The sequence below is a fragment of the Sarcophilus harrisii genome, chromosome 3 (assembly GCF_902635505.1).
Source record: "Sarcophilus harrisii chromosome 3, mSarHar1.11, whole genome shotgun sequence".
Classification (NCBI taxonomy): domain Eukaryota; kingdom Metazoa; phylum Chordata; class Mammalia; order Dasyuromorphia; family Dasyuridae; genus Sarcophilus; species Sarcophilus harrisii.
In genome coordinates this window covers 3,673,622-4,732,401 of record NC_045428.1, presented here as the reverse complement: position 1 = coordinate 4,732,401, position 1,058,780 = coordinate 3,673,622, and the positions used below count along the sequence as shown (strand labels likewise).

The 1,058,780-nt window shown below is 40.8% G+C and overlaps 4 protein-coding genes and 1 long non-coding RNA gene across 19 annotated transcripts; 1 reads left to right on the top strand and 4 right to left on the bottom strand.

Moving 5' to 3' along the window:
- Window positions 1-138,703: 138,703 nt before the first annotated feature.
- Window positions 138,704-651,043, bottom strand: FGF12 (fibroblast growth factor 12). Of its 3 annotated transcripts, none has more exons than XM_031957416.1 (5): window positions 650,756-651,043; window positions 311,007-311,117; window positions 288,489-288,592; window positions 158,955-159,153; window positions 138,704-143,261 (listed from the first exon to the last, which is right to left on the bottom strand). In XM_031957416.1, the coding sequence occupies exons 1-5, from the start codon at window positions 650,766-650,768 to the stop codon at window positions 143,143-143,145; spliced, it is 546 nt and encodes a 181-aa protein (XP_031813276.1). In that variant the 5' UTR covers window positions 650,769-651,043; the 3' UTR covers window positions 138,704-143,142. The 3 variants fall into 3 exon arrangements, with proteins under 3 accessions (XP_031813276.1, XP_031813275.1, XP_031813274.1); XM_031957415.1 differs by lacking the exon at window positions 650,756-651,043 and adding an exon at window positions 411,026-411,329; XM_031957414.1 differs by lacking the exon at window positions 650,756-651,043 and adding an exon at window positions 345,699-348,525.
- Window positions 651,044-722,977: 71,934 nt separating this feature from the next.
- Window positions 722,978-781,366, bottom strand: MB21D2 (Mab-21 domain containing 2). Its single transcript, XM_031957413.1, has 2 exons — window positions 780,648-781,366; window positions 722,978-725,758 (listed from the first exon to the last, which is right to left on the bottom strand). The coding sequence occupies exons 1-2, from the start codon at window positions 780,880-780,882 to the stop codon at window positions 724,494-724,496; spliced, it is 1,500 nt and encodes a 499-aa protein (XP_031813273.1). The 5' UTR covers window positions 780,883-781,366; the 3' UTR covers window positions 722,978-724,493.
- A 154,231-nt stretch (window positions 781,367-935,597) lies between these two features.
- On the bottom strand, window positions 935,598-940,786 carry LOC116422171. Of its 2 annotated transcripts, none has more exons than XR_004232714.1 (2): window positions 940,391-940,786; window positions 935,598-936,254 (listed from the first exon to the last, which is right to left on the bottom strand). It is a non-coding gene; the product is annotated as an uncharacterized LOC116422171 (long non-coding RNA). The 2 variants fall into 2 exon arrangements; XR_004232715.1 differs by lacking the exon at window positions 940,391-940,786 and adding an exon at window positions 939,320-939,674.
- Window positions 939,744-959,209, top strand: PLAAT1 (phospholipase A and acyltransferase 1). Of its 12 annotated transcripts, XM_031957402.1 has the most exons (12): window positions 939,761-939,963; window positions 940,289-940,358; window positions 942,653-942,752; window positions 943,977-944,070; window positions 944,889-945,000; window positions 947,449-947,587; window positions 948,113-948,178; window positions 949,693-949,961; window positions 951,238-951,323; window positions 955,876-955,942; window positions 956,681-956,719; window positions 956,962-958,213. In XM_031957402.1, the coding sequence occupies exons 5-12, from the start codon at window positions 944,992-944,994 to the stop codon at window positions 957,133-957,135; spliced, it is 849 nt and encodes a 282-aa protein (XP_031813262.1). In that variant the 5' UTR covers window positions 939,761-939,963; window positions 940,289-940,358; window positions 942,653-942,752; window positions 943,977-944,070; window positions 944,889-944,991; the 3' UTR covers window positions 957,136-958,213. The 12 variants fall into 12 exon arrangements, with proteins under 12 accessions (XP_031813271.1, XP_031813267.1, XP_031813272.1 ...); XM_031957410.1 differs by lacking the exons at window positions 940,289-940,358; window positions 956,681-956,719; window positions 956,962-958,213 and adding exons at window positions 958,434-958,528; window positions 959,120-959,209 and having other exon boundaries at window positions 939,746-939,963; XM_031957400.1 differs by lacking the exon at window positions 940,289-940,358 and having other exon boundaries at window positions 939,746-939,963.
- On the bottom strand, window positions 958,933-1,057,083 carry ATP13A5 (ATPase 13A5). The gene is made up of 29 exons (XM_031957399.1): window positions 1,056,435-1,057,083; window positions 1,034,027-1,034,200; window positions 1,032,236-1,032,382; window positions 1,031,728-1,031,798; window positions 1,031,544-1,031,624; window positions 1,028,334-1,028,403; window positions 1,026,219-1,026,353; window positions 1,020,417-1,020,489; window positions 1,018,791-1,018,919; window positions 1,010,592-1,010,762; window positions 1,006,805-1,006,962; window positions 1,005,128-1,005,316; window positions 1,000,180-1,000,241; window positions 996,290-996,440; window positions 994,328-994,414; window positions 993,075-993,231; window positions 989,688-989,805; window positions 988,285-988,409; window positions 986,703-986,863; window positions 986,017-986,142; window positions 984,872-984,951; window positions 982,874-982,916; window positions 980,764-980,873; window positions 978,571-978,667; window positions 976,778-976,850; window positions 972,755-972,929; window positions 969,047-969,252; window positions 962,212-962,300; window positions 958,933-959,213 (listed from the first exon to the last, which is right to left on the bottom strand). Exons 1-29 carry the CDS (start codon window positions 1,056,495-1,056,497, stop codon window positions 959,049-959,051), a joined length of 3,486 nt encoding a protein of 1,161 aa, XP_031813259.1. The 5' UTR covers window positions 1,056,498-1,057,083; the 3' UTR covers window positions 958,933-959,048.
- Between the last annotated feature and the right edge of the window lie 1,697 nt (window positions 1,057,084-1,058,780).

Here is a 1,058,780-nt window from a genome sequence, read left to right as displayed (position 1 = left end):
TTTTCTTGGCAGAGATTAGTGTCTTGCCATTTCCTTTTCCAGCTCAATTTACAGATAAGGAAACTGAAGCAAACAGAGTTATTAAGTTATTAAGCTCAGGGTCACATAGGTAGTAAATGTTTTAAATCAGATTTGAACTCAGGAGGATGAGTTTTCCTGATTCCAAGGCTGGAACTCTATCTATTGTGTTATCTCCAGTCATCCCCCCTCATTTAAATCCTGTAAGTACTGCCTCTTTCTATTTTATCTAAATCCCACCCCACCCCCCTCCTTATCCTTCTTAGTAATTTGGAGCTTAGTAGGATGTCTGTGATATCATTTCTTTTTCTATCACAGAAATAGATTGCTCTGCAATTTCCATGGACACAACTGGTCTTGACCTCAGTCAGGAAAACAAACTCCTTTGGTGTTCACACTGTATGTATCTGGATAAGTCTCCCTCATTGCTCTAAAATGCAATGAAAATATGTTATTTCCGTGCCTCTTCTTCCTACTCCTAAAACTAGGCTTTTGAAGGCTGTATCTACATATCAAATGCGGACTAAATGAGGCTGACATATGTCTCCTGAGCTCTTCAGCTACAAATAACAGAAGAACCTCCTTTCTATTGTGTGCTTCTGATGGTGCAGAATCTATTGTCCTTGGTCTCCATGGTTCTATGTTCCCCACACCCACCACCTGACATTGATTTCTTCCCACTCCCTCAGGAACTTGTTCTTTTCTTGCTTCTTTCCTGGGAACATTATTGGAGCACTCATTTTCCTTCCCAATGAACTCCGGCATTCAAGAACTTTCATCTTCACATTCAGCAAGTAAACCAAATTATGCCTGCGGTATACCACTTGCTGTTTAAAGTCACAAGGTTGCTTTTACACTGATTGCCCCGGCACACAACCAAAATGTTTCAGTGTCTCTTAGCAACTTACCAATTCTTTAAATCAACTATAAGGATAGGTCCATTTAATCATTTAGTCATTCAACAAAAAAATGCATCGAGCAGCCAATATGTGTCAGATACCGTTCTAAGTGTTAAGGCAAAAAAGATCAAGAGCTTATAATTTAATAGAGAATACATAGAAAAAGAAATTGCAAATTATGCCCAAGGTAATTTCAGTGGGGATGGTAATAGGAGGAAGAAATAGGCAAGATGACTCCCGAATTGAGCTTTTTAGGAAGCCTGTGGGATGAAAAATAAGGATATGGGAGAAGGCTACATCCCAGACACTTGTGTACATTATATCAGTAAGCTAAAAGGGAAATTAGATTGAGGGCTGGGAACAAGAGCTATAGACTATGACAGTGAGATGACTGACAGAGGATAGCTAAGCAGTCAATGAAAAAAAATATATTAATGGATGTGTTGGGTGATTTAGCAGTATCCAGCAAAGGTTCAGTTGAGGCAGAAAGTATGGTGGGGAGGATGGAACATTAGATTCAAAATGCAATTCAATTCAATTTTACAAATATTTATTGAGCCCCTTTATGTATCAGGTGCACCTTTGGGCACAAAACCCAAAGTCAAACTGCCCCATCTTCCAGAAACTTATATCCTACTATGTGTATCAAGTTCAATATCTTTTTCAAACACTTCAATCAACAAAATGATAGTAAAGGTTTTCTACATTTGTAAGATGGGCAAAAAGATATAAATAAGAGAGTCCCTCCTGCCAAGGAACTTGTAATTTCTGTATCAGGTTTGCAATCTTGGGCAAATTACTTAATTTCTCAGAGCTTGTTTCATCTTTTATAAAATCGTAACAATAACACGTTCATTTGTGGCCTCCCAGGGTACCAGTAAAAACACTTACTAAACCATAAAAGACTACATAAATATGAGGACTTTTCATTAAATGATGTTCAGTATCCTCTCCTTAAGAGGTGACATAATGCTATAAATTAGAGTCTCATATAAAAATCATTGAAATGGTTTCTTTTTCTTTTCTGTTTTTTTTTTTTTTATATTTTTGTAGATTTGCTTCAGCTATCTCTGAACATTTCCTTATGCATATCACATCTGTTATCAGCCACAGGCAAATAAATTGGGTTATACATGTGATTTGCCTTAAAGGGCCTTCTGAGAGCAGAAGTCCAAATCTCGTAAGAATCAGAATAATTTATAGGTATCGTCCAAGGTGGGGCTGTCAATCATTGTCACAAAATAATGGGTTCCTTTGGCCAGATAAAGTCTGGTGCATTTAACAGATATAAATGTCTAAGTTAGTGAAGTAGCAAGATAAAAATGAGAGATGGAAGTGTCACTGAGCCAGGGAAGCAAGCATTACCATGATTGTGACTTGCATTGGTCAATATGGATTCAGTCATTTTTATCTGATGGATTTAATTAAGTTGTGACAACTACTTCTTACTCCAGGAGAAATTTCCTGGACTTGGAAGGATTTAACTTAATGGAGAACTAGGAGTCACTTATCAAGGAACACTACTGGCCGGAGAAGACCTAACTCACTAACCCACTGGAGAGAAATTGATACATAAAAATACCATGACCTTCACTCCTAAATGTGTGTGTTAGAGAGAAAAAAAAAAAAAAAACAAACTTCAAGATTCCTAAGAGAATAGCAAGAGTGGTTTACAGAGAATGCCCATCTCTCCTGGGTAGTAGATGTTGTAGCTAATTCATAATCAGAAGGACAGATAAAGATACTGTAGCCTCAGAGGGCATCTTGCTATTTGTCTTTCTGAATGAATGCCATTACAGATCTTGAAGGCTATCAATTTCTGGATGCTCCTAGACTGAGAATTATTAAATGTGTAACTAAGTGTCCAGTTTTATTTCAGCAGTTTTCCTTAGCTAAGGGTCGGAAGCAGTGGGAACTGCCAGTCAACATCACTGAGTGAGTGGTTGAAAGGTATTCATTCACTTCATCTAGTCCTGACTAGGAGTCTGCAGATTTATTTGGTAATTAGATATTTGAATACAAAGAAAGTGCTTCTCTGTATTAGGTTAATGGACTTGGCTGTTTCTTTGTTGAAATTTTACTAAAATAACTTTTCACCCTTTGAGGCTTTTATCAACAATACACTAAAATGTGTCTTGAAAGTGGGGGATTATTTTGTTTTCACCTTTCTGTCTACACATCTACCAAAATGATAGGTGCTTAATATATGCTTGTTGCATTTGATCGTGTGTGTGTGTGTGTGTGTGTGTGTGTGTGTGTGTCTAGGAAGTATGCACAAGATGTTTAAGCCGTGGATTTCTATCTGATACATTTCCTCTTCTCTGAATTCTGACAAAATAGATAAGACCCATTTTCCACTATGGCCTTCTCTTCTGAGACTAACTTTAGAGAATCTGAAGGGTGGAAAGGCTTTCTATGGATGGAAAATGAGGTCCTTCAAGGTCTTCAAAAAATTTATTTGTACGATTTTAGATTGGGGTGGGGGAGAGGGAATCTTAAAGACCATCTAGTCGAACTTGTACATTTGGCAGATCAACAACCTGAGACTTAAAGTAATAAAGGATTTTATCCAGGGTCCTGAGATTAGCAAATTTCAGTCAGGATTTGAGTCCAAATCTCCTGAGACTGTTTCCAGGCTTGTGGCTCTAAACCAGAACTCTTTCCAATGAACTGGGAATCTTGGGCACAGAAGGGATGGCAATAGAAAGCAAAAGAGCCAAATTCAAGGTCCTTCAGATGATAGGAATGGATTGGGGAAGGAGGGAAGAATGCTCCCAGCTTCCAATAGTTATGACAACTAGCCTTTCAGATGTGTATGTTTTCAAAGAATATCATAACAGTGGTCATATTACTATGTCACTGCTAGCTATATTACTATGTAATCAGTAATAGCCATCTCAGAAGATTGGGATATTGAGTTTGCCATCCTGTAAACCCCAGACCTTTTCCCCAAAAAACAACTATTTGTCTCTCTCCTATTCAAGCCTGTTTTAGAGAAGTGATTTTTGAACTTCAATTATGTAACTTTATATACTTTACATCTTACACTTAATTCTTCTAAAGGGGGAGTGACTAGATTATGCTCCATGGGGATAAACAAGTATCAAGTAGAGAAATGTCTTCTCCCAGTTCATGATAAGAATTATCTTAGAGAATTGCTCTGAGCAGCAGAGCAGCAGTTCTGGAACTATGGTCTGGGAGGCTGGGGACATCCCTAACATTCTTTCAGGGAAGCTGTGATGTCAAAACTGGTTTTGTAATTATATTGTGATTTACATTTTGAATAATATAAATTCTAATAAATATAACTCACACAAACCAAAGGTCTTTAGAGTCCTCACTTATTTTGCATAGTGTAAAACATTCCTGAGATAAGAGATTTTAAGAAATTCAGACCCAGAATATTAGCAGGTTAAAGCCTTGCCAGAATACATCAAAGAAGTTGCTTGAGCCCTAGGCTTCTTGGCTTCTGAACCATTTATATAGCCACTAAACCACATCGCTTCTTATGTCCTGAATTCCTCTTATTTCCTTGAGCCTATTTTCTGGCCTTTTGTTTTGAGAATTGTTCATTCTTCCCTATCTAGCAACAGAGGTAATAAGTTGTTCTTAAAGTCTGTCATTTCGAACAGTTAGCTCCCTTTACCTGATGTCCCTTAAACCTTCCTTTACTGGCTTGTAGAATATTAGCAGAAAGAGAAGTCAAGTTCACTACTTATAGTTTTAACTTTTCATTCTCATTTGAGGCAGCATTGGTTTTTTGCTTGTTTGTTTGTTTGTTTTTTTCCCCAAAGTTGGACTGGTCTCTTGTGGTTTTCTTTGCCCTGACTTTAAATGAAAAACAAAAAGACAGAGTAAAGAACAAATGAACAACAAAGATGAGCTTTCAAATTCCCAAAATAGAGGCTTTCTACTCCGTAGCTCTTAGGCAAGTGATTTTTCTATCTAAATCTAGGAGCTAAAGATTTTGGGGGTAGACAACGCCATTATTCTCTTTTACCTCTGAATTCACACAATTTTTTGATTCTAATCTGAGTCAGCAGAAAATAATAATGTTGAAGCTTTCATTACACTTGCATTCCTTTAGGGAAAATTCAGAATTTAGTTTAGTTATGAAACTGAAGACACATTTTTGGGGAGATAAGAGATGACATTTTACTGGATCCTGATGACTCAAAAAGTTTAAGGGACCAGAGTGTTTATTTTTTTTAAAACCTGAATTCAAGGCAAATTTTTTATGATTCTGTCAAATTTCACTATTGAAATTTTCCTTCCTTTTAAGAAACCTACAGTCTTAATACATTTGTACTTCTGCCTGAATATTGCTACTTCCATTTGTTCTTATTCTTGGTTTCTTATGTGTTGTCCTTATCCCTGAGTTGCCAAGAAGCAGCAATAGTCAAAGCAGTGTAAAATTGTGAATGTGAATGTTTTACCTCTCCATAATAGAGTTTGAATGGGAAAACAGTCATTTGCACTCTATGTGGATGATGAAGTGCCTAAAGGAAACAAACAAACAAAAATCTTTAGTTTTGAATTAGAAGATGACCACATTTTGCACTTTTATGCAAATATTTGGCAGTAGATAGGCAACCAAATTCACAAAGGACTTGCTCTAAAAATGATTAATATAAGAACATAAAAATTGAATATTACATAACTGACTTTTAAATTTAATTTATAAATATTTTATGTTATAAATATTCTAGCTTCTCAATTCATTTGGTTAATTATTTAAGTTCTAAGGTTATTCTGTGCCCATTTTCTTCCTTTCTTCCTTAATTTAAAGCATCATTCTCATTATCTTGTGCTTCAAGTTCCTTTGGAAATCCTGAACTATCATCAGAGTGTGATTACTTTAAGTGATTTCTTGAAATTTGATTATAAATGGGGTTGGCTAGGGAAATATCTACAAATTAGAAAATTGAAAAATCGGTATGATACTAATATTAGCCCTCCTCATGAAAAAGAAAGTTATTTCCTTCTAGCAAGTGCTTTTGGAATTGGAGTTATTATATATTTGTCTAGGGTATCCATTGGGCTTAGAAACCAAAGATCAGGGTTTGAATCTTGGCTTTTTCACAGACACACAAACTTGAAGAAGTTACTCATACCCATTTTTATTTTAAAAAACAGAATCTCACAGAATTTAATCACCATATACTATCTACCTTTATCTCAAAGTTTTTAATAACCATATACTACCTTCTCTTCAAGGTTGCTTTGAGCATCAATGGAGATTATAGATTTTAAACACTTTGTAAATTTTAAAGGACTAAAGAGGTGTTTTATGAGATTTGAATGGGGTTATAAAATTTTGTTTGAATGAAATTTAGTGTAATATCAGGAAGACATTTGGCAAACATTTTCACAATACCCTTGTAGAAAAGGGGAAATTTCTTCACTGGATGCTAAAGAGCACTGCTCAGTGAAAGAGAGAGAGAGAGAGTGTGTGTGTGTGTAACACCTGGAAAGCAAATGTGATGAAAGATAGATTCAAGTGTATGAATTTCATTCTATTATTGAGAACTTAATGAGAAAATGCTCAGTTTTTTGAGGTACTAGGGAAGACAGGTTCATATGACAAAGAGATGAAAGGTAGAGGAAAATGTATACCATGAAGATAATTAAAGACAGCACATTTTGATGTAGAGAATAGATAAAAACAAAGCACTTGGCCATCAATTGGAGACTGGATGAACACATTATGGGACATGCATACAAAGGAATTCTTTTTGCTTTATGAAAAAATGACAAACAAGAGATCAGAGAAACTAAGAAAGTTTTCTCTGAATTGGTGCACATTGAACTGAGCAGAATCCAAACACATATTTATTCAGTGACTATCACACTGAAGAGGAAAACAAATTTGAAAAACTTAAGAACTCTATTCCATGAACTGAGCAGTCATGACTCCAGGAGACTGATGGTGAAAAAGGAGAAGAAGGAGAAAGAGAAGAGGAAGGAGAAGGAAAAGGAGGAGGAAGAAAAAGGAGAAGACAGGAAAGGAAGGATCAGCAACTGGAAAAAGGGAAACAGGCATAATAAGAATAAAAAGAATAAAAATAAGGAAAACAGAATAATAAAGAGACAAAACATAATTAATGAAATAAAATAAACAAAATAGAAGGATCAACAAATATTAGAATTCTTACAAAGTGCTAAGTCAGTGGAATTGATAGAGACAATGGTTGTTTAGCAGGGTGCTTAATAGTTCTCTAGATGTACTTAAACTTATTAGAGTTCACACCTTTAAGAGAGCATATATAGATGCACTTCCGGAGATTCAGAGACAGGATTAGTCAAGGAGATTCACAAGCCAGGCAGAATGAAGGAAGACAGAGAAGTAGTGGCAGGCTGTCCTGTGGAGAACACTGAAATCAACATCCAGAAGGCCTCCAGAAAACTAGCCAAGCCCCAAGTGAAGGAGATAAGATTTTGAGGGAAACAATAAAGGATTTTGACTTTTAACTCCTGGCTGCATTTGGGGCGATTATTACTCTGAACTGAAACTAAGGCTGCCTTCAGAAGCCCCCCAAGAAACGTGCTCCCAGAGAACATTATATTTTAGAGAACAATATTACAAAGAAGCATATATTAATTATCTATTATGTAACAGATCATATATAAGTACTGGTGACAAGAACTCACCAAAGCTATAATGCTAGAGCATTAAATATGATGAGATTATCTAAGGGTTATGGGCTTGCCACAAAATCACTGGGGAGAAAAAGCAAAAATAGAATCTAGAAATATTGGACACGGGCAAAAAGTGTACTTTGAAAATAGAATCAGGACATCAATAGTATATACATGTATATGTGTATGTGTGTGTGTGTGTGTATATATATATCATGTGTGTGTATTCTGATAAAAGAAGTATATGGAAATTTCAGTAGAGAAAACTACATTAGTAAATCAATTTTATAGTTAATTGGGTAACAAAGAAGAATTCATATTGGGAGGGAGATAGGATCAAATACAAGGAAGCAAGGCAAAGACTGGGGCAGATGGCTGAGGACATTGTGAGTTGTGAACATCGAAATAGGTCATTTCTCTTGATTTTTTTTTTTTTAATAATTCAATATGAAGTTCATGAGAGGTCCAAAAAGTGACATAATTTGAAGTAAAAAATATCAACAAACCAGTTTGCTTTATATTGTCTTATTTTTGCTTTCCTGTGAAGACCTTGTTAGTACCCTGGATACTTTAAAATCAGCTGGAGTCAAGATAAGCTAAAGTCCTTGATTTTTATTCTTCATGGAAGGGAGAGGAGAACTTGCTGACACAGGAATCTCTTTCTTCTCCCCCTCGGAGCCACCTCACTCCTCCTACTCCACCTTCTAAATCCTGCCTCAATCTCTCTATAAACCAACAGATCAAAACCTGCACAGAGTAGTGGGCAGGGCCATTCTTTCTCCAAGCATATGCTAATAAAGTATTGCCCAATTGGTAATTAGCCTTAAGTGCTCGGACCTCAATGCATCAACTCAGTTTCAGCCCATTACACTTCCCATAAGAGTAATTAAAGGAATAATATGAAAAATCAAATGGGAAGGTGTTTTTTTCTTTTTTTTTTTAAACAGTACAAATGGAAGGTATTGTTGTTATTAATAATCATGTTAAATTGTTCCAAAGAAGTCTTTAGAGCTTAGCAGAGCACAGCAAAGCATCCTTCTGGGTAGGATATAGAGGAAAGCCTGCTTTTGTCATATTTGGCACAGAAGAGTTCCCAGTATCCTCTTCTCCCACCCCTTAGCTCCACATCCATCCTCAAGGGATCTTACCTCCCTATCCTTATACCAACCATCTGCAGAAGGAGTGGGCTGAATATTAATTGAATTTATAATATCATAAAAGTGAAATGTTGGTAAAGACAGAAACATTCTGATTGAGAACATGTGTCTGCTTTGGGAAATTGAGTCCAAAAAAGGTCAAAGAAAAAGGAAGAAGTGACAAGCATATCAGTAGCAAAGAAGAGAGAATTGACAGGGAAAAGAGGGGGAAATGTATCTGATGTGGAAAAGGCAAGGGAAATATCTAGAATTAATGCAAATTTATTTTCCCCTCAAAAAATCAACTACTAACAAGCAATGAGAATGTATCTCTTGCAAATGTTACATAAATCTGAGAGACAGAGATAGAGAAAGAGAGATATAGAGACATATAGAGAGGGAGGGAGGCAGAGTGAGAAGAAGGGAGAGAGAGGCAGAGAAAGGGAAAGAGAAGTATGTGTATATGTATTATATATCTATATCTATATATCTCTTTACATATATTTAATCTATTATATATGAACATATATTTATATATACAGAGAAAGAAAGAAAATTGAGAGACAGAGAGAGACAGAGAGAGAGAGAGAGAGAGAGAGAGAGGAGAGAGAGAATCCTTCAAACTACAGGTCAGCGAGTTTGACTTTGATACCTGTCAAAATTCTAGAATATATAATGAAATGGATGCACATTTGAGCAGGCAGTGTGGTGCTGCATAAAAAGCTAAGAAACTTATGCCAAAGGTCTGATGAATTGAGAGAATAGAGGAAGGACATTACACCTCTAGGAGAGTTAGTTTATAGACTGGGCTAAGGTTATGAGTGGACTAGTCCATATAAGTGAATATGCCACATGCCTTACAAAGTTGTGGGGAGGAAAGTGTCATAGGCAAGCTGAGAACAAGCATTTATCAAGGGCTTCTCATATGCAGGGCACAGTGTTAAAGTCTGGGGATACAACTATAAGAAAAAAGAGCCTTTGGTTACCTAAGAAACTTATATTCTAAGGGGGGTGGAGAGAAACATAAAAAGGATCTTAAAGACAAAGATGGGGATTAGCCTTGCCTATGCATGGTGGCAAAATGCAGTGTCAAAAAGCCAGGAGGAACTTTAGGACAAGCCAACCTGGTCATTTTTTCAACATGCATCAAAATGCAAATTTTGTCTTCCCAACTCCTTTTTTGCAATCTGAAAAGGAATTTTGCTCCCTTATTTTATATAAATCACTCTTCTAAAATTCGGCAGATTTATAAGAATATCACAAGACAGATTCATTATAAATAGCAGCTAACTCCAAAAGGAATAATATAATAAATTCTAAGATGACGTTGACCTATATAAAACCCTAGTCAACTGTCAATTTCCACAAACTCAATGCAGTCTACTACTGGTTTGCAGTGGAAATCCACTCTATTCTGTTCACCCAAAGACAAGAATCTTATCCAAGATTGATCACTACCAAAATAATATCTGAAACACAAAACAATCATGGAAAAACATTGACAATAAAAATCTTTCAAGTTCTATTCTAATTAAACCAACTATATAAATGCAGGTTCATCAACCATAGAATTATAAACATCATTCTCCATTTTTAATGATATGCATGCATCTCCCCCAACACATATAATGTGGACACTTTGCCTACATATTAGCTAGTAAAATTTGACATTGTTATATAAAGTAATCAAAAATCATCTACATGAACTTGCACATGGGACATTAACTTCCCTTTCTATTTGATGTGTTCTTTTTAAGTCTAAACACTAACTTTGAAACAGACACACCCAGATTAAGAGAAAACTTCCTGAGTTTGAAATACCTAAATTCTGGAGGATCAGATTAAATGGTGAACAGGAAAGTTTCTTAATCTAATATGACAAACAGCCAAAGAATGACTAGGACCAGCAGAAATGAAATGAGCTTCCCCAGGACTGATTCAAAATACATCTAGGTTTAGAGCAAATATGTTATCTAGAGAAAGAGATTGGGTTCAAGGTCCCAGTGACCTGGGTCTAGTCATGGCTCTAGATGTTAGCAATGGATAAATAAATATTACTAAGCAATATTCACAATATATATTTATTTCAGAATATAGAGAACCCAAGTCCCATTGGTTTGGCACTCATATTTTTGGTGGAAATGCAGGCCCTGCCCTATGTGAGAGGTGGGGAAGAGTTGTTGCAAGTACAAAAGAATCAGTTCTAAGCAGTTTACCTTTTAAAGACATTTCAAGGAAGAATTCCCCTCATAAATCTTCAAGTACAGTCTCCCTTTGGGATTGATCAAGTCTAATTTTTTTTTCACACTTCAAGTTGGCTTTCAACTTTGAATGAAAATAGATGAAAACAGCCTCACTTCAGGTTGCTTAAAAGACTTTAGGAAGACATAAGAGGAACAGGCTGTCTCCATCATGTCCCTATATCCACCTTGTTACTTTGGAGATTTGGGGGAATTTCCTCCTTGGGTGATATCTAGGGCATTCTTTCTTGGCTAAGCTGAGCTATTTTGCTCCCAATGCATGAGATAATTTAACTGTGAGCTGTCTGCTATCTATTCTCCTATGAATAGGTTTTTTTTTTCTGATTTCCATTTAACTATGATTTAGATAAATAAGCTTCTTTGCTATTCTCTATGTAGATTCATTGTGGAAGTGGAAGCAGGGAAGGAGTTAAGCTTTGGATATAGACCTTGGAGCTTCTCTTCCTCCCAATATGACAAAGTAATCAAAAGAAACTAATAACATTCTGTAGACTAACATTATTTAAGGCAGAAGAAACATATAGTTCTAGCCTGTTACCCCCTCTCTCTCTTTCTGAAGAGAGAAGAATGAGAGCTTTTTACCCCAATAACCTGTTTCCCCCACTGAAAAATGAAAGAATCTCTTGGAGAAGGATGGAAGAAGAGTCTGGAGATATCTATTCTGCTGTCTTTTGAACCACACACAAGGATCGTCCTTGCCACATGTTGGCCCATCTTGACATGTGGAGCTCCATATTGCTACATAAATAAGCATTCAACAATATTTCTGTCATACCAATTTTTCACCCAATCATAATATACAAATCTCCTAATTAGAATTCAAACTGATCATCAATATAAAATAGCAGCTATTATATCAAATTGCTCATCTTTTAATGAAAGAAGTACCTGAGTAAGTAAAATAAATTCTAACTCTTGTGGCTCTATGATTCTATTTATTCCTTAAAATCCACAACAGAATCCAAACATCCTATATTGATAATATACCTTTCTTCTGGTTAGTTTCTTGGTTCTGAATTACTAACAGTCTTCTTCTCTCTATAACTTTTTATACTCTAATACCAGTATGCTTATAAGATTTCATGGATGGGAAGCTAAGCCTTAGAAAATAAAAGAAAGAAAGAAGGAAGAAGGCAAGAAAGAAAAAAAAATAAGGGAAGGAGAGAAGAAAGGGGAAAACAATGAAACTATACAGAGAAATGAATGATATTAACTTAGATTTTTAATTATGAAAGCCCATGCTAGCTGGCTAACTTAATTATCAGCCTGTGTCTCCCATGGTCAAGTTCATACACATGCATGATACCTTCTTTGGAAGTACAGTGGCCTATTGTTTTTCTGCACTTCCACCTTTTTTGTTGCTCATTCATATTTAAAGCCTCACACTACTTCAAGGACTCTTTGTTATTTATGCATGTCATAAATCAAATTTAATTTTCATCAACTCATTTGAAAAGTTGGTAGCACACTGGAGTGTCAGAGATCTAGAGTTGACAATAATTCATAAAGGTAGATCTTCTGGATTCTACTGGTAGAGGTATGGGTGGTTTTCCCTGTGAAATTCATCATGTTATGTAATAATGAAATTCTATGAAATGGGAATATGACCTGCTGACATTACTGAAATAAGGAAATAATCAAAAGTGAGCCAACGATGGCACAATAACTCTAATATCAAATCTAGTTATATGACTTCATTCTCTTAAGCCAAAGACCTCAGCAGATTTTCTTTGGGGATTTCTCTTTACTATTTTCATAACCACTCCAATGTGACTACTTTAATCTTTTGTCATTATTACTACTGTTTTAAATCTAGATCTGACTGTGACTTGGTTTGATTTAATGTAATATGAGTATATACATATTCAGTTTCATATATTATTAAGTGAGTTATTTTCCCAAGATAAACTAATGCACAATAAGAGCCACAATAAAAGATGACTCTACCTTAGTTTCCAATTCTTTGTTATCACAACCTTATGTCTGTATTGTCATTTCCCTCTGTCTTTGATTTCTTTGGGTTATTAACCTAGGAATGGTATAGAGCTGACTCAAAATTTCACAGTTGGGTGACTTTTTCATCATTATTCCTAAATGCTTTCTAAGACAGACAAATTCCCAGCTCCATTTCCATGGCTATTATGGCTTAACAACAGCTAAAGCTGAAACTATAAATTGAAATGGATAAAAATAACCCATTGCTTGTTCAAAGCTCTTGGGTCTGATTTCGAACTTTCCATCTTTCCTTCCATCACATCTTTGGGAAGGAATAAAGAAATTTAAAAAAATCTGGTCAATAGGAAGATCATCTGGATTTTTGGAGTGCTCATGAGAACACAAGGTTCTTATCCTAGCAGGGATTAAGATCTCCCAAAGGAAGGAGAAAGACCAATAAGATGTAAAGTACAAGATCTTTGAAAGTTTTACTCACATAAGGAAAGGCAGTACAGAAACTCTTAAATTAGAGTCATAATCACCCAAAATAGTTTGTCTTCCACATGTGTAAAAATGTTTGTTGCAGCCTTTTTTGTAGTAGTAAGGAACTTGACACTGAATGGTGCCCATCAGTTGGAGAATAATTGGATATAAATGTTATATTCATATGAATATAATGAACATGAATGTTATGGAATATTATTCTGTAAGAAATGATCAGAAAGATGATTTTAGAAAGTCCTGAAGAGACTTACATAAACTGATGCTAAGTGAAGTGAGTAGAACCAAGAAATCATTGTACCCCACAAGAAGAAGATTATAGGATGATCGATCAATTCTGATGTACATGGCTTTTTTCAACTGTGAGGTGATTTAAGTCATTTCCAATGGTTTTATTATGGATAGCCATCTGCACCTGGAGAGAGGACTGTGGGGACTGAGCGTGGATCTCAACTATGTATTTTCATTTTTTGTTGTTGTTGGTTTTTTTTTGTTTATTGTTTTCTTTCTCATTTTCCCCTTTTTATCTGATTTTTCTTGTGCAGTAATATAACTGTAGAAATATGTATAGAAAAATTACACATGTTTCACAGATATTTGTTTATTTGTCATCTAAGGGAGAGGGTGAGGGTGAGAAAAAAATTTGGAACATAAGATTTTGTAAGGGTGAATATTGAAAAATATCTATACATACATTTTGAAAATAAAAATCTTTAAAAATAGTTTGTCTTGAATATCCTCAAAGGGAAAAACAACACAACCAAAAAAAAAAAAAAAAAAAAAAAGCTAAAGACTGTGTTTTTCAGAGGGCTGTATGAAATTGGATTGTCAATCTATAAAGCTCATTCATTAGATCTTAGAAAGACATTGTAGATGGATATTGACCCATGGTCTGTGATCAATTTTTGATTGGTACATAGAAAACTGATCTGAGTTTGAGAAATTAGACAATATTTTTTTATTATTATACCTTTTTTATTGACAGAACATATACATGGGTAATTTTTCAATATTGACCTTTGCAAACACTTCTGTTCCAACTTTTCCCCTCCTTCCCTCCATCCCCTCCCCTAGATGGCAGGCAGCCCCATATATGTTAAATATATTAAAGTATATGTTAAATATAATATGTGTATACATATTTATATAGGTATCTTTATTGCACAAGAAAAACTAGATTTGGAAAGAAGACAAAAGTAACCTGGGAGGAAAAACAAAAATGCAAGTGAACAACAACAGAAACAGTGCAAAGGCTATGTTGTGATCCACACACATTTACCAGTGTTTTTTCACTGGGTGTAGCTGGTTCTGTTCATCACTGATCAATTGGAACTGAATTGGTTCCTCTCATTGCCGACGATATCCAATTCCATCAGAATTGATCTTCATATAGTATTATTGTTGAAGTGTATAATGATCTCCTGGTTCTGCTCATTTCACTCAGCATCAGTTTGTGTCAGTCTCTCCAAGCCTCTCTGTATTCATCCTGCTGGTCATTTCTGACAGAACAATAATATTCCACAACATTCATGTACCATAGAAATTAGACAGTCTTAGTAATGACTGTAACCTTCAACCCTAAATTAAGAGCCCATTTGTTTTTTTTGTTTTTTTAAATAGCACTTTTTAAAAGTCAGGTAAGTGTGTAGATAGAACTTTGGGCTTGGAATAAGGAAGATATAAATTAAAATCTGTACTCTGATGTTTCCTAAGTTGTGTGACCCTAGGCAAGTCACAACCTCTGTCTGCCTCATTTTCCTCATCTTTAAATTGGGGATGATAATAGTGACTTTGTTATATAAGACTGTGGTGGAGGAACAAATATTTATAAAAATCATCACAAGTACCAGACACATAGTAGTCACTTAAAATGCTTGCTTGTTTTCTTTTCCCTTTTTTGATATATTGCATAATCTCTAGACAACTGAAGCTGAGACTTAACCAAAGAGTAATGGAGATACATAATAAAAGGCATTGACTGCATTGAAATGCATCACAGATGTATATGGGATGGATGGTGTCTTTGCAGAAAAGTATTACTGAAAGTTAAATAAAAAGATTGGAGAGAAAACTGGTGAAGTGGATCACAATAACTGCCAGTGTCTAAACACACACAGTTAAGACAAATAGTTTGTAAGGATGAATACCAAAGAGCATTGCTTTACCAGACTGTCATGTAGAAAATAGTGAGTAGATAAAAAAAAGGGGGGGGGGGAGTTGAAAGAAGGCTTTAGGATTGGGCCAGATCTGGAGAGTTCTGTCTCTAAATTAAACAGAAAATTTGTCTCTTCAATAATCTGAAGCAGCTCCTAGATTCCAGGCCTAGAGCTGAGCACTAACTGGTCAACAACTCCCCAACAATAAGCCAGAATAGTACAATGACCTGTGTGTTTGGCTTTGGGGAAAACAATCTTGGAGACAATAAGAATAGTTACGAGGCTTTTCTAATGATATTTCTAATACTTCTTAGACCCAAGAAAAGTCTTTTTGCATTCAAGGTTCAAGCAGATTCTAAGCTTAATGCGCTAACATATTTCAAAGAGTGAGTTCTGATACTTCACCAACATAGAGTAATAGAAAGCACATGTCACAAACAGTCATACAGCTGGGAGACGATCTTGACTATGCTGTTAGCTGTGTGGTTGAAGGCAAGCCACTTATCTCTTGGCATCTTATTGATTCCTTTTTAAAGAAGGGAAACAAAAATAGGGCCCAACTCACAGGCCTGAGTACCAGATTAGATAATCTATGCAAAGACTTTAAACTAGAAATTAGCCACTGTTGCTGTTATTATTATCATATCACTGAAAGGCTTCACTTCAATAAAAGTCTCAATGAGAATTTTTAGAGGGGACTTCTGGGTACTTCTCAAAGGCATTTTCTGATGTAAAGATCTTATGAAGTTTTTCAAAAGAGGTCCTTAGGGCCAAAGGCAAATGTTGTAATTTTCTTAAGACTGAAAAAAGCATATTACCATTTAGGAAAAAAAAAACTGCCTTGTATTAGCATCATTAGGGCATTACCTGGTATTCTACATGGCTCATAATCTCTACCAATGAAATTAAACCCTCTATTTCCCTAAAAATGATCTGGGTCGATGTGACCTATTTTCTAGATTTCATGCCTTAAAATCTTTTAAGAAAATAACAGTAATTTTGTTGATGGAAAGTTACTAAATATAAAATCAATTTTGAAAAGATGGAAGATGAGAAGGGAAGAAGGGGAGAAAGCAGGAAAGGAGGGAGAGAAAGAGATTTAGCAAGAACTAAGACTTTCAAGTTGTGTTTTTTTTTTTTAGCTTTGTACAAATGTATAAAATGTACATTTTAAAGCTGCATATGGTATCCCATACCATCTCAGTATAGGTTTTATAAATTCAGAATATAGCTATTTTATCATCATTACATTTTTAAAGGGCCAGCTAGATGGTGAGGAGGCAACTTGGTGTCTCAGTGAATATAATGCTTGACAGTCAGAATCCCAAATGGAGTCAAGGGAGTCACATAGGGCTGAAAACCATTGAATAACAAAAGTTTTTTTTTTTTTTTTTTTTTTTTTTTTTTTAAACTCTACCTAGTGTAGTCTCATTTTATCTTTCTAGTTTCATTGAATGTTATTTCCAATCCCACACCCCGGTGTAGAAAAATTGGCCTTTTATTTCAGAAACAAGAACAACAATATACAAACACACACTCTTCTGTCTAACTCACAAAGGTTACTCAATCTCCTACCTCTAGGCCTTTTTATTGGCGGTTCCACAGGCCTCCAATGGGCAGCTTCCTCATATTTTCTTCAGAGTCTCCCTCTTCCTTAAGATGCAACTAAGCACTATTTTCTGCATGAGGCATTTTCCTTTCAAGATCCCTCAAACATTACTGATCTCCCTCCTAAAATACCTGATATGTAGCTACTCTGTGTTAGTGTGTGTGTGTGTGTGTGTGTGTGTGTGTGCTGTTTATATTTTTATATGTAGTTTTCTTTCTCCTTAGAGATATACCTTGGAGTTTTGGGGGTGATTTCTTTGTATTTTTGTCCTTAGTCCATAACTCATAGATGAGACTGAATAAATGCTTTGGCAGTATCAGTGCTAAGACGACTTTCTTAGGGTCAGACTTATGAGTCTTTATCCTCATATCTTGAATTACACTGTTCTCCACAAGAAAACATCCCATCAAGAACTAAGTTCAGAAAGATGAGAAAATGTTTCATGAAAAATGAGATATATAATTCAGCTTTCCTTCTATACTGACCCTTATCTTCTTCATATTGGTATTCTTTCACTTGCTTTCCAAAATCAAGAACAGAAAGAAAACTTCCCAGGCTGGGAATAGAGCACTAAGAAATTCCCTGACATTTTAAAATGTTGATGACTGTAGATGGTACCTTTTTTTCCCATTCAGAAAGATAGTAGGAGAAACCTTTTATATCATGGTGCTTATTTGAGGGTCTACAAAGCCCAGCTGAGATTTAAAAAGAAAAAAAAGAAGTGGAACCCCATCTTCTCATTTTCTAAGTCCTTTTCTGTATTTTTGACTGAACATCGTGGGCGTCTTTGAGCCAAGTCAAAGGACAGAAGGCCTGGGGAGCTGCACAGCCGCAACAAAGAGGAGACAAAACCATCTGTGGATCATTGTAGCTGAAGCTTGTTCCAGCTGTGAGGCAGCATTTTTCAAAGTCCTTCCTAGGGGATTGACATATTTGCCATGGGGACCTTGTGTCTCACAAGGCAGTCAGCTGCCTGAGCAAAGCAAAGGTATTTCAAAGGCTGATATCTTCCCTTTAGGGAAATGCCAGTTTCTCCTAGAGCTCTTATGCCAGAACTCGGCAGTCAGGAATCATTTTTCAAATGTGATTTTAGAATTCATCATCTTGCAAGAGTGACAGCTGGATTGAACATTCCCAAAGAAATGGGATGTGTTTTCTACAACAGAGAAAGAACATATGGCCCCTTGAAAATGAGACTTCAGCAATGAAATGATGATTTTGTCAGGCTTTGTTTGTTTCAGTGCACGATAAATGGGTGCCAGACATAAGCACCAAGAACCTGCCACCGGTGACACAATCAGTATGATTTAGAGGCATTTTTTGGCAGGGTGTTTTCTAGAGCACTAAGTTTTAGATTCATGTTTCTAGAAAATCAGGCATAAACAAACAAATTTACAGCTAGGAAAATTGGACCTACATTTTATTTATAGTCTCAGGATAGTCAGAAAAATGTAGTTAAAACGCGAATATATGAATGGATTTTAGCTTTTTAATCACATATGTTAGTAGGGTAGTACATCCTCTAAACTTCCCTTTCTTAGTGAAACACCCCATGGTGATGCAAGAAAATCATGAAAAGAGTATTGACACCCCAGTAAAAGAGGCACAAAAAAGATTAAACTTCTTTAAAAATAGCCTAATGGTAAAACAGCCCAAAAAATACTAAAGAAAAATATTCCCTCATAAAGTAAAAAAAAAAAAAAAGAACAAGTAGAAAAGGAGGTATAAAATTTCACTAAATAAAAAACTCCTTAAGAAAAGGAATAGGTCAAATGAAAGAGAGAGAGAGAGAGAGAGAGAGAGAGAGAGAGAGAAGGATAGGATATTTCAGTGAAGAAAATAATTCCTTAAAAACTTAAGATTAGACAAATGGAAGCTAATGAGTCCATGAGACATCAAGAAACAATAAAACAGTGTGAAAAGAATAAAAAAAATTACCTAAATGTGACATATCTCATCAGGAAAATAGCTACCTTGGAAAATATATCAAATAGAGGTAATTTAAGAATTATTCTTATGTATAGAAATTGAACTTAATGGAGAAAAAGGGGGAAACTTTATAAGAGAAAGAATGGGAATATTTTAAAAGAGGAACAGGTCAAGGGAGGTAGCAGTTAGAAACAAAATTGACTTTTGAGGAGGGAGGGCATAAAAGAGAGATGAAATGGAAAAAATGAATAAAGGGAAAATCAGTAATCATAACTGTGAATAAGGAAATGAGTTCATTTCTCAAAGATAAGTGGATAGCAGAATGTATCTGAAACCAGAATCCAAAAATATGTTGTTTACAATACATATTCTTAAAACAGAAAAAACACAGAGAGCTCAAGAAAATGGCAAGAGCAGAATCTAATAAGCTTCATTTAAAAAGGAAGCTAAGTGACATGTGAATAAAAAGCCAAGTAAGGAGGACTTCAGTCAAATCCAGCATCAGAAATGTATTAATTGTGTAACACTGAGCAAAGTCATTTAATCTCTGTTTACCTTAATCCATGAAAGCAGGATATGACAAACCATTCCACTATCTTTTCCCAAAAAACCCCATAGATGGAATCACATAAGAGATCACAAAGAATCAGACACAACTGAGTGACAACAAATAAAAATATTTTTCCAGAAGGTTTTTTTAATGCAATACAGCTAGTAAAAATTACTAGAGAGCTACTTAAAAGTTTTATTTTGAATGCTCTCAGAACATTAAGCAATTATTTGAAGAAATAAGCTTAATATATTCTGTTTGTTTTTTTATTGTTTTTGTTCATTTATGTTAGCTAGATTTTTATTCTAGAAATCTATATTTGAGTAATGAGATTTTAATGTTTGGATTTTATCTTTAGTAACTTGTAATAAATAAATATATAAAAGGCACGGAACCAGAAGGTAAGCTCCTCATGTCAGAAGGTGTTCTGTACCCAACCATGGAAGAGCAGAGGACAATTATAAATAAATACAGAACTAATAAAGCAGTTGGGTCAAACCCCAAATGAAGTTCAGCAACTGATATGTCTGATGATGAAAAGAAAGTCCAATACATAATGATCAATAAATATTACATAGGAAACTGGAAAGTAAGATTGATGAACCAAGGTAAATTGGATGTGGGCAAAAAGTAGATAGAAAGATTAAATATCAACATCTTGGATGGGAAGTTAAATGAATGAGAAAAGAAGGTTTAATTCAAGTGACCATTACATATACTACAGTAAATAAAAATATCTTAGGAAAAAAACAGTAGCACTCATAGTTGATGAAAAGGTGAAAAAAGAAGTAACAGAGTAAAATCTCAAAAATGACAGAGTGGTATCTGTTCAAATCCAAGCCAAATCATTCAATATCATTTTAATATAATTCTATGCTCCAATCACTGCTGCCAAAGAGGCCAAGTTGATCAGTTATATGAAAATTTATATCTTCTAGAAATAACATGCACATACACATGCACAATTTCACATTCATCATAGGGAATGGAATGCTAAAGTAGAAAATCAAAAAGTAGATAACAGAAGGAATACACAATAAAACAGAGCAAAGACTAATTGAGTTCTGTCAAGCTAGTTATCTGGTCATTGAAAATATATATTTTTTTCTTTTTTAGCTTGATTTTTAAAATGTCATTTTTAATTTATGGAGTGAAATAAGCATTTCCAAAAAAATAATACAATAAAAAAGATAATTGCACATAAAACTGCAAATCTACTATGTACAACTTGTTATTCCTTTCAAATATATAACAAAGTTATCATTTAGATATTTTTTTTCATCCTTCCCTTCCTGCCTTAGAGATGGCTACCACACAAATAGGCATATTTATGTAAATTTATTCTATACATATTCCTATTTATTATCAGTTCTTTCTCTAGATGAAGAGAGTGTCTTTTTGCTTAAGTCTTTTAAAGTTATTTTGGGTATGATAGTCAAAATAACTTATTCTCTCCAAGTTTTTTTCCCCTTAAAACAATGTTGCTGTTGCTGAATACAATATTCTTTTGATTCTGCTCATTTCACTCTTTATTATTTATTATTTCCTATTATTTCCATGTTTTTTCTAAAACAATTGAGCTCATGATTTCTTATAGCACAATAGAATTCCAACTCAAACAAACTCTTTAAGAAAGATTTTAAATCACCAATAATCACATCTGATTTGGTTACTGATCTAGAGCCAGATATCCTGAAGAATATTATCAAGTGGTCTAAAGAAGTCTTGCTAACAATATGCCTAATAGAGGAAATGCAATCACAGATGAGCTATTTAAAATCCTAAAAGAAAATGTCCATTAAAATGCTGCACTCAATATAGCAACATATTTGGAAAACTCAGCAGTGGCCATTTATTGGGAAAGATCCTAAAGAATCCTAAAAAATTACAGTCCTAAAGAAAAGCAAAATCAAACTGTTTAAATTACTGAACATTTACATTAATTTGACAAGTCAGAAAGGTTATGCTTAAGATTCCACAAGCTAGAATTTTGATTACCTCCAATTTATCTTTTATGTAACTTTTTGTATATAGTTGTTAACATATTGTCTCTCCCATTATGTCGTTTATGTTTCTTTGTTTCCCTTGGCATATACTATTTCTTTAATAAATTCTTGTTCACTCAGTGAATGCTTTCAATTTCCCAAGACCTTGCTCAACTCCATCCCTAGTTAGCCCTGGCTCATCTCTCCTTCTGACATATGAAGAACAAATATTACTTATGGACAAAATAATGGAATTTTAAACAAATATTTATTAAATGCCTTCTATGTTCCAGAGAGATATTAACTCTCTTTAAATAGTATTTATTTTGTCTTTACAACAATTCTGGGAGATGGGGTGATTATTTGTCTTTCAACTAAGAAAACCAAAACAGAAAAAAGGTTAAATTACTGGTCCAGCATACAACTAGTAAGTGGCTAGTACTGGTTTGGAATTCCAGTCTTCCTGACTACAACCACAGTACTCTGCACACGTTTACTTACCTGCCTATAATATTATCATCTCCCTGCCTTTAGTGTTCTTTCTGCTTCACTTTCCAGACTTCATCTTCCTGCCTCCTTCAGGTACTCAATAGTTTTTTTTTTTGTTTGTTTTTTTTTTTTTTAGGTAATCCATCCAAATTCACCTAGGACCAACATATTCACTCTATACTTGGTTCTCCATTTTCCCATCATCCAAATATCCTGTAATTGTGCCAGTTCACAGGCTCTTGGGTTGTTGAAAAAAACAATAACAACAACTTTTAAATAATGGAAATTGAAATTAAATTGGAACATAACAGAGAAAACAAAACATGGAAAATAGTGTCATCTTTACTATTTGCTTTCTTTGTGACCTTAGGAAAAACAGTTAATCAGCCCACATTTCATTTTCTTTCTCAGTAAGAGTAGATTAAACAATATCTGAGGTTTCTTTCAGTGGAAACAGACAGGCCAATAGACAATCAGAGAGATAGGTGGATGGGTGGAGGGGTGGGGGTAAGTGAATAGAGAGATATTGGTATTTATATCTGTCATTTATTAGGGAAAGTGGGTGTATAGGTATAATTGATAGGGAAAGTAATGAGAAAAATACTACTGCCCATAGAAAGAGAAATGAAGAAAATAATTCTAGGGAGAGAACCCTAGATAAAACACAATGAGAAGAGCATAAGTAAAAAAAAGAAAGAAAGAAAGAAAGAAAAAGATCAATGTGAAATATAAGGTCCCTGAAGGAAACAACATTTTCATTTCTATATTTGTATTTGTAGTATCCAGCATACTGCTTGATATTAGGGAGGCTCTTTGAATTAAAGAAGTATCATAAATAGCAAAAACCCCCCAAAAAACACAGAAAAGTTTCATTTCCAAAATAAAGGGAGCAAAGTATTAAAGAATAAACAGTCAATAAAGTTAAATGTGGCAGGGAATAAATGGAGCTTGAAAAGAGACTTTTCAATTTGATAGTTAGCAAAACACTGGTGCTTCTGGAAATAAGAGCTTCTAGAGTGATGTGTGTGTGTGTGTGTATGTGTGTGTGTGTGTGTGTGTGTGTGTGTGTGTTTGTCAAATTATATTTTAAGGGATTGAAAATAAACAGGTAGGTGAAAAGAGAGAGAGGAAGTATCCTATGTAGATAAGTTTGATGAAGTTTACCCATGAAGCATACTAACATTTGCCCTATTAAAAGATAATATAATAACTGACATTGAAAATATATTACATATCTGGTATATTGTATACATTTTATGCACTTCTGGGTATCAAAACAATCCTATGAAGGTTGATTGCATTATTTGCATTTTATAGAAGAGAATACTAAGTCAAGATTAAACAGCTTGGAATATTAGAAGAATGATTTGAATCAATGTCTTCCTGACCATGTCCAGCATTATACTCTTTCAAACAAAGTTGTTGATTAATTATTTTTGTCAAATTACCTTCAAATGAATTGAAGAGAGATATTTAAATTTTTGATGGAGAATTCATGTGATTGTACAACATCATTATAAAGTAATTTCAGCCAATCAACAAACACGTATTAACTTTATTTGACACACTGTCTTAAATAAAGAAATAATCTCTAAAAAGAGATTACTTACAAAAGGAAAATGGAAAAAAAAAAGTTGGTATGGGCAAGCAAGGTACATGAGGCTGGTCATGATGGAAAAAGGCAAAAGATTATAGTTGTGTAGAAAGTGAAGAGATGACTTGCCTGTCTACTCTTCAGAAATGAAAGTCCTGAGAGTGATTCTATGCCCCTTCCTCCAGAGGGACCCTAGAAATAAATGACTAAAGTTGTAACTTTGGACATTTTCACAAACCAAAGAGAATACTGATTATCAGCAAGTGGGCTTTCTTAGCAGACTCCATAGTTGGCAAATATCCATCTGCTTACATGTAAGATTGATCTTTTAAATCATGAAGACATTATGACAGTATTTTTAGCAATGTGGATGAATAAGAGACGTATGGGATTTCTCTCCTGCTCAGAGAAATCCCTGTAAAATTGATTTTTCTCCCGAACATCAGGGGTCATTTCCTCCCTCTTTTTTTTCTTTTAATCTTCCTTGAATCTATCCAATTATCTCTCTCCTTACCACCTCATACTCTTCTTTATTGTTTTTCCATTCAATGGTTTAATACTATTAAGATTTTCAATCATCATGAGTCTGAACTCAGTCATGTTCAATTAAATAAGTACTGAGTATGAAATTAAGACTCTGAGAACTGTAACTAGGATATAGCAATTGAAGCCTGTCCCAGACCAAAGGAAATTTGGGGGTAGGGACAGAAGTGTAAAAAATAAGCTTATCACTTAATTAACAAGAATGATTCATAATAATAAGCTATGAGGTTAAGTAATTCCTTCTTCACTGTCACTAAGCCTCAGATACATGTTGTCATGTGAACCCCTCTCTGAATAGTCCAGAGCCTTTCCCCAGAACTCTCTGGTCCTGCTGTCTACAGAATTATCCAGTTTTCCCTGTATTTCTCACCTTAATTTATCTTTGGAAAGTTAATTTGAGACTATGTTTTATGCTTCTTGCCCTCAGATTACTTAATGAAACCCAGTTAAAGCAATAAGATCACTCATTATAGCTTGGAGATGAACCCCATCCTTTAAGCATCATGGATTCTGGGCTTCCAGGCTTCACAGACTTTCTCTATTGTCATTCTTTCAAAGCCCTACATCAAGAAACAATTTTAATTCACATTCACATGAAGCAAATATACAACATTAAAATTTATCCTTGAGATGGGTATGGTACATTTTAAGCACAATCCACTCAAAGCTTAAAGAAGATTATTGGATTCAGACAAGGGTGATTTTTGTTTGTTTGATTCCCTCCCTCCACTACAGGATACATACATAACTAAATTCTTGTGAAATAGATATACATTAATAAAATTTAATGCATTGAGTCAGTAAGAAAAAGTAGGTTTCCCCTCAAAATTAATTAGTCTCCATAATTAGAAATGTTTTTTTTTAAGAGAGAACATATTCAATTCATATCTCAGACATATAATGCAGGTTATATTTTGCTGACAGACACCAAAACCCACCGTGCATAGCTAACACTCAGAGATATATTAATTACCTCACTTAATGAGCATGTACACAGACATCAATAACTATGCTCCAAAGAGAATGGCTGAGCACCAAAAAAATCCCTTTATTAAGATGCCATTTCTCCAGCTGAATTTCTGCTTCAGTCACATGCAACTAAGGATGTATCAGGAAGCATGAGCCTGGTTGAGGGAAAAGGGAATTGTTTTAAAGACAGAGCATTTCTAAGTAAGGATGGGTTTATAGTGTCACTCTTCCATATCTATACCCTTCCCATCTATCTCTCTATCCATCCAATTATCTATCTTTGTATCCATCCATCTATCTCTCAATTTTTCATTTTCTCAGTGTGCACTCAGTGCTTCCAAGTTAAAGGAAATGTACTGCTTCAAAAAACTGCTCTGCTTCTGTCAGTGCTCCTGTTTCATTTTTGAAGGGAATCTGTGTTGTGGCTTAGTTCTCAATGTCAAGACTGTGAGCACCAAGTTCAATTTCTCCCTTTTATTGTGGCCTGCTGCTTTCACTTCTGCTCAGCCTTCCTTCTGACCTTGGAGAGGAGACTCAAGCTATCTAGTGAGACCTCTGATAACCTCCTTCACAAATCAAAGTTCTTGTGCTGATACCCATCCTAGGCTATTTCAAATGCACTGCATCTCTGCTCTTTGTCAAAGCTAATTCTTCTCCCATAACTTTTGTCACATCATCTCCTGCCTCCTCCAACTATATAACTTTTCCTCATCGATCATCCTCTTTTTTTTTCTTTCACCTTCAGTTTTCCTCCATATCTGTTTCTGTTATCTTTTTTCAGTCTCATCTCTCTTTCTCTCTTACATATATGTGTATGCATTCACTTTCTCTCCATAAAAAAAAAAATCAATTACTTCTTTTCTATGCAATCAGATTACTCTTTTCTCCCCTCTTCACCATCATATTTCAGACTTTTGGGGGAAATCATCTACATTCCCTGAATGAGCTGTCATTACACATTCATCCCAATGAATTTTCCCCCAATGTGGCCAAGTAGCCACAGTCGCTAGATCCAGTTTCTTTTTCTCTGTCATCATTCTGTTTTGTCACTCGGTCTATTATTCCTTACTTTCTATTATATGCTACTTTCTAAGTTCTTATGATACTTATAATAAATCACTCTGAATCTCCAATGAATTCCCACCCTTTTCTTTTACCCCTTTTTATTTCGTCATTTTCTTTTACTTGCTCTTCTCTTGTGTTCTACACTTTCTCCATGCTAACTCTTGGAGATTTCATTTAGTATGAGGTTTTCAGCTGTCATATTTACATGATTGGATCCAAGACTTAAGATCTTCTGCCAAAAAAATACTGTTTGTGGCAGCCCTTTTTGTAGTGGCAAGAAACTGGAAACTGAATGGCTGTCCATCAGGTGGAAAATGGCCAAATAAGTTATGGTATATGAATGTTATAGAATATTATTGTTCTATAAAAAATGACCAGCAGGATGATTTCAGAGAGGCCTGTTGAGACTTAGATGAACTGATGCTAAGGGAAATGTGCAGAATCAGGAGATCATTATACACTGCAATAGCAATATTATACGATAATCAATTCTGATGGATCTGACTCTTTCCAACAATGAGATAGATGACTGAGGCCAGTTCTAATGATCTTGTGAAGAAAAGAACCATCTAGACCCAGGGAGAACTGTGGGAACTGAGTGTGAATCACAACATAGCATTTTCATTCTTTTTGTTGTTGTTTGCCTGCATTTTGTTTTCTTACTCATTTTTCTCCCCTTTCATTGGATTTTTCTTGTTCAGCAAGATATTGATATAAATATATTGAATTTAACATATATTTTGACATGTATAACATATATTGGGTTAATTGCTATCTGGGAGAAGGGGAAATTAGGAAGATAGGGTTTTTCAAGGGTAAATGTTTATTTTCTTTTTTTTTTAAATTAAAACTTTTTATTTTTCAAAACATATGCATGGGCAATTCTTTAACATTAGCTCTGGCAAAACCTTGTGTTCCAGTTTTTCCTCTCTTCCCCCATGCCCTCCCCTAGATGGCAAGTAGTCCAATATATAGTAAACATGGTAGGAATATGTTAAATCCAATACATGCATACATATTTATGCAATTATTGTGCTGCACAACAAAAAAAGTAAACCGAAAGGAGAAGAAGGAGAAGGAGAAGGAGAAGGAGAAGGAGAAGAAGAAGAAGAAGAAGAAGAAGAAGAAGAAGAAGAAGAAGAAGAAGAAGAAGAAGAAGAAGAAGAAGAAGAAGAAGAAGAAGAAGAAGAAAAAGAAGAAGAAGAAGAAGGAGAAGAAGAAGCAAGCAACAATGAAAAGAGTAAAAATGCTATGTTATGAACCATATTCAGTTGCCTCAATTCTCTCTCTGGGTGTAAATGGCTCTCTTCATCACTGAACATTTGGAATTGATTTGAATCATCTCATTGTTAAAGAGAACCATGTCCATCAGAATTGATCATCTTATAGTCTTGTTGTTGCCATGTATAATGATCTCCTGGTACTGCTCATTTTACTCACCATCAGTTCCTGTAAGTCTCTCCAGGCCTCTCTGAAATCATCCTGCTGGTTGGTTCTTACAGAACAATAATATTCATTACATTCATAGGCCATAATTTATTCAGCTATTCTCCAACTGATGGGCATCCATTCAGTTTCCATTTTCTTGCCACTACAAAAAGGGCTGCCACAAACACTTTTGCACATGTGGGTCCCTTTCCTTCTATTAAGATCTCTTTGGCTATAAACCCAGTAGAAACACTGCTGGATCAAAGGGTGTGCACAATTTGATAACTTTTTGAGCACATTTCCAAATTGCTCTCCAGAATGGTTGGATCTGTTCATAGTTCCATCAACAATGTGTTAATGTCCCAGCTTTCCCACATCCCCTCCAACATTCATCATTATCTTTTCCTGTCCTCTTAGCCAATCTGACTGATATGTAGTGGGAACAAAGAATTGTCTTAATTTGGATTACTCTGATTAATAGTGATTTGAAGCACTTTTTCGTATGACTAGAAATAGTTTCAACTTCATCTGAAAATTGTCTGTTCATACCTTTGACCATTTATCAATTGGAGAATGGCTTGAATACTTAAATTTGAATCAATTATCTATATATTTTAGAAATGAGGCCTTTATCAGAACCTTTGAATGTAAAAATGTTTTCCCAGTTTATTGCTTCCCTTCTAATCTTATTTGCATTAGTTTTGTTTGTATAAAATTTTTTTAACTTAATATAATCAAAATTATCTATTTTGTAATCAATAATGATTTCTAACTCTTCTTTGGTCATAAATTCCTTTCTCCTCCACAGATCTGAGAGATAAACTATCCTATATTCTTCTAATTTGTTTATAATATAAATCTTTATGTCTACAGAATGAACCCATTTCAATCTTATCTTGGTATATGGTATAAGGTGTATATCAATGCCTAGTTTCTGCCATGCGAATTTCCAATTTTCCCAGCAGTTTTTTTTTTTTTATCAAATAGTGAATTTTTATCCCAAAAGCTGGGATCTTTGGATGTATCAAATATTAGATTACTATAGTCATTGACTATTTGCAAGGGTGAATGTTAAAAATTTATCAATCTATATGTTTTGAAAATAAAAATCTTTAATAAAAAAGAGCCAAAAATAAAGAAAGTAGCTTTTCCATGATAAAAAACATCTGCCAAATCTCCCTCAGCCCATTGAAGTTCCTGATTTATATTTCCAAGATTTTTCCTGGTATCTTCATATTAAATTAAATTAAAATTTACAATTTATGTTAAAGCTGTGCATGAATTCAACTACAACACCTGGTGCAGATCTCTCAGTGACAGGAAAGAAAATAGAATTCATGCACATATTTAACGTATATTGAATTCCTGGATTTCCAGGGGATGGGATGGGGGAAAGGGAGGAAGAAAAAACTGGAACACAATGTTTTGCAAAGATGAATGTTAAAAAATATCTTTGCATATATTTTGAAAATAAAAAAAGAATTCAGAAAGGAAGTAGTGACACTCAAGGCTACATCTGAAGATCTGAGAGATCTGCACCAGGTGATGACCTCAGATGTCTCTTCTAGCTCAAAATCCACAGATCCTCTTTTAAGTCATCTCTGACATTACATTTTTTAAAATAAAGAATTGATATTCTATCCAGATTCTACTGCTATTCTATCCATAAATCATTTAATCTTAGGGATGTTTTCTCTAGCAATTAGTAGATGGCATGATATTGGACTTCCTCAGTCAGCATATGATATAGTTACAAGGCCACCCAGATTATATCATATTACATATGTGGTATCACAAGATCCCTGTGCCAAGGTCCTAAAATGTCTGGCAACTACATCTCTTTATAAATGAAGAGGTTTGAATGGTCTTTTGATACAGAGAGCTATTTGTATCCAGAGAGAGGACTGTGGGGACTGAGTGTGGATCACAACATGTTTTTTGCTTGCATTTTGTTTCCTTTCCCATTTATTTTCCCTTTTGTGTTTTAGATGGGCAGTAAGAACGACAAGGAAGCTGGTTGAAACATGATTTTTCATCTGCACCTAGAATCCAACAGAAGGTTCATTGTAGAAATTTAAACTCTTTCTGAAATATATGAGGGATTCAATGAGGAGTTGTAGTGCCAATAGATCAGGAATTCAATCCAAACTCATATGCAAAGCAAAGATGCCATGTTCATTAAGTGTTCAATAAATTCCTGTTGACAGAGTCCAATGTTGGAAAACTTGTGCCTCTTAAAAGAAGCCCATTTCAAATTGCAATTGACATAATGGTTTGAAATACTTTGTTAGTGTAACTAATTTATTAGAGGCTCTTCCATAGATACAAATCATATATGACAACTTTGGGATGGAGTTTCTCTTTCTCTATTCAAGATAAGTAGGAATGCATATATATATATACCCTTCTGCTCAGGGTATTCAGAGAAATGCTCTACTTACAGTTAAAAAGTTTGAATTATGAAAAAAAATTAAAGAAATTGAATATAAATCATGGAAGGGGCAAATATTGGCTATAAGGATATATGAAGATCCTGAAATTAAGTCCCTGGCATTGCAAGAGCAGTTTTAAGGCTTTATACATCATTTGCTTTATTTCATTTGATTCCATACTACAAGCCTAGTGTGTAGATACATCATGAGTTAGCAGTGCTAGCTTCAACAAGTGTATGTGTCTTGGACTAGATGGTTGCTGAAGTCTCTGTCAATGTATGAGCTCATGATTCATTTATTATTTACATTAAACAATTGAGGAAACTGATGTAGACAGTGAAGTTAAGTGACTTGCTCAGTGTCACACTTATAGTGTCACAAGTGGGTTTGTGAATCCATATCTCTTCTGACTCTAATACCATTGTTCTACCCATTTCACAACCCTGCTTTTATGCCTCATACATGAAGATTCTGTAATGAGAAAGAATTCTTTGGAATTATGTGTTCAGTGTGAGAAACAGAAAACAAATCAAAACAAACATTCTTCCTACTTAAATAAAAGCATTTCCTTCATCCTCTCTTAGTGCTCACCAGTCTCAAACTACCTGCAATTTTCTCCAGAGTTTGATCAATTTCTGCAGTATTTACAAATCCCATGCTCATCCCTGGGTATCTCTTGGGTTAGGCACTTGATTTTCCCTTGACAACTGTGAGCTGGAGCTCTCCTTGGAGCAGGTGCTGATTTAAATTGGTACAGGAAATTTCCTCACCAAAATGTCTTTATAAGAATGAAATCACAATTATGATACCAAGGAATAGATAAATAAATTATAATAAGTAAACAATAGGAAAAGAAAAAAAAATTCCTCAACCTTCATTTCACTTAACTCAAGATAACAGCTAGCTCTTTGTGATTATCATTCACTGCTCCTAGCTGTACCTCTAGTAACCAATCTCATCTCTCTTGTACAGCAGAACCTTTCAAAAACTTCAACTAAACAGTTAATCAGCTAATCAACAAACATATAATAAGTATCTACTATGAATTAGACCCTGGACTAAGTGTTTGGGCTGCAAACCCATACACATATTTATGTTTGGGGTGTGTGTGTGTGTGTGTGTGTGTGTGCGCAAAACACACGTTTTGCATGTCAATATCTGACCTTAAGGGACAGATTATATTTTATGGAGAGACATCATCCCCATCCCATCTATCTTTTTTTTTTTTTTTTTTTTTTTTTTTTTTACAAAAATCATACCAAAACCTATGGGATGCAGCCAAAGTAGTTCTTAGGAAAAATCTGATATCTTTAAATAGCTACAGGAATAAAATAGAGAAAGAGGATATCAATAAATTGGACATACAACTAAAAAAGCTATGAAAAACAAATTAAAAATTCCCAATTAAATACCAAATTAAAATTAAAACCAAAACATGATTTGGGCATAAAGGATGATACCATAAGGAAAGATGTATACAACTGTAAATTAAAAAAAATATTGAATTAATAAATAAAAGTAAGGGTTGGTTTTATGAAAAACAAAACAACAAGAGAGATTAAATCTTTTGTTAATTTGATTAGAAAAAAAAGAAAGAAAAAAATCACCAGCATCAAAAATGAAAAGGGTAAACATACTACCAATGACAAAGACATTAAAACAGTAATTAGGAGTTATTTTGCCAAACTGTATGGCAGCAAGTCTTACAATCTAGCCAAAATGGATGAATATTTACAAAAATATAAATTGCCCAGATTAACAGAAGAGGAAATAAATTAAATAGCCCCATTTTAGAAAAGAAAAGAAAATGAACAAACCCTTAACAAACTGCCTAAGAATAAATCCCCAGGACCAGATGAATTCACAAGTGAATTTGACCAATTCCAATGCTATGTAAACTATTTGGAAAAATAGGTAAAGTAGAAAGTCAAATTCTTTCTGTGAAACAAATATGGTAATATTACCTAAACTAGGAAGCACTAAAATCGAGAAAGAAAATTATAAATCAATCACTCTAATGAATATTGATGCAAAAAAATTAAATAAAATATTAGCAAAGCAATTACAACCAATTATCAGTAGAATAATACACTATGACCAAGTGGGATTTATACTAGGAATGCAGGATTGATTCAATATCAGGAAAGCTATTACCATAATCGACCATATTAATAACATAACCAACAGAAATCATACGATAATCTTAATAGGTGTAAGAAAAAAAAAAACTTTTGAGAAAATACAGCACCATCCATTCTTATTAAAAACACTAGAGGGCATATGGATGAAGGAAGCTTTCCTTAAAATAATAAGTATTATTTATCTAAAACCAAGAACAAGCATTATTTGTAATGGAGAGAAGCTGGATGCATTTTCAATAAGATCAGAAGTGAAAGAATGATGCCCATTATCACCACTATTATTCAACATTGTACTAGAAATTTTGGATTTAGCAATAAGAAAGGGAAAAAAAGAAATTAAAGGAATTAGAATAGATAATAAGGAAATACAACTATCACTCTTTACAGATGACATGATAGTATACTTAGACAATCCTAGAATAACATCCAAATATATATTGGAAACAATTAAGAACTTTAGCAAACCTATACAAATCATCAGTATTTCTATATATTACTGACAGAGCCCAAGTTGCAGGCTACCTGCCAAGACAAATCTAAGAACCATATGACCAAAATTATAAAATGCTTCTCACACAAATAAAGTCAGATCTAAAATATTGGAAAAAATATAAAATGCTTATGTGTAGGTCAAACTAAAGAATAAAAATGACAGAATTAATCTACTTTCCCCAATTGATAATCAAATGCCATACCAATCAAACTGCCAAAAATGTATTTTATAGAACTAGAAAAAAATAATAGCAAAATTCATCTGGAAGAACAAAAGGTCAAGAACATCAAAGGGAATTAATGAAAAAAAAATATATAACCAATGGTGGCTTAGGAGTACCAAACCCAAAGCTATATCAAAGCAGTAATCATCAAAACCCATTTGGTAAAACTAAGAAATAGTGGTGGGTCAGTGTACACACGATACAATAATCAAGACTTATATTAACCTAGTCTTTGATAAACTCCCAAACTCCTGCTTCTGAAATAAGAATTCATTGTTTGAAAATAAAAATACTGGGAAAATGAGAAATGTTAGAAACTCAGCATAGACTTACATCTCACAATACATAACAACAACAACAGCAACAACAAAACGTCATAATGGGTACATGATTTGGGCATAAAGGATGATACCATAAACAAATTATGAGAATAAGGGATAATTTGCTTCTTAGATCTTTGGTGAAAGGAGGAATTTATGACCAAAGAAGAACTAGAAAACATTATGAAAGGCCAAAATGGATAACTTTGATTACATTAAATTAGAAAGGTTTTGCACACACACAAAAAGAAACAACAGAAATAAGATTAATAGGGAAGCTCGAAGCTGGGAAAAATCTTTATAGTTGGTGTTTCTGATAAAAGTCTCATTTCTAAAATATATAAAGAACTCTGTCAAATTTATAAGAATACAAGTCTTTCCCCAATTGACAAATAGTCAAAGGGAAAGAATAGACATATTTTCAGATGATGACATTAAAGCCATCTATAGTTATGTGAAAAAAAATGCTCTAAATCACTATTTATCAGAGAAATGCAAATTAAAACAACTCTGAGGTACCACCTTACACCTCTCAAATTGGATAAGATCATAGGAAAAATAGTGATAAAGGTTGGAGGGGATGTGGGATTATTGCTTCAATAATACATTGCTTTTTCCCCTTTAATTGTAGTAAGATTACTTATTTTTAATATATATGCTGTATGAATCATATTGAGAGAGAAAAATCAGAGCAAAAATGAAAAATCATGGGAGAGATAAATAAGTCAACATAGCAAATGCTGATTTACATTCAGTCTCCTTAGATCTTTTTCTGGATGCAGATGACATTTGCTGTTCAAAGTCTAATGGGATTGCTTCAGGAAAACTATTGAAGAGAACCAAGCCTTTCATAGTTGATCATTACACACTTTTTCCTGTTATTGTATACAACGTATTTCTAGTTCTGCTTGTTTCACCCAGCATCAGTTCATGTAAATCATTCCAGTCCTTTCTATAATTACCTTGTTCATCATTTTTAGTAGAACAATAGTCTTTCATTACCTTCATATACCACAACTCATTCAGTCATTTTCCAATTGATGGCATCCATTCTTTTTTCCAATTCTTTGCTACCACAAAAAAAGAACTGCTACAAACAATTTTGGCCATATAGGTCCTTTTCCATTCTTTATGATTTCCTTGGAATACAGACCCAGTAATGGCAATGCTGAGTCAAAGGGTTTGCAGTTTTATAGCCCTTTGGGCATAGTTTCAGATTGCTTTCCAGAATGGCTGAATGGTTTCACAACTCCACTAAGAATAGTTTAGTGTATCAGTTTTCCCACATACCCTCCAACCTTTATTATTATCTTTTCCCATCATCTTTGCCAATCTGAAAGGTGTTAGGTGATCCCTCAGAATTGTTTTACTTTGCATTTCTTTAATCAGGAGTGATTTAGAGTACTCTTTTCATAGAAATATAAATGGCTTTAATTTTGCCATCTAAAAATTGTCTGTTTATCTCCTTTGACCAACACTAATTCATTGTTGGTGGAATTGCAAAATAATCTAACTTTTCTGGAGAGCAATCTGAAACTATGCCCAAAGGGCTATAAAACTATGCAGCGCTTTTGACCCAGCAATACCCTTACCGGATCTATATCCCAAGGAAATCTAAAATCAAGCATGAAAGACTTGATTCTTCTCAGTAATTCAGTGATATAAACCAATCTCAATAGACTTTGGACAGAAAATGCTATCTGCATCCAGAAAAAGAACTAAATAAACTGAATGTAAATCAACACATGACATGTTCACTTTTTTTCTGTTTTTTTTTTAAATCTCTCTCATCATTTTCCCCCTTTACTCTGATTTATCTCCCCCAACGTGATTCACAAACTAATGTGTACTAAAAATAAATAAATTTACTAGGAAAAAAAAAGAAATGAAAAAAAATTGTACTCTATCAACTCAGGAATGGGTATACAGAAGTACTTTCTTACTTAGAGGAATCAGACAAAACTGTCAAATTTCAAGACTTCTTAAATTTAAAATAAAATATTATTTCATTGTTATTTGCTTTATATTTCATTTATTTATTTATATATTTAGATTTATTTATTATTATAATATATATACTATATAATAGAAATATAAATAAATCTAAACAAATATTATAAATATATATAAATAAACTATTCTTATTACAAATATATTTATATTATATAGGAATATTGCAGATTACAGTTCTTTTTTTTCTTGGAGTCAAGTATTTTGAAGGTGAAAAGCGAAATATATTGAATCCAGGAAACAACTTATTGGGTGTGTACTTTAAGCCTGAGCTCTAGAAAAGACACATTATTATCTCAAAAATTATGAATCTATTGAACTAAATGAAAACCAAAAAGTATGGAAATGTCACCTGAAAATAAAGCCAACCAAGTCTTAAATAGCCACAACACTGGTGGGAGGAAACAATGGCTGATAATAAAAAGAAATGAGTTCTGTGAAAATCATATTTGTCTTTGGAATGAATTATTTTTCTATAGCAGATTTGCTTTCTTAATTAAACCTTGTTTAAACCTAAAAAAAAGAATATTCTATGACCAAATACATCAGACTAATTTCATTTTATTTATGACTTTACATGGTACATTAGTATGTATGTTGTATATTTAATTTTTTAATGAAATGTTAGTAATTTGAGTCTTTCCTGCATAGTCTAACCATTAAATATTTACTGTTAAATGGGGTGAGACAGCAAAGTAAAAGATTAAAAATCACCAAATATTAGTAAAGCTAGAATCCATGGGATTTTCTTTTAACTTGAGCTAATACTGGCAGAATACTTAATGTTCCTTGGATAAGAACATTTAGGCATGAGTCCCAAATTATTGCCCTTCTCCTTATCCCACACAACCCTTTCCTCATATCCTATCAGTTGCCAGATCTTTTCAATTCTGTCTCCTTCACATTTCTGAAATCCATAAATCAATCAGTATTTATTAAACTATGTTCCAGAAACTGTATTGAGTAATGGAACTACAAAAAGAGTTACATATTTCTCCCACCTTTCTCTTTTCTCCAGCCCCTTGGTCTCTATCAACTTAGGCCTCCATCATTTCTGTCCTGGACCAACAATTGGCTTCTTTGTTTGAAAACCTCAACCAGCTTCAATTTATCATTCATGTACTTGCCAGAAAGATTTTCCCAAAAAAACATGTTTAACCACATTAGACCTCCCTTACTCAATATACTCCAGTTGTTCCCTTTGACTTTATATGAAAAATAAAATCTTCTAACATTTACTACCCTCTAATGCTAGCACCTACTTATCATTAAAGCCTTAAGTCTGTGCCTTTTCTGTAATCTATAGTTTAATAGGAGACACATTCTTCTTGTTCTTCATACTGAAACTGCATTTCTTGTCTCATTTTCTTTGCCTGATCTAGGTAGTACAACTGTTTTATATTCCTTTCTGATTTCTATCTTTTAGAGTCCCAAGTGGACCCCAAAGCTCTGTTCAAGTCCTTCCTGATGCCCCATACTCCTCATCTTTTCAGTTGTCCTTTTCACATTGAGATTTTCCCCATCATAGTTGTGATAAATTGGAATTTGGGGTAGTTTTAAAGAAGCCACAAATAACTTACAAAGGACAGCAAACAATACAGAAAAAATTTAGAAACTCAGAAATTCATAAAATCTATCTAGTATATAATACCAACATAATTTATCCTTTAGTGCCATCATAATTATGACTTCTGTGGTATGAAAGAAAGGCCAAACAATTTTATAAGAATTGTCACTCCCCTTAACTCTGCAGTTTAAAGGAATAATGTATTATGTCACTCTGCCTTAAAACAAAAACAAACAATAACAACAACAAAAAAACATAATTAATTTGAGTATATTCCGCATACATGTGAATATGTGTATATATAGATACATAAATATACATGTGCATGCATATCCATGTGTATAAATGTACATGTATGTATATATGTATACTCACAAGCATACATGCCTTTACCAATTTGTAAATCAAAGAATTGTACCAGAGGCTCATGAACAAGAAGTACCAACAAAGGTGATTTAAGTGACCTTCTCTATAGAGACTTTGAAATCAGAATAGTTCCAATTTCCAAAGGAAACAGGCTTTATTAACCTGGGTTAAAAATATAAGATCAAGGAAAATACAAATAAGATCTCAACTATTTCATGGAAGCAAAAAGAGTAAAATTATATGTTATCACTCAAAACAAAAATAAAAATATTTCATTTTATTTCTTAAACTCCCTAATGCTTCATCTAAAGAAATTGTGTGATTCTAACATCTTGAACATTTACACAACATTTACACAACATTTACACAACCAGACTACTTCTCTAGTTAACCTTTGCTATAATAATAGGGAAAGCTATTTGGGGTTAATTTGGCTGTACATGCATGGCTGAAAGAATTTAGTTGAATTAGTTTTGGTGTCTTCCCAGGATTATAAATTGGGTAAGAGAATGAATTTGAGATATTTGGGGAGGAAATATTCAATTGCCCAAGGGATAAAGCACTTAATGTGGAAGTAGCCAAGAATAAGAATGAGCAATGAGACTATTTAGATGATCTGGTTTTGATTTTCATTTCTAAAAGGTATTATTACCTGAGTGACATAGCATAGGTCACTTTATATGTCTGGATTTCAGTTTTTACAACAGCAAGGTACGGAGACTAAAGTAGGATACCTCAAATATAGATTGTAGATCAAAGGCTTTATGCTTTTTTGTGCTTGGAAATTCTCCTTGAGAGGTTTTTGTCCTTGATTTATAAGAGCATTCAGAAAACTTTAGATAAAGGAGAGGGGCAGGAAGATCTATGACCAGGGGCCTTGTTCCTTTGTGACTAGCAACCCGTTGTTTCTGCTTTGGAATTGTGACCCATGACTGGTATGGGCAATAGAGTTGCCAGCAGTGCCCAGTGCTGTCCCAAGTGTCAGCTCAGAGACCTCTGTCATCTCTGATCAGTGATCTGACTTTCTTACTGTCTCTGTGATGAGAGCTCCCAATGCTGCTGCCACTATCCCAGATACCTTCAAAGCTTCCAACTCATGTGGCCATCACATAGGATCTAGGCCAGTTCTGTCCCAGTGTCTCAGACCTTTTGGTGACCTTCTGTCTTGGACTAGAAAGATGTCTCATTCTGACCTTTTGCTGGTTCTGACACTCCAGAATTTGTTTTGAGGAGTTATTTTTAAGTTATCTGAAAGGGAATGTTGGGAGAATTCAGCTGAATTACTGCCTCTATTCCATCATTTTGGCTCTTCCCTTCAAAGTGCTTTTTCTAAAGTATACACTTTACTATGTCACTTCCCTACTCAACAAGGCAATGGCTGTCACCTCCAGGATATAAAATGAATTTAGCTTCCAAAATGCTTCAAAACTTGGCTCCTACTACCTTCCCCATTTTCTCTTTCTTTCTTTCTTGTTTTTTTTTTTTTTACCACATTCCTTTATGATAGTCTATAATCCAGCAAAACTTTGACTTCTTGCTATTCCTTGCTGTTCCTTTCTCTGATGCTGAGTATTTTCACTGGTTGCCTGCATGCATGGAACATTCTTCCTCTGCACTCCTGCCACCTGACTTCCTTCCAGACACAGATAAAATTCAGTTTTCAGTGGTAGCCTTGTACCCACCGATGCCTCCTGACTAGTGCATTTTTCTTCTGCTATTGAATTTCATTTGCACTATGTTTTGTACACACAATTCTGTATGTGTTCTCCTCTATTAGAATCCGAAGTCCTTAAAGACAGAGATCAGGGTTTATGTTTCTCATACCCCCAAATTGATCATAATGTCTGATCAACTTGAATAACTTAATAAACGTTTACCATGAAGTACTAATCTTCAAATATTGAATCTACATAATGATAATGGTATATCTTTCCCTCTTCTTATATCTATTCCCTATCTTCTATTGTATCTCAGCCAAATTTGTTCACTGGCCCTCTCACCACTCCAAAATATTCTGTTGACTTCCCCTTCACTTATATTACTCTTATCTGCCCTCTCATTCTGATGATCACCATGTCCAATGTTTCCTGATTCTCCTTTTCAGGAAATCTCCCCTAAGTTCCCCCAGTTCCTGTCACTCTGACCATCACTGCAGTCCCTCCATTCTAACTCTTGATAAGTCTGTGCCCTGAAAGTCAGTGACAGAATCATCCAGTCTCTCAAGTAACTAGTAGGAGCTAATAATATGTTAGGTACTGGAGGAAGAAGAGGAGAAGGAGAAAAAAAACAAGGAGAAAAAGGAAGAGAAAGAGGAAGAGGAGGGAAGGATAAAGAGAAGGAAGAGGAAGAAGATGAGAAGAAGGAGGAGAAGGAGAAAAAGGAGCAGCAGATATTTGAACCTCATGTTCATTTGATTTTATCAAAAGAAGAAAATATATTTCTTGAGAAAAAGTTCTTACTAGAGATAAATGAAAATTGAAGATGGAAAAAAAACTTTTTAAGCTACTTGAAAAACATGAATAAAAAGAACCTAGATTTTGTATTTCAAGAAATCTTAAAAGAAAAATCATCTGACTTTTTTTATAATAGAAGACAAAGTGGAAACACATATATACATAAATGTGTGCATATATAGACATATATATATCCTTTTTCATATATGTGTGTCTACATACATAGGCATATAAGCATACTGTGTGAATGGAGGACTTTACATATATAGCTATGTGTATATGAAAGATACATGTGTGTATATATACATATAAATGTGTATGGATACATATACACATGTGTGTATGGATATGCACACATATGTGTGTGAAACCCCAGAATAAAATCACCCAAGAATATTATAGCTAAATTCCAAAAGACAAATAATTTAAAAAGAGTTAGTAAAAGTGGTCAATTTAATAACCAATGAGGATTCAAGAATGCTATTAATGAGAAATGCTACAGACACCTCCTTAGGTAGAGGTAGAAGAAGAAATATATAAACATACCTGCCTATATGATCTGTGTGTTTACATATATGTAATTTGTAATATGTGTGTATGTATTTATGTATAACATGACCAATAAAGAAATTTGTTTTCACTGTATATGATTTATAACAAAGAAGTTGTTTTTCTTTTAAAAAATCAATGGGAAGTGGAAGGAAGAAAAGCCAATTTTTTTCTGATTAACATGTTAGTTAAAAAATACATTTCTATGAAGGTACATTATCTCTATTTCTAAAATGCTCAGTAGGAGGAATTGCATCATTATTATAATATATTTTTTATTGTGTTATGATTTGTTTGTGTGTGTATGTATGTGTTAATTCTTCTAACCTACTGCACCTCTGGAGATTTTATGTTAGAATTGTGCTCCATATTCTGAAGGAATTGTCTGATCCCCTCCTGCTGTTTATGTCTTTGAATATTGAGTGTTATATTATTTTGGGATTTCTGGGAAACCACAGATGGGAGCCCTACAAACATTCAGCCATTCCCTAGTGGTCTGCTCCAAAGGAAATTCTCATCACTGCTCTATAGTCTGAGCCCTGTGATTTCCTGATGTGAACATGCTTTCTGTGAGATTTCTCTTTGAAATTTCAGGAGTGTACTTTTGGACTCAGACACTCTTGGCCAATGGGAAAGCACTGCTAGTTCGGAATTAAAAAAAAACCAAAAAGCTGCAAGTTCACTCAAGTTGGAAAGAATTTAGACAACAAGGAGCATCTGAGTTATATATGACCTAGCTAAATAATTTTCCCAATTTGGTGACCAGCTTGTTGGCAAGCATGAAGAAGCATTAGAGTCCCTCCCTCCTCTGATGTTGACTCCACAGCTGTAACATCTGGCTTTTGTTTCTACTTGTCTGATAGAGTTATCATTAGATTAATGAGTTGTCATCTATGATTTTTTTTTAACTTTTGGTTGTAGATATCCCTAAAATACTGCAAAGGAGTATGATTACTCATTTATCCCAACTCTCCTGCTCCTCCCTAACCACAGGTTTGGGGTGGCCAGGAGTTTTTTGCTAGGATGTTTTCTCACAAGGCAGTAATGAAACAGTAGCATGGGTAATTGGTACTCAGTTCTTGGCAAGGCAACTGTCAGGAATCCCAATTGCTTTTTCCACCCTAATAAGGGCATGCATCAGCACACACTTCATTGTGTTTCTCAATTTTAAAAGCTCAGAAATAGTTATTAACAGTTCCATTATTATTATCATTAGAGCAGCAAGAGAAAGGGACAGTCATTGAAGAAACAAACTGTCACTGAGCTTCCCCCCTAAACAGAAGTGCTTTAGTGCCAGAGTGTCTCCAGAGACTGTCAGCTTGCAGCAGCTTCCTGGCTCCCACCAACATTATGCCAGACTATGATAGAGATAAAAATTAGAGAAACATAGATAGAGTTACTTATCTCCCCCTTCTGCATGTGAAATGTTCAAATGATTGATCAGGACATAAGCTGTTTATTTATAAAAAAAGAATAGACAGTTAAATAGATAGATATAGATCTCTAGATAGAGAAATTATCTAGATATCTATAGTTCTCAATCTTGTTCCATCTGTATTTTGTTGTTGAACTATTTCAGTTATGTCTGACTCTTTGTGATCCCATCTGGTATTTTCTTTTTCCAGATCCTGGAGTAGTTTGCCATTTCTTTATCCAACTCCTTTTACAGATGAAGAAACTGAGGGAAAAGGGTCATAACTGCTATTAAGTGTCTAAGAATAGATTTGAATTAAGAAAGGTAAGTCTTCCAACTCTAAACTAGGCATTCTAGTCATTATATCACTTAGATATATGTGATGCATGTGAGCATACGTAATACATATATCCATGAATACATTCATATACATGTGTGTATATGTGAATGTGTGTGTCTGTATATCTATAATGTGTATGTGTAAGTAAACAAAGACTAATATCATTTTAAAAAATAGACAATATTATTCTAGATACGGAGGAGATATTAACCCTAAATCTCTTAGAGAAAGGGGTTCTCTGTATACATAATGCCTGAGATGTACCCATTCATGAGTATCATTCTAGACACAATATGAAAAGAGAAAGTAAATAGCAGTCCCAGTCCCAGCCCCGATTAAGTGTCTAACCTTAAAGGTACTTGAGAAAATAGGAAATAATTCCAATGTTCTCAAGGTTTCACCTGCCATTGATCTTATTAAGCCAACAGATATGTCATCTTACCCCCTCCTCTAGAGATTAGACCCAGTATGCCAAAATTCAAGAAATACACCTAACCCAGAGAAAAACATGAAAAGTTAATTAGGAACATAAGACTGTGAAACTGTTTACCCTAACTAAAAATATGACTTTCCTGTCCTCTCCTTCCATCTAAGCCCATCTTCCTTAAAATCCTCTAACTTAAGCTCTGCTTTTATCACCAATCTGTTTGGGAAAGGGGTGGAAACTGGTACACTCCTTGGTGGTCTCAACCCTAGCAACTGTTTGCTGTTGCACAACTTGATTCTTCTTTATTGTACTAATGTAAACACGAACTTGACTAGATCACAACATTGATACAATGATCCATGTTTGGAAGATGCAGAATTTGGCCTGTTTTAACAATTTTGGTGTGCCTAATTGACTCTGAAAGAAGGCCAAGATTCTATACACCATGTTTAATGGGTGTGAGGGGAACATGATAATGAAGATGTCAAGAAGAACAGGACTCAGAGAATGAAGGAAAATCAAACCTATGCCATGTGAGTAACAGTAGAATCAACTGACCATTGTTGTCTTGGAAAAGATTAAGTTTGGGCAAGGAGAAATTAGCATGTTTCCAGATAAGTGAAGGGAAGCCATGGAGTAGAGTTAGTGGGCTCATTCTGTGCTGCTCCATTGGTCAATCCTGTAGCTTGCTGAGAAACCAATTGTAGAAGGACATCAACAAACTGGAGAATAGGCAAGATGGTGATAATCTCAAAAAACAGTAGACAAGATGGTAACAATCCCAGGCTCTATGAGGATCACTGGAAGGGATAAAAGTGAAGGGGGGTGGAGAGGAAAGCTCTTCTCTTAATACAATCTAAGGTCACATTTGGGAAGCAGCAAGCAATAAGGTGGTTGGAGAAACTTCAGATAGTATGAATTAAGTTCAAGTTCTAATATCTCTGAACATTTGAGGAAGGCACAACCTCTCAGACCTTCTATCATGTCTCTAAGGCTGCCACATTAAAATATACAGAAACTTGTATTGGTTGATGAAATTTCCTCTACTGAGAACCATCTCAACAATTGACTCAATCTGAGTCTGAAATCTTGTTCGATCATGTCATTCCTCTGCTCAGAAGCCATTAGTAGCTCCCTATTTCCTTGAGGATAAAATATAAACACCTAAGCTTGCATTAAAAGGCATCTACAAACTGCCTCTAATTAACTTTCCAGATATATTTCTCTTTACTCCCATTCATTCATGCTGTGTTTCAGCCAAGCTGCTCTATTTTCTGTTCCCAAAACTCAACATCTGATCATCTACTACTGTCTTTACAAAACCTGTTCCCACTGCCTGGAATGCCCTCTCTCCACTCTGTCATCTCTCAGAATGCATGACCTTGTTAAAATGTCCAGCTGAGGATGCAACCCTATGGGACATAGTTGTTCATGTCATCATTTTCCAGATATGCTCATTAATTGAGCTGTCTCTCCATTCATACTATCTTAAAATTACCTTTTGTATAGAACTCTCTCTCTCTCTCCTTTTCTCTCTCTCTTTCCTTCTCTCTCTCTCTCTCTTTCCTTCTCTCTCTCTCTCTTTCCTCTCTCTTTCTCTGTCTCTCTCTCTCTCTTTCCTTCTCTCTCTCTCTCTCGCTCTCTTTCTCTCTCTCTCTCTCTCTCTCTCTCTCTCTCTCTCTCTCTCTCTCTCTCTCTCTCTCTCTCTCTGTCTTCTCAGTGTCTATCTCTATTGTCATTTACAACCTCAATGCCTTTTAGATAAAGCTCCTGGAAGACAAAACATCTCAGAAACTGATACAAAAGAAAAACCTGTGAATCTAGAACAGGGGGAGCTACCACTGTGGATTCCAACTTCTAGGAATAAGAATTTTTAAGAATTAAATTATGACTTTGTCTTTAGCTCCAAAAATGTGCTAAATCTGGCCAGACTTGGATAATAAGAATTATGCAATGCTTTCCCAAGATTCTGCCCTTGGGTCTCAACCAACCTGTACATGAAGAGGATGGCTATTATCATGTTCACTTTACAGAGGACACAACCAAAAGAACTTGGGGTAAGTTCATAGTAGAAGAGGTAAGTCAAAAGCTCCATGATTCTATACTGAAATTAACACTTTGCCTACTAGATCACAGATATGAATCTTTCCTAACTTAGGCATAATAATCATTTGGTAAATAGCATTGCTTTGGGTATTGAAAGTTCAGCATGACATTCATTTACCTAGGGCATTGAGCAGATTCTTTTTCTCCCCTTGTTCACAGAAATGAAGACAGCTAAGGTGGTCTAAAGTCTGAAGACAGAACCTCTGCCATGAAAGGAAAGTAATTTTTTTTTCCATTTTCAATCAATCTCAGATAACTGGGTTCTGGATCTCCTTAGTAAAGGAGACATTTGTTTTCACTGAGGTCCTCTTTGGATTTGGAGACTTTCATCATTGGTTTACATCAGAAAAAAAAATCTCTAAGAACCAGAAATAAATAGAGGTGTCATTTTTACTTTAATCCACTCCAAAGGAAAGAGCTTGTAGGTCAAGTTCAAGCTTCTATATTGGTGATATTCAGGACCTTTTCATCTTTGTCATATAATTTAGTGTTGATACTGACCTTTAACCAAATGATGATCTGAATGCATACTGACAGTTAATTTTGAGATGACTCTCATATCAGCATCCAGACATTTCCTCCTGTCTGATAAGATATCATCCATTTCACTGATTCCATGATACTGTTTAATGCTCATTTCCAGGGCCTTCTGGCTTATTCAGGAAGAAAGTGTTCAAGGCCTTAGGCTTCTGAGCTTTCAACAAACTATTAGCCATTTTTAATTTCTCAGTTCCTACCCACATGTTATTCTCACAATCCTTCCATTGCCTTCTTTCTTTGTAAAAGCACTGAAAAACATAATGCTTTATTTTGGAGCACTAGATCAACTTTTTCATAGTTCTGTTGTCATTCAAGATCATGGCTGTTTAAATGACAATTATTTTTCTTATCTCATGTTTGCTCAGGTTTTCATGGGCAAAACAGTACAGCATAGCCTGATTTTCCAAGCCAAAGGTTTGGGTTACCTTTTGTCTATATCAATCCACTTCTACTAAGTCATTCTGGTTCTTCTCTAAAGAGAATCAACTATTTTTTTTTCCATTCAGCTACTATTTCTTTCTGCCCTCTGGCTTCATAAAAATCAGGATAGCATGTGGAATTCTACAATAGCATATGAACTTATTTATCACTGGAAGATTACAAGTGTAAAGAAGTGAAGCTTTCATTAAATAGTTTCAAATAAATGAAACAAACATGAAATAAATTCAAAATAGTTATAGTTTTTTTTTTCTTTTCCTTTCTCCCCCCCCCCCCCACTACTCAGTTATCAACAGAGCAGAAGTAGAAGTTCAGAGAGCTGCACAAACCTAGAGAGACAAAGAAAAAGGGGGAGAGGGACGGAGAGAGAGAAGAAGAGAAATAAAGGAAGGAGGAAGAGAGAGAGGGTGGTAAGAAGAGAAAAAGAGGGAGGGAGGGGAGGAAGAAGGAATGGGGGAAGAGAAGAAGACAGAGAAAGAGAGGCAGAGAAAGAGAAAGAGAGAGAAAGAGAGAGAGAGAGAGAAAGAGAGAGAGAGAGAAAGAGAGAGAGAGAGAGAGAGAGAGAGAGAGAGAGAAGCAGAGACATACAGAGAGATGTTTGTCTCTAAACAGAAAAAGGGGGAGTTTTTACATTTGTTTCAAGAGTCACCATAACTAAAGAGTTCAACATCTATGGAGAAATTTCTGAAAAATGACCCTTTCTATACTTATGAAGCTTGGTGTTCCCATAAGCACAGACTTAAAAACACCCATTATAATTGAACATTTTAGAAGAATTTTCTATAGGTATGAATGTATATATTCCTTTCCTTACTTCTTATGTGTTTTCTATTTCTTCTTTCCTTCCTTCCTTCCCTTCCCTTCCTTCCTTCATTCTTTCTCTCAGAGATTGAAATTATCAGGGGCTCAAGTATCTCTCACCATTTCCCTTTTGCAATGGACAGAAAACTCTAGGAGAGCTCCTAAAAGGTTAAGTTGCTCATCACTACTGTACCCTTCCTATGCCTCTATGCTTTGTTGCTTTTGTTGTTGCTATTTAAACCTGTGTCTGTAGCTCCTCTTCTTTATCATGAGCTCTCAGTTCCTAGATAATATCTGGGAGGTGGGGATGGAATGGCCGGCACTCCTAGAATTCCTGAGCTAGAAAAGACACTCAAGGTCACTGAGCCAACCCTCATTTTATAAAAGAGGAAACCAAAGACTTGAGAAGTAAAGTCATTTCTATCACCCATTTTAGGACTTACTTCCTTTGACCTCATCTCTGAGTACAGAAGCCTTTGTCTTCACAGATATCTGTATATAAGTATATAAGCATATAAGCAAATGATGGTCTTCACCATTTGTTAGCCCCAGCCTGGAAAGGGATCTTATTTTCTTCCCATGGCTACCTAGGTGAAAATCATTATTGCCTGTGGGTCTGTTGAAAAATTTAACCCTTTAACTCCAAAGGCCTGTTCTGCCTTTGTTTTCATATCTCACCTGCTTTTCTTGGACACTTCTGAAATAATGACTTTGTAGTCTCTACCTGGAAGGGAAAATCCTATTTTAACAGAAGAGGAAACAGATACAGGGAAATAATCATCTCTCAAATATATGCTGAATTACTGTCTATAAAAAAAATGAAGCTAAATACCTAACCCCTATGTGCAGTGTCCTTTCCTTTAGAGCAGAGCTGTCAAAAGCTCTGTGTGCGTGAGAATCCCTGTGTGTTACCTGACACAGATTAAAATATAATTAGGAAATATTTAGCAAAATAAATAAAAATGCAATTGAACACAGGTAACACAAATATTTGGTTTTTCTAAATCAATATGTAGTCTGTAAAAAAGCCCTTATGTAATGTGGTTAGTTGTCCATGTTTCTATCTAAATTTGATATACCTGTTCTAGATTCCCACTCTGTTCTTCTCTAGTTATACCTCTCATTATACAATATTTTCATTTTCTCAAATTTGAAAATCTTCAATATACTTTACATTGAAGGCAAGGTATTTAATATACTTTATTATTCCTTCCAAATAAAATAGTACATTTTTCCATCCATGTATGAATTTCACCAGGAGCTTCCATTTTGGAGATGGGCCCATCTCCCATTTGGGAATTCTTCTTGCAGTTTCCATTTTGGGAGATGGTCTAAGCTACTTATGCTTTATTTCATCATTTGATGTGCTTCAGACTCAAGACTTTTCCTTCATGCTCTCTAGGAATGCCTTCCCTTTTCTCACCCTCTCACTACCTCAGGACCTTTTGTAATATTTTGAGCAACCATTTACTGACAAAAAAAAATTACACTATTTTATAAATATATTCAATTGATTTCTATTTTTCTTCCAGAAAGCATAGCACACAGTCAATAGAAAAGCACAAAACCCCACAACATATACATCATTTTGAATTTTGACAGAATCAGATTTTTCCAAGAGAACAGTTTTCTTCATATCAATAAATAGCTTTCAAATAAAACTAAATAAAATTAGAAAAGATTAAGTTTCATGATTATTGTGGAAAACAGAAGCATTATAAGAAATTCACGATTTAGGATCAGTGAGCATTCAAGGACCTAAGTGTCCTCTAAATCTACCACTCTCATTTGTAATTGAGGATGTTGAAACTCAGAGAAGTTCAGTGACTTAACAGGAGCACACAACTAGTAAAAGTCAGATGGAGGATCAGAGTTCTGATTGTCTTGAGTTCTCATGAACCTCCTAACTCTGTCCAATAGTACTCTATGCTTTCTTCATATAGGAGACCCTAAGTCTACAGAGTTGAATTTATTCAGTGAGTTAGGTGATATTAGAACCACTTTGGAATATATGGTTTTCAGTCTTACTTAGATCTTTATCAAATATGAGTTTGACATTGTTCACCAAAATTCTTATTTGTTCAAATATTATTTTTTCAGGCTTATCACTAACTGGGGAAAAGACAAAGATGTCATGTTAATAACTATTTTAGATTACAGAAAGCTTTGAGAGGACAGTGCCACACAGGATTGCAAAATCAGTGTCCAAAAATGTCTTGGCAATTTGCAAAAAAAAATGAACTGAACTTAAAAAGATTAAATTTATCACAAAAAGATAAAGTTTTAAACTTAGTTTCAGGAAAAAAATTCCACAACATAGAGGAAGAAGGGTAGAAGAGGAGTTTGTTGGGGGAAGAAAGCTGGTATTTCATGAAATATTGGATTCAATATGAGTAAGCAGTAAAATGTAGCAGTTCAAAAGGTAATGGATTTGTGAGCTGCCTTAGGAAAGTTACAGCCATCAGGAAGGGGAATGTAATAGTCACATTAAATGTCCCCCAGTCAAGTTACATTTTCTTAATGTTTTTTATTAATTTTGTTCATTTTAGCCACCAAATTTTAGACAGATATTAATTAGTGTTACAGTGTCCATCTAGAAAAAGGCCACCATTATGGTGACTCATACTCCTTCAGTCTATTGAACATGTTGAGCAATTAAAGCAACCTGATATATTGAGCATGAAGAAGATTCAAGGAGGACAATATGATAATTGCATTTGTCTTTGAAATCACGAGCAAGAGAGATTCGAATTATTCTACTTTGCCTAGCGAGGAAGAACTAAGAGTAACCTTGCCATCTTTCAAGATTCATTTCAAAATACTGTACATATTTTGTAGGAGGTTTTCTTGATCTTAAAGTACTTTAAGTGTTTTACTCTAAGTGTAGCTTCCTTATATTCTGTATGTCACTTGGATAACTAGTTCAACAATATCAGTACTAGGACAATTTCCAAAGGTGATTTGAGGAAAAGAGAAAGCACCTCTCTCTTCTAAAATGTTTATCAAAGCTCTCCTTGTACTGGCAAAGAACTGGAAATTGCAGGGATGCCCTTAAATTGGGGAATGATTAAATAAATTGAGACACATGATTGTGTGATGGAATACTAATGTGCTATGAGAAATAATAGATATTATGATCTTGATGATCTTAAAGGGGAGAAAACATGGATAGACTTGCATGGAATAATGGAGAGGTAATGAGCAGAACAAAGAAAATGTTCCATACAGAAATAGAAGTATTGTTTTAAGAACAACTGTGAGCAAATAAGTAACTTTGACTAATATAAATATCCAAGTTAATTACAAAGGACATATGAAGGAAGACAATATCTACATTCAGGAAAAATAATTGGTAAATAGAAATAAGTATAAAATGATTTTACATATATATGTATATACATGCATATATGTGTGCAAGTATATTCACACATACATACCTACACATGATTTATGTCTAATGGTAGCTACTTTGAGGATGATGAGGAGAAAGGAAGAAAAAAGGGAAAAAATTTACATGGTAATTTCAGTATATATTTAAAAGAAATAGAACATTATATATAATTACAGCAAAATTTTACATTCAATTTTGAGCAAATAGGTCTCATTTGTCTACTATTATAAATATTAGCTATAAAGGACAATGAACTTAACATGCTATCTCTCAAGAAAAAACTGATACATAAATTGATATAATTGTGTGTGTATGTATTCATGTCTAATGGTAGCACTCTTTAGGGCTAAGGAAGAAGGGAAGAAAAACATTTACATAATAATCATTTATATATTTGAAAGGAATAGCAAGTTGTACATAGATTTGCAGGTTCAGGTATAATCATCCTTTTTCTTTTTTGTACTAAGCTATGGAAATGCTTGTTTTATTCCATGAATTAAAAATAAAATAAATAAGATATTATTTTAAGATGGAATATCAAAGTGTCTGTGATAGATTTGCAATTTTATTTGCAATTATATTTTTTAAATTATATTGTTATGGAAATATTTGTTTTGGTCTATAAGTTTGAAATTAAACATTTTTTTTAAAATGCAGTTTAAACTACAGCAAAGGACATTGAATGACATGAATGGCAATGTCAAGAAGTAACTTAACCTTTCTAACAGTTTCTCCAATATAATTGAGATTGAAGAACCTAATTCTCATCCATGGAAAACACTTTGGAAATTAATGAGATACATAAAACCTAGCTATTATTAGACCAGTAAGGAGTCTTATTTTATTTAATTAATTATTTTTCTCTCCCGAGCCAGAAGAGTTATGGTTCTATCTTGACAGGTAATCATTCATCTCCCCCTTAGAGACAGATGTTCAGCACCAGGGCTGCTCATCGATGGAATTTTTGCCTCCTGAGATCATGAGATCCTTAATGTTTTAGGTGCATATTTCAACTTGTATTTACCATACCCTTTCTCTTGCCACCTTAATTGTGTTTATGCCCTATTGCATGTTGAGAGCAAGGAGAGTAAAGAATGGCATGAGATAAATATCAATGAAGATATCTTCTAAAATGCTTAAAATATGGATCCATTGGAGTGTCATCCATGAGTTCCTCCCATTAGAATATAAGTATCTAAAGAGTAGGTACTCTGCTGTTTTCATTGTTATTGCCCTATGTTTGGCATTGTGTTTTATACATAACTTGGCAGTGATCTGATTACTATAGAAGAGGTATATACTATCAGCAAACCCCTCTGCAGGTGAAAAAAATCTTCTTGCCTCCTCACCAACCCCTCCAATACTAACCCATCAGCCACCTAATCTTACCTAATGGAACTCAAGATTATTGAGGGTAATGAATCTTTTTTTTTTCCTTTTTATTTCATACTCAGTAAAACCTTGTTAAATTTAATCATATTTATTAAATCCATGTGGGGCTACTCTTTTAGAAATCTTTTTTGTATCTGTGACTTTAACTTTTACAGTAAGATTTTCATTCCAATCCTGGACAATTAAACCAAAGAGAATCCAGAAGGCAAGGGGATGCTCACCATGATTATACAGGATAGTTAGCACACTTGCCTTAATAAAAAGTTTCATGATCAATACATTTTCATTGATTTCATTACATAAAATGATTTTTTAAATATCTGAAAGTGTCATTCTAACACAATCCTAGTATCTGACTCAATTACAAAGTAATCGATAACTTCAAAAATCCATGCCAAAAATAAAGGGAAAATCCTTTATTTCCTTTATAAAACCAGCAACAGATGATGATCAATGGGATTCATTTCCTTAATTTACCATTATGAGACTCATAATTTTCAGAATGAATATTTGTAGGAGCTGCTGATATTTCAATAGTTTAGAAGATGCATTGCAAACATTAGATACTTCTAGGGAATGGGCAGCTTTAAAGCACAAGAGACATATACATGGGAAAGGCATTGAAAGGCAAAGCATTTCTGCACAGAGAATTGCCAAATATGGTCCATGGATCTTTAAGGTGATTCCTGATGAAACTAAGATCAGGGTCCTAAGCCTATGGATCCAGCTTAGCTCACTTATTCCTCATGAACACTTAAACTAAGCAACCATTGGACATTTGTTATGAGAGGATGATTTCAGGAAGGAGCTTCTGGCATGTCTTAATACATGTACACACACACACATACACACACACACGTATACACACAAAGACCTAGACAGAAACACCCAAAGGCAGGAGGGGGAAGAATTATGGATTCAGAATCTAATTTTAACTGTGACAATAACTTTTCAACCATGGGAATGACATTTTCTCTTTCTGAGCTTTATTATTCCAGTCTGGAAAATGGGGATAATGATATTCATTCTGTCTATATCACAAGGCTATTGGGTAGCTTGAAATTGAAAAGCTTGTGTAGTTCTGGATTTTAAAAAATACTGCATAAATTTACATATAATAATAATTATTATTATTAATGGTAAATTAGAAAGACTTTTTACATAGATGAAAGAGATCTGGCCACTAGCTATGACTTACTCATGAAGCTAAAGAGAAATATAAGATTGCTAATCTTCCTAAAGCTAGAGGATTCCATTCCCTTCCTTGTGTACTTGAATAAGCCAAAAGCAATTCTATACTTCTGTGTGTATGTATGCACGCATACTCTGTTTCATCTATGTAAAATAGATAATATTTTTGCATGCAGTGGGTCCATTTCCCTCCTTTAATATCTCTTTGGGACATAAAAGCAGTAGAAACACTGTCTGATCAAAGAATATGCACAGTTTGACAGCTCTTTGTGATTCACAGTTGTCTTAATTTGAATTTCTCTAACTAATAGTGATTTAGAATATCTTTTCATATGACTAGAAATGGTTTTAATTTCTTCATCTGAAAATTGTTTGTTAATATCCTTTGACCATTTATCATTTGGAGAATGGCTTGAATTCTTATAAATTTGAGACAATCCTCTATATATTTTAGAAAAAAGAGGCTTTATTAGAACCTTTGAATATAAAAATGTTTTCCCATTGTATTGTTTCCCTTCTAATGACAAGAATCTGCACTGGTATTGTTTGTTAAAAAAATTAGCTTAATATAATCAAAAATACCTATTTTTGTTCAATAATGAATCCCAGTTTTTCTTTGACCACAAATTCCTTCCTTCTCCATAGATCTGAGAGGTAAACTACCCTTTGTTCTTCTAATTTACTTATGATATCAATTTTTATGTCTAAATCATGAACCCATTTTGATCTTATCTTGGTATAGAGTGTTAAGTATGGGTCAATACCTAGTTTTTGGCATAGTAGTTTCCAATTTTCCCAGCAGTTTATAGTGAGTTTTTATCCAAAAGCTGGGGACTTTGAGTTTGTCAAAAACTCTAGTCATTGACTATTTTTTCCTGTGTATCTAACCTATTCCAATGATCAAGTAGTCTATTTCTTAGCCAGTACCAAATGGTTTTGATGACCATTGCTTTATAATATAGTTTTAAATCTGGTACAGGTAAGCCAACTTCATTTGCATTTTTTCATTAATTCCCTTGAAATTTTTGACCTTTTGTTCTTCCAGATGAACTTTGTTATGATTTCTCCTAAATGTGTAAAATAATTTCTTGGGAGCTTGAGTGGTATGGCACTAAATAAGTAGATTAATTTAGGTAGTATTGTCATTTTTATTATATTTTCTTGGCCTACCCATGATCATTTGATATTTTCCCATTTTATTAGATCTGACTGTATTTGTGTGGAAAGTGTTTTGTAATTGTGTTTATATAGTTCCTGACTTTGCCTTGGCAGTTAGACTCCCAAATATTTTATATTATTGTCAGTTATTTTAAATGGAATTTCTCTTTGCAATTCTTGCTGTTGGACATTTTTGGTAATGTATAAAAAATGCTAAAGATTTATGTGGATTTATTTTGTATCTTGAAAATTTGCTAAAGTTGTAATTTATTTCTAATATATTTTTTAGTTGATTCTCTGGGGTTTTCTAAGTGTATCATCATGTCATCTTCAAAGAGTGATAATTTGGTTTCCTCATTGCCTCCTCTAATTCCTTTAATCTCTCTTTCTTCTCATTGACAAAGCTAACATTTCTAATACCATATTGAATAGTAATGGTGATAGTGGGCAACCTTGTTTCACCCCTGATCTTAATGGGAATGGTTCTAGTTGGTCCCCAATACATGTGATGCTTGCTGATGGTTTTAAATAGATGCTACTGATCATTTTAAGAAAAACTTCATTTATTTCTATAATCTCTAATGTTTTAATAGGAATAGGTGTAGGATTTTATCAAATGCTTTTCTGGATCTATTAAGATAATCATATGATTTTTGTAAGTTTGGTTATAGATTTATCCAATTTGCTAATATTTTTCCTAATACCTAAATCCCACTTTCAAGATTTATGTGATTACCTATTGAACTTTTTTATTGAATTGTTTTTTATTTAAATTAAGTGGAATAGATCCATAAAAAAAGTCTTTAAGACAATAAGGAAATGCTTTATTCTTGGTATTATTCAGTTTTTTTAGTTGTGTCTGACTCTGTGAGCCCATTTGGAGTTTTTTTGACAAAGATACTGAAGTGGTTTATCATTTTCTTCTCTGGCTCATTTTACAGATAGGAAATTGGCCAGTAGATTGAAGTGACTTGCCTAGGATCACACAGCTATTAAGTTTCTAAGGCCGGATTTGAACTCAGAAAAATAAACCTATCTTTACCCGCTACATTACTTAGCTTTCTAAATAAACACAAATATATAATAGTTATATTTTTTGAAAGAACAAAAAAAAAAAAAAGCAAAACTACATACATTTTTTCTATCTAGGAATTTGGAGTTGTAACAGAAAGAATTATTGATTCATGTGTTATAAGTTCCCAGATCAGAGACAAATTGATCAATCAACCAGTTATTTAATTAATGCACACACATCCCCACACACATCCTGCACACTGAAGACCAACAAGGATAAGCTCTGATCCTAACAGATACTAGGGAAAGCCGAGGAAGAATCAGCCTTGGCAGTCTCTATCCTTAACTCCAGAACACTCCTCATGGAGGCCATTTTTCTTGTAGCAGAATGTATTTTTCATCAATATTCCAGTAATATAACTCTTCAATCCTTGGAAAGGATAGAAAGCTAAACTCTCTCAGTTTAATTATCCAAGGGGATGGTGAGGATTTGGGAGCAGGATGGAGTTGATCCATTTTAGGCAGTTAACAGTGTTGTCAGATAGCAGATGTTCAGACTCCTTAATGAATCCTAAGCACCACCAAGTTCCTGTCAGATATCCTAAATAAATACAGTATAAAATAAAAAGATAAGGAAAAAAAATTTAAATGTTACAATCCCCTTCCCCACTTTAATAGTAGAAAGTTAACATAGTAAGAATTTTTTTTTAAATCCCAAAGTTAAAATTATAGTAATTAACTCTGACATTGCATGTAATACCAAGAGAAAACTTTCCTATTATGTATGTTATGTTAATTATAATTTAAAAGATTTTTAGAAGGAGAAATTAATTATACTTCTTATATGGCTCTGGTAACATTCAAAATGTTAAAAGAGTTGGGGATGTTCAGAACATCTCATGAAGTTTCCAATTTATAAATGTCTATTTGGATGGCTTTGACTTCTCAGTTGAACACTCTTTTGACACCCTCCCCCCAAAAACAATAATAACAACAACAACAACAACAACTAAGTTATGACTTATAAGATTCTTGGAAGTTGTAAGAAGATATAGGAATTTTAATAAAGTTATTGAGGATTTGATTCATACATCCTTAAATGGTTCCACAATCTCATCAATGTAAATGTTCCCTTCATTAATGCAAATGACTACATATCCCTGACAACCTGTTCTGTGGAGTCATGTCCACATCATCCTTTCATTTGACACAAGGTAGTCACATTGTATGGAACACCTTTCTTTTTTTTTTTTCCTTGATAATCATGTTTAAATTGACATTCATTTAGTACTCCCAAAAAGGGTAAACTGATATTTTAACTTATCTTTTTATGTCTCAGAATTATATATTTTCTGAGTTTCAAGGGACTTCAGCAGCCATCTAGTCCAACTTGTATTTTATAAAGATCTAGTACTACTTAATATAAAAAAACGTCATCATGTAGTCTTTAGTCAAAAACTTCAAATAAAGGGAGTTTACAATCTGTCAAGGTGGTGCATTCTACTTTTTGAGAGTCTTAATTTCTAGTTTTTGCTGATATTAAGTCTCTCTCTCTCTCACTTTCTCTCTGTCTCTCTCTGTCTCTCTCTCTCTCTCTTTCTCTCTCTCTCTCTCTCTCTTCTGTGTGTGTATTTGTATGTATGTATATAGATAGATAGATAGATATACATTAACCTATCCTTATGTGATAAGGAATTCCACCATCCTGGGTGGCCTCTTCTAGACACTTTCTGACCAATCAGTGTCTGATTCCAAACATAGTGCCCAATGCTAAACACAATCCTCTTGAATTACGTTTCTGCATAGTTTTCCTGTTCTTTCTTTATTAAAATTTTACAATTGGAGTATTGACTCTGAATTAAATTTCTGGATAGTTGTTCTTTATTAAAATTTCACAAGTGTATTGGGACATAACAGAAGCATTCAGTGTCATAGTCTCCTATAAATTCATTTGATCCACATCACATGACACTCTTTTTGCTACCTTATTACTAATAAATCTTATATTCAGTTGATTTCTGTGATGACCATGTATTTTAAAATCAGACGGAGTCAGGAATTCAGGTTAAGGGAAAATCTTCAATTTTTATTCTCAGTAGAGGTGAAGAAGGATTGGAGGTGAAGGGGGATCAGAGGTGGAGGGGGATTAGCAATGTCAACAGCTGCATCAAGAAGCCAGCCAGATCAGAAGCCAGCCAGCAGTCTCTCCAACCCTCTGCCTCCAGCCACCAAAATCGTCATTTCCTATACAACACATCAGTACTTGCACAAAGAGTGGGCGGGGGGCATTCTTTCTCCAAGCATATATATTAATAGAGTATGGTCCAATTACTATTTAGTCTCACGTGCTTGGGACCTCAGTGCCTCAACTCGAGCTTCAGCCCATTACAGATTTCAATATACTTATTATGAGTACTTTCTCTGGGAAAGTCAATGTGTAAGTGTTATGAAAGTTGTTGAGTAAGAATCTGTTACTCTACTCCAAGAGAAAAATTAATTGTGCTTTTTAATATGGCTTTATCAGTTTTTAAAATGTTGAAAAGTATGATGATTTCATCTCTTTGTGAAAAAGAAAGAGGGACAAGATGTTCCCCCAAAAGATAAAAGGTAAAAGTGCATAAGACAGATATAAAGGAGAATAATGACTGGTCAGAGGAAGGAGAAATTCCCTACATATGATGAATTCAAAGAAGGATTTAGAGCACTCTAATCATAGCATTCCTTTAAATTGTAAAGTAAATACCAATCCCAAAGTTAAAATAAAGCCTAAACTATAAACATAACCTAAATTTCAGAAGACAGAAAGGAGCAATGAAAGATGAAAAATTACTGAGATTATACTAATGCCTGGAGATCACATTTTCCTTTTATCTTAAATCATTTTATATCTTCAAGACTTGATTCACCATTCTCCAATTGATAAATGGTCAAAGGATATGAACAGACAATTTTCAGATGATGAAATTGAAACTATAAAGTGTGTTCCAAATCACTATTGATCAGAGAAATGCAAATTAAGACAACTCTAAGATACCACTACACACCTGTCAGATTGGCTAGAATGACAGGGAAAGATAATGCAGAATGTTGGAGGGAATGTGGGAAAACAGGGACACTGATACATTATTGGTGGAATTGTGAACACATCCAGCCATTCAGGAGAGCAATTTGGAACTATGCTCAAAAAGTTATCAAATTATCAAACTGTGCCTACCCTTTGATCCAGCAGTGTTTCTACTGGGCTTATACCCCAAAGAGATACTAAAGAAGGGAAAGGGACCTGTATATACCAAATTGTTTGTGGAAGCCCTGTTTGTAGTGGCTTAAGCTGGAAAATGAATGGATGTCCATCAATTGGAGAATGGTTGAGTAAATTGTTGTATATGAATGTTATGGAATATTATTGTTCTGTAAGAAATGACCAGCAGGATGAATACAGAGAGGTTTGGAGAGACTTACATGAACTGATGCTGAGTGAAATGAGCAGAAGCAGGATATCATTATATACCTCAACAATGATATTGTATGAGGATATATTTTGATGGAAGTGGATTTCTTCCACAAAGAGAAGATCTAACTTAGTTTCAATTGATCAAGGATGGATAGAAGCAGCTATACCCAAAGAAAGAACACTAGGAAATAAATGTAAACTGCATGCATTTTTGTTCTTCTTCCCGGGTTATTTATACCCTCTAAATCCAATTCTCCCTGAGCAACAAGAGAACGGTTCTGTTCTGCACACATATATTGTATCCAAGATCTACTGTAACCTATTTAACATGTATAGGACTGCTTGCCATCTTGGGGAGAGAGTGGAGGGAGGGAGGGGAAAAATCGGAACAGAAGTGAGTGCAAGGGATAATGTTGTAAAAAATTACCCTGGCATGGGTTCTGTCAAGACAAATTATTAATAAAATAAAATAGTTAACAATAACAACAACAAAAAAAGACTTGACTCATTTGACTCCTCTACAAATCTCCTTAAATCCCCAGATTGTTGACAAGTTTTCTTTAAATTGTAATTTAGTCATTTTTCTGTCATGTCCAACACTTCTTCATATTTGTTTGTCTTTTCTAGGGTTTTGGTTTTATTTTGTTTAGAAAATGTACTAGACTAGTTTGACATTTCATTCTCCAGCTCATTTTACAGATGAGAAAACTGAGGAAAACAAGAATAAATGACTTGTCCAGGGTCACAGAGCAATTAAGTTCTGAGAATTTATTTGAAGTCAGATCTTCTGACTCTAAGCCTATTGTTCTATCCTCTGTGTCACCTAACTGTGAAGTAACTCTTGGTATTTGAATAAACTAATCTACTTAGACATTATGTCTTCCCCAGGCTCACGGCATTAAAACCAGGAGTCTCCAAGAATCTTGAGAACTTGGGATGTTGTTAATGTTATTTTTGTATGTTTAGGTACTATATTAGTCCAATATCATCATATAGTGCTCATTCACTGAGAATTGATTTAAATGTAGAATTTGTAGATCCTATCTCTGCTTCCTTTTTCATTCCCATTGGTATGAAAATGAGCATTAAAGTAGCTGAAGGAATAACCTGCACACTGTGCCCATTGTCACATACTACTCATTTTTTCACATTATTTTGGCATCCTAGAATTTGACATATAGAAAAGTTCTCTCTGTTCAAACTAATTACTTGTGAAAGTATTTCCTGTGATACAATATTCAACAAGTAGTTATCCAGTTTTTAAAAATGTATGCCTTTTCATCATCATCTCCTCCTCTTCCTCTTTCTCCTCCTCCTCCTTCTTCTTTTTACTTTGTTTTTCTTTCTTTCTTTCTTCTTCTTTTTCTTCTTCTTCTTCTTCTCCTCCTCCTCCTCCTTCTCCTCCTCCTAATCTTCCTCCTAATCTTCTTCTCCTCTTTTCTCTTCCTCCTTCTCCTCCTCCTTTTTCTCCCCCAATTTGTGTGTGCAAATAGACACTTTCGACTATGAGATTTATTCCTTGGTTTTTTCCTTGGAGTTTTTGGCTTTGTGAAGTAAGAATTTTTCTTACTTTCTGGTTGTTTCAGTTGCATGTGACATATGTGCTTGATATAAGCTGGGTTTTGCTCCACTGTTTTAAGTTTATAATTTTTTATTAGATTTTCGAAACACTGAATAATTAAATTCTCATAAGCCTTTATTTGGTCTACTACATCTCTCTTAGCAGTTATTCAAGTACATGGAATTTCATGTTTTCAAAAACATTCATTGTATTGACTAAATTGATAATATTTAATCATAATGATGAGATTTACTTTATGGAGGATTCTCACCTGAATGGAATGGTTATTTATAATCCTGTATTGAGTTCAGGAAAAAGAAGGATAATTATCTCTCTGGATCTTTTTCAGTATTCTACCTCTATTAGGTGCATTAAAAGTGATTAATTCCCTAGACCAATGTGCAGAGGAGGAAAATCTCCATAATGCAATAATAAAAAAGGTAATGGATTAAGATGCACCATAATGCTTGGGATGTGTCTGTCCAGATATATCTTCTTATGTGAGTAATATTCAAATAAATGAAGGGGTAGGAGAGAAAGTTCAATTGTAGGCCCATTAGAGCTCTTGAATAATTAGCATTTGTCCTGAGGAAAAGAGAAATACAACAGCAATAGTAGCAAGTAGCTTTCAGAAATTCAGCTCTTGTCTGCTACAAGTGTTTCCCAGTTTGTTAGGTCACCTCCTCAATTCTTGATTTGACTTTGAGCATTATATTACAGCTTCCATCATCAAGGCCAATGAGAACAGATGTGATCCAAGGAGCCAAGTGTTCCCACAAGTAGAAATGAGCAGACTGGGATATCTTGCAGTACCACTGCAGCTGAAAACACTGAATCTCAAGGAAAATTATGAGGAAACAAGAAGTAAAAGATTCCCTGACTGCAAATTTAATATCTGATCAAAATTCTACTGAATTAATTCTCACAAAATCAGAGTAGCTGTGAGGTGAAGGGACCTCGGTGTCTACTAAATCAAATCCATTCCTGAAAAAAAGATCCCTACTGTAGCATACCCAGCCATAGAAGAAGGACTACATTTCATACACACAGCCTATTATACAGGTACTGACATTAATCTATGAAACTTTCATGAAATGATCACCTATAAAATGTGAATACATTTCATAAGACTTTCCCATAATTTCCACCTCAATGTGTTAAAGTGTATTAGACTGTTTGAAGGTAACACAACATAGTTTTTGAAGCTACTAATTATGGCTCATATCCATCTATTTTAGTAATTGGTTAGTGTATTAAGATGTGGGTGAGTATAATCAAACATAATTACTCAACTGTGGGCTGAAAAGTTGAATTGCTCCAAAGAAAGACTCCTTTCATTTCTCTGAAAATTTGAGCTGACACAAAATGGAAAAAAAGCCTTCTATTTTACATGTAAAAGAAGGAAAGAGAAGACAGAGGATGTTCTCTCTTTTGATAATGGCTTTTCTCCTTAATAGCCTGTTGTGTATGTAGAAGTGAAGCATTTTGTAGTAAAGATATTTTATCCTGTATTATTAGGAGGCCTAATTCCTCACTGTACCAAAGACTCAAGGGAGAAGGATAAACTTTGTTAGAAAATGACGTAGCAGAATTTGAGGACAATTAACTAGCTTGGAACACAAAGCTATAAAGCACACCACCAGGCAAATGTAAAATGACCAATTCATTTAAACTATTGTTCATTAAATCCCAACTAGTTGATAGGAAGGGCAGCTAGATGGTGTTGTTGATAGAGTGCTAAACTTAGAAGAACTTAAATACAAATCTAGCCTCAGATATGAACTGGATGTGTGACTGACTCTTGACAAGTCACTCAACCCTACTTGCCTCTGTTTCCTCATTTGTAAAATGAGCTGGAGAAGAATATAGCAAATCAGTATCTTTGAGAAAAAGGGAGTGGGGGGGGTCACAAGTTGAACATGACTTAAAAAAAGACAAAATAAAAATATCACAGCAACTAAGGATGGTGCAGCAGATACAAATACCCAAATGAAACTGGCCCTCAAGTACTTTATTGAGTACGGTGGAACAGTAAATAGGTAATCTTCACTGGTCATCTTGCTTACCTCTTGAATTTCATAATCTCCATAATCTCTATCACACTATATCCTTTTGTATACTTGGAATTAGCACCGGACGGCACATAGTAGGCCCTTAAAATGTTTATTGATTTATTCTGCAAGATGAAATTAATCTTGAAACTTCCACCTTCTCAGTATTTAATGGCCCTAGGATCCCACCATTTCTCTGATGTGATAATAGATGATAAGATTGATGAACACATTGCAAGAGTTAGCTCAGTGTTTGGGAGACTCCAAATGGAAGTATGGGAGAAAATTTGGTTTTAGACTGTTCATCAAACTGAGTTCTACAGAGCTTTTATATAGACTTTATAGTTTTATGCCTCTGAAATTTGAATGTTCTACCAAAATCACATCAATAAATTGGATTGCTTCCATTTGAATTTTCTTAGGAAGTTTCCGAAGATCTTCAGACAACATAAGGTATTAGACTCTGAGGTCCTTTCTTGAGATAAAGTGCCAAATATGCAAACTACTGAACAGAGTGCAACTCCAATGGACTGACCATGTTGTTTCAATGTCAAAAACACATTCACCAAAAGACAATTCATACAAGAAAGGGGCTCACATGGAAGTCAGAAGTAATATAAGGACTCATTCAAGGTCTTTGAGTAAAGAACTTTAGAATTGTTTATGACACGTAGGAGATACTGACACAGGACACCTAGCATGATATGCCTGCATCAAAAAAGTCATGTGTTTTTTGAGCAAAGTAGAATGGGAGCAACTCAAAGGAAACATGGAATGCACAAATTTATAGACCTCTCCATTCTAAATTCTCATATGGATTTTTTGTGCTTTCCCTATAATAAAACCTTCTATGTTCATCAGTCACAGATGGACACACTATATCTTGACAAATCTGATTTATGATATAAGTGAATCAGAAAGAGAGTGAGGTCTTTTCTAGTTCTTTTGGTTTTATCTAATTAAATGAATTACATTAAAACTGAAAGCATTACTTAAAATACTGAAATGGTACACAGAAATAATTAAATCTAGCAACATCAAAACTGCCAACCAATCCAATGAAAGGTGCTATTTGTCCTTATGAAATGTTACAGACAGACACACAAACACACACACACACACACACACACACACATACACAGAGAAAGAGACAAAGATAGACATAGAGAGACAAAGAGACAGAGAAATAAGGGGGAGAGGAAGGAAGGAAAGCTAGGACTGCAATATAGATGCTTAAGTGGGAACAGGTCTTTCATTCTTATAGCATGGTAGGGAAACTTTTCATTCAGGAGCAATTTTGTCTTTCAAACCAAAACATATTTTCAAAGTCCTCTCCCTTTATTTCTCCCCCATCATGAATCTTTAAAACTCATGGTGGCTTCTGTGCCTTAAATTATTCTTTTCCATTATGGTTGTTTGAAATCTCATCTCTTCTTTCAATTCAATCTTGCTTTAGAAAACATCTTTGTGCAAGACCCTTTGGAGGTAAATCTTTTGTCAGCTACTCTAATCTCCTTTGATGCTGTCTTAGTTTAGTTCTTGTTTTAAAAAAAAGGAAATCATGTATCTAACTCTGCCTTCTTCGTAATGGTTAATGAACATGAAAATTGAATATATAATGTTGGTTTTGGTTGATTTGTTGTATATTTGTTTTCTGACTGGTTTTCCCCTATATCTATTCGTTCATCCATTTGTGTATTTGTTTGCTGGCAACCAATTTTTTTAATTGATTGGAAGAATATGTTGGGAAGTGAACACATGAAAAACAAAGCTACAACATTTTTTAAAAAAATGGAATAACATAATGACTGATAATTTGTGTCATTGTAAATATCATGAAGAGCAGCTCTTAGAATAATAGAATGTTAAAGGTGGAAGGAAACTTCATGCTTTGTAAAACCTTTGATTTTGACAGATTTCATAGTTAAGTTCAAGTGCTTTTTGTGTATCTTATTATTACCCAGAATTTCAGAATATCTCACAAGAGATCCACATGACTTTCCAGTGTTGTCTAGAAAAATCAAAACAAGTAAATCTCTGCCTTATATTGGAGCTATGAAACAATCCCTCACATTCAATCACTCAGATCCACTTTTAATATTTATATTCATGTGACAATAGAGTCTTTGTGATACTCTTAATTAAGGGGACTGGTTTTGACTAGCCAGTTAAACACACCAACTTAACCCTCAACATCCAGAGGATGTCTGGAGAGGATGGATCAGACTGTGGAGTTCTCAGTGTTTCCTAACTCTCTAATCCGTGACTGATATTGCAATTGACTTAAAGAAAACAGCCCTTTATGCATCTCTTCCTAACATTCTTTTACAATGCAATTTGCAATAAAATGGGACCTGTCTTATAAATGACTATCCCAGAATGGTTTAAAGGCATGCTTAGTTACACTAGCTTGGAAAACAAAATCAAGGATTTTCAGCCTGATTCCTCTTCATTTTTCTTTCTGCCAGAAGGCATTTCATCAGCATGGTTGGAATGAAATGTTTATCATACTTTGGCTTTAGAAGGATTTTAAGTGCTTTATAGATATAACTAATATATATATGTGTGTGTGTATATGCATACATGCATACATACATACATTTTCTGTATGTGTGTGTATGTTTCAAGAAATATATATATATATATATATATATATATATATATATATATAAAACATTCTATCTTCAAAAACCACTTTCCTCACCTCTGAAATTGTAGGTGGGCAGATGATCTTGGCTCTCAGGGTGAAATATTCATTTTTATTCTTATCTTTTTGATTCAGTGATGGCCAAGCTTCCAGGGAAATTTTGTCAGTTAAGGACATTAAAATGAACAGCAGAGAGACTCTTCTGGAAGCAAACATAACAGCTTGCCAGCTATTTCACTAAGAGAAGAAAATTCATTCTCCATTCAAAAGCCATTCCCTCCCCCATCAAATAATAACTGATATTTGGACACAGGAGTTTTAAAGGAAGCTAGAACAGAGCTTTACCTTGTGGACACAAAGCATATTTAGTATTTCCTAAATATTTATTTTATTACATTTTCCTGGATGGATTGCAATAATGTCCTGCATAGGTTCATCATCATGTCCTGATTTCATTCTCAGAGTCAAGTCTACCTTTGGAGAAATTGTCACTACTTATCAATGTGTCATCCCAACAGGACCTTATCTTGAATTTCATCACCATTGCTGTTCTATGCAGGCTATCAAATGTATCAACTTCTTTGAAAACCAATAATTACAAACTATTTTGAATGATCAGAGTTGAAGAGAACCTTTAAGAGTCAGGTATTCACCACAATCTTACAGAAATCAAAAATATACCTTAGTGGCAAGGAGAGACATGTTTAAGTTATGCAATTTTGCAGACATCAAAGTCTCTATACTCTTTTGCACACATATTTCTACAGAGAAGATGCTCTCAGAAAACATTATCAGGGACAGACTTCTGTAGTGTTCTTTTCTAAAATATAATCGTTCTCTGGGGTAGCAGGTTTCTTGGGGAGCTTCTGGAGGTAGCTTTAGTTTCAGTTCAATAATTACCTCAAATACAGCCAGCTATTAAAGTACAGTCCTTTATTGTCTCTTCCAAAATAGCCCAGTTAGTATTCTTAGAGGCCTATCTCCCTCCTTGGTTCCAAGAGCTCTTGCAGCTTGTCCTTTGTTGCCTTCAGCTCCTCTGAATCTCCAGTTCTACTCTTCTCAACTGACTCCTCCACTGACTCCTGACTGAAGCTCTAAGAGCTTCTTATATATGATCTCTTAAAGGTGTGAACCCAAAGGTTGACTCCTCTTCTGAGAAAGTGGGATTGTAGGTTCTTGATTTGTAAATCTCCCAGACTTTGGAACTCTAATGTGTGAGCTAATGTGTGAACTCTGAAAGGTGTAAACTCCAAAGGTATGAACCAATTACATAAGCATTGTTTCTCTCAACTCTAGTGAGTTAACACTTTGTAAGCATTCTAACAGACTTCCTTCTAACTATGACATATATTGTATTACAAACACATCTAACTTCTTACCCACTTTGATTCTAAAAATCAATCCTTACACAAATTGGAGAATTATGTCATCTAAGAAGATATGGGGAAATCCATTCCTGATGTAGTTATGGAAAGACAAAAATGCTCATTCATGGCAGATAGAATCATGAATTGCTTCAAACAGGATATCTAACACTGTGGAATTGTAAAGGAAGAAATATCCAGGTGTTCATATCCTACAAAATAGAGTTTCACCACCAGGTGGTCATTTAAAGCAAAGACTGATTCTTGATTACAAAAAACAAACAAACAAAAAACAAAATATGACATCATTTCTAAAAAGAAAATAAGTAGCAGTGACTGAAGAATAGCTTATAATGTTGACTATGAATGGAATTGAATGTCGTGAACTTGTTAGAAATGATGAGCATAAAAAAATTCAGAGAAACATGAGGCTTGTATGATGAAATACAAGAAATTGTCTTCCACAACGTGCATGAAGACAATGTACTAAGAAACAACAAATCCATCATCTACAGCAATGGATGATGTTGGCAGTATGTGAATAGAGTTACAGGGTTTGTCCTTTCTTTTCACCAGTAATTTCCAAAAGCAGGAATGCCAATGGCAACATGAATTATTTACACCATTAAAGAGTTTTTACTTAACTCTAAGGCAATATATTTCAAAATGGATATATTTGGGTGTCTGGCACTGTCTGTTGCTTCAATGTATTATCTAAAAAAATTAAAAGTATACTGACTAATTTTCTAAAATCCCCAAGCCTGTTCATTTGTTCTCTTCCCTTAAGTAGACTGTTATATCTTCAGTGGAAATGCTGATATAGTCATCTGTTGCCTCAGCCCACCTACTTGCTGCAGCTCCAGACTGAATCAAGCAGACCATATTATTTCTTGCATGACTTTACCCTGATCGGGTTTGGTTGGGTCTGTGTATCCCACTATTTTGGCAATCATTACTAAATAAATACAGGAAAAAGCCATTTCAAGGAGTTCATACCTTGATACAGATAAGATTTAACTAAATGATAGATGTTTCCAATTCCATAAGGACAAAGAACCAAGTTCTTTTCAGAATGAACTGAGCATCTTTGCTCTCTTATTTGCCTTCCTTTTGCCACCCTCCATATTATTAATACCCTTCCTAAAATATAGCATCCTAAAATGAGCATATAATAAAACTATAGTCTTTTCAGGAAGAAGAGGGAAGCATGTCTTGCTACTGATTCCAGTATTACCAAGGACTTTGATATAGGTGATACAAACAAAATGAATCAGTTTAGCCATCCAAGAAGCTTTGATTTGGGTTTGTAGATTGATTTGTTATCTCTTATTTAACAAAATCATTAAAATTTATTCTTTTCACATTCTCACATTGTGAGGGGATAAAAACAATAATAAAAGTGGATTGTCAAGCAAATCAAATGACCACATTGCCCATGACCAACAAATATATATATGGGTCCATTCTTCTTGGGAAAGGGAAAGCATCAATATAAAGCCCCACAAATTTTTCTTTTTCAACTTTCCTTCTCTTCAATTCCAAAGCCAGGCTCTGAGTTTGGCACCTCATCCCTGGATTCTTGGAATCAGTTACCAACTGGTCCCATTGCCTTCCCCTACTAACTAGTAACTCTACCACTTTCCATTCCATTAGCTACAAAGTTTATTTATTTTATTTATTTATTTATTTGCTGAGGCAATTGGGGTTAAGTGACTTGCCCAGGGTCACACAGGAAGGTCATACAACTAGGAAGTGTTAAGTGTCTGAGACCAGATTTGAACTTAGGTCCTCCTGACTTCAGGACTGGTGCTCTATTCACTGTGTCACCTAGCTGCCCCCATAACTGTATTTCTAAAGAACAAGTCTGATGAAGTCATTTATCTGATATACAAATTCCTAATGAGTTCACATCCCATGTTGAAAATACAAAATCTTCTCCATGAAATGCAAAACTCTTACAAATCTAAATGTGACCTATATTTTAAGATTATTCTAGATTACTTAGCTTCATGCACTCTTCACACCAGCAAAACTGTTCCTCCTACTGTTCTCAAATAGTATTCCTGCTCTTGATTATCTCCACATAAAGTTGGAGTAAATTATCTCTGGAAATTCCCATTTGGGGATCTTCTATCTCTTTAGAGCTTAGCTCATGGGACTGTACATGTAAATTTTTCTCATCACCCACAGCTATTAATTCATCACCACTCTCCCATGGTCTTGTATTTCAAATATATATATATATATATATATTTCATATTTACTTATATCTTTATCCATTGTGCCATTGGCTATCTTTAATATATTCTTTGATTATTGTAACTAGTTCATGTTTTCATTTTGTATTTCTACTGCCTAGTACAGTGTCTGGCACATCATCACTATTTAATAAAGGCTTGTTGATTAATTGAATAATAGTTTGGGTTTTGGTATTATTTTTTAATAAGTGCCAAGTAATTTCATTCAAGGCAGAACACTAATAGCTGAAAATTGATGGAGTGTATGTGAGAAGAAAGGTATCTTAAAACTCTTCTAGATCAATCTGTTTGATAAATAAATGCAGAAACTGAAGCCTCATAATCCAGATGTGTATGTCCTATTGGCTTCATATTAGTGTGAAAATTTCCCTGCCTCAATTTATAGTAAGAGTAAAATTAAGTAATATATTCAGTATGGAAAGGATTCTTCTGGTCCAATTCGCACTTTACAGATAAGGAAATTAAGATATAAACAGTTTGTTTCCAACTTTTCCAAGATCACATAGATTGTATGAGATGCAAGGTGTATATTCTAGTTCCCCTGACACCAAATCTAGAGCTCTTTCTACTGCATTACAAAAGCTTATCCTCTCCTCTCACCACTTATTTTCTCTTTTTTATTATTTCTTTACCCACTTTGCTTAAATATGTTTTTTCCCCTTCTAAGACTGTAACTTATAATTTGTCACAACTTCAGGGCAAGCCCAAAAATTACAATGAATTACTGCCCAATACATCCATTGGGCTAAATCTACTGAGGTAAGATGTATATATTGTGTTGTACCCTTGCTCAGTGTTGTGTGGAATGGAGAGATAAAGTGAAGGACTTACAGGAATGTATAAATTATTTTTCTGTATTTTATTTTCATTATTTCTGTGTTTCTCCTATGTCCTGTATAATATGTGCAGGCTCATATTTATTTGAGCCTTGGACAGCTAGAAACATATTTACTTAACCTGAGCTGATGACATTTATTGATATTTGACATTTATCGCTATTTAGTCTATTAGCTGGACCACTATCTGCTTGATTAAGCCTGAAGGCCTGATTTTCAGTTTACTAGAAATCAGGAGATTTGGGGGAAACAGAAACCTTCCATTCCAATCTCCCCAAATAGTAACAACCAATTAGATACCTCCCCTTCCCCTTCTCAATGCTCTCTTACTCATGATGTAATTTCTTGTACAAAAGCTAAGTATCTTTACTACTTCTTTAGCCCTCCTACCTTGAGCTTTCTCTTTCTTATATCATGATGGGATGGCTCATACTTCAGAGGTTTTTAATAAACAATTTTTCTGCCTTCTACTGAGTGATCTCTGAGTTGTCATTTTGGGTAAGGGTCTTCTTCATCCCTCACAGTTGGGGGCTCTCTGGGATGGGGTCTTTAGGGGAGATGGCTGTGTACATCCTGGACAGGGACAAGCACTCATGGAGTAGTTTTTTTCCATGGTCTCTGGCTCTGGGTGAGCAGCCTCCTTCCCCTTTTAGACAACGGCCTGAGGCAGGGATACTCAGTGGATCACAGAATTGAAGATCAAAGGAAGTAGAGTCCTGATGGCCAGCAGCAGTCTGAAGAGAAACATGTGTTCTCGAGATGAAGCTCTTGGGAAGTCAGGGGGTCTATTGACTGGGTCGAGGGAGACCCTGAGGGATTTGCCCTCTTAAATTTATTTTTGGTGTGGATTGCTGTTGACCCCAATAATAAAGGATTTTTCCTAAGGAAGTTCTCAGGTGGCTGCAAGGGCGTGAGGGTAACAAAGGACCTCTGCCCGGGCGTTAGGGTAACATAGGGCCTCTGCCAACAGCTGGACCAGGTCCAGGGTGGTATAGAAGCATTCCAAAAATTTGTATCAGGACGTTAGCTAGGGAATTCAAGACTGGAATAAACTTCCCAAATATAAAAGGGAAGAAAACAGAGAAGATGTATATCCCAAGACTATTTGCGTATATCAGACGTAAATCTGTGTGTAAAAGGTAAAAATAGAGTTCTGCATTTGTCTGTGTATGTATGTCTGCTTTGCATTGCTTTTGTTCTGTGTTAAAAGTTAGCAAGCTCATAAGAGATAAGAATTCAGCCTCTGTTGCAGGCTTAGAAAAATGTCAGGCTGATTTGTGGGAATTGGAATTCATTGAGTAGTAATTCTTTCAGAATGGGTTAGGTGAGAAAAGAAGTTTCAAAAATATTTTTCTCTCTCTCCCTCTACCTCTAACTAACAGCTTCAGCTTTGTGGGGAGAAGGGAGAGGAGGGAGAGAAGGGGAAAAATAAAAAACATAGATTGAAAGTTTGGAAAGTTTTGAACAGTGGCTATCACTCCTGTAAACAAGGAGCCCTATTACTGATAACTCAGGCTTGTGGATTCCTGCCAGAGGAAAAAATAAAATTTCAAGATAAAGCAAGAATTGGTGCTTAACTCTTTCCTGGCTTACTAAAGAAAAGAAGTTTGAATGGAATATCTAGATAGATTTTAGGAAATTTTACAAACTAAAGTACTTGTTAATTTTAAAATAACTTTAAATTGGTGTGTGTATTAAGATTGGGAACTTAAGATTGGAAACAAGAGACTACAGATATTGGAAGGGAGGAATAAAATAGAGTAAGAGAGGTAAATAGATTAACACGGGGGCTCTCTGACCTGTTGGATCTGTGGAAAAACTAGGCATACTTCTAAAAAGAAAAAAAAATTTGCAGGAGAAAAAAGAAAAATCATTACTATTAAGTCTGATTTCATGGAAGAGAACAGAAAGTTTAAGAAGGCTAAACTGGGTAATTGTTCATCTGAACTCACTATATTTTAAAGAGCTACTATAATTTTGAAATTGAAATAAAATTGAAATTGAAAATATTTTTATTGTTGCCTTGCACATGTCAGATTTATTAAGAGGATAAAATCTTAAGAATTGTTTAAATATTGTATCCTTTACAACTGAAGAGAAAAACTTTTCTTTTTTTATTATTTGGTTGGACTTCAAATAAAAAATAAAGGTTATTAAACAAAATGCCTGTAGCTTACCTTAGGGGGACAAGAGGTCGTGTTTGTATCTCCCTACTTAAATGGTATGTTGCTTTCTAAAACTATTGGGTAATTTGTAAACGATATCACAAGTTTTATGAAATTTGGTTCAAAATTAATTGTGAATGTTAACTTTAAAGTTTTTTTAAAGGTGATTTAAAGAAAAGGGGTAAGAGAGATTGATTTATGTCAGAGAAGGTTTGAGTAAGTAGGTGGGGTGTTCTCTTCTTTAAAATATAATGGTTCTCTCTGGGAGCAGGTTTCTTGGGGAGGTTTTCTGGAGGCAGCCTTAGTTTCAGTTCCAAGTAATAATCACTCCAAATACAGCCAGCTGATAAAATCCAAACATTTATTTCTTATCTCTTTCCTTGGGCTCAGTTAGCTTTCTTAGAGATCTATCTCTCTGCTTGGTTCCAAGAGCTCTTGCAAATTGTTCTTTGCCTCTGCTTTCTTCAGCCTCCAACCAGCACAAAGGTGGAAGATGGAATGAATCTGACTTCACCTCCGAGAGTGGGCTTTTGGGCTTCTGTATCTCCCACAGGACTCTTTGGCCCTCACAGCTTCTTGCTTATATGCTGTTCACTGAGTACACACCAATCATTATATCACTGGGAAACCATTATTTTTTGTATGATTAAATCAATGCTAAACTAGATTTAAACATTGTCTCCTCAATTCCACTTAGTACCTTGTTTCAAGTTCTGGCCCATAACATCTCGTAGGATCAGATCAATCATACTGAATCATGAGAAATTACATAATTATTGTCTCTATCAACTCTAATGAGTTAACACTTTGTAAGGATTCCAACAACTAGACATTGTGAGGAGAGACAAAGAGATGGGACAGGAGAACGAAGGATATTTAAGGAGGATTGATTAGTGGGAGCAAATGATTTCAAGAAGAAATCAGGGGGAAAAGAAGGAACTGGTTGGAAAGGGTAGTCACAGAGAGACGGGATGTATTTTTGCGGGGATGGGGGTGGGGAGGGGGGTGGAGAGCATCAGAGCAGCAGTGGAAAGCGGCAGCCACTTGGTTCCTTTGGCTGAAGAAAACAAACGGTGATTTAAAGGGACAGGCTGCTCTTGCAAGATGTTAATTGATTGAATATTTATTTCTTTAGATACATAATGGTTATCAATATTAAAGAATATGATCACAAATGTGGTATATAGTTTGAAAGGTTTATTTCAAAAAGTTTAATTGATGTTTTTAAGAGCTTTTCAGATTCTTTTATGTGAAAATAGGAAGTTTTAATTAACTGTATTGATGCCAATTATTTGAAAGGGACTCCAAGGATAATAGTTTTTGCCTCTGTCCTTTTGGCAATGTTTTTTGTTGTGAACAATATGTAGTTTGGGATTTTTCTGTGTTTTGCCTATTTTAAAAGCAAAATGATTGGCATAATATTCAACTTATTCAAGATTCAACATCGACTTGGGTATGTAAGAATTGTGTGAATTTTCTGGGATAAATTTCTTACTGTTACTGATATAAGGTCATGGTAAATAACTCTTTGGGATTTATCTGAAACTTTGGAGATAAAATTCTTTGTGCTTATAGTTAATACTATTTGGGAGTTTTAAATCTTCACTCTCTTATGGCTGAAGGTTGAATTTTAACTGCTTACATTTTATTATAGTTATGTCCCTGCATTTTCTTTTCCTCCTGTGACTGATTTCTATGATCAGAGCAATAGTTAATAAGAACTGTTAATGCAATTCAAATATGTCATACCTGGCTGTTTCCAATCTGATTTTAATCATTATATCTTAAATGCTTAGGCAAATAAGTATTTAGCCTAGTCATGTCTGTTACTGGATATTTGTGTCCGTGGATATTCAGTTTTTTTAAAGGTTTCTAAATGATAAGAGGACAATTAACAATGATCTGTGAAATCTAACTACTGTTTTATTTATTGGGAATATAGCTGATGGCCATTTGCTTGTCTTGTGAAGCAAGCTCAGTTGCTGGCTCTTCATATTTGGCAGCAGTCTGGTGATTAAGTCTTTCTATCTCAGACTGTTCTAACCTTGTTAGATTTGTTTTTTGTTGTTGTTGTTCTAGATTTTGGTCAAATTACATATTATTGAACCGCTTCGGAGACATGGATCGGCCCATCTGAAGCTTAGATTGACACCATACCCAGCCCCCCTACTTGGACTGAGAGCCAGTTCTTTGCCCATTTCTCAGCATGAAGCAGTGTTTTGAATGAGAGACCATCGCTCATGCTCCTGATGTAATTTGGATTGATAGGGGGGACTTGGGAATGGTTGATGAATGACTGTTAAACCCTGACTTAGTCATCTATTACTGTGTGTTTAAGATTTGGGATGGGACTTGTTAAAATTGGTAACTGTTGCTGTTAAGGACATTATAATATATTTATAATATCTATGTTCACTTCAGAATATGTAATTGTTTGAGGGATTTAATTAATTAATTAATTAATTTTAGGAAACTCCCCCTGTACTAGTCTGTTATGTATAGGAACTTTAAATCATTCTTGGGATTTATATGTGGATGGTTATTTGACTATTTACTTTTTTTGTGGATGATTCCTTTCCATGAGGGAAAAAAGGAGAGGAAGAAATAGAGAACTAGGGAAACTGGTGGATTTTTCTTAAAATACCTAAAAGAATGTGAACTCTTAGTTTTCTGTTCACTTTGCCTTAGGTACTTCTGCCCCACCCCCATATCACCAGTTCAGATTGAATTGGAAGTTCTTAAGCAGTCCTTTTTGTTTTTACTATGTTTTACCTTTGAAACCCCTTATTCTGTGGGATTGCCCTGGCAGACTCAGCTTTTGGGACTATTTTGTTTTTAGGAAATCTCTAAGATATAGACACCTGTCTTGGGACTGGCAGTCTCCAGCCCTGTAACCCCAGGATTTTTTAAAATTGGCATCTCAGCATTTTCAATAACATTGCAGTTTTGAGATCAATCCTTTAAAGTTCAGGGTTTGCCTGCCTTCATGGTCTAACTGTGCATGCTCTGATAGCTCTGCTCCAAAATCTGTATTCTAGTAACAGCCCTGTCTGTCCCTCTGGGTGGGGACAGGTGGAGGTACTCCAAGTCTCATCATTCTCCCCTGAAGTGGGGTGCCCCTCTGAATGGCAGCATGACTATATCAAGCCCTCTAACCCTACTCCCTATATAAGCAGAAGCTGAGTTAAGTGCACAGATGACTGTAGACCACCTAACACAGTGAACTGTCCATCTCAAACTGGGTTCTCTGGCTGAGAAGAGGGCCTTTGTACTGCTGATAACTCAGGAAGAGACTTGCCCTTGCCATAAGTCCTTGCATTTTCTAATTTCATTTTGATTTATTTGCTTCACATTGGGTTGGCCAAAATTATGGTGCTTAGAACTTCCTGGTATCTAGGGGAGGAAATTCAATAATTCAAATATTCAGAAGGAGAGTGTGTAATGTTGTGCCTCAGTTTCCCTAGATTGTCATCTGTGTTTATTTATCTTTGTATTTTTATGTCTTCCAAATGCCAGTCTGTTCTGTGATAACTATTTCAAAGAGAGTTGGTGGAAGCAATTTTTATGGTATGAACTTATTGCGATCAGTGGTATTATCCTGTTGCCACTATGTCTACCCTGTATAATGACATTAATAACCAGAATAGTTCAATGGTCCTTATCAAAATATTGCATACAGAAGATGCTATTAAAATAATGATTCTTCAGAGAAAAGGCTGGAATATATTAGAGAGGGATGATCTTGATGGTGAACTTGATAAGCAATGTATAGATATGATAACTCATTTTGAGCAGTGTGTAACTTCTTCATAGAAATATGATAAAGTCATTTGCATATAAGAAGGGGGGAGTTGTGTGGAATGGAGAAATAAAGTGAAGAACTAACAGGAATGTTTAAATTCTTTTCTATATTTTATTTTCATTATTTCTGTGTTTCCCCTATTACCTGTATAATATGTGCAGGCTCATATTTACTTGACCCTTGGCCAACTAGAAACCTATTTACTTAACCTGAGCTGATGACATTTATCGGTATTTGACATTTATCGATATTTAGTCTATTAGCTGGATCACTATCTGCTTGATTAAGCCTGAAGGCCTGATTTTCAGTTTCCTAGAAATTAGGAGATTTCAGGGAAACAAAAACCTTCCATTCCAATCTCCCCAAATAGCAACAACCAATTAGGTGCCTCCCCCTCCCCTTCTCAATGCTCTCTTACTTGTGATGTAATTTCTTGTATAAAAGCTAAGTATCTTTATGACTTCTTTAGCCCTCCTGCCATGAGCTTTCTCTTTCTTATATTGTGATGGGATGGCTCATCCTCCAGGAGTTTCTAATAAACAACTTTTTTTCCTTCTACTGAGTGATCTCTGAATAGTCATTTTAGATAAGGTTCTTCTACATCCCTCACAGTGGCAAAACTATAATAGCCAAATAGGTGAAGTCTGATGCCTTAAAAAAGTTAGTCACTGAAAAACTTAAGAAACACTCATTGTTGATTAGTTCCTATTTAAGTATTCCTTTCTTCTTTTGGGGAGAAATTAAAGAATATCATATGACAAACCAATTTTGAAGAGAAAGTGGTTGCTTCACATAGATTTCTCCAAAGCAGATGGTTTTAATTTTTTTTTTAAAACATAAGTGGAGGTTGCTATTTTTAAAATATTATTTATAATGCTATTGAAAAAGTGAAATGGAAGATAAAAATGACATTGATGAACTAGAACTATGGCTCAGCTGGACACATTAAGATGGGATTGCACAGGACCAGAGCATGTCAAAAAATAGACATTAGGGGAAGTTAACATTTTAATGGAAACAGAAAATAAGATCCCCAACACCTGTACCGGGTTTCCTTAGGGAGCTGCTGTACCAGCTGCATCATTACTCTAACATACAACGGCATGAAAAGCAAAAGAAAAAACAAAACACATGAAGGAAATACGGGAATGATTTTCTGATTGATTAGTATTTTCAGTACATTAGAATGTTTGAACTTTCACTCAAGCAGAACTCACTCAGTGGCTCATCAAAAGACATTCACTTAAAGACATCTCATTAAGTAGGTCATCAAAAGACATTAACTTAAAGGGTTCTCAGAAAGTAGCTCCTCAAAACACCTTCACTTGATGAGATCTTACTCAATTGCTCATCAAAAACATCAACTTAAAGAAAACTCACTAAGTAGCTCATCAAAAGACATTAAGATAAAGAGAGCTCACTAAGTAGCTCATCAAAGGACATTAACTTAAAGAGATCTCACTAAGTAGCTCATTAATACACCTTCATTTGATGAGATCATACTAAGTTGCTCATCAAAAAACATTCACTTAAAGAGAACTCACTAAGTACCTAATCAAAAAGTCATTAACTTTAATGTCTTTTGTTGAGCTACTTAGTGAGAGCTCATGAAGTGAGTGTCTTTTGATAAGCTAATTACTGAGATCTCTTGAAGTTAATGTCTTTTGATGAGCCAATTACTGAGACCTCTGGACATTGAATGTCTCTTGAGGAGCTACTTAGTGAGATCTCTTGAAGTTAATGACTTTCTGATGAGCTACTTAGTGAGAACTTTTGAGTTAATATCTTTTGATGAGCAACTGAGTGAGATCTCATCAAGTGAAGGTGTTTTGAGGAGCTACTTAGTGAGCTCTCTTTATCTTAATGTCTTTTGATGAGCTACTTAGTGAGTTTTCTTTAAGTTGATGTTTTTTGATGAGCAACTGAGTAAGATCTCATCAAGTGAAGGTGTTTTGAGGAGCTACTTTCTGAGAACCCTTTAAGTTAATGTTTTTTGATGAGCTACTTAGTGAGCTCTCTTTAAGTTAATGTCTTTTGATGAGCTAATTACTGAGATCTCTTGAAGTTAATGTTTTTTGATGAGCTACTAAGGTGAGACCTCCTTAACTTTAATGAGCTACTTAGTGAGGCCTCTTTAACTTAATGTCTCTTGATGAGCTACTAAGTGAGGTCTCTTGAAGTTAACATCTTTTGATGAGCTACTAAGTGAGACCTCTTTAAGTTAATGACTTTTGATGAGCAACTGAGTGAGATCTCATCAAGTGAAGTATTTTGAGGATCTACTTAGTGAGAACTCTTTAATGACTTTGATGAGCAACTGAGTGAGATCTCATCAAGTGAAGTGTTTTGAGGAGCTACTGAGACCTTAACTTAATGTCTTTTGATGAGCTACTTAATGAGCACTCTTGAAGTTAATGGCTCTTGATGAGCTACTAAGTGAGACCTCTTTAAGTTAATGACCTTTGATGAGCAACTGAGTGAGATCTCATCAAGTGAACATGTTTTGAGGAGCTACTTAGTGAGAACTCATTAAGTTAATGTCTTTTGATGAGTTACTAAGTGAGACTTCTTTAACTTAATGTCTTTTGATGAGCTACTTAGTGAGCTCTCTTGAAGTTAAATATCTCTTGATGAGCTACTTAGTGAGATCTTATGGAGTGAGTGTCTTTTGATGAGCTACTTAGTGAGCTCTCTTTAAGTTAATGTCTCTTGATGAGCTACTAAGTGAGATCTCTTGAAGTTAATGTCTCTTGATGAGCTACTAAGTGAGATCTCTTGAAGTTAATGTCTCTTGATGAGCTACTTAGTGAGCCTCTCTTTAAGTTATTGTCTCTTGATGAGCTAATTACTGAGATCTCTTGAAGTTAACATCTTTTGATGAGCTACTGAGACCTCTTTAACTTAATGTCTTTTGTTGAGCTACTTAGTGAGCTCTAAGTTAATGTCATTTCATGAGCTACTTAGTGAGTTCTCTTTAAGTTAATGTCTTTTGATGAGTTACTTAGTGAGATCTAATCAAGTGGATGTCTTTTGGTGAGCTACTTAGTGAAATCTCATCAAGTGGATGTCTTTTGGTGAGCTACTTAGATCTTATCAAGTGAATGTGTTTTTATGATCTACTTAATGAGCTCTCTTTAAATGAATGTCTTTTGGTGAGCCACTTAGTGAGTTCTCTTTAAGTTAATGTCTTTTGATGACCAACTGAGTGAAACCTTATCAAGTAAATTTCTTATGATAAGCTACTTGTTGAGATCTTATTAAATCAATCTTTCATGGATAAACTTCTCAGGCAAAGGCCCTCACTAGACTGTACTTAATGGCATCTTGTGAGTTAAAGCTCACTATTCTCAAGGTTAACCACTTCTAATATTTTTAAGGGAGCCATGAAAAATGCAAATAAAAGAACAAGAAGTAATTGTGCTAAGAGCTAAGCCCATGGGAAATTCGTGATGTCAAATTTATTTCACTATATGACAAAGAGTGGAGTCTAAAAACTACACATTTAATAAGAAATAAAAAAAAAAGATAATATAATACAAAAAATGGGAAAATATTGTAATATTATTTTTCAGACTTGTAGATAGATGAATATTTTATCAATAAACAAGTCTGAGAGAGCAGAATGAAGAGTAAAATGAATCATTTCAATTATGTTAATTTTAATGGTTTTCTACAAATAAAACCAATATAGCCAAAATCAGAAGGAAAACAGAAATTTGGGGGGAAATATATGGGCAATTTCTTATTTAAAACTCTCATATCTTAAATATATTAAAAACTATCAAATATATTAGAATAAATAATTAATAGAATATAATATATGTCATAACCAAATTAATAAGTGGGCAAATAATATAAATTGACAATTTTCCTATGAAGACATCAGAACAATTTAGATCATATGGAAAAAATGCTTTAAATCATTGAGTAGAGAAATGAACAATAAAATAACTCAGGACATCCTCAGATTTGCTCACAGTGAAATCATTATCAACAAACTTGACCTCCATCAAAACAAAGTCCTAAAATATATAATACCGGTTGTTATTACATTAAAAAGAAGAGAGAACCTTCCAATATATCTTGATTTTACAAGGATATGAAAACACTTCTTTATGGTCATAATCAAAATTCCATTCTATTTACTTAATCAGGGAATTGATATTTATGATACAGATAGGCTTATAAAAAGTCAATTATACTGAAATGTCATGTTAATCATACTTTGCACCCCAGTTTGCAAGTTGACCAATCAAAATATAAGATAATGAAAAAAAATTCCATTTTTTTTTAATTTGTAGGAAATGATGCTATCTTCACATTCAACATTCAACAGTGAGTGCTCAGTGTATGTAAGCTACAGGGTAAGAGGCTTCATGAATGAAAATCAGAATAATTGCTTTCAAGTATCTGATAGTCTGGTGAGGAAATAAGACAGTTCAAAATTCCTCTTCAGAAGAACTGGATCAGTTCAGAAGTACAGTAGCAATACTTTAGTGTCCCAGTTTTCCCATATCACCTCTTTGCCAAAGGTAGCAAGGATATAGAATTGCTGTGTTACAGAAAGTCGTAAAAATGATAAGCAGGCTTATAATGACTGGGGATATATATAACACTAGATGCTCACTTTCAACCCAAGTCTACAGGAATTGTCTTGAATCATTGCATTGTTGAGAAGAGCCAAGTTGATCATCACATAATCTTGCTGTTATTGTGTATAATGTTCTCCTGATTTTCTTGCTTCACTCAGCATCAGTTTATGTAAGTCTTTCCAGGCTTTTCTGAAATTAGCCTCTTCATTATTTCTTATAGAGCAATAATATTACATTACATTCTTATACTATAATATATTCAGCCATTCCCCAACCAATGGGTATCCATTCAATTTCCAATTCCTTGTCAGTACAAAAACTGTTTTTGCACACGTGAGTCTTTCCCCCTCTTTTAGGATCTTTTTGAGATACAGACCCAGTGGTGAGACTGCACAATCAAAAGGGATGGACACTTTTATAATCTTTTGGGCATAGTTCCAATTTCTCCAGCATGGTTGGATCATTTTACAACTCCACCAACAATGCATTAATGTCCCAGTTTTCCCATATCCCCTCCAAGATTTATCATTGTCTTTTCCTGGCATTTTTGCTAATCTGAGAGGGGAAAGGTGGTAGTAACTCTGAGTTGTCTTAATTTGCATTTGAGAAATTTCTTTTCAAAGGGGTCAATATCGATGTGGCCATAAATCGTACTTGAAAGTGATGTGATGTGCTAGAAAGTTCAAGGGTTTGGTTAGATTCCCACTAGCTGTGTGCTGACCCAATATCTAGAAAAAATTTTTTCCTCACTGCTAACTCCAAAAAATCTCATCTCCCTTCAACACTTCCTCCTGCTTGAAACCCAGTCAGATCTCTCCCATTTTTAGTATATCGTCACCTACATTACTTTTTATAGGGATGTCCTGATTAGTTCAAATAATAGATGCTGAGAAGTGCTCACATTATTCAAATGTGTACTGCATGTTTCTACTGGGCTGGAAGCAATTACCATATTTTACATATACTTATAATACCAAAGAGTTGGGAATTTAAATAATGTGACCACTTCATGGGAATTTATTTTGTTATTATCCAGTCAATCCCTCTCCTCCTTGGAATTTTCTTAGCAAAGATATGGGAATGATTTTCCATTTCATTCTATAGCTCATTTTACAGACAAGGAAACAGACAGTTTTCAGTGACTTGCCCAGAATCACAAAGCTAGTAAGTATCTGACAATATTAGTTTTCCTGGCTGCACTCTGCCCACTGCACCTCTTGCCTGCTCCCCAGCATCTATTTTTACTTGGTATTTATTTTTGCTGTATACAATGAAAAAACTTTTAGTTTGGGACCTATTTTGTAACTGTTAGTGAATTTCTAGTAATTGCAAAGAGCCTAACATTTAGTAGATCTTGGAAGTATGCTTGCTTTTTGAATTAAATTGAATGATATTAGGTAAGGTACTTAATTCTTTCCCCCCTCATTTTCCCATTCTGTTCACTCATACCTTCATTTTCACTACTCATTTCATTGTGCTTGCTGGAAGGATCAAATGTCATAGTGGATTCCAAGTCTCCCTAAACCATCAAGGAACTATAACTGTCAACTATTGTTAGAAAGAAATCAAGCCATAAATAAAGATGCAGGGCGGCAGCTTATTTGCTTCTAATTTTATTTCAATTTTGTAATCATTGAACTCACTTTAAAATAAGCTGTTTGATGTCACTTAGAGACTCCATTTTGAAATCTGATTTGGGAAACTGTGGTATTTAGCTGGACATTTTTAATGTGGTTATTTTTTGGTTCTGTTATTCAGGAGACAGTTATTTCTATCTTTTTTCTAGGCTAAACAAAACTCCATGGGATTAGAATATTGTGCCTGAAGTGATAAAAAATGGTTTTGTTCAGCTTAGCAAATATTTCCCATTGATTTTAATAATGTGCTCTGTAGTATATATGGCATGAGAATAAATTGGACAGTAGCTTAAATCAGAGAAATAAATCTGCTAACTCAACGAGTACAGTATTAATAAGCATGAATTACAACAATAAGTCTCAATATTCAAAGCCTTTGGTCTCCATCAACCAGGATGATCTTAGAGTAGCATTTTATAATGATCTGAAGCTTATTAAATTCAGACCAGGAGACTTCTTGCCTCCTCCTCAATCCTGTTTATCACTTAATTGGATGACGTATAACTGCCCTACAAACCTCACTCCTTTGGTGATGGTGATTTATGCCCAAATCTGAAATAAAAGAGAAAAAGCATTAGGAAATTTAGGTTACAAACTTTTATTTCAATAAAATTCAAGTAATAACCTTGGATAAGTGGGGGTGGGGGGTTTGGGAATCATTACTACATCAGGCCATTTGCTGATTAAATTCACCTTATCTGTGAAATGATGTGGACTCACAATTATCATATTTATGCAATGCATTGGGATTCAGCAGCAGTGCCAGATCAATCTATCTTCTCTCTACTTTTGTTCTAAATATGTCTGTTTTTACAAACTATGCTTCAGTTTATTTTCCTTTTGAAAGACAGATTAAATCAAATGTATTTTCCCTCAAAAGTTAAGTCAAACCAAATGAAGAGAAACATAATTGGACCAAAATAGGTGTGGTCAAATCTTTTGAAGATTGGTCAGTACTTATCATTTTGAATTACTAAGATCTCTCATCTCTCTCTCTCTCTCTCTCTCTCTCTCACACACACACACACACACACACACACACACACACACACACATTTTCTTGTATTATATAGGTAATATCTAACTCCTTTAGTATCATAGTGCACCGTCTAGAAGAAATAGCTGACTACAATTCTGGTCTCAGAGAGTGCATGTTTATTGGATAAGAGAAAGATTTTTCTTCAAGCTAAGTCCACAAGGCTAACAACTGTTTCACAAAAAGCTAGCTTAAAGTCATTATATCCAGAATGATTTAAAGGGTCATAATATTTCCTTGATCTTAAAAAAGAGAGAAATTAAGATAAGGATGTCACCTTTGTTTTTGTTACTGTCATCATCATCATCACCTTCATTGCTGGAATTATTATTTTACCTGAAGAGATAAATCCCAGGAATTCATAAGTCTTCATTGATTGACAGCACTTCATCGCTCCCATCATGTTAACTTTGTTATCCCTTATCTTTACTTTTCTTTTCGCTAACATATATATATATATATATATATATATATATATATATATATACTCAAAATAAAGAAGAAGCTGGCATCCAAGTGTTCTGTTGATGTTCAAGGTTAGAAGCTGAGAAAAAAATAAAACTTTGATAACATTAAGTGTCAATGGATTAAACAACCCAATCAAATGAAAGAGTGGCATATAGTTAACATCCAATAAAATAAATATGAATAAGAAAACAAAGTATTATAATTTGTTGCTTACAAGAATACACTTCCACATCAAATACAATTGAGAGGTTATGAAATATAAGCATGCATGAATGAAAAAAGCAAAGAATTGAAATTTTTCTGTGAATATACACAAAAGAGTCAGGTATTTTAATTTTGCCAACATACAAAGCATAAATAAACATTCACAATAAAAAAGATAAAGAAATCCCATTATTCTTAAAAGAATCATAGCAAAATAAATCAGATTTTATCAAAATTTGTAAAGGAATAAATATATTTAATAAAAAATATAATAACCCATTAATGCAGGAATTTAATATTACTTTTTAGTTTAAAAAAACTAATTCAAAGATAAACAAAAAGAAAAAGCTAAACATTAAAAAATTCTAAGTCAGGGTCAGCTAGTTGGTGTAGTAGATGGAGCATTAGCCCTAAAATCAAGAGCACCTTAGTTCAACTCTAGCCTCAGTCACTTAAAAACTTCCTGGTTGAGTGACTCTGCGGCAAGTCACTTACCCACAATTTGTTTACCAAAAAAAAAAAAAGCTAAATCAGAAAAAAAATGAAATAATCATGCCAATTATTAATGTGTCTAGTGATAATACTATTACATGATCCTCAGAACTATATGAAGTTTTTTTTTTTTTTTTAAGTGACTGCATGGGGATACAAATTTAAAATAAACAACAACAACAACAACAATAATAATAAAAAAAAGCAGATGTGCCAACCATCTTTAAAGACTATAACACATGAACATAGTGCTCAAATAAGGTGGCTTACAAAAATTATATGGACCTAAATGTAGAATTTTTAATGAACTATCAAATAATGAGTTCATCCATATATTGTAGTTTTTTTCTACTTTTTTTTTTCATTTTTTAGTTTTGTTCAACTGATTCTTGGTGTCTCATTGAGTCATTGATTTCCATTTCTTCAGTTCTGATTTTTAGTGAATTATTTTCTTTATTTACTTTTTTTTACTTCTCTTTGTATTTGTCCAATTCAGTTTTTAAATGAATTGTTTTGTTCTATGGATTTTTTCCCCATTTCACAAATTTTGTTTTTCAGGGAGTTGTTTTCATTTTCCATTTCACAAATTCTGTGTTTTAAGGAGTTATTTTCTTTTTCCATTTCACAAATTCTGTTTTTCTGGGAGTTGTTTTCTTTTTCCATTTTATCAAATCCATTTTTTAATGAGTTATATGCCTTTTTCAAATCCTCTTGCAAAGTTTTCATTTACTTTCCCCATTTTTCTTCCAGCTCTCTTTTAAGATCCTTTTAAATTTCTTAGGAGAGCCTTGTGTGGGGACCAATTTATATCACACTTTGGGGCTTCATCTGGAGATGATCTGTTTTAGTCTCCTCACAGATTTCTCTCTCACTATAAAAACTGGCTATGGTCAGAGTTCTCTTTGATTTTTACTCATTGAAAAAAAAGTTAAGGTCTGCTTTTAGGGCAGGGGAAGTTTTCCAAACTTCTACAAATAGCTGGCTGTGCCGAATCTGTGCTGACTCGCTCCTGGTGATGGGTGAGTGTGGCTAGGTCCTGTGAGATTCTGGCATTTTGGAGTTCGTTATTTACCTTTTGTGTTTGTGTTGGGTGTTTTCTAACTTCTCTGCTGATTTACTGGCTTGCAGCTAAGTCAGAGTAGCTAGCATTGCTATAGATTCTTCCCTATAGTTTCTCCATGTATGAAGCTCCCACTGCTCCTGGTCTGCAATGCCACACTGGCATCTGTGCTCTGCCTGCTTGCACTTGGCCTGCCTCCCTTCATGCCTTGAAGGCATGACCTTTTCTGGTGACTGAAACAGACCTTTTCTGGCAATCTTTAAAATTAACTACTGCTGGCAATTTGTTGCACTCCCTACATTCATGGATTCTGCCAGTCCAGAGCTAATTCAGAGGCTGGTTTTGTGAATTAGTTTGAGGGTTGCAAGAGAAGGTTAGAAAGAAATGTGTGTCCTACAGCTGCCATCTTGACTTTGCCCCCCCATCGACATATTATAAAAACAACTAATTATAATGTTGAAGACAATGATACGATGAGAAGATATAAAAGGCCTATTGGGATTCAAATAAAATCATATCAAAAAAAAAGAAGTCTCTAAAATATATATTTACAACATATTACAAAAAATAACGTAACAAACTGAATAAGAATTCTGAAAAAGAAACACAATTGAAAATGATTATAAAATAGGGGAAATAGAACTAATGGAGAAATATATAAATTCAAAAGAAATGACAATAGAATGTATAAGCAAAACCAAAATATTTTAAAAGAAGAATAAAATTAATCAACATTTAACTTTCCTGATTTAAAAAAAATGAATAAAAAAGAATCCAAATTTTCAAAATAACAAAAAAGAAAAGCACAGAGGAAAATACATATGATTCAAAATAATAATTACCAGAACCATTTAAGCACAATTATATATCAAAAAAAAGTGAAAACACAGAGGAATATTATAATTAGCTTCAAAAGTTAAAAAAAAATCGAAACCAAAAAAAAAAAAACCCATCAACTATAAATTGAAAATAATTCTGTTTCAGAAAAGGAAATACAAATAGATTTTTACTGTTCACTCATATCCAACTCTATATGATCCAATATTAGGATTTTCTTGACCAAAATAAAGGAAGATTTGTCATTTCCTTTTCTAACTCATTTTATAGTTGAGAAAACTGAAGGATCCAGGGTTAAGTGACTTTTCCAGATTCACACAGCTAGTGTGTCCTCAAAGCCAAGTTTGAACTAGAATGATGAGGCTTCTGATCCTACAATCTATCCACTGTACCACCTAGCTGCCCCTAGTAAACATTAAAGTGTCTATTACATATCAGGAGCAGCTAAGTGGCACAGTGAAGAGAGGCCTGAATTCAGAAAAGACTCATCTTCCTGAGTTCAAATCTTGCCTCAGGCACTAGTTGTATGACCCCAGGCAATCATTTAACTCCAGCTGCCTCAGCTGCCTCATTTTTTAAATGAACTAGAGAAGGGAATGGCAAACCACACCAGTATCTTTGCCAAGAAAATCCCAAATGGGGTCACAGAGTCAGACATGAATGAAAACAACTGAACAAGAACAACAAATGTTAATTGGATTGGATTGGATTCTAGGAATGTGCTGAGATCTAGGGATACAAAATAAGGGAAAACAAAAACAAAAATAACTCCCCATGGATAACACTTCAGGAAAATATGAATATAATCTGATAGAGAAAGATATGAACAATGGAAAGGAACTGGGAAAAAGTCAAAAAAGTACTCCAGGGATGGAAGGTTGCTGGTAGAAAGAAATAGAGGTCAATCATTTTATGAGATAAATATAGTCCGAAAACCTAAACAAAAATAGGAAGACCATAGATCAGTAATATTAATAAATATTATTTCTAAAATTTTAAATAAAACTCTTATAAATGCAATTATGGAAATTTATCTGAGAAATAATTCATTATTACCAATTTGGATTTATATCTAGTTTACAAAATTGTTAAACAATAAGAAAATGATCAACATATTTTATCATACTAAAAACAAAATATCTCTAACCACATGATGATCTCAATAGATATGAAAACAGTCTTTGGAAAAAAACTTTTAAAGCAAAAATAGTCTATAATATTATATATATATATATATATATACATCTATGCTATCTATATGTATGTGTATGATTATACTATATATACATGTATATAACTATAGATAGCTATAATTATTTATAGTTGTAAATATAAATATACTTTTAAACTAAAACTCACTCTACACAGATATTAAGTAACAGAGCTAAAATAAGACTAAAACATTTTCCAAATGAGCATGTGGTCAAAACATTTGAACAAAGAGTTCTTAAAAGAATCCGTATGATTGGTGACCTTGATAGTGAGTGCTCCAAATAATTATTAATAAAATAATTGCTGTGTCAAAACACTCCAAAATTTCATCTCATATCCAGAAAATTGGCAAAAATGACAAAAGATAATAATCATCATTCTTGGATGAGGTATGGAAAGATAATCACATCAATGCACTTTTGGTTGAGCTATGAATGAATATAACTATTCTAGAAAATAATTTGAAATCATGTAAATAATGTGGCTAAATTGGGAACACACTTCTACTTGCATATTTTACTTCTAGAAGGGAACCATTGATAAGCAGAAAGTCTCCAAATCCAACAAAATAGTTCTTTCTGTATTTTTTCAAGTTTTGAAATATTAATACCATAAAAGAGAGAGTAAATATGATGAATACAGAGAACTATGGGAAGATTCCCATGAATTTACAAAAGATACAATATTCAGAGCTGGGAAGAGAATATGCCAACAATGGCAACATTCTGAATAACAAGAACAGCAATCATACACATACACCAACACCCCCTCCCCCCCCACACACACACAGTAGCATAAATGAATGCCTCCCTTCCCCAGGCAGTTAACCTATCTAATTCCCTTCTATTTACCACTTTTGGGATTTCTCCTCATCATCTGGCAATTACATTGGAGCTGTTTGCACTGGACACTGCCCTGTTTGGTTAAAAGGCCTGTATTCTCCCCAACTGTAATCCTGATTGTTTTTCTGTTGGTTGATCATATCAAAATCCTGACGTTCTAAAGACTCTCTGAGTATAACCTCAGCTGCTATCATGCCTCACCTATCTTTTGATTGATACCTTGGAGCTGGGCTCCATTTCTCATTTCTCTGGACCAATCTACATTCTGAGGCCCAGTGGAAGCCTCGTTGCATTTTAAACATGGGGTTTTAAGTTTTCTCTCACCCTGCCTTCTCACTCTATTTCTGTATCTACACTGAGCTCTAAGATGTCCAACTTTTCCATATTGAAAACATCGACAAATTCTCTAGAAGTCCCTTGCCAAGAGGGAACCTGTCTTCCCATATTCATCATAAGTTTGGGCATAATAAGCATTTATGCCCACTGTGACACAGTATCTTATGATCTCCTCTAAAGGAGCATCTTTCTCTAGTCCCCATATAATTCTTTTGCAAACTCACTGGCATTTTATTTAGCCAGATGTCTGGTCATTATTTCCGTGGCAGTATTATCTCCAATGGTTCTTATTACAGCTGTTTGCAAACGTCCCACAAAATCTGCAAAAGGTTCATTGGGACCTTGCTCTATTTTTGTGAAGGCTTTACATCCATCTTTCTGTCCAGGGAGAAAACTTCAAGCTTTTATTACAGCTTTAGAAATTTGCTCATACACTGGTATGGGATAATAACTCTGTTCTGAATTCTCTCCGTACTGACCTTCACCAGCTAGTTGGTCAAAAGTGATTTGTCCAATAGCTCCTGTTTGCCTATTGCGTTGAGCTTGAATCCTACATAATTCATGAAACTCTGAAAGCCACAACAAATTTTGTCCCGGTTCTAAACATGTTCTAGCTATGGATTTCCAATCATTCAGGGTTAAGATTTCATAAGATAAATTATCTGGTAACAGCTTAACATAAGAGGATGTAGCCCCATAAAGAGTGCAACCCTTTTTCAAATCTTTAATTTTTTCCAAATTAAAAGGAGCGTATTTTCTCTCTTTTTGACATGAAGAGTCAAGCTTTTCAATCACAGGATATGCATTTATAAAATCAGATATGTCTTCTCCTTCATTTTTTGCCTTAATTAATGCTTTTTCTAATCTTGTCATATTCTGCTTCACAGGAGATGCAGATTGTGTTTCTGCCTCTCTCCCTCCCCCTTCTTCCTCCACCCATGAAGGGTTAATTGAGTGGGGAGGGTCATGAGATGTGGAATGATCTAATTTCTCCTGCTGTGAAGTATTACACTCAGAATTGTACTTAACTCCATTCTTATCTGATTCTTCCTGCTTTTCACCTAATTGAGTTGGCACTTCTCCTTCTTGCTCTTTCTTCTTTTTCCTTATTTTAACACTTGTAAAATTTCCTAAAGCCAATTGTATTAAATTATATGTTTTAAGTATGTTTTTGGAAATTGAGTCAGGTCCATTTTTATTATAGAATTAACAAAGATCCTCTCCTACTAATTTCCACTCCTCTAGATATAATTCTTTCTCCATAGAGAAAGAAGGACATATGTGCTTTACAGTTTCTAAAAGTTCAGTGATCTGCTGCAAAATTATAATCACACCTCGGCTTTTCATAACCTTGACAATGCTCTCTAAATATTTTCTTTGAACAGAAACAGAAGGCTATTTTCTAAACATCTGTCCCATCTTAGCTGAAATTCTACTTTAACTCATTTTAACAAAATTTCTTTGTTGTACTCACCCTAATTTCTGGGTCGAGGAGACTGATTCACTGGATCAGGATCAGAGCCTTTTCCACTGAAATCCACTGAGGGGCCTGTCAGTCCCTGTTCGGGCACCAAATTGTGGTGTTCTTTTTCTTTAATATAATGGTCCTCTGGGAGCAGGTTTCTCAGGGAGGTTTTCTGGAGTCAGCCTTAGTTTCGGTTCAGAGTAATAATCACTCCAAATGCAACCAGGTGTTAAAAGTTCAAATCTTTTATTGCTTCCTCCAAAATAGCCCGGTTAGTTTTCTTGGTCACCTATCTCTCTGCTTAGTTCCAAGAGCTCCCTCCGAATGTCTCCAAATACATAGATTTGTCCTTCAGCCTCCAGCCAGCACAAAGGTGGAAAATGGAATGAATCTCTTGTCTCCTGGGACTGGGAAGCTTTCTGGAGAGCCTTTCAGACCAGCCTTGGTCTCAGTGGGGGAAGTGCAGGAGGCCAGCCACCACAGTGGTGTGAGATGAAGTGAATGAATCTGCCTCTACCTCTGAGAGTGGACTTGTGGGCTTCCTCCCAGAGTCCTCCTTCCAAGTCTTGGCAATATTCCAAACTAACCTGAAGCTCTAAGAGCTTCTATACATATGATCTCCCAAAGGTTGACTCCTCCTCTGAGGGAGGGATTAAGGGAGGTGTGAATTTACAAAGTTACATAGTTAACTTTGTGAATTTCCCATATTTGTGAACTCCAATGAGTTCTTAAATACATTAGAGGATTTGCTAGGTACCATGGAAAATTAGGCAACTGACTTATCACTTTGCAAAGATTCCAACAACATTACACAAAATAAACATGATCCAAGGAGGAGATATGAGGAGAGACCTCTTCTCAGTCCTTTGGAGAACTGTGTACTCCATGATTGGAACATGGTATGCAATGTCTATTTCTATCAAATGACTTATCAATGAAGCCAAATCATTTTAATTTCCTTATTCTTCTTTATGTTTTTTAATCTTTTACTCTGAAAAATTTGTCTTATACCTGTCTTATATGACTTTGGAAAGGAGAGTGATTTAGGAGGGAAATAATACATAGCAAAAATAATAGAGATCCACAAGGATCTCTTTTTAAATATGGTAGCTTCTTGGAAGCTTGTTAAGTTTTGTATCACTTATCCAATACTTTATCATTCATTCAGCAAAATTATCCATATCTGCCAAAAGAAATATTTGGAGGTCACGCCAAAGTGCATGAGACACACATGGCTGATTCACACCTTGTTGCCATTTGAAAGGTCTTTGCGTATCATGACGACTCTAAGACCCAGAAGCCTGCAGAAGTGGAGGGAGTACTCACTCTGGCCAAATGTGGCTCCTGCAGATATTGAATTAATGGAATAATAGCAAAAAAATAAAAAGTTCCAATGTAGCAATGCTCCAATCAAGCATAGTGAGATTAGGGAGGATTTGGACTCTTAAGAACTTGAATTCAATTTTTTTCTCTTCTGTTTATTATCTGGTGATTTGGAATAAGTCTTGCATTCAGTTGGTCATTTCTAAAGGGAAGACTTGGAATTGAGGCCTGTAGGCTCTGTAAGCTGCTACAGTAGAGAAAGAGCCCTAAATTTTCCCAGATGCTCCACTCTTGATCCTCTTTGGCCCTCTTCATCATGCCTTCCTCCCCCAGGAAATGCATGAACCCTCTGCCTCTCTGCTGTCAGCCTGCTCTGATAGCAAAATAGTTCATGGCCTCCAGGTCCTCTATTTAAAAAGAGAACTCAATGGAGTCTTCTCATTTCCCACCAGCTAGAGTTCCCACTAGTTAGTTTCTTGGGACTTTCCCTAATGCTTTTTTCCAGAATCTTTTTCTGTGTCAGCTTCCTAGTTTAGATTGTAAGTTCTTCAAGGTCAGGAACTAATTTTTTTTTTCAATTATAACCCACTCTACATATACATATACACAAATATGAAGTAACAACTAAAATAAGGCTAAAACAATTTTCAAATGAATATGTGGTCAAAAAATTTGAACAAAGAGTCATAGTTGTATCCTAAATTCTTAGCGCAATGCATGGTACACAGTAGGCAATTACTATCTTTGACTAACTGAAACATTGGCCAAAAATCTGGAGTTCAAATGTGACCTCAAATACTTAGCAGCTACATGAGTCTGAGCAAGTCACTTAGACTCTTTCTGACTTAGTTTCCTCATCTATAAAATGGGAAAAATAATAGCATCTCCCTCTCAGCTTTGTTGGCAAGATCAAATGAGATAGTATTTATTAAACACTTTCCAAACCTTAAAACATTTTATTTTTAATATTCCCCCCTGATTTACTTATAACTAAACTGGCCATTCTCTGTGATTTGTGAATGTGACATTCGATAGTAACAACTTATGATTTCCTTTCAGATTCTGGACTTAAAGATTCCAGTGTAATTCTGTGATAGAGTTTACACACAGAAATATCTGCAGTGATAAATTTTAGTATCTGAAAGATCACCAAAATTATCTGTTGCTGTTATAGTTATTATATTATTATATGACATATTTATTATATTGTCTATTATTATATTATTTTATATTTATTATTAACTTATTATGACTTCTAAGATTGATCTTATTAACAATAAGTTAACAGGAACTTATTAAACATCTGCCATTTCCCAGGCTCTGTGCTGAAACACTTAGCATACAAAGAAATGCAAAATACATATCCTAGTTTTAAGTAGTTCAGTCTAATGGCATTAGCAAGAAACTATAAAAGCATTCACATGCATGTACACCTATGTGCATGTACCTATGTGTATACTGCTAAGTGGAGAGATATTTACACATAAACATATACATGTCACAAATATGCACCTATAACGTGCCTGCTCACCAGCATACATATATACAGATATTTGCATGCATAAACACATGCATGCACACATACACACATGCATATAAATATATTATGTATTTATACTGTTGTTATGCAACATGTTTTTGAGAGAGACAGAGGGAGAGAGAGATAGACAGGGAGACAGAGAGACAGAGACAGAGACAGAGAGAGAGAGAGACAGAGAGAGAGAGCGCTTCTACCATGTTTCCAACAAAATTAATGAAATCTCTTTAGTGATGTGAACTGTTTCCTTTTGGTCTGATGGAGACCACAAAACCTGGAACAGATGAGTTGATCAATATATGCTTGGTGATCATATCTTTATTCCTCTGGGAAGTACAGCCTTTCTATAGGCTGGGAAGCAGCTGCTGAATTAAATATATCTCCTATCCACTCTGCCTTGTGACTGAAAATCCTAGGACCTAATTCTTAGGTCTCTATCCTGTAACCCTAAATAAAAGGAAGGAGAAGGGGATAAGACATTGAATTCCTGAGGCCCTTGCAACCAGTCTATTGTCTTAGTCATTCCACACTCAGTCCCTCCTCCCCTCTCAAAAGTCACCTCCTCCCTCCTAAGCCTCCCTCTGGAGGAGCTGCTGTTAGGCCACGTATGGTCTAGACCAATTTGGTCTCTGTTGCTAAGCTGACCTTTATTAGCATAATGACCAGCACTGTTTGACTGCTGCTTATTAAAGCAGCTTAATTCTCTCTATATTTTTCCTAGACTGGGGCAGTAAAAATTCCCATTCTTTCTCTGAAGCATGTAAAAATAAAGCTTCATATTCTTAAATAGCCCCTTCTAGATATTACCTTTTTCCCCCTTTCTGTCATATCTACATATGTGTTTATGTCTTACTGCATCTCTGCCTGTATCATACTTTATCTAGGATTCAAGTGATGTGGAAATACAGCCTCTCTCCTTTCTATCATCTGTTCATTTTTTTTTTTTCTCAAACTGCTACTAGTCAAGAAATTCATCAAGCAATGTGTATCTGTGGGTGTGACGGGTATGCACATATGTGGATGTGTGGGTGTGGATGCATGTGAGGAATGTGTTTGTGTGTGTGTGTGTGTTGTGTATATGTGTGCATAGGTGTGTATGTGTGGCATATATGTGTATAAGGCCTGCATATGGTGGGCATATATGTGATCTCTCTCTCTCTCTCTCTCTCTCTCTCTCTCTCTCTCCTTATAGCTACCACAGCTGCTTTAGGTATACTGTCTACCCCGTTCTGACTCTTTGCCACTCTTTGTCCTTCATTTCATTGTGACTAGAGCACAAGTTAGATTCCCCTCCCAGATGGATCCGCATCTCTAATGTGCTGAAAGGGACCTTTTTTTCCAGGTCTTCATTGGATTTCCCTGTTCGGCAGTTTAGCCTCCCAAATTCTCTGACTACATCCTATTAGCCAGATGCTCTGCAGCGAATTAGAATCCTAAAATAATGGACAGGCAGTCCTCCCTGGACTGAAGCTTTCACACTGACTGATCTCCTGTCTAGTTTAAAATCTAGAAGGATGAGGTAATTTAAAACCTGTCATTTTCTCTCTGAGTGGAAGGGAGACTTTTCATGTCATTAGTGGAGGTATAACATTATTTCAAGGTTTTGCTTTTTTGTCCCCTTTTTTCTTTCAGATCTTTGCATTTAAATCATATGCACATTCATTTCCATTCCTAGTTTACAGAATAGGGTTAGTTTTAAACATGAGACACAATAAAATTTTGCTTCTCCAACATGGAGCAATGCAAAGGGGAAATGGACTAGCCCCTCCACTCGAATTTTTAGGAAGCAACCCTAATTTAAATAAATGCAGCCATCTTCCCCAGAATCAGAAAGTGAGACTGAGGATCAACCTTCATAGTAAAATATAGGAAACACTGTAGTTGGGGAGGGAAAATGTTATGTGAGTTGCAGCAACCATGAATGTCCTTCAGAGAACTTCAAAAAAGCCTTTGGGAGGAGACATACTTGCAGTGAAGGACCACCTGAGAGTCAACCCCTCTTACTCTGATTATCAAACTCGGAGAGATGGGCCTTTTGAAAGGGAAACTCATTGGAAAGTTTGTTATTCACCCAGGGCCCTGCATAATGTAAATGTTGTTCTGTTCCTTTATCTGTAAATAAACAAGTTCATTCTTTAATCCTTATAGATGCAGTGGTTGCAAGGGAATATGATTACTAATACATTATTTGGTATCAGAAAAGAAATCCCAGAGGACTAGAAATATCTGAGATCATTTAGTCCATTTTAAATGTGAGGAAATGGAATCAAAGTGTAAGTGACTTGCTCAGAGTCACACAAGTCATCAGTGACAAGAACATATCACATTACAATCAGTGACTTCTGACCCACACCACCACGGTGTTTTACTGAAAAAAATAGTTTTCCAAAAGAGAAGTTGTTTACCTTTCTTAGAAGTAAATTAAAAGGCTATAAATAGGGAATCCATTTAAGTTCCTTCTCTGCAATTTTAATATTTAATGCTTTTGATGGTGTGGAAAAAACAATTATGTCACCTTTAACTGATGGAAATGTATACGATGGGTATGAATACTTATAAGAGCAGCATGAGAAGTTTTGTGTGTTTGTTTGTTTTTTGTTTTGTTTTTTAAAGGAAGCAATATGAGCAAAATATTATCTGAAAATGAGGTCATGAGAGAAATAGGGATGGATGAATAGCTTGTGCTCCTTTTGTAGTTGCAAAATGTTAAAAAAAAAAAAAAGAGGAAAATTCTGGGCAAGTTGAGTGGACCTTATTGGCAATGTTTTTGATATAACATTGATAAGCATTGCCAAAGTTGTGCAGCCTGGATGGGTCACAACCTGCACCACTGACAGAATATGGCATGCAAGTACTTTAAGGGACCAAAAAATTCACCTGTCAGATTGGCTAAGATGACAGGAAAAAATAATGATGATTGTTGGAGGGGATGTGGGAAAACTGGGACATTGATTCATTGTTGGTGGAGTTGTGAATGAATCCAACCATTTTGGAGAGTAGTTTGGAACTATGCTCAAAAAGTTATCAAACTGTGCATACCCTTTGATCCAGCAGTGTTACTACTGGGATTATATCCCAAAGAGATTATAAAGAAGGGAAAGGGACCTGTATGTGCACGAATGTTTGTGCAGCCCTTTTTGTAGTGGCTAGAAACTGGAAACTGAATGGATGTCCATCAGTTGGAGAATGGCTGAATAAATTGTGGTATATGAAAATTATGGAATATTACTGTTCTGTAAGAAATGACCAACAGGATGATTTCAGAAAGGCCTGGAGAGACTTACACGAACTGATGCTGAGTGAAATGAGCAGGACCAGGAGATCATTATATACTTCAACAACAATACTAGATGATGACCAGTTCTGATGGATCAGGCCATCCTCAGCAACGAGATCAACCAAATCATTTCTAATGGAGCAGTGATGAACTGAACTAGCTATACCCAGAAAAAGAACTCTGGGAGATGACTAAAAACCATTACATTGAATTCCCAATCCCTATATTTATGCACACCTGCATTTTTGATTTCCTTCACAAGCTAAATGTACAATAATTCAGAGTCTGATTCTTTTTGTACAGCAAAATAATGTTTTGGTCATGTATACTTATTATGTATCTAAGTTATATTTTAATATATTTTACATCTACTGGTCATCCTGCCATTTAGGGGAGGGGGGGGGGGGTAAGAGGTGAAAAATTGGAACAAGAGGTTTGGCAATTGTTAATGCTGTAAAGTTACCCATGTATATATCCTGTAAATAAAAGGCTATTAAATAAAAAAAAAAAGGGACCAAAAAATTGCTTTGTTAAATAGGGTATCTAAAGCAATCTTTCGATAGCAAATGCTGTATTAAAAGTCTAGAATGAATACTTGCTTCAGTTGGTAGTTTATTTCTTTTGATTAATTACATCTATTTTCATTGATCTCATCCATCCATCAGGATGAATGAATTGCATTGGATCAATAGGAATCTTGTAAAAGAAAAGTCTTCTAATACTTAAACTTCTTCATAAAAACTAAACAAAAACATTGTGCATGAGTTCGAAGAAAGGAAAAATATAGCTTGAAACTGTCATTTCTTGAGCATTCCACATTCTATTTCATTTAGATGACAAAAACTCCATAAATAACCTACATACATCCAGAAAGTGGCAAGCATTAGGCAAAGTCTGCTTCCTCTCAGAATTCTGAGTGAACATTTATGGAGCAGGCACGGGTCCAGGGGTAATTGTTTCTTTATTTTGAAACCCAAATGTTGCTAGAACATGAATAATGTCACAGAAGGAGATGAGAAGCAAAGAAGTACATCTACTTTGTGAGCCAAACAGCAGGCGCCCAGTAGGCTTAACTTGCAGTTAAGGTCAGAGTAACCCTAGTATTGGCTCAGGCTGTACGAACTTCATTATTGCCCTCAAATAGCAAAAGGATGGGATGGTCTGACATAAAGAAGACATTACCAGTCTAGCAACCCCACCAACATCATTGCCCAGGAGTATGGCCATAGATCCCATCAAGTTCCAGGATGTGGATAGGTGAGTACTGAGGTTACCATAGAGATACTCCCACTGGTTCATTTAAGATTCCATTTTGAAAAATGAGGATATATAGAGAAATAGGGAAAGAAAAATAGAAACTAGAAATCCTTGCCTCGGGGAAGAAGAGTGAAGAATTTGGAGTCAGGAAATATCTGAGTTCAACTTTTACCTTTGATATTGTGTTAGGAGGAGTAAACTTTTTTTTTTTCCCTAAAACTAATTTCCTTCATCTGTAAAGGAGTATCATACTTTCGTTACCCTTGCAAGAATGTTAAGAGGTTAAAATAAATGATATTAACATTAAAGCACTAAGCACCAGGGTTTATAGGAAAACAAACAATAAAATGAGAGGTCTGGGATGGATAGATGATTGCTAAGTTTTTTTTCCCACCCTGAAATCTATGATTGTATGAATCTCAAGTTGAAGGGGACTTTCAAAAACTTCTACTCTAACCTCTTATCCAATAGAAAGATCCTTTCTACCACTGTCCAGACTTGGACAAGCCACTCACTACTGGTGATTCAGAGCTCATTGGCTTGAAGAGAAGGATACACCATTTTATGATAGTTCTGACTGAGGCAAATTTGACCTCCCTTATTGACTGGATCAGGATCACTCTGTGTTATAGTTCTATGTTTTGTTCTCAAGTGATCCTACATTCTCATGCCTCGAACTCAATCTGAAAAATAAATGACAACAACAACAACAACAACAACTTCATCTTTGCTAATCCAAGTCTGGCAAACACTCTATCCCTCCTTCCATTTGATTTGTCTCCTTAGGATTCCTTAGATACAGCCAGGTACCCAGGTATTCCTACTTTCCAATCTAATATTCCATCCACTATGCTAAATGCCAACATCCTTGCTTCCTTGCTCTAATTTCAGGAAGGGACAAGACAATAGAGATGGTAGGAACCTCAGTCTGTTTTGACAAAATTCTGCTCCCCTCTATAAGATATTCTCTCTCTCTGTCCTCTCTGTCTCTCTCTGTGTGTCTTTCTGACTTTGCCTTTCAGTGCCTCTCTCTCTGTCTCTTTCTCTCTCTCTCTCGTCTCTGACTCTCTCTCTCTCTCTCTCTCTCTCTCTCTCTCTCTCTCTCTATATATATATATATATATATATATAATTTATTTATTTATTTTTATTTAATAGCCTTTTATTTACAGGATATATGCATGGGTAACTTTACAGCATTAACAATTGCCAAACCTCTTGTTCCAATTTTCACCTCTTACCTCCCACCCCTCCCTAGATGGCAGGATTACCAGTAGATGTTAAATATATTAAAATATAAATTAGATACACAATAAGTATACATGACCAAAACGATTATTTTCTGTACAAAAGAATCAGACTCTGAAATATTGTACAATTAGCTTGTGAAGGAAATCAAAAATGCAGGTGTGCATAAATATAGGGATTGGGAATTCAATGTAATGGTTTTTAGTCATCTCCCAGAGTTCTTTTTCTGGGCATAGCTGGTTCAGTTCATTACTGCTCCATTGGAAATGATTTGGTTGATCTCGTTGCTGAGGATGGCCTGGTCCATCAGAACTGGTCATCATATAGTATTGTTGTTGAAGTATATAATGATCTCCTGGTCCTGCTCATTTCACTCAGCATTAGTTCGTGTAAGTCTCTCCAGGCCTTTCTGAAATTATCCTGTTGGTCATTTCTTACAGAACAGTAATATTCCATAATATTCATATACCACAATTTATTCAGCCATTCTCCAACTGATGGACATCCATTCAGTTTCCAGTTTTTAGCCACTACAAAAAGGGCTGCCACAAACATTCGTGCACATACGGGTCCCTTTCCTTTCTTTATAATCTCTTTGGGATATAATCCCAGTAGTAACACTGCTGGATCAAAGGGTATGCACAGTTTGATAACTTTTTGAGCATAGTTCCAGATTGCTTTCCAGAATGGTTGGATTCGTTCACAACTCCACCAACAATGCATCAATGTCCCAGTTTTCCCGCATCCCCTCCAACAATCATCATTATTTTTTCCTGTCATCTTAGCCAATCTGACAGGTGTGTAGTGGTATCTTAGAGTTGTCTTAATTTGCATTTCTCTGATTAATAATGACTTGGAGCATCTTTTCATATGACTAGAAATAGTTTCAATTTCTTCATCTGAGAATTGTCTGTTCATATCCTTTGACCATTTTTCAACTGGAGAATGGCTGATTTTTTATAAATTAGAGTTAATTCTCTATATATTTTGGAAATGAGGCCTTTATCAGAACCTTTGACTGTAAAAATATTTTCCCAGTTTATTGCTTCCCTTCTAATCTTGTCTGCATTAGTTTTGTTTGTACAAAAACTTTTCAGTTTGGTATAATCGAAATTTTCTATTTTGGGATCAGTAATGATCTCTAGTTCTGCTTTGGTCATAAGACCTTCCCTTCCACAGGTCTGAGAGGTAAACTATCCTGTGTTCCTCTAATTTATTAATAATTTCATTCTTTATGCCTAGGTCATGAACCCATTTTGACCTTATCTTGGTGTACGGCGTTAAGTATGGATCAATGCCTAGTTTCTGCCATATTAGTTTCCAATTTTCCCAGCAATTTTTATCAAACAGTTAGTTCTTATCCCAAAAGCTGGGATCTTTGGGTTTGTCAAAGACTAGGTTGCTATATTTGTTGACTGTTTTATCCCTTGAACCTAATCTATTCCACTGATCAACTAATCTATTCCTTAGCCAATACCAAATAGTTTTGGTAACTGCTGCTCTATAATATAATTTTAGATCTGGTACAGCTAAGCCACCTTCATTTGATTTTTTTCATTAATTCCTTGAAATTCTTGACTTTTTGTTTTCCATATGAACTTTGTTGTTATTTTTTCTAGGTCATTAAAATAGTTTTTTGGGACTCTGATTGGTATAGCGCTAAATAAATAGATTAGTTTAGGTAATATTGTCATCTTTATTATATTTGCTCGCCCTATCCAAGAGCATTTAAATATTTTTCCAATTGGTTAGATCAGACTTAATTTGTGTGAAAAGTGGTCTGTAATTTTGCTCATAAAGTTTCTGATTTTCCCTTGGCAGATAGATTCCTAAATATTTTATATTATCAATAGTTACTTTAAATGGAATTTCTCTTTGTAACTCTGTTGGATTTTGTTAGTGATATATAAGAATGCTGATGACTTATGTGGGTTTATTTTATAACCAGCAACTTTGCTAAAGTTGTGGATTATTTCTAATAACTTTTTAGCAGAATCTCTGGGGTTCTCTAAGTATACCATCATGTCATTGGCAAAGAGTGATAATTTGGTTTCCTCATTGCCTATTCTTATTCCTTTAATCTCTTTCTCAGCTCTTATTGCTAAAGCTAGCGTTTCTAATACAATATTAAATAGTAGCGGTGATAGTGGGCAACCTTGTTTCACTCCAGATCTTATTGGGGATGGTTGCAGTTTATCTCCATTACATATGATGCTTACTGATGGTTTTAAATAGATGCTGCTGATTATTTTAAGGAAAAGTCCATTTATTCCTATACTCTCAAGTGTTTTTAATAGGAATGGATGTTGGATTTATCAAATGCTTTTCTGCATCTATTGAGATGATCATATGGTTTTTGTTAATTTGGTTATTAACATGGCCAATTATATTGATAGTTTTCCTAATATTGAACCAGCCCTGCATTCCTGGTATAAATCCTACTTGATCATAGTGTATTATCTTGGAGATGATTTTCTGTAGTCTTTTGCTAATATCTTATTTAAGATTTTAGCATCAATATTCATTAGGGAGAGTGGTCTATAATTTTCTTTCTCTGTTTTCAGCCTACCTGGTTTAGGTATCAGTACCATGTCTGTGTCATAGAAGGAATTTGGTAGGACTCCTTCATTCCCTATTTTATCAAATAATTTATATAGCATTGGGGCCAATTGTTCTTTAAATGTTTGGTAAAATTCACATGTAAATCCATCTGGTCCTGGGGATTTTTCTTAGGGAGTTGTTTAATTGCCTGTTCTATTTCTTTTTCTGAAATGGGACTATTCAAGCAATTTACTTCCTCCTCTGTTAGTCTGGGAAGTCTATATTTTTGGAGTTAGTCATCCATTTCACTTAGGTTATCAAATTTATTGGCATAAAGTTGAGCAAAATAACTCCTTATTTTTTCTCTAATTTCCTCTTCATTGGTGGAAAGTTCTCCTTTTCATTTTTAAGACTACTAATTTCATTTTCCTCCCTCCTTTTTCTAATCAGATTTACCAAAGGCTTATCTATTTTATTGGCTTTTTCATAGAACCAACTCTTAGTTTTATTAATTAGTTCAATAGATTTTTTACTTTCAATATTTTTAATTTCTCCTTTTAATTTTAGAATTTCCAATTTAGTATTTGATTGGGGTTTTAATTTGGTCTTTTTAGTTTTTTAGTTGCAAGCCCAATTCATTAATCTTTTCTTTCTCTGTTTTATTCAAGTAAGCCTCTAAGGATATAAAATTCCCTCTTATTACCGCTTTGGCTGCATCCCACAAATTTTGGTATGATGTCTCATCATTGTCATTATCTTGAGTGAAATTATTAATTGTATCTATAATTTGCTGCTTCACCCAATCATTCTTTAAGATGAGATTGTTTAGTTTCCAATTACTTTTTGGTCTATTTCCCCCTAATTTTTTGTTGAATGTAGTTTTTATTGCATCATGATCTGAAAAGAGAGCATTTACTATTTCTGCTTTCTTGCATTTAATTTTGAGGTCTTTATGTCCTAATATATGGTCAATTTTTGAAAAGGTTCCATGAACTGCTGAGAAGAAAGTATATTCCCTTCTATCTCCATTCAATTTTCTCCAAAGATCCAACATACCTAATTTTTCTAATATTCTATTTACTTCTTTAATTTCTTTCTTATTTGTTTTGTGGTTTGATTTGTCTAATTCTGAGAGTGCAAGGTTGAGATCTCCTACTATTACAGTTTTGTTGTCTATTTCTTCTTGCAACTCTCTTAACTTCTCCTTTAGGAACTTGGATGCCATACCACTTGGTGCATATATGTTTAATATTGATATTTCTTCGTTGTTCATGCTACCCTTTAGCAGGATGTAGTTTCCTTCCTTATCTCTTTTAATTAGATCAATTTTTACTTTTGATTGATCTGAGATAAGAATGGCTACCCCTGCTTTTTTGACTTCACCTGAAGCATAATAGATTTTGCTCCAGCCTTTTACCTTTACTCTATATGTATCTCCTGCTTTAAATGTGTTTCTTGTAAACAACATATTGTAGGGTTCTGACTTTGATCCAGTCTGCTATCTGCCTCCTCTTTGTAGGGAGTTCATCCCATTCACATTTACAGTTAGAATTACTAAATCTGTATTTCCTGCCATCCTAATAACCCCAGATTATGCTTTACTTATTCTTGCCTCCCCCAACCCTCTTTCCCCCTTTTAAATTTATGTACCCCTCTTGTATCACGATGCTTATCCTCTTTATAATCCCTCCCTCCCCTTTGAGTCTTTCCCCTTCCTTCCCTAATTACTCTTTTTCTTTTCCTTTTCCTCTCCCCGTTTTTAATGAGGCGAGAGAATTTTCTCTAAAACAAATGTCAATTATTTTTCTTTGAGCCAACTCTGATGAAGTAAGATTCACACAATGTTCCTCCCCCTCTCTAAGTTCCCTCAGATATGATAAGTTTCCTTTGCCTCTTTGTGGGATGTGGTTTCCCTCTTTTTATCCCTCCTTCCCACCTTATTCTGCCCTCATCCCTTTTCCATATCTACTTCCCTTTTTTATGTTATATCAGTACAATCAAATTATATATATATATAATATATATATTATATATATAAATAATTATATATATAAGTATAATATATATATAATTATATACATATATAAATAATATATGTGTATATGTATCTATACACACATGTGCATATGTGTGTATATACACATATATACATGTGCATTTATACAATATTCATCCATGTGTATTTATACATTATACACACACACACATACATACATATTCTCATTCTCTGTCTCAAAGCATTGCTTTCAATGTAGTTTTGATTTTGTGGATAACAGTGATGGTGCCATTTCTGAAACCTTGGTCTCATGGCACTATGGATCAATGTTCTGACCAGATCTGTCCATGAAAGATAAGGAAATCGAGATGAACCATAATCATCAGGATTATTGCATCTACAACTGTTATTTCTGTGATACTTTGCTAAATGTGACTGACTTGATCAATCACATTAAGTATTCTTTTATCTTTGTTTTGTTAGTATTGGTATTAGTGATGCCAGCTTAAATCAATCAATTACTAAGCATCCATTAGGATTATGCTATGAGCCACAAACCATCTTAGACTTGGAGAATAAGATACTCCTTTATTCAAGAAAATGTATACACACGTAGACCTAGACATTATAAACACAAGGTCATTGGAGGGGGGTAGAGGACACTAGCTTCTACGAGGTGGGGAATAGGAAAAGTTTGCACTCAGAAAGTGATGTATGAATAATTTTGAAGACAACAAGAGTCTCTCGGATCTTGAGGTCATGGGAGAATGCCTTATAAATATGTGGGACCATCAGTGAAATGGGCTGGGCTAGGATAGTGGCACTCATGTGAGAGGAATATTAGGAAGGCAGTGTAGATCATGGAATGTGTGAAGTCAAAAACTATCTCAGAAGGCTGTGGAGGTAAGTGGAGGCCAGACTTTCAGGAGAATAACTAACTTAAAAAAATTAAAACAGAGAGGAGAGAGTATAGAGATGAGGATGATAATCACTGTTAAATGATTCAAACTTTAAGCATGAGGCCTGAGAAAAGGCCATCAGATTTCTTAATTAAGACATCATTGGTAACTTTGGAGAGAGCAATTTCAGCTGAATAATGAAGTCAGAAACCAGGTTAGAGAGAGCTGACAAGAGAGTGAGAGGAGAGAAAGTGGAAGAAACAGATATGTCCAAGGAGTTTGGCTGGGTAATTGAGGAGAGATAAGAGACTGTAGCTTGAGGAGATAGTAGGTTGTTGAAAGCTTTTTAAAGAATGGTAGAGAGTGATTTATTGTAAGCAAGAGAGAATGAACTAAGGATTTGGGGAAAATTAGAGATTGCAGAGATTGGGAAAAGGATGATCATGTACAAAAACTTCAGGAGGAGATTGGAAGAAATGATGTTAAGGGTAGACATAGAGAAAATGATGGTTTATGTCAGAGAGTTTTGAAGTATAAAGAAGAGAAGAAGAGAAAGTTCATAACTTCACATTCCCATTTCTCAAAGCTAATAATCACATTAATTGCCAAGATTTCCAATCTGGTGTTCAGCTTATTTAGATCCCTTTTAAGAAAAACCTACAGAATCTGCTTACTTCAACTTTAAGGTTAAATATCTATAAATTTCCAACTTGCTCAGACCCAAAGTGGCCCCTAAGCCCCCTGACCTCCTTTCCAGAGTGGGTTTTCAAAGTAGCCATCAGACAGCCAGGCAAAGGCATAGCTCTGGTGGCTCTCAGCAGAGTTTCCTGCCTTCCTCTCTGCTCTTGGCCCTCCTCCAGTATGCTGGTCCTCCCAAGCTCCCGCCCCCTTCTTCCCCAGCAACAGGACCAGGAGCCTGGAAGGCATCCAGCAAACTGCAGCATGTGGCTGTTTGGTCTGCTAGTAATGACAGCCCCCACTGAATTATGGCTTAAAGCTGAACCTCTTCTTCAAGAAGGTCTGACAGAAAGGACACAAAAGGCCATTCAGAAAGAAACACCCCCTCGATCTCATCAACCTTTTCTAGGATTCATAAAGTAAATGAGCCAGTAGATAAAGGCTTGTTATAAACTGCCTAGGGTTTAGGGGGGGCAGGACTCATGATTAATTAATTAGTCCTCCTAGAGAAACCTGTCCCTAGACAGAGACTTGACTAGGCTAGAGAAACTAGTGGTTTGCTCCACCTACAGATGGGGAAGAATTGAAGGTGAGGAGCTAGAGTACTTAGGGTGAAGAGGGACCTTAATAATGATGAAATCCAATTCTACCCCCTCCTGCCATTTTACACAGGAGGGAACTGAAGCCTTTAGTAGGAAAAGAATCACATTCAGTCACAGAGTCAGTTATGCAGCAAACCTTCAGCCAAATCTTATGATTTCAAACCTGTTTCTCAATTTATAGACAACATTCAATCAAGGAAGTTGTCCCCATCCTCAATCCTGCCTTCCTCTGCTTGGCTCCCATGCATGAGGCTTCCATTTTGTGACATCCTTTTTTTTCTTTTTCTAAGATATTTCACTCACTACCTTATCTACAACCTACTATCAGTTCCAAATTATTTTTCATTCCTTTTGTATATTGTTCTGAAACAGGAGCCACCTGCCAGTGGCTGCTGGAGGTCTAACTCAGATCTATAGGATAGATCTCTTCATGTGAGAGGGTGATGATATACAAGGAGACTGAGAGGCAGTTGTGTTGTCTTACCTCTCTCCTTTTCCCTCTGCGCCTCCAATTGATTTCATTCCCAATCCACAAGGAACATCTGCAAAGGCTGCTTTACAACTCCTTCATGTGTTATGATTCACAGCTGTGGAGGCTCTCAGAGAATTGACCTGCCGCTTCACCCGGGCATAGTCCTTAACAGTATATTTGCATCTCACATTCTCTAAAAGAATGAAAGCTTCTTGGAATTAAGGACTTTTCATTTTTGTCCTTGTAACTCCAAGAACTGGCATATAGTAGTCATTTGGTAAAGTCTTGTTGATGTTGATGAATTAAATATTGTACAACAGGTTATTTTACCAATTAAAATATTAATAAATGCTGATTTTATATATCATAGATTTCTCATTTGATCCTCTTAATAAACTTGGGAGATTGATGCTGTTATTATTCCCATTTTAGAGGTAGGTAAAGTGAGCTTCCTGATCCTTTCCTTGTCTTAGCATACAATGCTCCATCTACTCTCTCTCTCTCCCTTTACACTTGCCATTCTCTGGGTTTCAAAGCTGAAGTGTTCTTTCTCCTCTTCCATTCCTCTTAAAATTCTCAGCTTCCTTCCAATGTCAGCTTAAAATATACTTCCCCTGATTCACCCACATCAAGTCTTCATATCCTAAATAGTCAATCAATAAACATAAGTCCTATTACATGCCAGGTCAAGAAAGGCAAAGACTGTCCTTACCCTCAGAGAGTTCATGATCTAATTTAGCAGGATGCCAACATTTGAGGAGAGGGGTAAGCAGAGTCGGTACTCGCACAATGATGGACTGGCTGCCCTAGATGACCTCTAAAGGGCAGATCTGGGATGAGCCTTCTGATATTCACTCTCCACGCTTTCTAGTCAGAGGGAAGGAAAGGATCCAAGGCTTCCCTAGTGAGAAGAGATGCCATTCCACACTCCAGAAAACCTTCAGGATTGAACACTAAACCTTTGATAGGTGATTACTGAATGTCAGGTACTACAGGCTAAAAGCTCGAACCCCTACTCCAACTGCTAAATTTCATATGAAGAAGTCTGTAGAACAATGAACTTGACCCTAGGCAGAGATAGCCTGATGGCCATCATCCCTAGCAACTCATTTACATGAGATCACAGAAGAAAACAAAAATGATAGAAACAGTCTTGCTCACACCAAGGTAAAGGGGAGTACTTTTTTTCTGGGTAATAGAGGCATTGGGTAGGGAACACTTTCTGGCCAGCACAGATTAGATTTCCCTTTGTAGTTGCCTAAAGGTGCCAAGCCCCGGAAGAGGGGAAGTTCTAAAGGAATCAAATGGATGATGAGGTTCTGCTCCTCCTCACCTAAAGGCTGTATCCCAGTGAAAAGTACACTATTGTACTGTAATTGAACAAAGGTCATGACTATCTAAAATAGCCAAGGGCTGAATGTTGGAAAAATCCACCATGAATCCTCATCGAAGGATGAGTTTAGGTTTCAAATCCTCCACCTGGCTCCATGATCCAAGAAACACCCATCCCAGGTTCAGAGAAACTTTCCCAGTAGCCACACAGGAGGAAAATGGTCTGTGTATCACTGGCTCGCTACAACTTTCCAGCATCCGTGGACTTGAGTCACAAGTTCAGCTGAGCCCAATAAGAAGTCAAAGCAGCAGCAAAGAAACTTTCTTGAGATAGCCCAGGAGAGGGTTTATATCCCAAACAGATCTTAAAGGAGGGAAAGAGACCCACATGTGCAAAAATGTTTGTGGCAGCCCTTTTTGTAGAGCCAAGGAATTAGAAACTGAGCTGATGCCTATAAGTTGGGGAATGGCTGAATAAATTGTGATATATGAATGTTATGGAATATTATTGTTCTGTAAGAAATGACCAACAGGATGAATACAGAGAGACCTGGAGAGACTTACAAGAACTGATGCTGAATGTAATGAGCAGAACCAGGAGCTCATTATGAACAGCAACAAGACTATAGGACAATCAGTTCTGATGGGTGTGGCTTTCAACAATGAGATGATTCAAACCAGTTCCAATAGTTCAGTGATGAAGAAAGCCATCTACACCCATATAGAGGCCTATGTGAATGGAGTGTGGAACCCAACAGAGCATCTTTACTTTTTCTGTTGATGTTTGCTCGCATTTTGTTTTCTTTCATAGGTTTTTTTTTTTCCTTCCTTCCTTCTTTACTCATTTTTTTCTTGCACAGCAAGATAACTGTATAAATATGTATATATAGATATTGGATTTACATATATTTTAATATATTTAACATGTGTTAGATTACCTGCCATCTTGGAGAGGAGTGGGGGAAAAGAGGAAAAATTTTGGAACAGAAAGTTTTGCAAGGGTCAATGCTGAAAAATTACCCATGCATATGTTTTATAAAAAAAAAAAAAGCTTTAGTAAAAATTTTAAAAAGAGATAGCCCAATAGAGAGCCAGGCTATGCAATGGAGATAGCATGCCCAGTGAGAAGCAAAGCTGTTAAAGCACTGAAGTGTCATTTCATGCACAGGGATGCAAAATTTTTTCAAAGACACATCCCTGTACAGCCCAAACTGCCTCATCCATCACCATCAGTCAATAAGAAGGATGTTTGCGGAAGTGGGCAGCAGCCTGGTGCTCTTTTACAGATGGAATATTTGGGGAGATATATTGTCTTTTCCAGTAGAATATAAGCTCCTTGAAAACAATCTCTATTTATTACTTTTGTCTTCATAAACTGATAACTAAGCAGTTTGGCAGAAAGATACCCTCAAAGAAAATAAAAGCTGGTTTCAAGTTTTATCTTACATATACTGACTTTTTTTTTACTTTTGGGGAGTCACAAGTCCCCAAAATTTTCGAAGGTAGGCAACTTTCTAAGATTGTAAAAAGGGATTTTGGAGAAAGTGAAGTCAGGATTGTAGAGAAAAAGACAGTTACTCATCTGAGCTCTTCCCCAAACCACCAAAATAGAAAAGGAGGCACAAAAATCACTGAAGAAAATGAATTCTTAAAAAGGAGAATTGGAAAAATGGAAAAAGATATACAAAAGTTCACTAAAGAATATAATTCCTCCCAGCAAAAGAACTCAGGGAAATGAGTGTGAACCACTACATAGAATCCCCAATCCCTCTATTTTTATCTGCCTGCATTTTTTATTTCCTTCACAGATTAATTGTTCACTATTTCAAAGTCCAATTCTTTTTGTGCAGCAAAATAACTATATGGACATGTATATATATATATATATATATATATATATATATATATATTATTTAACATATACTTTAACATATTTAACATGTATTGGTACCTGCCATCTGGAAAAGGGAGTGAGGGGAAGGAAGGGAAAAACTGTAACAAAAGGTTTTGCAACTGTCAGTGCTGAAAAATTACCCATGCATATATCTTGTAAATAAAAAACCTATAATAAAAAAATAAAAGAAAAATATTTTGGCAAAAAAAAGAAAGGGATGATAAAAGTTTAAAAAACACTTTATTAAGAGGACCAAAAACTTCTTCAATTAAACTCAAAATACCATCATTTAATAAAATGCATTAATGTCTTTAAAAAAGACTATAATTCCTTAAAAATTAGAATTTATCAATTAGAAAGTAATGACTTTAGAAGAAATTAAAAAACAATAAAACAAAATAAAAATAGAAGACACTGTGAAATATCTTTTTTGACAATAGCAGATCTGGAAAATAGATCCAGGAGAGATAATTTAAAAATTATGGAACTACCTGAAAACCATAATTAAAAAAGAGTATAGACATCATCTTTCCAGAAATTATCAGGGGAAAAAAAACCCTGATGTTCTAGAAATAGAGTAAAACAAAAATTGAAAGAATATACTTCCTGAAAGGGATCCCAAAATAAAAACTTCCAGGAATATTGTAGGCAAATTATGGAACTCCAGAGTCAAAGAGAAAATAATATAAGCATCCACAAAGAAAAGAATTTAAATATGAAGTTGAGTATGTAAAAAAACTAAATTAAATTCAGAGGTGAAAAAGAGGAATGTACTGAGAGAAAGAGAAAGAGAGTGGCAGAATGGGATAAATTCTCTCACATAACAGAGGCTAGAAAAAAATATAGAGTTTGGAAGGGGAAATGAAGAAGATGGGGGAAGTGAGTGAAGCTAACTGTAATCAGAATTGACTTAAAGAAGAAATAAGCTATGTACTAAATTATGTTTGGAAGGTATTTTACTTTACAGAAAGGTAGAAAGAAGAGGTAATAAGAGAAGGGGAGTGACAACAAGGAGGGTAGATTAAGGGAGGCAGTAGTCAAAAGCAAAATACTTAAGGAGGGAAAAGCTGAAAAAAAGAGAGAATAAAATAAAGAGGGGGTGATAGGAAGGAAGGAAATACAGTTATCAGTAGTAACTGAAAAGAAATTTGATTCAAGTTTCTCTGATAAATACTTAATTTTGTGAAAATATAAGGAACTGATTTAAATTTGTATGTTATCATAATACCTTTTCTGGCCTCTTCCCCTTTCCCCCCACCTCCCATCTTCACATCCTTTATGTGCCTTTTACTTCTTGTGTTTTTTTTTTCTTTAGGATTTATATTCAGACAATTTAGTTTTACATTCTTTGGAAGGACATGAACACACACACACACACACACACACACACACATATATACCACACTCAACCTGTGTCTCTCAATTTTGCCAGGGAATTTTGAACCATAAACCCCATTGTGATTGTGAAGAATCAGCCCCACAAGAGATGGGCTAATGAAAACTTCAGGAACAGACTCTCGAAGGGATCAGGAAGGCTGCATCTTTCACCTTGGCTGATCAGCCTGTATTTTGGAAACTCTTGCAAGGAGATAAAGACAATCAAAGGCTGCTTTCTCAGGCTCAGAGCCTTCTGGAAGTCTGGGAGAGCTGGGCCCTGGGAGAGTCTATTTTAATTCTCTTTCAGATTAAAGCATGTAAGCCTTGAAATCAAATATTTCCCTGAAATTCCCTCCAGTTCTCTTATCAAGTTGTCTGACTGGGGGCCCCATCATTACTTAAAAGAAAGACTCTTAACTGGGAGAAATCAGTAATGAGGTACAGGACAGGTGTGAAGTGCCTTGACTGGAAATAATTAAGAGAGCATTAGAATTGACTTCTCTTTCTACTATAAATCACTCTTTCTTGAGGAAATGAATGGTTCCGAATCCAGGAAGTTGAGAACCATCCCCATACACTGCCATGCCTCCTATCTGCTAAATAATCACAGTAAACCCTGTGTCCTCAGCCTAACTAGACCCTAGAAGGATAGGGAGCAGCAGGCCTCTAGACTGTCAACACTGAATCTACTCTGCCTTTCACAAGAGGGCCAGCTTCTTCATCATTGCTTCCCCCTCTGTCTTAGCAAGACAGGAGCATGCCTAGGCTAGATGACTTTCTAGATCAAGAACGTCGGAAGCTTCTTGACCTTCAAGAATCTGACTTCAATCTACCTTTCCTGGCTTCATTTCAGCCCAGCTGGATGACTTGCCATTTCATATACATGCCTTTTTTTATTCTATGTGTTGATGGACACCGGTCCCTAAGACTAACATGATTTCTCTTCTCAACTTTGCCTCTTTGCATCCCTCAGTCCTTTGATGGCCAAGTTCAAGTATGCTTTCCTATAAGAAATCTCCCCTGATTTCCCCAGGAGTCCTGCGTATATTTTGGATTTTTATTACCCTTGACATTTTCCCTTCATTTTAAAGTAAGCTTTACAAACTCTTCAGGAGAAGGTACTTTTGTCTGATTATTTTTTGTTTGCTTCTCTACTTTTTGCTTCCATACTACATGTATTTTTTGGCCTGAGATCTATCATTTTGTTGGTATGTGAATGTCCAGCATCAGAACCCCCATCAATTAATGAGGATCAACACTTGCTTTATCATTTATCCTCCTAGAGAGATAGTTGGGACTCTGAGACTTTTATTAAATGACTTTCCCACAGTCATTCAGCCAGTATGTTCTACAGTTTAAATTTGGATTGAACTGTCAGAGAGAGGATTTTCTGACTCTGAGATCCTGACAATAAATAAGTGATTATTCTTGTTGTTGAGTATTTTTAGTCTCTTTGTGATCCCATTTTGGAGTTTTCTTGACAACGATATTGGAGTAATTTACCATTTCCTTCTCTAACTCATTTTTACTGATGAGGAAACTGGGGCAAACAGGGTGATTTGCCCAGGATCACACAGCTAAAAAGTGTCTGAGGTCAGGTTTGAATTCATGAAGTTGAATCTTCCTGATTCTAAGCCCAATGCTTTACCCACTGCCCCACCTAGCTGCCCCACAGTAAGTTCCAAATACGTATCTTTCCATTGTGGAGAAGGATAGCAGAATACATCATTCCTGCCTCAATCTGCCAAAGGAAGGACTTCTTCCTCTTTACCTCTTTTCCAGCTGTCATTACCATCTATCTGCCATTCTATCTGCTCATATCAATATGTTCAGCCACAAATTCCCATCTTTCCATTTTGATTCTTTTATTTGGAAAAAAAAAAGAAAGTCTTATTCCTCTTCTCCATGGAAACTCTTAAAATAACAAAAGATAGCTCCTTTGTCAGCTCTCTTTGTCTTTTCTAGGTTAAGCAGTTCCAGGACTTTTAGCTCATTCTCAAATGGCATAATTTTGAGGCCCTTCATGATGCTATTTGCCATCCACAACTGGAAATTCTCCAGGTTGTACATATCCTTACTAGAATATAATTCCCGGAATGGAACACTGAGACTCCATGTTCTCCAGGTAGTCTGGCCAGTGCAAAGAATATTTCTGTTCTGGGAAGTCTGCTTCTCTTCAAGTAAGATTATGCAAGGCAAGAAATGTCTGGTTTGTGGGTGCTTTGAAGGAAATCTTTGTAAGCAACATTTTTTTTCCCTCTTAGATGCTCAATTATATTGATACAGGAATTAACATGTAATCAGGACTCCATTTTCATTGCTTTGAAGATGCTTTGAGAATTTCTTCACTGATGCAGAGGTAGAGATTGAAAAACATTTACTAAGTTATGATTTCCTGCAAGGTCCCAAACTCGGTAGAGGGGAGACAAGGAATACTTGTCTGGGAACTTCCACTGCATGAGGTGGATATAGGTATAGTCGAATGAGGAGGTTGTAGCACTACATTGTACATAGTCCAAATGATCTAAGAAATTTCACCCTCCATTATAATCTGAAAATTATCTTTTAGGAGAGATCCGGACAGAGAAACCAAACCAAGTCCATGCAGGAGTGGAGAACCTCTAGACTATGGGCCATATGAGGCTCACGAAATAATTTATATGATCATAGTGAGCTGAAAATTGGGTACAACCACCACTTTCTGCATGAGTTCTTTAAATTGATAATTTAGCATGGCCCCCAAATGATATTAGAAATATCCAAATGTCCCTTGGCACAAAAAAGGTCTCCTTCTCCACCCCCTGGCATAGAGTATAACTTGCATAAATCTCACGGTCTGCTAAATTGGGGCTAAGGCAGCACAGACTAATACTGTAGTGACACTCTGTTGATACTGTCTTTTGCTGACTTTTATGATAAATGAGTTTTGGAAGATAAAAACACATTGGCTTTCAATTGAATTAATTTATATTAATATGACCAGTAAAGAATATGGGGATCACAGGATTAGCTGGAAATGGTCTTGAAAAACCACCTAATTCAGCTCTCTGATTTCATGGAAATAGAGGCAGATCAGACACATAAAGTGATTGATCTCAAGTCATACATCCCAAGTCATCAGAATGAATGGGAAAAAAATAGTTCCTTACACCAGGCTAGGTAGAAGTAGATAGAAATCCAAAAATGATGAGACTCTTCTTTACCTGTTAGTGGAGAGGGAAGACACTTTGGCACTTTGGCTCCAAAAGGAAAATGTGATGATTGGATCTTCTTGAGAAATAAAAGGACACACCCCAATCAAAAGCAATGGCAAAGATGATCTGATCATGGTTCATGATTAGAGAACTAGATGAAGACCAGACTAACCACATTAGAGAATATCATAGCCAAAATGGAGGAAGGAGAGGAAATGTTTGATTACACAGTGACTTCAGAAAGCCAAATGCTTTCAGAGACAAATCCAAACAGTGTGCAGAAACCAGTTTTCTGAAGTTTTGAAATACTAGTGAGCTTCTGTCTTTTTATAAGCCCAGTGGTCATTTTCATGCTGGTAATTTTCCCTTCTCTTCAATCTCCTATTCTCCACGAGTTCATCCCTTAGTTTCCATTTCAGGAAGGAATACATGGCAACTATGCTTTCTTCAAACTTAGCTCAGCTCATGATTCCCTGTACGACTTCTGTAGCTTGCCTCCATGCATGTCCCCTCCAATATTATGTCTTCTATCATCCCATTAGAATGCCAGCTCCTTGAAACTGTTTTCCATTTTTCTTTTTGCATCTACAAATCTTAGCATAATGATTGGCACATAGTAAGTACTTAAAATGTATCTATCTATCTATCTCTCTATCTATCAGAGGTTAGTCCAACTGGCCTAGCATTTTGTTTTCAACAATGTTACTATCAAAATTGTAGAGAAAAATTTAATTAGAGGCACCATGGTCTTACCAGATAAATCAGGCCATGGTACCACTATGGTATTCAACTATTCAAAACCTAATTGTATTCATCCAAAGCCATTTGTCTGCCTAATGGACATGGTACTGCCATGGTACTGACAAAGATTTGGAGGATCCCTGAGCAAAGGCGTTCCTCACCCCAGGAAATTAATAAGTTCTTTGGTGATTGTCATATGAAAGCTTAAACTCTAATTGATTTAACCATGGCCCTTGTTATTAAGTCTTTATCACCATAGCTAAACCCCATAGATAGAGAGATTTTTTGCGAGGATAATAAATATTTTTCATGGCATCAATTTCAAAAGGTTAGAGATACATGCTGAGGATCCCCAAAAATTCCTTAAAAGTCTCTTTCATAGTCATGAATTTCAATATCTCGTTCTTGGAACAATATATATCTTTAGGTCACATTCTGTCATGGAATAGTTATGTTCTATTTCCTACCAATTGGAAACTGAATTGGGAGAGGCAAGGTTGGACCTGCCTATACTATTGATGGCTGAGGTTCAGAACTTCTTAAAAGAGAAGCTGAGCAGAGCAGGTCTCAGGATCAAATAACACACAGAAATCCAGATGGGTGGACATATGGCTTCAGGGAGGACCATCCCTTGGTGAATGAATGATAAATGTCTCTGTCATCCATTATAGGCAGATTTGTTTAAATTTTAACTCTCTTATTATAAAATTAATTTCCCTTCTAATATCCTCTGCCACTTTCACTTTAACTTCCAGAACATTGCCTGTATATTGAGTTAAAAAAATATAGAAGGAAATGTCCCTCTAGTGTATGCCATTAATTTTAAATGAGTAGGTAACTTGTTACCTGATTTAGACATACCACAAATAATTTAAACTTCTCCAGAATGGTCTTTTTTTCTGAGGGAATCAAAATAAGAATTTCTCATCTACTGATTTCTTTCCCGTCTTGCTCTTCTTTCTCCTTGTTCTCTTCATAGTCTTAATTCAATGACCATTTATATGTTGATGATTTTCAAGTCTACTTCATATTCTAGCCTCTCCGTTAACTTCTAATCTCACATTTCCAACAGGCTTGCAGACATCTCAAAATGGAGGTCTGAAAATATCTTAAACTCACTATATCTTAAACAGAACTCATTACTATGACCTTGAATGTAACATTTCATCTCATTCATCCTCAATTTACTTGATTATAAAATGAGGAAGTTGGATATTAAGCTCTCTTCCACTCATCTCACAGATTGCTTCCCGGCTCTCAGTTATAATGAGAACTATAGGTCATTTATTCCAGAAATATCAAACACAGCTCCGAGGTTGATGATATTGTGGCCTCCAACACTCTCAAGTGAGATCTAGAACAGATTAAAATTGAATTTTGATATACATAACTAAAGAAATAAAGATAAAATAAAATATAGATAATGTTGTGTTTTTCTAAGTTAATATGCAGTCTTCATGGATCTTCATGGATGGATTACTGGTCCATTTCTATTTGAGTTGGCACCATTGGTCTATATAGCCCAAACCTGAATGAGAAGGTGTAATATCCGCACTAGCTTTCTGGAGGACCTCGGGATCAGCCCAAGTTGTTGGTCTTAATGGAGGAGTGAAAGAGGCAGGAGGGCACATGGCTGGTCAAAGATGGAGTCTGGAATCTGGCGTCTTCTCTTGTGTCTTTGGCTGAGAGATGTGGCTGAGAGAACTTTCCCAATTGTCCCAACCTTAAATTCTTCAGTACAATTACATCACTATACCACATTTGAGTACTTGCAACCTTTACATCACCATAGAAAACCATTGTCTCACATTGAATAGGTACTTACCTATAAGTACCTTGCTGACCTAGATTTATAATACCTTTTCAGAGTTCTGGCCCTCTAGGAGAAGACAAACAATAATGCTTTTATTAAGTGAGTATTCAGCCTTCTCTAGAAGACTTCTAATAAGAATACTTTCTCTCCCAAGTTAGCACATCCCCACTTTTATTTGGCTCTAATTATTAGCAAGTTTTCATTGCCATCAAACCTAAATTTCTCTCTTGGAAAATTATACCATTGCTCCTAGTTATGCTTCATGGAGATAGAAGAAATCTGCTCTCAAGGTAAAACAAAGAAGGCAGCATGAATTTGGGAAAAGAGAATTGAATTTGTACTTATGCAATCTGGGTTTAAATCATAAACCACAACTTTTAAACTCAATGACTGTGGAGATCATTTGAATTCTCTGGTCCAGATTTCCTCACTTGTGAAAGGAAAGTTAGTCTACATTACTTATAGCTGTAGATCAATGAGCTGATGACCTCATAAGATGCTGGCTGTGAGGCAAATGATCTGTAACAACAATGGCAGCAGTAAGATTGAAATGAAGGACTCTCTTTCCCATTCCTCCAATGACTAGAAGACTATTGCCCTTCATCAGCATGAATCTCTAAAGCCAGAACCCAAATGCTTTTTCTTTGAGAAGTAAGAACCAATGAGAGTTTGTCTGTAAATCACAATCTTGCTGGGGAACACTTGGGAATAACATTTCTAGGAAACTAGGGAGAAGCTAAATAAAAAAGGAGCTTAACTCTGGGAACAGAACAAAAGCAAGGAAAGAGTTTAATTAATCTTTTATTCTTAATCTTAGTAGTTATTTTTCCAAATGACCTCTGGAACGCTGAAGCCCATTACAATGCCTGCTTGATGTCAAGAAAAGTAATCAGTACATCCCGTCTCCACGGCCTCCTATGCTTTTCTTATTTATTTTTAATGTACTCACTATTTGTGGAATATTTCCTTTTAAAGCCCCAGACTTTTTTTCTTCCTTTTTTCCTTCAAATGTTCCCAGGAAATGGTGCATTTTGTGCCTTGGAAGGGCAATAGCAAATTTGTGGTCACGATGACCTTTAATAACAAACGACTCATGTCATTTGACCATGCTTTATTTTGACAAACATTTATTATGTTCTTATGCTATCATGTGAAACATACCATGCCTCAGAGGATGAAGAATCAGTCTAAGACTCAAGAAAACCTGACCTCAATTCCTTTCTCTGACACACATTATCTGTGTGACACTCTGCAAGTGATTTTTTAACTTTTCAATGTGTCAGACAGTGATCTCAGGTTCTAAGTTACATAGCCATTGGATATCAGCAATGGCAGAGGATTTTCTTTACTTGAAAGTTACTGAGATCTATGAAATCCCCAATACAACTCCTTCCTTCTCCTTAACAACAAACCTAAATTACTTGACCCTGAGAAAAGAAAAATCAGCACAAAATGGTTCCTACTTCATCTAGGATTCACCTTTTACTAAAAGAAAGAATCACACATAAAGGAAACGAAATGCTACCTTTATCAAGAGAGATTGTATATATTCTACATCTACCTATGTGTGTATGTCTATGGACGTAGATATATACCTCTATGTTTCATATGCCTATATGAGAAAAATTTGAAAGGATCCAAGGCCTCCCAATAGGAATGGATAAAAAGCACTTGGACATAGGCTGAGGGGAGCATGGGACAAAGAAATGAAGCTGGAGAATGCAATGCTGAGTATTCTGAAATGGATCTAAAAGGGAACGGTAGGTTAGGTGGGCTAGCTTTCTCATTTGACAGTTGGGAAAATTGACAAAACATGAAGAAATAACTTTTCCCAAGTCCAGACAACTTGTACATGGTAGAATTCCTGTGTTCAGGGGTGGTTCTGAATAACTTATTGTGACTCAGTTATTGGAAACCGGAGTTGCATAAAGTAAAATATCTGTATGCATGACAAAATGTAAAACAAAAACTTTGATTAGCTAAGATTTGGCATTAATTCTCTGCCATTTTCTTGTCTTTGACTCAAGGATTTTTTTTTTTATATTTTTGTATTGATATATTTTTAACATCACAATAATTACTGATTCATCACACTTTCCAGATAACCACCATATATAACAAATTATACTTTAAAAGAAAAAAGAAAAAAAAGGAAGAAGAAAAGAATAATCAATGAGCAAAACTGATCAAAATAGGCAAAAAAAAGACTAAAAACAATTTAGGCTAAAAACCCATAAAACTCCTTCCTCTGAGATGGGATGAGGCTGTTTTCTATATCACTTCTGTGCAGCCATGTTTTTCTTTTTAATTTAGCAAAATTCATTTCTTATATATTTATTGTTTTCCATTTAAATTATTGGAGTCTTTGTATAGAGTGTTTTCTTTTATTTGCTAATTTGTGTTTTTTTCCACTCTACATCAGATCTTTTTAGATTTCTCTGTATTTATTATACACATCATTTCTTATAGCAAAATAATCTTCCATTTCATTCATTTGCCATAATTTGTTTAACTATTCCCTAAATGATGGGAAAATAATCTGCTTTTAACTATTTGTTATAAAAAGTGCTGCCACAAATACTTTGGTGTTTATGGGAATAATCTTCTAATCAATGACCATCTAGGAATGGGAATCTCATAATGGGATTTCTGGGTAAAAGGATATGGATTTATTTACATTACAAATTCTTTTCCAAAATGGTCATGCTGATTTAGAACTCCATCAAAAATTCAGTGGTATCTCTTTATTCCTCTGACCCATGTAATGTTGACTAGTTTCATTTTTGGTCATCTTAGTCAATTTTATGGGCAAGAGAAAATTTCATGAAGGATTTATTTGTTTTGTTTGTTGTTTATTTTGGTTTGGTTTGTTTGGGTTTTAGATTTAGTTTTTGATTTTTTTTTTTTGCATTTCTCTGAATTATTTGGAGCAAGCTTCTTTCCAGAAAGATGTGGTTTAAATTCAGTCAGTGGATACAAATTTGCTTTGTCTGATACTTAAAATTAATCTATCAACTTTCTTTCCTTGATACAAAGGACAAAGGCTAATTGCTTGGCTTGGTACTTAACTGTTCTGTTTATAATTCAGTATCAGTTATGGTAGATTGTAATGTTCTCTTCTCTAAAACATAACAGAATTTTCTGATTAGATACCTGAGATCAGAAAGGGGGACCATTGAACATGACAGCAATGCTGTAAGTCCAAGTTGTAACATTCTTCTCTTCCCTGAAGTATAATCGTTCTCTGGGAGCAGATTTCTTGGGGAGCTTCTGGAGGCAGCCTTAGTTTCAGTTCTGATCAATAATCACCTCAAATGCAGCCAGCTGTTAAAAGTTCAATCCTTTATTATCTCCTTCAAAATAGCCTGGTTATCTTTCTTAGAGGCCTATCTCTCTCCTTGGTTCCAAGAACTCTTGTTGCTAGTCCTTTGCCTCTTCCAGCTTCAGCCTCTCTTCTTCTGAATCCCCAGTTCTGCCTGACTGCAGTCTCTGGCTTCTCAATCTTCTCAATTGACTCCTGACTGAGGCTCCAAGAGCTTCTTATATATGATCTCTTAAAGGTGTGAACTCAAAGGTTGACTCCTCCTCCTCAGAGAGTGGGATTGTGGGTTCCTGACTTGTGAATCTTTTGAATGAATCCTGACTTGTGAATTTCAAATGCTAATGTGTGAACTCTTAAAGGTGTGAGCTTAAGTACATAAGCATTGTTTCTATCAATTCCAGTGAGTTTGCACCTTGTTTCAAGTTCTGGCCCATAACAGTAGATCCTGTTATGGAGTGCATATAATTAGACTGAGAATGCAAATGATTAATCAAGAGATTAATATTAGATTTATAATAATAAATATGTACATATATTATTATATTCAAATCTGTATACATATATTAAAGCTTTTTCTTCATGTTTTTCTATATGCTATATATATTTATGCAGTTTATATTTTATATACATTTATGAAGTATTTGCATATGTACATTTTGGTATAAATTTGAGTATATATACATTCAACTGGCTATGTATACAAACAAACATAAAAACAAATTCTCAAATAAAAACAAAAGCTGGCTAGCTGGATATCTGGAAGCAGGATGAATTTTACCTTTCTCAATAGGCAAGAATGTTGGTCAACTCTTTTTACCATTTTATCAGGCTCTCCTTGGCTTTAAAGAACAAGTGAAGAGAAGAGTTGTGAGATGATAATGATGTTTATTGTGATCACTGTTCACTATATTTTACAGCAACCAATGATGGAACTGGTCCTTATCCTTCTAGCTACCAAGCTTTGATGAGCAGAAACCGATGAAGAAAAATGGAAGTTTCCTAATTCCTAGCACCCCTTCCCCCTTGAAATCTATCCTTCTTCCCACAATAAGCACTTTATCTCTATCTGGTTTCACATACTAATATATATTGCATTTGCCTATGTAATGTCCATGTCCAATATCCTCAACTAGACCATAAATTCCTTGTGAACAAGAATAGTATCTACTACTAACAATTCAAGTTTATATAACTCTTTGACGCCTAAAGAACTTTACTCTCAACAACCTGGTTTAGGTAGGATAATTATTTTCAGCCCCATTCTACATATGAAGAAACTGAGACTCCAAAAATTGATTGACACTTCCAAGTTCACTTAGCTTGGGTTTTTCAGGGCCAGAATATTAACTGATGTTTTTGTCCTGGGTTCTCTCTACAATAACACACTGTCTGTAACAGCTGTTCTTTTTACCTCCTGAATTCCTTTCCTCAGTGAGAAAAGGCTCCTCAAGAGCCTGAAATTTCAAATAATCACTTCAATAATAATATTTCTGCACACACACATACACACATATACATATGTGTGTGTATATATATATATATATATATAAAATCATGGCCATATATATATATATATATACAATATATATGCAAATACATATATATATTCACATACATTGCTATAGGTGTAGTTCTTCTTGTATATATCTGCATATTCATTTTCTTATGTATATGTGTTTGTGTGTTTACACACACAGAGAGAACGACTAACAGCAATACAACCCCAGTCTAGCAGCCCTACCTACAGAAATCTAAGGAGAAATGTAGTTAGTCAACACTAAAGCCCTAAATCATTAGTGAGAGGAAATTGTGATAAGGAAAACCAGAAACTAAATGGTTACATGTGTGTATACCCATACGTATAAACATGGCATCCATTGGTAGAGGAAGTTCCTCATCTGGAAGGAGCTCCATTACATCCATGAAATCAGATTCTGAGCTTAGTTACCTTTACTTCCTCTTCTCCAGGTATTTCAATGGGCCTTTGGTTCTAAGAAGGGCAGTATTTAAGCTCTGCCCACACTCCAGCAGCATTCACTCTTCTCTAATTAGTAGGTAGAGCCACAGTTAGACCTGCAATTACTTTCAAATGGAAACCTAAGGCCATAAATGAGTCCTATTGCATTGCTTGAACCCAGGCAGTTTCATTTAACTTCTATCCTTGCTCAAGGCAGAGTCTGGGGGCAAAGTGGGAAGAGGATCAAGGCAAAATCCTCTGTTCCTGGAGCCAGGCATCATCTCTATGAGGAAAAAAGCTGACTTAATCCTGCCTTCTAAGACTGTAAGATTTCACAAAGATCCCAGATCTGCTGCAGGCAGCAATATCAGGAGAAATTTGACAGTACCTTTCATTTTATTTCTGAACACTTTATTCGCTATTTCAAAGGAGGAGAAACACTCAATGTTAGCCCCATATGAGCTCACATGGGTAAAAATGTCAACTGATCTATGGTAAAATAACTATGTTCCCAAGAAATTTTTTTATTGGGATTATAACACGAGACCCAAACCTCCAGAAGGTTAATTCCAATGTCCTTCTGACCTAGAACAGTTGGATGCCAGGGAAAGAATCCCATATTGATAGATCAATTTTTTCTCACACTTCTCACCTGGCTTCTAGCAATAGTCTCCTAATTATTTTCCCTGCTCTCTCCTTTTTCCAATCTGTTAATCACCAAGCCGGTATAACAATATTATGTATCCCCAAGACAGCACCAGGAATCTCTGTGAATGACAGGGGAGCTAAAAAGAGGAAGTAACAGCTTATTGGGCTATGAAATAAGACTGGTGTTAGGAACAACTGGTGCAAATGATCAGAGGTTCACTTAAGGGCAGCTTATCCCTAATGCTTCTCCTACTGGTGTGCAAAATCTTGTCACCATCAGTGGGCAGGGGCCTGTATTTCACAGAAATGTGTGAATTAAAGTTGAGTCTAATCATATCACTTCTGTGCTCAGAAATCTTTAGTGGCTCCTTTCTGCATCTAAGCCATGTGTGTGCGCGCGCACACACACACACACACACATGGCTTTTACCATCCTTCGCAAAATGGCTCTAGTCTCTCTTTCTAGGCTCACTGCATATTCCTACCCATTGCAGACTTTGCCCTCTAGCCAAAGTGATCAGTCTAATATCCCAGGAATATGATGTTCTCTGTCTGCTCTTCATGTTTTTGCACAGACTACCCTCTGTACCTGCAGTAGGCTTTCATCATCTTTGCTTTATTTTAACTCAGAATCTTTTAGCTTAAGTCTCAGCTCCAAAATGAAGTTTCTTTTCATCCCCCATATTGGTAAAGTCTTCCAAATCATAGACATTTTATTTATTTGAGTATGTTTTTGGATTTACTTATACAGGTATATGGTTGCCCATCACCCTCTCTCTCAGATCCTTATTGATTAAAGATCCCATTTCTCCTTTTCCTGTGGTCCCTCTTTTATTCAACTCTGAGAACTGGACCTGAGAGTGTTTGTTTCTCTACTTCATTGTTTGTCCTCTTCAGTTTCAGGGATAGAAGGTGATCCATTGGAACCTGGGATTTCTTGCCATAGCAACATGGCAGCCATGACTGCAAGTGAGAATGTACAAGCTATCAAGCTGGCTGGCCTGGACCACAGAAGCCTTGAGAAACCAGAGTTCTGGGCATTGAGCCCAAAAGGAGTTTTTGGATTTGGAACTGAACTTGTACTCTAGAGACACTGAATTGAGCTATGAAACTTATTCTCTTCCCTTCCCCAGAGTCTAAAGTAGTACAAAACAGGAGGAGGAAGATTCTGTCTCTTGGTTGTTAGGAAGTAAGTTTATGTGTCTGTGATTATACTTTCTGAAGGGAAGATAATAATAATTATTATTAATTAATTATTAATTAAGGGAACACTAAAGGTACTTTAACAGGGTTCCTAATTTCACAAGTTGTTTTCTCCCAACGCAATGTGAGTCTTCCTCTAACTCAGCATCAGTTCTTTTCAGCTTTGCAAGGCCATTACAGAGTAATGTGCCTAGAACACAGAGGGTGTTTAATTCATGTTTGCACAATAGTATTGAATTACTTTCAATGCTCAAAATGATTCCAAATCTAAATATGATAATTATACCAATTTTACAGATTGGGAAATAGAGTTTCAAAGATTTTAGTGTACTTGTTCAAAATCATGGATCTAGTAAGTATTAGAAGCAAAACTTGAATCTAGGTCTCCCTGGTTCCATTTCTAGGATAAGGGAGAATAAGGAAGAAAAGAAAAGATGAAAAATGCATGTGATAATTCTGTTGTATATTTGAAATGAATAGCAAGTTGTATATAGTAGACTTGCAACTTTGGGTGCAAATATCTTTTTTATCATACGATGTTAGGAAAATACTTATTTTATTCTATAAATTAAAAATAAAATAAACTTTTTAAAAAAATGGATGCATGTATTGTTTGTTGTGTCTTTCTGTAAAATATAGTTTGTATGAGGTCTTCCATAAAAGTGGGACACAAGGGAACCAAAGACTTAAGTCAAATAAAGCGCGTTTTTTGGTGTTTTATGGACATTTAGTTTCCAACTAAATTGGACAAGAACTCATTCACAGGAATTCTGTTATCTCCTAATGCTGTGAGGGTTGACATACTGCTTTTTTTGTCACCCCTGTCTGGTACCAAGCCCTCTTTCCATCTTCCCACCTCTAGACCATCTTAGTTTCTCTTTACTCCCATGCTATTCAAAGCATATTCTATTGACTTGGTATCATAACAAAGGAATACATTTGGTTTAAGATACATGCAGCTAATATGGACACGTCCTTTCATGATATCAAGAAAAACTGCCCTTGGATCAAAGGACTGTTGTGATTTTTTTTTTCTACTATTGCTCCATAGCTCTCATCCTTGATTTCCACTTTTGTCATTTCTCAAGGATATAGACATTCCTACCTAGACCAAAGGCTTTCTCCAAAATGTGTGTTGTTGGTGGTAATCAGGAGAGTCTGCTTGAACCAGGATGCCATCCTTTGCCATGTGTGGAGGGATTAGCCTGTACCTTGTGCCATAGCCAGATTTAGTTGTGTTCTGGCTCAGTGCTGAAGGGCTTGTGCTTGGGAATGATAGCACAACCTCTCACTGGTAGACCTGGATTTTAGCTTTGTGTGTGGTTATAATGGGGTAGTGTCATTAAGTTGAAGTTGGAAAACCAACATTAAATTGTTAAATATCTGGAAAAAAACAAACAAATCAGATACCTATAATTTAAAAATAAGGGCAGCTAAGTGGCACAGTGACTAGAGCATCAGGCCTGTAGTCAGGAAATTGTGTTTTAGTTGTTTCATCCATGATTGAGTCTTTATGATCCAAATTGGGATTTTTTGGGCAAAGATAATAAAGTTGTTTTCCTTTACTTTTTGCAGCTCATTTTACACATAAGAAAGCTAAGGTAGCCAGGGTTAAGGGACTTTCCCGGGGTCACACATCTAGTAAAGTTTAGAGGTCAGTTTTGGATTTATGTCTTGCTGATTCCAGGACTTATGTTCTATCCACTGTGCCACCTAGCTGTCTCAGATGCAAGTTCAAATCAAGCTAGTAGCTATTATTATTATTATTATTAATGTTATCATATAAAATTTATTTTCCCCAAATAAATGACAAAGCAATATCTAACTTTTTCTACGTTCGGAGCTTCAAATTCTATCCTTTCCTTTTTTTTCTCCCCCTCTCCAAAACAGTGAAAATTTAACTATGGGTTATACATGTACAATCATGTAAAACATTTCCAAATTAGTCATTTTCTATGAGACAACTAGAATTTAAATATGAATGAATGAGAAAAAGTAAAAGACTAGTATGCTTCAGTCAGTATTCACACAATAATAGTTCTTCTGGAGGTGGATATCCTGCTTCATCATTGGTCCTTTGGACTTGTTTTAGATAATTATGTTGCTGAGAATACCTAAGTCATTCACAGTTCTTTGTGCAGTATTTCTGTTACTGTTTATAATGTTCTCCTGATTCTGTTCATTTTATTTTGAATCAGTTCATATAAGCTTTTCTGGGCTTTCTGAGATCACCTTGCTTGTCATTTCTTTTGGAACAATAGTATTTCATTGCTAATGTGATGATTCTAACCCTAACCCAACTCTCTCTCTCTCTCTCTCTCTCTCTCTCTCTCTCTCTCTCTCTCTCTCTCTCTCTCTTAAATATATATATATATATATATATATATATATATATATATATATATATATATATATATATAGCTTTTGATGCTATGGGCTGTGAGTTAAGGCATGAACTGATTGTACATTTGGAAAAAAAAACTGAACTGAAACTAACTGTTCAAGGAGAAAGGAAAAGAAGAAATACCACCAGCACTTCAAAATGAGCCTCAGAATGAGTGCATTTCATTAACAAAAAGCATGATTTATATAAACATATATGTGTGTGTGTGTGTGTGACTAGATTTTAAAGATGTTTGATGTTTGTCAGTTTTCTGCTTTCTTCTTGGCGATGGAAGGCTTTGGAAAAGCCTTATTATATCATATAATCAATGTCTTAGTCTCCTATCACTTTTTATCTACTCATTTGAAAGAATTTCAAAGTCTTCCCTCTTGCCCCACAAAGGTTACCTTTGAATACCTGAAAAAAGTGGCAGAGAAAATTCTGGATATGTGTGTGTTCATGCATGTGTATACAAATGTGTACATGTATGTATATAAAATGTACATATACATGTGTATATGTACTTGCATACATAAAATCCTAAACAATTGATACAGTTACCCATAAAATAAGTTTTAATGAAAATATTAGTCAGATAAAGTAGATTCATCCTTGCATTCACAGTGTAATCTCAGATAAATCACTTAATCTTTCCCAATCTTCTCTACTGTCAAGTGGGGTCAATTGCTTTGTATGACCTGCATCTCAATGATTTTGTTTGAGGGAAGCTAAATATTAATAATAAAACTCAATTGTCTTGAAAACTTCCATATGTAGGATTCTGGTTATTCACGTCTCATATGACTCTTGAGGAAATCTTGTCTATGAAATGTGAAGTTGGATAAACAGAATCTCCACAATTGCATGTCAGCTCTCTGAGGTCTAGTGTAGCTAAGTACAGAGAAGAGATTCAGGATGAATTATTTAGCCTTGGCCTTCCATGAAACAAAGAAGAGATTCCTTTCAGTCCGGTGAAGACTCCTTTATTTCTCTAGTGATGATGTAAGACAGAAAGTTTAGTAGTAAGAGGATTCTAAGAATCCCATGGATTTGGACTAGCCATGTGCATTAAGTTTATCATTGAATTAATATGAGAATATGGCCAAAGTGGGCAGGTATGGATGGGCTGAAAACTGCATGGTTGGAGAAAAGAGCCACCCATCTGAGATTATAGATCCAATAGTATATTGAATATTTGCATAGGTACTTGGAGAATAAAATAATCAAATGCTATGGCCTCGGATGATTCATTGGATTACACAAAAATTTATCATTATAGTGGTTCAATAGGGAGAAGTAGATTTTTCTTTATATCTGTTTTTTTTTAGTGTATACTCAGCATCTTTACCATTCTCTCTGCTTCCTTAGAAAGTTGTTTGTTTGTTTTTACCTCTTCTTTATCTTTCTTCCTTTTTTCAAAATTCCAAGTTTCATGCCAAGGGTGATGATGATGACTACCTTCAGGCAGGTAGATCACCTGTTGAGATTTGTGAATCACTAAAGGAGCTCCCTGATTTTAAAAAGTCCTGTTTACTGCTCCTGACTCTTGCTTGCTATCAATTTTAGGAAAATCAGTGTATTACTGTTTAAAATTAAATTTAAATTAAATTAAATTTAAATTAAAATTAAAATTAAATTAAAATCTTATTTAAAATGCATACTGCTTTTGGGAAAAAAAATGAACATTCAGTGGGAGCTTGCTGGGATGGCTAGAGGTAATGTTAAGTAAATCAGTGTAAATTAATATTTAACATAGAGCTTCAAAGTATGTTGGCATCAGTATGGTCAGTAAAAAGAGATTATTAATATGTCATGTACATAAATGACATATAATGTGGCTCTTCCTTCTCATTGTCCTCTCCCTTCTGATTTGCTGCAAGGACACAGACAATCTCACTGTCCAGAAATATCATCAGCCCAGTGAGGCAAAAACAATTCTAAAATTGAGAAAGGGAAATTAAAAGTAAAAAGGCAGAACAAAAATTGACAAAAAACAACAACAAAAAACAAAGAATATTCCTAGATTCAACTGAGGATTTTCTGATTCACAATTAATGTCTTCCCCTTTGTTGAGCCTGCTATGGCAAAGCATGTTTCTAAAAAAATAATCAATCTGGCACTAATCCCAAATCCCAAATCTGATTTAGGAAATTGAGGCAGTGCTAGAATAAGAATAGGAATAGGAATACAATAGAATAAGAAAGGAAATTATTTTAGTAATTCTTCCAATGCCTTTGGGGACTAGGAAATCAAAATGTTAAAATTAAGAAGAAGGGAGAGCAAGTATTTATTAAGTAAGTGCCTGCTATGTGTCAGGTACTATAATAAGTATTTCCAAATGTTACTTCATTTGACTCTCACAACAACCCTGGCTGTCATCCTTCATTCTTGAAGAAGACCAAAATGGCATCACTAGGTTAGAGTCGAGTTCCAGTGTGTCTGCCTGTGGCCGATCAGACCAATTTGAACCTGGAATGCTCTGCCACAATTCAGACACAAATAGTCCCTGTGAACATCTTGGGGGAGGTCACTTCTCTACCTTTGTGTGTCTCACATTTCTTCTGCTTTGCTCATGGAGCACAGCCTCTCCTTTCATGAGGGCACACCCACACTAGGCAGTCCTGTGCTAGTGTCTCCCATGATATATAATCTGAAGTTCTGAAGAGAGTGCTTAAGAGTGTCCTGGTATCACTTTTCTGACCACACTTGCCCTGTGTGAGCTCTCCATAAAATAGTCTTTTTGGTAAATGTACATTCAGCATTATAATTTTTTTTATAACTTTTTATTGACAGAGCCCATGCCTGGGTAATTTTTTAGAACATTATCCCTTGCACTCACTTCTGTTCTGATTTTTCTCCTCTCTCCTTCCACCCCTTCCCCTAGATGGCAAGGAGTCCTATATATGTTAAATATGTCACAGTATATCCTACATACAATCTATGTGTGCAGAACTGAACAGTTCTCTTATTGCACAGGGAGAATTGGATTCAGAAGGTAAAAATAGCCTGGGAAGAAAAACAAAAATGCAAACAGTTTACATTCATTTCCCAGTGTTCTTTCTTTGGGTGTAGCTGCTTCTGTCCATCATTGATCAATTGAAACTGAGTTAGGTCTCTTTGTCAAAGAAATTCACTTCCATCAGAATACATCCTCATACAGTATCATTGTTGAGGTATATAATGATCTCCTGGTTCTGCTCATTTCACTCAGCATCAGTTCGTGTAAGTCTCTCCAAGCCTCTCAGTATTCATCCTGCTGGTCATTTCTTACAGAACAATAATATTCCATAACATTCATATACCACAATTTACCCAACCATTCTCCAATTGATTCCAGTTTCTAGCCACTACAAACAGGGCTGCCACAAACATTCGTGCACATACAGGTCCCTTTCCCTTCTTTAGTATCTCTTTGGGGTATAAGCCCAGTAGTAGCACTGCTGGGTCAAAGGGTATGCACAGTTTGATAACTTTTTGGGAATAATTCCAGATCAGTATTATTATTTTTTTATAGCGCATTGAGTAGTATTAAAAAGTGGAATGTTTTCATTTTATATTTGTTTCTTTTGTTGGAAGTTTATTTTTCCCTTTCCCTCCTCCTCACCCATACCCACTGTGGTGTATGTCTATGTATGAAAATAAAAGGAAAACCCAAAGTTTTAGTTAATAAAAAAGAAATATGGTATTGATGATTAAAAAAGAAATAAAGAAATATTAGTCCCTATATGGCAAAAGGTACACAACACGTTTCTTCATAGGATGTCTGGAATTATGGTTGGCCACTAAGTTGATTATAATTCCTTTCAATATATATTTTTATAATGTTGCTATTGCTATATTTTTATTGCTATGTAAATTATTTTCTTTGCTGGTTACTTCACTCTACACCAATGAAAACAAATCTTTCTAAATGCTTTTTTCTAAAACCAGTCCTATTATAATTTCTTATAGCACAATCATATACCATGACATCAATATGCCATATTTCTTCAACCATTCCACAATTGAAGGGCAACTGCCCACGTGACCTCCCATTCCCCATGTTTCCAATTCTTTGCCACCACAAAGCGTTTCTATAATTTTTTTTAATCTGTAGGCCTTTTTCTTTGATCACTTCTGAGTACAGACCTAAGAGAGTTATTGCTGAGGTAAAAAGTATTCACAGATTAGGACTTCTCTGAGTATAATTCCAACTGGCATCCTAATAGTGGTCCCTTGTTAGAGCTCTTTTCCCATAACTTTTCTAGCATTTGTTATTTTCCATTTTTTTCAACATTTCCAATCTGATGGGTAGGAGGTAGAACCACGATTTTAAATATCCATTTCTCTAATTATAAGTAATTCAGAGAATATCACATTACTATTTGATGACCTGAGTTTCTTCCTTTGAAAACTGCCTGTTCGTATATGCTTTGACCATTTATTAATTAGAGAGAGGACTCAAGTCTTATAAATTTGAATCTTTTTCTATATTTCTTCAAAATAACAACTTTGTCAAGAAACTTGCTCCAAACATTTCTCAGTTTCTTAATTTTTTTTCAATTTTTGTTGTGTTGGGATTTTTTATATAAAATGTTTTTAATTGTATATAATCAAAATTGTCCTGTTTATCTTCCCTGAAATTCTTTACTGTTGGTTTCATTATGAACTCTTCCTGTCCATATATGAAACATAATTTCCTCATTGCTCCCTTTCTTTGTTTGTGCAGTTACTTTCTAAGTCTAAGTCATATACTCATCTGAAGATTATCTGGGGATGGATTTTTAGTCTCCTACTTCAGTAAGCAAGTCAGTTCACCTTTGTATTCCACATTTTGAAAAATGATTTGGAATTAGCTAATTTCTAAAAGTCTTTGTCCATTTATTAATCATGTAGAAGGCCAAAGATGGTATGAATAGAAGGGGAAGTAACCATTTATCTTCTCACCATAATATATAAATGGCTGAAATCTTTGAGACTTTCTGAATGATTATACAAAACAAAAGCTTAAACAAGTAAAGACACCTGATATAGAAGGGGCAAGGGAAGAGCTGGCTGTAATGATCATTGGCTCTTTGCTTATGTCTATCAATTGATTTTGCTATTTCAAGACTCTCCTGAGGAGCTGCTTCTGTTGTGTATCCTTCTTACATCTACTCAGTCAGGAGTTCTATCTCCTCACATCTCCCTAAAAATATTTTGCTTTGCTTACATCACATCTTGCTTTGCATGTTACTTATGTAAGGATTGGGGTCCTCACTCCTACTCCAATCCATTACAGAAAGGCAAGATATCTTAATTGGATCAATTAATCAAAATGAAATTGAATACAAATAAGCTTTTAATTAGTATGAAAAGCCCATTGGGGCTTGGGATGAAAGCAGGTAAATAAATACAACAACAACAACAACAACAACAACAACAACAACAAACTATTATATTTAATTGAAGAGAATAAGTTTCCATTTACCTATGAATTAAAAAAAATAAGCCCATATGGGGATTTATCTCAGTAAAGCAATGAAATCATGTACAGGTGAAAAACTATAATTTCAGGATATCAGGATTATAGTTCCAGAATGTGAATCAAGCCCTTGAAATGGATAGAAAAATAATTTCTGTCCTCTTTCCCTCACTTTATCTCCTGCCTCTGTGTCTTTGTCTCTGTTTCTATGTGTCTCTCTCTGTCTCTCTCTCTCTCTTTCTCTCTGTCTCTCTCTGTCTCCTTCACGTACCAACAATAGTAGCTACAATTTAGGAAAGATCAGCAGACATGTTCCTCAAAGTTGATCACATATTCAGGGAATGAGACCCCTTGTGATTAAACTGAATATCTTTAAACTCAAGATAGTATTCTGGTAAAAAAAAAAAGTCATTTTATACTTTGCTACATATGATTTTCATATGTGTGCCTTGCTATAATGTTTCTCTAAGTCTGAGCCCATCTTTTCTCTGGACTACAAGTTCTCCCAGAAGAAATATTTTGTAAATATATTTGCAAAAAGATGACTGTGTCTTGATCAATAAAAAACTAAAAACACACTAGTGGGGGCTCATGAGCAACAGAACCATAAGTACTCGTTCCCATAGGGATTAACTCTAAAATTATAAAAGAGAAAATAATAGTCAGCCATTCTTTGAAAACCCAGTCAACCAATAGTAAGTGAGAATTGCAAAAGATGCTCCAGAAGGGATGCTGCAGGATACAAATTTCTTCAGATAACTAATTTCTCTAAGGTTTTAGGGACTACAGAAACTCCCCTTGTCTCTGCAGAGGTATTTCTTTATTTGCTTTGTTTTGCCCAGATTTAACTTTAAGTTTCTTTTTGCCCATTTCTTAAACAAACAAACAAAATCAACAAAACCAAATCAAACAAACAAAATTTTAAAAATGATGCTGAAACCAAGTATTAGGTGAATATCCCTTTTGGTAAATTAGATAGGTGTCTTTTCCATCCTACTGCTATATACCAGTAGAATGTCAGGTTTTGAGATCTGGATGAGTTACTTTTTATGCATCCCTGGATTTAAGACAATGAGCAGTCCTTTTTTCATACTAAGGGAAATTTTGTAAAAACTGATTTTTTGGTCCCCAGTAGGAACCTATTAAAATGAAGATTTAGGGATTCTTTGTCAGCTGCTTCCTGGTTCACTACATGGGTGGTAAGTATTTGCTGATGTAGATTAGTTGGTTCTTTTAATATAAAATCTGTCCTGCCCCAAACAAACACATCCATACACATACAGACACATCACACACACACATGTCCACCATATGCCATGGATATGAAGCCCTTTAAGTGGATGCTGTGCAATGTCCTCTTCAGGAGAGCAGTTCTCAGTCATGTGGGAGGAACAAGATATGCGCAACCCCCTTTCTATATTAACAAGCTGTGTGCTTGAAGAAATCGCCCACACACCACTTAGAATTCTGGGCTGCATTTTTCCAGTAGCAAAGTCATTTTGAATAAGGGGTGGTAGGTAGCAGGAAGTATATGGAGTATGTGTTTGTGTGTGTGTGTGTGTGTGTGTGTGTGTGTGTGTGTGTGTGTATCTGTGTAGGGGGATGGGTCTTTAGCCATTGTAATGCAACGAATACATATGTTCTAATAAAATGGTAATTATTACTTGAAAGACATTGAATGTGATTCCAGACACATTGACTAGAATGCCATGAGCAGCACACAATAGGAAAGGCTGGAAATAATTCATCATTAGAACCTCAGTTCCTTAGTTGAGGTGTACGACTAGACCTTCCTTCCTTGATTAGTGATGTTAACCTGGGAAAAGAACATGCGAAGGTTTCAGAAAGTTTTGGATTGTGGCTCTGGGAGGATAGACGGGAGTCCTGAAGTTGAGCTTTGTCTTGGGAATGATATTTTAATGTATTTAATATTTTCATATTTCCCAGTTATATGTCAATTTTTAAGAATTGTTTTTAAAATGTTGAGTTTCAGATTCTTTTCTTCCCCCATTGTGAAGGCACATGTGAAGTTACACAAAACCTTGCCATAAAAACCAAGTTCTCAAAGAAAATATAAATTTCCCACCCCCCCCAAAAAAAAACTCTTAAGAAAAATAAAATTACATTAAAAGTATGCTTTAATCTGTATTCAGACACAATCAGTTCTTTCTCTGCTAAATGGATGGCATTTTTTATCATTAGTCTTTCAAAGTAGGCTTGGATCATTGTACTGCAATGTCATTCCCAGTTGATCATCCCACAATGTTGTTACTACTTTGTACACAGTACATTTCACTTTGCTTGAGCTCATGGAAGACTTTCCCAATTTTTCTGAGAGCATCCTGTTCATTTCTTATAGAACAATAATATTCCTTTTAAAACCATATACCACAATTTACTGAATCATTGAAAGGAAATCTTATCCAAAACTGAAGCTATTGAAAATTAGAATGTGTGGGGACAAAGACTGATCAACAGTTTCTGTTAATAATTAGTGTGCAAAAGGTTAAAAAAAATAACAAAAAACCTTCTTCCCTTACTCTCAATTTCTCTCATCAATACTCTGCCTCTGTCTCTCTTTCTTTTCCTCCATACCCTTCATCTTTCTCTATCCTTGTCTTTGTGTGTATATCTCCCTGACTCTGTCTTTCTTGCATACATGTGTGCTTTGGTTCCACTGCAGAAGTTCATTTGGAGACACGCACACTGAGCTGAAGCATCCCCCCTCAAAGCAGCCTGAATGGCTGCAGGTAGAGAACCCTCTGCATGTACACAGGGGCTTGCTGTATCTCTGAAGCACAAAAGATCCTGATTTAGCAGGAGTTTTCTCTCTGGAGCCTGCCTTCTTTTAAATGTCCTATATGTTGGACTGCTCTAATTAAAGGGGAGAAAAGGCAGTAAGCACTTATTAGGTAGCTACTATGTGCCAAGTCTGTGCTAAAGGCTTTGCAAATATAATCTCTTTAAATGAAAACAAATACCATAGGAAATTACAATCACGTTTTTCCTCTTGAGCAAAATCAAAAGTTTTGCTCTAAATCTTCAATCAGTTGCCATGTATCGATTTTGTCTGTGCACATAGTCTGTCTCCCAGAAGAATATAATTTTGTGTTAATTTTGTCTTGAGAGCTCCACAGATAGTAGAGGGCTGACATGAATGGCAAGCAGCAATAAATGCCCAATGGGTTGTATCTCATCCAGCTTGTTGACTTTTTCCTTATTATTATAAACTACTTGCCCAAGTGGTTTACATTTTTAAAACAAGTGAGGGAAAAGAAAATTGATGATCTTGTTAAAATGGTAGATGTTGGCTTATTAGAAAATTAGAATAGATTGCCTTGGGAGAAAATGATCCTCCACACAGTCTCTGAAGAGGTTTCCTAGTGGAAAACAGATGATTTCTGCTGCTTGTGGGGGTTTCTGTTGAGAGTATTTTTTTTTTTAATCCATATCCCTTCCAATTCTGATATTCAATGATCAGTGTCTCCAAAGGCAACTCAAACTCCTAGATGACATTCTGGTACTGCTGCCATAGAAAGCTGAATCTGTATACTAAAAAAGAAAGCCTCTAAGGTTCCTGAGGGTAGAGAAGTATTTCCTCGTGGCACACCCAGTGATATATAATTGACCATGTACTACAGAAACACTCGTTTAATCCACTTGAAGACAGTGAATTATCTCGGCTATCTCAGAACAATCTTTGAAAAATGCAGCCACTTAAAATTAGATCAGGGAAGTAAATAAACAGCTAAATGTTTTAGGGAGGCAGACAGATTTGGACTTCCATCTCCTACTGTTCACATACCCTAATTAGATGGAATTGACTAGTTTCTGGTCTTTGAGATTTTCTTTAACTTTTGCTTTTTACACTTTTTAATTGACATTCAAACTTTAAAAAATGAAAATAATTTGGAAAACTGATGCTAAAAAAATAACAATTCCCTAAAATATAACCTACACTATTTTTATAATGATTTTCAGGTAGACCAATAATTTTTAAATTATCTCTCCTAAATCAATTTTCCAGATTAGTTGTTTTTCCAATGAGAGAGTTCACATTTTTCTATTTTTTTATTTTGCTTTATTGCATCTTGATTTCTCATGAAGTCGTTAGCTTCCATTTGCTCAATTCTATTTTTTTTTAAATTATTTTCCTCGGTGACCTTTTGTGACTCTTTTCCTACTTAGCCAATTTTACTTTTTAAGGCACTCATTAGCTTTTTGTATGTCCTTTTGCACCACTCTCAATTCTTTTCCTAATTTTCCCTCTTCCTCTCTTACTTGATTTTCAAAATTCCTTTTGAGTTCTTTGATGGTTTGAGCCCAATTCTATTTTTTTGAAGGCTTTGGATGTAGAATCTTTGACTTTGTTATCATCTTCGTATGTGTTTTGACCTTCCTTGTCACCATAATAACTTTCAATGCTCAGAAACTTTTTCTGTTGTCTGCTGATTTTCCTAACCTATTATTCAACTTTTAACCCATTATTAAAGCAGGACTGTTTCCAGCATGGAGGATACACCATCCAAGCTTCAGGATTTTGTATAGGTGTTTTCAAAAATCCTTTTAAGAATCTGACCATAAGCACTTTCTTTTGCCCTGAAGCTGTTAGGAGTAGCCACATCCTGCTATAGCTGTATGATCTAATATATTAGCTGATAATGGGACTGGAATTGGGGCTAAACTGAGCTGGCATGGCCTGCACTGGGATTGGCCATTGGACTTCCACTCTGTCACCACAGACCCTCTTTGCTGACCCTCCAAGTACTCCTTGGTGTCCCCGGGACCGAGAGATCCAGAAGGCTCCAGTATTCAGAAGACCTGTCTCACTGATGCTGGGTTCGGGGGGGCAGTCCAAGGCTGAAGCTGAGGCTTAAGGCTGGGGTTGGGAACAAGGCTGAACCTGCACTAGTGAACTGGGATTGCATGCTAGGCTCCCATCCTAGTTCTGATGACTTTCCAAGTCTTCTTTAGTGTCTGGGCTGAGAAGTCTAGAAGCCTCCAACACTGCCACTGATTCAGAGGTCTGCCTGGGACTTGGCCAGCTGGGGCCGAGGCAGTGAGAGACTCCCACTCAAGTGTCCCAGACATTTTCTGCTAACCTTCTAAGTTGCCTTCAGCTGGAAAAATGTTCTATTATATCTTTTTTTTTTTCATTTTAAGATGCTCTAAGATATGTTTAGTCATTATTTAAAGGATTTGGAGCAGTTTGGGGGAGAGTTTGGCCAAGTTACTGTTTTTACTTCATCATCTTGCCTCTATCCCCCACTATTTTTAAAAGAGCTAGAGCAGATCCAGATTTCTATGGCCCAAATCCTTGGTTTTTACAGATGGGGAGATAGAAACTCAATGTAACAAAGTGGTTTGCTTAAGGCCTTCTACATAGTGAAAGAGAATTCATACCCTTTCCATTCCTCTACATGGGGACATGGTTAAGAACTCTTTAATTTAGCTATGACTCTCTCTCTCTGGTAAATAGCAAAAGGGAAAAAATTAGGAAACACAAGACTAGCTAACTGTGAAGGCAGGGGAGGGGAGAAAATTAATGTTGGAAAGAGAAAGAATAAATATCAACTTTGCCCTTGCAACAGTTGCTTGAGGAAGCTACATGGATCTCTTTTGGCTACAGTGTTGAACAAGTCTTGAAGGTTCACCTTGGATATTTAATAGCTGTGCTAGGGAGTCAGTTGACTTTCAACAAGCACTTACTATGTTCTAAGTGTTTTGGATACAAAGAAAGGGCAAAAAAATCAGTGAAAGGACACAACACAGAAGAATAATCCTAAGCATGAGAAAGCCAAATGAGTGCAGAGATGTGGGAAATGAAGGACTGGCTGGCTCAGGAGCCTTTGTTCAACGGAGAATCTGTACAGAACTCTCTGCTCTCCTCTTCATACCTTCTTCAATCTCTGATCCATCTCTCCCCAAGGGTAAGGAGAGATATAACGTCAATAGAACTGCACAGCTCAACGGGAAAGGAATAATATGACATAAGTGATTCATTTCACTTCTCTATACCTTCAATTCTTCATCAGAAGAATGGAGATCATGATAGCACCTACCTCACAGAGTTGTGTGGATCCAATCAGATACATAGGAATTACAATGTGAACTGCTATGTAAAGTTTAGCTGTTATCATTATTTCCTTATTAAAACTGAAGAAGACACTCCATGCATTTTGTCACTGCATAGAAGAATGGCTATCTTGCTAGGAAGCCAATGGATAGCTTCCTCAGCTCAGACAGTCTGGGGTTCCAAGGTATAATGCCAGCAAGGTCACATACCAATGGTATTACTTTAAATGGGAACTTCACCCATGGGACATAGCTTCCTTATCTGTAAGATGAATAGATTGGACTAAATACCCTTTAAACTTCCTTTTAGTTCTATGCCCGATGATCCATTATATGATTGACTCTTAATGTATGAAATGAAAGCTTAAAAGTCAATGCACGGAAGGAATGGTTTTTTGTTTTATTTTAAAGAAAATATCCTCTTTTTTGGTTTGTTTCCCTTTTCCTTCTCATTTTAACCATTGTGTCAAGAAAATAGAACCGGGGAGGTCTAGCCAACAGTTTCGACCATTCTATCATCTGACTTGTCATTCAAATCTTGCTGGCTAATTGCTAAACTTTAAGGATGATGGAGAACAAGAAATTGAGATTTGTTCATGGGATCTCTTTCTTAAATTTCTACACAGAGTCCCAACACTGGTGCCACATGTAGAGTTAGTGGCAAAAGCCACACTATTTCCATGAGTACAGCTTTATGGAGTTAGAAATCATAGTTATTATTTGTTTCCTACATCTTGAGGTTGGGGGAAGAATCATCCCCAAACTTGATGAATCCTGCACATGACCATGGAAGGGCACATGAATTGTGCCTTAACTGGTCATTAGCATCACTTAAAAATTAATATCAGAAAAGGGAGACTATAAGCCTATCAGAGTAAAAAAAAAACAGACAAAATAAAATCAACCTGATTCAAAACCTGGGGGCCAGATTAGGCTATTACTTTGTACCTTAATATGAAAGGGTTGGGTGGATTTGAGAACTTGCTTTCTTATTGATTCAGAAAATAATTCAAAGAGAATATAGGGAAGAATTGCCAGACATTGATTTGTCTATCCACCTGCCTTCTAAATAAATATTTGCGAGAATATTTTTTTAACTTAGGGAAGTTTCTCTGAGGGCTTAACAGAAAATCTTTATGCCTTCAATATTTTTAGTGAAGGGAAACTATCAATTCAATGATCCTATCAATGTCAGTATTTTGGCTTCCCATCTACCTCAATCTTCACAACCTTAGAGTTTGAATGGACTTTCTTGGACGGTTTCAGACAACAGACTTTTGTAATGGATCCATCATTCACCAACAACACTGTAATGAAAATGAGAGAAAGAGTTGGGCCCCTTTTCCATCTTTCTGAATAAAGAACCTTGGCCTAGACATTTTCCAGTGATAAATGAAATGGGCCAAAAGGGATTCCTTTACAACTAATCTCCCCTTCCTTTTCAGTTCTAGCATTAGTTCAAATGACATAACATTTCACATAAAGAGCCCAGGACTGAATATCAGGAAGCATGGATTTGTGGCTTGACTGCTATTCGCCAGCTGTATGATTTGGGGGAGCCAATCGATCTATGCTCATAATGATAACGACTTCTATAACTCTTAAAGATTTTCAAAATGCTCTGCTAAGTGGGGATGCAGGTCAAGGAAAATGTCACATAATTCTGAACTCATCCTTCTGACCCAAGCAACCTTTCCTAATGATGGATCTTCTTAAAAAATACAATCAATGAAATAAATTAGTCTTGTCCAAAGTAGGCAAAATGTCATGGTTTAGAAAATTTTAAAATTTGTCTAGGGAAATTCATTCATTTTAAAGACTAAGATTGCTCAGGCCTAAAATGGGAATATGTCAGGGAGAATGCTGGTACTGGAGGTAGAGGAGAGCCTGTGGCTCAGCCTTGCTTTAGACAGTTGCTAGCACATTTGTGAGCATGGATTGATCATCTAACCTGTCTCTGTTTTAGTTTCCTCATTTGTAAAATAGGAGTAATAAAAGCTTTTGTCTCCCAAGATTATTGTGAAGATCAAGTGAGATAATCTTTCTGAAGTACGTTGTAAAAGCTACAGTTCTATTAAAAAGAGTTCTATAAAAGTTCTATTGAAATGAACTACAATAAAGTGTATTTATGAATCAGGCATCATTGTACCCCTGACAGTGGCTCCCAAATATAAACAACACTATGACTAAGTAGTAAGTAAGTAAGTATCACTAAGTGTCTTCATGGGACGTTGTCTTTGGAACATGGGGAATACCCTTTGAATTCATGAAATGGCGCTCTAACCAACGGCAGAGTTGTCAAGCAATAAAACATACAACCAGACTTTTTTTTTTTTATAACATTAAGTTTAATGCAAGCATTTGTGATTACCTTTCAAATCAATTTGCTAGCCAAGCCCAGGCATTGATTTCTGAGTGTCAAAAATCCTTGTTTGAGTTTACATGAGAAGCGGTGACTTTTAGCCTTAGTCTTACATTGGAAAATCTCCAGAAGGGGAGGGGGTGAAATAGCCTGTTAGAACATGCTCCTACACATGCGCTCTCAAGTCTCCTTCGTTTCACATTGGATTTGGCTTCATCAAGGGGTCTGGACCAGGAAGTATTGCTTTTCAGGATAGAGATAACATTTTAAAAATAAAAATAATGCAATTCCTCACCAAAGAGCAGGACCCAGAATCATATAAGTTCTGAAGGAGCGTGTGCTTTTTTTTTTCAATGTCCCTTACCTGTTTCATGTTTATTAGAAAGTGGCATGTTGAGCTATCAGTAGAAATATACATTTATATATAAAGTTTTGCATTCAAATCTCTTGATTCTTTGATATATCTATCACATATATCACATATATATCTAGACCACAAATCAGACAAATTAAAAAAAAACTCTATATAATATATCCTTATTTCAGATGCATATATATGTACATATATATTTGTAGAACAATCCACCTTTTTAAATATGTTCCTGTTAAAAAATGCTATTTACACATTTTGGACAGAGGAGGCGTTTGAGCTTTTGGGATGTGGTTAGAAGAGGATGAGTGTCATTTGGGGTCGATGACATAGAGAAAGAGAACTCTGAAACAAGGGAATACCATGGAAAACCTCCTCCAAGAAAGTAAGGCGTATTGATGGGACTAGAACATGGAGAGAGAAACGGGAGGGTACAATATTCAGTAAGACTAGACATCACATCATGGGGGTCACCATGCTTGGCCAAACACACCATATTTTCTAACTTTCTGAGGATAAGCAAATCAACTTGGTCCTTCTCCTTTGTTTCCTTCCTGTTGTTCTGCTGCCTCCCATCAACAGCAACTCACTGGTCATCAGCACAATTTATATTGGCCATGGATCCAGAAATAGACCCCATCACAAAGACTCGGTTTTATTAAATGTGCTGGTGCTTCCAAGCTAGGTGTTCAGATTCAAGGAGACCCCAACATAGCCTCATTAGTCACTGGGTTCTCTCTTTACTGAATCAATTAGTATAATCCACTGAGAGGAAGGGCTGGGAATGTACTATGAGAAGGGATGCTGGGAAACTCAAATGGCCAAGTCATCATCTGACCCAATGCTGTGGTGACCATCTGGACTCTCTGATGCCCTTCATCTGTCACAAGCCCATCAACTCTGAACTCAAAACTAGCATTTAAGTTGTGTTTTCTCTTGAAAACTCCAAATAGCAGCACCTTTAAGAATGGAGGGTATCAGATATACCCAGATAGGAACTCTCTTGTGAGTTTCCCAGTGTGTGTATATGATTTTCATCTCCATGTATTTGAATAATGCTTTAACAGATTGCCTAAAAATGCATGGATCCTAATCCACCCACGACTACTTGTGTCTTCTGGAGAACTTAGTAGTTGAGGGAGTGTCCCTGAAGGCAACTGGCTGTATTAAACACAGTCTGGCACCACTAGGGACTGGATTGGCCAATAGGGAAAAAAGAAGGAAGAGTAGGAGGCCTGGAAATGACTATCTGAATTAAAGTATAGGAAGAAGAGCTAGAAAGTAAACAATTTTTTTTCCACAAAAAGATTGTTTAACTTGCGATTAAGTTGAAGAAGTGTTTGGGTAGGTGGGATTTTTGTGTTTGAGAGCTCACTGAAAAGTGGGTGGAGGTGGATTATCTACAATTCAATATCACTACTAGAGATGAACTCTCTTTTTTTCTTTGCCAATATCTATATTTATGACAACATTGTGTGGGCAGCAGCCGCACAGGTTCCCGACACTCCCTTCCACCACTAATCCTCAGCCATTATGTAGGAGGTCCTTCACTCTTGGTGTGCTGAGAGCTCAAGCTCCTGCACAGGAGGGCAAGGTCACCTTCATTTTCAAAACAATTTATTGAGCTGAACATTTATTTCAAATTATTAAGAAAAATGGGCTCTAATTTGTGTCCTTAGTATTCCTGTTCTCACTTAAACTAGCCAAAGGACAACTAATCTCTGCATCTCTGCTCAAATATACATGGCACAGAGTAGATGACATTGCAATTGGGTTGGTCTTTTTGTTGATGATTGAATTCTCTCTCTTCATTTTATCTCTTCATAATAAAAGGGATGAAATAAATCTCGTCCTGTATGTGTTTATAATTTTTTTTCAAGTTCCACTTGGTAAAATAGTTCTTTTCTTTCCTTTGGGGTCATTCTTTGTAAACTCTCTGCAGATCAAGTAGAGCCCCTGCTACAGAACCCATTCCCAATAAATAAAAGCTTCCTGCATGATTTTAAAGAAAATCATTCTTAATAAGTCATTTGATTACCTGATGCTGCTAAAAGCACATCTACAGTTGTGTTGAATGGAGAAGGGCAAAGAGGAATCAGGTCAAATTTGGAGCTCTTTCCCCTGTCATTTTCCTATGAGAGCAACAGCTAGAACTTAATGTTTTATCTGACATTTCAAAGCATTTATCTTGAAATTTTTATTGCCAAAGTCCTACATGCCTAATCTTTGCTATTACCTTGTAAGATCTTGACCTTATTCTGCCATTCCACTTTTGGCCAAGCCTTGATGAAATAAATGGTGACAGAGTAGGGGAAAGCTGCACAGATATAGTCTAGCACAAAAGCCACTCACGAACACTTACAAGTGGAAGCAATTGTTTACAGCTAAGGAAAGGGAAGTTACTTTCAGGGCACATGAGGACCCATCTCAAAGTCACGATTACTGTAACTCCCAGATCTTCAGGCAGCAAGTGGGGGAATTATGGGTTTTGTATTTGAAAGAATATATATGAAATGGTGAAGCTGTTCATAGTTTAGTCTACTTCTTTGTTTGCTTCTTTCAATAAGAGCTACCAAGGCAGCTTATATTTTCAGTCAGGATACGATAGAGAAAATGCTATCTCTGCCATTCTGAGCCTGGATTTAAATTCATGCACTGCCACTTAAAACTCTAAATTTCAATTCTTCATCCAGGAAATGAGGAGGTTAGACCTAATGATTAGACCTAATGACCTCTGAGGTCCTATCTAGTTCTAAATCTGTAAACCCAGATGAGTTTCATCTTTCTGTCTCTGTCCGACTGTCTCTGTCTCTGTGTAAGTGTATCTCTGTCTCTGTCTCTCTCTCTTTCCCTCCCTCCCTCCATTCTTCCCTTCCTCCCTATCTACATTTCCCCCTCTCACACATGGAATTGCATTAATTTCAAAAAGGACATTATAATTTGTCACAGATAAGTAAGTAATTCCTTTCTTCTCTGGCCACTTCCTTTCTTCTCCTTTCCTCGTTCAATCACATTTTAAGAATCTATAATGTCCCTACAAGAAATCCCTAAACTTACTCCTGAGAACACAATCCAGACTATATGTAACTCCTCAGACTGTCTGCGGCATTCAGGAAAATTGGTGAATCTATAAGGTGTCCAAGAGATAGGTACATTGCCAGCCAGATGATGGTCCAAGAGGGATGAAGAGAAAGCAGAATGTTTTTGGGCCCTAAGTCAGCTGTCAAGCACAATATTGTACTTCCTCATGCCCTAGCTGACATTGGGGATTGCCTTGTAAGTATCAACTTCAAGCAAGAGGGGAAGGAATAAAGGACTGTTTGCCCTTAATGTGCCAGGATTTATGTCCCTTCTTCAAAACTCCATTTTCTTATTTAGTCCGGGATGAACAATTTTCTATGGGAAATCCATTATCTTCCACCTCAAGAGTTTCCACAACACAGGAGATGAATATAATGACTAACTTAAATAGTTACATTTCTAGAGGGGGAGTTCCAGCGTGACCATAAACATCTCCAAGATACCTTTAATCGAATAAGGGCAACTTTTCTAAATGGCATTTTCTATAGACCTCATAACAAAGCCTTTGGTAAATGATTTCACCTCTAAGATCTGAAAGCCTTTTTTTCCTGAAAACTTAGTGTCAACTGAGACCATTAGACATCATTAAGGTTGCCCTTCCACCTGCAACTCTGTTCCATGATATGCGATGAAGAATAATCTAATATTCTCTGTTATACAAAGTCCCGGATAGAATGGTCTGAATGATGGGAGAGGGAGATAGGAGAAGAGGGAATTGAAAAGGGTCTTTTCAGCAGGCATTTGGAAAGCTTTAACAGAAAACACAAACCCACACATTTTCAGGCTTCTTAAAAAGATAGGGAATTACAGAGACAGCCACAAAGAATACAACAAAACACAAAAGCAGCCCTTCCCCCACTTGAGGGCTTTTTGTAGCAATTCAAGCAGTCTAGGGTGGTGGGGGCAGTGGAGAACCTCAGGGGTAAGGTTCAATTCTCCCAAGTCCTAGCTTTTTTCTGGTAGCATCTTTATTAAAATTATGCAGGGTGCTACCTTTCCCCTCTCCCATAAGAGAGTGAAGGGTTTGCTTAAAAATGATAGTGGAGACTAGATTCATTTACCATTTTTCTTTACACTGCGTGTTGTGATGTGTTGTGTTGTGTGTATGTGTGTGTGTGTGTGTGTATGTGTGTGTTTCTAACATCGCAACAGGCAAGATTGAGGTTGAATTCATCTTCCCCATACACAGATTTTGCCTTCCAAATCTTAGCCCCTAAGTCCTGCCTGGTGAGTGTATTGTTGTCTCCATGGGGACTGGGAAGGGATGGGGTGCCAGGGGTGGGGGAGGAAGGAAGGGGAGGAGTGTGCACAGTAGGGAAGAGTTCTCAGCTATGTAGAATCCTGATTCACCACTTTCCCTCCGTTCATTGTTGGTGTCCCGGAGCTTTTCCTGGAACGTCCTTGCTTTTCTCCAATTTCATGCAGTGATGGCTCTCTGTACATGCACACTGAAAACAGAAATACCAACAATTAGTTTTCATGGCTTTAAGGAGAGTAGACTTTTGGGCTGCAATTAGCGTGTTTCTAATGACTTCATGTCCCAACAATTCTCTAGGCTTGATTTCCCAGGGCTTCCCCACTTCTTGCTTTCATCCACAGCCTCTCGAGCCGATTTGAACTACAGCCACAGAGAGGTTTCTGATTTTTTTAGAGAAGGTTTGAGTTTTTTTACGATTTACACCTTATATACAGACACATGTGAATGCATACATATGAATGCATGTGGAAGCAGAACTGCTGGAGACTTGCAGCATAAAATTTATAGGATATTTCCAGTTATCTTGTTCTCCAGGCCTTAATCAGAAGCTCATCTGGGCAGAGAAAGTACCTTTTAGTTTACACCATGCTAATCTTTGATTAGTGAAAGGAAATAGGACATTATTATGTCTACTGGAAGTGTTTATTGTCTAGGCTTACTGCACCAGAATGATAAAGAGGCTACAAAGGAAAACAGACAAAAATAAAAGGAAAAAGAAGCAATGACCCTCCCTCTATGTCCTTTATCTAAAGCCCATTGATCTCTGGACTCATCCATGCTGTTCCTGAAAGCAAGACCCCATCCTTGTTGTAGCCCTCTGGTTCCATCTGAGCAACTGCTCGTGTGGTTTGTGTCTGGCCCCACACATCCGCACTGCCCTGCTGTTCTTTGGCTATTCAGCCAGCTGGTGATATGTAAGTACGCCCAAAGCTGCAGCATTACTAATAATGACACCATTCCCCTCTCAAGCAGAGTACTCTGCAGAGCAGGTCTCCAAGCATTTATCGAGCACTGGGCACGGAAACATAGGTACCAGCAGTTTATCTAGGACTTCGGTCAAGTACTCGATCTCTTGCATAGATCTGAAACAAGAGCCACAGACCAAATGTTCTGATGATCTCCATAGAAATTATGACAGCTAGAAGGTACAGTGGCTAGAGTGCCAGCCCTGAAGTCAGGATGACCTGAGTTCAAATCCAGCCTCAGACACTTAATATTTCCTAGCTGTGTAACCATGGACAAGTCACTTAACCCCAATTTTCTTAGGAAAAAAAAAGAAAGAAATTATGACCATCACATTTCTTGTGGCATCAGCTTAAGGTTAATCTTTTCACTTGGTTCTTGGTTTGAATATTTCCTATTTGAATATTTCTATAACAAGTAATTTGGGATGAATTTTCTGGATGACAGAAAAGCTGACAATATAATAATAATCACTTTGGGCTAAATCTTGAATCCTACTTCCCCGAGGTGGTTACTTAAAATATATATTTTTATCTTGGGCCACAAAAGAAAAGTGATACGTGTTTTATTCTGATAATATGTGTGTTTTCTCACAGTCCAGGGTGGCATAAGAATACATATGGCCAGAAAGCTCCACATAACCAAATGAGGCTAGGAAAGATGTGTGTGGAATGAGAGAGGGGTATAGCCTAGCACCAATTTTAAAAAACCCTAATTCTTTCAAAACCATGCTGACCAGATTTTCCCCTGATACAGTAAGTATATTTCATCCAAGTGATCCAGCAAAAAGAACATAGGTGCTTCAAGAGTGCTTCTGACATTTTAGGATAGAGTACATTCTCATTTGTGTTTCTAAGTTATGGAAGTAATTGATTTCTGCCAACTAGTTGGTCCCATTCCATCTGACTTTCTGAGTTTCTCATTCCAGAAAGCTTGCCAGCCTGCCCCAGTAATCTTCTCCACAGATGGGTCTCACTGTGATTTGCAATGATCCAGTTTTCTCCAAATGTCATCTGCTTGGAACGAGGTGATTATTATTAAACTACTATTGAGTGAAAATGTGTAGGCATCTTGTGTAAATGGTAATTCATTGATTTAAGAAGCAATAATGAAGTACTTATTATATGCTACAGAAAATGAAAGCACTGGGGACATGAAGACAGAAGACAGAAATGAAAATCCTTGTCATTATAGAGGTCACATTAAGGAGGAAGAAATATGAACAGAAGTCAGTACAGAAGAGAGATAAAGGGAGGCCAGAGGAGTTTCTGGGCAGGTGATGTCAAGTAACTGAGGAGATCAAACTTGATCTTCTCCTATGAGTTGAAAATAAAATATATTTTTAAAAATATTGAAAAAAATTACTGATATTAATGCTTGAATTAGCAACTCTTTAGTGCAGCTGGCTTTTCTTCAATATGATCTATCAGCAAGCCCCTGGGGACCCAAAGACAAAGATGGAAGAATTCTTTCTCTTGAGGGTAAAAAGGATTTTGTGGAGAATGTCATATCTGAGGTGATGGTTGAAAGAAACAAGGGATCCTAAGGAATAAATGTGAGTGCTGACTGAGGGCTGTCTTGATCTGATGAGCAGCCTTAGACTATGATAAGAGATCCAATGTCTTGTATGTAGAAGAACAAAGTGGCCAGATGATCTCTTCCCTAGAGGAACAAAGAAGCACACTTTCCAACAAGACTAGAAAGATCAGTTAAAATCAGCTGGTGAAGTAGGGGTCTAGCTAATGATACAACAGAAAGGTGTCTGCTAGAAAATGTAAGCTGTCAAGTGCCAGGCAGAAAAGTTTGTGTTTGATCCTAGAAGAAATAAGGAGAAATTGTGGTTTATTGAGTAGGAGAATGTCAAAATCAGAAGTATTATTCTTGTTTTTGTGTTATTGTGGTTGTTGCTGCTGCTGTTTTTTTTTTTTTTTTTTTATCTTGGCAATCATTTGGAGAATGGATTAGAATGGAGAGAGAATCAAGGTGAGAAAAATAATTAAAAGCCCATAATCTAAGCCAGAATTGAGAAGATAGCCATGTGAGGAAAAAAAAGATTCAAAATATTGCTGGGATAAAACAAAACAATTTTCTGATTAGATACCTGAGATTGGGAAGGGGGACCATTGAGCATGACAGCGATGCTGTAAGTCCAAGTTGTAATGTTCTTCTCTTCTCTGAGGTATAATCGTTCTCTGGGAGCAGGTTTCTTGGGGGGCTTCTGGAGGCAGCCTTAGTTTCAGTTCAAAGTAATAATCACCTCAAATGCAGCCAGATGTTAAAAGTTCAGATCCTTTATTGTCTCTTCCAAAATAGCCCGATTAGTTTTCTTAGAGGCCTATCTCTCTCCTTGGTTCCGAGAGCTCCTGTTGCTAGTCCTTTGCCTCTGCCAGCTTCAGTCTCTCTTCTTCTGAATCCCCGGTTCTGCCTGACTTCAGTCTCTGGCTTCTCAATCTCCTCCCCTCACTCTTGGCTGAGGCTTCAGGAGCTTCTTATATATGATCTTTTAAGGATAGGAACACAAAGATTGACTCCTCCTCCTCCGAGAGTGGGATTGTGGGAGCTGTGACTTGTGAATCTCCTCCACTGAACTTGTGAATCTTGAATGCTAATGTGTGAACTCTTAAAGGTGTGAACTTAAGTACATAAGCTTTGTTACTATCAATTCCAGTGAGTTAGCACCTTGTTTCAAGTTCTGGCCCATAACACCATGTGACTAGAAGGTCACTGGGACCCTTGACAGAAAGTGAGATGTTAAGAAGAGAACTGGGATTTGGGGAAAAGAAAATCTGATCAGTTTTATATGGACTGAATCCGAGATGCTTCTGGGACTTTCAGGTCAAAATGTCCAGAACATGAATGCGGTAAGTGGGCATTTGGTATAGTTCTGAGCATAGACATTTGAATGGAGGCAGGTGAAAGAGGAAATGGCAATGTGCTCTCCTAAGAGCATCCTCAAGAAGGAGCTTGCAGTCCATTCAAACAGTCTCACGATCTGGTTTTGGTATCTTTGTTTTCTTATACAGAAGAAGTCTCTTCATCTATTCAGCATAATTTAGTTGTACCAAAGTTATTGAGTTTTTTCCCCTCTCCTTGCTGGGCAACATGGAGCGTAATTTATGTTAAGGCACTGCCAGCACTATGGGAAGACATCTCAGCATACCTGCCAGCATGCTTGAAATATTACCTACCTGCCTAGCCAAGTTCTGGAGGCCCCACCGAGTGCAAAGGCACAGGGAAGGGATGCTGGCAGTCCCTGCCCCTAGTCTAAGCACATCTTTGCATTACTTCCCTTGGATGTCATAGGAGAAAATAAGTTCCTAGCATAAGGGAAGGGGAAAAATACATGCCAATCAGTTGTATACAACTGGATAATGTTATTGTTCAGACAGAGTAGATCTGAACCTGTACCCAAATGATTCCTTGGCCAGGGTAGTATAGTAGACAGAATAATGGATTTGGAATCAAAGCACCTGTATTCCGATCTCAGTCTGATCACTTATGACCACAAATCACTGAAGCTTTTAAGACCTCAGTTTTCTCATCTATAAAATGAAGGGGTTCTCTAAAGAAGAAATATGAAAAACATATATATATATATATATATCATTTGTAAAGTGCTAGTTGTTTTGTGGATTTTTTCCTTTAAAAAATGAAAAGCTTTATTATAAGGAATAGATCCCTAGGATTAATCATGGGTAAATATAGATGAAAAAAAATAAGCTATCTATGTAGTTCCTAGTTTTGTTTTGTTTTAATAATTATATTACTAGATGAGCTCTGAGGTCCTTTCTAGCTCTAAAACAATGACAAGATCACACAGGAGGTGCTTAATAAGTACCTGCTGATTTTTTTAAAAAGAAAGATGAATGAGTCAGTCCAACAGAATGGACTGCTCCCAAGGAAACTTGAGAGTTATGATTTCCCAATTATTTTGGTGGTGCCCAAATCACCAATCATTTTGACTGCTGTTGGTACTGAGGCTATGAAGCCACAGAGCTGTATGGTGTTTTTTTTTTTTTTTTCTTTTTCACATTTGAAAAGTCTTTGTTTCATTCTATTAACTCTTTCACTACCATAAAAAATAAAAGAGATTTTACACCAGAGTGAACATTTATTTTTACTCAAAATAAATTATCTTGATATTTCTAAAGCATAATTTATCCATTGTCTGTCCCAGGATAAGACACAGTATTCAAAGTTCATTACAAAAAGAAAGCTATGGATAGTAATAATGAAAGTTATTAACATGAAAAATAGGCTTTAAAATGTGCTTAGGCTGCTAATCTTCTCTGAATCTTTTGTGAATATTTTGAAGAGAATTAAAATGTCAGGATTCAGCCTCCATCCCTGTCACCTCTGATTGGAAGGTACTTGCCCATTTCTGCATCTTATTTTTCAAAAAGAACTAAAAAAGTTAATTTAAGCATATATATATTGTGAAGTGACTTAAAAACCATTATGAATTGTTAGAGAAATCCTGTGTTGAAAGTAAGATCAATTTATAGTCTATTGTTTCAAAAGGTGAAGTCTCATGAAAAGAGAACTAACTGTGCAAAGAGAAAGCAGAGGATTCAGCAGACCTAGTTGCTGATCTCAACATTAGTCTTATTTACCCACTGGCCTCTGCCTTGGCTCAGGCTGATCAACTGCCCTGACTGCACATCTTCCTCTCAGTCACTTTCTTTCAAAACTCAGGATTGGTTCCTTTTTTTTACAGGAATCCTTGTAATTTACCTTAAATCCAGGTGTTACTTTTAATTTATCTTTGTATCGATAGTATTGTGAAAAGCACAATTGCATAACAAATGTTTGTTATCAAAAACTACATCAATGTAAATAAAAACAGCAATACTAGGAAGTTAAATTTGACTAATTAAAAAAATGGTGTTAGAATAAAGCTCACATGAATGGCCTTCCTCTAGTGAGAACAATGATGGGGGACTACTTGGGCAGAATGTTGCCCTGGTTTGGTTTGTACTTGAGCATTGTGCTGGCTATAGGCACTTTAGAAACAAAATGGTTAAGGAAATAAAGGCTTCAATTGGATCAGCTCTGAAATGTTGATTAATTGTTTGATAAATATGAATCATGTTCATTTTGGTCTCATCTTACAGCGCGAGGCAATTAAAATCACATAATTACATATAATTAAGTCCATGTACATGTATATAAAATCGGGCTATGTGGTAGAGGTTGTGGCCAGAGTTCTAAGCAAAATGCTGAAAGTAGTCATTTTTGTCACTTCTCCCTCACTTTAAGAACCTCCTTCTGCCCCCCCCCCCATTTTCTGTTTCTAGCTATTCAGTAGCCTCCTTTCTACTTATGGGTTGGACTACATGGCCAATGTTATCCCTTCTGACTAATATTCTATGATTCTGTGAAAAGATTGTAAACTTTTTAAAGATACTCTTTTTTTCCTCCTAACCCCCCAAATCAAATATGAAGTATTTATAAAATGGTGGTTAAAGCAGAATAGATAGGAGCCCCTCTTTCCCTTCTGCCTCCCCCAACATAGCCCTCTCATTCCAAAATTAATTCCAAAATTAAATCATCCTTCCATAAAACACTAACCTTGTTGCTGATTATGCAGATAAATGACTCATCCATGGCTCTCACCTCTATAACCAGTATAGCTGCAGGCCTTCATGGACTAATCTAGACTACCAGACAGAAAAAAAAAAGTACCTGCCATCCATCTTATCCGTTCCCAACACTCAGTTCCCTGCCTTTTTTCAGTGATTGATTATCTGATCAACATTGCCATTGATTGTGTGAAAGACTTGACCATCTATTGGCCTGTAGCTCCACTCAGATTTAGAATCATGGATTCCACGGATCCTTAAATCCATCCTTGGCACCTATTCTCCTGGTGTCTTTACCCTGATTTTCTTTGTTCTTTTATTATATACTCTGGAATCTATATTCTTTTGTTTAAAGAGTGCCTTTTATAGTAGACCTTCTTTTTCCTAGAAATTTTTATCTAGAGAGCATATATCTATCTGTATACATAAACAGACAGAGATAACTCCTATATATTTATCTCTATGTGCATATATATAATGTATATATAGATAATATATGTATTTATGTATGCATGTATATATATATATATATATATATATATATATATAGTATTCATCTTCTTTGTGAATGCTGTTTTTCTCCAAAATAAAGTCATTTCTTTAGCCCAAAGAATGATTTTGCTTTTCTTTCCTTTGTATCCCTAGTAACTGGCAGATAGGAAATGGTTAAAATACTTAACTGAATTAAGCTGAATTAAATGTTTCATCCTACTTTGAGTTCATATACACAGGACCTTGATCATTTGATTAAAATCACCCTATTAAAGTATAAATGAGCTTAACTTCATTAATCTTAAACCTTTCTGAGCCTATTTCTTCATATTTAAAGCAGGTTATTAATGTTTTATATTATCTGTCTCATAGGTTGTTGTAGAAAACAAAAAGCACTATATCATCCTTCAAATGTCATTTTGATATAAGCTATTAGTATCATTATGATCTCGAGGGCTCGTTTTTGACATGGTAGAGTTCTCTGGGTCAGAACAAGAAACCTGAACTTTTCAAAAGCGTTCCTTGGGAGCTAAAGAATCCCTTTCCTTGACATATGCTGTCTAGTTCACAAAGCATCATTAAGCATTGGGGACTTTCATAGTTGGGGGGAGGTGAAGGATGCAAGATATAGAGTCAGACATCGCATACTATAACTATGCTGCCAAGAAGATTGGGGAAGACATGGGCCAGGTAGTTTGATTTTTGCCAATTTGACATTTACAAAATGAGGTTAATGATGTGAGTGTTTCTTTTCAAATCTTGAAATGACTACAAAGAACCTGACATTTTGTTGTAGAATTTATGCCTGGAAGTCAAAGAATTACTGATCATTCAGAGATTATGAAAAGAAATGAATCTTTCGAGGCCTTGAATAACTATGGCAAGGTGAAGGAGAAGACTAGTTAGTTATTGCCAAAAGAAACTTAAGAGATCTTTGATTCAGCAACTGAGATAGAAGGAGCTGGATAATTTGTTTTTTAATAATTTGATGATTTAATTACTGCCCTTATATGAGGCATTAAAAGCTATTAGGGAATTTGAAAGGATGTGTTCTGGAAATTCCTACCCACCAGCTGACAAGCCATGAGTTTTCCCAATAACATCGCCCAGTTTGGGAAAATGTCCTATGAATTTCTTGAAGACTTAGGAGTTCGAACACAAAATGATCTCCACTCTTCATTTGGGAATCTAGCCAAAGTAATATTTATGAGGAAGAAGATAAACAAGATTGAATGAGAGATACATTTCCAATGTAGGTTTCTATTTAACACTCAAATCAGAAACAAACAAACAAACAAACAACAACAAAAAAAAACCAACCAACCAAACAAACAAAAAAACCCAGATGCTTGGAGTGAAGAGAAAAGCAGTAATAGATATGTGGATTTAGATGTAGATGTGTATGGATATATAGATACACATTGATATGTATGATATACATATATGCATGTATATGTATGGGTGTATATATAATATATATACATTGATATAAATATATACATACATATTCACTGGATTTCAAAAAAGATAGAAAAAGAAATGGAACCTACTGTTCTCTTGTCAGGTCAATCTTCTTGTGTCTATGGACTGTACCCATTGCCTACTTTGCCCATTCCCAACGCTATGTCTTTGTGAGTTTTCACTAAATGTCTCTTTGTTCTACTTCCTTCCTGTCATAGCAGAAGACCCTGTAGAAGTTATGTGATCCATACTACACATTTTACAAAGGAGGATTCTGGGTTATAAAGAAAAAAAAATTACTTTCCCAAGATCCCGAGGTAAATGATGGATTATTGTTGTATGTCAAAACTGAGTCCCATTGGAAGGAATAACATATGTCCATCCACAAAATAATAAGCATTTCATAATATACATGATCATTTTGAGGGCAGGGTTATCATAGTTTGGATGATCTGGAAAGGCTTAGTGCAGGAAGTGGTGATGGTGCTGAACTTTGAAGAAAGCTAGAGATTCTAATAGATGCTTCAAGGAGAAGATGAATTTCAGGCAAAGAAGATAACCTCTCAGGAAAAGTTTGTAGATCAGGGATGGTGTCATATGTGAGAAAGCAAGGAGGCCCACATTTCTGTAATTTAAAGTGAATAAAGGGAGTAACTTGGTGATGCAGTAGATAGAGCACCAGTCCTCAAGTCAGGAGGATATGAGTTCAAATCTAGCCTCAAGCGCTTCCTAGCTGTGACCCAGTTGCCTCAGCAAAAATAAATAAATAAATGAATAAATAATAATAATAAATTAATTAAATGAATGAAGGGTGGCAGGGACAGATAATGAAGACTGGAAAAGTAAAATTACAGTGATGGTATGAAAGAATATAAATGTAAATCCGAAGATTTTGTTTTTACTTCTGGAGGCAATAAGGAGCTATTGAAATTGGAGTGTGTGTGATGTGTGATGTGTGTGTGTGTGTGTGTGTGTGTGTGTGTATCTGTATGATGATCAGCCTGCATTTAAAAAGCAGCATTATAATAGCTGTTTCATGGGTGGGCTAGAAGAACAAAATCCTTCAAGTGGAGATATCAATTAAGAGGCTATTCCGATAGTTCAGATAAAAGTGATAGCCTGAACCAAGATGACTGCCATGTTAAGGAAGAAAAAGAGATAGATCAGATCTATTTTGTGTAGGTGGAATCACTAAGATTTAACTGTGATTTGGCTAAAGGAGACAAGGGGAATCTCCATTTCTTCATCTCCTGCCTAGCATGTGCACTCAGCACCGAGTGTGAAACACAAACCTGGCTCCTCTGATTTTACTTTCTTTTTGTCTTTTCTTTCCCCATCTGCAATCCTATTCCCTCCCCCATTCTCCCCACTTGGAGACCATCTTCTATACATCTTCCTAAATTTTAATATTTTTTAATCCTTTAAATTTTTGAAAATTTGGACTTCTCTCTGTGGAGGAAAAAGCAAAACAAAACACAGCAACAGAATACAGTTGTATTCTGTTCAGCAGCACCAGCATAGACTGACTGAAGAGGGAAATAGAAAGCAAGGAAGGTGGAAGAGAAGGGGAGGAAATGGGTGGTGTTTCTTGACAGAAAACCTTTAGGAGCAGTGCCTAATGCTAGTGAGGGAGGTCATCACCAAGATAGCTTGAAATGGGGGGGAGTAATAAGATCATCTATTGTCTGCTGGAATAACAACGTGGAGAGAGGGCAGAAAAGAAGGCTCTACCCCTTGCATTGTTTTGGAAGATTACTGGGGAGGGGGGGTGAGGAATAAGTAGAGGTTAGAGTTGAATGCAGATGGCAATGATCTCAAATATAAAGTCCATCCATCTGTCTACAGAAATTCTCTAATTATCATCTCAATGGTATCAGAGAAGGAAGGGGAGAGAAGTGGTGGTCTGGGTGATCATTAACCTGTCAGGATATATGAGTCAGAGAGAATGTTCTTAGCGCCAAGGCTATACTTGGGAGAACCTTGACATTCAAAATGTCAGCTCCCACAAACTGGGGAAAAGGTCTGGCTTGCTTGGCCTGGTATCACAAATACCCTGACTCACTTCACCATTGTATGGTACACACGTTTGGAATTGGAAAATCTTTGTGCAATGTAATTAGCCAATGGTAATTGGTGGCAATAACAGTGAGAGTGGGACGTGTGTGTGTGTGTGTGTGTGTGTGTGTGTGTGTGTGTGTGATGTATTTAGGTCTAGGAACATTTCTACACCTTAAACAAGAATGGAATTGTTACAATTTAATTATTTCTTTCTTCTTTTATGTCCACATTTTTAAGCTTTTAAAATCTGGTCTTTGGAAGAATATTGTCTCAAGAGCTTCACCATTGTGTACTTTAGAGCTGAATCTATTTTCCTCCCCTACAAAACTGTCATTCTGCATTGAGTTAAATTACTCCTGAAACCTCTCTCCTTTCAGAGAAGCTTTCTTGATTTGAGGAGAGATAAGCTGACAGTTTTCCTTTTCTCCTAATTACTTTAGTTCCTGATAAGCTTGAAGTTGAAAATGCACATATGTATAAATATATAGACATTTTATAGAGATATCTATAGTTATGAAGAGATTGATATACATATATAGATATAAACATGCAACATATATATATATATATATATATATATACATGTAGACAGAGATAGGTAGAGATCATAATATAAAGCACTTTGTAAATCTTAAGGAATTATATAAATGTTGACTACTATTAATATTATGGTTATCATCACTAGCTATTCCTGCAATTAAGGAAGATTACTGTGGTAGCTAGGAAGAGGATACACTGGAAAGATAAAATACTTTAGGCAGAGATATCAATTAAGAAGCTTTTCCAACAGTTCAGGCAAACATACAATTTTATGAAAGAGTTAATGAATAATAACCTTGGGATGAATCTTGTCACCATATTTGAAACTTTGAGGTGTACTCATTTTCCTCTTCTGAAAAAACAAAATATTCTCAAGAGACTTTGCTCTTAGAGATGGGGTAGAACCTCACCATTTTCCTCTACCCTATAATGAACATATTGATCTTTATGCTCCCTTGGTTTTATTAGAGACCTGGCCTTTGCTCCTTTGTTCAATGCACCTAATTCTAAATGGTAAAATAAAGTATGCAAACTCCTCTTGGTTATAGCCATGTCTATTTTGCTATTTCATTCCTAAATGTAAATAAAGAGATTCTCTGCTAAATATTTTTTGCTAATGAATTCCTCGTATAGCATATTTACCAAATAAGAGAGAATGTATTCTTAGCTTAGTTTGTTAACAAACAAAAAATAAATATTTCCCAAAAGTCTGAGTCACCTCTGCTCCCATGAAGCATACAATCTGTCTGGTGAGATAAGCAGTTTTAGGGTTGAATCTTTCGGTTTACAATACACACCCAAATCCAGAATGCTTGTCTTGGTACCCTAATTGCTCTGTCACTCTGTCAGTTAAGTTGTCTAGCTTCTTTTCTATTTTACTGATGATATCTCACTTTTCTTCTAAAAAAGTAAAGGAGTTCTTCCCTTTCCTTATAGAAAAAGAAAGAAAGAAAGAAAGACTCTGGAAATCCATCAAGAAGGTGCCCATTTCTCCAGCAATTCACTTTGGTTTCTAAATGTCTGGCAATTCTATTGTAAGAATGTTTTCACTTTGTAGCTATATTGTATTGTTCAAAAGACTGAGATGGAAAATTACCCTGAAAGTAAGAAAAAATAAAGTCTAGTTGGAAAGAAGTAGGAGGAAAAGGAAGAGGAAGAAGAGGACGAGAAGGAAGAAGAGGAGGAGGAGGAAGAGGAGGAGAAGGAGGAGGAGAAGGAAGAGGAGGAGGAAGACAAAAAGCATGAAAAGGATGAGGGGGACAAAGAGAATTCTCATGATGACAACAACAGCAATGGTGATGATGATATGGGTTTTTCCCTCCATGTAGCAGTACATTCTCCAAGTGATAAAGATTGTATTCAAACTGTTGATTAGCACAAAATTTAGCAGGGTATATATAAACACATTTATATATTATATATATGATTATTACATTTCAATAAAATGGTGAGTAAAACATGGTTGTAAGAAAAAGGAGAAGGAATGGGATAAGCAGAAGAACAAGGAAGTAACACTGTGTAAGGAAATCTCATTCATTGGCATTCAAATGTCTGTAAACTCTGTATTGTGTGATCAGATCCTTATTTCAGAAATTTACAATCGGATCTTACAACAATCTCCTAAACTAACCAGATTCTAATTTCAAAGCCAAAGTTAAAGTTATAACTTTTAGCTTAATATCACCTTGATAATCTCAGATTATAAAAATCCAATAGGAATCTGAAAAATGGCTGATACTGAAATCCATCCCAAAGGACAAAATTGTTATGAACCAAATCACTTCTCATGTTCTACTTTTCTTCAGGAAGGAAAAGCATAAGTCTAGAGTCTTTAAAAATATTTTATATAACTTTAAATTAAGCAGCCTCTTATGTACTTCTCAAATTCTGCATCCCCTTGGGACTCACTAGATTACTGAAGGGACAGCATCAACATTATTTAAGCCATGGAGTTGATCTGACATTTTAAAAAAGAAAACTGCCTCATTTCTTCTGCATGCAAGGAGAGCCATGGCAACTGCTCCAAGAAGTGATAAATATTAGGAGTAAATATTGTGAACAGATAGAGAAAGAGAGCCAGAGCCAGAGAGAATGAGAGAGGCAGAGAGGCAGAGATTGAGAAAAAGAATGAGATACAGAGAGAGAGACAAAAAAAGCAGAAACTGAGACAGAGATTTAGGGAGAGAAAGACAGAGATAGACAGAGACAGACAGACAGAGAGGAAAAAACAGATAGACTCTTTAGCAGAAATCTGTTGAGATCTATAAATCATTTCTCAAAATGTTTTTTTTCAATGCATGAAATAAAAAGTAGATTACAAATATATATATATATATATATATATATATATATATATATATATAAAATTAAATGCAGTGATCAAAACACATTCCTGATTTAAAATGCTGATAAGTTGGTCTCATTAAGAAAGACCTAACATTTCCCCATTCCTCTACAAATATGGGGAATCTCTTTAGATTCTCTTCCTGAATCCATGTTCTCTCAGATCTCAGTCTCATCTCCTCGAGTGGCTTCAATGCCATTTCAATGACTTCCCATTTCACATATCTAACCCTAACTTCTTCCAAAATTTCTCCTCTCTTATTGGCTTTCTGTCTCTCCTTTGCTATCTCTACCCTGAGAAGGTAAAATCCTTGATGACCGAATATGCTTTTGTTTCCTCATTTTGGTTTGCTTTTGTTTACTTTTCTTTACACTTAGCGTTGCTCTGAGTACATTATACAAAGCAAGTGGTCATACATGTTGGTGATTGGACTTGACTTTAGAGGTCCAGAAGAATTTTTGAGTTCAATATGTTTCAAATTGGATTCAAGAGAAAAAAATTAGAAGGGTATTTCTATTTAGGCATATATGCTATATTTAGAAAATATATGGCCCATATATTGGATGTAACGTATACTTTAATATATTTAACATGTGCTGGACTACCTGCCATCTGGGGGAAGGGGTGAAGGGAAGGAGGGGAAAAGTTGGAACAGAAGGTTTTGCAAGGATCAACGTTGAAAAATTACCCATGAATATGTTTTGTAAATAAAAAGCTATAATAATAACAATAATAAAGTATGGTCATTATGACCTCAGGCATCTCTGTGGTTTTCCATATTGAGAAACCATATATATTTACCATTTGTGTTGTATTCATCATCATTATAAAAATTCACATTTACATAGCCCTTTATAAGTTTAAGAGGCATTTTGCCATTATTAATCCCTGATAAACTCACAAAAACTATCTGAAGTAAATATGTTACTATCCTCATCTTATAAGGGAAAGAACTGAGGCCCTGAGAATTTAAGTTACCAGAATCCCACAGCTAGTGAATCATTTGAATCAGGAATCGAGATTAGAACTTCATAGGTTTATTCATAATATCTTTCCTAATCACCTTCAAACTACATAGGTCAACTTTATTATCGTCTTCCTTTATATTTATATAATAACTTCAGAAAACCTCCTTCTTTATTTAGTCATGCTATGGAAACTTTCATTTGGTAATTCAGTTCCAGAGAAAGGGGCTTGAATACAGAGTATGTCAGACGCAACTGTATTTGACTATTGAGTCATGCATATCCTTGCCAATTCACGTTAATGGCTCTTGGAGAAATGTAGATTATTATGGTATAAATGGATTGAGAACCGGGAATTAATTCTAATTTTGTTTTTTTAACTTGTACTGTTTGTATGGGTCATGTTTTTCAAGGACTATATTTCTTAGGTGAGGTTGTTAGGTCAGATCTAACCCTAAATGCCTCCCGACTCTATCAAGCTCCAGATCTCAGAATCCAAAGATTCTTTGCTTAAATTGGAAATACTTGATGCAAGAAAAGAATGTAACTAATACAAAAGTGAATTGATTTGGCTTTGCAACAGAAGGCAATTTTTATGGGAAAAAATCCCAAATTGCCACTACAAATATTGCATCTGCAGAAATTTATATCAAAATACAATCTGGGATAGCCAAAAACTAGTTTTTAAAGCTCAAGGAAAATTAGGTTTGTTGGCTAGAAAATCTTTGTGCAAATTAGAAAACAGCAAGGATTTTCAATCAGCGATGATGTATTTCTTTCTTGAAAAGTACAAAGAAAAAATAAAAATTAAGGTTTTCCTAATTAAAAATAAATAAATAGAAAATTTAAAAGAAAAGTGCAAAAGAAAATGAATACTTCTTTAGGGAAAGTGTCATGTTTTCCTTGAAAATGATCAGTTTCTTCAGTAAGAGTGCAAAGATTCTTGCCTGAGAGTCAATAGGGAATTAGCTGAGAACAACATGTTACTGGTGGAGAGGAGACGAGCCAGTTTTTAAAAGTTAGATATTCATCTACAAAACATCTAGAACTTCCAATTTGGTGTAACTTCCCATTTATTCTAACATTTTGTGATAAGTTAGATCATCTGAAAATCTTCCAAGGATTCTGCCATAAGACTGTCCCATCTTTTGTTCTGACAAGGGACAGGAGATAAGGCACCAACTCCAATTGGAAGGGACATGGTCAAAGGATCAGAAATGCTTAAGTTTAGAGCTATAAATAGTTATAGTTCTAGCTTTATTTTATAGATGAAAAAACTGAGGGGTGAACTGCTTTGTCTACAATCAGAGGTATAACAAATAACCGAATTCAGACCTGGGGATTTTGATAGAGTCCCACAGCTAACATTGTGATCTATGAAATGGCTACCATCTCTGGAATGAAGAGTAATTATTTTTTATGAAGAATTAATAACAATAACAACAACATAATGAGAAAAAGGTAGAGTGTTCCCTTACCTTCAATGGGTTTAGGGACAAAGTGTGATGAGGGTTTGGTTTTTTTCACCCTGTTTCCTTTCATAATTTGACCTTCTTTATTGAGTCCCAGAAACCAAGCTCGGCCAGATTCCTGCTGCCGGTAGAGTGTAGAAGAATAAATAACATAGTAGTTTTCAAAGACAGACTCCTTAAATTTGCACTCAGGTGTGAAAACATCCTGTAGGAAAAAGAAAGTGGAGACAAAAATTAGAAAAGGAAGGAATTAACCAGCAGTTACTTCAATTTGACATTGCTGAGAGACTCTCCCTAGAAGGGACAAATTAAAGTTTATTGAGCAAAGTCTCAAAGACATTGAGCCATGTTCGATTTACAAAAAAATATAAAGCACTAAAGCACTCCTAGACTGGAAGCTCTTCTCCTCCAGTTGAAATTGTATATAAACCACATGTACTATTTATTTCCATGTCTGACAAATAAAGTAGACTGAGCCATATTTACACTGCAATTCTCAAACTAGTGACTTATTTACTTATGTAATGAAAAGTATCCTTGTCACAGGGTCCTTGGAACATTACAAATGGCATCACCAATTTGCTTTGCCTTTGGCACAAGAGAATAAAGACAAATATAATGCCTCATCATGTGATTAAATATCTACGGTAACACAAAAGCTGCTAGGTCACTGAAGAATGATCAGAATATTTCAGATTCTGTCTGGTTTTTTTAAACTATAAACAATTTCTTGTATTAATTTTGTCAGGTTCCTTGAATAAGGCAGGCAATTAAATTGAATTTCTATAAGGGAATAATTTCAGTGTGATATATTGTCCTCAAAGTATCCGAAAGCTAGCAGTCATGTCTCCTCAATGCCTTATCTCTTCTAGATTGAAGATTTCCCTTATCCATATCCAATTCCATTATGGAATATATCAAATCCCTTCTCTCTCCTATTTTCCCTCCCTGGGATATTTTCTATTTTATCAATTCCCTAGTTAAAATTGGTGCCCTGAACTGAGTACAAAATTCTAAATATGTTCTGAATAGGGGAGAATCCAACATCACTATTATTTGCCTAGCCTTAGATATCTATTGGCTTCCATTAATGTAGCTTTATAAACTGTTGGAGCTACCATATTACGACAAAAAAACTCCTGCAAAGCCTTACAGGACATGGAGAAATTTTAAAAGTTAATATAAATCAGTTGTTCCAAAATTGCCACTGAAATGGAGATATGTCATGGAAGCAAAATATTCTCTGAGAAAAGAAAATCAGAATTTGACCTTGGCTGCAACTCAATAAAATGTTTCTCATCTTCATGATGAAAACAAAACAAAAACAAAAACAAAATTGACTAAATGGATAACATTTTCTAAAGAAGTCATGCTCTTATAAAGAAGTCATTATAAAGAGATTTTTACCGATATTAAAACAGAGACTATTTCGAAGAGATGAAATAAACCAAATATACTTTAATTCTAAATAAAATGAATTGTTAGTATCAACAGTGATGACAGGTGTTTTGTTTTCAGTGCAGTTCTGTGCTATTTGTGGCTGTTCTAGGGCACCAGCTTTCACCTGTAAGACTCCAAGTTCTAAAGAGCATACCCGTGTTTCATTACTAGTGAGCTTCTGTCCATACTTAGAATTACTGATGAATAACCGAATCACAAATAACCAAAAATTCTTTCTTGCAGCTGGTTCTTTCCCTGCTAATAGCTTTGTTCTCTCTATTTAGAAAAGCTTGGGCATGCATCAGTGAATAGTAAGACATGTGACTAAAGCAAAGTTTCTTTGAAATAAAAAAAATGAAGAAGAACCTAGGTTAAGGTCCTTTTCACTTTTAAAGTCATTAGGCAGTACAAAAGTAAAATGAAAGAAATGAATAAGAATGAGGATTAGACCAGAAATTTCATTTATTTTTTTCATTGTTGTTGACCTCAATCAAACACACTGGAGAACCAGAAAAAGTTGAATAAAATATCTTTACTTCATTTTTCAATAGACATAACTATATTAGATGACCTTTTTTCATGTCTGTTGAAAGGTTAATAATTCTTCAATAATCTTTTTTCGCTTCTCACTGTAACAAAGACAAATTTTCTTTGTTACCAAGAACTTAGACCAAATAAAATGTTGGATTGACGTAAGTTTGGGTGCTATTTTGAGCTCCTGTTTTTCTTACAACTTAATAATTTTGGAAACACGAGGATTCCAATTTAAAATAGTTCATTTTAAAAAATCAAACACCTGGTGGCATTTACTGTTCATTAACGACAAGAGTGGTTCACTCTGATGCTTTTGGATTCTCAGTTTGATTCTATTCACATCTGTTTCTCAAGTCCAAATAACCCTGTATTTGAATTAAGCAAACTCTTTTTTTAAAGCTCTTTATTTACAAAACATATGCATGAGTAATATTTTAACACTGACCCTTGCAAAACCTTGTGTTCCAATTTTTTCCCTCCTTTCCCCCCATGCCCTTCCCTAGATGGCAGGTAATCCAATATGTGTTAAATATATTAACATATATGTCAAATCCAATGTATGTATACATATTTATACAGTTATTTTGTTGCAAAAGAAAACTTGTATCAAGAAGGGAAAAAAAAGTTGAGAAAGAAAACAAAATACAAGCAAACAACAACAACGAGAGTAAAAATGCTTTTTGTGGTCCACACTCAGTTCCCACAATCCTCTTTCTGGGTGTAGATGGCTCCCTTCATCACAAGATTATTCGAATTGGTTTGAATCATTTCATTGTTGGAAAGAGCTATGTCCATCAGAATTGATCATTGTATAATCTTGTTGCTGCCATGTACAATGAGCTCCTGGTTCCATTCATTTCGCTTAGTATCAGTTCATGTAAGTCTCCCCAGGCCTCTCTGAAATCATTCTTAAGTAAAGTTTTAAAGTGAAGCTGATTTCAAGGATCAAAACATCTAGGTAGATTAGTATCTGAAAATAATGTATACGTTTAATGGACTTATACGTTGCTATGCATTAAGAAAGCAAGAAGTTTAGGATGCAAATTTAAACTTAATGATAGAAAAAGAAATAATCTTTTTTTTATCATTAATACTATACTTAAATAAGAATGAGCTTCAGAATGAGCACTGAAATCATGGAGTAAAGAATAAAAACTACTGGTCAGGGTTTCACAGAGAGAATGAATAAGTTGATCCCTGAGCTTCCTTCCAACTCTCATTTACTTCTGCTTCAAGAAGACAACACAGTTACACCTCCCACTCACTGCCAGTTCTACCTCAGCTACATTAGCCATCCATTCTCTCTTTGCATTATGATTATGATCATCTCAATCTTTCTTACCCCTCAGTTAAAAAAAAATCCTGGCAATTGAGAATGAGGAAAGTCAGAATATCCTGAATCACACAGGAGACATAGCTTGAAATACGAAAGGTACTAAAGGGAATAACTGGCCAAAATATGTTTTTGTGATGATGAAATTAAAGTCTAGAGAAATGAAGTGACTTAAAGGTCATCTAATATAGTTATGTCTATTGAAAAATGAAGTAAATATATTTTTACTCAACTTTTTCTGGTTCTCCAGTGTGTTTGGTTGAGGTCAATAACAATGAAATCAGAATATCATCTTCATAGGAACTAAAGTGACATTTTCACTAGTAATAATAAGGCAAATACAAAGAAAAAATCCTGAGGGAAATCACTTCCATTGGAGAGCTTTAGTCTCTACATGTTACATGAGGGAAGAATCCTGATCAGTCAATTATTACACAGGAGGCATAGCTAGAAATATGAAAGGTATTAAAGGGAATAACAGGTCAAAATACATTTTTTCTGATGATGAAATTCAAGTCTAGAGAAATGAAGTGACTTAATCACATAACTAATTTTTGTATAAGCCACAAAGAAAACCTTTCTTTTTGGAAAGGCTATGAAAAAGTCCCTTAATCTTTGATAACTTAAGGAATTTTTAAAATATAATTTATATTTTAATATATATATATAATATATAATATAATATATAATAATAATAAAATATAAAATAAGTATAGTGTGGCACAGATATGAAATGAAATTTTATTATATAAGCTATGGCATATCATTTCATGTATTGCCTAAGCACTGATGCCAAAGAATTATAGAATCTAAAAATGAGAAAGGCACCCTAAAGCACATAGTTAAAGCCATACTCCAAAAGTCTCCTCTTCAACGTCCTAGGCAGGGGTCCTCAAACTTTTAAAATAGGGAGCCAGTTCACTGTCCCTCAGACTGTTGGAGGGCCAGACTATAGTAAAAATAAAAACTTTGTTTTGTGGGCCTTTAAATAAAAAAACTTCATAGCCCTGGGTGAGGGGGATAATCGTCCTCAGCTGCCACATCTGACTCATGGGACTTAGTTTGAGGACCCTGTTAGAGGAACAGTTGTCCAAACTCTACTTGTATTTTGTTGCCCATTCCTTTTTAATATTCATGCATTTTAGTTCTTACTTACATATTCCTTTAGCATAATGCTCAAAAATGTTTCTTTTGGAGCTTTCAGCAAAGATATGAGCTATAATATGTCTCCAAAAGAACCATTCTGCTGTTACATAAAGCATATTCAGGATAACATTAAAATGGATTTCTAAAAGGGAGGCTATTAGAGGGATTTGTAGGAAGAGAAGGAAAGGAAAGGGAGAAGGGGAAAAGTGAAGAAAAGAAAAGAAGTTGTGTTATCCAATTGGTCAGTTTCAGTTGGTTCCCCATTTGTGTAGTTCCTGCCATTACTCACAGAAGTCATTGTTTATCCTCAGAGAGGTGAAGCCATAACATGCAAGTGAATTAGATTTGAGTGAAGGAGAGCTGCAAAAAGTTAACAGTCTCACTTTCTCCTCTGGGCTCATTTGGGACCATTAGCAAAATATATTTTGGGGCAAAAGAGACACAATGGGATGGAGAACCCAAGTTTATCTGGTGTATAATACAAAGATAAGGCAAACCACTAGCATAATATAAGCTTATGCTTGAATTTGCATTAAAGGGCATTCCCATTATCTCTTGTAATCTCCATTCATTTATAGTCACTGTTATCATTATCATCATCATTTCATCATTCTTAGGAGGGAATATATTGTGATGTTTAGTAAACTGACTTCAGAATCAGAAATATCTGAGTTCAAGTCTCATCTGTGACTGGTACTAGCCTGGACAAAAAAGTAAGCTCTTTTTGCTCCAGACAACTGTCTAAAACTCTGTGTTGTCTGAAGAGAGCCAAGCAACACTAGAAAAGTAGGGTTTTTTTTCATTCAAATGTTCCCCATGTCAAGGAAATCCAGGTAGATTTTCTATCATTCTTAATATTTCAAATCATAGCTTCAATAAAGATATTGAATAACGTACTTCAGAGCCCTAAAATTGTTTTTTTCCAAAGACTACTCCCTCATTTCCAGCCACTCAGCTCATAGAGTAGCACATTCTTACTTTTGCTCCTTGAGAAAAAAAATGAATTCATCTTCTTGTTTACAGAGAAAGACTCCCAAGCTACATGAAAACACAAAGTTAAAAGTTTAGCTAATTAACTCAGAGCTAAATAGGTTCTTTTGCTAATTAGACATAACAAACAGAAGCATAGAAGAAAGGACTCTGAGGCTGCCCAAAAGGTGCCTTCTGCCAAAGAACACTTCAGCATCAGAGAATAGTGTATCAAAGACTGACTGCTCATTTGGACTCAAGGTCATCTTAGCACCAAATAGGTGCAAGAAGGAAGGGGAAATGGCATTTAAGAAGGCACCATCTGCCTCTTCTCTTTATTCTGACATGCTACAGAATGGCATTGGAAGGAATAATGGAAGCAAGCTGACAAGATGTACTAGAAATGAATATTAGCCAATGTCAACCAGACCCTTCCTATGGTAACACAAACATTCTTATCCTCCATAACCAATTCACATTGGAAGTTAAAGGCAAACTCAACATACTATGGAAAGTGCCTCATGAGAATCACACAAAGAGAAAAGAATAGCTTAGAAACCAGAAGTCTTATTATTCTTTGCCACGTGTTCTCTAAAACTGATCTCAGTCTCCACAGGTACGAAGAGGAGTATGGGACAATGTCTCCTACCAATGGGGAAGGTAACTGTACACTACCTAAATAAATATTTATTTCTAGATGATAATTAACTCTGCTTGGCTAATTAATATAAACTTAGATCAACAGGGAATGTGAAGGTAAGGGACCCTGAATGATAATATGAAGAAAGTATACTAACTCCCTCGTAGTTACCTCTAAAATGTTGAAAGAAGAAATTAGCAACTTTTTCCAGTCTTAGCATTCTAATGCATATTGGGGAAGTAGCCCCTGATCTTTCAATACAAATTTCAAATTTTTTTTTGCTTATTTTTTTAAATTTTCAGAATATAATTTGGGTAGACATTATTTTTTTATTATAGCTTTTTATTGACAGAACATATACATGGGTAATTTTTCAACATTGCCCCTTGCAATCACTTCTGTTCCAACTTTTCCCTTCCTTCCCTTCACCTCCTCTCCTAGATGTCAGGCAGTCTCATGTATGTTAGACATGTTAAAGCAATACACATACTCTAAGACCATACAAGATCAAAAAATAACTTCACTAATAACTTTCTATTGATCCATATTAGGAGAAGAATAAACAGAGAGGGGAATCTTAGGCAAAAGTTTCTGCCCTTGCTTAGTACGATATCTTAAAAATAATTGAATGGAATGATTTGCCATAGTAATAGAAGTCATCCAAATATTTGTGTGCAAATGAAATTGTACATGATGCAAAAAGCCCTAGAACAAATCAAACAGAAAGAGAAAAAGAGAGAAAGACAAAAAGACAAAAGGACACAGAGAATCAGAGAGAGACAAAGTGAGAGACAGACAGAGAAATACAGAGGCACAGAGGCAGAGAAAGAGAGAAAAACAGACAAAACAGAGGGAGAGAGGGAGGGAGGAAAGGAGAGAAATAGAGAGAGAGTGATACATTCAACTTATAAGGATTGGTAAGGAATTAATAAATAGGAGATTCCTCATAAAAAGGAGAATTTGAGGAAATTAAGGATTTTTCATTGAGGAGGTGACACAATAGTACATTTCAAGCATGAAGAAAGGAAATGATATGCTGTACGTGAATAAAGAAGAAAAAACATCTAAAAGTAAGTGGTATAAATCTCTTTAGACTTAACATAAGAGGGGAAAATAAAATTAATGAACTATAACGTACTGCCCAGATTCTGAAACGCAGGTGGGTAGAGAGTTCAGTAGTACATCTGCTTTGGATAAGCACTGCAAATGTGCATTATGATGGAAGGAAATGGAAAGGATTTCTTCTGGAAATTTATACAGATGGACACCAAGCACATACACATGCACACACTTAATATATTTTATAGCCATCCTTTTCCCAGTGATTTTTTTGGTGACATAACAATCGCTAGTGAAAAAAAAATGCACATGTGCCATGGGCTATTGAAAATCTCCATAGCAGACATGATATATTCCCAATTAATAAAGGAGCATAGAGAATGATGTCAGAAATGCATTCTAATGTCTCAGTATTCCCAATGATTCTGGCGAGCATCGATAAATGACAATAGGGATCTGATTCATTTAGTGATCATAGGAATAACAAATGAGAAAATATAATGTAAAAATTTCACAGATCTTAAAATTCCCTATAAATGGTAGCTACAACAACAATAATAGTTATTAGAACTTACTATGTGCCAGGTAATGTGTTGTATGCTTCATAATTCTCCCCATTTTACAGAGGAGGAAACTGAGGATGTATCCTAAAAAAGGCACATAGATGATTGAAACCTGGGTGCTGTTGAATTTGCCCAAGAAATATTTGTCTTTATTCTTTGGCCCTCTCCCAAACTTGGTCTATTTTTTTCCATTACAGACCTATTTTCACTGATATATGAATAAACTGTAATTGTCTATTAGACAAGGTTTGAAAAAAAGCTATTTTAGTGATAGCCATTGGACATTATCATTTCTTGCTAGAACCAAAAATAAAATATCTCATATGTATTGAAAGCACTAGTTATAACAGAGAGGATGAGCAAATGCATAAATTTTCCATTTAACAATGGAAAAACATTGGAAATTTATTTTTATTGAGATGGTCTGCATTTAGACTGTTTTCTTGATTAAAACTGTGATCATGTCCTAGCCTATTATCCCTTTGAAACGAGGTTTGCTGCTATAACCTTCATGATAAAGGGATTACTTTGTCTTCAAAAATTATGTCTCTCTGGACTGATTTCATTAATAATGAATAAATATCATCCTTTCACAGGCATCTTTCTCTTTCTTACTCTCTCTTTCTAACTCTCTCTACCCTTCCCTCCCTCTTTCCCTTGTCTTTCTCTGTCTCTATATCTCTGCATGCATCTCCCTTTATCTCTGTTTCTGTGTCATTTTGTTTCTGTCTCTGTCTCTATCTCTCTTTGGCTCTCTATCCATGTCTCTCTGTCTCTGTCTCTGTTTTTCTCTGTGTGTCTCTCCTTCTCCTTCCCACCATCTCTCCCTTTCTTCCTCCCACAATTATCATAGGCATGGTTTCATTTTTATTGGGGTATAAGGGTATGGTAATCCCCTTTAATCATCAGGGTTATACCCTGATAAAAGGAATCAAAAGGCTAAGCACTTTATCATCTTAGGTTGTAGTATTCTATTTTTTGTACTTTATTAGCAACATAAATTCATGAATGAGAGTATGAAAACTCTTGCTGATTTCACTTCAACTGTGGAATCCCCTGTAATGGGATAACCTTTATCATTTTAACCTCTGGATTGTTGTTGTTGTACATTCAATTCATTTCTGTTTAAATCTTCATATCATACACCTTTTGGATATATAACTGAAAATGTTGTGGGGTAGAGGGTTCACTGTTGAACTTTGGTGCACACATGCACAAGATATAACTATTACAGTGGCATTGAATCATATCACAATATAGTTGTCTTATTTTGACAATTGGGAAAATGCCACAGGCAAATGGCATCCAACAAGCTAACCCTGATTATGAGGTCTTTTCTATTCCTTCCTTCCTTCCTTCCTTCCTTCCTTCCTTCCTTCCTTCCTTCCTTCCTTCCTTCCTTCCTTCCTTCCTTCCTTCCTTCCTCTCTCTTTTCCTTTCTCTCTCTCTTTCTCCCCTCTCTCTATCTCTCTCTCTTTTATAGAAAAGGCAGGTAGGAAGACAACAAGAAATGAAAAAATGTAACCAGTATTTCAGATTTTCTATCAAATGACAATGGAATTCGTATATTTAAAACTCAGAATAAAAAGAGTTACATGAAAAATTTAAATTGATACAGAAAAAAGGCAAAGGCAAAGATAAAAGAAAGACAACTGGAGCAAATCAAGCTGACAAAAGTATATACATGATAGTTAATATGATGTTCAAATAAGTTTTTGTAAAATATATTTCTTTGATGTCTAATATGGGGGATTTGGAAGAAATGAAAAAGGAAAAAAATATTATGCTTCAAAAAGGAAATCTTGCTGATAAAGAAAACTACTAAACTATAGCCTACTTTCTTCTCTCAATAAAATTTTTAGAGAATGGGCTACATTCATATAAAGGTCATCTGTGATGATACAAAAAAAGGTACAGTAATGTTTTTGAACATGAGTTTCTCTGCCAGGAAAAAAAAAACATTTCTTGAGTATATGCTAGCTTTCATATTCTGTGATAGGTACTGAAGATTCAAAGCAAAAAAAGAACTAGTCTCTGCCCTCAAAGAACTTATATTCTATTAAAGAAAACATGCATGAATATATATATGTGTATTCATATAAGCAATTCATTTCAGATTATTAAAGAGAAATACCAATAGCTAGGAAAATGAGGTGATAATTAATTTAGAACTTGATATTTAAGTTAAGGTTTAAAGGAATAAAGAACTTTTATGAGGCTATGTTGATGATGAGGGACTTTCCAGGAATAGGAAATAAACTTTCCCTCCAAGAGGTTAGAGAAAGGAGATGATTTTATGTTATGTGTAAAGTCAGCATGAATGGTGACAATATATTTATAATATCATCAACACTTGGCACAGGAATTGGTGCATACAATTGCTATAATTGACCAGGAAATGTAAACTGAATTCAATCTACTTGCTAAACGGAAGAGTTTGTACATTGCTCTAGAGACTGCTAAAACTTCTTGCACAGGAGAGAGACAAGGTCAGACTTGTATTTTAAAATTTCCAATATGGCAGTTATATACAAGGTAGAATTCAGAGAGAAGAAGCCAATGTCTCTAAGGTCAAGGAAGATGTGCCTGCTTTCTTCCAAGCAAAAGATGGGGTTTTCAACATTCTTATACAAATCTTTCTTGACTCCAATAGCTCAATCCATCAGCCACTATGATAAAATCTTGAGATTCAAGGGAAAAGCAAAAAATATCCCTACACTAATCTAAGCAGCTTCCATTTTGATGGAAGATATATGTGTAAATAATGAGCTACAAACATGGTTTGCCCAAAAGTTAGAGAAGGTAACCTTGGGGAAGGGGTGCCCTTAGCTTCTGAAGGAAAAGAAAAGGTGTCCTCCAGAAGGTGGGATTTCAAGTGAATTTCAAAGGAAGCCAGATTTTTTAAGAGTTAGACTTGGTAGTGGGGGAGAAGTTGGCACAAAAACACAGAGGATTGTATTCGAGGCACAGCAATAAGCCAATGTAGCTAGACTACAAGCATAGAAGGCAGGAGAATTTAAGAAAATTGGAGAGGTAGAAAAAGATCAAGTTGGAAAGAGTTTCCAATACCAAACCAAAGACTTAATCCTGAAAGTGATAATCACTGAGGCTTATTGAAGAAGGGAGGGATGTGATCAGACCTATACTTATAAGATAATCACTCTGACAGCTGAAAGTAAGATGCACTAGAAAGGAACCAAGGTGAGCCAGAAAGACCACTCATCAGTCTACTACCATAGTCCAGGTGAGAAGTAATGGGGGCCTGACCTAGTGTGGGAACTGTGTGCAAAATAAAGAGATAGATTGAGCTGATATACAGACAGGAATTTAAATGTCTGATAACTTACTGGATACCTAGAGAGGGAGAGAAAACTCAAGTGTCATGAAAAATGATGTTACCTGCAAGAGTAATAGAAATTAAATTTAGGAAAGGAAAAGGGGTAGAAGAGAAAATGTTATGTTTTGAATGGGTTGGATCTGAGATATCTATAGGCAATTCACTTCAAAAGGTGCAAGAGGCAGTTGATGGCATGGGAATGGAAACCAGCAGAATCTGTTGGGGTCTAAATAGATAGAAAGATAATGAGGTAGTGAGATAGACAGGTAGACAGACAGACAGACATGATATAGCACTGGAAATCATTTCCCTAGAGAAAATAAATAGAAATGCTGAAAGACTTACAAATAATAATTCAGACCAGAGAAGTACTTTGTCATTGTTGCTTTTAAAGTTGCAGTAGATTCCTTAAGCAGGATTGAACAATTTATCTTTTGGAATATAATTTATTTAATTTCTATATCATTATAACATTTTACTGCTATACCACTAAGTTGTGGAGGGGAATCAACCTTCTCAAAGTATTTGAGTAGGAATTGATTAAGATCTCAGCTATTAACAAAGCCCAAAAATGCACTTTATGATATCTAAGAATAGGTAGGAAACCAACCCCTTAGACACAATCAGTCAGAGCAATACTGATGTACAAATATCTTCATTTCTAACTACTTCTTCCCCCACAAAAAATAGATGATCTAAATATGCTTTGTGTAAACCAGGGGCCTCCATAACTATAGTATCTATGATAAACAAAAAATAATTTCCTATCCCCAAAGCGTGTTTCTGAAAGCACAAGGTCAGAATGGTACATTTCCCAATAATTTCCTGATGAATTAAGACATCATCATTCTGTCTCTCATGAAGCTGGCCTGGGGTCCTTTGATAAGGCTCTTATATTCTTCCAACTTCCTCAGTTGCCTCCCCTGAAAGAGGAAGGGGCAGGATCAGATAGCTTCTTGATTATTTTTTTGAGATCAAAATCCTTTGCTGGAGCCATCAGACATAACACTGGCCTTAAGTTTTGCTTCAGCTTTACAACTGGGATGCCCTCTTCTGGATATATACACTGATCCATGCATGAGCTTTTATTCTCTAAGTTTCTTCTTTCAATAAGTATTTATTTTTGTGCTTCATTGTACAATCTTAAATCTTCTGGCACTCATCTGTTCTGAATCCCCTTAGGATATACCCAGCTCAACCTCTTAGAACTAAGACTCTCTCTTCACGGCATCATACACATTTTGCATAGATACACTATTTTGCATAATCTTTGCATAAAGACTTCATACAGATCTTTTGGCAAAGCAGATGGCTTCCTTTCCTTTGAGTTATTCGATGTCTTTTCCTTTAGTCTTATCAGTTATCTGTGAACTATCCAATAAGGCTTCTACTTTCATGAATTGTGAGTTGGAAAAAACAGGATGGAGAAGGTGTGAGTGTGTGTGTGTGTGAGTGTGTGCATGTTTATATGAATTGAGTCTAAAGCAGAGATCTAGATGCTCCTTATTAGGGATAGGAACTAATTCAATTCAACAAACATTTATTAAGCATCTTTGACATATTAGGCACTGTGCTAAGAGTTGAGGATGCAATTATTAAAATTTAATGCTTGCCACAGGAAACTTACATTCTAAAGTATCAGGTCTCTATAATCTAAAGGCATAAGCTTTTGATTTCACTCCCAAGGGGGTCTTCTGAATGAATAACCTACTTTTTCCAAAGCAGGTGGCCTTCTTTTCCCCCATTATTTAGACAAAGAAGACTGCCTATGATCTTGAGAATTTAGCCTGCCAGATGTCACAATACCAACATTAGTTCTAGGCAGAACTTGAATCTAGATCTTTATATTCTGTTCAGGATCACCAGTTTGACATTTAGGAAAAGCGTTCCAGAAGAGATTCATCTTCTTTCTAATCTCATGGAGTTGAATATATAATATTATTTCAGTATGATCTCCCTGAGAAGTGATTCCAGCATTCAGTGAATGAAATACTGTATTTTTTTTAATTGCCTGCAATATTTAAAGAGGTGAGCATCATGGATCAAAAAAAAAAAGATTTTTTAAAAATTTTTAAACATTTTCATTTAATTTTTTTGAGTTTCACATTCTATTTCTCCCTCCCTCCATTCCCACCCCCACTCCAAGATAGTAGGCAATCAGATATAGATTATACATGTGCAATTATGTAAAACATTCCCATGTTAGCAATGTTGTACAAGACAGGGATAAAAGAAAGAAATGAAAAAAAAAGTGAAAAGTAGCATGCTTTAGATTGTATTCAAATAATATCATTTCTTTCTCTGGAGGCTCATCTTACATTTTATCATTAATCCTTTGGGATTGTCTTGAATTATTGTGTTGCTGAGAATAGCTAAATCATTCACAATTCTTCACTGCTGTTACTGTGCACAATAAATTCTGTTAATACTGTTAACTCCACTAAGTATCAATTCATGTAAGCCATTCCAGTATTTTTTTTCTGAAATCATCCTGCTTATCATTTCTTATGGCACAATAATGTTCCATTACAATTGTATACAACAGTTTGTTTAACCATTTCCCTATTGATGATATCTTTGACTTCTAATTCTTAAGTACCACAAAAAGAGGTGCTATAAACAATTTTTTGTGTGTAAATGGGTAGTTTTTTTTTGGGGGGAATGTCTTTGGGGTTTACTACTAAACTTTGTAGTGGCATTGTCTGAATCAAAAAGCATGTAGCTTTTTAGCCATTTAGGCATAGTTCCAAATTGTTCCACAGAATGATTGTAGCCATTCACAACTCCACTAACAGGGCGTTAGTGTCCCAGGTTCCCCACATCCCCTCTGCCAGTCAACATTTTCATTTTTGTTAAATTAGCCAATCTGATAGCTTTCTCTAATCAATGGTGATTTATAGAATTTTTGTATAATTATAGAAAGATTTGATTTGTTTGAAAACTGCCTGTTCATATAATTTAACCATTTAACAGTTGATGAATGACTTGTATTTTTTATAAATTTGATGTGTTTTTTTTTATACTTGAAAAATGAAACCTTTATCAGAGATACTTGGGATAATTTTCCCGTTTTCTGCTTTCCTTATAATTTTGGTTGCATTAGCTTTGTTTCTGTAAAAACTTTAAAAAAATTTATACAATCAAAATTATCTATTTTAGATTTTATAATGTTCTCTATATCTTCTTAGGTCCCAAATTCTTCCCTTATCCATAAATCTGACAATTCTAATTCCTCTTAATATGTTTATGGTATGAACCTTTATGTGTAAATCATGTATCCATTTTGACGTCATCTTCATATACAGTTTGGGCTGTTGGTATACACCTAATTTCTGCCATATTGTTTTCTAGTTTTCCTAGGAGTTTGTGTCAAATAATGAGGCTTTGTTCCCAAATCTTGGATCTTTAGGTTTGTCAAATACCAGAGTACTATGATCAGCTACTATGATCTAATTTGTATCTAAGCTATTCCACTGATCCATCATTCTATTTCTTAATTAGTACCAGATAGTTTTGATATTTCTCATTTTATAATAAAGTTTGAAATGTGGTATTGCTAGACCACCTGCTTCTGCACATTTTAAATTATTTATTCCTGTGCTTTTGTTCCTCCATTTGGATTTTATTATTTTCTAGCTCTATAAAATAATTTCAATAGTTTGGCATGCCACTGAAAAAAATGGATTAATTTAGATAGAATTATGATTTTTATTGTACTGATTCAGCCTACTCATTAACAATGAATATTTTTCCCAGTTGTCTAGATCTGACTTTACTTGGATAAAAAGTGTTTTGTTCAAATAGTTTTTAGTTTGTCTTGACAGGTAGACTCCCAAATATCTTATATTTTCTCAGGGGTTTTTTTGTTTGTAATTTTAAATGGTATTTCTTTTTCTATCTTTTTCTGTTGTTTGTTTTTGATAATACATAGAAATGCTGACAATTTATGTAGGTTTCTTTTGTATCCTGCAACTATGCTAAAGTTGTTAATAACTTCAATAAGTTTTTAGTTGATTCTCTAGAATTTTCTAAGTATAACATTTTATCATCTTCAAATAGTGGTAGTTTTATATCTTCATTACTCATTGTAAAATTTATTTTCTTTTTCTTTTTTTATTACTATAGATAACATTCCGAATACAATGTTAAATAGAGAATAATGAGTACCTTGCTTCGATGCTAATCTTACTGGGAGAGCTTCTAGTTTATCCTCATTACAGATAATGCTTGCTGATAATTTTATGTAAATATTATGTATCATTTTAATAATAGCTTTTAATTTTCAAAATATATGCAAAGATAGTTTTCATCATTCACCCTGGCAAAACTGTGTTCCATGTTTTTCTCACTCCTTTCCTCCATTCCTTTGATTTTCAGGATAAACAATCTGGTACTTAATTGGAGATTTTTAATTTGTTCTTCTTTCTAGATTTTTTTTTCATGCCTAATTCATTGATTTCTATCTCTCTCTGTCTTTCTCTATCTCTGTATGTCTCTATCTGTCTCTCTCTGTCTCTCTATGTGTGTGTCTCTCTCTTGCTGATGTAAGTAATTAGAAATTTAAAGTTTCCCTTAAGTATTGCTTTGATTGCATCCCATAAATTTTGACATATTGTCTCCTTGTTGACATTTTCTTTAATGGAATTATCAATTGTTTCTATGGTTTCTATGGTTCTCTGACTCATTTAATTTTTTTATAAATAGACTGTTAAATTTCCTATTTATTTTAATCTCCCAATTAAACAGTATTAAAATAATTTTGATTATATCATGATCTGAAAATGATTCATTTATTATTTCTGCGTTTTTCAACATGGTTGTTAAGTTTGATATCCTAATGGACATTTTTGTGTTCTTATCATGTAATGCTTTAAAAAAAAAAAAAAAAGGTATACTGATTTCTATTCCTATTCACTTTCCTTAAGAGATCTATCACATCTGACTTTTCCAGAATTCCATTCAAGTCTTAACTTCTTACTTTTTTTTTTTTTTTGCTAGGTTTATCTAATCCTCAGAGGAGAAAATGCGGATCTCATAGTAGTATACTTTTCATTCCTATTTCCTTCTTTAATGCATAACCCTTCTCTAAAAATTTAGTTCCTGAACCATTTGGTATTGATCTGACTTTGTTTTCTATGGTACCTTTCATCAAGATATAATTTTCTTCCTAGCATTTTTAATAAGATCCATTCTCGCTATTGTTTTGTCTGAGATCATAATTGCTGCCCCTTCTTTCTTTGATTCAGCTGAAGCATAATAGATTCTACTCAAGCTTCTTTATCTTTATCCTGTACGTATCTCTCTGCTTCAGATGTGTTTCTTGTAAAGAACATATTGTAGATTTCTGGTTTTCAATCCATTCTGCTATTCACTTTTGTTTTATGGGTGAGTTCATTCCATTTACATTTATAGTTATGATAACCAACTGTATTCCTCCCCTGCTGTTTTCCCTTGCCCCCACCCTCTTATTCGTTACCCTATCCCTCCTCACAAGTGTTTTACTTCTGATTACTACCATCCCTAATCTACCCTTCCTTCTATCAGTCTCCTCCTTCCTCTTCTATCATCCCCATATCTTTTACTTTCTTATAAGGCAAGATAGATTTCTGTATCCAACTGTAATTCCCTGTTTAAACTAATTTTGATGAGAGCAAAGTTTAACTTTGATGTCTCACCCTAACATCTTCCTCTCAATTTTAATAACTTTTTCATGACTATAAGAAAGAATAATTTACCTTATTTGCACTAACAAATATTTAAATAAAGATGTAGAAATAGAGATATGGATGTCAATAAGTGAACCACACAGAGTATAGAGGAATACTCAATTACAGACATACAAAAGAGTCAAAATGATCTTAGAAGACTAAAGCAAAGGGCCAAATAACATAATTTTAAAGAAACAATGATAAATGTGAAATTGCATCCCTGAGTCAAAGCAATTTATTCATCAAGTGCAAAATTGAGAAGACATGGTTATTTAGCAGTTTGTTTGAAAAAGATCTGGGGGGTTTAAGTGAGTTGTAAAGTTAATAGGAATATTAAAATGTGATGTGGCAGCTGAACAAAAGTTAATGAAAAAGAGACCTGACATTGTAAAGTGAATTTGGCATGCTGGAGAAAGGACAGAAGAGGTCAACCAGAATGGTGAGGCATCTAAAGTTCAGTGCCCAAGAGAATCGGGAACAGAAAATTAAAAGAGTTGGGGGAAACAGGAGAGCTGGTTACAAATACTACAATGCCTGTAATTTTGCTGTTCTCATTATGGTGTGACAAAATAAAATTAAAACAAGGATGCTATCATCCTTTGCATCCCCCCTTAAGGAGGAGCAAAAAGCACATTGAAATAAAAACAAAATAAAACAAAACAAAAAAAATTAAAAGAAAAACTTTGCTGTGAAACTACACAAAAGTAGAATAGGACATCTTGATAAGTAGTAAATGTTGTACACCCCCCCCCATTATCTTTCAGGTGAAGCCTTGTTGACCTTGATAGTCATAATGCACCAGGTTGCTCTTTCCCCCTAGGTGTTGTTTGGACTAGTGGTGATTAAGATCTATTCCAACTATGAAATTAGAAAATTTGGAATCCTGTAATAGGATATCAGAGCTTAAAGTTATATGTTAACAAATTATTTTTAAAATATTGCTTTCTGGTATTTTGAGATTTAATCTGGGGCATCTCCAGTCACTTTAAACCTATGGTTCTCCCAATGCCATATGGACAGCTATCTCGGTCCCTTGCTTAGAGTACAGAGATTGCTCCTGTTTGGTGTCAGTGATTGGGGTTGTCTCCAAAATGACTGACTGGCTGAGAAGAAGCAAGATGGCTCTGCTCTAGGGATGTGCCTTCTTCTCTGTAAGCTGTATAACAGTGAACTGAGAAAAATTCTGAGCTGTGATCTTTTTGGACACTTTTTTTGTTTGTTTTTCACTATGCAATGAGAAATTTTCCCATAAAACACAAGAACTATATCCTAATGTGGGGAGCAGCCCATGTAAACACACACAGCTACACTGAATAAGTTATTTAACCTGGAATTTAGATATCCTCAGTTTCTGATTTAAAGGGGTAAAGAATAGGAAAGACTTTGAATTTCTTAGCTGAATGATCAGAGAAAATATTCTTTTATTCAGAGAACTGAGATTTTCTGGCTAAATACAATTTTGGAGTTGTCTCTTTGGATATCAAAATGATCATCATTTCGTAATTTTGAGAATTCTAAAATTCTTAAGCATTTTAAGAAAGAAATTAAAGAATTGCTATATTCTAAAGAAGAAATTTCTAAAGAAATTCTAAAATTAAGAATTTCTAAAAATCTAAGGAATTCTAAATAGAAACAACTGAGTATCAATATCCCTTCAGCTAAAAGGCAACATTTAAATAATTGAAAAGTGGGACTTGAGAAAAGCTTCAAGAAGAAATCAACCCATTCACCATGACAGCAATTTATTCAGAAAGGGTAGATTTGGTGGATAGGGATTGGTTACTGAGAAGCTCCCCAAAGCAGTTTGATTTCCAAAGAAAGTGCAAACCAAAGGGTGTCTATAAATTTTGGGTGGGGAGTATTAGTTAGGATCCTGTGAAAAAGAGGAGTTTATTCACAGAAATCAAAGGATTAGCCAATGGGAACCCAAACTTCAACTCCTCTCTAATTTCATTTCCTTGCAATAGAGCTGATAGATTCCTAGAAGTTTGAAGGAGAGTTCAAATTATATCTATTTACGTACTACCATGGGTTATATTTCAGTTATATTCACTTTCTATTACATAAAATACTGTCTTGGTGGGTTCTTTTTCCAGAACTGGGGACTCCATTATCCATTTGGGGAGAATCTTAGAACTGACCTCCAGTCAATCTATACTGGGAAATTGCTCTGAATTAAATGCCACATGGATGTATATAAGAAGTCAGATGGAGAAAATGACTTTCTTGGGTAGGTTTGCAGGCAATGAACTCAGATCATTTGACCTTATTCTTAGGATCCCTGGGACATACTATATTAGTATGGCCATTACCAAGAAATCACATACATACTAGAATACAAATTCAATCAATGTTACAATGAAATACAATTCTTAAACAAGACTTTCTGGCACTAGAGACAATTGTTATGTTCAGGAATGTTCTTTTAAATGCTAAGGGTTTTTAATTAAATTATTTTAATTGAAACAATTGTTACAAAATGAAAGGAAAATAAAAATCATTTTGGATTAATTACAATGAGATTGCCTTGCCAATTTTCCCATTCCTTTTTTTTCATTTTTAAGAATGATTTTCCCCCTTATTTCAAAAAAGAGAGTGGAAAGAAATAAGAGCATGACTAGCTTTCATTTTCATAACCTTTTTTCAAAAAGGACAATTTCCTTCATAATGCTAAAGTGATTAAGAATGACTTTGCCCACTATAAGTCCTATTTCCCTTTGCATTATACCTAAATGGAATCCATTGCTATAGAATTTCAGTGTTGAGTCCTGGTTTGTTAATATAGTTGAAACATTATTCTCCTTTTCCTACTAAAAGTGCCCAAGAGAGTAAGTATGATGAGTAAGCAGAGAGACCAGGCCCACAAGGACATTTGGACTTTCCCCTCAGATTTTATATGCATATCTATGATATTGTGCATATTATTTATATAATTACTAAATGTGTAATACATACATGCAATATGAGTATTATTAATTAGTATTAGAATCCTGGCTAAAATTTGTATTTTATGCTAATTTGAAACCTATAGAATGAATGTTGCAGTATTTGGCTACTGAAGCCTGCAAAAGGTTGGGTCTAATTAGGCTATTGTCCTTAATTATTTCCCACATGTACTATTCTCCCATATAAGTTTTTTTTAATTGACATTAAAAATTAGTGCATGGGAATATAAGAACAAATATGCACAGTTAAGAAATTTTAGACTATACTTCTATTAGGCCACTAATGTATTCTTCATTTTAACCAAATCAGCTTATTTTATTCAACGTTTCTCACAATCAGGATAATGAATTCTTATACACTTAAATGTGTTGCCCCACTCTCTCTCCATTTATACATGTGCAAACACACACACACACACACACACACATTCTTTAAAAAATCATACCAAGAAGAAAGGAGCCAAAAACTGGCCAGAGCTGGAAATGAAAAAGAAATTTCAAACGACAATGACAGAGTAGTTTGGTACAGATTTTAATTTAGTGGCAGCAAAAATAGACTTTTTTTTGAGCTAGAAGTTCAACTCTGTTTTTTGACAGGTGAAAAAATAAAGTTCCTTATATTTTAAGAGACACTGAGAGCATAATGGAGACACTGATGGATTTGTGGTCAAGAATGCTCCTGATCCTCTTTAAATACTTATTAAATGTGTGTCCATTTTATCTCTTTAATCTTCATTTTTTTCTTGATTGAAATATCCCAATAATGACTAATTTTCTCCCAGAATTATGCAGAGCAAATGAGATAATATATATAAAAAGTTTTGTAAATGTTAAAGTACTAAACAAATGGTAGTTATTACTGTTGAGTGATCTGCTAAGGTGACACAGCTAGTTTAGACAGCCATTTGATTATGGTTGGGAAAAGGAGCCAAAGAACTTGAACTTTTCTAATCCTATATTCCTCATGTGTAAGAGCAATATGACAACATCTAAAGAACCTGACTCAGAGTTGCTGGGAGACTCCAGAACCTTTGGAATCCCCCTTGAGAATATAAGGCTGGAATAAATAAGAATAATTATATCCATTGATTTTTTTGTCACTAGTAAAGAACACTATTCCCTCAAACACGCTTTGGCTAATTAATTGATTGATATCATATGTAAAGCACTTTGTAAATACTAAATAATGTGAAACTCAGTTTTGATTACTGGGATTCTTGCCAAGATTTGATTTGAAGCCATAAGTGTAGATAGGCCATTTGTCATCAAACATGAAGAGGTCAGCTTTATAAGTGCCTTCACTTTCTCACCTTTCAATTAATTCTTAATCCCTTATGATCTGGTTCCTCACTAACTCCTCCTCATTCTGCCCAAAATACTCTCTTTAAAGTTACCCATAATCTCTTCACTGCCAAATCCAACGATCTTTTCTCAGTCTTCATCTTCCCTCAACTTTCTACAGCCACAGTGAGACTGTGGATCTCCGTGACACACTCTTCCATCTAATAAGGTTTGCAGGACATCACTATCTCCTGCTTTTGTTGTCATGTTTTGTTTTTGTTTCCCCTATCTGACTAATCTCTTTTCTTTACTGGATACTCATCCAGCTTAAATCTTGTAACTTCAGGTGTTCCTTGGGTTCCTGTCCTGGATCCTCCCCTCTTCTCTCCTTGAACTACTTCACTTTCTTAAACTCCCATGAATTTAAAAACCATCATCATATTAATGATGTTCAAATTTACCTTTCCTGACTCAGCCTCTGTACTAACTTCAAATCTCATATATTTATTTGCCTTCCAAACATTTCTAATTGGCTCTCTGATAGACAACATGTGCAAAACTGAACTCATTTTTTTTTCCCTAAAGCCTCCCCCACTCCTAACTTCTCTAAAGCACCATCATCCTCCCAGTCCTTGAGGCTCACTTTCTAAGTTTTATCCTTGACTCTACCCTATCTCTCACCTCCTATATCCAATTTGTGACAAAAACATGCAACATCACCAAAGTATGTCCTCTTCTCTCTTCTGACACTGTTCTCAACTTGGCACATCCCCTTACTCTTGAAAAACTACATTTGGTTTGCTGAAAGATCTACCTGCCTCAAGTCTCTCCCTACTCCAATCCATCATAATTCAGCATTCAAAGTGATTTTCCTGAGGCACAGATTCAAATATGTCATCCCCTAATTTATAAATTCTTGTTCATCTCTAGCATCCCTGTTTCTCTGTCTTTTTATCTCTGTCTGTCTCTCTCTGTTTCTCTGTCTGTCTCTGTTTCTCTCTGTCTCTGCCTCTTTGTCTGTCTCTCTGACTCTCTCTGGTTGTCTTTGTGTCTCTGTCTCTGTCTTTCTGTCTTTCTTTGCATCTCTGTCTCTGTCTCTCTCTATATTTCTCTGTGTCTCTCGCTGTCTCTGTCTCTGGTTGTCTCTGTCTCTCTTCTCTCTCTCTCTCTCTCTCTCTCTCTCTCTCTCTCTCTCTCTCTCTCTCTCTCTGTCTCTCTCTCTCTCCCATCCATACTCTTTCTACCTTTCTAATTTTAATTTAAAAAAAGCCTGCATTTGGCTTTAGGGCTTTCGCTTTCTTATCAACTCCTTCTCTACAAGTTTGCCCTCAATTTTCTCTTCTTAGGCACCCAGAGCTTATGGAGACTGCCCTGCTAAGTGTTCTGACTTCTCATTAGTTATCTTTCTCTCAATTATTAGAAGCTGTATAGGGGAAACTGCAATCATCCAGGCCTGCCTCTGCCAACATTTGGAAAGAGCTCCAATTCATGCTCTATTATAATGCTACAAAGAATAAGTGCCTTCACTGGAGACCTGTTGCTAGGAAAAAGGAATGAGACTTGCTCGGCTTGGTCCCAGAAAGCAAAATTAGAAGTGGTGAGTGGGAAATGCAAAAGGCAGATTTTCAATAGATATAAGAAAATTTCTTAATTAAGGGAGTTCTCAGAATAAAATGTGCTACCTGGGAAGTATTGAGGAGAGAGAAAAATCAGTCAGGAAATCTGCTAAGTGATGCCACTGAAAAAGACTAATAAATGGGCTTATCCTGAAGTGAAGGGGGTTAATTTGGTTCTACCCCCCCATACACACTTTCTGGTTCATGTGACAGATCCACGCACTAACAACCTCAGGGCAAAAGTCTTAAAGTCTAAATTGTTCTTTTTTTGGTTCTAAGCTCCATAAGGCTAGAGACTGAGCATTAGTTAACATGCCACAGTCCCCAGAAGTCCCCACTATGCCTATAGTAGACATTTTCACAACACATATTGCAATAATGTCACTGATTCTTTGTATTCAGAGTTTCTAGTGTTAAAAGGTCTGGCCTGAGAACAGGGCAGATTTTGTCTCCCAGCTCAACTCTTAAAAAGTGAAGAAATTGGGCCACATGATCCCCAAGATTCCTTCTAATAAAAAAAAAACATTTGAGGATTCATAAAAAAAAATCCCTTAGTTCAATTGAAATGACATTTTTTCTGACTGGTTCATGAATTCACCTCCAACCATATCAGAATCTAGTCAGTGTAAGGTGGGTTGTAATAGCAGTCAAATAGCAGTCACACTTTAATCTTGGCAAATGCCTAGATCCTATGGAATCTCCCAGAAAGAAGCACTGGTTCTCTGGAGATTCTGCAGGATTTGTAAACCACACATAGATTTGCACACTGCACTTTCAGTTATCTGGGGTTCATTATATACTCTTAATTGTCACCAGCATTGGATAATGTATGGCAGTAGTGATAAATGATTCCCTTCTGATAGTAATTTCAGTGCATGGGGTGTCATACAATTCCAGGATCCTTAAAATGCTGGCTTTCAATACTGGATAGAAATAGCCATTTACATGACATCATGACTTTTAGTCTTGATTGCATTATGTCATTTGCACCATTTGAAGTTCACTCTATTATTCTCCTATAGAAATCAATAAGCACTTATGAAGCAGCTCCTATGTGCTAGAACTGACATTAGATAGTGGAAGTATAACTATGAAGAATTCAATTAAAAAGCTTGTTAATAGATATCACTACAATATACTGACACGTGGAGACAGAAATTCTACCTAGGAAAACATTTTTTCAATTATTATCCAGAGGATGAACAAACAGTATCAGGAGCTTTCAAACTTAGGATCTTTGAAAATTTCTTGCAGCACAGTTTGAGAAAGATCAATTAAGGTGAAATGATGCAAAGTGAAGTAGATAGAAACAGGAAAATAATATACCCAATCACTACAACAATGGAAATGCAAAGGGCCACCAGCAAATAATTGAAAATGAATGATAAAAAATTATAAAAGATAAGCATGGCCCCAAAGAAGACAGTAGAGCTAAATTCTTCCTCCAAATGGGGGAAAAACTTCTTTTCAGGAATATGGGGCAGGAATCTCTCCAGATGTAAAATATTTCATATATTGTCAGGGTGTTTCTGTTTGTTTATTTCTGATTTGTTTTGTTTTCTTGTATTGATCTCCTGGGCTAATTTTTCTCCTTTTTTTCTTTAGAATTAAAATTTGTTCTATGATATAGTTCCCTGGGAGTAAGAGGAACCTTAAGGAAGTGAATTTAGGCAATATGTACCAAAAGGTATCAAAAATTGATTTTAAAGATCAGCTAAGTTAAATCATTTTTTTCTAATATTATCTAATAACAATCATTCACAGTCTACTGATGTGCTCAGGTAACTGAACATAAATAGGCATTTTAATGACTTAAATCAGAATCAATTTCCATTTAAAGATGCTGCTATACAAAGTCCTATAAATTACTTCATATTGCCACATAAACACATTAAAAAAAAAAAGAAAAAGAAAAACAAAGTACATGCCATGGAATGGCATGATGCACTGAAGAAAGAGCTTGAGAGAAGCCAGCTGAGCAATTACAAGCAAAAATTAAACCGACCCAAACTTGTGAGAGGAGAGGGACAATCAAGGTAGCATTGAGAATTCATATCTTGTAAATTATATAGACAGATGGAGGAGGAAAAAGTATAATATAGAATAATTTTTATTCATTAATGTTGACCTTTTCAAAAACCAGTGTTTGAGCGGCTTCCTGGAGGATTTTATTTATTTGTCTTATTGCACTCTGGAAAATGTTTCTGCAATTACATTCTTACCTACTCTAAGTTGAAGAAAAAGGAAGCATATTTTGTCTTTCCTCTTCTATTTAATATTTTCTACTTGTATGAACTTTCTCTTTTTTGGTTCATTATACTTTTTTTAAAAATTAATTTATTTAATTAATTGGTTTTTAGGGTATCTGTTCTGTGCCAAGTACCATGATAAATAGAGTGCTGGATTTGGATTCAAAGACCATGTTCAAGGTCCCAATTTATGCATTTCACTGCCCTGTATATCATGTTTGTGGGACCATCTTCCATTGTCTCTGTCATTTTCTAAACATGGAATAATACCCTTATACTAACTTATCAAATCCCTATCCATCCTTTAATATAGGGGTCAAAGACCAGCTTCAAAAGGCTGAAATGACCATTTGCACATGGACTTTCTCTCCCACATTGATCAACTCAACTTTTTTTGTGTACCTTTGCTGGATTTTTAGTTCTATTTAGTTCTATTAGGACAAATATCATACTAAGTAAATCTTCATTTCTCCTGAAGCACTTACCACAAAATTTTGAATATGTGAGATCCAGAAATTATTTTGTTGACTTTTCCAAGGTAATGTAAAGAAGATTTTGATTTAAAATACTATTTTCAAATGTCTTAAATGACCATTTAAAATTAATTGACACAAGTTATTAATTATTGCTCATTAAAATTTCAACTAACTGAAGAATGGTCTGTGATTCCATCTTATTTTAAATGCACCTAAAAATATAACTATTTAAATAAAATTTAATTGGAGTCTTTCTGAAAAGAAAATAATCACTTCTTATTTCATGAATCCAAATATTCACTATGTCTGGGCCTCAGTTTCTTACACAATGAAATAAGAGGGGTTTACTGAATAGTCTTTAAGATATCTTCTCATATTGGAACTATGCTCAAAAATTTATCAAACTGTGCATACCCTTTGATCCAGCAGTGTTACTACTGGGCTTATATCCCAAAGAGATCATAAAGAAGGGAAAGGGACCTGTATGTGCACGAATGTTTGTGGCAGCCCTCTTTGTAGTGGCTAGAAACTGGAAACTGAGTGGATGCCCATCAGTGGAGAATGGCTGAATAAATTGTGGTATATGAATATTATGGAATATTATTGTTCTGTTAGAAATAACCAACAGGATGATTTCAGAAAGACCTGGAGAGACTTACACGAACTGATGCTGAGTGAAATGAGCAGGACCAGGAGATCATTATATACTTCAACAACAATACTATATGATGACCAGTTCTGATGGACCTGGCCATCCTCAGCAAAAAGATCAACCAAATCATTTCCAATGGAGCAGTAATGAACTGAACCAGCTACGCCCAGAGAAAGAACTCTGGGAGATGACTAAAAACAATTACATTGAATTCCCAATCCCTATATTTATGCTCACCTGCATTTTTGATTTCCTTCACAAGCTAATTGTACAATATTTCAGAGTCTGATTCTTTTTGTACAGCAAAATAACGGTTTGGTCATGTATACTTATTGTGTATCTAAGTTATATTTTAATATATTTAACATCTACTGGTCATCCTGCCATCTGGGGGAGGGGGTGGGGGGGTAAGAGGTGAAAAATTGGAACAAGAGGTTTGGCAATTGTTAATGCTGTAAAGTTACCCATACATATAACTGTAAATAAAAGACTATTAAATAAAAAAAAAGATATCTTCTCATATGGAGCCTAAAATCCCATGATGCCTCTTGTCATTATCCCTTCATACAGACTAAGTTCTTATTAGATTTCTAGGCCATAATATCATAATGCTGAATCAATTAGAACTAACACACCACTAAGATTTTGCTCCCTTTGGGAGAAAATTATCATTTAACCATGTTTCCCTTGCTTTGAAATTTTGGTTAATTTTTTAAGCCCAAGCTTTATATTTCTGTCTATTAAGTTTTACCTTATTAGATTCCACTTTACTCTTCAGATTCTCCAGATAATTTGTTGTATCCTAATTCTGTTGTTCTATGTAGTATGTGTCTCTCAACATTATTCTAAATGAAGATTAGATAATCATAGTACTAATGCTTTTATCCAAGTCAATTATAAAATTGGAAGGAAAAAGATCAGTATATGGAAGGGAAATGAGGAAACAATGCTTCCATTTTGTGTGTGTGTGTGTGTGTGTGTGTGTGTGTGTGTTTGTAGCTTCACAATTTAGATTGTTTTAGTGAGATGGAAAATATTTAAAGGGTGACTGTGTGATAGAAAAAATTCTCAGGTGAGGGAGGATGGTTGGAGTGGAGAGAGACATGAGTCAAGAAAACTATTAAGATATTTGTTGTAGTAATTCAAGTGAAAATTAATGGAGACTCGAAATAGGGTTGTAGTTAGAGAGAGGAGTAAAGAGAGTCTATATAACAATGTTGTGAAGGTAGAAAAACAACTTAATATATTGAGTACATGGGGTAAGGAAGAATAAGAAATAAAGGATGACGATTAGATTGTGAACTTGAATGGCTTACCATTAGACACAAATAGTTGTGTGTATAAATGCATATGTGTGTGTGTATGTGTGTATGTACCTATATATTTATATATATATATATATATATATATATATGTAAAATTATTGTACACATTCTTCTATTTGTGAATTCCTTCTCTAAACAAAGATAGCATCTTTCTTCATATGCTTTTTTTTTACAGTTAATTTTGGTATAACAGTGAAAATAACTTATTCACTTAAGTTGATCTCAAAACAATATTGCTGTTACTATACACAATATTCTCCTGGCTCCACCTACTCCCTCCTGCTGAGATCATTTTTTACAGTTCAACAGTATTCCACAATCATACATCAAAAAGTGCTCATCCATTCCCAAACAATGGACATCCCTGCAATCCCCAGTTCTCTGCAACCATCAAGCTATAACAAACACTCTAGAAGATATACATTCTTTCCCTTCTTCCCCAATAATTATAGTTTCTATTTTCATTCTTCCCAACTCTGCTTCTCTGGGTACTCTCTCCATTAAGTTGGAGTCTCTCATTTACTTCAAAACAGAAAAAATAGAATTATATATACATTATAGTACAGGAATACATATATAGAGAAAGACTTGGCTAAGTACAGGAATTTTATGGAGCTAAACTTTCCAAAGAAGAAAGTCATGTTTTCAAAATTCATTATCTGTGTGACATGTGAAGGCATTGAGTTAATTTTCAAATTGGTGTTAGGTGTCCTAAAATTTGGACATACAATCATATAATCTTCAACAGTTAATATGTCTATACAGCATTCATTGCTGTTGAAAAAGTTCACTTTTATTAAATATGTAAAATATGAATGCTCCTGATTAAAGCTAGAGTTTCATAGAAGACATTGAGTTCCTGAGCATTACATTGGCTCAGAGACATCAAAAGGCATCAACTGCCATTTGTACTGGAAAAAAAAATCAAAGTGAATGTGGATGAGGATAAATCATGTTGACCAGAATGTAACTGAAGTAGTTATTCAATTAATCAATAAACACAAAATAAATAAACATAGGCAATTTTGTCATAAACTGAGTTTGAGGTGTTTACATGGCACCTACTGAAATTGTCTAAATGTATAGAAGTATGGGACTAGAACTCAAAAGAAAAGATTGGACCTGGATATATTCTTGAGGGGAAAAATAACAAAAACCACAGGGTAAGAGACAGAAGGAAATGGGCCAGTACTTTTATTGGACATATAAGCTAATTGGATGGAAGCAGACCATTGATTTATCCAGAGTAAAGAGAGTGAATTACTAGTCATATGCTGCACACAGGTCAAAAAGGATTGGGAACACATAAAAACCAATAGCTTTGACCATTGATTGCAGAATAATTTTGAAATTAAGGGGCCATTGATAACTTTGGCAGAGGAAGTTTCAGCCAAATGATAGTTGAAGGAAGTAGAGACAGAAGGGTGAATGGATAGTGATAAATGACGAAAACAATTATAGATAATTCTTCTTAAGAATTTAGCAATGAAAAGAAGGAGCAATCTATTATTCTTGTGACTTTGAAGGGTTAATAGAAGGTATTTTGCATCCAAAGGAGACATTAATATATTTGTGGGGAGAAAAGGGAAATGTGAAAAAAAGAGTTAGAGACTGAAGATGAAAGAGACGGATGATCACTTAAATAAAAATATCTTTTGGCAGCTCCCAACCCTCAAAAGTTTGGAAATATCAAATTGACTTATAGGTTTATTAGGTTACCTACTCATTTTCTCTAAAGAATGTTTAAGTTCTAATTAATTTAATCCCCATAACTAAATTCTTAAGGTACATAATATTACATATTGGAGACAAATGCTATTAATATTGTTGACTAGTTGTTATTTTCACAAGCATTAATTAAACAGATGCTTTGGACGAGGACACTTTTTGATTTTCCCAAACCCCCCCTATTTGAAATAATGAATATACACCAAAAAAAAAAAATAACAGTGGTAGATGGTGATGAACTGATGTGGTTCACTGTTTTTTCTTTCTTCGGCTAGCTGTTCTGCAAACTGGGGAGCAAACAGCTTCCTGATTATCAACTGCTTTGATTTATTTTCTTTGCATTCTCATTTCTATAACCATACTTCATTTTGACTCAATGGTACAACAATCAATGATTATTGATTGATCTATACTTTCTCGACAACTTATCCCCCCACACATATGTCCCAAGGAATAGATCAAACCTGTTATTTCTGGGTTTTTTTTTTGTTTGTTTTGTTTTTGTTTTTCATTCATTGTGTTCCGTTTAATGACCTCTTACTTAAGAGAGGAGATACTGGTCCTTAAAGCATAGTTAGCATCTCAAGCATCAAAAGGTTCTGCTAAAGCAGTGATCTTCCTCTCAAAAGTGCAGCATTCCTGTGAACACCGGACTGTGCTGTGATGTCTATATCAGCTTCCTTGCAGAGTGTGTTTTGACAAATTCATACACAACTCATCTCCTTACTCCTTGACTATAGATTCAGGACGTGGAGCCTGAGAATGAAGGTCTGTGATGTCAGCTGAGATTGGGAGGGAATCATTAAAAGCAGAAATGGATGATGTGCATTGTCAAGTTGAAAAAGAATAGAAAAGATAATCTGGCCGTTTACTTGAACCTAACTGCTGCCTCTCTCCTATCTGAATCCAGAGAAGATGGATGTGATTTCCTCAAATCTTCTCAAGCTTGAAAATTCAACTATAAAACCTTCAAAATGCAGATGAATTGAAGGGTCTTTTCCTGGCTGATGACCCAGTAGGGATCACACATTAAAGGCCCATCAGACATATGGGCATCCAGGGAGATTGCCAAATCTATTGACTTTGAATGAAAGGTCTGTTTTCTTAAGACAGGAAATAGCACAAACTAAACAGATCCATCAGAAAGGCAGTGACACCTGCTTATGCTTTATAACTTAGGAATAACAATGAGAATTCTTGATCGTCATATGCACACCAGCTCCTCATTAATTTCTGTTCCCTAATAATGCTCAAATCAGAAGATGTTCAGTTGAAAGGAGATCGTTCTCAATACATCAATTAATGGGGACCCAACAATGCCAGAAGCATGATCATTTTGAAAGCAGGCTTCCCTGTCTGTGAACAGATGCTAGATTCAGCACTTTCCTTATCTATTTTATCATGAAATCTTTGTTTTCCAACTCAAATTGCTATTTAACAGTCAGTGGGGAAATCACTTTTTCCAAAGTTTTGATTCTTGAGTAGAAAAGAAACTTTTTGGCCCTCAAGGGACACGAGAAACCATTTCAAGCAGAATCAGTCTACTGTTTAGATAGATGAAAGGGAAGAAGGAGGCCATCATACAAAAGGGAGGTAGAAGAGTGGAATGGAAAAGTCCAGAGTTTCAGGAGAAGAGCCAGAACAAAAGTGAACATGGATAAATGGAGCACTTTCTTAATGGTCATTCTCGGGAGGAACTCAGCAATACAAAGAGAACACAAGAATAATGGCATCTTGAGAGCGAAAAGGGGGATGACTCAGAGAAGCAAAACCAAGAAGAATATGAGCACAAATAGTTTGAAAAGCCATTTACATGCAACTTTCTGGAAGTATTATATATGATATAGTGTTATTTGAACAATGGTTAAGAGATAAAATAAAAATATTGTATTCCACCTGCATGACATTTATAGCATCAGAATCATTAAGAGGTGATATACCAAATTCTAGGAGTATTTACTCAGAAAAAGCACAAACACTTTGTTGAAACCTGGACAACCAAAGTAATCCAGGCTCCTTGATTACATGATGAATGGCATGTAAAATAAGGAAAGGGACTGTGTAGCATCAATGGCTTTGAATAGAATGTGCTGGTGGAAAAGGAGCATAGCAGTAAGAACTGGGAAAAGGTGTTAGGTCAAAAATGGATCAGATGAAGGAAAGTTGGGAGAATGAAGTTAACTGAATTGAGCACCTAGAGAAAAAAGGGTGAGCTGAGAATCAAAGTGAGGTAGGGAAAAGAAAAACAAATAAAGGGGACCTTTCCACTATATCACATCATCCCCTTCTTGGGACGAGGCGCAGAATAAATAAAGAAGAGACAATGACAAACTCTCCAGAGGTGTTAAGGGAAGACAAGCACCTCTAATATTAGAGTAGCTGAATAGCACAGCAGCTGGAATACCAAACCTGAAATCAGGAAGATGAATTCAAATCCAGCCTCAGACACTTACTAGCTGAATGCTCTGGGCAAGTCTCTTAGCCATTTTTAAAACCTTTTCTGTTCTTTGACCCTGTTGTTTCCCTTGTCCCAGTTTAATCACTTTTCTTACCCATGTCTCCTCCAAGAAAAAAGTAATTAAATTAATAAGGATTGACTAATGAAGAAAAGCATTTTCAGTCATTTGCACATCTGGATATCAAAAATAACAAGAAATTAAGTCCACCTCAAAATGTCATCTGCCTCTCTTTCTAGTGGAGTTACTCTGTAGTATATTTGAAATGCTAATAGGTTGTATTTTACAAGAATTATATAATACATAAATACAAATCACTAACAATCATAACCATATCAAACATTTATATAGCACTATAAAGTTGGTGAAACATTTTTGCACAAGTTATTTGCAGAAAATCACATCATTAGTATTGATTATGATATTCATGACAAGAAAAGATTGTAATTTAAAATGAAGAAAGAGAGCCAGGTAAAAGAAAAATACAAGTAGAGTATTAAAATCCAGGAAAGCAATCTTAGGATTTGATACATGATAAAATATTTATACCAAAAATATGACAAGAGTTGGGTAGTTTATCAAAGTCATCAGTTCTTCTACCAGCCAGACACTGTGGTGTCATATATACAGAGGCAGAAAATCACAGAAAAAACAAGTGAGAAGGAAATTTCAGAAGCTTCAAAATGTGCTTCAGTAAAAATCCTTAACAACAAAGATGTTCAGAGTTCCCTGTTATCATTTGCCTGTCATGTTTACACAGCTCGCGCTTGCTATTCTGTATCCAGGAAGAGAAGAAACTAGATCATTGAATCTGAGCTGGAGGAGAATATAAAGACCATCGAGTCAGAGTCTTTGGACTCATTTCATAGATGAGGATACTAAGTAATCAAGAGATTGTTACAATTTCTAGGTTCAATTATCTAGTACATAAAAGTGAATGTAAACTCGGGTTTTTACTGATTCCAAGTTAATATCCCTATCCACAGCACCTGATGAGTAAGGGTGAGAAGCTGAGTAAGTGGTGGCCATGAAGGATTGGGGCTGGGTGGAGGAGTAGGGAGGGACTATATCCCTGGATGGCACTTGTCCATCCACTGACCCACTCACTTCCTAAATTGTGATACTCTCAGGGAAAAGAACAGAAACTTTCACAAAATATTGCCATGCTCTGAATTGTTGAATGGATCATTAGATGAGAAGTTCCTAGAGATCAGGGACTGTTGTCTCTTCCTGTCCCCAGCACAAAACACAATGCCTGGCACATAGTAATTGCTTAATAAATATTTCCTTACTGATAATTGGGAAAAAAGTTCTGAGCTTAAAGTTCTTTATGCCCACATATATTGGGGACAGTCATAGCTTCACCAAGCCAAAATCTTTCTTTAGGTATAAACTGAAGCCCTCATGTTGCTTGAATCTCTATAGAAATGGGGAAAAACACTATATTTTTGTCAACACAGGTGTACGCCACTCTCAAAAAAGCTCAGAATCCTAAAACCCAACCTTTCAGGACAGATAAATTAGGGGTAATTACTGCATCGCTTGAACGTTCTTTACTTTACAAAAGGATTCACTGCAGGACTCCAGTGTTCCTTTAAATAGCAAACACTCTGCTGCACAGAAATGTTCCTTTAGAGATCATTAGCTTTGAAGGTGGGGGGAGGACTGAAAAATGTACAGCTAAAGTTTGAAGAGTCTAGATTAAAGAACAATCAGTGAGGAAAATGGAATAGGTTGGAACCTCTATTATATTTAATGGAAAAATAAAAATTGCATTGCCAAAATACATATGTGTGTGTACACACATGTGTTTATACACATATGACTTGTACATATATGACAGACAGATACATGTATCACAAGTATATCAGTGCTAGAAAAAAAAAACAAAAATCAAATCAGAATTTATTAATTACATTCTATGTGCTAAATCTCCCATTACATAGCAGCACTGTGTCATAAAACATATTCCCACCTTAGCTATGTTCAAAATACATGCCTGCATTTCTGTTCATCAACTTTCGGTCATGATGTGAGCAGCATGTTTGCCTTTTCTTCCTTTTGAACTCATGATTTATCATTGGATTGCTCAGTGTTCTAAAAACTTTCAAAGTTTTTTTTTTTCTCTAATATTATCAATGTATAAATTGCTGTCCCAGTTCCATTTACTTCACTCTGTATCCTATCTTCCCAATTTCCTTTTCCCATTTCATCATTTTTTTTTCTGGTCTAATAATATTCAACTACAGATACAGAACAAAATTTGGCTCTTCACCAATAGCACAGACCAGCCAATGGAATCTTGATTTGGCTTAATTCTTATAACAGTTTTCAAAATATAAAAAGAACAATGAGAGTTCTGGATAAAATAGATTTGATTTTGACCAGTGAACATGGATTGATTGCTAAAAGTAGAACTGGAAGCCTGGTATGGGTTGGAGGAGCAGAAGGAACCATTCTCTCTGGAGGATTTATGATAAAGTACAGCAAAGATGGGCATCGCTTTATATAAACCTTATGTTCTGGGAGAGAAGACTTCAAAATGTTCACAGAAAGGGTACCAATGACTTCATTGCCTAAAATTCTACAGGAAAGACTAACCCAGAAAAGATGGAAAGCTCTCAAGAATGAAATTCTAAAGAAAGAAATCCAGATTATTTGAATGAGGATAAAAAAGGAGAGTTGGCTTCTGAGGCTTATATGGAATTTAGTCACTCATTTTTTTATAAATCTAGAAGATTAAAGGATGTGCAGATACTCGATGAACACAAAGGATGCTCTTTTTCACTTGGCTCAAGCAGTCTTCACTAGAGAAATGGGTAGATGTTGTAGAGAGGCCAAATTAAGTTCAGTTTGCAGAAGACATCTCACAATAATGGGTGCTGTCCAAAAATGGAACTGTTTATCTTCTGAAGAGTTGGTCCTTTATACATAGAATTTGAATAATCACTTCTCAGTTATGAAGTGGCAAGTGTTTTTTTTTTTTTTATCCAGAGAAATTAGAGAAGACATTAGATGACTTAATATGTCTGTAACTTTGGGATTCTGTGAGTAAGCCTTATAGAAATAGAAAAGCTTTATCCTAGTCATCCAGATAACAAGTGGCACAAGACAAATGTGACACCCAGGGTTCTACCTTTACAGCCCTTTACTGTTTTAATATTACATGGATAATGACTAAAGGCTGTTGAATAGGGGGAATTGGATACATAAAATTGCATATTAAGAAATAGTCCTTGTAATAGACTGGAGGGTCAAGAAATCGGTGGTATCCTCTCAAAGTGTTAGAGATCTGTGCTGATGTTGCCCAGATTATAGGTTCCATTCCCCATGAGGGTCTATTCACTTTAGCCAGTCCTGTGGCCACACACTTCCCACTTCACTTTACCAGCCTTACTGCAAAAATGTGATCAAGGTCAAAAGGGAACTGGGCAAGAATGTGTCCAAGGATCAGCAAATCTATTATACAAATAGGGAAAATCAGAACAAACCCAACCTTAAAACTCTCGTGTTGATTAATGGTGTGTAGCAGCATCAATGCTGTATCTGAAATAGGGTATACGTGCAAAATAGGACTAAAAAGTCTTGAGGGATACGTTTATTTTAAAAAAAATCCGTAACAGAGAGTGCCCCTTTAAGGACTATAAACACTTACTCTAGGATGATGGGCACTGGTACCCAAAATGCTGTGTTCTAGATCTAGAGGCACATTATTTGGATATTAAACTAGGGAAAGTTGGATTCACACAACTAGGAATTTCAAAATGTCTGGGATAATAGAAGTATCACCACCTTAACTGCTGAGCATTCCAAGGCAGCTTCTAGGGAAGGGGCCACAAATATTCAGTTATCTTCTTGGAAATCAGTCATGTTATTATCTTCAATTCAATGGACATTTATTAGCAACAAATATATGCAAAGTTCACCAAGTATTATAGATGTGAAGATAAATTCATTTGTCAGTGACCTGACATTTTATTGTTAGCAAACATCATGACAAACAAATACATGGTAATTTAGCAAGAGATGGGACATTACGGGAGCCTTCCCAGCATTGAAGATAAAGAACCAAGGTGGCAAAGGATAAAAGAAAGACAAAGTAGAATCCAAAACTCTAAAGCTATTAAAGTCTGTCAAGACACAAACCCACCCTCACCCATAAACACAGAGAAATGAACTCCCACCCATTTGTGCTGCTAGACTTGGCTAACTGAAAAGGCATCAAGCAGCCAAACCGCCTGAAGCATGATTGACAAGGCCACAGTTTACATTTCCACCTTGGTGCATTAAGAATTCAAAGGCTATACTTAATAGCTTCCCTTGATCTCCCTTTGCCCCCAAGGTTGTTCTACATTTCTCATTTAGAAGTCATAAATAATGGGTTTTGTAATAAGGCACTTGGTGAAACCAATTTTTGGGTTCATATGTTTTCTCAGCATAGAAGTGCTTTGATCTTGGAGTCACAAAAACCTGCATTCTGATCCTACCTCAGCTGTGCTCTTTGGCTCTGAACAAGTTAATTAGCCTATCCAGTGTTCGGTTTTCTCATCTGTAAAAGGAGCATGTCTATAACAGGTCTCCGCCAACACTAAAGCTATCATCTGATAAATCACAAAAATAAAGGGGAGGAGGGGAGGAGGCTATTTTGTTCCTGTTCAAAAGTAAAGTCTTATGCTGTGATGTGAATGAAGACTGAAATGAAGACAGAATGCAGCTGCTTTAAAGAAACTCTGTAGGCATAGATCAACATGGATCACCAAGTATATAAACATACAGATGTTCCAGAAGTCCCATGTTGCATTTCTGGTGGAGAAAAGCACTATATGTCAAAACTTAATCAATGTGGCAAGTGTGGCGCAAATGGAGCTCTAAAAACTCAGTTTCTTGTCTTATTGGCAAAGATATGAAGCATTCTGTCATTCTTCCTTCCCCCTGCCTTCCAATGTAACTCTTGAGTTACTGAGGCCCAAAAAATTTGTCCCTAAAGAGAAAACCCACAGTTTACCCAACTGTAAGGCTCTTCTCTTGGATAGTTGTCTCAAATCTTGTATTCTAGCCAAAGAGATCTGTTACTCAATACATTGAAAATAGAACTAGGGCATGAAGCCTTTTTCCATGGGGAAACCTTGTGTATTCTCAGAACCTGTCATCTAAAAATCCTAAGTATCGGAGTTTGGAATTGGATTCCTTCAGAGCAGTCTCTCAGCAAATGAGAGAACACAAGCTGCGTCTGTAAGAAGCCAAATCAATGAAATACAATAGCTTGGCTTCTTTGGATTGTCTCCCATTGCATTTGGCCATGGTTCCTCTGAATGGGATGCTTTTGGTTGCTTAGCCATAGTCAATTATTTTATATGTGTGTGTGTGTATGTGTGTGTATGCATTGCTAGATACATGATTATCTCATTATGATTTCTGTGACCATGCAACAGAGAAAGATGTAATTGCTAAACTTTGTATCCTAGAATCAGTGCCCTTAACCATTTTGATGGAGCACACCAAGAATCTTAATGTGTCCATGTATGTCAAGGAAGGAAAAAAGAAAGGTGCTCTTGTGAGGAAGCACTGATTCCTCCTAAGATATTAGATGCTGTGGTAGATAGAAAGGCTGAATAAACCTGTCAGAATATGATCGATGACAGGGGGAGGTTCTCCCAGTCCAGAAGCCAAGTTATCCAGGATGGAAATAGATCATTGAAAGAAGGGAAGAAGAAGGAATCCAAGTATGCTGCATCCTAGAATATACAAGGGCAATCCAGCCAGAAGTATCTCATTTGAGAGTTTGCCATTTGTGCCAGATGCTGACATCCATGTGCTAAGCCATATATCAGTCTTCATGAATCCACTTATTAATGCTGAGTCAATTAACTTACCCAACATGTAGAACAGGAATTTAAATTATCTCTTTAAAAAAAATGAGATTATGGAACTGTAAGCAATAAGTGGACCATGGAGATTTAGGCTGACTGATAGGGAAGACTTCCAAGTGGTGAGAGTTCCTCCCAAAGTAGAGTGGGAAGTTATGGGTACATCTATGCATCTACATAGATGTATGTGTGTGTTTGTGTGTGTGTGTATGTGTGTGTGTGCAGGCAGGCATGTACATATACACATGCATTGATATAGACATAGGAAAGTTATCTATCTATTTATCTTTATTTTTTACTCTGAAAAGATTTTTAATGGATTGTGGGATCAAAAAGACAGAGATATATAGGCAGTAGTCCTCAAAGGTTCCAACCCCCTTTATTATCTATCATTTAGAGACCTGTCAGATACACGTTCCTCTCAATTCTTTCTTGGCACCATTATTTTTGCCTATGTGGGCATCCTTTCAATGATTATTTTGCTCACTATTTCTCAGCATCCCTGACACTTATGCATGCTCTCTTTCTCATTCTTTTTGACTCCATCCATGAAGATGAACCTGAATCCCTAATGGAATAGAAAGCAGCTGTGGTCTCAAGCAAAATGGGACTGTTCTGAGGCACCAATGCAGAGCAGACCTGCCTCAGACCCTTCAGAACAAGTGACTATCTTTTGATGAGTCACTCTAGCCTTCCAAACCAGTTCCCCAACCATTCTTTAAAAGACAGCAGCAGGAAATTGCCTCCATGTTTTTCTAAGAAAAGAATTACAAACAAAATCAGTCATTTCTCTGCCCTGATTTCTGTTCCTTCAGATTCCTAGTTCTCTTGTCCGAGATGCTATGAACACTTTCCAAATTACTGCTAGCCTAAGCATCTCAAAAACTGGATAACATCACATCAGACCTTCTGCTCTCACAGCTCCATGAAGGTAATAAAGGTTATTCTTTGTCAGTTCAGATCCTTCCTATTTTGCTTTTCATTGTCTTTAACAATAGGAGGTAAATGGTATTCCTGTCTCCATTATTTCCTTGTGGACTCAAAAGCTAAACCAGATCCCTCTTGCATGAAAAAAGTCATCACACTTTCCACTCAGTTATATAAGGTAAGTGAGACCTGGCACAGGTTTCCAGAGCTGGCCTCACATATACTTTTTAAGGGAGATTTTATTTTCTATTTCAGCAATATTTCTAGGAAAAACACAAAACTTTTAGAAATGTGCCCTGTAAAAAGTTTTCAATGAAAGAAAATTTGCACTGTGCTTTGAAAAGTTCTAGCTGACAGGCCAGCAAACAAAACTCAGATAATGACTCTATCTTTCATGATTTCTATCAAAACATTTGTTCACTTTTCTTTGGTTGTGTCTACTTAGAAAGTATTTTAGCCAATTGCATCAAGTAACTAAATGATATGACAACATACATAGACAAAACTATAAATACACATGGACACAGATGTACACATATATAACACATATGCATCTATTCTATATATATATATCCATATATATGTATGTATTATATATATATGCCTATATATACCCATTATATATATATAAATATTATAAATATATATATATATATCCATATAAAAGCTCAGTTGCTTTTCCTTGAAGCACGTATTTGCACGCAAATATATCTGCCAATGGGGGAAAGAAAACCAAGCTCTTTAAACTTGACCCAAAGAGAGTTGATATGCTCACCTGAGCTCCCCATCTGCTGAGTGAGACACAGAGCTAAGTAGATCAACCAATGGACATGCCCAAAGGAAACATGGACTTGGTACAAGTAACCCATTTGTGGGTTACTGGCTCTTATTACAAACTTTGTCCAAGGAAGTATGAATGTATTCTTTTCTTGGTGGCCATCGGCTCTAGCCTGTCAATTAGGATGCAAATGACTCCAACCCAGAAGAAAAGAAGGGCCAAACTAGACATATTATACTAATAACCTACATGATGAAAAAACCATCTCTCTTAAGGGAAAATAACCAAGAAAGTAGAAGATTCAGCCAGGGACGTGTTCTCCAGTCCCCTGGTGACTCAGAATGCTTCCTTCTGCCTCAACAACTCTGAGTCACTTCAAAGTTTGAGAGGTCAAAAACAACTATGACCTGAGTGTCCTGAAGTGGGCCAACTCCCAATAGGCAAAAGAGGAGAAGAGACCAGAACTATGGAATGGGTTAGTGTGGCGCGGGCAAGGGATGCAGAAAAAGCACAGATGGAAAGGCTGCTCCAGACATACATGGAACTAGGGACTCTGAGAAATAGAAATAGAGAGTGAAGTCATAGAGAGAGTGAAACATGTGTCCATGCACACACACACACACACACACACACACACACACTGGACTCAATCTGGGATTTTCTTTGCCACTTTTTCCCTCTTTTTCTCTGGGTGGCTCCTCTTCTCTCCACCGCCCTCTCCTTCCTTTTTTGGACATCCCCCTTTTTTCCATCCTGGCCTCCAATGTAATTCTTTCATTTGGAGGAATGGTATGGAGGAGTCCTACACTCCCTCATTCCTCTCTTTCTCCTGCCACCCCAACTCCTCTTTTTGGTTTTTATGAATATATTTATATGGAAAGAATTAAGAAGAAAAAAAAATAAATCCCCCCCTCCTCTTTCACTTTTCCTTATCTTGTCTTCCGTATTCTATGAGTTAAAACCTGGGTCAACACTTCTGCTATCCCCTCCAGCCCCCCAGAGCACATGTATATTATTTATTTGAGGTTTATGCTACAGTAAGAGACACAGTATTTAACTGCCTGTACAGATGTTTTCTGAGAATGTAAAGTGAAATTTTACTTAATCTGGGTTTTTTGTTTGGGGGGGTATTTTTATTTTAGCTTAGTTTTGTTTTTTAATATAAAAGAATCATCTGTCAAAACCAAAAGATTCAGCCAAGGATTGAAAGTGAAAATTTGGACAACTTCATACTTAAAGCCACAACTCATGCCCCTGGCAACCACCAATAGTTTCATATCGATCTAGAGCAAAGATATGAGAAGTTATTTTTATTAAGAAGAAAATTTGATTGAAGAAAAATACTGTTTAGGGCAACTTTTAAAATTTATTTTATAAATGTCCTAAAGGAAAATGAGTCTAGTTAAGGTAATGCAAAATAAACGGGCATTATTCCATCCTGAGAAGTTGATATTGTTCCTATGAAGGAACAGGTCCAGAGGGAAAAGCCTGGGAACAGAGAAACTGATTAGGAGACTGTTGCAATTGCAATGGAGAATGATGGTGGACTGCCACTCACTTTAGAGATGGGGAAACTGAGTAATACCATTTACATGTCTGCCCAAAAAATACATATAATAAGTGTCTAAGATAAGATTTGAATCTGAGTATTTCTGCCCATCCGCTGCCCATCCACTAAGCAATGTTGCCTCTGAGGAAAGTACATTGCAGAGGGGAAGAGAAGGATTAGTGACTTTGAGTTCATTACTGACAGGGGGCTAACAGAGCTAAAAACAAAATATGTTTAACATATTGGATCACTTGCTCTCTATGGGGAGGGCATGAGAGGAAGGAAAGAAAAAAAAATTGGAACACAAGGTTTTGCAAAAATGAATGTTGAAAATTTTGCACATGTTTTGAAAATAAAAAGTTTTATTTAAAAATAATTTAAAAAGAGATTAAGCAAAGAAGCTGCAAATTCAAACATGGAAGAAGGAATATTCGTGAATCAGTCTTATAAAAGGACAAGATTGCGAAGACAACAATATGAGACCAAGATGAGCAACAATAAACTAGAAGAATGGATAAAGGGACAAGAGGGCATAGAATGGATGAAGAACTGAAGTGATTATCTTCTGAAAAGGAGATTTCCAAGTTTGGGGATCATGGAGGTGAAAAAAGATAAGAGATAATTAAGTTATTAATAATAGTAACATTTAAGGTGTTCCTACCCCCGTGGTTGACTGATATGGAATAAAGAATGGGAATAGAAGAGATAGGAAATAATGCAAGAGATGGGCAAGTGGGGCATTAACATGCATTAAAAGCCCCAAGTATGAAGGAGCGGGGAGAAGAGATGGAAAAGAAGACCGGAAGTCACATCCTGCAATAGTACGGGAAAGATCTGGCAGTGGATCATCAAAGTCAAGAGCTGATGCTGTGGAATTCTGGGCCACACTGATTATCTCTCTCAGCTCATTTTTCTTCATTTGTCACATGGCCCTGACCTGACTGGAAGGTTCAAATGCAATGATACTTGCAAAGCATTTTTCAAACAAATAGATGCATACAGGCTATCTGTTAAGATGGACCAGGCTAAAATCTGTTCCCGGCCTCTTCTGTGGCATATTAGAAAGCACAGTAGATTTGGAATTATGATAAACCTGTGTTGGAACCCCACTTCTTACTCAAGGATATCTGTGTAACTATAGTCAAATGATTGAAGATGTTTTTCTTATCTGTAAAATCAGAATAGCAATGCATTCATTTCCTACATCAAAATGGTTTTGTGGGAATCAAATATGATAATATAGATAGATCTATAAAGAGATGTATAGATCCATATCTATTGCTTTGTAAATCATGAAGTACTTTACCTGACCTTATTACTTTGAAGGTTTTAAGAGAGAAATTCCTTGGCTTGTGTCCCAGATAGACCCAAATTCAGACTAGAAGATATTTCCATATTTCATGTTTCTATTATCCTAAAATCATAAGGGACAAAGTGATAAATATTATTTGGTATTTTTTTTTGATGGGCCAGCTCATTGGCTCATATATATTGACTGAATTTGAAGAAAATCATTTCTCCTCATCTGCTTTTTCCTCATTTGGGGAAAATAGTATTGTGTTATTTTAAATGATTGTAGATAGAAAAAAAAATAATAGTCCAGAATTCCAAGGGCTTTGCTCTTGAGACTGATATTTATTTATATTGTCATTGACAAACTTTATGATCTACACCACACTATCATACCATTTGAAATTAAAACATTTCTTGAGTTTAATTTGTTGGGGTTTGTTTGTTTTGTTTTGCTTTGTTTTTCCAGTCAAAGACCAACAATATTCTGTCTTCCTTTTTCATGTTGTAGTTACACAGCTACTCTTTTGTTACAAATGGTTCCATAACTCAGATTTTTTCACAAGATTTGATGGTAGAATTAGATTTATAGATGTGACACCTTCCAAATAGATAGCTATTTATTTCCATCTTCTGCAACAGAGCTTCAACATCACACCTGAGAAAAGTGAATAGTGCATCTCTATGCATCTCCTTGAGTTAGCCTGTGAAATGCACCTGTTAATTCCTCCATCTCCCTCGGGTCACATTGATCACGTGTCATATGGGTCCCACTTCCCCAAATTCTGCTGAACTTATCATGTTAAGCTAAAGCAAAATGTCTTCCTAATGTTGAGTGGGGATAAACAAAGAGACCTTGATCTTCAGTACATCTGGCTTTGCTACTGATAGCAAGTAAAGAAAGGGGGTGGGGAACACTTGGGAGTGAAAGGAGTTCTATAAATGGTTTCTCATTGCTGAGCACCTTCCACAAAGTTTACTCATCAGAGGCAGCTCGCACTGACTATCACGTTTCCTAGGAAACTCACAGTGCCTACACTTAAAAACTGCACAGCACCAACTATTTTGCTTGAACAGAATGGCATTTTAAAAGTGGATATTATGGGGGTGGAAGATGAAATGGTTAACGAATAGACACCAGCAGAGGAAGGCAAGCTAACTGTCATAGGACCATCAGGACGTATCTTTCCTCTTCTTTATGCTCTATTCCGGCTGCGGTTTTCAAAGCCACTGAAGTGAATTCTTTGATGCTATTGTGAGAATTGACTGATGGATAAAGAACTGAATTGGAATCTGAGGTTAGTGTGGATTCTCTCCTCAGCCTTGAGAAGCTTCCTACCACAGCCCTGTGTCTCCACATCTGCCTCCTGGAAAAAGGCATCACAATAACCGCAAAGATAATTGTGGTCTAAATCATAGGCAATATACTCGCTGGAGTCTCAACATTATTTTATGAAGCAATTTATTTTTATCATGACTATTCTAGCTCCTGCCATAGAACTCTAGGTTCCTAAATAGTGATACTCTCCAGAAGCAATCCAACCTGACACCACCATCGCTCTCTAGCTGATTTCTCACCATGTCATCACATCCCCTTTCTGCCTCTCCTCTTTTGTCTCTCACACTAATACTTTTCACATCTAGTTCAGGGACTAATAAAAAACCAACATTAGAAAGTAAGCTAATCAAGTACCTTCGACTTCAGTGACCTTTCCTGTGAGCTAAGTGGCCCAGTGGATTCGATGCTGGGTCTGTGGTAAAGAATTCCTCAGTTCAAATCCAATCTCAGACATTTACTAAATGAATAACCCCAGATAAGTATTTAACCTTTGTCTTCCTCAGTTCCCTCAAGTGTAAAATGGGGGTAATGATAGCATCTATATTGCAAGAGTTGTTATGAGGATCAAATGAAAAATATCTGGGAGGTACTTAGCCTGGTACTTGACATATGGTTGGTTCCCTGTTGTCCTTTGTGCTCCAAGAGTAAGACTATGGCATCAATATGTTGGGGACAAGGTACAGCAGCACATCCAACTGTGGCTGATCAGACCAATATGAGCTCAAAAGGCTCAAGCACAAGTCAGGCACAAATATTCCATACGAACATGGCTTTAAATTTGTGCTTCTCACGTTTCTTTGGAACATCTGCAATTCTGCTTTGCTCCTAGAGTACAGCATCTTCTGGCACTTAAATGTTTGCTTCCGTCCCTCCTTAGTCCAAAAGAACTCTTCCTCACTACTATATTCTTATATGTATGTGTTGTCTCCCATTATTAGAATTTAAGCATCCTGAGGACAGGAACAGTCTTACTTTTTGTATTTCAATCATTTCCTGGTGTACACTAAGAGCTTAAAAGATGTGTTATTCATTCACTGCTAAGATTATAGTAATAGAATACACATGAAAGATTATAAACCATTCACTGATATTGCTCTCCTGATATCCAATACCATTTTCCTAAATCCAAAGAATCCTTTCTGTGTCTCACCATAAAACTTGGAAGCCACAGGCTTGAATTCATCCACTAACCCAAGAAGAACAATGAATGTGTCCAGAAGTGGATTGTTCATGAATCTGCAAACTCATAACTGTTTAGCTACTGACAAAATCAAGGTCACCTTGGATAATAGCCAAACCTAAAAGTAAAGAACCATCACTACATTGCCTGGAGTTAGGATCTAGTCTACTGTGATACAGCAGGGCTTTCTGCAATCCAATTACCAACTTTGGTTAGCATTGGGTAAAAGATAAAGCCAGCTTTATACCTGCAAGATGCAATGAATATACTTCTTAGAAAACAAAAATCAAACCCTTTTTTGGTTATTTTTGTCATAGCTATTGGTCATGGTATAGGGCTCAAGCTATTAAAACTCCAATTTGCTTCATTATTGTTTTCATAGATAAGGAGGGAGGACAAACAGGAAAGACTGGAGCAAAGAAAGGAGAGAGCAAGTAGGGAAAGAGAGAGGGAGGGAGGAAGAAAGAGAGGAAGGAGGGAAGAAAGAGAGAAAAGAAGGAAGGAACAAGGGAAGAGGGAGGGAAGGATGGAGAGAAGGAAGGAGGGAGAGAAGAAAGGAAGGCAGGAAGGGAGAAAGAAGATGAAGAAGGAAAAAATGAAGCATGATTTATTTTATCTCTTTTTCTCAGTCATTCAGATTGTATATAGTAAACAAGAAGCACATTACACTCTCACAAAATCTTGATGCTAGACATAAGATAGTCAATTAATGAGTCAATGTAAAAATTAACACACATTTCTTCCATATCTAAAACCATCCTGCCCATTCCTACTATTACAATCACATGTAAACACACACACACACACACACACACACACACACACACACACACACCCCATAGCTCTTGTTAATCCCTAAATGGAACAATTCAACTCATTTCAGGAGAAATATCAATGATTACAACCAGAACTTAAATTCTAAGGCTGAACCTTTGCAGCTGGGTTTGAACACAAGGCAACTTCTTAAATAAAAATCTGAAAGCAGGTTTCTTTTAAGTAAAAACTGTTTTGTAAATATCTGCTATTGTATGTAGCAGCCTACATTTGTAGGCTCTGCTGAAAAATAACTGAATATCTAATTCTCAAATATTCATGGCCCATTAACTGAGTTTATACTAGACTTGAAAGATACACCTTATACACTATTCTGTCAGTACCATATATAAATGAAAGTAGGCACAAAGAGATCTTGCATATTTGAATATCTGACCTACTTGTCTATTCCTCTTAGATTTTTACCTGTGATATCAGAAGTACAGAATGAAAAATAGAGGCAAAAGTCTAAGGGGAAAAAAAATCCAGAAGCTTAAATGCTTCATATATACACATATATATTGTGTGTGTATCCATCCATAACTAAAGCAGAAATCTTCCATGGGCTTTTATGAAAGCTATCATATTCATATACTATGTGATCAGCCACACAGAATTAAGTGCAGCTTTGATCATTCTGGAAGATTAAACTCATTTTTCCTTTTTGCTTTCATGTTATTACAGGATATTACTTAACAGGGTGAAGGGGGGAGGAGAGGGGAAATGGATATGTTGATGACCCAGTGAGCTTTTATTGTAACTGTAAAAGTGAATCCACTGAGTCAATCCCTCAAAGCACCTGAAAAAAAAAAAAAACAATGCTTCCTGATATTCTAGTCAGGTAACAGTGATCCCACTGAATCACTGACTCTAGAGGAAGAACATGAATTTAGTTGGAAAAGGGGCTATAGATCTCAATTAAACACTCGTTTAAATGTTTTACATTAAATGGGGGAAGTTCTTGACATTAGAAACTTTTGAAACCCATTGGATGGAATCAATAAATACAACACAGGAATTAAACTCATTGGGTAAATGAGGTCCTATTCTGATGATTTTGTATAACATTGCAAACCAACTGGGAATGCAAGACTTGGAGTGTTTTATCTTGCAGCAAGGAGGAAAGAATCTTGTTTGGGGCAGTGGGAGGAAAAGAGCCCTAATTTCTATCCTTCCTCCTTCATTCACCCAAGGAGAACCTTATAAATTCAGAGGGAGAGAGGATTTTGGATTCCTCATTGTTCTACTAGCAGCAACAATAAAATGTTACCAGTAGCTATGGAGGGGGTGGGAAATGGGCATGGTGATTCATCAGATTCACTGAGGAAATGTAACTAAAGATTCTTTTAGGATCCCAATAGATATTAGACCATACAAGTGAAAGGAACACAATAAGGACTTTCTTTTATATGGTGAACTAAGCCTGGGGAACTAATTTTTTTTTATTATAATAGCTTTTGGGTTTTTTTTAAATATATGCAAAATGGTTTTCAAAATTCACCCCTGAAAAATCTTCTGTTCCAAATTTTTCTTCCTCCCTTCCCTTCTAGACATCAAGTAATCCAATATAGGTTAACTATTTGCATTGTTTCTAAACATATTTCCACAATTATCATTCTGCACAAGAAAAATCAGTTCAAAAGGGGAAAAAGAGAAAGAAAAAAAACAAGCAAACAACTACAAAATGTTATACAGTTGTACATAGTATGTTATGATCCACATTCGGTCCCATAGTCCTTTCTCTGAATGCAGATGGCTCTCTCCATCATAAGTCTATTGGAATTGGTCTGAATCACCTCATTGTTGAAAAGAGCCAAGTCCATCACAGTTGATCATCATACAATCTTATTATTACTATGTACAATATTATCTTGGTTCTACTTACTTAATTTAGCATCAGTTCATATAAGTCTCTCCAGGCCTTTCTGAAATCAGCCCACTGATCCATTATTATAGAACAATAATAGTCCATAGCATCCATATACCTTGATTTATTCAGCCATTCCCCACTTATGGGCATCCACTCAATTTCTATTTTCTTGCCAACACAAAGAAAGCTACTATAAACATTTTTGTACATGTGGGTCCCCTCCCATTTTTTATTATCTATTTGGGATATAAACCCAGTAGAAATACTGCTGAATTAAAGGGTATGCACAGTTTGATATACCCTTTGGGCATAGTTCCACATATTTTTCCAGAATGGTTGGATCACTTTACAACTCCACCAACAATGTATCAGTATCCCAGTTTTCCCACATCCTATCCAACACTTATTATTATCTTTTCCTGTCATCTTAGCCAATCTGAGAACCCTCAAGAATTCCATGAGCAACAAGTCATTCCTTGATGACAGGTGTTTTCTGTGTTTGGGCCCATTTTCCCCAAATTTTTAAAAGTAAAGGATGAACATTACTGGATATGTTATATATATATTTTTTTATAATCTGAAGAAAACTCCAAGTGCATTTTTCTTTAAACTAAATGGAGAAAGTATGCCATAGACCTCTATTTTTTTCTTTTCTTTCTTTTCAGATGTTTTATATGAACACTATTAATAATGCCACCTTGGAAAATATTCTTTGCTAAAAATCAATTTTGTCTGGATGTCTAATTAATATCAATAATAATGGGGGAAAGTATACAGGTGCTGAATTGTGAATGATATATTAGAATACTAGAAAGAAATCTACCCATTTTTAAGAGCTGGAGGGGAAGAGAGGTTAACCAATCTCTAAGGATATGATTTATTAATATAAATAGGATTTGGGAGAGGAATCCCAAAATCTATGCTATATAAATATGACAGTTCCAAGAATGAGGATGCAAACTGATAGTGAATAAGAATAATATTGGAGGGATAGGGTTAGTATCAACAATTCAGTTTCCCTGTCCTCTATCTTAAGTAGAACTACCAATATTTTTATAAAACTTCTGTTAATTATTTAAAACATGAATTTATTCTCATTTTTGCTGTTATAAATATCCAAAGTTACTTTTTAAATTTATATAATTAGTCAAAAGAATCCTGAAACAGAAAAACACTTGAAAATAGGGCAATGGAAAATTAATAATTAAAGAAAATGTCACTGAAAGAATAAGAAAAAAATGAAAAAAGAAAGAGACTAGAAGGATGATTCCTTTAGAGATGGGATAAACAAATAAAAATTGTGTTTTGTCATAAGAAATTTAAAAATGAATGTAAAGAAATCCAGGATGATAGGCAGGAAATGGTACTGATTGAAGAAATTGGAGTCAGAATAACATCATGATGATCCCACATAACTTACCTCTAATATAAAAATGTGCTCCTATTCTGAGCCTTGACAAATTCATGCAGGAAACTGCATTTATGCTGTTTGATGATGAAAAAAGCAGAAATGCAAAGATGCTCAAAGATTCTCTGTCTTCAACTTTCCCTCACATCAATCTTCCTCCATAATATACAAGCACCCTGGCAATTCTTTAAACTCCTTAAAATTGGTGAGAGAAAGTCCACTACCTGTCTTGTTTTTAAATGAAGAGACAATGATGATGATAGGTGTAGCCTCTTTTAGGGAACTGAATTGTGCTCAACACATAAGACTGACTTCTCAGAGGTTTCTATTTGGACATTATCCATGTTTACTAAGGTAGCCACAGACATTACAATGACCAAGCCTGATTTAAAAAGAACATTGTTGAACCACATGCTAGCTTCTTTGAAGAAGGTTAGAGATGGGAGTTCAATAATGAATGAACAAGTGAGTCTAAATGTATTTTATGTAACTATAAATAAAAGGGGTGTTCTCTTTCCCAAGCATGTTTTCCCCGACTTCTACCATTTTTTTTTACTGTATGGAAGGTCAGAAGAGTATCTATCTTATACCCTTGCTATGATGTGTACAGGTCTTCATGTTATGGAAACTAAAAACTGTGGATCTACAAACTTCTGAGTACATCTAGCTCCAAATGCAGATAATTAGATCATGGTCCTTGTCCTCCACTGCTCCCCCAACTCCAATGAGGAACAATGGCTATCAAGAACAAATTTGGGACCAACACGTAATTATTGGTCTGTTTCGGGGCTGAATTTATCATTATTATTCTTTACTTTCAGCAAAGTTCTTTTTAGATTGCCACACTCTAGGGTATAGGATCCTTCTACATAAAATGCACAACAAACCTCTGGATAAATCTTTCCTTTGAGAATAACAATAATGAAAGGCCTGAAGAAATCTTGAGAAAGCAACATAATAGAATGCTATTGCACCACAAGAAATAGCAAATATGAAGACTGCAGAGAAATGGGAAACTTATGCAAAGTCATGTGGAGCAACAAAAACAAAATCAGAGCCACAAAAGACATGCTGACTATGAATCTATAAACATATAATAAAGTTGACAAAATCCAATAATGTGCAGAAGGAAAGGAAAGTCAAGGCTGCTCTTATCTTTATTTCATAAAAGTTTGGAGCACACTTTTTCACACTGAAAATGACTGGGATTTTGTGGCTCTAACTTACAAAAACAAAGTTCAATGGCTGTTTTTTCTTGATCCCTATTAGTTTATAATAAAAAAAGTGTTTGTTTTGTTTTTCACAAGTCATGAGAAGAAATTATTCCTACATGATGCATAATATCTATATCAGTCTAGCAGGTTTTTTGTTTAGTTTGTAACAGCAAAGAATTAGAAACTGAGGATGTGCTTATGAATTGGGGAATGCATGAACAAATTAAGGAATAGGAATGGAATTCCATTAAAGGAAAATTTGTAAAAGATAATTTAAAAACCTTGCATGAACTAATGCAGAGTACAGCAATAATAGAACAACTTATACTATTGACAAAAACTACAATAAACAAATAAATAATCAAGCTTTGAAGGTTTAAAATTTCTACTTCTAAAGTTCTAAAGATTCTAAAATTTAAAATAAAATAGTTGGCTACGATTCCAGAGGACCCCTGGATGAAATATGGTCACCACTTTATCCCCCTTTTTTTCTGGCAGAGAGATAATGGAATACGGCAGGAAACAGACTATGTGGAACCTGCCTGGCCAGTAAGGGAACAGCCTTTTCTTGTCTCTGCATAAATGGTTTGGTATATTGTGGTTTTTTGACTTGGAGAGAAAAGAAAGGAGGGAGCAAAATACAAATTTGTTAACTTTGAATAACTTTTTGAAGTAAAAGTAACATATTTAATGTGTGTATATATCATAAATATATATATACATGCATATATAATATTTTGTTCTTATGATAACTTGGCAGGACTGATTTTGGGCTGATCTTAGACTTATGATCTCAACTGACGAAATTCAGAAGCATTTGCTTGGTTAATCCTCCTTATGTAGGGTCTCAGAAGATATACCTTCTTGTCAGTTAAAATTGCTTAACAAATAATGATTAATTTTTATGCATTATTTATCACGTAGGCCATCCCTAAGGGACATTTATCAGAGACTAATCTTTTTCACTCAGTTTTAATTGGATCTTATAGCCCCCATCAAAGTAATGTTAAAGTCACCTAGAAATAGAAGGCAAGAATCCCATTCCTCTCTTTCCCTTTCAAATAAATCTTATTTTAAAATAGCCCAGAGAGCCTTGAAATCACAGAAGGAAGATTTGAAATATTCAGGTATGACATATCAAATTATACGAGCACAACAGAGCAGATGGCTAGTCAGGAATTTGCGGCAGGCCCAGCGTTTGCTGTGACAGTGTATGAGAGATGTTTCTAGTCATCGAAATGTCTCTGTCATTTTCAGAAGAAAAAAAATAAATGGAATGAAATGAAAGATAAAGTTAAAGATGACCTACTTAAGGAAATCCTTTACCTTTCTAAACTTTACGCATTTAAATCAAATCACACACGGTTGTAACTTTGGGCCATTTTCAATAGGACTTGATTGACAACAACCAAAATATCACCTGAGATAATAGACTGGATTGATTTCATCTTCAGAGGATGAACCTTCCAGCTTCTACTCTGCCCTTGGCAATTATCTGACAGAATTCTTCCCATATTTCCACTATTGTCACTCCATTATTGATGCAGCTTTCAGTCAATCTGAACAAATGTAGAAATGGCACACATACCTAAAATTGGCTCTTTGGACAGGTGACGAGGCCCCTGTTTGCTAAGCTAGTATTTAAGAACCAGGAGTCACTGAACACCAGCAATAAGAATAAAAGGAATCAAAAGAAGACTGTTGTTGGGCTCTGCATGAGTCCCACTTAGGGACTTGGATTGATGGCCACCTTCATTTACATTTGGATTCCTGTGGATGGGAGTGGGGGAAGTGAAGAAGTTGGGAAGGGAAATGAGAAATATAGACCAAGCTTAGCTTAATCAGCAGAGAAAAGACTTGGGCTTGAACTGCAGGAGAAACAGCCAACTTTACCATAGACCACTGATTCTGTGTATTCAAATTCATTAAAATGCCTAATATTTTCTTTTCTGATTTTCAACCATCAGGAAATAAATCCTTAATCAATATTTTATGTGAACCATGTTAAAGCATTCACACTTGATATTTCACACAGTACCAGGGACAGAGGAAATCATCCCTTCCACCTGACTTGGATAAATGCAGTCTGCTTCTCTTTAACATTGTCCATTATCTACAGGCCACCTAATAGAATTTATGTCTATTCGGATAAAGCCTTGACTGGAGTGGCTTGACTTGGGATAATCTTTAAAAAAAGATTCTTCTGCTCTACCCTTTCCTAACACCTGGGGACAACTTGGCTAGGGGTTCAAGCAGGAGTCTGCTCATGTTCACCAAGATAAGGATTATAGCAGGAGAGAAGGAGCTTTTAAAATCAGATGTGTCGGAAATAACCGCATCACTTCTCCTGGAACCAAAGCCAGGATCCACCCTCTCTCATGCATCCAGGGACAGTATATGATCAGTTTTAAATGGCATCTTAAATATCTTGCCTTCCAATTCAAAGCAGACTATAGACAATTATACATATAAACTTCCCATGTTCCTCTCTTAATATTTTAATCACATGCTCAGAGTTCTGAATCTAGAGTCAGTCACAAGGAACAGACAAATTATCAGTCACTCTGGGTGAATGTCCATTGCAACAGTAAAAGCAAAAGACAGAATTTTCCCCCTTAGTTACATAAACACATGTTTTTACCATGAATTTTGCAGCAAATGGAAAGCTTATGTTTCTTTTAAGCAGCGGCTAGGTAGACATCCAATTTGCTGAGTGGTGGACAGTTTCAAGTGAAAATCTTATACGCTATTATACAATTTTTGGAGTGGTGTTGATCTCTGATGCTGTGTGGGTGGTGAGGATTCACTGGCCATGAACAGCATGATCAATCTGCTAAATGAAGACAGAGATGAGCCCATTCTCTAAGCCTCTTCCTGAAGTTGGCAGGGCCCCTTAGGGAAAAAAAATCTGTCTGTGGTGTGAATAGATCTTAATGGGCAACTCAGAGAAATGAAAGAAATATTAGGCTGAGAAAGAGGAGCTAATAAGTCCTTATACCAAGGGACCTAAATACCTGCTCATCTGGGGTGAATCAAGCCCTGTGTCTGTTAGGCCTTCTGAGCTTATAGTTGTGCTGTATGCAGGCTACAGGATTGATTTTCATTTACCCTGGGGAAGGGATAGCTTTTCACTTTAACTAGTAGACGAATAGACACATTTGTGGTTCTCAATCTGGCTACCGGCACACCTGGAAATTAGCTATTTGCAAAAGGTCATTGGGATTTGCAGTTACCCGTGTATGTGATTAGATTGAGCTCAATGGGTGATGTTCACCTCAAAAGAGTTCCTGATGACCTGTACACAATTCCATTGAAAGGTTACCCAACTCACAGCCCACCAGGATGGGGAAATAAGAGAATTTCCTTAGTTTGCGCCCTTATAATGGAACATGTCTGTCTTGCCTGCAAAGACTTTGCAATCAGCTTGACCCAGAGAAAAGGTTAGAAGTATAAATTACAAGGTAAGAGAGGGAGACTGGAGAGAGGTTCCTTAAATACACATTTTCTCTGAAGCAGGAGACCTGGAAAGAACACTGGACTTGGAGAAGAAAGAGGAGACAAAGAAGGAGAAGGGGAGAGAAAGAGGGGAGGGAAGAAGAGGGGAAGAAAGATGAGGATGGAGGGAGGGAGAAAGGCAGGGAAAGGGAGGGAGAGACAGACACTACATAGACAGATACAGAGACAAAAACACAGGGAGAAGTAGAGAGCGAGGGAGGGATGCAGGAACAGAGTGTAACAAATAGTGTTGAATTTGGATTAAGAACATTTGAGTTTGAATCCAGTCTGAGACACATACTAGTTGTGTTAGCTTCTTCCTGCCTTAGTTTCCTCACATATAAAAGGAGATGATAAGAATAGTCTCTGTACCCCAGGGTTGTTGTGAGGACCCAATAGGATAATTTAGGTAAAATACTTTGTAAACCTCAAAGTGCTATATACATGTTCACTGCTGCTGCTGCTGCTGCTATTATTATATATACATATATATATATATATATATATTTGTTCATATGTATTTATAGAGTATTTTGTTATTATTATGTAAAGTATATCACATAGGTATAAAATGCTGACATTTTATTTTGATATTATACACATACATCTATGTCTGAGCATGCCTGGGTGTTAAATTTGTGACAAAATCAAGACCATGAGGAAATTATCCTGTTGTTGGTCAGAATTTGTACTTGAAAGCATTAATCCATCCAGCTGTTGGGCTGGATACTTAACCACACATGACTGACCACAGTTGCCCTGCAAATGCTGTTAAAAGATTGTCAAAGTACTTGATAAATGGTGTATCATTTGGTACGCCTACCAACCCCGTGGGGCAGCTACTAGACATCATACTGTTTCCACTTTACATATTAGGGAACCAAGATTTCAGTAAAAGTGGATGTGTTGGGGCCAAAGAGAGACTCTGTTGATGAGTTCGATGGTTGTTCTGCTGCACTAAGGCATCTCTGTGTGGAATAGGGATGTTACACACCTGGAATTCTCCTACATTGAAGAATAATGGATTTAGAGTTACAAAGCCTGGGTTTTAAAACTAAATATGACCTTAGACAAGTCACTTAACTTATCTGGGTTTTGGATTGCTTAATATGAATGAACAAAGAACCAGATCATGACCATTAAGATCCCTCCCAGTTTAAAAAAAAATCATTGATTCCCTGATTCTTCACACTGACTTGTTTTGACATTCTATTAAAAAGATTTTTCATTCTTTGCAGGAGGAGAGAGAGTTCAGAAAGTTGTCTGGTGGCAAAGGATATCATTTCATAATTAAACACCTGTCAAGGGATAATCCACAATAGTCACAATTTCCAAGCAGAAAGAGCAGGGCTAGACTGACAGAGACGGAAGCCTGGCGAAAGAGCACCACATATTTGATCCACTTGGAAAGGAGGAAAAGCATCTACTTAAAAGGTCCAGAGGAATGTGTGAAGGGATATTCTCAGTTGAACTTGCTGCTCTACCATGGGAGTCTGCAGCAACAAGAGCACACACTGAAGAAATCCTCTCAAAGTAGATAATCGTTTGTCAAGCTAGATTGCAGAAAGTGCACTTCATGGTTGAAGAAGTAATGTGTGATGGCCTGGGCTGGTCCATACTGCATATTTGTTTGGTCCTTCTATTCCCAATGACTTTAAAAACTAAATTTGGAGAGAGGATAAAAGTCCAAAATATCATAATTCATAATTTACCCCTTGCCCCACCGATTAAACTCTCCCTAGTTCCCTAATCCATTAGCAAGCATATTATTATCACAATATTTCCATTTGTACAGCACTCAGTCACTGACAAAAGAACTGCACAGAACTATATTTCTAGGATATTACAACAGAAGAGCTTTGACTTTGGAGATATAAATTAGCTAGTTTGATGCTTTATTACCATTTGTTTCTCAATTTGTTGCTAGAGAAAAATCAAATGCATCATCTATCATTTAATCATTAGTTAAAGATGCTGTTTTCGAACTTGTTTAAAAATAAAAGTCTGTAGGAAAACAATATCACTGAATTGCTATTGTAATCGATTTATTTATTAAACTAAAATTCATGAAGACAATATTAATAAATTATATTTTCTCTGTATCTAATCCTTATGAACAATGAATATACCATTGCCTTCTCTTCTTCCTCACCACTATTCCATTTGGTCACATAGCTTTCTTCAGACAATTCCTAGATGTAGGTTTCCAGGTCCAGTCTGTCTCCTGAGCTCCACTTCAGCAAATATCCCTACCTATTGGACATTGCAAACTAAGTGTCCTGTAACCACATTTGACTAACATTCACTGCTTTATTTTTTCTAAAATCCACTATCCACCACCATTGGAAGAAGGGATTTCCTTATGTAAAACTTCCCAAAATCATTTAAGCCCATATGCACAACCCTACTCCACTATTAGCAAAATGAAATCCCATGCGTTATCAGATTAATTGAGATGATGATGATGACGTTAAACTACCTTGTGAAGGGATCTTGATCTATGTCAGGTAGATCATACCAGCTCACAAAAGTCATTTGGGAAACATTCAATATGAGCAAGGATATCCCAGGAACAAACAAATACTACAAACTGAAGTTTGAGTTGTTTTGTTGACTATACAAATTTTTAAAAGTGAGAGAAAAATATTAATAATAAAGATTACTCTTGAAAGATACTATGTGAAATGTTTCTTCTGAGAGTGTTTAAGATCCAAGAATCACAGGATCTTTTTTTCTGAAATGGAACTCAAGGTCATGTAATTTAAAACACCATCCCCATCCTTCAGAGGCAAACACACTGAAGCTTGGAGTGGGGTACTGGCCCCTGCTACCCAGGCTGGGAATAATGGAGCTAAGCTTCAAACCCTGCTCTGGCCTTATTCCAAGCTCAGCCAGTCAATAAACATTTATTGTTGGATCCTGTGAGTTTTTCAGAGCCAGTAGTTGCAAATTCACCGATGCACCACTAAGTATAATAAATTATTAAAAGGTCACACAATTTAGGTCTCTTCCATTTTAGACAAGGGCAATTCAAATTTATCATTCAAAGAGTTTCGATCTGTGCCAATGGAAGATGCTTCGGACATTCCCCTTAAGGATCATATACTTGATTTTTTAGAGAAGAAATCCAAGGCAGATCCAAGGCTGATCAACGGGCTGATCTCTTACAGAGATCTTGGAAGAAGATATAATAATCAACTTCACTGGAAGGAATATTCAAATTGAAGAAAACCAGATCATTATTTTGGATGAGGCCCACAATCTCAGGGGTATGGGAGACATCTCATGCAAAGATCAGCACTTCTGCAGCCACTTGAGAGTTTTAGAAGTCCTTACAGAGCCCTGAGCAGGCCAACAGATTGCCCTGGGTTACAGAGCCAGCATGTGTCAGAAGCAGGGCCTGAACTCAGGTGTCCCTCCCAAGGCTTCAGCCCGGGGGTTGAGATCAAGGAAATGCTTTATGCATAGTTAGTCTTCTCTATGTCATGATCCTCACTGGCATTCTGATGAAGTTTATGGACTCCCCTGTAATAATAACTCATTTTTTAAAATACATAATTAGAGAAGAGACAAAATTTCAGTTAGAGATGAATAAAAATAAAAATGTAATTTTTTTCTCATTCGCTTTCACAGACCACGTGAAATCTATCCATTAGGTACCATTAGGTCCATGTATTCAAGGGATAAGAAGGGGACCTAGCATGTTTTAAAAATTTGTTGAATAGATTCTACACATTTTTGTCCATCACATGAAGCCATCCCCTTATATTGCCCACTCTGCAGGTATGACTTTAAGTTCAAATATCCATCTGGACATAATCCTTTGCAGGTACCCAGCTTGTCCCTCTGCCTTCCTCTTTCTTTTATGACAAAGAGAACATGGCCCAGTGCTGCTTTCTCATCCCAGCCCTTCAAAATATTTGAAGCTATTATATAACCCCTAGTCCTTTCTTTCTCCAAGCTAGATCTGCCTGGGCATTTCAATTGATCCCCTACTCTTATCAGACCACAGCTGCACCTTCCCAGATGCTCTTGAGTTTATCAGTACCCTTCCTAAAATGCAGACTCTAATCCAATCATCTAAAGGTCCCATCTCATTTTCTTTCAGAAACAAGCCACTTGAATTGAAACAGCAAATAGTCTTATTTTGATCACTGTCAGTGCCTACAGTGAGCAAATGTGACTATATAATCAAGGGAAGGATCCTGAAAAAGAGCATTTAATTAACAAGAGGTCAAATACCTCAATAAAACTGAAAAGAGCCCAGGGCTCAGCAAAGCTAAGGAAAGCTGATTACCCTTCCAGTAATTTGGATGCTCTTGATTTCACAAATACCTCCCAGAGATTGCCTGGAGAAGAGCATCTCCATCTATTTGTATGCAGCACAAGCAGATAGGAGGAACCGACAGAGAAGCATTTTATCTGTGCTTTATCATAACCTTATTCTGCTCTTGGGGGAAAAAACTGCTTTTACATGTTGATCCAGTGTTTAGGATTACAACAGCTTCCAAATACCGCTTTGTACACTGAATATGAACAAAAGATCAGAGGAAGATCTCCTTAGCTTCTTCCTCAGAATTTCTCTGTCCTGAGTGTGCTTCGGCATCTGGAGTCAAACCCTGCTAATTGAACATCAGAGTTCAAAAAAGAAGAAGGCTATTTATTTCCCAGAGGCCGATGGAACTCAGACAAAAACATTTCAGCTTTTCATGTAACACAACTATCAATTTAGTCTTAAATGATCATTAGCCCTACAATCAACACTTTAACTGATGGCTATAATGCCAAGAGAAATGTGAATAAAATAGGATATGTATCTTATCTGTGCTGAAGGTATCCAGCTAAATCAGACCCCAGAGAGAACACTGGACATGGAGTCAAAAAAAATGTTTCCATCCAATCTACAATGTTTACTAGCTATGTAACTCTGGGCAATTTATTTAATCTCTGTGTACTTCAGTTTTCTCATTTATAGCAGAAAAAAATGGGGATTATATATTTACACCCTAGGTTTGTAAGGAAGGATCAAAAGAGATATGTGTAAAGTAATTACAAGTCTTATAATACTACATAAAAACTTGCCATTTGTCATTTGCATTTGGCAGAAAGCTTAGCAAGTTATTTAAATTTATAGTGATCAATATTGTCACTAAGAGTGGTCAAGAAAAGCTTGGCTAAGTCTTAGATCAAGTAATTGGGAGGAAGTATATCTATTCTGTGAAGAAATAAATCTAGATAATTAGGAAAGATTCCACAAGCTCCCTAATGCCTAGTTTTGTCAGTTATCATGTACTTTCAAGAACTATCCCAAGTAAGGTAAAATAGAGAAGAACCAAAACATCCACATACAAGTGTCATTTTAATAAATGTATGCTGGTTAGTCTAAGAAAAATTAATTCAGTGAAAGAAAAAATAAATATTATATTGATATATATGGAGAGAAAAAGGAAGAAAGAGAGGATGGAAGGATGGAAGGAAGGAAGGGGAAGGAAGATAGGGAGGTAAGGAAAGAGAGCCGGAGGGAAGGAAGGAAAGCAGGAAGAAAGGAAAAAATGAAGGAAGGAAAGAAAGAAGAAAGAAAAAAGAAAGGAAGGAAGGAAAAGGGAAGGAAGGAAGGAAAAAGCAAAGGAAGACAGGAAGGAAGGGAGGGAGGGAGAAAGGGAGGAAATTCTTTTAACAATTTAGTGCAAAAAGTAAAAACAATATATCACTCATCTCCCCCATTTACTGGCCATCTCCCCCCACCCAATATTTGTTAATATATATAAAAGAAAGAAAGTTTAAAAATGAGAGCTGAATTGATCCTGTATCCCCAGCCTCTCCAGGAGTCCTAAACTTACCTCTTCAAGTGATAAGGTATCTAATTAATGTCCCTGAATGATAAGGCAATAGTTGGTATTCCACAACAGGGATGTAAACCATCCTATTAAACAAGATTTATAGGCCCTCGGAAATATCATTTCTGATGGTAATGAAACTGCAAGTCACCGCTGTTATGACTTGTCTTCATATGCTCCCCAATGATAAATTCCCCCACACAAAGATTCAATTTCAGGCTGGAACAGAATCCGGTGGTGACAATTGTCCCTTCCCTCTCCCTCATCTCCTCCTGTTGGCACATCTTCCTTCCAATGATTAAAGGGAGTGGGATTCCCCAGCTTTCTTCCCCGAGGCACCTCAGCATTTGTCTCAAGAGACTTTTAAACCAGACACATGCATAATTTTCCAATTAACTACTTAATTGAGACTCTGTAATAGCTCCACTGTACAAATACTACTTTTTTGTCCTCTATAGGGTTAGTGCATTGGGTAAAGAAAAATTCAGGACAATCCTCAATACTTAAAGCTCCGTTACATCCCCTTGTATTGATTTTCATTTTCAATTGAAACAACTATGAGCATAGCCAGGATGTCAATATTCACTGTGTCTATGTGCCCTTTATAGAAATGTGTGACTACATCAGCACATCAACCAGTACTGAATAATTTTTTTAAACACTAGGCACTGTGCAAAGTGCAGAAGATACAAAGAAAGGCCAAAACAACAACAACAACAAAGAAACAAAATTCTGCCATCAAAGAGAATGCATTATAAGTGAAGCAATTTTTTTTTAATCTAGGTATATTAAATATATTATATATATATATATATATATATATGTGTGTGTGTGCCTTTTTCTGTGCATATAAATGTCAATGTATACATATGTATAATATATATGTGTATATGCACACATTTGTTAATATATGTATATAAATGTAAATGGATAAGCATATGTGTGGTATATATATTTTAATATGTTTATTATATATATACACACACACATATACACATGTATACGTGCATATGCATGTGAGTGGACTGACTGATTGAAAAGACATTGATAAAGTACGTCCACGTACTTCCTGATCATTTTCCCTGCCTTGAATTTTCATGACATCAATCTTTCCTGACTTTCCTTCTCTCTCTCTGAACAATACTTCTTAGTCTGTTTCATCGTACACATCGTGCTCCCTAACTGGCACTGCTCCCCAACTTTCATGGGCCTCTTCCCTACTCAATCTGCATTGTCTCAAAGGATCATAGATTTAGAGATGGAAAACTACATGTGGGTATGGGTGTGTGTGTTTGTGTGTGTGTGTGTGTGTGTGTGTGTGTGTATCTTGGAGGCCCAATCTAAGTCCTCCATCTGTAGAGAAGAAATCCGAGACCCAGGGAGGTTAGATTCCATGCTGAGCTCATATAGATTGTTAGCAGCAGATCTGGGATTGGAACCCAGCTTATGAATCCAAATTTGTTTTGTTTCTATAGGTTCCCATGGGTTTAATTATCTTCTCTATGCATGTAACAAACACTTCTATAGGGCCAGTGCTATAATTACACAGAATCAGTCCCACAGAATTAACTACCCATTAGATATTTCCCATTGGATACCTCATAGGCATCTTAAAATCAAAATATCCAGAAGAGAATTAATTAATTCCCCCACACAGACAAACCAACCAGTCTTTCTTCCAAAGTTCTGGACTGCTCTTAAGGATACCAATATCTTCCCATTCTTCTAGTTTCATAAAATAGACATTCATCTGGACTGCTCACTCACATTCATCCCACAAAGCCAACCAGCAGCCAGATCTTGCCATTTCTGCCTCCCTGAAACACACATCTGTCCTATTCCACCTTTGGACAGCCAACAACTCCATTCTGGCTGTCGTGGCCTCTCACACGGACTGCTTAAGCACCTCATACTTGGTTTCTCTCCTTCACTTCTCTTTTCTCCCACTGCCTTCTTCATCCAACTGCCATGATGATTTTCCTAAATCAGAGATCTAGGAATAAAGTAAATGATGCAACTCCTTGGTAAAATCCAGGAGTTTCCCATTACCTCCTCTAGTATCAACAAGCTGCTCATCACCTGGCTCCAGTCTCTTTCCATACTTCCTGCACGTGGCCACATTTCACATACTCATCACATTGCCTTTCTCCAGGCCTCTCAGATGCGATCTGACTCTTGGAACACCATCTCCTCACGCCTCACCAATTTTTCTTTTAAACTCAGCTCAATCCAATTCTTCTAAATGAAAAAATCCTCCTTGATTTCCTCACATATTGGCACATCCCAACCCACTCAATTACCTTAAATATGTGATATTGAGATATCTTTGTGTCCATATAGGTAGATGTGTATATGTATGTACATGTGCATGTAAATATACATATATACATGTATTTATATATGTATACACAGAAGGAGACAGGTAAACATATATATGTATGTGCATGTTGTGTATGTATACCACTACATTTGTATCTATATCTACACACACTCAGAGTACACACCATACATATAAACATATACATAATATACACATCATACAAATAGGCACATATATATATGCATTTTATGTATATTATACAGACAGGCATTCATGTGTCTCTATGTATACATATGTGTTTGTTGAAAAAACATGTAGTGCTACATACATTCCATAAATATAAACTTTCCAGGGCAGGGACATTTTTATTTTTATCTCAAAGCATAGGCCTAAGCACACAGAAGACAGCTAATAAATGCTTCTTGATGTGTGAATTGTTACTGAAACAAGAGGGGATAGCTTTCTGCTGAAAGAGAGGGAAGAGCATGGAAGAGGAGATGAGCCCTATAGATCGGGAGGAGTGTGGAAGACAACCCGGCCCTCATAATCTTATGTCCATTCTCCCTATAGCCCCTGGAAGAACATTCTTTTTCCTGGAGCAATCTGCATGGAGGGATGACGTTGAACTCAGGAGGCTTGAAGTCTTATTTCTCACTATGTGTTATCCTAGATAAGTCACATAACCTCTTAATGCCTGAGATCAGAGCTTCTTTATTGTTTCCTTCTTATGTCCCCTTTTCACCTGAAATTTTTCTGTGGAATTTATGGAGGTATAAAATAGGTATAGGTATGATAATGAATCCTACTTTTGTAATCCCCCACATTCAGTTATGTGACCCCATAAGGAGGACCCATGTTCTTACAGTTTAAAAAGCTGGGCTTTGGACTACTGGATGCTAAATTTCAAAGAAGATTCTAACTAAAGTGAATTTCCTCTCTAGGAAGGTCGTCATAGAATACACCTTAGACCCAGAGTCTCCATCCCAATCCCTTGGTCTACTCAAATGTCCCCCAAATAAGGATGGCTCTCTGCCAGACCTGCAGCATTCTCGTTTCTCTCATTCACAAATATATTTTCTATTCCTTGACTTTCCAGTGTGAGCCTTCATCTGTTCTGGACCCCACCATAGACTCTTTCCTCTGCCTTGTGAGCTTCCTCTCTGTCCCTCCACATTTTCCTTGTTGTCCTCTCCAGGACTTTGACAGATTCTTCCCCCATTTCTGGTTCTGATCTGTCCAATCATCTGCTCTGTAGTCACAGCTGCCTGGGCATCGACACTCAGAACTAAGCCTGACAATCAGCTAAATCATCTCAACCTCAGAATTCAGAGAAGGAGCTGATGACTTAATCCTCATATCTCTCTCCACCATACTGTCGTTCTCATCAGGTGGATCCCTGATCCTCTCTTTAAATTCACTTCACTGCTGAGCCAGCTGGCTTTTAGGCTGATGGCCTGGTCATGACGATTATAGACCCCTTTTAAACCTCGAAGGTGCATCGTCGCCCAGCTGTGTCCACCCTTTGGGCAGCCCCAAGAACCTTCTGCCATCCAGATCCGCCATAATGCTCCATTTCAGATTCTCTCGAGGGGATTCTGGTGCTGACTACTGGTTACAAATGATTAGTCCATCTTCCCTTGGAACATAGAACAGAAGGAAGGGTAAAATGGGAAAAGGGGTAGTAGCCAAATCACCAGGCTTGTATTGATGTCATGAAAATCTTTCTAACGGTTAGAGCAGTCCAAAAATTGAAGAACTGGTCTCAAAGACTGCTAAGATCCCTATAATGGGAAGGCTTCAAGGAAAAGTCAATCATCATCCAACAAATAATTTACAAAGCACCTCGTATTTGCAGACACTGTACTAAGTTCTGTGGGTACAAAGACAAAATGGAGCTTCATTTTGGAGTTTCAAGGAGCTGAGCTCATAATGAGAAGAAAAGAAATCAATGAATAAATATGTACAACATTTAACACTGAAGCATCAATTATGCACCTACTCTGTACCAAGCACTGGGTTAAATGTTTGCTGCACAAAGACAAAAACCAAACAGTCGTTGGTCTTGGGGGTCTGACCTCCTTGCCAAAAAACATGTCTGTCTTCACATAAATATACAGGAAATGTATTCAAAAACCGATGGAAGGTAAATTAGGAGGAGAGGCATCACCTATGAGAGGATTAGGAAAGGTTTCCTGAAAGAAGCAAGTGTTAGTGGAGCTTTAAATAAGACTAGTGATTCTATAGAGAAGGAAGAAGGGCTGTGAGACTATGAGCAGCTCGTAAAAAGGCAAGGACCCTCCCAAAGACTGGGTCAGGCAAGGCTGAGTGGATTTAAATGCTAAACCAGAAGTCTTCCTTGATTCTAGAGGTCATAGCAAACTCTCAAGAGTTTATGGAGCAGAGGAGGAATGCAGATAGGTCTAAGTTTGAGGAAAATTGATTTGGCAGCTGTTTGGAGGGAGGATTGAAGTGGGGAGAGACTCAGGTAAGTAGTGATGAGGGCCAAAAAGAAGGAGGTAGCCATTAAGACGAGACAAGTGAACGGAAACAAGAAACGTTCAGAGCCCAAATGGACAAAGTTTATCAAATAATTAAGGTCTTGTGGGAGCCAGACAAACCTCGTTGGAGGTTTCCCAATAATTGGCGCAGCTGAATCTTGCTTGGGGCCACCTTTGGGCAGGGTGCCCACAGAGGTTCTTTCCAAGTGTGAGATGTTGTCCTTCTTTCTACTATTCTGATTTCCCTGCCATAGCCAACCAGTGAGCACTAATGTAGCTACAACCCTGACTTGGGACTCCTCCCAGAGAAGCTCAAACTGCCAAGCATAAAAGCTACAATGAGAAAAATAGACAAAAAAGACAAAAGTAGACAAGCAATCAGCCAAATTAATCTAAAGTGATTTAAAATGCTTTTTTGGACTCCCCATGCTTACTCCTTTACGGGCAGAGGTGAGAAGTCCATGGATGTAGACTGCACATATTTATTTTGTTTTAGTTTTGCTTTATATATTTGTTATACAATAAGATTATATGATGATCAATTCTGATTGATGTGGCTCTCTTCAACAATGAGATGACTCAAACTAGTTCCAATTGTTCAGTGATGAAGAGAGCCATCTACACCCAGAGAGAGGACTGGGGGAACTAAGTGTGGTTCACAACATAGCATTTTCACTCTTTTTGTTGTTGTTTGCTTGCATTTTATTTTGCTTCTCATTTTTTCTTGTGCGGCATGATAATTGTATAAATATGTATACATATATTGGATTTAACATATATTTCTACATTTAACATGTATGGTACTACTCGCCATCTAGGGGAGGACGTGGAGGGGGTGGGGATTGGAACACAGGGTTTTGCAAGGGCTAATGTTGAAGAATTATCCATGCTTATGGTTTTGAAAAATAAAAAGCTTAAATTAAAAAAAATTGTTATATAGAACTATCTTCTTGGAAGGAAGAGAGAAGGGAAGCATGCTGATACAGATCATTATAAAATAGAAACATATCAATAAAAATTGTTTAAAATAAAAATAAATTATAAATTTGCTATGATAATGTTCTTAGAATTTTCTGTGAAAAGAAACTCAGAGAATAATGGTAAGGAAGTCTGAAGTGTAAAGCACTTATTGGCATTACATAAATATTAGAGACTAATTAACAATAATGTTATTAGAACTGTATTAATATTAGAACAATAACAACATAAATTATATGTGAACCAGGCTCACAGAAGTTACTTTTAGCCTCACACTTTTAGAGGGAGCCAGTATTACTATGTTTTAAAAGAGAAACCCAGAGAGAAAGAGACAGACAGACAGACAGACAGAGATAGAAAGAGAGAGACCGAAAGCCAGAGACAAGACACAAACATGAGTTTAGAGTAAAAATGCCTGAATCCAAATTTCACTATCTAATACCAGTTTGGCCCTGAATAACAGCACTCACAAAATTAGGGGCTTGGGATAGAGGGAGTTCTAAACCTACTTCCTGGGTGATCCTGGGGATGTGATTTCACCTCCCTGAGCTTGAACTCAGTTACTCCTGAGCATCTTCTCATTTCTGCAGAAGAGCCAGACACATATCCCATGTATTGTGCTTTCAACTAAAGTCATTGTGGAAAATTAGGAGAAGGGACTTTGTTATACTTCACTTGCCATAATTGAGGAGGCTGAATTTTGTAAAAAGCACTTGGAGATTCTAATAAGGAATGCAGCCACATGCAAACATAGGAAAGGTTTGCACTAAGAACAAGGAAAAATGGATGAGTGCATTAGGCAGCAAAGGATTAAGCAAATGGCTTTGTCCATATTAAAATTAAATCCAAACCATATAGGTTATTGATTCAGGTCATTAATTCAATCTCAAATTTGGAGGATTGGCTACTTTATTCTTTTTACCAATTGAGTTCAACCCACATTTATTAAATATCAAACTGGATACTATGCTAGATACAAGGGATCTTTGGGGTAGAACATTTGATTTTGCCACTGTTGAAGGGAACTTGTAGTGAAGATGTTCTTTCTGCCAATGAGAAAGATCAGTACTTTGAAGTCTTAGTGTCCCAGAGTATTTTTCCCATTGTTATTGATGTCTCCCATTGTTAGGGATGTTACTGATATAGCTATTCAGATGAAAAGCATCAGGATGGAAGAGAGTCAGCCAAGACCATTGATTTTGGAGTGAAATAATTTGGGTTCAAATGTGAAATTAGGTCAGTTCTTTATACTCTGTGCCTCAGTTTATCCTTCTGTACTACGAGGGACTTAGATATTATGGCATTCCCTACTATCCAGGAACTGTGGGACCCTGGGAAATTTCTTATCCATGACCTAGTCAGCTCTCAGAGGCTGTGGGTTATAGAAAAGGAGCTCATCTACATGAACAGAGGGAGAGCTTCAGTCAAGCTGCCCACAAAGGGAAAACAAAATGAAAACCAAATAAACAACAAGAGAAAGAACCACAACCATAGCAAAAGAGAAAGAGAAAAGGAAAGCACATTGCTGGCTCCCCCAGAGGAGCGTTCTGATCCTGCCCTATTAAAGAAAACTGAGCTGGGGGCATCGCGAAAACTCATGACATGACCAACAAATGTTGGCCAAAGGTTCTGCCATTGAGGCATTAGACTAGTACTGGCAAAGATGAATAGGAAGCTTTAAACTGGCCAAAGAGTGAATGGACCAGTATCAGTAAACTTGGCTTTCTTTGAATTCTCTGAACCCTAGAGATGGGATCATCAACATTGGGTTGAAGGAAAGGTGCCAGTATTAGGGATGAATCAGGCTTTGTCCCAGGTACACCCCTCCTTCATTCTGCATCTCTCCACCACTTCCACCCCCTCAACACCATACTATTAATTACATAATATAGCTCCGCTGGCAAAGTCTCCTTAGAGAAGACAAAAGCAGACTCTTGGGGATGCAAGCAACATCACATCTTCACAATGAAGATGCAACCAGAGGGTTTTTTTTGGTTCTAATTCATCCATAAAACAGAAAGCTTAAGTCCACACTCAGCTCCTTTCTCAAGGACATGGAGCTGTAAATACTTCAGGAAACAGGACAGGATCCTCAGAATGCAGATATTTCATATGAAGGTAAAAGGTTGTAGATAATCTGTTGTAATTTCCCTTTTTATTATAAGGGAAAGGAAAGGAATCACCTTTGATTAAATACCTGCTATCCATTGGGCACCATGCCAAGCACTTGACAAATATTATTTCATTTGATTCTCACAATAATCTGGGAGATGAGTGCTATTGTTATCTCTGAAATTACAATTGAGGAATTGGAGGCAGACAAAGTAGACTGACTTGCCCAGGATCAGTCAGCTAGGAAATATCCGAGGTGAGATTTAAACTCTGATTTTCCTGACTGCAGGCTGAGCTTTCTCTCTACTGCACCAAAAGTCACAGTGCAGCTTAAGGTTTAGTAGCCTGAATTTGCTTTTAAATTTTAAAAAAATGGTAAAATTTGAAGTTACTACAGCTTGAAATTGAATTAAGACTTTTTGGAACAGAACAAACTTGCACTGAATTGTATAGGGGATAGGGAGTGCATGAGAAGTATAATAAAAATAAACATTTATGATAGAGCTGACCATGTATAAAGAGCCATAATATGGAAACCAGCATTATGGCTGACTTAGGCAACACAGAGAAATGCATATACCTAATGTCCCCAAGTTGTTAACAAAAGACAAAAAGTAATTGAAACCGAGGGCTTTTGGGAAATTTATCACTAACCTTGGACTATAGGCCTGTGCACATTACCTTTTGAAAAAAGATGAATACTTGCACTCCCAGGAAATACCCACTCTGAAAGTAAGTATGGTAGGAATACTGCAAGTATTCCTATTCTAAAATTTATCCATAAACATTTAAGCAAAATCAGAGTATAATAGGAAGCAATGAAATATTTGGCCAAAGGGTACTCTCTTCATAGCAGAATATCATTGTAAGTGATCATGGGATTGTGGGAAGCCATCCCGATGGATTCCAGTGGAGCAGCCTCATGGGAATTTGCCCAGCTTTCTTGAAGCATTTCACTGAGGGTTTACTAGCCTTCTTTCATTGCATTTAAAAACAGATTTAGAATTAAAGAAGATGTGTTAAGAAGGAAACACAAAATCACAGTGCCAAAGAGGTTTCTAAACCATACTGTTCAAATCCTCAAACATTTGCTTATTGAAATGTAGGGAAGTCTTTGTCATCTCCCAATATTCAGCGATGGGCTAATATTGATTTTAGACTGTCTTTTTCTACCTCAATGAAACCATTAAAAATTCCCCATTCCCTGTCACAGACATTTGTTTTGGGCAAATATGGAGGTGGGCAGATCTAAACTTTGCTCTGAATTCCCCTAGTGATGTGTCTACTGTAGCCATTGTTGATCATTTAAAGACTATCCAAATAGCATTTCTTGAGTTTCCAACATGTGGTTAGAATTAGCACAGTTTCAACTTTAGTTTCACTGCCCTCAGAAGTTTGAAAATGGCAAGAAACATATTTAAATACATTTTTCTGATGTGAGAGAGCAAATCTTGGCCCCCTTTCCATCTCTTTGTCCTTTGTCTCCCCCATTCCTTTCCCTTGCCCTACTTCTCTTTTGCCCTCCCCTCCCCAGAACTTCATAGAATGCTAAAACACGCTGGGGGTGGGAAACATTCATTCCATTGTTCAGATTATATTTCTGAAAGAATAAACTCTTGGAGACTTCATTAATGTGATACAGCAAGTCACTCAGAGGTAACAAAGATTCAAAATCTCTGTCTTCTGACATCTAGAAAGTATTGTCTTAAAAATTCCCATAAAGAATTTCACAAATATAGAAGAATAATCGGTTTTCTATCATTTTACTTCCATTTTGTAGGTAAAAGGGATTCCATAGGAATACCAAGGGTAATGTTTTCTATTGGAACATTTTAGATAGGACCAAGATAATACTCTTCTGTGTTTATCAATGCCCTCCTGACAACAACTGAATCTACTTTTTCCCAAAAGACACAATGGGATGATTTGGTATAATTAACCAATCAACAACTGTTTATGAAGAGTTTACCAAGTTCCAGGAGCTGAGCTAAATGATGGGGATGCAAATGTAAGAAATATTCACAAGAAATATAGATATTATTGGAAAAGACAACACACATGTGTGTATGGATATGCAATTCGTAGATTAAGTAGATATAAAAGGAACACTCAAAGTTGTTCAGCTTCACTAGCAGTTGGGGGGGCAGGAAGGGTTTCATGCTTCTGAGTGCCTCAGGAGTGGAGGGAGGGAGGCAATATAGATGAGCCAAGTGGTAATTAGCCAGAGGAGTCCAGAGACAATGGCGAACACACCAAAAACTAAGCAAGAAATCAGTTGAATGATGTGAAGATTTTGAGTTTTAGGAAGAGGACTTAGTGGGGATATGTCTACAGATGTCTAATACCTGTGGAATAATTGTTGTTACTCTTCACTTTTGTCAATCCTATCTGACTACATAACTCCACTAGGGAGTGAGCTCACGAAAATGAGTCTACCTGACTCCAGAACCAACAGTCTGTGTACTAACCAACCACTTAGTTACCATAGAATAATTGCAGACACAGTGGATGGGATTTTCTGTCTCTTTGGATTCTCACAATGGCTCTGTAAAGCAGGAAATGCTATGATCGTAACGCTGCCCTTTTAGATAAAGGAGCTGAGCAAGAAAGCACAGCAAAATATAAGAAGTAATCGTTTCCTTGCTGAATTTGTGATTTCATAAGGAAATGGGTGAGTCAATCTCCTCAAGATGCTCCAAGACAAAATCTCTCTAGATTCATGTATCTTGATCTAGTCAGGATAAAAAAAATGTACTCATGATTCCATGTCACTGGCTTTTCAGTAATAAATGAGGAAAATGTAGTTCTGAAATCAACCCATGGGAGACAACTCCTAGTAACAGAAAGTCACCTAGACTGTCTGCTTCCGACTCTTTCGGGCCTAAAATCAGTGGAGAAAATATTTTCATTCTAGCAGGATAATTTGCAATGTGATACTAAATAAATGTGAGTCCACAGAGCTTCTCTTTCCCGTTCTATTTGCTACGGAAGGATAATCAATAGTGAACATCGTTAAAGAGAACTTAGACACTAGAGACTGGGCCATCTTTGACAAAATTAAAACTGAATCTCTCTCTCTAACTGGGGCTAATGGAGAGCTAATATTGGGTCATATTTCATTTGAAGAGACTGCCGTGTCTTCCCCTTTGGGAGAAATCAAATGAGTCTACGGTCCCATCATATTAAGTAAGACCTCATCACACGAGGCTTTTTTTTCAAAGGAATTAAAGTCTATTACTCAGAATTTTCAAAGGATATTAAAAATCTCTCTTTTTTGGAGGAAGCTGTGGTTAAAAACTAAATATGAAATCCATATAGCAATGAGAATCATTAGCCCTGCTCTTAAGACTCCAGGCAGAAGCTGATCTAACCTTGTCCTGTAGCTTCTCTTGATTAGTGTGGTTTTCCAGAGAGAATGGTCCTCCCTACAAACTATGGTGAGTAATTGTTTGGGCACAAACTATGGTGAGTAATTGTCAGGAGACTGGGGACCGATAGAACGCATGGAGCTGAATGGACTTCCTTAATGCTGCTTGCAAGGCTGTCTGGGAAAGAACAAGATGACCCATTAATAAAAAAAAAAAAAATAGGAGCTAGGAGTTCCAGATGCTCTGTCTTCACCCAAATTATTAGCCAATGGTATAATATGGGAGCCAAAAAAGGAAGTGTGACTTCAGGCTGCAGTGAGAGAAATAATATCTAGGTATCAATAGTAGTTGTAAACAGCTTACATTTATAGAGTGCCTACTGTGTACAGGAATTTTGCTAAGTATTTTACAATTATTATCTCATTTAATCTTCACAACGACCTAGAAGGTAAGGGTTATTATTAGTGCAGATAAGGAAACTGAGACAGATAAGGAAACAGAGGTTGTGACTAATAAGTCTCGGAGGCTAAATATGAACTCAACTCTTCCTGAGTCTGACCCTTCACCCACTGGGTGTCCTAGTTGTCTCAAAGAGGATGCGTCACTTCTATGTGCTCCGGCCTCCTCAAGCCATATGTGGAGCAGTGGATCCAGGCCACGCCAAGTCTTATTCTTAAAGGAACCCAGAATGTTTGGATAGAAGAAAGCCTTCGGAAGGCTTGAGAGGCGTTTTTAAGAATACAAAAGACTGAAGAAGAGGGATGGAGTCTGCTCAGTTTGGCCACAAGAGGAAGAACTGGAATTAATAGCTGAAAATAGGTTGGAGGGAGATTCAAACCTGATGTAAAGAAAACATCTCTGAACCACCCCAAAGTGTCAAGAAGGCTCAAGGAGATAGAGAATAGCTCAATATTCACACAGATTTTCAAGAAGAAAGTAGTCTAAAAGGTACGTCATAGAGAGGTTAGTTCTGTGGATTGGACCAGATAGATTCTGAGATCCCTTCAAACTCAGTAATTCTATGCTTTCTTACAAAAAGTCTGAAAACATAGAATGGGTATGGTTACCTCGCAGAGCAGGCATTATTGTCCCCATCACCTGGACTCAGGCAGGGTGAGAACAGAAAAGCTAATGAATGAGCCCATTACAATTCAATCTTGGTGGATCTTAGGTTCCTCAGTTATAAAAAAAAAAGTGGGGGTGTGGGTAGAATAAATGACTTCCCCAGGATCCACAAATCCCCAGTGCTCACAGATCTTTAGCAGCTACCAAGGCCATGGAATTCTACCCTCCCTTTCCCTTTTGTTTCCTCTCATCATTCTTCATGGATTTTGCACATGCAATCAGACCGTATTCTGGTCCATGCACATTTATGGATGTGAGCTCTATGTGCACGCAGCCAGTGAAAGTGGTTTTTTAAAGCCCATAAGCAAGAGAGGAAGGAAATCCTCAGTGAAATCAGTTCTCCCTGACTCATTGCTCTCCAACACTACCCTCCTGCTTTCCCTTACATATCAAGCCAGCATCCCTGGTGGAGTGAGGCAATTATCCAGACTGAATCTCTGGGCAAAGAGGGTCCAAACAGCAGGATTCAGGCATCCTTTCTCCTGCTGCTGGGGCCTCCACCAAACAAGCAAGAAGAAAGAGCTTAGAGCCAGCCCTGAGCCACAGGGCCTGGACTTAGGCTAGAGAGCATTCTCTCACTGAATAAATATTAGGGAGAAGGGGCCATTGAGGCCCCAGCCTCCATTTGACAGGTGCACCGAGACTGAGCTCCTGCAGACTTCACACCAAGGAGGCACAGAAGCACAATCATAGCCCTAAGCAAGCTGCCTGCCCCTCTGGGGCCCTTCGCCCTTAAGCCATGTCACACCAGGACTTTATCCATGCAGCAAACCACAGAATCAGGAACCTTCAAGATCCCCGATCCTGCTCAACACCAAAATAGAAATAAAATGCAGATTGTGGGAAAAGGCAATGAATGCCAAAAATGGGCTTCTGATTGTTCAGAAAACTGGTATCTAGTATGCTCATCCATTAATTGCACACATGTTAACTAAGCACTAGTTATGTGCCAGGTACTGGGCAAGGTGCTGGACACACAAAGAAAACCCGGAACAAGGAACGTCTATTCTATTTGGAAAAAAAACACAAACAACTAAAAAAAGAAAAATACAAATACATAAAAAGTGATGGTGAGCCCAACATGGGAGATCAGCTTTGTGCCACCTTGTAGAGCAAAAGAGTTGAAGGAATCTGGAGATGCTATTGGTGGAGAAAGAAATCAGACTGAGGTAAGATAGTCCAGTTTTTTCTTTCTTTTTCTTTTTTCCTTTTTTAACTAGCAAGTATTTATCGAGTGTTCTGGGTACAGGACTGCAGAGATAAAATAAAAAGTTCCTGTTTTCAAAAAGCTTCCTTCTTAAAAAAAAAGTTATAATCTTATTTTTAATTTATAGAATAAAATACATACAAATATATAAAAATGATGGGGAAAAAGTGGCCCCAACATGAGAGATCAGCATTGTTCCTTCTTGTAGAGCAGATGAGTTGAGTCTGGAAGGAATCTGGAGATGCTAATTGATGAAGAAAGAAACCAGATTGAGGTAAAGATAGTTCTTTCTTTTCTGTTTCCTTTTTTTTTTTTTTTTTTTTGCAAACATTTATCAAGTGTTCTGGATGCAGGTCTCAGAGATAAAATAAAATAGTTCCTGTTTTCAAAAAGCTTCCTTCTTAAAAAAAACAAAAAACAAAAAAACCTTTTAATCTTATTTTTAATTTATGGAATAAAGCAAACATTTCCATAGCCATGGTATAATAAAATAAAAGATTGCATGTGAAACTGAAAATCTGTTGTGTACAACTTGGTATTGCTCTTAAATATGCAATTAAGCTATTATGTAAATTCATTTTTTCTTCCCCTTTCCCCCCTTAGAGATGGCTACCATTAAACACAAAAATATATATATGTAAAATCAAGAGCTACAAGCTTCTATTTATCAGTACTTGCCTTCCCCTTATTTTTTTTAATATTTATAGGGGTTTTTAAAATTTATAATAGCTTTTTAATTTCCCAAAATACATGCAAAGATACATTCAATATTCATCCCTTTGTGTTCCAAATTTTCCGCCCTCCCTCCCTCTCCCCTAGACAACAAGCCATCGAGTATAGATTATGCATGTGCAATTCTTCTAAACATATTCCAAAAAATCAATAAGAAAGAAAGAAAAAGACAAGCAAATAGCAGCAACAAAAAGAGGTGAAAATACAACACTGTGATCCATACAGTCTCCATAGCACTCTCTGTATGCAGATGGCTCTTTCCATCTTGTCTATTGATGGAGTTGTTTCTAAATCACGGATCGGATCAGTTTCTCCTCTGGCCTGCAGAATTCGGCCCGTGTGCCCTCCATGAGACAAGCCATCCTCTTCCAGGCCTCCAGTGACCACCTGGTGCTGACCTGAGATGGGAATGTAGGGCAGGCCTAATCCATTGGTCATGGTCTCATTTTCTAAAGCACCTTGCTGACCGTGTAGAGTGTTTGGATGGCCACAGAGCCCACTGAAAAACTCAGAAAAGCAACAGAAAAACAGGATTTTGTCGGTTCTGCTGCCCACTGGAACTCTTCCCTACAGAAGAGTGTGTGATACACTGCAAGTGTGCATGTGTGTTTGTATACACTGACGGTGTGCAAACGTGCGTGCCTGTGTGTTACTTTTTGGGTTAACTACTCTTGCTTTTCATTTTTCCCATGTTCTGAAGAAAGATGCAGATCAAATTAAAAAGGGCATAAGTCTGTCATTTTAATCTATATATTTTGAAAGAAAGAAAAATAGTGGAGATGAAAAAATTGCATCTCCTGGTGGAAGCCTGAAGATTTCATTTGCTTCTTTTCCATATCTCTTCCTTTGGCTCTGCCATTGCTGTGACAAGTTCTGTTTTAAGACCACAATGAGTTTTTGAACTGGAGATTTTTGTCTCTTGGGGTCTTGCCAAGCAAAGAAGGGTTGGTGGTGGTGATGTATATGTATATGCACACATATGTATGTGTGTAACTATATTATGTGGGTATCTATATTATATGTGGGTATATTATATTTATATACATACACATTTGCACATATATACACAGACACACGCATACACAGAGTGAGTGTGTTTGGGTGCATTTTGCATAGTCAGATATTGAGGTATCCCACAACAGTATCAGGAGCCCCAAAGTCAAGATTTCCATGCTTATGGAACATCGTAACATTTGCCAAATCTTACAGAAGAGATCCAGTATAATATTACTCAGTGTCAGAGGCTGGGGTGCTTTTAAGGATGTTGGGAAGAGTTGGGTTCAGCATCTCAGGGCTGGCCTTTATTTTAGGGCTGTGTGGTCATTAGCACATAAAGGCCTGAAGATTTTTTGCTTAAAAACATATGCAGTAAATAGTCCGAAACCCTCTGGCAGTACCCTGCCACCCTCAGGACCAAATACGGGACACCCTGGGCAGCACTCCAAGCCCTCCTAACCTGCCCCACCTTCCTCTGCAGGCTTCTCCCATCTCTTTCCCCCAATATCCTCTTTGGTCCAGTGAATGACCCCAAGCTCCCAGCTCCTCCATCTCTCACCTCTTGGAACATTCTCCAACTACTGACCATCTGGCTGTATTTGTATTACACACACACACATACACAGTGTGTGTGTGTGTGTGTGTGTGTGTGTAAATCCATATGTAAGTATACACACACACTGATGATGAATTCTGTTTCCTTTTGCAAGTTTTAGGATCTAATACACAGAATGGAAATCAGATTTCCTGCTTCATCCTCTTCTTCCCTCTTCCCATGATGATATAACATAATTGCACATGTGTTTACTTACTTACTATACACACACATATATATATATAAATAATATGGATTATAGATTCATATATGTATGTGCATGTATATATATCTATATAATATATGGATATATATTTGTATATGTATATATATATATATATATATGTGTGTGTGTGTGTGTGTATGTATATGTCATGCAAACTCAGCCCAGTGGTACAGTGAATAGAATGTCTGGAATCAGCAAGACCTGAATTTAAATATAGGCTCAGATATTGGTGGCAAGATCCTGGCCAAGTCACTTAACCCTGTTTGCCTCAGTTTCTTTATCTGTGAAATGAGTTGGAGAAGGACATATCCAACCACTCCAGTCTCTTCACTAAGAAAATGACAAATAAGCTCATGAAGAGTCTGACACGATTAAAATGACTGAACAATAAGTTTATAATACCTGCATACATACAGATTTATGTATATAATGCATGTACTATATTATGTGACAGCAGTAGTGCTGCTGATGGTAGTAGTAGAAGGAGGAAGAGGAGTAAAATGAAGAGAAGGATGAGGAGGAGGAGAAGGAAAAAGGAGAGAGAAGAAAGAAGAAAAAAAAAAGAAGGAACAGACCCTGAGAGATAAAGTGATTTGTCCAAGATGACCTGGTATCGAGCAGTGAAGGGGAGATGTAACTGAGTACCTGCCACAGTACTCTGCACACTGTAAGCTTTGCATTGTGCTTAACAAAATAGAAATTCTAGTCTTGTAGAATCAGCAGGATGAATTAGGGGAAATTATGGAATTACATGTGAGTTCTTAGTCTCTGAAACAGTAACTTAAAATATCCTGAAATTCCATGAAGATTAAGGAGAAATCATTGATACCATCTCTACGAAATAGTCTTTCTTCCTACAGCAAGTAGGGTGGTATTAGGGATATATCATTAGTTACAGGAAAAGAGAAATGAATTCAAATCAGATTCCAGACGCTTATTAGCTTTATAGCACATAATCTCTCTGTGCTGCAGTTTCCTCATCTGGAAAATGAAGATAATAGTAGCCTTTACTCTCAAAAGTATTGTGAAGATAAAGCAGTTGGCATAACTACATATTATCTATTGTTATTATTTTCTTAGAGGTTTTACACCTCTAATACATCAGTCATGGACCTAAGCCTGTATGTGGGTGTGGGTGTGCTTTGTCCCATTGTGGCTGAAATCTTACTTCAAGGACCATTGTCGCTAAGGAGATGTGTTCATCCAATCTCCTGGCTTCCCATTTGTTCACCCAATCAGGTACAAATCGTTTCAATCCCATATCCTCCTTTTTAGCTTTGCTGTAAAGGGCCGGGAGTTTACACTTCTGAGATCCACTTGCCATCCATCAGTTTCCTTCTCTGTATCAGGGAAGTCTCAAGTGACAAGGACACCTCTAAATTAATCTTCTCTTACCTCAGTGGCCTCTATTGTTCACATCCTTGGAAAATGTATTGTCATTGTTGGGAAGGCAATTTCTCCAGCCTGATGCGACCTGCGCCTGTTCTAAGCCAGAATCTCATTTGGTCGGCGTCATAAATCCACAAGATGAAAAGCCAAGTGGCCTCCAGTGGAGGGAAGGGAACCTGGAGTCAGCAGGGACCAAGTTCAACTGCTAACTCATAGGCCATTGATAACTCACTCCTCTCTAATCCTCAGCTTCTACATTTGCAGAATGGGTATAATACAAACCATTTATTTCTAAGGATTGTCACAAAAATAAATCAATAACCTCCTTATATCGCTATATAAAAGCCAGCTATTCTGTGATTGGTGAACATTAGCCTAATAAATGAAGAGACCCCTTCTACCCTTACTCTTTTATGGATCTCAAAGCTCTCTGTTCCAGGAACATGGCCCAGTTTGCTGGGCTCTGCTGCAGTTTATTTTAATTCCTAATAAAAAGCATCTGCATGTGTTTTTAAAGGCTACAGAAACAATATTTGGGAGGATTAGGAAAATGGTCTCCAACTGTCCCCGGCATGCTGAGTCATTTACTTTTACACCATAATCCAAAGCCAGCTCTGTTCCAGGCTGCTGAGTAATAACAAATCTAAATTTTGATTAACATTTACACCGACTTCCTGCTTTCCCATCATTTTTAGGAGCTGTTTCCTCGCACAGTTCTGTTCACCGTGCTGATTCCTCACCCCTTATCTAGTCATTCAGTTGCCAGGTATAAAAATATAAGTGAAGAGATCTTTCCCCAGCCTTGTGGCCCATCTCTAACATCAGAAAATCTGTTCTCTGGGATTGATTTATATCAACATCTCAGTCAGGGAGAACAGTAGTGATGGATGAAGGCCACAGGTTCCTTCAGGACCAGTGGATGAGGAAACTGATGGAGGTTAAACAAAGAAGGGCTTCCTCACTTTTCATTAGGGAGAATTTTCACACAGGAACAACTATTGAATGTGTCTCTGCTTCCACTATTTATAAACAGTTCACTTCCTGGAAAAAAAACCTGGTGACCCACAAAGAGCAGAATACAGGAGTAGAGGACTCTAAGGCTCTTTTTTTTGAATGAGCAAGCTCCCTGTCTGCCACTGCCTACATTACTTCCTTAGACCTAGGAGACAGTGCAGACTAGGGAAAAGAGTGTGGAGTTCACTGAAGAGAGGTTCAAATTTTGATTTGCTAATATGTTGAATGAGGGAATTAGAAGAAATAGTCTCTAGCAGAATTTTCATTCATCTTTCACTTCTAGGATTCTCTTTCTTCAGAACTTATCACACAAAAAGACTTGTTCCCTCAAAAAAAACCTCAAGGATCTCCTCATATATTCTATACCATCTTGAAAAAACCTGAAAATTGATAGATCCCTAAAAGTATTTTTGAAAATAACTGAATTAAACCCCCAAAGTTTGGGATAAAATCCCCAATACTTTGGAAGTAGAGCCCCATTTTAGCAAAAAGTTAAAGTCGAGAAACAGCTAGAAAACAACAGAAAAAAATTCTGATGATAGAAAGTCACTGTGGTGACAAAGAAGGTCAAAAAACTCACAAGAAGATCAGAAAGTCAAAGTTCCCAGATCCAAAGCCTTCAAGAAAAATATGAATTTATCTTATGTCATGAAAAAGCTCAAAAAGGATTATGAAAAAGCTCAAAAAGGATTTTGAAAATCAAGTAAGGGAGGTGGAGGAAAGAGAAGAGTGATGCAAGAAAATCATTCTTAAAATAAAACAAGTCAGGTTGGTTAAAACGACAGATAAGCAGGCAGGCATGCATGTGCACGCACACACACACACACACACACACACACACCTACCTTAAAAACATGATTAGGACAAATGATAAAGTCAATGAAGAGAATAATGTCTTAAAAAGTAGAATTGCCCAAATGGAAAGGGAGATGCAAAAATTTTTGAGGAGGAGGAGAAGGAGGAGGAAGAGGAGGAAAAAGAGTTGGCCAAAAGGAAAAAGAGGTATAAAAGTTCAGTGAAGAAAATTATTCCTTAAAAATTAGTGTTGAGCAAATGGAAGCTAATGGCTTTATGAAAAATAAAAAAGCACTAAAATAAAACCCAAAGAATGAAAAATATAGGTAACAATGTGAAATATCTTATTGAAAACAATTAACTTGGAAAATAGTTCTAGGAGAGATAATTTTTAAAATATTAGGCCATGATCAAAGAAAAAAATAAGGTCCTAGATATCATATTTCAAGGAATTATCAAGGAAAACTGTCCTGATACTCTAGAAGCAAAAAGCAAAATATAAATTGAAAGAATCCACTGATCAACTCCTGAAAGAGATCCCAAAATGAAAAGTTCTACTAATACTATAGCCAGATTCCTGAGTTCTGAGGTCAAGAAGAAAGTTTTGCAAGCAATCAAAAAACAAAACAAAACAAAAAGAAAAACACAATTCAAGTATCATGTAGCCACACTCAGAGTAACACAAGATTTAGCAGATTCTACATTACAGAATTAGAGGGCTTGAAATATGATATTCTACAAAGCAAAAGAGCTAGGATTACAATTAAGAATCGCCTACCCAGCAAAACTGAATATAATCCTTCTGAAAGAAAAAGAAATATTCAATGAAATAGCAGACTTTCAAGCATTTTTGATGAAAATAACCAGAATGGGAAATTTGACTTCCAAATGAAAGACTCAAGAGAAATATAAAAAAGTAAATAGGAAAAGCAAAGCATAAATGACTTATTAAGGTTAAACTATTTATATTCCTACTTGGGAAGTACTTGTAACTCATAAGAATTTTCTCATTATTGGGAGAGTTTGAAGTACACATACATACATATTTCTAACTGTCCCAATAATTAGAGTTTTATATACATACACACACTACACACACACACACACACACACACACACACAAGCAGTGAAAGAAAGAACACAGATGTGAGTTGAATGTGGAGAGAAAATAAAAAAATTAAAGGGTGAGAAAAGAGTATAATGGGAGAAAGAAAAGAAAGGAGGAATGGGGTAAATTGTCACATATTAAAGAAGCAAGAAAAAGCTTTCACAGTGGAGAGGAAGATGGGGGGAGGTCATTTTATCAGAATTGGCTCTAAGAGGGAATAACGCGCACTCAATTGGATATAGAATTCTATCTTTACCTAGAGGAAAGTAGGAGAGGAAGAGGATAAGAAAAGAGAAGAGTAGAAGGAGAGGGCAGATTCGGGGAGAGAGTAATCCAAAACAAATCAATTTTGAGGGGACGGGGGAAAGAAAGGGAGGAAAACATAAGTAGTAGGGAGAGAGCAGAAATAGCAATAATAATTGTGAAAAAATTCTGAAGCAAGTTTCTCTTATAAATATCTAATTTCTCAGATATATGGAGAGCTGGGTCTAATTTACAAAAATAAGACTCATTCCCAATTGAAAAATGATCAAAATATTTGAACAGTTTTTAGATGAAGTAATCATCAAAGTTATCTATAGGCATATTTTCAATATGTTCTAACTCACTATTGATTGAAGAAATGCAAATTAAAACATTTCTGAGGTACTACCTTATAGTTATTAGATTGACTAATAGGACAGAAAAGAAAAATGACAAGAAGTACAGGAGATGTGGGGAAAATGAAACATTAATTCCCTGTTGATAGAGTTATGAACTGATTCAACCATTCTGTAGAACAATTTGATCTAGCAATACCACTATTCGGTTTGTGTCCCAAAAGAGAGAGATCTTAAAAAAACAAATTGGGTAATATCATTTTGAAACAAATGTGGCATGTGCCTGTAGAATCATGGGCTTGATTTTCTTGAGCAGTAAACTCATTTTGGTTTAAAAAGAAATTTCAAAAGAATTTTTAAAAAAAAGTTTTGATTCCATAGGTATGTGTCTATATTTGCACATGATGATCATCTTGGAGTAGAATTTTTCTTTCATTTGGACCAATTGAAAAGAATAAAATCACTCAAATAAGTGCAACAAGAATTCACTTTATGATCACAAATTATATGTGATATAAACAAAATTAATTGATAGATTTAGACAATTAGACCTGAAAATAATCTTTAAAATGTTATCTGTAACCAACCCATCCATTTTTGATTCTTCATCTCTCCTCTTGTTTCCTAGACTTCAAATCCAACTCCAGTGTATCTTGTACATAGAATTCTCTTTATTCTTTATAATCAGCTTGTCTAGTTTGCCATCGTACATCAGCTGTTTTGAAGTCCTATTGTCTCTATAATTTACACAATCCTTACTCTTTAGAATACTTTCAATCCTTACAAACAACTACCTGAGAAGTACAGTTATAATTTCCAAGTTAAAATCAGTTAGTTTAAACTCACTCTGTCATCATTCCTAGTTTGCTTATAATATTGCTATTTATGGAGCTATAGTTCCATACCTAATTGATAGGGATGTTGTGACTATTCTGCAATACTGCATGAAAAATATTGTTCAAATGGAATACACCATAATTACAAAAGATGCTAAATTTAAATCTGGACTTGGATATTAGTTATGGGACCTTGGAAAAGCCACTTAACCCTATCTGCCTCATTTTGCTTATCTGTAAAATGAGTTGAAAAAAAATGGCAAATCATCCCAGTGCCTTTGCAAAGAAAACCTTAAATGGATTCAGAGAGAGTCAGATTCAGCTCAAGTGACTGAACAAAGAGAGAGACAGAGACAGAAACAAAGAGAGAAAGAAGGAGTCCATAAAATGGGAGGTTAAAAAAAAATGCTACTTGGTCTATTAGCAGATCCCAATGACTAAAAAAAAATAATAATATTTTAATAATTATAGAAAAGTGATTTAATCCTGATTATCCAAAATCAGATACATTATATTTCAGGAATTTTCCTGTTTATTGTTCAAAGTTCTCAATCCTTTAAAAACAATGAGTCAGCTTTGATCACATCCGAAAGCAAAGACTACAGCAGATGGGAAGGGCAGCACAGTAAAAGGCCAGAATTAATCCCCAGTGATTATAAATGAGTATCCTGACTTTAATCTATTCATGAAGTAATCAAAACTTAAAATAAAAATAAAAAATCGCCAACATGCCCTCTTTCTTCAAGATAAGAATCCATGGAATCACAAACTTAGAGACAGAAGAGGCAGAAGAGATCATAGTGGTCACCAAGTTCAATGCCCTCAATTTCAGAATAGGAAACTGAGGCTTGCCTAACTTCCCACAGTGAAGAAGTATCTTATGGAAGATTTGAATCCAGGTCTTCCTGCCTCTATGTTCAGCACTCTGTCTATGATACAATGCTGCCTCCATGTGGTGTTGCATTTTGAGTGAAAACTTCCAAGAGTAAAACTTTCTGATGCATATTCCAGCTGAACAACATTTTCCCAACTTCTGTCAGGTGGGTACTTCAGGTTTATGATCATAGAGAAAACTTCTATCCATACAAGGCTAGGCAGCATGAATACTGGGTGAGGAGGCCAAGGTGAAGAAAAATAAAAGTGAGACCAATCAGAGTTCAAGGGAAAGTCGGGCTTCCCCCACTAATGTTCTGATTTGGGTAAGACTTAGGGAGGTAGTGTGGCCTGTGGGCAAGACCAATGATTCTAGGCTCAGGGTTCCTGGGTTCAAATCTGATGACTAATGCTAAGGCCTTTCCACTAAGGCAGGTACCTTATGCTCCTTGAGCCTCGGTTTCCTCATCTGTTAAATGAGTGTAGTGGGATGGATGGCCTCGGAGGTCCATTCAAGCTCTTTAGCTTTTACCCTGTGCTCCCCAGGAGAAAGAGAGGGAAAGAGAGAAAGGAGCTTAGCCATTCATCTGATTTTATGAGGCAAATCACGGGAAATTCTGGGATGTTGTGTTGTCTGGCTCTGTGGATGCACCAGGGCTCAGCGCAGTGTCTGGCACATAATTAGGGCTTAATAAATGCTTGTTGATGGACTGGCCTTGCCAATCCATCATTCAGGTGTGTGACTAGATGTGCCATCCGGTGGCTTTAATAAGCAAGTTGGAGCTTGACAAGCTCATCATTCTTAGGCAGGAGAGCCACGAAGTAGCCGGGCAAAGTGGAAAATGCCCTGGGCGTGAGCCAACCGAGCTGGTGACTAACTAGCTAGTTCTAACCAGCTGACCTTGTAGAACTTCTCTCTGTGTTGCACTGTCTCCATCTGGAAGATCAAAGGGTTGGATGATAAGCTCCCCGAAGTGTCTTCCCTCCAAATCTAATGATCTAATCATCTCTCTGACATTTGCCTTCCAAGAAAAGACTGAATAAGCTTTGCTTCTGGAGAGAGCTTCTGACATGAAACACGCACACACACACACACACACACACACACACACACACACGCACACACCACCTAAAAGCATCCCCATAGCCAGAAATGGACTCCATATGATCCTGTGGCTTCCCAAGGAGCCTGCTCCATCACTTCTCTTTGGTACCCAGCTCATTAAGAACCCGTGAATCTTTGTCTCCAATCACCTGGGCACCAAAACGTTAACTTCCTAGTACTGAGCTTCCTTCTTTCCTATCCCTCAGAGAGCACTCCTGGGGGATACCAGACTCAGCCTGAGATCACTGCAAAGTTCAGCTTTGCAGCTGAGTTGTATATTCCTTGAATTTAACAAAAATTGTCTTCTTATTAGGTTGTGGAATGAACATATGTGTGTGTATTTATCATATATATGCATATACATAGAGGTTTACAGGTACAAACACATATACATTTAACATATATATATATATATATATATATATATATATATATATATATGTGTGTGTGTTTACACTTATGGAGCAAGAAGAAGCTGTTGGAGAGAACAAGAGGTACTGCTCTGTATGGATTTCAGAGAAACAGATCCTAGGGAAGAGCTGACTTTCTGTTCATTCTGAGGGTGGAAGGGGGTAAAGAACTGCCCATCATGAATCTTATGGCAGAGCAACAGGGCTTGGGAAGAAAGAGAACAAACATCCAACTCTCCAGTTCCATTTGCAACATCCCATAAGAAATAGTCACAAGTTCCCAGAAACTCAGGAAGCCAAAGCAAACGAAATGAATGGGACAAATCCCTTCTCACCATTGGCTTTGAAGTGGAAGCTCAAAGCATGAGGAACATCACATCCACTGTTTTTACTTCTGATAGGCAGAAATGGTCAGACTGAATGGCACTTCCAAGCACCAGATGTGACTGACTGAAGAAATGTGTCTAAAGTTGTTGCAACCTGGGCCAAGGTGGAGAAATGGCATGCCGGAGAAGAGCTATAAAGCAGCGCTCATGGGCACAGAAAGCAGTATCATAACGGAGTGATCCGACCCATCCGACAACGCCTCACCAAAATGTCTGCAGTCCTCAGGTTCTGTCAGAGGGAAAGCTTTTTCCACTCCGGTTAATTCATTTTCATTCACTGCACATATCCAAGCAGCTCTCCCCCACGCCTTTGTTTTTTCCTCCATCATATCTCTTGGATATTTCTCTACCTAAAAGACCTCCATTTTGGCATGGCTCATCCACTTCAGCCTTCTTGTTGGTCTTTCTGTGTCATCTCTGCCCTCACCAAACCATCCTCTGAGCAGCTGCCAAAGAGATTTTCCCAAATCCTAACTCTGACCAATATACCGCTGTGTTCTCTAAGTGTTTCGGACTCCTTACCTCTAGGAAGAAAGCTAAAACGTCCTGCCTTTGAAAGTCTGGCCCTTTCTAGATTTCCTGTCCTATTTTACATTCCTACCTTCCTTCATGTGTCCTGGCTTTCTTATTCCAAGCTTTTGGCACTGGAATGTTCTCCCTCCCCACATTTACCTCCGAGAATGCCGATTTTTCATCAAGATTTGGCTTCCACAGGAGATTTTCTCCCAGTACCTGCCAGTGACTGCTCTGAAATTACCTTCCAAATACATGGTTTACAAAAAGTGTAGGGATCACCCTGAAGGCCTCGTATATAAGACATATACATAGTAACCATGAGATAATTTCAGACCAGTCACTGGTGAGCAGATAAATTGGGAAAGCCTCTTACAGAAGACTTGGCCCTATGGGGCACTTAATAAATGCTTGTTGAACAATGGACGCCTCGTGTTTGTTTGGATTGCTCTCCAGGTAACTTAAGATGACTTGTGTCTCCTCAAGCCTTAAATTGAAGAGTCAAAGTTTATGTTTCTTTAGAGCTTTTCAGGAAGCAAAATCTCTTCCTTATATCGGCTCTTGCCCATTACAACTGTTTCTAGCTGACATTGAATAAAGGTCCGTGCCTTTGCCTAATAAGGCACATTGCTTATTTACACAGGACTCAAAATTCTATATTGTGGGTTGATGACTTTCTATATATTTAGCAAAGCAAAACCAAATTGCAGGGTGGGAAGTGGTCAGCCATGTCTTTAATCTTGCTGACAAGCACTCAGCCCAGTGTTGTTATCCATGGAAGGATTTCTAGTAACAAAGACGTATAAATATGTTGAGGACTTGCCTAGGATAACTGAGTGGGAGAGTGAGTCTTGATGTGATTTTTAACACAATCTAGTCTTTGTCATTTTCCCTATTATCACATTTTAGCCAGGGTTGAGAGAAGCTGGGAAAGAGAACCAGACACGGAAGAGAAAAGGAAAACATAGAGGAAATGAGATCTCTCCATCTAGTCATATTATTACCACTGGATTCTATAATTTGTTTGAGGGAGGAAGAGGAAATTAATCCTCATTCATCAAAAACAATACAATCTAACATAAAAAAATAAAGTTGCTTTAGATAAGACATCTTTGGGTGCTTTGTCTGAAGGATGGGGTTTGGTTTCTTTAGTCCAAGAGAAAATGTCAGTGTTGACAGATGGCCAAGCCCTTTAGCAGCTGCCTATGAGGAGGGAGGATGGGAGGCCAGACTTGAATTCTAGTTCAGACTCCACAATATCCACGGGGATGTATCTCTCACATCACACAGATTGAGAGGACAGTCTTGGGCCCTTGGGCCCACTGTACTTATGCTGAGAAGAATAAGATCTCACATCATGGGCTGGGCACCCCCTTGGATACAGGGGCCTGACCCTGATTTTGTATGTTCTTTGTTTTCTTTCATTTTGCCCCAGTGTACGACCTCAATTAAGGAATATTTCATTAGAATATGTCCTGTAAGTATCTACCTATTTGTGAGGTGTGACAGAGAGCATCTTGGGGTGATCATACCTGCACTAGGATTGTAGTAAATAGTGGGCTAGGGTCCTCTGTACTTCTCTTGAATGCCCTTTGAGGGTGGAGGATGATGGGCCAGAGCCAGAGCCTCCACATAAGGGGGGAGCAGATCTGTCATGTCTACAGTTCTCCCCAGACTGCTCTCCTTTGAACTTCAACACTGCTCTGAGTGGGGTCCCCTCACCCACACTTCTAATCTCCCCTTTGTGTGTCGTCTCTCTATCTTAGAATATAATAATAATAATAATGACAAAAACAGCAATAACTCTTATAGAATGCTTACTGTGTGCCAAGAAAGTGCTAAGCTTTTTATAATTTTTCTCTCCTTTGATCCTCATAACAACTCTGGGCGGTAGGTGTTATTATTACTCCCACTTTTCTGATGAGGCAAAAAGAAATTAAGTGACTTATCCAGGGTCCCACAACATGGAAGTGCCTGAGAATACATTTAAATTCATGTCTTCCTAAGCCCAAGCCCCAGGTTCCATCCACTAGGCCACCAGCCCTGTTGAGGGAAAGACCGTCTTTCTTGTTGCTTGTATTCCCAGTCCTCAGTACAATGCTTAGCATATAAGGAGCACTTAATAAATGCTTGGTGACTGATAGATCCACTGGGTGCTTTCAGCATTATCCTTGGAGCTCTTTAGAAAAATCCTTTCAGTCCAAATAAACAAGCACAGACTGGCCCCAGCACAGAAGGAGACCTACTTCTAAACGCTAGTTAAGAACTCGCAATCTTGGCTCCTTCCACTCCCGTAATTCTGGCAAACTGCTGTCTTCAATGTTTGGCTGATTGGAGTCAGAAAGACCTGGGGTCAAGTCTCTTCTCTGACACACGGCCCTAGCTATGTCACTTCATCTTTCATCCCCTCCCAAAAAGTCTGGGAGACCATTGGTTGCAGGGAATGTCCAGGAAGAATGGGGAGGGGGTCCCTACACTAAGAAACTTAATTCTTCTATAAACTAAAAAGGAAAGAACACCTACTTTGTTGGTGATCTGAGAGTTTGGTGACATCATATAAAGTGTAATCTGTCCAAACATGAGCTATTGTTCTAATAATCCAGGAATCCTGAATCCACATTAGTGTTTCCATATTCCATTCTGGTTTGTTCCCACACACTTTTTCCTTCATGGTTTGGCAGTATCTATCAAGGATGCACACACACACACACACACACACGTACATAACTGTTTGGGCCGACAGAATTATCAGGGATCTCTCATTCTCCTCCCTTGCCTCCCTAAGGATGCCTTCACATCTCATCCATTCACCAAATCCAATGAATTTCAATTGTGGTCCCTGGTCAGAGGAGTTCTGGCAGCCGCACACTACAACATTATTGAGTTATTAAGAGGTGAAGGAATCCAGAAGTATACCTCTGCCTTCCAATCATTCACTGTGTTCTAAGGTTGGCTGACTCAGTTCTCTTCTGAAGTTGTGCCCTGGTCTTTTGCTGACTTCTGAGTGGAACCCAGGTTTCTTATGGATACTGAGATCAAGGTTTTACAAGTACTCACTCAAACACTCTAAGTGATGGACAGCTCCATAAAGCCTGATGGAGAAAATAAGTGAGTTAATGAGTTTCATATTAAATAGATACATAGATAGATAAATGAACTCTAGTTTTCCTTCCTGTATTTGGTTTTAAACTGCTCCTTCTCCTTTTTTCTGAATGTTATATGAACTAGGGAACAGGTTATTCAAATATTGGCTCTTCTCAGCATGACAAAAGCTTTGGCTGCTGGCACAAATTCCAGGAACCTATTCCATTCTTTGAGGCAACCTGGTCGAACAGTGACTACGTCTTTGCACAATGAATCAGAAAAACCTCTGTTCAAAGTCATTATCTTGATGACACTGGTCAAGTCACTTAATCTGTCTTGACCTTTGTGTTCTCATGGTGATGATAACTCTCAAAGTTGTCATTACATCTCAAAGGAAATAATATGGGTCAAGCAATTTGAAAATAATAAGAGACTATAGAAATGCCAGCTATTAATGTTATTCAGAAAGTTTCTGCACTCAACTCACAAGTATATACTAAGCAATAGTTTTGTGCCAAGTACCATACAAAATACTAGTGTTACAAAAAAAGAATGGACTAGCTTCAGTCCTTCATGGAGTTCTCATTCTAATGGATGAAGGGCTGAGTGAGGTATCAATATTGTATTTTTTTCCTCTACTTCAGTCAGTGAAAAAGAAGCATCCTTATTCTTCATTAAGACTAACCTTTGCTAAGCGTCCCTTTCCATTTCTTCCCATCTTCTCCAAGACCTTTCTCCTCTGTCTTCAGAAATGATGATAATACTTTGCTTGAATATTGTTTGGCTCAGAAATTGGAAACTAAGTGGATGCCCATCAATTGGAGAATGGCTAAATAAATTGTGGTATATGAATATTATGGAATATTATTGTTCTATAAGAAATGACCAGCAGGATGAATACAGAGAGGCCTGGAGAGACTTACATGAACTGATGCTGAGTGAAATGAACAGAACCAGGAAATCATTATATACTTCAACAACAATAATATATGATGATCAATTCTGATGGACTGATGGACCTGGTCATCATCTTCAACAATGAGATGAAACAAATCAGCTCCAATGGAGCAATAATGAACTGAACCAGCTACACCCAGCTAAAGAACTCTGGGAGATTACTATGAACCACTACATAGAATTCCCCATCCCTCTATTTTTGTCCCTCTGCATTTTTAATTTCCTTCACAGGCTAATTGTACATTATTTCAATTCTTTTTGTACAGCAAAATAACTGTTAGGACATGCATACATATATTGAATTTAACTTATACTTTAACATATTTAACATGTATTGATCAACCTGCCATCTGGGGGAAGGGGTGGGGGGAAGGAAGGGAAAAGTTGGAACAAAAAGTTTTTTCAATGTCAGTACTGAAAAATTGCCCATGCATATATCTTGTAAATAAAAAGCTATAATAATAAAAAAAATGAGATGAACCAAAAAAAAAATAATAAAAAGAAGAATATTGTTTGGCTCCTGACAAAATCTGAATGTGGAATCAGTTGCTCAATTAAGGCATAAAAATTCTGGGAAATAGAAATTTCTTGGCCAAAAAAAAAACCAAAAAAACCTGGATGGCCATCCGTTGGAGAATGGCTGAATAAGTTATGGTATATGAATGTTATTGAATATTATTATTCCATAAGAAACGATCAGCAGAATGATTTCAGAGAGGTTTGGAGAGACATACATGAACTGACGCTAAGTGAAACTTCGAGATGAAACATGAGATCGTTGTACATGGCAACAACAAGATTATATGATGATCAACTGATGGGCATGGCTCTCTTCAACAGTGAAATGATTCAGACGATCTTCTGATAAAGAGAGGCAGGGTCTCTCATTATTTACAGACAAGGAGGGATGGGGAAGCAGCTACCAGAAACTCTACATAAAAAGACTTATTTTCTGACATCATGGAGGAAGGACAGTTTCTGAAAAAATTTGTAACTGGATGGGATTCTGCCTTTTCTGTTAGACCCCACAATAGCACCTTGAAAAAAAAATATTCAATCGTTTTCAGTTATGTCTCAGTTTGGGAGTTTAATTGGCAAAGATGTTGCAGTGGTTTGCCATTTCTTTCTCAATTTCAGGAAACTGAGGCAAACAGGGTTAAATGACTTGGCTGGGTTCTTGGGGCCAGATTTGAACTCAGGAAGAATGGTCCCCTTGATTCAAGACCTGGTACTCTGTGCATTATGATGCCCCCAGCTGTCTATTCTTTTTAATGTTGAACCAAATTAGACTTGAGTTGTTTAAATCCCCCTAGTTCTTTCCATGCCTCTTGCATAATTGAGGCTAGGTCTCTGGTCTCCCTGCACTCAGGATCTGCACATTCCCAATGGGCATTCTATGAGGAAGGAGAATGAAGAGGCTTGATAGGGTCCTCTGAAGGGCATGAAAAGCAAGGTCCAAGGACGTGGCATAGACTAAGTCACCCAGATTCCATATTTTGTGCTGCCCAGAGCAGGGAAAGGAAGAAACTCAAATATAGCAAGAAATAGATATCATTGATATGTAGACACAGCCCCAGGCATGCGGACCAATAAAAATTTCCTATTGCTTCTCTGAGTCTATTCCTTCAAGCAAAATGAATGGATCCCAAAGGAAAATAAAAGTGTAAAAACTCCCCCCTTTTAATGTTGGCAATTCCAAAGCCCTGAATATTAATTTTCCTGGGAAGGAATTTGAAAAGCCAACATACTGGTTCAAAACCTAGACTACTGGGCCCATTCTAGTACTAAGGATCCATGAGATAACTCTGGGAAAAATGCTTAATGTCTCCGTGAATGCTGGAGTCAGAGAGCCCGAGATGGAATCCTTGTTCAGCTCCTGGCTACCTGACTCCAATTGAATCACAAATTCTCTGAGCTTCCATTTCCTGATATATAAAATGTGGATTTTGTCTATATAAAGAGTATGTTGCACCTCCCCCCCCCCTTCCAGCAGGCTGGGAAGTCTCTGGACCCTTTCCTAGAATAATATGCTTAAATGACTACAACAACATTTATGAGATTACTGAGAAAACCAATTATGTTGAAACACAGTTATATATCTCTAGCTACAGCTATATAGATTCTAGATAAAGGTACAGAAAACCAGAAGATAATGAAACCCAAGTGAAAAGGGCCCAAACTAAATGACTTTGAATGTCTCTCTTAGTTCTAAATTTTATGATTCTTGAGACATCCCAGTATGGTGAATGAAAAGATACCCAAGAATCCCTGAGTCCATTTCCCTCTTGGACATCTCCAGGCTCTCTGAATGTGGCCAAGCCAACAAACCTCCTGGTGTTCTGCATGGCTCTCTAAGAGAATAAATGACTGATCTGTAGTAGGAGAGGGTGTTTTGGTATCTAGGATCACCTTATATCAAGGAAATAACAGGCTCCCAAGGCTTTACTCTGAGTTCACACACAACTAGTATAATCATTCTTCCATGTGACTTTCCTGCAAGTAATTGAAGCAGGCCCCCCTGTTCTCCCCTTGCCCGAGTCTGCTCACCTCCAGGCCAAACAACCCCAGATCCTCCAAGTTATCTGCACCTACCCGGATCTTCTGCATGCTTTTCCATTATGGTGGAACTCAGATAGGACCTAGACTGTCAATATCATTCCCATTGCTCCAGATAGGATTGGACCAAGTTGGAGATCGACAAATCAGTCATGCAAATGGTGTCATGAAAATGCTAATAATGACTGTGAATGTTGAGATGGAAAAAAATCAAAGGATTCTCTCTGGGTGTATGTAAATAGAGAGAGATATAGATACAGATAGATACATAGATAATATATGTATATATATATATATATATATATATATATATGCATGTATACATTTCTGTGTGAATATACAAATATATATATAAACACAGAAACATATATAGTCTCATTTGTTCTTCCCAACCAGCCTTTGAGATTAGTACTAGATATAGTTATTTCCATTTTATAACCGAGCATACTTTCCACTCTGGCAGGTTGCCTCAGAAAAGGAAAAGAACAGGAATTACAAAGATGAAATTCTTTGGAACAGACCTAAAAAATACCACCTTAGAATAGAATACTGCATACATATGGGAGAAAGGGGGGAAAGGGAGAAAAAGAAAGAGAGACAGACAGAGAGACAAAGAGATACAGAGACAGAGACAAAAAAAAATCTGAGATATCCAGGAACCAAAGCAATGCTTTGCACAACAGCTGGGTAAATTGTGATTTATTTCTTTTACCAAGACCACTTTCTTCTTTTCACTTTCTCAGAAGTGTGTAGGAAGGTAATTATCAACAATATATCATCTGGAAATAAAATCCAGTCCACTCATGTATATGGTAGAGTATCATTATATAAGAATATATGATAAATATTCATGTATGTTGCTCCAATCTCTCTATCCATTCCCCTATTATACATGTAGAGAGATATATGTGTCTATGCATATATGTGGAGAGAGGGAGAAAGAGAGAGAGAGAGAGAGAGAGAGAGAGAGAGAGAGATGCTTATTTCTGTGAATTTTAAATAAATAAAAGCTAATGGCGCACCCTCAATTCACATCGAGGTAAAAAGAGCATTGATTTGTCAAGCCCCATAATAATGAGCTACCTATAAATGACCTGGATTTTGTCCTATCATTACTACTTTTGGGAGAAATATTACATGATACAATCTAGGCTATGTCTTCATTTTTTAATGAGCTAATTCCCTAGGCCATGGAATGAAGTCAGCTTGCTTACCCAGAGTCACAATAGAGGAATTCCTTAATTAGTGTGGTTTACTTGAAACCAGAAAGGCACTCCTACTCTCCAATTCTCTTATTTTTCCCTCAGTTATTTGCTGACTGGTGCCCAAAATTGAGGTCTCCCAATTTAATCTCCTTGCTTCAAGGCTCTTGTTTAGATTACCTCTGAAGTCCTGAGAACCCCAAGATTTTCAGCTGGTGTAAGTCATTTATTCTTTTTTTGGTGAATGATCAGTACAACCCATTTGCAAAGCTGGTTTGGGTAGTGAGAGAGTATGAGGCCATGGGCTGTTGCCTTGAAAGGGATGGGAAGGCTCACTACTGGGAGTAGAGAACAATTAGATTACAAATATGATTCCCAGGTTTAATTTTTCCACTTTCCAGTTTTTCAAGAATTCATCCTGGCTCTTGGTAGACATATTTTTGTTCAATAGCTATCCATTTTAGAAGATATTTTGCTTGCTCATCTGATTTTCTGTATCTTACATTCCTGTATCTAACCATCAAGGAGATACAGAGCATTCATCAAACCATTCTAACTACTTAATTGGGCTGTGACAGCCACAAGGTCATTTTAATTTCTCAGCCGATACTGAATATACTTTTATTGATGAATGAAAGTGAAATAAGATTTGGTTAATCAATCTTAGGTTGATAATCACCATTAATGCGGCTCCAAGACACTATAGTCCATGCCCTTTGAGGCACATTGCCAAACTTCCCGAATACAGTTGGATGGGAAAGGAGGTCTCTGGTCTGTTTAATACATTCTCTGGCCATGCTTTTTCTTAAACCCTTAAGACAATAAAAAGCTAAAATCTCTCTCTCTCTCTCTCTCTCTCTCTATATATATATATATATATATATATAGATAGATAGATAGATAGAGATAGATAGATAGATATATGTATGTTTGTATGTAAATATAGAGATTAGATTAGTATGAGCACAAAAGATAGTATAGAATGTTCTGGGAAATTATGAGATGGAGAATACCTCTACTTGCTGATGGGATCGTGGAAGACATTAAGAAAGGGTAGTATTAGAGATAGGCATTGAAGGTTCCTAGAATATTACTGAGTGAAGGTGGGGAAAGAGCATGTTTGGGGAACTGAGAAGGTACACAGGGCATGGAGAAAATCTGGAACGAATGTACTAAGATCATTGAACTGTAATCTCTTTAGCATAGAGAATCTGAGGGAAATAAGATGGTTGAGAACAATCAATGGTTTCCAGATTGTAGAGTAACTTAGAGGCCAGGCTCAAACAAATGAACCTTTATCTCTCTGATAATAGTTCTGAACAGAGGAATGATTTAATCCATATATTGGAAAGGACATTCTGATAGTTTTGTTTGGGATGGGATGAAGTAGTTTGGAGACCATGAGACCGGCGACAGGTTAGGGAAAGGAGGGAGAAAGTGGGCAAAATCAGAGAGGAAGCTACAAAATGTGCCTTTGCACCAATCATCCCCCATGCTTAAAACCATCTCTTTCCTCTCCTCTGCCTCCTGGATTTCCTGGCTTCCCAGAAGGCTGAACTCAAATCCTAGATGATGTATGAGAATGATCCCAATGTCAATGTAAGTTTTTCTCAAAGAATAGGAGCTAGGGGAAAAGGAACAAGTAAGCGCAGTTTACACTAGTGGATAGAATACTAGGCTGGGAATCAAGAGGGCTTGGGTTCAAATGTGACCTCAGACACTTACTAGCTGTGCGATCTTGAACAAATCACTTCAGTCTGTTAGCCTCAATTTATATATATATATATATATATATATATATATATATATATATATATATATATATATATATAAAATGAGTTGTAGAAGGAAATGGTAAGCCCAGATCATCATTAAGAAAACCCCAAAAGGGGTCATAGAGAGTCACGCTTGCCTGAAAAAGCCTGAACACTAGCCAATGTTGTGTGTAAATACTTATTTGTGTATTCTCTGCCCCATTAGACTATGAACCCCTTGTGGTTACCAATAAATAAATTTTATTTTATTTTGTCTTTACTTTGATTGTATGTTTGTTGATTAAATAACTGAGATAGAAATGAAAGTCATTTGGCAACTAATTTGATGAGTCAGGAAGCGAATGGGGCAAAGAAGACATCCTTCTAAGTTATTTCCCCCCCTTTCTCCACTCTTCCCCAAATCGAACATCAGCCTCAGCCAGCTAAAATTTCCTAGAGGGCAGAAATTACATTAATCTTCAGCTTTATATCCCCAAGGTCTTAACTATCACAGGTAGCTATAAAGGGTTTATCAAATGATACTCAGAATGACTGAATATTCCTAGGATTTGGTATTAAATAAAATGCTTGCTAATAAGTCAATATTTAATTAATAGAGAGTGTTCAGACAAATATTTGAACTGGATAGAATTGCAGACTTTGATTTAGGGAGGAACTTTTAGAGAAAAGTCATATCATGAGGGAATTAGGTTTTCCTTTATTCCTCCCTTTCTTTTAAAAGTCCTATGGATTTTTCCCACCTGATTTTCAATCAAAGCAGACCTGAAAGATGGGCTAGATTATTAAAAATCATTAGGTAGAAAGTCAGCCTATTTGTCTGGGTTATTTTACTATTACTCTTAAAGATCTTTTTTTTTTTTTTTTCAATATGGTTTGATCTGAACAAAATCGATGAATCCAACCAGGAAAGATAAATCCTGATTCTCCTATCATAGGCTCAAAGTGACAGTCGCTCTGACATCTCTCCAGACTCAACATGCTCACTGTTGGGTTCACACTGGTCATGAATTCTCTATGGAAACACATACTTCCTGTGCCCCTGATCCAAGGACAAACTCACTGCCTGGAAATAGCAAGAGCTTACCCATTTGCAAATCCTTAGGAGAGAGCTAGCTGTTACTTTGAAATGGTACTTAGCTCCTCAGATGCAAGGCAATTTTCAACAGATAGTCACAAGCCAGATATACCTTTTAATATGTGAAGAAAATCTCAGAAAGAGATGAAAGCATCTGCTGTTAAATACCTGATGAGAATCCCTTCCAGAGGGTCCAGGTAAGAATTTGTCTCTTCAGAGCCTCATGAGAAATCCTTACTGAACCAAGCTTCTGTTGATCTTTCTTATTAGTCTGGTTCTACTGGGAGTTGGACATAGCAGAAGGAAAAGGGACACTGAGAAACAAGGTCTTGAATGTAAATTGACAAGACACTTAGAAGAGATTTTATATCTTAATATATGATCATAGCGAGACTTAAGGGCAGAAGTCAATATAAGTGAAAAAAAAGGTTTTGTTTTGAATCAAACACGATGAGAGAGGGATTAAATAATGAAAATGTAAAAAAAATGATTCACAAAAACAAACCCTTGTTTAACAAAAGAAAAGTATTTCTCAGATAGAGAGCAGAACAATTTTAGCAATTAATTTAAATTGCTGCTGGTTAAAGGAAAATAAATCTCTTCCAAGGTCACATGCAATTAAAAGAAGTATCTGAAGAGGAACTTCCCAGAAAAAACAGAGATAGACAGAGATATGGAGGGAGACAGAGAGAAAGAGAGAGACACAGAGAGAGTCACAGAGAGAAGGAGATCAGGAATGCCATTGTTTACGGTAGACTTCAGGCTCTTCTCGTGTTCCACCTTTAGAGATCATTTTACAGCAGATCCTTTTGATTCCAACACTGTCTTTATTAGGCTATATTCCAAGATCAAAAGATGATTTGCTTAAATGATTCTGTCTAGCCCCAATCGACCAGAAAGCCTCAGCATTGGTGACTTTTCTGTCCTTTCCTTACATTGACTTGTATCTGACAGAATGAGAGATACCAGAGGAATAAAAGTCCTCTCCCTGTTTACCCATTTCTAAGCAGTTCTCACAGCCTGCAGCCCCCAAGAGCCATCAAGGAGAGTCATTTGCAAGACCTAAGAAATGAAATATTAGCCATGTCTCAAGCATTTTAAAGACTTTTTTTTTGCATCTGCATTTTTCCTCAATTTTTTGTGCATGTTTATATATATATATATGTATATATATATATATATACATATATATATATATATATATATATATATATATTTGCATCCCAGACTCAGCTTCGTCTCTAACACTGTTGATTAACAGTCAGGAAAAGACCCATTTCTTCCCTCACTCCCTCTGTCCTCATGCACGCCAAGACTCCTCACTGACATACTGGGCTAATAACTCCAGGCAGTATTTGCAGAAAGTGACAAGAAGCTCATAGCAAACACTGATAGTCATTTAGGACCTTGTAATGAGCTTGTGAAAATCCACAAGGATATCGAAGGTTAGGTGCTAAACAGAGATTTCAGCCGAACCTGCTTTGAAAAGCTGAGGGTGCAAAGAAGACAGAGACGGGGATTTCAAGTCAGGGAAATCTGCCGATTGATCCCAACTAGCTGTGTGGCCTTGCTCAGGTCAACGAGTCTCTCAGGCTCAGTTGTTTTAATTTATAAAATGAGAATACCAATATCAAAGCTATCGGAGAAGCAGGAGTGAAATGGGGCACCCAAAGCACTTTGGAAACCTTAAAGCAGGACATCAACACCAATCGGTACCAGAAAATCAACTCTTTTAAATTGTTAGAAATCATTGTCAATAATTGTACTTCCAAATGCAACAAAAGCTTTTCTTCTCTGCAAGTTTTCTGAATGCACAGGATGAGGCACAGAGGAACCCTAATTCCTGCTCTCCAAGTAATGACTATTTAAACATAAATTTAATTAAATTAGGCACTTACTCTCAGACAGACACTATGTTAGGTGCTGAGGAAAGAAAGACAAAAATGAGCCATCCCTGTCCTCAGAGAGCTTACAATCTGTTGAGATAAAATGCCACTAGTAAGCATCCTTGAACAACTCAATGTGGTAAGGAATCTGTGATCTCCGTTATATGGGCATTCCCTTCCAGGATGAAGATTGCAGCTCCTTGATATCTACCTATCCTTTTATACTCCTGTCCATATTTTCTGGTAAGTCTAATCAAGGGGGCCACTGAAAATGTTGGAAGCCTTTTTCTCTTTTTCCTGATATTTTAAAATAGAAGATTCTGACGATAAACCCAGAATTCTTCCCATATGATCAACCCATCTTCTCTTGCTACAATATTATTTGTTAATGCTTTTATTGTGATTTTTCCCCTCTAGGGGTCCTAATTGGTGTTAAGTTGCAGCCTGTTCACTTCCATCATATATTACTCAATCACCCTTCATCCTCAATTTTTCAGAGACCACCATATTGCACAGTCATACAGCGATACCAATAGAATGGCAGCATAAGAATAACTGGCCTTTGTTTCTGGGAGTTGCTGAAGGATGTTAAAGGAGTTTTGCATTTTCCAAAAGACAATTGCACTTGCTCTTGGAACCCCAGGACCAACTTGCAGCTGCTTCGTACTGTCTCTTCCAAATATACAAGTTTATGTCATAGCCTAGTCAATAAGGCATTCGTCATCCATTTGGTCTTTCCTGTATGGATTGACTGACAGTCTTTTGAACAATCACAGATAAGAATGCTCTGTCTGATTCCATGGCTGCCAGCAAACAGGAAGATCTGGAAGACCTCACTCTCTGTGGGGATAGAATCCCTTTTCATATGATTTTTTGTACTAAATCTCTACTACATCAGTGAATGTCTGTGCTGAGCACGTGCCCATCTCCAGATTTTATGCTTTAATCAGTCTTTACCAGCAGAACAAGGTGAACAATAAAGAGAAAAATATTTCTATTTTATTATAATTGTTGTTTTGGTGTTGGTTATTTTTTAAAATTAATCTTGATGAGTCGAATGGATGGATGGGATCCCATTAGCTAAACGAGTACTTCCCAAACCATAATCAAGAAACAAGTACAGCTTGAACTTTTTTGCCTCCCTGTACCCATCATTGTCCCTATCAATTATGGGCTTAATTTTGTTTTACTACAACTGTGATGTAGCACAAAACAAAGGGACAAAGCTTATAGGATTTAGGTGTATCACAAGGAGGACTTGTGATATGTCAATTCTACCTAATGAAGCATACGTGAAACCTCTCTGTTCATGACATTGTTGAAATATGGACACCTTCATATCACAATAAGTCAGCAAAGTGGTGAAATGGATAAATCTGGGGGACTGGACTCAGGAATACCTTAGTTCAAATCTTATCTCAGACCCTTAGTTGGCTGTGTGATCCTTGGCAAGTCCTTTAACCCTTTTTGCCTCAGTTTCTTCATGAGTAAAAAGAGCTGGAGAAGGAAATGGCAAACCATTCCAGTATCTTTGCCAAGAATCAGAGTCAGACAAAATTAAACAAAATGCTCACAGATGATAAATTCTCATTTAGAAACTCAGCAGGCTACATTGGATTTTCTTCAAAGACCATTTCACTTTGACACCCTTTGGGGAAAAAAAGGAAATTAAAGCCAGCACTATATAAGGTTCTTGAGGACACAAGACTGTTTTATTTGTGTCCGTTTGTGTCTAACACTTGGAATAGTATCTGGCACATAGTAGGCACTTAATCAATATTTGTTAAAAAAAAAAATTAAACTGGAAACAAATGAGAAAGTCATTAACTATACTGAATGCTTACAAAAATGTGGTCTATGAATATCCTGAAATACGACCAACCCACTGCACAATGTGAAGAGTCAGAGCTTTGGGGGAAAACATGGGAAATGATGCAAAGTTAAGGAGAGTCAGGAAAGCAGCCCATTGGTGCACACCAATGCAAATCTAAAGGAAAACAAACCAAGAAGAACTGGGGCAAACTCAGCCTTTACATGAAATGAGAAAGTGCAGATCGAAGACACTGGGAGGTGTGAAAATGCACACTTAGCAGATTTGCTAGTGAGCTTCACTGCACTGCTTCTTTGTCCTTCTTTCTTTACCTTGGGTTATAATTCATACCTCTCTGCAAAGGGAATGGGAGGCTTATGTGGGAAAATGAAGGTGATCTTACAAACATATAAACACACACACACACACACACACACACACACACACACACTTCACTGAAGGGAATTGAAGAAAAACGGAGGAGACCTTTGGAGCTTTTGGGTGCTCTCTCATCCTCCACATGCCCACTAACAACTGGAGATGTCCCCTTGAGGAGACAGGAACAATGGGTTCAAATGACAGATTGTCCCAAAATGTTGGGCCAAGCTCACACCCGCATGTTACTTTTCTCTGTGACTTTTGGCAGATTTCAATCATTGTCATCACCCTCATACTCATCAGGGGGTCAGTACATCAACTTTGAATAGTTTTACTTTGTCCATAGAGTGACAGAAAATTAGGAGAGATATTAGATCATTATTTCTTTCATGTGAGTATCCTAGAATCTAGAAGAACTGAGATTCATTTAGGCTTTGAAGTCTGAAAAGCATTTTCTATCTGTTGTTGCACTGGAGGTAATAAATTGATCAACATGGATCTAGAAAGCAATGACTATGTGCTGAGCACATGTGTTAAGTGCTGAAGATGGCAATGAAACAGATTCTTCCTTCAAGGATTTTAGAATCTATTGGAGACATTTTACAACATCTCTGTGAGGCAGCTAGGACAGCATTATTATCACATTATCACAGATGATGGAACTGAAGTTCAGCACGGTTATGGGATATCTTTATGGCCATACAGCTCATATAGATCAGATTCTAGGACAGGTGATTCTGCCAGATACCAGGGCCAGCACTCTATCCGCTACAGCAATTTGGTGAAATATTGAATATTTTAAGTGAAAAATGTATACTTTGGTTTAAAAAATACTCTTTTACTTTGTAGTTTTAGGAGTGTTTTAATATGGGGAAGCCACAGTTTTGGGAATCATATGGAACCTATGCACACACACTTGTTTGTGTATATATATATATATATATATATATATACACATATATGTATATGTGTACATATGTCTATGGTTCTCTGTGTGGACATGCATAATATAATATATATATAAATGCATACATATACATACACATACATGTGTGCAAGTATGTATACATCCATGTATGTGTGTATATATTGAGATACAGAGAGAGAACCCATGCATATAATTATATATAAATGAGTCCATGAACATAAACATGAGTTTGACATTCTTTGAGACAGATCTACCTTATCTACCCTTGCAAAATTCTTAGACACTAAAATGATTGCCTGGGTGTGAAAGGCAAGAAGAGCCTGAATTAAGACTTATCATCTTTAGAACACAAAACTGACTCCTCCCAAACAAATCCCATGCTAGCAAGACACTAAGTCATAACAGGCAATCCGAGAAAAGCCAATTGGTTCCAAGGTCAAAGGTCCGCAACAAAGCCAGGAATCTAGGCAGGCAGCCAGATAAGTGTATCAGACAGGGAACTGAAGCCAGTAATTATCCCATAAAACTTGTTAACTTTTTAATACAAATTCCTAAAAATACCTAACCTTTGATAATAAATGTCTTGAATAACAGATTGCACATGTTAATTAAAAAGAAACAAGAAGCATTCTCCCAATTTCTCACAAAAGCAAAGTATGTTAAAGCTGAAAATATTTTTATCAAATTAGCATTTAGAGCCATATTCTCCCACCATTTCCAAATGTCACTGAAGTGGAAACGTGAGAGCAATGGATTACGACTTCACAGGGAACAATTGACAGATCTGTGCAGCGACGCCCACTTTAGCAATGAACAACACCCGTCTGCAACCAGCCCCAGCTATTACTCTGTCCCCGGCAGCTAGAGGGGACAGCACCCTTCACCAATGAATAGATAGGACATGGTGGGTCTGACAGCCCAAAGAGACCACCTGGACAATTTCAAGTGCACGAGCCAGATGGCAGGGGAGCACAGTTATGGGACCGCAAGACCCAAGAGCTATAAGTTTTGGCAGCTCTCCAAATCAAGCCAGACCTGACTGAAATCCTTTCTCTGGCATCTGTGACAAGAACAAGGATTCTTCACTCCCCTAAGTATTGGTCACCACTTTTTGACAAAAATATATACTTGGTGAGGATTTCTTTCTCCTTTGCTCAATTTTCCAGTAAATTGATCAACTGGCATTCATTAAGCACCAATTTTGTGTCAGGCTGTGTGCTAGGTGTTGGTAATAAAAAGCCAGATGTGAAAATAACACCTGCCCTCCAAGCATTTCCATTCTGGAGGGGTAAGATACATCTATCAATCAAGTCTATCTATCACCCACCAAGCATTTCTTAAAACTCAAGTTAGTTGCTCTGAATACAAAGAATAAAAGGAAAGCAGCCCCTGTTCTTACCCCCCCACACACACATATTACACATGCACATATGCATGCATAAATACATATTCAAGTGGAAAGAAGTGTTTAGGAAGTTGTTGTGGAGGTAAAAGTAGCAAGGGTTACTGCTGATTGAACATAAAAGGTAAGGAAGAATGAAGAGGTAGAGATAATACTGAGGTTACAAACATGAGAGTTTAGAATCTTCAGTGGTGACAAGGGTTATGTTTTTTTTTTTAACTAGAAGGGACCATAGAAGATGGCAAGGTCAAGTCCCTAATTTTATAAGTAGGAAAACTGAGGTACAGAGAAGTGAAATTACTTTTTTATGAAAACACTGTTAGCAAAAATCTCTTACAGGAAATCAACTCACCTCTCTCTTACCCACATCCAGAATTCTATCTTTTAGGTAGAAGTTTTGAAGTTAAATGAGTTTTCTTTCGCACTGGGTGAATTTGGGCTTCCAAAAGACATATTTGGTCAAGCTTAATTCATATCTCCAAGAAATAAAATATTATAACGATCCTTGACATCTATGTTGTGTTGGAATATTCTGCAAAGCCTATGACATACATTATTTCATGAATTTTACAATAGCCCTATGAAGTATTACAAGGAGGATTACCTCTATTTTACAGATGAGAGATGAAATCTCCAAGAGGCCATGTGATGGAAGTGGCCTAATTGCTAGTTTAGAATCAGAGGCAGGATTGGAATCCAAATCTTCTAGCCTCTATGTGAGTACTCCATCCACAGGCAGTGATTCAATTTAGGACCAACCACGACAAAACTCTGTCTCTTTGAAAAGCCCAAGGAAGAAATGCTGCTGGGAACCTGAGCTCTCCATAAAGTGGGGGTAATTTCCAGGTAATATTTAGCCCTTTGGGTCAGAAATCTTTCTATAACATAACAGTGACATCCTTTTCCCCCAAATGGGAGATATCTAACACGTTTAGACATTGTCTTGATGCCTCAGGCTCATCATGATGAAGAGAAGCTCTTGTCTTGGGTCATCAGTCTTAACTGATTAAGGGATTTGAGATCATTTGGTATGACCCAGACAGGTACAGTTTGTGAATCCTTGCTTCTGGTTTTCTAATATTCAATTTCCATCTAGAAAATCCTAAGTTTGTTGTTCAAAGGCCTGTGGTTGAGTTCCAACTATTCTGCTTATAGCCTAACTTTGGCAAAGTCAACATACCTCTACAAGCTCTTATTTTCCTTATATGTAAAATGGGTTTGAACTCAATGACATAAAAAATCTCTTTGAAATCTTATTGTTATCATCTGAATAGTCTTGCTAACGACACATCAGCTGTCACTTACTTATCCATTCAGTCACTGTGCTTGCCTTCAGCAAGATATCCTTTTTTTTTTTTAATTTGCTACTCCAAACTTGTTGAATGCTTGGATCCCAGGTAGCCACGCGTCTTAGCACTATGCACAAAATAAAAGCAAACTGTTGAGAATTGGCCCAGAGGGTCTTCTTCTGAGAAAGGTGCTTACATTTTGTCCCATGGATTCTGAAACATCTATTTTTGTCAGCACAGAGGCTTTCCCCCTTATTTTCTGTTCTAGGCTTTGTTCCAGGTAGGCCCAGCTGCCAGGTGGCTGGGTTCCAGAGAGGTGAGGCAATCCTGTTCTGTCCCTGGGTAACTCAGATATGTAGGACTCTTAATATATAAAAGGAATTCCTTTCCCTCTTGAAATGTCAAATTTCCTCAATGTATCCACCAGAGGAGGGTAGGAATTTACATTTCTATAGAATTTTGTGCCCCAAGGGATCTCCAAATATCTGCACAAGCTGCGAAGAATCACTGCCTCTCCCCCAGTGAGGCACAGTGATTTCTGGGGTGAACACTTGGCAAAGACTTAGCATTTGCAGGAAAACCCAGCTATGTGAGGTCTCTGATAAATTAATAAAGGTAAAGGGAATCCAATTAGTGAGTTCCTTGAAGCTATGCCTCGAGCATTTGATTCTCTAGCTGTAAGTCATGATCATTTTGGATATCTTCACAAATTGGGTTATGATAAATTAAAAGATGGCGTCTAACAGATTACCCAATTAGAGTACAGGACGCTGCCATTAACAATCCTTTCATGAGGAGCAAATTTCACTGGAGATTCAGGAAGAAGGGGGCAATCTCTCCAGGGACCATTTCCCTGTGGCACATCACCAGCCACATGGTTGGAGGTAAGAAAATCTGATGAGAATGAGGGGGTGATCAGACCGGGGAAGAAGGGAGCCAAAGTAAGAGGATCCTCAGGATGGCAGCCATATGATGGATTTGAGGGTGAAACTATCCTTGCCTTCCTTGACGGCAGCAAACTCACAAAAATCCATCTTCCCCAAAGTTATATTCTATATAAGTTCAGACAGGCTTCTCAATAGGTCGACTATAGAATGACATAGCAGTTTTATGACTGGCTTCTAGATCTCAGAGAAATTGAAACTTGTGTTCGTGATAAGAATAGCCATAAAATCCGAGACCTCTGAAATACATACAGTCAGTACCTTAACGTTCTGCTTTGTGTTTTACAATGTCATCCGCATCTCAGCACTCTCGCTGTCCATGGTGTTCCATTAGTACAGAGACTAATACTGTTTTCTTGCCTTCTGGGAATCATTCAGAGGTTCATCAGTGTAATATGTGTATATACAAAAGTCTACCTCATGGAACGTCACCAAAGCTCAACCAAATGTTGACTTTATTCTTGTTCATCCAAAGACATTTAGAGATATACAATGAAAAGGAAAATTAATCAATAAACTGACTTGTGCCTTCCTTCTTGTGAAGGCGAAGCATCTCAATCAGTCCAGTATACTGCAGATTTTATCCAAAAAAGAGGGCCTGCCAGTAGAATGATATTTGCCTTTGGAACAATAGATACCAACTATCAAAAGGGACAGTTGATAAAGTATCATTTGGGAAGGGGCTATAATCTCTCTTAATTTATATTTTTAAATTAAGGAGGAAGTGACAGCAAGATGAATTACACAATTCTCAGGATTGTTTTTTTTTTTTAAAGATATATGCTCTAAAATGCAAATTAAGATAATTCAGAGATACCACTACACACCTGTCAAATTGGCTAGAATGACAGGGAAAGATAATGCGGAACGTTACAGGGACACTGATACATTGTCGGTGGAATCGTGAACACATCCAGCCATTCTGGAGAGCGAAATGGGACTATGCTCAAAAAGTTATCAAACTGTGCAGACCCTTTGATCCAGCAGTGTTACTACTGGGCTTATACCCCAAAGAGATCATAAAGAAGGGAAAGGGACCTGTATGTGCAAGAATGTTTGTGGCAGATCTTTTTGTAGTGGCCAGAAAGTGAAAACTGAGTGGATGCCCATCAATGGGAGAATGGCTGAATAAATTGTGGTATGTGAAAGTTATGGAATATTATTGTTCTATAAGAAATGACTAACAGGAGGATTTCAGAAAGGCCTGAAGAGACTTAAATGAAGTGATGCTGAGTGAAATGAGCAGGACCAGGAGATCTTTATATACTTCAACAACAATACTATATGAGGATCAATTCTGATGGACGTGGCCCTCTTCAACAATGAGATGAACCAAATCAGTTTCATTTGTTCAATAATGAATAGAACCAGCTACACCCAACATAAGAACTCTGGGAAATGACTGTGAACCACTACATAGAATTCCCAATCCTTCTGTTTTTATCCACCTTCATTTTTGATTTCCTTCACAGGTTAATTGTACATTATTTCAAAGTCCGATTCTTCTTGTGCAGCAAAATAATTATGGATATGTATACATATATTCTATTTAACATATACTTTAACATATTAACATGTATTGGTTTACCTGCCACCTGGGGAAGGGAGTGGGGGGAAGGAAGGGAAAAATTGGAATAAAAGATTTGGCAATTGTCAATGCTGAAAAAAAATTACCCATGCATATATCTTGTAAATAAAAAGCAATATAAATAAAAAAGTATTACTTTATATATATATACATATATACACATATAAAGATATATGCTCTATTTGGAATTGAATGCAGCAACACTAAATCAACTTTAAAAAACAGACAAAATATAACAGCTGCTTATGTATCATCATTAAAAAGAAATTTATGGATTTAGCTTAGTTATAAAATGTTTTCACATAGGTGCAGCTGGGAGGTGTAGTGGATAGAGCACCAGCCCTGAACTCAGGAGGACCTGAGTTCAAATCTTATCTCAGACACTTAACACTTCCTAGCTGTGTGACCCTGGGCAAGTCATCTAATCCCAACTGCCTCAGGGAAGAAGACATTTTCACACAAAGTAAACTTCACAATCATTTATTGTTTCCTATTATGAAATGATGGGGCAGGTGGATGGCACAGTAGATAGAATGCAGGGTCTGGAGTTGGAAAGTTCTGAGTTCACATCTGGCTTCAGACATTTATTAGCACTGTGATCCAGGCAAGCCATTTCCTGCTGTTTGTCTCAGTTTCATCATCTGTAAAGTGAACTGGAGAAGGAAATGGCAAACTATTCCAGTATCCCTATCAAGAAGAAAATTCTCCATCAAGGAGACCCCCAGACTAATGGGGGAGACTATATGCAACTGGATATGTCCCAGCCAGGGACACAGAAATAATTCAACAGAGAAAAGGAATAGAATTGAGAAGGATATGTTGGCTGGCAGGGACCATCTTTTAGCTTTCTTTGTATCCCTAGGGTTTTGCACAGTGCCTGGCAGATAGTAGGTGCATAATAAATGTGTCCTGACGGACACATATAGCACTCTAATCTAATATTGCACTTCAGTTAAGCCCGTTAAAGCTTGCAAAGCATTTTAGATCTAATTCCATTTCAATGAAGGAAGGTATTTACCATGTACCAAATACCCCAAGGCCCATAACACCTCTGAATTTCTTTGCCTGTATCTATAATTTTAAAAATTAGCACTAGTATGTATGGGTTGGAGCAAGGAAGGGGAACAGCTGGAATAGGAGAGTCTGGGGGGAAAGCAGGAAGAACTATTGGAATAATTAAGAAAGGAGGTGATGAGGGTTGGTAGCAAAGTGAAGCAGGAGGAAGAAGGGAAGAAAGGTGAAGCTTCAAGATTGGGCAATGAAATGGACATGTAGATAAGAGGGATCCTGTGTTAGGCAGTTTTACTTATGTGAAGATGGTGACCTCTGCTACCCAAAGGATGACACTTTCTCCATCCTGTTTCTTGAATTACTAACCTTAAGGCCGCTAGTCAGGCACACCATAAATACTCTCTGATTTCAATGACTGATCAGTTTTGCAGTGTTGCTTCTTCCGAAAATTGCCAGGCAACATAAATTTAATGGCAGACGGGGCCAGACATAGCGAGTGAATTTGTGAGCGCCTTTATTTTTATTTTTGTATTTTTATTTATGCATTTTATTTTATTATTCTTATTGCCAGAGTTATCGCTGCTTGGTCTTTCCCCAAGGCCCATTCTTTCTCCATGCCATTTACATCCACTTCCCCATAAAGCCAAGGCAAAGTCTGGGTAAGCCTCTGAGGGCTGGGCCCACTGCCTGCTCCAGCTCCCTGGCTTTAGCAGTTTGGCTTGCCTTCCCATCCTTGCAATTCAACTTTTATCTTAACACTTGCCAAGAAAATTCATACTGAATGTTAATTATCCAGGAATTACCACGGCATATGCAAAGTGTGTCCCACTTAAAGAAACCTAGGATAAGAGCTTAAGAGAAGCGCCAAGAGAAGAAACATCAGCTATGTTTGGTGTTTCCTTTAACCTTCAAAGGCTCATTGCAGCACTCCTTGAAAGAGCTCATGCTCCTGTAGCGAGCGTGGGTGGAAATGCTTATTGGAAGATTATGACCACCGGGAAGATCAAGCTAGACATCCAGAATAAAGACTAACTTTAAGAGACCCTCAAAGGTCATCTAATCCAGTTCATCATTTTATAGAGAAAGAAAAAAAATAAACATTTATTATATGTCAGGCACAGTACTAAACATTTCATAAATAGTATCTCATTTGATCCACTGAACAGCCTTGGGATATAGGTGCTATTGTGATCCCCATTTTACAGTTGGAGAAACTGAGACAAACAGGTGAAGTGACTTACTCAGGGTCACACGGCAAGGAAATATCAGAGGATAGGTTTGAACTCAAGTCTTTCTGCTTGCAGAGCTAATGATTTGTCTACTAATATACTTAACTTCCTCAGGGAAAGGAGCTGGATCCCCCAGAGAGCAATGTTGATCATTTGTCAATAGTAGGAACAGTACTGGAATTGTTAAGTAACTCATTTTAGCATGTTGATCCTCAGGTTCTTCCTCTAAAGTGAGGAGGGTGAGGCTGATAACTTTGATTGTCCCCATTCTGAAACCATGAGCCTGGGGTCTAACTGAAACACTGACAGCCTGACTTATGGCTGGCAATGCTTTCTTTGGTTCTATTGCCTCACCAGCACCTGGTTTCCTACTTAATCCTTTTAGCCAAGGCACAAAGGGCTCCTGATGATTTGCTCTCAATTGGAAGGAAAGGCCGAACATCCTTGAGCTCAGGATGACATCCAGGAGAGTTCAGAGGAACTCATCAGCTCTCTTGGGGGACACATCTCTTTGGTGTCCGACAGGCACACAAATAATGATAGATCTGGGAGCATTTAAAAGTCCAGGAGCCACAGTTTGCTTCCCATGATTCTAAACCCGTCCCATAAATGCTCCTTCCATAGGAGAGTTCTGATTTTCTTTTCTTTGCAAAGGAATCCATTAAGAAATCACAATGAAGAATTTAAATGCTTATTCACATGAAATTATGGAAAACCCAAAGGTCTCCTGATACCACCAACTTACAAAAGACAATTATCACCTTTTCTGAGTACAGATCTGCATAAAAATTCTATGGGAATTCAAGCAACTTGGAGCCAGGATTTGGGGAGAATGAATTATGAGAAGATGTGAATTGATTTAGAAAAGTGTTACGCATTTTCAAAGGCCACTCCTGGCACAGAACTAGAGAAAAAAGCTATGGAATCTTAAAATTACACCATGGAACCAAAGGACTTTGAAGGTCAAGTCCAACCCTCTAAGCTGACCTGACAAAAAGGATTTTCTCAGGATACTTTGAAACTGACTTATGCCCTTTCCTCTAGTCTTAAAAGAGACGTGTATGTGTGTGTGTATAAAATAATGAAAGAGCCCTTAGTGAGTGACTCCTGGTTTTTCATTTTAGTATATAAGTTAACTAAAAGCCCAGTGAGGTTAGTATTTGTGTAAAATCACACAACTATTTAGTGCCAGAGCCAAAGCTTTTCCAATTGGTACTTGAACAATTTCGCATTACATTGTAAATATTTCATCTTCTTAAAGAAAACATATTCTGAAGGGAGAGCACTGTCAACGTGCAAAATGGATAATTTCAATTATTTTAAATTAAATTTTCTTCGTATTAATAAAATTTATTTAGCCAAGAACAATGAGAATGCAGAAAATTTAAAAAAAAAATTCAGAGACAATCTCTCACTAGGATGTGATTGGGTTGAAATACTACTATGGTGTAGGAAATGATGATTTAGCTTGGACTTATTAAGGAAGATGCTGCCCAGCTCCAGAAAAAGATATGATAGGAGTTAATAAGCATAATATGATCTTTCATATGTTTGTGAATGTATATGTGTAAATTTTTGGATATATGTGTGAGCATATTCATGCTTAATTGTAGCTTTCTTTTGAGGGCAGAGGGACAATAAACTGAAAAGTACACAGCAGAGAATAAAAGAAAACTAGCTAGGAAGCAAAGAAAAGCTGTATAGTATTTGTCATATAGATTTTATTGAAATGGAAATGTAATGTTTTGTACTGAATCTTGTCTTATAGGCTACTGTACACATGGCAATGTTATTTCTTTCTTTTCTCATTTAATATTTAAGTTTAGAAATGGAAGGAAGGAAGAAAAAAAGAAAGAAAGAAAGAAAGAAAGAAAGAAAGAAAGAAAAAGAAAGAAAAGAAAAGAAAAGAAAGAAAGAAAGAAAGAAAGAAACAAAGAAAGAAAGAAAGAAAGAAAGAAAGAAAGAAAGAAAGAAAGAAAGAAAGAAAGAAAGAAAGAAAGAAAGAAAGAAATAGCTGGTTGATTTGAATCAATTAAATACACTGAAAGAATACTGTGTCTTATTGGGCCAGCCACAGTATTTTCTTGAAGTGATGACTCACCATAGCTACCATATTTCTTAAGCCTTTTCCTTCATTTTTTTTCAGATCTGTGCTAGTTTGATCACTGTATTAAACCATACCAGAGAAAAGGCATCTATGTCATTCAAATAAAAGAGACTCCTCATTAAAAAAAAATAACACTCTACTATCTATTAAACTAATTTATTAACATTCATTGGTTTTAACAATGTCTTTGTTGTTCCTAAGCGAATGAATTCTTGAGCTGTGTTAAGAAATGCATGTGGGAGCACGATGGGAGGAGGAGGTAAAGATAGCTTCCAGGACAAGGTAAGTGATCATTCCACTGAATTCTGCCCTTGTTAGACATTACCTGAAATATTGTTTCTAGTTCTGCATTTAAGCCCAGATCATAGTTTAAGAAAGATATTTATTGTCTAGCTAGTATCTAAAAGAAAACAACCCGGGTTAAAGACCTTGGATGCATGGTATATGAAAATCAGCTAAAGGAAATGGGCTCAGTTGAACTAGAGAGAAGACTCAGCATGTGTTTGGTGCCTTTCTTCTAATTTCAAAGAGCTGCCCTACTCAAGAATGGTGTTTTCTGCTGCTTCTTTGCTGCATAGAATAGAAAGTCCTCAAAAGGGAAATTTAGGTTTAATCTCGGGAAAATAGTGTGTGTTTTGGAATGGTCCACGGATAGAATGGCTTGGCTCTGGATGTGGGGAGCTCCTTGTGATCAGAGGTCTTCAGGAAGGAGGAGGATGACCATTTGCCAAAGAAGGGATTTGTGCTTTGATTAAACCAAATTGCTCCAGTGGTTCATTTTAACACTCAAATCTTCTAATTTGAGTCTGTGATTGTGAGCAAGTTAGTCAGAAAGCACAACTCATTTCCTAGCTTTCCAGCCAAAGCACACTCCTTATTCTGATCTTATAGAGGGCAGAACACAGCCTCTCACTTTCCTGTATCTAACTCTTCACACACTTGAAACCCATTATCAAGTTTCATCTGTGTCTTCTCAAGTCAAATAATTCTCTTTTCTCCCAACTTTTCTAAAAAGGATTTTTTGTTTGCTCTCACTGATCTCTGCTGAACACTTTCCAATATGCCCCTTGATCCTACTTGAGAAATAACAAAAATCAAGATCTCAGAGTAGGAAACAAATATCCTTTTGAAATGGTCTCACATCACCAAAGATCTAAAGTTAGGAAGTGTTTCATCAAGTCCAGCCTTCTGATTTTACATATGTGGAAAATGAGGTCAAGAGGTAGACTGATTTGCCCAAAGTTACAAAGGGAACACGCCTCAGAGATAGTATTGGGGATATCCCCTAACTCTAGAGATATTTACTGCTCTATTGGGATGTCTCCAAGGGCACAGGAAGAAAGTGTCAGAAGTGGGACTGAAACTAAGTTGCTCTGTATATTTTACCATGTTATCTCCTGTGAACTAGGGACTATAGTGAATGGAGTCAGGAAGCCCTTAGTTTAAATTGAGCCTCAGACACAAACTAGCTGTGACACACTGGGCATTCCATTAAACTCCAGATGCCAGTTTCATCATGTGTACCTACCATTCAAGGCTGTTGGGGGGATCAAAGAAAATAATATTTGTGAAGTACTTAGCCCAGAGTCTGACACATAATAGATGCTCTATAAGTGTTTGTTCCTCTCCCTCCCTTTTCCTTTCTTAAATTAGACTTTTTTTTTTCTTTTAATGCTCATTCCCAAGAAATCCCCCCCCAAAATGAAGATCTTTAAGAATATGCTAGAGTAAAAAAAATATGTGTGTGTTTGTGTATATATATATATATATATATATATATATATATATCACACTGACTTGGAAATTTAGAAGACACTTAGAGAGAGACTACTCCAGTCTATTCATTTCATAGATGAAGAAACTGAAAGCTAATGAAGGCCCCAAATGGCTTCTGACCACATGGGCAGTCAGAGCTGAGGCTGGTTACTGGAGTTCAGACTTTTGAGGTCAGTGTTCTTTTCACTGCAAAACACAGGAGACCTACATTTACATCCACTTTTGGGTAGACTGGGCGACCTGAACTCATTTTCAAGGTCAAAACCTACTTTGTGTAGATAGCCCATTCCCACATCTGAGTCTTCCCACTGTCCACAAATCTTTAACAAAAACCTCTTGTTTTCTGTACTTAAACTACTCCTAAAAGTATCTTGTCTATAAAGGTCTGACTAACATGAAAGAGCTATTAAACCTTCTCAAGCCCTCCCTTGAATGGAAGTCCCCATTAATAAGTGATTTCTACAGAGGACATGCTCATTTCTATAGTTTATGTTCTATCACCCCTCATATAAGCGTCTATGCTAATAAAATCCACTGCTGCTACTACCATATGAAAAGCAACCCCAAAAACACACATGTTAATAGTAACATTTATTTAGCAGTTGCTATGCCTGATTTAAGAATTTTCCACCTTTTGTCATAGGTACTTCAAGTATCATCAACTCTATATAATGGGAAAATTAGGGTTCAAAAAGTTTAAATCACATGTATAAGGATACGCAACTCTTTACCGTCTTAAGTGGAATTTGAACTCAGGCCTTCCAAGAGAAGCACTCAACCCATCTATATTTCACATCAACCCCTTTAGCATTTTGGTGATCATTCAATTCTTTGGATGCCTCATCTCTGGTTATAGCAAAGTTGTCCCCTAAGATCATAGAATGCCAGAGGTTTAGTCACAAATCTCCATTTGCACAGAAACTGTTGGAAAACTGTATGGATGAGAGTGAATGTAAATTGATATCTTAAATAATCATCGTAATTTCAAATTTCATGTCCGAGTTTTTCAGATTGTCATTGCTTTGGGATGTAAGTAGCTCAAAAGACATGTGAAATGCACCAATGTAGAAGTGGCTCCAATCCAAGTGCTTCTAGGGACTATTTCTTCCCAACCTATGGCAGAGCCTTCTGAGCTTTTGTCAGTCTGATCAACCATAATCAAACCCACTGTACCTTGACCCTAACATAGTGAAATCATTTTGGCCTTTTTTGAAAATAATGTACAATAACCAACCAAGCAACTAACGTGGCTGACCAAGAGCCCCTCAACATTAAACATTAAAAGCCATTTTCTCATTGGTTGCTCAGGCTCACATTGTTAGTATTATCTGCAATTCATTGCTTCTTTGGAGGAATCTTCTTAAGCTACTTGTCAAGTTTGTGAAGGTTAATTAAAGTAAGGCTACATCATATAATCCATAAGTCCACACTCTACAATTGCTAATGGACAGACTATTTTAACTGACTGTCTCCTATTCTCTTTATTTTTTCTGAATCTGCCTTTCCCTTGATGACACTTTATGACCAATATATATTTTGCTCCAATATGCATTGTCCAGGCAAGCTTCTCCAGGGCAAGGACTATCTTGCTTTTATATCTGACTATACAGGATTCAGAAGGGCTTGTCACCTCATGGGCACTAATTGAGTATTGCAGATGAATACCAGCATTAATTTGTTTAAAGCAGATATAAAGACAAACTCCTAGATATTTTCATCCATATTTAGAGTAACAGATTCAACACGATTATTTTGTTGCCAAAGATAGCTAATATGATTTTGGCCTGTATAAACAGCAATATTATATTCAGGGAGGAGGACGTGAATAGCACAACTAGACTCTGACCTTGTTAGCAAGTTTCTTCCCTCAGAAGCTGGAAGGTTAAAAGGATGGAATTCTTATACCAGGCAGGAGGTTGAAAAGTAAAAGCTAGATCCCATTTGTGAATTATTTATCTGAAAATAGTGATTTAAAATGCCATTAGAAATAGTACTGATAATACCTACCAAAGGGACCTATAAAAAAAGAAAAGAAAAGAAAAGAAAACCCTTCCCAGAACCTCAGACGCAAAATCATTTATGGTAGCAACAGATGAGAATCAGTGTCAGTACTGGTCCAGCATTTCAGGAATGGCAGAACAAACTGTGGTGGGTGAAAGGAATAGACTTTTGTTGTGCCTTACAATGCAAAAGTTTACAGGAATTCAGAATCAAAAAAGAAAAAAGAAGAGACTTGTTTGAGTCTAAGATAAGAATCATGAGAATAATCGACTATATTGCTTAATAATGTGTCAGAAATGGCGGTCATGCAAATGACAATGATGTCAAAATAAAGATGATGATGATGGTGGTGGTGATGATGATGCTGACTACATGTCCTACAGTGCTGAACTATAGGATCTGACTAGAACATGTTGATGTTCTAAGCCAAACTTATTATTTCATCAATTAGATTTATGAAGATAAAACAGTCTCTAATGGTTACAGGCTGGATCAATTCTCACCAACCACATTGCAACAATATAGTGTTTGTGCCAAGAAGAACATTGGGAGTGAATTACTCAGTTAGTGTCCACTATTAATCTGGAAGGAACAGTTCATAAGAGATGCCCTGTTGTTATGGGTTGCTCATTACCTTTTTATGGGGAAGACAGAACATTAAAGAGATGGAGTCTTTTCAGTGAGTTTGGTAGACTCATATTTGTGTCATTCTTTCTCAGTGCCATGACAGAGCTCCTCCCAAGAAATTTGGAAAAGTGCTTCCTCTGAGAAACCAGCCAAGAATGCTCAATTTGGAATAAGGGGTTTTGGTTTCCACTCTACCATGTACCACCTAGTTGACCAAGGGCCAGATTTATCAACCCTCTGAGCCTTAGCTTCCCATTCTATAAAGTCATGTCTATTTATTTAATGCAAACTCGGATTCTCATTTATTCATGGTCCAACTTGCATTAGATCCATTTTTTAAAACAAAATCCATTTTTAATCATTAGGACAACAAGCCAAAAATAAAAATGTTTCTATAATACTGACATATCAAAAGAATCTCGAATGTGGGTGTGTAGAAAAGTATCTCATTTCCAGGGGCTAGGTCTACAATGAGGTCAGCAGCCCTTCGCGAAAATTCAGCTTAAACGTAGGCCGTTGTGCCTCAAACTGTATTAAAATGCATTTCAATCAAATCTGTGAGAAAGTCCTGCTGATGTACTCTTTATTTCTCCATCTGCGCTTTTAACGATTTCACAACAAACTTAGGCTTTAAACCCCAACAGACACTAAATCTCAACCTCTCACGAAAAAATCTTAGGGGAGCATTTTGCACAAATTTTTAAAAACCAGATTTGAGAATTTAGCAAAGCAGCATTTCAGCTGTCCTTATTTAGGAGAATGCCCAGCCCCTCCCTTTTTAAAATCAACAGAGGGAACATTTCTTTCCCAGTAGGACTAGTCTCAAGCCCTCTAAGGTTCAGCCATGAAATGACTTTTGCCCATTTGGACATTTGGAAGGTGTAAAGATAGGAAGCATTGATAACAAAACACTTTTAAGCAAAGCAAACAAAAAATAAAAAGAGGAAGAGAAGAAGAGGAGAAAGAGGAGGGGGAGGAGGAGAAAGAGGAAGAGGAGAGGGAGTTCTTAAAACAAAAAGAGAAAAAAGAGAGCAACATGTATACATTAATAAAACTATAAGACCATAAATTTAAGTGAAATGCATTTTTTTCAAAATAATTCATATTGATATGGTGAGATAGGAACTAGATCTGCCATTTGATCTATATAGGGAACTCCCAGGTGAGGAAACTCCTTCTACCAAAGCAGGTTTGTATCTACTATGAAACTTGTCATGTTAGATACATTCCCACAGCACTGAAGCATCAAGTGGACTTGCCCAGTGTCACACAGCTAGTATGTGGCAATGGTGGGACTTAAATCTGCATCATTCTCTACTCAGGGACAACTCTAGCTGCTTTGATGGATGTCCTGTCCTAGGTTGGCCTAGAAGGGACTAGAGATATCTACAAAACCTGTTTTCTGCCTGACCAAGACAGTATCTTTCCTGGCCATCATCAGCTCAGGATCAGCTCAGTTCTGAAATGTTCAGAGTGGCCGATAATGTGCCATAGTTTGTATAACTGATCCTAGCTCCAGATGGAACCAATTGCCAACCTACAGTGATCGACACTGGGCTGTTTCACGACTCTGTTGATTGAAAATAGTATACGTGAGGCATAGGGAAGTACCTAATCCATGGTCATCTTCCAGATAACCAGAATTCAATTCCAGAGTTCACAAGTCACTTGAGAAGGAAATCCTTCCAATGCATGACAGCCTTCCCTGACAGATTAACCTGAGGATTTCATTGATAATTTGACTTTCATGAGGACTTAGGGGCAACATTATTTAAAGAAAGGGAATCAGCAATTGTGCTTTATTTGTAGGAATAGAGAAATTTTGTGGTTTGCTTCACTCTTCTAATGCTCCTCTACATAATTCTGCATAGCCCTAATCCTAGCTGCCACCAAAGAATCAGAATGAGTTTACTTCCCTCTAAATATTGAAGCAGGCCTAGAGGAACTCTTGTCAAGAAATCAAGCAAATAGAGTCAAAAGACAGATTTGACCTGAAAGAAATCATGCCCTGATGCCTGAGTGGATCTGGACACAAAAGGCGGTGGGGATGGACAGTATAGCCAAAGGACTATGTGTTCCTAGATCACACTGCTCACTAACTCTAAAATATTATAATTAAAATTTCAACTTCCTTTCCCAAGATCAAATCCAAAGAACATTTATCAGCTGAAAGCTACTTCCCATCCATAGGTGCTGCCAGTGAAATGAATTCAAAGCAGCAGCAATCCAAGGTGTACTCTATGTAACTGCCACATGAAAATTTCAAATAAAATATGATGATATTTTATAAAGTTTCAGAGGTAAAAAAAGGTAATATAGTAGAATAGAAAGAGTGAGGATTCTGGCATTAGGATACTTGGATTCAAAACTTGGTTCCATCACAGTCAGAAAGTCTCCTCTGCAGTCAGTCAGAAAAGTCACTTCTGAGCCTCAATTTCTAATTTGGGAAATGAAGTGATGTCCTTTAAGGTCCTTCTCAATTTGAGATTTAGAAGCCTATACTCTCTGAAGACATTTGATACAACTGTGCTTTATAGTGGATAAAACTAAGAGTCAGAAAATAAAATAATTTGTCCATGGTTCCACAAGTAGCAAGTAAAAGACCCAAGTCTACAATGAGAGTACATACATGTATGCATACATATGTACATACACATACATATATATATATATATATATATATAAAAGTTTAGACTATATTAAAAGAGAAATTATATGCAGAACAAAGGAGTGGATGGGCTCAGTATTTTGGTGTAGACAGGACTGACTTCAACTCTGAGTATCACTTGTTTACAAAAGAAGGTGCTCTGGAGCAAATCTTCAGCATGGTCCCTAGGGAGGTAAAGAATTAGAAGCCACACCATATCTAGAAGGAATTGAAGGTGATTAATCTATAATAGAGAAGGCTAGAAAGAGGCAATGGTACAGGGGCACTATCTACTTCTATTTTAAGAAGTACCAAGTAGAAAAGGGACTCAACTTCCTCAGCTTTTTGCCAGAGGACAGAATTTCCCACCATGATAATTCTAAAAGGGGACATTTTTAGTTCAAGATGAGAACTTCCCAACAATCCGAGCTGATAAGGTAGCTAATTCTCAGCAGAACTTGGATGAACACTCACTGGGAAGTTATTGGGGGATCCTCAGCCAGATATATAGACTTGATAGCTTCTAAGGTCCTTCCAGATTTTAGCATCAAGGAATTCTACCATTCTGTGGAAGCGGGAAAACTGATTCACAGCCTAGCACTTTCTGACAATACCAACCTTTTCCATTTTGACTTGGCTGCCAGTCTTGGAAGAAGATTAGCATGAAGGTGCGATTTCACTTGGGAGCCTGCAGCTGGTGAGTTTCTTGTTTACACTCAAAGCATCCATCAACCCGATTTGTGGGAGGTTACTTTTCAACATAAAAGGACAATGTCAATAGCACATACCATATACTAAAAAGGCTGTATGCAGAGAAAAAAAAGGAAATTGGATGCTGCCTTTCAGAAAGGATCTCAAATTGCATTCTTTGCTTCAAAAATAATTTGCCACACATTTGAAAGTGAGGCTGATGCTATTCTGTAAAGAAAAATCTTCTGTGCTTTGTCCCTCTCCTTGGAAGGAATTGGGTCTCAATACACAATGGAATTTCCTGTTTTTCAACAATGAAACATCAAAAGAAAGAATGTAAACATAAATCTTCTAAATTCTAAAAAGAATTTAATGCTGATAGTCTAAGAGTATTTTTTAATCAATTCTCTTCCTGCAAATATGCAAAGTATAAGTTGCCATGTTGGAAATTGATTTGGAATTATGCAAAGAAAGTGAATAAAATGTCTATACTCTTTGACTCAGAGATTCCACTATTAGGCAAATGCATCAAGAACATCACTGATAAAAAGAAAATTCCCATCTACACCAAAATACTTCAACAAAATTAGCTCTTCTTGTGGTAAGAAAAAATAAATAAAGTAGATGCCAATTGATTGAAGAAAAGCTGAACAAGTTGTGGTATAGTCACGTAATGGAACATTTCTTTACTATAAGTTATGAGTATGAAAAATAAAAGAGGATCATGGACTTACTTGAACTGATGCAAAGGTCTAGAAAAGAAAATAATATTCACCAGAATTCTAAGAATTTCAATGGAAAATACTAGTACAAAACAAAAATGAATGTTAGAAAGAAAAAGTATAGCCTCAAGAAGAAAGATACTTATTACGCTCCTTTATGGAGTAAAGGGAAACATTGGGAACCAATGAATATATATTTTAGATAAGATAGAGAGATAGACAGACACAGAAAGATGGGATTTACTGATTTTTTTTCTCTTCTTCCTTTTTCTATTTAAAAATATTTTTATTTGAAACATTTCTCTGGATTGGAATGAATATAGGAGTAAATTTATACCATGTAAAAGGTATTTTAAGAACATACATCATATACTGTTCTCTTTACATAACGATTGGCCCCTAAAATTCTAACTCATGTAGTAAGCCCACTCTTCAAGTTTCACTTCTTAGAGTTGAAGTGCTCCATTACTCATAAATGACACAATGGAAGTGAGGGATGAGGAGGGAAACGAAGGAAGGGGGGAAAAAAAGAATTAATCATCTCAACACTGTAGCTTTGCCTTTCCCCAGGAGAAAAAAAAATACATAGTGACATTAAGTAAAGGGAGATTTGTAAGCCAACTAACTTGTGCAAAGTCTCAAGAGCAGCCAGGGTAGTCAGAAAACAGAAAGCTTCATCCTGCTAGGAGAGACTCAGTTTATAGCTGTAATCTTGAGAAACAGATTCCATTCTGAAAATCACATGATGAAATGAATTCATACATTCATACATAGGAATTCTGCTAGTTCTGGCTCTCCCCTCAGAGAATTTCGGAAACAACAAACTTCTATGGAAACGTGGCTTTAAGCCTTTCAAAAGAGTTTTATGGAGATGCCCAACCAGGCTCATATGGACTACCCTAAAAGTCAGAAAATTTAGGCATAATTTCCTACATTTTGATTTGTTCCTACTAAGGTTGTATTTACATATACAATTACATTTTAAGTGGGGAGAGGAAAGGGAGAGGTATCTCACACCCATTCATTATGATCACAGAAGTCCTTACTGTACTGTGAGTATGAAAATGCCCCTGAACCTCCTTCTCCCAGAGAAGGCCTAGAGGAGGAAGGAAGGAAGGAAGGAAGGAAGGAAGGAAGGAAGGAAGGAAGGAAGGAAGGAAGGAAGGAAGGAAGGAAGGAAGGAAGGAAGGAAGGAAGGAAGAAGAAGAAGAAGAAGAAGAAGAAGAAGAAGAAGAAGAAGAAGAAAAAGAAGAATTTGCTACTCAAGTTGTCTTATTGGCATTTCAATGTCCTCCTGACCTTGGCATGTGGGTGTCTCCAAGGTTTGGTCCTGGGCCCTCTGCTCTTAAATCTTCACATTCTTTCCCTTGATGATCTCATATGCTCCCATGGGTTCAATTATCTCTTCTCTGCAGATGATTCCCAATCCATTTGACAAATCAGAACCTCTCCCCAGAGCAGCAGCTCTATAGTTCTCACTGCCTCAGAGATTTCTTCACTTGCATATTGTACCAGTAGAACAAAGTCAACATGGATAATAGGAAAATGATCCTCTTCAACTGTTAATCTTTCATTTTTCTTCATGAAGCAAAAAGGCAGGGCATATAAAGCCCTGGCCCTGAAGACAGAAAGATCTGAGTTCAAATCTCAACTCAGAAACTTCCTATATGCGTGATTCTGGGCAAGTCACCTAATTTTTCTGAGCCTCAGTTTCCTCTTTTGTATAATTTGGATAATAATAGCATCTACCTCACAAGTAAGAATGAAGAACAAATAAGTGATATTCTTTTACAAATCTTACAATTTTACAAATTGCTATATAGAACTGTATTATTTATTTATTTATTGTTGTTATACCATTTTCTCATTGCTAATTCCCCTAACCTTGAAGTAATTAATTCTAGCTTCTTTGTTCCCCCACAATTCAAAGCAGCTGTGAAATCCATTTGTTTTTACATGCATATTACCTCATGTAGCCAATCATGATTTTCCATTTCCAGTGAAACTTGCCCTGATTTGATACCTGATTATTTGTTTTCATCATTAACCATTATAATATCCTCCAGATTTATCTTTTCACCACCCATTTCTCCAGTTTCCCTTCTAAGCTCCACATGGTTGTCACAAGGTTGATCCTCTTAAAGACAGATCAGTGATTTACCACATTTCCATACAAAGATTTTCACTAGTTCCCCATCATTTAGAAGCATAAACTTTGGCATTTAAAGACACTTAATTTTATTCCAACAATGTCATCAGGTTGTTTTCTTATATTACTTCACTTTGTGCATAGTTTACAGATAACCAGGCCAAACCAGTCTGGACTTCTCTTTTTGTCTTCCTTATCTTGGCCTTCCTTTGCCCAAATTATTGGCTTTGCTCAAAGAATCCTCTACTCCTAGAATGGTAATTTATACTCAGGATACTTTAAAAAATACTTTCCTCCTTCAAGGGCAATACCCCTTGCTGTTAGTCCCTTCCCTCTGGTGATTATTTCTACTCTACCCTCTCTATAACTTGTTTTTTTTTTTTTTTTTTTTTGCTGCTTGCATGTTGTCTCCCTAATTAGGATAAGAAATGTTTGGGAGCAGGTTCTTGCTTTTATCTTTCATTGTAGCCATAATACTTAAAATAGCATCTGGTCTATAGTACATTCTTAATTATGCTTATTGAATGACTAAGATTCCATTATTATGACACTTCTTCCATGAAGTCTTACTGAACCCCAGATCCAAATGTATATTAGCTCTCTCCACCCTTAGGGGTGGAGGGGCTCCTCTTGACTCATCATGAAGATCTAGATCTCTGTCAAAACCAATACTAAGTGGACTACAATAGTTCTAGCACTTCTAACCTTCTTGGGAAGGCAAGGAAACTTCTTTTGTTGTCACATGGAAGGAAAATAAGGGAGTAGAAAATCACCATCTAACTCAGAGGGTGAAAGTACTTTTCCATCTTTTCTGTCAATATGTGCTCTAGAATTGGCTGAATTCAGTAGATACCTCCTAAATTACTGCTGTAGGACTTAGGCTTCATGGAGAGAGTCATGGGCCTTAGACCTGGGGAGGGGAGGTCAGGAGCACTTGTCATTTAATGTATCTGTAACTCCATTTTAAAGATTTTCAAAAATTAGCATGGAAGAAGCTCCTGCCCAAGAAAAGTAAAAAGAATTCTGGCAGTTGCTATAGACCTAGAAACTGATGCAATGCATCTCAGTCCATCAACAAGAGACCAAAGAATTGGGGACTAGAAAGATTGTGAGGGCTAAACTTAAATAGGGGAATCAAAATGGTACTCATTGAAGCTAAGGAAAAACACTTTCAAATAGAATATGTACAGCTAAGCAATCAAGAAAGATAACGTAGTCAATAGGCAGACAAACAGATACATAGACAAACTGAAACACAAAAAGAGAGGTAGAGACGCAGAGATGGAGACTATAACAAATACATTCAGAAAAAAGGCACATAGAAATATTAAACATCCTAGAAAAGAAACACATTTGGGACCTAGAAAATCAAAGGACTATGGAAGTTACACTTTCTCTAGATTAAAGTTTAGCCAGAGGCGAAACAGTCATCTGAGTTCTAACATGTCATCAAGTGGATTTTGATTTTACTATGAGATGCTGCCAAAGGTTGGAGGGTGGAGAAAAAAATGGATTAAGGAGTTCTCTTCAGCCATTTGAGTTGATCCTGCTTCTCAGAATGGAAAACTCTTCTAATTTGTATAAGGAGAATATTCTATTCATATGTGTGTGTGTGTGTGTGTGTGTGTGTGTGTGTGTGTGTGTGTAAAAACAAAGCATGCTTTAAAAATATGGTAAAATAAAATTTCTCTCAGTATTTCCATTTATTGCAAAACTCAGACTGCTTCATTCTTTGTTTAAGGGTCACAAGACAAGATTTCAGAAAAAATTTGGAAGGACTAACATGAACTGAAGCTGAATGAAGTGAGCAGAACCAGGTGATCATTGTACACAATAACAACAATATTGTGTGATGATCAGCTGTGATAGACTTAGAATCTTTTCTCAGCAATGTGGTATTCCAAGACAATTCCAATAGACTTAGGATGGAAAATGTTAATCCATATCTACAGAAAGTATTCTGGAGTGCGAATGAATATCAAAGCATGCTATTTTCACTTTTTAAAATTTGCTTTTTGCTTTCTTTCTCGTGGTTTTCACCTCTTAGTTTGATTTTTCCTTCACAACATGACTAATGTGAAAACATGCTGAACTTGATTGTACATGGATAACCTAGATCAGATTCCTTGCTCTCTTGAGAAGAGGTGGAAGAGAAGAAGGGAGAAAAATTTGGAACTCCAAATTTTACAAAAATAAATCTTGAAAACTATTATTGCATGTAATTGGGGGGGAAATAAAATGCTATTAAGCCCCAAAAAGTAATATTGGGGAAAAGTACAGCAATATCATTTGGAATTACAAAGGGGATTCCAAACATAAGGGACAACTTGAAGGTTTGCTGTCTTATCCACCAAAATAATAATAATAAAAAAAGATATGACTCAAGTATCTCCTTTGCATATCAATACATGTTCATGCATCTTTTTGTTATTGACAAAGAAGTTATTAGATGTAATCATGAACAACAAAAGATGTAAATACACTTCACAGCACACTTATGGTTGAATTGGACAGATAAAGCATAAACACAGATTAGATTCCAATTGCAGTTCACTGAAACATCAAATAAATTATTAACGAGTAGCAGTGTGGCCATTGATATTGTTTGTAAGTAGTTGTGTGCATAACATCAACTCATTAGACTGTGAGCTGAAGAACATGGATTGTCCTTTGTGTATCTTTGGAGCCCTAGCACTTAGCTCACTGCCTGGCATACAGTAGGTACTTAATAAATGTTTGCGCTGTTAGGTGGCTCAGTGGATGGAGTGCTGTCTCACTTTGAACTCATCTTTGTGCTCTAATCCAGGCTTTGATACTTACTAGTCGTGTGACCCTAGACAAGTCATTTAATTTTATATGCTTTAGTTTCATCATCTATTAAATGATTTGGAGAAGGAAATAGCAAACTACCTTAGTGTCTTTGCCAAGAAAACCCAAATGGAGTCATAAAGAGTCAGACACAGGTGAACAACAATAATTAATTCTTGTTTACTTGACTTGATTTGACTTTTCGTAGTATAAAAGAAGCTAAAGCTGCAGTGAGGATTCAAATTCTCCCTCAGATGCTTATAAAGTCACTAGAACATGGGCTCTTTGAAAACTAAGCTCTGTGACCAATCAGATCTGCATTACCCACCTCAGGTTTGTTGGGATCAGCCCGTGAGATAGTAATCTATGTAAAATGCTTTGTAAACTTAAATGTTCTTATAAATATAAGCTATTAATATTTATAAATTAGAAATAATTATATCCCTATTTCTGGATGTATAAATATACAAGATCAGGAGAAAAGTTTGTTTAGGGCTTGCGTACAGAGGGAAGCCACTGACATGATCACTAGGAAATCAGGGACTGCAAACTAAAAAGTAGGTAATGCTTCTGAAGGGTAAAGAGTCTAGAAGTCTCTGAAGCCTGAAGTCAGAGAAGGAAAAGTCACAGAGGAGAGGTCCAGAGCAATTAAGATCCCCAATCTTGAGAAATTCTGCTACATTTGAAGGTAAACCAATCACTGCCTTTCTGGTCAGTGCTATTCAGTTTAACCCACTTTTGTGGATTGACAGAGCCCCCTATTCTCTCTCCCTTACAATCAGCTTATTTCAGTTTCAATTATTTTTGCAAATAACAGAAGAACTAGAGCTACCTTGGGATGGTCCTAGAGTCAGCCCAATGGATTTGAGGCAATTTGCAAAGAGAGGATATAGATATAGACATAGGTATATGCATATGCATACATTCATATTATATATATATATATATGCACATAAACATATGTATTTATAATTATGCTTATATATGTATGTATTAGTATATACATATACACACATTAGATAGATATAATGTGTGTAATGTGTTTAAATGTACACCCTTACTTTTTCAGAATTTGTGGTCATCCTGATAAGGATGTGAATTTTCAGAAGACCATAGGATCTTCATTCAGATGCAACCTTGAGGCTTACAAAGGGGCCCTATGCAGGTAACTTTACCTGAGGCTCAGTTTTCTTCACCTGAAAAATGAAAGGGTTGGTCTACATGGTTTCTAATGTCCTATCCAATTGGAGGAGTTTTCCACTGCCTCAAGATTCAGTTTCCAAACAAGTAGCAATGATACCTTTAGTGGTCCATGTGACAAAATTTAAATTTCTCCAGGAGACATCAAGAAACTTCCATAATCTGGTCCCTCTCTTCCTTGTCAGACTCATTCTATTTGCACACAATTCAATATCTATCAAGTAACATTCAGCTAAAGAGCATCACTGACTTCTCATTGCACAGATTCTAATTTCACCTCCTGACTCCTGACTCCACGCTATGTCTCCAAAGCTGTGCGGCATATTTTAAAAGAGCTCCTTCCTCAATCTCTGCTGCTTGGAATCCTTAGAATCCCTTGAATTCTAAGGTTCATTTCCTTGAAGGTTCATTTTTGCTCTATTTTAGCTGCTCGTGATGTCAAGGATGGTAATGTCTGACTGTTATTGACTGAAGCATACTACTCTGTATGTAGTAGGTATTAATGAAATAGTTGTTCAATTGAATTAATGACTTGAATTGCATCAAGTTGCAAAGGTCTGAGTAGTTTATGATAATGATTTACTCAAAAGGCTAGTGTAAAAGATCTCATCAAGGATGAGTACAATGGGAAAGAAGGATGAGCTGTACTTTTCAAAAAGTAGCAAGTGGACTCCATGAAGATTGAAGTAGAAGAGGGATGAGAATTATTTTGGATAAGACAGGCTTTCTGATGCATTGATCCCACACCAATCCCACACAGAAATGCCTCCAAGCTTCTCCAGGCCTCAATTTTCTTATCTATAGATCAAATATGATCAAAAGATCTAGTGAAAAGACAAGATATATCCCGTGGTCTGATGAAGTCTATTCTTTGAGCCAGAGATGAGGGAGACCCATGTATAAGACCCATCTATACTTCTGAGCATACTGAAGCTTCAGCCCACTGCTTGGACCACCGCAGACCTAAATAAAGCTTTCTGTTCTATTGTCTGTTGTTCAGAAAAATAATCTTTCATAAGAATATTGGTACTTTTTAATATTTCAAAGATAATAAGGAAACATTACTCTTATAAAAGATTCTGAGAAACATGCTTCTGGCAGGAAAAAGTGGCAACCCATCTCTTTAGATGTGTCTCTTGATAGAAATGAAAGAGGGAGAACTGAAATACAACCCATTCTATGCTTCTGGATGACAAATATATTTGCCTTCCATACGTACAAATTGCTTCTTGAAGTTATCTACTGTCATGAAAAATTGAATGCCCCAAATTTGGAAGTCAAATCCAGTACAAAATTATCAGATACTTGATTAAAACCCGATCAGAAGAGAAACATTAGGAAATAGCTAGATAAGATATTAGAACAACGTTCAGGACCATTACAAAGTTATCTAAGTTCATACCTGTTATCACAGAGGGCTCCAAAGCTATTTGGCACAAATCACAAAAAGCCTCAAGTCTCAGACCTTTCAATCTGTGATATGGTCTAACCAGGGGGTGGGCCCCTGATGACCTCATATTCTTGGAAAGAAAATTATCTTTTATTTTATAACAAAATTAAATAGAAGTGCAGGCTATGAATCTCAATTTTTTACCAAATCCTTTCCTCCCCTCCTTGCTTTTCTTCTGTTTCCCTCCAATCACCATTATATGTTGATTTTCTTGAATTAGAATCTATACCCTTTCCAAAGACAGATTTTCATTTTCTATACACAGGTCATTCTCCCTCTGAATTTTATTCTTTTTATCAAGTGAGAATAAACTGGTGAATCTAAGGGAGGGGGTGGGGGAAGGAAAAGAAATTTGGAACACAAGGTTTTGAAAGGGTTAATGTTGAAAAATTATCCATGCATATGTTTTGAAAATAAAAAGCTTATAAAAAAAGAGACTAGATTAATAATTCAAAGCTCAAAGTTTGGAAATCGTCCTTTGCTAATGTCGTTGAATTCTTAGTGTTACAGTGGAGTTACCCAGGGGTCTGATATACCACCTCACCTTTGTTTCCCTCTTTACTCTTCTTTCTGAGTCATCACATTGCCTACAACTAGCTTCTTCTAGAATTCATTTCTTGAAGCTGCCCACTCTTGATGACAGCAACTCCTCTTCTGTAGTCTGTGCATAAACATGGCTTTCTCGTGGATGTTTCTCATTTATGATAGATTGGGATTGAGTTCCAAACTCCAGAGGAAATCTTGCTTATTTTCCCTGTCACCCTTGTCCTTGTCCCTGACATAAAATTCCATCAGACTCAAAACTGCTCTAGGGGCAAATGCATTCATGTTGTTTAAAGCAACATCATTGACAAGACCAATTTGAGTTATGCTTATGTTATGAGCATCTGGCTGATGGGGAGGTGTGGGAGAGGAACTAAATAAATGATTGTTTCTACTAAAGATGGTACAGACCACAAAATGGTCTTTAGTTGGAATCACAAAATATATTTCACTTCCATAGAGTCCCAACACTATCTGGAACAAATAAACAGTGCTGTATGGTCAATAAGAACAAAGACTCCATCTGAGAAATCTGGCTCAAACTGCTGTACTCGGAATCAAGTTTATAAAAAAGATGGCCCCGGAGCATATGCAGCATTGAGAGCATGATCTGGGAGCCCAGCCCTGGGCGGCCATTCATTGGATTGATTTGCTTCAAGAATGGCTCAAGTCCAATTCCCAATACAATCATCAGAAACTTATTACTTTTACAAAACATTTGATAAGAGCTCTTTGATACTATCTGATGAAAATAATGATGCCAATAATGGCAGCAGAATTGACTTCTGAGAAAATAATGGGATTTTTATTTCTTAGTGATTTAGAAGGAAAATAGAGTTCTAGAAATTCTGAACCCCTTGGTTTAGGGAGGAAAAATGATATCAGTATTTGCCTTCCTGCCTTTCTTCCTTTGCTCTTTTTTTCCCATTTTTATCATATGACCTTCATTCTTCTCTTCCTTCTCTTCTTCCTTCCTCTCTTCCTCCCTCCCTCCCTTTCTTCTTTCCTTCTTTTCTTCCTCCTTTCCTCCATTCCTTCTTCCTATGACCTCTTCCATTTTCTTTCTTCCCTACCTCTTTTCCTTTTCCTCCCTCCTTTTATTTATTTCTTTTTCCCTCCTTCCTTTCCTCCTTTCTTTCTTCTTACTTCACTTCCTGCTTCCCTTGCTCCTTCCTTTTTCCTCTTTTCTTCCTCCCTTCTTTTTATCCTTCCTTTCTTTTTCCATCCTTCCTTCTTTCAATACTTGTTGCTTTTATTCCTTCCTTCCTCCCTCCTACAATCCCTTGTTTCCTCTTTAATTTGATACTTTCTTCCTCTTCTCTAGCCTCCTCTCTTCTTCATTTCCAATCCTCCATTACTGGATGTTGATTTTCTTAGATTAAAATCAGTAACTTCTTCAAGGAAAAGTTTTCCTTCCATTGGGCAAAGACTGTCCTATCAAGGAGTGGGATAAGTAAATGCCTAAAGCTTGGGGACTATCCTAGCAGAGAAGAGTATTTCTTGGAGGTTGGGTAAAGGGACAAACAACCTGATGACCACAATATAGCCAGCGCCTTTGGGGAGCACATCTGATCCAGAAACCTTTTTCTCTCTGCCTGCATATTTCAATGAAGGATGATGGAAAATATCCTGAAGTGCTCACTTTCTATTCAAATTTCCCAACCTCACAATTTTACATCTTTTACTCTTCCAGGTTTCAACACCACAGAAAAGAAAATGCTTCTCCTAGGAGAGGCACATCACTTCCTCCCAAGATAAACTCATGATTTCTAAACTCATCACCATGATGCTAATGGAAAATTTGACATTACTTTCTTTCTGTCTCCTCTATCCTGGGAGTAGAAGGCTAGAGGATATAGAATCAAATTCCTCCTAATGTCTTCCTTTACAGAAGACTGAATCTGTCCCCTCAGTTCACTTCACTTTTAAGCTGCTGTTCTTCCTGGTTTCAACTCCATGAAACAAGTTAACCCCTTGCATTCTATGAAACAGAAAACAATTACAATCTTACAATTAACAAAAGCCACTTGAAAAATTGCCATCTCCCATGCTATTCTCCCCTTAGCTGTTAATATGATTTGTAAACTCTTTTGGCTCCCTATTACTTTCAGGATCAAATATGAACTCCCTTAGCATTTATAGCTGATCTTCTCAACTTCTTTTCCTCCATTTCCAGTCTTCTTATACTTCCCTCCCTCCTATAAATTCTACTGTTCAGATACCCGAGGCTCCCTGCTGATTTTCTCAGACAAGCCATCCCCCACATCTCTTCCTTTGAGCTGGCTATCCCCCGTGTCTTTGATGCTCTTCCTCTTTACCTCCACCTCTTAGCTTCCTAGGCCTTTTTCAAGATTTAGTTCAAATCTGACCTCCTCAATAAAGTCTGTGCAGGTCTCTACAAGCTTGCCTCTCCTTTTAATTCTTTCTCTCTATATATTCCCTTCCTTTTACTCTGCAGATGCCATGTAGGCACCAAATTATTTACATGCTATATCTTCCATTAAGAGGTTAGCTCCTTAGGACCATGGATAATTTTTCTTATTTGCCACCCTCCCTTGTTCCAAGCTGAGCTCCTAGCTCATTTTCATTCAAGATACCATTTCACTTACATATTTCATTTTCCCCCCAACAAATCAATATCATAAATTACAACCAGCCAGGTATGGAACAAACTAGAAATTAGAATAATTTAGAAGTGCCTGGGAAAATCCCAATGCTAAGCCTTTGGTTTTAGACTTGATCAATGACTTCACTGAGCTCTTTGTCAAGGTCTCATACATTGGGTGACAATGGGATTTGTCAGAATGTGATGGCCGCAGTGTGCATGTTCCTTCCCTTCTGGATTATGGATTGATTCTTCATGCTTCCTTCTAAAGGACCACACCCCAAGATTACCATAAGAAACGTGTTTTGGTATGTTTAATGTGGTTTTCTTGTTGATTTGATTTTTTTTCAACTCAAATATGTCTAATAGACAATAAAACATGAACTTCCTTCTTTAAACTGGTACAGATAATTTGAAATCATGAAAGGGTCTCAAAAGCTCAATTTACTCCAGTAGCAATCACAGGAGCCACATGAGGGAAAATATGAGGTCTATCTCTGAATATGAAAGAAGAAAATAAAAAGGAAAGAGGACTTCCCTCTTGGGAAGGACCAGGAGATGTGTTTAATGGAATAGATGACCTTCCAACAATGAGTAGGTGTTGATCCATGATACGGACCCCAGAGACATCATATGAATAAAAAAGTATAAATTTTACTTTATTATGCTGGCATGACATTGTTGATTATTCTGTGCACTCTTTTATAAGCTTAGCATGAAATCTACAAAGAAAGGAACTTCTGAAACAAGTTGGCACCAATGCTGTTTCCCAGAGTTAAGCAATGACTAATATTTACAACATCCAAAGTTTCTATTTTTGTTTTGTTTTGAACTTCAGATACTGGCATGTCTTCTTCAAGAAACCAAGACAAAAAGACAGAATGGTACTTACGGAGCTGTAGAGATACCCTTCTCCATTCATTGCCACATAGAGGCTGGCTTTCACTCCTTGGATTGCCACAACCCGAAGGCCCACCGGGATTAGGTTGAAAAGGGCTGAGAAAGGCAAAGAGAAAGAAAGAAAATAAAAATAAAATGACAGGTGAACATTCAACAAACAATCAAAAAACCAGATTATGCACTAAACCTGGGGAGGGTGAGAAGATAGAAATAAAAAAGCAAGGGAGCAAATTAATACTTCTGAGTTCATGGTGCTTACAGGGCATCCAGGGAAGACAATGTACAAATACATAAGAATATATGAAGGGAAAGGGGTTGGGGTTACTAGTCAGGGAAATCTCACAAACAAGGAGATGATAGAGACATTAAATAAATGCTTGTTATCATCATCTTCATAATTATCATCATGCAGATTTGCAAAAATGAACAAAGTGAACAGAGAGACTGAGCAACTTGCATATAGTCACAATTCATATGGCCTAGACAGGATTTGGACCACATATCTTATACTAATTTATATACATCATAAGGAAATCAAGAAAACTAAAGAGACAGGAGAAAGAGGAGGAGGGAAAAAAGAGGAAAAGGGGAAGTAGAGGAGAAGGAAAAGGGGGAGGGAGAAAGGACAAGGAAAAGGAAGGGGGAAGAGAAAGAAAAAGAAGAAAGAAGGAAGAGGAGGAAGAAAAAGGAGGAAGAAGAAGAGGAGGAGACTGGCAGGATGAGGAGAATAAAGATGAGGACAAGGAGAATAAGGATAAAGAGTATGAAGCTGAGGATGAGAAATATGAGGAACAAGAGGAGGGAAGGAAGGAAAGAAAGAAAGAAAAGGAAAAAAAAGAAAATATTACTCTGTAAAATCAAAGTTAATTCTACCCATAACCAACTGGACAGGTGGGCATTCAATTTGGTTTTTTTGTTTGTTTTTTGTTTGTTTTTTGTCATGCTGGCTTGGGCTGATCTATTTACACTTATTTTGAGTCATTTAAAGAACAGCTAAAGAGATGAGCTAGGGCTTGAGCTAAGATTATGATCGCATCCTATCTTGGTAAAGCTTTCTAGAATGAGAGATTTGATCCATACTTCAGTGGTTCTACAGTAACCTAAATAAGTCACTGGTACATCCACATGCTTCCTAAACTTATAAGTAGTCACTCACCACTTTCACTCCTGTGAAAAATGTAATAATCAAAAACTTCTTTGATTTTTAAATCTCCAATATTCTGTAAAAATCTCTAATGCTCTAAGCTTTGCACTTGGTTGTACTAAGAATGCCCCAAATGTCCACAATAGGCTCTCTGTCCTCAACGACCTTGTAATATGGTAATCTGAGAGACCATATCATTTACCAAAGGCTTTACATATATGACTTCATACAATCCTCACAACAGCTCCAGAGCATACAGAGTGGAGTACATACAACAAATATTAATGCATTCAGATAGGTTGTGACATACTCATGGTCACGAGATGAGTTAGTAGAAAAGACAAGATTGAAAGAACATTTTCTCCTCCCTCATACTTCTATGTTTTTCCCAATTTGAGCTAAGAAAGAGGAATTAAAATAGACTTTCCTAACCTCATAGTCCCTGGATCCTTATTTAGTTATATTCTGAAATTTATGGGAAAGTCTTTGAAAGCAGGATAAAATTTGTTATGAGCGATCGCTAAACCTGAGAAAGGAAATTATCACAGACTAACTCCCTCATTATGTTGGATATTTCTAGAGCACAGAGGCCCAGTGAAAACATACACAGGTCTCACCTTCCTGGCTCCCTTCCCAGAAATGGCCAACATGCCATAGTTGCAAACATAGAAGAGAAAATACCCAGGGATTCCAGAGCACTGTAGTATTGCTGCCTTGCTGAAAACAAGATCCTGCTGGCCTCTCTTTCACGACTCACACCTCAGATTCAAGTTCTCAGAGGGGCCAGCCAAAGCAGCAATGTTTTGCACTATAGTGACCACTTGAACCATAGCTTCCAACCTAGTCCTAGAAAATTTTCTAGGGCAATGGTGAATTTTCTGCTTCCTTCTCGTGATTCAATAGAGTTGACTTATCTAATATATTATTGTGAGGAATGTTTTGTGAGGGGAAATGATTGGAGTAATTTGAACTGGACCTTAATAGCTTCATTTGAAGTAGGAAATTGGGAAGCATCGACCTAACCAGGAGGACAGAATAACTGAAACCAGTGAGAGAGAAAGTCTTTGGAATGGAGGGAGACATCCAGAGACCAGCTTTCCTGAAATATTTGGTTCATATTCAAACCATAGAGCACTAAGGGCTTGGGGACAAGATGGATTCCGAAGAAAGCACAAAGGGTCAGGCTAAAATGAGCCCTCTGTCTGATGGAGAGTTAAATATAAAGATAGCTGCAGATCAACTATGACTACTCACTCAGGGCCAATGAAATTCAGTCACCTTCCCTGGAGAAATGGAGGGGGATTAAACAATACAAACATACAAACACAGACACAATTTAAACTGAGTATCTTCTGGGAGAAGAAATAAACACACACACACACACACACACACACACACACACACACACATTGAGAAAAGGGCAATAAGATCCTTTGTTCCAGAGAAAATGAGATAGATTGCTTTGAAAAAGAGGACTCCTGTAAAACATCACTGGCTGCATGAGACCAACCTGCTGAATATTTCCCACTGCTTTCCTAGGAACATATCCCCTTTCCTACTAAAGGAAAGAGCAAATGTAAAGTGCTTTACAAAACTTACAATGCTATTAAAATGCTAGTTATTATTAGTTTAATAATCATCTTTACTATTGTAGAAATGTTCAAGGGAAATGGAGGAAAAAAACAAACAAGGTGGTGTACCATGGAGCATGATGAATTTGAAAACAATCTATAAACATTTGTTAAAGGCCTACTATGTGTCAGGCACTGTGCTAAGAATTGGGAGTACAAAAAGAAGCAAAGGACAGTCCCTGACTTCATAGAAGATATACCTAATTGGAGCGTTAGTAAATCCTTACTTCAAATTTTGCCTCAGACATTTACAAAATAAATGGCACTATGCAATTTATTTCCTATCTCTGGTCTTCATTGTCCCCAACTATAAAATGAAGGTTGGATTTGTCCTTCCTGCTCTAAATCAATTGTCCCATAATATATGGAAAAGCAGGAGAAACTGTTCCCCAACTCAAGTTTTTACCCCAATGCTCATTTTCATTACAGATACTTGAAAGCATCTAAGTGATGTTTGAGAAGTAACTACTGCTCTTGCCTTATTAATTCATGTCTAACTTAATTAAATGCAGACCCAAAATATAACTGCTTATCCAAATATTTATCTTTTCACTTTTTTTAGATGTTATGCTCACCTGAGATGCTGTGGGATCCATGCCCTCATTGGGAAAATTTCAATTTGGGAAATGTCAGTCAGCTATATGGGTAGTCTAAAGTTTACTTCCTGTACATCTGCCCTGACATCTATCTAAAATGGGCTTCTTTTAGCTCAGGGACAACTGTTCTGAGTGGCTGAGAGGGCTAGAAATCTAGTGCAAATTGCAGAGTTTATGAAGGACTTTAGATAAGAGTTTTCAAATATATGCTGCACCTTCATCCCTCTGATAAAGCACAAGTATAACCAAAAAAAAAAAAACAGTTGAGTCAATTTTTTATTTTTTTCTGAATCCCATGAAAATTTGATTAAATCGTGATTCAGGGTATGACCTCAGTGACCGATTCAGGGCTCTCTGAGAGCTTGAAGCAGATGTCAATCTGCCACTGACTTGTCTGGATTTTCCTAATTCACAAAAGCAGAATATTATTTCTTTTCCATGACTTATCTTTCATGAGTGGATGAGATTTAGTATGCAAGTCCCTTACTGGCATTGCTCTAAGTATTAAAAGATAACTCTATGTAAATAATAGGCATTCTAACTATTTATTTCTGGTTGTAATCCACTCCTCTTTTTGCCTCCTCCTTCCAGAGTCAGCCTGTGGAACTACTAAAAGAAAAGAAAGGAGGTGAAAACTGTACTTGCCAACTCCACAGAAAGACATTTCTGTCTGAATCGGCTGGAAACGACAATCCAGTGGAACAGGATAATTGAAGCTCAAAGTGCACGCCTCAAGACTGGCTAAGTAAGTTTCCTTGGACACATGGTAAGAGACACGTGCATTTAAGGAAACCAACAGAGAGAGCACGTTCCCAGGGAGCTTTTCCCATGTGAGAGTTGTGAGTAAACTGCTAAGCCCGGCAAAGGAAAGAAAAAGATGCTGTGAAAGTCTAATGTGAAAAGGAGAGTGAGAATGCCCTCCGGAGTGTAGGGGAGTGTGGGGAGCGTGAGGGTGGAGGAAGGGTGTTGGGAGGCAGAGCAATCTTAGGTGGAGGAAGGCAGGCACTTTGGAATGTGTCTCACAAAAGGTGAAAGACAAAGAATGATTCATTCTAGGAGGGAAACGGTAGAGCTCTTTCTCAGGACTAAGATTTCATTTATCCTTTGGTTTAGTTTGGAGGTGCTACCTTTAAAGACAAAAGGAAAAAAAAAACAGTAATGGCCACTTGGCACCAAGTTTACTGCTCAGATATTATTTCCTTTGTACCCACAATGTCTGTCAATAAAAGAATACCATGGCCAAGTGGGCAAAAGCCATGAACCAGAAACCCACCCAATGCTGCCAATGACCTCTGAGAATGGGAGCCTCTCTTTACCCCCATATAATGAATCAGAGACCAACCCAATGCTGCCGATGTCCTCTGAGAATGGGAGCCTCTCTTTACCCCCATATAATGAATCAGAGACTCACCAATTTTGCCAATGACCTTTAAGGATAGGGGCCTCTGTTTACCCCCATATAATGAGTCAGAGACTTACCCAATGTTGTCAATGGCTTTTAAGTATGGGGGTCTCTCTTAACCAGCATTTAATGAGTCAGAGACCCATCCAATGTGGCCAAATGTTCTTTGGGGATGGGGCACTCCTTTATCCCCATCTATAAAACTAGGAAGATAAATGATGATTTTCACTCCCTTGTATGGTGATAGAAAATAATAGTGTGGGCCTTTATTTTTAGGTCAGTCAAGATGATAATCATCCCCTCTCACTAACAAGTACTGATTCCAAAGAAATGGAGGTGTGTTTCTATTGATAAAGTGAGATAGCTGAAAAGTAGGCTGTTATATCCTACCCGGTAAAATCCTAGATATATGAAAAAATTATGGAAAAATTAAGTATGCTACAGATTCTTTTTACTTTATCATTGTATTCATTGATATTGTAATTAGCAACTATAATGTTGTTATTTCAGATATCAATTGGTCATCTTTGATACATGTCAGATGTATCTTCTTTATATTATGGCAATGAATTTTCTTTCTTTCCCTTTTAGTCGGAGAAGTAAAAAAGAAAGCACTTCCAAATCGAGTAGCTGTTCCAGGTGAAGTCATAAGATAGAGAGAGTGGGTAAAAAGAAGCAGGATTTATTAGTAGTATTATAATAACTAGCATTTATATGGTTCCTATTATATGTTAAGCACATTACAAATATCTCATTTTGTCTTCAAAATACTCCTGGATAGTAGGTGCTCTTAGTATTCCCAATTTACTGGGATAATTGAAACAAGGAGAGATTATGTGACTCATGTAGGATCACAAGTCTAGTAATTGTTGCAAGCTGGATTTCAACCCAAATCTTGCTGATTCCAGGACCATTGTTCTAGCCCCTGAGACACCTAAATGTCTATTTGTGAGCAAGTTTAGCACAATGAAACTACTTTTAGCAACTGGAGCATGGTCTGGAGAAATATGGGATCTGAACTATGATTAGAAGGAAGCTCAATATTCTGCCAGATGGAAGAAAAGGAAAATACAAAGAAGCCAAAGGAAATCACTTAGGCAAAGACCTAGAAAGATGAAATGGAATGATTTGTCCCAAGAAGAGCAGGAGTGTTTGGCTGAAATAGAACATGTTGGAAAGGAAATGCAGAGAAATGAGACTGGGGAGGTAAATGCCAAATTGATGATTTCTCTTTTATCCTAGAAGCAATAAGGGGCCACTGAAGGAGGGGAATATCTGTGAATCTGAGGAAGAATTGTTACAAGTTTAAGGATATCTATTTTATTGTGTATTGGAAAATAAACCAAAGAGAGGAAAGCCTAGAGACAGTGAAACCAATTAGAAATTTATTGTTGTACTGTAGGATGAAAATAATGAAAATCTGATAAGTGAGGTAGAGACTGTATGAGTGGAAATAAGTGAATAGAGATACATCAGTAAGAAAGAATGCATAAAACTTGGCAACCAGTTTGAATATGTATGAGGTGGGGAAAGGGAAATGTTAAGTTGAGAACAAAGAGTCAAGGATGACTCTAGAACTCTAAAATTGGATGGCCAGGATAATGGCTATGGCATCAAACCAAAGTGGGATGGAATGGGTTTGGGAAGGGGGAATGGGGATTAGACAGTGAGAAAAAAGTATTAAGTTTGGCATCAGATAAATTTAGCCTGAATATAACCTTGAGAAAGGCATCTAATGTTCATGAGACTTTGTCCTTCATTTGTAAAATGAGGAAGTTTAAATAACCGTTCTCTAATGTGCCTTCCAATTCTAAATTTAAGAGTTTACAGTAATGAGTTATAGATGAGTTTGACATGTCTAGTGAACATGCCACCTTTCCATTAAATTTATCTGTAACTTCTCTCTATAAACTTATCAGCTGATTCCTGTTCTACAGTCTTTGTTTTCTTCCCCTCAAAAAGAAAGTTGGGGTTGAGGAGGCAGAAGAACATATAGTATGTTTCAACAAGTTGACTACCATAAGAAAGTTAAGTTTCTCTAAGGCACAGAATGTGAAACATCAACATCTTTCCAACTCATTTCTAATGCAGAATAATTCCCTCAATGAGGAATGACAATTTTTGAATAGGGAAATAGGAAGTGTTATGTTTCTGAGTCCTATGTTCATTTCCTAAAACCAGCAGTGCATCATTCCAATCATTTTATCTTTGATTTTTTTCCATGAACTCTTTGATCCAGACAATCTGTTCCTTAACCAAGGAGCTTCTGTCACCATTCCCCCTTAATGTCTCTCATACCTGGAATTATCTCCAATTTTTTTTTAGAATTTCTAGTCACCATTAAGACTCAATTTAAATTTTCCATCTTCCAGGAGGTGACCACTCTAGGATAACCTTCCATCTAGTCTCTATTTATCTTGTATGCACTGAATTATATATGTCATATAATTCATTAGAGTAAACGCTCTTTGAAGGCAGAGACCATTATGGCTTCTTTGTGAATGCTTGGCATATATTAAAGTTAACAAATTTGAGATAGATTGATTAGATTGATTAAATAGGTAGATTGAATAAAGGTAAATATATGGGAGAATAAAGACACTTATGTGTATAAATTCTGTTCACACACTCTCATACTTCAATGAACATGATCCATGATGTAAAAGATTCTTCCAGGAGTCTCTTTTAAAAAAATAATCAATACTAATATAAATAGCATTTGAATTCAAAACATCTCACTTTAAAAAGCAGAATAGCTTCCAGGATACTGCTGAAACTCGATCCATTTTTAAAACAATACTTGTATTATAGAAGGTAAACAACAATCTACTAATTAGTTTTTTTCCCCTTATATTTATGAGAATCCTTTTTTAGAACTTCCTCAAATGAAAGGATCATTTCTTTTTATTCCTGTAGGGGTTTTCAACAAGAGGATAATATTTATAAACTACCCAAATGAAATTTTCATTGAAATGAAATTTGGATTGGTCATTTAGGGGGGAAAGGGAAGAAGCAAATTTTTAACTATATTTTACATTCTTTTACTCTATCCCAAATTTACTTAGTCTACATTTAGGGGGGAAAAATTGCTCTGGTCCCTAATTCTAAAGGATAACAATGTTATATTACACATAAAATCAGCAAAAAATTAAAAAAAAACCTAATTCCTAAAGTTTTTTATGTACTTTAGATCCCAGACTATCAATTTAAACATATCTACTCAATTAGATGGTTTATTCTGTAAATAAAAATCACCATAATCCCGATAAACAAATAAGTTGATCATTTCTTTTCTCCAATGGAATGACCACTTTTTGATCTACATTCAGGATCCATGTGAAAACAGCATATCCCTGATTTATGATGGGCATTGTAATTAATCAACACATACACACACACAAATAAATTCAGGTGAATGGAGAGCACTACTGGCAACCAAGTAGAAGTGGGAGAAAACACATGTGGGAAGTTACATTTTAGTTAAACTTTGACAGGAAATCTGATTTTCAAAAAACAAAAATGAGGAGGGAACAACCCAAACACAAATGGAATCCTGTACATAGACATGGAAGATCAAACACTATGATCAGTTTGGTTGGATATGAATGTATATAATATATAATAAGCTAGGATAGATTGGTTGGAATCAGGTTTGTTAAGTCATTAGAAATTAAATAGATGAGTTTATGTAAACCATCAACAAAGAGTTTATGTAAATCATTGACAGGGAGTTCTTTGGAAAGTCAATAATAATAAATAGTATATAATAATAAATAATAAAAAGAACTGACATTCATGAAGCACTTAATATGGCCAAGTACTCTACTAAGCCCTTTAAAGTTATATCATTTGATCTTCACAACTCAGTAAGGTAGATGCCATTATTTTCCCCATCTGACAGATGAGTAAAATAAGGCAAACAGAGTTTAAAATACTTGCCCAAGATCATACATCCAACAAATTAGTAGCCTGATTTACATCAATCGATTCCGATTCCAAACTTGATTTGTCCATTTTGTTTTTATTAATAAATCCAGTTGGAATTCATTGAAATTCAACTCAATAAATATATATATACTCAACACCTACTATGTGCAAGGCACTGGGACTAGGAATTTCAAAAGTGAAATAGCACCTTCCCTCAAGGAACTTGCATTCTGCTTAGCTGAGGAAACTAACAGACACATAAATGAGCACCGATAATTTTCAAAGAGTATTAGCAAGAGGAGGGAGTACAAAGGCCCTTTCAAAAAGATGTGAAAGTTCTCCTTTTCTGGGTGGTAGGGTAAGAAAGCCCATCTCTGTTTGATATTTTTCAGAAGTCTGACCGTTATATAATTAAAAAGTCAATTTCCAAGTGATTCAGATTTTTTCCCTTAAATTGAAAAATGAAGCATCTCACAATAGATAATGAGAGCAAATGACTCTCATCGTTTATCCTCTCCAGTCAATTTGTCTTACAAAGAGGACTTGTCTCATGATCTGTTTAAAGGCTGCATTCCAAAGCACAGGTATAAGGTCATGAGATCAAAGAGCAAAACTATTTCCAAAGTGATTGAAAAAGTTTGAGAAGAATATGTCCTTTTGACTTCCACTGGATAAAGCCTATTTCAGTAATCCTGCTTTCCCAGAATGTTCTGTTAGATAAAGTCATCCTGCCATCCTGCCATCTGCCTTGCTGTTGACCCCTCTACTCAACTGGAATTGTATCCTAGGGACCAGAATAATGCACTCAACTTTGGAGCTTCAATCTGAAGCTGAATAATTCTAATTAATAGGTCAATGCAAATTCATCTAACCATCCCTATTGAGAGCAAACCAGGCTTCCATTTCAACCAATCCAATCCAATTTGTCTTGGTACTGATACCCATAACTTAGCCTCCCACTTCAACCTTCACATATTTTGCTACTCTAAGAATAATAATGAGAGTAAGAGTTGGATTGCTTCTGAACAGGGTGAGATCCAGATAGGGAAATGGACTTAGTATCAAATGACAGGACCTTCCATCTTGTTATTGCAACCTGAGGCCCACAGGACTTTCCTCCAGACTTGAAGGTAAAATCTACTCTGTGTGAGATCTTTGAGAGTGGGGAACAATTGACTTTTCTATTTATATTCCCTGTATCTATCACAACAATTTCGTACATCATAGGCACAAAATAAATGTTTGTGTTTGTTTGTTTTTCCTATTCACTCATTTTCAAGAAGTCCCTAATTAAATAATGTCCTGGATGACAGAAGTGACTTTATAATGTTCCTTTTTTTCTAGCAGAGTATTGGGCACACAAAAGGTACAAAATTGTACATTTGATGTGTATATAATATGTGTGTACAAGGTGCTCCACATGTCAATTTTTTGGAGAAAGGAATCATTTTCATCTGATTCTTCAGTGCTAATGCAGTGCTGGACTGTCATAGAGAGGTTCATCTTTTCTGTTGCTATTTATTTGTTTTGTTTTAAACTGAATTGAATCAAATAGAACATGTGTTTATCCCCCAGGGTATGCAAGGACAGAATTGAGCATGTAGGGAAGGGTCAACAAACACTTTATGAAATGATCACCAAGCAGCTGAGGAGCCATGACAATGAGAGCTCCTGCTGGTAATAAGTGGGATATTGTGTCATTGCTATAAGGAGAAGATCCCAAAAAGAAATAATGAGAAGTATGTTGCGCTGTCAAGTTTCAAAGGATAATATGGATTGTGCAGATCAAGTCTCTACAGAAAGATTTTGACACAATACATGTTTCTGTGGCAGCAGCAAATAGATGGTACCTTCTCTCATCAGCTCTTGGCTGAATATTTATACAAATGTTCCTGTATCTCAGCTTCTTACTCTTGGAAATATATAAATACAAACTCCACAATCTACTCAAGAAGAAGTGAAACAATTGGGACTTCAGACGACATGAGATTTTATCTGTACACACACATATATATGTGTGTGTGAGCACAAACGTGTGTAGGAATATGTGTATGTATATAGTTTTGTTGGTCATTGTTTAGTGATTTCAGGCTTATCTGGCTCTTCACGAATGCATTTGGGGTTGTCTTGGCAAAGATACAGAATGGTTTACCATTTCCTTCTCCAGCTCAAACAAGGAAATTGAAAAATCGAGTTAAATGATTTGTTCAGGGTCACATGACTAGCAAATGTCGGAGGCCAAATTTAAACTCAGACTTTCTTGACTCCAAGACTCAATCCACCGCACACTAGTTGCTCGTATGTATTTTTTCCTTCACACATACACACACATACAAATATACATGCATATGTGTGTAGATATGTATATTCACAGCTGCACTTTTTAAAAAATGAGTCTTCATTAGCATTTGAGATGTTCAACCTACTCTATAGTATTTATCTTTTTTTTTTAAAGTAAAGCAGCCTGGCACCTCCCAGTTTACAGTGACCTTGGGATTTATGGTAATTCGGGGCAGTGCCACTGACAAAAATAAAAGCTGTTACTTTTTGGAAGCAGGATATGTACATAGAGATCATTTATTTCATCTTGGTCCCTTCCAGATACTAGAGAAAGGTACTAAGTTAGAAATGTCAGAACTAAAAGTAACTTGAGAGGTCATTGTCTCTGTGCACCCAACTATTCATGACTATGTTTAAAAGTTGCATTGCATTCCCTTATGTCTATGTGACACATTTAGGGGCAGAATGAATAATAAGTTTAATTGGTCTTCAAGTCAGGAAGATCTGGATTCGACTCATACTGGCTACCATGAGTCTGGCCAGGGAACTTAAAGTCTCAGTACAATTGGTACTTATCAAGGATGCCAACAAAGGGGTTCATCTGCATTGGCAAAGGGGCATCCCTTAACGGGGAATTTTCTCTACCAATAGAATTACAGGTCTAGTCCTTTCCCCTTATTTCACATATATTGTATACTTATTGACCCATGTGTATGTGTGACCCCTACCCCCTACCCCAGCTAGAGCATAAGTTCTTAAGGGGCAGGAGTGACTTTGGTTTTCTTTGTATAGCACTTTTTACATATACATTACAGTAAGAGGTACATTCAAGACTAGAACCCAAATTGCTTAACTGCTGACACAGTTGTCTTCCTGTCATGCCATGTTGTCTTTCCCATCCAGCTAAGTCCGTAATTAAATGGTGTCCTGGATGGCAGAAGTGACTTTATAAAGTTCCTTTTTTTCTAGCAGTGTTGGGCACAGAAAAGGTGCAAAATTGTACATGTTGGGCACAATTCTGTTTCATATTAAAGTTAATTTTGAGGGATGGTGGAACGAATCCTAAAGAAGGAAATGGAAAACTACTACAGTATCTTTGCCAAGAAAACACTCCAAGGGGTAAATAAGAGTCAGACATGACTGAAAGGATTAATCAAGCATCTGTTGCAGATATGCATTGGGGGGGGGGGAGTTGGGGGAGTGGGAGAAGGGAAAAAAAAACTTTTTCCTCTAGGCCATAGCTCCTAGCTTTACTAGTAATCACATAGCCTGTGCTGGAGAATGCTCATCCCTATTATTTTCTCATCCTCCTGTCACATTAAAACAAGGATAGACCTTAGAAATCAACTAGACTAATAAGACCTTTCTGTGAATGGGTCAGCACAATGGACAGTTCCTATCCACAGCCTATCTCCTCCCCCGCTAATGACCTTTCCCATTTATTCCATCATTGAAAACATTGAGGGAAAGTTTAGCCACTCAGCTTCCTTTAATAGTAAAGATTATAGGTCCCCATTGCACACTTAGCAGTATCATTTACATACTTGCAAAAAATAATGCAAAGCGGAGTCTGTGGAGAAGTATCCCTGAAGGACTTCAAACTATCACAAAGGACAGGGCGTCCCATACTTTTCACTACTCAACATATCCAAAAGTCAAATCATTATCTTTCCCCCAAATTTTTCCTTACTTCACAACATCCTGATCACTATCAAGGGCTCCACCATCCTTCCAGTCAATGAGGCTTGCCAGCTCTCTGGAATCCCCAACTCTCCATTCCTGCTTAGCCTACATATAGTAACTGTTTAAAGGCCAAAGTCTCCCAGTGCATTCAGAACCCTCTCCAGTCATACTGATTTATATCTGAAGGCTCTGGAGCAGAAAGTGATGTAGGACATCTTGCACAGCCATCACTCATTCAAGTCCAATTCACTTGTATGTTATGATATCACCTCCTTAATGAAATGATCCTCTTTGAAAACAAACAACAACAAAAAATAAATAAGAACAATGTGTCTCCAGTGCTTGCCATTTCTATTTCCATATTTCTTTTATACATCCCTTTCCCTCTATTCTTGCTCTCTTTTCTGGATTATCACAATTACCTTAGAAATAGTTTTTTTCCTGCTTTACTTCTCTATCCACTCTAGTCTCTTTCATTCAACTGTCAAAGCAATTTTTCTAAAATATGTCTGCCCTGTGTCACCCTCCCCTATCATGATTCCCTATTACTTCATAAACCAAATAAAAAGTCATAACATAGTCCCTTCCTAATTTCCCATCTTTTTAGTCATAATCCTTATTTCTACACACTAGGATTTGGCTACTGTCTTTTCTTTATGGTCCCTTACACAGGGTATTTCCCTGCCTATTTCCATATTCTTTACTGGCTTAATACCTGGGATGCTGGTCTCCTCACCTCCCTTTTAGTTTTTTCCAGTGTCACCTCAAAACCCATCTTCTGCAGGAGGCCTTTTCACTCACTATCCCTCTATTGTTAAATCACTATCCCTCTAAACCTTACCTTCAATGATAATTCACACTCTTTCTAACACTTTCCTTGCTCCTCACCTTCATTCTATTTCTAACTTAAATTTTACATGTAACCCTGCTTTTAATCCCTGATTCTATTATGTCTGTGCAGGTATGTGAATGCATACATAAAATGCATTGTTATTCATGTTTGTATCTCCCGTCATCAAACTTTATTTTTTTTTAATTCTTTCTTTGTTTCTGCAGAATTTAGCACAGTGCCTAGGACATAATAAATCAAAATTATGTATATCAAGCCATCAAAGTTATTGGGGGCCTTAGTTTCTTTATATGTAAAGTGGAGATAATTATAGTCTTGGTGAAGTAAGTATATGGAGGAGGGTATTATGTTTTGCATTTTTTTTCTTATCTCCAGTGCTTAGCACAGTGCCTGGAACATAGTAAATGTTTAATAAAAGTTTACTCAATGATTGCTTAATATGTACTTATTTACTGTCTTCCTGAGGGTTGTTGTGAAGACTAAATGAGATTAGTATATGCAAAGTGTGCTGCAAGCTTTCTAGCAATATCAATGTTAGTTATTATAATTATCAAAACAATATTATTGCACAGTAAGAAACCATAACTATTGTGAATTAAGAGAAGCATCAGAAGACTTTTCTCAACTACAGCAAAAGACATAAACAGAACTAGGAAAACAATATACCTAGTGATTACATCGATGCAAATGAAAATACCAAAAAGAAACAGACAATTAATTCTGGTTTGTTATATTGACCAAGCTTTCTATGGCAAAGAGATGACAAAAATGAATCTCACACTTGTTGGCACCACTTTTCACACATGATATTTTATCTCCCATATCCATATTTTTGTACTGACTGTCCCATAACCTTGCTTCCATCTCTTAAAATTTCTGGATTTCTTCAAAATTCAGCTCAAGCATTAGTTTCTGTGGGAGGTCTTTCTGGTTCTCCCATCTGACAAAACTATTGCCTCTGACAATCACTTTCTATTTTATCTGTATATTTCTTTTAAGTCCCTAGATATTTATATGTTTGTCTCATACCTTCGAATATGAGTTCCTTGAGGGAACTGCTTTTTTTTTTCTTTTTTACTTTGGGTCTATTCTGCTCATCACATAGTCTGATCCACAGAAGGTAGTCAATAAATTAACTTGTTGACTGATTATTTGTTATGTGGTCAAGAAGCATGATATGAGACCTAAATATATGAATAGATTCAGAAGATGTTATCATTTAGTTTTAGTAGAATGCTTCTCTTTTTCTTTACTTACAAAGTAGTTATGCTAGATATTGTTATAGGAAGTGAGATGTAAACAAAGGTGATGTAAAAATAATATAGTGGAGTATTGAAAATAATATTGATAAAAAAGAAAATATAATGGTTGGTTGAAGAAATTATTGGCTTTAAAAATGGACAAGAGTAAAATTCATGTTTATGTATAATTGGAAAAAATAAAATAATATTAAAAATAAAAATACATAAAATGATAGACAAGAAAAAGAATAGAATGGAAAAAAGACTAGTGGGAGACATGATAGTTTCTGATGAACTAGTACATGCATGAGGGAATTGGCTTATTCTTTTTAGCTCAAGGGAAAAACCAAGGAACAATAGGTAGATATTAAAAGACAAACAAAGGGTTGTAGAAAGTGTTAAAGAAAATCTGTCTAGTTATCAAAAAGTTAAACTGCTTCATGAGAATTTCATAGGTTAGCTCTTCCTGGAGGCCTTGAAATAAAGAGTGAGTACCATTTTGAGTGATATTAGGGTATGTTCTAGAAGCTATTCTTTTTCAAATATCAGTTGGCTTATAGAACTCTTCTAATTGATGATAGAAATATGAAAAGCTGTAAGCAATGGGAAAATGTCGAAGAAGACAAGAGGACAAAGAAAGGATCAAGAATGCAAGTAGAGAATTTGTCACTGGCAAAGAGGACAGTGACCAATCCTCTGACCCAAAATGGATGATAGAGATAGTATAAAAATACAGGTGCTCATAGTTCAAGCTGTCCAGAAGCAGAATAGACTCCTTGCCTAATAAATTAATGAATTTTCCATAACTGAAGGGGAATGTGAGACTTAAAGACCAGTTATTGGATATGGCATGAAGGAGATTATAATGAGCTAGTCCAAATACCCTCTGGAGTTATTTTCATTCCGAAGTTTTGAGAAATCATATTCTAGTGAAAAGGGCACTGAATTTAGGATCAACAGACCAAATTTAAATACTGGCTCCAGTACCGATTAACTGTGATCTGCCAACTAAATCAAAATGAGTGACTAAGGACCAGAATGCTATATATGTGGGAAGGTGAATATTTTTCATAACATGAATAAATGAGCAAGACTGATGCTAAGGACATGTCACTTTCATGAAGATTCATGTTAGAACTCTTTCTGGCTAAAAACTAGACTAAAATGTCAAGGAAGAAAATGTAAGATAGCTCTGATCATGATAAAACGCCCAAGAGATGGAGATAATACTGGAAGTGGAAGCAGAAAGGCAGGTACTGAGGCTTCTTTTTAATTTGCCTTGACACCTAGCATAGTACTTCACACACAGTTAAACACTTGTTGAATGTAGCGTTGAGGGCACCAAGAGCCAACATTTGACTTCCAACAAATGTAGATACTGCTATTTCCCATGATCTTCATAAAGCATCAGCCATAATTCAGATTTCCTTTTTAGTGTCAACTGTCTGCCTTAGCATTACCACAGTTAAACTTCTAACATTTTAGAGAACTATTTATAATCTATTTATAAGACTGACCTCCATCTTTCTTACCCTCTGCCCTCTCCAAATAATCTTTCATTTTGAAGAGGAAAGCAAAAAATTAAAATCCATTTTTGTGCCTATGTGGAGTTACTAAAATTGGGATCAGAGTTTTATAGTAGAAAATACTTTAGAGTTCATCTAGCCCCACAGTTCCTAGTTTACTGATCTCAGCCCCTGGTGGACTTGAAGTTACTACAAGGAATCTGCAAATTCACATGAATCTCAAGCAATCTATTTTGAGACAAACTCTGAGAGCAGCAAAAGAGCACCCCATCTCATTCAATGACTCAGTATCCTAAATACTAAAGAGAATTTCTAAAGATTGAATCAATGCTGTCTCATTCGATTGCTCATTACTTTTTTCTCCAAATGCATAGTAGATATTGCTTTGACTAATACAAAATTCATTTAAAACTGTTAAATTCAGATGTAATGAGGAATGATTAGAATCTATGAATACTTGGGTTTCTCCAATCCATTGATAAAATTATAGGTATAGGAAACATACATAAAAGTGAAGGGTTTCCCTCCTTTCAGTCTGTGAAATGGTCTACATGCACTTTCTATAGGTATAACTTGAATAAATTTAATAAAGGTAGTTGAGGCACAGGCTTCAAACAAGATGTCACACATAACTCTTAACAAAATGGGTCAATCTGGCAGCCTCAGCAAAACCAGTGACTTCAAGAGGAGGGAACCCTCTTTCATGATACAGAAAAAATCAGGGGTCTTGGTAGATATGGGGGAAAGGTGATAGATTGTTGGCTTGGGACAGAAAAATATGGCCATATTGAAAAAGGTTGGCTGGCATTTAGGTCAAACATGGGACCCATCTATATCTTGTAGTCTTTGCTAGGGGATCACAACTACCAATGACTGTCTCCTTGGAAGAGATAAAATTCTCCTAATTATGCAAAGGAAGACAACATATCTTTGAGGGATGGTAACAAGTTAGCTTGTTGAGCTTAAGAGATTTCTAGGAAGTATCCCAGGGGATATTGACATGAGAGATAACAACTTTTCTTTTAAAATAAATTTAAGCTAGTTCAGGCATTTTCAGGCATGTCTGACTCTTTGTGACCCCATTTGGGATTTTCTTGGCAAAGATACCTCAAAGGCAAAACCGAATTCCTGAGCTCAACTCAAGGACATAGAAATGTGACTAAAGGCAGATGCAGACTTAATTATAAAAATCAATATAGCATAAAATCAATTATATTGGAGAATCCATACAGTAGAAATCCATATAGAAGAACTAGAGGTGACATTAATTTTTCTCTCTTTGGGTACGAAATAGGTTTTTAGACTGATTTAGCAAAGTAATTGAAGTGTAAATAAACATCTTTTTTTTTGAAATCTGCAAAAAAAAATCCTTTAATCAATTTAATGGAATTATAGAGTGACTAGTCACTGGATAGCTGAAAGCTCGAGAATGCTGCCAGATAGACTTAAAAAGGAAGTTAGCTAACTCTGAGGTAATTTTAATAATAACAAATAAAGGAAGAGCAGTATTTAGCAACTGCTTTCAACTTTGCATAGCTTATTTCATTTTATCATCCCCACAACCTCGTAAGGTAGGTGTTATTATTATCCCCATTTTATAGAAGAGGCAGAGGGTAAGTAGGAGCCATAGAGCTGAAACACAGGTCTTTTAAATTACATATCCATCACTCTATCTGCTATATGACCTTCCCAGACTGAGAAAGATTTGTCTCAGGCATTATAGAGAAAAATCAGATATGGAAGAAAAACTTAGTTCCTGAGAGAATCATTATTCATTTTCCCCATATGCTTTTTCCACCCTTCCTAAGTTTTCTGAAATGTGACATTGTTGATCACCCTACACTCTCCAGATTTTCATGACTGTTTGCCCATGATCTGTGTGATAACTCCTCAACTGGCTCTGTTGGATGTTCATCCACATAATGTGTATTCATTGTGAGTGTTCCTTTAGGCTCTATTTTTGGTTTTTTTCTCTTTTTTCTTCTATGCTGTCTTATTTGGTCATCCTATCAGCTCCCATGGTATCACTGATCTTCTGTGTACAGAAGACACCTTAATCTGTAGATCCAGCTCTTATCTTTTTTCCAGACTTCCATCCCTGCATCATGAATTAACCACTGGATGTTTTACAATTGAATGTTCTACAGACATCTAAACTCAGCATGTTCAAAAGTGAATTCTTAACATGTTTGCTGAAACCCAAGCTTATTTCAAACTTCTTTATTTCTGTCAAGTGTACCAGCATCCTTCCAGATGCCCACATTTTTAAGACCATTATCTCTCAACTTCTCACCTACATATTTGTGTTATGCTCTTAAACATAATTGTTTGGCAAATCTCATCCTTTCAACCTTCACAAATTCTCCTTTTTATATTCCTTTTCTTTACCCACATACTCATCCCTTTACATCAGTTCTTGTAATAATGTCCTAATTCTTCCTTTATTCCAACCCATCCTTAACACATCTGCCAAAGTAATTTTATTAAATTGCAGGTCTGAACATGTTACCCTCTATTCAACAAATTCTGGTAATTATATTTCTTCTAGTACAAAATATGAGCTATGTGGAATTTAAAGTTCATCATAGCCTGTACCTTTTATAACTTTCTAGGTTTGTTCTATATTGCTTTCTTTCCCACACTCTATGACAAACTGTCTTTATTACTGTTTCTCACAGCTGTTCCTTACATTTCTCACTTCTTTGTTGTTGTGATACAGGAGCCACCTGCCAATGGCTGCTGGAGGTCTAACTCAGACCACTAAAATGGATCTCTTCATGTGAGATGATGATGATGATGATGAGATGATGAAGAAGATGATGATGATGATACAAGGAGACTGAGAGGCAGTTGTATTCTCTGACCTCTCTCCTCTTCCCTCTTGCCTCCAATTTATTTCATTCCCAATCCACAAGGACCATCTGTGAAGGCTGCTTTGCAACCTCTTCAAGTTTATGATTCACAGCTGTGGAGGCTCTTGGAGAACTGACCTGCCCCTTCACCCAGAAATGGTCCTTAACACCTTGTTTGGCATTGACTATTCCCCATGCCTGGATGGCTCTCTCCCCATGCAATCATCTTTTGGAATGCCTGTTTGGACACTCTGTCCAAGTACCACATTTGCATGAATCTTTCCTTGGTTTCTATGTTGTACTAACTATGGATACTTCTTGTACATACTTCAATACACTCATGATGTTTTCATCATCAGAATGTAAACTCCTTAAGGACAGAGGACATTTCAGTTTCATTATTGTATTCCCAGTGATAGCACGATCTCTAGCACATTGTACTTTAATAGATCTGAATTGCTTGCTTGAATTTTTTGTATTTTGCTGTATTTCAGAATACAGGAAGGGGAGCAGATAAACTTGTCTACTAGGAGATGCTCACATCCAGTAGAAAGCAGACTCAGACAGCCCACCCACAGAGCTGAAGTGTTATATGGAAAAGAATGGGTCCAGGAAGCCTCAGGAAGCAATTTATACAAAAATGAAGCTACAACCAAAGGAAACTACAGTGGGGAAGGGGAAGATGAAAAGAGGAAAAAATAAACAAAATATTTGTGCTAGAAAGTGTTGAAAGTGTGAATCACCTTGACCATATTTACTCCTTATATATCTGTCTCTACTAGGATATTATCTGTGGGAGGTCAGTCTTTTCATTTAGACTATATTGTGAAGAGAGAAAGACTGTTTTATTATTATGGTTTCAATACTTTTTTCCTTTGAACTAATTATTTCCTATGTTAAAAGTGCATACATTGGTAGGGGCTTTTGACCTATTTTTAGAAATGCAGACTCATAACATACCTTAAATATGGGATAATAATCTTTCAAAGGGTCCTACTTGTGTCTATGGGTCCAGAGGAGGTAATATACATACTAATATTTTGTCAACATATATTTTCTCATTCCACAGATACTAATATCACAACTATTGTCATGTGATAAATTTTATTTATTTTTTTAAAGCTTGGACATCTCTTCCTATTCCTTTATTTTGCTGATAAGGAAACTGAGAAGCCAAAGTATTAACCACCTTCTCTAAGGTTATACAGAGAATAAATATCGGAGCTTGGATTCAATTTTGGGTCCCTAGAAGTGCAAATTCCTGCAATTTTTAAGTCTATTTGAGCTTCTTGCTACGGAAGACTTCCACACCTCACTGGAATAAAATGTTGAACTCTCTATCTGCAAGAATAATGCCCCTGACCCAATTCTAGAAGGGAACACATTTTCAATTGGTTTTCCAGGAACAGCTAAGGAAGGGTTTACAATAATCCACACCTGTAATATTTTGTAAACATCCGTGTGCCCAGTTGTCTCTGTCTGGATTAAGGGAGTTGTCTAAGTAACAGACCAAAGGCTGTTGTCCAAAATCAGATTGTGTTGGGTTGTTTTTGTTTGTTTGTTGGGGATAACTTAATTTTTTTCCCATTTTTAAAATACCATGTTCAAACAAAGAAAAGTGATTAGATAAACACTAAGAAGAAATAATCCTGGAATGATGAATATGATCGAATGTTAGCCCAAAGACCAATCAATAATTGCAAAATGACTTTGTAAGAACCACTGAATTTCCAATTTGACGAGTCTGTTCCACATATATACACAGAAACAGACTCCCCAGGAGGCATAACCAGTGTCTTAGCAAGGAACTGATATTCAGCAAGATGGAGTAAGAGCTGAGATAGCAAAGCCCTTTTTTTTTCTTTTAGAGGACATAGCATTTCACAAGGTTTTATTACAACTGGCCCTGCATATCAACAGAAGTGAGCTGAGCTTTATCTGAGAAGGAAGGAGGGAGGGAGAGATAAAGGGAAGGAGAAAGAAAGGGGGAGAACAAGTTTTGCACTTTTTTCACTGCTCCATTTTTTACAATTATTCTTCTATGTCTGTGTTATTAGTGAAGGAGCTGGACATAAATCACACTAGCTGTTTAAAAAATGTCTCTGATATACCACGTATGTGGGAGAGAAATAGCTTTCTGTGCCCAATTTGAAAAGCAATAAGGTACAATAGAGATAATACTGGATTTTAAGTTCTGATGCTATGAAGCATGTGACCTTAGGCAAGTCATTTAAAAATCTGAGCTTCAATTTCCTTATTTGTAAAATAAAGGAGGGACTGGACCAGATGATCTCTAAGATGCCCTCTATCTCTAAATCTATGAATCTAAAATGCATCTTCAAAGTGTCAAGAAGAGAATTCAGTCTGACAAACTGGCAAGAATCCTTCTGGATGAAGATACAGGGTAGGATCGGCACAGGACTTTTATAGAAAAAGGCTTTAAATCTCCCTGAGATCTAGAAGTATGAGACAGAAATGTTCCAAAGAATTAAAAAATGAAAAGAAAAAAAAATCTGGAGTTGTTGTTCTTCCTAATTTTTTTCTCATTGCTTCAGCTTTGTAATTAATAAAGCATCCCTAATCCAGTGGACCAACATTGCTCAAGTTCTTTGGAAACTTTCAAATACAACACAGAATGGTAGCTAGTAGTACTAGTAGCTAATATTCAGTATATCTGTACTAGAAAGTTTTCATTGCTGTTACCATTAATAATAATTAGTTTTATCACCATCATGAATATAATGAGTTCTGTGATCATTACCAAAATTGCAACAGCTTTGTATCAAAATCTGGCAATTGTCAATAGCTGGAATCAGTGAAAACAAACCAACAGCTGTGAGTCTGAAGACTTGAATTCTCCAAATGAAGAACTGGGTTCCAAGCTTGTTTCAGACACTGAGCAGGGAAGCCAGAGTAGTCACTTATTTCTCTGTACTTCAGTTTCCTTAACTAAAATTAGGGTCTTAAAACGAGATGACTGCTGAGCTTTCTTCAACCTAATTCTCCCTTTTCAGTTAATATTCTTGTTATTATCATTATATTAAAGTGAGAAAGAAAGAAAAAGAAAGAAAATAGAAAGGAAGGAAAGAAGAAAGGAAGGAGGGAAGGAGAAAATAAGGAAGGAAGGAAGGAAGGAAGGAAGGAAGGAAGGAAGGAAGGAAGGAAGGAAGGAAGGAAGGAAGGGAGGGAAGGAAGGGAGGGAGGGGGAAAAGAAAGATGGATAAAGGAAAGTTAATGGCTATGAACTTAATCATTACATGGGACCAGCAGAGTGACATTTCATTTTCTTGTTACTGTCTTTTAAAACACAGTGTCCTAAAAAAAAAAAAAAAAGGACTCCACTGATTTAGATTTAATTAGAAAAATAGCTGTCCTTACTGTAGTCACTGTTCTCGTCCTTGGTTCCATCAATTGTCCCATCTGGGTGCATCTGCAGGAAATATCCCTGCTGGCTGAATAACCTTGTCACAATTCCTTTCAGCTGGGGTTCTGCAAAAACAAAATAAAATTGTTATTCATACTTTTTTAATTAAAAAAAAAAAGATGGTTAAACAGGTCCACAAGTTGTCAAAAGGTATCCTGGATAAATTATGCATCCCTTAAGCAGTCTGCCCATAGCACAATTCAAAATGTATTCAGAAGAAAGACTATCTAAATAAGTTTTTTTTCTCTTTAGAGGGAAAAATCACAGTACTTTGTAGCTATCAACGAAATATAAATAAATGAAAGCTAATTACTATCCATTGAATAGCTAAGAGAATGCAAAGGAACTTAAAAACAAAGCAAATAAAAAAAAAAACCAGATTCTCTCTGTTTTGTCCCTGATGTTGCAGCTCAAAGACTTGGTTTGGATTTCCACTTCCATTTCAGCTATTGAATGTGATGGGATTCTTCTGCAATCTCTTTTGCCACCATGATTTGAGTACAATTAACAGCGTGCATTGTGCCAGACAATAGGCACTTCATAAAAACCTGTTGATTGTTGTTGATTGGGAGTAGATGAGTGGAGTCTGGGTGAGATTTGTTAGAGCCCTGTGCCCACACAACATCACAATAGTGTATTCCCAATGCTGACAAAAGAGACCACAAACTAATAGCCTTGTCTACCTGAGATATCTTAGAGGGTGCTTCAGATGCAAATGTTGTGCCTTTGGAAATAGGACTTCAAGGAAAATTTTGTTTAATTTTAATGACTGGTATCAATTTTTGTATCCCTAGCATAAAAAACCATGTCAAATACAACACAAATTCTTAATAAATGCTATTTTGTAGAAGTATAAAAGCAAATGTGCCTCCTTTCTATGGAGAATTGAATGTTGCAATAGGCAGAATGGCACACACATTTAAATAAGATTGCTAGTTTGATTGCTTCAACTTAACTTTTCTTTCTTCTTTTTTTTAGAGGGAAGGGTATGTGTGAACAGAAATAACAGGAAATATTAATGACACAAGAAAATACTAAAATATTATTTTGTGTAGGAAGTTCATATTGAATTATTCATCAACCAAGGTCTGATATTTGACTATTCCTATGACAGAAAATATAGGGAGAAATGAAGAAATATGTAATGCCTTTTTGAGGTAACATCACTAGTTTGACTCTTATAGCCATGGTGGTAGAGACATCCTTCCAAATGACCTATCAACCCCAATTATGAGTCCAATCTCATTCTTTAGTACCCAAACTCAGGGACATGGAGAAAGAACCCTGAACTTTGATGAACATTCTAGTGGTCTTGATTTGCTAAAGGGCCAACCATGTCAAACATGCTGATAATTTTAGAAGGAATTAGAAAAACAAATTGATATGTCAACAAGATTATAGGATGATCAATTCTAATGGACATGGCTTTCTTCAACAATGAGATGATTCAGACCACTCCCAATGATCTTATGATGAAGAAAGCCATCTACACCCAGAGACAGGACTGTGGGAACTGAGTGTGGATCACAACATAGAATTCTTTTTGTTGTTGTTTGCTTGCATTTTATGTTCTTTCTCATCTTTTTTTTTCCTGTTCTGATTTTTTTTTTTGTGCAACAAGATAATTGTATACATATGTATACATATTTTGCATTTAACATAATTTCTACTATGTATAACATATATTGGATTACCTGCCATCTAGAAGGGAGCTGAGGGAAGAGGAGGGAAAATTGGAACATAAGGTTTTGCAAGGATTAATATCAAAAATTATCCATCCATATGTTTTGAAAATAAAAAAGCTTTAATAAAAAAGAAAGAAAAATAAGTTGATAAAGTAAAACTGATAAAGACTGATAGTCTATAACCTTCTAAGTTATAAACACTGTCAGTCTAAACAGAACTGAACATAGAACTTGGACCTGCAATCCCAACAAAGAGATGTCCTGCTGAGATATCCTGTCACTCATATCAAAAGTCTGCAATTTCTTGGGGAGAGAGGGAAGTCATTCTATTAGAACAAAATGAAACCAAATTCTAATTGTGATTTAATTGCCTCAGGCTTGGAGAGGATAGGTGATACTCCATCTAAGTCCGACTGACCTATCTTTGAGGCTTGGCCATGCATGTAGTATCTGAAGGGGACTTGAACCCAGGTGTTCCCACATAAAGCTCAGAATTTAACTACTCTGCTTCCCATTATCCCATTATAGTCATGAAAGAATCATAATAAAAGTGGGAATTTGGGGTTATTTGATTCAAAATGATGTTTTTTAACTTCCCCTTCCTTCAAAATCCCCTATTGACTGAAGGTACTCTCACTTTCAAGATATTTCTTTCTAATTCTATTCCCATACAATCTTTCAAATTCCCCCCTTTTCTCCAACTCATTAGCTCCCTACCCTATTGAAGCTCTCATCACCGATCTAATAGACTATTGCAATAATCTCTTAATTGATCTTCAGCTGCTAGAGCTTTCCCTTCTCTAAACCATCAACAAAACCAAAAGATGATTATTAAAGGACAGTCTCTTAAGCTCCCTTCTTATCTATAGGATAAAGCAGCTGTTCTCTAAAGCTGGAATCTCAGATCTCTGATGATTGGCTCTAGCTTTCTCTTACCAGATACATGACTCCACTTTTTGCATCCCCAGTCCCAGTCCAATTAAATGGCCATTTAATCTCTGATCTCTGCATTTATCTCCTACTTGTGTTCATTTGCACAAGCCAAGTTCAATGCATTGAATGCACTCTTTCTTCTCATCTGCTTCCAAGACTCTCTATTTTCATTCAAGGCTCAATTTACATGTAACCCCTACATATTTGCACTGCCACCCTTTCTCCAAAACCATATGTAGCTACTTATTTATATCCCAAAGTTGTATTCTCCTATTAGATGGTAATCTTCGCGACTTTGTCCTCAGATCCTCGGCCCAGATCAATGTCTAGGTCAGCTGGAGTCTCTTCTTAAATTTCTGTTGAATTTAAGATTTTATTTTCCCACCTCATTTAGAAAACTTCTCTTTCAATGAAACCATTTCCAGTAATTTTCCATACATGGGCAAGGAGTTTAAAAAAAAACTAAGGATAGTATGGATTTTCCTTCCATTTCAAGAGAAAATACATTTGGGAGAGGAGAAAAGAACATTAGGAGAGAGCAATGAGACTAACTTATGGAGGGAAGGGACATGAAGAAGTTGCCCAGGTTAGGGATGGGGGTAGAGGCAGCAAACAGTCTGTAGATTAGCATCATTGAAAGAAACACATGACATAGACATGAGGGAGGTCTCCGATGCATCGGAATATGTGGCCTCCCTGTAATATTACAGTATTAAATGGTGTCTGCAAATTCTGTTTGCTTTTCACCGGGCTCACTATATTTATCAAAATAGCCTTCCTGTCATAGGAAGTTCTGCCAAGAGTGCTCTGGGAATTGGGGCTGATAACTCCAGTTGATGCTAATGAGAGGTGAGCTCCTGGGTCCCTCGAGTATCAGAGCTGGAAGAGCCCCCCCAAAAGTAATTGAGATGATCCAAGATTTTAAAGGCACTCTACTGTGCTAGTTACAAAGGAACAATCGTGCTTTTTGTGTTTGTTCCAATGAGTAAGTGTGTGAATGTGACCCCTACGCATTTATCAGTCTATAAACATTTGCTACTGAGTGCCAGGCCCTGTGTTATTCACTAGGAATGTAAAAAGAAACAAAATCCATATCCTGTCCTCAAGGATCTCCCAGTCTAGTGGAGGAAACAAAATATACACAAACTTGTATTCTCCACAAACAAGCCATGTACAGGAAAAAACAGGAATTAATTAAAAAGGGGGAGATACTGAAATTAAGAGGATCTGGGAAAATCTTCCCATAGAAGATGGGATTTTAGTTGGGCCTTAAATAAAGCCAGGAAAGCCATAGGACAGAGATGAGAAGAAAGAACATCAGACAAGGAGGTCAACTGGAAAAAAAATGCCTGGAGACAAGAGATAAACTGATTAAAAAAATAAAGCTGATGTTATCAGCCTGAGAGGAAGATATAAGAAGGTTAGAAAGGTAGGAGGGAGGTGAGTTTATGGATGACTTTGAAGGCGAAGCAGAGGATTTTGTTTGTAATACTCAAGGTGATTGGAAGCCATTGGAGTTGATTGAGTACAGATGATAAGACCTGGGCTTTAATAAAATCGGACCCTTCAGTGACTGAATGGAGGATGTACTAAAGCAGAGAGTGGCTCGAGGCAGGCAGAACTCCAGAAGCTGTAGTAACAGTCCAGCATGAGGTTCTAAAGAGCTGCACTACAGTGGGGCAGGCTCAGAGGAGAGAAGGAGGCAGAGTCAGGAGCCAGAGGTGGAGTCAGGAGATGTCACAAAGATGGAATTGACAGATGTTAGCAATAGATTGAATGTAGTGGATGAGAGACAGTGAGGGGTCCAGAATGATAGTTAGGGCGTGAACCTGAGGGACTGGGAAGCTGCTGTTGCCCTTTACAGTAATAGAGAAGGGGAGACAGAGGAAGAGGGAGGTTTATGGTAAAGAGAATGAGTTCTGTTTTGGACGTGTTCAATGTCTAGGTCAGCTGGAGTCTCTTCTTAAATTTCTGTTGAATTTAAGATTTTATTTTCCCACCTCATTTAGAAAACTTCTCTTTCAATGAAACCATTTCCAGTAATTTTCCATACATGGGCAAGGAGTTTAAAAAAAACTAAGGATAGTATGGATTTTCCTTCCATTTCAAGAGAAAATACATTTGGGAGAGGAGAAAAGAACATTAGGAGAGAGCAATGAGACTAACTTATGGAGGGAAGGGATATGAAGAAGTTGCCCAGGTTAGGGATGGGGGTAGAGGCCCCCCCATCTTGGACGTAAGATGTCTGCTGAACATCCAGCTCGAGACAGCTGAAAAGCAGTTGGAAATGCAACATCAGAGATCAGCAGAGAGACTGAAGCAGGAAAGGTAGAAACAAAAATCTTTAGCAGAGAAAGAATAATGAAATCTGTGGGAGTTGACAAAACCACCAAGTGAACTAGGATAAGGGGAGAAGAGGAAAAGCCCGGACTCTGGGGGGCACCCATGATGAACATCAGATACCATGCATGCATAGTATGTTGTATGAGGTAATGCATATATATGTTTGTATCACATGTTGTGTGTGTGTGTGTGTGTGTGTGTATTTGGTGTGGGCATTATATGGTTTGCAAATATGGATGCAAATATAAGTAAAAACAATTTTGTCATTTGAGGCTATAACATAATTTGTTTCAATTCTATACAAGTATTTTTTTTTTACCATGACTAGGATTTTGAGGTTTAAAATGCTTATTGGTTAATTGATTGAATCAATTGATAATTACTTAGATTTTAAGAAATCTCTCAGAAAAGACCGCAAGCTTGGCCTTTGATTTGTTGGGACACCAGCCAAAAAGGAAAAGAAAGCCAATGGGGGAGGAGTGCCAGGTGTGGGGAGGAGGGAGGAAAAGACAATTGGTATCCTGCTTCATAGTGTTTGAGGCAAACTGACAAGTCATGAGTTGAGATATGGAGGTGGTCAAATGAGGAAGTTATACTTAGGGGTTAGGAAATGGAAGAATGAGCCTCAAAAGCAAGTCTTTATTTGGGACAGTAAAAGGAAAGAAGCCACAGAAGTGACACAAAGAGAAAAAAGGTAGAACAATGCGGTGGGAGCCATGCCATCCAAAGGCTCAGAGCCACAAAAGAGGCTGTCTGCTGAAAAGGGCTTACAACTGGCACCTTGCTGCAGGCAGCAATTCCAGAAGAAAAGCTGGTCTGGGATATTTAGGGGTCGGCTGGTTCATATAACAACAGATCGGAACACAGGTATGAAAGCTGATGCCTCCACACGTAGGGCTACTGAGTAAATGTTTGCTGCATCAGAAGAGATCAAGACTCCCATGAAATCACCTGATGAACACAAACCCTTCCTGCATCAAATGACTTGGCAAGAAAGGGTCCCTGAAGGATTTAGGGCAGAGAAGAAACAAGCCCAGATCTGCCCCAAGTCATTCAACATTATATATCTTCCACAATGGCTTAATTTTCTGTATTAAACCAATGAGAAATGCTAAAGTCACAATTTTTATCCCTCAACAACAGATGTATATGTCGTGTCCTTCCAAAAGACACCCCAGGCCTGAACAATTTCTGCCTGGCTTCTATATTCTACTTGGTCTGCTTGGTCCCAGACAGCAAAACCTAAAACCGTCAAGGTGAGGGCATTTCAATGAAAATATTTAACCTCAGGGAAAGATAAAAAAGTGGGGAGTGGCCACTTCCTGCCAGAACTGCCCAATGCTTTCCATTGTCTCCACAGTCAAAAATAAACTTCTCAGGCTTTTAAAGCCCATCACCACCTGTCCACATACAATTTTTCCATTGTCCTACCCCAGCCCAATTTAGTTTGTTAAGTGCTACAATCCAGCCAAACTGGATTTCTGTGCATTTCTCATTCTCGAAACACTGTCCTCCTCCTCCATGCTTTTGTACTGAATGACCTCTAAACCTCCTCACTTCCATTTCTTAAAACCCAGCCTTGATTATAACATCTACATGATGTTAGGCTGATTCTTTTTCAGTCACTAGGATCAATTTCCAAATAATCTTGCACTAGATTGTCAATGAACACACACACACACACACACACACACACACACACACACACACACACCACACAGGGTAGGAGGGGGGGAAGAGAGGGAGGGAGAAATATGGAAAGAACCTGTGGGAAAATCATCTGATTTAAAATTAGTGGACCTTAGCTTGAAACTTACTTCTGTCTTTACTATTCATGAGACCATGGGAAAGTGGGTCAGCCCACTTTCTGGCTGGCCCTCAAATTCTGAAAGTACAATGAGAAGATTGGCTTATGTGACCACTAAAGTCCCTTAAACCTCTACATTAAGGATTTTACAATCCCTCTAAGAACATCTAAAAGAATAAAGAATGCTTTTAAGTAACAGCAATATTGTAGATAGTCAGCTTTGGAAGTCTTAGTAACTTTAATGACCACAATGAACCACCACATTTCCAATGGAGTCATGAGCTAAATTGCTATCTATCTCCACATCAAGAACTGATGAACTCAAAGTGCAAATTAAAACATTTTCCTCTTTCTTTTTTTCCTTCCTTCCTTCCTCTCCTCCCTTCCTTCCTTCCTTCCTCTCCTCCCTTCCTTCCTTCCTTTCTTCCTTCATTCCTTCCTTCTTTCCTTCCTTCCTTTCTTCCTTCCTTCCTTCCTTCCTTCCTTCCTTCCTTCCTTCCTTCCTTCCTTCTTTCCTTCCTTCCTTTCTTTCTTTCTTTTCTTCCTAGGACACACAAGGCTAATGTAGAAATGTGTTCTATATGACTATTGCTCAGTTGTTTTGCACTTGTTCCCAAATCTTCCTGACCCCATTTGGGATTTTCTTGGGAAAGATCCTGAAGTGGTTTGACATTTCCTTCTCAAGTTCATTTTACAGATAAGGAAACTGAGGCAAATAGGGATTAAGTGACTTGTCCAGGGTCACACGGGTAGTAAATATCTGAAGTAAGATTTAAACTCATGAAGACATCTCCTGACTCCAGGCTTGACACTCTACCCATTGCTTCACTTAGCTGTATGGTTATGCATATTTATAATAAGTTTTATTTTTCTTGCCTTTCTCATTGGGAAGAAGAGGTCACAGAGGAAGGGGGGAATATGTACCAATAACAAAATAACTATACTTCAAAAAGTTAAAAAAAAAAAAAGGTAATTTAAAAGAAAAGAAAAAGGAAAGCATAAGGAGATTGAAGCGATTTGGGTGAGAGAAGAGACAGAACATAATCACTATCTTCCAATAACTGAAAGAGTGAACAAACTAGAAAGCAAAACATGGGATGATTAGATGATTGTTAAAGAGATGCACATTTTGGTTTAACGATAGGAAGAAAAAACTCCCTAACAATTATAGCTCCCTAATGAGGAAAGCCCGACCCAATGTCAGCCACCCAATGATTCCACTAAGATGCAGGAAGTCCCCTTGGGAAGATACCAAACTGCTGAGAACTAAAGGGCAGCCATAGGACCCAACTGTTCCATTGTTAAAGGACTCAAGGAAGCCCCTCCTTCAGGGACACTAGCAAGCAATCAAGTGTGTGGGGAAGGAATGCACTTTGCAGAGGAAAAGAATGATGTCTGGGAAACTTGTTGTTTGAATCAGAATAAAATATAGCAATCTCTTAAGATACAGTCAACAACAAGCATTTATTAGACACCAATGAATCAATCAAACAAACACTATGAAAGATTATTGGGAATTTAGGGAAATTCAACCTCCTCAGCAATTAAGTGAGTTCCTTGCCTTTGAAGGTAGCCAAGTGGCGGCTGGATGTTCTTCTGCCAGGGATGCTATAAGGAGATTTCTTTAGAGAAACAAATGCTGTGTAAGGTTTCTTACTCCTCCAGAAATCTGGAAACCTATACCAGCCATGCCCTTAAAGAATGACCACTGAGTGATGCATCCTCCTTTCTTTCTTTCTCTGGGGAGGTTTCCGACTCCGTGATTGGAAAACAACGAAAATAAAATGATTTTATTCACCTCTGAGCTCTTGTTGGAACAAAGCAGGTTAATTGATGATCCCAAATATCCAGAAGCATAGCACGCTCCATAAATGCCTAGCATGGCACTGGACAAGATCTGGCTTTTTTGTGATCCATCACTGGCTAATGCACACCCCGTTTAGATGAATGTCGCCTGCCAGACTCAGACTGCTGAAGCTTGCATGGACTCTTGTAATGTGGAAGCACATCCTTCTGCATCAGGGAAGGTGAGTGGGAGGCAGAATACAGATCTATGGAACCGTCACCCTCCATACAGTATGGGTTGGGAAACACCCGCATAAAATAAATCTGTCGGTTCCTCAGGGAAACACCTGACCTGGCAGCAGGGCTTGTGTGGCCGTCATCATATTTAGGTTTTAGAGAAATGGCAAGGGAGCAGCAGTCTGGCTTCATCCACTCATGGCCTCTGCCTAGAATTCTCTGCAGGCATATGGGTGGGCCAAAGGAAATGGGGGAGAAAAAGTAGAGGAGAAAAGGGAAAGGAAGGGAGCCCAGACAGAGATTGGGGAAAGGGAGGAGCTGCACTTTGGGGCTGGGCTGCCCAATAGTCGGATCCAACGTCCCCTAGCTTTCACCATATCGGGCTTCTTTTAGTGGGAATACACTTTGGGTGTGAAAGTCACCAGGCTTCTTTAGCCAGTGGGAGCCCAAGCTGCCCCTACATGGGACAAAACAGGATTTCTTTAGCTGAAAGCATCGCACCTGCACTTGCCTCCACTCAACCACTTTGCAGAAAACAACCAAAATGTCATGAAAGAGGCAGCTACAGGAAGGGCCTGGGGGCCAGCTGATTGTCTTCTGGGGCACCCCAGACTTTGGAAGGGGCTTCCCCAGAGTGGCTGAAGCCATAGTTGAGGTCTTTTGTGTTATTCCCTTGCTTTTTGTAAACTGGAATACCTCAGGCCTCCTGCTCTTTTTCCTCCTGAGTTATCTTCTTCATTCGCTGCTGTATCAAGCTGATAGCAGCAGCAATAGGACTCGGCAACTCCATTTTCTCCAAAACAGGATTCACACTAAATCAAATGACCTTGACAAAAGACAAGACTTGGCTACCTGCAGCCTCCATCCAGGGAGAGAGAAGCATTGCATTTTGGGGAAGAGTGCTCTCCAGGGACACATAGCCAGCCAAGGGAGGGCAGGCACATAATTTCTGAGGCAAAAAGACTGGTGGCAGGAGGATGGACCATCCAGGTTCTATTTCCTTTCTCAAGGCTAAAGTCTGAGGTCAGTATCTCATAATTCTCCAAGCTGGCTAGATCTCCCACTGGCCTCTCCCATTATGCATATACATGCATAGGCACGAATCCTCTTGAATAGAAAGGAAAATATATATATATATATATACATATATAATTATATATAAATATTCATTAATTTCTAATTGACATTTAATTTTTCCTTCAATCAGGAATATAGACCACAAACAGGATTCTAAGAAGGGATTGCTAAATGGCAACAGAATAACAAAGGGGTTTGTGACAACAAAAGGCTTCAAAATCTCTGAACTAGATGGTTTCTTGAAGGTGCTGACAGGTTCTCATCTATCATTCTCTGAACTGAATTGAATTGAACCTTAGTATGATAGGTATTATCTCCATTTTCCAGGGGAGACTGAGGCACTGAGAAATGAAGGACTTTAGTCAAGGTCCCCAACCAGTGAGTGTTAAAGCCAAGATAGGAAATTAGGACTCAGTTTTTATATAAATGGACTAGTGAATAAGCAACATGAAGACATGCATTCTAATATTGACTCCAATATTAAACAGCTACGCAAGCTTTAGCAAGTCATTTAATAAACTGGGCCTGTTTCCGCATTTAGGAAGTAAGGGGCTGGATTTCATGGCTTCCAAGGTCCTTTCCAGCTCTAAATCCATGATCTGACAACTCTAGATGTCAGTGTGTGCTAATTCTTGCCCCACATTAAGTGAGAAATCACAGAGAGAAGGGTATAGTTCCATAATAACATTCATGTTAAGAGATGGGTCATGCCCAAGAGGCCCAATGTTTCTCTGACTGCTCACTCTGTGTAGTACCAGAATTTTACTCATTACCAAATGAGACACAGGGCAGGTCCCTTCCTCTTCCTCCTCAAACCATGACCTCAACTTAGCATAGCCAACCTCACCAGCTCACTCACTCTCTAAGAGTTCATCCGCCCCTCTACACTATGGGGCCCAAACCTAAAGTGAAATGCTCCACATATGTCCTGATGAGGACAGGGTCAAATATAAACATCATGTTCCTATATCTGGAGACTACACCACTCGTAGAAGTCTTGAGAAAGTTTATAGGTTTCCATTTCTAACCTAAGTCCTGAGTTTTGTACTTTATGTAGAACTGACTTCATGCCCATTTCCTTATACTGATTTATGATGAGTTTTCAGAGCTCTCTAGATGGTTACACTAAAACACAATAGATGTATGTGCATGGTTTATAATTGTGACATTTGGGCTAAAAGTCAAGCTTTGTGGCTTCCTGGGTGCTTTGGACTTTGGGTAAGTGATGGCCCCTGCCTCCCCTGCCTGTCAGATTTGGACAGTACCAGTATTCCAGACTAAGTACAGACTAGGATGTTTCTGTGGAAGGGTTAGGCAGCCTGAAGAAGCCGGAGCAGGAAGATTTTTCTCTTTTTCTTGGGAGCTTTCATCATTCTCTGCTCTGGCAGAGATAGCCACAAACTTCTCCAACTACAGGTTTCTAGTATCATCTGGAAAGTCAATGTAAAATAACTTTACATGACCAATCAGCTGAAGATGAAGAAGAAAAGGTGATATTTAGATCTCTGGGAAATGCCAGTTAAGATCTTAGCAGAACATGGGATAAATCAACCCATGGCCCAGAGGAAGCTGTGTGTGTGCAGTGGACAGATTATAAAGAACTGAGCTGGGCTTTTTGACTTGTCAAAGCAATTCACTTCTCAAATTCCTCATCTGGAAAATGAAGCAAGAAAATAGGTGGTAGAAGTGGGGGGTGGAAACAGATATTTATCTATAAAACAAGAAAATGCTTAGAGTTAGAAAGGACCATCAAGGCCCACTCTGCAAATATATTCCTTTTGTTGTTGTTGCTCAGGGTTATAAGACTAGTAAGTGTCTGAGGTTACATTTGAACTTGCGTCCTTCTGATTCCAGAGGCAGGATTCTACCTACTGGACCACTTAGTTACCTCTCTTGTTCTTGATAATTATATTCAAATCAGAAATTCACTCTGAGACTAGGGAGGCCGGGTGTGCCTGTTTGGAGATAGAAAGATTTGCTTAATATGTAAATCCTTTCCTGGTGCCTGAAATGTCAGGAAATATAAATATACCCCACCCTTGTGTAGGGCTCATGTTTGAGGTCAAAGTTAGAATTCAAGAGCCTTAAAAATGTAGACGTATGATAATAACGAGATCTCTAAGTGCTGAAAAAGCTTAGCACATGAAATTTCAGTCTTTGAGTCTCTCAAATCCTTTTTCATCAAAAAAAAAAAAATATATATATATATACTTATCCCACTTAAATAATATATTTGTGAAAATTCCAACAAACATAAAGAACATAATGTGATGGAAAAACAATACAAAGAGTGCTTTTCATCCCCTGAAGGGGACTTCCCTATTATGACATTAGGCATTTGTTCATTAGTGAACAACCAGCTAATTAGGGAAAGGTGGAAAAAACAACAACTGTTGTCTGCTGAGCCCAGACTGATCCAAATAGGCCACAGAGAATTTGTCTAGAGCATTATTTTCAGGACTGTAATAAAGAGCTAATCTTTGACCCAAAGTACCAGAGAAATTCTAAACACAATAAAGCAAGGCTTTCTTCCTTCTCTCTTTTGAAAGGTCAACCTCTGGCAGACCTAGTTCCCCCACAGCTGCAGAGGGAAGGTAAAATAGCTTTGAGTTGAATTTGAGATGGTTTCTTTCTCTGAAGCTGGCTTCCTTCCCATCAGTCGTCACTGCATTCTGCCTTGTTTCTGCATTCTAGAATGCTCTATTAAGATCGGACATCAGTGGCCATATCTAGTCCGACCCATATGTGAGTTAATGTTCCTTCTGCCATATTCCTATGAGCTAATCCAATCCTACAGAGGCTTGCTAAATGAGCCTCTTTAAAGGGAAATCTATTTCCTCCCTAGCATCTATTGTAGGGCTGCGTAGCTCATAGACTTTTACAAGTTCTTTCTGTCTCTAGTTTAAATCAACCTTTTTACACCATTATTGTTCTGGTTTCCTTTGAGACTTCATCTGTTATAGCAAACTGCTCACTGATTTATGAACCGAAGATCCATGCATTCCAAAATCATGAATCAAATCACAAAATTTATTTTTCATTAATTTAAATTAATTCCCAATTTAGAAGTATGTGAGCTAATTGTAATTCCAAACAAATAAATATATATAGATAAGTAAATGAATAAATAAAATTGTCAGACAAATGGATGAATGTGGTTGGAAGGAGGCACTCGGATGTGCCTTGTTAGATTGATATATATCTGATTTATTTTGGCATGTGGTGATACACTTTAAATAATAAATACACTGTAATATATCAATTATAATTCCTGTTTCTTCCGCACTTTAAGATTTCAGCAGTGTTTTCCTCTCACCAAACTTGTGAGTATGACATTAAGTTTTCCTAGTGGGAGGAGATGTGTCACAGAAACATGATGATGAATTAAGAGTGGAGGAAGGCCCTGGGTTATAGTCTTGATGTTGCCACTTAGTATCCATATGACCTTGAAAAGGCCATTTTCTTAACTCTATAAAATGAGAGATTTAGATTAGATTACCCGGACATCCACTGTAGTTTTAAATTTGTGACCCTACATGCCTTTGAATGATAGAAACACTGAGATTTCATTTTTGGTGAAATAATGTTGACTTATCTATGTTCCTAAAGGGAGGAAAGGTCAAAGTCATATTGAACCAAGGTTTTCTGCCTCCATACCTTGTCCTACTCCAGTATCACTTTGCCGTTATTACTACAATCAGAAGTTAATGTAAAGTAGGGTACTAGTTTAAAATAACTCAAATGATGGCCAATGTGAGATCATTAAACTCCTCCAGAGCCGAACATCAAGGACAAAAATATCAGGGCAATGGCTAACATCTACCCACTACCCACAAAGAAGGACTTCCCATTAACATAGATTATAAGAGGTAAGAAAGACAGTGGAGATCATTTATTCCAATTGTCTCATTTTGTAAGTAATATAACTGGGCTTTAGAGAGTTTAAATTGCTAAATATCTGGCACCAGATATCGAGGTTGGATCATAGCAGACAGAGCACCCAATGCCAGATATGGTACCTTGGTCACAATATATTATCTCGTAACTTCAGTTTAAAAATGTAACCAACTCTCGTTTTAAATCACCAAAGTCAAACTCTTAGGCTATGCTCGAAAACTCAGGAAACCTGGCTTAATCCTTAAAGTCCCTTGTACAGGCCAGGGAACAAGGGGACCAGAGGGCCAAAGAATTGTATAGATGACCTAGTACAAGAGTCACAATTTATAGACAAGAAAAATGAGAATCAATATGTAAGAATAATATAGTATAAGAAGAACAAACATGTACTAAGAGTAGCATGAATATATAAGAATAAGAGCCATTTTCCAGTAGACAAGTGGCCAAGTTGTCAACAATATGAGAAGGGAGTTTTCCAAAAAAAAGAATGAAAACTAACATTGAGAAGAAAGCACACTCTAAATTATCCATAATAAGAAATACAAATCAGGGAAATTGAAGGCACCATAGTGAACTGAGCACTAGGCCTGACTTCAAATTTGACTTCAGATACTTACTAGCTATGTAACCCCAAAAAAGTCATTTAACCTTGTTGCCCCTAGTTTCCTTGTCTATAAAATGAGCTGGAGATGGAAATGGTGAACCACTCCAGGATTTTTATCAAGAAAATCCCAAATGGGGTCACAAGGAGCCCAGGAACAATGGGAAATGACTGAACAGAACAATAAATCAAATCAAAGATGAATTCCAACTTATCCAACAAATTGGTAAATATGTCAAAATATGGGAAGAGTGGAGGTTGGAAAGATTAAAATAGGTATATTAATGAGTTAATGGTGACTATATGGATTTTGTAGTCATTCTGAAAAACAATTTGGAAATATCAATCAATAAATCAATTAATAAATATTTATTAAACACCTACTATGTGCCAGGAATGCCCAAATATTTTTAGCAGAATTTTTAAGGAAATAAAGAACCAGAGTCCAAATGAATAACTATCATTTGGAGAATAACGAGCATTTGGAGAATGCCTTTTTACTTCACTTCAAGGTCTCAGTTAAATGAAATCATTTTGCTCTTTGATATCATAATAGTTCTCTGGGTCTGTGCTCATACTCCTAGGAGTGACCTCTCAAAAAATAAGACTAGCCACTCACTCATAACTTCTAATCCTGGATGATTCCACATGGGAAGCTTTCTGTAGAGTATCATCAGAGTATCCATGTAGCACTTGGGCTATGGATGAGTGCCCCTCCTTTTCCATTCACATATTTTCCACCAAGGTATGTCATTGCACATAGGTAGGTATACAATCAAAGAGACTTCCCTTATGTGCAGTTTCTACAAACATAATCAGTGTGTACTCTGTTAGTGATTGGGGTTTGGGATCAATTAATACACATTTATTACCCAGATATTTCACAGCACATCAAGAAAGTCATCATGCAGGGATTTTTTTTCTTGAATGCCTTCATTGCAGGGGCACCCACTGCATCCCCAAGCAGCCTCTTGTATATAGCGCAATGTCCATGGATGAGACAATCAATGTCAGAATCCCAATCAGGTTCAAATGCCATGAGTGAGTATAATGAACTTTTAATGTTCCATGTTCATGGAAATAGGGAGAGACATACACAATCCAAAATCACAGTATTCCTAAAAAACCACTAATGGTCAGCTAGCATGTTATACCATTTTCAATACAATTATTTTAATTATATTTTAATTCAGTCGATGTTAAAAGAACTTTGCATTTGTCAAGTACAGGCCAACCGGCTGCTACTGGAGGAAGCCTGGTTAGGTTTCAACTCTTGTCACAGAGAACTCACAAAGTGTGTATTCAAGAACAAAAACAATAAAACCTTCTGATGAAGAAAATGATAGAATGAATTGTTTAAGATGCAGGCAACAAAAAGTGTGTCAAAATGGGAAAAAACAAAAACAAAAACAAAACACTGCCCCTGGTCCTGGCCCTTGAGCCCAAAGAGCTCAGTCTCCTGAGCTGTAAAAATGAGGCAAAAATTATGGGATCCCACATATCAGTCATCATAAAAATTCTCCTTTTTAACATTCGGAAAGGTCCATAACTACACCCTCATCCTCCCCAATTAAACTTATTTTTAGGAAAACCTAATTTAATTGTGCTATTTAATTCTTTGCTTCATCTAAGCATTTGCCTGGCAGATTATTGTTGTTGGTTGATTTTTCTCTACAAGTATATATCTCATTTACTCTTTTAAAGCTACAGTGATATTCGCAAGCAAGTTGAGAATCCAGATTGAGAAATCTTTATCCATGCTACATCTACTGCCTAGGAAACCATTTCAATTTGTGAAACTAAAACTTTTGTTTTAGATTGTCTAAAACTCATTCCTTTGTCAACTAGGGGAATAGCCAGATCCAATTGGCTAATGATGTTTTACTTCACTAATGCGTTTTCTTTGATTCTAAGATTTAATTTTAAATTATCATATTATTAAAGGAAAAAAGGGGTAGAAATTATTTCACAAACCATTAAAGTTTCAATTAATTTATTTCATTTATATGTCCTTCTAGAGAGGTACACTATATGCTACTTCCCTGCCTTTCTCAAAGTATTTCTACTCCTTCAGAATCAGAGGAAGGATGGCAGGCAAAGAACACAATGAGACTAAAACAAATGCCCAGATCAACATATTGAGAATTTTTAAAAAATCGTCAACCTCTGGTTGATATGCTTGAAATACATGAGGGAAATCTATGGTATTTTCATCCCATTTTTAAAAAAATTTAAGTTAGCTGAAATTGAGAAAAATGCTATTAAAGAAAAGTAAATAAAATTTACTATTGACAAGATTTTGAATAATAATGACAGTTCTCTTTTTGTATCAAAATGTATGAGAATATTCAAAATTGGATCCCTTTTATATGATCGTCTCTAACCCATACAAGGGCCACATTCTTAATACGATAATTATGAACAGAATCATATGGGGTGGAAGAAGAATGGTCAAGGGGATATACTATTTATATTATGTCTTACAATGTTTCATAGATTACTGAGGCAGTCACTAAAACCTTTATCTTTATTTTACTCTTGTCATGAGTTTAGCATACTTGGTATTATAGAATTAATGAAACACATTTAGCAATGTGCTATTTTAAATAAGCACCAGAGGAAAAGGGATTTCTGGATTTTCAGTGTATTAAAAATTAGGGTTAAGATTGAGAGAAGAAAGAGAGACAGAGAGAGAGGGGGGAGGGAGAAAAAGAGGCAGAAGAGACAGAGAAAGAAGAAGGAGAAAGAAGGAGAACAAGAACAAGAAAGAGAAGAAGAGGAAGAAAAAGGAAAAGAAGAAGAAGGAGAAGGAGGAGGAGGAGAAGGTGAAGGAGGAAAAGAAAAAAAAGAAGAGAAGAGAGGGAGGAAGGAAGGAAAGAAAGAAAGAAACAAAACAGTCTTTCAACGAACTTACATTCGATTGGATCAAATTAGTTTTTTTTTAAATATTTAATATAAAAATATGTCTTAATAATATGCATTAATGTCCCTTTCACTTTTCATTTCAAGCTGAGGGGTTCAAGTACATCATATTCCAGAGAACCTCCTTCCATAAGGGCCAAGACATTCTATTCCTGGATGTACTGACACATTCAGCTGGAAATATTTTGCATAGCGTGCTCTCTATACAAAGTAGCCATTCAATACTGTTGGTTGATGATGATGGAAGAAAATAGCTTGGGTTTATGGAAGGCTGTGAATGCCAGCCAAATATACATCCCAAAATAGTTGGTGGGCCAAATGCCTAGGACCTCAACCAACCATAAAAGAGGCAAGGAGATCTGTAATCTGCCTTCATTGTTGTGATTCTTTTTTAAAGGAAAGTGAGGAATCTTGATGCCTTTTAAAGAAAAGTTGACACTTTTAGGGAGAAACTGGCTAATTAGGCACAGCAGCATAACTGAGATGGCAAGAGAACATCAATCTTCTGATATTATTGTTTGTTAGGTAGGGACTAGAAGAGCCATGTTTGGCTGCACTGATTTCCACATTCTCTTCCCTCTGGCACCTAGAATGGGGACCAGCACAGAACAGGTCGTAGATTGTGTCTAAATGCACGGGGACCATAATGCAGTTGATCACATCCGTTCCCCATACAACTAAGTATTTTTCCTACTAGGAAGGCAAATAAAGGACTACATCAATGGAATGCCAAAGTTAGTGGAGGGGAGGGGAGACAACTTCAGAAGAGACCTGAAATCCAATTTTCTCTCCATGACTGACAGGGGGACTCTCTATTTCTCTGACTTTCAATTTCTTTATCTGTAAAAAAAAATGGGAAGAATCACACCTCTAGTGCCTTCCTCCAAGTGTTTTTTTTTTTTTCTGGGAATCAAATAAGATGTTGATGGATTAGAAGTTCCTTGAGGGAAGAGTTTTATTTTTCATTGTTTTTATTTCTTTAGCCCAATGTTTAGAATATGGTAAATACTTGTAAATATTGTTGTTTGAATACACATACACACATGCACACACACACGTACATGCAAAAAATATATATAAAACAAAAAATCGGCTACAAAGTCTATGTTTGGTTTTGGAATTTTCTCCCATTGAATATCAGTTTCCTTATCTGACTAAATTTAGGATTTAATTTAACAAAAAGGTGTCCAATTCTTGCTTGGACTGTAAAACTCCTGAGAGCAGCTCAAATCAGATTAAAATGGAATTGGGAAATGTTTAATAAAATAAATTTTTAAAAATATACACACACACACACACACACACACACACACATTCTTCCTCCTTTATGGAAGGTAGGAAGTAACCCTCCATACCTGACATTTTTTTGCATCTGCTGCCTTGTCTGCTTTTAATTCCATGGAACAAAATGCAGTCCAGTCCCTCTCCTTCCTCTTCCCCTGCCCACAATAGGCCCTTGTAAACTTTCTGCCATGCTGCTAATCCAAGCACCACTGACTGGCTCTCCATCCCTTAGCCTCTTCTCATTAATTGGAAGGTTGGAGGGTAGTATACCAAACTCATCTTAATGTTTTTCTTTATAGAGGGATAGAAATTGAACTCTCAGCTCTCTCCACTTTATATATAAATTCGCCCTGTGTAATTTCAACTAAATGGAACAAGATACCCCCAGGAAAGGTACCCACTGATGTAACACCTTCTCCCTCTTTCCTGCCTTTTCTCCCTCTATTAGACTGTATGCTCCTTGAGAGCAGGAGACTGTCTGACACTTAATACATATTTATTGGATTTTGAATTGATAATGCAACCTAGATAATGATAATTTGTGGTTTGCTGAATCAATATGCTGTATTTCCTTTTCAGTTTGGCACTACAGGCCTATATGTCTAAATTACCTTTACTATTAAATTCTCAGACAAGTGTCAGATTTCCAGTCTCTTGGTCAGGGCAGAAAGCCTTGATTTTCCCTACCAGCAAGCCTATGCAAAGCCTAAAGAGTGGAGCTGGCTCAGCAGTCCTGTGGAATACCTGGCCCATTTTAACATCTATAGCAGCTTCATGAAGCTCAAAACCAATATTTTTTTCATTGAGTACCAGGCATTCCAAGGAAAAATATAATGAAGAGCTTCATTTCCAGAGGGGGAATATGTACTTGAGAGGTCTCCTATCAAGGGTAAACCCCCCTTTTGATTTGGACAGTTGGGGAGGGGGGGAAGGACATGAGAATAAATATAATATCTTATGTCATCCATCCATTCTGGAGACCAATTTGGCACTATGCTCAAAGGACTATCAAACTCTGCATACCCTTTGACCCAAAAGTGTGATCGCTAGGTCTGTATCCCAAGGAAATCATAAAGGAGGGAAAAGGACCCACATGTGCAAAAATATAGCGGCTGTATTTGTGGTAGCAAAGAACTTGAAAATGAGTGGATGCCCATTAATTGGGGAATGGCTGAATAAGTTATGGTGTATGAAAGTAATGGAATATTATTGTTCTATAAAAATGATGAGCAAGCTGATTGTAGAAAGCCCTGGAAAGATTTATAGGAACTGATGCTGAGTGAAACAAGCAGAACTAGGAATATATTTTACATAGTATTAGCAAGATCACTATGAAAGATTTGGTTATTCTCATCCATTTAGTGGTACGAAGCAACCCCAATAAACTTTGGATGGGACATGCCATCTGCATACAGAGAGAGAACTATGGAAACTGAATGTAAATCTTGCTATGTTCACTTTTTTTTTTACTTTTGTTTTTTTTTCCTCATGTTTTTTTTCCCTTTTGCTCTGATTTTCCCTCCTAACATGATGCATAAATATATATATATATTAAAAATTAATGTACACGTAGAGTGAGAAAAAATTAAAAAAAGAAAAAAAGAAAAAAAAATCTTAGTCATTCTAAAAACATCCATTTCAAAAGTACAAAATGATGGAGGTGAGCTAGACAGAAGTTCGTCTGGAAAAAATAAAAAAGGAAAATATCCATGTGTTTTAGGAGACCATAAATTCACAAAAGTCAAACAACAGAGGAGGAACACTAATGCCAAGTTCAGCTTAATTAACAGTCATGATGTACAGAACTTGAGATCCACATCCCACTTCACTCTACCCTGACTAGGCTACATTTGAAACACCATGTTCTGTTCTATGTAGCATAATTTAAGAACAACAATAATAAACATGGTCTAGTGCTAGTCAGAGAGCTCTGAGTTCAAATTCTATGCCTGACACTCACTAACTTTTTTCCATTGGTCTTTCATTATCATAACTCAAGGTCACTGGAGATAATTATCCTTGGAGGATCAGGGAAGGTGGGTGAACTCGACTTTCACCTATTTGGTCTGTGTACCTTCCCACAATCTCCTCTGTTGGAGTTTCCTGCAGCTTTTTTTCAGAAAGTGAGTGGGCATCCTGCCCTATACCATACCACCACTCACATGCTGGAAAAGCCTTTAACTTCCAAGTGATTCAATCAATTCCCTAAGGATGTGTCCAATGAACTGATTTAAGATCTATATTCATATATGGAGTTCTCACACAGAGCCTTCTCTATGCTAAGGAAATTGTAGCTCAGTTAGGCATTTCCATATTAATTATCTGGAAACCCCACCCCCAACAGGTAACCAGATTGCGGGGAGGGCTTTGAGACCTGGATAAAAGAAGATGAGCTGAATGTAGGATCATTTAACCAGGAAAAGAGAAAAAAAATGGAGAGGCACAATAGGTGTCTTCAGAGTTGAAGGGCTTTCCTGCAGAAAAGAAATCTAGATCTGTTCTTTTTGACCCCAGAAGGCAGAGTAAGTAGATTTTCAAAAGTACAAAGGAACAAATTTAAACTGGATAAAATTTAAAGAAAAAAAAAAAGGAAGCAAAAGTAAAGTAAATTGAAACCAAAAACTCTTTCTAAATATGTGAGCTAACCAAAAACTGAATGGGCTACCTCAAAAAACAGGGAGTAATCTCATATGTACATCACCAAAAAAATAAAATGACTTAATATGTCATGGAGGGGAATCTGATTGTCTCTGAGGTCCCTCGAAACTATAACAATGAATGACTCTTTCTTATACCTGGCACCGGTTAAGAGCATTTAGCCATGAAGTTATAAAGAAATCAGAAGGGCAAAATGACTTGATTCTTCAGTAGCCAGGCATTAATTCTATAAAACAAGTCCCCCGTCAAACAAGCCGGCTTGAGAATGAATTACCAACCAAGCCAAAACTTTCACGTCACCATGGGTTCCAGGACACCACAAAGGAGTCATTTGAGAAACACAATGACCAAGTCCCTTTTTAAAGTACTTTTCTCCTTATTGTTCCTTTTAGAAAGAAGGTGGAGAAGGAGGAGGTAGGCTGCTCAGGAAACTTGAGCTGCAGCATGTGGGAGGTGGCATGGGAATGTACAAGATGCCAACTCACTTCCTGAGGAAAGCCGCAGAAAACTCCAACAGAGCCGACTTTCGAAAGGGCCACAGACTGAGCAGACGAAAAGGGAGTTGACCCCCTCCCCTGACCCACCGAGGAGCATCATCTCCAGTGACCTTGAGTTGTCATAATGAAAGACCAATGGAGAAAGCACCAGTCATTTTACCAATTTCTAAGATGCAGAACTACTACCACAGTTTTCTGTCTCCCCACAGCCATTTCCCACTTGTTCCCTAAAATGGATTACTTGTTTTAGCAAAAATAATGAATGCAGCCCAGGTAAGAGTTTTTTGGGGGAGAGGCAGATTTGTTGATGACTACGGTCCTGCAGTCTTCCCCATCTCATTTGAAACTAGCCTGCCTGTATCTGATCAAAGAGAATTTGGTTTGGCTGCCAAGAGTTCGTTGTTGTTGTTGTTGTGTTTTTGTTTTTGTTTTTTTGCTTTGGAATCCTTCTTTTGGGGAACCACCTGACTTTTTGTCCCTGATGCTCAATAATAGACAGTGTAATTTAATCCAGGCTACTTGTGGAGTGCCTGGTAACAACCGTGACCAGGAACATCTTCTGAAGTTCAAAATCCAAAGGTAAAAAATTTCCATCATTATATCGCTATCAGAAATAAACAGGTCTCTTCTTTCTAACAAAACAAAAATAAGTTTAAAAACCATCAGCATTCCCCCTTTCCCTTTTTCACTCCTTTCCAATATTCCTTTTAAATTTAGGTTTCAACAAGTCCACAATAATTTTCAGTCCTTTAATTGAGTAAACATGCTTCAATTAGGTTCATTCATGAATCATTCCTTTATGAATTACCTATTCTTTGCCTGACGCTGTTTTAGAAAATTTATTACTCTGGATTAAAAGACAGAAACTCAACATTCCCTACCCTTAAGTAGCTTTTACTTGGAAGAAAACTACAGATACACAGAAAAGCAAATCCAAAGACATTCTTAAAGTTGATACGAAGGAGTTTTTTAGGATGGGAGAAGGAACTAGCAATGGGGCGGCTGGGGGGAGACAAACAATGTGAGTGAGCTTTAAAGGAAGCATTTCTCACTGAAAGTAAGCATAGAGAGAAAATAGGGAAGGGTAAAGGACAACCTCCTGGCCAACCCCAATATAATGTAACATAGCACTAATATCAGATAATAAAAGTGTGGAAATATGGATGATTATTGATCAAATGAGACTGAGGTGATAACCAGAAAAGGAAGTGAGAAACAGGAAATCAAGAATACTAAAGTAACCAAAAATGGGTTCTGAGAAAGGCCATTGGATTTGGAAACTAAAAGATCAATGATAACTTTGTAAAGAACAGTTACAGTTGACAAGGGCAAAAGCCAGTTTCAAATAGATTTAAAAATTAATGGGAGGTAAGAATGCAAGATGGGTATTTCAAGTACTTTTTTGTTAACCACAGCTTGGGGAGCATTGTAACAACCCCCAGGATACTGAATAAATTGGGTTGGTGGATGGGATTTCTGGGCTTCTATCAGGTCCCTGTGAAGAAAGTCCATGAAGTATTGTGACTGAAGAGGTGCCTATGAAACTGGTTCAGTTGGACGAGGTCTCATCTTGAACACATATCCCAATGTGATCTTGGGCAGCTTGCTTAGCCAGTCCAGGTGACTTACTAAGGATATGATTTGCATAAAATGGGCTATTTTTGTGGAGAAGTAACTCAAAGTGATCAAATGAGAGACTCTGGTTGAAAGAAAAATAATCCATTGGAGCCAGCAGCCCCAGATAAGACCATACTTGATGAAGAATACAGCAGCCTGCCCTTAATACTTAGCTATTGTGCCCAGCACTGTTCCATCTCCAACAGCCTTCACTTGGGGAAAGCACATCTACTCAGCTTTGAAAGTCTTGCCTAAAGCTGAATTGTCCTGACTAATTAGTGAGTATAAATGCACTTAGTCATAGATGTCACTACCCCCAGACCAGAACATACTTCATATTTCATCTTTCTTTGCTATCTGGTCATCTAAACATTTATCCTACTGCCATGAAGGTACACTATGTGCCTGCCACTGCTTTCTACTCTCCCTTACACCTTTTACTTTTTGCATTGTGATCCAACTAACATTATCATTTTTTCCCCTTGGGAGTTCTAGGGCTGATTATTGAGAAAACCAGTCATTCCTATGATTGCTCAGACCAAAATTCTTTTTTTCAGACTACCATTTCCCATATGTGTCAAGTCCCTTTATTAGAATGGAAGTTGCTATGCCCAAAGTGCTATAAAACTGTGCCTACCCTTTGATCTAGTAATGTCTCTATCGGGCTGGTCACAAAAAAGGGAAAAGGATCCACTTGTGCAAAAATGTTTGTGGCAGCCCTTTTTGTAGTAGCCAGAAACTGGAAACTGAGTGGCTGCCCATCAGTTGGAGAATGGCTGAATAAGTTATGGTATATGAGAGCTGTGCAATATAATTGGTCTATAAGAAATTGTTCTATATAGCAGCATGATTTCAGAAAGGCCTTGAGAGACTTACAGGCTAAGTGAAGTGAGTAGAACTAGATGAATGCTATGCACAGCAACAAGATTATGTGATGATCAACTCTGATGGATTTGTCTCTTTTCAACAATATTTCAAGACAATTCCAATATTCCTGTGATGCCATTTGCATTCATAGAAAGGATTATGGAGACCGAATATGGATCACAATATAGTATTTTCACCTCTTTTTGGTTGTTTGCTTGCTTGTTTTTTATCTCATTTTTTTTTCTTTTTGATCTGATTTTTCTTGTGCAGCATGACAAATGTGGAAATATATTTAGAAAATTTGCTCTTGTTTAACATATACTGGATTACTTAATGTCTAGGGGAGAGAAAAGAAGAAAGGAAAAAAATATGGAGCACAAGGATTTTTCAAGGGTGAATGTTGAAAAGTAACTCTGCATGTATTTTGGAAAAAAAATGCTAAATGATTATAATAATAACAAAAGAAGAGAAGTTCCTTGAGTGTAGGAACCATTTCACTTTTATGTCTATTTCCTCAAAACTTGATGTACTATCTAGCTCATCATAGCTACTCAATGCATGGTTTTTATTCATCTTTAGTCAAAGAAGCTAGGGGGAAAAAAAAAGAAAAATATGTAGATTGATTTTTTAAATTGTGTATTGTGTTTTTAATTAAAACAGCATGACCTACATAGACCTTGGGTGACATATTTGTATTTAGGAGAGAATCTCCTCAATTATTAAGTCCCAACAGCATTATTTTATTTTTTTTAATTTTATTTTTAATCTATGTCATAAAACAATCACTTCCATAATACAGTATAATGACTGCACATGAAGTCCAGAGCAGTTCATGATCTGCCTTGGATTGCACAAGACTAATACCTGGTCAAAGCACCAATCAATCAACAAGTATCTATTAAGTGTCTACTAGAAGGTGGACACAGAAAACGTCAGAATGAAACAGTTCATGCCTTCAAGGATGCTGCATTCTGTTAGGGAAGCCAACATTCATACCCACAAGGATATCAGCAACTAACTGAAATTTTAGAAAGAGTGTCATGTAAACCGTGGCCTCTAGCTGAATGCTAAAGGAACTAGGGGTTCAAAGAGTAGGGGGAAGGTATTCCCTCATGGAGGATAAATAATTTAAAAGTGAAAAGATAGACAATGTACTGTCAAGGAAGAAGAATGATATGGAGGTCAGTTTGACTACAGCAGTGACTAAGGGAAGGGGAACAATGTGCAGTGGCCCCCAACAAATACTCCCCAGTTGAAAAGCATTAATTAAGCACTTCATATGGGCTGATCCCTATGTTAAGTGCTAGTGATTAAAAAAAAAAAAAAAGAAAATGCTACCTTTTCCCTCAAGTCACTTAGTAATGAAAAAGTATATATAGTAGGGTATCAACAAATAATTCTCAAAAAAGCAAATATCAACTGGCAGGCACTTGAAAGAATTTTACAAAGCACTAATCATAAGGGAAATGCCAATCAAGATAACTCTGGAGTTTTACCTCCCATCCACCAAAATAGCAGGATGACAAAAGATGAAACAATCTATGGTAAAGGGCCTGCAAAAAGATAGACGGTACAATACAGTCCTAGTAGAGTTAGGAAGTAGAAGGCGATTTGGAAGGAGGCTTAAGAAATGACTGTCTTTTTTTCATTTTTATTCTGAAATCCCCATTGTTTACTCCAAGGAAAAGAATGAGATAGTAAGAAAGGTCCCACGTACTCCAAAATATACACGACTGTACTTTTGGTGGAAGCAATGATTAGGAAAAAGCAGTTGTTCATCAGTAGAAAAATCATTCTACATGAATATCATAGAATGTTGTTTTGCCACGAGAAAACAAGCATAATTTTATAAAACTTTAGAGAAATGGGGGGAGACTTAAATGAACAGATGCACAGAGAAGCAAGCAGAACTAGGAAAGTAATATGTGCTTAATGATTACAGCAACATAAATAAAAACTATAAAAAGAAAATCAACTGAACAGCATCTAATTTCAATGACCAAACTTGTTCTCAGAGGTAAGCACGTTTCTTTGTAGAAATGAAGAATTATGGGTGGGGATCATAAAATATACTTTCTTATTCAGGTGGTTGTTGCCTAATTTTGCTAAAGTGTTCCCTGTTTATTTGTGTAGGTCTCTTGTCTCTCATGCTTCTGTCTCTCATCTGTATGTGTATGTGTTCATCCTCCCTAATTTTTGTTTGTTGCAAGAGATTACTCACTTGGAACACAGAAGACTTTTGGGGGTGGAGCAGAGTGTGAAATGAAGGTGATATGTTTTATTTTGTTTTTTAAGCAAGCAATAAACTTAAATGTAGAATAATTAAAATTATTGGTATGTGATTGGAGTTGAGGTTATGTAAAATATCTAGAGTACACTCAATCAACATGATCATATGACTTTCCATTGTTGTTCCATCTGTCATTAAAAGCAGAGGAGGCAAACAGTGGGAGTGATTCAAGACTGCTATCTGCAAAAGATAGCCAGCAATAGGACAAATGGGCAAAAAGATCAGGGCTCGAGGATGATGCTTAAATTGAATTGGATAATTGTAAGGGTCAGGATTTTATAGGAAAGAAAGTGAGGTCAGAGCTAGGATAATAGCCTGGGAAACTAGGAAGGGGGAGAGTGATTTGTAGAAGCAGTATAGATTCAGAATTCAGTTAAGAAAGGTAAAGCAAGGGAAGCTAGGAGTTCAAAGAAACTGAAGTGAACATTTGAAACAAAAATGTGTTGATTGCCACCCACTGAAAAACAGAAAGAAAACCCAGGGTGGATTGATAGAATTATCTGGTAGAAAGGCAGTTTTCTTAATGACTTGCTATGATGTGAAGATTAGAGCAGATTTGCCTATTCTACTTCCACAAGACTCCTCCCGACCTTTGGCTCTGATGGGGATGGAAAAGACAAGCTGGATCTGGCTCTGAAATCATGGAGAAAAGATCACTTTATATGTTGCTTGAATGTCATAAACAACAAGACAAAGATGGGGAAGAACCTTAGCTCTGTTCCTGCTCAGGACCAATGAACCCCTTTGAAGTTGGTCATTACTTGAACTTTCGTCCTGGAAGAGGAAGTGTTGGGTTTCCTACATGCTGTGTTTACTATAATGGGAATAAATTTTGGAGAACAGTCATCGTGACCAGGATCTTGACCTGGGTCCCTCCTTAGGCCAGGGGCTCTCTCTCTCCTCTGCCTTCCAGAGATTCTTAGAGAGGCGCACTACCAATGTTGGAGTATTGAATTTAAGTAGTCATTATTTTAACTGTTTTCAGGGAGTCTCTGTTTGATTGGAAGTTCCTCTAGAGCAGCAACCATCTTTTGACTCTTTTTGTATCCCCACTATTTAGTCTAATGCCTGGCACTTAGTAGGTGCTTACTAAATTTGGGATTGATCAACTTCAATGCTTCAGGTTCTGTGTTAGGCATCAGGATTACAAGGACCAGGATGACGATTCTTTTCTGAAAGGAGTTTTCATTTGAAGAGGGGCTGCAAGATGTGCCTCTTTAATTAAATTCATGTAAAGGGAATAAATAGAAATAACTGCAAAGTAGGCAAATCAGAAGGAGATGAGATACAGGCTTAGTGGTTGGAATCAACAAAAGCTTCATGTAGAAGGGGGTACTTGACTTGCATTTTAAAGGAAGATAGGGCTCCCCAAAGCAGAGGTTTGACCACAAACAAGAGCTAGGTCACATCTAAACTGATTCCTGAGTTAATGTTGGATTTTACAGTTGGAATAAACACTCAACATCCCCTGCCTGCCAGTGAGTAACTTCTAGGCCTAGCCTTCAGCAACAGATCATAGCCCACTACGATTCAGGAAGAGTCTTGTCGGGAGGAAAGGGCTCATGTGCCAAAATCTCTACTGAGGCAACAGTGGCCTAGAAAATATTCTCATCTTTCCTAATATGGAAAACCTAACTTCATTTCCCCTCATTTCCTTTTCCAACCTTTAAATGAACTCTGTATAGGAGAGCCCATTAAAAAAAAAGCCAGTTCCAATGGAAATCTGTTCTTTATTTTGAAATTAAAGGTCAAGGGACTTTCAAAATATATTTTCCCCTTTTTATAGGAAAACTAGAATTTAACCATGAATGCCCTGCCACGATCACAGTCTATTAGGCCTCTACTAAGGCATCTGTTCACTTAAGGCCACAGAGAGCTTCTGCAGAGTCTCCAGCTGTTTGCCAATGGGGCTCATCATCAAAGAAGAAGTGAAGTAGCCTGCCATTCTCAAGGATTCTGACTTTGGCACTCTTCTCTCCTTCTTTCAAAACATCTAAAGCAGTTGTTTACCTGGAGCTTAAGAAAGGGCGTCTCTTCGGTTCCCAAGTGTCTCTTCCCTTCCACAGGTAAATCCCTCCCCTCAAAGCCTCCGGGGTACCGTGCATCCAGGGAGGGAGATGCCTATTGGAACACTGAGCCGGAGCACACACATAACAACACAGACCTCCAGGGACTGCCTAGTTGGCTGACCTCGTGATCTGTCTTCTCTATGTGCTCATCTCCCCACTCAGAGCATTAGGATCAATGCACACAGAAGCAAGGTTGCTGTGACCAGGCTTACTATCTCCCACGATTCTTTCCCAGCTGCCTGATCCTCTTAGAGGAGAGTTATTCAGAAGCCAAAGTCACCTACATACCAGAGGACAGTCCAAGGTTTTTTGAATCTAAAACCAACTTTTGGTAAATGAAACACAGAGTCTGAAATTGGTGACATCAGGTCACCTCCTGCAACCGAATGCACATCTGAATACATGTAGAGACAAAGAACTCACTAACTAATTAGCCATCCCACTTCATTTGGGAATGTTTCTCCCACCGCCAAGACCAAGCTTCTAAATCTTCTTCATACACACAACACACCTACTTGCGCATGTACAGAAACCCATGATGCATACGATACCGAGAATCAACCAAAAGCCATCTAATTGACATGACACCCCTTGGACCACTTGGAGGAAAGGATTCCGTGATCCCCAACTCTTCCCTTCTCTGGAATAAACAAATGGGCTGTCTTCACATGATCCTTCTATGGCTCGGCAAAGCCATTGTCTGTCAGAAACCCCAATGTGTCACATGCAGGCAGGGATGAATAAAGAAAAATAATTTAGTAAGTACTTGCTATGTGTCAGATACTGTGCTCGGCACTGGGGCTATCTAGACAGAGAGAAAATAGTTACTGCCTTCAAGGAGCTTCTGTAATAACAAAGGAAAACAGCAGCTGAGGGAATGGTAGCAAAGGAGGTGGGGATGTTTCTTTCCATCTGAAAAGCCACAAGGGTGATGAGTAGAGTCAGAGAGGATGAGATGCCCGCCTCTGGTTAGATCCCAGGGTCCTCCATGGGAATATGACAAGGACGGTGCCCAAGCCGCAACCTGTCCCTCTTGAGGTGCTTCTGCCTTTTTAAATTGCATAAAACGATACACTAACAGCTATGCAGTGCTGGGGGGGGGGGTGAACATCGCACCAGGATGACTGGCAGACACCCTGTCTGCAATGCCGCTCAACAAATTTCACGGTGCCCACAAATTCAAGGGAACTACAAGCAAATAAAATGGAACTGACTACAATTATTTTCAGAGAAACATCTTTGGAAAGTCAACTATCCAGAAACATCCTACATCCATGGAGATTTGATGGTTATGAAGGAATACAACGAGGGCATATTTTTAGATGAAAAAGATGTTCCTGAAGTTCTTCTCCCCAAATTCCCCTTGCCCTTCCCCCAAACTCAAAGGCTGTCAGCATTCTGGCAAATTGGTCTTCTAATTTTCTTCAAGAAGATCAACTTCATTAAAACTTCAAAGTTTTAATTCTGTATTATTTGATGGGATTTCTGAGGATAAAAAGAATCGAGGGATCATGGGAGTTGGCTACAAAGACAACACGAACTTATAATAGAAACATAATTTGTAGAATTGAATACACTGCTGTAGAAAGGGGATGATAAAATCCATGCAAAGTGCCAGTTTATCCCTCTGCTGGGGTTCTGAGGAGAAAGAATTCTCCATGATGAATGTCAAACAAAAATGCACTTAATTTTCCTAATTTTGTGGCTTCAAATCATGAGTCAGATTTCTAAGAGGAGAAATGTTAGATTCAAATGCCTCAGTGTACCTCACTAGAAAGAAAAACTCATTTGCAAGCTCTACCTTGACTAAGAATTCAAGTCATTTAGAAAACATTTCCCTTTCATAGATCAAATGATGAGCATTCAGTTGCATTACTTGTGTTTTGCTTCTTCAACTCTTCTTTATGATGTTTTCAATCCTCTATGTCAAAGAGTGTTTGATAGCAAAATATGCCACAGAAAGGTTATCAACCAAAGCAGACTTACCTAGGAAAGCATGAAGGACACAGAATTCTTTTCCGATAAACAATATTTGTCTGAGTGGAAAGAGTAAATGCTTAAAGAAATGAGAGAAGTGAAACTTCACAAAATGGGTTTTAATTTAGGTTCACTTCCTTGACATATTTAAAGTGTGGATCATAAATCACAGTTTTTGGGGTGTTTGAAGAATTGATGGTGATCTGTCATTTAGATATGCATCTTATGTCTTATATCATGAAAGAGGGAGGCACTCAAATGAAACATTGATTGTCGTGCTAAATCTCTAAGGAAAGAAGCACCCAACAATGATTTTTTAAAAATGATGGGATTGATTGTACTTTATGCCTATTGGGTTTTGGGGTAGATTTGTCATCACATTGAATTCCCAAATTTCAGATTCTGAAGAGATTTCAAAAATTATCTAGTCTACTATATAATATCTTCCAAATGAATATTGACCAAATATATCCAAACGCTCAGTTAATGGGAAAATAGATGCATTACTTCACACACACACACACACACACACACACACACATACACACACACACACACATATTCTGTCACTTAACTTGGAATGATATTATTTCCCTAGAAAAATCTTCCCTATTAAACAAGTAGGATAGACATGCAATTTAGTAGCTTTCTAGATACTAGCCAGTTTTAGACATTGGGATGCTTATTCAAGTGCTCATTTCTCCACTAGCTTTTATTTATTTTTTGCTTACCTACTAACAATGTAGAAGTTGTAGAGGGGGAAATTTAGTTCTTGTGTCCATAGGACAATATCAATGTACCAATGAAGAAGGTCTTCATTATAGTAGCCAAAGTGTGCTCTACTAATTTCCTGGAGATCTAGGCTCAATTTAAAGTGAATATCCTCACTTTAAATCAAATGTCCTCAATGACATTTCTAAAACAGCTGTTTTATATTTAACACAGGCTCCTGAGATTCAAGGCTTCATGAGATGATGAAATGTCAAACACAAGTGTTTCCCAAAAAAATATTTGTGGCTCAGGAAGTGAATTGGGGATGCCTCAGCTTTTGTTTCTCAACCCTTCCCCTCAAACATATAAAACTCAAAACAGCATCCAGGCAGCTGCTCTCAAGCACCCTATCTTGAAATTCATTGTCTCACAATCTAACCAGGTACTTGGAAGGGTACATGACTTGAAAAAGAAGCTTCCAAAAGCCCAATTGACTGCTCCTGTCCAGTGCCCTCTCTTATCCCTGCAAATTAACTGACATTGATCTGAAAACAAGAATAGTACTATTATATATTATCAAAGAAAACACAGCCACTTTGAATATAATGTCACAGCCATCAACATTCTCCTGATCTTCTTTTAAAGTTCCATACTTTACCTTTGCTCAGAGAGAATCACATAATTACCAAGATTCATTAACAATTGTATGTTGGTATTTTATCCACAGATAGATCAAGCGAAAGGGCCAAGGGACCAAGCAAGAAGAGGAGGAATTTCCCCATGCAGTAGATAAGTCCCCTGCAGCCTCTTAACTACCAGGTGATTTCAGCCTCCCTTGCTTCATGTATACTTGACTCAGAATTCAAATAACAACCTTTCTGTCTAGGAGTCAAAGGACCTAAACCCAATCGATCTTCAGCATCCTAGGAGATGCTTTCCTTAATGCTCTGCCATTTGTTACTCAATTTGTGTATTTTAACAAGAGATGGTTTTATGAATGACAAATTTGATGTGAGTTAGGACAGAAAGAGACCTTTTCCCTAACTTCCAGAAGGGGAAGGGAAGATTCTTTCATGGGATCATTTTGACTTTAATAATCTTTTGATTTTTGTAAGTTTTCTCTCCCCTCATTCCCTCTCCACCCCCACCCCAAAAATCATTAAAAATCCCTGTCTGGTGCTGTGATCCATGCTGCCAGTCTAGAGATTTGGGCTCACTATAAATAGGTTCTCCCCAAGCAATGTGAATCATGGTTGCTGACAGCAAACCAACAGATTCATTAGTTTGCCTCGTAAGTCTTAAGAATAGCACCCCATCGCAAAAATCAGAAAATTTGCCAGTTTAAGAACAGATTAAATCCCTGGGTTTATAAATGAAATACATGCTGCACTCGCCCTCTGGATGTCTTAACGAGCTTTGACGTCTTTGGAATATCTTACTCTACCTGGGAAACTTCAACTAGAACAGTAACCATCAAGAATCTCTCTGAGAATCCATGGATGTTCGTGGAGTCAAATGAGAGGAGAGGGAGACTAGGGTCAGATGAAAAAACTGACAGGATAAATTCCAAGGTGGCCTAAAATCCATCATTGGAAGAAGATGTGTATGGAAGTAGGAGAAGCAGCCAATGAGAGGATAGCATTTTCCCAGCTTCAGTGCTATTTTCCTGCGAGATTTCTATTTAGTGAAAGGGGGTGTAGAACAAAAGAAGTGTGATTTCTTTACTCATATAATTTAATTGCTGTAGCTACAGGTTAGAAATATAGCCAAGGGAATTTCAGAGCCTTGACATTTTTTCCATGAACACTAGAAGGAAAAAACCCAAATGGGGTGGCAGCCCAGTCAGACAGAGGAGTGCTTTAGGTTTGTCTCAATTCCTTAACTATGGCATAGAATTACTCAACGTCTCACCAACCGCCCAATGGAAAAAAAAAAAAAATCTATGGAACACAGCTCCTGTGGAGAATTAGCTTCAGGATTTAGGGAAACCATTCAGACCATGGGATTATTTTGATGGAGTGATTTACATTATGAAATTTCCAGACCCAGGACCAAGGACACTGTATTTTGACTCTCGGATTTGGTATCTGATTGTGATTCCCTTTTTTATTACCTATGTTGGCAATAGCAAGTAACTTCCTTTCCCTGAAACTTAATTTCCTCTTCCAGAATAGCAAGGGGTCATTTCAGGTGATCACTAAGTTCTCTTTCAGCTATAAAATCCACTGAGGCTGTTTTCCTACTAACACAAAAGAAATCAAATGATTGCTCTATTTCAATTTAATGTTAGATGTCATGATAAATAAGAAATGCATCCTCTTGTTTTAATGTGAGCACTAATTGAATACTTTAAAATCCCTCAGTTTAAAAGCTTAAAACAAGCTCACTTCTTTAGATTTCCTAAAAAGTGATTTCTCCCTTACAGTATTTATCTCATCCAAGTGTTTTTTGTTTGTTTTTTGTTTTTTACCTCAGCCCACAGAAAATACAAAAGATAACCAGAAATGCATATGGTTAAACCAAGCAGCCGCCCTTTTTCGGTCCTGTTCTAGTTTGGTTTTTGTTCCCCCCACTCTTCTTTGGCCTTTTCTTAGAAGTTCAGGCAAAAGAAATGAATGTTTCTACTCATTCAATCACACTCAAGCAAGCAGATGGGTGGGGGAGAGCGGGAATTTTGTTTGTTTTTATTCTCTCAACCCCGAACTCTGGCTCTCCTGGAAAGGGGTGCACATCTTCGCCTAAAATAAACACTTGGGGGGGCTGCTGATTCCAGCTCTTGCTGGAGCATCATATCCCCTCCCCTCCCCTAGTCTCCATCACAGAATTGAATTCTATTTACGTTTTTTAAAAAAGGGGAAACTGAGAAACTGGAGACAACAGAGAATAAGCCGGGCTTAGCCTCGCTTCCCCAGCAGGCCCAGAGTAGGGGACACACGGAGACCGTTGGCCTTCCAGCCTCACCTCCGTACCGATTTTAGACCCCGGAATACAAAAGCGGGGAAGGGAGGCTCCAGACGAGCTCCCAGGAAAAAGCAAAGCCCCGGGAAAGATGATTACGGGGGGAAGGACACATAGAACAAAGCTGGGGAGTGCGAGCCATGGAAGATCCCGAGAATAGCTGCCGGGACGTTGGACAGAGCCAGGAGGGGCTGGTCAAGGAGGGCAAGCGTCTGGTGGAGGTTTCGGAAGGGAAACAGGCTGCAAGGTGAGGGAAGGCAGCATCCGGCCCAGGCCTCCGGAGCTGCCGCTCCTAGCCGGTGCCTGCCGAGCCCCGGATGGGATGGCGAGGGAAGGGGCTCGAGGGGAGCCCAAGGGGCGAGAAAAAGGAGGCTGCCCGGGGTCGGGAGAGGGAGGGACGCCCGGCGCGGGTCTCGCCGGCTGCCACTGACCTGGTCTCCTTCTCACGGGCCTCTTCCGGCCGCTGCAGAAACGCACCTTGCTGAACACCCCGAGGACATGCCTCTCGCACAGGGATCGCCCATCCTTGCTGGGGCTCGAGCGGCGCTTGGAGGCCGACACCCGATCGCTGTTAGACTCCCTAGCCTGGCGCTTCTGGCGGATCAGCGAGCTGGCGATGGCCGCGGCCATCGCGGCTCAGCCGTCGGGGCCCTTCCTCCAGCCCCCGGGGCTCCCGGGTCGGGAGAGGAAGGAGATTCCGGCCGCCTTCCCTTCTAATGCAATCTCCTTTAGGTCCCTTTTACCCCTCTCCTTCTAATCCGAGGCGGGGCAGTCAGGACCCCGAAGGTGCCTCGATTGGGCAAAGGGGAGGCAGTGATTTGGAAGCTCGGTGTTGGCCGCGGGAGAGAAAACGGGGCTCCCGGCGGCCGCCTAAGTCAGTCTGGAGCCGTGGGCAAGTAGGGGGACCACGAAGGTTTGTTGGTGGAGACAAAACGAATGTAAATCCGAGTGTAAACTTCCCGGAGCGCCGCTGCAGAAAGTGAAAGAACGGCGATCCTTCCTGCGAGCCGGCTCACCCCGAGCTCTCGTTATTCCCCGAAGCGCCCCCCACCCGGGCCCGGAATCCCGGAACCCGCGGGGCTCCGCTTTCGAAGGGAGGCTGGGCAAGGGGCTGGGCCGGGCTTGCCTGGAGTCCGGCCGGCTCTGGAGGGTCTGGTTACCGAAGTGCTGTCCTCAATGAGAAGGCGGCTCCGGGCCCGGGTCCCCAAAGCCCGGCCCCGGGGGTCCTGGCTGCACCCAGAGCCCCGAGCAGAGGCGGGAGGGGGGGGAAGTGAGAGCTCGATATAAAAAGTGTGTACAAAGCGGTGAGCTCGGGGCGGGCGGCCGTGCCCCCTGCCAACAGCAACGATCAAAATAAAAGGTTAAAAAGTGACTCCAAGCTAAGGGCCTGTCGAAAAGAAGCCGCCAAATTCGGGGGTGAGAAGGAGCCGGGCAAGCACTTAAGTCCCCGCGGGCGGGCTCCGCCAGCCCGAAGGAGCCATGCCCCCCAGCTCAGCCGGCGCCGCCGACATCGCCCACCAGTCCCCGGGCCTCGGGTGCTTGTGTGCACGGGGGGAGCGGGGCCGTGTGGGTTTTGTTCCAAACGGACCCGGCGGCCGCGGGTCTGGAAGCCAGAGGCTACCTGGGAAGGGAGGGGGGGGGACCCCGAAGCGGGGCAGGTGGGCTGGGCTCCAGGAGCAGGTGGCGCTCCCCCAGGTTTGGTGGCGCCGGGGCAGCTGTTCCAGCTGTGGGGCAAGCTCCAGGAGCGCCAGAAGCTGTGGGAACCTCGATTCACCACGAGCGGTGCAGACAAGGGAAGGAGGGAGGGAGGGAGGGAGGGAGGGAGGAAGAAAAGCAGGGGAGGGACCTTGGGGAGGGAGATCCCCGGGAGCCTGGCGCCCCCGGGAACCGCCCGCCCGCCCCCACGGCGAGGGCACGGGGCGGGGAGGAGGGGACTGAGAGCCCCGTCAGCGGGAGGGAAATCCCTTGCTCCTTCCGGAATAGACCCGCACGGTGGGAGTACCTTCGGCAACTGAGCGTCTGGAAGGGCTCGGCGGGGGGACCCCTGATCCCCAGCGCCCGCGGAGAAGCTCTGCCTCGGATTGGAGGGGGAGTCCTCGGGGTGCTGAGCGCGGCCCAGCCCCTCCCAGGGCCGCTTTAGCGGGGCTTCCCTGCCATGGGCCGGTCCGGAAGAAGGAGGGCCCCGGCTCTGGAGCGTCCGAGGGTTCGAGGCATCGCCCCGAGGGCCCCGCTCCGTTCCCCAGCCGCCGCGCCTAGCCCCTGGCCCCGGGCTCAGAGCGGCGGCCCCGGCTGGCCCCCGGAGGAGTCCTGTCGGCCCGAAGGGACGGCGATCGATTAGATCCGAGACGCAGGCGGCCGCGGACGCTCAGACAGTTCTGCGGCCCCCATCCCGGCCCTGGGCGGAAGGCGGCACGCGGCCGGAGCAGCAGGAGCAGGAGGGGGCGGCTGGAGAGGACGCGCCGGGCACCGGCAGGCTGCGGCCACACATCATCCTGCCCTTCGGCGGCTGCTGGCCCGGGCGCCGCGGCTCCCCGAGCGCCCCGGGCCACATCGTCGGCCCCGCGCCCCAGCCCGGAGGGGAGCCGAGCCCCCGGACGCGGCTGAGAGAGGGCTCCCCCGAAAGGCGCAGGCTGCCCCGGAGCTAGCCGGCCCCGCCGCCCGCCGGCGCCCCGAGCCCGCCCCGCAGCAGCTGGGTGCCGGCGCGGCTCAGCGCCAGGGGCATTCCCGCGTCTGGCCCAGAGGAAGCTCCGGGGGACCCATGGGGGTCGAGTTCACGGATGAGCCCCGCTCCCGGGGGGCTGAGGGCGAGCACTGAGGCCGACCCCGGGCAGGCGGTGCCGTCCGCCCCGCACACGGCGGGCTGCCCGCTGCAGATCGGGCTCCGGCTCCGGCTCCGGCTCCGGCGGACGGGCTTCCAGGCTGGCGTTCCCTTGGGTTGGGGCTCGCTCCGGTCAGCAAGAGGAAACTCCGGGCGGAGAAGGCTGGCAAACGGGGGCAAAGGACCGGGGGCGGGGGGAGAGAAAGGGAAAGCCTTCCCAACTTCTTCCTGGCAGCTCGAGAGAAAGAAAGGGGGCCAGGGGGAGGGCGTTCAAATCCAGCTGTCAGGAGCGGCTGGCCACGGAGCGAGCGTGGGCTGCTGTGCCCATTTTCTTCCTGGGCGCCGACTGATGGCACTGGGCTTCCTCCCCCCTCCCCCAGCCCCAGCGGCTGCCTGTGTTTCCCTCCTTGTCGCCTCCCTCCCTCCTCTTTCTGTGTCTTCTGTCTCTCCTCTTCTCTCTACGCAATCCTACGTGATTGAGGTTTGGATGAGAAATTCTCAGAGGCAGAGCTGGGGAACTGCAGTTCGAGTGTGCTGTCCCCTCCTTTACCCAACTGGGGAGAAAACGTCCCCTGCCCAAGACCTGGCGAGGAGCAAAGGGGCCCCGGGCAGCCCCAGGAGGGGCGGGAGGCTGGGCTGAGGAGAGAGGGAGAGCCTCCTGCCCAACCGCAGAATCAGACGCCTACTGTGCGCAAAACATTGATCAGATTAGAAGGTGGGGCTACAAGAGCAGTAGCAAAGGAGAGAGAGAAACAGTCAGCAAGGGGGCAAATTCGGCTCGGGTAACACTTTCCCTATTGGGGAAAGAAGTGGACATTAAGGGATGACCAGGGGAGTTGCTTTCAGACCACCTGCTGGGCTGGCTCCCTACTGGGCTAATCTCCAAACAGGTAAGTGAAGTCAATGAGTCAGAGCCTCCCTAAATGTAATTCAGATCCCTGATCTCTCCTTGAACCTACAGGTTACCAGTGTAAGCATGGTGTAGTGGGAAGGGCAATGACAAGGAGTCAGGAAGGCCGCTGTCCAAATCCCTCCTAAACTAGAGACTAGATGTGTGATCCTGGCAAGACCCGTTCTCAATTCAGGGCCCTATTCTTTCACTGTAAAAGACGTAGATTGGATTGGATCGCCTCCAAAGTGGTTTCTAGCTTTATATAAAGCAAAGATTCAGGGTATCTGGGCGAGGTTTAAAGTACTAGTGACCCCCAAGGTCATCTGTGACAAAACTTAACACTTGCAGGAAAATAAACGACAAGAAAATTAACCAATTTAAAGGACAGTGTCCAACAGGAGAGGATGTTCTCTTTGTTCTCTGCTTAAATTACATCTGAAGCACTTTGTGTCATTTTGGGTACCACAATTTGGGGAGGAGATAGATGGAGGAGAGGGTGCTCAGGGAAGAGTGATAAAATGGTTTAGACAAGTTCAAACAAATATAGGCGGTTAGCCTGGAGAAAGGAGAGAACAACAAAATGCTGGGTCAAGGATGAAGAAGAGATTATGAAAAAGAAATAGGTTCTACCTTCTGCCATTGACCTCAGGAGGTGGAGCTGGGAGTAAGGGGTAGAAATTATAAAGAATTCAGTCTAGACTTGATACCCAGGGCAGAAGGGGAGAAAAAGCCATCCTTATAACTAGAGTTGGGTATCAGTGGAATGATGCTGAGGCCTATCAGCAAGAGGGAGTCCAAACTCACTTGTTAAACTGTCTGGAGGAAAAAAAAAATAAAAATAAAAATAAACTGTCTGGAGGAGCGCTCTGAAGACAAAACACACAGGCAAGTGGCGCGTTCAGTCCTGGGCATTACATAGGAAGGCCTTGAACAAGCTCAAAGTCATACTCAGAAGGCTGAGCAGGTCTGAGCTTGTCATAGGAGGATCAGTGAAATGAAATGGGAAGGCTTTGCCTTGAGGAGACCTGGGGGGAGGAAGGAAGGAGGTAGATGATCTCTCTTCAGGCATTTAGAGGCTGATGTGGAAGGATGGATTACGTGGTTTTTGCTTAGACCCAATGGAGAGAACTAGAGTTAAGAGTGGAAGAGAGTGAGAGAGGAAAATTTCAGCTCATTATAATACAGCACAGCTTCCTAAAATTGAGAGCTGTAAAAAGTAAAATGGGATGTCTTAGGAAGTGCTGAGCGCCTCCCTGCTAGAGGTCTTCTAGGGGAGGCTGGATGTGCATGAAGACAATAATATCCTGGGGCTACAGGTTGGGGGGGGCATTTATGGGATTATAGATTTAGATCTGCAAAGGCCATTGGAGACAATCAAAGTCTTTACCCTACATTTACAGAAGAGGGAACTGAGGTTTAGAGAGATTAATTGACTTGCTTAGGATCACATAGCTAATGAGTCAGGATTTGAACTCATGTTTATTTACCTCCAAATCTAACCCTTCCTCTACTATACCATTTATCTGCTTCAAGAAATGCAACCGAATCTGAGATGTTAGGACTGTATACATAACATGCGCGCGCATGCGCGCACACACACACACACACACACACACACTAAATAGTGTCTTTGAAAACATCGAAAGGATAATTCGAATGTTAAACTGAATTCACCAATTATCATGCAGTCAATATTGATTAAGCACCTATAGCACATAATGCAATGAGCTAGACACTGGGCAAGTCACTTAACCTCTTTGCCTTGATTTCCTCATTAGTAAAATGAACAGGAGAAGAAAGTGGCCAATGACTCCAGGCTCTTTGTCAAGAAAACATCAAATGGGAAAATATAAAGAGTCAGACATGACTTGAAATGATCAAACAACAACAGATAAGAAATTCTAGGTGGGAAATGAGACAATATTTAAACACCAGGAAATAAAATCCCTACTCTCAGAAAATTGTGATTGTAGGGGAGTCCACCAGATACCATGCAGATGCAAGAGTGTGCTTGGGGAAAAGGATGGATTTGCCTAGAAGGAAAGCAGAGAGAGATTTGCATGTGAGGCAGCTTGGGTTAGGAACTGTCAAGTCAACATGAACCAGATGAATCTTAGGCTGGCAGTTGGGGTAAGAGAATTACTGAATTTGTTTGACAGCTGTTTAGAAGGGGATCACATGAAGAACTGGCATCTGTGATGGGAGATCCAGTGCATTCCAGGGTAAACAAGAAGGAGAAAACCCCAGATTTTATTGACCACATTCTTGCACCAGCTTGATTTGGCTGAATGGGAATAAACGGATGGTCCACAGTGTTCTGACAATAGTTTTCGTTAAAATATATTGGGCCAAAAATGAAACACAATGCATTTCAGTGCATATGAGTGGGGTTTATAAACCAACTGGTGGCACCATATGGCTGTTATCAATTAAAGACTTGTCCAAATTCAGCAAAGAAAGTTATTTTACTTGGCTAATAGAATTCATCCCTGAGTTTAGAGTAACACAAGAACAGACTCGTTAGCTGAGGACCCTCTGTCTTTGACAAAGCAAAACCCTCTCTTCCAATTCACAGCTGGCCAACTGAGCAGAAAGCCTAGGCAGCTTTGATGGGAAAACTGAAATGTAAACAGTAACAAAGGATATCTGGAAGGAAGAAACTAAAGAACGCAGTATAAACAAACCTACCATCAACTATCCCCCTTTCAATACACGTTACTGGGCCAAATGGAGGCAAAACGATTCACTTTCTCCCAGAAATCTAGGTACTAACCTCTGGATACTGAGAAGTGTTGAGACTCCTTTCCTCTTGATCATTTGTCTTAAAATCTGATCAATTTTTCTCTAACCCTATAATTGGGTTACCTCTGTCTTATGGAATCAAATTCATTTCATGCAGCATTTGCTTTTGCATTTTTCATAGTCAAGTTTTTTTTTTCAGTTTTATGTTGACTTTGAATCACTATTAACCAATGGAGCATATCTCAAGGTTTAAGATGGGGGGGATCAGATAAAAAAACCCTGCTATTTGAACAGATATTGAAACTCTCTTCTGCATTTTGACAAGCCTAGAGCCCGGTGGGGATGTAAAACAGATAGATAGATAGGTATATACGCATACATATACATAAATGCTTCTACAGGTAACCAAAATCCCTCACTTCTACTAACTGAAAAGTAGTATTTTCTCCAACTCAAAAACCCTATTCAAAAGATGCATAGTTTCTTGGATGCTATCAGATTTGCTTTTTCATTTAAGAATTGCAGGAGCTATAGATTTTTCAGAGTGATTTTCTATTGTTAATTATCCCACTGAATTATTTATCCTAGCTTCAATCTGAAGTGAGGAAGATGAGTCAGGAACACACATCTTCACTCCTTGTGAGATAGTCTCATAGTCTAGAGGTTCATGAGTTCATCAGAGGTCAACTAGCTCTAGATAGCTAGAGGGACAGTGGATAGGGAGCTAGGCATGGAATCAGGGAAACTTTAGTTCAAATCAGACCTTGAACATTCCCTAGCCCTATGACCTGGGCAGATCATTTAAGTTCAGTCTCAATTTCCTCACCTGTAAAATGGAGATCATGATGGCACCTCCATCCTAAAGTTGGGATTATCAAATGAGATAAAACCTGTAAAGCACTTAGCATGATGTCAGATACAAAGTAAGGGCCAAATGAATGTTTCCTTATTTCTTCCTTCTTCCAGAATACTTTTTACAATATCCCCCAAAAGGATCAAGCAGTCTCCTGAAGTTCTCCAGGGCTAGTGGTTTATTAGTTCAGAAAGAAGCTCATTGGGACAATTCTAATTATTGAAAAGTGATCCTTTATATTTTTGGTGAGTTGTTTCATTATGTCCAAGTCTTCATAGTCTCATTGCCAAGGAGATATTTCTTGGCAAAAATACTGGAATGGTTTGCCATTTACTTTTCAAGCTCATTTTACAGATGAGGAAACTGAGTCAAACAGAGTAAAGGGACTTGGCCAGAGTCATGCATGCTAATATCTGAGATCAGATTTAAACTAAGGAATATGAGTCTTCTTGACTGTGTCTGATGCTCTATTTACTATGCCACCTAGCTACCCTGGCCCTTTATATTGTGCAAAAATTAGTTATTTTCTGCCACTTTCCTAAACAGAGGAACAAAGAAAATAAGTCTAATCCCACTTCCATTTTATAATACTTCAAATTCTTACCAATAGTGAATGATAATGTTCCACCAAGTTTTCGAAGGAACATTGATATCCCTCCAACTAATCCTTGCCTGTTATTGAATCAATCATCAAGTTATTCCTTTTCTCTGAATGCCAATAATGTAGAGATGCACAGAGTCATAACCTGGGTTCAAATCAGTCATGAAATACTTTTTAAATAAGAAAAACTAATTTTCTGTCCTAAAAAATAATAGGAGGGGCTAAACCTACATGATTTTCAAAGTCCCTTCTGATTCCACTAATTGGAGTTTTTTACCAACATACAAACTCTCCAAGTATTCTGGGAAAGTAATTTATCAGATTAAGTGACAAATTTACATAGGACAGCACTAAGCTCTCTTCCCATCTCCTCACTAACTCCCATAGCCAGAAACGAAAATCACTTTTGTTCTATCTTTCATACTCTGAAGATCATTCCCATGGATAGTCAAAATAGAACTCAAATAGGAATAGAGTGATTATGGTTTCTCCGTCATTTGTTGTTATTGCCTCATTCCTACTGAGTATTAGCTGTTTACCTTCTATAATCTTCACCTTGCCCACCCATGTGAAAAAGCAATTTTGTTGACCTCACATACATGACAAGTAAAAACTCATTCTAGGATTTTACCTTTGTGACATCTAGAAACAAACCATGATATCTGGAACTGAAACCAATTGTGACATTCATCTTTTGTGCTCTTTCATCGTTAGTGTGGTCTTGAATTTGGACTCAAACCAGCTTGAGTTCAAATCCCACCTCAGACACTCAGTCAATGAGCAAAGTCACCTAAAGTCTCCCAACCTCAATTTTCTCATTTGAAGAAAGAAGAGAATTTAACTGTAAGACTTACCTCTCATGGACTGTTTGGAGAATCAAATGAGATAATATATATAAGGCATTTTTGTCAACTTTAAAATACTGTATAAATATCAGGTACAAGTTTTATTAATAAGTTTCACTGCCTCTATTTTAAACATCATCAGTAGAGATAACCTACCATTGTATTCATAAGTGAGACAGGAAGTTAGTTAACTTCTCAGTAAGTTAGTTAAATCCAGCAAACCAATATGCTATTCTGTTTTACTGGGAGTTGGAGGGGGGGGGGGGTTGTTCAAAACATTTGATCAATTAAACAGAAATTATTATTTCTCCCTATACATTTCCGAGAATACTTTGGCTGAATTCCTTGCTTATCCCTACCCATTATTCCTTATGATGTTTTATACTAATCAGTGTACATATGTCCCATGGTATCCCTTAATAAATGATAAACTTACGAAGGGAAAAAAGCATCATATTTGTGTTTGTTTCCCCTCCATATAGCACAATGCTTGAGATATTGCATATGCTTCTCTAGTAAATTGAACTGGATTTTCAAGTCATCTTGTTCAGAAAAATGGGAACTTGTATAAACATAAACCACATCCTTTTGTTCAAGATTGATATGAAGACATGGAAGAATCTATGATAGATAAAAAGCAATTTGAATTATTCAAGGCAAAGGCTCTAGATCATAACTTAAATGATTATGATTATGCTGTCTAATTTTCAACCTTTTGGTATCATTGACGAGGTTCAGATATTACCCTCATTTTTATAATGGAGCACCAAACGTTGGGAAGTCAATTGGCTTCCTTCAAGTCATAGAGTCAATGGCAAAACTAAAATTAAAGTTATTGTCTCTCAATTTCCAAATACTACTGTTAAATTAAAAGGTAAATTGTCATTTTTTTTTAAATTTAGGATTCAATCTTCAAGTATAATACAGGATATGATAATTAAGACTCAAAAACAAGATTATGATATGGAAAAGAAAAAAATTATTGATTCAAAGTAGGTAGATTCTTACTACGAAATATAGAACTTCTGGAACAAATGTGAGGGGCATTTATATGACTTATCATTTACTAGTTAGGATAGTGACAATTGTACTAACTTGGAGGATTAACCCTAAGAAATGTAAAGAAATTTTTAATTATTATAGCTGCTTGTTGCCTACTCATAGCACACATACACATATAGGTCTATATTGGAACAGGTAAAATTAATAGTTCATATCTCTTTAGGAAAAATATAATGGGTAAATTTTGTCAAGGTCTTAATCCAGTAGAACATTGCACAGAAGGTGCCATTGTAGGGACAATGCTGGTCTTGAAATGAAAAAAGACTTGAATTTTGTCTCAGATACAACCTCTGTGAGTCTAAGTAAATCTCTCAGCTGGAATTTTCTCATTTATAAAATAAGCAGATCCTCAGAGTTTGGATGAAAATTATATGAGATTATATGTTTTTATAGAGAGCTTTGAAAACTTAAATTTGTTATATAAAAGATAATAGTAACTATTAGCATCACATTCAAATTAAGGTGCAAAAATACAAAGGAAAAGAATATAGATGAATGAATATAGTAGTTGGTCTTGTTCTATTTTTTTGGAAAGGAGATTCTAGTGGAGAAATAATAAAGAAAAATTCATTTTCCCCAGGTATAGAGATAAAAGGCTGCCTGACATCTTCTGGAGAGAGTTAAAACCAAGAGATACAAGAGATGAAGCTAGTAACAAAACTGGAAGAACAGACTGTAAACATCAGAGAACAAATCCCCCCTTCTATAAATAAGAAGTTTCTCTCCTCTCTCTCCCCCCAGTCTTAGCCTTCCCCCAGCTGTCCATGACTTCTTTTAAAAATTACCTTGCTTGGTCTTTGGCAGTGTTTCAGGGAGTTTTCCTTTCAGAGAGGCACTATGGTATAATGGATAGAGAAATGGCCTTTTTGTCAAGAAGCACCTGATTTCAAGCCTCATCTGACTGATTTGCGTGATTCTGGACAAGTCACTACACCTCTCATTCTCCCAGCTCTCTGTAACTAAGTGATGGAGCCTGTACTGTTCAACTGTGGTAGAAAACTTTCTTCAACAAGAGTTCTCTGACAATCAAATAACGGTTCTAACAGATCTCTCTACAGAGATAGATCAGATAGACATAATATATTTGTTACATCTGTTCATTATATATAAACATATTATCTCTAAGTTCCTTGAGGACCAGAGCTTTCATTTTTATTTGAGTTTTGACAGTGTCTGGAACTTTGTAGATACAAAATAAATGCCCATAGCAGGGATCATTTAAACAGACACAGAATAGAAAGGATATTTCTCTAATAGAGGCATTCAGTACACCATCTCTAGTTTTCCAGATGTTTAATGGTAGGCAATAACCTTCATTTAAAATGCATTGCAATCCAGCCAAACTTGACTGAGGATCGGTGATTTCAAACAAAGGTTAGAGTCAGATTTCAGTGAATGGTTTCCCAGTATAGCTCAATATGCTACCACTTTTCCCAGTATAAATCAGCTCTGTAACGTCTGGTCTTAGAAAGTTTCCTGAACTTGTAAAGGTTAAGTGTTAAGTGACTAGTATAAGGTCACACAGACAAGCTAGATCAAGGGCATGACTTGAACCTAACTCTTCAAGGCCCTGAAGCCAACTTTCTATCTGCTAGATACCCAATCTCTCTGAAAGCAAAGTTCAATGCTCCAGTACACCTATAATACACAAAGATAATTGAAACTGATTCTTGCTTTTGATGAACTTTAGCTTGCACAATAATTATCCAAGAAAGAAACACGCAAGACAGATCAAAGGAGAGAGAAATCCAAGCTTCCTCTTTTTTTTCCAAAATAAAGAAACTGAGTCTTAGAGACCTATAGGCTCACATATCCATTTCACATAATTGAACCAAACTGAGAGCTTCTAACTACAAATTTAAAGGTATATAGAACTGTAGGATGTTAAAGCTGGAAAAGTTCTTAGAGATCCTCTCATTTATTTCTCCAGAACTGCTTTCTAGACAGATGTCTTGACCAAGGTCATTCAGGTTCTATCTGACAGAGATGAGATTTGAATCCAGATTCTCTGACCCACTGAAACCGAAACTTTTCTATTGTGCTATTCTGCACTCTGCCATGCTGTTGTCAAGGATATTTTTTTAGTTTTGTGCATGTGGAAAAAGTTTTCTATAGATCAGTCCCCAGATCATTTAATGATACCTTTTGTTTTTTCCATTGGGGAAAGGGATAGGGGTACAGATCACACACCCTTGTGTCCTCTGCTCAGTCTGAATTTCCCAGGCTCCTTTTGGAGGTCTGTATTCCTTCTGGACCACCACACACACTGAGGGAAAGTAGGAGAATGACATAAGAAGAAGGAAGTAATAAGAAGAGTGGTAAAAAGAATGTGTAACCTTTCTCTCCCACCCAGAAACACGAACCTCTATGGGTGACTGGAGTGAACTTGAAGTAGCTTGGCAAGTTTATTCTTTGTGTCCCATTATTACCATCTTGGACAATTATTATCACTTCCCCTTATGCTAGATTTTGTTATTGTTGTTCCTGATTTAACTTTGTATTTGCTCAGAAAGGCCTGAATCTAGAGGATTCTGCTTCAGAAAGCCTATATCAAATGAAGAATAAATGACAAACATCAATAAACATCTCAGTCTTTTGTAAGTATCCTTTATATTATCAGATATGATGACATACCCGAAACTCTCATATGTATTTGGGGAAGTTGACGGTAATGGCCACATGTAAATCATTGAAATGATGCATATAAAATAATTTTATGAAAATAAATACACAAATATACCTGCAGCATGGCAAAGGTTACTACTCCTCTACACTGACTTTCACCTAAGAATCTCTAAATGAGTTGAATTTAAATTTATGAAACAACAGTACTTTAAAAGCTAGAACAAGCAGCTTTAATCAAACTATAGAATTTCATCTCAAACCCATTTGTTCCAGAAATAAGGAAGTAATTAGGTGATAGGTGGTTCTAGTGAGTCCAGTTTTAAGCTTTCATGTGAATGTGGACATCACATGGAAGCCACACTTAATTCTTATATGCAGAGTACTTTGACCCTGCAGATGGGGAGAATTTTCAATTCTATTCTGAAAAAATTCTAGAGCATCCACTTGGCCAAAGAGTAGAGCATTTATAGGATTGAAAAGCTAACTTATGAGTACAACTAATAGCTAAGAAATGTTGCAACTTTGGGGGGAACTATAAAAAAAGAAAGCAATTTCCAGACATATCTTGTGAAAAATTTTGGGGGAACAGAGGTGGAAAAGAGCCAAACTCTTTTAAAATGAGGGACTGATTTTAACCTTTGCCTCAAATTACAAAGGCTTTCAAAAAGTGATTGACTCACCTAAGATATCCCACACCCTTGCTTAATTTTGCCTTGCTCAAAGAATAACATTTCAGTCTGCAACAAATCTAAATCAATCTACTGGAATCTTGGAATCCCGATTCCAGTAATTCTGAAAAACCTTGGAGGAAAATATGCTATTATAGAAAGATAGCAGTGCTTATGCTGGCACATGATAATTCATTTTATGAATATGTTACCTGAATGTTTCTAGGAAAGTAAAGAAGATAGATATAAGAAGGGAGAGCTGGAATTGACATTACACAACCACAAAAATGAAATTCAACTCAGCAAGATCATGATCATATTTGAACAAAATAGACTTCTTGGAAAAAAAGTGTGTGTATGCATATATAAGATATCTATAGTTATGGATGATCATTGTTATCAATACCATTAGCATCATTCTTCTGACCAATTGTCATCCTTGATGACATTTTCATAGTGCTTTAAGATTTCTAATTTGCCTAATTTGATCCCATTATTATCTATCATTATACAACATGAAGAAAACATTGACACTGAATAATCAAATTGTTCTTTGTTGTGCTATCTATGTCTATGCAGAGAATAAAACCATTGATTTTTCCCATTGAGTTTTCAGCCCCTTGATCAGTCACTTGTGGTCCCATAGGATCCAGTTCTTAATAATCCAGTTTTTATTTTGATAATTTTGGTAAATATGGTCCATATTTATACATCAACATAGTTTACCCTTCCCCAAAGTTTTGTTTGTACTGAAAATATCACTTTCCTTCTAGTTACTCAGAGTTATCTTTGACCTATCTACCTTTTAATTTTCCCCCTCCCCATAATCTTGCTAATCCCAACTCTCAACAGTCTTTCATGGCCAATCTGCATCTCTTCATTTCAACAGTCGCCATTGTGGCCATTGAAACATAGGAGGCCATGCAACAGCCTCCTAGTTTTTTGCTCCTATTTTAATCTCTTTTCTCTTAGCCATCCTCTAGACAGTTGAAAATACTTCCTAATTACAAATATGATAAGTCACAACTATGGTCAAAACTCCATGTAAATATCATATTATTCACAATAAAATAAGCACCTTGGCAGAAAGACTTGGTGTTGGTTTCTGACTGTCTTGCTTTAATACTTGGTATGATGCCTTCCTCATAGTTAGCAGTTAATAAATATTTGTTGTATTGAATAGAACCACTTTTCTAACAAGATCTATTCAACATCTCTTCACAAACTAATCTGCCTCCAGCCCATCTGGTCTCTAAAACCTCTCTCTTAGCGTTTTTCGTTTGCCATGTTAGCAAAGATATTAAGTTTTTCCATGCTAAGATTTCCATTGTGTGAGTGCCATCTAATGACTACTCTTTACTGTAGGTCAGGGTTTGGCCAATCCCAGACTATTTTTTGCATTTTAAAAAACCATTCTGAGCTTCCAAGACATGTAAAAGGAGGCAGCAGGCCACATTCAGTGCCTGGGCCAAAGATAATCAACCTGTTGCAAATGATCATCCTAAGAAGAACTGGGCTTGCCCATAACTGCCCGATGTTCTGATCTGCTCACCCATAATATGGTGGTTACCTCAGTATCATCTTTACAATACTAGTCAATAACAACTTGTCTATTAACACGCACAGCAGCACATGAGTTTATATCTCTGTTTGTTTGTTTGTTTATTTTAGATTAAGTCTTTAAATCATACCCAGAATGGAAAAGTAGGAGTTCCTCATGGGCCCAGTCCATATTTAGTATATGCAAAAATTCACCCAGCTTGATTTCTGACCCAGGACAGTCTAGTTCTCATAGGCAACTTGGTGAGTTCCATTCCGAGGCTTACTATAATAATGCCAGATGCCCAATTAGGTTATTGCATGACAGTTCAAATTCATGAACTAAAGAGATGACCAGTGTGTCTCTACATAGCTGAGAACACAGATGTGTAATCTCAGCTTCACATATATTTCAAGAGGAGAAGATATATACATTCAGAACTGTGGTATTATAGTGTTTTCACAGACTATAAGTCTCTTACTACTAATAAATGTTGGGTAGCCTCTAGTACTTGATTATATTACTGTACTTATGATGACTGATGCATTTGTATCTATCAATAGCTGACAGATTTTGGTACTTTGGAACAACTGTAGCTCATTTGGAGCACAATACACTCTAAATATGGGCATGGGGGAAACAACAGACATATATTCTTGGTTCACTCAGGGTTAAAGTTATCCATTTACCCTTTCATGCTTCTTTTCCCATTAGAACGAAGTCTTTATGCCATAAAAGAAGAGATTTTGCCAAAGATCTCATTTTCTGCTTCTCTATTTCAACCCATTTTTCTATTTAGGCAGTTTTGCTCCCTTGGACAACCAGAATATTCTGGTGAGAGTCCTAGACATTTAATTTCTCTGATTAAAAGTGCTGCTTGGATTTTGGTCAATATCTTTTGTTCTGAAGGTGCCAGACACTTTCAGAAAATGTTGGACTGCCAGTCCAAAAAGTCCGAGATCTCTCATTAAGATAGCTTACATGAGCTTCAAGTTTTGAAGCAGTAAGAAGCTAGACAGTTCTTGAAGGAAGCATTTCTATATTAGTCATTTCCTTCGATATCTTCTCAGGAATGAGTCCTGATTTTTGCAGATAACAAAAGATAATAACAATTTATTGACTGCAGAAACAATTACACCATATATACTACTAGTTACTTTGAATAACCACCATGTGTAAATTGTATCTTATTGAGCAACCAAATATCCAGAAAAAAGATTTAAGTTAAATCAACTTTTCAATGTCAAATAAGAAGCCCAGAACGTAACCACAAAGTAGAGCTTCCTAACTTCAGCCACTGAAGATTCTCTTTAAACCTGTGAGGTATACAGAAGAGATACTGCTTTGCCACTCACCACTGTAGCCATTCAGTTAGGAGAATTACATTTGGTTTGTAAAATGAAGGTCATGTTTAAAGGTGAAGATGATCTAGAAGCAGCAAACTATAGAAAACTTTCTCTTTGCTTGTCTACCTGTCTCTGTCTCCCTCCCTCTCCTCATTTCTTTCTTACTAAAAAGTAGATCTTTTTCAGTACTAAAGTCTAATGGAAGTATTCATGAAAGGACCACCCAAGCTGTACATATCACCAATGTGTATTTCTACATAAAAATCATTATTAAAACTAACAAATTTCATGTCATCAGTGCCCCCCAAAAGGAGGCAGATCAATCAAACTGTAAGACATAAGAATAACAATCAGCCAGAGTGTTGCCCTGAGATTTTGCATTATTAAAAGATCTGAAAGAAGGTCTAGATCTTCTGGGCTGATACTTTTATGGGAAATTTATGTAAAATATAAATGAGAATGATGTACAATGCAAAGATGGGCTTTGCCTTTTATTAGTTGAGAGGTTAGATCATGACTCCATCGATGTATTATCTTAAATAAAATGGTATAAGAAGAATAAACCACATACCTCCCTTCTTTTCATTAAGTAGTTATAGAAATGAATTCTTATCCTTCTGTCCCCCATCTCTGGGAACTGGGTTTATAATGTTTCCCACTTCCCCTCCACACAAACTCCAATCTGTTTTCACAAGTTGAAGGCCCTCCTTTTTAAAATGCCTGACTGACCTGTTATTTCTACCATGAACCATTCCAATACCTTCACTGACCAAGCAAAAGTAATCTCTCTACCCTAATTACTCAAGGCCTTGCCAGAAGCCTTGTGATGCACTGCAAGGATGGCTGGCTCCGGAGTCAGCAAAACGGACTTTGAATCCCACCTCCCAATTTCATTACTTGCACGACCTTGGGCAAACCACATCCTGCCACCTCAGTTTCTTTCTCTGAAGCCTCTGAGGTCTTTTTCTGTTTCTTTGACTCGTTGAATCCAATTTTGTCCCAGGATTAAACTGAGAAATCTGCAGGAAGGAGCCCAAATACAAGGTCATTTAGAGATAAAAGGTCTTCAGAGAAGGACCAATATTGATTCCCTCGGGCATTGGGTGAAAGCCACAGTGGCTGGATTGGGTGCCAGCATTTAGAGTCAATGGGGACCCTGGATTTTTTTTTCTAATCTAGCTCCTTCATTTTACAATTGGGGAAACTAAGGCTCATAGACTGGAAGTCCCTAACTCAGAGCACGTAGAGAATCCATCTCGGAGTCAGAGATCTGTATTTGAATTCCAATTACCTGTGTGTCAGTAGGAAAGCGACCACCTCTCTGAGACTCTTCTCATCTCTAAAATAAGTGGAACGGGCTGGAAGACCTTTAATGCCCTTTAAGTCTACGCTGTATAGATTGGACCCCAGCCCCTGATTCAAAATGAAGGCTCAGTTTGTGTATTTCTGCTCTGGGCTTTCCTATGGCAAATAATGCAGTAACATTGCCCTCCACTGGACACAAATGATCCTGCACCTGCATCATGTCAGACTCACTCTTAGATAAGCACTTCTAGCTTTGGGATTTGCATTGAGGGAGTGAGTGTGTGTGAGTGTGTGTGTGTGTGTGTGTGTGTGTGTGTGTGTGTGTGTGTGTGTGTTAGAGAGAGCTACTCCCACTCACCTGCAGATTATGTTCTAATCCTTCTACTGTCAATTTGCATATCAAACAAAATCAGCCTTAACTTGATGTCTTAATTTTGTTCTAAGAGTCCCTTGTTTCAGGTCTACATAACTCAAATGCATTTAGATTTTGCAAACCATCTGCCTTCATATAGCTGGAGTTTGGTGGCATTTCTCCAGTCTAAACTGGTAACAATCCAAAGGTGCCAGGTTTTAGTTTTCTATGGAAAGGCAGCGTGATGTAACAGAGAGCCCTGGAGTTTGGAGGCAGAAAAGTGCTACTTCTGAGCCTCACTCTTGTATCATCGCTTCAGGCACAAATCCTGCTCCTTCCGAGTGGGGTGTAGCCTGGCCTTAAACTGGAGAAAATAGAATATCTTACTCAAGAAAGTGCATTGGAAACCCCAGGAGCTATTATTGATCAGTGACATCATTATTTCCCTTTGATTCGGTCTAATGAAAGTGCTGCAAAGACTCAGAATTAACACTTCAAGGATGGACTCTAAACTTGGAAGTCCTGTTTTTATTGCTGGCTTAGCCTTTGACTCCCAGAACCACAATAGGGAAAATCAAAAAATAAGAAGCCAGTTATCACTTGTAGATTCAGAAGAACAAGAAGCCACATAATGTTCTCTCACTCCATCCAAGGGAGAGTTCTGGCTGGCTAGCCTGAAGGCTCCCTAGGCAGTTCTGAGTAGAGCCTGCCTTTCATGGATGGGTCAGAGAAGCTGATACTTATAAGAAAATATATATATTTTTAGCTATTCCATTTCCCTTTGGTCTCAAAGATGAAATTAAAACTAAAACTACAAATACATACCAGTGCATTTGTAAGTTTGCATGTCTATCTTTTCTACCATCTATATCTAAGGGATTATTGATTGGCTATGGAGTCTCCTTTAAGTACATGTCATGGAATCAGATGCCATGGAATACATGAAGCTAAAATTAGTCCTGTCTATAGTAGTACCAGCCCCCCAAAATTGAAAAATTCAATCTATCAATCTATCTACTTAGATATATATATGTACATAAATAATAGATATGTGCATAGATGGATAGATAGATGGATAGATGAGATAGATGATAGATAGATAGAAGATAGAGTGTATACATGCATAGTTTCTAAAGAAAATAGAAATATGATCTGCCCCTACTAACCACTGACAAAAAAAGTATACCAAAGAGAACTGGGTGACAGGAGAGATTTTTTTTTCCTTTTTCTTGAAAGGCTTTAGGCAGAGGCCAATGGAAATGTTGAAGGGAACCTTTGATCTATGAGTTAGATTAGAAGACATAGGGCTCTCTTCTAACTCTCAAGTTCAATGATTTTGTGGCTTTTTGTACCTATCATGGAGATAATAATGCCCATATTACCTCCCTCACAGGGTGATGGTCAATAAGAGAATAAAATCAGCTATCTATGAAGAGCATTCAGCTTAGTCATTAAGTAGCTTGAGGCAGTCCTGTCTATTTGAGGCAGAGGAGTCTATCATCCCTTAGGCTCTCTTCAAGGGCCAGCTTTCTACAGGTTAATGAAGGAATGAAGTTGGCTCACTTTGTGCTTCCTATGTTTGTCAGGAGGAATATATTTTATTAACTTTTGGGGAACATAGAGATATAGTTGCTCATTTTTGGTTTAGATGTATAATTTCATTGCTGAGAACTCACAACATGGAAATTTTTGCCACAAATGAAAAGGCAATTCATATGCAACTGAAAATCTTGGGAAGTTACTTGGGACCCCGAGAAGGTGTATCAGACAGAGTTTGAATCCACGTCATCTTGATTCCAAAGTTAGCTCTCCATTTAAGATGGCAGGGTCCATCTCAAAATGGAATTGTTATGAATGTGAATTATAATTAATGGATTATTCTTAGGTAGATAAACCTAGATCCCAATAAAACAGCGGCCAGAGACTGTTCCAAAGGGCTGTGGAGAGGGCCTTTGAGCCAGGTTTCTCCTCAGAATTCTGATCATTTATTATCTAAACGCATCTCATGGACCCTCCCAGTGAAGAGATCCTCATGGACCCAACTGAGATAATTGCAATAGAGGCAGGAGGGTAATTGGCATTTATTAAATGCCCACTGTGTGCTAGATACTAGGCTAAGTGCTGGAAATGCAGAGAAAAGCAAAAAAAAAAAAAAAAAAAACCCTGTGCTCCAGGGAGAGGACTTTTGCAAAGTCACAGACCCAAGTCCTTGTTGAACTTGAAATTGGGAATCAGACCAGAAGACACTTGCTAATTCAGTCTGCTATTTCCTTTCTTCCCCAGGCAGAGCATATTTAGTACAGAGAAAGACCTCAGGAAATCTTTGTGGTTTGATTGATAGAATGGTATCTTTGGTGGAAAAAATCAATTAAAGCCCCTCCTCAATGTGACTAGAAAAATCTAAGTGTGAAATGAACCCCAGAAGCTTAGCAGCCCTGTCTAGGATAGAGATACTATAGGACAGACAGCTTGTCAAGGACAGAGTTTTTGAAATCCGGGCAGATGCTAAAGCAGATGCTTTGTTTTACCCCAAAGTTGACCCATTACCAAAGGTGGTTGGTAAATTAACCATGCAGATCAGCAGTAGATTTTTGTCTTTGTAAAATACTTTGATTTTGCAGGATGAAATTTAAAATTGAAGCAGAGCCAAAAGAGAGCCCAGCTTGGCATAGGGAATATGTCTTTAGTGCTTGCTCCTGAGCCAAATGACAAACTGAACCTCAGTTTCCTCATGAGTCAAATAAGAATGAGAATGTCTGCAATGCCAACATTACCATTTGTTTTATTTTTCCAAATTAATAAATTCATTAAACTCCTTATTGGAAATAGGCAGTAGGGGCATGGATCCAGAAGGGAGACTTCTCTCAGCTCAAATAACTTACATTCTATGTGGGAGGCAGACAATGTTCACAGAGCAGTAAATCTAAAATATATTAAACAGATAAACAAATTTACAAACAAATTAATAAGCAAGTGAATAGACTGATAGGAAGATATATACATAATTACATATGTATGTATATACCTGTTTATTTTGGAAGAGACACAGAACTCTAATAATTGGGGAAAAAATAACAAAAACCATTTTAAGGGCATAACCCTTGAGCCTACTCTTGAAACTGAAATTGAAGTGAGAGAGGGCATTGAAGGGATGGGGAACAGCCTGGACAGAGAGGCTGGATGGGTGGGATGCTGTTTAAAGAGGTTTGCAAAGAGACCCATTCAAGTAGAACATGTGGTGCATGAGGACGAGTCATGTGTAATCATTCTGAAAAGGCAGCCTGAAATCAGAGCAAGAAGTCCTATAAATGGTAAAGGACAAAGATTGTGTTTTATCATAGGATAGAAGGAATGGGGACCAACTCATCTTCTTGAATTGACCAGTGATATAGTAAACCTTTGAGTAGAGGAAAGAACTTCAGATGGAGAATCACAGAACTTGGTTCATTTCTACACTCCATAATTTTGTCATCTTAGACATTCTGTTTCATTTATCTGAGCCTCGGTTTCCTTATCTGTAAAAAGAAGAGTTTGGACTACAAGGTTTCTAGGATAATCTCTAGATCTGCAGTCCTCCAAGCAATGCCCTCACTGTGGCAAAGCAATCCATTTACAATTCCTTAAGTAATTTACTAAACTACTCACCAAAGGAACTTTTCCAAGTCTTTTCATGAAGTCTCAAATATCCTCTCGCTCTCCCTTGCTCCATCCTCTCATCTGAGCAACTATTGGGGTTCAGGTTTTACTAAAAAACTTGAGGCCATTAACCAAGTAACTTCCTTCCCCTTGCCATTTATCTCACATGCTCAGACATTTTCTTTCACAATCTCCTCTTTCATCCAAATCTCAAATGCAGATGTCGCCCTTCTCCTTGATCAAGCAAACCTCTGTACAGGCAATGAAATTTCACCCCGTCTTCTACAGCAGAATATCAACCTCATCATTCCCACCTTCATCTTTCTTCAATCCATCCTGTTCTTCAAACTGCTTCCCTACTGGCCCAAAGAATTCCGAGGTTTCCCTTATCTTGAAGAAACAAAACTTGATCGCTCCATCCCCATTAGCTGTTGTCCAATGGCACCCATTTGTGAATGCCATGCACCTCTCCCTCTCGTTTAGTGATCCACGATCTAGATCATCATGCAGCTGAAACACTTTTCTCTAAAGTTACTAATGAGTTCTTCGTTGCCAACACACTCACAGTTTCATTTTCAAAATCATTCACAACCTGACCACCTCCTACCTTCCCAGTCTTCTGATTTTCTTTGTATCCTTACTGGTTAGCACAGTTCCTTTCACATAGTAGAGACTTAATATTGACTGACTCTCAGGTGATCCATAACAGAGCTTGGTCTCTAATATTACCTATTTCTACTTAAGATAAAGAAAAATGTGGGCATTTGAAGATGTGTTGTATATAAGTATGTGTACAATGTGTATGTGTGTGAGTGTGTGTGTGTGTGTGTGTGTGTGAGTATGTGTGTGAGTGAGAAAAAGAGGGAGAGGGAGAGGGAGAAGGAAAAGGAAATGGAGAGGGAGACAGAGAGGAAGAGAGAAAGGGAGAGGGAGAGGGAAAGGGAGAGGGAGAAGGAGGAAATGGGTACTATTTGGAGCTATAAAAGGTATGGGTAGGGTCAGATATTTAGGGATAAATAAAAAAACAAGTTGCTTTTGTTAAGTAAAATCTGTAAAAGCCAAGTGACCTGTTATCCCTTTTAGGACCCAAGAAGGGCAAACACAGTCCCTCTTCCTGATGGTCAATTAATCCATTTCCAATAAAAGAAGAGCTTGACTGGGCAGACTCTTTACTTACTTTATTTACTTCCCAAATCTGGACAGAAGTGATCTCCCCTCTCCTCCTGGGGACTATAGGACTTCATAATATGACCCAGGGACTCCATAGGGAAGTCAACTGTGAAAGGCCAACATAGTAGAAAGGTGAGAGAGAGGAAAAAGTCATTCAGAGCTCACCTCAATATGGATTTGGCGGTGGGCCTCGTCTGCCAGGCTATGTTAGTGTTATAGCAGGGGAATCTCACATCCTAATCCATAAAAATACAAACCCAGAATCAATTTTGAGGCTTGTCTCTCTCCTTCCATCCCCAGGCTCATTTTCCTTTCACAAGATCTCTCTTATCCATCCCCATCTCTTCACTCAGACAATCCCTATCTTAGATCAAGGCCCCATTGCTTCTGGCTTGGGCCAACACAATAGACTTCTAATTGTTTCCTCAACCTTAAACTTTCCTCTTCAAACAATGCCCTAAGCAAGTATCCCACCAAGGTTCCTTAAAAAACTTCCATAGGCTTATACCTTACTGAAAAAAAATTCAGTGGCTCCCTATTGCCCTGCGGCAAAACCCACACTATGCAGCCTGGAATCAAAACACTTCACTGTCTTTGCTGCTGCCAGTCTTCAAAGTCTTATCTTGCTTTCTCCTTCCTGAAGCAGTTACTCTGACTTATTTATTCCCTATACACGACATCCCCTCCTCCATCTCTGAACTGTTTCCCCAGATGTCCCTTCTGTGCTGAACATACTGTGTCCTCGCCACCACTCTGCAGAATCCCTAGGGTTCTTCAAAAACCAGTTGACTGGATCCCCTAGCTATCAAACATCCTGCTTTTGAAGAAGTCACTTATGTTACTTTGGGTATAGTTTGTTTATTTAATTGTATTTTCTCCAAATAGACCTTGAGCTCCCTCACAAAACAGAATGGTTCGTTTTGGTCCTTGTGTCTCTAGTCCTGAGCACAACCTCTGACTTTGGTGAATTTAAAGATCAGTAGAAATGAATCCACTACTGCATGCTAGGTCCTACTGGGATGGGAACTGGCTCCAGGATGATGTGTATATTTGTCTGCCATGGTGTATAAGACCCAGACTTTCTAAGACCGAAGAAAGCAGCATTCAGCGAAACCTTGACACTTACAGCTTACACTGGTTGACTTTCCTCAAAGGCAAATCCATTTTTTTTTTTAATTAAACCTTGATAAGTTGGAAATAGCTTTATTTTCGGATAACAGACAGACAAGCAGAGACAGAATGTCAGAGACAGAGAGAGATAGAATCACATTCTGTCATTTAGTTTATTCAATTAATAAGATGTGATGGGGATGGGTTTCTATTTCTAATATTGTAAAAGGAAACTTCTCCCAGTGATATCCACCTCATACCCTGTTATAATAAGGAGTGAAGACAGGATATGAAGCAGGTACCACTGAAAAGATGATTTTATTTGTTGGATTCTTTTGAAGGCGACCCCAGGACAATCCTCTCCACCCCCCCACCCCAGATTTTCACCTTTAAAACCAAGAATTGAAATTCAAAATAAAACTTTTATCACTTATCTTCTACTGTATCAATCAAGATACTAAAGTACTAATATCCTAATATGTACTAAGTATTTGACATTGTGCTAAATACTGGGGATTTAACCCCTGAACAACCTTGGGCTTTGATGGCTGAGTTTTGCCTCATTTTACATAGAACCAGGTCTCTACTTCATTGTCCAGCTACCTATCTATCTCCAACCACCGCAAGGCAAGTATTGCCTTCCTTTTGTAGCCTTTCCGGATTAGAATTAAAAACCCCTTGAGGGCAGAGAGGCTTGCTTATTTTGTTTGCCTTAACTCATTCACTCTTTCTCTTTCTGCCTCTGTCTCTCTGTCTCCCACAAAAGTTAAGCAATCCTTGCCTTCAAGGAGTTTACATTCTAATAGAAGAGGTATGTACACATACATACCATTATAGTCTCCCTTTTGTATAACTATCAATCTCTCTAGCTATCTATCATCAGTTACAAGAATTAGAATAATTAGCTTTTTAAAACTCTGGGGCAACAGTGTTTCGCAGTTATATAGATTGCTTTAGGTAATGTGTAAATCTGATTAGAAAATTAGGATCCTGTACAACTCTAATTACCTGAGACTCTAATCAGGACCATTTCTACCATTCGGGGAAGGTTTGTCTGTCTGTCGTATTCGGTATTATATCTATTTCTAGTTATTCCCATAGCCTCTTTATGGTAGAGGCAAAATGTAGAATATCACAAACATTGGGGCAATGAAGTCCTGGAGTATATTGTGTAAAATGTAAAAATGTCAGTTGATAGGCACCAGAAGGGAAATTGATGGGGTCCAATCTCCTCATTTTATAGAGGAGTCAAATGGAAGGTGGGAGAGAGACTTGGCCAGAATCAGCTGACAAGTAACAGTCTTCAGGCACACTAAGCTCTCATCAATTCTTTGGTAAAAGGAATCACCTGTAAGGTTCTTTTGGGGTATGGATCTAGGATCCTGAGCTGGTCTATTTTTTTTCCTTTTTACCCAGACCCAGTGTACCACTTGATTTTATGCAATAAAGTTTGATTGTTAAATATTCTTTGAAACTTAGAATCTTTATAATAGACTTTTCTTAACTGCTCTTAGTCTTATATTACAACCGAGGTTTAAAGAAACTTTGTAGAACTGGGTGGGGAAGTGATAAAGTGAAGCTTGTACTTGAGAACAATCATTTTGGCATCTATGGAGAAAATAGATGGTAGGGAAATGGGAGAGGGCAATTAGGAGGCTATGGAAATAATCCAAATAAAAAGTGATGAGTCTGAATGAGTATTGTGTCTATGTTATTGAAAGAAGGAGATGGATGCAGATGATATTGCCAAGCCTTGGCAAATGATTAGTTTTCTGGGGTGCTTTTGAAGGTGGGCAGTGAAGATAAAGAGGTCAGGATGAACTTGGGTGAGTGGAAGAATGATGGTATCCTCAACAGAAATGAGAGGAGGCGCCTCAGTTCTGTTTTGGGCATGCTAAGCTTGAGTTGTCCCCTAATGTATACAGACAAATGTCCAAAAGGCAACTGGGGATGTGGGACCGGAGCTCAGGAAAACAGAAAACATTGTTTATGCAGATCTGAGAGCCATCAACAAAAAGATATTATTTGTACTTATGAGAGCAGATGCAGTCACTAAAAAGAAAAGTGTAAAGAATGCAAAGGAGAGGCCCTAACCCCCACAGTTAGGGAACATGACCTTGATGATGACCGAGCAAAGACAAATGAGAAGTGGTCAATTATATAGGAAGAGTGCTGAGAGAATAATTTCATGAAAATTCAGATAGAAGAAAGAAAATCTCCCCCCCCCGCCAAAAAAATTCAGGAACAGTAAATTTTGTCAAAAAGGATAAGGATCAAGTAAACATGATGGAATATAAAATATCAAAACAGAATCTGAAACCATTTTTTAGCTTTTTGCTCACTATGTTGTATTACCAATGATAAGAGTAACAGTCTACAAACATGGTCATAAAAGAAATGCCATCAATTCCTTAAAAATAAAAACAATAAAATGTTGTGTCTTTCAAAGGGAAATGGACATTTATGCAGAGTAGGAATCATGAGAACCAAAGAGTTTAAAACCACGTACATTTCCATTGAGAAGACACTTGAAGTCGATAATTGTTCTCAGAGTTATTGAGGGGAGGGAGATGGTAGAAGTCTAAAATTGAAAGTCCCTTAGGTGACCATGACAATAATTGCAGGCAGACATCCAATGACTTTTACGTAATTAAATTAATACTGGCTGCATGGAATACACAGCTTGCATCTCAGTAGAAAAAAAAATGTCTCTATAGCTAGTAATTATTTCTACCAATATCCCATGAGTGAATGTGAAGAGTCCCTTTCCCCCTTCACAAATATCTTATCTCTTTATTCCCCTTTTCAGACTCCAAGGAACATAAGAAATAGAACTGATAGTCATAATGGTAATGCTCATATGATTTTCATTTTTGAGTGATAGTTGGCACTTTCTAACTTGTGATAGCAAAAAACCATAGAGGAGGCAACCGCAGCGTACCTCCACAGCATGTAATGCATAGATCCTTTCTCTACACTATGACAAGACAGCAAATCAGTCTGTTTCCAAAGTCCAAGGCTGTGGGAGAGGCTGCCTCTCATAATCAGAATTGAACCAGAGCCTTTGATGTATATGAGGAGAGGAGAGTTCTTGACTCCTGGGTGCCAGAGAGGGATGCCAGCCTTACTGTGTCATCTCAGTGTAGCTCTCATTGACTCCTTTGGGTAGCTCATCATGGTACGCAATTGTTTGGGCCAATAGAGTATGATGTAAACTGGGTTTGGATACCACCCAGATCAGAGTTCAAATGTCGCCCATATCAGTTATCAACTGAAACCAAAGGTATGTCACTTTACATGTCTGGGTTTCCAATTCCTTATCATCTGGATGTTTACATTTCCAGTCCCCCACCTTCTAGGCTTATTTTTCCAATCAGTCATGAGCATACAGCACTTTGCATAGCCTAAATGCTGTTAAGGCCATTCTAATTTGAGATGTATCCCCCAGTGATCATTCAGGGTATCTGTTTATCTGTCTGACTGTCACTTTTTCTCCAAATGTTCCCCTCCCACTTCCCACCACTTACAGAACTGTAGGGATGTGAACACTAATTGGCCCGTTACATCCCAGGGCTTCTCTGACATGTCTCTGAACATCAGGAGTTAGCTAACTCCAATTCAACATCACTTAATGGTTGACAAAACACTCTTCCAACTTATTGTCTTTCAAAGCCACTCTTTATGCAAATTTCCTCTTTCAGCTGAGGACATATTAAGTCTGTCAGCTTCAACTCCTCACTCTGATGCCCTCCATATACACAGTATTTTCTCAATTCCACATTCACAACATCTTTGTCATTTCTCTCTTCTATTCATATGACTCAAAGTTAACCCAACATGTTCATTACATCTCACCTGGAATACTTTCATAATCTCCCAACTGACCTTTTTTCTCTATAATAACACTCAACATGGCCATTGAAGGAATAATCCTAAAGAACAAGTCCAATCATCTTACTATACTACACAATAAATTTTAGCGGCTCCCTATTAATTTTAGGGTAAAATACAAAATTTTCTATTCGATATTTCAAGCCTTGTATGTCAACTAGCTTTTATTAAGTACTAGTTATGTGCCTGACACCATGCTAAGTGCTGAGAATACAAAAAAGACAAAGACCAATCCCTGTTCTCAAGAAATTTATAATCTAATATAAACACACTCATATGTTATTTGTATCAAATAGAAAGAAAGGTAGATGAATGGATAGATTATAGATGATAGAGAGATTGATATTACATACATAGAAAAATGACAGAGTCGGGTAAGTAGATAAATAGATAGGTAGCTAGGTAGGTAGAAAGGGAGATGATAGGTAGACAATAGATAGATAGATAGATGCATATTGATTCCAAAGACGGCATGTGAGTTCTCTGAGGGCACAGTCTATTTTATTTTTGTCTTTGTGCTTCCAAAGCCCAGCAGTAAGCACAGTTTAAAAAAGACATTAAAGTATTTTTTTATTCATTGATAATGATCATGTAAGGCAAACTTTGTGAGCGTTACTTCCTATTTCACAACTGAGCTCAATGAAGCTCAGGGAATGTGTTCCTTTAGCTCCTAAGTTGTGAAGGGTGAACTCAGTCTCAGATTTCTTGCCTCCTGGTATCAGTGTGGCTCCGAACTCTCTCATTCTTCCACTTCCCTAGCACTTTCTAAAATCTCCCACGTGGATAACTTCATTGGGGAATCTCAAAGTCATTATCATAGACTTTGTTCTTTGCAGGCCTCGGGTTCTCCATTAAAACAGATCCTTTGGGCGACTTACAAATAAATCTATAGCTGCATCTGAGGCGATGCTGGCCAGCAAACACTTGTCAGAGAAAAATCAATCATTTTGATTTAAACTATTTTGCTTTTCATTCCATTTCTCTAATTGAGAGTATCAGTCAGGGGGGACCGAGCATTCTGCCTGGAAGGATAGTCCCTTTGTCTCTTTCCAAACTCCATCCTGTTATGTTTGGATGGCATTTTGCTCTTTATTACAAAGTGAAAATTCCAAAGCAGTACCTCTGAGAGGCCACATATTAGACTGCAGCTTCCCCTGCCAATCTTTTGCTGTTCTTACTGACTTATAGCTTCTCATCCACACCCTAAAGGCTGGGGAGTGACATGACTACTCAAAACGCTTGGATGAGAATAGAATCATCAATTCTACTCCTTCTGGAGCGATGGAGAAATGCCAGTCCTGACCATCTGTACTGTCACTGCCCAGTAAGGTCCTCTGGGCCTTTCCATATGCCTTTCTATGCAGCATTCAGACCCTTGGGCACTGTCTCTAATGTATGTACATGTATGTGTTGGGCTCTCATGGATAGATGATTAGAGAGAAAGAAACTCTGGATCTTTCCATCCACACTGCTTCTTTACTCTTTGGAGTCCTGGGACTTTGTACTTAAATTATCTTGTCTTGTTTACTTTTCCCCCAATGACAATGTGACTTAATAGAGAAGGGACTTTGGGACCTTTTTCTATTATTTTTCCCAGAACTTAGCACCGTTGTTGTCATATAGTAACCATTTAATAAATGTTCTTTCATTCATAAAGATCTGTGTTCAAGTTTTGCCTTTTGATACATACTAGCTGTGTGAGCATGGGCAAGCCGGCTAATCTGCCTTGATGAAAAGGCAAAATTTCCCTAGATTGAGAAAAGGACAGCTCCGGGGCACCCAAAGTCATTCTGGCACATTATATAACACATTAATAGCACATTAATAATGACAATATTTTCATAACAATAATTCTATGATTTGGGTAGAGCGAATATGACAATCCCAAATTTACAGAAAAGGAAACTTTTCAAACCCAGGGGATCTGGTGCTCTGGTCATTTTTGGATGGGCAAAGGAAAAGCAAGTTAATTATTTCTTCAATATTCTTAGCCTCTTAAAGTTGCTAGTTGTTCTCTTTTGAGCTGAAGTTACTCATTTTGATGTAAACCTCATCAGGTCAAAAGCAGAATAGGAAGATGGGTTGGTCTGCAATGATTCTTTTTCCTCAACTCATCCCCTCAGCTGGAGAATGTGCCTTCACCCAACTGTTTGTTCCCAACAAATTATAAGGATACGTTTTACATGCCTCTTCTAGATTCCCAGCTAAAGAATTAGCACTTCCTAACTTTGCATACTTTATAAGTAAATGGGAATGTGCTTTATATAGAGAAGACCAATAAATATTTGTAGAAAGAAGGAATGAAAGACTGAGTGAAGAAAGATCTATCAGATCTAGAAAATTAGAAACCTGGGAACTCCTCCTCTTCTCTGGCATGGCCCTGTTTAGAAAAGAAGTTCCAAGCTTATACTCAGCTCGTGAAAATCAGGCTCACATTATTCATTTCCTCTACTCAAATGTGACATCTTCCCTTAAACACGGATTATTATAGAAAAATAATTTTTCTACTAGAATTTTTCTGATAAATTCCCCAAAAGACTAATAAAAATGACCAATTTTTCCTTCTTCTTGTCCCCTATTTTTGTTCTAGTAATGCAGTCTAAGTGTTTTGTTTTCCCTGTGCAGTGTGTATTACCCAGCTAACCCTCTTAATCACTTTCCCAGGAGCTCAAATGATAAATCACACATGTTTAACTGGGTTTCATGATCATTTACTTTTTTTAAAAAAAGGAGATTTTGAAGAGATTAAAACACAACAGTTGCCAATGTGGTAAATTATATGGTATTTCAATAAATGTATCCTTTCTGTAGAAACAGGAACTCACTATTATCCTCTGTAAAATAAAGAGACTAATTTTTACTTTTTTCCCCTTACATGCTTCTTAGATGTTTTCTTTCTTGTAAATATACCTCTGATATAAAACCTGAGTTCCCCAGCCCAACAAAGACATCATTACCCAACCTAAAATTTAGGGATACTAAGAATGCAACATTCTATGCTTATGGGGAAAGTCTCAGTTTCTTCATCTTCAAAATGGAGATAGTAGAACTGCTTTGCTCATTAGGATCAAACAATACAAGTTGTTCAAAGCATCTTGTAAAGCTTAAAATGCTCTAATAGTGACAGGTCTACTATAGTGATTTTTTAAAACAAAGTTCAACCCAGGAAAAAGGACATAGCAATTATAATATTATTAACTTATATATATGTATGTTAGAAAGGGAAAGAAGACAGTGTAGGAAAATTAAAATGGAACTGGTTTCTTAAATTTCTTACATCAAATACATAATAGGTTTTTGATACATGCTAGTTGGCTGATTGATAGTTGTAAATGTACTAGTGATATGGTTGAATGTAAGTTCTTAGTTTATCAATGGATTTCATTTATTCAAAGGTCATTGTCTCAACTGCAGTATTTAATCTAGTAAACAAGCAAAAAGAAAATGGATGAGTAAACTAGTAAATAAGCAGGTAGGTTGATGAATGGATAGATGGATAGTTGCACCAAAAAAAAAAAAGCACCCCTCAAAATAATTAGATCCATGTAATAAAACCCTTCACCAAGTTCTCCATTGATGCTCATCATAGTGTACAAGTGATTTAAATTATTGAAGGTGATGCTAGTGAAACACAAAGTTTGCTAGGACAAATTTGGAATGGCATCATATAAAACTCAAATTAAGACTGCTTTTCTTGGGTCAAAAAGAGTTTTGAAAAGGTCCAGGAAGCTGACCATTCAAAGATCATTTATTTTTTCACTGTCAATCCACAGAAGAGAGAAAAACAGAAAATGCCCCACAATCCTACAATGTAAGCTCATGCTTCTGTAGTGATATTAGTAGAATAGTGAGAAAGGGCCCACAAGGTGCTAATCATGAAAATTTTTTGACTGTTTATAAATTTTAATTAAACTGCTTGGTCTTCTAAATGTGAATTTTATCCAGTGAACTATGACTAGAAATATTACTGCAAGAGCTAAATCCTCACTTTGAAAGAAAAAAAAATAACATTTTAATTCAGTGAAAGGATAGCTCACAGGTACTATTCTGAGCAGCAATGAAGGGAGCTGGTAGAATTCATTTTATCTATGACTAAAAACAGCAAATAATTTCATGTAATATTTGATGATTTTTTTTGTACCGATGCTAATTATTTACAAAAAGATCACCCTGGACATTGATGCATTGTTGGTGGAGTTGTGAACGAATCCAACCATTTTGGAGAGTAGTTTGGAACTATGCTCAAAAAGTTATCAAACTGTGCATACCCTTTGATCCAGCAGTGTTACTACTGGGCTTATATCCCAAAGAGATTATAAAGAAGGGAGAGGGACCTGTATGTGCATGAATGTTTGTGGCAGCCCTTTTTGTAGTGGCTAGAAACTGGAAACTGAGTGGATGCCCATCAGTTGGAGAATGGCTGAATAAATTGTGGTATATGAATATTATGGAATATTATTGTTCTGTAAGAAATGACCAACAGGATAATTTCAGAAAGGCCTGGAGAGACTTACATGAACTGATGCTGAGTGAAATGAGCAGCCTGGAGATCATTATATACTTCAACAACAATACTAGATGATGACCAGTTCTGATGGATCAGGCCATCCTCAGCAACGAGATCAACCAAATCATTTCTAATGGAGCAGTAATGAACTGAACTAGCTATGCCCAGAAAAAGAACCTCTGGGTGATGACTAAAAACCATTACATTGAATTCCCAATCCCTATATTTATGCCCACCTGCATTTTTGATTTCCTTCACAAGCTAATTGTACAATATTTCAGAGTCTGATTCTTTTTGTACAGCAAAATAATGGTTTGGTCATGTATACTTATTGTGTATCTAATTTATATTTTTAATATATTAAACATCTACTGGTCATCCTGCCATCCGGGAGAGGGGGTGGGGGGTAAGAGATGAAAAACTGGAACAAGAGGTTTGGCAATTGTTAATGCTGTAAAGTTACCCATGCATATAATCTGTAAATAAAAGGCTATTAAATTAAAAAAAAAAAGATCACCCTGAACGTAATTCCATCTTATGTGCCAGTTTCAATTGCTAATAGCAAAAAGTTCAAGAAATTATTTAAAAATTGAATAAAACCATTTAAACGAATTCAGCATATTCTCTGATACTTGGTAATTTCAATGAAAAGTTTGGGGGGAAAGTGAAGATGACCAGAAATATATGGGGAAACATCATTTAAGAAGAATAAATGAAAGAGGCTTAACTTGCATGTTGTGGAGATTTTTTCTCCTCCAAAAGGAATTGAAAAACAGTCATCATAGCACATTTTTTCAGTGACTAAAAATATGTAGGATATTGTAACAAAGAAAGAGACTTTTTTGATATACAAGTTACATCTGAATCACCTGTTTATGATCAAATCAGAAATTTATCAGAGCAAACAATATAATTAAGAAACAATGAGAACCATCATGCTGTGATACAAAAGTAATCAAATTCAATCTTATGCTAGTGAAAACCCACCATTAATAAGGAAAAGAGAGGAAAAAAATTGTATGACAATTGCAAAAACTTGTTCAAAATTTAATGGATGTAAATATTTTGCTATAGAATGAACAAAAGAACTGATGAAGTTAAATACTTGATAAATCTTTTACTTGCTTGCCAAAGAAAGATGGTTATCAAAGTAAAAAAAAAACTAACTTGGTTTATGAACTCGCATGTAAGATATTTCAAAAATGAGGAAATATTAAGTAGTTATGAAGAACACCATCTCATAGAGAGAATTTGAAGAATAAATGCAGTGCTTCAGAGAGAGAGAGAGAGGGAGAGAGAGAGAGGAGAGAGAGAGAGAGAGAGAGAGAGAGAGAGAGAGAGAGAGAGAGAGAGAGAGAGAGAGAGAGAGAGAGAGAGAGAGAGAGAGAAAGAGAGAGAGAGAGAGAAGAGGAAAGGGAGAAATTCAACTAAGTAAAATGATCATAAAGACTTCTAAGGACAACGAATGGAAGAAAAATAGGGCAAAATCTGTGATCACTATAATAAATAGTTTTCACAATTAAAGACAAAAATGGGACTCTTACATCACTGGTATTATTATGTTTAGAGTAGAGGTAGAAATGGCAACAAAATGAAAAAAAATGGTTAAAGGATCTGGGTTGCAGGCAGCTCATTGTTACTAGCCTGAAGTCAGCAAGATTAATCATGAGTTCTAATCTGGCTTCAGACATTACTAGGTGTGACCCTGAGCCAATCATTTAACCTTGTTTACCTCAGTTTCTTGATCTATAAAGTGAGCTAAAAAGAGCAATGGGAAACATACTCCACTCTGCCAACTGGGGTCACAGAGTTGGACATGATAGAAAACAAAAAAAATGATCCTAACAAATGTTGGATAGAACCAAAAACTATATAGAAAAGATACATACTGAAAAAGACACAAAAACGAGACTGATAAATAATAAGCAAGTAATATATGCAAAAAATGGGAAAAAATCCAGGAACAATAAATATTCTCCCAATAGGGAAAAAAATCATCAATGTACTACCCTCCTATATGACTAGTCTATTGATGCAAAATATGAGTCACCAGTAAATGAATTGAGGTCATTCAAGACATATAGATGAGGATAAAGCAGACATTCACAATTTATATTCAGTAGCAAGTTTCTTCTCCTTTGCATTTGATGCATTTGATATTTTATACAGCATAAAAAATATCACAGTGCTAACTGTGAAAATACATTTGAGGCAACAAAGCAAAAGGCTTCCTTAAAAGTTCTTTTCCAATGAAATTTTGCCTAGCCATACCTCATATTATTGAAGAATCAATGAAATCTATGTAGAAATAGCCAAGTTTAATGACTCTGATCAAGAATATCAAGTGGGACATAAAACAAGAGAATGCATGATTGGTGAAAGTGTTCCCAACGGTGATGGCAGAGATTCAGCTTAAAATACAAATCCATCATGAAGCCTTTGGAAATGGTGAGATCCTCTATATTTTCTGGTTTGGGGACTGCCATTGTGATAGCGTCATCAAATCCCAGAACATTCCAAAGTCTCCTGTAAAATAACTCTTTTATAACTCAAAAGAGTGTGGTCTTACATAGGAAACAAAGTGGAAGAAAATGTCCATTGTTCAGTTCATGACGCATATTTCAAAGAATTACCTATATTTATTTGTCCTTCATTCTCAAAAAGGACCATGACATCAGGGAAGTGGTGCCATGACATCAGGGAAGTGGTGCCATGACATGGAAGAGAGTTGGATTTAAGTGAGGGAGAGCTGTCGTCTGTGTCACTTTTCCTCTCCAGAGCCATCTGAGTTCAGTGGCCAGATGTGGAAGAGATTGCTGGAGATGGCTCTGGATGAAATGGGAGATCTTGGCCTATTTAAGCTAAGGTCTTCAGCAGGTCACAGTTTGACTGAGATACTTATATATGAGGTAAAAATAGATATGGACAATCTCTGGTGGGGCCAGAGATGAAGAGAAGAATAAGAGTGTGTTGTCTTACTTTCAGAAAATTGCGCAGCCCTTGTAATTACTACAGACTTTTCACAGAAACAAAGACCTATCTTTTGATGTCAACATTAAGCCAATATTTCTATATGCCAGCAAGAAGACAAAAATATCTCTGAAGAACTTTTAAAAAATGAATCACACAGAGCATAAGAGAGAGGCACATGGTGGGTGTGAGCAGGGTGACATATATAACTTCTGAGGAACTTTGAAGCCTAGGAGTGATATCAATAAGGAGATGTATGATATGAAGAGGAAACTTGATAGAATGATCTTGATTACTCTTCTGCTATATTCTATATGTCAGGAAAATGTGAGGGAGGAGAAACAGGAACCAAGATGGCAGAGAGCAGATACAACTTTCCGTGACCTCCTCTGACCTTCTCTCAAACCAACAGCAGATTAAGCCTCTAAATTGGTTTTGGTGTCATAGAACCCACAAATATGGAGTATAACACATTTCCAGAAGAAGATATCTTGGAAGAACTTCAGAACAAGTCTATTTCAAACAGGCAGGGGGACAGTCTTCTGAGCCCAGAATGCAGCACAGGGAACCTGGGGCAAAGAGCTGGGGCAAGGAGTCAGAGCATTACAGCTTCCACGCACCTGGGAATCTTCTGTGAGCCTCTTAGGCTACTTTGTTCTGGTTGCAAGTGGGTGATCTAGCAGATTTTCTACAAAAGGCAAAGTGTAAACGAATGAGCCCTGGAAGAACAGTGGTTCCTAGCCGGTTACCCAGCACAGGATGTCAATCAGCAGAACCGCCCCAGGGCAAACCAAAGCAGCTGTCACTCCTTTAGGTTAAGAGCAGACTCCAAGCCTTTAAAAAAAGAGCAAAAAATGTGAGGGAGGCTTCCATAACATTACATGGACATCTTGTGGAGAAGCTGGAATAAGTGTGTGCGGTAAGGGAATGGATAAAAGTTGACAGAATGAACACTAGGCAAGGGATTGTGATCATCATTCTTAAAGGGAGCTTGCAAATAGTCAAGATCATAGATGTTACTAGTGTTTTTGTGCATGCAGGTAGTAATTTATGTTTTCACTTATTTCCATATGTGTTTTCTCATTTGTTTCCAAAAATATTTGACACTATGAAGATAAGGTAGGTGAAATGACTCAGAGAGAGAAGGATCCAGGGAGTTCTGGAAGCTCACAAAGGCTGTTAATGACAAAGTCAGGTTCCAAGCTGAATTTCATAGAAAGCTACACAACAGGAACCCATTTGGTTTCTACTGTGGCAAAATCATTGAAAGTGAGACTAAGGATATAACCTGATTGTGGCAAGAGAGAAAATCTTTACTATATGATCCCAAAAAGGATTGATTCTATTGCAATCCAAGTCACATTTAAACTTGTCCAGAAACAAACAGTTCCAAATCACATTACCACTCCTGTGACCCTTGGTGTCTCCCTCCATTTGTTCAGTCTCTATCCAACATCCTGAGTTTTTAATTCAATTACACAGATTAAACTGTTTGCATACATAAAGATTTAAAGTCACCTTTTCAAATTTCATTTAGCCTGAGCATCATTTTAAATCCCAAAGCTGGAGAACGTTCCATTTGTCATCATTTGCATTGCTACTAGGGGAAACTTTAGCTTCTCTCATGGACTAGATTGAAAAAATGAAATAAACTGTTTATAGACTTTATGGATGCTGCCAAACAGCACAAGGTATTAAAAGTGGAGGCTGGTAAAATCTCAGTCTAAGCATTTAGGTCTTTCACTCCACAGAAACATAAAATGATAATGAGGTCAGTTCAATTGCTAGCCTGATTTTTACAGAAATAGGTTTTTATTAATTGTGAAACGTTAAATGTTTCTAAAATGTGTGAGTTTAGTTTACCATACAAATATAATGAAAAGCCATTTTTAAAAGGATGAATTTGAAAATATAGCTTATAAAAACCTAAAACAACTGTTCCTCATACTAAAAAATTCTATGTTTAAAAAATTCAAACGTACAAAACAGTAGTGAGAGGGAGGGAGAATTCTTCATTGGATTCTCTAAATTTATGAACATTTAGGGATCCATTAAATATATGATTCCATGGACAAAAACTTAAATGTAGATATAACCTTTCAGGGACAGATTTATTAAGCACCAAGTAACATTTTTAATCTTAACTGAACAAGCAAACTGTTTTATTTTGTGTCTTAGTGATTTGGAATTGTTTTTCATTTGATAACACTCATCAGATTTTAAACCTTATTTTTACATCAAATCCTACAACTTGTAACCAATTTCCCAATTTCCTAATATAAATCCAGAGAGGTTACATGACACTGTGGGAAGATGCAGATACATGGGTCATGGACTCTGCTTTCAAGAAGATTGGTATAGTCTGGAGTGAAATGGACAAATAGGGAAAGGAGATGATGATCATGATCATGATCATGATCATGATCATGATATTAATGACAATGATGATGCTATTTTTATAAAGAAGCTCATAGCTCCCTATTTTCTTCTGACCATGCTAATCAATATTTCTTGAGCATTTGGGTACAGGGTCCTGGAACAGGCATCAAGGAGGGATGGAGAAATAAGAGTTACGGAAATTGAGAAATGTACACTCCCTTTGGGCTTAAACTCATTAAGAGGAATGACTAAATCATGACACATAGACAGGATTTGAATCAGCCAATTTTGAGGGCAGGGGCACATCGCAATCCATGGTGGTGATGGTCAGAGAAGGGAGACAGCTTTGAATAGCTGAAAGAACACTATACAAGACAGAAGAAATGAGCTCAAATTCCTTCCCTTCCAATTCCTACCTTTATGACCTGAAGAACTCACTGAACCTTTGTACCTCAGATCACTCACTTATAAAATAAGAAAACTGGGCTGTCTAGATAATGAAGTCCTATCCAGCAGGAGAACTATTTCTTCATGCTTGAATGTTAGAGAATGGAGTAGTCTAGTCTGCTATACCAAAGGACTCATGGGGGAGGGGGGTATAACAGAAGGAAAAGAAAGCTCCAGCTGAAAAAAAAATGAGTTCAAATTAAGGCTCTCATGCTTATTAGCTGAATGAAGCTATTCAAGTCATTTGAAACAGTCTCAGTTTCTTCAATAAAAGAAAGGTAATAACATTTACATTAATAGGAAAAAAACATGAGTATTTTCCAAGTCTTAAAGTAATAGTTCTCAAAACCAAGGTAATGGACCCTGAGTAGTAGTGCCATGAATGTCAGGGAAGAAACTGGTCTGAAGATAAAGGGATGAGCAACATCCTTCCTTCTTTCTGATGGTCAATCATGGCATATCTTGTCTTTATCACAAGTATACTCTCCTCTTTCAACCTTACTTTCCTCTCTGCCTTATCCCTGCAGCTGACCCCTGGAAACTGTGCAGTCTCCATCCATGCTCCTCCAAAGACAGTGTGACTGTCCCTTTTCTTGAGCAGTTGTCCTAGCAATTTTGAGGATAAAATCTCCAACCATGAATTACTTATGGCCTTGACACAAGCATCTCAGCAACACAGGCTTTGCCCTGCCAGACCATGGCTAGCAGATTAGACTCATGCCATACACATACACCACACTGCTTTTGATTTTCAGTTGAATACAACCAAGTGGGGTGTGTGTGTGTGTGTGTGTGTGAGAGAGAGAGAGAGAGAGAGAGAGAGAGAGAGAAGGAGAGAGAGAGAGAGAGAGAGAGAGAGAGCGTGTATTATCTTTTTCAGCTCTAAGTGTTAATAAACATTCATAAAGTACCTGCTATGTGCCAGGCATTATATTATACCCTGAGGATACAAAAAAAAGGCAAAAGACAGTCTCTATTCTACATTCCTTCCATCAAAGGAAGCCAATGTGCAAACTACATACACACACACACTCACACATACACACACACACACACACACACACACACACACTATATTTAGGCTAACTAAGAAATCATTAATAGAGGGAATGCAGTATAACTGAGAGGACTGGGAAAGACTCCTGGAGAAGGTGTAGTTTTAGTTGAGACTCAAAGGAAGCCAGGGAAGCCAGGAGGGAGGGCTGGAGATAGCCAGTACATAAGTATGGAATCAGGAGATGAAAACTATGATTTAAGGGGCCGAAGAAAGCCAGGACCACACAGAAATCAAATATCAAAATAATTTGAATTTAGTACCAGACCTAAAAGATTTCTTTGAATCACAATATGGGTGGAGTGTTGAACCAGTAATTTTTAAAGAGAATGAAGAATTCAGTTATAATATTCTCACTAAATATCATGAATGACAATGCTTTAGGGATAAAAAACGTTTGAACTAATAAATAAAATATTTCATTTTTATCTCATACTTTTAAAAATTTTGATTTTATTTTTCTCCAGACAAGATGGATTTACAAGTAAATTCTATCAAACACTTGAAGAACGATTCCAATACTATACATACTATTTGGGAACATAGGGAAAGAAGTAGCCCTACCAAATTCCTTCTATGACACAGATGTGGTGCTGATTCCTAAATCAGGAAGGGCCAGTCAGAGAAGGGAAATTACAGATTAATTTCCCTAATGAATATTGATGCAAAAAAAATCTTAAATAAATATTAGCAAGAAGATTACAGCAACTTATCACCAGAATAATACACTATGAACAAGTGTTATTGATACCAGAAATGCAAGGCTGCTTCATTCTCAGGAAAACTATTAGTATATTTGCTCAATAACCAAGCTAACAGAAATCATATGATTATCTTAATAGATGCAGAAAAAGCATTTGAACAATACCCTTTCCTATTAAAAACACTAGAAATCCAGGAAATAAATGGAGTTTTCCTTAAAATGGTAGGTAGCATCTATCCAAAACCACCAGCAAGCTTTCTATGTAATGGTGATAAATAGAAGAATCTTCAATAAAATCAGAAGCGAAACAACGTTGTCCATTATCATCACCATTATTCAACATTGGATTAGGAATATTACTTTAGCAATAAAAAAAAGAAAAATAAATAATCAGAGTAGGTAATGAGGAAATAAAACTGTTACTTAGGGAATCTTAGAGAATGAACTAAAAAACTACTAGAAACAATTAACAACGTTAACAAAGTAGCAAAACATAAGATAAACCCACATAAATCATTGTCATTTCTATATTACCAACAAATCCCAGAAGCAAGAGATAGTAAAAGAAATCCCATATTTAAAAAAAAGTTTGAATTTTTGGTTTAAGTTTGATAATCAAAATGCAGCCAGGTGGCATCTTTGCTGTAATCCAAGCACGTCTAACTTTTCATGATCCCATTTGGAGTTTTATTGGCACAGATATTGGAACAGGTTACCAATTTCTTTTCCAGCTCATTTTTTCTGATGAAGAGACTGAGGCAAATGGTTTATAAAAGGGACATGCCCAAAGTCATATATGTAATAAGTGTGTGATATCAGATTTAGACTCAGAAAGATGAGTTTTCCTGACTCCAGAGCTAGTGTTTTGTGTACTATGGCACCCACCCCTTAATCGGCCCAGGTGCCACCCCAGTGCATAGAATGCTGTCCTAGCTTCTTGAAAGACTGAAGGTCAAATGTAGCCCAGAGATTTATCAGTTGTATGACCCTGGACAAATCATTTAACTGCTGTCTGTCTCAGTTTCCTCATCTGTAAAATTGAGGAATTAATAATAGCTTCTCAGTTTATTTAAAGAAAAATAAATTGAAATCTGGAAAGAAATTGGTAAACTCTAAAGTACCACATAGATGCTAGCTATTATTATGCAAATAATCTTTAGTTCAATGTTTTTATATAGAATATGCCTAATTGCTCATATTGATATGAATAAGATTGTAGGAACTTAAAGACTATGGATAATTCACAATAAACATGGATCTTTCTATATGTGAAATGTGAAAGACTTTGAAGAATAAATCAAAAATTTTAAATTTGTTCCATGGGCAATAGGGAACCACTAAAAGTTATTTGATTTTTTTTAACCATGACTGAGACATGATGAAATTGAAAAATTAATCTGGCAGCTTTGTTCTTGATGAATTCCAGGGGAAGAAAGTAGAGGTCAGAAGGGTATTAGGATGAGTGTGGCAGTGCAGTATGAAGCAGCTAAGTTCCTGACCTAAAGAAGAAGACAGCAGCAATGGAAAGGGAGATAGAAATGGAAGAGGCATTTTGTTTCCCTACTCTGATCTTCTGGAACTCGGGTTATGTGTGATGAGAAATATTTGGTAGCAGAGAATCTGTCCACAAAGGTGCTCACAGTGCCCACCATCTGGTCTCCTCCCCAAATGAGGAGAAGGCATGTGAATGGTTCAAACACAAGCGGGAACCAGGTCAAGTGTCCAGAGATGGGCATCATGGATACTTCCTGAGCATAATATTCCACAATATTCATGTAAATGATGCTAAACCAAGCACCAAGAGTCCACATGTGTTTTTAAACCTGAGGTTAGATTGTTCCCTTTCTACTAGCCATACTCTCAGGAAGCCCTGGTGCCCTAAGTGGTATCCAGCCTAGCAATCATGGTATTAGTTATCCTTCTAAAACAGACACAAGCACACCCTCTTGAAACTGATGGAATTTTCCAGCCTTCATTAAGGCTTCATCCAGAGTCAAAATTACTGGATCTGTTAATCCAGACTTACTGCTATCAAAGCTGCCAGTTAGAAGCACACCCGGCTAAAATGAGGAAGCAGGAGAATTATGCTCCCAGCAACTCCCTGCTCTCAATGTTTTTGGTTCATCTCTTAGAAAGCCATGCCACTCTGTGTCCCCTATAGCAACTCTCAAGATGCTCTCCAAGGAGCTCCTCCCTCTATCAGATTTCCCAAAGACTTCCTCCTATCAAAACTGATAGATATTAACTATAGAATCTAAAAAGGGGAGCCCAGGAGAAAGAGGAAGAGATGTGATATGTGTGGGTGTGCTTCAGCGAAGCAGGTGAAGTCTGAATCAAGGTTACCAGTCTATTCACCTTTCATTTTCTCCAGCCCCACTCAAGCCCTTTTCCGGAAGGCTGAATTGATCACTTCAAGTCATTGTCTATCTGTCCCTACAATCTTTTTAATATCTCTTTTTTAGGATTATGGTGGCTTTTTGTTTCTTTACGTGGTCAGCTTTTATTCTGCCTATGTTAGATAGGACCCTGAAACTCACCATGCTTTGCAACAAGCAAGAAAATCCAGGAACCAACAAAACCCATCTAACAGTTAAGTTGGACAAGAGCATCCAGGCCGATGGGAAGTCTGACACTATGGGCGGATCAACTCCCTGTGATCAACAACAACCAGGCCAATAATAGAGAAAGCACATCTTTTTGAAACTGAACTGAATCAGTAATAATGAAAAAGTCTGGTCACCACAATTAATATTGGGGAGTAATGCAGGGGATATTTGAGACTAATATGCTTAGTTTTATGCAAGAGATCTAGCCCTAAAATGTTATTTATGGCTCAGTGTTATAAAAAAAAAAAAACAAATAGCATTTAAATGCTGAGGGGAACTTATGATTTACATGATCCTGTAGTAAATCTATCTACATAGATAACACTATATCATTTTATTATTGATATATCAAATACAGGCACAGGTATATCCACCTAGAGAGGTAGAGTTATCATATAAAGTGATTTTCCAATTCTGACCAATTAAAGCTTTTAGATGCTAGAAGATTTCTTTTAACTAAGGTAAATTTAAAAGTAAATGACAATTAGGGATCATCTGATAATTGCTCTTCATTTTTTTTTCTATCTAGGAATGAAAAGACCAATCCATTTTGTGTCTCTCACATACACCCCACCCTTACACCAGCATGAGAAGTAAGGGTAAATGAGCAAGGAAACAAAGTAGATACAATTCCCTGAAGTTCCATAGTCATCCAGCACAGATATGGAAACCAAATGCAGTAGCATCACAATTATTGTGCAGGCTTAAAGGAGAAAGAGCTTGTTCAAAATAGGGTGTTGTCCATAGGCCCTCGAAAACAAGTGACCAGGCTTTGCTTTATTTCTATGATAGAAACTAGAACCAAAATCTTTTTAGCTCTACCCCCTCCCCAGAAAGAGAAGCCATAGTCAAATCTGGGTCAATCTTTGCTTCCCCCCAATAAAACTGAAAAATTATAAGAAGGAGAATTTTTCAGCATTTTTGTAAAATAAAATATTTGTAAAAATGCATCTACAAAAAGACTACAAATTTATGTGCCTAGTGCAGAGAGGGACCTTAATTTGACCCTGTCACAAAGAGCTGATAAAAACAAAAATGCCCCAGGCTTGGACAAAGTGTGAAAAATAAAACCCAGCACATTAGAGTCTCAGAGTTGCTTAAGTTTACAAGGTGTTATTAACAAGGAATCACTTTATTTCTTCTTTCCTTTTTTTATTTTTAAGAAATTATCCTTTACTTAAAGGAACAAGTGACAATTGCTTGACCGTAGTTAGGAATTATAGGTTCATCTGCCCTCTCCTTGGTGCTGAACTAATTTAATAGTTGCTGTTCTACTAGTACTCACATACAGAGAGTCAAACACCCAAGGAGGGAGGCAACTTCAAGGAGTTTGGCCCTTTCAACCAATTCTGGATCTCCACTCTAACAAGAATCCCCAGCCCAGAAAGTACAAGCACTTGTGCATTACTCATTTGCCACACATGAATCCAACACATAAGCCTCATTTCAATGAAGGGGAGAGGGATATTTTGATTAATTGCTTTAACTCTATCATCTTAATAAATAACTTGGCTCAAAGTAAATTCTGTCTAGTGTAAAGTTTTTAACCTAAAGTCCATGGAGTTCCCCAGGATTAGATTTCAGGGAGTAAAAACTTGGATAGGGAAAATCATTTTAATTTATACCAACCACATTTAGAAATTTAGAATTTCCTCATATAATTTTTTTCCAATATACTATTCTAGGAAGAGGATGTAGGTTTCACCACATTGTGATAACACAAAGTTTGAGAATCCTTTGTCTACTGATTGATTGTTATTGGGAACCATGCCAATGGAAGGGATTAGTGAACAATAGTCCTGGAAACTGAGCCCAGTAAGGTTATCCTAGAACTGTGAGAATAGCAGCATTCATCTGACCTCTAGGGATTCCAACTTATGAATATGAGTGCATATTGGGAGGAGGAAGGGATCACTGGAGGTTTTCTAGAAATTTTGATGAAAACTCAGAAATAAGAAATAGACTCTACATGTATAGAAGGCATTACCTCCTTGCCCTTGTCTGTTAGATTCTTTGTATTCCACTGGGGATAGAAATTCATTTTCCCAAGGAAGTTTAATCCCATTTTCTTACTCATTAATCTTCACTCCCATTCAATTAAAAAAGTTATTAAGTAACTACTATTTACTAGGCAGATTGTGTGTGTGTGTGTGTGTGTGTGTGTGTGTGTATGATTTAAGAACAAAAATAGAATAATTGTGTGTTTAAAACTAAGATGTATCTACCCAGCTGCTTTTTCCATGGTACTGGTCATCCATAGAATGTAACTTCCTTGGTGGCAGTGACTGATTTTTCTTTGAATGTCCTCAAACCTCTTACCTTGTACCAAGGAGGCACTCATTGAATTAAAATACTGAGCCTCAGAGGAGATTCAGAGACATCTAGGAATCAGCCCTATATAACAGACAAGTGACCTTGAAGTCTCTGTCTGAACACCTCTGAAGGGAGTACTTACTGATTCTCAGGATGATCCATTTCCTTAGTAGATAGCTCTACTTGTTCCTGAACTAAACCTGAATCAATCTCATTTTAACTCTCTTTATTCCCCCTTTCCTGTCTATCCTCTGGGGGCAAACAGAACATTACTTAATAAATACTTGCTAGATTGAATTGGATTTTATGTGGGCATATCCAGGCAAAATACATTTTTAAAGTCATACCATTGGGGTAGATTTTTTGAAAAAGCCATATTCAGTTTCAGATCACAAAAAAGCTTTCAGGAGGTAGTTCTCTTTAGATGTTTAAAGCACAGAAATTTCTTTCCTCAAAGGGAGCCTTAGGACTGCTTCTAGAGCCCACCGAAGTTGAGTGCACAGAGTTGGTTCATATCTAAAGACTGTTCCACTGCCAACACATTCTAGAATAGTCATTTTGCACACTTAGAGGAAATCAAAATGTGTCAGGCAACTTGACACTTCTAATCCAAGTACTGTCACCCACCAGTGTCCTTGCCAGTCTGCAGACTCCTTGCTTTTCACTGGCCTTGCTTCTCTTCTCCTTTCACTTGAGGCTAATGCTGAATTATTTATTACAGTCTTGTAGATTCCTGAAGAAGCAGGGTGATTCCCGTTCTGCCTCTAAGTCACCCTTCTTGGCTTCAAACTGAAACCTGTCTAGACAGTCACATGACCCATCAATAAGATTCCTGTCTCTTAGGATCTCACCTGCAGGATAGCTCAGATGAATGGTTTCTTTGGTCATGAGCACTCAGCCCCTCCTTTAATTTTTGCTTGAAGAAAGCCATCAATTCATTATCAATACATTTGGGGTATACTACATTTTTTTTTTATTATTTTCAAATCTTCTTGCCTACCTTTGCTCACAATGTTCTTCCGTGGTATTATTCTTCATTGCTCCTTCAATTTCAATAAGCTTATCTAATTTCTATCAGAATTTCACTTAATTCACATTTTCACTAACCTGGAGGCCATTACCTTTCTTACCTGCAAAAATCACCATATCACATTGTCAAGAATCTTCTAGATCAGGGGTTCTTAATCACACCCTCACACACTCACATGCTCTCTCGCATGCTCATGCTTTCTCACATTCACACTCACACTCACACACACGCTCACTCTGTGTGTGTATGTGTGTGTGTGTTTGTGTTTTAGACTCCTTTAGCAGAAACTTCCTCTGAAGATTTTATTGTCTACCTCCAGAATGAAAGGAAATATTATTTTTTGTTAAGAGATCAGTGAGAAGAAAAATAGTTTCCCTAGATATATTTTAGAGATGCTCTAAATTTTAATCCTAGTGCTCTAGGGTTTCATGAACACAAGGTTAAGAACTGTTTTGAGAAATCTCAAAATTCATCAGTGTGATAATTAAGAAGTCTGAAGTGGTCATTGCCTTTTCAACCTCCTCTAAGACAAATTAGATTAGGAAAGTTAAAAGGTCAAAAATACTAAAGCAATTAATAGAGAATACAAAGGAAGGTGGCCTAGCAATACCAGATCTCAAACTACATTGTCAACCATTAACTATGACTGGCTAAGAAAGACAGTGATGGAGCAGTGGAAGACATTACACAACACAGTAGTCAATGACCATAGTCTAGTTTTTGATAAACACAAAGACCTCATCCTTTGGGATTAGAACTCACTATTTGACCAAAACAAAACAAAACTAAAAAAAGAGAGAGAGAGAAAGAGAACAGCTTCTGGGAAAACTGGAAAGCAATAGGACAACTGAAGAAAGAAGTTATAGAACAACATTTTACTTCATATGCCAAGATAAGGTCAAAATGGACGCATGATTTAGACATAAAAGATGATATTATAAGCAAAATAGAAGAGCAAGGAATCATCTCTCATATTTATAGGGAAGGGAACAGTTTATGATTGAGCAAGAACATTATAAAATGTAATGATTATATTAAATTGTTTATATTAAAACAAAAAAGCTTTTGCATAAACAAAATCAATGCAACCACTATTAGAAAAAAAAAGCAGAAAGCTGATAATCTTTACAGTAAGTGTCTCTGATAAAGGCCTCATTTCTTAAATATATAGAGTACTGAGTAAAAATTATAAGAATACAAGATATTCCCCAACTGATATTCCCCAACTGATAAATGATGAAACAATATGAACAGGCAGTTTTCAGATGAAGAAATCAAACCATCTATAGGCATATGAAGAAGTGCTCTAAATCACTTTTGATGAGAGAAACACAAATTAAAACAACTCTGAGTTTCCACCTCATACTTATCAGATTAGCTAATATGGGAAAAAAAGGAAAATGATAAACATTGAAGAAGATGTGGCAACATTAGGATATTAGAACACTTTTGGTGAAGTGGGGGCGGATCTAACCATTCTGGAGAAGAACTTGGAACTATGCCCACAGGCAACCAAACTATACATACCCTTTAATTCAAAAATACCACTGTTAAGTCTGTTTCTGAAAGAGATCATTTAAAAATGGGAAAGGACCAACAAGTGCAAAAATATTTATAGCAGCCCTTATTGTGGTGGCAAAATATTGGAAATTGAGAGGATGCCCATCAGTTGGAGAAAGACTAAATATGTTGAGGTGTATGGATATAATGGAATATCATTGTATAATAGGAAATGATAAATATGTAGATTTCAGTAATGCTTGGAAAGACCCATATAAATTGATAGAAAGTAAAATAAGGAAAATCTGGAAAACATTCTATACAGTATTAGTATTGTATGATAATTAATCATGAATGACTTAGCTCTTCTTTCCAATAAAATGATCCAATACAAGTACAAAAGTCTCACAAAGGAAAAATGCCATTTACATCCAGAGAAAGAACTAATTAACTTTGAATGTAGAGCAAAACATTGTTTTTTTTTATTTACTTTATCCTTTGTCATGTTTTTCCCTTTTTGATCTGTTTCTTCTTTCTCAACTGTAACTTATATGGAAAGGTGTTAACACCTATATAACCTATATCAAACTGACTACCATTTTCAGAAGAGGAAAAGGGAGGGAGGAAAAGAAGGGAAAAATTGCTAATTCAAAATCTTGTAAAAATTATTGCTAAGAATTGTCTTGACATGTAATTGGGGGGAAATATAACATTACTTAAAATAAACAAAAGAACATTTGAGAATTTTTTTAATAATGAAAGTTGATGCATTTCCATTTATCTTCTTGGGTAGCTCTTCAATCTTGACTTTGGAAATGGAGTGTTCAATTGTACAAGTGGGAACCAACTTAAGCATGCAAGTAAATCAGTATCATGCTAAAAATAAAGAGGGAGGGAGAGAAAGACCTCAAAAAAAGAGGAAAACATATAGAATGGAAATATCAGGAGATGTTAGTTCATTTAGCTATAATTGATGCAGCTAATGGAGCTAAATGGACGCTTCCACTCATTAAGACCCATTCCAGTTTTGGCAGATATAACCACTTAGTAAGGAGTTTCAGCCATGCTCCCTTCATTCCCAAACCAATCTTTCATTATCTCTCTAGGTAGTGCCCTCCTCTTTCTAGTCCCACTTGATATTTTGTTCTCTCTAAAAGTGTAAGTTGTTTGAGAGCAGAGAACATCATGTTTGCTTATATTTGCACCCAGCACATAACACTGTGCCTGACACATAGTAAGTACTTCAATGCTAACTCATTTGCTGGATCTATTATCCAGCTAGCTAGTTATGATATATTATCTTTCCATATACCTCACCATGTGTCTGCTAAGCCCTACTTTGTTAATGTCCCCCATTCCCCTATCTTTCCTCATTCTCCTGTTCTAGGGGATAGATGAGATACACTATGAGGAACAATTTCCACCTGCTGGTTGTTTATAAATTGCCAGGCAGTTAAGTAATTTTACATGTCAAATAGTTAATGAAAGGCAGCCTGTGATTAATGTCAAAAAGGAGAACTAAAAGAAGGAATCCAAAATATACTCTGTAGACTGTATGCTATGATAAGACTGGAACTGGACTTTGAAAGAGCAGCAGGATTTGGATAGAAATCCTTGAGAAACAATGAACAGTGCAGGATTACACATGAAATTACATTTATTATTATGAGCCTTGCTACCACCTGGAGGGGGAAGGGGGTACTCAGCACCTTGACACTTGAGGCAGAGTAGACAGAAGGGTGCTAATGGAATGGTGTCACAGCTATTGAGAGTCTTCCCAAGAAGTGCTGTAGCACTCTCTGTGAGAGAAAAGGAGGATTAGGCAGGGAGGATGCTAGGAAATAATTTGACAGTTTCCTTTTGAGCCCCATAAAAGGCAATAGAATTTCATACATTGCAATAAATTATTTCTTCTGAATTGCCTTTTCTGAGGGTCAAAAAGGAGAAGTACGTCTCACCCTCTTCTTTTTTTATTCAAACGTAAAATGTCTAAGCAGGGAAAGAAAATCCTATCCCTAATCTTCTGTGCCTTCCCAAAGCTATCATTTAAGATTTAAGATTTGCAAAACACTTCATCTATATTTTCTCATTTGTGTCTTATAAGCCTGAGAATTAGATGCTATGTGTATCCCTACTCTATAAATGTGGACAATGAGGCTGGCAGTAGTGAAAGAACAGGTCACAGGTCACACAACTAGTTTGTATCTGAGGGAGGATTTGAACTCAGGTCTTCCTAGTTCCAGGTCTAATCCTCTGTCCTACATCACTCTCCTGGTTAATTAATTCATTATTTGAGGCCTGGAAAGATGCATTCTAAAAATGACAAAGTAAATATTCTACTGCAACTATACTCTTCTAAATGTGTCCAATTCTATTTTGACTAGTCAACAATTCTTGTTGGGAAAAAAAAATGCAGTTTTTCAAATGAATGCCGGACACAGTGGGTCACAATTACCAAATCTTCTACATTAAGAAATACTTGTCTAAAGTGCCAAAGATGCTACTCTTGCTGTGCTTTGCTCCGGTTGAATCCCCCATGAAATGTAGTGTTCAGATATGGGCATTGCTTCTTAGAGGCTGCCACCAAGCTATAGTGTGCCAGTGGTGAGTAACCAAGATTACGATAAGAACCCTAAAGGATAGATTCTATGAGAAACAGTGGAAGGAATCAACATCATTTATCATTAGGAAGAGAAGAATTAAAGGGAAAAGTTAGTAAATTGTAGATATTTGAAGAGCTATCCCATGGGATAAAAAGTTTGACTTATTTCTGTAGAAGACAGAACTTGACCCGATGGAGGGCAGTGCTGAAAAGAAAGATCATTGCATGCAGAGGACCGGAACCTGAACCTTGTAGAGGAAAGATCCTTTCAGATCAGCTAGACCAATATCTTAATTTACAGAGGAGGAAACTGAGACCTAGTGAATTTCAACAATGTGCACAAGGTTAGACAATTAAGAAGGAACAGCCTATCCAAACTCAAGGTTCTGGTGACTGTGCTACATAGGCTTTCTCCATGGAATCAAAGACGGATCAATAAAAGAAAGGCAACAGCATATCCTGTCCTTAAGGAACTCCCAATGGTTATATTCAAACAAGTGCTAGACAGAAGAAACTGAATATAATCAAGAGGGGAAAGGCATTGGCATTAAGGGTTAACAAGAAAGACTTCCTCTAGAAGTATGAACTAAGCCTGGAGAACTCTCTACCGAAGTGCACTATAGATCAGAGCTTCTTAATCATATGGGATCACACACAACTGTTTAAGAAGTTAGGGTATATTGCACTTCACATAATCCAAGTATAGACCACCAGAGTTCTACCATCCTTTCACTTTGGGATTCTAGAATCTGACAGTTTTCTTCGGCAGCATCACTTTCAAAACCATTTTCCCCAATGCAATGACAAAAGTTTTTTTTTCTTACTATCCTTAAACCTTCTTCCCTGTGCTTTGAGATGCAGGTGCTTTCATTACAAGACTAACAGATTTATACAACTTTCCCAAAATATCCTTGCACCTGAGAACTTCCTTCATTTTAATCAGAACAGGTCACCCAGAGAAGCAAAAATTAGCAAAGACTTTAAATGGCTGTCTGCACTTGTAGGCTCCTAGTTCAAGATATAGGGATGTTAAAGTAGCATCTTTTCCAAAATATCCATCAGGACCCTGAAGAATATCATTTGATTGATAAAAAAGATATTAGAGACAAAATATTTTGAGAAGATGCATTGTGTAATGAAGGGAAAGAAAACTTTAAAGGAAAGGAAGTAAATCTGGCCATGAGGGAAAGAGAAAAGCTTTGAAATACCATGAAATTAGGGAGATACCCCCTAATTAGCATTTTCTCTTTAGCTGGGGAAATAGTGAAGTAATCAATGGAACAGAAACATTTATTCCACAGTAAAAGACAGCAATAGGACTGAATCTGGAGATGGTGACAAAGTTTGGCCACCACAACCTGCAAGATCTGGGGCTTGGGCAGACTGAGTTAATTCATCATGACTTCCACAGGGAAGAAGATAGGGATAAAAATCTCCCTGGAAGCTCTTTATTAACCTAGAAATTATTTTTTGGAAAACAACTCATTGGAGTTGGTTCCAGAAATGGTCTTGCTTTATTGGGCAGATGCCAAGCCAATAGGATGCCTGGTGTATTCATCTCCTTCAGGACTCCACTTGGACGGTGGACATAAGTTCTCAGAGAGTCAGCATGGTACAATTGGAAAAGAGAGATTTCTAGTAACAAGTCCCAAATTCACACCTCCTCTTTATCTTTTATTAACCATGAGACTTTGGACAAGTTTCCTCATTTCTCAACTTTTCCAACCATAAAATAAGAGGTTAGACTAGAAGGCCTCTAAGTAAAGTGCCTTACCCTGCTAAATCTGGGATCCTAAGCTACAAGAATCAAATACAATGACATATCTCTTGCCTAAGAAATTGAGAATTTCTATGAGAAGATGAATCACAAATCAAGGAAATACCAGTCATATGGAGACAAGCAGATGCACACAGAAAGATAAATATATACACATAAATAATACATATGTGTATAATTTCTGATATGAATATTTTAATGTTATACATGATTATCTAAATTGCAAAGAATCCAAATGCTCCCACAATACTCAAAATAGCACTGGTAACAGATGATATTTTCTGGGAGTACCCAGGTGTGCTAATGACTGTTTGCACTCCCACTCTAGGCCCCTCTGGCTCCCTGCAGGGTTATGGATTTGTGACAATTGTATGCTTCCATGGAGAGACTAGACAGCCTGAAATGTAAAATCTAAAAGATCCTAAATGAGAAACATAAATGAATAAATACATGCATGGCTATTGATTACTCATCTCCAGAAGCATTCAGGGGAAGAGAAAGCGAATACCAATTCGGTAAAGTGTCATTCCAGCTAAGGTGGCTCTAGAGCAGCACCATGGACAGCGCATTGGGTGTGGGCTCAAGGAATTCAGTTCAGATTTTGGTTCGGCCATTTACTACCTGTGTGACCTTGGGCACATGATTCAACATTTCTGGGTCTCCATTTCCTTACCCTAAAAATGGAGCATTTGGACTTGGATCCCTACGATACTGCCAGCTAGGAGCCCCTATTGCATGATGCAATGCTGCCACCATGTGGTACACTGCCTATCCCACAGCAACCCAGACAAGAGTTATTTTTCCCCCTAGCTCTTTCCTTCTCCTAAGATCCTAATTTCTCTCCAGAACATCACCAATCTTTCTGTCTTAAGTCATCTTCAGCTCTCTCCTCTACTTCAGTCCCCCAGCCCAGATGTAATTATTTGCCCTCATTTAATTCAGCTTTGAAATCTCCATTAGGAGGATCATCATCCTTGCTCCTTTATTTCTTTTGGTCTACACCATCACAGTGGTTTCTATTTGTGTCCCTGCCTCCAGTCTCTGCCCTTACCCCATCTTGCTCATAGCTGCAAAGAGTAATTCCTAAAGTATTGGCTTGACAATACCCCTGATGAATGAATTCTAGTGGTCCCCTAAGCCTTCTGGGATCAAATGTAAATTAGTTTGTCTTTTAAGGTAATTTACAACTGGGTTCAGCTTATGTCTCCAGGCTAATGACTTATCACTCACATTTACATATTTCACAATCAAATCAAATTGACCTATTGCCAAAACAGAAAATATTTTCAGTGTCTCACGCTGGGCTATACCTTTGTCTCTTAGAATCACTAGTATCCACGAAACACAGTTCAAACACCTTCTTACATAGGTCTTATTTTTGCTGCCAAGTTCCTAGTGCCTCCTTTTCTCCTAATTTATTATCCAGCTATAAATTTCTCCAACTCGCTATGACCACATAGACTCTTCTAAGGTAGGTATTTCCCCTGATAAAAACATTGCTTCCTGGTCTAATTAAATCTCTCAAGCTTTCCCATTCTATTTTTTTTCTTTCTCAAAATTCAGCCTTTAATTATTGATTGATATTCTGTTTTGGGATTGATGCAGGGACTGACAGACCCCCATAGATACATCCAGCAGTTTAACAATTTGAGAAGGGTTGAAAGGAGAGATTTCAAAAAGAAAAATCAGAAAGTTTTGAACAGGAAGTCTATACAGGAAGTATGGGGTTTTCTTGGCAAAGATATTGGAGTGATTGGCTATTCCTTCACTAATAAGTTTCCATTTTACATATGAAGAACAGGAACATAGGGGTTAAGTGACTTGCCCAGTGTCACGTGAATCAGGCTGGATTTGAATTTAAATCGTCCAGATTCCATGTGCAGTACTACATTCATTGCATCTAACTGTAGCTGGTCTTCTCCGATTACCTTACTATTTATTTTAGGTATTTTTTCTTTCTTTCATATTTTCCTAGATAGACACTAAGGGGCTCAAGGACAGGGACTAACTAGTTCATTGTTGGCTTTCCATCTGACTCCAGGGCAACACTTCATAATTTCTAGGACATAGATAAGAACCTCAAAATAGCATACTGCTTGGATGCCAACTTCATATTCTTATCAGGTGTATAAAATTGGGAAGGAACTGCCATTTCTACATGATCATTGAGGCAGGTGATATAAACTCTCCACTACACCATTTCTGAGGCTATAGAAATTCAGTCCTTCCTGAGCTTTAACTTGCATCTTTTCCATACGAGAGAACCAGTTTCTTCTGCCCTTTGAGAGGGGAAAAGAAAAAGCTAACCAAGAGGTCTTCACACTCTGGACAGCACTTATCTGAAGGCCCCAGGGAGCAGCATCTTTGTCTCCTTTTTGTGGTCAAAAGAATAAAGTTTTGAGCTTCCCTTATAAGCTTAATGTTCAAAACTTTCTGATTTTTCTTATTGAAATCTCCTATGAACCCTTCTCAAATTTTCAAACTGCTGGATGGATCTAGGCTAGGAGTGTCTGTCAGTCCCGGCATCAATCATAAAACAGAATACCAATAATTAAAGGCTGAATTTTGAGAAAGGGGAAAAAATAGAATGGGAGAGTTTGAGAGATTTAATTAGACCAGGAAGCAAATCTTTTATCAGGGGAAATACCTAGCTTAGTCAAAGTCATCTAATATGATCTCTATGTATGCAAATCCCTAATAATGATTAAAAACAATTTCAACTGAAAAGAAAATAGAAACAATTATAAGTAGAATATCTTCTCTAGAGACATCAGGGATTGTCAATCTTGCCTTAGAAATAGCTTAGAGCTAGAATGTTTATTGGATCATCAAGAGAGAATGAGAGAAGAGCAAATGTAAGAGATTTGTCTTGTCTAAACAGAGAGGGATAGGACAGAGAGGAGAGAGAGGTCACAGGTGTCACCCAAAGTGACAATGCTCATAAATGATTGAGGTGGCATTTGAACCCAGGCCTTCCTGAATCCTAGCCTAAGGCTCTCTTCTGGTAATTGGGCAGATTCCTTGGGCATCACTACGAAACTGGAATCGAGAAACATTAGATGTTAATGTTATAATCCAAAGGAAAGGCATTAAAATATTGCGCCACATATAGCAAAGACTAGTTAGCAATCTCTAAAGTTTCATTAATCAGAATTTTTTTCTATATTAAAAAGATAATTGTCTGAACAATGCTGAGACACTGGAACAAAATTCAACCATTTGTCTACAGAATCATGACTCAAAGTGCCACTGATTGGTCATTTGTGCTATGGCCTCCAGCCATTATTCACATATTAAGTGTGCTTTCTTCCAGAGGCTCCTGGATGAGGCATCTGTAAGTAGAGAAAGCACCTTGAGGAAGTAATTAGCCTTCAAATACCCAACTTTGGAAACTCAGGAGCAATCTATCACAGTAAATATTACAAGGAAAAGTGAGTGAGCTTCAAGAGTGGAATTTTTATCCCAAACCATTAAACATCAAATAGGTACCTAATTACCCAGATTAATGTAAGCCCTCCTGGTAAAAAGCAAGAATCCTATTTAGGAACCCTCCTGTGGACCTCGCAAGGCCAACAATTCTAGGCCTGACCTTCAAACTTTGCCTGTGATTTCTAAAAAAAGACACCTTACTTTGTAACTCTCAGCAATCATATTTCACTTCACATCTGAAAATTCTATAAATAAATCATCTTTGTCCATTCTTCTCACTACTATTAATGAGAAACAAAAGGAATATTTGGGGGGGGGGTAAGAATCAGGGTTTATTCCCCAAATACCTGGAGATTCCTTCGCTCTGAAGTAGTTTCCACAATATCTTTCTCCCTTCTTGGGAACTAGCTGCTCTATTTTTAAGATTTAAAAATGGGCCAGAGAGAAACCTCAGAAGAATTAAAAGATATTAACTCGTGTGAGATTTTTTAAGAGACTGTGCTGTGGAAGAGTCATCAGGAAGATAAAGAAAATCTCAGAATACAAAAAGATTCGTGGAATCACTGAATTTGAGATTTGGGGAAATCCCAATGGTCATTTCTGCAATCCCATACACCCACAGAGTCCCCACAGTCACAAATCTGAAAAAGATTTCTTCAGCCTCTGCCCAAAGGTCTCCAAAGATAAAAAACCCATTGCCCTTTTAGGGGATCTCTTCCGTTTGGAGGTAAAGCTCGTTGTTAAAAAAGTTGTCATTTTGTCTTCCCTCTTTCTCTGCTGACATTTATCTCTTTGCAGTTTCTCTTGCCCCATGGGGCCAAATGGAGCAAGTCTAATTCTTCCCTCATATCCTTTCAGATAATTAAAGCAATCCATCACTCACTCTCCCTCATCCCCCTCTACTTCAGTCTTCCCTTCTGAACAAAGTAGTTCCTTCATCCTCAAATGACACGGACTCAAGTTCCTTCACCTACTTGTCTTTCTCTGAGCACTCCTCAATTTATCAGTGTCCTTAAATAGGAAGACCAAGAATGAAATATGGTGCCCCAGATCAGTGCCTCTTGATGAAGGCAGAACACAGCAAGATTCTCACCTCCCAAGTCCTGGAAGCTACTACGAGTCTCCTAATGTAATATAAGTAACTATTGTTACTGTGCCGTGTCAAACATTTGATACATTGTGAAATTTAATTACAGCCGAATACCCAGATTCTTTTTTTCTTAGGACACATGCTTTCTATCCATACTTTCCATATCTTATATTGGAAAAATGGACATTTTAGTGCTCATATACAGAACTTTACATGCATCTCTTTTGAAATCAGTCTTGAATTCAGCCCAAGGCCCTATGCTGTCAAGATCCTTTGGGATCCTGCTCTGTTGAAAAACAATGTGTTCGCTCTTCTCAATTTTGATCCCGTCATAATCAATTTCTGATCTTTGCTTCTATTGCTCTGAGATTCATCCTAATTTAGGAAGCATCAAGGTGCATCACGGTTCAGAAAAGGCCAGAAACTTTTTCTCGCAGAACCCTCTCTATTCATAAAGAGTAATTTCACAGGAGTGGAGGCTGCTTTGCAAATCTTAGTCATTAACCTAGTTTCTTGGGCAGTTGAAGGCTTAGGGCCAGATTCCATATTCAAGGTTATGAAGACTTAAGGACTCTGAGGCCTCCCAATCCCTCCCATACCGAACCAAGGATCCATGCCACAAAATATTCAGCAACTAGTGATGAAGCCTCTGATTGAAACTTCAGTCTAAGAATTGTAGAGGAACTTGGTACCATCACCGACAGGAAGCCTATTCACGTTTTCAATCTCCCTGTTACCAAACCTGGGCCCTGCTCCATCAGTTTCCATGCCACATCCTTCAAAAGTACTTTCCTGATTCCCACTCTACTTAACAGTGTTTCCTACTGGAAATTGTCTTGTTTCAGAAGATACCAAGTCATCCCCTATGTCATGCAAAATTTGATATTACCTTTTTCATGTTGTGACATTCCTAGCTGATTAAACCCAAACTGCCCTCCTAACCATTTTCTCAGCCTTATTTACCTTTCTTCTCTTCTCCCATATTCCAATTCTGTTTTTCTTGTCTGCTTCCACTGTGTATTCTCTGACCCTCTCCCTCATTTCCTATCACAATATTCCTTTATTTTAGATATTTTCTTCTCCTGCTCCATCCTCCAACCTCCGACCTACGATACCTAGCATTGATCATATGTTGCATTCTACTTCCTCCTATAAACACACAGACCACGGTCAAAGAACTTAAGAACTGTCCTTTACTGACATTTCCAGAGCTCTCTTCTGCCATCATCATTCAGCAACCACTCTTCCTAGCAAATTCATGAAAGAGTGAAAGTTGATTAGACAATCAATCAGTTACCCCATCCCCACATAAATTAACAAACTGCTGTCCCCAGGTGTTTTATGTCTAGCCAAAACATCTCCGATGAGCCAATCAATCCTTAAATGATTTAACCTTGTAAGAATATATTTATTTAATTAAATAATTAAAAACATGTCAACTAGGTTTGATAGGAGGCTCATGTGGATTAGTTGAGATGACTTGTTCATGTCCCATGTGACTTTAATAAAATCAACAAGCTAGTTTGAAATCAAACATCTGAGCCTCTGGCAAGTTAGTGTTAAAAGCTTCTAGACAAGGTATTAAAAATGAATGATGGGGCCATATCACCTCAATTGCCATTGACAAGATGAGGAACGCATGAATTTGAGAGGACTGAGAAAGTAGTCCCAAGGCATGTGTTACAGAGATAGCTCGCCCCAGTTAGCTCAATGGGCTCATTATCTCCAAGTTTTCATGTCCTTCCTCTTTGATCTAAAGGAATTCAGTACCTGGATCATTGTCTTCTCTGTGCATTTCCTCTAGGAGACTTGAGCATCTCTTTTGCTATTCCCTCATATACTTTAGCCCTCCATCAAGTTGCTCAATGTCAAGTTCCATGACCTAATTCTCCATTCGTCATCCACAGAGGAACAGTCCTACCTTTACCTTACAATCACTTTCCTTAAACTTTCATAGATTCTGAAATACCCTTATCAAGATATGATTTATTATTCTATCTCTTTCTCATTTCATATTTTTTTTCTATTCTTCATTGTTATCATGACTTCTAATCCCTTCACCCATCTCCACTTTCTCAAATCATTATCCCTGCTTTGATTTTACTTTCCTCTCCCCCATATAAACAGGGAAAATGGTAAAACCTAGAAGAACTGAGGATGTGTTTGAGGAAAGGTATGAGCAGTCCTTTTACTTTTATCCATTGGAAACCCCAAATAGGGTATGAGAGGGTCTAGGGACCAGAGGAAGGTAAAAATAGAAGGGCATGTGCCCTTAGATGATGGTTATTCCAGCCATTAACCATCTGCCCTGTGAGGTCTGACTCCCTGTGGTTTGGAGAAGGCAGTAAAGAAGTCATTTTTGATTATCTAATCTCAACTGCACTCTCACCTTGACAAAGCAATGGTTTTATCTATCCCTAATTGATTCTCTATTTTATGATATTTGGTAGATATTCTAAATCTTCTATCCTTCCCCCAAGCCTCCTATATTGCCCCTTTTCGTTTTCTGTTTCAGGACACGACAAAGTATCATACTTTAGTGGGAAACTGAGACTTTTAACAATAAACTTTCTTTTCTCCCTTCATATTTCAGAAGCCTTGACATCAATCATCCTTCTTTCTCTCTTCTCCAACCTCAGAATATTATAAAGAAGTAGTCTTTCTGTTCACCAAGACCAATCCTGCTTCATGTACTCATACTGGCAATTCATTTGGCTTACTGCTACAATCATCTCTCCTCTCTCTAATCTTAAATCTCTTCTTTTACACTGGATCCGTCCACTCTCCTGCCAAGTATAGCCCATGAGTTCTGTGGGCCACACTTATTTCAAAAGAATTATTCTCACAGAAGCCCTAAGACACTTCATCTTTTTGAAATCTTCGAACTAAAATGGTGTGACATTGAAAGCTGAAGTATGCCCATTTCTCTCATCTTTAAAAAATTATCTTCATGAGACAACTTCTTTTCCCATTATCATCCTCTCTTTGTCTCTTTGTGTGTCTCTTTCTCTCTATCTCTCTCTGTGTGTCTCAGTCTCTGTCTCTCTTCCACTCTGAGGGGAACATTATGGAAAACATGAGAGTTCACCTGAGGACAGTCCTTGCCTATCAAAAGAGACCTTTGCCTACTAGGAAAAAGTAAAGGCATTTTCCCCAATTTAATAATAACAAAGAGGACATAATAGTCTATAAGCTCTACGTTTTCTCTCCCCTTAAACTTCCTCTTTTAGAGTGCACTAAGACATTCACGAGTTTGCCCAGAGTCACAGTCAATGTGGGTCAAAGGAGGTGTTACACAGATTTTACAAATCTGGATTCAGAGGCTGGCACTCTTTGTCTGTCTCCACTGCCACCTCTGGCTTGATTCTGGCTCTGGTTCATTGTCTCTGTTTCTCTCTCTCTCTCTCTCTCTCTCTCTCTCTCTCTCTCTCTCTCTCTCTCTCTCTCTCTCTGTCTCTCTCTCTGTCTCTCTCTGTCCCTTCTACTTCCACAGAAAAATGTCGAGAAATTTTGCCTCAGAAGTTTCTCTCCTTTCACTTTACTTATTTCTCAGCTTTTCCAAATCTGACTTTTGTTCTTATCAGCCAAGTGAAACCTCTTTCTTCTTCATTTTCTTCATTGTGCAGAAGAAGATAATTACCACAGCATCCTCACTGATCTCTATCTGCCTTACAGAAAATGTCATTACATAATGAAATGATGATTTTAAATGCATCACACACTTCTTAAGAAACACAGCTGTAAGCACAGCACAGCCAAGACAGCCATTTTAAAAGCAATCTCTCTCCTTGCTTGAATCTAAGTGTTTTGTGGATGTAGGAAGGAAGAGACAAGATTTCATTCCCTACCTCACACATCCAGTCATTAGCTGGCCCAAGAATATCTTCAGGTCCATTAGAAAAGAAGTAGCAGAGATGGAGATACAGGAGGGCATGTTTTCACCAAGATGATGCCCTTCTCCAAATATGTGTAGGAAATGCGCCGGTGGATAAATACACCCATTCACCATTAGATTTGTCCCTTAATTTCATCCCCCAAAGTTGTAGGACAGATTCTGACAAATCCACTGGAGTCCAAGAGAGGACATGGGGTTTGGGTATCGTGCCAGATCTGAACTGTGGCCTGATGTCTGCGAGCCAGTCCAACCCAACCAAGCCAGTATGAAGAAGCTCCCCTCCAAGAGAGAATTCAGAAGTCGCAGGACCTCCCCAAAACACAAACAAAGGTATGAATGGATCTTGATGTATGTTCAGTCAGGAACTATCCATATATATGGGTATCTCTAGCTCTAGCTCTGTCTATCACACGTACACACATGCATGCATGCATGACATTCACAGACATCTCCACGGGCTTCCTCTCCTTGCAAAAGCCACCTGATATTGCTAATTCTGCAAAAAGGAACTCATGTTTTGGGGTTAAAGATAATGGTTTCTTATTAAAATTTATATCCTTAAAAATCTCTAGTTCTGGCATTCTTAACCTGGGATCTATGAATTTAAAAAAAATACATTTTGATAATTATGTTGCACTAGAATTGCTTTCCTCTGTAATCTCACATATTTTACTTTGTGAAGTTGTTCTGAGAAGGGATTCATGACTCTCTCAAATGGCTACAGGGGCCCGTGATGCAAAAACAAACAAATAACTAAATAAATAAATAAAGTCTAAGATCCCTGCTGTGGACTTGTCCCACTGACCAAGGCTAGGCCACAGTGGAAGGGCCTGTCTCTGACAGGAATGGAGTTTCATTGGAGATTTCTACAACAAACCTAAACTACGTTAGTACTTTTTGGGGAGGCTGTGGGTGAGACACTAGTTCCCATGGGACTCTGTGGCCTCTGAAATTCCATGGTACTGAGGAACTCCACAGTAATCTCCCCCTGCTGTTTTACTCTGAGAGGTGAACGATAGCTCTCAGGAAACCCCTCTCATAGACAGTCTAAAGAGAGGGTTGGAGCTGCAGGCACCTGGAGGACCTAAAAGGTTAGAGACAGGGAAGGCATCCAACATTGCCAGCTCAGAAGGTTTCCAAACTTCTTCCAGTTTCCAAGAATTAGCTCCATCTGGTTTGTCAGTATATCACCGTGTTCCTAGAGCCCAGGCCTGAGGTGGAGTCTCCAAGAGTCACATCTCACCAAAGTCTCTCCCTGACACCTGCTCCCCTGAGTGAAAGCAAACTAAACACTGAACATCACACTCCTAGGTCACACATATTAAAGTCTGGCCACCAGAATCTCACACGTGTGTGTGTGCGTGTGTGTGTGTGTGTGTGTGTGTGATCTCTGCAAAGAAATCCAAAACTCCTTGAGATAAGAAACTAAGTCTCTGATTCTCCTTTATTCAGTGTCCCTTTTCCACATGCATGTGTAAATATGCACACATAGATACACATGCATACATATATACATGCATACATACATACAGTGCAGGGTGCACAGAAGACCTTCAGGACATAAATGGTGAATCAATGAAATGATGTTGTCAGCCCTGGGCAGCAGCTTTCTTCTTGGCCCCAGGAAAAGAAGAATATCCTCAGGATCTTCAGAAAAATGTGTGTATATGGGGTGGGGGGGAATGAGGGTCGACAGAGAATTTGTTCAGTATTATGTCTTCTTTGTTATAATTAAAGTGGGGAAAATGTCTTTGCCCTCTTCTGGAAGGACTTTACTCATGTGAATTCTTCTGATTTCTCCCTATTCTTCCTTGGGGGATGGGGAAAAGGGGAGGAGGTAGGGAGAGGAAAAGGAGGGAAGGGAAAAAGGGAGAAACCAATAAATAAGCTTCGTGTTCTGTGACAGGCTGATCGATTAATCACAATCTTCTGGAAAGGATTGGGCCCCAGGGCCTGTAATGGCTTCCTACCTTCAGAATTCCAGATCATAGTAACTTCCTCCAATGGAGATCAAAACAACCAGTGAAGTTTCATGGTCTTACCCACAGGTCACTCTCTGAGTCCGATTCCTTCCTTCTTAAGGATTCCTTCATTTCTGTGGCCTCCAGAATAAAAGGCTTTACTTTGTACCATTTTCACATAAATCATCCTGTCCTCCTTAGGGCAGTTGGTCAGGCAGCTTGGTCAATCACCAAGCACCTTTATTTGTTGTGAGTACCTCTAGTGCCTAGGATACTGCAGGAAGTGGTAAAGGGTGGCTTGACTTCCTGGATGAGCCCTTCCTCACAAAAAGAAAGGAAAAAATAGCCCTGCCCTCAAGTACTTCCATGTCCCATTCCATACCTGTAACTAAGTAGTTAAAGACAAGATTTACACGGACTAGGATTGGAGCAAACACCAGAGAAGGCCCCAGTGTCCGGAGGAACCACAAAGGGCTTCTTCCAGAAAATGCTGCCTAAGCTGATCTGAAGAAAACAGAGAAACAGATGGGTAAGGCCCAAGGACAAGCCAACACAAAGGCAGAAGGCACTGGAGGGGAGGAAGTGGAATATGGGGAGTCCCAATTGCCATTATCACTCAAACAATAAACTGGGTATTTAGGATACACCTACTGCATGTCCATACTGTATGAGGTGCTGAAGATAGAAAAGCAAAAATGAAATACCCCAAACCTCCAGGGAATACATGTGTGCACGCTCATGTGAGTGTGTGTGTATGTGTGTGTGTGAGTGTGTATGTGGGAGTGTCTGTCTGTATGTGAATATGAGTGTCTGTGTGAGTGTGAGTGTGTGTGTGTGAGTGTGAGTGTGTGAGTGTATGAGTATGAGTGAGTGTGTGTGAGTGTGTGTGTATGTGTGTATGAGTGTGAGTGTGTGAGTGTGAGTATGTGTATGTGTGTGTGTTACAGCAATGTGTCTACACAAAGTGAATTTGGTTCATATTTGAGGGCAGGAGGGCAGCCGCCACTGGAGGCATCAGGAAGGATTCATGTCAAAGCTGGTACTTGAGCAAAGTCTGGAGGGAAATAAGACACAAAACTCAGTTTTCTCCGGGACACTTGGATTCCATGTGGAGGTGTGTTTCTTTTCTTGGATCCATCTTCCCATTTTTACAGAAGATTCTTAAATAAGAATGACACCTTACCTCTAATTGTGGGGCTCTCTATCCCTCGGTGCTTTCAGTTAAGTTTCAGCAAGGGCAATAACCAAACGCAGAGGAGCATCATGGGAGCAGCCGAAGATGTCACGGGCTACACTCACCTCCACATCTGCCCTCCGACATTTCCGAGCCGTGTGACATGGGACCAGCCTCTGAATGTCTCTGTCACTCCGTTTCCCACTTTATAACATCAAAATAATACTTGGGGGGGGGGCCTGTACACGGAGCTAGCATGTGGCCCAAGGGAGATAAGGCAGCCAGAGCTGCCTATATCCTGGACCAGTTTCTACAATCACTGGGAATAGAAGCAAAGCAGTGGGTGCTCTTGTTGGGGATTCCCTGAAAGATAGTTGCACTGAACAGCCAGTTAACATACAGACAGTGAAAGAGAAGCTGATCCGAAGGACAGAGGAGACAGTCGATTTCTCTTTTTCTAAAAAGCTGCCCTAATCATAGCAAAGGTAGACTGGTTTTGAGGCAGGAAGCTCCTCTGCCTTTCCAAGTTGTTAATGAGAAATTTCAAAGCTCCCTTTGACATGAGTCTGCTTATAAAAGGAGTGGATGCTGTACCTGCAATGGTCCTAAAAGGCACCACTATTGCTTTGCCTTGGTCCTTTCCAAATGTTCCCATGCCTCTAGGGAGGTGACAATATGTAGTAATAGAATGAAGATTTTAAGGTCTTTTTCCTTCTTGCTAAAATTTTTTGAAAGTTCTAAAGATTCTCTACCTAATGGAAACCATTAATGAAAACCATCCATCTTGTGATAATCATTTATTCTGTACCTACTGTGTGTGGGACACTTTTTTCAATACTAGGGATACCAGTACTAAGAATGAAGCAACGCTTATCCTTGAGTTTAAATATAAGCAATTTAAAACTAAATATTATTATAAAGAAAAAATGGGGTAGCCTGTATCCTCAGAGCTCTGTCAAATGGCTCCTTTAGAACCTTGACACATCTGAGGATTCACAATGAGATGCTTCCATCTTCAGGAAAACAAACCTTGGGATGCTAAGACACATGCATGTCCTTAATCTCCAGAGGATACTAGGGGATATGATGGAATGATGGGATGGACTTCAAAGCCCAGGTAGTCAGGAAACCCAAAAGGCATAGAAGGATTTTTCTCATTTAAATCTTAGCCCAAACCAGTTTCATGCTTTGTCTCCTCACAGTGTGATAATCATGGGGAGAAAAAGATGGTCAAAATAACTGAGATAAAGAACTTAGCCTTCCTCCTTTTCAGCTCCAGTTCTTTGCTTATACAATTAATTACGGTTTAAAAGAAAACTCTAATTGAACCCATTCTAAAGCTCTGAAACAGACAGTGTTAAACTAAAATAAAACATTTGTTCCTTCTAAAAGCAGTCCTGGATCCTTCTTTCCCACCCTTAACTGACTTTCAAAAAGAAGTCAAATTCCCTCAGGCTTCCTGAGTAGAAAGGGTCCAATCTTGTCTGAAGACAGAGGTCTCCAGATGACTTCAATCTCACGCTTTAGTTCATCTAAATTTGACTCTAAAACTTGACATGACCCCCCTGATATACATAGAAAACTGGTAGCTAATTCCTAGCTCAGCTAAAGCCCAAGGAAATGCACTTTGTCTCTTACACTAGAGCTTCATTTTTCACTCAATAAACCAGATAGAAAGTCCACTCTTTTCACCCAAGATTTCCCCCCACCTTGTGTCCATGGCCCTGCAGCCGGTTAGATCTCAGGCAGGGACAGGGGCAGAGAATAGCTCTGCAGCCCAAATTGTACAGAGACACCAACAGAAGGCTTCCAGGGAGACAGAACGAGCCTGAACTGTACGTAGCCTCCTTTAACTCAAGTCTGGGTGGGAGGCTTTGGAGCAATACCAGGAGGCAGAACTGCATCTTCCCGATGAGTCCTGATGTCACTGCAGTGCCTTTTAAAGTACTAGAGACTCCGGCAAAGGCCAGAACAGATTTCAATGAATCATGAAGAATTGCTGAATATTGATGCACTCCATATTGAGGAAAAAAGGAGAATGACTAGATAAAAACCAAAATAAAATGAAAAAGTGAGAGACCCACAGAGACAGAGAAAAGAAAATTAAGGAGAGAGATAAAGAGAAATAAAGCAAGAGAAAGGGAGACAGATTTGAGAAAGAGAGAGAGAGGGAGGGAGGAAGAGAGAAATAGGAGAGAGAGAGAAAAAGAAAAGAAACAGAGAGAGAAGAGAGGAAGAAAGGCAGAAAGAGGGAGAGGGAGAGTATTAGGGACATAAAGAGAGAAAGAGACACACAGAGACAAAGAGAAACAAAAAAAAGGAAATAGAAGAGAGGAAGAAAGACAGAGGGAGGATAGAGAGACAGAAAGAGAAGAGAGGAAGAAAGACAGAAGAGAGAACAGCGGAAGAAAAACAGAGGGAGGGCATAGATAGAAAGACAGAGACATAAAGACAGCAAAAAGAGAAACAGAGGGGAGAGAGACAGACAGACAGACAGACAGAGACAGACAAGAAGAGAAAGAGAGGAGAGAAAGCCTAAGCTCTGACAGGATGCATTAACCACCTGCCTGGGAGCAGAGGGCACGGCTGATGGGGCTAGCTTTGCCAGTAAGTATCGCCCATCATCTCCCCCCCCTTCCCCACCTTCTCTCTGTGAGCTTCATGGGAGGGCAGGGCAAGGGGCAGACCAGATGATGGCTGAGGTCCCTTTGGGCTTCGGGGATCCACGAATGCAACAATGCCTTAAATCGCTTTTCTCCTCTGCCTGGCTCTCCAGTCTGACCTTGAGGAGTGATCTCGGGAGTGGAAAATCGCCCCGCACACTGCCTTCCGCCTCCTCTGGCCTGAGCCTGAAACCCTCCCTACCTGACACTCCCTTGCCTCCCCGGCTGCCTGGCTTCAGGTCCAGACGTCTGTGTGTCCACTTGACCTTGACTTTTTCATGTTCTTCTCTTTGGCGGAGGGCTCTAATAGCCCTCCTGCCAAAATGGGCTTGTGTGCTCTTTAGCATTTAGACAGGAGTGCACCGGCCTGCAGGGGAGCAGAGCACACGGGCCATACCCAGTAGCAAAAAGGGGAGTTCCGACAAGCCCGTTACATAAGAGAGCTTGAGAATCCCCAGAGAAATTCAGCCTCCTGCAGACTCGGTCCTCCTTCTAGCTCCCGGCCAGTCAGAGGCGGGGACGGCCACACAGCGCCACCTGCTGGTGGCTTCCCGCCCCTGCGGGCGCCCTCCCTCATTAGCTCTCCAGACACGTTCCAGACGGAGAAGGGGGTTTGAAGCAGGCTGGGGAACTTGCCAGCTAGAGACGCCAAGCCTGCATGGCCGGGCTCCGGGTGCCGTGGCTTCCCGGGGCAGCGCGGGCACACTGTCTGCGAGTGACCCTAAAGGTGGAGCCCCTGCAAACGTGAGGCATAAAGGTCCTGCTGCTCTCCGTCTTCCAAGGGTTGGAAGAAGCATTTCCAGCTAGCGAGCGGGTGGGGGCTCAGCCCATTCAGAGGGGTCAAGCTGCCCTGTCTCCCCAGTAATCGGGATCTGCACGAGTTGGGGGGCCCTTGTCCGACCCGTGTTCTCTTCTTGCTTCCAGTACAAGGCAAGCAGCCTGGAAGAAAGGGGCTGCTTTGGGGTGTCGGGACATCCTCAGCACCTGACATAGAACATTCATTTTGTGTTTATAGCATCACTTCTTCCAGTAGAGTCATGGAAAAGCTTCCTTTCTGCTCCCAGACCCAACAGTTCTATGCAATTTATTCACTATTCCTCCAATGAAGGTTGGCTAATATATTGTGGGACTTGTCGGGGCTGCCAGCTTGACAGCTTTGAGGGTTAGAAAGAGGAGAGATTCGGAGAAGTTTAGAGAGTATACAGTTCCTATTTATTTTAAAAGGATCTGGAGAGATGAAATGACTTATCCAGGAGCTGCACAGATAGGGAGTCCTACCAGAGGAGGTCCTGAGAGCCAGTTCAGATAGATCCAAGGAACCTTTCAGACTGGTCAGGAAGCCAGCCATAAATGGAATTTCTCGCTTGGATTGAATCTTAAAATGTCGGGGTTCTGCCACCTTGCACTACTGAACTTTAGCTCCCTGCACATGCCCTTCCCTCCTCTCTCTGCCCACTTCTTTAAATTCCAGCCTAAAGCACACTTAGTAGGGAATCGTCCCTGACCACCTCACAAGGGACAATCTCATTGGATTCAGTTCTCTGAAACAAAACTGCCCTGGAAATTTCTGCAGTGCCCCAAATTCAGAGCATGGATAAGGAGTTTTAGGACATGTGCTGGAAAGGAAGTTTAACAGAATTAAATAGTATGAAAGAAAGCTGCCACCAGAGAACCCCAAATTCTGGTTCTCCCTTCCTCCTATCCCACCAAGGGCCAATCTCTACAGAATTTTCATTTTTTCCTGCTATTTGGGAGCATCTGGGGAATTCTGAGTGATCCTCCAAAACAAAAGTAAATCAGGAATCTGTTCTAAAGTTCAGTAGCATGCCCCTAAAACCTATTCCCCAGTGCCATGAAGAGCGAAGTGCTCTTAAGCAAACTCCTGGTTCTTGTGGGGCTGGATTAGTGGCGCTAGAAGCATCTCTCTGTTCATTCCATTAGTTATTGCAAGTATGTGTAAAGAAAGAGTATGTTTGCAGGAAGCTGAGCTACCTGAAAGTTGAGGATGTTTTAGGTGACGAACTAGAAAAACAACAGGTCTGGTAGCCTTATTAATTCTGCCTCAATTTCCTGAAGTGGTAGACTATCTAAGCCTAGAAAGATATCAGATCCTAACTCATTCAGTCCGACATCCTCTAAGTGACATGTGGTGTGACAGAGGTGGGCATGGGGAGAGAGATTGGTGGAAATGACCCCCAAACATTCAACAGCTCATTCCAGTCAAGAGTTCTGATGTCTCTGCCTTCAAATAACCTAAGTAAATTCACACATTAGCTAATGGAACAAGTCTTTATCAATTACCTCCTAGGTAGGAGGATGATACGGGTAGGAGGATGATACGTACAAGAATTTCCCAAGATGGGTCACCTTTGGCAGGTCATAGTTGAATCAATGGAAATAACAACAAGATCAGTGCTATTATTTCTCTGAATCCATTTGAGCATGACTCCTTACACTTAGCCTTCATGCTTTAGCTGTCTGCCCATCTCAGCCTTGCCCTCGTGCTTAGAAAGTTCTCAATTTGCATCCTGACTCTACTCTTTTTATCTACTTCCTCCTTTGATGAGCTTCTCCTGGCATCTCCATCTTGGGTAAATATCTAAACTGGCCATTCTTCAATCTCCTCCAGACTCTGTTTCTGGCTTTCCAAATTCTATCACTTTTCAGCTCCCTTTTCTGTACTGTCTTTTCCCATTAAAATTTAAGTGTCTCATGAGGGTGAGGAATAAAAACATGGGCTGTGAAGAACAAGGTCTCCTGTCTGTCAGCTACATCCTCCATTAATTTGTGGAAGGAGAAGAACAAAAGATACAAAAAGGACAAAGAAGGCTAGCTGGGTTGTGATCTGTGCTTCCAGAACAATTATCCATATACTATACCAAGTGAAATAAAGACGACTAGAATCACTGATATGATCAGCATGTTTTCTTTTTGTTCAGACAAAAGGATTTAAGGGGATTAAACGAGGCATAAAACTAATCGATAAAAATGAATGCTAATTCATGTCATGAAACAGATACAGAAATGACAAAAATCAATCTGGATCCAAACAGGGAGCATTTTTTATCTGAAGGGGCTCTAGTTCACTTTACTCCTGGGACCACCTAAAATCTTAGGAGAGCCCTAAAAGTGTCAGCAGCATTTCCTTTTTGGGACAGTGACCAGCCAGCTCTGACCTTGCCAGTTTTGATCAGTTTCATGTTACTCAGCCCCATCATGAAGAAGACTTACTTAACTATAAAATGATGACAGAGAATGTGAAGAACATAACAGCAGTGTCTATGACATGGAAAGATGGGATGGCTGGGGAATACAGGTTGACATAGAATCCAATTATAACCACAGAGGTATCATTACCAAACAGCAAGTAGGCTAATGACTTTGCTCAATGAAATCTGGACAAGATCATAATGGCTTATATGTAATCAAGATCACAACCCTACGACAGTCAGGGAAACCAGCCTGAATGGAAGAGAGGTTCAAAATCACATATTCAATCAGTGGCATTTATTTAACAAAGGGAGAAGTGTCTCCTAAAGTGGGTTGCATACAAAAAAAAAAAAAAAAAAAAAAAAGCTTCAGGAAAAGGAGGGTTCTGCAGTGAAATTATTGTTTATCAAATGCCTGAGGTGTGCAGAATGCTGTGCCTCAGGCATTCAAAGATAATTACAGAACTGCTATTCCCTCGGGAAGTTTATTATCTAACTAGAGAATATGACTTGTGTATAACTATACAATGAATAAAAATCAGGACAGAATAAGAATCTGAAGGGAGAAGTTCAAAGCATTATTTGAGAAACATAGAAAATTTTATAATCTAAATAGAAGAGCTAAGAAGAAGTGGCATTTAAATTGTCTTTTTTTAATGGAGTAGCATTTCAATAGGTCAAGATTGGGAGGGTGAAAGGAAGACATTTCAGGGAACAAAAAAGCAACAATAGCTTCAAAATAATTTCAAGAAAACAAACAGAAAATTGTCTAGACAGGAATATTAAAGGATAAGAGACTGTTCATTTTTAAGTATAGCATATGCATTTTAAACAATATGTACATAATATGGTGCCTATTGTTGTATAGCCATTTTATAATTGTGTATGTGTGTTTGGTAAGCAGTTGCAGACTTAGCAAATGGAGAATTTTTCTCAGAATTAGAAAATAAATCATAAGTTTGAATCTTACCTGAGACATACCTAGTATGTATCCCTGGTCAAGTCACTTAAACTCTCTTTAGTGCTTTAGTCTGGAGGAATCAGATATGCAGACCACTAGCCATACAATATCCATCAACACTCTTGAGTGTGGCCTGAACCAGATTAAAATGTAATTGGGAAAGAGATAACAAGATACATAATGACACAATAGAACATAGATATGTTGGGATGTGGTATTCCAAGTCATGATCCTTCAAGTCAAACTTACATATGGCTGATTTAAATGTGAAATACATACAGAAAAGGTTGTTAAAAATAGGAGAGGGGTAAAAAGGTGTGTGTGTGTGTCTGTGTCTGTGTGTGTGTGTGTGTGTGTGAGAGAGAGAGAGAGAGAGAGAGAGAACAAATGTGAGACCTTAACAATATTAGAGTATATGGGAAGTATATGGTTCAGAAAGATAGTAAATAGAGAATGGATATTACCTGAGGTAGAGGATGAGAGCTGAACACAATGTACGCCAATGAGATGGATCTTAATGATATGGAACAGTTGCCATTCATCTTGTCATGGGATCAAAGGATAAGAATCAAGGAATGAACACAAAGTCATCTGGAAGTAGCAACCCTGGCTGCCAAATGTGCACCTTGAGAATGGAAAGGGCCAAGAGATGCAGGGAGCATTAGCAGCAAGGAACCAGTGAATTAAATAGCATGAGGCTTTTGTGCCAAAAGAAAACCTTCAGCAACTTTAGGAAAGGATGTATGTTGGGCTTTGCCAATTACCATCCTTCATCCAGTGGGAGAGAAGACTTAACGTATAATTGTTCCGGGCTTTGGCAGACTCAGCGTTCTGTCAGCATCTCTAGAAAGCTTCAGGTGGCAAAAGCCGGCAGGGGTACCTGCCTTAGCATTGCCAATGACTCGAAGAGCCCAAGCTAGTCCTGATGAAGACTCGTCAAGAATCCTCCCCCAGTTGATGATAAAGATAAAAGGAACAGCTCTCCCCAGCTTAGCTGGAAGATGTCCTGGTAGAGATGAGCAGGCTTGGCTCAGTCACAATAGACAGTCACACAAAGCAAGGAGACTTAAATGAGCTGATTCTTACCAGCGCCATTCAATCCCCCCAACCAGGTGTGAATTAGTTGGAATCAGTTCAAGGACTAAATGAATAAATGTCTTTAATGTTTTTTTTTTCTGATTAGAAAAGACTCCTCGGCCAAGAAATCATAGATCTTGGAGCTTGAGACTTTGAAGCTGCACACTCCCGTAATCCAACTCTTGAACAAATGAGAAAAGTGAGACACAGAAACAGGAAATATCTTTTTTAAAGTCTCAGAATGATTCAACAAATACTCCTGTGAGTATCAATGGCAAACACCAAGGTGAGAACAAGATAAGGCACAGACTTTAGTACTTAGGGTTCTTGGTATTCTATCAAGAGAATGAGACATATGACATGAAAAAACACAGAACAATTTATGTTGGTATGTAATCAAGTGCAAAAATGGATTGGTTCAAAAAGCAACTTTCATAACACAAGTTTGGAATTCTGGGCTCATATCAAATCCCCACTAGATGTGTACTAAAAAGCAAATCGCATAAGCTCCCTGGGCCTGTTTCCTCAACTACAAAATAAAGGAGCTGCCTTGATGGTCTCTAAGTTCCCTTTCAACTGGAAATCTATGATCCTATGATTAAGTGACATAGATACAGATGATTCCAAATCTTGGAAGGCTTATCTTCATGGAAGTGCAAGGGATGGTGCTCATAAAAACTTAGGATCTTGGAATGGGCTACAGAGAGGGAGGTACTGCTAGTGACTGTACTCTCCTAAGCAAATGCAAACAAATCATAAAGAAAGGCTGGCAAAACTGTCCATCTTACATGTCCATCAGGAAACCCCAACTGATACCAAGGAAATTCCCATCCAGAGGTCAATGTTGGCCTCCATGGAGAGAAAAGAGCAATCATGTTCTAATCAGACATCCTGGATTAATTTTCGACCTCTGTCCCCTCCTTATTAAGTGGTGTTGAACAAATCAATTTATCTCTCTTGAACCTTGGGTATTTTTGCTTTTATTTTTAAATGAAAATAACAAAAATTGTACTCACACACATAGGCACACATAATTTATCACATGTAAGGAATAGCTTGATCAGATATGTTCACCCTTGTCAGTTTTATAGCTATAGTCATACAAGAAGAATGCTGATCTTGGTAATGGACAATGGCAACTCAGTGTCCTTACCTCTACTTGGTAGGTGTTGGAACCAAGGTTCCATATTTTCCATATTCAAGAATTCCATAATCCCCTTATCCAACTATAACTTCTCAACTTACCCCATCTTTCTGCCTTCTCTTTCAAAATCCTACAATTCATCTGTACCATGACCTTCAATCTTTTGACACTCAGTTTTTCCTCAAACCATCTCCCCTGTATTAGCCACTCTTCCCCATCTTGATCCCTTGATGAAGCAATTCAATTCTACATCATCTAATCTCTTCCAACCCTAGTCTCCTTCTTATAACACATTACACTCAGCCAAACTTCAGCCTTTGGTCACTCCTACCATTTACCGCCTCCACTCCAATACATGTGCTACTGCTGATGGATGAAGGTGGAGAAAATCACATAACCGTTCTAACTTCTATACTACACAACCATGACTTGGCCTTTCCTGCTGCTAGGCAGTCCTATTATATTTCTCTTCAATTCACTACTTCACTCTTCATAGCAGAATTTCTAAACTTTTTAAATCCTAAATCTCCTATGACTACCTTTCTTCCCAAGCTCTCAGATGAAGACCTTGATTCATATTTTACATTAAAAAATGAGCTCCATCTTCTCCTCTCTTCTTCATCTCCCATCACTCTGATGACTTCTGCCCCTCTTTCCTCCTTCACCCCTGTCTGACATGATGCAGTGGCCTTAGTCTTTCTCAAGGCTAACTCTCTAAGAAATCCCATTCTATTCTATCTCTACTCCACAGATTACTCCCTATGTCGTCTCCATTCTCACTTATTTTTAAATCTTTCCATCTACTGGATCTGAAAATATCTATGTCTCTTCCATCTTGTAAAAGCTCTACCTTGATCTTTCCATCCCTACTCTCATCCTATATCTCCTCTTCCCTTTGAGGCTGGACTCCAAAAGGCCATCTATTTGAAAAGTTTGCAACTTTCTCTCCTCTTACTTTTTCCTTAACCTCTTACAATTTGACTTCTGATATTATTTCACCAAAATCGTTCTCTCCAAAGTTACCAATGATTGCTTAATTGCCCAATTCAATGGTCTTTTCTCAATCTTTATTTTCTACGAACTGTCTGCAGGCTTTAACAGTGTTCATCACCTCTCCTCCTTGATACTTTCTTCTCTTTAAGTTTCTAGGGCACTCTCTCTTCTTCTCCCATTCCAGGTTAGATAGGAAGGACTAGCTGACCCCTCCTTCTCATTTTTCTTTTCTGGGTGCTCCAGAAATCTAAATCATGCCTTCTAGCCCACACATGTCCCTTAGCTTTCTTTCTTGGGCTGTCTTCTCTTCTCCCTCTAAACTACTTCACTTGGTGATCCCAGGAACTCCCATGGATTTGATTACCAGCTCTATGTTAATGAATCACACATCTAAGCTATTAATATTTCATAAGTTTATTTTGTATATATTTGCATGTTGTCTCCTTCATTAGACTGTAAGCTCTTTGAGAGTAGGGACTGTATTTTACTTCATTCCCATCATCTATCATAATTACACAATAAGGGTCATAATGTTGATCTGATCATTACCCAAAGATAATATCTCTGTCCCTTGATCTCTTTTACATCTTCTCCAGGAGTGTGTCAGACTCAGTTTTCCCTTCTCTTTCACTATTCTTCAATCTCTCTTCACTCTTTACTGGATTCTTTTCTACTTCTTACAAACATACCTAAATTACATGTATACATACACACACACACACACCTTTGACTTAAACCTGTCATTATTACTCCTTCAAGCTATCATCCTCTATCTCTACATGTTCCCCAAACTGCCCTTTCTCCCAATCTCCTGGGATTCCAGAACGGAAAAAGAAATTCCATTTCTGTTAATGGAATTACCATTCTGGTTCATAAGGCTATTCAGCTTTGAAGCTGAACTTCAAGTTCACAGGAAAAACCCTAGGATGGTTTAGGGTTATTATACTCAGTACCTACATTTTTCTCACCAACTACTTCTTTGCCCCCCTTTTTTTTCAATCCTCAATCTATGACTGAGATTGTCCTCTTCATAATTTACAATGAATTCCACTGTGTTTCCAACTTTTTCCTTAGTCTTTATTTTACTTGACCTCTGCAAATTTTGTCAACATCAGTTACCCTTTCTTCCTGCAACTCTCTGCTTCCTTGTATTCCATCATACACTTCTCTTATTTCTCCATCTGCTCCTTCTCAGTGTCCTTTGATGAGAGATACTGCTCCTCCAAAATGTGGATGTCCCAAAGGCTCTCTGCTAGACCCTCTCCTCTTTTCTTCCTGAACTTAACTGGTGATCGCATTAGCTTATATGTGTTTATTTAATAACCAACTTTATGTGAACAATGGTGAGATCTATATACCCAGTACACTGTACTGCTATTGGCAGATGCCTGCTGGACATTTCAACTTGGATTTCAAGTTTAATATTTTTTTCAACTCCAACTCACTGATTTCTTCACCAATCTGTCCCTTCTTCAAACTTCCTTGTTTCTGTTGCTGACATTGCCATCCCTCTAGTCACCTAGGTTTTTAACCATTGAGCTCTCTGGGATTCTTTCATCTTCCATATGAAATCATTTCCCAAGTCTTGTTGGTTCCATATTCACATTATCTTCCTCAGCTGTTCCTTCTCTCCCCTTCTCTCCAGTCACACCTTCTTCACCCTAGTGCAGATCCCAGTTATCTTTCACCTGAATTATGTCAATATTGCCCTAATTTTTTCTATGATATCTTCACTAAAGTTATAAATTGGATTACATATTATCATCTATTTAATTTATATTCCTAAAACACAAAAATGACCCTGTTACCTGCCTCCTCCAGTAAAACATTATCAGTGGCTCCCTATTGTCTTTAGAGCAAAAAATAATAAACTATTCTGTTTGACATTTCAAGCCCTTCACAATTTAGATCCTATCTACCTTTCACATTGTATTTCATGATACTTCATTTAATGCTCATCTTTCCAGACTTCTGCTCCTCCTCACTAGCTTGCTTCCTACCTTAAAGATAATGCCATCCTAAGGACCCACTCTTCTTATATCTGACTGCTTTGCGAGCCACTTTCTGACAAATGTTCCAAGCTTTTTTCACTTCATTCATGACCTAGTCTCCTCTTTCTTCACCATGTGACTATTCTCTTTTGGACCCATGTGACTACCTTTCTTTTGTGCCCCAACTTTGCAGCTTCTACTCATGCATTGTCTCCCCATGTTATGAGATAAACTCTTTGAGAGTAGAGATTATTTTATTGCTTGTGTTTGTATTCCCAAGACCCGGCATATAACAACCACTTAATAAAGTTCTCTCTGTGTCTCTGCCTGTCTATGTCTCTGTTTCTCTCTCTTTCTCCCTCTCTTGTCTGTCACTGTCTATTCTCCCTGTATCTATTTCTCTTTACATATACATAATTCCATTCAATCTGGTAGTTGATCCTCAAATACGAGATGCCATCTCCTGCCTCTATTCCTACATAGACTGTTCCTCTATGCCCACCATGTTCTGACCCCTAAGAATCCTATCTTCCTTCTCAGCCCTGCTCACATGCATCTCCTTCATGAGACCTTTTGTGTCTTCAGTTATTATCACTCTCTCCTCTTGAAGTCACTTAGCATTTCTTTATTCATACTTTGTAATCACTTAGTTGTGTGGACTTCACCCCAATAGATTGTAAGCTCCCCAAAGTGGGGGGGTTCATTTTTCTTTTATCCCCAGCAACAATCATCTTGCCAAAATATAAGAGGCACTTAGAAAATCTCATTGTTGGCCTGGAATTGCCTTTCACTTAGCTCATATAGATTGATCCAGGTAAAATGAATACCAGGGCCTATAGTCAATACTCAATAATGCCCCAAAGAAAAAGACTGGAAAATAATAGATCAGCAATACTCATAGAACCATGAGTCTAGTGTCATCTCCTCCATGACTTTTTCTTGGTTTCTATTGACACTCTATGTATCTGAAATTTTTTTAAGAACACTGAAGTCCATGGCATTTTGAGGTAGACAAGACATTAGAAGGCATTTTCTGATTAAAAAAAACTCTCAGAGACTGTTCATTCAGTCCCTGCACTCTCTCAGCTTGGGAGAAGGGAGGAGGAGAAGGATAAAGGCTGTAATTCTAGAAGTCTGACTTCTATCTCTGCTTAGGTTACAAACTATCTTTTTGCTTGTGTATATATGTGTGTATACATGCACACACAGTATTTTTATTATATTTTTTTCTTGGGATAATATTTTAATTGATTTTCATTTTATGGCAGGAATCTATTGTGGAAAAGCTACTAAGCAGTACGGTCTGGGTTGGTATGGATCCCTTTTTGCTTGCTACAGTTAAACCACCCAGCTGTGCGTGACCAGCCTGGGCCCAGGAGACCACTTAAGGCACCTGGCTGATGTCCCTTCCAGGATTCCCATTCCCATAGGACTTACACTGAGCAATAAAAATGAAACCCACGTGGAGGCCTTTCATCCGACTCTTCCCTCAGAGGAAAAACTATTAATATGTTCCCTCTTTCCTTTGGATCTCAGGTAACCTGTTTACATCACCTGAGCATTTCCTACCCTGGGACATCAGGTCTTCACCTTCTCTGATTCAAACAACAACAAGCTTCAGCAGGAAATTTCAATCCCCAATGGAAGAACAGCTTACATGAAAAGAACAGAGATCACACGGCTGGCAGTCAGAGCTAGCAGGAGAGAAGGGAGAAGTACTCAGCATCGTTAAAGCTGGGTCTTCTAGAATCACTGAAGTTCTCAAAAAATACACAAACATTTTCACTCCAATGCAATCTAGTCACATCTTTATCATGAGACAGTTAATCACTTTTCTAATTTCTGCATCCAAGGGATCAACATCATCACTTGCATTATCCCAAATGCTCAAAGATCTTAGATCTGTCAAAATATCCATATCCTATATCCATTAGGTACTTTCTCTCTGAAGAATTTTGGAATCAATAGTGAAACATGGCAGACACTGGCACAGAACTTCCCAGCATAGCATGCCCACACCAAAGAAGATGCCATGGTCTCTGAGCCAGCAGAGCTACAGTAGCTAAAAAAATGTGAGATGTGCAAATTTAAACAAATCTCCACCCCAAATGTTCATATGGACTATTTGTGCCCAACCTGTGGTAGAGCAATCTGAGCTGAGATGGGTCTGATCAGCCCAGTCAGACACATTGTACACTGACACTAACAAAGTGATATTATTTTGATCCTCTGATTGTCAAGGACAACCATCAATCAGTCAGTTTTTGTTGGGGTATTGCTCAATCACTTGATGTGGATAAAGAGGAGGAAGAAAGAACAGATACAGTGGAACCAAGACCCATTGACCTTTAAAGAACTACTCTCTTCAGAGAACAAAATAATCCCATGTGGCTAGAGCTGATATGCCTGTTGTCGCATCAATCAATCAAACTTTAATTAAGATCTGATATTTTGTAGAATGATATTAGGAACTGGGGAAAATACAGTGAATGAACTTAGGAAATGGAAGAGATTACATTATAGTCAACCCCAGCTATGCTCAGGTCATATGTGCCCATCATCATCAGATCCACCATATGAAACTTGACATCTTAAGCTGTGAAATTCATAAAGACTATTTTGTGTCAGTCTGCACTGATGGAGAAAGTAACCCTGTGAGAAATAGCACAGGTGTATGGAAGTATCTCTATATATTTACACCCACATATATCATATTCTGTGCATAAATAAATATATGCACAATATTAAACATAAAGCTGTGTATATGTCATTTCAAATTATATAGACAGAAACGGCAGAGCCATAATTAGGATTTTTCCCCACTTGGTGCAAGTCACACAAGTCATGACATGGGGTCACATGGAAAGCTGCCTGCCTTCACCTGAGAAGGAGGTGAGAAGGAACTTGAATAAAGAAAAGATCACCCATGTCTATTGTATGACTGCTTCTTTCTCTAAGTCCTGGGTCCCTCGATCCCACCCAGTCTGGTCATTCAGGGACTGATCACAGGCTTGAACCTATACGGATTGCAACAGAACAGCAACTCTGACCATGCCCTTTTTCCCTCTTTAGGTAACCTGGTTCCACACCCCATTCCCTGGAGGCTCACTATAATGATACTGAGCTGTGTTCATCATCTCAGAGCTCCTGAGTGCAAAAGAACTACAAGCTTCTGCCTCAAGGAACTGTGGGATGACAATTGTGTATCAACATGTCTGAGTATACAGTAGCTTTCTAAGTAACTATTCTTGCTAACTCAAAGGCAAAATTTTGTATTTCTATCTGGGAAAGAACTGAAAGTGCAATCAGCAGCCTCTAAGTGCATCTCACTGAGGTAATCCCAGTTATCTTACCTTACTTCTGGCTTTGAAAGAGATATAGAGGGGTCAAGGATTAGAAATAAAATGAGAATGGAAAATCACGGGTCGAGAAGTCTGCGAATGTTTGTGTTTTTCTTTATAAAATTTGGAAATACTTATTGCATCCATTCTCTGATTTTTTTTCCTATTTGAAAATCTATCTGTGGAGTGGCTAATAATACACACACACACACACACACACACACACACACACACACACAGAACACTGTGTGTGTGTGTGTGTGTGTGTGTGTGTGTGTGCAACTTGGGTAAAACTTTGCAGTTTGTAAAGCAGTTTCATGTCCTTTTAAAAATTTTCATGGATTTTGCTAAGTATACTTTGTGGTGTTCCAGATTTTGAATTTAAGTACATTATCTAAAACTCTAAAGATATGGATTTTTAAAGATTATTTAAAATATCAACTACTTTTCCATGTCAAAGTCCTGTATTCACCAATTATCTTGTTCCTCTTCTTAAAGTCTAGGCCGAGACCTTAAACTTAAGTATTCCAGTCTTCTTTAGACAGCTTTTTAATGTTGCAATGCAAAGTAATAATCTTCTTCCTTGAAGCTCTGATGAATTTTTAAAGAGAATTAATCTTTCCAAATGACTACTTTGTCCTAAACACATAATATGACAAAATTGGAAAGATAAGAACCTTGAGCTCAATTTTCTAAAGGGAATCTTCCAAGAGAGTACAAACTGGGACAAGACTATCCAAGGGTCAAAATCCTTGAGTGTGAGTCCAGATGGGGATGATGGGTCTGCTGTCCAAGTGCCAACGAAATCCATTTACCGAGAATCATCATGAGGAAAAGTTGGTCAGTGGATAATGGATTGTTTGGCTGCACAGCCACATTTGAAGAATCTACAAAAGTTGGAGGACTTTTATTTTTTTTGTCAGTGAAGACAATTCTTTTTGAAAGTAAAGGAGTAACAGCCAAAACTTGTAGAAACATGAAATACTCGTGTATAATATTTGATTGGCTTTTTAGTTCAAATTTAAAGAGAAGTGACTCAAGATAAACTGAATATACTATTTATCTGCACTCCTCCAGTCACCTCTGAAAATTGTCTTAATGTTTTGTTTTTAAGAGTATTGCTTAAAACACCACTGTTTAATTTTCTTTCTATTTTAAAATTGAAGGGGTGTGTTTTGTTTGGACAGTTAATATTCCTGTGGGTCTCATTTGATAGTTAATATTCTAATATTAAATAAACTAATATAGTTAATATTCTAGAAGGCAGAATTTATTATTGTTCAATATTGACACAAAGGACTATGTAATATTTTTAAAAAGAGCAAAAATCCTACTAAGATCAACCCCTGTCTGGACATGAATAGATGGACCAGGAGAGCTTGTGGCACATAATAAGGGCCCTGATCATAGTCAAATGGTCTATTTCAATTTTCAGTGGATATCAAAGGCCAATGCTGACTATTACCTGAATCATAGATATATAAATGGGTTTCCCACGGTTGGCTGGGGGAATTATATAATAATAACATTTAGAGAAAGAACATTAGAATAATGGATGATCTGATAGTAAAGTTATAAAGCAAATCCTGGTATCATTAGTTCCCAGAGGTTCTATGTCTTCAGTTATTTTTTTTTCTTAAAATTTTATCTGATTTTATGTTTTTTCTCTTATTAAATGAATCCCTGGCTAAGCCATAAAGTTTATTTGTGTGTTTGTTTTGGAAAGGGATTATGCACAATAGCAATCAATCTGAACTCATCATCTTCCCCCCTAAATATGTTCTCCCACCTGACTTTCATGCTGTCACCTACAATTTCCCCACCTACCCACTTATCCTTAGTTACGGATCCTTGGAACAATCTTTCACCCTCCCTCTTGCTCACCTTCTCTATCTCCCCTGGCTATGTCTACCTTCCCTATACTCAGTCTTAATACTATTTTGGAGCTTTCTTACCACTCCCAGGGCCTCCTTATTAACTCGCTAAGTAGACTGCCTTCTTCCAGGCTCTCCCCTCTACTTATATCCTTCCAGCCTCACGTCCAAGTCTCACCAAGCTATCCTCCCGTCCCAGACCCCTCGGTAAGTCTACATTGATTCTAGCTTGGCTGTCAGCCTGCTAGTCAGGCCCCAGCCTCCCTTTCCAGACCCATTTCACAAGATTCCTCGGCATCCTGTCGGGATTACTTCCGGTTTGGGTCTGTGAATTTCATTTCTGACATTGCACCGGCCACAATCAGCCACAGAGGGGCATTGCAGCCATGATGTAGCTGGAACGACTGATGCTGCAAAGCTTGTGATTGTCTAGGGGGAGCACACACACACACACACACACTCTCTCTCTCTCTCTCTCTCTCTCTCTCTCTCACACACACACACACACACACACACACACACACACACACACACAGTCCCACACAGAAAGAAGGGGAAGGAGGCCTCTGATACAATTACCCTAATTAATCAGCCTGTTCCTAACATGACCCAGCACGCTGCTTTTGGAATCATAGCCAGCAGCTCTAGGCTGGGGCGCTGGGACAGTGTCTCCAGGGCACATTTGGGGGAACGACTCCAGAACACTCACAGGAGGGCCCCGGTCAGGCCCTGAGTGACCCTTCCCATTCCATAGCTCAGCGGACCTGAACCCCAAGAGCTCAGAGGGCAATGAAAGGAATTCCCCTTTTTAAGAGCCTGGGATTATAGAAACTCTCACTTTATTATCACATAGAAGTACACAACTAAAGCAGCCCAGTGCAGCGGCCTGGGAGCTAGCCATCAAGTCAGAAAGCCTGGGCTTCAGCCTCCTCTTGTGCATCCTAGCCTTGCTCCCTGGTAACACCTGACCTTGCCACTCAGTAATGCCTGGCCTTGCCACCCGGTAATGCCCAGCCTTGCCACCCGGTAATGCCTGGCCCCTGCCACCTGGTAATGCCCGACCTTGCTACCCAGTAATGCCCTGTCCTGCCATCTGGTAATGCCCAGCCCTGCCACCTGGTAACACCCTGCCTTGCCACTCAGCAACACCTGGCCTTGCCCCCTGGTAACACCTGACCTTGCCACCTGGTAACGCCCAGCCCTGCCACCTGGTAATGCCCAGCCTTGCCACCTGGTAACACCTGGCCTTGCCACCTGGTAACATCTGACCTTGCCACCCAGTAATGCCCAGCCTTGCCACATGATAATGGGCTGCTCAACTCTCCAGGCCATAAGCAGCTGTTTACAATTGTAGTGGAAGACAAGCCATATGATTACATCAGAAGAGAGCGCTTCCTCCCTGGAGTTCCCTATCTCAATGAAAGCACGAATCAGACACCCCCCAAAAAATAAGTACACAACTCATGCTGTCAAACAGTCCTTCAGTTCCAGGTAATTTCAGCAAGGGGTTCGCTTCTCTGCTGACACGGGCCTTTCCTTGGCCACTATCTAACTTGGTCAGGTCACCGAACCTTTAACTATCAGTTTGATGATGCATAAAATATAAGTGTTGCAACAGATGAGCCCTGAGTGCCTTTCCCTTTCTAGATCCATACTTGTGTTACACTGTGTAGTTCAGATTCCTTCTCTGTAAAAAAAAAAAAGGGGGGGGGGTGTTAATGATCTCTGGGTGTTGGAATCTTTACAAACTGTTAAGCCATTGGAGTTGACAGAGACATTAAGACGCTCCTCCAAAAACAAAAGAAAGGGGGAGCCACGGGTAACCCTAGAGAACTTCTAAATTTAGTTCTCTATATCATTAATTTTTTAATTTTTGATAAAGATGCACTGGCTCCAGCAGACAGGTTTTATAACCCACCAGAAGAGCAGTGTCCAGTGCGAGCAGCTCCACTATCTTTAGATAATCGCCAGGTGATGTGGAGAGATCCAGAAAGTGGATATATGTAGGGGACAAGTCCAAAGTTGGCAGAAGATGTGATTCAAGAGTCTGCCTGCACAGCCCTTATTGCAGTGGCCAGAAACTGGAAACTGAATGGATGCCCATCAGTTGGAGAAAGGCTGGATAAATTATGGTATATGAATATTATGGAATATTATTGTTCTGTAAGAAATGACCAACAGGATGATTTCAGAAAGGCCTGGAGAGACTTACACAAACTGATGCTGAGGGAAGTGAGCAGGACCAGGAGATCATTATATATTTCAACAACAATATTATATGAGGATCAATTCTGATGGACGTGGCCATCCTCAGCAATGAGATGAATCAAATCAGTTCCATTTGTTCAATAATGAAGAGAACCAGCTACACCCAGTGAAAGAACTCTGGGAAATGAGTGTGAACCATAACATGGCATTTGCAATTGCTCCCATTTTTGTCCACTTACATTTTTGATTTCCTTCTCAGGTTATTTTTATCTTATTTCTAAGTCCGATTTTTCTTGTGCAGCAAAATAACTGTATGGATATGTATACATATATTGCATTCAACATATACTTTAACATGTTTAACATGTATGGGACTACCTGCCATCTAGGTGAGGGGGTGGGGGGAAGGAGGGGAAAACTTGGAACAAAAGGTTTTGCAATTGTCAATGCTAAAAAATTACCCATGCGTATGTTTTGTAAATAAAAAGCTATAATCAAAAAAAATTTTTTTTAAAGAGTCTGCCCACAGAGGAGCCATCTGAGCTGCTCTCCCCACCCAGATTCTTGGAATGATTCACACTGGACTTGAGCACCTGCTGTGGCTGAGCCGCTAGCATTACTCATGCAAAGACTGTGGGCATGGAGACCACTTCTTAAGGACTGTAAGGGTGGTCACAACTGCATGTGGAAAGTATTCATGCAAGGGCCTTCACATAAGAGGGATCCCAGCAAATTGGAAAACAAAGGCCGAGGTGGCACATGCCCACTGACTAGTTCATGGCCCGAGGGCAAGTATGACCAAAGAAGGGAACACTCTAAATATGTGGGAATAGGTCCCAAAGTGTGCTTGTGTGAAAGAGAAAACATTTTTGCATCTTGATATCTGTATCTTCCTGACTTTAGCTCAGTGTTCTATCCATTGGGCAACCTAGCCACCCCTGTGTGTGTGGAGGTAGGATAATTAATTAAAGGGGATAATTTTGAGGATTTTCAAAAGAGGATTTAATCCTGGAAAGAAGAGATGATGCTCCACAGGAAATGCTTTATAATTGGATTAAAATAGGATAGTTTTGATATTGACATTTCATTCATCTCCAATATCCTAGAGTCTAAGCTCTTGAGAAGAAATAAGGAAAAGGAAGAAAAGAGATCTTGGTCTACAACCCCTCTCCTTTTTTCAGATGATGACCTGTGACTTTCCAAAGGGTGGAAGACATGGATTTCCCATGGACATACTAAGAATGTCTCTGGAAAAGCAGGGGCTATTTTTCTTAGGAGTTGAAAACAACCTAGATATTTGGAGGGAGAAATCTTCTATAATCAACAAGGAGCCGAGCAAAAAGCTCCATCATCCCAAAGAAGAACTTCATCAGGTTCTCATTAAAGGAAGGACTTCAGGGAACCCAAAGTGGTCAATTATTTCTTTGTCACATGTACTTTCTGAGCTGAGCCCACTTTCTTCTGGATTCTTTATATACTTGAGAGCGTGGTCCTATTTTACCAAAATGTTTTGTCCCAAGTTTTTTTTTTAATATATCTTCTTAGCAAATACCCATTTCTAAAAATGAATTGAATATGGCTGGGAAAATTATATAAAGTATTAATTAATGAGGGGAACATACCAGTGGAGATTCATAAGCAGTAACATTAGAGTCCCTCAACCCAGTAGGATTATCCACAAATCCCTGAAGTGAAAAGTAGCTGGCAGTTCTTTGGGGACCCCCACCAAAATTAGGAAATTGGGAGCTCCCCAAACCTGTGCCACAGAAGAGCAATGACATGTGTCATGGTTCTCATGTGATTCCAGGAGCAATGGGATGGGGAAAAGTACACACCTGATAGTGAGGTAGTTTTTGAGGAGGCTGTAGAGAAGGAGGGGAGAGAAGAGGAGATGAAGAGAGACATGACAACAGCTTTCATGAAATTGGAGTATGACAGGCAGTCAATCAGCAAAGTCTATTCTAGGGCATGTGGAAATGGCAGGCAATCTGTACCGAGCCATCAAAAAGCCTACAGAAAAGTCCAGTCATTATTGGGAGAATTTTATTTTTTATTTTTAGGGCATATAATCTAATTTGAAATGCATTTGAGTATATAATAAGCATTATATTTCAATTTTAGATAAAGAAACTGAGCCTGAACATTTAAGAACTCTTTAAGGTTCTACAAATAGCGATGGACAAGGGACTTGAACCGTTGAACTTGTGAATTCAGGGGTGGTATTCATGCTATTACATCATGCTACTTCCCATTCTACCTCTTTGGCTAAACTCAAAGGAAAGCAAAGGATACCAGGGAGATGTTGAAAACCGAGACCTGACGACTTCAGGATGAAGTTTGGGATTCTGGGAAATGCTGAATTCCTCTGACCAGCCAGGATGGCATTTGTAAGACTCATTATGAAAGGTAAATTAGAGCTCAAACTAGTCTAATCAAATCTCTCAGAAGTGATGCAGCCGGCCCAAGCACCCCCAGAATCATCACCAGTACTAGGAATGGCACAGTCCCCAGGATGGCCTCGAGGTCAGATGATGGCCACCACGGAACAGAAGGCAAGAGGCAGCTGTTTGCAAACACTGTCCCATTTTATAAGAGATGGAATATAACTATCAGGATTCAGACTTTTTATATGAATCTCAGATTGGTTCCTCAAGCTTTTCTGACACTTTTGAGTGAAGGAGTGCATTTGGGAGAATTTAATTAAATATTAAAATAGCATTTTCTAATGAACATAAGCATGAACCACCCCCACGATGTGTATTACATGAAAATAGGAATAATTTGTGAATTACTTCCTCTTTGAGATTGTCCTAACCGCTATTCCTTTCCATTAATATAGAAATCAAAGTTGCCTAAGTAATTCCTGTACTCTTAAATGAAGGAAAATAAAAGGATGAATCAATTTAATTAAATGCAAATGTGCTGGTCACACATTAAGGACATTTCATTATGGGACCCAGCTTACTTTTCCAGAAAAAGCGGTCTCTGTCTCCCTTACCATGAGTGGTCCGACTAGACTGTTTTTTGGAAAGCATTCCGCTCATTTGTGCCTCTGCTCATGTTTCCCTATCCCATGTACCCTTCTCTTCCACTCTTCCTCTACCTAGATTTTAAAATCCTTGGGGACAGAAATTTGGTTTTTAAGCTGATCCCTCTCTAGGTCCCAGCATGCTGTCTGCAACATCATAGGTGCAAATAAGATCAATTCAACTCAGCTCAATAAGCATTTAATTTTACACAGGAGACTAAAGCTTCTCCCCTATCAAAGTTCTTGGAACTTCATTGTCAGGAACAGATACAGTTTTTAATAGTGGGAATAACACTATAAAAGAGAAAATTGCCATTGACTTTTTGTCACTGTATCCTCAGGATCATGGAATCTTTTTATATGACTTGCATATGGAACCTTCAATTAAGTGTTTTAAAATTAAAAATGAGTCCTCGAGAGTGGAGGCAGTCTTGCTTCTTTACTCTTCATATCTTCAGAGCTTTGGACTTAAGAAATGCTTTTTTTCATTAATTCATAAGGGAAGTTTCTCGGGTTGCCTCGACGTGCATATAGTATGGTAAGCCTGTGTTTAAGACTACAACTGTATATTTTCAAATAGGAATGAATTGATTGATATTAAATGTTGGGAATTGTTTAGTGCTTTTAAAAAGTAAAGGTTGGTTTTTATCTTCTTTTATTTTTCTTTGAATATATTCTGAGAGAGCTGAATACAATTCAGAGGACTCAGACTTGAGTGTAGATTTGGTACCCAAAGGGCTCCTCCTCTTCATTATCATGGACTCTATGGGCTGAGGAACTGCTGGGCTAGTGTGTCAGTGCCTGGAGCAAGCCCTATAAGGATGATAACAGAGGAATACATCCTCTATATCACATGCTCTAAGGAAAGGAGAGTCTTCTGCCCAAGTTGGGGGCATTCCTGATGTGAAAAATTGTGGAGGAAAACCAGACATGAATTGGCAAAAGATTGGCTGGACACTGGAGGATGTGGAAAGAATCACTCAAATGCCATGCATCTATTAAACACTAATTATGTGCCTGGCACCAGGGAAACAAGGTCAGGAAATACAGCAAATTCTATTTCTGATTAGTTTATATTTTAATGGATATCACAAAACCAGGTCTCTGAAATGATGTCGTTGCTCTCAGAAACAGGTAAGCTTGTCAAAAGGATAAGTTAGTGAGGAAAGATCATGAGTGTGGTCTTAGCCTTGTCTTGTTGGATATACTGATAGAACATTCAGAGATCTCCAACAGACTCCTGGTGCTTCAGGACTGGAGTTCAGAGAAGAGATTAGGACTTTTCATATTTTTAGCATTTTACATAGCGATGATAATGGAACCCCTGCAAGATGAGCTAATCAAGAGTATAGAGAGAGAAGGCTCAAAGCAGAGCTTTGTGGGCACTTACATTTAGGTAGTTCGATGAGAATGATACAGCAAAAGACTGAGGAGTCTCAGATGAATAAGGGTAGAAACAATAAATAAACATTCATTAAGTGCTAACTATATTCCAAGCACTTAAGGGAAATGGTGGTTTCATAGGAGCCATGGGAGAACACAGCATCCAGAAGGAAGGGGGTGGGGTGAAACTGTACTGAGAGGACAAGTAGGAAAAGACAAATTTAAGTATTATTACTAAGTATGAGAAAAGGCTGCTTAAAGATTTCTGACTCAGACTTTTAGTTTATCCCAACTATTTCTGATCACTCGATGAAGACAGGATGGCAATGGAGAGAGGAAATAGCCAGCAGTGTAAAACGTACTAAGTAAATCAATCCATGGTAATATCACCCAGAGTATTAGCTGTAGCTTCATTAGAAAGGGTGATTTAAATTTCCCAAACTCAGTTCATTTGTTGGCAATTGGGGAAGATAAAATGCATCCGGGTCTCAATGAAAATGTGTCTGTGTTATTTCCATTTGAATAGCATGAGTATTGACAAAAAACATAACTAACATGTATGTGCCTCTGTACCATCTCCAAAATCAGGCAATCACTGAACATTTATTAAGCACCTACTGCATGCCAGGCAGCGAGCTAACCTCTAGGGATACCAAAAAAAAAAAAAAAAAAGCAAAAGCCCTGCACCTGCCCTCAAGGAGCTCACGTTCCATCCACTATCACCTTTGATTTTCACAACAGCCCTTTGAAGAATTTGAAATATTTTTCCTATTTTACAGGTGAAAGAAGTGGAAAAAATGAAAAAAACTAATATACTTGTCCAAAGTCACTTAACTAATAATAAACAGAAATGAGATTCAAACTCAGATTTTGAAACTCTAAATTCAGGATTCTTTCAATGATATAATTGGAATCCATACTTGGTATGAAATTTCCAGTAACAGAACACTGAGGCGGACAAAGGTTGAATGACATCCTCAGTATGAGAAGCAGGATTCAATCCTGACTCCTGGTAGTTTCTATCTTTAGGGACATCTCACCCAAAGCCTTTCCTCTTAACTTTGGGAAAAGTTGGGGGAGGCCAGTGCACTCTTTAGGCTGCCCATCCATCCAGCCCTCCTCCACCCAAATAACTAGTCATACCTACCTCACTCCACACCCACCACTTTTGGGTCTTACTTTCCTTGGTGATGAGTTTTATTTTCACTTCCAACTTTTGGCCCCCTCAGGTTAGGGCAGTAAGAGTAGAATCAATTTGCTTTCAGATATTCGCTCTCTCAAATCAGCCATCTCCCATGGCTAGAATGCACTTTCTCCTCACATGGGCCTGGTTAAATCCTTCACTTCCAGAAAGATAGTTTCACGTGAGTGTCCAGTGAATGTCTCGCTGATTCTCCAACTAAAAGTGAAATATCCATACTGGCAATTCTGGGGAGGGTTTTGTCTCCATCTCTCGATTGTCCCTTCCAGACTCAATTCTGCAGACTTGTTACTTCTTTTTAGTAGAATGTCAGCTTCTTTAGATCAGGGATCTTCCTTTTGTGTTCAAACTAGGCACAATACTTTATATATATATTAGGTTAAAAATGTTTATTCAATTAAGCTTACTGTTTACACATCAACTAATGGTGGGCAGAAGCTGCAGATACTTCAATTCTCCCTAGTTGACTCTTTTTCTGGCTCTTTGGATCACCTGTAACTTAGATTCTTTGGAGATCATGGCTTTTGGGCTCCCCTAATCATTTCCCATCACTAGGAAGATACTGGAGATTTGGAGTAGAAGCTGAGCTATGCTAATAACAATCAGATTTCAGAAGTCAGAGCATTGGATCCCAGAACTAGAGATAGAAGGATCCAAGTAATCACTTAATCCAACTTGCCAATTTTACAGATGAGGAAATTCAGGCAAATGACTTGTCCCAAATCACATAAGGAGATGGTGCCGAAAGTAGAAAGTGAAGCCAGAGCTTCCCCAGATCAAGGGGCTCTCTCAGTGGCCCAACTTCCTCTCAAATCCTGAGCTCCAAGCCCTTCACCTTTCCTCACTTTGTCAGGATGCAAGAAATAATTTTCTAAGCAGGAAAACTTTTCTGCCTCCTTCGGTTCAACCGATTCTCCTTCGAGAGAGCCCACTTCCAAACTTCATTTGAGGCCATAGGAATATGTTCGAGACAATTTATCTTTAGCACTGAATACCACCAACACTTATTGAACTATAACAGCCTTCATGGGATATTATGGTGTCCATTAAAAAAAATAAGGAGACAGATGCAGAAAATCGAATACTTTGTCCAAGGTCACACTGGATTGTATTAGAACTCCCTGAACCTGTGTCCAGTACTGGGATGTGTGATTCTGTGAACCTATGCCACAGGTGGCAGAACAAGGTATGACTCAAATCCCGTGCTAACATGTGATGGCGTGGAGACTCTCCCGACCAGCACAAGCCAGTTAGGATTTCCATGACTGCTAAGTGTACCAGTTCCTTCAAGTACTCTGATACTCTATTCCAGTACCCATAGAAGCTCATGGACACTATAGTGTCCATGGACACTACAGACTGTGCCTATATAATTTATTTATATAATAATATATATAAAATAATATATTTTAATATTATTATTCTTTAATATTTTACCAAGTACTATGTTCACACAGATAACCTGAATACCAATGTCATTTTTCTTATAATGATGATCAATCAATAAGCTTTTCTCATGAGCCTACTATGTGATGAGGAAGAAGATGAAAAGAAGAAGAGGAGAGAAAGGGGGGAAAAAAGAATGAGGAAGACATCAGATGGGTCCCTGTGTGGATCTCCTAGTGTGGGATTTCCTTCATCCAAATGAAGATCTCAATCTATATATATATGAAAAAATAGAAAAGTCCTAAGACGTGTGTGGAGTAAAGTGAGGTGAAGTCCCTTACCAAGGGACATGAATGAGAGACAGGATTTGAATGGATGTCCTCCAGACTCCCAGGCTTTATATAACTTATATTTATACTTTATTTACAGTGACATGATGCCTTTAATAATAAAAGTAGCTCATATTTTATGTTGATGAAGTACTTTCCTCACCATACTCATTTCATGATCTATTCATCCCTCCAGAAAAACTCAGTCATACTCAAAGATCCCTCAACTTTTCTATTACTCTAATATGCTCCATTTCCATGTTCAAGAACTTGGAAAGTCCCATATCTCTCTTTGGAACTTCATTGTCTGTTCTCTATCCTTACTATGTCTTCAGTCCTTCCAGTTCTTGTGAGGTTACCACCCCTTCTAAAAATCCCCCATTTTACAGGCAGATTTTCCCAACTTTTTTAAATTCTAGTTTTTTTCCACTTTTATTAATCTCTATTCATCTTGTATGGGACATGACATCTTGGGAGGAGCCCAAGCTGACCTCTTTTCAGAGCTTCTCATCTACCTTTGGTGTTCACTGAATTTATTCAATTCTCTTATGTGACTCCAAGAAGCTGTAACAGTGGCCACACCCCAGTAACCCTATGGGTTCACCAGGCTGAGGGTAATGGAAGTCTGTCTACTCTCAGTAATGGACAGGCTTCCAACTTGATGTTGGAGGGCGTTTGTCTAGTCATACGAAGACTTTCGTCTTCGAACAAGGAGATGAAAGCAATTGATTCCAATAGCCATGGAGGTGGCTGAAGCACTTAAAGTATGATCAAGCATCAAAGACTCCAAGGATATCCCCAACATCCTTAGCTTGATTTTTGCCTTTAAAGAACTTCAATGACCCAGGAAGAGAGAGGGAGGCTGATGATCTTGTGCAACTTTGCCTCATTTCAATCCAATTTACTCATGTCAAGACATCATCCCATAATGTAACTGATCCTCTTCAAAAACAAAGAATATTCATCCTGTATATAGCTTGCTTTTTGTGCATTATTATATATTGTAAGCTTTGCTTGTTTTATATATTATTTTTCCCCATTAAGGTGTAAGCTCCTTGAGGGCAGGCACTATGTTCTGCTTCTTTTTGTACCTTCAGCATTTTACACAATGCTTGGCACACAGTAAGTGTTTAATAAATGTTTGGTTGTACTATTCTCTGTTCCCCTTCTTCATCTCTTGATGAATCAGTTCAACTCTTTACCATCCCTTTCCATTGAGGCTCTTGAAACCTTATCACATCACCCATCTTGCTTTGCCTAGTATCAGACTTGGATCAGTCCCACCATCTGCTGCTTTTACTCCTACAGAAGTTCTGCTAAACAAAGGTGGAGAAAATCAAGGAACATGAAGACTGGGTGCACTACAAATTTATATTACATAATCGCAATTCAGCCTTGAAGCAAGACAATTCTTTTACACCTCTCCAGTTAAATCACCTTCCCACTCACTACAATCCATCTTCCAAACCATTTCATCTATTTCTCCTCAAACCTTCTCTGTGATTCCTCCCGCTCCACCCTCTTAGCCAAGAAACTTACCTCATCTTTTATTGAAAAAAGTGGCCATTCACCAAGGGTTTCCTATTCTCTCCTCCTAGTCATATCATATCACTCAGATATGTTCATCCACTATATCCTCTGTCAGCCCTGTCTTATCTATAGTCTTTCTACTTACAAGGCAAACTATTCTATATGCACAATAATCCCAGTGAATCCCATAATATCCACCAGATTGTTCCCTCTATCACTGCCAATCTCTCACTTTTCTTCTCTTTCTCCATATCTACTATCTTCTTCCCCACTGCAAAAAACATATGCATTTCCCCCTCAATAACCCCCCAAAAAAACTTCTACTTGATATACCCATTGCCACTAGCTATATCTTCTTCCTTTTATGGCTATAGTCCTGGAGAAGGTCATCAATAATCATTGCTTCTATTTTCTTTCTCTTGCTTGCTTTTTAACACTCGAAAGTGTGACTTCTGACTTCATCATTCAATCAAAACACTCCAAAGTTACCAATGACATCTTATTTGCCAAATATAATGACCTGTTTTTCATTCCTCATCCTCCTTGAACTCTCTATAGCCTTTGACATTGTCAGTCATCTTCCTGATGTCCTCTTCTTTCTAGGTTTTTGTGACATAGTCTCTCCTGGTTCTCCTCCTACCTGTATGAACCCCCTTTCACCAATTCCTTTGCTTTGTAATTGCCCAAGCCATGCCTGCTAAAAACTCCCAGGCTTCTTTCCTGGACCATCATCCCAATTCCCTCTGATTGACTTGATGATTTCAGAAACTCAGAGATTCAATACCACCTATAGGCTAATTATACTTAGATAGCCTTATCCAGCACTAACCTATCTCCTAACCTCCTGAATTGAATCTCCAACTGTCAGACATCTCCAACTGGATGTTCTATGGACAAATTAAGCACAAGATAACCAAAACTGGACTAATTTTCTTCCTCCCCAAATAATCCCCTTTTTTCAAACTTCACTATCTCTGTCAAGGGAACCACCATCCTTTGAGTCATTCAGGCTCGGAGCCTAGGTGCCATTCTCAGCTTCTCACTAATTCTCACCTCTCCCTCACCCAATCTTTTGCCAGGTCTTGTCAATTCCTCCTATATAATATCTCTCATAAATATCCCTTCTATCCTGTGGCAAGGATCTAAATACTTCATGCTGGGACAAGTACAATAGCTTTCTCATTGGTCTCCCTCTTTCATTTTTAACCATTCTGATTATTTTCTATTTATCTATCAAATTAATCTTCCTAAAGGGAAGGTCTGACTTCCCTATTCAATCAATTCTAGAGCCCCTGTATCAACTGTGGGATCAAACATAAATTTTCTGTTTGTCTTTTAAAGCCCTAAATAACCCAGCTCCCTTCTATCTTCTTCTTACACTGTATTTTTCTCCACATATTATATGATTCAGTGAGTCTCTATCTCCCAGTTCTGGGCATTTTCACAGACTGTTCCCAATACCTGACAGGCTCTTTCTCATTTCTGCATCTTGGTTTCCCTGAATGTTCAACTCTCAGCTAAAATCCCCTATTCGTCCGAGTTCTTTCCAGGTTCCCCATTTTCTTAGCACTTTCCTTTTGAGATTTTCTCCTATATGTTCTGAATATATCTTGTTTGTAAATAGCCATCTACATGTTTTCTTCCTTATTAATGCGAGCTTCATATATACATAAATATCTATAAATATAATATGTATTTATTACACATTATATAACATATGTATATTATATATTACATATTATATTTATCTTTGGCACATAGTAGGCACTTAATAAATGCTTGTTGATAATAAGTAACAAACATTTATAGTCATGTATAGAGTGGTCATTTTCAAATAGGGAAAATCTGAGAGAAAAACAATTTAATTGTTCCTTCTTTTCCTCTTTTTTTCTGCCCAAACAATTACCACAAACGTTCCCAGGCCAAGACTTATGTTTTAATTTACATACTTCACATTATAATGAGAAATCCCATTTTGCTGGTGTCTGTCCAAATTAGCTTGTTGAAAAAAATGATACAAGTTAATGGATTTCAAACTTCTAAAAGCCAGTTTCAAGCAGTGTAAGTACATTATCTTTTGACATTTGCTTGTTTATATTTATTGATCCAAGTTCCTTTGTCTGGTTGCTGAATTAACTCAGATGAATTACTTCAGTAGACGGTTATGCTAAACCAAAGCAGATTGTCTTCTATTTGGAGGAAAGGTAGGAACAGTTGCTAATTTTTAGTCAGCTCTATTATTTGCTTTAACTCTCTGTATTTCTCCTATTTAATATCAGGCATTGATGAAACCATTCTTTATTCCATGATACGAAGCTAAGATTATTATCATAAATACGAGAGTCATATAACCAAAAGTTCCAAAGATTGAATTCTCCCAAATCTATGAACTTCCAACAAGACCCTTTTTAGTTGTATCTGTGTTTCTATAAAGATATACACGTTCCTGGGGGAATCACAAGTTCAAGTCTGGCCTCAGATACTTACTAGTTGTGTGATATTAGGCAAGTCACTTGACTCTATTTGCCTCAGTTTCCTCATCTGTAAAATGAGCTGGAAAAGAGAATGGTCAATCATTCCAGTATCTTTGCAAAGAAAACCCCAAATTAAGGTCACAGAGAGACAGGAATAGCTAAAACAACTGAGTAAAAAGAAACGCAATAAACATATTAAGTATGGTGATTCACAAAGGTCAAGGAATAAAAAGTTGACTGGGATTTTTTGTTAATAAAGCAATTTCATTTCCCCCCTTTATATTGCTTAGACGAATTCTAGTTTCCATGTGTTTTGGGGTTACATAAAACAAACTTATCCATATTGGACACCATCCCTTCAGACACTTGGAGAGAGTTCCCAACTTCCCTCTGAGTTTTCTCTTTTCTAGGCTAAGCAGCATCAGTTCTTTCAATGACACCCATACAGTATGGACTCAAGGTCCTTTCTGTGTACACTCCACTGCTCATCAAGGTTCTTAAATCATGGTGCCTGGGACTGAACACAATTTCCCAGAAGTCTGGTAGAGCTTCGATGTGCACACTAATGAGCTCTCTACGTTAAATTCTGCTGCTTGGTCTGACACATTACTTGACAATAAAATACCCAGCAAGAGAAAGTAGAGGTTTAACTAGGTCATGGTGATGGAGACTTTTACCCAGGGCACTGAGAATTGGGGGATTTTGACAATACCTTAAGGCACTCCCCTGCAGGTGAGCCAAGTAGTCCTTAGCAACTAATGAGTTAAAACTGAAAGTGAGGCGCTCCTGTCATATTTTTGGGTCCCAGGGTGAACTTAAAGCTAATGTGTCCTCACTGTTGATTTTTTACAGTTGTCCAGGATATGTCTTGCTTGTTTGTTATTGTGTGATAGTGTCTCTCCCAGTTGAGTTTGAGTTCTCCAAGAGCAAGGACGAACTTTTGCATTTGTTCTTACTTCTAGCATTAACATGTAGTAGGCATTTAATAGCTCCTATTAAAGGCAGAACTTAGGACAAGCTCCTCTCCAGCCCATATTCTTCTGTTTGTCTCTGGTGCAAACACTTCTGGTTCAGGTTCTGAAGGCAGAATGGCCTTAAAGTTGTGATAAGGGTGGGAATAAACTTGAGAGCTTAGAGTTTTTTGGATCACACCTCCTGCTTCATCCACTACTACAGCAGAGACTCCATCATTGTGCTCCACTCAGAAACATCAGTACTTAGTACAGCCTAAAGATTATCCACAATAACCCTTCCTTTGTGATAGGGAGAGTATTCATGGACCCCAGGAACCACCACCATCCAATGGCAAAAGATAAAACAAAATGCAAGTCTAAATACCAAGTAAGGAAGGACTGGCAAAGAATCAGATTTTACTAAGGATGCTGCATGAAGACAGTTTGCTTAGAAGAGGTGGAAAAGTAATTCCTCAGGATACTTTGGTAGACTGAGATGGGCAATTTTGGAGTTAGAAGCCTGAATTGGAGTCGCTGCTCTACTGTTCACTAGCTTCCTCACGTGAGGAAATGATGGGGCTGGACTAAATGAGGTGAGAATAAAGAGCAGTCCCCTACCAGGGAGCACCCAGTGATCATGGAAGTCGTCATGTCCTTTATAAGTTGGGAATGGTTTCAAGTCCTTTTATCATCCTGGATGGCTTCTTTTAAATGTACTTACCTCTAAATGTTCCTCTTAAACATCAGTGACCAGAATTAAACACCCAAAGCCAGCTTGAGACTGATCATTTCCAAGCAAAGTGGAATCATGTTCCCCTTTGTTTTAGGCATTATATTTCTATTGATTCAGCCTAAAATCATATTAGCTTTTTTATTTGTATTTTTGGCTGCCACAAGAATATTGCTGACTCCTGGTGAAGCTGCAATTGATGAGAACCAATTTCAATGGGAGGATATTATAATAATCCAACTGAGAAGTGTTAAGGGCCTTGACTTAGCAGTTGCATTCAGAAAGAACCCATCTGAAAGAACCCATCAACGCCCTTCAGCATCACTCACCTAGGACTTTTCAATCAATGTACACTTACTAAATGCAAGAGAGTATGGTAGGCATTAAGGACTCAACAAGCCCAAACTTTGGTAGACATGAAATTTTCTTGAGCAAAAAAATCAGGAGTAATGAGGCAAAAGGAGGTAACAGGAAAGGGAGCATGTTAAGATATCTACTATATCCAGGGGAAAAGCAATGGAAGCACAGAATACCAGGTATGGTCAAAAGATCTAAAACAGGAGAGGAAATAGTCTTCTTAGGAGAGATTCAAAAGCAACCCTAATGGAACATAAAATGCCTGGGAGGTGCACTAAGAACTATGAAGCAGGGGAATGATGTAAACAGTTCTGAGTCTCAAGTATATTAACTTAACATCTTTGAGGAAGATGGCTAGAAAAGAACTGCAAGCAGTGAAGTCAATTGCAATAGGAGGGTATTATAATAATCCAACTGAGAGTTGATAGGAGACCTAAACCAGGTTTTTACCTGACCCCTCAGGTAACAATAAAATTAAAATTAAAAAGGAAAGTTGAATCTTAAACTGAATCCTTCAGGTTCCAGAAAGCCAAACGCAATAGATCTCCCCTTCCTCAGATCCACAAAAAACCTCAGCACTTAATGGAGCCTCGTTTTGGGACCCCAACTTGTTCATCCCCCCAAACAAGGGTTCCTTCTAGTTTTGTGGATTTTCATGCCTTCCCTCTAGTTCATTGTGAAGATAAGAGTTCCTCTTCAGTCCATTATCTTCAATTTTGATTTTCCAACTATACTGGAAATAACCCACATCTGGAGCCTGTTTTTTTTTCCTTTCTAAAACAAAATCAGCAGCTGACCACCTCTTTTCATTCCATTTTAAAGGGGAAAAGGCCTCTAAACTTCCTCTGAGATGGCAATTTGATGAATTATTATTAAACAGCAGCTAGTCCCTTGTCTGCTGTTTGTGGAGAATGAATTTTCATTAAACAAGTCTTTATGATCTGACCTGATTTTCTTCCCAAAAGTGACTTTGAATGAAGAATAATGAAAAAAAAAGAATAATGACGTGGGACCATTCCCATTCTCATTCCTGCGTCAGCCCTGTGCCTCACCCAGCTGAGCTGTGGATACACAAGGAGCGCTTAACTCAGTCTGCTATACCTGAGTATCCAAACCTCATGTACTCCTAGCAAATTAATTGGTCAGAAATCAAAGGCTGCAAGTGAGAGATAGAAATGCAGTCACATGAGCGAGAAAATTGTGACTATTTTGGATCTGTGAGGCTCATGACAGGACGCTTTAATTTATTCACCATAGAATTCTCTTGACACCATTCTTTTCTATGACTGGGGCTCTTCGGATTCTTCTCCTCAGGCTAAGATAAAGGGGAGAAAGCCAAGAATTATGATCACCATGACTTTGCTGCAGTTTTATACTCATAGCCATTGTTTAGCAAATGTCAAATCATTACATCGCTAAGTATGGACTGATTGACATTAAGGCTTTCTTTGGAGTTAGTCAATTCAAAAACTGCATTGAATCTATAGTGATTGGGAAAATTTACTGTGAAACACAATTCAATTCAATTCTTCAGCTTGTATTTATTAAATCTTCCCAAGTAGAAAGCCCTAGTGTTTTCTTTGCCTCACATCTTATTAGTCAAGGAGAGTTAACAAACCTTTTCCCTTAACTAGTGATCTAAAATTGCAGAGATTCTGGCTCAAAAGAAGTCTAGACTCTTGGTCTCCCCTCCAGTCAATTGCTGGCTCTATTAGCAAATAAGACAAAACCACAAAGGACAGGGCAGACAATAGCAAATGTCTCATGTATCATCCAGAGCCAAAAACGGCCAGCTTTCATTATAAAGGCCCTAAATAAAGTTCTCAGGCCTCAGATTTTAGAGAAGGCAATTTACTGAATTCATTTTTAATTATCTTCTTTGTTTATCTCTCATTTTGGTTATTTAAAAGGCAAAGTTTCTGTTTAGAATTTCTCTAGCTCTGGATGTATAAGGACTAGGAAAATGCTGGAGAAAAGGAAGCACCTGCTCTTGATAATAATCACAAGCTGCTCATGAAAGGAGTCAGTGAATAATCCAGACAAGCTACCTGTCTACTTTGAGATACACCACCTTCCACTCATTTCATAAGTGATTGTTGCCAACTCCTTCTTGTCAGCCATGTACTTTTTCTTCTCTTTTTGCTCCTCTCCCCCTTCCAATTTTTGTTCTCTTTCATTTCCTTCTTTTTCCATCTCCTCTTCCATTTTTTTATTTGTCAACGTTACTATTAATGTGAGCTTTTCATATGTCTAGATACTTTTCAGTGTATTTCTAGAAATAGGATTCTGGGATTCCATGGAACTTCATTCTCAAAATGGTTCTGTTTGATATTTGGGGAGGAAAACCAAGTATTACTATCCCCACTTTCCAGATGAAGAATCAGGGCCATTGAGCTGGCCTGTAAGTACTATGAAGTAGCTCAAAAGAAAAGTGAGATATGGACATTTAGCAATATCTCCCCCACAATCATTTATATGGACTATTTGTGCCTGATCTGTGGTAGAGCCTTCTGAGCTCAAATTGCTCTGATCAGCCATAATTCAATCCATTGCACCTGGACTCTAACGTCATGATGTCATCATGATGGATTGTTCCTCTTCAAGCAAGAGGAACAACAACCAACCAACTCAAGGCAGAGCTGGGATTCAAACGTGATTTCTCTCTCCCCAACTACAGATTCACCACATGGTCATCCCTGCATACTATTCTACTCTCTCTAACTGGAGAAAGATGGAAAAAGCCAAGAGCAGGACAATGGAAATGTCTCAGTGGTTGGGAGTCTGGGGACCCTCCCAAGATGGTGGAATGAACAAAGGTATGTTTACTTAGTTTGATAATGAAAGAAAAAGTTTATAACAAAGAGAAGAAAGCAGAGTTCTCTGGAAGGAGACGGTGTAGAGAGGTCTGGCACTCACGTCATATTGTATAGACCAGTGAAAAGACGACGTGAGCTGGTATGTTTAGACATGTGCTATAGTACCAACTTTACTATTGGATACCCTTGGTGCATTGGGGCATTCATGCAGTCTCTATGGGCTCCAATTTTCATTTGTTAAATGAACAAATTGGACAAGGTGAATTCTAAGGCCTCATACCTCAGATTCTTTGATGGGGTTTTATAAATATTTAATTGTTTGTTTTCATTTTTTGACATCACTGTTGCTTCCACATCTCCCAGAATAAAATCCTCCCTCATACAAAAGACTTTTTTAAAAATTGAACATAATATATTGGCACATTAGTCATGTCTGATAACATATATCATATTTTGCATCCCTAGTTTACCACTTCTTGGTGGTGAGGAAGGGAATATATTTCAGTGTCAGTCCTTTGAAATCCAAGACACATTCAGTACATGATCTTAATTCTTTTTACTTTTAATGCCATTTTTCCTTTACACTGAGACCATGTTTTTGGCTCAAATACTTATGAACTGTTTGACTATGGCCCTTTGAGTCCAAATTCTCTTTATCTGTAAAATGAGGGTATTAATTTAACAACTTACTTCCCAAGGACGTCATGCGGCAATTGAAATCAATTGTCTGCCAATCTTTCAGTTCTTCATGAATAGCTAATCTTTATTAGGCTGTTAGATTGTACCATTGGAATTACTACTACTGTTAGAGAATTTGCTGCCCATTTGATTGAAAACTCCTTAACAGGCATCATACCATCTGCTTCTTGTTTCATTCAGGATCTAGTACAGTCCTGTACACAGAGGAGATGCTCAAAATCTATGTTTTGTGTTAAAATTCATTGTTTAATTTAATCATTAGTCCTCTTCCATCATGTATGATGGGCACAGCCTTCAAATTGCCTTACACAACAATGCTTAGGAAATCCATGATGGTTTGTAATGGGAAAAGTCTATTATTATTAACCTTTGTTCCTGGTTTCAAAAGGGAAGTTTTATCTTGGGGGCACCTAGGGACACTCTTGAATAAAATATAAAACCTGGCCCCAGAAATCTTTGAATCTTGCCTTAAAAATAATAGGATCATCATCCTGGACAAATCATTGCCAAGTGAAGCTCTCTGGGCTTCTTTTCTCACTGGTAAAAAGAAGGAAGGAAATGAACCTTTTATTAAATATCTATTGTACCCCAGCAGATCTTAATGCTAAAAGCACTACAAATATCTTATTTGATTTTCATAACAACTCTAGGAGGTAGGTGTTATTAATATTCCAACATTAGAATTTAGGAAACTGAGTCAGACAGAGGTTGTGATCTGTAATGGTCATATAGACAGTAAGTGTCTGAGGCTGGACTTAATCTTAAAGGGCTGATGTCAGGGCCAGTGCTTTGTACACGGTACCCCCTAGCCAGCACTAAGGGGAGGGAGTACCATAGGTCCATTACTATGTCTCCCTTAACACCAGTTTTTCTAATCAATGCTATGGAAATAATATTGCCTACTTTGGAGTGTTATCATGAGGCTCAAGTTATTTAATATACATAAAGTATTTTGCAAACTTTAGAAAGGTATATAAAGGTCAGTTATCACTTCTGTTTCAAATCTACCTAGCTTAGAATCTAGCTGTATTTGAAAAGTCCCTGATGTCTACCTAAGCTTGGGCCCATGAAGAAGGATAAGAAGTAATGAGTTAAAGATTTGAAGAGGCTGATTTAAGCTTGATTTCAAAACAAAACAAAACAACAAAACAAAACAAAAACAAACAAACAAACAAAAAAACAAAAAACCCTGCCAATTTCTAAAAGTAAAAAAAAAAAAATAGAGTTGTTGGGGCTATTGAATTACTTCAGGAAGTCACTGATGGGAATGCTATCACTAGTGATCTCCAAGCAGAAGTCATTAGAATCATTTGTCAGTTATGTTATAAGGAAGATTCATTTTCAGGTAGAACTTGAACTGGATGATCCCTGCTATCCATCTCAACTATAAAATTATATGACTCAACGAGAAGAATACCAGATCTGGCATCAGATGGAGTTAGTCACTTCCTAGTTTTCTTCTTTGTTACCTATCTGTCTATGGACAAGATGCTTCACCATGCTGAGCCTCAGTTCCTTCTTCTGAAAAATGGGGACACTAAGTTAAATGATTTTGGAAGGTGACTTCCATCTCTAAAATAATGATGCTATAATACTAAACCCTTCTTTCTTTCTGATCCATTTATTTTCCTAAACTTCTTTGGAAAGAGGTTGATTATAATGATGAAGTGAGGATCAAGCTTTCTGTGTGACTTGAGAACTTAAGCTCATTTCCAACAGTCAGGCTCTAATTGTTAGGAATTTCAGAAAGCTGCTTATTCTTCCAGGCAGGTGACTGTATCAGGACAGGTGCTGCCTACTTCAATGTTTGTCACATTCCCTCTATGACTTAGTAGAAATTAATAATGAGACATTTATTGGTGCTGGGAATTAGGAAAATATCTTTTCATGCCTTTTCTTAAGGTGTTTGAAATGGTGGTCAATATGAGAAGTGATGAACTTTAACTTCTGCAGAAAATTATTTTATGATAATAATGATTTGAAAAGAGTCATATTGAATTAGAAAAGGACTTTTCCCCTGCTTCTATTTGCAGGCATTTCTTTCTATTATCTCCACAAGCTTCTGTTTGCTAGGTAGGGTGCAAAGCTTTTTAGAACCTAAGTCTGAAAGCAAAAAAGAATTGGAGACCTTATCTGTTCCAACTGCCTAAATTTCCATTCAAATTAACCGAGACCCAAAGAGGCTCACTGACTTAGGCAAAATCATATAGGCTCAGAGGCTCTTAATTTTAGAGTTCAAAAAGCCCCCAGAGATCTCTAGTCCAATGGCTTCATTTCATGAATAATTTGGGATTAGGGAGGTTAAGTGACTTAGTTGTTCAAGGTCATTCAGACCATAAGCAACAAGGACAGGATTTGAATCCAGTCCCTCTGTTCAGAGAATAATGCTCTTGATCTCTCTGAAACGTTCAATCCTGCCCATCATACTCTTCTCCTTGATACTCTCTTCTTTTGAGATGTTTTTGGCTCTACTCTCTCCTGCTTCTTCTACCTGCTTAATTTATTACTTTTGTTGGATCTTCCACATCATTTCTGAAAATCATGTTTTTTTTTTGTCCTGTGACTTATTCTCTTCTGCTGCTGTCCTATTTCCCTTGGTCATCTCATCAATCCCCATTGTTTCACTGAGCATCTTTATGTAGATGACCCTCCTATCTATTCATTCAATCTGAATCTTTTTTCCTGATCTGCAATTTCATATCTCCAACTACCTAGTGGACATCTCAAACTGGACATCCCTGAGACATCTTCAACTAAATGTGGACAAAGCTAAACTGATTTCCTCTAAATCCTTCTGAGTTTTCCTATTACCATCAATAATACCTCTGTCTTCCCAGTCACCCAGATTTAAACAAAGCTTTTGTTCTCCAATCCTGACTCTCTCTCACCCTTCCCCATTGACAATTAGTTGGGCAAGTTCTGTCATGTCTACCCTCTGTAATGGTTCTTGTACCCTTTCTCTCCTCTGACCCTCTCATCACCATCATCACCTCAGTTTTGAACTATTGCAATAACTTGATGGTTGTTCCCTTTGCTTTAAGTCTTTCCCCCACTCCAGCCATCTTCTATTCCATTGTCAAGTTGATCTTTTTAAAATGCAAATCTGATCCTCTTCCTTATCAAAAACCAAAAAAAGAATAAACTCTAGTGGCTCCATCTTACCTCCAGAATCAAATATAAAATCTTATTTGGCCTGTAAAGTTCTTCATAAGCTGGGCTTCTGCTCCCTTTCCACTATTCTTATGCTTTACTCCTCTCCAATTGTTCTAAGATCCCATTATTCTCACCTCCTTACTGTTCATTCCCAACTGTAAGCAATTTCACTGGCTGCCCCCCATGCCTCAAACTCTCTTCCTCCTCATCTCTGCTTTTACACTTTTCTGAGGCCCTTCAAGTCTCAGTAAAATTCCACCTTCCCCTTCTGCAAGAAGCCTTTCCCAGTCATACTCTAAGGACATGTCTCAGAAGAATATATGTGCATGGATTTGTGCATATATGCATATGCTTATGGATGGATATGTGTGTATGTGTGGGTATGGATGTGTACAAATACATATGCCCAGATACGATCTCTATATGTGTCCATACACACATATGTACATTTGCACTTGATTGTTTTCATGTTGTACAATTTGCACTTGATTGTTTTCATGTTGTATCTCCATCAGACTACAACTTTTTGAGAGCAGGGGCCATTTTTGTTTGTTTGTGTGTGCAAGTTTTCCTTTTCTTTGTATCCTTAGATTCCTAATAATTGATATTATGATCAACGATTCTTTCCTTTGTACCAGACATTCCTCTTTAGAGATGAAAATGTTTGCTGCCAACCGATGTTATTTCCAGTCCAACAAGAGGATATGACTGAATAGACTGCAACATAGAAGCTGCAAGTTTCTGTTCCTAGGGAATATATTATAAAACATTAATTAGTAGTGATGGAAGCAACTGGTGGTCAAGGCTGTCAAATGGACAGGCTGGCAGTAGAAAGCGCTTAGGGCCATTGCTCACTGAACTTGTTCACTGCAGTGAATAAACCTTTTATTATTTTTTCATTCCTTTCCTACCATGAAGATGGCCTTGGGGACTAGTGTTTCTCCAGCTCTTTAGAAAGCACTGAGCTAGAAACAAACCACAAAGGTTTGATGTGAGTTTTACTTAAAGGATAGAGGCCCACAGTATGGAATATTCAATAACGTAAAGAAGGAAAAAGACAAAAAACTTTGGGAATGTGGGTTGACGGATGAGTAACTCAATTCTTCTACCAAGCCTGTCTAATCCCTATCTATATTTAGGTAGCATCGCTTATTATTCTCCTTTATATTCTAACCTCCCAACTTCTACTCCAATTAATCAATCTGTAAAGGCAATGGCACCAAAGGATGATCTATCAATCTATTGATCATCAGACTCTGTACTTCTCTATGACCCACATCTTGGTGTGGTGATAACCTTATAGAGAGGCCTGAACAAGACTAATGACTGATGACCAGGAATCATTGGAAGGGATAACAAATCAATAAAATCCCAGAGCCAATGATAAGTTAAGAATCAGAATATTAAAGGGGCTTGCTGTAAAGAGCTCATCCATGTTTGTTTATCTAGATCACATTTATATAATTCTTTAAAGCTTATAAACAATTTTACAGATTGTATCTCATTTTATCCTTACAACATCTCTGGAAGGTAGGTGTTATTATTATCCCCCATTTTGCAGTTGGAGAAATTGAGAAAGACTTAACAAATGTTAAGTAATTTTCACAGGATTATCAGTTAGTAGATATCTGAGCCTGAGTTTTAGTTCTAGTTTTCCTAGTTCTGGGTTCAGCTTTCTATCTATTTACTACCTGCTTTACCTTTTTATGCTACATAGTACACTGATATATACTGTATTAGTGAGAATATATTATACTGAGTATTAGTTCATGTTTCCCTTTTCTTGCCACATACCCTGATAGAGTGAGCCTTGCATATTGCAAACTGAAATATCTTTAATTCATCAGTTAATTTTACCACCAGCTCTTCCTTCTCTGACCCCTCTGAACATCCCCCCGAGCGACTCAGAAAGCCCGAGTTCCAATTTCAGATCCACCACTAGCTGGCTGTATAATCTTGAGTGTGCTGTTTATTATTTCTGGGCCACATTTTTTTCATCTGTAAAATGGGGATAACTGCCCATGGTCCAATGGCAAAATGCTTTGAAATTGTAAAGTGCTAAACCAAGCTCCATAGGATCTGAAGTTGGAAAAGACTGAAGTCTCAGTTATTCTTACCTTTTATTTTATATATGATTTTATTGAGAACCATGAAAGGAGGTGTCTTGCCCAGTCACATACCCCATAATAGGTAGCAGAGTGAGGGAAGAGCTAACACATGTCAGACTCCAAAGTGATCTAACTCAATGCAAATGTGTATATATACATGTGTATTATTCTATTGTGTGGGGCCACTCTAATTATACCGAAAGCTAATCCTAAACAAGACAAAAAGTTTAATTAAATAGCAATAGCCCCCAAACCTGTATTTTCTTGTGATTATTGGAATATTTACACCTAACAGCATCACCCAATAGTACATGTAAGTGGTACCATATTGGCAACTCTCTGGTGTCTCTTTGTTATGGAAACAAGTGCCTAAGGAAGGGAATTCATGACTCCTTGTTCAATGTGGAATTTAATCATTCCCCTTGTGTGCAGATGTCTGATATGAATAAGTAAAACTGATAAGGTTCATATATCATGATTGTCTAATTAATAGTTACATTATTGGAACCTGTGGGATCAAAGCCTACTTCTTTGGGCGGATGTCTGAGGTAGAATCAATACATCCTGATTACTTATGAACTTTTTGAGAGAACAATCTGTTCTCAGAGAGAAGAAAGAAGTCCAGATAAATAGGCCCAGGTGACTCTGAAATTGGAACTGGTAAGTCTGAGGTCATTGTCACTCTGTTTCTTCCATGCACTTTCTTTTTTTTCCATTCTAAAATACTATAAAGATATACTTTTACCAGCTGCTCATAATCCTTCCAGTTCTACCAGAAAATTGTATCCACCCATTTAGGAAGAAACCTGAGAGTAACAAAGCTAGACCAACTGGCACCATTGCAACACAACAGACTTGCTTTGAAAGAGGCATTTGTATAGCAAAACATCAAAAAGAAAAATCAATAGTAAGAGATGCTATTTTATATGGTTTTAAGGTATGCAAAAAAATTGCACAAATTATCTCATTTGTTCCTCATAAAGAGGCTCCTATTCTTCCCATGTTTCACAGATGAGGAAGGTCAAGTTAAGTGACTTGTTCATAGTCACAAATGTAGTAAGAGTCAGTTCTCTTCTTCTAGTTATCTTTTCAATATCCTGCTTCCCTAAGAATATCCTATCTCACTTTCAACACTGTTGTGATGGCCTCACAGAGGGCCTTCTGGGTTAAAGCCATTGCAGAAAGAATTAGGAACTCACAAAATCAAGGTTTATATGCTGCTCTAGCCAATGTCCACAAAGAAGAAAACAAAAACTCCCATAGTGCCTATATTTTATACACTTAACTATCAGTGCTCACAAACCACTTTTTTCAAGTCATCTTAAGGCTATGCAATATAGGTCATTATGCATTTCACTAGATGAATGGCTAGTTATAATTAGAGCTGTCCAACCATACCCAGTATGATTCCTTGCACATAGAAGGAAGTAAAGAAGTGCTGTTTGAATGCATAATCATCTCATCTAGTTCTTATTTAAAAAATCTTTAGAGAACCACATCTGAGTGTACAGAAGAATGTAAACTCCTTGAGGGACAGATAGCAACTATATATCTCTATTATATATATCTTTGTGTATTTATGTTTCTAGAACTTAGTAAAAAGCCTGACATATGGTAGGCATTATATATATTTGTTGATATGACTTGAATTTGATTGAATTCTAGTGTATGATTGGGCCGAGGCCTTTTTTAAATGACAAAAATGAACTTACATTATCATTTTTCTCCTAATATATACTTCCAAGACCTTTCTGCTTTGGGTAGATTTGGGTAAAAATTGAGTTAGTAGTTATGCTCTTCATTTAAGTTTTCAAATTTTAGATTTGCTTGTCACTACAGCACTCCAAATGGTAGGAAAAGAAGGAAGAAGCCAAAGACTATAGCTGCTGAAGCCAGAAGCAATGGGAGAAATAACTACTTCAGAACAACAGAGCTGACGAAGGAAACTAAGAACTGGGACAATATCTTTCCAAAACGGATTTTGTAAATTCCTGTTTATAATGAATATACATGCTCCCCCAAAGACATATCCTAGTTCCTGTCTCTTTACCTGCTAGAATCACTATCACTGTCACTGATCCAAATAGTGGAAAGTGTAAATATCGATGTTAGATTTTAGACAAAGCCTGTCTTGACTCCCTATGGGGCTGTGAGTGGCTCAGTTCTAGGTCAGCCATCTATGTCAAGGTCCCAGTTGGAATTAGTTGTGTTTCTTCTGCTTGAGGAAACTCTAAAACCTGGAGCAGCCATGAGAGCAAACAATCAGAAAGGAGCCGTGCTTTGGGATAATAAGAATCTCTATAAAGGGTGGTGATTCCTTTCAGTCTTTGAAAATGCTGCCTGAAAAACTCCACCACTTTGACATGTCCTTCCCTGCCTTTACAACAAGGGATCATGTCAATATGTAATGGTCACATCTATGGTTCACACAGTCTGAGGGTTGAAAGAGACCTCCATAGCCAACTAATAATCCATATACGAAAAGTTCCTGTGATATAATTTGACAAGTGGTAGCCATTCTCTGCTTGAAGATCTCCAGAAGGAAATTCAGCTCCTTCCAAAGTAGCCCATTCCATTTTGTAGACAACTTTGATGGAAAAGTTTGTGCTAATTGTTTGATTTTTTTTTTGCCCCCTTGGATAATTTGATTCTTTAGAGAGCTTGATAGTTTATAATACACTGGATATATATCATAAGAGACTCCCACAAACCCTGGAAGAGTTCTCATCTTCATTTTACAGAGATGGAAACATAAGCTCAAAAGTTGAAGCCTACGGTCATAGATCTAGGAGTGAGCAATCAATCATGAAGCACTTCATGTGTCTTTCGTCTGTGGTAAACACTGTTTCATGTCCTGGGTATATAATTGCAAAAGTGAAATAGTCCCCTTCCCTCAAGGAACTTACTTATATTCTAATGAGCAAGCCAAATCCTAGACTTATTCTAAGAGGAAGGCTCTTTCTATCCCATCAAAAAATATTTAGATGCTCAATTTATTGGAAGTTATTTAGAAAATGCTAATTATAGTGTGGTATATCAAGGAGAGTGTTGGACATGATGTCAGAAATCCCAGCTTGAATTCCTTCTCTAGTAATTAATTAATACTTGGATGATCCTATGAAAGTAATTTGACTTCTCTGACTCTAAAATTCACCATTTCCAAAATGGGAAAATTAATACCTACTTCCCATGGTATTTGGAAGATTCAAATGAGATATGTGATTTCAAGTGGAACAAAACACAGGAATCTCTAATGTGCAAATTTTTAGCATGGAGCCCATAACCTTTAAACAAATATATATTTGATAACTGAAGTTCAATGTAAGTGGTTTTATTTTTTAATTATATATGTCTTACTATGTGCATTTAAAAGCATTATTTTTAGAAGGGGTCTATCAGTTTTAACTGAGCAATGGCAAATTTAATTGTCCAAGGTCAGAGGTAGATTTTGAAACAAATAATTATGACTTGAAAATTAGGCCTCTTCTCATTGTAGCGCACCGCCTTTCAAACAATATCATGTATTTTCTGCCCCCAAATTGTTCATAAAGCACTCTGAAAGCTTTAAGATAACGATATGACTTATAAATATAATGATCATTGAACAATACAAAAGGAACATTTTCTCTTCCATACTTCATTCAGGTTTGTTAGAATGTAGACCACTCATGATTTGGCTTTCTCTCACCTACCTACTATGCAAGTTTATTTACTGATGCAAAAAAAGATGAGGTGATCACCATACAAGATGAAGACTTATGAAGTCACTTGAAATCTTTTGACACACAGAATATCTTGTGCTCAAGGGGATTAATTACTCATCTATGTGAATCAGTATTTCCTCAGTAGTATGTAATCTCTCTGGGATCTAGGAGGTCTTCATTTTGGGTTTGTATCTCTAGTGTCCAATATTTTAAATGCTTAATTAATATTCACTGAAGTCAACTGAATTAGTTTGGAGGACTCAATTATCTAGTCATATCGAGAACAGAGTCATCTAAAATGATCAGTATTTTCCACATGTTGACATGTTCCCAGCACTCTCTGATCCTAATTATTGGTTTTTCCTCAACAGTCTCTGACTTTCTAAATAAAAACACTTGTCAATAATCATCAAACTCCTCTATTAAATCCCTCTGGATGCTGATTCTAGGGACTACAGAAATGATGAAATGATGTTATCACTTTAGCACAAAACTGTCCAAATCCAAAAAACATGTTGCTTTCTGAGACTAAGGTCATTTGGCTACAGAATAACCTTATCAATATGAGATCTGAAAGAGTGATTTTCTTTGCTGTTCAGTAATGCTGAAAATAGAAGTCAGTCCTTTGTGTATGACTTGGTGAGGCTTATTCATTCAGGGTTATTCTTTGGATAAAAATGAATTTCCCAACAACTGGATTTGGATCTGTCATTTTTAAAGTATTAATAATCCTCAGGAAAGAGGTCAGTTTGACTCCCAAAAAACCACATAATCAGGCCAGCTAATGATGAATGAGTTCTCTTTGTCACTTCCCATCTCTGATTCCTTGGAAAACTAATTTAACCATTCCAGGACTCAATTCACTCACTTGTAAAGTGAGGGTGATAAAGTGAATGGTTTATGAGATAGATAGATAGACAGATAGATGACAGATAATAATTATATAAGATAAATTAAATACAGGGGAAAAAATAGTGTCAAGCACTCTGCTGAATGCTGCAAAGACAAATACAAGCAAGCAAGATAGTCCCTGACTTCCAAAAGCTTCCATTCCAATAACAAAGGACCAGGCATAAAGGGGAGCTGGAATGGTGAGAGGAGATAGCACAATAGAGCGGTGGTCCAAAAGTGGACTGGAAGCTTGGTTCTGATCAAGATTTGGAGAGAATATATGCCCAATGTCTAGGGCCTGAAGTCTATATGTGCAGTCCATGTATCTGATGATCTTACATTTGTTTTTTGTGACCTTGTGGGTATTTCCATTGATGTCCTTCTTCCTATATTTATGGATCCTCTGTGTGGTATTTAACCATAAAAATAATAGTTGGTTTTTATATACCATTTTGAAGATTGTAAAGTGCTTCATATAAGAGCTACTGTTCTTATTTTGCTTTAAATTTTGAAAAATGCTTTCTGGATATTACACAATAATCCTGTGAGGTGGATGTAATTCTTATCCCCTTTTTGTTACATGAGGAAATTAAGGCAACTAAGTGATTTGGCCAAGTTGACCCAGCTAGTGTCTGTGGCTGCCTTAGAATTCAGGTATCCCTAGCTACAAATTCAGTGTTTGAGCCATTTTGCCTACTGCCCAACCCATTATGTTATTTCATTCTCATTAGAACCATAGAAGATGAATATCACAGATATCACTACCAGAATTTTACAGCTGAAGAAACTAAGGCACCAAGCAGTGACATGACTCACCAGGACACATGGCAAGTATATATCTGAAGCAGAATTTGAACCCATATCCTCCTGAATCAAAGCCTAACACTTTCCTCTGTGATAAACTACATGATGGACATTCATGAATATTGTCCCCTCCAAGCTATCCCTCCTCTCTCCTCTCCCCTCTCTCCTCTCTCCTCTCTCTCTCTGTCTCTCTGTCTCTCTCTCTCTCTCTCTCATCCTAGAAAAATGAAAATTATGCATCTAGCCCTGGATTTCATGTCTGCTCTAAGGGCTTTGTGTGTCCTGCGTCCTGGTACATTCTCCCTCCTTGCCATGACAGTGATAAACTTCTTCCTCTGTGATCCCACCATACTGATTAAGGCTCAGCTTCCACAATGTCTGATCTCAGGAAGCCCCATGAGCCCCGTGCTGGGTCAGGTCATTTGGAATCCAACGAGGTGACGGAGTATGTGTTAAGCACAAGAAATGTGTAACTGTTGATGGATAGTTAATGCTCAACAAGTCTTACTGGCTAAAAAGTGTAAAGGGCCAGAACTCTGGAGAAGTATTTTTGAAACAAGGTGTTAACTCAGTGGAATTGGTGAGATGATGGTTCCCTAATTCCCATATATACTTAGAACTTAGCATGATGATGTAATGTTTCTCTAGTTCACACATGCTCAGTATGCTCTGATGATGTAATTGTAAAAGGGTATGTAAAGGCTGAGAACGACTGGAAATGAGATATTCCATCTTTGACCAGCCTTGTGATGGCTCTCCTGCCTCCTCCACTAAGATCAAGTTCCTGAGATTCTTCAGAGAGCTAGCCTGGACACTACAGAGAAGTGACTTGCCTTTGAACTCTCATGAGAGGATATAGTGAAGGTGATATTCATACTAACAGATCATTGCTGAAAGAAGTCAAAGTGAGAGCTGCCATTTCTGGATGTTCAGGCTCCAGAGCCTGAGACAGGACACAGCCTAAATAAGGACATGGAGGCCCTTTGACAGTTCAGTCATAAAGTGATATTTTTTTAACCACCAGACCTCATTCCCACTGCCCACTTAACTTAGAGAAGCAACTCAATCACAGGCAGATGAGCAATAAGATGAGGGTCAGATCTGAACTCAGGTCCTCTGACTACATGTCCATCCCTTTTTCCATTGTACCAAATTATATCTTCCAAGGGTTTCTACAATGTAAATGAATTAATCAACAATAACTAGAGTTTAATGGGTTATTAAAAAGCATCCAGTCCTTGGGGAGACCTCCTAAACTTTGAAACTGGCTTCAGAAGAGTCAGATCTCTGAAGTCAATGGTGCTCTGTGACATGAGGACTGACTGCTACTGCCAAGGACAGAATCCTACTCTATAGGGATCATGGGCTGGATCCCATATGGAAATTCTCTCACTTGTCAATTTTAGGCAAGTAATTACATAGAGAAGAATGTAGCAAGAAACCCAACTCCCCCCTCCCACCCACAAACAAGATGCATTTGTTGCCACTACATTTTATTTAAAGCCTATTTAATAACATTCCAGCTGGCTCCATTGAAGCAACACCATAGGCAATCAATTGGATGCCAACTTAGAGGCAACCATTTCTATAAACGGTAACAAGAAGAGGGTGTCAGGCGGTCCTAGGAGCTGATGGCAGCAACAACAAAAAGTGGACCTTTCTCTAAGTCACAGCATCAGATACTCTCGTAGCAACTTGGCCGGATCATTCTGAATGTCCCGGCTTCACATTTTCATCATCAAAGTTGTGCATTGTACTTTCATTGCAAAGGAATGAGAAAAAAAATTCATTTTCTCCCAAAGAGGAAAAAGACCCAGTGAGAAGATGTGAGCCATGGTCTATGCTCATGTGCCTTCTTGTCGTTAAGAAATGATTCTAAAAGTGAAATACCCGTGTATCGAGGTTACCTTTGATGAGACATGAGACAGGGACAGGAAGAAGATTTTAAAGATAATTTTCTAAAGCAGACAAGATTTATGAAGAATATTGTTTCTCTGACTTGGTGAGAAGCTTAACTCCTCCCTCAACCTCTTATTCCTTTCCCCTAGCTCTTGGCACGCCTCTTTCCACACACAGTTCAAACAGCTGCATGAGACCCTTCCTCACTGTGGTTATTGTTGTTTCTGCTGTTACCATATTCTCCTGCTCAAAATCACAGAGTGCACGTGTCCATATGAACATGTACACTCAGGTACACACACACACACACAATATAGACAATTGAATATAAAATGCATGTACATTCTATGTACACAGACATGTGAGTTTACACACATAAATAAACATATGCATGTATGAATGAGACTCCCTTATCTGCATCCCCTTTTCTTTTTAGCCCGCAGGAATGCTTTATCAGTAGTTGTTTTCTCAAATAACTGAAGCAGGATGAGACAGAATGTCTAGGGAAGGTTGGCCGCCTAACAAAGGTAAGAGGCAATGAATGTCTACATGGCCTGAGTGGGACGCGGGAGCTCCCGAGACACTGAGTCATTAGATCTGAAGTCAAGCGCAGGTCCACACACCCAGGGGTCCCTTTTCTCTTGTCCTCATAAAGGGAAAGGGAAATTAGGTGAGAAGCAGGATTTGTGGAAGAAGGAGTGAGCATCCCACAGGCTCTGGATGCTCTGAGGGTGCCAGATTGACACTATCCTCCGTCTTCCCTTGACTTGCATGTCTCCTAGATCATTTCTGGCCCAGGCTATGAGCTGCCATTTCATACAGCTTCTCTGCTGGCAGTACCAGCATCCATTAAAAGACACATTTATGAAACACCTTAGACTTCTCCAAGTACTTTTCCCACCAACCATATGACAACGGCCATTTTGGAAATAGCTCTCAGAGAAACAAAAAAGGATTGCTCTGAATTATAGCCAACTTTGGATTTACACCCAGATTTCTGGACCCCACCATGTTTCATTACAAGACACGGCTTCCCAACTGAAATTGGGATACTACAACAGAACAATTGCCATCCTTGCTGTCTCCAGTGTCTTTCTCTTTCAACCCAATTAAATTGCACCTCAGTAAATGGAATACTGTATTTAGAACTGAGTTTCAGATACCTATTAGTTGGGTAATATTGGCAAAATCACAACCTCTGTTTACCTTAATTTTCTGAACTGCAAAATGGGAATAATAGTACCTATCTTTTGAAATTGTTTTGAGGAGAAAATAATAATTGTATAGTATCACAGTGTCTGGTACACAGTAGACACTTGATCAATGCACGTTCCTTTCTTCCTTTCCTTTCTTTATACTTACACCAGATTATGTCATTCCTCTGCTCAAAGCCCTGTTGTGATTCCTATTAAAGTAAATCCAGGCTTCATTGTGCGGTATTCAAGGGTCTTAACCAAAACCCCCCAAAGCCTGCTCCAGAAGGCCAACCTGGCTGAGGCCTTCCTCACCTGGTCCACTGTTAGGGGAAGAGCACGGCTCTATTCCATGCCCTATACCACGATCATATTCTGAACAGTCTTATGGACTTCATTGACACTGTGCACATAGTCTTCTTGGCTGCATTGCTGAGCCCAATTGATCAACAAAGATTTATTATTTTCTTTTTCTTTACTTTCAAACACTTTCTATGTGCTAAGTGCTGTCTAAGTGCTGAGGTCAGGGAGAGGAAGAGGACACAAAACTAGTCCTTGACCTCATGGAGCTTACAATATTAATGGGGGAGAAAATATAAATGAGAATATACAGGATATTTAAAAAGTAAATGAGAAATGACCTTGGGAAGAGCAGATGTTGAGACCAGGAAATGGTTCCTGGGAAAATGATATATGAGCTGAATTTACGAGAAGTCATGGATTCTGTAGGATATTAAGGAAGAACACAGAGGCATGTTTTCTCATTTTAAGCATGGACGATAGTCAGTAAAAAGGATAGAAATAAGAAATGCAATGTCATGGCAAAAGGAATAGCTAGTAGACCACGGACCATATGGAGAATGGTAAAATATAAGAAGTTTGGAAAGGAAGGAAGGGGTTATGCTATGTTGAACACAAAAAGATGTTATTTTTGATCCTAAGGGAACTGTGGACTTTTATTGCATGGGTGACATGACATGGTCAAATTGTGTTTTAGGAAAGTCACTTTCCAGCTGAGGAAAAAAAAGATGAGCTGGGAAGGAAATGTTTGAAGAAGGGAGATTAATTAGAAGGCTATTTATGATATTCCAAGTACAAGTATAAACTAGATGAGGGCTTAAACTGGAGGGGAAAACTAAGTTCTATAATTTTTTTCTGGATTGAGTGCATTGATTTACTCATTTAATTACTCACCCAGCATTCAGACAATTGTCAAAGACTACAGATCAGTCTTTGGCTACTACCTGCCCATGGGTTTTCTTTCCTCCTATTAAAACATAGCCTCTTTGGGAAGATTGTTGGATTTTTCTTTGTATCTTGAATTCTTCATACAGTGCTTAGAATGTAATAAACTAGTAATATTTTATAATGCATTCATCCATCCATCCAACCAACCATCAACCCATTCATTGATCTCAGACAAATCTCTGGATATCCTACATTACAGACCATCTGGGAGCACTTGTCAAACATTAAATCAGGTAGGGCTTTCATCACTTTATTTACATTGCTCTCTGTTTCTTAAATGCTCTTTCCCCCAAACTTTTTGAAATTCTGTCCAAACTTAAAGGTCTAGATAATGTCTTGTCAAATATGTTGTACAGGGGATTTAGAGCAAAACTAGGAGGAGCTAGATGCTGGTGGTATCCATAAACTTGGTTTATAGAAACTCTGGTTCTACTTGATGTGTATTAATTTGTGAACCTTCTTACTTTTTGCTTTGCTTCCTATTTTACCCCCTGTATATGTCAAACAGAAGGAAATATTTCATTTTGAATAATATGAAAAGCCAAAAAAGTGGTGTATGACAGGTAGGAAAGAGACTGGTGCTTTGTTTTGTAACTTCTATGACTTGGAGATGAACTTGGGAGCTCCTTATGTATTATATATTTGATAAATCCTTAAAACTGGGGCTAAATTACCAGATTTGGACTATGAAAAAGAATATACCCTTCTTCTTTTATTTAATTATTTTACTATTTGACAAAAATTTCTGGGAAAATTGGAAAATAGTATGGCAGAAACTAGGCATTGACCAACACCTAACACTCTATGTCAAGATAAGGTCTAAATGGGTTCATGATTTACACATAAAAAAGTAATACTATAAGCAAATCATAAGAACAAAGGATAGTCTACCTCTCAGATCTATGGAGAAGAAAGGAATTTATGGCCAAAGATGAACTAGAGTACATTATGAAATGTAAAATGAATAATTTAGATTATATTAAATTTAAAAGTTTTAAAATTAAATTTACAAACAAAAATATGCAGACAAAATTAGAAAGGAAGCAGAAAATTGGGGGGAATATTTTTACATCTAAAGGTTCAGATAAAGGCCTCAATTCTTAAAAAAAAAATAGAGAATTGACTCAAATTTATAAGAATACAAAACATTCTCCAATCGACAAATGGTCAAAATACATGAACAGACAATTTTCAGATAAAGATGTTAAAACTATTTCTACTCATATGAAAAAATGCTCTAAATCACTATTGATCAAAGAAATACAAATTAAGACAACTCTGAGGTACATCTCTCACTACCCACCTCTCAGATTGACTAAGATGACAGGAAAGGATAATGATAAATGTTGGAGGGAATGTGGAAAAACTGGGCCACTGATATATTGCTGGTGGAGTTCTGAACTAATCCAATCATTCTGGAGAGCAGCTTGGAAATAGATTTTCAAACTGCATACCCTTTGATCCATTATTGCTATTACTGGACCTGTATCCCAAAGAGATTATTAAAAAATAGAAAAGGACCCACATGGGCAAAAATTTTTGTGGCAGCCCTTTTTGTAGTGGCAAGTAACTGGAAACTGAGTGGATGCCCATCAGTTAGGGAATGGCTGAATACATTATGGTATGTGAATGTAATGGAATATTATTGTTCTATAAGAAACAATCAGCAGGATGCTTTCAGAAAGTCCTGGAAAGACTTACATGAAATGATTCTGAGTAAAGTGAGCAGAACCAAGAGATCATTGTACACAGTAAAAAGAAGATTATGTGATGATCAATTCTGATGGACATGGATCTTTTCAACAATGAGGTGATTCAGGCCAAATTTAATGGACTTATGACAGAGAAAGACATCTGCATCCAGAGAGAAAACAATGGGGACTGAATGTAGATCACAACATAGTATTTTCACCTTTTTGTTGTTTGCTTGTTTTTTTTTAATTTTCTTTCTCATTTTTTCCCTTTTTGATTAGATTTTTTTCTTGTACAAGCATGATAAATGTGGAAATATGTATAGAAAAATTGCAAATGTTTAGCATATATTGGATTACTTCTTGTCTAGAGGAGAGGTGGAAGGAAGAGAGGGAGAAAATTTTGGAACACAAACTTTTTCAAGGATGAATATTGAAAACTATCTTTTCATATATTTTGAAAATAAAAACTATTATTAAAAAGAAGGAAATCAATAATCAGCATCCTGAAGGATGACTCTAAATGAAACTTTGAACCAATGAGCTTTAAATCCCTTGAAGCAATAATAGATATTCACATTTCAGTAAGAAAAGTAAGAAGTACACATTTAAGAAATAGCAAGACAGGACAAATTAAGTGCCAGTCCCAGGGTAGCCATCATGCTAAAAAGAGGGAAAAAAATCACACAGTACAGAGATTTCATTCTCTGCTCTGCTCACCAAAATTATGTTAACAATAAATGGCATTTACTCAGTACTTTAAAGTTTTAAAAGAAATTCACATTACCAAATATCATCGTCCCAGCAGTTTTTGCGCAAAATATTACAACTCTTATGACTCCTATTTTAAAGATGAGAATCTGAGGTTCAAAGAAGTAGATTGATTTAGCTATGGTCACTACACGATTTATAAGTATGAGGCAAGAATCAGAGCCAATTAATCAATGAACATCATTTAACTAATGCTTGCTGTGTGTTCACCTCTATACTACCTCTTAGTAACTCTTGATTTCAAGTCCAATAAATTATCCATTGCATCATATTGTCCCCTTTTAAAAAGGGAATTCTAAGTAAATCTGTTCTCTGTCCCCTATTAATTGATTCATTCTATTAAAGCTCTGATGTTCTCAGAAATCTTCCCTCATTTGACCCTTTACTAATAATCAATTTCCCAATCTAATCCCTTGGTTGACTGTTTCTTTATGTCAGAGCGTTAGCTACCATCTGCAAAGGTGAAGAGAAAAAAAGCATCAGGGATGGTTTAAAGTAGCTCCGTGTTACTAAGTATCAATGATTGCCTCATAGACCAACCAAAGGAAGATTGAGGGGGAATTCTACACCACAAGTTAACTAGAACAATGAGGCAACTGGACTTTATTTCAGTCCTAACACAGGATCCTGGATGACTTCATTTTGGTTCTGAACCCTCAAGTACCCAGAATAGTGTCTGACACTTCATAAATGATAGCTGAATTCAATTGAGATGGATTCAGTTTGATAATCCTTCTTCACTTCTCAGCTTCTGAGTTTCCTGTAACCATAAATTGGGGTTATAGCAGGAAGGACCCATAATAATAATAATAATAATAAGTATCCATCTAGCTTGGTGTCATTTGCAAAGTGTATATATATATATATATATATATATATATATATATATATTTCATTTAGTTCACCAAATTTTTCTGTCAAGTAGATGCTATCATTATTTCGATTTTAGATATAAGTAAACTAAGGCCAGACAAATTAAATGACTTGCCAAAAGACACAAATGGAAATTTTAGAAGTGAGATTTTAACCTAGTTATGAATCCATTCTTCCAAGAATGGAAATTACTTAGGCTCTTCAGAGAAAATCATCACATGACTTAATGTATTCAATGTGCCAGACTTGAGCCAAGATGAGACAGTTTAATAGAGGAACATTGTTTTTGCTTTCTCCCTCGATAAACTTTTGGGAAAGGTTAGACACACAATGTATTCAAATTATCTCCAAGTTTTTCCCAAACTATTTCATAAAATAGCTTCCAAAACAACTACCACTCTCTCAAATGATGTTAATGATTTTATAATCACTCATTGAAATGATTTTCCCCTCATCCTCCTTGGATGTTGAGTAGATTTCCACATTATTAATTATGCCCTTATATTGATTCATTTATCCTGTCTATAATGCAGGGATACAATATTGTGTAGATTCTGCCTCTGTTTCAATCTTTCCATAAGTTTTTCTTCTCTTTCAAGCCCTTAATCTGAGTGTACTCCAAGGATCTGGCATGAGTCCTCCCTTTTCTCTCTACATTCTCTCCCTTACTCATGTCAGCCCTTATCAGAACTTTCACAATTATCCTTGTATGGAGGACACCCCCAGAATCAATTAATTAACAAGCATTGATTATATGCCTACTGTGTACCAGATTGTACTAGCACTAGGTATATAAATTAATAAAAAAGATTTCTACTTAGAAGGAACATATTTTCTAATGAGGGATGCAATAAGGATATGTAAATATATGTGGTCATATATACACACATATGCAGATATATGTACATAATAGAAGTAAATAAAATAGTTAAATATGAGATCTTTAAGGAGAGATGATTGTCAGTTGAGACATCCGAGAAGGTCTGATATAGAAGATTGTGCTAAACAAATTAAGGGATCATGGCATAACTTATCTGTCAGATTTATGCAAAAGGAAAGGAGTTAAGACTGAAGAAGATATGGATAGCATTACAAAATCTAAAATAAATCATGTTGATTATGTAAAATTAAAATGATTTTGTACAAACAAAACCAATGCAATCAAAATGAGGAAAGCAGAAAGTGGGAGAAAATTTTGCAATAAAGATCTCTGAAAAGTCCTCATTTCTCAAATGTATAGAGAACTGAGCTTAATTTATAAGAAAATAAGCCATTCCCTAATGGATAAATAGTCAAAAGACATGAGCAGGCAGTTTTCAAAGAAAGAAAGCAAAGATATCTATGGTCATAAAAGTACTATAAATCACTATTGAGTAGAGAAAAACAAATTAAAACAATTCTAAAACAACAACTCCCCAAAACTCACATCTATCAGATTGACAAATATGACAAAATATGAATTTTTTTGTTGGAGGTGATGCAGGAAACCTAGAACACTAATACACTGTTGATAAAATTATGAACTGATCCAACCATTCTGGAGAGCAATTTGGAACAATGACCAAAGGGCAACTGAACTGTGCATACTCTTTGATCCAACAATACCACTGCTAGTCCTATATCTTAAAGACATCTAAAAAAGCAAAAGAATTATTTATTGTATCATATATTATATAATATTTGTAGCAGTTCTTTTTGTGGTGACTAAGAATTAGAAATTCAAAGGGTGTCTATCAGATGGGGAATGGCTAAACAGTCTGTGGTATATTATTGTAATAGAATATTATTGTGCAATAAAAATAACAAGCAGGATGATTTCATACAAACCTAGATTTACATGAACTGGTGCAAACTGAAGCAAACCAAACCAGGAGAACATTGTATTCTTTGATGAAGAACTGTGCATTACTTAGCTATTCTCAGCAAAACAATGATCCATGACAAATTAACAGGATTAATGATGAAGCATACTATTTGCCTTCAGAGAAAGAACTGATATTATCTTAATACAGACTGAAGCATACTATTGTCACTTTTTTAAATTCAAGTCTTCTTGTACAAAATTACTAGTGTACTATTGTCACTTTTTTTAATTCAAATCTTCTTGTACAAAATTACTAATATGGAAATATTATATATAATGACATCTCTATAAGCTATATTTAATTACTTGCCATCTCAGAGAGGGGAGAAGGGATATGGGGTAAGATTTGGAACTCAAAACTTTAAATAAAAATGAAAAAGGAAGAGGAAGAAGAGGAAGAGGAGGAGGAGGAGAAAAAAGAACAAAAATAAAAGAAATTAGAAGGAAAAAGAGGAGGAGAAGCAGGAGGAGGAGAAAGGAGAATGAGGAGGAGGAGGAGGAGAAAGAGGAATAGAAGATCATGATCATGATGATACTTAAGCTGGAATAAGTTAGTTAGGATAGAGAACAGTGGACTTCAAGTGAGAAGAAACTGAGTTCAAATCTGATCACCAATGTTTACAACCTAGGTGATCTCAGACTATTTAATTAAACTCACTATGTATCAATCTCTTCATCTGTAAGATGGGAATACTCATAGATCTAGCAGCCAGAGTCACTATGAGAACAAAATGAGATAATATGTATAAAGCACTTAAAAAGCCTAAGTGCTATATAAATTATATGTAGCTATTATTGAAGGACTAAAGGTATTCTATGGAGTAGAAGTAAGAAGAGGATGCATCCCAGGTCTGGGAGATAGATGATTCAATTGCATAGAGATAAAAGGTTGAGTGTTGTGTATAATCAAGAAAGAGGAGGTCAGTTTCCTGGATCACTGAGAGTAGGAAGATGAGTAATTTGCAATGAGGCTAGAACATTAGTTTGAAACTAGTTTGTGATGGGCTGTAAGGAAAAAAAATGAATAATGAATGAAGAAAGAAGGGAAGGAAGGAAGGAAAGAAATGAAGGAAGGAAGGAAGGAAGGAAGGAAGGAAGGAAGGAAGGAAGGAAGGAAGGAAGGAAGAAAGAAAGAAAGAAAGAAAGAAAGAAAGAAAGAAAGAAAGAAAGAAAGAAAGAAAGAAAGAAAGAAAGAAAGAGGGAGGGAGGAAGGGAGGAAGGGAAGGAGGGAGGAGGGAAGGGAGGGAGGGAAGGAGGGAGGAAGGAAAATTTTTTAAAATATTAAAATATATGGGAAACTACTACAGTTACATTTTTAAAAGAGAGAAATAATCAAAAAAGCACTTAGTAGTTTGTCAGCAGTGAATACGACAGAACGAATCACAGAGAGCCTTGAATCAGGTAAAATGACTAAAAATGTTTCAGTAATCTAGGTTAGAGATGATAAAATTGAACTAGATCATAACTATATAAAGTTGGATAAGAAAGATGTTGTCAAAGTAATAATAGGAAGACTTGACAGCCAATTGGTTAATGGAGGTGAAGAAGACTAAAGAGTTATATATAAGATAGATTAGAACTGGAAAGAGGATAGTACTTTTTACAAAAATTAGGTAAATTTGGAAGAAAAGGAAGTTTGGGGGGAGTGATAATGAGTTCAGACTTGGATGTGTTTCATTTCAGGTGCCTCTGGGGCCTCTAGTATGAAATATCCAATGGGCAACTGATGATGTAGGACTGAAGCTCAGGGGATAGATCAAGACTGAGACTATGTTGACAATTCAGTGAGACATCTGCATAGAAATCATAATCGATCTCTAGGGATCCAATGAAGTTACCAAGAGAGGAGGAATTCAAAGAGAACTTTGGGTTCCATTAGGGGTTGGGAGGCTTGATTTAGATGATGAACCAGCAAATGAGACAGAGGAGAAGTCAAACAAATAAGTGCAGGATTAGAAAAGAGGATGAAAACATACCAATGAGATAATATCTTGAAATAAAATACAAGCAACAATGCTAAATGCATGACAGGTGGAAAAGGATGAAGACTGAAAAAAGACATAATATTTGGCAAAAGTTATCATTGGTAACTTTGAAGAATAGATTTTCAGTTGATTTATAAGATTGGAAGCTAGATTGAAAAAAATTGAGAGAAATGGAAATAAAAGATATAATGCAGCAGATTTTTCTACGACTTGATCCAGGAAAAGGAGAAAAACTATATAAGAAATTGTTTGAAGGAATGATAGAATTAGTAAATTATTTCTTTGTCTTAAGGATAGGAAAGACATGGATGTTTGAAGATAGTAGGGATGGAACAAATACAGATTATATAAGAAGGAGTTGAAAATTGTTGGAAATAAAAGAGTGGTTAGTGTTTTCAGTCTCTTCAAAAACAGGAAGGATCAAGCATACATGCAGAGACATTGACTTTTATACAAAGAAGGGCTCTTTCATTGTCAAAGACTGGAGAAAAGGAGAAGAGAATATATAGTGATGTCAAGAGATTTTTTAAGCTGAAGACAGACAATATAGAGTTCTGGTTAAATGGCTTCAATTTTTCTACAAATTAAGAAGTAAACTCCTCTATTTTAGAAGAAGAGGAGGAAAGACACGGGAGGCTTAAGGAGTGAAGAGAAGATTTGGGAAAGATTCTGTAGAGAATCAGAAAAGGAATCAATTAAGCAAGAATAAAGGAACTGCCTTGCTATACTGATTGACACTAGGTAACATGAATTTATAATGTTCTCAGTTAGCATAGTTGTCTGAGTTCTTATTGATCTGCCCAGTAGCACATGAAGAGGAGCAGATAGACCAAACAGAAAAGAGATTGAAAAGCAAAGAATAATATGTTGAGTTAAAATGCCCAACGATATGATAAAAATTGGAAAGGAAAGAAAATGAAGTCAGAGTACAGAAAAGATAATAACTTAAAAAATAATTAGTTGACTTTTTGGAAGTCTTGATGTAGGTCAAGGATAGGTTTAAGAAGGATGTAGCTTAGAAAGCTAGAATAATAGGAGTATATGATGAAAGAGATGAATGTCAGAATTTCTTATTAAGAAAGTGAAATAATTGTAATGGTAACATCCTGTGTATCATCATGCCTGTGTATGGCTGAGGTTGAGAGAAGGAAGATCATGGGACTTAAGGAGACTGGGGAATTGGGAGTTTAATGAGTTTAAGGAAGTATCTATGTAAATAATGAAGTCATTCAGTATAATATCAGTTAAAGAGGAGAGGAAGATGGTGAAGTAGGCTGAAATCCTTTAGAAAATATTCGGTGATTAACTTGAGGACCAGTAAATAAATGAAATCATCATGTATATTGTGTAGACATTTTTTGCTGAATGGACATAAAAGGACAATAAATTGCAGGGATGAAGATAAGAGGAGAGTTTGGAATTGGGAGTAGGTAACAAGAAGTATTCTGACTTCTCTTTCATGAATAGCATACTGAGGATATGAGAAGAATTGTGGTCAGTATTGGACAAGATTCCCAGAAATTCATTGTCATTAGCGAAAAATAAGTATTAAATTGGCTGGGTCTATGCTGTGGTCAATTTATAAGCTCTATTATTAGTGTTATTTTATATCAGATACATTCTCTTCTAAATGTATTTACATAGTTCAGTCTTATTAAATTAAAAGTTTTAGAAAAATAGAAATAATTCTGTTCATATCATAAAAAAATAAAGAAGCAGCATGCTTTTTTGCAAGGGGAAAGGACATGAGCTTACAACCCACATAGTTAAAGCCATGATAAGATTTCAGTCTGAGTTTTAGTGAGCCTGGCTCACCTCTCTAGGCAACAACGTCTTTAGTCATTTTCACCCCATCACATAAATACTCTGAGGAGCTGTGCACAAGGATATGTTAAGCATTTTAAGTTCACTGGAAAATGGCCCTGGGAATCTCAGTCATCTGCTTGCCAAATTAAAGAAACAAAAATATTAAAATCAAAACACCATAATTGTGTCTTGATTTGTCTGAGTTTATACCATCATCAAATTGAATCCCATTCAAATAATGAAGAATTTGAGGCCTTTATCATTAAAAAGCACCTAAGGGAAAAGATGTCCCAACAAAGATAATGAGAAGATCATCATCAATTATCCTTCAGAAACTTTTCTCAAGGGGGCAGCATAGTTTTCATTAATTGTGAAAAAATGAAATAGATAATAATTCTAGAATTTGAGGACCAATTAATGAGTGTGATGAGAGAGAGAAAAGACAAGAGAAAAGACTGGGGGAAGTCTCTGAATACATAGCTTAAAGGTTAGTTTAATATTGCACCCTTTGGTTCACTGCAACTAGTGCTCTCCCTAAAATGTCTGACTTTCTTGTGCAACTATTGTAAAAGTTATCTCCTACATCAGAATATAAGCTCTTTTAAGCACGGTGTTTTCATGTTTGTTTGTTGTTGTTGTTTAATATCCCCAACAAATAGCAGAGGGTCTACCACAAAATGATTAATAAATACTTATTTACTGAATTATAGTGACATAGATTTATTTAAAGATAAATATCTTGAAAATTCTTTAGTACTTGAAAAAATGAATGTATTGCCATCTTGCAGGGTATTGAATGATATTGTTATCTCCTAATTAAGATAAAAGATAAATTATTACTAAAAAAGAAAAACCAAATACATTGAAGAAAGTATGTTTTACATGAAAACTCTGAAAAAAATGAAAGGAAAATAATTCATCCTATAAATTGCACTACAAAAAGCTGGACGATGGTAAACAGCCTGAGGGAGCATGGTTTAGAAATTGTAATCTTTATTCTTTGACTTTTACTACCAAATCCCCAGTTCCCTCAAATCTCATATTATTTTTTCAAGACATTATGTCTGTGGTGGGGGTATTGGCACAGTAATAGAGACATATATGTTTAATTACATTCGGGAACGCACTACACAGTTATGATTAACAGAGTCCCATTTGTCTAATGATCCAAGAGAAAAGAATTAACTTGTTTATATTTCCTTTAATTCCATGACACATAAGTAAGTTCAGAAAGCTGCAAGCCTCTACTTCAGCTGCTACCAATACTCTGTATGTTCAGTATTTTCAGGGTGTCCTTCAATCCTCCACAATAGTAGTTTCCCCTAGTTATGAGAGCCAATTCCCAAACAGATATGTGTATACATATATACATGTATAAACATATATGTTTATATATACACACATCATATGTGTATATATATATATATATATATATATATTTGTGTGTGTTTAATATGCCCAAATGAAAGTGTAAGATAGTTTAAAAATTAATTCATTGTGATCACATAAAAATATCAAAACACAAAATAAGAAAAAAAAACTTCCTCATAATGAAGAAATGATAAAAATATAATCTGACTCTTGGAAATGATCTGAGTCTCAGAAGCTGATAACTTGTAAAGAACAGTATGGCACAGATGGAATGAAAATCCATAATTTAATTCATAGAAAATTGAATCCCTAAGAGTAGGAGTGGGGTAGAGAGTAGGGCAAAGGTAAATAATAAAAAAAAGAGAGAAACAATTATAAATAGGTACAATATGTGGGATAAACGATATCTATTCCATAAAATTTTGTATTATATCTTCCATTTGAAGCTGTTAGGATGTATGCTTTTGAGTAACTTAATGGCAAATCTCTGACTTTTAAACTGAATTTAATATGACACTTTTTAGATAAGCAGCAAATCTTGAGATCTCACAACCTGTTCTGAGAATAGCAACCACCTGATAACATATAAAAGAACAAGATATCTTCATGTTTAAAAAATGCAAAAATCCTGGTGACTGATAACTGGATTTTTTTTTAAATTTAGAAGTATATTCCATTTTTTAAGGCTGTAGGATAATAAATTATAAATTAAATACTTCTCAACTTATCTTTTAATCGAAACAACCCTAATCTATTTATGGTGCCCAATTTCAGAAGACTATAATGTAAAACGGCTGCAAATACAAATTTGAAATTTATTTTCAGGGATAAATCCACATTCATTTAATATTAACCTAGATCACATGTTCATGCAAAAGTAATTGAATTTTCTTTTTTAAATCATATATTATTACACAAGACATTGGTAGGGGGTAGAAAGAAACGACAGCATTCAGTTAATCTAGCAAATCCCTGAAACACTTGGCTTGTAATTCCCCAGCTAGGAACACACTAATGCCTCTAAATTGACTGGTAAGAAACTTGGACTGAAGTTCTCAAACTAGCATACAGTTATCCATGAAGTTTTATTTCTGTTCAAACACAGCAAGGCTGCATTGTAAAGCAGACTTACAAATAAATGAAAAATAATGATACACCTTTTTTTTTTCTTAGACATATATTATAGCTCCAGATTAAGTAATAAATAAATAAACGTGTTACTGAATTAAAGACAGATTTCCCCAAGCATCCAGGAAATCTAACATAGCAGAGTTCTTATAAATATGTGTGTGATATTCTGTAGTCATGTCTAACTTTTCACGACCTCACTGACCAACAGTCCATGGGGATTTTCGACAAAGATACTGAGGTGGTTTGCCATTTCCTTCTTCAATTTTTAGGTAGTGTTAAATAACTTGCCAAGAGTCACACAAGGAGAAAGTGTGAAAGTCAGATTTGAACCCTGGTCTTTATGACTTCAGGCCCAGTGCGTTTATCATAGGTGCCCTCAATATATATTTTTCTATATCTAAATAACCCAAAAAGATGCTTGGATTTTTTTTGAAATGATAAATGAAATAGATATTCATTTTAGGAGAATACTTATAAACAAGAAAAGGGGCCCCATGCCAGTCTCTAAAAGTTCAGAAAAATAACTGGTAACATAGAAGATAAGAAAGAAAAAAAGGAAGAGAGAGCAAAAGAAAGGGAGAGAAGGAAGGAAGGAAGGAAGGAAGGAAGGAAGGAAGGAAGGAAAGGAAAGGAAGAAGGAAAGGAAGGAAGGAAGGAAAGGAAGGAAGGAAGGAAGGAAAGGAAGGAAGGAAGGAAGGAAGAAGGAAGGAAGAAGGAAGGAAGGGAGGGAAGGAAAGGAAGAAAGGAAAAGGAAAGAAGGAAAAGAGAAAAGGAAGGAAAGAAGGAAAGGAAGAAAGAAGGAAAAAGGAAAGAAAGAAAAAAGAAAGGAAAGGAAAAGAAAGAAAGGAAGGAGAAGAAAAATTTTAAAATTGTATTTCTTTTACTTTAAAAATTACTACCAAACTTAAACCAAACATTTCACCATTATTAAGTCTCTCAGACTTTCTTCAAAAATAATCTATTAAATTATGTCCCCTACACAGGGTACTTCATTACCCTAGAAAAATCCTCTCATGGTTTCACACCTCTGACAAGGTCAAAACTTATTATCTAAAACCCGCTTTTCTCCAAAACCGCCAAATCTATTTCCAAAAATCCAGAAACTCTAAAATTTCACTTCCTTTCCCACAGCTCTCCATATTGAAACCAACCAAACCACAAACTTCTAAGACACAACCTTTAACTACTCAAAACCTCCACCTTTTATCCTCTGCAGGGAAAGAAAACACAACCCCTAACCACCAGTAAAACTGAAAGCAATTAACTTTACAAAACTAAAATATCTAAAAACCTTGAACTTCAAGCAACATAAGGGCAAAAGGTAAGGAGAAAAACCTAACAAAAAACAGAGATCTTTCACCGCAATGCCATAAAAGAAAAAGTGAAACACCGTGGTTACTCAAATTCTCTTTCAAACTGGAAAAAGTAGAACAGAAAACACCTTCTTTGGGCTGGGAAAGGGCTTTTCACCACTTGGCTACTCTGGAATCTCAGGCCCTTCCACAAACACTCACACACACTCCTTTCTTCAAAAGCCCCAAATCTTCAAATCAATTTTTTTGGGCTCGGACTCCCCTCCACCCACCTCCATTAACTCCAACCAGGCCAACTCCCCAACACTCCCACGCCCACTCCCAACTCCCAGGGTACGGAAGTTTCATCAGATCGGGGATGAAACTGAATCAGGCCCATCGGCCTGGGCCAAAAACACAACTCACGGGCCATCCAAACTGGCAAAATGAGCTTCCTCCATTCCAACCCCAAATCCGGCACGCCGCAACCACCCCCCAACACAACAACCAAAACACTTTAATTTTCAAAAATCCAAATTGCCCAACTAAATATTGGCCACCAATTCACCTTTTATGCCCCAAAACCCACCCCCTACTAAGCAACCATCCTTCCACCAGGACCACCACCAGAAACCACCTCGCCACCCATGCCCCGCCTCCCCCTCCCCCCCCCTCTTCCTCCTCTCTTCCTCTTCTTCTCTCTCCTCTCTCTCTCTCTGTCCTCTCCGTTCTCTCTCTCTCTCCCTCTCCTCTCTCTGTTCTTTCTTCTCCCTCTCTTTTTCGTCTCTCTCTCTCTTCTCCTCCTCCTCTCTCTCATCTGCCCTCTTTCTCTGCTCTCTCGTCTCTCTGTCTCTCTCTCTCTCCTCCTCCTCTCTCCTCCCTCTCGTCTCTCTCTCTGTCTCTCCCCCCTCTGTCCCTCTCCTCTCTCTCTCTCTCTCTCCCCCCTCCCTCCCCTCCCCCCTCTCTCTCTCCTCCCTTGCCCTCCCCCCCCCCCGCCCCCCCCCCCCCCCCCCTCCTCCCTGTCCCCACTCCCCACCTCATTCTGCGCATCTCACACATCTCACTGGAACACTTTTATGCCTATGGAAAAACCAAACACACCAGCAGAACCGACGCAAAACCAGTTCTGAAGGGGGGCAGAAGACAACCGAAGAATTCTACCGCATGTCAGCTTTGGGGAAACAGAAGAAAGGATGGAATAATCTGGGAAAAATCCAAAACCCAAAGGAATCTCACCAAAAAAGCCCGTTAAAGGTAGGGGGAGGTTCCCCCAATTCTCCAGACAGAGGGAAGGGGTACAAACCACCGAACCCCAACCCCAAAAAATCCGACAGAACATAAAAGGCTTTCTAACTCAGGAGACAAGATGACAGTAGTTCAGAAGTGAGGAGACTCATAGTAACTTTCTTCCTCCTCCTCCTCCTCTTCCTCCCCTCTTCGTCCTCCTCTTCTCTCCCTCCCCCCTCTCTTCTCCCTCTCACTCTCCTTTGCTCCGCCTCTGTAATCTAAAACCGAAAGTGCTCAGAGAAACATTTCTTTTTCTGCTCTTTCTTTGTCGCAGGCTTTCCACTCTCCCAGCAGTCCCAGAACTCCCTACACTCACTCTCTCTCTCTCTCTCTCTCTCTCTCTCTCTCTCTGTCTCTCTCTCTCTGTCTGTCTCTTTCTGTCTCTCTCTTTCTCTCTCTCTGTGTCTCTCTCTCTCTCTCTCTCTTTCTCTCTCTCTGTCTCTGCCTCTCTCTCGTTCTCTCTCTCTCTCTCTCTGTCTCTCTTTCTCTCTCTCTCTCTCTCTCTCTCTCTCTCTCTCTCTCTCTCTCTCTCTCTCCCTTGTTTCTCTCTCTGTCTCTCTCTCTCTCTGTGTGTGTCTCTCTCTCTCTCGCTCTCTCTCTCTCTCTCTCTCTCTCTCTCTCTCCCTCCCCCCCCAGTATCACCTCTGAAACAGAGTCGCACTTCATTACAAACACCTCTGAATGTGACCTGGAGGATTCTGGAGGCCCGCGCCTCTCCTGTGGAGTTTGTCCTAGCTCAGCCTTCAGCCGGAGCCACGAGAGCTTTCCTTGGTCCTGAATTTCTTTGATTTTTCTTTGCTTCTCTTTTCTCCCGCTAGGTTCCTAATTAATGCAATACCACCAGCGACCACTGGAGGGCTTTCTCGGACAAAAAATTATTAAAGCGACTTTCAACCTTCTTCTAAGTCCCCTTGGGGAGACACAAGCCTAACGCACCTGTTGCTTCTACCGGTGCAAAGAACCCGGGGGAAACGAGACGCAATTAGAAAAAGGAAAACACCTAAAAATATTCACTCCTGCTGCCCAGAGCTTTCCGAGAGGCTGCTGGTTACTGAGGGACTAACTCACAAAAGGTTTTAGGGTTAGGGGGGATTTGAGGCAAAATAGTCTGCAGAAGACTAGAATCTAGCCCAAGATCAGGGAGTTTGGGGGGTATAAATGGTTCCTTTATCTAGCTTGGGGAAATAAAGAAAAACTTTCTGAATAACGAGTAAGATTATAAGTTAACTTTTTAAAGAGCTTGAATGATTGCAAAGTACTTTGCCTACGTTATCTCATTTGACTTTTCAAGAAATCAAATCTAAGCCAGGTCAAAAGTGGAGCTTTTCTGTGACACTAACAATGGATGGATCCCATACTTATTAATCATTTGCTGATGAACTTCACTGAATTCTAGATGTCTGATGCTGTACTCAGCTGTTGAGCCATGTTACTTTAGAGTTTGCTCTCTGTCATATACATGTGGATATCATATATCTGTATGCATCTCATATTCAATCGTGTCCAACTCTACATAAAACCGACTTTTGTCTGTTTTTTTTTATTATCTTGGTAAAGATAGTGGAGTTCTTTGCCCTTTCCTGCTACATTGTGCTCCCATTATACAAATGAGAAATTGAGGCAAATAGGATTAAGTGACTTTTCCCCAGGGTCACACAGCTAGTAAGTGACTGAAGTTAGATTTGAATTCAGATTTTCCTGAACTCCAAACACAGTACTGTATCCACTGTCACAGAGACAGACAGATAGATAGATAGAGATACATGCACATATGTACATACACACACATATATCTACACATATGTCCATATATATAAATATATTCAAAATAACTTTGTCTCGTGAGGAATAAGGAAAGGCCTCATGAAGATGATAGTGTTTGAGTCTTGAAAGGAACCAAGGGGTAGAGGTGAGAAGAAAATATAGTTTATATCTTGAGGACAACTAGCATAAATCTACAGAGATAAGAGATAAACTGTTACATATGAGAAAAAGCAAGCTGGCCAGTCTGTATTGTACAGGGTGTAAAAGTGGGGTAAGGGGAAAAGTAAGTTAACAAAAAATTTGAAAAGTTTTGAGTGCCAAACAGAAATTTATATTTGATACAAAATGTAATAGGGAAACAATGAAATTTAAGACATCTTTTTGAAAATTGGATTTGAAATCTATTCTTTAAACTTGAAATATATAATACTGATAGTGACAAGGTTTATAAAGTTCTTTTCAAACATCTCATTAGAGCCTCAAAGTAATCCTAAAAGGCAGCGATTTCAGGTACCCCTTTTTACAAGTGGGGAGGAGCTTCACCATGATGGCAAAGCTAGAGAGAAAAAGAATCAGAATTTAAACAAGATTTCATGACTCCAAGTCCATCACTCTATGCCATATGGCACAGGGTTATATCAGGAGCAATGAGCAGAAGTTGCATAGAGATAAATTTGTGTAGAGGTTGTCCAGGGGTGAAAAAAATATCTTTGTAAGACTTATAGCTGTTCCAAGAGGAATGGACCTCCCCTACTGTGCTTGTGATTGCTTACTTTATATTTGGAGGCATATAGAGACTAGATGATCACTTATAAAGTATATTAAAATAACAAGTTCTTTTTTTCACGTGGGTTTGAACTAAATGATAACTGTTGTCCCTGTCACCTGTTAAGTTCTATGATTCTTCTGTCGCACAGAAGGTGATCAGCAGAAATGTACCAGAGGACAATTGAAAAGGGCTTCAATCATTTTCTAAAGAGCAAAAAAAGAATCTCAGAATGAAATCTAAAGAAATTCACTCAAATGTGAAATAAATGGCTGAATTATCCTGGTTTCTAGCTATAGGTAGAATAATAATAGAGAGGTACAGTGGCATAGTGAAGAGAGAGCCAGCCTCTGAATCATCAAGACTGAAGTTGATCTTTAATAAATCCTGCATATGTGACTCTGGGCCATTACCTTAACCTTCAGTATTTTGGATAACTTGCTTGTTCTTTTAAGTTAGAAGATGATGCCAATCTTCATTGACTGATAGAATTTCCCACACCAATGAAATCAAAAGGTTCTGGGTTTTGGTTTTGTAAAGTATTTTGTGCTCCACTAAAGTTTGATTTCAAGGATCACTCAGGTGGAGATGTAGCTCTAGGAAATAGAGATTATCCTGGCGTAGGTTTTCACAGGTCCTACCAAGATTTGAAACTTTTGAGCATAGATTTAGTACCGTATTGAAGATCTATCTTTCAAAGCCCAGCCTACATAACATTTGAGATTCTTTTCACCAGATTGGCTGAAAAGTGATGAATGTGTTTGTTCATAATCACTTTTAAAGATAGACAACTGTCATAGAGGGGTTAGAATCAGAAGAATATGACAGAGGACCCATAATGATAAAATTTGTTGCTAAGCTGCTTAAATAAATTATTATATAATATAATGTAGAAAGGTAGAATGTTTTCTGGGTCAAAATATGACTTTTTTACATTCTATAATTTCATAGCCATTAGTCAAAATCACACAAAAATAAATTTCCTGTTGAACACCATGTTAATATTTTATTTTTCTCCTGATATATATATTTCCCTATTTTGTTAGTCTCCTTTCAAATTTGTGTTTTTATTTCATGGAATTCTTTCTCTTTTCTCCCCTCATGGTCCTTATTACCAATGAGGAAAATCAAATCATATGGTCATATGCATGGTGCTTGACTCATAGGAGGAGAAATAGGAAGAGAATAAACACAAATAAGCACCTAAAGAATCTGTATTTAAACATGACTGGGTGTCTATATAGCAGCTGTGTGTAAACATGACTAGGCTTCTATGTGACCAGCACTTTGTTTACTCATTTGACCCTCACAACAATCCTGCAAAGTAGAGACTGTTGTTATAGCCATTTGACAGTTAAGGAAATTGAGGCATTCAGAGATTAAATGATTTAACCAGAGCCACATAGTTAATAGATAACTGAAATTTGATTTGAATTCAGTCTTTCTGATTCCAGCTATAGCACTCTATTCACTAATCCATCTAACTGCCTATACACACATATGTATGTATCTGTATATCCATATATGTTATATGTGTATAAATGTGTGTATGTGCCTTTTCTCTTGCATAAAATGCCTTTATTTGGCACTACCATTCCACTCTATTTCTCTTCTCTTTCACAGATAAACTAGAAAATCATCCTCTACATGGGTGCTATCATTTCCTTATGTTCCACTAAGTTCTCCTTGCACCATGACTTCCCTTGATGGAAATTATATTCTCCAAAAGCATCACTGTTGTTTTAATTATTCAGGCCTATAGGCTTGGCTTAGTCCCTATTCTTCTTGACCTCTCTCCAGTTTCAACTAGAGTGACACTTCTCACTTCTTGTTCTCTCTCCATCATACTGACTATTCTTTCTCACACTGAACAATCATCAGTCATGCTCCATGTTGTATGTACAGTTAAATCTTAGGTCTCTCTCCTGAGGACTCTACTGTTCTTACCACTTCCCCCTTTCTTAACTCTGGTGCTACACTCTAGTCATTTCTATTCCACCAGAAATTTAAACTCCATCCTGCAATTCTGATCAGTAAGTATTTTGATATTTTGTGGAGGTTCAGGCCTCCATGACACTTTATAGTGTCTCCTCAGCATGTTTTACATGGGTACCCTCCTCCTTGTCATTCTCTATTCCTCACCCTCACTTTCCAGCACCCCTTTATATGCTGTCTTCTCCCATTAGAATGAGAGCCCCTTGAGATCAAAAATTGCTTATTTTTTATTTGTATTCTTGATGATTGATACAACACTTGGAAAATGTCTACTAAAGCATGAATAAGTCTTAATCATCTATCTATCTACCCACCTACTTATTTATCTTTATCCATCCATCCATCCATCCATTCATTTTCATTGATCTATCAATATATCTATTTATCTTTTTATCTAGCTCTCATCTATCTACATTATTTCTCTTGGCAATCAATTCACATAGCTTTCATTCTTATCTATATTCAGTTGACTTGAAAAGTTATATGTGTCTAATTTCTTGTAACTTCTGGTTTGGCTACCCAGCCACACACATTTGACATTGCTTTCTAGTTATATATATATATATATATATATATATATATATATATATATATATAGCATCTCAAGTATATGTGTTCTTTTCTTTTCCCAAATGCAATTTCTGTCAAGAGCACCACTATCCTCCCACTTACCCAGTTTTCAACTTGGGAATCTATATTTCTTGAATTTAAACTCTGCCTCACCCTTTCATAATCTAAGCTATTGCCTGATCTTTTTTGTTAAATTTTATTTTCACAACATCTCTCACACCCATTTATTTTTGGCCATTCAGTCAGTCAGCATGATGGTTCAGATCCCTATCACCCCTTGTAAGGACCAGAGTAAAACCATTTTATTTATTCCTACCATTCTTTTCCCCTCTGGCCCAGTCTTCAAAAGGTGACAAATAATTTACATAAGGTCCAGGTCTTATATCTCTCCTAAGTTAGAGAAAATCCTTTGGTTCTTTATTGTCTCTGTGACAAAATACAAATGCCTTTGTTTGGCATCTCAAGCCTTTCACACAATCTGGCTGAATCTTACCTTCCCAGACTTTTTCACATTACTCCCCCTCATACTTTTTATCTTCTAGTCAGACTGGCCTATTTCCTAGTCCCTGCACACAACATTCCATCTCTAAGTTCTGCACTTTTGCAAAGACTATCCCTGATGTGTGACTATTCTCCACTCCTCACTGTTTCTGGAAACTATAAATCCCTCCAAGGCTTGGTTCAAATGACAAATCATAAAGGAGGCCTTTTGATGACTCTGCTAAAATGTGGGAACCAAAGCAACATAGAAAATTCAAGATCTTCACAGATTGGCTAAGATGACAGGAAAAGAAATGAAAAAATGTTGGAGGGGCTGTGGGAAAAATGGGACACTAATGCATTGTTGGTGGAATTGTAAAATGAGCCAATCACTCTGGAGCAATTTGGAAGTATATCTAAAGAGCAGTGCCATTACTAGGTCTGTATCCCAAAGAGATCATAAAAGAGGAGAAAGGACCCACATGTGCAAAATGTTTGTTGCAGCCCTTTTTGTAGGCAAGGAACTGGAAATTGAGTGGATGCCCATCAGCTGTGGAATGGCTGAATCAGTTATGGTATATGAATGTAATGGAATATTACTTTTCTAATATAATGGGCAGCCTGTAAAGACTTATACGACCTCATAATAAGTGAAGTGGGCAGAACCAAACCAAGAGAACATTGTATACAGGAACAAGATTATGTGATAGTTGGGATAGATAGACCTGTCTTTTTTCAACAGGATGATAATTAAAGGCAATTCCAATAGGCTTGGGATGGAAAATGCCATTCACATCCAATGAAGGAACGATGGAGACTGAATATGAATCAAAACATAGTATTTTCACTATTATTGTTGGTGGTGGTGGTGGTGTTATTTGCTTGTTCTCATTTTTCCCTTTTGTTCTGATTTTTCTTGCACAACTTGCACAATTTCCACAGATATAAAAATATGTTTAAAAGAACTTAACCTATTTAACCTATATCAGATTGCTTACTGTCTTGGGGAAGGGGAAGGTAAGGGAGGAAGGGCGACAAATTTGGAACCCAAAGTTTTACAAAAATGAATGTTTAAAACTATTGTTACATATATATATTTGGAAAAATAAAATACTATTAAATAAAAAAAATCAAGGTCTTGCTGACAAAGAAAAGACAGGTAGGCTATCGATTTAGAATGGAATCATGCATATAGATGACTTTAATCCAATATTACATGATGGAAAAGAGAGCCATCCCTTCTTCATCTGTCATTCCTGTCCTCAATTCCAATTCCATCCTAGACTTTTGTTTTATTACCTGATTATTAGTCATAGAGTCATAAATGCAGCTAGGTGACACAATGAAGAAAAAGATGAGCTTAAAATCAGGAAGGAAATCTATTCTCAACACTAACTAGCTAATTGATTCTGGACAAGTCATCTCTTAACCAGTCTGAGCAACTGTACGATAAAGAGGGTTGGGATTACTGGCTTTTAAGGATTCTCATAGAACTACTTCTCCAACACCATAAAATCTCTTGAAACAGGAACTGTCATTTGCCACTGTTTTTAGCCCTTGCACTTAGCACAACGCCTGGCATGTGGAAGGTGCATAATAAATGCAAATTGACTCACTGTAAATACAACTTATTTTCAGAATGTCAGGAAAGAAATATAAATGTGTCTATATCTAAGTTCTGTATTTTCAGTTTTCTATCTGGTAAAACCTGAATTCTAAGATATTAAATTGACTCAATTCCTTCTCATTCCTTTCCATTGTAACCACAATTCTGTAAAAATGAGTAACAACATTGACACAAATTATACACTTTCCTGATAAATAATAGGGTTTGCAAAGTGTATTCCAGTACTGTCACACCTATTGAGTTAGTGAGCTTATCCCAGTTTTTTGTTATGGTCAGTTTAACAAATTTTAAGGACGCTGACCTTACCATTTGGAATTCTGTGGCTTTTTGAGATGACTAATTAAGATCAAAAAGAGGGAAAAATATTTGTACTTCCTTTAAGTCAAGTCAGGATGATTATTGTGGTAAATGTGGAGCCAATCAATCATAGCAAGTTAATACTTAGGAATTGTCAGGGAGTAACATTTATTCTTAATCAAGTTGTAATTCCTACTAAAAATATGAACAAAAATCCCAGAGTAGGATTACTTTATTTTAAATTTTGAGAACATTACTTTGTGGCAGACCCAACATCAGCACATATGGGTATGTTACATTTTAATTTTTTGTTGTTGTTGTTGTTTGTGTGTTTGTTTGAACTCAGGTCCTCCAACTTCAGGACTGGTGCCTTATCCACTTTGCCACCTAACTGTCCCATTTTATTTTTTTAATAAGAAACATCATCATTAAGCACATGTATATGTGAAATATAGTATGATATAGTGCACAGAGAGCTAGCCCAGAGTCAAGAAGACCTAGATTCCAATTCCATTTATAAAATGTGATTGTTGTGTAACCCTCAGCAAGCCACTTAACCTCTCAGTGATACTGGCCATCACATAAGACAATGTTCAAAGTAGTCCAGAATCTTTTTAGAAGAACTTTCCTCATCAGATGTTAAGTGAATAAATGAACATAGGAATGTCCCACGCAATACATAACTGTATATATCAATTTAGGCCAAAAATGAATAAGAGGAAGAAATGGTGTGTATTTTCAAATCTTGTCCTTGTTTACATAATTTCAAGGGACTTCCAAGGATAGAGACCCATGCCTCTCTAACAGTTTTGTTGTTCTTGCAATGCTGTATGGCTGGAAGACATGGAAGCTGAAAATATCTGAGGAATGAATATGGCGGGTGCCATTAAAAAGCGATGAAAGGAAACACAATTAGTGTAAGTAGGTTAGAGATAAAGATCAGCAAAAAGTAGAGGCTGCATCATGTGGTAAAGGCTAAAGGTAACATCCAGACAGTGGGAAGGGAAGCTAAAGTGTCTCCCAGGAATATTCAAACCCCCAGAGGAAGGATGGCTCCAGCACGGTCAGGTAAAGTCTCCATGGGATTCAATTGGTTTCTGGGTGCACTGCCATCTTGATAAGGTTCTATATCCATGGGAGTATTAAAGTCCTAATGAACAAGACCTCAAAAAGAGAAGGATGGCATAAGGAGAAAGTGAGTGTCTTCTTGTGGGTGGACAACTATATTAGGACATTTAACTCTTAAATATTTTCCTTATTCATACAGTAAACTAACATTGATAACACAAGACAATAAATGAAGGTCATATTCATGATCTTTAAAATCAGGATAACAAAGAGCCATTTTCTATTCACCAAAGAGAATGAATTTGAAATGCTGAACCTGGATTCATAAATCTTGAGCCGTAATCACTGATTCTTTCTTTATTTGCCTCCTCTATGATCTTGGGGAAATAACTCGATTTTTCTATGACAGCTAGGTGTCATAGTGGATAGAGCATCGGGCCCAGAGTTTGGAAGAACTGATTTCCAATCCAGCCTCAAAATCTCACTAGCTTTATGATCTGGTGTCTCAGTTTCTCAGTTGAAAAATGGGGATAATAACAGCATCTATCCTGAAACATTTTTTGAGTATCCAATGAGATAATATTTTAAGAGCATTTAACCCTTTGCCAGGACTATAGGAGAAACTATAGAAATGTGGGTTTCCTTTCCTTCCTTTTTTATCTTGTCCCTCATCTTGATTATCTGTAAAATGGGGAGGCTAAACTCTTAAGTTCTCATCCAGAAATGAACCTATGATCTTTTAAACCTGTGGTATAATTTGAATAAAAACCTCTCTAAAACATATTTGACAAGAGGTTGTCTATCTTCTGCTTGAAGACTCCCAGAGAGAGGGGATCCAAAAATTCCCAAGAGTTGTTATGAAATAGTTATTTTTATGAAGCCCCTTCTTCATCCCTGGACATCAAGCCAAACTTTGTTTTAGAAATTACATCAACTTGGAGGATATGGAAAGTTATAATAGATTAACTGTAATATCCTATCACATACTATCATATTTAAATTAATTCTATTGATAATGTTATTTGTATGGTAAATGATAAAATATATTTCTTTTTACACCTAAAAGGGAGTTACAGGAAGTTTTCCTAAAAGCCAAGATGTTGGAAACTCCTGCTCTACATCTTAATGCTATGGTCTGAGGTCCAGTGAATCAGAAAGTAATTTATGTGAAGAGATCTGAGATCCAGGCTTAATAAATACAATTTTGTTGTATTTAATAAATGTATTAGATTTAATAAATATTTCCTGAAGTGAAGCACACTATGGTGACACTGCAAATCATAATAATTGGGAAAACCCCTTCCTTCTCTGTGCTTCCCCATTTTTGAATCTTTATAAAATTTTATCTGAAATTGAGGGGCTGAGAAGAAATGGGCTCTAATGTCCCAAAAACACTTGTTCGAGAGAAAGATTCAGATTCTTGCACAGAAAGACCTTTCAGTTGTCTACCATTCATTCATTCCAATTCAGAGTCCAGACCTTGAAGGGAAGGTGGATGATCTGTGCTGTTCATGACACCTTGCTAAGGATTATTAGAAAATAATTCATGAATAGACACCGAGAAACCTGGCATCAATTCCCACTCTCATGACCAAAACCCTTCTCTCACTTCTCTAATATGAGTCAAGCTGTGTGTTACTAAATGGTTGAGGATACTTGATTTTAGTAACAGATTTATCCATGACCAACTGACCTTGTTATAGCAGTGCCATTGTATTAGCAAATGAGAGACTTCTGGGAAAACATGAAAATGCCTTGCTTTCACTAAATCATGGGAAAGGACTAGAAAGAACTGCTATTTCAATGGCCTCCTTTCCATCATTTGTCTAGGTGCATGCTAAAAAAAGAATACCTCAGTAGGCAAGAAATGGTCATCTGGACTATACACAAGAGTTTAGAATCAGTGTAATCCAACAAGTGGGAGGTGGTAAAGTGGAATGGAAGAAATCTGGGATCTGGAGTAAGAAAACTTGGTTCAAATCCAAGATCTACTACTAACCATCAAGAGAGACATTTACTAAGTCTTTCTTTCCTGGCTGGGTCTCATTTTTCTCATCTATGTTAAAGTAGTTGTATTCAATGTTTTCTAAAGGTCAGCTTAAAAATGTAACTGGTGAGATCACAGATCAGGGGTTATTAAGTGTGTGTGTGTGTGTGTGTGTGTGTGTGTTGAAAATTTTGTCAGTCTGGTAAAGCCTCTGGATCCTTTCTCAAAGTTATGTTATTAAATGAATAAAATAAACACAATAAAAAAGAAACTAATTATACTGAAATACAGTTATCAAAAAAGTTCACCCATACTTTTTTTTGCAAATTTTTCAAAGAAACTGTGATCTTGAATTTTCATTATCATATTGAATCAAAATTCTCACATCTTCATCAACATGCTTTGGGGATAGAGATCTGTCAGTTCTGACTTCCAATAGTATGACCAAGTCATTCCTGATCTGTCATCCTTCTGTGTCAGGCCCCAACACTTATATCTGTTCATTACTGAAAATTGCAATCCATCTTTTTCAAACTTCTCTTTTTTTTCCTGGTCTATCCATCTATATCTTAAGGACAAAAAGTATCCCCTTTGGACATTGTTTTCTCTTTATTTTTTATTAACCTGATTCAGTATGTTCTAAGAACACATCACTCAGTGTTAATCCACTGATAAAAGAATAGAATAAAAGATAATCATAGATCATGCTGTCATATTTTTAGTACTAAAAGGAAACACAGAGATTATAAAATTCAGATTCTTACTTTCACAAATGAAGAAACTGAGGTTCAGAGAAGTTTAGTGACTTTCCAAGTTCAAACAAATAGAAAGTGGTAGAGAGACGATTTGAATGCATGTCTCCTAGCTTCATCCATCACGCTCCACTGCACTATGCTGTTTATGAAATCAGGGGGTTTGATCTATAGCCATGACTTTTGATCTTCATCACTTGTTGAGGTCTCACAGTAACACTGGCAAGAAGGGGATAGCTGCTCCCTGAAAGATCTGGCAGTCAATTACTCTCTCCATATCTCTGAAAACACAACTGTTTGGCAAAGAAGATTAAGGACCATATTTGGGGTAAAAAAAGATCTGGCTTCAAGTCCTATACCTAACAAACTCTGGCTATATAAGTATGGAAAAGTCCCTTAACTTTTCAGTGTCCCAGACAAGTCTAAAATTATAAGCTATAGAGGAGGTGCCAACAGATACTGGTAAACAGTTTTCACACTTGAAATTCCCCTTACAGGTGATATAAAAGGTCTGGAAAAATAGAAACACCCACCAATATTGTAGTACAGCCATAAGGGACTCATGAGCTATTGTCCCATTCTCAGCCCATTTTCTTTCAACCACTGAAACTTTTAAAGAGGGATTTCCAGCATTAGTCAGGGTTTAGGGACAACCCATTCTTTGATCTGTTCATAGTGTGCCTCAAAACACAAATTTTCTTACTCAATCGCTGCTGTCCATTTTTTATAAATACTGTAGCCAGTATTCTTGGAAATTGCTCAGAAAGTGAATTTGTCTCCTTTCAAATTCAGTCATAATAAATACTGGATCTTTTGACCTTTTCATGTTGGCTACCTGTATAAATCCCCAAACTTTGGTCAAATATTTGCTAAGCTGCCAGAAAGCTTTGCTCGTCGATTAGTTTTATCTCCACGAAGTGATGGATTTATGGGAAGCACCTGAAGCTATCTCTAACCTTGTACATCAGTTCTCTCAAGCTGATGTCAGCTTTATCACTAAAACCCATGCCTCTTTTCCTCCCTCATTTCTTTTGATGCTGATTACCTCTCACCATGATATCTCTAACCTTTTCCTTGAGAGGCAGCAGGGAGTGTTACCTAAATGAATGAAGGCAGAGGTCTTGACTAAGTCAACCAAAAATGATAAGCAAAAAAATTCTACCTTTGTAAACTGCCTGAATTTGCTTTCTTTTTACTTTATCTTTGTCTTTTGTTTTTATTTTGTTTATTTAATCTTTAGTTATAGCTAGCAAAATCATGTCTCCCTTTCAATAAATCTTCACTCAATCTTGGTAGCTATTGATGCATATTGACACCATCTGTTTTGTGGATAAACTACTTGAGAAAGTTATCCATAAGGTGCCTTTCCTCTCATTATCTCTTTACTTCCCTACATTCTGGCTTCCAAACTCATTACTCAATGGGAATGTCTACTCCAAAATTACCAGTGATCTCTTAATTGCCAAGTCACCTGGCCTTTTATCAAGCCTCATTCTCCTCTCTAATGGCTTTGACACTTTTGATCACTCTCATCCTCTCTTTTTTGTCATGACAGCACTCAGTCCTGGATCTTTTCCTCATAATTTGACTGTTTTTTCCTTCATCTTTGCTATATTTTCATACAGATCATGCTCACCAATGAATATCCCCTAGGATTCTGTCCTGAATCTTTTTCTCTTCTTCCCCTACACACTTTTACTTATGATATCATTGAATTCCCATGGATTCAATTATTATCTATATCATAAAAATTCTCATATCTACGCATCCAACCCTAAACTTTCTGCTGACTTCCAGTCTCATTATCAGTTGACAATTTCAAACTTGATGTCCCATGGGTATCTTAAAAAATGCCAAAACAAAACCATCACTCTTCAAACTTATGTCAGTCTCAACTAACTCTTTCAATATTTTTATATCTTGTCTATTTCCAAGTTCCATCAGTTTTTGCTTCATAGCATCTCCTGGACAAACTCCTTTCTCTATTCTATCACTATCACCACGTTGGTGCAATTCTTCATCACCTCATACCCGCATGATCACAATAAATTGCTACTTGATACTCCTACCTCAAGTCTCTATCCATCCCCATCCATATTCCCTTCAGCTGTCAGAATGTTTTTCTTAAAGAAAAAGTTTTGCAACCATGTTACCCTCTCCAGTCAATATTATGTAATCACTTCCTATTAACTCCAGAAGCAAATAAAAATCTGCTGGGGTAAAAAGAAGAAGCCCTTCAACACCTTTCTTCCACAATTTTCCAGAGTTCTTGTACTTCATGACCATCCCTGTCCTCTGTGATTCAGCGACATTATTCTTTTTACTAGTCCTCAAACAAGACCCTCCACCTCCCAAATCTGAGTGTTTTCAGTGGCTGTCCACTGGAATGCTCTCCACTTTCCATCTCTGCCTCTTGTTTTCCTTGTTGATGGTCAGTTATGTTTCACTCTTTATGACTCAATATGGGTTTTTTGGCAGTGATAGAGTAGTTTGCCATTTTCTTCTCAAATGGATTAAAGCAAGTTAAATGAATTACCCAGAGTCACAAAGCTAGTGAGTGTCTGAGATTGGATTTGAACTCAGGTCTTTTTGACTTCAATACTGTATCCATTGAGTCCCTCATTTACCAGTTGGTTTCCCCAGCTTCCTTCAAATCAGCTAAAACTCTATCTTCCTCAAGTAACATTCCCTAATTCTCCTGAATGTTGCTGCTTTCATTTTGCTAATTGTATGCAATTTTTACTTTATAGCTTTTTAGCATATACGTGTTTACATATTATCTCCCCACTAGACTATGAGTTCCTTGAGAACAGAGACTGGCTTTTGCCTTTATTTGTATTCCTTACACAGTATATGGCACATAGGAGTGTCATGTACTATGTATAGAGTGACTGAAAGACTGGGAAAAAGGCAAAAGATGTTGGATCCAGCCCTTTTATTTGTCATTGAACAAAGTAGTCTATGAGAAAGGATTTCATTTGCCTAATATCACACAATCTCTCTCTCTCTCTCTCTCTCTCTCTCTCTCTCTCTCTCTCTCTCTCTCTCTTTCTCTCCTCTCTCCTCTCTTCTCTCTCTCTCTCTCTCTGTTTCTCTCTCTCCCCCTCTCTCTCTTTATATACATATATATATATATATATATAGTATGTAAATACATATATATGTGTGTATACATATATATCCACATATGCACATGTATTTTGTGTGTAAAAATTGAGTTGTTGTTCAGTCATTTTTTGAGTCATGTTTGTGACATCAGTTGGAGATTTCTTGGCAGAGATCCTGGAGGGATTTGCTGTTTCCTTCTTCAGCTTATTCTACAGATGAGAAAACTGAGGCAAACAGGGTAAAGTGGCTTGCCTAAAGTTATTCAACTAGCAAAGATGTGAGACCAGATTTGTCCCATGAAGAAGAATGTTCTTTGCCTCCAGGCTCAGCAGCTGCATTACCCAGGTGCCACATATAACTGCTGTAGTGATATCACTAAATCATGTTCAAAGACCCTAGATCATGTTTGTTCTTCATCATCTAAAATTCAAATTCTGAACATATTATCCCAAACACCACCAACCCTTCATATCTACAGTTCTGAGCACAATACCAGGAGATTCCAATGGAGAAATTTTGCAAAGAAACAAAGTCAGGGTTTTTTGTCAGGAAGTACTTTCTTTAAAAAAAAAAAAAAAAGAACTTTCAGCAGTGAATGAAGTGACTTCTTCCTCACTAAAGATAAGGTGGAAAGACTGCTCCTTACCCTGCTCAGGCCTCCCCAGAGCCCTGTATTTTGGGTTTCATTCTTGCCTCATCATTCTAATTTCTGCCAAATCAAATTCAGCAACATGGACCCTCCTCAAAAGCAGTAATTGTATGATTTGTATCTTTATATGCTTTTATTCACCCAATGCATATTTGTTATCCATTATGTGCCAGAGATTTAGTATTGTAGAGTGACTAGAAAAATAAATGTAGACATGGGAAGAAGCTTTTAGTTCAAGTCACATTTCTGGTACATATTGTCTGGATAACCAACCATTTGTTGCCTACTTGTACTGGCAGAAAGATCTTCCTTATTAGATAATTCCTTGTATCAATATCCAATCAAATCCATGTTTATACTTTTTTCCATACATCATATCCATATATATCCCTGTTGCTCACCAGCCCATATATAGTATATGCTTTGCAATGCTTGAATTTTGAACTTATCCAAGGCAGTAGGAGGCATTTCAAGGGACAATTATTCCTAAGAAAGTGAAATTTCTTTGCCTAACATTGTGCGACCCGAATATTACTCACACAGTGATACTCTTGAGTGTGCATTTTGCCAATAATTTGCTACATTTCTAGCACATTCTGGCAAAAGGTGGATCTGCCATATTTCAGGAATATGTGGGAAGAAACCATATGGCCCAGAGTGATCATAGCACACCTCATCAGAGAGAGGGAGAATTCTCTATCCTTGTATGGGACTTTAAAAAGTAGTGGTCCATTGCTAAGAAGAAGTAAGATGGATTTTCTGATTACTAAATTAAATCATCTTGGATATATATACATACACATCCTAGTTTGGAAACTCATGAAATACCCTAAGATGAGTTCACAATAAATATTTCTGAATTTTCTCAGATAAAATATGAAGCAGATGTGTCAAGACAAGAAACATCTTCTAATATCTCCCAAGAACTACAGGAAATTGAAATTTTATCTCTTTCCCTAGTTATGAGAATTTAGTTTTGTGATTTCTCTCTCTCTCTCTCTCTTTTTTTTTTTTGCTGAGGCAATTGGGATTAACTGACTTGCCCAGGGTCACACAGCTATTGAAGTGTTAAGTGTCTGAGATCAGATTTTAACTCAGGTCCTCCTGGCTTCAAGGCTGGTGCTCTAGTCACTGTGCCATCTAGCTGCCCTGAGAACTTAGTTTTACTTGCAGATATAGCACTAATCAAATTGGATGTAAAATTGTCATTATGATCATTTGTCATGCAACCAATGACAGCAACATCTGTTAGGAAATAAATATTTTGCTATTGCTTGCTCTCCATACATGTGGCTTCAGCAATTCTACAAAAATATTTGAATATGCAAGGAGAGAATTCAATCATATGATGGAAATTCTCTGCTTGTCCAAACTGGGATTTCTAAATAGACGCTTAGCAGGAATTGGAAGGACAGACTTCTCTATCCTATTGTTGGACTTCAAAATAAATGATTTTTTGACTTTGAACAAGATTAATATCCTCCACTTTAAAATCAAATAAAGAAATCATGGTTCTGACGTACATTGGTTATAGTGATACAGACTCAGGAAAGTGTGCCTTTGAATTTTCCAAATTATGTGATTAGGAATGACTTAAAATATTCTGAGTACCCAAACTTTATAATCTTCTTTTGTGAAATTAAAACTGTTTATCCCAGAAATAACATCAAAATGCCTTTGCATATTACATTATTTAGGTACTCAATATAAATGCTATTAGAATAAAATCACATATTTTGAAAGTCACTCCCTTCAATCTGTACCTAAATATGAATTGCATCTAAAACATAGAGTGGAAATTGAATGAACCACACTGACATCATCTTGTGATTCGATTCTGGAACTAGTTTAGTTCCTTATGCAATTATGGGGCCAGTCCAACTTCTGTCATGTGAGAAAACTTTATTGCATTGTTTGAACATAGCCTTATGCATCTGGGAAGCTGGACCACCTCCTTTTCCCCAACTCAGTGACTAAGTTATGCTGAGCAGAAACCCAATCAGAAAAAAATTTAAAAAAATAAAAAAGAAGAATAAGGAGAAGAAGAAAAAGAAGAAGAAGAAGAAGAAGAAGAAGAAGAAGAAGAAGAAGAAGAAGAAGAAGAAGAAGAAGAAGAAGAAGAAGAAGAAGAAGAAGAAGAAGAAGAAGAAGAAGAAAATTGGGGGGAATGGGACATTTTTTCTTTGATTTTTAAGGAACTGTATCTGTTCACTCTGCCCTTCCAAACTTGGAAAGCCCCTAATCTTTCTACCAGTTACTTAATCTTGTAACCTGACTTCCACCCTGCTAATTGTTTTTAATGCATGACAATCTGTCTCCCCCTGTATTTAGGGTCAAATTTCAGTTATTTCAGATTTCAACCACAACAATAACTATCTAATGATAATTCAATTTCTGTTACACACAGCCTTAATTGTATTAAGGATCATGCATATGGAATAGTAGGAAAATTTCCCAAACTTTTGTGACTATGGTGCAATACCATAATTAATGAACAGTTTGGGCATCTACTATATACAAGGTACAGATCTAAAGTGCATGTATGTGTGTGTGTGTGTGTGTGTGTGTGTGTGTGCGTAGATAAGCAAATAAATAATGCATGGTTCCTGCCCTTAAAAACCTTACAATCCCAAAGTAGAGATAAGCAATCTACAGTAAAAATAGTTTTTGACATAACATGGTTAAATTTTATAGAGAATACAAGAAAGTAGGATTAAGAAAAAAATTTCTTTTTTGAAAAAATAAAGGCTGCTTTGAAGCTAGTTTTCAAAAAGTCATTATGGTATTTTAAGCAACTTGGGATTTGCTGTGGCTCAGTAACTAAGCAGCCAGGTCCTGGGGTTGCAGTCACACCTTGTTTGTAATTTAAGTTTAAATGACTCAGTTTCCATGACTGGTAACACTTGTTCTGACCTCTTTCATCACGTTATTGTGAGAAAAGGAACAAACACAGTTAAAAGAAAAAAAATACTGCTTAAAATAGAGTAATTGAAGTAGAGACATCATGTCAGTGGTACTTTAAATGAAATGATATCAAGAACTGGAAAATGTAAAATAATCCTTAATCAACTTTCCATATTTCATGTGATCATTGGTTTCATTGAATCATTACTCTATCACTGGGTAGGACCATAGAAGGAATCTAGTTCAATCCCTTCACTTTACAAATGATGAAACTGAGGCTAAGGCAAATCAAATGATTTTCCCAAGTACATACAGGTAGGAACTCACAAATTTTCCCTCTAACAAATTCTGAACATTTTCTAAATTGAATCATTCATATTCCTTTACAGAATAGTACCTTACTTATGTGGAAGTAATTTATTTGGCATAATCAAATATATGGAGCATAGACAAGAACCCAGAAGGAAACAAAAAAGAGCTCTTCAATAAGCTACACATACATATGCATATGTATTGTTTGTACGAGGAGAGAGAGAGAATGAATATTGTATGCATACACAACATATATACATAGTATGTTTTGCACACATGTATATATTTTACTTACATAATATACACATATATAAACATAATGTTTACTTGATATATCACAATGTGGTTTATATATATGCAAGTATCACAATTACTAATTTTTACATTAAACCATCTGTAATAGTCATTTTCCTACTAATCTCCTTACATTTCATGATTATCCTCAGATTTGAAAAAGATTTTTCTCCTACACAACTTGAAAGATCAGTAATAAAGTAGTATCCCTTGATCAGTTCTGATGGACGTGGCTCTTCTCAACAATGAGATGATTCAGGCCAGTTCCAATATCTTGTACCATCTACATCCAGAGAGGATTGTGGGAACTGAGGGTGGATCACAACATAGCATTTTCACTTCTTTTGTTGTTTACTTGAATTTTATTTTCTTTCTCATTTTTTTTCCTTTTTGATTTTTCTTGTGCAACAAGATAATAAATATGTATGCCTATATTGGATTTATATATATATATTTACAATGTTTAACATATATCGAATTTTATATATACATGTATATATATATATATATATATAGAGAGAGAGAGAGAGAGAGAGAGAGAGACAGAGAGAGAGACAGAGACAGAGAGACAGAGAGACAAATTGCCATCTAAGGGAGGGTGTGAGGGGAAAAGGGGGAAATTGGAACACAAGGTTTCCCAAAGATCAATGGTGAAAAATTATCCTTGTATATGTTTTGAAAATAAAAAGCTTCAATAAAAAATAGGATCCTTAAGTTATGAATTAGGAAATTGAATTCCAGAGAAACTAAGTGACTTTTCCAGAATGACACAGCAAGTGTCAGTGTCAGAACTCAGAACTACAAATTCCATGCAGATAAACTTTCCCTAAGGACTATATTATCTCTGCTATTACATTGGTTATTCAGCCATCCCAAATGTTAGAGAGAGGGGAAGTGACATTGATATAATTTAGTCTAATTCCTCCTCCTCCTCCTTTCCTTCCTTCCTTCCTTCCTTCCTTCCTTCCTTCCTTCCTTCCTTCCTTCCTTCCTTCCTCCTTCCTTCCTTCCTTCCTTCCTTCCTTCCTTCCTTCCTTCCTTCCTTCCTTCCTTCCTTCTCCTTCCTTCCTTCCTTCCTTCCTTCCTTCTCTCCTTTCTTCTTTTTTCTTTCTTTCTTTCTTTCTTTCTTTCTTTCTTTCTTTCTTTCTTTCTTTCTTTCTTTCTTTCTTTCTTTCTTCTACTTCTGCTTCTTTTGTCTCTTTCTCTCTCTCTATCTGCATGTCTCTCTCATTTTGTTTTTTTAAGTGAAAAAGTTAGGGCTGAGGGAATGGGATGCCTATGATCTCACAGCACCTATGGGGATTAAATCCATTACTAAAACCTCAGCTTCTCTACTTCTTGTTCGATGTTATTTCCACTCTTAAAATAGCACATTAGCAAAAAGGAGGCTGTTAGATACCCTGCCAGAGCATCTAGTCAGAAGTTATAGAGGACATTCTGATAACTTGGTGGAAGACTTTAAAAATATACTAAAAAGCACAGTCTATCCCCTCCTCCCCTGAAATTACTTGAGCTGGGACCCACTTAGGATGGAATCAAACAGCTTTACCCACCTAACTAGATACTGGTAGTTTCACATCATTACAGTGAAGCACAATGATGGATATTCTAGTCCACAACCTGAGTCAAAAAGAAATTGATATATTATATATCCATCATGCTCTGTTTAAGAGGCAGGACACAGTAATCCCATGTGATCAAAGTAATAAAAGTTTGAATGCTCAGATGAGATGTTTCAATCAAAAAAGACTCCTTCAGTGAATCTGTGATCCTCAGTGTATGGACACATCATCTAAAAGTGTAGGGCAGAGCCCATATATTCCTTTATGACCTTTTCAGTTTTTTCTTCAAAACCTCCCACAAATCTTCCACAGAAATAGATTATCTTAACCTTTTGGAGACTGAAAATACCTTTCTCTTCTATTTGGACTTGTTCATCCCTTGCTCTTGATGAATTAAAACCTACATTTTTATGCAAATCTTTCTTGGGCTGCGTTTTCATAGCATTATGTATAATCCATTATTTGGTATTAAGCTGCAGGTTGAAAAAACTTAAGTATCCATGACTTCAGTCCTTTCACTTCACTGACAAACACATTCTTATCAATACTTGTTTTCTTTCATCTTTCTGGGATTCATATTCCTTTCCTTTTTGTCATGATTGTCTTTGTATGAAAGATAAGGTAAATCATTCTCTGAATTGCTGGGGAAACATGTTCCCTATTATTCAACAGAGATATACTTAAGAAAAGTACATTAAAGTTACAAATTCCTGGGATGGACTCTCATCTCTTCCATTGGAGTAGGATTTTCTTTTGTTTGGGAGATCATAGGAACTTTTCACTTGCTTTATTTTAATAAGAATTTTTTCTTGCTTCCAGCTTACTTTAAATTTCAGAAAATATCAATAGAACTCATTATACATAATATAAAAGTGACACAAATAGCAAATAGATGCTAATTATTTTAGAAAGCATAATGTACCTATCTTCTGGGGTCTATAATTTTCCCAAATCAACTTTGACATCCATGAGTACATGAAAAGAAATCCTACTTAAACATATTCCTACTCCGCATCTCTGTGTCCAAAAGCCATTCATGATTGATTGCTGTTTATGAATTTATGTACAACAATCTCTGTCAGTTTCACACTTGAACCTCATGAGAGATTCTTTTAATCTTTCCAAAAACCCATTTTATAATCACAGGTTTCATTCTGGGAGAATATCTCAGTGGTCCCACAGTTAAATCTCCCTGTTTTCTATATGGTGAGCCTGAGAAGAGAGTTACATAATTTTTCGAAGATCCCAAATGTAATCATTGATAGAACTAGAATTTGAATGGTTATCTATGTCCACATCCATCATGATTTACACTACACAATAATTTCTGCTTAACAATGATTTTTTTTTCATTCCTTAGAATCATCTAAGTACCCCAAACCATAGTCTGTCTTTAAATGCACTTACTGATGGCCTTCGATTTATTACTCTAGGACTACATGAGAAGCTGCCCTCTGAAAAATTCAAAGTCCTCTGGGACAGAAGTCATACCTTCTGCTTTTATTATTCAGTTCAGGACCTTGGATAGGGCCCTCACATTCTTGATTTTGCTGTTTCTGTTCTGTGCTCACACTCTACTTGTTGATAGGCAACATTCGTTTCCCATGTGCAGAGGGGAGTAAAATTTCCTATGTAATTTCTACACAATAGTTGTCATCCTGATTCATCAGTTCAGATACTAAGCACAGCGATTTGCAATAGGTTACTGATTCTCCAGGAACAGAGCAAATCTACTGAGAGGTGCACAAAGAATGAAGGCCTGAATACATGGATCCCTGGGGAAGATGAGCGCAACATACACTGCCCCTATCCTCTTGTACATAAAACACCATTGGAACAGGTGTTCATAAGCTGGCTCCATTGTCATGGAAACTCTTTGTGTATTTAAGGCAGCATGTGACCTGAGATGGACTTTTTTGGTTTGTTTACATAGTTTTATGTCATGACAATGTGACATAGTGGATGGGGCAGAAATCAAGAAGACTTAGGGCCAAATCCAGCTTAATGATTGAATAGTGATATGACCTCTGGTGAATCATTTAATCTATGGCTCTTTCCCCTCATATTTAAAGTGAGGGGTTTGAATCATGTGGCCTCCAAGGCTCCTTCCAGTTCTTAATATATGAACTCAGGAATATCTTGGTCAGAAAACTGTGCCCATTTTTAGGTATACATAATTTATTTTAAATTTAATTTATGATCTTTCAACAATCCATAAATTTATATAAATCAATTAGCAGGTTATATGTAATGTTCTGGTTAGCTTTCTGGAGGTCTTTGGACCAGCCTTCATTTCAGCTGAGTAAGTACCATGAGAATATCCAGAAATAAAGTCCAAAAATCTTTATTGTCTCCTTCTCAGTCTGTCTCCTTGCCTAGGGCTTGACTAGCTTTCTGGAGGCCCTTCAGATGGGCCTTGGTCTCAGTGGGAGAAGCAGAAGGACAGGCCAGCTACCATGAGGCTGATGAAGATGGAATGTCTCTCTGAGTCTGAGATCTTGAACTCCAGCCTCCAGTCTTCTGTCTTCTCCGAGTCTTTGAGTCCTTCTTTAGGTCTGACCCTGCCCTCTTAAATACTCTATTACAATTAGATCCATTCATCATACTGAGTATATGCCAATCATTATAAAATCATTATATCACCAGGGAACCATTCTTTGTTGTAAGATTAAATCAATAATACTAAACTAAAGAACTCACTAGATTCCATTGAGTAAACATCTTGTAAGAATCCTTGTTTCAAGTACATTTCTCCAGAATTCTGGCCCATTTCAATTATATACACATTTCGAAAATTATTCTAGAAGTATCATCAACTGTAAGTATAAGTCCATGCAATGAACATTTATCAAGCCCTTACTTTGAGAAGGATATTAGGGAGCATGGAGTAAAGGTAGAGGTAAAGAGAGGTAAAGAAGGGTTAAGATAAAGAAGGTGAAGATAAAGAAAATGAAGTCTCCAGCGTAAGTCACTTGTCCAGTTCACAGAGATAATAATAAGGTTGGAAATTTTATCCTCATACATCAGAAAATCATGTCTCGATGAAGAAATACTACTCCCAAAATTCATCCCATATGTTCTTTGGGCCATTTTTGTTCTATTTAGAGTCATTTCACATAAACCCAGTATCTCCTTTGGATGACTGGCCAACTGATTGGAAATTCAGCATAATAGCTTGTGTGTCAGATTAGTATTCATGAAATGTTTTTAATAAAAGATCCCAAGGGATGGAACCAAGATAACAGAAAACTGCAACTTCTCTAGCTCTCCCCCAAACTCCTATGAATACCTTTAAATAATACCACGAAAAATTCCTGGTGCAGCATAACCTACAAAAGGATGGAGTAAAATAATTTTCCAGGCAAAGACAAGTTAGGTCAGCAGGAAAGATTTGTTACACCTGGATAAGAGTAAAACACAGTCCACTACAGGCTACAGACCCAGCCCATCAAGCCAGGAGCAGGTCTTAGGAGCCACTGAATCAGTAGCAAGAATGGATACTTCCAGAGTTCTCAGGCCACAGAAGATAGGGAGGAGGGGCATCAAACAGCTGGTGAGGAGATTATAGGAGTCTCTTGGCTAGCACTGAGGCAGGACTCTGTTGCTTTGTCCATACTTGGATCTGGATTGAAGTCCTGTGTAACAGTTACAAAGTGAGCAGGAGCACAAGCTTGCAGTCACAGTGGAGTGAGGACCCTCCTCACAATTTCATGACAGAAAAGAGTGTGTGTGATCATTCAGAAAACAGAGCACAGCCAGAAGAGCAGTAAACACACTTTTTATTTAAATCATACCATCTTGGAAAAACTGAAAATTTACAGATCCTTAAAAGTATCTCTGAAAACAACTGCACAGACCCACTGAAAATTGGGACCATGTGCTGTCCATTCTGGAAGAAGAGCCTTTAATAAAAACTTAAATGTCAAGAAATAGACTGGGGAAATCAGCAAACAACAGAGGAAAATTTTGACATAGAAAATTACTATGTTGACAAGGAAGATCAAAACACACATTCAGAAGAAAATAGCAAAATCAAAGCTCCTACATCCAAAGCCTCCAAGAAAAAAAATCTGCATTGGTGTCAGGACATAGAAAAGCTCAAAAGGGATTTTGAAAATCAAGCAAGAGAGGTAGAGGAGAAATTAAGAAGACAAATGAGAGTGATGAAAATGACTTAACAGCTTGGTAAAGGACACACACACACACACACACACACACACACACAATACTGAAAAAAAAAAACAACTTGAAAACAGATTAGTCCAAATGCTAAAAGAGATACAAAAAGTCAATTGAGAAGAATGCTTTAGAAAGTAGAAATAGGAAAATGGAGAAAGAGGCACCAATATTCACTGAAGGAAAAAAGAAAACTTAAAAAGTAGAATTGATCAAATAGAAAAGGAGGTACAAATCCAAGAGGAAGGGGGGAAAACCTTTTTGATTGCTCATACAGTTATTTGAAATTAAAGTTAAATTGAAAACCAATTTAATCCATCTATTAATATAAATATCTTGGACAAGGTTTGCAGAGGGAAGATAAACTGAACTCAGAAACAGGAAGAGGTCATCTAATTCTCATTTGAGGAATCATGAAGCACTTTCAATGATCTCAATATGGTATCACCCTGACAAAAAAAAGGTCATGTCTTCAAAACCAGCAATATTTTCATGAAAATGTATAGATGAATGCTGTTAAAGTTGAGAAATCCAGGTTCTATAGAGAATGAGAACCTCTACATCACATGCAGAAATATAGAGAAGATACAACTTAAGAGCTCAAGCTCTTGGAGCTATCAATAAGAGATACAACTCTTTTTTTTCCCCTGAGGCAACTGGGGTTAAATGACTCGCTTAAGGTCATACAGGTAGGAAGTGTTAAGTGTTTGAGGCAGATTTGAACTCAGGTCCTTCTGACTTCAGAGTTGGTGCTCTATCTATTGTACCACCCAGCTGCCCAGGAATACAACTCTTGATACTAATGTCTTTCATCCAACAGCACAAAGCTATTGCTGGTATTAAAAAGATGGACTTCTTTGGGTGAAAATGTCACATGTGCAGTTACATCTCAGCAAGGGATATTTATAGAATTCTATGATCCAGCCAAACTGGTCTTCTAATAACTCTTTAGACATGACAATCCATCTCCTACCACTTTGCCTTTACTCTGGCTGCCTCCCATTCTCAGATTATTTGTTTTCTTCTTTCCCCTGCCCATTCATACATTGTTTTCTATTGTATATGTCCCTATACATCATCAAAGTCCTTGAGTAAAAAGAATCATATATTTTTATCCCCAAGAAATAAAACAGCACGTGATATATAGTAGACACTTAGAAATGCTTGTTGATGGATTAATTTATAAGGAAAGTGGGAATGTACTCTCTTTATTTGCCACAATCCTATATCTTGTTAAGAAAATTTCATGGACATCTCTGGCAGCCTGGTGAAGTCTACGAATCCCATCTTTCAATAGTGTTTAAAAGTCGTAAGATGAAATCCATGCAATTGCAAAGGGAGTCAATATTGATAAAAATTTAAAAATACAAAATTTCCCCATCCTAGATTATAGAACACATGAACTCTGTAGTTGATCCATTCATAGAGCTAACACTGTTGTGACTGATTTTGAGGAAAGCTGATGAGTTGAGTCCAGGACAGACAGTTTTAGGTTAGAGCCAGAAGAATAAAAGATGTTGTGAACTGGGCAGAGGAAATGCAAGCTTGGAGCTCAGGGGGGATCTCAGGGCTTATTATCTCTATGTGTGAATCACATGAATAGAGGTGATAATTCAAACTAGGAGAGTAGATGAGATCATCAAGGGAGAGTGTAGAGCAAAGAGAAAAGAGGACTGAAAGTGTGACACAATGGAATGATTCTCTCATTTTGAGTAAGAAGATGTGGCTTTGAATTTTGCCTCAGAACTTCCTAACTGCAGGATTGTGAGCAAGTCACTTCCTCTTTGTGTACTTTTGTTTTCTCTTCATAAACTGTCACAGTTGTTCAGTCATATCCTACTCTTCATGACTCCATGGATCATACCGTCCATGGGATTTTCTTGGCAAAGATAATGGAGTGGTGTCCTATTACCTTCTCCAGTGGGTTAGGGCAAACATATGTTAAGCCACTTGTCCAGGATCACACAGCTAGAAAGTGTCTGAGGCCATAATTGAACTCAGGCCCTCTTTACTTGAGGCCCAGGGTTCCATTCACTGAGCCCATCTAGTTCAATACTAATAGGACAATGTAATCGTGAAGATCCCATACAGCTCAAAATCCACAGATCCAGTAAATGAGACACTGAATCAATTTCTCAGAATTGGATGGAACTTCATCCAATGATGGATAGTCCAACCGGTGTCTGACATTCTGCATTGCAACTGGTAAGTGATCATTCAGCTTAGCGTGAAGCCCTTCAGTAAAGGAATATCTTTGCTAAAGTCATCCTACTTCTGGAAAGCTCCAATTTTCTAATGACTTTTTCCTGACACCAGATCTAAATAAAATTATCTGCATTCCTCCCCACTGATTCCTTTTCTATCTTCTGAAGCCATGCAGCAACTGACTCTGTCACTTAAAGACTGTTGTTACTACTTCAAGTCAGCAAGTATTTATTAAGTTCTTATTTTGTGTTGGCACTGTACTAGGCACTGGGGATACAAATACATCCTAAAAAGGAAAACAAGCCCTTCCCTCAAGAAGTTTCCATTCTAATTGGGGAAGATAACAAATGAAAGGAAGCTGAAGGGTGCAGGGAACTTGGAGAAGATACATGCAAAGGGGCATGGTGTTAAAGAGATAGAAGCAGAGTTAGGAAAAGATTGAGGGATGGCTGGCTTAGGCACTTTTACAAAATTGAGGTTCTATATATTTCTACCATGTTTAATATATATTGGATTATTTGCCATCTCGGGGAGGGCGGGGGGGAAAGGGGGAATTGGAACGCAAGGTTTTGCAAGGTCTCATGTTGAAGAACTGTCCACACGTATGTTTTGAAAAATAAAAAGCTTTAAATAATAAATCATTAAAATAAAATAAATCAATAAAAATTGAGGTTCTATGAAGAAGTCACCAATGGAAGAAGGGGACCCCAAGAACAGAGAGATGTACCATCATAAGAAGAACAGGAACAGAGGGAACTTCCAGGATAAGAAGGCATCTGAGGTGGCAAAGTGCAAATGGAGAGCTAGAAGCAGAGCCGAGAGAGAAATGTTCCATGTGACATGATATAGCAGCCTCTTCTAGCTAACTGCACCCAATTATTTCATTAATTCTTTATTCAGCAGGAGTTTATGAGAGTTTATTCAGCATGAACTCTGGACCTTTCAACATCCTTTTCAATGGATGTCCTCTAGGAACTCTGTAGGGTGTCAGTGTGCTTTCTAATCTACAATGCACCAAATTGATTCCAAATAGCCAGAAGAGAATAGTGTGACCATTATGTTATTATGTCTAGACGCCAAAGAAAGAAATTCTGTGAATTGCATTTAGTTTCTAGAAAAGATGAGAGAAAGTGGTGATTGTAAACTTAAGTTGTCTCTGCATCTTTTGAGCTGCAGAGATAAAATGAGCTTGCCCCTGAGCACAAATTTAGTTTAAGAAAATGAAAAGAAAAATAGCATCATCATTGCTAAGTGATAACAGTGCAGAAAGTGCTGGGCCTGAAACAAGACATTAGATGCTTACAAGCTGTGGAACTCTAGGCAAGTAATTTAACATTGGGCTGACTCAGTTTTCTCCTCTGTAAAATGGAGATGATTATATATATTGGCATCTACTTTGCATAGTTGTTGTGAGGATTCCATGAGATATATGTAAAGCATTTTATAAATCTTGAAACGCTTTTGTAAATTCTAGTTGTTCTTATTCTTATTAGTCTTATTAGAAAGGGGGAAATCTGGATCTATAAAGAGCATCCTGGTTGCCTGGCTAGTAAATGAGAAACTAAGAACTGAAAAATCAGACATTTGCAAACATATCCATCCTGTTTTCAGTTGTACTATGGAATAAGATCAAAAGGAGTCAAGAGTGTGTCATGTTCACCTTTCTTTTTTGCAGATGAGGAAAATAAGGGCCAGGGTGTTGACATGATTGATGGGCTCTTTTCCAAATAGTACTGGTAAGAAAGTCAGGGAAACCAGAGTGATTGATGCTAAGAGAGGAGTTGAAAGGTGCTTCCTCCAGCTCTAGTCCCATTTACCTTGTAGTCTTTGCCTCTGGGCAATTACCTAACTTTCTGTTAAGTGATATGATATTTGGATGGAGTGCCCTCTTCTGGGATGGAGGGGATTGAAGGATAATTGAGCGATGATAGAAGAAAGCTCTGGATCCTGGGCCTGGCACCATTTGGAATGGTCGCCATTCTGTGTCAACATCAACGCTCTGTACCAGGAGCAAGCAGACTGAGAGGCAGCCGGCTGTTTACCAAGCTGCAATGTTTAATCATCCCCAACACATGTCCTGAGAGTCTTACTCATCATCAACAGCAAACAACACGAACAAACCGGTCCAATTAAGTGAAGTCTGAGAGTGCCCATAAATGATTCACCCCTGAAAGCACAAAATGGGCATCTTCAGGCACCACTGGGGAAAACCAATCTCACCTTCATAAGCATCAAAAGAGAAAATCTTTTTCTCCATTGATGCACTTTCGCAAAAAGCCTTGTCTGCCTGGAGCACTCATCATCCTTTTCAACTAAAGGTCTCCTGTGGTGCCCATAATGGTGCTGGGAGCACTCGCGGATGAACTGGAAAGACCTGGGCTATTCTTTCCAACTATACCTTCGAACAATCACATGGTTCACAAATCCCTAAGGATAGAAATATAGAAGCTTAAAGGAGTCTTTTATTTTTTTTCCTCTGAGCTTGGATACAGAATAAATACATACAGTAAAGTCAGCTAAAGCTAGAGATTTTAATTGGTAAGAGATCTAAAAAGTCATCTGGGCTAACCCTTCATTTTTACATAGGAGGAAACTGAGACACAGGGAAAAGAGGTGACTTGAGTAATAGTAAAATAAATAGCAAAATTATCAAGACTGGAATTAAAATCCAGATACTTTAATGCTAAATTCATTTATATTTCCTCCCTACCATGATGTAACTTAATGCTTAATAAGCAACATTACCATTTGTGCTTTGTTTTCAAAGTTGCAAATAAAGAATTCAAAAAAAAGTAGAGCCTCAAAAGAGGCTGCCAAGGAGGAGATGAGCACTTCCTCACTGGAAGTGTTTAAGTAGGATCTGGAGAACCTTTGGGATGTCCTTGAGATGATTTTGGTCAGTCAAAGCCTGGTCTAGTGAGTCTCTATGGCCACTTGCATCTCTGTGCTGAGATTTTATGAATTGTCCACTTTTCTTCCTATTTGACTGTTTATTTCTTGATGTCTGAGATGGTTGTAATCCTTCTTTATCTCCCTAGCACTTAGCACAGGGCCTGTCAAATAGAAGGTATTTTATAAATGTATGTTAACTTTGCTGAAAAAAGTAGGACCCTAAGGCACAGGAAGAGGAAGAGAGAAAAAGCGTTGGCAAGCAAGCTCTACTCAATGTCCCTGGTTTACCTGGCTCTTTGGGCAATGCTGAATAAAATCACTGAAGTGTAGTTTTACTGATGCTGCCCCTGGCCTTGTCAGGAGCCTCAAAGGTTTTGGCCAGTGCCAAAAATCCAAGCAGGAGCTGGTGACAACTTGTTTGACAGTGTGCTGCTAGAACAGGATCAGTGACTGACATTTTAATCAAAAAACGCAAATTACTGACACTTGTCTTTCTTCCTCCAGTGGTCACAGAAATAGTCAAATATGGTCAGAAGTCTAGTGTTATCTGATCTTCCCCCAGTGCATCTTGTCCAGCTATCCCTCGTTCTTCACTCCCAAACTGCTGTCCAATTCAGGCTCTCGCCTTCTCTCACCTGTATTATTACAACAATCTTCTTATTGCTCTTCCCACATTTTACCTTCCCCTCTCTGAACCATGTCAACCCAATGGCCAAACTGAAATCCCTCAAACCCAGAGGTGAATACGGCATTTCCAGGCTCAAGCACCTTTTGCAATTTCATGTGACCACCTAGACAAAATAAGGACACCTCTGCTTAGCATCTAGAACTTTTCACAATCAATCAAGCAATCGATTAAAAAAGCATCTGGTAAGAACTTAGTGTGTCAGACACCTGCTTTAGCAGGTACAAAGAGGTACAGAGGTACTCTAGAGATACAAAGCAATGTAAAATGAATCCCTCCCCTCAAGGAACCTGCACGTCAATGGGGGAGACAACATGGAAATAAGCAGCTGCAGCCGAAGTCGGAGGAAGGTCATTGGAGAAATTTGAGTGCCTGGGGGACCTGGGCAGGTCACACGCAGGACAGAGTGTTGGAGTTGAGTCATGGAAAAATCCAATAGGGATATTAAAATACAGGGATGAGAAGGGAGAGACTGTCAGCCTTGAAGGCCAGTCTGGGCACAGGTGGAGAAACTGTCCCCAATGGCTCAATTTTCTCCTCCCTTCCATGTTACTGGATCCCTAGCTGCCTTCTATGCTTCATTAAAAATCTCATCACCTACAGGAAGTCTTCTCTGATCTCTGCCCCGCCCCTCAGATGCCAGTGCCTTCCACATAATATCTGTATTTTCTTTGCATATATTTTGGATTTATTTGTGTGCATTTTAAATTTAATCTCCTTCCTCCTTGGTGGAAATCAGGCTTATTAAGAGTAGAGTTGCCTTGTTGGTTTCTAAATCCCAGTGCCTAGTGATGTGACTGGTACACAGTAAATGATTAATAAATACTTCTTGAGTAAGTGAATGAATTATCTAATTATTCCATAGTTATTTCAAGATCTTACATTTCAAAAAATAAACCGCATGGAAACAGATCCCAGGATGAAGCTACACTTAGTTAACTTTAATATCATTTATATAACATCACTTATATTAATTTATATCTATATAACATCACTATAACACTTAACCTTTATATCATCAGAATTTAGCTTTGCATCTGCAATGATCCTGGGGACAATTTTTTAGGAACACAGAAAGAGAATCCAAATGCTCATCATCCTACCCCTAGGATGGAGCTATTTCCAGAGCATGCACATTTTTGAAGCCAGCCCCAACAACGTAACGAGTTGTTCTGCAAGCTTGGAACAAGGTTCCTTGGCCAGAATTTCTCTTTTCCCCAGTTTCAGGTGGAAATCAGTCCAAAGCTCCTACTGCGATCCAATCTAGACCTCTGCTTGTTATTGTAGCTTGGGTCCTCAAATTCTTGCCCAGATGCTTATTGTACAAACTTAGGTTTTGTATACACATATTAAAATGTAAGGACTCTGAGAATTGTTTGCTGAGGAAGGCAAAAGGTGAGAGGGAGAGGCAGGAGATTTGAGATGAGAGGTCCTGAGTTTGAATTCTGACTCTAAATGTGAATTTATTTGTGAATATGTCAGTACATTTAGAAATGAATATAGTTCTGAGTTTCAAAGCAAACTGGATTAAAAGTCAGAAGATCCAAGTTCAAATCCCTACTCTGCTAACAACTTGCTGGATAACAATGGCGGACCTTTTCTGGGCCTCCCTTTCTATTCCTGCTACTCTCCATTCTTGAACACAAGGCCCCGTCTTGGTCCCCAAGGGTCCTAGCCCTTCTAGTGTTCATTTTCAAAGCCTGCTCAGCCTGTTGCTGGCTGACTATCTGGCTATGGACACATGGTTTCTTTTCTGTGCCTCAGTTTCTTCATGTTCAAAATGACATCTTTGGATGAGATGAATTCTAAGGTTCTTCTAGCTTTAGATCTAAGGCTGAATGGCATTCCTAGGTCAATTCTTTCACAGAATGAATACAGCTCACAAAGTACGACTTTCTGATACTAAAAGACTGATTATTGATTAAATGTGTCTTTTCAGGTTTATTTCTTTTTTAAAATAAAATCATTTATTTCCTTTTGAAAGCCTGGACATGTAAAAGTTTTCGAACGCTTTAGAGCTAGAGAGAATACTGAATAAACAGAATGCTGGGCTTGGAATCGGAAAGCCCCGAGTTCAAATCTAGCTTCGGATAATCGTCGTGTCACTCAGTTTCCTTATATGTAAAATGAGGCTAATAACAGCACCAAAGCCCAGATTTGTTGTGAGGATCCACTGACATAAGACATGGGAAGCGACTCGCCAAACTTAGAACACTATATAAATGCGGCGGATTTGTGTCACTGCCAAACTAAGAAAATTCCCAAGTGTCTGCAAATATAGGAAAGACCACCAGAGGGAAGCAAAGTATAAAGAGTAGAGCTACGTTCCGTAGGAAGATTTCACAGGAGAGTGTTGACCCTGTACAAAGGAGTTGGGCCAAGAAGGGACTTTCCAGGTTAAGCCCTTAATTATATAGACGCAGATTGAAGGCTGAGATGGTAAATAAATTGTCCAAAGTCACCACAGTAGTACCTAAACAGAGCTTGAATGCTTCTGGATCAATTCCCAAGCCTTTTACTACTTGAAAATAGAATATTTTGGGAAAATAAATTCATACCCAGGATACCCGAGTCCCAGGCTCAGGTCCCCCAGGCACATTCTGTATAATTTTGAACAAATAATTTTCTTTCTCCTTCAAAGTGATGTTTCTTCACTTGGAAAAAAGGACTGGAATTCTATGATTCAAAACAAAAATAAAGAATATTCCCAATCCCTTAAGTACTAGTTATTTAAATCTAACAGAATGTGGGCCTTTGTGCTCATCCAATCACATGGTAATTGAGGATAAGTCATTTAGCTTTGCTTCAATGTCTTTGGATAACAATGGGAATGAAAGAGATAAATGAAGCTTCATGCCCTGGGGAATCCTTTGAGTTTACACGAATAAGGTGTCATATAAATGCTAGGTATCACTGAAAACTGCTTTATACCTTTTGTACCCATCAAATTTCCTATTTCTTCTACAGTATTTTTAAGTCTTCAAACAATTCACAAACATCATTTTGGAATTCTCACAACTGGGGAAAGTAAGTAAAAACAAGTATTATTATCCCTTATTCTAGAAATGAGGAAAATGGACTTTAGAAAAATAAAATGACCTGTCTATGATACCATGGGTAGGCAAGGGAGAGTGACCTGTCCATGGTACCATGGGTAGGCCAGGGAGAGTGACCTGTCCATGGTACCATGGATAGGCAAGGAAGAAATTGTGTTTGAACCCAGATCTTTCCTCCAAGTAATTGACTTACCATAGAAATAAAAAATTCATCAACAGTGGAAAGAAAAAAAAATCAACTTCATAGTCTTTAAAGCAAATACCAGAATGTGTCATAGAACCCATTACAAAAACATGAATGGAAAAAGATTTGTATTCCTCAGTTTTTCTTGCTTCCAACCTTGTCCTTTTCTTCCTCTCTGCCACATTCTGGCTCATTCAAATGCTGATGTGTCCAGTTCTACTCTCTCAATTTGTTTTTTCCTTCTATTCATGCTGTTCTCAACCCCAATGTGACTATAAATCTTAGTGTCTTCATCCATAAAATAAGGATAATCATAACCACTTACTTATCTGTTTGGGCTATTATGAAAAAATGGAATAATATATTTGAAAGTTTGTTGCTGTCATTATTATTATATTACTCCATTACCACTTGGTCAATGATTTTTGAATACATATATATAGTTCCCAAACTTATTTCCCATTAATCTTCCACATTTTATTTCTTCCAACTAAATGGCTTCTACTGACTATTTTCCAAATAATGTATTTCATCTCCCACCCCCTAATTTTGTACAGCCTGCTGCTTCACATGCCTGCAAACTCACCCCTGCCTCCCTTGGTCCTCAAATAATTCTAAGTTTGCTATGAGGACTGACTCATGAGTCAATTTTATTGAGGGACCATTCCCAATACAATGCAAGGAGGTATTCTTCCCAAATTATACTGAATAATTTACATGTCATCATACTCTATTCCTACTGCAAAATGGAAGCTCCTTGAGGGCACACACACACAGTTTTGTTGTTGTTTTGTCTTTTTGTCTTCACCGAATCATAGAACTTGAAAATTGGAAGGGATTTTTTAGTACCTCATCCAACACATCTATATATAAGAAGGAGTTAATAAATAATTATTAAATTGAATTGAATATTCTTTCAGACAATCTAGTAAGGAGCTATGCATGAAACTTCCCAAGGTTCTAGCTGGATAGCCCTCCTGGAAGGGAGCAGTTAGATGGTCCACTAGATGGCTTTCTGGTGCTGGAGTCAGGAAAACTTGGGTTTAATTTTAGTTTCAAATTCATATTAGTTTTGTGATCCTGGCCAAGTCACATAACACTATTTGCTTCAGTTTCCTCATCTATAAAATGATCAGGAGAAGGAAATGGAAAGCTATTCTAGGATCTTTGCCAAGAAACACCAAAGGGGTCACAAAAAGTTGGATGTGAATGAAATGACTGAACAACAACAGAAGCCCCTGATCCATGAGCATAGGGAGCCCAAAGTTACCTCTGTGAGAAACCCCAGTGAGATTTCCACGAATGTCTTCAAAAGAGGCAGACATGACCCATTCCAAATATGAGGTGTGATGGATCAGCATGCTGAGAGCTGATGGAATACAGCAAGAACTGAAAGGAAGGATTGCTCATTTGCAGTTCAGAATAAAATATTCATCCCCCTGATTAAGGCCTGTATTCTGGTGGATTTGTGTATTTATGACTTATTTTGTCTTGTATTCCGACACTCCTCCTCTTGTATCCCTTGTGGCACATACCACTCATCATTATTTCACAGACTTAATATAGGAGGAAGAAAGAAAGTAAATGGGGGAATCAGGAATTGTCTGTTTTCAGTCATTTCAGTCATATTCAGGAGTTTGTGTGTTATCTGGAAGGCTGTAGGGAGCCACCAAAGATTCTTTATTGTGATCAGACTTGCGCTGTTCCTCTGGAGGATGGAGCTCCCTGACATGTGACATTCCTGAAAGCAGGTCTATGAGCCAGTTCCTTTCTAACAATTGTGAGACTGAGAGTTGGCTTCTGGACATTAGCCATAGTCATTAGCTAACTAAACCAATGATGTGGGAATGAAGAAAGGAGGATCCTCGCGCCACTCGGGAGAATTTCTGGAAATCCCATGATCCTCGGTTTGCTTCAGGGTTGGTTCTTCCACACCTTGGAAATAAGACTTCTCGATTTCCACCACTGAAGAGAAAAGGAGCCTATTCAGCTCACACAAACACGGTCTATTAAAATGTTCTAAAATCATTGCTGCTGTTAGCACAGTTAATGGACTGTCAATGTCAAATGTGCCAACCCCTCCTGCCAGCAAGCTAAAGGGGACTCTGGGAAATCGGTGGCTGTGCTGAAGCAGACACGGATTTCTTCTGCAAAGTCTCTCTTTCTGCAAACATCTGAGCCTGTGAAATCTGGCCCAAAAAAGATCTGATGATATGGCTGTTATCCCAAAATAGCAGCTGCCTCCATCATGCCCAAGCTCAGCACGATATTGAATCACATTGCCCGGGGAAGTGTGCCAAAGACAGAGTACAAGAAGGGGCTGTGGCAGAGAGAGCGGCTGAGAGAGGTGTGATTGGGGATGCACAGGGCACCTCAACTTCACAGGTCAGACTGAGGTGGTTTGGGAGGGGGGATCATTCACGGGACACCAGGGCCATCCAGGAAAGAGGAAGGTTTCCATGTCCTGAGAGAGGGCTGAGACGATTAAAGAAACTCAGGCTGCTATGGAAAAGACTCAACAATCATTCACAGTCATCTTTCAAACTTACCCATCTCCACCTAACCCTTGGGCACAGAAAACATTTTCCTGCCCTTCCCAACCCCCATAATCAGGCAGTCCCTAAGATTGCCTTCCTGGTTAGTCACTTTTTGCCATATGACTCACCCTTTTATTCTTCTTCATTCATTCATTCAAATTCATCCATCAACAAGCTATTAAGTATCTACTGTACACACCGGGAACTGTGGTAGGTTCTGGGATACAAAGACAAAAATGAAATAGCTTCTGCCTTCAGGGAAATTATTATTTTTCTTGGGTGGGGGAAGACAGTAAGCACACAGATGGGTAAATAGGAAATGCATGGGAAAGAACCACAAGGTAATTTAGAAGTGGGTCAAGAGGGTGCTATAAACTATATAAAGACCAAAAAAAAGTTGAGAATTGGGGGTGCCATTTGAGCTGAGCCTTGAATGAACCAGTTGTGGGGAAGAGGGTGGCAGTTTCAAGAATAAAATTTGAACAAAAGCCTGAAAGTGAGAGATGCCATATTATGTATAAGGAATCACAACTAGGCTAAATGAACTGAAAGCCACAGTAGATAATAAGACTGGAGCTAGTTTGTCAAGGACTTTCAATACTAACTAGAGGAGATTATGTTTGATCAGAGAGACAAGAGGTAAGCAATAGAGCTACTGGGCTAGAGAGTGACATGGCCAGATCTGTATTTTTAGGAAGATTATTTTGGTAGCTGAGAGGAAGATAGGTTCTCTATTTCCCACTATTCTTGATGTTCATATTGACCGGATTTCACCTAGATCAATATCCTTAGAAAGTGAGAACAAATAGGGCCAAGCTGTTGCAACCAGGGCTGACCCCACTCATCCTTACCTATGTTCATATCCAATGAGTATCATTTCAGCCATTCTCCAATTCATGAGCATTCACTTGGTTTCCAGTTTCTAGCCACTACAAACAGAGCTGCCACAAACATTTTTGCACATGTGGGTCCCTTTCCCTCCTCTACAATCTCTTTGGGATACAGGCCCAGTAGAAACGCTGCTGGGTCAAAGGATATGCACAGTTTAATAACTTTTTGAGCATAGTTCCAGATTGCTCTCCAGAATGGCTGGATCTGTTCACAACTTCACCAACAATGTATCAGTGTCCCTATTTGCCCACATCCCCTCCAATATTCATCCTTGTCTTTTTCTGTCATCTTAATCAATCTGAGAGGTGTGTAGTGGTGTCTCAGAGTTGTCTTAATTTGCATTTCTCTGGTTAATAGTGATTTAAAGAATCTTCTCATATGAATAGAAATAGCTTTAATTTCTTTTTCTGAAAATTATCGGTTCATATCCTTTGACCCTCTATCAATTGGAGAATGGCTTGGATTCTTATAAAATTAAGTCAGTTCTCTATATATTTTAGAAATGAGGCCTTTATCAGAACCTTTAAATATAAAAAATAATATTTTTGGCTTCCCTTCTGATCTTGTCTGCATTAGTCTTATTTGTCCAAAAAAAAATAACTTAATATAATCAAAATTAGCTATATGGTGTTCAATCATGAGTTCCATTAGTTCTTTGGACGCAAATTCCTTCCTTCTCCACAGATCTGAGAGATAATCTATCCTACGTTCCTCTAATTTGCTTATAATATCATTCTTTATGTCTAAATCACGGACCCATTTAGATCTTATCTTGATATGTGGTGTTAGATGTGGGTAGAGCCCTAATTTCTTCCATATTAGTTTCCAATTTTCCCAGAAGTTTTTGTCAAATAGTAAATTCTTATCCCAAAAGCTGGAGCCTTTGGATTTGTCAAACATTAGGTTGCTATAGTTATTGCCTATTTTATCCTGTGATCTAACCTATTCCACTAATCAATTAGTCTATTTTAGCCAGTACCAAATGGTTTTGATGACCGCTGCTTTATAATATAGTTTTAAGTCTGGCACAGCTAGGCTATCTTCATTTTACTCATTCATTCAAATCCATCCATCAGCAAGCTATTAAGTATCTACTGGACAAGAACTGTGGTAGGTTCTGGGGATGCAAAACCAAAAATGAAATAGCTCCTGCCTTCAGGGAAATTATTATTTTTCTTTGGTGGGGGAAGACAGTAAGTAGATAGTGCAGAGGTTAGAGCACCAGTTCTGAAGTCAGGAGGATCTGAGTTCAAATCTGGTCTCAGAAATTTAACACTTTCTAGCTGTGTGACCCTAGGCAAGTCACTTAACCCCAATTGCCTCAGCCAAAAAAAAAATACATAACCTAAATACCTTATTTTATGGAAAATGAAATAGGCCAATGGAGGTTGGATGACTTGCAAAATCACACAAGTATTTAGCCATAAAAACAAGATTCATACCTAAAGCCTCTAAATCAAAACCCAATGTTTTTCTCATGTGTTAGTATTAGTTTATCCCCTCTTTTATTATCCTACTTCTATGATTTATACAGGAAATATGAATAATTATGGCTCTGTGTCTCTAATATCAAGCAGAACCTTTGCCACATACACATTTCAAGTGAACATTTCTTTGACAGAGACAGATTTAGGTTAAAGTGATAACATGCTTAAAAGATGACATTTGCTAGAAATAGGAAGAGTCCAGCCTCTGACTGGAAATCAGTAGTGAAATGATCCAACCGTTCTGAAGAGCAATTTGGAACAATACCCAAAGGACTATCTAATTGTGAATACCTTTTGGTCCAGCAGTGTCCCTACTAGGTCTGTTTCCCAAAGATTATAAAAGAGGGAAAAGGACCCATATGTATAAAAATGCAGCAGACAATGGAATTGAATATTATTGTTCTATAAGAAATGAGGAGCAGGTTGATTTCAGAAAAGCCTTGAAAGATTCAATGAAATGATGCTGAGTGAAATGAGCAGAACCAGGAGAATATTCTAAATAGTAATCGCAAAATTATGGATAATCAATTATGATAGACTTTGTTCTTCTCAGCAATGTTGTAATCCAAGACAATTTCAAGAGACTTGGGATTGAAAAGAAATATTTATAGCAACTAAACATAGACAAAGGCATACTATTTTTACTTTTGTTTGCTTATTTCCTTTTCTTTCTCCTGTTTTCCCTCTTTGCTCTGAATTTTCTTACACAATGTGATAAATATGGAAATATATTTTGAAAAAAGAATTGTCATCTCACTTTCTAGCTATGTGATTTTGGGCAAGTTACACTCTTTGACTCTATTTCCTCCTCTGTAAAATGGGGTTATGTGTCCTACCTTCCTCTAATGTACTTTTGAGAATTAAATAAGTTCATACATTAATATGATGAGCTTTATGAATTGCAAAACATCCTATAAATGAAAAGTATTTGTGAGAAGACAGTTTTCTTGCTGAAAATCCAGAAGGTTGGAGATAACATAGAGTAATTTTCTTTTTAAAAAATTGATTTGTAAAAGATGAGTCAATTTCCAAGTCCTTCCTTACTTATTACTAAGCCAAAGTTAGTATCTATTGGCAGTCATAGGTAAAGCACTGTAAGCTATCTTCAGTCTCTGGGCTGGGTTCACAGAACTGCACTCAGTTGCTGGTTTCAAGGAGCTGTGAGTATGATAGAGACAATATGATACTGATAAGCACATTTAAAAAATCATAGACTCTAAAGAATCTTAGAACTTTGACCTCGAAAGTTCCCTAGTACCACTGACACTTGACTGCATATTCCCTCGTTAACACCCTTTAATAATGGTCATTTTCCCCTTCCCCAATTCGCCCTCCACGCAGTACCAAAGTGATTTTGATAAAGTCCATATTTGACCAAAGTTGTCCCTTTCTAAATATCTCTTTTTGTCATTTGAATGCCTTAAAAATTTGAACCCAAACTGCCTTTCTAGATTTATTATACATGGTTTCTTTTAGGGCAGCCAAAATAGCCTCATATATGACACCCGATCTCCTCTTTTAGAGATCTTAGGACATTTGCACAGACTTCTTATCTGAGCCTAGACTGCTCTCCATCCTCATCTCCATCTTTCCAAATAGTTAATTTCATTTAAAGACCAGCATGTTTTTCACATGAAGCCTTTCCCAATTCCTTCCCCTTTCTCTGGCTACTGTCACATCTTGAAATGTCCTTATTTTCCTATGTATTTATTCATGTTGTCTTCTTTCTCCCAATAGAGAATAAGTTTATTGGGGAAGGAAATTAGTTTATTTTGGTAATTATATCTTGAAGGTCTGAAATAGTTCCTGACACATAGCTGACACTTAATACTTTGTTGATTAATACTATGATGCTGTGAATCCCCAAGGCAGTCCAATCTATTTAAGGTCAACTTTGATTGCTAGGAAGTTTGTTTTGGGCTTTTTTTTTCCTTAACATTAAACCTGTCTCTATGGGTCTTTCTCCCCTCTGACCTCTGAAGTCAAACAGAATAACAGAAGATAACCATCTACATAATCCCAAACAAGTATTACAGTAATATACATGTAAATATTCAGTAGTGAAGAGTAAATGAAAGAAAGGAGGTGAGGGACTAACTCAGGAAATGACTCAAGCAATGACTCACTATCTCAACTCTGCTTCAAAAAGAAAGCTTAAAAGGTAGAGATGTTGCCATAGTTTTTAGTAAATAGGAAAGGGGAAAGCCAGGCACAGTCTGAAACACATCTTTGTTGTAAAAAAAAGACACATTTCAGAATTCAGAAGACAATAGTCGATAGGATTCCATGGCTTAAGACTATGAAAACAGGATTGAAGGCAGGCAGAACAGATATATTTGGTGATCTTTGATGCAAAGTGGAGAACATTACAATTTTGGACTAGAAATAGAAAAATCCTGATTTTCAAAATAAAAGAGCAAGAAAAAATTATTTCATTTATTTGTCTATAAGCTTGAATTTGATTATTGCTTCAATTTTAGAATTCAGCATTAAAGTAATGATCTCTAAGTACTTAGAAAGGGTAGAAGTGATCACCAGGAGCCAGCACAGGTTCATTAGGAATAAGTCACCCCAAATTAATATCATTTCCTTTTTTGGAAGCTACTAAAGTAGAAATAAATGTGCATAATAAAATGTCATTTTTATGACATTTCTACTAAATATGACATATTTAGGATGTTTAATTATTATCCTTTTGGAAAAGATGAAGGAATGTGGGATAGCTCATGACACAGTTAGGGAGATAGAGAACTGACTGATGTATCAGAGTCAAAGAGTATTGAACAATGCGTTGTTATAAACTTTGAAGCAAATTTCTTGTCTATCTTTGGCACCATTATGTTAAATATTTATGTCAGTGATTTAGACAAAGACATAGATGACAATGTTTTTTTTTTTTGCAAAATTATGAAGGAACAATTATTGGATTGGATAGTGGAATTAAGATTCCAAGTGATTTTGACAGGCTGGAAGAATGGACCAACATTATCAAGACAAAATTTAATCATAAAAATAAATGCAATTTCACTTTGTAATAGCAACTACTAAGGGCAGTCTGAGAGATATGTGATAACAATTGATGTGAAAAAAAGCTAGGCTTTGAAGAGAATCTCAGTGCAGAGATATTTGGATCCCACTAGATAGTAGGCAGAGACAGGTAGAGGATCTGTTCCACACACCCCAAGAACTATGCCAAAGTGAAAGTGTAACACAAAAGCATCTATTTGGAAAACTTGGTTAGGAAAGCCTCCTTTGAAAATGTCAAGATTGCATAATAGAGCTCTTGATTTGGAGTCAAGAACATCTGTGTACACATCTACTGTCTAGTGACCCAGGGCAAGTCAGAATCTCACTAAGTCTCAGGTTTTTCTTGCGCTTAATTGTCTAAACTTGAAAGTTCCCCTCCAGCCTTACTTCCATGAGCCACTGAAATCATTGACGCTTAGAGTTAGGAGGGATTTAGAATTCTTGGAGTCCCATGAGCTTACTTTATTGATGATGAGTTGTGATTAATATAGTAGAGGAATGTTTTATGTGAATTTTGGGAGATAGTGTCGTATGGTAGAACGAGCACTTGTCTTGTGTTCAAAAGACAAAAATATGAGTTGTCTTGTTTCTAACTGGTTCTGAAATGGTCTGAAAAGAGATAGAATGAAAGTTTCGGAACAAAGGAAAACATAGTTCATATTCAATCTCAGAAATGTACTGTTGGGCCATTCATTGTTCTTAATCTGTTTTCATCATCTGTTTTTAAAGTTACATTTCATTTCAACTCTAGGTATTCCTTTCTCCAATTATTCTATGAATCACATTCGTTCATCTCTTCATCTATAAAATGAGAATAATCATTTTGGTAATCTATTTCATAGGATTATTGTGAGGCTCAAAAGGGGCAATGGATATAAAATATATTATTTAATTAAGCACTTCAAAATATACATTATTATTAATATTAAATGAATGACTCCCCTTCTTCTGGTGTCAATGTTCTCACTTAGAAAAGGATAATATTGAATTTGATTATTTATGAAAACTTAGAATATAAACACATTGAGGGCAAGAAGAGTTTTCATTTTTGCATTTGTATGTCCCAGGCCCAGCACAGTATTTAACACATAGTAGATAGTTGATAAATTCTTGCTGAAGTTAATTTAAGTAGAATGAATCACGTATCCATGACCAGACACTGTTTCAAATTTCCTGCTTTGTTTTTGTAGATACAACTTAATACCATAGTCTTATTTTCACTGTGAATACTCAATTTGAGCATAAAACTCACGGAGTTAGAATTATGGAACCTGTAGGGCATCTCTTAGTGCAAAAGTGTGCCTTTTCTGCTGGGAACTCATAGAAAGAAACATGGTCACTTCAAAGAAGTCCTGTGTTTCCTTAGCCAAAGCAAAGAGCACTGGAGTTCCCAATATTCTTGAATCAGAGAAATTAGAGATATTTCTAGAATATCTTTCCTTCTTAAGTAATCTAATTTTACTGGTATCTAATCTCTATCCCATCCAAGACCAGGATGGAATGGCTGAACTTAGCTCATTCCTTTAATAAGCTATAAATAAAATGATTTTTTTCCCTTAGGATTAAAAAGAAATGACTAAAATGGAACTGTGAGCTGCGTCCAGGCCTGGGAAGAGCAGAGATGTCAATCTCTCCCCACTTTGGAGAGTTTTAGATATTATTCTTTTAGTTTATTTGTTTTTTTTTCTTTTTTTTTCTTTTGGTCGTTAGTCCAATTACAGACACAAACAAGCCTAGACCCTCCCTAATTTTAGGATCTCCTTCCCTCTCTTTCCAAGACACATTTTAGGCCCGTCTTCTTCTTGGCTCTTCCTTCAGATTGCACCACTCTTACCATCAGGGTCATTTGTAAGACAGGCGAGTACTCAGCGACAAGGATGCAAATAGATGCAGCAAGGAATGGCCAGAAGAGGATCGAGGGCTTATCTCTTCACTAGGTTGTCTATTTATAACAGGAATTTCAATATTCAGCACGCATGATGCAAATGATGTCAGCATCGAGTAGTCACAAACCACCAGGCCACTGGGGAGCTCAAGACTGAATCAGCCATTTGCAAGGAGGGACACTTGAGCAACAGTGCTTTATTTCTATCTCTAAGTAAGAAAGCAACTTATCATTGGTCATTTGTTTCCCATATAATAAGGATGAAGAATTATTTGCTTGTTTTTCATTTATACTCTAGGAAAAACAGAGGAATGCCCCATTTATCTCCATTTCCTCATCCTCATCCACAGCATAACTCTGAACAAGGCAAAGACCTAAGGATATATACCCTGTGCAGTGTGCTGAACATGGGAGAGGAAGATGTGGGTCCAAATTCTGCCTTTGATCCTTACTAGTCTTGCAAGTGTAAGCAAGTAAATACATTTCACTTGGTCTATATTTACTCATCTGTAAAACGGGAAGAGTAACACCAATATTACTTATCTCATAGAATTGTGTAAGACCAAATAGGATAGAAATACATATATAACTTTTAAAACTAAGGTGACACGAATGGATCACTTCTTGATAACTAATATTATTAACTATTATTGTTATTTTTATTAATTGAGTAATACAATATCTTAGGAATTTTCATTTAGGGGAATGAGGGAAAATTTTTCAGTGTTTTTTTAATTATTATTATATTGTTATTGATATTATATATGTGATATGGTATTACATATATATTATATATTTTGGTTAGGATCAAAAAAAATAAGTATTTAAACATCTGGGACCGCCAGAATGCTGAGTGAGTAAAATAGAGAGGAAATTGGAAACCAAATTGAAAACATCATCCTACGAAGTAGACCTGTATTCCATACATATCATTCACTGTTGATCAAATCTAGTGTTTCCATCAGAGTTGGAATGAAGGATGTATAATGATTGCCCATTGATAGTGCATTGTCTCCAAAAGAAAAGTAAACCTCGGTGATTGGGAAATAGGGTTAAAAAATAGATGGAGTCTGAAGATGTTGACTTTTCTGTGTATACCGTTTTGGAGACTGGGGCAAAGAACTTCTTGCAGAAGACAAAAGGTTTGGTCTGTCAAAGACAATGGAAAGACTAGAAAAGTCATTCTTTTAGGAAAAAACATTAATAAGGATTATTATTAATTATCCTTCCCTCAAAGAAGGTCAATTGAATATATGGTGTTTTCTTAAGGAATTACATAAAGCTCAGGAACTTTCAACTATAAGAGCATGGCAGAATCCATTCTTCTCATAAAGAAGCAAAAATCCTCCAGCCAAGGATCTTAGTTCCTGCCAGAAGCTGGTGGGAGAGAAAAGGGCCACAGTCTTGTGCTTGGAGGAGCAATGACTGGTAATAGCCAGCAATAGTCTTTTGACAATGGGAAAGCACCAAACACAGATGCACTTGACAGATTCTACATGTATTCTGAAGACCAAATTTTGGTGGAGAGTGCCGTGCACACTTGGTGAATACCAGAGGGGACAGTGAAAATCATCTGATGACATCAACAAGACGCATGATGGGAATTGTGAGTTGCCCTTTCCCCTTCCCTAAAACTCCATGGTCTTTACTGGTCATATCCCTTTTTGTAGTTGAAAGTTCTCTCTATGTATCTACTCTTCCCCTTGGCAATGTGTCCCACTTTAATCTGTACTCACTAGCTGTGTGACCCTAGGAAACTTATTTAACCCTGTTTCTCTCCATTTCCTCATCTGTAAAATGATCCGAAGAAGGAAATTGCAAACTACTCCAGCCATTTTTGCCAAGAAAATCCCAAATAGGGTTACAGAGTTGGACTGAAACAACTGAACAAAATGTACACACGCATAAACATGTATGTATGTATATATGACTGCTTGTATACTATGTTATTCCTTTAAACATCTTTGCTGACTAATAAAAGTAAACATCCAGGTGCAAGTTTGCAGGTTCTGGTTCTGAGTGGATATGGACACACAGAGTTTCTTTCACCATTAGTAGCCTTGTCCGGGAAACCCAGTCTGTCAAGTGAATAATGTCCCCCAAGCACCAGAGAATGTTCAACAGAGTGTCAATGTACAACAATGTAAGTAAGGTGAAAGACAGCAAACAAGATCACGGATGGTTTATAATACACTTGGGGCAGACTTCAGAATGTGTTACTGGAATAACATAAAATACACATAAAATTGTATACTAGAGCCAGATTTCAGAAATCAATCCTTTAAACTTCTTCAATGGGCAACAAGAAAGCACCAAAAATTATTTGGTTGCAGAAGAATGTAATGTTCAGAACTGTGCTTTAAGATTATTTTGATAGCTCTATAAAGGATAGACCATAGAGAAAAGAAACTGGAAGTAAGGAGATTCAACAGGAGATTAAAATAATATAGGTAAGAAATATTAGAGACCTAAACTCTAGGGGTATTTCTACCAGTGTAGATAAAATAAAAACAAAAAAATGTATAGTTATAGAATCAATGGGACATTGGCTGTGACCATGAGGGAGTGGGAAGGGGCAAGAGTTCATTCTGAGTTTATAAACGTGGCTGACTAAAAGTTGCCGATGTCCACCCTATCAGAAGTTACCCCTGCTTCTAAACTTAATTTCATTTCTAATCCTATTTCTATTCTAAGCATAGATAGAGGGGTTTGTCAGCCCAATAGCTCAAGAAAGCGCCAAGGGGGAGGACTAAGCTCTGAAGGGCCCAGAGATCCTGGAAAACCATCAACTTCAGATTTGTGTTCTAAGCTGCCTACTTCATGCACAGAGTCTTGTAATCCCAAGAGTGCTGCCAGATCCCCATGGCTAGAACTGGTTTTGTCCTTTTTCTATTTCCCAGTCGCTCAGAATGAGTCTGCCATCAGGAGGCCTCAGGATGGACTTGCTGACTGATATTTTTGATTGATCCACCCTATTAAGATATTTCTCACTGTGTCCACAGACTTGAAATCCAGGTTTCCTTTGAGAGTCCCTCTTTTTTCCACCATTATTTTTAAAGACAAGAAGAGGCCTTTTCTTTCTGTAATACTGGAATAAACCAATTAGCCATACAATTTTTTAAAGAAAAACATTGGGATTCAATTTGCCATGTAAGCAAAGCATGAAATAAGCTTGTATGATTCCCACCTATAAGGGAATAGCTAATAGGAAAAACATTCCCCTCACATCCACACATATATACAAACACACATACACACACATGCATGCTCACATTCATTTTCTAAGAATGCATAACCCATCTGCTCAGTTTTAAAAATATAAGTCCAATCTCTCCCACACTGCCTGCTCTGTAAAAGCTCCATTTTCTTAGTTCCATAGTCCAATCCCTTTTCAGACCTCAAATTTCCTTTCTTAAAATGTTCTTTGGGTTCTGTTTCTACATCCTGATGACCCACCATAAGGTTGGCTTTAATGACAAGTGATGAGGATGAGGATGATGAATGCGATGATAGCTAAGCGAGTCTTGGAATTATGCCCTTCCTTGAAACACCACAGGAAAGAGGTTCCCAAGGGTCGAGAGCCTATGGATTCCATGGGGCTTTTCTGCCACTTATTTGGTTCTGTCAGGGCAGGCTGGAGTCCAATCTGGTCACATTGGCAGGAATCATATGGGAAGTCCTGCAGCTGTTTCAGAGAGGTCAATGATGGGAGGAGGAGGGGCTCCTGCTGACCAGTAGCCTCTTCATGAAGGTCTCTTTGTTTCATGAATAACAGAACCTTTGCCCTGGTCCCACAACCTCCACTTAATCCCATAAAAACCGCCCACTGGGGCATATTCCGGCTGTGTCAGACCCAGGATTCTCTCTTCCATGCTTGCTGCATTTGCCACCATTGGAGCATTGTCTTTGTGGAGAAGGAAGGAGACAAGGGAATGTCCTGAAGCCCACTCAATTGAATTCGGAGGAGCCAGAACCAGAATCCCTGCCCCAGGTCTGACAACAGCGGCCATATCAGCCCAGGAAGTCTTTGTCTTTGGCGAGTCGGTCATTTGGTGAGTCTTGCCATCATTTAGGTGGTAAGAAATGCCACTTGTGGTCATCCATGATGCATCTTTCAAGGGATAGAGTGTTTCACCAGATCACTGGAAGCCATAGGCAAGAAAAAAACTAAGGCTGTTAGCTGCGATGCTCAGGAGTCTGGACCAAATGAAAGAGCACGCGCCTAACAAAGAACGGGATCCCAGCAGGGTAGCTGATGGGGGAGCTAAAGCTCAGTCTCCGGATGTCTTTGATGGAGATCAGGGCAGGGACCCTGTGTGAGTGGACCATCAGTTCCCTAGCCTCCCATAGAAGTCCCGGCACAGGGAGAGAAGCCTGTAGCCAGCAGACAGTACCAGGGGGGCTCATAAAGATCCTCAGTGTTCTCTGCCTCACGTTTGAGCTGCCCATTTATCTGTGGCAATGTTTGTCTTTGATGTCCAGGCCATTGGCCTGGGTTTCCCTTCCTAGGCTCTTCCCCTCCTTCTCTCCCAATCCCACTGGGGAAACAAAAATAGCTTGGGATAAAGATGGCGGGACATGGGATGCACCTATGACCGTTTCTCACCTGTAATGTTAGTCTTCCTTCCAACACTTCTCTAGACTGGATTTCCATAGGTTTCTAGGGTTAAAAATGGCCCCAGGTTAAAAAAAAGAGAGAGAGATGTGCCATGGCTGATAAGATCAGTGTTACCTCCATACTAATGTTCAGATTAGGGATTGCTGACTGTTCCTTTTATCCAACATTTTAGAATTCTAGGATTTTGTACATATGAGCTACTCAAGGCATTCTAAGTACTGGGACTGGAACAGACTTCCTTTAAGTCCTGCCCTCTCATTTTGCAAAGGAGAAACAGAGGTCTAACAGGGGTAAGGGTCTTGTCCAAAGATACACAAATAGAAGTAGACAAATAAAAGGTCATTTGGCCTTAGATGTAACTCTTTTTCTAAATCATAATTTGATTGTCCAGCATAGCTTATAGCCTGTCTCATTATGTCTCTATGTCTCTGTCTTTTTCTGTCTGTTTCTGTCTTTCTCTCTGTTTCTCTCTGTGTATCTTTTTCTGTCTGTCTGTGTGTGTGTGTGTCTCTCTCTCTCTGTCTTTCTCTCTGTGTCTTTTTCTATCTGTCTCTTTGTCTCTCTTTGTGTGTCTGTCTCTGTCTGTCTCTATCTCTGTGTCTCTCTGTTTTTCTGTGTGTCTATCTCTGTCTCTCTGTGTCTCTGTCTTTTTCTCTTTGTCTTTTTTCTCTGTCTCTCTGTCTCTGTATCTCTCTCTATCTCTCTCTGTCTCTCTATGTGCGTCTATCTTTCTGTGTCTTTTTCTGTCTGTTTCTCTCTCTGTCTCTCTTTCTCTCTGTCTCTGCCTCTGTCTCTCTTTCTCTCTGTCTCTGTCTCTGTCTCTCTGCCTCTCTCTCCCCTCTCTCTGTCTCTCTGTCTTTCTCTCTTCTCTTTCTCTGTTTCTCTGCCTCTCTTTGTCTCTCTCTCTGTCTTACTTTCTCTCTGTCTCTGTCTCTGTCTCTCTCCCCCTCTCTCTGTCTCTCTGTCTCTCTCTCTGTCTCTGTCTCTGTGTCTCTCTCTGTGTCTCTGTGTCTCTTTGTCTCTGTCTCTCTGTCTCTCTCTCCCCCCTCTCTGTCTCTGTCTCTCTCTCTCCCCTTTCTCTGTCTCTCTGCCTCTCTTTGTCTCTTTCTCTGTCTTTCTCTCTGTCTCTGTCTTTCTTTCTCTCTGTCTCTCTCTCCCTTCTCTCTGTCTCTCTGTCTCTGTCTCTGTCTCTGTGTCTCTTTCTGTGTCTCTGTGTCTCTTTCTCTCTGTCTCTGTCTCTCTGTCTCTCTCTCCCCCCTCTCTGTCTCTGTCTCTCTCTCTCCCCTTTCTCTGTCTCTCTGCCTCTCTTTGTCTCTTTCTCTGTCTTTCTCTCTCTCTGTCTTTCTTTCTCTGTCTCTCTCTCCCTTCTCTCTGTCTCTCTGTCTCTGTCTCTGTCTCTGTCTCTGTGTCTCTTTCTGTGTCTCTGTGTCTCTTTCTCTCTGTCTCTGTCTCTGTCTCTCTCTCCCCCCTCTCTGTCTCTGTCTCTCTCTCTCCCCTTTCTCTGTCTCTCTGCCTCTCTTTGTCTCTTTCTCTGTCTTTCTCTCTGTCTCTGTCTTTCTTTCTCTCTGTCTCTCTCTCCCTTCTCTCTGTCTCTGTCTCTGTCTCTATCTCTGTGTCTCTTTCTGTGTCTCTGTGTCTCTTTCTCTCTGTCTCTCTCTCCCTTCTCTCTGTCTCTCTGTCTCTGTCTCTTTCTCTGTCTCCCCCCTCTCCCCCCCCTCTCTCTCTCTCTCTGTCTCTGTCTCTGTGTCTCTTTCTGTGTCTCTGTGTCTCTTTCTCTCTGTCTCTGTCTCTCTGTCTCTCTCCCCCTCTCTGTCTCTCTCTCTCCCCCTTTCTCTGTCTCTCTGCCTCTCTTTGTCTCTTTCTCTGTCTTTCTCTCTGTCTCTGTCTTTCTTTCTCTCTGTCTCTCTCTCCCTTCTCTCTGTCTCTCTGTCTCTGTCTCTGTCTCTGTGTCTCTTTCTGTGTCTCTGTGTCTCTTTCTCTCTGTCTCTCTCTCCCTTCTCTCTGTCTCTCTGTCTCTGTCTCTTTCTCTGTCTCCCCCCCTCTCCCCACCCCCCTCTCTCTCTCTGTCTCTCTGTCTCTGTCTCTGTCTCTGTCTCTGTGTCTCTTTCTGTGTCTCTGTGTCTCTTTCTCTCTGTCTCTGTCTCTCTGTCTCTCTCTCCCCCCTCTCTGTCTCTGTCTCTCTCTCTCCCCTTTCTCTGTCTCTCTGCCTCTCTTTGTCTCTTTCTCTGTCTTTCTCTCTGTCTCTGTCTTTCTTTCTCTCTGTCTCTCTCTCCCTTCTCTCTGTCTCTCTGTCTCTGTCTCTTTCTCTGTCTCCCCCTCTCCCCCCTCTCTCTCTCTCTCTCTGTAGGGCTGCAACATTCATCACTATTCAGTCTCCATTGGGCTGGGTGCTGAGAAGAGCAGGTGGGCGGAAGTCATTTTGATCAAGCAGAGGACTAAATTAGATCACTGAAGGCCAGTTAGTGATTCTTGTCCTAAATGATTCCAATCTGAGTTATTGATGCTGCCCAGGACAGAGGGAATGTAGGAAAACTCGGTGTGCAGAGCTAATGACTCCAGAAGGCTCTGACCATGGAGAGTCAGGCCACCAGCAGTTTGTCTCCAAGTGCCAGAAGACATGTTTACAGTATGTTTACAGCCCTTTTGTGCCTACTTTTAGCAGAGATTCTTAAGTTTTAAGGCGAAAATTCTTCCAATAGATATTTTTATTTTTGTCATTTAATCCCAATATTTTATGCAAATAAGTCAAATTTTGCACACAACGAATTGACTTTGCTTTTATAAAAAACCTTCGGCTCAGGGTCACCGCTGGGAAAGTTTTCCTGCACTGATCCTTGCCTTATCTAGCCCCAAAGCACCTCGGGAGGGCCTGTAACCACACTTCACAGACCCTGCTCACAGTCTGCCCTGTGTATTATTGCAGAAACCTTCCCGAGGTTTTGTCCCACTTTGGGGTCCGTGAGTTCACTATCAATATGGCCATCCTCAGCTTCTGTGACAATGACCCAGGGACCCCAAACTACTGCCTCCCTTTGCTCCAGCCCCACTAGTCAGGAATCCTTTTAAGCAAATAGCGAGAGACTGCTGCGACAGAGAGCAAAATGTGCTAATGGGGTGCCATCAGCGCCCAGGCATGGAGCGCTAGTTGATATTGCCAATGCCATTGCCAATTTAATGTTCCAAGAACACGCGGAGATGTGTTTCAGGCCCGGATCTGGGGGTGTTCCAAAAATACCCTCACAGATCATTGTGAAAATTTAAATGAATATTGTCTGGGGGATCTAAATGCATCCTGGCATTGTTGGGCGTCCAAATGCCAAGGGGAAAGGAGCAGGCCCCAGAAGACCTGCCTCACTCTCTCAGGCTCAACCCCAACGCACCCAACGGCCCAGCTTTGCAATATTGTCAAAGTGGACCACTCACAAGGCAGGCGTGAGCAGCAACAGAAAACACAATATCCGAGTTCTCTCGGCAAGTTCTTCCAGATTCCCAGCACCTAGCGCCCCGTCTGCTCTCTGAGAAAGCTTCTCTGTCTCCTCCCCATTCTGCAGCTAAGAGGAAAAGGCTCCACACAGTCCTCTGTGTTCTTGTTGCCTGTGGCTCCATGGCAGCCTGCCTGTGCCCATTACCCTGGTCCTTCTGCCAAACTTCCTGTGGCCTCAGGACCTGTTTCTCACTAAACATCCCAGTCTCTTAAAAAAACAAACAATAATCTTATTATTTGACATAATAGCTGTACCCAGAGAGAGTATGGTGGGGATTGAGTGTGGATCATGACATAGCATTTTCATTTTTGTTATTTGCTTGCATTTTATTTGTTTTTCCTTTTTGATCTGATTTTTCTTGTGCAGCATGATAATTGTGGAAATAGAGAAGAATTGCACATTTAACATATATTGGGATACTTGCCATCTAGGGGAAGGAGGAGGGAGAAGGAAGGGGAGAAAAATCAGGAACACAAGGTTTTTCAAGGGTGAATGTTGAACACTATGTTTTGAAAACAAAAAGATTTATAAAAGAAAGAAAGAAAGAAAGAAAGAAAGAAAGAAAGAAAGAAAGAAAGAAAGAAAGAAAGAAAGAAAGAAAGAAAGAAAGAAAGGAAGGAAGGAAGGAAGGAAGGAAGGAAGGAAGGAAGGAAGGAAGGAAGGAAGGAAGGAAGGAAGGAAGGAAAGAAGGAAGGAAGGAAGGAAGGAAGAAAAGAGAAAGAAATGATAGCTGTTTGTGGTCCAGGCACGATTCTTTTAATGCTGATTTCCCTGACAATTGGCCATTTTTTGCTTCCCATTTTCTCTTTCTAGAACCCATACTATGAATATGAATGTGAGGAGAAACTGAGGTCTAAGAGGGGTAAGTGTCTTGTCCAAGGATACACAAATAGAAGGGGGATATTCATGTGAAGAAAAGGAATATCAGATGGGGTTGGTCAGCCAGCATTCCCCTTTAGTGAGCCTTAGGGCTGAGCACTGAAGAGCACAGGAAAGGTAATTGAATGCAGAGTCATGGGACTTGAGTTTGAATTCTAACTCTTGAAATTGCCCTTTTCCTTCTCTGAACCTTAGTTTCCTCATCTGTGACACGAGATGAATGGACTCTCTGACCATCTTAAATAGGACATGATTCAGTCCACAATCCCCTGATCCTTGCCCTTTTTTCCTCAGTCAGAGTGAGAACTCGCCAATCCATGTCTGCTCTTACCTCAGTTTTCTATACTACTTCCCCCATTGTGCCTGGCACCGTGGTACAGATAAAACAGATGTTCTAAAGTTTTGGGAATGGGATGTTTTGTCAGTTAAATGTCTTTCCTTTAGCAGAATCTGGATTTTACTGGTAAAAAGAAATTCCTGGTAAGAAAAGTTCCTTCTACCACAGAAGAGCAGGTCTCCTTTAGCCTCTGAGAGTCTTACAGAGGAAGTTGCCTCAAGCCCTGAGAGATGAGCTGGCTTTAACTCAGGTCTTCCTGGCCTGGGAGCCAGGCTCTCCATCGTGGACCTCACTGCCTTTTGCATTGATAGAAAGCACACATTGTGCAGCATTTCATAGTTTTCAGAGCGTGGTCCCAGGCATTGCCCCAGCGCACCTCTGAACACTTCTCTGTTTCCTGTAATGATCATTTAGGGGACAATATTTTGGCTTTATTATTGTTGTTGTTGTTGTGATTATTGTTGCAACAGAGCTGGGATTCTGCCCTAAGCTGCCACCATTGGGAGAACTCTGACAGAACCCCATGGTAAATGCTGACAATATAGTGAGGGCTCTGGAATCTCCCCTGTTTTATCTCACTCGAACCTTACAAAGTCCCTGTGACTACAAGTCCTTTTAGGTCCATTTTACAGGTGAAGAAAGTGAGACTGAGAAGGTGAGTGACTGATTCAGCTAAAACATATCCGAGGTAGAATTTAGATCTGCAGCCCTCCGCCCTCTCCACGGGGCTCTCTCTCAGTATTTCGGTCCGTTGGCGGGGTCTGGGATGCTGTACATGTGGACATTTGCTACCACCACACACACTGACTTGTACTTGCCCGTCCCTTCTCATCCTGCAGGATTCCTGGACGTGTTTTCCCACCAAGACTCCAAAGAGATGGAGCCGCTCCATATGCTGGAAGTCTTTCCCTGGCTCCTTTTCCCTTGCTGTGGGCATCGGTGAAGCACCCGGTGGCCCATCTGTCATTCCTCGCTCTCATTACCTTTCCATCAAGAGCTAGCCTGGTGTGATTAATCAAAGCTAAATGTGTAGGTGTCAAATAGACCAATGGATGTCAGTTGCCACAAGACCAAAGGTCACCATGGATCCAGAATCAAGAGAGATGAGGATATGAACATTAACTTTTCCCATTCTCCAGCTCTGTGACTTTGGTCCACTCATGGAACCTTTCTGAGCCTCAATTCTTCCATCTGTGAAAAAGGAATAATAGTACTTATAATGCAATGCTAAAGCTCAAAGGAGTACATGGCAGATCTGAATTCAAATCCTGCCTTGTGTCTATGGTCTAATAACTTAACTCTTCCAACCCTCAGTATCCAATCTGTAAAAACAGAAGCTTGAATTGGAGAATTTTTGGGTTTTATTTCACCCTAAATTTGAAAATTTCTGAGTTCTATTTCCCCTCTAAATTTGTGATCCCTCAAGCAGTATCAATTCTAGGCATTAATATTTTATTTTTGGAATCTTCTGAATAACAATGGCAGCAAGAAGGTGGGCTGCTCACGTGGGGAGATTGAAAAGTGCCAGGGGTGGCCAGAGTGTTTCATCAATACCTTCACAATATCAAGAGAAACTGAGGGAGGGGTCAAGTCCTCATTGTGAACCCAGGGATGTCATGCACAGGAATCTTATTGGATGAACAGGTGGGGTCTGGAATTGGACAAATGGAGAAAATTTCTAAAATCCCTTTCAGCTTTGAGTATAATATTATTATTGTAAATAGCAACTTTCAATAAGTCAACTCTGTTATGACTTAAGAGCTCCCAAATCTTCATGGGGATCTTTGGCTTCATTTTTTGTTCAAAAAAAGTCAGTTCAGAGTGATTATCATCGAGTTTGCTCCATCTGTGTCCCTCCACCTGATATCAGAAGAAAGTGCAAATATACATTAGCTTCCTTCTCCCTGGACATTCTTTACAGAGATCTCACCCTGAATTTTAATCTTAATTTTTTCTGAGATATTTTTATCTTTATTTCTAATTTATCTTAGTATTCCCTCTGCTTTGTGGTTTATGAGTTAAAGAAGGACAATGATTCTGTTTCTTATACAACCTCCAAAATTTGGTGAAGTTGATCTAAGTGGGAAGAAAAAAACATACAAAACAAAACTAATACACAAAAAAACTTCACAAACTTCCAAAGAAAACCCTAGGCTCTGAGGCCATTTCCTGAGTTCAATATCCTCTTGGAAAATGGTCAATGTTAACACAAAGCTGGATCCAGATCCATCACATCTGCTATGTGTCTTGTAACATGAAAATCTCCTAGAGAAAAAAGGAAATCCACCTTGCTCTTGTGTTTTAATGAAATATCTTTGAATTTGGATGCAAATTTCCTATATTACCCAGGATCTTCCCTGATGATCTGCATCCTCAAGATCACAATGCATTGAACATTGGATACCATGGAACTAAGTTGCATCACAGCTCATGACTATTTACTAGAATGCTATGGAAATTAATTAAAATTGAGAGATTTGTTTCCTTTGTTCTGGATCATGATATAGATGGATTTCACCATTCACATGGACAATGTAATAATAGTAACTGGCATTTATATAGTACTTCCTATGTGCAGGAACTGAGTTAAGAACTTTATAAATATTGATCTTCACGACAACCTGGGGAGGTAGGGACTATTATAATTATACACACTTTATAATTGAGGAAACTGTAGTAAACAAAGGTTACTAAGGGACTTGTCCAGGGTCCTAGAGCTAGTAAGTTTTTCAGACTGTATTTGAACTCAGGTCCTCCTGACTCCAGGTTCAGTGTTCCATCCTTCATCTTTCTAATGTCACCTTCCTTAATCTTCCTAATAAATTGCCTACTTTTTTTCTAAAATATTTCATCCAGGATGTTGGTGACTATCACAATTCTTAAGTAAATAAATTTCTGAATGAATGAAGTTTCCTCATTTCTTGGGCTCTCTGAAGGGCCAGTTCCTTCTGCCCCATCCCGGAACACCAAGGGTGGAAGGCTGGGCACCCCACCTGCTCCAGACTTCCACCATTGCTCGTGAGCTGATTGCCCCAAAGTTCCCTCCATCGCAGACACTTGCTGCTTTCTACAGAGTGTGGCCAGCTTCCTCACCCTACCCTCCAGTAAGTTCAGTATGTGAGCTACAGCTATTTCCTTTCCCCACAAATCCTTCCCCCTTCAAACGTGCTGCCATTGCTCTTCAACTTGTCCAACTCCCTCGACCTTCATCTGTAAGCATGTCATATCCCAGGACAAGATTTCCTGTCTCCAGTCATCTGTAAACCTTATTGTCCCATGCCTTGGACATACTCCAGCGGAGCAGAGGGACTTCCAGGTGGATCTGGGCAAACTGGTGGGAAGCCCAAGAACAGTTCGAATCCTCCTCTGACCCAAGAAACTGAGTTTGCCCTGGAGGTGGATTTCCTAGTTACAGCTCTGGGCTGGAATACAAGACTTTAGGAGTTTCAGCTGTTTGCTAAGGGCTCTCACAGTGGGTCTTAATCCATCATTACAATTACTTGTTGACAAAATCCCAGGCATCCCACTCCCTTATCTCAAACCAGACTCTCGACCTTTTTGCCCCTAGGAACTTGCTTTCCTCTACCTCTCTCTTTCTCTGTCTCTCCTCCTTCTCTCTTTCTCTCTCCCTTCCTTCACTTACCTAGCTCTTCCAGAATGCCAAGGTATACTCTTCTTATTAATGAATTCTTGTACTGCTGCCAGTCTATCTCTTGTCCTCCCCGACAAAAGCTGTTAAAGCAGTAGGAACCACTCCATCAAGACAAAGACTTTCCACAGATTCACGCTCAGACTCACCTGAACATCAGGCTGCAGCCCCAGGAAACCAGCATATTAGCAAAACACAAGACAACCAAGTCTGCAGTTGACTCCGCACTGAGGGCACCCTCGTGTCCTGGGATTCAAGAAGCCCCAAAGAAAGATGACCCTGCTTTCCTTCATAGGGCAAAGCAGGGAACATGGCCATTAATGCCCCTACAGGAAACCAGGTGACTCCTTCTCATGTGCTTCCCTGCCTGAACTTTTCCTATGTTCTCTGACCAAATTCTAGAACCCATCCTTCAGCATGTGATTAGGAAACTCCCAGAAAAGAAGTGACAGCTACAGAGGGCTGCTTCCCAGCTTCGTGAAGACCTGGGCAAGCCAGGCTAGTCTCCTTTCTACCTTTCACTGAGGCACTGAACTGAGAGAAGAGGGGAGGCTGGGGAGGTATTTGGCCAAGTCCCTTAGCCAATGGCCTTTTCTCAGCACACGTGCTTTGTGATCTCTGCTTCCTGGAGCACTCATGATCCCCCTTCCTTTGGATTTCAGGAATCTCTCCTGATTCTCCACATACCTATGTGACTGCTTCTCCATCGCTTTAGCTGGAATTTTACCCAGGTCCCTTCCCTTAAATATGGGAGGCTTACAGGCTCTGCTCTGGACACCCTTTGCTTTTTCTTTATACTGTCTGATTGATCATCATCAGCTGCTAGATGGAGAGCTTGGAAGATAAATTAGGATGTGAATATGCATATATACATGCACATATGTGTATGTGTGTGTGTGTGTGTGTGTGTAGAACTCAACTCTACTCCCACAACTTCAACTGCCTGTGGGACCTCCAACCAGAAAGTCCCTAGGTATCAGCAGAAGTTGTGGTCCTTCCTCCTAACTCTTCCTTCTTACTAATTTCCCTGGGATCTTCAGAGCCACCACCATTGTTTTTATCCCCTAGGACTATCATCAGGGCATTCTCCTCAACCGCTCAGTCTTATTCACCCCCCAGCTCCAATCATCTGCAAATCTTTCATTTCTATCCTCACAACCTCTCTCATGTTTATTTGTTTCTCTCCACTCACAGTCGCCATTGTAGTTTAGTCCCCTTTGCTTTGAGACAGTCCTCTGGCTTAAGGAAGTCCCTCTTCATAGTTCCCTTGCTGATTCTTCCTTAGACTCACAGTCCCCTTCTCTCCCAGCGTAGACATGGCTGTCAACATGTTAAGTCTTTGGCCAGGAACATTTTATGTAAAGGAAAGGCCCCCTAGGTCAGCTAGAAACAACCCCTTAATGAGTGTGGGTGATGAGAATAACATGTAAATTAATAGGAGGCAGCTTAGTGTAAAACTTTATTGCAAACAATGGGGAAAGGGGGGAAGGTGACAGAGGAAAGGAGGACCCAACATACAACTCAAGCATACACAGTGTAATTCATGTAATTGCATTGGGGACCCAGAGACATGGGATCATTGTGCAGGAAGGGAGTGCTCAAGTGGAAAGGGACCTCCTTGCAAGAAAGAAAGGACATCCTCCAAGGTCCTCTACTAAGAGGGAGGGTCTTCCACTGTGATACCAAAAATTGGCCAAATTGTGTATTGGGGTCAGTGTAAAATGTTATTTTGGGATTTTGCACATCAGGGAGAAAAATAATCTGGTTGTAAACAAAATTTAATTTGGTGAACACAGCTCTAACAAGCTTCAAAAATATTCTTGTCAGTATTTTTTTCATGTGTACATTTTATAAACTTACAGCCTTTCTTAAGGGAAAATGTCACTATGGCCTCAACACCAACAAACCTGATCTAAAAACCTCCTCTTACCTGGGCTAGTTCATTAGCCTTTTGGCTGGTCCTTCACGTCATCTTCCCCTATTGCAATCTAGTTTCTACTTGGGTGTCGAGACCATATAGAGCTTGAGCCCTGATCATGTCATCCCCTTAATTAATCTGCAGCAAGGACTCCCTACCACATCCAGGAGCAAACCAGTCTTTGGTTTGGCCCTTGGGCTCTTCCCAAGTGATCTCCTCCTCCCAGCCTCTGCTCTGGCCGGTTCCCATGACTAGAATGTTCTCACTCCTCCTCTCTGCCCTTTGCTGTCATTCCAGCTCACCTCCTACCTGGTACCAGAGGTTCTCAGTCCTCCAAGCCACCGGATCCTTCCTTCTATAGGTACCTTCTTTCACCTCTGGATATCCTTTATATACCCATTATTGATATAGTCAGTCCTGTTGGTATGTGAACACCACAAAGAGCTTTTGCCATTCTTTGTATCCCCAGTACTGAGCACAGTGGTGACTGGTACATAGTAAGTGCTTTATAATACTTATTGAGTTATGCTGTTATTGTTGTTTTTGTTGTTATTGCAGCATATGATAGACATTTAATAACTGTTTATTGACTGACTGGATGACTAAGATGTGGGCCAAATAATAAAACAATTAGGCAAATTCATAGCTAGTAGAATGACTAAATTCAAAGTTTTAATGGGTCAATGATGTCAAGTCGAAAGCCTCATTTGGCTCCAGCCTATTTTTATACATGATTTGGATAAGGACAAAGGCATAATCCTTATCAAATCCATAAGTGACAAGAGTTGAGTGAGATGCTTTATACAAGATATGGCAGAGTCAGGATCCAAAATAATCTTGACATAACTACCACATTTGACTGAGACGAATAGCATGAAATGGAACAGGGAGAAGTGTGAGCAAAGCTCAACAACTTGATTTGACAAATACAAGATGGGGCAAGCTTGAACAGATACCAGTTTGTTTGAAAAAAAAGACCTAGATGTCTTAGAAGACTGAAAGATCAAAATAAGTCAGCAATATGACTGGGCAACAACAGTAATGGCAAAAACTAATATAATCTGAGGCTCCGTTGAGAGAGTTAGAACTTCTAAGAACAGGAAGGTTATAACCTTGATATAGGAAGCAGGTAGATGCCTCAATGGGTCTGGAGTTAGAAATATTTGAGATAAAATCTGACCTCAAATACTTACTAGCTGTGTAAACCTGGGCAAGTCATTTAACTTCTATTTGTCTCAGTCCCCTAGAGAAGGAAATGGCAAACCACTCTAGTATCTTTGCCAAGAAAACCCCAAATGGGTCATGAAGAGTTAAACATGAATTAAAAATGACTACACAACAAAAACAAGTCTTGGTATAGTCTGCTCTCATCAGACCCATTCTGAAGTGTTGTATTCAGGGCCAGACATCCTGCAGAGCCAGACATGAGGATGGCCTAGAGACCGTGCTACCTGAGCATCAAGGGAAGTCACTGAGAATGTTCAGCCTGGAGAAGAAAGGACTCATGGAGTTGACACAAGAACTCTCTTCAGATATTTGAAAGGATGTTGGGTAAAGGAATTACTGGAGTCATTTTTGTTGGACTGGTAAAGTAGTCAGAGTTAGGGTGACGTGGAAAGACTTCCCCCAGAATAAATCTGTCCCAGTGTAGAAGGGGGGTCTGGAGGGATGGGCTTATCCAGCTGGAGGGCTTTGGGACGAGACAGGAAAAGCACTTTTCTGAGGTGTTGTAGAGGAGATCCTTGCTCCAACAAGGTAGCTGCTAAACCCTCTCAGTCTATGACCCTATGATGAATTTTTCCAGCTCATGCTCTACTAATACCTATGGAAATCAGGGACATCTTCCTGCAGAGCTGATGCTGGAGTGACAATTATGTGATTAATTAGATTGTCTGATTTTCAGAATCTTTGACCTTCTAAAGCAGAGTCTGAACCACAGTGAGGCAAAAGGGGGGGAAAGTTTCTGGTTTCTGGAAATAACTGCAACAGTCCTGGTGATGGGGTCCCATTGATTGTGTGTGTGTGTGTGTGTGTGTGTGTGTAGTGTGTGTGTGAGTGTGTGTGTGTGTGTGTGGGTATGGGTGTGTAGGGAGATCTCTTTTTCAAATTGCTCTACAAAAACTACTGTCTGACTTGTTCTTTTAAAAATATTATTTTTATATCACCTATATTCCCAATATGTCCTTCTTTCTACTTTCTTTAAATAGTAAAGTTTTATTTAAAAAAACAAAACAAGAAAGGCGAGGGAGTAGAGGAAAGCAGTTCAACAATATTAACCAAATGTTGTCTTTTTTACTCTTTTTTAACCTACAAATTTGGTTATAAATTAATCAGCTACTCCCTAATAGATAGATACCGCCTTAGTTTCTACTGCCAAAAAAGCACTATAAATATTTTTGTACTTATGTAACTTTGCCTTCTTGCTTTTATTTCTTTGAGGTATGGGTGTAAAAATGGTGTTCCTAGGTCATGGGGCAGTTTAGTAACTTTGGGGCCTAGTCCCAAATTGCTTTCCAGAATGGCCCCCTCATTGTGTATCATTGTACTGATTATTTTGCAGCTCCTTCTAACATTTTTTATACCTCTATTTAATTTTTTGATCAACTTGGACAATCAGATTAATGTCAGGCAGAACCTCAGAGTAGTTTTACCTTGTATTTCTCTGACTATTAATGACTTAGAAATTGTTTTTTATATATAGTAGTTGATGCCTTGTCTTTCTACCTTTAAAATTGCTTCTTTGTATTCTTTGACTATTTAGAATTTATGAAAATTACCCTTAGACTTTCATGAATTTGAATCCATTATTTATGTAATCTTGAAAATGAAACCTGTTAGAGAAATTTGATACAAATATTTGTACGTGATTAACTACTTTCCCTTTGATCTTACATCCATTGGCTTGGTACCAAAAAAAAAAATAATAACAATCAAATTTGTTCATTCTATGTCCTGTGGCACTTTCTATATTTTGCTTGATCATAAATTCTTCTTTTATCCATAGTTCTCAAAATTAATCTTTTATATTTAATTTTTCTTCCTGCCCTTTTTCCCTCCTTTTTTCCCTCCCTCCTCCCTTTTTCCTTCTTTCCTCCCTCCCTCCCTGCTTTCCTCCCTCCTTCCTTTCTTCCTTCCTTCATTTCTTTCTTTCTTTCTTTCTTTCTTTCTTTCTTTCTTTCTTTCTTTCTTTCTTTCTTTCTTTCTTTCTTTCTTTCCTTCCTTCCTTCCTTCCTTCCTTCCTTCCTTCCTTCCTTCCTTTCTCTCTTTCTTTCTTTCTTCCTTTCTATCTCTTTCTTTCTGTCTTTCTTTCTTCTTTCCTCCTTTCCCTCTTTCCTTCCTTCCCTTTCCCCCTACTTTCCCCTTCCTTCCTCACTTCTTTTCCTTTCTTTCCTTTTCTTCATGGCAAAGAAGGGATGGAAAGATAATAAACACATGTTTATTGAAAAAAATAAAATAAATAATTTGGTTATTTGATTTTCTAACCCCTAACAGTACTTGAAGCAACAAAGGAGAGTAGAGTTTGGGTAGGGACGAGGAAATGGGCATTATTGTCAGAATATGTCACAGTGAGAGCAGGAGTGACAGCTAGCTGCCTTACCTGAAATAATGGGATGGTAACACTAAAAAATTCCTACATGATATAATAATAAATGTTCATAATGATGACCCTGAGCCCTTCTCGACAAGTTTAATTATGTTCAAGAGCCTCAATTTAAGAAGACATAGACAATTTAGAAATATGCCTTTCAAAATTGGTTCTTATGCATACGTACATACACACACACTCTCCGTTTATATTATAATCAAGTCATCTAGACAAGGGCATAATCTACATTTAGACCATCAGCTTCATGAGAATAAATGTTAGCTTAATTCAGCTTTGTGGCTCTCTCCCATTACCTAGCATACTCAACATAAAAGCTGACTAAAATAAGTTTTTTTTTTCCCACTCTTTCCCAATGATAATAGACAAATGGAGTTAGTTACTGTAGGATTATTAGTGGTATTAATATATATATATATATATATATATATATATATATATATATATATATATATATTGTTTTTGCTGAGGCAATTGGGATTAAGTGACTTGCCCAGGGTGACACAGCTAGGAAATTTTAAGTGTCATAGACCAGATTTAAACTCAGGTCCATCTGAATTCAAGGCTGGTGCTCTATCCACTGTGCCACCTAGCGGCTCCGGTATTAATAATTAGAAAGGAAAATACCTTGGTAATAGGTATCACTAGATCCATACAGGAAAAGCATCATATCCAAGATATCCAAGATGTAAGAGACACTTCAGGGATTTAAAGAATGTTGAGGACTTGCCTTGATGAAAAAATTTATTTTAAGGATGCTTGGAAAGTAGTTCAAGGAATTTGAAGGAGAATCCTTCATAGAACTGAAGTACAGAATCATAGAAAATCAGCATTAGGTGGAACTTCAGCAGGCTGCACAGTCCAATTCATAGCAGAATAAAATCCTGCCCCCCTCAAAAAAAAAATCCTGACAAGTGTCATGAAATCTTTGCTTGATCATTTCTAAAGAGGAAAAATTTATTATCTCAACCTTTTAACCCAGTGTATTTGGGTTTGATTTTTCTTCATATTAGATAAACAGATAATCAGCATATACATATATGTGTGTGCACACACATACATGTATGTGTATGTGCATAGTTGTGAGTATATCCATCTATAGATATATGTGTGTGTGTGTGTGTATACATTGCACATGCAATCAGACACATATAGCCTATATATGCTTAAAAGCATTTTTATTTAAGAAGTGCATTATGGAAAAAGTGTGGAGATGATTAATTAAGCCAACATTGCCAACCTCCCATGGCCTCTGTGTGTGTCTCCTTCATACATATTAAGGGACTAGCACAGTGCTTTTTAAATATTAGTTGTTTTATAAGTGTTTGTTGAATTAGATATTCTCTTCTGGATTAGACTTATGTGTGTATTGTGCATCTGAGACCACTTAATTGCAATATCTTTGAGGGTAAAGACTGTCTTAGCTATCCTAATATTTCCCCCAGTGGATTATAATACCTTGCACATTGTGTGAATGTAATGAGAAAATAGATAGATAATTGACTAAAATGAATAAAGGGAGAGTGACCGCAGAAGCCTCCTGTCCTGTAAGGAGTCTGCGTTCAATTAGGAATGGTTACCATCATTGTAAGTTTGGAGCAATTAGCCGTATACACAGGGAAGGTCGATTCTTGAGCTCGTGACTGATTATAAAGAACAACCATGGTCCCATTCACACAAGGGCTGATGTGAGAGATCTTCACTTCATAAAAAGATTCCCAGAGATTCTCTGATCCTGTCACTTAGAAATGGACCCATAAGGCGGCTATAGCCAAGGAAAGACACTGGGACTGCTCCAGTGACTCCGGACACCTTGTCCAGAATACAAGGCAGCTTCTCAGCTGGGTCTCTGAGCCGGACATAATCCTCTCTGTCAGGTAGGAGGAAGGGAAGGAGCTGGCACCTGGGAAGGAGGGGAAATAAGTGGTTCATCTGTTTAGGTGATTCCCTCCAATTTTATAGAAGATGAGATGGAGGCTCAAAATGGTCCTGATACTGAAGAAGACACCTCTCTAGCTCCCTGTGAGACCTTGGGTAAGTGAATTCATCATTCATCATTTGCTTGATCTCAGTTTCCCCATCTGGAAAAGGATTATATTGGAGCAGTTGAGTCATAAGGGCGCTCCTTACGACTCATGTGTAATTCAGTGTCTCCAGCTGTGATTCTCTCATATGTGACCAATCTCTGGGGATCTAAAGTGTCTGCCTGACACTAATATGTCAGAAGATGCTCTGTCATCTGCTAAGTTTAAGGATGAAAATTAGAGCTGTCTCAGCCCGGAGGAAATGAGGATTTTGCCTGATGAGGGGCAGGCCGCTGTCAGCAAATGCGCTCCTTGGTGGATAGGGCGATTCTGACGAGAGGCAGGCGCTGGGCTCGTCTCTCCCCACGGGAGCTGCTTCCTTCTCTCCATTTCAGGCTCACAAATCTCCCTGCCATCCAGCTTACCCTTGTCAGAGATGGGGCACATCATTAACACTTCCCTGAGTGTTACTGGATGACATCAATCTCTATCCCCACCCCGATGCCCCAATCCTAGGTATCATTTGGGGGATGAGTGATACCCGAGAAATGCATATGAGACCCCCAATCTCTCCAAGTCAAGGGCAAGAGGGAGGTGGCATAAAAAGGACTGTGCACAAGGAAGACTTCAATTAACCAGGGTACCACAATACAGGGACCTGGGAGCCAAAGGCTCTGGGCTCAAGATCTGGTTTTCCCCCTAACAATAACTCTGGGGAAACACTTAATAATTCCAGACCTCAGTTTTTTCATTTTTAAAATGAAAGACTTGGACCAGATTACCTGTGAAACCCTTCAGTTCCATCATTTTATGATGCTCTGAGCTCCCCAGAATCGTCCATCCCAACCGCTACATGAGACTGACTGCAAGTGAGCTTTTCTGTCATGTTGCAGAATGGGAAGGGAACGCTAGCGGTGCCACCCCAAATCTGAGCAGCAATTCCCTTCCACAACACCATCAAAGTTCTCTTGTTCTCCCTTCCTTCCATAGCATTCCCTATTCTATCTTGTTTTTTTATTCCTGAATGAAAATCTCAGGTGCTACTTTCCATATGATCCTAGTCATTGTAAATGATTGTATATGTATGTATATGCATACATATACATATATATATATATATATACATATATATATATATATATATGGAAAGTGAGAGAGAACAAAGCTTCCTCTGCATCCAGTCCCAATCTATCTGAGATATCACCCTTCAATTATAGTCAAAGAGATTAAAGAGAACTGACCACTACTTCTCTTGGTGGCCTGGAGTTTTTGAATGTCTCTGTTACTTTTTCGTAAACTCTAAGTCTTTAAAGGCCATTGGTAAAATGCTGCTTCATTAAAACATCATCGATCAACAATTCACATCCTCTCCATATAACTCTACACTTGGCACTGTATGGGGATACCAGAAAGGTTTAAGATCTAATCCGTGATTTTCAGGAGCTGTTAATAAGGGGCATGTGAAATCATAAACATTGAACTGGAAGGGACTTTATTGTCGCTGTTGTTGAGTCATTGTTCAATCCTGTCTAACTTCTCATGTCCACATTTGGTGTTTTCTTGACAAAGAAACTGAAGGGGGATCGTTTCCTTCTCTGGTTCATTTCACAGATGAGGAAACTAAAACAAACAGGATTAAGGGATTGCACAACTAGAAAGCATCCAAGGCTGGATTTGAACTCATAAAGATGAATCTTTATGACTCCAAGCCCAGTCCTGTGGAAAGAATCTTAGACATTATCTAATCCAAGTCTTTCATTTTACAGAAGAGGGAATTGAGATCCGAAGAAAGGAAGAAACTTGCCCAGGATAATAAGTGACAGCTGGGATTGGAACCAAGAGAATGGAACATAATGATCAGCATGGCTATGGGTCCGAGTATCTGAGTACAAATTTCATCTCTAAAATATACATACATATATATATACACATATATATATGGAAAAGAGAGTGTGTGTGTCTATGTGTGCATACAAAAGAGATATATTGATATATAGATCTAAAATATATATATATTAAAGAGACAGAAAGAAATGATACATACATATGTATATGAGTTATATAGATATACATATATATGTATGTATATCTATATATATATATATATATACACATAAGCTTAATAAATGCTGGTGAATAAGCCAGACCTCTTGGGCCTCAGTTCCCTCATCACAAAGTGGTCTAGAAGGCCTAAGAGATCCCTTCTAGCTTGAAATTCATGGTATGTGATTCCCAGAAACCTTGCCATTTTCTCTTGAAGAAACTATTACAAAACAATTAAGGGCAATGCTATGTAATTCTGCTTCTAAAAGGCCAAAGGAAAGAGCCTGAACAGCCTGGAAAATGTTAAGCTGGGGGAGTTAGGGGACTGGAATTTCAATAGGGATATTTAAGTGTCTGGAGGAAAAATGTCTGGGTTGGGAAGAATGAGTCAAATCAAGTCAAAAATCTTTTATTTAGCATCTACTGTTTGCCAGACACTGACTACATTACGTGCTGGACAAATGGCTCTGTTATACTTTGCCTGGCCAGAACACAGCTGGAGTGTTATGTTCAAATCTGGTTTCCATCCATTTTTAGGGAAGAAATGGATAAGGCAGGAAGTGCTCAGAATAGGGTGGTCAGGGTGGAACCAAGTTAAATGAGGATAATTTCAAGAATTGTGTGTTTCATTGGAGGCAAAGTATTTGAAGTATTTTGTTAGTTCAGACAATGAGATTATCTCCCATTTAGCCTTTATACTTCTTAAATTTCCCAAGTTCTTTTCATGGTCTCTCCATCACTTGACTATGAAGCTTCTGAGCATGGTTACAATTCTGTGGAGCGGTGGGGCTTTGTAGCCAAGGTTTAGCACAGTGTCTGGCACAAAGTAAGTGCTCAATGAATGACTATTGGCTGGACTAGAAGGAAGAGAGATTAGATTCTTATTCTTATTCTTATTCTTAGCCAGAAAGCAATGGGTAGAAAATGCAAAAAGCCAAATTCAGATGCAGTATTCAGAAATATTTCCTATGATTAGCTCTTACTCCAGAATGAAATGGGTTACTTTGGGAGGTAAATGTTCTTCCTCTCTGGATGTCTTTGATCAGAAGAGGGATGACCATTGAGTTAGATGACAGATGGGATTCCTGCTAGACCACAAATTAGACTAAATGTCCTGTGAAGTCTTTTCCAACTATGAAAGCCTGGCATTCGATGAATGTGCTATCTCCGAAGCTAGTAGACTCCCCATCACTGGAGGTCTTCAAGGAAATGCTGTATGACCCAGGTAAGAAATATATCATCAATGTGGCTCATCAGCTGGTCTGGATTGAACTAGATCCCTTTAAAGGCCCTATCAAGACTGGGAGAAGCTGTGGTTTGGGGCTAGGGAAATCAGAGAAAGATTTATGAGAAAATTGGGACTTGCAAGGATGGAAAAATCAATAGGATGTGACACGAGGCTGCTCTGTCACTCGGACTGTACAATGAAAAGGCAGAAGGGATGAAGGTGGGCAAGTGGGAAGAAGGGTGCTATAAAGCACAATGTTATTGTTTCCTGGTATAGAGGAGAAAGACCACTGAACCCAGGAGCAGGAGAGTTCTAGTCCCAGCTGAGCCACTAAACAACTGGTTTCAGTAGAGACAATCCCCTTGAGAAAGCACTTGACAGCTTATAGCATGCATTCCTCACCCTGCTTTGTTCCCGTATTTAGCACAGATTTGCTTTTCCCATGTTTTAGCTGAGAAATCTGAGGTACACAAAAATAAATCAATAGTGTCTCATAATCAGAGGAGTTAGAGCCGCCTTTGTTATTTCTAGTTTGCAGATGGGGAAAATGGTGATTTTCACAGGTTCCTACAATCTTTCTAGTAAACTGGGATTGGAACCCACCGCCTGTTTGATCAGGACCAATGTTTTCTATCTGAGCAGACTGATTCTCATAAGCTTTTTTTCTTTTTTCTTTATCTCCATTTTCTATGTCACAACATGAAGGAATTAGTCTGAGGAATCTCTAAAGTCCCCTGCGAGCTAACAAATATCTCCTAAATTTCCTCCCTAATTTTCCTTCTGGTCATCTCTAAATGTCCGTGTGAGAAATCTTATATAGGAAGTAAAAATTTTGAAAAATCCAGACCATATTTGTCATTGTGGATCCTGATGCGGATGAAGAACCAAGAAAAAAGAGGGCATCATTTTCTCCTGAGTCTTCATCTTATTATTACCAGTATCAACATCTGAGCTGGTATCCCGTTCCCAAAGCCCTGGTACCAATAGCTTAAAGGTATAGCCTGATACCTGCAGCTCTGGCAACCTCACAAAGCCACAGCTGGACAAATGGGCGGCGGAATGAAAACGCTCATTAGCATGGCCAGAGCAGCTGGGGCACTTCCTGTCTTCCTGATTGGACACATTCAGAAGCCGAATAATCCATAAAAAGGTAAGTCACACAGTGGCTTTAGTTCATCAGGTTCACAGATTTATATATATGAGGGACAGAAGAAACCAAGCCTTCTATTTACTGAAGAGGAAACTGAGACATAGGAAAATGCCTAAAGGCATCCAGATGGTCTGGATGGGTGGGTAAATATTTGAACCCAAATCTACCATCCTTTCCTCCAGGCCATATTGTTTCTGCAGTTACATGGAATCACAAATAATAACTACAATGATGATGATGATGATAACAATACAGGAAAACTAAAACACAGGAATTCAAAATGATCATACTGCAGACATTTTTAAGAATTTCATATTGTGTAAGGATTTGAACTTTCAGAGGGACCCTTCTGGTTCCATAGCAAATCTTGGAGATGGTCAAAGGAACCCTACACTTTGGCCTTGGTACCTTCTTGCCTTAATGCAGAGTGAGGTCTAACAGCTTAGCCCAAGCTTGTAGAAAGCTTTTGGGATGTGTGACCAATGTATGCAGAATCAGACATGGAAGGAGTCCATCCCTCCTTCTTCTTTCTCCCTTCCTTTATCCTCTTCTTGCTTCTCCTCCTTTCCTTCTTCCTCCTCCTCTTCTTTTTTTCTCCTTCTCTCTCTCTCTCTCTCTCTCTCTCTCTCTCTCTCTCTCTCTCTCTCTCTCTCTCTCTCTCTCTCTCTCTCTCTCTCTCTCTCTCTCTCTCTCTCTGTCTCTCTCTCTCTCTCTGTCTTTCTCTCTCTGGCTGATTAAGCCAACCTCTTCTGAGTGAATATAGATCTCATATAATAGATTCTGAAATATGACAGGGCTTGATTAAGCCAGCTCAATTTCATTCTCAAACAAGGGTTCTTTGAGGATTTCACAATCTATAGGCAATATCTTTTCAACTTGTTCCCTTCCCTAAAACACCCACTTTGCAACAAAATGAACCTTTAGTGAGCTTACATCAATGTGATTATGCTTTTCCTGAGATTTATGATTATGAATCGGGTTCTCATTACTGTTTAATCTATTCTGGAGTATTCTTAAATAATTATGATGCATTAGTGGGGGGAAAAAACCTTTTGAAAATTTTTCGTTAAAGGAAAACTATCATAGTTATTTTACTCATCTCTTTCTGAGAGTCTAAAGAGCCTGTCACTGAATTTTTAAGATAGAAATGGAAAGCTGTAAAAAAAAAAGTTTGGGGTTAACTGGAGGAAATATTTGCAGAAATTTCTTCAATAAAGCTCTGATCTTGTACATATAAGGAATTGTTTCTAACCTGTAAGAATAAAATTCATTTTCCAATTAATAGTCAAAGTGTTTGAACAATCATTTTTCATGCAACAGGATCTGAAATATGATAGGGTTTGATGCAGTAGCTCAATTTCATCATCAAATAAAAGCACTTTGAAGATTTCATAGCCTATAAACAGTAACATAAAATTATTAATTAATGATAATTAGTGAAATTCAAATGAGAGAAACTCTCAGATTCTTCCTTAAACCCATTAGAGTTACAAAGATAATTAAAAAAAGAAAATTAATAAATGTTAGAATGGTTGTGGGAAAATTGAAAGATAAGTGTACTACTGGTAGAATTATGTCCAGCCATTTTGGAAAGAAATTTAGAACTATACCCCCAAAACTCAATTAACTTTGGTATATACCTTTTCCCCAGAAATACCACTACTAGGCTTATGTCCTAAATAAACCAATGGAAAACACTATATATACAATATTTATAACTGACCCTTTTGTAAGATCACAAGACTAGAATCTAAGCTTATGACAATAAATTGGGGGATAGCTAGAGAAATCATTTTATATAAATTAACAGAGTACTCTTGAACCATGAGAAATGACAGAAGGTTTCCCTGAAACCTGGGAAGACTGAATAAAGTAACCACAGTAAAATAAGCAGATCCAAGATAATTAATAAGCTAACAACATTGTAAAGATAAATAACTTAGAAACAAACCTCTAATCAATTTTGATTAACCACTATTTAAAATGACCAATGAGGAAACCTTGGAGCTACATCCCTCTGGAGTGGGGAGAGATTTGAGATGCTAAAATAGATGCATTTGAGACAAGGCCAAAGTATGAATTTGTTTTGTTTGACTATTCATAATTGTTGAAGGGTTTTATTTTTTTTTTCTTTCATATTGGCCAAATGGAAGCAAGAAGGAAAAAAAATAAATGCTTGTTTATTTTAAAAGAATAATAAAATACAATCTTCTTTTTCCCCAAAAAAGGTAGTTTGTGCTGGCAATTAGAAGTTAGATGAAAAAATATCTTGCTGTGAGGTGCTTCTAACTATGAAATCAGGAAGATATATTTGTTTTATCTTTGGTCCATTAGAACCTGTGGGGAGTCTATGGAGAAGATAGAGAGGCTCATCTCTGCCAGGAATATTGTTTTATTTAATTTAACTTTAATCTAATATCTGAGTATTTTGCTGAGATAGGAGAGACAAAGACAGAGAAGCAAATGAAGACAGGGAGAGAAGGACAAACAGAGAGAGAGAGACAGAGAGAGTCAGAGACAGAGAAAGAGATCCAAATTGGCAGAGTCCACTATTCTATGCCTTCAGACATATCCCTCAACTCCTACAATGTGATATGACTTTTCACAGAAATCTAGCAAAAGAAAAACCTTAATATGTTGCATTTCTCCATTGCAATTTTAAATAATTACCTAAAAACAGTCACAGTCACTATCTGCCCTTCCCTCACCCCTCTCGTCTTCCTGATGACTCTGTTCCTTGGAGAGCATCAACATCCCTCCCAGTCACTCAGGCTCCAAGCCCAGGCGTCCTCCTGGATCTCCTCCATTTTTAGTCCTCGTTTCCAGTTACCTAGTCCTGGTTGTTCTATGTTGTAACATCTCTGGCCTGGGTTACTGTCACCTTAGTGCAGGTGCTCACTGACACTTGCCTGAACTATGAATTATTTTTCATGATGGTCTAGATCTTTGCTTGCTCCTAGATTGCCAGGGCTCTTACCAGGCCCCGCCAGTTAGGAGACACATTAAACAGAACTTCCCTGGAGCGAGAAAAACCTGAGTTCCAATCCCACGTTAGAAAATTTATCAATTATGTGACTCTAGACCAGCCATTTTACCTCTGACTACTTCACCTTTCCCAAGTACAACATGAAAATCATTCATGTATCAAAGGATCATATGAGACAATATATCTGTACATCACTCAGCACAGAACCTAGCCTATGGCAGGTGCTTAGTAAATATGATTATCTCCAATGGTGGTAGTGGAGACTGGTCTCAAGGTCCTCCTGACTAGGTTGAAACACTGTGAATGTCAAAGGCAGCCTTAAAAGAGAAAATGGTCATCAAATATTTTTTTTCTTTAGGTTAATTTCCTTGAATCAAATTTCTTTAGATTAATGTCTATTTCTAAGGAAATGGTGCCCTGAACTTGGGAGCAAATGGAGCTTCCTGAGCTGCTCGTGGGTCTAGGAGCCTGAGACTTGTTCTTTGGGTAAACTGGGCTCATTCTGCTGTCCTGACTTACTATTTTAGTCTGGGGTGTTTGCTGTTTATATACAAGCTTTTCCATGGAACACAGATAAATTACATATGTACATGTACACAAAACATACATATATATGCAAATATATGCAGTTTCTGTGCACATGTACATGCTTGTGGTATATTGTGTATATTTACACACAAGTTTTGGTCATATGGTCAGTATTTTACAATTATGGGTCTGTCTTATTGAAATGAAATTGCTAGCACTCTAGTCAAGGGCAGCCAAGTCAATTCAGCAAGGAATAGGGTATGTGTGTGTGTGTGTGTGTGTGTGTGTGTGTGTGAATGTGTGAATGTGTGAATGTGTGTGTGTGAAAATAAATGAATGATAAAGTATCTTATTTAACTCAGGAAATTTTTTTTCATTTAATCATTAAGCTAATAGGATGATGAGATTTAAGAACTCACAGAAAAACAATAATTCATTTAGGTTCTAAAATCTAAAAGAACCAATAAGGAGAAAGAATGTTATGATGAAGATTAAAAGGAACTTTGCTCATTTTGTCTCTCTAAGACCTTTGATGTCACTGCTTGCCTGTGATCTCCATCACATTAAAGGTTAAGCTTGTCTGGGGTTTGAAGTTGAAGGAGAAAGATAGCAAAAGGCAGCGCTGCCGGAGCTGTCTGTGGTGCCCAGCGGGCTGAGACAGTAAATGTCTGTTCAAAATCTGACCACCAGCGCCTGTCTCCTGGGTTTTGCTTTCAAGTATTTTATCCTGGGCTTTAATCACGATATATACAGCACCGAGCTGTATGTGGGAAAGGGAACAGTTTTGGTTGCGATTAATGAGGAGAAGAAAGTCCATGAAGACTTCACACCGAATGATAATTTCTCACGTCGATGTTTTGTCAGTGAACATAATGTCCCCCATGCAGCTTTCATGACTAACCCCCCATTAGAACATAGAAAGCTGCAGGCAGCCCCTCATGTCACCATGGAGTAATGGTCCACAACATTGGCTTTGAACTCAGAGGCTTAGAGGCTGAGGAACTTGAGATCACTCCCCTCATCATCCAGGGTCTGGAAAATTATCTCATGGCACAGAAACAAGAAAACTTTCATCAGGGACATTCAAATATGGGTTTAAACCTGTAAACCAATGTCCCTGGTAGGATTAAAGAGCTAATCAACTCCTAAAAGGATCGGACTTGTGCCTGGAGCGAAGCATATGAGTAAGATGCAATTACCCAACTAATATTATGGTCAGAAATGTATTTCTGAGTTTTTGATATGTGTTTATGGACTTGGCAAGTCTGATCACTGACTGTCCTCTTAACCCTCCAAATTTCTCATTAACAACACTTATCTGTCAGGTCACTAAACCAGCCCATGAATAATGAACTCAGTAGAATAATTTCATTGTTTCCTATCCAGAGCTAGTGCTCTTTCCCCCAGCCTACATTGAGTCTTCTGACTTGAAGATGAGAGGTGTAAGGTAGTTCTAAGGGGGGTTATAAGGCACATAGTTCATGTTACAGAGTGATTTCTTAGCTGCCTTTGCCTAAAACGCTTGCAATTTTATTTCAACTGGACAGGATCATAGTATTAACACAGTAGTCATGAAGCCAAACTTAGTATTTGTCAAAAAATGGATGGATATCATATTGCCCATGTCAGGTAACACATACTGGAGCAAATGATGCCACCAGGAGGAATTGGGGAGTAATGATTAGGATTATAGCATTTTGGGCAGGAAACTGAAGGGCATGGGAGCCCAGGCAGTGGCGTATCTGAAGTCTATTGAAATCAAGAAAAGAAGAAAAATTTAATATGGAAAGAGGATAGCTATCTAAGGAGTGGATATCTGATAATGGAATTTGTTTTCTGAAATATGGGTTAAAATAAGGGAATGATAGACTACTATCGAGGGATAGAAAGTACCAACTGAGACTTTTAAAAATGCATTTGCCAGTTGTTTCAAATAAAATACTTTTTAAAGGAGGAAAGAAAAATACTGCTTCTATAAATTCACCAAAAGACATACTATTAAGTATAGCAACAATGAAAGGAGGATCATGATAGTTGAGTCACCCAGAAACATGGTAGGCAAGATCCTAGAAAGGAATCAATGGTAAAATTCATGGTGTCCATTGTCTATAGATAAAAATCCTCAGTCTGTACAACAAGGAAGAGAAATTACATATCTTAGCACAAAGAAATTTGACCTCATGGGTAAAACGGAGACTTAATAGTGAATTATGGACCTTATTCTAAAAAAAACAACATAGGTAAAGATGGAGAAGGCAGCAAGGAATAGAAAGAAGGAATCTGCGAGATTCCTAGGAACTCTAGATATCAAAGAGGGAATATATGGGGGAGAATATTTAGGTGAAGGTGAAAGGAAGAAGAAAAAGAAGTTATTTCAGAATTGGATTAGTTCACCAAGAAAAAAAAAAGGAAATAAGTGAGTTGTTTGTGAAACAGATTATAAATCTAGCACAAAGGCATGATAGTAGAGATAGGGAACCTTACTTATTCAGACATGTGCTGGAGTTCTCTCTTTCTCTGTCTCATCTCTGTCTCATTCTTCTCTCTTCAGAAGGGTGAAAGCTCAAAGAGCTGAGGTTGGTGAAGAAAGTGCCATTTGTTAAATTGCATATTTTTGTTCTGTGAAGATTAAATGATAGAAACATATTGGGGTTGGAAGGCAAGATATGGATAACAGATAAAAAGGGGAAAATAAGAGCTACTTTTTTTTCCTTTTTTTCTGCCAAGAAGAATATCCTTTGCACTGGAAATAATCAAGCACTTATGAATAATATGGACTTGTTACCCAAGAAAAGCAAAGGCATGGTAAGAGAACACCAAGCTGCTGCTAATGAGCTGAAGTTATAGGGGAAATGTTCAGGTTCAGGTAGGCTTCATCCTTGAGCACCCATATAAGTGACTGATATTATTGCTAACTGCTCTCAGTAATATTTTAAAATCATGGAATACAAACAAGGAACTGCAGTTTTGGAGAAGAGCAAATGGCCTGATTTTCCAAAAAAGGAAAGAAAATTGTCTGCAAACTCTAGATAAAAGACTGGATGACAGATATTTGCAGGCTAAAGCATTGGACTGCATCTAACAAAGTGAAATTCATTAGATATTAATGCAGAGTCTTACACTCCGGATCAAAATCAACTTCAGAAATGCAAGATAGAAGTAGCATATTTAGTCAACACTTTGTCTAAAAAAAAGATTAGGGTAGAGTAGGATTACTGGTTTAGTGGATTACAGCAGTGTGACTTGGTTATAATCAAAAGATTTAATGACAAATTGGGCTCTATTTAGGGAGACAAAACTTCCAAGAATAAGGAGGTGAGCCACACATTTGTACTCTGCACTGGTTCCAACACTCATGAAATATTAAGTCCAGTTCTGAGCAGCACTGTTTAGGAAAGCTATTGATGAACTGGAGAAGATCCAGAGGAGGACAATATGATGGTGACGAAGTATAAGTTCATGTTACGATAAGAATATTTAGCTCCTAGAAGAAAAAGTTCAGAGAAGAAGGGGTGCTAACTGTTTTAAAGCATCGCAACTGTCATGTGGGGAAGGAATCAGACTTCTATTTGGTACAAGAGATGAGAATGAAGAGAAATGAAGGAAGTTTAAAAAAACAAATTCACATTTGATAAGAATTGGTGAAGAAAAACAGCAACAACAACAAAACAATCACAATAAAACCACTGCAACCACAATTAAAAATGTCTTTCCCATTGTTTTTAGATGGGAAATCTGAGTCTTGAAGAAGTTAAATGATTTTCCCAAGATAATCAATCTAGTAAGGATTTTATCCTAGGCTTAGGGGCACAGCCCAGAGCTATTTCCATTACCTCACTATTCCTTCTATAAGAAGAATTTAAGCTCTTTGAAGGAAATAACTATTTCATTTTAATCTTTTTATTTTGAACATCCAGAAAAGTGACTGGAATATGATAGAAGCTTAATAGATGCCTCTTGGATTGAATTAATGGACTATATCAAAGACGCACTTGACGGACTATCAGTTTTGTGGCAGCTTGGGGCACCATGATGCTCAGAAATGCAAGTATTCATTCGTTTTGACTAATAAAGAACCATAAACTTCCATAAATCAGTCCATCAATCGAGCAAGCCCATACCTCAATGTCTATTCTAAAAGTAAATTCCAGGTGTTCAAAATACCCATATGGGGAGAAAAAAAGGATGATCTCAATTTGCACTGGACTAGTGAAGTCTGAATAATAGTACCAGTCAATGTGTTTCCTTTTTCCCCTCACAGGCTAATTCTCCCACTGTAAAGGCATGAAAGTGGTGGGAGGAAGCACTGAGATAAATAGGAGGATAGGAAATAGCATTTCTGTCCTGATCCAATTAACTCTTGCCCCCCTCTCTGGGAAAAATGCAGCAGTCATCAGCCCCTCTGCAGGTAATCATAGTAGATAAGTCAATTCCACAAATGGCATTTTCATTTCAATGTGTGTACCTGGGAAAATGAAAGCGAAGGCTGACAGCTAGTATTACAGGAAAAAGGGAGAAATCGGATCTGCCATGGCATTTATGCCTGATGAAGAAATGGCATTCTTCTGGGACCTGGGAGAGGCGAAATGGGCATCATTGGGGTCTGCACAGAGCACAGCATGACCTAAAAGGCAACGGGGAAAAGGAAGAAAGAGGAAGAGGAAAAAGAGGAGAGAAGGAGAGAGTGACAGACGAGAGGAGAGAAGAATGGCTGAGGAATCCTGGATGTAACAGATGGAGTCGCATTTCAGGCATAGGAAGATTTTTTTTTCCCAGCAATGAGACATGGAGATTTGTCTATTCTGAGAATGACAAAGCAGAAAACAAGTGCCCTGATTGAAGTGCTAAGCTCATCCCCAGACTCGTCGGAGCTCCCGGCAAGAAGAGAGGTGCCTACCTATAGGAGGACACAGCTCCAGGGTTCATTCAGAGCCACTTCTTGTTCAGGCCAACCCAATGCAGTCACCCTCTGGGGCTATCCCTAATCAATAAGGCTGATAATGAGTTTCTAAAATGAGCAAGAATAGAGATCACGGGGTCATGGGTTCTGAGCTGGAAAGGACCTCCAAGAGCAGCTGCTTTAATGCCTTTGTGATGCAGTTTAGGAAACTGAGATTCAGCAAAATGGATCATTTTCCCAAGATCACACAGCTAGTAGGTGAAAGAGGTCAGATTTGAACTCAGATCTTCTGACCCCAGTGCACTATGTATCAAGCTGCCTCTTGTTAGGGTTTGACACAACAAAGGCACGGATGAAGGACTTAGCTAACCTTTGTACAAGAAATGCTTAAGAAATGCTTGTGAAATCAATACCTTTCTACCTTCTTGCTCACACAATCTTCTTCATCTTCATTTGATCACATTCCATTGGCTCACCCTCACGCCTTCAATGCTCTCCTTCTGCACTCCCATAGCTTCATTCTGTGAGAAGTCTTTTCCCATCTCCTGCAGGACTAGAACCTTCCCTTTTAGAAATCTAAATCTTGTATGTATGAGAAGGCAGGGAACTTCTATCCCTAGAACTTAACACTTAATAATTGCTTGTTAAAGGATAGGCTGACTGACTATGAAAAGTCATACCAAATATAGTCCTGGAACTGTCCTCTGAAAAATATTGTGAATTTATAAGGGGGCTCCTAAGAAACAAAATAATACGCATTACTGTTGCTCAATAATTTTCAGTTGTTTCTGAGCCTTTGTGACCCCATTTGGAGTTTTCTTGACAAAGATAATAGAGTGGTTTCCTCATCTTCTCCAACTCATTTTACAGATGAAGACATTGAGGTGAGCAGATTTTAGATGTCACAGATAATAACTGTCCGAGGTTAGTTTGAACTCAGGTATCCCTAAATCAGAACCAGCACTTTATCTATTGCACCACCCAATTGTCCATATTCTATAAACATTCTCCCCAGACAACTACACTAAGTGATACTATACAGGATACCATGTAGCCTCTTCTGCTGCCCATTGTTCCAAGATTATAAAATCTGGTTCCATCACACCATGATAATTGGAAACCATAGGGCTTATTCATGGGTTTCTGATCATAGATCCTTAAAAGATTTTAATAGTCAATCAATCAATAAAGATTCATTAACTATATCGGTTAGAGTACCAATCACTGGATGCCAAAAGAAGAGTGAGAAAGAAATTTCCCCAAGTAGACCTGTCCCCAAGAAACTTCCATGCTCTTGTGGGTTACAACACATTCATATAAAAGTGTATCCAAAATACTGTCAAAAGAGAAAGACAAGGAAATTGGAGGCAAGGAGGTTTGGGGTGGTGAGCACTAGTGGTTGATGAAATTCTTTGAGGCTTTAGGAAAGAGGTGGCATCTGAGCTGAGCTTTGAAGGAAACTTGAATTTTTAGATGTGAAAGTGAGAAGGGACAGCCACAATCTTCTTTTACAGACAAGGACACTGAGACTCACAAAGGTGAAATATCCTGTTCAGTTTCACATTGGTAGAAAATGAAAGACCTGGGGCTCAGAACACAAGCCTCTGACGTAATATAGCATGCAGGAAAAACCCTTTCCAATCCAAGGTTCCTAAACTTTCTTGGTTCAAACTGTCCTTAGCATCTCACTTTTCTTTAAAGTGCTTTCAGGCCAGAAGAAATGCCTAAATGGTTCCATTTATTAAGCAGTTGTATCCAAACAACCTAAGAAGTATGTTTGTCTCAGCAACCTACGTTTTTAAAAATATACAAAAACTGAAAGAAAAAATAACATTTTCTTACATTCTTAATCTTAATGATGAATGTGATGGATGCACCTCTTGGGGATTGTACAATTTGCCAAACTAGGAATTAGTTTGACTCTGGGTGCAGTTACGATAGAAGAGGGCAGGTTTATTTTACTATTTAGTTTTTATTTTCAAATATTCATGACCGTTATCCCTTGACCTCTCTAAAAATCACCCTCAGGTTGCCTCCAAGAGAACAGTCTGGGAAGAAAGCACAGCCCCACTATTTTCATGCCCTGGGGGCATTGTCCCTGCCACCTTACTCTTTAATCGAGGCTCTGCTCCCTCCTATATTGGCAGGGGATTGTTTGTAACTTTACGAGCCCAAGATTTGATAAAGGTTTCCATCCCATCAAATGAACTCCCACATCCTCAAAAAGGGATTCATTCAAAGAAAACTGGTAGAATCAAATCTCTCTTTTCTTGGTATGAAAGTCTCCATCTCAGGACTTCTGGCTGGTGCCTCCCTCAACCCTTCATTCAGCCCACTTTGTCAAAACTGTCATTTCAAAGCTCAAACCCTGAGGGGTGTGTCTGGGAAGATGCTAAGCTTCCAGCTGAAAATCTCTGGGCCTATAGGTATATTACACTAATAAGCATTAATCACATATATAACATTCATAAACTGGCTCAGGATTCCACAGAGCACTTTGGAGTGGCTCACTTCGGCTTCCTCTCTGATGCAGGGAGTAAATGTGCAACCTCCCATCACCATGTTCCATTCCCTAGCCCTGTGTGGGGCTGGTCAGCACCGGACAGCTGCTGGACAGCACCAGGACAGCTACTGGACAGCACCCAGGACAGCTACTGGACAGCACCAGGAGCAATGGCAGCAGCAGCAGCGGGCTAAGTGAAGCATCTGAATACAAATGCTTATTGCTGGCTCATAATGAGAATGTGGGAGCTCAGCTTCAAGGACAGGGCATAAATTTCTGCCATAGTTGTTCTGTTCCTCCTTCTAACTGCCTCTTCCCATTTGCAGCATTGTCTTAATTGCTGTGGGACTGTTGTGCACAGTGAGAGCCCTGACTCATCATATCCTCAAGGAAGCTGAGCCATCACACCTCAGAGAGAGGAAGAAAAGGGGACAAAGTGAGAGAGAATAGCTGCCTCAACTGGCCAAGCCCTATCAGGACTCCCGGAACTTGATGGTGGAAGGCTGATGCTGTTGGAGGGCAGGTGCCCAGTCTGAGCTAAAATTCAGAAAAGGGATTATTATTGCAATGTTAAAGATGGTGGCGGGCATATACAGTGTGTGCTAAGTGATGGACAATGGCAACAGGATAGAGTAACTGGATGTGGAATCTGGTTCACATCTGCCTCTGATGTTTGCTAGCTGAGTGACAGTGGCTAATCAAGCCAGCCCTTCTTGGGGAGTACAGTCATCTGTACAATGAAAGGCTTGTACCCAGCGAAGCTGAGGCTCCTGGTAGCTTTGAGTCCCTGATCCTGCAAGCTCATTTGATTTCTGAAATAAATGAGACATATTATTATTCCTATTTTAAAGATGAGGAAATTGATTCTCAGAGAGGTTAGGGACTTGCTCAGAGCAGCTAATATGTTATCAGAGGTAAAATACAAACCCGGGTTTTTTATTACACCGAGTTGAGTCAGCCTTCTTTTCACTAAACAAAAATGCCTCTTGGTAATAACTAATTCAGTGTCCTGCATAGTGCCCTGTATACAGTAGGTGTCTAATAAACATGGGCCATCGATGATGATGCTGGTGGTATGGACAGTAGCACTGGCTAGAAACAGGAGTGAATGCGGAAGGCGTGTGGGCTGGAGCTACCAAGACACAGAATGGAGGAAACAGACAGTGATGGGGTTTGTTTAGACTCAAGTTTAATTTGGGATTTTTAAGGGCTTGTTTTCAAATGTGATTATGGGAGCTGTTATTCTGATTGTCGGGGGCTGCTCAGCACAACCCAACAAGCTGGAGGCGTTTGTAGTTGTGGTGAGCATCTGTCTGCATACCCAGCAGTGCCTCCTTGCAAAGATTGAGGACCTCTCCCCAACGCTCTCTCTCCTGGTGGGACACACAAGGGCAGAAGCCCTTACTCTGAGGGTCCCATACCTTGTTAGATGAGACCCCCTCTCCTTAATCTGAGAGGGGGTCCCCTGTGGTACAGATGAGACTCATGATCCAGCCCTGGTGTCTATATACCATAGATAGATATGGCTAAGCCATCTAGGGGTCTCAGGACTTGCAGAATCTGAGACCCAACCTCACTTGTGTGCAGGGTCCATGACCTGAGGCAGGTGTGGTTCCATTTGCCCACCTGGAGGAGTCCTACCCTGGGCTGCTGACTTCAGTTGCTCAGCCTTATCCTCCCTGCCAGCATCCTAGCTCCCTGAATGACATCCAATTTGTAATTCTTTTTCCCGTGTGTCTCAGGTCTCCAGTTAACCCTCCTCCAATAATTCTGACCTTGAGTCGATCCATACTCTCTGCCTAGACTAGATTAATGATAGCAAAGTCCCCAAGTGAAGTCCCACCTCGTTTTGGACTTTAGGTCAGGTTTTGACCTGCTCCCTTCTTTGGAGACTATTCATTGTCTGCCATCTTGTTCCTCTTGCCTTAGGTGGCTGTGCTGCTTCCCAGGGGCTCCCTCTATGTAGGTTCTCTCCACTGTACCCTGGGCCTCTTGCCCCTATAGTCAGACCTCTCCTCTCCTCATCTGCAGATGTCTATTCTCTCTGAATGAAGGACTTTCCTCAAACACCCCTCTAAGCATAACCCCAGTAGGGGAAAATGCCTGACTGAGTGATCACACTGGCAGGATCCTTGAGCAGCCAGAAATTTCAGGGGCCATCTGGACCAGTCCTCTCATTTTAGAGATGGAGAAGCTGAAGCCCAGGAAGGTTCATGGTGAGCAAGCCTTCTTCAGAGCAGAGTTTGGCCTCCTATATTGGCTTCTGCAGCACAAAACAAAAGGTAATCACTGATCATGTCTGGGAAGACCTCAGGATGACATAGTCACATTGGGCAGGAGATGAAATTCCCCTAGAAAGAATACTTGACATTTTACCAGTTTATGCAATGAGTATTTTTTTAATTGCCTATTTCTTCTAAATATTTGGAAAAGAGATTTAGAGAGCTTTGACCATGAGATTCACAGGAAAAAAGGAGAGGAGAAGTAAAATTGAAAATTCTTCTGTTTCCAGCAAGGAGCTTTTGTTTTTGTCTCTGTGTCTGCCTCTGTCTCTCTCTCCATCACTGTCCCCCTCCCTGCCACCTTCCTCCCTCTCAAAGATTATGTTACCAAACATAAAAAAGAAAAGCTGTTGTGAAACAGTCACTCCTGGGCTTCGGAGGGGGAGAACTAATGGATTCAGAGCAAATATTTAGGAAACCCAAAATGGGTAAAAAAATAAAGATGCATGAAAACTTTGACTTAAGAACTTCCTCACTCGTTTTTATGTACAGAAGAAGAAACCATGACAATTTGTTTGTTGCTATTGTGCTGATCTTGGAGGTTTTTTTAAGTTCAAAGAACAAATCTGCTGACCGATGGAAAGTCTGTTCAAGCCCATTATCCCTCACAGGCTGTCTTCCCTCACCCGTTAACTTATTTGGGTACTTTCCTGGGAACCATATGGATGTTTCTTCTTTACAACCAGGACTGGCCCATACTTGCTCAAACTCTTCAGACCTATATTAATAAGAAATACTATAGTAGTAGATCATTGGATCAGTGAAATAGATTAGATATATATGCCACAATAATCAAGATTTATGGTAATCTAGTATTTGATAACCTCCCAGACAACAGCTTCTGGAATAAAAACTCACTATTTGACAAAAATTGCTGGGAAAACTCCAAAATAATATGTCAGAAATATGGCATAGACCTACCCCTCACACCCCATGCCAAAACAAAATCAAAATGGGTACATGATTTGGGCATAAAAGATGATACCATAAACAAATTAGGAGAATAGGATATTACCAATCAGATGTTGGGAGAAAGGAGGAATTTATGACCAAAGAAAAACCAAAGAACACTGTGAAAGGCAAAATAGACAACTTTGATTACATTAAACTAAAAAGATTTTGCACAAACAAAATCAACAGAAACAAGATTAAAAGAGAAGTACAAAGCTGGAGAAAAAATCTTTACAGTCAATGTTTCTGATAAAGGTCTCATTTCTAAAATATATAAAGAACTGTGTCAACTTTATAGGTCATTCCTCAATTGATAAATGATCAAAGTATATGAACAATTTCCAGATGATGAAATTAAATCATCTATATTTATATGAAAAATGCTCTAAATCACTATTGATTAGGAAAGTGCAAATTAAACCAACTCTGAGTTATCACCTCCCACTTCTCGGATTGGCTAAGATGAAAGGAAAAGATAATGACAAATGTTGGCAGGGATATGGGAAAACTGGGACACTGATGCATTGTTGGTGGTGTTGTGAAATGATCCAACCATTCTGAAGAACATTCTGGAACTATGATCAAGGGGCTACAAAACTGTGCATACCCTTTTACTCAGCAGTGCCATTTCTGGGTCTATATCCAAGGAATCATAAAAGAGGGAAAAGAACCCACTTGTGTTCAAATGTTTGTAGCAGTTCTTTTTTGTGGTAGCAAAGAATTAGAACCTGAAGAGATGCCCATTAACTGGGAATGGCTGAACAAGTTGTGGTTTATGAAAGTAATTGAATATTATTGTTCTATAAAAAATGATGAATAAGCTGATTTTTAAAAGGCCTGGAAAGATTTACATGAACTGATGCTGAGTAGAACAAGGAGAACCAGGAATACATTGTACACAATAACAGTAAAAATATGTGATAAACAACTATGAAAGACTTGCTTCTTCCAGCAGTCCAGCGATCCAAAGCAATCCCAATAGACTTTGGACAGAAAACACCATCTGCATCCAGAAAAAGAACTACGCAGAATGAATGTAAATTGACACGTGCTTTGTTCACTTTTTCCTGTTTTTTTTTTCTTGCTCCCATGGTTTTTTTCCTTTTGCTCTGATTTTTCTCTCCCCAAATGATTCATAAAGTGATGTGTATTAAAAAATAAATAAATTTACTAGGAAAAAATAAATTAAAAATATGGTATAGGACAAAAAGAAAGAAATGCTGCTAGAAGAGAGTTCTTTGGGATCCTGGGCAGCTTTGGCATTCACAGATCTCAAACTACCCTTTGAATGGGATGGTAAAACCCACATGGCACAGGCTCTGCATTGCAGACTAAATAGCAGACAATGAGCCTCATCGCCCCTTTTTTAGACTGCTCCTTCCTCTGGAATTCAATCTTCTTCCCCATTGGCATGGACGCTACCAGTTGCAGAGCCTTATTACTTCTCAGCCAGGACCATGGTATTAAGTCTATTGGTCCCTGTCTCTTTTCTCTCATCCACCCTCTCCCAAACTGCCTAAATTCCCCTCAGATGCACCTCTATGATCAGATCATTCCCCTGCTCAAATACTTTCCACAACTCAACACTAATAATTAATTATAGACTTTGTCTGATTTCCAAGGTCCTTCCCTATCAGGCTTTAAGTGGCCTTCGGAGCCTACTGTGTCATAGTTCCCTTCATATACTCTATGACCCAGTGACATTAGACCTCCCCATTCTCTTCTAACTCTCTGTTATGCCTTTGTCCATGTTGCTACTCAACAGTCAATCATTTTGAGCACTCATCAAGCATTTTCTACAGGCACAGCACAAAGTGTTGGAGATACCAAGGTGAGAGAGAAAAAATCTCTAATCTCAAAGGATTCAAGTTCACATTCAAATGCAGGAGAAAATATGTGTGAATGCACTGATATAAAAGTAAAGGAAATAAATGCAAATAAATACAAGGAGGCAAAATTAGCTGCTACATAGTGTAGCATATAGAGCTTTGGACTTGGAGTCGGGAAGAGCTGAATTCAAAGACCACTGTAGCCTCTTTCAGACAGAGTGACCTTAGAGAGGGCATTTCCCTTTGATCAGTTCCAGTTTCCTGAGGCTGGAATGGGGGTATATATTAGCACCACAGGATTATTGTAACAGTCAAATGAGATCAAATCTTACAAAGCCACATAAACATTAGCAATTATGATCATACAGTCCAGAGAAAGGGAGAATACTGATTGCTGAGGGAACAGGAAAAGCATCACACAGTAGGTTGTGCTTTTTATCCTTAAGGAAAAGAAAGATCTTAAGAGGTAAGCACAAATGAGGAGGAGTACCCCATCTCCAGGTGGGAGGGACCGCCAATGCAAAGTCACAGGTGGGAAATAGAATGTGGCGTGTGAGAGACAAAGTGCCAGGTGGGTCACATCACAGAGTGTGGGAGGGGGTGTCATGAGGCTGTGGAAATCCTTCTTTTATTTCATGGGCTAACTCAGGGACCTCCTCCTATGTTAAAAGAGACCTCCTGTCTGCATCTAATCCATCATCCTCTACCTCATTCAGGCCACTTTGGGAGGACTGCACTTGGTTTGGAGTGATGGACATTAAAAGTTGGAATGTGTCCCCAGGATGCTGACCAGAAGAAAAGGCTGGAGAGCAGTATCATAGGGATCAGCAGAAGAAACTGAGGCTGTTTAGCCTGAAGAAGAGACAAACTTATTAGGAGAAAGCGCGCATTTAACTGCCTTCAAATATTGGTATGGATGACATGAAAGGGGGGCTAGATTTGTTGTGATTTTCCCCAGAGAGTGAAGTCATGAATAACAGGTAGAAATTTCCCAGAAGCAGACTGAAGCTTGATGCATGCATGCATATTGTGTGTGTGTTTGTGTGTGTATGTGTGTGTATGTATTGTGGGGGAGGCAAAGACCCACTTGGTTCAGATGATAGTCATGATGTTTGAATCTAGCCTTAGAAACTTACTAGCTTTGTGACCTGGAGCAAGTCCCTTAATCACTCTCCACCTCAGTTTCCTCACATGTGAAATGGGGAAAATAATTTCACTTGCTTTCCAGGGTTGATATGAGGAGGAAAATGATAGTATGTTTTAAAGTGCTACGTAAATATGGAGGTACTGAAGCTGAAGCTGAGAGGCCACTCATGGATGCTCTGAATGGAATTTTGGGTCAGGTAAAGACTGAGCTACATGGTTACAAAGATCCCTGTCTATCCTGATGGTCTCTAGGCTACCTGAAAGACTCAGTTCCCCTACTTGGACATAGTCTTTCCCTACTCAAAGCTCTAATACCACTTTGCATCTCTCTTTTGCATTTAACCCCAGAGAATTCTTGATCTAAAGCTCAAAGGAAACAGGGGAATTCTAGCTCAAATCATTAATTTATAAACAAGGAAACTGAGGCTGAGAGAAGTTAAATGATTTACCCAAAGACAGAACCAAATTTCAAACATAGTTCCTCTGACTCCAGACTCAAAATTCTGCCCCCAGCCTCTCCTGTCGTTTTATGTGTATTTTCATCATTTGGTAAGGGAAGGATTGTGTATGTTTCATCTTGATTTGGAAAGAGGGGCTAGGCTGTACAGAGCTCACTCATTAAAAAGTGCTCAGTGAGGGTTTTTAAATCAAATTCTTCATTTTGGAATTGGAACTCGAAGCTCTTTGACCTCCATATGCACGGGATAAAGTAATGGGTTGTTTGTAGGAACCAATAAGCATCTTTGTGCTTACAGGTTCTTGTTCCTGTAGGCATTTAACTTAATGACATGGATCCTGTGGTCCAGAAATTTGAGAACATATGCCACGATGTAGGGGGCATAAAACCATGTAGAAGTCAAAAGTTTTAGCACTTTTAGTGAATCATCCTTCCTAAGAGAGATAGGAAAGGATGGAATGGCTGGTCCAATGCTAAAAGCAATGGGGACAATTCTAAAGTAGTATTTTTAAATGTGATTCTGAACACCCAAAATAGGAAATTCGTTGAGTCAAATTCCAAAGTCAAATGTTAATTTTAATTTCATTTTTTTCCTTAGGAACTGCATACAGGAACTTTTAAATAAACATGCTCTAATTGCAAGAAGGCCAGTTAAGAAATGAGCTGAGATGAATTTTCTAAACAGAAGAATGTGTGATTACCAAACTTAGAGAGATGGATAGGCTGCTGGTTGGAGCAAAGTCACAATGACTTAGAATCTCCTGGGTCATTTTATTCTCAAATAATCTTTGCTGCTTCTCCCCACTGAGGAACTGCCATACTTCAGCTTTCAAACACTTGTGCAAACACCTCAGAAACTGATACCACTCTTTGACCTAGCGCCACTCTACTGTCCAGAGTTTATTTGATCTCTCTCTCTCTCTCTCTCTCTCTCTCTCTCTCTCTCTCTCTCTCTCTCTGTGTGTGTGTGTGTGTGTCTTTCTCTGCCTGTGTCTGTCTGTCTGTCTGTCTCTCTCTCTCTCTCTCTTTGTCTTTTAAGGAATAGCATAGCATCTGGCACATAATAGGTACTTACCAAATGTTTATTGATTTGATTGGTTATTCATTTCTCCTTATGCAGGTAAATAAATCCTAATTCCCCCACCCCAAGGGGAAGTGTACCTGAATTTTCCTTGCTTACACAGTAAACTCATGCAAAAAAACAATAATGGGGGGATGAAAATAGGAATAAAAGGAACCACCAGAAGAAGGTTTTCAAATAATCTGTTTGGTTTCAAAAAATAGGCATTTGTTCAAGAAGTCCATAACACTTATTTCCAGATTAAAAACATTTTGCTTTTTCACTATATTTGCACTAATAAAGCAACAGTTATGAACTTCGAATTGACTCTGTTCAGGGCTGAGTCAAGAAAATGAGGCACAGAGAAATCAACTCACAATATAATAGGCTTAGAAATGAAAAGAACTCCAGATATAATTCAGGATCACTTCCTAATTTTATAGATGAGGAAGCTGAGGTCAAAAGAGATTAATGACTTGCCTACAGTTATAAAAGTAGCAAGGGGGAAACGGGAAAAAAAATAAAAGTAGGTACTCAGCACTGGACCCTCCCCTAAAATCTGTTCTATCATTCTGAGTATTAACCATGCATCTCTTTCATCACACAACAGAATGTTTTCCTTGTTGGAGACCTGACCAGAAGCTTCTGAAAGCTTTAAAAGAGCCAGTGAAGAAATGAGAGCAGCCAGGTGTGAGAAAAGTGAAAGATCCACTAGCAGACAACTTTCCCCCACTTTCATCAAGTCTCCCTAGGCTATGCCTCTAGGAGAGTAGAATCCTCTGGCCTGGGCCTACTTTTAAATCCTCCAAAGCCTCTGCAGGAGAAGGAAATAAGTATTATGGCTGTTAAAGGAAATAAGTATTATGGTTGTTCTTTTAAAGGCTTAGTAGCCATGATAGAATTAAGTGTTCTACACTAAGGAGAAATTAGGTGTTATCTGGGGATAAGCCTGCCCCGGAGGTCAGGCCCAAACCCAGGAGACCTGTAAGTCAAGTCCCTGCTGTCTCTGGTTTAAAACAACAGTCCCTCAGGCAGAGCTGAACCTAAACTATGACTTCCAGTTCTCAGGGAATCTAAATTTAAAGAATCAGCAGAAACAAATTCAATGCAGCAGATAATAAGCCTACTTGGTATAAGACACAGAGTTTAAAAATAAAGAAACAAGTCTGCCTTCGAAGTGCATGGTTTCCTGGGAGGATAAACCATTGTAAGAATTAATATATTTATTTATACCTGAGGAAATCAAGACTTCAAGGAGCCAAGTTCCTCCTTGTTGCTATTGTTTAGTTATTTTTCAATCATGTTTACTCTTCATAACAAAATTTGGGGTTTTCTTGGTAAAAATAAACAGTGGTTTGCCATTGCCTTTTCCAGCTCACTTTCCAGCTGAGGAAACTTAGGCAAACAGAATTAAGTAACTTGTCCAAAGTCACACAGCTAGTAAATGTCTGAGACTGGATTGAACTCAAGAAGATGATTTTTCCTGACTCCAGGCTGGCACTCTATCCAATGTACCACCTACCTCTAACTTGTCCCTGTTCTCACAATTAAATAAATAGCTGAGTAAGTATTTGAACTCAGGCCTCCTATCCCTAGTCTAGTGTTCAACAAAGCTCAGGAATTCATAAGTAGGAGAAACCCTGATGGAATTTTAACAAGTTAAAGCCTGCAGATGTGAAAAACAATGCACCTTCCATAGAGCCAAGCAGTGGTCCTTCACTCTTTGCTGAATGGTCTCCAGGGAGGGGCATGCAAGGCCTCCCAAGCAGGCCTTTCTGCCATTCCTGGACAGTTCACATCGCTAAAAGTGTTTTCTCACATTAAATCTAAATCTGTCTCTGCAGCTTCCCCCACTGCTTCTGATGCTGTCATTGAAAGCCCAGCAGAAGGAGGCTAACTCACTGTTTCAAAGTGTTCCATAGAGATGCCCTGGAAAATGAAAGCAGAAAACTCATCCATCATGTTCCCACCAATGAAGTTTATGTAGTATCTTACAACTCCCTGAAATACTTATGAGTTAAATGCCATGGCTTAGTAAAAAGAAAATAAAAATAAAAACAAAAAAAACCCCCTGAAAATTTGCCCATTGCAATCATCAGTTAAGTATCTTGGATGAAAAAGCCATATTTGTTCACGTGCCAAACTCAGATCAGCATATGAATGGCAAACACCAATTACAGCCAGGACTTTTAGAAACCAGCAGAGTGCCATAAACTTATTAATGAAAGTTAATAGCTTTTGTATAAAGAGTTTTCTTTTCCCCGGAGACGTCAAATTTCTGAAATCAGAGAAAATGATCATCATTTTCAAAAGCCAAGTTACAGGAGCAATTAGCTTGGACTGAATGGGATTTGGTTTTAGGAGCCAATGATAGGGGATGGAGATGAAGTGTACATTCTTGTTAGAATCACAACCAATCATGGTTCTCCAGAACAACTAGGTTAGATGCGTAGGGCAGGAGAGTCCATGCCATTTCTATACTGGGTATAGCTACACCAAAAGTAGCCCTTTCCCACAGAACCCAGCTGCCTTCTCCTAGCACTACTGTACATACCAACATAGGGGAACTGTCCAGCACACACACTGCTCTGCTCCTTCGTGAGTGCTGATTATAGACAAAATAGCAAACAGCAGGAGTGGAGGAAGGCTGGTAGGACTGAATGGGTACAAAGGATGAAAAAAATGTTCTAAAACTTGAGAGCACGACGCAGGGCAAATCACCTTCCTTTCTTGGGCCTCATTTCCTTCACTCAATGATCAAAGAGTACATAGCTTCTTTGGTCCCTTCCCGTTCCAAATCTTTGACTTCTTGGTGGCTACAAAGTTAGGAGATGGCTGCTAGAGTCCACACATATCTCCATTTCATAGTCGCATTGCCATAAAAACTTGCACAGTTTCTTATGAAAATGTTGCCATTAGTTATATGACCTTCATGCTGGACTTACATGACATCACTCACTGCTCCTCAACTACGTTGTTCAAGTGTATCTATCTATCTGCATTTGGAACTTTGGACCTACAGACCTGGAGGGTTGAATCTGATGCAGAAAATAGGATCAGAGACAGAGTTGGGAGGAACCTTGGGGAGTCTAACCTTTTGTACTATAGCAGAGGAAATAAAGCTCACTCCACCCGACCCCACCCCCGCCAATGTAACATCATTTGGCTAATGCCGAAGCTGGGACTAGAACTCAGCTTCCTTGACTTGCAGGCTGGTGCTTGCTTGACTGCACCAGGAATTCTCCCTTAGAAAAAGATCATTTCTGCCTGTCAAGTCATCCTCAAATCTTCATAGAATTAGAAACAAACAGTAAACAAGCAAGAAGTACTTAAGGTTGTTTAGCTCTTGAATCTTGCTGAGTGTGTGATAATTATTTCTTAATGACTCATTTCCAAATGCCTGCCAAGAAGGGGCTAAAATTAATTTGGTTTCCCAAATCCTACCAAGTCCTACCCCTGGACACAGCCATGGAAAGCTCCTCTGTGAAGGTGATAACAGAGAGAGATGTCAAGGATGATTCAGAACAAGCATTTTTGGAATCCTTGCGAAGTAGAGAACAGTTGAGAAAAGGAAGCAACTAACCATCAGAGAACGTTTTGTTTTTTGCAAGAAAAAAAAACCAAGCAAACAAATAACAACAACAACAAGATATTATTTCTTAAAGGTCCTAGGATACATTTGCTGTAATTCTAGCATTTCCTCCAAAAAAATCACATTTCAAATGTAATGAATAATAAGTATACAATATAACACAACAACAATAACAGCATTTAGTTAGGTTTTTTCTTTGTAATATCATCTTACTTTATCTTCATAACAACTCTAGGAGTTACAATTATCCCCATTTTACAAATTACAGAACAGAGGCAGACAGAGATTTAGTTGGCAAGAATCTGAGGCTGAATTTGAACCCCAAGTCTTTTGATTCCAAATCCAATGATAACAGAATAATTGAGTCATGTTTTTTGTCTAGAAATCAATGTGATCAAGAGAAACATTTGCAAACCAAGGGGAAATGGACCAAAATGGATTTAGCCATTCTAATGAGACAGGCTCCTTTCTTTCTGTTTTAGCATCATTCATACAGCAAATTCACTTAAAGACAGGAATATTAAGTTCTAATTCCCTTTCAGAAAATAACAGGATCATTCAACGGAAGAATTGGCAAAGACCTGAGGAATTAGATCGTTTACCCTGTTCCTGAACAAGAATAAGAAAACATAAACAGGTTGAAAAGAGAATATCTTTTTTTTAAGAGATGACAGCAATCTGTGTCTTATTTAAAAGATGCAAGAAAATCTCAAAATCTCTCTAATTTCTAATTTCACAGCAATTGACATATCAGTGTTCTATTTATGACATATGAGCAAACAGACTTTTTACACAATACACAATAAACATGCATAAGGACTAATGTAAAAGGATATGAAAAAAGAGAAAAAAGAGGAGAATCTTACAATTATTTGTCTGGTTTAGAAAACATATAGAATTTAATGACAAAATTCACATAGGTTTATGAGGTATTGTTAAAAAGAAAAACATAAAAAAGAGACTTCTATCAGGTTTTGTAATATGCTTCAAACTGGAAAATATTAAGTCTACATTGACCAGAATACTGAACAATGGGAAAGAGTGAGTGGATGGAACTAAAAGCAAAGAAAATAAAGAAAAAGTAAAAGAAATCCAAAATTATGAAACATTAGGAAAAAGAATCATTATCTGATTAAGAGAGTCCAGAAAAGGGAATATCACTGTAAAAACATAGTTTGCCATAATTCTTATGTCATATATTATATTATGTGCTAACTGCATAAATGATCTAAATATTGACTTCATTAAAAAGAAAAAAAATAATTCTATATTTACCTCAATTATGAAAGAATACAAGTTTTAAGAAAACAAATAAAATTGTCATTTTTAAAAATAGGGATGATTTTGATTATATATGACACTTTCTAGCTTTATTCACTTTTCATTATCATTTTTAACAGCTTGAATGTCAAAAACAAAGAATTTAAAAGAAGAAAAAAAACTTACTAGGCTTTAAAATTGTTGAAAAACAAACCTGATATAAATTTGATCTCTATTTATGAAATGAATACAGATTATTATGAACAATTCTGATTTTCTAATGTAAAAAATGATCAGAATATAAGAAAAAATAATATTGAAAGAGGAAAATAAATAATCACTTGAGAAACCGTCCAAACAACTAATACTGAAATTGAAAGGAAATTAAGATACTATGAATCCAATTACTTAACGTAATAAATCCCTAACGATTGAATGTTATCATAGTTATCACAGAATAGGAGACTGGAAATCTAGCCTCTGACATACAGGCCATATGACCCGAGCCAAGTCATTGAACTTCTCTTAGAGCCAATTCTCTAAAATTTCAAGTGGGGAGCAAATATTCATCTTTCTTAATAGAGATAGTTTATTCCTGGGACTTTCCTAAGAAATGGTAAATCCGATTCAGTCAATCTCTCTTTTTCTCTGTGTGTCTTTCTCTGTCTTTCTGTCTGTCTCTTATCCCCCTCTAGCTGTCTCTCTATCTTTGTCTCCCTCCCTTCTTCCCTTCTCTCCCTTTCTGTGTCTATGTCTGTCTCTGTCTCTGTCTGTTTCTGTCTCTGTCTCTCTCTGTCTCTGTGTGTTTGTCTCTGTCTCCCTCTCTATCTCTATTTCTCTGACTTATGTCTCTCTGTCTGTCTCTGTCTCTGTGTATGTGTGTGTATTTGTCTCTGTCTCCCTCTCTGTCTCTATCTCTGTGACTCTGTCTCTGTGTCTCTCTGTCTGTATGTCTCTCTCTGTACGTCTCTGTCTCTGTCTCTATCTCTCTGTGTGTTTGAATCTGTCTCTATCTCTGTGACTCTATGTCGCTGTGTCTCTCTGTCTGTATGTCTCTGTCTCTGTCTGTCTCTCTCCCTCCCTTCCCATATCTCGTCTAAGACACTGGCTTTCTTGCCATGTGTCATACCTGACCCTCCTTATACTCTACACCTTTCTCTTAAGTCACTGGCCATTCTCCTTTCTTATGCTCTAACAGAAGAATCCCTGGCTTCCTTTAAATTCCAACTCAAGGGCTATTCCCTATGGGAAACCTTTCCTGCTCTTGCCCAGATGCTCCCGTCCCGCTCAGACGGGAATTATTTTGAAATTTATTTTGAATTTACTTCATATCAATTTTGTATTTGCTGACACGTAATCATATCAGAACGTAAACTTTGTTGAAGGGAAAATTTTTTGTGTTTCTCTCAAGGGCTGCCTGGTGCCTACCACAAAACCTGGAACCTAGAGGCATTTCATAAATGTGAACTAGATGTAATTGGATACAAAATAAACTGGTGTAGGGTGATAAATATAAATGTTAGAGGAGCTGTGGGAAAACAGGTACTCGGAGACATGCTACATCTCTGGCAGCACAGTAAAGATGAATTATGTTCATTTTGTTCTGAACATGAGATCCAGGGACAAAGGGAACCAGGTATAGATTTTGGAGAGTTGACAAACATGGAAGGGGAAATAGATATAGAGAGTCTCCTTTTTACTCAAAACTAATGAAAATTGAGCATTTTCTCCAATTTTCCAATTATTTAAGAACTTGTTTTGGAGAAGGGGGATATCGGCTTTAATAGGCTGCCTAGCAAAGGGGTTCTGGATAATAAAGAAGTGTTAAGGTTGAGAATCTCTCTATTAGTATAGCTTTGTGTGTGTGTGTGTGTGTGTGTATGTGTATCTATGTCCATGTTCATATGTGTGTGTGTGTGTGTGTGTGTGAAAAACCTTCTTTTGGAAAACATTCACAGAACATTTATTTCTGATTCAAACAAATACATAACTCTCTTGGAAATACTATTTCGGCTTTCATTTCAGGACTAGATTACAAGTTCCCTGAGGATAGTACATTATATCATTATATTGGAGAATGGGGAAAATTATGAAATCCAAAAATTGGAATCTGAAAATAATGCAGAATATGCATAGTCAGAATGAATTGCAGATGCCTCAAGGAAACCTTAGCAACAAAACTAGGGAATTAAAAAGATGAGAAAGGGTTAGAAAGAAGTACCACAAAGCATACATACTTGAATTTTATCTTTGATTATTGTTGTTCATGATTGTCATCAAAAGATAAAGTTGTTGTTGTTGTTTTTGTAAAGGGAGAATATTCATTCTTGATTTGTTAATTCAGTGAGATTGTTATAAAGCAAATAATATACATCATTATTTTCAAAATCAAATAAACAGAACTATTGATAATGATAGACAAGAAGGGGCCCTAGGAAACCTAAACCAAATTTCTTGCCTTGTTTCCCTTTCCTTTAAAACCTTCAGAAGCTTAAAATGAATTTTTAAAATTTAAAATCCATTTCATCTTTTAATGTGAGTCAAATACATGTAAATAAAAAAGTCCCATTGCAACTAGAAATGTGATCAGTTTGAAGCCCTGGGTCAAAATTACCTGTCATGGTCCCATCCCTCTTTGGCCACTGTGGGACATAGGAAGGCTGGTAGGCAGGTTAGAAATGCATGGGGTGACTCCATAATATCTCATTAATGCATAGCAGCAAAATGTGAGCACTGAGGCAGTAGCTGCACTGTCATTGATAGAAAAGATTTTCTTATAGAATCTCGATCCATCTTTGTGTGGTTTTCTTCTGTTTATTGTTTTCCCAACCCCATTTTCATGGTACTGTCCAACACAAAGCTGTAGGTATGTATGAATGAACGCATTGGACATGTGAATATGTGTTAGTATATCTATATGTGTTTATAAGTATGTCCCTTCAATGGCTTAAAACTGCATGAGACTTTGGAGAGGGTCTAAACATATATGGATAAATCAGTGAGTGATTGACACAGTAACTCATTCGATCCTTACGTTAAGCCTTGGGATGCATATCATCATGGATATAGCTGGAGATATTGTCTGTCTGTTTATCTATCGGGCTGATGCATGACAAGAAAGAATTTAAGGAATTACTGGAGTAGTTTATTATATTAATTAGTGTCTATTGAAATCCGAATCTGATTTATCGCAATGGGATGGAGTGACCTTGTTTTTCCCAAGAATTGACCAGCAGAGTGTGAGCTTATCATCCCTGTTCCCAATCTGGAAAAGACTCTAACAAAAACAGAGCCATAGATTCTCTGAGGACCACTAGAGTTTTTATCTGAGAGCATTCTGACTAGCAAGGGGGCTGACAGTGAAGATCAGCCTTGGAGATGGAAGTGGAGGATTTGTAGCCTGTGCGGTTCAGTGCCCTAGCTTACCAGTGCACATCTTAAAGAACTGTAAGATTGTAATACATAATTGGAGGCTGTTCTTTTAGAATCTTGGCAGTTTGTTAGTCAATAAAAACCTCCTATGTTCCAGGCAAAGATACAAAAAAAGGGGGAAAATAAACACAAACACAGACACATAAAAACCAACACAAATAATATTCTCCGGATTGATTGAGATGTAACCATCCATCTTTTTCTATCCTATGGTTTTTGATGAGACATTAAGATTCCCATTAATCCTGGGTTATCTACCTGTCCCAAGAAAACTCTCATCGTTTCTGATGTTTATGATAGAAGAATGCTTACAAGGCAAGCCTGGTGACCCCCAAGAGGAACCATTTAAAAAATATTTTATCTGAATCAGCAGCAGAAATCGATGAAATTCACCCATGAGACCTTTCCCATGAATCCCTCAGCTGTGACATCCCTCCAAATTTGTCTCACTGAGGGTGTGGCTTCCCTTCATTTGCACATGTCCTGTTGACCCGTCCCTAACCCCACCGATGACATATCTCCTAGGACTGTCACTCCTCGAGGAGCAGTGGCGATGCTTCAAGGTGATTAATTGGCCAGTGGGATAATTAGTTATCCATTCACTTCACCAAAGTGACCAGCTGACATTTATGAATGCTTTCCATCGCCTGAGGTCAAACCCTGATTCTCAGCTGTAGTCTCCAACCCTGGGTGTAGTTAAAAATAAAGAGAGAAATAAGCAGCTCTGAGGTATTTTCATTATCCACGAAGATCCCCAGGGAAGGCTTCAGTGTAGCTGCAAGGTTGCAAAGTCCTCCTGTCCCAGCAATCAGGATGACAGCTCTAGGCATTTCAAGCTCAACTACATTCCGATTGGAATTAATGCTGGTCTGGAGAGGAAGAGATATTCTGGAAATATGACTTGGGCTTTCAGTCCACAAAATGCTGACATGGCTGTCCTACTTCCTGGTGTCCATACATCCCATCAATCAATCAATCAATTCATTAGCAAGAAAAGTGCCACCATATGCCTTGCATTTTAAAGCAGTCAGGATGCAGAATTCCCAAGAAGATTACATTCTACTGGAGGAAACAACATATACCTAAATAACTGGGGAATCCTACCTGAAGTTTGAGCCTGTGCTTACAATGTTGGGAATAATCATGTGATAGCAAGAATCCTTGAATCCATCTTAGAATTTTTCCTTTACAATTCAATTAAGCTCGAGGATTCTCAAAGTTTGCGATGGGGCTGAGACCATAGATAGAGGTTCAGGGAGCTTTAGCTCTGGGGGCTGCAGACATGGGAGACACCCACCCACATTGTCCTGACGTCGACACCCTTTCTGCCTCCAGCCATCACTGCTGCAAAACTCAACTAACATTACACCCACCTGTCTAGACTTCCTCCGATTACCCAGAGCTGGTTCCTTCCCACATCACTGAGTCATAGAATTTTAGAGTTGTAAGAGATGCCAGAGGCCATCCCAGAAAAAGTGTGACCTAGGGGTAGACTTGGAATTGGGAAGACGTGCCCAGCAGCCCTGTGTCATGGGGAAGTCATTAGTCTCCTGAGACATTCTCATACAGGGCATGTGTGAGATCAAATGCGAACATGTATATAAAATATTGTGTAAATCGTTAAGTTCTAGGTAAATGAGGAAGTTGGAGCAACAGCCAAGTTTTGTTGTTGTTCTGACTCTCCATGACCCATTTGGGGTTTTCTTGGTAAAGATCATGGGATGCTTTGTTATTTCCTTTTGCTGCTCATTTTACAAATAAGGAAACTGAGGCAATGTTAAAGGGTTCTCTAGCTAGAGAGTGTCTGAATCCAGATTTGGACTCATGAAAAGGTAAGTCTTCCTGAATCCAGTCCCAGCCTTCTATCCACAGAGCCTCCTACTTGCTCCCAACAATAAGCTCTGAATTCATTCAAATCAACAAACATGTATTGAATGCCTCCTCTAGGCCAAAGTGGAAGAAAGGGATCGAGCCCAGCCCCACCTGCCCTCAAGGAAGGAACATGGGCACCGACATCAAGAACCGCAGTCCAAATCCTGTCTCCCCTACTCATTAGCTTTGTGACCTTGGGTAAAAGTCCTTCCCTTCTCTGGGTCCCAGGGATCTCCTCTGTTTGTACTTTACCTCTAAGTATTGTCCCCTCTATGAATTTGGATTCATGATCTTTAGAGTGTCCTTCCTCCTTTGCCCCAGTCTGTAAATTTTACCTCCCCCAGGAGGCTCTCCTTGATTACTTCAGGGCTCAGTGATGCACCTGACTCTTCTCAGGACACCTGAAGAAACTCATTGGGAAATGTCCTATCACACAGCAAGCTGTCTGCGGCACACGTGCACATCTTCCTGAGAAGGCCCTGGATCGGCCATCCCTGTCAGCCTCTCGTTACATGAAGTTCATTTTCAACTTCAATCTCAGAGCTCATCCTGGACTCCTCACTGGTGCTCACCCACCCCACCCCAATCCAACATTTCCAAGATCTATCAATTCTGCCTTTGCATCATCTCTCGAATGCAAACCCTCCTCTCCTTTGACCTTTCCTGCACCTGGCGCAGACCCACATCACCTCACACCTGGACTACTGCAGTAGCTACAGGCAGGGCTGTCTGCCTGCCTCAAGTCTCTCTTCATTCCAATCTGTTTTTCATGCAGTCACTAAAATGATTTTCCTAAATCAGAGGGCTGATGTCCCTTTCCTATTCAGTAAACTCTTCTGGCTCCCTATTGCCTCCAGAATCAAATATAAAATGCTTTGCTTGACATTCAAAGTCCTTCATAACCTAGCCCATCACTTCCTGTCCAGTCTTCTTAAACCTGATTTTCTGAAACATAGTCTTTGATCTAGTGACACTGGCATTCTGGTGGTTCCACAAATAAGAAAATCCATCTCTTGACTTTCTGGGCATTTTCTGACTGTCTCCCCAAAACTATGGTTTCAACGTTCTCCCTTTTCTGCTCTGAATATTAACTTTTCTGATTTCCTTTAACCAGCTAACAACTTACCTTCAAAAGGTACCTTTCTCCAATGGTTCTTCATTTTAGTGCCTTCCCACTGTTAATTATTTACTATTTATCCTCTAAAAAGCTTGCTTTGTATATATTAGTTTGCTTGTTCACTCCCCATTAGATTATAAGCTCCTTAAGAGCATAAATTGCCTTTCACCTCATTTTGTATCCCCAGTGCTTAGCACAGTCTCTCCCATAGTAGGCGCTTAATAAATGTTTATCAGCCGATAGTGAAGAACATGTCACAGCAATGATCATCTGAAGGAGTACCTGGTCCTTCCTCCAGACACCCAGCTTGGCAGAGTTGAGCCATGAGTGTTAACTTCACCACGGCAGGAGTCTCTGCATTTGACTAGGGCACAGAATGTCTGAACAGATGGGATAATGGTAAGAATACTTTTAAGGAAAACTGAGAAAGAAAAGGTAAAAAAGAGCCATGTGTGTACAAAAATCTCCTGATGCTTAGGGTAAAGGGTTAGAATTTATAATGAATCAACAAAGTGATAGAGATTGAAGGCAATTAGATTACACCATGACTCTCATTTTATCAATATGGAATAAAATTGACAGTCTCTTACAGCTATTTTTTGCACAAGATGAAAAAGAGAATGTTGCCTACATGATGGTACAAGTGTGTGGATTCTAGACTGATTTGAGTGATTAAACCTAAAGAATAAAAATAACCTGATGGACAGTAATATGGTGGAAGGTCTATAGTGTTGTGTCCCTGGGTTCTTTCTTCAGTCTGGTAATATTTGTATATGCTTATCTGCTACTCAAATAAAAATATAACTCATATTCTTATTAAACCTACAGATGACACAAAACTGTGAAGAATAGCTAAAATATTAAATGAAAGAGTCAGGATTAAAAAAAAACATGAAAGACCAGAGCACTGGGCTGAATCTAAGATGGAATTTAATAAGAATAAATAAATAGTTTTATACTTTGGTTTTTAAAAAAGCAATTAATTTCCTAAGTATATGATATTGAATACATGGCTGAATAAATCATATCAAAATATAATTAAAGTAGAAGCAACGTTGATATCAGGCTATCAGAGGTAAGTGTAAAGGAAGCAGAACCTAGGGTCTGGAGAAGAGAGGACTTAGCCAGGACCTGGAAGCTGCCTCAGAGTATCTGAAAGACATTTTTATATGAAGGAAGATTCAGATTTAATCTGCTTGGACCCCAATACAAAACCAGGAGCCATGGGTGGAAGCTGATTCTGACTTTTCAAGATCTCATTTGTTTTGTTGTTGTTGTTTGTTTGTTTGCACAGATACTGAAGCAATTTGCGGTTTCCTTCTTTAACTCATTTTATAGATGAGGAACTGGGGAAAACTGGGTTAAGTCTCTTTCCCAGGGTCACCCAGGTAGTAAATATAGCAAGCTAGATTTGAATTCATGAAAAGGAGTCTTCCTAATTACAGACCTAGCACTCTATCCATTGTAGCGCCACCCAGTTGCTCTCCGCCCAATGACAGGAGCTGTCCAAAAATGGAAATGGCTAAAGGCAATGGCTCATCTCTTGTTGAAGGACAATATTTTCAAGCAAAGGCAGCAGGACTCCATATTGGAAACAATGTAAAGGATTTCTTTTCATTTTCTTTTTCTAATTCTTTTCCTTTTCTGTTTTCTTTGTTTTATTTTCAAAAAGGGACTGGGCTAGGTATCCTTGAGGTCCCTTTTGACTTTGAGACACTATGAAATTAACTGATTCTCACCTTGCCCTCTACCCCAACATGAGGCAAGATCATTTCACCTACAAATATAATGTTACGAGCTACTGAAAGGGTTTCTCTCATAGGGACTCCTCTATGGCACTTTTGGAATGGTTATTTTTTGTTCCTAGAGGATTTTTAGGATCAGGATGAGCTCATGGACTTCATTTGGATGGAGCCAAGACCTGTGTCTCCTGGATCTATTTCATCAGGCTAGGATGACATCTTCTAGTATTCCTTCATCTTTTGTCTAAGGAACTCACCGTGCTTCCTACGCATCCCTAATGAGTCTTTCTGAAAACCTACTGGGGCATCGAAGACAGCCACACTTTTCAGAAGGCTGGTCTTTTGTCTTCAGCAATGATCTGGGAAGTGGGCCTGGGCTGCCGCTCCAAGAGTCAGCTGGCCCTTCACGTCCAGGAGAGCTAGAAATCCGACCAGGAGCAGCTGCTCCACAGAGCTCAGCTCGCAGGCTTCCGGGTCGACTGGAACCAGAATGACAACCCTCTGCCCTATTGCATTTAGAAAGATCTGCCTGAGCGCAGAGCTACTTAGGGGAGGGAACAGGAGCAAGGAGGGGAGAAAGGAAGCGGATTCTTATTCATTCAGCCATGGGTGTCGTTTACATTTTGGGGTCAGTGTAGAGAAGGAAGAGCATCGCTGCTTCTGGAAATGCTTTCAGTTGGTGAGAGAGGTGGCTCAGCCATTTTCTGGGTTTATCCCTCCAGGAGCCAATTATGCTACTCAGGAATGAGACAACAGAACCGGGCTTCTAGCTGGGTGTCCCGTCTCAGAATTTCAGGCCCACCTGACCCAGTGGCCAACTCCTCCTCAGAGATCTCACGACTGCCCAGCCACTGATTCTGAGCCTGGAAAACGGGCATTCTGTAGCTCCCAGGAGGGAAATGAGCACAAATTAAGGCAATATTTACCAAACTCTCCCAAAATGAACAACACTAAATATCCTCACCCATGCCCAGACTCCTGGGGCCCCTGGTTAGGCTACTTTATGGAGCATCCAGCTTCCTCACACCTGTTCCATGCAGCCCAGACAGGAAAGTGTAGCTGCGTTTGCACAGGGCCCTGACCTCCAGGGGGACCCCAGGCATCCGGAAGCCCATCCTAGCTCCTCTCCATCTTAATTAGAAAGTGCGGAACAACACTTTTTATCCTGTACTGAGGTACATTTTACCAGTGCAATCAAAGCAGACCAATTTTGCTTATTTACAGGGAAACAAAGTGGGCTTTTCTAGCTGGAAAATAGAGCCAGAACACTCATGCTTTCCCTAAGCCTCCAAGACCATTGTCTGTCTTTCTCTCTGCCTGAAGGTCCACCTCTGTCCACCTCTTACCTTGTCTTTCTCATGCCACCAGACCTCTGATCCGTCTGTTCATCAGTCATCTGCCTTCCTGTGTCTGTTTGTCCATCCCTTCTTTGTCTGGATTGACCTACTCAGGCAATCCTCTCTATGTCTGTCTGCCTGCCTGTCTGTATCTATTAATTGCCTATGTCTGCCTCTCTGCCTGGGTCTGTCTGTCTGTCAGTATCTGCCCGCCTGTCTATATCTGTCTGCCTGCCTGTTTGTTTATCTAATTGTCTATCTATGTCTACCTGTCTGTATTTATTAATTGCCTGTGTCTGTCTGCCTGCCTGTATCTCTCCATCTGATTGCTTGTATCTGCTTGTCTGTCTCTATCTAATTGCCTCTGTCTGTCTGCCTATTAATATTTGTCTGCCTGTGTGTTTCTGTCTATCTTCCTGGGAGTGCTGTCTGTCTGTCTATCTGTTTCTATTAATTGCCTGTGTTGTCTTGTCTGTGTCTGCCTGTGTCTGTCTGTCTGTCTGTCTGTATCTATTAATTGCCTGCATCTGCCTGTCTATGTCTGCCGGGGTCTGTCTGTCTGTGTCTCCCTGTCTGTCTGCCTCTCTGTGTCTTGTCTATTTTCCTGGGAATGTCTGTCTGTCTGTATCTATTAATTGACTGCATCTGCCTGTCTATATCTGCCTGGGTCTGTCTGTCTGTGTCTATCTGTCTATCTGTCTATCTACCTCTCTGTGTCTTGTCTATTTTCCTGGGAGTGTCTGTCTGTCTGTATCTATTAATTACCTGTGTCTACCTGGGTCTGTCTGTATGTGTCTGTCTGTCTGTTTGTTTGTATCTATTAATTGCCTGTGTCTGTCTGTCTGTGTCTGTCTGCATCTGTATGTGTCTGCCTGTCTGTATCTATTAATTGCCTGCATCTGTCAGTCTGTCTGTCTGCATCTATTAATTGCCTGTGTCTGTCTGTCTGCCTGGGTCTGTCTGTCAGCTCATGCTGGACCACGATTTCAGGGTATCTGATTGTTTTTGAAGGCCTGGAAGGAATATTAGACGGGCCATGGAGGCGAGCGCAGGTATGTGCTGCGCCGGCCCGGGGACGTTAAGTTGACAGAAGGTATCCCGGCGGATGAGGGGTCTGCAGGACCCACTTTGGACTCAGCTCTGAATTGCATCCCAGAAGCTTCTGGGGCATCCCTGAGGCCGCTGCTGTCTCCTGATTCAAGCCAATGCAGGAGAAACCGTCAATGGCTCTCACTGAGTTCCAGACAGCCCCTGCCCTCCTCGGGCAGGTCAGAACTACGGGGCTGAGCATCTATTTGGCAAGAATAATGAGATGAAATAGGGAGCGGCCACGTGGCCCTGCAATCTCTCCTCCTTGCTGCCGGGTGTCAGGGCCCCGCCAGCTCCTGGGCCTGCGATGGCTCCCTCGGGCCCTTCGGCTGTGCCTGGGGGCTCGCTGTGACTTCACACATGCCCTGCACACACGTGCACTGTGCACATATGTGCACACAGGTCTACAAGCGAGCACACGCCTGTGCCTTGGCTTTCCCACTGCTTGCTCGGGGACCCATTCCGTGGTAGCCACCCTGCCCTGAAGGCTCTCAAGGGCTGCAGGCCTGCCTCTCATCTCCCCAGGGAGACGCATTTCTGACACTTAAGTTCATCATCCATAAAATGAACTGATCCCTATTTTCCCAGGACCTTATAAAACTCCGGTAACGCACCTCATGTCCATGGCCTCCCAGGGCTGTGGGGATGAGAGGAAAGACAAAGCTCCTCCAGCCCAGGGAACCTCTGGGAAGAGCCAGAGGTGCTCCCAACTAGAGTCCCGGAAGCCCCAAGGACTCTGTCCTGGAGAGTCTTAGTCATAGAGAGTCTGAGACTCTCAGTAACGCAGGCTTGCAGCTCTGCAGGTGCAGGAAGCCCCAGAGGGGCCCCGTGTAATCCCCTCATTCCATTTCCCTGGTGGCCTACCGGTTCCAGAGGTAGGATTTGAATTCAGATCCTCTGATGGTGAGAAACTAGGTTCTCTCCACTGAACAGGTCAGCCACTAAGCACTCATTAATCACTTCCTGTATGTCAGATGATTGCTAAGCCCTGGGGGTATAATGATCCAGCCCTCAGCAAGCACTGATGCTATTCTCCAGAATGGGGGAGTAAAGACCCAAGGACAAAATATCAAGCATATCAAGGGGATCCCAAAGGGGGGGGTGGATGCTCAGGGGTGGGGATGAGGTTCTGGGAGCGGTGCAAAAGGTCTCATTTGGGCCGAGTGTGTGAGGAAGCTGGAGAAAAGGAGACAGTCAGGGCTAAAGCCCCGAGACGGGAGCTCTCCATGGTGGAGAGCTGGAAGGAGGCCGGATCTCAGTCTGTGCACAGGAGGAAGAGGAAAGGTATCTAGGAAGGCTGGGAAGGATTCTGAAGGCTTTGTGTGTAATTCTGGGTGCTGTAATGGGGAGCCAGGCAGGGGGAAGCAACGTATCAGAGGATGGCTTGGAGCAGGGAGGGACAGCTGTGACAGTGGCCCGGGTGGGAGGATGGATAAGGCCCTGCCCCCAAAGGTGTCCTCTGGGAGGAGAGAAACAAGATCTGATCGGGGCTGTGGGAGGCCAGGGGACTGGGAGACCCAGGGGCGGGGCACGGACCAGCCGAATCACCTGCAAGGACCCCGGGCAGGGTCTGTCCCAGGGAGAGACGCAGAAGGAAGGCGAAGGCAGCAGCAGCATGAGATCCATCGTCCTGGATCCCAGCTGTGCGCCCACCTCCCGTCTGACAACAGCCGGCAAACACTGGCTCTGCTGGAGGCGGCTCGGCTCCCTCGGCCACTGGCTCGGCCCACGTGAGAGGCCGTCACTGCCAGGACCGTCGTGAGGACGGGAGCAGGTCCCTGGACAAAATGCTAATGAGAGAAGCGTGTTAAAGCCCACAGGGAGCAGCATTCAAGCCGAGGAGAATAAGAATGGCATCTGCCCAGACAAGATGCTCTTATTTCTACCCTGGAAAGTAGCCTGAAAACGTCTCATGAATTAACATGAGCAGAACCAGGCAGCAGCGCACCCCGTCCATCCCCTCCCCCAGAAAAATAGGAAAGATTTCAAGGAAAGGACTGATCCAGGCTGGAGCAGGCCCCAATGCCACAAAGGTCGGGACTGCAAAGTACAGGCCTTCCCCTTAGGAAGACCCTGCGAGTCCAGCACAGAGGAGCGAGCCCCATCCCTCCCACACCCCAGGCTGGCAGCTCTCCGGGGGCCCTGCTGCTCCAACTCTTCCCCTGCCTCCTGGGGGCAGGAACGGACCTCCCCCAGGGCTCAGCACCCACACATGCCTTTGGGGTGCCCGAGGGCGGCTGCCTTGTCAATGCCGGCTCTATTCTCCATTCAAAGGCACCATTTGTTGGGCATCAGCACAAGCCTAGGAACCTGGGCTCTGGGAAGGATCCCATCATCACGGCTCAGGTTTAAGGCTCGGAGGAAGGGGGCCAGGGAGAGAGTCAGAGGTCCTCCTTCCCAATCCTGCCCAGAACCTCTTCTGGGATCTTGGGCAAATGGCCTGTCTCTTCTGAGTCCCTGTTACCTCAAGATGAGAGGCCTAGACTCTATGTGGACAATCCGGCTTCTTCTCCCATTTCCAGCACAGTCTCTCCTCTGTAACATGAGGGGTTTTATGTGGAGCAGGAAGCTGGGATTATGGAGGAAAGGGGCGGGTGGGTGGAGGACATCCATGTCATCAATCTCCAAACTGTTAAATGACAGCCAGATGCTCCTGTGATTGGTAGATTGAAGGACATGAAGCTGTCAGGGAAGCCAGGTAGAAGCTAGAAGCCATTGAGGTGGGATGCTCCCTCCCCGCCAAGGGAAGCATCAAGCAGGAGTCCTAATGGCCCAAATGGATGCCATTGCCCTGGGACCTGTGGCTTCTGGCATCTGGCAAACAATGCACTGGCCAACTCACTTCCCAGGACTGACACTAACACAAGGTTGCAGAGACAATGCCCTTATTGCTTTGCTCCATTTCTGAATGTGTCCCACATGAAAGTAGGAAAGTGCTTCTGAAGCTCGAAACAATTGTCTACAGCCTTGCCCACAAGGCGAGTGGGAGCTGCTCCCTGTGTGGAGGTTCCAACCAGCAAGAATGGCGAACCCCACTCTTGGGTGAAGGGCAAAGGGAAGATGTCCCGGGAAAAGAGACATTTCCCTTCTAGGGCCGTGGGGCAACTCCTGGAGAGCCCGATTACATGGCAAAAGTCCCAGATGTCAACAAGGACTTGGGGAGCTCTGGCTGTGGTTAAGGCACCGTGCTGCCCTAAGGATGCAAAGAAGGGGAGAAACCTAGTCCCTGCCCCGGAGGAACAAGAGTCAAGTGGCTTTGTACAAAGCATATAAATGCAGCTTAAAATGAAGAGAGGCAGAGAAGGGGTAGAAATCAGGGAAGACACCTTAGAGAAGCTGCACCTGAAGAAAACCAGGAGACAAAGCCAAGCAGAGAAAATATCCTAGGATGTATATGGCCAGGCAAATGCTTGGAGCCAGGGGATGTGGAGGTTCATGGGAAAAAGGAAAGGAAAAAAGCAAGGAATCCAGCATGTGGGGGAGAAGGAGTAAAATACGCTAAGATGGACAGAGTAGGAAGGGGCTAGGTTAGAGAGGGCTCTGAACATCAAACAGGACTTTACATTTGATCTGGGAAATGGTAGGGAGCTGCTGCAGTTTGTGAAAAATGGTGATGTGGGAATGCAATATGGTCATTAAAATATAAGGGGGAGTTTCCAGAAACTAATACTTCCACGTCCCTTTCCATGATGCATCCAAGGTCATTGTGGTACCATGGGAAAGAGCACTAGGCCTGGGGTCAAGCAAAATAGCTTCAATTCCAGCCCTAACACTGATTTGCTTTATGAGTTTGGTCTTTTCTGTATCTGTTTTCTTCCTCTATTCAGTGGTTCCAGTGATGTCTTCCCTGACTGTCCCAAGGGGTCATTAAGGACAAAGCACTGGATTCGGCTTGGAGGAAGAGAATGGAAGGAGTGGTTAAGTGACCGTTCCCTACATTCAGAGACTCACTTCATCTTTTGCATATTTTATCTCATTGGAAACTTCCAAGTCTTTGAGCCAGGTATTTGTTATCTATCTTGGCAGATGAGCAAACCGAGACCCACAAAATCCCAGAGTCACATAGCTCATCTAGTCCCCAGGGGCCGAACACTCCCCGCTCTGTCATCCAGGGAAGAATTCAAACCCCAGTCCCTTCCTCCAGTGGAACCGTGAGCTCACTGATGTGGCCATTCCCTGAGCCATGCCCATCACTGTGAGTCTGGTGGCCGCCTCACTCTAGAACTAGCTTCCCTGTCCCCTGTGCATCTCTTTGATTATAGCCTTTTCCCTTCTTGTCATCTTCTTGGTGCCTGATAGAATGCAGCCTGCTCGCTCCCATTACACACTGTTCCATGTCCTGGGGAGAGATCCTTATTTTCCATTCTTTGGAGGCCATCCTGTTCTGTGACTTTCAGCCCCAAGACAACACCAGAAGAATACGGCTGTCACAAAAGGTGGCCATGAAACTGAGTGAGAATGCTCGTGAAATTTCTATTAACTTCTAGCAAATGATTCCAGTCTATTGATTTCAAAAGCATCGTCATGGCAGCCTTTTCAAAATCTCCATCAATCCAACTGGGAGAAAAGACCCAGTTTATGTCAGAGAGGTTCAGAAAGGAGCTTCTGCCCCGAAGGTGGTGGATCCAGGAGGGCACTATTTCAATTTCCTATTTCCCAGCCCCAGCCCTCCTCCTCTGGTTTTAGTTTGTGGGCAAGGCTCGTTCACTAGAAACTGTACAGGAGAATCCCTTCTCCAGGAGGAAGATAAGAAAGTTGCACTGACAAGGATGGGGAGCATTGTGTGAGCACATGGGTAAAAGTGCCATGGTATCAAGACTGGGCCACGCAATTCTGGAGGATCCTACTAGAATCACAGAAGCTCAGAGCTATGGGATATTGGAGCTTATCTAGTTCAACCCAGATCTTACCCAGAATCTATTTCATTCCATCCCTAACAAGATCTAAGCTGAGACCAACCAGGGTGAGCACTTGTCATGGGCTGGGGGACCAAGAATGAGACTCCCTCAATTTTTATGCCCAATACCCACTCTGCAGCCCGCTGGGGTAAGCTCCTGATTTCCGGGCTTCCTTGGTTCTCCATGTCCTTTCCTTCAACTAGATTGCATGCCCCTAGAGGGCGAGGCACTGTTTTTCCTTTCACCTTTGTTTCTTGCTCGTGCCTGCTATTACCTAGGTAATCTAAGACTAGTTAATGAACATAATTGGGCATTATCTTCCTCAACTATAAAGGGAGGAGATTGCGCTAGATCTCTGGAATCAAACATAGTTCCTGCCTGAACCCCATCATTGGCCAATAATCAAGCAACATGTCTTCAGCTCCTACTATGTGCCAGGTCCTCCTGCCATGTGCCAGGTCCTCCAGCCTACCCAGCCAAATGCCACCATCCCAGGATGACCCAGCACAGAACAATCTCCTTCAGTCCCCCAGACCTCCTTGTTCTCCTCCAGGCTTCTGAGCAACTGGTTGAGTTCTTTGTTTTTGCCTACTCTCTTCATTTATCTTTATCAACGATATACTTCCTCATTGGAATGTTAACTCCTTGAGGGTAGGAATTATTTTTCATTCTGTTTTGATCTCTTGCCTTTGCCACTTCGAACCTATGTGACCCGAGGCAAGTCACTGAGACTCAGTTTTCTCAACTCTAAAATGTGGAGATTGGACTTCCCAAGTTTTAGAATTTGAAGACATCTCAGCACCTATCTTGTCCAACCCAAAATGACCCTCACCATCCAATACCCGAAGTGAGAATCCACATGCTCCTGTTGAATCTGTTCATCAATCAGAAGCATTTCCAAAGTGACAGGTTCTCGATGAGTCACTGGAAACACAAGAATGATGATAAGGCAGGCTCTGCTCTCTAGTACTTATCCACTTTTGGGAAAAGCACACAGGTACATACACATGCACACACATGCACATATACACACACATGAACACATGGACCATAAATTCAAATAAGGAGCTAGTTTGGGGAGAGTGGGCACTAGCAGTTGGGGGAGAGAAAGAGACAGAAGAGGGCCAAAAGCCTCACCTTTTAGCTAAGTATTGAAGGTGAAAGAAGAAAAGGACTCTATAGGATCACGGTGGAAGACAGATCATCCCAAGCAGGAAGAACGGGACTTAGAAATGGGAGACTGAGGGAGGAACGACAAGATGGTCAGTTGAGCTCAAATATAGAGTATAAGGATGGAGCTAATATATAATGGAGCTGGAAAAGTAGATTGGGACCAGGTTGTAATGGACTTTAATTGCAAACAAGAGGAAGTTATAGTTTATCTGATAGGCAATAAGTTTATTGGAGTTTATTAAATCTGTGTTTGAGGAAAATTATTGGAGAGGGGAGAGGCTATAGGGAAGTCATCACAATAGTCCTGGCCAGAGAGCCTAGGGAGGGCAATATGTATCATATCCTGATCAATATAGGACACAAGCTAGAAATGCCAGTACCATGGCAAGGGAGGGCCTCCTTTCCTTCTTCCTTCCCGTCCACATCAACCCTAGGGACTTTATGAAAATTTGAAGGTGATGGTTAGTGTGAATTCTAGTATTGCTGCCAGTTAAGCCAAGGCTCAACGTTCTCAATCCCACTTTAGCTCTCAGCTCCACCATTAGAAAGAAGTGACCCTCAGTCACTACTCTCAAAGTGAGGAATCAAAGATGAACAAACTGTGAAAATGAAAAAAGGGGATCTCTAAGCAGTTGCTTCGGAGCAACTGAAAGTGTCTAACAAGTGACCCTTCTCTCCACTCTCTAGCTGCGGTTGGACAAGGGAAGAGGACTGAACAACAGATAGAGGTTTGATAAGGCTTTCTTGTCAGCGGGAGACTTTAATCTTTAGAGTGGATGACTGGGGACAATGATGGAAGCTTCTTTCTTTGGAACCCTTGTAAAATGAGCCAAATTCCATCTTCCTGGGCTGAGCTGGGGGCTGGAATCCTGGGTGGAAGATGGGCCTTAGATCAATATACATATAAATGGCCACCTGCTGATTGAACGGCTAGATGCCTGGATAAGTGAGGATTCATTACTGGGAGCCTTATCTCCTCTTTGTCCCTCCTATAGTCAGGGAGGGATTGCTCTGGACAATCAGGTTTGTAAGAGAAAGTGGCAAGCTGCAACAAAGGTCAAAGGGAGATTCTTTCTGCATTGGTGGGGAAGAGCTGATTAGCCTTTGGACCAAGAGTTCACTTCTGATTGATAAACACAGAGAGGGGAAGAGACAGAAAGACATATAAAGAGAGAGAGAGCCAGAGTGAGAGTGAGAGAGAGAGACACACACACACACACACACAGAGAGAGAGAGAGAGAGAGAGAGAGAGAGAGAGAGAGAGAGAGAGAGAGAGAGAGAGACCAACAAGACAGACAGATAGACAGACAGATATAGAAAGACAGACATAAACAGAAAGAGATAGAGAGAGAGACAGAGACACACAGAGAGAGGGATAGAGAGAGACAGGCAAAGACAGAGAAAGAGACATAACAGCCTGCACCTACAATTCCAATGAGGAATATTTTCTCTATAACCACAGATGGCACCTTCTCTGTCTTGGGAAGTTGCCTAAGGCAGTGAGGGCTTAAATGTCCCAGGGGCCCACAGCCAATGTCAAGGCAGTATTAGAAGCCAAAACTTCCCTCTTCCAAGATCAGCTCCCTGAGCAGCCAAACAAATCAGCCTTTGACAGCCACAAAGAAAGGGCCATGTGAGCTCTGAGACCTTGAGAAAGGAGCTACCCAGGGGCTTCATGAAAGAACCCCCTTCAGGCCAGGATCTTGACAGAAGCCCTGGAGCTGCACAGTCCTGGACCAGGAGCCTTTATTTTCTCTACTCAAATATAAGGAGGATCACAGGGAGAGGACCGCCCTACTTGTGTCAGTATTTGGAGGGGGGGATATCAAGCAATCAGCTCCATCTCAAGTACTTTGCCATTTTGTAGTGATACAGATGCACCAGGGACCATCACAGAAGGGAAAGATTTCATCCAACTATGGAGAGAAGGAAGGAGTTCCTAGAGCTGAAGGTGACCTGAGGGATGCTTGGAGGCAGAGGCTCTCCAGGCCCAGTTGGGGAACAAGAACTCACTCAGTTTGACTGGAAATGACACTATGCAAAGACAAGGCACAGGAAAAACCATAACTTTGGTTATAAGCAGATCTCCAAGAAATGGAAATGTCAGGGAAAGACCTTGGCATTTTCATGAACAAAGAGGAAAGCCAGGAATGGTCTTTGATTGGGAGGACTGTGGTTGGACCTTTTCATCCATCAACCCATCATTTGATGGGGGGCTTCCTCTGTATCAAATTTAGGCTAATTGCTGGGAATGTGAAGAATGGAACACAGGGGCTGATGTCTTCAAGGCACTTCTGCTTTAGGGTGGGGATGAGAAAGGGAGGGAGATGATAGTACATCTGAGAGAAGACATAGAAGGGGAGTAACTTGTACTTGGAGTAAGGAAGACCTGGGTAATCCTGCCTCTGACACTAGCCTGGTGTAAACCTCAGTTTTGTCACCCGTGAAATGATGGGGTCTGCCCCAAGGAACTCCAATGTCCTTTCTACCAGTAAGTCTAAGATGTGTATGATGAATATTAGAAAAAAGTTAAATTGGGATCGAGGAACTAGCCTTGGCAGGGATTGTATACAAAGTGACTCAGTGAGCAAGGGTGGTTTGGCAGGATGGTAGACTATGGAAAGGGGAGTGAGCAACAATCAAAATGGAAAGGCAAACTGGGCCCAGGAAACTCTTGTGGGCCAAGGAGAGGAGCAACGGCATTAGGGAGCCACGGGAGTTCATCGAGCAGGGGAGTGACAGGGTTGGATCTGTGCATGAGGAAGACTATTTTAGCCAATGTATATAGGACAAATTAGAAAGAAGAGAGGCCTGAGGTAGAGGAACCTTTCAGAGTCAGGATCTAAGACATAAGGGGACAGCCACGCTTGTAGGGAGAGAAGGACAGAAATGGCCAACGTCCAAGGGAAAATACAGGGAATTTGGCACTTAATTGATTAGGATGGGGGCAAAACGAGGAAAAAGTCAAGCAAAGTGCCGAAGTGTGAGTCACTGAGAAATCAGTGTGGACACCTGGGAAAGAGGGACTTTAATGAGAAAGATAATGAGTTCAGCATTGGACCCGGTGAATCTGAAATGTTTGTTCTCAAGGAAGAAATAAAACCTTATAATTAAAAAAACTCAACAATATTCCTTCTTCATCAGATGTTTTGGGTCTTTGGGTTGGTTATGGGGAGGTGACCAACCCTATTATGATGCCAGCTATGAGCACCCTTCACCCCGGGCCTCTGCCCAGTCCTCTTAAGGAAGTAATGGATACTGAGCACTGCTTAATTTTTAAATTATATTTATTTTTAAGCATTGCTTATGTCTTTTTAAATGAGGACCCAAGTCATGGAGCCAACAAGAGTGTGGGAATAACCAGCTCTCTCAGCTCTCCAGGCACAAAGACCCCCTCCTCCCAAAACCAGCCATGACTATTTGTTGAGGAACCGAGGGGCTGCATTTGGACAGCTGGCTCTCTCCCTCCTGGAGCTGGGGATTTCGCTTTTCTCCCCGTCACCCCTCCTAACGACGGCTCTGGCCTCATGTTGCCTCCTTGTTTGCCTCTTTGTTCCTACAGAATACAGGTTCTGTCTCATTTCTCCCCGTTTCTCTGCTAACCATCATAGCGATGGTGAGGATGCGATGATCCTCATCATGTAGTGTGTAAATGTATGCAGAACTTGATGGATCAATAGCTCACTGGAGCAGTGCCAGAACTTGAGAGGTTGGTACCAGAAATGTGACCACCCTTATTTCACAGAGGGGAAAATGATGCTCAGGGGGGTGGCCGGCTTTGAGCCCTGGCACCAGAAGGGTTTGAGCCTAGCACTGCTTCCTCTAGTGCAAGGCAACTGCCCATTGGTCCCTTCCAAAGAGGCTCCTGACAGAGAGCTGGCCAGGAGCTCCAAGGCCACGTCCTGAGGCAGGATGCAGCAGCCGTTCGCATGCACACCTGAGGGGATGTGGATTTCTGGAGCTTTTGCTCCATGACACCTCCTACCGCGAGCAGAGCATCTGTCTCCCAAAGGGGGAGGAAAGCTGACTTATGTCTCTTACTGTTGGGGCCCTCGGCTGCCTCAGCTGTACATGAGGGGCTTGTCTGCCCCAATTCTGAGGCTCTTCCCAGGATCCTCAAGATCTTTCTCCCTGTTTCCCGGCATTTATTTGGGATATATATATATATATATATATATATATATATATATATATATATATATGGTGTGTGTGTGTGTGATGGTTAGATATGTGCCTCTTAAAGGAGGGGCTTCTACAAATAAACGCTGGTTGGTGATTGATTGGCTGACTGACTGAGATAAAGACCGAGAGATACAGAGACAGAAGCGGGAACCAGAAAGGAGGGGAGAAAATAGGGGAAAATGGAGAGACAGTGTTAGTAGGGAAGAAAAATTACTATTCCCACAGACTCTTTCAAATGCCACAGATAGCCAAGACCTGTGAGGAAGGACCATTCTCCCAGCTCCCATCAGGCGAATCATCCTATCTGGGACTTCAAGTGATTCCAAAGAGGTAACTACATCTCTGAAACTCATGATGGCCTTTTCTGGGGTCTCTCAGGTGCAAATCTCCCCACTAACTTATTTATTGAGGTAATGCGATGGATAGAAGAACTGAAATCCAATCTAGCCTCAGACACTTACTAACTGAATGATCACTGGGAAAGTCACTTAATTTCCATGTTCCTCAGTTTCTGAGGGCAGGAACTGTTTTATTTTTGTCTTGCTGAGATTTTCAGGGACACAGTAGGAACTCAACAAATGATCATTTATTGATTTTAAAAGGAAAATTAGAGAATGGGAAAGTTGAGGAATGGGAAGAGAGGAAAAGAGAAGGAACTCTGTTTAGGATGCATCATTCCAGTTCTGCATATTTGTATCAGCAACATTCAGGGAGTGTTCCCATATGGAATCCATTGTGAAACCCATCATCGGGACTCAGATTTTCTCGGACAAAGGCTGAGGTTTGAATGATGGCTGCCATTTACACAGGGAGATCAGAGTCAGAAATCTTCCTAAAGTGCAGCTCTAACCATGTCACCTTCCTAATTAATTAAATTCTCTCTGTCTCTCTCTGTATCTCTCTCTGTGCCTGTTTCTCTCTGTCTCTCTATCCTTCTCCCTATCTGTCTCTGTCTCTCTGTCTTCTCTGTATGTGTGTGTGTCTGTCTCTATCTCTCTGTCTTTGTCTCTGTCTCTGTCTCTCTGTCTTTTTCTATCCCTCTCTATCTTTCTCTTATTCTCCCTCCCCTAAGATTAAATCTAAATTCCTTTCTTCACCATTCCAAACTCTTACTACTCACCACTTTCCCCCTCTCCAGTCTCCATATCCCTTAGTCCCCATGGACTCTTAAATCTAGCAACACAGGCCTCCTTGAAGCACAAAATTTTCCACCCTACAGCATCCTGGACATTGCTCTTGCTGTCCCTAGCTTAGAATATTCTTCTATTCGTCTCCATCTCTTGCTACTCCCAGGTGTCTTCCAGAATCAGCTCAAGTTGCACCTTCTCCAGAGAACGTTTCCCAAACCTCTTCGGATGAGTGCCTTCCTGTTGGCCATCTCCAATGGGTCCTGTGGATCGCTCTTTGGTTTACAAATTGTTTCTCTATCGACGGAGAACTCCTTGCAGGTAAGACCTGGATTTTCTCTTTCTTTGTACTTAGCATAGTGTCTGGAACACAGAAGATGCTTAATTGATGCTTTTGATCTGACTGACAATTGTAATTTAAAAACCACTTTGGAGGAGCTGCGTGAGATCCTCCTGCTGTGATCTGCCTCCTTAAACAACATACCACTGACTAAGATTTCCTTTTGTCTTGTGAGCTTCAGCTGAAGTCAAGCCCAGATTGTTGTTCAGTGATGTCATTGTGGTTTATCTTCATTGATTTGGGGCATGTTACCTTGGGGTAGTTCACCCCCTACCCATGCCCATGTTCTAACATCACTAGGATTTCTAAGTTTTTATTTCCATTATGAATATCCTCAGCCCAGCACTTGGGGCTGATCACAAAGGTTGCCCCTGACTCAACTTTATTATTTCTAATGAAGTTTAAACCCGATAATCAAGCTCATTGGAATCATGTTTAAGGCGGGTGCAAATGGGCTCTCAGTGAGATCCCCGGGGATTCTGCTCTGAATAAAACTGGTGACCCTTGATCCTTTCACAGCGGAGTCCTTGGCTACTGGCGGGCTAGTTCTTTCCAGAGAAGGGATAATCTTGTGTCACCGTGACTTGTAAAAATGTCTCTTCTACTTAATCAGCTCTGGTGGAACCATAGTCGACAGAGCGTCTTCCTTGGAGTCCAGATAGAAATTCCAAGGCCAAATCCTTCCTTGGATATTTACCAGCTGTGAGACCTTAGAAAAGTCACTCACCTCTCAACAAAAAAGCACTGTTAAACACTAGCTAGCATTCTTATTCCTATTACTAGTCCCTTTTTTTTTCAAATTTTTGTTTTCAAATACATATTGATATATGTGCATATCTATGCATGGGTAAATATGTGCATCTGCTTACACATATGTATTATGCTTGTGTATATAAATACACAAAAATGTATGCATTGTGTATTTATATAGACATATCAGGATTTCTGTGGATTCATACATATGCTTACTCCTCTGTTTCCAATAATGCCCTAGCTCTTTCAGGTTTTCAAACTGGGACACTCTTCAGATATGCAGCAGTTTATTTTTGTATCTCAAGAGGAATGGAATAATGCTCAAACAATTAAAAAAAAAATAACTGGACTTCTGCTCACCCTCTCACTGCTCTACCCCACCCATCCCTGCTTCCTGGCCCTTAGGATTAATCCCCTTGAGGGGGAGAGCTCTCCTGGTGAGTCCTTGCTAAAACCAATCTGTATAAGGTGAGATCACTATTTACTTGGGTTGCCCCCGATTCACCCACCTCCGTACTCCTTCCTGCTTCTGCCCCAATATCTAGCTCCCTTGAAGTTATCTTTGAGAAGAGGAATGGCCTTGCTTTCTTGTTCTTGCTCCAAGCTTAGCAGAGTTCGTGGTAAGTAAGGGCTTAATGCATCTTTTATCTATCCAGGAAAATAAAGTGATAATACCATAGAGGGTTCAAAGCCCCTTTTCCTCTAGAGGAACCAATGGAAAAGCAGTAGTAAGTCTTCCTGGGTAGCTTTAGATTTACAGATTTATAGCTTAAAGAGACCTTTAAGGGGCCATCTGGTCCAAGTCTTTGGTTTACAGATGAGGAAACAGATCCTAAGAAATTGAGCAACTTGCCTACTGTCACACAGTTAGCAAAGGGATACGATTGGAACCCAGATCCTTTGATCCCATGCCCTGATCAACCTTCTCACTGTGACTCGTGTCTTTGAAATGGGAGATGTCTTTGAGGTCCAAGTCCATAGCATCTTGTGAGCTTAACACTGTGAGAAGAAAAGTCACTGAAGTATTGGGTTGGAGTTCTTAGTGGGGCAGGCACAGAATGCCAAAATACCCAAGCTATTCAGTGAATCTGTGCTCTCTCTCTCTGTCTCCCTCTCTCTGTTTCTCAGTCTCTGTCTCTGTTTCTGTCTCTCTGTCTCTCTCTGAATGTCTGTCTGTCTCTCTCTCTCTCTCACTCTCTCTGTCTCTCTCTCTCTCTCTGTCTCTCTCTCTCTGTCTCTCTCTCTCTCTCTCTCTCTCTCTCTGTTTTAAAGTAAAATACACATTTGGGGAATATATAGGAGAAAAAAATAGGCTGATGGCCCACAGAGTTCCATTTTTTGCCCAGGCTTTGGAGCAGTGGAGACCATCTCAGGAGGGCCTCCTTATTGCTGCCCAGAGGTCCGTACAGGCTCTTGGGCCCTTCATGGGATGAGCTCCACAGCTGCTCTGACCGCCCCAGCCCGGTTTGCAGCTGTACGATGCCCCCCTCCAATGCTTCCATCAGCAGTTTGGGGCCGGCTGTGGTAGCCTTGCGAGACTGTTGCAATTCCACTCTGACACCAGCAGTGATGAGGCTCATTGCAACTTTGATTACAGCCCAGCTGCGCAGGACTGGCCCTTCTAATGGCTGGTTTGCCGGGTTTGTGGGTAGCTTACCTGAGAGCAGGCACCTTCAACCGAGCCCCACACAGAAGGTTGTGGGCTTTGTTGGAAATCCAAGCATTAGTGGAGAAAAGAAATGAAAATTGTCTGTTTCCCTTAAATCAGTTTTATATACTTTCACATTTCAACGGGAGTAATTCATTTCTCCTGGGAAAGATTGAGTCTGAAATTACAGCTGCAGTAGAGATCATCATGAACTCCCGCTGGCCACGGCCCAAAATCATTGCCCTGCTCAGGACTGCAGACTGCCTTCCTCAGCCCTTCGTGGCACCTGCATCTCTCCTCCAGACAGCGTAGGGTTCTTTCTCCCGGCTCCTTTGCAGGAGGAATCAGCCCACGAGAACCATCCAGCTTAACCAAGGAAACACGGCCCACCTCGGCCAGAACTGAACCACCTCACCAATGGCATTGTGATTGCTCACCTGAGCAGCTCTTCTCCATCTCGGACTCTCTGCGGGCTGGATCCACACGATTAGCCCCCTGTCTCCAAGAAGCTCTCTTTCCTGGCTTTGGGCAGCCGTGTCTAGGGGTTTTCTCCTCCCTCCCTCCCAGATCTTTCTTAGGATCCTTTCCTGGGTCATCGTCCATGTACATGGTTTGTAAGAGCACAGATTGGGAGCTCAGGTGGTTGCGAAACATAATCTAACCAAACCCCCTTATTTACAGATGCAGAAAGGGGTTCAGAAATGTGGGTGACTTGTTCAGGATGACACAGCTAATCAACAGAGCTTGAAGCCCTGCCCTTCCCAACCCCAATTTCTGGCTCACCAGGATGTGCCCTTGTCCCTCTCTAGACTTTCTGCCTTGATTTCTAGTTCTAAGCAGATGGTTTCCTGAGCTAGATATCTAGTCTTAGCCTATGAGCCCCTAGTTCTAGGTCTGTATTGCCAAATGCCTGCTGAAATCTCCCCCAGACATCCCAACAACACAAGGCAGGCCCAAGGCAGAACTTATCTTTCCTTTTAAACCCACCTCCTGGCCACTCTCCCTCCCAGTCACCAGATTCAGAGTTCCTCTGGCTCCTCTGCCAAAGAAGGTGTCAATGCTGATTCTCCAGCTCCAAGACCCTGCTTGTCCATGCCATTTCACCTTCCCACCACATCCCCTCAGGTCTCCACTATGACCCCAACTTCCTAATGAGTCTTTCTGATCCAGAATCTCTTCTCTCAGTCGCTGTCCACAAAACTGAAACTTGGTAGTGCTAAAATATGGGTCTTAAATGGCACTGCCCTGCTTAAGAAGCTTGAAAGCTCCCATTGATGCTAGGAAAGAACATGAACCTTGCCATTTGGCCTTAAAACCCATCGCCCAAAGCGCCAGCCCTCTTGCTAGACAACAGCCCCATCACACCTCCTCATGCTCCCGGCAGCTAGCCAAACCTGCCCCCTGTTTTGAATCACTACCCATGTATTACCTTTGTCAAATTATTTTCCTTCCTTGTAAGGGGGAGGGGAAAGTAGCAGGAGAGATCATTTGAAACTCAAAATTTGAAAAAGAAACATATTAAAATTGTTTTCGTACGCCATTGGGGAAAAATAAAACATTAACTAGAAAAGTATGTTTTTTTCTAGTTGCTGATCCTGTTTTGTATTTATTCTGCACACATCATGCTTCCTTCAGCATCACGGAAGTTCCCTGAGGGAGGCAGTGCTTTAGTTTAGTCTGAATGTCTGTGTCCTAACCACACGGAGTCTGGCTGAGAAAAGGCTTTTAATAAATGGTTGCTGACTTGGATCAGTTGAGGTCACATGGAGGCATTTTATCCTCAAAAAGATAATCAGCTTTGTCTTCAAGACATGGTAGCAGGTAAGACATTTAATTCAGATCCAGAAGAGATCTGCCAGACTGTGTTTTCCTTTTCCAGAGAAAGGAACTGAGCTGCCGAGGGGTTCAGCAACTTCCCTGAACTCAGGTAAACAGTGACTAGGGCAGGATCTCCAGGGTCCACATCCAGGCTTTGGAGCCACATCTCAAGGGGAGGGAAAACTCTGTACACACACGCAAAGGCAGCCATCTCAACGGCCTAGCTGGGGCTTTGTTCTCAGAGAATGAGATTCTTCCTTCTACCTCACTCAATTCAATCAAACCTTACAATTATCAGACACTTTTTAGTGTCAGATGCTGCCTTAGGCACTTAAGACACCAAACATAAAACCACAGATAGTTCCTACCCTCAAGGAGCTTCCATTCTATTCAAGAAAACCCTACATTTCTTTGGGGATCACAGTAATGTTATATACGGAGCCTGAGACATAGAGCTGCCTTCTAATGAGATGTGTTTTGTTTGTGTGTGTGTGTGTGTATAAGAGAGAGAGAGAGAGAGAGAGAGAGAGAGAGAGAGAGAGAGAGAGAGAGAGAGAGAGAGAGAGAAAGAGAGAGACAGAAATAGGACACAGACACAGACAGAGACAGGATAGAGACAGAGAAAGAATAGAAACAGATTCAGAGACAGAGACAGAGATAGATAGGACAGAGACAGAATTACATAACTAAAAACCCTTTTGCTTTACTCCCCACAGTCTCAATACTAAATTCTTCCTTATTCCCAATTATTATTGGGGCTTTTTTGTTGGTTTTGTTTTATTTTTTATCGAGTAATAATCTGTTCAAGAAAACAAATTTATGAGCAGGAGCACACAGTGTACCCAAAGTCATTCAAAGACAGGTCTGACTGAATCTTAATTACTGTAAGATCATGACTTAAGGCTAGAGCTTTTCAAAATTAATTCCTTAAGCTTTCAGAAATTCATTCTTCTTTCAACTCTTTTTCCTGAAATATCCAGGACCAGGCACTTCAGGAAATCTCCCCATCGTGACACTGCTGATCCTCTAATTGCATTGACTATAGAAGAGAAGGGACAACCCCCCTTCCCCATGATAGGTTTTGATTAAATTAAAGTCTCTACTTCTCTATGTGGTGGACTGGAGTTTCATTCTCCCTTCCCTAGGCCCCAGGCTTGCCTCACTCTGTACTCCAATATCCTGGTACAGTAAAGAGGGATATACCTCCTTTTCACCAGATCTACATTTCCTTGGCACTGAGAGCTCCTCTCCCAATGTCATCAGCTGCAAATGAAAGCTTTTCTCAATTGGCTGGGTCAATGAAAAATTCAGGGACTTTCCCAGAGGCGTGCAGCCAGAGGTGCAGAGCTGAGAGGTGAGACTTGAACCCAGGTCTTCTTCCATCCAAAATCAATCACCTCAGCACCATTATTCAATTTCCATCCACTAATTTGTTATCAGATCAGCGTTTCAAACTGGAGTGGTCTAAAAGGCTATCCCGTCCAATTCTCTCATTTTACAAATGAGGAAACTGAGGTCCAGAGAAGGTCACTAATTTGTTCAAATGTAAATGGGTCATATGTGGCAGGATCTGGATTCATACCCAGGGCCTCAGACTCCCACTATGGGACCTTGTCTGCTGTTCCAGCGCACACATCAAAGCAGCTCCGGCATTCCAAAACATCATATGCAGGATACATGGAGTGGAAAAGGGGATCCAGAGCCACAGTTCTTTAAGGATTTGGTAATTTGCAGGGGAACGGTCTCCTTGCTCATTTTAACTTAACACTGATTACAAAAACAGTGAGTTGTGTAAATGGGAGATTTTCCCTCATCCACTGTCCTTAGAGATTTTTATCAGAGCAAGGAGATTGCAATGAGGGAAGTTCAAGCACCCTTTGGCGACTAATCCCATACTCACGAAGAAACCACGGCCTGATCCACCTGCTCTTTTTGGAAGTTACCTGGACCTTCACATATTGTGTGGGGAAGTAGAAGGCTTCCAAGAGTTGGTGACCACAGATCTGGGTCTCAGCCCCCACTCTTTTGCCTGCCTGCCAGATGACCCAGGAAGCCATTCCATCTTTCTGAGCTCTAATGGTATTATCATTCCCATGTGATAATCTCATCCATAAAACCTAAATCACGGAGTTTGTTGTGAACAAGGTCCTTTGTGAGCCTAAAAGTGCTTTAGGAATAAGACTGATTATAAATAACCCATGACATTAAGAACTTGACTCACAGGCTACAGGGAAGCTGTCCTTCTCGCTGCCTTTCAGACATTCATGGAGCTGGTCTTTGACAAAGCATGAAAAATTCCCCCACCAATGAGCACTCTGAGCAAAATATAGCATTGGCCTGAGTTCCTCATCCTTTCTGGATTTATTTCCGCTGTCACTAGTCCCAGTAATTATGACTGTTAGGAGCCACAGCCCACCCTTGGCAGAGGGATGACTTAGAGGCCAAATTAACGGCTCTCTTAGTAGGAAGCGAAACATGCTCCAGCTGTCTGATTAGGAAAATGAGTTTAAACTCTCGTCCAACTTTCTCGCCTTGATAGAACCCCTGGCAATGAAAATGGGAAGAGATATAGGTAACCAGCATAGATTTATCTTTGGGGCCAAAAAATGCTAAGGTCATTTTTTGGTTTTTTTTTTTTTATATTTATTTAAAGCTAAACACAAAATAAAGAAAAAAGAAAGACAGAAAAATAAAAATATTTTAACATTTAAAATAAGGCATTGTCATGTAACCAGCAGAACAGTGGGGAGGATACAATACATGTAACAATAAATTTCTATTTCAAAAAAGCATGTGTAATAGAAGACATGACTATCCATCTTTACTTTGCTTCCTTGTAGATTATTTTTTCATTCTGTCCTGTATGTGCATTTTCACTTTATTTTGTTTTTCCTCTTTCATCCCCTCCAGGTTTCCCAATCAAGTTAAAGTTAAGCATGGATACACAACACACACACATACACACATATACACATATACATATATCTACATGCATACATATACACATATAGGTAGATATATACATACACATTCACTCATGTGTAGACATGTATCTAAGACAATATGTATAATATAGATTTCACCCTTGATTGAATCTTTAAATTTGACTTGGTCTCAGATCACTAAGGTCATATTTGAAAAAAAAAAGAAGAAAAATGCTATATGTCTATGGGCTTATCTTCTACCCAGGCAGATTGCAGGGAAGGGTTGGAAAAGTCATGGCGGAGAGAAATTCATTAACACATCATCTCACCACTAATGATATTCCCCAAGTTTCAGGGGGATAAGATGGGGTGTTGGAAGTTTCAAGCGACCTCCCTGTGGACATCTCAAAGTATATGGCCGAAGATTTTTAATGGAGAATAACGCAGATCTTTACTTGCTCACACATAGACAATGTTTTCCATGCACTGAATTTCTCTGAGCAAACAGAAAATGTCAGTGTGTGGTTAGAATGCCAGATTTATAGGTAGGAAGACTGATTCTGTTTCAGTCTGATCAGTGGGATTTTGGCCAAATCTCTTACAGCCTCTTGACCTTAGCTTCCTCATCATTAGGAGTATGGATTCATTGACTTTTAAGTTCCCTTGTAACTCTAAACCTCTGATCCTGTGGTCACAAGGGACAAAGGGATTTTCCTAGTCACTTTGGACATTGGATGGTGTCAAGAAAATAATTTGGGAACTAGTCCTTCTAAAATTCCATTCTCTATTCACTAGACATTCCTTCCATGCCATAAGTATAGAGTGTTAGAGGTGGAGAGTTAGGCTGTCTATCAATCATTTCTCACTTCCCTGCATAAGCAGATTGCCCCCCTCTTTGTTCATGTATCTTTCTAAACATTATGTTATTTCTTGTGAGAAAGTCATTGTTAAAGTGCACTCATGGCCGCCACATATCTATCCATTGCTCTTTGAGTCACTTTTAACTCTCATTCTTCAGGAACCATAGTATTCCATGACTCATAGACATTATAGGACCAATGAAAAAGTACTGATGTTAATATTGATGCACATATACAGAATGTTGCTTCTGGAGGCATGGAATAGGTTAAAATGTAAGTCTCCTCTGTTGGGACTTTAAACTATTCATAAATGGGTGTCCCTCAACCTTTCCAGATTCATTATAATCTTACCCCCATGACCTTGTCAGTGCAGCCAAACTACTATGCTGTCTGGTCCTCAAATACAACATTACATCTCCCATCTTCTCACAGGCAACTCCCATGCCTGGAATACTTCCCTTCCTCAACGTCATCCCGGAAAATCCCTGTCTTTGGTCAAGACTCAGCTCAAAGAGCACCTCCCATGTTAACCCTCAAAAACATTAAGTCTTCCTTTCCCCCAGTACTATGTATTAATTCTTATATCTGTACATGTGAAAGGCGATGCATATATATGCACACATTGTCTCTCCTGAAGATGAAAATATTGCTTTCTATGTGTCCTTGACTCACCAGTGCCCAGCATGGTGCCTAACATGTCATAGGCAGGAATAAATGTGGATTGCTGGTTGATCAATTATTGTTTAAAAAAATGTTTGTTTCAAGGAGGAGCTTGCGGTCATTTAATATACTGCACAATTTCCTCGGCAAATGAGCTCGTACTCCTCCTCTTGTTCTAGCCACTGATAGGAAGGGAAAAAGCCTTTTGAATATTTTGGATTATTAGGTACTCAAAGTCTTAATGTGACCATTGCTACTGCTACGATGGCTTATTATCCAGTTATCATGCCAAGAGACCTCCTCGGCCTCCATCTGAGCCAAGTGGAGATGATCCATCAGCATCTCTCACCCAGGGACGTGAGGATGCAGTCTGACTCCAGACAAAACGAGCTTATTTGTCAAAGCGAAAGCTTTGAGCAATGCAGCAGAATCTGGGCCCGAGTTTCTCTAAGGGGAGTTAAAATGTGATTTGGGGGTTGGAGGGAAAAAAAGGCTTCATAGGAACTAATGACCAAGGCTTCTATGGGAAAAGGCAGACTAAAAAAAAGCTGCACCAGGAAAAGCTCCCAACAGCTGGGCAGGCTGACGCTGTCACTCATCAACAAGGATTTCAATGTTAAAGGACCTGGCAGATTCATGGGTTAGACAGACAGTCTTCTTTTGGACAGGTAGGACAGGAAAGGTTTGGAAGACCAGGAGAAAGAAAGGGCAGGGGAGGGGGAGAGGAGGAGGGCTGGTTGTGCTGCTTCTATTTTGGAAGTTAAATTTTATCCTCAGCCATTGCATCTCACTGTCATCAGAAATCAGTGTTTTCAACACCAATGATCCCCCAAGGATGCTATGTGCCTATGAACCTTGGGACACCACCATTCAATAGAATCAGGACTATAGAAACCCAAAGGTCCATGTTGAGATGTGATGGAAGCATGATAAGCCTGCTGCAGAAGACCTGTCTGCCCCTATGAGTTATAAATAATTGGAGAACATTTTAACCCCATTTTAAAGATGAGAAAATTGAAAACAAGTAGGATGAAGTGACTTGCCTAATTTTACACAGCAAGTAAGTTAAGGAGGATGAATTAGAACTCTACTCCAAGTCCAACAGACCAACACTTTAACCACTATGCAAGACTGACCCCAGTATGTCCCGGGTACTGTCCAAGGTGCTGAATATTGGGCCTTTTTTTTCTTCCTCTGTTTACTTGCATCATCTTCATGAATTCAATCATCATCTCCACCCCAGTGATCCCCAGAGCTATACATCAGCCCTAATTTCCCTCCTGAGCTCTAGTCCCATATCACTAATTATCTTTTAGATATTTCAAATTGAATATCCTACAAGCATCTCAAACTCAACACATGCAAAACAGAATTCACTTTCCTTTCAACAAACCCTCTCCTTTTCCCACTTGCTTCTTGTTATCAAAGGCACCTTTCTTATCACTTAGGCTATTGATATCAATGGCATCCTCAACATGGGACTCTCATTTAACACATATTCAAGCTACTGCCAAGTCTCTTTTTTCTCTCTTAACAGCTTCTCCCCTATGCCCCCTTCTCTCAATTTATCTTAATTGGGGGGGGTTCTCCACACCATTTCAATCACCTCTGACTCAGCTAAAGTAAAAGTACTCAGCAAAGTCCAACTACTCCCTATTAATTCCAGAATCAATGTGAAATATTCTTTGGGATAATTCAGATCCTTCACTACCTGGCCCCTAACTACTCAACTCCTAGTCACATCCTATAACCCAACACTGATCTATTTGCTCTCTCTCACAGTGTTCTGTCTCCCAATTTCATGCCTTCTTGGGGTGTCCCTCATCCCTGGAAATCTCTCTTCTTCCCCTAGGTCCCTTGGATTCTGTCATCCCTCATACCCTCCCTTTATAAAGAGACCATTTCTGTACCTTCACTACTAGTCTTTGCTTGATACTCCCTCCATGATAAGTATATTTTCCATTTACATTGGGTGTATATATATATTATAAACAGAGAAATTTTTATTTTTGTTTTTCAAATTTGAATGGGAGTTTCTTGAAGATAGTGATGATAGTATTGTTGCTGTTGCTGTTGCTGTTTTGGCTTCATTTTTTTTAACATTAGTTTGTCTCTTAATGGTTAGTACAGTGGCTGGAATACAATAAGTGCTTGATAAATGTCTTTGGTTGATTGATTGGGGATACATACAAAAAAGTCTCTCTTTTCAATAATTCTAGATTCTATTTGCCTTCTGCTGTCATGTTTCAAATTGAGGCGTGGAATGGATCTTGGAAGATGCCATAAAAGCATCATGGACCTTTTCTAAAAGTAGTTTAAAGTGCATTCTCCAAGTGTTAGGGAAGGCTTCTGTAACACTTTTATCTGTGTCCCTGTGCAGCTGGAGAAATGATTTATAAGTTCTGGGAACAAGGCGTGTGGACCTTGAAAGATGTCCGAGGTACTTCTGACTGCAAATGAGCATTCCTTATGCTTATCATGAATCTTTAAAACATTCTCAAGAGGAGGAAACCTCTCATGAGGGCTGAACTAAGCTTTACTATACATGGGAAATTGGTCTAGTGACTAGAAATAGCAAAATTGGGAAAATATGCCCAGACTCACAAACAGGTTGGAAAATGGCACAGAATATTCATGGAAATATTCTTCATGAAGTCATTCCTGGAAACAGAGTCCTAAGATGTCACCTCAAAACTATTCACCTGGAATCAGTTCCCCCAAAGTTCTTGACTCCAAGGCTGGTATTTGTCAGCTTCATCTACCTCTATGATCAAACACTAATTCTCTCTGGACAATAATACCCCAGATACACAGAATTGACCTTAGACAAGGTTCTCCTTCAAGTTCATTGCCATCTAACTGGAAAAATTTTCCAGACAAATATCTAGAGTTACAATCTTTTTTCCTTCATTCTAATTCTTTCCAGTTACCTAAAAAAGCCAAACACTCAACTAACCCCCAACACTTAGGGCATACAAATGGCCTAGATTTTCTAGGATAGTCTCAATTTCAAGAAAAGAAAGCCCTTACTAAGAATTAATATATATTCATGTAAGCAGATATATATGCACACATTTACATATATACATGTATGTATTTAAGCATGCATAAGCATACATGCATAATACACGTGTGTGCATATATATTTACTGTATAATATCTATAGCTTTTTGGTCTGATTATAATCAGGACTTGAACAGTTCAAATAGAGAGGATCTATTGAGTATGTGACAACACATATACTGATTAACTAAGTAACAACTAGTTGACTAATTAAAACTATTAAGGAATAGTTATGAAAACTTCAGACACATGACACAGGATCCATTGGGTCCTCTGTCACCTTCACTTCCTAAGCTTCCAAATTACCAATTTTTATCTCTCACAAAGTACCTTTTTTAACAGAAAAAAAAAAACAATTTGATATATAATGATTAGCGCTGATCTTGTCATTGTAAAGACTTGGAATCAGATCCTGCTCCTGAAATACACAGGGAAGGGTTAATCTCTCAATGATCTCTGGCAATTATCTAAGACTCTAAATTTCAGATGGACATCATTGGGACAAGTTTTACACACCAAAGGATTCTATGTCAATGCCTTCCAAACTCTAGAAGTGATATGAACATTCATATTACTTCATCAGTAACATCAGTAAACAGTTACGTGTTTCAATATCCCTATGATAGATGTGCATGGTCCCTATACTGGTATAGGCTGAAGGTCCTAGGAAACTTGAACCTATGGAAAAGGGAATTCTGTCATCAAGTCCTACCATGTAAAGAAGTGAAGACACTTTGTCTTTTTGTCCCTAAAGACAAAACACGGGAGAAAATAAAAAAAGCTTAATTCTTCCCACTGTAAAGAAAAATTTGACAGTTTCACAGACATATGGGGGTTTCCCATCACTGGAGTCTTCAAGCAGTGACCACTTGACCACTTGTTGGCTGAGGATTCTTTCTCAGACCCAGATTAGACTTGAGATTGTGACTATAACATTCATTCCAAAGCTCTAGGGGCAAGGCTGGCAGTGACCGCACTCATTAGCACCCCATGAGGAGAAAACCGCCTCCATGCCTGTGCCCTTTGTGAACAGGCTTTGGTTCTTGCACAGGAGCTAGTGGGAGACTGTGCAGCCACAAGCACTTGGGACCTGCTCACCCTTTGTTATGATTTGAGTGAAAGGAAGGCATCCTTATTCCTGGGTTGGGAACTTGTTCTCAGCTCACTGCTTATTATCACCACTAGGTGGGCAGGGACTTTGAGTCTTGCCTCCTCCCTTCCTCCCAAACATATTGTTTCCCCTTGTTCAGAGCTTAATAAGTCCCAGGCTACCTGTGTGGGCACACAGCCTGTGAATGGGTAGGCAAGCTATCAGTGTTGCCCTGAAGAGGCAAATGGAGCCTGCAGGGACCCTGATAAAAGCCGGAGAAGGTCACAGAAATGTGTAGTCTGTCAGAAAAGGAGAAGCAGCTGAGGAAAGTGCTCCATGATGCAGAGAGAGCATCATGGCTCTCTGGACTTCCAGGTTCTGTTTTGAATCCATCCCCCAACAGCTGCCAGCACCATCTTCCTGTGGCCCGGCCCGATCATGTCCATCTCAAGGCTTGTCCGAGGCTCTCTGTGACCTCTAGGATGAAATGCCCCCTGTTCAGCCTGCATCCCCCCATCCAACTCTAAATATCCTTTCAGACATCGCAGAGGATTTTTTTGCAGTCCTAACTGGCTCTTAGTGACTCCCCAAGCTGACGTTCCACGGCCCACAAGTCTCCCCTTGTGTCTGACTCTCTCCTCTCCTATTCCTCCCAAAATCCTTCTATCCCAGCAAAGGTCTTTGAATGAAAATGTGCCTCTGAGCTCTTCCACTTCCCCCAAAGCTCCATTTTGCCCTGTATAAACTCTCCTTCTACCTCTAGCTCAGAAAACCATAATCAAACCCACAAACCTTTCTGAAAAGGGACGTTTCAACTGTTCAGCCCCCTATGACTCTATTCAGCACACCTGGGGCTTCCTTGTCCAGAGCTCTCTTCCCAGGCTACTCCAGCCTTCTGGAGATTATCTCTCTCTATCTGAGTGAAGGCTCTTTGAGGATGAAGCTCTTCTCAGCTCCTTGTATTTCTATTTCTAGCACCAAAACTCATTCAAGGCAAATGGTTACTAAATGCTTTTCCCTGTATTCATTCTCTTCACTCATTCCACCTCTCCTAAGACTTGTGTTGATTGCTTTAATGTATTTCTTAGCACTTTGAGCCTTACATCCAATTACCTTTGCCTTCTCAAACTAAAATCCCTCCTGAAATTCTGTTCTCTTCTCCCACTTCTAGGTTCTTCCTGGAGCCTCTATTCTATGGAGAGTCTCTTTCCCCACCACAACCTGCTCCTGCAGCCACTATCATATCTCGATCAGGAACCTCTTCCCACAAAATCCACTTCTCTGGTCCTTGTTGTGTTTTCCATGGCCTCTTTACAAGCCAAGAATTGCCTTTTTGCTTTTCTTTGTTTCCTTGGCACTTATCCCAGTGCCGCAGTTGTAATAGGGGTCTAGTTTCCTATAAAAGGGCATGTTTTCTAGGTCTGGGTCACCTTTATCAAATCTATCCTGACTCCATTTCCCTGGCTTCTAGGGTTTCCTCTCTCTTTCAGACACATTGTCTTTATTTTATCTTGGTATATTTTTACCTATCACATGGCATCTTCTCAGTAGAATGTAAAATCAATGAGGACAGGATGTGTTTGTGCATGTTTGTGCCCGCACACTTTGTAGGAATTTAATAAATAATCACCGAACTCGTTACTCATGCAATCTGCCTCTATGAAGTTCATGAAAATGCAGGAGGTATAAAGCCCTCTCCTGCCAGAATAGTGGACTGGCTTTTCCTCTGAGCCTTTTCCTGGATAAAGACCACATAGAAAACTGACCCTATCAGAATTAAAGCCAATTAACAAATAAATGTAGTTGTTTTCCTTATAAAAAGGTGCTCAGTGATTTCCATGGATCTCAACAAAGAAAGCAACATACAGCATCTGAGGGTGTTGTTCATAAAAGTGTGCAGGGCAAAAGCAAGGGCAGAACTAAAACTGGCACTTGGGATGAGCAGGTGCTTCCTGCATCTCTCAGACTGAGGTTACCCCCATGAATTCATCCTTGTTGAATTCCAGTTCATAAATACGCATTATTGAGCATCTAAGAGGCTCCCGTGAAGCTGCTAGCCATGACTAATAATCACATTTTCCCTCAACAAGATAAGAGAACGTCTCATTGACACAGCGACTCCCAACCAAGCTGTGGGCCTGATCCCATGAATGAGTTTCTTCAGAACAAATGTCCTATGGGGGTATTGTGTGGGGGCACCTGCCTTGAAATAGAACGCATTCACTTATTCCCCAGTCCATCCTCCTACCCATCGGGTTCCAGGGATGGTTTTCATATTATTCCTCAAGCTCCAAAGGCCGGATCACAGAAATCTGCTGGTCCTGAACAAAGGATGGGTCCAAACTTAAAGGCCTGAGACATGCAAGATAAATGGAACCAGACACAATGATGGATTAGCGTTGACCTAACAATCTCCATCTCCCTCAGGGCCAAGGGCACACGTTTGTAAATCCGTTGGCTGAGATTGGGCTGAAAGACTGAGGTCATAGAACAGGCTGGTGTGAGTCAGCCTACCTTGGCATCCAAACACAAGCCAGGCTCATCAGCGTGCTATGGTCCTCCATCCCCCAGTCTAGCTAGTCCCAGGGGAAGTTAGGAAAATGCCTCCCAGTAAAACAGAGCAGAGAGCTAAACACCAAGCAGTCTGTAGCTCCAGCATAGGGAGGGCAATAAGAGGAGGGAGCATGGGACAAAGGAATGAACTCTGCCTCAGGAGTCTCAGAAACTGGGCACATGGCCCACTCCTGACGTGTATTACTAGTGTAACTGGGCTAATTATGCGAGCCTACTTCCCCTCATCTGTAAAATGGTCTGGCAGAGGTCTTTTGAGGTCCTTCACAGCTTCACACATATCCTTTGATATATATAAAGACAGAAGAACCCAGATATTACTGTGGAGTAGAGAAGAATCCTGTCTCTAACCCTATTTAAAGTCCACACTTGGAATTCATGAGCCAGAACCTTACCATTACTGGTACACATCTGGAAGTAAAGTATTTTCATCTAGAAATACCTTTGTTCAGGCAAATAAAAAGAAACATAGAGTTCTAGAATTTCAAGATTAGAAGGGATCTCAGACTATGAAATCCAGTCCTATTTTCCCATCTGTGACATGAACGCCAGGTCAACATCTAGGATCTAACAAAAGTTGTTAAGCGAGAGGGATCCCGTTACTTTCTGAAGGCGGCTCCTTCCTCTTGAAGAAAGCTTTGCTAGGAACGTTTCCCAGACACCAAGCTTAAATCTACTTCTCTTCTGCTTTTCATCATTGCTTCTAATTCTGCTGTTTGGTGTTTAATCGCTCTTTTATGCGATGGACTAGAAGGGAGCATCATCCCCTTTGTCTTCTCGAAGAGCACTGGCTCTGGAGCCAGGGCACCTCGGTTCTGATCCTGAATATGATGTGACTAATTGAACAAGGAGCTTAAGTTCTCTGGATTAGTCAGTTTTGATGTTTATAAAATGAGAGGATTGACCCAGGAAAAGGACTTCTCAGGTTTTCAGATTCTTTCTTTAAAATTCTTTGCTCATTAACATCCAAATGTGCATATATATAAAAGTGCTCATCACATCTCAAAAGTATCTTACACATGTTAAACATTATTTTGGCTATAGTTCCTCAATAGGAACAAGATGACATGGATGCTTTTTGGCAATGGAAGAGTGAGAGTAAGGAGTAGTAAGTAAGGAGAGTAAGAGAGTAAAGGAAGAAAGATAGAGAGGGAAGAAGAGAATGGGGAAGAAAGAAGAAGAGGGCAGGAGCAAGAAGAAGAGAGGAGAAAGGGAGAGAGGGAGATGGAGAGGGAGAAGGACCAACACCTGCAAAATGTCATCATAGTGAATGATGAGGAAGATTCAACAAAAATAGCAACTTGAGAATTTAAACCCAAATTTCACATGTGGAAACAGCTGTCTAAATTGTGTCAAAACCTGCCTGTCCCAGATTTGCCTCATTACTCATTGAGGAGCCCCTAAATAGATCAGGGACAGAACCCCTGCTTCCGCTGGAGAAGGCTCCCCACTGCCACATGGGACAACTCAAATACCTGCTGATTTGGATTCATTCTGAAAAGATAGCCCATGCCAAGGAAAGTCCCTTCAAGTCCAAAGGTCCAAGTTTCTCTCTCAGAGAGGGCCGTGAATGGAAGAGATAGAACCATAGGATAAAAAACCCCATTGTGGAGGAAGACAGAAAGAGAAATGAAAACTGCTCAGGAATTGACTGAACTCCTGCAATTACAGAGGTACATGTGGACAAGCTTGGGAACTCCAAAAAACCCCAAATGGCTTGCTTAATGCGGTCCCACAAACTCAGCCAGAAGAGATGCTCCGTGGGGAAAATCTCAGCCAGGCCATCACATTTGTGATCTGGATCACATTTGTGGTATAAAATAGTATCTCTGTGCTGGGAGCTGTCTTCACATTTCCCAAACAAGCAGGAAAAAAATTGAAGCAGCAGGAAAAAATGATGCTTTCTGAGTCTCTTGTTTTCTTATTGGAGCCAAAGCACCATTCCCATGAATTTCAGAGTTAGAGCTGAAACATTGAAGCTCACTTGGTCCGATCCTAACTGAAACCCAACTCCCTCCCTTTGCACTGCGCTTAGAGATCTGGCTGCATCCTTCCCCTAGCAAGTTCAAAAGCACAGCACTCTAGGAAAGAAGTTGATCTTTTAGTCAACAACCTATTGCAGCATTCTGTATTTTGTCTTTCCCAACAAGCACAGGAGGAGAAGGCAGAGGGGGCGTTTAGGGGTGATTGCCTGTTATCCTTCATGATACTTAGATGTTTCTATGAATCTCGTGGATAGGGCCGTGGTGGGTGACAACATCAACAAGCCCTTGGAGCCTGTGTTACGTCCTCCCGTCTTACCCTAGAGAGGATGATCTCCGTGCTGTTAATATTTATAACTATTGGGAGAAGAGTTGGGATGCTCACCAAGTGTGAAGATTTAGCAAATGTTAACTGGCTGATTGAGCCTCTTATTCCATGATCACACAAGGTTCTTTTCCAATCACTCAGGCTTTTTGATGTGAATTGCCTAATTAGGAATTAATTCCATTAGGTAGAGATCCATCATCTAGAGAAATTTCCTCAGAACTCTATCTCTGGGGTAATTTATACCCACAGAGAGGCAAAGCGGTAGCTAGAGAGCAGAAAGACCCCGGCGTCCAGGGTCTGCTCTAATCTATAGGAACCATCAACAAGTTTCTGGGCCTCTCTTCATTGTCCCAGGAAACTCTACTCTGACATGTAAGTGGGTGATTGGAACTGATAAAGGGAACTTCCCTGATTGATGAAACTCAGGCATCAACATGTGAATGTGTGTGCTTGCATAGACACATGTATGTGCACATAAGTACCCATCACATAAACATAGATGTGTGTGTGTTTGTATATATATATATATATATATATATATATATATATGTATATATATATATACATATATATATATATATAATGTATGTATGTATAAATGCAGACAGAGAAAGAAATGGGAACAAGCATTCACAGTGATGGAAGGACAGAGACAGTGAGAGATAGAGCCTCTTTTCCTTTTTTCTAGTTTCTATTCTATTGGTCCCTATTTATAGGAAGATGGTTTTCTAGTGATTTCCTCAGCTATTGAAAATGCATTTGTTTTTCCAGAAAAAATTGAGGCAAACAAGGGCTCAAAGCCAATTAGATTTCCTGAAAATGGAAATGCTACAGAGTTTCCCTGTGCTTTGTCTTCTGGGAGGGTGTAGGCTGATCTGGAGCTCTGAGGGTCACTCAAATGGCGTGGGCTGCAGCTTGGCTCTGGGGCCTCCTGTTGGGGCTGAGGATGACTTCCAATGCCCAGCTCAGGGTCAAATCACAGCCACCCACGTGGTTCAGTTCGGAATCCACGGCTGGACTCATGCAGCTGCGCTCCTCCCCATTTTGTTCTTGGCTTAGGAGAGTCCATAGAGGTGGGGAGCACATCTCGGAACTCGGGGTTCAGATGGCCCCTAGCTCCTGTGTGGATGCAGACTGTGTGGAACAGAATCAGAGCATGGGGTGTCATATGCAGGAAACTGCAAGAGGGAGCAAAGAAGTGATGGAGAATTACATCCAGAAAGATAGACTAGAGTCAGAATGTGAAGGATTTTAGATGCCAAGTAGAGATATTATATTGATCCTGAAAAATCAAATATCATGATAATATCTCAAGAGAACTCTTGAAGCTTCTTGAACAGAGGAGTGGTGTCATCAGATGTGTGCTTTAAGAATATCACTTATAATATTATTGTTCTGTAAGAAATGACCAGCGGGATGAATACAGAGAGGCCTGGAGAGACTCACAGGAACTGATGCTGAGGGAAATGAGCAGAACCAGGAGATCAGTATGTATCTCAACAACGATACTGTATGAGGATGGATTCTGATAGATGTGGATTTCTTTGACAAAGAGAAGATCTAATTTAATTCCAGTTGATCAAGGATGGACAGAAGCAGCTACACCCAGAGAAAGAACACTAGGAAATGAATGTAAACTGTTTGCATTTTTGTTTTTCTTCCTGGGTTATTTTTACCTTCTGAATCCAATTCTCCCTGTGCAACAAGAGAACTGTCTGGTTCTGCACACAGATTTATTGTATCCAAGATCTACTGTAACCTATTTAACATGTATAGGACTGCTTGCCATCTGGGGGAGGGAGTGAAGGGGGGGAGAGGAAAAGTGGGAACAGAAGTGAGTGCAAGGGATAATGTTGTAAAAAATTACCCTGGCATGGGTTCTGTCAATAAAAAGTTATAATTATTAGTTATAAAAGTTATAATTATAATTATTTATTATAAATAATAAAAAAATAAATTAAAAAAAAAGAATATCACCTATGCACCTTTTGTGAGGATGGACTGGAGAGGGGAGGGTCTTTATGCACGTGACACTCTTGACATTCTAGCAGCAGGGAAGTGGGCTAACCATTCTGAAAGAGATTGGAACAAAGTCCAAAATATCACTGAAGTGCATAGCCTTTAGCTTAGTGGTAAAACTGCTCAGCCTCCCTATACCCCAAAGAGATCAAAGCAAGGACTCATGTGAGAGATAGATATGGAGATATACAGAAATAGATATGCATGTATATATGTATGGACTATAGTGGAAAAACTGGAAATCAACTGGGAAAATGGATGAAGAAATTATTGTATCTAAATATAAAGGAATACTATTGTTCTTTAAGAAATGATGAAGGAAGGGGCAGCTAGGTGGCCCAGTGGATAGAGCACCAGCCCTGAAGTCAGGAGGACATGAGTTCAAATCTGGTCTCAGACACTTAATACTTCCTGGCTGTGTGACCCTGGGCAAGTCACTAAACTCCAATTGTCAGCAAAAAAATAAAAATGATGAAGGGGATGATTTCAGAGCAACTTAAGAAGATCATATGAACTGATTCAGAGTAAAATGAGTAAATGAACCACAACAGTTCATTTACTAACAAGAGTACTGTGATTACAAATAAATTTGAAAGTCATTAAGAACTCTGATCAAAGCAATAACTAATCACGATTCCAGTGCACAGACGATGAAACATGCTATCCACCTCCTGACTAAGAAATGATGAGCTAAGTTTAGACAATGAGATGTGTATTTTTGGACACAGTAAATGTTGAGATCTCTTTTCTAACCCTGACTCAAACTTAACATGTAATATTGGGAAAGGGGCTGGATTTGGATGTACAGAACCGGAGTTGATTTCCGGATTTGCCTCATTCTACTTGTGTGACCTTGGGAGGTGATCACTTGCTTTCTCTAAACTTCCATTTCTTCTTCTGGAAAATGAGGGGGTTAGACTAGATGCCCTTGTAAATAGTTTCTAGCTTGAAGCTTGTGATCCTATGAATTATGAGAAGAGACTGTCCAGAGGTTGTTCCCAGATCTGGGCTCATCTCCCAGAATTCCAAATCGGGTCCAACATGGGCAATTTGATTCCACCTCTAAGCATCTCCTCAAATTTTACTTGCATACACAATCCTTCCTTACTAGCCCTCCTTTAATTCTTCAGAAAGCTTTGAACTAGAGATTAGTGGCTGTGTCGCAGCATGGAGATGGGAGGACATCTCTCCATGAGAAGTGGAAAATAAAGGGCCTGTACTTTATGATTTAAATCAGAGATGGTTGTGCCCTGGGGTGCTAGAATTGGCTGGGGCCAATTCATTTTTTTTCACATGTGTCTCGATTGTTTAGCCCGATTTCTAGCACACGTACATATGATTTGATAAAGACTTACTGATGGATTGATTTTGATAAGAAATACCTGGGAAATGACAAAGGGAAAATGGTGAATTTATAACCCATAAACACACAAACAGCTTTGTTCTAAGAGAAATGGTTATTTCTCTCTTAATAACCAATTGTTAATCGAGATTAAGATTTTTTTCTTTCCATTTCCTCATACAGAAATAAGCTCCCGTAGATTAATATAGCCAAATTATTGAAGGACATTACTGATCTTACCCCAAAATTTGCCCCACCTGGATCATCTTATGTGGGTGAAATAATTACCCTACCCAAAACCTTACAAAGAGAATCTAATCTAGGTGAATACTGAGCCCATGATGTCTGTCACATAATAGGCACTTCATAAATGCTTATTGATTGCTTGACTCACCTTCCAGTACATGGAAATCTTCCGGATCCTGTGGTACCTCAGGTCCTATATCTACCCCCAGACTCTCTCTAATCTAAGACTTCCCTGTTTCACCTGTGCTCTCTTGAGGGAAAAAAAAGAGCTGGGCTCCCAGGGTGATTACGACTTTCAGCAAACCTTTGTCTAGAGACCAGAGTTGGCAAGGACGGGCTCCCTACTTGGGTTTCTGTCAACTCTGCCATGTCAGCAATTGGGGAAACCTGGTGAAGCTTTGTGGCAAAAAAGAAGGGAGATGAGCTCCTCCTGCCAGCCCCATGGATCCCACGCTGTCTCATGGGAAAGAGGAGATCTGTACTGGCAGCCCCCAAGGTTCAAAAGATGCATTCCCTCTGCATTAGGAAACCTCCAGCCACTATGACCACAATGGCCACTAAAAATGGCCATTCAACAGCCTCTCCGGTCACTCTGATAACGTCACTTCTGACGCCTGTTTCTCTGCTGGAACGCCAAATATTGGCTTAAGCTCCAGCATTAGGATTCTAGAAGATCCATCACCCTTGCTGTTCCCCGATCTGGGACTGCGTCGTGCTCATCTTGCTGTTACTCGACATGAATCCAAAGCATGGCTCTGTCATTCACTGCCACAATAACTGGGGGAAGTCACTTCCTTGTTCTAGCTCTGGTTTCCCATTTATATACAGAGGACAATGAAATAAAGAGATGTGAGCTCCCTGACAGGCAAATGGCAACGATCCCTCTGATTACCTGTCGTGAAAAATCAATAATGATGCATCCCTTAAGCTCCCACCATTGTGCTAGATTTGGGGGACATAGATACAAAAACCTGAACCCTGTTCTTCAAAGGGCTTAGCTTCGATTGGGAGAAGACAAGATGCATTTGTGTGTACAAACACACACAATGGAGTAAATATATACTGCATACAAAGTAATTTCAAAATGGAGAGCAGTGTGCTAAAACCTGTCAGGATGAGGTAAACTCTCAGGTAAGAGGTAGACCAAGGCTTTAAGGTTTGAAGGGAGCCAGGGATTCATACAGTCAAAGTCCTTGGTTCTATCTCAGGCAAAATAAAACAGAGAATTAGTTCCCACTTTATGGAGCTGTTGGAGAGCATTAATTGGTTCCAACTTACAGGAAAATCCCTTTGGAAAAGTGGTGAAATTGAGGCAATTATACTCTGAAATAATGATAGGATTTAGTGTTTCTATGGTTTTTGATGATTTACAAGAGATCTCTACATGTATCTCATTTGATCTTCACAATCCTGTGAGGAAACTTATTATTCCCATTGTGCAGAAGGGGAAACTGAGACCCCTCACCCCTAGCAGTTAACTATCTTTCCCAGAGTCACATCATATATTAGGAGATCTTCCTGATTCTAATCCCATGCTCTTTGTCCTCTGTCACTCAACTACCCGGGGTCAACAAGATGGAAGCACCTTTTGTGGACCTAACCTGGGGTTTTCTCTCTATTCAAAGCAAGGGAACCCCCCAGATCACCTGAATCTGGTTGCTTTTCCTGATACTCTGATGAGCCCATTAAAGTGGGCAACAGGAAGTTCAAGAGGGTAGGAAGCAAGAAGAAATCCAGGATTAGTGACAAGCAGCCCAGGAGATGGGCTGTGGAAATCTGCTGCCTTGTCAATCATAAGTAGCTGAGCAGGTTTCATTTCTCAGGAGAAACAAAGGTCGGGCAACTGTTTGTTTGTATCTCCCCCTGCAACACCACTGTCAGATGCTTATTCATTCAAAACAGCTGCTCCAGAATACTCCTGGTGGCCACAGCCCTCCCACAACAGCCAACGCAAGCCCAGATGCCAAAGAGAGGACATATGTTACAGCCTCGAGGAGGAGTTTATCTCCATTGGGGGGGAAATGAGGCATTATTTCAGCATCTTTCAGAAAATGAAAATGTACAGAAAATGGATTGGAAACTAATTGTGCAATCTCTTCCCTAAATCTTATATTTACAAAGTTCTGAAATTCCTATTTATGGTCCATGGAAAGCTGTGAGAGACACTGGAAAGATTTCTGGCTTTGGAGGGACAGTCATGAAATGGGCAGAATTCAAGTTGGAAAGAACTTCTCTAGGCGTCCAGTCCAATCTATAGCACCCAGAAGGTGTGGCTGAGGACTGGCTTCAAATCCTGGTTTTGCCTATGAAATGACTTGGGGCAAATTCCTTCTCATCTATAAAAGTAATTTTTCTAGTTTGCAAAAAGTAAAGGGGAGGGAAAGTAATGTACACAGTGACTGCTTTGGGCATCTTTGATATGGTTCTCAAAGCACTTTAAAGTCCCTGCTTTATTGCCTTAAGGAACTACCTTTTGCATACTAACAATATGATTCAACAAGCATTGATTAGGACAAGTCTGCCAAGGACCGTACTAAATACTGGTATTCAAAGAAAGGGAGCAAGGATGAGTGGGTTCACATTGACTAATAACCATTTGTGAGCAAGAATTCCATTTGCAGAATGACCAGATGGGGTTACAGCAGGGAAGGAAGTCCATTGGCCAGATGGGAATCACATACAATGATGCTGGTCTCATTCCCCCCTACCCCTGACCAGGTTCAGATTTCTCCCTGTCACCTCCCAAGGAGATTGTGGGATGGGTCTCCCATTTCCCACATTTCACACCTAATGATGATAAAAATTCATGTTTAGAAAGTAACTCAAAGTTTGCAAATTCTCTTGTTCCTTGATTCTCACAATAGTATTGGGAAGTAGGTATGATGACTGTTGTTTTACAAACAAGGGAAGTGAGTATCTAAGAAGACCAGTGACATCTAGTAAATATGAAAAACAGGAATTGAACCCAGACCTTCTTAACTTTTAAAGTCAAGGAAAGTTAGGTGGCACAATGGACAGACAAGTGGAATGGAGTCAAGAGGACTCCTCTTCCTGAGTTCAAATCCAGCCTCAGACATTTCCTGGCTGTGTGATCCTGGGCAAGTCATTTCACCCTGTTTGCCTCAGTTTCCTCATCTGTAAAATGAGGTGGAGAAGGAAATGGCCAATCCAATATCTCTGTCAAGAAAACCTCAAATGGAGTCAAACAGTCAGACACTATTGAAAAAAAAAATGCCTGAAAAACTCAGCATTCACTTCCTGTGACACATTAACTCCCAGAACATCCTGAGGAAGAGTCCTAAGAAAACCCAGATTCTAAGACCACTCAACCTTCTTAGAGGCAATGGATTGACATAGATCTCTGAACTATGTAAATATGTGTGTGCATGTCCACATATGTGACTACAGATAAAATCTCAAAAATGGAAGAGATGGGGGTTTCAGATGTTCTTCCTTCTATCCTAACTCAACAAAACAACATCCAGACTCTGTCTAAACACATCCGACCAGAGGTACTGGTTCCGTGAACCCCCAGAAAGCCCAAAGCCCATTTGGCTCTTAGCTCTGATTATGAAGCAGTTGTTCTTGCTTATCTTCAGCTGAAATATGCTTCCCTGGAACTGTCCATTGACCTAGTTTTTCCCTCTGAAGCAAAGAAAAAAGTCTCTTCCATGAAATAATACTTCAAATATCCCAATATAACTATGATGTGTCTTCTATAGCTATTTTTTTCCTAAACTGATCCTAGTTTGTGGATTAACACCCTCCTTCTTTTATATATATATACCCCATGTCTAGCAGTGTCTGGTACACATTAAGCATTTAATAATTGCTTGCTGAATTGATTTGGATTGTATGAGAGGGCTCTAAAGGACCTTTTCACTCTGGAATTCTAAATCCTTGCAAGTAAAATGACAACAAATGGACTCGATTGTTGAAGTAGATGGTTGCCTTCCCCTGCACCGTCCCCAGCTCACCAACATCTTCTTGAAAAGGTGTCAGTCAGGACTTAGCCCACTGCTGTCAATATTGTCTGGCCAGTGTAAGGACAGCGGGTCTCACACCTTCTGATTCCTGAAAACCATGCTCTCTCCATTCAGCCCAGAATCACATGCATGCTCTGCTGCCACCTTGAATCTAGAGTTGCACAGCTGATTTTGAAAAGTGCAGGTCTTTCCTTATGTCTCTATTTTTATCTTGTCCCACACAGCCTGTTGGTCTCTCCTGGAGAGCTCTTTGCAGATGCCAGTTCTGCCATTCTTCAGATTATTTATCCTTCCACCTCTATAGGTTGTAGACTAAAATAAAATCTAGGACAGATCTGAGTGACCAAAGAGTGTGTGTGTGTGTGTGTGTGTGTATGTACACACACACACACATATATATATATATATACACACATACATATAATTGTGTGTATATATGTATGTATATATACATATATACATACACACATATATGCACATGTATATATATATATAATGTATATATTATATATATATATATACACACACATATATATATTATATTAGACTGATTAATGTTTACTTTCTTTTACTTCCAGCACCTAGAACAGCTCCTGGTATATAGTAGAACCTTAGTAAGGTCTTTAAAGGAATTGAAATAGATACTTCTGACTTTTTAAAAAATTCTCTCCCAGTGGAGATGGGGAGGGGAAGGAAATGATGCATATATGTATATGTATAAGTATAGATATAGATAGATATAAATATAGATAGATAGATATAGGCAAGTACTATGCGCACACATGTTCATGAACACTTATCTGCCCACCATTTTGTCTTGGTGAACAGTGGCCATTCAGCTATGCCAGATTGGCCACGTTCTGCCAATGGTGAGGGCACATGTACACTGGGTGTTGTCCCTTTCACTAAGCTCACATGAAAATGGGAATGCAAACAAATGCAGTGACTTTCCCCAGATCTCCAAGCAAAGCCAACAAGCAAGCTCAGAAATTCTGCAGGCTTTGTCTCTCTACCGACTCCCAATAAGGTCCAGGCTGAGATGCTACTGGTTCCACCAGGTCCTTTAGCAAAACAGTGCTCCTTTGTTTGATTGAGCCATTTGTGCTCAGAGGAGGAACAGAGAGGACTTAGACTGAGAAGAGCAGAGCCCAACCTGAGACTTGACATCCCAAGCACTGAGTGGCCATTAGCCAGCCCTTTGCAAATATCTCTGCACCTCAATTCATACATCTATCAGGTGAGTGTCAGATGCATCAGGAATGATCATGTTTTATTGGAAAGAGAATTTGTTTGGGGGAAGAGGGCCAGAGTTTGAATCTCATTTCCGTTCTTATACTTGCATGATTCTAGAAAGGCTAGTTGTCTCCTTTTCTAAATCTCATTTTCTTCCACTGGAAAATTATATAATTGGAAAAGATTTCCAAGATCCCCATCAGATCTAAATATGATAAGACTTACTCTTTGGGGCACTTTGGGCAATCCCCTCAACCACTTGGACCTTTAGTTCTTCATCTGGAAGATGAGGGAACTGAACAAGGGGTCTCAGAGATTCCTCTTAGCTCTCCAATGCACCATTTGCAATATTCTATGAGCCTCTAACAAAGGGGGCTGAATAAAAGCTATATGTGCTTCGATATACTTTCAAATAAGGGCAATATTTCCAAATTTTCCAAACTTTGAGGGGTGGGGCTAGAAAACGCTTGTTATTAAATCTTTGCCAGAATAGAAATGTTTTCATTTCCATGGATAACAGAGAAGATCCGACCGAGACCATGATGCTGACTATGATGCTTGTGCCAGCATCTTGTTGTAATTGTTGAGTTGCTTCAATCATGCCTGACTCTCCGTGACTCCATTTGGGGCTTTCTTGGCAGAGATACTGCTTTGCCATCTTCTCCAGGTCATTTTACAGATGAGAAAACTGAGGCAAAGAGGAGATTTGCCCAGAGTCTAAGTTTGGATTTGAAGAAGATGAGCCCAAATCTAGATCTGTTGCTCTATCGATGGTTGTTCTCCCCATCGGCTCCTTGACAATAATATTCAGCCTTTAGGGGACTTCGTGGATGTTACTCCCTTGAGGAAAGAGACATTATTTGGTTCAATTTCCCAAACTTAGATGGTGTCAATCAAGCAACGGGCTCCTTCCTGCTTGGAGCCAGGGATAGGTGAGAGGCTCTGTTCCCATTCTATAGGAGGAGACCAGAGGGGCAGAAAAGGGAGCTGGAAGGAAAACTTGGAGCAGACTGTGCCCAAGGGAGGACAGGTCCTTGCCCAGGCTCAGACTGCTGAAGCCACAGCTGGACTGCAAGGACGCTTGCCAGCCCTCCGTGAATGGCAATTGGCAGCTCCAAGTTTTAGGACAAACTGAAAGGGTTTCTGGCTTTGTCTGCTTTGAAATCAGTCTCCTTTGCCACAAGGGAGGGCCTAAAAGCAAGCTGCCAGTGGCCATGGGAGCAGAGTTTAGCGCTGGGAAGGCTCTTGGACGTCACGGACGCTGAGGAGAATCCACCTTGCGTGGGGAGCAGGGAGAGGTTAAGGAATTGCCCCAGACCATGTAGATATAAGTGACAGAGCCGGGCTTTGAACCCAGGACCCTCCATCCAAAGTCGGACCTCTTTCCATTCTCTAATACTGTACGGTCACATGTCAGTCCTCAAACTCTGTGGGAAGGTACTTTACTTCATGGTCTCATTAGTCTTTTCTTCAATTAGCCAATGACTATTTACTGAACACCTAAAGGAAAACTCCAAAGGGACTCCCTGGGTCCCTTTCTGCTGTCACAGATGGCGCAGGGTGAGGTGGGAGCTGACTCCTGGCAAGACATCCCTGAGTCACGAGCCTCTGATCCCCCCCCCCCAACAATGAAGGTACTGGCTGAGCCACAACAAGGATGTTTTGGCTTCTGGGGTCCCATCAACCTTTCTGGGGGAGACAGAAAGGAACAGAGAAGGGGGCACCAGGGCAAGAGGCGGCACAAGCAAGCTCGTCTCATCTGGGAGCAACCTATTTTGACTAGTGTTCTTGCTAGCAAAGTGCTAAGCTCCAGTGTTTTGACTGTGCTGAGGGAATCTCAGAGCCTTCTAAATTTGGCACCCCAGGGACAAAGGCCCAGTCACCCTGCCCTTATTACAGCTCTGGGTGCTAATAATAAATTGCCGAATTGCAATGAGCAGTGACTAACCACACACCAGGCATCTCTCCGCAAAAGAAGATGAGTTATATAAATGCAGCTCAGAAGGTACAAAGGCTGACTCTCTTCCTCATTGTCTCCCCATGAGGTTTGACGCTTTCTGCTCTTCTCCATGTGCTTGCCTACTTTTCTTTCCCTATGCTCTTTCTCTGTCTTTGTCTCTCTCTCCATCACTCTCTTCTCACTCTCCTCTCTCTGGCTCAGTCTCTGCCTCCTTCTGTGTTTGTCTCTGTCTTTCCTTCTCCTCTCCCTGCTTCTCTCTCTCTCTCTCTCTCTCTCTCTCTCTCTCTCTATATATATATATATATATATATATATATATATATATATATATCTGTCTCTCCTCTCTTCCTCCTTCTCTCTCTCTTCCTTTCTCTCTGTCTCTGTCTTTCCTCTCTTTCTTTTTCCCTCTCTTCCTTTCTCTCTGTCTCTGTCTCTCCTTCTCTCTTTCTTTTTCCCTCTCCCTCCTTCTCTCTCTTCTCTCTCTCTGTATCTCTGTTTTTCTCTTTCTCTGTCTCAGTGCATCTCTCTCTGGGTCTCTGTCTATCTCTGTCTGTCTATCCCTTTCTCTCTCTCTCTGTCTTTTGGTGTCTATCTCTGTTTCTGTCTCTCTGTCTCTTCCTCTCTCTGTCTCTATGTTTCTATCTCTGTCTCTCCTCTCTCTTTTTCCCTCTTCCTCCTTCTCTCTCTTCTTCTCTCTCTGTCTCTCTGTCTTTCTCTTTCTCTCTCTCTCAGTGTGTCTCTCTCTGTCTCTCCATCTCTGTCTCTGTCTCTCTCTCTTTCCCTCCCTCTGTCCCTCCCCGCCCCTGCCCTCACTTTCACTGCAAGAGCAAAGTTTCTGCAGAAATCCTTGGAGCAGCGGAAAGGTGCCAGCTGCTCTTATCAAATTCCCTCATCCTGGGTAGCACATGTGCACTGCAGCAGTGCTGAGGAGGGAGATGGAGGTGCTTGGGACCATGGCGCTGGGGAAGGTTTGTGAGCATCCCCGGGCCCCCAGAGGGCTTGGGGAGAAAGAGGCAGGAGAGCACGATGAGAACAGACCCTCTTGGGACAAGCTCTTTGCACCCAGGCTGCCAGGAGCTTGGCGCAGAAGAGTCCACATCAGGCAAACTTTTGGGTTCAAGACAGGCCCATTCCTGGGCCTGGCAGCTGATGGAATCATCTGAAATTGCCCTCCACGCCTTCCCCCCAGCCCCAGGCTCTCCAAAGCACCCCGAGGCACGTGCCAGGCCATGTGCCCCCATTAGGGGCAGGAAGTTGGCAATGTCACAGACGGGAAAGGAGGCATTTGAGAATCAGCTGTGCCCCGTGCCCTGCCCCCAGCAGCCCCCGGCTTTTGGCACTCCCCTGAGCATTCACAGCCTCAGTTCGGTTCCGGTTCATAAATTGCCTCCCTCCTTGTTCCGATGCGGCAGCTTTGCTTTTTATCAAAAGACAATGCTTTGCACAGTAAGGAGGATGAGACTTCCCCAACTCCTGCAGTCCTGGAGGGACCCTCACTGAGCACACATGGAGATTTCAAGCAGAAAGGGGTCACGTCCTGGGCCACTGGCACACTTGGCTGGGGACCTGGCCCGGCCCAAAGCCTCAGAGGCGAGCAGGCTTCCGGCTTGGGTCCCTTTCTGCTGCCAGGTCGGGGGCTCGTTCTGAAGACCATGAGCCCTCTGCCAGAGGCATCCTCCGGAGGAGCGCAGGCTGGTGGCCCCCAGGTTGGAGGTACCTCAAAGCTTGCTCTCGAGTCTCCCCAAAGCCGGGGACCCCAGAATAGTGCCCACTGCTCCACAGCCTCTGGGATTCCCAAATGCCTGTGGATCCATCCAGCTCAGACCTGGTGCTTCAGAGAGAAGAGGAGTCCCGTTCCAGCCCGACCCAAAGCCCAGAACGGGCATCAGGGAGCAGGAACCCCCTTTCACTGGCCCCACTGTGGTGGGCTGAGCCCCTTCCTAAAGCAAGGACCCCGCTCTTTTAGCAGGCAGCTTCACAGCAAAATGGCGACACACCAAAAGCCCCTTTCCAGACAGAAAAAGCACCTGCGACCTGACCCCCTCCCCTCCAAGGTCTCGCCCTCCTTCCCAACAGCCACATCCTCCCTCCACAGGCCCTTAGCCCTGCTCTTCTCCACACAATGTCCTCCTTCTCTGGGCCTTGCCCGGAGCTTCTGCCTCAATGACTCCCAGCACTCCTTGTCCAGCAAGTGCTAGCGGGAGCCATGTTTCCCTATAGACTTCCTCAGGCTGCTCATGATTTCCCATTTCCACACTTCTAGACAATGGACAGTTTCTCTGCCTTTGGGGGCCTGAATCCCTTTGGCAAAGATTATGAAGCTCTTTTCTGAATCGGGCTTTCAAAAGTATACGAATATATATACATTTGTGTATATATGTATTTATGTATGTATGTATCACAAAGGAAACAAATTCTACTGAAATACAGTTACCAAAATGTTTTTCAAAATAAAGTTCCCAGACCTCAGGTCAAAAATCCTTGATCAATTCAACCATCCCACTCCCTCAATGGGGTCCCTCATATTTTCTAGCCACACCAGCTTATTCTTTCACTGAACAGCCGTGCTTCATGTTTGGGGGTGGAGAGGAAGGGGACAAGTGCTATTATAACAATAACCACAACGACCTAACAGTGAGCGAGATCCCAAAGGGAAATGTGCTTCCCCCTGACTGGAGGCATTTGAATGGGCCTCGGCTCAGGCTGTAGAAGAAAAGCTCCCTGTCCAGGGCTGGACTCAATGGACTGAATCCCTTGCCTACTGTGGGATTTTGTGTGTGGGGTGAAGGTGGGGGGAGTGTGGGGGCATAAGTAACTTTCCAATAAAGCTCCCAAGAGGCACTTTCATCTCTAGATCTACAATCCTGTAAAGCAGGTTTACTGTTCTAGAGGGAAAACTTTTATTAAAGCCCCTCCTATGCACTACATCTAGTGTTGGATGTTATTTTCTGTCCATGAGTCCCCTTTTCGGGGAAACCAGCCTAATGGAAGCCACCAGGTACCCGGATAGATAGGGGGTGGTGGGTGTCCAGGAAGTCAAACCAGCACGACCACCATCTCTACCACCTTTCCTCAGACCTCAAAGAAGATAGTCAGGGACCTGGCAAAAAGCCTGGAAAAACAAATGGCTCCTGCTCTGTCCCAGAACGCCAATCTTTGCCTCCCTACCTCCATGAGAGGAAACATCACTGTGGCGAGGGAGCCTTCCTTCTTCATCATCACAACACCAACTGTCACCAGTGAGAATGTGAGGTCCAGAGGCTGGGAGGGACCGCACCTGGCAGACCCCCTTCTCCCGGACCAGCCCCCATTCATCATATCAGGAACCCACCCCTGTGGACATGTCACTTGGCTCAGGCAACACCTTAAGATGCAGGTGCTGAAGACCAGAGGAAAGTCCTCACCCTAGTGAAATGGTCCATCATCAGAAAGTGATAGAATTCTGATCACTGGAAATGACATTATGGAAGAGGCTGGCCATCTGCTTTGCTGCTGTCCCCTAAGAAGCGTGGGACCCGGTTTTGACATGCAGCTAAAACCCCTCCCTAATGCTCTCACCCATTCAAATGCCAGCTTCTCTAGAGCTAGAGCTTTCTTACTTCTCTCTTTGTTTTTCCTGTGTTCTGCAGAACATAAATGCTTCAAAATATTTTTCTCCCTGTTTATTGATATCTTCTTTTTATTCATCCAAGTATAGTGTCATTTATTTGTGGAAGTTGAAGGCCAAAATAACCTGAATTCTCTGAGCTTCCTTCTTCTCCACTTCAGAATCTTTCTGTCTCATCACTGTCCTTTCATTCCTTTCATGTCACTGAAGGAGAAGCATCCCTCATGCTTGGCCATGTTGTCCCTTTTGCCTTTCTAATATATCTTTCCATCTTGTTCTTATCTGCACTATAAATGTCCTCTCACCCTCTTGGTTGACTCCTGCCTCCTGGATAATAAACATGCCCAGGGATTCTCTCGACTGAAAAAGAGAAAGAGAAAACATCCCTTATCACGGTGCCACCATGACTGTCCTTCCCTCAGGCTTCTGGAAAGAGCTATCTTCACTTCTCAATCTCTTCCTTTCCATATCCATTCAATGACTCCTTATACTTTTGGAAACCTAACATCTGTCCGTTGTGGGAAGGTTACCATTCTCTTGTTGGGCCCCAATGAACTCTTAAGTGACAAAGCCAGTGTCATAAGGAAGGCTGAATATAGAGAACACAAAGAAATGTGGAGGAAGTACATGAGAAGATAGAGAAGAAAAGTAATGATACACATCTTGTTGTTGTTTTTCAATCATTCCAGTCAAGTCCTACTCTTTGTGACCCAAGGTGGGGTTTTCTTGGCAAAGATACTAGAGTGGTTTGCCATTTTCTTCTCCAACTAATATTACAGATGGGGAAACTGAGGCAGGCAGGGTAAAGTGACTGCCCATACAGAATGTCTGAACTTCTGAAGATGTCTCCCTAAGTCTAGACCCGGTACTCTATTCACTTTGTCACCTGCCTGCCCTTAGATACACAGTGATCTCAATAGCTTGAAGGAAGAAACTGTCAGCCAGCCAGAATGCTGGCACTATCTGACATAGCATGGGAAGCAGCAGCTATCTGTTAGATATCATGCTTCCAAAAAATCAATTTCCATGAGCAATGTCAACATTAATATTCTGTAATTGTGAATATTTGTTAAAATGCTTTGGTTTTCTTTTTTCTCTGTAATTGTTTTGGCTTTTCCAGTTTAACTCCCAGTTTTACATCCATCACAATTTTCAAAGAGATCAATTTTGTCTCTAATCAAAAGGAATAAGAGGCAAAGAAAATATAATTTTATCAATTGAATATAAAAAATATTTTAAAAAATAATATAGATTTAATGAATGTTGTATTATATTGGATTTATGCCTAAAATAAAATAAAAATCAATGGCTAAAATTTAATTGATCTTCTTTCTCCCTCCCCCAAAGCAATTTCATTTTCCACAATTTACCTATTTTTGTTATGCCATTTTTCTCCCTGTTGTTCAGATTTAAAACCTTAAGCTAATCTTTGAATCCACCATTCTCTCGGTCTCCCAAGAAGTTGCCAAGAGTTTTCAATTCTATCTCCACAATTTCTTTCAAAACAAACCCTTCTTGTCAAAATCAGGTTATCAACTATCATTAAGTCTTTTTGCCTCTTGCCTCAATTATTGTTTTATCCTCATGACTGATCTTCCTACCTCTAAATTCTCTCTCTTCCTGTCTTTGATATAGATAGCATCCATTTTCCTAACTGATGACATCATTCCCTTGACCAAATCCCTTCTTGATGCTCCATTCCATTTGAGCTTGGCATTCTGACAATATGATTCCAAGAATTCTCCTCCCGATGTTTTCCTGTGTGTTGTCTAATCCAGTGACTCGCTGTCCCTGGGATGTGACTTGTACTTTCTAACCTATCTGTGTTTGTTCACTCTGCTCCTTATTTCTGGGACATTCTGACATGAATTTCCATCTTTCAAGATCATGAGCCCTAGAAACACCAGGGGACCCAGAGATCATTTAGTCTAAACCCAGAGAGAGTAAGGAATTCTGTCAAGGTCATAGTGCTAGCAAATGGCAGAATCAGGGTATAAACATGAGACTTAAGACTTAAATCCAGCCCCATATGAAACCAGAATTCTGGACCTGAAGTCATAAAGACCTGAATTCAAAACCACACACTTACTAGATGCATGACCCTGAACAAGTCACCTAACCTATTTGCCCCAATTTCCCCATCTGTAAAATAAGGACGATAGAAGCGCCTCCCTCTCAGGGTTGTTGTGAAGATCAATGAGACAATAATTGGAAAGTCCTAAGCCCAGTGTTGACACATACTAAGTGCCATATAAAGTTCCTCCTCTTACCCCATCACTACTATGGTAGGTGGTCTATTCATCTTATAGACCCCAGTAAAAAGCTCCCACCTGCATGAAGCCTTCCCTATTGAATTTGATCCCTCCCTCCTTGGAACTTTAATATCAGCCTTTCTCTTTCATTCAACCAAGACTCATTGATGTACTTGTCTTCTCTCTATTCCCCTTGCTCAGTGGATCACGAGTCTCCTAGGATGGAGACTGTATTTTATTAATCTCTGTCTCCCTGCCAGTGCAGAGCTCAAGGCCTTTCACACAGTATCTACTAAGTTAATCTATGTTAAGTTGAATTACCTAGAATTGAATATGGCTCTGACTATTCGAGGCCGTCTGAAAGATAATTAATTGTCTTGAATGGCCTCCAGCTGCTGGAAAGAGTTAATGTAGTAATGTACTGACCACAGGTGAAAAATTAACTTTATTCTTTAAGAGGAAAAGAGTCTGCTGCTTATTTGCTCATCTTCACTGGGAGATGGGAGGGCAGGGAGAATGAGCATTTTCATGATACAAGAGCAACTGATTATTGTTCCTATTTCTTTTTTCAAAGTAAACAAAAGCACAGTTAGGAATGACCCAAGGCCCGAGTCAGTGCTAATGCTGGAGTCAGGAGGGGAATTCTACCACCTAATTCCACATCCTCAACTTTCAATGAAAAGTTTCTGTTCTTTGGGAATATGATTTTTCAGCACAACTCCTCTATAGTAAGGAACATATGGAGAAATGGGAAGTATGCATAGAATGGCAACCTTCTTGTAGGGCCATGGAATAAGGAGAAAAGTGAAAGTCATTTGGAAGTCTTCCCTGAAAAGCCAAAGCATGACAAAGTTACATCTGTAATGTGGGCTTTTGATTTCTATCTAACAGAGAGGATAAGTACAAAAAAGGAACAACTCGGAATAATAACATTGACAAATGTAAAAGAACTTCAGGATCATCTAGACCAGTCTAGATTCAACAGGAATTCTCACTATACCAAGCCAAGCAGTTGAAGACTTCCAGGGAGGTGGAACTATAACCCCTTGAGGTAGGGGATGGTGTTAACAACCATTTCCTAACAGTTCACGGGATCATCAGTTTACCAAGAGAAGGAATTTTAGAGCCAACGAATCCAGTCCCTTCTTCTCAGAGATGAGGAAAGTAAGATCCAGTGGTTTGCCCAAGATCACATGAACAGGAGAGGGAACAATTGGGATTTAAAACAATGCCTTCTGGCTACAAACCCTGCGTTCCTTCTGCTCTATCATCATCACTGTATTTTTTGTGGATACTTTTGCTATAACAGAATACAATTACTTCCAATATTTACCAATTATTTGTTAATAAAGATATAATAGTTCTGATATTTCTTGACTAACTCCTACTCTTGACTGTAGAAGTCTATGATTTAAGAAGCACATGAAGTCATAGCTATCCCTTTGAATGTCGACTTAATACCATCCTTAGACAACTAGTCACAAACTCCAGCTAACGCTCTGAGTTCCTCATGACACAAGGTGAACTTCAAGGACAGGTGACTAAATATTACATGACATTCTTTTCTCAGCCTCTCATGCTAATCTGAATTTTAAAAAAAACAATCCATCATTCAAGAAATGGACACTTATGTCACAAAATGAACATTATAGGGCACCCTTTCTGCTACAAAGGAAATCTACTTACTGGATATTGCTGAATTGCTGGTTCCGATGTTGGGTAAATTAGAGTATCCAACAGTCCATTGTTAAAACTTCTTGGATGTTTAAATAATTCTGGATTTTACCTGATACCAAGTAAGCCTTAATGGAAATCTTGGACCCAATGAGAGACTATCATCATACTTGATCCACTCATTAACTATTAAGCACAGAAAAGGAAGACATGTTTATTTTTTCATGTTCCATAAGAATGGAAGCTCCACAGCCAACCCTCTTCAATGGGCTAGTCCTGTGGATTATCACCTGCCTTCCCACTGAATGTAGATCTGTAAGGGACTTTAAAGTACAACTGCACCTTCTTACAGAGAAGGAAACTGAAACCTCAAGAAGCATATGTATTTTCCCAAAGCCACATAGAAAGGAAATAAAGAAACAAGGTTGGGAAACCAAGTCCTTTTATCAGAAATCCTGTATCTTGTTTTGTTTAATACGACATTCAGCCAACAAACATTAATTAAGCACCTACTATATTCTGGTCATTGTGCTAATGACTTGAGGAGACATGAGAATAGTGTAAATAAATGTCCAACACAAGCCCTGCTGTCAAGGAGCTCACGTTTACTGGACTTTCCATTGCACCATGCAACCTGGCAATATGTTCCTTTGCACATTCCCCTGAAATCTCTCATTAGAAAATAGCAGTCATTTCCCTTGGTCTTTTATGCACATTGAAGCCCCTTTTCCTCTCCCTCACAATACTTCTTTCCCTTTGGTATCCATTTCAGTTTTCTTCAAATAATTTTTAAATTTTAAATTTTAATTAAGGTCTGACTAAAACAGTCTAGTGTAAAATGGTATTTGTCCAACTTCTGGAGTCTGATTTTTCAGGCTATCGGCAGTGGCCTGTTTTAATTTAAATCTGACCTTTTAAAACAGACCACTTGTAGTGGCCATAATTTAAATTTAATATGTTATTGATCCATCAAAACTCTGTTTTCAATGGTAGAAATAATTCTTGATGAAGACATTCCCTCAACCACCATATAGCAGTAGCTGTTCTTAGTCTTAAAGAATTGCCTAGGCCAAAAAAAGATGAATTACTTTCCCAGAGTCATTTAGCCACTCCATTTCAGAGAGAAGGGTCAAATCAGGTTTTCCTAAGCCCAAGGCCAGTTCTGTATCCATTCAATTCTGCCACTTTAAAATCTGTGTAGGTTCTACTGCAGAAATGCTAAGGTGGCTTCCAATTCTCTCAAATTCTGTGGTCTTTGATGTTAGATAACACAGAATAGAATTTAAATTAAGCTGCTAAAATAAAAAGAGGCAAAATCAGACAGTTTTTCATAGAAAATAGCTTTCCATTATGTCAGTACAGGAGAAAACATTGATTGTTTAAAGGATGTATTTGGCCTTGAAAACAAAGAGATCATCTAGGTCTTTACAGATTCCTCTGGAACCATCCCTTTTATTGTCTAATAGAACCGTAGTATTCCATTAGATTTATGTATTATCATTCGTTCAGCCATTTCCCAAGTGTTGGGCACCCTGTTAGACTCCAGTTTGTTGCCAATACAAAAAAGCTAGTATAAATATGTTTATACATATGGATTCTTTTTCTCCTTTGATAATGTTTTCAGGTAGTCCTAATAATATTAAGTCAAAGGACATACTTCCTATGTTTTCAGGGAAGGATGATGAATTAAATAAACAGAATGAGGCATTGTTAGCTATGGCCAGTGTGATCATCTGTTTTCAATTAATTATACATGTTTGTGACAAATGTTTGGTTTCCTTTTATTTAACCGGAAGAAGAGGTGGGAAGGAAGCAACATAAATGTTTGTTCATTTAACAAAGAAAAGCAAAGAAAGCTCAGAGATGTCAGCCACAGAGAAGAACAATGTGTGTTCCTTTTATGGATAGCAATCTATTTACATTTGAGGGCAGCTACACTGACCCTGAGTCAATGTTTCAATATGAAGTCAATGCTGACCTTATCTGACAAAAACAATGTCATTCTCAATAACGACATTAATTATTGTAATTTTTGAAACATTGTTGAGGACTCCTGGGATGATTTTTTCCCCTGGCATCAAGTCTAAATCTTCCTTTGCATCTTTCACCCGGTGGAGTCAACCTGAACCATTTGATCACTGTCCTGCAAAACAAATCTTTAAGCACTCAAGGACAGTGATCACTCCTTAAATATGTTTTTTTTCCATTTTCTTCAACTGTTCTTCAAATCAAGAATTCAAAGCTCTTCATCGTCCTAGCTGCCCTTCTCTCGGTACTCTCTAGCTTATCAAGATCCTTCCTAAACTCAAAACTGAAAATGATTTGACAAGACAAAAGCTCAAGGAGTTCCTAGCTCTGGCATACTTTTCCTAGACTCCCATTAACATTTTTGAGCACCATAATACATTTGGATTGTTTAGAGTCTTTTTTCCCCAAGTCTCCCACAATACTGCTTCTAATTACCCTGTCTCATCAAAAGACAGACTCCTACTTTACTGAGAAAATAGAGCCTTTTACCCTCTTAAATCTTCTCCTTAAAACCTCCAGACTTTCTAGAACCCTTATCTGAATTCTGCTGAGGAACCCCAAGCTTAGCATATCCTAATCTAAACCTACGCTCTTAACCCCAACACTTTTCCATCTCCTCCAATCTTCACTTGATATTTGGAAGGTTTTATCATTCTTCCAACTCTGGAAGTGTGTCCATGCAGAGAATGCCTAGGAGACTTATGGACTAGATCACTAGAGGACCAATGGGAATTCTGAAGGCTCAGTTTCAGTAAAATTGTGGTCATGGGACCATGTTTTAGAGGGTAAAGAAGTGGCAAGGCAATGGAGGAGCTGTCACCTTGGATGTTCCTTTCTACTTTCTCATTCTTGTCCTTATCCCCATTCGCTTCTCAACTACATGTAGGATGACTCACCACTCAGGGGACAGTACTCCCTTCAATTCCTCTCACCAGATCTCTCCTAAGTAATAAATGCAATGGTCTCTTCTCAGTCCTCCCCCTCCTTGACATAATTTCACATGAAACCACAAATCTATTATGTACAACTCTGGACAGGCAAACAATTTGTGAATGAACAAGGTAGAGAGGAGTGTGATATATAAAATGGGTAATTTGATTTATATTAAATTAAAATATTTTTTGTACAGATGAAACAAATGTGGTCAAAGTCAGAAGGAAAACAGAAAATTGATAGAAAAATTTTATAGACAATTTCTCAGATCTCATATATATTTAAAGAACTTTGTCAGATCTGTAAGAATACAAGTCATTGTGCTGATTATGGTCAAAGGATATGAACAGGCAGTTTTCTGATGAATAAATCAAAACAAGTCATTGTTGTATGTAAATGCTCAGAATCATTATTGATTAGAGAAATTCAAATTAAAAGAATCGAAATATTATTTTGTATCTATCAGATTGTCTGAAACAAACATTTATTGAGTACCTATTGTGTGTGAGACATTAAGCACTTACAATACAAAAAGAGAAAAACGATAGAACAATTTCACAATCTAATTGAGAAAGGAAAATAAAGAAATAAATATTACAAGAAAGCTATAGACAAGATGAATAAAAAATAAAAAAAGAAGGATGGGACTAGAATTAAGAGATGTTCCAGGAACTAGGGAATGCTAAGTTATGGTATTTGAATATAATGGAATATTATTGTTTTATAAGACATTATGAACAGGCTGATTTCAGAAAAGCCTATAAAGATTTATATGAACTGATACTGAATGAAGTGAGCAGAACCAGCAGAACATTATACACAGCAGCCGCAAGATTATGTAATATAACACTTAGCTCTTCTCAGCAGTATGATGATGCAAGACAATACCAATAAACTTGGAATGGAAAAGGCCATCTGCATTCAGAGGGAGAACTATAGAGACTGAATGTGAATTGAGGACCTCTTTTTTGCTTTTTTTTGTTATTTTTCCCTTTTGTTCTTATTGTTCTTTCACAGCATGAAATGAATATATATTTAGATCCCTTGCTGTCTTGGAGAAGGAGAAGGTAAGGGAGGGAGAGAGAAAAAATGGAATTCAAAATCTTACAAAATTGAATGTTGAAAACTATCTTTATGTGTAATTGGAAAAAAATAAAATATTACTGAAAAGGGGAGGAAAAGAATTAAAGAGAGGGTGGTTAAGGTTTCCTATAGAAGATGAGATTTTTTTGAGACTTAAAGGAAGCCATGGAATACAATGGGTACAGAGGAAGACCATTTTAGAAATAGGATACAGCCAGAAAAATTGCCCAGAGTTGAGAGATGGAGTGTCTTGTTTGTGGAACAGCCAGGAGATCAGTGAGATTGGATCTAAGAGTACAAGGTAGAGAATAAGGTGTAAAACTGAAAAGGTTTCTTTTTTGGGAGACGGGGTCATAAAAGGTATTGAATGACAGGATATTTTGTATTTGATCCTAGATGTAATAGAAATCCATTAAAGTCTATTTAATCAAAGGATGACATAGATGGACCTGCAGGAAAATAACTTTGGTGTTGAATGGAGGATGGACTGGAGTGAGAAGAGACTTGGGGTGGGTAAATCCACTAGTGCCTATTGAAATAATTCAGCTATGAAGTAGTGAAGGTCTGTACCAGGGTGGTGACAGTGTCAGAAGAGAGAAGGGGACATATTTGAGAGATGTTGTAAAGATAAAATCTACAAACCTTGACAACAATTTGGATATTGGCTGGAGAAACAGAGGATGACACCTAGATTATCACTCTGAGAAAGCTTTCCTGAAAAATAAGAGGTCTAAATCCAATAGTGTCTAAGGTCCTTCCCTGCCCTGCTATCACAAATCAATATTTTATAAATATTTTTATGAGGTCCAATAGACTCCCCCAAAATTGAACTGGTAGAAGACCATAATGACTTTAGGCTGAAAAATCTCCAAGGCCTTATTCTCTAAGGCTGAAGATGACCAAGTCAATAAAGCTTTCAAAAAGTTTTTACAGTTATATATTTTTGCCTTGTTGCAGTAAACAATATCACACCTTAGCTGGAGATTTATAAAATTCTTCCTGGAATAGTCACAGAATCATAGAATCTTAGCATTGCAGGAATCTAACCGACCACGGGTTCCAGTTCTTAGCTGAGAAATAGTCTCTCCGACACCATTTCTGACAAGTGGTCAATCAGCCTTTGTGTGAAGACCTCCAGTCAAGTCTCCAAGGAGCCCATTCTCCTCTTAGACGATACTGATTAGCAAGAAGCTATTCCTTTCAAATCTTCCTCTGAGAAAATCCATCTTATGGTTCCTAGCTCTACCTCTGGAGCCTGATGGAAGAAGGACTACATTTCTTCCAAATGAAACCTTTGGAATAATAAGAAAAGCTGCCATTAGACCCTTATAGTCTTTTTCTTTCCAGTTTAAGCATCCTTACCTTTATCAGATCACCATATGACCCCCCCCACCTTTCCCCTTCTCCCTCCTCCCCTTACTCCCCTGCTTTTCAATACTCTTTCTAAAATACTGTGACTAGGACTTGCTGAAAGATTTAAGAAGTGTTTAGAGTGGAGGACAGAAGGATAACCACATATTCCTGTAGCTATGTCTCATCATAGACTGGGATTGTATTAGTGTTCTCGCCACCCCCTCACCCCACCCCAGGCTGCCGTAGCACTCTGTTGACTCACCGGATCTCAATACATTTTAAAGCTAGTCACAAAGTTTGTAAATGTAGCTTGATTATATTCATAAACAGGGTGACTTGTTTGCACTTAGAGTTAAAAATAATATGTCTAATCATATCACATAATATGGGTAATTATTAAATAGGAAAGTAGAATTCTTAGAAGACAAAGAAACATCATATATACTTTAAGGGGCTTAGCCACAATTCATTCCTGATCCCCAATTGCAACTGGAAATCATCCCGGTCTTGTTGGCATCCATGTTCTCCTACTCTGCTCCATCTGAGATTTCTCAGTGAATGGACAGGAAGCACTGCAGGTGTCCGTGGCACTGGCCCAGGATGGCTTCCCTGATGGGGTCTGCCATCTTCCCTTTGTTTAACCACAACTTCTAAAGACCATCTCTCTCTCAAAGTACATTTGTTTGTTACACAATTGCTTTATGATAACCAGTCTAGCGCTGTAGCATCTTCCCCTGTGTCTTTCCAATCCTTAATATAGCCAGTCACAGCTGGGGGCATTTAATCTCTCCTGGCATGCTCTGCCTTGTGTCAGTTCTTGGATTTAACCGACCTAAGAAAAGAAAAATAGGAGGATCCATCTTGGATAACAGCATCGGGCTTGCCTCATTCCTGGTCCTACTGTGACCCTATCCTCAGATCAATAACAAAGTTTTCTTTGTGTCTCCTGTGACTAAGCCCCCAGCCTCATATGCTAATCCAAGAAAATGAATCCCTGCCTGTCAATCAGGAAACATTGATTAAGAACTTACTTAGTGCCAGTGACTGTTAGGAATTCAGGATATTAGGAATAACAAGACAAAACTGAAGCACACAGGTACCTGAGGTGTCATGGGGATGAATATAGCCTTACTTCCCTCAAGTTCTCCTGGGGTCTATAATCTCGTCCCTAAACCTAGTCCTTTTGGGGTTCCAATGGCCTATTCTAGACCTCTTTCCTTGATGGATTTCCTGGTACTGTCTAGAGCAGGGTGAGCTCCCATCAGCTGCCGAGTCCCCATTTCCTCCACTTCTAAACTTGAGGTTGTGCCCATCCCCAGTCAAGGCTGTTCCAGAGCCAACAAGTTCTAGTTTTGATCAATATTACCCCTGGTTGAATTATTCAACATTTAAAGACACCTTGAGCCAAAAAAGAAGCTCTCAGCACTTCCTTCCTGTACTCTCTGAATGACTGATCTGGGCTTGCGTGACCAAGCACAAATCGATGAGAGACGGCAGACCTTCCCTAAGACGTCCCACGACTGAAGGAAGGCCCTGAGGTCACCAGTGGATCAGGGAACATCGTGCTACCTGGGGAGGGCTCAGTGACACCAGATCGAACCAAGAGCACCACAAGATCCTTCCAACTTGCAAGGATGCCAAAGATAGAAAATGTTCTGGAAATTCTTAAAAGTCATGGAAAACTCCAGTCAACACTGAAGAGGGGTGAAATGAAAAAAATGTGGTGGCCCGAGGGCCAAGACAGTAAAAGATCTGCATGATATTCAAACTTCAGGAAGTAAGAGTGATCAATCCCTTCCTTGGTCAATATTTGTTTCATTTTCACACACAATTCGATGAATATTAATATTATTAATCATTCAACAACAATTAACCACTCCTTTGTAACAAGCACAATGATGAAAGCTTGGTATACAAAAACAAATAAATAAAGATGATCCCTGGTCTCCAGGAACTTTTATTCCCTTCACCAAGGATAAAATCCATGGAGAATGTACGTATATACGGACATCACAGGACTGAAAGTTTTGAGCTGAAAGAGATCATAGAGGTCACCTGATTTCACTGCATTTTAGAGCTGAACAAACCAGGGATGCTGTGACCTCCCCAAGTTCACGTACTAGTTGACAACAGAGAGGAGATGAGAATCTTTGCGTTCTGATTTCCTTTCCACTGTGTCCCCTCCCCAGGAAGACACCAGATTTTCAATTTGATTGTTCCTTATCACTAACAGGATTTCTAAGACCTAGAGAATTAGTAATACTTTATAGAGTCAGTCAGGCTGAGAACTGACATTCACTTTGCTAGCTTGCATTTACATAATGAGTTCGTAAAACCCTTTATTTACATTTGATCCCATAACAAGTCTGGAGGACAGGTGCTGAAGCTGTTGTACAGAAAGAGGTTCCACCATGGTCATGCAGCTAGAAAATGTTGGTTCCTGACTTCAGGTCCAGGGCTCTCTCTGTTGCACCCCGACGCTGAATACATTTTCAGAATGCTTTCCTGAGAAGCACAAGGGAGGGAGGCTTTATAAGTGGGATCCTCTTCATCTCACATGAAAATGAGGCTGTAACAAGTGGTTCACGCCCAATCACATCACTAGGAAAACTTAGGGCTGAGACCCAAACCCATCCCTTCGCAATCTGCACAAATCCAGCGCTTTGTTTGGATGGTTTGGTCTTCACTACACAATGCTGCATAATAAAGAATTGCTCCAGAGAAGTGCCCAGAAAGACTTCTGGTCCTCCCCATTGACCAAGGCAGCTCCCAAGAGGTGACACTGAATAGTGTGTCATGTCTTAGCTCAAAAGTACTTACTCTAAGAAGTCTACCCTATGCCCCTTCCCCTCCCTCAATCAGAATGGGGGTCTCCTTCCTTGCATAATCTTGGGCTTACATCTTTTATGCAGATTCTGTTCAGAATCCCTGTTATTTAGCTACAGGGCTAATAATCCTAGCTAGATTATTAATAAATGTCCTCCTGGTTGTGTGGAAATGCAAGCTAGCAAAGTGAATATCAGTTCCCAACCTGACTGACTGTGGGCATCCCTGGACATGGGATAATAGGAATAGAATAAGCCCTATCCCTCATTTCTCTTTCCTAGGCAACTAAGAACTCTATAGACAAAATAGAAAGCTGATATGAATGTCCAAAAGATGAGACAATGTGGCTTAGGGAGGGCACGAGCAGCTGGACAAATCCAGAAAAGTTTCAAATATCAGGTTGTGCTCGGGACGAATTATGAAAAAGAAGAGGTGAAAGAGTTCATTTTAGGCAGGGGCAGGGGCAAGCTACAGATACGGGCCTCTGAGTCTGTGGGAGGAGAGAGAGAAAAGGGCCATTTTGACTGTATCAATCCTGGTGGGAGAGCAATGGTCAACGAGGCTAGAAATAGGGGTTTGAAAAGTTATCCAAGAGGAAGCCACAACATATTATCAACTAACAGTCTGTGTTTAAAGAAAATAACTTTGGAGACCAGACAAAAGAAGAATTGAAGCGAAAAAAGATGAGTCAAGGAAAACAACCAAGAGGCCATTGAAATGGGTCACTCCATTGGGAGACAAAGGAAAAAAGCTGCACAGCCCGAACACTGATGAGCAAGTCAAACCTCCCCTTGCCTGAGACTGGGAGTATTGGGCACTGTGTGGGTGCCAGTGTAGAATCCGGTAAAACAGGTTTGATCTCAGAGGGAGTTTCCCTGGAGGCTGGAGGGTCTGGGGAATCAGATCATGCTCTATCTCTCAAGTTAAGCCAAGTCTGTGCTGCATGACGCTTTTCATCCTCCCATGTAACCCTTTAAAGGAGAAACACCAACCACACTCTGAAGTGCCCAAAGGAAATGAATAGAAAAAGTGATTTTTGGAAGATGCTTCTGGGTGAGTAATCCCCGGGTGACCAGGGCCAGGGGATTAAGTAGCTCAAGAGTGATATTGAGATCTCTTTCAGTACTTATCACATGGATTGGGAGGGAAGTTTTGCATGTGGAGTTGTAGGGAATTCTAAATGAAGAAACTCCTATCAATGAATGCATCTGCTCTGCAAAGTTACAACTATGTAGAGTTGCTGACAGCCTCAGAAAGTGAGTGACATACCCAGAGTAATACAGATTGTGCCGGCCAGGATTTGAACCCAGGTCTTTTCAACTCAACAGCTGGCATTCTGATATATAACTGCAGGCCCTACAGCTAGGACCTGACATAGGGGACATGAGGGATTTCATGGGGATAAGGAGCTCCCAGGAGAGGAAACTCATTCAGCTAAGCAGGCCAGCACCTTCAGAGAAACTTACAGCCTTCAAGAGTTTTCTGGAGCCTGAGAATGATGGCCAGGATGTGTCAGAATGGATCTCCAAGTCAAGACTTTTTTTCTGACTTTGAGGCTGCTTCCCTACCTACTGAGTCTAATTACCATCGACAATAGATGCTTAATAATAAATGTTTGCTGAAATCTGATTTCACATACACACACACACACACCCTCTCAGCTCTTTGTGAAGAGAACCAACCTACAAAAAAGTCTAAGTTAGATGCTTGTCAGTCTTAATATCTATACTCTGCCATCTACCTGCTCACGCACACAAGCAAGAAAAAAGTCAGGGCTAAGAAGTCTTACTTCTCCAGTCTTTCTTTATGTCCAACCTTGGATAAAGAATACCCAAAAGATGATTCTCTCCTAATGGAAGTAGGAAAGGGAAGGTCCATGGAATGAGAGGAGGAGTAACCTTAACTCTAGGTCACCACCCTATTGGTAAGTAGGGATCCTAATGTGACTTGAAATGAATGGAGAAGAATAGCTGTTTAGTGGAGAGCCACCACTCCAGCTCCCTCACTTCTGGCCCACTGCTCTGGAAAAGAGGCTGACAGACCGCAGAGATCTGGAGGGCATGAGATCCAATGGACACTGAGGATCTCAGGACAAAGAACTTGTGGTCCTTGAGAGAGGCACAGATTTCTGCTTCCAGCTTCCTGACCCTGTTCTTTCACCCCTCACATGCACTCAGCAGTGCAACTTGTCTTCTCACATCATCCACTCTTTTTTCCCCGCTTTGTCTCTACTCCCAATGCCCTTGCTGACGTACTCAGACGCTTACATCCCAATCGAACACTCATCTTCCTTCCTGCCCTCAGAGACAATTCGCTGGCTGAAGGATTCTGATCTCTGTCAATAAAATCATCCTTTTCTTCCTCCACCAACCAGGTCACATCCCACGGCTGCTTGTGACTCCCCACCGGCTCCTGACCACTGACCCAGCTTTAATTTGCCTATTTGTGATTTCCACTCATGAAGAGAGAGATGGGGAGAGACACACAGAGAGATTAGAGAGAGATACGTACAAATATAGATATTTCACTAGAATACCCTACTAGTTTCTCAACTTAGCAAACAGTGCTACAAAATCAACCCCATTCTCTGTGGTTCCACACATTTCTCTTTGCTGGCAAGAAATGAGCTGACCTCAGCCTTTGAATTAGAAAGACTGAGAGTCAAGCTCTCAAGAAGTTTTGTTTTATTTTGCTCTTCTCAGCAATATAGTGATCTAAGACAATTCCAAAAGACTCGTGATCTAAAATGCTAGTCTACATCCCAAGAAAGAACTATGGCGTCTGAATGCAGAGCAAAGCATACTATTTTCACTTTTTTGTTGTTTTATTTTTTCCTCATGTTTTTCTTTTGTTCTTATTCTTTCAATTTTTGTTGATTTATTTTTTCTCGTGTTTTTTGTTTTGTTATTCTTATTTCACAACATAACCAATGTGGAAATTTGTTCAATATGATTATACATGTATAACTTATATCAGATTGCCATCTTGGGAGCGAGGGAGGGATGGAGGAAGAAAAATGAAAATCAAAATAATATAAAAAATAAATGATGAAATTAAATAACTAAATTTGAAAAAGAAGTTTTGTCTTAATACTATAAAATGATAAAGAAGTTTTGGGGACTGGGAGGACTCTAAATCAAGAAAATCAAAAATCTTATCTTTTTACCTATTTCTACAAAAGTCTTCATTATATATATTAAATCAAGAGTTTTAAAGTTCCTTAGAAAACATCATAAAAGTTTGTTGCTATTGTTGTTTGTAGGGAGCAGGATAGTATTTGCCGAGACCTTGCACTGTTTTTATTAGAAGTTACGTAAGCTATAGCTCAAAATGATTTATCAAGATAGTTTCAATATTACAAGTGTGGGTTATGTATATGTGTGTATTTTTATGAGGGGTGGATAGCATAATCACAGGATTTAGTAAATATGTGATTACAAGACATCAAATTCATGATCGGTTAGTTGTTGTCTTTCATTCTCAAGAGGATCAAACTGATATCACCATGTCAGAGTCCAGTTATGGTGTATCCGACTATGGCTGATCAGACCATTACAAGCTTGAAATGTTCTTCTGTGGGTCAGGCCCAAATAACTCTTGTGCACATCTGGACTCTAACTTTGCACATCTCACATTTCTTCTGAGCTAATTTGATTCTGTTTTGCCTCATAGAGGAAGCACCTTCTCTAAAGAGGGCACACCTTATTAGGTAGCCCAGTGCCAGTGTCTCCCATGTTGTGCAATCAGTTTTAAACTTCTTAAGAGAGACCTTGAGAGTGTCCTTGTAGTGCTTCATCTGACCATCTTGTGAGCTCTTGCCCTGTGTGAGTTCTCTATAAAATAGTCGTTTTGGCGAGTGTACGTTTGGCATTTGAACAACGTGGCCAGCCCAATGGAGCTGTGCTCTCTGCAGTAGAATGGGAATGCTTGGCAGTGGAGTTCGACAAAAGCCCTCAGAATCTGCTCTCTTATCCTGCCTGCTGATTTTCAGAACCTTCCTAAGACAATTCACATGGAAGCGATTTGGGTTCCTGGTGTGACGCTGGTAGGCTGTTCGGGTTTCATGGGCATGTAACAATGAGATCAGTACAATGCTTCTAACTTTAAACACTGTATACTAAAGAAGTCCACATTGCTGATGTCTTCTCACATTATCCACTCTTTTTCCCCTGAGCTAGCTCAGTATCTGGGAAATTCCAAAGGAAAATGTGGGAGAGAAGACTGCCAAACTGAAGGTCTAAGCTAACTAAAATTTATGTCACACTCTTTATTGTATCTGAGCAAATTTCTTGAAAAGAGAATAATATGATTGATTGAGAAATAGATTTAAGGGCTTTATATAGCTCAGTCCTAGGGAGGTCACACCAGAAGAGGTATATAGGAATAGAGATATTTTATGAATGAGATCCTCACAAAGGAAAACACAAAAGAAAGATATTTCTCCCCTTCTTTGAGTTGGCAATGGCGAGTAACAGTGACTTGCCCAAGAGAAAATACCCATCAAAAAATTTGAGAATCCAATGTTTCAATAAGGTATGACAAACAATTGAAGTGATAAATCCAGATAGACATAGAGACAGTAGTTTAGTCACTCAAAGGATGAAGACAAGAGCCTTGTTGTCAACTGAGTGAGTGGGATAAGGAGAGGAGCAGAGCCTGGGAATTCAGCTGAGCAATACAGCCTCCAAGGGGAGCTGCATGAAGACTCAGTGAAGAAAACAATGAATGCTTCTAGTGCCTAGAGTACCAGGAGCTGGGATTTGTCAGAGACAAATCGTCTCTGACAATAGTTTTGAACCCACTCATTAGAGAGATAGATAGACAGACAAGCAGGCAAGCAGATAGATACTTATTAAATATTAAACACTATATGCTGTTTTGATATAAGCAAATGAAATGGTCTTTCTCCTCAAAAGCTTATATTCTAATTAAAAAGATAACAGGGGAAGTATTCGGGAGGGACAAAGAGGAAAAATGGCCAGAAGGACCAGCTGGGAGAAGGAACTGAGAATCAGAAGAAAGTCTAGGGGAAAGTAACATGAGCCAGACTGGAGTCTTTCCCAAAAGGGTGAAATCAAGGAGAATGTCACAAAAGAGAGCCCCAGAGTAGCAAGTGAGGAATAGGAAATAGTGCCTAGAGAGAGTTAATAGCACTAAAGGATACTGTGTGTTCTTGCAAGCCTATGTGTTCCACAGGGTGTAGTAGCTCTTACTGTTATTATTCCATCTTAGTAAGTGCCTTGGCTAATATCAAATTGTATCTGTTGTATGACTGTTAAGGAGAATCACACCTTGAGTGGGAGGGAAGAGAAAGTCATAGCTGAAGCCCCCATGGGGTTATCCTTAGAACTCAGAGATCAGGAGCATTCTCGGGGCCCAAGTCAGAAATTTAGGTTCATATGGGACAGTCATCTGGAGGAGATAACAAATGTAAGGGAGCAGCAGCATGGTCTATTGAAGAGATGGCCTCAGATCAGTTCCTGCTTCTATATCGTAGCTGTGTGACTTTGGACAAGCCAATTAACCTTTCAATATTCCAGGGACTTTCTATGACTCCAATCTACAAAGAAGCAGTTCATTAATAGGTGAAGATCCTCACTGGGAGTTCACATATATAGGACACAAAGTCAAAGTAATTCTTTTCTGGGTGCAGAAGGGACGAGTTGGACCTGATGTGCCTACAGCTTTGAGATAATATCGAAAACACCAAATTTTTAATTTTAAGGAGGTTAATTCAACATCGGTACAATACACAATCCTTCATCTTCTCAACTTTTCAACATCCCATGTAAGGAAAATAAAGTTGTTGTTTGTTTGTTTGTTGTTATTATCAGTTGTTTTGGGGAAGGTATTCCTGCCTGTGGAGTTTGCTTTAGGGTTTGATTCCTACACTCAAAAGGAGGCCTGTTAAGTATTGTTTTTATTCTGTTACTGATGACTAAACAATCTGGGTCCCCATGGTGTTTAGCTGCACCAAAAAGTACCATTTGCTGATTCTTAATTAAGAAGTGAAACTATGAATTTAACACACACAATACCTCACATCGAACTGTTAGCTGAAGACAACATTCTCCGCCTCTCCACAATGTGAAAATCCCTTGTTTATACATCTGCTGTTCACTCTGTAGACAATAGAAGCGAGGAAACCTCTCCCAGAAATGCAGTATTGGGTATTAGAACCAAAGGCAAAATTAGGCATCTTCCCACCCAAAATGGGTATAGAAATGAAAATAATCATGGCAATATCAACCAACTCATAGCCGAGGATCATCCTGTACGTATGAGATAGTTGCCTATTTATTTATATAATGTCTCTCTCACAGCATCCTACACATATTCACTTAATTCTTACTTATATAAATATTTTCTATAACACATTTCCATGTTGTCTCTCTACCAGTAAGTTCCTGGAGGGCACATACTGTTGCATGTTTGTCTTTACATTTCCAAAGATCAAGCGTTTACTGATTATCATCATTGCTTTTTCTAAAGAATTATTGAAGTTGACTGTCATCCGCAGACATTAGAAAGCTACCTATTAGTTACATTTAAGCCAAAATACTTTGCAAACCAAGAATAGTGCAGAAAAAAATTGTTGAAAAGAATGTCACTAGAGAGATACAGGATTGAAAGAGAAGGCCAGATAATCATGTAGCAAGGTAGAGGCAAAATGGCTAGACAGTCTGTAAACTAAGGACATCCATAGGATGTCAGGAGATTGAAGGGAAAGCCTTTAGCACATTGAAGTGACTCTTATAGAGAATCGACAAGAAGACTTGAACAAGAGTGCCTTTTAATGAATAGACATAAAAGGGCTGCAATCTAGCTGCAATCTACCTCATTGAACAGAGTTTTTCCACATGAAGATGTATGTTCAATTTCATAAAACAGCTGAAGGTACTGAATTTAAAGGGAGAAAGTCCAGGTTCCCATCCAACCTATGACATTCACTAGACTGTGACCTTAACCAAGTGTCTCCAAGTCCACATGACTTCCTCTGCACATGGATCACATGTTTGATAACCAAGAATTTTTACTTGGGTGTAAGACTACAAAGCTATGGTTGGGGTCATAGTGGGGGAAGCACCTGCATTTCACTCTTGGCTCTGTTATTAGTTATCTGTTTGACCCTGAAGAACTTACTTCTCTGGGACTAATTTTCTCTGTCAATAATGTGATTTGGGCTCTACTAAATGAACTCTAGGGCTGTAACATTCTATGACAGTAATAATTGTTGTAACACAGTTAAATATTTAATATTTAAAATGTTTGTTATAATTAAGTTATTCTTATTCATGGACACATCCAAGATCAGCACAAGACAAACAGTCATGGAGGAGTTGTGATTCCAATCATTGATAAGAACATGCACAGAAAGAGATGATATATCCAGCAATATCTGTAAGGATAGAATATTCTTCAGTGTATAGAGATTTTTTACAATCATAAATGATGACTATGACACAAAGAGCTAGTCTTGGTGACCTTCAAAGGCTTAAAAAGATGTTCATCAGAACACCATTTGTAAGTCTTCCATTTCTGATATCACTAAAATTGTGAATTATAAATCAAACAATTACTAAGCACTTAGTAAGAGTTTCCTATGTGCTAAAAAAAACTTGGTAATAGAGATATGAAGAAAAACATTTCCTGCCCTTAAAGAGATGATATCCTATTGGGAAGACAACATGACTAAATGTAGTATGAAGAGATTTGCTCTTCATACTGATGTTCTATATTTCTTGAATTTTAAATCAGGGTGAGGATCCTGGACCATCACTAAATAACTTTCCTGAAAATCCAGTGCATTCCCATGAAAATATAATCTTAATGAATGATGAATAATTCAGTCAAATTTGTGGAGACTAATAGAAACTGATATGGAGAGAAGTAAGCAGGAAAAGATTGAAAATATAAGAGAAAACAAATCTGAGGAGCTCTCCAAATGCTGAACATTGCAGAGACCAACTGATATTGCAAAGAATAGGCAATGAGCAGCCTCACTTCTCTAAGCTAAGATGTGGTGGATTAAACCAATCTCTCTCTCTCTCTCTCTCTCTCTCTCTCTCTCTCTCTCTCTCTCACACACACACACACACACACACACACACACGGAGGAAAGGATGAGGAGAGGAAAAGTGTTAATGAGAAAAAAAAGTTAAATATTGTTGTTTTTATTTTTTTTATTACAGAACATTTGGTATTAGAAAGTGGCAACAATTTAATCTTTTAAAATAAAATGTTTACACTTCTTTCAAAAAAAAAAAAGAATAGCCTTACAAAGTCTTCTTAACATGTCCATTGGGCCTGGCTCCAAAGCCATTTCATATTTTATCTCTTCCATTCTATCCTCATGTCTTTTTTTACAACAAATGGTATCAGATAGAGAAATGCAAATTAAGATATCCCACTACACACCTCTCAGATTGGCTAAAACAATAGGAAAAGATAGTGATAAACGTTTAAAGGGATGTGGAAAAATTGGGCCACTGATACATTGTTGGTGGAGTTGTGAACTGATCTAACCATTCTGAAGAGCAATATGGAGCTATGCCTAAGGGCTATCAAACTGTGTATACCTTTTGACCCAGCAGTGTTTCTACTGGACCTGTATCCCAAAGAGATCATAAAGGATGGAAAAGAACCCATGTGTGCAAAAAGGTTTGTGCAGCCTTTTTTGTAATGGCAAGGAACTGGAAACTGAGTGGATGCCCATCAGTGGGAGAATGGCTGAATAAATTATGGGATATGAATGTTATGGAATGTTATTCTTATATAAGAAATGAGCAGTAGGATGATTTCAGAAAGGCCTGGAGAGACTTACATGAATTGATGCTGAGTGAAGTGAGTAGAATTGAGAAAACATTGCCCACAGCAACAATAAAATTATGTGATGAATTAATTCTTATGTAAATGGCTCTTTTCAACAATGATTCAGGCAAGTTCCAATAGATTTATGATAGTGAACCCTGGAATGTTACTTACAATTGAATTTTGAAATATTTTTTAAAAAACACTACCATATCAAGCAGTTTTTTTTACAAAAATTTCAAGAATAATCTGTAAAATACTTGGGATTAGTTTTTAAATATTTGTATTTATGCAAATTTATACAAAAATAAAATATTGAAATAATGTCCTGGTAAAATTAAGTAATGATATTGGTGATTGATCATTGAGCCTTGTACCTACAATTAGATTCCTCTTTCTGGGGTAGAATATTACCAAGAAGCTTCCTTAATAAATCTCTATACTTGGCTTCTCTCTGTGCCCTTCTATATTTGCCTGAAAACATCATTCCTAATTCAGTTGTTAAGACATTCAGTCATCAGATACAGTCATCGCTGTGGTAGCAGCAACAAAAATGCAAGGGGGTGTGATTCTTTCACTCTTAAATCTATGGACAATACAAAACTAGAGACAATTCTTTTAAATAATGCATTACTAATGGTCAAGGAGCAGAAAAAGAAAAAAATTATCTTGCTGATTATGTCAATAAAGCACTCAGCACTTTGGACTGCTATGCATCTCTCTCTCTCTCTCTATGTATATACATATATATATATATATATATATATATATATATATATATATATATATTCCTGCCTTCCTCCATCACTCTATTTCCATATATGTGGGTATGTGTGTTGCTCTTAGCTTTCACATTCACCAAATTAATGTCACATATGACTGACTGGAGCATGATGGTACTAAGCTGAATTGCAATGAGAAGAAACATGAGAACTGGCAAAGGGATGTCAAGGAAACAACATCATGTGTCCAAAACTCTAAATAAAACCACCCTGGGCTTTTCAGAGAGGGTGGGAGCTTTTTTCTAAAATCCAGATGTGCTATTGAGGTATGAAGACCTGACATGGATCCACCAAGTCAGTCCCTGAGTTGTACTATTCCCCCTGGCCAATGACATACACACAGAGATGTGGCTGAGTTCCTTTCCAAGTACAGCACAGAGACTAATTCCAAATCATCTTCTTCATGAGCTTTTGACCTCAGGCTTGCATGGGTGGTTTTAGAGAAACCCCCAGAACTTTAATAGTCCTCAATAGATTTCCAGTTTAAAAATAAAATTTAAAAACCTTTCAGCTTTGTCTCTAGAGTTTTGGAGGATATAAAGCTGAAAGTTACGGAGTCCACCCCTTTCATTTTCTAGACAAGGCTCATGGAATTCATTTGACTTGCCTAGGATTACAAAATTCAAGTGAGGCTGTAATTAGATCCTGCCTACTCTTTCTACTATATCAGCAACAAACATACAGTGTCTATATCACTTGATACAAGCTCAAAGAAAATCATTGAGAGGAAGGCAGAAAAATGGGACACTGCTTCTCTAGAATGAAAAAGGAAGAGAAGCTGGAAACATCAGAAAGTTATACAACTCCATTAAAAGCAAGCCCTACATAGTGTGTGGTGTCTGTGTGCTCAAATGGGAATTCAGAGACTTGCCTGCCAGTGCCAGTTCTTAACATTGAAAGCTGGACTCCTCATATGTTTTGCATAACTTCACAAGTATAACTGGAATCATATTGTTTGCCTCCTCAGTGAGTGGAGAAGGAGGCAGAGGGAGGGCAAGACTTTGAAACTCAATTTTCCAAAAAAAAATGTCAAATAAAAATTTTACAAGAAGAAGAAGCCATGGAACTCTTGGCAAATCAGTAATTCTTTGGATCTTCGTTTCCTCGTTTATCAGATGAGAAGATTAGGAATTTTCTCCATGTACCATTTTAGCTTTAGACTTATTGGACTCTATAACATACTCAAAAGAGATACAATGAAATGTATTACATGAATTAAGATATGGTCTATTTGGAATTGTGTCCCTTGAAATAATACCTAGAGCTGGGAGGGATTTTCACCATCTTCTGCTCTTAAAACCATAGATCTGGAAGTAAGTATCACCTTAGAGATCTTCAAGTTCAATGGCTTCTTTTTACAAATGAGAAAACTGAGGCTTATATAATTTAAATGATTTTCATAAGATAGCATAGATAATTCACCAAAGAAGTGAGATCTCTGTTTTCAAATCCAGAATTTTTCCCCATTATACTATGGTTTCTTCCTTTGGGAGATTTTCACTAATGATTGACTGATTAAGTGATCCTTTGAATTACCTATAACAAAATTCTGTACTTGTAACAGTCCATGAAACTGGCATAGGTCATCATTCAATTTTAATATTCCATGTGCTGTTCATGAGCCATGTGCTTCATAAAGAGACCATGGATGATGTGTAATGTTATTTCCTTTTAAATTCTTTTTAGGAATGTTTTATATGATTGCCCATGGATAACCTATATTGGAATGCTTACTGTCCCAGGGGAGATGAGGGGAGGGAGGAAGACAGAGAGCTATAATATTTGGAACACAAACTTTTTTTAAAAAAGGTAAATTAAAAAAATCTGTTTTAACATGTAACTGGAGGAAATAAAAGATTGTATATTAAAAGACTAAATTATTTCTATGGTGACAAAAGCAATTTGTGTGTTAACTGTTACATACATATATATGTATGTATTATATGTATATATGTATGTAAATATACATATATATGTATAAAATCCTGAAGATAGAAAGATGGGAAGCCAATATAGTTTTGACAAATATGGAATTGTCAAAGAAGTATCAAAATGAAAGGCATTTATATAGAGATAACTGTTTGAATAACTCCCTTTGAAATTTTCCAGATATTCACAAATGACTCAATTCTGCAATAATGTGCATGGAGCTATCTTAGCTGTAATGAATAAACATACTTTACTACATATTTGAGTGTAAAGAAAAGTACTACAGTATTCCACATAGGCAGGAAATGTCCCACTATTTAATACCTGAATCTCTGAAGGAGAAAGGAGGGACTTCACAATGTCATCCCTTGGAATTGTGCAAGACTCCCCAGGACAATGTTGAGTTCACCTCTTTTGAAGGTTTGTGACCCTTGTGGATACATCTTTTTTCTGAATTATAGTGGGATAATCACTGTGACATCTCAGGGTATGTATATAGTGTAGGTCAAGCTATTTATTGTAGAAGATGACAAGAAGGCAGAGAATTTCTTTAATCATGCCATTGGCAAATGGGTGCTAGGCCATTTTCCCCTCTAACTTGTAAGGGAATCCTTAATCTGTTTACTTAGCTTTCAGATCACACTAGGGAAGCTTCTGGTTTTTCTCTGCAGCTTGCAGTTAGCCTCTGCAGACAGAGTTTCTTTTGAAGCTAATGTCAGCTCTGCTGGCAGAAAGAGAAATAAGAATCCAATCACAAAATGATAGCATCCATTTACTTTTTTGCTGAAAACAATGCACCACCTTTGGGAACTTTGAGGTATGGGATTCTCCTTAGCAAATCCCCAACCAAACTTTGTTACATTTAAGACAGAAGTTTTGTTTTTCTTTTTTCCCCAAAGAGGCAACAGGTCCCCTCTGAGGTTGCTGTATCTCTCAGTTAATCTCATCCCACTAGCTGGGTACATCTTCCATTGCTCGTGGGATATGTGAAGACTCCACAAGCCCAAAGCCAAGGACCAACAACAGGAGCAGATAAAAGGGGAAAAAACAAAAACAAGTGGCCAGATTTTAAAAGGGGCTCAAAAAATCAAGCTTAAGAAACATCCCATCATGTCCCAAGAAGGAAAAAAAAATAACGAAGATTCCATGATGAGGACAACATGGACAAGCATTTTCTAGATAATCAACTTCCCAGACCCACAATCAAAGTGCCAGGTCTGCTTTTGAAGCACAGCAGTCTCACTCTTCACCCTTAACAAGATTAAATCACAGAAGAACAGGTTTTGATTCAGGCAGGGCCCTTGGAGGACATCCATCATGCTGACCAGGATGAAGGTCTATCATGAATCCAAAGATTGTGTCCCTCCCCCACATTCAGCAGCTCCCTGCCAAAAGTCATGGCCAGCACATCCAAAGAGGCTCAGATTTGAAGCTGGCCATGGACTTTGGATCTCCATTCTCATTCTTATCCTGGAATGTTACTTACAAATTTTTCAATTCTATTATTGCAACAAAGAAAAAAATACAAAGTGTGTCATAGTGGCTAGATAGTTTGCTTTGGGTTGGAAAGACCCAGATTCAAAACTAGGCTCTGATAAACTCTGACTATATGACCCTGAACAAGTCATGTAACAAACAACTCTATAAGATTACAATGTACAGAATGGAGGCCTTCCTGTAAGAAGGGAGTATCATCAGGGTTTTCCCACACTTATGAAATAATAATTTCTCTTAAACAAAAAGAATAAAAATAAAAGATTCCATCAAGCTCCATTCCATTGACAAATTCAAAAAATAATCCCTTCCATCCCTCTTTACCTCTTTCTTGAAGAATGTATGGTATATTAAAACTATCATCTCATGTGAGTGACAATAGTTCCAATGTCTCTGGCTCTTTGTGATTTACATAGCCCTTTGCTCTTGGCCCTTTGGATAAGGGATAAGTCCCAGAATGATTCACTCTTGAGGATAAGAAAAAAGGAGACAGGAAGAGAAACTGAGACTGGAAACTCAAGACCAGTTTCACATAGCTAGGAAATGTCAGAAGCGAGATTTCATTCTAGATCCCAGGCTGCCAACATGCATTGCCTTCAAACCTGCAATTCACGATTATGATATCCCTAGAAAGGGGCTACATTGTGATCCTCCGCATTGTCCAAAGAAACAGAAAAGAGTAATTCAGTAGAATCCAGAATGGAGATGCTCAAAGCCTTTCCCAGACTGTGAACGCCCTGAGATATAAAGAGCTTGGAATTTTAACCTAAAAAGATGAACAAGGACGACAATAGAAGTTATTGTTGTTTTCGTAGCTCCCTTTCCATTCACAAAGTGCCTTATATGCATTCTCTCTGAAAGTATTCAGAGCAACTCTGGGAACTATGGAGGAAATGTCACCCCATAATTAACTCAGGAGTCAGTGAAAAAAAAAGCTCAAACATGCTGGTAACAATCTAATGCTGTCGAAGTACGTAGGGTTGAAGACATATCTCTATGTCCTAATACAGAGAGAGCTAGTTTAAGGAAAGGAAAGGAAAGGAAAGGTCATGGGCATAGATTTTATGCAGTATTTTAAGGTCTGTTTGTGGAGGTCATTCATTACTGAAATAATTCATATTTAGGGGTTATTGGTCAACTACAAGAAGTCTAAAACATACATTAAAATAGAAAGAGAATATTGGATCTAATATCTTAGATCACCAAATGTTAGAATATAAAGTAATTTGTTAAAAGGGATCTTAGAATATATAAATACACCAATGTGTGTATATGTATTATTCATATAAGCATATACTTATATAAACACATAAGACCTAAAAACATTGAATACAGAATAGATGATATCAAAGAAACCTTTGGATGAGGAGAAATGATATTGGCTATAACAGAAGTATGCTAAGTAGCATGAAATGGTCAGACTTGTCTTTAAAAAAAATCTCTGCTTGACAGAGGATGGATTGAAATGAAGAGAGATCTGAGGTTAGGAGATCAATCAGTAGCCTAGTACAATAATTCAAGAATGAGGTTATGGGAATCTATACCAGTGTAGTGGCTGTGTGAATGGAAAGAAGAACTATACAAGAAAAGTTTAAAACAATGAAACGTCATAACAGATTGAACGTTGACAACTTTGTGTGACTGAGAGGATGCTGGTGCCCTTGACACTAAGAAGCAAGATGGGAAGAAGGTAGATGGAAAGATTATGAGTTCTGGTTTGGTAGAATGTTAGAAGTGCAGGAAAACTTTAAAACACAGAACAAAGAATGTCAAAACTGGAAAGACCTGAAAGAAAGGAAGGTTGAAATACGTAATTTTAGAATTGAGAGGTATTTTAGACTCTAGAACATGAGATTTCAGAATCATACAGGTTCTTAAAGCACAGGGTTTTTAATGTCCGAGAAGAAGTGGACCTTAAAAATGATGCACTTGTCCAATTACATCATTTACTCATAGAGGAGAATCAGACTAGAGAGAAGAAAATATTGGTTCAAGGTCATATCACCAAAAGATCCCCTAGAACCCTGGTCTCCTGATCCTCAAGCTGATCAGTGTTGGAAGTCAGCTGTGTGCTCCTTAAAAGGACATTTTAAGAGTGGTTTCTCCTCTCCAGCCCAAACACACTTTGCAATCATGACTTATTATGCCTGTCTGAGGCTGCCATTCTCACCTTTGTGGTGAGCCAGCCTTAACTCGTTTGCTTCTAGAGAAGTCTGGTGTTTACTAAAATGATGTATTTTGATTAGAATCATCTTATATATGTGGTTATAAATTTATTCCTTCAAGGTCATTTAGTATAATCCTTACCTTACAGATGAGAAAACTGAGGTCCAAACAAATTCAATGATTTAACCAAGACACCAGGATAATAAACATCAGAATCTGGTTTCAAACCCAGGTTCATTAAATGCAAAAATGTCTAAGAACCTGTAAATGTATCCTCCATGAGACAGACTGGTACATATTCCCTTAGTTTTTGCACTAAGGTTCTGTTCTGCTAAAGTTCCTAAGTCTGTCTGAAATCTAAGGTAAACAAACTGCCTAAAACCTTTCTTTTCACTCCTTCTCAATTCACAATCTTTTATTTACATAAATGTTTTACAACTAACTCATTGGTAAATATGGTCCCTTCTCTTAAGAGAGGCTGAGCTTCATTTCAAGAATAACCTAGAAGACAGGATACATCAATGAATAATGAGTGAAGATTCTCATGCAGAAAGAAGTTAAATGAATCTTCCTGATCAAAGTGAAGACTCAATAGAAAGAGATAAAGCATAACCAGTCTTAAGGCCATTAAAAGGAGTAATTTGGCTGACCCAGTCACTTGAGATACAACTAGATACCTAAATATGTTACTACTTTTATCTTCACCTATTTGTCAACAAACACTGGAAAATCTCTAAGGGTTTGCCTTATCTTGCCTCCATCTTGGCTATTGAGAGCTGGATGTTGTCAAATTCCCATCATTGAAATGATCTGCTCCTATCATTGTCAATAGTAACCAACGAAGAGATGGTTGTTAAATTATTGTCAATAATAACCAATAAAGACACACTTAGGAGACAGAGAAGGTAGAGTGGGAATGAGTAGAAATTCTCTCTTAATCTCTATTTCTGAATTACTTCAGAGCCCCAGTTTCTCAGGAACTGCCCGTGTAGTATAAATGGTTTCAAAACTATTCTGCCTTTGAAGCATCAGATACATTGGAGGAAAAGATCACTTTTGTAATTTGTAGAAAGTGCAATATGATGCACTGATCCTCAAATCAAGCGATTTTCTTGCCTCACCCTCCCTAAAGAATGGCAGAAAATGATGCAACTTTTAAAATATTAAAGTAAAAATTCAATGAACATGAATTAACGTTCTTTGGAATCACTGGAGTTCAAATACCTAGAGAGTTTCGCTAAGTGCTATTAAAGACAACTGGAAACTGCTTTCCTTTTTCTATGATTAGGAAAAATAACTATGAGAAATGGGAACTAAGACAAAATGAATCATTAATACATAGAACCATAGATATATGACTGATAGAAGCCTTCTAAGTAATGTAGTTCAATTCCCTCTTGTTACAGAAGAGGAAACTGAGGCTAAGAGGAAAATAATTTGCCCAAGGCCACAAAATAATAAATGGCATATCTTAGATTTGAACTTAGCCCCTGATTCCAAATTCAGCAGCCTTTTTCCTGCATCTCACTGCCTCCTTGTTTGTTTAAAAAAAAGTTTCAGTTAAAATCAGTTAATTTCAATTAAAATTCATCCCCCTATTTCCCGTTCAAATTCTCTAATTACATTTTTATAGTTTATATTTATTCCAATATTAAATTAGAATATATGCCACTAACAATTATCATTACAGGGTTAAAAAATAATGGAGTAAATGCTAGAACAGGATAAGATGATATTTAAATGATACAGTGCAAGCTGGTGATAAAATAATGGTTTCCATCATGTGCTGAAATTTTTGGAACTAAAAATAAAATATTTTCAGTAGGACCTGATGAATTCCTTTAATGTTAGAGACCAAAAGAAAATACCTGGTCATTCTCCAGATGAACCGACTCTGATTGGATCTACCATGTTACAAAATACAAGAATTAACACTAACCCTCATTCTGTCTTTGGGGCACAGTCACAGAGGTCTGTTTTCAAAGGCATCAAAGCATTTGGTCTGTTTAAAATTTCTTCTGTTCTTGTGACCACTGCCCGCTTCATGCCTGTGTTTCTCCCTCCAGAGTTTGTTTGGTGTTCCTGCTCCAACTCTGCAGGGCAAATAACACATCTCAGGAACTCTCTTTCCCGTCTGGGCTTGAGAGTTAAACACAGCAAGTTTACCTTTATCACTTTTTGATGGAAACCACCTGGAGTATTGATGGCTACGAGGCATATCTTAGGGCCAGACAAAGGAAATGCACTGCCAGAAGGCACAACCTCTTCATATGACCATTCTGGGTTATACAATAACGTAAACGGATTCCAAATTAAACCTTAAATACTGTGGGTCAGTGGTCAAATAACTGCTATCTCCTGCTATACATAGTGATGGATTATAATAAAGGTAAGTTTTCTCTGCAGCCATTACCCTTATGCTCCAGCGTGTCTATCAGAAATCCCACAAGGTTTTCCAGGCAGAGGAAGACTTTTCTAAGACAAAGCTTCCCAGTTTCAAATGCTTTCAGCAATTTGACAAGAGATACGTCTATGCACGCACATGGACTGATCCTAAAAATGCACACCATTGCCAGGGATGCACACGCCCGTCAGCCTACTCTAGTTATTTCCTGCAAAATCAAATGCTGCAGATCCCCAGCTTGTCTATAGATCTCCCCGATCCTTATCTTTTTTTTTTCTCAACTGGAATCACTTACCTGGACTCAAACTATATTTATTGATTATGGGCTCATGGGACCTGCAGTCTCTTTTTTCTACTCAAATATCCAGTTCTCTCAGTCTACACAGAAACAACTCTCCTTACTCCCATCATGATTGACACTCCTGGTATAAAAATAAAGCTGGCCTTTAAATAGTGTTTTCAGGCAAATAGAAATGGATATATCGTTTTATTTCTCCATTTCCCCCCCCCCTGAATTTCTCTTCCCTCACCCCGTATCCACCAAGTCTGTAGCAGACTGGTGGGCCGTTGTAAGGAGGAGAAGCCGAATAGATGGGGTTAATTGGAAATAAACCAAACATCACCACTAACATCCTTTTCGTGGATCCGAGCACGAAACCAATGGGCCGTAGGGAAGCAATCTTCCCATCTCTAACCTCAGGTAAATGTTTTCGTGGGTTTTCCCCTACATACATGAGGCCGGTTTGTGACCAGGAAGTCAATGAGTCCCTACAGTATATAATCCTCGATATTCCTCAATCATACTCCATCCTGGGGTGCTGCGGAGCAGGGTGGGATGGGTATTGCCCCCTCCTTTCTGGAGGTCGGCTCCAATGCACGCTGCTCAAGAACACAATCCCTGTTCGTGTTGCAGTCTGCCGAGGATCCGGCTCCTCGGTGCCATCTCCAGCTCAGGGGGCCCTCAGAGGGGAACGGTTTTCAATCACAATAAGCTGAAAAGCTGCAACCAAACCTGGAGCCTCTGGGACGTTGCCTTCCAAGTGGAAAGGAGCGCTTGGCCAAGATTTCCTCACACCCTCCACCTCCTCGGAGCCTTCCTCTCCCCCCTCCCCCGAAACTCAGCGGCTTCCCTACGCAGCTTAGACAGAAGGAAGGAAGCCCGCCCGCCCGCCCGCCGGCCCGCCCGCCGGCCCGCTGCCTCCAGAGCTGCGGGAGGTGAGAAGGCAGCGGCGGCCGTCTCCCCTCCCCGAGCCTCTCCGCCTCTGGCTGCGGCAGCGATGGGCCCGAGCCGGCAGCATCCCCGCTTTGCCTGCCCGCCGCCCGCGGCTCGTGCCGCCGCCGCCGCCGCCGCCGGGGACCTCCCCTGTCCGGCTGGGCTCGGCCGGGCCACTGCAGTGTGCTCGCGCCCCCACACACCCGGCCGGCCGGCAGCCCCAGGCCCCGCGGCTCCATACCTTTGCTCTCCATCTCGGTCCCTCCGGAGCGTCGGGAACTTCAGAAGAACTTGCCCAAGAGGAGGCCCCTCGGGGATGGCCGGCGGTCCCCGAGCCGGGACTGGGAGGACGAGGAGGAGGACGCGGCCGCGGAGGGCGAGAGGGCGCCGGGGCTGCCTCCTTCCTCCTGCGCTGGCTTAAGGCTGGCTGGCTGCCGTAACCCTCAGCTTCCAGGAAGCCCCAGAGGACACCGAGCCCGGCTGGGGCCGGGGCTGGGGCTGGGGCCGGGGCCGCCGCTGCAGGGGGAGAGGGAAGGCAGGCTGCACCTGGGGAGGAAGGGCGGTACGTTAGGGAGGGGGCCCGGGGCGGCCGGGAGGCGCCGGGGGCCCAGGGGCCCGGGTTTACCTGAACGGGCAGCAGCGGCCGGGAGCCGGAGCCGGAGCCGGGAGCTGTCCGCCAAGCGTGGTGCTGCCGCAGGTGGAGTGGCCGATCAGCCCACTCAGCTGGGCTCCGGCTCGGTCCTGATTTGCATAGGCGCGGCGCGCATGCGCCGAGCGGCCCCCTCCCACCTGCCTGCCCCCCTCTCCTCTCCCCCCCCCCCCCAGTACCGCCAGGCTGGTCCAGAACCGCTGCTCCTCAGCCTGGTCACAGGGAAGCGCTGTTACAAATAAATTCCGGACCGGATTCTCCTCTGCGAGCCAGGACGGGGATTGAACCGAGTCTGAGTCTCGGCCAGAGCCCGGCTTAGGCGATTTCCCCGGATGGGAAAGTGGGACCTGGGCTGCCAAGGAGCCAGCTCTGGGGACTGCATCCCCTGTGGGTCCTATGCAGGTAGGTGGGCGTGGGGAGGCCTGTAGCTTCAAGATACTCGCTCAATGTCCTGACTTCTGCCACTTTCCAGGTCGGTTTGTTTCCCGACTGATATCAAAGAATCAGGATGGGCAAAGGAGTGTGTGTGTGTGTGTGTGTGTATAATATGTGTGTAGTGTATGTGTGTGTAATGTGTGTGTGTAATATATGTGTGTGTGTAATATGTGTGTAATGTATGTGTGTGTAATATGTGTGAGTGTGTGTGTAATATGTGTGTAATGTGTGCGTGAGTGTGTGTGTGTAATATATTTGTGAGTGTGTGTGTATGTGTGTAAAATTTGTGTGTGAGTATGTGTGTAATATATATGTGTGTGTAATATATATGTGTGTGTGTAATATGTGTGTAATATATGTGTGTGTGTAATGATATGTGTGATGTGTGTGTATATATGTGTGTGTATATTGTGTAAGATATGTGTGTGTAGTAATTATTGTGTAATGTATGTGTGTATATATATGTGTGTATATGTATGTGTAATAGTTTGTGTAGAATGTGTGTATATATTGTGGGAGTGTGTGTGTGTGTAATATGTGTGTGTATGTGTGTGTAATATATGTGTGATTATATATATTTATTATTAATGTGATAGTTGTAATATGTGTGTGTGATGATTATAGTGTAGTGATGTAATATTATAGTGTAATGATTGTATATATATGTATATATGTTTGTGAGTATGTGTGTATTAATATGTGTGATGTGATATATGTAGTGTGTGTAATATTATATTATGTGTGATATATGTGTGTGTGATATATGTGTGTGTAATATATGTGTGTGTGAATGTTTGTGTATTATTATTGTATGTGTGATGTGAGTAGTGTATGTAATATGATATAATGTTTGTGTAGTGTGTATAATGATGTGATATGTGTGATAATATGTGTAGGTGTATGTGTAATATGTGTGTGTAATGTGTGTGTGTAATATATGTGTGTGTAATATATGTGAGTGGGTGTGTAATATGTGTGTGTGATGTTTGTGTGAGTGTGTGTGTAATGTGTATATAATATATTTGTGTGTGAGTGTGTAATATGTGTGTGTGATGTATGTGTGTGCGTGTGTGTAATGTGTGTATATGTGTGTGTGATATATGTGTGTGTAATATATGTGTGTGTGTAATGTGTGTAATGTTTGTGTGTGTGTGTAATGTGTGTGTGTGAGTGTGTATGTAATGTGTGTGTAATGTGGTTGAGTTGTATAATTGTGATGTGATGTGTATTATGTATGTGTGTGTGTAATATATGTGTGTGTAATGTGTGTGTGTGTAATGTGTGTATGAGTGTGTGAGTATGTGTGTAATATATATGTGTGTGTAATATATGTGTGTGTGTGTAATATGTGTGTAATGTTTGTGTGAGTGTGTGTAATGCATGTGGGAGTGTGTGTGTGTGTGTAATATATGTGTGTAATGTGTGTGTAAGATATATGTGTGTGTAATATGTGTGTGTGTAATGTATGTGTGTAATATATGTGTGAGTGTGTGTAATATGTGTGTAATGTTTGTGTGGGAGTGTGTGTGTATGTGTGTAGAGTATGTATATATTATGATATATATGTTGTATATATTATGTGATGTAATATGTGATGTAATATATATTATGTGTAATATATGTGTGAGTGTGATGTAATATGTGTGTAATGTTTGTGTGGGAGTGTGTGTAATGTGTGTGGGAGTGTGTGTGTGTGTGTAATATATGTGTGTGTAATATGTGTGTGTAATGTGTGTGTGTAATATATGTGTGTGTAATATATGTGAGTGGGTGTGTAATATGTGTGTGTGATGTTTGTGTGAGTGTGTGTGTAATGTGTGTGGGAGTGTATGTGTAATATGTGTGTGTAATGTTTGTGAGTGTGTGTGTAATATGTGTGTGTGATGTATGTGTGTGAGTGTGTGTAATGTGTGTGTGTGTGTGTGTGTGATATATGTGTGTGTGATATATGTGTGTAATATATGTGTGTGTGTAATGTGTGTGTAATGTTTGTGTGTGAGTGTGTGTGTAATGTGTGTGTAATGTTTGTGTGTGAGTGTGTATAATGTGTGTGAGTGTGTGTGTGTGTAATATGTGTGAGTGTGTGTGTAATATGTGTGTGTAATGTTTGTGTGTGTGTAATGTGTGTATGAGTGTGTATGTGTGTAATATATATGTGTGTGTAATATATGTGTGAGTGTGTGTGTAAGATATGTGTGTTTGTAATATGTGTGTGAGGGTGTGTGTAATTTGTGAGTGTGTGAGTGTGTGTAATATATGTGTGTGTATATGTGTGTGTAATATATGTTGTGTGTGGGGCTCTCTTTCTCTTTTCTTTTCTCCCTCTCTGTCTCTCCACCCTTTTCCTTCTCCCTCTTCCCTTTTCCCTGTATCTCTCGTTTCCCCTTTGAAAAAGGAGAAAAGGTAAATGTTTCTGCAGCTCTGGGAGGTTAAATCTTATTTTCAGTTTCCAGACAGATCCTAAGTTTTCTTTCTTCTAGAAATCCCCTTCCCCTCTCTATCCCCACCCCCTCAGTTTCCGTCCAGTTGTTTCCCTTTTGCACTTGACGGTATTGTTCAGCTGAGGAGAGGGGCAAGCTGGAGGGAGGATCTGGGAGCTGCCCAACTGTGTTCCCGGAGGCACTTGTAGACATTGTCTTCTTGTAGGGGGATCATTCCCCTTGGGAGCAGAGACAGGGGCAGAGAGGCACAGTGTGTGGATAATCATTTTTACTATAATGGTGTGTGTGTGTGTGTGTGTGTGTGTGTGTGTGTGTGTTGGGGGGAGGAGGCAGATGCTTTCTTGCCTGAAGCTCCCTGCGCAGGTAGAGAAGAAAAATCAATAATTAATTATTGGTCTTCCTGGGCAAAATCTCGTGAAGCATTATTTACTTATATGTCAAGATTTTGAAAGGAAACAGCGCTATTTTTCTTTTCTTTTTTACTTATTTGTTTTCCTTTAATCTTGAAACGGTATAATGAAAAGAAAACTCTTGAATCTCATGCATTTCATCTCTACTCACAGTCTATGTGAAAACGAACACAGGACTGAACTCTGCTAGAAATTTGGAAAATTGCACTCAGGTGAACTTCCACATTTGAAATATATTTGCTTAGCACCAACTCTGCACAGGACACTGTGCTGTCAACATGCAGCTTTCCAGGTAATCAAGAGTTTGCATTCATTCATTCATTCAGGAATGGTCACTTTTGAGAGCCTTAGACTACATCCTAATATATCCCCCATAGTATCTAAGCTCCTCATGGACAGAGACCAATTTTTGTTCTACTTGTCCTCATATCCTCAAAGCCCAGCTGAGTGCCTGACATATAATAGGCACTTAAGAAATACCTATTGGATTGGCTTGGATAAAATACACATGACACTAAAATAAATGAAGCATCTCCTGTGTAAGTTGAGGCCTTGGGTTCAAATCCTCTATGTGGGTTTAAGCCAGTTTTTTTTAACTCGCTAGACCTCAATTTTATCACCTACAAAATGTGAGGGTTGCATTAGAAGTTCTCCAAAATCTTCAGCTCTAAACCTTATTGTCCCTTATGTTTAATTTGTCTGTGATAGCACAGTGAGTGCTTGAGGAAGAATAATGGGAGACTTCCTGTTCCAGGATTATATTTGTGAATCACCTGAGGCATGGTGAAGCATGGGAGTTCCATTTAATAGAAGCTTCCATTTGATGGCACCCTCTGTTATATGAAGTTTACCAAACAAATTGCAATTTCCCAATGAAAGCAAATTAACAGTAGCAGAGATGTTTACATATATGGAATGATAACTCAGACACTTCTAGTTTTTTCATCCCATCCTCAATGTGCAAATCTTGCACAGTGAGTCGGTCAGTGAGCATTTATTAAGTGCCTACTATGCTCCAAGCACAGTGCTATACACTGAGAATGTTTTTAGAAGGGGAGGATAGTGGTTGGTTTCAAGGATTTTAAAATATAATGGAGGAAACAATACAAAAACAGCTATGAATAAATAAGATCTGGTCAATATTAATTGAACATCATCTCAGAGAGAAGGTACTAAAATTAAAGACTCCCAATGAGTATTTGGTATAACCACAATAATTTCCCACCCTTTGCTATATGGTGTGAGGATTGGGGTGAGGAGATTTCTACAGATGGGGTGGGGGGGAGAAATGCAATGTGAAGCAAATGCCCTTACTTATTCCCAGACCTTTGAGGCATCATTGACATTGTATTATTAGAATTATTATTTAAAATACCCACGGTGAGTGACAGGATCCTACATTTTGCACAGTTCTTGGCACAAAGTAGGTGCTTAATAAATGTTTAGCATATTGAATTGAATTGAAGGATGGAAGGAACCTTAACTGTTGTTAGAATAATAGCTAGTATTTATATAACCATTTAAGATTTACAAAACACTTTACAATTGTCTAAAGTAGCGGTTATTATTATCCCCATTTAATCAATGAAGAAACTGAACCTGACAGAGTTTAAGGGACATGCTCACAGTCACAAAGCTAATGGGTGATTTAGGCAAGAATTAAACTCACAATCTTCCTGACCACAAGTCAGGCACTTCATCCACTATGCCTCTTAGCTGTCCCTACCATCTCCCTCAAAGATACTCAAATAGTTGATCTCTCCCATTCAATTTGGTAATTTCTGAGATTAGGAAACTGGGAAACGAAGAAATATAAAGTGATTGACCCAAGATCACATAACTATTAAGTACTAGAATCAACATTTGAATCCAAAACTTGTGACTGCCTTTGTAGTAGTCTTACCTTATACCTAATGGGAAAAAAAATCAATTTTATCAATCCTTTGATTTTTTTCATATTTAATTCACAAGATATTTTAATTATTTTTTAAAACATATTGAGATGCTGCAAGGAGGGGAAAGGACAAACTTGATTTACACATGCATATCTCAAAGGAATCAGTTGCTTTTGTAATCCCAAATAGGTTGCTGTATGGATTTAAAACCATTCTTCTGACCAGGTTCAAAGCAAATTATGCTTTAAAGAATATATAACATTGTGATCTCGACCCAGGAGGCCATTTTTTCCAGTAGAAAGAAGGATGGTTTGGGAGTAAAAGTACCAGGAATCCAATCCCAGCACCCTAATTACTCTCTATTATTGTCTTGATTCAATTACATCTCTCCAGGCCTCAGGTTCATCCCCTGTGAGATGAGGCTGGTCCACTTAGTTTCTATAAGTCCTTCCTACTCTAAATTTTCAAAAATTGACTTTGGTAAACTTGGAACCAGGATGTAATTGAAAGCTCCTTGATCAAGGACAGGCACTGTTTTTTCCTTCTTTTTTGTATTTCTACCTTCACACAGTGCCTGGCATATAGCAGATGATTAATAATTATTGATTATTAATTGATTCATGATTAACTTTTATGTAAAATGAGCAAAAGATTGTTTCTTGTTTTCCCCATTATTTGTTACAATTTATATGCTAATTCATGAGCATTCACACACACACACACAAACACACACACGGGCTTGCACGAGCACGCGTCTCCAGCATAAAGACTTAGAAAATCACAAAATCAACATTATCTATTTTTGTCATCATTGTTCAGTCCTGCCTGACTCTTTGTGACCCCACTTGGGGTTTACTTGGCAGAGATACTGGAGGAGTTTGCCATTGCTTCTGCAGCTCATTTTATACATGAAGAAACTGAAGCGAACAGGGTGACTCACCCAGGGTCACTTAGCTAGTGAGTATCTAAAGCCAGATTTGAGGTCAGCATTTGATCCATTTTGCCTCCTACTTGACCAACATTATCTATACTGTCTTGCATTTATTAAGCATTTCACAATGACATCTTAAACTGCTTCTGAATGCACTCTGTAGTTTTGCTAGCTGCAAGTTTCAGTTGAAACTCTGAATCTGATACTTCTGGACTGTCAAAGACTATTTCCAAAGCTGTATAAGGAGCTTAAGGATCTGTCGTCTTTTGTATTTAGTTACTTGGGACTTTCTTTGCCTAAATAAAGTTTAAAAAGTTGAATAGATTGCTGGATGAGGTTTGTCAATGGTTGCTTTTAGCCTTCGAGGATGATGATGTGATCCATAAGGCTCCCAGAGCTGACACTAAGATTAGGCAGAGCAGGCAGCTACTTAGTGCAAAAGTGTCAAGGATACAACAAGAGATTTCAATGTTATTTCCTTAAATATGTACTTAATGCCAATAAATGCAACCTTTTGTGGAATATAGATACTTATTTTCTGATAAGTAAAATAAATGGCATCAGGGAAATGAAAACAGCAAGTTTATAGTCACTAAAACAGGGAGATTTTATTGGTTATTGAATTTTCAAGTTTATAGGTATAAAAACAACTAAATGTAAATATATCATCTTAAGAGGCACAGTTCTTTTCAAATTTTTCACAAATTTCCAAGTGTTTTCTTGGGTACAAAAATATTTTGGGATTAAAATTCTGAGTGATCTAAGAGCTTAAGAGGGACTAACCAGAAGCCTGAGATTCCATTAACAGCATTTATTAAATTCTATATGCAAAATATCAGTTAGAATTTAGTTCAAGTTTCTTTGACTCCATGTCGATCCCTAACTAAATGGGAGAGGAAAAAAGAATCATTTCCCTTGGGAAGATTTTTTTTTTTAATTTTTATACTAAGAGGAATCTGTGTTTGGTTTGTATTGAAGCAATTATCATAAAAGTAGCTCGATTGCATTGGTTGGGCAGTTCATAGGGCAAAGCAGAAGGAAATAGCTAGAGGAGGATTTGGCAGGGAGGGAGGAAATGGAATTGTGGATGAGGATGACAAAAATACTGGTTGGGATGAGGTTGGCAGGATGCAGGGGCCCGAGGAGTGAGGAATAGCAGACACCAGGTTGTAGGGCACGATCATGGCCGAGACAAGGGAGAACACGGTTTAGAATGACAAGTAGTAGCATTTCCATTAGGAAAAACTGGACTGAAGGGAGATGGACGTGGCTCTGAGAGGGGGCACTGAGGGAGAGTGCTGGTGGATGGGCTGCTTAGGGACCTGAAGGTCTCATAACTGACAAAGATTTTGACACTTCTTGTTAAGAACTTTGTCCATGGTGAATATATTGGAAATTTCTCCATGGTCTGTCATCTGACAGTTCCCAGACCCATCTGTGGAGTTGGAACGATGCCCATCGGCAGCGAGCTCTGCCAGCTTCATCACAGATTAGGCCCCAAATACAGACCAGTTGAAATAGCAGCTTGAGTAATGAAACCTGCAAGGGGCCTCCTTTCGGCTGATCGCGTTGCTTCAAACCCTGGGGAAAGAAATCTGGAAATGTAGCAGCTTTGAAACCCGCCGTTTTATCTAACACAGCCTTCAGAGCCCAGACTAAGACGCTTCCTAAAAGCCCCCAACAATAGGAACCGAGGCTGCTGTGTGTCCACTTGACGACAAGAATGAGGCTCCCAGAGGTTGCGTTTCCAGGGACAGGAACTGTCAAAGTCAGAGGAGATCCCAGCGTCCTGACCCCCAAGTTCATGATTCCCCACCACGTTCCGCAGGAGCCAAGAGGTTATTGGGGTGGGCTTCAATGAAACAAATCCCACCCTACAACCCATCTGTCAAGTCTAAATATTTTCTCTGGCTGTCCCCAGTGGCTGGAAAATTATCTCTGCTCCTCTCTGCCTCCCAGTTGCCTGGATCACTGCAAGTCCCACTTTCAGTCTTCTTTAATCCAGGTGCCTTTCCACTGAGATCACACCTCATTTAGCCTGCGTGTATCATGTCTGTGCATGATTGTTTGCATGTTGTCTCTCTCTCCCCTTGGAGAGAAGAGAATGGAATCCTTGAGTGTGGGAATTGTTCTTTGCTTTTCTTAGCAAAATGCCTAGCACATAGTAGGTGCTTAAAATTCTAATCGACTGATAAATAAGTTACAGGCAAGCCACAGACTTTCCGAAAGAGCTATAGCCATTCTGGTTGCCAAACAGATGCCAGAAGATGATGACATCACCACTGGTTTGTTTGAGGAAAACCATCCTCAGATCCCAATCCACATAACAGCAGTGGCTGTTAGGAAAAGCAAAGGGTCAAACCCCAGAAATTTGCCATATAACCTGGGCCAGAAACCTGATTCTAATCATGGAGGAATGATGGAAAATTCCCTCTAACTAAAATTAAAGGACATATACATACACACACACAAATACATGACATCTCAATGGAATCTAGGAAATTACAGTGTTCTTCAGTGCATAACCAATTTCTCACAACATAATTATTCTCTTTGGTCCTTCTCTGATTCAGTCTAAAGGCAGAGTTCTTCCTGTGGTATTGCAAATCTTTCTTCCTTCCTAGGTCTGGGTAGATCTTCTTTTTCACTTCGATTATTTGGAAACTTTAACCTCTTCCAAGAATTATCTAAGTATTTTTTCAAGAGGCCTGACTTGATTCTCCTAGTTGTGAGGGCCCCTCCAGATTCTTTGTTTCATTTGTATAATGAAATATGTAATAAAATATATTTATCTTCACTCACAGTTCACCCCCAATTCTCAAAAATGACCTCCTGGAGGTCAGGGATTGTTTTAAGTTTCTCTTGAATCCCTAACAATTTAGATACTAACATATAAAAACAATTTTTAAATTGAATTAAATAATTCTTGAATGCCAAGATAATTCCAACTTTTAGATTACCTTTGAGTCACTTTTAAAAAAATAGGGCTTGGTGATTACTAAATTGTCTAGTTAAAATAATATGGCCCAGAGATGATGTTTACTTTGATAGGAGCCATAGAGATGCAGGTATGATTATATTAAAACTCAACATTTTCATCAACCACAGAATCCAAGAGATGCAAAGGGTCAGGGACCAACTATATTAAATCTTATTTGAGCTGCAGTTAATTCTTTAAAATATTCTCATTAAGGGAGGGTCTAGCCTTGGCTGGAAGATCCCCTAGTGGGGGAGAGGGAAAATTGACTTCCCAGGAAAGCTTGTATCTTTTGAACATGTCTCATTATTAAGAAGTTTTTCTTTATATAGACCCTAAATCTGCCACTTAGCAACTTTTAGCCATTTTTCCTGAGATGGTCTGACCAGAATATAGACCAATGGGAGTATCACTTCTCCCTCATCCCAGACACTGCCTATCAGTGAAGCTGTGGACCACATCAGTTTTTATCTATGTTTTTTAGCTTTCTTTTTTTTTTTTTACATCTATGTCCTCTTGGACTTCTTAAGTTGAAATTTTGAACCAATACTCCTAGATCAGACTGGCTTGTATTTGTTCAGTTCATGATAGTTAGACTTTTCTTTCTTCTGAAGAAGCTCTTAGTGCCTAGATGCAGTAGAAATAAAAGCCCAGAAGAGCCTTTTACAGTTTATATTCCCTGATCATAGTATCAAACCCCACTGTATCATAATTCCCCAGTTACCCCTTGAGAAAAGAAAACCAGTCAATTAACTGGTTAAAGTAGCTAAAGAAAGTTACTCTGAGCACTATGTCATTTGGCACTTCCCTGTGTAATTGGACTATACTTATCATCATGATACTGCAGAAATCTGAGGAAACTGCTAGTTAAGCGTGAATGGTGACTGTTGGAGGATGTGTCCCATCCTGCAGCAATACTGACTCAGCTAAGCAAGGACAAAAATGGCTAAACTGCTGTCACCTTAAAGAAATATTATCTTTGAGTTAGAAAATACATGAGACACACTCCCTTCTGCTGTGTTCTCTGGTACTCTCAGAGTACTTTGCTGAACTCCACCCTGTTCCAAGTTGAGGATAATGGACTCTCCTTCGATTCATGTCTTCTGTCATCTTCTGGATGTATAGATATCAATGAACACTTTTGGATTTACCTTGAGCCAGATTGTTTGATATTCATTTAGATTATGGCTTGGATGGCACTCCTTTTCCCCGAGACATGTCTGCTTCCTCCAAGCCTATTAATTATCCATCATCACAGACACCCATTAAACTCAAAAAATTCTTCTTAAAAATGAAACTTCCACTTCTGAAAAGATGAAGGTGACTCTAAAGAATTCTCTCCTCTATGATGACTCCTCCAGTTTTCTTCATCTTTCCTTTATCCCAATACCACCAAATTCAGAGGTAGCTAATTTTTTGTTATCATTTTGTTATGATTAGGTTTTGCTAAGGGAAAACATTACAGTTTAATTTAAGGGTGGAATAGACTCGATTATATTGTTCCCTAAATTCAGACGACTTAGTTGACCCCACTTTCTAGCTTTTCTAATTCTTCTCTGATGATATATGTATGTGTATTGAGGCAGGGAATGAGATTTAATTTTCTTTCTCTTTTCTTGTCTTCTCTCTCCCCACCTTCTCCCCCCTCCTCCCTTTTCTCTCTCTCTCTCTCTCTCTCTCTCTCTCTCTCTCTCTCTCTCTCCCTCTCTCTCTCTCTCTCTCTCTCTCTCTCTCTCTCTCTCTCTCTCTCCATTCTTCCTTACTTCCCTCTCTTCACCAAAATACTGGTGAAATGTTGATTTTTTTGTTGCTCAAATATTTTATCAAAAGAAAAATAAATTGATTCATTTATCAAATGTCTTCCCAAAAAGGAAAGAGAAGCTTCATCAATCCATTAATTGTTATAGATTCTTTCTTGACCTAAAAGATGGCTATTAGAGAAGTAAATTAAGAAAGTGACTTATCCTTGTGGGATCTGTTAGTGCCTCTTTGTGAATAAATTTGTTTCCATATACAAGCACACACCCAACGATTTGTGATGCTCACATTCAGCATTATTGGTTCAGATGAGTGGAGCCAAAAGCCTAATGTTCAGTAAGTACCAAAGCCAGATACTTTTTGTCAACACAGAGGGAGCCTGGAGCAGAGCCAGTCTCAAGATCCTTCTTTGGATGCCCTCTTTGTGCTCATTTTAAAGGTAATTATTGTGCCATGGGTAAATTGCCTTCATGTAGTTACACACAGGTTCCTAAAATGAAAGCCATGATGCCCAAGATAGGTCCATGATAACAAAGGATGCACAAAAGAACACTGATAAGTTAGGAAAATGCCATTAATTTCTCTCAATGATTATTCCATAACCATTTGTACATAAAGAGGGCAAGATTCCTATCAAAACTGCATGAAGCCCCCAGTTCAGAGATGGGGGGCCAGAGGAGAAGGAATGAAATCCCCTGCTGGTCAGAGTAGATAGGATAATGATGAAAGATATGAGAGAAAACAGATGGGCTGTTGTTGGCCAGTGAGATGGAGGAAGATCTGCTCTGGATCGGGTTAAACAAAATTATTCCTAATGCCCCTTCACAACCAGAAATTCTGTGATTCTGTGTAAAAAGAAAGACCCAGGACATTTAGTGGATTTTGAATCATACACAAATCAATAGCATGACAAGGCAGGCAAAGCCCAAATCCAGTTAAACATAATCTTGAGCCCAAAGCAGAGAAACTAAGCTCTGCCTCACAAGTCAGACCACAGCTGGGGCGTTATTTTTACTGTTTCATGTGACATTTTAGGAAAACTGTTGACAAGCCACTGTGCCTCCTAAATAGAATGGCAAAGATACAGAGGGGCCTTGAAGGCACATCATCACAGAGATGATTGAAAGAGCTGAAGGTGTTGAGCCTGGAACAAAGTACAGTGAAGACAGGAGGGTTCTCTTCAAGTATCTGAAAGGCAATCAATGGGAGAGAAATGACTCTTGTCCAACTTGCCCTCAAAGGCCACAGCCAGGAGCAAGGAGGGGAAGGGGCCACGATTGCAATTTGAATATCAAAGAAACATCCTAATAATTAGAGTTCCAAGTGAGCCTCGAGGGGTAATGAAGTCAGCATCTATAAAATCCCAGATGAACCAACAATGGGGAATTTGTGGAGGGGATTGCCCCACAGGAGAATACGGCCTCTGAGATCTCTGCCAGCATTGGGAGTCTGGGCTCTTGTCACTATAGAAAAGTTGCTGATGGATAAGAATTATATGAAGTTTTAATGTTCATCAAAGTGGTGGACTGATGCATCCATGAAGCCATAAAACATTTTGTTTCATTGTGGACTCGATGACCAAGGCAGAATCCTGAGAGGGATGTAATACATGCATTTGGGGACATTACTTGACCCCCATTATCACTATATCAGCAAAGCCAGTAATGTCTGAAAATTTTTGCTAGATGTGGCTTTCTGAAACAGAACCTCCCCTATCCAATAGCTTCCACAGATTATGTAACTTAATTCTGCCTGATATGAGGTTTGCATCTCGTTATGTTATGTGATCTTTGTTCCTAAATTTTCCTGAGACTCAGTTCTTTCATCCTCAAAATGGAAACAATAATACTGTCTCTAGCAGTCTCAAAAGGCTATGTCATGAGGTCTCATAGACCTGAAGAAATGGTGAACATTTATTTTCATGATTCCAAGACTCCATAGATTCATTTCATCGCAAGCAGTATCTGCTCATTAAACAAGCATGTGTCTTGCCCAGTAATGTGCTATAAACTTGACTTTGGAGGTAATTTTAGGCCCTGTTCAACAAAAACCCTTACCAAAATTGTTTCATTGGAGATTAGACAAAATTTAAGCATCCATCCCTAGGAATAGATACTGAAGACATTCAAGATAATTTGCTTGTGGTTGCCTTCCTTATTATTTTATAAGCTCCTTGAAGGTAGGGACTGTTTTTTGCCTCTTTTTGCATCCCCAGTGTTTAGCAGTGTTGGTCTTGTAGATAGTAAGCAGGTAATAAATTTATTGACTGGCTAATTTCAGAATTTGTTAAAAACCATACATATTGTCAAAAACCTTACAAATGTGTATGTTTTTAACAAATATACAGATGTAGAGATACAGATGACTAGATAGATGTAGATCTTATATAGAGAGAAGTGGTATAATAAACTGATGGACAGGCTCTATAAGATATCTATCAAAGTACATTTCAAAAGTTGAATATCTATATCCCAGTAATATATCTCTATTTCTATTTATCTATTTGTGTATACATATATAAATACCTAGCTAGTCAGATAGATAGATAAATAGATAAATATTTCATTGAAGGACTCCAAAAAAACAAGTCTTCAAGGCTGAAAAGAATGAATTTATAATGGATATTTTTCATGGAGTAAGAAAGACCTATCAGGATCTGTTTACTTAAAGGAATATTTCACTTAGAAGTGGTGATTATTCTCTGACAGTACTATTATAAGGGGACCCGGGTATGTTTCTCTCATTGCATGATCCCACAGATACAATACATGCAGGAAGAGAAGAGCTGTCCCAGTCTGGGTGCTGAAATGTCTCATTGCAGAAAGATGCTGTCATTTGTAAACCTTCTTCTAAGACTAAGAAGTCCTAATGTGTCGATGCTTGCCATCATCTTCTTTTTACTTGTCATGTTCCTTTGAGTAAAACTATACCTGAATAAAATGGTCACGCAATTTAAGGTCCATTTAGCAAACTCTCCTCTTTCTCTTCATCTGCATCCAAATATATTGTAATTGTCAATGAAGCTTTAAGGGAGGAGAGGGGAGGAAGGATGAGAACTGAGGGTGTCTCTTACAGAAATAAACAAGTTGTGGAAAATCCCATTAAACCATCAAAAGGTATAAATAATCTTCCACAACTCAAGACCCAGGAGATGAACCCATAGGTTCATAACTCATAAAAGGCTGATATTCGTCATGGAAGATGTGCTTACTATCAGCTACTTCAGAGCCAGCTAGAATACTTTCTCCTTGACCATTTTTCCTGCTTACTTCTCACAATTGCCCTGGGAAGCAATCGGTATTTAAGTTTTTATCTAAGAAATTACATTGACTCAGATTTAGAGAAGTGAAGAAAAGTTCCAAGGGTCAGACATATTAACCACAAGCTAGTGGGGAAGAGTTTCCAAACTCGGACTTACTGCCCTCCTTCTGTCAGTCACATCACTGGGATTCTCACAGACCGACAAAGCACATCAGAAGACTGTCTTAGAAAAAGTATTCCTTTATTTCAACAAGACACCTGACAAAGTCTCTCACAATAGCCTTGGGGATGGGATGGAGGGATGTGTGCAGACTGACAGTAATTTTAAGTAAATTTAGAACTAATTGAATGACTGGATAAAAACATGTGGATTAGTGGAATGATGAGAACTCTGAGGGCCACCTCCTCTGCAATTACAATTCATTTTAACAATAATTTGGATGAGGGAAAAATGACATGTTGATTAAACTTCCAAAAAGTACAAACCTAAAAAGAGTCAACCAACATAGTGGATGACAGAATCATGGCAAAGATGACAAGCCGAAAAAAAGGTTTAGAGTCATTGGATGTGAACTCACATACTGGTTCTGAAACTTACACTTTGTGATCAAAGAAAGTTGAGAGCAGACAGACAGACAGAGACAGACTCAGAAAGAGAGACAGAAACAGAAAGTTGAGACAATCTCTCCATTGTGGGAGGAAAGTTATGGATATAGATTTCTACAAATAAAGCCAGACCTAGGTAGTACAGAGCTTTGTTCAGATGAATTACTTTTCTTTCTTTCTTTTAAAAATATTTATTTTAAAATCCAATTTAAGGCTTAAGAAGGTCATATTCTGAAATAATAGTGATATAAAATGAAACACATGAAGAAAGACAAAAAGTTTTTAAAAGAAAAATCAAGGTCCCTTAGGATAGGAACAGGTACCTTATAGTATCCCTGGCATATAGAATAGGGTATCTCCCATGGTAAGGACTTAACAAATACTTTCCAGATTGAATTGAAATGAATACTATGATCTAGAAAGAAGAATCAAATATAAATTCAATGGGAGTACTTTGGAAATCTTAATAAATTGCCTTTTAAAAAATCACATTGATTGCAAAGGGTGGCAATGAGGATGGAAGATATTGTTATAGCTAAGGCAAGATCTAGCATTTCTTGGACTCCTCATGCACTGACTTTCCTATGTTGTAGTCACCAGACCTCGAAGACGGCACAGAACATAACCCAAGATAGCTTTTTGTGGTTGTTGTTTCCATACCATGAGCTCAGACGGAACTTTCAATCCAGTATGATTCTTAGAATATTTTCACAGGAATAGTTATCTATCTTCTATGTTCTATTTTTTAAATCAATGTTTTAAAACATGGATGAGGCTTTCTATTTATCACTATGAAATTACATCTTGCGAGATTTAACCCATCATACCAATCAGTTTGCACTTATTTCTATTCCCAATAGAATTCACTGTCAGCCAATAAATTTGCTGTGTTTCAAAATTTTGTGCCACTTCTAAATCTTGTGAGAACATTCGTCAAAAGCAATGATGTAAAAGCTTTGAAGTAAAGGCCCAAGGTTCTTATACTTGAAGTGCTTTCTAAATTTTAAGGCATTATAAGAAACTTAGATTTAATTGCCATAGAATGGAATAGAAATAATAAAGAATGATGAAATCTCAGACATAAATAGAAGCTTTTTTTTCATAGGAGACTTTTCCAAATCCATTAAATTGAATTGTATAGAGATTTAGATATTATTGTTCATGTGTAATACTGCTGCTGCTCCCAGGCTTAGGTTTTAAAAATCTCAGGAACACTCATAAGATTTGGATAAAGGAGCATATGAGTGAATTTTGTGTAGGCAATATGAGGAGCGACCCAAGGAACCATTGAAAAATATAATAAATTTATCTTTTGTTTCTTGTTATTCTTAGGGATCCTTTTTCCTTTTGTTATCAATGGCATTCACCCTAGTGAAAGGATAAGAAGTTGCTGACACGGAGATTTGTAATTAAGATGTATAAGCTTTCCCTCTTAGACCTAAGATCAATTTATACTATTGAAATCTTTGAGCCAGAAGGTGAATCCACTGATTTTTTTGGGAGGGGGGAAGGTGTGTGCAAGAAATTAGACTGTTAGGAAGGAATGGCAAGTGTGTTACTTGTGTAACAGTAGCAGCAGGATAACATCTTCAGCCCATATAAGATTTCACAAGCTGAAATGACTGGAATAAAGTGACCAAACTTGACCAGGGGCAATGTACAAAGAGAAGAGGAAGCAAGAGAGAAAAAGAGAGGTGAACTATGGAAGAGAAGGGAAGGGACTGTACCCAGTCCTGACTCTGAAAACAGCAAAATGAATCTATTGGTTGTCATTGCGGTTTTAGATATTAATGGTATTTCCACAAAGTTCTACTCTACTCTTTCACCAACTATTCTGGATTTGTCAAGAATAAGACAATGAGAATAAGAAGGAAGAAGGTGAATGAGAAGGAGGGGGAGGAGGAAGAAAAGTAGAAGGAAGAAGAGCAAGAAAGAAGAAAAAGGAGGAGGAAGAGGAGAAAGAAAGAAGGAAAAAGGAGGAGGAGAAAGAGAAGAAGGAGAAAGAAGCAGCATCCTGTGTCCTGATTATCAGGAAACCTAGAACTAGTCATGAAAGGTTTCTTATATACTTGTTCCACAATGAGAAAAAGTAACTGAAAAAATCTAGGGATTATTTGAAAATACGCAATATTTAAATTAAAATAGAGAAATAAAACTCTATTCCAGTGTTAGGAATTTTTCTAACAGGTAACTACTATGATTGAACTAATATGGTTGTATTAATAACACATCATTTAATATGAACTCTATAAAATGGGAGCCTGTCAGACTTGAGGGCCATTCTATTGTTCCTAGATTAATAGGGAGATGGTGGGTTCTTTTTGTTTCCTTTGTTTATTTGTTTTCCTAACAGAGAATGACAGGTTAAATCACTAGCCTCTAGATGAGAGATTCTGTGTCTGGATTCAGTCTTGAATTCAATTTTAACCTCAAAATTTGCTAGCAATCCTGAGCAGATCAGGTAACCATTCTCTGCCTCAGTTTTCACATCTGCAAAATGGGGGAAAATAGCATCTACTTCATAGGGTCATTGTGTGTATCAAAAGGAAAAAAAAATATTTCTAAAGCAATTAGCACAGAGCCTGGCATCTAACAGGTAGTTAATAAAGGCTCCTTTCATCACCTCTTTGAAGGAGACCTAGAAGAGCACTTCCCCAGGAAAGAGACAAACAAGACCCAGTTCCATCCCTTTCAAGAAAGGAGGGAGAAGAAAAATCAATTATTAACTAGACAATTCTACCCATGCTCCATGGCAGCATTAACTACTGCTACCAGGACAAACAACAAAAGCTGTTGCTGCTGCAGCTACCACTGCTACTACTACTAGTAGTAGTAATAATAATAATAATAATAATTCAGTAGCAACAATTGCACATTTATTGAGTGCCTGTTATACACCAGGTTCCATGCCAGGCACCAAGGATACCAAGATGATGGCACAATCCCCACCCTCAAGCACAATGATCCTTCTCCATTCATTCCCTCAAGGGCTTGGCCACACCACAAGCCTGCATTGAGGGCGATGGTGTGACTGGCACAAATGAGGAATGATAATAATAAAAACAAACAAGCCTGGCAAGATTGTTGCCAGCCTAGAGAGAGCCCAGACTATTAACTAATCCACAGAAGGCTGATTGCCAAGTATTTGGGTTATCCCCGGATTCTGTTTCCATCTAGGCACATTTGTCAAGAGCTGATGCCTTCCCTCTTTCCTACAGCTGCAGATGCCATGGGGCAGAGAACTCTGGGGTTGTGAGAAACTCAAGGTGGGGTTGGCTGGGGACCAGGGAGTTAAAGACTTTGAGTTCAGAGTTCAAAAAAACCCATAAAACTCAAAGTTCAGGCCTCTGGTTATTACCACAGGTCAACAATGCTGTCGGGAAGGTAGGATTTTATGGACAACCCCGGAGAGCAAACCATCATGTCAGTGCTATTTCAACAGAAAGATTTATTCTAAGTTCTAAGCAACCAACTTGCAAATGAACTTTTGGAACAAATCCAGTTTTTAAGAACGGGACTGTCTAGACTTTGTACATGACTGACAAGCCTACAAGACCAGAAAAACAGGCAGGAAAGGACGACCAGTTCTTCCTGAGGGCCTCTCACTAAGAAGGGGTTACAGAGTATGTGGGACCAGGACCACCAGGACCAAAAACCCACTTTGAATTGGAGAGCAAAAAAGTTTTTTTTTTCCCTTTCTCACAAGAAAGGATACAGCCCTTTTTGTTCCAGCAGTGGTGGCCAGGGAGCGTCCACACTGGCTGGAAGAAGCAGAGTGCCCCCTCCCGCTCCTATACCCCTTTTTCCATTGCTTGGGTACTGGGGTGTACAATCTAAATATGGCAATCAGTAGCCAATAGCAGTAAGCATACCCATAGCTGGAGTAGCAGGAAACGAGGGTGACCAGAAACTGCCTGTGCTGACGTGGATTTGGAGAAACTTTTCTGGGAACACAAAGTGCCCCTTTGTTATAGAAATGAAACGCAGACCTGGGGAAACCACAGTTAGCCATCCCTCACAATCCCCCTTATTTTTAATTATGTCTTTGGAGTTTCCTCCCCCCTCTGCTGATACCCTCCATCTATTAGACTTTCAGCATTACGGTTCAGTTCTGTCCAGAGTCTCCAGGGGAGTCCACTGCTGAGCTTTCATCCCATGATCGTAATTTCCCCACTACCCCTACATCTGTAATATCTTTTGTCCTGAGCTCAATACTTTTCTGTGATCATTTGTCTTCTAGAAGACAAGCAGCTGGGGAGGGATATTACTCCACTTACAGCAATAAGTTAAAAACCACAGTATTTGCTTCCACCAGGAATCCCCAGACCAGATCTCCAGGGAGAGTGGGAAGGGGGCTCTGTGTCTTGACTGGGACATGAGCGATTTTTCTTATGCTCTGGGCTATGTCTTTCACTCTCTGTCCATTATCATCAATTCTCACAAGCAATTTGATAAATTGAGTTTAGCACCGACTCCTCCCACTTCTGCCAGGAGGTAATCTAAGCCCAGCAGATGCTGGAGCGCAGCTTCTCTGGTCTGAGTAGCTAGTTCAGCTACTAAGTCTGACTCCTTTGGGTCTGTTTGGGTAATCTCTAGCTGGAAGTCTGACTAAGAATATAAATCTGGATTCTGTATCCCCAACTCCCATCTCGGGCCCATGTGGCCGGGCCATAAGTCTGCACGATCCTCTGCATTGCCTACATTTCCAGAGATGTTGCTTTCCTTTCCAAGTACAATTATATATTTTAGCCCATTTGGTTAGTCCCACCCCAGAACCATGAGGTTATTTCTCCCCCACCTCCATGCAGGGGCTGTCAGTCTTCTAGAAGAGCACTGCTAGAGTCCTGACAATAGGGGAGATGTTGGTTTACCTGACCCTTTTGCCCAACCATCATGTGGCTCTGGTCAGCAGTGGACTCTGTAGGGATCATCTGGTGTGTCCATTACTCAAGTCCCACTGGGACACTGGACAGCTGTTGATCCCATTTACCCAGATCCTGTGTACAAGCTGCCCACAAGAAGTTCCTTTATACACTTCTCTCCTGGCCTAAGTCCATTCAGACTCGCACTCTCCCCAATCCTTCCCTTCCCCTGTCTGGTTCAGGTGGTATCTGCCCTTCACTAACTCTATCAGGGGCCATTGAGGTTCCTCATAGTCAGCCCAAAAGCCGTTGTGCGCCTCAGATCAGTTGCTAAGGATCCAAACTGGGCTTAGGGGCACCAGGACCCAAGGTTGTGCCCCCCCCACAAAAAAAAGATTTAACAAACTGTCAACGTTAAAACTGTGCTTCCACCAGTCTAACAAACCTGTTATCTTCCTCCAGCCAGAGGTAGCTCTTTTCTTTCACGGGCAGAGGAAGAAGAGTGGGTCAAGGAAGAGATGATCAAAAGAATTAGCCTAAGCCAAAACCACGGTCCCTGTGCTCCTGTTGTTCAGTCCCTTCAACAGAGAAAGTCCCACCCAGTGGGAATAAGCCAAACCAGATGCCAGCTGCCAGAATGAGAGCCCCTGCTAGGGAGAAAAACAGGAGTATAACGTTGCTTCTTTCATCAAGGAGTAGAATCAGTCCATCCCATCTATTTTCTAATAGTGGATCAATAGAAGTGACAGTCCATTTAGATGGTTTGTCAACACGTCCTTTGACCCATGTGTGATGGATCCAACCCTTCCCTTTGGTTCTTACTCCGGTGTTGGAAGTAAGGATCACCTGGAGCAGCCCTTCCCAAGTGTGTGTCTGCCTTCCACACGCATATGAGCACCCAGTTGCCAGATTGGGATTTATGAATTGGGAACCCCAATGGGGGAGTTTGGACAACAATTCCTTTTTTCTGTTAAAAAAAAAAAACAACTAATTTGCCAAAGACTGTACATATTCTCTAAGGAATTTACCCCTGGGGTCCCACTGGACCGTCTGGGACCAGCCTGTTGGGTAAGAGTGGCCATAAAGGAGCTTGTATAGGAGGAAGATCTATATCTCTATGGCAATGTGAAGGAGGACTTGTGACAAACACTTAGTCCAGGGGAGTTGTGGTTTTTGTGAGCCGTCTTTTAATCTCTTGGTTCATCCTTTCTACTCTGTCTGATGAGGAAGAATGCCAAGGAGTGTGTAGCTCCCAAGGAATCTCTAACTCTTTTCTTTAAGGACTGGAGCAGTAAAATAAGTGCCTTGGTCAGAGGCTGAAGTTCAAAGAGACCCCAAAAGGGTGGGGTTGCAGCCTCCAGAGATATTGAATGTCAGAGTCAGGTGATGTTCCGGTTGATCAGGTAGTTGGAATTCCATGGCTTGGAGTCTGGAAGAAGCAATTCTCACAAGTTGATTAAAAATTCAAGAGCCAAATATGAGCAAAAAAGAATAATTAAAAGTGAAGTTATTATGGGGTTACTAGGGCCAGTAATGAAGAATCCCACCAGAGGAAGAATTGGTTGGAGAGATGAATGAATGTCTTACAACCAGACTGTTTTTCTTAGGATAAATATCAAAAAAAAAAACCTTTTCCCAAAAATCTCTGCTTTTTCCCTCAAAGGAGGAAAAGCAATGAGTGGAACAGTGATGTTATACCCAGTGAAAGGAGTGCTCCGGTGGCTAGAGTCAAGCACCATAATGTTTAAGAGGCATTGAGCAATGGTTGGAGAGGATGCCAGGCAGAGTGGAGATGATAATTAATGCCAGGTTGGGTTATTGGAGAAGTGAAGGCTGGGCCCTTGTCCCTCGGTAAAGAACTGGACAGGTCAAATTGAGGTATGATCTCCTTCAGCAAAAACTCTGAGCCTTTTCTGTCTCACAAGGAAAGGCTTTTACCCAATTAACAAAGGTGTCAATAAAAACCAACAGCAGTTTGAAGCCCCTACAAGGGAGCATGTGTGAAAATCTATCTGCCCGTCCTCCCCTGGTGTGTACCCCTCCTCCGGGTAGGCCTCAGGACGGAGGGTTTAACAGCCCATTCATGGTTTTCCACAAGGGATTGGAGGGCCTTTCCCCAATTCTAAACCCCTGATAAGGGCAATGAACATCTGAGCAGAGATTCCAGGGGGAAGTGGTTTAGCCTCCCAAGAACTATGGAAGCTCACCACTGAGTAACCTGCCTTCTTTCCCCATTTTCAAGAAAATAGGACCCATCAGTAAGCCATTCACCACCTGGGTTGTCAGAGGAATATCCCTCAAATAGAGTCTAAAACTTCCTCCCAGTTGTGAAAGATGTCACCCGACTGAGTGCTGGCAGAGAGCAGGGCGGCAGGGTTGAGAGCGTGGAGGGTCTCATATGAGGGTGTCTAACGAGAGAGCCTGATACCTCCCATTAGCAAGCCACTGATGACCTTTGGCTCAGAAGTCTGAACCTGGTGGGGAGTCCGAACCTCCAATGATTGGGAAGGGTGAGCTTGGAAGCTTCCTCAGTTGGAAGGGCTGGGGCAGCCACTGCTCTGAGGTGGGGGCACCCCAAAGACCCCAAGTTTCTTTGAGAAGTCTACAAAATCCAGCTGTGCCCAGGAAAGTCCCCAGCTGTTTCTTTGAGACAGGTTCAGGGAGTGATCAGATTGTTTCCTCTCCACTGTGAGCAAAGGGGTGATGGGGGCTGATTCATGGCACAAATACTTAACAGACTAACAGGACTTAGACAAAGAAACTTTATAGCCCTGGAGGGCCAGAGAGTTAAGGGTTTTATAGCTGCAGCTAGAGAAGCCTCTGGAGTCGGGCTGCAGATCAAGATATTATCTATATACTTGTAATGTGCTCTATCGACCACTTGCTCTGATTATAGAAATTTGCTATAAGTGGAAAAATCAGGAACCTGATTATGATAGAGTCAAAACAGGTCCTTCAGGCCTCAGCCTGAGAGCACATACATGACAAGATAAAGCATCCTTAGCTGTTTGACAACCAAGTGTATAATTACAATTCCAGCTCAGAGCCAGACTCAGGAATAATCAAGTGGAAAGAAACAGAACTGGGAAATTGAGTCAGAAGGATCTGACCTTGAGCAGAGGCTAAGTTGTCCTCCCAGCTCTTGCCCAGATAAGACATCCACCTACGACAGTTTAGGAAGGCATCCCTCTGAGTAACTTAGAGTATTTCTCTCAAACTGACTTAATGATCCATCAGGCAATCATACCCAGATTCAAAATCCAAAAGAATATCCATTACAGTCCCAAGAGATTTTATCTCTAATAGCAAAATTTTGTTTAATATGTTTTTCTTTTCTTCTTCTGGAATTTAAACACACACACACACACACACACACAAAAAAAAAAAAAAACTGAAACAGAGAATGGTGGGTTCACCAAATGAGAGGCTGACTGGCTTTCTCACCTCCCACTGCCATGCTGGGTGCTGCCAGGGGCACCTTCCCAGGCAGTTGCTGGACACAATCTCTGAAGACTTGAGTGCCTGGTACCGGGATCTCCCTTTGATGGTAGTTTCAGGTACCAGGACTCAAGGAATACTGACCATGGGGCCTGATCCTCACTCCACCACCATGACCTCAAGCTGAGTTGGGGAGGTGCTTGGACAAGGTGTGTGGAGTCCCCACTGCTATTGCTGCTTTCCTCATTTCTACAGGTGAGGCAGAATTTGATTTTCCCTACAGCTTTTTGCATTTTCTTTTTTTAATCTGATCTTGAGATGAGAGGGGGCTAACAGAGGGATACGGGCTGCATAGATCTTCTTAGCCATCCCCTCAACTGAAATATATTCAGGACTAGGGGGGCACGCTGAGTGATCAGCAATGTAAAGAAGGTCCCTTAATACTTTCTGGGGTGCTTTCCCAGTGGAGCAGAAGGGTACTTTGGACAAGACAGGAGTCCAGGAAGAGTTAGCAAAAAGTTGCTATTTACCAAATTTGTTTTTTCTGTTCTTTCAGAATGGAGTAAATTCCTGGAATTATCCCTAAAGTCTCAGAAATTTTTCTTGCAAGTTTAAAATGAATAATTGCCAAACTTCTTAATTATTACTCTCAAAAACTTGAGAATCTGCTAAAATTTTAGCAGTTCTATAATTTTAATTAGTTAACTTTATTTTTGTAGCTTCCAGCTTGACCAGAACTGGAATCTACAAGCAAAAAAGGCAGGCTTTTCCCTTTTTAAGGTAGGAGTCAAGAACAATAAAAAAAAACAAAACTTTCCCAGTGTTCTAGTTACATCATAGTAGTTTTTGTTTTTCTTGCTGGCTGCATTTTAAAAACTTTGCAGTTAACACAATCTAGCTCACAGAACAAACATGACACAGACATTTTGCTCAGAGATGCACCCACAGGCAAAATGGCATGGAAGAGAACTGTCCCATCTTTTCCAAAAGCCACAAAATTTCTCCTCTGATGTAGAAAAAGTTGGCAAAGGTTAATTCTCTGCCAAAATTCATCCTACAGCACATTGTCTTCTCCAGCATCCCAGAGAGGGTGAAAAAGTGGCAAAGGCTCCCTAGGAACTTTACCAAAAATTGCTTTAATTTCCAAATCTAGGAAATTTACTAAGGGTGGAGCTCAAAACAATCCAGACAAGCCTTCTCTCACTTGCTTGGGGTTTCCCAGCTATAGGATCAAGGGAGAAAAGAATGGGGGGACTTACTTTGACAAGGAAGAGGTATAGCCAGGGGAGACCTGACTCTGTCTATTTGGGACACCAAATGTTGAGGTTCAAAGGAGATCCCAAAAGGTTGGGGCTGCAGACCAAAGTCACGAGGTATCTTAAAAGAATTTGCAGGTTTGAACCCATCTCCAAGTCGAGGGCAAAGTTTATTATGATTGAAACATCAATTGAAGCAGACTAAGTTCCAAAAGGATTTAGCAAAGAACCAGGAAAAAGAAGATAAATTTATAGGACAAGACAGAGAGATCAGGTGCTTCACATCACTGTTGTGTTAATCTTATGGCTTAGAGGTAGAACTGAGGACTACTCTGGTATGCACCTCAGCATTTGTCTCAGAGACCCTGTTATCATTGGGCCACAAATTATTTCCTGGCAACCAGCAACGTTTGTAGGATTATGCTATACTACTCCTAAGACCAAGATACTTTAGGATCATTGACAAATAAACTGTTAGAGCAATAGCACTCAGGGGCCTCAGGATTATTGCTACATTTCTCCTAGAAGCTATACCCTATCATTATTATGGGTTAGAATCAAGTCATCCGTTTCCATTAAGAAAGTTTTATATTTGAGGATTCTAGAATCTGTCAACCATTGCCTAGCCTCTGTTTCAGGATGGATCTCACCTGATGGGGGACACTAACTACCAGGCTTTCCCCAAAGGTTAATTTCCTACTTTCTTCTCCCAAAATAGGGGAGGTGGCCACTGACTGGACACAAGTTCGCCAACCTCAAGCTACTGGGTCTAAAATTTTGGGAAGAAATGCTACGGGCCTCCTCAGTCCTCCCCATTGTTGGGTCAATACTAAAGCTTCTCTCCCATCCACATTGACAGATAGATGGAATGGTTTCCTCTATCAAGGGTAGGGTCCGTATTGGGGATGACCTTAAGGCTCCCTCGAGTTTCTCAAAGTTATCTTCATCTTCTTTGTCCCAGAGGATGACCGCTGGCTCTCCTTCCAACAAATATTTAACAGAGACTTGGTTGGGTTGGGTAAGAATCAGTCCATAATAGCCCAGTAGCCCCAGGAACTTAAGCAATCCTCTTTTTGTCTTAGGAAGGTGGACCTGAAGTTTTTTCTGGCATCTGGGCTGGGTCTAATTTCTTATTCCCTTCACTGAAAAGGGCCCAAATATTTTATTTCTGGTTCTGTGAATTTCATCTTCTGGGAGACCCTCAACCCATGAGCACCTAGGAAGTTCAAAAGCCTAACTGTGCTTCCGTGGACACCTTCTCTCTTGGGTCCAGCTATTAGCAAGTCATCAACATACTGAAGGAATATGAGGAGCGGCTCAAAACCCTCAAGGATAGTTTCCAAGACTTGAACAAATGCATTTGGGGATTCAGTATATCCCTGAGGAAGGACACACCACCTAAACTGTTACCTCCCCCCAATGTTCAGATCCTCCCATTCAAAGGCAAGCAAATGTCCACTTTCTATATCTAGAGGGCACAGTCAAAAGGCACCCTTCAAGTCTATAACACTAAACCATTTATTTTCAGCAGGGATCTTTCCCATAAGGATTTGGGACCACAGGGTAGGAGGGAAGGACTGCCTTGTTAATTTCTCTAAGATCCTGGACCAACCAGTAAGATCTACCTCCCTTCGGAGATTGACAGGATTCTAATAACCCATTCTCCAATTAACCTTGGATCACGGGATTAAGCCCCAATTTTTCCTCCAGAGAGATGGGATATTGCGGGACTCTGACCAAAGTTCTTGGAACTCTCAGTCTAATTTTCCCCAATTATAAGATCTTGCCCAAATCTGCACTTCAATCTGATCCTTTTCTTCTTCCTTCAATAAAAATATCATTTGGGGGACTATCCGGGAGAAGCTGGATGGGGAATCAAAAACCTTCCCAACAGGTTTTCTCCTGCCTCAGGCACAAGTTGGAATATTCCAATTCTAGTATTTCAGTGATGGGAACAGGAAAATTCTCTCTCTTTACTTCTGAAATCATAAGAGTTCTCCTTTCTATTTTGGCTCCGATGGACAGTTGTGTTATGGATGATCAGATAGCACCCATGTCTATCAAAAAGATATATTCCTGTTTCCTACTTCCCACCCTCAGATTTATCAAGGGCTCAGGGTGGATCTGCGCTATGAACCCCTGACACTCACTCCTCGATTTCCATACGGGAGAATATTTTCTGGTCCTGCTTCTTTTATGGGCAATCCCTTCTCATATGTCTCTGTTGGCCACAAAAATAACCACAAAAATACCAGTTCACTAGGACTTGAGATGAGAAACTTCCTCTCCCCTGGAAGCCCCCTCTACTGGGGAGGCCATGTCCTCTTTTTTGTTCCTTGAAGGTCCATATTAGAAGCCGAGAGTGAGGAATTCTCCTGCTCTTTTAGTACCTGCTTTAACTCTCAGTGGAAGGGAGCCTGTGGTGGGCTCATATTGAGTTTGAACTGTCTAAAAGGCAGTGGATGAAGGCACTGAAACTCAGGAGAGAGATGATTACTGAATATAGATCCAGGAATCATCCTCATTAATAGAGTCATTAAAACAATATGTCAAAAATAGAATCATTCTCATTTCCCATATCTACTCCTTTTCTAACTTTTCTTATTTCTTTCAAGGGCCCCATTATCTTTTTAGATACCAAGTTCACAACCATGGCATCATTCTTAGTTGTGTTTCTCTCTCATCTAACTATCTGATGCACTTGCCTCTTCCACCTATGTGATATATCTTGCTTCTATCCCTTAATCTATACTCATATGGTTCCTTATCACCTCTTCTCTTGACTAGAATAATAGATTCCATATTGATTTTCTTGCTTTAATTTTCTCTGATCTTCAATCTATCCTTTCCACAACCATCCCAGTGCCTTTGGTCTCCCCATTCCACTCTATCTCTCATATAACTACCTAAACTACAGGTTATACCACGTCACTCTCCTACTCAGCAAACTATTGTATCTCAATTACCTCTAGCATCAAAAAATAATTGCTTCTGCTTGTCATTCAGTTTTCCACAGGATGGCCCTTTTACTTTCTATCCTCATCATGAACTTCTGCATACATTATAACCGAACCAAAATAACCCTCTTTCTCTTCTTTATTTATCACCTTTGACTTCTTGTCTTGTAACTTAAATGCCGCCTTCTACGTGAGGCTATTTCTGAGCCCCTAGCTCAGCCCCCCTCCTCAAAAATCACTTATATCTATTTTCCACAGTTTTGTGGAGCATAGGGGGAGTTACCTCCCATTTCCCCCCACTTATAATTGATGAAATTACAAAAAGGGATGAGTAAGAAAGAGCTAATGTGATGATGTGCAAAAATGAAGTCCAAAGATAAGCTGATGCTCTGTTATTTTGTTAAGATATTTCCCTGATGGAAATAGAAAGACAGCCTGCTATTGACTGACCAAAGATTGACTACGTATCTGCTGACCTTTATAAAAAGCCAGACTTCCAGCTCTGGAGGCAGTCCAAGCGCAGCTGAGGTGTGGAGCAACTTTGTGGATGGATTATGAAACTTGTTCCCCCCACCCTGAGATTTCTCCCTTCTCCAACCTGAAAATTGCTGCTGAATTACTAGTCATTCATCAAGCACAGGAGGGAGCAGAGAAAGACACAGAGACACCATGTTTGAGGCATGAAGTAGCTTCGAGGAGTAGAAAGAAGGGAGCCAAATATGGATTGAAAAAATACCAGTTCTGGGAGTTTACAGAAGAGCTAGAGCCAGAAGTAGATCCAGAGACAGCGAGTTCAATAATGTGGCCAGAAAAATGCTGGACCCAGAAAGTGACAAAGTGAGGTCAACGGGCCTTGAGCCACCTGTGTTCCTTACGTCTCCCCTCCACCTCTCTGCCTACGCCCATCCCTCTGGTAGAACCTGTGAGCATTGGGATGAGAATCCTATGGGATTCCTACTTTGTAAGTTGGCTATTTTGAAATAAACAAATCCCCACTTTCCTGCCAAAACAAACTTCCTGAAGCACATGTGACTACATCATTGCCCTTTTCACAAACCTTCAGAGCCCCCCTAGTGCCTCTGTGAAAAGTGCTTCTTCTTAACCTGACATTGGGGATTTGCTTTGCTTTTAATAACTATTTCAAAATGATAGGTTTCGTTTCTAGTCTCTATATTCTACATTCTACATTTAAACACATCTTTCTGAGAAGGCATCCATCATCTTCACCAAATACTGTTGCCTGAGGGACTCAGAACAGGTTTAGATATTCTGACATTTGAAGGTGTTCAGTAGAAATAAAACAAAAATCTCTCAGCCTTGCACTGAAAGCTCTGTAAAAACTGACTCCACCATGCCTGTTGAGATGTTCATTTTACAACCCAATGTTCCAGCCAAAATGGACTCCTTACTATTCCCTAAACTCAGAATTCTATCTCCCATCTCCCTGAATTTGTATAGGATGTGCTGCATCCCTAAAATGCTCCCGCTCTTATGTAGGACTCTCAGAATCCCTGTTTGCTTTAAGGATAATCTCCTAAGCCAGCTTGATTAGGAAGCATATCCTTTTTTAATAATAGCTTTTTATTTTCAAAATATATGCAAAGATATTTTTCAACATTCACCCTTGCAAAACCTTGTGTTCCTAATTTTTCCCTTCCTTTCCTTCACCTCCTCCCCTAGATGGCAAATAATACAATATAGGTTAAACATGTACAATTCTTCTCTAAATAGTTCTACAATTATCATGCTGTTCAAGAAAAATCAGATTAAAAAAGAGAAAAAAGGAGAAAGAAAACAAAATACAAGCTACTAACAACAAAAAAAGTGAAAATACTATACTGTGATCCACCCTCAGCTCCCACAGACCTCTCTCTGGGTGCAGAGGGCTCTCTTCATCACAAGACCATCGGAACTGGGCTGAATTAGCTCACTGTTGAAAAGAGCCACATCAATCAGAATTGATCATCACATAATGCTGCAAATCTTGCTGTTGCTGTGTATAAGATTCTTCTGCTCTCTCTTCTCTTCACTTATCATCAGTTCATATAAGTCTCTCCAGACCTCTCTGAAATCATCCTGTTGATCGCCTCTTCTTATTTTTTTTCCTTTTTGATCTGATTTTTCTTATGCAGCATGATAATTTTTGAGATATATAAAGAATTGCATATGCATTTTACATATATTGGATTACATGCCATCCAGGGGAGAGGGTGGAGGAAAAAGAAATTTGGAACACAAGGTTTTGCAAAGGAGAATGTTGAAAATTATCTGTGCATATGTTTTTTAAAAAATCTTTAATAAACAATTTAAAAAACATTCATATACCATAACTTATTCAGCCATTCCCCAGCTGATGGACATCTACTCAGTTTCCAATTCCTTGTCACTACAAAAAAGGCAGCTATAAGCACTTTTGCACAGCTGGGAACTTTTCCGTTTTTTGGATCTTTTTGGAATACATGTTAGTAGAGGTACTGCTGGATTAAAAGATACTTACAGATTGATAATCCTTTGGGCATAGAAGACGCACATCTCAGAGCAAGTATTGGATAGTATTTGGGCACTCCTTCATTTAAATGATATCTATCATGTCATATCTCAAAGGCCTCATTTCTAAAATATATAGAAAATTGACCCAAATTTACAAGAACACAAGCCATTCCCCAATTGATAAGTAGCCAAAGGATATAAACAGACAATTTTCAGATAAAAAAATCAAAGCCATTTCTAATTGTATGGAGGAAATGCTCTAAATCACTATTGATTAAAGAAATGCAAATTAAGACAACTCTGAGGTACCACTTGACATCTCTCCCATTGATTAAGATGACTAATGGTAAATGTTGGAGGGGATGTGGGAAAACTAGGACATTAAATGTTTTTTTTGTGGAGTGTTTTTCGATAGAGTTATGAAATTATCCAGCCAAAAAAATTTCAGGGGTGAATTCCTTGGTCTTGATCCCAAAATATCCTTATTGATCCTTGTCCCAGGTAAAAAATTCCTTATTATTGTTCTTTCCAGGTTATCTTGGCATCTAGCTCAGCACTCTGTAACTTCTATATCATGCCTCTCTACCAGTAATCAGATTTAGATAAATAATAAATTGATGTGGATGAGATTAACTACTGGAAATTTACCTGGCTATCACTTCTGACTTTAGATAGGATCTCTCCTCCCCTATTGATTCTCAGTAAATGAGGTTTCCATTAGCCTCACTTTGGAGTCATCCACATATGAAATGAGATTATTCATCCTTAGGTATAGATTGCCCCCAGCTTTGTGGGAAAATTCTTCTTCTTTTTGAAAGACAGAAGCCAATCTCAGACCTCATGAAATGTTTCTTTATCATTAATAATCCATTTCAAATCCATCTCAGATTTAAATCTCCAAGATGGATTTGAAATGGATGCCCCTCACAACCATCACCACTTCCCCCCCCCAAAAAAAAAACCCAAAGTTTGTGACTCTGAGCATATTAAGTAGCATCAGAGGAAAATGCAATATTTTGGGAAAATTATTCCAGAAGGTTTTCTCTCTTTATTAGAAAGAAGGCTCTATTTCCCCTCAAAATGAAAGCAGAGTCAAGTATCCAGCTGAATTGGGGGAATCTTTGACTTGATCCAACTATTCCTGACTGGAGTCCACAGGCCAAAACTTGAGGACATAAAAGACACAGCACAACTCACCCTGGTCCAACAACACTTTTCTGTGCCTCACAGTGTTTGCTCATGTTTACTCACATCATTGGGTATGAAAAAGGGAATATATAGGATGCATATCATTTGTATGAGACAGGGTTAGAGGCAGGATCAAAGGCAGGCTCTCTGTCCATGTCCAAAAGCTAACAAAGAACTACAATTTCTGAAAACTCTGAAGTCTATAATGGGCTTTGTGTATGTTACATCGTTGGACCTTGTTAATTAAATATACACAAAGTTCTGTTAGAATTTCATTAGTAATAGTTCAACCCCAAATTCAGGGAGACTAATTCACCTGTGAGTCTTGCACACTTATATCCTGGAAACAGCTAAAGGGAAACTCAGATCGACAAAACCAAAGGACAGAAGGGACCTGAGCAGCTCTCAAATTCACCCTAGACCTAAAAAATAAAGTCTCCCCCACAGTGCTTCCCCAAAGTCATCATTCAGCTTTACTTGAAGAGCCCAGTGAGTGGAGTGGGTGAAGAGGGATGGATGGAATCTCCCTGTCAAGCTAATCCTCTTCACTTCAGAACAGCTCTTGCTGTTAAAAAAGGTTTTGTCTCTGTGTCTGTTATGTTCCGTTTCTTTCCCCTCCTCGGAACTCAAGCCTAAAGGGTCTTCTCCACCTATTGATCCCATTCCTTTCCTGTGGGACCAAGCAGAATGGGTCTAATTCTTTTTCTGCAATACGACCTTACAGATACTTGAAGATGGTTATTATACCCCACCATTTTATCCTCACATCTTCTCTTCTCCAGACTACATATACTCCTACCATCTTCAAGTGATTCATCATCAGTTCAAGATCCTTCCTCAACTTGATTATCCTAGTGTGACCGCTTTTAAGGTTAGGAAAAATTTAAGAGATACAACTATGTGTCCAGCAGTCCCGTGGATCCATTTGACTAGATTGCTTCAAATTGAGGGCAACCATGCTCCTCCCACAAAGAATTACATATAATACATATTTTTACATATAATTACATATACTATGGATTTGGGGAAATTACTTAGTAACTAATGGATACTTCCTCCTATTGTCTTAGTCAGTCTACTGGAACTCAATGGGTTAAATGTCAAAGAGACAGAACATCCTTCTCTCTCCTGGTTTTCACCTCAATCAATAAGTGTTAATTGAGTAGATATTGTATTACAAGCCTTGTATGAGGTCATGAGGATTCCAAAACAAAGAATATGAGAGAGAGAGAGAGAGAGAGAGAGAGAGAGAGAGAGAGAGAGAGAGAGAGAGAGAGAGAGAGAGAAAATCAGTCAACAGATAATGTTTAAGGTTTTGTATGCTGAATACTGAGAATATAGATACAAACAAAAAGATATTCCTTGTCCTTAAGAAACCTACTTTCTAAACTGGAAAAATTTACATGAACTGCTATTGAGTGAAGTAAGTAAAACTAGGAGGACATTGCCCACAGTAACAGAAAGATGATGTGATAATGGATCTTAGAACTGTAATAGACTTAGCTCTTCTCAGCAATACAGTGATCCAAGACCATTTCAATGGAAATTCACATTGGAAAATGCTATCCACATCCAGAGAAAGAATTATGGAGTGTGAATACAAATTGAAACATACTGTTTTCATTTGGGGGGGGGTGTATTTTCCCTTTTGTTTTGTTTCTTCTTTCACAATATGACTAATGTGGAAATATGTTTAACATGATTACTCATATATAACCTATATCAGATTATTTGTCATCTTGGAAAGGGTGATGGGAGGAAGGAAGAAAAATTCGGAACTCAAAAATTTATAAAACATAAACAATGAAAATTATATGTAAGAGAAAAAAAACTATTTACTAAAAAAAACCCTGAAAATAGTATGTGAATGACTGAGCTATTCTCAGCAATACAATGATCTAAGACAATTCTGAAGAACCCAAAATGAAAAATTCAATCCATCTTCAGAGAAAGAACTGATGGAATCTGGATATAAGGTTGCAGTATACTTTTTAAAAAATTTATTTTTCTTGGGATTTTGATTGTGTTGTCTTTTACAACATGATTAATATGAAAATATTTTGCATGGTAGCACATGAATAACCTGTATAAAATTGCTTGCCTTCTCAATAAAAGGGGAGGGAAGAAAGGGAGGGAGAGAATGATAAACACTGTCTCTATCTATTTATCTCATATATACGAGAGAGAGAGAGAGAGAGAGAGAGACAGACAGAGACAGAGACAGACAGAGACAGAGACAGATAGACAGACAAAGACAGACAGGGAGGGAGGGAATGATGAAGGGAAGGAGAGAGATGTTTGACAGGTAATTGAAAAAATAAAATATCTGAAAGAATTAAGCATTGGAGTTTCCAAGAAAAACTCATCAGTGAAAGAAGAGACTGGAAGGAACAGGGGTAGAAGCAGCTAAGGGAGAGTGGTGAAGTGCAGAGAATCATAATACAAATAAATTCAAAATGGTGAAACACAAAGTCGTTGTGAGGAAATGGCATCAACAGTTGAGAAGGTCAGAAATGATTTCACAAAGAAGTGTGTCTTAAAGGAAAAGAAGAATTCAGTGGAGGTGGGGGAAAAGAGGATGAAGAAAGAGCTCATCACAATTGCTGGGCAGTTAATAGAAAGTCTTAAAGACTGGAGAGAGCCTATCATACATGAAGAGGAGAGAGGTCACTTTGAGAGATTGGGGAGTGAGATAATGCCCACCGACGCTGCATAAGGGCCAGATTAAACAGGACTTTAAAAGCTAAAAGGATTTCTATTTTATCTCTCAGCCACTGGAGGTAGTTGAATAGAGGAATCACATGATCAGATCTGCACTTAAGAAAAACCACTTTGGCCGTTGCATGGAATGGATTGGAGTTGAGATCAATCAAGAGGCCATTGGATAGATGGGGGCCTGAACTAATTATCTAATAATCTAATCTGTCTGTCTGGGGGGAGGAGAAAAGGGATCTGATTGGAGATAGTTGTGAAGGGGGAAAGGACACAATTCAGACCTGGAAAGGACCTGACTGGATGTGGAATGAGGGAGAGTGAGGCATATGGATGGCGCCCAGGCTAAGAACCCAGAAGCCAGAAGGAGGGCAGGACCCAAGGGGCACCAAATTTAAGATTGCAGGAAAAAGGCTGTGACCTTCAAAGCTTTTTACAAGAAGCATTTCAGGCTGCTTGAGGGCCTTTCCTCCTCTCCATTGCCATCTGGGCCTTCGGCTGATTTCTCTTCAGCAGGCTGACAACGCACTGGAGGATATCCAATGTTTCCCCACAGACACTACTCATGAACTACCAATAAGAAGGGAATAAAGAATGGAGACTCCTCAGGACCTGAGTGAGGGCAATAGGATATACTTTAGAATAAGATTTCTAGCCTTCTTTGAGTTTCAGCTCACGTGTATCCTCCTATAGGAAGGCTATTTTGATGCCCTTTTCCATCCCTAAAAGTGATATCTACAGTCAAATTACTTTGGATTTAAAAATCATTTCAAGTAGGATCCTCTTCCTCCCCTCCCCAGGCAAGTCTTGTTTTCTACTTATTTGGTTCTTTTTTTTTCTTTGTCTCCCCATACCTCGAAGGAACTTTTTAAGAGCAAGTGCTTAATAAATCTTGTTGAACTGATGCTTTTGTGGCCCAACTAAGAAAGGACCTTCAGCGCAGGATGAGTCAAGCCAAGTAGTCCCAATGGGAAAAATCCAATGCTGGGAGTGAATGAGTCTGGTCCCCTCTAGTATTTACCTTTTGTTCTTAGACAAGTCATGGAAGGAATTTTTCGTTGAATCTCTTTCACCCGTCCATTGAAGATTAAATGACTATTTGACTTTTTCTATCATAACTCCTCTTCTGATACTTCATCATGAAAGGGGATGGGGAAGAAAGGAGGGAGACATCTGATTTGTCCAGGAGGGGATAGCAGGGGCCCCAGCCATGGGTAAGTGTGGCCAAACTTCTTCTTGGCCTTGAGCCCGGAATGGACTCTCCCTCTCACCTGAGGGCCAGCTAGTGTGCATATGGCCAGGTCCATCACCAAGGATGCTGCTGCAAGGCGATAAGTTGTTTTTTTTTTTTTTTTAACCACAGCAACTCCCAAAGGCCTTTAACTAAGCAAGAAGCATTGGAATAATTTATGTAGCACTTTATGGTTGTCAAAGTGCTTTACAAATATGGTCTCATTTTTTCCTGGCAATATTTGAACTCACATCACCCTGATTCCAGATCCACTGCAATGAGCCTGAGGCAGAGAAAAGAAAAAAAAATAAGAGTTCCTGAAAGTGTCAGAGACGGCATTTATCCTTGAAAGTTTGCAAAGCACTCTATAATCTCTATCAACAACCTGTGAGATGGGTTACCATAGTTTTGAGCTTCTCCATTTTAAAGATGAAAAAACTGATACACATCAAGGGTCAGAGGCAACATTTGAATACGTCTTCCTGATTTTGAGTACAACCCGATGCTTAAAATTTCAGCTTCTTTCAATGCTATATCCTAGCCAAACACTGTAAATGCTTCTCAAAGTAGCTATGCTGGGGTCTTGTTAATTCAGGGTTCTCTGTCTTTTTGTGTGTCCCACAGAACCCTTGGAAAATCAGAATGGGGAAGTCTCTGGACTCGTCCTCAAAATCATTTTTCAAATGCAAAAAATAAAACACATCAGATTTCAAAAGAAACTCATCATAGGAAAATTTAATTATTACCATTTTACAAATAAAAAACTTTCTGGACCCCAAATCTGGCTTTTATAATCGTTGATGTTTTGATGGCAGAAAGTAAAGAGGATAAAACACATCAGATTTCAAAAGAAACTCATCATAGGGAAATGTAATTATTACCATTTTACAAATAAAAAACTTTCTGGACCCCAAATCTGGCTTTTATAATTGTTGATGTTTTGATGGCAGAAAGTAAAGAGGAATTAAGAAGCCTCCTGATAAGGATGAAAGAAGAGAATGGAAAAACTGGCTTAAAGTTTAACAACAACAAAAACTAATGCTCTCATCACTTCTTACCAAATAGAAGAAAAAAGAAAAACTGTCAGATTTTATGCTCAAAGATCATTGTAGATGGTGTGATTACAGCCATGAAATTAAAAGACACTTGCTTCTTGGAAGGAAAGCTCTGGCCAGCGTACTAGAAAGCAGAGACATCGCCTTGCTGACAAAGGTTCGTATGGTCAAAGCTATGTTGTTGTTTGTTTGTTGTTCAGTAGCAGTTTAACAGCATCAAATTGGAGAAAATAAAAGATTTTTTTTTTTGAGAATCTTAAAATAAATCTTGATATAGTTAAAGTTGCCTTGTGGTTCAGCGATCAAATGTAGGTTGGTCTTTCCTGCTCCAGGATTTACTAATACTCACAATTTTCTTGGACAATGAGTATATATATATATATATATATATATATATATATATATATTCATTGAATGATTCAATTCATTGAATTCAATGATTATATATTCATTCCCAGGCAACTTTTATGCAACCAAACCTGCTAACTCTTGAGTTATGCTTCCCTCACCAGACCTCTCTTCTCCACCTAATACATACAGTTCCTTATCCAGAACTTATGCTGAGAATATTTACAAAATTAAATTACAAACAATTCCTGGCACAATAAATGGACAGATAAGCATAACTCCTGCTTGAACACTACCTGAATTTGTGATCTCCATAGTCAAGCATCTAGCCTTCCCAAATACAGACTGCTGATTGGAAAGATGATAAAAATGCTAAGAACATTTTCTTACTTATTTTTGTCATATATGAGCAAGTTGTTTTTCCCCCTTTTTGATATTTTCTTTAGGGAAGAAATGATCGAATGGTCGGGCCATTGAACTCATCAGTCTGCATTAACTAGTCTAATGGTGCACTCTAGCTTAGAGTCCAGTGATTCTAAAAATCTTGTCACTGCCCTGGCGAAGGAAGGTCTCTGAAGGGAAACCCTCGTTCCTGTGTTCACCAGTTTCATGTTCCCTCATAGTTTACAAAGGGTTTTTGGATTTTCTGCTCCCCTTAGTCTGTTCCATTCTTCAAAGTAAATAATGAACCAGCTGATTTCCCCTGGAAGGATGTTCCAGTTATTGCCCACATGCTGTGCTTCCCAAACCGTCTGACCATGATTCTGATGCCATCAGCGGGACTGTTCCCAAGCCAATCGTAAAAACCCAGCATGGTTCAGAGAAGGATTGGATGTTCACAGAAACAAAAGCAGCCTCTGTGATTAAACTCAGCAAAAAGAAATCTCAAGGACCTGAAGACTTATGATTTGGTGAGGATGCTGAGGTAGTTGCATGGGGAGACATGGGCAGAGACAAGGAAAGGGGCCCTGTCTGGTCAAGGGTCTGGGCAAGATTGATTTCAGAAGTTTTATATGGGCCTTCTCTTAATGAAGTATCAGGTAGCTAGAAAACCATTTAGGATGTGTCGACAAAGTTCCAAGTGTTGGAGATATGCAGATAAATGCACAATGGCTTTGTATCTCTGTTAGTACCTAATGTGATGCTCACATATAACAAGAGCTGAATGAGTGCTGCAACCTTTAACTGAATGGATTTATTCCACTGATCATTTGTACCCTACAGCCTATTTCCTGGGTTATAAATTTAATGGCAGGAGTGACTTCAAACAGCCCAGCAGAAGGTAGTTAGGGCTGGCAATTGAGGGCTATTCTCACTGGGATTGTGTATAAAACAAGAGTGAAGAGACATGGGAAAGAAGGGATCCTTGTTCTCTAGTTCTCTAGTATGGTTACATCTGAGCCTCCAGGATTCTGGGGCAACCTAACTGGAGTCGAACACTTTGATGACTGTGAGCTCCCCAGACTGCCCTTTGACTCTTTTCTATTCCCAGCATTTAGCAGTGTCTCAATAGAAGTTAAATAAATGTTTCTTTACTGACTGTTTGGGGACTCCAGTGAGCTTCTGAGATGTCTCTGGGCTGGTTCTCTAAAACTACAATAGAACAGAATCCACTGAGAGTGTCCAGTCTAAACAACTGGAAAAATATAAATTTCTTATGGTTAGACTGAGCTAATATAATAAAAATGACAATTCTGCCTAAATTGTCTACTTGTTCACTGTCACATCAATCAAATGCCAAAACACTATTTTATAGAACTAGAAAAAAAGAATAACAAAATTTATCTGGAAGAACAAAAGATCAAGAATGTCAAGGGAATTAATAAAAATAAAAAAAATAAAAAACAAAGGATGGTGGATTAGCAGTCCCAAACTTTAAACTATATTATAAAGAAGCAGTCATCATTTGGTACTGACTAAGAAATAGAGTGATCAATAGAATAGATTGGATACATATGACACAATAATTAAGGCCTATAGTAAACTAGTATACTAGGTTACGAGTACAAATACTAGTTATTTGATAACCCCCCAAACTCCAGCTTCTGGAATAAGAGAGTTGTCCAGATCTTTACAGATCTCTGAGTTTTCTTCTGCACGCTTGATCCTATGGTTTTGCAATTATAAATGAAGGATTCACTTTTATCCCCTATTAATCCAAGGATAACCAGGCATTTAAATTGAACCAATCAGATCAAATATGAATGATTCAGCTCTTCTCAGCAACACAATGATTCAATTCTAGTAGAAAGGACTCAGAAAGGAAACTCTGAATACAAATGGAAACTTTTTTACTTACCTTATTCTTTTTTGTGGTTTTCTTTTGATTAGTCACACCTGTGACTAATATTGAAATATGTTTCATATGATAACACATATCATCAATATCAAATTGTCTACCATTTTAGGAAAGGCAAATGGAAGGAGAAAAAATTGGGACTCAAAATCTTGTAAAAAATGAATGTTAAAAATAATTTTATGTATAATTGGTGAAAAACACTATTGAAAACACAAAAACAACATAAATTGAACCAATCAAGCATGATAGATATTAATAACTCCTTGATCAATTGAAAAGTATCATAGGGGATTTGGTTATTGATAAATATAGCTGATATCACATAGGAAATATCTCCTGATTGGTTCATGGTGATCAATTCATATTTCTTGTGTAGGTCATCACCAAGAAGACTCAAAATTTGGAATCTGAGAATTCTGGACCACTGGGAGGGAATTGCTTTTGAGGGGTAGACAAAGTCCCTCTTTCTCTCTTTCTTTCACCACCAATGACCATGTTATTAATTAGAATGTCTAGACAAATAGGAGACAATACAGGCATATGGAAGTAGAGATAGTTCCAATGGCAAGCAGGTTTCCCTAGAAAATGCCATCAAATACCTACAGGGAATCAAACTTAATCAGGCTATAACCTTGGGAACTTTGAAAGGATGGAGGATCCAAAGGTCCCCTGAGCAGTACTTTTCAGCAAAGCCAGTAGTTGGAACAGTATCTATAGACAGCAGATGAAAGACATACTGAGGATGAACTAATCTCATTAAGAGGACACAACTTTTAAAACTCACCAAGGGCTCCCATCCTTGAAGCAAAATGGAGGGCTACACCTGAAGAGAACTTCATGAGGGATTTCTGAAGGGAGAAAAGGAGTTCCAGGTGCCAGGGACTACATAATTACATAAATAGATTAGCCCCTTTGCCATATGTATTTCCTAAATGTGTATCTCACTATCATATTACAATACATGTGACCCCCATTTGCCCAGATGCTGTGTGTGTGTGTGTGTGTGTGTGTGTGTGTGTAAGGGGAGAATATACACTGAGTTTGGATATTTTAAAAGTTGTTCTTTATATATCCGTAATTACTCTTTCTGAAAGATAATTGTGAATAATAATAGAAAACATTCTGATGCAGGTTTTTTGTGTATAACTTACAGTTATTAATGTTTTTATTCCCTAAAAATGACTTTGTATACAATTATCTTTATACTTTTGTCCCCAAGAGAAAACAAGCCACTCAAAGACAAAGACTATTTAGTTCCTTTCTGATTTTGCATCCCCAGCAACTAACATGGTACCTTGCACATGGCACCCATTTAATAGATGCTCATTGAACTGAATTGCAGAAAGCCACCATGGCAGTTATCTGAAGAAGCAGTCTGAATCGTGGGACACTGGCTGTGGTTGCTCAAGGACAGCAGGAGGGCAGGAGAGTGGTCAGATCCTGAAAAGAAAGGGCACTAACAATGGAAGAAAAATCCCATCTCCATTACAGTTTGAACCAGAGCGGACCTGATAGGACAAGCTGTTGAAAGCTCAGTGATGGACACCTTTTCCCTTTGACATTTTAAAGATCTGTGTTTTCCTTGTGTATGTGGGAGAGGGAGGGGGAAGAGGAGATTAGTATAGGTCACTACTATTCCATATCGACATAAGTGTTCAAGCACAGCTGGGGCTCCAAATTCCTTAATTCTGTGAGCAAACTAGAGACTGGCCTTCCCGGACTTTGAGCACCAGATTCAGTCCTATTTCATCACACCAAATCTTTTCCCAAGGATAGGGATGCTAAAGCATCCACCTGCCTGCATAATCTTTAAAAATCCAGAACAGCCTCCACATAATGGCAAGGCATCCAATGAAAGCTTCCTTGGAGGCCCCTCAAATTGGCTTATTCTATTCCATTCTATTCTAAATTATAATTATTCCATATTTATTCTAGATCTGTATGAATCTGTTTATGCACTTGACAAACTACACGAAAGAAGGTGGGTTCTTTTGTCCTAATTATCTTCGCATCTACTGCTCATCGAGAATGGATGTTCACATGCATTCAGTCATCTTGATAGAGTAGGTAGAGAGTCAGCCATGAGCTCAAGAAAGCTTTCTCTCAATCCTTCCTCTGACACATGCTAGATATGTGCCATGGACAAGGAGAGCAATTGGATGGTGCAGTGGAGTAAGAAAGATCTGAGTTCAAATCCAGTCTCAGAAATTTACTAGTTGTGTGACCCTAGGCAAGTAACTTTTACTCTGTTTACTTCATTTTTTTTCATCTGTAAAATGAGCTAAAGAAGGAAATAGCAAACTCTTCCAGTATCTTTACCAAAAAATCCCTAAATGGGGTCATAAATAATTGAACATGACTTAAATTACTGGAAAATAATAAAATGGGTACATAACCTAACTTTTTGATATTCTGGACAATTCTCTAAGACAATTCTCTAAACTGAATATGAGTTGTTAATCTCCATCAGAGAAATGAATTTCTATACATGGAGTTTATCATATCAAAGAAATCACAGCTCTGGATAGCTCTTTATTATCCCATAATATACAGAGCACACAGAAACACACTCACAGTACATATATATATATATATACATATATATATACATACAATATTGTTGAACAAATGAAGGAACACATTGAATGAATGGAAAAGATTAAAATATTCATTTAACAAATGTATTCACTTGTATAACACATATTTAGGATGTAATTTCCATTTAGAAGTTTAGAACTTCATGTTCTTTTTACAAATAACACTTTGATTCTCTTACCTATCCTTTCTTGTTCTAATTCTGAGGTGGATTAAAGCAATGCTAGAGGGACTGGAAAGACAGGCACATTAATACATAATCAGTACTGGAAAGCAATTTGGAATTTTCCAAACAAAACAACTAAATTGTTCACATCTTTGAACAGAGATCCCTCTATTAAACATATACTCCAAGGAGATCAAAGACAGAAAAAGGGAATTCATATAGACTAAAATCATCAAACCTATATTTCATATGTAGTAAAGAACTGAAACTTACCTGGAATTATCTCCCTCTTAATTCCGACCTCTTGATATTCCTGGTTTCTTTCAAGGCTCAACAAAAATACTCGATTCTGAAGGAGATAGATGGTACCTTGTACCTCCCTCAGATGGTAGAACCAAGGTTGACTTCCTTCTAGTTTATATGTATCATGTGTGAACTTGTATATTTACATATGTTTTTTTCCACTAGAATATGAATGACAGAGGATGTTTTCCTATTTTTGCTTTGACTTATATCTTAAGAGCTTACAACAATGTCTTGTATTTGGTGCTTAATAGATGCTTTTTGATTGATTGGTAAATGCTCATATTTTGGGGAATAGATTAACAAATTATTGTATGTGAATATCAGCATGTCTTAAGAAGTGAGGATTAAGAGGATTCAGAGAAGAATGAAAAGATTTATATGACTTGAAGAAAAGCGAAGTACGGAAAAAGAAGAAAACAATACCAAAAATGACAGCTGCAATGTAAAGGGAAAAAATGGAAACTGATTATTGTATAATTATGACAACTAAGCTTCAGTGCAAAGAAAATAAATAAGCAAGCAACTTCCTTCCTTTTTTTAAATAGAAATAAGATACCATGGGTATGGATCAACATATACATTCATACCTATTTCATATGGTGGCTAGTTTTTCTGAATTGCTTAATTTTTCTTTTTCTTTATTATAAGAGATTTGAGAGACATGATGGTGAATCGATAGAGAGCCAGCCTTGGATCCTGAAAGACTTGCAATACCCATCTCTGGCACATATTGGCTGTGTGATCCTGGGCATTTCACTAAAGCTAAATGACAGATTTAATCCTGGTTCTGATTTCCACCGGCACATAAAATTTCCTTACCTGGGAGTTCTGTTCTGCAAAGAAATCACTAGTCCCTAAAATCAGTCTTCTTAAGAAGGAGGTGGGAATGTAGTGAGAAATGCAAATGATACTAAGAAACCTAAATAAAAGATTTTTTCCAAAGAAGTTTAAGTTTCCTCTCTTGAAGGGGTTTCATACAGATTGGGTTAGGAAATGAATAAGTTCTATCCCAGTTTTTTAAAAAGTCCAAGACCAAATAATACTTTTAGTATTTTTTAGTCAGGGAGTGACTAAGACATGGCGAGAACCTAAGAATCATGGAGTCTCAGTCTCTTCCCTTTCCCCTGAAGACCTGTCACTGGGCTCTTATTTACCTCTAGGGTGTTGGGAAGATCGATGGGATGCTGGGGAAGCACTTTGGGCTTCTTGGATGAGAGAACATTTTAGAAGCCTCATTATACTCTTATGATAATCAGAGATGTTTGGTGCATTAGGGATGTTCTCCGCCCAGAACTCTTCCCCTAGGAGAATAGATCAAGTTAAAAATTGAGATAGGAAGTCATCCAGTTACGCCCAATCTGAAATGGTCCAAGGGAAGAAAGCGTTGGGCTGGTGCACTTAGGCTGCAGCTACAGGGTCCCCCCTTTTAGAGTGGGCCATTTTCTGAGGTTAGACCACACACCTTTTAGAATACGGGCCTCTCAGAGCAATGGGGATGTGGGATTCTTAGGAAGGGAGAACTACAGGCGTCATGGGCCTGTTATGGTCTTCCCCATGTAACTCTGACCTCTCACAGAGGTTTGCTTCTGATCCCAAATGCTAAACAGTATATCTGGGACTTAGCAAGGCAGCTCCCCTTCCCGCACCCCCATCCTTTTCTCTCTTTTGAAGTGTTTTCCTGCCACCCCACTCCTTTTCATCTTCTTCTTCCAGCCCTTCCCAGAATTTGGCTGCACTGCTCTCCCTCCCGGCTCATTCCTGTCATAAATGATAAATAACATCTGCTTTGCAAACCTTAAAGAGCTATCAGAATGTGAGACATTATTATTATTTATTAAACTTTGAAATTATCTTCTCATTTTAAAGCAACGCACAACTGAACACACTGTCAATAATTAATCTCTTCTGGATTCTCTGGGACGCCGTCCCATCGCTGGTCAGTCCCCCTACCACGGCTCTTGTGTTGGAGCCTTTGGGGAGCGACTGAGGCTGCGGGCGAGGCAGCTGGTCTCTCCAAGTGGGTCCCATGAAGCTGAATCTGGCTGGAGCCTTCGACCTCGGAATCGGGTGCATCGGATGCAAGAGAAACAGCAAAAACTGGAGCCTCGGTGGGAGCCCTGAGTCCATCTTCCCATCCCATAGGGGGCAAATCCTCCCAACAGGGCCGGTGCAATGGGCACTGCAGCTTCCCCCAGCTTGTTCTCACTCTGGAGATTCTCCCCTACAATGGGCATTCTGACCTGAGAGAGACCTGCTCCTCTGAGGAGGAGAAAAGAGAATAAGCTTTGTGCTGGGAACTGTACTAAGCATTTAGGTCCTCACAAAACCCTGAAAGGCAAGGGTTAATCTTGTCTCCATTTTACAGTTGAAGAAACTGAGACCAACAGTGACTTATACAGCTAGGAAGTGTTTGAGGCTGGATTTGAAGTCAGGTTGTCCTGCTGTGCTCTCCCCACAGAGACGCCAGCTGCCTCAGTTTCCACTCCGTGCAGCCCCGGCCCTGAACAGACTCTCCAGCAGCTTACAGCTCCTGCTCCCTCAGTGCCCCACCATGTCCCCCCATCAAGCCTGTATTGGATTATAAGTGACTCTTTTCCTATCCTAAGGCACCCAAGACACTCTTTGCTTTAGAAGCAATCTGGGAATAAAAGAAAGTGCCCAATAAATGAATTCTTAGGTTTGGACTTCGGAGGGCTTTTGTTTGTCCCCCATAACCTGGACCCTTAGGAAGCCCAAAGTCCTTATTTAAGTTTAGAGCTGTTAGACCAGGCTCCATTTTGGTGAGAAATACAGAGACAGATGATCCTAGCAGCAGGTTCCAAGTAAACATGGCTGGGGATTATGAAAGCAGGGCCAACTGCAAGAGAGACCCGAAAAGCATCCTTGGAGTCAGGAAGGGTAGAACTCAAGTCCCAGCTCTGATGCAGGGACCCAGGGGACAGTAGTCCCACTGTCCTGCGCACGGCTTCTAGCTCAGGGTCCATTAGGTTCCTCTCGGAGGAAGCTGACAGAGAAGTCGGAGCACACCTGGAGCCTCCCAGGGGGCCTCAGGCCCATGTTTCATTCAAAGGAAGACATGGTGCGAGTGGTCCCATTTTTGTTCTGAGGTCTCCAAGTATCCCTCCCTGAACTCTTTTTTCCTCATGTTTGTTTCAAAAAAGAAAGCCGCTTGTTTTCCATAGAGTCTCAGCAGCCTGAATCAGTTTGTAAGCCCGAGGAAAATCAAGTTCTTTCAGAATCTAAATACATATGAGGTGTCAGGGGCTCAATGGAACCATCTGTAATACATTCAAATATAATCATGGCACAAAGAACAATCACCACAAGTAAACAGTAGGACCCTTTAATTTGGGGTTTCCAATCATTGCATCCTAGCCTTTTCCTCTCTGGAACAGCTGGGGAGCTTCTCTGCTTTTCTCTGTCTCTCTCTCTGTGTCTCTGTCTCTCTCTGTCTCTCTCTCTGTCTCTGTCTATCTCTCTGTATGTGTCTCTCTCTCTGTCTCTCTCTCTCTCTGTCTCTGATTCTCTCTGTCTCTGTCTGTCTCTCTGTTTTTCTCTGTCTCTCTCTTTCTGTCTCGGTCTCTCTCTGTCTCTCTGTCTCTCTCTGTCTCGGTCTCTCTGTCTTTCTGTCTCTCTCTGTCTCTCTGTTTTTCTCTGTCTCTCTTGTCTCTGTCTCTGTCTGTCTGTCTCTCTCTCTGTCTCTGTCTCTGTTTCTCTGTCTCTCTCTCCATACATATACATATGCATCAAGTGGATAGGCCACCTTAAGAGGGCATCCATTCTCCTCTTGGGGCTTCAAGCTGAGGCTGGCAGACCACTTACTAGGGATGTGCTAAGGAGGGCTTCCTTCAGGAATGTGCTAAGGTATCATTTTTCATGAACAAATCTACTTTTCCTCCCATTTCCCTATTTCTCCCAATACTACCACCATGGGGTTCCTGCATAGCGGCGTGAGGCAGTGAAGAGACTGCTGAACTTGGGAAACATCAGAGTTCAAATCCATGCTCAGATACTTTCCAGCCATGGGACCCCAGGCAAAGCACTTAACCTCCCTCTGAAAAGGAACAACTATAATTTTCCCAGGGTTGTTAGGAGAATGAAATGAAATAATACTTTTAAAGTATTACCTCTAGAATCCTTGGACATATCCAGGTTGTCCATGATCTTGAGGAGAGAAAAATCAGTCTTCATTTTTCACCAGCTTTGGATCCTTTGTAATCCTTTGTATTTTATTGTGTTCATTTAACATTATTTTGAGAAGTCCGTAGGCTTTTCTGGGCAGCCAAAAAGGTCAGTGATACACTCTGCTTAGGTTCTGTCCAACCCTCAAATTTTAGGGGAGACCAGTTTGGCAAAGGGCTTATTCTTGGGAAGCCCCTAAATTCTGCCCATTGTTCCATGGTCTTTTTCCAAATATGTGAGAAGGGGGACGTATTCAGGACCATGAACCCTTCTATCACACTGAACATGCTTGAGCATTCCCCATTTTCCATCAGCCGTTAGAGTGTTCCTTAGAAGCCCCTTTCTAAGGAAAGGACCTATTCACATCCACTACTGTGCCCCATTGACATCTCCAAGACCATAAGTGCATAGAGTAATGGGACTCTTTGGCGAAAGGAAACACTGTATATAAATGCAAAGCATTTTACGTATTTGAGCAGGGATGACTCTGGCCCCAAATTAATGCAGTTCCCTCAACATCTGCATCAACTGTGTGCAAGAGAAGGAAAAACATTCTGTAATCGACTGCAGGTCCATTTATGTGTCACTAGAGACAATTCAAACTAAAGCAAGGAGATGAATGGAGAAAGCAGCTCTTAGCAATGGTTTAAATCCCTGAACTCATGAATGTTCCTTCCTCAGCTAAACATTTATTCTTCAATTTGATATCATCTGAGACATAAATTAGTGCCGGAGGCAGTCTTCCTTGGGAACAGATATGAGAGAAATCCAATATTCTGAGATCATAAGAACAAATCCAGGATCATATCATGTTCTTGGTGACTGTATAATCGATGAAAAACTCAGTCAAAAGGCTCAATTTAGAAGTTGTGCAGTCGCCAGGGAAATGAGAGGCAACTCTCTATCCTTAAGGAAAAGTTCCTCAAAGCTCTCTTAGCTAATGGGGAATGATTACAGCTTCGTACTTCTAGACTTTTCTGCAGCATTGAGTCCTGCTGAGTACTTCTTCCATTTTGATAAACTTTCTTTATATGTTTCTGTCTTGGTTCTCCTTCCATTCTCTGACAACTTCTTTTTGTCCCTTCTTATCTTCATGTTCTTCCTCTCACCCTTTAAGAATCATCACCTTCCCTCAAGGCTCTGTCCTTGGTTCTCTTCTCATTTCTCTTCTCTTTCTCTTAGAAGACTCATCTATTTTCATACATAGAAATGATCTCTATTCCAATGATCAATCAATCGATCAACATATCTCTAACCCCAATTAGTCCAGCGGACTAATCTCATTTTAGAGCTCCTTCCCATATGTGGAAATCCTTTTGGGATCTCAAACTAAATTCATCCTAAACTGAATTTATCATTTTTCCAAGAACAAATTTACTTTTCCTCCTCTTTCCTATTTCTGCCAATACTACTACCATTATTAGAGTCTCCCAAACTCTAAATCTTGGGTTTATCTTTGACCTTTCTCTCACTGTTCAGTTCACAGGAAGTTAATTGAAAAGTTCTGCTGCTTTAGCATCCAAACAGCTCTTGGAGCCATTTTCTTATTCATGTTTCTACTAACCTGTTTTTGGTTATCTTTTATTTTTCTTACTCTTTGGTCTGACCTATTACCAAAGTTTCCAAAGTAGCTGCTTAGTTTTTCCCATTGGAAGATGTACTTCATGAAAACAACAAAACAATTTCCCTGATTTCTTCCTAATACCTGATCCTCTCATTTTTTCAGAACCATTCAGCTTCTCTACTGACTTTGAGAAAATATACAAACTCCTTGGCCAGAAACTCCTAGGCTCTTCCCAGGGTGGCTCCATTCTATCTTCCCAGTCTTACTTAATTCTATTTTCTTTCATGCTCCAACTTCAATAGACTTCTTTATGGTGATGATTTTTGTTTTCAGCAGCCCCTTTGGATTTCTAGGATCATTCCTTATGATGAGTCTTGCACTTATGATGATTCTTGATTATCCATTGGAACTTTTTCCTTCTTCAAAGGTATGCCATTCTCCAAGAAATCTTGTCTAAACTTCATGTCTGGAAGTCTCTACATTTGACAACTCATTTTATCTTAACTTGTATTATCATTAATTTCTCCTATTCTGATGTTTCAGTGTAGTATGGAGGCGACCAAAATGAGGCTAGATCTCAAAAGTGGTGCCAGTAGAAAATAAGTTCTGAGAAGTTCTGCCATTAGATTGTATCTTCTTTGATGAATTATTTTACCAATTCCACCCCAAGAAAAAATTTAAAAGGATTCACAACATTGTGATACCCAATATAGTCCTGCTTTGCAATAACCGTGGTAAACTGAAAGAAAATGGGGCAGAGCATGCTGAAAGTCATACTGTTTTTAAGCCTTCTACACATTTTTTCATTAAACTGTTTATACTTTAAAGATAAAATTCTTGTCCAATGGCCAATCAATAGATGTACTGATGGAAGAATGAAATTGCATCGGTCCCAATATAATCACTATTCCTGAAAATAGAAGAAAGAAAAAATAAATTGCAGCTAAATGGAAAGATAGTTAATGGCTCCCTTCAAGATACATATAAAGGAATCAAGGTTGGTTTTATCATGCACATATAGGACATAAGAATATCATCTTTTGGGAAATTTGGGCATCTCATCATAGTGCTCATGATAAATATACAAAACGGCCACCATGAAAATAATTACAGTATATACAGCCACATTTATTGCAGAGGATGAAAAGGTAAAGAAATTCTATAAAGAACTTGGAAAAAAAGCTCCCAGTGAAATCATCATATTACTTTATATTCAGCAGCATCAATAAAAAAATGGAAATGGATGAGCTGTTGAGCAAAAATGTTGGAAAATATGGATCAGGAATATGTAATGAATAAGGATAAAGACTTGCAAATTATACTGAAGCTTAATATATATAATATATATACAAGTAAACACATACATATATAAACACATGTATAAATACACACAGATACATATGTATATTTATAAACATTTCCTTGTAAAAAAAAATTATAGACCCTGGGCATAGTGAGCAGTGTATAAAATCACCAAAAAAGTGAAATTGATTAGATTTTAACTAACAGGAAATGATTCATTATTAAAATTGGAATCACTGCTGAATCATCTGTCTCTGTATATATAGACCTTCAACTTATTCAAGCAGAAATCAAAATTAGTACAAATTTTCATAAAAGAATTCAAATGAGGAAAAAAGATATACTGTATAATTGAAACAATTACTCTTTTGACCATCTAACCAGCCCTCTGATGACAAAAATGGAATATGAAGAGGAGAAAAGATAAAGATGCAGACTATAACAATTTCATAAAGATGTTTGACTAATAAATCAAATACAGTGACAAGAAGTCTAAAGAATTTGAAAAACAAAAGTCTAAAAATTCAGCAACGCCTTGACTTTGCCAGAGCAATATGCCAGCTAAGAACAAAACTTTTAATATATTCACTCTTTTGTAAAATCTTAGACTCTGTAAAATCGTACAGAAAAAGATAATGAATACTATTAGTAATATTATTGCAAAACAAAAGGGCATGTAGAGGGTAAAAAGAGTTTAAAGAATGCCTTGTGAGAAACTTCAATAAATTTCGATAACATTTAAAGATTCAAAAAAAAACAAAGGGCAACACATAGAAGAAAAATGGGAAAAGCCTACATCTTTATTCTTTTTTCATTAAGGAGAATAATAAAGTTACTAATTTAAACAATAAAATCTGAGTCTTAGTTATACTTTTAGAAAATGTATATGCGGCACTAAAGTATATAGAAGTAAGCATATAGGAACAGATCTATCCAGTGGATAGAGCACTGGCCCTGGAGTCAGGAGGACCTGAATTCAAATACAAGCTTAGACACTTGACACTTACTAATTGTATGACCTGGACAAGTCACTTAATCCCAATTGCCTTGTTCCTCCCTCCCAAATTACTATTATGAGAGAATTTAGGGATCAATTATCAAGACAAAAGAAGGAGAAAATACAAAAGAAGTGTGGGAAGGAATCCTGGATTTTGTAAATTCCTTCCCAAGATGTGAGCCAAAGAATATTAACAACTACCACCATGTATGTCTACTTTCCAAATTTTACAAATGAGAATGCTCTCGATATGCATAAAGGTTATCCTTCATAATAGAAATTAGTTATAAATGGTCACGTTTTCAAAAATGATCATTCACAGTGGACTACATATTTCAAATTACATAATTCCATATACTTTGAGATTTTGTGTATATATGTGTGTGATAGCCATAGAAATAATCTTGTTCCACAATGCTCTAAGCATTTAGTATCAGGAAATATGTAAAATAAGTGGCTGCCAAAGGCAATTCTGCAATCATGGGGGAGATCCCGACTTGAGTTTATATTGAACAGAGATTCCTGATAGAAGAAGAGGTCAGATGTGTCAATATGCAGATGACATTGCAGTGATTATATCAAATCTACTGTTTGAGACATGCAAGCAACTAAAAAGGCTTAACCATTTACACAACAAAAGCTAAGTGGACGAGGGATGTCTATTGTCCAGACCAATACAAAGGAATTAATCCTTTGGTCTACACAGTTTGTTCACAGTGCAAATAAACAACAATTTGGTCTCAGAATTAAACAGGAGGAAGAAACTATGTTGGACAATTTCTTCACCTATGGAGTATTTCAAATATCCTTTAACGATCTTAAATTTCCCCAATTTCAAAGCCCACCTTCATCCACATATTCTGCCAATGATTTTATTCCACCAATTTATTTTATTCTTCCAATGATTTGTGAATCATAGTGTTGAGGTTCAAAAAAACCCCAAGAGGTTGGGAAAAACCCAAGAGGGTCACAGGCTGGTGCTGTGAAGTGTCTCAAAAGAATTTGCAGGCTTGAATCCATCTCTAAGTCAAGAGGCAAAGTTGATTGTAATTATAACACTCATTGAAGCGGACTAAGTTCCAAGAGAATTTAGCAAAGAACCAGGAGCAAAAAAACAAATTTATAGGAAAAGAGAGAGATCTGGTTCTTCATGTCACCAATATACAAATTTTATGACCCAGAAGTAGAACTGACAAGTGGTCTAGTACGTACTTCACCATTTGTCTCAGAAACTTTGTTAACACAGACCAACAGATTGTTATCTGGCAGTCTGCAAAGTTTCTAAATCTATATTATAGTCAGAAGACTTTAGAATCATTGACAGCACTCTGAGGTCAGGGGACCTCAGGATTACTGCTCTATTTCCCCTAGAAGTTGTACCCCCTTCAATAGAACACTTTAGGCTAAAAAGAATGATTATCACTCAGAGACAATTCAGAAGGATGTGGTGGATGTGAGATGGTTTCAACATATAACAAAAAAATGAAAGAAAGATCAAAGTAAATTATGTCATCAAATTTATAAATAAAACATAAAAATGGGTTGGTTATGTGATGAAAGTGGGGATAACCATAAACAAGCCTGTGAGTGACAAGGACAGCTCCACCATGCTCAGATAAAATGAGTAAGTCTCCACAGGATTATTGGGCAGATTCCTCTTTGGTGAACTTTTGGAAAAGATATAGGCAAGATTTACACAGATAGGCAGTCGGGACTGTTTATATGTGACAATAAAAACAATGAGATAGCACACACATATATATGTATGTATGTATACACTCACTAAAATCTATATATACATATACATGCAATATAATACATACATATACATGTATATATACATATATATATATATATATATATATATATATATATATACATTCTACTTTTCCTCCTCTTTCCTATTTCTGCCAATACTACACCATTATTAGAGTCTCCCAAACTCTAAATCTTGGGTTTATCTTTGACCTTTCTCTCACTGTTAAGTTCACAGGAAGTTAATTGAAAAGTTCTGCTGCTTTAGCATCTAAACAGCTCTTGGAGCCATTTTCTTATTCATGTTTCTACTAACCTGTTTTTGGTTATCTTTTATTTTTATTACTCTTTGGTCTGACCTATTACCAGAGCTTCCAAAGTAGCTGCTCAGTTTTTCCCATTGGAAGATGTACTTCATGAAATCAACAAAACAATTTCCCTGATTTCTTCCTAATACCTGATCCTCTCATTTTTTTAGAAGCATTCAGCTTCTCTACTGACTTTGAAAAGATATACAAACTCCTTGACCAGAAACTCCTAGGCTCTTCCCAGGGTGGCTCCATTCTATCTTCCCAGTCTTACTTAATTCAATTTTCTTTCATGCTCCAACTTCAATAGATTTCTTTATGGTGATGATTTTTGTTTTCAGAAGCCCCTTTGGATTTCTAGGACCATTCCTCATGATGACTGATTATCCATTGGTCTTCAAAGGTATCCCATGTATATACATACACTCACTATACACTCACTAAACATCTACATCTACATATACATACATACATTATTTATATTTATACATATATATATATATATATATTTCAAATTTACTGAATTCTTATTCAGGGCCTTCTGGGTACAATGCCCTTATATGGCTTAGCCCAGGAGATTTTAGGATAACAAATAACGCATCATCCCTAACCTTGTTACATAATTTACTTCTACTCTGCTATGTATTAAACACAAAATAAGTGTAGAGCAAGACAGTTTGAGGAGAGAGATAACAGTAGGGGTGCGGAGAGATAAGGAAAAACTTCATATTAGAAATGGAACTCATTTAAATGAGTCCTTTAAGAGGTAAATGATCAAGGTGGGGGATGCTTTATAGTGGGGGGGGCAGTTTGTGCAAAGGTAAAGAGGTGGGATATGTTATGCCCAATTAGGGGACAGCAAGCAGACTGGCTGGTAATGCAAGAAGAGGAAGAGGAAGGAAGTCCATAAATGCAGATGGGAAGCAGATTGGGGAAGTCTTTCAATGCCAGACTGAAGAGTTTGCCCATTAGCGTAGGGCCAATAGGAAGCCAGTAGAGCTTGGTCATAGAGCATGGGGTCGGATCTGGACATGAGGAGGATTCTCTGGTAAGTCTATAGATGGGGGGAGGTGGATCAGAGAAAGGAGACACTTGGAGCAATGGGATCCCTTAGGAAGCCATTGGCCCAGAGAAGCTCAGAGGAATGGCTAACCTAAGCTGGTGGCCATACCTGTGGGAAAAGATACGAGCATCCTCCCAAGGGCGGGACTGTTCAGACTCGGCAACTGGTTGGCTACAAAGCATGATCCAGAGAAGAACCAGTGATGGCTCCAGGGCTGCAAGAATGAGCCCAGGAAAGGGGCTGAGAGTGAGGGAAATGACTGGGTAGTAGGCTCCACGAGGGCAGGGACTGCTGGTCTCACACACCGGAGCTCTCCATAAGAGGGGCTCAATATGTTTTCGACTAATTGAAGAAAGTCGTGTCATTTCTGTTTAGTTCACATTAGAAATGGAACTCATTTAAATGAGTCATTTAAGAAGCTAAATGATCATGGTTGCTTTGGTCATCACTTGGTTGCTAGAAAAACCAGAGAGATCCTCTCCTTTCTTGGCCAGACTGTCTGAAAGCTCATGTCCCTGTGGGGGAACCATGTTTTAGGAGGATTCTGGATGATCTGCAAGGTTCCCAAGGAAGAACCGCAGAGTGAGGAAGGCCTAGGGGCCAGGATATGAGATTGGGCAGAGGTGACACTCCCGGCACTGGACAATGAGCCACAGCTGGCTGTCATCATCAGGACTGCACAGACTGGGCCGTTGGTGACAGGACTGAGAATATTCCCCAGGAACGCTGCCAAAGTCTCCAGCTTCATGTCTTCCTTATGGGGAAAACAGAACCTCTCCCATTGCCCATCACCGATTCAGAATCAGAGAAACACAGGCTTAGAGCCTGGGGCCTCAGAGATTTCTGATCCAATGTCTTCATTTTACAGAAAAGGAAACTGAGGGAGGCGGAGGGACTTTTTCTTGAAGAAGAAAGCATTAAGGAGCCTGCTCTCCGGCACATCAGTGACTTAACTCACCACATACTTATAATGCTTCTTAGCAACAAAGAAATGCTGATTGTTCCCAGGGGAACAATATCAGGGCCGCTGGATGGAGCAGGGGAGAAGGATGCAGGCCTGGAGCAAGGGTCTGAGCTCCCATGAAGCCTGAGACACTGCTTGGCAGGTCACTTCAACCTCGATTTGCCTCTGCTTTCTTAAATGTAAAATGGGACTAATTCCCAGAGTTGTTATCAAGAGCAAATGAAATCATAAATGTAAAGCACTCAGCCAAGAGCTTGGTACAGAGGACAGTTTATTTAAACATTAGGCAAGGGCAGCAGCAGCGGTAGTGGAAGAAGGAAGAGGAGGAGGAGGAGGAGGAAGAGGAGGAGGAAGAGGAGGAGGAGGAGGAAGAGGAAGAGGAGGAGGAGGAGAAGGAAGAAGAGGAAGAGGAGGAGGAGGAGGAGGAGAAGGAGGAAGAGGAGGAAAAGGAGAAGGAGGAAGAGGAGGAAAAGGAAAAAGAACAGGAGGAGGAGGAGGAGGAAAAGGAGAAGGAGAAGGAAGAGAAGGAGGAAGAGTAGGAAGAGGAAGAGAGGAGGAGGAGGAGGAGGAGCAAGAGGAGGAGGAAGAGAAGGAGGAGGAAGAGAAGGAGGAGGAGAAGGAGGAAAAGGAGGAGGAGGAGGAGGAGGAAGAGAAGGAGAAGGAAGAGAAGCAGGAGGAGGAAGAAGAAGAGGAGGAAGAAGGAGGAGGAAGAGGAGGAGGAAGAGGAGGAGGAGGAGGAGGAGGAAGAGGAGGAGGAGGAGGAGGAGGAGGAGTACTAGAAGTAGTAGTGGTGGTGGTGGTGGCAAGTTAGTAGTAGTAGTAGAAGTAATGGTGGTGATGGTGGTAAGTTAGTAGTAGTACTACTACTAAAAGTAGTAGCAGCATTAATGAAGAGATGTAACTGGGTTCCTGATGTATCCAACGCACGAAGTCCTCAGGGTAAAGCACTGACAAAGTGGAGGCCAGAAGGGCTTCCTGAGGGAGCTGGCCTTCCAGGAGTACTGAAGGGTGGTGAGGAGTCTCAGAGGCAAAGATGAGCACGGAGTGTCCTCCACCCGTGGGGCAGAGCTCTTGAAAATGCACAGAGGGAGGGATGAAGTGTTGCTTTCACAAGGAATAGTGGTTTGAAATGTGACTGAATGGCAGACTTTATGAAGGAGAAAAGAGTAAATCAAAGCTGAGAAGGTAATGGGCCCTGCATTTTACAGGACTTTAATTGTTGGGCTGACAAAGTGGGATTTTTCTGGAGGCCATGGTAGCTGGGACTAGAACGAATGAGAAGTTATTAAGCTCCCACACCACACCAAACACCCTCGAAGCGTTGGGACGTACCAGCATAAGTGTGGTTTCCGCCTTCAAGCAGCTTATGATATTCTGGGGAAGACATGGCACATGGGGCAACGATGGCTAAGAAGGGGGACTTCTGTGCTGAAATGTCCATGGATGGTGAGTGTGGCAGTGTCTGAGTTAGTGGGATGATGGTTCATGACTTCCAGACTGGAGTAGGGAGGGAGTACAAATCCACAGAGCTTTACAGGCCGTGAGAAAACGTGAGAAAACAACTAAAGGAGAGAGAAGTCCAGCCCTGGGCAGAAGTTGCAGAGATGCAGAAGCTGAGACCTTGGAACACATTCTCTGGTGTGGGTGTGAGTAGCAAGAAGCTCCGGTACTCGGGGAGGAGAGGGAATCTCAACCAGGGTGCCTGTCATTTGGAGGAAAGGGGACAGATGGGAGTGATTTTGTAGGAAGCAGAAATGATAAGAATGTAGAATTTATAAGAAATGATAAATGATAATTTATTGGGCGGGGGAGGAACTGAGTGGGAGGCAAATGTGCCTGCCTGGGTGGTCTTGTTCTCAACAGAAATACAAAGAAAATCGTTCCTTTGGATGTGGAGGGGACAGCAAAGCTTGCTTTGTCCAGCCCTCACCCTCTCCAGAGAAGTCCCTTGCTTCCAGCCTGACCGCCAGCCTCCTGAGAAGAGACACATCCTCCACTCAGTCATGACCCTTCCCACACCTGCTCCCGTCTTTCATGTATCCATGATTCTGAACCCCAGTCCTTGACCCTCCCTGGCTCCTCATCCCCATCCCTCTCCCCCAGCTACTCTAAAGCTCCAGCCCAACATGCCCTTGCCCTGTGCCCTGTGGAATGCCTGTTCCATGAGCAACACAGTTCTTGCACCTAAATGGTTTCATCCACAATTCTTCCATCTGTTTGCCATCACTGAAACCTGGGACTCCCGGACGACCCAACCTCCCAGGCTGCCTTTGCCAGTATTGGCTTCTTTGCTCCTTCTTGGTGGCTCCTGGTGGAGAAGGGAGTGTGAGAATACACCTCGCTGCCCTTTGCCATTTCCAAATTCTCCACCAACTTAATTAATCACCAACTTATCCTCGCTTTAAGGTTCATGCTGTTTCTATCGATGACCCAGTCTAAATCCTGGTAGCTGCCGTCCACAAACTTCCACAGACTCCTGGACAATGTGGTTCCCATTCACCCATTCAGCCTTAATTAACTTTCTTCTCCTTCATAAAGTCTACAATAAGTTAGACTTCCAGATAACTCTGTTTCCTTTCTCAGTAAGTTAGGAATAAGACTGATGATTTTTTCCCTCCTCAAACTCTTGCCTTCTAATAGGGCACATTAACTCTCCCTCAGATGCCCTAATTACTCAGTTCCTCAATCTACACCTTTCCCTTGACCTTCTTCCTGCCTCAACCATACAAAAATGGTCAGACCCTTGATCTTGTCGCTACCCCAAATGTGCTGCCTCCCTCTCTGTTTCAGAACTCCTGAGTCCCCTAAATGACCCCAATCTATTGAATCTTCACCTCTTTGTTTAATTTTCCTTATAAAATGCTACTGTTTATTCACACCATGACCTCCAATCTCTTGATTCCTTGTCTCTTTCCCAGGATATCTCCCCTGCACTAGTTACTCTCTTCTCTTTACTCCAATTGATCCCTTGGTGAGCCAATTTGACTTTACAGTAGCTTTTTTCTCTTGAATCTCCAGCCCAGTTGCCATTTTACCAATTAAAACTTCCAAACTCAATCTTGTATCACTCCAGTCATTCACTCCCTTCACTCCTATACACATGTTGCTGAATGAAGGTGAAGAAAATCAAGAACCTTACGACAGGATGCACTACAAATTTATGTTACATAATCTTGACCGGGCTTTCACCGCTGCTAGGCAATCCTTCTACATCTGCCTTAGCAACTCCTCTCCCACTTTTCCCAGCAGCTCTTCCAAGCCTTTTTCATTTTTTCTCAAACCTCCCATAGTGTTCCCACCTCCACTCTCTCACTGAGAAACTTGCCTCGTATTTTACAGAAAAAAAACCTGAGACACGAATCCCATTCATTCCCTGTCCTCCCACCTTTCCCATCTCATGGCACTCACATACCTTATCTCCCCCTTCATCCTATCTCACATGACCTTACTTTTTCCCAAGGCTAGCCCCCATTCTGCTCAAGTGATCCTATTCCATTATGCTTCCTCCAACAGATTGTCATCTCAATCATCCTTACTCTATGGTTTATTTGTAATCTAGCTCAATGTCCATATTTGGAAGACAAGGAAACCAAGGCTGAAGGAAGGAAAGGGAATTTAACAGAGCTATTTAGTGAGAGAGCCAGGACTGGAATTCCTATCTGTTGGCATTTATTGGGGGCACTTGGCCCAAAACATGCCCACGATTCCTAAACTTTTGACTGAGCATGTTCCTTTGGAAGTATCCCATACAAGCATTGTGCTGCTGGGAACTGAAACTGCAAGCATTCACATTTCAGGGTGATTTCCACTTTCATCTGATTCCTTGCTTCTAGACCCATTGGTTAAAGTGAAGTTAATGCAAAATCCCTAATGGGCAACTTCCTTTCTTTTCAAAATCCTTTTTAAAACAATAAATAAACAACCAAACAAAAAAATCTTCTCCAATTCAGTAAAATATTAGGTCTATATACCAAAAAAGAACAAATAAAGGGGAGAAAGACCTATTTGTAAATATTTTTATCTCTAGTTAGATACATAGATAGATAGATAGATAGATAAGTAGGTAGGTAGGTAGGTAGGTAGGTAGGTAAGTAGATATTTCTAGTAGCTTTTTTGGTAATGAGTAAACCTTCAAAATTGAGATGCCCATCAACTGGGAAATGGCTGAACAAGTCATAGTATATGAATGGAATGGAATATTAATGGAATCGAAATCTTAAACAGGATGGCTTCAGAAAAACTTGGAATATCTTTTATAAACTAATGCAGAATGAAGTGAGTAGAACTAGGAGATCATTGAACACAGCAATCATTGTAAATACTGGTAAGATGAAAGACTAAGATACTTTGATCAAGGATCCCGGACAATTTCAAATGACCCATGATGGAAAATGTCATCCACCTCCAGAGAGAGAACTAAGGGAGACTTGAGTGCAGATTGAAGCCCATTTTTAAACTTCATTTTTGGTTCGTTTTCTTTTGCAGTGTGGCCAATATGAAAAATGCTTTGCATGACTTCACATGTATAATCATTTACAAATTGCTTACTTTCTCAAGGAGGAAGGAAGAGGCTGAAAGTAATAAGATAATTTAGAACTCAAAATCTTAGAATTTTTTGTAATTTTTATATGCAATTGGGAAATATTTAATATATAAAAATAGATTGGGGGAAAAGAAACTCTCTGGGGACCTACTTCTCTGCACAGTTTCCTCTTCAGAAGTTCAAGTCATAGAAGTTTAAGAATTTAATCTCAGCAGTAAGAAAAAATAAACTTTCCTTCCTCTTTACAAAAATAAACTCTAGATTAAAATAATTCTTTCACCCAAATCCAAATCCACCCTTTTGCTCAACCCAGTTCTCCTCAGTTTATGTCTCTGGAGTAACCAGACATGTGTTCCTGTAGCAGCCAGAAGGTCAGGAAGATAAGACGAGAGCTTTTTCCCACCCAACCAAATGAACCTCCTCCAACCATCCTCGCCAAGCCCTGAATGCTGACCTAAGAGGAACACACAATAGCTCCTCAGAGCATTTCTAAAAATAAGAGATTACAAACCAAAGCTGGGTCCAGGGGGAAGCAAAGAGTCAGCCATGGATAAACACATTCGAAAGGGAAACCAGTGACCAGCAGCCACCGAGAGCCACAGGGATGACATCTATCAGCACTTCCCTAAATCTTGAGGAAAGAAAACATGAGGTTTTGTTGTAAGGGATCAGCAAAATCTCTGACCTTCATCTTGCCCCTCCTCTTCATCAGCTCTATTAACTTTAGGGGGATCCAAGGACAATCTGGGGTTCTGGTCCATTCCACCTATGGAATAATCCACTTCTGGGCTGATGGGGGAGAGAGGGAACAGACCAGATGAGGGAGTCCCTTTGATCAATTCAGATTGTCCCTTATCCTGCCACTTTTTGTCTTAGAGTATCTGGGACCACTGAGAGGTTAAGCAACTTGCCCAAAGTCCCAAAGCTAAAATGTGTCAGAGGAGGTTAGATGGAGGGATTCTAGATCTGGATCTGGTGCTTTTTGTTTCTGCCTCCTCTGCCCCTTTGGCTTCGCTCTAGCTCTGGTCTGTCTGTCTCTCAACTCTGTGCATCTGTCTGTCTCGTTCCTCTCTCTCTCTCTCTATTCCATCTCTCTGTCTCTGTTCTCTCCCACAGCAGCCTCTGTAAATAGTAATCAGACCATAGTTCATCTAAATTAGGGGCTTTCAGATCCTGAGCCCTTGAAATGAGACTTCTCCAGTGACTTCTCCAGTGATCAGATATCAAATGCAATCAAACTGGCACAAAAGGAATAAAGTTGATTTTTGTCCCTTTTGATTAAAGGTTTGTTTTTTTAATTTAGAGGGAAGATATATCCTTTAGGCATCCAAGAGTAAAACAAGCCAATAGAATATAATAATAGTGATTAACACCAACAGCTAACACTTGTGCTGTCCTTCCATACGCATTATTTCTGAAAATCCTCAGAGTTCTAGGAGCTCAATACATCAGCAAATGTTGCTCTCGTTTTGAACTTGAGTTAACTGATCCCTAATGAAGAGACCTAGCCAAGATCACTGGGCTAGAAAGTACCAGGGCAGGAGCTCAAGTTGATGGTGTTCTGATGCAAAACTAGCATCTGTTCTTCTTCAGCTGTCTCATAATAGAGCCTGGGTGGGGGGAGAGGGAGGAGGAGGAGAAGCTCAGGAGGGGGAGGAACTCTGCCTGTAGATGGAATTATATGGACAGGAGACATAGCATTGGAAGGGACTCAAAGGCCATCGAGTCTGATCTTGTATAAAATAGGAAACTGAGGCCCAGGGCAGAACCGGCTTGCCCATGGTCACGTGAGGTCAAATATGTGATTTGAATTTAGGTTCTCTGACTCTGTAACCAACTAATCCCTGGGAGTTTTGCTAACCCTGTGGCAATTAACCCAGGTGAGTAGTGCTGGACTGGTCAGAATGAGCTAAATTCAAATCTAGCCTCAAATTGGCCATGATTGGGCAAATCATTTGCCCACCTCAGTCCCTGGCACATAGTAGGTGCTGGGAAATGCTTGTTCACTTTCCTTCCCCTCCTCCATCATCTCCCTGTGAGCCGGCCCGGTGGTGTTAAGGTGAATAGGAATGAAGGGGTTCACAGCCGAAATCCATGATTCTTTGAATGTCCCTTGTCTTGTCAGAGCTTTTGCTTCTCCATTGGCTGAGGGAACAAATCGCAAAAAAAGAGAAGTCAGCGGGTGAAGAGTGAGTTTGGGGCTCCCAAATCTTGACCAGATCGGCCAGAAGGAAAGGGAAGCCCGGGGGGGAGATGCAGAAAGTCTGAAGCCCTCTCAATGCCATCAGGCAGAATAATGAGGAACCAAAGGTTTCAACCTAGTTTCTGGTTGTCTCATCACCAAGGACAGTCCTAAAAGATTTCTCTTCACCTGGCAGAGCTTTTCCTCAGGAATAAGACTTTGGAGAGGAGAAGAGAGGGGATGTGGGTTGGGAAAATCAATGCATAGGATATGTGTGTATATGTGTATATATGTATTGTATGTGTGTATTGTGTATATTTAGCAATCTGAGCACATTTTATTTTTTCAAAGTTGATTTAGTTTGGGGAGAAGGCATTTGTAAGCAATAGCCTAAAAGGGCAGGAAGGAAACAAGCAACCCTGAGATATGGGAGCCGTGACCTTCTGGAGGAGAGGAAACGTGGCCAAGAACAGGTCAGGACACGGTCAGCAGACATCGGGACGTGTCAGAACATCTGCCCGCAGTGCGAGTGGGGGGGGGGGTGAGGGGCAATCGAGTGCCCAGCTACGCTCACCCCAGCAGCGAGTCCTGGGACACATGAGCACCAGGTGCAGAATCCCTCGTCAGAGGGCATCCCTGACACCCCTGAGGGCTCCCGGATGCCTCCTACCCGACATCCCCACACCTTTCAGCTTCTTTTTCTGTGTTTGGGGTCAAGGTGCTCTCCCTCTCTCCTCTCCTCTCTCTCATTCATTCATTCTTTCTCTCTCCGTCTCCTCTCCTCTTCTTTCTTTCTTTCTCTTTCTCTCTCTCTCTCTCTCTCTCTCTCTCTCTCTCTCTCTCTCTCTCTCTCCTTGAATTCTTTGCCCAGCACTCAGCCCAGCTCCCAACATGCAGTAAGAATATTTAACAAATACTGGCTTGATTTGAATTCACTCATAAATTCAGGGGGTCCATCTGGGCCAGGTTCGCCCACCTTAAGTGATCATTTACTCCTTTTCGCCTCCTCTTCAGTCCATTCAGTTAGCATTTCTTACTCTGATGCAGTGGAAGGAACACTAGGTCTGGAATCAGATCCAGATCTGCTAAGACCTGTGTGATCTCCATGTGATCCCTTCACCCTTTTTGGCCTCAGTTTACTCATTTGTTAAATTGGGGGGCTGGGCTGGCTGACTTTTGAGGCCCTTTTTTGCTCTGCTCTTGTGGTCTTACATGACCCTAGTTTTCAAGCTGCTGGTACAAAATGAGCCATTCTCCACTCTCAAAGACCTGCTAACCCCATTGTGAAGTACACAAACAGAAGCCCCTTGTGATAGCACCTGAGGGGCTGAGCAATGAGGGGAAACTGTTTACTTTAAGTCTCCTGGAGGAGGTGGAACCCAAGCTGGACCTCAGGAGGTCAGAAGATGGATCGAGATGTGAATGTTGCAGCCCCAAGAGCTGGCCCAAGGTAAAGACAAGAAGGTAGCAAAGAAAGGGAAGGCTGAGATCAGGGAGCAGCGCGGAGTCTGATCTGCCAGGAGAGGGGAATCTGTGACACAAAGTGGGAAAGGGAGTTTAAGAGCAGCTGGGCAAGGGCCTTGAGTGCCGAGGTAGGAAGTTTGCTAGTATTCATTTCCCCCTGGGGCAATCAAAAGTCATGGAAGGCTTCTGAACAAGGAAATGGACTGGCTGGAGGGGCCATGCTAGGTGAGCTTGCTGTGTGAGGGGAGAGCAGGGAATTCATACAACTTGGCAATTGAATGATTCAAGACTGAAGATGCCATTATTGGAAACACCGAAAGTGGGTGCTCACCAATCAATAAAAAGCCCATGGCTTCCGCCCTTCCAGACAACAATTCTTTGTAACCTCTGCACAGACTCTGGAGTTGCCATTCTCTGTAAGATAAACATCCAGGTGACCAAACAGGCTCCCCGGGAGAGGGCTCCTGGGTTTGATATTCACCTGTTTAAACTCTCTGAATTGTCACAAACTGTGTACTCAGGAACTGTTTGTATTTCTCAGATACTTTGAATATTCCCTTTTGTAATAATGCAAAAATATTTCAGTAAAGCAAAGCCATGTGGATTTTTAAGATTTCCTAACTGCGTGCCTCCCCTTCCCCCAAATGCATTTGTATTGTTGTTTTTCAGACTGTTCTGCATTCTGGTTTTTCACACCAACCTACCTGGTGCGGTTGTTAGAAGGTTGGGTTTTTTTTTATCTTTTTTTTTTGTTTTTAAGGAAGTCAAAAGCAGAGATGAGTAGTACTTTCCTAAAGTATTGAAAGCAAGCCTTCCATAGTGGCTATTAGTTATTAGAACTCATTTCAAGACATTAAAATCTTCTATTGCCACTTTATGTTTCAGATACATTATGGCACTCGTGATTTCTTGGAGTTTAGAGAGAAGAGATGTTTATTAAACACCATTTTTCTGCCATTAGAAGGTATTTGTGTGTGTGTGTGTGTGTGTGTGTGTGTGTATAATTCTTTCCTCCTTTAGATTTAAACATAAGAGTTTTCCCCCCAGCTCCAGGTATGTATGACATTTCAATTATGAAATGCCACTATCATAATGCATATATCCTGGAAATACACAAAATAGGCTCATGAAGACACTCATTAAGATCCATCTTCGAGCTCCCTTTGATTTATCATCCTTTTTGTGCAGAATGCCTTGGGAAAAGCAAAAGTTATTGTTTTTATGGGGAGAGAAATCTATACAATTAGTCATTTTGATTATGGACTGCTTATTTAGTTGCTTCATTTCTTTCATCCATTGCTACAGATAGCACACTAGCATCAAGCTTAAATTCTTTCTCATTCAGTTTCTGCCATTACTTTTTGTCCGGGAGCCTCTTCATTATCTTTCCTGGCAAACTATAGCAACAAAATTTAATATATACGGGTATATGATAAGGAGCTTTAGTTTTAGAAACTTTTAAATAGTCTACAAACAAATTTCATTCCCACTAAAGCTGGGAGACTCACATCTCTTTGTTCAAAAAAAAAAAAAAGACGATCATTGCTGTTTTTAAGTTCTTTTCACTCTAAGTTTTTAAGACATCTAAAACCAAGAATTGCATCTAAAATGCAAATCTTTCTTACCTAATCAGGTCAGATTTGAGGTTTAAATATAAAAACTTTTAGCATTTTGAAAAGATGTGGGATTAAAAACTATTCTTCTATAAACATTTGTAAATACTTTAAATAGTCAATACGAGTAGAAAATAGAAAGCACAGGCAATGTAAACAAAATTCAATACATAGGTCATTACCCTACTTTTAAAACACAATGGTGTAAAATGTTGCTATAAATTTAAATTGAGTGCAGTTATACTTTTAGAAATCACTGTCACCACAGTTTGAAATGAGGTCTTGTGCCACTCAAACACACCAGATCTTAAGAACAAGTTCTGACTCACATGAAGAAAAAGATTTTGAAGCCAAAAAATTAGGCTAAAATGAAGAAAGCAGAAAATGAACATTTGGAGAATTTCTTATTCAAAATTATGTAACTTGGTTGAGAAATGTTATTTCTCCTTGTACAAAAAATTAAGCATCTTCTTAAAAAACATTCTGAGCAAACCCTTTCAATCCTATAAATTGACTTTGAAAAATTTCATGGTTTAGATATTTCTGAATAACTTAGTCATTTGAAGTATAAACAGCCAAAAGAAATTGGATTTTTGTTTTATAAACTAACTTCTTGTATGTAAAACTATTCCCACTTAACATTCTTTGATACTGTGGATTTTTTAAAAGCTTGCACATGTATCCTTAGAAGTAATAATGCATGATCTTATTTTGTGACACAAACTATATATTTGATAAAATGTAATATTTTACAATATAGATGTTAATAACTTCCCAGCTGGGTAAGTGTTATTATTTTTGACACTTAAAAACTTGGAGTGCCAGAGAGACCACTCTGGCAGTAATCTTGGGGTCATCTATAGGACCAAAGGTAACCTAACAATGTGGATGTTTTCAAGAAAAAAATCTATTCTGATGACAGAAAACTAGTATAAAGAAGCAAATTAAGGAAACAAAAATATTTTTAATTGTTCTACCTTTGAAGATTGGTGAAAGAATTTTGGTTTTTATATTTAAGATAAAATATCAGAATAAAAAAATTAAATAAAAATTGCATTTCTTTCTGATCAACAGTATTTTTCATATGACTAGATAATTTTAATTTCTTATTCTGATAGCTTTTTTAAAAATCCAGTTTTTTAAATAGATGAGAAATTAGTCCTTTTTCAGAGAAACTTGCAGTAAAATTATTTCTCAGTTTCCTGCTTTTCTTATAATTTCGACTGTTTTGGTTTTATCTGTGCAAAAACTTTAATGTCATATTATCAAAATTATCCATTAAACTTCCTGAGATCTTATCTCTTCTTTGGTCACAAACTCCTACTTTATCCATGAAACTGACATGAAAAATTATCTACACTCTCTTAATGTGCTTATAATATCACCTTTTACTTCTAAATCATGTACCCATCTCATGCCCGTATTTCTGATCTATATCTTGCCACTGGATCTAGACAGCTCCAGAGGAAAAACTGAGACTGATGATTTTGCCCAGTCCTCCCGCATTTAAATGCAATTCACTTGCATGTTCATGGTATCACTTCCCTGAAGACATGGTTCTCTTTGAGAAGGAAGAATTAACAACAACTATTACTGTGTATTGGGTCATTAATCTATCCCACTGCTCCACCATGTCTTTCTTGGCCATACCAGATTGTTTTCATGATTTCTACTTTGTAATAGAGTTTGAAATCTGGTATTACTGTCATTTGACTCTTAAGTCTAACACTCTATTATACAGTGAGAACTACATGATATTGGAAGTTGCATTTTTTTTTCTCCATGTTAAAGTAGGTTTAAAAAAATGAAACCTTCCAAATACTAAACCATTTGAAGAATAGACAACAAGAAACCTCATTGATGGTCTGAAAAACAACCAAAAAAAAAATCATATTGTGGTTGTTTCCAAGGGTATTGCTTCATTAATTAGTGTGAATATCTTGAATTTGCATCTGGAATTAGATATGCTAATCTTTTCTGAATTTAGTATAATTATTCCCTTTTTCTTTTATTTTCAAAAAGTAAAACGTTAGAAATATCTATATCTTGAATAGATAGAAATCAATTAAAATGCACTTTCTAAAGAAAATCTTTCCCAACTCTTTTAATTCAAATCCCTTCCCAATTCTAATAGGCTTGTGATGGAGCGAGCCATCTGCATCCAGAAAGAGCACTATCAGGACTGAATGTGAATCAACATATTTTCAAGTTTTTGTTGTTGTTTGTTTACTTTTTGTTTTCTTTCTCATTTTTTTTTCCTTTTTGATCTGATTTTTCTTGTGCAAGATAAATGTGGAAAATGTATAGAAGAATTGCACATGTTTAATATATACTGAATTCCCTGTTGTTTAGGAAAGGGGGGAGGGGAAGGGATAAAGAAAAATTTGGAACACGAGATTTTGCAAGGATGAATATTGAAAACTTTGCGTATGTTTTGAAAATAAAAAGCTATCATTTTAAAAAAAAAGGCGAAAATGAATGACAAAAAAGCCAACTGCCATCCCTCTGTTAATTATTTCCTTTTTTAATTCTGTATATGTTTTCCTTTGTATATATTTATTTGAATGTAGGCTCTTTGAAGGGAGGGATTATCTTTTGTCTTTTTCTGTATGCTCAGCACTTAGCATGGTGCCTAGTATACAACAGGTACTTAATACTTATTAATTAATCAGTGACACATTTATATTATTATCTCATGACACATGATGCTTTTAAAGTTGGAAGGGATACGTTTTACATGCAAGGAAACTGAGGTCCAAAGAAAAGTTCAGAGTGGAATTCAATCCATTTCTCCTACTCCAAATCTCCGCCATTCCAAATAGAAAAGTGGAGAGCCATTGTTGTGGTTTATTTTGTATCAAAGGGGGGGGGGGGAACAAACAACAAAATAAAACCCAAACTCTATTAAACTTATGGTTGATTGATTGCTGGGCTTAAATATTAAACAACCAGGAACTTATTATTTTTATTTATTTATGTATTCATCTATGCAGTCATTTATTTACCCAGTCATTTATTTGTTTCTTTATTTATTAGATTATTACCTGCTACTGAGCCTGGGGATACGCAGAAAAAGAAAAACAAAGCTTTAAAGCTGCTTAGATAATTGATTTTCTTTAAAGAACCTTTTCCCTCTGTCACCCATTACTTTATATTTCCTGCTTAAGGAACTTCTTATTTCCCACCAGAAGGAAGCAAGTTCCGGGGGGGAGAGTTTGTTTCCTGTTAGTCTTGCTGTCTTAAAACAGAAGAAATTTAATAAAATCTCTTGCACTGCCGATAGTATTTTGGTGAGATTTCATGTGAACAAAGAGTATTTTGAGGAGTGCTCCCAATTCCCCAAACTGGATTTATCTCTTTAAAAACTCCCCTACCTTGTCCCTTTTACTGGCACAGCTCTAAAAAGAAAAGCAGAATGAGCCATCAAGGGATGCTGAAAACCACATCAAACAAAGCAGACAAAATCCCTAAATTGTCAGCTTGAATCCAACAGCAAAACAATCTGTTCTTGCAGTCCATACCTCCAGATCCTTCCTTAGATGGAGGTGGGAGAGCTCCCCAAGAGGCCTCACTGAAGGGAAGGCATTGCTTTTTTTTGTCTTTTTTTGTGCTCACATTTGGCCAGGTCTGGCATATGGCAGGTACTTAATAAATATTTATTGGATAGATGGATGGATAGATGGAAGGATGGATGGATGGATGGGTGAGTGGATGGATGGATGGATGGATGGATAGATGGATGAATGGATGGATGGATAACAGAATATTTTTGAAACTAAGAATGAGAACTTTTGAAAGTCTCTGAAAGGAAAATGTAAACATAGAAATAATAACAATTGATATAAAGCTTTAAGTTTTAATTTTCAACTTTTGTAAATTCCTTTGCAAATATTTCTTATTTTGTCCACAATCCAGTCCCAGGAGGTAGGCAGTACTGTTATTCTAATTGTATAAACAAGGACTTTTCCTCATGACATATCCTTGATCATAGCTTTAATTGTGAAATGATTTCCTTACATAGGGCTGAAGTCCAAACTACAGACTCTCTAAATTAAGGAAAACAGAGTTCTGACTTGCCTAAGGCCATCCAACTAGTGTTTGAGGCTGAATGGGTTCTCAGGTCTTTCTGATGGTAGCAGGGACTTCTCAATCCTTTTGAGTTGACTGATGGGACTATTACTCAGCTGGCACCAGCTGAAGCCCAGTTGGTGAAGAAGAAAAAAAAAAGGTACATGTGAAAAGGTGAAGTTAAATGTGGGTCTAAAGACAGAAAAGCAACCTGTAGGTTGTGTTGGATGGGGATGGGGCTGATCTAGACAAGGGAGGGCTGTCAGTCCACAGAATCTCACATTCAGAATTAGTGCCTCGAAGCTGGTACCCAGAAGACTAGCTGGGCCAAGTCCTCCTCTGCAGATGAGGAATCTGAGGCTCAGAGACAGGAAACATCCTGCCCTGGTCACCAGGGATATGCGTTGATTGTTTTTGTTGCTGAATCATTTCAGTTGTGTTCACTCTTTGAAAACTGATTTGGAGTTTTCTTGGCAGAGACACTGGAGTAATTTGCCATTTCCTTCCCCAGCTCATTTTACAGATGAGGGGCCCGAGGCACAGACACTTAAGTGACCGGGGTCACACAGCCAGTAATCGTCTCAGGCCAGATTTGAATTCATGAAGAGGAATCTTCCTGACTCCAGGTCTGGTGCTCTATCATTTCGCCATCTCGTCGCCTGAACCGAATTAAAGACATTTCTTGGCAAAGCCATAAATTCAAGGAATTTTTTTTCTGGTCTTTATATCCTGTCATTTCAAAGGTAGCAGGACACGTGGGGGAGAAAGAGGTTGCTCTTAGGGGTCAGAGTTCAGCCCTAATGTAAGGAAAATCATTTCACAATTAAAGCCACAATCTAGGGAAATGTCATGGGGGCAGGCAAGGTAATGAGGTGGGTCATACAGGTCACTAGAGATCTCTACATACAAAGTGGATGACCCCTGACATAGGTGTGCGTGTGTGTGTAGTCTACAAGATGGCCCCTGAGACCCCTCTCAACTCTGAGATTCTGGGATTGCTTCTTTAAAGATCTTGCAATACGACCACTGGAGATGCTTGATTTTCTGAAAGCTACCTGGTAACCCGGCATCCTCAACAAACCATTGCCAGCATATTCCAATAAGGTCGGCTTGCCTGAAAATGTAAATACAGTTTGCTTGTGTAAATCAACTTATGTAAATAATAAACAATCGATGATGCAGCTTTTCAAACCATATATGAATTTTCCGCATTTTTTTGTTGTTAAGAAAATAGCCATTTAAAATACAATTCTGCCATGGATCCTGCAAGAAACTCCAAGCAGAATCACATGCTCAGTGTTTGACCCTGCAATCCTTCTGTCTAGGTTGGGTTTAAGGATGTGTTTTTACCGCTCACTGAAAGAAAGCGAAACTGTAGAATTTTTACGAGTTATTTCTCCAGGGGAAAATGTTTATTCCCATTAATGTTGCCCCTGTTGAAGGTCTATTTATTCTCCAAGAGAACTCCAAGGCATTCAAAAGCCCTGGACCAGAGCAGGTGTTTCCCCTGGGCCATCACTCCTCTAAGAGTTCTATATCAAAGCTCTATTAGTATTTCTCTAGCGGATCTGGCTTCAATATTGGATTGTCCAGAGGCAAGAGAGCATCGAAGATGAACACGTTCCATGGGCAGTGCTCATTTGACAACACAGATCTTGCGTTAAAGCATCTTCCAGCCAAACTCAGTGATTAAATGTTTGTTTTTCCCATCTTGACCCCAAAGAATTTCCTGGTGGTAGAAGATGGAGAAATTTTATTCCCCTCCTTCATGCCTTCTGCCTCACCTCTTTGTCTCTAGATTCCTTTCCACACAATACGTCCTCCAGTTGTGCTTCTTTCTAAATGGAAGACACTTCAGCCCCATTGAGCTCTTCCAGATTGACCAGCTCCCCTGGAACCTGCAACTTAAGGAAGCACCAGGCCAGTCATTCCCATGAAATTCTCACCAGGATTAGCACCCACTCTCTAGACTTCTTTCTTCTCTGTTCCTCTGTATTGGTGTGGCAACAAGGTCCCCATCTGTCCTTCCTCACCTTTGCCAGATGCTCAGGAAGCACAAACCACCTTTAGGTTTGATAGCATTTGATGACTAAATCAGTACTGTAAAACAAGAATATGGACGTTTTGTGCATCAATTCTGGTGTCTGATTCCATTTTGGGTAAGTAAAAGCTGTTTTAGTGACTTTCTTCTGCCCACTGCCACTGCTAATACCTTTCCTTTGACACTGCCATCAGATTCAGCTGTATTTATCTATCTATTTGTGTATCATCTTCCCCATTAAATGCAAACTTCTAATATATAAAGTCTAAAAAACAACTAATTCATAAATACTTACCACCCTACATCTTCAAACCAACTTACTGTATTTGCAATTTTCTTTCCTTTCTTGGGGAAATGAACAAACCAAATCTATCGAAATAAAATGCAGATCTTGGATATATGAAAACTTTCTCGGGGTACATCATCAATATAATATCACTACTTGAGTTTTAGAACTAGCCATGTTGCAATTACTTTAAACCTTTAAAGTGAGTCTTCTCTGAATGATTCATAAAAGTGGAACAAGTACCAATTTAAAGATTATCAGCAAGAAAAGAATATATGTCCCTTTATAAAATCACCTCTAAAGTCAGGTGAGAGAAGAGGATATTGGAAGATCTAAGAACTGTGTCATAACAAAGCACTTTTATGGGGTAAGGATTTAATATTTTGGTACAATTATACAAATTCCTCTATTGGGTATTCTTTGAGGACAAACTGAAGTGTTTATAAAGAACACTGTAAACTTATTCTGAGCCTTTCTCTTAAAAACAATACAAAAATGCAGACAAGGCTCTCATCTTTCCATTATTCCCAGATTTTAAGAAACAAAGCAGAAGTAACTCTTCATGTTTTCAAAGAAATCAGAATAGCCAGCATTTCTATAGTTGCTTTGATATTTGAAATGAGAGAGAGAGAGATACATACAGATAGATAGGAAGGGAGGAAAGGATGAAGGGACGGAGAGAAAGAGGGAGGAGAGGGAGGGAGGGAGGGAGGGAGGAGAGAGAGAGAGAGAGAGAGAGAGAGAGAGAGAGAGAGAGAGAGAGAGAGAGAGAGAGAGAAAGGAAGAAAGAAAAAGGAAGGAAGGAAGAAAATCCCATTTGACAAAATCGAGCCCCTACAGAAGAGAGATCCCTTAGAGTGTTCTAATGCTTTCTGAGAAGACTCAGGAACCAGAATGGATGCTAGTAAGGTATAAAATCAGCAGAAGGAAGGAAGGGGTTTGGAACCAGTGATGACATTGGTGGCCAGTTGCTGATTTCATGCTGCTCTGTTCAGCTCCACCTAGTGGAGTTTCTGGCTTCCTTCAAGGCTCAGATCAAACAAGCCTACAAATCTACAGGATGTTTTCTACAGGAGCCATGGGTGCCTTCTGCTGCTCCCAGAAATTGTCTATAATTTTCATTTACTTATCTGCGTGTACATTGTTCTCTCATTCTCCTAGGATGTAGCTCCTCAGCGGGCAGGAACTATTTCATTTTCCCTTGGTCTTTCTATCTCCTCCCCAGAACAGAATCTAATCCACAACAAAAACTAAATAAATTGGACGTATCTGCTAATTGAAAGTGATTTGCACTAACAGCACACAGTTGTATAGTTTCCCATCCACAGAAGTCCTAAGATAAGAGTCAGAAAGAGGGGCCAGAGATGGATGGATTGAGATTTGCATTGTGGAAGGGTAGGATAGACTCAAACCAATGGGATCACAGACTTATTGGAAGGGATACTGCAGTACCTGGTTTAACTTCTCAGATAGTAGAAACACAAATTCAGTGTACAGGACCACCCTGAGCTACAGCTGTCTCAACGTAACCACAGTGTGCATTTGTGTGAGAGCGTTTTACTTTTTGCAAGCTTCCATGGAAGAGTTAAATAAAAACGTCAAAACATGCTCTGCCTCCTCGAAACAATCTAGAAAAGTGACATGAAATTTAGTTCTTTTGCCGGACAGGGAGCCAGAGCAGTCACTACAGGTGGCTGTAGTATCCTAGGCCACGTCCAGGTGCTGTGAATGAGGGGCAGGTCACGAACGGAGGCAACAACACACCTGTAGTAGGGACATACACGTTAAGATAAATCTTAGAACTTTTGTTTTTTGACATAAAAATAACCTGGGGATCACTTAAGCACACACACACAAAAGCAATTTTGAAGCCAGGAAAATTCTGTTTTTTTATTATTATTATTTGACCTTTGACTGAAGGTGGTTGAATAAGTTCATTCTCTTTTATTAGCATAACATTAATTCCCATGCAAACCCGAGGCGGCAAAACCCAACTTCAGCCAGGATAAGGCCTGCAAGCTTCTGGACGCCGGAGGCCGCCAAGGGAATGCTGAGGGAGCCCTCGGCTCCAGCAGCCATCAGGGGCATCCGGCAGGAGCAGGGAGGCTCTGGGAGCTGAAGCTGCCCGACCTTTGGGTTGGCCCGGTGACTTTCCCGTCCAAGCCAACAATGCATCGTCTCAGTTCCGTTTATGTTTCTATAAAGAGCCAGAGCCTGGACTTGATGTAGAGGCCAAAGAATCCTTTCTAGTCAGCAAAGTGTCTTCCCAGGCAGGGCCCCAGCCCCGGCCGTGCTCCTGCTCCAGGCCTGCTTTGTGAATGGCAGAGACCACAGCTGGCGTGGGAAGCTCGCTCCGCTCTCATGGCTCCTGGTTCAGAGACGTATCCGCCCCAGGAGAAGTGGCCGCTCTGGAGGGGGCCGGTCCCTCAGCTTGAACTTTGGGCAATTATTCAAATTTCAGGCAACTACCTTCAAAACGAGTCTCAGGCAAGAAAGGCCGGGCAGGTGCCAAAGACTGTTCCAGTCTGATTCCAGGAAAGGAGTCCGGGACGGCCCTCTGCCTTCTCCGGCAGATGGTCGTCGAGGGGGGGACATACACGCACAAGGACTAAGACAATGGCAGAGATTTCATTAGTGCAAATAACATTAACAATGGTATGTTCTTTAATAGGATTTAAATAAGGCTTCAAATAATTACACCACTACAACTAGCATTCGTCACCCTATTTCGTCTGGAAAGCTGGCAAGACCACCCCCAACCACCGAGGCTGGCTTTGAGGATGATTACATTCAAAGAAATTGCTTCCGGGGCTACAAAATCCGTAGCATTAATCACTTGGCAAGTCCGTGAATTTTCTTGGTGGAGGAAAAAGTAAACGAGGAGTCCTAACCCTAACCCTAAACCCCCCGGGCTGATCCAGAGGAACACCAGGGCGCTCTCTTTCTCAGAGGGTCCTCTCCAACGGTCCAAGTGATGGAAGCTCGTTAAAAATGAAAACGCCCCGAACAAAAATAGACTTTTTCTAGGTGAGGAGATGGCTTCCCCGGCGCCGCCCAGAGTCTGACCCAGGGAAGGAAGGAGGGAAGGAAGAGCGCCGGAAAGACCCTGGGCATCTGCAGCTATGGCTCTGGACCTCCTTTCAAGAACCGGAAGGAAACCGTGACCCGGCCCAGCCCAACAGAGCCCACAGGACAGTTACAGAGGGAGAGGAGAAGCGAAGGCTGGACGTGAGGGAGTCACGTCCTCCCGGAGAGACGGCGCCGTCCCCGGGCCCAGGAACCGTGTTCGAGCCGCTGTTCTCCATAGACCCAGCACAATCCTCGTGCCCCCACGCCGCGGACATCTCAGGGTCGGAACCAGCAAAGGCGTCTGTGAAAGGCTCAGAAAAACTTGTCGTCGATTCTGAAGTGGGGCCTGGTGACGTCGTCGGGGTTGATGAAGACGGAGATGGACTTGCCGGGGTTCTCGGTGACCAGCTGCTGCAGCTTTTTGGCCAGGCGGTCGTCGGGCTGGCCGGGGTCCCCGCCGTCGGACTGCGGGGAGGGGATGCCGGCCGCGCTTCCGCGCCGCTGCAGCTCCAGCGTCAGCCGGTTGGCCGCCTTGACGTGCTCGATGGCCGTGCGCAGGTGCTCAGCGGGGTCGGAGCGCACCGAGGAGAGCTTCCGGGCGTGGAGCATGACGGTCTCCTCGCCCAGGTGCTCCAGCATGTTGCACTGGGGGATGAAGTAGTTGGGGCACATCTTGTTCACCAGGCAGTGCTGCAGGTCGTCGATGAGCCCCAGCAGGAAGTGCGCCGCGTAGTCCTCCTGCGCCAGGTAGCTGGCGGGGAGCCGGTCGCAGGCCCAGAGCATCATGCTGCGCAGGTGGTAGGGGCTGATGGCTTTGGGGCGCGACAGCAGCTTGATGATGATGGCCTTGCAGGCCTGGTAGGCCTGCATCAGGCTGCTGGAGATGCACTTCTTCAGCTGCACCTCGCTGCGGGCGAAGGACAGCCTCCACTCGTTGTCCTTCTTGCCCTTGTGGGAGCAGGCGGGCACCAGGTAGAAGCCGCTGATGACCTCCTCCTCGGTGATCTTGCCATCCCAGAAGTGGTTCTCCATGAGCCAGCTCTGGGCCACGGCCGGCCAGCCTTTGAAGGAGACCACCGGGACGATATCATAGAGCATGCGGCTGCTGCCCACGCCCAGGATGATGGACAGGATGGTGCCGTTCTTCTCCACCTTCTCCACCTTGGGCATCCCCCGCTGCGGCTTCTTCTGGATCTCCGAGAGCACGATGCTGATGGAGTCATAGAACCAGTCGGCCACCTTGGTGGGCGAGAAGAAGTAGTTGGTGGCCCCGTTGATGTGGTCCACGATGGTGCAGCAGTCCTTCCACTTGCTGATGGTGCCCTCGTCGAAGAGCCGCAGGCTGAGCCACGAGTGGCAGAGAGCCGAGTGCCGCATGTCCAGCGTCACCGGCTGGTTGCGGTCGTGCAGCTTGAGGGCCGGCACCAGCAGCGTGAAGTCCATGTCGTAGTCCGTGCCCCGGGCGTAAACGTTCAGCTCGTCCAGGTCCAGGTCCACCACGCCCTCCCGCACGCCGCCGGACAGCAGCAGGTACTCGTTGGCCACGGGAAGCTTCTGGTCCAGCTTCTGCACCATTCCTGAAAGAGAATGGGGAGAGAGCTTTTGAGGAAGCAGCCCACACCCTGAGGGGAACAACCTCACAGATCCCTCCAGAAACTGCCCATGGTCCCAAAGAGATGACCAAGTCCCAAGGGAAGAGAACATGCCCCAGGATCTGTGGCCACCGAGTCCAGGGAGAAGGAGGGACCAAGTCAGAAGCACTGGGGCCAGAGCCTTTCCTCTGCACCAAGCTGCTGTCCTTGGTGCTGAAACAGAAATGGCTTCCAAGCTTCCACCCTGACTGTCCATAAGAAATGAGGCGCGGGTCCTGTGGGAGAGAGCAGCTGAGTGGTCCCTGGCAGAGGCTGTGGGCCACCCTGGCCCCTTGGATGTTTGGGTTTTGTTTTTCCTTATGGTGAACAGAAGGATGAAATGTAGATAGTGATTTCAAAACCAATCATGCAATATTAAAAATGGTCATCCATAATGTAGATCCTCCACTGGCTCCCTTTTAGTCAATGCAGAATCCAATAGGAATGCTCTGCTGAAGGCTTTTTTAAAGTCTCCTCTCTCTCCTTCCTTTCTTCTCTTCCTTCCTCCCTCTTTCCCTCTCCTCTCCACCTTTGTGTCTGTCTCTATCCCTCTTCTCTCCCATCTCTCTCTCTCTGTCCCTGCCTCATTTTCTCTCATTGTCTGTCTCCTTCCCTCTTTCTCACCTGTCTTTCTGTCTCTCCATCTGTCTCTATCCCCCTTCTCTCTCACCTCTCTTTGCCTCTGTCCCTACCTCTTTTTCTATCATTTCTATTTCTCTGTTTCTTTCCCTCTCTCCTTCCCTCTTTCTCTCCCATCTCTGTCTTTTTGTCTCACCATCTGTCTCTATCTCCCTCTCTCCCGTCTGTCTCCGTTTGTCTCGCTCTGCTTCTGTTCCTCCCTCTTGGCCCCATGCATATATTTTCACATCGACATTTCGTTTACTTCTGCGCTGAATGAATCACCGTGGCATGGGTGTGACCCCGGGTTCTTGGCAGCCATGGCAGGAGAGACCAAGAATTGGCAGCTGCTCTCTGACCACACTGGCTTCGTTTGCTGCAATGATGGAATGCCCACTTGTCAAACAAGGAGCCTCTCAGCTAATGCAGGGAGGCTCACCCTCAGCTCAATCACAGGGAGAGCAATCTTCAGACAGAATAAATCTCCATTGCTCTCAGGGCTGGGATTGGGACGGGAGAGTCATGATCACCAGCAGTGGGAAGACTACTAATGGCAACAAAATTTCAAATACAGAGCCACTGGGTTTAAGATTCAATTTATCAACACCTAAGAAGGACCCTCTCCTACTTCTTTGATTTTTGATCCTAACCTCTCTCAGAAAGAACTCAAAGCACTTTCATGAATACTATTTCATTTATCACTAATATTTTCCCCAATTTTTATATATTTCTCAAGAAGAAGATGAAATAACTTGTACAATATTAACTTTTAAGGTCTTATCATGCTATCATCTTAGTTAATTTTTCATTCAACCAATATGACTCATATTCCAAAACAGAACAAACACCCAGGGAGGGAGCACCACAGTTAGAAGGCTTGCCCCAAGATCAGCGCTACCCACTCAGGGGCCACCTTTGCCACGTACCAGCTAAGAGCCAGCATTCGGAGAGCCCTGAGATTTGCCAAACCCTTTACAGAAGAACTGTGATAGGCCTGCTTTGGCCCAGCATGGCTTGGTTCCGGCTCTCTCTACGGTTGCCAGTCACCTCTAGCTATACGCCTGCCTTGTGCCCCTGTAACTCTTCACATGATGCGCTGATCCATTGGAACACACTTTCTTGGACTGTTCCGCTCACATCTCTAGTCAGTCAATAAATATTTTAATGTGTCAGGCTCTGGAGGTACAAAGAAAGGTAAAAGGTAGCCAAAGGTAGTAATGCTTTATCTCCCCATCAACACACAGACATCCATCCGCTTTTATACACATGAGAATCATTATTCTCATTTATACACATGTGGAATCATTTCATCCTCACGACCCATGGGAGAGAAGGGCTATTATTACCTCCATTTTACAAGCAGAGAAACCGAGGCACACTGAGATGAGTGACTTGCAGGGTAGGTTCAACTTTAGGTCTTGCTGGCACAAGTCTAGCATTGCAAACACTCTGCCACGCCGTGGCCCTGGCATCGCAGAGGGGCAAGAGGAACTCGGTGCCAGTGGTGCCTGTGACAGTTACCTCAGCCTGGGCACGTCCCCTCACCTCTTGTGAAAACTCAAGCTTCCTCATCTGCAAACCTGGGATAATAACAGCAGGGACCACCCAGGGCACAGTGGGAACTGGTGTGACGTAAACCACCGAGTGCCCCAGAAACGCTAATTACCATCATTATTATTAATCATCCATCCTACGCCCACTGTCTCCCAGGCTGAGCTTCCCTGGGTGATGCCGCCCGCCCCTCAGCGCTTCGGAGATCTCCAAGTGCGGAGGACGTTGGGCAGAGTCCCCCGGACCGTGAGATCCCAGATCAGCCAGGGCCTCACAAAGCATATGGAGGCCTGGACCTGGGCCCAAATCCTCCTGTATTAACGCTCACTCCCCTTCACCCGCTTGCTCCTGCACAGAGGGTTTACTTGTTTTTGTCTTTGTACCCGTGCCTGGTACGCAACAGGTGCTTCATAAATGCTTGCTGAATTAAATAGATGAAAGTGAACTTGTTTTGTCTTTGCACCCCAGTGTCTAGTACACAGTTGGTGCTTCATAAATACTTAATGAATTAAATGGATGAAAGTGAATTTTTTTTGTCTCTGCACCCCAATTTCTGGTACACCACAGGTGCTTCATAAATGCTTGTGAATTAAGTAGATGAAAGTGAACTTATTTTTGTCTTTGCACCCCAGATGGCGCGTTAATCCACTTCGGAAAGCCTCAGAGCCAGGGAATCATAAAGCCCTTTAAGGTCGCAAGGGCCCACGAGTGCTTTAAGGTTGGCGAGGAGCTCCAATTGTCTTATTTACCTTAGAACAACCTGGGAGAGGGGCTCTCACCCCCATCTTACAGATGAGGAAACTGAGGCAGCACACGACCCGCTGAGGGCCAAGCAGCAGGGGTTAGAAGCCAGAGTTGAACTCGAGGTCTTTGGTGCCCCCCTAGCCCTGGCACTTCTCCGGCTCCCCTAGGTCTGCACGAGGGCTCCTACGCAGGATCCATCGATCCTCGTGGCCACAAGGGGGAGCTTCTGTCCCCTTAATTTCCAGATAAGAAACAAGGCTGGGAGGTGGAGGCTGGGAGGTAGAGGCTGGGAAGTGGAGGCTGAAAGGCTGGAGGCTGAGAGGCAGAGGTTGGGAAGTGGAGGCCGGAAGGTGGAGGCTGGGAGCACAGCAAGAGACAGACGTGCAGCAAGGCAACTGTATGGAACGTACGAACGTTGGGCTTAACACGTATTCTAACGTATTTAACACGTTCTGGACTACCTGCCTTTGGGGGGGACACAAGGCTCTACAAGGGCTGAAAAATGACCCAGGCTCATGCTTGTAAATAAAAAGCTTTAAAAGGGAAAAAGGAGACAGACGAGCCCTGGTCTGAGCCCAAGCCCGAAAATCTCCCCTACATCACAGCACCAACAGATGAAATGAACACTTGGTGACATGGGGCTAAAGCTGAGAGAAAAGGGGGAGAGAAAAGAGAGGGACAGAGGAGGGGGGAGAAAGAGGAGGAGGAGGAGAAAAAAAAAGAGGAAGAGGAGGAAGAGGAAGGACAGAAATCATAATGGTCAGAATAAGCCATTTAACAAAGGCTATTTGCCTCAGTTTCCTTGTCTGCACAATGGAGGTAATATAGCATCCATTCTCCAGATTGAGAATTAAATGAGATCATGTTTATAAGACACTTTCCAAAACTTTAAAATATTATATAAATGCTAATCATCATCATCATCACTAGGCTCGCCTCCTACACGGAGCTGGAAACAGAATTCATGGAAGCCTGTCGGTGTCTCAAGGCCCTCTCTGATGGTCTAGTGAAGCCCTTGGAGATTCCCTCAGAATCAAACTTTTAAATATACAGCCTTGAATGTATAGGCTGGAAAAGGATCTTATTTGTTGTATATCCCACAAGCTAAGCTACAGGGGATGTGGCACCTGCAGAAGATTTGCGGGAAACAAGAGACTGTTCAAGTATTGATTCTATTGTCCTGTGCAAGGAGACGGGGCAACAAGAAGACCCGTCACTGCCGTAGGACATGCAGAGCTTCCGACGCCCGTGCCATCCGTGGGGAGCGTGCAGGTCCCCTCGGGTGATAGGAGTCACCCTTGGGGCTGCTCCCTTTGTTCTGTTTCTGGGCTGCCTTTTTTCGTTGGCTAGCTGGGGCTACCCCAGGGTCGGTGCCAAAATAACCGAGAAGAAGAGATCAAAGTTCTATCTGCATCTGGGCCACTCTAGTCCTTTCCATTAAAGTTTATTACTCATTAAAAACAGCACATCTCCTCAGACACATGCAAGAAGAACAGTGAAAAAAATCTATCAGTTATACATCTTTAAGTTTCTAAATCTCCAAGTACTTCTACCCATTTTGCAGATGAAGAAAACAAGGCTGGGAAAGGCTACTTGAATTGCCCACAGTCACGGGAAGTGGCTGTTGGGGAACAAAGAACATACACTTATGCATCACCAGGCATCTCAGAGACCACCTACTCCAAGCCAGAGGGGAGCAGGAGCTTGCTCTAGGTGCTGCTGGGAACCTCTGGACTGCAGGGCTGGGTGGCTGTCCCTGCTCTCCGGCTCTGCGGCTGTGCCGGGGGGACCTCTCTGACCATCTGCCCCTCCTTCTCTCGTTTTATGTTTGTTTAGTGTTGTTTTTGATCACAAGGGGTGGCTCCCACAGCAGGGGAGGAGGGGAGACATTGGGGAAATCAAAACAAAAGAAAAAATGTCATGGGATGAGGAGGGAGACAAGATTATCCGACATTCCCCACTCATAAAAAAGTTGCCCACCCATCCTTCAAAGCCACGGAGGTCTCTCTGGGCGGAAGGCAGCAGGAGCTCCCCTTTTCTTCCCAGAGCCCCCCACGCCATCCCCAGAGCGCTCGGACCTGTACAGACTGCAGTGGCTCTGGCTGGAGGAGCCGGGAAGTGCCGCCCGAGGGAGACTCCAGCTGGGGCGGCCTCAGTCCCCCCAAGCTCCTGAACCCCCTGCTCTGATTTCCCAGGTCTCAGAGGGGGATGACCCGGACCCCAGCTGCCCTCCCTCCGAACAGAACAAATACTCCAATCAACGAAGCCTTCCTTTTCCTTTTGGGAAGACCAACAGTTCCGCTTGTGGGCAACAGATGTCTCCACACACCGCTTTATGCTCACGCTCTGCTCCAGCATCTTTTCCACCTTTTTTCCCTCAAGAGCCAGCCAGCTCCCGTGACCCCCACGGACAGCGCCTCTGCTCCCAGAAAGAGCAGCGGGAGGGGGGAAGGGCGGGCACTCTGGCCAGAGGTCCCAGGAACAGGGCCCACGGAGAACCATCACCTGGGAACATGGACGGGGAACAGGAGGGGGACAAAGTATCCAACAGGCACTTTGGATGTCACAGGGGGCTTAGTCTCGGTCTAGAAGGTATCAAAGGAAGTTCTGTGTTTCGGGGAGGGGGGGGCTGCACTTGGGAGTCATGGGTACTGGGTTCAAATTCAGCCTTCACTGCTTTTTACCTGCCTGAGTTTTCTCTTTTTCTGAGCCATTTCAAACTCTTGTTTAAAACAGGAGCTTGGACCAAATAATCTCTGACCCATTCTCCTCAGCTCTGAGCCTCTGACCAGTTTCCACATGCACAAGGGGTAACTGGGTGATTGGTGCCGTAAATTTTGGGGAGTCATTGGTCCTCTTGAGGGTGACTGAGCGGGATCTCCCTATTCTGGCAGGGCCCTCCCAGCTCTGTGATCCTCTGTTTTAGGATCGAAGGTCCAGATCTCCTAGGACATTGCGTTCAATATCCTCTTCCAGCTTAGATAATTTGGGTTCTAACATCCTTTCCAGTTATGCCCTTCTAGGGTTGCTGCCAGCTCCGTATTAAATGATCTTCCCCAGACGCAGCATTCTGTGTTCTCTTCCAGTTCTGGAAATCTATTGTCTTCTCTAGCTACAATATTTCCATGTTCCAAAGTCCCTTCAGCTTTATGTTCCCAGCTCTATGTTAAATGATCTTTCCCAGAGGCCTCATTCTGTATTCTAGATGCTAAGTTCTCTTCCAATTCTGGAAGTCTATGGCGTCCTCCGGCTACAATATTTCCATGTTCCAAAGTCCCTCCCAAATCTATGTTAAATGATCTTTCCCAGAGGCCTCATTCTATGTTCTAGATCCTAAATTCTCTTCTGATTCTGACAGCCCAATTTCTTCTCCAGCTACAATGTTTCCATGTTCCAAAGTCCCTTCAGCTCTATATGTTCCAAGATCTGTTAAATGATCTTTCCCAGATGCCTCATTCTATGTTCTAGATTCTAATCTTTCTTCCAATTCTGACAGCCCGTTGTCTTCTCTAGCTACATTTCCATGTTCCAAAGTCCCTCCCACCTCTGATGTTCCAAGTGCTTTCCAGCTCCATCCGTCCTTGTACACGTGACAAACAAGAGCTCCCCTTTCTCTTCCCCCGCTCCCCCCAACTCCAGAACACTAAGTGCAGCTCAGGAAGGGAGGGCCGAGGTGCCTCCTCACAGGTAGCAGCCATCAGAGACAGAACTTCCCAATGCCAGGATCCCAAGCTGATTTTTCTTGAAAATGTTGGTCCTGGATTGCGGTAAGCACACGCGGTCCCTCTGAGCCTTTGGCAAGAAGACAGCTGTTTTCCTGGGGGGGCCCGCAGCCCTCCGTCCCCTGAGAGGCATCCTAACCTTCACAGCCACTCGCTGCCCTCCTGAGCTCCAAGGAGGAAACGCTTTTCTCCCAGCAAGGCCGGGAGTCTGGAAGCTCGAGTCTCTCCCAGCCATGTCTGAGGGATGTTTTGTTACGGCATCGTCATGAACAATTCATTCCCACTGAATTTTTAATGCACACTCGCGGGGCAGGCAGCCTCAGATCGCTGCATCGATGCCATTAAGAATTCATGGATGAACCTGCAGCTTCCAGGGGAAGGGGGAGGGAACAGCAGAGCCAGAGGAGAATGGCAGAATTTCCGGGCCCCAGGAAAGAAAAAGAGGAAGCTCTGCCATCAGAGAGAGCCCTGGGAGCTGGGAGGAAGCGCTGAGCGAAGCGCATTGTGCCCGCCCCGATCGTCCCCTATCACTCAAAGTCACTTCCCAATCCAAAAACCAAACCGACAATACAATTATGGTACTTAAGGTGTATGGAAAATGGATTCCAAGCTGGGGGATGAGCCAGAGGCTCTTTTTTTGATGCAGTGGAAAGAACGTGGAGGTAAAAAAAATGGCTCAAATGCGCCACTTGCGATGGTCAGGCAGGCCACTTAGCCTCAGTGGGTCTCAGTTTCCTCCTTTGTAAAAAAAAAAGTACATTATAATAGATGATGCAGAGGTGCCCCCTCCCCCTCCCGCTCTAGAACCGGGACCCTCTCTGGGGCCGGCACGGAGGGCTGTCCAGTCTCTGGCCACAAGAACACGACTTGCACATCGCTTCCCAAGCAGCAGCTGAAACCCCCTCAGAGAGCTCCTCGGGGGCCAAGCCCCTTCTCTCTAGCCTCCCTCTCCACTCCTTGACCAAAATAATCCAATATTCCTTTAACAGGATTTATGAAATGTTTGCAATATGCCAGGCCTTGAGCGGTGGGTCTTGGGTCCAAAAGGGAAGAGGCACCGCCCATGAAAAAAGCAGGCTCTTTCCTCTCGGCTGGGTCCCTGATTGGATGGCACTGGGAGATGGCCATCTCATTCTTCCACTGATGGGATAAAAGCAACTGCCTGCACCCAGAACTCCCTGAAAGCCACTGGCTTGGTTTTCAACACCTCATAACCAAGAGACTGAGAGCCCTGTCTTCAGTGTGCTCATCCCAAAGCCTAAATGACAGTAATTATAGCTAATAATAATACCGTGTTTATATAGCGCTCTGGGGTATCCTAAACACTTTATAAATATCATCTTATTTTATCTTTGCAAAAATCCTGAGAATTAGGTGTTTTTTATTATTTCCATTTCATGGATGAGGAAACTAAGGCAAACATGATCAGGATCAGACAGTTAGGAAGCATCTGTGCCTGGATCACAACTGAGCTCTTCCTGAGGTCCAGAGTACTTTCTAATGCACCACTTGGGTGCCTCAGCCAGACACTGCAGAACTATAGGAAAGTGCAAACGCTAATTATAAGTATCATGCTAATTATCATGATTCTGGGCACAATAATAATGATTATTAACGTATTTATTTATGCTATTGATCATTTTGTTTCCAAAGAAAAAGCTACCAGAAATTCTCGAAGAAAGACATTTTCTAAGAATCAGAATTGAAGCAGATTATAGGCTTATTTCTATTTAATTCAAACAAGAAGTTATTGAACACCCAGGTCTATTTTTCTACTCAGAGAAGCTCCCCAGATAAATCATTCAGGTCCTGCCCTTCAAGAGCCAGTAATCTGTTAGGGGAGATGACTACAAAGAAATAAAATTAAAATAGGAAGTCCAAGAAGAAAAGTATGATCATTAATAGATCCCCATGGTGTTGTGGGGAAAGAAAGCCATTCCAGATGACCCGGGTGCAGCTTTTCTTGAGGAGCTGAATAGCTCTTTGACCTTAAAGCGTTCACAGGTCTCTTAGAAGTATTTCTTAAACTCTAGGTACTGTGGTGAGTGTGACAACAGAAAGGCAAAAACTGACCCTCCCCTCAAGGAGTTTACCCTCTAAGGGGAGAGCCGATAAACAGCACCTGGCATCAGGACTAGTGCCCCAGCCTGCTGGTGGGCCTCCTTACTCCAATCTCTCTCCCACTGAGCCGTCCAATCAATCTTCCTAACTATCCATGTCCTCATGTCCTCTGCTCCCCATCTCCCCCCCCACACTTCTGACATTCAAGGCTCCACATGTCTCCTTTCTCTCTTTCTGATCTCCTTACCCTTTCCTTAGCCTTACCCCTCATGCATCTCTCCAGGTGAACCGTTCATGATGGTATATTTCTGCTGATTGCCCCCAGAGTGTAGCTTCCTCTCCCCATCATCTCTGCCCCCGGCTCCTCAGGCTTCGTACAAGAACCAGCTCAAATCCTTCCTTCTACGAGAGCCCCCTATCCCCATCCCCATGCCCGCTAATGAGAGGGGAAGCCAGGAAGCATCAAGAAGAAGGAAAAGATGTCCTAACATGAGGGGCATACAGTGAACAGCCAAGAAAGGAGCATCTTATTCAGGAAAAATTAAGGGGGCCAATGAGACTCAACCACAGAGTGTGTGGGAAAGGAAGCTGGGAAGGTAGAAGGGGCAGGTTTCAAAGCTGAACCAAGGACCTTATAGTTGGTCTTGGAAGTGAGAAGGAACTACTGCAGTTTGTTAAGTTGTGGGGTTGCACAGTCAGACTTTGGGAAGATTAAATTGGAGACTGAGTGAAGTCAGGAGTCACATAGCAGCTGTTACACTAGTCAGGACCTGAGGGGGCATGAGGGTCCGTTGGGGCACGGGTAGCATACAACAGGTGCCACAAAGCACAATGCACAGGATGTGGCAACAATTGTGGGAGGTAAAGGAGGAAGGGAAGCACCAAGAATATCCCCTAAGACCCACATGTGCCAAAAGGTTTGTGGCAGCCCTTTGTGTAGTGGCCAGAAACTGGAAACTGAGTGGGTGCCCATCAGTGGGCAGTGGCTGAATAAGTTCTGGTATATGAATGTGATGGAATATTATTGATCTGTAAGAACAACCAGTAGGATGATTTCAGAGAGGCCTGGAGAGACTTGCAGGAACTGATGCCGAGTGAAACAAGCAGAACCAGCTCATTGTACATGGCAACAGCAAGATTATACAATGAGCAATTCTGATGGACGTGGCTCTTGTCAGGAATCAGATGATTCAGGCCAGTTCCAGTGATCTTGGAAGAAGAGAGCCATCTACACTCAGAGAGAGAACTGTGGGAACTGAGTGTGGAGCACAACATGGCATTTTCACTCTGTTTGTTGCTGTTTGCTGGCATTTTGTTTTCTTTGTCATTTTTTTTATCTGATTTTTCTTGTGCAGCAAGATATTTGTAGAAATAGCTATATGTTTAACATATATCGGATCACTTGCCAACTTGGGGAGGGAGTGGGGGAGAAAGGAGGGGAAAAAATTAGAACACAAGGTTTTGCAGGGGTGAATCTCAAAAATTATCCATGTATAAATTTTGAAAATAAAAAAGCTATAATTTTAAAAAAAATAAAGAATGAAAAACAACAAAATCAAAAAATAAGAATATCCCCTAAGTTCTAATCCTGGATGTCTGAGATATGATATATGATTTCAACAGGAAAAAGAAGGGGTGGAGGTGGGGAGAAAGACCCAGAATGCAGGTCTAGACTGTTGGGGTTAAGGTGTCTCTAACTTGCCCACTTTGAGATGCCCAAGAAGTAGTTGGAACCGTCTGCTTGAAGGTCAGGACAAATAAATCAGCACAGAGATAATAATTGGATCCATGAGAGTTGATGAGATCACCAAGAGAAATGGCATCGAGAAGGAAGAGGCCCCAGAACAGAGCCCTGTGGGACACCCCGTTATGTGTGTACGGAGAAGGAGTGGTCAGAAGTATAGAAGAACCAGGATGGAGGAGAAGCAAGGAAGGTGAGGGAGGAGAGGACCCCACCCCCCACTTCCAAGGGGAAAATAAAGCAGCCAGCATTTCCCGGACAGGGTTAGCAGCTGCTGGTGGCAGAGCCAGTCTGGAACACAAACTGGGTGACTGATGGCTGCCAGATCACCCTAGAGCTGCCACGCTGAGGGATGGACAGCCACCCCCCCCCCCCGCCACTCCCAAACAGCTTCCCTCAGCTCAGAGGGCTTCCCGCAGGCCGTCAGGTGCAGGGGGCACTGGGAAACGTTCCAACTGACCTCCAAGTGACGGCCACAATTAAGAGTCCAAGTGTAGGGGACCCCGGAGAACCCTGGGAAACGGGTCTGACAATTTCCAGGTTTCTCTGTCTCGATCACAGTGGAAAGCAAAGAATCCAGACAGAATGGATTAAACTCCCAGACAAGGATGAGCTCCTTTCTAAAAGCTCGTCATGCCAGATTTTCCATTTTGTTTAACCGAAAAGAAAAACCGGACGGCATTTTCATGCTTTTCTTTGCTTGGGAAAAGTCATAAAGAGGATCACAGAAAACAAGAGCCTGAGAGAGAAGCCATGTCAGTCCCCCCTTCTTACTGAGGGGAAGGAGGAAGAGAAAGAGGAAGAGAAGGAGGAAGAGGAAGGGGAAGAGGAAGGGGAGAAGAGGAAGAGGAGAAAAAAGAGGAGGAGGGAAAGGAGGAGGAAGAGGAGAGGGAAAAACAGAAGGTGGAGGGGGAACAGGAAGAGGAGGAGGAGGAAGAGAAGGGGGAAGAAGAGAAGGAAGAGGAAGAGGAGGAGGAACTTTTCAGTCAGGGGAGATGAGCTGCGAGTGCACAAAGCTAGACTCAGGCCCGTCTGTCTCAAAATGTGACAGGTTTGGAAAGGATCTCTGATGTTAGAACATTTGCATTCCCAACTAGGGGGCAGCTGGAATCTCCTCAAAGACCTCTGAGGACGGGGGGCTTATTACCTCTCAGGGCAGCCTACTCTAAGTACTGGGAACCGCCCATCACTGTGTGCTATTAATGGAGATAAAAACCAGCAATGTGTTCAAAGAGATTTTCCACAGGACCAGCTCACTCCTCTGCTCCATCAACTTGCATGGCTCCAGTATAAGCTCTTTTTCTAAGCTTTCAATCACAGCTTCAGCCCATCTACCAATCTACTTTTCTGGCTTTGCCACTGCCTCCATCCCAAAGCAGCCGTCCCTCAGTGTCTCCAAGGCTGCACCGGCTCTCCCCAATGCATAGGGCTGCTCTTTCCCCAGAGGCCCTCCCTGCCTCAAAGATGCACCTCAGGGGCTCCCCAAAGGCTAGGGCCCTCCCCCCAAACTGCTCCTGAATTTAACCAGACACTGGGGGGTGCAGACTCCACCTGGAGTCAGCAAGATCTGAATTCAGATCCGGCCGGGACTCTTCCTATGGGCCTCTGGGCTTTTTCTTCTGTAACGTGGAAACAGTCCCCACACTTACATCCCAAGGCTGCGTGAGGATCACAGGGGAGAAGGCAGCACAAGGCTTTTTGAATCTCAAAGGGCTCCATGTGCTCTCCCGAGGACACGGCCCCTTGGAGAGGTCCAACAGGCTCTTGGTGATGCGGGAGAGGACCTTGAGAGTCTCTGGCTCAGAAATATAGATGTGAGATGAGAGGAGGGGAGGGAGTGGAGAGAGAGACAGAAACAGAGAAAAATACAGAGAGAGAAGCAGAAAGAGAAAAGGAGAAGGGAGACAGAGACAGACAGACAGACAGGTCTAGGACAGAGCCTTGGGGGAGAGCCAAGTTTCGGGAGCCAGGAGAAGGTGATCTCTGAGGTCCCTTTGTAGCTTGACAGTTTCTGCTGTGCTCTGAACAAAAACGGGAGGCAGAGAAGGGTAAGCACAGCAGGAAACTGTTAATGGGCTCAGAGAATGCCTGACAAATTGAAGTAGTGGAACATGTGGACTCTAGAGACAGTTGTTTTCTCCAAAAGCTCAGAGGAATGTCTCAAGGAAAGGGTTTTAAAAAAACCCAGGAACAAGAACAAGCCTTTGTGAGTGATGATGCAAAATGAGCAGGAGAGAATGGAATATGTTTTTAATTCCCCAAAATGACAGCCCCTGACAGCGCCAATGGTAATTTGGGATCTTTCAAGAGGCATTTCCAAATCGGAGCTGCCTTCCAGGGTGGGGGAGAAAGCTTGGTGGAGGAAACAGTTTTAAATGTATTTGTAAGAGGGGAAAAAAAAAGGTCTGGGATTTATAGCCAGGCTGAGGGCGATTAAATGACCTGCCATCTGTTCCAGGAGAATCGATCCGACCCTCAGACAGGCTGATGAAATAGCACAGAGAAGGCCTCCGGCTCCCGGGATGACTTGAGCTTTGCAAGGACAAAGGCACTCAAGCCGCCTTCCCTCTCCTCTAACATATTTGCCCTGGGAACGACTGAGCAATGGGCTCTCAGAATTTAGAGCTTGTTTTTAGTCCCCAGTAGCTGAGTGATGGCTATGTTTGCAGAGACATCAACCAAAACCACTTAGATGGTGGAAGGTCAACTACCCTCCGTTCTCCTTTCAGACACATGTCAAAAGCAAATATGAGGAGCTCTCTGATGCTAGAAATAGTCTTAGGAATGTGAGAAAGAATACTGCTCATCTAGCCCACCCCCCCTTTCTTAGAGGTGCAGACCCCCAGCATTCAGAAAGGAAAAATGACTTGCATAGTCATGGGGCCAAGAATGACAGTCTAGGTGCCCTTCCCGGCAGCGTGTACTCCTGTGTGTCCTTGCCACCTCTAACAATAGTAAAGATTTGGAGAGAAGGGCTTCAACATACTTCCTTTCAGACAGACAAATATAACAAGATAAAAAAGTTAAGAATCTAAATAGCATTTAAAAATAAATAGCTTCCTGCTGATTACTGAATGGGAATAAAAGGGAGTTTCCATATTTCTCAGGTGGGTCACGAATTTAGCAAAAATTGATCATACGTTGGGCCATAAGAAGCCCATAAATAAATAGAGAAAGTTACTTTTAAAGATCTTTGACCATTCAATTTATGCTTACCCTCCAGCCTATCAATAAGCTCTTTAAAATGTGGTGCCCAGAATATAATGCAGGACTCCAAATGTTGCCTGGGCAGAAAAAAAATACATGAGCATTATTCGGCCCCGCTGTGATTGGGTGACTTAAAGAAAGCCCATTGAAGAGATAAAAAGAAAATGCCCTCTGGGAATAAGGGAAATGGGGCAAAGGAATAAACATTTGAAATATGAAGATCTGAGTTGAGAGATTTCTGCCTCTTTCTATAGAGTGTGGAGAGGAAGATAACTAAGATACCTCAGATAAAAGAGCTGTGAAGAGAATAAACATGGAGATGCGATACTCAGTATCTTTCAACAGTTATCCCAAACACCATCTGATCTGATGACTATGACTTCAGATATGTTTGGTTTTGCTGTCTGACAATTTGTGTCTTTTGATAGGGCAGCAGCCTGTGTTGTTGAGTAGGAAAATCTACTTTTCTTCCATTTTGTTCATTTCTGGGAAGAAAGTGGAAGAAATAGTCAAGGACTTATTGGTCAAGAAAGAAAAAACTGTTGTGGAATTGTCTAAACCCTGCAGGATAGAAGATGGTCCAAGTATTGGGGACCCAGGTAGAAAATGCTACAAGACTTCAGGGATATGAGAGAAGAGCATTCATGGTGAAATTGGACAAAGAACTTCCATCCCATAGAGCAACAGGGATCAGGGAAGAGGGCTGGATACTGGGATCACAAGACTGGGGTTCAAAGTCTGCCCTCATCCTTCTCAAAGAGTCTCTTAGTATCCATGATGCCTCCCTGAAAACTGCTCTAGAACTCTTGGTTATAAGTTAATGTTATATAAAGTTAAATAATTATGTAAAGTGATGTATGTATGTATAAATTAGCTACATAAAGTGAAATGAACCTTTGTAAACTTGTCTGAGAAAGTAATGGCTATTTATATTTTTCCCTGTTTGGGAAAACATGTTCCATGCTGCAAGTTAGAGGTGGTTTAGGAGACGACGTTTTGGATCCAGGACGAGGGAGCCCCAGGTTCAAATTGTGAGGCCGGCCAACTCACTTAACTTTTCTCAGTTTCCTTATTTGTAAAATAAGGAAGTGGAAAGTGATGGATTCCGAGGTGCCTTCCAACTTGAGATCAAGTTTTCTTTGTATTTACGAGCAAATTAGTGAATCGTGGGGCTATACAGGGAAGGCCATGAGATTACATCTAAAACTAGCAAGGCTTAAGAACAAATGAAAATGGTGAAATGGGTTTTAAGCATCCTTTTCCCATGAGCCCCAGTAAAGAGAGTGGCTTCTGGACTCGTATCCAGAGTTGTCGGGAGGATGAAGCCCTTGCTTTTATGACTCAGTCACAAACTGAGGGGCAGCTAGAGGCCGAGGGTTCCGCCTTTTTCTCCCAGAGATGCAGGGGCCCTGAAACACAGTAGGAGATTAAGGAGGACAGGAAGGACCCTGATTTGCTAGTTTGCTGGTGGGAATGGGCCAAATACTCATTACCTGGGCTGCAGTCTCTCTCTAAAGAGTGACTTTCGACATATGACCTTGTGCTTATGTGATGTATGCTGCTTTGTTCCAAATAAAATCACTGGCTTTGCATAAACAGGAAACGGGATTTCTAGGAAGACGGGCACTATCCACCCTCCGAGACACGCAAGCGAGAGCCAAGGTGGGGGAAGCAGCCTCACACTGAGGGGGGGTGGGAGGGGGAAGTGGCCAGAGAGGCAGATTCCCGTCCGGCTGGTGACGGCCACAGGCCGCCCACTTCCTCCTCGGAGACTTTCGCTTCTCTTTCCACAGCAGAAGTACCCGCACAGATTGGGCAAATGTGCCCCCCTCAGCTCCCTCACAGGGAGCTCCCACTTTCTTGTGCTTCTCCTTTTTTAAGGGAACGAGCTGACGAGGCTTTCCTCAGTGATGCTGGAAGAAAAACGAAGGAAATAGAGACAGTCGTCCCCTCCTAACGTAGAAGTACTAAGGGTGAAGGGCAGAGGCGGTGCCCTTTAGTGGCTACCTGAGCCAGGGAAGGGACTGACGAAATGGGGAAGGCAGGGGAGGAAAAGCATTTGAGGAACAGAGAGATGGGTGACGTGGGATGGGAAATCGGGAAGCAATGTCTGCGCCAGCCCTCCCATCTCCAACACACACACAATAATTAGGTCGCCCTTGAAAATTGTGTCTCCAGCTCCAGTGACCAGAATAATTGTAAAAATAGCTCATATGTCTGAACTGAAGTGCATTACAGTGTACAAGGCACTTTACACAATTCACTGGAAAATCAACATCTTGTGATCGTAATTATGATCACTAATGGTTTACACATGAGGAAATGAGGTCCAGGGGGCCGTGAGACCCGCACACAACAATTTGTCACATGGAAATGCATCGATCAGCCCCTGCTTGCCCAATGAGCCAGTGTGGGAGGAGGTCCCAGAAAGTAGGTCTCGAGGTTCCCTCTCTTCAGAGGGGGGTCTAACCGATCATCCCTAATGAGACCATAATCCCTTAGTTTGTGAGAGACCGGGAGAGGGGCTGGGCATTGAGAGAGCCACAGAGGCCAAGTTCTAAGCTCTTCCTACCAGAGATCTAGGTGAGCCTCAGCTGTTCTGTCTCAGCGGTTTAAAAAATGTGTTTCCTTTAGGATAAGCCCTCCCAGATGAGGCGGCTTAAGAGAACTTCATTTCCAGCAAATCAGTGCCTGTGAACCCGGACTCAGAGTCTGCCAGTCAGAACCCCCGCCGGGAGACCGTGTTTATGAAAGTCCTAAAGCAACGTGGCGACGGCGGGGAGGAGGGGTTTACAAATACCTGTTTAAAATTCGATCGAGAGGGGAAAAAATCTGATTTTCCTTAGATTAATGCTGCATAAAATTAATTCCATTTATTTTGCACACGTTTTGTATAAATAAATACCTGCTCGTCTCTGAACCAACTTGCAGCTGGAGAATCCCCAAGTCTCTCTACTTAGGTTTTAAATAAACGCGTCCCTCCCAGATGCATGGAATCCCAAAGCAGACTTTTAAACAGAAAGCCCCACCTAGGAGAGACGAGCCTGGCACAGCAGGATGGCGGGGATGGGCTCGGAGAGAAATAAGAGCACATATATAATGAATAAATGTCTGTTTTTATAGATAGAAAGAGAGGGAGAGAGAGAGCGACATGGATACCTCTAGCCGTCACCTAGCTGTCTACCTTTAACAATGGGATTTGTTAGGATTCAGTTATGGGCCAAGCACTGAGAGGCGATGGGTGCAGAAACAAGCCCCAAGTCCTACCTGCGAGGAAGTTTGCATTTCATCAGACACAAAGCATTTGGGGGGGGTCGGATGGGGCTGCTCTGGCAGGGCCCCTGGCATTTAAGGGACGTTTAAGGAAAGAGGATGCCCCAGCACTGGGGGAGGTTTAGAATTACTAGCTCCATATTCAGTATGGACCCGGCACAAGGGCAATATTATCTTCTATATTTGGATCTTCATGAGTTTATGGGCCCGTGTGTAGCATAGTGCCCCGAACCGACCGGGGGGGGAATAAGCAGACATGGCTGAATTGGAAGGATTTCTCAAACAAGCCCACTGGGCTCCATGGGAATAAGGGGCAGCCTGCCAGGCGTGACCTCGGGAAATACAAGGCTACCCCTGGAGGATGAGCAAGGGCCCTGGAGAAGACCACAGAGCTGCGCCTCAGGGAAACACCAGCTTCTTGGCCACTGGGACCCAGTCAGGTTTCCCCCCAATCTGAGCAGGACCGTCAGGGTCCGGCAGCTCCTTGGGTCCCCCGGGCAGTCTTTACCCCATGTGCCAGCTCTCCCAATGGGCCATACCAATGTCTGCTCATCCACAACCCTTGATGCCCTCCTGTTATGGTTTCCTCTACCCTCCCCACACACGTTAATACCTAACTCAGTCCCACGGAGGAAGAAGCTGTCTCCTCCACGCTTATCATTGTTACCACTCAATAAGTTTTAAAAGGTTCCCCAAACTTCCAGGCCTCCAGACCCACAAGGTCTGGATTTATGGGCCTGAGCGACAAGGATTATGGGCCTGAGATTTCGCCTGGTGGGCCGGGACCTGTTCTTCTGCAGAACACAAGGGAGCAGGTTCGGCCGGGCCAGAATGCCTCAGAGCCAGGAGCAGCAAAGGAGAGGCAGAAAAATGGAAGAAAACCCAAAAGGTAGAGACAGCACGGATGCTGGTCAGCGGATAGCCACGGTATGGACCGTGAAGAACCAATGTCAGTGAAGGAGATAGAGAAAAAATAATGATGGTGCCTCAGGGGCTTCCAAGGCTCCCGTCAGCTCCCATTCTACAGAAGCCCATCGTGGAGGTGCAGGAGGGACAGGGAAGAAGAAGGCAGAAGGGCACTTCCCTTCCCTTCTGGAAAATTTCCATAAAACTATGAAGTGTCTCTCCCTTAATATAGTATCCAGGGAGGTTGTGATTCATTTTCTTTGATCTTTTGACCACTCACCAATAAGGATGTTGATATCATGGTAGTTACTTAAATGGCATTAAAAAGTGGGAGAAAATGGCTTTTCCTGGGTCCACCTGGCTCACGGGATCATTCTCAGCTTCCCCTTTCTGCCCTCTCACTGCCAGAGGATGAGGAACTTTGTCAAGAGTGCAAGAGTGACCGGGACCTTGGGCTCCAGTTAGAGAGTCTTAGTTTCTAGGAAAAGGGAGTGAACGGCCTTGCCGTGCCCTGCCGGGCTACTGGGTTCAGTTCTGCCCCACGAGGATGGAGAGTGAGACACAGGAGGGGATGCAGAGAAACCCAGGCTGCTGATTCCACATGAACACAGTGTGAAGGGAACGATGGCAGTGGGAAGCGGAAGAAGAAAATGGGAACGTGACAACTGTCTCCAAGCATCTGCAGGGCTGCTGTGTGGAGAATGAAGGCTCAATCTAATGACGAGGGTCTGCAGGTTGGTGAAGCACTCTGCACACATCCCCTCAGCCGATCCTGGCAACAGTTCTGCCGAGGGCACACGTCATCATCTCTAGTGTGCAAAGAAGGGAACTGAGGCTCAGAGTTGTGTGTGTCCAAGCGGGGTTTCAGCTCGGGCCTTTTCCGATCCCAAGTGCGGCTCACTTACCTCTGTTTTTTTGGACTATACACATCCAAGCACGTTAAACCCACTTTCACATTAGCCATGTCGTGAAGCATCTTGGAACAAAAGGGGAAAACCCCAAGAAAGAAAAAGTAAAGGTATAAAATAAGGCCTTCACTCTCCAGAGCTCTCTCCGGAGGCAGAGGCCCTTTTCCATCGGGGTCCCCTGGAATCGTCCTGGATCGCTGCCCCCTGAGAAGAAGTCTATCCCAGGTGATGGTCACACAAGGTTGCCATCCCTGCCAGCGCACTCTCTCTTCCGAGCCCTGGGAAGGTGGACGAGGAGCAGACGGCAGACATCTCCTCAAAGAAGAAGACTGAGGCTGGATTCAAAGCAAACAAACCCAAGAAAACTCCCAACAATTATGTCGCTACATGTGAGGATCCCTCCACGCCCTGTCTGGGAGTCTTCAAATAAAGGGGGGGGGGGCTCGCTTGGAGGGAGCACTCGCTGGGAGCTCCCACAAAGGAGGCATCTTTATTCCCAAGACCCTTCTTGTGGCTCCGAGAGCCCCTGCGGTGGGTGGGAGCAGCGTAAAGCCCAACGTGCCTTTCAGAGAAGAAAGTATATAAATAACAGTGTCCCTGAGGAAACGTCCACTTGGCAACGGAAGTGGGAAATTGAGCGAGAGAAGGTGACAGATGGGCACCTCCCATGGCACCAGAACATTGAAAGCGCGCAGGCCACCGGAGGCAGCTTTGTGGGGAGGGGAGGGGACACAGCCGGGTAAAAGAAGGAGGTCCGGAGGGACCAGGCCACACAGCCCAGAAGCACAGAGGGCAGGAAGGAGACCGATCTCCCGTGTGGGGGAGAAGGGCTCCCCTTCCCAGACTCATATCGGGAGGCTGAGAGGGCGGACCCGGAGCCACCAGAGAGGCTGCGCTGCTCCTGGAGCGGCTGCTCCCGGCGCGGCTGCTCCCAGCGGTCCCCCTCCTCTTCCTCGTTGCCCTGGGAGCCCCTCCCTCCTCGGGGTCCTCCGAAGGGTGCTCGGTGAGTCTGGCCGCGGCCCGGGAAGCCGGGGCCTCCCTCCTGCCCCACTGAGGACTCCTTTGGGTCCCTCGGTGCTCGGACACAGAGGCCGGAGAGAAGCAGCGGAGCCGGGAAGTCTGGGGCGCAAATTGGCCTCAGGCGCCTGTTGGGTCGCAGCCTCCCCCCTCAGGCTCCTCATCTTTAGAAGTGGGGATACTCCCTCCCCTCCCCCCAAGAAGAGCAGCCCCCGGGGCTGCGGGAATAAAGTGACACGCGGTTCACAAAGCGCTTTGTAAGCCTCGGAACGCGTGTTCGCTCTTGCTGTCACCTGGGGCGGCCTCTCTGCTGGTCAGACTCGGCTCCTGGGAGGAATTCTGGGCCCGAGGCCGGGTGGGAAGCCTGCCGTGAAATACCGGCACTCCCACAGCCAGCTCCGAGGGCGGGAGGGAGAGCAGCTCCCGTACCTGCCGGGCGCGGCCCGCGGCCTCCGGAACCGAATCTGAAAACGGAGCCCCCGGAGCCGCCGCAGAGCCGGGGTCCCTGCCCCGCCCCCTGCCCGCACCGGCGGCGGCTCTGCACCTGACCTGCTCTCACAGCTCCCGGGCCTGGTACAGTCAGGGCGCGGGGGCTGAGCCGCCCAGCATCGGCCCTTCCCGGCTCCCGGGCCTGCCACACTCGGGCACCAGGGCTGAGCTGCCAGTGACGGCTCTTCCCGGGCTCTCACACGGCTTCCAGGCCCGGTACAGTCAGGGCACAGGGGCTGAGCCGCGACCTTTCCCGGGCTCTCACAGCTCCCAGGCCTGGCACAGTCAGGGCGCGGGGGCTGAGCCGCCCAGCATCGGCCCTTCCCGGCTCCCGGGCCTGCCACACTCGGGCACCAGGGCTGAGCTGCCAGTGACGGCTCTTCCCGGGCTCTCACACGGCTTCCAGGCCTGGTATAGTCAGGGCACAGGGGCTGAGCCGCGACCTTTCCCGGGCTCTCACAGCTCCCAGGCCTGGTACAGTCAGGGCACAGGGGCTGAGCCGCCCAGCATCGGCCCTTCCCGGCTCGGCCTCAACCGGGCACCAGGGGCTGAGCCCAGGACGGCCCCTTCCCGGCTCTGGGGCCTGGTAATAGGGCACGGGCTGAGCCCCCCCGGGTCCTCCCCCCGGGCCTGGCACAGGGCGGGGCTGAGCCGCCCAGCATCGGCCCTTCCCGGCTCTGGGGCCTGGTACAATCAGGGCACAGGGGCTGAGCCGCCCAGCATCGGCCCTTCCCGGCTCCGGGGCCTGGCATAGTCAGGGCACAGGGGCTGGAGCTCCCACACGGCCCTTCCCGGCTCTGGGGGCTCATAGTAGGCAAGGGCTGAGGCCAGATCGGCCCTTCCTGCCCGGGGCCTGCAATTGGCACAGGGCGAGCTGCCAGTGACGGTTCCCGGCTTCCACGGCTTCCAGGCCTGGTAGTCAGGGCAGGCTGAGCCACCCCGGCCTTCCGTTTGGGGTTTGGCAATAGGGGAAGGGGTTGAGGCCAGATCGGTTCCCGGTTGGGGTTGTTGGGAGGGTGAGGGCCGTTGGGTGGCTTTGGTATGGGGTTCGGGTTTGGTGGCATGGGGATAGGGGTGAGTCTGCATCGGGTTTTCCCGGCTTGGGGTTTGGGGCTTGGGGGAAGGGTGGTAGTGCCAGACGTTCCGCTTGGGGTGGAGTTGGGGCAGGGGTTGAGGCCGATCGCCCTTCCGGGCTTGGGGGTGGGTTTGGTAGGGGCCAGGGGTGAGGCCGGCATCGTTTTTGCTTTGGGGTTGGCTTTAATTTGGGGCTGGCGGGTGGGTTGGGGTTTTGGAAGGGCGGGGCCTGGAACCCGGATAAGTTTGCAGCCCTTTTGGGAACATTTTCGGTTTGCCATTGGGTTTAAGGAGTGGGTGGAGTGGTTGGGGGATTTCTGGTTTGGGGGGGGCCGTTAATGGCTTTGAATATGGGATTTTCAAGGTTTCACCTTTACTCCCCAAGTTATTGGTGGGGGATGTGGAGCTTGGGATGACGTGCAAGGGCTGAGTAGGGTTTGGGAACCCTTTTGCTTCCCAGGTGGGCTCTGTTGCCTGGCATGGAAGGCTATAGGGATGGCGTCTATTTGCTTCATCATTTCTGGCCATTGAGTTTTTGGCAAGGACCAAATGAGCAAGGCAGCTGGTCTGCCGGGCCCAAAGGGAACAATGTGCCGTTTGCTGGGACGAAATATTGACTGGTTCATTTGGCCCTGTTGCCTGCAATAGCATGGCAACTCATACGTAACATAAAACAATAAACCACATGTCCAACCATCAACTTATTAATCAGCATACATGTTAAATGTCATTTCAATAATGCACATAAGATAAACCAGACATAATATTAACCCTAGAATAATAGTCACCACTGTACGGGTACCTAACAATTACAGTAAGAAGGAATACAGTTTTAGTTACATTCAATACAAATAGTCACCATAGGTCATCCATTCAAAGTTTAAACATACAAAAAATAATGTAAAATGTTTACCTTTTTGCCAATAGTACACATCCCTGCACAAATAAATATTCCTTTAACAATGGGTGACTTGTGTGAAATTGATTGGGAAAGCCCATAAAGTAAAACTTAGGGTTTTGGACATATTTGGAGTTTACGGAAATAAGGTTTCTTTTGGTGGGACCGTGGAGAAGGAATTACTGGGAGTTTGGTGAAAGATGGGGAGTGGAGGGTTTGGGCCTGAGAAGTGGGAAGGGGGTATAATGGAAGGCTTTGATGGAAGGTGAGCTTATTTCCTGTAAGGAGGGGAAAGTTAAGGGGGTTCCATCGTTTGGGAAGGGTTACGCTGGGGGAGTTGAAGGGCAATAGGAAGTTGGGAGGCAAGGAATTTACTGAAGCTTGATGGTTATTGGTTTCATTTATTGTTACTTTTGAAGTAGGGAAAAAACCCAGCAATTGGTCCTTCATTTGTGGTTTTAGTATATTATTTTAAAAACTGGATATTACCCAAATGATAGGAAAGAAGTCCTTGGGAGTTAGGGCCCTTATCTCAATTTCTTTCTCTTCTTTTCTGCAGGGATTTCATCCCTGAGCATGGAGAATGGTAGAGGGCTTAAGTTCAAAGGGAAGACTTCTCCAACTGCAACTTTTCCATCGAAGGAGGGCTGGGGGCCTTTCCAGATCCAAAAAACTACCAAATTTTGGGCTTTCACCTTCATTCTTTATTGAATCTTAAAAGACTCCCTAAAGCTCCCTAGACCTTGTCCTGCCAACTGAAGCTTCAAAATAGTCAACTACTATTTAGTCAAACCAAAGGACCTATTGCAAGGGTTAGGGACAAATGAGGGACAATAACAAAGCTATTCTTCGAGGGACTTGGAAAGACTAAAACCTAGAATTCCTTTGAGACTGCAAACACATCCTCGATGCCTCTTCCTGCACCCTGGGAAACTTTGTTATGGACCTTCCTGGACCCTGCAAGAAATGGTGGTTAACCATGAATGTTACATGGAAATCTAAGAACATCTAACTTAATTCACTTAATGAAATAGAATCTGTTATCGTATCATAAAATGGGCAAATGGGAGCTAAAATGATTGGGTCAGAGACTTTCAACCTGAGCAAGTGGATATGATGAAGGCCTAAACACTCCTCAAGGGCTGCGTTGGGTGGGGCCCTTTCTCCGGATATTTGACCTGCAGGCCCTGACAAATCAGATCTTCCTTAAACCTGAACCAGCTGGAAAGTCAGCAGCCCAGGAATAGCCCTGACCCACGATTGGTCTGTGAGTATGGCAAGGGATGAAAGCAGGAACTTCAGTCCCCCTACTGGAAAGACCAGGAGGTCTGAAAGGGAGAGAAGGGGAGACCTTGTTTGTCCCACCTCCTGCCACCTGCATGTTGGCGTCAGTCCAGGCCATTTGGGCTTCTTTGGAGGCCAGCTTCGGAGTAAACTTGGACAAGAACTGGCTCCAATTAAAGCGTCCTCTCGGGCCTCAGCGGTGTTGTCATATAACCCAAAGTGGTGGGTGAAGGGGGCCGCCCTTACTGGTGGTCTGGGTAGGGGAAGCAAGGGTTATTGCATACCCTTTCCAAGGAACTCATGTCTGCAGTGGGAACTGGCTGTTATTTACCCGTGTACACTTATATTTATGCATTATTCCCCCCACGAGTCCTATTTTATCCCAGGTTAAGGGCCCAACCCAAAGGTCGCTCCTTTGCCCTGTGTTTCTCCTGGCTCCTTCTCTTCCAGCTCCGCTCCCAAACCATGGGGATCGCAAAGCACATACTCGGTGCTGGGAAAAAGAACCGGTTTTCCCTTCCCACCTGAGGAAAAAGGGGGTGTTTTATTCATTTTAGTGCCTGTAGAAGTGAAGACAGAAGACACAGCTGTGTGAAGAGCCAGACTAGAAGCCAAGAAGGCCGATGTTAGACATGTCTCAGAGCGGCCTTAGAGACAATCAAGTACCCAAAGCCTGCAGAACAGTGTAGATTGGTTCAAATCAAATGGTCAGTGCCCTTGGTCTAGCTTCCACCTCCATGACCCCGCAGGGCGGAGCGCACTCCCGTTCTGTCCACAGGGAGTCCCCAGATCACAGTCAGAAGGACTGGTGTCTGACCACCCCTCCCTGTCCCCACCTGTGTGGCAATTCTGCTTTTAATTCACCAGGCCCAGACCGCATTTATTCCTAACAGATCATCCCGGAAAAAGCATTTTATTAGGCTCAGGCCTAACCCTAACTCTAAATGCGCACTGGCATGCCGGGCACAGCCACTGGCACACTGGGCGCTGCCGTTGCCACACTGGGTGCAGCCGCTGGCACTGGGTACAGCCACTGGCACACTGGGCACTGCCTCTGGCACACTGGGCACTGCCATTGCCACACTGGGTGCAGCCGCTGGCACAATGGGCACTATCAGGGGCTTTGCCAAATTAACAAACACCCACCCAATGCTTCAGGAATGGAAGAGACCCTGTGGGCTCAGCAGGAAGAGAAGCCCTTTGGGGACTGGGGGGGAAGGGACTGGGGGGGAACCTACAGTGCACAAGACACTGAAACGGCAGCGACCAAATGACTAGAGACCCTGCTCGCCCGGAGCACCCTTGGCCTGAGTCAGAACGGACTTTCACCTGGCATAGGGCAGGAGGGGGGAGGCCCATGGTACATGGAGCCGCTGGGCGCCCCTCCCCAAGGTCCCCGCATTTGAGAAGATCCTCAGGAAACCTGGAGACAAGGAAAGCATCCCCCAAAGGAAACGGGATCCCTGACGGCTGAGCCTGGAGGAAGACACAGAAAAAACTGCCTCCCTGGTCCCAGAGGGGAAGGCTCTGGAGGCTCCTGCTCACCTATCCGCCCCCAGGAGGATACTCTTCCCCTCCTCCCCACCTCTCCTCCCCCCTCCCCCGCGAGGATGCTCTTCTCTCCCCTCCCCCTCAGTGACATAAAATTCACTTTGAGGAAAGGTCGCCACTTCCTCCTTCCGGACTCCAGGGGCGAGAAAGCAACAAACCCGCCGCGGTCTTTTTCCTCCCATCTTCCCAGGGCGCGCGTGCGCGGGCGCGTGGATGTGATGTGTGTGGGGGGGCGCGCGCCCGTGCGCCAGATGGCCCGGAGCCGCAGGTGGGAGGGAGATAATGAAGCCGGGAGAGAGCACGATCCTGGGAGAGCAAAGGGTTGAGCTGGAAACCCGCGCCCGCCCTCGGGTGGAAAACCCCCTCCCTCGTCGCCCAACAGTTAGGGAAGTCAGGGCGATGCTCAGGAACTGGCGGCCGGGCTCCGAACCTGGCGCTTTCCAATGAAGCAAGTGGCCGACGTCCCCTCCCTCAGGTTCCCGAGGGGCGCCCGCGCCCCCCCACGACACTCAGGGCCCGGCAGGCTGGGGTGCGTCCCTCCGGATGCGGCCACTGCCCGGAGGCGGCGAGGATCAGCCAGAAACAAGGCCGGGCCTGGAGAGGCAGATGGGGAAGCCTGGAGGCCGCCCCTAGGGCCCTGGGTCCCCAAGGCCTTAAGTGAGCAAACGGGGCGTCAGAACCGGGGCCTGAGACTCCAAATTCCGCGCTCCGGCCCCTGCGCCAAAGGCACCTCCCCCGGGCACCCCCTTTGGCAGGGCCCGTGATCAGTGCGGGCCGGGAAGCCCCCAAAGCATCTGTGGCTCATTCCCGTCGGAAGCAGAAAAATGCGACACCGAGAACCCCAAAGGGGCCCGGCCCGTCTCCGGGGGCCACTGGTCCCTCTTACGGAACTTCCTCAGGGGAAGGGGGGAGAGGGCCCTGGGCGGGGTGACCGGGATAAGGAGGGGGGGGAGGGACTGGGAGACGCGTTATGGAAGCAGCCACTGAGGATCAGCAGCATGAGTGCGCTCCCCTGGGCACATGCGCACATGCACACGGACGTAAGTGCCCGACCACCCGTCGGAGCTGTGGGGGCTCCGTGTTACACGCTGCGCTGTGCTGGAGACCATGGACACGGGAGCGCGGGAATGTAGCAACCGGCGTGTGGGCGTGTCATCGACAAGGTAAATATGTGCATAGATACATACACACGGATACATGTATCTATACCCACACATGCACAATACAATCCAACTACTGAACTGACAGAATAAAGAGAAACTAACAAAAGCTGGAAGGAAACAAACATGGGGATCTTCTAAGGTACAGCCTGACCCGGCCCAACCGGACCTATTTGACCAAGTGGCGGAGGCTGGTGAATGGGACAGAGACAGAGGAAAGGATATTGATACAAAACCTCCCATAGAAGAGCAATCGTTAATCAGGGGCAGGAGTTGGGCTCCTTCTTTACTCTCTGCTTTACTCGGCAAACGTTCGTTGCCACATGACAGCAAAGGACAATAACTGTTTACAGAACAGAAACTCGTTGCAGATTCTTCGGGAGGAGGCGCGGATGTTATGCACAGCAGGCCCCGGAAAGCCGAGAAGCAGCAGGGTCTCAATATGGCCTAATGACAGCTCGGAGGGAGACCCACTGAGCAAAGTTACCACAAGGACTTCTAAGGGCGAGGCAGACGGAGGAGGGGAAAGACCTTTTAAAACAACTGTTTTCACCACCAAGAGTGGAACCACTCCCCACAGTCGGCCACTATAGCTCAGGATGAGCTCGTCCAGAGGATGGGGCAGACGGGGAAAAGCAGAAGGTGAATGAAGTGGGCCAAGAGAACATCCATCCACGTGGGGGGAAGGGGGGACCCACTGAGAGGCTACTGAGTGACTGAGTATCAAGATACAGAGAGGAGGAGGAAGATAACCAAGAATAGAGGGGAAAAGTATGTGTACACCCATGTACAAGTGGGATCTCCCTGAGGTCGAGTGAGAGGACAGCCAAGTCCGTTTTACAATAACTGAGAACCGAGGTCCACAGCAGGGGCCCCGTGACCGTCCGGCTAAGAGCCAAAGGCCGATCCAGGCCATCTCTGCCAGCCCTGAATCCAGGGCTTTCCCAACCTGCCATCTCCCCCCTCAGAATGAGGCTCCTTCACAGCAAGGACCATATTCCTTTTCTAATTGCGTCCTCAGCACCTAGCACAGGTGAGCGCTTCCCCGATGCTTTATTCATCCACTTAGTCTTCTCCCCCCCACACCTGCTGCCTATTGGGCCAACACCACCAACAACTACTACTGATTTTCTTTGTCTATTCATCTCCTTCCTTAGATCATAAGCTCCTCCAGGGCAAAGATGGGCCCTTGGTCTCTTTTTGTATTCCCAGTGCCCGGCACAGAGTGGGCACTCAGTGACTGAACAAACAACCACAACAATAACAATCAATAAGCCTTGGCTGCCATTTACAGCATTCGACAGTTTGCTCAGTGTTTCACACCATTTTACACTCGGGACCTGAAGAATTCTCCATTTTCTGGGTAAGGAAGTTGACACTTAGCCGGGCTACATGATTAGTCCAGGCTCACTCACCTTCCTAGTCTAAGAGGAAGGCCCTGAACATATGTAAGGACTGGCCAGTCCAGCCTCCTATCTGTCATGAGAGGCCCTTAACTCATCCCACGGTTGCCTGGATGAAAAGCAGCAGCAGGCTGTCCCTGCTCCCTGAAAGGCAACAAATCTCCTTCTTTCCTCAGCCACACACCTGGCTTCAGGAGGCTACCTCTGCTCTCAGTACCGTCCCCATCCTCAGGAAACTTAAACTCCAAATTGGAAATTAATAGGTGGCTCCGTTCTCAGGACCAGTCAGAACATGCCTTTAACAGATCACCACCGGTCTAAATGAAAAAGGATAAATCTAGATAAAGGCGGCCGGCAGCAGAGAGCTACACACTAATGCAAAAGATGCTCCCCAGGCCAGCCCAGCTGCCATTCCAAGTGTTTGCCTATCAGAAAGAATGCTTTGTTGGTTCAAATACAGGCCAAACCTCCCCAAAATCTGAGTTTCCTTCAGGTCAGAAACCTCAAAGGCGGATTAGGTCTTGATCCTCAGGACTGAGAAGCTTCAGTTGAATATTCTTGGTTGGGAATAAGAAGATTCTATAGTGGGGCTGGCCAAGCCATTCAAAGAAAAGGTCCCACTTCCTAACAGAGGAAGATCTTTCTCCCATGTACCCCTGTCCCCATTCCCACAGTAGTGTCCCCCACTTGCTCTCACTGCTTCCAGGCTTCCCCTTTTCAATCTGTCCTGTACATAGCCACCAAATTTATATTTCTGACAAAGCAGAGCAACCACACATATCTCTCATTTAAAATCAGAATAGGCTCCTCATTGCCTCTAGCACAAACTTACAAAAGCCACAGTCTTACATTCCCGCCCTCCCCCAGCCCTTCTCCCTTTCTCACCTTATTTCTTGCTATTCCCTTTGACAAACCCTCCATTCTAATCAAACTGGCTGGCTTATGGGACACTACTATCACCAGCTCTCCCCCCACCCCCACCCCCCATGAACTCCTCGTGCATATCCATAATGAATTCCCAATTTGCCTGTATCCAGATGATTTTATATAGGCATGGGATTTTAAATAGATCCCTCTTAAGTTTCCTCTTGTAACCTTGGTTACCGAGATCTTTTCAGTTCCCAGTTCTATCAGCTACCATGATAGCTTCATGCTCCTTCGAGTATCATCAAATTCATAGAATTGATAAAGATGCTGCAACAGAGCATGATGAAGCAACCCTCTCGGCTTCCCCACTGTCACTCCGTCTTCCTTACATATTTTCCTTTTCCTGAATTGGTCAGTGAGTTCCTTGGGCAGACGCACTGGTCTTTTTAGGACCCTCCTTCCTTCTTCTTCATTAGAATCATATTTCTGACATAAAAATTTCAATTCTCTTGAGCTACATTTCCCTCCAAAATCTTGGAGCGTGGCAAGCTGCCTAACTGTTTCTCTAAGGCTTTAAAATCTGCTCTCTAGATCCTCCTGCCAAATTTTCGCACGACAGCTCTCTTTAACCATTCCTTAACACTAAGATCGTCTCCCCAAAGGTTCCTGTCACTTTGTCCATCAGTGTCTCCTTATCCAGCCAAATGAGAACCCCAAGAACAGTCCTCGCCACTGCTTCCCCCCATTTTAATGATGAAGTTACCAAGAAAGAAAAAGCCAAGGACGAGCGCTGGGAACTGAATGGAGCAAAATTCCCAACAGATGCTCAGAGTTGCTATTTCCCGCTGCTCCAGCAGCGTGCTTTCTGCTGCCTAACTTATCATCCAGCTCCTCCATCTGGCATGGCGTCTCTAGTTTACTTCTACCCCAATGTTGTTTCTATTTCTCCATCCCCGGCCCTCATCCAGATGTTTCACATTGCACTCCACCCCATGGTTAAGTGTTATAATTGTTGCTTTGCTTTTGGGGGGCTAACTACTGCAGGAGGCTGCCGTCACACACTGACCTTGGGGGGAACCACATCGGGTACCATCTTTTTTACCTCATCTTGTTATTGTAGAATAAGGTAACTCTCTATGGCCACGTGCCCACTTCTCACCACACTAGGGGACACCCCGGGGATCAGTGCTGACTGGTGCATCCCTCTGTCCTGGCCGACTGACCCGGGATCATTTGTGCAGTGACTCCGGAGGCCACAGAGCCGTGATTGTTCCTCCTCCTGACCAGCTCCAGCACTCACTGAGCATCCACATCCAGCGGCCCCGGGCCTGAACAAAGGCGGAGAAAGCCTCGTCACTCACGTCACACCATCCAACAGCTCTCCTGAGCATGGCCCTGTCCGTCCCAGCCCAGGCTGGTGGTCACCCACCCAACACAGAGACAGCCTCCATCACCGAACACGAGGCTGGGCAGGGACGTGGTGTGATGGGCCACAAATGGAGCCATCCATCCACTTTGTGCCAGGGACCTGCTGGATAGGTTTGCCTGGAGGGAGGGAGGGAGGCTTAGGACGAGTCTGGTCACACAGCCAGGAAAGGTCTGAGGCCAGATTAGGGCTCAGGAAGCCGAGTCTCCTTGACTCCAGGCCCCCTGCTCTACCTGGCTTAAGGGACAGGAAAGGGGAACGTAGTTCAGTGGGACATGGGCACTTCTCCATATTGGGGGCACCTGGAAGGGACTCAGCTGCTTCCTGGCCCTGAGGGTTCCCCCTGTCTCAAGATGACCCAGCCTGGAACCCCTGTTCCCTCCAGTCTCCATGAAAGCACCAGAGGCCCCTAGGCTAGAGTGGAACCCAAGCGGTCCCTTCCATTCCGATCACTGAAATGATCAAAGGGCATTTATTCAGCGCCAGCCAGGAGGTGGGCACTGTGCTCCGTGGGGGATGCCAGGTCAGAAAGGAGACAGCCTCCCCCTCTCAGCGCCCCCACGGAGAACCAGGCTTCTCTGCCTGGGGTGCCAGGCCAGGCAGGATCCAGCCCACCCAGGCCCCAGCACGGGATGAGCGACTGCTGCCGTGGCTCGATACAAGGGCCGAGCTCCCTTGAGGAGCGTAAGGCAACGCTCAGGCTGGGATTCAGAGATCCCCAAACCAGGGCTGACCGGCCCGTCCCGGGAGCTGCTGCTGGCCATCCTGAGCCGACAGACACGCTCTTTCCCGTTGGCTTTTGGCCCTTGGAACGGCCGGGGGTCCGTGAAGGAGAATTCAGCACTGGATGACCAGGGGGTGGAGGGGCCCAAAGGAGTTATGGCCTCCCCCCCACCCTAGGCTATCCTTCCTGTGCCCGTGTGACCCTGAGGGCAGGGCCCCACCCCCACCCCAGCCCCACTTCCTGCTGCCCAAGCACCACACCACTAGGGCCCAACCGATGAGAGAATTCCCGGACCAGCCTTCTCCCTGAAGAAAAGTGGAAGAGAAGGAAGACGCCAGCTCCGATGCCCCCCAAACACTGAGCCCTGGTGGGCCCTCCTGCCCAGGGCTATTATCGGGCATGCTCGGAAAAGGCTCCGCTCCCCCTGGAGCAAGAGGGGCTGTGGCGGGTCAAGCACAGGACGCCTGGGTGGGCCCAGAAGGCCCCGGACCTGCACTGAGAGGGCGGATCTGGCCTCCTGAGTCAGCGGGTTCTCCGGGAGGCAAGTCCGCAATGGACCCAACATGAGGGAAGCGGGGCAGAAAGAAGGAGAAGGGCCGGGCATGGAGGCCGCTCAAGGACAGAACGTTCAGATCCAAAACGACTCGAGAAACGGGCAAGTCAGAGACAGAGGCGGAGAAACGGACACAGGAGTCCTTTGTGCTTCCCAAGGACTTTGGAAGTCCCAGGGGGCCATGAGGCGGCTGATCCCGGCAGGGCAGCCATGGTGGGGAGGGAAGCCCGGGCCCAGCAGGGAGGTGTCCACCTCTGATGGACACCTCTGATCCCCCAAATCTACCAGGAGGCGCCCCAGAAAAACAAAGGCTGAGACTGACTCCTGCTGCAGCTTCCCCTCCCTCAGCTCCCAGTGTGGCCCTTCCCACCCCCAGCCCCACAGCAGAATAACCTCACGCTCATCCTGGCAGGACACTGGGGAAGTGATTGGGGGAAGTGCTGCTGACCGGGGTCTGCTGGAACAATACAGACCCCAAATACTTGCTCTCTCCCTCCTTTTTCTTCCTTCTCTCCTTCCTTCCTTCTTCATTCTACCCTTTCTTCCTCTCTCCCTCCTTCCCTTTCTTCCTTTCTTTTTCCCTCCTTCTTTCCCTTTTCCTCTCTTCTTCCCTCCCTCCTCCCTCCTTCCCTTCCTCTCTGCCTTCTTCCTTTCTTCTTTTCTTCCTTCCTTTTTCCTTCTTTCCTTCATCTCTCCCTCCTTCATCCCTTCCTTGTTTCCTCTCTCCCTTCCTCCATCCTTTTTTCCATTCCTTCCTTCCTCCCTCCTCCCTCACTCCTTTCATTCCTTCCCCCTTCCCTCCTTTCTTCCTTCTCTTTTTCCTTTCTTTCCTTCTTCCCTGCTTCCTTCTTTCCTTTCTTTCCTTCCTTCCTCCCTCTTCCCTCACTCCCTTCCTTCCTCCCCTTTCTTCCTTCCTTTTTTCCTTTTTTTCTCCCTCCATTTCTCCTTCGTCCTTCCCTTCCTTCCTGCCTCCTTCCTTCTTTCCTCTCTCTTCCCTCACTCACTCCCTTCCTTCCTTCTTTCCCTCCCCCTTTCCTTCCTTCCCTCCCCCCTTCTCTCTCTCCCTTATCACTATTCTCCCAGGAGTCTGTACAGCAAGGAATGGGGGGAGCTCTGAGAACAGAACAGAGCTCTCCCCCCCGCCTTAGACTTTCACACCCAGGCCAGGATCGGGGTCCCAGACCTATGTGGCCAGCCTCCTGGGGGAGCCCCAAGCAAGGCCGCCTCTGGGTTCTGCCCTGGGAAGCCATCGGGCTAGGTCTGCACGGAGGGGCCGGCTGCAGTGCCCCCCATCTGGGAGGACACAGGGGTAGATCATCCCGTGACTGGAGGCTGAAGGAAGAGGTCAGGAGCGAGCATCCCAGGCTCGGGCCCACCAAGGAGAGCCAGCTCACGTCCCGGGATCAAAGACCGCCAGGTGCCCGCCTCGGCACATGTGGCAGCATCAGACCAGGAGTCTGGGCCTCCGGTGCCATATCCAGCCCTCCGTCTGCCGGGTCAGCAGGGCTCCCATCCGAGCAGGCACCCATCGGGCAGCCCAGCCAGGGAGGGCTCGGCGGCCCGGCCGGACACACAGACTTGGCTTTCCCTACGGCTCATCCATCATGCGCTTTGCTTTCCTAAGACAACTCAAGAGACTTCTCTCTCTCTGTCCTCTGTGGCCCATGGATGATCCTGCTCAGCACAATTTCCCGCATCAGGAAACTCACTTCCCCGAATCTCAGGCGCTCAGAGAGCCAGGAGGACCCTCTCATCATGGACACCGTATGAAGCTGAAGACCCTGGACAGCAGAGCCCCAACCTGTCCCTGCTGAGATCCGGCAGAGGAGATTCCCCCAGCCTCAAATGTCCCAGGGGGGATGGAGGGTGTGTCTGGAGGAACTCAAGTGACTGGTAGAGTCAGCTCAAGTCTCTTCGTAGGGAGATGTCTCAATTCAAGGAGCCCTCGTTCCAGGTGCTCCGGGGAGGAGACCTCCCTTCCCTCCTCTGAACTCCCTCCGTCCAGTGCCAAGCCGTCCCATCGATCCAGCGCTACCCCAGTGTCCAACCCTGACCGGGATACTCCCCTTCTCAAAAACCGCCCGTGGCCGTTGGAGGCACAGCCTAGGCACATCCCACATCGTTAATGGGGATCCCATTTAAACAGTGCTCCCGCCAACCCAAGGAAGGGCCCGTTTTTTGTCAGGGTCCCACCCAGTCACGTCCGACATATCGCTGAGGAATTCTGGGCATTAAGAAAAAACACAAATTCGTCTCTAAAGTTCAATTAGGTGAATTAAGTGAGGGATTGTGTGAACGCCTGAAATATGAAGAGGGAAAAGGGGAGGATGCTGCAATCACTGAAAATCTTCACTGAAGGCAAAGTCCAGAATTGTTATAACACCTCATAAGGAAACTGATCACAAAACACTCCTGAGCTCTTAAAGGATTTAAAAATGCAATGGGCCTCCTTAGGCTGGAATTCTGAAAAGACTATTTTTGAGTCCAGTCAAATCAACAGCCTTTGTTAAGCAGCCACTGTACTTTGCTGGGAATATGAAGAAAGGTAATATTGATAATAATAATAATAACAACAATTATTCTCAAAGAGTTCAAAAAGAAAGATAATGTACAAACAAGAAATCCAGACTGAATGGTCAATCATGCCAACGAGATTAATTCAAAAGGGCCGTGATGAACAACTGTACTCTCCCAGGGTAGTTGGCAGAAAGGGCAAAATGTATTTCAGAACTTGTATCCCGCAGGAAATGCAGTGGATCTCGCTATGGCAAAAGCCGCCAGAGAGACAGGCAGAAAGCATCGAGTGCCATCCCTAAGGCAGCCACCAAATTTCAGGACGTCAGGAAGAGAACTATGGAAGATAGTACAAGAACATACATTTCTTTGAGCCACCCGAGAGGAGACCTTGAATGCTTATTGTCCAAAAGCTACATCAAAAACTCATGGGTAAAGGATGCAGAAAGCATAAGCTTATTGCAAAGTGAAGATTCCCTTAATCACCTCCGAAAGGCAGATAAATAGAAAGATGGAAAAATAAATGAATGAATGAACTACAAGATAATTGGGATTCAAAGCAGCCCAGAGACCATAAGCCACTCAATATCAATCACAAAAGTTAATTGCAAAGCTTAGAGAATTAAATCAGAGGCAACAGAGGAGAATGGCAAACATTTCTGGTTTATGTGATGAAAACAACTTTAACACAATGAAAATATAAGATAAATCAAATAAAAAACTGTGCACGCAGAGTGTGTGTTTGTGTGTATGTGTGTGTGTATGTGTGTGTGTATGTGTGTGTGTGTGTGGGTGTGTGGGTGTGTGTGCGTGTGTGTGCACAGACCCAACATCAATAAAGTGAGTGAAAACTCCAGCTTTTCTGCAAATCCAAAAAGTGGTTGGACTGGAGAAGATTCAGAATATTTAGTTGAAATGCATCACTCAAAAATTAAGTATTAGCAGACATTTGACCAGTTTTCTCTGAGAAACCAACTCGATGTTATCTTTCCGAAAAGAAGGTCTCACGGTGATAACAAAAAATGAAAATAACATCTAATCATTCAAATGTACCAATTGCAACTAGATGTGCTTTATACAAATTATAATTTTAAACAGAGCATGAGAGGGAGATGCATACAGATAAATATGTAAAATAATCTGATATATCAATGTAATATATATATATATATATATAAATACATATAATCTGTGTGTATATTTACAAATATAAACATGTGTATGTGTATAGACAGATAAAAATCTCTTCCTCAAATACTAGTAAAATGAAAGTTTCTTAAAGGCAGGCCCTGTGTTTCTTTCTAACTCACTCAGAAATCTTTGGGGACGTCCTACAGAGTAAGGAATTAATAGACTCTGGTGGAACTAAATCGAGATAAGGAGGTGCGCTGTCATTTCAAGTGAGATCCTGTTTATATGAATGATCTTGCAAACCTTAAAAACAATACAAGGTCAGAGATTGCTGTCCTTGGTCCTACTACAGCCACCAGGTGACATCTGCCGCCAAACCGAGGTGGGGATCACCGCGGTCGGTGCCAAGGATTTTGTAGAACCCGAAGCCCCTCGTCTATAAGAAGAGATTTATATCCCTCGAATTGTCTGACTTTGGAGTGTCCGATGTCCTTTCTCTGAAAGTACATTTCGATACTGAAGCTGCGAGATAGGAGGGACAAAGGTCAGCCATTAATGGAAAGCTGGAAAGATGGCGATCGGACAAAGATAAGGAAATAACAAGGGCTGAAATGGGGGTGCCGAGGGGAGCGACCTAAGAGCAACAAAAATGATTTAAAAGTTGGAAAAAACTGGGAAGCAAAAAATTCATGAAGGTGGAGAGGGACGGCCTGGGGGAAAGAAAGCCTGCGTGGGGTCCTCCAGAGTCACAAACTCGGGACGGTGCCAGAAAAGGTTTAAACGTTACTTAGGCTTCCCCAAATTCTTCAGAGCGGGCAGGGGGATTCAAAGTGCTCCCTGCGGCTCAGCTCTCAGAGCAGTCAGATCGTGCACTAATGGAAACCCCTCATTTACAGATGAGGGAACTGAGGCACAGGGACATTAAGTAACTGCCCAAAGTTACAGGACGACTAAGGCAGACCTGGAGTTTGGGGAGTCCTGACTGCCCGGGCCAGGCCCTGCTCACTAGGCTGTGCAGCCTTCGCTTGTGACAGATTCCCAAGAATTCTAACAGCAAAATCAAGGAAGAAATCCAGGGCTTCTGTTAGGATATGGACCATCTCACTCACACACACACACACACACACACACTATTACACACACCCACACACACTCTATCACACATCAACACAAACACAGTTACACAATCACACTCTGTCACTCACTCTGTTACACACACAGTTACATAGCCACATACACTGTCACACTCACAGTTACACAATCACACACAGTTACACAATCACACTCTGTCACTCTGTTACAGTTACACAGCCACATACATTGTCACACTCACAGTTACACAATCACACACAGTTACACAATCACACTGTCACTCACTCTGTTACACACACACACAGCCACATACACTGTCACACACACTCACAGTTACACAATCACACTGTCTCTCTTTCACACACACACAAACACACACACACTCACTCAGCCACCACCTCTACAACAAAAGGCGCGCTTCCGCCCTCTTCTCCAGGGCCACGCTCAGACCACCCAATTTCCCCCTGCTCGCTTCGTGTGATTGTTCTCTCGCTGCTGGGTCACCAGCATGCGAAGCGAGCGCCCGGCTGACAGGTGAGCCCAAGTGATGGCGACGGCTCGCTGCCCGCCGAAATCCCGAGGATTGACGCTAATGGCCGGAGGCAGCGATTCAAGGGCAGAGCGTGGCCAGGAGCCAGGGGCTGGATGAGCTCTCAAGGACCGCGCAGGTCCGGCCCCCTCCTAGTCCGGAGCCACGGACCTGCCCAAGGGCATAGAGCCGGCGACTCACCCGGAGCACGCGGAGGCTCGGACCTTGCAGAGGCTCGGACCTTGCAGAGGCTCGGACCTTGCGGAGGCTCAGAACTTGCGGCAGCGGGTCCCGCGCTGACCCAACTAAACTGCGCTGAGTTCCGGGTGACCGGCCCCCTGGGGCCCGAGGGGACTGACTGGCATTAACAGATGAGGATGAATGGGAATTCGAGCAGATCAGGGGCTGGGGTAAGGAAAACACGCGAGTCCAAGGACTTGGGCCCCAATCTGGACTCAGTCACTGACTTCCTGAAAACGCCTTCCCTTTTCTGGATCTCTGTTCTCATCTGCAAAATATGGAAGTGGCGGGTGACGTCCCCTGACCTCCCTTTCAATCCTGAATCAGGGACATAGGATTCATCCATGTTTGGGACAATCCTCCACACTGGCTGTAAATTTGAGGAGGAAAACTATGGTGAATTACACCAAGGATGCCAGGAAGGCGATACATGTGTGCTATGACACTCACATACTATCACACACACACTCACACAGTTACTCACACCAACATGTGCTTCTTTGTTTTGGGGACATTGGGGTTTTTTGCCAAAATGTAGGATGAGACAAGCTTTTGTCATTCTACTCACACTCAGGAATCGCCAAGTATTCATCAGGAGCCTACTCAAGCAGGTGCATACTGGAGAGAGCGGGGGGTTGGAGTAAGGACAACCGCAGTTTGAATCTGCCTCAGTTTCTTCAGATGTAAAATGGGGATGATACCCCCCCCAAAGGGAGCAAAGATCAGATGGGATAATAATTTGTAAACCTTAAAGGGAACAAATGTGCTTGTGATGATTGATGAAGATGTACTTGGTGCTGCCTGGGGCTGTGGGGGTATGAGGACAAAACCGAAGCACCCCCGGACCGCTCCTATTCTGTTAAGGGAGACAGCGCAGACACAAATGACACTGAGTTCTGGGCACCAGGACCAGGCTTACTTTCCTATTTTTCCCCCAGAGCACAGGGACAAAGTGCTTTGCATCCAATAAATCCTTAATAAATGCTTCATTCATTCATTCATTTAAATACAACATCTGTAGAAAAGGAGTCCAAGCTACATAGCCTTTCTTGCCAGGGGAGACAAGAGAAGCGCTCCTCCTTTCACGGTCTGCCCACGTGGCCCACGGGCCCACCACACCCCGGTTGGGTAACTCTGGTACCAAAGAGGGCACTATTCTTGTTCATGGGGAAGATACATGGAAATGGGGATGAGCCACTCATGTTCTTCTTCCTTGAAATTATAACCAGATAAGACATTTTTTTTTTAAATCACCTGTCATTGAACAAATTCACAGAGCTGGAAAATGAAAATTCAGGAAATACTGATTAAGAAAAAGAAAAAAACCTCACAAATTAAATCTGGGCGAGCAGTTGCAAGGGCGCCGTCCGTTTGGAAGGACACTGACTAAGGGCAGTATTGTTTCTCCGTCCCTGCCTGCCTGCTGCACTGGGAAGCACAAAGCTCATCAGCTCATTGAAAATCATCTCGTTCCTCCAACAGACCGTCTCTACTAAATGTCATGTGGCAGGAACAAAAACTGGGCATTTCAGGGACAAACAGATCACACAGGACGGGTTTCTGATGCAAAAACAGTTTGAAGGGAAGTCCCATGAAACCCAACCAAAAAAAAAATAAATCCAGGGCTTTCCTCACCTTCTGAAAGACAAGCAGAGACAGAAAGTCCTTGAAGAAAGCCGCCAGCCCTCGGGCTGAACAGACACCACACGGCCCAGCAGCCCAGACTTCCCATCCCAAGACAGGAAGGATGCTCTACATGGTGGTGGGCTCACCTCCCATCACCACACCCGGCTGCTTCCCTTCCCGCTCATGCAGTCAGTGGGCAAGGGCGAATCCACTCCAAGGGCCAGCGAGAAGGAAGGTTGGAAATGGTTACGATGGACATGTCAGCCAAGGAAATTGTGAGGGAGCACAGGTTCCCTAGGAGCTCTGAGCCCTAAATTATCTAAATTCAGTCTTCCTTGGTATAAAAGGGAAATCAAACACTAATAAACTTACTTGGACAAATTTGGACAAGTCTTGCGGAGCAAGTTGCTAAGATGGGATTTGAACTCGGGTTCTAGTTTTCAGTCATTTTTCAATTATGTCTGATTCTCTGTGACTCCATTTAGGGCTTTTTTTGGGTAAAGTTACAGGAGTAGTTCACCATTTCCTTCTCCAGGAAACTGGAGTCAACAGGCTGAGTGACTTACCGGGGGTCACACAGCTAGTTAGTGTCTGAGACCAGATTTGAAATTGGAAAGATGAGTGAGTCTTCCTGACTCCCAACTGGACTACTCGCTGCTCATCTGAATCCACATCCTGACTCCAAAGCTCTTTTCTCCACCCAAGTCTTAGCATCACCTCTGTCTCAAGGTCCTAGGACCCCCTGCTCGATGCTATTTCCCCTTGTTTCCAGCCCTAAAGTCCACCTCATCTCGTGCCATCTCTCCGGACACTGAAACTTCCTATTGTCTCTATGAACTTCTTGAAACCCAAGGAGATCCTTCCCGATTCCATGCAGTAGCAGAAGCAACGCGGTCAAAATTAGGAATGAACAAGGAAAGAATTGTGCAGCAAGTTTTTCTGACGAAGGTCTGGTGTCCCAGACACAAGGGACACTGACTCAGAAATATGAGTATAAAAGCCAGCCCTCAATGAAAAATGGTCAAAACATATGGCCAGGCATTTTCAAGGAATTAAAACACAAGTTATCGATGACCATTTTTTAAAAAGTGTTTCAAATCACTAGTAAGAAAAATATCAGTTAGAACAACTCAAGTTCTAGCTCAGATGCCTCAGGCTGGAAAAAACCGACAAAGAAAAATGCCCGTTTTGGAGGAGCAGCAGGAGGACGAGCACGTTGTTGAGAGAATGGGAACTGGTCCATCCGGTCTAGAAAGTGATTTTGAACTCTATCAACAAATCACTTGACTTCGCATATCCTTTGACCCAGTAATAATACCATCTACTGGTGATATACCATCTACTGGTGATACTGAATCCCCAAAGGGATTCAAAAATGACAGAAAGAGGCACACGTGAAAAAAAGATTTATAGAAGTTCTTTTTAATTATTGCAAAGAACAGGCAAGTCGTGACCTACTGTCAACTGATGGATGGTTGAACAAATCATGGTGTATGGATGAAAGGCAATAGTTTTGTACCAGAAGAAACAAGCCAAGGGACGGATTTAGAGAAAGAGAATTCTCATATTAACTTGTGTAGCATAAAATGAGCAGAGCGAGAACAATTTATACAACTGCTAGGATATTGTTTAAAATAAACCTTGAAAGACTTAAACTTAAGTTTATTCACCGGAATGACCGAGCAGGACCCTGGGGAAAGGATGATGAAACCCGCTGGCTCCACATGTACAGACAAGGACAAAGCACGAGCTTGTTGTTCTTCCTTGTGTCACGAGAGAGATTTGGGGTTTGGGGAGAGAATGGAGATGCGTGGTGCTGGGAAGCTCAAAAAAGGGGGATAAATGGAGCTTTTAATGCACAGCAGACAAAAGAAGGCAGGTCAGAGGGAGACGAGCAAGCCGGTTGGCTGGAAAATGACTTAGGAACTTGCACGTGAGCGATCTATGCTAGAGACCTTTGGTTTCATATGAAATATTCTTCTGTTCTCATGGGTCAGCATAGGGCAAGTTCAGAATTACTAAACAAACAAATCAATGGATGAATGAACAAATCAATAACTGAATAAATTAAACTGAAAATTAAAAAAAAAACTTTATCTCACAAAACAGCCTGGTACTAACACATCCGGTTATTACCCTTAGGGCTTCCTTCTGCCACGAGGGATTCAATGGAGTCCCCCATCCATCGTCTGAAGGAGCACTCAGGCAGAAGCGACACGACCTAGTTCTCATCCTGGTCCCCATAGTTCCTTCTCCTAATTGTTTTAGCCCCTCTACTGTAGCTGCTTGGGTCCACGAAGAGACCAACAAGGCATTTGTCCCACTCAAGATGGTGCTCTGGAAAATCCCCTTCCCGAGCCGCCCTGGGGACAGACCTTACCTACGGGATTGTGGATCCAATTCTCGTTCAAATGTTCAGAAGGAAAAGCACAGGGCCCCTTAAGGAGAAGGGCCCTGACCAAGACAAACAAGAACTAATCTTTGAAAACTCCTCTGCAAGAACAAGCCCAACTATCAGGCGGTCCACCACCCCGCACCGGACTGACTGGTGAACTGACTTAATCAGGGCTACCCGGAAGCAGAACGGGATGTCCAGGAATCCTGGATTCCTTAGGCCCAGGGTCGCTGGGCACCCGAAGGCAGGGATGGGCTCTAATCTCCCCCTGGGGAGGAAGCGCCCCCCCCCCCCCCAGCCAGGCACTCTGCCGGGAAGCTGTCGCTAAGCCATCGATGGAAGGGCTAAATCACAAATTCCCGGGTGCCAGGGCTCCATGGGTGTTTATACGTGTCGCTCAATGAATGCAGGCGCCGAAGGCCCTTTAATGGCGAGTGAAACTTTCTCTCCTGAAATCTGGCCCATTGGTTCCATGTTTCCAATACGCCAATAAATGCCCTGAAATGATGACAAGGAAATAGCACAATCTTGCCACACGAAGCCCAATCGATGAGCTTGTAGGAGTCTGAGAAACAGGGTCTGACCCAGCTTCCTACTCCAAGTTGTGACTCCAGAAGGGTTCATAGAACCGAATGTGGGATCACAAAGTTATGATTTATTATCAGCAAATGTCTGATTTGTACGGCTTTCATAACCTGTGCACTCAGGGCCACGAAAACGTTTCGGGGGCAAAAAGGAGTCAGGAATGGAAAATGGTTAAGAAACCCTGCCCTACAACACGAGCTAAAGGCATAAAGAGACATAAAATCAGCCCAGAGACTTCCCCAAGCTCACTCACCTTCTCTCCCGCCTCCGCCTCTCTCTACACCTTTCCCTCTCTCTGTCTCTCTTTTCTGTATCTCTCAGTACATCTCTCTGTGTCTCTATCTCTGGGTCTTCTTCTGTCTCTCCTTTTTTTTTGTCTCTGTCTTCCTGCCTCTCATTTTTCTCTTTCATCACTGTTTCTCTATCTTTGTCTCTCCCTTTTTTGTCTCTATCTCTGTGTCTTGAAAAAGGTGTGAGGGAAGTCGTCCCGCTAAGAACCCCCTGACCTATGACTTCTCTGACAGCAGCTGAACGCTCCGAGCCCCGTCACATGGGAAAAAGCCGGCTCCTTCCCCAGGGAGGCCAGGCTACGGGACCTCCCCAAGCATCCTGGGAGCTCGCAGCCTGGCAGCTCCCGGGCAGAAGAACGCCTTGTTCCTGGATCCGCACTCCCTGTCGAGCTTGCTCCAGGGCTTGAGAAACTGCACGCCACAGTCCTGGGTGGGGAGCTAGGATTCAGGTGGAGGGGAGGAAGGGGGCTTGCACCTGGGGGGGAGGGGGCAGCACAGGTACAGCTCAGAGAAGGTAACCGAGAACAGAGGGAGCCGGATGTCCCAGAACGGGGAGGATCGCCAGGGGGAGACCAGACCAGACTCGACTCCCTGCCCCAAAGCTGGGCTTCCCTCCTGAGCAGCCCCAAGGGACAGACCTGGGGAGCTTCTAACCCAGACCCCTCACAGACCCCCTTGGGCATGACGTGCCCCGATGAATAATGAGAAACCTGACTCCCCCCCCCCACTTGCAGAAGACAGATCGTCACCCACAAACACATTTCAGTTAAGGGGACGGCGTCCAATCCCTTCCCACTTTTCTGACGAGTGAATGAATGGGAGCCAGTGAGAGGAAGGGCCGAGTGAAGGAGGCTCTGGGACTCGGCTTCATGGGACGAGCCAGGGGGGGCCCCCTGTCCCAGACTGAGCCAAGAGCATACCAGAAAAAGCAGGTGGTTGGAGAAATAGCCTGGCCCTCCCTGCCCTGCCATCGGGGGGCCCCCATGCAGCCGTGAGGGGCGACCTTCGGCACGGGAACTCCCGGCCTGTTTGTTAGTAATGAAAGCATCCTTCCAACCAAAACAATAGAAAGAAATATCAGGGCGGGGCTTCCAGAGAGCCAGAACCCCAAAGGCCCCAGGGCTGCCATCATGGGGGGCAGCAGGACCCGTGCACCCCTCAGGAACCTTGGGACCTCCGGCCACCCCACTGACCCCCCAAGCCACCCAAAAGCTAAACCTTAACACCACAGGTGGGGCCCCCCCCAGAACGTCGGCAGGAGAGGGGGCCCTCAAAGGCCGTCCAAGCCGATTCAGACGCCTCAGGGTCCTTCCCTCCCAGATCCCGGCCTGAAGCTTTGCCGGCCCAAGCTCCTACTCCCCAGAGTGGCTCCGGCGGTCATTGGAAAGGTTTCCCAAAGTGCGCCCCGACTCCCCCTGCCTCACACCCTGGGGGCACCTTCTGGGCACCCTGGCAGTGCCCGCCGTGGGCCCAGCCCTTCCACAGAGGAAGGTCTCTGGAGCTCCAAAAGGACATCCTGCGGATGTTTAGGTGTCTGGGGCCTGGGGGGCCGAGAAATAAGCAGGAAGAACAAACAGGCAGGAAGCAAAGGGAGCCAGACAGGAAGCAGCCCCTGCCTAAAAGATATTTATTCTGCATCGTTAATCTAAAAGCAATTAGGGGACCTTCAAATGGAGGCAGCCGAGGTAGAAATATTCCTTCCTTTGAAATATGGCTCCTGGGGAATCATTCCCCTTCCCCATCAGAAGCTCCCCACAGGAAGCACCGAGAAAAAACCAGCCATAATCCCCTAATTTAGGAAGCATTTTGGAAAGTTTCATCATGAATATCAGCTCCTTTGTGAGGCTGCCAGCGAGGGGCAGCCCATCGAGCGGGAGAGCAAAGCGAGACGCTGCGATCAGGGAGTCAGTCAGCCCAGGCTCCCCGGGCTCCTCCTCCAGGGCTCCCACAGCGGCATTTCCTTCCCCTCTCAAGGTTCCTTCCCCCAAAGTAAGAAGCTCCGGTGCCCTCGAACCTTGTCCCCAGGCTGTGCCGGGATTGTCTAGGACTTAAGCAGGTCATCACTTGGGCCCCCTTACGTTCTGAGGCAGCCCCTCGAGGCAACAGGATCCCCCCAAAAACCCAAACCCAACAGGAGCTCCCCCAAAAACCCAAACAACAGGAGCCCCCCAAAAACCCAAGCAACAGGATCCTTCCAAAAAACCCAAACCCAACAGGAGTCCCCAAAAACCCAAACAACAGGATCCTCCCAAAAAACCCAAACTCAACAGGATCCCCCCAAAGGCCAAACCCAACAGGATCCCCCCAAAACCCAAACCCAAAAATTTGAGAAGCACTAGTTACTTGTGTTTGTGTATATTCTGCCCAAAGGACTTCTGTTCTCCCATCAGACACCTCGTTTCCCACCTCCACACCTGTGCACTCACTGTTTCCCTGTACTTCCTCCTCCTTGCGGCCTCGAAGCATCTCTAATTTAATCACACATGGATTCAAACTAGTCACAGCCAGAGACCCCCTCCCACCTTCCGTACTCTGTCTTTCCTTGGGATGAAGGCTGCGTTGTACACGTATGTGTCTGCACACGTGCGTGTCTGCACACGTGCATGTACATACGTACGGCTGCACGTACCCCCCTCCCCCCCCAGCGCCGAGCCGGAGCCCCGGTCTCTGTCGGTGGAACAGCTCAGTCCAGAAGCTTGTGGACGCTTTGAAATGACGAAGGATCCCCTTGCTGACCCCGAGAGGGAAGACCTGCTGACTCCGTCTCTCCTCCCCAGGGATGGGGGCTCCCTCATTCTCCTCCCATCCGCAGACCACGCCGGGACTATGAGGCTCGCCAGAAGGGGTCAGCGAGGGCTGCCCTCCCCTCCCCACCCGGGAGCACACTGAGTGGGGGAGCCCCGGCCGCCGCTCACGTTTGGGGCCTTCGTGGGACCCAACAGCAGTCATCACGACCGGCCTTGAAAGTGGTGAAAAGGTCTGGGAGTCCTGGGCAACTCGGGCAGGGACAATGAGCGATGGGGCTAGTCGTGTGTCGGGAAGGACAGCCACCAACTGAGGAGGCCGGCCCTCCGCTAGGAGCCACCGAGCCGGAAGCAACTGTCTGGAGAGGGCAGGGGCAAGCTAAAATAGCTGAATTTATAAATATATATCATAAATCTTTCTAAATATAAACTTATGTATAGTATAAATCTTCCTAAATATAAATAAATGTAAATTTATAAATATATATCATAAATCTTTCTAAATATAAATTTATATATATTATAAATCTTCCTAAATCTAAATAAATATAAATTTATAAATACATATTATAAATCTCTCTAAATATAAATTTTAAATATATATTATAAATCTTTCTAAATATAAATAAAGATTTATAAATATATATTATAAATCTTTCTGAATATAAATATAAACCTTTAAATCCTGCCAAACGCTTTCTATTTCCACCATTTTAATTCCCAAGTTCCTAGGAAAATATAATAGTGTTAATACTGCTTCTGGTGTGAACTCTCTGCCAATACATGCTTGTGAGAGTCCTTCGGGGGTGAGCATTTCCCTTGTGTGTAGAAATTAAATAGCCGCCCTATACCAGTTCCATAACGTACACCGAGTGCACTCCTACTCTCCAGACCCTCGGAGAGCCAGGACACAAAAAAGCCCAAGGTTTGAGTCATTTTCCCGGGAAGTGTAAAGAGAAGCTTGGCCCTTCTTGCGGGAAGCCAGCCATACCCAGCACTGATCGCGGTCCACGCTGGCTGGAGAGCTAAGGGACCCCTCAGGGGTGACGGAAGAGCCCAGATCCAGACCCTTGGGCCCAGAAGCGGTCCTTTGTGTGGGAAGGTAAGCTCCTGCGGGCGGGGGTTCTTTGGGGTTCGCCGTTCTTTACACCCTGTTGGGCTTCATAAAGGTCCAAGAAATTAGGGCCGACTTGGTAATGGTTTCCAATGAAGGCTCCGTCTTTCTAATGCCGAGTCAGCTGGTGACTCTCCAACACTGAGCTCTCGGGCCACGGAGGAGAGAACGATCTGTTGAATTTTCTTTATTAAGGACAGAAGAAGGGACAGAAGCATCTGCTGTGATGAGCATCTGCGCCTGCTAATGGGAGGTCTGAAAAGCCGAGCAAAAATAGGCTGGAAAGTGTCGAGCTGTGAGCACCATGTGGGGGAGTGGGCCAGCTCCTCCTCCTGTCCTGCCCGGCCCTCCGGGGGTCCCCTCGGTCACACCAGCAGCCTCTCCCCCCTGTGCAGCCCAGGGACGAGCCGATTCCCCAATATCTGACATCAGGGACCCCCAAAAGCAGCCCGGAGCCGACCCGAGAGCTTCCGGCATTAGGGACCTACAGCCAAGTACGGAATTCACTCGGGCTCCCCTCCTGGGAGTGTCTCCATGAGGCTGGGGGAGCTTTAAGCCCCGTGACTCCCAGGAGGACCCCAGGGGTTGGGCCGAGCCATTTCCCCCAACATCCCCCAGGTCCTCCTCTGCTGTCCCAGGGGATTCCTGGGTGCTCATGACATGCCAGTGAAACTTCTAGTGTGGGAAGGAGCTCAGGGACAGATTGTGTCTCCCCCGAAGCTCTGACCCCTGAAATTCAGGCCCGTCCCCAAGGAGTCTACAGGGGGATGGTTTTTCTTTTAGTTACAAAAGTCTCAAAACATGTACCAAACCTACATTGATGCTGGAGGCCGTAAATTACTTTTGTTTTACTGATGATTCTGTTTCAATATCATGTATTTCCTTTGTAATCCTATTTTCTCCTGTTCTTAAAAGTCTAATGCTGAGAATGGGTCCACGGGCTTCATCAGACGGACCGCCCGAAAGATCACCGAAAAGGCTCTTTAGTCACCCCTGGAAATGTCAAATCCAGCCCCCCAGATTGTTCCCCTCACTGGCTGTGGGCCGCTCCTCCCTCGTGTTCCCAGGTGTTCCCCAGATTACAGGTTAGGTTACTCTACCCAGAAGGGGAAGGGGAGCAGACTGGCCCTCTTCCAGCCTGGGGAGATCAATCAGGTGCAAGGACTGGCCTTAATTCTGTTTAGCCTCTGAGAGCAGACACAGAAGCAAGGGGGACTCACGGAAAGTTAAACTGGGGCTTGATGTAAGCAGTGGGGTCTGGAGCCGAGGGCCAGGGCAAATTGGGGACCGGTTCTGCTCGGGCTTAGACGGATTCCTTCAGTAAGCACCGTGAGGGCACCTTCCCAGGAACCTGATCTCGTATCTTCACTGGCCCAGTTCAGCCTCAAAATATTTGTTTCTCGCCTTTGTTTCTCAAGGGCTCAGTTTTCCCCAGGGATGGGGCTTGGAAGGCAGGTGGGGCTTAAAGGAACAGTCCCTTAAGGCAGCTCCCTTTGGGCTTTCAGAGCCACCGCATCTTCGTGGTGTGACAGGGACAGAAGGAGCCAGCTCTCCATTTACAAATGGATCCTCAGCTCATCCCCTTCAGGGTAGGGAGCACCGAGAGGCGAGGTAGGGGGCACCGAGAGGGGGATTCGGTTACTTGGCCAAAAGCACAGAGCGGGAAGGTCAGACTTCAAACCCACATCCTTGGAGTCCAAAGCCAGCGGTACCTCCATGGAGCATGTATGTAGCGTTCCAGCCAACACCCCTCGTTTGGGCACTTATTCGGTGGCTCAGCAGCTCACTGACAATCCCCGAGACACATCCCTGCCACCATTTGGTCCTGTGGGGGCCAGGACACAGGCCTGTCCTTCCGTGACCACTTCTGGGCCCCACAGGTTAAATGTATACACATGTTTCATGAATAGACAGCACAGAGAGAAGGGGGGAACCACCACTCTGTAGGCACTCCTGGAAAAACCGACCCCCAAAACCACCCAAAGCCCCAGTCAGAAAGAGGAATCGGACCGGCTGGCCCCCAGAACAACATAGGAGGGGACCGGAGACTCCCCTCAGGGCCGTTCGGGCCCAAGCCAAAGTTTTCCGTAGCATCCCCATCTTCCTTCTGCACAGGGGTGCTCGAGAAAGGCTCCGAAGGGCAGGAAAGCAGAAAGAAAAAACAGCCCGCGGGTCTCCTGCCTACTCCTGGATAAGTGTACCACCCAGAGGGATCACTGAGCCTGGCGAGCTGGCCAGAGTCCCTCAGTCCTGACCATGGTGGGCCCAGGCAGGGACAACACAGACAGAAAAGGTGCGGCCCCGGGGCCTACGGACTCGGTTTGCTCAGGAAGAGCCGGCTTGGATGTTTGGTGGGGACCAGGAAACGAAGGGCAGATCCAGCTGGCAGGTTCTCCCGGCTCTGCCGCAATCAGAGAGGCTACGGGCAGCATCCTTCCAGTGACCACCCTGCCTCCGCTGCCATTCACAAACGCTGACCAGATCCTTATTGTCCATCAATCAATCAACCAAGCTCCTGCTGGATTCTAGGCACTGGGGACACCGAGGGACAAATGAAGCACTATTCTGTATTTCCTAAATCTGCCTCGTCCCCTGCACACAACTTAAATTTTAGCCTTCAGACCCAGAGATGGGCTCTCAGACAGAAGGAAGGAGGCTCCTGCTCTGGGTCAGGCGCTGGACTCCAGGCTGGAACAGGAGGCAAGAATAACATCCACAGAGCACTTGTGGGAATAGCACGCAGCACGACTAGAATGTAACTAGTACTACTGCCAATAGTTAGCAGTGGTAATAGTTAATAGTACTACTACTAGTATTAGTTAATAATAGTAACAGAAATGTGCATATAGTGCTTTTAAGATTTACAAAGTAATACAAATGCTTTTCACAAAAATTCTGTAATATAGATTCTATTATTGTCCATATTTTACATAAGTGGAGGCTGACCAAGGTTAAAGACCTGGTCGCAAAGCACTTAGCACATGCTCAGCACATGATATGTATTTAATTGGCACTTGCTCCCTTCCCCTCATTCTCTTCTTTAAAAGGTAAATGTGAACTGCTTCTGTTGACTAGCTCTATTTGTAACAAGAGAGGATTTCTAGAGAGGGTGGGAGGGAAGAGAGACTTAGAATAAGCAAGATACTGAGGCTACAAAGTCAGAAATAAGATTTGTCAGAAAGGAGCTTACTGAGGAAGGACTAAGGGGACATGTGAGCAAATGTCCTTAATCATAAGAGAGAAAGGAAACCCCATCGAAGGGAATTCAGGGAGACTTTTCGGAAAGGTGGCGTCTGCGGCCAGCCCGGAAGGAAGACGAAGATTCTGGGCAGCGGAGAGGACGGAGTCCATTCCAGGCTGAGAGAAAGCCTGAATTCCTGGGACAAAAGCTGAAATTTCTTCCCCCCAAAAAAGAAAAGATTCGCCCTCTGCCCCGAGCATCACCAGTTTTTCTGCCCGACTCTTCTAAAGTTTTATATTTTCATCCTTCTCAGACCTCCGGGAATGGACTGTCTGGGACAGCTTCACTCAGTTCCTGTTCTAAGGGCTGGGAATACAAGGAGAACCCACAGAGCCTTAGACTACTTCTCAGGCAGCCAACCATCTTGCATATAGAGGAAGCATGTTCTCTGAAGCCAGACCCAGGGGAAGGCAGCAGTTTTGCACTGGGCAGAGAAAAGAGGACCCAAAGAGCATCTCAGAAGGAAGAAGAGGAAGAAGAGGAAGAGGAAGAGGAAAGGAAGGAAGGAAGGAAGGACGGACCACAATACCAAAAGAAGGGGGAAGAATGCTGGGGGTCACAGAAGCCCAGTTCAGAACAGAAAGAACCAAAGTGAGCTGCGTGTGACATCAAAGGTCAGAGCATGGGAGGGCCGGGCTCAAGGACTTCCACAGTAGGACAACATGGGAGGGCCTGATCACAAAGGGCAGACTTGGCAGGCTCTGCAGTCCTTGCCCTGCATTATCTCGCTGATGCTGATAGCGAGGACAAAGCCAGAGCCTGGGAGTGTCTGGGTGTGAATCCATGACAGAAAGTCGCCCTCAGGAGAGGGAAGGAGCCTGCAGGACCAAGGGGGCCCCTGGCCATCGGTCAGCTCCAGGCTCTGGATGATCACAGCACAAAGAAGCACAGCGACGGCGACCATCCCCAGCGAGAGCTGCCATCCACAGAACCGTGTTCCGGTGCCAAGTTCTGATGCCAGCCGCTGCCAGCCAAGCCCAGAGAAAAGTAAAAGCTCCCGTGAGGGACCACCTGATAGTCTCCCCCGGGAGGAGGAGAGCTTCCTTAATTGAAGAAGTGTTTCCTGGGGCCTTGAGGGGTCATTCCCCTTTGGGCAGGTCCCAGCCCCCCCACAGCAGAAGGATAACACCAAAGACTTCTGCCACACAAGGTCAGCCCGGGGAGTGAGGGCCCAGCTCTCACCTCAAGCCTCCCTTCTGTAAATGAGGCAGTAGTGGGCAAGCTCTCGAGTGCGGCTGCAAGTCTGACTGGAAGGTGTAGGGCAGGCTCTGGGAGGCACAATCTCAGGTCCCTGGGAGGGAACAGGTGGGTGCCGGGTAACTGGGTCTGGTGTGAGGAGGGCCCTCCCTCCCCAAGCCGGGACGCCGGCCAGAGGGATCTGGGTCTCCCAGGGACACAGCCCGGCCCGTCCTGGAGCCAGTTCGTGAACCGGCGGGGCCAGAAGGTCCATCAGAGATCGTCCCGCTTGATAGATGGGAAAAGTGACGCTTGAGGGATTATCCAAGGCCCCAGAAGAATCTCGCTCGGCTTTCTCCCATCACAATTAAGGCTACATGATTTAATCAAGCATCTAGGAGCCTGACAGGAGTCTGATTGTGGCGATGAACTGACCTAATTAACACAAGCTGGGCTTCTTTCTGGGGCCAGAAGGTAATTTCCTAGCTATCCGCTTCCTAATTCTGCAGCCATGGGACCCACTGCCCCTTGCCGGGGTATGGAGGGATCCATTGGGTGGGGGAGAGGAATACAGAAAGAGCTGTCTGTGGTCAGTAATGACAAAGTACGGCAGAAACAAAGGGAGACCAAAGGGACGGAAGCCCGCCGAGGGTCCGCAGTGGGGTCTCTGTCCTGGCTGCCCCCCTTCCCTCCACAGGGTCCGCATCTGTGAAATGGGGACACGAGCCCCCAGCCCACTCACCAAAGGGGCAGAAAGACAAAGAGCCTGCACAGCCCGAGCACCGGCGAGTACCAAGCGTTACTAAAACATTAATGAACTGACAATTTTCCTGAATTTTGATCCATGGCATTTATTATGCTCCTCACCACCTCTCCCGCATGCTGAGCTCTCGAATTTTAACAAAGTAATAATAATAATCATTCTCTGAAAGGGCCAGGAGGAAGGGGGCTCCCAGCAGGGATACCCCCAAAGGTTTCAGGTGGACGATCTTTCTCCGGCCTCTTAATGCACTCCCTGTTCTCCAGACTCCTCCCTCCATGTTAACTTTCACACAACAACCAAATACAGACTTTCCCCACCTCCCAGCACTTGTCTTATTTCTAGTAACTCCGATCTTTCATTTACTGTATTCATTTAACGTATTCTTTATTTATCGGACTTATCTGGGAATCCGACGGATCTCTGGAGTCTGCAATTTCTCCAAGGAAAGGAGCTGCGTCTCTGCAATTTGTCTTTGCATTCTCAGTACCCAGTTCAGAGACTGAAACCCAGCAGGTGCCTAATAAATGCTTGCTGATTTATCCAATCGGAACAATCCTCTCCAAGAATTTCAGCTGGGGGAGAGAGGGACCTTGGAAATCCCACCCCCAGCACACACTCCCACTCCACAGCACGGGCCCATACCCGTGGGAGCTCAGATCTGGAGCTGAATTTGACAATATCCCAGACCAGAGGGGCTTTCTTTGTTTAATTTGGGGGTTTGAGGTTCTTTGGGGTTCACCCAGCACCGCCTCTGACACTTCTGCGAGTCCCTAAGTTTTCCAAGTCCTTTAGAGGCATCATCTCCTGACAGCTCTGCAGTGTTACTTCCCCCATTTCACAGATAAGGGAGCAGCCCCAGAGAGGGGCGGTAATTTTTCAGAGCCACACAGCTAGCTAGTAAATCCCGGGTGATGCAAAGGAATGAACAAAGGTCATGAGGCACTGGGGCTTTCCGGGGGCAGAGGGGACTTTACAGGCGGCCGGCTGCCCTCAGATGGAGCTCAGGAGACACTCCACCTTTCAGCTGCAGGGATTTTCTCCATACCTGGAACGCTTGCACACACCTCATCTCGGCTTCTCAGTTTGCTTTTCAATCCCAACTCAAATCCTCCCTTGTCCCAGGCAGCCTTAACCAGCCCCTCTTAATTCCAGCGTCTTCTGGATGTTAATGATTTCCCATTTTTCCTCTGCAGTTTGTCTGCACAAATGGCTTTGCTTGTGCTCTCTCCCCCCACCCCCCCAGGAGTTCCCAGTCTTATCAGAACACCAGATAAAACCCCTAACTCTGCAGGTGGCCTTTGGCTCCTTCAGATAAAGCTGCCTAAGAAGCTGGAAAAGGGAGAAAGACCCAGAAAGAACCCAGACTCAAGCACACCTGAACATATGAAGACAACTAACATTTCCTCTTACTGGCAGCTCTCACTCTCAGGCCGGCTCTGGACACTTGTCCCGAACCCAGAGCTGGTCTTCTTCATATTAGAACAAAACTGTCAGCTCTGGGGCCAGAGAATCTAAGTCCAAATCCCATGGCGTCTGCTCCCTGGGAGGCCTTGAACACGGCTTCTCCTGAAAAAGCGAGGGCCAAAGGGGATGACCTGGGAGGTCCATTCCAGCTCTGATCTGGGTCAGTGACCTCATGAGCCGTGGACCTTTCTTAGACACAGGGGAGGTAGTTGATAAGCACTTGGGAAGCATCTGCTATGTGCCAATGACTGGGATGCCAGAAAAGGTAAATGCCGTGACTGTCTTGGGAGCCCCTAGTTTAATGGTGAAGAAAAAGATGGTTTCAGGCCCATGGCAGGCCTTCCGGAACTGGGTACCGAGGCTCTCAGCTGGAGAAGTTCTCCTGGTAATATTGTCATGGGACAACAAATCAAGGGCAGAGAGATAGATGGTTTTCCTATTCAAATGGAAACCTGCTTGAGGGGAGCGGGAAGCTCGAGAGCATCCCCTCCTTTCGGGAGGAGGAGGGAAGGGAATATCCATGGGAGGAAGCCAAGCTCAGCACTCTCGCCCCCCTCCCCCCCAACGTCTCCAGTCTGCCTTGACTGGCTCTCCCCAGTGCCTGGCTGAGTAGCAACCTCTCCAATCATGACAGACAGAAAACAGCAGCTCACCATGAATGAAAGCTGCTGCTTGAGTCACCTCTCAATCGTACAGAGAGCACAGCCATGGACAAGTTTCCTGAAAAACAAAGGCATCTCCAGCTCCAACTCGCCCTCATGAATGAAGGAGGGAATGAATGCACAGATCATGCATTGCGGGCAGCTTATTTCTGGAGGGGCTCCAAGGCACATGATGCTCCTCCCCTGAATCTACTCAGCCTGTGGCTGAGAGGCCAGACCCCCTCCCCCCAAGCTGCCTGGACAGACAGCTCTCGGGGATGGAGGAGCTAAGGGCCCAATCCTTGGGCACACTTGAAAGGACGATCTGGGATGGAGGCACTAGAGCCTCAGATGAGTGCCTGCAAGGTCTGCTGGGAGCAGCAGCTTGGGAGGGGAAGAGAAGAGGAATCAAAAATAGTGTAAAGAACCTTGATGGAGCCATTCACAAGGGGTCCCACCACCCTGCAGACTCAGAAGAAATCTACAGGTTTCCGGGACTAGACAATTCTTCCACCACTCTGAGAGTCTGTGTGTGCTTAAGAGAACTAAACCTTCAAAATACTACAGATGGTCCGAGAAGAACAGCCATTTCCCCAGCCCGGTGCAGGCCAGTTCCTAACACCACAGGTCCCTCTAAAAGCTACAGAGCTGGAAGCCACCCTGGCCGGCCTCCTCAGCCCCTCTTCTTGTCCTCCCGAGGAATGGGGCCCAGAGCCGGCCCAGGTAGCGGGGGCAGAGTTCACATTCCGAGCCAGGGTCAGATTCCACAGGGAAAACGGGATCGGACTTAGGAAAAGCTGCTTGATTTGCCCTCCAGCTCTGAAGGCAGCTGGGAGCGAGACAGCGCTTCATCCAGACTCTCAAAGCTGCAGGATCTGCCACTATCCCTCCAGACGTTATTCTTATTGTGCTGTTTAGATCTAGCCTAGAGCTTGTAGTGAGGAGGAAAAAAAGAGCCGACAGAGATGTGAATGAATGAATGAATCTCGGAGCGGGCCGCGCAGCTCCGGAAGGGAGGGCTGGGGGCTCCGAGGGCGGCTGCTGCTGCTGCTGGGTCCCGGCTTGCTCGGGAGAATCCACAGCAGAGATGGGTGGCGGGGAAGCCCCCAGCCAAGTTCTACCCGTCCCCCCCCCCTCCTCCCTCCCCTCCCCCCCGCACGGCTGCCCTGCTCCCCGGCCCTTGCTGCAGAATGTCGGCACCTTACGCTCAGTAAACAGGGCGCACCCCGCCCGGATCTGTGACAGGGTGAGATACACGCCAGCCACGACTGTCGCGGCTGGGAGGCCGGGCTCAGTCTCACGTCCTCCCCCCTCCCCCCGAACAGGGTCCAAGCTCAAAGGACATACTTGGGGGCTGAGTCACCTTCTCGGCTCCGGCCGCTAACTTTCGGGCCGCCAGACTCGGGCGATCGGAGCGAAGCGGGGCCTCGGCTCCTTAAGCCCCGGACGGGCCATTGGGGCTCACGCCTCCCCGCACACGGCGCTCGCTCCGTCGGTCCCATGGGCCCGCTAACAGATGCTCCTCGCCCCGGCGCTCCGGGAGCAACTGGTCGCTCCGCAGCGCCCCGAGCCCCCGGCCCACAGCCGCCTCCCCCCAGAGCGGCGGAGCCACGAGCCCGGGCCCGCCGGGGGGGGGAAGGAGGGGGGAGCTCCGACCCACCGCAGTTGGCTCGAAGCCCGGCCCGAGCCAGCGGAGTCGGGCCCGGCCCCCAAAGAAACACCTCGCTCCGCCCGGCCGCCGGCGCCGGGGAGAGGGAGGCTCACAAAGGGGTGCGGCGGCCGAGGGATGCGGCGATCAGAGAGGGGGAGAGCCTCCCACCCGCTGGCGCCACAGGAGGGAGGAAAAGAGAGCCACAAGCTACATTGTAGGCGCCCGGCGGAGCCGGGGAGAGGCGGGCGGGCGGGCCCGGGGGCTCCGGTCTCTCGCTCGCTCGGGTGTTTCTGCCCCGGGCGGGCGATGCACACGCAAGCACAAGCGCGCGCACACACACTCACCCGTCCCCATACCCACTACACTCTCCCCCCGTCCCCACACACACTACACACGCGCGCACACGCACGCACACACTCACACACGCCCTCCCGGCTCGCGCGCCCCCTCCCCGCCCCGTACCGAGCATGGAGAAGATGAAGTCCTTGGCCGTGTGGATCTCCAGGGCCCTCTGGTCGTCGTACTCCCGCTGGTCGTGCCGGCTGAATTCCTGGATGAGTTTGTTGAGCTCCTCGATGCGGGCCCCCGATCGGAAATCGAGCTCCGGGAAGGCGGGCTTGTGGCCGCCCGAGCCCGAGCCCGAGCCCGAGCCCGAGCCCGAGCCTGCCTTGCTGGCCGCGGGAGCCGCCATCTTCATGCAAAGCGCCCCGGAATCTCGGCGCCAGAAGCTCGGCCGCCCCTGGCCCGGCCCCGACCCCGGCCCCGGCCCTCGGCCGCTCCCTGGACGTGGCGCGGGCGGCGGCGGCGGCGGCGGCGGCGGCGCCTCAGGCTCCCTCCCGCGCGCTCCGGGCTGCCCGCCGGGGCCCGAGCCGAGCTCCCGGCGGGGGCTGAGCCGCGGCGTGCGCGTGGGAGCGAGCGAGCAAGTGGGCGAGGGGCGCCCGGGCCCCGAGCCTGCCCGAGGGGGCTGTGCCGCTCCCGCCTCCCGGAGCCCGGAGCTGGGCGGCGGCGGGAGTCGGGCCCGGGCCTCGGCCGCGGCCCCAGCGGCTTCCTGCCCGCCCGGCTCCGGCGCCGGGAAAGTGCAGCCCGCAGCCGGCGAAATCCGCCAGCCCCGAAATCAACAAGCTGCTGCTCGTGCGGGAGCTGCCGCGGCGGCTGGGGCGAGCCCGGAGCAGCCCGGGCGGCGGCGGCGGCGGCGGCGGCACCATTTAAAGAGACAGCGCACCCAGCGGCCGCGCGGGGGAGGGAAGGAAGCCGCCGAGAGCTCCCCCGCCCTCCCGGCCCGAGACCGCGCTCCCCATCGCGGGGACCCGGCCGGGCGGCGCTCCCGGAGTCCGGCACCCGATGGGCAGCGCGGGCCGCCTCGCTCTCGGAGGTTCCAGGCGGAGGCAGGGGAGGAGGGAGGGGGCGCGCCCCCCCCCGGTCTCGGGGCCGAAGCCACGGGTTGGGCCGGGGTCCCCCGAGGGGGCAGGAGAAAGAGACCCTGAGTCTGCCTCCTTCCTCCCTGGACGCCCCCGGCCCAGACTCCCGGATCTGGGGCTAGGAGAGCATTGAGACGCTCCCTCCGGGCGTCCCAGGAGGAGAAAAACTGGGGAGCAGGGGCGGCACCCGGCTCTGCCCGCGCCCCATCGCTAACTGCCCCCGCCTTCTCCACACAATGGCGCGGGCAGGGCCCGGGGCCGTCAGGGGACCCTGAGCCTCCCCAGCACCCGAGCAGGGAGATGGACCACCTCCATTTTACAGAAGGAGAAACTGAGTCTCAGGGACATGGAGTGGCTTGGCCGAATCCAGAGAGGTGGCGTCTGCACAGAGCACGCACAGCTTCGGTCCTGAAGGACCCGGTAGAAGGGGATCCCCCCCCACACACGCACACCCCCCACTTTGCTGCACGCTGTGTGATTTGTGTCATTGTACATGACGGGTGGAAACAGGTGCTGACTCTTCTGCCCAAGAACGAGGCCCGACGGGGGCTACAATGTATCCCACACTGGCTAAGGGGTGAAAATGAATGGGGGGGGGAGGCCTCGGGGACAATTCACTCAGTCCTGGCTCAGGACAAGAGGAGCCCAGGGTGCTCCCAGAGAGATGTAGCATCATGTCTCTCCTGCCTCCTCCCCCATTCAGTTCCAGGGCGGGGAACGAAGCTCTCTCATGAACCAAACCTGTAACAGTATCAGCGTAGGACCCAGTTCTCAGGCCGCCGGCTCTGGAGCCCGGGCTGCCTCACAAACCACCTCTAGGTCAGGCCCCTCATTTTACAGATGAGGAAGAGTGATTTCTTTCTGCTGTGCCTTGAGAGATGGATCAAGGCAGACAGAGCCAGTACAAGGAAACGTTCCATGAAGAAGATCCATATAGAAAGGATCTTGATGGAGATAAAAGATCTACATGGATAGGATCTTAATGGAGATAGATCTATATGATAGGATCTTGATAGAAATAGGAGCTCTATATGGAAAGGATCTTGATGGAGATAGGAGATCCACATGGATAGGATCTTAATGGAGATAGGAGATCTATAGGAATAGGATCTTGATGGAGATAGTCCAGGGCTTTTCAGGGTAGAGACATTCCCAAAGGCGCAGGGAGCAGGGCTATGTGTTGAGTAGGAGGGACAGGGTAACCTATAGGCAGAGGTGGATCACAAAGCTGGGAAAGATCATTAGGGCCAAATCGTTGCGGGCATGAATATGCCAAGATAACAGGTGTCTCCTTTAAAAAGTGAAAGGCTCCATCCAGGTAGATGAGGATTCTATTAATGGTCACTCCAGATAGTTAAGTTTTTAAGGAGTGAAATGCTTAATGAAACCAGAGGCAATCGAGAATCAGTTTCCAGCTTCCCAAGCAAAGCAGAGGATTTAAGATCAGACTTCTCAGGGAGCTGCTGCAGACTCATAAGGAAAGGCCATCAGCAAATTCATCCTTCCCTCAGCAAACATCTATTGAATTTGTCCTGGGAGCGGACCCCTGGATTGGCCCTCCCTAGGGTCGGGAGGAGGGCTGCGGGCAAAGAGCATTGGACCCGGCTTCCCATCCATCCTCTGACACCTGCTAACAGGGGAGGAGTCCATTTGCTCTCTGACCCTCAATCTCCTCATCTGTAAAACAGGAATAGTATTCTTTGTTCCTGATGTTAGTATTCTTTGCTCCTGATTCACAAGGTTCTTCTGAGGAGCGAATGAAAATGCATGTGCTTGATGAGCTTCAGAAACTTGAGTGGCCTCTGCTCTATAGAAGCGTGGGAGTGGTCCCTGCACCAGCTGGCCTGGTAGAGGCTGCAGACTAATGGAGCAGCTAACTAAACTCACCGGAAGAGGACAATGAAATGCTAAATTTCAGGCAAAAATTCCAGTTCCTCCCCCTCCCCCACGAGGAGCTGTTGGCTCCAGTCAACATTCCAGCCACTTCTGGGTCTGAAATCCAAAGGGAATCTCCCTGTCTCCAGCCCCCCCCAAGCCCCATTAACCCCTCTGCTGTATAAGTGTTTTCTCCCCCTCACATAGCCTTGTATTTGTTTTACGTGTGTGGCTGTTGTGTTAGTCAGTTTCCTTGTCTGTAATTTCCCGGTACCAGGGACATCCCAGGTCTCCCATCCTTCTATGTCCTTTGTTTCCATTCAGCCTAAGGTAAGTTCCTGGAGGGCAGCACACACACACACACACACACACACACACACACACACACCCCAAGCATATACTAATAACCTGCTGACCAGAAGTTTGCTGAGGAAAAGGGGTCTCTGGCTAGTCTGGCACAGAATTGACCTGGGTCTTAAAGAATAGATGTGCTCTGGGAAAGCAGCAGAGATGATGAGATCATCCAGAGTAAAGGGGCTAACCTGGGAAAAGACAGATTTTTAAAAAATTCAATCAGTTAAGCATTTATTTAGTGTTAGGAGTATATGGGGTGTGAGGGATACCCAGCACCTGGGGAGTGAGAACCTTCCAGTCCTTTTCAGGGCTCCTCATCCGACTTGACATCCCCCTGTCATTCAGTGCCTCCCTGCAGCTCCAGGAAGCTGAAACCCGGGCAGCGGCTGCACCCCAGTAAGGGCATTTCAGGAGAGGAGCTAAGCCAGGACGGGGGTAACCCCCCGGTACCTTGGGGGGATGCCCACCCTGAGCCTGTAGAGTTCCCCTGGGGGTGGGGGCATGAGAACGATTTGTTCCAAGGGCCATGAGGGCAGCTTAGAGCATGGTCAGCCATGGAAGATGCTGTGGGCATCTGGGGCCCCTGACGGTCACTCTGACTTCTGATTGCCGCTGGCCTTGGGCTCCCAAGGAAAGGAAGAGGCAGATACTTTGTGCAGGGCGGCCTCGCTTACGTCTGATTCATTCCCAAGCCGAGAAAGCAGCCCGTGGTGTCAGTGCTCTGCTTCAGAAACCAAGGGTCCGCGACAGCCTGAGCCCTCGGGTGCTCGGCCCCAGGACACGGACACAGCCACTGAAAGGGCCCTGACTCCTAAGGAACTCGCATTCTGGTGGGAAAGATAAGCGTGTGTGCATGTGTGCACATACATACATACATAGGCCTGTGTGCATATGTGCAATATGCTTATAGATACATATGTGCTCCTGTGGCTTTATATACAATATGCTAATACATACATATGTGCTCCTATAGGTTTATATTCAATATGCTCATAGATACATACATGCTCCTATAGGTTTATATACAATTTGCTAATACATATATACATGCTCCTGTAGGCTTATATACAATATGCTGATAGATAGATAGATAGATAGACTTGCTCCTATGGGTTTATATACAATATGCTTATAGAATATACATACATACCTCTATAGGTTTATATGCAATATGCTTATAGATAAATACATACTTGCTTCTATAGATTTATATACAAGATGCTTATAGATACATACATACATGCTCCTATAGGTTTATATACAATATGCTTATAGATATATATGTTTCTATAGGCATACACACATGCTTATATAAATGTATATATGTACTTACGTAGGCATATGTACACAAACAGATGCTCAGATATGTTTATATGTACCTATATGTATGCGCTTGTATACATGCATGCTTATAGATATATACACATATGCTTCTATATGTATACATATACATGTACTTATATGCACATATGTGCTTATATAGATATATACACATGGATGCTTATCTACATATGGTTTATATATGTGTGAATATTTGCATAGAGAATAAAAATAAGATAATAAATGGAAATAAACACAAAGTACTTCAATAGGGGCAGTTTGAGAAAGAAGCTGCTGCCTCCTGTTCTCCCTCCTCCTCCTCCTCATGGCTTGGGCTGGTGCTGGTGCAGCTCGCAGGTTCTTAGGATGGTTCCACTTGAGTTGCTTAAGTTAAATTGGATCAATGATGTCATTCTCACCTCCCCTGTTTCTATTCTTCCATGAAACACGAGAGGAGATTGCCATAGAAGGAATAATAATACTTCACATCTGTATTAGTCCTTACGGATGCGAAATGCTTTTGTCTCCTTTTGTTTGGGGAGTAAAAGGGGATGTCACGCCAAAAAGAAAGAAAGAAAGAAGCCCCGAGTGTAGTAGATGTGCGGAGGCAGGACTGGTGACCATCAGCTGCTCAACCTTTCTGATGTTTGTCTCATTTCTCCTCCGTGTCCTCTCCACTGACGAGGCTTCCAAATGGTCTCCCCAGTTCAAGCCCTGGTCACCCCTTCCAGGATAAGGGAGCTGTCTGCCTCAGGTCTCCCTGGATAAGGACTCCCCCTTTTCTAGCCCTTTTCCATCTCCTGGCCAAGATGAAATTCCTAAAACACAGTATGATCCTTACCCAAATTCCCGAAGTCCTCCCTGTAGCCTCTAGCACAAAGTCCTGACCGGCATTTGCACACAGTCTTCCACAGGCTGATCACCTTCTATATGATTAGTCTGACTTCATATTTACTATACTTTATGAGGGGCCAGGGCAGCAGGTGGCACAGGAGACAGACACAGGTCTGGAGTGAGAAAGACCAGCCTCGGACACTACCCGTGTGACCCTGGGCAAGTCACTTAACTCTATTTGCCTCAGTTTCCTCATCTGTAAAATGAGCTGGAAAAGCAATGGCCGACCACCCCAGCCCCTCGGCTGAGAAAACCCCAAATGGGATGGGAACAGTGGGATATGACCGCAACGATTCAAAAACTATTTAATGATGATGATGAAAACCAACAGTAACCTTATGTTTTAAGGTTCGCAAAGCACTTTTCATGTATTTTGATGTTATTTTCCTAATATCCCTGTAAGGGGAGTGTTATCATTATCCTCATTTTACAGAGGATATTTTACATTTTACAGAAACTGAAACCCAGAGTGTGGCTTATTCCGGGTGCCACAGTATCTGGTGCAGGACCCAAGCTCAAGGCTGTCTGACCCTGCCCTCCGCCAGCCTCCTTGCTCCCCAATCCCACGGGCCTGAACCCCGTCCTCCCCTCAGAGGGCGATCGCATCGCCCCCCCCATATGCAAACCTAAAGCAATCTCTGCTCACTTCTTCCTCCCTCCTGCCCAAGGCTTCGCCAACACCCCAGAAATCAGCGTTCTTTCCTGTTGCATGTTTACTTAATTTTCTGGGAATTTAGGTTCCCCCCAGGAGAACAGAAGCCTCTGAATTCAGGGATTGTTTCATGTTTGTCCCCACAGAGAGAGTCACCTCGGGTAGGTCCTTAACTAACTTCTGCTGAATTATGGCTGTAGAGAGGATAGAGGGCTTTGGGAGGTTGAGCCATGGACCCTGGACAAGTCATTCAGCCTCAGTTTTCTCATCTATAAATGGGGTCAATAAAAGCAGATGCCTCAAAGGCTTGTTGAGATGATATTTGTAAAGTGCTTTGTAAATCTTAAAAAATAAACGCTCACTATTATGCCTTAATTGCCTTGGAGCCTTGAGTGAGGAGGAAGGCTTGGACTTGGTAGGCAAGTCCCCCGATTTGTTCGCTTTGAAACCCAGTATTTTTTAACGAACAACTGTGCAAAGAAGGTAAAGCAAGTGTTATCAACTCCATTTTGCAGATGAGTAAACTTCCAGCCAGGAAGTTCCAGAAGTGAACCTCTACATGGTCTTCTGCTGAAAAAAAAAAAAAAAACAAACCCAAACCAGCAAAGCCGCCCCTCAGAGCAGTGGGACAGAGGAAAGGAGGGCGGGTGGTCTGGGGGTCTTGGGGGAGCATCTCTACTTAAAGGGGCAGCTCGTAGCCTGCCACGCGGCGAGGCTTTAGCTGCAGAACGTCTCTGTCCGACCCCAAGGGCCTGTCAGCTTCAGAAACGGTTCCCATCCGGATAGTGCAGCTCCTCCTACGGTGTCCAGAAGCCTCTGGGAAAAGCCTTCGTGGCACAGGACAGAGTCCTTCCCTAGAAGTCTGGCCAGGAGGGAGCGAGGGGGGAACATGGGGAGACTCCATTGCAGGTGGGGGAGGGGAGCCAAGACAGCATTAAAAATAGCAAGAGATGGAGCCACATGATGGATTAACGAAATTGAATTTTAAATGATTCTTGGAGCCTGGTGGGGCTTTAAATAGCAGCACCAAGTGGCTTGGAGAGTTGGAGTTGGGTACAGACTCGTACAGGCAGAAGCAAGTGGCCCAGTTCTCTCATGATCCGCCCCGACCCCCTCCAGTGCATCCCTGACACAGGAGAAACCTGGTTCCGGGTCACTCCCCTGCTCCGATGTCCTGCTAGCTCCCTATGGCCTTCAAGGGAAAAGGGAGAATACTGGGAGGGGCATTAAAAGGCCTTTACAGATTCCAATCTCAAATAAGTCCCCTCCCTCCCTCCCTCCCTCCCAAAGCACACCCTGTGCCAGGAAGCCCGGCCAATGCCCTGCCCCATGGGGCTCCGTGCCCTCTCTGCCCTCACCTCTGCCCGCTGGCTCCCCGAATCCCCCAGGCTCAGCTCGGATGCTTTGGCCCAGAGTCTCCTTGGGCCCTCCTGCTGCTTCTTGCCCTGCCCACAAGCCAGGCTCCCATTTACATTCTTCTTATTTTAAGTTTTCTGGTCAGTGCGTGTTTCTTTTCCCTCTTTATTATAAGCTCCCTACAGGTCTGGGCCGGTTTCATTTCTGTCTTTGTATAGCCCAGTGTTCGGCTGAAAGGAAATTTCACAGAACTGGATTAAATTAGAAAAGCAGACATGGGAAGGACACAGAGCACCTGCCTGAGTGAGCGGCTGGCGTGTCACAAGAACCTCAGGAGTCTCTGAATCATCCGTGGACCAGAAAGTGTGTCTGTGTCTCTGTGTCTGTCTGTCTGTGTCTGTGTGTGTGTCTGTGTGTGTGTCTGTGTGTGTGTCTGTCTGTGTGTGTGTCTGTCTGTGTGTGTGTCTGTCTGTGTGTCTGTGTGTCTGTCTGTGTCTGTCTGTGTGTCTGTGTCTGTGTGTGTGTCTGTCTCTGTGTCTGTCTGTGTCTGTGTGTGTCTGTCTGTGTCTGTGTGTCTGTGTGTGTGTCTGTCTATGTCTGTCTGTCTGTGTCTGTGTGTGTGTGTCTGTCCGTATATGTCTGTGTGAGTGTCTATGTGAGTGACTGTATGTGTGTGTGTCTGCCTGTCTGTCTCTGTGTGTGTCTATGTGTGTTTGTGTCTGTCTGTCTGTGTGTGAGTGTGTGTGTCTGTGTGTCCGTGTGTGTCCTTGTACATCTATTTCTGTGTCCATGTATTTAGGAGAAATACAGATGTTTCTGGGGCAGGGATCTCAAAGAGTAGCTTCTTTCAGGAGGCAGCTCATGACTCAGCCTAAAACAATCCACATTTTCCAAGAGGCCAAAACAAAATAGAAAATAAGCCGTCTGGAGCATGGGGCAAAGGCGTGGGGCAGAATGATGGCTTCCGAAAACCTCAGGCAGACCAAGTTGGCTGGAAGGTAGACAGTGCACGAGGGGCAGTGGCAGCTGGAAGGGACCCAAGGGTGTCTCATCAGTCTCCCCCCATCTTACAGCCCAGAAGAAGAAGAAATGGTCTCCATTCAGGCCTCTTTTACTCTTGCCATTCCACCTTCCCAAGGGGGAAACATTCCCTTGACCCAGAAGTTATTTCTCAATGACAAGTTTTACAGAAATGAAGCTTTAGTGCCGAGCTCTCCTGAGGTGGCTGGAATATAAGACCAGGTCTTTTTACTCCAGATCTGCTCTTTCATTCTGAGAAATAGCCTTTGTAAAGAAGACTCTAAAAAATAAAACATAACGATATAACAAACACCACAATAATAAGGTTGACGCTTCTTTAAAAATGATAGATTTTGTTGTTGTTTTTCCTCTGCAACAATCATGGCCCAGGAAGTGGTGTTTTCTGGACCTTCCAGCCTATATAGATGGTAAAAAGGTCACACAATTGGTGAGAAGGAGATTGCAGGGGCTCCTGTGCGGGAGCCAGGGCAAGATTCTGTTGCACTATTTAAACTTGAATCTGAGTCTCCATCCCAGGACCCGCAGAAGCACTAGAATGCCAGAGCTGGTGACCACAGGGGGCCGAGCTCCTGATCACACTTTTCAGGGTGAAAAACAGTGCTTGTAGTAACTTGGAGACCTAACACAGGCCCGGAAAGTCGCAAAAGCATTTCTCACTAGATCACACCAACTTCAAAGAACCCAAAACTTACAGGATCCCAGAATTATCTTTGGAAACAGCTACACAGAAACCCAAAAATTTGAGACCATGCTCTTTCCATTCCAGAAGCAGAGCCCCTCTTTAACATAGAATTAAAAGTCAAGAAATAGGCTGAAAAAATGACCAAATAGCAGAAAAAGATCCTGATTATAAAACGTTACTATTTTGATAGGGAAGATCAAAGCACAAAAGTAGAAGATGATAAAGTCAGAACTGCTCCATCTAAAATCTCAAAGAAAAATATGAATTGGTTTCAGGACATGGGAAAGCATAAGAAGGATTTTTTCTTTTTTTTTTTTTTTTCTTTTTTTTTTTTGCTCAGGGTCACACAGCTAGGAAGTATTAAGTATTTGAGGCCAGATTTGAACTCAAGTGCTCCTGACTTCAGGGCCAGCACTCTAAAAAGGGTTTTTTTTTTTTTAATGAAGTAATAGACATAAAAGAAAGACGTGAAGATAAATTAGAGTCATAAAAGAAAACCATGAAAAAAAGAATCAGTAGCTTGGTAGAGGAGGTACAAAAATAGTCAAGAAAATAGCATCTTTAAAAAAGAATCAGCAAAATTGTAAAAGACAAACACACAGAGAGACAGAGACAGAGACATAGAGGGAGAGACAGAAACAGAGAGATAGAGACAGAGAGACAGACACACACACAGAGGGAAGGAAGAAGAGAGGGAGGGAGGGAAGGAGAGAGCGAGAGAGAGAGAGAGCGAGAGAGAGAGAGCACACTTTAAAAAGCAGAATTGGCCAAATGGAAAAAGAAGTATGCCTTGGCCTGCGAGGCAGAGTGTGTGTGGACCCTGGAAGAAAAGAGATATAAGGGCAAAAGAGAGGGGACATGCAGAAGAATGGAGGCAAGACAAAACCATCTGATCAAGCCTCATTTAATTAGTGCAATAGTACAGGTATATATAGCAATAGGAAACTGTGCAAACTCAGTACAGGGTGGGGGTCCTAGACAAAGGATTAGTTTCCCGCCCAAGGATGAGCTGATCAGGTGTCTTTGATCTTAGGAAGCTCCAGGATGTGATTAGGAGATGCCTAGATATCTGCCTATTCAAGGTTAGGGCAGTCCTTGGTCATGTAGGAAACTCCATGATGTGATCAGGAGATTCCTATTCAAGGTTAGGGCAGTCTTTTGGAATGTGGCCTTATCACCTGTATGGCCTTATGGCCTGTAGATTAGTGCAGGCTCCCCACAGAAGTACAAAAATTCTCTGAAAAAAAAGACTAGCTTAAAAAGTAGAAATGGAAAAGGAGGTACAAAAGCTTAATGAAGAGGATAATTTCTTAAAAATTAGAATTGGCTAAGTGGAAGTTAATGGTTCCCTAAAATATAAGAAACAATAAAACAAAATGAAAAGAATAGAAAAAATAAAAGAAAACATGAAATACCTTGTTAGAAAAAAAAAAACTGACTGGGAAAATAGATCCAGAAAAGATAGTTCAAGAATTATTGTGCTACCTAAAACCCAAGCTCAATAAAAGAATCTAGACATCATTTTTCAAGAAATTATCACAGAAATTTTTTTGCTGTTTAAGAATCAATGGGTAATTTAGAAACTTTTTTTTTTTTTAATTCACTGATCACCTTCTGGAAGATATCCCTCGATGAAAATTCCTGGGAATATTATAATCAAATTCCAGGATTCCAGTTCAAGGGGAAAATATGGCAAATAGTCAGTAACAAATGAAACCACAGTCAGGATAACACATGATCAACCAGTTTCCACACTAACGGATCAGAGGGCTTGTAAGATGATAGTCCAGAGGGCAAAGGAGCTGGGCTTAACAATCAAGAATCACCTGCTCGGCAAAACTAAGTATAATCTTTCAGAGGAAAATTCAATGAAATGGATATTCAATGAAATTCAAGCATTTCTGATGAAAAGACCAGAGCTGAATAACACATTTAACTTTGAAATACAAGATTCAAGAGAAACATAAAAAGATAAACAAGAACGAGAAATCATAAGGGATTCAATAAAGTTAATCTGTTTATATGGCTCCCTGGAAAAATGAATCTTGTAAGCTTTCTCATTACTAGGGAAGTTAGAAGGCGTATACATGGACAGAAAGTATGCGTGTGAGCTGAATATGATAGAATGATTCACTAAAAACAGTGAGAAAGAGGAATATACTGGGAGAAAGGGAAAGCTAAAATCTCTGAAATAAAAGAGCTTTTACAATGGAGAAGAAGATGAGGTGGGGGGAAGGTTAGCAGAGCATAAGAACCTTACTCTCATCAAAATTGTCTTAGTTGGGTGTAGAAATTATTTTACCCTAGTAGGAAGGGAAGTAAGAGGAGAAAGGGATAAGAGAAGGCAGTGGGGAGTAAAAGGGAGGGCAGATTTGGAGGGAAGGGAAGTAAAATAAAGTAAAATACTTTTGAGATTAGATTAGGGTGAAAGGAGAATGAGAATAAGATAAACAGGGGAAACACAGGATCCAGGGAAATATATAGTTTATGATCATAACAGCAAGTTTTTTGAATAAAGATCTTATTTCTCAAATATATAGAAAACCAAATAAAATTTAAAGAATTAAGAGCCATTCCCCAGTTGAAAAATGATCAAAGGATACAAACAGGTTGTTTTCAGATGAAGTAATCAAAACTATCTATAGTCATGTGACAAAATGCTCTCACTATTGATTAGATTAATGAAAATTGAAACAACTCTGAGCTACATCCCACAACTGTTGGATTGCCTAATTTTGATAGAAAATAAAAATGACAAATATTGGAGGTAATGTGGAAGAACTGAGATACTAATTGTACTGTTGTTGTATAACAATTCAATTTTTCTATAGGTCAGTTTGGAATTATATCAAAAGGGCTATAGAACTATGTATACCATTTAACCAGCGATACTACTTCTAGGTCTATGTCCTAAAGAAATTTTAGAAGAAAGGAAAGGACCTAGAAGTACAAAAATATTTATAGCAGCTCTTTTAGTAGTAGTAAGAATTGGAAGTTAGGGAGACTTCTTTCCATTTGGGAATGAATGAACAAATTGTTGTATATGATTGTGATAAAAATACTATTGTGCTATAAGAAATGAGGAGCAGGATGCTCTCTACAAAACCTGGATTTACATGAATTGATGCAAAGTGAAATGAGCCTAATGAGGAAAATACAATAACAGCAATATTATATGATAATCAACAGTGAATGATTTCACTCTTCTCCACAATACAGTAATCCAAGACAGTTCTGAAGGACTTATGGTGAAAAATGCTGTTTATCACAAGAGGGACCTGATAGAGTCTGAATGAAGTTCAAAGCTTACTTTTCCTCTCTACTTTCTTTATTTTTCTGGTGTGTTTTTACTTGTTTTGTTTTCTTTTTTGTTTGGCCTGTGTTTTCTTTCACAATGAAAAATCCCAGAGCTCCTAATCTGGAGGAGTGTGTGAGTCTGTATGTGTGTGTGTGTGTATGTGTATACATGTGTCTGTTTACACATGTGTACGTATGTGTGTGCATATATGTCAGTGTGTGTATATACACCCACATACATACACGTACACACGCACACACTCATTTGTGAGGACACCGAGGTCATCCGTCAATGTTCGTCCGGCCCCTTGTCCTGACGCTGGATTTTAATGATTCTGGAGAATTGGGCTGATGACTTTGGGTAGCGCTGCCTCATTTAAGTTCTCTCCTGAGTCCAGAGATCACTTGTGCTGTCATTAGTCCTCTAGAAACGAAGGACGAACAACAATTTTGGACAAGTCGCTTCTTTTTCTCTGTGCCTCAGTTTCCTTAAATGTAAAAAGAAAGGATTTAAAACAATTTGATTTCATAAATCTTTCCATTTATAACTATGGGACCCTATTAATTATCCCGTGCAGCCAAAAACAATCACCTTTATGGGGTGAAAGGAATACTTTTAACTTCACTCAATCAATAAAAACCAAATATGAAGAGAAGATCTGCACCTTCTTGGCTTAATCGATACCATTTATGAGAAACCTGAAAATCTATATAAAGACATCTTAGGTCATAAAAAAGAGCTGAGGGTCTGGAAGCTGAGGGAATTATTCAGAATTTAGAAATAAGCTGGCAAGCCTCCGGTCACCAGAGAAAAGAGAAAAAAGGAGTAGGACTGAGTCGTTGCAGAGAAGGGAAACATCAGCTCTGTAGCAATGTCACAAGAGAAATCCGGGCTCATGTTGCCAATGGCACCGTCTACTCGTAGGCTCAGCAAAATACATTCTTTTCCAAGATTTCCCTCCCATGGCCTCTCTGGAGATACTAGACAACAATCTGTTGCTTTGTTGTTGTTCGGTTGTTCCTTTGTTCACTTTGTGAGTCCATTTGGGGTTTCTCTGCCAGGAGACTGGAATCGTTTACCATTTCATTAGTTCATTTTACAGATGAGGAAACTGAGATAGGGAAAAGTGACTTGCCCAGGATCATACAACTGCCGTGTCTGAGGCCGGATTTAAACCTTTACAATGACTGTCCTAGTACCGTTTTAGCAACATATTTTCCCCCTCAACCACAAAGAATCGAGAAGTTAACTAAAATAAGCATAAAGTGAAATTTAAGTAGAGATAGCAACTCCTATCTAAATGTTTAGCAATATTCTGCCTAGAGGCTCAGAGCTATTGTGATTGAACTCAAACATTTTGTCTAAAATAAATTGCCTACAGACAAAACAGTGGCACTTGCTAATCGTGGCTGTTTCTCAAGGCTATCCCAAGCTCTCTTTTCTTCTTCCTCTCCACTATCTCGCCTGATGTTCTCATCAGTTCCAATGAATTCAATTACATCTCTCCATCGCTTCAATTGCCTCTTGAGCGTCTCAAACTAGATTTCCCACAGAAATCTTAAACTTAACACAACTAAAACTAATTCAAAGCCTTTCTTCTCCCAACCCTGTAATCTTCCAAGCTTCCCTGCTCTTTTCAAGGACACTCCCATACTCCCAGTCCTAACCAAGGTTCTCCTTCTGTCACTCCCCGACTCCAACGGGTTGGCAAGTCCAGTTTATTTTACCCTCATAAGATAATATCTCATTTATTTCCACTTCTCTTCTCTTCCTGTCGTTGCCATCAGCATCCTGGTGTAGAACCTCACCATCTCACTCCTGGACTATGGCAATAGTCCTCAGCGTGGTCTTTCTGCCTTATCTCTCTCCACTCATCTGTCAAACTGATCATCTCCCTATTGGAAGTTCAGTGGCTCCCTATTACCACAAATATAAAATATAAAATTATCTGTCTGTCATTTAAAACCCTCCAAAACCTGACTTCTTCCCACTTTCCCCCACTCTTACACCTCACACTTTTCTATACACTCTCCACCCCAGTGACATTGGCTGCCTTGCTATCCCTTGCCCATGACACTCCATTTGTGGGCTCTGTATGTTCATTGCCTGGTACACACTCTCTCACTTCCATTTTTAAAGCCCCCTAATTCCTCTGTAGTTTCATTCCTTTATCATCAATTAAAGTCTTGCCTAGACTCCTTCCAACTGCTAGATCTCCGACACACACCCCTTTGTTTTGCATTTATCATGAATCTCTTGAATGTACTTTCATGTATTTGTGTAGACTCCTCCCCCCCCCCCCCCCACCGCTCCAAGAGAATATCATCCTCTTGTCTTTATGAACTCAAAACATCACAGAATGCCTGGGTAGCAGCAGATTCTTTTTTAAAATTATTCAACAGCATTTTATTTTTCCAATTACATGTAAAAATAGCTTTCAACGCTTATTTTTGAAAGATTTTGATTTCCAAGTTTCCTTTTTTCTCTTCTTCCCTTACCTACTCTATCCCCCAAGACAGCAAGCAATCTGATTAGGTTATACGTGTAGAATTATTTGAAACATATTTCCATATTAGCCATGTTGTGAAAGAAAAATCAAAACAAAAAGAAAGGCCTTAAGCAAACAAATTTTTAAAAGGTGAAAATAGTATGCTTCAATCTAGATGTATTCTCCATAGTTCTCTCTTTGGATGTGGAAGGCATTTTCCATCCCAAGTTTTATGGAATTGTCTCGGATCAATGTATTCCTGAGAAGAGCTAAGTCTGATCATCACATAATCTAGCTGTGTACAATATTCTCTGCTTCTGCTCACTTCAGCATTAGTTCTTGTAAGTCTTTGCAGACTTTTCTGAAATTTTCCTGCCGATCGTTTCTTATAGAACAATAATATTCCATTGCATTCATTTACCATCACTTATTCAGCCATTTTCCATTTGATGGGCATATGTTCAGTATCCAGTTTCTTGCCGCTATGAAAAGGACTGCCACAAACATTTTTGTCCATGTGGGTCCCATTCCCTCTTTTGTGATCTCTCTCTTTGAGATATAGACTCAATAGGGACATGCTGCAGTAGATTCTTAATAAAGAGTTGTTGATTGATTATGATCCTCCCCAATCTAGTACCATGTTCCACACCTGAAACAAGGTGACAAAGTGAATAGGATGTTGAACTCGGATTCAAAAACACCTGAGCCCAAATCTTGCCTTTGATACCTAGCTAAAGTCACTTAATTTACAGAAGAGTCATTAGTGAAATGGGAATAATCGCAATATTATTATGAGTTTCAGGTGACGTAATGCCTGTAAAATACTTTGCAAGCTTTTAAAGCACTGTAAAAATGACAGGTTTAAAAAGAAATGTACTTATTGAAAGGTGAAGTGGCTAACCTAAGGTCACATGGAAAGCCACATTGACCCTAGAGTCTGAAACTCAGATTTCCTGCCTCTTGTGACATATTCTTCCAGAACAGAGTCTAGGAGCCAAAAGACTTTGTTTGTTCATTCCTGCAAAAAGAACACGTCTTTATGTTGTTTCAGTTTAATCACCTTTGAAAAATCGTGTTATTCATCAATAAAAAAAGTTTATTAGACCCTGACTTCCAATGAAAATAGAGGTATCCACTCCAGAAACAAGCTGCTGAGGGATTTCTCTCTCATAAAATTAAAACCTGATTGGTTTTATGGCTCAGCCATGGGCATTTGCTCAGGTTGGCAACATCATTAAATTGCTACAGCCAAGGGGATAAGGCACCCAGAGGAAATCTCCTTCATGGCTCCCAGGCTGCAGGGAGGGCGAACTCCTCTCGGCTGCTTCTTTTGTCTCGTTCTCGGACCTCAACTATTTCTACTGTGATTCTGCTCGGCCCGCGGGTCACCCAGGCCTCCGTCCTCTTCAGCAGCTTTCACAGAAAGGCTGGTAACCAATGGGTTTGATCTCAGCTTGGACCACCAGCTCTCCAGCCTCTGCCTTCCCCAAATCTTCTGAATCATCGCTTAGTTGCTGCTGCTCCCAAGTCTGTCTCTGGTTTGCTTTTGAAATCCCTGATTACACAGAAGTCAGACTGAAATAGGGGAACACGGGGCCTGATTTTAAATTAATTTTTAAAAGAATTTACTAAGCTTTATTGACCATAGATTCACTAATTGGGGACAAAGGTCACTTCTCGCCACATCTGCTCCTCCTGCCACAAAGGAGAATACTAGGAATTGAAATTTTTCTGATTCACATTCCTATAAAATGCACTTCCCTAATTAAATCTGCCAAAAAGGACTAAAAGAGGGAGGATGGCGAAGGAAGTGAGTAATTGATTGGAAGCTCTGGGAAGCGAGGAAGTGGCCATCATCGGGAAGCTGATGGGACCAGATGTGTGGAGCCCTCCAGGGAGTTCAAAGTTAAAGCAGCTGGGAGAGTCATTTAGCATTTGTCTGGTGGTCTCTGCTACAGGAGGAGGGCTGGCCCGTGACTGACGATCAGGACCATCGTGGGGCTGAGGGCAAAACTGGGGAGTGGGTCCGAAGCAGTCAGGGCAGCTGGTCAGCGCCATGGCTGGGGATGTTGGAGAACCAAAATCCAGGAGCTTGGAATGGGAGACTCACTGTTGGGGCAAGAGAGCCTGAGGCCAGTGGGATTGGGAGACAGGCCAGGTAAGAAGGTTCAACTGACTGTTCATGCCTCCATCTTGTACCTGCCATCTTTCATAGCAGTGACTTGCACATGAGCAGGTGGGCTTGGGCACTCTCTTCCCCACGGAGGCTCTGCTATGGCTCCGGGTTTGGACATGATGACTATTTAAAGCCCCTGCCTGGCTTCCAGGGTTAACCTGGGATTAGCCTTGGTCAGTGGAAGGTCTCTACCAGTTCTGGGATATTGTTGAGTCCTTTCTTTTCTTCTCCAGCCAAAGGCATCTTCATAAAGTCCTGTCTTACCCGGCCCCCAAATTATTTATCTGCCTATTTAGATATGAATAGATTGAGCCACACAATATACAGCACAGACACATATGCACACACATGCAGGGATGTAAATATAACCCTATACGTGTATATGCATGTGCTTAGTCTCCTCAGGTAAAATGTAGCCTCCTTTAAATTAGAGCCTGTTTATTTTTGTTTCTGTGTGCCCATCGTGTAGCACAGTGTCTAGCACATAGTAGGTGTTTAATAAATGTTTGTGGATTGATCAATGCATGGATGGATGAGTGAATGGATTGGATGGTACCAAGGTGGTCTCCTACATCTTTGGGTTGGAGAGGTATACCGGAGATAGTTCTAGATTCAGAGTAAGAAAAACCTGGCTTCAAATCCAGTTCTTTGCTCTGTGATCATGGATAATTATTTCACCAAGAAAAATATTTCACTGAAATACTTACATTACAGACTCCAAAGGGGAAGAAGTGGGAAGGCATCTTGCTTGGGTTGAGACTCTTTGCAATGTGCAAACTCAGACTTACTGGGGCTTGGTCTCCTGAGTTATGGATCCAGACTTACATGGGTACTCCACTATTTTTTCAGTTACCACTGGAATGAGAATATTGCTATTGCTATTGCTGCTGCTGCTTCTCTTCCTCCTCTCTCTTCTTCCTCTTCTCTTTCTCCTTCTCCTCTTCTTCCTCCTTTTCCTTTTCTTTCTCCTTCTTCTCCTCTCTTCCTCCTTTTCCTTCTCTTTGTTTCTCTCTTTCTCTGACTCACTCAATTCAGAAACCCCAAATCCTCCATAAACAGGATTGTGAAACCATGTGTCTGCTCTTGAATGCATGGATTTCAGAACTGTGAGGAGGTTTTATGACTGTGAGGAGGATTTAGAGGAGGGGGGTGAGGGGTATTCTCACCCACTTATTTGTAGACGCAGGCTATGCAGTCTGCAGTGTTCTTTGCCAAGCTGGTAGTTTGTGGCCATCTCGCAGAGATTTCTCCAAGTTTTCTAGCTTTTCCTCACTCAGAAATAGACAGAGGCTTAGTCCAGCAAACAGATCGCCTCGTTAAAACTTTCCTTCGTCAGTTCCTTGGAGATTCCGTGGGAATGAAAGTCCAGGTCAGAAACCCACCAGATCCTCTGACCAGCCGGCATAAGGCTCTCTAGGCTGAAGGGGCCGGCCATCCCTGCCCCCAAGCATCCTTCTTCAGCAATGGGCTCAGCAAAACCTACAGATTAGCTCAGATGAACCAGATAGATTCTGATGCTTAAATGAGGGTCCATCACCACAGGGAGTGAAATAAAGATTCTCTGGGTGAGTGTAAGGAGCTCTAAGATGAAAATGGCTCATCAGTCCTTTCAGCCATTTCGCTACCTAAATTTGTCTGCAAAGACCTCTCCAGATGAGTGATTAGGTGGTAATTCAGACAGAAGAAAGAGGAAAAAGCTTAGGGCGAGAACTTCTGTGTCCAGCAGAAATCGGGCACAGAAGCTTTTTTCCGACAGCCTGGAGGAGTCAGGGGGAGGAGGTGGGGAGGGTGCATCCAGGTGGGGAAAGGAGCAGTACCTGGCAGATGTGCATGAGGGGGAGGGGTATGTGGTAATGGATCTCTTAAAATGGGTTTCTCATTTGTAAAGGCAAACACTCCAATCTCTAAGCGTGTGAGAAATTACCTCTCTTTTTCAGGGATTTAAAGATAGTTATTGGTGGGAAACATGGAGTTAAGCATTAGATCTGAGCTCAGAGCTGGGTTTTTGTTTTTGGGAGCTATCTGAGGGCTTTGAGGTGAGCAGCTGTGATTTGTCCTTATTTACTGACTAACAATGGGGATATGGAGCATCCACTGGGTGTGCCTTCTCCTAACCCAGCCTCCTGACACAAATCCACGTGGCTTTCCCAAGGTTGACATGGCTTGAGCTCCTGTGTCTGGGGAGCCCAGTTTGTGTCTAGAAGTAAAATGATGAATGAACAGAACAAAACCCCATTAATTCCTAAAGGGGCCTTCCCCCTTTACCCTCCCCCCACGTACATATGTCCAGTTTAATGCATGATGCCCACAATGTAAATGAATGAACCCTTCAGTCCCTGGATGCAATTGGAGAATGGCAAGACAGGAAAATACAGAGACACAAGGAGACAGACAGAACCAGAGCCAAAATTTGCCTCAGTTTCCCTGTCTGTAAAATGAGCCATAGAAGGAAATAGCAAATCACTCCAGTATCTTTGCCCAGAGAATCACATGGGGTCATGAAAAGTGAGATGCAACCAAAACAACTGAATAACAACAAAAAGCTTTATATCCTTTTGCTTGTCATTTGCCCCATTTGTTTGTGTACTTGAGATGGACAGATAGACATCTAGACAGACCTCCAGGACCAGAGTCAGAGTTGGAGAGAGGAACTGACCCAGACACACCCAGTTCGGGATCCATTGCCAATGGAAAGGGGTTACCTGTGCCCCCATGTTGGAGTCTTACTCCAGACACAAATCCCCACTGTTTTCCACAAACCGCCATCACCTCCCCTTGGCAGAATGGCCCCCTTCCCTTAGAGCCTAGCTTAGATCCACCTCTGACACCCTGCTTTACCCCCTAGGAGCTCGCTTGGGGTAAAGATCCAGTTTGCAACCATATTCCTGAAAGCTTTATTTGGGCCTGCTGCTGGTGGCCAGAAGGCAGATCCCAGAGGCACTCCCACAGACACTTCTCCTATGGGAGCATGTAGCGACGCTGGATTTGGAGCAGGAGTGTCTATGGCTGCCTTGCAGGTCTAGGAGCACGGGAGCCTGGGACTCAGTTTTCTTATTCATAAACTGGAGGATGGGAGGAAGACCCTTAAGGTGCCCTTTCAGCTCTAAATCTAGGAAACTGCTAGAAGTCCTTCAAACTGGGTTTGTTTACATGTATTTTGGTCTTTGTCTTGTTATCTCGGTCTGAGAAGACTCCCTCTCCCCACTGGGGTTAAGAAAGGAGAAGCCGACCTCCGCCTTCCACTGCTCGTCCAATGCTTACATCATGGGTCATATTCTCAACTAATTAAGTTGGTTCCAATTGATTTTCTCTTTTCCTTCTGAGGTAAAATCCCTACCCGAGCCATTTTCCCTTCGTCTTCCTTGCTGCTGCCAGTCACAGAAGGTGATAAGTCCCATCTGATTCTTCAAAAATAATTAGCAAACTGGGGACCCACTTGGAAATGACTTTCCCTCTGCCAAGCGAGGAAGTCAGTGGAGAATTTGCTCTGGTGGATGTTCATTATCTCCTTCTCCTTGGGGGCTATTTAGAGGTGAAGGTTGAATTCATCAGCTGGGAGGATTCCTGCTGGAATTAATGCAGCCGGGGTGGGGGAGGCCGGGCCCACTGTCAGCCTGGGACTTCTCTTAAATGGGCTTGACGCTTAGCTGAGTGACCTTCCTGGACTGGAGCTACCCATTCTGCCAACAGCCAGGGCGAGAGGGGGTGTTTAGCAGTTGCTTTTTCAGGGCCCAGGTTCAGATTCTAGTTCTGTGACCTTGGATAATCCACATTTCCAACCTTGAGGACCGACTCGGTGCCTCCTCCAAACTCCCCTTTGGCTCTGGATCTGTGATGCTCAGGTCCCCCATCCGACTCCGTCAGAACAGCCGGCTTGCACGGTTTCAGTTCTCAGCCCCAAGAGGCCGAGGTGCATGTCCCATTTTCTTTTTAAGTGCTCAAAGTATGACCCCAATTACATCATCATTTTTGCCATTTTTAATCTCATCTGCTGGATGATTGAAACATAATGTAAGTAGGTCACCATGAGTTCAGAGACAAATGGCCCAGAAAGCTGAAAGATAAGCACAGAAATGCTGGTGGGATGAGACTGGCACGAACGAAAAGTGGTCAGTGATTGTCGTGGACATTGTCCTGGTCACTGGGCAGCAAAATGCCTGGAGAACCCATAGACCTTGGGACGACATCCACCCTGCTCCGGACAAAAAAGGTCTTTGAGACTTCCAGAGGTTCCCTCCACACAAGCTCTGGGGAAAACAGGAAAGCCCTCAAACAGCAAACACCGTAAGGTGCCTACTGTGCGCCATGAGGGACCATCTGTCTGTTTAAAAATCTCTTGCTCCCAGGAAATCTCTACCTGCATTTTTCTGTTGCAAGTTGCTTGTTAACTGTGGGGCAACCCCAGGTAGACATCCCCTTGTAGCTGCTGAGTCATTTTCAATTGTGTCCAACTCTTTGTGACTCCATGTGGGGTCTTCTTGGCAAAGATACTGAAGAAGTTTATTGTTTCCTTCTCCGGGACATTTTACAAATGAGGAAACTGAGGCAAACAGGGTGGAGTGACTTGCCCAGGGTCACCCAGCTAAGGGTCTTCCTGGCCCCAATCCCAGCACGTATCACAGAGCCATGTCACTGCCTCAGACATAGACATTTCAAATCCAACATATCCAGGCTGTGGGAATCTCCCAAACATTCCCACTTGTATGGGGTACCCTCCATGCTCCCAATCATGGAAACCTCCCACCCCTTCATTCCCCTTCATCTCCCAGGTCCATTCGGTTGCCAAATCTTGCTAAGTCTACTTCCATGTCTCAGAAGCCTTCCTCCTCCCCACTCCCCAATCCCCACGGCTCCCCACAATGGCTGCCGAGTTGTCTATTTGCTTGCCAGGGTGAAGCTTTCCCAGTGCTGGGCAGTGCCAGCTCCTTGCCCATCCATGCCTCCAGCTCCTTGCCCCTCCGTGCCACCAGCTCTTGCTCCTCTATGCCGCCAGCTCCTTGCCCCTCCATGCCTTGTAGGACCTGATGCTCTCTGCTGGGAGAAGAAGGGGAAGCCTGTCTACATACATCTATACATATACATACATATGTAAATGTATATATATATATATATATATATATATATATATATATATATATATATATAATGTGTCTACTGTATGCTAGAGCTTAACAGATATCCCATTTAATCCTCACACAACAATCCCAGGAGGAAGATGCTGTAATTATCTCCATGCTGCATTTAAACTCAAGTCTTCCTGATAGTTCTATCCACTGAGCCACCCTCAGAGCTCCCTCGGAGCATCATAGGCTCTTACAGTATCAAAACCTCCCACCCCAGAGCCCCAGAAATGTTGGGGTCCAGCTGTAGACAGACAGGATTAGAAGCCGATGGCTTCATTTGTATTTCCCACCAACGGATAAATGGTCTGTTGCAGCTAGCCTACGATTATTGCCATGTGATCTGTAGGTGGGGACGTGAATGGAAGAAGAATTAGGGGAATCCCAGGGGAACTGCACTTGCTGCCTGGGAATCATCTCCAGAAGGACAAAAACAGGTGGTCACTAAGTGCTGTGAGGTTGGCCGTCCAACACTGCTTAAGGGTTTATTCTACATCAGGGACTAAGCACTTGGGGATACAAAGGGCAGTCACTGCCCTTAACAACTCACGTTCCCACAGATGTGACCATATGCAAACCCCCATGTGCATGCGACAGATACATGGTATAATGGGAGGTAGTCTGAGAGAGGAGGCGGGAGGGGTGGGAGGGGAGGAACAGGAAAGAATTCTTGCAAAGAGGAGAATTTGGGATAGATCCTGAAGCTTTCCCCGTGCTGGGCAGTGCCAGCTTCTTGCCCATCCATGCCATGTAGGACCTCTCAGGAGGCAGAGAGACAACGTGACAAGCACAAGGCACCTCTGGGGCAAAGGAACGTCAGGAGATGAAGTCATGTGTGGGAAGAAGGGCAACAAGAGCAATGTCATTGGTCTCGTAGAGTGTGGATGGCAAGAAGGGGCGTGTGAAGGCTGGAGAAGTAGCTGAATAGAGGCTGGACTATCCATTCTGCATAGAATCACTAAAGTCAGGAAGACCGGTTGCTCATTTGCAATATTCTAAGTGAAAAATCCAGCTGTACTAGGGTGATCAAGTGATGAGAAGAGAACATGATTCCTTCTCATTCTTTTTTTAATCTATGGTTTACCAAAAAGACATTGTAGAAGAGTGGGTAGTGAACCAGCCTGGGAATCAAATTCTGCTTCTTCTCATCTATCTTCTACTCAAAAATTTCCATTGAGCGAGAACTCACCGTCTCTACAGACAACCCACTCCCCGTTGGACGAGCTCTCATTGTGAGAAAGTCTTTCTTCACATTGGGCTTCAATCTGGGTCTGTGCACTTTCCACCCGGAGTCCCTACTTCTGATCCCCCATGGATCAAGTCCAACCTTTCCACAGGACATCCCTCGAACACGTCAGGCCAGTTCTCATGATATTGCCAAGGTTTGTCTTCTCTCATTTAAATAGCCTCAGTTCTCTCAGCTTGTTTTGTTTTGGTTGGGTTGGGTTACTTTTGTCTTACGGTCCAAACTGGCCATCCTCCTCTGCACACTCCATCTGGACGTTCCTAAACTATGCTACCCAGAAGCGAGCTATTCATCCAATTATTGTTTAACTCTGTTACCACAGACCCTTTCTCCCAAGTCACCCAAAACAGAACATTAACTTCCCCGGCTGCCGTATCATCCTGTTGATTCCCATTGAACTCATGGTCCATTAAAACCTTCAGAGAGCTTCTCTTCCTTTTTTTGCTGCACAGATCCAGCAGCCTGACATAACTGTCGTTAAAATTTCAGCTTTTAGGGAAGAAGCTGCTGAGAAAGTCCCTTTGCGATTTTCTCTGGTCCATTCACTGATTCGCTAACATTCCCTTACATGTGGGAGAAGTACCCGTGGGAAAAGCTTCCTATACCGCGAGCCACAGATAATGGCCCAGTCTTTCTCATTAGACATATGGAAAAAGGATCCGGGAGAGATTTCTCTTTTAATTGGTTCTCAGGAGGGTGTTTGGTTCTCATTGTAAGAAGGCAGAACATCCAAGCTGACCAATCCCACTCCTATGGATATTACCCTCCAATAGCACAGATCTTCTGCTTCAGTAGAGAAAATATAGTTTCTATCAAGCTTTGCAAAATGCTGGCTACCAATGGGGATCTCTCAAAGGTTCATTATGCACACCCCAAAAACATTGTGTGACCGTCTCATTTGACATTCTAATGGCCATTCATGGAGATTGTCTATTTCCACAGCCAAAATATTTATTGACTGAAAAAATAATTCTTATATTTCAATGAAAACTCAGAGGAGAAAAAATATAGCTGTAGTCCATGAGTAGGACTCCCCTCTGCCCCATGACAAGCATTTTTCTCTGTTTTATTTTAATTTGCTATCTTTGTGCCTAGAAAGAGAGGGATTTCATCACTTAATACTTCCTTTCCCTTAGCTTTGATAGGAGGTGGGTTTGGATGTATGTGGGAGGGGTGTCAGAATTAATATAAAGACCCAAAAGGTCAGATTTTGGGGCTCTGGAGGGAGCTAAGTGGGGGGGGGAGGTGCTTTCTGGAAGGAGCTGGGGGGGTGGAATGAAAGAGGGAGGTACTCTGCTCCTGACCAAGCCAAGCTGAGGTTTCTCTTGATTTATGTTCTCTCCCATGGCCAGCTTTCATCATCATTGTTGCTGTCAGGAGGACTCTGGTTATCAGGCAGGAACCTCAGCACACGATCAATAGCAATTGTGGGACACAGGGAGTTTCATTAAAGCCATTTGTTATTTTCCCCAGCCCCGGTTCCTGCTTTCATCACTGGGGACACGGTAGGGTTAAGAGAGCTGGGCTCATGGGGTCTTTGGGAAAGGAAGCCAGGATCCTGGGCAAGCTTTCAAGAAGTCAGCAGAGCCAGAAGCCATTTCTTACGCATGGGATTATTTTTCAAAGTGAATAAAAATGTTTTGAAATGCATGATATGCCTTTATTGTTCCTGATAGCGTGGAAGTTACTGCCGAATCCAACTTTCCTGTCCATCATGGCTGGAGCATTGTCCCCCAGGGGCTCATTCCTGCTCCATCTCCAGCACTTCCTTGGATCCCGTTTTCATTATTTGCAGGACTCGAGATGCCTGGATTTACGTCTCTTCGTGCATGTGTTTTGAAGCCTTGACATTCAGATCTCCCTGAATTGCTGAGAGACCTAGGACACATTGGTAATTTAAATAACTTTGTGTCTGCTTGTTTTATGTAAAATTTGAGCTTGAGACTTAGGGATCAGCATCTCAGGATTGAAGAACACGGATCCTAGAACTCGATCTGGGCTGTTTGCCCAGACCAAGGCTGGAGGGATTGTGGATGAACACCTGGAGAGGAGCTCTGAGGCCCTCCAGACCACATCTATCATTTTTGCCTATGGGGAAACTGAGACCCAGAGTGAAGGGATCTGCTCCCACCAGCTCCGATTAGGGCTGTTCTGCTGCACCTCCCTGCCACCCTGGGATCACCACTGAATGGAGACTGACATGAAGGGCAAGCATCAATAAGCATTCATTGAGCATCCAACCATGAGTCTGGCTCTTTACCATATAATGAGGATTCAAAAACAAATCCCTGTCCCCAAGAAGCTTATGTTCTAGAAGCGGGGGCAGCACATTTGCACAGATGAAATTTAAGTTCTAAGACAAAATGAATACTAAGTGATTTATGGTGCAGAAGAAATCAATGACCTTAGATACACAGTTAGTCTTTGCTTAGAGACCCCAACTTTTCTGTGCTGAACTTAGCTGTGAAACCAGGAGCTTCCTTTAGCCAGTGTCTTTCATTTCTTGTTTTGCCCTGAAATTCCACAGCAATACTTGGGTTACTGAGATCTTCGGGGAACAGAATGGATTCCAGCCACGAAGTCTTTATTTTTTTAATTCAGAAATAGTAGGGCTGGGGTCCAAAGACTTGGATAATTACAGCCTTAGAACAAGAGCTCTGGCAGCAGGTCTGAACAAGCTGAAAAAGCTTGAAGTGAAAGCTCTGGAAGACCCGTCTGGACAAGTTCAGGGAGGTTTACTGCTAGAAGTTGGACACCTTTTAAAACTCTAGGTTGTGAATTATCTTGACTGAGGGGAAATCTCATTGATAAAATGATTTGGAATATAGAAATATGCACGTGTGTGAATTGACATGCTTTCTAATTTGGACAATGTAGAACATTGGGACCCCCTCCCACTACACACACACACCTTGTGAAAGATCCCACCTTCCTCCCTACACTTTAGAGCACTGGGTGGGTCACTAAAGCTAAGTGACTTGGTCAGAGTCATACCTCCAATATTAGAGTCAGTTTGACTTCCATTCTCCAAAGCTGACCTATTTGCTACACCAACTTTTATAGAATTGTCTTCAGTACCCTGATGATCTCTATACAAGCTCTTTGTCACTCTCTCTTTCTGTGTCTCTCTTTCTGTCTCTCTGTGTCTTTTTCACTGTATCTCTGTTTCTCTCTCTCTCTCTCCCTGGTAGCCTCTCCTGCTCTCACAATTATGAATCTATGGAAACCATTCCCTATTTGAGATAGCCATTCCTAATTTTTTAGCTTAGATGTTCTTCTCTCTCACTTGATTCTATTTCTTCCTCATATTTTTATCCAAATGACTTTTAGAAACTTCAAAAAGAAGGGGATGGTTTGTCAAACCATTGAGGACCTTTAATAACCATCCCCAAACAGCACCTACTGTGTGCTGGGAATCAAAGATGAGAAAAACACAATCCTCTTCATAATTCCTGAAGCTGACCCGGAAGGCTACTGCGATCACTTCAGGGAGGGCAAAAGAAGCCCTTCTTCACACAAAAGATCTCTCAGGTTCCCACTGTTAATAGTCATTGATCTGGGGTTCTGGATCTATAAATGGTTCCCTTCGTGGGCATTGTTGGGAGGGAGGGTCAGAGGACCTTAGCTTTGACATCCTTAGCTCTGTGCTCCTTTACCAAGAATATTGGTCTGGATATCATGGACACGATAAAAACATGAGGATTTCGAGACTGCCAGTTGTCTCTAAGCCCAAATGCAAATCCCCTAACTTGGCATTTGGATTCCTTCCCTGACTGGCTCCAGAACACGCTTTCAGACTTTGGAGAATACTTCTCTTCCCTTCCTCTGGTTCAGCCCCAAAGACCTAATTATTCTAGTGGGGCGGTTATGTGAACTCCTTTTCTTACTTCACTGCCTTTGCAGTCTCCCTTGTCTGGAAGACATTAACTCCTTGCTTCTATCTCTTAGACTCCCTGACTTACATCAAAGGCCTGCTCAAGACCCTCCTTTTTCTTTTCCCTGTCTCCTGGATTGTCAGGGTCCTTTTCCTCTGCAAATCATCATGAATTATACTGGAGCGGGTGGGGGGCTGCATTGTTAGAAAGGTTCCATTTTTCTTGTTCTGTTCTGCTAGGGGAAGGAGGGATGGAAAAATTATCATGGATTTCTTTATTTGTTTATATCTTGTGCCCTATCCCTAACCCAATAAAATGAAGATCTTACAGGGTAGGAATGATTTTTTTTTGTATCCTTACAGTAGAGCCCAGTGCCTGATATTTGTTGAATAAAAAAAAAGAAGGTCAATACTTCCTGGGAAGAGAGGAAGAGAAATCATTTCCATCACTGAGTAAATGAATGAATGAAAATTACAAAACTAATTTCTTGGATATTCCACTAATTGGCTTGTCATATCGCCCTTTGGGACTAAATCATATATCCATTTTCAGTTTATCTTGGCATTTGATATGAGTCTAGTTTTTGCCAGTGTATTTTTCAGTTTTTTTCAACTGTTTTTGTTAACTAGTTCTTGCCTTAATAGCTAGAATCGTTGGGTTTGTCAAAGATTTATTGTGCTCATTTGCTTCTGTACATTATGTGCCTCATCTTTTCCACTGGACAATCATGCTATTTCTTATCCAGCACCAATTTCTATCAGTTTTATAGAATAGTTTGGGATCTGGCACTTCTAGATCCCAGTCCTTCCTATTTTTCCCATTGAAGAAGGCCTTAATATTCTTGGTTTGTTCCTCCAGATAAATTTTGTTATTATCTTTTCTAACTTAATAAAGTAATTTATTGGTAGTTTGATGGAACTGGAAAAGTAAGCTAATTTATAAAGTACTTATTGGCTCCGTATAACCCATGAGAAATTAATATTTCTCCAGGCATTTAGATCTGTATTATGTGAAGAGTGTTTTATAATTGTAGGATAACAACAACAACAATAATAAAGCTAATAGTTACATATTGCTTACCACATACCAAGTTCTGGACTAAGCACTTTATTCTCACAACAACTCTGGAAGGTAATTGATATCATTATTCCCATTTTACAGATATGGAAACTGAAGTGAACATGGGTTAAGTAATTTGCTCAGAGTCACACAGTAAGGCAGTGTCTGAGCTTGGATCTGAACTTAAGTTTTCCTGATTATAGGTCTGGCTCTCTATCCACCACTCCATTTAATGCTATATTGTTTCTGTGTGTGTCTGGGTAGGTAGACTTCCAAGTATTTTAGAGTCCCTGTAATTATTTTAAATTGAATTTCTCTTTTGACCTCTTATTATTATGTTTTGTTGATCAGTTAGAGAAATACTGATGATTTTATATCCTATAACTGCTGTAGTTCATTCTTTCAACCAGTTTTTAGCTGACTCTCTAAGGTTCTTTAAGAAAACCATCATATCAAAACCATAACTGAATCATAAAAGGAATTTAATAGGACTCCCTTACCTATTTTTTTTTTCCAAACAGCTTAGGTAGTATTAGTATTAATTGTTCTTTAAATGTGTGGTAGAGTTCATTTATAAATTCATTGTTTTTGGAGCTTTGTTTTGCTTTGTTTTCCCTTAAGACGTTCATTTATAGGTTGTTCAATTTCTTTTTTTTAAGATAGGATTATTTAAATATCATATTTCCTGTTCACTTATTCTGGGAAATAGCTCTTTTTGGTAGATGTTCATTTATTTCATTTGGATAGTTAGTTTTATTGGCATATAACCAAGCAAACAGTTCTTAGTAATGGCTTTTATTTCATCTTCATTGGCTGTGAACTTACCCTTTTCATTACTGATGGGCATAATTTGATTATCTTCTTTCTTTTTTAAAAATCAAGTTGGCCCATGGTTTCAACCAAAAAAAAAATTCTAGCTCCTAGTTTTATTTGTTAGTTCAGTTTTTCCTCTTTTACTGGAAATTTTATTATTCTCTCCTTTAATTTTCAGGATTAAATTGAATTGGGGGAATTTAAATGATTATTTTTCTAAATTTTTAGCTGCATGCACAATTAATTCAGATTTTTAAAAACTTAGTTTCTTCAGTATTTTTGTGCCTTTTTTCGTAATTTCCTTCCATAGGTCTCTTTTCCCCCTCAATCTTTGCTCTATCGCTCCCATTCTTTTTTTTTTTTTTTTTTTTTTTTTTTTTGATTGTCCTTTTCTTTAGTGCTTCTAGGATTTCTTGTTGGCCTTGTGTCCAATTTACGTTTTTCTTTGCATTTTTGTTTTTAGATGTTTTAAATCAATGTCTCCTGGGTTTTTGTTTAAGTTTGCCTGTCACCAAAGTAGCTTTTATGGTCAGGTTCTTTTTGTTATCGTTTGCCCACTTTTTTCTAGTGTCTTTCTTGAATGTGGACTTTATGACGTATTGGACTTTACACACCTTTGAGGACAGGGGGGAGGGACAAGCCTGGATTTCTATTCTTTACGTCTTTCCACTGCTTTCACAACTCAGACTGGGGCCCAGCCCGTCGGGTTTTGGTGCTTGCAAAGGAATGTGACCTAAGGAGAGATTTTTGGCTGCCCTCGGGTTATTCTCTGCAAGTTCTGGGCCTGGTTTGGGTCTGTTGGCTTAGTTAGTTGAGTTTCAATAGACCGATGCTGGACTCAGCTGCTCTTGCCCAGAGAGGTTCTGCAGGCTTGGGGTGAGGGAGCTGCTGGCTGCCCCTGGCTTTGGCCTTCTGCCCCACTTTATTTCCCTACAGATGTGTGCAGAGCTACAGCTTAAAAGTGAGCCTTGCTCCATCTGCCACCCTCGCTTCTGGGCTCAGAGCCACGGTGACGGTTTTAGAGCTTGCTCCTCACATGGAGAGAGCCCAAACTTCCTCACCAGGGCAGCCACTCCTCCTCACCTTGGAACTGTGGCCAGGAACTGGGCAATGAGAGGGAGAGAGGCCTGCCCTTGGCTCCTGTCCCTTCTCTCAGTGCAGCAGGAGCCGGGGATCTTTCTGCCCGGCTGTTCCGTTCCCTTGCCCTCCTTGGGAGTGGGCTGTTTGTCACAGGGCCATAACCTGCTGCTGCTCCTGCCCAGCTTCCATCTCGGTGTCTCTCCATCCATAGCTTAAGCTCATCCAGGCTTGGAAAAAAAAAAAAATCACTGGGACTTATCCTTGGGTTTCTCAATCAGAATTCAGTTTAGTCTATTTTGCAGAATGTTATTGTTGCATATGTGGTGGGCGGGAGGGGCTAGGCAAAAGTGGTGGCTTTCCTTCTGCAGTCTTGTTGTGTGGCCGGGTAGAAACTTGGCTCCATTTTTCATCAAAATGCCACTTTTCATTAGCACTAATCCAGATGAGAATCCCAATTCAAACTGCAACAGCAGGAGGAGGAGGAGCCGTGTTCTGTCCCCAGACAAGGGTGGTGGGGTTGGAAGCAGCTCAAATGCCAAGGATACGTGGAAGGAGAATGAAATCTCAGCCCGGGTCCCTGAAGGATGCTGCCAAAGGCTGCGAGAGGAACACGTGCCTTGACATCCACTATTTCTGTCTTTGGAGATGTTTCTTCCTTGCGGGACCTTCTAATGTTTGGGAAATTTCCATAATTCTTTTAAAGTCTGCGTCTTTGTGGGAAATAAAGGGCTGGGAAACTGGGCAATGGTTATCTGGTGAACAGAATGGAACTACTCTGGAGTCAGCTTGGAGCCTCCGAGCAGGAAGCTCAGTGTTTGCTGTTAGAAGCCGGTGTGAGTTATGGAGTGCTCCCTTATGGAGTGCTCCCTGACCAGACCAAGAGGGTGGAGTTCTCTCACGTGTGAACATTTGGGCCCCAAAGAATCAGGTGCATCGCTGCAGAACAGGCCCCTTCTCTTGCCAGATGCAGCCAGAACCAGGACCCACAGCCAAGGTACAAGGTACAGCCTGCCTTTAGCTGCTAGATGCGGTTTTACAGTCATTGAACTGCCCTGCTGAAAGGCATTTAGAAATCATTTGGGCCGCTCCCTGCATTCTACAGATGAGGGACCCAGAGCCAGGAAGGTCATGCCCATTCCCAGTGTTCTTCCAAGTAGAAACAGAATTTGAACCCAGAATCTCTCCCCTTCTAACCGAACCGTGACGCAGAAGAGTTGTGATTTGTCCGTCTTGTGAAAGCCTAAATCCTGGAAGTGTTTGGAGCTGGCAGGGACCCTTGCTTGCCAAGGCCATCGTTTTATGTATGAGAAAGTGGACTTTAAAATGAGAGGAGACAAATGGGTGCAGATCACTTCCTAAGAAGAAAGAGAGAATTTGAACTCAAGACTTGGGCTTCCTTGACACTACCTTACCTCTCAGGGGGAGGAACAGGCCGATATTTCCCACTTTTGCTTTTTAGGTGAAGGTAAATCATCCGGAACACCGGCTAGCATCACCCTTCTTAAACAGCCCCCACCCCTTTTAGTAGAGACTCTCCCTAAGACTTCTGGGATACCTTGTTATTATTAGAAGAGGAGGTCCTGCTTTGCTCAACACCAGCTTCTCCTCAGGCTGCTCCTAACGGGGGCTCACTTAGGCCTGAATCTGTGGACACTTCCCACCTCAGGCCCCCGAGCCTCAAAACCACTGTGTGTGGAGGGGGGAGAAAGCCATCCTGTCAGCCCCACGCTCGGAAATAAATGGAGGAAACGGGAATCCACCACCAAGGCTTACGGAGGATAATGTGGCAATAAATCAGTTTCTCCCCAGGCCAACTCGATGGTGTCCCCCTCAAAAGTCAGGGAGAATTTGAGATAAAATATCAGTCTTAAGCTCCAGCCTTCTGAGCTCTAATAGGGGAATATTTCATGATGAGCCCCCATCCATCATCATCAGACCAATCCCATCCTGGCCAGAGGAGGGGGCTATCAAGGTTAGATGGAGCCCAGACCAGAGGCCCCCCCCCCGAGATGGCTCACACTTGGGGTTCGGTGCTAAGCACGGGGAGATAGACCCATTGCTCCCCGAAGCCAGAGTCTGACAGTGACAAAGCATCAATCACCCGAGGACGACCAGATACGGAGGCAGGATCTCCCTGGCCGGGCTGTGGAGGAAGCATTTTTAGCTAAACCGTGACCTTCAGTCAGAAAGTGGAGAACCTCAAAGTACTGAAGTATCCCTATTGTTGTGGTTTCTATAACAACAACAGTTTGTGATCTGCCGGCTTCTGGGCCAAGCGCTTCACAATTTTTATATCACTTGGTCCTCACAGCAGCCGCCAAGGAAGTATTCTTCTTATCCCCATTTTACAGATGGGGAAGCCAAAGTCTCCCTGAGTGAGAGGCTGGGCTCCTACCTCCAGCCTGCACTCCCTGTGCCCCTTTAGGATCTTTTCTTCTCTGGGAGTCTCCCACCCCCACCCCACTCCCCGACACAGTTGCTGTCCTTCCGTTCCCAAAGGCTCCGGGCAGGATCCTGGGGCTCTGCCCGGACACCCACCGGGGCCAGCCTTGGAGGTTACTCACGGTCACTCTTTTTTGACTCCTCCCCACTTAGGAGCCCCAGAATTTGGCCCCAACCTGGCCTACACATCCCAAGGAAGCAGACCCTCAGCGCTCATGGGAGCCGGAAACGAGAAAAATGGGGAAAACAGTTTTCTTAAGCCAACAAACCCCACCAAGACCTTGCCCCCAGGATGATTAACAGAAGCCTCTTTCCCTTCACAGGTTCCCCAGCTAGGCCCTGGGCCCAAGGGCAAGCTCCAGCAGAGCCCCCTCCCCATAAGGACGGACGGAGTCCTCCAAGTTTACCGTCCTACCTTGGTGCTCAGGTCCCCCACCTGGGAAAACGGCCGGGTTAACCATCCTCGGCCCACGTGGGCCACAGAACGCACAAAGCAGGGAAGGGCAAAGTCGGGGTTCTCCCCTCTCCACCATGTTCCAGCCTTCATTATTACTCCTTTGCTCTGGGTTCTGGGCCGTCCAGCTTCCTCCTCTGGCTCCTCCCAAGAACTTCTAAGGGTTCTTTCACCCACAGCCATCCGTGGGCCCCGTGACTCCCCAGGAGTCTCACCAGTGCAAAGGCTGCCTCCGGAAAGCTGAGGAGGGCCCCACCCCTTCCCCATCTGTTCCTTTTGTGACCACCAACCCCCCCCCCCCAGCCCGGAAGCCTCCGTTTAAGGGCCAGGCCAAGGGCATGACTCAGATGAGTGGCAAGCTCTGCCCTCAAGGTGTGGGCAATCATCCTCCTGCTTGTGCTTCATGATTGCTGTAAACTCCCTCAGCTGCAAATGTCAGCGTCCGTGTCCTGCCCCATCCCGTCCAATCCCATCCCATAAACATTCATCCGGGGCCCGTTACCTGGGAAACAGGATGCAGGGCACTGGGGAGAGCGAGACAGTCCTGGCGGCAGGGGGAGGGCGCCGGGCACTGTACTACACACTAAGGACACAAATACAAGTAAAAAGCCCCTGCCCCCAGGATCAGGCTTGAGGGGCTCATCTCCTAAAGGGGCAGGCGCTCACAGCAGAGGGAATTGAAACAGGAGCAGCCTGTGGGTGCTCGGGGAGGGTGATGGGGGCGGCTTCTGGGGGAGCTGTGGCAATGGCCCCTAAGCCCTCTGGCCTTGGGAAGGATGGAGCTGGAGATGATCTGTTCTTCCCCCAGGTTACCCTGCCCCGTTTATCTGACCAGGATGCCCTGGTGACCCGTCCTGCCTCCTGTCAGATGCCAGCCTGCTGGTCAGTGATAACAGAGTTTCTGAGACTAATGAGCATCGATAACCAGGCGCTTAAAGTCGACGCAGGCGCAGAGCAAAGCTGGGTGTCCTCCGTCACTGGCCCTAGTGACATTTCAGGCCTAAAAACAGGCCTTGGGAAGGTTCCCCTGGGGCTCTGCCCAGAGAATTGTGGGTATTACACAGTCAGAAGCAGACAGCCCTCCGTTTTATGATCCCTAAGTCATAAAACCAGCATGTCGGTGACATGGAGCCTGATCTCTGTCCCTTCCTGTAAATCTATCCTCTTGCCCCTGGTCCTTTGCCAGCTTCTTCCAGAATTCAGCCAGGTTTCACCGTCACAATCATGATAAACTTTGCCCCTCGACTTGGAGATGGAGCTGAGGCTGCAAATTCTTTTGAGACCCCTTGTGCCTGGCCTGGAGCCCCAGCATTTCTGGGGTTCTTCCTGAACCTAACAAAAGGATGAGATTTTAAAGCTGGGAAGTCTGAGGCAGAGTTGGAAGAGAATTAAGGCGCCCTGACCCGGTCCCTTAACCAGACGGAGGTTTGTGAAGGGAATCATGGAAAGTCTCTGGGACACCCAAAGTGCTTAATGGAGGCTTGTGGGCACATTGTCCTAAGGGGGTCCTGGAGCCAAACTGAGGAAAGCGACCTTTTCACTAGAAGCAAAAAGAGCCCAAAGGAACCGATTACAAAACTCTTTTCACACAAAGACACATCTAAACAAATGGAGAAATGTTAATGGCTCAAGGGTAGGCCCAGAAAGTACAGTAAAAATGACAATACTTTCTAAATTAATTTCCTGATTCAGCTCCAAACCAGTCAAACTAGCAAAGAATTATTTTATATATTTAGGGAAAAAATTTATTGGTGAGAACAAAAGATTAAGAATATCAAGGGAATCGATGGAAAGTGGGAAGGAGGGGGTCCAGCAGTTTCAGATTTCAAACTCTGTTACAAAGCAGTGATCCTCAAGATTCCACTAAGAGATGGTGGGAAGGACTAAGTCTCCACACAGTAGAAAATGGCCCTTGTGCGCCAGTGTCTGAGATCCCCAGAGCTGTGTCTGTGTCTCTCTCTGGGTCTCTGTCTTTCTGTCTCTCCCTTCCCTTCCTCCCTCTCTCCATCCCTTTATGCGAGCTCATGAGTCAGACAGCACGCCGCCCCCCTGCTACCTTTTGGCCTGTACCAAGCGCTCCAGTACCCGATGACCACCTCTCCGAGAGGTTCTCCCTTCTCCCTGGAAGTTTCTGTCCCCTTCCTGACACGGTCTCTTACACAAAGTCCGGCCGGGGTTGGCAGGAGGGTCTCTGGGCTCACTTGGAGAGGACCCTGAAGGACACACCTGCGGGCATCCCTCTGTGCCCAAGGATGTGTCGGGCTGTGGGGGAGAGCCTCCCACAGAGCTGCCGGCCACACGCTTGGTGACAATGTAACTGAGAAACGTCCACGACAATAAAAAGTGAGATCCCGCGTCGCTGCTGATGATTTGTGGCTTTCCAGATCACTATGTGGCCGCAGGGATCCGTTTCTTGGGAATCTGGCCTCTCCTACTGCCCAGGGATCCACGGCTGGGGCAGAGCCCGTTCAGAGCCCGGCCGGCTGCTGGGGGGCCAAACCTTCCAGAAATGGGCCCTGCTCAGCCACTCAAGCAAGAGGCTTCCTTTGTTATCTACAGAATGAGCACAACATCAGGACCTAACTCAGAGGTCGGATCCAATCTGGGCCCGGCTTTTCCTGGTCTCCAACACAGGGATCCTGACGTGACCTTTGGGAGGCTCAAGGAAGATAAAACAGGCAGCGTTTGCAGACTTTGACCCGTGATGTCAGCGCAGTTATTAACTACAAGCTGTCACCTGGAGGTCCTCGTGGTGACCGACGGCTCCATCCTGGGACGGCGTCTGCCCCATGGCGGGGCCTGAGAAGCGCTGGCCAATTGATTGTCTGATTGATCCTTTGGAAGGATGCCCTTCCATTGGAACAATTCCATTTCATAAACACGTGGTCCGGGTCACACTGCGGACTTTTTGCTCCATGGCCTGGACAAGCGGACACGGGGTGAGCAGGAGGCCGGGGGCCTTTGGCCGGAGGACGATGGTCTGGGGAGCTGGGCAGAGGTGAATGATGCCAGGCCCCATTGTTCCCCCGATCTGCCTCTGGGCCCCATTCAGGGGAAATGGACTGGGGGGACTCGCTCAGGATGCTCCCACAGGGAAGTGACCACAGCCGCTTACCCGCTGCCATGTGATGGACGCGGGTTCCAGTGAATCAGCAAACGCTTGCTGAGCCCCGTCTGTGCTTGGAACGGAGGGCGCCAACCCTGGGGGAGCCGTGGAGGGCTTCAAAGGCTGGGGCTGAACTCAGGGGAAGGGAAGGAGCTGCGGGGGGACCTAGAGAAGATGGAAGCCCACCTGGGCCTGGAGGTAAGTGGAGGTGAGCTCTGCCTAAGTAGGGGAGGGAGGTTCCTGAACAAGGGAGGGGCGTGAGGAATCATTTCAGGAATGAGTAAGGCCAGAGTCTGTGGGGCATTTTAGGCCAGGGGCATGTGGGGGGGACTGTCCCATTACTGAAAGTTTCCTGCCTGGGTCCCCAACAGCGGATTTCTCTTCTGACTCAGGGAGAAGCTCAGGGGGCAGAATCCTCACCCATCTTAGTCTCCCTCCCCACACTCAACAGGCCAAGCGAGGCTGGCTGCCCCCTCCCAGGGCACCTCGAGGGGCCTGGGACCTGCCCGGTCCCCTCCGCGTTGGAAGCTGGCTTTTAGTAATCCCCGGCCTCTCTGCTCAGCCTAGACGAACAAGAATTACAAATTATGGAGCCTTCCCTTCCCACTGGGCCCCCAGACCTCCTCCTCTCAGGCCCCGGGACCCACTTGGGGCAGTGTCAGGCTGGCTTTTTCCTCACCAGGAACTAGGGAAGAGAATGACAGATTCAAGGCAAGCAGGCTCACATTCTGTCCTTGCTTGGCTCCAAATCACTTCAAAGGCTTCTGATTCCCCGCTCTAGGGAGAGGGGCTGGACCCCTGATGTCTTGGAGCTGGGGGATTCTGGGACTAGGAAACTCCACTTACCAAAGTGGGTCAGAACCTTCTTTGCAATTTAAAGCTCATTCATGTGCCTAGAGCTCTAGGGGAGGTAGCCCGGACTAGGGTATGATATCTCTGCCAGAGCTCTCACAAGTCCCAAAGGGGATGGAGCGAAGGCTCATCCCAGTCACAGCCCCCCATTAAATCTCTGATCCCAAGGCCCTAAAATATTCCATGCAGCCAGGACGGTCTCTAGAGGGCATCTCTTAGGGGAAGTGGGGTTTGAACTGATTTTTGGAGGAAGCTGGAGATTCCCAGCTGGTGCAATAAAAATGAAAATGAAGGCATTTATGGAGCACTTGCTGGGTGCTGGGTGCTGCGCCAAGTCTGCAACTGTGAAAACAGAGACAATCTCTGTCCTTGAGGAGCTTACCTGGATAAGGGGAGGGGTGAATCAGGTGACTCAGGGAAGGTGATTGGAACCATCAGGCAATTAATGGAAACCTTCATTGTGGAAGCAAAGGTAATGTTGACTTCGTTACTGTTATCAGTGTAAGATGAAAAATAAGGGAAAGGGGGAGAAAGGCCAGCTGGCCGGGGAGACAGCAGAAGAGCATGTGGAATATGGCCTGGTGGGAGGTCACCCTTGGGCGCTTCATCTAGGAGTTCCCTCTGAATTTTCCTCTGGGATTTACTGAGACCGAGGCTGAGCTGGCTACATTAACAATCCGATCCAACATTTATTGAGCGCACATTTTGTGCTAGGCGCTCTGTATAGATAGCACTGAGGACATGCAAATCCATGTCAAAAGAAAGACAGTCCCTGTTTCTTTCCTTTCTATAATAAGTTATATTTTCCAGCTGCCTGCTGGAACAATTTCTGAAGACATCAAAAAACTAGAAAAAGAACCATTTGTATAAAAGTATTTATAGCCGGTTTTTTTGGGGTGGCTAAGAAATGGAAATCAAAGAAATGCCCATCAAATGGGGGGACGGCTGAGCAAGCTATGGGGTACGATCATAAGGAAAGATCCTTGTGCCAGGGGAAATGACCGGCAGGATGACTGCAGAAGAACCTGGAAAGACTTCCATGGACGGAGGCAAAGTTAAGGGAGCAGAGACAGTAGAATGGTGCACGGAGTCCCTACTTTCCGGGCATTTTAAGGGGAGGAGCACAAAGTTCTGAGCGTCAGAAACACAACGGGAAGAGGGAGGAAGGATGACTGACCTGAGCCCTTCTTCAAAATGGAAAAACTCTCTGAAAGGAGAAAGAGCCGCAGGTGATGGGATGAGACATTGGGACCAGAGAAGCAGAGCAGAGACTGGAAAAATTACAACAGAGAAAAAAGGAAGTTAAGAAGGAGGGAACAGATACGTGGGAGAAACAAAACCCAGACTGTTTCAGACTGGACAGATCTGATCTGCCTGCAGGAGATCCCAGTAAAGATTCCAGAAGCAATCGGAGATGTGGTTTGGGAACTCGGGAGATGGACGGGAGCTGAAGGTGGAGAGAAGCTGGCTAGAGACAATAATTGAATCCATTGGACCTGAAAAGATGGCAGACAGACAGAGATGCAGATGGACCCAGACAGAGATGCAGATGGACCCAGACAGAGGCAGGGGACGGAGTATCTGGGACAGAGGCGGGGGACAGAGCATCCGGGGCAGAGGCGGGGGACCCTCCTGCCCTTCTGTTCTCACCTACAAAGGAGACTATGGAGAGCTCAGACAGGTAGGAGAGAGCTGGGACAGAGAAGGCTCCGGGAGGAGATGGGGACCAGCAGGGGCGAACGCAGAAGGAGGACGAGGACTGAGAAAAGAGATGCTGGGTAAACTTGGGGAGGGCAACCTCAGCCATTGCAAGGCTGAGAGCAGAAGCCAGAGTGCCAGAGGCTGAGAAGTTCGTGGAAGTGAGAACGTGAATCCAGCCAGTGTAGACAGCTGTCAGGGGATAGAAGTAGGAGCTCTGACTGCAGGCAGGCTTTGTTTCCCCAGAAATCCCAGGGGCGTCGGGGCTGAGGAAGCAGATCCTCAACAAAGAAGCTGAGGCTCCGGCCCCATAAGACGGTCAGGTTTCATGGCTCCAAGGAATGGCAGCCAGAGGCGGAGCTGTTGTGGTGGGTGACCAGGAGGGAGGGAGAGGAGGGAATCGTTGGGCTCCAGTTACAGGATTAGGCCCATAATCCAGCTCCACTGACAGTGACTGAGCTGATTTAGGAGTCGGACTGCAATAGGGGCAGAGGAAGAATTAGGATAGAGTTTCAGGATTAACCAGACAATTCCCAGGTGTCCCCGTGGTACAGCCGAGAGTTGGGAGAAGTCACAGATGGCGGGGTCAGTGCTGCACTGGGACAGCAGGCCAGCCTGGGAAGAGGGTAGAATGGGGGTGATGAAGGAGGGAGTCAGGGGAAGAGATCAGCTCAGAGACAGACTCCGCGTGCACCAGTCCAGGCTCCCCACTTGTCTCACTGGTTACCTGTCCTACAGTTGGCCCCCGGATTCCCATCACTGCAAACTCTACCTAGGTGAGGGTCTGAAACTCTTAATCCTCAGGGAACTCTTCCTCTATTCCTGTCCTTGTGCTTCCAGCTGGGAAGCACCCCAAGTCCTTCCCCGCTCCCCCATTCCCTGCAGGTCAGCTTTAAGCTGATCTTTAACATGCTTCCTATGAATCAAATGGGAATGAAGCAAGGAAATGAAAAAAAAAAAACAAAAAATATACTTGCCTGGATGTTCAGTGCCCATGGGCCAGGGCACTCCCCTTTCCCTCCCCCCAACACACTTTTTTTCCTTAAACCAAACCTAACTTTGACTCTTTACAGCTCTCCTCCCTCACCCCCCTTCTCCTTGTTCGGGGTCCACCTGTGAACAAGCTGAGTCCCCCTGCCCCGTGAAAACCCTGCAGCTCCCCCGAGACAGCCTTGATGCTTCCCCTTCAGGTCTGCTCCCCTTCAGCCAGATCTCCCAGGACACCATCATCCTTTCTGACCTCCCGGCCCCCAGGCAGCAAGTGAGCAAACTGGGACCCTTGTAAGGGGCGAGTTGTGGGACTAGAACAAGGGTTCACTGAGAGTCAATGACTTAGGATCATAGTGAACAGCGAACATGATGTGAGAAAGGATTAGAAATCAATTCTCAGAGAAGATTACTCGACCTCCTTGTCCCTCAAACTAGAGCTGAAGGTTATTGGCGGGAAGTGCTGAGATGACCCATTTCTAGTAAAGGCAAAGAAGGCTTACTTCCCAGCATGGAGAGCATCCCTAAGTGATGGTGATCATTAAAGGTGGCTTCCACTGGTCCTGTCTGGCATCAGGCTCTCCCATTCACACAGGCTTTTGTGCCACAAACCCCTTTGGCAACAATCTATGGAAACTTGCTGATCCCTTCACAAAATAAATACATAAAAACATTTAAATGCATAAAAGACAGGAATACAAGGGAAACAATGAACAATGAAATAAAGTAGTCATTTTGGGGGCCCGTCCTAGTTCAGAGACTCCCTGAAACCCCTCCATGGATCCCTGAGGGGAGGGTGGACTCTAGGTTAAAAAATCTGCTTTTCGGTATCTTTTACAGTGGGGGATTATACGCTTAAATATATGGCCTTCAGTCAGATGCATGTTCTCCCTCCTCTTTTCCCAATATATAATTTTCTTCAAGTCTCGGTCGAAGCAACAATTTCTGGAGGAGGCTCTCACCCCACCCCAGGTAACCCTGTCTGTACTTGTCTCTGCCTCTTTAAATGCACATGGTCTCTGCTGCAAGAGCCGCGGCTCATTGAGAGCAAGGACTGATTTGTCCCCAGCCCCCTGTGCAGGATCCAGCCCATGTAAACACCCAGCACTTTCTGGCTTTCTTGAGTCATGGTAGGTCTGTTAGGGGTAGTTTTATCTCCAGTATTTAATAGAAATAGGGAGACCTTAAGAAATGCTGCTGATACGTAGCCAACATTCGCTTAGTTTTCCTAAAGTACTTAACTTCTTTTTTAAATCATTCTTATCAGGAAATGAATGGAATATAGAAATAAGATTGTCAATGATTTACCAAATATATATATATATATATATATATATATATATATATATATATGTAGCCCATTCCTGCGTCCCCATCTCTTTCTCCATCAGAGCTCGGGTTCCACTCATGACTGATCACTGCCACAGCCACCTAAGGTGTCTCTCTGAAACCTGTCCCACCACCGCCCTCCCGGGTCCATCCAAACCCTTCTCAGCCGCCTGCACAAAGCTTATAGGATCACGACTTCAAGCGTACTGACCAGCCCAGAGGCATTAGTGCCGCTCTAAGGTGCTCTGACTGTCAGGACTCGGCTCCAGGGTCATTGATAAACTTATCTTTGAAGAGGATGGGAACCAGGATAGGGAAAAGGCAGGAAATGACATCACACGAGGGAAAGCAGAAGGAATTTGGAACGTTTAGCCTGGAAATGAGAGTCTGGTCCTGGCCTTCAAGTGTTTCAGTGCCGTCACAGGGAGATGCGAAGGGCATTTTCCGTAGGTCTGGGAGGAAATCACAACTGCTGGGGTTCATATAACACTTTCCTGTGGAAAGAAACTTTCTGTAAAGATTCAGCTGAGTCTCACAACCAGCTTGAGAGGGGAGTGCTGCTATCATCCCCATTTTATAGATGAGGAAAATAAGGTTCCTGGTGTTTAAATGACTTTCCCAGGATATCCATAGCACAAGACCAATGTGTAATCCAAAATACAATCCCACATCTCCATAAGCAGGAGGTGCAAATTATGGAATGGTGGGTTTTTGCTTACTAGGTTACAAAGAGATGCAATAAATGCCTGGGAGAATCAGCTAATGATCCCATGAGTAGAACCATCATGAGATAGCCAGGGGGCACACTCAACTAGAATGTCTTGAATTCAAATCCTCCCTTAGATACTTACTACTTAAATACTCTCAGTTTCTTCATATGTAAAATGGGAATAATATAGTAGAAACCTCACAGATTTATTTTGTGGCTTAAATGAGATTGTACATGTTGGGGAGGGTTCACCCAATCTCTCTGGGCTTGAGTTAATTCTCAGAAATGAAAGCATTGGATCAGGCAATCTACTGACCCTATGAAAACCAGTGTAGAAAAATAGCCTTCTCTCTCTGAGGACGTTAGTCAGGAGAATTGCTTCTTGGGGTCCCCTCCTCTTCCCCTTAAAAGGAGCGCCATGCAAACCATCCAGAAGAATGGAACCCTGAGCCCCGAGGATCCTGCCTTTGTCATTATAATGAAGAGCCTCAGAGACAGAGCATCCCTACATCCTGGTCAAAATTAAAACTAAACCCAATTATCACTGAAAATAGTAACAGAACCCTGGGGTCTCAGAAGGGAAAAAGGAAAAGGAGGAAGAAGAAGAGGAGGAGGAGAAAGAGGAGGAGGAGGAAGAGGAAGAGGAGGAGGAGGAGGAGGAGGAAGAGGAAGAGGAGGAGGAGGAGGAAGAGGAGGAGGAGGAGGAAGAGGAATACAGAGAGACAGAGGAAAGAAAGGAAAAAACAAGGCAAGAGAAGAGAAAGGAAAAGAAAGAAATGTTTCTGCTGCAAACTCATTCTTGTAGTTCAAGCACGCTACGAACTATGACTGACAGTTTAAAAAACATGTTGTCTTCAATATGCAATTATTCCTTTCCTTCAGAGACCATGTCATTGCCCTTTATCCCTACCACCCGCCCTCTCCTTTCATCCAGGTTCCTGACTACCTTTCACACATTCAGATTCTCTGGATATCTGCTTTCCTGGGAGAATTTATTCTTTATAGACTTTTTAGAAAACCTTTTTCCCTTCCCTCTCTCCCCATCTCTGACATTTTTGGGGGGAGGGATCACCACTGTCTAACACTGAGAATAGGTGGTAGGCCCAGAGAAGTTGGGATATGACGTCTCTACATCTTTCCACTGAGGGTCCCCATATACTGGACTTAAACAAGCAGTATGGAAAGGGGGCAGTTGTGATGGGCCTGACAGCTGATGAAAGGGGGCTAGTTCTTCTTATTTGCAGTTTTTGGATCATTAAATCTCTACTCCCAGCAACCCAGGGGACAAATTATAGAAAGCTTTGATTTTAGCTCAGGGCTATGTCTCCCCAAAAGGGAGGGGCAGAAAGATTCTTAATCTATAATGTTAAACAAGTACTTACACACAAAAGTCTCTAAGTGCACCCTGACAGAACAACTTAAATTAGGATTCTGTACCTTACCTCATAATTATCGTGGAGAGACTTTAGCAGAATGTAAGACTGTTGGCAGGATGGCTCATGCAGCATTTTACATTTCACCTTGGCTCTGAACTGTCCATACAATTCCTGACCATGTTTTCTAATATATCAGTCAAGACTTAGGTCTCTGAGTGGTCACCTTCTTTAAGGTCACTGCAGTCATGGCCAGGACTTCTCCACAATCAGTGCTAATTAAAAGGACCTCTGGAACTCCTTAGTTGACAAGCTCCAATTGTGATCACTTCCATTTGGTCCCCTGAGATCACTAAAGATCAAGGACAGAATCTACCCCACAGCCAGGCTTATCTAGGTAAGAATTTGTTATCATGGACTCAGGGTGCAAGGTGGCTGGGTGAGGAATAGGGCAAATTGCCTTTCTCTGGCTGTCATGGGATACATCTCTAAATAGTCTTCATGGGACTCAAAACCACAAGAGATGAGGCCTCCTCCCCTTTAAATCCTCACTTAGCCATCAGGTCTTCTAGGTCAGTAGGTAACACGAGGGTGCTGCGTCATTACAAAGCACCCACATCATTTAGTGCTGAGTCACATCGCTCGAAGCCCCTTTCTTCCTGCTGACATGGCTGCCATCTTAGTGCAGGCCCTCCTCATCTCCCCAAGGCTGCTGCAGCAATTTATTGTCTGGGCTTCTCGACACAGGTCTCTCCCCTTGCCATTCATCCCCAAAGATTCTCAAACCCCCTCCTTTCTCAAGCCCAGATCTCAAGCCCGTCCCTGCTTCCATTCAGTAAATTCCAAAGGCTCCTTACTGTTGCCTTGATCAAATAGAAAAGCTTCTGTTTGTGCTTTAAAACTCATCCCAGCCTGTGCTCCCCCTCCCTCCTGCCTTTCTTATCTTTATATTCCTCTTCCCTGCTCCCACATACCCTGGGATCCGGGTCCCTGGTCTTCTTTGCTGTTCTTTGTGACAATCCATCTCCAGACTCCGGGCATTTCCCTGGTCATTCTCCAGTCCTCATTTGCTCTGCTTTTATCTGCCTCCAGCCTTCCCTCAAGTCACAGAGAAAATTCTATCTCCTACAGGAAGCCTGGATACATCGACCGATCAACAGAGAGAGAGAGAGTCAGATAAATGATAAAAGCATGGCTTTCTCTGCATGGATATGTATGTAAAGCCATCTGGAGGGCAAGCACCATGTTGCCTTTTGTTTTTTGCCTTTCCTTGTCACCCCAGTGCTTAGCGCCAAACCTGGCACATACAAGGCCCATGGGAAACAGTCAGGAAGTCCATCATCCCCTCTGCACCCAAGTGCCGAGTCCCCGTGGCCAGCCGGAGGCAGGGAGGTCTGACTCGGACGTGTTCCCTGGGGTGGCCCTCGTTGCTTTCTTCCCCTAAGCTGTCTCTGCCCAGATGATTCAGTCAGGGTAGATGGCACTGATCCTACTTGCTCACAGTTCTCTGATCCCAGGATCTTTTTTCTCAAGGTCATATTCTTTCCCTGAGACCCCTATGTATCAGATGGGGAGTCTCATCCACTTCATTACTTCTTAACCCATCCTTGGTGGGTTTTAATCTCATAAAACTCACTGTGTCTCCTTCCTATCCTTTAAGTCAACCTTGATCTGCTTTCTATCCAAAGTCCTCTATGCACAACATCCCTTTGTGACCGATGCTACCATCCCCTCACTCTCCTCTCTCCCTACAGATCGGGCAAATTTCATCTTGTTCTGTCCTGGTGGGAAATAACAACAGGCTCTCTGCAGAACAAATTCCTTCAACTGTGTGTGGAGGGCCATGAATAATCCCAGATTTTGGTAAGCAACAGCTCACCATTCCCCAAGCCTGTCAATAAACTCCTGCCAACCTGATATTCCTGTGGGCAGGCTTTTTCCCTGCTTCTGCCTCACACATGTGGCATTGTGGGATCCAGTCAGCCCAGGGGTTCTATCAGCTAGCTTTGGGCTGGGGAAAATGGGTGACTTTCCAATGTATTTGGAATATTCCAGTATATATTGAAAAGCCAGTCTGAAACTCAGTTCTTCTCTGAGTACTTTTATAGCCTTCCAGGAACATGGTGAGCCTGATGATTTTCTCCTGGTAGCCTTTACATCTGGTCTCTTGAGTTCCATGCTTATTGGGTAATAGATGGTCCAGCTGGCCGGCGTTGTCATTGGCCCATGGATCGGCCTTTGGGAGTTGGAGGGGCAGACATCATCATTTCCAGCTCTAAATAGGCTGGATGTTAAAATGTGAAACGATTCTGGAGGTCTATCAAAATGTAAAGGAGCTGGCTATCCCACATTGTACCCAGCCTACAGTTCTTTCTGGCTAAAACTAAAGTGCCTCTGGTCTTAGCAGACTCAAGTGAAGCAGGAATGAGGGGGCAGGGGAGGGGGGAATTAGTCATGAATATGATGCGATACAGGACAGGATGTTTGGTTAGCACTGGCTCTGCCTGCCTTGTGGGAGCCCAGCCTCGGGAGCAGATGGCCAAGGTTCTAGCTCCACAGACTCCATGGATCTTGAACCCATAGCTCCTGGGAGGGGAGATGGATGGGTGTCAAGGGAAATAACTGGAGCTAGAGATCATGGGGATGGATGTGTGGGAAGGAGAAGCTCCTGGCCTAGCCACAGTCTTCTCTGGGATCTGTTTGGACTTAAAAAAAAATCAGACCCTGTTTTGTTGAGTCCCAAGTCCTAGCCAGCATAAGGGTCAGGGAGCCGTCTGAGCTAATGCCCTCTGGCATGGGGATCAGCGGAGCTTTGATGGAGGGCTAGCAGGGAATTTCGAGGTCATTCGATCCTCCTGGGAAAGCATGACACGAATGCAAGGAATGTTAAGAACAGCATCAGAATTGAGTGACGACCAGAACCGAGGGTAGTGGGGTCCCAAGATTTGGAAGGATTTCGTGCTAAGTGAAGGGGATAATCAATGAGTACCAGGAATTCAAGAGAAGCAGAGTCAGCTGGGGATTGTGATGATGGAGGAGGGCTGTGAAGTGTGTTCTGAACAGATGGTCAATAAGAAAGAAGAGGACAGTCGGAGGGAGGGAGAGCATTTGAAGGGACAAATGGAGAGTGTTAGCAAACCCTTTTAGAGCATGATAGAGCCTCAGTAATCTCTGAGATGGAAGGGACATCAAAACCTTGACAAAATAGGCAATCTCTTTTTCAGCCCCTCCTTGCATGAAAATACCCTTTCTATCCCACCTACCCAACCTCTGCTTGAAGCCTCTTGAGGCCCATTTCAGTTTGAAGGAGCTCCAGTTATTGCGGTCTTGTTACTTGATGCCTAAATCTCTGTGTCTTCTACTTCTTGTTTGTGGCTCTACTGTCTGGGTCCAAGAAGAATAAGTTATATCCATCTTCCAAATGCTAGTCCTTCAAATAGGACTGGACTGGAAATACACATTTAAGGTGAAAGGCAATCCTCACCTTCCAAGAGCTTACATTACAATGGAGAAAAATAATATATAAAAAAACTGAAAGATGTGGGATGGAGAGAAACTCAGAAAGACCAAAGTGAAAGAAGAAGAGAACTAAAGGAGCATGAATGGCCTGGATATTTCCTCAGAATGAAAGTCTTTGCAGTGGAGAACTCGGTAGACAAGGTAGGATTGCAGGGGTAGATGAGGGTGTCTCATCTCTGAAACGAGCATCCTTACATCTCGGGATGCTGCCTCCAGTCCTTTTATCATTCTGGTCAGGCTCCTAAATGCTATTGATGTTCTGTGATAAATATATGTAAATCCCTGTGAATGTTAAGAAGCATCATGTAAATGTCAGTCATTTTTAAAATGGGGTGTCCAGAAGTGGACAGGACTCTCAGTGGTATGACCAGGACACAGTGGGACTCTCATCAGCTTAGTTCCAGACCACAAGCTCATCAAAGAAGACAAAGCTCACCTTAGTCTTTGTGGCTACTACTTCATATTGTTGCTTTGTTAGGAAGAAGGGGTCCAATAATACTATCCCCCAACCTGGGCTTTTCAGGGGAGGCATAAAATGTAGGATGAATGAATAAGTCAGAGATATAGCATAGATGAAATGCTCCTTAGGCCCTAAGTTTGGGAAGGCTCAAGTCCCCTGCAATCTCTCTCAGCCCCTTTTTAACAGTCATTTTTTTGAGTAAAGTGTTTTGTTGTGTTTTTGTTTTGTGTTCTCTGTACAGGGGCATGTCAGATCTTGGCAACCCACTGGAAAAGCTGGAGCAAATGATACCAATTTTTGGCATTTAAAAGAGAAAACAGACACACAGGGCAAAAGGGTCTGGCACCCAGCCAGGGCCTCATCTCAGCCAAACCCTCCTTGGCCAGGTTTCAGACAAACAAAAAATGATTCATTTTTGTTGTGATTTTAAGGAAGCATTAGGAACAGAAACTATTAATGACTACATTTATTGGAAGAATTTTTGAAAGCAAAATCAAATATATTCTCTGGCTATAGTATGAAACATGGAAAGAAATGATGGGCAAAGTTCCTGGCCAAGAAGCTTTTTTTCCCAAAGAAATTAGAATTAGTCTGGTCCAGGCACCTGGAGACTAAAAGAGAGCCCAGGAATGTTCTAGGAAGATGATGAAGAAAGCAACTTCAAATGTAAACTTTAAATTGTGGCCCAAATATTCTCCATGGTTTCAGGGTTCCATGGGAAAATCAAGAAGGTTAAAGAGCCCTTCTTTGGTCAAGTATCAGCAATTATTTATTCTTGACTAGGCTAGACTCACTCAGGAGGAATCAAGGAAAGAGAGAGATGAAAAAGACATTACTGAGAAGCAGAGAAGATGCAACATCTCTAATTCTGAGCTAGGAAGCTTAATGGTTATTGTCAATACAGGGTATGGCCATGGAGGTACAAAGATAGAATCCCAGGTCATGTCTTGGTTTCCTGCATTTGGACCACAGAAATGGGTCTCAGATGAGATCTATAGTGTAATACAAAGAAGGGTAGTCTCAGAATCAGATGATGGTAGTTCAAAGACTATCCAGGATACTGCAAAGTCACTTAACCCTCAGTTCCCTCATTTGTTTAACAAAAAACAGTGGTATTTGTAATACTTAACTTTCAAGATCATTCACTGTGGGAAAGTCATGATGTAAATATCAGAGGGTCAGGGAAAGGAGATTTCTCATCATCCAGTATAGGAATTGAAGCATTAGACTCAAAGTCAGGAAGAAATGTGTTTAAATTCCACCCCCACATAAAACCTGTGTATTTATGAACACGGCACTTAGTCTCTCAGATTCTTGTAACAGAAGTTAATCATACCTATTGTACAAATTGGTGCAGAGAACGACAGCAGGCAGAAACCTCTGAGTGTTCCCCCCATGCTGCTGCTGCTGCTGCTATCGCTCCACTCTATTCCCCAGATGGGGAGGGGGTTCCCTTATCTGGCCCTGTATGAGGTCCAAAGCAAAGCTCATCTGTGGAACAGAAGTGTAAGTCGATGTCAGGCAAGGAAAAGTGCATTAACATCAGGTCCCTGGGACACATTTTGGAGGTGACCTCACTGCTCTGCATGATCCCGCAGGGTTTTTGTGGGCAAAAATCACACCAGGAGGTATTTTCCCTGGCAGATTTCCAAAATCAGGCATGACCTTGGCTATCATCTGGTCCAACCCTTCCTGGACAGGAGCTCTCCCCCACCTCTGCCATGAACAGGCATCCTGCTGTCCTTGGCCTTTGCATGGGATTCCCTCTCTCTCTAGGGAGGAGGAATTCACCACTTCTAGGGGCAGCCCAGACCACCTTGGAGAGCTCAGACGGTGAGGAGGTTCTTCCTTACATGTGACCTTAATCTACTTTGACATTTCAATCTATTTCTCAGGGTTCATTCCGGTGGGGAAAAGTGGAATAGTTATTCTCCTTCATTATGGTAGCCTCCCAAACACTTTGGATCATCAAGCCATAGGCTTGGAGATGGAATAGCCCCCAGAGGCCATTCTGTAGATTTGGAAACTGAGGTCCAGAGGTTAGTCTTACAGGTCTATGCCCATGGATCTACCACTTTCAGGCATCCTTTCTCTGACCTGGGAAAATGGGCACAATTCCTGCCTTGCCTCCCCCCGAGGTTGTTCTGTTGATAAAATGAGACAATGTGAAACAGCAGTGGAAAGTAAGTCCGCTCCTCTTTCTCTTTTTCTCTACCTTCTTCTCTTTTCTCTTCATCCTCCTCTTAACCCCATCCTTCTCCCCTCTCTTTGCCTTTTTGCCTTCCTGTTCTCCATCCTGCCTCTTCCCCTTTGCCCATCTTTCTTCTTCTTTTCCCCATCCCTTCCTTCTTTTGGTTCATCTCCTCTTCCATCCTCTTCCTCTTCTTTTTTTTTCATTCACCTTTTCCTCCTTGCACCCTCCTTCTCTGCTCCTCTTCTTTCTTACATCCACTAATTGCTTCTCATTTAAAAGGTGCACGAGGTGATCGAGCAATCATTGATCATCCTTTCTTCCCCACATCCTTAGATAATCTTGTCTGCTCCAGGGATGGAGCGCAGAGATCCCGAGAAAGCATCAGCTTGCTCGAGAGAGGCTCACCTGGAATCACTGCCAGACAGTCTTTTCTTTCTCTAGAGAAGCAATGGATCTGTGTCCTTGAGAGTGGGGCTGAAACAGCCTGGAGAAGGGATCATTTCAAATACTACCCGGAGCTAAGGGACACGATTCCTCCAGCATTCACCAGTCTCGCCCTGGGATGTGTTCCCCCCCCCCCCATGCTGCTGCTGCCGCTGCTGCTCTCACTCCACTCTATCCCCAGCTGGGGAGGGGGTCCCTTATCTGGCCTTGTGTGCGATCCAAGACAAAGCTCCTCTGTGGAGCCGATGGGATGAGACGGGAAAGTCCTGCTAAGACAGGGTTTCTCTCTTCACCTGACTTACCCAGGACAAAGCACTAACACAGATAAAAGCTTTAGTGAATTAGAAAACAGACTGTTCCAGAAGGGTCCAGTGGAATTTAAACTCCTTGAGGGTAAGAACTATTGCTTTTTTCCCCTTTCTTTTCCTGAAGCTGAGTCAGGAAGGCCTAATTTCAGATCCCAGATAATGACCCTGCAACTCTGTGCAATTTGTATTAACATCTCTCTACCTCAACTTCCTCCCCTGTAAAATGGGGCTAACAAGAGCCCCTACTTCCAAGAATTGTAGTGGGAATTAGAGGAAATAATCTCGTAAAGCACTTAGCACGGTGGGTGCTTAGTGAATGTTTGTTCTCTTCCTCCCCCTCCATTCCTCCAGCTGATCTTCCTTCTTTAGCAGGGGCTGCTAGTCTTCCAGGTGTTTTTCCAGCTGGCTTCTGCCAGCTTCTCCATGATATTCCTAATCTACAGCGCCCAGAAGTTTAAGGAGAACGGAGCCTGCCCCCATCACCTCCCCATTCCAGGAGACTCAGATTCTTAGCTTCAGACCCCTGATTGCTGCAGCTTGCCTCAGCTGTCCCCTCTCCCACTGCTATCCCACTGAGCTTGTGGTGCATTAAAACCTCCCCGGTGAAACCTTGGGGGCTTTTTGTATACTCCGTCCTCTATCTGTGTGCTTCCTTCTCCTTTCTCCCACGTGCAGGCTTCTCCCAATATACCCACTAAATTTGAGCTGATGAAAATTATCCTTCTAGCCTGTCGATATGTTTTGGATCTTGCTTCTCTTATGCAATTTGTTGTTGGGTGAGACACTTTCCACGGAGTCCTCGGTTGAAGCAAAATTTGAAGCAGCTTTATGTTTCAGGTCACCTTTAGCCCTGCCCCATTTTTGGGGCCGTAACTTTTGATCTCTGTTGTTATGGTGCAACTTGAGGAGGATTGAGAGAATGATGGAGAAGGGAGCGCTCAGTTATTTTATATAATTAAGAGATTGGGGAAGTTGCCCCCACTCTCTCTGGGAGACCTGGGTTGATGATACCCATTCTCAGATTGATTGATTTTCTATAAAGGTTAATCAATTTTATCTTCCCTTGTCTTCATGAGTTTTGCCCACTTTGTTCACAAATCCAAGGTGGTTCAACAGCTAGGCTGACGCTGAGGTGCTTCACTTCTTGCAGGAAGATCCTGATAAAATTCTAGTTCTTCCATTTTTGTCCAGCAGGTCCCCGAAGTTCCCTCTGAGATCTGTGAGGATCCTCTGAACACTCTTCAGTCTGATGCGTGGCTGAGGGAGATAAAAAAGGGGGGAGAATGAAAGACGGAGACAGAGACACGGAGAGGAAACGGCAGGGACGGGGCGAGACAGAGCAAAGCTCTTGGGCTCAGTCCCCAGGGTCCTGGCAGGCACTTGGAGCCCATGGCATGAATGACTCAGCCACACACTGTTGGGCCTGTTGGAAGCTCCGAGGCCAGGACAGAAGCCGCAGCGAGGTCAGCCCGGCTCCCGAAGGCAATCCCACAGGAACGATGGCACAGATTTCCACACCAGATGCGCGCCACCCATTACCTGGTACTTAGGCCCTTCAGATGAAGGCAGGGTGGCGGCTGCTCACACTCTGCACCTCTCCCACTGAAAGGAGAAGCCCAGAGATGCCCCCTGACAGGCTCCGGCTTCTCCTCCCAAGGTCTCTGAGGGAAAAACCCGTGCCAAGCTTTTAGCAAGAAGTCGGAAACCTGGGCCCGAAGGACAGCGAGCTAGCTGAGGATGGAGAGGCAGCCCTGCAGGGCCTGGAAGACTGGCCAATGTGCTTGTTTACAAACAGCCTAGAGAGGGGAGGGGGCCCCGCAGGACTATTTGTGGCAGCCATTGTTGGGTCACGGGCAGGAGGAGAGAGCGCAGGGAAAAGGCTGAGGAAAGAGACCCTCCGTCCTCAGCTGTACAAAGACTTTCTGACCCAGAGATGGGCCATTAAGTGCTGCAGCCAGTGAGGGGAACAGGGCAGAGAAGTGAACCTAGAGGCAGCTCCTTCCCTGCCCAGAACTGCAAGAGGGATCCTCAGGCCCAGAGTCAGCCCTCGGGGCTCCGCCGTCCCATAGCTGGCCCGGCACCAGACTGGACCCAGGGGTGGCCACGCAGGTCAGCGATGACTGAGGGTTGGAGCCCAGGGGCGGGAGCAGCCGGTGAGAGGAGGCCTTGGGGACCAGCCTGGAGGCTGAGTCACCATGTTACAGGTAAACCTGAGGTCACAGCTCCTCCTGTCTCCAGGCAACCACACTGGAGACGCACCTGGGAAACGTGCTTGGGAAACGTGTCTCACGTGTTTACGCCGTCTACCTGGACTGGCTTTTTCTTTTGCTGCTTGGGCCACAGCAAGCTCTCTGGGAGAACGGTTCTATGGACATCCCCAATGCTTCCAGGGAGGCTGGGAGCTGGATGGCTCCCAGTCAGCCATCTTTTATCCCCAGACCCCTGGCACCGGGGGCTGCAGCAGCAACCCAGCGTTCTTCCCGGGCCCTGACTGGCCGCTGTGTCCCACGCGTACTTTTGACAAGTGGCCGCGCTGAATGGCCCGTCTGGGATGGGGCGGGTTGGCTCTCGCGTATCTGTCCGAGGATGCTCCAGTTAAAACACGCATTGTTACTGTGCATCGTGTGTCCAACGGCATCAGAGGCCGCTCGTCTGGGATGCAAGGACGCCGTCCTTGTTGTTTCAGCGCGCCGGGCTTGCGCTCACAGGGCTTGGGGGGAGCCCAGCTGGGCAAGGGCCCGCAGAGAACGTCAGCCCGGGAGGAATCCCCTCGGAGCCCCAGAGTCAAGCGGTGTGGGGGCTTTCCTTATGGGCCGAGGTCATTGTCCTGTGCCTGGGGGGAGGCAGGCAGAGTGGGGGAGGGCCAACGGAGCAGAGCCCATCACCCTCCTCAGTTTTCTTGGGTCTCTTTGGGCCCTTCTGGCTTCCAGCTTCGAGAGAAAAGACGGACGACGGCAGCTGCACTTCAGGTTGCGAAGTAAGAGACTCTGGGAAGAAGCGAACAGGAGAGGAGCCTGCAGCCTCCCTCACTTCCCTGCCCTCAATCTGATGCTCTGGAACTTAGGGGGCTTCCCTCTGAGTGAGACTCAGGACTCTCCAGGGGAGCTGAGTTACCTGCCTCCAATAGGAGAAGTCTTCTCTCTCTCTCTCTCTCTCTCTCTCTCTCTCTCTCTCTCTCTCCTTCTCTGTTTCTCTCATATTATACGTCCTACTTCCTTACCCCCCATACTGAAACAGTTATTGGAAGTTAGCTTGAACCCAGTCACATGCCCTGGACCAATCAATGGATCAATTTGCTAAGTGCCTTCTCTGTGCCCGGCGCGGCCCTGAGCTCCAAAGTACAAAAAGAGGCAAAAGATAATCCTGGCGCCTCAAAGAATTTAGAATCTAATGGGGGAGACAACAAGCATAGAGATGTGCAGCATATACATATACATACATATATATATATACACACATGTACACAGATGTATAACACACACATATACATACACATGGTGCAACATATACATGTACATGTACCTGTATGTGTACAATATGCATCTGCACATGTACGCACACCTATAGTAAGTAGGAAGTAGTTAACAGAGGGAAGGCTCTAGAATTAAGAGGGCTCAGGGAAAGCTTCCAGTAAAAGATGGGATTTTAGCTGGGACTTACAGGAAGCCGAGGAGCGGGAGTATTCCAGTCCCGGGGGACACCAGAGAAAGTGCTCCGAGCCCAGAGATGGGGAGCCTTGTTCCGGAACGGCCAGGAGGCCGGGGTCCCTGTGAGGCAGTCAGGGATCCTGGAGGAACAAGCCGGGAAAGGCAGAGCGAAGAAGGGCTTGGGATGCTGAACAAAGCGTTCTGTATTTGATCCTGGGGGCAACAGGGAGTTCCTGTAGTTTAGGGAGGGGGGCAGGAGCAGAGCACACTTTAGGAAAGTCCCTTTGGTGGCTAAGGGGAAGGTGGGTGAGACCGGAGGCAGGCAGAGCCCCAGCAGGGGTGAGGGGTGAGGGTCTGCCCCAGGCCAGAAGAGACAAGGGCTCATTCAGGAGATGGGACAAAGCTCATGGACAGGCTGTGGTTCCATACTGAATACAGGAATGAGAAGTCCAGACTGATTCCTTGATGAGCCTGAGGGAGTGGGGAGATGCTGTTGCCCTCCACAGTAACAGGGAAGGTAGAAGGAAGGGAGTATTTAGGGGAAAAGATAATGACTTCAATTTGGGATATGATGAATAATATTAAATTTATTAAAGATCATAATAATATATAAGGGAGCAGACAGATATAACTTTATCCCAAACCCTTTTCTCTGAGGAGAGCAGAGGATTCAGCTTCTGGCTCCAATGTCCTGATTCCCCTCATGGTAGAAATAAGGAGATTGGGGAGCAAAGAGACTAGATCCACACAAAGGCAGCCCCCGTACCTCACATAGGGCACAGCCCCGGGGTCATGCCGGGCCTTGTAACAGAATTCTGTAGTTTTAAAAGGTATTTTTAAAGTCGTCATTTAAATACATGCATAGGGCCCGGTAAGGCCCGTGTTATTTAAAATCCATCCATAATCATCTCTGCAAATTTCCCCAATTTTTGATCTCTCCAATTTTTCTAAGCTCCCTTTGCCGCTCTCTTCTCCCAAAGGGCTCCTCTCTGTTATTATTGTGTCAGCCTATGAGATAAAAGGCGCGATGATTGAGATGTTATTTTGTTATTTTGGCCTTAAGTTAGCATATTAATAAAAGATAATGAGTAGCCTGCTGGGTAAATTGCATGGTAAATTTTCCAGCAGCTTTTAGCCTAGTAATGTCTGGATGCTTCCATGAACTTTACAAAGTTGTCTGCGTCTTAGAGGGACCATTGTGTTGTTTCTCCTTCTATGATTTGGATGCTTTAAACTGTAGTTTTGAAGGAGAGAACAGAAAAAGGAGAAGAAAGAAGGGAGAGAGGAAGGAGAAAGAAGGGAGGAATTAAGCAGGAGGCATTTATTAAGTCCCTACTGTGTTACACACACAATGTGCCAAGATCTGGGGTGGGGGCCAGACATAGAGACAGAGACAGAGACAGAGACAGGCCTATGGGTCTATATTATTATTCATATACAATGATGGGGAGTTATAGATACATGGCCCCTCCCTTGAGGAACTTGCAGATGGGCCCAAACGTACCCAACAATATGCGCACAAAGGAGGAAGGGGAGGAAGAAGGAATTCAGCACAATTTTTAAAAGCTTGTCGTGCACAGAACACTCTGTTAGATGCTGAGAAAGATAGAAATAGAGGTAAGACACCAGTCCCTGCCCTCGCCCAATTCCACTGAGCCTGGGTGGATCAGACACAGAGCAGATCAAGGTGCTCAGTCCCTCTGACAGGTGAGCCAGGGATCCTATGGGAAGGCTCAGAGGCCTTTACTAGGAGAGGGAGGAGATACGGGCAGCCGGGCAAAGGATCATAGGAAGAGGAGCGAGGAGGGGAGGGGAGGAGAAGGGAGTGGGGGAGTAAAGGGGCTGGAGGGCAGAGAGAGTGTCCTTGAGAAATGGCTCCCTTCCTTCCCCTTTGGTTCCTGACAGGAGCCCAATTTATTTCTTCCTGAAATCAATCAATTAGACCCTCCCTGGAGATTGTTAAGCCGTCAAGCTATTGTTCATGGCTCCCTTTCAGACTTACAGGTCAAGTCAAACTGGCCGGGCAAGGTTGGCGTCCCCTTCGGTCAAGGGGAGGGAGGCGAGGGCCACAGGCTTGGCTTCTGGGCGGGGTGGAGTGGGGGAATCAGTCAGGAACAGTTCTGAGCAGCGGGGCTGCTGGAGGGCCCACCAGGCGGTCACACCTTCCTCCCTTCTGCCTCCCCCCATGCCTATTATTGAGATGAGGGGCACGAGGGGCACGTTTCCCTTTGATGAGAGGAGAGAGGAAGGAGAAGGGACAGAGCCCGGGCAGAAGGGACAGAGCCTGGGGAGAAGGGACAGAGCCCGGGGAGAAGGGACAGAGCCCGGGAAGAAGGCTCGTTTCTGGAAGGAACCAGACTCCCAGAAGCATTTCTTCTACCTCGTCTCCATTTTGACTTTGAGTTTCCAGGCTCAGGTAGCGTTGGCAGACCTGGGACTTGGCTGAATTCTCTTTCCCAATGGTCCACTGGCCACACAAAGTGGCTCCCCACCTGCCCGTGGCGGGGCTTGCTTGGTGGTTCCTTCACTCTTAGCTGTTCCTTCATTTCCCCATTCAATAACGATTTTAAAAAAAGTATTTAATTTTTTTAAATTAGAAAGTATTTACTTTCTTGCCTTCATACTTTTCTGTCCCAAATGGAAAGAACAACAGAACGTCACTGACCTTGTAACAGATTAGGAGTCAAGGAAAACAAATTCCCACGGAAGTTATGTCTGAAAGTGTCTCATTCTGCGCATGGAGACCATCACTGGGCCCTACAATGAGCAGCTGGGATGGCAGAGGCCCGATGATCAATCTTGCTGGGCGCCAGACACTGGGCTACAACATATGCTGGAGATCCAGCCCAAAGAGCCAGTCCCTACCCTCAAGAAGCTTTCATTCTATCCATGGGAAACAACAGGAAGGCACATAAACAAAGCACAATATTTGTAAAAGCATTTTCAGGGAAGTCCCTGATTAATGGACTGAAGCTGGGCTTCCTGAACGAGGGGGCATTTGAGGTGGTTTTGAAACAAAGCGGGGGGTCTGGGAGAAAGGGCAGAGAGGAGAGGAGGCAGGAGGCACTCCCAGAGATGGGAACATGAGCAACAGGTTAGATTTTCTGGAGCCTGATGGGAGAAACGTCTGCTAAGCTGCAACGTGGGCTGGAGCTAAGCAGAGGAGACGAAGGACCCCCAGAACTCTGCAGCAGGGTAGTGAGCTGTTGGTCAGAGCCAGGTTCCGAGAACATCACTAGGCAGCTGGGTTGAGGATGGGTGGGAGGTGGGGAAATGAGAGATTTCAAAGTCCACTGAAAGGTGATTGCCATAGTCAGGTGAGAAGCCATAGTGACCATGTGAAGAAAAAGGGATGCTTGTTAGAGACATCACCGAGAAAGCCATGAGGAAGGGAGCAAAGTTTCATGAGCTGTTGCAAAATGAAGGAAGCAGAACTAAAGCACTTTTTACAGTGAGAACAATATCGAAAACGTCTAAAAACTTGGAACTCCTAATCAAGCAATGAGCAGTCACATTTGGGGGGGGGGGTCATGATGCCCCCCCACCTCCTCAGAGAAGTGGTTTACTCCATGTCAGTGAGATTGTCCTTTTCTGTATGTGGCTAACATGGGATTTTGTTTTTCTTGGCTATAGTGTTTGTAATGGGTTTTGTTTTTATTGCTTTTTCAGTAGAGGTGGAAGGGGGAGAGTTTGGAGCTGACCGAATGAAATTGAATTAACAAAAGATGGATCGTGGAGGTAGAACTGACTGGTGACAGTGGATGTGAAGGGTGAAGAAGAAGAAAAAGCCGAGGATGACTACCAGGTCGGGGACCTAAGCAACCAGGAGGAAGTTGATGCCATTGACGCAACTTGGAAGGAGAGGGAGCTTTTAACTGATGATTTAATTTGTTTTTTCCTCACAGAGTGAAATCACATTGCAGGTGGTTCACCTTCTTTGCCATTCAGTGGAAATGGCTGTTCCCACTGTTACAGACTGTACTGTGCCCAAGTGCCCACGGCCGTGGGAGAGTGTGAGTTCCTAATGGCTCTCTCCTCTTGTATCTTTGGGTGACTCCTATTGCATTTCCTGACTATTGGGTTCTTCTTTGTTTAAGGAACTGTAAAGGTGGAAAATCTTCCCCCGCTTCCCAGGCTGGCTGCGGGCCACAGCTATCAGGGTCTTTCTCACATAAGTCATGGTTTTTGGCCCATAAATCTAGATCCAGTGCATCTATCTCACTCTTCTCTGATGCTGACCGCGCTGCCTGTAAATCTGGCAGCAATAATGTCTCTGCACTTTGCCGTGACACCCCATAATGAGATTGGGACAGTCCGGAGGCAGTGATTCTCAAGGGGTGACAGAGATGGATCTCTCAGCGAGGCCGGCTGCTCAGAAACTGCAGGGCACGGGGACCTTCTCCCAGCCCGCGGGTGGTTCCTGATCTCTGTCAGGCAGAATTTCTCAAGGTCATCAAGAATAAAGGGCCACGAATTCTAATCTCCACGAGTTCAGACAAAATTAGGGATCAAAAACCATGCAAGATTCAGCAAAGAAATTCCCGGCTTAATTTTTACCCCCTCACCTTGGGCTCTGCCTTTTGGAGATGGATTTGAGAGGTGTTAGTATAGGTTGTGGGCACATTGGAGATGTCATTCGATTTACAGCAAAGGAAGAGAGCTTTAAGAAAGCAGAGATCTCAGACTGGCGCACATGGAGACACTCACTTGGCGGGTTTTCCTCCTTCCCATGGCCTACAAACCCAGGACACACAATGGCGTTTGGCTGAGCTGACGTGCAGCTTCTCCATGACAGCAATGTGCATGGAGTCTCATGGCAAAGTGGAGAAGGATCCAACAGAAAGTTCAAGGGCTTTGGAGCCAGGACTTGGCTCATTACCACTTGCAATACTCTGGGGGAAAATAAACAGAAGCTTTACCTCCCTCTGGTCTAGTTTCCTCATCTGTAAAGTGATGGGAATGGAAGAGAGTCCTCCAGCATCTCTCCTCCAGCATCCCTCTATGCTCTGCCTTGAGTTTACCTGGTCTCTTAACCAACCTCAAGACCTCAGTTTCCTCATCTGTAAAATGAAATCAGAAGATAGGATCTCTGAGTTCCCTTCCATTCTTAGGCCTAGGATATTAAGGTCAAGAACAAAATAGCTTTTGAGAGGTCTTTAAAATTTTACAAAGGTAATTTCAAGGCTACAACAGATGAAGATATAATACTAAATAAGATCCACACTAGGGGCGCAGTGGATCCAGCATCTTCCTGAATTCAAATCCAGCCTCAGGCACTTACTGGTTGCGTGAGCCTAGGCAAGTCACTTAACCCTGTTTACCTCAGTTTCCTCATTTGTAAAATAAGCTGGAGAGGGAAATAGCAAACCATGCCAGTGTCTCTGCCAAGAAAATCCCAAATGAGATCACAAAAGTTTTCTAATAACACAGGTTCTCATTTGATTACCATAACAGCATCCTGATGAAGTGTCTATTTTGGGTACATTTTTAGAGATAAGGCACTGGGGACTCAGGGAGATTAAATGATTTGTCCAAAATCATCCAGTAGTAAATGGAAGAATAATGATTTGAATCCAGACTAATCCCAATCAACAGCCAGTATTCAATTATCCATATACCACATGGACCCTCTAATTCAATTCCTATGCATAGAAAGTTTTCCAAAGTGGAAACACCAAATGTGGTTAAGTAGTACCCAAATAAGTTAGAAGAAATGATAATAAATGTTGGTGGGATTGTAGATAAATATATATATATATATATATATATATTCATTTATTTCTTGTCATCTTACGAACATTAAAAAACTGGTAATTTGGTAATAAATAATGCAACTTATAAAAATGATCTTCCCGTTGATTAAATTATTTCATTAGAGAAAATACTTATATATTTCAAAACACACAAAAAGAACTATTACTTCAAATATTTTCATAGAAGAATTAATTGTAATAATGAAATAAGAAAAAGCAACCTAGATGCCCAACAATAGTTGGTAGGATATGAATAAAATGGAATCCTGGGTTACAATTCAGATCTGATAATGAGAAGTAAAGAGAAAGATGAAAGGCCTTTGTGGAATAACAAAGGATGAAAACCCCAAGAATAATGGGATTCCCACTAACTAGAACCACATAAGGAAAGATGGATGAGAATGAAGGATAAAATCTCATGGTGACTTAAAGCAGCAGTCTCCAAGTCAAACAAAAATGGCAGCCGCTGAGCTATTACACTGAATCCCGAAGGTCACTTGGTGAGTTGGTTTAAAATGTAATGTTATCTATGTTTCACTGTATTAATTTTGTTAAATATGCCCCAGTTACGTTTTAATCTGGTGTGAGCTCTATTATAGGCTTCTGTGAGGTTGACAACCTTGATTTAGAGAGAAAGTGAAGAAACTAAGGGACTGGAAGTCGGGACAGGATTTGTGATTTCATTGATATAGAGGAATCCCAGATGAGAAAATGCCTTCTTCCAATTTGTGATGGCACCTCACCAATAAGCTGTAGCTTAGAGAATTGTCTGAGCTACAAGGAGGGGAAGAGACCTGCCAGGGAATGTGGCAAAGAGTGAATTTGAACCCGATCTACCAGGTTCTCAAGGCAAACTTCTAACTAGCAGACCCCACTGTCTCTCTTATGTTGAAAGTAATTCCTGAGAATATCCATGAGTACAAAGCAAGTTCAGTTCATTGATGTTCTTGTTATTTATAATGAATCATTGCTTTTCTCCACCCCACCCCAAGGTCATCGCCATCATGAGCCAAAAGTCCCCTGACTTGGAACTGGGTCTTGTTCCATCCTGATCTGCTGAATTATTTCCATTTCTTTGTACACTCCCCTGGGGATGCTTCGGGAGCTGTCCAGCTGGGGTTCAGGAGTGTCTGTCTGCAGCCTGAGACTGCCCCCAGCTACTGGGTTCCCAGGGATAGACTTTGAACTTGGCCCAGGCACCAACAGCTCATGGTACAGAGGGATTCAGGTGGACAGAATGTCAGTGCACTGGCCTGGGGTTAGCCCAAGAGTGACAAGCTGTCCGGGAAGCTGATTAGCTTTCTGGTTCTCCCCCATTTGCAGACATCAGCCAGCTTCCTAAAGCTGTCACGGTAACTCACCCACCCAGGGAATGCTTGCCTCTGGCTTCTCTAGTAGAGGGACACTGAGAAATGGCTCCCAAAGGCCCTGGATGATGGATCATCCAATGAGCACAATGTAAAATGTGACACTTCCCCGAGGGGCTTTGAGTCACGAGGCTCCCTCCCCCACCCCCAGCGCACTGTGGAGAGATGCAGCCGGGGTCAGGAACCCCAAGAAGATCCTGGGAGGAGGCTTCCTATGGACCAGCTGATCTTGTAGCCTGCCACAGGGTGCCCTTACAGGGTGCAGGGGCTTTTCCAAGCTCCCCCTCACCTACACTGTGGTCAGCCATTCCATATTTGACTACAAATAGAGTATATTTTTACACAAAGATGCCCTTTGTGACGATGGGAGAGCATTTGAGAAGTATAGTAAAGATACTTTACTCTATACCCTCTCTGAAGTCAGGCCTCAGACGCTTAGCTGTGGGATCCCGGGCATGTCATTTCACCCTGCTTACCTCAGTTTCTTCATCTGTAAAATGAGCTGGAGAAGAGAATGGCAAACCAGGCCAGTATCTCTGCCAAGAAAATCGCAAATGGGGTCCTGAAAAGTTGGGTGTGACCCACCAAAGTAAAGACAGAAGAAACCAGGGTTTGAATATAATTTGCTATATTTTCATTATCATCATTATAGTATACATTATAATGGCATCATTATGGTAAAATACATATTTTAATAATAAGTTATAGAATAGGACAGTTATCCCTTCCACATCACAGCTTTCCCCATCATGCTTTCAGTGTATCATGGTTAGCATATGAAATTAAATGGGAATTTGGAGGGAGTCTTGTAGAAGCTGCAAACAACATGCAAAGGTCTGCAGACCACACAGTCATTGACCAAATACATCATCCAAATTTTACAATAAAGCAATGCAAACACCCCATAAAAAGATAAAGGCCTCACTTCTAAAATATATAGAGATTTGACTCAAATTTATAAGAATACAAGCCATTCTCCAATTGATAAATGGTCAAAGGATATGAACAATTTTCAGATGAAGAAATGAAAACCATTTTTAATTATATGAAAAAATGTCCTAAATTACTGTTGATCAAAGAAATGCAAATTAAGACCCACTGAGGTACCACTACACACCTCTCAGATTGGCTAAGATGAGAAGATAATGATGAATGTTGGAGGGGATGTGGGAAAACTGGGACACTGGAAACTGAGTGGATGTCCATCAATTGGAAAGTGGCTGAACACATTATGGTACATGAATGTTATGGTATATAATTGTTCTGTAAGAAATGATCAGCAGGACAATTTCAGAAAGGCCTGGATAGACTTACATGAACTGATGCTGAGGGAAATGAGTAGAAGCAGGAGATCATTGTACTCGGCAACAACAAGATTATAATGATCACCTCTGATGAACGTGGCTCTTGTGATTCAGGCCAATTCCAACAGGTTTGTGATGAAGAGAGACATCTGTACTCAGAGAGAACTGTGGGGACTGAATGTGGATCACAACAGAGCATCTTCACTCTTTTTGTCATTGTTTGCTTGCTTTTTGTTTTCTTTCTCATCTTTTTCCTTTTTGATTTGATTTTTCTTGTACAGAAAGATAAATGTATAAATATTTATAGAAAAATTCCACATGTTTAACATAGATTGAATTACCTGCTGACTAGGGCAGGGAGTTAGGGGGAAGTGAGGGAGAAAAAATTGGAACAAAAGGTTTGCTAAGAGTGAATATTAAAAACTATCTTTACATATATTTTGAAAATAAAAACTATTATTTAAAAAAGAAAAAAAATCAGACTTCTTCTGTGATACAAAGGGAGAGCTAAAGAACTTTCATACAGATTTTTCCAGATTGTGGGGCACCATCTCTCTGCTCCCTGCAATGTGGCAAGGATAACTTATGGATATCGTTATCATTGTTATCATCACCTTTATTTTCATTGTCATCATTATCATTATTATAGTAAAGCAAGGGCACATGAACTTATAGAGGATACTTCAAGGATTCCCCCATTCAGACCTTCCATGGAACCTTCTAGGAAGGTTCAAGGATATGAACATTCATTGCCTGAGATGACAGACTCAGTGGCTGCATTTGAACTTAAATGGCCCAGCCTTGAAACACTTGGACATTTTAGAATATCATGGAAACTCAAGGGGTCTCCCAGGGCACTCCTGTTTCTTAGTAGCAAGACATGGCACTTTGGGTAAAAATACCCAGAGGAATCTCTGTGAAGACCAAGTTAACACCCTGGATGCCTTAGAATCAGCCAGAGTCAGGATAAGCAAAAGTCCTTGGTCTTTATTTTTGGTCTTTAGGGGTAGAAGTGAAGGGGATGGACGGAGGATCTCCACAACCTCCCTTCTCTTTGTCCACAGCCAAAGTGACTCTGGCTTGTCTTACTACACCCCTTAATCCCTCCTACCATTATTTGTATATACCAAAAGATTAAGCCAGCCCAGGATAGTGAGAAGGACCATTTTCCAAGCATATGCTAATAGAGTATTTTCCAATCGGTAATTAGCCTTAAGGGCTTGGTTGTCCAAGTGCATCTGTTCAGTTTCAGCCCTCTACATCTCCCACTTTCTTTTGTTTTAGAACATATGTAATCACCCCCCCCACTCCCAACTTCTTAAGAAGAGAGATGAAAAACACCAAAGGGAAGTGGGGAGTCAAGCCAGATATTGTTAGCGGGTTTCTGGGCTGAAGGGTCTTACTAGAAACAGGTATGCACAAACCCATCAGCATGGGAGGTATTACACAAGCACATATCAATAATGTACGGGCTATTAGTGATGACCCTCCCCACAGTCAGTGCAGGCTCGATGTGGTATAACAAACATGAATTGTACAGGCAAGTAGTGATATAACAAACAATATGAATCAACATGGTGTTGTAAAAGATTTCCAGAAGTTCTAGAAAGAGGGTATGTAAACAACAGTCACACATACGCCTTCTTCAGCAGCCATGAGATAGTCCAAAACCAATCTGTGTCAGGGAATCCAATGATCCCCACACGTTTTTGAAGTCCTGCAACAGTCTTTTTATGTGTTAGGGAATCCAGTGATTCCTGAGGGTTTTCAAGTCCTACAACAGTCTTATCATGTCTCAGAGAATCCAGTGATTCCTGAGGATTTTCAAGTCCTACAACAGTCTTATCATGTCTCAGAGAATCCAGTGATTCCTGAGGATTTTCAAGTCCTACAACAGTCTTATCATGTCTCAGAGAATCCAGTGATTCCTGAGGGTTTTGAAGTCCTGCAACAATCTTTTCATGTCTCAGGGATTCCAATGATTCCTGAGGGATTTGAAGTCTAACAATTTTTGATGTCCATGAGTCAAACACCATAACTGCCATGCTCATTCAGTGGTGGGCACAGTCAGCGATGGAACCACCTGATGTTTCTTGGGTCTTTTCCTTCGTTTCAAGGGTCTGCTTCATCTCTCTGCGATGGACAAGCCAAATATGGCTCGTTGGCCCCCATCTGATTCCTTCTCTATCTGTTGAGATACAAGCAAACCCTCTCCCCCAAGCAGTTAGCCTATCTGGTCCCTTTCATTCACCACTTTCTGGGTCTCTCCACATCACCTGGCAATTACCTAAAGATAGTGGAGCTGCTCGCACTGGACACTGCCCTTCCAGTAGGTTATAAAACCTGTCTGCCGGAGCCAGTGCATTTTTGTCAAAAATCAAGAAGTTAATAGTATAAAGGGTTAGATTTAGAAGTTCTCTAGTGTTACCTGTGACTCCCCCTTTCTTTTGTTTTTGGAGGAGTGTTGTAATGTCTCTGTTTCTCCTCTCTACTATTGCCTGTCCTTGAGCATTAAAGGGTATGCCAGTGGTGTGTAAAATCTTACACAGTGCACAAAAGTGGTAAAATGTTTAGAAGTATAGGCAGGTCCATTGTCTGTTTTTATTGCTTGTGGCACACCCATAATGGCAAATGCTTGGATAAGGAATTCAGTGACCACTCAGGCTTTCTTTTGCTGCTGGTATTGCAAAAGTGAATCCTGAAAAGTCTGGCAACTATCACCAGATTGCTTATTAGGAGTCTGTATGAGTAAACCTGATGCTACTACTTCTCCTGGTTGATAAGTCACACTGTCCACCTGTATTAGTGACTGGGATATTACCTACACTTTTCCCAGTTTCCCACATCAGTGTATGAATAGACACTGTCTTGTAAGTGCTCTCAGGAATTGAAATGGTCAAGCCTACTGTGGCTGGAGGCAAGGGATCCATAGGCTGGAGAGGAACAGATTTCACCTCTCCAGGGGGTATCTCAGTTGTCCCAGCTGCGTACAACTCTATTCTCCCTAATTGTAATTCCTTTCTCCCTTTCAGGTTTCTTCCTGGCTGATTAGTCATGTCTGGGTACCAGACTTCTAGGCACTCTCTGGGTGCACCATTGGCTGCCATCATGCCCCAAGTGTTTTTTGCCTGGGGCCCTGGGGCTGGGCCCCTCATCCCGTTTCCCTGAACCTGTCTACATTCTGATGCCCAATGGAAGCCTCTATTGCATTTTGGACATGGGGTATTGCGTCTTGTTCTCCCACCCTATTTTCTCACTCTGTCTCTATGCCAACACTGAGCTTTCAGATGCCCTACTTTATCACACTGAAAGCATTGACGAGTCTCTCTGCAAGTCCCTTGCCAGAAGGGACCCTGTCTTCCCATGTTGGGATCTTGGGAAGTCTGCATCATAGCCTGGCTATAAAAGGCATTTGTGCCCACTGCGCCACAGCATCTTATGAGCTCCTCTAAAGGAACATCCTTGTGCAGTCCTAGTATAATTCTTCTGCAAACCCCATTAGCATTTTCTTTAGCAAGTTGCCTTATCAAAATGTCTGCTACTGCATTTTCACCATTAGGTCCTACAACAGCTGTCTGCGAATGTCCCACAAAATCAGCAAAGGGTTCATTTGGCCCTTGTGCTATTTTTGTGAAGGCTTCACCCTTGTCGTTTTTTTGGGGGAGAAAGGCCCACGCTTTGATAGTAGTAGCAGCAGCAGCAGCAGCAGCAGCAGCAGCAGCAGCAGCAGTTTGCTCATATGCTGCTATGGGGTAATTAATCTGTACTGAAATGTCTGCATAAGAACCTACCCATGTTAGTTGGTCACAGGTGATTGGAGGATTAACTCCACTTTGACTATTTTGTTGGGTTTGTATCCTACAGAACTCACTATATAAATTTCTTGGCTATATCACAAGATCCAGGAAGTGAGAGATGTCCAATGAGGCTTGAAAGATAAGTTGGGACCCAGTTCTGGAGGGCTTTACAAATTCAAAAAGGAGTTCACGTTCAGAGTGATTGGGTTTGATTCCATTTTAAAAATCACTTTGGCAGCAGAAGGTAGAATGGAGGGGAGTGGGGAGTGAGGGAGGGGAAACAGTTAGGGGACCAATGCAATAATGCAGAAATGACTTATCCCAAAGTTCATTCTCCTCACGTCCAATCCCATCCTCAGGGCTTTGACTTAGGGAAGGGAGCAATAAAACTTATTCTCTCTTTAGAGAGGTAAAATGGAAAAAACCGCAGGACTTCAAATCAACAGAGGCTACAGAGCTTGTTCTTACAAGGAAGGCACAGAGCCTCAGGTATGGTCTCCAGGGGAACCTAGGAGCTGCCAGTAAGGTGGAGCCATGACTACGAGCTACCAGCCGAGATCATGCATCTGATAGAGAGAACACACTGTCCAAGAACCTGGGGAAGCAGCATGACGTCACCAACAGCTACCAGAAGTGGTGGAGTGAGTCACCCCTCCATGCAGTCTCCATGGACACAGGGTCCCCGTATGGTCCCTAGGTGTTCCTCATTACGGGGCTTCCTTCAGTGGGTACATTACATTCTTCCCCTTGAGTATGCTTGTATAAACCTCCAGGTTTATAAGAGGAAACATTTTTTCTCTTGCCTGTTTTGTCCCCTGGCTCACCAGTGCCAGGAATCACATGGTGGGCAATGGTAGGTTTCGGTTCTTGGACACAGTCCCACAGAACACTCTGGCCCTGGGGAGCTTCATTAGGACTCTGTGTCCGAGTGGGAGTGGGATGCCCCCATCCACAACATGGACAGTAAGTTCACTACTCCCTGTGTGTAACATCAGGAGAACTTTGCAGGGGACCCAACCCATGTCAGGGCTCTTCTGGATCACTTCCTGCTTCATCTGACTCTTACTCCCAATTTTCAACAAAGCCAGAACTCTCTAATGTCAACAAGATGGCAAAAAGCGACCTTGGATCTTCTGGAAGGCCTCTTTATGGGAAATACTGGAGTTATTTTGGCCCCCATGGGACACAAGGATTGCTTAGAGTATATGCTAACTGGTCCAGGTGCTTCCCTGAGACTTTTAAAATTATCAATAGTTTCTCAAACCCTTTTAAGAAGGTTCCTTTCCTTTGTGCCCCCAAGCTTGGCTGTGCATTAGCCCCATTGCATGTTCACCGGAGAGAGCATGGGCTCCCTTCCCTTGTCCCTTTATGAGCAGCCAGGTGTCCAACACCCTCGCTACCATCTGCTGTGGTTGGCCCCCCACTTTTCCCGTGGCAGCTGTTCTGAGAGACTAAAAAGCCCAAAATATGTTTCTCAGGACTCCCAGGTCTATTCTTGTTGACTTCCCCATTAGAATATAAGCTCATTTAAGTGAAAATTGTTTCATTTTTTATGTCCATCCAGTATCTAGCACAGTGTACGTTTAATAAATGCCTGATGATTGACAGATTAATATCAGGCTGCCTTTGAAGTAATAGATTGTCTAAGTCCAGAGAAGAGGTGCCACATTTCAGGAAGAACATAAGCTGGGAAGTGCCTAGAAGAGAGAAATCCCATGGGTGAAAGGCCTTGAGGTGCTGAATTGAAGGAATCAAAGCTGCCCTGTTTGGAGAAAAGATGACAGAAGGGGACATAAAACCTCTCTCCAAATATCCGACGGAGTCTCCGGTTTGTTTTGCTGGACCCTTGAGATCATAAATGGTGTCAATGGATAGAAACTGAAGAGAAGAAGACAAGGTCCATGTAAAGAAAAACTTCCCAATAATTAGAGCCTAAAGTGGAATGAACTTTTCCTAAAGGAAGCAGTGAGTTTCCCATCACCGACAGTTATCAAGCCAAAGCCAGATGATTATGTTGGGGTCAGTGTTAGGAAGAAGGTGGGAAGTGGATTCTATCAAATGCTCCTTACCCCTCTGAGACAGGATGATCTGTGGACCTCATCTGCTTGAATTCCTCTGTATAGTCTAATAGAAGGCACAATCTCTGCATAGATTTGGGTCTCATTTGCCATGGGGTATCCCTAAGATCCAAAAATCCTTGCCTGAATAACAAGGAATAACTCCTTACCCCTTTCAGCAAAGGCGCTACCTGATTCAAAGCAACCCTATCTACACTGACTGCCCCAAAAGTGCCTGGACATGTGCCATAAACCTTTGAGGCAATCTTAATCAAGTCTGTAGTCCCCAGGGAGCCCACTGTGCTTTCAGGAAAAGCAGTCGTGTCCAACCATCTCAGAAGGAGCAGGTTTCCCTCAATTGCAGAGCCATCACCTCGAAGATGAACGGGTAACTCTCAGTGCAAAATTAGGTTGGGGTGATAGCTTGTGTTTATCACACTTCCTCCTTTACCACAGAACTCACTTGCTTATGTCCCCAGAATTACAGGGGAGTTTCTTTCCACAACCAGGTGGAAATGTTATCTCTGAGGATCATAAATGCCCTTACGATGAAGGGAAGAGTTTCAGAAAGTCACTGCCTCAAAAATCCAGTCTGGGCTGGAGAAGCATTAAATCTAGCCTGAGAATGGGGGATACCAGAAGAGGTTACCCTGCTCCCCTGGCTCATCCCACTGGGAGAGCCCTGCGGGGACATGACGCTATCAAGAAACTTTCCGTGAGACCCGACAATGCAACCACTTCCCCCCTGAGACCCACAATTACAGCAGCAGAGCTAACGTGCCCAGTGATGATGGGAGGGGAGATGGGGAAAGACCATGGGAAGCGAGAGAATTGGGAAATGGCGCAAGTTTACATTTTTGGAGACTTCAGGAAGCGGAGCACGGCTCCACTAGCTCTCTAGGACATTCGTTTCTATCTTCTGTAGCCACTTGAGCCAATGGTGTTATCAGCAAGCATCTTGGGAGAGGGGATGCCCAATATAAGTAGATTTTTTTAATTGCTGAAGATATAGAACATAGTGTCATAGATTCCGAGCGGCAGGGTCCTACGGAGGCCACTAGTCCAACTGTTTCATTTTCCAGCTGAGCAAACTGAAGACCAGGATCCCTTACCCCAGTAATGGCAGGCAGAGTCCAACCCTTGTCCTGACTCCGAATTTGGCCAGTTTTCTCATTGTCCTGTGCTGGCCCCAATTTTAAAACTGAATCAAAACTGAGTAGAATCCATAGCCTCATTAATACAGTGGTTTTCATTGCCACGGTCTAGGGCCTGCTGAAGAGAATAAGAGAGGAAATATCTCCTCTTGGAGGCCTTTTAGTTGGCTTTCTCTGTAGTTTTTCACAGTTCTGTGTTCACTTGTATTTTGTCTGTTCCTATAGAAGGTGCCGGCCAGGCTCTGCTGGGAGCTCCCAGAGAACTAAAGGGATAAAACATTGTGAATCTTGGTCAGTAACCCGTGGGTCTTTGGCAATACCTCCTGAGCATTTCCTCATCCTCCCAAGGAACAAAGGTCAGATCATGGGATTCTGTCAGCCAAGGCTCAGAGGACCTTGCACCCTCTGCCTAGAATGCCCTTCTCTCGTTTTTTTACTTTTTGCCCATCTCTGTCCAAGCTCAGATTCTGTCTCCACATCCCCAAGAGATCCTTCTGATTTCTCAGAACAATAATGATCATTTCCCTCTGAATTCACCGAGCACTCATCATATCCTGATCATCTTACTCTGTAGTTTTAATTTTAAAGAATCACGTGTAGCTGCCAGGCCTTGGACCCGTGATGAGAGTACGAGCCCCACCTCCATTGCGTGATCTTGGGCCAATCGTGCAATGTCTCAATGCTAGAGGCGGCTATGCAGACCTGCCTTGGGAGGGGAAGTTCCTCCTCGACCCACTCATAATCCTTATCCCATGTCAAATGACATTAAATACTAAATGGTAAAATATGTTATGTTTCCCTTCAAGGTGGAGACTTCCATCAAAACTACCATGAGATGACATTCTGACATACTATACAAATTAGCTAATATAATAGGAGCTATTATTGTTATTGTATCTAATATTTATAGAATACTAAGTTTGCAAAGGATTCTACATGGCTTATCTAATTGGATCCTCCCAACATCTGGAGGTCCAGGGGAATAGGAATAGTCCTTATATAAATGCTGGGAATAATTCCCAGAACATAAACAGACCTTAAATAAATATTGGGTTAATTATTATTGAGCTTCTTTGTGCCTCTCTTAATACCATTTCCTTTATTTGAAATATCCCCCCCTTTCTAATTACTAGCTCCTATTTCCTTCGAAACTTGAATCAGAACTTTCCCCTTTTATAGAAGTTTCCCATAATTGATCCTATCTAATTCTGTCTACCCCACAAATCATAAGCTCCTACATTTTCAGCTTTCAAGGAGTAGTACCTAAGTGAGAAAATGGTTGTAAAATGCTTTGCAAATTGCCCGGTACCACATCACCTATTCTATTATTTATGTTGTAATATTCACTAATGTATTACATTTTTTTACTATCCTATGTCTATATGGCAAATCTGCTCCTTAACATGATAAATGCTAGTCCCTAAAATTACATACTTTCAGAATCAGCCCTGTGGCCATCAAACATTTCAACTTTCCCCGTATTTTAAGGATATCTCCTCAGTTTATGAACACTACAAAGGGATCTTCTTCCCAACCCCCTATATGAATGTTACTTCCTGCTCCCTACTAACACTGCTGCCCATTCACTCTGTTATCCAAATAAACCTTTTGGAGAATCCAACGTCACTTATTTGAAGCATCTTAGCAGATTCTTGAACTATTTAAATTTCAGAAAGTTTAGTGATAAACTAATGGAATCCAAATGACATCGTAGGATGGATAGAGAAGAATCCGGGTGGTATATGAGTGAGAGAAATCAGCTTTGGAGGATTTCAGCAGCTCATAACTTAATCTGTGCCTTTATAGGACTGAGGATTAAGAGTTTTAATTTCTACATGCATAATTCAAGCAAGAACTTTACTTAATTGAATGAAAAATATAAGTTCCAAGAAGCAGAAATAAAGTCACTTTAAGAAGCCAGTACTAATCCCTTTAATCCACTGGCTCACTGGCTTTCCTGTACTCTTTTTGCCATGGCCCAAACCCAGTCTGGCTGAATTCCATCACCTCCCTTCATTATATTCAGGATCCTCCACTATGCAAATCCACACTGGCACACCTCATTTGTTTTACAGAAGAGCTATTTTGAATGATTTTTTTCTGATACTTGATAAAACGGTGCTTTACAGTGTGCCCCACTAAGATTTCTCTTCTACAATTCATTTCCATCTATAATTTTCTTCTTAGAAACTGGCACACTTCTCCAATAATAATACACATCCCCACCACCCAAGCATTTCAGCAAAGGAGAGATTTCATCTATAGTAGACTCAAAAATGTTCCACTAATTCCAAAATTCTTCCCCGGTTACTCTCTAACTTATAGTGTTCAAAGTGAAATGTCCCAGCTAAATACCAATAATGAAATAGAAATGATGACTTGCCCTTATCCAGTTCCTATTCCCAAGACAGAGTATTCCTTGGCTCATTAAGCCTCTTTACATCTCTGAGAAAGACAGAAGGGACGGGAAGATTATTGGTCCTTACATATAAATATGAGGACTGGTTTTAGAAACTGGCTATTTTTCCTGGGGAAAGACTGGGCCAGGGAGAGAGGCGGTGGAAAGCATAGGGCTAACAACGTGAAACAGGAAGGGACCTCCCTCCCTGAGGCTCATTTATGATAAGTGCCTTGTCCAAGATCACAACGGTACAGTCACGGAGGGTTTGGACCCAAGGCCCTCTGCCGGCAGGAGCAGGGCTCTTTCCAATGGAACCATAGTGCTATTTTTGAGTACTGGTGGAGTTGTTCAGTGTGAGACTGTAATAAGTAATAAGTGGTAGCTGCAATTTTAATTTGATGGCAGGAAAAAACGAAAAGATTCCGAACAATTGTAGTTATCCAAAAGCGGAGTTGCCTGCTCGGGGAGGTCAGGCAACCCCACTCCCGGGAGGTCTTTGAGCTAAATCTGGCTGACCATTTGTCAGATATATTTCTTTCAGATGCACTGGACTAGATGGCTGCAGAGCCTCCTCCCAACGCTGACATTCTGTACAATAAGAATTATCCCATCGAACACATTTTCCAAAGATGATATTTGAAAATGAAATGAAAAAAGGATGTTCTAGTCATTTAAAACCTCTCACTGGATGTTGCCCTAAGACTCAAGACTTCCCAAAGAAGGGCCAAGTGCCGGGGTCTCTCCCAAGGCAGGGCCCATCCTCCAGATCTAACTCACTTTCCCTCTCACATCAAACCCTCTCTGGTCCCTGCAGGCAGTACAAGGGAAAAGATAATAGAAACAGGCAAGTCTGAGGAAAGGAAATCAATATTGTCATGAACTGAATATTTAGGAAAATTAATATTCTCCAGGTTACATGGAAAATGCCGAAAAAATCTCTCCTAATTGATCTTCAAGCTAGACTGATAAATTAATTCATGAATAATATAATTTGAGATAAGGTGTTAATGAATGAAGTCATCTACCCAATTTGGGATTTTTCATTCAGTCTAAGATTATTTTTTTTTTTTTTGGCTTCCACATTATGTTGTATTAAGCATGGAATCCATTAAAGCCCCAAGATCTTTTAAAAAATATTACAGTTATATTGCAATTTATGAGAAACTAGCTATTTTTATTCTATTCATCTTACTGAAAATTATTTCTGAATGATAGCCAGCAATCTAAGGAACTGATGGGAGGAAGGAAGAGGAAGGAATTATTACCTTGGAGCGAATTCCCCCAAAATGTTCTATTAAAACAAGAAATTATGTAACTGAAACAATCTTAAGATAATTAAGCTTATACATCAAAGACAATGTACTCATTCCCCAAATTCCTCTTTAGTAAATTCCTATCTGTACAATGTGCATAATGCCCTTCTAGAAAGATACCAATTAGCGCAAAATCAAAGTCACAAAGCGCAAGGATATTCTGATCTGAAATAGAAATATCTGCCCATTGACTTTCAAACCCAACTTCTCTCTGAGACATCCATTCCTTAGTGACACCCCATTGCTCTCACTTCTCTCCCTAGGTACAACATTCAACGTGGATTTTCTCAGTTTATTTTTGTTCCTACATTGCTGCTGACCATCTGGAGAATGTTACTTAGTTTTTCTAGACCTTCCTTTTCTTAAATGTTAAATGAAGAGGTGGGGCTAGAAGATCTCTATCGTATTCATTATTTATGATCCATTTATTCTTTTGTAGTAACCGTTCAGGAACTACTTTCCTCCAGTCCTACTGGAATTGGTGCGGCAGGTCCCCAGAAGGCCAGCAACTACATTTCGATCATGAGGGTAGAGGTGACCTCTAAAGCACTGGAGGTTCTAGTCCTGTCATTTAGAAGCCCCCACAAGTGTCCTCTGCACTAATTCTTAGTCACACTTAATTAACTTTTAGAAAGGGTATTTATCAAGCAGACAGAGGAAGGACAATTGTTATAGAAATGCCTCATTTTCCAGCTCTCTATCCTTTCCATACTCCCCTTCTCCCAATAAAAACAGGTTTACACACAGGAGATTCCTGGAGAAATTAGGTCTGTATTTGGAGAATATCCAAAGATAAACTCGTACTTCCTCTCTTTAGGAAGTTATTTTCTCCATTTTTGGAGTTCTTATGACTTTGTTTCCCTGAGGTATAATATTATGTTTGTCTCTTAGTGTTCCTTGTAGAGGCTAGAAGAGGAATCTGGAACGTCCAGCTCACATACCACATAAGGTTTGCAAAATCATTTGCTGAAGCAACCAAGGCCCATGATGAGCTGAAACCTAGGTACAACCACCTCCCATCGCTTGAGTTCTATATGCTGACAATTTTGTATGGCCCTGGAATGATGTTAAGAATATCCAAATGGCCCTTGACAGAAAAAAGTATCATTTACAAAGGAGTTTGAGTTTGTGATGTTGGGAAGTGTTAAGGGGGAAGTCTGGAGAGAAATTAGGATAATGCAGAGGAAGGGAAAGAAAGAAGAAGGAAGGAAGGAAGGAAGGAAGGAAGGAAGGAAGGAAGGAAGGAAGGAAGAAAGGAAGGAAGGAAGGAAGGAAGGAAGGAAGGAAGGGAGGGAGGGAGGGAGGGAGGGAAAGAAGATTCCCCAACCCTGATGCTTTTCCTTAGGGTTTCTAGTTTATCCTTGGTTCATCTCTCAGCTCCCAATGGAATTCCACCATCACCCACTGTTGTTCCAAGGATACTGCTATGACACCCTTCAGAAGTTAAAAGGTTGTCATCTGGTCATTAGGGAAGAAGGAAGAAGGATAACTCAATCCCCTACTTCCCCATCACTTCCATCATAGGAAATCTTTCTCAAGAGCCCTTCATTGCTAGAATTGATGACCACTCAATTTGCCTGTGGCTGGAATCTATGATTGAGAACGAACTTGCTCTCTTAGGCAAAGTGCTAGAAGTATGCTTGATTCTCTGAACCGGTCAAAAATAGTTTTGTGTGGCAACATCCACTTCCATTCAATGACCAAAGAAAGCACTTTATTTTTCTCCGATGGATTAAGGATTTGTTTGTACCCAGCTTACATTTTGGACTGATTGACTGATTCAGTTGAGCTAACTGGCCCTTGGTGATTACATAACAACCCTTACTCTGATATTCTCAATTTTTCCAGCTCTTTTTAGCAGAAAATTTGCAGCTTAATGCAAAAGTACAAATCCATCAAAATTACTTTTATATGATGAAAATGGAATCATTTTCAATCATCTTAAAAACACAACATGCTATTATTTCTGAAAGAAAAGTGATTATTGCCTACATTTTCTAGGACCATTCAAGCCTATTTTGATAAGTCTGTCTAGATGAGGGAGAGAGAGTGGGAAAGAGAAAAGAAAATCATGATGTTATTGATTTCTTTGTAGACACAACTAGCGAGGTAGCAGAGTGGCTAGAATGCTGGCCCTAGAGTCAAGAAGAACTGGATTTAAGTCTGATCTCTGATGTGTACTAGCTGTGTGATTCGGCCAGGTCATTTAGTTTTTGTCTGCCTCAGTTTTCTCAGCTGTATAATGGGGATAAAAATAGCACTTGTATCCCAAATTGTGAGATCAAATGAGATAATAGAGCAGAGTGGTTGGCACACAATAGACACTTAATGAATGCTTATTCCCTTCCTTCTCTAGAAGGAAATGAGAGAGCCAAGATCAGAAGTCACCTGCACCTGCCTGCAGGTTTGAGGTGGACAGAGAGGAGGGGAGGCTCCCTCTGACGACGTTGGTGAGATCCATATTCCAGCCTTTCCACGGCCACCACAGGTGCCCCTTCCCTTTGCTAGGTACAGGTCGGTCTGGGGGGCAGTGGATAACAGCGAGCCGTTAGTAGCCACCAGCTGCCAACTCTACCCAACCAGAGTGGCTTATGGGAGAGCTCCTTGTGCTCCTGCAGGGAGTCCTGCTTCTTCTCCCCACCCACCCCAGAGCACAGCCCTTTGGTGGTTATTCCAATGCTTTGAGGAAAGCTTGGCGTGAGCTTTGACCTTTTCTCCTTCTTTTCTTGGCCATTATGTCCAAGATTATCTGAGAATTTTGTGTCTACAGAGAGCCATGGTTGTTGGGACAAGGGAGGGCTGCAAACAATCCACTGCCACCTTCGGGTGACACGATGCAACATTTCCCTCTCACCTGGGCCACAGCAAGGTACAGAAACATTAGGAGGCTCCCCTGCTCCAGTACCTGCCGCCGGGCTCCGAAGAGCTGCCTCCTTTTCCGTGACCGCTGCAGTGGCAAACAGGCATACCCTATTTTGTCACCTAAAATAAAAGAATGCCAGCAGCAGCAAGGTAACTTTACCTTACCAGGTAACTTACCTGTTTCGTCTGTTGCTATTATTCTCCCATTGTAGAGAGGAGGAGACTGAGGCTGACAGAGCTCTTTTGATTTAATCGCCATAATAACAATTATAATTATACCTAACATTTATATAGCTCTAAGGTTCAGAAGCCAGTTTACTTATCTCCATTCACTTGACTTTCACAACATATATTAAGTAATTGTTCCCCACATTAACCCTGGGGGGGGGGTAGATGCTATTATTATCCTCATTTTATGGTTGAGAAACCTGAGGCATAGTGAGGTTAAGAGCCTTGCCCAGGTTCACACAGCAGGGGCAGGACTTGTACCCGGGCCTTCCTATAGCCACCTCCTGCGCTGCCCAAGCTAGCTCCCTCAGAGCGTACCAGCGAAGAATATTGTATATCAACAAACTTTAAAAATAAATAGGTATCAATGAGCAGAGCATGGAGCAAGATGGCTCAGTAAATAGAGTGCCAGGGCTGAAGTCAGGGAGCCTTATCTTCCTGAGTTCAAATCCAGCCTCAGACATTTAATAGTGGTGTAATCCTGTTTACCTTGGTTTGTTCACCTATAAAATGGGCTGGAGAAGGAAATGGCAAACTGCTTCCGTATTGGGAACCAAAGAATCTGGGAGTTGTCAGGGGTCTTAGATACAAGCAGGAAGTAACTAAGATGAGATGAATGGGACCATTTTCAAGGGAAAATTATAATTGCACAGTAGTTCTGCACTTGTATTTTTTCCAGAGGAAGAAGCGCTTGAGCTTCGGGAGCAAGGGTAGTTCATCAGAGTCCATACTTCTTCTCCTCGGCTGATGAACCTGAGCGGGGTTCCTTCCCAGTGGAGCCTGGCTCTGCTTCCTCCACTCGCAGGAGAGACCCGTGGGGTCCTGGCCCCTGCATCTCCAGGACACGGTGCCCAAAGGTCCCAGTTCTCGCCATGGTGTCTCTGTGCCCTGGTTTAATCACCTTCGCCAGATGGGCTTTGGTGGCACTCCCCTGAACAACGATGCAGCTCCTCCTTGCTCTTCTTGTTTTGAAATCTAGCTTAGTCTCTCTTCATACATGAGCCCCCTGTAACGTCCATGGCAGATACTCACTTGAGCTCCTTTTCTAGCCATCCGGGAATCCAGAGTAACCTTCCAAAGGACAACATCCGCCCAAAGAGAAATCTTGCACTTGTGCACAATTAACATTGCCGAGTCTGTCCGGACTCAAACTTGGTACAAGCTGAAGGGGAATAATACTCTTAGGAGAGCATGAAGAGTATAATCTGGGATGAGACATCATTACAAATGAGATTACATGAAAATCCACCCTTCTCTTATCTGGGCAGCACACACAGCAAAAAAAATAAATAAATAAGGCAGCGTCTTCCACTTCTGGCGATTCATTCTGCTGGAAAATGTTCTCAATCTTTCCTGCAACACATGGCAGGCCAGAGTGGATCTGCTCACGTACATGCATGAGCTGAGGGGCTAATGAAGACCAGGAACACATGCGTTCTGCCTGGCCTTGGAGACCAGCCTCCCACAGCCTCCTACCAAAGAGCCTCAGCAGCAAAGTTAGTGACTTTGAGGAATAGTGGTCCAGTAAACAGGGAAGTGTGGGACAGGGCAGCAGGAGCCCCAGCTGTTCATTCTCATCTTGGACAAATCCCTCTGGTTTTTTAACCTGTTTCCTTAATAAAACAGGGATAATAATATCTGTCTTATGTGGGTATAATTTTGATTGTGAAATCGTTTTATTTCAAGCACACTTCTCTTTCCGGTTAAAAAATTAAATTAAATTAAAAGGTAATTCATGTATATGTTTTAGTTGCCTATGAGACAAATAGTAATAATCAAGCAGCCAGCATTTACTACATGGTCCTTATGTACAAGGACTTTTGTCTGAAGAATTAACATGTGAAAGAGGGATTCATTGTGGTCTTCTTGGCTCCAGGAAGCAAGGGAGTGGGGAGAAGAGTGACAGAGGCAGATTTAGACTGAAGACAAAGCAAGATTTTTCCATCAGTTAGAGCTATCCAAAAGTGGCCCTCGTACAGATGTTGGAGGCCAATTATCAGGGATGTCAGCAGCAGGTGAGTTCAACCAGATGCCTCTTGAGTTCTCTTCCTGAACATCTGTAACAATCTGTGCATCTGTGCAATGTCAGTAACTTATTTCTTCTTTAACTAAAAGATACCCTCTTGAAGGTTCTGAGGATAAAACAAAGAAACCTTGAAAGCAAAGCAGATGGTATGGGATTATTGTGTACAGATATCCAGGTGGGGAGGGAGCAATATGGTGGAATGAGAGGGATGGAATGATGTTTTGTGGAGGAGATGGGAGGCAGCCATAGAGTTCTGATTTTGTGGTTCCAGGGCCCCAGAGACTGGTCACAATTTAGGGCACTTAAATGGAAGAGGCAATTTGGCCACTGAGGACATTGTCCCAGATCCCAAGGACTTCAGAATCTTGGAACTGGAAGGAACCTCGAAGCATCTAGTTCCATTGATACCTGAACAAGAATCCCTTCCTCTCCTCTTCCCAAATAGTCATCCATTTTGCTGGAATGCTTCTCAAGAGTACGGACCCTTTACCTTCTAAGTAGGTCATGTCTCCCTTGGGACAGCACTAGTTGGCAGAAAGTTTTTTCCTTATATTCTAGAGAATCTGACCTGTCTGATTTACCTTCTCTAGACCAAGCAGGAAGACAGAAGTCATGCTGAAGTGTGAAAAAAATAAAACCTGAGATATTCAGGATAGATACCTTCAAAAGAGAGTGGGGGATGATCTAAGAAGTAAGGGTGGGCACAATTTGGTGGCCCAGGGAGCAAAGGATCTGGAAGGACTGCTGAAAGAAGAGTCCATCCTTGGCCATCCATCTCCACCTGTACCACCAAGCATCAAAGAAACATTCCAGAAGCAGATCAAGTTTCTTGGCAGCCAAGTCCAAAACCACAGTTAGAAGTGCATCCATAGAAAAGCAGATGAAAGGGCAGAGGAGACAGGGGAGGCCTTGTTTCCTGTGGTTGGGCCATGGGACAAAGATTCCTCCATTAGAACTTTGCACCTGGAATTCAGACCAACGTATGTACATGAGAATGGCTTCTCGCAGAGTGCTTTGTGATAAAGCCCTTTTTAAGCCAACTAAGACTAGAGCACTTTCAGGGAGCTGGGGGAAGGATGGACAAGGAGAGGAAGGATCCAGGATGTTCATCAAATGTAATTCTTTAGAACAAGAGATTATTAAGAAATATGCTAAAAAAGGAACCGAGCGAGAAGCAATATTGCTTTTCTGCCCCCAAAGCCTGGAACCAAAACGTCCGAGAGGGGGGCTTTGGGAGCAGCTACCAGACCTTCCTGGGAGGGGGCTGGCAGCACATGGGACTTCTTGAGGAAGAAGACGAGGACAGAAATGATGACCAGGGCAGAGCCAGCCTGTCTCTCCCTTGCAGCTGTATTTCTGAGATAAGGCTTTCTCAGGCAGGCTGTGCACCCTTGGGCAAAAGCCAGGCCCTGTGGGTAAGCGGTAAAAGTAGTGCTGAATGAGGAGGGAATGGGGATGAGACAAGAGTCGGTGCCAGCTATGCCAGTGGGCAGGATGGGAGGGGACCAGGGCTGGAGAAGGGGAGCTGCCCAGTACCAAGGGCCGGGAGGTGGGGGACCAAAGGGGATGTGGCAATGAGATGTTCATACTTCTCTCTCTGCAGCAGGAGGGGGAATGTTTCATCTGAGATCCAGAACTATATTTCCTTGAGCACTAATATGTTGGCTTGCCTTCAGATTAAAAGAGACTTTTGGCGGCTGGGTCTGGAAAAGATTTGCAGGCTCCCTCCCAACCAGCGCTGGTTATTTCAATTTATTTAATTTTATTCCTTTTCAACTGTTCTGACTAAAAATCTGTCTGCATTTGTGCTAAGCATTTAGGAATAATTTCATCGGGATGCAGCAGGACTGGAAAAGGGCCAGAAGCTTTCCAGTGGGCGGGGGCTTTAGGGTAAGAGTTTCATTGAATAAATTCACACTAAATCTTAGACTAATGAAACAAAGATTGTTCCCCTCCCCCCAAAGAAAAGGAGTGCAATTAGAAGGAAGAGGCAGCTAGTTCTCTGAGAATTCAAGATCCATCTTTCTACAGAGAGCCCTCTGCTGTTACTATGGAGTGCACAGCACATGATCTCAAGTCTCCATCATTCCAGAGTCTCTCCAGCTCATCACAGGCTCTCCTAAATACGGTACCCAAGTCCTAATGTGTTCTTGACAAGTCTCCTGCATATTCAACAACAGATGCAATAGAGTAACCGTGGAAACAAAAGATTGCATGATCTAGAGCTTTACAGGTTACAAAGTGCTTTATTCACAGTGACTGTACACACCCACATCCACATCCTTATCATAGCTGAGAAAACTGAGGGATAAATATTTTACCCAACTCATAATTGCTAGTATTACCTTCTTTTCTCCCTCTATTTTCCTTCAGTCTTCCTTCTTTCCTTCCTTCCTTCCTTTTTTCCTTCCTTCCTTCCTTCCTTCCTTCCTTCCTTCCTTCTTTCATCCCTTCCTTCCTTCCTTCTTTCCCTTTCTTCTTTTTTCTTCCTTCCTTTCTTTCTTCCTTCCTTCCTCTTCCTTTCTTCTTTTCTCTTTCTTCCTTTCTTTCCATCCTTCTATTATTAGTTAGATGTCATGGATACAAATGAAAAATGAAGCAGTCTGTGTCTTTGAGGAAGTTTTATCCCATCCAAGTCACAGAATAAACATATAAATGTATCATAGACTCATTTTAGGACAAAGAAACAGAGGAAGACAGACACGTAGAGAGAGACAGAGACAAAGATAATGAACAGAGATACAGGGAGAGAGAGAGAGCTAATCCTCGGGGCAATCAGAAAGGGCTCCACTCAGGAAACAGCACCTGATCTGGGTTCTCAAGCAAGTTTCAGATTCTACAGGTGAAGAGAGGAAGGTGATCATTCCAGAGTCTGACCATCCTTCCTTGGGTCCCTCTTTGCTGCCAGATCCACATCTTCAGGCTGCCACTAATCCCCAGGGTCCCCTGAAGACATGGCTGGGCCCCACCACAGGGGCTTTGGACTGAAACTGATGCTGCTCTCCCCCCTCCTTCCTCCACCCCTCGTGGCTGACCATCAGGCTGCACCTTGTTCTGGGAGGACCGTGTCCTGAGGGCCATTCCCCTGCTCTTCTACAGAACTCTAAAGTTGGGTCGTTTGTTCCCTAAGACTCCACTGCAGATTACAATAGGCTTGTGATGGAGAGAGCTGTCCTCATCCAGAGAGACAGAATGTGGATCAAAGCACACAATTTTCCCTTTTGTTGTTGTTTGCTCGCTTGTTTGGTTTTTTCTTGTGTTTTTTTCTTTCACCTTTTGATCTGATTTTATTTTGCAGCAGGATGAATATGGAAATGCTTAGAAGAATTGCACACGTTTAACCTTTGTGGGATTATTTGCTGTCTGTGGGGAGGGAGTGGGGGAGGGAGGGAGAAAAATTTAGAACACAAGGTTTTGCAAGGTGAATGTTGAAAACTGCGAGTATTTGGGAAAACACAAAGTTTTGCAGTAGAAAGGCAAGCTGCTCCCATTCCTTACTGTAGCTACCCATGTTCCTCCCACCCCGCAGATATACAATGGCAGCTAGCTCTTGCCTGGAAGCTCACTTCATCCTGAAGACCCGCCTATGTAATGTCTCATTACTGGGATTTCTGTATTTGGTGTCAGCAGATTAAAGTCTCACTAGCCTCTGTATCATCCCCATTCTTCCAAAGATGTTTTTTTCCTTTGTTTCTTTTGGAAATATAATATTCCTTCCTGATTATTATAGAAAGCTACAAAGTGAGCCTGAGGGGGCAAAAATAACTCCGTTTTAAGGCTATCTAAAAGCATTAACTCAAATACTGCCAGACCCAAAGTGACATCACTATCCAGTGACCAAGTGAGCACATGAATGGATCAAATCAATTTTGTTATTCTCACAATAAATGAAATGAAAAGACAGATGGAACTTACAACTCAGGAGCAGAATGGCTCACAAACTCTCCTTGAAGAAGCAAATAAAGGACTTGGAGAAGCTGGTTTTATTGTGCATCTCAAGACAATGAGAAAGATAATTTCATGGGACATTTGGTCATCTCATATTGCAGCACTTGAGAGAAGTATGATTTTAAATGACTCATTAAAATAAATGCCACTTATGCATCAGCTTATATTGTCTAGAATGAGCCAGAAAGAATCGACAAAGAACTTCATTAGACCTTATAAAATCATCTGAGAATAATTTGTTACACAGAAACTTCGACGCAAAGGTGAGAAGAGGCAAAGACATTGAAAATAGCTTGAAAATATGTTTCTGGAGTAAGTAATGAGAGTAAGGAGTGATATACAAGTGCATTAATAATAGAGTTACTTTATTAACACATTATGTATGTGTATATATATATATATATATATATACATATACTCTCTATCCATCCATCTATCTGTATCTCTGCCTATCTATCTCTCTGCGTCAATGAACAGTGAATTTAGCACAGAACTGAATGGGAGACCTGATCATAATGCCTTTGGGACATTGCCTTGAACCAAAGGGTGGTGTTGGATGGTTGAGGCTCATGGGATATAAGAGTCTCTGGAAATTTAAGCTGAATTCTTCCAAAAGGCAATGCAATGCACTCAAATGGGTCACAGAATCTGCAAAAAGGGTGGATTATGAAGGAGAAATAGAACAGATAAAGGACGTGATCTGAGAAATGCGTAACTAAAAAAGAAAATGGGCTCACAACACGGAGGAGAGGAGGAATAACCATAGGACAATGGAGATGCTCCTTCCTTGAGCATGAAGAAAAAGCAACGCCTGGTCCCAGAAAGGTGGGTGGATTTCCAGGAGGACATGGGAAAGAGTTACCTAGGAAAGGATGGTGGACACTGCTGGGGGCATCTGCCCATTTATGAGATTATAAACCTGTTAAAATGCATTTGTTTATGTCAAGGAACCCATAAAGGTGAGCTATGCAACCAGCAGAAGCAGACAAACCTAATGGCAACTTGTCATTGGTAGAATTATAATCTAGTCTTCTTCTGGGTCTTCCTCTTTGCCCACACACAGCATCATAGTCCATCCCACCCCCACATGCTGTTTTTATGGTTCTGATTTTTCTCAACTTGATGAGACTTTAGCCACCTGCAGGGTGCTCTTCCCCATTGTCTTCCCTTCCCCTGAGGATCTCCCTGTCCACTTCCCATCTGGGTCTGCTTGGTGGGAAGAATGTCACAAGTAGAGAAACATTTATTAAGCTCTTATTATGTTCCAGGCAGTATCCTAAAGGCTGGGGATACAAATACAAGCACAGAACAAGGGCATCCTTGTCCTTGAGAAGTTTACATTCTAGCAGGAGGAGGAGGGCACCAAAAAGGAGCTGAGACCCAGGGATGGGGGCGAAGGATAGCTGGTCTGGAATAAGTCCTGTTACCTCCACTTTACAGATGGGGAAACAAATTCAAACAAGGGGCTTGAACAAGGTCCCATATCTAGGATGGCAGACCAAGGATTGCAAATGCAGGAGAAACCAAGGGAAAGGAGTGGCTGAGCATCCTGACACCTGCCCTCTCCGTAACTATCCTCTTAGCTCTTCCCTCCATCATGGAAGCTTGAACCTTCACAATAACTTGGGAGAATGGCTACATCTTGGTGATATTTCCAAGGGCTTTAGTTTAATGAACTGAGGAGATTCATTAAAAAGAGAAGACTGTGAGTAAATGAGAATTGACTTCAAGTATCTAAAGGCTGTCATGTAGAAAAAGAATTAGTCTTGTTCTTCTTGGTCCCAGAAGGCAGAACTTGAGCAATGCGGGTGAGTGAAATAAAAGTCAATCCAGACTTGATTTCCCATTAGGAGTTGTCCCCAAACGAACAGGGCAGCCTGGGATAATGGAAGGGTTGTCCCTTCCAAGTAAAGAAAGGCTCACGCAGCTGGGATCCTCGTTCAGGTCTGGGTGACAGTGGCCAGTGTGACAACTCCCCTCCAGGGCTTAATGTCTAGGGTCTACGTGTAGGTTGTAAAGGCAGGCGGTGCATTTCTTAGCTCATCTCACCCAGTTTCCTGAATCTGACTCCTTTTAGATCAAGCTGCCTCAGGGGAGTGTCACCAAGGACTCTATTCCTTTGAATCAACCCAAAGAACCCAAATGTCTCTTCTCAGAAGTCAGGCTCAGCACCTGGTACTTTATTTCTTCTTTAAGAATTTGGCAGTCTGTGGTCAAAGATCTGCTGCTGTCTTGACAAATGAGCACACATCTTCCCACTGTTCAGAGAGAAGTTTACATTTAATCTCAAAAATACAGGCAATATTGCCAGGCAAGAAAAAACTCCCTGGAGGAGCCCAGCAGAGAAAAATGATGCTTGCTGAACTGTGGCTGCTTCCAATTTGGGGAGGGTGATGGGACTCTGGGGCCGATATCTGGGAGGGTTGGGGCAGGATGGGAAACCGGCACTCACTCTGCCATATAGAAGTCAGACATCTGCAGCACAATGGATGGGACACGGGCCCACGTCATCAGAATTGTTGCAAAATGATGGTTTTCCAAACATTTGTGGTGAATGCATGTGCAATGACTCGTTAGAAAGCACCATCGTTCCTGTGCAATAAGCACAAGTGAATGGCACGGGAATTTTGGAAATTTAATTGGAAAATTAATGGAGAAAGGCTGGCTGTTGAGAGGGAATCTTTGGCAAATCCTAATGTCTCCAGTGGTAAAGGCATTTTAGAGACTACCTGGCTCAGGGCCTTCTATCCAGATGGGGAAACAGGGTCTGGCAAGGGGAAATCATTCTCCAGAGGTTTACATCTTATAGCAGGATAGGGTGCATCTCTCCTCCCATATAAATACAATCAACAAAAGGAGCCATGGGCACTATGGAAGGAGAAGCCAGAGAGATTTACTTCCTTTCAGAAACAATGCTTTCATTCCCATTCATCATGTCTGATTTATTCTCCGTCTGATTCAAAGGCATGCCTCCAATTTGGGGAAGCTCTTGGGGAGTTGGGAAGAGGGAAGGGGGAGCAGGGAGAATAGTCCCTGGAGATCAAGGCACATCAGATGAGCCCCTGATGGTTTTGGTCTCAGTTTCCCCATCGCAAATTTGGGCTACATCTTGCACAAAGTCTGCTGAACCTAAATGAATTTGTTTTCATCTGTGTTGAACATCACAGCCTTCAAAGCTTCCGGGGGATGCTATTTTGCAGATGAATCGTTTCCTTTATTGTATATATATATATATATATATATATATATATATATATATATTTCCCTAGACTAAAAAACTGAATCAGTTTGAGCTATTTTAAGGAAAAGCCACACCCAAGTCATTATCTCTGGCATCTGAACTGCTTGGAGAAGACATTCTTCGCTTATAGATGTCTGCAATTAGCTACAAATAAATCTTTAATTTGGCGATGTTGTCAGAAGCACAGTTCCACTGAGAGATCCATCCTGGCTGAAGCTTCCCACAATTCCTCAATTCCTTGTCCTCCTTCTCCACAAGTCCCGTTTCCCTAAATCCTCCGAAAACAGCTGCCCGACGTGTCTGAAGCCTTCCCTGAAGTCTCCCAATATTTTCTGAGGGTTCCTGCAGCTAATCCCCTAACTCTTCATTATTCTTTGTCATTGCTCTAGATGACGAGTGCGCCGCAAAAACTCCCTCTTAGCAAATCACATCCCCTCCGTTGTGCCTGAAGAGCTCTATCCTCAGCTTATAGCAAAGGACTTACAGAGGGACCACAAAGGGGAGGAATACCCCTCCCTGCCACAGACAGGTCCAGCAGAAGCTCTGGACTCCTCCTAGATGAGGTGGAGTATTAAGGCAAAGAAAGGTTTACACAAAAGCAGAATTTCGATTGGGATCCCCCAACAATGGGTACTGCCTCCCTTTAGATTCTCCACTGACAAAGAAATATTGAGCGATATTCATCACTAGACTCACTAAAGGAGAGAAAAGGGATTGAATTAGATCTTCAAAAATCAGAAGAGAAAGAGAAATGAATTTCTCATTCACACTCACTTAGTAAAATAATTACATCTACATAGTAATCCCATAGCCCAGGCATTCTGGTTAACTCAACCTGCTTGGCTCTTGAGTATTATAGGTCTCTAATCTTGCATCATTTATCAAGAAATCACCTACGATCTCATCTCTGTGGGGTCTCCTTCTACCCCAGAAGACCACCATCCCTTGCATCTTAGGAGATTGTTCTTGTGAGTTGGTGTAGACAAATCGTTTCATGTTTCAAGTCAATGGCGAAGTCAAAGGCTAAAATTACAAGGGTTTGGGAAGTAAATGGGAGCTAAGGATGTGGAGGAAGAGAGACAGAGACAGACAGACAGACAGACAGACAGAGGAGAGAGGGGGAAGAAGGAGAAGGACAGGATGGAGGGAGTGGGGAAAACTGTTCCCAGTTCATGCAGAGATAGCATGAGAGGCTTGGCTGAAATAGAACTATCTTGCTCCCAAGATGCTCTGAGATTGAATATAAATAGACCTGAGCAAGATCACAAGCTAAATAGAGGAGGCGAGTTCTCTGCCAGCAGCTCTGGTTAAGCCCCTTTCTTCCCTCCGCCAGGGAAGGCTGGGGCCAGAACCAAAGCCGAGGGAAGGCTTGAGGACAGACCCCTGCTCCTTTCAGCTGCCTCAGGCCGGCTCAGCCTCTGGGAGCTCCTTCAGGACGTGTTTTTGGTACATCCCCCAGGCGGCTCAGGAGAGGAGCACGTGGGTGGGAGGACGAGGGTTGGAGACCATGGGGACTCGCTTCTCACTGACCAGGTCCCAGAATTCCTAGCTGTGTCCCTGCTGTGGCTATGGTCCCCTGGATTAAGGGGCCCATGTGGTGCCCAGAAGGGAGGGCGATGGGAGTGCTTACAGATGTCTCCCAGGTCCAGGGAGGGCTTCCCGCTGGGACAGCTCTCGGGCAGCAGCCTCAGAACTCCGGGGCAAGGTGGGCTTAAAGCCTAATTCTGCTGGAGAGTCTGGATGCTTCCAGGAGAAACCAGGAAGGCAGAGGCTGTTTAACTCCATACTCCTGGTGCTGGCAGAGACCTTGCGATGCATTAATTACTTGACAAATGCTGCTGATTGGCTGCTCCACTGCAAGGGTTTAATAAATGACTAATGATTCTCGTCTCCCTCCCAGAAGCCTGCAGGCTCAGGGGAGCTTGAGCCAAAGCATTCATGGCAAACAGTTGGCAGCCACAGGAGGGAGTCCTGGAAGGTGCCCACGGATGCTGGGGTCGGACATCCCAGGAGGGAGGGAGTCTGGGAGCCCAACCACGGACAGTGGCCTTGGGCCCACGCTGGTCTGTGGGCAGAAAGGCTGTGACCCCTGCAGCACAGACCCTGATTTATTGGACATCCTGCTTAAAAACAGCGGCTCTAATTGGAGGATGGATTCAGGTATAGGAGAAGGGAATCTAAAAGGAGGAAGGCAAGAGAAGCGGCAGCCAGGAAGCCTTAGTTTGCAATGCCCCCAGCAGCAGCCGGGCCCTCTGGAAAGCTCTGCCAGGATCAGCATTTGTTTATTTTCACTTTTTTCTGCTCTTCACCAAGAAAGGCATTAACAGGGAAGCGTTTTTAGCTTAGGAAGTTTATTGTAAGAGGCAGGCTGATTATCCTGCAAATTTCTCCTTTCAGCTGTTGATACCGACACAGCTTTTGACTCTTCTCACAGAATTAGCTGTTCTTCAGTCCCACTTTCCTGCCTGTCAAATAGAGGCCCAATAACACTTCGGGAGTGGCCATCAGGGCCTGCTGAGCCTTAGGCAACTGGTTAATGGCCTTTGCTTCTCCTCCTCATCCTCCGTGAGAGCTGTCTCAGTCCTTTGGGAAGGAAACATAACTCTGGAGGAGATGGATTTGTCCATGGGCAAGATTATGTAACAGATGAACTTGGAAATGGCATAATCTGATCGCCTTAATTGTAATAATAATAATTAAAAACCAATCTGGCATTCAGAACTGGTTGGTGAATTTCCCTTGGGGATGGATGGCCGAGAATGCCTTTATCAATAAAGGAAGGCAAAGAATGGTTGGTATCGGCTTCTGTGGATTTCATGACCTTCTCTGGGGCCATTTATGTGTCCTGTCTGAGCCTGTCCACCCGACCTTCTGCCTTCCACCTCCAACTGCCTGCCAGACTTCTCAAACCGGACGTTCTCCTGAACCTGCCTCCTCTCTCCTCCCATCCTCCCAGGCCCATGGATTTCACCTTCTCTCCTCTGGCATTTCCTCTACTCTGCTGCTCTGGATCAGGTCCCCATCACCTAACCCAGGGATGAGTAGGGGACTCCAGGTCTCTCTTCATTCAGCCTCCACCCAGTGATTACACACTCATATCATTCCCCCTACTCAGCAATGCCAGTAGCCCCCGGACTGCCTCGAGGAACAAAAACAAAGTGCTCCATTTGGCATTCGAAGCCCTCCCGCCTCCCCAGTCTTTAGATTTTCTTGAGTAATCTCACACAGAGCCAAGTTATCACCTCACATGTATATCCTCATTGAATAACCATTTAAATATTAATATAGTGGTGCCTCATGATCCCAAAGTATCCTCTTCCTCTTTTATTAATGGGAAAATCAAAGCCAATTATGTTCAACTTGATGAGAAGAAGCCATGAGGTGACCTGGGTTTCAAACTCAGCTTTGCCACTTCGTGATGTGACCTTGAGATCTCTTCCAGCCTGTTCCTGTCATCAGTAAAATGGTGGTTTGGCTCCATGGTCTTCGCAGAGGCAGCCAGGTGATCCAATGGAGATATTGTTGGGCTAATAAGCAAGATTCAAGTTCAAATATTGCCTCCGGTATTTAATTGGTTGTGTTTCCCTGGATAAGTCAATGAAGTCTTCTCAGCCTCAGTTAAAATTCATTTAAAAATAATTATCTCACATGTGAAATGGAAACAATAGTATTTAAGTTACAAGAGGTGTTTTGGGGACAAAATGAAACAATATATTCTGATAATTTTATGGTGTTATATAAATGCATCATTATCATTATTATTATTCCTTCCATTTCTAAATCTCTGTTATAAGTTCTTATAATCCTTGATTTCCTCATCTGTAAAATGAGATTGTTGAATTATATTCTTCTTGATTTATTGGTCTAAGGTCCCTTCTGTGCTCTTATGGACCCACTTTTGCAAAATGGCCACTACACATTGGCCAGTGTGTGAGGTGCTAGGAAAGACAAAAATAGAAACTAAAACCCAGCCCTGAATGATCTTATATTTTATTTATGTGATACAATCTAGAAAAAGTTAAGTAAATAGAAGGAAATTTGAGGGGGAGAATGTGGTGTTTTTTTCTTTATAATATAATGTAATGGTTCTCTCTGGGAGCAGGTTTCTTGGGGAGGTTTTCTGGAGGCAGCCTTCGTTTCAGTTAAAAGTAATAATTACTCCAAATGCAGCCAGGTGATAAAAGTTCAGATCTTTTATTTCTTATCTTTTTTCCTTGGGCCCGGTTAGCTCAGAGGCCGATCTCTCTGCTTGGTTCCAAGAGCTCTTGCAGATTGTCCCTTGCTTCTTCCTCTGCTTTCGTCAGCCTCCAGCCAGCACCTCCTTGCCTGGGGCTGGGCAGCTTGCTGGAGAGCCTTTCAGACCAGCCTTGGTCTCAGTAGGGGAAGTGCAGGAGGCCAGCCACCACGGCGGAGTGAGATGAAGGAAATCTGGTTGCACCTCCCAGAGTGGGCTTCTGCTGAACTGACCGACGTTCCCTTCTTCAATCTAATTCATCTGAACTCTCTTGACTGAGCCTCTGTCCACTTCTTATATATGATCTCCCAAAGGTTAACTCCTCCTCTGAGAGAATGGGATTATGGGTTTCTCCCAGAGTGCTCTCTGGCCCTGAGAGCTTCAAGGGATGTGTGAATTCGGATATCTCATACTAAACCCTGAAATCTCCCAAACGTGTGAACTCCAATGAGCACTTAAATGCTTCTTGCTTCTATGAGCTCTCTAAAGGTGTGAACACAAGCATATTTTCTATCAGTTGTACTTAGTACCTTGTTTCTTCTGGCCCATAACATCTCCTCATAAGATCAGATCAATCATACTAAACCAGGATAAATTAGATAATTATTGTCTCTATCAACTCTAATGGCTTAACAGTTTGTAAAGATTCCAACAGGAGAAGTCACTAACAATGTCAGGGCTGATGGAGGAGGTGGGACACCAGAGATTAACCTTGTTAACTATGGAGTGAGTGTTTTGAAAGAGAGAAGAGAGGATGGAGGGAATTCCAGGCATGGAGGATGTGGCCCAAAAAGCACCGAGTTTGGAAACAGCAGGACTAAGATGTCGAGTCAGGGTCTGTGGAACAGAGGGAGAGATGTGCAGCTGATCCAGAACTGGAGCGCAACCAGAGAGCCTGCAATGACAGAGCCTACTCCACATCCTCCGGACAGAGGGGAGTGCCCAAGGGTACCAGGGCTACAGAAGGGCATGGGATCATTTTGGTATCTTGCAAACCCCAGATCATGCAAGGGGAGACTAAGGAGACCAAGGAAAGCCATTAAGCTACTGTGTAGCAAGAGAGGGTAGACCATGTGCCCAAAGACACACCATGGCTCGGAACTGGAATCCAAAGTCAAATGCAGTTTTCCTGGGATTTATGACAGGGATGGTGTTGGCCCAAAGGGGCTCCCTCATGACCACACTGTGATGGGGGATGGGAGAGAGCTTTGGAGCCCTCGACCTGGAGGGACAAGCCATGAGTGTCACTCAGGCTCAGACGTGATGAGTGACCTCAACTAAGTTCTAGCATGTCCCGGAGCATCCCGTTGGTCCTGATGGCCATCTCTCCCACTGGAGGAATCCTAGCCTCCGAAAGGGGAAATGACCCGCCCTGGACCAGGCTTGAGGTGGGGCTGGGGCCAGGGGCAGACCAGGCTCCTTGGTTCCTGGCCCCTGGGTTCCTGGATTCCCTCACTCCGGGTCCCTCTTGCATGGCTGCCTCCCTCAGGGACAGATCCTCACACCTCCGGGCTCCCCGGCTTCTGTGATTGATTGTTTTGTCTCAAGCAATCCTGTGAGTGTCACGGTGTTGATTGCATTTGTAAAAATGTGATAATGTGATACAGGAGAGGGCGGCACTGTCTACCAACAAAGGCAGAGATGTGGGACAGCTTTCCACAATCCCGCTGGAGCGGGTGCCAAGGAGGGATGCCAGCCCCCAGCAGCCGGGGACAGAGCAAGGAGCAAGCAGGAGCTCCCTCCACCACTAAGGCCCCCAACTCATTAGGGAGGGACCAAGGGTGGAACAGGACTCTAAGCTCAGCCCGGATCCTGAAAGCTGCACACAGGCAGGGATTCTGCTGGCCGGACACCCTCTGACCACCCTCTCGGCTTGGAGGGATCCCTGATGGAGTCCAGATGACAGTGGGCTTCTGGCTTCCTTGGTCCCCCTGCTCTGCTGTCCTTGGTCCTAAAGAGAAAACACCTAACTTTGGTATTGGATTCTCAGGCCCCTGCATGTGTCCCAAGATGCCGACATTCCCAACCATATCCGCTCCCTTCAAGGAAGACAGGAAAACCAAGAAAGCTTGATTCACCGGGCAAGGCGGGGGCTTCCCCAGCCCCTTGAGGTCACCATGTGAATTCAGGTGAAAAGAGGATGGATTACTGAAGGGCTTTGAAATAACTTTATAGTAAGTCAGGTAATTATCATTATTGCTACTTTACTGATGAGGAAACTGAGACAGAGAAATGACAAATGATTTGCCCATGGGTAAAGAGAATGAGAGATCTGAGTCTGAAGTGGAAACCTTCTGATACCCAGAGCGAGTATGGCTTCCCCCATTCACCACTGACAGTCTCTGACTCTTTCTCCCTTTATTTTATCCCCAATTTGCTTAGTTTTTAAAACTAATATTACTCCATTTCTTTGCTACAGCACATCTACCTCACTCTTGGGTAAAAGGTTCAGAGCCACTTGGGCCAGCAGGGTGTCACTCAATACACATTAACTAAATGCCTAATGTGTGGCAAGCGCTGTTCTGAGTACTAGGGATAAAAAGGGCTCCAGAGACCTGAGCATCCTTTGTAAAATAAGAATTCTTCTCATTTCCTCAGCGTATTCGGTTCAGTTTTTCCTCTTCCCTAACTCCTACCCTCAAAGTAGGGGAATTCAACATACATATTGATAATCTTTCCAATAGTTTCTCCTCCTAGTTACTCAAATTACTCCTATCTTATTACTCATTCCTCCTCAGCCATGTAGGGTTGGTCACACCCTCAATCTTGCCAAGTGTTTATTCCCATGTTCATAAAATATGAAATTCTTTCATTTGACCATAATCAGTTGCCATTCCACCTCTCCCTGTGTCTTGCAAATCATATGTTCTTTCTCCCCTCAGGGATGGTCCTCTTGTGATCCCTCAGTTCTTTCCCTGAGCCATCATCCCCGCTCTCTTCCCTATATTACATTTTGGTGAACCAGTCCAATTCTACCCTTCCCTCTTCTTGAGTCCTTATTGACCCGCCAAACACTAGCCCTGGATGATTCCCACCATTTCCTGCTTTTATTCCTATTTGTGCTGCTGCAAGATGATGAAGAAAATCATGAAACCATCCTTATCGAATTCGTTACAAATTTATGTTACATAACTTAAACTGATTTCTCACTGGGGGAGGAAATATTTTCATGCTTCTCTAATTGATTTACTACATGATTGACAACAGATATTCCAAACGTTTTCATCTCTCCTCAAGCTCCAATGGCTTCCCTGAAGCTGATTTTCTCAGATAAAAATCTTACTTCATATTTCTTTAAGGAACTTGAGGTCATTTACCAAGATTCTCTTTTCTCCCCTCCTCCTTATCTTGCACCATCCAGATGTTTTCTACTAGTATTTCCTTTTTCATCCTTATTTCACATAATACAGTTGCCTTTCTCTTTGCCAAGGCACACCACACTGCATGTACAAGTGATCTCATTCCATCACATTTTCTCCAGCATTTTGCCTTCATCTCTCCTATTACATGAATCTTTAATAGCTCCCTGACCATTGGCACTTTTCTTCTGTTGACCAATGCACCCATGTCTCCTCCATCCTCAACAAATCCTCACTTGATACAATCATTGCCTCTGGCCACCACACTATATCTCTCCTCCTCTTTGGGGCTAAACTTGAATTTATCTACAATCAGTGCTTCTTTTTCCTGTTTTTTTTCACTTCTCTTCTTCAGTCTTACAATCTGACTTCTGATTTCATCATTTGAGTGAAATTTCATTTTCTAAAGTTATCGGTGACTTTTTCAGTCCATATCCTTCTCTCTTGGATACTCTTTTCTATGTTTTAAGGACATTGCTTTCTCCTGGCTTTTCTCTTTCTTGGATTCTTTCTCAGCCTCCTTCATTAAGTCACTCATGCTCCATAGCAATGCCCCTAATGCTTCTTACCAGATCCTCCTCTTTTTTTTCTTCTAGATGATCTCATTAGCAACCAGAGATTTAGAATATAGAAATATTGATCAAGCTAGGACTATGTGCAAGACACTGTGCTTTTAATCTCTGTAGATACGAAGAAAGGAGTTCACAATGGAGAAGAGAAGGAAGTTCCTGATTTTCCTAAATCCTTTTAACTTCCAAATAAAATCCCATCTTCTGTAAGGATACCAGCATGGAAGAAAGAAGAAATTGTGCCATCTGAAATAAACTGAAGATGTGTGAGTTACAGATTTGATTTCATCTTACAAGATAAAGTCTTGGAAATCATAAAGTACAGGAGAGCATCCAAGTGGAAAATAATTAATAAAATGCCCTCGGTGCACTTCTTAATTTCTGAGGATCTGGAAGGAACTCTGTAATGTCTATATAGATTAAGTTCTCATCTATATTTGGGTGATTTTCAAATTATCTTTCTAGTTCTAATATCTCTCATGACTTCAGGCTCACATATCTTCCTTTCCATTAGAAATCTTGAACTGGATAGCTTCTTTCAATTTTTTTTAAATTTTTAATATTCTTTTATTTTTTTTAATTTTGAGTTTTTAATTTTCTCCCTCCCTCTAGTTCCTCCTCTACCCAGTGAGAAAAAGAATAACATGGTATCACTATTCCATGTAAAATCATGCACAACATATTTTCATGTTAACCATGTTATAAAACTGCAAGAAAAGTTTTAAAAAGGAGAAAATTATACTTAATTTGCACTCAGAGTTAGTTCATCAGTTTCCTCTCTGGAAATGGATTGTATTTTATATCATAATTACTTCAGAATTGCCTTTGATCATTATTTGATCAAAGTATCTAAGTCCTCCATATTTAATAATTACAATATTGCTTTAAACTGTGTACAATGGTCTCTTTGTTTATATGTATCTTCCAAAGTGTTTTTTTCCTAAAGCCATCTTCATCATTTCTTATAGAATGATAGTATTCCATCACAATCATATGACCACAATTTGTTCAGCCATTCCCCAACTAATAGATATCCCTTCAATTTCTATTTCTTTGCTACTACAATAAGAGTTTTCATGGATATTTTTGTACATATAGATCATTTATCTTTTTTATATCTTTGGGTTAATGATCTAGCGATTTTATTGCTGGGTTAAAGGGCACACACAATTTTATAGCCCTTTGGGTATAGTCCCAAATTGTTTTCCACAATGATTAGACAAATTCTAAATTCTACCAACAGTTCTTTAGTGTACATATTTTCTCACATCTCTCTCAGTACTTGTCATTTCTGATAAGTGTGAGATGATACTTCAGTTATTTTAATTTGCATTTCTCTGATAGTGACTCAGAACATTTTTTCATGAGACTATAGATATCTTGGATTTCTTCTTCTGAAAACTTCATGTTCATATCCTTTGATCATTTGTCAGTTGGAGAATAACTCATTTTTTTTTACCAATTTGATTCAGTTCCCCATATAGTTGAAAAGTAAAATACTTATCAGATCAACTGGATATATATTTTTATATTACTTGTCTATGATACCCTTTAAGAAAATGTAGTTTCCCTTAATTAGCTCCATTTTAACTTTTGCTTTGTCTGAGATCATAAGTGCTACCTTTAACATTTTTTTTAAACTTCAGCTGAAGCATAAGAGTTTCTGCTCTAGATCTTATTTTAATTCTGTGTATCTTTCTGTTTCAAGTGTGTCTCTTGTAAACAACATGTTGTTGGATTTTGATTTCTAGTCCATTGTACTATCCACCTCTGTTTTATGGGTGAATTCATCCCATTCACATTCACAATTATGATTACTATTTCTCTTCATATATTTTCTTCTACTCATCCTTCTCTCTTTTTACCCTTTTCATCCTCAAAAATTTGTTTTGTTTTTGACTACTGCCTCTTATTTTGTGTCCCTTTTGTCATGCCTCCCCCCCCACTTTATTTTCTTTCCAAATCATTTCTTGACTCTTGGCATTGGAATCATCTGTCTTCAACCTTAGAATGTTCTCTTTTCTTATCTTCAGCTCCTGCTTTCCAACTTCCTCCAATCCAGCTAAATTCTCATCTTCTGGAAGAGATGGGACAACTTGGCCTAGAGTTTGAGGGTGCTGGTGATTGTAACCTTTTCTGCATAATAGAGATCACTGAGCTGTACACCTTGTGAACATGAGTGATCAGTTAAATTGGGGTTGCCAGGTAGCTCACTTTCCTTGCAGCATTCTCACCTCACGAATACTCAGCCCCCAATCCCCATCTCACCTCAATGGTTCTATCTGAAAAGGTTGTTAGGTATGACTTTGGATTAAATGACTCTCCTTATTTCTTTGTTAGTGCTGCATCTGGGGCTTGAGATCAGGTCTTCTAATTCCTAGTCTCCTCTAAAGGTGGAGAAGAAACTACTAGCTCACAACTGGGGCTGGTGCATGAGAAGCAGAGGGATTTTGTGGACGCTGGACCAGATCCTGCCTCTCCCACTTAGCAGTCCATGGTTGGGCAAGTCAGCCCCCCTCAGTTTCCTTATCTCTAAAGTAGAAAAATAACATTTTGCTTTCCCTCTCTCCCAGGGCCCACTTGAGGGAACTGTGTACATTTTAAGGCAGAGAGCATTCTTGCTGCCTACAATGCAAGCTCTCGAGTCCTTTTCAACCTGTTGTTACCACCATGATAGAGATGAGCATGTCAGAGGGGAGGCCATATCTCTGATAATTTTTGTCTGGGCTCAGACTGTGTGATCTCTCAGGTCACGCTAGGGCTCAGTAGGTGTCATTCCATGATTTCTCAGCTCTTTCTCCTAAGTCATCAGCTTTGTAGTTGACTGGCCATTGAGAAAGCATTTCTTGCCAATTGAGGCTCAGCATCTTAAGGGCAGAGAGATAAAGGATGATTGGAAAAGAAATCTCACTTGGGCTTCATTTCTCTGCTGTCCTTCCAGTACCTGTGAGGAAAGGTGGGTTACAGTGGTTTTTAACTTCATGAGCCTTCAGGATGATCAAAATAGAGGCAAGGACCTGGAGGAAACGGATGTGGAGGTTTGGGGGAGGGTCAGCCTCATTGACAATGACTCTTCCATGAGTCTGCAGGGATGATCAGAATAGAGATGAAGACCTGGAGGGAGGAGATGCTGGGGCTGGGGGGTCAGCCTCATTGACAACAACAATGACAAAGGGAGAATAAATCTTCATGACTTGAGTGGTGGAGGGGGGCTTTAAGATGCTTTCCTATCAGGTCCTGTCTTCACAGAGTCCACTGAAATGCCTGGCTAGCCAAGGGATCCCTCTTCCAAGGAAAGATGCTACCCCTCTCACAACCTTCCTGGGGCAAATAGCAGCAGCCTGGAGAATACTTCATGAAGACACCCCAACACAGCCAAATGACAATTCTCCACCATTTTTGTGTTCCAAGGCCCCACAGGTACAGAGTGTGGGCTCTGCTGGCAGGGCTGGGACCCTGAGACGCCCTTAATCAGTGATGTCCAGGTTGCACTTGGATGGGGGGGTGTGAGGAGGCTTTTTTTCTGAATCCTGAATCCATCCTTCTAGATCTAGATGTCTGCTCTCTAGGGTCAAGAAGCAATAGGTCAGCAATACCTCCAATGTCCCTGTAGAGAATGGGCCACTGCTCTTGCCTCTGCAACTGACTCTGTAGGCTCAGACAAGCCACTTACTCTTTCTGAGCCTCAGTTTGCTCATCTGCCAAATGAAAAAAACATTCCTATATTACCCATATCCTAGAATTATTGATAAGAAAGTGCTTTGTAGATCACAAAGTATTTCACACATGTGGATATATTACCACATGGGCAAATTATGATTGTGATTTCATTTTAAAGGTGTTAATTAAATGATTCAATCATTTCTAATGAGGTTTTGAATGGCATACTCTGCAGCATGTGAGTTTATGGAATTTTTACCATTTGTTTTGCCAGTGTCCTCAAAGCATTAAAGCTATGGGCACATGAGCTCTGGGCCTAGAATCAGAAAGATTGAAGTTCAAAGTCATCCTATTACACTTGCTGGCTGGCTCTGGGTGAACCTCTGTGTCTCTATTTCCTCAAATGTAAAGTTAGATTAAGGAAAATCCCTATCTCCTAGAACAGCTCTGAGGATGGGTTAAATAATATTTGTAAAGCACTCTGCAAACATTCAAGTTCTCTACAAATGCTAGCTACTAATGATGATGGTAATCAAGAGATTCTGGAAATCTAAATGGATAAGAATAAGACATTTAAAACAATTAACATCTCTGACATTTGTCATTACATACTTTTGAAATTGTAAAATGAATCACCTTCTACATAATTGATTACCCTTGCCATATATGCTATCGACAAAACACGGGTTCCATTCCAGCCTTAAGGTGGCCAGAGAAGAATGAGCATTCCCTTGCTAAAAAATGGAAAAGACTGACAGATATTCTCAGAGAATATGATAGAAAGGCTATTCCTCGTCTCCTTATTATCATAAAAATAACAAATAATGACCCATAGAAATTTAAGAATGATATTTTAACACATTTTATCATCAAATATATTGATAAAAAAAACTGCCAATCACATATACTGGTTAAGGGAGAGAGGGAGAAGCTTTTAAATATCAAGAGCAGGAACCCAAATCACATGGGAACAGAATGAGGTCCAGTTCATCCCATTACTGCACTCTCACAGTTGAACCAAGGATATTCTCTGTTTGCCCACAGAAAATGAGGTGGAGAAAAACCCATTATAAAAGTGTGGATTCAAACTAAACAAGATGTTAAAGTAAGTCCATAAGCTGGACAAGCAACAATATGTCAGGAGAGAGGGAAAAAGTGTATTGGAGATTAAATTCACCTGGTCTCAAGACAGTGGAACTTCTCGGTCAAATTGGTTTTATTTTGATGAAGTCAATGAAGCAAACAAAGGTCCCCTGCACATGTTTATTTTCACTCTGGGCAGGCAACACCCTTCTATTTTAACACACCACTAGCCTCTACTGTTTTCTAGGGTAATCTAACCCCCCTAGCAGAATCCTGGACAGATCTTTGTGTGCACATGAGTACCAGGAAGTTCATTCCTTCCATTGGTCCATCAACCATTTTGTTTTGCAAGAAGGATGGAGACCAAGGTTTTCTTTGAAAACATGATTGCAAAAGTGGTAATTAAGTGATTGAAATTTTCAACCTTATTGAAAGTTGCTTTTGAAAAGGTGATATTGTCTGTATTTCAAAGAGATCGTGAAAAAGACCCAATGTGCAAAAATGTTTGTAGCAGTCCTTTTTATAGTGGAAGAAACTGGAAACTGAGTGACTGCCCATCTGTTGGGGAATGTGGCCAAACAAATTATGGTATATGAATGTTATAGAATATTATTGTTCTAAAAGAAAAGATCAGCAGGATAATTTCAGAGGGTCCTGGAGAGACTTACATGAACTGATGCTAATAAAAGTGAGCAAAACCAGGAGAATATTAATAGCACATTAGACAGCAACAAGAAGATTATGAGATGATTAATTCTGATAGATGTGGCTCTTTTCAACAATGAGATGATCTGGGCCTATTCCAATGGACTTGTGGTGGAGAGAGCCATCTGCACCCAGAGGGAGGACTGTGGGGACTGAATGTGGATCATAACATAGTATTTGTACCTTTTTTGTTGTTGCTTGCTTGCCTTTCTTATCTTTTTCATTTTTTCTTTTTTGATCTGATTTTTCTTGTGCAAGATAAATGTGGAAATATGTTTAGGAGAATTACACTCAGTTAAATTACACACGTTTAACCTATATTGGATTATTGGCCATCTATATTGGATTATTGGGAAGGAAGATGGAAGGAAGAGAGAAAGAAAAATTTAGAACACTAGGTTTTACAAGGGTGAATGTTGAAAACTATCGTTGCATGTATTTTGGAAATTAAAACAAACTATTATTTTTTTATTTAAAAAAAGAAAAGGTGGCCCTGGTTACAATTCCCCTTTAATTAGGACATTTCCTGCTGAAAATCCCCTTTTAAAATTTATTTTATTCTTTAATGTTTTGATGTAGTGGACAGAGGAGACAGAGGGTCCCCAAACATTTGATGTTTATTAGTAGCATTCATTGAGGGAAATTCACTAGACTTCATCTGAGTGGACATGAATCCTCAGGGAAGCCTCCAGGTGAAAACACCACTATGGTTTAAGAACAACCAGGGATGGATGTGAATGAGAGTGGGATCAGATTTAGGACCAGTCAAGCTGACTCAGGAGTAGTACACTGAAATGAGGAGCTGTGTTTCGAGAGTGTGGACAGAGGAGCCCATGTAGCAGAGTTGAGACTGGATCAATATGACTCCAGAACCCAAGAAGGTCTCTTGGAAAATGAGTTCTACCGTACTCTGTTTATAAATTCTGAAGTAACTAGGACCCACTCCTCCCTACCCACTGACCGAACCCTAGATCCCTACTCTGCTGGGAAATTAACTGGGCTGAGACCATCAATCTCATTCGCCTATGGGTGCAGCGAATGCCGTGCTACCCAATTACTTCCTTGTTATGTATTTTGTTTCATATCTTAATCAGATGATTTTGTCACTGGATTGTCTGTGCCGTGATCTACAATGGGGAATGAGTTGGATGCATTCTGAGAACATGAGGTGAATAGTTGATTACCCTCAACTAGCCTCACTGAGCCCAGAAATAGCTAGACACGCCACATTTGATATTTCAACTCTGCCAAGACTTTCTAATTGGATAAAGAGCTTATAGCAAAAGGATTTCACATTATTCACCACTTAGTGTTGGAAGAGATGCTCTTCGCTTTGCATATTTCAGGAACAACTGTAGTTCACAGAACCACATGCAGCAGGAGCAGCCTAATTTTCCTTCTCTTCATAGAAATGTCAGTGGAATGCTTGTTTTCTTTGCTTGCATTTCCATTCATCCCAACAATCCTGTGAGACTCTTGTCCGTGTGCTCCCATAAAGTCATCAAAATGTTTACTAGACCATCAAAAAACCTTCCTCATTTTCTCCTGATCACTTTAATAAATAAAGTGATCTCCTGATCACTAAGGGACCAGTGGGTCACTCTGCTATTCACTCTTGCCATCTGACCATCTCCTGATCGTAGAATTCCTAAAGCTTTTACTCTTATTCACATTTGAAATTCTTCATTGGTTATGGGATGTAGCCTGCTCACCCCTTATATACCTCTCTACTGCCTTTTATGGGACATTAATCTTTAATCCTTTGGAGGCAGGGCTGCTCTTTGTCATCCTAGTAGAATTGTATTGTTAAAAAGCTGATTCTTTGTTTTCATTGGAAACGTGGAGCTAGGAATGGGATTTTCCAAATTCTTAAAGTCACTTCAGTTTGTTTCCCTTTTCCCTTTAAATCCTTTGCCCAATCCATTGCTTGTCTGCACTCTGCCCCAGGTATTCATATTGATAACGTCCATCTCAACAATAAGTATTCTTCAACCACTTGGTTTTTCTTGTGTGCATGATCAAGCCAAACCAGACCTCTCCCAGAGGCTCTATAATTTTCTGAGTGCTTGAAGGAGCCAACTCCAGGGCATCATCGGCAAAGAAGAGAAGCTGAAGAGCCTTAACTTACAAAGGGAATCTTCATTTGGCCTGGACTGTGTATTGGATCCCCTCCTTTACAGTGGCAAACGACTTGGACAAGCTTCCATCTCCTGGACTTTTTTATTATATGGGCATAAAAGAGCTTTATTGCCATTGTTATGGCTTCTGAGAAATCTGGAGTGGTTTTAGTGAAGGGATAAGAGACACCTTGTAGTAAAGGAGCCTGTAAGTCAGGATTTTGTCCTATGAGCTCAACTGTTGACTTTTTGCTTTAATTTTTCCTTTGATCAGTGGAGAATATAATGAGATCTTATGATCTATCCATCTTTCAATTAACTGTAAAATGGTAAAAATGTTAGCCTGCAGAATGGGACCAACTCTTCTTCCTTGAGAAAGCCTTTCAGAGCTTCTTCTAACATAATCCCGAGATGTATCATCAACTTGCTACCTTCTTTTGGATGTTCTCTGGATCCCCAATATCTTTCTTAAAATAAGATACCTAGAAATGGACCCAGCACTCCAGCTGTGATCTGATCATAGCAGATTACCCTCTCCTTTGTCAGGAATCCTCTACTATTCACTGCGCTCTATGACTGGATTAGATTTCTTGGCTGCCATATTTGACTTATGAGGAAGAGGGTTTGGAGGACCTACCCACATGCACTGGTGGAGGGGTATACTCATTGAAGAAGTAAGATACCCAACAAAATCTCCAATATATGATAACATCTGAACTCTAATCAGCCTAACAAATTAATCAGGGAGTTATCAGCATGACTTGAAGGAAAGAGGCATCAGATTAAATTGGTTCTGAGACTGGGAAGGTGGTTGGGGAAACGGGAATAAGTGGGGAGAGAAAGGCAGCCTTTAATGTCCAGAGTTGGAGGGTGGAGATATTATGATATTATTGAAGACAGGAATACTTGAAGGACAATGGAAGGGCACCAAACACCTGTGGTCCTGGGATCAGAGTTGGGAGGGATCCTCTTCCAGAGATTTCAGGGGCTTCTGTGGCCCTGGAGACAAAAATACAAAACTCTCCTATTTGACATTGAAAAAAATCATAGTCCAGCTTTATCTTTCCTGGAACTTTCCCTCACTTTATCCTTTACCCAAACTATTCTTCTTCCTCCTCTTCCTCAAAATCATAAATAGAATTTCTACATCATTGGAAGGTTAGAAACGCACCTTCCATGTATTAGTTCATTTGATCCCCACAACAACTCCGTGAGACTTAGGCTATTATTATCTTCATTATGCAGATGAGTAAATAAGACTGATCGAGATGAAGTGATTTACCCAGGACCATACAGCTAGCAAATGTCCAAGGAAGGATTCAAATTCAGGTCTTGCTGAGTCCAGATGGCTTATTGCTTTCTCCATGAAAAAGCATGGATGCAGAGATGCTCTTTCTTGCTTTTCTCTGTGCCTTGTCAAGGGCCTGGGATGTATCCTTTCATTACTTCCACATTATAAAAGGTTACCTGCTTCAGGAAGCCACAGATTTGAGTCTGAATCCTGTCTCTGCTACCTACTTCCTGAGTTGAATTTGGGCAAGTCACTTAATTGATCAATGCCTCTGTTTCTTTAATTGTAAAATGGAGAAGGGAAGGCAGGCCTGCAAGATTCTCTTCTAATTCTAGACCTATAAACAATTAATCAATAAACATTTATTAAGCACCTACTATGTGCCGGACACTGTGCCAAGTGCTAGGGATAACAAAGAGGTCATAGATTATCCTTGTCCTCAACTAGCTTAAGATCTAATGGAAGGATAACATGCAAATGAAATTATAAAAAACAAGATATATAGAGGATAAATTAGAAATAATAATTCCATGACCTCACATATGACATTCCAACTCTCTAGTGTTCTGCCTCTTTACCACTATCATATGGGACCTTCTGCTACATTTAATTCAGCCAAAAGTCACTTCCTACAAAAAGCTTAACTACTCCAAATTGTCAGGTCAGTAAGCATTTATTAACTACCTCCCATATGCAAGGGACTGTGTAAAATTTTGGGGAGCAAAGGAAATTTTTTAAAAAGCAAAATCAGTCCCTGCCTTTGAGGAGTTCACAGGCCTATAGGGAAGACATAAAAAAGTAAATATGTATAAACAAGATATACAAGACACCTTAGGGTAGGCACTAGTATTAAGAGGACTGGAAGAGTTTCTCGCAGGTAGATTTTAGATATGATTTAAAGAAGGTCAAGTGATGGAGGCAAGGATGAAGAACATAAGGAGGAAAGCACAGTAACAGCCAGTAAAAATACAAGAGTTGGAAAATGGACTGCTTTGTGCTAGGAGCAGCCAGTAGGTCAGTGTTGCCGGATATGGGGAGGAAGGAAGGAAAAAATGTACAAAGACTTGTAAGGTTTTAGAAGGCTTTGAATGGTATTTGCTCCTGGAGGCAATAGGGAGCCCTGGACTTTATTGAGTAAGAATGTAGTATGATCTGACTTGGGCTTTAGGAAAATCACTTTGAGGCTGATGGAATTTGCACTGGAGGAGGGAGAGCCTTGAGGCAGACAGACACACCTGAAGCTACTGCAATACATAGGCCTGAGATGATGAGGTTTGTACTAAAAAGCTGGGCAGAAGAGAGAAGGGAGGGTAATTGGCAAGAGATGCTGCAAAAGTGAAACTGGCAAGAGATGCTGCAGAAGTGAAACTGGCAAGAGATGCTGCAGAAGTGAAGCTGGCAAGAGATATTGCAAAGGTGAAACTGGCAAGAGATGCTATGGAAGTGAAACTGGCAAGAGATGGTGCAGAAGTGAAGCTGGCAAGAGATGCTGCACAAGTGAAACTGACAAGAGATGCTGCACAAGTGAAACTGGCAAGAGATGCTGCACAAGTGAAGCTGGCAAGAGATGCTGCAAAGGTGAAACTGGCAAGAGATGCTGCAGAAGTGAAACTGGCAAGAGATGCTGCACAAGTGAAACTGGCAAGAGATGCTGTAAAGGTGAAACTGGAGAGAGATGCTGCAGAAGTGAAACTGGAGAGAGATGCTGTAGAAATGGAATTGGCGAGAGATGCTGCAAAGGTGAAATTGGCAAGCCTTGGTGCCATATTGGAACTGGGTGATAGTGAGGGAGACATGATGACTTCTAGGTGGTGAACCTGGGGACTGGGAGGATAATGTTGCCTTCTAGAGTAATAGGAAACATAAAGGGCAGGGGGAGGCATCACACTGCTAGAGTTTACAGCTGAATTTAAATTTAGGTCTTCCTCACTCCAGCCCAATGCTCTAACCACTAGACCACCTTACTTCCTCTATTCTATTTTGTAACTGTTAGTTTTTCGGTGAGTGTATCCTTGCAGCCTGATACCTAGTAATCACTAAATAAAGGTTTATTAGTTTTAATTGAATTGTCCACATTCTTTTTAAATTATTAAGCCACATGATGATGATGAAGACCTAGATTGCAGTTAGTTCCAGGTCTGTGAGACCAAGGTCCTCCTTCTCCTCGGGAGCCAGTTTCCAAGCCCTCTCAATGTTATTGTCATGCCACAGACCTCACACCTGCTTCCACTCAGCATCTCACCTTTCAGATCTTCCTCAGGGCTCCCATTTGGACCATTACCTCGGCCTCCTAAGACCTCCCTACACCATCTCTCTCCCCCTCCCTCTTTCCTCCCCCATCTCTCTCTCTCCCATCTAGCCTTCACAGAGATGCCTCAGTAAAGCAGCTTCCACTGGCTTAGCCTGGCCTTGCCCCTGCACATGGACCTGGGGATTTGTTTGCCTTTGTTCCCCTGACCCATATACATCTCTATGCTATTGGGAGGATTAATGAATTAAATCCCGAAAGCACTAGAAGGACCGAAGCAGCAGAAGCATTCTCGATAAGAAAAGGCCTCTTTCGTAAACAGTTACATGCCTCACTTCTCCTAAATTGTTCGGAAGCTGTTTGCCAAGAGTTTTTCATTTTGTCAAATCCATTTTTGAAAATTCTCTTTATCTAAAACATTGTCCCAAAGCCGTGCAGGCTCTGTAGCCTTGCTGCCCGGGTACAGGATGCTAGAAAGGAAAAGACCTTGACCTGGATAAAGGAATCTGCCAAAAGCAGCAGCAGCCTGAAGGGAGTGGGCTTCTGGAGCTCTGTGGGAAGGTAAGGGACCTGACTGGGGGTGACAACACTTGGGGTCAAAAAAGTCAAGTACTTGGTGCCTTGTGTACCTGAAGAGTTGCTTCCCTTCACTAAGAATTTCCTCAGTGGCAAAAGGAAAAGACCAGATGTCCTCTTAAGGGACCTCCTATCCCTAATTCCTATGTTCTTTTTTCTTGGGCAAGCTGCCTCTCTCATTACTGTATAGTCTTATTGTCTATACAGACAATGGTGGGTATGGGTTTTGCTTGGCAAAACATATTTGTAACTGAGGTTTTCTTCCAGTTTTACAATGGATGGAGTAAAGGGAAAGAAAAAGGAAAGGTTGTATTTTCATCAATTGATAAAATTTGATTAAAAAAGAAGTAACTTTTCAGGCTGCTGCTGCTTTTGGCAGATCCCTTTCTCCAGGTCAAGGTCTGTCCCTTTCTAATATCCTGTACCTGGACAGCAAGACCAGAACCTACACGGTTTTGTGACAATGTTTTAGATAAAGAGAATTTTCAAAAATAGATTTGACAAAATGAGAAACTCTTGGCAAACAGCTTCTCAACAATTTAGGAAAATTGCCACAATGACCAAAAAAAGATATGGTTCTACTTGAAAAAAATTATAACACCTTTTTTTGTTGTGGCAAAGGACCAGAAAAAGGGGATTCCCATTAAGTAGGGAACAAATTGTGACTTAGGAATCTCATGGAATATCACTGTGATTTAAGAAATGAGAAAAAAGTTTCTAAATAAATACAAAATTATTTGTATGTGTTGATCCTAAGTGAAGTGAGAAGAGAAAAATTGATACTATGACATCAGCATTGAAGAAAAATATAAATTTGAAAATCCTAAGAACTCTGATCAATTAAATAACCATTCTGATAAATCACAGATGAAGCAAACTATCCATCTCTTGAAAGAGAGGTAATGAATTCAAGATACAGAATGAGAGAGAGATACATTGGTTGGATCCAGCTAATAAAGGAATTTGTTTGCTTGATTATCCATATTTTGTCACAAGGAAGGCAGGGAGGGAGGCAGGGAGGAAGGCAGGGAGGGAGGGAGGCAGGAGGAAAGGAAAGAAAGGGAGGAAAGGGAGGAAAGGGAGGAAAGGGAGGAAAGGGAGGGAAGGAGGGAAGGATTCTTGATCTATGTGCCCAATAGTCATCTCAAAAGCAACATGTCTAAAATGGATCTTAGCATCTTTCCCAAAAATATCCTTTACCCCTTCCCAATTTCCTTATTATTCTCAAGTGTTCTACAACACTCCTAGTTATTTATGTAGGCTTGAAAAAGTAGCAGTTTCAATTTCAGCTTCTTAATCTCAGCCTCCAAATGCAATCTATCAAATAATCTTTGCAATTTTACCTTTAAAAATACCTCATATATATTACCTTTCCTCCAACTCCCTAACACTTCTCATCTAGACAAAAAATATAACATTTTAACTAGTCTCCTTCACTCCAACGTCCACCCCAGTTCCATTCTGTCCTCCACTTAGTGCAGATCTGACCACATCACCAATGTAGTGGACATGTCGAGTTTGAAGTGTCTATTAAGCATGCTCTTAAGGAACTTTCATTTAAACAGAAACCTTTGATATACATGTAAGTGACTATTGCTCATTGTTGAAAAAAGGAGTAAATCAAGGTCAAATTCACATTTTCCTAAAGAGAAAAAATTACCTGAAATTCTTGCCTGAAATTCAAGCACATTGAATGATTTGATGCAGTGGGATTGGGATTGAATGAGGAGAACATATAATCAAATAAACACAAAATCAAACATGGAAATTCCTTGTTGGGAGGAAGTAAATTTTGTAGCTTGTTACTGGAAAGCTTCCAAAGAGCATGACTAGATTTCTCAAGAGTAAAAAGACATAAGGTAAAGTAAGATCAATCATTTCACCAGGGAGGTTTCTTTTTTATGCATCTTGACATTCTTGCCATGAGCAGAGAAAGTCCAAGTAAGGATGAGTGCCCAAAGTATTTCTTTCTTGAGTCCACTCTTATTCCGCGAATGCTCACCCTTCTTACTTGGTAAAGACCTACAGAGGAAGGGCAAGTTACATACATGAGAGACAATTTTCACCCTCATCCACCATCAGCCCGGTCCCAGACCATGTGTTCAAGGAGGTGGCTACCTTTGGATGATCACAATTCCCCTTCCCAAAGCTCATACAACCTTGTGTCTTAAACTTATTCTCATGATAAAGAAAGGGACCCACATGTACAGAAGTGTTTATAGCGGCTCTTTTTGTGGTGGCAAGAAACTGGAAACTAAGTTGGAAAATGGCTGAATAAATTGTGGTATATGAATGTGATGGAATATTATTGTTCTGTAAGAAATGACCAGCAGGATGATTTCAGAAAGGCCTGGAGAGACTTATAGGAACTGATGCTGAGGGAAATGAACAGGACCAGGAGATCATTATACACGGCAAAAACAAGATTTTATGATGATCAATTCTGATAGAAGTGGTTCTTTCCAACAATGAGATGCTTGAGGCCGGTTCCAATGATCTTGTGATGAAGAGAGCCATCTACACTCAGAGATCTGTGGGAACTAAGTGTGGATCACAACATAACATTTCCACTCTTTTTGCTGTTGTTTGCTTGCATTTTTATCTCCTTTCTCATTTTTTCCCTTTTTGATCTTATTTTCCTTATTCAGCATGATAATTGTAAAAATATGTATACATCTATTGGATTTAACATATTTTATCATGTTTAACATATATTGGATTATTTGCCATCTGGAGGAGGGGTTGGGGGAAAAGGAGGGGAAAAATTTGGAACACAAGATTTTGCAAGGGTCAATGTTGAAAAACTATTCATGCATATGTTTTGAAAATAAAAAGCTATATAAAAATAATTTTTAAAAAGAAAAAGAAATTAAAAAATAAACTTATTCTTAGTTTCTTTAGCCCTTCTAATGAGTCCGTTCATATTCTGATACGAGCCTGCCCTCCACACCTCCCCTTCTTACTGTCCTCTTCCCCATCTCCCTCTCTCTCCTGCTTCAAACTTCTCTCTCCTTGTTTCCCTTCCTTTGGGGCCCTCTGTTCTGTCCTCCAAGATAAAAACCAGGTAATGGAAGCTAATGTCCTCTTTACCAGGATAATATTATGGGAGTGATCCTCCGGAGACAATTACTTAGCTTTTTCAGTCTAGGCACAGGAATTCCCCCAATGGCAGAGATTTTATTCTAAACAGGGAAGCAAAGACCTACCCTGGCTCCTCCTGATCCTTCCAGCTTTGTTTCCTGCTCTCCCCTTCATACACAACCTAGCTGTCTAGCTGCCCCACCTGAAACTCCTGGGCCCGAGTTCCTGTGTATCCTCCACTGTGCCCCATACATGTCTGACCCTGCTCTTTCACTTCCTTCACTATGTGGGTGCTACCTCCTCACCCCCAACCCCAGGAGAGGAGATTATCCCTTTCTCCCTCCTTCAGTGACTTCTTCTCTTTTTGTATTTACAACCCAATATACATGTTCATCTTCCATGCTTCTTCCTCCTCCCCCGCCTTAAAAGGTCCTTACCTACTCAACAGCAGGGTGGATATTTGCTTTTGTCTCCCCTCCCTTCCCCAGTACCCATAACAGCAACTAGGAATACCCTTCTTAATCTTGGTGGAATAGATAATGGAGATATTGTTCACTCCCACTGCGTTCAGAAACTACTGTGTTTTTGTAATTCACTCTCATGACCATTATATTCAATGGAAGAAAAGATTTCTAATCAAAGGAAAACTCAACTGGCTGAATGAAATCAGTTTTTGTGACATGAAGAAAACCCTTTCTCTTGCAATTTTCCTTCATTTCACAGCAGAATCCAGTCCTTGCTACGACTACAAGGACCACAGCAGGTGGGAGGTGAGTTTCCATAAGCAAGTCAATGGGCTGTTGATTGTGGTAAATATGGACTTAAAAGAGGTTTCATTGTGTGTGCTGCTTTCTGGGATGGAGGGCAGGTCTGCTGGCCAGAGCTGATTGCCCAGGCTGGGTTATCACTGGAACTCTATTCACATACTTCCCTCACCCCCAAGCCCTGGTAAATATTACTAATTTAAATACATGATTGGCTTAAAGCAAAAAGTCTCTGACTTCTCTGGTGACTGTCCCTTAAAGGACAGAGGGGAGCCCTTGGTGTGCAATTATTTACAGCCATAAAGGCTTTGCTCTTGCTTTCCACCAAATGCTAGTTACACAAAGGACCCTCAAATAGGGATCACTGAGTGAACCCACTTCTCTAAGCAAAGAGCAAATAGAAATCAGAGAGGTAAAAATATGAGAATATACCTAAAAAGTCATCAAGTGAATGAGCTGTCCCTCTGGGAGCTAGACACTTGAGATCAGCCAAAAGAGAAGTCCTGATCTCATCCATGGGGAAACTCCCTAAAACTCCCTAAAGCGTCTCAGGAAGCGAGCTGGAAATTAAAGACATGTTGATAAACTTCCCCTACTTTCTTTATCTCCTGCATGGAGTCCAATTCAGAGAATCTGGAATCACAAGTGAGTGAGTCCCAAGAAGCAGGTAGGAAACAGGTGTCTCCTTTCCAAAGCTCTCTCGCCAACTCCACCTGGACACAGTATATCCTGTCAAATCAGCATCTCTTGACCCTTTGGGAAGATCCAATAGAAAATCCTCCTGGCTCGGAAACCCTGCTCCCTGCTCTCCCTGAGTCCTTTCTTTTACAGGATAAATAATCCCAGTTCTCTCACTGGGGATTCATAGGACATCAACTGGAAGCCGCTGCCCTCCCCTGAACAATCACCAGGTTATCAATGCTGAGCTGTGGCACCAAAAACTCAACCCAGTGCCCAGAGATCAGCAAGTGCAGTAGGATTCCCACCCCCTGATCACCCCCACACGTGAGGGGCTCCCACAAGACCCAGAGGAGCACACACAGAGACGGGCACAAATACCTATGAATAATCTATGATCATGGATCACGGGCCACAGATTGAAAGCCAGAAAAGCCCTTCACCATCGTAGAGCATTGTTGGGATTATTGCTCCAATCTGTGCTGTCGGCCATAATCGCTTTTCTGGCCCTGATGCATTAATTATATATATATATAATATAACATGCATGCATATATATAATATATATTGCAATATATTTACATATATTGCAGCCCACTAAACCTCTTAGCTCCTTTTCAAATGAATCACCATCTAGCCAGGGCTAACTTTGAACCTAAAGATGAGATATCTCCCCTCACTCTGTTCCTATTGAATTTCGTCTTATTAGTTCCAAGCTAGTTTTCTAACCTGTCACTAACTTTTTGGATCATGTCTCTGATATCCAGAGTCTCAGCAACTCTTCTTCCCATTTTGGTGACCTCGACAAATTGGCTGAGAAAGACATCGCTCCCTCCAAGCAAATCATTGTGAAAATGGTGAATGCAGAGAGTCATAGGTGGCTGCCGCAGTTCTCTGGAGCCCTCACGCGAAGGTAAAAATAAGCAGCATTGACATGATGTTTGAAGGTTTGCAAAATGCTTTACATTCATCATTTCATCCGACCAAGCTGCCACGGCTTAATACATACTCGGGGATTTTGCCATCTACTTAATTTCCAATCTACTTAACTTTGTGATTGTCTTGTCCACGTTTCTCCAATTTTATTTAAAAAAAGAGGCATGAAAATCTGATCAAATGTCAAGGTAAATGTGTCTGAAGCATTCCCGCGATGTCCTTGCTTAGCCGTCCTTGAACAAGTTTATTGTGACACTAAATATCCTTAAGGATGATTTCTTGGTTTTTTATAATCTTTACTTCCTTTTTTCAATGTTAACCAAGAACCTTTTTCATAACAAAATTTAAAATTTTCTCCAAGAATTACAATTAAGTTCACTGGCCTATAGTCTGCAGATTTAAGTTGCATTTAATAAATGCATTTGCTTTTCCCCAGTCTGGTGGTGACTTTGTTTTTATATAGATTTCTTTTCATTTCTCTCTCTGTCCCTCACCATTGGGTTATGTTTCCTCCCTGGCTGCCCCCACCCCAGTCCCAGTGAGTGAGTCACAACGTGTTGATAGTCTTGCTCTCCCATGGCCTGGTGCAAGGTCCCGCAGGAGAGCCCAGACTTGGAGGGCGAAGCTGGGAGTCCCGTATCCCGCTGGAACCTCCTCCAGCATCAGCCAAGCGTCCATGGCACTTCCCTAGGGCTGCAGACCTGACACAGGCCCACAGACCACTGGACATGAATATTCGGTCTCCAGACAACAATCCCTCTTGTATCCGGCTTCCCATCTATGGCTGACTCGCCCACATTCTGCTTCTCAGCTACAGTTTTTCCCAGGCTTCATTCCTATAAATCCCTCATCTGAAAACATTGCACTTGGAGCTTTCCAGGCCCTGGGCCGAGCCGGCCTCCAGGAGGCCCTCAGCCTGCCAGCTCTGCCCCCGCTATGAGCTGACAAGTGTCTCCTCTTATCTGAGTTTCAAACGGCTCATCAGCGATAGAGAATCCAAATATTGTAGGACTGAACACGGCAAGAAAGCCCAGCGGGGACCTGACTTGGTCTTGTCTTTTCACGGATGAGGAAACTGAGGAGGGTAAGCTGCCCTATGGGGGAGCAGGGAGAACTGGGGCTCAATGCAGGGTCACGGAGACCAAATCCAGGGGAGGAGACCAGGACTAAATGAGACCATTCTCCAGTATGTGCTTTGTCGAGTGCAGACACAGCCCCCAGCACAGAGACACTGATAGGAATTCCATCTTGCACAGAACAGCCGGTTGGAGCCGGGCCAGCCAGGAGCCGTGGCTGCAGGGAAAGGGAGCCGTTTCCCCCAAATTGTCCTTACACGGGTCAGAGCTCCGGGATGCACGGCATGATCTGCACAACTGCTTTCTAGGTCAGAATGGCAGAGCCATGGAAAGATCGCAGGGGCTGGGGTGGGCGGTCCTCACCCTCCGGCAGAAGGCATCTCCCCCCAAACTGGGGGCTTCAGTTCCTGAACCCCCAACAGGGACAGTCTGTTGTAACCGCCGCTGGATTAATGACAAAGGAAGCAGCAGAGTCATTTCACATAGAGCAGGGATCCATCACTTTGGTCGTGTTCAATTTTGTGATCCCTTTTGGGGTCTTCTTGATACTGGAGCAGTTTTGCCATGTCCTTCTCCAGCTCATTTTACAGATGGAGAATATGAGGTAAACATGTTCAGGGTTGCCCAGCTAGGAAGTGTCTGAGGGCAGATTGGAACTCATGAAGGGGAGTCGCCCCGACTCCAGACCCAGCTGGCCCCACTTCATCTACAGCAAAGTATATGTAATTATCAGGGATAATAACAGTCATGGCAATCATAGCTATAATAATAATATACTCTAACTACAAAATGCATGGAGACTCTACAGGAGAGTAGGGAGAACTGGGGCTCAACCCAGGGCCATGGAGACCAAATCCAAATTGGTAGAATGGGGAAGCCCTGGGAACAAGCCCACTCTTCCATGTGTGTGTATATCTCCAAGCAGCCCCTCTCCCCATCTGCCTCGGCAGAGGAAGCCTCTCACCCGGAGCTTCCCACAGAGATTAAGGGGCGGGCATTCTCCAAAGTAATAATCACAATAACGCATTGATACAGAGACCCCAGAGCTCTCAGGTTCTGGAGGAGACTCATCAAAACCTCAGGAGGTCACAGAACGAGGTAAAGCTGCAGGCGATCTCAGACATGGTCTAGTTTTGCAGATGAGACCCCCCCCCGCAAGGGTCTCTGGAGAGACCCAGGAGAGGGCCTAGGTAAGTGACCAGAGAAACATCATTTTTGGGGAAGGGGCGTCTAAAGGGGGACCCTGATTTGAAAGGCTGTCGCAATGACCCGGCCAGGAGAAGGTACAGGACCACGGCAGCAGCTGGTCAGTGGAATGAAGGCCTGAGGAGGGACGTAGGGAACAGGGGAGGGACCCAGCTGCTGGCACAACAGGATCCTGCAGAAAGCTCGCCAAGCTTCCCCTAAGTGTCCCGAGTCCGGATGGCCAGTGGTCCGGCCACTCAGTGGGGCCAGAATAAGTCCCAGCAGAGGGGAGGACTCCTTGACTTGTCCTCCGAGCTCGAAGAGGACAGATGACCAGAGGAAGGTGATGTCTTCCCTGGCAGGTGAACTGGATTTGAGTGAGTCAGGACTGCGCAAAGGCACCAGCCGGATCGGAGGGCCGGGGGCTTGTCCCACACTAGTGCACCCACAAGCCAGAGCGGGCTCAGAGGGGCGGGGTCTGCAGAGGGAACAGCATCAGCCCCCATCATTCAGTGAAACAGGACTGGGGAAATGTGCTGAATCAGCGGCGTTCCTTGGGTCCTAGTTTCTTGAGGGAAAAACAAAACACAGTTGTTCTCCTCACAAATCCATTTTCTGGGAAATCTTTCTTCATTAGCTCCTGGAGGGCTGAATGTAGCTTCTAAATGAAAACAGAATTCACTTTCTTGGCGATTGGAGTGGATGGCAAGTTACTGCAAGACTGGAAGCCCGTGTCTTTCATCCGGCTCCAGGGAGTCAGCCACGTGTGAGCCGAGCTGTCTCGGGGGACTTCGGGGCTCGTACCCGTCAGCGGGACCTGCTCACTGCTCACTCCCATTAGGAAAATGTCAGAGAAGTGCTGGGGCCAACACTCTTTCTTATTATTAATAACAAAAAACTGCCCTGGGGCGGCTGCCAACCACAGTCTCAGAGGGGCTGGTTTCCAAATAAACAACGTGCACAAACACTTCCAAATACTCCGAACCGGAATGATCAAAGAGATATGGTTGGCGTTCAGGGGAACCCCCAAAATCTTGGGGTTCCAGGCTGGCAAAGCAAGGTATCGCAAAAGAATTTGCAGGCTCGGATCCATCTCCAAGTCAGGGAGCAAAGTTTATTATGATTATAACCCCGAATAAAGTGAGCCAAGTTCCAAAGGGAGTTAACAAAGAACCAGGAGCAAGAAGACAAATTTATAGGGAAAAGTTAGCAGGACCAGGAGCTTCAGACACGGACATGCTAAGTTTATGGATCACAGGGGCAGGGGAGGAGCGGTCAGGTTCCTAAAGGGACATACAGTTTAGACACTTTGTACATAAGATCCCTACCCGTAGTTCACTGGGCAAAACCCATGGAAGGCTGGGAGGGGAGGGAGTAGAAGGGGATTCTCAGGGGGTGTTTTTAGAACTGAAATATCAAGTGGTGGGTGCCCAATTTTGTGCTGTGCCCGTGTTGACTTTGGGCGCCCCGTTGTGGATGCTCCTTAAGTCCAGGGTCCCATTATGGCTGGCCAGCAGGCGGTTATCAGCCAGCCAGCAAGCTTTTGGACTCAGCATCGTGACCATATGAGGTAAACTAAGGCAATTTAATTTCACAGCATTTTTTGACTGTTCCATTATTGTTAAAAGACAATAACTTCTTAATACTCGACATTTCTGTTGAAAGAATGAGGACTGGCTAGAACTCAGTCGTGTGTCTTAACCCGGAAAGGCCCAATTGCTCACCTAGTATTTCAGCTCCAAATTAAAGCTGTGCAGAGAACGCGGGCAAGGGGATCATTGTCCCTTCTGGGTCTGAGATCCTGCCTGTCCCTCCCAGGATCTCTCTCCTCACTGCCCCTTCCTCAGCATCCTGCCCTCGGCACCGGAGCCTGGACAGTTATAGCCTCCTTTCCTCTGTTGTCTCCAGTCTAAGCTGCTGTCTCGAGCTCTTACTCTGAAGTCACAAATAACTCACTATTATCTTTGGCTCGGGTACAGCAGCCCAGTGCTCGCTCTGGCTTTCATCTTCCCTTTCAGACTTGCCTGACTTGCTCCCTGGGCACACTCAGAGCTCCACACTCGGGAGCCGCCCCTCCGTGCACCACGATTTTGCCCCTTGCTGTCTGAAGGCCCATCCCAGCGATCTCCCTCGGGGCCGGCTCCCGCAGGCTCGTGTCTGCCTTTAGTAGCTTCCAGGGTGACCTCATTACCGCCCATATGACAGATGGGGTCTGGAAAGAATTTGCAGCAACATCAGTCCATGTCGAGGCTGAGCATAAATACAGGAGCAACCTCCCGGCGGGAGAAAGGCCGACGACAAGAAATCAGTATTTGGAAAAAATAAAAATGATTGCGTTTGGATGAGTTGCTACATGGTTTAAATGTTGAAATGATCCCTTTTCTCTTTTCAGTGAAATATGAGGGGAGAGAAAATGTGTAGGGTTCAGATCCCCCAACCAGCAACTGCCAGGGCCTTAAATCTTCTGGCACAAAAATGTCCCAGAGGGTAAGCAGAGGCTGAAGGCCGTCTCATTTCTCTGACTTTTTGACACAGAATTAGCATTGCCTCACCATTAGCCTGGGACTTGGGGCCCATTCGAGCCCCACCATCTCGGTTCTGAGCTCCCCAGGGGTACCCTAACTCAGGAAAGCACCAGGAACAACCCCGGGTAAGCAGGCCCTTTGGAGATGAGGAAACCCCCATTTCTTTTCTAGCTTTCCTTCTCCTCTCCTTCAGCAGGCAGAGATTGCCAGACACAGCATAAAACCCAGCAAAGGAGCCTGGACCACCCCTGCTTTCTATTCTGTCTCCAGGCAATCTTGGAGCAAGTGTGCTCTTCCTGCTTGTGTGCCTCAGTTTCCCTGGCTCTTGGATCATGACAGAACCTCTGTCTTTCAGATGATATCCCACAGAGCTTTTTTCTGAATTTATCTTCATAGATCACATCTGGATTTCTCCATAAGTTCCAAACACAAGACTTTTTCAAGGGGGAAGCGGCAATTTCTCCCCTGCTCTGTTCTGAAATTACAGAATTTCATCAGAGTCACTGTGATTGTGCCCATTAAAGTTTATATGAACATCTGTTACTCACCAGTTATAATTTCTCTATTATTATCCCTAGCCAAGAATCCCTAGAGAAAAACGGTTGTAGCTGGGATGGAAGTTTTGTGGAAATGAGCAGGGCTAGATCGTAGCCCATTTGATGGCTGAATCTTCCTCTCCCTGAAGAAGGAAAGCTCCCTTCTGGGATTAACTTGGGCACCTTGGATACTTTTCATGGTCATGGGTAGAATGGGTTAGTGTTAACCTGCCTGTGGGAGGCAGAAAGAGTGAGGTCCTTCGAGCACAATGGCAGAAAGATGGAGCAGCAAGAAAGCAGCTTTTGCTGATGAGTTGGGCAGGATGTCTGCCTCCCTCCTGCCTGGGATGGCAGGGAGCTGGTCCAGGTCTCGGTGATAATGGGCGCTATGCTGTGTCTGGCTTTGTGCAATCGTCCAGCGGCTCCCCATTGAGGGAGGGGCTCTCTCTTATGCGTTTGGTGCCAGGGTGAGGGGATGGCATGGGACATGGCAGGTGAGCCGGCCCACAGGTAACATCCCTGAGAAGGTCGGCATCTTCTCAAGGGCACAGCAGCTCTCTGGGATCTCCCCAGGAGAACACACACCTCTTGCTGAAGTCTGCCACCCCCCTTTGCCGACTCTGGCTCCCGGACAATAGCCTACCAATCCAGCGTGCAATTATTAAGCACCCACCGTGTACGTGGCACAGCTCTAGGTGCCGGGGATATAAAGAAAAAAAGAAATCTGAATCCCAGGAACGACTATTCTGTGGAATGGCAGCATCCCAGTGATTGGTGATCATGCTGGAGCTCCATGGCAATACCCCCAGGTGGCCACTGCAGGAAAATGTACGTCCAGCTCCGACCCCGGAAGGCCGGCCCTCACTTGCCAATCTTGTTTTACTCAGGGCTGCTATGTGGATGCGATACCTGCTGAGCTTTCCCACCACCAGATCTTCCAGATCTATGGGATTTTGTATTGTCTATAAGCGTGCATCTGTTCCATGTGGGGACAGTGAATGGAATCATTTTTGCAAGTTTTTGTCCATTTTTTGTGTCTTGCCATTGGGGTAGGATCCCCACCTGCCCCAGGAAGCAGACCAGGGCTGGGTAAAACAGCTGGTTTTAGGGCTTTTCTAGCCCCTTCCTCCTGCCAGAAGGGGCGCGGGGCCAGAAGGCTGTTCGGACACTTGGGGGGGGGGGGCTGCTGAATCCCACCACGGCTTCCAGTGAGAAGGAGAGCCAGGGGCTGCTCTGGGTGTGCAGCTGGGACTCCCAGGGTGTCCGCACCTGCTGCTTCATTTCTCGGCCATTCCCGCAGGGCTTGGAGGTGGGCAAAAATGGCCAACTCTTGAGTGACAGCTTGTGACTATAAAGAGGCAGAAGTGGGAAAAACCATCAGGCTTGTTCTCTCGTCCAGACATTGGATCCAGGGGCAGGACAGAGTAAAGACAAATGATGACCCCGGCAGCTTCCATGTCCGGCCCAGCTCTAAGCCCCCTTAGGCCACCCGCTCCACCAGGGAAAGTCTTCAGGTGCTTGGGGAAGACACTCACTAGCTCACTGAGGCGCTAGAGACTCCACGGTTCCCTTCACCTGGTGTGGCCCATCTGCTGGACCAGCTCATCAGGGCAGGGCTGGGTGTGTGGCAAAGCTTCCGGGAGTCCCAGCTGAGGGCTGAGTGCATGAGAAAGCTTCTGGGGGCCCCGGCTGAGGGCTGGGTGGCAGGAGGACCCCAAAGGCTGTGAGCAGCTGAAAAGTGTTGGAACCCTCACATCAGAGACCAGTCTTCCACAAACACTCCACAAAGACGAATGGAGAAGAAGGCAAGGGAATCCTTCTCCTTTCTCTGCAGCAAGGATCTTAGCTAAGCCCATGCTAACTAACCTTGCCAAGAGTCCAGGGCCACAAGTGAACTTCAAACCATGAGCCTCCCTGGAGATTAAGGGAAAGGCTCATGGATCACCAAGAGATGATAAATGGATACATACATACATGCATATAATATATATATATATGATATATATCATCTCTGGGATACATATGTATATGTGTGTGGCATATATTTATAAATATTTATTTATATTTATGAATTTATTCATATATTTATAAAATATTCTGCAGCCTAAATCCCTCTTCTCTCTGTAACAGATTGCCTGTTTTCTCTAGAATCTCTGGAATGGTCACTGCATTCATCAAATATTTTTCTAAGTTGTTATTATAGAGCTGTCATTATTTAAATTCTTCTCGCTTATTCTTGCTCATCTCATTCTTCATCAAATCAGAGGCGTCTTCAGAATTGTTCAGTTTGGCACTACTGATGTTATAGGATAAATTATTCTCCTCACTCTGCTCTCTTCCCTCTCTCAGTTCCCATAAATAAATCCATGTGTTTTTGAAATATTTTGTACTATAAGAGATGAAAAAATAAATTATCTGTCACCATAGACCACAACTTCTTCAGCCATTCCCTAATTGGAAGGATCCTCTTGGCTTCTTCCAGTTTGTTGATTTGTTGTTAGTACTGCAAGGATTTTTATACATAAAAAGCCTTTTCCTCTTTCTTTGATCTCTTTTGGGTAGAGGCCTAGCAATGCGATAAGTGAGCCAGAGTCCACACTACTGAGTAACTTTTAGCTGTTCATTCCAAATTACTTTCCAGACTGATTTTTACCAGTTCACAAGTTGGCCAAGAGTTCATCAATGTGTCTATTTTCCCCCAATTCCTCCAACATTATCATTTTTCCTTTTTTTTCTATCATTTTTGCCGTTATAATGAGTATGAAATAGAATCTCAGACAGAATTACTTTATAATTTGCCTTTCTATAATTAGTAGAGAGGGAAGTAATTTTTCCCTGCTTGGCTATAGATAGCCTCGTTTTTTCTCTTGGAACCAGTCTGTCCCGAGATCATTTATCAACTGGAGAATGATTTTTTCCACATGAATATGAAATAGTTTCTTATATATCTTCACTATGAGACCCTCATCAAATAAACTTATTGCCAAGATTTTTCCCCTTTGAATATCAATGGATTAGATTGACTTATTCAAAAACATTTAATGTTATGTACCAAAATTAGGTATTGTATCTTCTATAGTCCTTATCATTCCTTGTTTACTCATGAACTTCTCTCCCATCCCTTGACTTGATAGGTATTTTTTTCTTTTTCTTTCATTTGTTTATGAAATGGTCATGAGGTATTTTGTTTCTGAGGTGAGAGTTTACATTTAGGTTACACATCGGAGAGTGTACTTTTTTAAATGGTACAATGGTATTGGCTTAAATCTCATTTATTACATTCTGGTGTAGCTACTTTACATGTAGCTACTAGGAGGACTTGGAGGTTGATGGCTAGGAAACTCTGAAAACTATAATGTTTTGACAACCTTGGGACCATTGCAAGTTACCCACTTGGGGCAGATCTGAGAAAAATGTGAATTTTGGATTCTCAACCTGAGATGGAAATGGATCATTTCAGGAAAGGAGTCTCTGATTTGAGGCAAGAGAGATGAGGAAGAAGCTGCCATGGAAACAGAATGAGGACAGGAGGAAAGTAGGGCAGAAGAGAAGGGTGGAGATTGTCCCCTTCTGTTTAATAAGATTTCCACATGCCCAGCCCAGCCAATAGGAAACTCAGAGTTAGACAGCAAACTGGGAGCCAAGACTACATCTGCCCTTCCTCCCTCATCCCAAGCCAGGTTGGACTGAAAGGAAGATTACAAAGAGCAAAAGGGAAAAATGCTTTATTTAAGAAGGAAGAAAGTTTGATTTTGGAGCTGATTGGAAGAAGTAACTGGAGGAGGCTCTTGTGAGCTGATTTAAAGAAGAGTCTTTTACTCTTAAACCAAACTGGCTGGAGAAAAAGAGGCTCATTGGTCTTGCCCCATCCTTGCCCCACCCAAGGCTTGAGAAAGGGGAGACCATTGCATCTGGACCTTTGCTTCCACAGTTCCTAATAGAGGAAGCCCTTCACAGCCAGGAGAAAAGTTGCTCCACGGCTGCTTATCCCAAAACAGAGCAAGCCCATGGATACCCTGAGCCAATGAGTGGTTCCAGAGGAGCATCCAGCAGTAACTCTTCCTACCAGGTGATTCCCTGAGGAGCAAAGGATGCTCTAGCCGACCATCCACGTTTGCTGAGAGCCCTGTGTCTCTCAGCAAGGTTTCCTTAAATTTAGGCCCACTCTTCCCCATGGACACTGCTGGCAGTGGTGGGACGTGGATCTGCGATTTGTAGGTGGTTTTATATTTTATTTGCTGCTGCTTTAAATTCTGTTTAAAATATGTTGTAATTAAGAGTTAATAGCTTTCTCTTCCCTGATTTTTAATGGAAAGCACACTATTTAAATACATATTTATATATGTGCACTATATATATAAATTACATGCCTACGCATCCATGCTTACATATATGAATATGCACCCAGAGAGACACATTCTGTCTCCCATCTTGACAAATCACCTCAAAAAAGTCACCTCTCACCACTGTACATGGAACAACAGCCAGCTCTCTGCCCTTTCCACCCCCTGAAGTCCCCTCTAAAAGAGGGGCAATGACTGGGGGGACAGTAGATGGGAATCAGTCCTGCAGACATGAGGGTACTTGTGTGGGATGCACGCTTCCTCCACTGGGATTTCCCTGGTGCAGATACTCCTTTTACTGACACAAATTAAAGCTTCATTGCTCTTTCAGAGATGGTTTTGTGAATCGTGGTGCTGAGGAAAGAATCCCCTTCTGAAAGCCAGCCTCCCGCAAAGGGGATCCTCAGACTACAGACATGCGCCATCCCCAGCGGATGCCCCAAGACTCCCCACCTGCCCTCTTATTCAGACTCTGCCCACTCAGGGTCACTGCCACGATGGGACAGTAAGTATGATTTCAGGTGTGGAAGGTCATTGGGTTTAAATCTCAGTCTTTCGATTTGTGACCTGTGTGATCTGGAGCAAATCATTTAACATCTCTTAGAATGAGATTCCTTATTTGTAATAAATAAGCAAACAAATAAATAAATGAACAGACAAAGAAATAAATAAGTAGATAAACAAACAAATGAATGAATAAGTAGATAAACAAACAAACAAATAAATAAATAGAAAGGGGGGCGGGGATGGACTTGGTGGGCTCTGAAGTTCCTTCTCCTTCTAAACCTATGGTCCCATGACCATGAATGATGATTCTACGGCACACTCCTTCATTCACCATGTACATCAAGACTTGCAAAAATTCAATCAATAAGCATTTATTAGGCACCTTCTACATACCAGGCACTAGGTGGACATAAGGAAGAACACAGTATAGTTCCTTCCTTCTTAGGAGATCTTCCAATGGAAGGAAAAAAATATCCTTTAATATATTGGCAGAAATGCCCAGAGAACAAGAAGGGATTTACATTTTCAATGGGAACACAGCCTCAGCAACTGGATCAAATCCTTGTGGTTTTTTATCATTTTGGGCACAGATATGACAGGATGGATCTCACCATTGTACATGAAACAACATCCAGCTCTCCTTCCTTCCCATCCTCTGAAATCCCTTCTAGCAGAGGGACAATGACTGGGGAGGAAATCCTATCAATGCTCATCCGCGTGAAAATAATCACTATTCCTTGGAGGGAGATGGCGGTCCATGGCCAGATGTTTACTAATTATTTTCAAATGAAATTGACTCGGCCTGAGCTTTAAACAAAGACATCGGGAATGAGGGAGAACACGCTCTTTCTTTGTTTTACTTCTATGAGAAAAAATCATAAAACCATCTAGGCTATAAACAGCAGACATCGATAGCCCCCCAGGAGACCGGCTGCCAGGACCTGACCGATCGTTCTCCAGAATCTGTTCAATATTCATTTCATGGCAACACTGAGAAAGAAACCGAGCTTGCCACAGAGATTCATGGTGGCTTCCGAGCAGATTGGAAGGAGGATATAATTTCTTTTTAATAATCCCACAAGTAGTCAATGTCCATTAATAATTCTGATTCTCATGTGAAGCTCACTGGTTGGTCCAGCAAATGATAGATAGCCTGTTTTTGCTAAACTGACCCTCAGAATCACGCGTTGCAACTTCAGTTAAGCAGTGAGTCCATCAGGGTTTCTTACTCCAAAGCACGTCCCAAGCCCCCCATGTCCAGCTGTTGCTGTGGCCAGATTTGTCCCTGGGGACAGCTTCTCTTGATGGCTTTCATTGATCTGCAGCTTTTCAGCCAAACTTGCCTCTCCCCGAGTCTGAATGCAAACCATTTCCTATTTGGCAGGATCTTCAAGGAGCAGCAGTGAGAGCCCAGGATCACCCCTGCCCCATAAAAAGGAAGAAGAATCGGCCTCTGGTGGATCCAGCAATATAGACATGGTACTGAGTCAGCAAGATATGAATTCAAACCCTGCCTCAGACGCCTGTGTGAGCCTGGGCAAATCACAAAATCTCCCTCAGCCTGTTTCCTCAACTATAAAATGGGAATAGCACCTGTCTTCAAAGGTTGATGTGAAGTCCAAATTAAATAAGTCAGGTAAAGCATTTTGTGAAGCACTTTTAAGAGCTAGACAAATGCTCACCATCATCACCACTGTACCCATTACTCTCATTATTACTACTATATATCAGGTGCTAGGGATCCCCACAAAAAACAGAAGAGTTCCTGCCCTCAGAGAGTTTACATTCAACCTAGAGAGAAAATACGTCCATAGAGAAGTAGATAAAAGATTGATGCTGCACAGTTCAAGAGGGAGCAAATGCCTTAAAGAATCCAGGAAGGCCCCCTGGTGGTGGTGGTACCTGAACTGGGCTTTGGAGGAGGCTTGGGACTCGACAGGTAAGTGATGGATGGATGGATGAAGTAGGACGCTCAAGCTGGGGTCACCTTGTCTTCATCCAGCGAATACAGACAAGAAAGATGAAGGACTTAAGGGAGATCATCTCAGAGTCATGACAACATAGACCAAGGATGATTCTTATTCCTTTTTCCCTTCCAATACTTGAACATAGTTCTTCCATCTCCATGGTCATTGCTTCCACCCAAATCAAGACTTTCTCATTCTGTTATGCTCACGTTAGGGCATAAGAAAATCCCTTCTAAATGTTCTCCCCTTTCAGGCTAAAAACCCCCATTTCCTTAAAGTGATTACCCCCATCTGCTCTCCTGCCTTCTGGATGCCCCCCCACTTGTATTAGAAAGTCATTCCTAAAATGCCCAGAGGTAGAAAAAGCCCCAGGTGGAATTCATCCTGATTATCGGCGGGGTATTGGACAAACATGTTTAAAATACGTTGTACGCTCCGGGCACTTTTGTCAGGCACCAAGAAACAAAGAGAAGGCAAAGGCAGCCACCATCCTTAAGGGTTCCTTCTAGTGGGGGGAGAGAAAATGCACAAAACCAAACCAAAACGAAAAGATGGAACAGAAAGGGCCCAGTGGACAGATGGGGAGAACGGGAGGGCGGCACTGGGGGTCCGTCTGAGGGAGTGGGGGGCTTTAGAATGAGAGTTCGGAATCTCCCGCCCCAGGCGAGGGGATGGGGAGGTGGAGACTTTTGGGGAAGGAGTCCAGGCAGCATCAATGGCTGGAATGAGGGACTGGCTAACTTACCTGACAAACTGAGTTCTCTTCCACAAGATGGTGCTGCACATATTTGAGAATAAGCCTTCCCCTCCCATGGATAAACGGGTCAGTTCCTTCCACCAGTTCCCCGGCGGGGTGACCCCTGAAGATCCTTCTCCATCATGGAGCCTTCCCATGACTCTGTCTGGCTTTGCGGAATCCTTCTTCAGTTGTGGACCCCAGAAACGACCAACATATTCCATGTAACCAGGGCGAGGGTCTCTCAACTCCTGACTTCTGGAGGCTATGAGCCTTTTACAGGCTGAAGAGCCGATTCATGAGCACGAAAGCAAAGCCAGGGCTAGAGAGCAAGAAGAGAAACTGGGTCTCCAGGATCCAAATGCTGGCCCTCCTACTTTCTTTCTGGATGATTTTGGACCTGTCCTTCACCTCTCTTATGGTCATCTCAAAAATGGCAGCCTGAGGACAGAGAACCTCATGGTTACCAAATGAACAGGGAGATGTTACCCTACTGTGGGCAAAATATAAAAAGAAAATCTTGATTTGGATGGAAGCAATGGCCATGAGATGGAAGAACCACCCAGGAGAGTAGAAGAAACTATCAACAAAGGGCCGAAGGGGTAACATTTGCAAAGCTCTTAGCACAGTGCCTGCCAAAGAGTAAGAACTCAGTAACACTGATTTCCTCCCTTCCACGTTTGTCCTCTCCTACGGCCCTAGCCCCTCCAAAGCTGGAAGTTATTGCAAAGGACATTCTGACTTTTCTTTGCCTTCTTTTTCTTTTTTCAACTTTCCAGTTGATAGAACTTTTTTTTCAACAATAATAATGACCTTTATGATTGTAACAACAATAATAACTTACTGGATAAGCATCTTCACTGTGGGCCAGGTCCTTGCCAACAAACATAAATAATGAAGGCATTTATGCTTTGAAAAATACTTGGTGATTTTAATTTTTAAATTCTTCATAAAATATATATAGCTGAGGATTAGTGAATCACATCACTCAAGCTCCCTGCTTTGTCTTGTTATTTGAACTCTAAGCACACTCTCTCCTTGAGTTTTGCTATTGCAGCAGCAAAGAAGCAGCTATCTCTGAGCTTCACAAAGGCTTTAGATTGTTGCCCCAATGGGTTCATTCAGGAAGGGTTGGTCTGAAGGTGATGTCCTTATACCATTCCCCCGGAGCCCAATGTCTGTAAGTGGTCAGCTTGCTCAACTGACCTCTCTGGACTTAGATGTGCTCCTCCATCTAGAGCTGACTTCCTTCTCAACCCATAACATCAAAACCTCAGAATTCTTCCATCCTGACTCCCTAGCCCTACTTCCTGCTGGTTGTGATGTCCCCTACTCCATAGCTGACTTAGCACTCAGCCCTGTCTCTTTTCTTGACTGCACAGTCAGAAGCTGTTATCTCACCTATGCAAGGGCTACTAGGGCCAATGGCGATCAATCCTTAATCAATGACTAGCTTCTGGTATCAGTTCCTTCCATCAGTTCTGCTCCCTTATATCTCATAAGGAAAAACAGAGCATATGTTATTCTTTATATTCATTCATGATCTCAAGATCTCATTGCTTATCTTTTCCTTAGAGTCTATAATTCTCCCACCAACTGGAATGGGGGAAATAAATTGGTCAATGTTCTAATTCTTATCCCTCAACTTGTAATGTTCATCATAAACCTTATAGCAAAAGAAAGACATCAATTACTACTGCTACTACAATTTATTATTATTATTATCGTATCCAATCATTCAACAAGCATTTACTAAGTGTCAACTAGATTCCATTTTGGACAGGTTGAGTTTGAGGTGTGAACAGGATGCTTGGGTAAAGAGAGCTGGTAGATAAGCTTCATACTCAGGGTAGAGATTGCGATGGATTAAATTTGGGAGTTTTTTACATGGAAGTGACAAGTGCTAACATGGGAATGGGTGCTATCATCAAGGAAGAGAGAAAATAGAGGGAAAAGTTGAGGACAGAATCTACTAACACTTATTGGAAGGGAAACAGCAATTTTTGAGCTAGAAAGCTGAGCCCCACAAAATTAATGCTCTGACTTTTGGTGTTGGAGAAGACTTCTGAGAGTCCCTTGAATAGCAACGAGATCAAATTAAGTCAGACTACTCATTAGAAAGTCAAATGCTAAAGCTGAAGTCTAAACACTGTGATCTCATAATAAGAATTCATCATAAAAGACCATGATGCTGAGGAAAATGGAAGGCAAAGGAGAACTAGATGGCAGCGCAGATGATGAGATGGATAAATGGTATCATGGAAACAACAAACATGATCCTGGGCAAAGTTTGGCAAATAGAGGGGGATAAAAGGGTCTGATGTGTTGTGGCTCATGGGATTAGAAGAATTGGATGCAGCTGAACAAAGAATAACACCAGTTGTCCATGGAGGTCCCTCCCAAACTAGTATTTTATTTGGGCATGTTTAACATGGAGAAGAAAAATTAAGGAGAAAAAGTGATAGCCATCTCTAAAATAATGGAAATACTGTTATCTAGAAGAGGGATTAGACTTTTTCTGTCTGTCTTCAGAAGGCAAAGCTAGTTACAATAGGAGAAGGTTACAAAGAGGCAAGTTTAGAAGAAAAGAAAACCCTTCAGACTATTAGAGTTTCTCAGCTGAATAGACTGCTCTGGGTAATAGTGGCTTCCTGCTCCTTTGTAGGGTTTCCAGCAAAGGATGGATGGCCAGTTGGTGGGACCCTCACCTCCTCTAACACTACTAGTTACTGGTTGTACTCAATTTCTCCTGAGGCCTCTTCCAGTTGTGGAGAAAATAGTCAAAAAGCCAGAAGGAAAATTTTAATAACAAAGCATAATGGAAGTTATGAGGGGAAAGGAGAAGATAATGGATGACTTTGGACAGAAAAACTTTATCAGAGTGGTAGAGGAGGAATCAAAATGAGAGGGTTGAGAAATCCATTAGTGGTGAGGAAGAAGAAGCATTGAGGGTAGGCAGCTTGATTTGACAGAAAACAGAAAAGAGAACTCCTCGACAAAGGTTTTCATCTGAAGATGGGAAAGTTAGGCTGGATTCCCTTCATGGACCTTTGTTGCTTTGTTTTATAAAATTGCTACAAAAGCTTGGAAAGCTTTTGGGACGTGAATTGATGCCGAACCAAGAAAACACTGTACACGGTGACAACAAGATTATACGATGATCCACTGTGATGGATGTGACTCTTTTCAACAATGAGGCGATTCAAAGCAATTCCAATAGATTTGTGATGGAAAGAGCCACCTGCACCCAGAGAGAACTATGGATACTGAATGTGGATTGACGCACAGTCATTTTATCTTTTTGTAGTTGTTGTTTGTTTGCTTGTGTTTTTCTTCTATGTTTTTTTCTCCTTTTGATCTGATTTTTTTTGAACAACATGAAAAATATGGAAATGTTTAAAAGACTTGTACATATTAACCCCCCCCCAAAAAAATTAAAGTTACCACAAAGCAGCACTGTCACAACTACATTTCCAAGGGGAACTGTTTCCCTCAAATGCTTCCTTGGCTGGACAGTGACCTTCACCTAACCTTAGGTCTTTCTGGTAAAAATATAATACTGCGTTGTTGGGCAGTCTCTGACTTCTTTGAAAATAAAGTATCTTCTGCAGCTTTTTTTCTATAGCTTGAGGAGAAAATCAGGCTCCCATTTCGCTGAGAACAAGAGGACATGGGCCATGTCTAGAATGGCATAAAAGGGACTTGGTGGGTCCTACATTAAATCCATATGGCCTTAATAGCATTCAAGGAGAACTGCTTTCACATGAGACATTTTGCACACAAAAGGCTCCCCCAGGGAAAAGACAACAATGGAAACATCCATCAAGTAAGCAAAGGGCATTTAGAAAAAGCCTTTTCTGGGCTACATCCATCAAACTATCAGTGACTGCTGAGTTAATGCATTTACCACCACTGAGTGTAAGTCTAAAGACAGAAAAGCGTAAGTGGCCCCTGGGGAAAGCCCATAGAAGACTTCTGCAGGACTTAATGTGGCCTGGCTCCTCCTGCCCTGTCCTTGCACTAGGAGCCCACTGCTGCTTCTGGCCTTTCTGAACACAAGGCTTGTTCTCCTCTGACTTTGATCTTGCATGGTTGTGAACGGTGCAGAGACTGAAATAACCAGCCCCCAAGGCTCCCAAGGCTTTTTGTGCTCCAGAGCATTCACTATTTCAACAAATAGAAATGTCATTTTTCTAAGGAGCTCCAAAAAGTGATTTGCAAAACTGTGACAGTAATCATCTCTTAACAGCACTGCGGTTTGTTAGCTCTTCACATAGAGAGGAAAAGGAAATTAATTAGAAATACTGTAATAAGGAAAGAAAACTTCCCCATATTAATTTTTTAGTGTATCTAAGTACTTAGAGGATGAAAAGTAAATGCCAAGTACTGTATCATTAAGCGTTCTCAATTACAATATTAATACTTTAATAAGGAGAGTTCGGCATGTTTCTGGAATGTTTTTCAGCCTTCTGGGTCTTTCCTTGTCTATTAACTCATTTGATCTCATTTAAGTAAGCATTATGAAAGTGAAATATGTCCCTGGGTGTTTCTGGGTTTGTTTTTGTTTTGCAATGATAGTGACAGAAAGCCTTTCTCATCTTGAGAAAACAGTGATTTTTCGGTGGGATCCACTTGGTTTCGATCTGTCTCTGGGTGCTCTGGTCCAAGGTGAGAGAAGAAGGGAAAGGAAAGGATTCCCCATCAATATCTACTTGACCCTGGAGGGCAGCGCTAGGGAAAAAGTTGGCAAGAAATTATTGTAGACTGAATGTCAGGAGAAACTTTCTGGAAATCAGAGTGATCCCTAAGTGGAGTGAGGGGACTCTGCCTCAGTGGGGATGGCAGCTAGGTGGGTGGAAGGCACTCCTGCCTCGTTACAAGTTTAACTAGATGTCCCCAGGCTCTGCCAGTTCCAAGGTTCTGTGTCTACCCCTTGGGCTACAGGGCCCTTCATGAAACCCAACTAAGCGGTGACTGCTGTGGGAGCGATCATGAGTGGGGACCAGCGGGAAATCAGCGATTCCTTCGTTCATGGCTTTGGGAGACTCCTCATCCACCAGAACTGTGACTAAGTTCTCTCAAGGTCCTATGATGGAGAGACTAGGCATGAGATGTCCCTTTAAATCTATCCCATAAACTGCACACACTACTCAAGCTGCCTAAATATTGATGATCCAGCAGAAAAAAACAATTGCCGCTGCTACTCACCCATGGAGGCATTGACATATTATTAAGAGCTATTATTCATGTAGCATTTTAGTGTTTGAAAAGAGTTTTTACAAATAGTATCTTGTTTTATTCTCAAAATAACCCAAAGATAGGAACAATTATTGTATAACATTTGTTATGTAGCTAGCCCAGGGTCACATAGCTAGTGAGTTTCTGAGGCTAGATTTGAACTCGGGTTTTATTGGCCTAGCACCCTATCCACTGAGCCACCCAGTTGTTACTAATGAACAAGTCATGCTTTAGAATAGGTCATTATGAGTCTCCAGAAAAACTATGGAAAGTTACCTGTCCAATCAGTAATGGGAGTTTTAGACTGTTTGTGTCTCCTAATTACTCAAAATAAATGCACATTTGGTAGATTTTATCCACTTAAACTAAATGTCACAATCTCCATGTAATCAGAGTATTCATCAAACCCATTCAATCATTGTACATTTTCTCTCTTTTAGAACATGATGGAAAGCCAAAGAGTTTATTGACTAAAAGCCTTCTGGTGAGGCTCTTTCTGATACTTAGCTAGGTGAAGGCTTGGACATCCTTGGAAGAGTCCAGCCTGTCCCCCTCTGGACATTGCTCTTCCTGAAGCTAGGGATCCAATCCAACCAGCATTTTCTTTATTCCTCTCACGTGACACTGAACTTCCTTCTCCTTTATCTTAAATGCATTGCCTTCTTACTGATGTTTCCTAAAGTCCCTCTTTTAAATAAAGTTTAGGTACCCGTTTCTTCACAAAACCTTTGCTGGTTCTTCCCTTAATATTTGCTCATTTCTCATAAGCTATATAACTTGTATTTAACTACTTGATATGTAAGATTTTATTTGTATCTTAATATATATTTCCCTCTTCCATTGGACTGTAAGTTCTTGAAAACAGAGGTTGCTTAATGATTATTTTGTATCTCTACTGCAGAGCCCAATATTTGCCCTGGAGGGAACTTTTTAATAATTGCTTGTTGGCTGATGGATTGGCCAGAATCATAGTTGAAGAGTTTCCAGCTTGGGAGGCTCTATCTCTCCTAGGGAGGATTATCTATCTATAATTCTCAAGAACCCTGCTCCCTCTCTATCAAAATGAGACATCTGAGAATAACTCAGGTACCTCCTCCGTGGTAAAACAAACAAAATAGACAAGACGACCTAGGTTGGTTGAGTTGGAATCGACACCAATGATGAAAGTATACTCCACTGAAGTAGTAAATTATGAAAATAAAAGAACCTCAATACCTATAAAATGGAGATCACTATACTTTCCCCACTCCCACCCCTACAGGTGTTGTAAGGAAAGAGCTTTGTAAAAAAGGAAATCTTGATATTAATAGCAGTTCTTAATATATCTCACACTAATTTCACCCGTTCATTAGTTCATTTAACATGTGGTTATTGAATTGTTGACAAATGAAAATTTCATTCTTTGAAATGTAAATGAATTATAAGGACAGCTGTTCTCCTAGATCCAATTTTTAATGATAAAGACAAATTGATGACTGAAGTAGGTATTGTTGAATTCTAGAGGAAATAATTACTCCCACATAGAGAAGTAATAAAAGCTCAAATTTTAATGCACTAAGGTTTGCAAAGCACTTTACAAATGCTATCTCATGTGCCCTTACAATAATGTTGAGAGATATGTATTATTATCTCCATTTTATAAATAATGAAACTGAGGCAGAAAGAAGGTAACTCGTGCAATCACACAGTCCAAGTCAAGCATTTGACTTCAAGTCAGTGCTCTTACCAACAAACTATTTAGCTGCCTCTGAGAGAGAGAGAAAAAATCAAGAGCATACACCTTAGTACTGAGGAGCTCAGATTTCAGGAGGTTCAGAGAAGGGGAAAGTAGGATTCTATAAACTGTAATCCTGTAGGGAACATCACCCCACACAGTGTACAAGAATAAAATTCTGAAGATACAAAAGAGACTTCTACCAAACAAGATGAAAAGGAGAATTTATCTATGACCTCAATGTGGATATGCAGGGAATTTCATGAACAACTTAGATTTTTAACAAAAGAATACATAATGAAGTGAACATGCATTAAAAGATTAGAAACCAAATACATTAACAAACCCATATTCAGCATCAAAAGGGAAATATTATAAATCGGAGAATTCAAAACCAAAGTCTACGAAGACATCAATCAGCATTAAGATATGAGCATGTGCATATAACCATATAACCATATATAATCATAACCATATAACCATGCTGTGCTATATGATCTGCTTTTTTCTTTGGCATCTCAGAACCTTCCCATTATGGTGAGACTGCTCCTTTGAATTGTTTCCCTCTTCCCATTGGTACATAGGAGGTATTTACAGGATAAATTGAAGATAATAAACAGAAGGGAAGCCTCAACATGAAGGGGAATTAGGAAAGGTTTCTTGCAAAGGAATAATTCTTTAGTTGAGACCTGAGGGATACCAAGCAAGCTCAGAGGTGGAGACAAGACAGTCAGGTTCAGACACAACCAAGGACACACCCAGGGAAAACAATCTAAGCTGAAAGATAGAATGTCTCATGGGACAAACAGCAAGAAGCTTGATGTTATTGGATTATAGAGTGTATTGAGGAAGGGAGAGGTATAAGATGTAGGAAGAATGGGAAGATAAAACACAGACAGATTAGGAAGGGTTTTATAAGCCAAATAGGACTTTCTATTCTAGTCAATAGGGACCAATTGGACTTAATTGAATAAAGGTATGATCAAATGCATTTTAGGAAGGTCGTTTTGATATCTAGAGAGAGACTTGAGATAAAGAGATTAACCAGAGTGGGATTTTCTAAATATTTAATTGATATATAATTGACATTTCTCTTACCAACCTTAATTCTGGCTTTTGATTCATCCAGCCTGGAATTTATACACGAATTACTCTGTATATAAATTAAATAAATAAGAAAACAATATACAGCCTGGTTGAACTCCATTCTCAATCTTACACTAATCAAATTTTCCCTGTTAGGTTCTAACTATTGCTTGATGCCTACATACAGGTTCCTTGGGACAAATAAGATGAACAGGTCCTCCCATCTCTTTGAGGACGTGCCATATTTTGTTGTGATCCACACAAAGGCTTTAGTGAAGTCAGTCAAGCAAAAGTAGATTTTTTAAAAATTTACTTGCTTTTTCCATAATCCAGCAAATGTTGGCAATTTGGTTTCTAGTTCCTCAGTCTCTTCAAAAACCAGTCCACTCTCCTACTAATTCTCAGTTCACATATTGCTGAATCCTAAACTGCAGAATTTTAAGCATAACCTGGCTGGCATGTGAAATGAGTCTAATTGTTGGGTAATTTGAATGTTCTTTGGTATCGCCTTTTTTAGAATTACAACATAAACTGATATTTTCCAATCCAGTGACCATTGTTCAGGTTTTTTTTTTTTTTTAATTTGCTGGTACATTCAATGCAGCCAGAAAACAGAGGTAAGGAAAATTCCAGGTAAATCCAGGGGAAAGGCACAAAGACAGGAAAAACGGAGTTTAATGTTAACAATACAAGTACCCCTGAGTAACAGGATTGGCAATAGGACAGTGCTAATAGTAACAAGTGTTAATTATAATAGGATAACTGAGAGGCAAGATAAGGATCAATGAGTGGAAAATAAACAGAAGCAGATCCAAGTTTGACCCAAGACAGTTGGGGATTGGGTTCCGACCTTTCTAACAATTTGAACTATCCAAAATAAAATGGCTGCCTTGGGAAGTCGTCAGCTCCCCATTGCCCCCTGTAAAGATCGTTAAGACTGAATAAATACTAGCTGAGGCTGTTGAAAAAAGGATTCTTTTTTCATATGTGAGCTGGATTAAATGACTTCTTGGCTCACTCCCAATTGTGAGATTTGCTTATCTGGTGAATATCCAAAAAGTACAAGACATTATGGGAGTTTTATGATACTTGACTCAAAGTGAGGAAGTTTTGGAAATGCTCAACTTCTCTCTCATTCACTTGTCATTTTCCTGTATTGATTATTTCCTACACTCTTTTCATGCCTTCCATTCAGGAAAACAGTTAAATGAATAAAGACAGGACATTTAGAAGAATGGTTTCTGACTCCCAATTCTGCTATTTTAAGGGTATGGAACTTTGGATTACTTATTTAACTTTCTTCCTCTGTAAGAAAGATACTAGTTAATTTAGACTCGAGAAGTTCCAAGTTTCCTTTTCCCATAAATATAGAATTCAATGACCCATAACTTAACCCAGGGCTACTGGATATATTTATGTTAATGTCTTCAGATCAACAATAAGGCAGATCTAATTGAAAGGATGTCTTTGTGTAACCTGTGACCTGGAACAGAAGATTTTTTGTTTACCAGATCTGGTTTTACCCTGGGGAGCTTGTTATAAATCATTTTACTTCATGCTTCCATCTTGGCTTTCCCTTGGGAAACACCAGAACATCATCATAATGATGATGATGATAATTAGTCTTCAGCTTTTTGTAAGCATTTAAGATAATACATTCAATATAGAACAGATTTTATTTTTCCTTATGAGTAAATCAAATATTGATTTTATATTTTATTTCTGATCCCATTCTGTAATTGCCTCTATTTGTAACAGCCTAAGTCGAGTCTAAGTTCAGAAGTTCAGCCTTTCTCTCTAAGCTAAATTATCCCATAAATCACCTTCATTCAAAGAAATATATTATCTCTACACATCTTATTGTCCAATCACAATTAAGGAAGACTTGTTATCTTATTAACAAACCTTGCATACCCATGTCCAATTAAGAGAGATATTTTATCTTGCTAACAAGCCCTGCAAGATGCAGGTGGGCACCAGGAAGTCTGTCAAGGAATGCTTCAGTGGGGGGTTAGGATGCTGATACAAAGCACTTTACTCCCCGGCTCCAGGAAATCCTTTGACTTTCCATCACTATTGCTCCACTCCTGCCTTGTCCAGGACCACAAAGTAACCCTGTCACATAGACATGAAATTGTTTTTGGTGTGCAGTCCCTTCTTTCCTATTTGTATTCTCTCTTTTAAAAAACTAAAACAAAGGAAGGAGATAACTTAAGATTGAACTTATGACGAAGTAATAACTGGACAATACATAATCATGAACATGTTCTTCCAGATGAGTTTCAACCAATGATGCGTAAAATGAGAAAAATTCACATTCAATTCAAGTTATATCAATGCACAACAAAGATCTCATCCCATCCATGTGCTCTGAACAGGAAGTTTTAACCTTGACAAAGGAGTTAGAATTAGCCTGTGATTAACCCTTTCTTAAGTAGACATGAGGTTACCACTATCGTGTGTGAAGTGGAAGTCATAGTCCTTGGGTTTTTGCACATAAACAGAGAATTTGTTACTTGCTCGCTGGGCATGTGGGGCTGTGCTAAGCCCTGGGCATATAAAAACAAAAAAACGAGATGTTCCTCATTCTTAAGGAGCTTCATTATGAATAAGGAAAGACACACTTGAGGGGCAGAGATTGTGGGGGAGTTGGGCTACATTGGCAAATCAGTAAGGGAGGGAAAGGAGAAGCATGGCTATGATTTAGACAATATGGTGAATCTGGATAGAAGATGGAAACATATATGGAGGAGAAGAGCACAGAATGAGTTGGGAAGGAATACTGATTGACTTAATTTTGCCAGATAACTAAATGACAGTAAAATACTATGTGCATCACAAACAATATCTTTGGGTGACCTTAATGTGACAAGAATTGCTCTAGACACATTAACCAGGACAGACTCGAAGAATATGTTCTTAGCTTTGGGGGGTTGGAAAAGATACTGGAAAGTGGTTGACACAAGATCCATTCTCTTTTCAAAAGCTAAGATCCTTTCCCCAAAATAAAACTTAAATCCAAAATTAAAGCCGGTCAGTCTCATAGCTTGAAATACAGTTTTCAAAGATTGCTTTTGTAGACGTGATTTGAAAAAAAAAGGCTATTCACAGCCTTTCATTTACAGGGAAGTTTTCTCCATCTCATCAACATCATCCTCATGAAATATTTCAGGCTCTGAACTTGCAAAATGGATTAGAAAAGAAAAAAAAAAAAACTCCTGAAAAGTGACATCAATGAAAACTTCTAGCTTCATGACAAGGCTTCCTAGATCGACACAGATGTTCCCAATTAACATAAATTAAAAGGCTCATCAGATTGTCTTAAAGTTGGCAAGAGGGAGGCGTACCCACTGGTCTAACCCTTTCAGTTTACACAAGGGTAGCTCAAAAGGAATGGCTCCAAGTCATATCATCGGAAATATCAGGAACAAGCTCTGAACTCTCCTCTTACTTACTGGCAAGTACTTTTTTCAAGTCAAGAGTTCAAATTCTGCCTCAGATACTTACTAACCGTATAGATCTGAGAAAGTAATTTAACCCTGTTTGCCTCATTCCTCCTCATCTGTTGAATGAGCTGAAGAAGGAAATGGAAAACCACTCCAGTATCTCTTTCAAGACAACTTCAAATAGGGTCACAAGAGTCTAATAGTTCACATGGAAAGATCTGTTGGGTTTTGTTGGCTGCAAACATGACAGGGTAAGTCAACGGGATGGCATGACAACCAGTAACAGCGATGCCCTCTGGAAAGGAAGAATGTTGAAAAGCAGGAAGGCAGCCCCTCTCATGGGCCATTATGCTGGAGGAGGTTTCTACTTGCTCTCAGGTGTTGGGAGGAAGGGGCAAAAGCTGTAGATGGGTTGATTTGGGCTTGTGATAAGAAAAAAGACCTTACGGTGATCAGAGCTATCTCAAAGTAAGGTGGTCGTTTATGGGTCTCGTTCCTGGTGACCTCTGAGCTAAGATTTCCAATCCCCTTGTCACGGATGATCTGTTCTGCCTTATGCTGAGCATCCATCTGGGTCTTCAAGCCTCTTGGTTCAAAGATCAGTTAGAAAACTTCATCCTCACCAAAGAGCAGCTCTAAATCATCATGGCTGAAATCAGTTTCCAGCATTTTGTGTATTGAATTGGGAGGAGAAAGATACTATCTTGCAAGCTCTGTGTAGCCCAGAAGGAAAGGCAAGTGAAATCATTCTCCAAGATCGGGGTCCTCCCCATGGCACTAACATCTCCAGGAGCCACTTGTTATCAGGGGTGGGGAGCTCCCTCCCCCCAAAGTCAAAGCTGTCACTGGGTGGCAATGATGACTCCAGCCCCCAGGCTGTCTGGGCTAGTCTCCAGCTGTGTCAGCATGTCAGGGGAGGAAGCACATCCCTTCTCCCAGAATTCTGTGCCCCAGGGCAGAGCCATATCCGTGTCAGTTATGGCTCTGTGGGAAAATGCTCTTGTACAGAATGTGCCTGCTTGTTATTGGGGAAGGGGGGGGGGCAGCAAGGAGATCTCAGCTGTGTGGGGAAGACAGTTAAATGACATCTCAGCAGAGGCTGGACCATTTCTGGGTTCCACACTGCACTAAGGGCACCAGCTCCCCCCAAGAGCAGCAAATCACAGAACCACAGAATCTCAGAGGGGAAGGAGCTTTTCATCGTTGCCCCCACAAACCTTTCAGTTATGACTGGAGAGAACAGAGCTAATAACAAATCATTACCCAACTCTCTAAGCTCTCAGCTAACATGAAACAAGCTCGTATTAGCTCCAAAATGGCCTCAAAGACACATTTTCCTTTCAAATCAAGGGGTTCTTTGCTTTTTTGCTGGTCAGAAACCCCATGTCTCCTGCTGGAAAGAAACCTCTACAAACAGAGCTTTCCACCAGGAGTGGCTGTCCCAGTTCGGGGAGCCATGCCCTCCCCCCAGCTTGAATTACAGGCTTAACACAGATTTCTGAGTCCAGTATAGGATGAGATGATTTCAGACTTTTGAATTTAGAACTTACTGAGATCTCGCCAAGTTCAAATTACTGTCAAATGTTGAAATCCCTGCCTCAGATGTTCATTAGATGCATGACCCTGGGCAAGTTCCTTAACTCGTCTCAGTCTCAATTTCCTCATCTATAAAATGAGGATAATAAATATAATCTATTTCACAAAACTGTGGTGCTCTATTTGATTCATTTTAGTTTTCAGAAAACCTGTTGTACCCCTTGGGCCAAGTTGCTCATTCCCTTCCCCACGTTTATTTCCACAATTCTTTTGTTCTTTTTCTTTTTTTCCTCTAGTACTCTCATTTTATTTATAACCTTACATTTATCCCTTTCTTATCTCTTGCTTATTTTCTTACAAGAATTCTGGTTCAACGTGTGTCCCGACTGTGTTATTCTTAAAAAGCTTTCCTTGTAGATATTTTAGCACCACTTTTTTCTCATTGGATTTTCTTATGATGATAATTATTGTGGTGGGATCTTTTTTGCTTGTTCATTCTTTGTCCAGCTTACTTCCCGATTTTGGATTTTGTGGTAGGGCCAGCATGACTGTATGAATGATCAGGCTGTTACTGGTCTTGTTTTTGTGGTCTTTGGGGTTCATCTGCTATTTTGAGGGATTGAGTGCACGTTTAGGATTATTTCAGGATCCCAGGAACAGCTCAGATTGGGCACTTAACAGCTCTCAATAATCCAAAGCAAGCTGAGCCAGACTGAAGTCCAAGCTTTGTCCACCTGAGCCCAGGAAGCACAACTGTGGGCTTTCCCCAATTGGAGCTCTAATAGATTGCTCCTGAAATCAGCCTATCAACCAACTGGAAAGCTCTTCAGATTCAGTGACAAACCTTCAGATTTCCTTTTGTTCTGGGCTTTCTGTCCTGGTCACTTCCTGGAAAACTTCCCCTCAACTCAAGGGGTTCTTTTCTTTTTCTTCCTGGCCAGAAGCCCCATGTCTCCTGCTAGAAAGAAACTTCTGCAGAGGGCTCCAGAGCTTTCCACCAGGAGAACCGGGGGAAGAACCACACTGCAGAATCTTGCCCCTGTGACTCCCCTTCATTTAAATGATCACAAGTACTTGGAAGGCTTCCTTAGTCTGCACCAGATCTGTGTCCCAACCTTGAGTAGCAAGCAACAGAAATGCCAGGCAACGCCTTTCCTGCCCCTAGCACAAGACAAGACCTCACTGGGCCAGAGCTAGAACTTGCTCTGCTGTATGGCAAGAGGCAAGCCCTGGCTCAGTCCCCACACGGGAAGGGTCTGTCTAGATGTTCTGTCTCCCCATGCTGACTTGGGCTAGAAAGACTCATGGTGATTAGATGTTCTCATCAAGACTCATGCAGATATATTTCTTATCACTAGGGAATAGTGTAGGGAAGAACCTAGCCGTGCTTCTTCCTGCTCCTCTGCCATCTTGCCTGCTTGAAAGGCTCACCTTGCTTCAAGCTAAGGAATGGAGCTGTCTCTGAAGGGCCCGTCCCAGGAGGCAAGAGACAGCAGCAGGGAGCAGATCCCTTCCCTCTCAGAAATGTGCACTTCATTATGGTGGGTCGCTTAAAAAATGATATCATGTAAAACAGACAGGCTGTTGGGTTTTGTGGCTTTTTAGAATGGCATTTCTCACCCAACAAAAGCATTTGTTATAGAAAAACCACTTGATATTCCCATTTTTCAAAAGAGGGGGATATATATTAGGTACAAGTAAATTAAGAAGTCGTCATCTATCATTCTGGGATGTCGTATCCTGCTTCATTTCCAGTTTCCTGATAGGATTGGCTGATAAATGAGGTGTCCCTCATAATGTAAGAATAATGAGCTGCTGTCAGCAGAGCCCAAGCTGTTTTTCCCCATCATGAATTAAGAATGTTTAAAGTCTTTCTTATTCATAGTGGGGAGAGGGTGAGGAAGTTATGGCTCTATAGAGCAAAGAGGAAGAAGGGCGTAAGTATTTGTTAAGCACCTACTGTGTGTGCCAGGCCCTGTTCTGCTTTACAAGGATTGCCTCATTTGATAATGAGCTGATCCCAGTGGGGAGTCTCTAGTAGTTGTCCAAGAGGTGCTCCTTCTCCCCCTCTGCACCCTCTGCAGTGAATAGATTCCACCCCCACTCCATCTCTCCCCTTCATTCCCTTTCCTCTACCCACCCAACCACCACCTTGCTTCCAATGACTTCTCCCTGGCTTATTTCACCTGTCTTTTTTTCCTTTTCTTCCTTTCCTTCCAAAATCACCTGAACCAGCCTGACTGGGAGACTTCTCCATCAGGAAGCCTCCTGCAACCTGCAGTGCTTTTACTCTGAGATACTACGAGCTGCCTCTCACTTATTTAACTGGGCTTGATTTCACTTAATTCCCTTTGGGGCATTCTCCCTGCAACAGGAAACCGCTCTCCCACTTTTACACCTTTGCTCAGGATGTGCACCTGGAAAGGGCTTTCCTGCTTTAAATGCACTTCTCAGAATCATCATTAATCTTTTCTGACTCTCTGTGATCCCGTTTTGAGGTTTTCTTGGCCAAGATGCTAGAATGGTTGGCTATTTCCTTCTCCAGCCCATTTTACAGTGGGAGAAATTGAGGCAAACAGGGTCACACAGCTGAGAGTATCTGAAGCTGGACTTGAACTCTGGGAAATAAATCTCATAGACTCCAATCAGGGCACTCTGTGCACATTCAGAAGGTCTACAGAGTCAGAAAAGGCTCCGGGGTGGGGGTGGGGTGGGGGGTGGGAGGGTTCAGATCCATGAGTGGGGCAGAAGGGAAACCAATGGGAAGAATCCTTGGTCCTCAGTGGCAAGGTGAGTGAGGAAAAGAGGGATCCTTTCCTTGTGTGTGATGTCCTCTCCCCCCATGCCCAGTCCCCCTTAATCTAGAGCCATAATAATCCATGACTCAACCAGAGATAGTATGTGTGTTGTGGGGGGAATTGTGTGTGTGTGTGTGTGTGTGTGTGTGTGTGTGTGTGTGCTTGTGTTGGGGGGGAGATGGGATGGAAGGGGATGGAGGGAAGCTTGAGCTGAGCCACGGTGTGCACTGGAGGACACCAGCTGTGCCTTCCTGGCCAGGGAATGAGTGACTGCCATTAGAAACAATGGCTCCCACCAGCCATCCACTCAGAAAGTATGTTTGGGAAGAAAATATTTGTCTGATTTTAAGAATTAATAAAGCTGGCTAATCTCAAAGGATTAACGGTCTTTCGAGCCTGAGGGGTTTTGGATTTTTGGTTCTTAAAAGAAAAACATTCTCAACTTAACATCCAAGCAAATAAATTTTTCTACTCACAAAGACAGTGGGAAAGAATAAACATGCATGTGGCTCGTTCACCATGTGAATGAATGGAGCTCCGGTGCTGGGTCAAGAAGGGCTCCTGGGGAGCCCCATCAGCTGAGTAATTCCCCCAGATTGTTGGGACCTGGTGGGCTATCTCCTCCCAGATATTGGGGCCCTGATGGGCTTCCTATCAGCTCATTCATTTGCCCATTCATTCCAAGATCATTAATACAGAGGGGAAGAAAGGGGGGAGAATAAAGTAAAAAGTAGACAGCAGAGAACAAAAGAATACCTACAAGGAAGCAAAGATGGACACCAATGAGTGCAATACATATTGGAATGGAAATTTACTGTTACATTTTGAATCCTCCCCGATATTCTTCTGAACACATGACAATGTTTCCCCCTTTTTCTTTCTTGTTTTTCTATTTTGTGTTTAAGTTTAAAATGAATACATTTAATAAAAAAAAGATTAATGCATACTATGTACCACTCACAGTCCAAGGTGCCAAAAGTCAGTAGAATAAAAACAAAATGGGGAATAGGATTGCTTTTAAAAAAAAGAATTATATCCTCAAATGCCATGCACATAGTAGGTGCTTAATGTATGCTTGTAAACTTGAAGGATGTGTTTTCAATAAAGCAAGATCTCTGTCCACAGGGGACTTATAGTCTAACAGCAAAAGATGCCAGAGCAGGTGGTTATAGAGAGGGATGTATGTCCCATGGTCAATGTATGACACGGGGCCAAAGAAGTGATGCTTCGCCTGGACTGGGGAAGAAGGCCTTACCTCTGAGTAGAACATGGGCTGGATTTTGACAGCAGCGATGGAAGACTTGGAGAGGAAGGAGTGGGGGGCAGTTCAGGCATTGGGACCTGCTCGTGGCAAAGGTTGGGAGGTGGGAGATGTGTAGGGTCGATCCAGGAGGGGGAGGGGAGTATAAGGCAGGCTGCAGCCACAGGAAAGGGCTCCCCGTTTACAACACCCATGAGAGCTATTCATCCTGCAGGGAGGAAAAGACCAGCAGTCTCCAAGCAGAGGAGACATTTGGTCAGATCTCTGGGAGGACGCTTTTACAAAACTCAACCTAGGACCAAGAGGGGAGAGCTGTTTACCCTAGAGAATCATGGGTAGGAAGGCCGCCAGCCCTGGGAGGCACTCTGGCTTCTCACTTTAGGGTGGGAAGTTTCCCCAAAGCAAGTCTCCCCCATTCCCACAGGGCCCAATACACCTCTCTTTGCCCAGACCCCCATCCCAGTGCCAAGGGTCTGGCCTGGCTGCTGCTTCTCTCACAAGCTTCATTCCACCTCCCTCATCAATTGTGGGATGCTCAGAGGCATTGGGGTTGGGGTCCTCCTAGAGATAGTGACCCTTTCCAAAGAGACAGGCCACGGCCTCTGCAGGGTCTGACAGGAAAATGGGGAGAAGTTACAGAAAGATATAAAAACATGACTCGGAGCCATTAATGAAGATACAGAGGGCTAGATTCGGCCGTTTTGATGTGTCTCCTTTGCCAAGATCAGCACCGAGCCAGAAAGAAGGGATCCACCTCACCCATCCTTCCCTCTGGATTATTAGTCTGGCTTGTGGGGCAGAGTATAATTTGGAATGCTCTACCCATACATGGGCTTACATGCAGCTGCTGTGGGTGAATGGGGGGTCACCAGGCTGTTTGCCTCCTTTCTCTCCAAACACCTGGGGACAGATAACTCCAGTGAGCATCTGCTCCCTAACAACACTGAAGGGAGAAGAAAGCCAGAAAGGGGCAGGCTCAGGGACTCTGTGGAAGGCTGAGGGCGGGTCAGCATGAGGCTGAGCGGTCTGACAGACTATGAAATGCACAGGAGCCTTAGAACCATGCAGTAAGCGCTCTCCTTCTCTACCCCTTGGATGCCTCCAGCACAAAGGCACCAAAGCCCCCCCCCCCGAAGGAAAAGTCTTGCAGGATCACCCTGATGTCCACGCGGCCATGGGGAGAGATCCTCGCACAATACTCAGATGTGCAGTGCTTGGAAGGAGACATACTCTTCATCTTCCCCAATGTTTGCAAGATTCTGCTCCAGGTCTCTTTTTACAGGCTTGAGCATGTGCGTGATGGCGGGGAGGGTGGGAGGTGGGAAGAAGAAAATATATTAATATGCATTCTCAGTTAGCATTGAAAAGCGGGCGCTTTAACCGCGAGCTCTATTAGAAGCAATAGGTGTGTCCCCCATCTCATTTCAAAGCTGAAGAAGGCCCTCCTGGATGCTTTCCCACAGCTCTGCTGTTTATGCAGACAAGGAGTTATTATACAGAAATTCCCATTGGGGCTTGTATGCAAAAGCCCTCGTTAACTCCCATCACACACTGATCCATGACTGGTGTATGTAAGCCCCCTTGTCTTTGGGAGATCTCCTTTCCTATAGTAGCAGAAGGATGGCATATAATTAAGAGAGGAAGGGGTGGGGAGCTGTAGAGACTAAAAGGGATGTGGAAGAGAGAATAATGAGGAGGGGAAGGAAGCAACACTCAAGGAAACTCAGAGGAGGAAAAGAGGCAAGAAAGTGACAGGAAACAGGGCTTGGAAGGAACTTCAGAGGCATGGGTCACTTCTAGAGGGGCGCGAGCACTTGGCCAATCAGTCTTCACTGGAACACCTCCAGCCATGCAGGAATCTGTCTTCCAGGAGGCTCAGTCCACCTCTGGAGGATGTTCATGGAGAGAGAGCAACCTTCTGCTTCTTCTTGGCAATCCTGAGAGGTTGGGGAAGAGCTCTCCCTGGCTCTTCTGATGGAGGGAGTTAGCTGAGATCAAGGAAGGCTGAACCAGTCATAGAACCATGGAGAGCTCTCCCTGCCTCTTCTGGTGAAGGGAGCTATCTGAGGATAAGGAAGGCTGAAAAGATCATAGAATCAGCACTCTTGAGTGACAGATAACAATGCATCAAGAGAATGGGGCTGCAAAGGGTGCAGTGGGTTTGAGCTCTGGACTTGAAGGGAGAGCCGAGTTCAAATCCCATCTCAGACATCTATTATCTATATGATTGTTGTCCTCCACCCCACCCCACCCCCAACTTCTTCACCTATAATAGTAGCATCTACTTGGGGGGGAGGAACAAAACAAAGTAAAAGTGCAAAAACCTCCTGTTTGCTGGTACACTGGATAGAGAGCTGGGCTTGAAAAGTACTTGATGCAAAGTAGGTGCTTAATAAATGTCTGTTGGCTGACCTGGAGTCGGGAAGATTTGAATTCAAGTCTCAGACAGTTACCAGTTGAGTGACTATACAAATTTCCTCATCTGTAAAATAGGAGTGACAATAGCAACTATCTCATAGGGTCATTGTGAAAATCAAAAGGGATATTTACAAAGCATGTCAAGTCTTAAAGTGCTTTATTAATATTTGCTTTTTTGATATAAATGCTGGATATTGTTATCATCAAAGTAAGTTTTCCATTGTTTTATTTTAGTCGTATTATAACTCAAGTATTTTCGGACTCTGGGCTTTTTGATTCATTATTAATGTCAAACCACAAAAATGCTGACATTTTCCAGTGTTTGCTTGCGTCTTAAAGGCTGAGATTTCTTTGATCTTCTGCACAATAGAATTGTTTGCATTTTTCCTTAAAGAATCAACGTGTTTTCTTTCTTTTTCTGCTCAGAACAACTTCCCTCTGGCATTTTAAGGTAGCTGTTTACCAGACCATTTGGTAGCTGACCAGGAGTCACAGAGAATACTCCAAATCTTTGCTGGTCATGATAAAACATCTGATTCAATAGAACAAAAATTCTGCCTTCAAAACTCTTTTAATAAAGTGTCCTCCATCCCAGCATCAAGATGTTTCAAGATTCCTTGAAAATGACCACAGAAACAAGCCTGTCACTGCTCCTATCACAGAGCTGAGGAAAAGAACAAGACAGACTGGGCCACATCTGCTGGTGACTGAGATGCTCACTGTGCTGAGGAGGTGACATAATAAGTCAGAGTCCTTAATGAAGGTTCTAATTCCATTTCTCTTGCTCCTACCAGATGCTTCTATTTACACATGACCTTGTGCCCATTGCACCAACCCCAGAATGCAGCATCACCTCCTAGAAGAGCACAGCACAAAACCACTTAAAAGATATTGGGCTCATCATCTCTGATGGGACATACCACAGAGATGAAGAATGCCTTTTTCCCTCATTTCATCGTGTATCCAAGCAGACAAAATGCCTCAGAGAACAGGGCCATCAGTGTGCCTAAGGGGGACAAGTGGTTCAGATGGTCAACGAGTGGACCTTGGAGTTAAAAACAAAGAATGGACCAGATTGCTTTAGGAAATTCTGAAGCTCTCTGAATGACCTCAACTCTCTCTCAGAAACCAAAAGTCAATTATTAAAAGTACTGGCATGGGACCAGTATTCTCAAAAAGATATGGGACACAATACCTGTTTACAGATGAGAAAACTGAGACCCAGAGAGATTATGTGACTTGTGGATACAACTAGTACATGTCTGATGTAGAATTTTAAGCCAGATCTTCCTGATTCCAGGCTCCCCCTTCTATCCTCTGTGCCAACTGGCTACCACCCACAGACATAATCGTGTCCCTAAAATTGACATTTTCTATCACAATGAGTCAGTGGAAAAGAGGCACATGCTGGGGATGATCAGGTCTTGACTCATAACCAACAAGAAAGAACAACAGAAAGCAACTGGCCATCCGTCTAGGAAGCTAATGACTTCATAAAACATAAATAATAAAGCAAAATCAAAAAAATCAAAAAAGCAGAAGAAAATAAGAAACATCTTATTAGAAAAACAATTGATCCAGAGAAGAGATAATATAATAATTATTGAACTACCTGAAAGTTGCAACTTAAAAAAAAGTCAAGATACAATACTTCATGAGATTATGAAGAAAAACAGTCCCAATACTTTAGAACAAAACAGTAAAATAAAAACAGAAAAAGTAATTCACTAATCACCAACTGAAAGAGGTCCGGAGAATAGATTGAGGAGAGATGATATCATTGTTGAACTACTTGAAAATTATGATTTTAAAAGTCAAGATACAATACTTCATGACATTATTAAGAAAAAATACCCCAATATTTTAGAACAAGATAATGAAACAAAAATAGAAAAGATAATTCACCATTCACTACCTGAAAACGGTCCCCCCCAAGGTAAAAGCTCACAAGAACATTATCACTAAATTTTGAAGCTCCCAAGTCAAGGAGAAAATCCTACAAGCAACTAGAAATAAAAAGATATTGCAGAGTGACAGTCGGGATAACACAAGATTTAGCAGCTTCTATACTAAAAGATGTGGAATGCACAACCCGTGAAAATGCCAGAAATCAGACTAGCTGTTCTGGCTCTCAAAGAGACTATGAAAAGTGAGAGAAAGAATGAGAGACAGACACCAGGTTTTTTTCCAAAGTGAAGTCCTCTCAAGAAGAGTAGAAACAGAGTAAGAATCTTTATTATCATTAATTGTATCCTTAAATGCTTTCTAACCACAGTGTTGCTAAGGGAACACAAATGAAAACAAAAAGTAGATAAATCAGTCAGTGTATGAAGGGCCTATGAGAAAGCTGGGTTCAAGGAGAAACTTTAGCATTCTCAGACAAACTGTCTCTTCTCCTATCTGGGCAGGTGGCTTATCATTCCTGCAAATTCTGTTCTCATGACATCTCAGTTCTCCCGAAGCTTCCTGGTTGCTGCTGGCCATCGAGCAGGCTGGAATGGGGGTTTGTGCCAGGTCAGAATGACACGAATTACCGCAAAGTGAGGGCAGATTGAGCAGGCCAGAATGCCTGAGAAAGTACAGCTTAGAAACAGCAAGTTATGCACAGGCTGGGAAGAATGATTACATGACTAAGACAGATGTGATTACCTGGGAGGTTACAAAAAGACAGATCATGGAACAATATATTACAAAGAAGCTGGGCTTACAACTAAAAATAACTTGCCTAACAGCTCCGTTTTACTCTGAATGAGAAAAAAATAGATATTTAATGAACTAAAGGACTCTCAGGTTATTTGTGAAGAAAAGACCAAAACTAAATGAGAAATTTGGCCTATTAGAATAAAAAAAAAAAAAGGCAAACTTTAAAAAATAACTATAAAAGACTTGATAAAATCAAGATCTTGAGTACTTTTATGGGAAAATGTTATCTGTAACTCTTAAGAATGTTAACATAACTGGAGTAGTTTGAAAGCACATTCATAGATAAAAGGGTTGGGTTGAGTTGAATAAGATAGAATGATCCTGTAAAAATAAAATTGAATAGAAATAGGTAAAATGAAACAATGATCTCATACAAATGAGGCTACAGTTGAAGCAGAAGGAGATAGAGACCTGGTAGTGTCTTATTCTCATCAGAACTGGATTGAAAGGAGAATATCATATACATCTAGAATGGTATAAAAGTCTTCTTAACTTACAGAGAAATAGGAAGGTGAGGATGGGAAAATTAAGAAATATGAGGATTAAGGGAGAGAATAAGGGATAATTCTTACAAAGATATTAAATTAAAAGACGATTAGATGTTTGAGGAAGAATAAGGTTTAAAAAAAGAGAGGGAGAGAAGAATAAACAGTGACAAAAATAATAGGATGAAAAGAAATGCATAACTAGCAATTATAACACTGAGTGTGAATGGGATTAATAAAACAGAAATGTAGCAGAATGGACTAAAAACTGGAATCTAATATGTTGTTAACAAGAAAAACATTTAAAAATGAGGGATACACATAAAGTAAAAATAAAAAGTGGTAGCAGAATTTCTACTTTAGCTAGGCAAAAACAATAAGCAATAGTAGTAATCATGATTTTAGACAAAGTTAAAGCTAAAATAGATGTAATTAAAAGAGATAAACAAGGAAACTACATTATGATTAAAGGTATCAATAGATAACTAAGTAGTAATATTACTAAACCTATAAATGTCACATTTAGCATTCAAATTTTTAAAGGAAAAAACTAAAGGATCTATGGATGAAAATATATATGGAAATAGAAATCTCTCTCTCTTTGAAGGTGATATAATGATGTATTTGAAAAATCCTAAAGATTCAACTAAAAAGTCAGTTGAAGCAATAATTTTAGCAAAGTAAGAGCATAGAATAAAACTTCATAAACCATCAGCATTTCTGTATATCACCAACAAAATTCTACAAGGTGATATTAAAAGATACCCCCATTTAAAGGAACTTTAGGTGTATAAAATATCTGGGAATATATATATCTGCCAAGACAAATCCAGGAAATATATGAACATAATTATAAAACTCTTTTTGTACAGATAAATTCAGATTTAAATAGTTGGAGAAATATTAATTATTCATGGATGAGTAGAACCAATATAATAAAAATGACAAATCTACCTAAACTAATCTACTAATTCAATTCCAATCCAATTAAATGACCAAAAAATTATCTTATTCATCTAGAAAAAATAATAATGGTGAAATTTGTTTAGAAGAAAAAAGACAAGACTATCGAATTAATGGGGAAAAAATTATAAGGGAAAAAGATTCAGCAGTACCAGATATTAAACTATATTATAATAAAGACAGTAATTATTAAAATTAACTAGATTAAGAAATAGAAAGGTGATAAGTGGAACAGAGTAGACATATAATACACAGTAGTAAATGACTTCAGTAACCTTGTATTTGACAAATTTAAAGATTTAAGCTTTGGAGATAAGAACATATTATTTGGTAAAAGATGCTGGGAAAACTGGAAAGCAGTCTGGCAGAAATGGGATATAAATCAATTATCTTACACCAATTTCAAGATAAAGTCAAAATGGATATATGACCTAGATATAAAAGGAGATATCATAAGAAAACTAGAAGATGGAACACATTACCTATTGGACTTACAAATAAGAAAACAATTTATGAATGAAAGATAAAAAGCATTATAATTTTGGTCACGTTAAATTAAAAAGACTTTATACAAATAAAATCAATGTAGCCAAGATCAGAAGGCAGAAAACTGAAGACAAATATAGACAGCTTCTCATATCTCAAACCCACGCAGAATTTTGTCAATTTATAAGACTATAAATTATTTTCCAATTAATAAATGGTCAAAGGATATGAACAGGCAGTTTTCTAATACAGAACTCAAAATTACATATAATTATAGGGAAAATAATCTTTATTAGAGAAATGCAAATTAAAATAAATTTGAAATATATCACATTTGTCAGATTGGCTAAAATTACAGAAATGAGGAAAAACATGTTGGAGGGGATGTGCAAAAATTGGGATATTAACACACTGTTGATAGATCTATGAACTGATCCTATCCAGCCATTCTGGAGAGCAAGGTAGAATTAATCAAAGTGTTATAAATCCTTTGACCCAGCAATACCACAATTAAGTCTGTCTCCCAAGGTGACCAGGGGAAAAGGAAAAGAATATATATTCTAAAATATTTATGGCAGCTTTCTTTAAGCTGGCAAAGAACTGGAAATTGAGGGGATGCCTATCAACTGGGAAATGGCTGGATCAGTTGTGATAGATGATTGTGAGAAATTGTAAGCTGGCTAACACTAGAAAAACATGGAAAGACTTGCATGAAATAATGAAAAGTAAAAAGAGCAGAATCAGGAGAATGTTATATACAATAACAGCATTATTATTCCAATAATAATTGAGAACAACCAAGTTATTCTGAATACTATAAATGTTCAACTTAACTATAAAGGACCTATGAAGGAAAATGCTATCTACCTCTAAAGGAAAAACTGATAAATAAAAATGTGCATAATATGATTTCATATATTTATTAATCTGCATCTAATGGTGAGCTCCTCTAGTGTGGGATGGGAAAGGATGGAAACAGTTCAGGACTTAAATGTAGCCAAAAATTAATTAAAAAAAAAAAAAGCACTTAATTGGTTCTTCTACTTGCCAGTAGAAAATGCTTGTGATGTTGAAAGAAAGTGATAGAGGCTTCTTATATATTGGGAGCAACCCTTCTGGTGAACTTGTAGGATAGCAAGAGTCTCACAAAATGGCAGGCAGAGATGGACCACTGGCTATACCCTTAGACAAAGCCCCAAGTCAGTAAGGTCACACATCCACTTGAGTGATCAATCCACTGAGACAGAAGATCCAGCTCTGTGAGCCCAGGAGGTCTCTTTGGGTATCCAATTTCTGTTGAAAAGGGGTTCTTGGAACTGGAAACTGAGTGGATGCCCATCAATTGGAGAATGGCTGAATAAATTGTGGTATATGAATGTTATGGAATATTATTGTTCTGTAAGAAATGACCAGCAGGATGATGTCAGAGAGGCCTGGAGCAACTTACAGGAACCAATGATGAGTGAAATGAGCAGAACCAGGAGATCATTATATACCTCAACAACAAGACTATATGATGATCAATTCTGATCTGGCCCTCTTCAACAATGAGATGAACCAAATCAGTTCCAATAGAGCAGTAATGAACTGAACCAGCTACACCAGCGAAAGAACTCTGGGAGATGACCAAGAACCACTAGACAGAATTCTTCCCAATCCCTCTATTTTTGTCCACCTGCACTTTTGATTTCCTTCACAGGCTAATCGTATACTATTTCAATGTCCAATTCTTTTTGTACAGCAAAATAACTGTATGGACATACTTTAACATATTTAGTATGTATTGGTCTATCTGCCCTCTGGGGGAAGGGGTGGGGGAAGGAGGGGAAAAGTTGGAACAAAAGGATTTGCAACTGTCAGTATTACCCATGCATATAACTTGTAAATAAAAAGCTATAATAAAAAAAAAGGGGGGGGGTTCTTGGAATCTGGCAAAAAAGACATCCTTGAGACTCCTATCCATGGCTCAGGGGTTTCTGGAGCTACCAACTGACTTTAATATATTCTCCTCCAAGACAGCAAATAACATGCCCAATTTCATCCAATTGAAATTGGAAATTCCAAATTTCTAAAGTGGGTTCATGGCTGGTTTGAGAAGTCAGCTATGGGACATCATACAATACTTCTCCAATGGTCTTCCTAGATCCTTGGTGTCTCACATGCCTCTAAGTGCATATTCAGTTTCTACTCACCTGCCCATTAAAAGACTGATCACCCCAGAGTAAGTCAATACACACCAGGTGGGGAATATCTGCAGAAACCAGAAACGGGTTCCCCCAGCCTTCCATGGGTGCTGATACAGGCTTGCAAGTCTTTAGACCAGACCTGCCTTAGCCAAGCCCTCGAGTTCATTGTTCCCATCAAACTGATCTTCATGGCTATTTTCTGAATGTAGTAATTTACTTCCTCCCTATGGGAATTTTCCTGGGTTGTTCCCTCTGTATTTCCTGATTATTGTTTCTTAGAACCCTTCAACGTTCATCTCCCAGTCCATCTCCAATGGAAAGGTGATCCATAGCCCCTTTGTGGTGTTCCTCCTCACGCTATCCCAGAGACACATGCATTGACTTGTGGCATCTCTAGTTTGATGTACACTTGTTAAGATCAGAGGCTACTTCATATTTTGGGATTTTTTACCCCTAAACTTTATTCATGACTTGCTTCAGTAATGGCTTAACAAATGCTTGCTGGTTCCAATGGACTTGTGAGAGCGAACCAGCTGCATCCAGAGAAAAGACTGAGCATGGAGCCCAATATAGTATTTTCACTTTTTTGTTGATGTTTGCTTGATTTTTGTTTTATTTTTTTTTTTTTTGTGACAACCACACTAGCACTCAGGATATCTTAGAATCAGCCGGAGTCGGGATAAGCAAAAGTCCTTGGTCTTTATTCTTGGTCTTTAAGGATAGAAGTGAAGGAGATGGAAGCAGAATCTCTGCAACCTTCCTTCTTCCTCATTCACTGCCAAAGTGACACTGGCTAGTCTTGCTCCACCCCCTAGTCCCTCCTACAATCCTCTGTATACACCAATCATCGATCCAGCACAGGATAGTGGGAAGGGTCATTTTCCAAGCATATGCCCATAGAGTATTGTCCAATCGGTAATTAGCCTCAAGTGCTCGGCTGTCCTGACCTCAGTGCATTGACAAGAGTTTCAGCCCTTTACACTTTCTTGTGTAGTATGATATTTGTGGAAATATGTATAGAAAAAATGCACATGTTGAACATATATTGGATTACTTGCTAAGGAGGGGCTGGGGGAGGAAAGAGGGAGAAAAACATTTGAAACACGAGGTTTTCCAAGGGTGAATGTTAAACTATCTATGCATTTTTTTTTTCCTTTTTGCTGAGGCAAATGGTGGTTAAGTGACTTGCCCAGGGTCACACAGCTAGGAAGTATTAAGTGTCTGAGGCCAGATTTGGACTCAGGTTCTCCTCACTTCAGGGCTAATGCTCTACCCACTGCACCAACCAGCTGCCCCTAGGAATATGTTTTTTAAGAATAAAAAACAAAAAAAAAAATAAAACAAAAGCTTTCTGAATTCTCCCCCATCATTTCCATGAATTCACAAGTCCAGGTTACTTGGAGATTTTATTTTAAAATCAGTAGTGGTCCATCCATAAGCTTCCAAACCCTGGTGCACTAGGGACCGACTCTGTAATGTGTGTTCTGAGGGTGGAAATGGCGATACCTAGTTCCTTTATAATTATTACTCTCCCTGGAAATCAATCATCTTCCCAGAAAGCACCATCTATCAGGCATCCGAAGCAGACTCTGGCCAAACACAGCCCCGAGACCGTGTTCCTCGACTCCAGCGAGCCTGGAATGAGAGGCAGCCAAGCGCTTTCCTTGCGTCCCCGGCTACGAAGGGCACGAAGCAGACCTGCATAACAAACGAGCCGATCTGGTTCTCTATTCCATTATTTATAAATCAGAAGAACCCAGGGCACAGAGCTAAGGCTGTTCATTCTTAACCATCACCTAAGGCTTCATCAGAATCCGAACTGGTCAATAAAGAATAAGCAGAGTCCAGGTATCTCCAACCAGCCACAGGCTTCTCAAACACAGCTCTTTGCCCAGGCAGAGGAGATCACTTAATGCACTAGCAATTATGAAGCACCTACTATATGCCAAGCACTGTACTAAGGTCTGGGAATATCCAGAAAAGCAATAGATAGTCCATGACCTCAACAAGGTCACAAAGTGAAAAAGGACCACAAAGACCATGTGGGCCATCTTCATGATGTCAGAGAAAACAGAGGCCCCTAACTGCATGTGTGGCTCTCATGTGCCCAGCTTTTGGGAAGTTATGGACAAGGCTGACCCAGGACAGACAGCTCTATGATCCTGGGCAAGTCACGTCACCCTGCCTCCATCTCCTCATTTGTAGAATCAGCTGGAGAAAGAAAGGGCCACCACTCCAGTGTCTCTGCCCCAAATGGGGTCAGAGAAGGTTGGAAGCGACCATAAGGACAAACCCTAGAGTCACTGGATACTAAGAATCTGCAGCATGATCTGGGCCAACTCCCACTAACGAGCCGGCCAGGCTTTGGGGCAGAGTCACGAGCGAAGTTTGTGAGTGTATTTTTGGGCCGAATCATTCAATATTTAGTAAGTGCTCACCATGCGGAGGACATGGACCGTGACACTCTCTTCAGTAGGTTTAGTCAAGCATGAAGTGTAGTCCACTCCAGTAAACATTTTTTAAAAATATATTTTGATATCTTGTTTTTAAGTTGTCTGAATTTCCTCTGTATCCTCTTTTCCCCCTCCAAAAGAACTATCCCATGTAATAAATATTTTTAATAAAAAATAGAGTAAAAATTGAGTAAATCCATCAACAAATACAAAAGAAAAAGATCTTTAAGATTTCTGCCGTGGCCCACATCCACGGGCCTCCCTCTTTGGCAAAGGAACAGAGGGAGAAGCATCTTCTCTCGCTCTCTGGGCCTTTCTTATTCTTTGAAATTTTGGGTTTACTTTTGATCGTTTTTAAGTTATTATTCCCACTCCCATTGTGGGGTCCATCTAGGCAAAGCTAAATGGCTCTTCTGTAGCAGACGCTGCTAAAGTGCAGCATTACACACACAAGGCCCCGGCCTCCCGAAATGATGGTCTATTAGCGGACCATACAAATGTTTACACAGACAAGTCGAATTTTCTCATGGAGCCAAATCGCTTGTTTTTTTTTTTTTTTTTTTTTTTTTTTTTAAACCAAGTTACTCACCTCCAGGAAATAAAATACTAGGCTCCTTCTACTCTCTGGTTAGACCCAAAGCCAGCTCCAGGCCCAATGCAGAAGGCAGGGGGGGAAGAGAGAGAAGGGGGAATTCCCCCTGGGAGAGCAGAGCACACCGAATTGCTTCAGTCAATGCACTCACTAATTACATTTGTGTTTGGAAAATGTTCCTGGGGATCCCGGAGTTGAGACTCAGTTACTTGGGGAATCTTGCAAAGAACAGGAACCAGACACTGAAAACAGCCTCTGGAGAGCACAGGGACAAACAGCAGATGAGGCAGGGAGGGCTGTTCTCATTCATCTGCAATTTCATGTGCACTAGAGACAGACAGACACAGACACGAGGAGGGGAGGGAAGGAAGAAGGCTTGGGGTTCTGTGGTCTGGAGGAAACTGCCATCCCTGGTGCAGCACATCTGGTCTCTTAGGACTCCTGCACTATGTAGATGCAACAGCGTTTGCCATGGGGCAGGGCAAAACAGGATGCTGCTGGGGGCCCTGGGCATTTTGCTCCCCCTTATCCCAGCAGAGCATGGCATCTTTCCACTTAGAACCCCATATCACACACCCCCCCACCATTAATCCAGCACTAGAGTCACCTTCAGGGCTGCCTGGTCCTGGCTTCATGGCTCAGCCCTAAGACCATCTGCTTCATGTGCCTCCCAGTCCAGGCCACCTGCAGATGCTTCGAGCTCAGTGGGCTCTACCCCAAAGTGCCTGGCACTCCTTCCTTGTGAAGCACTTGGGCAGGGAGAGCCGGGGGAGGCTGCCTGGTGATAAGGAACCCCCATGAGCTCTTCTCCAGGCTCTCCTCTACCCGTAGGGGCTGCAGACTGGCCCCTAGAGCCCCAGATCAGCCAGTCCTGGCTTTTGACCAGCTCTGCCCTCACCGATGCCACAGAGCCCTGAGGGCCAAGCGTCCACTGGTGGCCATTAGTTATCATCTGCAGGATTACAAATGCCATCATCTCCCTTCGTTGGGGATGGCCAGTGCCTGTGGAGGCGGGAAAGGGGCCTTGAGCTTGCCTAAGCCTGGCGAGGTGGGCAGCTGTGGGCACTGGTGCCATGGGGGTTCACTGGCAGCGTGGGAAGGTCGGCAGGCTGGGAAGGGCTCAATGCCAAACGGAACGTTTTATATCTGTGGTGATAGGGAGCTGCTGTGGTTTATGAGGGGCAATACAGCTATACCCGCACTTTAGGGAAATCGCTTTAACAACAAGATTTATCGATTGGAGGAGGGAAGGACTCTGAGGAGTCCAAGCTACCCCGGGCTATTGAAATAGTCTAGAAGGAGGGGATGGGGGCCTGCACCAGGCTGAGGTCAGTGAGAGAAGGAGAAAAGGAAGCATCCATGAGAGATGATGGTACAAGGATGGAATAGACCTTAGCATCATAGTGGGGAGAGAAGTCTTAGGGACTGGTGCCTCTTCAGTAATAAGAGAAGGTAGGAGGGGAGAAAGTGTAGGAGCCCAAAATCACAATCCCCATTACTACAGGGACAAAGAGCTTGGGCATGAGGACACCATGGTGAACCCAGATGCTCTCCTCCTCCTTCTGTTCCTCCTCCTCTTCCTCTTCCTCCCTGCTCTTAGCTGTAAAGTTCCAGGAAAGCCAAGATCTATAGAGAGAGGCCAGATGCCCACTTGTCCTATAAGTGACAGTGGTTGAAGCCCCTGCAATTCTCAGGTTCTATGAAGTTAATAGACTAAAGGTCCCAATCAATTGATTGACTGGGTCTTCTCGCCGACTCCCGCTCTGCTTTAAGAGTTCTGCACATAAGTTTCATTGACAAGCGGCCCCCTGGGCTTCATAAGGTCCCCAAATCTGCCCTTCCAGACCTTGATGACTCTTTCCCCAATGTGAGAAAATGTGCCAAGAGCCCAGTTTTTGGTTTTGTTCTGTTTTTATTTAAAGGCTTTTCAGAAAGAGAACATTTGATCACTCCGACCTTTTCATTGTATGGATGAGGGCACGGAGGTCAGGGATGGGGGAGTCCTAGATTGTGGCACCTGCCAGGGCTCAGAGACAGTACCCTGATCTTTCCTTTGAACAAACAGCCCCCAATTCTACAAGTTTGACTGTTGGGCTTGGTTGTTAAGTTCTACATGAAATCTTGCATTTAAAGTGTGTGTGTGTGTGTGTGTTTTTTTTTTTTTTATCAAATTTATACAACCATAACCAAAAGGAAAAAGGAGGTTTGGAGCCCTAGTCTCCTCAAGCCCAAATTTAGCCCCCAGGAACTCATTTCCTCTCACTGGACAAAAAGTAGTGAATCTTGGGTCAGAGAATCCGAGTTAAATAAATCCTGCTTCTGTTCCTTATTGCCAGAGTACCTTGGAGAGAGCAGCCAGCTCTCTGCGGCCCCCCTGAAGCAGGAGGTTTGGTCTTCCACTTGTACCCTTTAGTTCGACCATTCCTTGTGACATAAATGCCTCCTGGGAGGAAATCTTTCTTCCGGATCAATAGTCATTAAGAACCCTGGAGTGTTTTACTGTGGTAAAGATGAACCTTCACCTCGTCTGGCCCAGACACACCTTTATGCCATTTCCCAGACCCTTTATGTCACCCTCCAGATAACCATGGATCTCCCTCCCAAACATTTGCCATTTCCCAGCAGGCATGTCACCAGCTCTGCACTCCCTCCGCTTCCCAGCCCTCCCTCAGGTCCCCTACCACAGGGTGCAAGCTGCTTGCCTGCCAGGATGCTCCGTGTCTATAATCCCTGCTCCTGGAGGCACCGAGGACGCTGGATCGCTGCCCTGTGTCCTTGCTCAGCACAGCATGAGGAGGAGGGGTGACCCTACAGGAGAACCAGAGAGATCCACATTTGGGGTCCTGTGCACTCACAGTTGTAACGCCAGCACTTAGAACAGCACCCACCAAGGGGCCAGTAAGTGCTTTATCGATCTTCGTCTGTTCCCCATGTGCCAGTCGCTGGCTTGGGCATCTGGCGCACTGTCAGTCAGGCTGGCTGGCCCCAAGGGTCTCCTTTGAGACTCTCACACAGGTCAATGATTGTTACCTCCCGTGGGAGTGTTTCATACAACGCGCCTTCCCTCCCCTTCAAACAAGAAAACCAATGAGCAACGCAACATGGAAAAGTAAACCTGGGATGGCTGCCTCTGCAGGATGTGAAAATTGTTTCTACAAAGTGAGAGAAGATGCATCTGATCCCTCCGCTTCCCTCAGCGGCTGTGGGAGCTAGCTGCGGGCATGGTAACCGAGGAGCTCTATCACCACACTGCTTTGGGACCTGGATTCTGGGGTGTTCACTCCCTTGAGAAAGATGAACCGTCCCCCTCCCAAACACTGCCCATGGTCATCGGGGCTTGCTCTCACACTTGGGCTCATTGACCACAACTACAATCCTTGAAAAAGTGCTGGATCTTAAGACATAGAAGAGACATGAAAAGTGTTTGCACCTTACTTCCCAGCCAGTGTAGACAGGAATCAATATGGCAGCATGGAGATCTATATCCCTTCCCCCTGGACACCCCTGGAGCTTTCTCTCAGGAAGGCAGTAAGCCCCACCTGGTATGCCACAAGCTCATGGGACTTTCTTGGGATCGGGCTAAGGGGAAGGCATGAAAGGGGGCATAGTAAAAGTAAATAAATACAATCAGCTAGGTTAATGTTGCCATGGTTACCAGAACATAGGCCAGAGGACGTTCTGCTGGCAAAATGGCCTGGGAACAACTGAGCGACAGAGAGGGCGGGCCCGACTGCAGGAGAGGTCATCCCAGCAACAAGGTCAGTCTGGGAATGGAGAGATGGAGGGATACATGGCGAGTTAGATGCATAGAGATAAATAGAAAGCAAGCCAGATAAATGAATGCATAGATGGAAAATGGAGGGACAGATGGACAGAGTAGATGGATAGATTGATAAAGTGGGGTTTGGGTAGCACAAGCCAGTGCTAAAGTCACTGGCTAGATAATTAAATTATCTAATTTAATCTATGTAATGTTTCGGGCAGGATTGGAGGATGACTTGCAGCCTCTGCGAATGGATGTCAGGGGCACCTCGCCACTAAAACTTTTATCTATTCCAATGGCTCATTTGGAAAGTTGGATAAGCCCAAGTTACAAGTTCTCATCATCATAATATTAACAACTTTATATAGCACTTTAAGGTTTTCAAAATATCGTGCCAATATCTCATTTGATCCTCACAGAAATCCTGGGGGTGCCAGGTATTATCATCCTTATTTTATAGAAGAGGGAATTGAAGCAAATGGAGATCAAATCACCTCCCCAGGGTCACACACTTGGTGACTCTAGATCTCTGTTTCTATGACTGAACCAGTGCCCAATCATTTAGAAGGATGCGGAGCTAGAAGGAAAGAGTCACAGAAGAGATGGGGAAAAAACATAGGAAAGGAAACCTTAGAATGGTAAAACTGGAAGAGATAAGGAAGAGGCATTTTGGGCAAAGATGGCATAGACCTGGATAGGAGGAGATGTAGCTAACAGAGAAGAGAAAGGAGAGAGACTCAGACAGAGAGAAATGAAAATAGGTAAAGGAGGAGAGATGTGGGAGAGAGAGAGAGAGGCAGGGAGCCTTTATATAACCCAAGTACTCCATAGGTATATAAGTGGCAGGAAATAATGGACAATCTAGTGGCAGGGTTCTAGTCACTGGGTAGTTCTCTGTAGAGGGTTTGCTATAATATATGGAAGAGAAGTGCTGAAGGTTCCCAGCTGGGCAGGAAGGGGGTGGCCACAACAAAAAGATGGTAACTGAGGTAGGATTTCTCCCTGCTGTTGAGTGAAGACTTCCAAGGAGGCTGGATCCATCAGTTACGATGGGTCAGAAGGAAGGGCATATGCCCAGAACTCATGGAAAGAACGGAGAATCCCCGAGGATTAGAGTTTAGAGTTAGCTGTCCATCCTGAGGGCCAAAAAAATAATAGTTGAAAATGCCAGTCGTATGGCAAGTCAGAACAAATCATTCACCTTATAGAACTTGTGGGGCCAATCTGGTCTAGAGCAAAGGATCAGATTTAAGTAGAAATTGGAGTCAGGTCAGGGGCCCTCAGACTTTTTAAATAGGGGACCAGTTCACTGTCCCTCAGACTGTTAGAGGGCCAGACTATAATAAAAACAAAAACTTTGTTTTGTGGGCCTTTAAATAAAGAAACTCCATAGCCCTGGGGGAGGGGGATAATTGTCCTCAGCTGCCATATCTGGCCCGAGGGCCATAGTTTGAGGACCCCTGTGTGTGACTAAACTATACAAAAGGATACCGGTGAATTATAGATGCGATTCAGAAAACTACACGTTAACATTATATATGTTTTACCATATGTCTGTTTATCTTGTTAAATAATTCCCAATTACAGTTTGATCTAGTTCAGGCAGCATCTGGGCCTTTTTTTTATTCCAAATCTGGAAGATCCAGATTCAACCCCTTTCCCACGTTCTGTGTGATTCTAGCCTGTGAAATGTCCCAAACAATTACACCCTCAAACTCTTAAGCCTTCAAGCTTTTAAAAAAAGCTTTTCAATCTATTGATTTGCATTGTCAGGAGTTTTCACTTGGAAATTCCCTCAAAGCCTCGTGTGTAATCCCAGTCCCAAACCCGAATAAATGAATGAAAAAAATAGGCAAGAATTCACTGGCCACGGCCACGTTAAGGCTACATGTGAATAAATTGATATTTAAAAAGACACACTCTTCTCTCAGACACACCAGCATTTTCTGGATACATACAGGTTGACCATCTAGAAAGCTTTCAAGCCTGATTATAAAGAGGGGTTGGGCAGCTTTTCCAGCTTTTTCCTATTATTAAAAAAGACAAAGCCTATCGTAATCAGAGGGAGAAATAGAAGGTTTCAGCCATGGCCAAGTTCCTCAGTAATTACCTTGAGAAGAGGAAAGCCCCCAGTCTCTATAACTACAATCAATCTGTCACTTTTCCTAAGGACATGAACCGCTAACAGCTTCAGCAGCCTCCAATGACTCCCTGAGGTGGGGGGAGGGTGTGTGTATAAAGAACCTCACAGGTCTCCATGGATACAGGCATTTTCCTGCGAAAATGCATTCACTCTTCTAGCCTTTGGAGTCCTGTAAACACTTGTAGTTTCACTTTTTAAGCTGAATCCAGCTCTTTTACAGACAAAGAAGAATAATTAGCCTTCCCTAGACTGACAGGCAAATGGGTCTAAGATGGAAAAATCCCCAACCCGTTCTGCATCCCTGCCCTGCCCCCTCTCTGGCTCTCACTGGACCATCTACCTCTGGGGTTCCAGAATGGACCGCAAGTTCCAGACTGGCCTTTGTCACAGAATTCTAGAATCTTGGGGGGCTTGAAACAGTCTCAGCCCACTCAACCCTGACTAAGAAACCATCCATCCTACAACCAAGTCAACAGCAATCCTCCAAGCTCTGGGTGAGGACCCTCCTGTAAGGGGGGGACTCAACATCTCTAATCATGATTCGCAAGGGAGAATTCAACATCTTCAATGATAGTTCGTAAGAGAGAACTCAACAGACACCTCCAATAATGGTTCGTAAGGGAGAACTCAACACCTTCAATGATGGTTTGGTCACATTTACTTCAGTTTTTGGGGGGTTAGGATTTTATTCATCCGACAAGGAACGTCCCCTCTCACCATTGTTTCTCTCCTGCATGTGAAACCCTCCCACTATTTGAGCACCCCTTCCCCATCCCTAACCTTCTCTTCTCCACCTTTATTTAATACTTCCCTCTGTTCTCATCCCAACAACCTCCATATTCACACGGGCCCATTTTATTTTAGCCTTCGTCCTTTTAGAAGAAACACTCCCAGGACATAATTTCACCATAACCATGGGCTCCCCTGATTCTATAGGCTCACAGCTCCCACCCCGTCTCTCAACCCAATGTCATCTCTGAGGTTCCTAATTAGCATTTGGCCGGAGGTAATGGCATAAGCTCCCACAAAGGGTCTTACCTGTCCCCCTCAACTCCAGTGCCCAAGTGACGGGCAGGTGCCTTCAGAAGGTGTTTCTAGGTTTCACTTCACCATCAGATAAAGGTAAGATTTCTTCAACAGAGAGAGGAGAGGGCTATCCGGGCACCTCTCACCAGGCTGGGAAACTCCGAGACAGGTGTGTACTCCCCCATCTCTCCTCCCCTGGTGTTTGCCACTCAGTTTTTCAAGCTTTGATCAGTCCTCTTTCCTCTCAATTCCCATAGGGACTTGACCAACCACCTTTTGGCTGATGTAGAACAATTGATAGTATGTAACAGGTGGTACATTTTATAATAAATTCCCCAGGAGATCTGATTTGCTCTCCTGATTCTGGATCCCCCTCACCTGCAGATTAAAATAGAAAAAGATTTACATAAGGAAACTAATCACTAGGGACACCCTCACAGTAACTCAGTGACTGCCAAAGTGGAGCGCTTTTGCCTGAGTAATCATGGAGCATCCAGTCCCCCCCAGTCGCATCCACTGAGAGCTGTGGCCAGTGGCTAATTTCTCATTCTCCCTCTGTGGTCATTTGAATTCCCTGTAGTTCCTCCACAGCTCAGCACGGGGTGCTTAACACCACCCACCCACTCTCCAGTCTCCCTCCCTCCTGGCTTTCAGAAAGCACAAAGCCTTCTTTCTTCATGTCTCCTACAGCTTCCACTTTCCAGCTGAACTGCATTTTTCTGAGCCCAGCCCTTTTTCTCCATACCTGGCAGGAATAGAGCAGTAAAATTACAAGACTTATTTCATTTTAATTCTATTATGAACCTTTTAATCATAAATGCCCCCCAAACGAAAAGACAATTTATCATCCTCCGGTGACTGTGCCACCCTCCCCATTCACATTCATGAATCCTTATCACAGGGAGGAGACTGGATGATTAAGAGTCCGATTAGAGAAAGCAGATTAACCTGGCAAACATCATAAATTTCACTCCTAAGCAGGGAGGTTTTCTAAATGCTCCCAATGACTGCCCTGTATAAAATCACAAGCCAGCCTCCGCCTTCCCTGATGACTCGATTGAAATCTACCGAGTTTTTCTTAGGAAAGAGAAAGGAGGCTTATGAATTTTCTTATTGGGAATTTAAAGAGGGTTTGACAGGGCGAGTTTCTAACTGTAAATCTATATTTAAACAGAAAAGAATTTTTTTAAAAAGCTTTCCTTTCACAAATAGCACTGGCTATTTTTCAGTCTCCAGATCTATAACTCCAACCTCCCTCAGCCTTTTGACAAATGAGGGTGAGAAAAGAGAACCTTTGAGATCCTCTCAGCTTTGACATTTTATGGCTCCATGAAAGCAGCAAGCCAGAAGTCAGGTTCATTCCCAATTTTTTTCAAAGAGCAAAGGAATTCAAACAAGGCCTTGAAAGCCATCCATAATTCACATGCATTCAAGGCCTTGGTTCCAAAGTGAACCAAGGTAAAGCCCAAAGGGCTTTGTATTTCTCAGCCCCTGAACTAAGCTCACCTGCCTTATTGAAGATCCAATAAGATCCCTTTGTAGGAAAAGTAAATTGCCAAGCCCAGAGGCTAATCATGGAGGGGGGGGGGGGGGGGTCACCAAATGTGGGAAGCAGTGGGTTTGGTAAGGAGACCTTAATCTGAATCCAGAGACCCTGAATTCAACTTGAGGCTCCAGCACTTACTACCTGTGTAGTAAGGACACCCCTTAATCTATCTAGGTGTCGGTTTCCCTCTTCATAAAATGAGACTGTTGGATTAGAGCAGACAAAAATTATCTCAGAAAAAGAAATGGTATCTTCGAGGTCATTAACCTCTAATTGAAATAACCCTTAACCTCTCTAGGTCTGTTTCCCTGTTTGTAACATGAGAGTGTTGGATTGGATCAGACAAAAGTTATCTCAGTGAGGGAAAAAATGGTATCTTCCATGTCATTGACCATTGTAATCAAAGTGAAGCATTTTTTCAAGGATGAATGTAGGTGATAAACCTCAGTCTGAGGAGAGTGGGAGTGTAGGATTCTCCCCACTGTCCGAGCAGCCCACTTTATCCTGGACATTAAGAATCCTTGGCCTACACGATCTATTTCCAAGGTTCCCTTTGCTCTGTCTCACTCGGACTTGTGTGACTTTTTTCCATTTGTAAGATGAGGAACTTGTACTGGGTGACCTCTGAGGTCCCTTAGAGCTCTAGCTCTAGAATCCATGCTATGTGCCTCAGTTTCCTCTATTATAACGTGAGGAAGTTGAACGTCTGAAGTCCCTTCTAACTCTAGGTCAACAATCCAGTCTTTGATGCAAGGTACCTTATAACCAATGAGGAGCTCTGAAGAATAGAACTGATGAATGTCATCCAAGAATTGCTTATGGCAGAAGGTAGGTGGTTCCTGTGATGAGAAAGAGGGATGACCTTAATCCCAAGGGGGAGGGCCTGAGTGGGACCCTCCCTGAGATGGGAGAAACTAAGGAAGGCCCCCAGCATGCCGGGAAGACCCAGTGTTGGGTGGACCTGGCCCAGAGTGGCACAGGCAGCCATGGGGGAGTGTCACTGGAGGGAAGAGCTCAGCGAGTGAGATCACAGAGCCTTGTGACTATGACTAGGGGACTCCCTCAGTCTACCAGGAGTAAAGTGTGCAGATGACCCAAAGACAGGGAAGAGAGGAAGTCAGCTGCAGTGGATTCCCAATGATGATAGACAAGCACTAAGTGGAAGTAATGTCGTTGAGGAAATGTATGCTAAGTATGACGGGCCAGGGTTGGGATGAGAGCCATAGCTCTAGAGTAACTCGCCATAGACGGATTGACTTTTAAGTAAAAGCTCCTTTGGGGGGGGCATCCAATTCACATTTCTACAGCACTTTGAAGTTTGCAGAGTAACTTTCAATACTCCCTTTTTTGATCCTCACCACGATCCTTTGAGGTAGGTGAGGAAACTGAAGCCGGTTAAGTGAAGTGACTTGCCCAAGGTCACCCATTAATAAGTGTTGAGGGCTGAGCCTCCAGGTACCCCGAAAGCAAGCTCCTCACCTTTTAACCAGTCTGAGACCCAGAGAGAGCGAGTTCCGACGTCACATAGTGACCAAGTAGGGATTTGGATTCAGAGAGTGGACCTCAGATGCAGGAATCCCCTTCCCCGTGGCTTTTTGTCCCACGTGTCTCAGGAAAGAAGCCTCAGGTGTCCAGCCCCCACCCGGTGCCCTCTCCTGGATGATCTGGACAGGGCAGCCACAGGAGGTTTGTGGGAAGTCATAATACCACGGGCCCTTTGACTTGTTGCTTTTGTTTTAAAGTGGAGGAGAGTTTTTCTATGTGTTTGAGTTCCTCCAGAGAGGGCTGGCCTCCTGCCCCCAGCCCTCCAGCTCCTGGACCAGAGGCGCCAGCTCTGGATGATGTAATGGGGCTCCACACCGGCTCTGAGGCTCCGGGGGCTCCCAGCTCCTGGGAAACCCCCGGCCTCCCGTCTCCTGGGCAGAAGGGCCAAGGAGGGAGTCAGGGCCCCGAGGCTTGCCTGCGGGGTCCGAAGCCTCCCTAACTGAGGCCATTGAGCCTGCGAGCGCGGCCGGGGTCCGTCCCGTTCCATCTAGAGCCCCTCTCTTGCAGGGAACGGGGAAGGTGAAGGAGGCCTGGCGGCCGCTGGCGGGCTCCGCAGTCACAGCAGACTGGGCAGTTGAAAGGAATCCATTTATGTGAACAGGTAGAGTCCTGGGCGGGAGGCTGCGGCCCTCTGACGCCCATCCCCCTCACGTGCAGGAGCGGCCAGTAAGGGGAGGAGCAGCTGGGCCGAGCTCGGACCGCGCGGGCGCGGGGGCGGGGGCGGGCCGGTGCATAGCCCGAGCTCAGGGGTCCCTCCTCCCGGGAAGCCTCTGGCTGTAGCTCCCTTGGTTTCCGGAGCCCCTCCCTGGGCCACTATCCCAGAAACCCCGTGAGAATCCCCGGCCCCAGTAGCACTTATGGGGAAGTCTTGACCGTGACCTTCCGGGCCCCGGGAGTAGGGGGGTGAGGGCCAGCTCAGCCACGGCTCCGGCGGGTGGATCGTTGCCCGGGTCTCGGCACGCTGCCAGGAGGAAAAGACGGAGGAGGTGGTTGCCTCGTTAGCTCCCCCTCCCTCATCCCCAGCTCCCCCTCCCTCATCCCCGGCCCCCAACCTTTGGCTTCCGACTGCCCCGGACCGGGAAGACTGGGGGGGCTGAGGCTGCGGGGGGTGGGGAGGGAGCGGTCGGGGGGCCGGCACAGTGGTTGCCATTGAGGCAGCGGCGCCCCGACCCCAGAGCCCGGGGTGGGGAGGGGTCGGGGGCTGGGGCACACGGCTCTACCCCCTCGGAGCGGGCGGCTGTGGGCGTGCGCCGAAGCTGACTCCGCTTTCCCAGGGCGGTTCTCGGTTCTCGCTCCACGCGCCCCCCGGCCTGGCAGCCGCTGCCAGCTCGGGGGTGGGGGTGGGGCGGCCCCGCGGAGTGCCAGCGGCAGCCTGGGCTCGGGCTCAGGCGCCGCCTCCCCTCTCTGCTCTGCCCGCAGGCGAGCGGCCCCTCCCACGCAGGAGCTGCGACCCAAGACTCAGTCGGCGCCACCTTGCTGTGCAGGGAGCAGGGGCGCCCGTGGATGTGCCCGGGCCCAGGGGATGCTGAAGGTAGGGAGGCTCTGTGGGATCCCCGCGGGGGCAGGAAAGCTCCCCGGGCCGGCCGGGGCTGGATGTGCCGGCAGCGGGAGGACCGCGGCTCTGCCCGTGGCAACCGGGCTGCGTCCTGCCATTGCGGCTGTAGGGGAAGCAGCCCCACTGGCGGGCGTGGGGGCGAAGGGAGCCCGGGACGGGGAGCGCTTATTCGGGGGGAATGGGAGCTCTTAGGGGGGCGACTGGGAGCTGTCAGTCAGGGAGCCCTGAGTAGCCAGAGGACACAGGCGCCTGCTCATGGTCAGGGGCCAGGGCTTAAGTGCCAGCCACACTAGCAGCGCCGATGGCCTTGCGTGCCCCCTGCCAGGGGACTGTAGACTTGGCGCCCAGGAGAGCGTGACTCCCATTTGGAGCTTTTCGAGCCCCAGCGAGCTCAGGAAGGCAAGTGAAGGTCAGGCTCCAGATAAGGAAATAGCACTGAATCAAGTGACTTGCCCAGGCAGCCTTGTGGCCAACTTGGGATTCAGCCCCAGGTGTTGGGGCTGAAGTCCACCCTCTGATCGAGCAGTTTGGGCCTCGGGAATACTTTTCTGTGAGTTACCCGCGGGTACTGGCTGTGGGGATGGAGATCACCCTCATTTAACAGAAATCAGGCCGGTGAGCCCCGGTGAGCCCCCAGCAGTGTTGTTGGGAGATTTGGAATCCCTGCTCCTCCCTCCAGTTCAGAGAACGTGGAATTCACCCACGTGGGACAGTTTGTGGAAGATCAGCTGCCAAATGTTTGGGAATCTGTGAAAGGTCAAGGGGCTTGAGGGAGCTGGGAGGTGAGAAGTGGGGGAGATATGGGGGTCACGGAGTGAAGGAGTCGTGTCTGCATCAGGAGGCAATTCTAGCATCCTTTTTCTCCCCCCCACCCCCACCCCACCAGTTAAACCTGGTTCTTAGAGAAAGGAAGGGGACATGGCCCGAGATGATGTAAATGACCCAACTTTCTGTCTGATGGTGTTGAGAGATGTCACACAGAGACATGGCAAGATTTTGCAGGGGATTGAGGGAGAGGGATGAGTTTAGGATCACTCCTAGGCTGTCAGCGTGGCTAACCAGAAGGAAGGGGTTCCCTCAATGGAAATAGAGAAGTCCGCCAGAGAGGATAGTTTGTGTGGAAAGAGATTTTGTTTTGGAGATTTTTGAGCTTGGGATGTATCCAGAACATCCAGTAGGATTTCTCTAATATGTCTTCTCTAGACTAAACAGACCTGGTTCTGGCAATGATGAATATTCCTCTTCCTTCAATGACCTGAAAAAAAGTTAATACATCACACATCTCCTTGAAGGAAGAAGTCAGAACTCTTGCTCCTCTCTCATTCGCATCAGTTCTGCCCTGCACTCTCATGTAGGTGCAGAGCCTTGATCTCTACCAATGAGGGAGAATCTTATTCCAGTGGGCTTGGAGAACAACCACTCAGAGTCCACAAATCTATCTTGGGCTCCCCAACAATGGCTCATTTCAGTAGGAGTCACTGGCATCTTTTCAACATGGATTTTCATTTATTCTTGACTTGAGGTCAACTAAAATTTTGAATTTTTTATGGAAGGAGTAAGGGAGGAACAGATTGTGCTTTTATGAGATCCACTATCTCCCAGCATCCAAGGCAGAATATTTTTGATAAAATATCAAAAAAACAGTGATAAAAGGATATTTTATTGGTTTTTTTTTCAGTAGTGGGGAGTTTTTTTTTTTTTTCTTATGTGTGTTTGAACAACTTGCAGTTCTTCAAAACCTTACAATTTCTTAAATACAATCTGGGCCCTAGTCATTGTCCAAATTCAGGAGCTGTCCCAGGTATGTGCATTGTTGGCAGTACTCTGCCTATTGAGCTGTGTACCATACAATGGGTGATGAGGAATTCTTCATCCATTTGGGTTTTCCTATGTGGATGGTTAGACTGGTTTTCTTTGGAGTAGTGGTAGATTTTGCTAAAGAGGCTTTCAGTATTCTGAGGCTTGATGCAATCAGCCTAACATCATCACAAAGAGGAGCCTCTGGAGCACTTCACTATCACCGGGCTGTTCACCTGCTATTTGTATTCTGCATTGCACATCCTCCATGGCAAAGTGGACTCCTTGGATCAGTACCCATTTCTTTGTTTTATGCCATGCTTCATTTAACAGTGAGAGGATCATGAGGAAGGGGGAAATTCATTTCAAATTTTAGACCCACAAATGTGATGTTTATCTGTGTTCCGTGTGAAGAACAAACCTAAGGACTGAGATTCTGCTCAGGAATCCCTTCTAGGGAAAAAGCTATAGGATGATATCTCTGCATAGGCAGAGATCCATGACATCTTTGGGAATGGTGAATGCAAGTACCATGGTCTATTAATAGGCCGACTGTCTTTCTTTCCCTTGGATAATCTTTTCAAGGATAAATGCCTTGGGTAACACCCTCTGGATTTGTCCTTACAGATGGCATCATATAATAACTATGATTCATATTATACCGAAAATCCTGAACCCGGGGACCTGATTGAAGTCTTTCGTCCAGGTTACCAGCACTGGACTTTATATCTGGGTGATGGCTATGTCATCAATATGGCCCCAACAGGTAAGAGCCTTGCCCAATTCTTTCTTCAAGATACATTTTCATTTCTACCTGTAGTTTTTCTAATACCTATATTTCCCATTGTGTCTGTCCCCTTAAAAAAAAAAAAAGTCTGATGTTACATGTATTATTCCATGCCCATGATCCTTTGCCTCTGCAAAGAGCAGGAGAGATGTCTTTTTGTATTTCTTTGGAATCAAACTTGTTCATTTTAATTTTACAGCATTCAGTTTTGATTGTTTTGCTGTTGTCCCTCCTGTTTATTTTGTCCTTGTTATATAAACTGATTCCTCTGGTGGTTTGCTTCACAGAACAATTCATACAAATCTTCCAATTATTTTTATCTTTATCAGTCATTATTTCTTATAGCAAAGTATAGTATATATATATGTACATATATATATATATATACACACCACAATTTGTTTAGCTAATTATTGTTTCTCCTAAGTTTCATAGAAGCATAGGATTATGATTTTAGTGATAAAATGAACCTTAAAAATCATCTAGGCAAAATTCATTTTACAGATGAAGGAAGAAACGGAGGCATACAAAAGTCACATGACTCTCCACAGCTTGCACAAGAAGTAAATGGTAAAATCTGGATTTGAAATCAAGTCCCTTGATTCTAATCAAACCCAGCACTCTTTCCACTGTCTCCTATCATTTCTCTTTATAATGTGCTTTCCTAGTATAATAGCCATTAGCTCCCACCTGAAGCTCCTCCTTGAGGTAATCAAAAGAACTGAAAGAGCATTGAGAGAGGGGAGAAGAGATGAATGGAGACTTTTAAGCATTTGGTTTCATTTTTAAATTATTTATTATAAACTTATTTATTAAAATATCATGATTAATTTAGTATAAAGTTAATGGTGAATATCACTATTCAACTTTCTTTGTAACTACTTAAACTTCAACTATTAAGAACCATATCAAACATCCTAACAACTTGTCAATGCCTTTGTCAGTCTCTCCTGCATTTGTCCATTCACCTCTGTCTGCTCTCGCTCATATTGAAGCTCGGGGAGGGAAAAGGGGAAGTGAATGTGATTTAGTTTTGTAAAGATCCATCCAGAATTTTTTTTTCATTCCTCATAACACTCATACATATTACTCTTCACAGTATTAAAGAATTGTATTACATGGATGTGATAGGATTTATTTAAGCATTATATTGCTGCTGATGGCTACTTTTTCTTCTTGTTTACAAATAACTTTGTCCCAAAATTTCTGTTTTCTTTCTACTGGTTATCCTGAACTTTTTATATAAGGAATGAACTCACCTGGATTGGCCAGTTCCCAGGGTTCAACTAAGGCCTGTATTCTGAGATAAGAAGAATATCCAATAACATTAATGAATTCCATGGTTAAGTACCTGGGCCAGCCTGAGGGATACAGTGACAAAAAGACAAATTGTCTTTGCCCTCTAGTGCTTACATTCTACTGGATCATTTTGTTCCCTTTGGGTTTTTATTTAAGGGAAGTTTTATTATTATTTGTATTTGTTTGATTTTTTAATTTTTATTATTTGTATTTGGTTTTTGTTTTTATTATTTGTATCTTTATGTTATTTGCATTTGTTTGCTTTGTTATTTATTATTTGTATTTTGCTTTTTTATTTGTATTTGTTTTTTGCTGTTTGCTTTTTATTATTTGTATTTCTGTTTATTGTTATTATTTGTATTTGATTTTTGTTATTTGTATTTCTTGCTTTTTTATTATTTGCATTTTATTTTTATTTGCATGTATTATTTGTATTTGAATTTATTTTTATTATTTGCCTTTGCTTTCTATTTTTTTATTTGTATTATTTATGTTTGTTTGTTTTTTTTATTTGCTTTTTTTATTATTTGTCCTTGTTTTTCATTATTAGTATTTGTTTGCTTTTTATTTGTTTATATTTGTGATCTGTCGCTCTTATGGTTATTAGTATTTCCCCAGCCCTGCAAGGTCGGAGGAGTAAGCACGAGTCTTTTTCATCCTCAGAAGGATTGTTCCCAAGCAGAGGGAGGTGGAGAAGTCTGGCACTGCCTCAGCCTCCAGGGCTGGGTCTGGAGGCCTTGGGTCTCCCATGTGACTGACCTAGGGCTTTCTCTCTTGCCTTTCAGAGGACAGCTCCCCCGTTCCGTTCACAAGCGCTAAGTCCGTATTCAGCAAAAAGGCCCTGGTGCGGATGCAGCTCTTGAAGGACGTCGTGGGATCTGACACTTACAGAATCAATAACAAATATGATGACATGTACTCGCCTCTGCCGCTAGATGAAATCATCCGGCTGTCAGAATTCCTCATTGGGCAGGAAGTGTCCTATGACCTGCTGGTCAACAACTGTGAACATTTCGTGACTTTGCTCCGATATGGAGAAGGGATTTCGGAGCAGGTAACTGTCCCTTCTCTGTGGGCCGCCATGGCTCCCAGCTTGGCTTGTGGGCTTCAGAGGATGCTGCCCTTATCTGGGAGGGGAAGTCTGTGCTCTCGGGGAAAATCTGTGTTCTTTTCTCTTGGCTAGTTCGGGCTGAGAGCAGAGAACATACTTATTGGCTCTGGAGGGAGATGCGCTGGATTCAAATCCTGCTTCTTTTTCTGTGCCACTTTGGTATAAGCATGTGTCCTCTCTGAACTCCAGCTTCCTCATCTGCAAAATGAGCTTCTCGGAGGTCCTTTCCATCTTAGGTCTCTAAGCGCCAAACCCAGGGCTCCTGCTGCCCACCTGGACCTCCCACGGGCACCCCCGACTCAACATGTCTAAAACCAGGATGGGAATCTTTGCCCCAGCCCTGCTCCATCTCCGGGCTTCACTCTTCTGGCAGTGAGACCCACCATTCACCCAGTCTAAGGGCAAAGCCAGCCTTTGGTCTTTAATCCACCCTCTCCTTTTCTCTAAAAGCCAATTGATCAGCAAGCTCTATCATTGCTCCCCTAACGTTTAGATGATCAACTCCTCCTCCTAAACTCACTGCTCCCAGCCCTATGCAGGATGCCATGAATAGATAACTGGCAGTTTCTCAACAGCTCAGAGGGGTCCTGTTATTATTCCCATTTGACAGATGAGCAGACTGAGCCTAAGAGAGATTGATTTGCTCAGGGTCACATAAGGAAGTGTCTGAAGTGCCTGAAGCTGGATTTCAGCTTGGGTTTTCCTGACTTCAGCTCCCTCCCCTGCACCACTTAGCTGCCCCCATACCAAGATGAGACCGATGGAGATTACCCTTAAGGACAGATATGGCTAACCTCCACCGGGGGAAGCCAGACTGGCTTGAGAAATTAACTGACAAGCTATAGGAAGCACCAATATTGACTTTTCATGAAATTAAAAGGAAATTGAACTTGCTGCTATGACTGGGATAAATGTGCTACTCTTCCTTTATTCTAAAACACTCCTCCCTATCCCCACGTAAACATAATATACTGAAAAATCCTCCTCAGCGCTGACCCAGTCTCAGCAGGTTGTTTGTTCACCAGTTCATTTGTGTGAGTTAAGTTAGAATTCATAGGACTTCATTCTGCGTTGGGGAATTAAGAAAAAATTCATCATCTTCACAGATACATGAAATGATCTTTGCCTTGAGTGGGGGGGGGAGGAAGGACTGCCACTGAGGCCTCTGGATCTTCTTCCAAAGGAGACTTTTCTGTTTCATTTTCTTTTTTTTTTCTAGGCCAACCGAGCGATTGGTGCCATCGGGATTGTAACCGCTGCTGCCGGCGCCTTCTCCCTCCTTGGCTTGTTTCCGAGCAAACAAAGGCAAAAACACTATTAATTTATTGGAGAACTCTTAGAACTGATGGAATTGTGAGAGAGAGAGTAGCCAGCCACAGGATGACTTGGGGCCTTCTTTCTCTGGGTCACTGATGCTCCCGGACACGGGCTCGGTGACACTGTGGCCACGCTCGTCCCCCTGCCCGGTCCCCATGTTGCTGACTGCTCTGGGTGCCCTAATGTGGGTCTGTGAGGGTGGGGGAGGAGCTCCTCAGCCAGGGCTATATTTGAGGTTTAATCAATCATAAGAGACTCTTGATTTCCCAAAGGCGGTTTCTTTGTATTTATTTGTGGCAGAGACTTGCCTTCTGCCACAGTCCAGAGCGAGCCAGCCCCTCGTGTTAGCTCTTAGAAAGGAGGGAAATCCATATTAATAAGATGTACCCATTCACACCCTGCCCACCAGGAAGGCAGCAAGGGGGCGAGCAAAGTCCCTGAGATCTTCTGGCTCCAAATCTTGAGTCCAAAAGAAGGCGCCACAGCCTGTGGGGAGAGGTCGGCATTTGGAGCCACATCCTTGCCAGGTCTCCCTCCAGGAGCTTTCTGTGTGCCTGGGGGGGGACAGGGGGTCCCCTCTTGGCTTAGACCCAGAGTGCCTTCCCAAGGGCTACACACGGGACTGGCCGGCTCAAGGGTTTCTTAAAAGCCCAACTTCTTGTCTGGTGACGGGATGTAGTGACAAGTGCCATCGACTGGGAATTAGAAGATAAACCTCTGACCCCAAGGCTTGGACGTCTCAAGTCCCTCTCCACAGGCAGGCTCAGTGTTCCTCCCGGCAGGCTCCAAAGCCCGAGCTGGGGAGCTTAGGCCATCGGTGTAGAGAACATCCCAGGGGGGAGCGTTCCGTCCCCCAGGCAGGTCACCGATAGTCTGGGTGAGATGTCTGAGCAGGCAGCAGGACCGGGAACCACTGGGTCGTTGCTAAGGATCCCTGTGGCCTCAGGGTGACTTAGAAAACCCCGTGCAAGCAGCAGACATGGCTCTGTCCTATTTTCAGTTATCTTGTTAAGGATTTTAGGCTCTGTCCTATTTTCATTTGTTTTGGTAAGGATTTCCCAGTCACGTTTCCAGGTGTAGACGGGCCGTGTTTGATAGCTCTGGTCTGGAAGGCAGATGTGAGCCCAGGGCTCCTGAGCCCAGTTTGATGATCTATACCTGGCCTCTAAAAGAAGGGGGGGAACCATGCACCCCCTTTAACGTGGCTCCACCCAGAAACAGGCTGGCGGACATGTCTTCTCATAGCCCCCTTCTGTGCCCCTTTCCTCCTGGGGCGGCCCCCATCCCCACCCTCTGTTCTCAGCGCCTATGCCTACCTCCCAGGGATAAGGCTCAGTGCTGTCTCTCTCTCCTCCACCCCAGTCCGAACCCCACGCCCCGCTGTGTCCGACTTCTGGGCAGTAGACATGCGGGGGCTCAGGATGTCATGGTGTGCGAGCCAGAGCCCATGTATGACCCTGCCCCAGCTCATGGGCCTTCTGAAAGAAGCCTCCATTGCCTGCCACGGTCACAGTCTCAGCCCCCAGACTGGCAAAGCCCTTCCCAAGAACCCGGGAGTGGGGACCCCAGGAACTCTCTCTCAGCTCCCCAGGTCACAGATGAGGCACAGCTGCCTCAACTGTCCGTGTTCACCCAAGGAGGAAACATCTGAGGGGAGCTCATTCTTTCTTGACACTGGGCTCGGTCACCGGGGAGAGCCAAAGATGGCATTTGGAGCAGTTCTATTTTGAGGAGGGCCCAGGATGGAGCAGTGGCTCCTGCCTGCGCAGCTCCCCTAATTATAGCCCTGGCTTGCTTTCCAGGGGCTCTGCCCAAGGCCCAAAGGTCCCCGAGAGCGGTTGGTTACATTGGTCACCGTTCCAGCTGGAAATCTGGTGGGGCTCGTCTCATGTTGCGTGTGTTTTCATGGCTTGTGTCACGGCTCCATTGCAGTGTTTCTGATGGCGAGCGAGGCTGTTGCTATTTAGGAAGGTGTAAGTGGGTGCAGTTTGGGGTTTGCTTCCCGTGGATTAAGTTGATAAAAGGCACCACAAGAAGCTCCTTGGTTGAGGGCAGAGGGAGCACTGGCCTGGAGTGTCAAAAACCTTGTTCTAATTCTGCTTCTGGTACTTCCTCCTTACTGGAACCTGAGCATGTCACCGATCCTCAGGAGCCTCAAGCTTGAGTCCACAGGGTAAACCCGGGTGCATCCCATGCCTGGTTCTAGGTGAGTCTGGAGGAACAATGTTGTCCTTCAGAAACATGGGGCTGAGTATTTTTAACCGGGTCCAAAAGAGAGACCCTTCCTAATACTCTGTGGCAAGTGGCCTAAAACAGAGGGTGTATTTAATCAGCAGCATCTCCCACTTTTACTCTGCCTGGAGCGGGTCCTGAGACCCTCAGCACAAGGGCCCTCATCAGGCAGGTAGTGCTGCCCCCTCGTTTTCTAGATCCCTCATTCAGGACGGTCCAAGGCAAAAAACTGTGGACTTGGCATCAGAGGACCTGGCTCATTCACTGACCACCCACGTGACTTGAGAAAGCCCTTCGGCCCCTCTGGGCCTGAGTCTCCATCTCTGTAAAGTGAGAGGACTGGACCGGATACCCCTGACATCTCAGCCCTGCCATTGATGAGCCTTCGAAATGAATTGAGATACCTTGCGACTTAATGGAAAGAACAAATTGAAGTGGACGAGTTTGAGGTTTGATCCTTTCTCAGCAAATCTCTACCTCTGTGGGTCCCAAAGTCCTCAGCCCTCAAGATGGAATGTTCTGCAGGAAACACTTTGTAAGCCTCATGTGTTTGTGGGCACCCCGGCTTGTCTTTTCCCAGAGGCATTCCCATCAAGCCCCTGTAGAATGGCAGCCAGAACACCGAGTGCCCAAGACCCAGACTTTGAGCCCGCCTCATCTTCTCAGGACAGTCATTCTGGGTGGAAGTCGGGGCAGAAATAAGAGAGCTGGGGCTCACACATGGATAAGACTTAGGGAAGCCGGGCCACCTTCCACTTTGAAGAATCCCAGATGAAGAAAGGGACCTTGGCAGTTCTCCAACTCCATTCCCCCATGTTCCAGGTGAAGAACAGAGGCACAGAGTGACTTACCTGGGGTCTGAGTGAAAGTAAATACAGATCTTCTCGATTCCAAGCCCGACATTTTCCCATTTTACCCAGCCTCCAATAGTGTGACAAAATGAAACATTTCTTTTCAGCATAGAATTCCCATCGAAGCCGGGGCCATTGACTTAGACAGATGGCCCCAGCAGGAGCTCATGCTTGGGAGTGCTGACTTTGGACAATATGACATTGATCCATTTGAAAATCGTTTCTGCTTCTCAAACCAAGCATCTCCCCGAGTCAAGGGCCAGTTTTAAACGTGAAGATCTGCTGGGGCTGCCTGACTCAGAGCCGAGGGATGCCAGAGACTGTGAAGCACGTGGGCCTTGGGTCGTCCGAGGGCAGGGGTAGGTCTGAGCAGACCGAAGCGTGTTAACTGCACAGCACAAATGGCATCAGCAAAGCGATGTGGGAGCAGAAAAGACAGCAAGAACAAGGGCTGGACGGCCCACCTTTCCTGCTGCCGGTCACCCAGTGTCAGGAGAGGAGAGAGGAAGGGCCCGGTGAGATCATGCAAGGGAAGGGCTCAGACAGGAACTGCCCAAGATGAGAACCAACCAGAACTGAGACGCATCCTGCATCACTGGAGAGGATCCCAGGTTAATGATGGTCTGCTGAGTGCTCAGCTCATGTGTCACTGATGCATTTGTACAGTTTATTCTTAACGCTGGTGGAAATGTAGAGCTGTATTGTCAAGAGGATTCTTGGTCTGGTCAGATTTGAGTTAGACTGTCGTTTTGGGGAAAAGATAACTGTAACATTTTCCCATTAGTGAAGATTTGGGGTGACTCACAGATGGGGAAACCCTCACTCTATTGAGTGACATCAAATCTGTATGGCATGATGCTTCTTGCCTCTCCAGTCCGTGTTTCCGTTAAATAGTCAAGGCTGGATTTATGACTTTGGCTGATCCTCCCAAAGTTGGGGATGGCTCCAAAGGAGGAGACATGAAAAAGACAGAATAAATTCCCATTGACCAGAGAATAGATAAATAAGTTGTGATACCTAAATATGATGGACTAATCCATGAGAAACACAATATGATGAACACAGAGTAAATAAAACAGGGGTCATGGTGACTTAGATGAACCTGATGCTCAGTGAAGTAAAAAGAAACAGGAAAACAGCAGACAGATTGACTGCCACAGTGTAAATGGAAAGAACATACCCATAAAATTAAACACTGAAGTTAAAATGACCAAGTTTTCCTCACAAGAAGAGATAGACTGTCACAGTGTAAATGGAAAGAACATACCCATAAAATTAAACACTGCAGTTAAAATGACCAAGTTTTCCTCACAAGAAGAGATAGAAAGATCGCTTCCCTCCCTTTCAGGGAAGGGACTTTGGGTGTGGAACATTGCATATAGGGTTAGACTCAGTTAATGTGTTGGTTAGTTTTGAGGAGCTGATCTTTTCCCTCTCTTAAAATTTTTTGTTATAAGGAATGGCCCCCTGGGGATGAGGTATAAGAGGAATTTACTTGGAAATGAAGATGATGTTACAAAAAAGGTCAGTAAATTATTTTTGCTCTTCTCGATAGAATTTGCCAAAGAAAGGGGAACAGGACATTCTCATTTACCCAAATAAGTATATGGACCCACAAATATTATAGTAGCTCATGATGAAAATCAGAATAGCTCATCCTTCCTTTTACTTTAAAGTTTGCAGAGCACTTTATACATTTATCTCATTTGATACCCTCAACACTCCTGGGAGAGAGGTGTTAGCTCCATTTTATAGATGAGGAAAATGGAAAAGGTTAAGTGACCGCCCAAGAATCACACAGCTAGAAAGTGTCTAGTAAGTAAGATAGCCTGCAGATTAGTGTCCTTGTGAAAAACAGTTGAGATGATTCTTTGGCAAACAGCACCTTAAAAAGCATGCGATTCCCAAACAAGTCAAGTACTGTTGGAATTGACCAAATAAAAGCCAATCTTCTCTGTTTCTGCTAATGCTCATCCACAAATATGTTGACCACCCAGTAAAGGGACAGGATCCCAATAGGGCAAGGCTATTCAGGTCCAGAATAAACTTTATTGGGAAATAAATAATAGTCCATAAGACTCACTGTCTCTATGCTGGAGGACAGTCCTGAATGACATCTGTTGGGTCTTCTCTTGGGAGATGCTTAATTCACAGGGGAAGTTCTTTTGGATCCTTGGATGAGGAGGGTCAAAGAACAGCACAGAATCTAATTCCTCCTCCTCTGAGTTGTACTTGATCAAAACAGATGCTTCTCATCCACAGGTCATTCAGCAAAGCATGGCAAGGTTTGACATGAGTCAGGTAAGACCTGGGTTTCAAAGCCGGGTCCAGAAATGCTGCTCGGTGCTGCGCCCTATGACATCAACCGTCTGAATCGGTGTTGACTCACTGTTCTCATAGGCAGGGTTGACATAGAAGCCATTTTTGCCTTCTCCTGAGTAATCCGTCCTATTCGTGGGGGGCCAGCTGGGGTCCTGTGCTAGCTTCCTCTGCCATTTCCTGTATTGACTCTTAGAGTGTACCCCCCATTTTTTCTTGATCAGCAGCCAGAAATCGCGGTTTTGAAGAATGGCATCCTGCAAAGTCAAGGGCATTTATCGATCACGAAGAAAGAAATAAGCCATTCTCCCCATTGCCTACTCTCTTTCTCCTTCACCTGGAGAATGTCCCGCAAAATCCCTTCCTCTCCTTCGTTCTTCCTAAGCATAAGCTCATGAGAATGTTCGTGATACCAGCCTCTTTCTTTAGGACTATTGATGGAGTTCCTCTTTGAAAGACTCTTGCCAAGACTAGCAGCCTGCCTTTTCTCTCCTCCCCTTCCCCACCCTAGCTGAAACAGTACATTAAATCTAAGACTTGGAAGATCTTCACTGAACCCTCATTGGTCCAACCTAAGAATTGGCCCCTGACTAAGAATCCCTTGCTATGTTATCCACCCTCTGCCTGGAGACCTCTGCTAAGAGGAAAACCACTACCCCAAAGACAACTCGGTCCCTGCAGGCTTCGGCACTGCCCGCCAACCCCCAGTCCACAGGCCACAGAGAACATGTCCAATCCCTCCAACATCTATACGAGCGGCTATCAACTACTTGGAAGAAAGTTCTCCTGGCCTGACCCCGAGTCTCATATTCTCCTAGGCTAAACAGCCGTGGTTCCTTCACCTGGTTCTGACCTGGAATGGATCCAAAGCCCTTCACCGTCCTGGGGACCCTCCTTAGTTGGCTTTTGGGGGGTGTTCTTAATGAAATTTTAGGGAGCACTGCTTAGGACTTCAACTTTCTAATATCCAAATATAATCGCAGACTAAAAAAATGAAGACAAACTCGATTGAGATGGAGAATCCTCCCTTCAAAACAGGGATGAAAAGGCTGTGATGTTCCTCACCCACCTTAATCCACAAGCCTAACATCTGCTAAAAAAAGTTTGTGATCCCAGGGAAGTTTTTATCTTATCTAGCCCAAGTCTTAGGCTCACCATGCCATGGTCTGGTTATGTCTGCACCATGCTACTTGTAGCTCCAGCCTTCTCCTCCTCCACTTAGAATTTAAACTCCCACCCCTGGGATCCTAGGCTCTGGCTGGTGAGATTTCACATTTTCTAGTCCTGGCAGCAGGCCCCTCTCCCACATTTGGCACGCCCCTTCTCCCAACTCTAGCTTCATTCCACACGTTGTCTACCATTAGAATGGAAGCTCCTTGAGGGCAGGAATTATTTTCTTGTTTGTTTTGTATCCCCAGTTCTTATCACGGTGGAGAGATTTGTAGGAAACCTTAATAAATTCTATTCATTCCTTCATTCTTTACTAAGAGACAGAGTCCTTTCCCTCAGAAAACACATTCAATCTTTGGTGTCTTTGTCCTTTCTTTAAAAAAAAAATAAAGTTACAAGTTTGACTTCAGAAGAACTGGAATTGAATGCTGGCTCTGCTACTTAATATCCCTGTCTGACCTTTACCTCCCTGGGCCTCAGTTTGTTCATCTGTAAAATGAAGGGGGTTGACAAGATGACCTCTCAGTTCCCTTCCAGCTTTGAATATCATGACTCTATGAACATTTGTCCTTGAACGGAAGAGAAAAATTTGGGACAGACGTATTGCAGCCATCAACCTGCGTAAGTAATATTACCTGGCTCTTCTGATGAAGTGGTCTGGGAGAGGCGATCGTTCAGCCTCCAACATGGCCATTTGCCTTTTAATCTCTGGATTCTGTTCCATTACACACTGAAGCATTCATAGCAATTCTAGCCCCCCATTAAATGCAAGCCCATATAATGGGACACTCTGGGAAGTTCAGTCCCAATAACTAAGCCCTTCCTAATCCCTAATTTGGCGAGGCTTCTCTTCCCTCCCCCTGCTCCCAGCCTCTGCTGAAATTACTCTGCATTAACTTCATAGAAATTATCTCAGATTATTTCTCTGTGCACATCATTGCCCCCAAATAGGCTGTAGGCTTTTCGAGGATAGGTGCCCGTTGGTTATGGCTTGCTTTATTCTCAGTGCCTGCTACAGTAGGTGCTTAACAAAATTTTACTAAATGAATTAAAGTTACTCTTGAGATTCTCAAGAGGAGCATCTGTTCCCTTAACCTGAAATTTCACTGGACCCATGCAGACCTTAAGGGAACTCCTTCCACTAGAACACAGCATAGTTGAAAGCTGGGGGGGGAAAAGTCTTATATCTCCGATATTTGTTTTCTCCCCCAGATCCTGGGCTCACCTCCACAAAAAATGCCACACAGAACTGGACGAACGATGCTGCAAGAACTGAAATCCTCCATGTTGTGATTGTTGGGATGAGCTGTTGGGAAAGGGTAGCATGTCTCAATGTTATACGTTTTGTCCCTCAACCATTCATGTTCATGGAATGTTTCGAGACAGAGCTATAACTAGCAGGCGGCCAGTGGGCTCCATCACAAGCCCATCTCCACCTCGGGATGTAAAGGAGAATTCTTCCTTTTCACAGAACCTTCCATTCCCCACCCATAGCTGAAACGTTCTCTAAGCCCATACTACTGATTTGTTCAATGGTCCTACTTATCCCCTAATGCCCAAGATGGTCTTTTAGTGCCGGTTCTTCTCAAAGGGCCTTTTCCACCTGATTGAAAGAATCAAGTTACTGTTTCATGCATCCAAATGGTTGAATCCAAGGACTATTTTTGCCATGTTGTCCTCCCTCTCCCCTGATCCCTATTTCCCACTCAAATGTTTTTGCCCTCAATGAAAAACTCCTAATTTAGTACTGCTCTCAGTTCACAAAGCATTTTTTTCAGAACATCCTCACAAGGAGGCAATGTACCTCGATTACCCCCATTTTATAATGAAGCTCAGGGCTGTAAGTGATAAGTTTCATGGTCATACAGCAATCTAACAGGTATCAGGTCTCCTAATTTCAAAACTAGTGAACCTACACTATTCCATATGGACTCCCTATTATACACTAAGAAACCTTATTTTATGCCTTCAAAACTGAGGGGAAATTAAGCTATTTTCACAAAGCAAAGTATACTTGAAACTTGGTCCTGGAACAACCCAGGCTTGAAAACTTACTCAGATAGTAGAATGAGTACATTTTTTTTAGAGAAATTATTTTCAAATGTCTTAAATGCAAGTTCACCTGAATCTAACACTTTTGTTAAAATAAAAGTCCTTAAAAAAACACCTCCACACAAAATAGGAATGAGGATTTAAAGATCCCCCAAATGTGGTCAAGAGAAAAGGTACCACATATCAGTGCTACAAGCTGGCGTGGCAATCTCATTGTCTCTTTATCCCCAGTGGACCAGACGTGGTCAGCAGTTATTGGCAATGACTGATGGGGAGTGGATTAGGATGTGATCTCTCTGCGGTCCTCATACCAAGCAGCCATTTAATTACATCCCTTCTCTTGATCCCTTTCTGAATCATTGCAGAGCTTTGGGTTATTCACTGCTTGGTTTTATCCAAATGGAAACACATCCTTTTACTTGTTCAATATTGCAAAAGGAAGAGAGAAGAATGAAGAATGTAAGCCTCTTGAAAGAAGGAAACATTTCATTTCTGCCTTCGTATCCCTGCATTCATCTGGTCCATAGTGGGTGCTCAATGCACACATGCTTATTGAATTGAAGCACTCAAGGAGAATGTACAGGGGAAGTGTTGCTTTCCATTCTCTCTGTGCCTGATACTTAGTGCGTGATTACTTCAGGACTCAGCCTTTGCCTATTAAACTTTTAACTGATTTTGCTGTCATTCATTTTTTCATACTCCATGTAGTACTAGGACTTCAAACTCTGAGTTGAAGATTAATCAAAAAAATCCTTTTCACTGACATTTATTTTCCAATATCTTTTATTCCATCATTAGAATAGAAGCTCTTTGGAGGCAGGAACTATTATTTTTTATTATCTCCAGTGCCTTATACAAAATACTTCGATATAGTATTTAATAAAGGATTTTTGAACTGAAATCCTCTCTAAGTCTGCGCTAGAAAAATACTCCATCTCAGAAGCCTTTTACGTCATCTTGCTTGTAGCACAGTCTAACAATTGTTGGCATTTATAACTCCCCACCCCTGCTCCCAAACTAATACTATGTCCTACCAATCTGCCTCCCCAAACCTCAAGGTTTCTATATCCTCAGTCTTCCCCCAATCACACCATTCTCATTTTACCTCCAAAATATTGTTCATGCTATTCTGGTTGTCATCTGGATTGCCTTCTCTATTCTTGAATCAAAATTAACCCATTTGGCAATGTTCAATTCCCATTTCACTCATGAACTTTTCCTTAGTCTCCCTATGATCACTCTCACTGGTAAACTCCTCTGGTCTCATTGTAACTATATTCAATCACTTATTTCCTGGGACTATTGTCTGACTATTTGCATATGAATGTCTTATCTTCCCAACCCGGATCAAAAGTGAAAGTCATGCTTTACACCTCTTTAATTTCCCCAACAAAGCCTAGTTTCAGACGCATAATTGGTGCTTTTTTTTTTTTTGAGGCAATTGGGATTAAGTGACTTGCCCAGGGTCACATAGCTAGGAAGTATTAAGTATCTGAGATCAGATTTAAACTCAGGTCCTCTGGACTTCAGAGCTGGTGCTCTATTTACTGTGTCATCTAGCTGCCTCATAATTGGTGCTTTTGAAACACTAGTTTCTTACTTAGCCAAATGGTTAGCCGGATCCAGATACACTGTGATTCAAAAACAGAAGCAAAAAAAGAGTCTGACACAAGTACAATTAAAAACTAGACAAAAAAAAAAAAAAAATCCAATTAGACCAGGATATCAAAAGTTTGACACTTGATCTCCCCCTAACACTACCACATAATTTAGAGAGTTCTACTGAGTTTCCTTTTAAAATGATCAGGAAAAACTGAAAGGGGGAGGGTTATTAGTCTAAGAGTTTTTAAAATTAGTTTTAGAGCTAATGAGAGGAAAATGTTCCATTAAAACTAGCATATCTTTTGCATAAGAAGAGGTATTAATGGATAGTGTAAGTAATGTAAATTTAGAGGAACATAGCCTATCAGAATGAGAAAAGATCTTCACTGTTGTTGAGTCTGAGTTTTTGATTTATGGAGAAACTTCCATCCAGAAAGCAGGAATGATTACTCAGGATTTGAATACAGGCCCGGGTCCTATTTGATTAAATGGAAGTCTTAAAAAAAAAAAAAAAAAAGGCCAAGAAATAATCATGGAAAAGAATGGTAAAGTTGTGGGGGGAGGAAACAGGACATAGATAATGACTAGGTAAAGGTCCTCTCACAGATTCCTGGGATGGGCCCAAATTTTCATTTGGATTGAGTACTCACCTCCATTCCATTGTATATCACTGGGATGTCAGCAAATATAATGAAAAAAGTCACACCAAGGGCAGAGATCAGTAGGAAGGAAAATAAATCTGAGGGACACAAACAAAATAGGATTATTCTGGGAACCCCCTTTGTGGGTTCATATGGTGGAGTCAAGACTCTTTTAGTAAAAAGCTAGTTTGCTGTTGATATGGCCTTTTCTTCTGTGTATCATACACACTTTAAAATGTCTCAGGATATTTAAAAAGTGAAGATTCCTTGGAAGTCCTTATAAGGAACAATTCTCAAGAAAAAAGCAGCAAATCATCCATTAAAAACAGAGCATTACAAATAGATGGGGAACTTGTCCAAAAAAATAAGTCCAAGAGCCATTCTGCGAAAGTTAAGTGATGAAAAAATGTTAATATATGAAAGAAGAAATGCATACTATCAACAACTATTTGAAAGATTGTGCCAAATTATAAAAGAAAAGCAAATTAAAACACTACTTCAGCTTTAGAGAGATTGTAGGAAGATAGGAGCACAAACTCTTGGTGCCACTGTGAATTGACCCCATTGTTCTGGAACAATTTGAGATTATGTGAAAAGCTGCTAAATTGTTCATAGGCTGTAACTCTGTAATGATTCTCCTGCTAGATATATCCTTATTCGAATTTCAGTGGCAAAAAATATTTCCATGCATGTCAAAATAGTTAAAGCTGCAAAAATAAATTCGGTATTCACTAATGTCAGTATGTAAACATAATAAACTATTAGCTATAGGTGAGGACAAATTTGAAGAATTCAGAGAAACATGGGGAAATGTTTACAAACTGATGCAAAGGGAAAAAAACATAAGAAATTACACTTGAGCAATATATTAAAAAGGAAAATCAACTACTTGGAAAATTATTGAGTTCTTTGTGAAGATCTTCGAGGAAGGGCTAGAGAACTAGTCATGTTAGAGTGAGGATGCTTTCATGACTATTAATTGGGCACCTTTCAACTCTCCAATTCAATGGTCCTATGAAGGTACATTATGATTGAAGTGATGGATGGAGGACACTCAAAGTCAACAGAATTCAGATCAAATACCATGATGGTTCCAGATGATTAAAATTAAAACATCCTTTCTCTCTATTCAGAATAGATGCAATAAAAGTATGAAATGTTATTTGATCTCCCATTAACAATTGATCTTTCAGAAAATTTGGTTTAATGTTTTCTCCGTCTTGGGGAAAGTATTATGTAGACATTGCTTTATTAGAAAGGATTGGTGTATAAAGGTCTTATGATCAAGATACCTAAAAAAACTGGTTCAAATTTATAAAATGGAGAACTGTTATCCAATAGAAAAAAAGGTCAAAGGATTTGAACTGTCACATTAAAAAGAAATTGAAGCTGACAGCATCTGGGAGAATGATGCAAATCACTTAAGAATTGCAAATTAAAACCTGAGATTTCACCTCACACCATTCAAACATGCAAAGATGACAGAAATAGAAAATGAAAAATGGAGGGATTGTGAGGAAACTGGTAACATAGGGCATTTTTGGTAGAGCTGTGAACTGATCCAGCTACTCTAGAAAGCAATTTAGAGATATGTCCAAAAATGCTACTAAACTAGGTGCTGTCTTTGACCCAGCAATATCACTACCTGGCTTATATCCACAAAGAAATCAGAGGAAGAAGAAAAGGATCTATTTGCATAAAATTGTAACAGCTCTTTTTATGGTAGCATAAATTTGAAACCAAGGAAATGTCCTCTTGAAAAATTGCTAACAAATTGTGACATTTGAATGGAATATTATTGTGTCAAATAGTTTGCAGAGGAAAATAGGAAGACCTCCATGAACCAATACATAAATGAGCAGAAACAGGAGAGCACTGTATATAATGACAGCATTAGGGAAAACAACCTTGAAAGAGGTTAGAATTTTGTCAAAACAAGAATCCAAAATAACGAAGATGAAACATATCACCTTTTCCCAAAGAGATGACCCTAAAATGTAGAGATAGAGACTTTGTGGCATGGCTAATGTGGGAACTGGTTTGGCTGGATTATATAGTTATGGATTTGAGAAGCTTATTTTTTTCTTTTTTTTTTTCCTAATGGTGAGAAGTGGAAGGTGTAGTGGGAGGAACTGAAGAATTTAAAATGTTACTTCATTTAAATGTTCAAAAAAATATTTTAAAAGTGTGATTGTATTAGAACCAAAATATTTAAGTACAATAAAAAAAATTTTTTTTTTGGTGAGGGCTGCATCTCCCTGCCAATAAATAATGCATGAAGAATAACAGAGAATGCCTCAGTTGAATCTTCCTGGAGTTTCTAAAAGAGGATGTACTTTTACTCTCAGGAAGCCTAATATCTGAGTTCCTCAAGCATCATCTACCTCATTTATAATAAACTAACCATGCTCCAGTGAACACCACTTGCCACAACTGCTTCTAATACTTATGAATGTACACTGTGATTAAAGTGATCAGACAGATAGGGGTGGGGGAAGATGACATGGACCCATCCCTGAGTTCTTGCTTAGACCAAGTTCAATACACAAGCATTTATTGAAAACTGATTATATACCTTGTACTTGTTCTCTCAGGTCTATTAACCAATCAACAAGTTAGCTGTCAGCCCCCTACCATGTCAGACTCCATACTAGGAGCTGGTCATTCAATGACAAAAGGAAGTCAATCCCTACCCTCAAGGAAATTGCATTCACTGGAGGGGAGAAGACAATATGTACAATGGGGAAATCCTGTGCAAAGACAAGGAGATAAAATCAAATTTAGACAAGAACAAGAGTACAGGTTTGGTGGGACAGAAATGCATCATCAGGTGAGAAAGGCAATTTGGCAGTTGTGAAGGGATGAAATACCCAAATGAGGAATATTTATGTGATCCTAGAAATACTATAATAGGCAACCACTGGAATTGATGCAGGGCCTGATCTGTGTTATGAAAAAGTTGCTTTGGCAACCAAGTGAAGGGTAGATTTGAGAGGAAATAGAGGCCAATTAGAAATCTATGGGCTATGGTGAAAGGCATGGAGGCTTGCAATAGGATAGTGGTGAAGTGGAAAAGTAAATTGTCATGAGAAATGTTGAAAAAGGGAAAAAAGATATAACTTGGCAAAAGATTGGATACAGATGGTGATGAGTGAGGATGAGAAGTTACGGAGGGTGACAAGGCTGTGAACTGTAGGGATTAGAAGCATAAGGGTCCCCTTGATAGTAATTGGGAAATTTAGAAGAGGAATAGATTCCAGGGGAAAAGTAATTGATTACATTTTGTTTTTGAGATATCTGAAGAATATTCAGTTGATAGTTCAATAAGCAGATTAAAACAGTGGCCTGAAGCACAAGAGAAATTAAAAGGCTAAAATCCATAGATCTGGGAGCCATCTACAAAACAGTACCAATGGAATCCATAGGAGGTGATGAGATAGTTGAAAGAGAACTCAGCACTGAATCTTTGGGGACACTCCTAGTTAGGGGTCATATTATGATTGAAAACCCAGCAGCAGAGACTGCAAAGCTGTGACCAGTAGATGCCATGGCCCTTCTCCAGCCAGCCATTTTTCCTCTCGATGTCTGCTCTAGTATTTAGCATTTAGCATTTTTACAATTTCTCAATTTTATGTGTTTCCCCACTAAAATCAATCTAGACTTTTGCTTTTCATTGTTGCAAAAATAAATGCCAAACTGTGCTAAACTAGAATCTGCAGAAATTGTACTGAATGTTATCTCAAGGTTAGATCCTAGTCCTGGTACTTCTACTTTCAAATTGCCTGACCTTGGGCACCTCACCGTGCCTCAGTTTCCCCATGTATAAAATGGGTGGATTGAAAACTAGGTGGCCCCTGAAATCTCTTTCAACTCTAGAATTATGATGAAATGATCTTTCTATGCCTCAGTTTCCTTCTATGTAAAGTGTGTATATATGTATTTCTGTCTATGTAAAGTGTAAAGAGGCTAGATGGCCTCTGAGGTCCATTTCAGCTTTAGAAGTTTGGACCTATAGTGCCATCAGCAAACTGTAGAAGGACCCTTGCCCAATTGACTGTGCAACATTTATTGCCATATTTTGGTTGAATTCTCAGATTAACCTTCTTTCTGAGGAGCCCTCTATCTACCCCCACCCCTCAGGAAGAAGAATTTAGGCAGTCAGTGAGCTTATGCATTCCTGAATAGCCCTCAAGCTCCTTTCCTATAGTGTGGAGTAATAGAAAGCCTTTCCATTCTTCTTGTCTACACCTGTGTGGATCAACCTGAAATCCTCATTATCAATGGTCCCTCCCAAAGGGGGGGATTTCTAAGACACTACTCATGTCAGACTTGGACTTCCTGCTCATTTAGACCACAGACTTCGCCTATATACATTCTGCAGCAATTGCGATGAACCATACATGCTTTTATGAAAACCAATCATCACTATTGATTTTCATACTGTAAGATTAAAATTGAGTCAGGCAGACAACACAAGCTGATTGTCTTGGTAAATGGCTTCCTACGCTGGCCTACTTAATAAAATCATATCAACACGTGTGATTAGTTAATCACAGATGTCCTGTAATAAGGAGTGATGGTCAGTCAATAAACATTAATTAAGCATCCACTATGTACCAGGTATTGTGCTAAATGCTAGAGGTGCAAAAAGAGACAAAAGCAAACAAAAATGCCCACATAAGCTATAAACAAGATTATTTTAAAAATAATTGAGTGAAGGGTCTCGAATCGAGAGGGACTGGGAATGTCTTTCTGCAGAAGACAGAATTTTGGTTGGTATTTTAAGGAACTAAGGAAGTCCAGAGGCAGAGTTGAGGTAGGAGAGCTTTTCCATGAAGGCTAGGCAGAAAAAATGCCCAGAACTGAGAGATGAGTATTTTGGGGAAAGCCAGGAGACCGGTGTCATTGGATCAAAAAGTACATGTTGAAGAGCAAGAAGACTGGAGAAGTAGGAGAGGGTTAGGTTATAAAAAGGGTTTGTATTAAAGCTGGAGCTGGCAGGGAACTGCTGGAGTTTTTTTGAGTAGAGAACTGGCATGGCTGAACTCATGCTTTAAGGAAAATCACTTTGGGATTTTAACGGAGGATGGACTGAAATGGGGAGAAACTTGAGGCAGGCAATGGTCCAGATGTGGGGTTGTGTCTGATGCTGCAAGACAGGACAGATGTGGGAAAGGTAAATCGACAAAAGATGCTGCAGAGACAAAACTTATAAGAAATGTTATAAGAAGAAGTGAAATAGACAAGCCATGTTGCAAAGATGAAATCCATAAGAGATCTTGAGGAAGTGAAATCAACAAGAGATGCTGCAAAGAGGAATGAAATAGACAAGAGATGGTACAAAGGGGGATGAAATTGATAAGAGATGCAGAGGTGGAATTGACAAGAGATGTTGGAGAGATGAAATCAACAAGAGATATTACAGAGGTGAAATTGACAAGGGATGCTTCAAAAATAGAATTGATCAGAAATGTCACAGAGATGAAATTGACAGATTCATCTGTCTTTGTGTCCACATGGCCCCTACTAGATTCTAAGCTCAGGTTCAGGACTTTATGCTCAAGAAGATTGTACTATCACTGTGTCTTACCTGAATGGGAAGACTTCATTCTGAACCCATTAAAATGATCATTCCTATTGCTTCACACACAGTAGATGCTCAGTAAGTATTCATGGAGTTTAGTTTAGCTCTTGTAAAAATTAAACAAAAATAAACATTTTTTTCACTCAAGCAAGAATGATGTCAGTTACTTTTTGTGAATCATCACAGCAGAGTTTACACATTTAGCTGCATTCTGCCTGCTTTCTAATCCAGAGTTTCTTTATCTTTTTTTTTGTGTGTGTGTGTACGGCCTAGAACCCATTGCCAACCAGTCTGGGAAAACCTTCTCAGAATACCATTTAAAAATGCATAAAAGCAGAAATCAATTCTGCTGAAAAAACAGTAAACAGATATGTAGACACAGACATACATACATGCAGATACATATGTATATGTGTACAAATATGTACACATATAGATACATATATACATACACACATGTATAGCATGATCACAAACCACAGGTTAAGAGCTCTTAATGAGTTCGTCATTCTAAATACTTTACAGGAGCATCTTTCTGTGTGTATGTGCATATTTTTGATTATTTAATATTTTATTTTTCCTCAGTTATATGTAAAGCAATTTTTAACATTTGTTTTTAGAACTTTGAGCTCCAAATTCTCCCCCTTTCTCCTTCCATACCCCTGCACTCTCAGTGAGAAGGCATATGTGAAGTTAGCAGCATCTTGTTTTTTGAATCATTAGGCACTTGCTATAATCACTCAATCATGAATATGACTACAGAGAGGTCAGTGTTTAGGGACTGCAGTCTTCCTTAGGACCTATTCCTTTTGGACGTCAGTAACCTCATTATAAAAATTAAGTGCTCTGACTAGCTCATATCTACTGTTCTCTCAGCTCTGAAGTTTCATGGTTTTCCCAGATGAGAGCAGGTCCACCTGACTGTTTCCAGATGAGTAGGCTTCTGTGTGCATGGTCCAGCTTTCCCAAGTATACCATGGTGATCAATGGAATTCAGTAATTTTCTTAGAAAGTTATCATCACATAATCAAGCACAGTCAAAGGGGATACGTTGTGTACCTGAGTGTGTATGTGTGTGTGTGTGTGTGTGTGTGTGTGAGAGAGAGAGAGAGAGAGAGAGAGAGAGAGAGAGAGAGAGAGAGTGAGTAGGTGGCAGGGATTGTACGGGCTGACATGACTTTTTTTGTCTTGCTGAAACTCTGGCAAGGAAAGGATCCTGAGAAGCTCTCGAAAAAAGCCTTCTCAAATACAAATACTCACAGTTGGTGTAGACAGGCTTTCGGAACGGCTTCCCCTTTGAGAAGATGAAGGCCACAATGATGCAGTTGAATGTGGTAATGGGCCACAGACTGGTACTCTCAAAACTCAGGACGGGATTTGAGGTCAGAGTCCCATTCCCCATCATCAAGTCACTGTCTCCAGTAGCATTGGAAAAGGGATCGCTTCTGTTGACCATGTAGCACCCGCTGCAAAGAAGCACCAGAAAGGAGACTCTACTTTTAACTGATTGGGAGGGTGGGAGCGAGAGTGATCTGAGCCTTGTTATGTAGTCAGGGGATGTCTGCCTGCTTGCTGAGACTGAGTCAGTCGCACAACCTGTAAATGTCCTTGAATGGCACTAAATAGTGGAGACACAAAGACTAAGACTAAAAAGGCTCAGAAAGACTGGAAAGGGACCCTTCATACACAACTGGCGAGGAAACGTGGGAAAGTTCCGGCCGCATCTTTCACTGACACTTTACCACGATGGAGTTTCCCAGGCATCCAGTTCCCAGAACAAAATCCCACCAAAGCCCCGGTAGTTTGGGCCCCCGGTCCAGCACCTGCTAACCTGCGGGGATGTCCTTTGGCCACCTTGCTTGATTGAACACCAGTCCTCATCTTCAAACGGTGATCAACAAGTATTTACTAAAGGCTTCTCTAGTGCCAGATGCCGTCCCAGGCATTCCAGGGAATAAGTGACATATTCCACAGAAGAAGTAAAAGCGTGAAACAATCCTGTCCTCAAGGAGTGTGTACTTTATTAGGAAAAATAACATGTGTACACATCTACATGTACCAATTAAGCACATAATAATACATGGGAAATGACATGAGAGCTGTATTTATCTTGGTGCTATATAAATTTACCCACGTTCTTCTCTTCCATCTAGAATGTCAGCCCCTTGTGGGGAGGGATAGACTCATTCTTTGCACTTGAATTTCAGGGTCTGGCACATAGTAGGTACTTATAAGTACTTGCTGATTGTGTACACATCTACATGTAGCAAATAAGCACATAGAAATACATGGGACATAACGGGAAACTATATTTATCTTGGTGCTATATAAATTTACCCATGTTCTTCTCTTCCATATTAGAATGTCAGCCCCTTGTGGGGAGGGATAGATTCATTTTTTGCACTTGGATCCTCAGGGCCTGGCACATAGTAGGTATTTGCTGATTGATTGAATGGGTTAAATGCAAATAAATGAGGATGTGCTATCAATGGGGCTTCCCAATAAGAGCAAAATAGATGTTCCACCAATAGGGTGGGTAGCAGGGTAAGAAGGGCACAGGCAGAAGAGCAGAACTCGCTGGATTTATTCCTTGATTGCAGCAAGGTAGGATCATACACCTTCCTGTAAATCAAGGCCTGGCAGAAGGCAGCTTTTGTTGTCGGGTGTTTATTACGGCATGGTGAGAGAAATAATTCTGTCACAGGCCCCGAGTTTGCATGGCTGCTGATAAAAGACAATAAGTCTGTCCTCCGAGGGAGATTCTCTGTATCAGGAAGCCGCTCGCCTTCTCCAGCAATATTACAGAGAGAAGATTGAGAGGGGGGTTGTCCTTGTTAGCCTACTGGGAGACAGGAGGGAGAAGAGCCAGGGCTGGGGGAGAAGGGGAGGGAGTCTGATGGATTTCAAACGAGGCACTAAAGGAGGAAGCTTTGATTCTCCTCCTCCCCACCTAATAAAGTGGGGCCGGTTTTCATTTTTGTTCCACAAAGCTTCCTTGCTCGGAGAGGGCCTTCTCACTCTATTAGCAGGAAGGGAAACCTCCCCTCCATTTTCTCTTTGTGCTTTCCATCAAAAGTAGAAGCACTGAGCATGACTAGTGGGACTGCGCTTCCAGCCCACCTGGCATAATCTGCCAAAAACAAGGAAAGGAGGATCAGGCCCGTGGCGCCCAATTGGCCCAAGGACCGTCCCAAATCACTTGGCAGCAGCACTTGGCTGATGGTGCAGATGAGCCTGGCCCGGCCTCCCCCCTGGAAGGCAGGGGAGCAAGCACTGGCTTGGCAGGGGGCAAGGATGACCAGTAGCTTGGAAAATTGCAAAGGAATCTGGTTTCCATGGTGACTTAAAGACTTGAGGAGAAACAAATAGAAAAGCAGAATGAGAATTCAATGAGAAATAATGGAGCTTGTGAGAAAAGGGGAATGGTCCCCATGCAAATGTTGGTCTGAATAATAACAAGAGCGAGGAGAAACTTTTCTTTAATTGACTGGACTGTGTCCTGATGTGTATAGGGAGCCCCTAGTGGTGGTCCCCCTCCTCTAAAGCAAGTCAGTGCCTTCTGTAGGGTCTCAGAGAGTGGCCAGAACCATGTGCCTATGTTGTTCAGGATGGCCTGGTGCAGCGCATGATGCCATGTTTAGTACAGTTCCGCAAGATCGGGTACATGAGTGCAGTAATAACAAAAGGCACACATTTCTAAAGCACCCGGGAAGGTTTGCAAAGGGTCTGACAAATTACATCTCTTTGAACCGGGTAGGTGTCCCCATTTTACAGATGAGGAAACTCAGGTTAAAAGACTTACCCGGAGTCCCACAACCAGTGTCTGATACAAGATTCAAACTCAGGGTATTTTTTCTCCAAGTCCAACACTAGCTACTGGTCATCTTGCTATCTCGGTAGGAAATAGAACAGTGGCTCGTAAAATGTGATTCATAAGCACTTGGGGAACCTTTCAGGAAATCTCTGGTTCAAAACTATTTCAATAATAATAATATATTTTAATTTCTAATACAACAAATATTAATTGCTTTGACCCATATTAACAAAAACACTTGGGGAACCTTTCAGGGGATCTGTGGGTCAAAACTATTTTACTAATAATAATATACTTTAATTTCTAATACAACAAATATTAATTGCTTTAACCCATATTAACAAAAGCACTTTAGTGATGGTGAAGGTACCATCATAATTGCTAAGAGTCTTCTGAGATCCAAAAGTTTAAGACTCACCGATAGACAGTATGGCATAAGATGGAATAGGATGGGATGGGATGAGAAATGGTCCAAGAGAAGAGAGAAATGGGATAAAGTAGAATGTCATATATACCATATTGGAGAATCTAATCACAACACTGACTACAGGACTGAACAATAGAGTATATAGGATGGCCTAGCATTGTACTTTAGTATTATAAAGGAGACCACATTATTATATTGCCATGTTTCTAGTGCTCTAGAATACTCTCCCATGTATAATACTGTATAACATAATAAGGAACTTTTCTTGATAGGAAAGACTGTTCAATGCAGAAACAGGAATCTGGGAGAAGGGATGCTATGGAAATGGGCAGGTAGGTGGAGCAGCGTATAGAGTGCCAGCCTGAAGTAGGAGGACTTCAAATCCGGCTTCAGACATTTACTGTTGTGTGACCTTGAGCAAGTCACTTAGCCCTGTTGTCTTTTTCCTCATCTGTAAAATAAGCTGGAGAAGGAAATGCCAGTCTATTACCTTTGCAAAGGAAACTCAAAATGGGGATCACAAAGAGTTAGAAACAACTGAAAAAATGGCTGAAAATACTGTAGAAGTTTTTTCTATGAGGTCTTTGAGAATAAGACAAAATCTCATCTTTCCAAGGGCTGCATCTCTACAATAAGAGATTATAGATTCTTGATGGAGTTTTACATTTTGATGCAGACAGTTTTGTCCCATGCAGCTTCCCTTAAATTAATGCCTCTGCAGCCTCACCTGTACCGATGGACCTCACAATACCAAGGCTGCTGCTTGACAAAGAAGAAAGCCCAGATCTGTGCAATGCCGGAAAAACAGGTGTTCAGAAAGACAGAGAGCAGCAGGGGGGGTGAGATGAGCTGTCCAGCAGGTCGGTATGGAGCCAGCTTGGGGTACGCATGAGTGGAGCTCACTAAAAAAGAAAAAAAGAAAAAAGAAAAGAAAGAAAGAAAAGCAGCGTTATCCCTGGTTTCCACTGAGGATATCCCCCAGAGACTGTTTGTTTTCAACTCTGTAAGTATTTAAACCCTGGTTATTCTCTGGGATCTCAGGCCTGATTTAAAATTTAGAAGGAAGGGCTTAAAAATTGCACCATCATTAAATAGGAAGCTGTATGGACGCAGGCAGAATCTTGAAGGGCATCTAGGGGAGTTCCCAAGAAGACTGACCCTTGGACAGGAAGTATTTTGTGTGCTGCTGCTGAGAAAGAAACAACTGAATGGAAGCTTCATGCTGACTAAATTGCCACTTACCTGCAGTACCCCTCGACAGTCTTCTGAATCGGAGTGTCTTGGATGTCTATAGAACATCTATATACGTATGTACATGTAAACATATCTCTGGCACCGTATATGTATATATAAATACATCATTGATAAGACCATTATAAATTATATTTAAATAATATTTATTAAATTTATATTTATATATACATATAATATAATTTATATTTAAATAAATTATAAATTATAAACAACCAGTTGTCAGGATGTGAGGCTGTGTAGCATGGAGAAAAAAGACCCTTCCTTAGAGTCACATTCTACCTTTGCCATGAATTGTCTGAGCAAATTTGGGCAAATCACCGAAACTAACTCCTCAAGACTACAAACTGAAGCAAAGCACTGGTCTCTGCTGGCCGCTGGAGCTTTTTCACCCAGGCTTTTCTACACTGATCTCATCAGTAGAAACAAACAAATAGATGTCTTCCATCATGGCAGGAAGCCTGGAATCTTGAGGGCTCATAGAACCCAAATCTGGGTCGATTCTCCATGAAGCTTGAAAGGGCTTGAGTTTGAGGGCTCAGCTGTATACTTTGATGAGATGGTTTCAGCACCAGTCTCTGTCCAGTCAGAAATGCTCCTCATCAGAAGGTTGGGCCTTGGAGGATGACTAGGCGTTTGAGGGCCCAAATGTAGAGAGCACAAAAGGGCCATAGAGCCTCTCATTTGACAGAAGGGGAAACTGAGGCCTAGATATATGAGATGCTTTGTCTTTGGCAGTAAATATCAGAGCCAGGATTCTAATCCAGATCTTCGAGTCAGCTGACTTCCCATGAAATCTGGCTGCTCGTAGAACTTCTGATACATGAAAGTAGCTTTAAAACCAACTCAGAATGGGGAATGTGAGTCATGGGGGATGGGCTTGGAAAGAAATCTGGAGAAGGCTCAGTTATGGCAATGTATCCGAGATACTCGGGGGAAGAGGCGGAACTTGGGGCAAAATTCAGTTTGCTGGATAGTAGAACTCATCAAACGTTCTTCTTTCTCCTACAACATCCCAAAGGTTCCCCTTGTCCACAAACACAGCAGCATCTTCCATAGTAGACCCTTCAGAAATGTTTAATTGAATTCGATTGCATTGAATATAATTGAAATAGAACCTGTAAATTGCTTCTAAATTGGGAATTGGAAGGAGTCTTAACCGAGTCTAAACCTTTCTTTTTGCCAATGGCCTCTCAGAGAAGGGACTACATGGGGTGTTTTGATTGACTTCCTTCTCAATGTTCCTGACCTATCCCATTGGCCAGGAATCGGGGCCTTTGCAATTGCTAGAAACACGGAGGTGCCTGATCCAAATAGCCAGCATGTGTGGAGAACAGTTCTTTGCCCAAATTAAGGCATCTCTTTGAATGATTGAGACTTTCTAACATCTCCACTGTCCTTAGTAGAATTCCTAGAGGCTAATCATTCACTAACTCCATCTCATGGCTACCCAACAACCTATGTCACTATCTCTCCATTTCCTAGCTGAATGACCTATGGAACATCAAACCCCCTTGGGTCTGCAATTCCTCTTCTTTAAAAATGAAGGTGTTGAACTGGATTTCCTCTGAATCTCCTTCTGGCTCTGGGGCCAAAATGTGAGGACCTTTTCCTCCTCAGGACATTAAAAGACAAGAAATTTGCAGTCAGGAAACCCTAGTCACAGCAATTCTTCTTCTTTCAGTCATACTCCCTCAAGAGTGGGAAAAGTATCAAGCTGTCCTTTGTGAAGGAAATAAGGACGTTTATTTTTCTTTACTCTGCCCAGATTCCTGGTGGACATGCCCTGAGTCAGCCCAGCCTCCTCATCCTGCCCAGCCTCCATTGAGACTGGACCTTGACATGATGTTGCCATTGGGAGGCCATCCTGGTGACCCGTGTGTGAGCACCAACCCCAGGATCACAGAACCAAAACTAGAAGTGACTTTCTAGGCTGCCAAACCCCCTTCCAGTTGCCAGATGATTAAAAAGTGATTTCCCAGGTCTTCTAACGTAGAAAGTGTCCAAGGCAGGATTTGGCCTCAGCTCTCATTGACAATAGCTCCAGGAATCCTCATCACAAAATGGACCTCCACTCTAAGGATGTCAGCTTTAACAGAATTACAGGCCCAAAGAGCCAGAATGAGCCTGAGATGCTAGGAAGTCATAGACTTACAATGTAAGAGGCCTTCAAGGTTATCTGATTAACCTTTCCTTTACACGTGGGAAAAAAACTGAAACACAAAGAGATGAGCAGACCTTCCTAGAGTAACACAGTTTATAAGCATCAGTCAGAATTCTAACCCAAGTCCTGTTATCCAATGCATAGTGCTTCCACACTACCATGGTATCTGACCCCTGAGACCCAGAGAGGAGAGGATGTGTTCCAGATCACATCAGTTAGGAACTAGACCTCCCGAATCTCCTTCTAGTCACCTTTCTAGTCCTCTGTCTCTTGCCTGGTCTAATCATTGAGCATCCTCTAATGATGGTCTGCAGAGTGAAGTAAAAGAGAGAACAGGAAAGGAGGTGAAATGAGGCTCTCTCTCTTTTCTATATCATTGTGATTTTGACTTTTTAATTTTATCTGTTTATTTAATTTTATCTATTTATTTTATCTAAAATATATTTAAATATATCTATAGTCAGAGATATATCATTCAGACCCCCTTTTGGTAGCCAGCACCATGACATCCGGGTTATTAATGAACACTTGGGAGACTGGCAATACTAATGCCCTGCACTGAAAGAAAGTTTCTGTATTATTAATAGACATTTCCATCTCATAAACCCTGATTGACAGCACCCAGCCCTTCTTGGTGAGCAGGACAGTCTTTGGGTTCTTAAAAAAAAAAAAGAGTGATGTCAGCCTTTCATGTTTTAAGATGTTGTGTGAAAGCCTCCAGGAGGCTCAGGCCTTTATTGTTAGACAATGGATTTCTTTCTTGTTGTCTTCACATTAATGGGCAAAGAAAGCCTGGCCAAAGAGAAGGCAATCGCTTTTCTTCTTCACTAAGAAATAATATCAATTCCTGGAGAAATGGTGTTAGAAAAACTTGAAGAAAGCCAATGATCCTATAAAGCCCAGGTTATGTCCCAGGTGACCAACATCTCCCCAAGATAGGGGGTTAAGTCATGAATCATCCCCCTCCTCTTTTATTTCCAGGCAACCTGAGATTCTGGTGTCATGTCCCAAGGGATTAGTACCTGACAACTAAAAGCTGGATGGACTCTTTTGCTGTCTTTCTCAAGTAGTGATCAGAAGGAAACTTTCCAAAGCATCCCATCTGAGGCAGCCTAGGAACCACTGCAGGCTGAAGGAGTTGATCCCGGCCATTTTGGGACCCAATGGCTCTTTTTTTTCCCCTCCCCAAATTCACAGGACAATAGGTTTCCTCAAATAAAGGGGGTTCTCAGAGATTTTCTGGTCTGCATTTGATCCCTCCTCCCACTTACAGAGAAGGCTGAAAGGCCAGTGGGGCAGGAGCTACCCCCTCTGTCAGCTTCATTAAGGGCTTACTTGTTAGACAGACCATCAGTGTGATCGCCACATCCTGCATGAGGTACTGGTAGTTCCCAAAAAGCTGCAATTGCTAAAAGAGAAAAAGAAAAACACATGGTTATACATATTGAGGCTGAGGGGGAGTGGGGAGACCTGATGGAGACCTGGTGGTAGCTTGATGGGAGGGAGAGCTTAGACAAGATCTACCCAGGATCTACTGGGATTGGTAAGGGTGGAAAATGATGCCCAAAATATGCCCAGAGAGATTGGTAGAGATCAGAGGAAGGGGAAGTGTTTGTCCATAAAGGGAAGAGTGTGATAATTAATGACCTTCCTATTTCTGTGAAGCAGCAGGGGCAAAGACATTTTCTTCCAGATATTGTCCCCAAATCTGAGTTAGATAGGCTTCCTGCCTGTCCTCTTACTGAATTACGAATGTGTGTTTCTGGGTACAGAAAGATTTTCCCCCTTCCTTTCCCCTGCAAGCACCTGCCATGCTGATAAAAAGCACAGCAGAAATTGAGGTTCCCAGACCTCTGTTCCTCTCATCAGTGCTCTCCTGGCCCCAACAAGATTATTCACCATCTGATCAGAGATGGAACAATCCCCACCATGCTGCAGGTTTCTCAGACTAATGGCACTGGGTATTTTTACTAACTGACTTTGGTCAGGGTGAGCCTCCTCTGCAATACCTCTGGCCCCAGGGAGCCAACAAGAGTGACCTCAGACTCCAAAGGAAAGCTTAGATTCAAGAAAGTTGCTTTGTAACCCCTTAGATTTCCGAGGGCAGACCCAAAAGCCACTTTCTCCTCTTTATCAGCCCCTCCTCTTTCTTCTCCCCCTTCTCCATATGCCCTGGGTGGGATCAACATCTGCCTTCAAGGATGAATTTCACCCAATCTGGTCCTTTAGCAAACATAGAACCTACTATGCACCAGGGATTGTTCTTGGAGCCTGGAATACAAAAAAATCAAAGCAAACCAGAGCCCTGACCTGGAGCCAGGAAATCCTGGTTCCCATTCCACTTTAGACCTTTGCCCCTGTGACCTCTGGCCGCCTTCCCTTCCTTCCAGAGCACAGATCTCTTTTTTGTAAACTAAGGGCAATAATGAGGACCTACTAAGACCATAATCCATGTCAAACAAGAAAGGAATATAGAAACAAACACAAGGTCTTTGAGTTACTGTGATGATGATAGAGTACAAAATCAATGGAGTCAGAAGAACCAGTCCAGCTATGGGGACCAGAGTGCCTTGGACCAGCCTTCACATTATACATGAGTTAAAGTGGCTCAGAGAGTCCCCAACCTCCAGACATCTGTCCAGCATCCCAGCATTCCCTGACGAGCTGAAGTCACTTTTTTGTATTTTCAGTTCTCTGATCTAACCCGGAGAGCTCACCCCAGTTCCCAGAGAACCATTCACCTGATGCTATCTCAGGAACTACTTTGTTTTAGGAAATAAGAAATAGTACAAAAGGTAGTCCCTCTGTTCATGTGAAATCTGTCAGCGAAGGCATGGCTCTGTCAGTGGGTGCACACACATATTTTTGGACCACACCTGGGATTGTGTCAATATAGGAAACTGCTAAATGCGGCAGTGTGAGCTAGTGGGGAGAGGACCGGCCTGGAAGCAAGAAGTTCTCATTCTGCTTCTGACACGTTCTAGCTGGGAGACTCTAAGAAAGTGGTGGATCTTCTCAATGGCCAAGGACAAGATGGTAAATCTCAGAGAAGGTTCTAGTCTGGATTGGTGGAGGATGTTTTTAAAGGAACACGCACAACGTAATAACTAAAAGAATTGGACTCATACCCAATAAAGCAGCGATGTGCCAATTAATTGAATCATTCCATACATGGTTAGGTATTTAAACACTCCAAAGGAAGAAACCAAAGCAGCTCGTCCTTCCCTATTCACAAAAAAAGGGGGAGAAAACACATCTGGTTAATGTCTTCTCCCAGTAACATTTTTATAGACTCAAGGCAAAACTTAGTGACTTGATGGTCTGATATTGAAACGCCTCAATATCCACTTCTAACCAAACACGACTTCTTTAACAGAATTTTACTACATTCTATGCCCTCCTGTCCCCAGGGCCTAGAATGCACTTTCCTATTACCTCCACTTTTTAGCGTCATTCTCCTCCTCTAAGATGCAGCCCTGGTCCCATCTTCCACAGGAAGCCTTCCACACTCCCATTTAGGGTCGATACTGTCCCTATCAAATTACCTGATATTTACACCTTTGAGTTCAGGTGGGGAAGTGAGATCTCCTTCCCCGTACTTCTTCTACACTTGCAGACCTCTCCCTTTGTCCCCTCATACTTGGCTCAATTATCCTTTCACCCGTCAGAGATCTTTATTTGAATGGAAGCTGCTGGAGGGCAACTAGAGAGAGCGCCAGAGATGGAGTCAGGAAAATCTGAGTCTAAATCACAGCTCAGACATTCACTTGCTGGGTGACCCTGGGCAACACACTTGGTCTCTGTGAGCCTCGGTTTCCTCATCTGTAAAATGTGGGGTTTGGATTCAATGGCCTCCAAAGTCCCTACTGGCAGTGAATCTACGGTCCTATGAACAAGTAATTTTTGCTCCTCATAGACCCTCTGCCTTGAGGGAGAGTGACTTGATGAAGGTTTAGGGATGAGTGACTCTTTTTTGACCTAGATTGCAAGCTCCCTATAGGGTTTCATTTTTTTATACCACTCTCCTTGGCCTTGTGCACAGTAGGCGCCAAGTCATCGCTTGTTGGACAAACGGGCTAGATGTTTCATCATTTACCTGAATGGGAGAGATTGCACAATTGAATTCAGCAAACTTACTGAGTACCTACTATGTGCCAGATTTCATGCCCAACTCTGGTACACAAAGACTCCTTTGCCATCAAAGGCTGTCTCTTTTTACATTTTCAAATGGAAGCAGGAAATCACCTTCAGAAGTGTATCACTTATTAGATCACTAATCACAAGTTTAAGGATTATAGATTTCAGCCCGTTTTTTCACCCACAAGTAACTGAGGTCTCAGGAGGATAAGGGGCTTTCACAAGGTCAGAGAAAGAAATGGGATTTGACTCAGTTTCTTTCATTCCAGAATCCCAGGTGCGACCCAAGTTAACGGGTTTTGGATCACTACAGGGCTTACAAATCCTATCTGGCGGTGGGGTGGGAGGCACAAAGGAGTTCAATATAACTGTGGCCTTTCTACAAATAAACACTCAAAAAAAAAAAACCCTCCTTCTCCAACTTCTAAACTGTACCTAGTCAGTCCCCTGGAGCATATTCACTTGGGAGCAGATACTCTTGGCAGGGGGTTAATGAAATCAAAGCAAGAAGCATTTATTGAACATTTGACTACACCAACTACAAGAGTTTGAAGCCCTGGAGGTGAAGGCAGAAGGAGCCCAATAGAACAGGGACAGAATTTTCTTTTTTAATGAATCTAGGAAGCATAAATGGAATAATCTCCCTCCCTGATGCCTTGGTCAGTTGTCTGACCTCATGTATACTTTATACCCTCCTGGGTATTTTATAAAAGATGGTTGAATTTAACCAATTTGTAAGTAGTGTCTAAGATAGGGGGAGAGAGGGCAATTCACAGTCAAAACAGTGAGCTGAAGCAGGAAAGAAAATTCCAATTTGTATAAATGTAGTTTTACTCTTGGAATTGGAAAAAATATCAGTGTAAGTACAAGTTGGAGGAGGGAACAAATGAATGAGTGGATGGATGAATGGATGGATGGGTGGGTGGATAGATGGATGGATGGATGGACAGGTGAGAAAATTAATGGATTTATGTATGGATATAAGGTATAATCACCTGACCTAAGTCCCCATGTAAGACATACTGTAACTGCAGTCTATTCCTAAGATCACATAGTTCATTTTCTTCTGTGCACATTGAATAAAGCCATTTATTTTGTATTTTCAGTCTGCCTAAAATCTTTCTAAAGCAAAGTAATCCTTGCCAATTTGACCACCCACATCACTCCCAGACTGAGTGACTCACCTGATCAGGTGGGGCACACATTCTATGTTGGCTGTTTTTGAGGTGAAGGGGGAAGCCACAGATGCCTCCTGCTCAGACAGTGAGATGCCAGCATGAGCCATTTTCAAAGCCTGAAATAAAAGTTTGATGTAATTCATATGGATTGACCACATACAGGTTGCCTTTGACAAATCCCTCTCCTTTTCCTTCAGTCTGGGGTCCAGGGCCAAGCTGATTATGTTGTATGAGAGGGCTGATCCACTGGAAGATGACTTGGGTTCAAACAAGATTATGACAGAGTAGGAAAAGGGCTGAATCAGGCAAAGAACATGGGTGGGCTCATTCCAGAGAGAACTCAGGAAGAACCTGACAGCTATCAAGGATTAGCAAGGCTCTTCCATGGAAGGAAGACTGGGCTGGATAACAGGTTTATACAGAAAGACCTGGGAGGGACCACAGATGGCATCATTACCATAAGAGCAATGCACAAATTACCAAAGCAATCATTTTCTTTTTTTGTTTTTTTTTTATTATAGCTTTTTATTTACAAGTTATCTGCATGGGTAATTTTACAGCATTGACAATTGCCAAATCTTTTGTTCCAATTTTTCCCCTCCTTCCCCACATCCTCTCCCCCAGATGGCAAGTTGACCAATCCATGTTAAATATGTTAAAGTATAAATTAAATACAATATAAGTATACATGTCCAAACAGTTATTTTGCTGTCAAAAAGAATCGGATTTTAAAATAGTGTGTTATTAGCCTGTGAAGGAAATCAAAAATGCAGGCGGACAAAAATAAGAGTGATTGGGAATTCTATGTAATGGTTCTTAGTCATCTCCCAGAGTTCTTTCGCTGGGTGTAGCTGGTTCAATTCATTACTGCAAAGCAATCATTTTCAAGAACAGGTAGGTTGTGTAATTACTAAGCAGGATGTTGGACTTGAAACCAAGAAGGCCTGGGTGTAAATCCCACTTCAGAATTTACTGACTCTCATTCTCCAATTGATAAATGGTCAAAGAATATGAACAGACAATTTTCAGATGAAGAAATTAAAGCCATTTCTAGTCATATGAAAAAATGCTCTAAATCACCATTGATTAGAGAAATGCAAATGAAGACAACTCTGAAGTACCACTTCACATCTGTCAGATTTACTAAGATGACAGGAAAAGACTGATAAATGCTGGAGGAGATGTGGGAAGACTAGGACACTAATACATTGTTGGAGTTGTGAATTGATCCAATCATTCCTAACTATTCAAAGGATTATCCAACTGCAGCTATACCCTTTGATCCAGCAGTGTCTCTACTGGGTCTGTATCCCAAAGAGATCATAAAAGAGGGAAAAGGACCCACATGTGCAAAAATGTTTGTTGCGGCCCTTTTAGTAGTGGCAAGGAACTGGAAACTGAGTGGAGGCCCAAAAGTTGGAGGATGGCTAAATAAATTATGGTATATGAATGTTATGGAATATTATTGTTCTGTAAGAAATGATCAGGAGATGACTTTAGAGAGGCCTGGAGAGACTTACAGGAACTGATGCTGAGTGAAATGAACAGACCCAAGAGAACATTGTCCACAGCAACAGCAAGGTTATACAATGATCAATTCTGAGCTTTTCAACAGCGTGGCTCTTTCCAACAGTGAGGTGATTTAGGCCAATTTCAATAAATGTGTAATGGAGAGAGCCATCTGCATCCAGAGAGAGGACTGTGGGAACTGAGTGTGGATCACAAGATAGCATTCTCACTCTTTTTCTTGTTGTTTGCTTGCATTTTGTTTTCTTTCTCATTTTTTCTAGTTTGATTTGATTTTTCTTGTATAGCAAGATAATTGTATAAATATGTATGCATATATTGGATTTGACATCTATTTCTACCATGTTTAGCATATATTGGACTACTTGCCATCTAGGGGAGGGGATGGTAGAAGGAGGCGGGGAACTGGAACACAAGATTTTGCAAGGACTAATGTTGCAGAATTATCTGTATATATGTTTTAAAAAATAAAAAGCTTTAATTTAAAAAAAAAGTGAATACGTATAAATAAAAAAGAAAGAAAAAGAGAAACGCAGGCCTTCCCCACAGAACTCAGATATCAGACAATAGAACAGGAATTTCTACTCACCCCACAATCATTCGCTCCATCACCACACATGGCGACGTAGTAACTGGGGGAAAAGGACATGGAAAAAATTCAGCACTTTCCTTGAGTTATCTCCATCACCCCTGGTACACCTATCCATTTTACAGATCCACCGGGGAAAAAGTGATCACAGGATCCTGGAACCCTCTCTTTTGGATTATTTTAACAAAGTCCCTTATAGCCACAGAGACACCTTCAGAGACTTCCATAGAAATTCTTCTAGGGTTCTAGACCTAGAGCTTGAGGAGCTTCGGAGGTCTTCTAGTCATGTTACAGAGGAAGAAATCCTTCAAGAAAAGGCCGTCTAGTGATCTTTGCCAGTCCTGGGCCAAACACTCTGAAGGATTCCACAGGAGAGTTTTCCAAGCTTAGTCTCACCTTAACAGATTTCAGGGAGTTTATCAGCTGCTAATGTGACACTTTGGTGATGAGAATCATAGAAATAACTAAGCCAATGGAACAGCCTACATACACACACATACACACACACACACACCCATGCACACACACACCCATACACACACACATCCACGTGCACACACACACACCCATGCACGCACACACACACACACACACACACACCCATACACACACACACACACCCATGCACACACACACATCCATGCACACACACACACCCACACACCCATGCACACACACACATCCATGCACATACACATAGGTACACACACATCTCAAGTATCTGATGAACCACCATCAGAGTGGCTCTTAATGAGCCACTTAATGAGCCACTGAGAACAGTCTGCAACCGACCCCGATCTACCTGGAGAGACAAGGAATGGAATCGGGCCCAGGAGCCCCTGGTTAAGAGAGAAATCAAGAATGCAACAATATTTCAACGTTCCCCTAGAATTCTGTTAGTACTTGAATTAATAAAATAAACTGAAATCATGTTTTTGTCTTCCTTTGTTAGTGTAGTTCTTAACACAGTGTCTGGAACACAATAGACACTTAAATGCTTGCTGCTGCTGCTGATGGTGATGATGGTGATGAATGATGATGATGACAGAAGAGGAAGGAGAATAGGAGTGAGAGGAAGAGGAGGGAGGGGAAAGGAGTAGGAGTAGGAAGACAAGGAGGAAGAAAAGAAGAGAAAATAGAAGAGTAGGAAAAAGATGGAGCAGTGCTCAGTTGCTCTCTGAAGTTTCTTCCTGACATTGGTCTAGGATCCTGTGCTCTGTCACTGCAGACCCCAAGTGGTTAGAGTGAGCCGGGGAAGGGAGGATGGCTCAGCTCTTTTAAGAGGAGTCTGAGCTCTACTTCTCCCCTGAGCTGAGAGCCTGCTGGTAGCTCACCTTGATTCGTATCTCTGGCCAGCCCACTTTCACGCTCACTCCTCTGCCAAAAGCATTGATCTGATCACCTCGTCATCGTCCTCCTCCTAAACAATAACCTCCTGTAGCTCCCCAGGACCAGTTATAAACTCTTCTCTTTGGCCTCCACCACACCCACTTCCAGCTCCTCGCTGTTCCTTTCACAAGACACTCTCTCCAGACTTTGGGCTATGTCCCCTGCCTGGAGTCTCCTCTCTCATTTGCACCCCAAGGCTTCCCGGACTTCTTTTAAGCCTCCACTAGAGGAGGCCTTGCCTGACCTCCATTGTGGCCAGCAACTTTCCTCTGCTGCTCATCTCCAATGATCACACCTGTACCTTGTCATACACAGCTGTCTTAGGATGGTCATCCCCCTCAAACTGGGAGATCCGTGAGGGCAGGGACTGACTTTTACCTTTCTTTCTATCTCCAAGACAACTTAGCACAGTGCCTGGCACATAGTAGGTGCTTAACAAAAACATAATGCCTAAACATAGATGGCTCACTCCAAGGCCTTATCCCCCTGATTTAAATGGCACATAAACATCCCACCCCCCTTCTCTCTCCCTCCAAGCCTGGGTCTGCCCTTTGCCAACATTTTCCTGGGGTCAGAGAAGAAACATTCCGTTTATACCAAAAAACATACTTTAATTTCTGGAATTCTTCCACCAGGCTTGATTTCTGCCCGGGAGACATCCTGGCAAAAATGGCTCCATTCACCAGAATCTGCCACGAAAAACACCGGGATGATGAAATGAGAAAGGAGAAAAGGGTATCATTAAAAAAAAAAAAAGCCTGACTAATGATTCCTGGGCTCTCCCTTTAATGCGCTCCCTCCCCAGGTGATAGATCTGTCACTCCACACAATGCTGGAGGCTGAGGGAATGGGAGGATGAAGAGATCTCAAGCTTTAATATTTAACCAAGTGCACCAGCCTGCTGTAGCCCTGGGACCTTCTACATCATCCACCCCATCAGTTATGTCTACATGGCTTCTCTAGCATTAATCAATCAAAACACAGCCTCGAGAAGCGGGACAAGGTGCTTAAGAAGTACTTAAGAAACACAAGATGATTAAGAAGTACATATTTTCTCAGCCTCGGGCCTGGGATTTTCATAAGTCTGGCTGCCCAAGGACCCGATGTTTTAGGCATCGAGATGCACCAGGCGCCACGTCCAGGGGGCTGACCTGCTGTGCCTGGACACGCCTTGTGTCCCAGAGACTCAAGTCCCAGGACTACACAGTGTGCTTTGAAATAGGACATGGAGAGGCTGGGATTGAGCATGAATGGATGCAGGTGGGAGGCGGAGGTGGGAACTGAGGCCTGGCCCTAAGACATGGACCCAAAGACGGAGAAGGAAAGGACATTTCAGAGAGCTACATTTGGAATAATGGATCTCAACGCACATCCTAACTCTCCTGTTTACTCCCTTTGTGCCATGGGGTCATGATTTCAACTGTCTGGGCCTGAGCTACCTCAAACACAAAGGGAGAAGTTAGGGGAAGTGACCTCAAAGATCCTCCCAAGTCTCCATCTATGATTCCATGCAGGACTCGGGGTTGATAAGCTTATGGGGGTCCAGACTCCTACCCCTTCCACCAGGCAGCATCCCCAGCATTCCCTGGAGGTCTCTTTCCCCATGGAGGGTGGGGGTGGAACGGTCACAAGAACCATTCTACAAATGGGAATTAAGGAAACTGAGACAGGAAGACTTGGGGGGATGCAGACCCCATCTGGGCAGGCAGTCCCCCTCCAAGTGATAAAGTCAAAGTCTCTTGTTCTTCACTTACTTTGGGAAGCAAGTTGCTGAAATGCTGAGTGATCACTTGGTAAGATTTCCCAGTCATGGCAAAGTGGTAATCGTCCCCTTGGCCAGCCTCCGCCAAGGAGGCGTCTTGGACGTGGAGGCGGATCTCCTAAAATCCAAGAACGCCGCACGTTTAGGTATTGAGTGCAAACTGGCCATATCTGCCTTTTATCCTGCTCTGTGTTCTCTTCTCCCATTTCCCAGGGTGCCATGGCTGCCCCTTGCTGCCAAAACCCCCAATGGCTCCTTCCCAGGGTCTGCTCTTCCCTCTTTACCAGCCCAGCTTAGGAAATTTATCTGACCTATTCTCCTTCTTTCCAGATGCCAATGGATTGCCAGGAAGGAAAAGACCTAATATTAATTCCCATTGTGGGACTAATAGCCAATAGCATTTGTTTGGAAAGCTTGTATCTAGGGACTTCTTGACTGTGGCAATGAGTGTCTGGGTTCCTTTTCAGCTCTCAACTCTGTGGTCCCAAGGAAGCCCTTTGTGCATAATCAGAGTTGTACAACTTCCCATCCCCACCTCACAGTGGCCCAGGCTCTCAGACAGGTGGGTCTTATTTCTATGTCCCTCCTCTGTACCTTATTCCCATGCCCTTCCTCTTCATCCCTTACTCCTGAGCCCTTCCTCTTCGTCCCTTACTCCCAAGCCCTCCCTCTTTGTACCTTACTCCCGTGCCCCTCCTCTTTGTTCTCCAACAGCTGCCAGGTCACAGATGCAGGTGAGTACCCTTCGGGTTCACTGGCCTCAATAAGAATCACCTTATTACCTTGAGGAATCATTTCAGAATTTTTTGCAACTGTAATGGCCGTCTGAAGGTTGTCCCCTGGATATATTAAAAAAAGAGAGAGAGATGTTCCTTATTTCCTACATACAAAGAGATTCCAAATATTCTTTCCTGCTAGAAACCTGTGGATGAGAGCCCTGATCTAGATGAGGGAGCGCCTTGGCTGGGGGCCAAGTTCACACCAGCTTCTTCTGCCCATGGTCAGTGTGACTGATTTTCAGGGTCTCTTCTACTCAATTATTGAGACAAATGGCTTTATCCCCCTTCTCCTAGGTCACTTCCATCCACTGTTTGCTCCCTTTGGGTCCCCAGGTCCCTTCAGGGGCTTCTGTCAAGGGAAGCTTCCTTGACTTTCCCTGTGGTTAACAGTTCACTTTGTAACTAAGAAGTGTCTATACTGTATGTATCCACAAGCTGTTCCTGGAGGGCAGGGACTATTCCAACCTTGTCACTGTATCCTCTGTGTCTAGAATGATGTGGGGCAAAGAGTAGCCATTTCACAAATGTTTCTTGAGTTAAACTCAAGTGCTTCCCAACCTCAGAAAAGATTTGATTTTCTTATGTGCAGAATTAAAAACTAGAAGGGATCTTATTGTTTGATCATGCCCAACTCTCTGTGACCCCATTTGGAGTTTTCTGGGCAAAGATGCTAGAGTCATTTCCCTCTCCAACTCAGTTTACAGATGAGGAAACTAAGGCAAACAGGGTAAAGTGACTGGTCCAGGCCCACACATGGTTGTCTGAGACCAGATTTGAATTCGGGAGGATAAACTTTCTGACTCCAGGGTCGGTTCTCAATCCATTGGGCCACCAAGATGCCCTAGAGGGGACTTAGGGATGACCTAGTCCGATTCTTTCATTTTATATATGAGGCAACTGAGGTCTGGAAGGGAAGTGACTCTTCATAGCTCGCTATCTAGTAAATGGCTGAGCTGGGAAGCAAACCTCCGATATGGGCTTCAAGGTCACTGGGATTTTCCCCCAAAATACTCTACTGGCAGATGTGTTTTACTTTATACAATACACGTTTCCCAGAAAACTGGCAGGTAATCTGAGTTTTTGCAAATCAGAATTGCTGATCAGCACATGAGACTCAGGGAAAGAAAGTACTTTGATTTAGGACTTGGTCAAATCCAGACTCTGCATCTTCCTACTCATATGACCATGGACAAGTTGATTTTACTTCTCGTGATCTCAGTTTCCTTCACTGTAAAATGAGGCTTAGCTCAGATGACCTTTCACATTACTGGGAGCCTCCTTCCCAGATCACCCTTAAGTAGACAGATAGTCATTGTAACGTTGTATACTCAAGCTTATTAGCCGACTGACAAGCCCAGCACAGAGCCTGACTCCACACTGGAAAAGAGAAACCAAACCGAGCCATTTCCAGAGACTCAGCCACTCCAGAGCATGTTCTTGGGCCTCTGAGTCTGCCTCTTGAAGTTTCCAAGGTCACTCACCTGTGATCATGACTGTGCGGATCCTAGCGCTGCTCAGCTCTCTCAAGACCGGCTTGGTCTCTTTTTTCAAGCGGTTTTCCATGATCAGAAGGCCTAGAAACGTTAACTCGGACTCGACTTCCTCCCTTTGGAGGAAAAGAAAAATCATCTTTAAAAGGGACACATGTGGGGATGAGGCAGGTGAGAGATAAAGTGACAGAGGACGCCAGGACCAGTGCTCTGAGCGCTCGACTCATGAAGTGCTTCGTGGCACTTCAAATGACCCAAGTAAGACAAGCCATTAAAAGGAAGCAATTCAGCAGGACACAAGACTGGGTCATCTGCTCTCTCATTAGAGGAAAACTTAGTTTTTCAAGTGGGGAGGAGGACAGTAAACTGTATCTACAGTTGCATGAATTCAGAGAAAGAGTGCCCACTTCCCACTAGAGGTGCCCACTCCCCACCAATCTGTAAACAAGCAAAACACCATGGAGACAATAACAGAGCCATTAGCACGGGGGCAGCTTTCAGATGAGATGTCCATTGTGAGAAAACTCCTCGCCACAATCTAAGGTCTCTGAACAGCAGATAAGTGGTCCAGCTCCCCGGCCATGCAGGGAGAGGTTCAGACCATGCAATAAAGTTTACTTTCAATTCCCATAATTGAATAAACTTTTCTCACAGGACAGAAATCGGACTATATCCAGAATGGAATTCAAAGGGAGTTGAGCCAGCTCCAGAATTGAGTCACAAGATGGAATTAGTGGGATTCACTTAATTCCCCCCATCACTTGCTGCTGCAAATTTCCTCAATTCTCTCAATGACTCAAATAGGATCCCTCGATAGCAAAGAGAATATAAGATTGGGCAAGAGCGCCACGGAGCCCATAGGGCAAGATCACAGATGCCTTAGGTCAATGCGTTGACCTAAACAGCCATGCAAAGCCCAGAACAACAAAAATGGAAGATTCTCTGCTGGAAAATGCATTGACCCTTTTTCATGCAAAACTCCAGAAGCTGAGGTACTAGAGCCTTGGTGCTAGGGTTCTGCAAACCCATGTGACAAACCCGGTTTTTAAAGCGCCCAAGTTTTACCCCTTTTGGTATTTCATTTCTGCAAATGAAAATACAATTCAATTCAAGAAATTCTGGTCCAATGCCTACTATATCCGAAGCACTGAGGGACACACATACACATATGTGTACCTGGGGGGGGGGCGGGGATTGCCAAGGTCTGTGTGACAAAGGAGAGCCACATGCCCTCTCTGGACATGATGTTCCTGGGCCTTGGGGTTCAAACTAAGTGATCACCGAGGTCCCTGAAAGCTCTAAAATCCTGTGGTTATTTAATGCATGTCCATACTGCCACATGCCAATGCAGAAAAAATAGATGCTATAGGGGCACAGGCTACAGAGCTGCTTACCTGGAATAAGTGCCCATCTCTAGATGCCCCCCTGCCTTTAGAGGTTTGTGAGCAAGGGCAATGACCCGGAAACCTTGCATGGTGTAAAGCTTCAGCTCCTTCTTGAAATTTGGGGGAACTGTTGGGAGAGAAGGAAATGGTGAGCTCCAGGTCCCACTAAAGGAGGGAGGGAGGGATGGAAAAGAGGAAGGATGGAAAAGAGGAAGGAAGGGAAGGAAGGAGGGAAAGAAAGGAGGGAAAAAGAAAGGAAGGGAGGAGGGAAAGAGGGAAGGAAAGAAGGAAGGGAAGGAAGAGAGGGAAGCAGGAAAGAAGGGAAGGAAGGAAGGAGGGAAGGAAGGGAGGAGGGAAGAAAAGAAGGACAGGAAGGAAGGAAGGAAGGAAGGAAGGAAGGAAGGAAGGAAGGAAGGAAGGAAGGAAGGAAGGAAGGAAGGAAGGAAGGAAGGAAGGAAAGAAGGAAGGAAGGGAGGGAGGGAGGGAGGAGGAAAGGAAAAAAAGGAAGGAAGGAAGGAAAGAAGGAAGACAGAGAGAGAGGAAGGAAGGAAGGAAAAAGGAAAGAAAGAAACAAAGAGAAACAAAGAAAGAAATCTGGGAAATGAAGTACAAAGGAAAATATATTTGTGGAGTTCTCCAAGGAAGAATGCACACTCTAGTTGTATTTATCTGAAACCAAAACATAGAATGAAATGTGAAAAATATGGGAGTTTAGGTGGTTGATTTTTTCCCATATGGTATCAAACATCTGATTATTTGGAGGATCCAATAAACCCTGTGTCTGATTCCTCTGAATCCATCACATACAAGTCATTGGAGGTTACTTTCAGTATTGGAGTTCCTCCTAGCTCCTGTGTTTATTAGGATTTTCAAGAGACTAAATTTAGGGGCAGGGAACAATTGCCAGGAAACTAATAAAATGGCAACTAAACGTCCTGTGAAGAAGCTGGTGGGAACAGGGAAGGGAAGACTGACGCAATGTGTCAGGGATACACGTTTATATGGTAAGACAAATATTGATCAGGCAACTGGGAGATAGGAGGGAGGAGGAGGGGGGAGGCTTCTAGAAAGGCTTCTGGTACTATTGGGACGAACTTGAGAGGCCTCTTTTGCCAAATGAATCCTTCAGACTGACGTCTCTCTTCCCTTCTCTTCAGTCCAGACAAGCCGGCCAGCTCCCCATTCCCAGAACAGCCACATCCTTTTCCCTCTGTGTCTTTGCAGAAGCTGGCACTCAGTTCCAGGAAAGCTCTCCTTCCTCGTTTCTACCTTCTCTAGCTTCCTTCTAGATGCAATTCAAGCTGCACTTCTTAGCCAAGACTTTTCCTGATTCTTCTCCAGCCCCAGGCAGCCGGGGGCCAGGACAGGCGGAGTCCCAGGGGGACCCCGGGGGTCAGGAAGACCCAAGATAGAATCCTGCTTGGGATCTTATCTGGGGGATTTGACATCTACATCGCAGTTTCCTCATTGACAAAGTGGAGATGGTACCAGCACCTTTCCTGACACGGGAGGGTCCAGTGGGACAATGTTTGAAAAGTACTTTGTGAACCCTGAAATGACAGACAAATACCAGCTGGGATTCTGGGTAGTTCCTCCGTCTCTGGAAAAATTGCTCTGCTGGCATTCTATCTACTTTGTGTTTATGTAGGGAAAGAGTCCATTTTTCTCTTGCCTAATATATAGCCCCAATTATGAGGTCTTCTGCTGACAGACAAACATAACAAAGGTAGGGATGTTGTTTTAAGGGATGGGGATGAAGCAGTGAGCTTGCCTCATTTTCCCATCAGGCTGCGCTGCTCCAGATCCTACCCCATGTCCTGGAAGAACACTTTAGCCTGGGAATTCATAATCATGGAAGCCTCCTTGGTTCCTTGGGCCTCTCCCAGAATTGGATGACCCTTCCCAGGAACCAAGCCCGGCTCCTCATTTCCTCACAATTTGCATTCCTCTGACCTTCTCCATCATTTCCTCCCGATGGCTACCTTCCTCCTCCTCACACCCTAACTTTTCATCTTCTTTTAGGTTGTCTTTCCCATTAGAATGGAAGCTCCTTGAGGGCAAGGATTGCCTTTCTTTTTGCTTGTATGTTTCCTTACCAGATTAGTACAGTGTCTAGTTTAGGTCATTGTTGTTCAGTCATTCAGTCGTGTCTGACTCCTCATGAACTGTGGACATTATTATATCCATGCGTTTTCCTTGGCAAAGATGATCGAGTGGTTTGCCATTTCTTTTGACAATGGATTAAGGCAAACATGATTAAGAGACTTGCTCAGGGTCACACAGCTAATAATTGTCTGAGGCTGGATTTGAACTGATTCCAGTTGAGCATTCTAACCACTGAGCAATCTAGCTGCCTCGATTCAAGTAAACACAATAAATGCTTGTAGACTAACCCTTTTTCCTTCCCTTTTGTTCTGGTTCATATTCATTCTAAACCAGAGAGTTCTTGATAATTATTAACCCTAAATCAAGTTGTTTCAGCTTCAAATCTTAGGGTTGAAACTACCCGAGCTCATTGCTATGGATATTTGGTGTGATATTCATTCATTTGGTGGTTCTATTGCCCCTATTCTGCTAGTTCATTAAATGCCTTTGCTTGGAACTAATTGTGACCTCTGGCTGACTGAAAAAGAAAGTAAGTGCGGACCCTACGGAGAGAGAGGGCATTCTCACTAGCTTATATATGGATATAGATGCACACACATACATATGTGTACATACTATATATATGAATGTGAATATATGTGTGTGCTCTGTGTGTGTGTGCTGTATGTGTGTGTTGTGTGTGTGTGTGAGTACTTCTTTGTACACATATCGTCTCCCAGGAAAATGTAACCTCCTTGAGGGGAAAAATGTTTTCATTTTTTTTACTTTTTGCCCCCAGCACTTAGCACAATATTTTACACATAGTAGGCACTTTAAAATGCTTGTGACACTGAATTAAACTTAAAGTAAAAAAAGACTCGGAAAAGAAGAAAAAGTGAAGAGGTTTTTGGATTTGATCAGAAGTTCCATGTAAACATCAACAACCCATCCATCATCATTCAAGGAGGATGGAGGTAGAAATATATAGAATCTTGGCATTTGAGTTAAATGAGCTCGTTTGAATGCAAACAATTTTTTAAATAAAAATCGGGACCTGTTTTTTTCAGAGAGTATGTATGTTAGTCAGACTAAGAGTCAGAACAAATGGGTTCTGCGCTGACCCAGAAAACCGATTCCTTGGGAAGTCTTCATTTACTCTAATACACAGAAGCTCCCTTGTCTCCCCAACTACATTTTGCATTTGTCATTCTAAACATCCATTGTTACATTTGTTAGGTTAGATTTGTTCACTAGTTAAGAGTTGGTTTCTAGCCTAAAAGAAGTAAACTCGTTGACTCTGCAGTTCCATACCTGTTTCAGGCCTGCAGAAACTGGCAACCATCTCTGGGGCTCCCTTCATATATGCATCAAAGTGGTCTTTGCCGATCTCTTGGGTAATCACCGACATCCTCTGCAGGCCAGAAGAGAATGGAAACTGATGCAAAATGGCGATAGCTCTTGCTGGAGTCTGGGGATACACCAGAAAGGAACGGTGTTAAGTCACAGCATCACAAAATTAGAAAGAACTTGGGGGAGGGGCACCTGGTCTAGTTTGGATCTAGACAAGACATCTATACATGACTCTCCTGACAAATGACTCTCTCCTCTGCCTAAAGACCTTAAGTAAAAGGGAACTCACCAGCAGAGGCGGTCCATCCTCTTCTGGACAATGCCCATCGAGGGCAAGTTTTTCCCTGACATGAAGCTTAAATCTGCCTCTCTGCAGCTTCTCCCTATGACTTTCAGTCAAGCCCTCTGGGGCCAAGAAGACCAAGTGAACCTTTCCTCCCCATGGCAGCCATTTAAATATTCAGGAGACCTCCTCCGTCTCCCTGAGACTTTTCTTCTTCAGGTTCACATCTTTCACTGATGTTCATATGGCTCTTCCCATCCCAATTTTGTCTTTGGACGTTCACCAGTGTGTCCATGTCTTTTTTATGTTGCCCAGAACTGCACAAAACCTCCGTGTAGGCAGTGACTAGGGCAAAGGACAGGGGGCTGTTGTCTCCTCATTTCTGGATGCTCTACTTTTCTTAACACAGCACAAAATCATACGGACATTTTGGGTTAACAATGACACATCCTACCATTAATGATTGTAAGACCTTGGTCCACTAATTCTTCAGATCTCTTTTATATTCAAAGTGTTATGCAGCCAAACTCCCTATGGATGAATTGGAAGAGAATTTCCAATAATAAATAAAGTTTGTCCTTATGTCTGGATAAGGTCTAAAAACTTTATGTTCCTGTCATCCACAGAGCCAGGGACCCTGGTCACTCTAAAAGGGAACACTAAACTCATCCCCCATTGTAAATAAAAACAAGGAAAGAGGATCTGTGATCATCCTATAACCTGAAGATAAGTCCATGTCCATAACAGCACATCCAATCACACATTCATTGTAAAAGCGAAGATTTTTTTTTGTTTTTGTTTTTTTCAGGCTTCCCCTAAGGCAGCAAGCACTGAAGGTTAAGAAAGTAGCTGGGTCTGATCAGAAGGAGAATCCCTGAAATGTCAGACATTCTAAGGACCATGGTCCTGAGAGTAAAAGGGCAAATCTTACTTGGCTTGCTGCGGGGCCCGGCTTAATGATGACGCTGGAAGCTGGAATCCCAGAATCGCTGTAATCCACACAGGAATCTTCAATGACCTGTTTGAAGACATTGTGAAACGTTCTTCAGGCTCCTTTCAGATCCTTCAAAGCATCTCCAGTTTAGTTTGATAGTGGAGACATTACGTAAGAGAAGCCTAACCCTAAATTCCCCATGAAGTCTCGTGTTGAGAAAGATGAGCACAGGTCTCCTGGGTACAAACGTAGATCTTATCACTTACTGTGGAACTGAGAGAGCATTGAACTTTGAATCCTAAGAGCTAAATTAAAATCTTGTTTATGGCTATCTATGTGCCTATGGGCAAGGCTTTTCCTCTTTCTGGACCTCAGTTTCCTCATCTGTAGAATGATCTTTCAGGCCATTTTTAGCTCTAGAGCAATAAATAAATTACTTATTTTCCTTGGGTTGTCTTAGTTTTCTCTTCTGCAAAATGAGACTTCGGGGCATCTAGGGAAGATTTCTGACCCTTTGTGACTTTGTCGACCCTGATAGATCATCACATGGGTCACAAATCTCAGAAAATCAAAAGCATGCTGGAGAACATTTAGGTTGTTTCGGAAATTCACAGCCACAGTGGCCCGGAGGAGGCTGCCTACAGGAACCCTCTCAGTAATTTAGCCAATGCAATCGCCATGAGACAAATGTTAAGGGATGAAGCACGTTCGGTTGTTTAATGGTCCCCAGGACTTCTGTCATGAGACCTCAGAGCTGAGTCCCAATCACAAAGCCAGCTCAAGCTGGCTGACATTCACACTGGGGAATACCATTACACTTGAGGCAAACCAAGGTTCATTCATTTTACATTCGATGCATCCGAGAAGGATCACCAAGTTTCCTTTTATTGGGGTTGGAGTATGTGGCTGAGATAAGGATGCTGGAAAAGGCTCCTGGGAAAACTCATAGGATCATAAATTTAGAGCTGGAAAGAGTCCAAAAAATCATTGAATCTAAGCTTCTCATTTTATAGATGAAGGCCCTGAGATACAGAGAATCTAAGTGACTTATCCAGGCTCCCCCAGCTAGTGAGTGACTGAGGTAGAATTTGAATCCAGGTCCTCCTGACGGCACATCCAGCTCATATCCACACTGCCTCTGGTAGTTCAGTTGTTTGGCTCTGAATACCAGCCTTAAGACACACATCAGCCTCAGTGGCATCAAATGTTGTCCCGTAGCCAGTGAGTAAAGGGAGCAGGCTGAGGGACTTGAAGTCCAACCTGCTACTTAGCACTCACTGCCAACTTACATAAAGCTAAAGGGGAATGGAAAGCTGTTCTGGGGACACAGTGTCTGCTTTTCTTTGCCTCCGTGGAAGGCCTTGACTTTACTACAAGCTCTTTGTTGGCTCTGTCTCTCCAAAGTGGGTGGGTCTTGGTAAGGTCCGCCATATTCCACGGAGTAATTATCATAGCTTCTCTTTCTCACTGTTTTTTAAAAATAACTCCATCCTTTAGCAAGGTGCTGGGCAAGAATAAAAAACTGCTTGCTGACTGACTGACTGCTCTCTGAGCCCTTCTGAGAGACCACAAGGAGGGGATGTTCATCCAAGGGGATGAGGTGATAGTCCAGGCCGTTCTACCTTTAGCTTCCCTGTCTCTGCCTCCCTCTGCCTTTCTCTCTCCCCTCTCCCATCCACTCAAAACATGCTCTTTTTCCTAAATTTTCTAGGTTTTCTTGTTTGGAGTCCTTCCCACCTTGCTCCACCTTGGGACTACTTGTTTTATACTATACTTTTCCCATGTATCAGCTTTGGAGGGCAGACCAGTTGCCATTGGGGATGTTTTGTATCCCAGTACCTAGCCTAGGTCTGAGCACGCAGCTCAGAAATTACTCAATAAATACCTATTGAATTTCTGGGGGAAATGACTGGTCTTCTTCAGAAGGATAATCACATGTAGAAGAGAACCTGACCTTACCCAGCTGGTGCCTTCAAACATCTTGACATCCAGAGGGTCTCCTTGGATGGTCCCGTCCAGAACGATGAGGGAGTGGCAGCTGGCCATGGCTCCACAGAGGGGTCCCCAGGGCAGAGCGCTGCCAGAAGTGAAGCTGTGGATCTTCTGGAAACTGACAGAGGCCATGAGTTGGAGAACAATGTTCCTTCCCTGAAAAGAAGGGCTTGGGACAAACCCTAGCCTTCGTTACCTACTGTACGCAGATGTGGAATGGGGCAACCAGCTTCCTGAGTCTGAGGACCCTCAACTGTGAGATACAAATAATCCCACTGTATGCCCCACTGCTCAGGAAGAGGCCCTCTATCTACCTTAAAGATCTGTAGCAATGGGAGCCCATATTATTATTTATTATCATTACTTTCCCCACAAAGCAAAATATAGGACAAAAGCACAGTGAGATGAATAGAGTGAGGAAGCCATGGGTTCTGATCCTTACTGGCTGCGAGCCTGAGCAGGTTATTTCATCTGTCCCAGATAACTCCAAAACTCCACAAGAGGAGTCCCCAACCCTGACGAAATCACAGGGAAGAACAAAAAGCAAATGCTTCCTCTTTGTTTTTTCTGCGCGCTGCATCTTGTGCAATCCAGCTAGCATAATTGTCAGATGTGCATGAGGTCCTGTCAGAGCAAGTAAGCCCCGGGCTTAGACATCCACAAAGTCTTGTAAAAATCGTTCTGATAAAAGATAAGTAGCCTGAGCCCGTCAGAGCGAGGTGGCCCCACATCTTGTGGGAAAAGCCCATATTTTTGCTGTCTGCTAAAACCTGAGGATTTTAGAAAGAAACCAACCCCCAACTGACAAAAAGCAAAAGGAAATGAGCGGACCCTTTTTGAAAAGGAAATAAGAAATTGCCTAAAAGAACCTCTCCAGTAGCTGGAGACATGAATGGTAAACAACGCTGCTCTTTCTGCTTTGAGACCTCTTTAGGACATCCCTGAATTAAGGTGTCTGGACTTCATCCCTGTGGGTGTATTGTGGCCAGACCCATTTAGCCCACGTAGTTTGGGTCCGCGGTCGCCCTAACTCCTTCGTGGTACCTCTGTCCAGCACCTTGGAGCCATATGTGTCCTCTATAACCTCCCTGCTGCTACTTCTTTGTGAGTCCCCACTGGGCATACACTGCTGCCATCTTGTGCCCTAAAAGGCATCTTGCCATTTCCCAGCTTCAACCCTTGGAAGCCCGGGATCATCCAGGATCCCAACCATTCATCATAGCTGGAAATGGGTTTGTGTTGAAAAGAAATACATAAAAGATGAGCTGTTGTACTCGGATCCTTGAAAATGCTGTGTACTTCCCAATTAGCATGCAATAAGGTATTGTGCTCCTATTTAATTTGGGGCCCAGCTCATGATTCATCTGCCGTGTCTGTCCAAAAAGATTTCCTGATGTAATCATTTGGTGGACTCTCTCTCCAATGGCCTGTCATAGCTTAAGCCGGAGCTGTCAAACACGTGACTGGCTTCCTCTCTGGAATCAGATCAAATTGTAAATAGGAAACATCTAACAAAATAAATGAAAATGCATTAGAATAAAGATGATTTTCATGTGTGGTTTTCTAAATCAATAGCTAAGCAGAGGATCAATGGCCCAGTTTCTATTTGCTTTGATATCACAGGCCACACTATGAGCATCTTTCATCTACTTTTTTTTTTCCTGTGTGGATGGTTAAGTTGCTCTTATTTGCATAACCAGAGACTCATTAAGGAGACATCACCGTGTTCTGGAGATGGGTGAAATCACCAAGATCCTATGGGACCCTTGCTCATCTCTATGGAAACTCTCTTCCCTTGGGTCCCCAGGCAGTGCATTCTCCACAACAGGGAAAATAACAGTGAAGAGCATTCATCTTTCTCCAACACCTTACCGGGCGTTAATGATCAGTGCACAGTTTTTTCCATTTACCTCTGTACTGACTAATTGTGTATTACCATTCTTAATCAGCTTCTCATAGGGTCCTACCATCTCAAAGCCCCACCCCCCCAATAGGTAACAATAATCACAGAAGGTTTTCTGCATCTGTCTTTCAATGGAGTGACTGCAAAGACATGTTCTCTGCAGAATTGTTTGCCAATATCTTCCCGTTCCTTTCTCATGGGGCTTCAAGGTTACCCTAGATCCATGTGGCAATCATTCTCATCGAGATTTTATAAAGCCCATAGATTACATGAGTCCTTAGCTACTGATATTCTTTTGTTTGCTTTTGGGGATAATTATATTGTCTTTAGTCTCTGTCTCTGTCTCTCTCTTTCCTTCTTCCTGTCTCTTCCTCTCCGTCCCTGTCTGTCAGTCTCTCTGCCTCTTTCTCATTCTTCCTCACTCTGATTTCTTAAGAGCTATTTCTACTTTGTATAACGCCGGAGTTAGAAGACAGGGCAAGTTGGAGCTCGATCTACAACTCTGCCATTTGGCTAAGTCAAGGAAGGACCTGCTACATATGGGAACGGTTCTTCAGAGCCCACAAGGGCCTGCGGCAGCTCTGGCTTCCAGATCATCACCAAGCAAAAGGAGCAAGCCGGCCAGGTCTGCCCTCACTGACACTTGCCTTGTTCTCTCCTTCACAAATACCCTCACCCAACTCAGCCTGTCTTCTGCTTCAGAGTTCAAAAAGAACTCTGAACCCATGTTCCCAATTCTGTGATGTTCTAAGCTTAGCAAGTCCTTCTGTACCATGAAGAAGCTTCACGCAGGCAGCTAGAGGACACAGTGGAGAGAGTCTTGGATTGGGCGTCGGGAAGACCCTTTGCCAAGAGACAGAGTTAAAGTGGAGATCAGGACAACCTTCCCACTGCTTGGGGCTGCCTTGGGAAGAAATGGGTTTGACTCAAGTGGAGGTCTTCTGCAAAGACCAGATGAATCCCTGGAAGGGAATATTGTAAAGGGGATGAATCCCAATCTCACAGATGCCGATGGAGCACTGAATGGGACATCAGGACTATTTAGTCTAATCCTCCCCTTTTACAGGTGACTAGAGAATCTGGGAAGTTCCTTCCAATCATGTGATTCCAGGATTTCATTCCCTGATAAAGAGGCGTGAGGAAGGTCCTTCTGGCTCATGGACATACATTTTCATGGTGGCCCTCAGCAAAGAAACACACTTCCTCTTTGCTAATGGTGGGGGTTTCAGTCTTGGTAGGAGAGAACGGAAACTTGGCAGCCTTTGGGGAAATGTCTTAAGGCAGGAGAACCTTTAAAGTCACAGCACCTAGAATCAATGACCTTGTCCATACAGAAGCTTGGTCCTACTCCCTCATCTCTGTCAACCCTCTCCTTAGAGCCTTCTCTCAGTGGCCGAAGCTCTAAAACACCATTCTCAGAACAGCTTCCTGCCCTTCTCTGCCCTTGGCACTATGCATGAATCATGGGTGCCCACACTTGTATCCAGATTAGGAGGGCAAACAGTGGGCTGAGAGATGCAGAAGTAACGATCTTCACTCAGCAGAGAAGGTGTCCACCCAGCCATGGCCTGGGGAAGAGTTCCATGGGGAGAACAGTAGCAACCATGTTATTTATCACATCTATGGAGCCGAATCCTACAAACAGACTCAGCGAGGTAAGCATTTGGGCCTGGACTCTTCACACTAATAGAAGAAGAACTCTTCCAAATTGGTTCCTCATGTTCCCCTTTGTCCCCTTGGTCCCCTCCTTCTCCTTGAGATGCCCCCTGTCACGTCTGCTCAATGTTCTCCCCAGAGGTTAATCGCCCGCTTTCCCCACGTCCTATTCAACTCCTTAATTTAAGGAGGCGGCTAGAATTCCTGGAAGGTGCCCGGTCTCTGATCAACGTGAGATTCAATCAGCATCTGCACAAACCCAGCAGAGACAAATGCACTTACGAGTCGAGGCACCTACCAGTTTCCCATCACGGGAACAGCTCCCCAGAGATCAAGGCCGTCTTCCGTCAGCGTCCCCGTCTGGTAAAAATCAGAGTTGGTGTTAGCTTCCATGCCTCGGCTTTGAAGAAGAACGCATGTAAAACGGACATCCCCTCCCCTAGAAGTGACCGGATCCATCATGGAGGACCCTAGCCAGCCAAGAGAGGGCAGATCTAAATGTGGGGAGAAGAGCTGTTCCTGGGATTGACTCCAGCGTTTCCATAGGCCTGAGGAACAGGCATTATACCAAAGCCAGGTGCAGCAGTTAGTAATTAAAAAGAAACAGAAATTCAGCGAACATGAAGTTCACCAAGACCTGCATAGAGATGAATGGCCTTTATCATCTAAGCTAGCCCACAGAGTGTATTTTATTTCTTTGTAAACATCTGGTTCCCAAACATTTAGTCAAAATGTGTCAGCAGAACTTCAGCTGAGCTTGGAGGACCAGCAAGGCATCCAGGAGCTAGTACCCAACCTTAATGAAGGTAGGTGAAGGGGCTTGGGTTTGAGTCTGCAATGGGGGGTGGCAGAAGGGTACCAGGGCAGAGGCAACTGCCCTAAATGGGCCTAGTAACATGGGCAGTGTGGCAGGATCCAAAGCGGGAAGATGTTTAAAGGCCCCTAGAACCACAGGCTGATCAGAACTTCCCAGCCAGGCCCGAGTCTTTATAACACAAAAGAATCTGTTATGTCTGCCGGCACAAGATCTGTGATGAAAGCAAAACAAACAACTAAATGAGAATGAGATTCTCTCAGTGCACCAAGCTTTCATGTTTTCTGCTTTGGAGAGATTTTTCTTTCTTTGGGGGGATTATAGGGGAGATTTTTCTATTTGCCTCAAGGATAAATAGCTTACTGGCTATTTATATAAATTATTCTATTTATATATATATTTATTTATTATTTATTATAATATTTATTTATATAATAATTTATTATTTATTATAATATTTATATATAAATAGCTTACTGGGTTTCCACTGAAGTCCTCCTCTTAGACCACATGATGGATGGGGGTAATCCTGGAAGCACGGCTCTCCCGGGGCCAAACCCCACCCTAAAGAGCCTCTACACACAGGCCCAGGGAGATGCTAAAACTGCCTTTTGAGGGAGGATGTTCCCAGCTCAGCTTGGAGCCACTAAGCCCAGAAGGTGAGCCACCACTGCGAGCTGTTCTTGTTTTCTGGACACTGTAGAGCATGAAACATCTACCCAGAGGCATTAGGACCACCTGCTCAGGCCAGTCCTTTCAGTCTCAAAGGTTATTCTCAGGGTGCGCCATAGCCTTTGCCTTGATGCTTCATGGGATCTGTGTTCTGTCCCTGTCCATATTCCCATTATTGGTAAAGGTCTCACCCTCCAGGGTGTCTTTGTTTCACCCAGTGAGCCCCCGGGTCTTCCTTTAGACCTTGACACATTTCCCAGGGGCCAATAGGGCCCTCTCCATTGCTTCTCCCTCACCCCTATGGGCCGCCCTCCTTCTCTCGTATCCCCCATACTGACAGCTCTCGTAGCATAAAGTGAACAATCAGGTCAGAAACCATTGAGGAAAGGTGCAGGGGTGGGGGGGGGGTGTAGAAGAGACTAAGGATGCAAGATGGAGGCAATGAATATTGCTGGCCTTTCCAAGGCCTTCAAGCCTGTTTCTAAATGACGGTAATATGGACTTATTGCTGTTCTGTGCCAAGTTAAAGAGCTTACACTGCACATTACCAGGCTCAAGCAATGCTAAAGAACAGTCACAGATCTGAGACATCATTTAGATATGTGGCTTAAAGGCCCATAAACAGGATACCTGCTCACAGGGCCAGAGCCGGAAACAAATGTTCTCACCTTCCCGAGGGAAGCTGTAGTCTGTGCTGTCCCGTAAGTGTCAGAAGTAAGACCTGAAGCCATGACGCCCAAGCAGGTGTTTGTGCTACTATCCCAGAGGACTAGAAATTTGGCTTTCTGATCAATCCAGCCCCTCCCCTAATGGCAGGGCCCTGAGGAGCAGGCCAGGCATTTTTATTAGACACCAAGGGAGTCAAAAGCAAAGCTAGTCTGCCAGATTCACGAGCTCTTCATTTGGGGTTCCACGGCCCTGAACTCCAAACCGCACGAGTTACTCATTAAAATGGCAAAAAGCTTGTGCTATTTCCCTGGTGAGTTTCGAAACGGCACCAGTTTGTCTAGGTTAGAAATCCCCTTGATTAATCTTTTTCAAAAAAAGAGTTCCAAGTTCAATCCAGATGGAAATGTTTTCCTGATGAATTAGCCTTGTTCTAAAATCCATGTGTAAGAAGCAAAACGGAGACCGTGGCCCAAACCAGGGGGGAAACAAGGGGTGGAGAATGGCTCTACAAAGTAGAAATCAAGCTCCCTCTAGAACTGATCAGAAATAGAAGGGAATATGAGCTGGGTCAGAATTTCCAAGGAGAACAGAAAACAAATATATCTGTGTGTAAATATTATATATATATATATTATATATACACACACACACCTGAAAATATGATATACAGATGTGTACATAATATTGCAATGTGTGTAAATATGTATCATAAATGTATATATTCATGTATATTGCTGCTTATACACACATGCGTACATATGTAGTGTGTGTTTCATGGAATAAAAACAAATCAGAGAAAGTATCTCTTTATCTTTTGCTTATGTTCCTATCATTTCTAATGAATCTGGGGGCTCTGAAGTGGATATATTTTCCCAACCTCTATATAAGTTGATAGGAAATCAATTATTTCTGAAGTCCTTTTTCCCGAGATGCATTTCTCAAATTAGGGAATTCTAAAGCTGAAAGAGACCTTTGGAGACCATCTCCTCCCCCCTCTCATTGTTCAATGGGGAAACTGAGGCTCCTGACACAATATGTCTAATATCGCATGAGTAGGGAGGGTGTGAGCCAGAACTGTGAGATCTTTGCCTCGTACCAGGCTGCCTTTGTACATAGAGAATCGAAGGATCCCAGGATGTCAGGGAGGTGCCTCCGCAGCCATCCCACTGAGCCAACGTAAGTGGGCAAAGCTCCCTTCTGCGTCACACCCAAGCCGGCCTCCCCATCTGTGAATTGGGGAGGACAGCAGCATTGCCTGCGGCACGACATGGTGCTCAGCATCCAAGGAAGCAACACTCCCAGAGCAGTCAGGGCAGCTGGGGTCATTGTTCGATGGCCAGTCAGTCCCTGCTTGCAGACTGCTTGTAGCAGCAAACTCTACCTGCTGCAGCTGCCCCTTTCGTGATGGAAGCTGGGTCTCCCCAATGGGAGCCCCCACTGGGGCTGAGGTGGGGGAGGTGGGGAAAAGGTCTTCCTCTTCTCCAGATGAAACCATTGGCCTCTATTCCCTGGCTCTCATCCCTCTAGGGACAGGAGAAACCAGTTGTTTATCATTATTGAGGTGAATAAGTAATCAATACTCACCATAAATGTTATAAACAATTGATCATATTAAGAATGACTAATACTTAAACAGTGATTTAAGCATTACTAAGTGACTTATTCATATAATCTCATCTGATCCTCTGGAACCCATTCAACCGTCCCTAACCACAGAGCTCTGAGGTATCTGAAGCAGGAGCCAAAGGAAGTTCCCCTAGCTTTGTGTGCCACCCACTAGGCTACCGGGCTGCCTCAAAGCTAAATCTTCTTCAACAAGAGAACTTCAAAAATGGAAGAAAACTATCACAGTCCCGACTCGATCTTCTCCTGGGCAGCCACACTGCCTTCCACTCATTGCTATGGTCTGGTTTCTAGCCCCCTCGCTATCCCCTTTGGGTGTGTTATGAATGAAGGAGACTGAGACAGAGAAAAAGCGATTGGGTCAGAGTTATGTTGTTAATAACTGTTTGAGGCAGGATTTGAACTCAGGTCATTCTCATTCCAACAGTATTTTAGCTACTTTACCACTTTTTTACTGAATAATAAAAAATTTTGGAGCCACCAGCTGGTCTCAGTGTCTGTCTGTCTCTCTCATTCTGTATCTCTTTTTCCGTCTCTCTCTCTGCCTCTGTGTGTGTGTGTGGGGGGGGGGGGAAGGGTGTCTCTCTCTCACTGTCTCTCATTCTCTCTCACTGTGTCTCTCTGACTCTCTTTCTCAGTCTCTTTTTCTGTGTGTCTCCTTCCCTCCATTTTTTCCTCCCTCCTTTCCATTCTATCTCTACCTCTCTCATTCTTGGTGAATCTGTGTCTCTGTGTGTCTGTCTCAGTGTCTGTCTCTCTTATTCTGTGTCTCTTTTTCTGGCTGTCTCTCTGCCTGTGTGTGTGTGTGATTCTCTCTCACTGTCTCTCTCTGCTTCTCTCACTCTCACTCTCCCTGTCTCTCTCACTCTCTCTGTCTCTTTCTCAGTCTCTTTTTCTGTGTGTCTCCTTCCCTCCATTTTTTCCACCCTCTCTTCCATTCTCTCTCTGCCTCTCTCATTCTCGGTGAATCTGTGTCTCTGTGTGTCTCTCTCCATGATACCTCAAGGTATCAGACGATTTAGGTGCCGGTGGAAAATCCCAGTTCCCAACCGTGGATGTGCCTGCAGCCCTCCCTGAAGGCTTGTAGGTCCAGGACATGGGACTTTGCCAAGGAGCCATATTTAAAACTTTGAATGGGTACGATTTAACTCCATGGGTAGAGAAAGTTTTAAACCCCAGAAACAAAATGTTTGCTGCTGTGGCCGAGCCCTGGGCTTGGGAGTCAGGGGACGAGCTTCTCCTTCAGATTCTTCCACTAACTGCTCTTGTGACTCTCTCATTTGGGGATTGCCTCTGTCTCCTCATCTGTACAGTGGGTATGGGGGAAAGGGACAGTGGGTAGTGTGGGTGATATCTGCCCAGTCCTATCCCTTCCACCTGACATTTTGTGTTTGTATAAAACCAGCTTCCCATGGCTCTCCCGTATCCCTCCACTCCCCCCAAAAAAACCAAGCAGCCAGACCCTTACTTTGTCAAAACAAACAAGGTTGATTTGGCCACACATGTTGATTCTCTGTGGGGAGATGCAGAAGATTTTCTTTCTCTTCAGCCTCTTCTGAGCATAAAAAATCCCTGTGGTCAAGGCCGCTGGCAACACGGGAGGAACCGAGACAGTGAGAAGGAGCAATGACATCGTCACGGTGTCTCTGGCGGAAGTCTGAAGGGAGAAATGGCACATGAGCACGGCACAGCAATGGGCCAAAGTCCCCCCCAGGACAAGAGAGTGCCCCAGGCTCCATTCAGGAAGCCAGCTCCACCTAGGACTCGGTCCTACGTTACTAGGGTGTCCTGGGGAGCCGAGATCATCCTCCCCAGTGAGGGGTGAATGAGGATGGAGAGCTCAGTGGGGCGGGGGGCTCCGTTCTGGGTGGGTCTAAGTATGGCAGGCGCCACACGCGTCAGGGCTCAAGTGGCCCCCACAAGACCGGGCCAAGCCAATGTGGAGACACTAAGAGACACCGACTTCCTGGTTCTCCTGCCCCTAGCCTGCTGTTTTTGGCTCCAGCTGCCCACAGGGAGAGGCTGGTTCAGTCCGGTTGGTACTGGCACATGCCCCCAGCGGTTGGCCACCACACTGGGCAGAAAGCCAAGAGCTTGCAGGAACCATCGCTCTCCCTCTCCTTCCCCATGTCAGAAAAACTGGGAAATGCTCAGGTTACGCTGAGAGTGCCAAGCCCTCGCTGCTGAAGGCCATCCCGGCTTCCCAGACTCCCGGCTCAGCTCGGAGGCCAGCCAGTGCGGCCCCCTTTATTTTAAAAGGGATGGAACCGAGGTCTGGGGAGCTCCTATAGGCCACAGTCAGTCAGCTTTGGAGGCTGGATTTGACCCATCCACCTGCTTCACAGACTGTGCTGCTGCAGCCCCCTACTCCCTGGAGTCTGAAAGCCTCCTCTATTCTTCAGTCAAACAAGAATCCCCATGATTTCCTTGAAGACTCCCAGTGGGGAGAACCCCCCCTCCAGGCCCCCATCCTACTCCAGAGAAGTCATCAGGAAAGAAGTTTCCCCTTAAATTGAATCTAATTCTGCCTCTTTGTGACTTCTCTTTGGCTCACGAAGGCCTTACAAATAACTTGAATGGAGCCATCCACCATCTTTGTCCCTCCTCCCAGCCCAACCTGAACCTTCTTCCTCCAGGACAAACACGTCCTGCTGTCCACCCTGCTGTCCACACATTGAGTCAAGTCTTTCCTTTGACAAGCTCCAGTCATGTGTCCAATCAAGAGTAGAGCTCGCTATTGTCCCCACCTCTAGCATCTCTTCAGTCTACTTGAACGAATGATCATTTATTTGGCACTTACTATATACCATGTACTGTGCTAAATTCTGAGGAATATAATTGGAGACAATCTCTGACCTCCATCCTAGAGATCCAGAAGGATGTTGAAATTAAACTTTAAATGCTGAGATTTCTAGGGAACACTGAATCTCAGGAAAGTCAGGATTGGACACAGAATTTATTCCCAATTCGAGCACTTAAGAGATGTGTTCTGGGTATTGATTGTGACAAAGCATGGCGGTCCACCTGATTTGTGCCAATGGGTTCCTGCGTGTGAGCATGCTGACTGGGGGCTGGTGGGAGCAGGGCTGTCCTGCTGGTCTGCGGCTGGATCCAGAGGGAGTCAAAGTGCCCCCCGGATACTCACCCCATGGTACATGTAGACACCAAAGGAGTAGAAGAAGCCTACAACGCCCAGAAAAGCGAGAAAGACGATGAACTTGAAGGCGTCATTATAGAGTTTGAAATTGAGGGGTCTCGGGTAGAGGATGGATCTCACCAAGTCACCTTTGGCAGTGTTGAAACCTAAATAAGAACAGCCACAAGTTGGACCTGTCGGGTTTTCTCACACCAGGCGCCATCCTCCCTCTACCGCTGTACAAGCCAGGATTGTCTAAGGTGACATTCAAGGGGGCCCAGGGGACAATGAGCATTTGCTCAGCTCCTACTTTGTGCTAGACCCTATGCTGGGCTTAGACAAAGGCTAAAATGGCAAACAGCCTTTGTCCTCACAAAGCTCACTATGGGACTTGCCCTGTGACGAATCAGTCCCCCTGGACAATGGGATTCTGGTGAAGATGATGGCATCAGGGTCCAGAGAGGGGCCTGGCACTCCCCCATATGCCCCTGCAATGACCAATTATGGATCAAGAAATCCTGAGAGAAAGCCAGAAGCTTGTTCATCCACTCCAGAAGCAGAGATGGGGAGGGAGCATCCCAGCAGGTGAGCAGAAGTCTGCTTGGGGGAATGACTACAAGTCCACGGGAGGGAAGGATGCCAGCCACGGAACCTGCAGATTTCTATTAAGATCCCAGTCCACTAAGAAGTCCTGCACACACATCCATCCATATACACAAATGTCTATCTGTTTGCTATTAATGGCTACTGACTGGGCACGTCTTTCCCGCTCTATGCTTGTGTGCAGGAGCGTGTTGGAGCTGTCCAGTCGTCACATTTTCAGTGTGAACAATGATGCCCTGAAAACCGGCAAATCATCAAATCAACCTTTTTCGTTATTATTCTGTTGCTTTCTAAGCTTAAAAAAGTGATGGAGAAAATGTTAATAATGCAAGTTAAACTTATAGTATGCCAAGCATATGTTCTGGGGCTTTTTATTAGAGAGCTGGATACTAAATGTACACCCCTGCTTCTATGTGTGAGCACATAGGGATGTGTGAGTGAGCATGGAGGGGAGGGCATTAAGGTACATTAAAATATTGAAGAATTTTTTTTTTTTTAATTAGAGAACAAGAGAACAAATGAAAGCTATTGTTTGCCTTTGTTTTTGTTTTTGCAAGCGACCATTCAAACCTCCCACCACCTATTGTGAGTCAGCATTTTTAAGGTGAAAATTCACACCTCAAAAAGGGGAGGGGGGGGAATGTTAATTCATCATGTCTCTTGATTGTCTCAGATCATGTGCTCCCTGTCTATGTTCTCAGCAGCCACGATGGCAACACAAAAAGGGGCCTTAGACCAGCTCATGTGATTGCGAAAGGGGTAGACACGAGGCCCAACTGTCACAGGCAGCTTTGGCTTAGGAAACCTAGGAAGTTTTGTTGTTTCTAGATACCTGATGGATTGACAGGTAGAGAAAGACACAAGTGAAAATGGATGGATGGATGGATGGATGGATAGATGATGGATTGATAGATAGATGGATAGGTGAAGACAAGGATAAATGGATGGATGAAAGAGTGAACAGATGGATGGAAAAATAAATAGATATAGATGGACAAATGGATGAATAGATGAATACATAGATGGATGGATGGATGAATAGATGAATACATGGATGGATGGATGAATAGATGAATACATGGATGGATGAATAGATGAATACATGGATAGCTAGATGGATAGATCTTTAGATACATGGATAAATGGATAAACACATGGATGAATGGATGGATGCTTGGATAGATAGATAAGTAAATATAAATGGACAAATGAATGAATAGATGAATATGGATGGATGGATAGATAGGTAGGTAGGTAGATAGATAAATGGATGGATGATTAGATGCATAGATATACATAAACACACACATACACATGCATATGCACATGATAGCTAGTGAACAGCAGAACTAGTGACTATATATGCATACATATACATATATACATATGGCTTCAGTGACAGACTTGGGAAGCTCTACTGTTCACTAGCTACTATAAATATATACATATATATACATATGTACACAATACATAAAAGTATATGTGTGTAAATGTACATATATTATATATATATATATATATATATACATAGAGAGAGAGGGATATAACTAAAAGGTAGCTAGTGAACAACAGAGCCTGCCATGCCTGTGCCTAAAACTGTGTGTGTATAAATGTGTCTTTGCAAAAAATACAAATGGAACCATGAAGAGCCATACATGACCGAAAACATGGAACACCAATAACCTGTGTACACACTATGCATATATAGATATACACATCTATGCACATAGATTTAGGTCCAAGCACACACGTACTGTATGTATTTAAGGAAAAGCTTTGGACATTATCACATGATAGTCAGTAATCCTCCTTCTAATTACTGAAGGATGATTCAGAAAAGGCCTCGGGCAGGCCAGTTGTGCATTATCATGTTTAAAAGAATCTGAGAGGCTTCCACATGGAGGAAGAAAGTTGCTGTTCACTCATTTCACTTTTGTCTCACTCTCCATGCTCCTTTAAGGTTTTCTTGGCAAAGGTACTAAAGGGATTTGTCCTTTCCTTCCCCAGCTCATTTTACAGATGGGGAAACGGAGGCAAATGGAGTCAAGCGTCATGCCCAGGGTCACACAATTAGGAAGTGTCTGAAGCTGGCTTTGAACCTATGAAGATGAATCCTGCCAACTTCCCACCTGGTGCTCTGTGCACTCTGGCACTCCTAGTGGCTCCATGGGAAAGAATTGTGCTTTTTCTATTTGGTTCCTGAGGGCTGATCTATGCAGGAAAATGATGGCAGATACAACTAGACAGACTGGAAAATACACTTCCCATCTCCTCTGGAACTTCCCCCATCCTCTCTCCCTGGGGGGCTCTAGGCAGAGTCTGACTGACCACTCATCAGGGATGTTACAGATCAGACCTAGTTTAACTGGGATGGGACAAGGTGGTCTCTGAGAGTCTCTCACTCGGACAGTTTATGGTTCTAAACTGGGGGGGGGAACCCCTTCTAGGCACAATAGGGATGAGCATCTAGATGGTGCTTTCAGGCTGTAAAGGGTTCTCCATGCATTATCTCATCACAGTCCTCCGAGATAAGGATTATTATTATTCCCACTTTACAGGTAAGGAAACTGAGACTGGAGCCATTTTGTGGCTAGGCCAGGGTCACACAGCTAGCCAGTGTCTGAGGGGAGGTTCAAATGCACCCCCAAGCTGCCAGTTACTTGACGACTGCTCCCTAGTTTGGCCTGGCGCCACACCTGTGACCCGTGCATAACAGGAATTTTAATCTGCCTTTTAAAGGGAGACGGGGGAGGGGGGTAGGCGCCCACTACCACTGGTCTGGAGGTCCCAGCAGGACCCAGACAAAGACCTGCCTCCTGGCTGGAGGCCAGCCTCTTCTCTGCCATCCCTCATTTGACAAGGAAAACCCCACCCTGCAGGTTCATGTGGAAAAGCACTGATGGGGGGCAGGCTCGCTGGGGGGGGGGGCTGATGTCAGTTTGCCCTCTCTGCCTCCCCCGCCCCCTCTGCCCATTTAGAGACCCATTTGTGAAGCCTCTGCCCGAGCCATGATCTCGGACCCTCCTCAATCTAGGGACACATTAATGGGGTATCTTCCCCTCGGGGGACCCTGCTTACGGTCGGCCATCCAAGCTGGGCAAAGTAGTGGCCGCTACAGGGGAAACGGGACCCGGCCCGGGGGGCCACATGGGATCCCCAGCCCAGAAGCGCTCGACGCCTCGCGGCCCCTCACCTGTTTGGAGGACAACTGCCCGGACGGGGCCCGGGCCTGCCTGCTTGGTCTGGATGACTTCAGTCCCGCAGAAGAGGACGTGGCGCCGGTAATCCTCCAGGCTGTGCGACTTCCAAGGCAGGGTGCTCTCCACCCGGGGCAATGGTGTCTTGGTGACTGGGATGCTCTCCCCTGGGGAGGACAGTTCTGTGTCAGCGCCCACCGCCCTGGCGCTTCCCAAACAGCTCCCGATGCCCCATCCTCCTTGGGACCGACCCCGTTTGTCAGGCACCCCTGAATGCCCCTCACTCGGGAGCCGGCCCTCGGGTGCCCGGGCCCAACCCGCTCCCAACCCGCTCCCGTCCCACCTGTGTAGCTGCCGCTTTTCTGCTCTGTGAGTTATCACGTTAATAGATGGAGTTGCACCCACAGTGATCATCTGATCTCCTGCCCCCAGCCTTGGCCCGGGACGTCCCCCTCCTCTGGAGGTGGCCCATTTCCCCCAATCCTTACAATTCCTGCCTCCTTCAAAGTGCAAGCTTCAGCTCCAGGTCTTTCTGTCCCCCCCACCCGTGCTTGGGGCTCCTTCTCCCTCTGGAAGAATCTTTGGTTACTTTGTGAATGGTCTGGATGGCGTTTTCTGGAGAAAGTTTCACTCCCCACGTCTGGGAAGGAGTAGAAATATCTCCTCTCTCTGTATCTGTCAGTCAGTCCCTGCCCTCAAGAAGCTTGCATTCTATTGGCTGAAACCACCCAACAGTGCCCAGGGGACTGGCCAACGATCCTAGCCCTCAGGAGCACTCTGAGCGTTCTGCTGATAAAATCCAGAGGAAACTGGAGAACATACATGGGGCAGTGGGCTCTGCTCTGGGGTCCCCGGACCCATGACAAAGAGGAGCCTTTCCATCAGCCAGAACGGGGTGCCCTCACTAGTCAGTGTCGCCCTTGGTCTGGCTCCTCCTTCCTTGGCAGTGGTCCGGTAAGAAAGACCCCTGGAAGCCGTGGAAGGAGAGATCTCTCCAGTGAGAGAGGAAGTCACCTGCAGGAAGCTAGGCTTGAAGACTGGAGGACCTGGATTCAAACACTTACTAGTGTGAGGCCCTGGCAAGGGGCTTCTATAATCTCTTCCAGCCTCACTTGCTCACCTGCAAAATGGGGGCAATAACACCTACCCCGTTGGCTCATTGTGGAAATGAAAGAAAATGGCGATATCAAGTACCCTGGTGACCAAAAAGAACAATACGATTCTCGCTATATTGTTATTAAATCCCGAGTGACCTGACCCGCCCCACCCAGCAGGGATGGACAACCAGACTCAGCCAGCCCTTGGCCAGGCTACATTGGCAAGAGCAAATATCATTCGCAAAGTGTTTTAAATCCGAGCCCACTTTCCCCAGGGATTGGGGGGGGTAGAAAAGGTGTCGGGGGGGGGGGACCCTGTGTACTTTGGTGCTTGTTACATGTTTAAAAACTCCTATTTTTAAAGTGGGATCAGAAAGGGTCACTTAAAGACCCATAGCTAGTAAATATACGAGGCAGAATTTGAATTCCAGTCCTTCTGACCTCAAGTCCAGCGACTTCCTTGTGCCATGGCTGCACTTCAGTAAGGACGACCATGGCGCCTGTTCCCTGACGCCCTCCTCTGGGCTCTTGTCTTGGCAAGGAGCACCTAGCCTGCTCAATGACCAAGTAGATATAAGATAATGAGCCGATATGAGGCTTTTCTGAGTATGGTCAGGTACTGGCGGAGAGCCGGACTGCCTGTCTATTATCTAAGGAAGAGCTTCCTCAGTGAGCCCCACCACCAGAACGTTGGCCACCACATAACTTCTTGAGCCTCCAAGTGACATCTCCCAAGTGACAATTGGGCTGGGACTCCAAGTAGTTATTAAACTCTATACTACCATCTTCAGGATGCTGGGCTAGACCCAATGTTACAGCTTCTGGATGCTGGGCTAGACCCAATGTCACAGCTTCTGGATGCTGGGCTAGACCCAATGTCACAGCTTCTGGGTGGCTGGTTCTGGATGCTGGGCTAGACCCAATGTCACAGCTTCTGGATGCTGGGCTAGACCCAATGTCACAGCTTCTGGATGCTGGGCTAGACCCAATGTCACAGCTTCTGGATGCTGGGCTAGACCCAATGTCACAGCTTCTGGATGCTGGGCTAGACCCGATGTTACGTCTTCTGGATGCTGGGCTAGACCCGATGTTACGTCTTCTGGATGCTGGGCTAGACCCGATGTTACAGCTTCTGGATGCTGGGCTAGACTCGATGTTACATCTTCTGGATGCTGGGCTAGACCCAATATTTCATCTTCTAGATGCCGGGCTAGACCCAATATTACATCTTCTAGATACTGAGCTAAGTGTCTCAAGAGTACTCATGCTAGCAAAATCCCTTCACTTTGTTGAGAACCTGGCCCATTTCTAGTTCATCTACATCACTCCTGGGGGGTGCCCAAAGAAGAAGTATTGCTCTGAAATCTTGCTTGAATCCCAAAGCCAGTCCAAAGATCTGTTCTCTTTCCTCCTTTCTGAAAACCCTTGGAAGTTCCATGGAAATACGGAGGGAGAAGAGAAGGGGCAGGTCAAGAGGAAGAACCCAGGTCAGTCTTTTCTATCACATCCTTCTTCCTACAGTGCTGTCCACCCTCCCCAGCAGAAAGGCCCATTTTTCTGGGTGGTCTTCTCATACAGAAGTTGCTGTAAGTTAGTGAAGTGGCCTTTTAGCTCTCAGTGACGGGGGGGGGGGGGGGGGGGGGGGGGGCGGGTGGGGGGCGGGGGGGGGGGGGGGGGGGGGGGGGGGGGGGGGGGAAGTTATCCCTGGGTCTGAGACTGTGCTGGGTACTATGGCAACCTTCTCGGTGAAGGATGTGATATCTATGCAAATCTTCCCCATTATCATTACAAGGTCATTAGATTTCAGCACATTTCAGGGATAGTTTGTAATTATACTCAGCATATTTCTGTTTACTGCTTTTCCTTCCTCAGTTTTAAATTAAACAGATCCATTTTTAATGGAAAATCTGCTTGGGTTGAACCATTTAGGAATAGATAATAAACATCCTTTTCTCTCTGGGTGATATAAACAAAGTCTTTGAACAGCATCTCTGCTATCTTTAGACCATTTGTAAACAAAAAAATCAACAGTTTGTAAGCAGAAAAAAGACAAAGTGCTTCGACATCAATGGTTTGTCTCTCATTAAGATATGCCAGCGTTTGGAAATTACTTCTCCCAAGGACTGTGAGAAAAGGCTTCACAGTGGGTGCCTCAGCAATCTGGCCAGTTCATTGGTCTCCTCGGGGCGAGGATGGAGGGCAGACGGTCTCTGTTTAAAACATTTTAACCCTAACCCTAAATTCGTGCCTCCCAACTGGCCAAAAGAGGTGAGATAATCTCCAATCCTTGGGGGGGGGGGCATAAAAGGAAATTGGTGACCCAGCAGAATCCTGAGCAGCCCAACCCCAGTTTAGGAATTGATGTCCTGTTGTTTCAAAGAGGGTCAGGAAGTAGCACTCCCTGTCAGAAAAAGAAAACTCGGGAAAGGCAACTTAGTTTACTAAAAAAAAATAAAATAAAATAAGCATGTGCTTACCATATAAAGGTGGGAAACTCTTATTGCTGTTGAAGGTGAGGATGCAAATGACTGTTATAACCTTCTACACTTGGGTGTTTTATCTTGGCACAAAGGCTTCCTGGGAGGCTCAAAGGGAATAGAAGAGGAGCTCAGCCTGCAGCTGGTTCAGCTGAATAGAAGGGTTGCTGGGCCAGCCCTGGAAACACAGGGTGTCGGCCATCTGCAGCTTGGCCTGGAGGTGTTGGCAGGGCCACAGAACCAGAGCAATCCTGGCTACATCCAAACCATGGAGCTTTTTCCTAAAGTGAGGAGGGCTCTCGCAGAATCACCAAAAGGAACCTCAGAAAAAAATTGAATCCAAACTGGATCTGAACTGTGATCCTCTTGACAACATCATTTTACAGAGGTTAAAACTGAGGCACATGGAAGTTAAAAATAATTTGTCTAGTGTAACACAGCTAGTAATTGTCAGATTATATTGGGACTCAGGCTTTCTGAGTCTATGCCCAATGCCCTAACCACTGTGCCACCAGCTGCTTTGATGGGAGGAAACTGAATAATTTCTCAGAGAGAGGAAAGTAGAGGAATTTGGGAGAATCAGAGGCTGCCTCGATGTGGCCAAGTAGCTTCCAGATTTTGGAAGATGGAAGTGGATGCAAGCTACAAGCTGAGAAGAAGGGGGAACATTCAGCGCACAGTAAAAATTTATTAAATGCTTATTGACTGACCAGCTGGCCCATGCACTGGGGAGCAAAAACAAACAGGAAATAGTGCCTGACTTCAAGGAGCTTACATTCTACTAGAATGAAATAAGAGGTGCCCAGATCAATTGTGGTACCAGAGAAACCAAGGCAAGCAGAGATTGGTTTTTAATCTTTAATGTGGAGTTGAAGCTAGCTGACCACATGGGAATCTTGTCCAAAACTTCGGTCCAGATCAACCGAGGTAGGGAACTTGTATGGGGTTTTAGCCAACTGGGGTTTGCAAACAGAATATATAACCTGAGTATACAGTCTTATAGGGGAAACAAAAGCAAATAAGGGGGCGTGAGATCACTGGGAAGATAAGCCATAATTGCAGGAAAGGATCATAACTTCATCCAGACAGGACGGGGGGCAAGATAAGAAGGTCAAGATAACAAGATCAAGCACCTGGAGTCTATGACTCAATGGTAAATAAAGTGGTTGGAGCTTCAAGGTTTTTCCTGGGCTTTTTTTTTTTTAAACTCAATTTTCCAGTCCTAATGCCAAGGAAGAGGGGGTGGCTGTGGATTATTATTCAGGGTTCAACAGAATGAATGTGAAAGTCATCAAGTAAATTAGTGGGGAGAAGGAGGGCCATTCCCAGGTAATGCTTCCTTTCCTATCAGCAGTTTGGCTTCCACAGAACATCCTGACTCCCCCACATGGGCCGATCCCCTGAAATCTCATCACTATGAGACCCGGGCCATTGATGCTCAATCCCCAAGCATCGTCAATCACTCTCCCCTTGGATAGCCACCTTTAGGATGGAAAAGTCCTCTTCCCAAGGCCTTCCTTCAGAGAGGCAACATAATGGCATTCTGGGCCACTCCATGGTCCAACACCTTCTCTGTTGGGTTCCACTGCCCAGACCTTAATTCCCATGCAGAGAACTCCCTACTGCTTCCCTGGGTGATCTTTCCCATCAGATGGCAAGCTCTCTAAGGTCAGGGACTGTCTTTTTCCTGATTTATATCCCCAGCACTTAGCAAGATGCCCGGCATCTGGAAGCTGCTTCGGATGTTTGCTTTTAATTTAAATTAATTGAATTCCTCTGTTGGGCAGATTGAATTATTCTAAATGGCATCCTATTCAGGTTCCCGACTTCTGGGGAATCCTATTTTTTCCCTCTTCAGTTTCAAGTGGGCTTTCCTCTTCCACATCAGCCCATGCTGACGCTGCCCATGTTTGGTGGGAATCATCTGATTATGAGATGTGTGTACATATACATGGAAGCCATTTCTTTTTAACCACTTTTTCAGCTGGCAAGAAAGTTATCAAGTACATTTTCTCCCTCCCACCTTTTCCCACTCAAATAGGGAGGAAGAAAGGGAGGAGGGAGGGAGGAAGGAAAGAAGGGAGGGAGGAAGGGAAGAGGAGAAAAGGAAGAAGGCTCATGTCATTTAAGCATAGTTAAATAACTATGAGTCCAAGACATAATGGACACTTTCAACCATATCCTCATCCTCTTCCTCTACCTCCTTCCCCCAGGGAAACCTGTCCTTGGAATACTGGGTCCTGGTAGATGAGCTCTCACCTTATCTTATCCAGAACCAGACCTTCCCCCTCCCTGCCTGCCAACAGTCCTTCCCTCCTTCCCAAGTCCCCTTTATGTATCGGGGTTCCCAGGTAGACGGCAGCTTCCTTCAGGGGGTTCCTTCTATTTGTGTCTGCGGGGTCTGGCCCATTACCCTGCAAAAGTAAGCACTTAATACGTGCTTTGTCATTCATTCATTCATTCTTTCATCCCAAAAGGCATTATAGTGGAAGGAGCATTTTTTTTGGTGATATGGGTCAGAATCTCAACTCCATTCATCCCATTCAACAAACATTCATGACCCCTTACAATGTGCTAGACTTCTGGGAGCCAAAACCAAAACTGAAGCCCTCTCCAGCCTCGGGGAGCTCATACTCTGATATAATACAATCCAACAAACAATCATTAAATACCTAGTCTACTCCAGGCTTTCTGCTGTAATCTGAGAACAGAAGATAAAAAGGACCTCAGCCTAACCTACTGAAACTCCCATTGAGATAGAGACCTCTCACACTTACAAAGCCTCCTCGTTCACAATAGCCCCACAGACATCATCCCCATTTGCATCGCATAACCTTGAAGCAATTACTTTTGCTTTTCCAAGCCTCAGTTTCCTCAGCTGTATAACGGGAATGCTGGTTGTCCATTTTCAAAGAGGATCAAAATGACATCACTGTGTTAGAGTCCAGTTAGTGTGAGAATGATAGTAGTTACAGTGCCTACCTCAGAGGATTGTTGTGGGGACAGAGGGAGATAATAGAAGCAGAGAGCTTTATAAATCTCGACAATGAGCATCTTTTTTTTTGCTGAGGCAATTCCAGTTAAGTGACTTGGCCAGGATCATAGAGATAGGAAGTATTAAGAGTCTGAAACGACATTTGAACTCAGGTCCTCCTGACTTCAGGGGTGGTGCTCTATCTGCTGCACCACCTAGCTGCCCCAATGAGCATTTGTTAAATGCATTTATTAAATTTATTGCCAGAGCTACACTATGTAAATCTACCTGTGTTCTGTATTCCATGAAATCAAGGATTTCATTTTGGGGGTTACCATCACCCCAGAACTGATTTCAAGCTCTCTCTGTTGTTGTCCTTCCTTCTCAAAGAATTTGTGCTAAACACGTATATAAATGCTTTCTGTCTCTCTGTCTGTCTGTCTTTCTCTGTCTGTCTCTTTTGCTCTTTCTTTGTCTCTCTCTCTTTCTCTCTGTCTCTGTCTGTCTCATACACACACACACACACACACACACACACACACACACACCCCTGTCTTGAAGCAAGAAAAGGAAGGTAACACCTCATTGCAGTAAGGGAGAATGTTCACAACTTCTGTCTGAACAACATGACCCTGACCAGAGAAACTAGCCTCAAGTGCTGGTGCTCAAAGTGTGGTAATGATTGGAGGTGGCAACGGGCCCCAGGAGATCAGAGAACTTTGTTTTCACTTCATTTCACACCAGCCTCTTGCACCAAGATGATTGGGTCCCTCACCTTCCTGAGCACCCTTTGGGAAGTACTCCAGATTGCTCCCACCCTTTCCAAGTTTTCCATGATTCTATAGAAATGGGGGGTCAAGAACTGGAGAGGGTCAGCAGGCCTATGCCCAAATTGGTTCACCATCTCCCTAATAATTGTAAAGAGAGATTTGGTTAAAAAAAATCAGGATAATCTTTCTGGAGACGCCGACAACCGAAACAAGACGTTTGAACTATACTATTTATCCCTCAATAATGAATTAAAGACATACTTGAGTTAACTCCCTCAGTGCAATCATTTCTGCTCTTTATAACTGCTTCCACAAGTACTTCGGTGCTAGTAAAATATCCCAACCATTTACAATTTGGGGGATGCTGATGAGCACATGAGGCTGTTTGCAATTCTGTGTTCCTAAGTATCTCACGGACACTGAAATGTCAGCGTATGGTGGTGCATTAACCCCGGAGGGATATGACGAAGGGAGCTAGTGTGGCAACACTGGCCTAAAAGGTCGATGAAGTGGGCACTCGGCTAATAAATGGAGACTGTAAAGCTTCTCTTCCGCCTGGCCGCGAGTATTCATTCACAGTTTGGGCGTTCAGTGGAGCACAAAGAACCAAACCAGGCCAGGGTTGGCCAGGGCCCGGTGAGCACTGATCCCCCAGAGTCTGCTCAGACAGCCCTCGTGGGCCACTCTACCATCACCCCTTTCTTGCCAAATGGACTGAGGCGCCCTGAAGCCAGTGACCCCGCTGGGAGCTCCTTTGCAGCCCCTGAAGTAGCTCACACATCCCAGGCGTCCAGACAAAATTCGGGGAGATCGCCGGCATCGAGCTACAAGGAAGATGTGGGAAGGAAAGAGAAGGCCCTGACTCTCCCAGCGGTACCTGTCAGCATCCCCTCGTTGACGATGCAGCTTCCATCAATCAAGACAGCGTCACACGGTAAGGAAAACTTGCCCTGCAGAACGAGGATATCTCCGGGTACCAAGAGACGGGACTCGAGTTCCTGCAGACCTGGGCAAGAAAGAGTGGAAATCATCCGCGTGGATGAGGGACTGTTTCTTTCTCTTTTCAAGCTACAAGAGCAGCCCTGCGCTTGTCTCCTTCCCTTCTTCTCCAACCACCTGTTCTTCTGCAGAAACCCCTCCCTTGATCATTCCATCCCCCATTATCTGACATCTTTTCTTCCTCTTGCGGCAAAAACTTCTAGAAAAGCCATCTCCGGTCCCCACCTCCTCTTGCTCTCTTCACTCACTTCTTAGCTTCCTATAGTTCAGCCTATAGTGGCTGAGGGAACCTCATAGTTCCACTGAAGCTGCTCTCTCCCAAGCTACCAAGGATCTCTTAGGGGCTGGATCCAATGACCTTTTTTTTCTTTAGTCTCCTTGAGATCTCTACAGTCTTTGACAAGGTCAATAACCTGCTCCTCCAAGACACTCTCCTCTCTAGAATTTGGGGACCTCCCTCTCTTGCCATCGGACCTCTCCTTTCCGGGATCCAAATCCAAGTATGCCATGACCATCACTATGGATGCCCCAGAGACGTCTGTCCTGGGTCCACTTTTCTTCTCCCTCTGTCCTACTTCACTTGGTTATAGCATCAGATCCCAAGGACTTAATTATCTCTGGAGTGAAGATTCTCATCGAGGTGGCACAGAGGACAGAGTATTAGGGACCCCAAATGGGCATAATAAGAGCATCTGTCACTCAAAATTGTTTTCAATTTAGAAGGGGATAATAACTGTAAAGCACTTAGTACAATGCCTGGCACTGTCCAGTAGACTGACTGAAGTTCTCCCCCAGCAGTGCCCGGTGCCTGGTGCTCGGGGTCTGCCTTCTGCCTCCCCAGGAGATGCCTACAAAGTCCTCAGCCAACTCAAGAGCCCGGCGGCACTGCTGCAGGGGTGCCATGCTTAGGATTCAGGCTCTGCAGATTGGTCTTCATGGAGTCCAGCCCCTCACTGCTTCTCCCAACGGCCTGGCACCCTTGGTTATCATGGCCCCAGCTCCTCACTCTGCCTCTGAGACCCACTGCTAGTGCCCTTCAGGGCGACTTGGGTTAATGACTATGTTACTATGTTATATTATGATGTTCCTATGTCATGTTAGTAACCCATGTTACAGTAGATCATGCTAGTAACCCATGTTACAGTAGCATCGTGTCAGTAACCCATGTTACAGTAGATCATGCTAGTAACCCATGTTACAGTAGCAATTTTGGTCCAAAGCCAAGTTCAGAGACAGAGAGAGGGAGGGAGAGGGAGGAAGGAAGAAGATAGGAGAGAAGAGAGAGAGGGATAGAGCTAGAGGCACACAGAAAGAAGATACTCTGGCAAATAACAGGGAAGAGAGACCAAAATAATTTAGGACAATATGTGAATGTAATGTGTTAGGAGTCTTGGGAACCGGGTGATCAGGTTGGGGTGAGCTAACTATGAATCAGATGATTGAGGAGACCGGTGTCATAAGTGGAAACAAATCAAAGCTGTAAACAAAAAGCAAAGGCCCCTACCCTCCTCCTTGGTGTGGATCGTGGCCTGGATCTTGTTGTGGTCCTCCACGAGGTTGTGCAGATTGACCGATTGCTGTGGGGTTCAAAGTCAAAAGGTAAACACTAGAGGGTCAGGATCTTCGCACTGCCTGTTTCTGCTCTCTGGGCGATTCAAAGGCAGCATCTGCTGAGGAATCAAACATTCTGTTCCTCCTTTGGCTCTGTGTCTCCCCATCACCATCACCACCCAAGCCCCAGCCCTCTCCATTCTACCTCCTCCTCCACCATCCTGTTCTCTCGCACCCTCTGGAATCCCTGGTTTACTGGGACAAATAACTGCTATCCCAGACTCCTTCACTTCCCAGAGTTTTGGTCTACTTTCTTTTAGCACAAAGTTGGCTGTCTTTGGAAGGCGACCCACAGCACCTTGACCCTCACCCAGGCTCCCCCCACTGTCTGGCTTCTTGTTTCTGCTCCTGCTGCTCTTGAAGTCCCATAATCCCACACCTGCAAATGCTACAAGTTTTGACCACTATCCAGCCACTGACTCAGCTGGCTCTGGAGGAGAAATTGAGGCCGGTAATGGCCCTTCCCCTCCCCGCCAAATCCAACTCATTTGCACGTGCAGGCATTGCCTCCCTGGTATCTTGGTCCTTTTCAAGAACAAAAGACAAACGAGGCCATTTGTGCTTCTAGCCCTGTCAAGCCTCCATCCCTATCTGGAGGTCCCTTTGGTCTCACCAAGTCAACTAGCAGACCCTCCAGCGCTCATTTCAGACCTTCTCTTCTCCAGCCCTTCATGGCTCGCCCGATCCCTTTCCTCTGGGCAGAAGACTTCATCTTCTCCTCTCTTAAGCAAACATCCTTTGAAGGCTCCATATTCTGCCCGACAGCTCACATACAACCCCCTGTGCACAGTACTTTCACAGCCTCCCTTTGCTTCAGCTTCTAACAGAGGTGATCCTTCTTCTTCTCCTTGACAAGATGGAACCCCTGTGCTTCTTGACCCCATCCAGCTTCCCTCAGTAGAGATGTTCCCTTTCTTTTCCCCCTCCACATTGCCTCCTTTTCTCTCCCTGGCTCCTTTTTGGTGCCCACAACCAAAGAAAGAAAAAGACAGATACAAAAGCAGCAGACATTGCAGCGGTCCTCCCCTTGTCTTTAGCTCTCACTTTGTCTCTCATCCCCCTCTCCCAACATTCATGTAGTCTCCCCTCTTAGCTCATCACCTCTGTGAGGACAGGGGGCACAACATCATTTTTACCTTTGCAGCCCCAGAGATGGCCCAAAGCCTGGCATGTAATGGATGCCCAATGAGTTCTCACTGAGGGATTGGTTGCTTCCACTTGCTTGCCCCCTCCCCCCAGCTTTCTCTGAGTTCTAGTCCCACAAAGCCCCAGCTCTCTGGTCATCTCCGACTGACTGTCCCATCAGTATCTCAAACTCCAAATGTCTAAAACATGATTCGTTATATTTTGATCCAAACTCCCCCCTCCTCTGACCATCACTTTTCTGCTGAAGAAAACCATATTGATGGTCACCTGGGCTTTTAGAGTCATTCTTTACTCCGCCTCCACTTCCAGTCAGTTCCCAAGCTTTGTCAACTCTTCATCCTTGACATCTTCTGTATAAATCCCTCTCCCCCTCCCCATCCACAATCCAAGTTCAATCTCCTACCAAATTCAATCTCCTACTTCCTCTTGACTGGACTATTCTAATAATTGCGTCACTGAGCTTCCAACTTTCCGATCCTTTTTCAACAACCATTCCAAGACACAAGTTCCCCTTAGGCACTCCAACATTCAAGAAACTGGCATGACTCAAACCTCTGGGCCTGGCATTTCAAGCTCTCCCCATTCTGCCTCTCACTGCCATTCCCAACTGATTCTGTCTGATTTCTCTTCACACACTCTATGTGAGATTAAATTGACTCCTTATTTGCTGTTCCCCTGTTCTGCTCCTTTCCCAAGCTTCTCTCTCTCTCTTCCCAGCGCCTGGAACACCTGACCTCCTCATTTCCACCTCTGGGAAATCCTGGCTTCCTCCAAGCCTCAGCTGGTGGTGCTGCTCAGTGATGCTCCCCCTTTTCTCCAGAAATCACTTCATATTTATTTTTCTCTAGTGAGAGATTCCCCAGGGAAGCTCCTTAAAGGCAGAGATAGTTTCATTGTTGTGTCTGTAGTACCAAGAGCGAGCTCAGCACCCTCAGCACTTATTATATCCCTGTTGAATCAAGCAACCCAAAGTAAGAGTTAAACCAGGAGTTATGTCCATCACATCATATTTGGAGAATCATCCCACTGCTGAATTTGGGAAGGAAGGAAGGAAGGGGGGAAGGAAGGAAAGAAGGAAGGAAGGGAGGGACTAAGGGAGGGAGAAAAGGAAAGGAAAGGAAAGGAAAGGAAAGGAAAGGGAAAGGAAAGGAAAGGAAAGGAAAGGAAAGGAAAGGAAAGGAAAGGAAAGGAAAGGAAAGGAAAGGAAAGGAAAGGAAAGGAAAGGAAAGGAAAGGAAAAGGAAAGGAAAGGAAAGGAAAGGAAAGGAAAGGAAAGGAAAGGAAAGGAAAGGAAAGGAAAGGAAAGGAAAGGAAAGGAAAGGAAAGGAAAGGAAAGGAAAGGAAAGGAAAGGAAAGGAAAGGAAAGGAAAGGAAAGGAAAGGAAAGGAAAGGAAAGGAAAGGAAAGGAAAGGAAAGGAAAGGAAAGGAAAGGAAAGGAAAAGGAAAGGAAAGGAAAGGAAAGGAAAGGAAAGGAAAGGAAAGGAAAGGAAAGGAAAGGAAAGGAAAGGAAAGGAAAGGAAAGGAAAGGAAAAAGGAAAGGAAAGGAAAGGAAAAAGGAAAGGAAAGGAAAAAGGAAAGGAAAGGAAAGGAAAGGAAAAAGGAAAGGAAAGGAAAGGAAAGGAAAAAGGAAAGGAAAGGAAGAAGGAGGGAGGGAGAAAGGAAGGGAGGGAAGGAGAGAGAGAAGAAAGGAGAGAGGGAGGGAGGGAGGGAAGGAAAGAGGGAGGAAGAAATGAATTTATATCCCAGTATTCTTTGTGGGCACACTCTGAGAGACTGGTCCCCTTAGGGAAATGCAAGATTGAACACAAAAAAAATAGAACTTTGGCTTGGTTTAATCTCTCTGTTTAGTCCAAGCCCAGGACAGGCAGCATCATTTTATAAATGAACTTTTCTCCATATATTTATTTCAATGTCCATTTGATCCTGAGGATACATTTCCCATAGAAACAAATCTACAAGAATTCATCACCCAGGACTCTTCCCCCCTTTATCCATCTGTAATGCTGCAGAAATCCCATAGATTAGCTGTGTAAAATGTTATAATTATAATAATGAGACCTCCTATTGATTTAGTGCTTGTGAGTCAACAAAGTCCTTTCTTTCTTCTCCAGAACACTGAGAAATTGAGAGCGGAAGGAAGCCGGAGCCTGTAGCTGGGGAAGGGGCTTTCATGGTGGAGGGAAGGAATTGGGAAGTTAAGAGAGACAAAGAGGGAGGCCCAGTGGGTATAAAAAAGGGGTAGACAAGCCAGAGCAGGGCAAGGCCCAGAGGTGAGCCTGGATGTGTGGATGGCTTCCAGGACCCATTTGAGGTTATCTGAAACTGGCTTTGGGGACACAAAAGGCCTGTCCAGTCCTTTCTGAGCTTGGCTATGCCTATTTGAGTCTCAAATATGGATCAGGTCCATCTGTGCCAGAGAAATGCAGATGCTGGCAGGCCTGGTGAGCAGGGCAGACATACCCTCCTACCAAGCAATCATTGCCCATCAGTCAAATCTGGCAACTGGGTTCATCCCCTCTTGTGAGAGTCTGTTCAATCTAATTCAGCTCAACAAATATTTGTTTCTCAGCCTTGGAGCCACAAAGGTAGAGTTTCAGGAAATGCTGATCGATTTGCTGTTATAATAGCATGGTAAAGGGATTAAACTCTAGTTACCTGGCTCAGTGATTGATTCCTGGACGTTTTTTTTTTCAATGTTTCCTCCTCTGAAGGAGAGAGAGACTCAGGGGTCACTAAGAGAACAGCAGCTAAGTAACCTAACTTAAAAGTACAATCTGAGAAAACCTTCAAGCCTCCATATTGAAAATTCTCTTGGCCAGGGATGCTTCAGAACAGCATTTCACAAAGTGTTTGTAAATCGTAAAAAAGAAGAAGATACCTTGCGTTGCCTTGTACCTTCCCCCACACACACACATTCCCTCACCATTATGTGTTGGCCCCTACTAGAACATAAGCTACTTAAGAGTCAGGGAATGGCTGGCTCTCTTTGCATTGTTTCTCCAGCATGATACCTGGCAGATGTTAAGCTCTTAATTAATGTCTCATCCATCTCAATCGCTATAGCTCTCAGTCTAATCCATCTATAGCAATCTGTAATGGCAAAGGAAGGATGGATTGAGCCGGCCTCGAGGTACAAGCTGATGCAGCTGATACAGAGGCTGAGGAAGAGCTGATGCATAGAAAGGAACTTACTTGCCCCCAATCTGGGGCAATAATAGATTGCCGTTCTGCGAGCCAAGGTATAGGGAAGATCGTGCCCATCCCCGGGCTGGGGGGGAGTGATGACATGACATCTTTGTACTTCTCTTCTGGCTATATATGTGAAGTAAATATTCTTTTATAAAAACTGATATATGTTACTGGGTAAAATGAATCTGAGGAATTAGCTGATGGAGACTAACAGCAACAAGAACAACCTAGACTGATGGCTTGCACTAATAACAGAAAGTCTTGCCCAACTTCTCAGGGGAACCCCTAGAACTCTGATGGGGAAGATAAGCCATCTTAGAAAGAAAGAAAGAAAGAAAGAAAGAAAGAAAGAAAGAAAGAAAGAAAGAAAGAAAGAAAGAAAGAAAGAAAGATAAGCCATCTTAGAAAGAAAGAAAAAAAGAGAAAGAAAGAAAGAAAGAAAGAAAGAAAGAAAGAAAGAAAGAAAGAAAGAAAGAAAGAAAGAAAGGAAGGAAGGAAGGAAGGAAGGAAGGAAGGAAGGAAGGAAGGAAGGAGGAAGGAAGGAAGGAAGGAGGAAGGAAGGAAGGAAGGAAGGAAGGAAGGAAGGAAGGAAGGAAGGAAGGAAGGAAGGAGGAAGGAAGGAAGGAAGGAAGGAAGGAAAGAAGAAAGAAAGAAAAAAGAAAGAAAGAAAGAAAGAAAGAAAAGGAAGGAAGGAAAGAAAGAAAGAAAGAAAGAAAGAAAGAAAGAAAGAAAGAAAGAAAGAAAGAAAGAAAGAAAGAAAGAAAGAAAGAGAAAGAAAGAAAGAAAGAAGGAAAGATAGATAGATGGATGAATGGATGGATGATAGGTATCATTCTAATGGAGAAGACAGCATATGGACGGGAGTGGTGACCAGGGAAGGATATTTTGGTTTGGAAAATTACAGGGAGAGTGAGTGGAGCCAGCAGGGAGGTGATGGCCACACCCCTTCCAAAGCCAGTCTTAATGGGATTGTTATGGTTCTAGACCTGGGGGTAGGTGAAGTCAAGGGTAAAATATCCTCCAGAAGGAAGCAGTGCTTGGCAGAGGTGCCTTACAGAACCTAGGCTTTCGGCTAACTCCAAGCCTAGGGCCAGCAGGGCTCCAACAATGAGGCTCTGCCTCTGACCCAAGATGCTCTTACCCAGGCTCTGCTTCCAGCCCTCAAGTGGGCAGGAAGCCCGCAGCCCCAGCTTGGGAAAGCTCAGGGGCTTGGGAAGATTTTCCTGCCTGGACTTTTCCCACGCCACTGGGCCACATCTAGGTCTGTCTGCTTGGCCTCTTGACAGCCTGGCAGCCTGCTGCCCAGCCTTTGTACTCTGCAGAGCTCAGAAAGGAGAGGGGTGGGCAGCGGGGGCCCTTACCTGCCGGAGATCGTAGACGCTTAAGACAATGGAGATGAGGGTCAGAATGATGATGGCTACGGAATATTCGATATAGCCTTGAGACAGCCACAGAGTCAGAGTAAATGCTTGGAACACATAAAACGGGTTCAGAACCTGCCGGGGAGAGACACTGTCAGGCAGAAAATCCCTTCTCACTGCTTGGGCACCAGGGGTTAAGAAGACAGCTGGGGCATCTTCCTTAATTAAAAAGTGTGAGCCTCATAGTGCCGTGAGCCGCCCCTCAGCCTGCAAGGCCCAGAGCCTGGGCTGGAGCTGGATTTGGGTTTTATTCATTGTACTGAATAACGGGATGAGGATAAAGAAGGCCTCCTGGAGATTCCCAGCACACACTTTGGGCGCTCACCAGAGCGGTCTGGCTCTGCCCACAGCGGTCTGACTCAGGAGTCGCAGGGCGAGTCACGGCCATAGCTCAGCCCCCTGCCCTCAGCTAAGAATCCCTCCACGCTGGGCATGTTTTCTGCTCTCTCTTGATTCGCTCTATTTGTTGTTGCTCGTTTTGTGACTGATTCCCCATAAGTCCACTGCGGGTCAAAGATACTGGTGTGGTTTGCCACGTCCTTCTCCTGTTCATTTTACAGATGAGGAAGCTGGGCCGAGCTCAAGGTCACTTAGCTAGGAAATGTCTGAGGCTGGACTCGAGCTTCCAGCTCCACATGCTCTCTGTGCTTGGTGCCTCCTAACTGCCCCTGATGTAATCTAAGCTCTTCCCAATCTGCCACTTCTGGGCTCAAGAAGCCCCGGTGATGCCCAAGTGGTCAAAGAGGCTGGACACAGTGGTAGGAAAGCTTCCTCAGTGTGACTGCCAGGGAACTCTTTGCATGGGGAGCTCCATGTTGGCAAGGACACATGAACTCGTGCCCTGGCTCAAGGCGGTCCTGCCCTTCCCTAGCTGCCCTCTCCATCATCAGAGCTATGGAACTTTTTAGGTTCCATCCTGATTCTGTGAGATCTGCATCCTTCACTGAGGAGAGCTGCTCCCCATCAGGCATGAACATGCATTAACGGCAAATTCTCCACTGCACTAATAACAGAAAGTCTTGCCCAACTTCTTGGGGGAACCCCTAGAACTCTGATAGGGAAGATAAGGCATGAAAGAAAGAAAGAAAGAAAGAAACAAACAAACAAACAAACAAACAAACAAAGAAACAAAGAAAGAAAGAAATATTGAAAGGGGAACTTAAAGCTCCAGGATATTTCCCCTAATTCTCATGTATTTTTATCTCTTCTGTACCATAAACTATCTCATTGTCTGCTTTCATCTGCTTGACTCACAAATGACAGCACTCTGTCATTTTTTTTATGGTAAATTCTGCAAGGATGCTGATCCTACCCTGTGTTCAGGAATACTTGGTAGTATATTGGGGGGAAAACTTCAGAGAGAAGAGCGGCATGATACAATACATTATTATCATGCTTCACACTCTGTGCTAGATCACCTTTTAATTTTTTTTAGGGGGGGCAATACTGCTGGGGCTAAGTGACTGGCTTGTGGGCCCATACAGCTAGTAAGTGTTAAGTGTTCAGTGTCTAAGGCTAGATTGAGCTGTCTAGCTTCCAACTGTTTATATTATTTTTTGGTATAGAGGACCTTTTACAAATCTACATTTAGCTCACTTGCTTTCTGAGCCCTATCTGAAGAAAAAGGGTTAGATTTTCTTTATTGCATGAGACTGCAAGAATCTCAGGGGTACAGCCAGAGGACCTGGATTCAAATCCTGGCTATTTCACTTACAATCTGTGTGACTTTGGGTACATTTTTTTAAGGTGAGGAGGGAGGAAGGCAACTTCCACATCTTTAAAATAACTTGGTCCCTTCTCTAGGCCTCTAATCTTATGGATTTAACAGGCCAGTGCCCAGAAAACTAATGCAGATTGCCAAGGAACCTTCCTTACAAGCTGGGCCTGGCCTTTATAATCCAAAAATGCAGCTTCAAGGAAAGGTTCCCAGTTCAGCCCCTTTGAAGTCACAGAAGTATTTATTACCGAAGACTGCTAGCTAACTGCTTTGGCTTGTAGAGCTTGAAACAAGCAGGGAAATTGATCTTAAAAATAATTGGGATGGGATCAGGTTACCTGTTTAATGAGTAGCTTCCAAATAGGTTGAATTTCAACTTCGATGGCATTAGGTCCACAAATGAATCTCCTGTAAGACATTGGTCATTCATCATCGTAACAAGCCAGGAAAGGAGGCATCTTCCCTCTTTCAACTCAACTCTCAGTTCATAATAGCAACTTTTGTTCATTTTTTTTCTTCAACTCATTATTTGGTTTCATTGTTTGTTTAGATAATCATGAAAATTTCCCCCCCCCCCCGCCCCCTTCCAAAGGCATGAATTTGCACCTGTGTAATTCAGGATGAATTTTCACTCAAAGTTATTTCATTTAAAATATATGTATTTCACTGAACATAATTAATATATATTGGATTACTTGCTGTCCAGGGGAAGGAGTGGAGGGAAAGGAGGAAGACAAATTTGGAACACAAAGTTTTGCAAGGGTGGATGTTGAAAACTTATCTTTGCATGGATTTTGAAAATAAAAAGCTATTATTTAAAAAAATAAAACATATAGTTTACAAACATATACATCTGCTTTTCTGCTTATATTGATTTTCCATCTTAAGGGTATTTTATCATAATTTCCCACCCTGGTTATGAATTATCAACCCTGGGTCCCCAAAAGTCATGAATGCAGACCACAAGTTTGGGTAGATTATATCAAAGTGGAAAGACTTCAGATGTGATTCTCAAAACATACCAGGGCTATTGTGACCAGACCTTGGATAAGAATATGTTTGAAAAGGTAAATCAATCATAGGTTGAAAAAACATGATGAATTCATGGGCCACATCATCCCAGAAAGCAAAAAGGGAAAGAAAAACAATGCTGCCCACTTCTGGGGGGAGGAGGATTATGTTTCTACAATGAAAGGATCAGAAAACGAGAAGAGAAGAAGAAGAAGGAATCTCATCATTTTCAGATGATCAATAAATATTCATTTAAATGTTGGCACTTTAAATCAGAGACCTTTGTGTAGTGATCAGTGCATTGCTAAACTCTTGCAGGAGCTGATCTCCACCAATATTAGACTCTAATCGGTGTATATAAAAATACCTTCTTCAATAAGAGAGCTCAGAAGTCCTGGGCTTGTCAAGCATCAAATCATATTATAAAAACGAAGTTGACTATATTTCAACAGATAGGAAATGATTGGTTCCAGATAATGGTTCATTTTCAAATCAGTTATCTGTATGCAGATAGATCGTTGGCAACAAAGAGCAAAGGTCAGTCTCAACCACAAATGAGAAATTGTGACTAAATGGGAAGAAGACATTGTGAAGAATTTCATTGATTTCAGTGTGACATCCAACAATCTGGGAGTGGAGAGGGAGAGAGAGAGAGAGAGAGAGAGAGAGAGAGAGAGAGAAACAGCCACACAGAGAGAGAAACAGACACACACACACACACAGAGAAACAGACACACATACAGAGAGAGAGACAGACAGACAGAGACACGGAGACAGAAAAAGAGAGACAGAGACACAGAAAGACAGAGACAGAGAGATAGGGGAGAGAGAGACAGAGTGAGAGAAACAGAGACAGAGGACAGACAAAGACAGAGAGACAGAGACAGTGAGAGAGACAAAGAGACAGACAGACAGACATGGACAGAGAAGAGAAATGGAGGAAGAGAGACAGAAACAAAGACAGAGAGAGAAGGAGGGAGGGAGACAGACACAGAGAGAGCTGTTTTTAAAAATGACTATCTTAAAAGAATTCCTTTAACTTTTATCTTGAAAAGCAATATCTTAAAGAGAGTTCTTAAGTGATTTGGTTGCTATTCAAAGAGAAATGAATAGTGGGACTATGTTTCCAGAATAGATAAGAAATCAGCCTTTGGCATCATGGTTGAAAATTACTTTGACTGTGATCATGCTCACAGATGATGGGTATTTTTATTTTTTTTCTAGTAAATTTATTTGTTTTTAATAATATTGCTTTATGAATCATGTTGGAAGAGAAAAATCAGAGCAAAAGGGAAAAAACATGGGAGAGATTAAAAAAAAAAAAACAGAAAAAAGGAGTGAATGTAGCACATGTTGATTTACACTCAGTCTCCTTAGTTCTTTTTCTGGATGCAGACAGAACTTTCTGTCCAAAGTCTATTGGGATTGTCATGGATTATTGGACCACTGAGAAGAACCAAGTCTCTCATAGTAGATCATTGCACATTCTAGCTATTATTGTGTACAATGTATTCCTGGTTCTGCTTTTTTGCTCAGTATTATTTTATGTAAATCCAGGTCATTCTAAAATCAGCTTCTTCATCATTTCTTATAAAACAATAATATTCTATTACCTTTGTGTACCACAGCTTGTTCAGCTACTCCCCAGTTGATGGGTATCTATTCATTTTCCAATTCTTCATCACCACAAAAAGCGCTACAAACATTTTTTGCACCTGTGGGTCTTTTTCCCTCCTTTATGATTTCCTTGGGATACAGATACACTGCTGCCAAATTGCTCTCCAGAATGACAGGATCAGTTCACAACTCCACCATGTATCAGTGTTCCAGTTTTATATTTATCCCTCATTTATATTTATATTTCCCACATTTATTTATCTTTGTATATATCCTACATTTATATTTACATTTCCCACATTTTCCTCCAACACTTATCATTATCTTTTCCTGTCATCTTAGCCAATCTGAGAGGTGTGAGGTGGTACCTCAGAATTGTTTTAATTTGTATTTCTCTAATCAAAAGAGACTTGGAGCACTTTTCACATAACTATAGATGGCTTTCATTTCATCACCTGAAAATTATCTGTTCGTATCTTTTGACCATTTCTGATAGGTATTTAAAAAATATGTATGTCTTTATTTTATTTTGTTATGACTCAACCCCAATCCAAACTCATCCTATTCAAAACATATATCATCATTCCCCTAACTTCCCCAAGCATCCGCTTCCTTCCAATATCCCTATTCTATGTTGAAGGCTCCTCCTTCCTTGCCCACATTTGGGCTGAAGTCATTCGGATTGTCTTTTACTCTAACTTCTCCCTCAAAACTCCTCAAAACCCAATCCCTTAGTCTCTGTGTCCTTGGCCTGATAAATATGTCTGGGAGGACATCCCCCCTGATTGTCTCACCTCCAGTTATCACTGAGCAGAGGGAGGATAAGGCAGAAAATGAAAGACTGGCCAAGGCAGCCAAGGAGGAGCAGTCTGGTCCCCACCTTGTAGAGGAAGGAGGGAGGGTTCTTCAGCGCGCCCTACCTGATCTCTTGTTCTTCCTTACTCAGTCCAGATCCAAATGTGCGATGGATGTCGGAGCAGGAGTTACTGTCCTCCAGAAGTCTGTGGTGTCCACAAGAACACAGTTCAGCTGTTGGCAGCCCCCCGGTCACCGTCCCGGCCACTCCACCCACTCGGGGCTTTTCTAAGTTAGAGGCAGACTTACCCAACTTTTTGGAATTGTTCTTCCACATTGTCCCAAATATACCTGATTTTCTGCACCTGGATATACCGCACCTGTAAAAGCCAAAGGGAGAAGGACACAGCTGCTACCCTCCAGTGGAAAGGGGACATAGTAGCTCTAGTCCAAGTCATCCATGACTATGGCAAGTCTTTTTCCCCTCTGGCTGCAGTTTCCCCATTTGCTGACTGAGAGGGGGAAACAGGATGAATGCAGGGTCCCTTCCACCTCTCTCCTCTCACCCTGTGTACCCTCTATTCTGATTTATTGTCTACTGATGGTTCACACACCTCACATTGTTCCCATAGCAGAGATGATGAAACTGAGTCTCCCAGAGATTATAGTCCGGCTAGGAAGAGTCACACCAGGCTTTGGGATCTTTTTTCTGACTCCGGGAGGTGCACTAACCACCCTCCCATCCTGCTTGTGTGCCCGTGGGGATAGCCACCACCCTTCCCCACACACCAAGAGTCTCATTCTCAAAGTCACTTACTTTCAGCTCTGGCTTTAGCACGGCTCTGTTTATGACCGAATGGCCATCCGCAACAATCGTCTCTCCCGACTTGGGGTTTATGGGGTTCTTCAGAACAGACAAGTACAGGCAGATCACTTTCTTCCTCGTGTATTTCTGAAATTCATCCTAGAGAAAGACCGTCCAACTCAGCCGGTCCCCCAGTGCTCCAAGGGGATATGGTGGGGGAGTGTGGGCAGCCATACCCCCCATCCGGGCTGCACCCCCCATCCGGACCGCACCCCCCATCCGGACCGCACCCCCCCCATCTGGACTGTACCCCCCATCTGGACCTCACCCCCCCATCTGGACCGCACACCCATCCGGACCACACCCCCCATCCGGGCCGCACCCCCCATCCGGACCGCACCCCCCCATCTGGACCATACCCCCCATCCAGACCGTACCCCCCCATCCGGACCGCACACCCATCTGGACCGCACCCCCCATCCGGACCATACCCCCCATCCGGACCGCACCCCCCCATCCGGACTGCACACCCATCTGGACCGCACCCCCTATCCGGACCACACTCCTCCTGTGTGGAGGGCCCTGAGCTCAGATCTCAACCCGTCCTGGTCCACACCCAGGAAGCCAATGCTAAGGCTTAACAGTCTCTTTAAATGTACTCAAAAGGCAGATTAAAACTGGCTTCTATTAAAACACTAGTTGACACTAGGATCTGCTTACGATATCGTGTCGTGATTCAATTTCATTCAGTGTGACACAAATTGCCATTCACTGAAGAGATTGTGTGAGACTTTTACATAAAAGATAAAAAGCTAATTGTCTCTGACCCCCTTCTACTTATTACAACCTCAAACGAGTTCCAGGGTAATGGGAAAATATTCTCTCCATTTCACAGATGAAAAAACTGAGGTTCAGAAAAGTTTAAAGGACTCTCTGGAGGTTGCCATGGAATTGGTTTGGTGAGAACCAAAAGAAAAGGCCACGTCTTGGACTCCAAAGATCGCCATATTGAAATCCGCCCCCAACATTGCTTGGCCCTGGGATGCTAGATGCATAAATCCCTTATAATTTCATCAAAGCCTCAGTTTCCTCATCTGTAAAATGGAGGTGCCCATGGTGAAAAAACTTCACCAGTGTGAGAACTCCGAGCAAGGCAGAATCCCGGCCAGCTGGGCCTGGAGCAGATAAATGGGCCTTCCATGGCACATGGCGAGGAAGGTCAAAGGAGTTTTTCCCAAAGAAGGGAAGCTCCTTGGAGGCAGGCATTGTTTCACTTCTACCTGTTTCCTATAGTAGGTGCTTACTCAGTGCTTTAGCCATGCTGCTCCTTCAAGCACAATTGGAGGGTACCAGGGGGAGGGGAGTGGGCAGTGCCACTGGATTTGCTGCCCTTGTTGGTAAGTAGCAGAGCTGGAGCTCACATACGGAACTGGCTCCACAGCCACTACTTTTCCCACAGTCCCCTTCTGGCCTAGAAAGTCAAGAGAGGACAGAGTAGCAGCGACTCCCCCTCCCTTCCACTAAAAACCAAGTCTCTTTGGTGGTCTGGGGAGGATTTCCCCAAGGAGGAATCTGGGAGAGAGGGGGGAGTGGGGAAGCTCAAGTTGGAAGGAATCACAGCCTCCTCCTCTTCTTTTTTCTTTTCTGGTAAACTGAGAGACCTTTAAAGTGCAGAAGGCCAGTGTCTCCTCATACCTGAGAAATTACCTCAGGCTAATTCTAGGAGGCCATTCCCCAGGGAGCTCCCAAAGCCCCAGAAGGGGCCTAGTTTCAGCATCCATTGTCATGAAGAGGGAAACCCACCGTCGTCCGAAGCAGCACCACGTCGGCTTCTTGCAAGGGACAGGGCACACAGTGTGCCCACACATTCCACTGCGGGCGCCAGTAGAAAAGGAGGCTCAGGAGACCCAGGGACAGGATGGAGCCCAGCAGGCAAAGGACTTTCCGCCGGGTCTGGGTCTGGTAGCCAAACACCTCCTGGAGGAGAATGAAAAGCCCTGGTTAGCCTTCCTGGAGACAGTTCTGGCAGAGAAGCTGGGGCAGGGTCCCGGCCAGGGCTGGTTTCGGCTTCCCCAGCTCAGACTGCACACTCCTTCTCTCCCCGTGGCACAAGGACCAGAACAAGATGGGGCTGGAGGGAGCCGGAGAGCCAGGCCGGAGAGGGAAGGAGGGAGGCACGGGGAGCGGGGAGGCCAGCTGGCAAACTCTCACCGCATGCTCACTGGAGGTGACCCGGGCTGGGGGCAAATGGTGTTTTCTCAAATTCCAAGAAAGTGGGAGAAGAAACCCATTATGTAATATCAGCTTCCCTCCGATTCAGCAGCGTGGAGGGCCTGGCCAAGTTGGACTACATCATCCCACCGATCACTTAGTGCACAATAGGCACTTGCTTATTGAGAGGGATTGATGGATCCAAAAAATACCCGAGTTCCTCCTTGCCACAAGAATCAGGCATAAAATCCCCCATTTGGCTTCTAAAGTCCTTCAGAGTCTTCCTCTGGCCAGTCATCCTCAGTGGCTACTCCTGGGTCCCCTGCCCACCCTCTCCCACAGACGGGCCAGGGTCTCTCCATCCTGATAAAACTCTCATTTCTTCCCTCTCTCTTTTCTGCCCTTTGCAACTAAACTCCTCAGTTTACAACTACACACTCTCCCCCCCCTCACTTCTTAAACCTTCCAGCTTGGCTTCCAACCTCATCCCTCCACTGAAATTGTGTTCTCCACAGTTTCCAAGGATCTTGTAGCTATTAAACTAATGACCTTTAATTAATTCTCACTCTCCTTGCTCATTCTACAATCTCTGCCACTAAGGATCACTCCCTTCAGCAGAACTGAGGTCTTTAGTTAAGATTCTCTAAGTAGCAGGTAGAGGGGGTCTAGTTTTCCAGCCACATAGGGCTAGGTTCAAGTTATACAAACAAGTTTTCTCTCATTCCCATAACTGAATAAAGTTTTTTCACAAGACAAAATTTGGTCCAGACCCATAATTGAAAAGAAAGGGAACTTTAGCTAGCTCCAGAATTGAGACACAAGATGGAATGAATCAGTGTGGTTCGCTCAATCCCCACAATTCCCTCTCTCTTCCCTCTAGGTTTTTGGGATAGCCTCCCTCCTGGTTCTCCTCCTCTGTCTCTGCCTAAATACACTCCAATGACTTCCTATGATCTCTAGGTCAAATATAAAATTTTCTATTTTGCTTTTAAAGCCCTTCATAACCCAGTCCCCTCCTACCTTTCCAGTCTTTTTATACTTTATTTTAATCCAGTGACATCGGCCTTTTAAGACACTGTCTCAACTCCAGAAATTTTCTCTGGCTTCCTCCATACCTGGAACAATCCTCCTCCTCTTTTCTGACTAATAACATCCATGGCTTCCTTTAAATGCCAGCTAAGGTTTCACCATCTACCGGGAGCCTTTCCTAATCCCTCTTACTTCTATGCATTCCCTCTGTGAATTATTTCCTCTTTATATACACTGTGATTTTTACTTTTTTCTCCCATCCTTGAGGGTAGAGAGTACCTCTTGCCTCTTTTTCTAACTCAGAATTTAGCCTGGAGCATAGTAGTACTGCTACTTAAAATACATATGACTTAAAATTGATAATCATCCTTTGACTTTTTATGTTTAAGGTTTTTTTGGTCACTTTGATAATATGTAAAACACTCCTCTCAAAATTAATCCATTGTGAGTCCTCTAAGTAATTTGATCTGTAGCCTAACTTACATAATTCTCATTGGGAAAATATGAAAAATAAGGATTCATGGAACAGGGGGTTGTTGCTCTCCTCTCCCTCCCCCCCTCTCCCCACCCCAGGGAATCATAGCAGGAGGAATATGGAGGAAATTATGGGGATTGAACGAGTCACACGGATTCATTCTATTTTGTTTCTCAATTCTAGAGCTAGCTAAAGTTCCCTTTCTTTTCAGTTATGGATCTTGTCCAATTTTTGTCTTGTGAAAAAACTTTATTCAGTTATGGGAATGAGAGAAAACGTGATTGTATAACTTGAACCTAGCCCTATGTGGCTGGAAAGCTAGACCCCCTCTACCTGCTACTTAGAGAATCTTAACTAAGGACCTCAGTTCTGCTGACCAGAAACCCCAGTCAAATTCCAAGACTGATGCAAGTTTTCTCAGAATTGCACATCTCAAGCAACCCATGCACCTTATTTGAAAATTAACCACATACTGGTCAATCCAGTACTGATTCCATGCTCCTTTGATTGAATATTAATACTTGGGGGAGTGGAAAATCACTTTTTCTGATGTCAGGGAATACATTTGTTTGTTCAGACGAATCTTTCCGCCAATCAAAAATCAAATTCCCTAATCTCATATTCTGGGTTATATCTTGTTAATTGTGTTTTCTTAATGTATAAAAATCTGTCTCTTCCTGTATTCAGGGTCCAGACCTAAACTGAAGAAGAGGCCTTGTCCCCATCTGTTAAGTAATTGGCTTGCATTGCTTAATAAATCAAAAAGGTTTTGAAGGTCAAACCTCTGTTTCTTCAGACATTTCATCACTGAATCAAAGAATCAACCTATCACACCAATAGTATTCCATTAACACTGTAGGCTGTTAAACATAGGGCCTAAAAGTATCTTAAGAATTGGAATTGAAGGGGATACAGAGCCAAGACAGTAGAATAAGCAGGATTTCTTTCTTCCAAATTTCCCTCTAAACAAAGTTAAAATAAAGCCTCAAAATGAATTCTGAAGTTGCAGGATCAACAATAGATCTGGGTTAAACAATTATCCTGCCCAAGAAAACCTTAGAAAATCAGCAGAAAATGTCTCACAGAGGTCTCCACAGAGGTCTAATTCAGTTCAATGCCAGCAACAGATCTTGGGAGTAACGATCTTCAGTGGCAGCTTCTCATATCAAAATACAAACTCAGAAAACAGCAATGTCCAAACATCTACATGCAAAACCTCAAAGAAAAATGTGAATTGGTTTCAGGCTCCAAAAAAGAAGAATCTATGGCTAAACCTACAAGAGGATTTTAAAAATCAAATAAGAAATGTAGAAGAAAAATTGGGGGAAAAAAATGAGAGTGATGGAAGAAAATCATGAAGAAAAAAAAAAGAGTCTAAGGGCAGCTAGATGGTGCAGCGGATAGAGTACTAGTTCTGAAGTCAGGAAGACCTGAATTCAAATCTGGCTCCAGACACTTAACACTTGCTAGTTGTATGACCCTCCTGGACAAGTCACTTAACCCCAATTGACTCAGTTCAAAAAATAAAAAAATAAAAAGTCAACATCTTAGTAAAAAAAAAAATTGCTAAAAGAAAATATCTGAAAACACAAAATTGACCAAATGGTAAAAGGCACAAAAATTCATTGAACAAAAGAACTTCTTAAAAAGTAGAATTGGCCAAATGAAAAAGGAGGTACGCAAGCTCATTGAAGAAAACAATCCCTTAAAAATCAGAATTGGGGAGGCAGAACGAAAATTGTGGAGTAAAGGCAGGAACTTGCCCAACCTCTCCCCCAAACTTCTCCAAATTCCTTTAAATAATGACTCTAAACAAATTTTAGAGTACCAGAACACCCAAAAAGACATAGTAGAACATTTTCCAGATGAAGACAACTCAGAAGATCAGCAGAAAAGGTCTGTGGAACCAGAGTGGGACAGTGTGCAGTCCCTGTAGGAAATGCCAGCATAGCCAGGACCCCACACCAGTAAAGTAGGAATGGGTTTAGGGACCTCTGAATCAGCATTAGCACTGGTGGTTTCTAGACCTCTCAGCCCAGAGACACCAAAGACAACTTGGAAGGTTATCAGGAAAGGTCTATGGCAACAAGGTGGGAGTCCAGGGCACAATCCTAGTGCAGGCTATATGCCAGCACAGCCCCAACCATGGCCCCAGCCACAGTGCAAGCTAAGGAAGACTGATTTAGCACACTAGACCTTACATTTACAGTGGGGTGAGGACACTCCTAACATTTCCAGGGCAAAAAAAAAGAAGGTTTGTTGACAAGTCCTTAGAAGGAGTGTGAAAACAACTTGGGACAGCGCACCTTCTACTGGAAACAGAGCCCTACTTTAACAAAGAGTTAAAAAACAAGTATTAGACTGGGGAACTGAGCAGGGAACAAAAAATATTTCTAGCCATAAAAAATTACTATGGTGACAAGGAAGATCAAAACACACAATCAGAAGATGATAACAAAATCAAAACTCCTACATCCAAAGCCTCCAAGAAATGGGACTTTATAAAATAAAGTAAGAGAGATGGAGGAAAAATTAGGGGGAAAAAACTATACAAACCAATGAGAAGACTGCCTTAAAAAGCAAAATTGCCCAAGGAAGATCAAAAGCTTACTGAGGAAAATAATTCCTTAAAAATTAGAATTGAGTAAATGGAAGCTAATAATTTTATAAGAATTCAAGATACAATTAAAAAAACCCAAAAACATGAAAAATGGGGGGGGGGGAATGGGGAACCGTGAACTATCTCATTGGAAAAACAATTGACCTGGAAAATAAATCCAGGAGGGATCATTTTTAAATTATTGGTCTACCTGAAAGTCATGATCAAAAAAAGAGCCTGGACATCATCTTTCAAAAAATTATCAGAGAAAACTGTCCTGATATTCTAGAGCCAGAAGGTAAAAGAGAAATTGAAAGAATCCACGGATCACCTCCTGAAAGAGATCCCAAATGGAAAACTCCCAGGAATATTATAATCAAATTCCATAAATCCATGTCAAGAAGAAAATATTGTAAGCCTCCAGAAAGAAACAATTCAAGTATATTGGAGCCACAGTTGGAGCCAGGATCACATAATATTTAGCAGTTTCTACATTAAAGGACCAGAGGGCTTGGAATATGATATTCTGGAAAGCAATGGAACTAGGAATACAATCAAGAATCAGCTACCCAGCAAAACTGAGTATAATCCTTCAAAAATAAAGACGGTCATTCAATGAAACAGAGGATTTTCAAACATTTGTGATGAAAAGATCTGAACTGAATGGAAAATTTGATTTTTTAAATGCAGGACTCTGGAGAAGCATATGGAGGTAATCAGGAAAGTGTATTGTAAGGGCCTTAATAAGGTTTCTCTGTTTACATGCCTACATGCGAGGATAATACTTGTAACTCAGAATTTTCTCATTATTATGACATTTAGAAGGAGATTATATATGGAGAGGGCACAAATGATGAAAGTAAGAGGTGAGAGAGAATGTACTGGGAGAAAGGAAAAGGGAGAAATGGAAAAGGCAGTAAATTATCTACCATAAAAGAAAGGCAGGAAAAAGCTTTATACAGTGGAGGGGAAGAGGGAGAAAAAAGGAGAAATGAGTGAACCTTACTCTCATCAGAATTGGCCCAAAGAGAAAATAATATACACTCTTAATATGCATATAGAAATCTATCTTACTCTGCAAGAAAATAGGAGAGAAATGAGTTATAGGAAGAGTGGAGGATGATTTAACGAAGAAGGAGGGCATATTGGGGGAGGGAGTAGTCAATAGCAAAACACTTTTTGAGGAGGGACAGGTGAAAGGAGAGATAGAATAAATGGGGGAAAATATAATTAGCAATAGTAATTGTAAAAAGAAATTGAAGCAAGTTTCTGTGATAAGGTCTTTCTCAAAGACAGAGGGAACTGAGTCAAATAAAAAAAAAAAAGAGCCCTCCTCCAACTGATAAATGATCAAAAGATATGATCTATACTCAAAGGGCTATAAATTCATGTATATTCTTGAACCTAACAATACCATTTCCGGGCGTGAATACTAAAGGAGATTTTAAAAAATTATATTTACAAAAATATTTACAGCAGCTCTCAGGGCAAAAAAGTTTGAAAATTGAAGAGATACCTATCAATTGGGGAATGGCTCAATAAAGTGTGGTGTGTGTTTGTAGGTATGGGTTTGTTCTATTGGGGGGAAAATGAACAGGATGCTCTCAAAAAAATTTTTGTAAAGTCCTCCATGAATTCAAGCAAAGTGAAATGTGCTGTTTACAAAATAATGGCAATATTCTGGGATGATCAATTGAAAACGACTGCTTTCTCCACAATACAATGATCCATGACTACTCTGAAGGACTTCTGATGAAAAAATCAGTCACTTATTATGTCTGAATACAGATTGAAGCATTCTCTCTCTTCCCCCCTCCCCACTCAATTTTCTTTTTCTTTGTTATTTTTGTTTGTTTGTTTTTCCTCTGGTTATGCATGTGCATTTTTTTTGAAACACACATTTCTTTATGAAACATGTTGAGAGAGAAAAATCAGAACAAAAGGGAAAAAAAACAGGAGAGAGAAAAAACAAAAGAAAAAGGAGGGGAAAGTAAACATAGCATGTGTCGATTTACATTCATTTTCCAGAATTCTCTCTGAATGCAGATGGAGTTTTCTATTCTAAGTTTATTAAGATTGCCTTGCATCATTGAACCACTGAGAAGAGCCAAGTCTTTGTCATTCATCATCACACATTCTTGCTGTTACTATGTAGATGTATACTACTTGTTTCACTCAGCATCAGTTCACATAAATTTTTCCAGGTCTTTCTAAAATCACCTTGTTCATCACTTTTTATAGAACAATAATATTCCATTAATTTCATGCACCACAACTTATTCATCCATTCTTCAATCAATAGGCATCTCCTCATTTTTCAATTCTTGCCACCACAAAAAGAATAACTACACACATTTTTGCACATGAGTCCTTTTCCCTCCTTTATGATTTCCTTGGGATACAGACCCAGTTAATTTTATTTTTCTTAAAGGTTTATTTTTTTATTATAGTGGAAGGTCTATGTTTTCTTTCACAACATGATTTTTATGGAAATGTTTTGCATAAATTCACATGTGATTTTTTAAATAGGGGAGTGGGATAAGGATAAGGGAAAGAATCTGGAAGTCAAAATTTTTAAAAACAAAAGGAAAAAATGTTTTAAATGTAACTGCGGAAATATTTTCAAAAGTAAATCAAAAAAGAAAAAGTAAATTCAAACTTAGAAGTCAGAATTATACAAGTGGAAGCTTATGACTCTAGGTGACATCAAGAAAGAATTTTTAAAAATAGAGGAAAACATAAAATATCTCACTGGAAAAAAAACTGACCTAGAAAATAGATCAAGGAGAATTATTTTAAGAATTATTGGACTATATGAAATCCATGATCAAAATTCCAAAACAAACAAATTTACCAAAAGAAAACAAGTCTGGACATCATCTTTTAAGAAATTATCAAGAAAAACTGCCCTGATATCCTAGGACAAAGGTGGGGAATGAAATAGGTGTGTAGGAAGTGTAAAATAGAAATTGAAACAATCCACCAATCACTTCCTGAAAAAAAATTAAAACTCTCAGAAATATTATGTCTAACTTCCAGAGGTTCCCAGGTCAGAGAAGCGTTATTGTAAGCAGCCAGAAAAAAAAAAAAACCACAATTCCAGTATTGTGAAGTCACAGTTAGGATAACACAAAACACAAAATTTAGCAGCTTCCACATTAAAGAATCAAGGACTTGAATGTGATATTCCAGAAGGCAAAGGAGTTTGATTTACAACCAAGAACCGTCTATATCGAAAAATTAAGTATAATCCTTCCAGGGCATGGGGACAGGAAGAAAGAGGTGGACATTTAATCAAACAAAAGATTTTCAAGCATTCCTGATAAAAAGACCAGAGCTGATTAGAAGATTTGGCTTTTAAATACAAGACTCAAGAGAAGAATTTAAAAAGTAAACAGAAAAGAGAGATAGTAAGGATACAAGTAGGTTAAACTGTTTATATTTCTACAAGAGAAGATGATACTTGTTATTCCTAAAAAATTAATCAGTATCAGGGCATTTGGAAGGGATATACATAGACAGAAGGCACGAGGGTTGGCTATGATGGGATTTTACCCAAAAAATAACAAATAAAATTAAGATGTAAGAAAAAGTGATGCATTGGAAGAAGAAGTAAGGGGGACACAGAATGGAATAAATTATCTTATATTGTTGTTTGTCCTTTCTAGAAGGACATTAGGGAGATGATGCCATGACATACAAGTAACTTGGATTCAAGTGAGAAGGTCCGGGCAAAGTCACCTGCTCCATTTTCCCCTCAGAGCCATTAGGGTCCAGTGGCCTTTTGTAGATCAGGATGACAGGAGATGGCCCTGGAGGCAATGAGAGACGTGGGCATTTGCAAGACAAGGTTTTCCAAGGGTCTCAGTTTGCCCGGGGCCTCACCCATTCACTATTTAAGGCTAGGGAGCAAGTGAAGCAAAAAATCTCCTCTTTTACCTACTTCCCCAAAAATCTAAATAAACAAACAAATAAAGATGAGAGAGGAAGACCCTCGAGGTTTCTGACCAAAATAGAAATGACAACAGTAGTACTTTCACTACTTCCCCAATAGATAAGTTAGGAAAGATTGGCAAGGAAAGAAAGCATTTAGAATTCTTTTAAGTGCTATATAAATATAGGAGGAAGTAAAGTAAATGTAGGGGATAAGAGAAAGTGAGTGCTAATAGAAGGGAGGATGGATTGGGAGCAGTGGTGAGAAACTGAAACAAAAAACTTTTAAGGATGTTTCAGGGTGAAATTACATTCAATGAGAAAAAAAAAAACTAAAGTTTTACCAATAAGCAAAGGAATAAAGCAAATATAACCCAACTCTCCGTTATTATTAAACATAGTTCTAAGAAATACTAGTCAGAGGAAGGAGAAGAGAAAAATTAAAGGCATAAACATTGTCAAAGAGAAGAAGAATTCGCACTATTTGCAGACATTATGGTTTATTTAGAAAATCCCCAAGAATTTGCCCAGAAACTAATTGAAACAATTAATAAAATCAGCAAAATAGCGATATAAAAATATGCCTCCAAATCACTACCGTTCATGCATAGTAATAAGAAAATGCAGAAATAATAAAGAAAAAGAAATCTTATTCAAAATAATTACCAAGTCCTAAAAATTATCTTAGGGCGAAATTATCAAGATAAATTCTATAGACTAGTATAAATACAAAATCAAAACACAATTCAAAAAAGTAAAATAAGAAAGAAAGAAAAAATGGAAGGACATTTACATTTCCTAAGTGAATATATGAATGTAATCCTATTCCAACTGAATTTTTAAGCAAGTTAAAAGAGCTATTAAAGAGGGCTATAAAATAACAAAATTGTTTGGGAGAACCATAGTTCTAATAACTCACAGGAAATTTTTTTTGGATTCAGAATAAAATGAGATTTCAGATTTTATTTAGAAAACAGTAATTGTCAAAATTGTAAAGTAATTGGCTTTAAAAATAGAAAAAACAAATCAATGGGAAAAGCTAGATAAAAATTAATCAGTAACCAATTACTGAACAAATAACCTAATCTGTGAGAAACTCAAAATATGAATTGTTCGAGGAAGCATTTCTTATTTGGCAATAAAGTACTGGGAAAACTGCAAAATCATCCAATAGAAATTAGATGTATATTAACAACATCACATGCCAAAATAAGCTAAAAATAATTATACAAAATGAGATCAGCCATCTTTTTAAAGTTATGGTTCAGAGAGAATATTTTACAAAACCAAGAGGAAAACCCCCCCAAATAGAATAGATAACTTTTATTATATGAAATTGAAAACTCTTGCATAGTTAAAATGAATAAATCTGAGATAAAAAGGAAAATATCGGATTAGAAGGGAAAATCTCTACATCAAACAAATATATGATTGAAATTGGGCTAATTACATGGTGAAGTTATAACATATCAGATGGAGAGCCCAGAAACCTATTTGTGAAGAAAACCTCCCAGACCACTGAGTAGAATTTTGTGGAAAACTTATGGGAGTATATGAACAAAGGTAAGAGAGGAAGTGAGTATTTATATAATGTCATGTACATAGTAAACATGTTGTTTGTTTAAGTTTTTTAAAGTATTGTTTGCTCAAGTTTGTTTTAAGTATTGTTTAAGTTTGTTGTAAGTATTATCCATTTGATCTTCCCAACAATGTTGGGAAGTAAGTGTTATTATCTCCATTTTTTACATTTGAAGAAATATACACACAAAAGGGAAGTGACTTGGCCAGAGTGTCCCAACTAGTAATTGTCTGAGAGTGGATTTCAAATCAAGTCTTCCTGAATCCATCGCCAGCACTCTGTGCACTCTGGAACCACCAGGAACCGACAAAGATCATAAGTGATGTGTAATGATCTGTGACACTGGAAAGAGAGCCCTTGCCAATGAGGTCCCAGATACAATGGGGTGTCAGAATATCAGAGAGCAGGAACAACCTTCCGAGGATCCAAGAGACAACGGGGCAGAATGAGCTGCTTCTACATCGAAGAGACTCCCCTCCTGTGACTGTTTTCAGGGAGAGATTGGATGACTGTCTACTAGGGACATTGTAGAGGGAATTTTTGTTCAGTAACAGGTTGGACCGGGTTGACACTCAGACTTTTTTCAAGGTCCTCTATGGCAAACACAAATATTCTGATTCTTTACCTTGATGAGCTCTCTCTAAGTGGAGTGATTCCAACAAGCATCTTTGTTTGCAGTGAGGATGAGCAGCATCCTCCATGGCCCAGCCAATGGCCGCTGCTGCCATCAGGAACTTTAGTTGTTGCTCCCTCCACGTGGCAACAGGCATATGCCAGCAGGAGGGTCCCTGGATGTGTGGGGCACGTGCCCAGGTCATGACAAGTCTAAGTGGTCACCGAGAGGGAGGGGAATAGCTGAGGTTACGTCGTTACCAAAGTGACGGCAGATTTTTCTGCCATCTGTTGAAAAGGAGCGTGGACTTGCTCATGCCAAAGAAACTTTCTGAGATTCATTATCTGATGAGAAAAATGACTGGGGATGATGATTTCTGTATTCTTGATAAATGTCCCTCTTCATGCTTAGTAACATCCCCTTGTAGGTCATTTATCAGTTTGCCCAGAGATTCATGGCTGGGAATAAGACTTGGAACATTTGGTTAGAAAAGAGGCAGCTACCTGGGACGCTCTCAGTACAGGGCTCAGTAACTTAATGATCCTTCATTGGCCGCAGGATTTGATTTATTTGATAATGATCTTCGATTTCCCTTTGGACCCATTACCCTCAAAGGTCCTTAGATTTTTCCAAATAGTCTTTGGCTTTTTTTTCCAGACTGCATGAAGTCTGTCCCCTCTTGATGCTGACATTCTTAATTCCCTGCTAGAATGCATTGGAGAGGAGAAGAGGAGTGTGTGTGTGTGAGTGTGTGTGTGTGTGTGAGTGTGTGTGTATGTGTAGAGAGAGAGGCAAGTAATTCTAGCAACATTTTTGATAAGAAAATAGGGTTCAAGCTTTGAAATCATCGCTTATCCTCTCCCCATTTTTCAGAGTTGGCAAACTGAGGCTCAGTGAGAGAAAGGGATATAATGAGGCTTTCCCACTGAGTCCGAGACATGAACTCAAGTGCTTTGACTCGCCTCCTTAGTTCTAGAGAGTGTGGGCCCTGCCAGGCCCTGCCTTAACAGGACAATCTCCCTCTCAGTGACCCTCTCTTTCCTTTACCAACATCTCTGAATTCCCTGGAAAGAAAATGAAAAGAACCAAGTTCAAATGACACTTTATCCTGATCTTCGTGCCTTTCTTTGAGGAGAACTGCTTGGGGAGGTAGGAAACAGCCTGAGCCCAGAATTAAGAGCATAAGAAATAACTCCAAACCCTTTCTTTAAGTTTTGACTGCCTAGCTCTCTGCCAATCTGTCCATCTATCCATCTATCCTTCTATCATCCATCTGTCTTTCTAGCTATCCATCAATCTCTCCACACACAAATATATGTATAAGCATATGCACACATTTATGTGTGGAGAGATTACATGCACATGCATTCATGTGCATAAACACATACAAACATATATGTGTATGTTCCACATGTTTGCTCTTCTATATAGAAACCCTGAGCACGTTTCCTCACTTGGAAAATAGGGATAATTATAGCACTAAGACGCAGGGAGGACACAAATGGTCCCCGTGGACATCTGGGACGGCTCCTCTAATTTTACATGTCTTGCGTTTCTTTGTGTCTCTTGTGTCATACAATTGATCTAAACTCTTAAGAGAGACCTTGAGGGGTCCTTATATTGCTTTTTCTGACCACCTTATTGCACTTGCCGTGGGTGAGTTCTCCATAAAAGTGGACATTTCACATCTACGGCCCAATGGCTCTGTGCTCTCTGCAGGGGAGTTTGCTTGGCAGTTTAGTCTGAGAAAAAACCTCAGTATCTGGTGTCTTACCCTGCCACGTGATCTGCAGAATCTTCTTGAAATCCTGCCAGGCCCGGAATCTCCTCGCCCCAAGTTCTCAAGGGGCAAAGGTCCCGAAGCCACAGAAGCCTGAGGCCCCCGGGGCCCTGCACCCGTCAGGAGATCAGAGCAGCCACGCTGGGGCTCCCAGGAGACACCGGGCCCCAAGCACCTAGAGAGGGTGGGCCCTGCCAGGCCCTACCTTAAATGCCCTGAAGCAGGGGGGGAGAGGGGGACTGCCTTGGAGACGCCAGCGGATGTGGGGATTCTGGCTGCTAAGAGCAGACCCCGGGCCTAGGAGAGCCCCCAGCCCCTAAGAGCAATCTCCCATTCTCCAACAAATCTCCAGCGTTTAAGCTCTTTCCAAAAGTTCTGAGGCTTTTGCTGCCGGCAGGACGGTCTCTCCTTCGGGCAAAATCCCGGCTGAGGTGTCTGACCCAGCCAGACTCTCTTGGAGATCTGGTTTCCCCCAATACATGCCTTTGGTTGCCACTTGCAGACCCCTAGCTTGACCCCCTTAATTTAGATGCTCCTTTAAGAACTCTATTTGCCCATTTGTGTCCCCAGGCCCTGCTGGCCTTGCCTCCAAGGTGAATGTCCCCAGCAGGAGTCTGCTGACCCCCACTCTAAGAGGGACATCTGTGCAGGAGCCCGAGCCTCCTCCATCCCCGGGCCCAGAGCTGGCGGCACCGGACTGCCAGGACAGGGGAGGGGAGGAAATGCCGGACAAAGAGCCGGGAGGAATGCAGGTTCGTGTCCTGCCTGGGACACGGCATTAAATGATGCTGGCCAAGCAGCTTTGCCTCAGTTTCCCTGTCTGTCCAGTAAAGCTAGCCATACATGTAGCACCTCCTTCTCCCCATAGAAGGCTATCGTAGGGATAAAATGTTGTGATATTGGCCAATTTGAGGGGCTCTCATGAGTGGCAAGTGTTACTTCCGGCTCACCCCCTTCCCGAGGGCCTGGGGCTCCCCACGATGCCTCCAGCCCCTGCCCAGTATTCACAATGGCCCCCAAAGCTCTGCTCCTTCTGGGAAGCAGCAGAGATGAGATTACCGAGTGTTTGTCAAACCGTTTATATTTTCAGAAAACAAAGATGAGATTAAACACGATCCCGGGAGAGGTGAAGTCACCAAACACATATCAAATATCTCCCCCCAACATTCACTTCCAATGTTTCTGTTAACCAAACACCCAGCGTGTGAGGGGATTCCTCTGGCTCGCCGTGCATTGTTTATATGCGGCCAAAGGTTGGCGCAGAGTTAGGCAAATACGGGGTCTTCAGAAAGCCTCGTTCCTGTGAAATGCCCAGTCTGATCCGAGGTCCACATCAGGTGGGACTTAAAAGGCTTTTAAGTTCAGTGCCCTTATTTTGCAGATGGGAACATCGAGGCACAAAGCAATTAAAGGACATAGGTAGTAAATGCCTAGGGTAGTACTGAACTTGGGTCTCCCAGGTTCCAAATCCAAAGCCCCCTCCACTCTGTCAGGTCACCTCTAAGTCGTGTCCCTTGTTAGCTGTCTATGGCCCTTCTCCCAGATGGGGAGTCACAGAATCCAAAAGCCAGAGATTTCCCTTCAAAACCTCCAGATCAAGCTCACCTGAAAATGCTGGGGGCCACCCCCTGCCAGGGCAGTCACTCCACAAACTGCAGCTTAAATGGGCCCCCTCATCCGCTTCCATTGTCCCCTCCGTGGTCTAACGGAGCAAGGCTGATCCCCTTCCAGGGCCCGGCCCTTCCAAGGTCTGGAGGCAGCTACAGCTTTACAGTCACAAGGGGATGATTTGTTGTTCTATGTAAGAGCCTTGAAACAATGTGCTTTTACGTAGGAGAGGCTGGAAGGCTTGCAAGAGAGGTTGTGTGTGTGTGTGTGTGTGTGTGTGTGTGTGTGTGTGTGTGTGTGTAATGTCTCTGTGTGTGTGTGATGTCTGTGTGTGTGTGAGTGTGAGTGTGTAATGTCTCTCTGTGTGTGTGATGTCTGTGTGTGTGTATGATGTCTCTATGTGTGTGTGTATGATGTCTCTGTGTGTGTGACTGTGTGTGTGAGATGTCTCTGTGTGTGACTGTGTGAGTGTGCATGTATATGATGTCTGTCTGTGTGTGTGTGTCTGTGTGTGTGTTTGTGTGTGATGTGCATGTGTGCCTTCCCACCATTTTCTTCTCTACGCCAGAGCCAACCTTCCCCATGCACCTCCCACTCCTCCAGCAGACTGCCCCTCCATCCACCCCACTGTCCCTTCTCTTCCAAGCCCATCGTTTCAGTGAAACTGCTCTCTTCCAAATTAACAGTGATCTTTTAATTGTTGTTGTTCAGTTGTTTCAATCACGTCCCATTCTTTGTAACCCCCTTTGGGATTTTCTTGGCAAAGATGCTGGAGCGGTTTGTCATTTCCTTTTCCAGCTTCTTTTACAAACTGGGCAAACAGAGGGAAGTGACTTGGGCCACACCGCTTGTAAGCATCTATGGTCACATTTGAGCTCAGGTTTTCTTACCTCCAGGCCCAGTGCTCTAGTAACAGGAAACTTAAAGAAAGAGGAGGGGTTTTATGCTCAAAAAGCTATCAAACTGTGCACACCCTTTGATCTAGCAGTGTTTCTACTGGGCTTATACTCCAAAGAGATACTAAAGGAGGGAAAGGGACCAGTATGTGCAAGAATGTTTATGGCAGCCCTGTTTGTAGTGGCCAGAAGCTGGAAACTGAGTGGATGCCCATCAATTGGAGAGTGGTTGGGTAAATTGTGGTATATGAATGTTATGGAATATTATTGTTCTGGAAGAAATGACCAGCATGATGATTTTAGAGAGGCCTTGAGAGACTGACAGGAACTGATGCTGAGTGAAATGAGCAGGACCAGGAGATCATTATTTACTTCAACAACAATACTATATGATGATCAATTCTGATGGATCTGACCATCTCCAGCAATGAGATGAACCAAATCAGTCCCAATGGAACAGTAATGAACTGAACCAGCTACACCCAGTGAAAGAACTCTGGAAGATGACTATGAACTATTACATTGATTTCTCAATCCCTCTATTTTTGTCCGCCTGCATTTTTTATCTCCTTCACAGGCTAATTGTACAACATTCAGAGTCCAATTCTTTTTGTGCAGCAAAATAACTGTATGGACATGTATACATATATTGTATTTAACTTATACTTTAACATATTTAACATGTATTGGTCAACCTGCCATCTGGGGGAGGGGTTGGGGGAAAAGAGGGGATAAATTGGAACAAAAGGTTTGGCAATTGTCAATGCTATAAAATTACCCATGCGTATAACTTGTAAATAAAAAGCTATAATTAAAAAAGAAGAAAGAAAGAAAGAGGAGGGTTTTAAAAGAATGATAATGAGTTTGGGTTTGAACATGTTGGGTTTAATGTGGAACATCCATTTTGGAAATTCCAATAGTTAATCAGACTGTGAAACAGGAGGTCAGGGGAGAATTTCTTTTTTTTTCCCAATTACATATAAAAATTCATAATATTTGTTTTTCTTTAAATCTTGAATTCTAAATTCTCTCCTTCCCTGCCCTCCCCCTTCTTTAAGACAGAGGTTATACATATGCAGTCATATGAAACATTTCCATATTAGTTCTGTTGTGAAAGAAAATACAAACACCCTCCCCCCAAGAAAAATCAAGTACTGCATTCAGTTCTTTTTCTAGAGGTGGAGAACAGTTTTTTTCATCATGAGTCCTTTGGAATTGTCTTGGATCATAGTATTGCTGAGAATAGCCGAGTCATTCACAACTAATCCTCATAACAATATCATATTACTGTGTGTCTCTTAGTTCTGCTCACTTCAACTACATCAATTCGCATATGGCTTCTGAAATCATGCTGCTCATCATTTCTTACAGCACAATAGTAATCCATCACAGTCATCTACCACAGCTGCTTCAGCCATTCCCCAATTGATGGGCATCCTCTCAATTTCCAATTCTTTGCCACCACAAAAAGGGCTGCTATAAATATTCTTGTCCATATATTTTTTTCTTTGATCTTTTTTAGGATCCAGATCTAGTAGTAGTAATGCTGGACCCAAGTGTTTACACAGTTTGACAGCCCTTTGGGCATAGTTCCAAATTGTTCCCCAGAATGGTTGGGTCAGTTCACAATCCCACCAAAAGTGCATTCATGGCCCCATTTTCCCACATCCCCTCCCACATTTGTCATTTTCCCTTTCTCTCATATTAGTCAATGTGATAGGTTTAAGTTGGTATCTCAGAGATGTGTTAATTTGCATTTCTCTAATCAATAGTGGTTCAGAGCATTTTTTCATAATAGATACATAGATAACTTTGATTTCTTCATCTGGAAACTGCTTTTCATATTCTTTGACAATCATTTGGGAAATGAGTCATATTCTCATAAATTTGACTCAGTTCTCAATATGTTTGAGAAATAAGGCCTTTATCAGAGAAATTTTTTCCTCTAGTTTTCTGCTTTCCTTCTAATCTCGACTATATTAGTTTTATTTGTTCAAAATCTTCATTTAATGAAATCAAAAAGTATCCATTTTACAACTCGTAATGCTTATAAGTCTCCTGTTTGGTCCAAAACTCTTCCCTTATCTATAGACTAACAGGTAAATTATTCTACACCCCCCAATTAGCTCATGGTATCAGCTTTTCTATGTAAATCATATACTCATTTTGGTTTTATCTTGGTATACCATGTTAGTTGTTGATCTATGCCTCAGTTCCACCAAATTGCTTTCTAGTTTTCCCAGCAATTTTTATCAAATGGGGAGTCTTTATTGCAAAAACTTGGATCTTTGGGTTTATCAAATACTAGATCACTATGGTCATTTACTACTGTGTATTATGTACCTTCTCTGTTCCACTGAATCACCATTCTACTTCTTAGCCAGTAATAGATTGTTTCAATGATTGCCACTTTATAATATAATCTGAAATCTAAGCTGCCTTTCTTCATTTTTTCCCACTGATTCCCTTGATATTATTGACCTTTTGTTCTTCCAGATGAATTTTGTTATAATTTTTTCTAGCTTTAGAAAATCATTTTGGAGTTTTATTGGTATAATATTGAATAAATAGATTAATTTAAGTGGAATTGTCATTTTTATTATGTTGCTTTGGCCTAACCATGAGCAATTGGTATATTTCCAATTGTTTAGACCTGGCTTTATTTGGGTCCAAAATGTTTTGTAATTGTGTTCAGAGTTCCTGGATTTGTTGTGACAGGTTGAATCCCAAGCATTTTATAGTATCTATAGTTATTTTAAATGAACTTCTTTCTATCTCTTGCTACTGGACTTTGTTGGTAACATATAGAAGTGATGATGATTTTATGTAGGTTTATTTTGTATCCTGAAACTTTGCTTCTGGCCCAAATGAAATATTCTCTCCTCTATAGTTTCTGCTCTTTCTACAGAAAGGAAAGAAACAGGTTTTTTCTTCTCTTTTCTTTCCTATTTTCCAAATATGTCTTCTCTTCCATCTCTGTGTCTTTGCAGAGGAAGCACCTTGTTCCTAGTGTGCATTTCCTCCCCTCCTCCACTTCTTACTAGGCCTAACTACTTTAAAGGTTGAATGCCACCTCTGACAGGGAGGCTGCCCTGATTTTTCCTTATTGTCAGTGTTCTGTCTGTCCTATTTATTAAGTGCCTACGATCTGCCAGGTACTGTGCTAAGCACTAGGGATAAAAAGAAGCAAAAAACAGTCCCTGAACACAAGGAGAGTATGAGCTAATGGAGGAGACAACATATAAATGTTTATCCTGTATGTAGTTCCTTCTATATATACATATAGAAGGAGCTACATACAGAATCAATAGGAAATCATTAAGAGGGAAGGCACTGGAATTGAGAGGACTTCAGGAAGTTTCCCTGTAGAAGAGGGGATTTTAATAGGGACTTAAAAGAAGCCTGAGAGGACAGGAGTCAGATTAGAGGGAAGTGTCCCGGGCATGGAGGATGGCCAGCCAGAGATGGAGGGTCTTATTCAGGGAATGGCCAGGAGGCCGGTGTCCTTTGATCAAAAAGTGTATCAGACATGGCTCCTTACCTACTTCTGTATTTCTTTGGTGTAACCCTGATAGACCCCAGGATCCTTGGAGCCCAGTACAAAGCACAGTGCCCGAGACCCGGTAAACCCTTCAGAAATTATCCCAGAATCAGCTGGGACAGCCAGGGGTGAACTTTCTAAGAGAGAATGAACAAGAGCTCAGTTTGTTCTTTCCGGTGAGTAGAGGCGGGTCCACCTACCACAGCCTTGAGAGCCGTCTCTTTTCTCATGACCACATAATGACAAGCAGGAGGCTGAGTCCCGGACCCAGGTCCTCCTCCTATGACACTACTCTCCTGCCCTAAGAATTTAAGAGGAGCGAGCGAGGATGTCAACACCGACTCCCCTGAAGTCCAGCAGTCTCCCCTTTTCTGCAGAGCTGCCCCCCCCAGGCTCGGGCTCTTGCTTCAGTGGGAACCATCACCAACAATCCGGCTCCAGATCTGCCCTTTGCTTTATCTCCCCAAAGTTTCCAAGCCGGCCCATCACCCTCAGCCCAGGGACACGCGGCCGTCACGATCCTCCCAGTTCTCCCACACGTAGGACTTTCTCAGGGTCTCACTCCCTGCTGCAGTGTAATAATGTATCGAGCTACATACAAGGTTTCCCAAAGCCTTCTCCACACCCCCTCCCACGAGCACTGGGGGCAACCGCGCGAGCAGGACTCCAGTCCTGCAAATTCTTCTTTTCACATTCTCTCTTCTCGGAGCGGGGGGAGCATTAGAAGTGCCCTAATCATATCCTGTAACATGTATAAGACTGGCTGCCATCTGGGGGAGAGGGGAAAGAGGGAGGGGGAAAGTCGGAACAGGAGTGAGTGCAAGGGATAATGTAAAAAATTACTGTCAATTAAAAGTTATAATTATTTAAAAAAAAAAGAAAAGAAGAAGAAGAAGAAAGAAGAAGAAGAAGAAGAAGAAAGAAGAAGAAAGAAGAAGAAGAAGAAGAAGAAGAAGAAGAAGACGAAGAAGAAGAAGAAGAAGAAGAAGAAGAAGAAGAAGAAGAAGAAGAAGAAGAAGAAGAAAGTCCCCTAATCGGGCTGCCTTCAGATTCATGAAGCTCCTCTCTAAGTCCCTGACAAGCTTGCAGAGAGTTGACTAAGGACTCTTTATCAGTAATGGGAAACTCCCTACTTCCTGTGGAAGCCCTTCTCCATTGTGGACAAGCCATTTATTAGAAAGGCCTTTCTTACTTTGAGAAAGCTTCCTGCTGATCACAATTACCACCTCTAGCTATGGGATAAAAGTCAGATTTCTCTTCCACAAGATAAATATGGAGATTATGACTTTTAGAAAGCAGAACAAATGAGAAAAACCCAGCACGTTCCCCAAATCAGCTGCCTCCAGAGGCCGCAAGCTTTGCCTGCTTGGAGATCTCCGAGCAGCAGGAGGGATTTCCTTCGTATGTGGCTCGCCCCTTTTCATGGTGACAACTTGGACTCCCACAAAATAAAGCACCCTGAGATTCTCAAAGTCTTCGGGCTGCTTTGATCTAACCCTCAGTTGCCAGCCTGGCTGAGAACTCAGAGCTGACCCAGAGGCCTGTGGGTGATCTGGCCCCACTTAGAGGAGCCCACCCTCCCTCCTGGCAGGTGACTCCCACATCGTCAGTGACTCCACCGGCCCCTTCCCATTAGTGTCCCACCTGAACATCTGGGTGCTGTGGTGGGGCAAGATGGGGAAACTGATGCTGGGAGGGCCATCGCTACCTCATTGTGGTGGACAGGAAAAGGCCAGGGTCTCCCAGTGACTCTCTTGTTCTCTGCTTGTCCTATTCCTGCATGGGATGGGGTTCAGGATGGGGAGATGGGGTGTCCTTCCCCTCTTCAGTGCCCCCCCACTCCCCTGCCTCTAGGCTACTCACCTCCTGATGGGCTTCCTGGCTCCTTGGGTCCTTGCCCAGCAAACCCTTCTTACCGGAGCCCGTGAAAGAGATTCATCTCACTTCAATTGAGTGGTAACAAGGGACACCGGGGGTGGGACACGCAGGCCCCAGAGTCTCACCAATGCCCAGGTTAGCCCAGGGCCCAGGGGCCCATGCGAACTTTGGGTCTGTGTTTCCAGAACTCTACAAGGTAGGACTGAGAAAAGAACAGCTCAGGAGAGAAAGGAAGGGAAAGCCAGCAATGGGAGCCTTGAAGAAGAAACACTTCCCTTCCTTGTGCTCCCGGGGGGGAGTGGGGGAGTGCGTGCAGAAAGTAACCAGACCAAGGACCCCCAGAAGAGCCGGCACCAGATCGGAAGACTCATTTAAAGCCCTCTGCTGCCTCTGTTTGCCCCTCTGACATGGGGGGCAACGTGTTCAGCATAGACTTCCAAACATACAGAGAGAAGAAAAGAGATGCACTTAGTAGGTGCCACAGGCAGCTGGGCAGCCCAGTCATGGGCCTCTGGCAGTTACCTGTTGTGCAACTGGGCAAATCCCTTAAGCTTTTGCCTCAATTTCAACTGCAAAATGATCTGGAGAAGGAAAGGCAAACCATCCCAGAAAATGGGCTCGCAAAGAGCGGACGGGACTGAGATGACGAGATGACGGGACAAAAATTAAGCACCTACTGTATGCCTATATTCTGACAGGCCCTTTAGTTCTACTCAAATCAGAAAAGATCTCCAGGTTTGGGGGAAGGAAGGAACCTGGTTAATCCTTATGAGGACTTCAGAAAGGCCGAGGGCTCACCAGGGGGTACTGACAGCCCAGCTAATTCTGTGTCTATGGAATCCTGAGCATGGCACTTTGTACCTCAGTTTCCACTTCTATAGAATGGGGAAATTTGACTCAGTGGCCCCCAGGGCTTCTTCCAGTTCTAACTCACAGGCTTCAGGAAGCCACAGACTTGAGTTTCCTCTAGACAGGGAAATGACTGATTCCTGATTCCACAGTCTTCTCAGTCACCCAGCCTGGCTCTTCCCCCCCCCTTTCTCCCTAAGACTGTCTTACACCAGATTGTTGGGGGGGGGTTGTTAGGAGCACCTAGAAGAGCTGGGGAAGGGGGACTATGGGAGAGAGTTTTTTCATTTGCATTAGAAATGCCCCAGGCCTGAGCCCCAGGGACCAGCCTCTCCACAGTGTCACCCTGACCTATTTAATAAACTCCTTTTAATTCTTAAAAAGAAAAAGGAAAAAAAAAAAGGGCTACTGGCAAGCCCACAGAGGGTGATTTGGCTTGGTCTTTAAAAAAGACACTCAGTTCTTACAAACGGCCTGCTCTCCTTTGGCCGGGAGCCCGGGAATCCTGCGCAATGGAGATGATGCTGATAAAAGAGAAGCAAGGAAGGGGGTTGGGGGAGAGAGGAGAAGAAGGGATTGTCTGACTGTTTTTCATGGGAAGAAACTGAGTCCCCAAGAGGGAGAGGCCGAGTCCCAGAGGCCACAGCGCTCGGACGCCCGGCTCCCTGCTGCCTCCATGACCAATGTACTGGACGGCCTCCATCCTCGTGGCTCCCCACAACTTCAAACACCTCACAAACACCCGACGTGATTTAGAAACACAAAGATGGAGGGAGATTCACTCAAAATAAAAGCCGCGGTGATGGAGCGCATTAGTAGCCTTTGCCCAAGTCTCCCCCTCACAGGCTCCTTAAAATGAGAAGGGAGAGAGGCCCCCAGTGCCCCCAGATCATCCAGCAGGGCTGAACACAAAGTTGTGGAGTCCTAGCTGGCAGGGACCTTAAGGTCATCTGTCCCCCCGGCCACCCATTCTTCAAAGGACTGGCTCAAGGTCACCCATCAGAGGTGCAAGATTCACACATAGGGGAGGCATCCCAGGTGGGGATTCCCGGGTCCTCTGGCTTTGGGCAGAGCTCTTTCCCAGGGCTGGGGCCGGGGTCTCTGTGCTGTCCCCAACAATGGCCTGCCTCCAAGCTGGCCTCCCAGACTGCGCTCCCCCAGATCTGCGGGAGCCACCTCCAGGTCCCCGGCAGCTTCCTTCCCCCGGATCCGGCACTCACCAGCTCGTTGTCTTCTCCCGGGTTCAGCAGGGCCCAGTGGGCTCCCTTGCGGTTCTCCCCCATGTGGAGGCCGGCCCGTCCCCTGCCAAGGTCTGCTCCCGGCTAATCCCTCGGGGAGTTCCTCAGCGGGCCAGGGAGGCTGAGCAACAAATACCTTTCATCCCGGCTATGCAACGATGTTTAAATACCCTACCACACCCCTTCCTTATTGGACCAGCCGAGGGGAGCAGGGCTGGCCAAGGACCTTCCCATGCTGCTGCCCTGCCTTGATTTCTCTCCCCAGCTCCGGCTGCCGAGCCAGCCGAGGGTGGCAGATGCCACACGAGCAGGGCTTGGGCTAGAAAGTTAACTTCCCATCAGCGAATGCTGGAGCCCGGCCAAGCACACCGAGAACGGAGGAGATCCCTCGTGAACCAGCCAGAGATTAGCCAGTGAGAGGGCGGGAGACCTGGGCCGAGGGACGCCCGGATGGGGAAAGTGGAAACTCTCTGGCACCGACAGTGGCTAGTCCCGGGAGGAGGCGACAATGACCCCAAGGTGACTCGGCCCTGATCCTAAGGCCTCCGGATCTGGGGAGCCCAGTATTCCCCAAACAATGCAGCCGCCAGATAAGGATCGTTGGTCCATAGGAACCAGATTCTGAGACAATGAGGAGGAGAATATCAGAGCACCCATCGGCTCCACCTCCAAGGCAGAGAATTCAACAATAGGGGCCTATTGGGGCACCCATCAGCTCCTCCTCCACGTCAGAGAATTCTACAATAGGGTATATTGGAGCACCCACTGGCTCCTCCTCCAAGACTCAGTTTATCAATGACATGAAGCACCAGATCTCTCTCGTTTTTTCCTGTAAATTTATTTTCTTGCTCATGGTTCTTTTGGACCTCAGCCATTGTTAGCAGCGTAATAAGTCTCTGCTCCTTAACTTGGAGTCAAATTGAGTTTGAGAATTCACTCATCCCAGCAGCGACAGCGACCCGGGGACCCTAACATTGTTGGGGTGTCTTGTTCCTCAACAATATTAAGATGGGGTTTGAGGCCAAAAGGAAGGAGAGACCCCGGTGAAAAGTGGGGACCAAACAGAAGCAAAGCCCTGGGCATCCCGGGGTGGATGCATGTAGGTAGGATCTGCACTGAAGGAGGTCTCCCCCCTCCCCAGCCCAACTTTGTTCTTTTCAGAAAATTCATGGACTCTCAGATTTGGAAAAAGGCTTGAGAATCCCTTTGGTCACTCAGGCAACAAGTGATTATCCAGCCTTTGCTAGAAGCCTCCAACGAAGGGCAACCCTACCTCCTTTAACTTCTCTGGGTCTCGGTTTCCTCATTTGTCAAATGAAGCAGGATCCGATGACCTACTGCTATGATGGAAATCTGAAGGCTAATAGGAAGTTGCAAAAGAGCAAAGTAATAACCCCAAGGCCATCATTTACTGTAAGAGAATGAATGGGGTTTCCATGGCATGGGCAGTTCTGGGAAAAGGGAAGAAGGAAGGAAGGAAGGAAGGAAGGAAGGAAGGAAGGAAGGAAGGAAGGAAGGAAGGAAGGAAGGAAGGAAGGAAGGAAGGAAGGGAGGAAGGAAGGAAGGAGAGAAAAGAGAGAGGGAGGGAAGGAGAGAGGGAAGAAGGAAAAGAGGGAGGGAGAGAGGGAGGGAGGAAGAAAGGGAGGGAGGGAGGGAGGAAGGAAGGAGGGAGGAAAGGAGGAAGAAAGGGAAGGGAGGGAGGAAGGGAGGAAGGGAGGGAGGGAGGAAGGAGGAAGGGAGGGAGGAGGGAGGAAGGAAGGAAGGGAGGGAGGAAGGAAGGAAGGAAGGAAGGAAGGAAGGAAGGAAGGAAGGAAGGAAGGAGGGAGGGAGAGGAGGAAGGAAAGAAGGAAGGAAGGAAGGGAAGGAAGAAGGAAGGAAGGAAGGAAGGAAGGGAGGAAGGAAGGAAGGAAGGAAGGAGAGAAAAGAGAGAGGGAGGGAAGGAGAGAGGGAAGGAAGGAAAAGAGGGAGGGAGAGAGGGAGGGAGGAAGAAAGGAAGGGAGGGAGGGAGGAAGGAAGGGAGGGAGGAAAGGAGGAAGAAAGGAAGGGAGGGAGGAAGGAGGAAGGGAGGGAGGGAGGAAGGGAGGAAGGGAGGGAGGGAGGGAGGAAGGAAGGAAGGGAGGGAGGAAGGAAGGGAGGGAGGGAGGAAGGAAGGAAGGGAGGGAGGAAGGAAGGAAGGGAGGGAGGAAGGGAGGAAGGGAGGGAGGAAGGAAGGAAGGAGGGAGGAAGGGAGGGAGGGAGGGAGGAAGGGAGGAAGGGAGGGAGGAAGGAAGGGAGGGAGGGAGGAAGGGAGGGAGGGAGGGAGGAAGGGAGGAAGGAGAGAAAAGAAAG

What these genes read in the sequence shown, in the direction of transcription:
- FGF12 (XM_031957414.1), bottom strand. Translation starts at nt 345,897, where the DNA reads ATGGCCGCGGCCATCGCCAGCTCGCTGATCCGCCAGAAGCGCCAGGCT. An exon ending in AAGGGTATCTCTACAGCTCC is followed by an intron (nt 159,154 to 288,488) that starts GTAAGTACCATT and finishes TTTTTCCTACAG; the next exon opens with GATGTTTTCACACCTGAGTG. An exon ending in TGTCCCTAAACCCATTGAAG is followed by an intron (nt 143,262 to 158,954) that starts GTAAGGGAACAC and finishes TTCTGTTTTCAG; the next exon opens with TGTGCATGTACAGAGAGCCA.
- MB21D2 (XM_031957413.1), bottom strand. Translation starts at nt 780,882, where the DNA reads ATGAAGATGGCGGCTCCCGCGGCCAGCAAGGCAGGCTCGGGCTCGGGC. An exon ending in CTTCATCTTCTCCATGCTCG is followed by an intron (nt 725,759 to 780,647) that starts GTACGGGGCGGG and finishes ATTCTCTTTCAG; the next exon opens with GAATGGTGCAGAAGCTGGAC.
- PLAAT1 (XM_031957400.1), top strand. An exon ending in GAGAAGGGATTTCGGAGCAG is followed by an intron (nt 949,962 to 951,237) that starts GTAACTGTCCCT and finishes TTTTTTTTCTAG; the next exon opens with GCCAACCGAGCGATTGGTGC. An exon ending in AAGATGATGTTACAAAAAAG is followed by an intron (nt 955,943 to 956,680) that starts GTCAGTAAATTA and finishes TCTCATCCACAG; the next exon opens with GTCATTCAGCAAAGCATGGC.
- ATP13A5 (XM_031957399.1), bottom strand. Translation starts at nt 1,056,497, where the DNA reads ATGGGGGAGAACCGCAAGGGAGCCCACTGGGCCCTGCTGAACCCGGGA. An exon ending in GGAAGCTACTCATTAAACAG is followed by an intron (nt 1,026,354 to 1,028,333) that starts GTAACCTGATCC and finishes TCTCCCCGGCAG; the next exon opens with GTTCTGAACCCGTTTTATGT. An exon ending in TCAGCAACTTGCTTCCCAAA is followed by an intron (nt 984,952 to 986,016) that starts GTAAGTGAAGAA and finishes TTTTCGTGGCAG; the next exon opens with ATTCTGGTGAATGGAGCCAT.